This window comes from Cardiocondyla obscurior, linkage group LG24 (genome assembly GCF_019399895.1).
Source record: "Cardiocondyla obscurior isolate alpha-2009 linkage group LG24, Cobs3.1, whole genome shotgun sequence".
NCBI classification, from domain to species: domain Eukaryota; kingdom Metazoa; phylum Arthropoda; class Insecta; order Hymenoptera; family Formicidae; genus Cardiocondyla; species Cardiocondyla obscurior.
In genome coordinates this window covers 10,444-1,042,261 of record NC_091887.1, presented here as the reverse complement: position 1 = coordinate 1,042,261, position 1,031,818 = coordinate 10,444, and the positions used below count along the sequence as shown (strand labels likewise).

At 41.0% G+C, this 1,031,818-nt stretch overlaps 78 protein-coding genes and 5 long non-coding RNA genes across 178 annotated transcripts; 40 read left to right on the top strand and 43 right to left on the bottom strand.

Moving 5' to 3' along the window:
- Positions 1-26,038: 26,038 nt before the first annotated feature.
- Snrnp-u1-70k (small ribonucleoprotein particle U1 subunit 70K) lies at positions 26,039-32,719 on the top strand. Its single transcript, XM_070672030.1, is given in 9 exon segments — positions 26,039-26,504; positions 26,719-26,901; positions 27,001-27,063; positions 27,167-27,248; positions 27,604-27,648; positions 27,651-27,677; positions 30,958-31,201; positions 31,275-31,612; positions 31,717-32,719. Coding segments are annotated over 9 exon segments (1,290 nt in total). The 5' UTR covers positions 26,039-26,360; the 3' UTR covers positions 31,881-32,719.
- A 3,147-nt stretch (positions 32,720-35,866) lies between these two features.
- Positions 35,867-113,180, top strand: Shaker (potassium voltage-gated channel protein Shaker). 14 transcript variants are annotated; one of them, XM_070672009.1, is made up of 9 exons: positions 35,884-38,681; positions 40,808-41,608; positions 104,466-104,589; positions 105,893-106,158; positions 106,614-107,257; positions 107,837-107,966; positions 111,950-112,140; positions 112,405-112,572; positions 112,669-113,180. In XM_070672009.1, exons 2-8 carry the CDS (start codon positions 41,436-41,438, stop codon positions 112,563-112,565), a joined length of 1,689 nt encoding a protein of 562 aa, XP_070528110.1. In that variant the 5' UTR covers positions 35,884-38,681; positions 40,808-41,435; the 3' UTR covers positions 112,566-112,572; positions 112,669-113,180. The 14 variants fall into 14 exon arrangements, 13 of the variants coding, with proteins under 13 accessions (XP_070528120.1, XP_070528121.1, XP_070528119.1 ...); XM_070672008.1 differs by lacking the exon at positions 107,837-107,966 and adding an exon at positions 108,027-108,156 and having other exon boundaries at positions 35,886-38,676; XM_070672007.1 differs by lacking the exon at positions 107,837-107,966 and adding an exon at positions 108,027-108,156 and having other exon boundaries at positions 35,886-38,681.
- Positions 63,174-67,595, top strand: LOC139111614 (uncharacterized). Its single transcript, XM_070672028.1, has 2 exons — positions 63,174-64,665; positions 65,538-67,595. The coding sequence occupies exons 1-2, from the start codon at positions 64,277-64,279 to the stop codon at positions 65,716-65,718; spliced, it is 570 nt and encodes a 189-aa protein (XP_070528129.1). The 5' UTR covers positions 63,174-64,276; the 3' UTR covers positions 65,719-67,595.
- Positions 113,181-127,496: 14,316 nt separating the features above from the next.
- LOC139111602 (zinc finger protein 91) lies at positions 127,497-138,595 on the top strand. Of its 2 annotated transcripts, XM_070671997.1 has the most exons (4): positions 127,497-127,621; positions 128,014-128,103; positions 129,391-131,686; positions 131,750-138,595. In XM_070671997.1, exons 2-4 carry the CDS (start codon positions 128,044-128,046, stop codon positions 134,173-134,175), a joined length of 4,782 nt encoding a protein of 1,593 aa, XP_070528098.1. In that variant the 5' UTR covers positions 127,497-127,621; positions 128,014-128,043; the 3' UTR covers positions 134,176-138,595. The 2 variants fall into 2 exon arrangements, with proteins under 2 accessions (XP_070528098.1, XP_070528097.1); XM_070671996.1 differs by having other exon boundaries at positions 129,391-138,595.
- A 20,948-nt stretch (positions 138,596-159,543) lies between these two features.
- On the bottom strand, positions 159,544-168,872 carry LOC139111678 (pickpocket protein 19-like). Its single transcript, XM_070672151.1, has 9 exons — positions 168,652-168,872; positions 168,385-168,573; positions 168,076-168,306; positions 167,909-167,921; positions 163,210-163,475; positions 162,452-163,091; positions 161,032-161,301; positions 160,566-160,790; positions 159,544-159,800 (listed from the first exon to the last, which is right to left on the bottom strand). Exons 1-9 carry the CDS (start codon positions 168,844-168,846, stop codon positions 159,544-159,546), a joined length of 2,286 nt encoding a protein of 761 aa, XP_070528252.1. The 5' UTR covers positions 168,847-168,872.
- A 5,661-nt stretch (positions 168,873-174,533) lies between these two features.
- LOC139111460 (uncharacterized) lies at positions 174,534-204,502 on the top strand. Its single transcript, XR_011547210.1, has 5 exons — positions 174,534-175,678; positions 179,348-179,465; positions 179,615-179,649; positions 204,210-204,305; positions 204,403-204,502. It is a non-coding gene; the product is annotated as an uncharacterized lncRNA (long non-coding RNA).
- Positions 204,503-212,472: 7,970 nt separating this feature from the next.
- Positions 212,473-324,053, bottom strand: LOC139111651 (leucine-rich repeat-containing protein 24). 2 transcript variants are annotated; one of them, XM_070672097.1, is made up of 8 exons: positions 323,632-324,053; positions 323,411-323,562; positions 322,998-323,229; positions 321,050-321,294; positions 320,832-320,870; positions 249,447-249,491; positions 218,232-219,438; positions 212,473-218,131 (listed from the first exon to the last, which is right to left on the bottom strand). In XM_070672097.1, exons 7-8 carry the CDS (start codon positions 219,215-219,217, stop codon positions 216,826-216,828), a joined length of 2,292 nt encoding a protein of 763 aa, XP_070528198.1. In that variant the 5' UTR covers positions 219,218-219,438; positions 249,447-249,491; positions 320,832-320,870; positions 321,050-321,294; positions 322,998-323,229; positions 323,411-323,562; positions 323,632-324,053; the 3' UTR covers positions 212,473-216,825. The 2 variants fall into 2 exon arrangements, with proteins under 2 accessions (XP_070528198.1, XP_070528199.1); XM_070672098.1 differs by lacking the exons at positions 320,832-320,870; positions 321,050-321,294; positions 322,998-323,229; positions 323,411-323,562; positions 323,632-324,053 and adding an exon at positions 310,488-310,929.
- Positions 241,214-290,548, top strand: LOC139111653 (uncharacterized). Its single transcript, XR_011547252.1, has 3 exons — positions 241,214-241,823; positions 241,941-241,979; positions 289,226-290,548. It is a non-coding gene; the product is annotated as an uncharacterized lncRNA (long non-coding RNA).
- A 2,796-nt stretch (positions 324,054-326,849) lies between the features above and the next one.
- On the bottom strand, positions 326,850-332,407 carry LOC139111452 (ejaculatory bulb-specific protein 3-like). Its single transcript, XM_070671744.1, has 4 exons — positions 332,271-332,407; positions 329,201-329,375; positions 327,804-327,898; positions 326,850-327,164 (listed from the first exon to the last, which is right to left on the bottom strand). The coding sequence occupies exons 1-4, from the start codon at positions 332,274-332,276 to the stop codon at positions 327,063-327,065; spliced, it is 378 nt and encodes a 125-aa protein (XP_070527845.1). The 5' UTR covers positions 332,277-332,407; the 3' UTR covers positions 326,850-327,062.
- Positions 332,408-341,559: 9,152 nt separating this feature from the next.
- LOC139111438 (uncharacterized) lies at positions 341,560-350,675 on the top strand. 8 transcript variants are annotated; one of them, XR_011547200.1, is made up of 10 exons: positions 341,560-342,339; positions 342,611-342,750; positions 342,856-342,879; positions 343,380-346,519; positions 346,607-347,159; positions 347,249-347,458; positions 347,875-348,001; positions 348,177-348,248; positions 348,331-349,966; positions 350,557-350,675. XR_011547200.1 is itself a non-coding variant. In XM_070671720.1 (9 exons), the coding sequence occupies exons 1-9, from the start codon at positions 342,252-342,254 to the stop codon at positions 348,861-348,863; spliced, it is 4,887 nt and encodes a 1,628-aa protein (XP_070527821.1). In that variant the 5' UTR covers positions 341,560-342,251; the 3' UTR covers positions 348,864-350,341. The 8 variants fall into 8 exon arrangements, 2 of the variants coding, with proteins under 2 accessions (XP_070527821.1, XP_070527822.1); XR_011547199.1 differs by having other exon boundaries at positions 350,533-350,674; XR_011547201.1 differs by lacking the exon at positions 350,557-350,675 and having other exon boundaries at positions 348,331-349,124; positions 349,846-350,341.
- LOC139111447 (WD repeat-containing protein 13) lies at positions 350,297-352,708 on the bottom strand. Its single transcript, XM_070671737.1, has 5 exons — positions 352,395-352,708; positions 351,974-352,298; positions 351,227-351,903; positions 350,863-351,155; positions 350,297-350,773 (listed from the first exon to the last, which is right to left on the bottom strand). Exons 2-5 carry the CDS (start codon positions 352,092-352,094, stop codon positions 350,527-350,529), a joined length of 1,338 nt encoding a protein of 445 aa, XP_070527838.1. The 5' UTR covers positions 352,095-352,298; positions 352,395-352,708; the 3' UTR covers positions 350,297-350,526.
- Positions 352,709-353,345: 637 nt separating this feature from the next.
- Positions 353,346-357,376, top strand: Cyce (cyclin E). Its single transcript, XM_070671736.1, has 3 exons — positions 353,346-354,385; positions 354,848-355,457; positions 355,612-357,376. The coding sequence occupies exons 1-3, from the start codon at positions 354,372-354,374 to the stop codon at positions 356,353-356,355; spliced, it is 1,368 nt and encodes a 455-aa protein (XP_070527837.1). The 5' UTR covers positions 353,346-354,371; the 3' UTR covers positions 356,356-357,376.
- A 371-nt stretch (positions 357,377-357,747) lies between these two features.
- On the top strand, positions 357,748-366,013 carry Tacc (transforming acidic coiled-coil protein). Of its 4 annotated transcripts, XM_070671727.1 has the most exons (8): positions 357,748-357,948; positions 358,055-358,256; positions 358,471-358,619; positions 362,678-364,403; positions 364,487-364,788; positions 364,869-365,128; positions 365,210-365,500; positions 365,593-366,013. In XM_070671727.1, the coding sequence occupies exons 3-8, from the start codon at positions 358,515-358,517 to the stop codon at positions 365,786-365,788; spliced, it is 2,880 nt and encodes a 959-aa protein (XP_070527828.1). In that variant the 5' UTR covers positions 357,748-357,948; positions 358,055-358,256; positions 358,471-358,514; the 3' UTR covers positions 365,789-366,013. The 4 variants fall into 4 exon arrangements, with proteins under 4 accessions (XP_070527828.1, XP_070527827.1, XP_070527830.1 ...); XM_070671726.1 differs by having other exon boundaries at positions 357,748-358,256; XM_070671729.1 differs by lacking the exons at positions 357,748-357,948; positions 358,055-358,256; positions 358,471-358,619 and adding an exon at positions 361,318-362,030.
- On the bottom strand, positions 365,806-368,889 carry Mi (cyclin E-interacting protein minus). Its single transcript, XM_070671732.1, has 5 exons — positions 368,625-368,889; positions 367,554-368,377; positions 367,202-367,477; positions 366,595-367,123; positions 365,806-366,506 (listed from the first exon to the last, which is right to left on the bottom strand). The coding sequence occupies exons 2-5, from the start codon at positions 368,294-368,296 to the stop codon at positions 366,282-366,284; spliced, it is 1,773 nt and encodes a 590-aa protein (XP_070527833.1). The 5' UTR covers positions 368,297-368,377; positions 368,625-368,889; the 3' UTR covers positions 365,806-366,281.
- An 87-nt stretch (positions 368,890-368,976) lies between these two features.
- LOC139111451 (uncharacterized) lies at positions 368,977-386,581 on the bottom strand. Its single transcript, XM_070671742.1, has 7 exons — positions 386,213-386,581; positions 385,848-386,019; positions 374,750-374,810; positions 372,748-372,819; positions 370,116-370,255; positions 369,888-370,039; positions 368,977-369,713 (listed from the first exon to the last, which is right to left on the bottom strand). Exons 2-7 carry the CDS (start codon positions 385,969-385,971, stop codon positions 369,642-369,644), a joined length of 621 nt encoding a protein of 206 aa, XP_070527843.1. The 5' UTR covers positions 385,972-386,019; positions 386,213-386,581; the 3' UTR covers positions 368,977-369,641.
- A 310-nt stretch (positions 386,582-386,891) lies between these two features.
- LOC139111445 (uncharacterized) lies at positions 386,892-389,692 on the bottom strand. Of its 3 annotated transcripts, none has more exons than XM_070671735.1 (7): positions 389,244-389,692; positions 388,720-389,185; positions 388,316-388,650; positions 387,983-388,242; positions 387,737-387,902; positions 387,260-387,655; positions 386,892-387,138 (listed from the first exon to the last, which is right to left on the bottom strand). In XM_070671735.1, exons 1-6 carry the CDS (start codon positions 389,270-389,272, stop codon positions 387,415-387,417), a joined length of 1,497 nt encoding a protein of 498 aa, XP_070527836.1. In that variant the 5' UTR covers positions 389,273-389,692; the 3' UTR covers positions 386,892-387,138; positions 387,260-387,414. The 3 variants fall into 3 exon arrangements, with proteins under 3 accessions (XP_070527836.1, XP_070527834.1, XP_070527835.1); XM_070671733.1 differs by having other exon boundaries at positions 387,260-387,661; positions 389,244-389,691; XM_070671734.1 differs by having other exon boundaries at positions 386,892-387,661; positions 389,244-389,691.
- A 53-nt stretch (positions 389,693-389,745) lies between these two features.
- On the top strand, positions 389,746-394,768 carry Ipo9 (Importin 9). 4 transcript variants are annotated; one of them, XM_070671725.1, is made up of 13 exons: positions 389,750-390,143; positions 390,245-390,811; positions 390,911-391,144; positions 391,238-391,604; positions 391,684-391,931; positions 391,998-392,256; positions 392,339-392,652; positions 392,743-392,962; positions 393,034-393,305; positions 393,395-393,803; positions 394,056-394,204; positions 394,306-394,381; positions 394,497-394,768. In XM_070671725.1, the coding sequence occupies exons 2-13, from the start codon at positions 390,476-390,478 to the stop codon at positions 394,703-394,705; spliced, it is 3,093 nt and encodes a 1,030-aa protein (XP_070527826.1). In that variant the 5' UTR covers positions 389,750-390,143; positions 390,245-390,475; the 3' UTR covers positions 394,706-394,768. The 4 variants fall into 4 exon arrangements, 3 of the variants coding, with proteins under 3 accessions (XP_070527826.1, XP_070527824.1, XP_070527825.1); XM_070671723.1 differs by having other exon boundaries at positions 389,751-390,143; positions 391,235-391,604; XR_011547205.1 differs by lacking the exon at positions 394,497-394,768 and having other exon boundaries at positions 389,746-390,143; positions 391,235-391,604; positions 394,031-394,204.
- Positions 394,769-394,887: 119 nt separating this feature from the next.
- Positions 394,888-543,556, bottom strand: Slip1 (SLo interacting protein 1). Of its 2 annotated transcripts, XM_070671730.1 has the most exons (8): positions 543,467-543,556; positions 540,492-540,637; positions 399,658-400,035; positions 399,117-399,287; positions 398,464-398,562; positions 398,164-398,199; positions 396,655-398,070; positions 394,888-396,538 (listed from the first exon to the last, which is right to left on the bottom strand). In XM_070671730.1, exons 2-8 carry the CDS (start codon positions 540,510-540,512, stop codon positions 396,206-396,208), a joined length of 2,454 nt encoding a protein of 817 aa, XP_070527831.1. In that variant the 5' UTR covers positions 540,513-540,637; positions 543,467-543,556; the 3' UTR covers positions 394,888-396,205. The 2 variants fall into 2 exon arrangements, with proteins under 2 accessions (XP_070527831.1, XP_070527832.1); XM_070671731.1 differs by lacking the exon at positions 543,467-543,556 and having other exon boundaries at positions 398,497-398,562; positions 540,492-541,444.
- On the top strand, positions 404,180-435,944 carry LOC139111454 (uncharacterized). Of its 2 annotated transcripts, none has more exons than XR_011547209.1 (4): positions 404,180-406,713; positions 406,815-406,854; positions 435,245-435,370; positions 435,517-435,944. It is a non-coding gene; the product is annotated as an uncharacterized lncRNA (long non-coding RNA). The 2 variants fall into 2 exon arrangements; XR_011547208.1 differs by having other exon boundaries at positions 435,245-435,753; positions 435,871-435,944.
- LOC139111673 (uncharacterized) lies at positions 458,354-468,496 on the bottom strand. Its single transcript, XM_070672147.1, has 16 exons — positions 468,350-468,496; positions 468,141-468,260; positions 467,886-468,003; positions 467,521-467,785; positions 467,299-467,412; positions 467,111-467,231; positions 466,697-466,839; positions 466,466-466,598; positions 465,161-465,280; positions 464,931-465,048; positions 463,874-464,141; positions 463,615-463,716; positions 463,454-463,544; positions 463,111-463,256; positions 462,867-462,999; positions 458,354-462,773 (listed from the first exon to the last, which is right to left on the bottom strand). Exons 1-16 carry the CDS (start codon positions 468,488-468,490, stop codon positions 462,720-462,722), a joined length of 2,187 nt encoding a protein of 728 aa, XP_070528248.1. The 5' UTR covers positions 468,491-468,496; the 3' UTR covers positions 458,354-462,719.
- LOC139111541 (uncharacterized) lies at positions 469,431-473,385 on the bottom strand. The gene is made up of 6 exons (XM_070671898.1): positions 471,690-473,385; positions 471,456-471,575; positions 471,243-471,382; positions 470,389-470,563; positions 469,783-469,928; positions 469,431-469,625 (listed from the first exon to the last, which is right to left on the bottom strand). The coding sequence occupies exons 1-6, from the start codon at positions 471,831-471,833 to the stop codon at positions 469,433-469,435; spliced, it is 918 nt and encodes a 305-aa protein (XP_070527999.1). The 5' UTR covers positions 471,834-473,385; the 3' UTR covers positions 469,431-469,432.
- A 108-nt stretch (positions 543,557-543,664) lies between the features above and the next one.
- Borcs6 (BLOC-1 related complex subunit 6) lies at positions 543,665-546,152 on the bottom strand. Of its 3 annotated transcripts, none has more exons than XM_070671739.1 (5): positions 545,816-546,152; positions 545,046-545,573; positions 544,799-544,959; positions 543,970-544,065; positions 543,665-543,752 (listed from the first exon to the last, which is right to left on the bottom strand). In XM_070671739.1, the coding sequence occupies exons 1-4, from the start codon at positions 545,903-545,905 to the stop codon at positions 544,014-544,016; spliced, it is 831 nt and encodes a 276-aa protein (XP_070527840.1). In that variant the 5' UTR covers positions 545,906-546,152; the 3' UTR covers positions 543,665-543,752; positions 543,970-544,013. The 3 variants fall into 3 exon arrangements, with proteins under 3 accessions (XP_070527840.1, XP_070527839.1, XP_070527841.1); XM_070671738.1 differs by lacking the exon at positions 543,665-543,752 and having other exon boundaries at positions 543,881-544,065; positions 545,816-545,933; positions 546,010-546,152; XM_070671740.1 differs by lacking the exon at positions 543,665-543,752 and having other exon boundaries at positions 543,881-544,065; positions 545,811-546,152.
- A 99-nt stretch (positions 546,153-546,251) lies between these two features.
- Positions 546,252-554,245, bottom strand: LOC139111437 (phospholipid-transporting ATPase ABCA3). 2 transcript variants are annotated; one of them, XM_070671718.1, is made up of 22 exons: positions 554,104-554,245; positions 553,905-554,024; positions 552,950-553,563; positions 552,537-552,844; positions 552,214-552,372; positions 551,901-552,141; positions 551,663-551,830; positions 551,377-551,564; positions 551,147-551,308; positions 550,948-551,056; positions 550,103-550,868; positions 549,880-550,036; positions 549,598-549,811; positions 548,994-549,512; positions 548,774-548,899; positions 548,439-548,657; positions 548,074-548,346; positions 547,656-547,960; positions 547,430-547,577; positions 547,132-547,342; positions 546,837-547,050; positions 546,252-546,740 (listed from the first exon to the last, which is right to left on the bottom strand). In XM_070671718.1, exons 3-22 carry the CDS (start codon positions 553,260-553,262, stop codon positions 546,525-546,527), a joined length of 5,016 nt encoding a protein of 1,671 aa, XP_070527819.1. In that variant the 5' UTR covers positions 553,263-553,563; positions 553,905-554,024; positions 554,104-554,245; the 3' UTR covers positions 546,252-546,524. The 2 variants fall into 2 exon arrangements, with proteins under 2 accessions (XP_070527819.1, XP_070527820.1); XM_070671719.1 differs by having other exon boundaries at positions 553,905-554,021; positions 554,104-554,230.
- Positions 554,246-554,328: 83 nt separating this feature from the next.
- Positions 554,329-567,379, top strand: LOC139111435 (adenylate cyclase type 10). 13 transcript variants are annotated; one of them, XM_070671705.1, is made up of 36 exons: positions 554,329-554,442; positions 554,664-554,787; positions 555,985-556,213; positions 556,299-556,442; positions 556,537-556,812; positions 556,919-557,042; positions 557,141-557,295; positions 557,366-557,497; positions 557,607-557,826; positions 557,891-558,194; positions 558,374-558,501; positions 558,632-558,790; positions 558,854-558,959; positions 559,041-559,457; positions 559,519-559,610; positions 559,679-559,831; positions 560,099-560,186; positions 560,254-560,395; positions 560,580-560,720; positions 560,887-561,036; positions 561,127-561,208; positions 561,366-561,583; positions 561,720-561,887; positions 561,995-562,110; positions 562,183-562,503; positions 562,608-562,747; positions 562,920-563,209; positions 563,329-563,527; positions 563,769-563,908; positions 564,013-564,124; positions 564,271-564,409; positions 564,482-564,681; positions 565,676-565,726; positions 565,863-566,124; positions 566,293-566,471; positions 567,164-567,379. In XM_070671705.1, the coding sequence occupies exons 3-32, from the start codon at positions 556,117-556,119 to the stop codon at positions 564,623-564,625; spliced, it is 5,097 nt and encodes a 1,698-aa protein (XP_070527806.1). In that variant the 5' UTR covers positions 554,329-554,442; positions 554,664-554,787; positions 555,985-556,116; the 3' UTR covers positions 564,626-564,681; positions 565,676-565,726; positions 565,863-566,124; positions 566,293-566,471; positions 567,164-567,379. The 13 variants fall into 13 exon arrangements, with proteins under 13 accessions (XP_070527806.1, XP_070527813.1, XP_070527810.1 ...); XM_070671709.1 differs by having other exon boundaries at positions 554,348-554,592; positions 556,055-556,081; XM_070671706.1 differs by having other exon boundaries at positions 554,348-554,592; positions 556,055-556,213.
- Positions 567,380-567,382: 3 nt separating this feature from the next.
- On the top strand, positions 567,383-568,511 carry LOC139111677 (circadian clock-controlled protein daywake). Its single transcript, XM_070672150.1, has 4 exons — positions 567,383-567,455; positions 567,641-567,727; positions 567,901-568,167; positions 568,345-568,511. The coding sequence occupies exons 1-4, from the start codon at positions 567,383-567,385 to the stop codon at positions 568,509-568,511; spliced, it is 594 nt and encodes a 197-aa protein (XP_070528251.1).
- Positions 568,512-568,519: 8 nt separating this feature from the next.
- On the bottom strand, positions 568,520-569,503 carry LOC139111453 (uncharacterized). Its single transcript, XR_011547207.1, has 2 exons — positions 569,176-569,503; positions 568,520-568,914 (listed from the first exon to the last, which is right to left on the bottom strand). It is a non-coding gene; the product is annotated as an uncharacterized lncRNA (long non-coding RNA).
- A 42-nt stretch (positions 569,504-569,545) lies between these two features.
- On the bottom strand, positions 569,546-573,671 carry LOC139111450 (protein takeout). Its single transcript, XM_070671741.1, has 5 exons — positions 572,674-573,671; positions 571,438-571,571; positions 571,158-571,330; positions 570,870-571,078; positions 569,546-570,570 (listed from the first exon to the last, which is right to left on the bottom strand). Exons 1-5 carry the CDS (start codon positions 572,741-572,743, stop codon positions 570,419-570,421), a joined length of 738 nt encoding a protein of 245 aa, XP_070527842.1. The 5' UTR covers positions 572,744-573,671; the 3' UTR covers positions 569,546-570,418.
- A 1,227-nt stretch (positions 573,672-574,898) lies between these two features.
- On the top strand, positions 574,899-577,955 carry Jhbp16 (Juvenile hormone binding protein 16). Its single transcript, XM_070671748.1, has 4 exons — positions 574,899-575,537; positions 576,360-576,625; positions 576,910-577,021; positions 577,205-577,955. The coding sequence occupies exons 1-4, from the start codon at positions 575,477-575,479 to the stop codon at positions 577,495-577,497; spliced, it is 732 nt and encodes a 243-aa protein (XP_070527849.1). The 5' UTR covers positions 574,899-575,476; the 3' UTR covers positions 577,498-577,955.
- Positions 577,956-579,830: 1,875 nt separating this feature from the next.
- Positions 579,831-585,973, top strand: Jhbp2 (Juvenile hormone binding protein 2). Its single transcript, XM_070671749.1, has 4 exons — positions 579,831-580,158; positions 581,330-581,617; positions 583,181-583,330; positions 583,738-585,973. Exons 1-4 carry the CDS (start codon positions 579,990-579,992, stop codon positions 583,887-583,889), a joined length of 759 nt encoding a protein of 252 aa, XP_070527850.1. The 5' UTR covers positions 579,831-579,989; the 3' UTR covers positions 583,890-585,973.
- Positions 585,974-589,389: 3,416 nt separating this feature from the next.
- LOC139111508 (protein takeout-like) lies at positions 589,390-593,804 on the top strand. The gene is made up of 4 exons (XM_070671842.1): positions 589,390-589,633; positions 590,028-590,259; positions 592,274-592,419; positions 592,575-593,804. The coding sequence occupies exons 1-4, from the start codon at positions 589,555-589,557 to the stop codon at positions 592,868-592,870; spliced, it is 753 nt and encodes a 250-aa protein (XP_070527943.1). The 5' UTR covers positions 589,390-589,554; the 3' UTR covers positions 592,871-593,804.
- Positions 593,805-595,607: 1,803 nt separating this feature from the next.
- Positions 595,608-649,886, top strand: LOC139111504 (protein takeout). 2 transcript variants are annotated; one of them, XM_070671837.1, is made up of 7 exons: positions 595,608-595,827; positions 595,942-595,985; positions 629,837-629,924; positions 642,803-642,992; positions 645,132-645,224; positions 646,871-647,152; positions 647,280-649,886. In XM_070671837.1, exons 4-7 carry the CDS (start codon positions 642,860-642,862, stop codon positions 647,582-647,584), a joined length of 813 nt encoding a protein of 270 aa, XP_070527938.1. In that variant the 5' UTR covers positions 595,608-595,827; positions 595,942-595,985; positions 629,837-629,924; positions 642,803-642,859; the 3' UTR covers positions 647,585-649,886. The 2 variants fall into 2 exon arrangements, with proteins under 2 accessions (XP_070527938.1, XP_070527937.1); XM_070671836.1 differs by lacking the exons at positions 595,608-595,827; positions 595,942-595,985; positions 629,837-629,924 and adding an exon at positions 642,509-642,731.
- On the bottom strand, positions 597,096-599,594 carry LOC139111512 (protein takeout-like). Its single transcript, XM_070671848.1, has 3 exons — positions 599,406-599,594; positions 598,025-598,387; positions 597,096-597,910 (listed from the first exon to the last, which is right to left on the bottom strand). The coding sequence occupies exons 1-3, from the start codon at positions 599,464-599,466 to the stop codon at positions 597,603-597,605; spliced, it is 732 nt and encodes a 243-aa protein (XP_070527949.1). The 5' UTR covers positions 599,467-599,594; the 3' UTR covers positions 597,096-597,602.
- Positions 599,778-602,869, bottom strand: LOC139111514 (uncharacterized). The gene is made up of 4 exons (XM_070671851.1): positions 602,690-602,869; positions 601,903-602,204; positions 601,439-601,801; positions 599,778-601,323 (listed from the first exon to the last, which is right to left on the bottom strand). The coding sequence occupies exons 2-4, from the start codon at positions 601,958-601,960 to the stop codon at positions 601,016-601,018; spliced, it is 729 nt and encodes a 242-aa protein (XP_070527952.1). The 5' UTR covers positions 601,961-602,204; positions 602,690-602,869; the 3' UTR covers positions 599,778-601,015.
- Positions 602,941-605,222, bottom strand: LOC139111516 (uncharacterized). Its single transcript, XM_070671853.1, has 3 exons — positions 605,028-605,222; positions 604,555-604,917; positions 602,941-604,429 (listed from the first exon to the last, which is right to left on the bottom strand). Exons 1-3 carry the CDS (start codon positions 605,083-605,085, stop codon positions 604,125-604,127), a joined length of 726 nt encoding a protein of 241 aa, XP_070527954.1. The 5' UTR covers positions 605,086-605,222; the 3' UTR covers positions 602,941-604,124.
- Positions 606,718-608,845, bottom strand: LOC139111510 (putative beta-carotene-binding protein). The gene is made up of 3 exons (XM_070671845.1): positions 608,675-608,845; positions 607,503-607,865; positions 606,718-607,415 (listed from the first exon to the last, which is right to left on the bottom strand). The coding sequence occupies exons 1-3, from the start codon at positions 608,742-608,744 to the stop codon at positions 607,108-607,110; spliced, it is 741 nt and encodes a 246-aa protein (XP_070527946.1). The 5' UTR covers positions 608,745-608,845; the 3' UTR covers positions 606,718-607,107.
- Positions 610,385-611,612, bottom strand: LOC139111507 (uncharacterized). Its single transcript, XM_070671840.1, has 3 exons — positions 611,524-611,612; positions 610,930-611,292; positions 610,385-610,768 (listed from the first exon to the last, which is right to left on the bottom strand). The coding sequence occupies exons 1-3, from the start codon at positions 611,609-611,611 to the stop codon at positions 610,464-610,466; spliced, it is 756 nt and encodes a 251-aa protein (XP_070527941.1). The 5' UTR covers position 611,612; the 3' UTR covers positions 610,385-610,463.
- On the bottom strand, positions 611,433-613,858 carry LOC139111505 (protein takeout-like). Its single transcript, XM_070671838.1, has 3 exons — positions 613,503-613,858; positions 612,653-613,015; positions 611,433-612,517 (listed from the first exon to the last, which is right to left on the bottom strand). The coding sequence occupies exons 1-3, from the start codon at positions 613,600-613,602 to the stop codon at positions 612,219-612,221; spliced, it is 762 nt and encodes a 253-aa protein (XP_070527939.1). The 5' UTR covers positions 613,603-613,858; the 3' UTR covers positions 611,433-612,218.
- On the bottom strand, positions 614,613-617,254 carry LOC139111515 (uncharacterized). Its single transcript, XM_070671852.1, has 3 exons — positions 617,116-617,254; positions 615,269-615,634; positions 614,613-615,150 (listed from the first exon to the last, which is right to left on the bottom strand). Exons 1-3 carry the CDS (start codon positions 617,171-617,173, stop codon positions 614,846-614,848), a joined length of 729 nt encoding a protein of 242 aa, XP_070527953.1. The 5' UTR covers positions 617,174-617,254; the 3' UTR covers positions 614,613-614,845.
- On the bottom strand, positions 617,657-619,948 carry LOC139111513 (uncharacterized). Its single transcript, XM_070671850.1, has 3 exons — positions 619,532-619,948; positions 618,312-618,674; positions 617,657-618,191 (listed from the first exon to the last, which is right to left on the bottom strand). The coding sequence occupies exons 1-3, from the start codon at positions 619,587-619,589 to the stop codon at positions 617,884-617,886; spliced, it is 729 nt and encodes a 242-aa protein (XP_070527951.1). The 5' UTR covers positions 619,590-619,948; the 3' UTR covers positions 617,657-617,883.
- On the top strand, positions 623,398-627,241 carry LOC139111509 (uncharacterized). 2 transcript variants are annotated; one of them, XM_070671843.1, is made up of 6 exons: positions 623,398-624,331; positions 625,421-625,461; positions 626,075-626,277; positions 626,355-626,526; positions 626,659-626,808; positions 626,886-627,241. In XM_070671843.1, exons 1-6 carry the CDS (start codon positions 624,306-624,308, stop codon positions 627,038-627,040), a joined length of 747 nt encoding a protein of 248 aa, XP_070527944.1. In that variant the 5' UTR covers positions 623,398-624,305; the 3' UTR covers positions 627,041-627,241. The 2 variants fall into 2 exon arrangements, with proteins under 2 accessions (XP_070527944.1, XP_070527945.1); XM_070671844.1 differs by lacking the exon at positions 623,398-624,331 and adding an exon at positions 624,447-625,338.
- Positions 628,198-759,735, bottom strand: LOC139111511 (circadian clock-controlled protein daywake). Of its 2 annotated transcripts, XM_070671847.1 has the most exons (7): positions 759,597-759,735; positions 748,175-748,527; positions 736,577-736,883; positions 674,886-674,931; positions 628,733-629,113; positions 628,470-628,619; positions 628,198-628,379 (listed from the first exon to the last, which is right to left on the bottom strand). In XM_070671847.1, the coding sequence occupies exons 4-7, from the start codon at positions 674,893-674,895 to the stop codon at positions 628,231-628,233; spliced, it is 690 nt and encodes a 229-aa protein (XP_070527948.1). In that variant the 5' UTR covers positions 674,896-674,931; positions 736,577-736,883; positions 748,175-748,527; positions 759,597-759,735; the 3' UTR covers positions 628,198-628,230. The 2 variants fall into 2 exon arrangements, with proteins under 2 accessions (XP_070527948.1, XP_070527947.1); XM_070671846.1 differs by lacking the exons at positions 674,886-674,931; positions 736,577-736,883; positions 748,175-748,527; positions 759,597-759,735 and adding an exon at positions 632,125-632,285.
- LOC139111518 (uncharacterized) lies at positions 632,322-638,499 on the bottom strand. Its single transcript, XM_070671855.1, has 6 exons — positions 636,891-638,499; positions 636,440-636,706; positions 636,036-636,311; positions 635,844-635,970; positions 635,606-635,758; positions 632,322-634,891 (listed from the first exon to the last, which is right to left on the bottom strand). The coding sequence occupies exons 1-6, from the start codon at positions 637,746-637,748 to the stop codon at positions 634,770-634,772; spliced, it is 1,803 nt and encodes a 600-aa protein (XP_070527956.1). The 5' UTR covers positions 637,749-638,499; the 3' UTR covers positions 632,322-634,769.
- Positions 638,583-641,037, top strand: LOC139111506 (protein takeout). Its single transcript, XM_070671839.1, has 3 exons — positions 638,583-638,713; positions 639,386-639,626; positions 639,838-641,037. The coding sequence occupies exons 1-3, from the start codon at positions 638,638-638,640 to the stop codon at positions 640,277-640,279; spliced, it is 759 nt and encodes a 252-aa protein (XP_070527940.1). The 5' UTR covers positions 638,583-638,637; the 3' UTR covers positions 640,280-641,037.
- LOC139111500 (MFS-type transporter SLC18B1) lies at positions 650,164-655,930 on the top strand. The gene is made up of 8 exons (XM_070671826.1): positions 650,164-650,740; positions 652,149-652,244; positions 652,737-653,027; positions 653,114-653,234; positions 653,313-653,536; positions 653,779-653,954; positions 654,107-654,275; positions 654,517-655,930. The coding sequence occupies exons 1-8, from the start codon at positions 650,633-650,635 to the stop codon at positions 654,820-654,822; spliced, it is 1,491 nt and encodes a 496-aa protein (XP_070527927.1). The 5' UTR covers positions 650,164-650,632; the 3' UTR covers positions 654,823-655,930.
- On the top strand, positions 656,066-694,864 carry LOC139111499 (uncharacterized). Of its 2 annotated transcripts, XM_070671825.1 has the most exons (11): positions 656,066-657,633; positions 657,752-657,795; positions 682,129-682,568; positions 683,248-683,413; positions 684,845-684,966; positions 685,122-690,365; positions 690,520-690,916; positions 691,185-691,607; positions 691,752-691,953; positions 692,040-692,210; positions 693,725-694,864. In XM_070671825.1, exons 3-11 carry the CDS (start codon positions 682,208-682,210, stop codon positions 693,908-693,910), a joined length of 7,272 nt encoding a protein of 2,423 aa, XP_070527926.1. In that variant the 5' UTR covers positions 656,066-657,633; positions 657,752-657,795; positions 682,129-682,207; the 3' UTR covers positions 693,911-694,864. The 2 variants fall into 2 exon arrangements, with proteins under 2 accessions (XP_070527926.1, XP_070527924.1); XM_070671823.1 differs by lacking the exons at positions 656,066-657,633; positions 657,752-657,795 and adding an exon at positions 658,891-659,610.
- Positions 694,308-695,781, bottom strand: LOC139111517 (dynactin subunit 3). The gene is made up of 2 exons (XM_070671854.1): positions 695,621-695,781; positions 694,308-695,531 (listed from the first exon to the last, which is right to left on the bottom strand). The coding sequence occupies exons 1-2, from the start codon at positions 695,622-695,624 to the stop codon at positions 694,954-694,956; spliced, it is 582 nt and encodes a 193-aa protein (XP_070527955.1). The 5' UTR covers positions 695,625-695,781; the 3' UTR covers positions 694,308-694,953.
- Eb1 (microtubule-associated protein RP/EB family member 1) lies at positions 696,386-702,003 on the top strand. Of its 3 annotated transcripts, XM_070672131.1 has the most exons (7): positions 696,386-696,540; positions 697,101-697,387; positions 698,471-698,714; positions 699,142-699,189; positions 699,980-700,071; positions 700,154-700,312; positions 700,421-702,003. In XM_070672131.1, exons 2-7 carry the CDS (start codon positions 697,121-697,123, stop codon positions 700,487-700,489), a joined length of 879 nt encoding a protein of 292 aa, XP_070528232.1. In that variant the 5' UTR covers positions 696,386-696,540; positions 697,101-697,120; the 3' UTR covers positions 700,490-702,003. The 3 variants fall into 3 exon arrangements, with proteins under 3 accessions (XP_070528232.1, XP_070528234.1, XP_070528233.1); XM_070672133.1 differs by lacking the exon at positions 699,142-699,189; XM_070672132.1 differs by lacking the exons at positions 698,471-698,714; positions 699,142-699,189 and adding an exon at positions 697,652-697,919.
- Positions 702,150-709,922, top strand: LOC139111664 (uro-adherence factor A). 4 transcript variants are annotated; one of them, XM_070672125.1, is made up of 11 exons: positions 702,150-702,547; positions 704,620-704,669; positions 704,750-704,921; positions 704,988-705,142; positions 705,419-705,496; positions 705,594-705,746; positions 705,896-706,060; positions 706,357-706,575; positions 706,808-706,988; positions 707,809-707,889; positions 707,983-709,922. In XM_070672125.1, the coding sequence occupies exons 2-11, from the start codon at positions 704,643-704,645 to the stop codon at positions 708,096-708,098; spliced, it is 1,347 nt and encodes a 448-aa protein (XP_070528226.1). In that variant the 5' UTR covers positions 702,150-702,547; positions 704,620-704,642; the 3' UTR covers positions 708,099-709,922. The 4 variants fall into 4 exon arrangements, with proteins under 4 accessions (XP_070528226.1, XP_070528227.1, XP_070528229.1 ...); XM_070672126.1 differs by having other exon boundaries at positions 702,150-703,483; XM_070672128.1 differs by lacking the exon at positions 705,594-705,746.
- Positions 710,022-725,629, top strand: LOC139111665 (homeobox protein Nkx-2.2a). 2 transcript variants are annotated; one of them, XM_070672130.1, is made up of 4 exons: positions 710,022-712,259; positions 720,785-720,891; positions 721,168-721,365; positions 723,343-725,629. In XM_070672130.1, the coding sequence occupies exons 1-4, from the start codon at positions 712,177-712,179 to the stop codon at positions 723,852-723,854; spliced, it is 900 nt and encodes a 299-aa protein (XP_070528231.1). In that variant the 5' UTR covers positions 710,022-712,176; the 3' UTR covers positions 723,855-725,629. The 2 variants fall into 2 exon arrangements, with proteins under 2 accessions (XP_070528231.1, XP_070528230.1); XM_070672129.1 differs by lacking the exon at positions 710,022-712,259 and adding an exon at positions 717,808-719,627.
- Mf (myofilin) lies at positions 742,773-760,982 on the top strand. Of its 4 annotated transcripts, none has more exons than XR_011547221.1 (8): positions 742,773-742,929; positions 748,825-748,961; positions 749,059-749,215; positions 749,761-749,849; positions 755,938-756,081; positions 756,468-756,722; positions 759,170-759,266; positions 760,705-760,982. XR_011547221.1 is itself a non-coding variant. In XM_070671833.1 (8 exons), exons 2-7 carry the CDS (start codon positions 748,862-748,864, stop codon positions 758,553-758,555), a joined length of 828 nt encoding a protein of 275 aa, XP_070527934.1. In that variant the 5' UTR covers positions 742,773-742,929; positions 748,825-748,861; the 3' UTR covers positions 758,556-758,564; positions 760,705-760,982. The 4 variants fall into 4 exon arrangements, 3 of the variants coding, with proteins under 3 accessions (XP_070527934.1, XP_070527936.1, XP_070527935.1); XM_070671833.1 differs by lacking the exon at positions 759,170-759,266 and adding an exon at positions 758,473-758,564; XM_070671834.1 differs by lacking the exons at positions 742,773-742,929; positions 759,170-759,266 and adding exons at positions 743,117-743,272; positions 758,473-758,564.
- A 255-nt stretch (positions 760,983-761,237) lies between these two features.
- On the bottom strand, positions 761,238-770,966 carry LOC139111502 (serine/threonine-protein phosphatase PP1-beta catalytic subunit). Of its 4 annotated transcripts, XR_011547220.1 has the most exons (7): positions 770,668-770,966; positions 769,759-769,830; positions 764,421-764,908; positions 764,223-764,321; positions 763,904-764,143; positions 763,647-763,818; positions 761,238-763,210 (listed from the first exon to the last, which is right to left on the bottom strand). XR_011547220.1 is itself a non-coding variant. In XM_070671829.1 (6 exons), exons 1-6 carry the CDS (start codon positions 770,717-770,719, stop codon positions 763,711-763,713), a joined length of 1,059 nt encoding a protein of 352 aa, XP_070527930.1. In that variant the 5' UTR covers positions 770,720-770,966; the 3' UTR covers positions 761,238-763,710. The 4 variants fall into 4 exon arrangements, 3 of the variants coding, with proteins under 3 accessions (XP_070527930.1, XP_070527931.1, XP_070527932.1); XM_070671829.1 differs by having other exon boundaries at positions 761,238-763,818; XM_070671830.1 differs by lacking the exon at positions 769,759-769,830 and having other exon boundaries at positions 761,238-763,818; positions 770,668-770,960.
- A 358-nt stretch (positions 770,967-771,324) lies between these two features.
- Mrg15 (MORF-related gene 15) lies at positions 771,325-773,585 on the bottom strand. Of its 2 annotated transcripts, none has more exons than XM_070671827.1 (7): positions 773,111-773,585; positions 772,886-773,003; positions 772,492-772,791; positions 772,192-772,404; positions 771,933-772,102; positions 771,690-771,852; positions 771,325-771,592 (listed from the first exon to the last, which is right to left on the bottom strand). In XM_070671827.1, exons 1-7 carry the CDS (start codon positions 773,136-773,138, stop codon positions 771,508-771,510), a joined length of 1,077 nt encoding a protein of 358 aa, XP_070527928.1. In that variant the 5' UTR covers positions 773,139-773,585; the 3' UTR covers positions 771,325-771,507. The 2 variants fall into 2 exon arrangements, with proteins under 2 accessions (XP_070527928.1, XP_070527929.1); XM_070671828.1 differs by having other exon boundaries at positions 771,325-771,545; positions 773,111-773,578.
- A 4,156-nt stretch (positions 773,586-777,741) lies between these two features.
- Positions 777,742-779,415, top strand: LOC139111407 (SPRY domain-containing protein 7). The gene is made up of 4 exons (XM_070671664.1): positions 777,742-778,073; positions 778,258-778,535; positions 778,621-778,723; positions 778,835-779,415. Exons 1-4 carry the CDS (start codon positions 777,971-777,973, stop codon positions 778,930-778,932), a joined length of 582 nt encoding a protein of 193 aa, XP_070527765.1. The 5' UTR covers positions 777,742-777,970; the 3' UTR covers positions 778,933-779,415.
- On the bottom strand, positions 779,293-786,071 carry Hs6st (heparan sulfate 6-O-sulfotransferase). The gene is made up of 4 exons (XM_070671663.1): positions 785,343-786,071; positions 784,263-784,666; positions 783,778-783,957; positions 779,293-782,877 (listed from the first exon to the last, which is right to left on the bottom strand). The coding sequence occupies exons 1-4, from the start codon at positions 785,854-785,856 to the stop codon at positions 782,560-782,562; spliced, it is 1,416 nt and encodes a 471-aa protein (XP_070527764.1). The 5' UTR covers positions 785,857-786,071; the 3' UTR covers positions 779,293-782,559.
- An 853-nt stretch (positions 786,072-786,924) lies between these two features.
- LOC139111411 (spermatogenesis-defective protein 39 homolog) lies at positions 786,925-789,306 on the bottom strand. The gene is made up of 9 exons (XM_070671670.1): positions 788,967-789,306; positions 788,754-788,898; positions 788,473-788,666; positions 788,234-788,370; positions 788,079-788,106; positions 787,869-788,013; positions 787,556-787,800; positions 787,321-787,497; positions 786,925-787,239 (listed from the first exon to the last, which is right to left on the bottom strand). The coding sequence occupies exons 1-9, from the start codon at positions 789,036-789,038 to the stop codon at positions 787,114-787,116; spliced, it is 1,269 nt and encodes a 422-aa protein (XP_070527771.1). The 5' UTR covers positions 789,039-789,306; the 3' UTR covers positions 786,925-787,113.
- A 134-nt stretch (positions 789,307-789,440) lies between these two features.
- Positions 789,441-792,135, bottom strand: LOC139111410 (golgin-45). Its single transcript, XM_070671669.1, has 6 exons — positions 791,625-792,135; positions 791,005-791,549; positions 790,725-790,924; positions 790,471-790,599; positions 790,171-790,396; positions 789,441-790,092 (listed from the first exon to the last, which is right to left on the bottom strand). The coding sequence occupies exons 1-6, from the start codon at positions 791,671-791,673 to the stop codon at positions 789,928-789,930; spliced, it is 1,314 nt and encodes a 437-aa protein (XP_070527770.1). The 5' UTR covers positions 791,674-792,135; the 3' UTR covers positions 789,441-789,927.
- A 1,504-nt stretch (positions 792,136-793,639) lies between these two features.
- On the top strand, positions 793,640-808,205 carry E(y)3 (enhancer of yellow 3). 3 transcript variants are annotated; one of them, XM_070671789.1, is made up of 12 exons: positions 793,640-793,911; positions 793,984-794,759; positions 794,841-796,536; positions 796,737-801,002; positions 801,171-801,791; positions 802,433-802,762; positions 802,871-803,381; positions 803,636-803,817; positions 803,891-804,038; positions 804,149-804,355; positions 804,857-804,972; positions 806,071-808,205. In XM_070671789.1, the coding sequence occupies exons 2-12, from the start codon at positions 794,157-794,159 to the stop codon at positions 806,184-806,186; spliced, it is 8,796 nt and encodes a 2,931-aa protein (XP_070527890.1). In that variant the 5' UTR covers positions 793,640-793,911; positions 793,984-794,156; the 3' UTR covers positions 806,187-808,205. The 3 variants fall into 3 exon arrangements, with proteins under 3 accessions (XP_070527890.1, XP_070527889.1, XP_070527891.1); XM_070671788.1 differs by having other exon boundaries at positions 793,984-796,536; XM_070671790.1 differs by lacking the exon at positions 804,857-804,972 and having other exon boundaries at positions 793,984-796,536.
- LOC139111486 (uncharacterized) lies at positions 808,181-813,552 on the bottom strand. 3 transcript variants are annotated; one of them, XM_070671803.1, is made up of 13 exons: positions 813,460-813,552; positions 812,379-812,591; positions 812,027-812,211; positions 811,864-811,937; positions 811,597-811,777; positions 811,369-811,460; positions 811,198-811,288; positions 810,946-811,123; positions 810,707-810,874; positions 810,259-810,560; positions 809,772-810,093; positions 809,506-809,607; positions 808,181-809,291 (listed from the first exon to the last, which is right to left on the bottom strand). In XM_070671803.1, exons 2-13 carry the CDS (start codon positions 812,491-812,493, stop codon positions 808,987-808,989), a joined length of 2,115 nt encoding a protein of 704 aa, XP_070527904.1. In that variant the 5' UTR covers positions 812,494-812,591; positions 813,460-813,552; the 3' UTR covers positions 808,181-808,986. The 3 variants fall into 3 exon arrangements, with proteins under 3 accessions (XP_070527904.1, XP_070527907.1, XP_070527905.1); XM_070671806.1 differs by having other exon boundaries at positions 810,946-811,057; XM_070671804.1 differs by lacking the exon at positions 813,460-813,552 and adding an exon at positions 812,891-813,339.
- Positions 813,492-825,200, top strand: Corest (REST corepressor). Of its 3 annotated transcripts, XR_011547216.1 has the most exons (11): positions 813,492-815,017; positions 815,370-815,438; positions 815,513-815,587; positions 815,659-815,873; positions 816,441-816,623; positions 817,270-817,380; positions 817,914-818,002; positions 818,362-818,536; positions 818,874-819,188; positions 819,314-819,467; positions 825,110-825,200. XR_011547216.1 is itself a non-coding variant. In XM_070671809.1 (10 exons), exons 1-10 carry the CDS (start codon positions 814,915-814,917, stop codon positions 819,395-819,397), a joined length of 1,419 nt encoding a protein of 472 aa, XP_070527910.1. In that variant the 5' UTR covers positions 813,492-814,914; the 3' UTR covers positions 819,398-823,362. The 3 variants fall into 3 exon arrangements, 2 of the variants coding, with proteins under 2 accessions (XP_070527910.1, XP_070527911.1); XM_070671809.1 differs by lacking the exon at positions 825,110-825,200 and having other exon boundaries at positions 819,314-823,362; XM_070671810.1 differs by lacking the exons at positions 817,270-817,380; positions 825,110-825,200 and having other exon boundaries at positions 819,314-823,362.
- Positions 823,417-831,303, bottom strand: LOC139111484 (tRNA (32-2'-O)-methyltransferase regulator THADA). 3 transcript variants are annotated; one of them, XM_070671792.1, is made up of 9 exons: positions 831,073-831,303; positions 828,966-829,236; positions 827,973-828,889; positions 827,044-827,827; positions 826,467-826,884; positions 826,234-826,376; positions 826,001-826,152; positions 825,506-825,892; positions 823,417-825,393 (listed from the first exon to the last, which is right to left on the bottom strand). In XM_070671792.1, exons 2-9 carry the CDS (start codon positions 829,035-829,037, stop codon positions 823,476-823,478), a joined length of 4,791 nt encoding a protein of 1,596 aa, XP_070527893.1. In that variant the 5' UTR covers positions 829,038-829,236; positions 831,073-831,303; the 3' UTR covers positions 823,417-823,475. The 3 variants fall into 3 exon arrangements, with proteins under 3 accessions (XP_070527893.1, XP_070527892.1, XP_070527894.1); XM_070671791.1 differs by lacking the exon at positions 831,073-831,303 and adding an exon at positions 829,949-830,089; XM_070671793.1 differs by lacking the exons at positions 828,966-829,236; positions 831,073-831,303 and having other exon boundaries at positions 827,973-828,080; positions 828,572-828,726.
- Positions 831,304-831,494: 191 nt separating this feature from the next.
- On the top strand, positions 831,495-833,247 carry Rswl (tRNA methyltransferase roswell). The gene is made up of 3 exons (XM_070671812.1): positions 831,495-832,041; positions 832,112-832,682; positions 832,755-833,247. The coding sequence occupies exons 1-3, from the start codon at positions 831,656-831,658 to the stop codon at positions 833,079-833,081; spliced, it is 1,284 nt and encodes a 427-aa protein (XP_070527913.1). The 5' UTR covers positions 831,495-831,655; the 3' UTR covers positions 833,082-833,247.
- A 96-nt stretch (positions 833,248-833,343) lies between these two features.
- Pfdn4 (prefoldin subunit 4) lies at positions 833,344-834,615 on the top strand. The gene is made up of 4 exons (XM_070671822.1): positions 833,344-833,613; positions 833,698-833,802; positions 833,926-834,042; positions 834,329-834,615. The coding sequence occupies exons 1-4, from the start codon at positions 833,575-833,577 to the stop codon at positions 834,482-834,484; spliced, it is 417 nt and encodes a 138-aa protein (XP_070527923.1). The 5' UTR covers positions 833,344-833,574; the 3' UTR covers positions 834,485-834,615.
- A 246-nt stretch (positions 834,616-834,861) lies between these two features.
- Positions 834,862-839,233, top strand: LOC139111487 (SET and MYND domain-containing protein 4). 2 transcript variants are annotated; one of them, XM_070671808.1, is made up of 6 exons: positions 834,862-835,824; positions 835,896-836,550; positions 836,637-836,923; positions 836,991-837,274; positions 837,578-838,058; positions 838,735-839,233. In XM_070671808.1, the coding sequence occupies exons 1-6, from the start codon at positions 835,638-835,640 to the stop codon at positions 838,740-838,742; spliced, it is 1,902 nt and encodes a 633-aa protein (XP_070527909.1). In that variant the 5' UTR covers positions 834,862-835,637; the 3' UTR covers positions 838,743-839,233. The 2 variants fall into 2 exon arrangements, with proteins under 2 accessions (XP_070527909.1, XP_070527908.1); XM_070671807.1 differs by lacking the exon at positions 838,735-839,233 and having other exon boundaries at positions 837,578-838,302.
- Positions 838,954-856,056, bottom strand: L(2)gl (LLGL domain-containing protein l(2)gl). Of its 8 annotated transcripts, none has more exons than XM_070671796.1 (16): positions 854,641-856,056; positions 849,718-849,815; positions 848,311-848,401; positions 846,831-847,072; positions 846,512-846,650; positions 845,646-845,860; positions 845,272-845,560; positions 844,442-845,201; positions 844,133-844,289; positions 843,924-844,063; positions 843,328-843,844; positions 842,957-843,237; positions 842,381-842,516; positions 841,916-842,133; positions 841,450-841,532; positions 838,954-841,206 (listed from the first exon to the last, which is right to left on the bottom strand). In XM_070671796.1, the coding sequence occupies exons 1-16, from the start codon at positions 854,722-854,724 to the stop codon at positions 841,099-841,101; spliced, it is 3,558 nt and encodes a 1,185-aa protein (XP_070527897.1). In that variant the 5' UTR covers positions 854,725-856,056; the 3' UTR covers positions 838,954-841,098. The 8 variants fall into 8 exon arrangements, with proteins under 8 accessions (XP_070527897.1, XP_070527900.1, XP_070527896.1 ...); XM_070671799.1 differs by having other exon boundaries at positions 845,646-845,833; XM_070671795.1 differs by lacking the exon at positions 854,641-856,056 and having other exon boundaries at positions 849,718-850,215.
- LOC139111498 (uncharacterized) lies at positions 850,422-871,310 on the top strand. The gene is made up of 3 exons (XR_011547219.1): positions 850,422-851,725; positions 859,558-859,605; positions 871,147-871,310. It is a non-coding gene; the product is annotated as an uncharacterized lncRNA (long non-coding RNA).
- LOC139111493 (glutaminyl-peptide cyclotransferase) lies at positions 856,720-859,229 on the bottom strand. Its single transcript, XM_070671814.1, has 6 exons — positions 858,912-859,229; positions 858,575-858,718; positions 858,060-858,323; positions 857,825-857,983; positions 857,413-857,638; positions 856,720-857,334 (listed from the first exon to the last, which is right to left on the bottom strand). The coding sequence occupies exons 1-6, from the start codon at positions 859,047-859,049 to the stop codon at positions 857,183-857,185; spliced, it is 1,083 nt and encodes a 360-aa protein (XP_070527915.1). The 5' UTR covers positions 859,050-859,229; the 3' UTR covers positions 856,720-857,182.
- LOC139111495 (transmembrane protein 114) lies at positions 860,161-880,516 on the bottom strand. 3 transcript variants are annotated; one of them, XM_070671818.1, is made up of 7 exons: positions 879,509-880,516; positions 870,504-870,627; positions 865,615-865,725; positions 865,231-865,368; positions 864,993-865,090; positions 864,259-864,424; positions 860,161-861,843 (listed from the first exon to the last, which is right to left on the bottom strand). In XM_070671818.1, the coding sequence occupies exons 1-7, from the start codon at positions 879,632-879,634 to the stop codon at positions 861,740-861,742; spliced, it is 867 nt and encodes a 288-aa protein (XP_070527919.1). In that variant the 5' UTR covers positions 879,635-880,516; the 3' UTR covers positions 860,161-861,739. The 3 variants fall into 3 exon arrangements, with proteins under 3 accessions (XP_070527919.1, XP_070527918.1, XP_070527920.1); XM_070671817.1 differs by lacking the exon at positions 864,259-864,424 and adding an exon at positions 863,950-864,115 and having other exon boundaries at positions 879,509-880,484; XM_070671819.1 differs by lacking the exons at positions 860,161-861,843; positions 864,259-864,424 and adding an exon at positions 864,438-864,885 and having other exon boundaries at positions 879,509-880,507.
- A 756-nt stretch (positions 880,517-881,272) lies between these two features.
- On the bottom strand, positions 881,273-883,067 carry LOC139111494 (nudC domain-containing protein 3). The gene is made up of 4 exons (XM_070671815.1): positions 882,665-883,067; positions 882,026-882,584; positions 881,738-881,926; positions 881,273-881,647 (listed from the first exon to the last, which is right to left on the bottom strand). The coding sequence occupies exons 1-4, from the start codon at positions 882,760-882,762 to the stop codon at positions 881,555-881,557; spliced, it is 939 nt and encodes a 312-aa protein (XP_070527916.1). The 5' UTR covers positions 882,763-883,067; the 3' UTR covers positions 881,273-881,554.
- A 134-nt stretch (positions 883,068-883,201) lies between these two features.
- Spx (Spliceosomal protein on the X) lies at positions 883,202-885,073 on the top strand. The gene is made up of 4 exons (XM_070671813.1): positions 883,202-883,410; positions 883,504-883,587; positions 883,724-883,998; positions 884,091-885,073. Exons 1-4 carry the CDS (start codon positions 883,377-883,379, stop codon positions 884,931-884,933), a joined length of 1,236 nt encoding a protein of 411 aa, XP_070527914.1. The 5' UTR covers positions 883,202-883,376; the 3' UTR covers positions 884,934-885,073.
- Positions 885,074-888,405: 3,332 nt separating this feature from the next.
- On the top strand, positions 888,406-905,311 carry LOC139111496 (BMP and activin membrane-bound inhibitor homolog). Of its 4 annotated transcripts, none has more exons than XR_011547218.1 (5): positions 888,406-889,248; positions 889,620-889,761; positions 890,547-890,966; positions 892,342-892,469; positions 903,396-903,518. XR_011547218.1 is itself a non-coding variant. In XM_070671821.1 (4 exons), exons 1-4 carry the CDS (start codon positions 889,158-889,160, stop codon positions 903,403-903,405), a joined length of 663 nt encoding a protein of 220 aa, XP_070527922.1. In that variant the 5' UTR covers positions 888,406-889,157; the 3' UTR covers positions 903,406-903,538. The 4 variants fall into 4 exon arrangements, 2 of the variants coding, with proteins under 2 accessions (XP_070527922.1, XP_070527921.1); XR_011547217.1 differs by lacking the exon at positions 903,396-903,518 and adding an exon at positions 893,237-893,902; XM_070671821.1 differs by lacking the exon at positions 892,342-892,469 and having other exon boundaries at positions 903,396-903,538.
- A 14-nt stretch (positions 905,312-905,325) lies between these two features.
- Dcp1 (decapping protein 1) lies at positions 905,326-907,936 on the bottom strand. The gene is made up of 4 exons (XM_070671811.1): positions 907,514-907,936; positions 906,832-907,294; positions 906,307-906,756; positions 905,326-906,208 (listed from the first exon to the last, which is right to left on the bottom strand). Exons 1-4 carry the CDS (start codon positions 907,720-907,722, stop codon positions 905,966-905,968), a joined length of 1,365 nt encoding a protein of 454 aa, XP_070527912.1. The 5' UTR covers positions 907,723-907,936; the 3' UTR covers positions 905,326-905,965.
- A 5,376-nt stretch (positions 907,937-913,312) lies between these two features.
- Positions 913,313-917,595, top strand: LOC139111640 (actin related protein 1). 2 transcript variants are annotated; one of them, XM_070672071.1, is made up of 2 exons: positions 913,313-913,484; positions 915,218-917,595. In XM_070672071.1, exon 2 carries the CDS (start codon positions 915,237-915,239, stop codon positions 916,365-916,367), a length of 1,131 nt encoding a protein of 376 aa, XP_070528172.1. In that variant the 5' UTR covers positions 913,313-913,484; positions 915,218-915,236; the 3' UTR covers positions 916,368-917,595. The 2 variants fall into 2 exon arrangements, with proteins under 2 accessions (XP_070528172.1, XP_070528173.1); XM_070672072.1 differs by lacking the exon at positions 913,313-913,484 and adding an exon at positions 914,217-914,375.
- A 345-nt stretch (positions 917,596-917,940) lies between these two features.
- Positions 917,941-921,158, top strand: LOC139111634 (transmembrane protein 104 homolog). Its single transcript, XM_070672056.1, has 6 exons — positions 917,941-918,296; positions 918,418-918,539; positions 918,659-918,743; positions 918,828-919,205; positions 919,300-919,477; positions 919,605-921,158. Exons 1-6 carry the CDS (start codon positions 918,258-918,260, stop codon positions 920,297-920,299), a joined length of 1,497 nt encoding a protein of 498 aa, XP_070528157.1. The 5' UTR covers positions 917,941-918,257; the 3' UTR covers positions 920,300-921,158.
- Positions 921,150-925,843, bottom strand: Tbc1d16 (TBC1 domain family member 16). 2 transcript variants are annotated; one of them, XM_070672051.1, is made up of 6 exons: positions 925,704-925,843; positions 924,566-925,498; positions 924,141-924,480; positions 923,590-924,015; positions 923,147-923,440; positions 921,150-922,995 (listed from the first exon to the last, which is right to left on the bottom strand). In XM_070672051.1, the coding sequence occupies exons 2-6, from the start codon at positions 925,449-925,451 to the stop codon at positions 922,611-922,613; spliced, it is 2,331 nt and encodes a 776-aa protein (XP_070528152.1). In that variant the 5' UTR covers positions 925,452-925,498; positions 925,704-925,843; the 3' UTR covers positions 921,150-922,610. The 2 variants fall into 2 exon arrangements, with proteins under 2 accessions (XP_070528152.1, XP_070528153.1); XM_070672052.1 differs by having other exon boundaries at positions 922,728-922,995; positions 923,143-923,440.
- A 1,309-nt stretch (positions 925,844-927,152) lies between these two features.
- Positions 927,153-929,460, bottom strand: LOC139111633 (ATP-dependent DNA helicase Q1). The gene is made up of 3 exons (XM_070672055.1): positions 929,321-929,460; positions 929,159-929,236; positions 927,153-928,891 (listed from the first exon to the last, which is right to left on the bottom strand). The coding sequence occupies exons 2-3, from the start codon at positions 929,214-929,216 to the stop codon at positions 927,153-927,155; spliced, it is 1,797 nt and encodes a 598-aa protein (XP_070528156.1). The 5' UTR covers positions 929,217-929,236; positions 929,321-929,460.
- A 28-nt stretch (positions 929,461-929,488) lies between these two features.
- On the top strand, positions 929,489-931,341 carry LOC139111636 (hydroxyacylglutathione hydrolase, mitochondrial-like). Of its 5 annotated transcripts, none has more exons than XM_070672061.1 (5): positions 929,489-929,629; positions 930,107-930,216; positions 930,341-930,698; positions 930,783-930,886; positions 930,954-931,341. In XM_070672061.1, the coding sequence occupies exons 2-5, from the start codon at positions 930,169-930,171 to the stop codon at positions 931,224-931,226; spliced, it is 783 nt and encodes a 260-aa protein (XP_070528162.1). In that variant the 5' UTR covers positions 929,489-929,629; positions 930,107-930,168; the 3' UTR covers positions 931,227-931,341. The 5 variants fall into 5 exon arrangements, with proteins under 5 accessions (XP_070528162.1, XP_070528160.1, XP_070528161.1 ...); XM_070672059.1 differs by lacking the exon at positions 929,489-929,629 and adding an exon at positions 929,698-929,957; XM_070672060.1 differs by lacking the exon at positions 929,489-929,629 and adding an exon at positions 929,699-929,900.
- A 271-nt stretch (positions 931,342-931,612) lies between these two features.
- On the bottom strand, positions 931,613-932,904 carry LOC139111638 (uncharacterized). 2 transcript variants are annotated; one of them, XM_070672066.1, is made up of 4 exons: positions 932,671-932,904; positions 932,380-932,450; positions 931,964-932,309; positions 931,613-931,853 (listed from the first exon to the last, which is right to left on the bottom strand). In XM_070672066.1, the coding sequence occupies exons 1-4, from the start codon at positions 932,767-932,769 to the stop codon at positions 931,743-931,745; spliced, it is 627 nt and encodes a 208-aa protein (XP_070528167.1). In that variant the 5' UTR covers positions 932,770-932,904; the 3' UTR covers positions 931,613-931,742. The 2 variants fall into 2 exon arrangements, with proteins under 2 accessions (XP_070528167.1, XP_070528169.1); XM_070672068.1 differs by lacking the exon at positions 932,380-932,450 and having other exon boundaries at positions 932,671-932,768.
- An 8-nt stretch (positions 932,905-932,912) lies between these two features.
- LOC139111637 (enoyl-CoA delta isomerase 1, mitochondrial) lies at positions 932,913-938,084 on the top strand. Of its 2 annotated transcripts, none has more exons than XM_070672064.1 (6): positions 932,913-933,086; positions 933,269-933,376; positions 933,458-933,729; positions 933,802-933,980; positions 934,076-934,197; positions 934,287-938,084. In XM_070672064.1, exons 2-6 carry the CDS (start codon positions 933,274-933,276, stop codon positions 934,451-934,453), a joined length of 843 nt encoding a protein of 280 aa, XP_070528165.1. In that variant the 5' UTR covers positions 932,913-933,086; positions 933,269-933,273; the 3' UTR covers positions 934,454-938,084. The 2 variants fall into 2 exon arrangements, with proteins under 2 accessions (XP_070528165.1, XP_070528166.1); XM_070672065.1 differs by having other exon boundaries at positions 933,204-933,376.
- LOC139111631 (dynein regulatory complex subunit 3-like) lies at positions 934,690-939,780 on the bottom strand. Of its 2 annotated transcripts, XM_070672054.1 has the most exons (13): positions 939,506-939,780; positions 939,115-939,359; positions 938,937-939,036; positions 938,653-938,848; positions 938,448-938,574; positions 938,286-938,380; positions 936,255-936,427; positions 936,010-936,167; positions 935,695-935,887; positions 935,395-935,599; positions 935,059-935,307; positions 934,924-935,000; positions 934,690-934,840 (listed from the first exon to the last, which is right to left on the bottom strand). In XM_070672054.1, exons 2-13 carry the CDS (start codon positions 939,320-939,322, stop codon positions 934,690-934,692), a joined length of 1,932 nt encoding a protein of 643 aa, XP_070528155.1. In that variant the 5' UTR covers positions 939,323-939,359; positions 939,506-939,780. The 2 variants fall into 2 exon arrangements, with proteins under 2 accessions (XP_070528155.1, XP_070528154.1); XM_070672053.1 differs by having other exon boundaries at positions 939,115-939,779.
- Positions 939,781-939,804: 24 nt separating this feature from the next.
- Positions 939,805-942,562, top strand: LOC139111635 (protein abrupt). The gene is made up of 4 exons (XM_070672058.1): positions 939,805-939,995; positions 940,456-940,676; positions 940,745-941,351; positions 941,465-942,562. Exons 2-4 carry the CDS (start codon positions 940,470-940,472, stop codon positions 941,731-941,733), a joined length of 1,083 nt encoding a protein of 360 aa, XP_070528159.1. The 5' UTR covers positions 939,805-939,995; positions 940,456-940,469; the 3' UTR covers positions 941,734-942,562.
- Positions 942,550-945,585, bottom strand: LOC139111639 (transmembrane protein 208). 2 transcript variants are annotated; one of them, XM_070672070.1, is made up of 7 exons: positions 945,513-945,585; positions 945,159-945,355; positions 944,855-945,004; positions 943,699-943,851; positions 943,485-943,621; positions 943,336-943,420; positions 942,550-943,242 (listed from the first exon to the last, which is right to left on the bottom strand). In XM_070672070.1, exons 4-7 carry the CDS (start codon positions 943,768-943,770, stop codon positions 943,105-943,107), a joined length of 432 nt encoding a protein of 143 aa, XP_070528171.1. In that variant the 5' UTR covers positions 943,771-943,851; positions 944,855-945,004; positions 945,159-945,355; positions 945,513-945,585; the 3' UTR covers positions 942,550-943,104. The 2 variants fall into 2 exon arrangements, with proteins under 2 accessions (XP_070528171.1, XP_070528170.1); XM_070672069.1 differs by lacking the exons at positions 944,855-945,004; positions 945,159-945,355; positions 945,513-945,585 and adding an exon at positions 944,051-944,347.
- Positions 945,586-1,000,457: 54,872 nt separating this feature from the next.
- On the bottom strand, positions 1,000,458-1,002,610 carry LOC139111417 (uncharacterized). The gene has a single exon (XM_070671674.1). It carries the CDS (start codon positions 1,002,461-1,002,463, stop codon positions 1,000,487-1,000,489), a length of 1,977 nt encoding a protein of 658 aa, XP_070527775.1. The 5' UTR covers positions 1,002,464-1,002,610; the 3' UTR covers positions 1,000,458-1,000,486.
- An 8,015-nt stretch (positions 1,002,611-1,010,625) lies between these two features.
- On the top strand, positions 1,010,626-1,013,582 carry LOC139111418 (uncharacterized). Its single transcript, XM_070671675.1, has one exon. The coding sequence runs from the start codon at positions 1,010,626-1,010,628 to the stop codon at positions 1,012,603-1,012,605; it is 1,980 nt and encodes a 659-aa protein (XP_070527776.1). The 3' UTR covers positions 1,012,606-1,013,582.
- The last annotated feature ends 18,236 nt before the right edge of the window (positions 1,013,583-1,031,818 follow it).

Sequence of the window (1,031,818 nt, the reverse complement as noted above, 5' to 3'; positions counted from 1 at the left end):
GGGATGAAAAAGTACGTCCGATGCTTTTCTGTTATGGAAAATAATATAATAGACTTGATTAAATGACGCCGAGGGAAACTCGCGTTGTAGAAAATCAACGAGCATTTCAGCTGGAAAGATTTAAAGTCTCCGCGGATAGAAATATTTCAGAATGAAAACTGGGTCTTGCCTAGTAACCTACTTCGCTATATTTTCGAGTACATTGGATCGATATCCTGTTTTACTGAGCACTTGTGTGCGCGCCTCTCTCCGTGTGCGCGTCCCTACGTTGCGTCCGTATACGTGGTCTGTTACGTCTATACAATTGTTCGGAAAGAGACCTGGCTGGGCGCGTATATTTTGAAGAAGCTGAATACGTTCACGGGGTTTTGAGGCCTCTCCCGTTCCTCCTCTTCGCGCGCGCGCTCACGCAAATGTTCGCCAGACGTGGGAAAAGCCGTGGAAAGAAACCGCGAGTCCGCGTAATCCGCGGCCGAGTCCAACGTTCGTGCACGACGTTCGTGACGAAGCGTTTCAAGGCTGAGCCGTCGCCTTCTCTCCCCCCTCGCCCCTCTTCCACCTCGTACCGCCGCCCCGTCCCAGTTCGCCCGCCGCACCGCTCGGTCTTTGTCTATCCCGTCCCGTGAACGACGTCGCGCCGCATCGCGCGCGCCGGATCTATCTCTATCGCATGACTCCGCAGCATTACGCAACAGCTCTGCGCGAGCACGACGTTGCCGTGCGGCCGAGAAGCGGAGGCGTAGTACGTACATGCGGCGAGGCGCATACTCGCGCCGTACACACACGCGCTTTCGTACACATGCGCGTACGCTTTGTGACGTAGGGCCTGGGGTACGCGGCTGAGGTTGTTATAGCGGTCCGCCGTGGAATCTAGGTAAAGGCTCGGGAACTCGACCCGGTTCGAAATCCGCGATCCCCCGATACTTCCAAGCGGCGTACGCGCCGTTGTCTGAGGATCCGACGATCGCCGCGAGGTAGATATCATCTTCGCGCGGCTGATTAGCGAGGGTAGTCGATTAGATAAACCGAGATCGTAATGAGGGAATTATTTTATTTTATTTTTTTTCGAGATCGAATCGCTCGGCCGTTTACCGCCGATGGGCTCTCGCGCAGCCTGGTAATTTCCTGGCGAATTTCCGCATAACTACGGGACCGTCGCGGAGATACCGTAAATGAATGCACGTGTACCCACGTGTACCCTGCGATCGCAGAAATGCACGCGACGATCGCGTGCCACCGTTTGCGCTCGGTAAAATAAAAGCTAATCGTTGTCTCGCCCCCTCGGGAAAAGAAATAATATCGAGACACATCAACCGCCTAGACATCACTATAATTCAATATCGCGTTGTGAGGCTATTAAAAAAATATATATAACTAATAAAAAAGAACGTATTGTATAACAAAAACGTAAGAAAGTCGGACGTAACTATTCTCAATTGTTTATTAACGCCAGGGACAATTTTGTAATTAATGTAAGTGAAAGAAAATCCGCCGGGGATGCATTTGTCAAGAAAAAAAAAAAAGATCCCGGACAAAAGAATATTCAAAAGAGATTTCGGTGAAGGAATGAAAAAGAGGAGATTCGGAAGGTGAATCTAGGCTTCCTCCGCGGTATTTCTCCGCGTTCCGTTCTCCCCGCTTCTTCCCCACTCTCGCGTTTCCTTCGATCTCGTCGAAGAAGCTCTCTAACAATGGCTCTTTTTTCCAACGATGTCCGAAGGTCGAAACACGAGACGAGCCGGTATCGAATGGGAGTAGGCAACGACGAGAGGCAAAATGGCGAGCCTAACGTTCACGTAACCGTGGCAGGGGAATCCCTCCGCGCGTCGGCTAAATCTAGCTCGCGGTTTTTTTTTCTCGAACGCTCGCAAGGTCGATTAATTATGCTCCTCATCTTTTTGCGGCGATCGCCGGTCATTACGCAGGCTTCTCCCTCTTTCCATCCGTCTCTCTTTCTTCCTCGGCGCTCAGTTTCGCACGTCTAATTCCGTTACGCGTTGCGTTGCGCCATAGGAAGAGATAAGGAGATAAGGAGATTCGCCTCGTTAAAAGGTTTCGCGACAGATATTCTATCTGCAGAGAGGCAGATAAGTGAGATGTGTTCTTCGGAGGCGCGTTTTTAATCGCACAATGAAACGCGCCGGGACGGGAATTATACGCGTATTAGAAAATCATATCCGCGCGCGCTTGCATAACGTCGAACGAGCAGTTTTGTAATTACGACCGGTTGCAGCAACAAAATGACTGCCGGCGTTTCTTTTTGTGCTCCACGGGAAGAGAGGAGAGAGAAAAAAAAAGGGGAATAAAAAAAAAAAAAAGCGAACTTGTTGACGCGTAAGAGCTACAAATATACGCGCGGAGTATAGATAAAGGCGATAAATATGGCGATAAGTGAAATATCTTGTGCATTAAATTGACGTAATGTCTTTGAGCATTCCATGTCTTCGGGTCCTCCCTCTTTTGCGGAAAAGTGCAGTGCGAAGGAATTAATTTCGATGTCGATGTAAATATTAATTAATTTTAATTCGTGTTTTTAGAAAAGGGAAAAAAATGCTTGCTGTACTTTAGAGTATTTTACAGTAGAATATTTTTTTGTAACAATAACACGATCGGGCATGCAACATTCGTTGCGATACATCGTGCAGCATTACATTGACGATAGTTACGACATTGTAGATGTTAGAGAGCAAGCAGCTATGCTCGCGTGATGTTCCCTACGTACCGAGTGCCCCACATTTTTTTTTTTTTAACTGCGCTTATTGTCCGTTACGTACCATGGTCATTGAGCAAAAGTTCAAACAGCGAAATTAACGGGGGGGAAAAAAAAGGGAAAGAAAAAAATAGGGTTAAAAGAACACGTCTCGATTATCTATCAGTTGTAAATAAATATCTGACGAAAATAACGAGACAATTTCGTGAGATTATTATATTTTTTAATAATTTATAAAAGAGGGAATCTTTTTCAAAAAATAAAAACAAGGGGGAGGGAATAATTTTGATTGAAAAATTTAACAGCGTTTGAAATTGAATTTTATTCTGGTAGATTAAATTAAATTAAATTAATACTCGGAAAAAGTAAAAAGTGTAGCGGTATTTCTGATTAGCGTTTCTTCATAAAATTGCAAAATAGACGGAAATTAAATTAAGTACTAAAATTATCTCTCCTGGGTGTCTTATCGATGAAACTCGATGCCGTTCTGTATAAGCAACAAAGTTACGGGCATCTCGCGATTCCACGTTTACACCAAGAAAGCCAAGAACAACGAAGAGTGCACATAATAGTATAGCGCGCGTGTGCAGTGACACAGATCCACGCCTCCAATCTCCTCTTCCTTCACCTTCCCCCTTTCAACCCCCTCGCGAACTGGGCCAGAGCATCTGCGAGATGATCGCGTAAATTTGTCCGCGGTTCCCCGAGCTGCTCGCGAACGTTCAGAATTACATTCGCGCGGTTTATCTTTGCATTTCAAATTTTATTAAGCCGCGAGGAACGTTAATTAGAGAAACCAGCAGAGTCCTTTTTTTTTTAATATAATTTTTTTAAATTAATTCGGATCTCCCTTGACGGTCGAAGCTTTCGTAAGGTTTAACTGGTGACTTCGAGCTCTCGCTTTCGCAATCCAATCAAACCCAAGTACCGCGCCAGTTATGTCACCGAGCGTGAGAACTCGTCCGTGATTCTCTAGGACTCCGAGCGTTCCCTTATTTTTCGGGCCGAGCGATGCGGCTCGGCCGCGAGGAATCAGCTTTCGGGTAAAGGTGGAAATAATTCCGAAGCTTAAGAGGCGAGCACGCAGATTGGTATTTCCGTTGTTCGCCTATCCGTTTGGCAGGTTTGGCCGAGAGCATGCGCGCAACGTGTGTGCCCACCTACCTACTCATCTACCTGCCTACTAATCTGCCTGCCTGCTTACCTGTCTACCGGTTTACCTTGATCCCTTGAATAGGCAGTAGGTGGGTTGTTAAGTACATCTCTCTTACGTAAGCTAGTCCGCGTACGCCAGAGAAGGGAGGATGGAGGAAGCGAAGAGGGAGAGAGGGAAGAAGAAAGGAGAGATAAATAGGAAGACAATTTTAAAAATGAAACGAAGAGAAGTTATTCATTATATTCATCATAATTGATTTATTTCCGTGTATTTTTTTTTCCTGCCGCAAAGTAAAAATAATTTCCAGAAGGAAGAACACGAGAGAAATATTATTTTCATTTGTACGCCTCTTCTTTTTCATTTATTAATTTTTTTTAAGAAAAGACATTTTTTTATTGTCGCGTTTAAATAATCGTTTGTATTGATAAGAGATAATTTAGCGTTTCCAGATAAATTCATATATCGCGTTAGGTGCTCTCGATTGTACGCGTATCTCCCGATTTGTTTCAGTCGTTTTTATATTTTTTATTTAAATTTAAAATCGTTCACTTCCCAAGTCGATCTCTTCTTGTCAGTCGATATTTCTTTTTTCTTTTTCCTTTTTTAATTGTACAAAGAATCGGGATGAGGAAACGCTTAATCGTTTCCATGTACGATGACTAGTAATTTTCCTACATCATGCGCCATGACGCGCGAGTGGGCCTGCTCGTGCGTTTATAATTTCCGGGAAGAGAGAAACGTGAGTGGCCAGTCGGCTCGCTTCCCGTAGGAACGCTTGTTGTCCTTGAGTCCGTTCTCGATCCTCCCTCGACGGCTCTTCTAGCAGAAAGCTTCGTTTCGCAGGGCGTGGTCTAACGATGACCTCAGCGGCCATCTTCGGCCACGGAGTCGTTTAGGAATGGTGGGTGAGGGTGAAAGTCAGGGTGGGCTTTTGCCCGAAACGGGACGAATGCCGTAGAGGGTCCGTGCAAACGGAAATGAATGAAAAAGAGGATGCCGTCCTCCGTACGCCGGCTGAAAGATCCGTCGCCGAACGTGCCCGAGTTCTTCGCGAAACCGCGCTGCCGAAAGCAGAATAATTTCACACAGTATTGCAACGCGAGAATCGAGCGCCAACCTTTTTTTTTTTTTTTTTTTTTTTCGTAGAGTATGCACCGTGAAAAGTACGCCGATAAATCGACCATCGCGACTTCGGTATTGTCACACACGTCGTCGCCGATGACTCGCATATGCCCCCGAAGACTGCCTAATAATTGATATCGCCGTCGATTACGCAACTACTGGCCTATGCACGTATAGCATTCATTCGTAGTCGTATTGCACGTCGATACATATACGTATGTATAGTACAGTTGATAATGATCGCGTCATGTAGGCAGATAGAGGTTTTGTTTTTTTTTCCCTTTTTTTTTCTTCTTTTTTTTTCCTTCCTTCCTTCGACAATTAATAAGGAATTAATTAATCTGCGGATAAGTGCATCCACGTGATTCAGCAGCTCGCTGTTACACGCATCATTCGCGGCGGTTGAAATCGCTCTCGGACGCGTAGCAATCGTAATTGACGCGTAACACTGGACTGGCCTTTTCTTATCGCCCCGCTTCCAGTATAATTCAACAGATCGTATCTATTTTTATTTAATAATTATTCAAGCGTTTTACACTACTTCGACTTGCTGCGTTACGCATAATACCCTCGCGAAGTTAATACTCGACGAAATAGATATATAAAATCGCACGATTCAACAGTGATTAATAAAAAATTATTTAATTTATCGTGGACAATATTTATAAATGTATAATATAATTAACGTCATAGTATACGATGTACGTTTATATGCACGCGCGATGGAAGATCCAAATTTTATTTTTACATATCAATATTTTAAATGCACTCTAGAGAAAGGTACGCTGACTTCAGCTCGAGAAATAACCGTGCTGACTTCAGCGCTAGAGTTCCCGTTCATAAACGATGCGTGCTTTTATCCGTCTTAGTTTCTTCAAGGCCTGGCCACCCCCCGGCCCCCTTTCGCCCTTCCCTCCACCATCCCCACTGTTAGGCAGATTCACTACGTGCTTATATCACGGTACCATTTCGCTCGTCTCGCTTCATCATGGCTGCTATCGTTCTCTCTCTCTCGCCGATCCTCTGCATCTCTCATACGTCTGTCTTTTAACTCGTATCCACTCTGTCCTCCGTCTCCGTTCTTGTCTAGCATCATATGCTTCACCGCCGCCTCCCCCTTCCCCTTGCAATGATCCACGGTCTTTACCGCTGTCTCTTTGCCCCACGAGCCAACTGTTTCGCAATGATGTCATCCACGCCATTGGCGTCGACCGGGCAGGCATTCTCAAAAACTCCGTACGTGATAATACGACTCCGGATAGTAATACTTAAGGAATTTATCAGTCAATTAATAAGGAGTTATTTAATTTATTATTATTCCGTAATTATCTGCGACTGGGAAACAAGCTCCTGCCTCCTTTTTCGCCAAGTTTCTTTCTTTTTTTTTTGTTTCTTTTTATCTGGAACCAACGTAGGACGCGATAAAGCGAAGTGATTCAATATCGGGGCCGGCGAGTAAAATTAGATGACGAGGTTTGGAATCTTGAAGTGCGATATGCGATCCGGAATAAAAACGGGAAACGCTTCGGTCGGCTTTATGAAAAGTGGCTGCGGTGCAAGGCTACGTAAAAAGTCGCGTTTTAACACTCGCAAATAATATATCTCTTGCTCTTTTGTGAAGGGAAAAATTTCCTCGGCCCTATCAGTTCCAGTTTAAATTATTAAATTGAAATAAAAAGAGAAAACGCACGTGTGATTCTCAACACCGCGGCAGATATTATATCCTGCACCGCAAGCCCTTTTATTAAATTTGCAAATGTTATAAGAAACTTGCTCACGTTTCTCTCTCGTTGATAAGTAGGCGTAACAAGATCGAGAATTTATAATACGTAAATAGTCGAACTTATAATCTTCTCATAAATAAAACCGGCTGTTTCGGAGTTTTCTTTTTATTTTATTTCTATTTTTTTTTTTTTCACGCGTACGTTTCACTTGTTCTTTGTCATCTTCAGTATATCAAATCCCTTTTCTATTACCGAGGTCTCATGATATTTTATCGGTCATATTACACCACGGCGGGTAAAGAAAAAAAAATATGAGATAACAGATGATAAAGCTCGCTTCAAGCACTCTCTAAAATTTTGCTAACGAAATGTCGAGAACAATATACAGTCGCGTATCTTCGTTTCATCATATACAATTGGACACCATTGCGTTGCGTAACGCATTTAGATATTGGTCGGGATATGATTAACGCAAGTGCTGTTTGCTCGGATGGAAAGCAGTATCGTGGCGGATTGGCTGTGCATGTTTCATATAAAGCGATTAAAGTCTGCCAAAGTGAAAAATGTTTGATAAAGCGAGATGTGAAAGACCTTTGAACAAAGTCTACTTTTCTTCTTTTTTTTCTTTTCTTCTCTTTTAATTTCAACATTTAATTTTAATCTGCTACTACATCGCGACATCAATATTGATTCAGCATTCTTAAACTTTCGACTTGCACGAATATATTTTCGATATCGCCCGAGTCTGTATTTAATAACCAAAAGTTTTACTGTAACATAAACAAGTTGCCGGATTGCTACGATTTCTCATTCACTCGATTTACGATTTCTAGTATCTCGACCTCGTTATCAGTCGTATCATGCTGAAAATAAGCTTGCAAACGTTAGTCGTCGATACCATAATTAAGAATTAGATTATCGACACTAACTCGCGGGATCTGGGCGAGTGTAGGGAAAGAAGCATCGACATGCCTTGCAAAAAAAGACAGATTGCAGAAATTACGTGCACGTAACTATTTCTGGATTTTTAATGAGAAGGTGAACGGTTGAATTCAAGTGTCGATTAGGCAGCAGTGTTTTTAATTTCTAAAGACAGGCGAATAACGTACACAGTGGTTTAGCAACATGTTCATAAAAATGCGAATTTATTAATTTTGCATTTTAATATAATTTTATTGAGATACATTTCGTAAAGTATAAGACAACAATCGTAACGAACTAGGTTATACATATAGGACATAAAATTTAAAACGTATTTTAGCCTGTAAATAAAATGAAAGTTTTAGTAATAAAAATATTCCGGTTATTGGCTCGAGATCGTATATTAAAATTTATATGTACCAAGAGTAATGAAGACATAAAAAAGGAAAGATTTGAAAAATAGTATACAGGTATATTGGCTGAGTTTTCTCGACTTGGTAGCTACGTAATAAAAAAGAATGACGTGCGTAAAAAAAAAGAAATAAATATATATATATATATAAAACGTCACGTTGGTCTAGTTAGTTTCCCGGCCGGTCGAGAAAAAGAATCCGCAACAGCCGGTATTTGCCGAGTTACGAAAGTAAGCAGCTTTAGAAAGTATAGTGCGCGACAAGGAGGTGAACGGCGGCCTAAGCCTAGAATCTCGTACGATCGCAGAGTCCAGCAACGTATTTTGATAACGTCAGTAGTTCTGTACGTCGGCAGATGTTAAAATTAATTTAGGCGATTAATCGACATTTTTAATACACTTGGCATTTTCAATAACGTCTCCGATTACGAGAATTAATTTTTCTTCTGTCTTTTTTAAACCTGTAATCGATAATTAAATACATATAAATATTACGAGATCCATGTATTTTTAGAGAATCGGTTTCCGAATACAATATTTTCGTCATTTTTCAATCAAAAGCCAGAGTAATTTTTTTTTTTTTTGTAAAATTATGAGAAATAATAACTCCAGAATTTTTCTACGTGCGTGCAACTTAATATAATAATGTATAAAGATGTTGAGAAATTATTCGTCAAAGGATCTTAACATATTTGAAATTGAGAGTAAGCAAATAAAGTCGCTAAAGGAAAAGTCCATTGAAGTACGGCCGGTACTCTCTCAGTGTTTTCCGTGATCCCAGAGCCTTTTAATATTGTCTGTTACAGCTGGGGGAACATGGCTTTCACTGTTGAGTCCGTGCTGTGTTGCGATTGTTAAATTGTGAGTCTGTAGAACCACAGGTCCGAGAGATGATGCGTAGAAGTAAACGTGTAGAAATAAGAATTATAAATGTAATTATGTAATCGGAGGATGTTTCTATCGAATGAAACTACAATGTTTTTTTTTAATGTATAAAATAATAGAGATCGTTGAAGCGGGAACGTGTGGTTCTACACGAAAGTAGACTAGTTAACATTCTCATCCCGTGTATGCATGTTTTCTAAGAGATTGATTGGAGTTTGAAGGTTACAAGTGAAGGGATATCGTGAATGGTAACACCCATTTCGAGATAATATCTCTCTGTTGTGTGCACATGGCTTTTCTAAATTAATTTCTCATATGTTTGTTCTCTGTATATTAGAAATCGCGGTAGTCGATGCTTCTAAAAAATTCGTAAGTCACAAAAAAAAACTCAAGTATGAATAATGAGCGATTTTCAATCAAAAAATAAAATTTGAAATAAAATATCTGAATCGTAAAACATTATACACATTTAAATACATAGTAAAAAAAAAAAAAAAATACTTTAGTACAGAGTATCACTTATTAGGGTCTGAAATATATTCTCGCCGTACCGTCTTTTTCTTTCTTACACAGATGAACGTAGTAAAACGATGATCGGCTCGGTCGGTTCGGGGCTTCAGGGTCGATTCTATTTCACCGCGTTCGTAAAAAAAAAAAAAAGAGCACCGCGATGCGGGGTGGGAAAACAAGTTTGTGATTAAACTGCGCTTTGTCGCGGGGCCGATAGGAGAGAGAAAAAGACTGACTGTCATTTTGCATATAAGCCAAGCCAGTTTCTCACCCCCACTGACCCAGCGACCGAGAGTGAGAGAGTTTGCGCCGTTGTCTCGCAAGGCGAGAAGAAGTGGCCGGAGATGAGCAGCGCCGTCCTCCGCCGCTTCCTGCTGCGTTCTTCGATACGTATTCTCCGCAGTCGGCCGCCGTAACAAACGTTAGATCACACACTGGCCCAGCGAGCGAGCCAGAGCTACGGGCACGGTCACGTGACAGCGGCGGTTGCGTCACATAGTTCGGCCCCTCTCATCGAGTCTCTCTTGCCAGGCCGACCAACGAGTGAGAGGGGTCCGCCATCTTTGTTCACCGAGAGAGCGACAATGCGCGAAAATGAGAGAAAGAGAGACTGAAAGAGGGATCGCGGAACACACGGCACCAACGATGGACCACCGACATTTTCTATCGTTTTCTTCCCGTCTTAGCTCGATTCTTATTTCTCTTTCCAATTTCCTCTCATCGATAAACTTCTTTTTTTCTCTCTTTTTATTTTTTTTTTTGTATGGGATTTACGTTCGATTCTAATAGCTTTCTGGAATAATTATCTGGGCGAGACACTTTATTGCTATCGTCTTCCGAAAGGTGACGAGTGAATAAAACTAACGATCTTCGGGTGGGCTTGAATTTTGTGCTCTTAGAAGAGTGTACATTTTTCCGATCGTTTATGATAAACGCGAAGTATAGGGATAATAAAATATTAATTTAATAAATTACGAAATCTTGTTTATAATCAAATAAAACAACGAGATCTCTCGCAATGTATAAAATATAAAAATCTTAGAATACAAAAAAAATAATCAGGCCTCGAATAATAATTCGTAGATGGATTCGTAATTAAATAAAGTAATCGCGAAGCTCGAGCGTACAATTTGACATTTAAAAACAACGTTTTTACAAAAGCGGAAAAAAAAGAAAAAAAAAAGAAAAGAAAAGTCTAATCGGACGATAATGCGGAGTGAGCCGCGGCTATCATTAATAGCTTTCACCTTTCTCGCTACACAGTTCCGGGAGTTCGTCAGGCAGAATGCACAAAGAACAATCGCTAGGATCTTCACTGCACTGCTCGCGTTAGTTCTGGCAAATGTTCGACGCGATACTAGACTTGCGCGGGAAGCAGATCGAGGTGGAAAGAGAGGAGAAAAAACCCGCGAGTCCAAAGGTTGTGGTAAATAGGTCAAACAGTCGCAGTCAAGTAGGTCGTCTATTTTTTTTTTTTTTTATCCTTCCCGCTTTCGTAAACAGAGAGAAAAGAAGACTCGGAGGCTCGGCGCGACGAAAATGCTCTTTTTTTTTTTTTTTCTTCGAGCTCTTTCCCTTTTTTTTTTCCCCATTTTCGCTTTGATACTCACGCACAAGGAATCAAATCCAAAAATACGTACGTCGCCCGGGTAATTAGCACGATTCAGCACGGAGAGGTCTTGCTTCCGGTCACGCCACGCACGCAGAAATCGCGATTCGTGCAACATCGCTCGGATAGGCGGCGCCCACGGTATCTGTTGGTTCCCTCTTCTTTTAAAATGGACGTGTATTTTTTTTTTAATTTTTTTTTTTTTTGCAACACAATATTACCTCTTTTCTGCTCTCGGCAACTCCCCTCTTTCCAAATTTTAATGAAGCTGTTCTAATTTTAGTTTTTTTTTTTTTTTTCCCTTACCGTAATATTTCTTCGTAAACTCGAATAAACTCGATTCGCTACTTGAAAACGATTGGTATTAACTGAATCCTCTTGAGGCAAATAAAACAAATATGCGATCTACAAATCCTGAGTTACCGTGACAAAGCAAATTGACTTCTGGATGGGGGCCCTTCCTGGACGGCACACAGGTTTCGGTCTTGATCAAAATAGGCTCTATCGTGTCTCTCAGGATCTTTCCGGTGGGAAATCCAGAGAACTATTAATAACCGCGCTTCGTTTTTTTTCCCCGAGTCTTGAAATAAAATAAAATAAAAAAAAGAAAAAAAACCCGAAAAAGACGGAAAATAAAATAAAAAGACAAAAACGAAAATAAGCTTCCGAAAACTCAAGTTAAAACTGCGGAATACTCCACGGGAGGTCTTTGCGGCTGCGAATGGATAAAACGACTGGCGGATTGACTTCGGTGCGCGGTGATCGAAGGAAAACTTGTACGTACCGAGACCGACGCGGAAACACAACCGAATCCAAGAGCGAGCCACGACGAACGAGAATGCGCTCGAGCGCGTAGTCTGTACCGCACTCTCAGTCTTTCGCCCCTCCAGTGATCAGCCGCATCCGGCGATGACGATGGCGCGTACTCGCAGCGGGTACTCGTCTCCTGCTGCCATTGGGTGGCCGTCGTTGCTAGTTGGACCGGGATTGGTCGGCACGCGCACACGTACACACACGCGGGTTTCTGCGCGCGCGAAATGTTGCACACTTGGCGACTTGCCCGCCTCTCTTTTCTCTCCCCCGTTCTTCACTCCCCGTACCCTTCCCTCCCCCCTTCCCGTGCCCCGCGACACACACGCGCTTCCACGTACGAAAGGGCGGGCGGGTGGACGCGCGCGCGCGCGCGGTATTTCCATCGTCGGCGAGCCACGTACGAGCGGCGTGTTATATCGTTAGCACGCGTACACGTAGAGGTAGATTCACTCTCGCCAGCACGGTTCCATGACAACAGCCGAACAGGAACTGCTGGCGGCGCGCGCGAGAACCCGCTACTTATGCCACGGGTGGGAAGAAACAGCGGAATCGAACCGTACGGCTCTGCCTCGGGGACTCGGCCTGCTGCGAATCTCAAGAGCCAATCGTTGCGGTCACGTTATAGCGCGGTTCGAGCCGGAAGATTGATTCGGTTATGTAAAACCTGCACCGCGCTATAGGCGACATTAGACGGTGCATTTGCATCTTTACGCGGAATTTCCCGTGCGCCGAGGAATAATTTTCACCGTGGGCTTTCTTTAATTTACAGCGATAGTAATAACGCGCCGGTGCGTAACGTGCATACGCGCTGCGCCGACGTTGACGTTATCAGCATGTGTTCGTGTTTATTAATGAAGATCGCTCCTTCCACTTAATTATTACTATAAACATTTTTTTTTTTTGTTTTTTTTCATTCATACATTTTACATAACAAATAATCACGTCCGCGACTTTTTCAACGCGAGAGCCCGGGGTGTGTCCTTTATCATTTCTCAATTTATACGAATTTATTACATATTTTTTACAACTATATCCGCGATCAAAAAAAAAATACGGTATTCGCACGCATGGTATCGATTATGAAATTTGTAATTCAACTCTTAACGTTCTACACCCTTCGTGCGACAAAACGCACGACGGAGGATAGTAATTTGCCTAATTAAAAAAAAAAAAAAAAGAATAAGAAAGAAAGTCCTTTCGTGCCTCGCTGCTTTTCGATTTGCGCGAAACGCCCGCGATCATTTAATGGCGAAGGCGGTGGCCGAACCTTTGACCCATTTTTCTATCGATCTTGCCTGGTTCTGCATCTAGGGCGTCTCGACGGCCGCGGCCCCGGCTGTCGAGATTTCCGCCACTCCCTGAATACGAAGTCCTTGTGCTGACCTCGCTATTGCTTCTATGTTTAGGAATATCCACCTTTTTATATTTCACGTGTATATAACGTGTACATAACGATCAGTCGCGCTAGGAAAAAAAAAAAAAAAAAGAGAGAAAAAAAAGATTCCGACGTGAATAGCGCTTGAAATAATACCTCAAAAGTATCGCAAGTATTTCATCACTATTCGCGATACGATCTGTTTATGAATCGACCGTACCTCGTGGAATAATTCGGTCTTCCGCGATCAGCCGATCAGACAATGCGCGCTTCAAAGAGAAAGAGAAAGAAAGGGAGGGATAGAGAGAGAGAAAGAAAGAGAGAGGAATGTTTCATTATCATCGTGTTACGTAATGCTCGATGATTGCTGAACGAGCATTGGGGCCGGCAACAATTAACGACGCGATGATTAAACGATTAAATGAAGGCGATATAAATTGAAAAACCACTGCCCTTACGTTGAATGAATCTCGTAATATAGACGCTCAAAGGATTTTTTATTAAACCCCGCTTGGACAATAGACCGTGATAAACGCGATAAATAATTGCAGCCGAATCGACGCCGATCGGAAAATATTAATCGAAATAAAATAAAAGAGTTAAAAGACAGAAAAAATTTTTTCTTTTTTCTTTTTTTCCTATTAATAAATTCGAAAGGTTTACGTTTCGATCTTCCGTCTCTTTCTCTCTGTGCGCGTTGCGTGCGTGCGGTGTTACTGTAATTCAGGACGGGGAAGCAGGCTTTATCACGCAAGATGGCCATTGCTCGTGAAAGTTTTATTAATCGCAGAAGCTCTCAGGTGGACGGGCTGTTAGCCAATCGCGTCATTTTCATCGCGGACGCGCGCGTCAATAAGAAATCGCGCGTAATCGGGGAAAAGAATGGAGCTCGCGAAGCCGCGTACGGAGCCGGCGGTAATGATAACGAGATAGCCGAAAGGGTTAAGGCGATCTGGCGGCGGGCAGCGTCAGTCGGCGGCATCGTGCGACCGGTACGGGAGGACGCGGGGGGGAGGGAAAAGGGGGTGGAGGAAGGGAGGGTGGCAAGCGGAGCTAGGCCGATCCGTATAACGTCGGGATCCAACTCGTCGGCCGTCCTATTTCTGCGCTCGGGAAAGTTCGTGGCACCAGGGCGATCGCGTACGAAGCGACAGAGATATAAGTAGGTCGTTCGTAGCCGCACGTGTCGTCCTTGACTCACATAGAGCGGCGCGCAGGCGCTTGCCGTTGCCGCATTGCTGGTCGCTAGGGCTCTTTCTTTGTCGTCTCCGCGCGTCGTTGCGCGAGCGCCACGTGTACGTGTGTGTGGCATGTGCTTTGTGCACCTAGATCGGCACTTGTATGCGTACGTGCGTTCGCGTGCTCGTTCCGCGGATGGGAGCTTCCCGTTGCCCGATGGACGCGCGTGCGCGTACGTGTACATACGTTGCATATGTATTACATATATGTATATGTATGTACAGGGTGTCTCGGAAGAACGCCCGCGCCGGTGAAAGTTTTCTTCTTTTTCTGAGTCATCCTGGGGAGCATTTGCCACTCGGGCAATCGTGAAAAATTCACGAAAGGGGATCCGAAGGAAGCACGGTGTCGCGACGCTAGCAATATTTCCGAAGGAGACCTCGATACGGTAACAAAATGTTTTGTCGTGATCCGGATACATTTCTTTTTTTTTTTTTTCCTTTCTCCCCCGTCCCATTTTGATCGCTTCGTATGGATTTTATGCGTCGTACGCGAACGATGATCGAAGGAAGTAAAAAAAAGAAAGAAATAGGGAGGTTATCAGAGGGGAGTTTTATTTCCGCTTCGTCCCCTTGCAAGACGGTGCGAACACGGTGCGTCGAGCGATGCGTAACGCGTTCACGACCGAAAATTACGACTCCGTTCCTGGCGCGCGCCTCGTTTGCCACTTATCAATTATTAATTGCTCGGCGTTGTTACGGGAAAGTTAACGATAATAGAGCTTATAGGATGGATTTAAACGCGACCTTTGCGCTCTGCCGCATTCTACGGCCGCGAGACTTCGCGACGGCGATTTACTATCGTTGTCAAGGACATTCTCGCATCACGAAGACCTCCGCGCGCGGAGAGCCGACAGTGGCTCGGCTTGGCTTTGGCATCGTGGCGTGAGTATTGATCGCAGCGGGAACTCAAAGGGGAGGCCACCACGTTGGGCTATTCGAACCCCAATTGGATCACCCTACCTCATGTGGCAGGCAACCGGAGGAGAATACCGAGCGAGAATAGCCTATTTTTCAGCACAACAAAAATGAGATATTTATATCATTGAGATTGTAGAATGTGAAAATGAGATTAATGCATATGGCAATTAGCGCGGGATAGCAATAAAATGACGTAACGCTGGTTTAGTAAAATTCAGGGCTTAATAAATAATGAATGCGTTAATTTTCAAGTACGATTAAAAATATACGCGAGTAGATCATGCGATAACAGGTGCCGATGGCACGTCGAAATAATTAAAACCGAGAACGCATCGTTGTACGCGATTAAACTCTTCCGAGTGGTCGCCGTGGTGTATCAATGTACTCTATATATAATTCTTGATTAGGCAAGAGTCGTACAATCAGTCTTGACCGTGAATTTCATAATTTACAGCATTTATTTCCTTAGTAGATATGCATAGATATCGTAGGAACTTGTCGAATCAGACTCGGCGTCTTCCATTAATCATGAATCATTTCGAATAATTGGAACTAGCAGATAAATTTATCGAGCGTCAGTATGTGTAATATAAAAAAAAAGAATTAAAATTAAAGTTATATAATAGAAAGCAAAATAGGAACGTAATTTTACTATCGAATTTTTTTATCTTTTGACTAATGACAATAAATTAATTACGCGATTTCATTTATCGAACACAAATGTACGTTTTAAGGATGAAGAGACGACGGGAAAGAAAAGGAAAAGAAAATAAAAAATGGAAAAAAAAAACTGAGAGAAAACGCAATGTGCATAAACGTAATGCATATCCACACTCGTGAGTGCGAGCGATTTTTCTTTCTCATTTTCTAAAATCGCCTTATGCATATTTTGTCTCTTCAAAATCGCGTCGTTACAATTTCATACTTTGGCATGCGGTTACTCGCACGGCGACGTTCCTCAGATAAGCGCGTTCTTATCTGCACACGTGCTTACGTAAGCAACACTCGCGCGAACCCTCACAGAGATCCGCCCCGTTCACCTTCGCTGTTCACTTATCTTTTCCTTTTCCTCGTATTCTTTCTTGCCTTATCGGCCTTCGCGGTTCTTCTTCGGCGTGTCGTAATCGGAATGCCCGACTCGTTGTGATTTTATAATACAGGGTGCTCCCAAACTTCCCAACGGGTGCTCTCCGTGAGCCCTTTCTTATCGACTCGATCGAGTTTGCCTGTTTCCAGATTACGCGTCTCACGTGGGTATTAAACAAAATTAATGAATGCTGACATTTATATATTTCTCGTAATTCAATTTGTTGCAATTGCTTGTTTAAAAAAAGAATCTCGGTTTAAAAAAAATTGAATAAACGTACAATTCAGAGCTATACAAATAAATTAAAAATAAACCTCGGTAATATTTTCTATTCCTATTACACATAAAAAATTATTGAGCATCTTCTGATATGTGCAAGCTGAAAAATGTCAGGCAATTACTTGTTAAAATAAATTGGCGGATTAATTCGTGCTGCTTGCTTTAATGCTTCGTTAGACCTACGTGGAAAACGTGCCTGTAGATAGTGTAGATCATTACATATACGTACCAGGTGTTCTATCCTCGCGTGACTAAGTCACTGGAAGCACGTGGTCACCCACTTTATTAAATCAGACGTAAGCGCGGAAAGAAATTAATTCGCGGTAAAACAAAGAATCGGCGGTGAAGTACGTCAACATGAAAGTCAAAGAAAAGAAAAAAAGAAAAAGGGAATTAAAATAAGAGGTAGATAAAAATTTGCACAGGGAGAGAAGGATGTAAGCCGAGCAGGGCGAAAGAGACAAGAAACGTAGAATACGCGGAAGACACAAAGGTAAATGGAAAAAGATGACGTGTAGACAGAGCGAGAGGGGAAACGGAATCGATGCTGATGGAAATAGAGAGGTTGACGGGATTGAAAGCAAGGGAGAGAAGAACGAGGGGGGAGGGGAATTGAAAGTGATAAAAGGTAGGGGGAGAGATAGAAAAAGACGCGGCGGGGAAATAAGAGCGGACAAGTAGTGAAAAGAGATGTCTAGGTATTATGAAGAAGTCGAGGGGAAATCATGAAGGAAAAAAAATAAAAAGAGAGAGAGAGAGAGAGAGGGGGTAGAAGAAGGATGAGGAAAAAAAGTAGAAAGGAGGGAGTGACAGTGAAAAGACGGAAGAAAATGGGACGGGAAGAGTGAGTTCTTGGGGTCGATAGTTGGCCGAGTCTGAGACTGTCGGTTGTGTAACAAAGGAGCACGACGAGTAACGAGAATCCCTGGGGTGTATTTGTTGGCTTCTTCTTGAGCGGAAGCGATAACTCCTCCCTTGCGCGTTAAATCGATTATCATTAAACGTAATTAAATAAATGTTGCACGATCTGAGGAAAGGGGGTCCAGTTCGCACGAATGAACCAATTGACGGATCTTGAAATAACGAGGGCTTCGACAGATTATTCATTTAACAAGCAGAAACTCTGCGGTGGTAATACACGAAAGCGGCGTGCGCTAAATACGCACGTAAAATTACCTTACGACATTATTTGCTCATAACGACATCGTTATCGTCCGATAGCGTGGACATAATTGTCGCGTGACTTTGAGATTGAAAGTGAGCGATGCTCGATAAAACGTTAGAACGGTTAAACTTTTTTTTTGTGGCAATATTAGTCGCGGCTCTATATTAACGTAGCCAATTACGGGGTCTTGATTGTACCTCGACTGTTTTCGGCAATTTTCTTTTTTTTATACGAACGGGGTTTCGAATGCGGGACCACAAATCTTTTTTTTTTTTTTTTCCTTTTTGTTTTCACGAATTGTTGGCATGAATGACCAGCCGGCTGCACTTGACTCTCCTAGATGCGAGATAAATAGGTGCGGCTGGTTCCTATTAATAGCGGGCCGTTTACGTGATTCTGAGCGGCCGAAATGCACTCGTGGTGTACTGTGTCAAGTATCCCTCGCGCTGTAAATTATCCATAATTGCGGCGTCGGTTTGCAAATAGCGGGCGAAATAAAAACTCGTCGGGATCGATGGATAAATGCGATTTTATTTAACGCGACGCGAACGGGAGCCGGATAGGTGAAAATAACCCGTTGAACTCCCGAGTATTCTTGAAGCTTCTGCGGTATCGACGCGGCGTGATAAACTTATCCTAAATGTGTCTATATAGTTTCTAAATAAGCGGGTATATCTACGAAAGAATGGGTGGGAAAGATTCGAATAAAATCCGGTGTAAGGGGGCATCGACCTTTCGGCACGTGTCCCACACCACATGTTACATTCGATGAACCAAATAGCCTTAGCTTTTCTATGTTTATCGCCGACTTCATTGCTGGAAAGCTAAGTGTTGCCGGAGCCACGCTGGACGTGTTACCTGTGCACACAAAATCGAAAGAGAGAAAAAGAGAGAGAGAGAGAAAAAAAAATTGCCAGAGATCAGCCTCGTTTGATCAAAAAAATTGCCCGTTGGACGATCTGTCGTGTAATTTATTGCCTTAAATCGTTTTTTACGTCTGACAGCCTGTCCTGTATTTTGTTTGCCCTTGCTCCATCGACGTGCACAAAGGCGATAACTGTGACGAGCCTGAAGTATTGATCAAACGGTGTTCTAGCTTTGCGTCTCTATGCAGCGGCACGACACAATGCGAACGGAATTGCAGATGAAACGCGTGGATCGTAAATTACGAAAAATCTCCTCTATTTGTACTCGAAAACCTGGCATTTAATTTGAAAACTCATTGAGTTTCTTTGTTTTCTAAAAATTGTCTTGTTCTCTCTTTCTTTCTTGTTTGAATATAATTTTAAAATGTAATTGTAGATTAATAATTATAATTCATTAGTCGAGAGCATTCATCTAGATTAAATTTTTTTTTTTAAGAGAATTCTATCTGTAAAAAATTGGTATGACGCCTAAATTAATTAATAATCAATTAATTGCCGTTGTTGCCGTTTATTAAATTATATATATAATTTTTTTTTTGTTACAGATTGCATTCACTGCTATGAATGAAAACGTCGTCACCGCCGATATATTAATTATACGAACCGCCGGCGGTTCGTCGGTCGTTACGGAAATTCCGAACAGTATTCGGTCGTAATTTTTTAACACGGCTTTATTTTAAACGCGGGTACCGGACAGTAACGCGCGTTTAGAAGTGATCAATAATTTTCGCGAATTGTAGAATCACGGTCGGGGTGTTCGCGAGTTTCCAGTGCGCGGAAGGATGACTCGACACGTCCCATCTGAGAGGAGGAGCAGGCCCGGGGGGCATCATACATCGGCGGAGCAACTCATAGGTAAGCATACATTAAAAAAAAATCTTTATTAAAAAAAAAATTAATTTTTTTTATTAACTTTATTAATTGATATACCAGCATATCTCTACATTAATATTTTGCATTTTATGTTACAGCCACCGGCAGAACTCTACACCTCCGCTGAAGTTGCAGATCGGTGAGTCGAATAATTTTTTTTTTAATTGTTTATTATTGGAATCTCTTAAAAAATAGCGCGCGTATAATTTTTTCTAATCGCTTAAAAATCGTAAAACGGTGCAGCGCAGTAATGCTATTATAACGAGCGATGATATAATGTTTGACTTCGTCGGTGGAGCATTATGGTAAAATTCTCGATCTAGTCGCTGAACGGCGGGGAAGAGAGGCAGGAGGTGATAAAGCCAGCGATTCTAGTTCAATACTGAGCTCTGACCTATTTGGCAAAAGTTCCAAAATTGGCAGCAGAGTTTCCTCCAAATATAGGCCAATTTTCATACACTTTTGCATAATGGCACGAAAATAATTCTCATAAATCACAGAACGCGGCACGCGGACTTTATCTATTCGCACCGCGTCTCATTATTGGAAGAAACCGCAGCTTCGAGTGTTTGCCGGTGCGGATAAATAGATTCGGAACATTTTCTCAAGTTACCGTTCGAACGTAAAGTATTCGCGGTGCGATCGAAGGTTTCGTCAATTCATTGCCTTCGTTAGGGACGAAATTTTTGCTCTAGCTCGCGCGCTGTCTTCCGGTGAAACTAGATCACGCGTATCTTTTGGTAAATGTGTCAACCGCCTAGACGCGGGATCAATACTTACGCCCTGGTTTTGCTTCCCCCCATCGTCCTCCCTCGTCGCTCTCCCTCGCCCACAGATCCACGGATCTGTACCCCTTCACCCCATCGCGCTATTCTCCGTCTCTTACAAAGTGGCCTGTTTTAGAGCGGTCGCTTCTATCTTTTTGTTTGACGCTTATCGTCGAACAGCGTTTGCCGAGCAAAGCGGTTGGTTGTTTGCGGTGGACGAAATCCGGCAGGCAGGGAAGGAAGAAAAAGCGACGACGGAATCGACGCTCGGTAGATTTTAACGAGAACGTTACGCCGGGCAATGCGCGACGCGAGGAAGAATTTGTATCTTCGAATACCTGTTGGTATTCGCGAATACGTTATCATATATTTCGTGCCTCCCGCGAACCGAGCGTTCCTTTTCGCGCCGATTCGAAGAATGCAATCGCTTTGTTGCGCAAACTTCTCCCCCTCTGTCTGATATTTCTTAGAAAATCATTAATTGCAGCTACGTAATCAATGCCGCGTGGATCGCAAGGCTTTTCCTAATTTGTCTCGCGTGTATCGAAATAGGCCGTCACCTTCTCGCTTGCGCGCGGACGGCAGTTGCAGCAGAACGCTAAATGTCTTGAGAGAAATAATGTAAATTCGCGCGAAGACCAGCGCGTGTGTTTGCACGCTTCACGTGCACAATTTCATAACCCATAAATGTTATTTCGTAAAGCAAAGCGGGCATAAATCTTCACTTTTTTGGCAGCGTTAACTTAGCAACCGCGTTCGGAAATATTTTTTGATAAAATAAAAAGAAATTAAAAAAAAAGAAACTCTGGAAGCATTTATTCGAACAAATGTGTGCATAAGTAAAAAGTTTTTTTTCTTCTTTTTTTTTTTACCAGAAGGAACAAATGTTAATGAAATTATAAATGTAATTAATTAAATTTATTTTATCGGCATGCATTGTGCATTTAATATGTATGATATAAATATTCAAGTATAGTAAAGGGAGGGTATAAAATATTTATGTATTGATGAATGCGGAGAGAAAGCAGCTTAAATTATATAGTGATATTTGTGGGCATAATAAGTCGAAAGTAATGGAGATTGTAGTCGGGAATAAATATCATCCGTAGAAGTGAATCTTCAATAGCGAGGTCGGATCGATGGAGAACGCTTGACCCAATGACCTGGAACCGCGAATGCTATATAGTTTACAAAGTGCGACCCGGATTGATGTAGGTGCGCTAGAAATTTGACCAGAATTGAATTTCTTTTACGTGCGCTGAAACACCGCGTTGGCTTTCCTTCGTTAACACGGCTCCGTCATCGGAAATGGAACTGCAGCTGTTATATCGTTTGATTTGAATCTCCGTCGCGCCGCAATGCGGTCGTTATTAAATTAATTATTAAATTTCACGCCGGGGCGCTTTATAAATTGCCGTATTCGATAATTTGATTTTCTTTTTATTTCTCTCTCTCTCTCTCTTTTTCTTTTATTTTTCCTATCCTTATCTGTCCGCTCTGTATCGCCGTACACGAGCGCTATATACTTACACGTTAGTTTTTTAAGTGACAACCGAGTTGCCGTGCTCATACATCTCGTTCGTCCACTTTTACCGGCAAGTAAGCGGAAGAAACCCGAAACAGGTCGATGACCTGAAATGCATGACTTTCGATCTTACTTCACTCGATCAACCTGTCGATTTCAACCGTTTCCGTCAGCCGAGTTGACAATAGAACCGATGCATATTTATTACAAGTACTCGGGTATTTCGATAGCTTTTATTTCGCAATGATAATCGAGAGAATAAAATTAAGTACAACCTTTTATAGGAGAGGCTATATTTTTAACGTACGTAAAAGAAATTTATACATTTACAATCTCCTTCTTATTTCTTAAGATTTCAAGTCGCGGCAACTTTTCGATTATCTCACACATAAAATATGATAGCTAGTAAAAAAAAAAAAATTTCTACTGATAATGCTCGAGGAAACGCGCGACTTCCATAAATTCGTTTGCCGAGTGATTTTATAGTTCTCTTTGTATAATACGCGTGCGGTAACTCGAGCCTTTCGGTTTTAAAGCGGCATAATTTTTGCTGGCTAATTAAAAATTCAATTATGCACGGCTGTGCGGATCCCAAGCCGATTTTCAGCGCGCGAAACCGAATGCGCAATCTGATTTCAGGATAAATCATCCATCGACCGCATTTAGTTCCTAAAGTATTAAAGTGTATAGCAATAAATCGGCCGCTGCGTCTTCGACGGTTGATCTTCGATTACGCAAAAGGTTTTTGTTAAACACTCGCGGCATAAGAGCGGAGGTCACGAAGCGGTTACCACATTTGAAAGTGACGGCGGTTTCTCACCGTCTTTTAATTCGACAAGTCTATTCGGTTTATACGTCCGTAAAATAAAAAAGAAAAAAAAAAAGGGAATAAAAGAGATCGCGGTTATATTTTACGAAGCCACGCGAGATTTTACTCGATTATTTCAAGCATATTTTATTAGGCACATTTCTTTTATTCTTATCGATTTAATTAACCGGTTATCTCTCTCTCTCTTTCCGCACGTGTCTCTCTCTCTCTCTATCTTCGATTACAAAACTACGTAATTTCAGGGAGAAACGATTCAAAATTATATGGTACCGTGCAGTACGTTAGTGTATACCCGGTTTTCTCGTACATCGGCGGATCTTTCGAAGGCGCGCACTATTCGTTCGAAAGTTTCGTGAGGGGATAGAGCTAGGCAAAAGGGGACTGGAGGAGAGAACCCGGGTCGACGACCTCCGCACGTGGAGTCGTTCGGAAGTAGGCCACGTCGTGACATCACGCAAATGGCAAAATGGCCGTCGAGAAACCGGCGCCTTTCGTAGAAGCGTTCTACGGAGGCACGCTGTGTACGCGTCCGCTCTTCGGAATCAGGCTCGGTCTTTCCGCCCCGCGCATGCGACGCGCGGGTACGATCTCGCGAAGCGACCCGCGAGAATCTCACTCGCTCCGCGTGGACGGATTCTGCACTCCGTCGGCTGCGCACAAATCCGATATTCCGCACCCGTCCGCACGCGGTAGTTCGCCGATTCCGCCGATTACCGACACCGTCGTTGTACACTTCTGCATTTTGTACGATAATTTTCTCTTCGCGACTATTTCGCGCGGAGCTAATGATAGAACGAGGCGAGCTAAATTAGAGTGGCCTCGACCCAATTTCATTAACGTGATCGATATTAATTTTTTTCAAGCGCAGTTTTTACGTTTGTCTTAAAATTTAATATAACGTGGTGCGATGATGAATATTAGCTTTAATTTTATGTAATTATTAACTTTCAACTTTTGAAAGAGTTCGGGGTTGAATTAATAAGATAGAGAAGATAATTAGGTGAAAATATAATTCATTATTCGACGACGTGTATATTACTATTTTTTTTTTTTTTATAATTTCGTAAGGATGAGAATATATTAGTCATTTAGCTGCCTGCGTAATGCGCACGTGGCAGTTATTATATCCATTTATTTGATGACTACGCCATCGATTTTTTATTAATTAACAATATGTCAATTACTTTGGAATTGTAAATAATTAAAAACATACAGCGTTTTAATGAATTAGATACTGCTTTGTACGCAAAAGATCTCTCATTGCACAGATAATCATCGTACACTGAAAGAAATTATTATTTAGCTTTTTGTGAATTAATATAATTCATATCGCAAATTAATTGAACATATAATTCTTCAAGGGATATTTAAAAAAAAATATGTTACATAAAAATATTATTTTATACCCGAAGAAGAGCTCAATTTGATGAATTCTTGAGTTTCTAAGAATGCTTCTAGAATATAAATGAAATAGAAGAAAAATTGATTTCATAACTCCGTCAATTTTTTCGAATTCTTGGTAAAACTAAAAGGAAAAAAAAAAGAAAGAAAAAAAAGAAAAAAGATACTTTACGAGTGACTATTCACAGGCGCGTCGAACAATCAAATTTCAAGTCTCAAGGCAGCCTTTTCGCGTGTATCGTTCTCAGACTACCGTGCGGAGACTGGCAGCGTGTGCCGCATAGAAAATCGCGGGCGGGTTCTTTATTCGGCGCGCGTGCATCGTCGTGCGATATGTATGCACCTGAGTCCCGCGGGATTGTAGTCCGTCGAATTCGGCGAGCGTTGCATCTCCTCGCGAGCATGGGTGCATCAAAATGCGCGCAGCGCAACGTCTGCATTTTAATTACCATATTGCAGCGCGCGTGTCTGCTCTTAAAATATTTATATATATATATATATATATTTTTTTTTCTCTCCCACGCGAACATACGTTTGTGCAGCGAGTATTTTTAATTGTCTCGTAACTGTTATAATCGAAATATTATTTCTAGAAATGTAAATCGCCCACATAAACGTGTGCACGCGCCGAAACGTACACGTACACGTATTTTAACAAATAACGTTTGCCCTTTTTGACTATCGTGACACGCGATGATCTTCTGATATGTTGAACGCAGCCCGGTAAAATTGTTTATACCGAAAAGAGTGGCAGGCGAGTCATAACAGGTAGCGGAAGTATATATGTTACTGTCGAAACCGGCTGTAATTACGCGTAACGATAGCGCTTACGTAACGCATATTTAAGTTGACGTCGGTGGCGATGTTGCGGGAATTCAAAGGAAATGGCGATGTTTTCTGTTGTTGCATGATTTTTCAGCGTGAGCGGCATTGAGGTTGCATAATGCCACTTGCATTCCTTTACGCAAAATGCTATACAGTACTTTACAGTTATTACACAATTATATAATTATACCAGTAATTTATATAAACACGTAAATAGAAAAAAAAGGAAACAGCTTGTTTTATATCAAGGCGCCATTTCTCATTAGAATCTCATTAGATTTTCCATATTATTGCGATGTGCATAAATTAGTAAAGATAAATGCATTTATAGTGACTATATTATTTATGAAATTATTTTATTACGTGATATATTAACGGTCGTGTAAATCGCGAGGTCTTGCTGATTTTTATTTAAAAAAATCTTGAAAATTTTTGTAATAGAATTGTGAATATTGTAATAACAATGTGGAAAGAGCTGGGTTTACCTTTTGGAAATAGTCGATAAGAAAAGATAACAAAGTACTTAGAAGTTTATTCGCTTGGTGGTAGCACAAGCCAGGCTTTTTTGTCAATGAGATTTTTCGCAGAAAATCTAATATTCGTGTTCATTAATGTTAAATTATTTTAAACTCGGTTTAATTAAATTTCTATGTTTTTTGGGGTTTTTGAAATTAGGAAAAAAAAAGATAGAAAGCAAATTAAACCGAGAGTAAATCAAATTTACATTGACGAACGTGGACATAAGTTGTATAAAATTTTAAAATAATATAAGATCGCCAATATAATAATACAATTAATTTTTATATTAGCAAAGAACTTTAAGGACAAGGTGTAATTATATTAAAATACTTTTTAGTACTTGCTAAATCTAATTGGCGTATACTTTTAATAAATTTGTTGTTGAACTAGCTGCACTAGCCTGCGCTAGTTCAGAATTTATCTCTTTACTTTCCACGTGCGGGAAAAAAAATCTTTGATTAATGCATCAGCACCGTTCTGTATTTTTCAATATTTAGAAATAATACGATAAGAAAGGTGCACGTGTCGATTTTTTCTCAACGTGAGAAGCAGCCATAATATACGGCGCTTCTTACGTGTAAACGCTGCTTTAATCAGTTTGCGATACGCTCGTGGACTCGGCGGCGGCGTTAGCGGCGCAGCCAAAGTGATCTCGGTGATCTCCATCTTGTTGAGTGCAGAAGAATGTTGTCAATCCCGTTTGTTTTACTTATTTAGTGAATAAAATTAATAGATCCGTGGTACGGTAGCTCGCGACATTTCGCCGAAATGACGCAGTTTCTACCGCCGAACTTGCTGGCGTTATTTTCGCCGCGCGAGCCAATCCCATATTTGCCACCCGTGAATAAACTTCCCCATGAGAAGAAGAACAGCGGTTACGCCGGCGTCGGGACCTTCCTCAAGTACTTCGAGGTAAGGCACATATTATATTTTCCAGGCTATCTCGTTGATCGTATTACTATATTTTATAGACCCCTCTCGCATATATCTGTATTGTGTTTTTGTGCAGGTTATATATAGTACGAATGTGTATCGGAATATGTATAACAATTTTTTATGTTACACGTGGCGTTAACATTGTTTGTAATTTAATATTTTTAATGACAAGAAAATAATATTTTAATAGGATCCTAAAGACACTCCACCACCTGTGCGTGTAGAGACGAGAGAAGAGCGTTTGGAGCGGAGACGGCGAGAGCGTGCCGAGCAAGTTGCATACAAACTTGAACAAGAAATTGCAGTTTGGGATCCTGCTGGCATTTCCAATGTCACAGCAGATCCTTTCAAGACCCTATTTGTAGCTCGAATTGTAAGAATTTATGTTGCATTTATTTATAATGTTGAGCAGGTATTATAATTAAGCTGTTACAAAATACGTGATATATATCTTGAAATTTTCTTTTTACAGAATTATGACACTTCAGAATCCAAGCTGAGAAGAGAATTTGAAGTATATGGACCGGTAAAAAAGGTATAAAGAAATTTATTTGTAGAAATATATAATTTTATTAACATTAATAAGAATAGATAAGGTACATTCTTACATATATATATATATATATATTTTTTTTTAGATTGTGGTAACTCATAATACAATTAATGGCAAGCCTAGGGGATATGCTTTCATTGAATATGAGCATGAACGAGATATGCACTGTAAGTAACAACAACTTAGAAAGGTAAAAAAAAAATTAAAGAAAGAAAAAGATGTTGCTCCTGTCGCGAAGCTCAATGAGCCCCAGATAGTCTGGAATTTCATCTTGTTTAGCGTCACTTCCAGCTAGATATTACGGGGACAGGGCTATAGTTAGGCTACTCATTTTCATTGGTACTTAATCTAGACGGTACCGTTTGGGGAGGGGGGTCCCCCGCCATACGCACATATCCTCATGCAGGAATACCGTTCTGTAAATGCATAAATATGGTAAAAGCGAAACGAATAAACAAAAACGACGTGAACGTTTATTGGCTGTCTTTGATTAATGCAGTTTTTATCTTGTTCTTGGTACAGCGTGGTGGCCGCTGCCGGCAACTAGTGCCGTTCACTATTCCATGCAAAATCCCTGAACCTGCCTGATAAGATAGGTTTGTATGTGTGGTAAGATCCAACATACAACAACGTTAGCGTCTACTTGCTTATCCTATTTATCGCGTCTGATTTAGTCGAGCAATCGCGCGGTCTCGATCGCGAGTACAACGGGCATCCGTGACGATACCCTCGCGATTCTCTGCGGGACTTTTTCGGCCCGGATTTTAATACATACACGTATACACACATTTGGGCGCCGTTTTTTTCTCGCAGTACATATCCCCAGTGAAAGAACTGTGGGATCGTGGGTCGATGGATTCGTGGATCTGTGGATTCTAGAATTCATGCTCGTAAAACAACTACAGGTCGTGTCGTTTGAGGATATTAATATCTACGGATCCAAGAGTCGCGTGAAAGTTAGCATTCTACATTGAAATTGATTGGTGGGCCTTTAGGATTGAAGGTTCAGGGACACACATTATCCATTTATATGAATACAACGAACATGTAGATCAACATTTTGCACGCGTATCTCGACACGAATAGCAAGATATTTCGCAATTGACACGATCATCGTAATTTTACGGCTTGAGGGTGGAAAAGATTAAAATGTAAACGAGCGTTTTCTACCCTCACGTTGTAGAATGGCATTAGTTTACGATGCTAATACCTGACGATATGTATCATGCACATTTGATATGAACCGTGCAACGCGTGCTTCTTCTAACAATTTTACCGTGACGAGCATTTTTAGATTTTATTATTTTTATTGTCACACGAAATATTTTTGGAGTTACCAAATTTCGCGGATAAAAGAATTTTTTATTACGAAATGTAGGGATTAAATTAATTTCTCGGTGATAGTCTCGCCATAATCGATAGTCATTAAAATATTAAAATATATGTATAATTAAAAAATTCTTTTTATTTTTTCGAGTAGACATAAAGAGAGGATTTGTGTAAAAGTTAAAGAGAAGAGTGTAAGATACCATGAGACTGTTTGATATATTGTAGTTCAAGGATTTTAAAATTTTACCTGTTGAAAGAAGTGCTATTTGAAATCAAAACGAGTCCTTGAACACATCAATTTCGATATAGAATACTAATTTCTCTTATTTCGTTAACATCGGTTGTTTTATGTTGTAACATCATCATTTGCGAAAGTATCGTATTTCGGGCAACGGATATGCAACGCAACACTTGCGGATTGTAGAATCGGTGGATCCTAAATTTTTCGAGTCGTTGAAATTAGATATCTAGCGTCCGTTGATCTAAAGATAAAGAAAAAAAGAAAAATAATGCGGATCTCGAGGTATCCGAGAAATCTATAATGCCGGAGGTATTAAATCTACAAATTTGGATCTTCGGATCTACGATCGTGCAGTATGCGACGCAAAAAAAAAAGAAAGAAAAAAAAAACGACCAATAAACGACACCTCTCTCTCTTTCTCTCTCTTTCTTTCTCTCTCTCAAGTCGGAGAGATATCGAATTGGAGCGAACGGGCACACTTGCCTTTAACATTACACTAAATGTAACTTACTGCTAGACCACTGTAACACGTATCATAAGTATAAACGAAATGCGCACGGTTTGATCGTAAGTAGAACGAAATGAAAGCGCACCAGGTAAACGCAATGTAAACCTCTTCGGAGATTGAACGAACGTATGAAGACTGGGCATCTTCGCAATGAGTAGTCTCCTCGCGAGTCTCTTACGAGTTCATTTCACAATTAAACCGTACCTCTAAGCTTTGTGTTAACTTCCGTACGTAAGTAGCCGCGGTAGGTATTTTTTGTATTTGCTATACTTTTTTGGATCTTAAACAAGTAGTTTTAAGCTGCTTTTAAAATTCGGCACATCACTCGCCCCCGATCGTCGCGCAGTTGCATCTACGGCCTGCGTCGCGTTTTCGTTTTACGTCGTAAAAATTCAACTTGGGACATTGACCATTGACTAGACCGTTGCGTATTTCGGATCTCCGACGGCGAGATCTCCCGAAGGGATGGGAAAAGTAAAAGGGTCTCGATGTGCTACTCGATCACGAACGTACGATTACGTACAAACTCTTTGCTCGGAAGTTTCATTCTCGGATTTGGAAGAAAATGCTCGATTTAACTTCGAGCGCGTTTCAATTTTCTCTCGAAGGAAAGAAATTATTCTGCAAATTCAGTGTGGTGTGAGAACAATCTTTTTTTTTTATTCCCTTTTTTTATTTTATTTTTTTTTTTTCGAAATTTGCAGAAATATACGTTGTTCCGTGCCGATACCCGATTAGACATTTTACTTTCATTTTACTTAGTAAAACGATACGCGGCGCGTGCCAATGAGCGCATATGCGTGTGATCGGTTGCAGCTCGTTATCCCAACATCGTCCACAGTATTCAGTAACAATCGTAGACTGATTGATCCTGCTGCGACAGTTGGCGTCGGCGATTCGTGTGGGGATATTTCCTCAGTACTTTCGACAAGTACTTTTCCTCCAACAAAATACCGTAATGCAATTATTGTCTGAAGATTTGCAAATCTCTTCCGAGAACTCGTTTTCTCAAACGAGTGCGGCGAACGTTCTTTTTTTTTACCCCGCAATACTTGCAGGGAAATTTCAGTCGACTCTCCCCCTTTACTCCTTACAATTTTTTTTTGACTAGCTGCCTAGAACGTCGTCTTTGAAAAAGGGTCTGTGGAACCGATTCTTTATTTCAAGAAATCCTAATTGCCGACTGACACGTTCAGACGTGCCTGAAAGTCTTTCAATTCTGGAGACAGCTTCTTATAAGCCCGCATTAACAATTTCTAGTTTACAGATTCTCGAAATCATGGATATAGACTAGAAGTTTTGTTAGTCGAGTATCCGAATAGTCCGTGAATCCGAGAGTTTGTGATGAGATCAATTTTATTGGTCTTTTAATATTTTTTTTTGTCTTTTTTTTTAAGGTTCCATAGATTCGTAATTTATTATTGAACCGTAGGATTCATGGTTCAGTACTGGAGAAATGTAGAAGCAGTTTCTTTGAAATTCTGAGCCTCGGAATATACATTGAAGGCCTGGCGGATTTGAGGATCAGTGGCTTGGAGATGTTGCGAGAATCATGAAATATATATTTTGTTTTTCCTTTGCAAATGAACGATTCTCAAATCCAGTAAATGCCCGATTCTGATTACCAGGCAATCTGGGTTTTTGATAAATACCAATTCCAGGATCCGCAGTCTCAGGAATCATCCCATTGTTAGGTTTCTCGGAGATCGCCCTTTCGCTGGGACGTAGACTTCGTAGACTAATCAATTAGGCGCATGAATTAACTGGCGAACACTAATTTTTAATCGATATCTTTTAGCTGCGTATAAGCATGCGGATGGTAAGAAAATAGACGGACGCAGAGTGTTAGTGGACGTCGAGCGGGCGAGAACAGTGAAGGGTTGGCTGCCTCGAAGACTCGGTGGCGGCTTAGGAGGTACTCGCAGAGGTGGTCCCGACGTCAACATCAAACATTCAGGACGGGAAGATAATGAGAGGGAACGGGAGCGGTACCGCTTGGAACGCGAAAGGGAAACTTCAGGACGTGGTTTGGATAGAGACAGGTAAATAGAAAGGAATGAAATAATAATTAATACCATACAAAATAAATTAAAAATTGCTATTTTATTATTTTAGGGATCGCGATCGTTTGGATAGAGAACGTCGCAGATCACGCGATCGTAAGCGAAGAACTCGGAGCAGATCACGCGAACGTAGACGCAGGCGAAGCCGCGAGCGTTTGCCGGATCCTGATATCGAAGAGATTGAACGTCCTCGCGAAAGAAGGGATCGCGATCGCGATCGTGACCGGGATCGCAAAAGGCGGCGGTCGCGAAGCAACGATCGCGATCGCGATAGGGATCGTAAGCGGGACAAGCGGGATAGGGATCGTGATCGTAGAGACCGAAAAGATCGCGGCGATCGTCAAGACGAAGATACGAAAGAAATTCGTATTAAGGAAGAACCATTGGACGGTAATATGACATAAAGTTTAAACGTCTGATAAAGAGATAAACCTCGATGACTCTTAAAAAGGTCAATGAAAGAATGAATATGCAAGTGTTAAATTATCTTTCAGATTATCCAGACTACAGCAATACATTTGCGACGTCGGGCTCATACTTCACTGCAGTCAAGTACGAAGATGATAACGATCAGGAAGTGGAGGAGAAGTACCGGATTCCAGAGGGTCGTCCCGACCCGCCTCCGTATAACAATTATGATTCCGTACAAGATTATTGATCTCGACCAGTGTATGTTTCTACCATATGCTTTTTTTTTTCACAATAAGCTTGCATCACCTTGATTTATCGTTGTATTGTCTGTACTCCTAGGTATAATTCTGATACAATTAACTCTTTTAGGGGCAAACTACTTTGAACGCCTTTCAATTATATAAATTTGATCAAATATAAATGTCAAGCTAGTTCTGTGAAATTTTTAATTTTTATAGAACTTTCAAACTGTGTTAAATAAAAAAAAACAAAAAAAAAGAAATTAATTTATATTACAATAAATAAAATGTTGCAAATTTATACTTAGTAAATTAAATTTTAACATAAAATGTCGTTGGAAAACAGTTGGATATATTGGTGTATGCGTTCGCAATACAAGAAATAATTGATACATGATGTACAAATCGCTTCAACGTCTCTAAAAGTAAATTACATCGATCAAATTACTTTGAAGATTTTGTAGGAATTAATTATATATAGATGCAATTGTTTATGCAAACTTAAACTTACTTTCCGTATTTTTCCCCTTTTCCATCATGAATAAAATTGTATTTATAGTAAAAGAAAAATCTCCGACACTTTATTTTAAGGAACTAAAAAGCAACTGATTGTAGCAGATATTTCACGGCTCATCAAATACTATTAATTGATCAATTTAAATATTACGTTGTTTAATAAAACATTTATAATTGAAGTATTGGTCATTTATATGTATACATACGTAACCGCGCTCGCGCGATCCTTACGCGCATATATGTATATGCATATAAAATTTGACTTCTGACTGCTACGTGTATATTTATATGTCGAGTAAAATAAAATGTGAAATTAACTTGTTACACATAATCTATTTTTTTTTTGTTCTGCGCGTCGGAAAACTGTAACCGAGCGCATTAATTCTGAAACTCGAGTACGAAATTTCGAGCTTCCAGGCGTCGCGTAGAGCAGAGGATAATACCGGCTCACGAAATGAAACACAATCTTGATTTTATACTTTGCTCTGCAATTCTGCCAATCGATTCGTCCGAGCTTGATCGCTTGATACGCCAGAACGCCACGCAAGCGTCAAACAATTTCGCAAGCGAAACAAAAGTGCGATCGATTAACGCGGTTTAAAGTAAACGAACAGAATGGTAATGAGGAAATAAAAATATTTCTTTTATTTCTTTTTTTCCTCCTTGAGTATAATTTTTAATAGAAGAATTAAGTTTGCTCCGTATTGCCAGCGCATACCATATATTTAATAATCCAATTGTTTACTCGGATTAATTTAAATTAGGATGCATATATGTTTACAAATTTTTATTTTGCACTGTAACGAATTTTTTTTATTAATTTTCAGCTCGTTTATTTTTAATACTTTAGAGTATTTTTAAGTCTATTGATTTCCGATGTTCGATATCAATATGCTAAATTTAAGAGATTACAATATATAATTATAAACGATGGCCTTTCGACGAGAGACATCACGTAACATCATTTCGTCAATTCGCATTCGCCGTGATCTCTTTATTTTGTTTGCGCGATATTCCCGTCAACTGCTCGATATGCATATTAGCGACTTGTCCACCGGAAATTGCAATCTCTTTCTCTTCCCCTTGCAATCTCATTCCTGATTTCGTATATCTATCGAAACTCCGCCTTATCGTGAGTTTAAAAAATTTGACAACGAACTGCTCGCTTTCATATAGTCTCCGCACGAGAACCTGTTCCCTCGCATTATTTTATAGTGGAATATTACGTGAAACGTAAAGAAAAAAAAAAAACTTTTTCAAAGTGAAAGAGCCTATTTGAACTTTTACATATAAGTTTTAGCGTGTCCTTCGGCAACGTTCGCGGGATGGAAGCAAATCGAGACGAACAAAAGAGGTTTCGCGATATTCGCAGTAACATTTTTATCAAGATACTGAATATTAAAGTCCGACGAATAAGCACGCGCGAGTATGTGGCGGTTATCGACGCAAAAAGCTCGGCCGAAGCGGGTACGATGCAGCGGGGGCGGCGATGCGAGCATGGACAGCGGCTCGCTGATAACCAGTGTTTGATACCCCGCTACAATCCGAGCGGGTTGTATTATTTCGACGCGCTCGTTTTATTTTCAAATTCAATATCTTGGTTATTACTGCGAATGTTCGCGAAACAGGAATTCTTCGCCCGGCTCGGTTCTATTTCACGAATATTGCCGAGAGCGAATTCGATTCGTAAGAACCAAATGCGGAAGGAATTTCAAAAAGTAAATAGGAATGGAATAATGTTGAAGGAGTATAATTTAAGGATGCGAGAATTAAATTTGATAATTAAAAAAAATGTTAAAGCGAGGTGCCGTATCGAAGTAGGGACGCGTTTCACAAATAATTTTTACGGCGTATACTCCATTTTTCCGGAGGAATATCTTTTTCCATGTACTGATGGAGCATTTCAGTGAGATAGCTAGAGATAGTCCTGGTGATCCCTAGAGATTCCCCCGGGATGCTTAGTATTCCGGCGGCGGAAGCTATATCCACGGAGTAACGTGTAAGTTGATATAACGCATCGCGCTGATAAAGTTAGCCGAACGGACGAACGGATAAGCAAGACAACAGGACGGCTAGTGAATATATTACGCGGAATATTTATAAAGCCCGCACACTTTCGCACTTTCTATTTTCTTGAAATTTGTATTTATATTGCGCTAAGTAAGGTAAAAATCGATATTAGGCATACGGGATATTTATAAGTCCTTTATCTAACGTATTATCCCGGGGAAATTTTCTAAGATGCGTATTCATCGTGTGTTGCACGATATCGTTGAAAATAAAATTAATAAATTTAATTAGCGGCGTTATTTCGGACACAAATCGCGATAAGGCGCGCGGCTATCTAAATCATTTTTTAATTGTACTTAAATGACATAGGAATTTTTTTTATTTTTTAACTTAATTTATAGAAATCTTAAAATTTTTTTTTGTATAGACTTTATTGAATCGTCTTTTTTTTTTTTAAATGAAAAGGAAGATTTGATGTTTCAAGATTAATTTTAATCGAGTTCCATGAATCAAAATTATGAATGACGTTATCTAATATGACTCTAGAGATCATCTACTAAACTATTTCACGTTTGAAGACTTAGTTTTAGTTAAGCCCTTGGCAGAAACGCGACGGATTAGTGTCGGCAATGTTGAATAGTTATGTGACAGGTGATCGCGCGGAGTACTAGATAATAATTCGTCTTAACATATTGCATATTATATATATTGTGCAAATGACAAGAGAAATAAGAAAAGAAGCAAGGGAAAAAAAGATTAAAAAAAAAAACAAAAAAATAAAACTAGTTAAATAGAAAGAATTAATAATTTGTTTAGCAGGTGCGTCAAAATTATCGCTGCATAATTAAGTCTCGCGATATTTCACCTAGAAAACGGCAAGTTGCAAATCATTTCCTGAGATTCGCTCTTTCGTTCTTCGCCCCCGAGGTTCCGTTTTATTTTTTTTTTTTTTTTTATACCTCTGGCTCTCTATATTTTATGTATAATTTCTTATGTACGGCCAATCCCGCGCGTACTTATCAGCGTGCTTTTTTTTAGTCCTTCCGCGTGGCGAAGAATGGCAGGGTCACGAGGGCATATAACGGAGGGTGTACGACGACCAGCGCGGTGTTGCGCCGAGGAGACGGGGGTGAGCGGGAGGAGACTCGTCGGGAAGGGATGGCGCGGAGCGAACGATGGGAAATAGGGAGAGTGGAGGCAGAGGGTGAGCCGGCAGTCCGGCAGGTAGCTGAAGGGTGGAGGGCGGTTGTGGGCGGCTGGCGCGCTCTCGGCCGGAGGGGTGGTGGCAGGCTCTGCTCTGGTGCGTCAGAGCCTGCAGTGAGCCCGGCAGTGAGGCGAAACGTTGGGCTCCGCGCGGGAGTCTCGTGGCCGCCCGTTCCTCTCGAGAGTCGGGGTGCCTTTTCCCACGAACCATAATTTACACGCCACGCTAACCCCCCTCCTCCCCCGCCGCCACCGCTACCGCCACCCTCTTGCCTCCCTCGCCTGAGTCCTCTTCTCCCAGCACCCCTCACCGGTTCGTCGCCAAATTTTCACATATTTCTGAGGCCGTTCGTAACGAAAGCGCGCCGGCACGCATGCACGATTTTCGGTAGGCAAGCTCGTCCGATGTAGGAAGCTCGCGGTTAAATCGTGTCACGGGGGAGATTGGCAGTACGCCGCCTTTCCCCGTGTTCTTCCGCGGGTGTAAGCCTCGTCTCGCGGGGACGCGGACACCCCGTGGACGGCACACGCTGGATGCTGCGGAACCGGCCGGAAGACTTTAACGCTCCGATCAGGCGTCGCGCGATGCCGGTCGTCGTCCGAAATCATCGATTGTCACGAACGATACTCTTTCCTTATCAGAATGCCATTGACTCGCGAATAGTAAGTTCCAGGAGTGCGCGGTTTTTCTATCGAGTTTTTGTTCCCCTCCCCCAGATTTTTAACGTGAACGTCGAGAGGAGTGCATAAATTTTAATTAAATCGTCGCGTAAAAAATAATTAATTGTGTAGCGCTTTCGAAAATGATTTTGCGCGATTGTCAAGCGATTCGGTATGGGATTTAATTTGTGGATCGCCAGAGTTGAGAGACATTGTCGTACGTTACGTCTGAAATAACAAATTAAAAGATGCTTCTTGGAGATTTATTAGAACTGGAGTTCGCGAGGAGAAATAAGAGAATACAATAGAGGTTTTTTTTTTCTTTTTATTTTTTTTTTCTTTTCTTTTAATTTTATACACGTAAAATAGCGTGAGGAACGATTTGGTATTTTCAATCGATAGCGAATATTTCAATGCCACACGTCTTTGAGGAAGAGCTTGTTGAGAGAGGAAATAAAAGTCGGCGAAAGGAGCATGGTGTCTCCGAGGTCGAAAGTTCACGAGGACTCCGACTGCGGCTGCTCGTACGCGTGACTCACTCCGATGATCTTCGACGTTGACGACTTATCTAGTTTTAATTGCTCAGCTACGTCGGGGCTCGAAAATTCAGCTCGCATATGTACCCTCTCGTTTTTACATTAAATCAGTTAACAGCCCCTCGGCATATCTGAATATTTAATTTCGCCGCGCGACGTTTTAACATAATCCGAAATCTCGTTACGCTCTGATACTTCGATCGAGTATCTGCAGTCATTTGAAACTCGCAATTGTTGCTTTTATTCGAATTTTAGCTCGATCGCCGTCGGATATATTAAATTAATTAATATACTCCAGACGGCTTAATTTCATCAGATAGATTAATTTCCGGGCAGAAAGGCGACGTTACGAATTCTCTCACCTCGCGAGATTCCTGTCGCGCGGCTTTGGCGAACCTCGGCCAAGTGTCTGTCGCGCAGTCGGCTAACGAGCTCGTTAAGAATTCACGAAGGATTTTGTCTAATTACAGTCTTTTATTTGCCGCCTTAAGATTCGGTTTCGCCGTCGTCTTTTCCGCCCGGCTAATCTGAATATCGACGAGGCGATCGATCGCGGGACGACGGATCTCATGGGGTAGACGCGGGTTCGATGCGGAGGGATGCCGCGTGTGTTTCCCTTGTTCCACGAGCTCTCTCACGCACCGCCAATGCGGCTGAGATCGCGCGATCCCATTGGCTGCTCCCGTGCCGTGGTGTCGGCGATGGGTACGTCCAGGTTCGACGCTCGTGCTCGGCCGAGGTGTGCGCGCGTAGACCTTCGCGTTTCCCCGCGAGGAAGGTGTTCAACCAGTTAGGCGAGCGATCGCGGGAAGTGGAGGCGCGGGATTCACTCGGGGACGCTAGACGAGGATCACCCCCGAACTACCCGGTCGATTGTCCGAACTGTCGCGATATCGACAGCCCTCGCCGTGCGCCTCGCAATTTTTTTTTTATTTTTTATTTCGCGAGTGTGTGTGCGCGGTCTGTGAGCGTTCTGGCGACAAAGGACGGCGCGCGTCCGTACGCTCGCACGCTCGTCGGGTAATTGGAAATCGTACGATAGAGAAGGATAGTTTTTGTAATCGCGAACGGTCCGAGGGAGGACCGTAGAACCGTTGTCTCGAGGTATCCAGGAGACGGCGACACGGGAAGCTAAATTACTCGGTGGAATTTATACTCTTGTTTTTTTTTTTTAAATCGTCGAGCAAGTACGATGCACCTTCTAGACCAGTGAGCGATCGTTGTACCGTGTTTCGCATTAATATAAATTTTTCCCAGATCTGTGAACCAACGTAGCGATCGGCTATCCCGATCCGCTTGCTTAGACGACGTTCGGGGCGAGGTAATTAGCCGTTTTATTAAGCCACCGATAGCCGCGCTGAATAAAAAACGTCATAATCGATTCGTGAAAATTAGCTCGTAATTAATCGCTAGTCGGGCTCTGTTTCTCGGCCAGTCGAGGCTACTTCTTCTCAAAATTGTTACTACGTTCCGCAAAGTCGTGCGTACGTGCCGGTCTCGTGCTGCATCTGGCTCCTGGCCAGTAAGCGAAAGGATGTACGAATTCGGGAGGGATGTTTGGGAGAGACGGGGGTGTACTGAATAGTGAAAAATGGTGTTACGTCGATGAGAGAGAGAGAGAGAGCGAGATAAAGAGCGATTCGTGGCCAATATATAATCGTGTGACGTGTTTATTTTGCGGCTGTGTGTAGCGAGATGCGATTTAGCACCGGGCATTGTTCGCGCCGGGTTACGGAAATCGAGCCCGTCGGTCGCTCGTGCCGTTAAGGGCGACGCAGCCCTTGTGTCCTGCGGCCACGAAAGCGAGCGAAAGTGCAGTGTGGTATACTCCTTCGAACGCCGTCGTCGACTGCACCTGCAGGGGTGCATTGATCCGACGGTGAGGTGAGACAAGGGGCGGCAAAGGACGGGGGAGAGAAGCGACCGAGTCGCAGCGGTATCCTGGAATTTGCGCAGGACGATCGTGAAACGCCGGACCGTGCCGGATTTATTCTGATCTCTTGGGATTGGTTTTCGCCTCCCCTTCTCCCCCTTATCGAGAACAAATTCGGCATTATTTTTATTGCAATTTTCCTTTTTTTCCTTTTTTTTTTAATAATCGCTTGATAACGATAACGATAACGGGAAACAATTCGAAACGTCCAAAGTGCGAAATGAAACGTAAAGAATTGTAGTTACATTCCAGCTTTGAGATGTAACACCTTTTCGCGGACAAAATCATTGTAATTGCTTTGAGAAGCGCACAATCTGTATCCTTAAAGCGTAACAATTACCATCTAATGACGATTGTTTAAGGCTGATTGCGATCGCGAGAAACCATGCGTCACTTTTCAGAGATTCCTTCTAATCGTTTTATTTATTCGAGAATCTTTTTAATGCGAGCAAGGTCGCGATAAACTTCTACCCTTTAAATCATCAAACACATTACTTCCGCATTATATCTCAATGGTCAATTTATCGTGCTCCTTACGCTAGAATTCTCCCATATTTTCCTTCGTGTGCGCGCGCGCATTTATGTGGCTAGCGTTTCTTTGCACAAAGCCTCGCCAACTCGACGCGAAAGTTTGCCGCAGCCGCGTCGTCGGTTGCCGAGCCGGCGAAAAATATGTCCCCGGTAACAAAAGGCGTTTAGCGGCGCGACTTATCTCAAACGGAGCCTCGGCCATTACCACGCCAATTTCCAGATATTTTTAAGGGGATCGATAATGGACTGTTTGCGGTTCTTATGCATCTGGCACACGCGCGCCGGCCAGCGTGCAAGCGCCATGGGCATCCTTTTTTTTTTCTTTTTTTTTTTTCATCTCTCTACCCCTTTGAAGCGTTCGATCCTTTGAAGCACGCCTCTTTAACTGCTTAGAGTCTATGAAAAATACGGCGCTACTTACCGCGTCCATTAGAAATCGCGTGTGTATTCGAACTTGTAACAGTTGATTAGCTATATATATTTTTTTTGTTCACTTCCTTTTTTTTTTTTTACAAGTTTGGATATAATCTTTTACTTCGTGAACGTTTTCTGCCGTCACCTGCATTCGCCTCAGTTTTTCAGAAACGCTCGTATCAAGATCTTTCTTAGATTGGATTTCTAAGAAAGCTTGTGTTAAAATCTATTCAACGCGCACTTTATAACGACCTTACAGTCACTGTCACGGTATTTTTTTATTTTTTTTTTTATGGATGATACCTTGTATCTTGTCGTCTGCGCCATAATGCAGCATTGTAACATTATCCTTCGTAATGTAATTACGATTATAAGCAGTTTGCAGATCGCGGAAATCGTCTCATGAATCTTCTTTACACCGGGCGGCTGGCGTAATGTTTCTTGAAAGGGTGGAAGTAATTCCATTTTTCCCTTCGTTGCAACTGTTTTTTCCGGCTTAGCCTCGTTGTTCCGCGATAGCACCATTATTAATAGCGTGTCGCAGCAGAAACTAAGTATCTTGTGTCGTTGAACAAATATTTATTTCTCGCGCTTTCTGCGGTTCTTTAAAAGTGATTGATAAATTCGCTAATTAAAAAAAAAAAAAATTATTTACAAGTGCCGTATATTTTTGATGAGCAATGAGAGAGCTTGAAAGACCTTTATTTTTTTTTAAGCGCACAGTTTAGTAATGAGACGTGTGGCGTCGCAGTCTGGCGGTGAAATCTTTATTTTATTGTAACATTAAAAAGAAACGTATTATTGTAAATGTGTCAATTAATTTGTAACAGCAAGAAGTCGAAGAATATTTCGTCGCGAGTAATTATCAAAATTTATAAGCAGTACAATGATTTTGAAACTTCGATCGTTTAAAGTAATCGTTCGGTGAGGCGGATAAAATTTAGTATAAAGCTTTTTAGAAAAACGAGCTTATTGAATATTGCATCATCGTGAACATATGACGTATTACGTAGTATTATTTTATGACGCATGATTGATCGAGGCCCGATCGATCAGTGGTTAATCTCAAAGAGAACTAATCCCACGAGCGCGCGAAAGAATTGGAAAGAAATTGTGCTCTTTCTCCGCAAAGTTCGACGGATCTTGACCTATCGCTGCTCGCCCGGCCCTCCTCGGTTCAATCAGTGGGTTAACATTTGTCGGAGAGAAAACCAAGTGCCGAGGAATAAGCTTTGCCGGGAAATTCTAAAGGCGACAGTGACGTTGCCCGCGAGATCGAGCGTGGAGAACGAGGAACGCGAGTGGACAAACTGGACGGCGGTGGTGTTCGGTGAGGGGTGCGGGGCCGGCGAAGCCTTGTGACGAAACGAAGGATTAGATGGTGGAGGTGCTCGAGGGCCGGGCTAGGGAGCCTACGGGGCCACGCAGGGCACCTCGCACCTACCCAGGGCCAGTGCAGCTGCAGGTGCGCCGTGTAGGCCCCCGCGAGGACCTAAAGGTCGTCTCTGCGGCCCAGCTTCGGGAGGATTCGAAGGACCGCGGCACCCGGGTCTCTGAGACGGTCCAGAGACTCGCCGCGCGGCACGCACAGGGCGCGAAGAGCGAGACACACCCGTCGGAAGGGCACGATCCGACGGGGCAGGACGAAACGAAGGGCGAGGACGCCAGGAGTCTGTCTGGACGGCCGACCGCGGCCGATCTCGAGCACAAGTCGGAGCCCGGACCGGGCTCCCGCGTAAGAAGCGAGGCTGGCGAGCGCAATGTGGCAGAGCGGCGGCATGGGCACCCATGCGGCCAACAACCCGTGGATGAAGCTCATGGGCATCGTCCACAAGGAACGGAGGCACCACGACTCGGGGTCCACTGCCGCCGCTGCCACTTCCGGGGTGCAGGGTTCAGCGACCACCGGCAGCAACGACCGCACGCTCAATCAGTGAGTACTTTCGATTTCACCAGCGGATTGAATTTTTTATTTTTCCGAGTATAAATTATTATTTGCGTACACGTTGAGCTTCGCGTACATGCTCCGTGCATGCGAAGTTGATATTAAACGCGAGCGAGATGCCGCTAAGCGTTGCGTGAAATTGAAATCGCCGAAAATGGTTATTGTCGTAATTCACAATTAAACAACGTTATCACTTAAATACCGTCGCAACGATGAGATGAGAAAATTCAAATCCGAAGAATTTGATTTGCTCGTTAAAGGATCGACAAAAGCAAACATCGTCGTGAGGAGAGCGACGGTTCTGTTAGACACGCGGGGCTCGAGTTATAGACACGCTCATTTCCTGTCATCCGCGATCGAGAACACTTGAACGCCTTACAAATTCTTCGCAAGTGTTCCGGACTCGCGAGAAGAATGACTTTCGATTCGACGAGTCGTCACTTTCAAGCTATCGGGTGGATATTGGTAGATGTGACTGACGTGTCTACCATTTTTCACACGAAACGTGAAAGCGCTTCGCAATTTTTTATTTCCACGGCTCTTATTTATTTTTATACACATATGTTGGCATCATATAAATTTAAATTTATGAATCGTTAGATTTTATTTTATTATGGTAATTTTATTTCTATAATACATTAGCATTGTTGAAAGCGAAAACGAGGACCGTTAGGCTACGTTACGTTTTGCCTCGGTGATGAATATCAACGACATACGTGCTTAAAATGCCCGACAACCGATGAATTTGTCCTATTTCGCGGCCGGAAATTGAGAGAAGCTGGAAAATCACATTCACCTACCTGCATCGGCGAAATTGAATCGAAACGGCGCATCTCCCGTTCCGCGTTTGTCTCTCATTAGATCTTGGTGGGAATCTACGCGTTTGTCCACATCACCCTCGGCTCTCCACCGGCGTTGTCTATTATTTTCCCCACAAACGATTCCGCGCTCATTGCTACAAAGTTTACCTCGCCTGGCGTTCGTTCATTTACGTACGATCGACAATAATGACATTCGCGATATTTGCGGAGTACAAGTGAATTAAAAGGACGTTAAAATGTCATTAAATATGGCTGTAAAAAGATTGTATCGCGTCAGAAGTGAGTCGTTTAATTTAAATCAACCAGTTCTCGTTTTGGAAATTTATAAGCGTGGATTTAAAATTGGGCAGCTCTGCATAAAAAAAAGAAAAAAAGGAAAAAAAAAGAGAGGAATCTAAATTTCCCTGCCTGATACGCTCACAATCAGACAGATTCCATCAATAACGTGTTGAATAATCCCAAAATTTATAGCGGCCAGGTTTTACGCTGGCATGAATTGCCGTTTAAAATATTCTTTCGCGGAAGACAAATTTTCCGGAGTTTTATTCAGAATATTTCTTCACGCTGCGAGATGTTGTAAGATTCGTTGCGACGAGCCTCGTGGGAGAGCTCCTTTTCTTTCTAGAATTTTTATGTGAATTCCTCGCAGCATTGGTGCGTCGTTGATACACTTGCTGATTCGTAGCGATTGTAGATTTTTCGGATGCGATTTGTATGACGTGGGATTGCGGCAATTTCGACGCGGTCCGCTCGAAGGATCTTTTAATAGGCGTGCGTCGCCAGAATAAAACCATAAATGGGACGCTCAATTGATACGCGATTAATAATAGCGCGGAATGAACGAGTTGCTCGTGCGATCGCGTTTCGTTATTATTATATGCTCTATTATCACGATCAATAATATGCGCAACGCAAAGAATGATAATCCTTATCAAAAGATACGGCGCCGCGTAAGTAAAAACGATCGGGACACGCGAGGAGAAATAATTTGCATCCTTTGGATTGATTATTATTTTATTTTATTTTATTTTATTTTATTTTTTTTTTATACGAAATTTTTTAATCGCCCGAAATAAACTGCCCTTTCTTTTTAATCTTGTAATCAAATTACATTCGAAAATAAGTTCTGGGCAATAAACGTGGAAATAATTTTACAAAGCATGTAGTATTAAATTACTTTTTATGGGCCATTATTTTACATATAATCTTGATATCCGAAAAGTGTTCTCGCTTTATTATTCGACATTTGTTTACTCGCGGCTTATCGCACACGAACGTAATCGTTTCTATAAACAGAATTACTTTCGCCGCGTGAATCTACGCGAGCAGATCAGCTCGCGGAATGAAATGTTACGATCGCCAGCCTTAATTCACCTTGAGCACTTTTTTTTTTCTTTCTTTTTTTACTTTTATTGCGGCGAACGGTCAAATTTACGGCTATTGTTAGGGGAGGATGGTGGCCCGATAAGATAAAGTTATAAGGACCGTTTTGCAAGCTATTAAAGCCCGTTATCTCAGCTTTTTCCTTTTCAAACGCCGCTATCGCAAAATATCTCTCCTCGGCGTGCAATTTATAAAATGCATTTCTCAAACGTTGCTGTGAGCGTAACAATGCCGACGGATGCACGCTTTGACGTATATATATGAGAGAACCCGATGTATTCCGTAGCGACGGCTCCCGTCCGTTCTTATTTAGAAATGACGGAGTTCCAATACAATTTCTCACGGCGCCGAAATAATTCACTCCGACACGAGCGAACGGGAGGGTGAGAGGGCACGGGATTGAAAGCGGGCACTTAGCGCTTACTGGGGTAAGAAGCCGCCGCCGGATTCTCATTACGTCATCCGTCATCGGGGGAGGCGAAAAGCCCCGGTCGACCGGGCCGGGCGACGCAGCTTTTCTGAATCCGACCCCGGGTAGACCGAATCTTTTGTCTAAGCACCTGTTGCGATCCACTCGGGACTAGGTGAGATCGCGCCCCGCCGCCCCGGATCCAGTCATCTCGAATGCATACGCCTCGGTGCGCTTATCGCTCGGCATTAACGTTCGGCGGCGCCGAATGCGATCTACCTCATTCACTCAGCGGTCCGTGATTACGCGATCTGGGAAAACCCGAAACGTGCGCGCGTTCTAGAATTTTCAGAATCAGTAAACGTCGATCGCGAGAGCGTTCGGTAAACATATCCGTTTCCCCAGCGCGAATTCAACACCCGGATTTAGCTCTGATGCATGCGGTATTCTTGCATCTAAATGAGATGTCCCGGTGTAATAGCGCGTGCGTGCAACAATCCCCCGCGGATAGTTCGCGATATGCATATATGAGTATGCGTGAGTACAGGAAATGTAAATCGCGGGGCGCGATACACCCCGGTGACCGGCACGAGAGGAGCAACGTCGTCGTCTTACAATCGGCAAAGTGATTTTCTAAATAGCATTTCGCGAACATGGGAAGGGGACACGTGTCCGTAATGCAGAGGCTAGAACGGGTGGCGGTAGAAACGGAGGGGTGGGAGGGAGGGCGGATGAGGGAGAGAAATTATTTCGAACGGGGTAACGCGCTTTTTCGCGACGCTGTAACGCGGCATGAAAAATCCATAAAAGATCGCTTCCCTTTCCCGGAATGGAAAAGAAGCGAGGAAGGGAATTGTGGATGTTAAAGCCGCGACGAATGGATAAACGGGAAGGGTGAAGTGGTGCGAAGCGAATGGTGGTGGCGAAGGGTGCAGAGGTGATGCGCATAGGCGAGGGCGAGGGCGAGGGCCAGGGTGGTGGTAGACACGCACATAGATTTGACTGCGGCCGCGATGACGTTAAGAATAACGAACGAGGCCGAGGGCAAGAGCGAGGCTGCGACCCGACACTGACTCGCAACGGAGCTTCGTTACTATCATTATACATATAGCGTGCCTATACAGTGTCCGGTATAGCGCTCGCACGTAGAGTCTGTGCGGTGTCTGCATGGTCGTTTTGTTCTCCGCAGCGGTTCTCAAAAAACCCACCGGCATTATCAGTACCAGCCCGCTGTTGACCGTAACGATCGCCCGTCCCGATAAGCAAAATTTTATTAAGGCAACGTTACCGCGTCGTTGTAACGAGATTTGATAACGAGGTGTTTGATATTACGCCGTAATTGATGCCGGTGCCTTGATTACGTTGGTCGAAGATATTCAATAGCGATCCTCTTGAAAAGCTTGGACGAAATTAATAGTTATATGAACGTTTAGAAAATTCCCGTTAGATTAATATGGTAGCGTAAGCGTTAAGTTATTTTTTTAATTAAAAAAACTTTTTTTTTCTGGTCTATTGTAGACGTCCGACGGTGGCTCGGGAAATATTTCGAAAATTTACGAACGATTTGTTATCTTTCGAGACAGATATACCTTTAGCTAGTTCTCCGCTGCTGCGTTTTGAATGTGTTATTAATAGAATATTAACTGAAGACAACATTCAGCGAGTTATTTCCGCGGTTAAAGTTTATTATTAAAGAAAGACGGGACTCGGGGAACTTTCCTCGGAGTGGTTTTTCAGGAGAACCCCTGATGCGGAGAGAGACCGGGCGCAGCAAACCTCTAGCACTACCGCGCGCCGATTCACGGCAATGCGGTACTCCTATCTATGTTTAATAGACTGCATAGGCGGCGGTTGCAATATCGCTCGTGGCTGCGTGTCTTTTGTAAATCTTGTACCGAACGTAGCGCGATAAAAATGTTCCCAGCCAGTTTACCTCGTGCCAAGTCGCAAAACATGACTGTATGTCACGTTGTCGGATCACTCTAAGCCAATATGATAACGCGACATTTTTCGCGTATAAAACAAATGAAACGTCGGTATTATCGAAGAAAATCGTTTCAACGAATCTAATATAAAGCTTCGAACTTATGACAGAGGAAGAAAGTTTGCTTTTTATTTTATTTTATTTTTTTTTTTCTTATATTTAAATAAACTTTTCATTATTTTTTAATAGAAATTTTTAACCTTTTCTTTTTCTTCGCATATGTACTGTGCATATGTGTGTGCTAATTAATTTAGAAATGTAATATAAAATTTTATTACGTATTTGTAAGTTTAATATATAGACATTTATAAGCGATATTGCGGCCAAATAAATAAAATACTTTCCTTTTGTTTTTCGCTCGCTATAAATAGAGAACCTGGTGATTCATTAAGCAGGAAAGAAATATTAATATTCCATCGAAAGTATTACTTTAATTATACTAAACGGTAGCGGATGAAAGAGCACAATCGCGCCACTAATGATAATTAAAAAAATATATATCTCTTAGCGTATTTCAACGTCTTTAAAATGTCGCGGTCATCTTCGACGCATTGCGATACCGAGAAATGAACAATTGGCACTCGCCGCTTTTATCGCCGTTATTGAAAATCATTCCCGTACAATCGTTTAAAAAATCGCATTGTTTTCTCCATCGCTTTACATTTTTCATCTGCTGCTCGAATCGAACGACAATATCGCCGATATTCGCGCCAGTGTTTTTCTGCCCGACTGGCAGTCTGGAACATGGATTTATCCACGTATTTCGCGATCTGGCTACAACTATCGACCACGTCTACGCATGTTACGAGATATAAAGCAGTACGTTCAAACAGAATAAACTGTCATATCATATATTCCGCTGTCGTTCTCGAAACGCGGGCAAATCCAATGTAAGTAATGAGTGTCCGTTTTTTTTTTTTTCTTTTTTTTTTTCTTTTCTTCCTTTCCGTGGCCTTCCCATTAAAATTTTTCATCACTGAAATATTCCACAATGGCGAAACTACTTTTATTTCAAACAAAGCATTTTCTGTTATTCCTGAGTGGGTTCATTTTCTTGACTCGGAAAATGTTTCATACGTACACTTTGAGCATTAAGTTTTACAAGACTTCTTAGTACGGGAGAATGCGCGACGAGTCGCTCGGCTATTTCCTTTCGTGTCCTCCTCGCATTTCTGACTTAAGGTTTCGTGAATTTTTACGTTCTACGTGTTCGCGTCGCGTACTCGTACAGGGAGCACTGTCTAACGATATACTACTTTTTTTTTTTATTGCTTTGCATAAATTATAAAAAGTCAGCGTGATAAACGTATATTAAATTTCTCCCCCTCTTTTTTTTTTTTTTTTCGAAACTATAAAACTTTTTCCTGCAAGTGGAGCCAGCTGTTTTCGAAAGTTTTTTAGGTCACCGTGCAGCCGTTTTACACTGCAATCAAACGGGACATGTCATTGTTAAATAATGTAATGTTCAAATAGATCTCGACGAATATGTAGGATTTATTTTAAGAATCTGACTGCCTGAGTGGAAATTTATTTAACTAATCTGATTTTCCAGCTAGTGGTTAGATCGCGCAGATTAAATATGTTTCTTAACTAATGACTTGCTTGGTACGAGTCAAGAAATTATAAGAAAGTATTTATAAAGTTGTCATTTAAAAAAAACAAAATCTGTCTAGCATCGGTAGTCGCGTAGTCACTGTCCAGCGCGGACCGTATCTCTAAATAGATATCTTAACTTTTTTTCGCCGCGTGTTTGTTTACTGTTTTGGTCTGGACCTTACGCTACGCTCGCTCGACTGCCGAAATCGCCGGGCAAAACCGGTTCTCGCCGCCCGCCACCCGCGCGTCCGCCACCTTAAGAATTTCGAGCGCAAGGTGCCGGCCAGAAGTAAACACACGCAAGTACTCACACTATCGCGGCGATCGGCGGGTCCGGCGACCGGCTGTCTGGACAGCCGAGCGCGCGTGGGATAGGTCAGAACGCGCAGTAGACTCAGCACGCGGCAAAAAAAACGTATGGATATCTAGATTTTCCAGCTCTCTTTTTTTAATTTTTATTTAACTCACTCATAAACGTTGTGATTCGTAATGCATTCGGAAATTAGTTCCTTCGGTAACTCGGTGAAGTATGTAATTAATTTTCAGATATTTATATATTAAAGCGATCTAATTTACGCTCGACTGATACGCACATTATGATTAAATCAAATATTCCTGACGTGTGCGCAAGCAACGTATGCACACCCGAGCTCACGTACATGCAACGCATTCAGCATCGTGTTTGATATAGCACTGTGGATATTCAATATTCTCTTTATATTCTTTCCCGTGGGAAGTAGGCTGTGCACAAAGCAGTGTCGTCGAGAACTAATATTGACGCATCGTCACAGATCATACAGTTATAACCCTCGGTTTCAGCAGCTTGAAAAATCCTAGGTTAATCAAAAACTCTCGCTCCTCGATTTACAGCAGGTAAAAAAATATAACGCAATGAATATTATCCGACGGAAGCGATCCCGCGCAGTAATTGATTTTCTGAAAATTAATACGAGATAACGCGTAATGGAAAAGGGCCAGGGCTTGATAGAAACGAAACGCGTTCCGACAATAAAAATATCTTTAATTTCATATCAGCGCTAACGTCTTCGCTTAATCGCGTCTAATTTGGCGCACGTCACCTCGAACACGGCGGCGCGGTAGAATCTCCCTCGCGTGTCTGTAAAAAATGCTCGGTGATTCGGGAAGACTTGCGACCTCGGCGCGAGATTTAAGAGATTGGTGAAGTTGGATGGGACTAATCCAATTATCCTTCTCTCGCGTCTACTCCTCGGCCTCCGCAGGCACCGGGAAGCAGTTTGCCAAATCGCTCGCCTCTGGATCTTGAAGTGACGCGAGTGTTATAACGTGCCACGTGTTGCTGGCGTCGCGTGTAACGTTATTGCGAAACCTCCCGGAACGATTATATAGCAGCCACGGGAAAGATAAAAACTGTTAATGATTGCCGCGTGAATCGTGTATAACTATTCCATGCATACTGTTTAACGATTCGTACGAGGAACGCGCGATGAAAAAAGGTCCGCCGGTGAAGAATATCGCGAGGCGTGAAAAGCGACTTATATTAGAAATAAAATAATTTTTATTTGGGAAATAATTATGGTAAATTAAAATTATAGAATTAAATTATGATAAATTTATATTTATTATTTTAGATATATTTAATTAAATTGAGATGTCAGAATAGTTGGTGATTTAATCTTTTTCTTTTTCTTTTTTTTTTTTCTGCAATTGTGATAAATTCTTTCAGCTCGGTGTTATTCTGTTATTACGAAATTTTCCGCGTAATTAAGGACGCTTAGGAGAAAAACTGTACGATAAGAAAGGAGGAAGGTCGTGACGAGAATGTATTGATCATTTTTGAATAATTAATTATCGTTTTTGCACGAAATTCTTTGACAATAATTTTATAAATTTTTTAGAACACCTGCAATCGATATTCTTATTAGTAAAAGTTTGATCCGCTTGTTAAAGTTTCAACACTTTAGAAATTATATATTTTAATGGAATAGTTAAGAGAAAAGATTATTATAACGTGATTTTCATAAGATATTAGTAGATCGCGATATTAGTAATCGTAATAAAAGAGAGGGTCCTCAATATATTTGCAGTAGAAATTAATTGGTCTGCATTTTCCCAGCAATTCTGCGTTTTTATGACATCTTAGTAAATGATACGGATCGGATTATTAACGAGACATAAAACGAACGGTAGTTAACGGTACGCGAAATGTCCTGGGACATTTTACGAGTCGTTTCATTTGTCTCAAAACGGCAATTGCCACCGGATCTGGCCGCTTTATTATCCGGATGCACGTTAATCCTTTCCGGTAGGATTACTAGATACCGGAAAACGCCCGGTTGACTGATGTTTTCGTTAAACTACTCCGAGTCGGGGTCTCGCGGATCTGGAAGGTATCCAACGAAAATTAAAACGTCACAATAATTTCCAGCCGATCAACGAACGTCGGGTATTTTGACGTACGGAACAAAGAGCCCTCGGGCTACAATAATAGTTATTTTCTATTAGAATTACATATCGCAGCAAAATAAATCTTATTCTTTCACAAATTAAAACAATACGCGGAAAAGTCGTGCAGCTTAACGTAACAATTGATTTAAAATAGAGCTCAACAATTTTGAACTGTAAAAAGCACACGTAAGAAACGTTTCGAATACTTCTTAGCTGTTTTATCGCACGTTTGAAGCCCGTTAAATTTAAAGATATGCGTGGAGAGAAGGAAAAGGTAATGCGTGAAGAAAAACGCTTGTAAGTTTCCTTTTTTTCTTTTCTTCTTTTTTTTTTTTTTTACGCGACCAGACGTGAGACTTTTACGCGTGAGACGTAAAAATCTGAGAGGGAGTTTTGCCATTCGAGGTGAATAAAAAGTCGCGGAAAGTTGAAACAAATGATACGCGGAAAGACAGAGAGGGTGATAAAAAAGGTTGCGCAGTTCAAGTTCTTTATTGACCGTTTTATAAAACAATCGAATTTGGCGGTTCTCCTTGGCGTATAACATCGAATTGGCACCGTTTCAGCATGTTATTTCCCCATTTTCTCGTTACACTTATTGTTGGACGCGCATCTTATCTTGATCAATGTCGACATCCGTTATTTTTGTGGCCACGTTTCTCTCGCTTTGCCCGCAGGAAATCGAAGGAATTTAATATCGTTTTACAAATAGACCGTTTTGTACATTTATACGTACGGAATAGTGATATTTACGACGCGAAATGTCTTATAATTTTAATAAATCTTTAAAAGGTTTAATGAGAAGATTAATTAAATCTAAAAAAGAAAGCATGAGCATAGAAGAGAGAAAGAGAGAGAGAAAGAGAGAAAAAAAAAAAAGGTTTATTTGACTGCGCCAGTAAAATAGCGCAATTATAGCAGATTGCTGTTAATTAACCTATTTCTTTCTCCTTGCCGCATTCGCTGCGGCAGATATCGTATCCGTCGATAATTACCTATTGTATTTAATGGTTCTCTGAATCGAAGCAACGACGTGATGATGTTCCTCCGTTAGATTTCATTGCGGTTTGAGATTTACTCTCGACGAATTGACAGCGATTGCTTCGATGGCGAGAACTTCGGCGGTGAAAGAGACATTAGTCTAACATAAAGGCCTCTTTTTACGCTTTCCCTCATTTTCATTACTGGAAAAGAAAAAAAATTAATTTAACATGTGAAATATATTTATGTATAATGAATATATAATACATATAATGTATAATTAATATTATAATTAATTTTTCTTTTTAACATACGCGGTAGAAGAAATATTTTATTTTATTCGTTGAGCTTATTGTTTTTAATAACTCTCTGATAAATTAGAAGCAACGGGCTGAAACACATTGAAATTTACTCAGGATCCTTGATAATATATGCGTGCCGACGCTATTCAAATTCGTAATGTCGGTTCTCTTATGCATAATTATTGTAAATTTGTATGCCGAAATTATTAACTGGCGCTATTTCGAGTAAACGTAATCCTTTATGTAAATCCCTCAAAATTTGAGTTTTCCCTCGGCGAGATCCTCGGTCTGGTTGATACGTGATCGCGTGTGTGAAACTTCCGACGAGGATCGAGCACGAACAATCGACACGACACGCTCGCAATCAACGTGTCGTGATGATTTGCATGATAGACGATGTGACGTGACGATACCTTCCACCATTTAAAACATATTCCGCGGCATGTGTGTACATTTTTTTTTATATTTTTTTATTCACGTTGTAAAAAGTATAATGCTGAAGTTTATTTATTTCTTTTTTAAGTTAATAAGAATTTTCTAAAGCCGGCAATTATACCGATTGCATATTGAAACGAATCTGTTTCGGGAAATTTTTAAAGTATCAAACAATTTGCCAGAGACTTTCTTTTTCATAAGTAAATAAAATATAATAGAGTACTCTTTCCGATAAATCGGTGGAAATGATTCGTTGTGATATTACGGTTTAATCGTTTCTGAATTCTGAATTTTGTGTCATCCCCTGGGTATCATCACCCCATTGTATTCAACATCGCCGACATTGTATTTGCCGATGTCGCGGAAAGTTCCTGAGGGAGGCTTCCTGTTAACTCGATTTCGCGGCGCCATGCCGTGCGTAGTCTAGCCGAGCTGTCTAATACGTATCAGAGAGCCCAACTCGTACAATCCTAAGTCGTATAATCGTATTCGTCGCGGTAGCCCACTGTCATCTCGATGCCTTCATCTCGTTGAAGAGATTAATTGCGAATAATGTTTAATTTAAAATTTAATTTAATTTAAACTTAACAGTAAAATCAAAAGATTTTGTAATAACTGTAATTTATATTTTGATTGTACGAGTTGGGCTCTCTGATACGTAGTGACGGCTCTTAAAGCCAAGAAATCCGCACGGAGATCGGCAATTTTCCGAATAAACTGAATATAAACGAAGGAAGTACAATCCACCGGGAGATATCGGTGGCTCGCGAGAGATTTCAGATAATATAACATCAGCGCTTTTCAAGTTTCTCGCGAGCGGGCCGGAGATATTGACCTAATGAAACGACAGCGGTCAATAAAGCGGGCGAGTTTCCGCCACTTTTCTGTTACTTTTTCAATCGAGATACCTTTCAAGGGAAGGCTAAATCGATCGTAGGGATTGAGACGATACTTTTTCGGTCGGTCGCCGACCATTCGCCATTAATCGCGAGTCGTTAGTGATTCCTCGCGCGGGTTATCGTCAACGATTTATTCGCTCACGCGTGAAACGGCCCGGCGAAGGCTCGAGCATCGAAGGAATTACGTTCATTCATGATTTTCGCGATGAATCAATACGACGTGTGCGCGGCCAGTGAGGTGCCACGCGCGCGCGCACAGAACCGACACGCACACGCGTGCACTGGCTCGCCGCGAGGGGATGCGATTGCAAGGGTTGTTGATCGTATACCACCCTTTGATTCCGCGGACGTTTTTTAGCAAAATTCCCCAGTTTGACGCCGCAAGACCTGTTGCAGAACGAAATTTCAGCGTGCTAGACGTATTAAATGATTGATCACAGGTCACGATGGTGCCGTGAGGAATTCAATATAAATGATCGAACTGTTCTGATAAAAAAAGAATTATTCGTTATTTCTAAAATTCCGCGCAGAATCTAAATTAAAAATATAAATTGTCGGAATCAAAGTCGATCATCAAAATTAATAAAATAATTGATGGAAATGGAAATTTAATAATTATTTGTAAGCAATTATTATGTAAATTTATTTTAATTTAAGTATTTGATTCAAGTATTTAATTAAAGTATTGATAATGAAATAGGCGATGGTTGATAGAGTTCAATTAGATCGTGGTAAATTAAATATAGTATTAGAAGGCTTTTGGCATTTTGAGGGAAATTCTGTGTTCTATCGACAGAATCACCACCTACATCTTGGAACGGGGGTGTAACACGTGTACCCTTGTTACGAGGCGTGGGTGGAGCCATCTACATGCTTTAGTGAGAAATAAATTCTTTTGTGTCACACAAATGTATCTCTCGACGTGTTTGTCTTTTAAATTTCACTTGTCCCTCTCTAAGGAGCCAACGCCGCATCAAATCTGCATTTTATTAGCGACTTTATATACGCATGCATGCAAAAAAAAAAGAAAAAAAGAACGTGACGGTTTTATTTTCCATGTATTTTATTTTATTTAAGTATATCTCTTTCTTTCTTTCTTTTTTTTTCTTTAATTTTTAAGTACCATTAATCGAGAAGTGCATTTGGAGGCTCTCGCGCGGAGAGTCAATTGCGAGATTCGAACGGGGATATTTTGCGAGACGCGGTAATCGAGCGATAATTAATCATACACCATTTTCGCGTATTATTGCACGTCGTCTCGGTCTTTCATACGGACGACAGCCGAGTTGGAAATCGAGTTTGCCGTTCGTAGCGAGCGAGCGGTGGGACAGAGGGTGATGCAGGACGGGACGAAAATAGCGGCGTCCTTACAGCCGCGACACGGCCGACCCTCGACCCTTTTGAATTCTCGTTAAGCGCCCCGGCATTCGCGGAAGTTCCCAAACGAGCAGGATCATCGATCTCTCCCGTGGCTGCACGCTATTATCCCCCGCGAACTTCGCGCCCGTAACTCCGCAGGGTAGCGTCTCGAATGCCGATATGGGGCGGTGATAATTCATTCTGTCCGCTTCTTCTTTTCGGGGATGGGGATTTTGCGCGAATATTAAGACGTCGAAATTAACGGAGCAATGTGTCAAATTAGTCGGCCGACCGAAACTGACCTTTTGCCGGAAATTCCCGGATGCGCCCAGTAATTCATTACGGTAATAGCGCCTCGCGTACGGAAGGAAAGAAACCGAGCTTCGCCTTCCTACGTGTAATTAATTCCGGGAATAATTTCTCGATTATTTAGTCGCAAATCAAAGGAGGGACGGAAGTCTACCCGAGAGTTCAATTAGCCCAGTCAAAGGATCTCCCATCGATTCCCTCGAATAACGCAGATAATTACTGAACACGCGAAAAGAATTCCTTTCCTAAAATTCTTTACTATTTAGCGCGATCTGTGCGAAATGAACTCAAAGGGGCCGCCCTCTGATAATTCAAAGAGCATTCCGTGCGGGGCTTTTTTGATTTCCGATGGAACTCCTTTCGCGTCTGGAAAAGAACGTGGGATGGACAATATAAAATCGAATTTCCTTTGAAGCCTTGGGAATGCCTTTATAGAAATATTTAATAAAAATAGTACAAGGAAAAAGAAAAAAAAAAAAAAAAGAAAAAGTTTATTTTCTAGTTTAAAAGTTTAAAAACCATTTTAAATTCTCAATGTTATTTAAGTTTCGCTTAACGAAAAAAAGGAAAAAAATTATATTCAAATTGACGGCAGTTTTTGATTGCCTCGTGGACAGTGCGCTGCCTTTGCTGTCTCCGGAATCGATCGATTCAATTGTTTCGATTGATCCAGCGAATTGAATTACCAGTGCTGGATGCGCTTTCGGTGCCGCTTTGCCGTGAAAGCCGACAGATGGCTCGTCGCAGTGGCTCGTCGACGACATGCACGTGCGTCCGCATGGTCCTCATCTGGACCTCCCACCCGCCCATCAACCCCTCGAGTCCCACCAGTGACGTCGGTGACGTCAAGACGCATTGCGACATATCGCGCGCCACCCCGTTTCGCGTTCCCTTTCGTCTTCACTTGCGAAGGCGCGCTTTTTAGCTCCCACTTGAACCTGCCTCTATCCGAAAGCCCATTGAATGAGCAACGTACATTGATTAGATGATATAACAATTTCCTTAGCGCGAAATTAATTTATCTAAAAGTACTTTTTTTTTTTTTTTTAATTTAAAGCAAAAGAAAGTTATTAAAAATAATTATTAAATGTGAAATATAAAATTTGAGATTAATAAGTATCTTGTTAATTTTTAATTCAAACTAATGTATTTTATTTCCTTTTGTTTCAGGTAAGTGCAGCCAAATCATACTCGTATGGTAAGGGTGAGTCACGTCCCTTTGTTTAAAACGTCAATTTTTCAAGAAGTTCTCTCATAACTTTAATGCGAAGAGTTCGCGTAGAGAGCTTCTAACGAGCGTCTGAATTTATACTATGATTGATCTAGTGCACAAGCGCTGCGGCTACATTCTAGTTAAGCATGACAAACGTCGCTGGCGCAGATTCGAAGGCAAAGAAAGTGTTTAAGTTGATTCAGAGTTGATTTAGTCTAAGAGCCGCGTAAAAAGAATAAGAAAGAAAGGAAAAAAGTCCTCCCCGTTCTTCGGATAAATATAATAAAAGGTGTCGGTGACGCGGTGAAAGCTTTTACCGCCTCGAACTGCGATCGATCGCGGGCCGACTGCATCCGGCTAACGTCATCGCCGCGTACACGTGACCGAGCCCCGAGTTTCCTGCTCTCGGCGGAGATTTCGTGCTTACGTGCGCGTGGCTTCCCTCGCAGTCTGCATTGCGCCAGTGCGTAACGCGGACAGTTGGTCTCTCCATTAGCGGTACACGCTGAGATAACATCATCCCCCGCTCATCAATCATTCAGCCTCTCGCGACTCAGCCTCTTTGAGCCCTGAATAAATCAGTAATTTAATTCCGCGAGCTAATGGCCAATACGAGATTCGTTACTGCAATTTCGCCTTCTTTGACTAAATATCGACGGGAAATATAATTTCGCCTTTGTGAATTTTTTTTTTCCTTTTTAATCTTAATATCGCCGAGCTCGGGGAGTTGATAACGATTGAGAGATCGAGCGGGGAAGTCGCGGAATCGTGCGAATTAATATATTCAAAAGCCGGCACGGAGCCCGGGGTATATACGCGTTTCAATTAGTTTGGAATTTATCGCGCCGGGAATGCATAGAACGTGTCGGACTTTGGAAAGCTGCGCATAGCAGCGCGTTTAACTCTTAATTGTTTGCGCCAAAATAGCCCGCGGAGAAATGACCCCAATTACGGGAAATTCTATCGGCCGAGCGATACGCTTTTAAACCGAAATTTCGGGAATACATGGCGGAGGAACGGTATATTTCATGCCCGTCGGCGGCGACAAGTTTTACAAATATTGGCGAATAAAAGTTTGCCGAGATGAAGCCGTAAGAAGCCAGGATATTTATAGCGAAACGATGATGTCGCTCGAATACTTTCCTAGCCCTGCAACTTCTGGCGAACGGCCTGACGTTGTTTAGCCGTTCTCAGGCCAGACACGTCTTACCTTCGTTTCTAAAATACACTAACTGTCTGCCATTCCGCCTACTGTGACACGAGCGTCAAATCGCGTCTCAGGGACTCACCGTGATCCACGAATATTTATCAATGAACGTCGGAAGTCTAACAATTAGACCTTTGCCTCGTTTTATGTACGCAATTAGTTTCAGGATCTGAAAGTTCGTCGACGCTTCGCTTTTAATTTCGCCTTTAGAAAAAAAAAATTGTTTTTTTTTATTTTTCTTTCCTTTTTCGCAGCGCACGATAAACGGGATAAATTAAAATCTCTTCTCTACTTCTAATTAGGATCTATTATTGAGCACGCGAATTCGTTTTCGCGGAAGAAATTCGCCCGATCAAACTTCTTCCTGTTCTTTGAAGTGTTCCGTGATGCCCGGGGAGCTTACGGCATCCGGAACTTACGTGCGCGATCTGCAGGTATTGTGGATCAAGAAAGATGAAGAAAATAGACGAGGGTGCTCGGCGCAAGTTTTAAAAGCGCTTGTTGAAAATCACGGCGGAGCAAACATTTAATATAAAATCGATAATTCTGTTTCGTTTATAGAGTATCGATGTTATTATTTAATGAAAGTTGTAATTTTTATACGGCCGCTTTGCAGTTTACGGCGCGATATTTCCGGCGAGTCCAGTAATTTCGTAAGGAAGAGTCAATATTTCTTAAGTGGCCAATAACCGAGCGCTTCTCGATTACCCGGGTTTTAGCAGTATCATCCAAGTTTTTCCTTCCCTCCCCCTTACCCCCCCCTTGATAGATCGATTCCGCAGTAAATCAAATTAATTAAACCTCGTCGCGATCTGGCGCACGAAAGCGCTACGGTCGATTCATGTAATTTGGGAGATCCCGTTTGGCGGCCCGGTCCAGTGTCACTCGAGGTAAATTAAGGACGGAAGGTATAGATAGAAATAGACGAACGCGAGTGGGGAAAACGAGAGCACGAGATGAATGGCAAAATCGCGCATCTTCGTAAACGACGTTCAATTGAAGATCGCACACGAAAGTCGCGGGGACGATATTACGTTTCGTTAAAATATAATATATACTTCGCAATTAAAGTATTATTTTATAAAACGACAATTTGATTACTGCGATTTCCATACGAGACAAGCAAAATTTTATATCGACGAAAAAAAAGAAAAAAGAAAAAAGAATAGAAAGAAGAAAAAAAAGGAATTATTATTTCTTGTTCTAATAATAATTGTTAACTATCAATAGATGAATCACATTCAACCGAAATACGGCGAGACGAGTCGGCTTGGAAACGTAACGAAGGCTCGCGGTGTATTTTTAACATCGGAACGCTCGTCTGTGAAAGTGTCTCCACTAGTAGACTGCTTTTTGGAGAGTGTAATCGTGCTCAGTATCATTGCGATGGCAGAGGCTCGATCTACGCACGTGACAAAGAGGCCGCAGATTAAAATTCGTTTCGCGCGGTGAAAACTTTTGTGTTACCGAGCCGGAAGGATGGACGTTGTGCGCGACGAAGTGCGAACGATGAAGTGAAATTTCTCCCGCGGCTTGTGAGGGGATTCGACGAGCTACGCGCGCACGAGATATGAAGCCGCCGCTTTTAATTGATCAGCGCGACTGATCGATTATCCCGTCGATCTGCGTGCGCGATTCCCAGGAAAGTCAACGATGAATATTCGGCGTGCGTAAAAAATTTCGTGACGTGATGGCTCGCGCTGAGTGGGTTGTTGCGGAGCTTCCGTAATTTGTAGCGCTTTACGATCGGAGATCAACGATGCACGCTGGTATCAGAAGCTCGTTTCTCGGGATGAGGATGTTTCCGCGGCGGAAACGGAAATCGCCCGAGCGTGGGAAAAGGTAATGGCTGTATGATATACGAGCACTAATTATCCACTCGGTATTCAGAGAGATACTTGCTTCTATACGTCGAACAATTAAAGCGGATCGTGTTTTGTGAAGGAGAATTGTTCGGCAAACGAGAGAATAATCTTTCGCCCGGAAGTTTTAATCCGCGATCATCCGAATATTTTACGAAGGAAACTTGTGCTTGAAAGTCTTACGCAATTTCCTAACGCTTTTAACGTCTTCTTCTTCTTTTTTTTTTTAATAATCCCTTTAGATCACGTTGAAATCAAACATTCGACAAACTTATTTCTGGTGAGCTCGTGCCATCTGACGCAAGCTTTCAGAAGTCGATGAGCAAGCGGCCGAAAGCTCTTCGCCAAAGACCACTTTGATAGTACCGAAATACTAATACTTTCCGTTTGCCATTGATCTTTTTTTGTATTGATTTATTTATTTATAGCTTTGATAACCCGTAGATACAAATAATAGCGAGTAGAATTGCGAAATTGAGTCCGATATTCATAGGTCGCTGTATGAGTAACAATCTTGATTAATTTCGTCTAATTAATATTATCTGGGTATCGAAACGAGATAAGGAAAATTGTTTAAATACCTATCGAGCGTATTTTATTTCGAAGAGAAAATTATCCGTCAATTTAAATAAATTCACATTGAATTAAGGAACAAAAAATTAAATTAGGCGTTCGTTTTATGTAATATCGAAATAAATGGAAGAAAAATATTTAAACCTTTTTTTTTTCTTTTTTTTTTTTAGCGAGAAATACGCGAATTCATTCGACGGACACACGACTTGAGTGTTCCCGATAAAACGATTTGATAATTTGCTGAAATACTCTTAGCTGATTAAATGCAATTAAATTATTATTCCGAAGACATTATTGATCCGAAGAGATCTAGAATCGCCGACTTGGTTGCGAAATGTGTGTGCGGTGAACGATAATGGGAATTGTCCCGTGAGTGGTCAACTCTCTCGCGAAGAGTTCCTCTTATATGCCAGCGATAGCTTATAATGTACCGACTTAGTTCAGTCCCCTTTTCTCCTCCTCGAGTAGGTTGAAAGCTACTCTCTGCGATAACTATTGTTGTACGTTCACGAGACCGTGGCCCCCTTTTTAAATTCCACTACGCGAAAATGCTTTGATCCAGAAAACGTGTGAAGCAATCCTGAATATAATAATATTCTTTAAAATGTGTAAGAAAAAAAAAATAAATAAAGAAAAAGAATAAAAAAATTGCGAGAGCTTTAAAATTATTAACATTTTCAAATACGTCTCCAATCGCTTAACATAATTAATTATTTAAATTAAAATTAATGTTAAAATTAATATTATTTTGGGTGGGCAAATTTTTTTTTTTTTTTTTTTAAAACTGACCCTATTTGCGCACCGCGGCGCGATTGCCGCCGCGGCTTATCGAACTGCCGCAAATCGAAGACGAATGCATTATCTCTTCGCCGGCGGTACCGGTGCGTTCCAATTCCTGACAGCGAGTCTGGGTTACGTTGCTGACGAGAGCGATACAACACGACACCGGTGTGACACGAATACACACGCGGGACCGCGGTGGCAGGTAGAAAGGAAGCGAACGGCCGACCGGCTGACCAACCACAGATACGCCTTCGGCGGCGGTTGCTTGCCATAAGTCGTGCAGGTCATGCACAACGGGTCAGGAGAGAGAAGTCAGTCATACCGACGCCGTGCTACTATTCGCGTCAGTGATTGGTTGAACCTGCGAAAAAGCTCCTTTCCCGAGGATACCCAAGCCCCTTTTTCGTTGCTCGCGCACGCAAATACACGCACGACCGGCGAAACTGGCTTAGGCGAAGGGCTAGAAACTCACGGGCGAGCTCCGTGGATGCTGCAAACGTGGTACCTTCATCTAGATTACTCCGTCACGTGGCGACGGGTGGGTAAAGAGAACGATCGCTGTGAGAGTACAAAGGGTTACGAATTTCTAATCCGAGTGGCTGATTTTCGTTTCGGTAGCTGTCGGGGCCTTTAGGTAGCGCGAACAAATCCAGAAAAAAAAAGTAAAAAAAAAAAGCGGGAGGAAAGATAAAGTATAGCGAACAGAAAGGGAAACCTTTTCTCTTTTTTTTTTTTTAGGAAGATATAGAAAATAAAATTGTCGCATGAACAGTTGGTTGAAGTCGATTGTTTATAAATCTCATATACGAGAACGGGCGTGAGTTAGACGAACAGCAGAGCTCACTTTTGTCGCGAGGAAATCCGCTTTTCATTTCATTGAGCATTTAATAATATTTCAAAGGTTGTAACATTTAAAAGACCCTCTTGATCGATTATTTGCTCGAGTTTTTGGTCAAGTTAATCGCGTTTGTCGGAATACATCAAAGCGTCTTTGTGGAGTTTGCTCATCAATTCGAAAGAGAGGAGAGAAAGAGAGAGAGAGAGAGATCAGAGAAAAGGGGGAAGAGGAGGCTACTCTAGATAAAAATGTTTTTCTTTTTTTTTCGTTCGTTGTTTTTATTCCGATTAAGGTTGACCAAACTATGAGCAATCCGCGTCAGGATATTTAACGATGTAAAACGACGAAGTTAACAAAATCAAATCGTTCTAGTTGTGGGAAGTTAGTGAGAACAATTTATCTTTTTAAACCGTACTACTGGCTGTGGCGATCGAAGGTTGAGTTACGGAGTTCCACTTACGAACTACAGTCAACGCGGATGACTTTGTACTACTGAGTGTTATCTGTGAATCTACTTCTTACGTTCTATTTTTTAAGAGCAACGCGAGCGCTCCATCTTATTTAAAGCCCGGAGCGGCGAGTTTGCAAATTTATTTTCGGAAATTAAACGGGCTATTTTTGTAGATAAAACCTATCAAGTATTACATATCTCGCAATGCAATTAAGTCTTTAATTTAAATTGTTAATCTTTCTTTCTTTCCCTTTTTTATATATTTTTTTAAAATAAGTTATACGTGTGCCATTTTGACACACGAATAAAATTTTAATAAATTGTTAACACTTTTATTAATTCGTCATACATTTGTGATTTTATATTTATTCATTTATTTTACAGTTTTAGTTTGCAGAAAAAGAAATTCAATTTAAAATCTTACGAATCGTTTGCGCGCCGGCTTCAGCTTTTCAACTTTATAAAATCGTGAACTTGCGAGCGTGTTAATACAGCATTACGTTTTGTTCTTTCAAAACAATTTCGCTTTATTTTTATATATATACCTTTGGTATGGGCTGCCTGGAATCGTCGCGTTCGTCTTTGAATCGGGGTTAGCGTGCCAGGTGAACCTCATTTTCTGGTATTGACCAGGTGGTCGCGGTGGTTTTGCGGCACTGCCATCTTGCAAGCGTCGGCGGAAGCGTCCCGGCGATTTATTTCCCTCGTGGTAGATCAGAAAGGGCGAGAAAAATTAATCTTTCGGTTTCATTAATTCTCATTAATGTCGCCGAGAGCGTGATTCTTCTGTGATCATTCGCCGAGAATTCTTAGCACAAAAGGGAAAGCCCGAAATGCATCTCGAGTCCTCTCGTACGGAAACGGTCGAATACCGCGAAGGTCTGGTACGATTTCGTAGATTAAACGCATTTATCTTCCGTGATCAAATACAGTGGTCACAAGTGAACTTGGACGGAATAGATTGGCTGATCGCCAACTCGATCAACGGGCTAAGTCCGACCACGTGTTTTACTCTCGTTGTTACATGCTTGCCAGCCATCGATCGTCTCACTCCGCCAAGAGCTTTTTCCCTTCATTCTTGATTCATTCTACAGTTGAACAGTTTGTTCTCATTGCCATCCTTACCCGTTTGATCAGCTGATTTCGTACCGTCAGCAGTTCGCGCTTGAGATATTTTGCTTGCTAGCCGACTGCGTTGTTTTTCATTTTAATTGGTACTTTTCGTACAAAAGAACGAAAATTTTTTAATTGATATCAAACTGTTGTAGATTTAATTTGAAAATATTGATTGCGCTAATTGTAAAATTATTTTCTTTCATTTTAACATCGGCATAACTCAGTGTTTGAATTAAAAAAAAGAAAAAGAATAAAAGAAAAATATATATATTTAATATTATATTAATAATATTAATATATTAATAAAACTTTTTTTATCTTTGTAATTTTAAAATTTTATTTAAATTCTAATGCAACGAAACGCTAAACTTTGTAGTAGAAATGCGACGTTCAGTCTTGAATTATATTTTACTTGGAAACGCAAGGATAATTATTCTTTTATAAACTACAATAAGTTAACATCGCCGAGGAAGGAAAACGCAGGAGAGAACGAGAAGGAAATAATATAAAAAAAAAAGGAAAAAAAACGTGTTTACGAATGGAATAATTGTTCGTGCGTGGTTGCGGAGGATTAGTTATCAGATCGGCGTGTCGGTTTGCTCGCACACCCTCCGCCGACTAATCGGGGTTATCCCACTGCCCCTGTTCCACTCCAAGTACTTCGCCCCTCTACGGCCCTTCTTGACCACCCCCGTGTACTTGTCCGCCCGCAAGCGTCTTTCGATCTGCAGTGCTGCCACCAATTGCACCCTTCGAATATCAGAAACGTCATGCGCCCGAGGACAGGGGGGTGAGTTTACGGAATCGAAGGTAGCGTGTTCGCACACGAGCGGATTCAATCGCCGCGGTGTCTGGACTTTCCGTGTTTCAATACTTTCCCGGTAGCCTCATTATTAATTTTCCGACTGCGTCATTTCGCAGCCGTGCCAATCGGTTCGTACAACGAACTAGCTTATCGATGATCAATCGTGCTTTCCGCACAGTAGGCGAAGTCGCGACCGCGTCCTCGTGCGCAACGGGACTTTCCCTCCTTCGGTAAAAACCCTCGCGCGCGTCAGTCCGGCTTTGTTTTTCCGCGCCGATCAGCCTTCACTCTCGTTCCGGTGAAAACCACCACCAGTTTCCCAATTTTCATGTACGTCGAGCAAGGGTTGATACACGTGCCGCGGTGCTGCCATCGCGCGGTGGAAGCGAGGGGGCGTATCGCACAGGGATGCGAGAGGATGCGAAGGGTGCATCGCATCGCGTTAAGTGAGTCGGCGTGATCGCGGGACGGAAGTAGGATCGCGTCTCAGCATCAGTTGTCGCGCGCGCCACCCTTCCCGTGACAGGGCCACTCTTGGTCAGCTTGGCTCCTGCGCTCGCGTCTCGGTACCTCCCGAAAAAAATTAAATGAGTGGCGTGTGCGAGCCAGGGTGAAGGAGATAGACAGATCAGTCAGTAGTGTCGCGTGCATGAGGTCGGGCAAGCCGGCGTGCCGGGTTCCGTCCCGGCTGCGCGACGGCACATCCCTAGACCCTTCGTCGTGGTCATTTTCGCCGCGTTCGCAGAGCGTACCACGGAACGGTGATCGCAGACCCGAGAGGCACAGGATTCGCGAGTCGGCGCCGATCGAGAACCGGCGGAAGGTGCGCGGAATCGTCGGCAGGAGCAGCCACGGTGATCGGAGAGGTGGAGTCATCGCGGGCGGCGATCATCGCGGGTTTGAATGGGTGGGCCGGGCGCCGGTAGGGTTACCAGGCACGAGCTGAACGCGGTGCCCCAGAGCCACGTCGGTCACGGGGAACGTGCCCTTGGCGAGCCGCCAGCACCGGGCTGCCGTTGTCATCCTCCGCAGCGGTCATCTGATACTCGTCACTCGGCTCAGCAGCTGCCACCCTCGCCGCCGCCGCTCACCTCTCTGCACCTCGGCAGCAGCAACGGCACCGCTTGTGCCGCCGTCAGCGGCAATAACAACCCCGCTATCACCACGAATCCGAGCGACGGTAAAGCCAAGAAGGCGGCCGCCATGTCTTCGCCGCCGAAACATCGCCGGGGCTTCGACCCCAACGACCCGGCGGAATTTCACCGCTATCGTCGCGTTAAGACGAAGCAGCGGTGAGTGCATTCACCTGTGATATCGATTGTTTCTCTTTCGATCCACTGGAAAGGCTGACATTGACAACCGGCTGATATATCGTGCCTAATCTCGTCCTGTCTCACGTACTTGGCCAATCTGTACATTCCGCAAATCCCTCCGATAATTATGCTTCAGTTACGAATCGAGTTAATTTTAACTTTAACTTTTTTTCCCCCCTTTACTTATTCGCACGTAATAGTTAAACTTTTGAAATTGTTCCCCGGTATTTTTACTAATTATATATTTAAGTTTAGATTCACGGAGAATTTATACAAATTTAATTCACCTTTTAAAATAATTTTCTACCTCACGGCAGTTCGTGCTCGCGACTCTTTCAGTTTTTCATGAATCTTTAAAGTTTTTATTTTCTTTACTCTTCTATATTCGTCGCGAATCCTTTCGGGAATGCCGGTTCGATCAGCAAACTGTCCACGTCGATGTGGAACAGTCGAATCCAATATCCTGCCCCTTCTCTTTCCGTGCGAATCCAACGAGTGTTTTTCATAAGACACTCGAAACGGAAATGCGGCATTCCCGTGCTGAAATATTGCTGAGAAAATCAAAGTTACACGCGTCGAAACTCGCGTGCTTTTATCGAGCCGGTACTACTCTCGATCGTCCGCGTGTTTTATTAATTTATTAATTTATCCATTAATTTATCCACGAAGAACCGGCCGTGCAAATTATGAGAACGCGATTGATCGCAGGAGCTGAAGCATAATTGATCGACGAGGCCCATAGAGTTTCCGTTTTTCCTTTCCTCGTTCCCCCTCATTTTTTTTTTTTTTTTTTTTTTGGCGTTGCCCTTGTTACACAGCTTCCATTGATGCCGAATGCACAATGTTCACAGAGGCTTTGTATGTCCCACATCGTGTGACCTTCGGCGACGGACACAGACCTCCCCGAGATTCCTCGACACATCCACCAGCACAAGGCATTATAAAACACACACAAGCTTGCGATGTTCGATGTTGGACTGCTTACTGATTGTACCCCCGCCGGCGCAACGCGACGAAAGTACGATCATATGATAATAAAAAAAAAAAGAGAAAAAAAAAGAAAAAAAAAAAGAAAGAAAGATCACCCCTTCCGAAAATAAATCCAGATCCTTTCCGAAGCACCTTGTATTACTAGCATGACGATACCGTGTTAAGGAGCGATCTAGTCGATTCATAAAATATATACGAATATGTAAAATAAGTAGACCGATGTAATTTAGAAGCGGCATACGAAACGATAGATTATACGAAGTACATGATGATATAAAGTAATAAATCAATTTATAGATTTGTAGATTTTGTGATGCTGGATGTGAAAATAATTTGTACCGTCCATTTCGTCCGCACGCCAATTGATTGATATAAACGAGAGAGACAAGTGTGCTTAACACGCAAAATAATCGAGAACAATGTGAAATTGATAAGTTCTACATCGCTCGCCGTGCCTTGATCGGAGCTTGGAATGCGCTGCCCCTGGAATGGAATTGGGGAAAAAAAAAAAATATAAAAAAAATACTTGCACCTTGAGCGAGAAAGCTTTCACGCACTGCCAGGTTATTAATGTTTGGTGCGAGTGCTGCGTTTCGCAGCGGTACGACTCACGTGGAATGTTTTGCTCGGTTTGTCGACTCCGTAAGAAATTGGCTTCTGCTTGGAAGATGAGACGAGGAAACGCCGGTAAAATAAAATGAGCGCTCTTGCCAACCATCTTGCCACCCACCCACCCCCCTTACTGCCCCTGTTTTTTTATTGCTCGTGCTACGAAAATGTCCTGCCATCCCTTAGTGAACTTTATGTTTCAGCTAGTTTGCCAGCGTGTCGCGAAACACCAGCGATTCGTTAATTCACTAATTGAAGAATCAAATGTATTAAGATGCCGTAAATATGTAAATGTATATATAAAAGATTATATTATTTAGGATTTCTGTTAATGCCGGAAAAATATTTCCTTTTATGTAGATAATTGGTTCTTCAATTATTTGAATTTTATCAATTTGGAGGCATCAGTGGTGCGTTATTCGTTCCGAGCCTACGTTTGCACTGCGAGAACGCGCATGCATGGTCCCATCGAAAATTTGCACGTAAGATGTGACAGGATAATGTTGGCGCGGAATATTATTTGCGCGAATGTGCTTCGCAAAAATTGACGATATATTAATTTAATATTAAAGCTACTACGGTAAGGCGACAACTGATAACTGAATTTCTATTATTTTTCTAAGCTCAAATAAATTATATAACATTAACATTATAAAATATTATAAAGTAATTAAATAATTAGATTTAAACCAATATGAGGGGGTTAATATATTTTATTTAATTTTTTTTAAATTTAATACTGGCTAATTAATATTGGTTTAAATTATAGAATTATTTCAATCTTTTAAGAATAAGCTGTGAATACGATTTACATTTATTTCTTGAATATTACATGTTTTTTATAAAACGGCAGTAATCCGAATATATATTTTTTCCCTTCGGTAATGAGAAAGCTGACATCGTAACAGGTTGTTACAATGAGAGACGAGACCTGTGCAATTTACACTTTGTAACTTCAAGAAAACTATATAACGAAAGCAAATGAGTTTGCCAATACATCTACGTCAGGCTGCGTTATTTTAAAATCGCGTAAGTCCTCCCAATGTTGATCTTCTCAAGATTGTTAAAGTTCACAGATTGAGATTTACATGTGAGAGACGTGAGATTAACGAAATATTTTTCATTTAACACCGTGTCTACTTCGCGCGTTTTACTTTTGACGATTCTACACAGCGTTATTTAGAATTCGTCGCTACTTGAACGTTCAAATTAGAACGGTATTATTTAATTCTATACCGATCGAGGGATCGATGTGCCATTTTTTTTTTCTTTTCACGTTTGCGAGTTTTACCTGTCTGCTCTTCGTTAAATTTTTTTAATTCCTTTTCATTACGCTTTATCTATCGCATCGCACGCGATTACTCCGCCGGATGGACTTCATTTCTCGTCTTACTTAATTGCGTTTCACAATTGATTTCATTTTACTTTCTCTCTCTCTCTCTCTCTTTCTCTTTTTTGCGTCGTCCTGCTTTTTTCCTTTTTTTTTTTTTTTTCGTAGTGATCCTCGCTTTACCTATGACGTCGGGACGTAAATTAAATCTTGTGCGCGAGCTTCGACTTGAATCTGGAACGAAAGAAATATGGTCATTTATTTTACGATTACATTCCTGCTTTTTTTTTTCTTTTTTGTTGGATTTATTATCGTCACATTAATTTTTTTTTTCTCCATTTAAAAGGAGGGTATAGAAATTTAATCAGAAATCAATCATTTATAGTTTCCGCGCGTAATTATTCTGAAGAAATAAAATTAACTACCGTCTAAATGTATATTTAAATTACATTTGAAGGAACGAGCGGCGCTTAAAGTACCACGCGAAAGACATACACCTCGTAGCTCGTTGTCGAAAAATGATTAAATGTAAAACAGGTCTCTTCAACAAAGAGACCGCGAGTAAATAACGCGCGGAAAAATATATAAATTTGCGGAGGAGACGTAGACGAAGTTTAATAAAATCAATTTGTCTCGTCTATTTTTGGACGGCACGAATAGAAATACAACCGATCCGTTATTCAATATTCTCGTCTATCTTGTAAACTGTCCGAAGTGATCATTACGAGCTCGCTACTTCTCCTTTGTTGTCCATTTTCCGTGAAATACGAAGAAAGAGTGCGTTTGTTAATGCTTGCAGGAAATGCAAATGTAGCTTGCTATTTATTCTTATTCGCGATAGAAATCGATCTTGACTGATAACGCATCCGCTAGGTGCTTTGAATGACCGACTGTTACGTCTGCGTTAAAAATAATAATCCTAAGATTGCGGATTAACGTCTTAACAATAAAATCTATGTAGTTAAAAGTTCACATGGGATTTATTAATTTGCACCGAGCGTTCCTTTGAGTCGGCAAGATCTTTTGCGATGCAATTTTCGTTTGATAAAAATTAGCCTCTGATTTTATTTATTTTAATTGATCGGTACACTACTGTGTAATCATAACTACGACGATTCTGCGTTAACCAGAGGGGCTGGCAGTGTTGGCACGTCGTGTTCTGTCACAATCAATCAGTTCTTCTTGACATGTCGCAGAAATTACTCCGAGTCGCTCCGCGGATTAGTCGAATGGTTAAAATACGGAGAGCCCTGTTACGTAAACGCGAAATAATAATTTCGGCTACAATTTTTACATTTATTTATTTTAATTTAAATCAAATTAATTAAATTTCTGTCCGCCTGGTGTTAAATGTTAATTTTTTTAAATATTGAAAGCAAAATTATTTCAATAACGTGTAAGATTTTTTTTTTTAGTAAAATAATTGAAACATGTACCGATGTGTGTGATTTCACGTGTGTGAGGAATTGTAATTTGTATCATGGTGTATCATGCGTTGCACATGCTGCAAATACACGTAGAGCCGCGTGTCGAACTCAACCAAAGGTTGGTGTTAAATATATTAATAAGTTTTTAGTAGTAGTGACTATCTAAACTATCATTATTAAAGTTATCCCTATTAAGAATTATTTTAAATATAATTTTCACACATAAATTAGAAATAAAATACAACGATGAATTAGAGATTTAAATAGCGTAATAATTAATATTTCGTTTTACTCTTCGAATTTATTGTGCTTTTATGTCGTCAAGTGGTAACGCAGTTTTTATCTCGGACGATACGAAGGACCGTGGCAAGCTTTCGTGCTTGCATGCAGCTTGCGATTATTCAGTTTCAAAAGCTATCCGCTGGATGGCGTGTACACGTAACATTTCCGTTTGATCTTCGCCACCCTATGTTAAAGATCGCAAGCTTTCATCTTCGGGAAAAATATTAAAAAAAAAGAAAAAAAAACCATCTTCTCTTTCCAACTAATCTTTACATTTTAAACTTCCCAATAAATTCCTAAAAAAAAATATATAAAATTATATTACGCTTAATTACATTAATATATGAAGTTGCATTGCTCTAATAAGAAAAAGAAAAAAATTATTTTCAAGCGATGATCAATAACGAGCACATGTCAGACGTAAAATGTACTGGCAATGAAATATTGTTACTCTGCGCGTCTGCATCGCTTGATCGGGTTTGATCTACACGGTATTCCCTAAGTTACGTCGGGAATTGCTTCGCGTTATTCGAGGTCGAGTTGAGATATCCCTGCGGCGAGTCGTTGGTGCTTAAAATTAGGGAAGCCTAGATAGCTATTAGACATCGTCGTGATAATTTGCCGTTTAAAATAATTTGTCGATAAAATTTGTTTCCTAATTGAACGGGCTTTGAAGGGCCGGCCGCATTTTTCGCAAATTAAAGTTTATTTAATCGGGGATATCGAAATTCCACATTTAGTAAGCGAGAAGATTGAATGATCAAACAGCTTTTCGCTTTTATGCGATATTTACTTTTACTCCGAGCTGCGGAGATCGAAAGCCCTTTTTGGAGAATCTTTTGCGCCGGGGGGTAGGAGGAGGGCTGCGGGAGGGTTTGATTGAAAATCACGTGTATTAAAATCCGCGTATAGAAACGTCACGAGAACGTCTGTTCCATTTTCTGAAGTTCAGTTTATTTAATAAACTCACTTCGCTGGTTGAATTTATATTCAATTTAAGGAATCTGTAACAGCTCGTTTGATTAATTTTGATTACGGCTCACGAAAAACTTGAGTAAATCTTTGAATTAAAATTTTTATATTTCAGAAAGAAAATTATCGTTATGTAAAATTTAATTTTAGCTCCGACTTTATTTATAAGCTGACTTAAAAAAAAAAAAGAAAAAAAAAATGTAGAGTCAACATTTCGAAAGAGTTCTAAGAGAGATTTATTTTCTCTCTGATAAAAATATCAAGCGTCGTTGTACACATATAAATTCCTTGACACTTTCGATAATGGAAGAAAGTTTTTGGATTTACTCCGCCAGGTTTTTCTACGAGCCTTTTACTGCCACTCGAAGCTGTAAGAGTTCTCGAAAATAAAGCAAGGAACACGGGCGTACAAGAAACAGCGACAGGCAAGGCAGATGACAAGAATGACGACAATCGCGAACTACGACGAGGGGGTTGAGTTAGAAGAGGGTGGGATCGGGGAAACCCCCAAGAATCCTCAAAATGACTGTCCGAGAAACATTTGAGGATAATACGCGAGTCACTGGTCGGGGCGGGGGTGGATATCGACTTCGATGGCCGCGAAAGCCCACGCACGAGCAGCAGCACGAACGGGCCGGACGGGGTGGGGTATGGGGTAGGTAGGGAAGGTGGATTTCACCTACTTCTCTCTTCGTGCGAACACATATCCGTTCGCCCGCACACAGGCGTATTTCGATCACGTTCAGGCTCACGTTGCATGAACACGAACGTGCAATACATCCGCGGGTACATATACAGGGATGCATCGCGCAACCAACTCCTGAGAGGGTAGGAGCGCGAGGGATAGAGCTTTCGCAGTCACGGTGGCGCCTCCGCAGAATGCCGCGGCGGTTCCTGGCGGCGTTCCTCGACCGGCGCCTTCCACTGTACCTTTGCCGCCCTGACGTCCCACCGGGGGTCGCACCCCGATCTCTCACCCTACGTGGACCATTCGTGGACACCACGCACGGTCCGACCGTGCCGTTCGGAACGGGAGTGTTACGTCGTGGCTCTCAAAGTTGCCGCCTAAACGCGTGTCGCGTTTCTCTCTCTTTCTCTCTCTTTCTCTCTCTCTCTCTCTCTCTCTTTCTCTCCTTCCCACCCACCCTTCGTCACTCGTTCTCTCTCCCTCTCGTTTTTACCGTTCCTCCCGCCGCCACCATTTACCCGGCCGCTACCGCTGGCGTCCTGACACGCACCACTCGGTGATTCAGAAACCCACCGGGCTTGCCACGGCTCGAAACGTGTTCCCTTCGCGGACCAGTCTACTCCGCGAGGACTTTGCCAGTGTGATCTGTGACAGTGATTGCTCAGTCACTTTCCCTCCCCTTCACCCTCCCCCGGACTGAACTCCTCGTCAGTCCACCTGCTTCTCCTCGCTGCCCCGTCAGGCGGCACGCACTCGCTTTCCGCGTTAGCTGGTGATCGACAAGGTTACGCAAGGCAGTCGTAGCAACGTGGTTGCAGAGGTGGACCCGGCCGAGAATAACATACCGCGCGCCGTTATTAGTGTTCCAATCTCGCGATCCAATTTTACTTTGGCCTCTCCTTATCATCGGTTTCCACTCCCGTCTAACCCGGAGATCTCAGTTTACTCGGGCGGGCCGGTGATCTATGAGCCTCTCCATAAAATGATAAACGTGATCTAGACGGACTCGTCAACACAATGCGAATGGACTGATGGACCCGCCTGGTTGGCGGGCACATTTCCGTTGTTATACCGTCATTCGTTTTTGATTATTGTAATTTAGAACGACGCCGAGCCCGTCGCACGAAACGTGTCGCAACTAATTGTATGTAGGTAATTGATTCTCGATATTCGAGACACGTCGACGCTGAAAGAATTTCTCGTAATTTTCTTTTTACAGTGACTTTAAGCTCGTGTGCTTAAAATTTCTCGACGTTCCCAGCTAAATTTGCGCTTGGCATTGAACGCTCCGTGAATATTTGTTAATTCCCGTCTCCAAAAACTTCACATTTAAAGACCTAGATCGTGACGTAAAATAATAACTGAGCTAACGATTAAACAAATATGATGGATTGTTCAACGACGCTGAAGGAGGCTCGGCATAATTATTATTTTCGTATTTTAAAGTGTTCTATTTTCAATCATCGGCCGAGAAATCTTTTCTATATTTAAAGATCGAGATTTTCAAAGATTTTCAGAGACGCAAAAATTAATAAGCTGTTTATAAATTTAAATAAAAAAATTATGAGGTAACTTATATTTTTGCTCGATTAATCTCCTATTCCTTTTATTCCCGTTTAATGTTTCTCAATTCTTTCGCCCTCACTTTTCCCGTATTTGAGTACGTTCCGTTCCGTTTTGTGTCGACGTGACACGGAATTCGCAATATATTTCACGAGAATAACGAAGAAGCATGATCAAAGATGAACACGTCTGACAAACTCAAGCGATCTCGTAAGGCCATGGAAGAATAATGTGCCGGAAAATTTTTGGATCTCTCTTCTTAAATAATGCCTCCGTCTTTCTAAAGAATATATCTCTATGACAGATGATGAAGTATACGAATCAACAGTTCAGTTATTTCACTTCCGATCGCATTGTAGAAACGTAAAGGATTATTCTCACGCGCAAAGTTTGAAATGCGCAAAGTTTTAGAAGAACGTAACGCAAATGAGATTTAAATGGGATCAGTCACAGCGTCGGGGATTCACATTTTACGGTGGACTCGTCTGAGCGTGTCTCGGAAAAGATTTTCCTCAAACGACATTACGATGCCTGCGTACGATATAATCGAAGACGAGCGTTTCATCCCTCTTCCTACTTTCTGATCCGTTCTCCGCCCTAGATTCTCCGTTCCCGAGTACCGCGAGAAACGCGGGGAGGGGAGGGGGGGAGGGTGGGCCAAAGGGGGTTGTCTCGTTAAATTAAATTGTTTAACGACGTCAAGTAACAGTCGCGCAAAGTTATCCTCGACTGGCCGGATGGATCGTTCGGGGCAACGGTGGGTGATCTGTGCTTTATCTCGCGTTTGATTGCTCCCGTCGTCGTATTCTGGATTCGCGCAAGTTTCTCATCCGCGGTATGCGCGATGGAACGCCGAAGTCGCGCCGTTCTTGCCGACCTGATCCTCGCGATTGACGGACACGTGACAGTGCGTCGTGACAGTGAACGGTACTGTTAATAAGTGGATACGTTTGTGGTCCTGCGACCGGTTGTGTGCGGGTGGCACACGGGCCTCGGTGGTGGTTAGACGCAACATGCGGGAAGGTACAATAGCGCAAGCCGTCACGGCGATCTGCTGGGCCGTCGCCAGTTAGCCACTGTACTTTTCTCTCTTTCTCTATCTACATCTAGTTCTATGTATACAGTATATTCCAAGACTGTTGCACATTTTCTGTTAATCGGTGGGGGATTTCGTGAGCGTTAAAGCTGTCTCATTCTTGGCCGAGCTTCTTTCCGATTTGTCTCGTAATTTTATTTCGTCGGTACCTTCGGTGAAAGATTCTTTCCCGGCGCGTTAGAATTTTACTCGACGCTGTTCGACGAGGCGGTGTCTGACCGCTGCTTTACATTTTTTTTTTTTTTAGACCGCGATCGTATCGCTCTTTGAAATTTTGCTAAGAAATAGTCAATCTTAAGATAATCGTAGAATCTGCGGTTTAAAGGAAACGCGATAGCTTTGGAACATGCTGTATATAGGATGTCCTGTAACAGGAAGGAAGTACATAAGATAACGGTGTTCTAGAAGCTATTTTAGTCCGAGGAGCCCTTCGCAAACGTATGTTTCCAAGTTGTTTCACAATTATTAACAAAATTTCTTAGTTCTTTGAGAAGTGTTCACTGTTATTAGAAGATTATGCAATATTAAAAGTTTCTCTTCCTTCCTCTCACGTTTCCGCCGTTCTTTTGTCACCCTTTTATCCTTCTCTTCATCGTTCCTCTTTTCTTCTCTCTTTTTATATCTTTTCTATTGCTTCCTAGTATATTAACAGCATTTTTTATTAGTATCTGTTATAAGTCGCATTAGTTGAAAATAAAATATTTTATTTTACAAATTTTACAAATCATAGAATTATTACTCTACTCGTAATTGCATCGTGAAGAATATAATTATCTCCGATTAATTATGCAAATGATTTGAGGCAATCTTTTTTCTTTCTTTCTTTTTTTTTTTTTAAATCTGATTTTTCCTGTGCAAAGCATCTCTTTGTTAAAGCATAAAATTTTAAGACTAAAATATATTTCCAAAACTCGTGAAAGCTGAAATCCTGTTATGGGCCATTCGATAGACAGGAAAATTTGGTGATACCAGCGAAAATTTTGGTAGCGCGCTTAGCCAGAGATTTTGCAACGCATTAGGAATGCGATAATGAAATTGGGAATTGTAAAAATTATAAATTCATCGGTAACTTACTTAGATGATCACCTTGAAATTTATTTTAAACGTTTAATTATTAATTAAAGCATTTCTTGAATATTAATTTCTTGAATATTCTAATTAAAGTTCGCATCGAGGAAAAGTCGACGTATCAAAGTAAAATCTATTGTAAATTAATTACAAGGGAAACTTTTCCTTATTTACGCTCTTCAAACTTTGTTAGAACTTTTAATTTTGAATATTATCCTGTTAATTATTCTTTTCTTAAAATATTTATTGACTAAAAATATTTAACGGGCGATTTGTGTACAGAAATTTTAGATTTTATTTAAATAAATGTAAATTAGAGTTCCTTTTTTCCATTTCTTTTTTTTTTTATGATCAGTCCCCTTTTTAATTAGATTTAACACGTCACCAAAACTTTAGGTGGTATACTTCCGAATTATTCTGTTTATACATACGTACTTCTTTCTATATCGATTCCTCTTATTACTTTTCTCTTATTACTATCGACTTCTACTACTCGCCTTTCTTATATAATCTCTTTCTTTCTCTTCATTGTTTTAATACGCTTCGTTTTAGAAAGTATTTTCGTGTCTCATCATTACTACATCTGTCATCTTTCTTTTTCTTTCCGACCTTGTTCGAAGTGGTTTCACGTCCGTATTTAAACCGCAATTCCTTGGACGCGTACTTGAGAACAATTGGAAATAACGTGCGTGCTGGTTTATTATACATTTTTCGGCAAAAAAAAAAAAAAACGGACAAGCGAGCACTTGTGGCATCAACGTGTTGAATCTATAAATCAAACTTCGAGCAAGGCGATGACCCTCTCTTTCTCCTGTTATCTCTCTAGTTACCTACTCTATAGCTCTATTCTGTCACCGCATGCCAAACTAGAGGATTCACTGCTCCGGATTGCCCCCTCTGCGAAAAAGCAACAAAGAGGCCGCCTCCATGCAACATGCAGATGATCCTGGTTGCTGGCGGGTGAGTCCATCATAGAATCCCGACACGGTTACGTACACGTTACACGATTACAAAGTACACGTACGCGCGCAGCACACACGAACGAGCGAACAACGAACGAACTAACAATGATACGTATACGTAGCTTTGATTCTCCCATTATTATTTCCTTCCCAGGCAGACTCTTTTTATTCCTGTCTCCATCGATTCTCTTTCGGCCCCCTCTCGATGTGTATTTAAACGCTGTTTTTTCACATACAGAAAATCTTTCTTTTTTTCCCCTTTTTTTTTCTCTTTTTTTTTTTACTTTATTTGACAAATTTAATTTCACCATAAATGTTCGGACGCTTTGGAAGAAAAGAAAAATGTTGGTCGTTGAATTGGAAAGATTAATCTGTCACAAAAATTTTATTCGTCTACTGGAAAGTCTTGTTGGTCTCTGGCAAATTTTTTCTTTTTTTTTTTTAAGAGACTTAAAAGGCTGCTAAGCGGTCTCGTGACCGATAGCTACTTAAATAATTTCGTCGGATGGCACAACTTCCTGCTTTCGATAAAATGGGCTTGAAATGTGTTTTTTAACAGAGTTTGTGTCGACGGGTGGGGCAACACTCTTGGGATCCGCCCTGCCTACAATATTGCGTATGATGCAGATAGAGCGTAAAAAGTCGACATGATAAATAATTTTGCAGTTATCGCTCGACATCGTGTCCTTTTTTTTCGACGTACTATATTATCTCGTACTTAAAAAAATAAAAGAAAGAGATTGAAGCATTGATGATTAAATTTACGGAAAGTTAGGCGATACGACGCGAATGGAAGAAACGGAGTTCCGTTTGAAACGCCTGCAAGTTATTTGGAGTGTATTCATGACTTTGAATTAATGGTCCGCTTGCTCGAAATATATTCTATTATTTTAGACTGTTATTATCTCACTGCATGTTGTTTTACACAACATTTCTGATTAATTCCGCCTGAGTTAGTCTTGCCAAATTGTTTACGGATTGCACGAAAGCGTTTATCGTGCAAATTCGCGCTTAGCGTGCTCCAACAAGAGTGTAATTAAGAATCGGTATTGTAACACGCTGACTTTTGAAATTGAGAGATGAGCAAGGGTTGAGCCCAAATGAACAGACGTGACGAAAATTACCGTCGCGTTGAAAGTATTTATAATTTATACAATAAATAATACTGATTATTTAAAAATAACTTTTTAAAAAAGTCTGTCAATGTTTGCTGTCTCGTCTTCGGTGCCTTAACCTTTTTTTGCGACGATAATGACAGCCAGGTGCATTCAAATGTGGATTTCATATGTTTCCCTTCACTTATACATGTTTATACGACATATTTATCTGGGAGTTGCCAGCCAGCTGTCTGCCACGTGTGCGTACGCGCATCAATCGTTGCATTTGTTTTGGCTGTCTCATTTATCGCAAATCACAATTGTACTTTACTTAAAAATTAAAAAAAAAAAAAGGAAAGAAAAAATTATCATATAAAGATCTCGAAATCTATCATTAATTTTTTTCTACGATTTTCTTTTTACTATTTATTTGCAACATATTAACGTGAGGAGTTCTTGCAGTAAAATTGTATAATCATCCGTGATAAATTAATTTATTACCAATTACTCACAGTGCTCAAATTATTCAGTGACGCGCTTTTAATTATTAAAGAACTTGAAATTTGCTTTCAATTGTAAATACCGTAACTGAAAACGTTGTAATTAAAAGTTACTTAATATTTGATCGTTATGTACGAAATAAATATATTTGTTAAAGATGTATAAATGGATTTTCAATACTTAATCGGTGATTCAAAGCTCTCGCGATGGGGAAACTGACGCGGGATTAAAATGGCAGTTTTATCGCATAGGAAATTGTCATTGCGGCGCGACGCTTAATGAAATTCAATTTACCCACGTGTTGTTTTCCGAAGTGGGCCATCCTAATTATCGTAATGGCGAATCTGCCGAAGTTTTAAGGATTATTATAACTTCGTCCGCGCGCACCGTGTTAATTAAACTTTCTCGAAAATAAATGCGGCGCGCAATTAAATTACAGCTCCTCGTCCGGTGTTCTTTTTTTTTTTTTTTTTTCTTTCTCCCGCCGTCGAGAACAATTTGACGCAGTTTGAGGCAGCAACTTACAATCTAATCAGTTAATCAGAGTCGCGAGTAATCAAGACCCGCAAGTACATATTACTTTTGGAGTATTAGACTAGTTAATTGTTCCCTGTAATGTGTCTCGCGCGTTTGATCATTGTTTTGTGGACTTTACGTGACGTTTACTTTAACGTTTTATTCGCTGCTGGGTCCGACAATTCCGCCGGCCGGGCACTGGCTATCTGTTTTTAATCAATCGATCGACGATGATCGAGTTACTGCCGGCGAGATGTTGAAAAGTATCGTTATCGGGACGTACTAATCAGTCACAACGGATGTATTAAAAATAAAACACTCGCCGGACACACGTACGAGCCACGCGCAAAACGTGCATGATACATTTATGAGGACAACAACCTCGGTCAATACGGTTTGGTCGATCATTTGCGCGATCGATCCGATGTTCCCTTGGTATCGCGCTTTTCTCGGTCTCTCATTCGCAGTTCTTGGCGAACCGAAGGACTTCTAAAAACAGTCGTTATCGTCGGGAACGGCAGAAATGTAAAATTATTAAACGGACCACGTGTATGTTCGCTTTAGTACTACGATTACAATAAATTTATGCTCCTTTTACGCGATTACCTTTCGCGAGTAAGTAAAAAAAACGCCTATTTGACCGGACAGAATTTTTATACGTCTCAATAATATTGTTTTGTGCGAATTACTATGAATATTCTTTCACTCAGCAAATCGTTGCGCTGATTATTTGTCGGTCTTGAAACACAGTCGCATATAAGATATATTACTCGAATTTTAGAAGGCAGGGATTTAATTATCTGATTCGACTCGGAGTTTCCAACACCGAGTTCGAATTTCCAAAGTTGATTCGTCGAAGGGGAATGTCTCAAAGAGTACGTCGAGTGAAAGTTACCTCGAGTCTCGCAGGAACCTCTAGCGGTCATCCATGCCGAAAACGGCTCTAGTTTCGCGTCCTTATGAAATTTCCTTCGAGCTCGATTGGAAAATAGGTCACTGGGCGCCGAAATCGATACGCGATCCGACGTATAACGCCGCATGATAACTGCATTATCGACAATTCTGCGAAGGAAATCCTGACCTTCGCCCGGACGGATGGTGCGACAGATTTTGGCCGGAAAAGACAGACGTTGTTTTGCAGGGATGACTGATCCGGGCGGTCATCTGCGATTAGTGACCCCGCGGGTCAAGCTCGACACCCTAGGAACCTTCATACGCATTTACATGCCACGTACATTTATGTCACGCGGTTTTATAAATTCAACGAACAGCCACTCTATTTCTAATCATAAAAAAGAAGAAGAAAAAGAATAAGAACACATCAAACTCCTACAACTACAAATAAATACGCGTTAATAATTCCGCCGCAGTTGTACGTAACTAAAATCTTGATTAAATAAATTCTCATTAATTATATTCATATTAAAAAAAAAAAAATGCACTCTCAAGTTTTAGAAATTATGGCTAAGAAAGTCGAGCTCTCAAACTTCAACGTTATCGATACACGCATGTAATCAAGGACACGATCCTGAATGCACTTCAAAAAGTTCCCAGCCGTCGCTCCTTGCTTATTAAAAAGTTATTAACGAAATAAGTTTAATGGGCGGAACGTAATTTTCCGACATCGCGTACGGAGAGAATTTACATTTCGTCGATGAAAGGGGAGGAAGTTTCGCGCCCAGCATGTGTAATAACGCACGTGCGCGTACATTCTTCGCAAGTTATCACTCGTAATCATTCGCTATAGTGCTTTTGAATTTTTTCTTTTATTCAGAGTGCGGCGAGTTGCTATTATCTAAAGTTAAAGCTTCTAAAAATAAAGCTAACACGTGAGAGTTCTTTTTTTTCTTCTTTTTTTTTTTTCTAAGTTCACGATAATTACGACGAACATACTGATGGTACAGCCGAGCACAGAGGATCCATTGGAATTTATTTTTCCGGAATACTTCGCAGCTATCTCGAAATCGAAAGGCGCTTTCGCGTTACGTCATGCTTATTAGCTAACGGACAATTTGTCACGTAAAAGAAGCTATTTTTAATACCTGTTCGCGTGCGGAAGTATCTAGTGTGTCTACCAGTTTATATATACAGTATATATATATCTAGTTGTCCGTTATTCCACGGATGGGGTTACTTTGTCTTCTCGCAGAAGGTATCTGTACTGGCCAGTCTGTACGAGCGTATTCGGTCCGCGTCGGTGTATCTACTCAACGAGGTAACCATTCGTGAAATCGAATTTATGTTCCTACTTGTTGGATACGAGATTTCGTACGAGAAAATTACTGTCTTGATTACTTTATTATATTACATATTCGTAAGCGGGCGTTCGTTATTAAAAGTCTCGTCAATTTAGATTCTGTATCTCCCGGGGAAAGAAAATGTATTTAAAAAAATACGATAGTAGCGATAAACTTTGTACATTTTTTTTAAACGAAAAAAGAGAAAAGAAAAAAATATATGTATATTGCGATTAGATTTTTATCGCGCATGTTAAATTTGTTATTTCAAGTTTATTAATTGTTTCACTTTGGAAGTAAAAAAAAATATTCGGGAAACACAGGGAGGAGGAGGAAAAGTATACACCGATTATATCTTTGCAGCTCTTGCTGATCGAGCGGATTCGTAATAATCCGAAAGCGGCGGCATTTATCTAGCCGTGAAAGCAAATTTAAGGGCACATTTATTCCACGTCTTGGCATTTGAGATTTGCCGGTTTATCCTTTGAGCGCGCGGAGAAACGCGACGAGCGCCGTTCAACCGTGCACAAATATAACTATTTAAGCGTGAAATCGAATTTACGTTCGCGTGCACCGCTGTACGTCGCATTTATTTAAAAGCAAGCCTCCATTCGACGTCTGGGATAACAGCGGCGTTCAGTGGGCGCGTGCTTTCTTCAAATACGGGATAATACGTCGTTATTGTGCCGCGCTTGCTAATTAGCGGAAAGTTCGAGCCGGCAAGTACGCCCAGTCATAGTTCGCTAATTTAATTTTATAAGTACGCTTCGGGAGTTTGTACACAGCGCGAGATACGCGCGCGTGACGAACGGGCGACATCGACGATCCGAGCGACTTCAATTTGTTCGACATCAATTTATTCCGGAAGTCTAATTAACGTCGACGTTACCCGCTAACGGTCTCACGCGCGAACTGGCAAACACGCCCGGCATCCGCATTTCCGCGTTTATTCTCCTCGAGTCTGACGGGGACCCAGCGCACCCACGCGACAAAGCTTCTCTTGCCCGGCTCCGTGGCCGAATTTACGTCACCGCTTATATTGTTGATCAATAAGGACGCCATTCTCGGGTGCGTGTCGCATCTCGCGTTGGCCCAATTCCGCATTCGGACAATTATGCCCATTATAACTCGGGCAATTGGTTGTTGATTGGCCGTGCACGCCGCGTCGGCACGTCAGTCGCGCTTTTGAGTGAAGGCTCGCAGAGAAAATGCTATGTTGAAAGAAAAAAAAAAGAAAAAAAAAAATAAGAATTGTACCAAGAATGCCTTGGCATTATAAATTTAAATGCAATTACAGACAATGTCTGGTTACAGTATTTATTCTTGAATTTTTTTGACGATCCTTCAATTACCTGAACGTACACTGGGCGATATCGTAGCGATCTTTGGTACAAAACTTTTTCTTTCGTGCTCGGAGTTAATCTAGATGACGCGTGCCGAAGGAGGAGCGAAACGAAAAAAGTGCCAAGGATTAATCAATTTAATACCCCACGATTCGCCGTGATATTCGGAAGTGGAGGGTAACCTTTGACCGTGGCTCGCCCACGTATAGGCGCACTCGTTCGCCCTTGGATTTTATATTAAACTATTATTGGTTATCAGTGGATGTTCATTGGGGTGAGCGGCGAGCGTTTCGAGATTATAAAGTCTATAAAAAGCGCGTCGGCTTTCCGTGATCTGCGAGAGACGATTTTGACCTTTGCCAGTATTTACTTTATTGAATCGTAAAATTCAGAAAACCTTTTCGCCGCGTAAAATTTCTGACGTATCTGTCGACGGCGCAAATCTCGCTTACGTGCTTTTTGGTAAAATATTTTCGAGCAACTGAGAGGGCACGGGAAAAAAGAAAACGGCGTTGTCGGCATGTAAATGCGTGCGAAATTCCGTTTTTATCAGGCTTGATGCACGGCACGCATTAAGATTGTAAGAACCAGACCTCGACGAAGTTATAGTCGGACTATCGATATCGGACGATATTAATAGACGATGGAAATACACTCGGGACTAAATTTATTTGTATCAATAACATCCACCGAAAGCTTGTAACTTCTCAGACCGGCGAACGTCGCGGCAATCTGATACCCTTGAATACTTATGGACACGCGTTGCTCGCAAGTCCGTTCATTTTTTAGTCGCGACAATTTGTCACGGTTCTCCGTCACAGCCTGGCTTTAACAATAACGCTAAACGCCTGTCAATTTTATATTAATTTAACTAATTTCTCATTTAACTCAATAATAAAAAAATAAAATAAAATTAAATTAAATTAAAAAAAGTAAAAAAAAAAAAAAGAACTAAAATTATTACTTAATTTTATATCTCAGAAATTCGAAACAATTCCGTCGACTTATGAGCGATTTACCTGCCGATTTATTCGCGACTCGCTCCGGCACTTCCGGCTGATTCGCCCGTGTGAAATGTCTCGCAACTCCGTCTTTGCTCTCGGCCTTTTTTCCTTCTCCCCGGCCCGACGTGGGAAACTGGCGAACGTACTTGATTGCCTTTGGTGCACAAGTGCGGAAGGAGTATCGAGTTGGCGACGCAAGAGGCGCTTCGCGGGTCGCTCCTAAAGGGTAGAAGTGGCGTCCGGGATATGCGGGGCTGGTGATCGTTAGTGGGGGCGATTGTGTTGCGGTAGTGGAAGCCACCGGGGTAGACTTAGAAGGACAGCATGGCACGCGCTTTCAGCAAACTAAGGCAGCCACGCTGTCGGCCGGTTATCTTCTTGACCACTAGATAGTTATCGGCCGCCCGTCGGCGAGACAGGGGGTGGACTCGCTCGGTCTCCGCGATTAACCCGTTTTCTTCTGATTTTTCATTCATGCACGTCTCGCGCGGAGTAGTAGCTTCGAATAGGATCGACACGATGGCCAGATCACGGATCAAGTCGGGGCGACTTTGAATCCGGGATAAAGCCGAGATTGCGACCATGTCACGCGAGGCGGGGAGGAAGGATATTTGACGCTAGTCGCGCGGTAGCGTAGCAATATCCGCGACGCGAGGAGATGAACAATTCGGACGGAAAATGGGTTAATCCGCGTGCGAAATGTGAAACAATCGCGCGTAGATCTTTTTAAGTGTCCGTACGAGTGCCGACGTATATAATGCCCGGCTGGCTCGGCGCAATCGGGGGTGCGTTTAATGGAAAGGTCTCGTGAAATTGCTCTTCGATGGTGCATGATTCGAACAAATCGAATAAAACGTTCGTGCGGAGTGGATTGTTTTGAGGGGCGCGTACCGGTTGTGATTGTGAATCGCTATTAAGGACCCTGATTTATCGCTTGTTCGCGATAAACGAAGTTAATCTTGAAAATTGAAAACGGACGGCCACGCACTTACGATCTCATGGATATCGCCTCGAATATCGCCGTTTAAACCGAATTGGCACTGAGCATGGTATCCGCCAGCAGTTTTAATCCAAGATCTGAATTCCAAACTAAAGCCGATTATCAACGGGGCGAGAAAACGCGCTTTCATAATACCACGCTTGAGAATTAGTTTCGTCTCGCGCGACGCTTGTTTGCCCGTGATAACGACGACATTATCGTTCGGCATTCGCTGCGATACGGCTGCTGACCGAATCAATCAACGGGCTGTTTGCGCGCTAATTAAAAACCGCCTGGGAAATACGAGTCGCGGAACAAATGAGATCCAACGCGTGATTTATTACTCGGTGTATCGCGTCGCGCGCGGTCACGCAATTTCGTGGTTCTTTAATTCGAGCGGCTTTGGACGTTTTCGTTATCGGGCGTGATTCTGCAAGCGGACGTGCCCGATATGGGAACGAACTCCGCGGCTTTTTTGACCGCGACGTCGATACCCCGCTCGATCTCCGGTGTTTAATCTCTAGCTGGAAGTTTGTAAACCTTTTTTTTTTTTAATTTTTCTTTATTTTTTGTGGTCTCCAATGGGTGATTCTCTCGCGTTTGTAATTGACAATTTGCCACAAAGGCGAAATTTCTATGCCGTTAGTTCATTAACTTTCAGCGACCGGAATCCGCGGTGGCTCATCATTGACCGACGCGCAAATTGCAGCGGGAATGTAATCGCAGTTTCTGTTCCCCAGGACGGAAAACAAAAGAAGGCGGTCGTTATTCACGTCGCAAATTAGCTCGAACGTGCGTAAAGAGATCGCGGCGCGCATTGTTTGACTCATTGTCGCGCGTGAATCGGCGCAGCGTCGCGTAACAGACGTGAATTAAACCATTTTATTGAATTTCTACGATTCGTCTCTCCGGCATATATACGCGTATCGCTTTGCTTTTTCCCCCGATTAAAATATTGACAATTTTTTACGATTCCGTGCTAATTTAAATGCAACGTCACGTGTAAGCTTTCATTTTTTTTTTTTTTCTCTTGGAAGTAAAGAGTATCTTTCCTTTGTTGGCCATCTTGCTGTATTTAATTCTTTGTTTTCGAGCATTCGAATTTATCAGAGCGTGTCCGATTAGCAGACACTCATTCTACTTGCCGCTTCTACTCGTTTTGCGTAGCATACTTTGCAATTCAGTGATGCGAGTCAGCCATAATTGCGACTCGCGCTCGGTTCTTTATGGGCTAATTTAATGGCGATACGTATATCTAATGCAGCCTGCGCGTCGCAATCTTCTTAAGAGAACTCCTTTCCCTCCAATGGCGCACGTTCTTTTCATTTTTCCCGGCGTCGTAATGCTTTTATTAAGGAAGTATCGGCAATCAAAGTTGGAGCGTAACACGTTGCAGCGAAGCGCTATTAATGGAGGCGCGTCTTCTTTTCGAGTTGGAAAAAGTACTGGAAAAGTCCCTCCCCGCGCCTCGCCATCGTCGGGGTAGCCGATTGCAATTTCGCCGTCAATCAGTCGCGACATCGGCATCGCGGCTCTACAATTTCCGCGAGTACGGGCGCGCGCACTGACGGCGAAAACGTGTCACGGCCGATCGAACCGCGTTTATGGACGCACAATGGCATAACTTACGTGCCGTTGTACCTACAATCGTTGATTTAATCGTAAGTGTCCGGCAACCGACTCTCATTAACACACCGGTGATCGATTTTTCGCCCGCGGCGTTTCGCGCGGAAATCTCCCACGTGTCGCCGCGAAATTTTTATTTACCTCCATTTAATTTTTCTAATGCGTCAAAATAATTTATTCACTTACGAGAGCGCGTATAAAACTTGTATAAAATATTTTAGCCGCCGCGATGAATTGCGCGGAAAACGTTTTCGTCGCGTTCCCGGCGGAAAACATTTTATCCGGATGATGCAAAAATTACGACGCTTTTAGACGATATGGTAAAATTTTGTTCATCCCGCACGGGGAATAGCGCTTTTGTGATTGAGCTCGATCGATGGGAATTCACATTGCTGCCGCGACGAGAAGGAAGTGACATCGTGAAACCGTAGAGAACAGTACGTTCGAATTGCGAATCCACGTGCGTTCGGTTTCCTGTCGCTTTTATATTGATATTGCGTGTCCGCGATTGCTTTCGACGAAATGGGATAACGGGCGATAAAAAAAATTGGAATTTCAACCATTTCTTATTTAGCAATCTATATCAAACTGAAGTTTAAAAAAAAAATTTCATAATTGCATCAATAAATTATTTTTTAAAGAAAAATGACAAATAAACGAAACTGTGTATCGGGGAAATATATTAAAAAAAAAAAAAAGAATTGCTGGTGGATTTCATGGAAAGATAAAAAGAATTGTTTTATATTAAATATTTTGTCGCAATTTAGCTCGATAAAAAAAAATTCGCGTATTAAAACTGTGCTAGGTCTTAAGTTCTGTCAAGTTTTTAATTTAAATTAGGAGGAAAGTGGAGGTTCACCGGTTTACGGAATCGCGTACATCGTTTGTTACGTCGCGAGCAAATGCTCGTTTAAATATCCGTCCTGAAGAGAGACATTCATTTAAGCGTATAGTGCGCAATGATGCTGGATGGATAATCGGCGCTCGTAGTGGCGTCTACTAGGAAGATTATGAGCCTGATACGGCTCTCTAGATCGCTAGCGCACGTGGAGACCGAGATATGGCCGCGGTAGCTGGTATTTATGGCATTTCGGAGGATCGACACGTCAGACACTCCGATCATCGGCAACGCGACCAAATGTGAGTTTACCAGAAAGGCCACGACGGTTGTTTTTTCCGCGATAAAGAAAGCGGATTCATTAAGAGAAGAAATTGCGAGGATGCAAGATTATTAGCTATTTTATAAAGATTAACACGCACGCGAAAACATGTCTTTGATAATTAAAAAAAAAAAAAAAAAACGATAAAGTCTTATCTAATTTTTTTAATAACATACTTTTACGTTATTATAACGAGCTTAAGAGACTAATTAGAGGACACAGTTTAATGACGAAGTCATAATTCCCTGAAAGTTTTTAAAAAATTCCAGCGCACTTCGGGTTATGTGAACGTGTAAAGGGGAGATTTTTTCTTTCAATAAATAGAGGCTTTTATTGGTGCACCGTAAGGGTTAACTTGCACGGGCGTACCCGAACGGGGAGCTATAAATATAGGCACCCCTTTGGTGCACCCTCACCTCGACTGCGTCAACGTGGAACGGCATCGCGTTTAAGAATTCATCTCGCGCTGGCAGAAGAAAACTTCTGCCGTTGTTGCGCCGCGCAGACGTCATTTGCGCGCTTTACCTTAAAGACCGCAACAAATATAGCCGCTGTTATAAATATATGAAACTCATATCTCGCTCCGTATTTCACTAGGAAAAGTCGGAAAGCAGTGTAATAGAAGTTACAATCGCCGACAGGGGTCAATGCGGATATTTATTACGAACGTTTTAGCCGCGGATTTAATATGGGAAATTTTTATCGCTCGCACCTGCCGTGATAACATTCGAAGGAATTAAGAAACGTAAGCAATTGATATTATTTCCAGTTTTACATTTTCCGCGATAAAGGGAATCGGAATTATCGGGGATGTTGCAGAAAAAAAAAAAAGTAGTAGCTTGCAACAGAATTCTTAGCGTAGCGCTGTGCCAGATGCGCCGAATTGTAAAGGTCGTGTTTCTTATTTTTGAAAAAGAAGGGAACGAGGATTTATTGTACTGCAGTAAGCTCAGATCTATATTACTCTTGGCGATAATTAAATCGACGCACAGCGCGAACGGCGAGCTCAAATGTAGCGGAAGTAGAAAGTGTCCTATTTACGTAGACATTATTCCCCGGGAATAAGCGAGATAATTCTTAACCGTGAATAATGTGAGAAGAAGATATAACTCGATCGCGCGACATGCGCGATCTCTTAATAAATTAATTCGTAGGAATTCGGAGCGAATAATTTTTGGATTTATTTACGGCAGGATATATTATTAATAATAACGCCTGCGATAAAAGTTTCGTAGATTTTAACCGCGTCTCGGAAAATAAAAAGAGAGAAAGAGTGAGAGAAAGAGAGAGAAGGAAGGAAGAAAATGATGGATTAATATCTGTACGCACATGGGATTGCAGCAATTGTTCCGCCGGTTAGATAATCGATTTCCGATATCAAATTGAGCGTCCTTCGGATGTGAGGCATAAGCGTGTGGCTCAATGCGGTGGTATAAGTTATCGATACGATGTTACACATTAAAACACGGATATTTGCATTATTTTTCCCTTAAAAGAAACTTGTGCACGACGATTTAAAGTGTTCGTAAATTAAAAAAAGGTTTTTTTTCTTTCTTGTCCAATATAATATTTTATATTAATAAATGTATATACTGTATCTCTTTTTTCTCTCTCTTTCTCTCTTTAAATTTAAATCCTCTTATCTTAAAAATATATAATTTTCTAGTACATTTGGTGATTTTTTACTTCTATCAATATTAACGAAAAAAATTCGATTATCTTTCTTTCCTGTACTTTAATTATTCTCGCTAATGATACTGCGAAATAACCGAGAGAGGTGAACAAATAAAAATTGGTAAAGTTAGCAATGGCGCTTGACACGCCGTCTAGAAACTTTTAAAATTGCCTTTGCTTTCTATCTCCCAAGATTATGCCTCTCACGTGCCATTGAGAGAAAAAAGGCCGTAGGGAAAAACTATGAAGGAGCGATCGAGGTCGATTAAAAAATAGACGGCTAAGCTGCCAAATGCACGTGCAACCGTGGCGAGATTTGTCATATGGAAAATACAAATTGCTTCGCCGCTATATTCCAAGCGGTGTTACATATTTCAACATGTGGAGGTTATTTATTTTCGGAAAAAAAAAAGAAAATGAAGAGAAACGTTTATTTAAAAGAGAAAGGGAGAGAGAAAAAGTGTTAATAATTGGCATTTTCGAAATATATTGTTCATAAAAAATTACTTTAAAATAATTTTAGTGTGTATTGACGTTCATATTCTTGCAAGATAATTTTAAAGGTTCTCAAAAAGAAAAAAAAATGTTTTCGAAGAAGAAATAAAGATATTAAAGATGCTGGAAAAATATTATGAGAGATAATAATTTTATTTTAAAGGGTAAGATTTTATTTTTAAGATATCGTTACGTCCTGCCATAGCATTCAAGTTTTTGTTTCACGTTTGATACTTTACTAATAGGGATACCACATTTTTTTAACGTGTCTCTTTTATGACACCTTTTACTTCTTGGTTCGATACTTGCTTGGCGCAAGCAATTTTTATTTCTGTAAAATATATAATAAAGCAACGTAAAGGCAGAGTATTATATACGATATCGACGGGACGGTATCTTTGCAAGATATAGCAACGCCAGAACAGCAGTGATCTCGTTTTTACCGACTGCTTTAACATCTGTAAAAGTTATTTGAAAATAAGAAGTTTTGCCAAAAACCTAAACCGAGTCGTCTCTATATTTTTGGTAATTCACCACATTTTTTTTAGGTAACGATTACGCAAAATAGGATAATGTATTGAGCTCTTAAGCATACCGAATTATTGAGCTTCTAAAATTATAATCTTGGTATTTAAATTATCTTAATACTTGTATGTTCTTTCTTTCTTTTTTTTTTTTTTTTTTTTTTTTTTGTGAAGATTTAAAATCTTCAGCTTTCGGACGCATTCGTAATTACGTGTATAACGCGTTATTTTTCGTGTTTCGCTTGGTTTCTAAAGAATGGGTTCCGCTTTTTAGTCTCTGAATTCGTTATACATTTATTGTCCGCTTTTTTGGAACAGTTTATTTAGTCGTTGTATATTTTCCGGTCGGTTTTTTATGAATATCGTTCGCAGAATAAACACGCGTGAATTCATATAGTTTTCTCCCGTGTGACTGGAATATTCATCGATCCATGTCGAGGCACAGTTATTCGCGACGTATTTTCCATGTCCGCGTGCAACCCTCGTTTTCCACCTCTGCCTGCTCCCATCTCCTTTCACCATCCCATAACAATCGCGCGTTTCACGTGATCGCGTATATTGTTGAACCCCGAATGCATCTTTGTGCATAGAGTATTGGTTGCAGAAATAAAAACGTACCTCCTTTTTAAAGAATTAACAATTTATCAATTTATTATTTGACTTTAACGCAATTGTAGAAAATAATTTAATTAATTACAGTACCAATTTACTTCTGCAATTTTTATTAAATTTTAAAAGATATTTTTCTTCAAGATCGAAAGGCGCCGAAATTATTTTTAATTTTTTACTTTACGTTTTGCGAGACCGTAGGTGAATATACTGTTATTTCTTTCAATGGTTATTTATCTCGATTAATAGAGGATGCGGCAAAATCTCAAAAATACTACCGGCGATACCGCAGTCGCTCCAGTAAATTTCGCTAGTTCCAGTTCCGATGAAAAATTCCATCACGTGGAATATAAATTGTCGACACATCGAACTGTTTAATGAAACAAATTAATTTACGTTAGACTCCGCGCTGCTACGCTTTCGATTACAACTGGATAAGCGAGATACACACTTTATCTCGCTTTTCTCTTTAGGCTTATGCGTTTACGGAAAAATAACGTCCGCTTGTTTGCACACTCGTCAGACTCATATTTACATAGCACGCTTCAGCTTCCTGGTAATATCCGGTTGAAGTTTGCTCGGCAAATTCGCCGGAAATCGCGGACATCAGCGCCCGATTTCGCTAACGTCTGATTTCGTCTGATTTCGACGTTTACCTTTATCCGACGTCGGAATTAAGCGAAATAAAAACACGCGCCGAAAGAATAATCGAGGCAATCAAAATTCGTAAATTGCTTTTGAGCTCGCCGTAAAATATGAAATCCTTGTGTACCACAGCGAGCTCTAGCTTTGCTGGAAAGATGCTTTGTTAGAAGTTGATGCATCGTGCAGTATAATTTCTTTCATTAAACGCCAGATCGATGCCGGAATCGAGCCCCCGACGGCTGATCAATTTTTTTGCTCTACCACTGAACAATTTTATAGTTTGCACACGTAATGCGCGATACCAGGGTGACTTGGTGCAATGAAGTCGATAAGAGAGCAGTGAAAATTCGCCGGCAATTGCCGCCATCTCGTGGTGAAACAGCGACCAACTCACCCCTAATAGCGATCTGAAAAAGTTTGCGGAGTTGCGCCTCTTTGTTTACATCCCTCTTTCTTGTCATCCCTTCTTATTTACTGCCATCGAGACCTTCGCGTTAGCCTATCGATCGAATTGCGGGACTAATGCGAAATTTTTCAAGTCCCGATTCCGAGAAGCAAACGTTAAAAAAGCTTCGTACGATCCTTATTTTGATTCTAAAAAAGCACCGACAGCTTTAAAATGCTGTTTCGCAAAATTCGCTTGCAAAACTCTGAAACGCGTTTAACAGAAATAATCTTTCAACGTAGCGTAATGTCATGAATAATTGTTAAAGCAATTATAATGTTCAACGCAATTATTAATCTAATTTTACAAAAAAAAAAAAATGTATAAAAATAGTCTCACATTCCGCGAATTTATTAAACTTGACTCGTTGACATTATTTATTCTCACGCTTCTCAAATATTTTTTTTATAAAACCTCATTTCCACTAAACGAGGTTATTTTAATTCTCCATAGCGCATTTGGGTTTTAAAAATCGTTTTGCGGCAATTTTTATTTCTCGAGAAGTTATATTTTAGATCTTTTTCCCGCGAGAACAATTATTAATATGCGCGTTGCAAATGTTCGCGCGTTATCAACAAACGATTCGTCTGGTCGCAAAGAAAACGCGGCGAAAATGATGATTTATTCATTGCGGACGGAGAACCGTCTGTTATATAATTAGATCGCGTATTTTAAGGACCTGTCTATGGTTATTTTAGGTATTTCCGGGATTCGACAATTAGTTGAAGTTACATTTCGTCTGCGAAAAAAAGAAAAAATTTCCACGCGCGATTATCTTAACTTACGGGACATTTAAATTCGTTCTCGCGAAGCACGCGTGTATTATTTCACAAATTTATACCTGACTTCCTCCGCTCGCAAAAGTCAAAAGAATCAGTCAGTTCTCCCTGTGAGAACGGTCAGTAATTCGACACGTGTCATTACACTAGTTCGCACGACACGCCAATGACGTCATCCGCCGGATACGAAACGCGGCCACGTTGGCGATAAATTGCGAAATTCGTCGTCGACTGTTATTTAATTTCACGAAAAATTTTGTTTTTCTTACCCCTTTTTTTATTATTCGCAAAAGTACGTTTTTTACCTTGATTTATTATCGATTGACTTTTCGCCAGAATTAATTTTTTCGTTAATACGCAATCGATTAGCGGAGCGACGCAAATTTAACGTTAACAATCGCACTATTGGAGCTACGTTATAATGTGGCGGGCATACACGTGATTGCCGGGGAACGTGAATCGATGATGGCACTGAGAAATAGCGACGGGAGTTACGTTACGTCGAGGAAGGCCTCTTACGTGGATCTCCCTGTCGTTACATAAGGAAATAACGTTATGGATTGAGAGAGGAGGACTGGGGGTACACGTGTATGTGCGTGAGAGACGGAAAGAGCGGGGGGCGAGAAAGAGGGAGAAGCGGAGGGTAGGAGATAGAGGGACGGAGGGTCGGAGAACGAGGGAGGGTACGCCGAGGAACGGGGGCCCAGGGGGGTGGCAGAGAGACCATGAGGTGGTGTGTGCGTCATGTCGGATCCATTCACCAGCTTCGGCAAAGATGGGACAAACCAGGTCGCAAGCACAGCTATCTGGGTCAGCTTCTCCACTTCTCACGGTCGCGATGGGAGCGGTTAACTCTGGTTACCATGTGAATACGCCGCGCAGCATCAATGAAACGTCCAGAATTACCTTGATTCGAGGTCGTCGTTAACAGTCGGCCGCGTGCTGCGCGAAGAAAAAAAAAAAAAAGAAATTCCGACCGGTACGCTTAAGACTCTAGCGGCGTAATGCATTATGAAGTAACACGCGAAAACATGCCTGAAGACCGTAAATCGTAATAGCCCGCTTAATGCAGAATCTTATGCGGAATGTAATAAGACTGTCGTCAGCAGCGAGAACAAGCGGGGAGGGGTATTAATTTATCGCGATTAAATTGTTATAACGAAGCTCCGTTTTATTGGTGCCGTGTAACGTCGTGTTATCGCGTAACACAAAGTCATGGGTGTTCGCGTTATCCCGGCTCGTGTAACCTCCTGTTGCTCAGAATAGGATGGATCTCTCTCCGACACTCTCGTCGTTAGAGGAGCTCTTACCGAGATCAATCGTCGAGTGCACCTAGTGATACACGTCTTTCCCCATTGTCTTAACGCGAGCGGTTCTCAATAGGAAATCTCGGTCCTGGGGTGGGTTTAATGCGTCGTTTCTCGAGCTTGGAGTGTTTTACCGGGATATTTGTCTGTGACATCTTCGCCTCAAACGAAATTGAATTTTAAAATAGCCAGGGATTGAAGATAATTGATTTCACGTTTTATCTTATTGAATATTTTAAGAGAAAAATTCTTCGCGAACGAACGATGGATTCGCCACGGGCTTAATTTCTTATCGCAACTATTTACGGCTTAACGGTGAGAAGTATCTCGACGTCTGAAAGTTTAGCCGTCTTCGAGACGTGACGGCCTGGCTCCGCAGCCCACACGATGTTGGCTCAACTCCACGTCGCGTTGCGGATCGTGTTCCGGTGGCCCAAATACGCAGATATTTATCGACGCGTCTTAATTTTCGACCGCGAACTTCGCTGGACGCGATAAATTACTTTGGCTCTTTCTTATCGATTATGCAAAGTAGGAAAAAAAAATTAAAATAAAATAAAATAAAATAATACTTGTCGCTACATTCGATAAATATTTTTCGAATATTTTTAAGAATTCCGTGACGCGAATATAAATGTTATATTGCGATTACAATATATTAAGATTTAAGTATTTTTAAATAGATGATAAAAATAAATAAAATTTTTTTTTTATTCAGAACTTTTGTTTCGCTTTGTTAATTACGAACGGAACTGAAGGCGAAAGTGAAGGAGACAGGCCAGAGGATAGCCTCTCCCTTTAGTCAACCCTTTTAGTTTTCCCTTGCGTAAACGGGAAAGGAAATTAATTTCTATGATCTCTCGTTACTCTTAAACAGACGCGCTTTTTTTTTTTTTTTTTTTTTTTTTATTCAGTACTGACGTTGATCTTCCTCACAAAGAACCTTCCGCCTTTTTCTCTTTTTCCCTGAACGTTTCAACTAACAATGTTCGATTCAATGAGTGAAGTTTGAATCACTCGCTTCCAATGGGCCATTCTGCGACGCGTTATAACTTTTATTAGTCGTTTGGACGAGTAAAACCGCATAAACAGTTAAGAATTTATTAAATTAACTATTCCAGTGTTATACTATAACTTAATTATGCCAATTTGCAGCGTAACGTTAGGCTTCGATTTTAACGGTTTTAACATATGTAACACATCGGGGATTAGTAGCTGGTTGTTAAATGGGATTAACTTCGGACTTATGCAGTATATCCCTTTATTTTGGGAACGCAGCGAGCTTACCGGTGTCTCGCCAGTTTTAAGAACTTAGCGTCACGTCATGGCTTTGTTCATTTTACTACGTTTCCATAAAACATTCGGGTTCGAAACGGTCCCGGCGTACTTACTATAGAACCTGCAAATTGCCACGACGCACGCAAGAAAACTCTTCAGGAAAGTTCATTCGCGATAAGTGCCTGCACGCGGCGCTTTTTCCTTGGGATGTGATTTCCGCCCGTGTAATAATCATCGGGGGGCCCGATTTTCATTGCGCCGCCGGGATCGAATATTTTACGGGGCCGAGGTGCGCGATGGATTATTAATTATCTTGATAAATGGATTTGCATTTGTCCCGCGCAGGCGGTAACCGAGATACGACTGTTTCGCGGTGCGCCGGCCGTGCAAGTGATATAACTGTACCTATGATCGGACATGCGCTCGCTTGACCTCGAATTTATGGCCGCCGAGATCCTTCGGTCACGTTGAGGGGGCGATCGAGAAAAGAGAGATACGCTGGGGCGGTGAGAGGGTGAGAATGATGAATGGGAAAGAAGACAGCAGGCGAGTAAAATGAAATAAAGAGGAAAAAGATAGATAGAGAGAATGGAGACGGATTTAATTTATATTTATTTTGGCGGCCTCTCGATTTTTCATATATTAATGACAAACTGGTACGAAGCCGCGCACGTGGTGAGAATAAAAAGGGACAGAGTCGAAGAAGTAGGAAACGCGATAAGGTAACAGCGTTGCGAGATTGGTAGGTCAGAATCAAGGGTAGTGGTCGAGATGGAGGTACGAAAGGTAGGGGTACGAGATGTGGAAGGGGACGTATTGATTGCGTGTGGTTAGTGCAACGAGAAGAGATCCAGCAAAACAGAGACAGGACAAATCGAGAAATGAGATGTAAATGAGGAAATCGAGAGAAGAAGATATTGTGAAGCAGATAGCGCAAGAAGTAAAAAGAAGCGGTAGCGAAATATCGCAGCACATGCGAGTGAATGGAGGAAATAGAATTTATCGATAGCAAACCGTTAGTTATTAACAGGCTGGGGAATAAAAAGAGTTAAAATAAATAAAATGCGAATGGCGAGAACGAGATTGTAATGATAAACATCGAAATGAAAGTTAATTCGAACGCGATAAAGAAAGAAAGGGGAAGTTTCGCAACGATAGAAAGGGAGAGCACGGCACGAAATAGAAGGCGCGGGGAAAAATAGGAAAATCAAAGAGAAAAATTTAAAAAGAAAAGAAAAAAAAGGTGGAGAACGAAGAGAGACCGAGGAAGAGAGAAAGAGAGTGGAAAATAAAAGGGTAGGGAAGAAGATCAATGTTGTTACGCCGCAACCGCTATTATTTTCTTTCGCTCCGGGAATTGTGTGCGGAGGGAAACTTTCACGAAGCGCTTTCGTCTATGCGAAATGGTACGCTAGTCGATGTATGTAGGTCGCTTCGTTGCTTGCTAGCTGGTATGAGTCACGGAAGGAGATGCGCTAGATCGCAGAGTTGGACAGAGCGACTCGACGAGCGTCAGTAGATCAGTAATCAAATTTGTGCTGGAAGAGGGGGCGAAATAACAGATTCTCGACTCCGACGATGGAAACGGTGATTTTCCACAATCCCCCCAGTTCCCTTTTTATTACCTACGGAGTAATTGATGGAAAGCCTGCGCCGAAAAATATTTGCGCTAAGATTAATTATTTTGTAATTATGTATTTTTATCGACTACGAAACTTTTTTCAGTCCGATTGAGCAAACGTGTCGCTTGAATAATAATCACGTTTCCGATTTTTTAATCGATTTACCCGCGATTTGCATTTCTGCCGAAAGGGCTCCCACGTGCGATACTCGGTTTTACAGTCGCGTACTCGTTTAATACGTACGGTCGTTCGTTGCGTAGGTACGGGAAACTTTTAATTATTATGTTACGTTGTAATCGTCGTCGGCGGTGATGATGGCGAGAGAACGGACGTCACTCGGTATCGCGTTCCGGTACGAGGACCCCGATTGTCTTTGATTTATCATTATCCCTTTTTTCTTTTCCCTTTTTTTTTTTTTTTCTTTTTAATGCCTCCGTCGCCCGCACGAGCCGCCCACTTTTTTCGCAGCGTGTTAACCTTCTCTCATCCTCTGCGACGAGCGGTCTGCCTTATCCGCAGAGAGGGGAGAAGAGCGGAAACCCGAGGGTGGTTACGAAGAGCGAGACGGGGTGCACCTCGTTGCCCAGTTTGATTACGCAACAGCCATTGATCTTCTCAGCTTGATAGTTAAAACCCCGAGCTTTTTGGGAGTAAAGTTGTTAGACAGATCGTTAGACTAGTTAAAACGCGGATCGACCGAAAATTTACAGAACCGAACGGAAAAAAAAAATTTATCTCTTTCATTAAACATTAAAGATATTAAAGTACATTGATATTTATTTGCCTGTTTAATTTTTTATTGGTTAATTTTGATTTTATTGGATTTTATTTATTTTACGGAAGAATTTTGTATTTAATTATATAGTCTATTTTATTAAAAGAATTTTTAAACACAGCACGTTATTATATATATATATATTAGTGTAAATATGCTGCTGAATAATGCAACATGCTTAAGATCTTTACATGCATTATAAAAATCGTTTTACTATAAAGAAAATGTGGTTTTGCGGAATTTTAACATGGTAGCGACAACTCGTTATATGCTAAATAACGCGTACCTCATTCTTTAATTAATAATAATCGAGAAAATGAAGAAAGACATGTAATATCAATTTAAAAGCTATAAGAAATAAGAAAATAAAATAAATAAAAAATAGTGAAATAAAATAGAGTTTAAACGGGGCGCAGATTCGTGAATAGGGCCATGCAGGAAAGAAAGGGTGCGCCTGAACGGAATTTCGTATTCACGAAAATACGCGCTCGCGGGTGCAAGGTAGACTTGGCGATCGGGACAAACGAGACAGCGAAGACACAGTTCTGCGCGGTGTAGCACGGCGCGGCATGCCGTAGCATGGTATGACAAGGCATGGTCGAACACGGGGATGTGCAGTCCTGGGTAGGGTTGAGTCGGGGGCGCGGGTGGAGAGCCTGCACGGGAGGGAGCGAACGGAGGTAGCCGCTCCGCGAAACGTGGGGTGGCGAAAGGAAGAGGACATCCTCGCGCGCAGGGGGACGCGCGCAGCTTTCTGGCCGCTCCAGTGAGCGAAGCGCGCGCGAGACGAGGAAGAAGGCACGGCGGAAGCGAGCCGCTTCTGTCTTCGATTCGCGATACTCCCCTATGCGTCGGTGCTCCCACCACCGTCGACGACCTCCACCACCTCCGTCTCACCTCGGGGAGGAAGAAGAGAAGAGAGAAAGAACGAGAGGAATAATCGGCGTCGCGCGGGCGGCGAGGGGGAGGGCTCGGCCACGGTGTGGTGTCCTCAGACGAGTTCTCGTCGGCGCAGCGCGAAGGTGGAGACGAGAGAGAACATTTCGCTGGCCTCCCGGTCGCTCCTCGTGGCGACCGTAGGTATACGGGAGTAGACGCGGGCATGAGCGCCGTGCAACGTGAGCGAGAAGAGGAGTGAGCGGCGGCCGGAGCCGCGGGCGGACGGTGGTGCCAGCGCGCACGAGTGCCAGTTTCGCGGAGAAGTGCGTGCGCGAACGTGGTCGCGGCCACCCCGGTCGGTTGCGCGGCGAGAGTGCAACCCCCGAGATTGCGAGGTGCGCGCCCAACTGAGGGAGCGGAAAGGCGTTGTCGTCACCGCGAGAGAAGACTCTCTCCACCTTACGATGATCAATCTGAGGCGGGCTGGACGGATAAGGTGTCGCCCGTTCCGTTCGATTTGGCGCGGCTGGCCGTCCCGGTCGGGCACCCGCGGTCGACAATGATCACCGAGATGCGCGAGAACATCAGTTGATACTTCGGGAAGCACCGTTCACCTTGCCCCGCAACGCGTCCTTCTGCGTCGAAGTCTTCCTTCGGAACAGGGCGTAAGACGCGATAAGGGTGGGAAAGACCCAGCCGGAAAATCCGAAAAAAAAAAAAAAAAAGAAACTGGAAGAACGAGTGGAGGTAGACGAGACACGGGGTAATCGGCGGAAGAAGAGAAAGAAAGATAAAAAGGAGCGCTGAAGAGGCTGACGAGTGGTACACGAAACGGGGGGGAAAGGTTCGAAAAGCCAGGAAGAACGTAGAGTCAGCAGCAGGAGCAGCAGCCATTTTGGTCGTGCGTTCTGCGCTGCCGCCGCTAACTACCTGATCGCAAGTGATCACTGGTGATCTCGACAATTTGTGACCCGTGCTGGATGAGATTTTTGTGATACACACAGTGGAATTCACGAAAAGGGGACCGATATGTGATAAGAAGAGAAGAACGGCCCGAAGAAGCGCGTGTGTGCAAGAAGGAGCGGGTGACAGTGTGAGCGAGAACAAAGAAGAGTGGAGAAGGGCGGCGAGGGTGGCGGGGTGGGACCATCGAAGGGTGCGTGTTGTGCGGGGGTGCACCGCTCTCCGGTGGCATGGGGCTCGGGAGGGGGACTCGCCCCCTCTCGTAACCGCCGCGAAGCGCCAAGATTTCCCGCATCGAGTTCATCGAGAAATGGGGGCTGACCCCTGTCCTCAAACCGAGGCAGGACCTACGCCCCCACCGGAATGGTGCGGAGGAACACGGCGACACGAGGTAGGCCGAGCCAAGCGGCCGTATTTAGTAGAGAAAGCAAACGAGACTAATGTGCGACTAAAGCGTTGCCAATGATAGATGACAGGTCACTTAAATACGCAGCGATAATTGCTGGGCACACTTTAGCCCGGCGCGAGCCAGCGATTCGCCAAAATGCCTGATTACGCTCGTCGCGAAGGGGATTTTAGTTTCTACAATTTATACGGGCACGAGATAATAACTTATGGAAATTAAAAGCCTGAGAGAAAGCTGCGATGCGGGCGCTAGAAAATTTAACAATGGTGTAACGACAGAAATTACCGTTTGAATGTAAACGCGAGTAAAAAAGTATTCTCTCTATTCGATTGTCGCTGATAACGATTGTCATAATGTGCTGTGTTAAATTTTAGAAACTATGCAAAACGATTTGTATGTATTCGAACTCATGGCGGTATAGAAATTCTAACAATTAATTGCCGTATAAAACAATCGCTTGCAATCTGAAAATTCAAGTTTCCAAATGCATCCTTAGATTAATAAATTTATAAATTTAAAGATATGTACATTGAAATTTTAATTCTTAAATTCCTGAACGTTATGTGTGATTGTTAAGTTGCATGTGAACGGCAAATTAGATTCGTAAATGACATAGATGCACCAAGAAAGAGCACTGAAATCTCGCGACACGCTTGATTCATTTTAATTCTTTAATCTTATTTAATTTTTTTAATTCAGTTTTATCTCTACGAAGACTTATGCTACTGCTATAATCATCGATTAATAATTAATATAATATATATAAAATATTATTACAATTATACAGAAAGCCGCTAATTAAATGCGATTATAATATATCATTAACACGATTTACTGCAACAATCTGATTGTAATTTCTTGTATTAATTAACTAAAATTAGCTTTCGGACGTAAACAGCATTACATGTACAATTTTTCATTTCTCTTTTCCAAATAAATTCTTAATTTTCTGAAATTACAAATTAGATAAATTATTATAGACTGAATATACTAATTCCATTACATTAATAATTAGTCGTCAAAACAATAAATTTATGTAAATTTAATCGACAGCTGCATTGCGCTTAACCTGCTTTCTGTTAATGGCGAACTTCGATATGCACTTTCAGATACTTGTGATCTACAATGAAACTACCTATTGAGAAAGGCAGGAAAAGACGAAAAGCAGAGCAGCATTTTTCTCGATTTCTCGTTGCGTCGATTTCTTTGTTTATTCGCAATACAGTTATTCCGTACTTCGCGGTTGGTTTATTCCCGACAGTTTTCCTCGGAAAAAAGGCTGGGAGAAAGGTGAATAAATGATCAATGAGCCGATCTAATAATAAATTGAATAATCACACGTCCGATAATCGCCCGCGTGTTTTTTCTTTCTCTCCTCTGCACGCTTTGGTCTATAAATAATTATTTAGGATTCAACTTTTTCTTGCACAAATTTTTTTTTCTTTTCTATTTTTTTTTTTTTTAGTTAAAAAAAATACTGTAACAAATAAAAGATATCGCAATATTTTGGTATTTAAAAACGGCAGTGGTAAGCTCAATATAAGTGTTGTTTGTAAAAATAAATTATGCGACGGATTGGATGATTTACGCGATAAAAATGTATAGACCGAACGTATGGCGGAGTGTTAGTACTTCGGCGGAACTTTAGTAAAAGAAAACAGTATCAAAGGAAAGAGTAAATGGAAACATGATTCTTAATCGCAACACACATATGGCCGAGTATTTACGTTAATAGAGGCGGGGTAGTTAAATATCGCGAGATGTTAAACTCGCCGCTAAAAATACATTCCCATTTCTGACCGGCAGCTATCTTTAGGACAAGAGCAAAGCATTCCTCTTTCGCTGAGGATTCTTGCGGAATGCGCAGCTACGATTCCATCCACGATTCATTGCCGCTATAATGAATTCTCTCACGTTGTCGGGAGAGACCCTGTTCAGGAACAAATATCTCTTTCCACGTAATTGCTACAAAGAAAGTCGGTCGGGTTCGAGCTAAAATACGCGTTTAAAAAAATTGTTAAAAAAAAAAAGGGAAAGAGCCAGCGCAAATATTTATTACGTAATGGAACTATGGATTTAATAAAACAATATTTGTAGGGAAATAAAAAAGATCAATTATATGAATGTTTTTTTTTTTCTCTCTTGTTAAATATTTATGCGGATGTAAAAAATTTATATCCATTGGTAATCTTTATTCGTTCCGCGCGTATAAATCTTTTGACGTGTGTACCTGTGCTCATGTACACGCACGCAACAAGAATGCATCCCTTGCGTGGGTGTTTGTCACGTGCGTGCTTATCACGTGCGAGGGCATTCGCACCCGTGCGTTTGCACCGAGCTGATATGACTTGTTTTCAAGTGTCGTGTGTTTTAATCCGTAGACTGTGATAGCGCTATTATCTTTGAAAACCCGTAGCCAGAGCTTACTTAATACTTTTTTATGGTTGTATTCTATGTGCGATAAAAATATTTTCAGTGTATAATCGGTCCCGTCGTTATAGATTTAAAATTAAACGTTTCAGTTTTCAAGAGGAACCACTGTCGTAAAGCCCGCAGTATTACGTACAATTTGACCTAAATGTGTAGAGTTACAATACCCGTGTGTTTAGCTTGTTTTTCGTTTAATGAATATTTCCCTCCCTACTGACATTTGCTTCTGTTGCACCTTTTCGTTTTACGAGACTTCATAAAAATCGTTAAGGGCTACCGCATCGGTCTGCAGTGGCCTCTCTATTATTCGCTGAAGCACTCAATATAGAGGAAAACTGTGAACGACGTAAGAAGCGGAAAGTAGTACGATGAGGTCACTCAGACTTCTCGAGGAAATTCTGAATTAATGACGAAGTTGGGATCACGACCAAAAACGAATATATAGATATAGAACGTCTCGATAAATATATGTATTTTCAATTCAACGTTCTTTCTCCACTGAGAAATTGTGGTGTTAATATTAATAACGCCGCTTCTTAATTTTTATGTTTTTCTTTTTTAATTGCATTATTTTTCAGCGCATTAATTTCGCGTTTGATAATTTTTTTATTTCGTAGCTTTTAATTGTTGCGACTGATCTAATTACGTTTTATAGGAATATTTGTGTAATTTTTTTTATTTGCCCGACAAATTTTATATTTTGATAATACAATAAGGTTACGTTTTTAGAGAGAAAGTAATTTTAACATATTTGAAAAGGATATTAGGGCTGATATTAAGGCTTTGAATTGGATTCTACTCTTTTTTTTTAAGGATCAAGTTACACAACTTTCTTCTCGAAGATTTGTGTGCAGTCAGCTTTTTTGTCTTTCCCCCCCATCGATCTCTTCTTTTAATATGGGTCAGCCTGATTATGCCAAGACATGAATGGCTGCATAAAAATAGGAAGAGCGATGCTTCATGTAGGGAAAAGTGTTGCAGATAAAGGGAAGTGAGGAGTATAAGAGCTCAATAAATATTTAAGGCTTCCTATTTCGTCGTTTTTTGGCGCGAGGAAAATTATGATATGCAAGGTAATAGTCAACACTTGATATGGATTAGATAATTTTCAATCTTACAAGGCAGACTAGTTATTTAAAGGACAGATAATAGTGTTATTTTTTTTTAGATGATACATGCAATACTGTTCATTTTCACGTTCTACAATTTAGTAGTTGCAAATTAAAGAAGTGTTTTCTTCAAAACACTTTTGCCGGAAACGTTATTAGAAAATTCGCATAGAGGTCCCAATTAAATTTTGCAAAAAGTCTTTACGCTAATATTACAGTTGTATTATACTTTGCACGATAATTGAAGATTATGAGACTCGATACTTAATCTTTTTTTTTTTTTTTTTTTTAATTACTCAATTTGCATAATTTATTATTTCTTTCCGTCTCTTCTTTTCTCTTTCTCTCAATTTTTCAATTTCTTAGAACACACTCGGATAGGATTAAATAAACGAAATTGGTTTTTAGTTGAAGATAATTGTTGGGCGAAATTCCTTAATTAGTTTTTTTTTTTTTTTTTACATTTCTTTCTTGGTAAATAATTATTCGTAATATGTATTCCTTTTAGCATTCGGTATAATTATTAAATATTAATGAATTCTTAAATTAGAAAAAAGTTAATAAAGCCGAAAAATTTATAAATAATTTAAATAATATTAATTAACCTTATTAAAAAATCAGAACATATTAATTAATTAATCAATTAATTAATTCGCGAAATTATTGCATTCATGATTTAATATTTATTATTATATAATATCTGAATATTCAGGAACGTTTGAAATTTATAAGAAAATCCCTTTCGAGAAATATCTTGTAATGAGAATATTTTATATTGATTTGATATTTATCGCAATTATTGTAGGCGGAATAACTTACACATGTAATAGTCCACGCGCTCATTGTGCTCGGTTGTCAAAATGTCAAAAGCGACCCGATACGCACCGCGTGATTTCTGTATTAAATTTCTGTATCAAAACCTATATCGAGGAACGATTCTCTCGAATCGTAATGTAGTTCCTATTTTAATTTCCCCGGATTATAATTGAGTATACGTTACGTCGAGTATGTAAAACATGTAACAATTTGCTTATCAAGCTTTGTAGTGCCGCTGCAGCGCTGCGCTTCGTGCAGAAACCTTCGAATTATTTATCACCTTATTCTATTAGCAGATAGTTGTTTGTGTTACGCATGATTATGTTATGCCACTACTTACTAATTACGATATGCTATTTTTAAAGTAAAAGAAAAAAAAGAAATAATGATGATATTAGACTTAGAGTTTAGTGTAAAGTTTAAGCGATTATAGCGGGACTTCCTGTTATGGATTTTCGATGGTTTCAATGAAATATTGAAACGTCGCTGGGCACGCCGAGGGCTCTGTTTGCCGCACGTGAAATTCTTCTCCATAGTGGCACGTGCCATCGGTAAGATCGCGTAGTGGCTATTTTCGCCATTACGTCGCGCTATTTTCATCGTCGCGCTCCGGGGGTGCACGGACTTCAAAATTGATGTTTGTCCTCGTCGCATCGGTTCTCCATTGACGTCCCAAAATAAATCGCCAATCGACGTAACCCCCGCCAGATATATCGGTTGGATGCATCCTCGCTTCTAAATCGGGCAACTCGTAAAGTAACGCCAGCTTGCCGTGGGCGACTTTTACATCTTACACAAGTGGACTATTCGATCAATCCTAAAAACGCCGGGCCGAAATACTCCCGGTAAACTCTGGGCCGGGTTTCCTTCCGTTTAAGCGGCGCTCGCGCGGCAATTTTATTTCGCTAAACCGGCCGAACCGAGTGGAATAACTGGATGTTAAATACGTAGAAGATACATTATAGATATGCATCGTGCGTGCTTCTATTTTTATTGAGCCACTAGAAAATCAAGTCTAGCAGCTTAGTAGACACGTACACCACGCGTTCACCTGATAGTCTATTAATAAGACTGCCCGCGGACCACTTTCTGGTAAACTAAAACTGTACTTGCCTAATATAGTGCAGACGAATTACTCAATATTAATAACAAAATGCTATTAAGATCCAGCCGAAATTTCTAACGGCATATCAGTTTCAATTTACGATATCTGATCTACAATTTTATACTTTTCGATCTGTATCTTCAGTCTGTAAATGCCAGGACGATTTGATAATTAAGCTCGTAAATTAAAAAGAAAAATTATTTTCGCTAATTAATTCTTGCACATTGGGTGGCCGTGGAATGATTCCGTGTTACATAAATTTTATCAGAATATTTTCTAGCAAATCTTTTATTTTTTTTTAATCTAGCCTAGCGTAATGTAGCAGTTTTTATGAGAGAATCTTCTTTTAATATGTAAAGCTATGCGTCATGTGTATGCCAAGATACACGTGAAATAACGACGCGATACAATTTCTCGAACGCGCCTGTCAGAACATTATTAACGACGTTGTACCTTTGATTATTATAGATCGCTGCCGAAACTCAGCAGCCAGGACGAGGATGGGACGAACCCCCACACCCAATACACAGGCGTCACACACTTCGAACCCATACCGCACGATCATGACTTCTGCGAAAGGGTCGTCATCAACGTGAGTGTGAATTTTAGCATTAATTGCCGCAATTAATCGTCTCGGGCTTCGCGCCGACGCCCCTCTGTATTTCCAGAACGGCGAACGGTCACGCGACGATCTGTGTCCGATCAAGCCACGGGCGTTTCTTTTTTTTTTTTTCTTTTTTTTTCGTTTTATCGCTTTCGAGAGGACGTCCCGTCGCGTTACGATACTTTTGTTCATGTTAAAGAATTCTTAAGAGACGCGTTAAAAACTTTTGGCTCCTTGTAACCCTTGGCGCCACCGATTCTCGGAGTGAAAAATATTCGACTGCGAACGCCAGAAAAGTTTCGCTCTTACGGAACCTTGGCACCGCGGATCCGTAATCTCGCGAATTGCCGATGCCGTAAATCCCGGATTCGACGGCTCTCAAGGCAAGAGGCGGTATAATGTACTACCGGCCTCTCATATGTAAATATAATTCCATTTCCAATATTGTTCCCTAATCCGCCTTCTCGTTTCTCCTCGGTTTCCGTGACGAGTTTCGTTTTTTATTTTATTACCGCGAATTACCGCGCAGTTTTATTACTCGGGCAATTTCTAGTCCGGTTCGCATTCACGCGCTTTCCTTTTCTTTCTTTCTTTTTTTTTTTTTTTTTTTTTTTTTTTTTTTTTTACGAAGCAAGATTATCTCAAGACACGAAGTGACCTACAGACTGCGTTTTGGCGGTCATCCAAGTTCGTCTTGGAATCGGAGGCAATATAGCACCAAGGTTATATTGTGTGAACGGAATTATCTGTCCTCGCGGATGACACGACTGCATTGCGCCAATTACAACAATCGATTCAATCGATGCGTTTCATTTGATTTTTTCTTTTCTTTTTTTCTTTCTTTCTTTCCACCTTTTCCTGTTGCCCCGCGGGTGGGCACGTGAACCTGACGGAGGTCAAAGCACGCCATATGACGCGTGGGTGAAGCGTGTGTGGGTGTAGAAATCGGCGTTTAATATATGCTAATATAACACGTGCTTTGTCTTTCGCTTTCAACTTTAAGTTGATATTAATAAAAAAAAAAAAATTAAAAGACTAAACGAGGGTATTATACGCGTGTTCCCTTAAAATTTTTAGAAGCCTTCAAAATTGTCGAGCTACTCAACATAAATCAGCGACTATAGGTGGGTGGCTCAGTCACGATCGATGTGACAATCCCTGATAATATGTTAGTCCCTTTGTGAAACGAGCAGCCCCCGGCGATCACCCCCGTTCCAATTAATCGCTTGAACGGTGCGCCCCGCCCAACGCGGCGCCACCGGTGCCAATAATCGATTATTGCAATCGACAGGTGAGCGGGCTACGGTTTGAAACACAGCTGCGTACGCTGAACCAATTTCCGGACACGCTGCTCGGCGATCCGACACGGCGGCTCCGATATTTCGATCCACTGCGCAACGAATACTTTTTCGATCGGAATCGACCTTCCTTCGATGCCATACTCTACTACTATCAGAGCGGCGGCCGCCTACGCCGCCCGGTCAACGTCCCGCTCGATGTCTTCTCTGAAGAAATCAAGTTCTACGAGCTGGGCGAGATGGCTACCAACAAGTTCAGGTACTAGCGCAGCTGCTTGATTCCCAGCGACTTCGGTGTAACCCAATTATTGCGATGGAAGTTGGAGTAGACGTTAGATTTTTCGATTCCGTATACTCTTGGCAGACATCGTCGTTTTCTCGATTTTTTTACGCTTAAAATCTTCCCGAAATATGTACAACTTTTGACGAATTAAATTGAATTGAATTAAATTAAATTAAAATTAATTTGTGTTTATATGTTAGATTTTTAAACTTAAAAAAAAAATAATTATGACGTCGCGATATTAATGAAACGATAATTAATGCAGGGAGGACGATTTTTTACGTTTACAGTCTTCCCGAAATATGTACAACTTTTAACGAATTAAATTGAATTAAATTAAAATAAATTTATCCCTATATGTTAGTTTTTCAAACTTAAAAAAAAAAATTAATTATGACGTTGCGATATTAATGAAACGATAATTAATGCAGGGAGGACGAGGGCTTCATTAAGGAGGAGGAGAAGCCGCTGCCGTCGCACGAGTTTCAGAGGAAGGTCTGGCTGTTGTTCGAATATCCGGAAAGCTCGCAGGGCGCCCGAGTGGTCGCCATAATCTCCGTCTTCGTGATCCTCCTGTCGATCGTGATCTTCTGTTTGGAGACGCTGCCCGAATTCAAGCACTACAAGGTCTTCAACACGACGACAAATGGCACGAAAATCGAGGAGGACGAAGTGCCGGACATCACGGACCCGTTCTTCCTAATAGAGACTATCTGTATCATCTGGTTCACGTTCGAGTTAACAGTGCGCTTCCTCGCCTGCCCAAATAAATTCAACTTCTTCCGTGACGTAATGAACATCATCGATATCATCGCGATCATTCCATATTTCATCACCCTCGCCACGGTGGTGGCCGAGGAAGAGGACACGCTGAATTTACCCAAGGCGCCGGTAAGCCCGCAGGACAAAAGCACGAACCAGGCGATGTCCTTGGCGATACTCAGGGTGATCAGGCTGGTCCGAGTGTTTCGGATATTCAAATTATCCAGGCACAGTAAAGGCCTCCAGATCCTCGGGCGAACCCTCAAGGCCTCCATGAGGGAACTCGGATTGCTCATCTTTTTCCTTTTCATCGGTGAGTTTGATTACGTTATCCGAGAAATTATTGATAAGAGTAAAATAAGAATTAATAATTTTTTTAATTTTCATGAATTAAATCCTCAAATGCCGCAAGGTAGAGAACGAAAGATGCGACAAACTGGATTCGATATTTACAGATGTATTGAGACGATATTTTAATTAAATTTAATTTTAATTTTAATTTTAAATTTATTAAAAATATGTCGATTAAGGAAATTAATTTTATATGTATATGGAGTATGATTAAGCAAAAAATCTAGAAGCGTTCCAGCGGTGAGTCACGAAATCATCCAGAGCGATGATTTTAGTAATCGAGCCACGTGCTCGTGCGACGTATTCTATGTGGGCAGTTCAGGTGCGATCAGCCGATTTACCTGGGTCAAAAAAAAAATTCTGTTTATCCTGGGATAAACGTTTACGACGTGGGGCGATTCCAGGTGCGATCAGGAAGACGAACGGATCCGGACGATCTCAGTAGTCGGATCCTCGCGTCCGCGAGACCGATGTACACGACGTTGTGTGGACGATGACGTATACCGTCCTGACCCGTGCCTTCCTCTTGTGTGCGTTGCAGGTGTGGTGCTGTTTTCGTCGACAGTCTACTTCGCGGAGGCCGGCACGCAGGACAGCTTCTTCAAATCGATACCGGACGCGTTCTGGTGGGCGGTGGTCACAATGACGACCGTGGGATACGGCGACATGAGGTACAGAGCCACCGGGGGCGTTAAACCCACTGAACCGGTGTTTTCTTCCTTGCATTGCAGGTGTGGTGCTATTCTCGTCGGCGGTATACTTCGCGGAGGCCGGCTCCGAGAATTCGTTCTTCAAGTCCATTCCGGACGCGTTCTGGTGGGCCGTTGTCACGATGACGACCGTGGGCTATGGTGACATGACGTATGATGTACTCACTTTCATTTAAGACTTTAGTTAATGCCCGCAAAACAATGATGGCCACTTTAGGTCGCCGAAAGAGGGAGAGAGAGAGAGACCGAGAGAACGAGAGCGAAAGAGATAATGCGTGTGTATATGTGCCGCGCGTTTGTATGAGCCTAGGACAAAGGGAAGTGAAAAGATAAGGAGAGAGAAAAAGGACGAAGTTAGGGAAGATAAGGAAAAAATAGATGGGGGGAATAAAAGAGAGCATTAAAAAAAAAAGAGGAAATTAGGATGAGAGAGAGATGGGATGAATAGAGAGAAAGAGGGAGCATGAGAAAAAGCGAGAGTGAGAACGCAAGAGCGAGAGAGCGGAAGAGCGAAAAAGCGGGAATGAAAGAGAAAGAGCGTGAGAGATCTAACACACTCAGCTCCTCAACTTCTTTTGGTCATTAGACATCTTAAGGTTGCACCAATACTAATTAATTTCTGTTTCGTTTTGTAAAGTTTAGATGAAAGAAGAAAAAAAAAAAAAAAATTTTATAACGCAATGATTTAGAAACGCAAATTTTAAAATTATCAAATTATCAAAATTATCAAACATTTTAATTACGTACAATTGACGTAAATGTAATTATGCAATATTGTATAATTCTTGAATTATATTCAATGATTAAGATTGACCGAAGCTGTTGGTGCAATCACTTTTTCCCTTTTTTATCTTTGCTTTTCCTTTTGATCGGCACGCGTTGTTCGAAGCACGCTTTGGTTACTCTACGTTGGTCACGTATCTTCCTGTTTGTTTTAAAAACTGTTACTAATGGACATATTTAACGCAATCAGGATTTTAATGAGTAAATTTTCTAATGTCAAATACGAGAAAGTTAATTAATATAAAAATTTCTCATTAATCTAATCGTTAATTTGTGTTGCGGAAATTTAAGTTCGATTATTTGCAAGTATATTTAATTTGACAAATTTATTTAACAAACGATTACGCTGTTTATACGGATAGAATTTCTGGATAATGATTAAACTCTCCATTAACTTAAAATAATTGAAATTGATACACTTCTTTAAATTTATTTTTTTTTTCTTTTTTTAATTTTTCTTGTGCACTTTTAATTAGAAAACTGATATCTGATCCATGCATTGCACCCTTAAATTCATGTACAATGCCTCTTACTTGAAATCTTCGATGTTTATCAAGTTTCAAATTTAAATTTTTGATCATATTACGTGAACATTAATAATATGAAATTTCTAAGAGGCACTTTATATGAAACTCATATTATTATATTATTGTTCATTTATGATTGGAAAGCCCTGAGTATCACAAATTAAAGCTGTTATTTATCACGTCATTTCTTAATTATGCAACCTGTAATTACATGTTTCCATCGCATTTTAATAAACAGATTGCATTCCATATTCCATTTCATAACACTTTTGCTTTTGCCTATTTACACTTTCTCATGCTATTTGCTATTATCATCTGTTTTACTAATTACTGACTGCTACTTACTAATAGCTATTTCAATGCGTTTAAATTCGATTTTCTTCAACCAATAGTTCGTAAAAAGAAATTAAAGTTTTTATTAAAAAAAAAAAAATGATATCACGGTAAATTTATCGGAACGGTTGTACCGTCGAAACATTCTATATATACATATCCCTGAATTTTCTAGAGCTATTACGTAGCTACTCGGCACTTCATGCGAACGTACGAATGTGTAAAATTAGTATGGCTCAGATCACATCAACAACGCCAATTTTGACGGTCGTAAAGATCTTGACGATGCCCATTGTTTCTCCTGCGCATTACGTTTTGCCATTTGCTCAAATTGCGATTTTTTTTAAATTATCATTTACAGTGTCGTTCGAAAGTAACGTCGATATCTACTCATATACTTGGCGCAAAAACTTTAGTGAGTTCGTACAAGTCATAAGTTTAAGGAAATTGAAAGTATCCACTTTATTTAACAAATAAAGTATTAAAAGGAATTCCTATTCCTGGGGGCTAACGAAAAATGAAGTTTCAACCAATTTATCTCGCCGTTAAGAATTTTAACATCAGGCGGCAGTTGGAGAGTGCTATTTTAATCGGAATATTAAGCAACCGAGTTATCTGTTTTTTTTTTTTTTCCTTTTTTTTTTTTTTTTATTCTTCGGTGGCTACGAGTTGATATTCTCCGCTTGAGGAAAATTTCCCGTTTTACGGCTTGGAGAAGGCCTCTCGAGCGATTGCCTCCCGTAAATCAATAAGCCTCCTCGGACACTTCGAAACCGCCCCGGAGCGGAGCGAAAGAAAAAATCATGCTGAGATTCAGAGCTGCTATACTACGTTGCGCTCTCGCGTATCGATCGATGCACGCCCGCGAAATGCGCGCGGCCGCGAGGTGTCCAGGCAGCCGCGGCTATTCCACTTCCGATGACCTCCACAGCGCGGTTTGATGAACTCGCACTATAAATGGCCGATATTGTTTGCAAGACTATGACACTTGCCCTTTGCGTCGACAGACCGCCGTAACGTTGAGTATTAGCGATTAATAAATGGTAGATTTTATTTCGTCGTTAATAGATTTATCTCGCGGGGAAATTGAGTTTTCCCGATAAAGGACGGAATAATGGATAATAATGAAGTAAAAAGTGCACAAAGGGATTTTTTTTTTTTTCCCCTCACATCGTCGCTGTGATTCTTAGAAAAATGTCAAGACACGTAACGACTGACCTATGATATTTTTTTCTACTTTATTAGAAGTAATTTGATGACGTAAATAATGCCGTGATCGATTGTGCGCAGAAGTGAATACTGTTTGTCCACCGAGAGCGTGGAACGATATTAATTCGCATGCGTGACGCATGACACCGTTCGTCAATATGAGAATTTTTGGGCTAGCGAGTACGTCGCTCGAATTGTTTTCGAAGTTCTCGGGCTATTTTTATTCGGCGGCAATAACGGCGCCGTAATATCACGGTGCCTTTTCGGCGAAGCGGCGAGTAATTGTTACGGCACATTTCGCGTATGTCAGCATAAAAGAAGACGGGCACTCGATCGTTTTATTCTACTTTCGAAGCGCGAAGTATCGATGCACTCGGTCAAGTGCCCGTTTTCACTCACCGTGCATCATCGGTATATCGAATCGTTCTCGGCCTTAACCGCAACGAAGTGCAATCAAATGCAGCCCAATCTAAATTGGCCGGCCAGAGTCGACATGTAAATTCTAATGGAGCAAAATGGAATCGCGATTGTCTCCCTGTAGGGCGACAACGACCGTATTCTTTTTCGAAAGGAGATACCTGTAATGCATTAGGAAGAAACCACCTTGGCGAATATCCTCACGTTAGTTTTCTAGTCCAGCCTAGGCTGCTCGCTTATACTAGACGCCTCATGCTACTTTTATATACGATCGAAAGCGTATGGAGTTAATCGTACGAGGTTGGCAGAATGCGAAGCTCAAGTCGTCAAAATGCTACGTGCCGAAGGAGATAATCTCTTCGGCATGGTCTTTGCCGGGAGATGAAATGCGCTCGAGCGAATAGCCTAAGTATAATAGACGCAATTGGTATGCAGTATATTTCACGGCATACGTCTTCTTCACTTAACATTCCGCCAACGCACGCAGATTGTCATGTAACTATAGTACCGCATAATTAGCGCCACACTAGACACGGCAAACTCACACAATGATAGAAACACCACACCTAGCACCAAGCCAAGAATTTTGCGAATCATGAATCCCAAAGTCGCGTTATAATGTGCCGCCTCGCAGGCTTGGTATTTGATGCGGCATTTCTCGCTATTCTGTTGCAGGCCCGTGGGAGTTTGGGGAAAAATTGTGGGCTCGTTATGCGCGATCGCCGGTGTCCTGACGATTGCCCTACCCGTTCCCGTAATCGTCTCCAACTTCAACTACTTCTATCATCGTGAGACTGACCAGGAGGAGATGCAATCGCAAAATTTCAATCACGTGACTAGCTGTCCGTATCTTCCTGGCACCTTAGGTACGTCGTGATAAGCCTTAAGATATTTTAACGCGATAAAAGAATTTTTATCTCCGAGTTATGCGTTTAGAAAGCCGATTTTTTATTATAGAAAAATTAAATTTAATTTCTAACGAGAGAAAGAGAGAGAGAGAGCAAGTTTAAGTATCGTATAATTTTTTACTTTATATATATTTTTTTTATTTATATATTATTTTATATATTTTTATATATTTTATATATATTTTAATATATTTGATTAAAATGTGGACGCGTATCTTTCAGGCTTGAAGAAGATCTCGATGTCGGAATCCTCGTCGGATATAATGGAGTTAGAAGAAGGCACCTTATTTACTCATCCGGAGATTACGAAGAAGTCAAATTGCAACCCTCGCCACAATAACAATATCAATCCAGCCTGCATGAGCATCGAGACTGACGTCTGACTACTAGGTGCGTGTTGCAAATTCAATAATATTCGCGTAAAGGCCGATATCGCCGTCGAAATTACGAGCGGTATTCTCATTTCCCGTCTTGGGTCGATTGTAGTGAAGGAGACGGTGGCAACGTGGTGGCCGTTAATGAGCCAGTTGTCAAAGAGCAACTGCATCTCCCTGCGGTGCCTGACGTAGGCCTCCTTCACCCGTCATCATAGTCATAAGCGGCTGGCACCACTTGCCAGCCTGTCCAGGTCCATCATTGCGAGGGGTGTCTCGGATCGGAAAACGCGCGAGGGATCGCCGTGATCTTTCGGGAAGCCTGATCCGACTGCTCTTTCCACCTGAGACGTCGCGTGAAATGGACGGAGATGTGGGGTGGGTTCAGGGGTGCGGAGAACGAGAGATGAATCTATAACCCGTTTTCGAGGCATCGTCACCTACCCCGCCGTCTTCTCAACGAGCTTGCACCCCGCGTAAGGACCCACGTGCGAACGAAGGGGACGGGATATTCCTCGACCGCGTGCGAGCGCGCACGCGTGCGGCCCAACCCCCGACACCACCGACTCCAGTGTTCAAAAAAAAAAAAAAAAAAAAAAAAAAAAAAAATAAAGATATAACAAATGATACTGAAGAAACATCACGGCGTTCTCGTATAAGCGCTGTCGAGTGTTCCCCCCCGTCCTTACGGGCTCCTCCGACTTTCCGAGTGCCACACCAGGTGAAACAGAGAAGGGGGAGCTAGTAGGTAGCGGACGCAACAAATGGGGATCGTACCAGATAATACTATTAATTATTATCGATATAAATTAATTGAGTACCGTACACGTAGGGCGAGGGTAAGTTAACAGCGTGTTTTACGATAAACCGTGAATGCGAGGACATTTAAAAAATGCTGCTTGCGAACGGGGCGAAAAAGAAAAACCGACAAGGAAGTTTGTAAAAGATACATCAAGAGTGAAGAGCTGAACGATGATAAGCGCAGAGACAAAGAGAAAGAGAAAAGCGAGAGGTGAAGGAGAAAAGAAGAAAGAGATGAAGTGTGTGTTACGGCATAAGTTACGTTTCTCTTTTTTTCTTTTTTTTTTTCTTTTTTTTTCCCTTTTTTTTTTTAAACGAAAGGCGTATATACCGAGTAAGCCGATTTTCGAATCAATTTACCATTACACGATACTTTACTCGATAATGAGTTTTGTCTTTTCGTCTTGTTACATTCGCACATATGCACATGTAACACGTTTCAATGCTGACAAAGCAACAATGTCGACGCTAATTGACGAAGTTCCATCATTTCTTAAAGAGAGAGAGTAATCGACTTCGGATTACTGATTATCGATAACCATAATCAGATATTTGCGGAAATGAAGACAAACCAATTTTTATGATACCCACGTGATTACAAAAATTACTCTAGCAATTTTGAATTGCACCCCCGCTGCTTAAGGTTCTTATCGTAAAATTATGTAGATTGCATTTTTCCAGATTGTCGATACTCGAATTATAATACAGTTTCGCGTTACATTTGCGTTTGAAGCTCTTATCGTACGTAAAAGTTATCTATTCGCTTATTCGAAGTTATCTCTTTACGCTTACACGTATACGTATATATTCGAAGTCGAGGGAAGCGAGAATTATCAGTATTAAGTGACGGGGGTGTATATATTAAATAGGGAATACCGAAGTATTATACAATAAATCGGTTACGAATATCAAGACAATGCGAGTAATTAACGATAAGGAACGTCCAAAAAAAAAAAACCAAAAAAAGAAAAAAAAAGAAGAAGCCGAAGATGTCTGCCGATGGCGCGCGAATTTTATGCCCAAATTAATAATTTCAATCTCAAGTATGCAATTTGATATTTTTGTCTTCGATGACAATTTCTCAAGAAAAAAAAAAGAAAAAAAAAATTGTGACGGCTGTTTGCAGAGGCAAGACAGTGATTATGACAATTAGCATGCAAAAGCTCGAAACATGTATGTTAATAATTCGTACACCCCGTTTTTCGTCTTTATTGAAGCTCAAAGATAAAAGGATCACTGTGTGAATTCTTAAATAATTTTTCGTTAAGCTATCGGGAGTATCTCTTTTTAACGACGAAGAGCAGACACTCGTAAAATGTTGAGGAAAAGCTTACGTAGCTCTTATAGTTTTCCTCTTTCTCTCTTAGAAATAAATTTTTTACGTGATCGGTATTCTTCATAAAAGTGGTTTCTAGCTTGTTTAAAAAAAAAAGAAAGAAAGAAAGAAAGAAAAGAAACGATGTCGGTCGTCACTTCGGCGACAGAAAAGGAAATAATTGCTTCAAGCTGCAAACTGAACAACAATTTGTGTCAAAAAAAAAAAAAACCAAAGAAAAAAAAATCGGAAGAGGAAGACATGTGATACCGAGATAAACTATTGTCCGGAGAACGAATTGGCACGCCAGTCGATCCTCGCACCCAATCGATCCTCCCGCAGAGTTTTTCAAATCTGTTCATATTTTCCCGTACGACGAAAGTACGTCGCAGAATTGCCAAGACTGCCATTTCACATCTCTCGATTTATACCGCGCGAAGAAGTTACCCTCAAGTACATTCTACGGAGTGAAATCGGCCTGGCCCGATCGATCCTCGATATACCGATGCGATCTAAATTTCAAAGCCGACTCATGGGACGTATCTTCGCTCGCATAGAGTTCAGAAACACAGGAAAGAAATTCGCAAAGTGAAAATGCAAAGTCATTGTTCCATTATCTTAAAGTTATGAATTTTCGATCGCCGTTTGACCAAAATAATTAAAGAAAGAAAGAAAAAAGAAAAAAGACAAAAAAAAAAGAAGAAAGAACGAAGCCGCTCACTAAACTTTTTCAGTATCCCGTTGCTAGAATATTAGTTATCATTTTTTTTATCTATAAAGTCACGAAAGATTGAACTTTGCTGATAACCGATTAAAATTTTCAGAACGAGTACTTTATTTAAATCTTTGTATTCAATTTGATACTGAAAGAGTTCTACTTTCGTTTAGAATAGGAAGAAGGCATGTAATTTAAGGCTGATACATAATGAAGAGTTCAAATAAAATATAGGAGCGAGAATTAAAAAAAAAAAAATAAAAAATTAGCCAATATTAACTAATAAAAAAGTAGTTTTCTTTATTCATAGCGGTATCGCGCGAGGGAAAAAAGAAAATAGTTGCTGTCAGACGACAAGATAAACGGGAATAATCTCTATATCATAATTGCCAGTCTTTCATAACGTGAGAATTAGCGAAATGCCGAGAAGCGGTATTTAATTAGAAAGTAATTACTGACAAGTCAAATATTATTAACATCCTCCGTTTTTTAGAGCGGAAGTAGTCTTGCACTGTAAACGGTGAGAAAAAAAAGTATAAGGATCGCGTCGATCACGGATATATATATATATAATATATATATATATCTCTCGATTCGTTACTTAATGCATCGTTAAGTGTTTGCCAACACTAATTTACATTTATTATTCTTACGGTTCATTCTGTATCAGCCGTTTTCCGACGAGCGAACAGTTGCGTGGAAAAAGACGGGGCGAGTGACCGAGAGAAAGAAAAAGAGAGAGAGAGAAAAAAAAAACAGGAAGAGGAAACAATTAATTCGATTTTATTAGGTAATTTTAGAAAAGTGGATTTAACAGACGACTGATCTCGTCCTTTAATAGACGCGACGATAATGAAATTTTAGTCCGCAGTACGATAGAGATTGCAAAAGAGATATAGACGAAGAATGGCATGCGTGCGTGCGTGGCTGCGTATGAGTGTTGTGTGTGTGTGTATGTGTCCGTATTTGTGCGAAAGAAAGAGACAGAGAGAGAGAGAAAGAGCGAGAGTGAAAGCGAGAAAAAGGGAGAGAACGAGAAAGAAAGAAAAAGGGTAAAATTATCGATACAATAATTACACGAAGATTTACGTTACACGCTTTCAATACGATACTCAAACCTTTCGCCTCGCTGATTTAGTCCGAGAAACGTCGTATAGAAATAATTAATAAAAAAAAATATATAAAAAAAAAAAACGTAAAATAAAATAATGACAAATTGTAAAAAGATTACACTACCAGTCTAGTTGAAGTCGAGGGAAAAAGAGACGGACGGGAAGAAAGCGAGATAAAGAAAATGCGCGAGAGCAAGAGACAAGAGAGTAAAAAAAACGTTTCATATAAACGATAAATTTATTACTACTACTATTATTCTTACTACTATCACTACTGCAACCACTACTACTATTATTACTACTACTGTTACTTATCACTACAATATTCTATTATTAACTAATTACTACTACTATTACAACTACTGCTGCTATTACTATCAAAGGAAAAATAAAAAAAAAAACATGCTACGATGAAGAATTTAGATGACAAGAAACTACTTCGTTAGGCAGCCAGTAGCCATTAGAGTACACGAAGATAGCCATTAAGTGGCGAGATACTACATCATCGTTGTTGCTGCGTCGGGATTATCAATAATATTCGTATCAAAATTTTAAGTAGGCTCGATCAAGCCAATGCGATTGTACATAGTCGATTGAACGAATACGAAAAATTGTCAGATAGAGAAAATATTATAAAAGTGTCAGATGCGTTGTTACACCGTTCGATTTCCATCGGCAGACTTTCGTCGCCAAAAAAATTAACACGAAAGGGTGGAGCTTTAACGACAATTTCGAAGATTACTAAATTTCTCATGCAGTTTCATTAATTAACAGTTTAAATAATTGTTACATAAACTTTAACGGTTTATTTTGCTTGACCAAGTTAATTGAAAAATTCAACTAAAATACAAGACAAAATTTAATTTGAAAATTCATTACAGCAGAGTTATTTATCCGTCAGAAATTACACCGAGATATCGTTGTGCTTTACTTTGAGTCAATTAATAATGACTTCGCAATTATTTTTCTTATCTGAAAATCTAAAAGTGTCGCGTTAAAGCGAGAGCCCGAAAATCCATCGAACTTCCATTACGCCGTATGTATTTTTAATTATTGCGATTAAAGAAGGAAGAAGACGGTAACCAAGATATTGCGGCAGCGTAACTTTCGACATTCAATTCATGCACCGAGAACATGAAAAATGGCTTTGAGGTTTTAGAAAACGACACAGAATGCGTGAACGAAAGTAGTCGCCCTTTTATAAAATTAAATCACCTACATTCTGTCCCGGAGGAAGAGGGAAAGGAACACCTTTTCTCGCGGATCCTTTTCACAGTTCCACAAGAATTAATGAAACAACTGTTGATTACTAAAGCGTCTCCTCCACCAGTGATCTAAGAACGAGACGGAAAAAGAAAACTAGGACAAAGTGTGCGAATGAATGTGCAAGCGCGAGGAGAGAACGACGGTGAGCGTGCATGAGAACGAATGCGAGAGAGAAAGAGTGAGAAAAAAATGAGAGAGAGAGAGAGAGAGAGAAAAAAAAGAGAATTATTAGTGATGAATTATGCGAGCCGAAGATGCATTCCGAGACAACTAGGGTAAAAATAAGAAAATAAAAGAAAAAGAAAAGAATTAGTATCTTGCTACGAAGCTAGAATTATATTCCGCTGTCGCTATAGAATGAGATAATTCGTCGCTATTAATTAATTAACCGCGAGAAGGTGATGCGATGAGGAGATTATCGGCGGCACCCGTCGAGTTCTCGAGTAACCAAAAGAATAACTAATAGTAATAATAGTAATAATAAAGTAACGCATATGGTAATCAGGCTGGGCAGGATACTACGAATATTACTATTCCATGAAGATAAAGCAAATAAATTAAAAAGCAGGTCAGAGTGCCGGAACCACTCTCGAGCATCCCCCCGTCCTTTTTGGCCCTTTCTGGATTACCACGGTTGATCCTTCCTACCTCGGTCTTGCATAATCGACATTATCGAATTAAAATAGCAATAAGCTGCTAAAACTAATCGTGTAAAATCACATAAAAATGATAACGAAATGCAGATCGTATTGCGAACACGCACGTGACATCAACCGCGTAAAAGGTAGGATCAATCGTAATGAATCCTCGCGCATTTAAAAAAAAAAAAAAAAAGGATAAGAGTTTTATGGCGTGAAAGGATGCTCGTACGCCGCCCGTGTAAAAAGCGAACGGAAAAGGACATATTATGAGAAGTTGATAAAGATGAGAAGTAAAAAAAAAAAAAAGCAAGTGCGAGCGCTCGTAGATCGAGACGGTCGCTTTCAAGTGATATATTTAGGTATTACGTGGGTTGAACATATTGTGCGAAAACGCTAAAATTAATATAGTGTAAGAACTAAGGCGAACGTTTGTTATCGCTCGGATAACGGTTTTTCGACGATTAATTTACGCCGCGACGAGTATTAAGTGTAAATGCATGTAGATATATCATATACAGGGTGAATCGTGAAGCGCGGAAATCAGTAGCAAAATTATATTCTTCGATGAACGTACGCGCGGTATTTATTAATTTTATTAAGTCGCTTACAAAGTCTTGTGCCGTTTTACTTTTAGCGTAGCTTTTATAATTCCGAATCGTTGAATATCGCTGTTCTGTTCGAAATTAACTCTGAAATATTTTTAAACGGAGGATAATTTTACGCAGATTTTCGTATCAGTTCAATTGAATAAAAAAATTAAGTCGTTTTTCAAATTCATCGTGGAATAAGTGCCTGCTACCGGCTCTCAAATTTAACGAAATACCCTATATATCATGTACATGTGTGATATAAATATATATAAATATATATAAGTATATATATATCTATGTATATGTATGCACACATACATATTAAGATATGTATATGTAACAGATGCCAGGAGAGAAAACACGGGGCAGATAAATCGCAGGGAAAAAAGAGAACGTGTCACGCTAGATACTTTGCGAAAAAGAGAGAAGTATTCCGTTTGCAAAGAGTAGAAAGTACTAATGTTATTATGTATACATATACATACGCAACATATACATGCATACACACAGCTGCATACCCGAAACACGGGAATGACCTGCGAAACAAGCTATTCCGTAGGCTAAATCTAATGGGAAAAAGAAAAAAAATTAATAAAAATAAAATAAAATAAACCAAAAAGCATATGAAGAATTTGTAACGCGAAGGCTGCGCGTGATAGCGGCCACCCCTGCCATTCTAGATGATCAGAATCCGTTTTGTGAATTAGTTAAATTAATTAATTATTAATCAAGAACTCGTTTATATAGTGTTGAGCACTGTTTTAAGTGCTTTTCATTTTTTGGCTGTGTGAAGCTTATACTAATGTAATTTAACGAGGAAACGACAGATGTTTATCGTATCCACTTCATGCAATCATTTTCAAAATTATTCCGGTAACCAGAAAAAAGATAAATGAAAATTACACGAGAAATTAGAATAATTCAGAGAGGAGGGAAGAAAGAGAGAGAAAGAGAGAGAGAGAGAGAAAAAGAGAGTATGTGTGTGCGTGTTGTTCGGTTGTTTGTGTGTTTGACAAAGAGAGATTTATGATGTACTCAGATCGCTATCACAAAATGGAAGAGGTGAAAAAGGAGGCATGAAAGAACCCAAAAATCGGCAGCAAACATTCATGAGAGAGTTATCGATGAACTAATTATTAAGTAAAACTAAGTAATAATTAAAAATAGTAATAACGAGTAATAAAAAAAAAAACTATTGAAAATATATTAATAATAATTAATAAGTGTGTGTGTGTCATGAACGCGCGCCACGTTTCCTTCGCGATACGTTTAATGTATATTATTACAAATGATTCCGTATCTCCGTTTGTACGCATTTTAACAAAGAGAGAAAGAGCGCGAGGGAGGAACATTGAAGAGTAATAAGCGAATTACTACAGAATATATTTAGTGGTGTATGAATATACCATAAAAAAAAAGGATACACTACATACTCTTAACGGTACTAGCTCACAAATATCCTGCCGAGTTGCCCCGAGTTACGCTAAGAACCACCTGGCACGTTTTCACAAACAAGAGATTTATTAAGTTTATAAGCGCTAAGAAAAGTTAAGTCCATCGCCTTATTCAGAATTAAATAAAAACTATGAATAAACGAAAGAAAAAGGAAGAAAAATAAAGAAGAAGCAAAGATACTAGAGAGACGTTGTGAGAAAGAAAAACGAGAAAAATTGAAGTAAAAAAATATGGAGGAATGTAAAAAAAAAAGAAAAAAAAATTATAGAAGAGCTGGACATGAAGTGAGAAAAGACAGCATATGTAACACATAAAATCTATTTTTCGCTTGCGTCACACATAACACAGATACACAAATACATAGACACACATACATACACACAATGATCCTATGAAATAATTATTATGATTAAAAAGAAAAAAAAAAAATACAAAGAAGAACTGCTAATTTTTCTAACAAGCCCGCGGATGCCGTCGGGAAACGACTGATGTCCTACGTTTTCCTGCGGCAGTGTTTTGTAAAGCCACTATTTCTATATCACGCAACGAGTTGCTGCGTTCAATTAAATAAAAGAGGAGGAAAGGAAAAAAAATTCAGCATAATTATTTGCCGATTTCAGCGAAGCTGCGCAATTATAATAAAAAGGAGATGTAAAATGGCTGCAGTGAACGAGACTCGATAATGAATATACACATAAGAAGAAATCTAATGCAAAATTAATTTTAGAAACTGTTGAATAATTCGATGAGTCTTTTAAAGTCTACCAAAGAAGTTCGAATAAGTCTTTTAATTTGCAAATTTTTTTTTTATTAACAGAAATTAATGCCTGGCGGTTTACATTTTTAATATTTCTAATTATAAATTTTTATTTTGTTCTTATGCTCGCTATATTTGTTATCGCGTCTCGTATCTTTTGCAGTAGATTGAGAACTGACGGATGAATTACCGTTAGCTGGGTACCAAGGCACTCAGGGCAACGATTAATATCGATCTTATTTATACGACGATCTAAGCTATTTTTGTTGTACGTTTCTTACACTAAAAGAAATATTTATTAAACGCTATGAAATTTTATCGCAATATCCAATGCATCCGTAGCTACTAAATAAAGTAAAAAAATAAAAAAATAAATAAAAAATAAAAAATAAAAAGCTCTCCTCATAATTAATAATTAACTCTTCGAAAATAATCGCGCAGTTCATAACAGATAAAGCTTCATACTTCGTATTATTATGCCACGCTCGAAACTATCATAATTTAGCAATAGACAATTTGTACGGAAATATTTTCTATGTTCTTTTTCTTTTTTTTTTTTTTTTTTCTTTTAATCTTCTATGTCATTTCAAACATGTAATGTGATTCTTTCGCGTTTTATATAAAAGTGCACAAAATAATTGAAAAACAAGCTAACGATATGAAATTATGTCTATTCGCGCAAATTAGGATTGCCGTCACGTTAGCGATTTTATTGATGATAGATTACGTAAGTCTACAAAATGAAAGGATGAAAAAGCAAAGAGTTCGCAGGAACTGAAAGAGATCAACTTTTACAAAAAGCCATGCGTCGAAAGAAATGACACGTGCTCATTGAATATCATGACAAGCATATCTAATAATACCAACACCAAGAACTACTTGTGAGAAAATGTATATGACATTTTTTTAGTTGGTTAAAAACAGGTCGGGAAAGGGAATTAAAGAAAGAATTAAAGAAAAATCTTGAGCGAGAAAAAATAAAAATAATAATTTCTTTTCTGTAAAAAAAAAAGAAAAAAAAAAGAGAAAGAAAAGAAAAGAAATTACGTTTGTTATAAATTGATACACGGGTGTATTGTTACGACGTCACAGTTATGTTCATTAAATCATGAAAACGAGATGAGGGTGATTATGTACAGTTTTTGGGAATAAGTGCGATGAGAATCGGTTTATCGATCAAGATCCATATATTAGAATGAAACGATCCTTATTCACTAGCTGTATTAAGGAAAGCCATGTAGTCTTTATATAGTCCGTTTGTTAATGTTTCAGATACTTTATTAAATGTTGATATAATGCTATGTACTGTAACATTCCTTATTTGTGCCGGAACCTGTTTAAAATTTTTAACCCTTTATGAATCTTAAATCGTTTTATACTACACGCGATTTAGATATCGATTAACTTATTTGTTATACAAGAGATTAAAGTTACGTATTCAAATTTTTATTTTATTATTAATTTATACATGGGACGGGGCAGATTATAATTTTTAAGATTTATTACGAGCTATAAAAATTTAGATCGCTGCAAACTAATTTATTAAAGTGTAATTTATTAAAAAAAAAAAAAAAAAATTATTATCTTATAAAGGGTTAAAAATTAAGCACTCCACCTGTGTTAGCCAATTAATTGGTCAACTGTTCATTAGCCATTATTAGGATGTATATTACATACTGGGTAATTCGAATGTGCTCGCGAGAACTTTGAAAATTTGATTAGGCGATTCGAAGGTTCTAACAAGCTAAACGTAGTCTTGCGTGAATAAAGCCGAGGACACATTGCTATTATGTCACGAACGAGACATGACGTGAGATAAAACGCGACGTGCGTTGATGACTTAACATTGTTATCACGTTGTTACGCGACGGTGTCTCGCTTACGAAGATCGGAGTTAGTTCTTCGGTTCAGAATTAATTATCGAGGTCAGTGGCTCGAGCAACTCCTCCAGTGTGTCCCCGGTTTAAGTCTACGTGCATTTTAATTAATCGAATAATTCTCTTCTCGCTTCGAACAATTTAAAATGCATGCGAAAGACCTGGTACAGGTAGTTATAATACTCCAAAGTATTCTCGTAAATCAAATTACTGTGATTTGCGGAAAAACGAAGGAGGGAGGGAAAAGGAATAAATGTGAGAGGCAAGTTCTGAAAGCATGGAGCGAGAGATTACCATAACGTTGTGCAAAATTTCGTACCGTTTCTTTTTTTTTTTTTCTTTTTTTCTTTTCCCCCCTAATTGTTTTCTATGTGACGTAAGAAAAGTTATTCCTTCCGCAATTAGACAGTAATGTCACTTTGAATTTTTTTTACAGTTTATTAATTTAATATCAGTCGCTATTACTTTCGCTATTAACACCACGAAATAAATAAAGAAAAGAATATTCGGTTTTATTAATTTTGAAGCATTCTTCGCTGCCAATTAATTATTAATTATTAGAGATAGTCCGATTCTAAGCGATCGCTGATACAAAATCAATTAAGCTGGAAGTTTCTCAATAGCATGCAAGATAAAAGTAAAACCGATTTCACATAAGTCAGAAATTAACATTTCGTAATTTACTTTTCACGCAAACATATACTTGTATGTAAATGTTGGCGTAAACGAATGTATTTTTGCTAATTTTTACTTAATTCCCACAAAAAAAATTAGGATTTAAACTGTGAATTTTTTTGGAAGTCTCTAATTCTTTAAAATTATAGAATACAATTCAATATATAACCTTGCTATAATTACGGCATGATTGCGATTAAACTGCAATTTAATTGTGATGCGATTTGAATTACAATTTGTGTGAGATCGGTGTAGAAAAATAAAAAAAAATTTATGCGGTACCATTTGCTAATAGCTACAAATATTTAATGGATTGCAAACGATTCTGAACCCACGTAGGAACGGCAACCTAATAGTGGTATTTTTTAAATATCGATTTTTCTTTTCTTAAAAACGGCAGATAAGTCGTATTAGAAAAATGACACCATGTCGAAAAGCGCTAAAATCTACATCCGTGCATTTTTACTGCTACTTGCAACAACAATGATTTAGAAATTTAATTGACAGTAAATATACTTTAATTTCCAGAAATGGTAATATCGGAAATTAAAAAAATATCGATGCGTAACTAGCAAAGTTAACATTTGCTATTCTAAGTCCATTTGTACATGCCACGAAAACAAAAAAAAAAAAAAAAAAAAACGCTCATTAATAATTTATAACGTTTTATAAATAAATTGGCATATCAGAGAAAAAAAAAGAACGCGTAGGTGTATGATTCCTGGGTGTGTCTGTGCGCGCGCGTGTGTATGCGTGCGTGTGTGAGCACATGTGGTCGACACCTTCCCTCCAAACACAAGAAAAATGTTAAGTACATGCGAGTGAGCAAGAGAAAAAGAAAATGCATGCGAGAGGAACTTAAAGTTTGTTGTTCTCACTTCTTCATCGAATGAACGCTCTGCTGGTTTGGAGCGTAGTCATATCGTTAGTGTATAAGTCTGTATGTGACGATGTTAATTATTGTAATATAAATGAGCGAAGAGAAAAACGGTGCAAGAGAGAAAATTAAGTATTATAGGAAGTCATTATTATCACGGAAGGATCAACGTAAGAAGATCAAACGGAGAAGAAGAGACGTGATATTATTTGTCTGGTGTTACTGGGCACGCTTATAAAAGGAATAGTTTTTATAAGCTATGAGAGAGACTCTGTTTCCTACCTCCCAATCGTCATAACCTGCTCTCTCCTCCTCCTTCGCTTCCCGTTTTAAAATGAATATTTTCACAATAGAAATATTGGACTCTATACATTTGCGTTACGCGAACTAGACCGCTTTTTGCAGAAGACGGAAAGAAATGCAGAATAAACGTGAACGAATGAATGGAAAGTGTCGAGGGGAAAAGAAAAAAAGAAAGGGCAAGAATGCAATTTCAGAGAAATACGACGGAAAGAAATAAAAACTGAAGGAAAGAGTATATAAAAAAAAAATACTTAAAAAAAAAACGAAACAATTTGGCGATGAAAATTAATAAAGATAAAAAGAAATAAAGAGAAAAAAAAACGGATGAAGTATATGCATGAATAAGAGTGAGAGGGCAAGCGAATGAGTATGCGTGCGTATGCGTGAATGTACGCGTGTGAGTTTGAATGTATATACGCGTGTATGCATGTGAAAAGAAACAATTGCACCTCGACCGAATTTAAATCTATGATTTCCTCTTACACCTCTGCGCAGTGTTTTGGGCCCTTCCGTCCAATACGCGATGTACCACTGTCATAATTTATTTAATTTTTGCAAATCTACGTACAATAAAATTGTTATTGCTGAAACGATAAGTATGTAAAATATATATACTGTACATTATGACCTTCGTTCTAAAAAAAAAAAAAAAGCATTAAGGTCTCGCTGGACCAGGATTCCTGCCGTCCTAGCGTGTGTTGTAATTGTATATGTACATATACATGCGTATTTTTTAATATCAGACGGTACTTTACTCAATAATTAGGATCGCTTATTAGAGGGTATGTATATTTATATATAAATATAATGACATCAGGTATGTATATGTGTATATAAATATATATACGCATATGCGTGCACACGCGCGTGCGCGTGCGGTAGCGCGCACGCGAGTTCGTGCATGCGTGCACACATATTACGCGATAAATGAGAGTGGCATTCCTGACGCCATTGTCTGCGATGAACGATCTTTGAAAGGAATAAAGCACTTTCACGTAACAGTGTGTTTGTATATTTTACAAATTTCCCATAAAATTATTAAAATTATTCTTTTGCTCCTTGATTAATTTTAATGATTTCTACGTTCCAATTAATTGTCTATATAGTTTCTATTAGTTCCTATCCTCGATATCTGTCGCTGCCTGAATTATATTATTTCAGAGAATATTTGGAAAGTGTTCTACACTGCTTTCAGCTTGTACGTATGTACGTACTACTCGTGGAGAACTATACTTGTTAGTTCCACAATTTATGCGAATGGTGAATAGATACTAATGCTCTTATCTTTAATAATTTCGTGCCGTTGTACCGGAATGCATTTATAAAACTTTAATACATGCTGATACGTATAATTTTCATTAGAAATTGTATCATTTAACTATAACATTAATAAAAAAATTTTAATTATATTATATACAATAAAAAAATTAATTAATAATGTTTTATAAATGAAAACTACGCCTATTTTTTTTTTATTTCTTAGATATCGCTGTTAAAAAATTCAGTATATGGTTTTCGATATAAAAAGTGTGTCAGTCGTATTTTTTTTTTTTTTTTTTTTAGATGGAAGTAGAACTCATTGAAATTAATAAAATAGTTTTATACCATTATATGAAAAATGCAATTATAATCGATATAATAATTATTACTACCGAGTAAATAAGAGCGCATCGAAAAAATCGGTCAAGCCGCTCGAGTTTCAGCATTCCCCACCAGACCGAATGATAAAACACTAACCAAAGCTCAGCAATAAAGAATATAACCTTCCACAACCAAACCGTAGTTTCTAGGGAGACAATGATAAAAAGTTGTGTGAGTATACGCTTGTGCGTGACTGCGCTGCACGGCACATGTATGTATATTATTCGTATCTGTACTAGTCGCGCAGAAGCAGATCGAATCTGCGGACTGGGAGGAAGAAGAATTACAGTGTGGAGGGGTAACATGGAAAACCGAATGCACTGTTATATTTTTTTAAAGTACCACGTCTCTGCTTTTGTTCCTGTTGAATATTGAGCATTATTTAAATAAAATACTTGAACTTTGCTCGACTGAGTTCTGATAAACTTAGTTGAAAGTTAAATAAAAAAAAAAAAATGCCCAATAGAAGAGCTTATTTCTCATGAAACTCTTCATCTATTGGATATCTTGATTAAATTGGGCCTTAGTATAATAAACCTTGTTATAATCCGAGTACGCTCTCATTTAGTTTAATTGTACTAATTATTATCTCGCATATTATATTGTAGTACGTACAAAAGTACTCTTGTATATTTTAATAAGTTACTTGAAAAAAAGTATAATTGATTGAATACTGACTGTGCAGTCGATTGCTCTCGAATGTGCGATATACCGACCGAGTGTACTACGTTCATGGGACCAAGATAACCGTGTCAAGCGAGTTCCCACCATTTTGTGTAACAGTTCTGGCCAGTTCTAGCTTGGCGTCTTGCCGAAGGTAATTAGATTGACGCGGGTAATATCCGATAATGATCTACTACTGACTAATAAGCTCGCGATGTGTGCAGTGGTGAAGTTCGCTTTCCGAGAGAAATAAAACATTGTGACGTTACGACTGACGCACGTAATCGGAAATATGTGTAATTAGTGGTGATAAAACGTCATAAGTGTTAAATAACGTAATCACCTTTGTTCAATGCGTTCAATACGTTCACTTTCAGGTATGGGGCTCTATCATAGTTATTCTAGTGTGACTACTACTTTTTCTATACTATACTATTGATAACATTTGCACGTCTCACACATGCTCATTTTAATGAAAAACTCGTTTATTCAAGTACAGATTTTAAGAATCGTATAGCCTTTAACGTATTAATATATTTATATCGTTCTTTTAATTTTAAATAATATAAATGTATTGATTTTAATTCTGATCTATACTTGGTTATATTAAATGCAATTATTAATTACTTTCAAAGTCTATGTAATGCCAATATAATACGTACATAAATAACTCATTCAGAATTTAATTATTTTGTTGTGTAAGTGTATGAAAATTTTGTTCTAAAATGATATAAAAATAATATAAAGTTCATGATTTAATATGTTACAGAAAAGATAAATATTGTTGAAATATTTTGGTATGGCCAGAGTCCAACCATATGAAAGAGGTGTTAATGCTATTTTACATACAAATTCATTAGTGAGTACCTTTTGTAATTATACAATTTAACTACATAAAACGGATGGTTTCAGCTTTCTGGTAAATTTATCAATCGGGTAATCATATATCTATCTGTAATTTTCTTTTTAAGCAAATACAAATCTAGACATATGTTTATCTGACAAGTGAATTTGTCAGGAAGTTGAAACAACCAGGTTATGTATAATCTTCTGTTTTTTGGATATCTATTTAAACTAGTTATTTTTCTATATGTTAAAAGAACTTTGATGACTCAGTTTTAGAATCTGTAATATATTGTGAAGCATAACCATATATCTGACACACGTGTATAATAGTGAGGTAAATTGTACGAGTTATTTAAAAAAATTTTAACAATGTTATAATTTTAATAAATATATCAATCAAGTATTTAATATTGATCAAAGTATTTAATACTGATAATTGAATTTTATAACCTATAAAGTAGTGCAACAACAGTGTGTTAGATATTATTAATTTCTGCTAGTGTGATTATTGTATAAATTTATTGATTAAATTATTTACTCACTTAATATATTTTTCATTGTTATTATGTTAATTTTTTTCATATTAAAATTGGTTATTGTTCTCTTATATAATGTAATACATGTCAGTTGGTATCAGTAGAAAGCGTAAGGTAACTTAAGAGTGTAGATTTCTCTTTTATCATTGCAGCGTTCCCTTTCAACTAGTAGCCTCTATATATGTTTCTCGTAACTACGGTTGCCTAGTTTTAAACCCGTTTGTATTTTCATGAGTTGATTTCTAAGGTTCATTAGATATATTACGAAATTAACTTTACGAAAATAAAAATCATACATTTATGTTTTGAGCTATTCGCACATAATTCTAAAAGTAACCTAATTTAATCTTATACTGAAATTAACTTAAAAATAAATTAACCAGATCTAATCTAAATCTAAATTAATTAAACAGGATGAACTAAAACGCATGAATTAGTTTTTTATTTTAGTAGCTAAGTTACTATCTGTAACTTACTGGCAGTCTATAATTTACGTTATGTATACTATAAAATATTTTTAGTTTCAAGCAATAACATTTTATGGTAAAAAATTGGGTCCTTCACTCTTATTCACCTTAAAGTTAAAGTACATGAGAAGTAGTAGGATTATCTTTTGTATTTAGAAAGTTAGATTGAATTAGAAGTCTAGTGCAGTATAGGAAAACACTGTCTTGTTTTTTAATTCGTAAATTACATATTAATAGTTTGAAAAAAGTAAAACTAGATTTTGTTTAATTCTTTTTTTACTTAAAAATATTTTTCAGATTACTATAGATATTCAAAGTGAGCAGAAGATTAAGGAAGAGCTTATCAATACAACATCAGCTACAAGCGAAGACTGTGCAATTAATAGTAATTGCCGTAGTTTAATTAATCATAATTATCACTGTTCCGACAAATTATCATTAACTAAAATTAATACCAATAATCGGAATTTAAGTGACGATTCAGAATTATATATAAATCGTATAAACAAGATGATTGTTAACGTAGAGAGTAAAAGCGCGAAATTAGAAAAAGGAATACACAATACTTTAGCAAAACGTGAAGAACAAAAATGTCACAATGAAGTCTGTCCTATAAAAACTGATAATACATTACGCACTGTAATGGAAGAAGTTAGAAAAAGTAGAAAAAGAAAGCGACGAAATACTATATCAGAATGTGCAGAACAAAACCAGTTCAAAATTATAAAAAAACATAAATATGTGGAATGTAAGATATGCTTTAGAATATTTTCTTCTTTTAGATGTTACCAAATTCATAGTCTACGGCTATCCAAGACAGTTTGTACATTTTGTAAGAAACGATTTAGGACATATTCCACTTTAAGTTCTCATTTGAGTCGTGTACACATCAAACGCCTAACAAAATTTAGATACAAATGCAATTTTTGTATGTATAGTTCAAATACTAAATGTAAGTTACAGTCTCACTTGTATCATGCACACTATGATTTAATATGTTTGAATACCACAACTAAACATCAGACTTTAAAATCAGAAAAAGTAGATAAATCTCCTAAAAATATTGCTTCGAAAATTAATATAGATAAAGAGTCACGTTCAAGTAATCTCGGGGAACATAATCTTCAATCAAAGAAGATAAGTGGTTTTTTTAAAAATAGCATTAATAAATCTTCGGACGATAATGTAATGGACACTGAAAAATTAAATCACAAAAAATCACTCAATAATGAAATGCATCCGATTAAAAAATTACGGCAGACAACATTAACGGAATATATTGAATTGTACAAAAAGTGCGATATTAATGTCGATCTAAGTAAATTGAATAGTCCTACGAATAATAATACAAATAAACAGATAGAAAAAAATTCAAGTCTAAGAATGATAGAACAACACACTGATCAAATTGAGTCTTCACCTATAAAATTAGATAACTTACCGAAACAAATGACACATTCTATTCCGGAACAAACAGATGTGAAAGATGAGTCGTCTTCATCTAAAAAGCCATTTGTACGATTACATGCAGATTTTGAAATGATGCAGTCTTTTCTAGATAATCTTTCCGATACGAACGTCGCAGATAAAGAAAATCGGACACATGACAATGTTTCATGTAATCATGAGATACCGTATAGTTTACGTTCTTCAAATACAGTTTTTTCCATAGACATAACTTCACATTTTAGAAGAAGAAGGAACAAAAGTAAAAATTTCGTCGTTAATACTAAATCCAGCGAAAAGAATGTCGATGTAATCTGCGTAAATCCTAAAGTAGACTGGGAAATTATGAAATCTCGCTTCAAGTGCAAGAAGTGTACAATTCCTTTAGTAAGATGCGATGAGAAATCAGAAAATTCGTATCAGAATTCCACAATCGACGCCGCGAAAAATACTTCCGTTATCGCTCAAATTAACTCTACCTCGCTTCCGGAAAATGAAGAATGTAACGCAGTAAAACTCAAGGATTTTGAAATTTATCTAGAACGTTTAACAGTACCAATTGAAAATACGAAAACAGAATCAACATTGAATACCGAGGAACACAAAAACATTTTTTGTAAAATTTGTGATGCGAGTTTTTCCTCAAGAGAGGATAGACGCGTGCACATTAAATCTGTACATATAGCATACATGTCGAGCATATGCAATGCACGGTATACGTTAAAGCAAAATTTACTACAACATTTCTTAACCGAACATCTGGTTGAACAAAATAAATGTTGCGTTTGTTACAAATTAATGCCTAATTATGAAGCGTTAAAGCAACATTTAACTATTCACTGTCTAAAATACATTAAGAAACAGAACTCTGAATATCCAACAGACATTGAATTAAAATGCAGCTCGGCCAGAACACTTTACAGATGTCTTTCTTGCAACCAAACGTTTTCATCTCAATTACTTTTAGAGGAACATCGACGTTATCACGTAATACAAAAAGAAATGGAAAGGAATCAGGAAAATTCTACAGAGTCATTGAAACAGACAGAAGCGAGTGAATCTTTAATGATTAATTTTAAAGTAGAACACGAAGAGGTCGTCAACGAAAGTACAGTTACACGTAACGAAGGGATTAATCCAGATTCGGGTAAGTCTTTAATAAATAGCGATTGCGTAAAAGAAGAATTAAATATACATAAATCGTTTTCAGGTGAAAAAGAATCAGATATTAATCGGACCTGCCTTGTTGCTAGTGGTGATACAGTAAGAGAGCGATCTAACAGTATCAATAAGCCACAAAATTCTAAAAATCTTTCGAAAAACAGTGGCTCTACAATTCGTAATGAAAATACTACGGTTATTACGAATAAGCAATCAGATAACCCTGCAGTAAAAGTCTATCCCTGCAACGTATGTGGAAAGCAATTTCACACTCCTAAAAATTTGACGATACATATACGCGCTTTTGGTTTTACTAGCGACGTCTGTCCAATATGTGGCACTGGATTCAGTTCGAAACGTTTTCTACAAACACATATTACTGCAGCACACGTGCCACAGTTTTCGAAGACTTATAGCATTCATTGCATATTTTGCAATCAAGGTTTTACGAAAAAGTACGATCTTCGGCCTCATATATTACATTTGCACAGAGAGCAATTACTTAACACGTTCACACGCACTTTAAGCGTGAATCAAGAGACACCCGACCCTTCATCAGTTGTTCATACAACGATATGTAAGATTTGCAATTTAGTATTCGAGACTCATGATCGTTTCGTAGAACATCGAATGTACTATTATAATAACCATACGTTCACCTGTACGCTTTGCATGAAAAATTTTCAAGGATTGTACATGTTTCATCATCATAACAAACTCGAGCATTATTCAGAAGATAAACGCAAATTATATAGTTATATCTGCAAAATATGCAACGAGGGATTTAACCACGAGATGCATTTTCACTCGCATAATATGCACGTTCATTCGAATGAAGCAAATTCAGCTAAGACTGCAAAAGAGATTGAAAAAAATGATTCTGGTCATACATCTGTCATCAAGGAGACTAGAAAATATTTAACGAGCCAACAAATACAAGAAGAACAACCATCTAATCAGTACACTTGCGAAATTTGTCAATTGAAATGTAAAGACGAGAATGAGTTGATAAACCACAAAGATTTTTATTCCAACGACGGCGATTTCAAATGTAACAAGTGTGGCAAACGATGTAAAACACTTAGTTTACTTAATTATCATGAGCATATAGTTCATACGAATCGACCTGCAAGTAACAAATATACGTGTTACATTTGTCGCGAAATATTTAAAACTGTTATTTCATTGAAATGCCACGAGAGACATTTTCATCCAGATAACTCCAATACTGTAGATAATTGGAAGAAAGATAGTAATCAAACAACACCTTCGACAAATAAGACGACAAACGGTCCACATGAGCCTGAGAATGACTCATTCGAATCAAATAACTACAGTTGCGTGTTCTGTAATATGAAATTTCTTACTACTAATAGTATTCAAACGCACATCGTTTATGCTCACATGGAGGATATGGAGCTCATGATAACTAACCGAAATGATTCAAAGACTACCACCACTAATAATGTTACGAAACAAGTCGTTGAAAATGGTAAAGCATCATTAACATTATCGGGATCAGAACCAATATCATTTTCGTCATTACTATCGGAATTAATAACAACATTAACATTATCAATACCTGGCGGTAATTCGACGGAAACTAAAAAATCTGAAGATATTCCGATAGTTTCTGCTGCATCAGACGTGACATCGAAGGTGAATACTTCAATTCTTTCATCTGCCGAACCAACTACGCCTAAAACTATCACGTCAAATGTTCAATCTAAAGACAACACTCCAGTTATTTTACCTGGACCCGCTAATTATTTACAAAAAAATAATGCACCTGAAAAATCACTGAAAAACATCAAACCTAAGCCTATTACAATTTCATCATTGAGTGAATTCTCAGCGGTATTTAATCAGCCGCAAAGTTACAAGAGCATTAATATTACGAATAACGAGCCTGAATCGATAAATAGTTACTTTAAGTGTCCGTTATGTCCACTAGAATATCCGTCTTTGCTGTACTTTCACGCTCATCTCAAATACGTCCACGCGAGTTCCATTTATCAACGTGATGTACAGAATGAACTGACTTCCTCGTGGGCTTTCTTAAGTCAAAATAAGCCTGTAATACAATGTCTATTGTGTCCATGTAACTTTACCAACGAGATGAGGTATAAGACGCATTTGAGACAAATTCATACATATTGCATGTATATTCCAAATTTAGAACAAACGGCAAACAAGAATAATCATTCGATAAAAATTGAGAAAGACATAAATAAGATCGCATTAACGACGAGCAGTAATAAAACAAATAATATTCCTGAAGTAATTACTGTGGATGATGATGATGACGATAATAATCGCGATAACAATCTCAAAACTACTGATAAAGAAGCAGCTAAAGTGACACCTACGTCTGATCAGAATACACCGAATAATAAAATTGGCAAACTGAGAGTTAAATCTTTTGCAAAAATCATAGAGAACTTATCTACGGATTGCGCATCAAATTTACTATAAACTTAATGAATTTCAAATCATTTTAATAACAGGTTTATTATGAAAGTTCAAACTTCAATAATATTGTATTTATAGTTAATGACGTACATATTAATATAAGATAGTCATATAATAATAAATTATACAAATGCTGTTTTAATTTTGATAATTAGTTGCGGAAATATAATTGAATAATAGAAAAAGAACATATAATGCAGGATTATCTTATTAGTATTTCTAATTGATGTTGAATATTGATTAATTATCTACCATAATGTTACTTTACGAAATGTATAATATATATATAAAATATATATTATACGTATCATTATATTATTTGATCAAATAGGTAAAAATTTTGACATGATAAGAGAAAGATAAATTTACTACTTTTATCATTATTAAACAGCATTTGTTAATAAAAAATAATTCATAAAAGTAATTAAAATATAATTTTTTTTTTTTTTGTAAGAGGATTATGATTTTATATTAATAATTTTAAACTAGGGCTTTATAAGCAAATATACTATTAATTTTTACAAAATGTTATGAACTTATGATTAAACGTTATGATTATTTTAAATTGTAAAGTAACATTTCATTACAATAAAATATATTTTATATTAAAATTAATTTGATTATAGTTGAAAAAAATTTAATGTTATTTCTTAATTCTCGCTCGGCAAATGCTGGGCCATTTTTATCCGATAGTTTTATATGTTATTTATTATTTAAACATTACAAATGATATAGAAATCAATAATGAGTACAGTGTGAAATGTAAAAAATGTAAAAAATGTTTAATAGTATAAATTATGTAAATACATACGTTTACGGTAATTAAAATTTAAAATTATCTTTTGCACGATGCTAGAAATAAACTTTAATATGGGTCAAAATGGCTCTACATTTGCCGGGTTACTTATAAAATACTTAAAAAATGTTCTTATTTAGCATTATATTTGTTATATTTTACTACATTACGAATGAATTAATGTAATCTAGTAATAAAAAAAATATATTAATTTTGCAGCAAAATATTTTAATACCCGTTTCATGCAATATAAATATTATTATATCTTTTTATGCGTGAGTAATTGAATTAAAATCTTTTAATCATATATCAATATTAATTGAGGGGAAGATAATCTTTCGTGTTTTTCAACTTACAGCTTCAAGTGACAGCGTTTGCAAAACAATTTGTAAATGTGCTGTAATAGCGATTTTTCAGAGCGACGTATTTAAATAAATGGGTGATAAAAAATACATTTTTAAATACCGAATCTTAATTTTAGTGTGTTTTGATTTATATGAATCAAGCTTGAATTGCACATAGCTCGTTGTAAAAAGAGACTACCATGATCTGCGAACTTTATGACACTCTGACCCAACTGACATGGATTTTCACTACTCCCCAGGTTACCTATATTCGACTTAGCGGTCGTAAAAGTCTTATAAAGGTTTAAGTACGCGCTTTCGATAGCTCGAAATTCATTCCTTGCTCTTTGCTTCGCGTATTAACTTTATTTCTTCGAAAGAAACACAATTTTGCTATCAGGTAACTGTTTCGGTGGCAATTATTTATATGCGGAATAATCGATTCGTTCACTTTTTTTTTTTAATAACGGATCGAACTATCATTCTGACCACATTGCTAAAATAACAATAGTAATGGATTACGTTATTGGACTTTGCAGTAATACGCTTTTAACTTCGAAAGTGGGATCTATCGCGTCGTTGGTCAACTTCGGTCTGACGCATTTGTCGAAAAACAGTAACACGGTTAAATCGCAATCACGCAAAACACACACAGGCATTACAGTCGTTTCTATTCCAATTTTTCATTTGCATCCTAAACATACGCGATTAACTTTACATCGATGGACGATTCGCGCTAATGGAACTTGGCGATTGTAAATATGGCGGTTTCGTCGAGCTACAATTTACTTACTAATCTGTTCGCCAGCGTTGACAACGAATTGCACTAGAAAATTCAGTTCGTAACGCGATCAATTAATTTTTGTATACGAAATTTAAGAATTGAGAAGAATCAAGTAACAGTACAATGAATAACGAACCACTTTTTCGACATTAAATAATTTTTGTACACCAATCGAAAAGGCAAAATCTAAGTTTAGTAGCTTCTGCAAATCTAACGCCCTTAAAAAATAAAAATAGAGACGAAACTAAGCTAAAATAAATTACTAAATAAAGTGCAAATCTAACGCCCTTAAAAAATAAAAATAGTGACGAAACTAAGCTAAAATAAATCACTAAATAAAGTTAAAAAGAACATTTTCTTATTAAGAACGAGAAGGGTTTCGAAATATTTACAATGAAGTGACATGTAACAATGGAGAAAAGGAAAAGAAAAAAAAAATCGTTTGCAAGAATAACGAGTGCTAAGTGCTCGAGTAAATTTAGGAAGTCTGAGCTGTGCACCTGTCAACGAACGCCAGATCTCTCTCGACAGAAGTACCCTAAATACGAGAATGGTCGTGCTTGTCTTCGACTTGGTTTGAAATTAGCAGTTAGTTAAGAGTCTGCGGTTGTCAAGAAACGTATGGAAAGTTTTCCCAAGCCCGGTTCAAGTTTTGTCTCGGGGATGGGGGTGTTTTAAACGGGCATACAAGTCGGCTCGACGTACATCAATACTTTATTTCAAATAATACCGCTTAATACTTATAATAATTTTATTAATACCGTTTATTTGATTTTCTTGTCCCTCCAGCGAATACTTTTAAATTAAACTACGTAACGCATTAAATAATCAATTTCTTTTTATTTTTTAAATTTTATACTTTTTAGCAAGTCAATTAAAAGGCCGTCGGAACATCGATAATCTCACGCTAAGCAGCCTAAAAGGGTTACGAGCAACAACAACTGGAGTGGAGTGAGATGGAAGAGCCGGAGGTGAAAGTAGAGTAAAGATCAGCGGGGAAGAAAAGGAAGATCATCCTAATACAATCCATCTTTCTGGCGAAGCCCCGCTAGGCGATCCTTGATAAAAGATATCTCGCTCAGAGATCACGTGACTTAACTACTTCTTGATTAAATTTTTGATTTAAAAATAGGTAATATGATCATTGTGTTTTACGGTGCACGTGTTCTGGGAAACACAATTATGTCTTTTTTCCTGCAAATTACGTCTTCTCTTTTTAAAGAATTTGATCTATAAATAATTTAATTAGGAAACGAAATATCGATTAATTTTATGATTAGGTACGTCCGATTACATAACTGTCGTACAGTTTGATTTCTTTCCAATATCGAGGGAGAAAAAAAAAAAAAACGGGTAAAGAAGAACGTTTGTCGGTGAGGTAAAAAGAAATTGAAAAATCTCATTACGCAAGAAAGAAGTTCACAATCGTATTCTGGCATTTTTCACTCGGCGCGCACAGTGGAGGACCGCGTTTTCTCTCGCGATTCGGAAAAGTAATTAAACCGGCTGTGCGCTCAAACGACGCCATTATAATCTCCCGAGACGTGAAAAAGAAATCATAATAATGAAGCGTAATAAGTCTACCGGGGAATTAACATGATGTAAAACCCAGTTTGATTCATGTACAAATCCATAAAAATCGGAATCGACTTTTTCCTGCATTTTCCCCCTCATATGCATACGCGTGATTGGCAGGTTGTTATACATTTACAAATGTATTTTTATTTAAATTCGCAAATAAATAAAGAGTAAAATTTATTGCGAATATTTTTACTGCGGTCGAATTGATCGGTCAATGAAATATTTGACAATCTATTTTTTTTTTTTTTTGTAAAAATCTGTTTAAAATTCTACGAAAATTCGAGTCATCTTTGAAGAAACTATCTAAACAATTACGATTGTAATGCCAGCAAATGTAGATTATTACGGTATAAAATTGGTTTGAATATATATATATTTTTATTTAAACTGGCAACAAAAAAAGGGAAATAGTATAGGTTCAACTGTTTTTATTGGCACTAGAGCAATATATCGAATATTTGATGAGTCACACGCACGTGCACATGCAGGCCGTTCCATCCCTTTTCGATAGTGCAAACGGAGAAATGTTGGGAGTAATTTATTTGAAAAATGTCATCAAAGGGACGTGGTCAATTCTGACGAAGCTTTTCACGGTTTATTGCCTGCACGTGCGCTGAAAAGTGACATTTCCGGCTGACTGGCCGTGCATTCGATGAAACAAACTGGATTACTTTCTGCGATTAATAATCGCACGTGTTAATGATTATCCCGTGTTACTTTTCGACCTGAAGGGATTCTCTTAACAAAAGGAAGATATACGTCGGCACGGTAAGTATTAATATTAAAAATTTTTTTTTTAATAAAATGCGCTTGCGACTTCTTCATTAAATAGGCCTATAAAATAGAAGCCTGCAGTTTGCATTTTCTAAGGTTTCAGAAATCAATTCGTAGCTTGGTTTAAAAAAAAAAAAAAAGAAATATCTCGCGAAGTTTTTACGTCGCTTTTAGACCGTCATACGATTATGAAACATGAAAACATCCCCCCGTGGACAAAAAGTTGCTTGTTAATGCAATCGAAATTGCGGCTCGTGCGTATAGCGGAAGTGCTCGTCAATGTTCTGTTCCTGCGTTTTGCGACGGAAATGACATCACTCGTTAACCATATTACAAAGCAGCGCATCGCATTGTTAGCTCACGTCGCCTCGATAGCAAAACCCTCGGTCCCGTCATTGTTACGCGTTGCGATTCATTTCGCCCGCGGAAACGCACAGTTGATCGAATCGATACAATTTATTTGCCGCGCTTTCGCTGCGCCAAGTGAGAAATTACGAGCGTATTATCACGATCGTCAGGAAATGACAACCGGACGATAGATCCCGAAATCGATGGATGAAAAAAAAAGAAAAAAAAAAAGTCATTTCCGTCGAAACTATTTTCGTGTGGTTTTCGGGGCATTAAAAGTAGTTTGCGAGACTGGAAAATCGAACGACCGAAAGTGGAAGCGAATGGATCGTCAAAGGAGAACCCGAAGTCAAAGTAATATTAATCTAACGTCGTACTGACCGAATTATAATAAAGTAACGTCATTTTTGGTTTATACGACGTTAAATTGGTATTGCTTTGGGTTTCTGTTCTTTTTGGAGGCATACGAAACTCCTGCTCAAATGACACAGGAAACAATCGAACGACGAGGTAATCTTTACAGGCGAACGAATGCACCTCTCTCTATCCCAACAACCCACATTCGCTCTGCCGATCGTGGAATTTCCAAGCCACCCTCGCTGCATTGCATTGATTACGCCCTGGGGCAAATTGCGCCCACGATCATGACGCTGTTCCTTACTAGCGAAACGCAACGCGATGTAATGTTGAAATTGATGACTCGCGCGAGTACAAATGCAACGCCTGCTTTGCCGGTCGGATGAAAAGCGAGACAGATGGCACTCTCGTTTCCAAGATAAATTCCCGGAAATCAATTGCTTTGACGCTATTTGTAATTTTGACGTGAGAGATACTAGAGCGAGATCACGAAACGCGGTAGAACGCGGTAGAAATTTTTTTTTTATCAGAAATTGCACCTGTTCAAAGAAACATCGATTCTCTTTGCATATACTACGACTATTTGAAAAATTCACGTAGATTACTTAGAGGATGTATTTGATAAAAGTAGGTTCTATAAATCGATGATGATTTCTTTAATAAAATATAAAAGAAAAAAAAGGAACGGGAAGTACTTGTTTTTCAATTTTTTAGAAATATTTTCCAACGAACGTGTCCGATATACAAATGTTTGTGAATGTTTGTAACGTAATATGAAACTCGGACTCGCGGTTTAGCTAAATTCAAATGATTGTTGATCAGTCATTCCCTGCAGAAAGTTCGCACCGAATTAATGTACAGAACCGTTACCTAGCGCCACTAAACTCAAACAAAGTAGATACTGGTGTTATCTACCGCTAGAAACTCGAACGCTAATTTCAAAATTCAAAAGTATAAGTATCACATTCGAAGATAATGTGCATTAGCGATGTATCCTCGGAATATCGAAAATTTCGCAGTTTGAAAATCCAGTTAAATAATTCATGCCCGAAATGGGAACAGGGTGTTCCCAGAAAAGCGTTGTTCCGCTACGTATTTTCGGGGAGTCACGCACAATTAAAACTTTGCGTATATACAATTACATTATTTTGATGCATGAAATAACGCATACGTAGAGCGCAACAAATTGTCTCCGTCATTTAGTTTTACATTTGCAAATTTAATATTCAATTTAAACGCGAATAGCTTATTTATTTACCGTAAATTCGTTATTTTGCCATATTTTCCGATTAATTCAGCGATAATATCGGATGTGATAGAGAAGTCGATATCAGCTAATCCGGGCAGTGGCCAACAATTGCTCGCGACGGAGTAAAGGAGGAAAGGCGCGAGCGGCAAAAAGGAACAATGGTTAATATGTACAAGGGATCGTAAAAATGTATCTCGCGTGATCGTGATATACCGGGGGAAAAAGTTTTCGAAACGAAGACTTATCCCCGCGCATAGTTTTAGAGGCGAGGATTTACGAGCCCCGCATCCACACTCTCGAAAGCCCGAAACTTTGTCAAATATATTAAAGGCTGCCTGCCGCGACGGGCGACTCGACAAAGATATTCTCCGCTACCCTCCGTCACGTCCCTCCCAACCCCTCTATCCCAGCATCCCCGAGCTGTCTCGCACGTAGAAACGCAATGTGCTCTTTTGTGTTTGTTTGCCGTGTCTCATGGGCGTAGGCGCGCGGGAAATGTGGCCCACCGAAGTTTCGCTTACCACTCTAAACAATGGAATATTTGCGCCTGCAGCAGCGAGGCATTATTAGTTACCCTGTCGCGTCGCGCGGTCCCTTTCCGCATTCTATCGTTGATATATACGAAATTATTAAGTCCCAGTTAAAAAGAAAAAAAAAAAAAAAAAAAAAAAAGGAAGACGTGGAGATTTCATTGTTTGCTGCTTTTCCGCGGAGTTAATTAAGTTTTACGCTTGGCTTGGTTCGCGAGAGCAAACGTGATTATTAAAAAATTGTTGTTTGATAGGTCCTAACGATAAAGATATCGTGACGCTTTGATAATATTTATTAAGGACCGCGGTAATTAATATGTAATTATTAGTATCAGCTGTTAAACGTATTATGTATGAATTACGCGAATTTTGTTTTAATATTATTTATATTAATTGTTCTATGTGCTTTTACATATTAGAATTTTTTTTTTTAATTTTTGTTCAATTGTACGATTTGTACAATTATAAATCGTTGATACCGTAACGCAGTCATGCTAAAAAAAATGTGTCTGACTCACCGGTTCGATGCGCAGCGGCGGAGTTATGCACCTACGACGATTCTGTAACAAACAATTAAAAAATTTAAATTGTAGAGACGATTGAAGTAATGTAAATTGTGTAAATAAAATTTGACATGCCTCTAATAAGTTTTTAAATCAAGCAATTAAAAGTTATTTAATAACTTGAACAAGGATTTTAACAGATTAAATTTTTCCAGAATAAAAAATAATTTTCTTTACCGATAATTAAACTTTACTATTTCTGATTGTAAAATGAAATAAAGCGATTTTAATAAATAGTAAAAAAAAAAAAGAAACAATTTTATTGAAATAAAAAGCGATGCTTACTTTAAAGTTGCTCCGCCGAAGCAAGATGCCTGTCCGAGGCCTCCTCCTCCTCTCAGCTGGGACGTGACGAGTCATCCTTCCATGCACAGTCTTGAGATATTTCACCACACTTCCATTTTTAAAAATCGTACAAATTTACTCGTCCAATTATTTACGATGCTCGCAAAAAAACGGCCGACGACTGCAGTTCGTATGTTCACTTTAATCAGCAATAAGAACGGCACGTTGATTTCTTCATAGAACTTCACTTAAACAAAACAAAAGTTATCGTTTTAATCTGGGAGCACTAAGCTGTATTAACAAAATATTAAATTATATGTATATGGCTATTCAATGTCTAATAACGCAAATTAATTAAAATAATCACGCACATTCCGCAAACCTTTTATTTTCATTAATATTATTTTTTTATTCAATACGCGGTTATGGGATTGAATTACATTATTTTATTTTATATCGCGATATTAATATTATTTTTTTCCGAGTGAAATAAAACTCCCCTAGTGTTAGTAGAAAAGAAAAAAAAAATTACACTCACTGGCCGATGCGCAGCGGTGGAGTTCTGCAAATACGATGATTCTGTAACATACAAATAAAAGTTTTAATTGCAGAGATGCAAAAAATAATTCACACCGTTTAAAAAAATATATTCGCGTCTCTAATTTTTTTTTTTTTTAATTAAATAAAGAAACAGTTGTCTATTATCAAAATCACAAAGCTAGTAATTGTATGAATTAAGGAAAAGTGATTTTTATCGCGCTCTCGGTAATGTCGACACGTTTGTGGAAAAAAAAAAAATTATTGGCGATTAGACAATTTTGATTATGAGCATACAAACTCCCGAGTTTTGGAAAATTTAATATTATATTTCAATTATAGGATTTTAATTATACGATTAAAATAATTGCATTAATTTAATTAAAGGACGTATTTTAATTATATGACTAATTATGACGAATAACTGGCATGCACAATATAATAATTAATTAAGCTAGATATTATATGTAGAATCAACATGAAAATAATGTCGTCATTATTTTTTAAGTAAATTGTCGCCGTTAATAAAAATTCCTAAATTTACAAATTGAATCTGCACATTTTCCAATGTAGCAACGTTATACATCCGTAAAATCGTTTTAGATAACATTGCATTTTGTAAATATAAATGGCTATAAGTGAAGCCTAGATGGATAGTGTACGATAAACTATTTTTTTATCGAAATGTAACGTAGACGTAAAAAAAAAAAAAAAATATGTAATATACGTGTTTGAGAAATACGTCGATTTTTTTTTAGGAAAGATGAACACGTCGGAGCGAATATACGCATGCTCTCTTAAGAAAAATCCGTCGATATTCGCAGTATCGCCTCCTCTTGTCCTCTGAAGAATACTTCAGTGGCTCTTTAAGAGGCTGCGCCTGTGCATCTACGTGGCACGACAGAGGGAGAGAGAGAAGAGAGAGAAAAAGAAAGGCGTGGCTGGCATTTGCGGAATAGCAATATCCACCTTACCACCACCTGGCATGGTGTCCACGGTTGCTCGCAAGCACAAACCCGCCTGTATTTACCTCTTTCCCTTCGCTTTGCGCAGCCATACTTTCGGACGTGCGAGTTTATACTTCACATTACATAGCGATGCCGGCATTCACTCGCGAAATGGTTAACCGAAAGAAATCGCGATTCATAGCAATACTCTTTCACCTCTTCGCGACGCATTTTAGAACTTTTTCTCGCCCGAGTTCATCGACCCTTTACGTTCACCGATTCGCGCAGTAATTCGCGGTACGTTTAACATCGCGCTGTAAGAGACAAAGTATTAAAAAAAAAAAAAGATAATATTTTAACTAAATCGTTGTTGCCGCTGGAAAACTTTTCCGTTGAAAGGCGAGTCCGATTTTAAACGTTGAAAATAAAATCGCCCTGCTAAAAGATCAAGAACCCGGGACCGAGAGACTAAATGTAACCGCGATTCTTTTGCGCTTTGGTCGGAGATTCTTTTCCTATCCCCGCGCGTCGCACTTTCGCCACCCTAAACTTCGTCCGCGCTGATAAGGGAGTTCCTCCCGGAATACCAAGATTCCTCGCTGCCTAGTCACTCCGTTTATCTCGCAACGTCGTTAGTCCTCTTGCGCAAAGCGAAGATTGATGAAGCGTACAAGGGCGTCGCTCTAAAACGAACCCCCTTTAGGTCCGTGCCTCTCTTATTCCCGCGACTAGGTTTTGCCCTCCTTCCTCGGTGTCTCTCGTCTTGCAGCTAGCTAGTTCAACCCCGGTCCTCTTACTATCTTTTGGCGTACATATTTCAGTTGCACGGTACAAAAAAAAGTAAAAAAAAAAAAAACGAGAAGCGTATCTATCGTTTTATCACTCCTAAGTACCTCTGTTGGATTAAAACTCTCGCTATTCTCATCAATTCCTATTTGTTACCATCATTTTATTTAGCGATATTAAAAATAAGTAAATTATTCTTTATAGAAAAATTTTAGCTACCAAAATGTGACAAATTGCAAATATAATATTGCTGGGCTAGTACGCCGTCATTACTCGCGGCGCTTCAATTATTTTGCTTTGTATAATCGCATAATAAATACGAGCAATTCCCGACGCGACTTAGTTGAAAGCGATGCGATGAGTTGGGCATAATTAAATAGCGTAAAATTTAACGCAAAAGCAAAACTCGGCGCTCATGGGCAGTCGTATTTGTCGTTCCTTTCAGCGCGCCCCACGAGGAACGTTGAGAAATGAATGGAACGATTAATTTTTTAGTATTTGTTGTTGTCATTAAGTATTCCGACGTGTAAATAAACGCTGCAACTTATAATTATAATGATATATTTATGCAAAAACACGGTTTGCGTTTTCCGCGCGCAAAAGTCGATCCTCGCCTGAGCCTTTCCCGTACTTGCGAGATTAATTAATAATTGCGTCAATTTGTCACTCGAGGCTCGTAACTTCGTCGCAGTAAACAGCAAACGACGATACGCGAGAGAGATGCGGGAGACGTGGAAGCAGTCGATGATATCGGGGACGAGATGTTCACCGCTGCAGCAGTTCGGAATCATAGAATCGCCCACGGGGGCCCAGTAAGTTTCTGGCAAGTTGGTTCTTGGTGAACCTTACCGGAAGTGCTCGCGTAATGCGCTTCACTAAGCCACAGAAGCAGATATAAGCAATGCAAAACGATCGCTTCCATTCCCGACAATGTACCGCCCGACATTTCATTAATCTCGAACGCCATAAAGACGTCTGGTGTGGACAATCGTTCCGCGACGCAAATAATAAAAATAATAAAAATATATAGAAGCGTGCTGGATATTTTATAACGATGAGCATACCGTAAACATAATTTATAAATTAATTCACGCGAGAACGTACGGGTACATATTCTAAAAGATTAATTAGAATCAAGTAAAGTAATCGACTGCTGCTTTCTTTTTCTTTTTTTTTTTTCTTTTTCTTTCGGAACAGCTTGACCGATTAGACCTGTATCGAACACAGTGGAGAATATTATCGGCAGGTCTGGCTTTGAGAACGATCTTATCTGCGAGAAATGCACAGCGTCTCTCAGTCAGTGCTTGCCATCGGATTGAATAAAACGAGATTTTCCTCGCGCGGAACGGCTCGACGTGCTATCGTCGCGCGCTTTGATACGAACCTCGAGCGACACGACGATGGAAAGCCGCATCGGTATTGAAAAAAGAACGAGGCATCATTGCTTATCCCGCCGCGCACTTCTCTTTCTCTCTTCGTTGCTCTCTCTCGTTACTCGACTTCGCGTACATACTTCTCGCGCGAATCCGTAGATTCGCGCCCTTTGCGCCGCGCGCGCGACGTCGTCAAAAACTCGTTTGAAAACTCCTTAGAGTCGATTTTTGATATCATCATCGGGAATTTCTTATTTCACCTGGACGATCAAACGCGACGACTAGAACTCCGACGCCTCGAGTAGTATCTACGAGCAACGACGGAATACGTTCAAATTCTTTTTTCATGCATTATCGCGTCCTGAAACGACGACCTTATTTTCTTTCTTTATTTTTTTACGTAAATCTGTACGCTGCGTTCTTTTTACAATAATTTCTGAGATATCCCCTATTCTTTACGGTTTCTAATTAAAAACCTAAGTAGAGATTACTCTTGGTATATTCTAGCGGTAAAAGTTGCATCGAAACAGAAAAGGGCGGCGCGGGGATAAAGTAACTGTTGAGCTGAAGACGGAGATTAGTGCGAGTCGCCGCAAGATAAATCAGTGCTTTTTCGTCGGTGGTCATTTTTCAATTTTTCCCCGGGTGTGCCGTACGGATGAACGACCTGGGGTTTATAGAAAATGGTCGGAGGACCGCCCGATTGTGAGATGAAAGTTCACGCGCGCTACTACGTTCGTCGCGCGTGCATACAATGTATCATAATTGTCCTTGAATCAGAGAATTATATAGTAAAAAATCTGCGATGTTATTTTTAAATTTTGTTAAACGTACGAAAACAAAAATACCCAGCTATACGCATACATTTTTATTTATTTATTGAATTCCCACTATTCTTTCGCGAGCAATTGAAAAATGACAATTTTTTGAATTACAACGTTGCGTAGCAAGTGAGTGATATGTTAGCACGTATGTACATATGTATGTACGTATATACGGCTTTTCTGGATGGCCGGTATACCTGCTTTGTAAAAGATCAATATCCGATTTTGCGGATCAAAATATGCACGTAGAACATATTTTTTTTTTTTTAATAAAATTGTTCTGCGCGGAGCAAGTAATGCGGGCTGCGTTTAAAAAATTCTAATACGTTAATTAAAACAGATAGTTTAATTTTCTGCAGCAAGGAATTATTGGAAAAAAAAAAATATTAAAATAGTAGTAGTAAAAGCAATTACGAATAAGTGCAAAAGAACGAAATGCTTAGAAATATCAAAAAATTTAATAATACTCTCTTTTTCGAGCAATGTTGTTAGACGATAATATATTTTTGGTATGTAACACTACTTTTACATTTTTCTTTTTACTTTTCTTTTCCTCCTCTCTTTTCTCATCTCGCCTTTTCACCTGCTCTTCTTTTTTTTTTTTGTGCTCTTCCGCTCCTTCCTTCTTGTTTCTTTCATTTTCTTTCTCTTATATCACTTCTTTTATGGTAGTATAATTTCGACTTAATAATACAAAGTCTTCGAATAAATTTTATTAGAAAAAAAATGCAATTAACATTCAAAGTAAATCCTTGCTGCTATTACGTATCTTGTGTAATGCGCTTTCTCTTGCCCACACTCTATTTACTCTGTTGCCGGCGGATGACGGAAATAATTTTGCGGAAATAAATTCTTTGTTTGCATTTCAGTTGCATGAATGTCTAAAGGAAAGGTAACGTTGCACACTCGTCATATACAAGGTGACTTGGGAAACTAATAATGGGCGTTTTCTAAAAATCAGCCTGATGCAATTTTTAATTTTACCTTCTAGTCCTCCAACCATTTTTTAAAACTCTCTAAACATCTTAAGATATCGCGCATCTTGTTATCTGGCATTTAAATCATCTTCAGGCTAATAAAATATTTTAATACGTAACCGAAGTCTTTTAATAAAATTGTTCAAATAATGTTAATTCAACAAAATAAAAATGTATATTTATTGTACTGCTGAAAACGACGCGATTTTTAGCTACACCCAGTATTTATGTCATTTTACATACTATGCTAAGCCGAAGACCGCTCGCTCGTATTATTATGATGTCAAAATGTCCCGCGCAGGATACGACAATGTTTCCTCGACGTCATAATATCCTCCTCGCGACATCAAAATCCGCGACTGCCGCGTTCTCCCTTTTCCACTCTTTCTCTCTCTCTCTCTCTTTCTCTCTTTTCCAGTTTATCACATTTACACTCTGAAATTTGTGTGCGACGACAAAGAGCGAAGCGCAATTGGTTTGACGGTATCCGCGCAAAAAGCGAGGCGCGTTTACGTGAATCTTTATGATCACAGAAAAGGCAAGAGATAAGATTCTAAAATTTATGTATATCCATCGTACGTGAATCACTCTGTATAGACCCTATTTTCTAAACGGCCTTATTTGTTCTTCGCTATCCAACAGCGCGGCAACGGGAATAAAATTCATGGCATTTCCAAATGCGCTCAAAATATATTCCTGTCGATATCGGAACGCTTTCTCGCCCACCCCTTGACACTCCCAACCCCTTCGCGGCCCACCGAAAATATAAAAGATGGATCGAAAGGAGCGCAACAACGATCACCGATACGGCGCACACGCACGTTTCTTCCCGCGGATAATAGCCGAAAATGTATAGCGCGACACAAAGGGGCGCAATAACGATATCTGATGACGGATGCTTTTTAGTTAGCGTCGAATAAAATTTTATTTACGAGGAGCGCGGAAGGAAGGTTGCAGTTCTACATTTATTCCCATCTCCGCGATCTCTTATTGCGGATTAATTTAATTTAATTGTGGCAATCAAAGGAGTAGAACACGCGGCAGCATCTTCGTTTTAGGATTGCCGGAACGCGAGCTCCTCGGATCTTCGATTTGGGAACAAACCGAGCGAAATATCACTGATTCGGTATAACCGAGTCTGTGTACAAAGGATTTGGTGAACGCGATGGTTACATTCTCACGGCTGCTAGTTTACGCGGGGTGGACTCGTGCGTGTGCGCGTGTTTGTTTCTCGGTCTGGCATCGCGACGGGTTGTAACTACTTGTGCCGCGACGGTCGCGTAACGCTATATTTAACCGGTTTTCGGTCGATATCGGCTCGCGCAGAGCTCGGGACCACAAATATATAGCGCCATGGGAATTAGCGTTGCATTCGATGGTATCGCCGTACCGATACGCCGAGTACTTCCAATACGGATATTTCATTTTCCATACAATCGGAGTGCTAAATGGAAATCTTCGGCGCGCTCGTGAAAATTCGAGCGGGGCCGATTCGATTTAATGTAATAATTTTTAAGTATTCCGCGGGGCGTTCGATATATCGCATATACACCCGACTAGGAACTTCGTAGCCTGTCTCGTGGATGTTTAGCAAAACTCTTAAGTACTTACAAATGAGCCAGAAATGTAACGCTCAAATTATCTAACTAATAAAAAATTATTATTAATTATTAACGAGCTAGAAAAGCAAGATATCTAAACGTTTTTCGCCGCGTGCTAAGTCTACTACTCGTTCTGATCTATGCAACGCGCGTTCGACTGCAGAGACAGCTGGTTGCCGGGCCCGCCGCCCGCGCGTCCCCCGCCATGTTACGCAACATCATGGCTGCCGGCCGACGTAAACGCACGTGCTTACGGCGCGCGTGGCGGCCGGCGGGCCCGGAGGTCAACGACCGCGGCAGTCGAGCGCGCGTAGGCATAGATCAGTATTCGTAGTAAATTAGCACGCGGCGAAAAAAATTTAAATATCGAGCTATTCTAGCTCGTTGTTAGTCAGTGATAATTGTCTCCCTACGTGGCCCGTGCTGAGACAGTCGCTAGACGGATGCTAGACAATTATTTTTTTAAATAACATTTTAATTTCATTTCTTACGCGACGAGATACGCTCGCCTCGATTTCGCGGTCGTACAACTTCGGACGCGCAGTCAACAACGAATTTCATTTTTATATTTTATTTTCGCAGCAGGGGAGTAATGACCTTTCGCGGATTTAGCTAAAAAGACGAGGGAAAGGAGTAAATTTAGAAGTTTATTGGAGTTTGAAGTGGATGAAATTAGTTATGCTGACGGGTAAGATGGCGGCGGCGCGATCTGACGAGCGGAATGTAATTATCGGGGACCAAATTTAGAATGAGTCGCCCAGCGATATTAGCGGCGTGCGACGCGGGGTCGATACGTAATTGAGGATTAACTGGCGTGCGACGTTAATCGCGTTCCCGGCATCTACTTCGAATATTCATTAAGAACAAGGAATAACGAAGGAGCTTCATTTGCTAGCACTTGCGCCCGTTAATTACTCAAGCTTATGCATTTTATCCGTCCTTGTAATTTTTATCGTCGCAAACCCGCGCAGGAATCGCGAAGCATATTATCCGCCTAATTTCGATGACGTCTAACGGATCACCGCGTAATAGCAAATACCGCGCGGTGTGTATATTGGGAAATTGCAGCAGTAACAATTATACGCAAATGTTATCGATATACTAACCGAAATTAATAAACTAACGTTGCTTAATCAACTGTCTCGAGGTCCAACGAGTACAAAATGACCTAATTAACTCAACTTACAAAGCACGCCAGGCCGGTGGTGTTCGTTTTAGATTATTGAATCCATTTCACAAATACGATAAAACGCACAACGAATATTAATTGCATTTAATTCCAGCGATGGCTATCTCGCGAGTGATTTGGTACTCCACGAAATTCTACGAAAGCGGAGTTTAATTACGAGAATATTATTCCCGGCGATTAAATCGCAAATTCAAAACCGAACCAATTTAAAAAACATCCAGCGGGAAATATTATTAAAAACATTATTTCAAAATGTTAATACATGTTAAAATCATTTTCGGGGAAATAGCGCAAATTACACAAGTTGGTAATACTTGGGCAAGCTGTTCCAATTATGTGTAATATTTTATATATTATACAATCTTTCGGTGGAACAAATAAAAAAATATTAAAAACAAATAAACAATATTAAAACAGAAGCAAAACTAAAAAAATTTTTAATTAATTTTATTTCAACGTAATTTAGATTTTATTGAAGATTTTTTTATCTGCCGTGAATAAGTTAACAAGTTGGCTAACATTTCGTTCGTAAGCCAATTTATTCATCTGGATGTTAAGAGGAGTACGTCGCTCATTTCTAAGAGTGCTTCATCCACTTTAAGGACAATACCAATCGCGAGTAGGAAAAAGAAAAAACAAAAAAAAAAAAAAAATATTCTGACGCCGTCAAAATCAGGAACGCGACGCTGCGTTATTAATTCGGATAACGAGATGCCGCGTTAATTATTGCTCGGCTCAATAAAAAAAAAATTCATAACAACGGTCCGATCTAATGTCGTTCGGTTGTGGCGCGTTAATTAAAATAACGAGCTGCAGAAATGATTATCCGTTTGGCAAAGGAAAATCCGAGATCAAATTGGATTAAGAAAAAAACATGAATTTTTATAATGAACAGTTGGAAGACGTGAAATTATTAGGGTCATTATTAATGCAAGTTAACTTTAATGTATTTATATCATTCATTTCTATTTTTCTCTCTCTTTAGAACGAAGATTTAGATAAAATCCTATTTTATACTAGTTGCGATAATTTTGTAAATATATTATTAAAGAAAGTGTTAATATGTTTTATCATTAACATGATAAAGTCAACAAAAACGAAAATTAATTTCCAAAAGTAACGTTTCAAACATTTAATAATACTTTTCAAACTTTATTACTATCGACAGTTTATCCGGCTAAGAGAAGGTAAAGTTTTGGACATATTTCAGGGTTGAAATCACGACGATGACGAGAGAAAGCACGGAAAAAAAAGATGAATAAAAAAAAGAAAGAAAAAGGAAGACTGCAAGAAAAGATGAGTCTATAAAGAAGATACTTGAAACGTCAAATAAACTGTAGCAAATATTTGCACGCTACATGAATTCTAAAATTCTGCACAATTTTCGTATTAACTTTGATTTTATTAATATCAGAAAAAAAACATTTATTATTTCTAGTCGTTAATTATTTTTAAAGATAAAACGATTACGTTGTGTAAGAAAAATTATTTCTCACGAAGAGCACTCGCGAAACACACGACCGAATTAATTACAATTGCGAGACTTAATTTCTCAGTACAGTCTTACGTTCGTTGCTGTGCCGTGCTCCCGTTTGCAAAAATCAACGTAATAAACTCTTCCGGTCGATTACTTGAACGGCATTCCTGAGCAAACCGTCCGACGAACCGACCACCCTTCGTATGTTCGCTACTATCGCGAGAGTACATTGGCTTCCTCTGAACTTTGTCTAAGCAGAACGAGAGCTTTGCTTAAGTAAAGTTCTCAGGATACTAGAGCCCACCCATCACGACAAAGTCGTACCCGTAAAGGGAAGTGCTTTACGATACAAAAATAAGAAATTGATACAGTAGAAGAGCACAGATCGGACATTAAATCACGGCGTAGCGAGTATTATGAGTATTGCGCGCAAATATTGGCTTCGCAAATACCCTCCCATTATAGATCGTTAATCGGAGACGCTAGACCGAAGTAACAGACGACTTTAATCGTCGGATATTTTCCAACCACGTGTACACGGTGCGTACCTGTATGCGTGCTGCGTAGGACGAGTGATCTAACTGTAGACTGAACAACGTCGTGGCACCAAAGGACATGCGTGTACGCAGATATGGCACTTGCTTCGGCGACGGCGGCTAGCGTACGTGACTTAGCGTGCGTGGTGTGCGTCGGCGGCCGCTGAGGATCGAGTAATGCGTATGCCGTACTTCTACCGTACTCGGGGCCGAGGGAGGGGGTAGAGAGACGGTGAGTCACGTACGCTAGCCGCCGCCGCACCCGCAGCAAGTGCCTAATCTGTTTATCAAAACACACACACCGTCGAGCATTTTTACGTATAAACAAAGCTTCAAAGAAATATACCTCGCCCGCTACTATTACACAGTTCAACGCGTTATAAAATTATTTGTGTAAGATTTATACAAAATTATTAAATGTAAAACGCTTTTCTTTTCTTTTTTTTTTTCTTTTCTTTTCTTTAACGCAGAAGAAGCAGAAGAGCGCGCTTTGTAGTCTATAGTTAACCGGATAAAAAATGAAGTTGAAAGTACGTGAGTGCAATACAGCGCGGCACGGTAAACCTAGATCGATAGTTAAATTCAAGCCGGGTTGACGGGTGATCTTAATCGCGTCCGACTGCACGCTATTAATCGCATCTCTCCGCTCGGGAAGGAGTTGTTAAAGGGAAATGAGATTACCAAACTGACGATACGTCCGCTTTAAAAATGATAATGACTTGGTGAAATACTTTTCTCGTTCTTCATTGAAAAGTTCCTCCTGAATAGATTGCCCGCGGATCTTTATGGATACTTCGTTTTGCAAAACGTTACTAAACCACCGATTATTTTATCAGATTTATAACGCAAAATAGAAAAAAGCAATCCATTAATTTTAAACTAATCCGGAAATTAAGTAAACGTTTCTCGCGAAGTAACATCGCTTATAGTCGGCCTCTCCAGTTTTACAGATTAAACTTTCGTTAAAATTTGTTATTGCGAAGAATCCTCGAGAATCCACAAGTTTTGGGATATCTCCGGCAGATCAAATCCTTTTAAATTTCTACCTTTTTCCGCATCTCCCATTCTTATTCGTGGACTTTTGTTCCACCAGGATCCGCGGGCTTTCCTCTCCTTAACGCAGCCTCGGCTGCGCGGTTACGCTTATCTTCTCTACGCACGCTAAATCGACTTTAGCGCGAAATACATGATCTTGCCGCAAAACTGACACGATCGAACTGATTGAATTTTCTACGTCGTTGCCCGTGCTATATCTCAAAGTTTCGCAGTTTCACAGGAGAAAGCGTATTCGTAGACTGTGAGAAAATGCCTGTCGTCAGACTTTAGACATTTACATTCGCAAAAATGTCTCAACGTTCCCCGTTTATTTTATTTTATTTCTTTTTCTTATTTTCAATTTTTGTATTTTTTTTTTTTTTTTTGACAAACATCTGACGTTAATGTATAATTTTTACATTTAAAAATAATTCTGTACGAACGTTGAATTTAAGAACTCCCAGGATGCTTCTTCCGCTTCTCGGAAAGTTTCTTGCATGATTCGGACGTCGAGAACGCGCTTTTACGTGAAGTGTTCCTTAACGTTCGCGGCGATGCCCACGAATGGCATTCAAACAATAAGACGTAACCAAGTGAAAAGTAACTCGCGGTTCTTGAAGTCTGACACTCTTCGAAATTCCGCTGGATGCAAATGGCACCGCGTTAATAAACGGCGCCGTAATGACGAAGAATTTAATTTAGTTATAATATTGTTGATTTTCGAAATTGCACAATTATTTCAACCAACTCGGTTATTACGAACGGAACGAATGGGAATTGAAGAAAAGTTGCCGGAAGAATAAACTGTCCAATTAAATTTCTTTTGAGGGGAAAAAAATCTTAAATTAAAAGTTTGCCGGCATGATTCAGAAACTTTCCGCGTACCTACGCCTTGTATCTCCTTCGTTTTGTTATTACGTGCATTATTAATTAGGAGTATTGTTCTACTTCAAAGACCGGGGCGGCATGCCCGTATTATCTTCGCGACATTTCCATTTTTGCGAAACGTTGGGGGGAGGAAACGCGACCGCGAAGAATGCACTTGTCGGTGGCAGCTCAGGGCTAAGCACCGGCGTGTCGCTCTAGTTTTCCGCGCGCTCCGGGAAAAATGGGCGGACACGTTTCCCAGCGGAAAACTATCCGGAATATCGACGAGCCTAGCGACGACGTGGCAAGCCATTCCGCTGAAGTATCACCCACTTCCAAGGGTATAGTCTTCCATATCTAGAACGAGTTGAGCTATACAAGGTGTCCCGCAACGGGACACTTTTTCTGGGTCGGAGCAGCCGTCGTCGTTTCTTTATAATTGCCTCCCTTATTATTTACATAACAATTAAATTGCGCTACATTATTAATCGCTGACAAGAGCCGAGCATGCAATCGAATAAAAGCGTAATTTGAGGTAATAATAATAATAATGACGGAATTCCGATTGGTTTATTGGGTTTTTTTGATTAAAAAAAAAAAAATTCCACTAGACCAGCGTAAAATTTTATAAATGACGTTAACAATCGCGTTCCCGCGAACGTTCCACGGCGAAACACCCTATGTATCGGATACGAGGGAGGTAATATCGGGCCTGCCGACGGGCAAATTGAGAGTTATGCATCTCGCGAACTCTCAGTAGGAGCGTGCAGCTGCGCTCGCAATGCGCGCCGCTTGATCCAGCGAGACCGTGTGTCTTGCGTACGGAAAGAAGGTATTGCGTTTCAGGAAGATTTAACTGCAACGCCGACGCGAAAGCCGACGACGACGCTCGAAGGCCATATTTCCATTTTCAAGGAAACGCAATTGGGAAGATCATGGGGGGTGGAGGGGAGAGAGGAACGCTGGGAGTTTCGTAAAACGTCTCGTTTCCGTCGAAGATGACACACACGTCAGCGATATCGACTCACGGGGGCGACGATAACTCGAGCCGGAATTTTTCCGACGCAGATTTCAGACATGGATTTATTTATATGCGGCTGAAAGGCACGTCGTGCCGTCTCCTTACAGTGCCAAATTTAATTTCGCGCTTGTAACACTTTGTCCATTTCCCCGTAAGCTTTTAAAATTTTTTTTTTTTTGCAACACGAGGCAAAATGCTCTCAGTCGAAAATTTCGAAACATTGATCGCGGAGCTTCGAATATTCGCTTCTTGTGCATTTATGATATTGATATTGGAGCAGCATGCTTCACATTCGACGAGTGGACCTTGCTTTCCGTTACCGTGATCCTTACGACGCGAGTCGACAAAGATATTTCCAATTCTCGAAAAGGAAGGAAGTTTAAAGTCGCTTGGCAAGCGACCAGCGTTCGTACTGCTGTACCCTATTTCAAGATTACTAAGAAAGCAGCCAAGCAAACGATGCTTCTTCGCCATCACGCGCCATCGTAGTCGTACTATCCCTTTTCCGATGTGAAAGGACAAAGAGAGAAAGTGAGAGAGAAAAAGAGAGAAAGAGAAAGAGAGAGCGCACGCAAAGATCGAAGGAAAGATTTAATTTATCGGAACCGAAGAGCAGACACGGCTGAAAGTCTTGTCCTCCTTAATAGTCATCGACGTCGCATTTATCGTAATGAGCTCATTCTTCTAGAGGGTGATGTCGCGAATATCAGAACGCTCATTTCGAAAGAGGAATTTTGTTCTGCGGCGCATCTGATGCTAAATGTGACCATTTAAGCTTAATTGATTTAACGAGATTCGAAAATAAAAACTGTGTCCTATATTACGCGGCGTAATCATCATAATGATTTACGTTAAAGAAGATCATTAATTTAATAATAATTAATAGTAATTTAGACGCGGCCGCGATACGATAGCGATGTTAATTCCAGGATGATTTTAAATTGATAACACCGATGCAAAATTACACGCGCAAATATCAAATGCAATAATCATTACGTCGCGCGTCCGGATTATTAAGAAAAGTTAATCGTGGCGTTTAAAAAAATCAATACCAGCCGATATCGTTTCCGTTCGACGTTACAATTAAACGGATGTTTTTTTTCGCCGGATAAACATTCATAAATCTATCTCGGTTCCTTGAGCTTTATATTCGCGGCGAGATCGGGACAATACTTCCCTGTCAATTAGGCGGTGCAAGTTACCGTCTGCGGGATTCCTATCGAAAGTAATGCACCGATATTCCCGGCAAGGAGCAGCCTTCGACCTCGATCCACTCGAGACGCCTACGTGAAGGGTTTTAGATAACAGCACGCCGGAGAGTTACTCGAAACTTCGCCGCTTCCTTCTCCGGGGCCAGGCCACGCGGTTGCTCGTCCTTTTTCCATTCCCGCCACTCGACGATCCCTCACTACCCTACCGCCCCTTTCCCCCGCTCCGCATCCCTCCCGGCCCTCCACCTTTCACCCTTCGTGCTCCGGACGCGCCCGCGAACTTCCAAGCGACAGTTTGACAAAATGCAGATTTCCTTCGTTTCCCTGACAACGATCGGTTTTTCTGCTTCTTCCTTCTTCATCCCCTTTTCTTCCTCCGTGCTTTTTCTTCTTTTTCCTTCAGCCCTTCGACCAGCAACGTCCCGCCACCAACAATCACCCTTTTCCTTTTCTGCTCGCATCTTTGAGCTCTCCCCCTTTCTCCCTCGGTTACTTTCGCTTTTTTTTCTTTTTTTTTTTTTCTCTATCTACTTCTGTTCGACCGTGGATCTTTGGTCTGCCCGTACCAGACCCTGCGAGCAATATCCGCGCGAGTTTACCACTAGAAAGACTGAAGTGGTTAAAATGACTGCTCGCGAATTTCAATCGTTTTACAGACGGACCTACATACAGCGCAACACGTTCGTCACTTCAGAAAGAGCTCGGCTATTTCGATTGACTACGTGACGTCGTAGCCGCCGGTTTATAATTATAAGGGTGGCGGTATGCAGTTTATAATAGGGTGCGCCAGCTCATCCGACGGATGCTTTTAAAACGCAGTAGGAAAAAAAAAATTAAAAAAAAAAAAAAAAATAGAAAGAAGAGAGACATATCCTCCCGTCAAGTATCTCCCTTTCACGGCGGATGAATCTCGGCGGACGGCGTTTCTAAAAAGAGATAAGCGCGCGAAAGGGATTTTTTTCCCCGGATGGTTGATGTTGTTGGTCGGAGGGCCGGCGCAACTTTTCGCTCCCCGCGCCTCGCCGCACCTCTCATAAATAATAAATGGCCAAATGGAGCCCGGCCAGACGGCTGGTACATTTACTTCCGGCTCAACCGTGTGCGCTTTAAAGCGTCTTTCCCTCCGCGTGTCGCGGGCGAACGGAAAATGGAAAAATGGGAGGCGCGTGTCTTATCTGCCGCTCTAAGTGCGCCGGTTATTTTCAATAGCGTGAAAACGGGCGGCTGTCCGCGGGGAAAAATCCGGTCTGCCGTTGCGCGAAAAATCGCCGCCGCCGCGAAATATAACTGCGTCTTTAGTAACGGCGAGCACGCAATTCTTTTCCGCGGCACTTCTCGACGCCAAATTTATTTTTTCTACTGGGAAAGATATATAGTTGTCTGGGATACGCTCCTCGAGAGCGCACCGATAACGCATCGATAACGCCTATCGCGTCGCCTTTCAAGACGGCGACCGCGCGAATCCTCGTGCATTATTTGCGCGCAGCGTTTCTCACAAATGGCGCGAACCGCGGCCGGCAATTTACCAAGTGCACGGGATATACGGCCGTCCGCGCGATTTATTTCCGTTATTCATACATTTCAACGATCATCTGAAATTCTGCAATTGCGCGCTCGCGGCCGTATTTTGTCGACATGTGCACTTTCGCGACACGAAACGACGATGGAGTAACACATAAAATATGAATCCCCTCCCCCCTTTCCCATTTTTTTTCCTATTAGTTTCATTCTGTTTATAATAGTTCATACAGTTAATTGAGAAATTACTTTCCGTATTAAACGCAACATTACTATTTCAATCTGCATAATTACACAATTATTTCACGTGGTGCTCTTACAATGTGTGCAGAAAATTCCATTCGTATTTTTTTACCAGCTGTGCTAATATTTAATTGCGAGGTAATTTAATATCTAATATTGATCTCGCATTCGATATTTCATTACGAAATATAATGAAATGTTTAATTGCTTCATATTTATACAATAATTTCAATACACACAGCGTCAATACACACGATATCATGATATCTTGATAAACGTGGCGATTGATAAAGACAGTTTTTACCTTACGTAGTAAAACAATTATAATTTCACAATTGCGTAGACACCCGAAAATTTAATAATATAAAAAGTTCAGGCTTTCGGTTTTTTAATTAACTTAAAGCTGCGCTTGTAATTAATTTTTAAATAAAACGGGAGTAAAGAATAAAATTTTATTATAATGTTATTCTCTTTCGAGATTTTTTTTGTAAACTGTAAGAAAATATTAAACAAAAAAGAAATTTATATTATTAAACTTCTGGTGCTTCCGTTTCAGCAAGCAGAAATAAAATTCAAGCTAAATAAAATATATTCGTTTTATATTAACTTTGTAATTTTGCAATTGTGTGCATGTTCGCTGTAGAGAATATAATATAAATAACTTTGTCGGCTGATGCATTTACACTTTACGTCTCCATTTAAACGACCTTAATAAGAATATAACGAGCCATTAATTCATCGAAATTTAATTAACTTATCGAATCAAGCGATCTTTGTGTTCGACAGTTATTTGTATATTTTCCTCTTCAGAGATGCCCTTCCATTTCTATACGCTGCAATTTTCTCGTTAAAATTATTAACGATATATTTTCTTTCTTTTTCTTCTTTTTTTTTCAAATAACGAGCAAGTATACACGGTCGTTATACAACTGTTCGACTCACTAGTTCATCTCGAAAAAGCCAAGGAAGTCGCTTGAAATGCATGTAAAATGTATAGCGTGTATTATTGAAGTCAAGCATTACGCGGCCGCAAAGTGGCAAGATGGAAGGTACGTATCATATATAACATTGAATAAAATACGAGTCGCATTCTCTCCCTCCCTTCCTCGCTCTCACTTCTTTCTCTCTCGCTCTCTCTCTTTCTCTTTTTCGTACGCATATACGCCCAGTGTGCATTCCAGAAAGTAGATACCAGATTTCGCGCGAGCAAGGCATTCTCGATTTCCTTGTCAAATCCGATCAATATCGCGGCCGCCTCCTGATTTATGAGGACAGCCTCGTGGCGCAACACAATAACCAGCGTGTCTATGAAGAGCAGGACGGGATCGGTTTATTCCAGCAGACGTTACTGTCGATGAAAACGATTTTGAAGCGGGCCGGCTTTGCGTTTCGAAAATTTTTAGCCTCCCCGCTGTTTTCCGGAAGAGGATAGAATTCCATTAGCGGAGTACGCGCGTAGACACGCACGTGGTACGCGCCCCACATTTTTCAACGCACGGATATCGATTCGGGACGTGCCTCCTCTCTTATTTTATCCTCTCAAATTTCGCGATGGCACGGCTGTGACAGGGGACTCTTGGAAGCGAAGCCCGTCCACTGAAAGTCTTTTCACGGTAATTCAATATCTGTTCGAATTCAATTCGGCGAGGCCGTAATTCGCGAAAATCGGTATCCTCTTCGCGCGCGGTTTCAGAGGGCTGTAATCCAGGATGGGCAGCACCGTGCGGACGTGCGTCACGCTCGATCGAGCCCTCGGCCGGCCCCTGGCCCTCCGTCGCAGGGACGAGAGCACCGCCACGGCGAGATAATAAACCAGCTCGACGGCGCTGAGCAGCGAGCCGCCCAAGAACAAGCCGATTATGCCGCCGAAAGACACTGCAAGGAAATATGCAAATCGGCGAGGTTATTAATATGATGATCGTGGCAAAACATTCGGCGTTGTGCGATATTGGTGCGACGTGAGCTCAAGCGAAACCGTGGCGTGCCGTTCTAAGCGTGTTGGCTTTAATTTTCACGACGTTAATCCATCCGCGCTGAATTTTATGTGCACATACGATCCTCCGCGTCTCTCGTGCAGTTTTTTAAATAATTTTTTTAATATCCCTCGCGACTGAAATTTTTACTTTCTTACGTGCGAATGCGTGATAGCCGCGTGCAACGTAAACATTTTGAGCAAGAGGCACGAGAGGTATGAATTCGTAATGCAGTCCCGTGGGACTCATTATGTACGGGAAAACCGCCGCGCGGCGGCTAATAGAGATAGGGAAATAATTAAGGCGCTGCAAATTAAAGTTCTCCGCAAAATCTCAAAAGCGAATTTAAATAAAGTGTTATTTCACAAGCGTTTTTCCGTTTCCGGTTCTCCTGTCTCCATAAATTTCTCAGGTCCGACGTGGTAATTATAATTAATGACCCATTCATTTCGGAATAAAATCTCGAGCGAGTAAACATGATCCGGCGTCTAAGATAAAAATAAACGAAGAATTAGCTTGCGAGCAAGCTTTAGTTTCTCGTACTAAAAATATTATAAACTGCTCCCGGCGGAAAAGAAACATGATATGCGTATGGTTTTCTTTTTTTCTTCTTTCTTTCTGTCTTTCTTTTTTTTTTTTATATTCATTCTTAATAAGGAGAACTAACCGAGAAGGTCCATCTGCGTGATAACTATGTCCGTTTTGTAGCGGAAGCTGGTTTGTCCCAGGTAATGCACGTCCAGCATGATGTCATTCGTGTTATGCAGCGGCACGTTAGAAAACTGGGCGCTGTAGAAGTTGTAGTCGCATTCCGGCGAGCAGTTGCAAATCATGCTGGAAATGTCGCGTGGGTAGTCACCGCCAAAGTGCACGACGTAATCGTTGAACAGGTCTTCCCACCCAGAGTTTCGCAAAAGCAAGTATGCATTCAGATTAATTATAGTTTAAAGCGCGCCTGCGAGATATGAGACTTCTGACGAGAACCAGCTCACCGTTATAATCGATCAGGCAAAAGAAATCCTCGACGGTGCAGTCGCGATACCGCGCGGCTGTAACAAACGCGTAAAAACGTAAGCAAAAGCCCCGAGCGAAACGTCGCCGCGCCGTCCGAGCGAAAGGTTTCGTCGCCATACTTGCGGGGAACAGGAAAGACGGATTGCAGCCGCAGTACTTGGCGACCCAGTAACGTTTGCAAAGCGACAGGCAGGTCTCCTGGTTGTACTCGCCGGTTCTGTCGTATCGGCAGGGTTGCTTGCCCTCCTCCAGCTCGAGGACCCGCTTAGTGGCGTACCCTGAAACGCAATCCAGGGACACGCTGACCTTCGAACCCGGTGGTACCATGGTGCCGCTGTTCGGCCAGACTCGAGGCCCGTTTATTATCACCACGACGCCGTCGATTTCCTCTGTGCAACAATTCCAGTTAGAGCATTAGCGTTACTCGAGATACAATTTTCAGCTTTTCGCAAAGAATTCTTTCTTCTGCCAATCCCGGCCTGGGTAGATCCGGTCAGAGCGGCTTAGAATCCCGCCACAGGAGCCGCGAAGTTCTTTGAAGGTGACATTTCAATAACTGCCTCCGCGCAATACGGCGCCGATATATCGATTTTGCAGTTTACGATAAATCCCTTTCCATTTCGCGCGGGTAATAAAGGAACGACATTACGGCAGAATGGAAGTCGCCCTGCATTCAATATGCATCCTGGCGGCTTTCGCGGGGATATTAAAATCATATTTGCGAGACTCCGTGGCGCGTTTGCATAACGATGGATTAGTAACGGCTTGTCGTTGATGTGTACTTCGTCATTTAACGAATTCCGACGGATGCAAAATTAGTTAGTAATCCTTCGCACGGTTTAGCCGAGTTTACGTTCTGTTTGCTATTACATATCTCTTCTATTATATTCTATGTAACTCTCTCCCCCTCCCTCTTTCTCTCTCTATCTCTATCTTTCAGTCCTGATTTACATTAAATGTTCCATTTAAATAATACGCTTACGCGTCTTTGTTAAAATAATACAACAGAAAAAAAATTCACGTATTTAAACTAATTTTTTTTTAATAATTAAACAATATTTTAAATCTACGCACTAAAAACTGAAAAATATTTTTGATAAAGAGAAAGGCTGAAATTTCCAAATAGATAACCGAACATTCTGTATAAAAAATATTATCAATAATAAAACGTAAAAAAAAATATATTAATACATTTTTTTAACATTAAAATAATTGCTCTTGATATATATTTGTTTCGTACTGTTAAGCGCAATATTCAAAGGCTTTCTACCTTCAGTTCAATTCGGAAAATCGAGTTTTGAATTTTTTAAAGTTAACACACAGCGTAGGCGGCAACCAGTAGTGTGACTCGAAGACAAATCAGCCAATGCGATTTCGGATTCTCCGAGCATCTTATTCGAAAATGTATGCATTTGTTTGTGCAATAAGTATCAACAACATATCTCTTTGCCTTCACGCTACGTGCGCGGCGGTATCGACTTCTCATATAGGTTGCTACGTCCCGTCACGTAGAATATCACATATCGGCGTCGCCCTTACCGGAATGCGGTGGCTTCGTTATGTTTCCCAGATGAATCGTAACCTTGACGCCGCTCCAATCACCGTAACCAGACGCTCTTCGGGGCCGCGATTCCGTGGAATTCACCGGCGCGGCTTGGGCCATCTCGGAATTGAACGAGTAACAGAAGCCGTACTCGGTTTTCTGCACCTCGAAGATCTCGCAGCAATTGCGATCGGCGTTGCGCCACCAGCAGGTGGACAGCAGCTGGTCGCAGCGCGGCATCACCTCTCGCAAAACTTGGGTGACGTTGATATCTGTTCGATAACGAATTATTTTTCCGACGAGATCGTGAGTCAAAGGGGCTGCAATTCGTTGGCCTTTGCGCGGAACAAAGTTTAGAAGTGAATTAAATGTCCTACCCGCGAGACTATGAACGTTCCGGCTTCTGAGAAATTCCAGATCGTCGAAATCCCCGAAGCTCATCATGGAAAGCTTGCCCAGTATTTTCCGAAAAGTTTCGACGCTCTCCTTGTCCGTAACATTGGAGAAAATCCTTGTTTCGAGCTCGAGGGCTCGGTTCCAATCGACGCGATCGCTTGGACAAAGGGTCACGCTCGGGAAAGGTAGATTCGAAGTTTCGTAATGCATCGATCGTATGTTAATCGACGTCGGCGCGGCCTAAACAAATTCATGCTACTGCGGTAAACTTAAATCCGTAGAAATAAAAAAAAATAATAATAATAAATTAGAAGCCTGAATCTTTGAAATATTATCCTTTCGTATACGCGCGATTTACCTGAAATCTAAATGCCAGCGAGTAAATCACGTTGCTGGCGATAGTGGAAGATATTACGAACACTATAAACCACAGGAACCGACCGACGATGTGCAATTCAGGATCGACGATGTATCGGAGACCGTGAAGAGTCGTATGCGTGCAAAAGTAATTCAGCGCATGCAAGATCGCGTCGAGAAGTTTCCTTCTCCGACTTTTGTTCCCGCGGGATCCGGTTTTCCCGTTCCTCGTCGATTTCCTAAATTTCTTTTTACCAGATTTCATATCTAGTGTGTATAAATTCAAGAAAGTTAATTAGAAAAATCTTAAAATCTCGCGGAGTCAATATTGCGAAACTTGAGGGGATTTCGCAGACAGTTCGATAGATCGGGAGCCCGGAATTTCATCGCTCACTTTTATTTGAATGAATTTGCGACACTTGACGTCGGCAAGATAAATACATCCCCGTGGTCACTCCCAGCGGTTAAAAGCAGACTGAAGCACCCTTCAGGAAGCGCCCTCCTCGAAAAGAGGTCGAGCATGCCTTATACCTCATTTTTTATCGGTATCAGCGTCGGATCGTGCAAATAAAATCCAATCAATTACAGGTGAGGCGGGGAGGGCGGCGGGCGGCGGGAAAGGGTCGAAGAGGTAACGCGCGTATTTGAACGCGCACCCGATGTGATCAGGATAATTCGGTTAGCGTGATTGTTGCGCAAACAATGCCGACACGAGCGGAGAGAGCCGCCTCCCCCGGCTTCAATGTCCGCGAATAATGAAGAAGCCTCCGGGGGTCGCGATCGCCGGTTTTGATTGCATCCCCTGGTATAATTCGGACGAGAGAAATCAGGATTCGTTGATTCGTTCAGGCGATGTCACGTCGCCGAAAGCTATCGACGTTCCAGCGATCCCAATGACGGTCCTTTTCGTTCGGCGAAAATTTTCCGCGAATTCGATTTCGGGAGTGCTCCGACACTGGTCCAGGTGACCCTCATCAACTTGCGCAATTTTCTTTAATTTCCCTAAGTCTGATGACTTAAATTTTTTTAACATCTACGGTCTTACTTTTTCGGAATAATTTTCACATGTATATTAACATTTTTTTTTTTTTCATCGTTTATGACTTTCCTACTTTTCTATTTTTTTATTTCTTCAATGCAACATATGCACTTAATGATATATTTTTGAAAACACGTCGAAAATATCAAACAAATTTACGCTGTAGGCAAATGCCATTATTTTAAAACATTCGACGATTGAATGAGTATTTGGTGAAATGCACGATGGCAATTTCTCGTTCAAACCCGATGATGCAATCGACGCCGCACTGTTGGTGCTTCGCTCTAGCTCTGCTTCATTATCCCGGGGATGAAACCGACGTTCTATTAACTACGTGGCTGCAATCGCTCTAATATTAGTTTCGCTTAAACATCACAGGTTTTCATTCCGTCCGCGCACATCGCGTACACATGCTGGCTCAAATCGATTATGTCGCCATAACGATAATTTGTATTTTGATCGTCTTTGTTCGCCGATTGCGGAAAATAATAAAAAAAATTAAATTCAGGGATCTTAAAAACTCGCCATTTATCTCTACAAACTCTCTCTCTCTTTCTCTCGATTTATCGACTATTATTTCTTCAAATAAAATTTTATCTTAAATTCTTAGCAAATTATTTTACTCAATATTTATATCGCACAAGCTTTTCCGTATGATAATTTCGATATATCTGAAATTTTTATGTCTTGTTTCTCCCGTACTGGACCGTTCGAAATATATGTATCTGCACGGGTGTGTAACGTTTATATGAATATGTGAAAGCACACAATTGTCTCCCGAAATCTCTCACCCGGAATTTACGAACTCACTGGACGCACGTCCGTGCAAATTGTACAACGATGGAGCCGAAAATTCCCGCGTAATCGAGGGCGGTAACTCGCGAAAAAGCTCTAGCGTCCACAATTTCTAGCCCACCCCTTCCGTTCCCCTTACACTTATTATTCCGCCTTCGTTCTCTTTCAGCCGGCCTTAATAATTAATTTGTTGCATAAAATAAAGTATTTTTCAGGCTCAACTAAAAGTTTGCTAAAAGCCACGTGTATATACTCATTAACATTATCAGTTTTGCGCCAATCTGTTTGGCCGCTTTAACTATGACCACTCTAGCGTAATAAATAACGCGCTCTTCTCTCATTTTCCGCGGTTCTGTTTGAAGCTACTATATCGGGGTTATAAATTTCCGGTTTAAATTATTTTTATTCCTCCGCCCGGGTTTTTTCGGCGTTTTTCGCGAGCAAAAGTTACCACGTTGATTGTACACGTCATAATCCCACCGCATTAGCTTCAATGTCGAACCAAAGTTTATTCTACAAATAAACGAGCGACTCTGACAGTCTAAGGCCGCTATTCCGTGAAAAAAATGTCTTTTAAAACTTTTCAATTTTTTTCAAATACATATATGTAAGCATATTTGAATGTATTTGTTTCTTTTTTTTTTTTTTTATAGAATATCTATTCGCAAAAGAGTTAAAGCAAATATTTCTCAGAATAAAAAATCCTCCATTTTTATTAAACAACATATTTAAAGCGCGATATGACGAACCTTGCTGCTCTTAAGACTGCGAAATTAACGCCTAATAGCAATTACTCATTAATACTGAATTATCTAGTGCGTTTCTCGTCATGTGCTAAATGAACTTAGGCGTACCGTTTTCTGTTCTCGCATAAATTATGAATGTCGTCGGCAAAATTTGTCTCGTGTACACGGTATTATTCGTCAGAACAGTGTGCTGCCTCAAAGTTTCAACAGACAACTGTATCGTGTTTCATATATTATATAGAACAGCCAAGAAACATCGATATTTTTTTTTTTTTTCCCGACCAAAAATTTTAACCGAGGATGTAAATCTAGTTTCTTGCCAAGCACAGTTAACTTACATTATTTGCTCCGGAGCAGCTGCATCGATTTCGAATTAAATTCTGAATTAGACTGCGAATTAAATTTCGAATTAATATCAAATTTTGCCAAATCATCGAGGAGTAATGACAATTTCAGGACATCCGTGTGCCCTTTGGGTGAGTCAGCGTCTAATTTGTGAAACAACAACGCGTTGGTGTATTTCAATATGCGACAATGATCAACGACAGGCTCGCCATGATTACACCAGTCATTTAAATAGTTGTAATCTATCATCTGCTTGTCACAATTGATTATACCGATGCGGGATAACATCGTCCAAAATTGTCTTTCATTATTTATGAATCCGCTCCGCTGGCACGAGCTCTAACAAACTAACAATTCGCAAAAAAAAAGAAAAAAAAAAAGGCAGTCTGTTTGTTATAACGCGAATTTTGTTACACCTTTTAATCTTTATTCTCAATATTTGCGCACAAACTCCGTAATTCGTGTAAAAATATCGTTTGCATGATTTGCGACTTGTGGACCACGCGCAAAAACACAGCGCTGGTTTCCGCGAGTGCATGTACTTTCGTAAATACAGACCCATAATTAACGCAGTGCTGCAAGTATGTTAATGAGGTGTCGGCTTACACGGGCAGAAAAAAAAAATTCGATTCCAACCAGGGCGGAAAGAAAAACAAGGACAACAATTATGCGTATCTTGTTTAAGAAATAATTGATAATTATACGCGTTTAATCCTGCGCGTTAAACAGCAGCACGTTTTAAATTAAAGAAAAATTTTTAATGAACATCTTTTTAACTTAAGGAGACAACGAAAACGTATGCGCGTAATGCAGTTACAAATCAACGTTACTAAAGCTCTCTAATATTTTTTATAAGCCTAGTCTCTTCGACTATATTCGGAAATTAACACTCTTTATTATGTGACGGTCGATAAATTCCGTTCGCTTGCGGCGCGAGGGGATGGCTTTCAATCTGCGTTACTTCGTCTTTACGAAGCTTACGGAGATCCGGGAACTTCGGCGTAAAAGAGAGAGGCGAGAAGTTCGATAATGAAATTACTGGTTTCGCAGTGCTGCTCGGAACTCGCCCATGGAAATGTGAAACCTTCGACGTGCCGTTCCACTCGAAAATTTCTTGCTGGCCGCGCGAGCGAGAAGAGGAACGTTATTCACAGCACTCACATCACGTAAAGTGCGTTACGCACGATGCTCGGAAACTTTACGTTCGTGAGAAATGTTTTCCCTTTGCCCGAAGTTTCTGAAAAGCGGTCGGCAAGAAGAGTCCCGCGGGAATCCGGCAGCGGTGATCGCGTTTAATAACTTTAACGTTTAATTCTTTCACGTATCGCCCGTGCATTAATAAATATGCAAAATGTATAAGAGCTAAATATTACAAAGTGCGCGCCTCGCGCGCGTTACTTCCCTTCGGTTCTTTTACGTTAAAGAAAACGGTTTTATATTTAATAATTTTCGTTAATAAATTATGGACGTGCATACATATATATCTTGTATGATACTTCAAACGATTCTCATTTCTTGGAATTTTAAATGTAATTTATATATACCTTTGAACTTTAATTGTATTTGATTCTCTAAGTTCATTATGTGAAGTATAAATTATTAATTTAAATAATGAATACCGTAATATATTCATCAGAAGCACATTTGTGCATACGTTAAAGTAAATATCGAACATAATATGTCTCCACAAATTGTTCAAGTGAACGATGTCTTCTCGAGTAAAATTTCGAGAATAATTATATAATGAAATACATGCTGAAATGAAAGATAATTACTTTTGGCCTTGGCCTAAATTATATTATATTTTTAACAATAAATAGTGATCCAATTAATTATATTTTAAATTATTTTTAAAATTAGCTTAATCGAATTTATTAGAAAATTATAAATAGGTCCAAAAGTGATTATATTTCTCTCTTACTGTATGAGTAAAGAGACTCACCGAAATGCTGACTGACTGCTCGATGTCAATCCAGATCGTCGTTATTTGGTGCCTTCCAGAGTAGCTCGACTGCCTTCCAGGGTAACTCGACTGCCTTCCAGGGTAACTCGACTGCCTTTCAATTCGTCGTCGTCCGATGAATTCCAAATTGCTGTTGTCCGATGACTCCAAATCGTTCACTGTCCGATGTCTCTCAAGCAGTCGTACTCCTCTGATTCCTCTGGTTTTAATCTGCAATAAAAATATTATTTATAAACGAATCCAAAAAAGATTATATTTCTCTCTTACTGTATGAGTAAAGAGACTCACCGAAATGCTGTTTGATTGCTCGATATTAATCAAGATCGTCGTTATTTGGTGCCTTCCAAAGCAGCTCAACCGCCTTCCAATTCGTCGTTGTCCGATGAATTCCAAGTTGCTGTTGTTCGATGACTTCAAATCGTTCACTGTCCGATGACTTCCAAGCAGTCGTTCTCCTTTGATTCCTCCGGTCCTAATCTGCATTAAAAATATTATTTATAAACGAGTCTAAACGAGATTATATTTCTCTCTTACTGTATGAGTAAAGAGACTCACCAAAATGCTGTCTGATTGCTCGATGTTAATTAAGATCGCCGTTACTTGATGCCTTCCAGAGCAGCTCAACCGCCTTCCGATTCGTCGTCGTCCGATGAATTCCAAATCGCTGTTGTCCGATGACTCCAAATCGTTCATTGTCCGATGTTCCCCAAGCAGTCGTACTCTTCTGATTCCTCCGATCTTAATCTGCATTAAAAATATTTTTTTATGGACGAGTCTAAAAGTGACTGGACGAAGTCCAAGACGAACTTAGATTTAACACATTAAAATGGCGGAAAGAGACGCGATCGCGGGGAAAGGAGAGAGGGGCGACACTTGCGATCCCTTCGATCAAGTTTGTTACAGAAACTTTTCGAATATTCGGCAGGAGCTGCCGCGACGAATTACGAGATAAATATCGCGCAATACCGAGTTCTGCAGAAGCAGGCAGGGAACGAGATATGAAAAGACAAGAGGCGAATTCGTACGATCATCCCGCGGTCGTCGCAATTATACGTTCTACATTAATTAATTACACCACGACTGCTCGCTCGAATACGTTCCGCGACGCTTTGCAATGTCGAACATGCAGTTGGTAGCATTTTCTTTCGCGTCTCGTACGTACGCGACGCGAGATATGTCGAGATCGAAAATCCAGCTCGCTCTCGCTCAACGTATTCCGCACAAGTCCGTAAAAAATCTACGCGCGTCGAATATCTCCTTCTACGAGCAATCGAAACTTCGTCGACGCCGTCTCTCACGTACATTAAATTTATAAAAGAACCGACAATGAACGCGCAACGAACAACGCGCCCGCGCGCGAGCTAACAACCGACGACTCTCTATTCACGTCGGCGATCAGTTTTCTAGAATTCAAGTAAAATATACCTTCTTCCAAGTAGAGAAGGGACTTCCGCAGCCTCTGCAATGCCGGGGACCTTGATTTATTACCGCCAAATCATATAGCTGGGAGAGAATGGTAGCGCACCTCGTCTCCTGGCAGTCGTCACGGCAGCTTCGCGAGCAATGAGACGAGCAAGCAGCAACTGGCCGGTCGTTCAAAAACCTGCGCGTTGCAAATGCGTGGTAGCTTTCAGGTACATGAAAGTGCCTCTCCTATTGCGCCAGAACAGATAGCGGGTCCGCAATGAACGACGCGCTCGCGCGCGAACGAAAGGCCCGTGATTCTTTATTCACATCCGCGATCAGTTTTTTAGAATTCAAGTAAAATATACCTTCTTCCAAGTAGAGAACGGACTTCCGCAGCCTCTGCAATGCCGGGGACCTTGATTCATTACCGTCAAATCGTATAGCTGGGAGAGAATGATAGCGCACCTCGTTTCCTGGCAGTCGTCACGGCAGCTCCGCGAGCAATGAGATGAGCAAGCAGCGACTGACCGGCGTCCGAGAACCTGCGCGTTGCAAATGCGCGGTAGCTTTCAGGTACATGAAAGTGCCTCTCCTATTGCGCCAGAACAGATAGCGGGTCCGCAATGAACGACGCGCTCGCGCGCGAACGAAAGGCCCGTGATTCTTTATTCACATCCGCGATCAGTTTTCTAGAATTCAAGTAAAATATACCTTATTCCGAACAGATGAGAATGTTCCGCAGCTCTCTGCCATGTCGAGGAACACCGTAGCCTATCGTAATTAGAAGAGAATGATAGCGCACCTCGTTTCGTGACACTCGTCTCGGCGACTCCGCAAGCAATGAGAGAAAGAGAGAGAGAGAAAGAGAGGAAGTCTGATTCACCGGCCGGCCGCTGGTAGCGCTACAAAAATCCTTTAAAATTTAGTTTATTAAAGATATTGTCCGAAGCGTAAAAAAAGCAAAATATATTAACAACGATTGCTAGCCACGTTCTGAAGACGTACGCTTACCTCTGCTACGTTCTCAGTTCTTACATCGGCTCTCGATCCGGCTTGGAACACCAGGACCAGTCACGGATTTCGGCACAGTAGGAGATGCTTTAAATGCGGGAAAGCTACGGTGCATTTGCAACACGCAGCGACGCGATCTTCCGATGCGGGCCCAATACGTGTTCTGGCGCAATAGGAGAAGCACTTCATGCACCAGAAAGCTATTGCGCAACCACTACGCGCAGGTGTTCGGCCGACCTGCCTGCCGCTGCTTGCTCGTCTCATTGCTCGCGGAGCTGCCGTGACGACTGCCAGGAGACGAAGTGCGCTATCATTCTCTCCCAGCTACATGATTTGACGGTAATGAATCAAGGTCCCCGGCATTACAGAGGCTGCGGAAGACCGTTTTCTACTTGGAATAAGGTATATTTTACTCGTATTGCAGAAAACTGATCGCGGATGTGAATAAAGAGTCACCGGCCGTTCGCTCGTTCGCGGGCGCGTCGTTCATTGCGGACCCGCTACGTGTAATGGCGCAATAGGAAAGGCACTTCATGCACCAGAAAGCTACCGCGCATTTGCTACGCGCAGGTTCTCGGACGCCGGTCAGTCGCTGCTTGCTCATCTCATTGCTCGCGGAGCTGCCGTGACGACTGCCAGGAGTCGAGGTGCGCTATCATTCTCTCCCAGCTATATGATTTGACGGCGATAAATCAAGGTCCCCGGCATTGCAGAGGCTGCGGAAGTCCGTTCTCTACTTGGAAGAAGGTATATTTTACTCGTATTACAGAAAACTGATCGTGGATGTGAATAAAGAGTCAGCCTTTCGTTCGCGCGCGGGCGGGCGTCCTCGTTCTCGGTTCTTTTAGTAATGCGATATATTTAAATGAGAAACGCCGTCGATGAAGTTTCGAATGTCCGTAGAAAAGAATATTCGTCGCGCATGGACTTTTTACGCGCTCGTGTGGAATGCGTTTAGCGAGAGCGAGCTGGATTTTTGATCTCGACTTAACTCGCGTCGCGTACGTACGAGACGTGAAAAAAAATGCTGCCAACTGCATGTTCGACATAGCAAAGCGTCGCGGATCGTATTCGAGCGAGCAGTTGTGGTGTAATTAATTAATGTAGAACGTATAATTGCGACGACTGCGGGATGATTGTACGAAATCGCCACTTGTCTTTTTATATCTCGTTCGCTGCCTGCTTCTGCAGAACTCGGTATTGCGTGATATTTGTCTCGTAATTCGTCGCGGCAGCTCCTGCCGAATATTCGAAAAGTTTCTGTAACAAACTTGATCGAAGGGATCGCAAGTGTCGCCCCTCCCTCCTTCCCCCGCGATCGCGTCTCTTTCCGCCATTTTAATGTGTTAAATCTAAGTCCGTCTTGGACTCGTCCAGTCACTTTTAGACTCGTCCATAAAAAAATATTTGTAATGCAGATTAAGACCGGAGGAATCAGAGGAGTACGGCTGCTTGAAGGACATCAGACCGTGAACGATTTGGAGCCATCGGACAACAGCAACGTGGAATTCATCGGACGACGAAATGGAAGGCAGTCGAGCTTCCCTGGAAGGCATCAAATAACAACGACCTTGATAGACAACAAGCAATCAGACAGCATTTCGGTGAGTCTTTTTACTCATACAGTAAGAGAGATTTGTTATCACTTTTGCACTCGTCCATAAATAATATTTTGAATGCAGATTAAGACCAGAAGAATCAGAGGAGTACGGCTGCTTGAAGGACATCGGACCGTGAACGATTTGGAGCCATCGGACAACAGCAACGTGGAATTCATCGGACGACGAATTGGAAGGCAGTCGAGCTGTTCTGGAAGGCACCAAACAACGGCGACCTTGAATGGTATCGAGCAATCAGACAGCATTTCGGTGAGTCTTTTTACTCATTCAGAAAGAGAGAAATATAATCACTTTTGGAGTTATTAATAATTTTTTAATTAATGCAACTTAACTAGATTTTTTTATCAATGATTGCAGAGCTGATCTTTGTTATTTTTAATAATTATAAATATCACACATTGGATATTTTGTTTTTAAATCAATTTAACGTTTGATTAATTTCAAGAGTGGAATATTTTGTTATTATAAGTACCAACATTATGATTGAATTATATGTTCGATGGTCTCTGTGATGATCAATGTTCTCAGAGATAACAATGTGACATGCTTGACTAATGATTAATAATGAACGATACGTATTTAGTAGCAACCTCTTTTAAATGGACTGAGAGTTCTGTTAATGAATTGGTTGATACGATATTATTATTTAAATTTAATTATATGAAGCATATTATCGAACGAAATAGCAACCGCGCGCATTGTTAAAATTATCTTTAGTTATATTTAGTACTCAGATTCTTTAAAAAATTGTTTTTCTGCACGCTTTTATATTTCTTTCTTTTTTCTTTAAAACTTACATTTCATTGAAAATTAAATTATCCAACTAACACAAAAATTATATAAAGCTTAACCTACGGCTCGTTATGCTTAACGTAATAGTTAGATGCTATTAGAGATTTAATTGAAAGAGTTAAAAGTGTATTTGAAGTTGCTGAGATGTTGTTTTATAATAGTATCTTGGTAAAGTGTTAGATTAAAGACTTTTCGATAGGGTTACTTATAATTCGATCGCTTCAATAATTATTGATTGAAGTTAATAACACGAAAATAACGCAGCTCCATATTACGTATTAAAAAATAATAATATTCGATAAGCGACGTTATCAGTGACACGAATTAACTTCCGCGATTAATGTATTCCACGCGGAGAGAATTTATAAAGGTAATACTTTGCATAGAACAATTATTATCTCTAACGTAACGATTTAATTCGTCATATCTTACAAACTATTAAATGCCGATGTGAAAGTTAACCGGTAGTTGCGACCGATCGGTGTTTTTTCTCTTCTCTTTCTGCGAGAAAAATCTTCGCGAGGAAACGGGCGCGCGGAGATCAGCGACAGCAGACAGTTTCCAATTGTGTTGTATTTCCCTTCCTTTATGTTTGCCGAAGTGAACTTCCGGGGCCACGGTAACTTCGGCAATAAAATTACGGTCTATCGACGTTCTCCTCGGAGGCCGCTGTGGTAACGTCCTCCCGTTCACTCTCTCCGCGATCGCGGTCTCATCCTCTCGCAGACGAATTATCCTCTTTTCTCGATTATGGCAGAAATCCTTCTCTCAGATGCTCTTGAGATACGTAGGCTGTCCGCGAAGGGAGGTAAGAAGACGATAATTTTAAGAGGAATACCTTTTTCTTAAGGTTCTTCCGGTATTCGAGGAGAACGTATCTATTCGTATCCGCCTCATGATCCTTGCATCTCTCCCGGGCATTCGAGCGCCGCGTAATCTTCACGGATATATTTCCCTCCTCGCCGCGCGACGAGAAAAGTATCGCGATCCATGCTTTTTCTTGCGCGGCAAAGCGGAGGCTTTTCGGTGGTGAATTCAGCACACTCGGGGACTCGCTTCTTCAGCTGGAAAGCCCGCTTACCAGTCGCCGAGCGCGAACAAAGTTTCGGGGCCGGGTCAAACTCGGCGAGGAGATCTTCAGGAATCTGCGAGTTTTGTTCTACGGCTGAAGATTTAAGTGGAAGAAACCCTATCCCGCCCCCATCTTCAGCTCCACTCTAGAACTCCTCCGCCCCCCTCCCCCCCTCCTTCCGCGTCCTCCTCTTCCGGTGCACCTAAAGCTCAAGTATCCTTTTTATCGCGGAGACAATATCGATTCTCTTCCTGACCTAGCAACTTCAAAGACAATTCTGAATTAACGAATTACTGTTGAGCGACAGAGGGGAGTGTCCGGAGATAGGAATGAAAAGAGGAAAGAAAAAAAAATCCTCCCGTGACAATGAGACATTGATTTCGAGCCAATAAACGTTGAACTTTCGCTTCGTCGGTTTAAAATTACCTGTTTTGCAAAATCGTACGAAAATATTATGTCCATCGGTGTAATTTTTTTCGGGAAATTTATAGAGTTCTGAATTTTACGCGGAAATTGAAAAACTCGAGGACATTATCGGCAGTGAGATTTTTTTATTTTTCCCTCCGACATACTCGACGTTAAAAGAATTAAATTCAGTTGTTTCGCCGAGACGCGCGAACGTTTCTACACGTTGCTCTCTACGCGAAGAAGTTCCCCGCTAGTCGTTGCAGCTTTAAACAGCGTTAATCTTCCCGCCATGGAAAAAGGTTCTAATGCCTTAGTTACGAGTCCTCGGAGGGAAAATTCCTCACCTGTATACTGGGACTGGTTTCCCTCGCCGGCTGTTATCCGAGCGAAAACAGCGCTTACAACGGCGCTTAAATTTCACCCCCGACAATTACGATGAAGTCTCGAGATCCGGAATAATAAGCACGCGATTCGTCCCGAGAGGGTTAAATCTCGTGCCTGCGAGGTGATTTCCGTAAGGCGGGATTAACGACGCTTTATCTTGGTTAATTAGAATCGGGGATTTCATCTTTATGTGGAACTGCACTACGTTGCTCTGTCAATGCCTCCAATTTGATAACTTCGCTGAAATCGGCGTGCAACAACGTCTGCGCGAGCGGAATATTCTTCCTTTCCGAATAGCATCGCGGTATCATTTGAATAGCAAAAGCACATTAGCATACATACAGTATTATTTAAATAAAAATGGAGAATTATTTTCTCGGGCTGTGAATCTTAACGCGGTCGTATTTCATTAGCCTAAATATTTCACAAATATATCGGCCAGCAGCTTTCGAAACATTTCAATAAAATCGTAACTTCTCAACGTACCGAGAATCACAAGTTGCTCGACTAATAAATATTTCGCAGCAGTAATGTGAAATAAATTCTGCCATTCGTTGGTTGCGCGCGGTGAAAATATATCGCGCTCGAAAGTAATGCTCGAGGCGACAAGTGGGTGCATTGCGTTTCCCGTTTCGCCACCGAAGGCGGCCAGTTTCAAAGGGCTAGTCAATATCGCCGGGACATTATCCAACTTCGCATGGCAATAAACAGAAATAGACGTCGCTCATATATTTTTCTTCTTGCAGGGGGAGGTGAGCCCGCCGCCGACAATAAATTCTCCGACACTTTAACTAATGCAGCCGGAGCGGCACATTGGTCCAAACATCATCCAACGTCCGGCAGTAAATCACACCCCACGAAGTCAGCCCGGTCTTCGACGACGGCGCGGGTAAGTAGCATAAGTTTTCCCCCGACCTTTTTACATGCTCACGCGTAACGACTTACGGCTTTGCGCGAAAGTTTCGCGAGAGAAAAATTCCCGCGGCGGCTTATCCGCGAAGTCGCCGTAATCCAACGGGACGTTTCAACCCTCGATTACTATGGTTAAGTTCGGGTAAAGTACCCGGGCGTTATGACGGAGCTCCGTTTTATCCTGATAAATAGACGGCGTTGTATATACATTATATTTCTATATAAGCATTCTATAGAGATGATTTCCGGGACGGAAGTAAACACCCGACACCCCCGTGAGAGCATTTTCCAACGAAATTGTTTAATATCGAAAAAAAAAGACCGCGATATTCTTAAAGTTGAAGTAAGATCGTTAAATAAAAAAAAATAAAATTACGCAGATAAAAATATAATCTCGTTAGATATTCGAAACTCCGTGTGTGCACGTATGAAATTGCTATTTCAAGTTACCTTCTCTTCGGATTAAGCGGTTCGCCAGTCGAATTTGGGGTCGTTCGACGGGATATCAAGAGTAAGAGCAGAGCGTTTAATTCGCGGCGGTAAAGGTTCGCGTCTCGAGGAGGGGGCTGCGTATGGGTGACGAAATGAATCTCGCAACAGCGAATCGATTCCGGGCGGATTAATCAGTCAGCAGTTAGTACGGTCTGACGTAACCCTTACACGTTCCTTCGCCACATCCATTATCGTTCGCGCTGCGACGCGGCACCGGATTTCGCCGGAGACCCCGGCAGCATCTCGCCGCAGTTTCCTGCATTATCGCGCCGCGACGTAACGCTGTCGTTGCGTTAAAACGGATACGGGAAATTACAACTGCATTATACGACGTTACAGCGCGCCCGTGAGTTCCCGTGAAGTCGTAGAGCGAGATCTATTGCAGTTCAACTTCCTCGCGTAAAGCGTTATCTCGGGAGCTTGTTACTTTTCTTCCGAACACGATGCTTTTTATCTTAAACATGAACGTTAAGTTTTAAAATGTGAGTTTATCAACGCCGGATGTAAATATTTCAACCAAAACCGTCAAGATTTTCCTACAATTTTTAAAGGGACGTTTTAGGAGCGTATATACGCGCGCGTGTAAATAACGTCATAGTTGTTCGCAGGCGTGCACGCTAAAAGGAGCTAAAATGAGGATTCCCGGCGGGTTAATAAAAGCCGCGCCACTTCGTTACGTCATCGCTTCCCGATCCCCACAGGGAATATTTTGTTCGGCAGCTGTTTCCAGCTCGTTAGCGATTTTCCTGTCAACAAACGCGCCGGAACGCAATTTCGAAAAGCCGATCCTTCAATCGCGTATCGGATGACCGGCGTGTAGCGGCGCCGCGTTCGGAAAAAAACGTGCTTTTAAAATTACGCTCTTTACGCCCGGCGCGCGATCACGCCCGGCGCGCGCCTAAAATTGCGTTGTAGTCAGTTTTCCGAAACTGCGCGCGACACAAAGGCAAAGGCGAGCTTAGAACACGATCCGCCATTCAAACATTGAGTTACGCGATACACCCTTTGGTACTACGGGCTACTTACTCCGACTCTCTCTACCGCGATCCCTAGGTTCCTTCTATTCTATTACCGGCCGGTTTGCCCGCAACGTTTTCCGGCTTTTCCCTCCGGTGGGAAACGAGATGCCGAGTCGGACTCGGATCGCGGGAAATTATTCAGGGATCAAAGTGAATTTCTCCAGGATCACGGCCCGGCGATGGAAACGCATAATCCGGCGTGCGCGTGTACGTGCGCGTGTCTATGATCGCGAACCGTAAATCCGCCGCCGAAATCGACGGCGCATCCGGTCCGATTGCGAACGTGCGCCCATGTCGCATACGCGAATCGCAATTTGCATTGATCACGGTCGCGGCCGTGGGCGGTGTTTGAACTTAATAAGAATTTTAATTGAATTAAATAAACCGGCCGATTGAGAATCATGCCGGCATATTCTCCCGCTCGGTCTCCGTTTCGCATATTTGCGATCCGCTATCGCTGTCGCGGGCTGTTATCGGACTATAGAGCTTTTCCCCGCGAAATACCGCTAATCTCCGCCCGTTCCGAACCATAGTCCACTCCGAAATAATCCACAGCCCGGGCTGGTGTTTTTTTAATTAATTGGCTAATTGAAAGTCCGATACCGCGGCAATAAATTTTGTCGTATTTCGCGCGGCTTCCTTTCCCCTTTTGCGGAAATCAAAAAATTTCGAGGAACAATACGATTAGGGATTTTAAGCGAACCTTTTTTTTTCGAAACGAGGTGGAAAGCCCGACGTCGCTTTTACGCAAGAAACGTTTCCTTCTCGTAAATTTTGTTTTTGCTAAATATTTTACTCGTCAGCGAAACCCGCCGCGTGTAACAGTCTAATAATTAGTCTATAATCCTCGTTATCGAACGTATGACTCGTGTGCATTTTGTTCGAGAGACACGGGCGATAATTAATAGCGCTCGGTTTAGCGGAATGCGTGGAAAGTTCGCTGATGCAACGACAAGCCGAATTAAACTACACGTATTATCTCATAGATAAAGTAAAGCGTTTTGCGGTAACAATGCCGACAGAAAAGTTTTTTCTCTCCCGCGTTTCCTTTTCGCGTGACAAACGAGAACGTGGTACAATAAATGATATAAAAATTAAAAAGTAACGAGTATTTAATAGTTTCTAATTATAAAAAAAAAAAATAATTTTTTAACCGTCCTGTTTATTTTTAATTATTACAATTTGCCGGAGATGTAACAATTATAGCTTAAATTACAAAGGCTAAAAGCTCGTAAAATCCCGTCAGACACTTAGCTGTTTCACTCTTAGCTCCGTGTGTAAATGTGATTTTCATATTACGCGGATTTATCTTCCGAATTAGACGGCTGTATCCAGCCGAGGGCACGGACTAAAGATTCGCCGATCGGTAAATTAAATTAATTAAACGCGCGCCGTTCTATTTATGGACGCTGCTCGCGGACCAAAACGACGTGTCGCCTGACGACAATTGCCGGATAAACGCACGAGAAGTTCCGCGATGCTGCGGGGCCGTGACAGCGATAAATTTCGCACGATCGCGCGCGAACGCAAATACCGGGGCTCGCCCCGGAATGAAACTACTCCCGGCAGGCCACTTAACGGCAGTCCGTCGCGTCCAATTTTCGAACGAAATCATCTTGCGGCGATAAAAAAAAAAAAAAAAGAAGAATAGCGAAAAGAGGGCCGGGAGGGAAGCTGCAGAAGGAGGGGAAGCGAAGAAAAATTGCGGGACGAGATAAAGACAGTTCCATAAAATTAGATCGCTGCGTATAATTTTTTAAAAACTTATTTTATATTGTACTAGATATTACAAAGCACGTTGTGCGCGCGTCATTTAATCTTGCTACTTCTACGTTATAGAAAATTGTATTACGTTTGTAATATCCGGTACGAATTTCTTTGCGCAATGGGTTAGTGCTGCGTAGCGGGTTCGAGCGAACGCGAGCGGCATACGTGGGGCGTTCGCGTGATTGCCGTAGAATAAGAGGGTTGCTTGGTCGAACACGCAGCTAGCACAGGTCAATTCGTATGATATTTTTTACCGTTGATATAATTTTTGCGATTGACAGATACGATACGTGCCGCGGAAGTAGGTAGGAATAATCTAAAATGTTAATTGTAATATTAATCGAGTAAAACTTTTTTTTCTGTTTCAGATCAAGATTTAGTGAACAAGTGAACAAGTGAACATGTGTCGAAGGAAGTCCTGGCCGATAAACTGAGAGGAGGAGGAGGCCTCGGAAAGGCATCCTGCTTCAGCGGAGCAACCTCAAGGTAATTATTATTTTTTTTTTTTTACACAAAATTTTATTTTTCATTATTTAATTGATAAATTAATTTAAAACGCTTATAAATTTTTTTTAACGCTATAATATATTTGTAGTATCTCTGTAATTAAATTTCTACGTTTTTTTTTGTTACAGGATTATCACCAACTCCGCTGCTGCGCATCTGAACTGTAAGTTGCATGACGTTTTTTTAAAATAATTTAAACATTTTGGGTGGGAAATACACAACTCTTACTCAGTAAAAATTAATATTAATATCGCGATATAAAATAAAAATGTTTTACGTCGCGCTTCCAAATTCTTATGTTTTATTTATTACGTAAAATTATTTAAAAAAATAAATAAAAATAGGAGAAAGAGGAAGAGAGAGGGAGAGTCACACGTGTGTTTAATTTCAAAGCTATTTGCCTAAATGTGGAGGATAGATATGTTTCGCCGCTTCGCGATCGGTATCGGGCTTAATTGCGACTAATTCAATTATCCATGAATATTCGGCCGGATGCGCGTCATGCTGGAGTATCCTGCCTCCCACGTCCCGTAAGATACACATCCCCGTTTCATGCACGACACAGAATTTCAATGCAAATCCGTGTATCCAGCAAATATTTTCTTAGCATTATGTGCAGCCATTTTCTAATTATATACAGGCGTATATTTCTACATATGTGCTTAACATTTGTTCGCGTATTGTACGTAAAACAATACACGTGTAGCTGCCATACATACAATTTAAATCGAAATTTGATAAGCGTATAAAATTATCAATAACACAGTAATATTGATACAGGTATCGTATTGCGTATGATAAATATGTCGTGAGCAATATACTAACACGGAAAATTATATATATGTGTCATGAACGAAATTACAAAGTATCGATAATAACTTGGAATCGATAACGCGTCAGATATTGATATTATTTGCGCGAGGAGTAAGGCGTGCTCTCTCTCTCTCTCTCTCTCTCTCTCCCTCTTCCTCTCTCGGTGAACTTTCGATCGGCACCGGAAATCTGATGACCTTTCCGTTTGACTCACGGACGAACCGGAAATTATATTAATCCGTTCAGCGGATCGATGCCAAAGGACAGAGCGCGGCTGGAATGCGGGTCAAACTCGCGTGCTCGACCCCGGTGCTATCGGCTCCGATGGAGTCGATTGGCTGAAGGCCATCCTCGCGTCCGAAAAGGATGGCAAAGGGAATTTAATTCTTAACCATTTGCATTCGCGGAGGCGACAGATCCTCTAACACCGGCCGGCCGATTTGTTCTCGCTCGTAGTATCGACCGCTCGCAACAGTTGTGCATTACTGCTCCTCCGTTTTATTATTATTATTATTTCCCGAATCTCCCACCTCCCCTCCTCCTCCCCAAAAAAAGCCGATATTGGAAAATGCAATGTTCGGAGGAATATATCGCGTTGCCTATAGCAATGAATTACAATCAGCGCGGAAAATAATACGCGCGCAAATTGATCGCCCCGGGCGCTAAAGAAGCCGAAGTCTGTTCCCGGTGTTTTAACCCTCCTCCCCATTTTCTCCACCGTCCCCCGCAACAACAACCAATGAAAGTAATTTAAATACCGCAGGAATCTGGTGCCGTTTGATGTAACATGGTAGTGCAATACGGCTTGCTCGTGCACGCGCCTATTTTATTTCCCGGCGATGAATTCATGTCCGGGATCCATGTATTCATTCGACGGCCGCGTCATCCCGCTACAAAAGGTGTATAATGCCGCGCTGTATAATCACCCGGAAATATTGAAAACGCGTGCGATAGTGATTTCGAGTCGACGCGTCGCGACGTCCACCCGCTCGTAGTCGCGCGGCATCTCTCGTACGAGATGAGACGACGTCGGATGCACTCAGCCGAGATAATACTCTATCAAGGAATGTATTTTGCGAAAATATGAATTTCAACATTCTCTGAGTTGCGACAACGTGCCCGATTTTTATTTTTCACGAAAAAGCGCTCAGGGGCGTTTAGATTATGTTAGTCCAGTATTGTTTCGAATTTCGCGAGGTTTAAAAAAAAAAAACACAAAAAAAACGTTTTCTCGTATTTCAGCCTTTACTCGCGCGGGCTTTTGTTCAGTGATACTTCGAGGCGGCCCCGTGTGCGTTATCCGGCGGGACAAATACTGAAAAGTTCGCGCGAGCAAGCCGGATGGGTATTCCGCCGTTTGATCGAAGCCTCGCCGACGTTGCGAGCGAATGCATTGTTCGGCGTCGTCGTGTAGCGAGTAGCTTTCATAAGCCACCCCATCGGAATGAATTTCGCGCTGCGCGGCTCTGGCCGCAAACCGCGGAATTATACTTCGCTCTTTATGCTTTTATCGCGACAGCGTTCGTAACTGGATGCGCCGGCTTTTCCCCGACTTCGTCCGCCCCGTTTTTCCTCGCCGGTGTCGTCGAACAATACGTACCGATGTACGCGGGAAATAATTTTGTAACATTCTACTCGTTAATTTGCGGAAAGTTTATAGTTGCGGCGGTGCCCGACGTTGAATAACAAAAGGGGTTGTAAACGGATTGCGCCAGCCTCTGAGATAAAATCTCCGATCGTCCGAGTATTTTTTTCTAATTAATTCACTTCATTCGCATAAATATACAAGGGAAAATTTTTATCGGGTCGAAAAAAAAGCGGGGAGGTGGGAGGGAGGGAGGGGCGAGACGATTTTTCACCTCGCGAGCTACCGCGCGAAATAATATCGCCGTCGCGCGATCGGTGGACGTCTTCCGGTTTTTCTCTCGCTCTGTCAAAGGAAATATCGCGGAATAACATAAATCCCTATTATAATATTCCATATGTCAGACTTACTGGACTCGTCGGACGGCGTTCAAGCGTACTGTAAAATATGAAAGAGCGCTTGCGGCTCGCAATCGATTTATTATTAGGTCGCTCAGGGATTTACCGCCGTAACGGCGCCATAAGAGGACTTTTGTTCGCGGCTATCGGGTGTTCCTTTTGTACCGCGTTAAGAAGTTGGGACCCCGCAGGTAGACTGTAATTATCTATTATTATTCGCGTCTTGAATTCGCAAAAAGCTCGGCGGATCATCGCCGGGGCTATCCAGAAGGCAGGAAAATTATTAATTTAATAATAATAATTTGTTTGCAAAAATTGTGAGAACTTTTTTTTTTTATAAATAACAAATTTAATGAAATTTAAGTATTAAAAAGATAAAGTAAATTTTTTAACTGTGTAATTTCGAAGGAACGAGACTCGAAATTGATTCTCTACGCGAGATCGTCTCGCGTTCCCGGGCTTGCGACGTATTTCGTCGCTGAAAGATGGTACATCGATAAAGCCCTTCGGTGCTAAAGCGTCTCTCGCTTTATTTCACCGTTTCGGCACTTCATATATCGCCTTGCCATATATTTTTAATATTTTCCGCGAGCGCGCGCTCGCTGTAACTCGATTTCGCCCGACTTTCCCTGTACGGAGTCGTTGCTCGACAAATGCGCGATGTGTTTGCCCGGCCCGAATATATTTCCGAAAAGCAGCCGAACGAGAAGACAATTCCACCCCTTTTCCACGTCGCCGCTCTTTGTCTTTCATCCCCGCGAACTCTTTCCGCGCTTCTCTCTGTGCAAACTTCGAGACAGGCGAGCTCCGTTGTATGCGATCGATTCTCTCAACTCCAGCCGTGTCACTCAAAGACAGCGAACTCGCCATGCGAGAGACGCGAATTCGCGCGCAAGTCGCGCAGACGAGCAGCTTCGAAAAACTCAATCGAAAACGTAACCCTTTTCGGAAAATTAACAAGCAATTATACAGATTTTAATATCCCATATTCATCGGGCGTATTCCGGCTTCGAAATATTTTACATTTAAACGTAAACGCGAGGTAAATCAGATAACGCCGTTTCGAGATGACCGCCGCGAAGACATTTTTGCGTAACAATAATAACAATGACAAAGGCATGCCGGTTATCTGGGCGGCCTGGGTCAGCTCGCTTTTTGCACCAATTCGTTTTCCGGAGCGCGGCCAGATTTTTCGCCGGCGACAGGGGCGCGCAATTAATCGGCGGCCGGAAAAGTTAATGAACAATACCCGGCGGCGCGAAAGCGGTCATTCGCGACGGTGACCGATGGTATCCATTTATTTCCGCGGCTCCGTCCGACACCGAGCCCGGAGTTTGGTCCCCGGATCGACTTTAACCGGCGGCTCTTCGCGAGCTTTTCCACCCTCCCCCCTCTTCTTACTTGCATTATGAACGTTTGTCACATTTGGCGGCTCATATCAGTTCGCCGACGTCGCCGTCACGCCGAAATGTTCGCCGCGACGCCGGCCAGATTGCGTTATCGATTTCCAATGCTTGCTCAGCTCCCACCCCATCACGGCCTCCTCCGCGCATCGCGGCTTGATGGAGTCAAGTGCGCACCCTCGCCAACACGCGTCGCCGATTTTTCATCTTATGTATATCAGCCCGCTCTCGGTAATGCACATTATCAAGTGGATAGTCGGGATCAAGTATTAACTTCCCTTGCGGATATTTTATCAAGCAAAATTTAAAAGAAAAAAAAAAATAAAATAAAAAGAAGGAAAGTGATTTCCAGCAATAATTTCGAAAATGTTTGCTTCCCTTCCGAATTTTAATTCGAATAATGTAACTGACCGTTTTTCCAATTCGAGCACGCAAATACGCTAGCAAGCAATTTATTTAATAATTAAATATTAATAATGAGATAATGCAATGATAATGCGTTACAATTGGAAACCGCACGCGGCGCAACATTTCGAGCGTGAAGGAATGATTTTAAGCAGCATTCATGCCAGAAATGAAAGTGGAGAGATGGATGGATGGATATCAAATACAAAACGGGCGGGTTATTAATGGGACCTTTTTTACCGCGCATTCTGAAATAAATTTACATGATTATCAGATATGGAAATCGAATGACTAAATTATTCGTTATAAAAATTTATCTCCGAATTAATTTGCGCGAGGAATCTAGTTTAAACTATTAATATTTAATTTCAAATTTCCTGCGCGAGGTTTTCGCGAAACAATTTCCCTTTTTTTTTTTTTTTAATTCAATTATTATTCATAATTTGCGCTTTTGTATTAAGAGCGAATGCTATAAACCTGAGTGGACCGATGTATTAATTAGCCGGCACATTAATATAGAAGCTGCGCGGATAGACGATCACGCCGCTCATTATCGTCGTTGACGAGCTACATGCCAAATAATTATCTAACAATCTCGGGCAACAACGAGTTTCGTAATTATTACTATTAGCATATATTTAAACGATATGCGCGTTCTTCTCGACTTCCGCTAATGGGAGGGACCGATGCACGTCGAATTATCGATGCAGCGCGACAGTGGCGAATTATACGGCGCTACTGCTGAAAATCTGTTTGCCGTAATTGCAGGTGGATTAGCAAGTGTATTCGAAAGGGATCGAACAGAGTCGGAAGAAGGAACGGGGGAGCGGGGGAGACGTGACGTAGGAAGGCAATATTCGCTCGCGGTTATCAGTTCGACAAAAGCTCCTCTATCTCCCTTTTTCCTCCTCTCTCTCTCGTCCGCCTCTCGCGCTGTTTACAAAACCACTCGTTCGATCTAGTAATTTAAATTCGCTTGCCGATATGACGAAATCGAATCGCGAAACTGACAATCTATCGGATCGCCATAACGACAGAAGAAATATTGCACGCAACGTTTTGTTGCCGTAACGAGCACGGTTAAAGACTATAAATTAAATGCATTACTCTTTTATATCGATATATATATATATATATATTTAAAAGATGCATTGCCGCGAGAGCGTCATACGCGGATTGTTTAATTGGGCATTAGCAGGTTTTATCAGAGGGAAAATGTAGTCGCGTAATAATGGACCGTTTCTTAGACTTATATTGAGCCATACGATTTCATATTCGGAGCCGAATTTGAAGTAAACGCCGCTGTCTCGGAAAATCTCGCGTGTTTCCCCGGTGGCGTCTAGCAGACGGAATTTTTCGTCTGACTTGAGGCCGCTGCAGGGAGAAGGGAGGGGGGAGGTTGGCATGTTTGGGACGTCGAAGGGAGTCAAGGGGCGAAGCCGGACGGGGGAGCAACCCGGATCAATAGTTCCGTTACCGCCTCACTCAATTTGCTCTGCCTTGCTTCCACCAAATTCGTGCAAGTTCACTCGTCGATGTTCATTAACCGTGGCATCATCTTCCCTTTGTCGCGGAGAGACATCCCGCCCGTTTAAAGTAATTCGCCCGGCCCGCGGCGCGTTCTTTTTGCCGGAGGGAAGAGCTCGCCCTTGACCGAGTATGAATTTCCAATTTTTATATCTCGCGTGAATTATGACCAAGCACCTTTCAAATCCTCCCGGAATCGCCGTTCGAGCGCCTCGAAACGCTTAACATTATTAAAGAGACGTTTAGCCGGCAAAAAAAAGCGCCCGTCACCTTTGCCTCCCTCGATCCCGGCTTTCTCTCAATCAGCCGCGAGTAATCTTCCCTTCGCACGCCGACGAAACGACCATTCCTTCTATAAGCGCGTTTAATTCGCGAAATACGCGCGTCATCGTTACCGAGATTTCCCGACGCGATCGGGAAACTGAGAGTAGATTTTCCGGCTCCCGCTTCTCGAGGATGATCTCCCGCGCGATGAAGAGGTTTCTCTTTGACGGAAATAAGACGGGCGCTTCTGCTTGGGAAATGAAGCTCGTTATTGTCCGCTTTCGAGTGCCGACGTTTTGCGGAATTTCCGCCTCGCTTTCGAGACGTCACCCGGCGACTTGCGTTGTCACTGGCCTAATTTGCTCGGGCTTCTCCGCAAGTTCGCCCGCGGAAACTACGCTCGCTCAGGATACCCTCGCGCCTCTTCACACGGAAAACTTGCCCGGCTTCGCGGAATAACTCGTTTGTTCGGGGCAACGCGTCTAAAGCGGCGCGAAATAATTTTTTTTTTTTTTTGTTCGCCGCCGGGAGAAAGATCTCTACGGGACGAGATCTCGATGGTCGTGGCGAATAAAATTCTCGAAACTTGGCAAGCCAGTTTGTCCGCTCGTTTTTTTTTTCTTTTTTTTTCTTTCTTTTTTTTCTTCTACTTTCACTCTCGCTGGCACGAACTTCGAGGGCGCGATTTTTTTATTTTTATTTTCCAAGATTCGCAAGTATTATTCCCTGCCCTTTCAGTAGGACCGGAATCACGTCATTTCATTCCGTAATTGAAGCGGAATCGAAAGATGCTCATCTCGGAGAGCGCGCTGTTTTCATCGCGAATTGTCCGATCGTTTTCCACGGGCAGTTTAACGTTTTTTTTTTTTCAAAATAAAAATGTCGCATGGCGAGCGTTTTTCCGAGCGCACGGATTCGTTTTTATTCGCCGACGTCTGCCATTGCAAATTCCCGCCGTAACAGCAATATATTTCTTCGGCGCAACCGACAACAGACCCGCGCCGACACGTCACTTTGTTTGCTTTTCATTTATTCTCGCGAATTCGAGCTCGTTCATGCCCGGTGACGTTCATTAACTGCAAAGATACATTCCGCCGCAGCGGCTCTTTCTCTCGATTTCCTCCGAGGGAAGGAAAGCGAAGGATACTTTCGTCTTCGTCGGGAAGCGATTCGTTACGTAACGAACGGAAAGCAGAAGGTATCAAAGCTCCTCGCAACAACGCGGATAACCGACGGGCGCGAGATGCGGTCGGCGGTACAATTTCTGATTGCCCGAGACGGACACGTCGGTACATCGTACTCAGATTCGCCCAGTCGTAAAGTTTACAGTGTCGAAATGGGATCGTACGTTTCCTTTGAGAATTTAATAGCCGGTTACGACCGCAGTTTGCGAATCTTCCTTGAATTTTGGCATTTAGTTCCGTCCGCTCGCGACAACGTACTCGTCGCTGAAATTCCAATAGTACTCCACTTTCTCGTTGCTCTTTCATGTATTAACGCGTGTCTCGATCCTCGAATCTTAATGGCGATTTTTCGCAAACGGATAATCGGGATCACGTCTGTTAGCGAGGATTAACAGTCGACCCGGGCAAATCGGGGGGAAGCTGAATTCCCAGCGGTCACGACACCGTTGATCTTGGCGAACGGCGGCGGGGACGCAACGGCGGTTCTTCATTTGAAATTAAAATACCGCGGCTTTATCTCGCGGCGGACGCTAGGCAAGAGCGTCTCCAAACAAAGCGGCCAACGACGCGCTGTTTCCAGGGCGCCGCCGGGCCCTTAACCCGTGAACATTCGCATTACGAGGAAAGAGGACGTGTCTCTGTATTTCCGCTCGTTCGAATAAAAAAACGCTGATTAAATATTCCGCGTCGGTTCACGGCAGAAGTATTATGTTAATCCCGCCAATATTTCTCCCGAGTGCCTCCTTCAGTAATGTCCCTTTCCCCGCCCGCCCTTCCGCCAGAACGAGCTTTTACAAGCGTGTCATTTCGCGCACCCTTATTCCACGCGGGCGCGAGAAATTGTCGTGTTTACGAGGCGCGCGGTATGGCATCATCAACTTCCAGTCGGCGATCGCGCTATCGAGAAAACACTTCGCGAAGTGCATATATTCCTTGCGCGAGTAGCAGTCGGCTGCGATTATCTCCAGCGGAGCGCGCTTCGCGGCCCGTTTTATCGCCCCAGCTCGACGGTTTATCGCCGTGTAAACCACTGCGCCCGCCGAAGCGCATCGGCGACTTTTATCTCGCAGTCGCGAAGCTTTCACGGTCAATAAACATATTGCTCGCCGGTAAATACACCCAATTCGAGGGGGAGGCTGCCGTAAAACCACGTCCCAGAGATCGATCCGTCGCGGTTTACGCCGGCCGTTTCGCGGCCCGATCGAATCACGATCGCGCGATTTATCAGATAGTTCCCTTCGGGGAAAACATAGAAAATCTATTGGGTAGGTTTTGCGGGCCGTTTAAGTGAATTTCGCGTTTGCGCGAGAATCGTGGGCCCGGGAACGAGCTAATCCGCCGGGACGACAACATCCTGGCGTTCTCGTCCGATTAATTAAAGCAACACTTCAAAATTACTTTGTTACGCCGCGAGATTAGAGGGCCTGATATTTTGCTTTCGCCCTTTTACGACGTTGCATTCCTTTTTTTTTTTTTACGGATAAAACGTGACTGAATTTTTCCACCCGAAGCAGGGTCGCGTTCGTGCCTGACTAAAACGCGGCGTTCAACTTATCCGGCTTGAATTCGTAAATTAGGCACGGATATTCATCACAATTGTATCGCCGTTAAACTGATATCGCAATAATTATACTCGCGCACGCATCCTCGCCTCTCATTAATTATGTTCATTAATAACCCGCGCGCCGCAGCGGGCGTGGCACACGGATTTTTAATCCCGCAAAGCTTCCTTAAACTCTAGCTAAATATTTGTTAATTATGCTCGCGAGTACTTACATACCGCTTATCGTAATTGGCCTTCACTCCAACGATAATCTTAGGATTAGATAATCCTGTCCGCTCCCAAAACTCCCCCAGTTGTTTGGAAAATGTTTAACACGACGCGGATTAATCTGCGATTTTTGTTGCGTTTTTTTTTCTTTCTTTTCTTTTCAACGAATTAATTATGAAATTTCTTTAAATTTTTAATTGCGAATATTTTTATTCGAACGGACGTTGAGATTTATTGTTGCTCGATTGTTTCTGCTTTTCCGCGATGCCAATCGGTTCTGTCATCTAGATAATTTCCTGCCGTTAAAGTAAATATTAATTTAATTTTTGTTACTTTATTATTTTCAATTATTTTATTTTTTAATATTCGCGAATTTTTTTTTTTAATTATTTTTCTTTTTATTCCGTTTACATTTCACTGCGATATTTGACATTTATCCCGTTTCCGCCGTCTTTCATTATGAATGTCTAATATAATCACGGGGAATTAAAAGATATCACGTTGCCCTCGTTGCAATTCCGTGTTCTCGCACAAGGACTCATTTCTAAGCAAGAGGAACGCGTCGTAAAAATTGGCCGTTCGTTGTCGCCAGCGTAAAAGCGCGACCGCGTAATTAACGTGGCGTAATTAAGCAAGCTCGCCCGCGCGCAGGTAACGATCTTTATGCTGACAAGCTGTCGAGAGTCGCGTACATTCGCTCGTAAACGGAAGCGAGGACGAGCGTCCTTTTGCAGACGATGGTGGAGGATAGTGATCCCCGAGCTCGTTGGTAATTGAACGGGATCGTTACTCCGGTTAAATAGAGGAGGGGAGGTAATTAACCCTTTCAGAACACCGAATCTTTATTTATCAAAGAGCAACTTGGAAATCTCTCTCGTAGATTATTTCAGCAAACGATTATTCTTACTTATATAAAGATTCTTGTCCTTCGGGAAAATTTTACCCTTTTAAAAAAAAAAAAATAAGTTAATCTGCGAAGTATCGGGATGTTATCAAAAATAATTTTTGCAAACTCCTCTCTTGTTAGAATCTACTTTTAAAAAGATGATTACGCGTAATGGCACCGATCTCGTGGAAATTTCAATAGCTTCAATATATACCCGAGTGGAAATTCAATCTAACTAAAAAAATTATTTAATGACCACTTAACCTATTCGTGATTTATCTCGTGTACTATTCAACAAAACTGTCCCTTACCGAGCCAGAAATGTAACGCTCAAGTCATCTAAGTAATAGACAATTATTTGTATTAATTAAGTTTTTTTATTATTTTATTATATAATAATTTATATTAATTAAGTTAATTAAATTATATTAATTAAGTATATAAACATATACTTGTTAATGACGAGCTAGAAAAGCTAGATATCTAAACGTTTTTCGCCGCGTGCTAAGTCTACTGCGCGTTTTGACCTATCCAACGCACGCTCGACTTCCGAAATAGCTGGCTGCCGGGCCCGCCGCCCGCGCGTCCCTCGCCCATCCGCCCGCGCGGCCCCCGCCAGGTTGCGCAACACGATAGCTGCCGGCCGACGTAAACGCACGTGTTTACGGCGCGCGGCGCGCGTGGCGGCCGGCGGGCCCGGAGGTCAACGACCGCGGCAGTCGAGCGCGCGTAGGCGTAGGTCAGAACTTGTAGTAGGACAGCACGCGGCGAGAAACGTTTAGATATCGAACTTTTCTAGCTCGTTGTTAGACAGTAATAATTGTCTCGCGACGTGTCCCGTGCTAAATAGTGACTAGACGGATACTAAACTATTTTTTTTTTTATAACAATCTTATTTTTTTTTTATTCTGTACAGTAATGGGTAGACACTAGATAAGAAATATATTTAATCTGCGCGATCTACTACTAGCTGTAAAATCAGAATAATTACAGATGAATTTCCACTCGGGTATTAACAAGGAATTCTTTTTTTTTTTAACTTGAAAGTTTGAAAATTTTTGTTCTGGATCGTGCTCTTAATAATAAAGACCGCTGAAGCCGGCGAGATGAGCCCTCTTATACGAAATTGTCAAAAGAGAGAACGAATTTGTAAAAATATGTTCGCAGGAAGAATTTTATAGAACAAACTTTCGTAATAATCTAATAATTATAACGGGACGCGCGGAGCCAATCTCGCCAGCTCTAAATTGGAAAAAGCTTTCCAAAAAAGTGTCTCGCGAACGAGCGGGCTCTTTCTCTTCATGTTTATTCGCTGCCGACTAAACTCGCGTCATCGGCGAATTGGGTAAACGATGAAACTTTTGCGTTCGTTGGCTCGCGACAATTCTGCGATTTTCCCTCGCTGGTAAAAAAAAAAAAAAAACCGCCGTTGTAATAAAGGCCGCTTTGCTCGCAACTAGCTCTCTTCTCCAGTCTTAGTAATTGCAAGTGAAACTCGAATCCTGGGATCTTATCATTCAGGAACTCGAGAAGGGAACTTTCGCGAACTTTTTATATTTTTAATTTTTAATCTTTAATAAATACTCATAGCTCGGTCCCCCGGGACGATACTCGTGAGAATTCTTCTAACTAACGACATTGCGCAATAAAAATGATAAGGGAAATTAATTTTTAATCTCTTTAAAATGCAGCGCGGCGTTATGTAACTTTGTCTTCTCGCAGACCGTGGTGTGAACCGGCCTTAATATCGACACGGCTTTCTGGCGACCTCGCCGCGGATCGAAATAATAATTAAAAGCTTATCGCGGGAATTGGCTGTATGCCACCTACGTAGATATTGCTGCCTTTTTTTTTTTTTCCCCCACCCCCACCTCCTGACGGCATGAAAGGACACACGCTGGAGCGGCGGGCAGAAAAAGGTCGCGAATAAATTGTTTTAATTAAATAACCCCCTTTTCGAAAATTGGTTTCGTGCTTGGTGAAGCGCTAACTGGCCTCGCCTTTTGCGAAAAGTCACCGTTTATGAGAGCCGGTGTTGCATCCCGGATTGGGCGTCGAGAAAAATACACACGGACGTGCGTTCCCCGCGGAGCTGAGAGACCCCGGAGTTCTTGTTTAAATTTTAACGCGCATGCGGATATTGGTATGCAGGCTGCGCTCGATTTGCGCGGTTAACGCGTTACCGAAATCTAGACGTGAAAATCCGTATAAATCAAAACTGCGCGCGTGAACCGCCAGCATGCCGCGCGGAATGGGAGCTGAATATCGTTTCCTTCTTTGCCAATATGAATATGTAGAATACTGGCGAACTGCGGGGTGGGGAAAAAAAACGAGCGAAACAACACCGTGCGATTACAGTTAATTTAATCTTAGCTTTTTACACCTTCTCGCTGCGAAACGAGTCGCGGAATATTATTAATCGAGGTATTAATTTTTAATAACTTTAAATGTAGCTGTTAATTTAAATGCAACGGTAAGTTTCGCGAAAAAACATTAAACGACTGGAAGAATCCAAGGGTTTTCGAGGAGCTCTCTGCAAAAGTTTAGGTTTAAAAGAGGAGCCAAAATAAAATAAAATAAAAACGTCAGACGTATGTCAGAGAGATGACGCGAGAAATGTAGATATTTTTAATGAATTTCTCGAGACACGTATGTTCTCGCGAGTCCGACTTGGTTCATGCGCGCCGACTTAATAAAGAGCATCACGACTACGTCGATAGTTGCATCTGGCGAGCACATTTGCGAGGCGAACGAGGTACGAACGAGGGAACTGCGAATGAAGGCGATGCCGTTAAAGCCGCGCCCGCAGAAATTTAATTTAATCAGCCGTCGTTGCGCCTTTGACCCGACGCGATTAAACATATGTAAAACGCAGCCGGAAACTCAGAGCATTTCCATCTCGTTTCACCGCTCTCCTACGCGCTCAAAGATGCCCATGTCCCATTGATTGGACCGCGAGTTGCTCGCTTTTGTTTGTTGTACAAGCACGAGACAAACTTGTAATACGGTTCGCATTAGCGTGATAGAACATATAATGTATAATCAGGTTTCATTTCAGCGCTCTCCTTTCAAACAGGAAATCTCTCTGTCTCTCTGTCTCTCTGTCTCTTTCTCTCTTTCTCTCGCCAGATTTTAACGCAAACGCATTTTCCCAAATCGTTTTTGTGCACGCTATGAAAATCTCACGGCACAATTTTCCGTATTTACTAAGCGTCTCTGTTTTTCGATATTGCGAGAGAGACGCGCATCGCTGCGCGCGAATAGATTTATTACCGGCGCACTCGACGCATCGCGTGCGAAGAGCACCCCTTTCGCACGGAGGCAGGGAGGATCGAGAGGGTGAGCTTTTCCCGAAAGAAAACATCCCATGGAAGCGCCATAATTCTTTTTTATATTCTGATTTTTTTTCCACACGGTGTAACGAGCGCAAAAATAATTAAAGGGTCCTATCCCTTCTTGCCCCTCTTTCCGGTGCCGCTCTTTCTCCGCGGAACCGCCGATGAACTATCGAATCGAGGCCGCCACCCGCACGTTGGCGCCAGCATAATAGCCGTAATAATAAGTTACAGCCGCGATAATGGCCGTAATAGCGATGGTAATTGGAAATATTAACAATGCGACCGCCTTTGTTCCGCGGTGTATTAGAAAGAAGCACCTGGTTCGCTGCCCTACCGGCAATGAGGTTAATTAACGACACATGTTTCCCAATGTGTTTGTACGTACGCGTCTAATCGCGGGACAATTAAACTGATAATCTTCCGATAAAAGTACTGGTATTAGTTTCGAAAAGCTTCCGTAAAATTGACCCTTTGCGCGGCAGGACAACCTTAAATCTATCCGAGACGGAGCTCTAACTGCAGTTAGGATGCCAGGAATAAGCTCGTCGGTAATATCCTTCGTCCGGAGTTTCCCGGGGCGTCGAAGCGCGCGTCTAGTTCTCGACGGCGTCGACAAGCTCGTTGTCCTCGCAGTTCCAGTTAGATTTCGACCCTTTTTAGGGTGCCGGTGCGCTCGTTCGTCTCGCGGCACGTAGGATCCGTTGAGGAATGCGGTCGAGGGGGGAAAGCGGTGGGAAGGGCCGTCGCAAAGGGGGACGAGGGCGGACAGGGAGACGAAGAGGGTACTGGCAGACTGCAACGCGCCCTGCCAATTTCCGAAGCTTTCAAAAGCGACGTGGATTTATGGCTCTTCCCGAAGTAACGAGATTCCGCGAGTTCGCGGCTTTTCCAGCAGCGGCCGTGCATGCTTAGGGCCGAGATACTTACGATGCGCCGACAATATCCAAGCGTATCGCCTTTCCAGCTTGACTCGAAAGTATTCCCGATTACGTCCACGCCTTAATTAAGACTTATCTCTTCCTGTTAATAATTTACGGTCGACTGCTATTATTATTATTATTAATTTTTTTTTTAAAGAAACATTTTCCGCTTTCTCAAGCATTCGCATTTTTATCTTGAATTTCACATTATTTCGCTTGAGATAAAAAAGTCTGTCTCGAATATCTTTCATTTCTTCGGGGCGAAAAGTGACGACTAAAATATAAATACGAGTCCTGTGTGTTTGCCGTGACTCGCGAGATTTGGCTCGCGGATCTCGCCATTTCGCCGCGCGAGTATCATCCGGGCGCCTCTGCGTTTTCCGCCGACGAAATTGCGGATACTGCTCGCTCGGCGGAGGCCATCCATCCCGATTCCCAGTTTCCCACCGAATCGAAATACGCCGCGTATCGTTGCGCCACTCCATCGGCGATGCATTTGTCAAACGGCCGGCCGAGCGAGCCCATCGAAAGAGACCGAGCCAGCCGTCGAAAAAATTAATAAACGGATCGTCACCTTAATGGAATTTCTCTCGTCTCGGTTTACCTCCCCCTTCCCCCCTCCGTTTCGACTCCCGGCTAATAGCGAACGATTTTTATTTTGATAACACACAGCTGCCTGCTCCGTGCAATTTACGGATAAAGTTACGGATGCGTTTCTGTATCGCAAGAATATGTATTTTTAGATATTTTCTTATTGCATATTCTTTATTTTTTTTTTATAAATAATTTATTATAAATATTATATATTCTTACAGTTAATTAATTTATCGTACTTTTTTTAACAACGAAGTTTTGCATTGACATTAATATATGCATCCGTTAACTTCATTGTACGCTTCTATTTTTTCTTTTTTTTTTCTTTTATGACACGGAAGTGTAAGAATCGCAGGATTCCGTAAGCGATTCCCGAAAGTTATGGACCGACCGCATGTCCCTGCGGTCGGTGCTGCGTAAAACGAGGGCGAGGATTCGGCCGTTTCGGCGATTTACGACCCCAATGTGTCCGGGCGCTTACCTCGGTCCGTTCCTTCTTATCATTGTCTATCGCGACGCGCGTTCCGCAGGACCCGCGGGGACACCGTATCCTCGTGGGTTTCTTCGTCATAGCTGGCGGGCGACCGCTCGATCGGAAAATCGCCGACCCCGGGCGGCACAACTTTAAAATTCATAGAAACCGACTGCCGCTCCCGCGATGTCCTACTTGGATAACGGAACTCATTTTCTAAGTCCTCCAAGAAGCTGTGTCTCGATTTGATTGCGATTAAAATTAACTCCGCGAGCGCTGCGACCTGAATTCCCGGCGATGAAAATTGGGGCATATTAGCTGGAAGCTGAAACGGTCACCATTTTAATAATTCTACTTCTTTCTCATATTCGTCATTATATCCTCTTTAAATATTTAATACGCGTAGACACGAGCCTGCTTTATTCACAAGTGTCCGTATTCCGCTCTGAGGGGAAAAAAAAAATAAAAAAAAAAGAACGCTTGAATTTATTTGCAAGCGAAATAAATGTTGTAAAAAAATTTTTTTTAGGCCGCGCGTAAATAATTTACACCACGCGAGTCAGTGATAAACATTGCGTTCGTTAATTTCACATTATAGTAAATAGTTTCCCTTGCAAACCTGTCGTTTAAGAGAAATAAGTCGCAATCTATTCATAGTTATATCTGATTTAAAGTTACGATCCACGGTTACATTTACGACGCACACTTCCAACTGCCGGAAATTTCATTATAATTGGCGGAAATACTTCGCTCGTGAATCGCATATAAATGACGATTTGCACGGGCAATTGCAATTTCAAGAAAACATGCGGCAAATTAGCTCTCTCGATTTTGAAACAATTTCATATTTATGCGTGGTATTACTCCAATATTGTTTGCAATACCGTCGACTTTTTGTATAAAAATTTATCGTATTTTTCGACTGCAGCTCGTTCTTGAAATATAAACGGGGAAAAAGTATGCGCTAGCACCAGCGTAAAAATTAACGGGAAAGATTTCAATTACAGTTCACTGGTATTAATTATCTCGCAATACTCAATCAATCGCAGTCACGTGTTTTTGATACTACTAGATGTGCTGTGGGCGTGTTATTTAATTTACTTCTACGTTAAAGGAAACTATTTTGCATGTAATAATTTCCAGTAACGAACCGGAGGTGCATAATTACATCTTGCATGGCACTTTAAACGTCCTTTGTTTAATAATAACGTATAATATATATACGTTCGGGTAATAACTTCGAAAATGTTACCGAAACATCGCGATAACTTCGTCGTTTAAAATAAGTTAATTTATAACTTTTCGACACCCGATCTTCACTCTCGACGCAAAGTGAGTCAAACGAGAAAAGTAATTAGCGTCGCGGTGAAACGGCGACGTTTAAATCATCCGCGTCTTCTTTTTTCGATTGCGGGAAAAAAAACTTGAAAGATTTGCGCGGACTTTTGATATATTCTAAACATATAAGATTCCGCGCGGACGATCGCCCGTCAAACATTAACTTAGTATCGCCGAGAACTTTTCTTTTAATCGTAAATCCCGTTTCTCGGGGAGATGAAAATATCTGCCGTAGTTTCCGAATGTTCCACGGCGGGCGTCGCTCCTCGAAACGAATTGGCGTGGAGCGGAGGAGCACGTCGGCACGCAAATTTCCCGGCTCTAATCGAACTTTCGCACACCGTCTTCTCGGGCGCAACGAGGCGTCCGACAGGATTCTGTCGAGCGTCGAACTACGGACGAAGGACGCGACTTGAAAGAGAAATTTAGCTCCGCGTATTTGGCGAAGGGGGGGAAAAAAGAAAAAAGTCCCGGCTACCATCTCGTAAAAATTGTGAAACAAATTGATAAAAAAAATTGAGAGATTGTCGAAATTAAAAAATCTATCGGCGGACTTAATAAATTCCTAAAATTCGCGATAAAATAAACGGAATTAAAACGGAAATAATTAGCGTGTTTATTTGCACGCAAAGTGGATCGCGATAGATATTTCATCGGTTTTAATTAAGGCTTTTGACGCGCTGCTCGTCTGTTGATCTTCGGTCACCGCGAAATCGTTTGAGACGAAAAGGGAAAGGGAAGATGAAAGGGGACGGACAGAAGCCGGAGACGGCTCGATTCTTGCCGAGGTGCGAGATGTACGAGTGTTTGCAAAGTGCTCGTATTCGCGAAAGAGACGTGAACTTGTAAAAGTTGCAGGCCGCTCCTTGAACTAACAATAAGCCTATTCTTTTTCATCATCGTCGTCCGCGAGATCTTTAAAGAGCACCGACCCATTTGACGGGGCTTCTCGAGCGAACGAGTCAATCGAGACAGAAAAACGCGTGACTTTATTTCACCGGGGTATTTCAAGATTTTAAGACTCCCCGATACTTTCGGCTCCTCGAAATTTATCAAAGCCGCACTTTTCGGCGAGATATTATTAATTATTTAAGAATCCATGCTTGAGCCATCAAATATTTACCTCGGATGGGAAGAAAATATCAAGTAAAATTCTTTCAATCACACTAAGTTTGCGCTTTAAAATTTTACAACGGTTTCGAGTATTAATAAACCACGGTACATTTGAGCGGGATGTTCACGCCGATGAAGGAATCAGCAGTTTTCCTATAGCCCGGGGAAATTGGAAAGCAAGTTCGGAGGAAACGAGGCTGCGCCATGCAAGAGTGATGCGAGATTTTCCTTCAAGGATTTCGAAGCGAGATGTGTTCTGTTGCCGCCGAAAGTAGGTTACTTACCGTTCGTCGTGAAACATATCCTAATTTGTAAAAAAAAAAAACAAAAAAAAAAGAAAGAAGAAAAAAAAATTTTACACCGTACAAAAATTTCACGACCTCGCGTGCTTTCCAATTTCGTATTCGCAAAATGACATTTATAAGGGCGCAATTACGCTTTTATCGCTCGATCGACCCAGTTCAGACTACACGGAAACTGCCAAGTCGAACCTCGCAGGACAAGAACTTTGAGATTTTCCTCGGGATTTGCTCGGCTGCAAACAATGACAAGAAAGTATGACCCTAAGTAAGTGTGTAAGGACAAGGCGGTGTAACCGTACTGTCAGTTCCCACGGGCTTTTCGTTCTCGCGCGCATCCTCGTGCAGGACGCTGCGGCGGCGGCGGACACTTGGTGAGATCCTGGCGCGTGCGGATTAGCCCTTTCACTTCTGGCGTGTCATATGTATCGGTTTACAATAGCCATCGCGGATCGCATATTGGGTTTCGTTGACGCTTCAGCGGCGAAATAAGTTTGCGCCTGTCACCGCGGATATAAAGTACTCCGGCGCGTTAAACGGCTCGATAATTAATCCTAAATTAAGCTCCCCGACGAATTAAAAATTCGCGCCTGAAATTAAAGCGTCGATTACCCCGCTCGTAGTTGCAATTCGATTTCGAATGGAAGATATATTTGCCAGTTAAAAAATAATGTCGACGGAAAACAGGCAAATCGAGGCGATTCTGATTTCGAGGTCCTTCCACGTCCGGGAGTCGAAGTAAAAGTAGGTGACCGTAATATCGCGGTGATGTGTAAGGCGTTGCGCGCAGAAAGATCTGTGAGCGGAGGAGAGCGGAGACGTGGCGCGACTTGTTGGCCTTAAGACGAGGAGTACCCGTCGCGGCAAGTGCGACACGTTTCACCCTAAATCCTCTTTCCTCGAGGCGGAGCCCCGATAAATCCGTATTTGTTTGCTTCGGTCGGACGCCGGTGTCGCATCCGACGAAATTGCGTCGGGATGAATTCCAGGCAGCTCCCGGTAAAAAGGACATCAGCCGTAATTGAAGGAGGAGGAATAGGCGGGGGGAGGGAGGCGCATGCTGCATTCATGATGTTATTTCATAAATAAGAATATTCCGGATTTGGATATCGATGTATTTTTCCATAACGAGAACCGATAAATATTTCGTTCAGCGAGTAAAAAAAAAAGAAAAAAAAAAAACGAGGTTTACTTTGTATATTCGCGGAAAATTTGATGGAAACTAACGTAAAAAGATGTCAGAGTAAAATAAACAATGCGATATTTCGGACTCTCACTTTTCGGCGACATTTTCGAATCGAAGGCCCGACAGACTATACGAAGACGAATCTTATTACAGATCTATCCCGACCGAATGTACGTCCTGGCAGTAGGTCTCTATAGGGAGGAATAGTGTTCGGGGATTATCCCTGCGGTCGTGTGACCGGTCGGGCTCTTTCTCCCGTCTAGCCTGCCGTTTGTTACGTTCGGTCGACCGTAACTTACGGGATTTCTGTCCTTAGCAGGAGTCTTTCCTCTGTACACCATTTCCCGTGTTCTCTTTTCCCCTTCTATTAATTCATATAAATAACCCCAGACTGCCTGATAAAAATCATACCAGTCTTGATATTTAATAAAAATAATGGCACGAGACTCGGCCGAGATCGTGCCAAATGTTTTTTTTTTTACCGCCAGCTTCGATAGAACTCCTTGGGAATGCACGATCATTCATTTTACTTAATCGCAAATTTACGCAAATCTTCCATTTCATTTCTCTTCTTATCAGCGGGCTCGCTTCTAAATCAGATTTAGCCTCTCGAAATATCGTGGTGCAATTTATATACGCTTGGAAATATTATAGACCGTTTATATTTGTTTAAAAAAATTATTTCACTCGCGTCGTATTTTATTTTATTAATTTGCAATTAGGATTTTTTTTTAATAACAGCGCGCGCGAAGTTTATTCTAGTATAATAAAATTATTTCATATGTGATTATGATTCGCACGCGTAATCGCATAATTAGAAATTTTTTTTTTTTAACTAGTTTGTCTGTTTAGTCACTCGTCCGTTTATATTTGAAACCTGACATCAACCTCAACTGTTCTAATGCACAAAGACCTTGACGACGCGCTTGTTGAGCTCATTAAATCGCGCCGGCGACTTCGACAGCCTGATTATGCGCCTAACAGCGTCGTCATGCTCAAGGGACGCTTGCGGGTACTTGTTCCGTGACGTTCAAACGGTTGATCCGTTGTTCTCTCACCGACAATGCGTACAGGGTGTCTCAAAACCGATCCTCTCGTTATTCCCGACGTCTCTTGAGATCTTGAACAAAGTGTGCGAACAAATTTTCGTCAAGTTCCTTTAGAACGAAATTAGTCAAGGTTTCCCCGAATAAAAGTTTAAAATTAACGAAGAAACAACTTTGGAAGTTACATTTTCAATTTTTTCGGCGGTATTTAACTTTTGATTACGGTATCGGTGGGACTGAAATATAATGCCTGCTCGAAATGTATCGGGGGGTCAAACCGCGTTGCCAGTAGAACGTCTCGAAATATTTCCGGCGTGCCGCGAAGTGGAAATCGGGTCCTCCGAATAATTCCGTACGGTCGTGACATCGGCTGACGTAACGTGCACTTCTGGGCCAATTCTTGCGCGGGCATGCAAATTACCGGCGGGTCCAGTCGAAACGGCCGGGGTAGTCCCAAGAGCGTGATCGAACGTCGCGGAAATAGCGCAGCTGGCAATAATTTTTGGGACACGAAGCGACGCACCGACAGGGAGAAAGCGCTGAACGCGGCAGTCGAGGGTGAATTTCGATTTTCGAATAATCAAAGAACTCGGAAGAGGGAAAACAACGGCCGAGTCGCCGCGGCGATTATTTAACAAAGTAACTCGCCGGACAAAGGCGAGCGTCAAAGTAATTAGCTCTCGTCGAAGGGGAAACAATAGATTTGAAGAAGAAACCCTCTCGCTCGTTCCGCGTCTAGTTTACTTGCCTTTGTAGCAACACATCCCATTACCAGGGTGAGCGCGAGTAGTCGCTGAAGATTCCCGTAGGACGCCCGGAGATTTATCGAGGGAATCGGAACAAGCGCGATCAGGGACGGACAGTTGTTTATCGCGTCTTCGATCCGGCCCTTGAAAAATGTAAGGGACAGAACTCTCATTGACTTTACGATGTGGAGTCCTCTGAATCTACTCTCGGTGATAGGAGTACTCCTCCCCTCCTCCTCCTCCCCCCCGTCCCGCCCTTTGCGCCTGGCGCCGTAAGGAGGAAAGACGAAGTGGTCAGTGAACGTCGACCGGAAGGAAGCGGGCGCGCGGATTCGATACGTTCGCTCGTGTCGGAGCACTTTCTTAAATTAGTTACAAGGCGGCCCCTCTTTTTTCCTCCCTGCGCCGCTTTCTTCCTCCGTTCCTTCCACCGTTCTTTCTCTCTTCGGGTCGTTCCCAGAAGGCGTCCATTGTGGCTTCCGTCCCGGTGAATAGTGGCCTCGTCCAATTACTTTTTAATCTCCCGCTACATCGCGCCCGGCCCAATATCTCCTCCCGATTATACAGTTACCCTGCGAGCGTGAGTTGCACGGGATGCTGCGAAAGTACGGGAATCAGTAATAGAGCTCCACTTTCGGCGGACTCGAAATGGAGCCCCCGTCTTCGACCCGCTTAATCGGCGCGGTAATTAGAGCTCCTTCAATAACTCTAGGGAAATCACCCGATTTTTTACGAATCGGACGTTCTACATTCATCGCCGGTGCGCATGAAAGTAAGGCAATTATCTTTTTACGGCTGCGAGGCAAAGGCAGACGGAATTAATTAATATTAATTATCCGCGCGCAGCAAAGTGAGCCGATCTCGCAAATATTTCTTTCCCGAAATAAGAGAAACTGATGACTTCGACTCCGAATTTTCTCCCCGATTTTTCTTTCGACAGGAAATAATTTTTTCTTTCTTTCTTTTTTTTTTTTTTTTTTTTGCCGATCCTCGATCGCCGTTCGTCCCAATTTCGTCCCAATTTCAGTCGTATTATTTGCCACGCTCTCTATCACGGCGGATTATAACTTCCTTTGATTACGCTCGGCTCCCTGGCGAATGGATCCCGCGAGTCTTCACGAGAGGATGCGTTGTTCAATTAAAAGTTTTTATTTATTTAGCACTCGTATCCCGGCGAAATATCGAGGCCATAATTCAATAATATTCATCGAATCAATATGGAGCTGTTAATTTGCTTTATAAAGATCACAAGCGGTAACAAATGATAAAGAGCCGCACTAATCACGAGAATAAAAGAAAAAGAAAAGAAAGAAAGAAAAAAAATTATAACAGTAATAAATTTTAATTTAAATAAAATGTTAATTTGAATAAATCTTTAATTGAATTTAAATCATATTTTATATCTCGACATTTCGGCAGTCAGGCGGAAAATATCACAGATTTCGTGACTGATTATAGCTCGAGGGTAAACGAACACGTGACGTTTAAGACGAGAAGGACGCGATTACTGAATTTAGCTTATCGCTAGGGCTGAATTTCGCGGACGGGTTCGCGACGTGTGCGGCGAAGGGCGGATCGTCTCTCGCATTTCTCACGGGTCCGGATGGCGGACGGCAATAAATTACTGTCTGTCTCTGATCGCTCGGCGGCGTGTATCACTTGTCCCGACCGGTCCCCGAACGACTTCCCTGACGCTTATACGTAGGGCGCGAAAAAAGTTTCGTAATGCGAATCGCTTTATGTATCGACGATTTGTACTCGTCGGCGACGGGACACTCGTCGAAGAACTCCCACGCGGTAACGGAATCCCATTCGGTGAAATTCAGTGGGAGACATTATGCAGAACCCTCGTCGTAGATAGGGTAACGTTCTCTCCGACATTATCGAACATCCAAACGTGCGAAAAGTATGAATCGCTTCGTCTATCTCGCGCAGATTTTTCCACGGCAAAAATTTTCTCGACAGGCCCCTTAACTCGCGCGTGTTTAACGTTGCACCATACGTCTCTTCGGGTCCGGATGCGCAAGCGAGTCATATATACATTTTATGCAAAGAGCCGCAAAAAAAATTACGTTCACGTCGAGCTATTGACTTTGCAGTTGCGACTCGTAAATAGTCAATACCGTTAGCAAAGCTGCGCGAAGCAATTGCGGCAAAGCGATCTTCTTTCCCTTGGAAGGAAATTTCTTCCGGCGTAAAATCGTATTCCGCAATTCCCCCTACGATCCGTCCGTTTCTGCCGGGTCCGCGCCAGTGCCAGCAAAAGCGAATGAAAACAGTTCCAAACAGTTCGTCGATTGCTCGCGGATGGATCACATTCCGGTGACTACGGCGCGGAATTGCAAAAATTTTTATGGCCTTCTATTTAACGTACGTGTGCAAACGCGTCCGGAGTTTGCGAATATGTTCTTTGATGTAACCGCTAGCGAGAAGAAACGCAAAGAATGAGATGCGCGGGAGAAAAGGGGTACAAAAAGAGAACGCGAGAGATTTTATTACGTTTTATTCTACTCCAGATATACTAAAATAATGCTTGGTCTTTGAATGTATGCGAGCGAATAGAAAAACCGAAGCTTAATAATAAAACTACACGGCGCAAATATATTTACGTACATATCTTTCTTTCTTTTTTTTTTTTTTTTTTTTTTTAAATTAAACAACGAATATAAGCGCGATTAATTACGTTTACGTGAAAATCTATCTATATAATATAAAATATCTGTGCCGAGATTATCCAAAATATTGTTTAATTGCCTCATAAATCGCCTCTTAAAACTCATGCTGCGCTAGGGTGAGACGTATGGAGGGAGCGCGGGGAGACAGGTAGGGAGAGCGCGGGGAGACAGGTAGAGAGAGCGCGGGGAGACAGGTAGGAAGATAGGTGGTGGGGGAACGAGCGCTAGGCGGCTAGCGGTGAGCGCGAGCCTACGTGCTTCCCCCACTACACTCATCCGGCACAGGTAGATTACGCAGCACGTACATTAAAGAGCACGCGGTCACACCGGAAGTGAGGTGATAAGTCGATGTACGGAGACGTATCCCGGCACGAATCGCATCCTCCACTCTTCTCTTCACACGGAGACGACGGGAGAACAGTTCCCGTCCCATTCAAGTAAGTTTAATCCCCGTTAACGTGTTATACGCATATGCGTATCACCGGGGCGATTATCTCGGCTCGTCGAATGTTCGCTGTAGACTTTCTTGGGGTCAAGCTCCGAGCAACTCAATGTTTTTACGCGTGTCGGTGTGAAGCGGGCGAGATTAAGAAGCAGGCGAGATTAAGCAGCGGGCGAGATTAGGCGGTCGCGACGGAAAATACCACGCGGTGTTCACGAGTGTAACCTTGACCGCGCTTGTTATCGGTCGTGTACGTAGGTAAAACGCACCGACGAGCATCGTCATTTAATAATATAGTTGCTCTGGCTTCTGTTTCAGATGAGGAGAAGGTGAGGTGCCGCATTCCATCCTAGACGTTCTGAGAGGAGGAGGAGGCCTCGGAAAGGCATCGGGCATCGACGGAGCAGCTCCACGGTAAGAATGATTTTTCTCACTTCTTTGATATTAATAATTTTTCAATAAATATTAATGTGAACTCTCCTGCAATTAAATATTAATTTTTATGTTACAGGTTCTACATCCCCGATCATCCTGAGAGGAGGAGGAGGCCTCGGATAGGCATCGGGCATCGACGCAACAACTCGAAGGTAAGGATCACTTCGGCTTCACATAAAATTAATAAAAGAATTTTTTTTTATTTAACTGACTTGATTTACAGCATGTCATTAATTCCCACTTTGTACCTTTTTTCTGTTACAGATATTACAGTGCCGTTTTCGCCGATATTAATATTAAAACGAACCGCCGGCGGTTCGTCGGTCGCTGCGGAAATTCCGAACAGTATTCGGTCGTAATTTTTTGACAGGGCTTTATTTTAAACGCGAGTACCGGACAGTAACGTGCGTTTAGAAATGATCAATAATTTTCGCGAATCATAGAATCACGGTCGGGGTGTTCGCGAGTTTCCAGTTCGCGGAAGGATGACTCGTCACGTCCCAGCTGAGAGGAGGAGCAGGCCTCGGATAGGCATCCTGCATCGGCGGAGCAACTCTTAGGTAAGAATCAATTTTTTGAATAAAATCTCTAATATAAATTTTTACAATTCTCTTTATTAATTTTAATAATTAATGTACATGTCTACAATAACATTTTTCTCTTTCTGTTACAGTCACCGGCAGAACTCAACACCTCCGCTGACGCTCATGCAGTTCGGTGAGTCGCATGGTTTTTTTTTTTCGTAGTTAATACTTAGATCTCTTGAATCGGCAACGCGTCAACGTTGATAGGTTACCCAATTATAAAGACGCGCACGATCTTTCGATAAATAGCGCACGCGAAGCGTCTCCACTGTTTCTCCGAGTAATTTTTAATTCTCGAGAGGAAAATTTGTAAGTAGATAACCGTACCATTTTGCGACTGGAGAACTTCTCGGTTAAGATTCAATCGAGTCTCGTGGCAGTGCTCTTATTGAGACGTGCGATCCGGAAAGTTTTCGTCACCGGAAATTTAATGAGGAAATTTCGCTTATTGTTCAAATCTCTCACGGGGATGAAAGAGGACGAGCGAGCGATTGTTTCCGTAAGCGTTTCCGGTAAGCGTCTGAAAGTAGATCCACCTCGTCAGGCTCGTCGACGCATTATCGGGATGATCCACTTATGACTTATCGTCCCCTTTGCATTCTCGCCTGGCGCTTCTCGCCAATCGTGCGTTCTAAAGAAAATCAATGAAATTTTGTGAGAAAATCGCTTTTAAAATTATAAAAACAAGGTTAAAGTCTTAAATTCTACGGGGAAACGTATTCCTGCGTTGTCTTTTTAAATCGTTTCGCGTCATGTGATATCTAACGGGGATGGCAAAAAGAACGAGGGGATGAATCGAATGTGGATTAGATAAGTCCTCGAAAGTACGTGGCGTCCGACAAAGAGCATAAACCAAGGAAGGAATAGTCGATATCTCGCTCTCTTACTGAGCGGGAACGACAGGGAGGCGAACGATAACGACGTCTCCCAAAAGGCTGCGGCCAGATAGGAAAAGAAGCCCTGGAGGAGCCGCGAAGTAGGAAATAAGCGGGAAAGGGCGAGAAGGGCTGCGTCTGAAAACTTTCTTTACGGGTAGACTCGTAAAATCCTGCGCGAATCAACGGCGAAGAACGGACTGTCGCGAGAAACGATGACGGTTCGAAGGAAAATAAAGTTCTCCATTTGCGTCGGACGTTCTAAGATCGGAGTGCCCCGCGGTAGATGATAAACTGCAGGTGCAGGAGAAATATTTAAACCGTGAACGGAAGGTCGCAACGTTTCGCCTCTGCTGCGAATTCATATCAGGGAATCGGCTGAGCTCATAAAGCCGGCATTCTTAAAGCGATCGGTATGCTGGGCGGGTTGTAATTTCGAAGTGAACGGCACGTTCGCCGTGAGCACACACTCGTGGGGTTAAGTGGCGCATTCAGTGCGAAAACTTGCTCCGTTGCGTCGGAAAAATCTTCGAGCGCGGGGCTAAGGGCGCTCGTAATTGAGTCCCACGAGAAACTCCGGCCCGAGTCGCGCGGGAACGAAGCACTTCCACGTGCAATATACCTCGCGTTCTAATTTCCCGGCCGTAACGTGGAATCAGTCGGCGGCATTTACGTCGAACCGGGCGGACGAAAAGGAGAAAAGGGGATCGCGGGAGACGATCCCCCGCGACGGCGGAGAGAAACTTTGCATGTCGCGCTGCCGTAAGGAGCTCGCCGTTTAATTTCCTGTTTATAATTCGCGACATCGGAATCGCTTAAAATATTCGCGGTAAGACGGATCAGTTCTTCGGCGAACTGGGACAGGCCTTCGAAAAGAGTAGGAAATAAAAAAAAAAGAAAAAAGAAGAAAATCTCGAGAGTAGAAATTAATAGGTTTCCACGCGCTTTTCGCTCTTTCGCTCATTTCGAAATATCGCTAGTTTTTGACACGGTCGGCGCTTAATCAAAAAGAACTTTTTAATCGCGAGGATTATATATAATTTCATCGAATTTTTGCACTCGCTTTACGCGCCAGTGATATTCAGATCGCAGTTTATCCCATTACTGAAATTTACTCAGGATATTAAAGCGCGTAACCGGCGGCGCTTTGATAACGCAATAATGACAACGATATCGTCGCATTGAAGTATCGAGCGGGCTCGCTATTTGTTCGATCGCTTCGGAATTCAACTCGTTCCCGCTGACGCATCCGGTGATTGTTGTAGCGACCCGGGACGACCCCGAAACGACTCGATTCGAACGAGCGTCGATACAAGACTTCCGTCCCGGGGTTTTACGACGCCCGAACCCTTTCGCTACGAGCTATTTAACCCTTCAACCCCTTCACGGACATTAAACCTCTGCTAGCCGACTTCCGGCGTGTCGGGTGACCGGAAGCGAACCGGTGTTTCCATCGCAAGTAGTCGTAATAGAATCGTTCGGGCTTCTCATTGGTGGGGAGGGAACAAAAAAAAAAAGAAAAAAAAGAAAAAAGGATCGATGCGATTACTGGCCGCTTGAAAACTTCCAATCGACCCTATTTTCCTCCGCCATTGCTACCAAATAATAACTAGATCCGACGCGCTCCGGATTTCTCGAAGCTCTCTCTTACGAGAAAATATTTCAGACGAATACTCCTATGACGAATCGTCGATTCCATAAATAGCCTTGATTACCGATCCTTCAGTTTTTTATCTACGGCCTCAGGTTGAGCTTTATTATAGCGCTCGCAACGTAGACGGTATCAACGACAAAATGCAATCCATTAAGCGTGCGCGTAAGGAGGATTAAACAAATAAACAAGCTCTTATAAATCGACCCACTTCCGTTACAGCTCACCTCGCGATGCTCGTTCACGTATGCCGCTTTTATCGCGCATTAAAAACAGCGACTTTACAATTTCCACTGCCTCGCAGTTACGGGACGATCGGGCGCTTTACGTTCCGGATGGGTTGAAAGCCCACTTAGTTTTCGACTGCTCGATACAACGGACTCGGGGGAGCCTCCCGGCGGAGGTTTAATATCCGTAAAGAGAGATAGGACGGTTAAATAGCTCGTGGTGATGGGGAACGAACGAGGGGGCCGTAAAACTCGGCCAACGTTTCCGCGTCGCTGAAAAATTATTACGTAGGACTTCGTAGAATTTTTTCGCGAGTCGCCATTCTGCCGCCCGTCCCGGCGCGACTTTTTGCATTCCAACGTGGCCATTAATAAGACTCGCGAGCAACTGGAAACGCCTGAACTGATTCCAAAATATCAGGGACCAACCGCGGAACGGTGGCAAATTATTTCCAAAAGCCTTCAGATTTTAAGATAAAATTTTTATAAATTTTATGCCGGTCAGCGCAACTCATATCGCAACATCCATTCGCCTGAATCTGTCAAATTTTTTTTCGCAGAACAAAATTCGTACACGCAAAGACGTAAATACGTAATTTTACCGCGCAGGAATTCGATGCAAATTTTAACAAGTATTATAATTTTATTTGTTTACAAATTTACATATCGCTTTTGGCGCACGTGTATACAGAATACTCATATTCTGTGAGAGTAATCTGTGAATATTGAAAGAGAACCCGTGCACGTTTCCGCACACGAATAATAATATATTTTTTAAGTGTTGTCGACTTGTTAATTATTTATTAAAAAAAAAAAATATCTTTGGTTACTTCTGATGCATAAAAAAAGAAAATTATCACGCCCGTTATCCGAAATGTGAACGAAACTAGGTCGCCGTGCCTCGCAAATTATTTCTATTCCAAGTACTTTTTTTTCTTTTCGCTTCTTCTTTTTTGACTGATTGAGGGTCAAACGAACTTTGACGAGAGTTGTCAAGTGTTGCGAAACTTACGTCGGCGTCTCCGCCATCGATCCAATTATTTCGCAGAATAATCGTCCTGCTTTCTCTACAACTTGTCCTAATATTCGTCATTTGTCGGAATATTAACGTAGCCCGCTCGAACGATTCTAAACTCGCTCCAAGAAAGTTCCCTCAAATACAAATTCCGGTAAAGGCGGGACAGAGGGAAGAGAAAGGGAGGATCAAGACCTCGGTGGTGTAACGACTAAAAATTGTCCAATTATTTTCACGGTGCGCGGAAAGGAGTTTCGCGTAGCCCACGGAGACGATTCAGCCTGCCGTGAAGAGCGGCGAAGTGAAAGATTATCGACTGCACTGAGTTCCGTGACATTTCTTCCCGAGTGAGTTGCTCCGTTCCGCAGCCGTGAATTCCATTTCTTTGGCACGTAAAATTTTTCCGATAAAACGGCGAAACAACAATAAGACGCGCCCCGGGTGTCGGCGGAATACGTAAATGCATCGACCGCGTGAAAACGAAAAACGTTTCTGCCGGCGAAAAAATAAAAAAATAAAAAAAAAAGGGAAAAAAAGAGACACGGAACTTTTGGCCCGGTCTAATTGAATAGAATTTACCGCGCGCGACGGACAGCCCGCGAAAATTTCAATATCGCAGCCTCCGCGGCGCGTCAAAGCGAAGGAGAACATTGATTGCGACGAGGAGTCTCGCGGTATTTTCTTACAGGCGCCTTCGCGCGATCAGTAGTTGCGGAATTCACTTCCACCTCGTAAATTTTATTCTCCCTCTGAATTTTATTCCTATTATAAATTTCATTTTTGCGACTCGCGAAAATATTTTCTCGGAATCGCGGCGTACGCGACGAGACACGCGATGCAGGGTTTGCGAAACGTATTTAAAACTCCCGGCGCAATAAATGCTTCCATTGCGAATACGAGAGCGCCCATAATGGATTATATTCGCAGTAAAATATTTATTATAATTTGGCCTATCGAACGTGATAAAACTTTCAGTCGCATTAGCAAGCGCGCGGCATTATGCACGCTAATATCATACGATAACATCTCTTTCAATACGTATTAAGCATGATACTGTGTTTGGCGCGCTCGCATTCATAATTAAAACTACGCCCGCAACATTAATAAAACGTCGGATTCATCTCGCCGAGAGAATTACACGGGGTGGGCTCGTGTCATCGATTAGTGTCGCCGAAGCGACAAATAATCGGGCGCAATGCGAGACGCGTCACCGCGGCTTTCAATAATTTCTCATTATCTCACTTTCGAAATCGTCCCTCCCCGTCTCGCGCGATAAAGCATTATTCATTTCACTTAACAATTCCTTTTTACGAGTCAGATGGGATTGATATTTATTTCACGCATAGATTGATATCTATTTCATATTTTTCGTCGGAAAATAACTAAAAATAAATACCCTTCCTATGGGCGAGGTTTCTAAAAATAAATGTTTGCAATATCTCACCTTTTTTTTTCCTTTTATTTTCTTTTTTGATTTATCAAACGTATTGTACTGGCATCAAAACGTGAGACATCTCGAAAATAGTGCGTTTTAATGGAAAATCTGGTCGGAGAAAAGGGGATGTTTATCATATTATCTTTTTATTTTACAAGAGGTACGATAGCGCCGATGTGCAGGCGCCTTATCTATGTGAAGCACCCTGTGTACTAGATTTACCTGCGATGTATAGATAGAAGCAGGAAACTTTTTATCTCCTCGTCTTAAGTTTTCGCGAAGATCTCGCCGAGGAGATGCCGGATATAAGATACTTTGTAGTTTTTCTTTGTAATGTCGGCAGTCAAAAGTCTTCTCTCCCTGGCGTCTAACCAGGAAAGTCTGTCCTTAAACGGCAACGGGCTAGATGGAAATCATGAAATCATAGAACGTGAAGTTGAACGGTAAAAATATCCCGAATTATGCGCGTGTTTTCGCGTTGCCTTTCGTTTCCTTCCTCCCTAATTCTTACGACGCATTTTTCTCGGACAATTTCCTCCGCGAGTTTCTCGCGACACTTAAACGCGCCCCGCAGCAAGATTGTCTTTAATCGATCGCCGTTACGTTGCCATCGCGATTGAGCGGTTAACAAATATACTTCCCGCAAACGGTATTTTCGTCGAAATTAATTAAAAATAGGTTCAAAAATAATACTACAAAATAAATTTCGTAGATAGGAAAAAAAATTTTTTCCAACGCATGCACTCGCACATACGTGAAACGCAAATATCGAATATCAAAACTTTATGTTCACAAAACCGTATTCCAAACAAAAGTGTTCCGAATGATTATTACGCGCAATAACTCAGCTTGCTCATGCACGATTAACGAGTAATAAGAAATGTAGAAATTACAAAGGATGCTTTTATCATCATTGCAACACTTGATCGCGAGACCGTTCGTAAAAAAAAAAATTAAAAAAGGAAAAAAGAAAGGCAAAAAAAAAAATAAAATGTTGGCACAACTTTTTCGTAGAAGCAGCGCGACGGAGGTAGGAATGGAATATGTGAAATGTAAACGCACATGTAAAAAGGGAACGAGACATTTAATACAAAAGCTATCTTTATTCCTTTAATCTCATATCAGTCGTGAAAAATCCTTCGCTACATCCAAAGTACATACGACATGTGCAGAATCGAATACATTACGTTATACACGGTAATACAAATCGTATTGCTCAATCGTTCGGAACATCATGTGTACCTGGAGCTGGGTGTACATGTGTCGGGGTACGTGTACATGTGTGCGCCGTATATGCGGGAGGGCGAGTACGTAAATGAGTGTATATGTGCGCCTGTCCATATATGCAAGATTGTGCTGCGAGCATCGGAGAGTCGTAACTCTTCGCGGGAGTTTTACGGTCGAGAAAAGGAGGGTGGTTTACGTGGCAGGGGAGGCTGGCGGGGGGAGGGCTGGGTGGATTCGAAAGAGATCGATTCGAATGTGGCTTTGGCCCTCATTTTCTCGTGTATACTTAATGTTATCCTCCTCCTTCTCTCTTTCCATCTCTCTCACTCTCTCTCTTTTTATCTCGCGTCTTTCGCTATCTTTCCATTACACATACTCTTTTTCTGATCGATTTCGCGGCTGAAAATTTATGGACTCCGCGGTTGCAAAATATTTTTCTTCCGGGACACGTAAAAAGAAAGAATAAACAAGGTCAAGTGTATACCTATTTGCAGCATTGTCTGTGTTTCGTCGCGAGCAGCGTTTAATCTTCTAAAACAAATGTTTGCGGAAATCGCGGGAGGTTTAACTACGGATTTAAATGTCAAAATTTAATAGATAAATATAATGATTTCCGATAGCCCCCGCGGGGACGTTTTCCATTTAGCGAAGAAACCCCCGACGTTCCCCGCCGTGTTCGCTACCCTTAAACTTCCAACTGACATGCATATCCGACGGATGGAGTTACTCTGAGTTTCGTCGGGCGACTGATTAATGCATCGACGTGTGATTACATTTACCGGAAAGCATCGTAGCAGCACGTTGTGAATGCGAGAGAAGTTAATAGGACGGGCTGCCTTCCTCGCGAGATTTTCCCCGGCGCGAATGTTTCACTGCGCGCGGGAGGAAAGCCGATTAATATTCACGACCGATCTCGGTACGCTAAGCCTTTATGCGATGAAATTCCGCGCGTATGATTTCCTTGCGAAAATTTAATTCGACCGATTTATCAGAGTGGAATTTTGTTCCCGCGGTCTCTCCATATCCGCACCGAAAACATTAAAAGTCATTGAAACAATCGCGAATTGTCTCCGCGTAAAGCCAACTCCGTCTCGTATAATTTCCTCCCGTGAAATACGCTTCGAAAAATGTATCTCGTGTCTCCGCGGATTCTCGAGGAAAATCTGGAAAAGCTTCCCGCGAGAAGAAAGGAAAAAAAAGGGGGAAAAAAAAATATATAGAGAATTGCGAGATCGTTACCGAGCAAGCTCGTAGCGGTAGTTATAATTAGCGCGCGAAAAGGAATAAATAAGAAGGGAAAAGGGATCGATGGAAAAAGAGGAATGCATTTAACTCGGGCGAGCTGCAAACCGACGGATGTAATATCGCCTGCGAGCAGGATCGTTAAACTCGGCTAGTGTTTTTCTTGTCCCCGCGTTTAACTGCTCGTTCGTCAATTCGACAAAAATAAATACACACAGAGAGAAGGAAGTGACAGATTGAAATGATAAATTTTTATCTACGAAAAAATGAATCTCCGAGAGCGCGGTGTCGAAGTAAAAAAAACCTATTAAAAAGGGAAAAAAAAAAGAATTAGACCTTCGCAGTTTAGATTTTTTCACACACAAAAAAAAAAAGAGAGAGAAATTGTTTCGAGTATGTCGGACTTTTATTTTTCTTTCGCCGGATTTTAATCGACGCGAATAAATATGCATGAAGCATCTAGAGGTCTATAAAAAAAATTTTATCTGCGAAAGGTACAATCTCGAAAAAAATCGGCTCTCTTTAAAAAGTGTAGAATCATCCGTTTCTAATCTTACGAACTGCACGAAAGTGAAATAATTATTTTTAAAAGGTTCCCCTCGAGAAAGCGCATTGCATTTCCCCGTGTAATTTAACTCGATTTAACGACGTTATTTATTTAACCACAAGCGAGTCTTTTAAAGAAGTCTTTTAAGGCTGTTCTTTAAGGAAATGACGATTACGTGAAACGTGATTACATGAATACGTTTTAATTATTTAATTTCCGTAACACTTTCCGTCGCTTAAAGCGCAACATTTAAATATCTAAGTAATATTTTACATATGTTCCCTCTTTTTTTTAATAATAAAATAAGTATAAAAATATTTTTAAAATATTTTCAAAAAGATTTGATATAAAAGGAACAATTATTTGATATAAAAAGTTTCAACAATTCTTATTGCATTCGAATTTCATTGTTTATAAAGGTTCTAAACGCTATTCTGTTAAGTTTTTGTTGGAAACGCTAACTATTGTTTGCTCATTCACGGCAAATTAATCAAAATTCGTAAAATTGACCACACGCGTTAAAGTTACTCTCGTTGGCTCGTTTAAAAAGTTCTAATTAAATAAACGATGAATGCGAAACTCCTTTTACAGAATTTCGTGCGTAAAATTACGCTCACAACTCGGTGTAACTCAAATTTTAAAAGTTGACGATGAAAACATACAATCAAATTTAAGTGCATTTTGGTTATTCGTGAAAATTATATGTAATTACATTTCTTTTGAAAAATATTGAAACTCGTGCAGCTATAATATATTTAGAGAAAAAAAATAATAACGCAGGTTCAATCATCTGCTATTTGAAATACATTTCATTAATTTGCTTGTAAAATTGTTTGCCGGTATTTCTGTCGAAAATATTAAATTTTAACTAACTGCGGCAAACACTTTTTTAATTTCCTGACGTAATAAGAGTTTCTCTTCGCTTCTTATCTCAAATATTTCTCGTTTTACCTGAAAATTCTCAAAACGCAAATAAATTACTTGCCCCCGGAACAAGATAAAATATTGTTATATACGGAACTTGAAAGCGAAGACAAATTTCGAGTTACCTCGAAAGGCAAAGCTTAAAGGACGCAAGCAGGATTCTATATCCTTGCGAGTCGCCAGACTGGAAGGCAAACACTGTTCATCCGTGAATCGCGTCGTGATTACGGCGACGGAAAGGAAACCAGTTTCTTCGTCGCCGGTACTACTGACGATGAAAGAACCTCTTGAGACTAGGCGCTTTCTCGAGGTGCATTCTTCCGTTTTCTCTCTCTTTTTTTTTTTTTATTTTACATCCGCTACCACCTCGCAGTTATGATAATTCGTCATCACTTCATCGGCGTTTTTTACGTGATTAAACTTGTACAAATATTAATTTTCTTCTCGCGGAAGCAATGTCCAATTGGACTTCCGGTCCCTTGCAAACCTGCCTGCCGATTAGCGAAGCGATTGATTATCTGAGAGGGCGAAGCCAGTTCGAATCGCGATCTCGAAGGTACCGTTAAAAAATAAAACTACTTTCATCGATCTCTCGTCGTTTCCTTTAGTGTACGCGCCATATAATATGTATATATCTATCCGTGTTGTGTGTGAATATATTTATATTTATTTATAATATATATATATATATATATATTTATACGTATGTATAATATATATAGATATACAAGACGTCCGAGAAAAGGTGTATACCACTCCGAGAAGCTGGAATTAAATTTCAAATATATATTCTTCTTGAGAAATAATCTCTAACGAAGCAGTGAAGTAAAAGAGACCTGTTTAAGTAAATAAATCTCAATGTTCCCGTCAGTTTTCAAACTTCAGCTATCTTGAAATCGTAATTTTCGCAACTTATGCGCGGAAAAAACATTTTTTCGAGATTAAATTCCTGTTAAAGTAAACCTGTTTCCGAAGATCCGCGCTCCGGCTTCTCTTGATCTTAGTATACACCGTGCTCAGAACGTATTGTACGTTCAACGATCTCTGTACATCAGGTCGAGCGCCGTCGCGGTGCTCCTAAATTCGCCAGTCTTAAACACCAAGTTAACATTATTATCACTACAGCAGAATCGCTACAGTTGCGAGTCTCCGCCTTGAAACGCCAAGATCGAGAGAGTCTTCGAGACAAATAAATCGTAATTACTCTATAACTCCGAAATAAACGTGCGATTAAAGATAGGGGAATGAGAGACAGTGTAAAAGTGGCTTGAGCAGATTTCTGAGTCACGTATCAGGTGTGAACTATGACACTATTGTCGATCTTAATTAACATCGGGATAAACTAAAAATTAAGTAACTTAAGCGATCAGATATTACATCAGAGATAATACGCCGCAACACAAGAAAGCAATTAATAAAATATTTTCTATATAATTAATTCTGCAGCGATCATGCAAAAAAAAGAAAATTATTTTAAATAGCAAATCAAGTATAAAGTTTTGAAGTACTTATATCTTTTTAAAAGGACAGTTTCCTTTTATTACTATTTTACATGCATACCGCTCGTCCCGCAATCAATTTACGAACTTCGTCCCTATCGCGGGAATCAACATGAACAATTAAATTTAATTAATTTCACATTTTCGCGGCGGATCCCGTCGGAGAGGCCGGCTTTGAGCACCGGTCACGTACTCGCTCGCTACGCTGAAAGCGCACCTCCGGCGTCCACGGGGCGCGTTTCACTCGATCGAGTCCGCCAAACATTTATCTATCACTTTAAGGATCAGTCACGCCATCTTGGTTCCTTTTCAGCGCGGCCGAACGTTTCTCCTTGGATCGCGTCCAAAAGACGTCGTCGTATTTCACAAGCGCGACACGCCGTTTAAATAAATCCGGTTCGCCATCTTGGTGTCCGAAAAAGCACTCTCCGCGTTTAAACGCGATCCGCGTAAATTTTTCGGAGTCGATTTCCTTCGAATGCGCGAGAGTTGCAAGTCGCCGCATTCCGGCGAGGCATCTCCGGCCCCGGTTTCTGCGATTCTGACGAGGACTGCGCGCCGCAGCCGACATTCGAGACATGTCTTCTGATTAATCTATTACGTCTCCGCCGCCAGGACGAGTCCTTTGTTCGTGCCGTCTCGGATGGCCCTGTTCCGCCAATCACATCCTGGACCCCTGTTATTCTCCGCGAATTAATCTGGCAGCATGACGAGGACAGATTTCCTTCTTGATGCTGATGTCTCGTTGTTCGGTTAGATCTTTACGCCTGGCGCTCGTATAATGAAAAGAGATTATAAAAACTACTCGAAAATTTGTATGCAAATATAAATGTCGTTATTATACCCGCTGGATCGATACGTTGAGCAAGAAGACTAGTTTCTCTCTTGTCTCGTCGGAGAAAAAAAAAAACATAAAAAATGTACAAACATTTCTGCTCTCAATTAAATTTCTTTATACTCGAAACAATAAGAGTAATACGAAGATACTTAAACATCGGTGCGACATTCTCTTGAAATACAATCTTTTCTACAAAAAAAAATGCATAATAAATTAAATACAGCTATCGTCCAAGAATTTTAATCGTGACGTTTTTCGTAATTAAAAAATAAAACAATCGATCTTTTTCATGATTCTTCTTCTCTGTGTAAATAGAAGAGAGAAGTTAATTCGCGAAAAGAGCAAACAATTAGTTTTATTCGCGGTAGATCCAGAATGCATTTTCAATGTTTTTTTTTAAATCCGATAACCGAACTCTCGTTCGGTTTGAATTCTTCAGACGTCCATAGCGTCTCCCACGTAGCCCTCGTCGGGACTTTCCGGGTGATTCGGCGGTTGTAGCTCCTCCGCCCTGGCAGCGGCCGCGGCCGCAGCCTCGCGGGCGGTTTTACCGAGAAGAGATCGCGGCGACAGGGGGGTGGTTTCGCCTCGATAAGCCGCCGGGGGTGACGGTATAAACGGTACGTCTGGTAAAACGGCGACTGGCGAGACTGGCGATTGAATAGGTAATTGTTGTTGAATCGGTTGTTCGACCGGTTGAATCGGTGGCGGTGGTTGTATCGTTTGCGGCTGCGGCTGCTGCTGCTGCTGCTGCTGCTGATGCGGATGAGGATGAGGATGTTGATGTTGATGCACCGGGTAAGGGTAACCCTCGGCGGTGTACCTGGCGTCGGTGCGCGGCAAAATAGGATCGTATCCTGGCGATCGTGCGAGAAACTCCGCCTCGCGTGAATATCTGGCCGCCGGCGCGGCCGCCGAGCCTGGCTCGGACATACGTGTCCGCAGCCTGGGCAGTGTACTAGCGCTGAAGGTGATCTTAGGTAGGCCGAAATTGAGCGGGTAGCCATCTTGATCTAGATAGCTCATCTGCGGCAAAACTGGCGGCGGCCGCAGATCGGGCTGCAGCGGATAGCCCGAGTCGTACTCTAAAACTTGCCGATCGACGCCACCGGCGCGTTGATGATGCCGCCCGTACAGCTGGCCGTAGCCTACCTCGGTGTTCTCGAGAACCTCGTTGATTAGATCCGGTTCGGTCAGGTACTTGGCGACCGGACTCGCCGCCGAATACGCGTCTCGATCCAAGTGATTGCCTCGGGTATGCTCCCGGCGCTCCATAGTAGTTGTACGATTAATCTCGCGTTCGGTGTACGAAACCATCTGCTGATGTTCAAGGCCGCCGATTAAGCTACCGTTGCCTTTTCTGCAAGAGGTGCTGGTGGTGTCTTTCGTGATCGGTAGTACCGACTTGCTCTGACTCACTAACGCTTTCGAATTTCGCTTCCGGTCGCGACGTCGTTTCTTCGCACAGTATATAACGCTGCCCACCAGGCAGCCTAGCGCCAAAAGAGTGCCTACTAGCGCACCCGCGACAATCGCAGCCATGTAACCGGAGTTTGAATTGTCGGATGGTGGTTCCATGGTAGGTTTCTCGCGAAATAGCACGCGGAGAGAGAAATTCGCCACAGAAGAACCCGCGTTGTTCTCGGCGATGCAGCTGTAGGTCCCCTCGTCAAGCGACTCGACTGAATAGAGAAACAGCGTGCTGCTCATGTTGGTCCCGCCTCGTTGTCGATAAATGTACCTAGATATAAAATAAAAATAAAAAGACGCGTTTTAAAACAAAAGAAACATAGATAAAATTTTGCAAAAATTTTATAAAATTAAAATAAACGTTTGCTTACCTTGGAAACATAGAAATACTACCGGTCATAGAATTATTTTCGTGCTGCAGCTCGCACGGTTCTCCGTTGAACCACCAAGTAACCTTGGCAGTTGGTACCGCGTGAACGTTGCATCTCAAAGTAGCATTCTCGCCCTCGTAGATTTCTAAATGATCTTGAAGCTCGATACGCGGTAGGCAGGCTAGCTCGCCGACCTTGAGACTTTTGATCTGTTTGCCGTGTAATCTCGCTGGGGAATCGCAGACGGGCTCGGATTCCTGCGGCGCCGCTGGAGCCGACTCTTTTAGCCAGGCTTGCATTATTCTCAATCTGCAGTCGCAGTGCCACGGGTTGTTGTGAAGAGTCAGTCCTCTGAGACTTCCTCCCAAGGGTAGAGTGTGATCCGGTACGTAAGTTAGTCGGTTTCCGTCGAGCCGAAGCCATTCCAATAGATGTAGGCCCTCGAAAGCGTTCTGTTCGACAATTTCTATCGCGCACTTGCTGATTTCGAGATTAGTCAAATGCGCCAGGCGGAGAAACGCACCTTGGCGAATCTCCTTGATCGGATTTCCGTTTAGTATAAGCTTCATCAAACTCGGATAGGACGCGAACGTGTCCGTAGGCACCTCTTCGATCTTGTTCTCCGAAAGATCGAGCTCGACTAGGCCGACCAATCCGACGAACGCCTCAGATGCGATACGACTGATTTGAGACTTGCCGAGATAGAGTCGTTGAAGGTTGATCAGGCCGAGAGCGCGGAAGCATTCCGGCGGCAAGTTGACCAGATGATTGCCCGACAAGTCGAGCACCTGCGTCTCCTCTCGAGCGCCTTGCGGTAATCCCTTGAGATCGCGGTTTGCGCACTCGACCCACTCCTTCCCGCCCTTCCACTTGCACGCGCACATACTCGGGCAACCCTCCGCCACGTCCGTTCCCCAGGACAGCAGCAGTAACATCGTGCTGAGGAGGGCGGCCCTCCGCCGGCAGACCGGTACGATCGAGCACATGGTGCTCTCTCATCGGTCGACAAGCCCACCCGTTTTCTTCCTCGTCTTCTCGCGGTTGTATCCCTCCGTTTCTATCGCATTTTTCGCTGACCCACCGCCGCCGTGCGCGCTGACCCTTCAGCGTTGCTAAAGGTAGACTGCAGTGCTTCGATCGAGTCGATGCAGGGGTAAGTGCACTGCCTGCGAGGTCATCAGCTTGCGAAATACTGAGAGGCGGATCTCTGTAACAATAAAATAAACGAGCCGATGAATTACGGTGCACTCTGTATCACAATGTGATAAATAGTCGCAAGTAGGCGGGCACGAAAATAATTCGCGAAAGGTACGCGAAAAATCGCGGGCGCGAAAATAATTCGCGGAAGATACGCCGAAAAATCGCGGGCGCGAAAATAATTCGCGGAGGATACGCCGAAAAATCGCGGGCGCGAAAATAATTCGCGGAAGGTACGCCGAAAAAATCGCGGGCACCGCGTGTAATTCCGTCAAATTAAAAATTGACTCGGCGATAGATCCCGAAAGGCTCAGCCTTAAGCGATGCTGATAATCGCGGTGTATCGCAAGTTGTTTCGAAAAAGCCATTTTCGTGCGTAAAATTTTTATCAGCTTTGCGCTACGAACGACAATCGATTACCGGATTTTCCCGGGAGATTTTTCCCCCGCGAACGAAAGGGCCATTAGAGTGCTCGACTGGATCAGGACTTCCTTCTCCCTCGTCTAGAAAGTATCGTAGAAAAACAGGCGCCCGTCGCGCGGCGTGGAAACCGTCGAATCCTCAGTAAGGTGATCCCCGAGGGTCTTCCGCGTGGCGAAAGGTAAGGGGGACAGGGATACCGCGGGCTGAGAGCGGATAATAAATTCCATGAAGAGGGTGTATATCCCGGAGAGGAGGCGAGGATGTCGCGAGGAGAAACACTCCCGATATCAGGATATCGGAATATCGAGCGCGTTCACGCGGCGTGGCATGCAAACCTCCCGCCCTTTTCGTGGCTTTATTCAGGAGATGAGAGGAAGCCTTTCTCCGCCGAGGAATGCGAAGGGAAGAGGCCCGAAGGATATTGCCGATCCCGTACGTTTCGAATCCAATATCAACTGACCCTCGTCGCGCCCGCCCGCGTGAGTTGCAATTTTTCCTCCTCCGCGTCTTTAAAATCGCTGTCGAAAGCGACATCGGAAAAGCCCGAGCCGCGCGGATACGATCTTGCCGTTCACGTAATGTCACGTGTTGCATATGATTTGCATTATCGATGCAGCAAGTCTTTCTACTTGAAATTCAGGAAAATTACGCGGAAAAGATCGAAGAGAAACACGTGGATTTTTACTAAAATGCAAATATTGATCTAAGCTCAAATTTGCTTAATAAAATTGTAGTACAAATCCGCTTCTAACTATTCGCGCATTCCGTAATTAGAAATTTAGATTTATATGTACGACAAATGCTAGTCAAACGTTTCTTACATTTAATCGTAAATAAAAACTTATTTCTAAATTTAACGTTGCATTGAAATCGACTTTGATTTCTTGAGCAATTTAGTTTTACTTTTGTTCATGAAATCTATTGAATCGGGTTTACTGACCGCCGCGGTAGTGTGAGTGCGTGCGTGTGTTTACATCGGCCGATAGTCTTCGCGTTCCAAGCTCGCAAGGTGGAGGACGCGCGGGCGTGGACGATAAGAACCGGTTTGCCCGACGATTTCGGCAGTCGAGCACGCGTTAGATAGGTCAGGACGCGTGGTGGATAGTCGGGACAAAAAATATTTAGACATCTATTTAGATACATGGACAGTCCGCGCTAGAAAGATTTTGTTTCTTCTTTTTTTTTATAACAACTTAATTTTTTAAAGATAGTTAAGAAATATATTTAATCTGCGCGATCTAAACCACCAGCTGCAAAATCAGATCAGCTAGATAAATTTCCGCTTGGGTAACTTTTTTATTGACGTTAAAAATAAAAGACGATGACGATTAGTAAAAGACGGATCGCATATCGCAGCTTCAGTCGCTTTGTATTCGTAAATCCGCGACATGTATTAACACGATAATAATAAATTAGATTTTATTAACTTTTTCACGAGATTTTGCATTTTTAATTTCCACGAAACTTGATAATGCGAGGTAGCTAAATTTCGGAATGAGAGAGCGACGAGATCTTTAACTCCCGAGAAGTATATTGCGAGGTGTCGAGAAAGTTAGAGAAACACATGTTGATCTTTTTACGAGACGCTCGATGGAGCTTTCGCGGCCAAGATCCCGCGATTTCAGACGTCCGCGCGTTCCATCCACTCGGACGAATTAGAAACGGAGTAATCAGTCGAATCGTTCAAGCCCCTTCGTTCGCACACCCGGCCGTCTATTCTTCCACGGAATCGATTAGTCGAAAGTAGCACACCGGCTGCCATTAACGCAGACGGCGTGTTGCGTTCGGCTAGCCGCACAGCTTTTCTTCGTGTTGTTTGCCAAGAAATCAATAGCTCTTACTCGAGAGCTCTCGCAGGTCGCTCGCAGCGAGCTTCATTCAAACGTATCGGGTATTTAGTTCTTCCGGCGTTCTCGAATTTTGAAAACCGCAATTTGCTCCCGCTAATGGATATTTACCGCGCGCATTTTCGCGAACGAGCGCAATATTCCGCGTAAGATGTCTCTGTAACGTCTATGTAACGTATCGCGGATTATTCCAATGACGCAAGTAGTTACCTAACCGACAGTGCTCCCGTGAAGAGCTTAGAGACTTTCGGCGTTAAGCTCGCGGAAAGCTCGGCAAGTTCACCCGCCGTCCTGTACTTCCCCATTTAAATCAATATGAAAATTGACAAAGTCCGGGGCGACAGGGCTCGTGGCAGTTTCCCGACGGCGCACTTAGTCGCGTGTAAGCTGGGAGGGTACATTTATTAAAATTACACTGTTAACTATGTTTCACGAGGCGGAGCGCAAATTCCTCGAGCGATCAAAGGCTAATTGTGCATTCCTGCGACTCTCGGAAAGCCAGTCGCGCGGACGTCGCGCAAGCTGAAGAAATACTTGGTCGCTAATTCAGCCAAACTACCGTTTTCGTCTAGTCGCCTCTTTGACGACGAATTAAGCTTTGAAACGCAACTTCTCGAATACCGAGCGTTCACGAATTCTCTCGTAACGCGTCCGGCGACGTTGTTCCCGCGGTATCTCGTTTTCCCTTTTTTTTTCTTTTTTTTCTTTTCATCCTTTTCTTTTTTTTTTTTTTCCCTTAACAGCGGGGCGTCGGCTGGCCGGAACGGCGTCGCGGCGCCTCTGCTTTGAGTTTTCCAACCCCTACAATTCCCCATACACCCCTTTCGCCCCGTTTACACCGGCGACGCGACGTGGCGCGCAACAAACGGCGTGCGATATGTTCTCGTACTCTCCCCGCGTTCTCCGCCCTTCGCCGCGGCCCTTTCGACGACAAGTATCGCCCTCCCTGCACGCGGTGAACGTATTGGTCCTTCCGAACGTTCCCTCGTTCCTCTGCGGTTGTTGCCGACCTCCCGTGAAATATTTCACCCACGCCGTCCGCCATGCGACACTCGTTGCATCCAATCCCGCACTCGGGCTACGTTTGCTCAGTGGTTTCAACGGTGTTCCTTTATTCAAACTTCGTTTATTATGGGGAAACGACGGTAAGCGGATTTCGGAAACGCGCGGTGGAAAAAGCGTCTCGATAATCGAGCTGCGGGGTAAAATTATTCTCCGCGATCGGCCGGGCGATTTTCGTGTATAAATTAGGGGATAATTACGCCGCGAAATTTCGCCTCCGCCGTATAATCCGCGCAAAGGCAATTCGGTCGGACTTGGCGGCGAAGCCGTTTGCATCCGGCTGCATATTTCACACGTCGTACGCTCCGCCATATTTGCATCACGGCCTCGTAATCTCGTTGGAATACAACCGACCGCGAGACAGACACCCGCCCGGCGTTGTTGCCCGTCAGCTCGCAGTCGCTTATTGTCGCCCGTCGTTTCCCGCGGGAGACATCGAACCCAGAACGGGGACGGGGCATGTCCACAATCGTAAAATAGCGACAATGATGAAAAAAACGTTGACAGCATCCGGCGGCCACTACCGCATTCAAGGACCGTTCCCAGGTTTAACTGCCACTCATCCTTCGAGCTTGTTTAGTGCAATGCTCAAGCTGATTAAACGGTTCTCTATTTTCCTTTTTTCTTTTTTTTTTTCAAATAAATTTTATTTGCGCAATAATGCGCGAGAAATAGCTATTTATTTAAATACTCAATAAGCAATAGTTAATTTTAATTTACTTTTATTCTCATCGAGGGAAAAAAAAAACGCGAGGTCCCATATTAAATCAAACGTAAGAGCGAAAATGAAAAAAAGCGTCGTGCGAGAGGATGCCATTTCCGTCGGCGAGATGAGCACAAAACGAGCCGACGAACCGTTCGCGAATTTCGCCGTGGCACTCGAGTCGGCAGCTCGTATTCGCGAAAAACGCGCGTACGTCGGCTAATTACGACGCTAATTTAAAAAGTCTTGGCGACGTTAACATTTCTCATTAAGAGAACACAAGCAAGCTCGCGGCCGAAAATAACGAAGTCGCCGGGTGAAAATAACGGAGTCTCCCTGAAATTTTTCGCGCGTATACCTTTCCCCCGGTATTATTATATGATGCGCCGTTGACAATTACCACGGTGCTTTGCGAACAAAAGCTCGCAGAAGACAATATAAAAGCGCGAACATTTATAAAGAGCGAATAAATTAAATCTTTTATTTTACGTGAAATAATTTCGCGAATTCCGTTTTACTTCTCGTCAAACCGTACGTGCATAAAGATCTGGGAATCAGAAGTGCTACCCGATTTTCTTATGTATTTCCGAGACGACCGAATCGATACGAGCCGGAGAATGCCAGGAGGTACGGGAGATAGGGACACATTTCATCATTTTATGATCCATGCCCGGGTTCTCACAACGCGACCGCTGGCGGGTCAGATTAAATTGCATCTACGCCGACTAACGGGCGCATTAAATCTCGTAAGCCGCGCCTGATGGCAGATTCCGCACCGAGTTACGTCCACGCGAATTTTCAGACGTTGACGGAATCCGCCGTCGGCTTAACGTCGAGCTACGTCAGGCGTCGCCGACGTCGTCGCCGCCCGTCGACGTCGTCGATGCCGCTGCTTGGCGATTCAGCTCGCGGGGGAGACCAACGACGCACGTAATAGGGAAATGCGTCGACCTCGCGATGCCATTCCGGACCCTTTTCTCCGGGCCAGCGGCCGCAAAGGCAAGGGACGGTTCAATGATGATTCAGTAATTTCACGGCTCGGCGGAGCGAGTCCCGTTAAAAGTGATTGCCGCCGGATGTCACGCGTCCGCTTTTGATCACCCAAATAAGATCGCGAAAAGACGGCTCGAGATGCTAGACGGGAAGGGATGGGGGGAGGGATGATTTATGGCGCACCCGAAGATAAAATCAGTTTCTTCATATCCATGAAAAATTGCGTATGCAAAACGAACGGGCGCGGTAAGCCTCGCTTCGAATGTGTAAAAACAACGTTTTATTTCCTTTTCCATTTCCGCAAAAAAAAAAGAAAAGGGGAAAAAAAAAAAGAAATAAATTGTTTTAACGCGGAATAAAGTGGGGATATATATCACGATGTTAGGTACAAAATTTATACCGTAATATTAAATTATAAATTTTACATAATGTTAAATCATTCAAATATATGGTTATTTTACTTCCATGTCGAAACATAAATTTCACGACGGTTGTTTGTGTTTATGAGCATTTCGTCAGGCGCGCATTTATTGGCGCGGGGGAGAAAATATTTATTCGCGATCCCGCAATTAGCGGTTTAAATTTCATTTAAACGAATTAGCTTACGGCGAGGTCGACGACAATGATCTGACACGATGCGCCCGCCTCATCTGTCGCTAAATAATGGCAAAATTAGCAGCGCATTATTATCTCTATTAGCTGTAGTTATTGACGCAATTACGGATGTAACATAATGCCTATTTGCAAGGCGCATTCGAACGCGACGCAAGCGCGCTGCCCCTAACAATGTTTTCAAAACAATTAACCTGACAATTTACGTCGGCGAGCATTAGTTTGAGGTTCTGATTAATTTTGCATCGACCATGCCATATCGTATTCTCAATAACAATATCTTAACAATGACACTCGTTATTAAATCGAACGTAATCTTTTTTTCGTATTCAATACATTAATTACGTTTTCTAATTAAAGCTTAATTAATAATATTTAACTTTGTAATTAGTTAAACATTTAATGTCCTCGTATTTTTAGTTTAAAAACCGAATATTTTTTCTTTTCTTCCCCCTAAGTCACTCAAGTTTTTCTTTATAAATGATATAAACTGTCGATGGGTTTACCGTCGAAACGTTATCGCCGTTCTGGTCAGTTTGATTTCTGTGGTTCGCGATTTCGAGAAAATACGCGGACTTTTTCGCTCCTGGATCAGCCTGTATATTCGTGATTTATTGCACGGGTATCCGTCGCTCGATTCGCGTTTGCGGACATTATCGGCGGCTTGTCGTCGACGAGGCATTCGGCCCTTTATTTCCCCGGTCTCGCGGAAGGAAGAAAAATAGACGGCGCTCCTCGCGGCGCCCCGTGATCGTTACTTTCCAGATCTCCTTCGGCGGAGGACGATGGGGAAAAAGTCGGACGCGTTTTCGCGGCGCATCGATTACGGTATTCGGTAATTTTGTGCTCCGGCGGAGCGAGCTGGAGAAAAAAAAAAAAAAAGAAAGGAAAAAAAATCGCCACGCGTTATTTCGGCGCCGTCGATTCCCATGGCGGGGTGCTCGACCAGAAATGGAAATCGGGGTGTGATTGTGCTCCGAGAGCTGCATTTGAAGTCTGATTTGTTACCGGCGAGAGGAGAATTTGTCAATCGCATTTTGCAGGATTGACAGGTCGTTGAAAGTATTGGATATAAAATTTTACATAATAAATTCTTTTTATTCCTTTTTTTCAAATATAAACGAGTAAAAATAAAAGGACGTAAAATGAGCAAGGGCACCTCGTTATTAATAAAACGGTGGCGGCAGTCTTTTATCTTTCATATCTTGTCACAACCGGGATTCACCGCTGTCCAAATTCGGAGGAGTCGCCCGCGCTAGAAATTTATATTTACCTAACAGGGGTTTGTCAAAGCGGGAGAGAAATGTGTCCGCGAGCTTGGAAAAGGGTCGCTGCAAAAGCTAGGGTGAGAACGGGAGGTAAGGATCAAATTCGCCGTTCGATTTTGCGACTGATCGATCGTGACGCTTCGTAATTCTACACTTCATTGAAGCGGCTTCGTGTTAACGAGAAAAGGGGAGAAAGAAAAAAAAAAATTCGGTTTTGAAACTTGCACTTTTAACATCGCATAATGGACAGTATTATATTGAGTTTAGTTAAACCGTAAAAATAATAAAATATTGTTTCCTGCTATTTTTTCATTTAAAAAAAAAGAAAAAAAGAAAATAAAATTAATTGCGTATAAAAAAAATAAATAAAGTATACGCAATTAAAATATGATATGAATTGTACAACGTTGCGTAAGCTTTTTCGATTCGAACAAAAAAAATAAACTGAAAGATCGACGTTACATAAGTTAATTAAATAGCACATTTAACGCGATGAGAATATGACTTCTCATCTCCTTCGTCTGTCGCTCCATCCCAGTTATTACATTAGTAAACTAAGAACGAAGTCTTTCGATTCTGATACCCTCGTAGGATCGATTAGGTCGGATTCGAATGACATTAAAGTACCATTTCTTATCGTTGTGTGCTCCTCCTAGTACTCTCAAAGGAATAAAAGCGAATCATAGTTAATTGAATTAACGTACCAGGCGCTTTAATAGCGGGAAAGTCGTTCGGGATATTTTCGTTGAAGAAAGATAACCGTGTAATTGTTCGTAATAATATTCAACCATGGATCTTATTTTAACATTCAATATAATTAATAAAAATATACCACTCGTCGCATTCCATAATTATCGAGAAAATTTTTATTTTAACTCCCGGAGGTATCAATATTGCGACTCGTAAAGGAGAGTATTTTACCCGGTTATAATTTTTTTTTCCTTGTGTACTTTTGATCAATATCTCGCAATTGTATCGATAAATTTACCTAGCTGCTAACTTACTTTTCGCGCTCGCGGGGGCCGAGTTGAGAAGGGGTTGTTCCCGATACTCGTCCACTCGATCTTGAGTCTTTGTAAGTCGCGCTGTAAGTCGAGAATGAAGGTACCAAAGACTGCTTGCCTTTAACCCGCCTGAAGAGGCAAGAATAAGAGGGCGAAGGGGCTCCGTACACGCTTGAGGAGACGAGAGAGCCTCAGCCCCGAGGAACTTCAAGGAACAATCGCGCGCTCTATATCGTGAGTTTTTATTTTACTCGTTGTGTATTCTCTTGTACAACACTCGATACCTCCGAGTTTATTACGTTATTGGATTAGATTAGTTTCTGCAATTTCCCGTTTACGAAATGAAAACAACGGGGCCGCGGCAACACGTAAGGATGAAATATGAAATAGTAACATCCGCGCAGCTTTACTCTTTTCGCCTGTTAATCTAATTATCGTGAAAATTGATTTCTCGACATTCTCGTAAGCGAGTAATTGAACGCTGTAATATCTATCCGCCCGTACGAAAAGTCTGCGTTCAGGATTGATTGAAGAGAAGATTGATTTGAAATTCATCAAAATTTCTTACCCTTAAACCCTGCGCTGCGTAAATCGAAGATACGGCCGGAATAATAGTATCCCCGATTTTTCTTATAAATAACCCGAATGAAAATTCATCTAGCTAATCTGATTTTACAGCTATAATCTGGCTCGGTGCTAGACAGTTTTGCCAGACAGCCACGAAACAAACCACGAATTGGTTAGCTAATTATTAGGTAACCGTGCGAATCAATTTTAACTCAGGAAGATTCGAATTATTTTAAAAACATTTTTACGAGCTTGCTTCTCCTTTGTCTGAACATACGCACATTCTCTTTCTCTCTCTCTGTGTCTCCCTTTCTCGCTCTTTCTCTCTCTGTCTCTCTCACTGTCTCTTTAGTAGAGCAGCCCTCTTGTTTCTCGGTAATTAAACGAGGGTCGATGTCAATTAAATTATCCTTGCTGTGTTTCACACGTGATGTGACAGTCCCCCGACAATGGGAGATACGCTGCCATAATCGATAGTTGCTCGACTATTCATTAATCGTAAATGTCACTGTGTAATTGTCCAATAGTTGTCGTAAAATTAATATATTGTGACTATTTGCATTTTAATTATTTACGATTTAGTTATGATTTATAATATACGTTCCGCGTACGAGAATTAATGTGCTTCGGGTGCTGATTAAAAATTCAAATTCCCCCATTACAAGAACATTTCAAAATATAACGAGCCAGGTAATCGCTTCACTTCATCGCGCATTTATAATGGAGCGTAAAAAAATATTCCAAGATCTTAATTAATATTTTTTAGCTTAGCACGCACGTTTCAACTGTGTCCAACTGTATTATTTCTCAGCTGATAACAGCCGTAACATTTAAAATGGCTATTTGCCATCTCGGATGAACGCTTTCGGCTCTTCGTCTCTTTCGTCTCATTTACATTTCGCCAGCGGAAAGTATTTATTCCCATTTTTGCTGTTGGAAGCATTTTCTCTTTCTAGGACGGCGATAACAATTAATGAAATGTTTCGAACCGGTATGACCGCTGAATTTAATCACGACATTATCGTTATGGTCTCAAAGACCCGTTAAAACGGCTGACGTTTAGTACTTTATTGCGAATACAAATTGTCTTTTTATTATCGTTGATGGGGAAAAAAAAAAAAAACAAATCTCATTAAATAAAAATAAGTGAATTAAAAATATTAAATTTTTTAATCAAAAAACCCGGTCTTTCAAGAGTTGAAATGTGTGCCTCTCCGGGTTTTCCCTAATATTCGACTTTTTCATTTTCCGTCTTCATTTTCATTTCGAGCGATGGGAAAGGAAGCGTATTCCGCCGTTTCGCATTCGATATTTACTGCCGGTCGCGAGACGCTGGCGCAATTTTAAAGGAGCGCCTTAAGGACCCTCCTTCGCGCGCCCAAAGCGAACACCGGTGGTTTACCGGGAGCTATTTTCAGCCCTCCGGGTTTCGATAGTTCGCATCCCGATGAAAACGTTTACCGACTAAACGAGTCCGCGATTTCGAAAGCGAGTACAAAAAAAGGGGGAAAAAAAAAGGAGAATGAGAGAAAAAGAAAGATAAAAAACTCTCCCCGGAATAAAGGAACGAATGCGAATGAACGAAAGAATGAATCTTCCGTTTCGCACGCCATCGTTTTTTTTTTTTTATATCTTTTCACATTTTTCCCGTGCACGCTGCTTCGCCGTTTATACGAGTTCGCGTTTACATGGCATCAGGTATGCATATGGAGGCGGCAGCTCGGCGATAATTTGCGAGCGCACATTGAAAGGAACGTGATCCGACAAAACGATCGTAATTTCGATTTACGTATTCCGGGTTTTAAAAAAATCAGCGCTCTTGTAATTATTATATGCAATACGGCCCGCGTGCGTACATATTATTTATACTTGTAGCGATAAAAATCGTAAAAGAATTTTTTTCGGCTCTTTCCTTCCTCCGCCCTCCTCCCAGAAATCAATATAACATGTTTCCAGAACGTTTCATATATCGTCTTTACTAACACAATTTCACTTTATGCGCCGGTCGCGATTGAGAACTCAATAAAGGGAGAGAACGCCTTCGTGAAGGCTGAAAGATAAAAAGCCCCGCTTGACCGAGTTCTGGCAAGATGATCCGCCCTCTTATCACGAGCGACGCGGGTTTTTTTTTTCTTCCGTCGCAACACCTGCTATTTACGGCGCGATAAAGCGAATTTCGGTTCACTTCGCGCTAACGGAAAAATCGAGAAGCGAGCGACGGGCTGTATCATTAAGCGCCGAGACACTATCGTCATCGTGATTTTACGGATAGCGTAAAATCCCAATGTTACTTTCGTCCCTTGCGGCGGGGAAAAAAAGCTCGGGACACATTTCGATCGCGTCGATAAACGTATACGTGCCAACAAGCCGCAAGTTACGTTTTGTTCGGCCGCGCTTTTATACGCCCGGAATGAGATAATTCTCGTTTCTATTCGAGTTTACGAGGTGGGCGCTATCGCGATGTAAACGAACCGTTTTCGAACTCTTTTAAGTTTATAGATGAAAGTTTTGTGAAAGCTATTATTCGAAAGACAGTATCGGGGGGGAAAAAAAACTATTAATCGTTTCGGGAAAGATAACAGGAAAATCTAATCTGCGACGGCCCCCAGAACTTTACAAATCCCGCATATTTAGAATTGGAGAAATCCAGAGGTATCGCGCCATCGGTTATAAGTCGTAAAACAAATCTGCGAGCGCGAGGCGCTTAACATTCAGCGTCTAAGAAACTGTAGAATACGGCGCTTTCGACCCCCCCGAGTAATAAGCTTGCCAGGGCGGGTCTGTGCAACTGTTTCGTCTAACAATGGCGGCGTAAATAAGTTACGCTCCGAGATGGCACGATGCTCCTTTTGAACGAGGAGAATACGCTTACGGTGGTGAATTTGTAATTTCGCGCGTCGTGCCGTGACCTGGACTACCGTCCCGAGATTCAGAGGAGCCCAGCCAGCATCGCCGTAACGGCGAAGTAGTCTCGTAGATCTCCCACGAAATGGAGAACTCTCGGCGTACGCGGAGTCGCTTTAACCCCTCTCGCGAGGAGGGAGGTGGCTCTTCACGAAATTTTCATCACCGCGCCCCGTACACGCGTCGTTACGCCCGCGAATTTACGTAACCGCTTCTTAACGCGCGAGCTCGCACGACCGAGCGGTGCATATTTCAATCGGGAGAGACGCGAAATTCCGCCGGCGAGTCTCCGATAGAATATTGAGGTGAAGCCAATATAAAGTTCGGGCTCGGCTAAAGCCGCGATATCCATGGAAGCGCGGACGGCGGCAAGTTTCGCTGTTTATCGCCGAGAGACGTCTCGTTGATCACGTGTCAAATGCAGGGGATGTAAACAAACCAAGTTTGATATCCGGGCCGCCCATTTGGCGCTGAATGCGGTTCTACGTGGTAGTCGCGCGAACGTAAACACAGCAAGGGTTCTCGCGTACAGACGACCCGACTTAACGCTAAGTGTCAGGTGCGAATACGAGGCGAAGTGTCAAACTTGCCGACACCCGCGCTAACTCGCTCGAATAACGTTATAACGAAATTTCCGAAGTTGCCGGGACGAGCGAGGCCTACGCCCGTACAGTTAAGGCCTCAAGCTGTTTCGAGATACGATCAACTTACACCGCGCTCATCGCTCGCCCTCTTTCCGTGAGAAAACGGAGCCCAGAAAATACGATAAAGTTCGTCGCCCGCAGATCACAGATTCCATAATTCTTAGCGATCCGTAGCCATTCGAGATTCCGCCAATTCTAACTTCCCCCCTCCTCGAATTCGAACTTCCATAGATCTTAGCTGCCGCGGACTTGAAACTTCCCGCGGGAAGTTCGCCGCTCTGCGAAGATCGTTTCCGCAGATCTTACACGCTGTAACTCTAAGCTTCCATAGATCATAGAAGCCCGCAAATCTATAGACACTGGATCTCAGCGGTCTGAACAAATTTGGAAATCGGGGGGGACGTGTCTTTGTTAGGTTTTCCGCGACCGCTTCTTCCTCCTCTCTTGCCTCGTCTCTTATTCCGTCGATTCTCGTGTTGACGGACTCTCGGTTCCACGGTAACTCCCGCAATTCCACGACACGAGAGGCCCAGCGGGGCTTTCAAAGTGGCGCCTTTCTCTGTGGCCGCATTGCGCGCGTGCTTAAACGGTCAAAGTGCATACGGTATAAAATCATGATAATTTTCCTATTCTTGACTGTCGCGCTCGCTCAAAGCGACCACACGCTCGCGGAAGCTTTCCGGCGCAGTCAGCCGCTTAATGCGCGGGCAAACTTGAAGAAATAATTAGCTACGTTGGATCCCGGGGGGGTTTTCTTAAAAAATTCCGCCGCGGCGAAACGTGCCGCGGACGGAATTCCGTCGTTAAACGAGAAGCGCCGGCGAGAGGAGAGTAAAAATGGAGAAGTTACAAAGAGAGACTGCAGAATTAATTAGTATGGAAATGTCAGTCTTAAGTAATTACGCGACCCAGAAATGTTTCCAATAGCGAGATCGTATCTGCCGGAAGCGCGTGTAGTTCTCCCCGTGCAAGACGAGATGGTCTTATTGTTGCAAATCGAATCTGTCCTCGGTTCTCACTCTGTTCTGTCCGTCCGCCGAGAAATTGCGGTATTTTCAGGGAAGCTCGTGTGACCCATTCAAGGCGACCGTGCGATAATTCACGCGGTCCGCCCGCGGCCGTTTCTTGTGAAAAGCTTGTTGATACATGCGCCGGAAAACGCAAGCGGAATCACATATGAAGCCGCATTTATATCCGCCGTAGGTGCTAGACGTATGCTCTAAATTAAAACGGGATCGAAATCGAGCGCGGCATCCCTCCGTATAGGAAAATATTTCGAGGCTGTTTCTTAATTGCGACGCTCGCGATTAGAAATGAAAGTAGCGAGAAAAAGCGAAAAGAAATTAAATTCATATTCGTTAATGGAAACGGGAACTTCGTGTCTCGGAGACTACTTTTTCGGGCACGGCGGCGTTTAATGTCACCTGTTTCCTCGTCGCCATGCGTGAAATCAAAGCTCGACGTTGCGCTCCTGACACGTACGAATATAATTAGCTCCATCTTACTAATTAGATTCGTAGAAATGCCTCTGTACGAATTACACGTCATACCTTCTCTCGGAATAAACAAAAAACCCAGCGCGCGGCTTTATTAATTTATCGTGGGCAGCGATCTCACGACTGAAAGCACATTTTTGCAGCGCCTAATTAAAGACACTTGCAAAGCGGAATTAATTCCTCAAAAGACAAAGGCGCGCAGCGACGAAATTGAATATTATGCGCATACTACGTACAAACATTCAGGCCACTGCGGGAGCGAATCATTCAAACGAGAGTTTAGAAAAGAATAATCCCACTTGCCACGTAGACTGAAAAGTTCTGCGAGGCTTAATATTCCGTAACAAAATTAAAACGAGAGTTTTTGAACTAACATAATACTATTACATAAATATTCGAAATTATTTGTGAAAATTTAATCGGCCGGGATATCAGGCGGTTGATCTGCCCGAGTCTATCGCTAGAAAGGGGACGTGGAGACCATCAAGAACCGTGGGGCTTACCCCTGCTCGTAGTATACACAACCGCGGCAAGTTTCCAACACTCTTCCTCTTTTCGCCGTCGTTTATGGCGAAGCAAAATGGCAAAGTTTCTCACCTGTGTAGGTAGATACCGGGCAAACGCCGCTTTAATATCTTAATGGAGTGAGCGACTGGCGAAACGAATGAATAAATTTAAGTATATTTCCGAGACAGAATCGACGGAACGCTCAAGGAGCGTCGGGAGTAGATGAAAAGAGAATGGCAAGGGCGAAAGAGAAGAAGAAAAAAAAAAAAAAGAGAGAGAGAGAGAAAGAGAGGAAGCTTCGCAGGTGCTCAAGTAGCGAATATCTCCTAATGGAATTCACAAAATCGCAGAGATCGGTAACCGGTCGGACGTGAGGGAAAAATTTTAGGTTAATTAAGATTGATGAGTTCGGGACGAGGGGAGGGCGGGAAACACCGCTCGAGAGCTTAATTGGGCGGTGAAATTAATTGAGGAACGACGTGGCTTACAGTTAATATTTTCGAACATTAATGTAGATAGGAATTTCATTCGGGAGTCGATAATCGTCGGGGGCTCCTCCCACCCCACTGGCGGGCACCGCTATTATACAAACAGTTCGCAGAAAATCAACGTGATGGCAAAGACGCCGGTATAATCCAGTTGACCCGGCGAACTTCGGTGTCGAATCGGTTTGCATATTAAACGAACGTAATCGGCGGTCCTAAATGGAACAGATGAAGCACGTTTCCCGCATTAACTAAACATAGTCACGAGCTGCGGGCGATTAAAGGAACAATTAAAAGGGGTGGGGGGAACAACCCCGGACACCGGTGGTTTTTCCTTCTTTCCACGTTCATTCGACATATCCTTGCCCGTTCTTTTAATTCGATTCCTTTTCCTTCCGATACTTCGGCGTCTCGCGGAGTTTCTCGTATTTGTTCCCGCGGCGACATCGACAATCGATTCGAAGAGTTTCCACGTTCACCTAAACTTGGATGCTCGCTCGACTTCCGACAATTGCTGATGGCACAACTCGCCGTTCCCCGACAGTTATGTGTCGGACAATAGCGATCGCCGAGTACGATCGTTGTCGGTTCACCGAGGACAAGAGAGATACCTAAACTAGTAACGTTATCGAGACACCGAGTGCTCGACATGCGCGGAAATGACATTTCGCGAGATAGTCCGTAGGTGACAAAATCGGGTGTGGCGGAGTTCAATTGAAAACGGAGATAAATATCAATTGCAAACGAGGAGAGAGACGTCAGTTTTACATGTCAAAAAGTTAGGAAGCGCAATCAATTGCGGGGATAAGCGAAAGCATACGCCTGCCGTTTCGCGTTACGAATAATTGATAGAGTTAAAAAAATTTTTATAAGATTTTATTATTTTAAAATTTTCATAAATTAATATTTTATAACAATCGTATCAAATTAAAAGGTCACATTTTCTTGAAAACCTTCGCGCGACTGTCGCCCGAACGAATTATTATTTTTACTTAAACGGAATTAAATTACTCGCGTTCGATAGGAGAAGCCATTTCGTATGCTTTTCCTACACACAAAAGCGACCGCGCAAGAATGCCACGTTGGCATCGACGCGACCGTTTCCGCTCGCGGTTCAAAAATTAGCAACTTGATTCGACCCTCCTCCTTCTCAACTCGTTTTGTCCCTCGTCGAGGGCGCCCGTCCTACAATCTCCACGTCGAAACTTCCGGCGAACTCCGGGCGCCGACGTATTTGTTCCGCCGGGACAAAACGAGGATCGATCGCGCGATCGCGCCGCAAGACGAAAACCGGAGGGCGGCGGTAAAGTTTGATAAGCGGCCGCGTCTCGGTTTCTTTCGCGGGGAAAAAGAAAGAGCGGGGCCACCGTAGTAATTAAACGGAAATCGAATCGCGGGAAATCGCCGGGCGTTTTTCATTCCGCTGTCGCGCGCCACCCACGCCCCGAGTTTGTCGTCGTCGCGATAAGCGCAGTCGAATTTAATTAGCGTTTAATTAAGTTTGCACGGCCACGCGATGTATTCGCGCGCGAATAATAAACATTGATCCCGGGCATCGGAAATACACGAGCACCGATCTTTCGACGATTTTACTATGGTAGGGAAGCAAGCGCGGCTTTCAAATTAGCACCGATGTCCTCCCTATTATTGTAACGTATGTTTTCGAGCGTGCTATTAAAACAATTTTATTTAGCGAGAGAAGGGCGTGAGCGAAAAGGAAAGCTCGAGGCGAGAAAAGCATCATCTCGTGCGCGGCGCGGTGAACAAGAAATACAATCGAAATGGCAAACGTTGCAGACACCGGGAGCTTCTCAAAGACGCGGTCCGCATCGTCGATTCTCCGCAAATTCGTCGTGCGAGCGCCAGTGAAAATCACGTCGTCGAATATTTACCGAAACGTCGTGCCCGACGTGGGAAAACAACAGCGGCGGGAATAAGAAATGGCGAGATTGCAGTGGCCGTAATAGCATAATAATGTTACGTGAGGTTCAGGACGCGGCTTGCGGTCTACGACTTTCCTTTCTGCCCCCGGACCCTTTAAAATGTTCCCGAAGTGCCGCACACGCGATTAATAATTTCGCGGTAATGAGCGGTGAGAAACTTCTCGCGGTAGTCGCTCTCTCGCGTCCGCCCACTGCATTTTTCCCGGGACAGGTGTTTTCAACGTTAATCCCATTCGCCGCTCTCCAATCCCATCCAGCGCCGTCGCCGTAATAAGATAAAAACAGTAGCGTTCCCTGAAACATGTCTGGCGTCGGGAAACACGAGAAGGCGAAACGCGAAGCCGCGTCGTTGCCTACGTCTTCGTTCTTCCCGTCGCCGACTTGCTCGAGCGGGAGACAAATCGCCCGCAGGCTCACCGATAACCGCATTAACGGCCGCTCCTCGCCGTCCTCGGTCCTCGTCGCTCTCTTATTGTCGCGGTTTCGTTTTCCGGCCCGCTTATTCTCGAAGGAAGTACCGCGAGCGAGTGGAAGAACCGCCACTTCACCCCCCTCGGGGTACTCTCGCGTCCTTTTTCCCATCCTCTCAGTCTCGACGTCCTGCCTTCCTTTTCGCGTCATCTCAGTCCGCGAGGCGAGCAGCGAGAAAAGGGTGGAACGGCTCTGTCCGTCGCGACGAAGAGAGGACTGCACGGCCGGAGGAAAGTCGTAGGACAAAAGGGGAGAGCGAGGAGGGGAAAAAACGGCCAAGAGGGCGCGGTGACAAAAAAAAAGGGAGGAAAAAAAAAAGAAAGAGACGAGGGAAAATGCAACGAGGGAAGGACCCCGAGAAGAAAGTGGAGGAACTTTCCCGCCGCCGCTGTCTGTTACTCATTTCTCCGTTCTTCTCCTCCCTTGTCCCTCTACGAGAGCCGCTGCATTATTCATGACTTTGTCAACGTCGCTTGCCGCTGTATTTTTACGGCATTATACTTGGAAAAATTCCGGGGAAACTCGATATACAGTCGCGAGTGCACGCGGCGTCCTGCCGGAGACACGCGCATCCTGTGTACGTCCTCTCGGCGAGAAACGCCGAATTCAATAAGATATCGAATCGGATGTCCAACACGCGAAGCCCGGAAAGAGCTCGGACAAACATCACCGTTGTTTTTTTCCTCCCCCTTACTCCGCAATTTCGACATTTTCCGCAATTTATTTCCGTGCGTTATACATGTATTACGAGCTCAGCGGACTCGTGAACGTCGGTAAACGCGATTACCACGAAAGTTCGATAAACAAAGCCGTGATTTATTATTAAAAAAATTGATTTGCCGTGAAATAAAATTTAGTATCATGGCTGGGAGAAAAAAAAAAGTATTATAGAATTTATCGGGGTGATTAATACCTATTAAATAGATATTTGAGCTTATAATTCGTTAAACGAATTAAACTACCGCGTCGCGACCTGGAAAAAGCATTCTCGCGTACACGTAATAAGCAATAAATTACTAGATTTCACGGTAATTTTTCGATAAAGGGAATTTCATACTAATTAATGGGATGATTAATATATGGCAGAAATTCGCGGGCCAGATTAAATATCAATTAAATATTGCAGCTATTATACGATCGGGTAAATGGACATGAATTTCGCGAAAGTGCGCGGCGCAAGTATTACTTAACAATAACTTGTTAAAATTCACAGCGAGAAAATTTCGCGAGCTTGACAATTGGTACTTGATGAAAATTCCAAACTCATTCCCGACCCCAATTAGCAGTCATTAAACCGCGGCCGCGAGAAAGGCGGGCGGCCCCGATGATAAATAAAAACGCGGAGGGACATCCGCCGGACAAAATCCGAGTCCTTTGTTCGTTGAATTTTTGTCAGTTTGATCGGATCCTCGATGCTCGAGGAAACACAACGGCGTGCCGTGAAAAAGGAACGCGCGCGCACGCGTTCTTCGTGACCGAAATAAATGGGAGTACTCCACCCATTCTATTCTTTTTCCCCTTGTATCTCCCCCTTCCCCTCGACGTTCCCTTCTCGCGCCGGACCCGCTTTCATCCTTTTCTCTCGGCGGGCGTTTCCGTTGGTTTTGCCGCGCGCGTGTTGTGAGTAACGACACCTGTCCGACTTTGTAATGCCCATGTTGGATACATTTTGTGACAGATGTACCGGAGAGGATCTCTCGCCGGCAATTAGTTGCCGCAAATCGCGAGCGACACGCGCGAGCGTTTCAACAGTCGCAATTCGTAGAACGCGCATATGTTCGCTATCGCGAGATTGAAGAGTGAGATTTTCGAGACATTGCCCCCGCTCGCCTTGGAAATATTTCCTCCACCCCTCACTCCCCCCTGTGACAGACGCTATTAATAATTTTGCAATGTTTAATAATGATCGCGCGACAGCGTTCCATCGAGAAGCTGACGGGATAGCGCGCGATGCCGCGCGGTAAAAGTAACCGGCGTGCGAATTCGCCGGCAGATTCGCGCGCTCGACTCCGCGGGATTAATCGCACGTTACGTAACCGATGGAGAGACAGAAATGGATAATAGGACAATCCTTCTGTCTGGAATTCTCCCGTCGATGACGCAACAAACAACGCCGGCCGTCCGGCGAAATAACGCCCGCGTCAGGCCTCTTCCGGCGAGGGTGCCATAGTTAACAAGAGGGTTGTTCTAGTCGGCTGGACGCCTATTGCCCATTGTTCGCGTAAAGATAATAGACGTCCGCGTTCCCGCTCTCGCTTACCGCTCGATGAAATTCCGTGTATTTCCACGATCCCTCCCTTTCGTTATTATCGGAACCTCGGTTACAGAGCCGTCGCGTTAACCCGGGGAGATACGTGTAATTCGCGTGGGTTCAAGTCGTACGGCTCGCGGAAAATCGACAGCTTGCAGCGACGAGTCGCCTCGATTACACGTGATTCTTCGCTGATAAGATCGATTAGCGTCTCCGGCGAGGCGGCGGCGGGACTTAAAATTGCCAGATGGTGAAAAATCTTTTGTGCCCGAGTACAATGGCACATTGTCAGTCAAGTGGCTCGAGCCGGCTTTGCCGAGTGACCTGAATCGCCGCGTGTTCTTGGCAGCGGCCCTTCTAGAAATCGAATCGCCTTTGATATCGATGTTAATCAGAAACGACGGTCGACGAGAAAATTATACGATTGCGACACCGGTACGATCCAGCGCGGCTGAAAGAAATCGCTTTTCCTTTTATTTTATTTTTTTTTTTTTTTTTTCATACACCTCGCTAAACTTTTCTTGATTACATTATATTATCTTTCGTTTCTATGCCTCAATGATTTGACTTCGCGGATTCGATCGCCGCGCATGAAAATTAAACGGAGAGCCGTCGCGAACAATTCCCGGCTGTTGAAAGTGGCCGTGCTATCGGCAGACAAGTTGCCAATCGAGGCGCCAGTCGAATGGTCGAAAACCTTTATCACGATCGAATAGTACGTAATCGAATCAATCTCTTTCGTCGCCGTAGCGAAAAAGGGCTGGGCCGACTACCGCTCTCGCGAGATCCATCATTCTGAAATATGCCGAGCGCTCGTCGTGACGAGGAGCGATCTGATCGTCCGAAAGACTATCGATCAGAGTACCACCCACGTGCGTTCCATAAAAGTCAAAATAATCGCGGCCCCGCGTTTAGAATACTGAGAATAATACCGAGGCAGCGATACCGTAACCGGCGCTTGGACAAAGTATCGATGGCGCAAGTATAGACGGGGGGATAATATAATAGTTAGCGCGGCGAAGTTGCGGCCTCATGGTTTATTCAGAGGACCGCGTCGCAATCCGCGAATACGGGCTCCGGATGCAGGCACCCGGTACGCAACGACGACAGTTCGCGGATAATCAAGTCGTTAATGCGCCGCATCGGCCGCCCGCGCGAAGTTGCTCGTCGACGAGGGTGGGTGGGAAAACTTTCGTTACCGGCCTCCCGGCGGCGGAAAAGCGCCCGCACGTACGCAGTTTAGCGTCCGCACTTACGCCACGGGATGCATGCTAACGCGCGGGGCACTTCGGAGTTTCCTCGGGAAATGGGAAAACTCGCGCCCATCGCCACCCCCTCTAAGCTGCATTATTAATCCCGATGGCCACGTGGCGAAACGGACCGCCGTGCAATTGCGCCGCGAACGACACTTAAAGACGTGTCGCGATCAATTTTCGCCGTACCGCGCTCCGGGAATTCGCGATAGCGAATTCCGGAGTATAAAGGGAGGTGGAGGCACAGAGATCGTGAAAGGCATAGAACTTTGGCGCGCGATTCATTCGCGAAAATTGAACGTGTAATCTTCGTGTTAGGAAAATAATGTGCGTTAACGTTTATTATACAGACGTGAAAAGACAGCCCTTTTTATGAATTCAAGAAAGGGAATAATTACTCATCGCGATTTTTCTCTTTGCGCAATTGCGATCCGCAAAAAATATCTCGCCGTGTTATAATTTCGAGAAATTTAATATTAAAACTGTTAAAAGAACTGTTAACATGTATTTCTTTTTTTTTTTTAACCATTTTTCGCAGATTGCAATTACGGTGTACTATACTATTTTTTTTTTCGGTTAAAAAAAAGTTATGTATTATTAAAATTTAATTATAAAAATTTTTCCTTACAAAAGGAAATTTAATATAATAAAATATAATAATAAAAGCAAATACAATAGTATTAACGTTAAATAAATAGAACAATAAGTACAACATTAAATAAATATCGTACAACGTTTTTGATTGCTGTTATCTTGTGTCCAAAAATATTAAATAATTTTTCTTTGTTTTTCTTTTTTTTTTTCTCTCTATATTTTATTCATTGCAATCTGTTTTAATGCTTTTAAATCAGGCAACGATTATTAATTCGATTATATTTAAGTTGAAAATATAATACAATTATTAATTAAATTATTAGTTAATCATCAATTTAATATTACTCAAATTTAAATAAAATTTTTCTAACTTGATGAGCTGCAAAAATATTAAATGCTTAATTTCCATAATATTAATTAATGTTTCTCGAAATTAAAACGTCAGAGTATTAATGTAAAAATCAATCCTATCTTACAAAATTGGTGTAACGTGGAAATTAGCTGTTAATTGTTCCCGCTATAAACCAGCGTTGATTAGTTCTCTCTCGCTCGGCTTGTTTCACGCCAAGCGAGAGTCAACGTTAGAGGTGTCGTGAACATATAGCGCGATAATGTTAAATAAAAAAATTAATTCTCGCGAGAAATAATTAATCGGGCGCGTTCGCGAATATCCAGTGCGAGAGAGAGAGACGGGCAGGTAGCCGGGGGGGAAGCGGGGAGGCGGGTGGGAACAGGCGTACGTGCCGCGCGCTAGCTACATTCCCCCACTACCCCCACTCTCGCTCTGTCCTTCTCCAGCGGTCGAACGGAACGTACGTACGCAGCACGTGCTCCGTACGTATTAAATACCTACGCAGAATCGACGGGCCAGAGACACATTTTCAGGCGTGAATTACCATCTTGAATTAATTGTGCGTGACCGGCGACCACGTCTTTTTGATACAACGTGAGTTAAAGAGTTATTAGCTGATGCAAACCGACCTTCGCGATCGATAGCTTGCACGTGTCGGGTACTTGTAACGCAGCACGTTTAATCCTCGTCATTTTTGCTAATCAAATGTAACTTTCTGTATTTCAGGTGACAATCCAGAGGAAGACTTCCGTCGAAGGAGTACCAGCCCGACCATCCCCGTTGGAAAAAAGCGGAAAAAGACGTGTCGCGCGTCGAAACTATAGAAATACGAGCCGCAACCGGTTCGTCGGTCGTCTCGGGAGTGCCGCTAAGTTTTCGGTCGTTTGTTCATGATTATTTTATTACGGGAGCGCGTTCGCGAGTGTCTAGTGCGCGGAAGGATGGCTCGTCACGTCCCATCTGAGAGGAGGAGCAGGCCCGGGACGGGCATCCTGCATCGGCGGAGCAACTCTTAGGTGAATATACATTTTTTTAAAATAAAATATTAAATAAAAACTTTTACCTTTTTTTTTTAATTAATTTTATGAACCAATTTACATGTCTACAATAATATATTTTATTTTATGTTACAGCCAACGGCAGAAATCTACAACTCCGCTGTATGCAGATTGGTGAGTCGTATATTTTTTTTTTGGGGTCTTTTAAAAAATATCGGGCGGGTAATGTGCATATGATTTCTTCTAGTAAATGTAAAAAGAATATGCCAAAGCCACAATGAGCCAAAAGCTCATTTAAACTCTCTGTACTCCGCGGCAATATGATAGAATTAGGTCAGCGATTAACGGGCAGAAAATATTTCGCATTAGCCGAACAATATCTAGTATGGATAATTAACGTTAACGGAGTCCACGATTAATAATAGTTGACGAACGCGGCAAACGCGCCGCGCAATTAAACGCGCTTGTCGGGCGGATATATTATAATAATTTTCGTGGCGCGGCCGGGCACTTATTTACACGCGCGCCGACATAATTGATGCCATTCGGCCGCCGTTCGGGCATTATATCGCTGCTGTTTACATTAATTCACCGGCAGAAATGATAGCGCGCATAATTTCGAGCCGCGAATCGCGATCTCGCGTCCGGGCGACGGTGGATTACCTAACATTGCGCGACGGGAGAGAGTGGACCCGGCGCATAATAATGCGACGCCCGATGGAATAATAATAATCCCCCTCTCGATGCTATCACAACGGTGTCCTGATCTTCTTAACGCTGTAATTTGATTCGAGAACGCATACGTCAATCCGGAGCGGACCGATCGTTATCGCCATTACGATACGCCCTGCTTCTGATCGCCGATAATGAACTCGCGCTAACGCAATTCTCGTGCGTCGAGCCTCGAGCCATCGAGGTGCCGCCAACGAAATATTTTCCTGCGAATCACCCAGTATCCCTCTTTCAAACGCGCTCTATTATTCCACCCGGCATGTATTATGCATTTATTCTTCGCTAAAACGACGTGGGCGAAATTATACAGAATAGACACTGCGCGTGGGAAATAAGCAAATACAGAATCCGCGTGAAAGAATCGCACGTTGCGAATACGAATCCGATATGTCACCCAAATCGCCCATGTCTCGGAACAAAAAAAAAATAATCTCCTTAATACCGTCCACGAAATATAGACGGAATATTTCAATTCGCGGGAGGGAAAAAAAAACAAAAAAAAATTCCGGCGTAATTTAATTCGCTCGCCTCTAAGCGGTGACGGCGACGTCGAGAGTCAACGTGGGACTCGCCGTTCGTTAGCCCTGTATACCTTATGTTAGCATAATCTTTTATTACACGGCCGCAAAAAAGTTCCGGCCCGCCACTAGCACTTAATTAAGTTTCCCTCCCCCGAGGAACGTCCTCTTCCTCTTGTTATTAAAGAATCTCTAACTACCCTCGCTCGCTTCGCGCACGAAACTTCCGACCGTAGCCTGCCTCACGCGAGACCCTGCATCGAGCGACTATGCAGCTTTTACTCGTTGCACGTTGGTTTACCATGTTCAAAAGCAGCGTACGATCGACCGTCGAGTCTTCACGCTGGAATTCTCGCTAATTGTAAGTCTCGCTCCTCCGAGAATAAAAAAAAAAAGCCACTAAGGGAAGAAGGAAAGGATAATGCTCCTATCGTCCGCGCTTTGTGATCCCGACTCAATTTCCGGAGAGATTGACCACGCCGAGTGGCCATCAGTTTTCTTCGATCAAAAGCGAATCGATAGCTACATCCGGGTGAAGCGCAACAAACGCGAGCTATACTTCCGAGCTAGAGTAGGGTCCGATGGGAGTTCTACCTCCTCCGGGAAAAGCAGAGCAAATGTCGCTGTCGCCGACGGCGATTAATAACCGGGCGAGGCTCAAAAGAAATTCATCGAAAGCGTGCGAAAAAGTAATTTTACTATTAAAAAAAAAATTTCGCATTGGAACGCGCCCAAACGTCGTACCTCGTCGAGATCTTTAGAGAACGCGAACGGGAAAGGTCGCTCCGACGGAAGGATGATTTTGTAGAGCACGATATTCGTTCATTAACGAGCAACGGGACGCAATTTTGCGAAATTGACAACTTCCAATCGGATTCCCGCGGACGATACGGTCGGAAAGATAGAAATATACACGGCACGCCGCGCTCTCGGCTCATAAATATCGTATCACGCATATCGATATTGGCCTCCGTAAATATTATCCGCGCAAACAACTCCCACATAAAATGCACACTTGAGGCATTATCGATTAATCCTTTTCGGCAATGTGGAAACAGAGAGAGAAAGAGAGAGGTAGGATATATACCTAATCTGATCGCCTAATTTCGTTATCCCGCGATGAGCCGTAAATGGACCTGTGGGCTAAACCGCGGCGCGCGACGTTTTTTCGCGTGAAATAATCTAATGAAACTTTTGCGAGCGCCCCGTCACTCGTCGCCTGTCGATCGAATTTTGCGAGACGGGCCACCGCGAGCGGACATTTTCGATGCCGCAATCAACCGGATTGGCTTTTTCAGTTCGGGCAATTCCTACGGCAAACCGAACGACCGCCGACCGTGCCATACTAAAATCAACACAAGCCGCCAGCGGGATTTAATATAGATCCGAGTTTCCGCTAAAATGCAGAGGAAGCTAGCGGCTTCCGCCTCGCTTTAACCGCCATACGCGAATATTTCCACCTTGTTCGAACGAGAGAAAGAAAGAGAGAGAGAAAAAAAAAAACGGTCTTTAGATTGCGCGCAACGGTGTGCGGTGTTTACCGTCGTCAAAAGACACAATTGTCGTCCAGTCCCTTTCCCCGATTCTCGTTTTCGATACCGCTCTACCCTCGTCTCGTTTTCCGACGGAAAAAAAAAAAAAAAAAAGCAGACGCGAAACCGCTTGCAAACCGCTTCGTAAACATTTTACTCAGATTAAAAAAGTTCAGCGACGAGCACCGTTTAGCTACGCACAGATACGTAGAATTCCGCGTGAGCTTTCAATTAAATCGCGAATTCAAGCCGCTAACAAGTACTAATGTAAAAAAAAAAAAAAAGAAGCTCTTGGCAATGCGGTGCTAAGCCGCAGGGAAATCGGAGCATCATTTAAACACAACTGGAGAAATTTAATCTTTAATAGTTTGTATAGTTTTACAGTACGTAGCAAGAAATTAACAGTCGTTATTTTAACAGCGAATTTACCTCGCGTCTTTTTCTTCTTTTTATTTTATTCCAATAATTTTAATTCAGAGATCTACATATCAGATGTAACACTCTGCTTAATTATACGATTGCGAAATGCCGTGAGGTTGCAAGAGCTGCTTATCAGGCCTCGCGAAGATACCGAGCGTTCATTATCGAGCTAATTAGCCGTTTCTTTGTTACTATCAAAATCTCGCGGTTTTATTTCATCCGGAGAAAGCGAGTTCCCAACCGGCTATTCGTCCGACGTCAGTCAGCGCGGCGATAACGAAGGGGGTCGGGATGACGTGGGCCATCATCCCGCGGGCTTATCAGCGGGGCATAAAGCCGCTCTAGTTACGGTCGCGATAAACTGCCGCAAAACTCAATAGCGGCCTTCTTATGGCTCGTAGTTAATACAACCGCGCGGACCCGTCGGTCTCGTATCAGCCGGCCGTTTATATCAACGATATGCACTTGCGCCGCGCGCTGGATGGCGGAACGACGGGCGAAGGTGGAGCGGCGAACGTTAACTTGTCGTGTAACGTCCAGGGTCCGCGGTACAGCGGTAAAAAGTTCGACGAGCCCTTTATCGGCCCTCGCGGGAAATTCGAGCCGGTAATTGCGGTGCTCGAAGTTTCGTCAGCCGCGCAATACGAGGATCGTCGCGCGTACCACATCGTCATAAAATAACGACGACGACGTTTTCCCGGGGAAATCGATCGCGGAGGGTTTTGCTTGAGACGGCACAAACGGCGCGAGTTACAATCCCGAGATGACGATCGCGCGTGGAATAACGATCCGCCGGCTCAATGGAAGCTAATTGGTTACCGCGAAAGTTAATTCGAAAAGAATTTACGCGTCGACCTGCAGGGACTGTTAAATTCACGTTAATACGCCCAGAATTATCGCGCGGACGATTTTAACGTAATTGCACAAGACGTTTATTTACAGAGCGGCGGCTACTTTCGCGTATTACACCGAAACGAGATTAATGCGGGGGCGAAAAACTATCTGATGAAGTAAAATGTCGCCGTGGGGCTATTTATAACGGGCGAGGTGAGGTATCAACACGCGCGATCGCTTCGCCCGGCGAAGTCATAATCGCAAATAATTAGCGCGAGAGAGCTTACGCCGCCGGTCGCCGCGCAGATCGTATCCTATCGGCTTATTAAGTTGCCACCGCCGAGCATACTGCGCCAGTGGCGTGCTATAATTTCCAGGGTTATACCGTACTTTAAAGGGGTACTAAAATACCCCTCCCCCTGCCCTTCGCCCTCAATCCTCCTAGCACCACAAAGCAAGTGGATAAGTAAAAGGCTACAGGCAAGGGCGCGCGAAAATGTCTTCCCTTCCCCTCGCTCCAACTTTCTCATTCTCCGCGTCCTTTCCCCCTCCGATTCGCTCTATCTATCTCTCGGCGGAGATAGAAAGATAAATTGTTTGGCGAGAGGGGCCGCTCAAAAGTTTCGCGATATTTCCACTGTTAGTTAAAATTAGTGGAGTTCCCGAAGGCAATTCTGATAACGCTATCTGCCCCGCCCGTAGCGCTCACCCTCCGGTGTCTCCCCGCGTGGCTCTTTCTTTCGCGGTCCACGATCGCTACGCGTCGCACACCTAAGCCGCAGTGTTTCACACGCGAAACGCAATAACTCGAGGACGTATTCCGATTTTAGGGAGAACGTTTACGCGACAAAAGTTTAAATCGCGGAATTAATGCAGGTCGGTTCTTGAGTTTTTTTCTCTTTTTTCTTTTTTTTTTTTTTTTTCCAAACTGATGCCGCACCGATCGCATAAACGCACGTTCGCTTATCGATTAAATGAAATGCGGGGACTGGGATCGCATCTCGACCGATGCAGGTTTGCAGAATGGCGCGGCGCTTATCGGAGAGTCCGGCGTCATCGGTGTCGACAATTAGCGGAGTTTAATCGCCGCTCGGTCAGCTGTAATTAAGGGTCTCGCTTCTCCACCGAGTGTGACAAAAAGGAGAATGCGCGAATTAAAGCCGGGACTTTAGCGCAAAAACTGCGTGCAGATGCACTTGCCAAGTGACGTATCCGCAATTAAATCAAAATTTTATTTTAATCCAAAGAAAAAAAAAAGGTCGAACCATTTCGCTCGGCGCTTAAACATCGGCGGCGTTAGGTATCTCGTAATAATTGTGCGTTTTATTTTATTTTTAATTTTTATTTATGCAATACATTTTAAATATATTTTTAAAAATCTATGAAATTTTCTAAAATCTGTTGCCAAAAAGTCAGTGTAATTAGATACTGTGTGGTCGAGGCCGCAAGTTTTTTTATTTCTCTTTTTTTTTTCTCGGGGACAAAAGGTGTTATTTGACCGAGGGAAGAACGTGAGAGTGCAATCTCTCCTTTTAATAAGACACTTGGTAATTTTAATCCTTCAGTCGCTCTTCCATTCTCTCCCGCTTAATAGAATTTGTAACTTGGGGATTATGCGCAGATATACGGGATATCTGTGCCCGACCGCGCTTCCACTTCAGGTAGGACCGAAAGTCGTCGGACTCCATAATCTAATGGTCTTGATTTAATGAAAATCTCGGCGGTTTTGTCTGTATTCCACATATCATTATACGATTGCTTCGTGTTAAATTAAATTGTATAGCTACCCGGCTGTATAATAATTACCCGCTGTTTTTCGAACAAAACATAATTTCCTAAATAGCCGAAGTGCAACAATGCAGACACCTCCGAGTTATTCGGGTAACGATTTTAACAATTCGGTATTGCCGAATACACGCGATAGATGTATCGAAGCGTTAAACTTTACCACGACCGTTGTCTAGATTATTATACCAAACATCTTTACATTTTTTATGTTTAATTTTAATTATTTTATTAATCATTAATTGCTTTAATATTACCAGATATTTAAATTTTGTTATCTATATGAACGTAAAGGATGTGAATATAAATCAATTATGATTTTGAAGATCGCTAATTTATTTGTCAATTCCGAAGCTTGAGTACAATCGGCCTAGCTTCGATTAAACTCCGTTAATTATCGCGGCGATGATGCTTATCTCCGGCGCGAATGAAATGTGCCGCTGCATTCGGCACGACACGTCCATACCGGACAAAAAAAAAATAAAAATAAAATAAAAATAAAAATCAGGAACCATCGCACGTCACGAGAGCTTAGGGGGAAAAAAAGTCTCTATTAACAGCCGCGCGCTCTCGTGACTCTAATCTTTCTTATCCAATTTTACGGTCGGACGAACAATCTTTGACACTTGGACGTCTCGCGTCGCGCTCAGTGACACGCCCTTCCTTGACAGATGTCGATTCGCCGCTCCACGTGAAAATTCAAACCGAAGTATATTCGCCGACTTATCTGACAACGCAAACTGGAACGAATGGTTATTCACTCGACAACGGTTACTGTCATTGTTACCTCCCCCTCGCCTTCAATACGGAAAATATGGAAGTTCCCTGCAAATTTCAGCTGAAATTAAAGCTACGTGGAAATAAATTCTGCCAGGTTGCACCCCGCGTGGCGCATTCGCGTCTGCAATTCCCGCGCGTATCAGACGATGTCACAAAGCTTGCGTTTCCGCGTCGCGCGTGCTTAGCTCCCGAGCTTTTTGCCGCGCGCTCTCCTCGCAGCTTTTCGCGAGCGAGCGAATCGAGTAATGCGATCTGTGCGTTCATGCGTATTCTCGCGTTACAGCGCTGAATGTTCCGTCGCTCCCCGTGTATCATCGGGCGGGACGCAAATTTTCGCCGTAGCGATAATTAATTATAATAATCGGCGAGCAGAGAGTCGGCGAAGACCGAGGAACAATAGCAATTTCGAGTTCTAATGCAACCAAGTCTTGCCAGTTTACCGAGGTATCTAGTTCTGCTAGAGTTGAACTAGAAATTTGAATTTCAACTCCGAAGGAGGGACTCGAAACAAGAGCGAGATATTACGCAAAGCTCAAAACCAATCACAATCATAATAATTCAATTGAGAATATTATATACGTTTACTTTTAATTTTATTTAATTTCAAATAATAAATTCAATTAGAAAAAATTTTGATATTAAATAACTGGTAATAAAATCGTTAAAAATTTATCCTCACAATAAAAAATTAATTTAAACAAAAAAGTATAATAATAAATATTAAAATTTATAAATTGATAATAATTAATTTGGCGATACGAAATGAACTAACCGAGAGAACGAATCCTCAGCCTCGCGGAAAAGCGAGAACAATAAATTTAATTGAATCTAACAGTTTCTTTTTTTTTAATATATATTATAGCAATTAAATAATTTCCAAAACGAACATTAGAATAAAATTAGGTTTGCCTCATTTATAGTTAATTACTATTTCAATCAAAAAAGCGCTCTTCTCGACCGATATATCCACTTCGCCGTCTTACGTACCTAATTAATTAATTTCGCGTATAATTAATCGAATAAAAACAAGTCACTTTTACCTTCGAAGATAATCCTGGTTTCTATTTCCTCATCGATCCACCAATCTGCAACACAAAAGAGAGAACAATGTAGGGAGAGAACCAGAACGCTATGGTTATACCGCCGCTATTACCGCGGCGTATTGTCGTAAAAATTCGACGGTAAATATGCGCGGCTACGCGCGGCGCGATTATCGCAACAATTTAGATCGATACCCGCCGGTGCAGTAAACTCACCGTAAACTTCCTTCCCCGCTTGAGTAATAACACAATTTTACGCCGGCATAATATTTGCGAAACGTCGCCGCCGCGTCGCTCCTTTGCGAGAAACCGAAGGGTAACGCCGCGACAATAACGGGATATCCGGCGGCAGGATCACCGCGGCATTAATCCTTTGTGCGAGGCGCATCGCAAAACTTGACGAAGAGTAACAGGCGGAAATAAGCGATCCCTATCGCGAGGAACAGAAGAAACCCCGTAAGCCGATACCGAAAGAATTAGCTGCGACGACGTCATTTAAGCGAGTTGCCGCGAACTTCCGTAAGCTCCCCACGTTAACTAGAGACGCGGAGAAACCGCGCGGGGGCTTACAAAGTGTAACGTTTGTGACTCCTGGTGACCTGAGCCTTCGCCGCGAGCACTTTCTCGCCGTCCTGAACGGGAAGCGCAATTATTTTATTTCCATTTTACTTCCACCTCGGCGCACGCACTTGTTTTAAATAGTTGAGGCGACTTTGCCGAAGCGACCTGGCAGCCCACCGCGTTTTGATTATTCCGAAGTTCGGACTCCGAGAGTTGCGAAAGACCTTTAAAAGTACGGGCTTCCACCGCGGAGAGTTGAGAATTATTAATTTACCCGCGTTCTAACTCGTATTAAAGATCGTAGCGCCAGTGAGCTTTTAAAGAGATAAATTTTATATAAATTCCACGCTCCTCAAAATGCAAAGACGAGAGTGCACGCACATTTTATGAAACGCGCTGCATTATGTATTTTGCGCTTAATAAAGGGAGAGCCGGCCGAAAAATTCGTCAACCTTTTTCCGTGCGATCGTAAACACTGTTGCGCGGACGAAGCACGCAGCGCGCGGGGCTCGGATGCTGAGGAAAATAATAATTTTTCTCCATATACACAGGCGGATAATCTTCAATAATGTATGAAGAGCTTTCGCATGAAAGATTCACGACGCGACGGCGCTATATATAATACGCGTTCGTTTACTAAGAAGATGGAGTCTCAGATTTCTCGCGGTTTTCTCATAATTTAGTCCCTTCCGACCGCGAACGGAGAAAGAAGTGAGATATCGAGGTCACGTGCATTTCAGGACCAAACCGGGCCGCCGATCCCGCGAAAGGGTGAGGAAAGGGGGGGGGGAAGTGGGTGGGCGCGGCGACAGGGGGTGAGACGCGGGAGTCCGGTATTCACCGAAGGAGAACGAGATGCGACAGTTAAAAGCCTCGCACAGTCTGCAAGTTTCTGGTACGACGGCGATACTTACGAGCGATTTGAGATTTAAGGTCGACTCGGCGCCATTCATCGCTAAAAGCCTCGTATCTGCGCGGCTGTCGGTTTTAATGATTAATACAGCTCGTCGCTCAGGGATTAAGTCGCAGCAGATAGGCGACTGTAACGCGCGAGAAAGGAAAAGAGAAATAGAGAGAAAGAGAGAGAGAGAGAAAGAGAGGATGAAAGGATCAACTGAATCGAGTTACATTTTTACATTGACCTGAATCTCGCTCCCCAAATCGCGGATCTTGAGAGCGTCACGGTGTCGCGAAGCCGACAGAGGATTTACACGAGGCGCGTTAGAAAGTACGACGACAATTTGCGCGTTTAAACTCAATTACGCAATTATTTAATATTGAAAATTAAAAGATATTATATACTCCCGCGAGCCGGGCGTTCCGAGAAAATCTTGAGAAGCACCATGGCGCACAGTTAAGAATTCGCGGAGACGAAGCGACTGGTACACGTGCCACGTAATTTCCTCCTCCGTTCCGCCTAATGAACCAATTTTCCTCACTACGTATAGCGACGCGTTTATTTCTGTTTTTCTTTTTTTTTTCCTCTATTCCCAATTTAAAAGAACGACACGCAAATTAGGTATAATACAGACGGCCGCGGAGAAAAGGTTAAAGGTTAGCGGAGTTTCATGCAAACCTTACGCACTCCCCCTCGGGCACATTTCTATGGCGTCGCCGAACTGGTAGCCGCCGTCGCTGTCGGCACCTGATAACAACGTGCCGGGCATCGAGCGAAAATAAAAATACGAGACGCGGCTTTTGTTCGGCCGCGATGAGTCCGAACAATTCCCGTCCGCCCGTTTAATCGCGACGTCCATTTATACGGCGGGGAGCAGGGAAAACTGCGGAAGGGAGAGGCGGAGGGAAAAAAAAAAAAAATAATTGCGAACGCGGCGACGAGGATCACTGGCTTCGTTCGGAAGAATCGAGCGATCTCGCTCCTTTGTCCGGCAGGATGCTCCTTCCATCGCCGCGGTATTGTTCATAATCCTCGACTCGAAAGCGCCCGCCGAGATTTTTTCTTTCTTTCTTTTTTTTTTTTTTTTTTTCACGACCGCCAATTGTCAGACTGCATTTCGCACGTCGGTAAAAGGGGGGAAAGGGCATAACGCCGTCGAAGCGGATTAAATCGCCGCACGTAATCCTGTCGCGAGCACCTGCCAATCCGTCCCACATTTCGCTAATTAATCTCGCTAATTATTCGCTAGTTGGGCTCGGCGGTAAAAGCAAAAAGCAGTCACTTTTTTCAAGCTGAGGGTTCGCGATGACGGCGCGACTAACCGCAAGAAAAATCTTTTTCCGCCCCCTTTTAATTTTAAAATAATTTATAAATCTTTATAACTTCATTGGCGCAAAAAAAAAATATATATATTATATATTATATTTTTACTGAAGCACATGATAAATTATTAATTATATTTATATTAATCTTATACCGATGGTAATAAATAATAAACGAAAACAAGTCTAATAATTTATTGGCGCACTAAATTAATAAAATCGCATTCAAAAGTGCATAAATAAATGCATATCCCGCTAATAAATACTATCTGAAATATCTGAATCGATATGCGGGCCAAGAAAACGCGGATAGTGAAGATAGTTCTTCGAGTTATTTCCACGGGACAAAAACTGTTTTTACATTTGGAATGCAAATACGAAGAGAGCACACCGGCGCTTATTTCTGTTCAACAGTTAATTGGTTTACAGCGACTGCAAACTTATTTAGTAGCGGCAAGGTAAACTATTAATTAATATTCCTGTTATTCCGCGTTTTACATCACGCCGGCCAAGAAGACAGAGTGCCCTTTATTAATCCAATTCACGGGCGACTAATCTCCGAGAGAATCAACATTTATATTTTCTGATAAATAAATCCCAAAAGGGCCCCCGCGCCAAACGAGCTTAGGTTTGTTAATTAGATCACAACGATAAACTCTCGACGCGCGCGGAGATAAACTCTTAATTAATTAATTAAAAGAACTCACTCCGGCGTGGAGGATCCCCCATCGGTTACTTTCTTTTAAAGTTTTACCCGGGGGCCGAAATCGCTTAAACAAGAATTATTTGCGCATTCACAGTTGACCGAGCGGTCAGAAATTCGCAACGAATCAATATAATTGCGCGGTACACGGAATCCATTTGGCTGATAAATTTTTAGCGACATAGAAATTAAAACTTACATTGGATTTTCGATGTTTGTGTCTGCAATTTATATTTTTTTTTTTATTTTTATATTTTTTTTTTTTTATATATACGCACGAATTTATGTCCGCCATAAAATCGTGCAATTGTTAACAAACACCGGACGCGAAAAAACGGACTGATAATATTGAATAAAGCAGCGTCATAGTTGTATCAAAATTGCGTAGCAAAATTATATAAACCTAGCAATGATTACAAGCATAACAATAAAATAGTTTGCAAACGCATAATTTTCATAATGATTCGGTAAACAAGGGACGAACTTTTACCGCGCGTTAATTAAATGAACTCTCATCGGGAGAGTGCCAATATTCGCCGTAAAACAAATGTTTATTTCGTTAATTCGCTCACGAGATGGGAAGAGGAATTCGGACGGAAAATACAACACGTCGAAAATGTTAAATCAATCTTCTTCGTTATTTGCCGCTTGGGTCCCGTCCGTAATGACCGCACGCGAAACAAGGAACTAATTGGAGGCGATCTTATTTATCACGCGGTAGGTTTATCAGGAAATGCGGTAGACGAACTATTAATAATTTTCTAGTAGCATCAGAGCGCCGCGTAACAATTTACATTATGCAACTTCAGACGGAGAAACACAGAAATAATTGCGGTGCCCTCTCCTATCTGGAGAGCAATAATTCTTACATGCTCTCGTCCTGCGTCTCGCTCATCTGTCGCCTCGCGTAATAAATAGCGCGATTCCCCGACGAATTCTTAAGATCGCCGCTCCTTCCAAATCTCCGCGCTTGACAGTAGATTGGATTTCTATTAACGGGATAATCGCGCTAATCCCCACGCGATAATCACACGGCGACGAATTAACGGGGTCCTCCTGCCCGTCAATTACCATAATTAATCGGCGATTGATTAATGGTGACACGTGGAATAACGCGACGTCCGAGCGCGTCGATTGTTCGTACCGGGCGATTAATCGAGCCGCCGAAATTCTCCCCCGTTCTCCCGGGCCGTCCACGGGGGGATAATTTATTTACCAGGCGGCTCGTTAATAAATTAAGACCGGCGTGAAAGCTTAATGAAACGTCTCGTGATGTCGCCCGAAGAATTACGAGCTTTTCCTCTCTCTCTCTCTCTGTATTTCTGTCTGTCTTTCTCTTTCGGGCTCTTTGCGCCGAGAGACCGCAAAAAGGATTCCGACCGGTCGCAGGGACTCGCGATTACGACCCCGAAGGATCGAAATGCATCCACCGGTGTGTTTCCGGGAGCGAGAGATAATCAATCTCTTGCCAAGAAAATAAGTAAATCGGAATAGGAACTTTCAGTAATAACGTTTCCATAAAACTTCTTTTTAATATTATTATTTATTTTTATTTTTTTTTTTTTTTTGAAACGCACCTCGACTCAATATCAGACTTATTGTTGAACTACACCGTGCACGTCGTGAAACAGAAGCCAATAAATTCAGAGCGAGGTGGTCCTTCGCCTAGTTCCATAACTGTGTGCTCGTGCCGGCCACCGTGCCGTGTATCCTGGTCGGCCGAGCGAGGGTTTTTTTTTTTTTTTTTTTTTTTTGCGACCGAGAGGAATATTTTCCCTGCAGGACGAGAAAACGCCGGGACCATTGTTCTGAACGGCGAGCGTGGAAGAGGGAAAAGTGGAAAAAGACGTAACGAACAGACGCGACCGAAGAAAATGGATCGACCGGTCATTTCGTCCCTCCACCCACTTTCCGTCCGCCTCGCCGCCGCTGAAAGGGTATATAGCCCCCTTTTTTAGGACCGCTTGTGCAAAAAGAGGACACGCGAGCAGTTTTTCGACCCAGCTCCTCTCTTCTTTTTTTTTTTTTTCCCCTTTTTTCTTTTATAAGACAGCCTTCATACTGACAGATCGACACACGGGAGAGTCGTATCACGCCGTTCGGTGACTCACAGCGAAAGGGACAAAATAAAAAAGAGATAATTCGCACATAGATCAGAGAGAGAACGAAAAAGGGAAAAAAAGAAAAGGGGAACGCACAGTGGAATTTATTGCAGTCCGCGCTCGGTGTTGGACACTGGCGAATCGAACTAATAATTCGACCAACCGGAAATATCGGCGAAATGCAGACTTTTCACTTGCGCGAAATTATTTGCGCGCCGGCGATAAAACATTTTTATCCGTCGAAAAGGAACGCAAAAAGTATGCCGAGTACGTGCTACATTCGTGCGTTAAAAAACAAGGGGAACGAGGGGCTAACAGATTTAAGCTGCTCGATGTATTTGAGCTTTGCGATTCGATTGGACGTTTCGACGGCGGAATGTCGAGGCTCGGAATTGTAATTACCGGAAATCGAATGGAAAACGCGGTCCTGCAGAGCGTTGAATGTTACAAGAATTAATTACAACGCTTCGTAATAGTCCGGAGAAAAGCCCGCGTGCGTTTTTAATGGCGCAAGGAAGTACGCGGTGCCGCGATATTATTGTAAATATGATTACGGGCTTGCGAGCTCTCACACAAGCTTCATGGACGTGCATTAATAACGCGCCCGCGCCGCTGGCATAATTCCATATTTTTATTACAAATCCGCGTATGCGTTGCACCGCGCATTACCGCGAACGTCAACGAGAACGGTTTGGGGAAGCTGCAGCAGCGAGTCCTTTCGATGCGCCAGTCCGCAGAGTGCACTGTATCTTTTACCCCAGTTTTCCTCCCCCTTCCCACCCTCGTACGTCCTCCCTTACCCTCCGTACATACTGTTTCTCTCTCGACGCGCGATTTAATTTAAGTTTAATGCGAGCCGGCGCACGTGGTCACGTACACTCAACAATGGCGAAAGGCTTGGTATCCAAGTGGAGAAACGCATCGGCGAAATTCACGCCGACGCTTCCCGAACATCCCGGCGTCGTAACTTAATCTACCGGGTGTCTCGAAGATAAAAGCAATAGAAGGAATCCGCGAACAGGGATTTCTCTCGGCTTGGTCTTTAACGCCACGCGAATCGCTCCGGATTTATCGCCGTTCGATACGTGGGTATTCTCGCCCGGTCCGACACTGATTCGATTTGAAAGCAGCCGAAGGTTCCGCGAGGTATATGTGGATCAGTTTGACGTGGTGCACTTAATTTTTTTTTTTCTACCGCTTTCAAATGGGCGAATAATCGTAATAATGATTGTAATCGATGGTAATTAAAATAAGGCAAGGGAGAACTTAATCAGACGCTTGAAGCGGCACTTTAAACTCACCTCCTAGAGTCTAAGTTTCACGACTATCGCTTTAAACGAAACGCCTTCGATCGACGTCGCGATATGGTGGGCACGTGAAGCACGTGCGCCCCATGATAGCGTCGAATAAATATCCAGGTTGAAAAATGTCGGCGATCGGCGATCGTGGAATCGGCTATTTTCGCGATCGCAGGGAGGCGGAAGTTTCGACTCGACTCCGAGAGCGCAATCTTATTCTCGTTGATGCATTTTGCCGTTATTACTTTGTGTTTGTTATCAAATAACTTGGGGCAAAAGTCGTAGCAACAATAATTTTACTCGGCGCTCCGCTATCTCTCGAACGTTCGTTGTAGATAAATAATAGCAGGCAGCATTTATACTGCAGGAGTACAAGTACCTCGTTAATAAGCATGTATATCGAGCTAATTGCGTTTACAGAAATAACTCAAGTTTCAAACTTCTTTTTCCCCAATTTTTTAATTTTTTTTTTTTCTTTTTATTTTTTTTCTTTTTTCTTTTCCTTTTTTTTTTAAGTCAAGTTTATCGATACTATTGCACTCATATCACCCGTTACTGTACGTTCCGTGCTCAAAAAGTTTTCCAGAGGTAAAAGTGGCTTTTATCGCCGCCGCGCTATAATCGTTTCGCTTATGCGCGTTCGTCGAGGTGTCGCGAGATAATCACCTCGCGCGAAAATCTCGCGCGCTAATCCGGGCGCCGGAAAAATTGCTGACGCGCGGAATGCGATTTTGTTTCGCGAGTGCGTTACCGTTCGCGAGATAAAATTGTGCTCTTTTGATCAAAGGCGCAGAAGCTTTTTCACTAATTTGAAAAACATCGCGCGCTTTCGAGAGATTTTCGGCACGCAAATTAAATGCCACCCGAAATATTAACCCTTTCAATTCCGGCTCGCGAGGCTTTCAATCCGAAAATTGATCACTGTAGATTTCATTTCACTCCGACTCTCGGTATTTTTGTTCAAAGTAAATTAATGATATTAAACACATTTCACGTATAACGCGTCGAACAAAATTTAGAGTTTCCTGTTAGAAAAGCGGCGTTAGCGGCATTAATCCCGCGAGCGCCGTGCCCGACGTTAATTTTGATTAAATGCTGATGCGAAGGGGGACCTCTCTTGATTTATTATCGCAATATTTACGTTTAATACGCGTCTCCGATATTTTCCGATATTTAACTCTTGACGCGGCCGGCGAGTATCCGACACGAGATAAATCTACTCAGAAAACTGGGCGAACTACGAAATGACTAGCCAACTTTTCCACAATACCCTCTGTCAGACACCGACCCTTTCGCTCCTATTCTTTTATTTCTAACACGTCGCTGCAATAGCCCGCGCGATCCGATCCACTTGCAGCATTCGGTTGCGCCGTTATTCAATTCATCGCCGGATTCAATTACCTCTGCGCGCGGTAACGGTGAGTAGAGGCATTTCCCCTGCGCGCACGTGCGGGGCACACATCTCTACAAGCGAGAACGCGCGCACACACACACACGTACGCAGAGACGCCGCAATAATCTCGCTGTAAAACTCGGCCACGCGACCTAGATCAACATCCACCTAGTTTTCAACTTCGCCGACTAATAGCGGCGATCCCTCTTCGATCCGCCGGTGGCCCAACGCTACCTTCACACGTCCAGTATCCCGTAAAAATATTTACAAACTTCCCCGCGACTCTTCTCACGTCCAAGTGGCCGATACCGCTATAACTTTCGTCTTTTACAAGCCCTCGTTACGCCACGAGACAAATGGTCCGTTGTTATTGCGACCGAGCGAACAATCGAATACCTCCGTGTATATATATATATTTTTTTTTTTTTCCTCACCGAGAAGCAAAGTCACGTGCAGTTGCTAATTAATTTGTGCTCGGGGCGTTCTTTATGATGGGGGGTGAATTACCCTGTTAACGCACCTTTATGCAAATTCCTGGACGTCAGGGAGAGTACACCGAGGGGGGCCCCCACGTTCGGGAAAACAATCTCTGAGCGACAGTCAACAACGGGTATTTACTTTGATGGCGGGCCACCGCTGGCGTACACCGACCAAACCCCGAGTGCCGCTTGACCGAGACCGGCGCTCTTTTTTTCGCTTCGCGACTCCACCCCCGACACTCCATCAATCACCCGGTAATGGCAGCCCTTCGGTTTTTATCCGCGCTTATGTGCGCGATATAACTCACGGGAGGCGCGATCGATACAATTCGCCCGTAATCGGGAATTAATTCCTCAAATTCCGCTCGTGCGAAGCGTAGATCTACCGCGGAACCGGCCCCAAGAACTTCAGCACGTAAGTGCGCCCCCGAAACGGCGTAACGAAACAATGCGAGTGAGAAATGAAGCGGGAGATGCCGCGGGACGATTTATTTCGCTAGCCGACAAGCGATATTTGAAGGGGAGATCGTTCGGATCGATTAAACAGCGTCGTCATTTATTTGAGGATTAAACCGGGAAAGAGTTCCAAAGGTGTAATTAATTTTCACGAACGACGAAAAATTTTCAGTGGAATTTACGACGCCTTTGTAATGCCCTCTTGTATATTAGAACTTGATAAATTGAAAAGCTCGGGGGTGAGGAGAGAGGAGATGATCGATCACTTTTGAAGATGTATCTAATGTCCGCTCTCTCAGCCTCGTGAAAGATAATTAACTTCAACGGCTGGCAACGGGAGGGGGAAAAAAAAAAATAGAAACTGTTTTTTCAATAAACTTATATACATTTCCATATAATCGCCCGTGATTTTCCGCCGCAGACGGCCAGTAATTGACGCCCGGTTTTCGCGTCACTTACGCGCGATCGACGTTCAGTTACACCGTAATGCATTTCGGGGCGGACTGGATTACGGGGTTGAATTAAATTCCTGCGTGATTTCGCGTTTGCGCGACGCGCGTTAAACGAACGAACGAACGAGCGATAAACGAGGGAGAGGAAGCGAAACAAACGGGAGGGGGAGGGGAAGATCCGCCGGATACCCGAGGGAACCGGAAGCCCTCGGATCCGCGCGTCGAACCGGCCGCGGTCGTCAAAACGCATCGGCGAGATAGCCGCCGACAATATGACAGAACAAACCGGCTTGCGGCGCACGCCACACGTCGTGCCGCTCGCGGGAAAAGGAAATCTCCGAGTGGAGTTTGACAGGTGACCCGTGAAGCCAAGCGATATGCGTCCGACATTAGCAAGCTCCCCGCTCCTTGTTCTCGTCGACAGAGACATTGATGAATAACACGGAAAGGGAAAGAAATAGCGGGAGGGATGGGGAGGGGAGGGAAAAGAAAGAAAAATGATCGGAGGAATAAAGAGAGAGCGGGGAAGAGATTGGTCCAGATATGGAGAAACAAGCGGAATGAATGAGACAGGGCGGAATGAAACTAGGAGAAAAAGACGCGGACAAACGGATCGATGGTACGGATAAATAGAGACACTTACTAGAGCAGGGCAGGATAAATGTCGGAAAAGAAGGGAATGGGAGAAAAAGAAGGAGAGTGGAATGAGGATTTTATTATGCCTCGGGGGCGAATCGTTTCAGGTACGATACACGTACGTATCGGGAAATATACAGCGAGCGATTTACATAGATAAGTGCGAAACGTATGGAGTCGAGCCGTAATGACGACCAACAAGAGTTCTGAATTTCCGCGGTGTATGTAAAATACGACAGAAAGAAATAGACGGTCGAAATTTCGCCGAAAGAGGACCCTCCGGTAATAGAAACGCGATACATACGATTTTATCATCGTTGCGTCACCTTAAAAAAAAAAAAAAAAAAAAAAAAAAAAAACATCTAATAGAAAGCTTCTTGCGGAAAGTGAAGGTAAATAAAGGAGGCGAGTTGCGGCGGACAGATAGGGGTGTGCGATAAGGAGCGCGATGGCATCGAGAGAGGGCCGATAAATCTCGATTGTACGAGCACATCGGAACTACCGCGGCGTAATCCGATGTAGCTACACACGTGGAAATGACGTTGGCATACAGAACGGTCGCCCGTGTATACGCGCGGCCACCGGCTTTACGACCGTAGTGGACGCGAGCGAGTCCGACGCTCCGGAGCTATCATCCGGTCCAACTTTGTTCGGCGGAATTGCGGGCGGCTTTGATGACGGATCGATGCGCATCGTGAGCTGCGTACTGCCCGGCATCGTTCTAATGAGACGAAACGACACGGGCGCAATAACGCGATCGCGAAACACAGCGAAGAACGTTTCGCCAAGCAAGCAGTCGGCCGGATCGTTCGTTTCGTTATGAAACTACGTCTGTTTGTTCAAACTCGATTCGATGATGGATTACAGCAATGAGAGATACGCGCAACTATATTCTATATAGACAGAGCTCAACCTTTGAAAGAACCATACGATGTACGATGGCACGAAATGCTCGCAGATATCGGTACTTCAAATCCCTAAGCCATTCGATCCCGACGTTCAAATTCCGTCCCGGTAAAACACGACACGAGCACGTAATAATACCGTTATTAAATTGCAAAAAGCTGAGATTTTCGAGTGATTGTAATTAGAAAATCGTCTCGAGGTGATTATTATTTAAGACTACTCTCTCTCTCCCTCTCAAAGTCGGTCTAATTAAAGAGCGCGCTAAAAGTTTTAATAACGATGACCCAGATTGTCTCAATATTTAGCTACATCCGATGATCCTGTTTGAAAACGTCGATCATTTCGGACTTCATTATTTGAACGGTAAATTTGTGTGTCCGCTAATTAGTTTTATTTATATGCGATGTTTACTCAATTATCGTAATGATCGACCAGTGCGGGCACGAATTTTGTTTCAAGGCTTACCGGGGTAAATGCCCGATTATGGATTTCGCATTTATTTGGCCCGAGTCGTTTATCAACGTCAACAGGGATGCGCGATTTTTGAAGCTTAACAATATTATCGACGTATCATCGGATTCGCGAAAGCGCCGATATAACACGCGCCATGCAGAAATGGCGTCGGCATTAGTCGTCGGGCGCTCATGCAATTTTGCGATTAAATACTGCAAATACAATCCGCTCGCGAAATTTATTTCGCAGTGTCAACAGCATTTTTTTTTTTTTTTAATTCAACGGCATGCACACATGCAGCCCCGCTTTCGAGATTGACACGTTAAATAAATGTTTTATATAAAACTTTGACGCGCGGCCGGCGTCGAAGTTACGGGATGAGCCGCGCCTAATTTCCGCAATGCGTATCATTTATTCAATCGTGTCGGCGAGCATATAAAATGATTTGCGCGATCCTCAATTTTCTAACGCCCGTTGCTAATTGAATTATTACTCCCCCGAATTTACCCTTTATCTATTCGCGCCCGTGCTTACGCCGGGCGCGCGCGTAAAACTATCGCGCCGCTGGAAAATTCAGTAATGGGCGCTTTCGATAGCGTATCGATGTCGCCGGATATGCAAATCTGCAATAATCCAAATAGTAAATCACTGGAACTGGCGCAATAGTTTGTAATTGTATTATTGCTCCTCGACAGCTATAGCCAGATTTACAAGCCGAGAGAGGTATAGCTGATCCGTCAACAAGCTGGTAATGATGCAACATGGCCGTTAATAATCGTCCATCCGTGATAACAATTTACTAACTGATCGATAATTTCCACTCGGTGATTCTACATTTCAACGAACCTTCAGTTATTTATTATGAGTGCTATTATTTTAATTATCTCCTTAGCGAGCGAGGGCGTGTGGGTATGCGCGCGCGGACGTTTCCATTATATTTATTTTATTACTGTACTTTATAATTTCGAAATTTCGAAAAGCGCAATTAAAAGCACGCAATATATAAAGATAATTAACATGTTTATGAGACACAACGATATCGTTATACGCTTAATTTATTTACCCGTGATACGGGAGGGCCGAAATCCGTGTCCGAGAGCTCCGCGATAACGCGAGATTACTTTGTGCCCCAAAACTGTTTGTTTAATTATCGTCGGACATAATTTTTCGGATTTTAAATATTTATCCGACGCCGCAAACTTGATTACGTTACCATTGTATTTTATTTTCGGTACGGCGACTCCGCAACTTCGGCGCCGGGAGCTCGGCGGTGCTCTCCTACGGTAAAATGCAACCTTGGGTTCGGATTTAACGTAATCCGAGGAAATTATGCTCGGAAATCGTGTTCGCCATTTGCCCGTAGAAATGGATGCACGCAGACACGTACTCAGCTTCATAAGCGAGTTACTGCGAAATACAAATGCACGTGTGGTTCAAAGCCGCGCCCTGGAGCTTCCCCGTCGACGATTCAAGATTTAATACCGCGCCCGCTGATTAAATAATTTTTAAAAAGACGTGGAATGCGAATACCATGTAAAGCTTCATCGTAATATTGTAAAAATTCTATTCTCCTTTATCGCGGAATATCTTCAGAAAAAATAAAATAAAATAAAGAAATGGAAAATAAAAACAAGAATAATACGGGAAAAATCGGATTAAAAAAGTTCTTCTCGAAACAGTCGTGTGCTTACGAATGTAACTAGGATGAGCGGGACCGCGGAAATGCAATTCGAAAATTCTTTATGCAGCGAAAGCAATGATCCGCGAGCGAATCGTGCTGCAGTGCTGCAGCAGATTTATTAAGTGCAATACAGTCGGTTGCGCAACTGCGAAACAGGCTGGAATCGACTGGCAACTTAATTGGTGGTTACCAGTCATCGTACTTGGAACGCAAGAACTTGCTTCGGGGCGGGGGCTTAATGAAATTAGCGGGAAAATACTGCACGGAATAATGAGTTTCCACGTGCGCGCTTAATGTTCTCAGGGAACTAGTTCCCTGAATAAAGATTATGCCTTTCGTTAGGAAGAACCGCTGTATTTTATTCCTCAATAAATGTCAGTCGAAAGCGACATGCATTGATAAACAGATCCGCGAATTTTCCTTAAATTGCGACATTGGTGCAACGTATTGGTGCACGTATTCGTGTACGTATTCTCGCCGTTGCCTCATACCTCGCTGCCATCCGCGGCATCCAATAAACGTCTATGTCGCATTGAATCGCCTTTGACTTCCCCGGCTACCGAGATTCGTCTAACTGGAACGCTCGTTGTTGATGCGACTCACGTGAGTGACCGAATTACCGTTTAACAGCTCCACACGCGACTTGTTAATGTTCCCTCCCCGGATCTTACGCTCTCCCGTTCTTATTTTATTTAAATTTAATTCTGCCTGCCGGGGAAATAGTTAGATTAAAATTTACAGTTTACCAAGTTTTAACGAAAATTTATTCCTTTTAAAAATTATGTTTCTTGCGCGGCAATTAATTTCCCACGTAAATTTCCCGCGGAGTTTCACCCCGGCGGGTCCTCTTCTCACCTTTATCTTTACTCTCGGACGACTCGTGACTGGAAAATAGACCGTGTTTGACGACGCTATGTTAATATTTACGTTTGCCTATGATAGAGAAGCCGGTGGATATTACACGGTCGATCGGAGTAACCCGCGATTCAAAATAAAGTCAATAATCGGGACACTGTTCCGCCGACGGGAAAATAAACTAATTAACATCCTCCGGTAGGAGCGCTTTCGGCATTTCGATATTCTGACCGCAAATTTCCCACCGCGCGCCTGCCAGCTTCCATGATACTCGCTCACAGGGAGAGACGAGGGTGGAAGCTGGACGGCCAGGGAGATACGAGATAGACTACAGACCTTTACTCTCCTCGATTATTCACCTAAAAAAAAAAAAAAGCGACGTGCTCGGGTTTTTTTTTTACGAGATATATAGCGAGAGAAACGACGGCTCGTCGAATTTCTCCTCGGGAGGTGGCGGCGAAATTTAGATATTTAAGTTCGTTCGCCAGCGAGCTTCCCGCTCGATGCGACTTAAATTATCTCAGGTCCCTCGAGCCTTGGGGGGCGAAAAAGGATCGAATGGGTTAGCCGATGTGCCGCAAGCGTCCTCGGGGGTGGTACTAAATTAGATAATGAAGCAGACTGCCGCTATCTAGCACGCCCCCGCTCGACTATGCGGACTGCCGGGCTGAAGTGTATCGCTCCTGATAATCCGCCTTGCTTAACTCAATAAAGACGGCATGGCGAAGTGTCGAGAAGTCAGGGGGTTCGCAGATTAAAAGCTGGCTCTCGTTACTTCGAGCCGACGCGCCGATCGCTCCCTAATAATCGCCAGACGCGCGGAAGTTTATTAACATTTTATTGATACGCCTATAAATTACGCGAGACGCCGGGTTACATGAGCGTAAATTATTTAATGCGCCGTCATTAATCAGCGGGGTAGGACAAGCTCCTTACGAGCGCTAAATTATCCGGCGCACAAAGAAATATCGGATGAAGTTTACGGCGCCGAGTGAAAGGTTTATTACGATGTAAATTATATTATTAAGCGAATTAACAGGGAAAACGCAAATGTCGGAACCGCGCGAGCGAGGCGAGGCGCGAGCGTGCGTCAACTTCTAACAACGTTACAGCTACGAAATTCGTAATTAGGAGCGGACAAAAGCAGAAAATTGAACGCGCCTGGCGTGCATCGCTCGCGCAAAGGCGGAAATCCTCTTACCGAACTACACATCGAAAGATGGTGGTTTCTCGCGCGACGGCGAGCACCGCAATTCCACGTCGCATAAGTTTCGCGACGAAGTTTCGATCTGGTCGCCGCGAAAGCCGCGAGCGATTGCGATTCGCGGTGTGTTCACGGAATTCTCTCTCTGTCGGACTTGTCCCTGCGGAATTACACTCCCCCGCCGTCCCTTGCCGCATCACTTATCTAACATCTTCGTAAAACTCGCGGAAATATCGTTTTGTTAATTAGCGTTGCTGTCCAAGTTCATCGAAAGTAACGGAGGGAAGGATTCGAAATTGGAGTCGTTAAGTAACCCGCGGCGGAGTACGGCAAAGCGAATGAATAATGCTTCGATGGACGCGCCCGCTTTCATCTCTCGGCTCAGTGATCGCGGCCTCGTGAACGTTAGCGTTTATTGCGCGACGGTAATCCTTCGAAACGGAGCCTAATCATTTTTAATTCAACGAAGTCGATAGCTTCGTACGGAAGCTCCGCCGTCGATTTTGCGGCGATGCATATTTATGTAGAATTATCAGCAGCTCGGCGCGTCACACGGATTTTTATCCGGTAAACGAAAGGAGATAAATAATTCTGTGTTAAAACTCGAGAGGTAGAGCGGACGCTCTCATGACGCTCTCCGTCCACATTCTACGCGACGGCCGCGATAAATATGAGGTAACTTCTCCGACAGCCTGAACCACGAAATGGCTCGGTCAGGGCTTAGTGCGACGCCCGCCAAGAAGAAGTGTTATTGTCTTCGTGGGAATTAGCAGCGACTTAATGCCGGAAATTCTCGCCGCCGACTTATTCCGCCCTCGTGCGGGTCGATCTCTCGCGTTTCGAAGCATGTCACGTAATAACGTCGGGACGGGCGGGGAGGGGAAGGGGCAAATCCGACCGACATTCCCACCTCGGCAAGAAAATTTCGAGGTCCGCATAAATTTTTTATGCGCTAGACCGGAGAGACGGCCAATTTTTGAGATTACGTCGGACTTGAGGAAGCTAAGAACGCGAAACGAATCGTTACAGGCGACACCATGGATATCATTGTCTTGTAAAAGAAATTAAAAACCAATATATTAAAATAATGTTAACTCCATTGCGGCTTCTCTGAGTGACACGCGAAAATATTTACGTTCATCATCAATATTCATTATGCCGATGTCGTGAAGTTAGTCCGCCGCAAAGTTTTTCTTCTCGGACGAGGAGACAATCTTGAGGGACTTCGAGATTAACCCTTTAAGAAGCTAAAAGCTTCTTTGTTAACTAATAATACGGAAATGGATAAAGGTTATCCGTTTTCGACGACGCGAACGCGCGCCTCATTAACGTCGGCTATAAACTCGTCGATATTATCTCTAAGAATTTAGACGGGACATCTCGACATCCCGAAATTAACTTGTCATTCAGCTATTTATCGCCACAATCCGCGTGTCACGTTGCGCGTATCCCAGCATCCTTCTCTCTCTCTCTCTTTCTCTCTCTTTCAAAAGACAAAAGAAATAAAAAAAAAATAGACCGACAACAACTTAGACGTAAAGATGGACGCGATGATCAAAGCGTCTCAAAATACCGCTCGATCAGCGGATTCGAAATCCGAGATCGGACGGTGAATGGCTCGGAATTTCTGCTCGCAATAGAGGAGAAGGAAAGCGGGGAATTACGTATCCGAGTCGAAGAACACCTGCTTCTCCAGCATCTGGATTATTCCCCGCAGAAGGCGCGCGTGGGAACTGTAGTAATTTAAAAATGAGAAAGCTTGCGGACCCGGTCGGCCTTTCCACTTTGAGCAGAAAAATATATTCAAATTAAATTTTAATCTTTAATGCGCTCTAAGTTCCTCCATTTTGATATTTAAATATTTAATTGTACTCTATATCGCTTTTTCTCTCCTCCCTCTCTATTCTATACAAGTATTTCATTTCCATTTTAAATATTTAATACCTCCGGCGGTATGCGCCATTGTCTCCGGCGAACAAAGATTAAATACCGAAAGCCGTGCGACACCGGCAGTTCGCAATTTCTTTGTAATATCTTCATTAGCATAATTTCTTTATCATAATACCCTTCCTATCCATCTATCTATTCATCCATCCACTTTACCAGAGTTAAACTCGACACGCACGTAAAACATTCACACCCTCTACTACACCATTAATACCCGCGCATGTACACGCGACGGTGTCGGCGTCGGCGGTGGTGATGGTGCCGGGAATTCCCCGTCTACCCCCGGGACGCGTGCACTTGATATCTATGCATGAGTCGGCGCACACGCGTGACACGCTCGAGCGTGTCGCGACGACACGCTCGCGTGCAGGATCACGCACGCTGAGCAATTCATACATGTACACACGTACGTGCATGTCTGCGATGGGTAGTTAGCCAGTGCTCGGCGGTTGCAGCGGGTCGGGGCGCCGGTACGAGCGATAGTAGTAGTGACGGTAGTGTGTGGCGTAGCCCCGGGATCGATCCAGGGACCACGGCATCATCCTCCAGCCCTCAACGACCGACTCAACCCGGCCCTTCCACCCCCCGAGGCTTTGGGTGGGCGGCCACCCTCGCGCAACCTCTCTTCTCCCTCCCGAACCGCGCCCGTGCGCGCGATCGCCTTATGGAGCTCCTCTCTATCAGCCTGCACAAATAAAGCCTGCATACGGAGCGTGAGGGTATGTAAAGGGCTCAAACGGGCCTGTGGCACCGTGGAAATGGAAAAGAATGACTTCAAAGGGCGCTCAAGGGGATGCCATCCCGAAGAAGACGAGATAGGAATCGGCGAGAATCCTGAGCTGTTCCGTTGGTTTAAAGCGAATACTGGTCAAGCGAAGTGGCTCTTTGTCTACGTCGGCCGTAGAATAAATTAACATTTACAAAAGGAGTTAGTACAATTAGCGGCAACGGTCTTGTTAAAAAAAAAATAAACTCAAGTTGGAAACCCTTTTTTTTTTTTTTTTCCCCGAAAAAGATCTCGACTGATATTTTCGACGCGAAATACAGCGTGTTGAGAATTAATAATTAATCCATGTTCACTTTATGAATATGCAAAAATGATGAAACGCGACGCGTAAGTTTTGTTGCTATTAAAATATTACAAGAAGCTCGGTTCAAAATTATGGATTAAATAAATAATATTTTTCGCAAAATATCCAAAAGAGGAAGAAGAAAAAAGCGATAGAAAAAAAAAAAAAGGTTTCCAAATAATGTCACAAAAATTAATGTCTCGGAGGGAAAATATCGAGAAATACAAGCGACGACGGTCGGTTAGCCGCGCTGCCATTTCCTTTGGTTGCCGATTGCGAGAAAAGCTCTTCGTGAGCGAACGAGCTATCCGAGCTTTCGGGCGTGAGAGCGGATGGCGAACGGCAGGCCTCTCGATTCGACAGGGAAAGCTCTCTCTCTCGTCAAAACCTTCGGCGACGCGGGCGGATTCGAGCGCGCTTACTCTACCAATAAAAGAACCGTTGCGAGCGGATTCGACGGTTTCTCGATATGTAATTTCCCCCGCAGTGCGCACAAAAAAACGAAGAAAGAAGGGAAGATAAAAAAAAAAGAAAAAGAAAAAAACAAAAATAAAAATGGGGGAAGCCGAGGGAACATTTCCGCCGTTTATTCCGGCGAGTGACCTCACAAATGAGGCGATCCCGCGGCTTAAGCGACGCGAGCCGAGTTTATCGCGTTTCGACGTATCGAGTGCTTTAAAGCTGCGAATGATAAAAAAAGACCGAACTCAAGAAATAAATCGAAGTTAAAAGCCGGTAGAACGCGATGGTGGATATTTATGCGTTCGCGCATTTCAAAGCGATTGTGACGACACGAGATAATCCGCGTAATACTTTCGAGATATATGCGAGTATGGTTAAACGGAAAGGCGAGGAATTATTTATCGCCCTTAAATGTTGTAACAACAGTAATTGTTAAAATGGGAAGGTAATGCGATTTCAGTCTGGCATTTTCAAGCATTAAGGCGATGCGGCCCGATCTAACGGTATGTTGCAGCCAAGAAACGCCTGTGTGCGAGTCTAATGGTTATCCGCGTTATCGTTCTCGGGTCAAGAACTAATGTGATTGCCGTCGAACAGCCGGCGGTAATAGTCGGAAAGTAATAGTACATAATTCGACATTGTCAAGCGTTTATCGGTTTCAGCCACGAAAGTTTCCGGGCCGTTAAAATAATTGCCGCGCCGAGAAAGAACGAACTCCCGCGAGGGGAAAGGGGAGGGCGAAGGGCGAAGGGGCCGCGCGAATTCGCGGCCGATTAGAACCGGGAACGTGCAATATCCTCTCGAGGAATCTAAATCAAGCGGTTGCGTGGCGGCAATCTCGTCGGTCGGGTAATGCGCGATTTGCGTGAAAACGAAGGGCGATACGCCGCGTTTAAGCTCGAGCCCCGTGGTCCGAGTTCCTCGCGAGAATATCAAGGAGCCACGCAATAGTTTCTTCGAGCGAAGGGCCTCGTTCCATCCTCCCGTCCCTTCCATTTTCTTGGAATGCTATTTTGCGGCAATTCGCCGTCGCAAAGTAAAACTAACCACGAGAGACGAATATCGCGATCGCATGTCGCGGTTGTCGCCGTGTAATTTCTGAAGCATCGATCGCCGATGAAATATACGATAAAATATAGATTGGATGTTTATTTTAATTGTTATTGAAAAATGGAGGCGGAAGAGGGAGAGAGAAAGAGAGAGACAGAGAGAGAAAGAGCCGACTGCGATATATTTTCACCGTTCCGAGTAATTATACCGACGAAAGAGAAAATTCAATTAAGCTCAAAACGCGATGAATCCCAATTGACGTTGGTGCATCCGACCGTGGATTATAGGACGCTAGACACTGTAGCTCAAACTTGTAGGAGAACACAGATCCGCGCACTCACACGCTCCCAGTACAACCACGAACTTTGCCGCCACCCTCCGTGGGAACATCCGCGTGCCGCGACCCCCTTCTTCCAACATTCCCCCCCCCTCCCCCGCGAAGATTAAATAATGGATTTCCATGTGGCGGGCAATCAAATAATCAAAGGTCTCGGATCGTCGCACGGTTATTCCGCCGGCGATTAATAAAGATATTCATGCCCGAGCTACGATAGCAAACAAAGAAAAAGAACATCAAAGCGCCTATAATTATATAGATAAAGACGCGTCGTTCTTTGATCATCGGCCCCGTCTCGATCGTCGCCTCTGACGATAAGCAAAGCTCGGTGATCAAGCTTGAAGGCAAATAATCCTCCTTCGAGAGTACGTTCTGCATTGGGAATACGCAAATTCGTTTCGCTCTCCGCTCGCGTTCGCGAATGTGTTTCTTTTGCCGGGCGATCCGATTAAGATTTATAAATACAGTTCAAATAAAAACGGAGCCCTTGGAATTGATGCTGAATGGAGGCACGAGTTAATCAGAAAGTCTTTTCAGGACGTATACGATCGCGCGGGAGCGCCTTTGAAGAATTCACGCGCCTCTTATCGAGATAGACGCTTTTATTACCAAAGGGATTAGATAAGATATCGGTTTTCCCCGGAATCCGTCGGGCGGTATCCATTACATCTCGAAATTCGGGTTACCTCCGTGAATTGCAGCGAAACTTACGAGTCGAGAGTGCGGTTCAGGTAGTTAATACCGAGAGATGCGGCGTGGCAAGCCAGTGGCAACTCTCATTACGCCTTACAAACAGCATCCTGAACTTATGGCTGATTAGGACAAATGGAAACGGGGCATCCCGGCGGGCCGCGCGAACGTTATATGACGTGCTCGCGCTGTTAAGTCGGCCTCGTTACAACCAGCGGCGAGATAACGAACGGCCACGTGGCATCGTCGGTAGAAAACGGTTGCTAGGTGACGCGGTACACCCCGTGGGAATTCTCGTACGTCTTTTAGGATTACCGCCTCATTATCGCGTGATTAGAGAGCCCCGCCTAGCGTGGCAGGGTCCCGGGAACTTCTTTTTCCACGGTGGTCGAAAGATGTTGCAAATTGAGCAAACGTCTCGCTTCAAACACGTCGGTGCACCAAGTACGACGATACTGCACTCGATTATCATCTAATTAGTGTGCAGCCGCGCCGCCACAGCTTCACCGGGTGAAGTGAGAGATTCTCTCCCGCCTACCCCCTCCCTCCCCCCTTAAACTCCGAGAAGATAAGAAAGACTTTATGGGACGGCGCGACGGCGGGTGTCACGGGGGCAGGATGCAGCTCGTAAAAGCGCTCGTTAAGGTCTACACCGTGATTACGCGAGCACCGACATTTTCAGGACTGATCTCCCGTCGCGGGGAAGATTTCCTGTAATCGGATAAGCGATTAATTCCCGGTCCGTAAACGAGAACCCGTCGTCGATTTTTAAAAATTCGCGGACGTGAAAGAACAGTGTCCCCTTTTTTCCATCCTTTCTAAGAAGAATTGCTTAATTTTAACTATAACGTGCCGGGGACGCGCCATAAATTGCCGCCAAGAGAACCACGGTTTCATTAACAGTTTCTTTTGATAAAGTTTATGCAAAGTAAAGAGCATTCAAGACCGACGAGTTTTTTGCGAAAAAAATAAAAAAAAATAAAAATAAAATAGAAAATGAAATACTTTGAGACTGAATTCTCCGCCAGCAATATTTACCGCCCACGTACATATACGCGCATACATATATATTATACATTTATATTAATATATGTATACTTTCACGTCAATATTTTTCTCTCTTTGCATTTTTATGTGATAAAAATTTTTATCTATTATTCCGTGCGGTTAATTTATAATGTCGCGGATAGTTATTCATTGTATGTTACTCAAAAGCTATCTCATAATAATAAAGTCCCATTCAAGTCTTTTGTGGGGATCAAAATGAAGGATAAGGGCAGCCGCGAGCTTTCAGCATCTAGATGTATCCGATAGGACGATAAAAACGAACGGTCTAATCCGGTGCACCGGCGGGATCTTTTATCCTCTCGCGAGGACATCTCCATCCATTTCCATGGAAGAAGCGTCTTATGGAAGCCTTCTGTCAGGGGATAATAAGGCCCGCATGCCAAGCACGAAGAGTATGGCATGTCGTTAAACGACCTTCTCGACTCTCCTGAAGAATTCTCTCTGTCCCGTTTCCCTCCCCGACCCGCCCGCGCCCCGGCCGCCGCTGCGAATCCCGTCGAGGGGGAGGGGGGAGGGTGGAAAGAAGCGGTGGGTGCAGGAACACCTGTATTCCGACGAAGGATAACGATTATCACGGCAGAATGCCCCGGAACAAGGCGCGGCGCAATTTTTATGGAACGCAAAATTCTGCAAAAAAAATCGCCGTCTCGCGAAATTACACAGTGACATTAAGTTATGCGGGATTTTCTTTGTTCCATTCTGCACCCTTTCTCCTATCAACACGCGGTAAAAAAAAGAAATAAAAAAAGAAACAATACGAGGATATCGACGAAAATAAAAATAACTCGAGAGCTCGTGTACGTGATCGTGATGAGAATTTTTGGAATTTTAATTTCAAGAAAACCAAAAAATAAAAAAATATATTAAAGAAAAAAAAAAGAAAAAAAAGAGCGGAGAATTCAATGTCTAAGAATGTAAAATTACGTCAATGTTAAAAATTCGGAAAATTTCAAGACGAGACCGTCGGAAGTGAGGCAAATCGGGGTCTCGAGAAGCTAAGGAGTTCTTAGATTTCAAGCACATTATTACTCGTTTCCGACTCCGCGTTTCATCAATGTTGCACGCTTATTCGAGGCACTCTATATACGGTGTATCATATTCTCTCACGTCCAAAGGGAACTTGGATCCCGGTTAAGCATTCCGTCGCGAGCGTACACGTCGGCTTTTATGTAACTACACGCTACTACCCGGGCAACCCTTCGGTCTTACGAGCCCTTTCTCGTCGTCCATTACGGGAAAATGGGGCGCGCGTGCTAAGTGTCGCGCAACATTTCCCCGCTTTCCCGCTCTAATGACTCCTAGCGAGACTCCGATTCGCCCGAGACTCGTTTAATAAATGCTTTTTGTAAAGTTCAGCCGTTACAGGTTGAGAGGATGATCGGTGTATTATTAAATCGACATCTGCATGTGTACGCGAGCGTAGAAGCACGCGATATTGAAAATTTCACGACGCGACGTCTCCTCATCGAATTTCCGGAGGGCAAGTTCAAGCTTGTGTTAGAAGACGCGCGATGTATGCTCCTCGACCGCCGTGCATTAATACCCGTATACTTAAGAATTCCTCGGTTTTTCCGACTTCTAATCGAGGATTTCCCAACCCGGAAGAAATGCGCGGAATTCGTCTCGCAGAGGCTTGCGCGAGGCACATTTGTCTCCAGAATGTTCCGCCAGTCCTGGGGGATCCTTCCTCATCATCTACCGCCGACAAGTGGGTCGCACGTGCTGAATGTTACAACAAGCAGCATCTCGCGGTTTTGCGCCTCGCTTAGCAATTTTGACGGACGGTTAACATTTTGCCGAATAGACCACGGTGAATATAAACTTTACTCGCCGTTTTATGCCGAACGATTTCATAACGGCGTCTCAATAACCGCGCGACTTTTAATAATATTAGTAATTAATCCAATTTAATATTTTATTTTAAATTAATTTCCCACAATTTTAATATTCCGGGATTTTTTTTAAATTTGTTATATAGACTTAGCTCTTTAAAATAATTACATAGAGCTTTTTTGCTTTTTTGAGAAATGGTGTCTGACCGCAAAAGTCAATACTCGCGTTAGAACGAACGAAGAGAAGTTCGGTATGTAACCGGAGAATGAATTCTGAATGGCTGACTTGTCACGTCGAAGCCACGCGAGGCGATAAACGTCATGTCAGTCAAGCGGCTGACCCCGCTGGGGTCATCATGGCGTCAAAATCGATCGATGATGGTGTTATCGAGAATGATGACGTTGACGTCACTCTTGTCTGTCGGCGGATACGAAGCTATCTGTATCGATCACGAATGACGATGACAGAAAACGAACAAAATCCTTCTCTCTGAACTTCGCGGGAGGGGTAAAAAAAAAAAAAAAAAAATCCTGCCGAACGGTAATGAACGGGACCCGTCATACAATTTCAATCTTAATTTCGAGCTCGCTCGAATGCAGATGCCCGTGTTCAACGGAGCCGCAGGAAAGAATGTCGGCACGAAAACTTTCATTAAAGAAAAATCTACTTCGAAATATTCAAAGGATCCGTAGACGAAGAATGGAGCGTTTCGCTCTTGAAATTGTTAATCTCATGGTTTGCGAAATACCAACCTTTGCCGAGTAATCACTCTTATTAATTTCTGCACTTTGTTATTAACGCAAATAAAAATTTCGAGTACGTAGACGCGAGCTAGTGGCGTTCCTTTTCGTGAAACATTTTCTGCGCGGCGCCAAGATGAAAAGATGAGCTTCTCTTTTTTTTTCTTCTTCTATTTTTTTTTTTGTATTTTTTTTCCTTTCTTTCTGGGTTTTACTTTAGGCAATAAAACACGTGTTCTCGAGAAATTGCGTTCGTCGGCGTAGAGGAGAATAATTTCGCGCGTTAAGTGGAAGCCTAACATATCGTTCCATGATTACTCGTGACGCGAAATGATAACGCACAGCACGTGCTGCTACATCCATTTCCTGCCGATTCCGGGGTATAATCCCTCACCATCGTGGCTTCCGATTAAGTAATGGACTAATGGAATGATGTAATAAAATAATGGAACGATCCGTTCTACCGTTGACGCCGACGTGTTAATGTTACAGAGATAATAGCGGAAAATATATCGCGCTTTCCACCCAAACTGCTAATTCCTATCAGTAAATCATCTTAATGCCTTATCTCTCCCTTTCTTTTTCCCTTTTCCTTTTTCCAACCTTTGCCTTTCTGTCTCTTTCGCGCAACATCGAAAATTTTTCTAATTTGCCCTAATTTGGTAAGTTTCCACGTTTTCGTTCTATATTTTTATTTTCTTTTCTGCGAAGAATCTAAAAAAAAAAAAAAAATCTGCTATTAATCTTTTAAATTTTCTCAGTGCTAATAAATTTATGCCCTCGTTTGTTTCCGCTCAAACATAAAAATGTCGGACGCGAGTCAAAATATCGACGGCGCCCGCATTGTCCGAAACCGGAAGTTGTGCTTACGACGCGTGCTGAACGTTCGTGCGGTTTCCGCGGCCGTCGCGGCATTTACGCTCCGTTTAAACCGCGCCCACGATAAGCGCCTCCCGTTGTAATTTGTGGAATCATCCCTTACTTCGCACGCTCGCGACGGCTAAATGCGGCGAAACGGAAATTGCCGGGAGCACATCACCGCTCGAGTATTAATGCTTTAAGACGAGGCTCGCGGCAACAAGCGGGGCGAAATTTTGACGTTTGCGATTCCCGAGCCGTGAACGTGTATACGTTTCGTGTGCTCATTTTAAACGGGTGCAGCGGACATGTAACAGCATAGACACACCGGTAAAATTCTGTAAAAACGCAGGAACAATTTTTTTTTCTCTTTTCTTTTTTTTTTTTTTTAATAAAAAAAAATAACCGGACGCCTGCAGTCATCCATATTTAAAACAATAAACGACGTACCTGTTTTCGAATGTTTGATATCTGTTTTAACGAGGACGAAAACTTCGGACACGCCCAAATTGCAAATGCAGCGAGCAGCGAACTTTCCGCGTAGAAGCGAAGTTACGTCACTGTTGGGACGATTACGCGTGAGGCAAGATTAAAAAGAAACGTAATCGTAAAAAAAGAAACTTCCCCGCGCGCGTGCATCAGCATTTCCCGAACGACCCATACCTGTCCCGATGCACGTTCTCTCGCGGAGGAAGCCATATCGATCAGTAAACCGTTCTGGGAATCCCGAAAGCTGTTTGTCTTATATCTCCGTAATACGACTCGTCCGTAGCCAAACAAAAGTAGTCTCGTGGTTTCGTTCGATCGCGAGGCGCACCGATAACGTCGTCTTGTTTTCCACAAAAGCGAACATATAGGATGTAGCGCTCGGAATGCACCTAGATGCAGGTCTATCTATTCGGAGATTAGAAGGGAAAAAAAAAAAAAAAATACTTTACCCGAACGAGACTTACGCCGATCGAGAACCGAGGTCTGAAACTGCTGTACACTCTGCGTATTTTCCCGTACAAAATGATAAGAAATTAAATTCTTAGAAAATCCAGATAAAATTTGTGGGGAGGGAAAAAAAAGAAAGAAAAAAAAAAAAAATAAGAAGTTATTACGAAATATTGTGTTTGACGACAATTTTCAATTATACTCGCTCTCTCTCTCGTAATAATATATCTTGTAATCGCTCCCTCGCCTCTTTCTGTTAATACTTGTTCAATGTTATTAGAGACACAGGATATACCCGAAGCAATCCGTATACACAGCTCGTCTGTGGTTTTGCTCAATCGCGGGGCTTCCGGGCGTGACTTCATATTGCGTTACACTGAGGGTGAAATCTTCCCTCCAGCCGCGGATATTTGCCGTCCAATAACATCTCCGGTATTCCCGGCGCCGTCTGTTTTTCCGAAATAACGAACGGGCGTTCCCCTACACCTCGCGGGTCTCCTTTTTCATCGCTAATTACACCGACACTGGCGTTCGGCTCCCATCCGCAGAACTCGTGTTTTCGTTTGTAATTTTTCGCAATTAAAGAGCCCACGAGCTTCGACAAAATTAATACCGCATATCGTTTTTTTTTCATATCACATTTTTTTAAACATTGTAATTATAAATACGAATAGATGGCATAAATGTTAAAAAAATTAATGCAAAATTCTCTCGGTACTTTCTCTACTTTTGAAAATGATAATTACGTACGTCTACATGCATATTAAAGTAGAAATTTAATAAACAAGACTCGTGGCGGTCTGAAAAATATACCAAACTCGAGATCTGCGAGATCGCGGTTAGCCTTTCAATTTTATTTTTTTCTCTCTTACACGGCGATCTGATTTTTGAACGACGCCGTGGAGCGGCTCTTAACATTCAATTTGTGGATGCAAACAGATGTAGATACGTCATCTCGTTGATCCGACGTACATCGATAGTACACGAGGCTCTCGGGCGTCGATAGCGGTACGTTCAACCGAGATCATCGGATTGACGAAAGCGGAGATCCGAAATTATGTACCGGGTGCGATCGACTGCGCCGCGAGTGGCTTGTCGATACGCGTTCGGCGCCCATTCGGAGTTTGGCTTCCTCGCGCGCCGAGACGTGCGATCTGCCGGTTAAATTAATCATCGCGCTCGCGGATGATCGATGCGAACGGTACAAGCGAAGAGACGAGCTACTTCGGGCAGAATCGACGCCGCGCGTCCGTATCAATTCTCGCCGATTACTCGAACGTGCGAAGCCCGGCCAGCCCGGGGTGAAATTTCCGAGGAAATTCAAAGGGCTTATTGCCCAAACGAGCCGGGAATATTGAGCGCCGCAAATAGACCGACGCGGCATTATACTTTTCCGGTGCCGGGTGTTATTTACTCGGCAAAGCGTTTTAAAATTATCCAATTCTCGCGAGCGTCGCACGTACGTCGAGATATTTAAACGTATTCAAACCGCATTCGCGCAAAAGCGAAGACTTTTACTCTCGCGTTTTCAGCCCTCGGCCCTTGAGAAATGCCCGCGCTTCTCCCGCCGCCACATATGGAAATTTCGCGAAAGCCCGTCGCGAAGCGGAATTTCGTTGCGAGAGCGAAAATCTTGGCGCCCCCGAGAGCTCGCGCTCTTACGAATTTAGCCGCGAAATAAAGATCTCGTCCCCAAGAAACGTGGCTCTCCCACGGCTCTTCGCCGTAATGTCCCTGATTTATGTGCGGTCCCCGGCGTCGCGTAAAGAAGTTAATTACAAATGGCTCGAGCGTTTTAAAACGTAGTTACCTGCCATTTTGCAATCTGAGAGCGCAATCTCGAACTGGAGCACCGCTCGTGGCACGGGAAAAAGCCTTTTGGCTTTTCCCCAAAAATGGTTCGTCGCGACATCATTATGACATCGAGTTACCCACGAAATGAGCGTCTCGTACGTGCAATAATATGCGCACGCTCGGCGACGAACAATAACGCGAAAATGGACGAGAATTCAATCCCACCGCGCGCGTGTCGGGCGATACTAGAATTTAATTTCACCGAAACTCGCCGTTTATGACGGCCCGCGCGGTCGAATATCTCGCGGCGTTCCGATTCTGGAGTTTGTTTGCAAAACGACGCCGGCGAGGAATAAAGTCGGCCGCCACCCACGTCGTTTTGCCAATGGGAGGACAGAGCGGGGTGTTCAATCACGAAAATCGTAAATGTCGAGCGATCCGCGCATGATCGATCGATCGCCGCCCTCCGCCGCTCGCAATTATTATCGCGAGCCGACGAATGACCCGAATAAATTATCCCGTTTCGCGTTTCCATTCCCGAAGTGATAAATTCCATGGCTAATCATCCCTGACATTGTACATTATTCTTTTCCGGTCTGATAGCCATCCGCGGAATGTTTCAATAATCGTGAAAGGCCACCGCTCGGCGTTTAATAAATTTTCCGTAAGCAAGAAATAATCAAATCGACAACAATAAAATAAAATATAATAAAATAAAATAAAATAAAATAAAATTGACCAAAAAAAAAAACGGAGGTGGGCAGAAGAGTCTTTCTCCAATTTCCGCGAGCTTTCGATTTTTACGTCGATTTCAGAAGAACCTGCGACAGAGTCTCCATTGCCAGCCGGGCTTATTTATTTCGCGCCGCTATCGTAAATCAAGGGCGCCTAATTTTTATTACGCGCGATCGCGCGAGTCGCGAATCGCCGCCCGACTGCTAGTCGTAAATATTTCCGGTACGGCAAATACGGCGGATTTATCACTGTAATTTCACGTAAACACGACAGTCGGCGCTATTAATTATACCCCCTGCGTGTTTGATCAAACGACGCGAGCGACGAGCCGCGATTCGCTGATCGGCAAACAAGCGAAAAGATTTACTACGCGGATTATCGACGTCGACGGTGTCCGCGATGTATTCGTGTCGCGAGCGGCTCCCCACCCCCCCCGAGAAAATCTCGTTATTATCTCAGAGCACCGGGAGCAATTATCCCGGGAGAAAATGAATCGCGGCCGATCGATCAGCTGTTCGCCCCGATAAACGGGAACGCATCGACAATCGCGTTGTAGAAAGTAAAAACGAAAAGCGCATCGTCCGACTTCACGTCACCTCGGGAATGCAATTAACATTCGCAATCGCTTAATCCGCGAGACCCGAAGTGGCTCGTGAAAACATTCTTACGTCGCGATTTTTAAAAAGTCCGGCCAGCCGTGATTTTTCGACTCGCCGCGCGATATTAATCCTCGGGCGAAATTCGCTCGGATACAAATTGCGCGAGAAAAATAACCGCGGCGGGGGAACTTCTCTTGCCGGAGCGGGAGCCCTTTTTGCCGGCCCAGTCTCGACTCGAAAGTTTACACCGGTCGGAAAAACAGCCATTAAAGTCAGCGCGAAAGAAATTAAAGATACTTTTGCATCGGGGAGCCATCGCGCGTTTCCACGCGAGCTTTTGCGCGACTAAGAGCCGCTTGCTCGAGTTAACTTAACTCGCGCGGATGTAAACCGCATTATATCGCGACTGGAAGGATCCGGAGAGGATCTCTTCTCCTCGGTCCACGGTTCAATTGCAAAAGCGCATCTCGCAAAGAACGCATTCCCGACTGCGAATTCCGTAATCCGCGAACGTTCATATCGCGACGCATACATTGCTTCTACGAATAACCGTAGGGTAAAAAAAACGCGGGTTCGATTTAAAAAAGAAAAAAAAAAAAAAAAAACGTATTCGTAGGCGAGGCATCTCTGTGAGAACGAATCGAAGATTAATGACAAAGCAGATTACATCGCGCCAGTTTTTCAGTTTGCAGTTTGCAATGTTATTTCGAACGGTCCACTGAGCGACGCAAGTACCATGCAGACCCTGGGCTTACGGTAGAAAAAGCGAAATGGATTCACTTCCACTTCCGACTGCGGGAACCAGTAAAACCCTGAGCATATATCTATGACATGCGTTGCAAATGGTATAACCGCAAAAGTGCAGAGGGTTCATTACTCAGCTCTCGTGAAAATAAAGCGAAATCTACATAATTAAAATTAACTTTCTCTCCGCTGTTTGTTAACCACGTCGCGCAAAACTGGCCGGATTTTTAACAAATTTCCGGAGTATATTTGAGGCGGGCTGTTTTAAAATACAAGCTACGCGGCGCGCACGCGAGATTTATTTTCTCCGTGTACACTTTAATTATGTTTTTTTTTTTCCCCCCCTCCCTCTTTCTCGTATCAGGCGGGTGTATCACCGCGTTTTGCGCTACACATTTCCAGTCAACAAATACACATGATTTTTCATGCAGAATTGCTCGATTACTCGGGAAGAAGTGCCCCTTTTATCGAAGTGAAAATTTCTTTTATTCACCCGGAGATATCTCTGCTATCAAAGGGTCGCCGAGGCTTTTCAGAATTCCACCCTCGCAAATTTCACCCTCGCTTGCCGTCGTGTACACGTTTAGACGTCTGCACGCGACCCACCCCGCGCGCGCCCTGTATCGTTCGGGTCGGTAGGTACCTTACAGAAACGAACCCGAGGAGAAGAAAACGCGGGCGAGTCGAGCGGTAGGAATCGCTTTTATTTTGTCGCCTTTCTTTCACACCGGAGACGCGCGGTAGCGCTCTGTAAATACAACGAAACGGCGTCATATTGTGCCACGGGTAATGGCCGCCGCTTGTTTATCGCGATGCTTGCATTCAATGGTCGACGAAATATACAGGGTGTGTCGAGCAGTATCTTTTCCTAGCCACAGGGACTCCCCGGAGAGACGGCGGTTCGAAATTTCGACGAAAATTTAAAAGAAAAGACCGTCTCGTTTCGCGCAACGCGCGCTTGTCTTTGATACGAAGCAAATTTAAATATGTAGTATAAAGTTTTATTCCTCTTTGCCCCCTTTCTTTGACGACGTGTGCACGTGTGTTTCAATATTAAAGCAGCGCGTTAAGGAGCATCTGTGTTTTTCACTGCGAAAGCACATTCTTTTCCCAATTTATTCGCATTGTTGCGCCTTCGCGCCGGGGAGTATTCTACGTCATCTTAGCGAAGCATATTTCAATTCCGAGTCGTCGCGGGAGCGAGTTTCCGCATTTTTACGCCGACAGACGCAAAATTCTGCACAAAATTGCGCGCATGTGCCTTCCTGGCGGCGGTGGAAAACTTTTTGCCGCTTTGCTGGTGCAATAAGACACGCGTCTATAAGCGGAAGGTAAGCATAAAGACGAGTAGTGGATATTAATATTTGACGGGCCCGGGAAGAGTACGAGTGCAGTTTGCTCCGTATTGAGAAAATGCGTTACAGAACGTAGAAAATCCTCGGTAGCTTCTTGAAGTTTATTGTTTCATAAGTTTCACGAGAGAAAATGGGCGCCGTAAAGGGAGAAAGAGAGAGAGAGGGAGAGGGAAAAGTATTCTACTTATTATTCTGAGGTGAATCCTGTTGAGAGCGAGTATAATAATATTATGCAAACGCTGCAGATGTAAAAACTGCACGGTATCAGGAATTCTTATCATTAATAAATAAATTTATTATTAATATAAAGCTTCTCGGACGAAGGGAATGTTTCAGCTCTCGACCCGGGGAGCTTTTACTACCTGAATATACGGGCATTGGTATAAATCAATATAGTTCTGACGAAGTTAAGTTCTAATTAGCGCAGGACGAATATTAAATTTATCGAGACGCCGAAGCACCAACGTTCAAAAATGTTAAAATTTCAGCCGATAAACTTGACGCGAAAATTGACGACCACTCGGGACTCTTTGTTGCCTCCGCGCGCGTTCTAATGCAATCTCAGCAATTTTTATTAAAAAATTCTAACCTTCCAATTTGCAATCGCTTCCTGCAATATTCGCGGAATTTATGCGAGATCCTCGCAAAGCAGTGATTTTCGACGTCTAAAACCTCTCGAATTCCCGGCGTCTGTCGTCCATTTCGCTTTGTATTCCGCTTCCGTGGAGAGCGTACCTCGTAGAAACGGGAATCATTCATACGTTCAACAACTTTACTCATCGCGAGATATGTGTGCCGACATGAAATAAAGATCCAAGACACGTTTGGCTAACGTGCCAAGATTCCGCTCTGATATATCCCGGGATAAAAGTATCGCGAAGGTTAACGCATGCACCGACAAGACGTTAGAGACTCGGATCGAAACAACAATGTTGACGGATTGCATTTACTCGACTCTGCACAGGGCAAACAAGTTCGCTGCTCATAGACGAATTTCATTTCAATTGCGTAACTTTCAACTGCCGGCCATCTTTGTTCGAGCAGTATTGGCGAACTTCAGTCGAAGTTTGAACTTAGACCGACGACTCGACAAGCTTTGTCCCGACTATTGACACATTCCCAATGTTATGCTACTTCCGAAGGAACTGTTAACGAGCATTTAGCGCGACATTGATTCGAAGATAAGACTCTAGTCGGAACTCTACGTTCCTGCGACCGCAATGTCAAACACTCAAATTCTTCTTTTCTTCCGTGAATTGCGAGATACCACATTTTTCTTTGTTTTTTTGGGGGAGAAAGATTTTTTTTTTTTTTTTTTTTTAATTAAAAAAATGCTTTCTAAACGATCCGAAATACCTCTAGTAAATTCTTGTACTCGAAATCAAGGATGTATCGGTATGTGACGACGGTGAAACAAATAGCGAAACGGATGGACGTGATGTACTGTCCGACGTCGAAACGCGAACAACCGCAGCGTTTGCGGACTCCGTTTTAACGTGGGATCCGGGATGAAATACTGTTGATGGTCGGTATTTTCGCGCGGGCGAAACAATTCATTGCCACCGGCGCCGATAACGAGAGTCTACTACATCTCGAAACTACCGTATTATCTCTTGATGGAACGGTCAAGATGCTTAATGATGAAAGGCGAAAGAGGGGAAAAAAAAAATAAAAGGGAGAGGAAGGGAAAGTTGCGAGGGAGCATAACGAGGAACTTTAGCTAAAGGAAAATCAATTACAAGTACGAGGGCTCGTTGTGAAAAATTAATGCGGTAATCCTGTGTGATACCGTACGGACGAGAATGAGAAAATTACGCACTTCCAAGAGCGTAAAATTGATTCGCCCGTCCACCGGCGCCCCAATTTGAATGTAGCTTTTTACGACGCGGTAATTTGATATTTTTTGTCCCGCTGTGTTTCAGCCAATCACCTCGGCAACTTTTCCTTATCGGAATTTCACGAGGGACGGATTGCGGAAATTCGACGCGGAGCACGAAACTTCGTTTACTAAATTATTCGATACTAAATTAACGCACCCAAGGAATTCCATTTATTTTCTTGCCTCGATGGAAGATCGCGCGTTTAATCTTGATGGTGGAAAATAACTTTCTCTCCCTCCGTCTTTATTTTTAAAGGAAAACGATGTTTCTCCCTTTATTAATTTTTTTATTTAATTTAATTTAATTTGATTTAATTTTTTCTTTTTTTTTATTTTTCTTAAGCAATGCTTTCACCGTTGAAAATTTATAAATAAATGTGCATTTAATATGCTGCCGTAATATACTAAGTTTTTATTATTTAACTCGGGTTTTTGCATTTTGTTTCCCCGCGAAGGAAATAGAAACTTTCAAGATGTATAATAAACGTTCGTGTGAAAAACCTCTTTTCAAAGTAAACAACAGCACTCGTAGGAACAATTATACGTGTTGCGCAAATATTTGGTTTACCAACAGCTCTCTTATTCCCGAACAAATATTGCAGCTTGTTAATTACCATTTACGCATATTGGTCAAACACAATACCGTAACAATTTTCGAAATTTGCGCGTAAAAAAAAAAAGTTGGCAGCTGTAACAAAAGGTATAGTTCGTGCCTTACTCTTAAATTTTATATTAAATCTATTTGCAAGGTGACCATATTTTTCCCGTCGCGAATAAAATCGACTATTATTATCGAAACAAATATTTGCTGTTGATTTCGCTGGCAATCAATCGGTAAAAATTACAAATTTCAACTACAAAGGGTTCAGTTACTTCACGCTTATCACGCAAACGATGCAAATATGGTGTCGATTGTTTAGGGAAGTGTGCGGGCGACCCCGGTAGTGCCTGTACATAATCGTGCGAGTAATCAGAATTAATGAATTCCCGGCGATGGCCGGGACCATCCCAGGCGTTGTAATTGGCCCAAATCTCCTTACGCGTCTGATACGTATTTCAATTTTCCGGACCCTGCGCCGGCCAGGCCGGCTGGAGGGAGGTAGACACGATAACAGGATGAAACCCCCTCGCGACCCCCCCACCGTTCCTTCGCGGTCGGCCGGCCTGTAGCTGATGTAGCGCGAGCGGGCCATACACGACGTAAATTGCAAATTAGCTTAAGCTGGTTTTGATGGGGTTCACGGTGACCACCTACGAAAGGTCCGAAGAAATGTTCGGGCGCGCACGTGTACATCGCATAATCCACGGTCGGCTGTGAAATATACGCGTGAGACAGGATTCCGGCCTTCGAGCAATTTGCATTTGATTTGGTCCGGTCGACCACTTAACGGTCTAGGTGAATTTCATTCCGAAGGAGCAAATAGGAGTGCCTTGTGTTTCGATTAAACCGGACGGCGGGGCCTCCGACAAACTTAAACGTTGTAAACTCAAGGGGCAATCCGCTTTTAATAAATACCTCGGCAAGGGGGGTCTCGACAAACTCGCCGGTGAGGCGGAAACGCTATTTGGATCTTCATTCAATTTCTAGTGGACTTTTTACCGTAACAGAATTTTAATACGGCTCGCTCTCTCTCTCTTTCTCTCCAACGTTTGGTGGATAAAAAAAAAAAAAAGTTCTGAATAAAGATGACTCGTTATTAAATTTCTGCTCTGGGAAAATTGACTCGAACATTCCGCCGCGTAGAATGCGTAATCGCGAGAAATTGCGCGATACACGGGACACCCTCTATGCAAAATGTACACACGTTCCGCATCGCGTGCGGTAGCTCAGTAAAACAATGGAAACCGCCGTAACCAGAACGACGATCCGCGGCAGAGCGCTATTAAACGCTCAAGTGATTCTAGATGCGCGTGACGTGACGGAAAATCATCCCTTAAGCAGAACAGTATTAAAAACGGATGCGTCTCCCCCGCTTTTCTCTCCTCGCCCTCTCCTTTCTCTTTTTCGCTCTCCCGTATATTCCGGAAAATTTATTATTTCGACGTGATAACAGAAATAGTATCTGAATAATTAAACGGCCGGTGTCCAATAACTCGATTTTCGACCGAATTTTTATTCATCAAAGACATTTGTCTTTTTTAGAGAGGGAAACCTCGTATTTCATTCGCTGCACGCACACAAACGGTTTCGATATATTTTATTGACGTGTCACGGCATTGTTTCGCAAAAAAGAATGGATGTGAAATCGAAGAATATATCGACGCAAGGAACGACAGCGATTCTGGGTCGTCGTACAGCTGGGGGGAGCAGCACGAATCTACCGTGCTTCAGGTGTACCATTATAGCGTGACTTTTCGCGACAATTTCACGTTAAGTATGCAAACTGACTTAAATGTTAATCCGAAATCTCTCTCTCTCTCTCTCCGTCCTTTACGGAGCGAGGGCGAGCGCCACTGCCGAGAGAAGTTTTCGCGCAAAGTGTCGGATCGTGTGTGGACTGACGACGGGGTGAGACGCTCGCGAGAAAGACAATGGAAGGCGCGGCGGGCGTCGCGACGCCGTTAGTCAACGCACCGAAATCGGAACGAAGATCCATGCTCGTGTCGGCGCGCCATTAAACGGTTCTCTCTCGCTTTCCGCGGTAACACTCGGGATCGACAATAGCGGCAAGATGCGAAAAGGGTTAGCGACTCGAAGAGAGAAAGAGAGAGCGAGAGAGATAGGGAGATCGAAAGGGTAAGGGTTCGTTGCCGCCCGTGCTTTCGTATTATGCGGAATTTCGGCGATTCGCCGGGAGTGGCCTAGTATGCGGGCCACAAATCCTCGCCGGGAACGACTATTTAAACGCCGGCTTCGTTTCTGAGAGGTCACGGGTGCATCTCGTAAATCCTTCGTCGAAAACCAACCCCTTTCGCGAAGGCCCCCGAGAAGAATACGGTTTATCGGCGCACGAGGCTAAAACGATATCCACGGAATATACGAGGCGACGATAAGCGGCGGGAGGGAGGAGGGGAGGCGGGGGAGATCTCTCATATTCGGATCTCCGGGCCGATTGGGATCTAATCTTCAAAATGCAAAAGTATAAGCATTAAAATCCCGAGTATATATCACAACTTGGCGCGCGTTGGTTAAAGTTAGATTAAGTCTTCGCATTTTCAAGTTACAGCCAGTTCGAGATGGAGGGAAGTGGCGCAGTTTCTGCCTTCGTCGGTGTATTAAACGCGCACGTTGTTTACGCCGGAGTTACGATAAAATTAATCCTTTCTGTGCGAATACGTAAGCCGATACTTAGTCGTGAAATACAGGCGGCGCTTCGCGTAAAGCGCTAAAATATACCGTGTAATTCCGCCAAGAAAGAGAACTGCTATGTATGAAATTGAAACGAAGTTTTCATTTCTGGAAGCGAGCCTGTACCTCGTAAATCCTCCGTCGTGAGGATGAGGACGGGGGGGAGGAGGGGAGAGCGGCGAGAAGGGTGGAAAAGGCAAGAGGGAGGAAGACAGACACGTCCGTCCCAGAATTAATAGCGCGTTATACTCGGTTAGCGTGATAAAATTAATTCTCACGAGCCAACTATGCGCGCTAACATCGGCATTAACATACACCGAGCACAGTCTCACTTCGCTGAATCTTAATTTTCATCAATATTGCCGAATAATTACATCGCACAAAGTAACTGCAAAAAAAAAAAGCGACGTGAGCGTAAAAGGAATTCCATTTTATATCGCAGCATCGTCCTCCCGAAAGAGAGACTCGCAACGTACGAATCTTCGAAAGTAACGGTTTAAGAATTCAAGAATCTATTTCCTCAATTTTCTTTCGGCGATCAGGGAAATACATCCCGATATTCGCCTGATGGCGCAACGTGAAATTCGACCGGGCGAAATCGGCCCGGAGCGGCTCCGCGAACACGTGACGCGAATTCCAATTTCCGCGGCCTCGTTATCACGCGCGGGGACGCTCGCGTTATTAAATGATTACTCCGTCTTGATTACCGGTGGCGTGCTATTCCGCTCGCGCAACGCCGACGAATGCTGTCGCCGATTCGGACTTTGATCTCCGCGGATCCATGAATATTGCCGGATGCAAATGGCTCTCATCAATGAAGTCGGATCGACACGGTCGATTGCGATATCAGAGATAAAGCTGAAAGGCGGGGGAGGGACGTGAGGGACGAAGCGGGAGAGAGAATCGGCGAAAGCCTCGCCGGGGAGAAATGCGACCGAAGCGAAAGGGAAAAAAAAAAAAAAAAGGCGCGACGACGAGGGAATACATCGTCGCGCAATCTCGGCGACGTCGAACGATCGGAAATGAGGACCGCGATTCCGCTGGGAAAGATGTGGGCGCCATCAAGGACGATTCACCGTTTAATAGCCGGCTCGAGATGCAGCTCGGCACGCGGCGGCGCTTAATTCGCGCGTAAAATGGATTACGCGCTCGGATTCGCGAGGACTCGCTATCGGGCCGCGGGTGGAAGGACTTTAGTCGCGGGATTTTCAGGATTCTTCGAGTCTAAGTGCTTTCTCAGGACCCGAGCGACAGCGTTTCTTGAATTGTCATGCCGTTAAATGCAGAGATTCTTCAAATTACTTTGAAATAAAGCGTCGAATGCCCCCGGCTGTTAGAATTCCCTCGATTTGTTAGTGTGTTATATTAAATTGCCGAGTGATCTTTTATCGGACGAGTAAATTATTTCAACGTCACGCGGCTCTACGTCGACGTACGGCGGACGCGCCGTTGTCCCGTGACGCAAACGTTCCGGGTAGAAAATCTGTTAACGCAAAAACACCGGGGAACACCGAACTCGCATTTCTCGAAAGCAATTCCATAAACGCGACAATAGCGAATGGTTCATAAATCCAGGGAGGACTTATCGCAACGGAATTGTGAGCCGAACGGACACGGCGAGCATTGAATTAGGCGCAGCAATTTCAAAGTCGTTCGAGGGAGGAGACCATTAACATGGTTGGACCGGGGCCAGACCGTTGAATTCGCTCCAAGAGCCCCCGGATGACGAGACGGCCTGACATTTCCTCGCTTCGCGAGGACCGTTTGAGGATCCTCAAAAGTGGCCGATGTTGCCAAGAATCGTGACGCGCAGGCGAGGACGATAACGTCGCGAGAAAGGAGCCTTTCTTCGAGTTCCTTCTGTCTTCCCGGATTTTCCTCCCGCGATCGAATTTGCGACGCGACGGAGACTGGAAATTCTTGTTTCCTGGCATTTGTCAGTAGAGGCAGAAATTCGTCTTTTAAAGAAGAGACGTATTTTTCGACGACGATGTTGCATTTTACCGTTACACGCCGAGTAGATTACGCGATTTTATTAAATTAAAATATGCGGCTAAATAATTCTTATTCTCGCGTAAATGCATAATGGCAGAAAGCCGTGTAATCTGCGTGCTGCGGAGCCTTTATATTCGACTATTTCGGTTCGCGTTCACGTGACGAGCAGTCAAGTTGACGTTTTCGCATTTCCATGATACAGCGGACACGATAATCACGATGAGAGAGCAGTCATACGAGTACCATGAAATCCTCGGTCGTCTCATCAACGGGACATTGCCGCCGGATCGACCGACTGGGAAGCCATGCTTCATCTCGATGATGGATCAAAGCAATCCCCGCACTTCATTCGCGATCCCGATGCTAGACATTATGCCGAACGTCCACCTACTAATGCCGATAATAACGGTTGGTCGTATCGACGGCCGGCTCCGATGGATATGCAATTACTCGTGGAAAAGCCGGGAAAATATCGCGGGTCATCGGATTAATTTCTCACGAAGAGAACAGCGACGATAATTAAAACGTCCGGTTATTAATTGCCGTCGTGCCGTGGAAATAAGTTACCTTTACGATGCGAGAAGGTAAATTTCTCATTGATCGACGCTAACCGCGAAAATGCTCTAGCGTGTAATTAAAAATCTTTCCATTCTCCGTAACGCTTGCGCTCTCTCATTGGAAACTTCGACGTAATTAACCGACAAGTCACATAATAGTTGATTTTGTTTTATAACGATTTTCCTTTTTTTTTTCTTTTTAAGCGTATTAAAAGTTCTTTTTTTTCTTGTAATTATTTTTCTTTAAAAAAGAAAAACTTGTGAATTATATTATGACTCCGCATGGCTATCAAAAGACAGTAACAACTCGAGTGAAAATTGATTCCCACCTATTAGAAAGATTTTTATTTTTTTTTTTACTTTACTTCTCTGATATTAATAATTTTTCAATAAATATTAATGTGAACGCTCCTGCAATTAAATATTAATTTTTATGTTACAGGTTCCACATCCTCGATCATCCTGAGAGGAGGAGGAGGCCTCGGATAGGCATCGGGCATCGACGCAACAACTCGAAGGTAAGGATCACTTCGGCTTTACATAAAATTAATAAAAGAATTTTTTTTTATTTAACTGACTTGATTTACAGCATATCACTAATTCCCACTTTGTACCTTTTTTCTGTTACAGATTATATAGTGCCGTTTCCGCCGATATTATTATTTAAACGAACCGCGGCCGGTTCATCGGTCGTCTTTACGGTATTGTCGCATAGTACTCGGGCGAGTAAATTTTTAATACGATTTTCTTTTCAAAGCCGTAGTAACATCGCGCGATAAACAGTGTTCAATAAATAGTAATTTTCGCGATTGTAACTTCACCCGGGCGCGTTCGCGTGTTTCCTGTGCGCGGAAGGATGGCTCGTCACGTCCCATCTGAGAGGAGGAGCAGGCCCGGGACGGGCATCCTGCATCGGCGGAGCAACTCTTAGGTAAATATACATTTTTTTAAATAAAATATTAAATAAAAACTTTTACCTTTTTTTTTTAATTAATTTTATAAATCAATTTACATGTCTACAATAATATATTTTATTTTATGTTACAGCCAACGGCAGAAATCTACAACTCCGCTGTATGCAGATCGGTGAGTCGCATGGTTTTTTTTAGGGGGTCTCTTAAAAAATAGTGCATGCATGGTTCTTTCAACAAAATATTTGCGAAAGTATTTTTGAATCGAAGCTTTCGGCAAATCAAGCTTCAAATTAGAAACACACATTTACCTAGCAGAAATAAAAATCCGTGATTTCTAAAACTTTCTACGAGTAAAAATCCCTCCCTGCGTTCTCGTAACGGGGATTCTCCGCGAGGATTTTATCCCCCGATAATCCGCCGGTTCTCTTCTTCCGGCGGGGTGAGCCGAGGCAAAAAAAAAAAACGACCTTAACTAGAATGGGTAAACTTCGATCTGGCCTATCGTCTAACATAATAATCGATACTGCCGTGGCAGCAGAACGTATACAGAATTTCAACGAAAAAGAACTCGAGTCAGCAAACGTCGAACGAATAAAACGGACAGAGGGTTCCCTCCCCCTTTTCTCCCCCTTGTCCGGGCGATATTTTCATTCCCGTCGGTTATTTTCGCGGCAAATTGACTGCGTCGCTGTTTATCCGACATCGACCGGGTTTCGCCGATTTGCCGCAATTCCGGATGCGAACGACGCGAGCCGATGCGGGGTGCGTGTCGACACTGTGGATGCTGTCGATGCGCCCGATTGACACGAACCCGATGAATTTAGATTTTTATGTGTATACAGAAAGAGGGAAGAGAGATAGCAGTTTTCGCGGTTCACCGCGTAATGCATTTGTTTGATCACGGAATGCTGCAAAAATTGCTTTCATTAAAAAAGAAAAAGAAAAAAAAAAAAAAACGAGCAGCAATTTGGAATTCATGTCAAAACGCCGATTGTGAATAGGTAAATACGAGTATTATTCAAATAACAAAAACGTAATTGTGATATTTCAAATGTAAAGCGATACATTTGGATTTTTTAACAGTGCAATTTATTTTCCCCCTTTCTTTTTTGTTGTTTCGCGGCGAGGATACGTGTTAGAGAGGTACAGAGGGAGGGCATTGCCACGTGCACAGTGCACTGCTAATCGTAATAGAACATGTACAACGAATCGTCTCGCTCGCGGGCCAAATCGCGAAATAAGATATTCGAATCCGTCGAGTGACACCGTTCCGTCGCTCTTATCTTCTTGTTTCCGGTCGATCGGCGCTCGAGGACTCGATTACGGCGGGTGGCGGGCGCCGCGATCGTCCGTGAAGCGATTTTTTACGAAGTAATTTCTACGGCGAAACCATCGCATCGGCGCCGAGGCGAAACGGCCAATTCGAGGCTGTTTTATCCGGCGATTCGAAAACGCTCGATCGCGCGCGCGGTGAGCGATAAAAAAAAAAAAGTAAAAAAAAAAAAGGATATTCGACGGCGGCCGCTTTATTGCACTGCGCTCGATTTAGAGTCTAGTCGGGATGGATCGATGTAAATCACGCGTGTGCACGTGTGCGCGCTGATAATGACGCCCGCGTGGATCCGGCGAAAAGTAGATCCGAATCTTTAATCTGGGCTTTACCTAAGTGGGTGTAAATGGCTCATTAGCTCCATGATTTTTTTTTTATACCGCTGGTAATAAATTACCGCTTTCTGGTCTTTGCCGCGATGACAAACGCCGATTGCGCGCGACGTGTAAATTCAAGATAAATAATATTTCCACGGGCAACAAACGGAATTTAATCACATTAGTTTGGCGCGAGGGACGTGAAATTGAAAATTTTCAACAAACTGCGCCGTCAGAATGCCACGTGTCACATTTTTCAACTGAAATCAGTCAGTAACTCGCATAATTCAATAACGCAGTTTTTTTGCTGAAATTAATTAGACACGACAATAGCGGGGCCGATAAATATTTTGCGTAAGCTGAATCAATAAAGCAGTTACACGCTCGGTAAATGTATTTCCTCCAAATTGATTAATCGTGACAGGTAGCCCGATAGATATATTTTCAGCCTGTCGAACATTTTCGCGGCGATTGGCTGCGCCAACGAATACTTTACTTAAGCTAATTAAATTCTCATAGCAGCCGCGTCAATAATAATCCAATTACCGTTTCTATTTCCTTTATTAAAATCGAAAATCCAATACTGCCGCTGCGTTTTGGACCCTCGCGTTTATTAAGCCGGATTTACACAATTCACACTTAATGATCTCGCTAAATTTACTCAAAGTGAAATGGATAACGTGGATATTTTCGGCGCCGTTTAAATTATCAAGGTCTTCGGGCTGCTCGGAAAAGCGACATTTTAATAATACGTACAAATTTTCGTACTTTTCGGAACTCGCGAGCGTCTGTTTGAGACCAACCGGCGTAGATTCGCCTTTATCGTTAGGCGAAATTTTGGCAGGACTCTCGAACGGCCGCACACATAGGGGATTAAACTCCGGGGAGACACTCGCGTCGCGGCGCACGTTTCATCGATACACGAGCATTTGCGAAATAAACGGTCGAAAACGGACGGCCGCCGACAAATCACTCGGACAAATGTATGCCCGACGACAGAGGCGGATGAAAAGCGTTCGCGGACGCCGATTCAGGCGGCGGCCGGCCGCTCTATTCGATCACTATAACTCCGAATATGAAACGCGATCGAGAAGCACGCGCGCGATGAGAACAGGAAAAAAAAAAGAAAAAAAAAACAAGAAGCGAGTTTGACGGCATCGGCGAATGAGCCGCCGATCGATGAAAGTTTAATTGCTTGGCATCGGAACGCGGATATTGCTTACAAACTCCCGCGCTACCGCGCGTAAATTTCTAATTTTCCCCGGCGATCGATCGATCGAGCTTCTTGCGCAACGGCAAAAAGGACCAACTATTAGCTCCGTCGAAGCGCCGCCAGAATTAATTTCTCTTTGAGAGAGAAAAAAAAAAATTCCACCCTTCCCTCGCCCCCCGTCGCGCGAGCTGATTTTGTGCGTATTAAGTTTTTAAAATCAAAGCGGTTTCATCGAGATCACGCGAGACAAATCTCCTAAGCCTTCCCTCTCTTTTGAAATCGAAAAGCCCCTGGCTCGCGAAACTACAATAACAAGCGTATCGGAAAACGATCGCGTGAGATTGACAACCATTAATTTCGTCTTTCGCGAGATACGATATATTCGAGTCTTGGAAACGTTACGGACAGAGATATCCCGTTTGAAGCTCGAATCGCAAATGAACATGTTGCTACAAAGTGTATAAAATATACGCGCGGGCTCCGGGTGCACATACGTGCATATTTCAGTAAAATAATAATAAAAGAAAAAAAAAAAAGGAGAAGAGGGGGGAAATAAAATGACAAACTGCTGAATAATCAGCGAAGAACGGTGCCTGGCATTTTTCTTTACCGCCAAGCGGTTTGCCGTCGTAATTATTTTCTCGATGTAGTATGGCTGTTTCACGTCACCGCGTTAAGCAGTTAATCAAAGTTTCATAATGAGAATAAATCCGCTCAGAATCAGAAATATTACAAAAGCAAGATAATTAAGATAACAGAACTCATTTGCATACTAAATTCAGCTCGTCCCGGCGAGATATAACTCGCCGGGCGGAATGATTGTGATTTAAATATTCCCATCTACGCGAGAGGGCCGTTATCCGAGCTTGTCCGTGAAAAATAATCGAGGCTGCCCCAATCGCAGCTCCTGGAAGCTGTCTAACTAGCTCTGCTCCCCCAAGACGCCCCCGGCTACTCGGCAACCCGACGAAAAAGGTATCCGCGGGCAGATACGTTTTCGTTCTGGTTTATGAAAATTCGAAAATTTTGATACGACCCCGCTATTTAATCTGAAATTCAATCGACGAGATATTACGGCAATATCCCGTTTTGCTAAATTTCATTAAATATCACCGACTGCCGCGCGAGCCGGGCTAGTTTAATATAACATGATGAAAATTTTCGATGACATTTGATTTCACAACTTTTCCATTTTGTTTTTATAGCGCGCGAGCTCTTACGGGCGAACGCGATTGAACCGCCGGCCCTCGCCTATGTTTAAATATCGCGAATAAAAAAAATTCCTCTCCCCCCATTTTGTTATGCCTGCCGGTCCACGAGCGCAAAAAATATTTGCAGTCAATTGCGTATACGATCCCCAACGTGCAACGCGCGTGCGTTTAAATAAACTATGTTAATTATTGTGAGTGACATTTCCGGGCGACTTTTCGCCCCGATTAATATTCAGCGTACTGATCAGGGCCTGCAGCGGACGCGTTTTGACATGTAAAAATTAGCATTAACATTATTTACCGTCGATGTTATTCAATAATGATTAAAATTTGCATTTTGCAAATCGCGGTCGTGGAGGGCGCGCGGGCGCGCTCGCGACGTTAGCTGACATTAGCACGTAGTAATAGCCGATTAACGTTTGATACGCGAATAAATTCGCCGAGAATGCGTCGTTAATGGGAGTAATATATTCGCCGTAATTAACTCCCGAGAATTCCCTTAGCTTTAACAAACAGAATAAAATATTCAAAGCCGCCGCGGCATGACGTTTTTAATATCAAATAAATTTTGCCCCGGTAAAAAATTCCATTTTTTTCCACCGTCGGGCATTTTCCACCTCAAGTCTAATGCTCTGCTCATTTCGCATACGCGCATAATAATGAACTCTCTATCCGATTTTTTATCTAAATAAAACGTTATTACCGCGGCAACGGCGGCGGGCAACCGTCGAAATGCCCCGGTCCGCACGTCGATCCATTATGAGCCGTAACGAACGAAAATGCATTTTTTAGGGAATTAATCGGAAAAGTACACGTCGAGATTTCGCGCGCTGTCGGAATCAGAGCGGGCGCGCCGCTTTCCGATGAATTAATCGGAAAAACACACGGCGAGATTTCGAGCTCGCGCGCTGTCGGGATCAGAAAGTACGTGTATGCGCGCGGCTTTCGCGAGAATCGTTTACCGGAAGCCACGTTTCCGCCATCAGTCATGCACACGGCTCTATTATTTTGTGATCGACATTTCGCCTGTTAGGGAAAAGCGGACCCGAGCTCGGGCGCGAGAACCCACTCGGCGATGTTTTCATTTTAGTCAGGATTCGGCGAAAAGCCCGAATTTCCGCGTGCGAGAGCGCGTTTAACGACAAATGCGCAGTTTCCGATTCCAATTGCAGTTCCGTTTACGCGTTTATCGACGCCGCGGAGAACGCGTTTGCGTATCGCGCGATATATTTTACACATCACGGCGAGCGGCGTGAAACGAAGACGAGAGGGGGAGGGTAAAAGGTCTGTTATAAGAACGATTAGGGGCGGGCTACAAGGAAATATCTCCACTCGTCGATATGTCGTCGAGTTTACATGCATGCTCGGGGATCGGGGAATATTATGGATGGGGCAAATAATCGGCTTTGCGGCACCTGGGAAACTCCCTTAACTCTCGGAAGAGAGATACGTATCGATAGGTCGCCTGGAGCCCTGCTGCTCGTGTCACAGGATAATATTGAACTTTGCTCCAGGTACAGAAATATCTTCCTTCCAGTACATATCTAAAGGCTGGGTATACACTCGGCAAATTAATCCGCGGAGTCGATATCGTCGCATAATTAAAACGGTCCAAAAGATAAATTATTTAAGGAGCTCGAAGAAGCGCCCGGGGGCTATAACGAAACTGCGCGGCGAAGCTCCACCGAAAATAATCCGAAACATAAAGACAAGCCCCGGGTATGAGCTCGAGCTAAGCGTAGGTCGTCCCCCAGGAAAACGACGAAGATTTCTCTGTATCGGAAAGGGTCGCGAACTTTCCTCGGAGCGAGGGAGAGAGAATCCTTTTTCGCAGACGCGTGACCGGGGTGGGAAAGATTCCGTCTCGATGCGAAATCCGCGGACTCGTTCGAGTTTCCCCGAGTGTCGCAGCGAGTTCTCCCGCGTACCAGTTTCCACCGCTAGTTCGGCATTGTTCCGCTCCCGAAACTAGAAACGACCGCAACGAGGTAGCGACTCGCGAAACCCCCCCTCGGGAGAACGATCCGATGTGCCCCCGCGGAATTTCTCGGAGCCGCGGGCCAGCCGATTGATAATCGTTGCCGTCGCTGATCGTTATCGTCGGAGTTATACCGGCCCGATCGTAAAGATCCTTTCGCAGAGCGCATTTGTATTTATGACGTCGTTACGGTGTCGGTTCAAAATCGATCCTGCATCTGTTACACAATGAAATACACCGATAACCAATGCGAGTGCCCGTTGCGCGTGACCTGCCGAATTTAATGGACTTTCATCGGGATTTATTTATTGCAGAGAACAATGCGATTCCGTACCAAGAAAATGCCGCAGTAAACATCGCGCGCGAGTATTTGCCGTCCCGGAATATAGCGATGTTATGTTAAAGATAACAACGTTCACAATTATTAAATATATTTTATATTTTGAAGAAGTAACGTTACTATTAAAACATCAATTAAACATTATTACGCGTATTTTATATTTTACGAAACCGCGAGTCGGTTATTCAAATATTCTACTTTATGCTATTTTATTATTCGGGCATTATCGTTTTATTATTCCACATACGTTGTAAATTTTTTAAACGTATAGATAAAAAAAATATATATATATATTAAAAATCATAATGTATAAAAATATATCGAAGTTATTTATATAAAACATTTTTTTTCGTAAAGATTTTTCTTGTACGCGTTAATGCATTAAAAATAAAAAAATATATATATATTTTTATAAATATATATAGGTATCTATATCAAAAATCAGGCGATAAATTAATTTCCCCTAAAATTTATTCATAAATTTAAATAAAACAAATATGGTTTGGTAATGCGATCAGCTATGCGAAGGATTCCAATACCTGCGCAAACAATGATTCGGTCGACCTCTAATTGGTTAGTTAAAACAGCTGTAGTTATTATTGCACTAAGTTGGAATCGAACGATGGTCCACGTATATCCGATGATACAGCTGGGATTCGGTCAATCGGAGCGAATAAATTGTTGAAATGCATTTTGCACGATGAAACGCGGTACGAACCCTAGGGATTAAACGAGGCGAATCGAGCCGAAACAGGTTGGGTTGGCATCTACATACACCGGGATCCAAAATTCGCCGAGGAAAAATATCGCCCACCCTTGCAGAAAATCACGCGCGTCTCCTTTCGTCTGAAGTTGCGAGGTAATCCCGTAGTCGATTTTCCTGCTCGCGACCGTGCGGCGAAATTAAATTAATGCCCTCGTCGACGTAAGAATTAATTAAATATTTGGACGCTCCTTTTATTTTTTTTCCACACGTCGTACCGCGTATGTATGTATTGTATGCGAGCATCGCCGGTGCTGTTTTATACTTATTGGCTACACGTAATCTCGATTAGCAGAAACCGAGGAAATCGCACAGAACAATCGCTGCTTGCTGCTGCAACACGGGCTGTACCGAAACAATAGGACTGTTTCAGACCGTTACTCAGTTATCCGCGATTTCGGTAAATCTCCACTAAATAGAATCCCAGAATGCAATGCGCGCGGAAACGTCTCCGATGTTCCTGAATGCTTGCTCGATCGTATTTGCGAAGATTCCGCGACATGTACAGGATGCTTCAGAATCCAACAATACCGGGGCATAAGAAGCCGGCGTGCTCGAGAATCCAAAGATTTCAAAGAGAAGTTGACAATCTAATTTCCGGTTCGCTTCTAATATAAATGCAAACATTATCGAGAAGCGTTCTCTCTCGTTCCCTCGTTCTCTTAGATAATTAGATAATCTCTCTCCTCGGTAAAACGCCTCGCGATATGCACGCGCGATCTTTATGCAGTCAGCGAATAAGCAAGACGCTAACCGTACGCTCTGCACGCCAATTTCGTTAGTGTTGAAAATAGGCCGAGCCCTGAATTTTCCTATCTACATCCGTTTAATCGATTATCCTGAAAACCACTACTCTCGAGATGCTTCGCGTGAGATAATTTGTTTTACATCTAGGTCATCAACCTTCGGAGAATCCGCGCTGAGAATCGACTGCTGCGACCCGCTTTCCTTACCGATTATCCTTAACATTCGCAACGATAAAAATAAAATTGTGAGAACGTTCCTCGCGAACCTTTTAGTCAGATAAAAAGTATGCTGAAATTTCGCGGATTAAAGTACCTACTTTTTTTTTTTTTTTTTTCGACAAATTTGACGTCTTTCGTAGAGGTTCGTCAAATAAAGCGTGAGGAATTTTCGTCGGAAAATAAAAGATGTTTCGTAAAAATCAATAAGCACGCCTCTTTTTCATAATACAACCCGTTCATGAATCTTGCATTTAATATCTCGAGCCTCTCAGGTACAAACTTTTAAAACTGTTTCAACTCCTAAATTGAAGTTTAATAGAAAAACGTCGCCATTCGCGGCTAATAGAGCTTCCAGCGCGAGTTGCCGCCTAACCGGTACGTGCCCGGAAGTGGCACGCTCTGTTTATCGTTGAGCGTTTGTACGTTATCGGTAAATTTGGCGGAGTATCTGTTTCACGTCTGTTAAATGGAGTCCTCGCGATGTGCTCTGAAACGTCTCAATGCGCTCGATTCGCGCGCGTGCATTCCGCTCCGAACTGCACAGAATATATATATAGGATTTGCAGCAACTTCGCCGATATCTTCACCGAAAATCACCGCGGCGCATCCCGAACGTCGTTGCTAAGAGAGTATCACCAACCTGTCAGCCCTAAATCCCACCTATCGCTCCTACAACTTCGCTCTTTAATTTTCAAAGTCTCAAGATTCCTTCTTTCTTTCTTTTTTTTTTTCCCTGGCAAATTTTAGTACGGAACCCGTTCGCCCGTTTGCAATGCTAAAACGTCAAATTTAGCTACTTTGAATATTTCAAATATCTCAGATTTGCGCAACTTGAATTGTAAAATTTCGAAATCTCTCCGGGTTTCTCTGGGTTTTTCAACGAGAGCGGCTTAGAACAAATTTTTTTTTTTTTTTTGTCGCACCCGAACGTAAGGGAGCGAGGTAGTAACTCTAGGTCAAACTAGTCCGTCGAAGCATCTAATATTCAACAGCCACGAGATATACGTACTTTAGGGGCTGGCATTAATCTTCACCGGGAACTTTGCACAGGCTCCGATCGCGCTATTATCGGGCCTTAGTCTCGGAACACTCAGTACGTAGGCAATAGCGTCACTATATATCGATAGGCAGCCTATTTTACACGGGTCGCTGAAGCTCACGAGTTATTGGCCGGTTCCCAGTCAATAAGGACACGCCGGACGTTATCGCAGGGCTCCCAAGGTATGAATTAATACTCCACCGACGTACACAGGCAAAGAATTCCGCCCCTCCCTACCTCCCCCTTTTCACTACCCTTGGCGACGTACAACTTGGTGTTAAATATCGTGCTCAATTGCCACCCGGTATATAATTTGGGGATTAACGAAGCGCCATTGTGTATGGATAGTTATTATCTTCTTACCGCAAAAATCGATCGATACTTAAAGCGGATTAATCTGACAATTTTACAGTAAATCTTTATAAATCCGTAATATAATAATAATAATAACGACAATATAGAAGCAAAATTTCACAGCACATTATTCTCACGAATAGAAATTACTTTTTTTTTTTTTTCGTGGAGTTTCTCTTCTACTTTTTTTTATTTTATGTTTTTTTAGAAAAAAAATTCTCTGCGAGACTCTCCGCGAGCTCGTATTTATGCGGAAACATTTAATATTAGTAACACTTGTCTCCCTGAAAGCCACGTTTTTTCGCAATTTCCGCGTAATGCACCCTTGATTACATCGCGAAGCGAAAAGATTTCCCTTTGCTCGGGACAACTTCTGCCGACGTTATTGTCGTGCTCTCACTAGGTAACCGACGGCAGTTTGCGGGATCGCCGGCGATTAAAATACGTCGGAATAATCGAATATTAATCACCGCGCCGGACGCATTAAGCGAAACGCTTGATTTTAATCACGTCCGTCGGGTAAATATTAAAATGTGCAAATACGTACGCACTCGCCCCTTTCTCCCTTCACTCAATCCCGTTCATTACAAATGCGTCGTTTCATCGACGGATGTCAGCGGAATATATCGAGCGTGCGGAAATGCAGATAACGTTACATCGAGATGTTATAATTCCGTAATCCTGCGATCGGATGGTATCCCCCGGGCTACTTAACGCGGTAAATATCCGTCTTTCGATTTTTCCACCCCCCCCTTCTTTTTTTTTTTATTCCTCTCGTCTCTTTTTGTCGGTCCCCGAACTCTCCGATCCTCACCGAGCGGGAAAGCGGAGCTGGAGTCTGGCGTTCGCGCGATCCCTCTTACACCGACCGCTGCAAATTATTTCGCGACTAATTACCCAGGCGCACCTGCAAATTGCTACGACTGCGATGAACGCGGGGTATATTCCGTGCGAGAGCGCATATATCCGGCGCCAAGGAAAAAAAAAAAATAGTAGGCGCGCGAGATGCAGGTAGACGAACTGGCGCGCGTGAACTGTGTACCCCGAATCTGGCGTACCGCGGCTACTTATGCGGGCTGTTTTGCAATTTAGAAGAGCATCGAGTGCGGTGATTTTCATACCGCCGGTAATTCACGGAGAAGGCCGCAAGGCGTTGCTCAAAGAAATATTTCCAGCAAAAACGCGGAGACGGAATATTTAAAAGGCGGAGTGTGCATATGCAGATAATTTTTTCAGCCGCGAATTCTTCACGAGCCTGAAATCTCGGGCGCGATGACAATGTCTCGGCTCGAAGCCGAAGTGCTTGGTAATTAAAACGCGCGGACGAACGTAGGCTTTCAGAGATATAATCGATATATCTATATAAAAAAAAATGATTTCGCGAGATACCGTCGCGTCGTAATTCGCGATCGTAAATAAACCGTCGTTAAATTACGATTATTATTTCCGAAGGAATAAAGGAATATTTTTTGTAATTTTATTTTTCATCTCAATGCAACCACAGATATAGCCTTATCGCGAAATCACGCGCGATATATTACCTCAAGGCTTCATTTTCTCGCATGTCTCTCGCGCGACGCGCTTTTTGTTATTTCCCCTTATCGCTGCGCAAGGTAATCCCCCGCCGCCATCTTTCCGCCTAGAACGATCCTCCGTTACCGAGTAAAGCGGCGGTTACTTTCATTCCGGTGGTGTTAAGTAAAGTGGACTATCCGTTCCGATCGTAGGGAAGGCTTAAGGAGTTCGCAAGAAAATTTCGTCGATTACTTTCGCGGGTCGATTTTCCTTTCGGAAAAACCGCCGCCAATATGTATTTAATGTCGTCATCGAAAAGGAAACGGGAGTAAATTTTTTTTTTTTTTTTTTTGCGGCAAACTCGTGGATCGAATTTCGAGGACCGAAGAGCCAAAAACCACCGACTCAAAAAGGGTTTTCTCGCCAAACTACTTCGACGAGATTGATGTCCTCCCGACACGATCACCAGAATGTTATTAATGCACGCAATAAGCGACGTCAGAGAAAAATATGGAACCCGCGCGGCGTATCGCTGATTTTACCAGGAACATACATTTTTCGCGAATTTCCATTTCCCCGCAGCCGCAGCGATCGATACGCCTCGAACTCGGTCGTACAGAATTATTTACGCAGTCACGTGCTCGGAATAATTTATTATCGAAGGCAGCTCGCATCAGTGGTCAATCGACGTAATCTGAATCCACGAAATCAAAACTCGGAATAACCGTACGCGAATTTTTCATGAGAAAAATACCTTTCGCTCTAAGAAGAACAGGATTAAACGTACTTAAAAATACTCGACCGTTTCCTGTACCGCGCGGGGGAACTAAGAGAAGAAAATATTAATGTAAAATTTAACTATATTATTTCGAGATTAAAATAAAAAATTCTTCCCATAACCTATTCATATTTCAGAAGGCGCGCACACGCGGAGAATATTTTTCTGACGTCTCAATAATAAAATAACTTTATTTTTACGGTGACAAAGTCGTGAACGTCGAGTTCGCTCGACAACTAATTAACGATTAAAACTCGTCTTTACAATTTAAACACTGCGCTTCCCAAGAATAATCTGGCCGAGGCGTCAATTTATTTTTAAGACCGAGCACGGTGCCAGGGACACCTGTATTCTTAATTAACATCGATAATCCGTTCTCTTCCCCTCCCCCTTCCACTCTCAAAGCGCCTTATGAAGGATCTTTCCTGAAAGATCTCAGGACGAGAAAGTATTTAAAGTTTCGTCCTCGTAAAGTGTCGCCGGCCGTGAAAAAGGACCGTTGGATTGGAACCGGTCGGTTTTACGAGGCGACTTTTATCTTTCGATTATTCTTCGACGGGAATTCGATTACACGTCCCTCCGCCGAGATTCACATACATCTCACAATGAAAATGCGTAAATTTGTATCGAACATCAATATCCGACGTTTGATAATATCAGTTATTCGCGTTAATTTGTACTAATTATTACAAAATCGCCGTATTTGATTAAACAATATACATATTAAAAATAAAATAAAAAAAAAAACATATTAAAAGCATGAAAATTACTGCTCTTTAAACCGGAAAAATTATTTCTTTTATTTTAAAACAAAATAGATAATCACGTAGCTAAAACTAAACAAAATTAATATGAGGATTCCCATTTCAATTAAAAAGAAAATATTGATAGTGTGAAGTTCTTGTACTTTAACCGAGAGTGGACATGTGCAGAGCAGATCATTATGCGAACTATCCCGAGATTCGCGCTCGTAATTGCGCGCCTGATAACGGCTATTTTGTGTCTCCTGAGGGAAGGATACTCGAAGCACTCGTAATATTGGACGGATTATTGGATTACGTAGTCGTAAACCCGTAAAGGACGTCGCGTTTCCCGGGGGGATTTCGCCGGTGGAAATAATTCTCTCCCTTCGAGAAATTATTTCATCGTCAATTTACCATTTCCATGCATCTTTTAATTTCGCCCACCCTTTTCAACTTCTGACGGACATTAATTGTATAAGCAACTGTAAATATACATTTATTGAGTCAAGATGTCGAAAGCCCTCGGAAAGCTTTACCCTTTGACGCGAAAAACTCGCATTGCCGGCAAATCGTTTCTTTCAGTCACGGAACATTATGTATTCGCTTAAGCTCACAGAAAAGTAGACAATGGACTAAATTCATGCGGACTTCCATCTCGATTGGAATCGCTCAACGTCGGAAAATTGGAGCCGCGAAACTTTTCACGAAACGCTGCTCCGAAAACGAGAAATCACAGTTGCGACGGTGCTCGTGAAAAAAAAAAAAAATAAAAAATAAAATAAGCGTCGATTCAAAATTCGTCCTTCGTGATTAATTGGCTAGCTGGCGTTGCCAGTGGACAAAACTACTATTTTCCTCCAAACAAATCGAATACCGAATAAAGTTAGCCAGTTACCTCAATAAAATGTAACGTTTTCGGAAGAAAAAAAATCTGTTGAAATTTTTTTTTTTTTTTGTAACAATTACTCGGGAAAAACTTTTTCCAGCTCAAGTACAGTTGGCTGGTTCGGTTTCGAAATATTTTCCACAAACGTGGGCTTTTAGTTCATTGTTACGCGTTGATCAATTACTCGCCGCTTGTTTCGACAATTTGCGCGGACATAAAGAAATCTGCGTTAAGATGCATTCGGTCGATGCAGCAAATATTTCCACTGATGGCAGATAAATCCATAAACGACAGACAAAGTAGATCCCGCGCACCGAGGAATATTTAATGCCCTACTCTTTTGGAAGGAGGCAAAGGGCGGAAGCGATTTCCATTGGACAAAAGGGCAGCAAATATTGTGTCGCACGCGGGTCGCCGGATCGCTTTATGCTCTCTTTGATGGAAGACACGAAAGAAGTTTGCTCTCAAAGCCTCCCTTGTAAACATTGTTACTTTGCGAGTAAGTGAAAATCGCGCGAGCGACCAAACGGGCGGATGAGTACGCGTAGGAGAAATAATAACGGTGGATCTCGGCGGACTGATAGTAAAGAAGCTAAAGACACACTTTGGCTCAGGGGAAAGAAAGAAAGAAAAAAAAAAAAGAAAATCTCAATTTTCCAGTAGAGAATATTCGGCCGCAACGGCGATTTAAACGCGGCTACAAAACCGCGGCATAAAAGTTTTTACAGCATTTACTTTCCGCATTATTACTACGTCATTTACTTTTATAACGTTACAAGCATCTCCTTCTAAATACAATTATATGTATATGCTACATAAGCTTAAAAAAAAAGAAAAGGTATGTCTCACCCCTGTCGGTTTTACCGAACATTACTATTTTTCACTAAAACGTCGCGTGTATTATTTTTCGGAAAAAATACGACATCGATAGCCTCCCTTTTTTCCCCTCGAAAATAGTAAAACTTTAAAAATTTGCTGCGCACCGCTCTCAAAAGTATGGAAATGGAGAACTTAGGTTTCGGTTTTATACTCCAACTCGTAGTCAAACTCTTACTTTACCGCTTTTGCCCCGATTCCTTCTCGAGCTTTCCGCATTTTTTTTTTTTTCTCTCTTTCTCTCGAAGAGAATCCGGGATTTCCGTTCCAGATCGATCAAAACGCTTTAAGGAAAGGGGTAACCCGATACTCGTCATTACCACCGTTCTAGGATTTCACGAAGCGTACTGAATCGAGACGAAAGAAAGCGATGGACGTATCGAGTATCGCGGGTCTCGCGAGGGAAAGAAATGACGGGGTGTAGCGAGGGAGGGAGGGTGCGAGCAGGGGGCATCCTGCCAGTTTATCTTTTGGATTCTCGTAAAGGAGTTTAAGTCCACATTTATGGCCGCCCCGTTATCGTCCCGCCGAGAGGAAAATATATCACTTGATTTATGTGCCCGAGCGTACCGTGACAACCCGACTGCGAAGTTGATGCGCCAAAATGCATCGATAATGACGGCGGGAAGCATCGCGAGATGCATTTACCCGTCGACATGAACCGCGCCGCGAGACTTAAGGAATAGATCGTTTAATTCAATCGATAAGTTAACGATGGAATTATACGCGATAAACATAAAAATTTTTATTAAATAATTACGCGATATAAAATTAAATGCAAGTTGTAGAGTGTCATAAAAATTATTACGCGCGCATTAAATAAGATGCTGTTCGGTATTTATTAATTTTCTCTCTCTCTCTTTTTTTTTTTTTTTTAAAAAAAAAAGATTATACGCGCGAGATCTTTTTTGGGTGGGCACCGAAAAGAGTAACGTCATCTCCTAAATTGAATATCGTACTTGCGATCGCGCCCGAGACACTATCTTTCGCCGAAATATTTGTAGCCGGGGACGAAGGAAGAACCCTCGTATCCTAATCCTTTGAGACAGCTACGGCGTGGCCTCGAGGGGAGATAAACGAGATCCTATCGACATGAAATAGCGGAACGCTCGGTGGCGACCTTCCGAGAGAAGTCGCATTGTTGCGATATCCGCCATTACAGGAAACGTGCGTTTAGTAACCGTAACAATGGCGATTGTAACCCGTGCGAAGCGTTCGCGCGATAAACCGGGCGCGCATTAAAAATATGTCTTTCCTTCACGCGAAGCACCGCTCCTCCGTAATTTCGCGCACACCCGCTTCTCTGATTTTCAAGTAAATATATAAAAAGAAAATTGTCAAGTAAAAATCAAACGCGACGAAATACCTCGTACCCCTCCGTTTTACACGCCGCGTTTGTCTCGAAAATAGCTTTAATTAATCGACGAATTAATTTTGTTAAAAAAAAAAAAAAAAAAAAAAAAAAAAGAAACTTTTTCTTCGCCACCATACTTCTCGACACGGCCACCAATTAATGCTGACGAACTGTAATTAATGGCAGACCACGTAGTAATGAATGAGCTTCGTTAAAAATAGCGGCATTGTATCGGAAGTTCGTGACTAATTAAAAGCCACCTTCATACGCGTGTATAATATTTCGGCGTAATGATACGAAAACAATTGAGAGGGTAAGCACCGGGAGAGCAAAAGTTGGAACGAAAGTACGCGAGTATTATATTAAAAAAAAAATTAAATTAAATTTAAAAAAAACAACAACCGGTACCAAATTATGACGAGCGTTGCAACGAATTATTAGAGTCGATTCCGATATTTCGAATGAAACTCGTTAACCGCGATGTGTATTATTTTCTCGGTTCCGTGCCTGCGTTTCCGTGTATGTCATTATTACTCTCTTCCTACCGCCATGCAGGCTGGCGGAACATCCGGTGCGCTCCTAAGAACCGATAGTCAATGTAATTTAAACGAACGAAAAAGGGATACGTTGTCCGTGGCGGGGTATCGGCCTTAGCATATGTTCACAATGCATCAAATTGCGTGTGCCTTTGAACGGCTCGTCACGCATGTTGCGCCCGCGTTCCGATTGTTCGATACGGGAAGCGGACCGCATTTCCGTCACCTGCCTCAAAACTTTCCGGCTCGGCCAGTTCCCGACCTCTTTCGACCTGCTACTTCCAGCAGAAATAGTCCGACCGGAGTTATTACGCGCGACAGAAATAAAAAATATTCTACAAGATATTTTCTTACAGAATATTTTTATGTCGGATTTAAAAAAGAAAAAAAAAAAAAAAAAGTAAAAAAGGGGAAAAAAAAGGAGGTTGTTAATTTAATATTAATGTGTATCAGCATATCGTATAGGCGACTTTGATTAAAGTCCGCTTTTACTGACCCCGGGACAAAATAACTTTTATGCATAATGAAGAAATCAGAGGCGATTATGCGTGCGGCGATGCACGTGGGTTTATGCGCGGCGCGAGATTTACGTAAAAATGGAACGCGAGCCGTGACTTTGAGAGTATCATCGACGGGGCACCGCCCGCTCCGTGCGAAGGGGGGAAAATCTTGGCAATGCGTGTAACAATGCAATTTATATGCGTCCCGCGGAATTTACATGTGAAAGAAGCGACGGCGTAACAACGGATATTTACGTCGCGCCGCATTTTTCGCGGTTTCTACGTGGGGTGTCCTGAAAAATATCGCCACGATGTTTGTCGCACCGGCCGACAAATGGATTTCCATCTGCCCGATTCGATCTTACGATGTCTCTCCTTCGCGGACCCCCGCGCGTATCCGACCTTAAAAGGGAATAGTTGTTCCGAAAGTTGTACAACTTTCGTTATCTTCGTTTAGGATTTCGAAACCGGGAAAGTTCGGAAAAGTTCCGAACGAGTTGAAAGGCAAAGAGCCGACAAACGAAATATGTTAACCCGGCCTGTAACGCGTGACGATACACCCCTATTAGGATTAATACCATCTCTTCGAATAAGCAATGAAATTTAATATCAACTCGGCCCAGCGAACAGTTGATTAGTTATTGTTCTAGAATTAATGGCTATTGTTTATGCTAATTATTACCACGCCGTCAGTATTAATTACTGTTCGGATACATTTTCTCTACGGTTTAATCTCGGTTGGATCAGTAAGGATTTCAATACTGTTCGTTATTGTATTTCCAATTTGTTCCTCGTAATCTTTGTAATACGCATTTCCTGCAGTTATTTCCGCATTTTCCCACCGAACTCAAAGCGTCTGCTTTGAAAAAGTCACGCTTCCTCCTATTCTACATTTTTCACCGCTGGCCTCATCAATTTTTTAACTAACAAGCTCAAGCGAGAAAAAAAACTGGGGGGAGGAAACAGTTATATTCGGCGGCTTTTTACCGGGAGAGTTGGAATGTACTAAGAAATCGATAAATCCTGTTTACCCAGGCAGCTGCGCGTGTCAAAATCCGCCGGAAATTCAAGTGGAAAAAGTCGACACCCCACAGCCGAGTCGCCGGCCCGAAAAACCAGACCACCACTTGGTCGATAACCCAGCTCTCGCAGTCGTTCTGCCTCGGGTTACTAAGGGTTACAAGCCCTCGGTTTTCATCTCCCCGCCAAAACAATTACATAAATAACATGTCGCACTGAACATACTAATATTAAATGCGCTCGGACAAAAGAAGCAATTCCATTACGTTAAATAAGCAACGGCAAAACGAAATAGAAATAAATAAAAAAAAAAAAGTAAAATAAAAAAATTTGCAAATTTGTGACTTTTGCGAATCACAGACCGCATTGTTTAAGCAAGTTGCAGCGAAACAACAATTTATTTATGCTCCAATTCATTTTCGGATTTCACGTTTTCTGAATATTGATTCGTCGGATTGTTTTTTCACATGCTGCATTTATAGTCGATTTCGAAATTTACTTCGATATTTATTATTTCAAAATTTATTACGATTGTACAACATAACCGCAGACAATATTAAAAATATAGATATTTTCAAAATATCATATAAAAATAGAGATCAAATTTACAACATTAATATGTGAAGGTTTTCGCGCTGCGCGGTGTTCTACATATTAACGATTTATGTAAAACAATTGAAAAAAAAAAAAAAAATAGTTGTGACCAATTCATATATTGTACGAAAATTCGGTGAAAATCGAGGTACTTTTCGGGGGCTACCGAGCGAGATTCTCCCGACATGCATCACGTTTCACGCGAAAGTGGAAAGTTTTCCACGTGACTATGAATCGCAGAAGTTTTCGCGATGGATTACTCGCCGATAGTGTCATCTGCATGTGAATGACAAAGGTGGATTAAGTTCCGTTATATATCACGCGTTTCACGCTTCGGCCCACAGCCGTATCGCGCGCCAGGAAAGAATCCTGATTTCAATCCCCGTCGGATTTCTACCGCGTCCAGGAAATCGCGATCGTCCATATTCCCGGCATCCCCGAATTCGGAGCCCGCGTGGAAAATATAAAGTTCCGCGAATAATCAGCGCGCAAACGGCGCGGGCAGGCTTCGCGAATCCCAGCTTCCGCAGATTCCTCCGTCGAGTCCCTACGTTCCGCAAAACCTTTGCAGACTTCGCCCGCCGCCCGCTATCTTGCCCGCCACGTATATTAGATTCCGCGAATCGCGGCATCCGCGCGCGAAGTATCCCAGCATCATCCGCGGCCGCCCCGCCTTCTGCAAATCGTAGTTTCTACAAATCGCGAGTTACACCCGCGCGCGTGAATCTGTGCCAGTAAAACCTATCCATAACTTTCTGCCTATAGCTTTTATCTCCTGCAGTTTCAGCATCGCGCTCTTAAATTTCACGAATCCCCGAGATATCGCGGCTTTCACGTACCCCACCTCCGGGGTGGGCTGCACATATTCGACTTTTCCCGGAGATGCCATTACTGGTAGAATACTCGACGAAAAAGAAGACATTTGGCCACAAAGATAAAAAAAAAAAATATAAAAAAAAAGTGGGCACCAGACCGGATCCTGCCTTTGCCATTCGCCTTCTTCCTCCTCACTCTCCTCTAATTATCTCGATCGGTGAAGCCATTAATTTCGTTTAATCGACTGCTCTTCTCTCCGTTGCCAACCGGAGAGCTACTGTCCGAAGTAAAGAAACCTCAAACGAGGAAGTCAGAGAGGGGGGGTGGTGGCACACGCGATGACCTGGATGCGGAGTAGTATCGCGTGACTCGCGCGGGATGATGAATTCGGCGGGACGAGGGTAAACGCGGCGCAATCCCGGCTCTCGCAATTCCGCGCGGAAACGCGATGAAAAAGCCAGGCGGGTGCTTATGCCGATTAATAAGCGTGATACAACAGAAATTGCGGTGTCGAGGTAGTCGCGACGGGCGCGGCAGTGATTATATTACGACGTGACAAGCAAGAAGCGACGTACTGCCTGCAAACTGATTACGAGGGACGAATTCTGACAACGGCGCGCCGCGCCGGTGACGCTATCGATTGAAACGCCGAGATTAATTGTCGCGATTAAATAAATTCTGACAATTCGACCGCGGCGCAAGACGGATCACGCCGACAGATTAACGCCGTTGTCGATCCCGGGCGACTAATGGGATAAAGGATTCCGAGTGGATGATCACGCGGGAAACATTTCCCGTGTCTGGGAAAGCGGAACTGCCATCGCCCCCGCGGCATTACCATTAGTTTCGACAAAACGGTCTAACTACAAATTTGGCCTACTCGATTCATTACGGATGTAACAGAAACCGCAGGGTCGCCGCATAATGGTACTCGCGCCATTTTACACGAGAGAGACGGAAAGGGGAAGGGGAGGACACGCGTGAGAGAAAGAGAGAGAGCGAGAGAGAGACGAAGTCGAGCATGTCTAAGTGGGTACAGCAAATTTTCGGTGAATTATTACGCCGCCGCCTCCCCGCCGGGTCCTATCGCAATTAAATTTACGGCACTCTTTAAATTCACTCGGGAACTAGCGTTTTAATTTCACGCCGCTCTCTTCCTCCCCCTCCCGCCCTGACTGAAGTTACAATTAAATCCGCGCCGTTCTTCCGATTCGCGAATTAAATTCATACATTCTAAATACGCGATTAAATTTCATGTTACACCTGCGAAGCCCCGCGCCGCGCTCTCTCTTTCTCTCTCTCCCTATCTTGTAATTTCTACTTAAACTCGTTATTAAATTCGCGTTACTTTTTTAAATTTCTTAACCAAGTTCACAACACTCTTTAACTTCCGGCCGAACTCTCGATTAAGTTTACACTGCTCTCCTGAAATTTCCAAATGAAATAAACAGCCCCCGTTCAAACAGATTTACGCTACTTTTTCAATCTCCGCGCAATCATGCGGGTGAATTTACATCCTTCGAGGGGAGTGTACCGACCTCGATCGCGACATTTCTCGCGCGAGTTACTGGCGCAGCGTGAGCCTCGCGTATTCCGCGGAACGTTTCTCTTTCCGGCAATGCGAATCGACAAGGAACTATTAATCGGGATCGGTCTGCTTACCCGCTGTTCGTGAGCCGTCACGAGACGCCGTTCGCCATAGCCACAGATATCCTCGAGTAGAACGCGGCGTCTTCAAGTATCCCTCGGGATTCCTCGCAAGACGGGAGGCACAAGATCTACATCCTCCCACGCACCACCGGCTTTCGAACACTCCAAGTTTTTGTGGAGCACACGCGGAAACACGCACCCCCTCGTACGTCTAGGTGCACCTCTTCTCGAGGTCACAGAAAAAAAAAAGGAAACCGAGATCACGCGCAAACGGAAAGGATCCCTCGATCGCGATCGGCGTAACGCGAAAAGGCGAGAGCGAGATTACGAGCGGCGGTAAACGAAGACGGAGAGAAGGAGGGACCGAAAAAACAAATCGCGCGGACGACAGAAATCCCAAGCTCAACGTTCGCGCAGCGACTGGCGCCCGACACCTCCACCCTTCCGACAACACCCCAACCACCCCCTTCGCGCGGGTCGGAGGAAAGGGGGTCAGGGAAACACGAAGAGGAACGGAGAGGACCGAGCGAGAGAACTCTCGCCACGAGAGGCGCTAGCAGCAGGGTGCAAAGGACAGGGAGTAGGGATTGGCTGGCCGGATCGTATGGTAGATCGTACGGTTCGAGAACACCGCGGGGGTGTACGGCGGTGCCCCGTCCACCCCTATCTCGAGGGCGCCCTTTCCCGCCGCGCCCTCCGCCCGCCACCCTCCCGGCAACGAGGGTATTTCCCGCGGCGGCCCGAGGGGAGAGAATTACAAAGCGCACGCGCGCAGCCCTAGATTTCGTCTCGCCTCCTGATTTTTCGTAATAAAAACGTTTGTCTTGCCGAGTAGCGTGGCTCACATATCGCCGGCGCGGCGTGCAACGCGCGCTATACGCGCGGCGCGTGTCCCTCTCCTCTCGCCCTTCGCCCTTCCCGCCCTTACATATACACGGTAGAAACGGAAGCCAAGCGTGGATCCGGGAGGTGTGGACCCGCGCGCGACGACGGCAGTCGAGAAGGAACAAGAATCGATGGCAGAGGGTGACAAATCGCGCACGTCAGAAAGTTGGCCGAATGTTAAAGGGGTGTGGCTAATTCTTAAGTACGCGCCTAGAGCGGAATTTCCTGCCACTCGTGAGAGAAGGATGTCTCGACGTTTGTCTTCTGCCACGTGGCGAGAAGAAGGTCGAGTTGATTTAGGGACGGCTCGGGTGACGGTACCTATTATGTCCGTTAATAGCGTCGCGATTTCTTAGTATTTACTCGTTTTTTTTTTTTTTTAATAATGATCAAGCGCAATGAGCGAGAAAAATCTCCACCTGCCTCACCTCCAAGAAAAGTCCCTTTTATAAAATCTCTAAGTTCGACACGCTAAATTTAAGTCGCAGCCTTTGACTGGCTTGAGAATAAAAATTTCATTAACGCTGTGTGAGAGAGACACTCGAATTAAATTCAGACGATTGGGGGGGGAAAGAAAGGGTTGTCGAACATCGTCGCTTCAAACGAACGAGGTTATACTTTGACATCGGACACTACTTCCCGCCTTCTCCCGGCGAGGCGACTTGATTATATAATTTAACCTGTAATTTATCCGGCGTGGATATCCGTTGGAACATCTAGAGTTTGCGGTCCAAACTACTTCGCGAAACCCACTTTAACACGCTGCACTCACGATGCAACGTTCCGCACATAATGATAAGCGTCAAAATTACCGCCGGTGCCGCAATGCGGCCGCGTAAGAAATAGCCGGAGAGTAATTTGCAGTCGGCGTGGCAGCTGGCCGAATTATGAAAGCGCGATCCCCTCCGCTCGCTGAAGGTATAATATTTCGAAAAAATACATATATATATTCGCCATCCGTCACGCATCAATCACGCGTTTTCCTTTTTGACGCGAGATTGATGCGTAAAATAAACAAGAAGGAGTATTCCGCTTAAGCCAAATAAGCTATTTCTATGCAGATAGAAATCCCCGCCTTATCCGAGTTGCAGCAACTTATTTTTAACATGAAATTAAAAGTGCACGAATCTCCTACGATCCCGTCGCACAAGACGGTTTTCCGAAAAAAGCGGCTGCGAGCGACAAACGAGGAGGGCATTTCTGTCTTATGCATGGTATCTACATCACTGAATATTCTGATCGTCCTCGGAGGAGGGAATCTGCTCCCGAAGGACAAAGCAGGCAACTGGAAAGTTATATAGAAGCCGGTAATAACGAACCCAGAACGTGCTTCAATTGCAGGCGCACTATTTTCATATTTATCCCTTCCGCCGTAACGATACCTCGTAACTAAGGAGCTCGTCTTTGTCGTCAATTAGTAGGACTCGAAACGCAAGAAAAGATGAATTGCACAGTTTCTTAACGATACCGAAAGAAGACGGGTCATTACGAGTATCGCCGTGCATAATGGTATATTGATAAGAATTATTCTTTAAAGTGTTCGCGATTGTGAGAAAGAGGCTCTAATAAGGATCCTCCGAGGGTTCGGCAACAATTAAAAGATTAAAACAGTTTACTGCTACGAATCCGTCTTTGTTAAATAATTTTGCGATTTAAAAAAGTATCTATATTAGGAAGATTTAGTTAAGCTAGAAGTGACGAAAAATTTGACCGATGTAGGAAATTTATCTCATTAAAAAAAAGAAAAAAAAAAAGAAAAAAGAAAACCGAAAGGAAACCTTACATTCTTCTCTCGGACACCTCGTTACTGCGAAAATGAAACCTTGCACACAAATCGCGATTTCGCGCACAATAGACACATGAAATCCATTCAAATTTGAATGAAAATTAAAAACAGTTGCAGAAAAACGGACGCGAAAAACACGCTCGATTTATAAATTACAGTATACAACGCGGTTTAATAAAATTCGCAGTCTCTGTTTTTTAGGTTGACCAGAGGCCGCACGGACTGAGCAATTATTTTTTTTTTTTTTTTTTTTTAACTCGCCAACGGACCATTAAGCAAACGCGCCTTGTTTCCAATTTATTTTTAAGCAATTTCCCAACCGGTGATTATTGTTCGGCGAATTAAAAGTTAGTTCGCGTAACTATGTTTGCCATTAAAAAAATTTTTACGCTTCCGCTCCTAGTACTCGTAAAGAAATTTATAAACTTGTCGATACAAATTCGTTTAAAATTTTTTTTCATTGCAAAATAAGCTTTCCTTTATTAAAAACACCCCGGATTTACTGTACACCGCGTGCGTATATATGTATCTAAAAAGATATAAGTCGTGGAAATTTATTCGATTAACATCTCGCAAAATTATTAATTTCAGAAACGAAAACGTAAAAGGCTTGTATTATTTAAAATCGAATATTTTATCTAATATTATATAATACGCTAAATAATCGCTATTTTCTCGAAACGAAATATTATCGTTTCTATCACGTGTTCAATCTTTTAATAATTAAGCTCAACTACAACATGATCTCTCTAAAACTTAAGTCAACTTGCGGTACAGTTATCGAAGAAAATCGAGCCACTGAAATCGAAAGAGGAGAATATGAAAAAGAAACGAAAAAGAAAAAAAAAAGAAACGACGTACAAATGCGCTCTTAATATTAACCCCTTCGAGCGCGCAGTAGCTATAAGTTTTGCATGTTCTTCTGAACCACCGAGGGAATTTTCTTACCGGAAAACCTCACCAAAAACATACAAAAGTTGGTTATCACTTGCTAAAAAATGTATATTTATAGATCGCTAGATAAGCAATGCTTTCTTTTTTGTACAGAAATATTTTTACGCACACAAATTTAAAAGGCAGAAAGAGAAAAAAATTGTTTAATCTTTAAAATATAAAAAAGTATTATCAGAATAAAAAGAAGAGAAAATAACGATAAGAAATTTTAATTTCCTTTCTTCTTTAAGGTCGGAGAAATACGTGCTTAAAATAAGCTTCAAAATATTAATAGAATCGAGCCACAAAAAATATATATGTAATAATGACCAACTTTGCGACTAATGGTTTAAAAGAAATGCAAGACTATCGAGTTACTTAAGAAATTAAGCATTACGTTGTGAACAAAATTTATTAACGACGACGCCTTTATTGTCCTCTTTTTTTTTTTTTTCTTTTTTCAAACAAACATAATCGAATTATCGCGTCCCTTTGACATCGGAGAGACAGCGGAGCCGTAGAATATTGAATTAAAAATGTAAACAACGGGGGTTTGATGCAAGTTCCCAAACAGAATTGTGTCCACCCTGTATGCATGGGGGGTGGCGGCGGAAGCGGTGTATAAAGTCGACTTTCGTTCCGGTTCCGTAAACCGCGAGTATATCCCCAGGACTTTTCCTTTATAATCGCGTTGGCTTTGCCCGCCGAGAGGACCTTCGCACCACGGAAAAGTCCACAAGCTACTTCCCGATTTACGCGAAACACGGGGAACAATTTTTGTAGGAAAAAATCCGGCCATTTATTTTACGCAAAGTTCCTACCTTTTTTTTTTTTGGCACGTAGTTTGCCGGAAAATTCCCAACATTCTGCACGAGTGGCGCAATAACGTATAAACAAAGCTTAAAAAAGCGTGAGCGTATTATGCCAATGTCATCCTTTAAAAGGATATAATGCCGCTTAATACGTCGTTCGAAACGATGAAATTTTTAAGAGTAGGTGCGGCGCAACATTAAGCGTCGTACTATCAATTTTTAAGAAGCGCTTTCGAGAACGTTAATTTCACTTAAACGTACCGGTTCGCGCGTGTACCGATCCGACAGAAGGTACGGCTACATTTTAAGAGGTACGCGTAAACGCGAAATAGGGAAGAGAAGAATAGGAAGATTCTTTATCCCGGCAAAAAGGGTCGAGTTCCTTGATCCCGGCGTCCGAGGGCTTCCTCGCTCGCGCCAACAAAGACCTATTTATATGTTGCCGGCAAATAAATGTATGATTATAACACAATGTACTGTATCGAATACGATGTTAGAGATTATCGTAAGAACGATGGATTTCGCGAGTGAGACGAGCTCGTGTACCGCTTTCATAAAACGCCATAAAACGCGCGTGAGAAACGGGATTTATTTCGAAAGAAGATAAGGCGCCCAAACAAATTACGATCACGGCGTACTAAAGAAAAAAAAAAAAAAACCCTGTTAATTGCAATAGAATTTTTTTTCTTTCTTTTTTCTTTTACGACGAAACCTGAGAAGTTGAGTGTTTTTTTTTCTTACATAAAAGTAATGTCTTTCTAAAGCGCCGCGCAACGTTCGCGAATTTTTTAACGTAATTATCCGACTTTTTAGGAGAAAATATTTCGTAGCCGTTCCGTAGCGCTATTTCAACTTATCTTCGCGAAGCGACCTCAGCAAGATCATATCACTTACGAGGGAGTTATTTCCAGACTACAGTATAAACCGGGCACCTTGTATAAAACGGCCGCCGCGGGACAACGGATTCATCGTCGTTAAATTAAGCGACCGTCGCCGAGATCTCTCGCGCGGTGACTTTTCTTGGGGCGGCTCTTTCATTTTTATTTATACACACCCACCCGACTTTTCTGTTAAATGGCCCAGACGAGTTCCAATTGAAATTTTAAACAGACCCAGATAGGATATCGCTCACCTGCTCAATGCGCCCACTTTAATCGGGCCGAAGTGTTAAAGTTTCAAGCGGCGGCTCGAGCCGCATCGCGTCATTACGTATATATAAATGGCGCGGAAAACGCGATAAATCGAGATCGTCGCGGATTCAGTTTTCATCGGCTGGCCGTCGTTGTCCCCCCCGGAAGCGTAGCGTAAGAACGAATACGAGCGTTACACGGGCGAACTTCCGGTCGCCTCAAGTTCCGCGCCGCGCTAGAATGAAGTGGCAATTAGGCGCACACGAACGCGACACTTGTTTTACAAACTTCGTTAAGCGTTGTGAATTCGCGCACGAATTCACGCCCAGCGGGTTGTATCGCTTAGGGCGAATGCGCCGGGCTTGCTCTTCGTCATTTCATATCCAAATTGCATACATTGTACAAACAAAATCTTGTTTAAACGTATCTAGGCGGCAATTAGTCGTCGCTAATGTTATTCAACGTGGTTATGTGGTTCCGATGGAACGTAATTATTTCTGCAACATTTTAAGCCGGCAGGATATCTTCCGGATAACATATTTTTAATCGAATAATAATTTTTTTTATTGTTTTTTTTTTAGACGTTACAAAGTTACGAACGTATTTACGCGATAACTCGTTATCTAAATGTATCAAAAAGGTATTCTGTGAGGTACGTAACCCGGCAAAAAAATAAATCGCTGAACGAGCGCGTAAAAAACGATTCGCTTTTGCAACCATAATCTAAACGGTGCCCTGTATTAACTGCGTGTTAAATATTGCCGGCAATCACAGAGGCAGTTCCGCGACAAAGAGGCGCATCCTCCGACAAAGAGTATCCAAGCACAATTAGTTAATCGGCACTATTATCTAATAACAAGGAATATTCATTTCGCAAGCAGCAACGTCCATTCACCTAGATCCCTTTTGAGCCCCCCCGACGATTCTCAATTACCTACCATCGGGAAAGTTTATTTAACAATGCATGTACGAGCAGCACGGCATGATTTTCGAGTGCGTTCTCGTGCCAACATCAGTTGTAGCGAGCTTGTAGGGCCATTGGCATAATTATTAACAGCGCGAATGAGGGCGGGGGAAATTATCCCGTTAATTCCGCGATCTAAACACGTGCTTAAAATCGCGCGATCCGTCGGAGATGCGAAAAAAATACATCCGGGAACTCTTTCTCTCGCGCGTCCGCCCGGTCACGGCGTCCTTGACTTCAATTTTACTTTTACCGCGAGCACACTTTATTTCAGCCGCTTTTTGAGCGCCAGACAAGTTTTCCCCGCTGCCGTTTAAGTGTTAAATTGAATTTGCCCGAACGGTGGGTAAACATCGTCGACGCAAAAATTCTTTCTCTCGCCGCTCCCGACGGGGAGAAGCAACAAATCGCGCGGGGGAGCTCGTCGACACTAATTTCCCCGAGATTCACCGCACTGGGATTCCCGATAACCCGAAGGTCGATTCCACTTTCCGAGACTCCCTCTTTCTACGTGACAAAAAGTCTGCTCGACGCCCGTCGTCGTCGTCGACGGCAACGCCGACGTCGCCGCGATCATCGTGTCCGCCCCGAACGACGACGGGGGTGGAGAGTGACCAAAGTAAATCCCAAGAATTCGGTATCACATACGGATCACATTCCTCGATCGAACGGAAGGCGAAGGGGGAGGACATTGTAACGAATTCGCGACGAGAGCACGACGGCGAATAAATTTATAGACGCGAGATCTTAGCCCGTTAAATACGACGAACGCTCCTTCGGTTTCTGACTCCCCGAATGGAAATTGAGCCTAACCTTTAATTAACTAGCCAATTCGCCGTTAAAAAAAAAAATAAAAAGATAAATCTCGTAGCTGTCTAGCAAAACAGAACTGAGCCAGAAATTTAACGTATAAGGCTCGATCTACAATTACTGTAGTAAGCTTTAAGCCGTAAAAAAGTTATTAATTATATTAGATAATTTTCTTGAAATTTCTAATACGACTCTTAACGAAAGATAAAGTGTAAAAAAAAAAAAAATTAATAATAAAGGTGAGAAGACTTTAAAAGAATTTCGGAAAAATTGGGTAAATGTTAGCGCGCTATTTTGACATTATCTCCCCTTTTCACGTTGCTATCGCGATTATCTTGGATCTCGTAACGATCTCGCGATCTTGTCTGCACGAGAATGGAGATTTAAAGAGTAAATGGGGAAAATCAAAAGGATAGAACGGTATTTAATTTCGAGAACGTTACGAAACGCGATCAACTGATTGTCAGACGGCAGTCTACGGGTGACTGCGTTTGCGCGCGTAACACATGTGCGTATGACTCGCGATATTCTGTCCGCGAATTATCCGGGTGCGACGAAATCGCGCGGAAATCCAACGAGAGATACGTTACATTACGTGCCAGTTAAACGCGATAATATCCAATTACTACAAATAACTAATCTAACGTGGAAAAAAAAAATCGAAGCCGTACTATTAAATGCGTATTTGATTTCAAAACGCACTATACCAAAGTGCGAATAATTTGACTAATATACAATATCGCAGATTATTTGTACTATAATTTACCGCGGAAATTGCGCCGATTATCACTATAATATTTGGCGACTAAATTCGCAAATTGACTACAAACTCGGCAATAATTACTCGCCCGGTAATTCGAAACGATATTCGCGCCGATCGAAGAAGTCGCCAGCCGTTTCCGCCGATCGCGAAATCGCATCAAGTAAATATCCATAAATATGCATATATAATATCCGCCCGGCGCGAATCAAGTGCGATGCCGCGGTAATTTGATTTGGTCGCCGCGCGAGTATTGCGCGCTATCGGATTTCCATTTTAAAATACCGAAAGTCGAGTGTTTCGACCGTGTAACGGTATCGCAATTCGCATCGTGGGCGGTAACGATAATCGTCGAGGGGGAGGAAGTCACGATTCGCGGCCGTGCAGTAAAGCTGAATCCTCATCTTTTTCCACTTTAAATCCGAGCGCGGCGGTACACTACAGTGTCGTTACGCGAAACGTTTGCGTTACATTTACAGAAAGAAATGGGCTCCGCAAGTGCAATAATTTTCGTTATTTCAACCTGAATTCGCGATCCCCGAAGAAAAGAAAAAGAGTATCGTAAAAAGCTTTCGTTAGGTTTGCGAAATACAGTCCCAATTATTTTTTTTTTTTTATTAGTTTTTTATTTTTTGAAAAATTGGAATGAGAAATTGAAATGCATCGCGGACGAAGGCAGAGGTTTCCCTTTTACGTTCGATTGCGAGGGATCCGAGAACTCAATCTGGAACAAACGTTCCATTACGGGAATGACCGTGACAGCCGGTGGACATGACAAAGCTACACGGCGACGTACACACGTATCATCTAGTAACGTAGGTCCATCCGCGCATTTATAGCCCATAATCCCGACGCTACACAGCACGTAAGACGAAACATCGCCTAATCTCGCGTCCCAGCGTCGTGCGGAGTACGGTGGACCGAGATCTAAATTGAAGATCAGTCTTCGCTGTTGGAGCGATCGTCGGTCAGTCCTTAATCGAAAACGCGAAGACGAAATGGAGGGCGGATTAAGTGAATAAACAGAGAAATAATGTGTCAGCACGCGAAGCGAACACACCGGGATCTCGTTAACGTCAATTGAATTCGACTCGCGCGACGATTAACGTGATTGCCAATAATATAAGAAAAAAATACACGTATGTATATACCGCGCCGGCCGGATTGCCGATGACCGATTCTTCCCCGTTTTCTCGTCCCCCCCGTCTCTGCCGCCTAGGATTACGTACGCCGCTTACATCGCTTTACACGCGAATATTCAGCCCAATCACGTTTGAAACGTGCTCAAGATTATTTTAAAGTTTACCAGAACTTTGTAAATATAGTATCATAAACAAATCGCGAATTGAATTTACGTAGAAAATTAATTTCAAAGAAATCTTTAATTTTTACCTTTATACAACGTCTTACGATTTTGCCTCGAAAAACTTCGATTTTGCAAGCACGCTTTGCGCGAACAGAAGTCCGTAGTTGTTCGTAAATTGTCTTTTAAGATCCCGGAGATTTTTTTAAAACGAATATTCGAACTTCGCACGTAAGACCTTTCGCAGGCGTGCGAGTGTCGTGAGACGCAGCTTGGAGTATCACGGGTTGATACGGATGCTGCGCGGCGACGAAATTTACGAGAGCTCGCACGCGAGAACGTGGGTGCATAAGAAACAGATTAACGTTCTCGTGGATTAAGAGTCGTTACCGAGGCTGGCGGCCGAAAGCGAGCTTATGAGAATGCGCTAACATTCACGAGCTTCTTCGTGGATGTGGGTTAAAACCTGCTGGCTTGAGAGAAAGAAGGAAAATGGATACGCGCACGCGGCCCGGAATAAACGCTTCTACGGGCATGAAAGTGTAAACAGAAGTAAAAACACGGTGAGTGGAACGGATGGAAATGGGAATTCTAATTACGAAAACGACCGTGTCAGCTGGAGAACGTAACGAAGCTGACCCACCTCGACAATGAAAGGTCAGCACACGCGGCTAGACTTATCCCGCCGGCTACACAAAGATCAGAGGCTGAAGAACCCTTTTACTGATTTTAGCCCTTTTAACTGATTCTACCGCGGACGCTCAAAATGTCATAAAACGTAATATTTTGTATTGCCCACCCGTTATTTTTAATTCATGTTATAAAAGCAGATTAATACGTCGTTTTTAATAATTACAAAAATAAAACCCGCCCGAATTAATTAAGGTTTAAATGTCTATGTTGAGATTTAGATGTCGCAAATAGTATGTTCAATTCAAATCAATTCAAATATCAAATTCAGAACTGAACTCACCGGTTCGATGCGCAGCAACGGAGATAATAAACTGCTATACTGTAACAAAAAAAAAAAATAACATTAGAGAAACATTTAAAGCATTGTTCACTGTTAAAAAAAAAGTTTTTACTCGTCATTAATTTATTAATTAGTCAAACGATAAAAAGTTAAATTATCAAAAGTGCTTCTCTGCTAAGTATTAAGTTTCTTATTATTTTCAAAAAATAAATCCTTACTCCATGGTTGCTCCGTTGAAGCATGACACCTCCAAAGTCTCCTCCTCCTCTCAGAATATCGGGGATGACGTTACTTCCTTCTGTGGTCACTCGTGAAAAAATGTGTTCGAATAATGAATCAGAATCGCACGATGTTATACGACTCTTCTGAACGGCTGTCGAACCTGCTGCAGTTCGTGTATTCAGCAATATCGATGATCGATAATCTCTTTCACGTGCATATCACTTTCACTTCAATCTTCCACCTAAACAGAAAAAGAAAAAAAGCATTGTTAGAAACATCTTTTTAGAAACGTACTCGGGAGAGAATTATTTTACATTATAAAATTACGTGATACATTATACAATAAGAATCTGCAGAAGGAATATATTAACTCTACGTTGTTACGTTAAAAGTAATTACAAGTACTTTGTGCGAAGTACTTGCTTCAGAAATACTCCCCACGTAAACATCTTTGACCACAGAACTTAAATTGCGTTAAACGAAGTCTTCGCATATCAGATATAATTACTTTTCGCGTGCTGCGTACTACATGCTCAATTGCCGGTGAACAAATACGCAGCTTCGCTACTACGTGGTTGACCACCGAAGGCAAATACCGTCGTGATGATGTCGCAACGCGCGTACACCCAAACATACGCCGCGCACAGACCTTTGTTTGTGCATCTCTCCACAATAGCTATTCTGAAGTGTTCGAAATATTATGTAAGAACGTACGTCCGTAATTCATCGTTTTAGCGCTCATTTTCTGTAACATCAAAGTCTTTGCGAAAATGAACAGTACGCCGAATACATATAAAATGTGCATAATTAAATATAAACTATTTTGTTTTAAATTCGTTTCGTTAAGTGAAAAATTAAAAGTTTCGTAGTAATTACAAGTACAATCTCTGAACTTTTTAAATATGTTTTGTATGCTACTTGGTTCGAGATTAAGACACTAGAAATTCTCTCTGCATTATTCGGTCTATGAAAATTTTCCTGAATTGATGTTATGATGATACTCGCGAAATCGATCGCGTTGTGACGTTCCCTTAAATATCTAATTACAGGAGTAGGTGCCTTGGCACGTAGATAAAGCCAGTAGGACGTAGCAGAGTAAATGACAGAATAGCCAGCAGTACGTATATTAAGCCCGGAGGTATATATGGTAATCTTATACGACTAAAACCTTCAACGTAGAGAGAACGAGATCAAATAGTGTCCTCTTATTCAACTAGTATTCTATTTTCGTTAATTTTTGCGTTAATTATCTTTGTTCCGTGTTAATTACATTAATATAAAATAATGAATTTTTAACAGAAAAAATACATAATAATTGTAATAATAAGAATATTTCCCGGCCAAACCTTTTGCTTTTTAACTCGTTTCACATACATAGTCGAAGTTATTAATAAATGTTTCATATAATTAATTAACAGGGAAAAATACAATTAACTTCCATGGCAGTTAATATTTAGAAAGTAACGACATTTATAAATTTAATAGCAGAAAATTTAAATCTCAAAAACTTTTTCTGAGAGGTTTTCCGCAGGTCATGGAAATAAATTCTTTTTATTACGCTGTTCGTTTTTCCTATTCTTCTCGCAATAAAACTATCAGCAACAAATTAAACTCCATCATTAAAACTGCATCAAGTAATCTGAAAATGTAGACGAGTGTCTGAAAAGTAATGTTCGCAAAAAGGGCAGGTGTTATTTAACATGCATAATTTCGAATAAAATTTTTATTTCTATGCAGTTCACTGGGGACTCATCAAACCTTGTAAAAAAAAAAAAAGCTCGACATTTTTGTATTATTTTATCTCTATGTAAATCGTCATACACCGGGGGCTTTATCGAAAGCAAAATTTTTTTGCCGAACAAATTATGCAAATTCCTGCAGAAAACTATTATTTGTACTATTTGTAAAAACAAGCGTAAAAAAGGAAAACGTTCTTATACTTACTTAAGCTAATTGCTGAGTGCGTTTCGCCGTTTCTGCTTCATCACGTCGACGATCCGAGGAACAGCTTTCCTCCGGTCACCCGGGTCCTTCAGATCCTCGGGGGTCACTCGGATCCTCCAGGTCGCCCAGGTCGTTCAGATCATCCAGGTTATCCATGTCGTCCAGGTCCTTCAGAGCTGCTCGAATTCTCCGAGTTCTCCAGATGTCTCAGATTCTTCAGGTCTCTTCGAGTCTGCAAAATTAACATTTATTTAATAAGTCTGTATTAGACTACATTATACAAGACGAGACGACACGTACGAGTCTTACGAAATCTCAAATTAGTCTAGTCACCGTTGCGAAATATTTGATTTGTTCGACATCGTTCGGCATTGTTCGTTATGCGTTCGTTTAATGTTAAATTCACGTCATACCTTGGTAACGTCCATCGGTGATTTTTCTCGTACCCCTTCCCCCTCCCCGCGCTTCCTCCGTAAGAGTCGCCGAATTAATTCGGTATTTTCCAAGCCATCACGGCGTAATCGGGTATGCCTTCATGTTCTGAGCTCACGATCGCAAATGCCGACTGTAAAATGATGTCGAATCAGTGATTGTGAGTTATCTTTTTCGAGAAAGCCACCGAGAAGATACGCACCGGCGGGAAATGGGACGCTCCGATGGCAGTGCTTCTCTTCCTCGAGAAACTCACGTTTCATCTCGACCGCTTTCGAGCTCGCGCTAGATTGCTTACAGTTTCCAAGTTCCCATCCACGACGAAGTCGTCTTAGGATAGACCCAGTGGAGAAGAAGAAAAGGTCCAGCCGCCACAACTTGACGAAGATCTTGCGAGAAGCCGCGAGCAGCGAATGAGCACAAAATGGCTGGCAGCTATGTGCGATCGGCGCGCGAACGTACTTGTGCCGCCAGTTGCACCTTCATCTATCTTCGCACATCTGCGCGCGTCTTCGCAAGCACTCGATGATACGGCGAAGTATCGACAGTCGAACCATTCACAGTGTGCAGCATAAAGCGGCAAGCTTACACCGAATTATTTTATGCGATATTGAAATACTGTTCGAGACTTTTAACGAACGAGCATAGAAAAATGTATCACCAAACGCATCTTATTCAACCACTTGAGTGCAGTCCGGTGCGGTGAGGGGGAGACTCTAGCGCGCCGACCAATCACAGCGCTCCCTCGATCGCCTGTCGCTACCGCTGCTGCAACGTCGCTGCAAGCGGCCTGTTGCACAGTTGGGCCAGTACGCCGGCGACGTAAGGAGTGTATCGGTTCTCGAGACGAATAAGTGTCGACGTCGGGGACACCGAAACGAACAATCATTTCTTAGTTCCGTGTCATTTCATTCATCGTTCTGCGCTTTATTTTGTGCCTCGGAAAAGGACTTCGAAACGACAAGGATACGTAGCGAGTGCAGCACGGAGCGTGCGATCTGACATTAGCCGCGTCGCCCGCGACAAGCATCACCGACCCGCTTTACACGCCATCTCCTTCAGCGGCGTTCAGCGAGTTCCGGCAGATCGCCATTGTCAGAGCGCGAGATCTGCACCTCGCGCGTCTTCTCCGTCGCGGCCGTCGAGATTCTCAACCAGTTTCGTGCAAGGGATCTTCGAGGAACTCAAGGAGGACGAAGTGCGCGGGGAACATTCGCATCGCGGCCCGTCTCGTTCGTCGCGGCCGCCGAAATTCTTAATCAGTTTCGTGCAAGAGATCTTCGTGGAGCTCGAGGGGGACGAAGTGCGCGGGGAACATTCGCATCACGACCTACCTCATTCGTCGCGGCCGCCGAGATTCTCAACCAGTTTCGTGCAAGGGATCTTCTAGGAGCTCGAGGAGGACGAAGTGCGCGGGGAACATTCGCATCGCGACCCGTTTCGTTCGTCGCTTGATGACACGGCGTTCATTCCGTCTACTAGAAGTGTCCGAAAAATTGAGAGACGACTCGTGGACCTCGCTTTAGTCAGTTTCTTGTGTCGGGTTCGCGGATTATAATACGGGAGTGCGTGGACTATTTCGCGAGTTTCCAGTGGAAGGAAGGATCACCACGTCCCATCTGAGAGGAGGAGCAGGTCCAGGAAGGACATCAGGCATCGGCGGAGCAACTTTTAGGTTAGGATCAATTTTTTTTAAATAAAAACTCTGATATAAATTTTTACCTTTCTCTTTATTAATTTTAATAATTAATGTACATGTCTACAATAACATTTTTCTTTCTGTTACAGTCACCGGCTGAATTCTACACCTCCGCTGAAGCTCATGCAGATCGGTGAGTCGCATGGTTTATTTTCGTAGTTAACAATTAGATCTCTTGAACCGACAACACGTTGTCGATCATAATTGCATGGTTTGTTCTAATATTTAAACAAAATCGCCGTTGAAACCACGCTGACGTTTAATCTCTTTTCACACTTGCGGGTGATTCTTTAACATTTAATTTCGATATTCGCACTCGGACGATTGTAATTTTTGTTCTAACGGGAATAAAGAACGTGATAGGGACGAGAGCAATCAGCTGACGCTGTCGGCAGATGCCTCAAAGGTTGCGTGCGGAATTTCCCAACCTGTTGAAGTCTCGAAATCCGTTTGCTACGAGTGCATCCCGACGAGTCGACGACATTCGGATTTCAATCCGATCGACGTGAAAGGGGCGGGGGGAGGGGGGGTTGTGTAAAGGGGCGAGAGAATTCTTGTCGAGTGGCGGCACGCGGAGATTGAATTTTCGGTTTTCTCGAATCGCCATCGTCGCCGCAAGCTCACCCTTCTTCTCTCCCTTCCCTCGCCGAGGGTCGCGCCCTCGCGGGTTCTCGCCACCTCGCGATTTGCGCGATTTCCGATCGCTCGAGTGACCTTCCGGAGCCCTTTCCATCTTCATCATCACCGCCGCCTCGCGCCCTCGGTCCGTCGCGGTGCATTTAAATCGACTGCTTAAGTTGACTATACACTAATCTCGTAATTCATTTACATATTTAACGTGCGCGTCGTCGGCGAAGTTCGTGGCCCGCGGAGAGAGGAGGGGGCCGAGGGGGGCCTGCGGCGAAGGAAGCGCAACGACGGGGGTGATTAGTTATGCATGTGTACTTGTCGGCCCATCTCGGTGCACCCCTTAACTTCTTTAATTTAATAACGCGCTAGGCGGGGATTATCGCAGCGAGACGCGGCGACGACGGCGCGAGAATGCCCTTCGCTTTATTTAAATCGCGATGCGATTTTACGAGACGAGATCCGCGAGCGCGTGTCGCGCGAGGCAGCCCTCGTTAGTCCTCATGCAACTTTGATAACTCCGAGAAGTCGACTCCAGTCGTTACCTGACTGAACGGTATCGATTATCCTTCCGTGTTCTTGTTCCGCGATGAAATACGCTCTCGGTTTTCCCCGGAGACGGCGAGGTGGCGAGGGAGGGAAAGCCAGCTTCTCGGTGGATCGGAACGCTTCTCTCGATCTAGGATGGAAATACAAAATCGCCGTCGCGTCGGTTTCCGCCGGTGTTTCGGAGAACGGCAAAGGCCCCGGTATAGATATGCGCACATATATTTCGTATCGGACAGCGTCAGGAAATTAAGCGGAGGAGGGGGAGGGGTGACGGGGGTCTCAAGGGCGACGTTCGGACCTCAAACTTCGGCCAGGGAACTTTTCTTCGGCATTGTGCCTAGATTTATCTCTTCCCGAAGTGTCGAACTGCTTTCGTGGAGGAGATCCGCGTGGCATCGAGAAATATATTATTGCCAGCCGTGACTGGCGTGCAAACCTAGTCCGCCGATCAAACGGAAGACAAGGGATCGGAAACGGAGAAATGGAAATCGTTAAATGACGGACAATAATGATATTAATAATTCAACAACTCGGTTAGGAGCCTATTTTTTTTTTTTTTTTTTTGACACTTACTTTTTATTAATTAAAGTAACTTCTGGTAACATGCATTTCTTCGTAACGCCTGAGTTTATTTTATTGGTAAGGTCGTATGTATTTAAAATCGCGCTAACAGATTTATTTAATTCGAATGCGGTGTGGAAAGAAGGGGAGGACAGATTTCTCGGCGTTCTACTCAGCGAAATAAGAACCTAAATTATTCACACACTTATTCCCTGCTTGCGCGCCTCGTCTACATACTTCTGGGAGTATTGGCCATTGGGATCGAACTTCTTCTTAAGTTGCTCCCAAGTTTCCGGTTTCTGAAATAAAGTAAAAGATCGAATAAGCAATCGCTCTTCCATTCTCCGTAACAAGTTCGCGTAACAGGATTACATTTATCGAAGATGTGCTACTAGCTACTAGTTACGCTCGCATAAATATAATAAAGGGGGCCGGAAGCTTTTCAGAGTTCACGCGTTTATCATTTTAGCGCTTTGAGATGATCGTAAATAATTTCAGGCTTCTGTCGAAAAGCGCGTTTTAACGTTTCGAGAATCGCCGTGAAACGCTGCGGCGTCAACGTGAAATGAGTTGAAATCTTTTTTTTTTTTTAAACGAATGACCGGTCAGTCGGGGGTGAAATCAGTTTTTCGAAAGAAGGGCGCGGATCGAAGGGACGGGTTCACGTGGCCGTTAAATTATTTGGCCACGGACGCGAAAGTTTTCCGGGCGTGGTTCGCAAACGAATCACGGGGACACCCCCTGCCACAGGACCGCCACTCGACAGAGAGGGTTAACCCGTCTCTGCGTGAAAGTCAAACTAGTTCCGCGGCATTTAAACCGCCTCGACGTATCCCCCAAGCGTTCGCGCGCTCCCACCGGCATCAACTCATTACGCAGACCTCGCGTTTAATTAGCCCGGTGAAAAGTGACGGGCGCGCATACACGTTAGCGCGTACCTTGTTGACTAGATACCGGACGACCTTCTCGGTGCCCTTCTTTTGCTTCTCGCTGCATTTGTGACATTCGCTCTCGAGTGCGTCAGGAAGAGCCTCTGAAAGAAAGAAAAAGAAAAAAAAGATAATGCAAGAGAAATTCGGATCAGGGACACGAAAGCGGCATGCGAGATGTTTAAAATGTTACTCCCATCGGGAGCGCTAAAGCCGTATAAAATTACGCGGTTAAGACCCTCTAAAAAAAAAAAAAAAAATATATAAAGTTTAAAGCTGCGTCTCGTTTATCTTTTTCGCAAAATGTCGATTACGTATCTCTGCCTTTTTACGCCGGTAAATATTTTGGCGGGCGGAAAGTTTCTTTTTCTCGCGAAATTATTTCCACCTCGGCGAAAGTACTTTTCGGTTCGGAGTTCATAATGACATATGTTATTTCTCGAATACGCCGCGTCCCCGCAGAAAGCCGTCCCGACTTTCTTGCTCACCCTCGGCGTCATTTGCACCAGCTGCTCCAGTCAGCTGACCGTACACCCCCCCGCGTATCTCTCGCGAATTTTCCGAGACAGGACTATATATCCTCGGTAACGTATTACCGTCCATCGTGCGTTTTATCTCGCGACGAGGTAGCACGCCGAGGTGGAAAGAAACTGGAAAAGAAGCGGACGATAAAACGCGATCCTAACGGTGGGAAATAAATCGCAATACGTCACTACGAGTAATTAATATAATTTGCAAGAAATGTAATCCGCGGAAAGACACCGAGCAAATAACAGGTTTTATCCGCGAGCAAAGTTCTCCTGTGCTTGAGGGGGAAAAAAAAAAAAAGCAAAATAAAAAATTAATAAAATTGACGCGTTTGTCGTCCGCTAACGGCGAAACACGTGTACCCGCAAAGTGTCTCGTGGTGCTTTTTGCCCAAATCTCTTCAGCGACGGTCGCTGTAGCGTATTATTCATATCTGGGGCTGAAGCGATATGCGCGCGCGTTCCTCGTACATATGTAACATCGTTAACGAAACGACCTCGGATCGCGCGCATCCTTCGACGAGATGAGATGGGACGCCGGTGGCCATTAGTGCCAAGGATGATTCCCCGGCGCATTAGAAAGCGTGTGAAAGATTGTCATTACCGTGGTGAATGTCTCGCCACGTTATCACGTCAAATACATGGACATCAGGCACGTTATTTCAGGCGTTTGTTCTCGTTTATCTCTTTTTTTTCCTTTTTTTTTTTTTTCAATTTTTATATTTTTTTTTTTTCAATTTTTATATTTTTTTTTTTTTAATTTCTATATTTTTTTTTTTCTACTGCGTTACGAAAATTGGGGGAATATTAATTAACGTTTGGATTAATACGAGTAAGGGAAATACAATAGCAATAATTGATAAATCTTGAAACGCTCACCTTTAAGCTCTTTACCGTCGGGGGTGCAGTTACCCTTATCCAGCAGGCAGTTTACATAGTTTTTAAGCAGACGATCGCTCGCCAAAATCGTGTCCAGGTCGATATTGTCGTATTTCGTCGTGTACTTCTCCTCTGCCAGAACTATCGCCACGGCGAGGAGGCATAGAGCCAGGACCTAGATTAAACGTTAAAAAAAAATAAAATAAAATAAAAAGTTGCTTAAGATACGAGAATGCGCGCCGAAGAATCTAGATAGGCTAGCGATCTTCGATATGTGTGCTGTACGTGCGCGCATGCATTATGCGCAAAAGATAAACGGGGTACGGAAGCGTGGTTTGCAAACTTAGCGTCGGGATTTGTTTGTTAAAATTTTGGAAGACCGATTGCGCAGCACGGCTATAAATATATCCGCGGACAAAGTGTCAGGGTCCAGGGATCCAAACTCGTCGGGCAAATGTCGCGTACACGGTCAAATGTTTGCCGCCGTACCCGACTCCGCACGTTCATAATCACACTGCCAAAATCGTATGCGGGCGTGTTTAGCGCGTGACGCGAATATCAACGAACATGTGCGTACGTGTTACGCGTGTTGTGCATATCGCTCTCCCGTGTACGCGCCCGCCACGGAAATTCGTCTAAACCTGTCGAAAATAGAATGAGAAATAGCGACGAGGTCCCAGCAGGCCTACGGGAAAACAGGAACAGCAGGCTAGACGTACATTGCACGCTTCATTAGCAGTTAAAGACAGTAGACGGAAGGCCGGTGCCACGCGGCGCGCAGCTCCGTTTTGAAATCAATTCAATTATACAGAATGTGTAAAACGATTTCTCAAACGCGGTTACGTTAAGAGACACTTCCATCGCATTTGACTTCGAACGGAACGTCAAAGCGTTTTCACGATGTGCAGTATATGAAAAAGAAAAAAAAAAGTAATCTGAAAATATTACTCGTGAATTTTGAGAACAATTTACCATCGAGAAATTTATTATTATAATAAATTAGGCACTATTTAACGTCTCGTTTAAATTAACTTCAACAGATACTACATTTAAATTATTCATTTAGATAATTTATATGAATATCGTACTGTAAGATAATCTATCAGTGTCACGCTGTAAAAAATTAAAAAAAAAAAAGTAAATAGCATATTTTCATATATACGTTTTGTTAGCTTCAAGTCATAAAATGAGCACCAACTGCTCTGATTTTAAAATATCAGTTTTGACGATTATGTCGCTCGGTTCTGTCTAGTAATTGAAATAAATTTTCAACTCGTTAATGAGAATAGATCCGATTAATCTAGAGATAAAAAATTTAGTTTTTTTTAATTTTTTTTATTCTAGTCCGTCCGAGGGGGGAAAAAAAAAAGTTTACGTAGTTAAGTATTTACCGTTTAATCTTGCAAAGTTGATGAAAAGTTCGCGAGTAATTTTTACAAGTCGGCGTCTGGATTTAATATTCCGTCTGGAATCTTTTCTTAAAATTGCGTGGCTTAATTCGCCGAAAATGCAAACCGCAACACTTTCGACAAGCTGGTTCGAGCTCAAAAGCGGATCTCTCACCCTCCCCTGAAGACCACGACCAGATGGTTACGCTAGTACATAACGGGTTAATGCTGGAGAGTTAGTTAGGATGTTAATTAGTATAGAATGGACCTCTCTCTATCTCTATCTCTCTATCTCTCTCTCTCTCTCTCTCTCTCTCTCTCTCTTTCCCTGGCGTGGAGGAGAAAGCCCTACGCGATATACACGCGATACTCGCCATATTTTAGGAAAGGGTAAAGCGCGCAAAGGGCGGCGACCGAAATGATGTTATCCTGTGGGCTCGCCCAGAGATATTTGGCTCTTTCGGCGAAGATAACGTAGTAATATTAATACGTGAATATAAGACGTTTGATATCGCGTCGAATATTCACCAAGAATTTCCAGACAAACTCGAAAACTTAAAATATTAATTTTAGCTCAATTTAAATAAACCGTCCGCCGTAATTAATTTGATGTTATGCTGCAGGCATGAAGTGCCACTTTATATGCAAGTCCCGTTGAGAAATTAGAAACTGAAACATTTTATTAGACAACATGTCGTGCTCGATGATAACGTGGGAAGAAAAATAATATCATTAAGCAACAACTTGCATGCCTTCATAAAAGTTATGCAATCGTCACCATTACCACGGGCTACATTTCCTAACGCCTTTCACTCTCGTAAAGAAATTCTACCTCGCCCGACCCGGAGTCTCTCGCCCGCGATTTAAGAGCGCGCGCTACGGTCGCAAAAAAATCAGCGCACGTTTAGCGGCGGATTAACGGTGAATTTTTGCGAGGATGTACGGGGAGACAGACATTGAATCACCGTAGGAGATCCTTAAACGGTCTCCGAGGTCGTTAGCGACGTGAAACAGCCTCGATGCACCGAAGAACTTGCACTGCATTATTCACTTTCAGTCTCTCAGGATTGAATTTTCGCGGAATAAAAGGCGGCAATTAACGTCTATGCGATTCCCACGTGGCGAAAAAAAAAAAAAGAAAAGAAAAAAAAAGAGGAGAGAAGTGGAATATTTAAAAAGTTCAGAAATCACGAATTATAATAAAGGAACGGTGACACGTATTATTTTAAATTTTAAATATCCACAATCAAAGGAAGACAGGCGGTATCGGGAAAGGAAAAAAAAAAAAAAAGAAGTAATGTTACTAAATTATTTAAAATTGGGTTAATTTGAAGCGCGTTATTTTCGGGTGGTTTTTAAAAGTAAGCAAGGGAGAGAGACCCGGGTCCGCGTCGCGTATCGTTATCGTTAATTTTGCAAAAACAAGCGTAATGAAATTTCACTCGCAAATTGGCAACACTCCGCTGTTGTCACTCGTATTTTCCGAGAGTAACCGAGAGTACAAGAGATAACAGAATAATCAAACGATTAAAACGCGTTACAAAGGTAAAAAGGGGATTGTTGCCGTGAAAAACGATGGCTGGGGGGGCGGGATCTTCAAGGGGATGGCGCAAAAAGGTAATGGGACGAACTCGATAAAGCGCAGAAGGCAAAAGGCGAACAAAGGTGAAAGTTATGCCTACCTTCATCTTCGAGCAGAGTTATGTTACTGATGTCCGCGACAACGGCGGTCAGCAGTTTTATAGCCGGCCCCCGTTTAACTGGACCCCGAATTCGTCGTGTCGGCCTTACGAGGCCCTCTCCTCTCGTCTCCCTCCCTTCCGCGACTCCGCGAGGAGGACGAAAGGAAAAGACAGACGTGCGTCATACCGTATGTAAATCTCGCACATTAGTCTCGCGTCTTTGTAAATCACTCCGCGCCGCGTAAATATTGCAAGGCGCGGTTCCCCGATTGATTTAAAACTCCTTTCCAGACGCCTGGCTTTAATCCCGTTTGTATTTCGTCGTGAAAGTTTCCGGCCCTACAGCCGGATAGGTCGGAAAAAATATTAAAAAAAAAAAAAAAAAATTATTCCCCGCTTTTGCGGTAATCTAGCTACCGGGAATTCCCCTTCGAGTTTCTCAATCCCCGAGATCGTAGCCGTCCGGAAAAATCGCGAAACGATAGATTAACGTGTTTGTCGCCATCATTGAGAGAATTTTGCATGCGAAATTAAAGACAGGCGGAGGGAAAAAAAAAAAAAAAACAGAGAGAGAGAAAGCGAGACAGAGAGACGGAACGTCAGCGCTTTTGCACGAACGCGCGCTCGTTAGCGGGATTCAGTGGAAATTGCAAAAATAATATTTGGCCGGCGTTAAGTTAACGGACGGTATGCTCGTACCTCGTTAACTTCGTCGTTGGCCACGACCGTATTATTGCTTCCGTTTCGGCGACCACGCGAAAACAGCGCGACCTACGGCGCGAGAAAAATCACGGATCCCACGCGGATTAACGCGCGTTGCGCAAGTTGCATAAGAATCGCGTGACGAGCCGCGCTGCCGCAGACCGATGATGCGTTTTCCCCCGAAAGTGCGTGCCGCGCGGTTGAAACAATTAGCGGCAGAATGTAATGCGAGATTGCGAAATGTTTCGTGCGTCGAAAGCACGCACGGAGATTGCATAACGAACCAACGTAAACAACAGTAATAATGGCGGTATCATTGATAAAAAGAAAATTAATCCACCTTTTGTAAACGTATTTTTATTAAATCGAAAATTGCGCGGTCGCATATTGTTAAGAACCCCGCGCCGCGCCGCGCCAGACATAATTTCTGCCGCCCCGGCAAAAAACGTATATACGCGTCTGGTAATTTTATTAATAATAATTGAAAAATTCCGAAATTTCACATTGTTATTTCGCCCGTGATGAAAGCGGGGCTGACGCGGCAAAGGAAGTTCGGGACGGTTAAAAACAATTCGCAACTTTTGTCACGTTATATAATTTATCCAGTTTTCAGGTATGCGCGTGCCATGTTTGTCGCTTAGGATTTTATGACTCGTAATAAATTTATCCGATCGTGCATACAATAGGACATGGAATATTGTATTATTAAATCGGGAGAGGCCGGCCGTGTGCACCTGTTACGGACATCTCCCGCGTAATCCATATTTTACAAACGCAATATCGATAGCCACCAGCGAGATATTTCCTTTGTTCCGTCTAGAATTAACATCATTAATAAATTGGAGCGTCGAGAATGACTAGCAGCGCTTCGTAGCTGAGCTCGTGCGCTAAATCGCGTTATTCGCAAAGAGCGATCGCGAAGATGGCTGTCGTCTGTAAAAGAAAAAAAATTGCTCCATAAAATTTGCAACACCATATCAACGGTGCGAAATTACAATGCGCGCAACTGTCGACAAGCCGAAGGGCTTTAATCTTAACGTTTCGCATTTTATTTTCCGAACGGCAATTTTTCAACGTACTCGAGTAACGAAATCGCGAGCGTCTCAATATAATTTTTTATTTTCCCAGTCGAATAAATAACGCCGCGACTAATAATTATACCGCATGTAAATTATTATATTAACAGTCCGCATTTCCTGGCAATCTGGAGATCTAATTAACCTAATTGTTTATTATTAATTCATCCGATAGCGTTATTCAAATTAATACATCCCAAACAGTCGCGGAACGAATTGCGGAAATCAATGTTCGCGCGCGAAGGTGGAAATAGCCGCCGTTAAAAGTAGAAAATTATCCGTCGAGGATTGGAAACGATATTTAAAACTATTGGTTTCGTCGTCATCTACTTTAATTCGCACGCGGAGACGTACATCAATTTTAAACACGCCAATATCTTACGACAATATCGATATTATATTATTACACCGGTATTATATCATTAGTATTATATTATTCGATGCATCATTTGGTATGTACCGAATCAATTTATAATAAATTATTGATTTACACTGGGCACGCATCAGTATGCATATTTTATGAGATCGGAGCGAAGAAATAATGTGCATGTGAATAATACCGGCCGCAATTCACAAACCCGGCTCTTCAATTAAGATTTCGTTTACTAATTTTAAAATATTATAAAAATTATTTATATTAATAAGTATTTCATGTTTTTGATTCTATAACACGTACGTGTGTTTAAATTAATATAAAATTAAATTAATGTATAAATATTAACACTTTTAAAAAAAATTTTTTTTTTTTTTTTGTAATACATATTCGTTCGTGCAGCCACTCAAGGTTTTCTCGTCATATTTATCGAAAGAGATCCGGATGACGAATGATTCTACTTTTTTCACCTCACGTATCAAAACGTATGTTAATATTTTCTACGAAAGTGGACTTCATCCTTATTCGATATTATCATATCAAAAAAAGATCTGTGCGAAACGCGTTTTCTCCGTTGCACGTCGATGCCGACTGGATTTAAGGTCACATTAACATTGCGGTTTTTCAGCACTGCGTATTTGAGATGAATAAAAGTGATCCGTTAGTTAGTCATTGGGTGTGCAAAGCATACAGTAACGCGTTAAAATAAGACTTCAATTCTTTGAAAAATGAGTGTATGTATATTTACGCGTTCTCGTCTCGCCTAGTATTTATCGCGCTTTTAGCATAAATTATTATCAAAAAACATCGGCTCTCATCAATATTAAGTAAAAACGACTCTCCAGTACAAAAAAAAAAAAGAACATATTTATCTCCAAATGCATAATTTACATGAAAAAATAAATAAAAAGTAACAAAAACGGTCGTAGTTTATCACCCAACTAATTTACAAGCGGAAACTAATTTATATAAAGCAAATAAAATCGATGCGCGATAGAAAAAAAATTTCCAGGAAAAATTAATTTAATATTAACAACAAGATAAAATTGTTAACCGATACTAGTCAAAATTTGTTCTCCCGGAATTGAAGAACGATGGAAATCAATATTACGTATGCGCGCAAATAAGATCGATGTGCGACAAAAATGTCAAAGTTAAAAATTTATTTTAAAAATGTAGGATAAAGGATGACGGATAATGCGACTCGAACTAAAAAGGGCGCAACAGAAAATTGCGATAACTATGCCTGCGGGTGGTCGTCTTTTCGGAAACTTAAGGAAAGTCGTAATAGGAAGAATACCGGGGCTTTATCCATTCTCGCGCGACTTGGAATCACCTGCCGGGGGTGGGTGGTCGGCCGGTCTTCCGTACTTTAGCGTGGGGTGGCTTTTAGACACTTTTAGCACAAACCGAGGGTTTTGAATCCAAGTGTGGAATATTCCATGCGAAATCCAGACGTAACCCGAGATCCGCAGGCCCTCCCGCCGCCGTGTCCCCGTTCGCTTTGAATTTATTATAACTTTGCGCACGGGGGATGTATACGCGCACGTATATTTCGGTCCGAATGCGCCCTTCTTCACGGCCCGCGCGCCCCCGGGTCATTCCTGCAGAAATTCAATTCGTTATACGCCCCCGTGCGCGTTATTTTATTATGTCCAGACGCCGCAAAAAAAAACCCACCCCGGGATGCGCGAACTTTTTCCCTTGAATACGACACCCGGAGCATTTTCCGACGTCTTCCCTTTCTCGCTTTCCTCGACCTTGTAAACAGAGACCTCACCCCCCTTGATTGAGACTTTAATAGCCATCGAACAGCGAAATTCATTCATATTTAATTGAACCGGTCTGTTTTTACTTTACTATATATTTGATATCACAGAACGCGCGTTATGTACTTCTGTGTAAAGTAAAAAAGATTAATTAATTTAATTGACAAGTACCGCAACGTATCCACTAGTCAAAGTTGTTAAATTTGATGATCAATCCTATCGGCCCACGCGAGTGTTTCGACTCTCGTCGAAAGCTTAACGCCCACCTCCCGAAGTGTGCAATTACGAAACCTGCTACTTGAGAGATTCTCGTCGCGTACTTTTGCTGTTAAAAAAAAATTGAATCCCACGTATATGGCGCAGCGGTATACATGCCGCGTTATCTTTTACCTTTTTCTCTTTTCTTTCTTTTATTCAATATAAATTTGCACACGGACAGAGGATCTGCTCTCCCATATTCCGAGGAGACTTTAGTGCCAAATGGACGCGCGTCCACGCATACATGATGCATGCTGTCTTGCGGAGACAAAGGTTGTCCAAGCACACCTAATGTTTGGCACACCGAATGTCTAGTGCAAATTGGCTTACCACATATATGTAGAGAGATAGAGAGATAGAGAGAGAGAGGGAGAGAGAGAGGCAGAAGAGGAAACATACAATTAGCTTGAAATTTAATAATTTCCTGGTTTATCTTAAAATTAAATTTTCCAAGTAACGGAACATTAACTGCTCTGGCATTATAATTCGCTAATAATTAATAACTACGCTGAAACAATTAAAATATCGTAAAAGTAAATTTTGTACAAAGGGAGAAAGAGAGGAATTCATTTTTTTTGCTATATTAATTTGTCTTTTTTTTTTTTTTTTGTAAACTTATTGCTAAAGTTTTTTATGTGAAAGATATGAAGAAAAAAGAGGTCACACGCGCGCCTGTTCGTAATATTTCAAGACCTCTCACGTCAATCTTTCTTTTATATCTCTCGCATATATAAGCTTCAACATGTCAAGTATAACATCGCAGAAACATATCGGATAAATCGAAAAAGAAACTGTTTGTTGGACTAATAATAAAATCCAGCGGCCGCATTTTTATCACGAGTAATACAAACGCATTGTACAATGCATAAAACATACGCGAGTTGAATGAAAAAGGCTCCCCCTACGCAGTAAGAAAAATGGGAGTTTAAAGCGCAAAAACTGTAAAAGGCAGAAGTGGCAAATAGATATAAATGAACGAGAGAATTTGCGAAACGCGAATTTAATTTCTGAGAGGGCGAAGAATTTTCGGGGCGAAAAACGCACTCCCGGATTTAATTCGGACATCGTCGTGAAAAATAAAGGGAGCGCCGCAAATATTAGATCCGCTGGAATCGCAGGTCGAATTCCCGTATAAGTGGCGATGATCGCTTTATTGTCGGCGATCGTCCATATGCAGATACATAAGGGAATTGCATTCTCGTTACGTATGCACGGCGCACGGCCGAACGTTCGGCCCGGGCGCTGTCATTATCGTCGCGATTATGCATATTCAGATAAGCAATCAACACCATTGAGGCAACGGGCAAGGGTCGCGCGGTCTGAAACGCGGATTTACTCGAGAGAGTCGCCGGCGCGAAGGTCCTCGAATGTCGCTTCCTTTCGATAGAGAGAATTAAGTCCAGCAGCGATCCAAAGATAAAACCGCAATATTCAGAAATTAAAAAAAAAAGTCCTCAGAAAAAAATTAATTATTGCAGAAAAGAAATTAAAATTTAATATTACAGATTCTGTTAGATTTTTTTTTTTTTGCGTTTTGTTCTGTTTGTAAGTTTTTCGATTCCCGAAAACGCGCTTTCCAGAGGCGATGGCGACCATAAGGACATTTAATAACCGAGCCAGTATTATCCTAGAAATTGCTCGGCGGCCGCCTGACGCGAGCCAGCCTCGCAATTTCGTTCTCGGCAAGAACGAGCTACTAAATCCTAAAGAAAAGTGTCCTCGCCGGCGTATCGTCGTCAGTCAGATCGCATAATCGGCGATTTTTTCCTTAGAACGAGCTGACGTATCGCATAAGTATAAAAGGAGAGGAGAAGACAGAAAGATAAGTGGCCGAGGAACAGAACAATATATACACCGTGTCTCGTGCATTTTTATTAATTAAAATAGAAACGAGGAAATAATTTTCAAATTATAGAGACAATCCTTCGTGCAATCTATTGACGAAAAATCGATATAATTGCCACGAGAAATATAAGATAAAATTCTTAAAAATTCCTCGAAGGCTACGATTAATTTTAGCATAAAAATACACATTATGTTGGAATTAGTAATTAAAAATAAAAGAGATTAAACGAATTAAGCTCCGAAGATCGCGCGAATAGACAAAGAGGGAAAAAATTGTTCCTTATCTACCGTTACGCGAATGTCTTAAAATCGTTCTCGCTCCGCGCTTACGGGAGCATTTAACGTTAAAAATTGCAAGACTGTGAAGCAGAAATTCGCTGAGAAATCTGCGACTGACGGCGGGAGGAGCGCGATAGCTCGGGCACCCGGTATAATGTTTTAATTTCGCGGAAAATCTGACGATGTAATTTCTGGAATAGGGCGACGCCCGGCAATTGTTTCAGCCGGCTTTCACCCCCTCGCATTATTCATGAGTCGACCCCTCCTTTTTTTCACCGACAAGAAGAACGACCCCTCTCCATCGGCTTCTCCTCCCCGTTTGATCCTTTTTTTCCTCTCTTCGAAGATAATCATTTTTGCAAAGCCTTCAGTTCATAGGCAATAGTATACTCGGACATTATTATCCCTTGCATTAAATTCGAGAAAGGAGGTCACGATATAATACACTTCTCTTTAAATTAAAAACTCTCAATGTTTCATATAAAATTTAGAAGCAATTCAGAATTATGCAAAATATTTTTTTTACATATATATATCCGTTAAAATATTTATTTAATATCTCGTAATCTCTAAAACAGACTTACTTCCGCGGAAACAATAAAAAAAAACAATGTTATAAGCCCTTTTGATAATTCCTTCTGCTAATTGATTTAGTGCAATCCTGTTTATTTGCTTTGAATACGCAAGCGTTAATATCTACGCGATTCCACTGCACTAGTAAATACTTTCATAATGCCCTGCGAATCGTATGAGCTTGTTCTCTCACAAAAGCTCGAGCGCGCAAATGCACAATGCTCTAATAAAAGATATATTAATTCACGCATTGTTTGCAAATGATGCCTTGTATCGCCTGTTTACGCGCGACAGGTACGCGAGTCCTAAATTATCCCGTGAACCAATTTTAATTGCGTTAATTGTCATAACTTCCACGGAATTCTGGACCGCGGATGCTGAGGCGGACCCGCTTAGACCGGCCGGAAATCGCTGTAATTCGGGAACGGGGGGAGAGTTCTCGGGGAGAAGCGCGCTTTCCATCCTCCGCAGAATTCCATAATGGTATATATCACCCCTCATAATTTCCTGGGAGACTTTATGGCCCTTTTTCCGCGGGACACAATATAAAACATAAAAATAGATGGGCCGATTCATAAATGTGTACTATAAGGGGGAGCATGTTTATGATAATAAAGCGAAATTTATCGCCGGGGCGTCTGAGCGTATCACAGTCAGTTTCTCGCGGCACTCCGCGAAAGATATCGTAAATTAATTTATTAATCCATCGTCTCGTAATAACCAACGTCTTAAATCTATAATACTTCATCGGGTTTTCAAGCTAAAATCGACCATTATTCCCCGGCGCATCCAATATAATTCCGCCGTGTATCGCTAACGTTGTATCCCACTTCTTGTGTTTTATTCCCGTGTACCTCCTCGAATCTCGAGATCCTAAAGAAGCCGCAAAGAATATCGCCCCGAGCCTTTCTTTCCTCCTTTCGCATATTTCCATCGGGCAAAGGCCGGATGAAAATCCCGAAGAGGCCCATTTATTCTTCGCATAGTACACTTAAATCCCTGTTGCACTTGCCGAAGGGTTCCGTCTTATCCCGATTGAAAAGCTTTTTATTTCCTCGCGTTTTCGTTACGCTTTTCTTTCTTACTTTAGCGGGAAAAAATTTTTTTTTAATAATTTTTACTTTGAAAATGCTTATAATTCGCGCTGTTATATTTATCGCATAGTTCATTAATTTCTCTAAAGCATAAAGATTGTGCCTGATTATTCCTCGCGTATGGTATCGGGTATCGATACTTGCACCCGACGATAACTGAATAATGCCACCGATATGGATATTTAAACATTTCCGAGCGCAGTCAGCAGTTCGCGAATAGCGTTTACATGCTAATAGACGTTTACGTTTACGAGCGATCGATCGCCGCAGCTTCCTCAGCAACGCTGCGACCTCACCTAGGCACTTCGCAACGCGACAAGTTAAATTAATAAGCCGTACATAGTCGGGAGCACGGGCTTTATTCAGTCGAACGGGGCAAGAGGACGTCATAGCGCGACGCGTGGCTATTGCAATTCCCGCTCGACTCTCGTTAGCGGTACAGTTAGCGACGTACAGCTTCGCAAACGAGGCGAACCGCAATCCTAAAGCGTTACGATTTCTCCCTTCGAGGAGTTTAACGCGAGCAAAAGGGCTGACGCGGAAACAGCTCGCACGCCCCAAGCGCGAGTCCTTTCAGTCCTCTCGCCGCAGGATAATCAGCTTCGTCCTCTCGTTACTCGAGCAAACGCGTGTCCGTACGTCTTTCGCATCGACGTACTTCGTCGAATCTAAAAATCTCCACGGCATTCAATATTAGGAATAATTAAGAGTGACGAACGAAGAAACCGTAGAGATCAAAATTGCATGCAGCTCTGATAAAATAATTTTATTATAGACATCGCAAATCTTGATTAAAGAAATGTTTAATTATGTGCATGAGTAATTTTGATTTCCGACTTTATATTGATGTTTAATATACTTTTGTGCGGTGTAAAAAAAATATTAATAAAAAGATATATTGAAATGGTAATAAATAAGAGAAAAAGATAATAATTATAAATTAAGTCTGTAATTATGCAATGAAATATTTTTTTTCAACGCTTGGGACTTCAGAAATTCATCAATTTGAATAATTTTACATTATTTTGTTTGTTTTGTTATAATGGCCTTTTCATAATTTATGACCAAATTTTGGAAATTCAATACCCGTGTCGTCAACAACTTTATTATAAATTTTTTAATGTTTTTATATTTTTAATTTAATTAGGATAATGTGCTTTGCATTAAAGAACACGTAACAATTTTTGATTTGATTAAATTTTATGAAACTCGATTTTCGTTGAGTGACTAAAAGGTCTTTTACTGCGTTTATAAGCATTTATTAAATATAAACTTATTAATTATAAATCTTATTTTTTAATTTACGATTACGCAAAAAGCTGGTCGAGTGATTTGAGCTCGCAGACACTCATGTTGGTAAAGTGATCGAAGAATATCAATATTACCGACTACAGTTACACATTTTAATTTATCTTTGTAAATAAAATTATCGACACGTTCATATGCCAGTCGGCATTAGATTAATTAAATTTAATATTACAACACCCAGCTGCGTTCTTAGAGATTTCATTCGCCGTGCCTCTTAGTACGCGGAACATTTTTCGCGACGTACTTTTACATCATTACGCCATCTGGCTTAGGTTTCCTCCTTGTTAATTCGTGTGTGTCTGTCGGCGCTTTCTCCCCCTAGCTGGTGCATCTCCGCGTGGAAGCTGTGCGTGAGGAGGGTGCTCAGAGAGTGCGTGAGGAAGGTGGGCACGTCTCTCTGCATCATGCGCGAGCGTGAGTGACTCTTTTTCCAGACCTCCCAGTGTTGTTACGCTTCGTCGGCTACGTGAAAAAGCGCCACGGCTGCAGATGCACGGCCCGGGTGGGTCGTGTCCTCGCCTTATGCCCGTCCACCTTTTGCCAGTGTCGTCGTCGCGGTAAGACAATGCACGCGGCTGGATGAGGATTATGAGTGCGTCGACCCTTGCAATGCCCATGACAACCATTGTCTTACGCGAAAATGATTTGGGCCAGCCCACCGAACTGAAAAGACAAACGATATGAGAGACTAGACGCAGTACGCGATGCAGAACTTGATGTGCTGGCTCCTCTGGGTGGGCCTGCCAATGATAGCGGGCTACCCTGTAGACCGTTCTTTGCCACTCGTTGCTGGTAAGTCATCCCAGAAATCTTTGTTACTACTGTGCATAACCTTGCCAATATTGCGCAATAATCACCTTCTTTGTCGTCTTTAATTACGTATGTATATATAAAATCGTAGATATACAGATATTCTATAGGTAACGTATCAATTTTTGTTTTCTTTGTATGTTTTTAATGAAAAAAAAAAAATGGTACTATTAACAGGCAGCATTAACCATATTTAAGTGACAACAGTTTAAAATATTATCAAAACTGTTGAATAACTTTGTTCCTTTCGCAGATTCGCCACACTCGCGTGCATCCTGGCATTGGGAACATTATTGGCGTTATGCAATTGCTCTGTCAAGTGTCACTGCCACGGCATTAACTTTAGCTGGATGCCTTTGTTGCCAAAGGCACAAAAGACCCAAAGGATTTCAGGTAGCTTGAAGAGATTTTTATGCACTTAAATACCATAACAAAAGTGATATCACTGTTTTAGAAATAATTTTTATAACACAGTTTCTGCATTCTTTTAAATTATAGGACAAAGCAGAAAAATGCAATCAGGTAACATTTAATGTTGCAGATCACTAAATACATTGCCATATAAATTAGAATAAATTAGAATGAGAATGCAAAGAAAATTAATGTTTGGTTAAAAATAGTAAAGGTTTTATCTATAAGTTTTAGTATCTAAATATATATATATTTATTTTATATGTATGCATAAATAATGAAAAGATTATTTTCTTATAAATTACTTTTGACATATTCTTATAGATAAAATCCAGTACTTACATTATTAACATAGTACATATCATGTATAACAAATAATTTCAAAGGCTACATTTTTATAATTTAATTATAGATAATATTTCATTTTTTTGTAAAAAGACGATTTGATGAAACGCTCCGTAATTATGAGCATTAGGCACATCATAATTTTTTTTATTTCTCTTTTAGACGCATTTAGAATAGCATGCGTATGTTAGCAATAAATCTTGATGTCTTGTGACGTTTATAATTTTATAAAATTGCATAAAACAGTTTATACTTTATTATTGTAGGAATTTAAAGATGGAGGCAGTACGGAACAAGAAAGTGCGTTTGATCGATCTGTCGAAAGATTGGAATTGGACGCTTCTAGGACGTTAGCCGCTTCCGAAAGAGTACAGTTTGAACCTTTACCAGTGGATTCTATTGTATCTGGAAATAGAAGTACTCCGAAACACAAAGCGATACCTTTGTCGGCGCCGCGCATCGAAGATCAAGATACGGATCGTTCTATTTTATCAGAGCCATGCAGCGAATGGTTCAACTCCAACGAGCTTTACGTTCCAAGAGAGAAGCTAAAGTATCTTAGAGAAATAGGTCATGGGTGGTTTGGAAAAGTCGTTGAAGGTCGAGCGGATTTAGAGCAGTCAAAGGGCATCCCGAAATCAGGCGGTGTAGTAGTAAGAATTCTCACCGAGGAAGCTACCACTAGAGAGAAGGCTTGGTTTCTCGGCGAGGCCACGCCGTATTTAAAGATACGCCATCAAAATGTTTTATCTCTACTTGGTTTCTGTCTAGAAACCGATCCGTATCTTCTACTATTTGAATCGTGTCCGGCTGGCGATTTGAAAGGTTTCTTATTATCTAATCGCGATGTTAAATCAAGGGAAGCACTTGCCAAGGAAAATGTTCCGACACGACTCGCAATGGAGGTTGCGTCTGGTTTGAAACATATGCATAACCACGGTTTTGCACATACAGATCTCTCTGCCAGAAATTGTTTAGTCGCTCCAGATTTGACGGCCAAATTAGGCGACTACGGTACCGGTGTGGAAAAGTATCCCGAAGATTATTATATTATAGGAGATCGCGCTCTGCCGATTAGATGGTCTGCGCCGGAAAGTTTGAATTGTACAGACACCACTATTGAAACACAAAAAATCACATTGCAGGCCAATATGTGGAGTTACGCGGTTCTTCTCTGGGAAATTATTAGCTGGGGAGAAAGACCTTACAACGATATGAACGACGAACAGGTCATTCAGATGATCTTATCTTTGAAGAAACAAGTTTTTCCTAACGGCACACGATTGCTGCAAAATTATCACGCCAGTTGTCCACCAAATATATTTCAAACGATTCGTTTATGTTTAAATGTCAATGCGAAAGATAGACCAACTTTAGACGATGTAAAGCAAATTCTTCTAAACGGGCATACGGCGCATATGGATTTTGAGCAACGATGGGAGAGCCTACGCTCGAACACTTGCAAACAGCACGTACGCAGTGCGAGCTTGCAAGATTTACGTGGCAGTATTGATTCTGACTATTGGACTCATATCGTGGACGACGTGCAAACAACAGACTCGTTACAATCTTCATTTCGTCTTGGACCCGACGAACAAATTAAAAACGTCCCTAGAATGAAAACCGCCGCAATGTTTCAAGAATCTGGCTCGGAAACCGAGGAGGAAAGCTGGAAGGGTCGGATAGAAAAAGGTGTTTATACGGAAAAAGTTAAACAGAAATCCAAGTCCGTAACAGATCTTATGGTGCTTGTACATATCGATCCTGATTCCGATGCAGAATGGTCGCTGGGAGCGCAAACGTCGGAGAAAAATGTTAAAAAAAAATTGTCTGCAACCGGTAGCGATAGCGACCTTAGGCATACCGCGCCTACAGATGAGTTTGATGAGGCGTTAAAGAAGCTGCGAGATCCTTTACCGAACAATGCCATTAAAGTTCGGTCCTTGGAAAATTTAGAACATCCAAAGCTCTTAACATTGACTATAGATCAAAGCCAAACGCCGATCTTGCGTCTTTCTTTAGACAGCGCGGAAAAAACTCCGGAAAGTAACAACTGCGTGCAATCTAATGCGAGCACAGATAATATGCAACGTGGCGGCGAAAAGCACGTATTAAGACTCCTATCGAAGGGTGATCCGAACCTCCCTCTTCTTCGCTACGTACCTGACGAAATATCCTCCGATGTTGAAAAAGTAGAAAAAAAAGAGGATGGCGATACGTGCGATATACTTTTCGTCAATAAGCAAGACAGCGACGAAAATATTTCTAATCACTTTATTTCGAATAACACCGAGACTAATGTAGACGTTTTACTTTGGAATCACGCTTTAGATTCTGCTTTAGAACACAAGGTACCAGGCTTCTCAGATGAAACAGAATTCAACGAATATATAGATACATCGACTGAGCGAAGTAACGTTAATGCACCAGAATTAACTGTGACCACCGTATCTACGCCAGATGCACCACAGTTTTGTAACGCTTATACAGTTTATACCACCAGCGATAGTTTTTCTATTGTAGAAAACGCGGAAATAGAACAAAAGCCATTGCCAAATGACGACGAAGAAGAAAGAAAGCAATTGTCGACACCGGACGACGAGCAGAGCTCCGATTCTGGCTTCCGGGACAAGGAGTCTTGTGAGGAAGAGGAAGCAGTTTGCTCGACGTCAGGTAATCCACAATCTTCGGTCAACAGCGCTGCAGTTTCCAGATCGTCATATTCCGAGGAAGAACCATTCCAAATTCTATTCGAGCTAGACACCATTCTTGACGCGGAATATTTTGCCACACCCGCTGGCCCTGAAAGTATAACCGAAGGTGCGATTTCTACACCAGATATCGAAAAAAATATATCGCCTTTAAAACAGAGTACTCCTGACTTCGATGATGCTCTTATTAATGTTAACGTTATTAATTCCGATTTTACTGAAATTAACACGAAGGAAAGTCCAGCTCGAGAAAAAGTAAGGCATATGGCAGAGGCTATCGAGACGGAAAAAAAAGATGTAAAGCCTGAAATAATGCAAGAAACCGAGAGTGAAATGCAATTATGCGATCCAAAAACAGAAACACGCGTTTTGAAACTGGATACTCTTAATATTCAACGAGACGAACAATTTTCACAGGGAGATTATGAAAACGAGGATGAGGATAGTTCGACGGTGAGTTTACGCAGCGACAACTCGTACGTGTCGTTCGGCATGGAGGAAGAATTCGTAACGGCGATTCGTAACGAACTCAGGGAGAAATTGCCTCAGGCTCAAATGCAGATTGTAGAATCCTTGGAACCACACGACGATGATAATTCTTCCGTCTCTGACGATACGTATGGCAAGCAATGGGACGACGAAGACGGTGATGATATGTCGAATCAAGTCAGTGGAGGTGTAGATATTTCTATCAGGTACGGTTCTTTGAAAATAAATTATTTGACAAAGAATTAAATAGTAATTTATTTTTATTATATTAATATACATTTTTTTTTATCCAGGTACAACGTATACGGGACACCGTTGAGTCCTATTTTAGAAGAACGAGAAAGCAACGTCACTTCCGAGTCTTTAATGTCGAATTCTAGAGAGACATCCATTGCTTCGAAAGAATCAGTGCCGTCCGAAGATGTATTATTGGTAGATACTCGTACGAATGAAATGATACTGCTCGAGGGACGATTGCAGGACGAGGATACGACGAATGGTGACTTGTCCGAGGAGGAGAATTTAGATTACACTTGTTCAGTGGCACATCCATTAGACGATAAGTCGCACGTCGTGAAGCTGAGCAGTGGTGCGCCGTTACCAAGTCCCGAGGAGGAATCCAAATGGCAGCAGTTACCTTCGTCTTTTCCGCTACCATTACCTTTACCTCTACCATTGCAAGATGATTTAATGTCGACGAGCTTCGTTTCCGAACGTGAATGCTGCAGTCAAGATGAAGACGAAGAGGAGGAGGAGGAAGACGAAGAGGAAGAAGAGGAGGAGGAAGATGAAGATGGTGAAGAAGATGAGGATAACAGTTCTAGCTCCGGTGAATTTGTATGGAAAGTAAGTTGCCTCAAAAATATTTTATTAATAATTGCTTATTTTTTCTTTAAAAAAAAAAAAAAATTCTATTTAAAATTTACGCCTTGTAGAGGTACAACGAGCCGCATATCGAACAAATACGAATTAGGAGTACTTTAAATAACGACAAGACAAATACAACGACAAATGCCGAATTGGAGGAGGAATTGGCTGTCGAAGACGAAGAGGAGGAAGAAGAATTTACACCCTCTGCCTGGAATGCTGCTTTAGCACCGCATCGATCCGCACTGAGGTCTCCGGACAAAACGTTAAAATCAGGGGTAAATACCGTAACAGATAATATATCTTATGTATATATATATATATATATATATATATATATATATATATATATATATATATATATATATCGTATATATATATTTAGAATAAATATATCGTATGCAAAACTATTCGCAACGTCATACTAATATTAATAATATCCTCTCTCTTTTTAATTGCCACTAGGATGAGTTGGTAGGTGTGTCGATTACTTAAGTACAGAGCAATGCATGTAATTTTAACATTCCTCTCTCGTGACTCTTTCCCTTGCAGAAATTTAAATTTGAGGTACTTAGCGCACGTACTTCTTTATAACTGTACATGTTAGACAAACGCTAAATATAGGTATAACTCAAGCATATATTTTTTTTTATATATAAAAACTTGTCGGATTAACAATTTAACATTTTTTCAGGACCAGAAGAAGAGCGTGTGGTTCAAGAAGCAACGTTATCAATGCGTATACGAGTACCCGAAGGAAACGTTGCCCGTGGACAATCAAACGGATACTCTTACCAACTCGGAACGAACGTCATATTCTGGTATTTTTTTTTATATATATAATTAAAAAATTTTATTTTTAATTAAATTTTAATAGAACAATTATTTATATATTTTTATTTATATATATTTATTATTTATTAATTTATATTTATTAAATATATATATTTATTTATTTATATGCGAAAGTGATTTAAAAAACAGATTATTTTGTAGATTGGGAAGAAATGATGAATGAACCACGATTAGATCTGTATCCTTTAGATTATGACGATGCCAATCACGCTGGTACGTATAAATAAACAGATACTTTTTCGAGAGTAAGTAAAACTCGTCGACACAAAAAAAATGGTATTTATTTTTATTACAGGAAATGAAGAATTTTTTGTCACCAGTTCAAGTCGACCCTTTCAGTTTCAAACTGGCGAAAGTAAATACGTCAGTCAATTTTTTCCCGGTGCGAACGCGACTTCGTTCTCTGACGACCGGGACGAAACGGATAGTTGTCGGCAAGAGCCACAACAAAACAACATTGATTTCGTTCATGAATATGATCAATGTCAGCAGCAGCAATTAGGTGAATTAAGACACACTAGAGATCGTTTAAAATTAAACTTGGTGTCGTCGAATGGTACACCGTCCGCTCCGTTCGTTCCTGCGAGACAATCGCACGTAGACGACGAGCAATTAGACATTAAAGAGAATCACGAGTCAGCCCTCGTAGAGAAAGTCGTCACGCAGGACCAATGTATCGTATCGAGTCCAACAAATGACGATAATGCATTGCCAAAGGTGCCTCACGAAGATGTCCAGGTCGGTTCATCTTCTACAAGAATTTCTCAGTGTGATAGTCAAGAGACGCCGGAACCCACCGAGAAGTGCAGTGTTTCAGCTCGTGATTAAAATGAGACTAAAGTCTGTAACGAAGTTGTAGAACGAAGACAGTGTAGTCCAAGTCCGTCCGAAACAATCTCGTCGTGAAAAGCGCGGTAATTCTCTTTCTTAACGCGTCGCGTTCCGCTTGATTATCACTGATGAGATTACTATTACGACATGAATCTCGAACAAATGTATATAAGATGCAGCGATTATTGCTCGGATCTATGCAAGTCGATTGGTTGTCTAATGGATCTTGTTAGCGAAAATTGTTATGAATATTCTATGGTAAGTACGAAAAACGTGTCAATATATAAATAGTCACGGCTTTATATTATTAATAAAGCTTTCTATTCGGCATGACAGTTTAGTCAGAAATAGAAACGAGTAAAGGGGAAACAGAGAGACTCTGTAAAAAGTGGACATATGAGTATTAATTCTAGACAATCGATTTGTAGAAGCTACATCGAATTACGGTAAATTCGTTGCGCGTGTAAATAATTATTGTTTATAGTGTAATTGTTAAACGAGCAGTAGTGCCTATGTAGAACGACACGATTATTTTTGTGACTCCTCTATATAAGAAACTCTATATAACCGTCTTTCACGTCATCCCCCGTTTTTCCTTGCCAATACTCATCATAATTTCTTGATATTAATTAAATATTATTAACAAATTGCTCTCTACATTATATCGAAGTATTGTACGACCTATATAAAAGTTACAAGAATTCGCGCGGCAAAGGAAAAACATGAAAAATATTTGCACGACTAATTTTCTATATACACCATGTAGTGATACTTTTACTTTCGTTAGATCTGTGATGAGAAGAATAGTGCGTATATCGATATGTTTTATATTGAATTTAAGAAACGAGACAAAAGCTCTGATATTATTTCGAATGAGTTAGAAATTCGCGTATCGTCCTGAAACCGAAAGTTCATCGAATCGCATTTGTTTCACTCGAACGTCAGATATTTTTTTCTATACGATAACTTTGTGTTTTAGAGTACATTTTTGACTGGCATCAATATGAAAGTGTGCAATGCAAAATAGCCATAAGTTCAATATGGCACATTGTAATAGATATTTCTATAGATCTAAAAATATTTGCAGAGACGCAACAAACGTAAGTACGATCGCTAAAATGCTGTTTTAGAGAAATTTTTACAAGTATTTGTTTGCAATAATGTATCTCGTTATTATAATTATTTATCCTGGATATAAAGACTGTTGTAATTAGAACGATTTAATGAAACTATCGAAATGCAAATATAGTTAGCGTCGTAAAAAAATCATGTGGGAATTTGTACCACCGTTTCACAATATTGCACACGATATTAAGAAAATATACAAACGAATCGCTGCTGTCACAGCTCTCGCTCTTACCACACCTATTACTACTGATACTGCTTTGTGCTCATTATGACATAAGCTAAAATAAAAAACAATTAATATATTGTTATACCGAAAAAAAAGAGTTTATTTCATCAAACTATATAAATATTTTAATTTTCTATATACAGCACTCTTTAATTTTTTTATTCGTATATTTATCGTAAAAATATATAATAATATTAATACTTTGATCTCGAGATTTTGTAAATCTATATGTACACATTTATACATCATGTTCCTTTTTTACGTACATGTAATTTTTTTAATTTAATTAAGGTTGCACAGAATATTTTATAGATTACGTTGATGATTACGCCACAGGATAATCAACCCATCGTTATCTGCGGATGCAAGTAAAGATTCGTCATAATTAAAGGCCAAAGCTAATACGGGTGTTGCATGGCCGTGCAGTCGATTGATTCTAGCAGCCTTTCCTTCTCTCGCCGAATCCAACAAATGAATGGCACAATCTTCCGATCCTGTGGCTATTAAGCACGCGCCCATTTGCGGACAGAAAGTAGATCTTAAAGGATAAAGTCTGCAAAAAAAAAAGTATGCGATATCGTAAATAAAAATATTAAAAGAAGAAAATGAGTAACATGTTTCGGATAACAATAAAAATAATACCTATGCTTGATGGGATATTTTTTCCAGAAATATAAAGAACCATGATTGTCCGCGACGCGATACAACAGCACGGCGTTACACGCGCTGCTTATTAATAAAGCAGCCCAAGGTGCATCCTTTGATAACCAGGAACGCCAGGAGAGACTAGTAATCATTCCACCGGTTTCTTGCACTCTCTGCAACTTAGTCAATCGTCCTATGCCAGGTTCTAATCGGAAGGCCACTACAACGCCTCTGTCATTGCCCGCCCAGATTACCAAGCCACCGCTGCCCTCGCACGCTAGAGAAAGAATCTGAAAACGTAACACAGTCATTGAATGTATTTTTTTAACATTGTATTTTTTTTTTCGAAGTAAAAACCGACCTTCCCACCAATTTTGCAAGAGCCGCCTCGTGTGTATATACCGGTGGATACATTTAAAATCTGAATCAAGCCTTGAGAGTTGCCAGCTATCACCAAATTATTATTGGCGGGGATAAAATTGCAACACAGGACCTCCGCTCGCTGTTGATCGTTCACCACTCGCAAGCAAGTTGGCTCAACGTCCGCGCATACTTTCCATAGCCTTATCGTAGCGTCCAAAGACGAAGAAACGATAAGATCGTTGCTAATACTCCAATCGAGTGCAGTTACGCCGTTACGATGCCCTTCCAGGAGAGCAATCACTTTCGGAGGTGTGCTGGCGACCTCGCATATAGATAAGGTACCGTCTAGTGATGCGCAGCATAATTTATACCTATCATTGTTCGCAAATTTGAGCATTGTTACAGGTGCCTTGTGCTGATCAAAAACGTGGTGCACCCCAGCGAAAGCGAAGCTCTCAGCGGTTGATTTTCGTTGTACATTTTGATGCTTCGTTTTCTTCTCTGACGACGATTCCTCGCTTATCGTGAGGCTCCCCACACTGTTCTGCTCTAGTTTCTCGCCATAACGCCGCCTCAGCAATTCGGATCGCAGCTTCAAGTACCTCGCGCCAATTTCCGGGTCTGTAGAAAATTTCTCCCGAAGCAGTTGGTTTCTTCGGCGAATATACAGCATACCTGTAGAGTCCAAGAATCACCAAGAGCTCTCATCCGACTAAAATAAACGGCGAACGAAGCTCAGACTTACCAAGACTGGGGAGCTTGTTAGCCCTCAGAGTATTATACTTCGCGTCAAGTGCGAATACCTGCTGATGCCACGTAGTGGCCATCTTCTTCGATGCGCCAGCCTCGACTTGTACCTCTGTCATTTACGTACATGGAACGTTACACGATACCTTCCAGAAACACGTCAAAGTACAAGCATTCCATCAACGACTCGTTACAGTTTGAGAAACGTGCGCCGATGTGCGCGAGCAGCATTAAAACTCGAACGAGACAAGAACGATTTCTTCCCGGTTTCGCTTTAATTCCGGATTAAACAGAACCGAATTTGTTTGACGGTGAACCAGGAGCTGTAAATCAAAATCCGTATTTCTAGGATAATTAAAATTTCTGAGCAATCGGGTGAGAAGGACAGTCTCCTTTAGATTTGCCTCCTTCAGATTTACCAGTCATATGTAGGTCGTTAAACTCTTTAAAGGTGAAACGTAACGTTAATGCCATTTCATGAAAAATTCTGATTACTCGACACGCGCATTAATGAGTGTTAATGAGTGTATGCGTCAGTACGCGTACATGCACGCGCGCGCAGCGCGCCATGTTGGTGTCCGACCGAAACGCCATAAACAACTCGCGAATTAGATGACCAGATCTCTCGTAAAAAAGACGCCGTGACAAAAGCGCCATGTCGTGATCGCTTTCCGAGATTACAACTGTTTGTGGATAAAACAGTAGACACCTCGAATCGTAAGTACAATACGTTCAAAAATGCATGAAAATAATTAATTTTAAATACCTCGACGAATTATGAGTACCACGATTAATCATTTTTAATCGCGTAATTTGTGCGGAAGAAAAGCGATATAATTTCGGCGCGTGTTATCCTATTAAAATAAGAGCATGAAGAGTTAATTCTTTCTATTTTTAGTAAAGTACGACTTTAATTAAAAAAAAGAATACTAATCCTTACGTGTAACAGTGCGTAATTTAACTCCGGCACTTTCGTGACAACCGCGTGAAGTAAAAATAAGCCGTGAAGCGTTCTCGAGCTGCGAGCCAACTTACGGTGCTGCACTGGATTTCTTAGCTGTTCTAACTGGAAAGTATCCATAAATGACGCGACGGATACGTGGCAAGAAATTCCTGGGCTCGCACCGGAACGGCGGGACGGCGGGCCGACTGCGGAAGTGAGGAAAAGCCCGCGAACGGGGCGAGGCGAAGCGGCGATTTACGCGCGCACATTTCCCGCGTGGTCGACGGCCGCTGCGCGCGCTGGTGCAAGTACAACACGCTAATGCAAGTACGACACGCCGGTGCACTTGTGTGCGTGCGAACGGATCAGCTGAGTGCCAGCTGTGCCGCGCACGTCGGCCAATCAACGCCGGGGACAGCGTACGGCATTGCGCCATCGTTCCGGCGTTCCCGCGAAACGCCAATTCGTAGGCGCCAGCCAGGTCGCATCGCGCGCGGCAGAAGCGCGCTCGGCCCGCGTACGCGTCTTCCAACTTGTGTCGTCCGTGAGTGCATACCCGTGTCAGAGTGAACGCGAAGGTGCTCGTGCTTCTCCATCAATACGTTGAAGCCGCGGTGACGACCGCAAGGCGAGAAAACGACAGCGAAACGAGCGGGTGATACATACAAACGCGTGCGCGTCGCCTTGGTCGCATGCCGCCCCGGCACCGGTCTTCGCGCCCTTCGTTCATTGCCCAACGACCCTCCGAGCTTGACCGAAGCCTACCTGAACTCTGGAACGTACGTTTGCCTACACGGTTAGCGTCCCCTGCTGCAGTTTCGGCGACAATTGCACCCGGACGAGCCACCGGAGCGTGGCCCTTCTGCGGGACGACGCCGATCCCGGATCGCGATTTACCGCCCGCAACGGGACGAAGTATAGTGCGGATAGCGGGGTATGCCGCAGCCGAGGACTCGTCGCGGAGTCGTGTGTGAGATCTGCTACGAGAATTCCCAAAATTTTTTCCTTTTTTGAGGTTATGATCCGCATATAGAGGGCGTCAGAGAAGCCGCAAAGGGTTGGTCGTCGTTTCGCGCGCTGCTCTCCCGCGCTTCCACATCCACGTCCTCGGTTTTTCGCGGATTATCGTCAACTTGCAGACCAGCGCGAGCCGCAAAACAGCACGCGGGGGAGATCGATGAATTTTCCGGCCCGGAAAATTCACACCGACCGAAAATAGTGCGCCGACACGTTAATTCCGAGGCGGTCAAGAGAACGTGCATTATGGCGATCGGGCGCGCTTAGGGTTCGCGCGCTCCTCCGCTTTTCATCGCTTTCCCGGCAATATCGTCGCCCCCGGATCGGAAAAACCGAGCGAGCCCGCACTCCAAGGGTCTCCGGCATCGAGCGCGCTCGAGGAAAATTTATTCAGACGGCAAATATTTTTTGTACACGTTGGCAATCGCGCGGCAAGATGCCACAGAACAGGTGAGTAATCCACGTTCCATTTGGTGTAAAATTTTAGATATATCTCGCTCCCGTGGTCTACGATTCGTTTAGCTTACGGTGAAATTGATTCAGCGCCCATCAATTGCCCGATTAAAAATATTCTTTTTCCATTTGCGCTCAAAAATTTTACGCCTATAACCTTTTTTCTCATGGGTGATTTCTGTTCTGAATTTTTAGCAGCTTTCCTTCAGCATTGTGACCATTTGTTGTTTTCCGATTATTATTTCGATTGCGCTTTTTACGACTATCGTTAAGAATCTACGAAACAACATGATTTAGCTCCGAAATTTTTTTTACGATTATGCAACTTTTTTATGTTAAATGGAAGTAACTTTGGAAAATATTTCTTTCGTCCAGCTTACTTCAAAGATTTTTAGATATAAACGATACTAAAGAACACACGTGTACGGACAAAAATAATTACCTTGAAATAACGTTTAGTTTACAGGAAAAGAAGTCACAAACTTACTTGCAGGGAGGCAAGGTGCAGTCTCTGAAACGTAAGAGGCGTGCGACAGAACTCACAGAGGATTCAGAAAACATATATCCTCCTAGTAAGGTTGCAGCGTTATCTCACGTTTCATATACAGATTCTTGTCATGCTGCACACTCAGTAGATGCTGCATACACTCCCCAACATCAAACTTCTCCATTGAAAGAGCAGCAGGAGCCAGCTACCTGGTCAGAATTAAGAGCTGCAACTTGTTTTTTAACACCTTCAGCTTCCAACAACACATCTATCCGACCTAGTCCACTGCCATCTTTTCCATGGGCAGATGGCTCCCAGGTATGGTCTCTTATGTGCCTTGGAGATCAGAAAACTTTAATTCAAAGGGATCCAGAAATGTTTCAAAGGCATCCAGCTTTGCAACCACGGATGAGAGCAATTTTATTAGACTGGTTGATTGAAGTCTGTGAGGTGTACAAATTACATAGAGAAACTTATTATCTTGCTATGGATTATATAGACAGATACCTATCTATTCATCATGATGTACCTAAAAATCAATTGCAACTTATAGGAATAACTTGTCTTTTTATTGCTTCTAAGGTTTGTAATTTTTTTTTTTTTTTTAGAATTATGTTTATCGAACGGTTATATAATAAAATATTAAATAAAACTTTTGACTTTTAATTTTTACAATAAAAATATATCTGCATTTAGCAAATCGGAATATAAAATTAATAATAAAATAATCTTACAGGTTGAAGAAATATATCCACCGAAAATCGCGGAATTCGCGTATGTTACTGACGGTGCCTGTACAGAAGAAGAAATTTTAGGAACAGAATTAATGATTTTAAAAGGACTTGGATGGAACTTGTCTCCGATAACCACTCCGGGATGGCTCAATATTTATATGCAAATTGAATCGGGCGACTCGTCCAGACCAAACACTTTCATATATCCACAGTATGGTGGTTTGCAATATTCGCAAGCGGCTCAATTATTAGATTTGGCGACTTTAGACGAAGGCTGCTTAAAATTTCCGTACAGTCATATAGCTGCAGCAGCAATTTACCATACCCAAGGGAGGGAATGTGCATTAAGGGTGTCCCGATTGTCGTGGGAACAGCTGTCTTCTTGCGTCAAGTGGCTCACAGCGTTCGCTACTACTGTCGCGGAAGAGGAATCCCAATCCCTCTTACGGTCCACAATTACACCTGTGGACACGCATACCGGATCCGGACTAAAGGCCACTGTACCTAATATTGTTGTGGATGAGTCGCATCGCATACAGACTCACGTGGTCGATTTAAATATGTTAGAGAAGGCACAGCAACGATTAGCCGGGGAAATTTCCAGTATTTGCGCGAACAATTCAGACACAAATACTGAATCTGGTCGGCAAAGTCCGAACGAGAGTGGCCTTTTAACTCCGCCGTCTAGTAATCAAAAGAATTCTCCGTTGGCAGCATGCCCGACACCGCAGTTGCATTATACATAATTGAATATCTTGCAAGTTTTTTGTGTACCGTATATGGTAAATTTTTACATTTACTGTATAGCACCCATGAATTAAGGTACAGTAATTCATGTTCAAACAAATCATTTGAAGAACATGCGTGCCTTACGTAAGGGAAGATGCTGATAATGTTAAACATTGTGACATGTTATTGTAAATAATACGATTCTTCCTAATCACATTCACTTTAGCAAACAATTGTACTTTTGTAGTGACAATGAGAAATTCAGTACAAGCGTTTTTTTCCGATTATAACATTAACGCATAAATTAGCGGAAGTAATTCGACATCACTTATTTTATTATATACACTTGGAGAAACGTTTTGTGGCTTTGCACGATTTATAAATATTTCACAAAGCGTACCGTTATGATTTTAAGTAGCAACCTTATTTGGTTGCCTGCTGTGATTATATATTTGATACGATAAAATTTTTTACATCTCACATTAACAGATTAGGTTTAATTTGTGTTTATCATCTCGTAAAAATTTGTCGACACGAGAAGAGAAACTAGTGCCTGCAACAAGTGTCCTTAAATAATTTTTCAACATATTTTTTGAAAGAAAGCATTGTGAATAGTATTCTTTTATACAACTTTCTTTATTACGATACAATGTATTACGGCAACGTGTTACCTCGCCGACTGAATACATTTTTATTAAATATGTGTATGTAAATTTGGAATAATATTGAAAATAAACCTTTGTATCAATTCGGAGTGTGTGGTGATGGATAAGCGTGCATGCATGTGTGTACGTATGTGTGTGTAAAAGGATTGAGTGCGATGGTTGAATAAAAATAAAAAAAAAAAGACTAATAATCTTAAATTAGCATTAAAATTTTGTGGTGAATTTTCACTGCCTAGTATATAGTAATGTGGCAGTTTATAAATATTTGTAAGATAAGTTTGACAATAAATATTTTGCAAATTTATGTTACTGCGAACAATAATTGTTTCTCATCTTCGAGCGGATAGACAATAAAAAAAAAAAAAATTAATTAATAACACGAATGTAAAATAGAAAAATTCAGATATATGTTTAAAGTGAAAAATTGTATTTGTAGAACGAACAAGACAATCCGACGATTATCTTCGAGTCAAAGTCGTCTCGTTCGGTTTATATAACGACAGATCCAAGTTACTACAAGTTGAAGAAGGATTTTAATCGAGCACCACTGGCGACCGACAACAACGGGCGGGTCAATTGCCTCTGGATTTCAAACTTGAACGACAGTCGATTAGTATCGATATAAGACGCGCGTGTTGCCCACCGTCCGGTGGCGCCATCGTGGTAGCCGGTCAAACGCAACGGCGCACGCTGATTCGTCCCTCCGTTCGCATTCAAGTTTATCAAACGACTCGAAGCCGTTACTGCCGTTTAGTCGAGTAGTCGTGGATCCCTCAACGAATTTGCCCGCTCATCTCGCACGGACGGTGGATGTGTGCCGCACGGTTGCGTGCTTTGAGGCTGTATGTACATCGGCCGGGACGGCGTGCTCGCCGGATTTCAATGCCAGTGTCAGTGATATTTTGCTGCCGAGTGACGTGAAGTGCGAATACGTCTCAGCTCGCGGTGAGTTCTCCTCGTTGACGAAAAACGAATCCGGTGAAAGTGCCACACAAGCCTTTCATCCTCGTACGTCGAGCTCTGTTCTTTATATCGTGGCCATGCATCGCAGCCTGAACGAGCTCACGAATACTACTTCGATGGAGTATTAGAGGCAGGGACCAAGGCTCTCGATTATCTACCAAACGAAGCTTACCAAGACGTCGCCTGATCGTTCACGAAATTGTCAAGACTTGGTCAATATTCTTGAAGATTTTTTTTGTATACTTTTGTGGGAATAAAGGAAGTCGATAAGCTACGAGTGAACAGCACAGGTAAATAATTTAATATGTATTATATTTTGTAATTTTTTTTTTTATTTCTTAATTATATACATATTATATATTTAATTATTTAATATATTAATATTAATACAAGTTGCAGCATAGCTGCTTGAATTAAATAAATTAATGTTTTGTTCATTAATTTATTTTTAATCCAGATAAGTTTTAACAAGAACTGAAAATAATATCTGATATTTTGTACTAGGAAAACGAGATAAGTATTCGACGTATTGAAGAGGAAATCTCAGAATGTCGAGCCCAAGAGGAGTTTCTCGCGAGGGTACGAGAATCGTACTGAAAGAAATAACTGCAACTCTACACAATTCGTCGCAAAATCATTCATGCCAACAAAAGGTACTTGACAATTATTTTTCTATTTTTTTTCCTTCTGTCTTTACTTAATTTCTTTCTTGCTTTTGTTCTTCGGAGAGAGTCATTCCGATGACACCGAGGAAAGCTAAAATGTTCGCGATTTTATTTTTTAATCCCACCGTTTGCATGGAATTAATAATTCGCCTTGAAAAAGGCAGGAAAGGATGTCTGCATTCGGTTCTTATTGTCCGTCTGTTCTCTTTGTATCCTCTTTCACGCTTCCTTCTTCATTTCTGCGACTGACAGTCAGACTGGAGTATTTCTATAAATAAACTCGGTATCTCTCAAGAAGTAGAAACAAAAATAAATTGCGTTTTCCGCCACGCAGGAAACAATTTTTTTTTACGCGTGTACGTGTATGTGTGTAAGAAACATGTTGGTTTATAATTAGATAACTTTGGTTTTGATTCGACACATCTGTTCTTATATTTTTCATATTTTTTTATTTTTTAAAATTACGATTATTATTAAAATTAATGTATATATTTTTTAAAGATATTTTTTTGCATTTGTTAAATTTTCAAATTGCTTTATATTATACAGTGTAATTCGAAATGTTTATAAAATGTAAATACTTTATTTTGCTGTGTGTCTTTTTATGTTTTATGTCGAGGGTGTTAACCCGCGTCGAATAGTGTCCCCTAAAAAAAAAAAGAAAAAAAACACACATGCATGTACACTCGATATTCAACCGCAACATCGGAATTCGCTCAAGAATTCTTCGACACTTGGCTCGAAACGTTTCCGGGGTCCCCTCGTACTCGTCTTATCACGCGACGTTCCTCCACCGAGTGTGTCTCTATCGCTCCAGATAGCGCCACGCCGGTTGGTCACGTCGCGTCTCACGATTCTTAGGCTTATTACACAATGCGGACTTAACAAGAAAAGGAATCGGAGTGCGTTGGAATTCTTATCTCCGGTTCCGTTCGATTAATCACCTTTTGTCTCGCAGCGAGCCCTCGTGCCGGCGCGCAGTAAAGTACGAAATGCAGAACAATCGGGAGACAATGGACAATGAATGACCGGGCCGCAACAGTACGCAATAGCAACGCGAGCGAACGGAATTCCGACGCATTGAAGTCCCACCTCGTTGCCCTCCCCCTCGGTCCGCGTGTTGTGTAATAAGCCTTACGCGGCGCGCGATGGCTGAGAATCCTGTTCCCACCACTTCCATAGTTGGTGATCTTTGCGGCATAATGTCCGTACGGCGTGTGCGCGGCCGGACGGTATGGCTCGGTGCAGCTAGTGCTAGTACACATCACCGTGGCACGGCGTCGACGATGTTACTCGCGATGCAGCCTCTGCAACCGGAAGTCCGTACGACGCGTGGCATCCGTCTAATGTAAGGCTCGTCCTCGCGGCCCAGGATCTCGGATTTATACTCGGCAGAAGGTGAGGCGGTTACCCCGTTATCTTATCCTTTTCTCCGCGGCGGCTCCTTCGCGCGTGCTGGTTCCGCGTATGTGCACGCGTCGCGCCGCGGTGAGTGTGTCTGTCGGGTCCAACACACGGACGGCGGCGGTAGTGATGATAGCGATAGTTGTGTGCCAGTGGCGGTGCTGGTGGTGGACGAAGTCGCTGGAGTATCGACTAGGAAGCGCGGCGGGCTAATATTAGAATTTCGACGGGAGAGGAGATATACCTGCCATTCATCTCCCGTCGCGGAGTCCTCTTCTCGGCCCCGTTTTTTCTCGCGCGAGCGTTCTCCTCTTCTCAGAATCGGGACGTTTTATCGTCGAGACCTGCCTTGTGGTCGGTGCCTTCCAACGCGCGGCTTTGAATATATGTCACGGGGATGGGTGCCGTGTGCTTCGATCGATTAGGAAAAACTTGATTCGATACCTGGTCGTTTTGTTAATTAAACGCCTTTTTCCTTGCCTTCTCCTCGTTTTCTTCCGTTCATTTTTTTTTTTCCTCCCGTGCCCTCCTTCCCTCCCTCTTTTTCTGCTCGCCTCGCTCTTTCTCTCACTCTCGTTGCCTTCTCTCTCCGTTCTTAACGATTTATCGCTATTATGTATAATAATAATTTATAACAATTACTATTATTATTATTTCGCTGTTATTTATTTATTTATTATTATTTATTATCTTTTTAACGTACTCTTTCTTTCGTTAATTAATTTCTATTATCAAGATCGCACAACATTCCGGATTTTCGCTTCGCGATTTCTATAATTCACCGTTGCCGAGATATTGATAATAGCGCGATAGAGGATCGCGTGTGCCTCGTTAACGACGCTTTTCTGGTACGCGCTCGTCTTACCCGAAGTAACTGGGAGACGTGAACGACGTCGAAGTGTCAAGTGCCGCCGTTAAGTACGAGTTGAAAAGCTAAAGAGAGGCTCGGTTTATCGCGCCGCATCTTATCGTTTGAGGGATGAGAGGGAAAAAGAGAGACACACCCCGCGGTGGCGATGAGAGGCCTCCTTTAGCGCGGTTAAATAAGAATGAGTCATTCCGGCGGTTGCGTTGTATTCTCGACGGTGTCAAGAACACGCCGAATAAGGATTGCGAGGGAATTGCGTTTTGTAGTAAACGAGACTCTCGTGCCTCACGCCGTATGTTCCATTCGTTGATCTTATTTAGGCTGAAAAAGAAAAAATTAATTCGCCCCGGTATGATTTCGTCCGGCGACGAAATCTTAAAATTAATATTATTATTTAGTTATAAATAATTATATCGTTGTTGTTGTTATTAATATTGTTGTGACTATACTATATCATTATTATTACAAGCCAAAGAATAAAACTGACAAATAATTATTTCTATCTTTAAAGATAAATATATAATAAATATATAAATATAAAGTTGAATAACGTAAAGAAACTGATTCGTTCGAGTAATAATCAATTATATTGTCTGCTTTATTCATGATTATGATTACGCTAAGTATTTGAAGAAATTAAAAGCGTAAAAAATATCGTTATGCACATCGTAGGAAATAAAAAAAAGGAAACAGACACTTGAATGAGGATTAATCCTCAAATAGAACACTGGGTTAGAGTAACTTCATACACTTGTTAAACGTTAAAATTGTTAAAGGACTCACGTTTTTTTTTCCCCCAATATCACTAACATATCACTGACATATCCTACTTTTTGTATCGTTTAGTTTATAGTTAAAAAAATAATTTTATTTTAAATTGATACATTATACTCCCAAGTATTTTTTTTTTTAAGTCAAGATAGCGTGTGCTAGTTTGTATTAATTTCGAAATTATTCCGGCGCGGTATATTTCTTCGGTAATAGAAATAATCGTGCCAAGGATATAAACACGGGGAAAGTGAAACCGCCTTCTTTGATCCCGAGCGAAAATATGGGACCGTGTTATGTGTTATTAATGGAAATCAAAGGTGGAAGTTTGTGGAGAAGTCATGGGAAATCTTTTAACGGTAATTTTCTGATATATAATAATGCCGCACCTTATAACATTGTTCATATCGCACCGTGCCACAAATTAACAAGTGTCCATAATTATCAGCACTTTGCCCGATTGCCCGATAACAGCAGCTGGTCTTTAAGACGTGTACTTCCGTAACTGTCGTCGTGCACAAGCGAGCGGAACTGGCAAAAAGCCTTTCCCTCCCAGTGACTTATAATTAGCCTGGGCGTGAAGTGATTGCGCAATTTCTTTTACGAAAAGTCAAACCTCACACTGTCAGCTGACTTAGAGACGTAGTCGCAAAATCGTCAGTAAGCATAGACATTTCGCAGATCGCAGATCGGCGGCGACTGCCATAATATGGAATACATTAACAAACTTTTTCATCGTTCCGTGAGCGCGGAAAAGTCTCCTTCGCCCATACCGGCGGTATATTTTCGACAAAAAAAGAAGTTAAAAAGCTTATTTTTTTTTTTTTATTTTAGTAAAAGTTGCAGGACGGACGTGAAGAATATTTTTCTGCCTTGTATTAAAATAAAAAAAAATCGTAGAACAACGATTGTGTGTTTAACGAGTGCTTGACTTAAAAAAAAAAAAAAAATAGTACTCTTGTGGAATGCTTTAATGTCTTAATACTAATGTTCTTTTTTTTTTTAGAGCGGCAACGATAATCCTGTGACTGCTGCGAAAACAGAGCATGAGATTAAAGTTCGCTTCGCCCGCGAGTTTGCCGATGTAGGATCGACGTCGGAGAATATCTACTTAGCTCGGGAGAGTCTTTCTTCGGCCAGCAGTTTCCACAGTCTCAGCAGCGCTTTTAGCACCAAAAGCAGCAGCGGTATATGTCTCGATTCGACATCTGAGATTGTAGATGACGTGGATACATCGTACATAAACTCCAACATACCTGGTGTTGAGGATCTGATTCTTGCGTGCGCGGATATCCATTTGGAGTCCGAGTGCGATCTTCAGGATCAGGATCTCAGTCAAGATCAGACTTTCAGGTCGGCTATAGACGAGATACCATTTCCCACAAGCGAGTCTTCCCTTAATGAAGATTTATTGGATAACGCTGGCAATGAAACGCAAGTGTTAAAGAGTTCTCCGTCTCACGAAGCATCTTTAAATGAAACGCCTAGCTTAGAATTGCCTAGCAATAGATTACCTGTACAAGAGTCACAACCCGCGACTTCTCATCTTTTTTCGGGAGAGAACGTTCCACCGCAAGAAAGTGCTGACACAGTGAACGAGGCTGAAGCGTGCAACGTAGCGAACGATATTGCAAAGGATTCACTGCCGACAAGTAGTGAAAACAACGATCAGCTGAATGTAGAAACCACTGTTTCGTCTAGCGATACAACTTTCAACGTAATTACATCTAACGAGAAGCAAGGAAACGATTGCACCTCCGAAATATTATCTGTAGAAAATCCACAATTGTATCCTGTTGAAATTTCTGTTCCGTCCACTTTTTCATTAGCACCACACGCAGATGTTTCGTCATCTAGTGTAACCAATATATCTGAGTTAGACGATACTGTTATTAAAACGAAAGAAACGAGTTCCGGAGTACAGGTTTCCGGATCGGAGATTAAGCCGGATATATCAGCAGAATTGTCGTCTGTCGACAATCTTGATGCACCGTCGCAGACTATAAATAATTCTGTTGTTGAAGAGAAGAGGACCGAAACTAATAAAGAGCAAGAACCTCAGTTAGATAGTTGCATTATATTACATCGAGAAGATAATACACAATCGCTAAACGAGACCAGTACTGTAGAATCAAATACATCAGAAGTCGAGAACTTGCAAACGAGTATCGATAAGAAAGATTTGGAAACAGAGAATAACGTAGTAGTGAACGAGATACAGGAACTATCTAAAAAAGAAGCTGCCACATGTAACGAGACTCACGTTATAGAAAAACAGTATAATCTGTCAGAAACTGTAATTATAGAAAAATGTAATATAGACAGTACAGCTGCGGCGAATAGTGAAAACGACGATCAGCTGAATGTAACAACTACCGTTTCGTCGAGCGATACAGCCGTCGTAATTACACCTAACGAGAAGCAAAGAAACGATTGCGCCTCGGAAGCATTACCTGTAGAAGATCCACAATTGTGTTGTCCTGCTAAAAGCGAAAATCCCACTGAAGATTTAGATCGTACGCTTACTTTACAAGAAGTGGACTTGAACTTCGAGGAATTGAATGAAGAGCAATACGAAAAGTTTAAGCCTCAACGACAGAGTACCACGTTAAACGAACCGTCGTATTTGAAGGATATTCAGTCCCCGGTAGACAAAGTTACGAATGATATACTTAATCCCTCGTTGGACTTCACAGACGATCTCGATAATTTTGTTACTGCGACACCCGCAAGTAAGTGCATTAAAAGCTCCTTTTCTTTTTTCTTAGCAATTTTATTATTACATTAATAATTTTTTAAACATTATTATTTTCAGTTTTCGAAGATCCCTCGACCTTCGATTTCTTATTAGCACGAAGTAATAATACGCATGCTAACCGCCTGAGAACAGAATCATTGTATGTTAAATTTGATCCATTGGTCTCGAACGCCAACATGTTGCCGCAAGGGAATGTCCAAACGATTAATGAAGAAAAGAATAGCAAAAATGAATCACCACTTGCTGACGTTGATACACCGAAACGGAATCCCGCCATAGCAGCTATAGACAGATTGCTTTTTTATAGTCCTCTTCCCAACACACCAGTGCAAAAGTTAGAGGAAGTTAAGGATAAAAATGTAAGCAAAAAAATATTTCGCAACTGTTATATGCATTTTAAATTATTATGTATTTATTTCATATTAATAAATTTTTTCAGGAGGAACCAGCAGAAGAGCCTAAATCTAATGCACCACTCATCGATGTAGATATGAGCAAAGAACTTACGCTTGTAAAAACGACGGTACTGCAGTTAGAAGAAGCATTGGAGAAGCAGAAAAAGGAACGCGAAGTATTAGAAAAACAAAAGAAAGATTATGAGGAAGAATTGGAAAGACAGAAGGCAACTTTCCAGGAAAAGATCAACAAGTTACAAGCGCAAATGGCACAAGAAAAAGAAAATAAAACTAATAATATTGCGTAAGTAATTCGCTCAAGTCGATTTAAATTTATATATCATTATTATACATCTTAAGTAAAATATGACAATATTTGATTTAGGGTTGTTGTGGAAGAATACGAAAAAACGATCAGTAGATTAACAACGGCACGGGAAAAAGATAAGGCAAAATTACAAGAGGAACTGCAAGCTGCAAACCATCATCTCACCAATACGGAGGCAGCATTTAACGATGTGCACCAAAAATATGAGAGACTTAAAGGAGTTGTATCGGTGTATAAAAATAATGAAACTGTATTAAAAGAAAGTATCCAGGAAAACGTTGAAACAATAAAAACGCTAGAAGCGCGATATGAGCAACTCAAAGGACACGCGATGACTCAATTAGAAAAGTATAATCGATATAATTTGAGATAGTATTGCCATGCTTTTTTTTTTTTTTTTTTAGGAAAATATGTATTAATGAATTTTTTTTACATTTTAGAGCTAATCTTGAGTTAGACGGAATACGGAAGCAGCACGAAGCGGAAACTGTAAAGCTGCATGCGATGATAAAGAAAGCAGAACTTAAGAGCAACTCGCTCGCCGAACTGGTAGAACAGAAAACCAAGGAGAACGAAGAACTTACAAAGATTTTAGACGAACTTATAGCGAGGGTCGGTCACGGAAACTCGGAATGAAAACAAAATTATCGCGATTACGGCGCGATTAGTCTTTATTTTTTTACTTGTCCTTCACTGTTTTAAATACAACATATGTTAGATACGATTGATGTATGAATACGTGCATAAACTCGTAAAGTTATTGCAACTTGCGTTTTACTTCAGAAAAACGCCTTTTATTAATTATTTATAAGTTGTGAAATATAACTATTTTAAAGCTATTAAAAACTATGCTTAAAAACACATTTTCATTTATACAATAAAAAATGTTTCAATACCCTGCATGTGGATGTGACAACATACAATCCCACGTTTGTATCTTGCTTTAAATATTATAACACATTTTATTTTAATATTAAGTTATATAAAAGTCATAGTTCAAACACATGTCGGTTAAGAATACAAGCACCCATTGGTTTGGTCATTTTAATAATGTCCTATTTGCCGAAAAGGCTAATTTCTCAACTTATAATTACGACTTAAATTTTACTAATCGTATTAACGAATACTGTCAATCCATCGGTCTAGTATCAATAAGAAATAATACGTGATGTTTGGCTAATTTCAGCATGCGATCACTTGTACTTCCAGGCTTCCGCGGAATATTTTTGTTTCCAAGATCGGGCATAAATTTCTTTACCGTACGCGCCAAGTTTGCAGCGTATTGTTTAAACTTCGGGTGATTCATGCCAATGCCTTTACTTCGTAAAGCCTCAGCTACTGCCCAAAGTAATTTCTATAAACAAGTAAAAAAATAAAGAATTATAATTAAGTTCTATCAAAGTGTACAATTTAAAACGAATAGAAAACTCAGCAATACATACCTTTTTATGAGTGTTGCTTAGTTCGTTTTTTTCTTGATTAAACGAAGTTTCATTTTTCGAAAGAACACTGCTCGATGAATGTCTGTCCCACATAATCTTGGAGGTGTTTTTCAATTCGTGTGTGCAATCAAATGATAAACTTTTCGGCCACTTTAATCGCGGTCCCTGCAACTCTTCTTCGCACTTTCTTTTCCTACTTTCCTCTCGCGAAGACGTTTGCTTTACGTCTTCAGACTCATTTTTTTGCGGCGTTGAAAATAGAACGCGCTTAATTTTTTGAGTTTCCGTGTTATTTGTACTTAATAATTTGCTAGGACCAGGATGATCTGACGGAGGACTTTGAAATAATGCGCGTTTCGAAGTTTCCAGCTTAGATTTACACGTATTTGATTCGTCCAGTACTAATCTTCGAACCACTTTTTTCTTTGCCGAACTCCGTGGACTTTTACCCCGAGGACTCTTGCCTCTCGGGCTTTTACCACGTAGACTTTTACCTCTTGGACTTTTCCCTTTCTTATTTGTGAGTTTCCTGTTTTATATAAAAATTTACATTTAATATATTAATACAAGTTCTGTTAATTACTGTCGCATTCAGAAAGATACGTACTTGATCGGTATCATTAATTGCCTTTTGTCAGTGAGTCCCAATCCTTGCAGATTAGCACTGCAAAAAGTTCTACGTCGTCTGGCTAAATGCATCAATCTCTTTTCCGGGCTTTGACCATTTCCGCGTTTTGTTAATAAACTTCGCTTTCTAGCACTTCCCGGTAACTGTTTCGAGAGCCATATATTACATGTAGACTGTGTCTCGGCTCCTATATACCTTTCACACAGCTTGACTGTTAAATTTTCGAACTCTTCCACAGTTCTGCTTCTGTTATAACTAAAATAAAATAAAAGATAATAATGATGCTAAAAGAAATTAAATATTTTACAGAAGACAAAGAGTATGTACTCACTGTATGCCATGAAATTTATGGAAGTAAGCCTGAGGCCATGCCAATGTTTTAACCTCTTCTTCATTAATTGTGTAATAAAGAAGGGGAGATTGCTTGCGAGGTACGTCTGAATTATCTACAATTGATGAAACTTTAATCGTGTCTTTAGCCGAGTTAGCATTAACCACATTTTCTGTCTTCTTAGAAACACTGCGTTGTACATTAGAGTTATTGCTATAGTCCGTGCTTAATTTGGTATCTCTTGCATCGTCAATTACCGAATTACAAGTGTTGTCAAGAGCATTAGTTAAATTGCTCGGAATATTTTTTGTGCTTTGATAAGAAATATTTTCGTCATTAGTTTCCGTAGCTTCTTCCTCCTTAGATTTCGTGCTTTCGCTGACCTCCAATTTTTCATTAGACAACGGATACCCATTATAGAACAATTGACGATTTTCGTAAATGTGCTGTAAGAAATCTGAGCAGTCGCTCTGGCACGTCGTGTGCCTTGGCGGCGGCGGGACGCCGCTTAAATACTTATTAATTTTAACTAGCCTGTAACTGTCCGACTTTGCAATTAATTCAGCCTGAGTAGGTCCTTGAGGTGGAATCGCTGCCACTACGCTATCGTTAACTAACGTTGCCACATTTTTGTTATTTATATCACTTTCGGTATCACTGTCAAACATTTCTGGACTAGAGACATGTGGGTATGCCTCCATAGTTTCAGAGCCTTCATATTGATTGATTAAATAGCGATCCATAATGAAATTAATTCATTACATTTATTTTACAAGAAATTTTATTGTGTAATTTTTTTTTTTTTTTGCTTTCGATGCTACAATCTGAAACAGTAACGATGAATGAAAAGTGGTCTTAAAAAGATTCTTGTTATATTTGAAACTTTTATGAGAAATTTTATCAACTATAGTATACTGCTTTAGTGATAATATTCCGCGAGAATCTTAAAAGGTATATCGCGATAACCGGAGCATCTGGCTAAGAAACGGAGTAGACACATTTGATTCGCATCGCGTTCGTCGTCTATTATAAATCACATAAATTAAATACGCGCAGCACACATTTACTTACATTTTACTATTATATACAAACGCAAAATGAGCGTTTTTCTTCTTTCACATGCGTCTATTTCTTACAGTCATCGATGTTTATAACCTCAAAATTAAATCCCGACGTCCGAACAGTCCTGACGATTTTTCGATTTGGAGGCAACGAACGACGGTGGAGGCTCGTAGCAGATTTTTTCAGAACTAACAAAATATAGTGTCCTATATTAAAAAGCGTCACTCGCACCGCGAAGGCTCCGAAAACGCTCGGAAGTGACAGGAAAGTAGGAGTAAGTTGATGGCATTGGGATCTTTTAAAAAATAGCGTGTAGCGCGCGCATGGTTTCTTCTAATATTAAATAATTTAAAAAATTAAATTGCAATCACAAAGCATCTTTATTTTATTTGAAAATCTTATATTAAGTTTTTTTTATACGCTTTAACATTGTAACATAAAATAAGGAAACGTATTATTTAAAGTATAGAAAGCTTCCTGTTTACAAAAAGTAATCATTTTAAAAAATCTTCTACTGCTGTTATAATATATATACATTTCTAACAAATTGTATGCAATTTTTTGATGTACATCTATTTTATATATCTATATATATATGTATATATATTAACTTATGTTTTGTAAAAAAAATCAACGATATGTATAACATAAATTATCGTATGTTATTCTTTCAGACGCAGCATATGATATCTAACATCACTTATTCTCTTTCGCAGATTTATATAAATCAATAAATTCAATCTCTCCCTCTCTTTCACCCTTACATGTCTTACATTTAATCTTACATTAACTAAATCTCTCACGACAGCTGCTTCAATTTACATATATTAAAGGCATTATTCCCCGCACTATTCGCGTTTGCTTTTGCCGCGTGTAGTGTTCAGTGCCCAATTGATTCCTCTTGATACGCAACGAATTCGAGGTCCATATTGTCAAAAACTAAGACAGCGTGGCGATTTGGCACGTCCTCTGTTCGATCTCGCTATCATCGTCGGATTCGCTGGCCCAAGAGGACCGTCGCTCGTGTCATATCTCTCCATCGCTGTCTCCGGGACAGCGTCCTGGTCCTGACACACCGTCGTCGAGAACTTCCGTCACCTCGTGAAACGAAACAGACAATAATTAATGGATACGGGCCAATAAGAAAAACGAATAATAGTAAGTATGCGATAAATAAACGTAAAGAAAAAAAAAAAAGAAAAAATAAAACGAAATAATTAAAATAAAAATTAACTGACGGACTTCTCGTTGGATTTTCTTTTAGATTCTCACCAGAACCTCTTCGAATCGGTCGTAATTTTCCTGCCTGGAGTTGAGCAGGCTCTCGCCGACCGAGTCGGTACCGGCATTCGACTGGCAAGGACCACGATATCCTAGCGCGCTTGATGCAATATGTAGCAGGGATAGGATCGCCAACAGTCCAGCTGCAAGTACACACACTGGTCAAGAGCTCATGGAACTTTTCCGAAACCATATGGTCGAAGGGATCGACGTCCTTACCCGCGACATAGGACAACCAGAGTTTATTGGGTCGCCACGCCAGGACGAAGGATAACGGTAGGTAAAATAACGCTCTTCGCCAGCCCCGCGTGGCCGTTAGGATCCTGGACCAGCAGCGCGAGCAGAGAGAATCTTCATTCCTGAAAGAATAAAAACGTCAGAACATGTGTAAGTTTCCTGTAAAAAAAAGCGCCTCCGTATTTGCAAGATTAGAAGGATCTTTTTTTTTCAGGAGATTGTTTTAAATATTTACAGCTTAAGTAAATTAAGCGACTCAATATTTTAATTCTTTTTCATCCGCGAAAATAAAATAAATGAATTAAATAAATTCTTTTTTTTTTTTTTTTAGATAAATCAATATTATTTCTTTTATATATATTTTTTAATTGTTTTAACTTTTAAAACAAATTATTTTCAATTTTATTTTTATTAATATATCTGCAGCTAATTGGAACTCCAATCGATTCGAGACCACAAATTATTTCACTTCTCGACTGTTGAGCCGTGCTTTTTCAGAGCGGTCGAGATGTATTTATTTCAGATACTTGAAACAATATTTTATAAGAATATTTCTTTATAAATTAAGTATCATTCGTAGAGCTAGATAAATTGTTGTCCGATTTAAATTCGATAAACGGAAGTTTTGCAAAAGCGACGTCCTCCGCTTAACTCCGCAGGCAAGCAATCAACGTTTAGTCCTAATTATAATTCCCATTTAAGTCTTCATCTTAAAGAAGCAGAGCGAGAAAACAATTTTTTTTTTTTATTTTCTTTTATCGATACAACTTTCCGCATTGAGTTCTCTCGTCGGAGAACGTTTTTCACGGAGATTAATGAACAGAATTCCCATAGACAGAGAAATTTGTCTTCAAATGCAGCTTTGCATTACATTGTAAATTTTTCCGGGTAATATAATGCGCAAAACCATTTATCTAACTAAAATGCATTATCCTAATATGTACGCGGCAGCAATTGCGTTCGCGATGCGACTCAGCGGAAATCGCCGCGGTAATCGTATTGAGATGAAAATTGCCGGGAAACGAATAACCCCCGAAATTATTGAGGGAAATCTACAGAGATAATTATCATTTGCATCCCAGAGTTTGCCGTTAATTTATCAAGTTAACCAGCGGGACAAATGCAAACCCGTCTAACGAAGTCCGCCAAATAATCTTCAAACGACGAAAATAATATTAATAAATTGTCAGAAAAGAAGTTTCATTCACCGTTTAATTCGCGGAGAAAAAAGAACAATTTTATGTCAAATTATTTGGCTTGTTTAAATTTTTCGTGGCACCTATTTGTCGCGGCGACAAAAAAAGAGATGATTGCGTTGCGCGGGGTCGCGATACAAAACCTTCCTCGAGAGTGGCGTTATCAAAAGTAATCGAGAAACTCGAGCAAGGTCAATTAAGGGAAATGTTCGTCTTTCAATATATTCCCGCTATGATTAAATTCGTGGAAATATTTTTAATTGAATTACTCTCGAGGGAGAGGCACGGGGGTGATACGGAGAAAGCGAGAAAGGGAGAGGAGATTTGACGGATCTTCGTGAGCGCGGTGAGCGGATATAAAAGAAGATGTCTCCATTAGAGATCTAAAGAGACGTTATCTCTCGCCGCGGAGCGGCTCGATCATCCCCGCGTAGATCGCCGTGATCGATCGACAATTTTAACGGCACCGTCGGCGGAGAACATAAATTTCTGCGTCGAACCCGGACGGATCGCTAAGCTAAGTTACTCTATAAAACCATGGTCGATCCCCCGCGCAACTTCTTTTTACGCGTTACAGCTTGGGGAAGATTGCCGGCGACGTCGTTTCATTGGCCGTCTCACGCTGATCGATATGAGTAACTTAAACGGCAAAACCCGATCACCCGCGTGACAATCGAGTCGCCAAGTTCGCCGACAATCCCAACGAAATTTATCAACGTGTTCCGCGCCGAGGGAGAGTGGTAAGGGAGATACCGCGGCCGCAGAAATTCTGACAAGTTGGGAGGAATCCCATAACGCCCGTGGGAACGAAATAACTAGCTTGTTAATTAATTGTCGCGCGTCGTATCTCCGATTAACTCCGAAGGTACGAGACGGCCTCTATTACGAGCCTTGCGTGACGCATTAGTCTGGCTGAAGGATGCCCACGGTAACTCTTCATCGCCGCCCTTTGCATCGCGGAGCGTTATCTAGTCGCCGGTAGACCACCGCGAATTCTCACCCACCGCTCCCCTCGTTAGGGAAAACTGGGGCAAACTTCCGACCCGCCTGGTAATTGCCAGGCTGGCTTTGCACCGCTTCTTTTCCGCGTTATCTCGCTCGGACCCATTTCTGAACGATCATCCCCCCGGGGTGCTCTCGCCTCACCCCCGACATGTCGAGGTTTATTATTCTCGATAGACACCCACGGACCGAATTTCGACAAATTCGCAAAGCCGCGGTCGCACTCTCGTTCACCGTGAGAGGCCCGTGTTACAACCTGGCAATTTAACTTTCACGTAATTCACAAATATGTAGCTATTTTATTTTCCACGCAAGCGACGTTGACTGAACGAGCAGATAAATAAGACGAATTTTTTTTTCTAACACTCACACTTTGCTTTCTTTTACAGAATTAAATTCCAAAAATTCAGACATACCTGACGCAGAGCTGCACGAACAACGTGATGGCCCAAGTCACCTCCAGGAAGAAGATCGCACCTGAAGCTGCTCTGTGATAGAAAACGCACGGGAATCAGTGAACGAAGGTAAGTTTGGGGAAACCGAATGCGATAAAGAAAAGCTCGCGGGTCCCGTCGTCGGAATACACGTCGTAAATGTAAGTTCTGCCTGACCAAACGGCGGCATTTCGAATGCAGAAGAGACTCGAGGATAAGAGGTCAATTTCTTTTCGACGGTCCCTGGCAAAGGCACCCTTTCTCCCTTTCGCGTTTTTCGCATAACGGCAAATAAATGTACACATAAAGCAGAAATTCCACCGCACGAGGGACATTAATTTCAACGTTCATATATCAATCAGTATCGCGAGAACGTGATCCGACTTCGCCGACGGGGGGATCCTCGAACGGCGCGAGGGTGGTTCGTTCCCCTTCCGAAAAAAAATGGCAATTTTTCCCTCCTCCCCATCGAGCAGTCGTTCCGTGATCAATGATTTAAGGGCGCGCCGACGTAGCATCGCGTAAAAAATGCAAGACATCCCTCTCAATTTCTCAGCTCGCGTGAGATTCCTCCGCGAGAGCGAGGGAGGGGGGGGAGGAGGGGAGGGGTGGCCCGTTAGGTAATGCGAAAAATTGCGGTGGACGGGGATATTTTATTCTTTCACGCCGCCCCGTTGTTCATCGCGAGATGCAGCCGCCGCGGATGCACAAGGGAACCCCCGATCAAACACTATCGCTCCCTCGTGCATTGGAATTTCAAATCGCACGGAATTTTCGGCCGACGCCGATGCGCGTTATAAATGCGCCGTTATAAATAAAAAGATTGAAGCGCGATCGTTTAGTCGGCGGAAAAAGTCGAGATAACACTTTGATTTGTAACTTTATTGACCGTACGAGGTGCGACCGCATTGGAAATAATTTCGCTTCGAGTTTACGGGGGAAGTTCCGCGTGTCTAACGCCGAGCGGAGGAACCTCGGATCCTGTTGAACAAGTTATAAGGATATTTTAATGTATGTACGTTAACGTTCGGAAACTGTCAGACTGTCAGCCTGTCCATTTTCCCCCGGCTAAATACCTTGTCTTAAAGATAATCTCGTTTAGACATCGCGCTTCCGGTGCTGATAATCGGATCGCCGCGAAAATTAGATCTCTCGGGGACGGATCGAAAGTAAATTGCCCGCAGTGGCCGACGATCGGAAAGATTTTCAGATCGTCGTGTTCCGCGCGCGAGAATCCGTAGGCGAGGTACGGGAAGTGAAACGCGCAGGTGAAGCTACGCGAGATGTAAAGTCTCATAACGCGAAGTACCGAGGCGTACAAATTAGAACAACCCTCCTGCTCGGCCTCTCTCACGTTCGTAAGATCCTTTACTTCGCCGCTGGGCGCGCTCAATAATTTACATGTGCATGAATGCGTTATTATTCGCGGGGAAAGCAAGAGAACTCTCTCGTACACGCCGGGACTTGCTCGTGGCCGGAATTTGCGGTCGTTCTTCCCGGATTTGTCCGAAACCGAGTGTCCTCTTTCGTCCGTAAAAACTTGCGAAATTGTCGTGCGGTCGGGACTCCGTACTTTTCCGCGTTGAATAGCGACGTAATTCCAGGTCAGACAAACACGCGCGTTGACGATGGAGAGATTTTAACAGTTTGCGCCGGGACCTGTCAAGCGCAGCCGAGAAAATACACGACGATAAATTCGCCGTCTTCGGCAGAACCGACGGATAATCGTCTCCGGGCGAGGGAGCGGCGAATTAAGAGGAACGACGCGGAAGAAAATCTCAGATCGCGGATAAAATCGAATTTCTCGAGTCGATCGGCCATTCCGATTTCAAGCGCCGTCGTTCGCGCGGGGGGTGATTAGCCCTACCGAGGAATCTCCCGATTCGTTTATCTCCGCGACGGCGGCCGGCGCTTTTTGCGCGATAACGGTGGGTTGATAATGCGTGAATTGAATTACGGTATACGCATGTTGAATTATCCTCACGTAACGTAAAGCCCCATGACGTGCCGGTGGTACGCCACATCCGCGCCGACGCCGCACACAACTGCAACAGACAGAAAGAGGATCAAAAGATTGGCGTTCGCCGACCCGCCTGATGAACGCCTCGCGTCCAGAGGATGCCAATATCCCCGGCATGGCATCGACCTTTCTCTCGCTCTCACTCTTTCTCTCTCTCGGTATTATCTTTCACCCTGGGAGATATCCGCGTAATTTACGCACGGAATCCGCGTGGAACACGCGACATATTTGTGAAAAGCGCGAGACGCTCGGTCGAGATCTCGCGATCAGATTTCTTCTCCGGCGTCGCTCTAAAAAGACGCGGCAATTCCCTTAAGATGCTTCGTTCAACTCTGAATTTTTCCGGAAAAATGTTATTCCGCGCGGCCACCTGACCTTTTTGCGAACGGCAAGTACATCTCGGAAGACTTGGCGGGACCAGGTGATTCTCCTGCTTCCGCACATGCCAGCGCATTAATTACACCTCGGATATTATGTATTCGAAACGTGTGAACGCATATGCATTTTGAGATTTTTCCCTGCTCGATATTATTTTTGCGATAACGTCCGGCACTTGCCGAGACGGACAGGGAGAAGGCGGTCTAGTCTAGGTATCTGTCTCGCATCCGCATACGTTATTCTATTAAAAGGGGGAAGATAAATTTTCAGAGTAAAAAAAAAAAGAAAAAAACCGTGCGAGCAATATCGAAAGGTACCGAACGTACATATGAGGGAGTACATTGAGAAGTCCGGCATTAATCTCGGCAAATATAAAATTATTCTATTGTACACGCCAGGGAGAGGTGTACACGCCGTGCACAATAGATCGGCTGTATTCTGGTCTGACAGAAAATCGATACGCGGCAGATTCGTACTTCGAATGAGATGTTTTTTTTTTCTTTCTCTCTTCGCGAAACGACGGGTCGACTTGAACGTCTACGAGGAGGGTGGAAAGGGGAGAGCGTCGCGAGACAAAGCCGATCATCTTGAATCGATGTAATTGCCCCCTGGTGAATTGTACGTGTCAGAAGACTGTGTCGGGAGAAATGTATGAGGAACGATCGCTCATAAGAGAAGCTCGTCCTCGTTACGACGCGCGAAGCTAATTGCGAGCGGATTCGTTACCTTAAAGTCGCGATCGGTCAAACTGATTTTTATTTTTAATTTGACGATTACTCAACGAAAATGTACGCCACAAATCTAGACGACGGAATCGGTTGGCTATTATTATGTAAAGAAAAAAAAATCTTTTTATTTGGATAAAAATTTAATTTAAGTCTGCGATAAAAATTGCTAAAAAAAAAAAAAATTAAATTAAAAATATAAAACCGACCGCTGAGCCATTCTTATAAGAAAACTTTTTCAATTTGACGTTGATTTAATCGGGGTGTGTGATGAGAATTTCTGAATAGAAGAATCGGTTATCGGGCCACGTCGAAGCTGATTTCTTAATTTGATTTGGTCGTCACGCGTGACAAGAGTCGTCAGATCGCGAACCCGTTATAATGTCCAAGGTGTCAAACAACGGTGACAAGCGCATGACGATACCTGAAAGTGCTCCGATCTGTCTGGGAATTGTGCTCTCTATCAATCCGTCGCCGTGACGAGCCGACGAGAGAGGCGACTTGTCGCTCTCGACAGCACTTTTTTTTTTTTCAAAATTCAATCCTCGAGCCCATCGAGGCGCGATTTCGATTTTAACTCCGCGTTAGAGTCGCAAAAAAGAGGATTGATTAAATTGGAAAAAATATCGGTTTCTCTTTCGGCGCGTTTCAGCTTTGTCTTCGTGGTTCGGTCAACGAATACTAGGCCGAAATCGCAGGAAGACAGCGACGGAAAAGATATCGAAAAGTAGTCCGTGAAAGGGTCTAATTGCAAAGTGGACCCGATCAAAGGGCCCTGCGAAATGAAATAACCTGCACGCGAGGAAATAATTACGCGACCCATTAGGGGAATTTCCGTGACGCGACGCGTTGCAAATGCAATTAACAATAACGATTTTAAGAAAGCCCTCGTCGAAGCGGCGGCATTTCAACTTTAATGGACGAGCGTTCAGTAGTAATTTGAGCGAATCTACTGCGGAAAAGATCATCCCGGGTCGGAAAATCCAGCGAAATTGATTGGCATTATATGGTCATTGATTATGTTAATGAACACATGCTGTTAACCCCTCGTTCCCAGCTTTTTTGTTTTTTTTTTGTTTTTTTTTTTCCAACGCCTTTTCCTCCCTCTCTCGCAAAGCTCTCGCGTTTCGTCCCTCGCACTGAATTATTTTAGATCAAAAGCGAAGTTTCGCAATTATCGCCTCTCGGCCCGCAAGCGCAAACGATGTATCCCTCTCGCGTGAAACTTAACACAACGGAGACGACGACGTGTGTTGCCGTGTGTACGAGCCGTGCTTCGTGGATCCGACGAATTTGGGGGAAACGCGCGGGCGATGTATTATTCAGAGGACGAAGTCACGCAACTTTAATAAAAGGAATATCCGGCTGGCGATGCGCAGCTGGGATACTCGTCTGTCGCCGGCGAGGAAATATTCGCGAAAAATTTTACACTCCTTATCCGGGCTCCCTGTTTGGTATTTGTGTGCGCGCGAGCCGTCTGTGAGCCTGCTTTACGTATTTACGAGCTCGGGACCTCGCCGGAGGAAGCGGAATTCCGCGCGGTCTGAAGGCACACCGATGATTCTTCGCCGCGAGAAACGGGAAGGGAGATGTCTAGCGAAACCCCCCATTGTCCGATTAATTTAATTCACGTTCTTTCTGTTAATTTCCGGTTGGCTCGAGCTCCCGAAAGCGGAATGAGATCTTCAAGGATTTGCGGCGGGGTCGACGTTGAAGTTTCTGGACCGGCGTGCGAGACGTACGATCACCGCGATCGTTCCGGAAAGCGGCAAGGACACCGGATACGTATCCTCGACCGTGTTCTCCGGCAGGACATTGTCGGCCGGTGGTCCTGCGACTGGCACGTGAATCGACCACCTGCGGTCGCATTGGCTTGCGTCGCGAGTGAATTTCCGGGGTCGTATTGTCCTTCAAGATGCTCCGCCAAGATATCCATTATCCTTCCACCGAGGAGAAGTCGGCCAATCATTTTTCTTCGAAATTAGATCTCTAAAGGACGCGGGGGACCGTTTCCTCGTCCGCGAACGGGCACGATGTACCTACATTAGACCGTCATACGTCACCGGTGCGACGATTCAACTATAACGAAACAATCAAAGGTAGGTCAATTTGCGAGACGTTAAAGTAAACGTTTCAACGATATCGAATCGGCCGAGTCCGCGGATCGGTAGTCAAAGAAACGTAGACAATGACGACGAGACGTGGTGCATTCAAAGGGCACAAAGCTTAGGGCTCCCTAAGGATGAATAGTGGCCCGATGGGTCGTCTTTTCTCCCTTAATTTCTTCCCCCGTCGCGGAAACGAAGACAGATTGGCGCGATCGGATTTCTATTTTGCGATCGCAAAGGTTTTCCCTTCCCGTTCTTTTTTTCTTTTTTTTTTTTTAACCCTTGCCGTTCCCATTTCGTTCGCGGCTACCTCGAGCTCGCGCGAAGTTAACGGGCGGAGAAATCCGAAATACCTCGGTCGCGGGTTCAATTAGAGGCGCGACGCCAAGGTCTTCCGACGCGGCGTCCTGGTAATGCAATTAGCCGCGAATACACCACTCGTGCCGCCGAAGGGGTCGGCCCGGAATGGGGGCGAGCCCGCGCAGATAATTAAGACGCCCGGGCGGGAATCACTCTCGAATATCGCGTGAAACAACAGTCGTTTCCTCCTCGCGCACCTGAGGCCGATTCGACGGCTCTTTGAACAGCGAAGAAATAAAAATTCTCAGCGTGAGAACGGAAGAAGTTTCCGCCTTTACTTCTAATTCCAGGAGGGTAGCTCGCCCTGGGCAGCAATTCGATTACGACTTTCGCGATCCGCAATCGGCTCGTTTTAAGAGAGGGCTTCCCTCCGCGAAGGTTTACCGACGATGCTGAGAAATCGCGCAAGTTTATCGCACCGCCGTGTGGATCTTACGGGACGAGCGGTGAACACGCGAGGGGGGGCTCAATGGGAGTTAATTTAATTCGCGGCGATCGAAGGGCATTCGAGCGGCCGTCGCCGGGAGGATCGCATGCGTCCAACGTTTCCGGCGACGGAGCACACGATGGAAATTGAGTTTCGCCGAGTTTTCCGTCGCGACGATTCGATTTGTCCTGCGACATCGTGACGAGCGACGCGAAAAGTTTCCCGTCGCGCGCGAAACGACGAGGGGGGTAGTGTGAACGGATGCGACTCCCCTTCGGGAAAGTCCCACGGATCGCGAAAGAGACAAGCGAGAAAAGAAGAACTGGGTGAAGAAATTTCGCGAAATGATGGATGCGCCTCTGGGGCGGCTGCCTTTGAGAGATACGAGGTGTCCGCGATATCTTTCGCTGATACCGGAGTATATTTGTCATAATTTTCAGCGCATTTTAAATCCCGCTGCTCGTCGAAGCTCGCCGGGTGGGCGGTTTCCCTTGGGAAAAGCGTTTCCGGAGGCGCGAACTGGTACCTGACCGTGTAGTACAATCTCCCCGTCCGCCTCTTACTCTCTTTGCGTCGCGCGCAAAGCGCATCGGCGCGCGATTAATCAGCGGTGACGAATTTCGTATATTCGCGACACGGCCGGCGCTTTCGATAGGGCGCGCGAAGGGCGGGAGAAAGAGCAGACAGAGCAGGGTGTAACAAATGCACCTCTCGTCGGAATTAAAATTGAAGAGGGTGACTCGCAGTTTATTCCCAAAGTGCTCGAGAACATTTTTGGCTCGCTGGAGCAGCCTCGTATGCCCCGACGCGACACGTATTATGAAATGAACGCATCTCGCGATCCCTCGCCGTCCTCCTCGCGTGCAAGCTCCCGCGTAAATTCCTAATGCAGATTTAATCGACGAGACGTTCGACGTTGAACGTCGAACGGCTCCGCAAATTCTCGCATCTTGTCGCCTTCGCCTTTAATTTTTGATTGCGAATTCTTACAGCAGATATTTTTATGCGACTGAATAAAAATACTTTTACGTCGAGCGGTAAAAATGCACCTAACCGTCGCGTCGGCGCGCATCATCGTAACATCTCGACGTGTGCATTTCGCGATAATTTTTATTTTTTATTATTTTTTATTTTTTTTTAGAGAGTCAACGAACCGCAGAAATACCCGAGAACGTGGAAATTTAAAAACGCGCGATTCCTCGTTTATACCACCTCGCTTCTATTTCCGGCTACCGTCGTTCGCGCTATAAATTAAATTATCGCGCGTTGAATTATTCTTATTGACGGGAAAAAGAACAGGAAATTTCCATCTCTCCTGACGGCAAAATATAAATTTCTTAAAGTAATCATATCTAATTAATATTTAATTTTGCAGCTAAATCTTTTATACTAAATCTATTAAAGAGCCTCGTGACTTTATTAAAAAAAAAAAAAGAAGAAAGAGGAGCGATAAAAAAAGAAACGTTCAAGTAGAATTTTCTCTCGCGATACACGCTTTTTCCTCGCGTGTGCACAAACAGGATTGATTTTCTAAAGATACTCGGGACCGAAAATCCCAGCGCTAAAACATTAATCTTTCGATTTACGACAGTAAATGGGAATACATATAACGCGCCGCTGTTTCTTCGCCCGGAGTCGAGGGTGGAAAGAAAATCGGCGGGCAATTCCATCAAGAGCTCTTATTATCGGACGGCGTTTGCGTTCTTGCGCGTGCCCTATATGTTAATAAAACAAGGGATGAAGCCGGGGCTTCTCTTCCCCCTTTCTCGTAGCCGCCGCCGGCTTCAAACTTTACTGCAATGAGCCCCCGAGGATATAAACTTATGATTCGCAGTATGTCAACCCGCGCGAGCTTCGCAGCTGCGCGCGTATTTCCGCGATGCGCTTAAAACGGGTTCTCGCACGGACCGAAGCTGGAAGGTACCCTGGTATAACTAAGATGGGTATTATCTCTTTACGGCTACGGTTTCCACGCCGGCGAACGCGAGAGGCAACGAGGAAGAAACACCCGGCGAGATAGGAAAACCGCGATTTTTCCCCGCTCTCTTCTTTTTTTTTTTTCCCGGAATAAATAATACAAGTAAGAGTATTTCGCGAGTCTTTCGTTATTTCCGAAGGTCCGTTAATCGAGACTTCGCGGCAGTCGGAGAACGCCCGCCGCCAGTTAATTAGCGAGATTAAATCGTTGGTCGGGCGTACGCGTTGTTCGCGCTTTTCCTAGACCAGGAAAGGGGACCGAGGGGACGAAAGTGGCTGACTTATTGTACGAAAACACTGCGGAGAGTTATCGAGTCGCGCGTTTCCGGACACAGGCGTGAAACAGTAAGGGGAACAAATAAAACGAGAAGTGGACGGGGGCGGAAAAAGGGTGACGACGGAAATGTGATATTTTTTTTTTGCGTCGTTAAGAGAGAAATAAAAATACGACGATAATTCGTTGCAACATAGCCGTCTCTGAATTTCGCGGAAAATGTCATTTCGGTTTTCCTGCAAAAGTAATTTGGGTCATGTCGAATCTTACGCAGGAATGAAGAAAACGCCCGGGTCATCGGAAGATTTTAATGAGATTTTTGGCGTGCCGCGTTAATTAACAAGTCGCAAAGTGCGATATCTACCGTGAGCATCTCGCGAACGGAAATCGATTCGCCCGCGTGCCCGCGACACCTTCGAAACGCCTGTAACATTTCGTCGCGGTGGAGAGATCACGGGAATAAAGCGTCCGGAATCGTTGTAAATTCGCGTTAACACAAGTTCGCAATCGCTGCACCCAGAGAGACTTCGCGTCCCCATACGTTACGATACCCTCGACAAAGTTTCAGGATGTCGTTCCACTTGCCTTGAAACTTCCGGTCTTCTTTTTTTTTTTGTTTTTCCAGGGGTAAGTTTTCCGCGGGATCGTTTTACGCATGTGACGAAGAGAGACAAAGAACGTCTCGACAAGTTTAAATCCACGGTAAAAAAAAAAAAAAAAAAAAAAGGAAAGGGAGGAGAAAAAAAATATTCGGCCGTTTTATTTACGACTGTCTGCCAACGCGATTCGAATCCGAACGGACCTGATCGGAAACGCGGCTTCGGCAATCTCGGCCGTGGCGCGTTTAATCCGTTTTCGCTGCGCTGCGAATGTGCCGCGCGAATGCATAATGCACATACCAATGGCGCACGAATGGAGGATGTAATTTGTACCGGCGACTGATTCTCGCCGACGTAATCGCGTCGCGCAAATTAGCGGTGATTTACGCTTCGATACGAATGGCAAGCGCACTCGGTGCGGGCGGCTATAAATTATCGCCGATCGCCTAATTGCCGTTTTACATTTCCGTCGCGAATTTTAAGAGAGCGAGAGAGAAGCGTGGATTTTTGTAGCGATTCGCATTCAATTAATTCCCGTTTATTCAATTTATTCTATTTATATTTCTACGACGAGTTGATTTACGAGATGCGAGATGGAACGAGTGAATTACACGGCTCTCGCGCAACTGCTAATTATAATGAATATAGGATGCGTTATTAATTCGTTTCCTCGACGATTCAAACCCGCCAGGAGCGAAGGGCTTGCCGCAAGTGCGGCGCGACAGATTATGAAAACGCGAAAACGGAGCCGCGTCGCCGTCCGGCGCGTAGTATTTACGTTGTAAACGAGTCGGGAGACGCTCAGAGCAAGCAGGGTTAATCCGATTGTGCAGTTTATAATTTCAGAGGATGCGCTGCGGCAGCGATTTCGACGATGCAACCGTTTCCCACCGCAGACTCTCGGAAACTAATTAAAGTACGCGAATGCGAGATCGCGCGGATCGTTGCGGATGAGAGGGCCAACCCTTTCGCTATACCTAACGTCATCCTCTGTGTCCTTCGCTTTATTAATTCCTAAATTTTGCACGCGGAAGTCCCGGGATCTCTTAGACTTCTTGCGGCAAAAAAAAAGAAAACGAGCGGCTCGAGAAAACACCCCGAGATGATAAGCCCGATAAGCGAATCCCTGAAACTCGGAACCTTGAACGCGCGAGGGAGGCCGCCTCTCGGATTACGCGTAACGAAATATTCCTCCCTCCGGTTTGTGTCCTCGTTACGACGAGTTACGAGCTGATTGAAAGCTCCGCGGGTCGAGTCGAGCTGCATTTACTCGCGACACGCCGGTGTCTTTTTTCCCCGCCCGAAAAGTCGCGCGAGATTATCTCGACGCGGTATCATCGCGCAGCGACGCCGGGCACGTCGTTTCCGGAGCTCGTCCGCGGAAGAAAGCAAACGCGGAAGACGAAATTCCCCGGAAACTTTCATTATTACGAGATTGTCAGTCGCGCGATGGTCGCTCAAATTTTCGCGACGCTAATCGAAGGAAAACTCTGTAAGTTCGCGGTGAGACTTTTCGCCGTGATGCGAGATTGCTCCTCGGACGAGAGCCGACCTCGCGGGATTTTTTTTTTTTTCCGGGTGTCTGTTTCGAGGGGTGCCGCGACGAGTCCTCGGCGGTAAATCAACGGGGTTTTATCGACAATCTGGTCCAAAGTGTCGGCACGATCGCGCCGGATGAGGGTGGGCGGGGAAGGAAAAGGATGACTTGGTGCATAGACCTCTTGTTTTCCGGTTGCAGCTATCGGGGGTGGACTGTCGGCTTTTCCGTGCCGTCGCCCGCGCCAAGATAACGAAATGCCGATAGCCAGCCGCACGTAAACAGCCCGGTGATATTTATATCCGCGCGAGCGGGTCTGACTACGATCGCCCGTCGGAAAGCTGTGAATTCGCGTAGAGCTGCGAGTCCCTGCGAGCTTATCCGCTAACGCGATCCGAGAAGGTTCCATTTGTGAGAATATCACATAAAAATATGCTACAAAAAAGAACGAGAGACAAGAGCACGTAGAATATGGATTCCTCGACAGGCTGACGAGGGATTTCTTCCTTGGAGGTAAAAAAAAAAAGAAAAAAAAATGACAACTGTTAAAGATTTACGCCGTTATCAACAGCAAAATTCCCCTTTTATTTTTCCCTCTCGTTCTTCCTCATCCTCGGCTCGCCGAGTGATCTTTCTCCCGGTTGAGCGGAAAAAGGTCGGAAAATATCGCGAATGCGGGCGTCTCAAGCGCATAAATAACGGCCGTTTCACGTAGAACTGTCGGCGATTTCAAGCTCGCGGTCGCCGAGATGCACTCGAGCAATCGCCGTCGCATTGTCCTCGCGTGTCGCCCTTTATGCGCTGTCGGATGCTGCTTTCGGAAAGGACGCGGTCGCAGATAGCGCGAAATGAATTGCGATCGCTTGATTCTCGCGCGCTTAATAAGCGGCGTGGAAAAAAACAACCAATTAAAAAAAAATTTTCCAATAAATATCAGGCCATTGTGCACGGATTAACGCGTGTGTACATGCAGGTGCAGGGCTGCTGGGCGTCGCGCAAACAAATTGAAACGGGCGCGATAAAAGTGTCACAAAACAAGCATCGCGCGTGACATTATTACGCGACACGGGTAAAAAAAGTATTTTAAAAAACGATCGACCACGAATATTCTTCCGGTGGGAGGAAAAAATATTCCTCCGCGAGCAGCGTTAAATCGCGAAAAGTGCCGTGGCTCATTACGTCACTCGCCGGGGGTGAAATATTGCGTTCCGCGAGTCAATTAAAAACGAGCGAGCTTTTTAACGCGCCGGCGAACGGGGAAAATAAACGGACGAAACAAATCATCGAAAACTTGAGGGAAACAGTGCGTGTGTCGTTCATTAAATTATATAATAGTCGCGGAAGAAAATCGCGGGAGAAAAAAATCTCAACGATCATTAAGGAAAAAAAGAGAAAAAAAAACAAATAAGTAATTAAATAAAGGTCCAGCGAGTATTTCGCGATTTCGTTAACAGTTCGCGATCTTCCGCGGTCGATTTAGCGCCGAAAATCGCACGTAATTAAACGTCACATTCGCCTGAGGTCCTCCCTCCCAATTAATCTATCCGATGACCCGTTCACGCGCGTACGCGTGAATTACCGTCATTCCCCCCGAAGGGGTGGACATAAGTGTTATCAATTAAGAGACTCCCGAAGCGAAGCGCGACTGTCGCAAACAATTAATCCTCGGGTTGCGATAGACGGTGAGTCAGCGGCGTCGCGACGCAAAGCGTTTCGGCGGCGTCCAGAAACCTCCGTTTCTCGCTCGGAGATAATGGACCACGGGGAGGTATTTTTCGTTATTGTTCGCCGCGACGAGAAAAATAGACGGGGGATGAAACGAAACGAAGGGAGATGCTTATTATATACGAGTCGAAATCTGACGGTGGGTGGTCCATTAGAAGATTTTTGCCGTCGCTCAATCACTTCTAGCACATTAAACGCGTTGAACAGGGAGAATTAAATTTATTTCCGATATTTCTTTTGCATTCGTGGACACGTATTTTTATCTAACGACAAAGTTAAAACGCCCTCGTGCCCGTTGCTTCCCGACTTGCTTCTTTCGCGAGGAGCTCTCTTCAGAATTCAGACCGACTGGGGAAATAAGGAGCGCCGCGCGTTCTAGAACTTCCGTAAGAATCCGATAATGTGCGCGACTATTTAAACGAGAAAACCCACCCTCGTCGTCGCGGGCGGACCGCGAGGATATTCATCTCGGGCTGCTTCGGCCATAACGACCCATTAATATTAAGCAGGTGTAAAAAGCCTCGGCGACAGACACGGAACCCTTTTATCTTTTCCTTTCTCTAAACGGTAATGAAAAGCGTGGTGTTCGCGCGCCATCACCATTCTTATTCGAAGCGGCAAAGAAAATCGCTTTCATTTCGACGGCCCCGCTTTTTTTCTCGAGATGAAATATTTATCCGGCGAAACTTTCCTCTCTCTCCTTTTCTTCTTTTTATTTTTAATACGTAATTTGTAATATCGCGCTGCTAATCCTTCCTCTCTTCTATAATTTTTGAACGTTTAACTATTTAATAATTAATAGTATTACTAATTGCACGTGATAATATTTGATAATTTTTTTACTCTTTTTATATTTTCAAAAATAGCATCGCTATATAATTATTAAAAAGAAAAAAAAACAGGAAGAGAAAGTGTGTTACTATCGAGTATGAAATAAATTATCGGGACTCACCAATAGCGGTAGATACTCCTACGATTCTCGTTATCGTCGACAGATGATGAGCGTCGCTCGGTCTCTCGTAGGTCGACATATCGCCAATGGGATCTTTCGTGAGATTATTCGTTTGCGTTATCATGGGACGGGTGATAAATCCGCACGGTGGATGCGCCTTTTCACAGAGATCCTGCGCAAGTACAATCGTCATATGATCAGTACAAATATCCTCCCTGAACATTTTATCGGCGTTCTCTTAGACTACGCACAAAATCTTGCCGAAACATACGCATTGCGACATTACATGATACAATATTAAAGACAAACTATACGTAAAGTAAAGGAAAATTAAAATTGTGCCCACGCGAAAGATGATCTCTTACTTCACGGCGCGATCCGACGATATTTATATCCCGTGTCGCATTACTTTGAATTCTCGCCGGACAAAATGACAAACCCTCTCGACGGTCTATAAAACAGTCCCTCACCGTTGTAAAGCTCGCGGCAAACTAAACGTATCGCCGGCACCGCGACGAGGGAAAGTCCGAACTTGCGCAAATGCCGTTCCACGCTCGAATTTCCTGCGGCTCTGCGCCACGTGCCCCTCGGGGGCGAATAACATTTTTATTACAGGAACACGCCAGGATATTAATTTAACAAAGGGATTTGCACACATTTGTCGCGTAACCTTTTGCTATTTTACACATATACATTCACGGGATATATTTTTAATCTTGCCAGAAACTGCAGAAGGCGCGCGACGCGCTATTTTTCATCCTTGCTTTTTTTACGTTATTTTTTTGTTAAAAAAAACCCCGGTTTTGTAGTCAATAATTTTCAGTCATAAACTATAAATAAATGTACGTGCATCTTTTACACATTTTAAACGTTTCTGGTTTCTTTAAATACATTCGAATGTTAATTATATTAATATTTTTCGATTAATTACGTAAATAGAACATCGCGAAAAAGGGACAGCAATTATCTTTATATTTTTCTATTAAAATAGAAATGTCGCATAACGAAACAGACGAAAAATAATAAAATAATTTCATATTTACAATGTGATGCACGTAAAACGCTGTTGCAGGTTTTATCCTTAATTTTGGGATTTCTTCGGATGGAACCTCGGGATTAGATTCATTACGGGTCCAGTAATGTGATGTTACATTTATCCAACGTTACTGTATATATTTATCCACATTCAATAAATTTGTAATTGTGCGGCATATAAAAATATAATTATTCGCGATAAGCGTGTAGAACACTTCAACAACACGGACGCATGGTGAGGTAGACACAGTTTTATCTAAAAAAAAAGAAAAAAAAGGTATTAAAAATAAAACGTCGCGGGCATACGTGCGACGGTCATTCTTCAAAAATATTTTACACATGATAAATACAATTATTTCATTCTTAAAGCGATTTACCGTGCTTTAAGCGTTGACCTGTTGCAAAATCGAACACGTCAAAACAACATTTTGTACTTCTTCGCAATTATGTGTAGAATACACTTTGTTTTAAAATATATTTCTCGCAAGCGAATATTTAAAGCACTTGGCATTTTATTGCATTAAGCTTCTTCTCAATGTCGCTCCTTCGCTCGAGGTTTCTTCTTCTTGCCTTTAACGACTCTCGGGCTGTAGTCCCAGCCAGCCGAGAGCAGGCTAATTTTTGATTGCGTCGGAACGATGTGCTTTCCTTGAATCGCCAAAACGTCGTTGCTGTCGCAAGTCGCGTGGGCGGATTTCGGTATCATAGAGCGAGAAATTGGGCTGAGTGATTTTTTGTTGCAGTGTAGAACAGCAGGCAATGGTGCCAATGGTCTGAAACTTATAATTAAAATTACTCTTTTTATATTTAACTATTGTAAAATTAAAAAAGTATTATAATTGCCATCAAATTACCCATTTTTACTGCTAGGAAGCCTTGAAGTATCTATGGGGGCAAGTCGGATATTTTTCGGCCAAACGGTGGGAGAAACGGGAGTTTGCCAAGCGGAATGAACGCTTGCATTTCTCAATGCACCCGACTTTCTCGCGGAGCCTTGAAAGCCAATGTTTCGAGCTGAACCTGAAACGTCAATAATGTTCGTGTTAATATTAATGTATTAATCAATACTGAAATAGCTTGGTAATTTTCCTGTTATTTACCTTGGCAGGAAGAAATCTCTACATTTTCGTTCACGAATTTAATCGGAATTCTCTTTAAAGTAGAGAAGCTTTCTCGTGTAGACACGGTAAAAGGCACAGGACTTACAATAATCCTCTCGTTAAAAATAGTGCCAAGCTTGTTTCTGCCTATATGTGGCGTGCACAGCTGCTCCTTGGATCTTAAAGCGTCGTCATCCTTCATATCGTCGAAGTTTCTGTCATCTTTCAGTTTATTTGCTGAGATCGATTTCCTCGATTTTCTATAAATTAAATATTATATTAAATAAAATAAATGGCTTCTGCGTTTGATACTTTACTTTCTTTTAATCTTACTTGTGGACTCCTTGATGATTTGCGTCGTTTTTTATTGTCTGAAAGGAGCCTTCTGTATCTAGCAATCGATTTCTTATACTTATAGACTTGTTCTCGATATAATTAGGCGAAATTGCTTCTTCTGTCCAATTCGCTTTCGAATTTCTTGACGAATTTCTATTGCTGTAAACAGGGGCTGGAGCTATTCTTAAAGCATCACTTGGATCGTCGTGTAAGGAGTCTGTTTCGCTCTTTTCGTTGGGAAAGAGCTCTGAGATTAAGTGTTCCATCATCATGTCGATAACATCTTCGAACTTTGCCTTGTTCAATTTATATTGCACAGAATCTTCTCCTTCCTACAAATACAAAGAGATACAGTATAAGCGTATATATTAGACATTACGTATCGGGAAAATATTTCTTACCCTTGCAACAAGTTTATGTTCTGCAAATGTTTCATCGTTTTGTGCATTAAGTCTCTTTATCTTTTTATCACTCGGATCAGTGTCGGGCTGCGTGCTGTTATTGTCACAAGTTGGATTTTTGCCGATTACCCTTAAGTACGGTATCTGAGTTCTCCATTGTATGCATTCGTCCAAAGTAGATTCCTGAAACAGCTGATTTTCTTCCTCGTAAAAAGTTCTCTCCACGGCTGCCCACTGCTCCTCCAGTTTCTGAGTTGCCACACTTTCCACCTCCTGTGACCAAGAGATCGACGTGGCCACGCTGTCGCCATTAGACAATGGATCGTCGTCCTTCCAGGATTTTTGCCGTGGTAAGCTCGGCAGCCGGAAGCGACCGCTCCATTCGTTCTCGCATCCGTCATCCTCGTCGTCTTTGAATCGCAGCAAATGCTGGGGAGCCTTTACCTTCTGTGTCGGTGGACTAGTCCTGCAAAAGAATTTTCTGTAATAACGAATTTCAACGGTTTCGACAATCGCGGACTTACGTGCTTCTCCTGCAGCCGTTCCTTCGCATTTCATGCTTCCCCCCCCGAGGGTCCTCTCCATCAACGGGACTCGGAGACCCAGCGTGTTCTCGACTACGGAGCAACGGGGAAAGAGAGAATTAACTTACTGGCGTCCTCGAGCAATCAACGCAGCGGCCGCGCCTACTTCTGCCATTCATCATTTCTATTTTACGCCGTGCCGTCCGTGCCTCACGCGAGCTTGAATATCGATCCGGCGGCTGAAATATTGACCTCGATGTAATCGACTCGCAGACCACCCGTGTGCGCATGAGGCTCGATCACGACGACCTCAACGCCTCCAATGGCACGGATAGTTACGACCGGGACGCGCAATTTGAATCGACGACTTGAATTATTCGCGTGATCCCTCGATTACCTTTCCGGAGCCATATTCACGTTGCGCATTCATGAAATACGTATACGTGACACCGGCTCCGTATTTTAAATGGAGCTCGTCCAGTGGCGCCTCTGTTGGTGCGAAACGCGCAACACCGAACCATGCGGGGCATGCGGCCGTATATTTCCTAAACCTCTCGAGAGTTTCGGCGCATCTCCTGTGGACTGGCGTGGACGATGATATAACCAATTTGCCGAACCGGCTTTCGGAAAATTTCGTACGCTCGCCCATGCTCAGCTGATCGGCCAGTGCGAGGATCGGGTATTCGTGCGCTCCGCTTTTTTTTTTTCGCACGCACGTCGCAACGTTCACGCATTTCGGAGGGCCGGCGCGCACGTGTCATATCGATCTGAAACAACAGCGGCTGACCGCGTGTAATACGGACGAGCGTCCGCGTAATTAAGACGACGGTAGTTCGGAAGGCGGAGGCTCGAGGCGGGACTGCGCGCGGTAACCCAGCTTGTTTCACTTCCGAATGAATGGTAGGAACGCACGTTTCGCTAAATAGTCACGTCCATCTTACCCATTCTTACCCTCGTCATTCCAGTCCACCTGCTATTTCTACTCCGTTCTGTTTCCACAGCTCCTGCTACGTTTATGCGAATGATGTAATATGCAAATGCATCACACTCCGAGGTGTCAGATGCTACGGCCAGCATGTGAGAAGCGATCGACAGCGGAATAACGATCGTGCAATTAAAAGAGAAAGAACACTTCACGGATAAACAGACTGCGAGCAATCGAGTATTTTATTTGCGAAGATCACCGATTGTCCTGCAGATGCTGGCCGGCAAGCCAGCCTTTATTTTACACAATGACCGCTAGCGATGTACAAGGATCGTTGAAAGAAGCTTTGTACGAGACGTTAACTGGGATTTTGTCGTCGCATTATGAAACTCGCAAGGCGGCGGAGCAGAGAATTCAGGCTCTAGAAGTGACAGAGGAGTTCGGTATACACCTGACGGAGTTCGTTGTCGATCCCAACTGTCACTTGCCGATCAGGCAGTTAGCTTCGGTTTTATTGAAGCAATATGTCGAAACGCACTGGTGCTCGTTGGCTGAGAAGTTCCGTCCGCCAGAGCTTAACAATGCCGTTAAAGAAAGAATCAAGGAGTTACTACCCTTGGGACTTCGTGAATCTATTAGTAAGGTAATTTTTTTCAAGAATTTAATTAATATATCGTATCTATAATTTATATTGTACGCTATACAATAATATTTTATATACAAATAACGTTTTTTTTCACAGGTACGAACTGCAGTGGCCTATGCGATATCGGGTATAGCTCATTGGGATTGGCCTGAAAACTGGCCTGGATTGTTTGACGTTCTCGTTAGCTGTCTAAGAGAAGAGAGCGAGTGCGCTGTTCATGGAGCAATGAGAGTACTAACAGAATTTAGCCGAGATCTAACGGATGCTCAGTTACCTAATGTAGGACCTGTCATTCTTCAAGAGATGTACAGGATATTCCAAAATGAAAATGTAAATTTAATAGAGTGTTAAGATGTTTTCCACATATTTTTATTTCATGTTTTTTTTTTTGACAAGTCTCTAGTTTTGTGTTTCTTGTAGCAGTATTCGATTAGAACGCGCGGTCGTGCTATTGAAATCTTTATAACGATTACGACTTTGGTTGCTCACACGGGAGCGTACGAGAAGGGATTTATAGATCAATATCTACAGCCAATCATTCCTATGTTCTGTGAGAAGTTTGTCGAGTGCCTCAGAGTGCCTAACGGCCCAACTAGTGACTGTGGATTCAAAACAGATATTATTAAAGCTATAAACTGTCTTGTTACAAAGTTGCCGAAATATATATCGGACCTTTTACCTCAAATGCTGCCGCCTGTATGGGAAACTTTATGTCAAAGTGCAAAGACTTATCAAGAAATAACAGTCAATGCCGATGAGGACGTCGACGACAAAGAAGTTGATTCTGATGGTAAATTAATTTTTATAATAAGTATATATATTTTTTTTAACAAATAAATATATAAATATATATAATTTTTTCTTTGCAGGAGAAATAATTAATTCCAACAGTCTCATTATTGCAATTTTCGAGTTTGTTCAAACTATAGTAGATCGTAAAAAGTTTACGAATTTGTTGGATAATATGCTACCAGAAATTATATATTATTTAATAATATTTATGCAAATAACAGTTGAACAAATTCAGCAATGGACGACCAATCCGAATCAATTTGTCGAAGACGATGAGTGCACTTTCGATTATAACGTTCGAATTTCAGCACAGGAACTTTTAATGGTAAGATAATAATGAAAACGCATCGTAATATAAATTTTTATAACATTATTATTTTGCTATTTATAGGTTCTTATTTGTCATCTTGAAGACAAAGCGGTACATGCTCTTTGCGATGTAGTTACGCGACATATCGAAGCAACAAAGGCACTTCAAGCTAACGGCGACGGTAACAATAGTGAGAGTTGGTGGAAATTACGAGAATCCTCTCTTTTGGCATTAAGCCTCTCTAAGAACATTGTCGTTGAGAAACAGCAGGCTGGGGTATTACAGTTCGATATTATTAGATTTTTAGATACAGTTGTTCTGGGAATGTTAAATGATTCAGGTAAATTAATGGCATACATATGTAATAATAATTTTATTTTATAAGCACCTGATAAATTTTTTTATATATTACATTATTTTAGGATCGCCTCCTTTACTTCTTGGCCGTTGTTTATGTTGCGGTGGACGATACGCCAAGATAATGCCACCAGAAGTGAGTTCCCGTTTTCTGGAGGCAACGGTAAACGGTTTGCAAGAAAATCAGCCGCCTTGTATACGTATCAGTGCCGTTAAGGCGATTTATTGGTTCAGCGAGACATCGACTGGAAAGGATCCTATAGTTAATATAATACGTTGCCATATGCCGAATATTTTTCAAGGATTGTTCAATCTAGTTAGTCAACCCAGCACGGACGTTTTGACTTTAGTTATGGAAACATTTCAAATACTAGTCTGGGTAATATTAACTCTCTTGTATCGTAAATGCATTTTTATCGCGATGTATTTTTTCTATTATTTAAGTTCTTTAATTTATTTTTATTTATAGCAACATAAAGAATTTACGGCATCAGTGGAGAACAAGATATGTCCTTTGACGATTGCGGTGTTCGTAAAGTTTCACAGTGATCCGGCAATCTTAGATATATGTCAGGATATATTTAAAGACTTAACGCAAAATCCGAGTTGTATCGAGCCACTGCAAACTCGTTTAATACCAACTCTAACGAGTATGATGACTATAAGTCCTATGAATAAGTTAAAAGATGGTACGTTTTTTTTCTTTTCTTTGTAAAATTTATCTTTATTAATCTCTTGTATTTTTTTTTTTTTTTATTAGAGGGATCTCGAGCTGTGGCATTAGACGTGCTAAAAGTTCTAGTGCAGTATTCTCCGACGCCTTTGAGTAATACTTTGGTAGAAACTGCTTTTCCGACTGCTTGTCATTGTATTCTTAATTCCGACGATAATGCAACGCTACAAAACGGCGGAGAACTCATACGCACATATTTATCAGTGTCGGCGCAACAAGTTATCACACATCGAGACAACGAAGGGCAAACTGGGTTACAATACATACTGCAAATAATCGCCCAGCTTCTAAATCCACAGGTGACTGCCGGAAGCATCAGCTTGTTTAATTTAACGAGATGTTAAGCATTTTGTTAAGAGCTAATTATATGTATATTGTATAATTTCAGTCGTGCGAATTTACTGCCGCTTTTGTTGGACGTTTAGTTACAACGCTTATCAGGAATGTGGGAGACAGTTTGGGTGAGAATCTCGACTTATTGCTGAAAGCAGTACTGAGTAAGATGCAGAGCGCGGAGAAGTTGATCGTGATGCAAAGTCTGCTAATGATTTATGCGCATCTTATAAACACACAGTTTGACGCAGTGTTGAACTTTCTCTCAACTGTGCCTGGGCCGACGGGACAGAGCGCACTTGCATTTGTTTTATCTGAATGGGTCAGCAGGCAGCACTTGTTTCTCGGTAGATACGATCGTAAGGTCGGAACGATTGCATTATGTAAGATCTTAGAATACGGAGTCACTCACGGGGATAGCAGATTAGACGAGATTACGGTCAAAGGGGATATGATTATTTCAGGTTTGTGGCAATTTTTTAATGTTTTGATTTACATAAAAGATTGCAATAATTAAACACAATGACGTGAATTTTTCCGCTCGTAAATATAAAGTTATATAAATCTTTTTCTTATGGATAATGCCTGCTAAAAAGATGTTACATACATTGGCGCGCTCTCACTGTGATTCGTTGCATAAGATTATTGCTACATTGTTCTACGAAAAACATTTGTATGTTTCTCGAAATAGCGAGTTATAATTCGGGAATATATAGGAATAGAAGATCGTGTGAGGACCAGAAGCAAAGCCGAATCACAGCCTTATGAATGGACGACGGTGCCTGTACTTGTAAAGATTTTTAAAGTAATAATAAACGAATTGTCGAACGATATTGAGGTCGTCAGCGCTAGCCAGGATACGGACGTAAGTATTGGTCACGTTTTTTGCATATTCTATTTTAAATTTTTCTTTAATCCACCAAATTATTTCAATTTTTTATGAAAAAAAATAAACTCGGCGTATAGATATCCGATGACGAGGATGATGAAGAAGAAGATGACGAATTGATAGATCCCGGGAATGAAAGTGGAATCACTTTACGTAAGTCTCATATAAATAACTTGTGATCGTGTTATTAATAATTAATTTATTATAGGATATAGAATAGAATTAATTAAAATATTAAATAATAAAAATTAAATGTGATTATTTTTAGAGTTTGGAGGTACAGATGAGGACAATGATGACGATGAAGAAGATCCAGAGTTACTGCGAGATTCCATTTACCATTTGAATCTGGGCCAGTATCTGCGTGATTTCTTGCTAAACTTCTCCACTCATCATTGCTTCCGCATGTATATCCAACACCTGAATGTGCCAGAATTAAAAGTCTTAAATAACATAAATATCAATGCGCTCATGTAATAGGAAAATTCAAATGATTGAAACAATTTTCGAATTTCATAATAAATGAACAGTCTTTTTTTACATTCGAATGTTTTTACACCTTGTGGTTTACGTATTCTGTTAAATCGAATATTATCACGCTTGTCTTGGGGCCCACATAGAAGGGAATGCAAATGCATTAATTCGTTGTCCCCATTGCATATATTAATACTATATTTTATTTGGGTCTTATTTACATTACACATGTTTAAAATCGTTATTGAATCTACATACAAAAGACAGCATACGTACGATCGCATATGTGTTTTTAAGTCTAAATCGTACAATATATTTTCTACAACGATATATCTCATATCTAATATTTTTCTCAAAACATATTATACATCTTATGCGGTCAAATTTCGTCGGAAAGAACGTAATAAGTAATTTATCGAGGCGTCATATTTGATTCACACTCTTTCTCCATACACACATATACTTTAAAATATATAGAGTTACAGTATATAGACATTGGCAGTACAGGATTCGATTACTTTTTCTGGGGGAAAGGAACAAAAATAATCGACTCGATACATACACAAGTTATATATGCATGAGAGTAAAATAATTTACACTTATACTTACAGGATGTCCCACATTTCTTCAAGCGTATTTTTTGCACATTTTGCGCGTTTGTTCTGTAGATACTTTACAAAAATTATGTAAAAATCACGCGACACACATTAAAATTTATAAATAGCCATGTTTTTGTACACGAAGAAGCAGCATTGCTTACGTCGTCATGAATATTTATTTTTCTTTTTAATTTTGAACATTATTCGCGATATTTACGAGAAATTCCTTTGGAATCGATGTTAAGGCGATGGTCCTTTTAAACGTTCTGTCGCGGTCTGCGTCAGATGTATAAAATAAAATGAATATTGATGCGTGTCACGTTAATACTTACCACTTATCATACATATCTACATGCCTATAATCACCGATTTTTGCTCATAGATTATTTCTCGTTTCGTATGTAAAATCTATACACATATGGGTGTATGTGTAATGTCCTACAATTATTTACAATGATTGATTAGAGCGAACGTATAAATCTCACACGTGTTCACATACAACAGTGACAATTTAAGCTTCTCTCGCTTTATTATCGATTAGCGATGCCTCTTTATCATAGAGTCGTGTACATTGTACATGTACATACACATACATCAAGCAAGCAGTTTTGTATGAATTATTCCAATGAATGCTAGACCTTTCACCAGTTTTCGGAAGAACTCCAATCTTTTTTACGACAGTGCCTTTGAACGCAAGGCATATATTTGCAGGTAAAACTTCGATATAAAAGATAATTCGAGAATATTATAATTCGCCGCGTGGAAGTATTTTTTTTTTTCACGCAATATAAAATTTATTCCATCATAATTGTGCCGTAAAATACCCTTATGTTTATTTCAGATTTCGATATCCGTGCAACGACCTACGGCTTGATAAGCTCAACAGTACGCAACGTTAATCTGTTTATACCGTGGTGACCGACAGTAAACCCATTAATTTTCCTCCCGTGCCGGGCCCACCTGCACCCATCCTATTCCCGTGGACCAGCATTTCTTGCACAGTGGTAAAATCATCCAGAGTCGTTTTTTTTCGCGCCATTTTCTTATGGCTCAGCTCGACGATGTTTAACGGCTTCTTCGACACTTTATCTTCCGTATGCTGTTCGCATATCACCACGTCGTTAGTCTGTTGCATCTGCTGTTGCTGTTGCAGTATTAGTTCCTGCTGGCGTTGCTTGCGCTCACGCGCGCGCTCCAGCTGCCTTTTACGCTCCTCTTTGCTCCAATAACGTCCGACCTAAAAAAATAATAATGCAAAAAAATATTATACATATAAAGAGATAAAAAATTGTTTCGCTATCTTTCCAAATCTCGGGAAGAAATTTAATTCGTTCGTTACCAATCGGCACTCACCTTCATTTCCGACATAGTATCGTCCTCGGTGGTGTGACCGGCTCTCTCCTCGGTTATCTTGATCGCTCGATTTCGAAGTATCCGATTTCTGACGGGCCGCCTGGCGATGTATCTCGTTCCGTCCGCTCTCCGCTTCACCTTCCACTCCATCTGTACCTCGTTTTTATCCTCCGGCGGTATCCACGTAGTGGACGTGCACACCTGTTGGCTGCCAACGAACTGATATTGTGTGAGATTCGGCGCTTGGAAGTTGCCGTGCGACTTGGACTTTCGCGCACCGCCCGTGGACGTCTCTCTGGACGTTGTAAAATTTTTGCGATTAAGAGCCTGCTTAAACAGCTGTTGCTGCAACATCATTGTCTGCTGTAAGTTGGCCACGTTCGTGTACATGGTGTCAGCCGGCAACGTGTTGGTGTTCATCGACGCGGGCTCGTTGCGATCTCGGTGATGATGAGATGACGACGAACTCTTTCTCACGCTCTGATTTTTCGATGACTGCTTCGCCACCGCGGACGTTGCAGTCGGCGTCACCGGACAATTACAACCGAGTTTTTGGGACTGTTGCTGTGTTTGTGGTGTCTTCGGTGGGCAGAGCACCAGTGTGCTCTTGTGATGATCTCTCTCGCCTTGATGCAGCTCCAAAGTTAGAGGATTGCTGTGACAGGACTCGCCGGTATTATAAGCGCTCGAACTGTCTTTTTCTTCGCCAGAGCTGTTACTTTTCGAGGAAGAATGCCATTTCTGATTCTGTTGTTGGCAGCCACTGGCCAGGTGATTCTGCGCTACTGCATGCTGCGTTGTCGCGGCCGCGACGTGGTTACTTTGTTGCGCCCAATGTTGCTGATGATGCTCGTACGGCGACGAGTAAATCGGCTCGCTGTCCGATTCCGGTATCGTCTCGTAGATATGCTCGGTATCGCTCCACACGTGGCTCGAGTAAGCTTCAATGAGCTTTACCGATGACGGGCCGGACTGTTGCCCGCGCAAAGATATACTTTCGAGTCTCTTCGAACAATCTTTTACCGGCTCCTGCATCCATTGCTTATTACGCTCCTCCGTGTGGTGAGCCGGCGAGGTGGCGTTCTTGCCGGATTTGTGTGAGTTCTGCGACGAGCATGTAGACGATGAGTTCGTGGAAAAGATATTGATTGATTGCTGCTGCTGCTGCTGCTGTTGTGGTGGTGGCGGCGGTGGCGGTTGCTGCTGCTGTGTCTGCGTCTGTTGTTGCTGCTGCTGCTGCTGTTGCTGCTGCTGCTGGGTATGAGATGGTATGGGTGGAGGAGCTTTTAAGGTGCAGTTGTTTACTTCGCTCTCTTTAGTACGCTCCTCCGTTTGCTGTTGCTGTTGACGGATCAGCTGCTCGATCATGCTGTTCTGATACGCCGGCAGGTTCTCGGGCGAAAGTGGCGGCGAACCCTGAGGCGGAATCATGATTCATGATAGATAGCGATATCTACACCACGAGAAAACGTCGAATGCTTTTTTCTCGCTTTATGTAATTCGACTTACCTGATGATAGATGCGCCTGTCATCATATTCATCGTCCTGAAATAGAAAAAGCAAATTGATTGATAATGTATAAAAACGTCTTACGTACTTAATCATTTACGCACAAAAATTGCAATTAGTTTTTATTTCTAATTATAGCAATTATTTTATGTTACGTATACGATAAATCTCTTTCTCGAAAAGCAATCGCGATTACAAAAGACTTTAAGATCTTGACTATTACATTTTTTTATTTAATATATTTTCAAATTGATTTAATTTTGAGTCAAGAATATTGTAATAATAAGAATAAAAACGAACTTGATATACACATCGGCTGACAAGAATAGTCACCGCATTTTTCGTTTCCGCGAACAAGTTCTCAGTCTGTTCCTTGTTCGCAACATCCTTGCCATTGACCTGAAACGAGAACGAAGAGGTGCCTTTCAATGAACAATACAGCTGCTTCTTGATTTCCGAAATGAGTCACTGTTCTCGCAAGAGATGTACATGCATAATGAAACGTCCGTACTTCGAATGTAAATCCGGCTTAGAAACCCGTCGAAATCCCGAATATTCGTGGGCTGACTCGACGCGAATTTCTCATTCTCCAGAATTTATACTTGTAACAATAACTCACAACAGTAAAAACAAAAAGGTAAGCTTCTATTTAAAAAGACTAAACCTTGATCTTCGGTGTAATTAAAATTACAATTTATATATCATTTAATTTCTTAATATAACTTATATAAATTATCAACTGACATGACTTTCGAACGATATCTAATTTCACAGTTCACTATTCTACAATGGCATATATTTTATTTAATCATTTTTATCATCTTTTTCGCGATGCTAATGTAAATTCTGCCGTCGGGAATTCCATTACTTTTGATTTCTCTTTCAACTGTGTCATCGAGCAACTAATTATTTTCGCAGGACAAGGTATAATGGAAAGACTTTCAGATCTTTACCCGCAGAATTTGATCTCCCTCTCGCAGCCGGCCGTCTCGGGCCGCGAGACTTTCAGGAACTATCTCAGAGATGTAAACCTCGGTGTCGGCATCCTCGCTGCCAGAACCGGAGCTGTAGCACACCGTAAGTCCGAGCTTTTCGGCACTCCCGCTTTTCCGCAACGTCACCTCCTATAACATTACGTAAGCATTATTAATGTCCGCCGCAGTAGACAATGTTGAGTGAAACTAAATACACTCGTGTTTGCACGATGCCCGCGTCCGCCTCGTTAACAGCGTTAATATGGGACGTTATTGTTGCACGACAAACACATCACAGGAAAGTGAGATGCACTCTTGCATCTCCGCAATCTAATACATTGCAACGTACAGATATAAAAGCGTACATCTTGCTAAATTATTAATACGCATCTGCTTCTTTCTTTAAATTATTTTCGTATCCTTTTAATTAATTTTTTAACAGTTTAATATTTAATATAAATTTGAAAAAGATATGAACGTAGAAAAAGCACGCTTGCAGGGAATATGCTTATTAGTTTACCTCAAAATCGATATCGTGAGCGAGAAAATCCTCGAAACTGTCGTTCGCTTGTTCCTCAACGAGAGGAACCGGAAGTAATTCCTCTTCCTCTATAAGGCCAGCCCAGTCCGTTTGAACCGCGGTCGATATCAAGGGGCACGTATTGTCCTTGATGTCGTCGTCGCACGTTTGGTCATCCGTCGTGCTTTTTCCGTCTGCCGTTCCTTCATTTTTATCCTGACACGCGATCCTCTCGTGCTCCTTTGAGGGCGTGTGAGGTACCTGTTGATGCCCGCTGGGCTGTCGTCTAAGAACCTCGACAATAATTGGCTCCTGAGCTGACTGGAAACAGCGCACAGCATCCTCGTGACTAGAGTTTGAAACGTCCTGCCCGTTAACCTAAACGAACAATAGAAAAAAAAAGTATTAACACCATCTCTTTTTTATAAGTTACGTGTCTCGTAGGCCGTCAATAGACCCTCGATAAACTTATCGTTACATTATATTCCATGAACATCATCACGATTTATATTTACCTACGTATTTCACATTTACTTTTATATCTCGTATCGCACTCTCATTACGGTATTGACACAATATCTGTAATCGGCTGTAATTAAATAATAATAATAGCGTTGCGTATAATGCGTCGAGGAATAATTGTCAACGTAAATAATTATTAAATGTCGAATAAATACTTGCGGCCACGTCTTTTCCGTTGACAGATGAGGGAATTAACAACGGGAAATCCAATTTTTCTTCCTTTCCCTCTCTATCGTCTTTAATTAAAATATATCGTTCCTTGCAGGAAACATAGAGATGCCTCATCATTTCTCATAATTGCTTTCTCGCGCTTTAATGTCCAATTAAATAAATAACCCGGTGCGACGTCATCAGCGGGGGAGTCAAGGCGAGGGGATGAAGCAGAGGTAGACAAGGACGATGATGCTGGCGGTCGCAAAAACATCGTCGGTCGTAAAGGTAGGCGAGTTAATTAAATGACACGCTCGAAATTAACAAGACCTGCTGAATTTTGTAACGCTACAATATTGTTTCGATTCTCTACGGTCTTGTAAAAATGTTTGCCACTTAGAATTAATTGCAAAAATTAATGTACCTGTTAATGTTTATTCAGTCCGAGAGAAGCAGCTGCCCAACCTAACCTAATTAAACGTTGCTCGTCCGGCTCCTCGCAACTAGACATTTAATATCCTGAAGCTAGACCGATTATTGACTATCGATTGGGGATCGATACGCGCTGCTATTGGTCGACGCTGCTGCTCTCGCGCGGCTCTAAATTGCTACTCAACGCGCTGGCTTCTAATTAACGCGCGTACGACATTCGTGTAGAATATGGCGATTGTCTGAATGCCGCGGCGTCGGCTGAATGTTGGTCAAGGAGAACGAAGAGCTTTTGTGCTTCACGAAAAAAAAGCAAACGGTGAGTCTAACCCCCTATTAACCCTAATTCCTCCCTCGAGCGCGGGGCTATAACGGGTCCGATCAAACATTTGCCTTTACCGCAGGATCTCCGGTGGGCACGTTTATGCCCGGTACCAGGTGGCACTTAATTTCACACTAAGTACTAGGATTTAAGGATTTGGAACGTTGCGGGGGACAATGGGGGAGCGTCGTAACGAGCCGTGGACCCTCGACGTTTCAATTTAGAACTTACAAACCGCCGGAGTGTATTTTCCACGCGGGATAACGATAGCTTGGCGATTTCCTCTAATCATGAAAAATCTTTCCGAGGGACTTCGCCAAAGATTTATATTCCGTAAGTCCTGCATAATCTATATAAATCACCGTGACTCGCGCGAATAGCGTCTAAAAAAATAATCAGGCCGGCGAACAAAAAAAACAAATAAAAAAAAAATAAAATAAATCTGTGGAATTTTCAGGTGTTTAAAAATATCGAATAAAAAAAGGTGCGAGAAAAAAAGATGGACGAGAGGGAGATAAATCGATCGGATTAAAAAAATGTTGAGGCGCGGAAGACTTGAAGCGAAACGCAGATCGTTTTGCAGTGTACTTTAAGTTAACAGCAACTTCACGCTGCGACTATGGCGCTATGGAACTCTCGCAGTCTACTCGTGTAGAAGGTAGGTACTCGTTGGCTTTCAACTTTTGTCTAATAGACGTTCTAACGCTTTGTCTCTTCCTCGTAGTCTCAGACGAGGACTGTGAACAATGAATGGCTTTGTCATTCCCCCGCGCAATCTATTAAAATTAACGAGGCCTGGCGTGAAATGTCTTCTCGGTGAAATTATTAATTCTCTAATGATCTGTCCTTTATTACTCTTTTGCAGGCGAATCACATACTCTATTATCCGAGTCTCACCGTCAGTTTCACGTTTCAGCCTGCGTAAGTATTCCGAATGAACAATAAATATATGCTGCGCGACTATTTCGTCGATAAAAGCTGACCATATTTTCCCAGCGCTAATTAATCCTTTATTATTGCAGATCTCGGCCGGCGTGATGTTCCTGAAACCGTTCGCGCAAGATAAATTTTCCGTGGACCTTAAATCACGCTTCGACAGCGATTTTCCCGAGAGAGTCTTGGAGCCTGAGAGCCTCGCCCTTGGAACATAGGAGGTTCGATAAACGAAGTAAGGAAACAGAGTTGATAAGCTTATTATAAAATAAAGAAGTATAGTTTTGATAGATTCGTCCCTGTTTGCCGATTATTGATTAAAGATCCACATAAACTCTCGGGAGAAGCAAAGTAAAAGTAAATTACTTGCCCCTTTGTTGCATTAACGCTCCGCGAGTACCTCGAGGTACTTTGCTTGAGTATGCAGCTGCTTTTTGCTCGCTGTGAGCAAGAGAGGATCTGAGTATGTCTTGATACTAACTAACGTAACGAGGTGTTTCTCGACAACGCTATAATTACCCGCGGCAACTTGTACGATCGACAGACTTTTTATTATGTATTCGATATCGTGCTATTGGTAATACAATTTGATCTTTTTGCACACACACGCGTACACACATTATACACACATGCGTAATGCAATTATGTGCAGACAAATAAATAATGGAATTATCTTATTTCATTATTTATTTGTCTTCAAGTATTTTTTTTCCACGTATATATTTTTGCGCTACATATTAAATAGATACATTTACAATTAAACTCTTCAATGCACATTTTGAAAGGGACACAAAGATTCGTAACCCGATAATATTGTAATATGTACGAAAATTGAGGCAGTTCGTAGACGCTTTCGGAAGCTGAGTGGCTAAATTACATAAGACGCGTTAAACGTATCTCGGGCCGAAAATGCTGCAAGGCGTGAAAAGCGCAATCAACATATTGCCTTTCCTACGCAAGGCGACGCCCTTATCCGTGACCCGTGAACTTTCCCAGAGAGGAAAAAAAAATGGAGAGGGAGCGTCAGACAGAGGGAGAGGAAAAAAAAGGGGGTTATTTAAAACGGAAAACTGTAGCGACTCCAGACGGTGAGCTCTGTGTAAAAATACGCTTGCAACATTTTCCCTCGCTTCTTTTCCGCTCGAGCGAGCGACGTCCTCCGAACAGCTGATCAATATCCAATCAAGGGAGGCTGATCGACCGCTTGTCCATCCGTTTATTACATTAGACCCTCAAGGGGACTCTGAAGCACTTTGCCGTGAATATTCGAGCCTTTGACGGAAGACGTACGGCGTAAACGCGATTAAGTAGTATTAAAAAGACCCTCCCTCAATTTTAGGTGCGTCCCTTCTTACAGGACAGCAACCCTTCGTTAGAGACGCCCGTACTTGTCTGACACTTTCGGGGTGTTAATGACTACTTGCGAAGTAAGCAGAACTAACCGTGTAAAAGTCATTTCGTTATTAGCGCTTAAGAGCGTATATTAAAAATGTTAGAAGAAAAAAAAAAAGAAAAGAAAAACTATAAAGGAAAAAAATATATGGAAAATAGTTTTACTTTTTTTTTTATTTTTTAAATGTTTTAAACATATTTTATATTTTCTATATGTTACGCCTTCGGCGTCGCGTCATGATAATTCTTCCGACCGCGGCACCTCGTGTTTCACTGTACCTAGTATGATTTACAATTCCCAGGATTCCGTATTTCATCCCGCGCCACGGGCACGGGCAACTCTTTCACGGGCTATCGGCCCTCGTGTGCGCCGCACCATCTGCCCTTCCTTGATTTCTTTATTTCCACTACCGCAAACTCGCCGATAATAATATCGGAATGGGCAGCGCGGCGGAGTCTTTCAAAGCGCAAAACTATTTCTACCGCTTAATTAAAAAAGTCTTGCCTGGCACGATATCAATTTCGTGTATTACTTTCGCGAGAATGCGCTCGCGTGGCTATCGGAACGCTACGCTACGCTCTGCTCGCGGTGGTGGTTCAAACATTTTCAATTAACCAAGCGGTTTCATCTTATTTTACGATCTGTGCGCGCCTCGCGATCGACGGACTGTGCAACCCTTCCGGACATCGGATTATTTTTTAAAAGAATCATAGTTATTAATATTATTAATTATTGTAGTACAACATGTTAAAGATAACGCTGCAAGCTGTATTTATATGTTATTAATATATTTTTTAATATTATTGCAGGCGGCAATTTTTTCCTGCAAATCGATTTCATCGAGGCGACGTCCGGGGCCTGGAAAAGGACTTCCCAGAGAAAGCGAGGAAGAGGAAGAGCTCATGGATCTCTCAAAGAGTGGAAAGGGCCCAAGAGCTCGCTACGCCGAAAAGCAACGGAAGGGAGACGCCGTTCCGCAAATATGAGAAAGCTTGAAAGTGACGCACGACGACACTCTCGCTTTGAGCGAAGCGATTAGCGAACCGTCGAGGAATAGGTACGCACACAGGTTTGATTACGATCCTCATTACCGCGGTACGAAAACACGGTACGGTTAGTTATATCCGACCCAGTGGCGTCACACAGGTATCAGGACCAAATGCCATTTACGAAGCCGACGGCTTCTCTTAATGATTGCTCGTCTTACTAAGCAAGCAGTTATCTCTCAGCGCATATAATATCGTGCGAGCTTCGTGTATTATCGATACGTTCATATAAAACATTAGAGTTACGTGTGCAAAATTAACGACGCGTGCTCGTTGACTCAATCTGATTTTATTCATATTTGTTTAACGTAAATCTAAAGGCTGCAATCTTTAAATGAGGGTAAAATATACAGCGCGATGATATAATAGTTTTAAGAATAAAAAAAAACCATACGCATGATATACGTATTAAAAAATAAATATAGCGTTTGCTGCAATGAGCGGCAAAAAGCACATATCGCGGCTAGCGTACGTAACTTCCCCCACTCTCGGCCGCCGAGTGCGAGTGGGTGGGGAGGTGTAGTAGGCCTCGTTCCCCCTTAGTCCTCTACGACCGATGCTCCGCTACACACCTACGCACGTGCTTCGTGTGAGATTCGACGCAAACCACGCGAAGGTCATGTACGCTAGCCGTTGCGCAGCATCACAAACACCATTCCTGACGATTAGGTTAGTGTGTATATGCATGTAGCATTTTCTAAAAAATATCTCACCTTTATTCCTCGTACCGCAATGAAATATATATTTGATACGATTGTTAAATGGAACGAAGAGAGGAAAAAAAGCAAACTAGTGGCCGGTGAACTGGTTAATAGCTACATCCTCGCGCATTACCCCTTTTTTCTCTCCGTCAGAGAGAGATTTGTCGCTACATCTTACGTAGGATTTGCCCTCCGGAACAAACGGTCTTCTCCACCCCCTTTTTCCTTTCTCTCCCCGTGCTCGAGTAAAAACCCAGCGGTCTTCCCCGTTACCGCGTCTCTCGCGTATCCTCGTCTCCCTTCTCGCGTTCTTGGTAGTCTTTTTTTTTCCGCTGTTCGCCTCATATCTCGCAACTATTTGAATTGCACCTGCCACTTCTCTCGCGTACTCCACAGGGGTACAAAAACTGTGGCAGGAGCGACAAGACTGTTTTTTTCTTTTCTTTTTTCTTTTCTTTTCTCGTCCCTTCCGCTGCGGTTTGTTCGTGGCTTGGCGAGCAGCAGTCTGACAGACTGTCCGAAATGAAAAATGATATTTGGCAGCTACCGTACGTGTACCATCGTCGTATAAACCGGTGATTTTACATTCATAGCCTCGGAACGTGCATTATGAATGCTCATTACGCCGTGTGCGCTGTCACGAAGCAGGACGAACGTATTAGCGCGGAGAGGCAAGGGATGATTAAGTACCATAATAACGGTAATGGATGGTTTAATATTTTGTTGAAATATTTAAGCGGTATCACGCGCGCAAACGGCGACGGGTAAGTAGTAATATTTTAAAATATAATACGGCAGCGCACACCCCGCGTAATCCTCCGCTCGAAGACTGTTACTTTTAATGGAAATTAATTCTTCATTAAGCGACGATTGTATTTACAATTTTAATTCCGCTCCTAAAACCATTTAATTACCCGCAGATAATCTCCGCGTGTTTAATCCTTAATGCGGGAAGAAATTCGCGATGCTGGCGAAGCGAATTACCGTCATCGCCTTAAGGCACCCGTTATTTACCGCACCGCAATGTGTTAGCGCGGCTGATATATACCGCGACGTATTCATCGTTTATGCTCTAAAGAAGGGCCGATGCCGCTCACATAATTCCGCGGAGTTACACCCGTTAATTGCATGAAAAATTAATAATTAACATCAGTCAGTTGATATTAAAATTAGATTCGGATGTAGACTACAAATAATCGATAATAATTCATAAGTACCGTGATGTATATTTACACCAGCACCGGTTACGGATTTTTAAAAATTAATAACTCTAATTCTGCTTTCAGATAAAACTCCGAGGAAAAGGAAGCGTTCCTTCGTCGCTGATAACGAAGCATACGAACCGCCGGCGGTTCGTCGACCGTCTCGCGAATATCGTTCAAGTATACGGGCGTTTGTTACATATTTAAAACCGGGAGTGCCGCATTATTTCGCGCGACTGTAGTTTATCGGTATGCGGATTCGCGAGTGTCCTGTGCGCGGAAGGACGATACAACCTGATGCACTGAGAGGAGGAGGAGACCTCGGAGAGGCATCCTGCATCGGCGGAGCAACTTTAAGGTGAGCCTCATTTTTTTTTAAATTATGTATAATTATATTTTTCAATGGTAAAAATGCTTTGAGCAGCTCTACAATTTATATTTTATATTTTTATGTTACAGCGTCATCGCAGCCGTATCTCCGCCGCTGCGCAGCGAACTGGTAAGTCCAATATTTTTTTTATAACGCCCAGCGTCATGGGACATTGTGTGCCACTCGAGAGGAAAAAATGATTGATTGATTTTATAATCGAATGCGACGCGAAATAACGTTTGCAGCGGGTAGGCGCGTGTCGTTCTGTAAAACAAGAGCGAAGTAATTTCTCCACCAGAGATTTCGGCTCGGCGGCTCCGTATCGGGGCGTTGATTTTCGTCGGTCGCGTCGCTGTTAATCCCGTTGCATTCAGAATCTTAAACGACGTCGTGGGTGCAGCCGTCTGGTCGGCATTGTTTCGGGTGTCTCGGTGTCGCGCAGAAACAATCGCGTCCCTCCCGGCCTTCTTCAGCCTTCGCCCTTACCTCCGTAATAAGATAAAACTACAAAATAGGCCCTATTCGCGAGTCACGGCGAAAGTTCACGCGCCCCGCGCCATCCGGTCAACGGCGGAAACGGGTTTTTGTTCGCGCTTAATGAGATTCCGTGTTCTTGCGAAAATTTACTCGACCTATCCTGAAAATCCACGTTACATCCCGATATTTTCCGGAGCGAAAACTCCGTAAAAATACGGAAAGGAACGGCAATTGAATTTGGGGAGGGTTAATTAAATTGACATACCGATAATTCTACGACGACGAAAAAAAAAAACTTGGAACAGAGTCGTCTCCGCACCCATCCCGAATAGGAAATTAAATATTGGCAGTTTCAACGCAGGGAAAAAAAAAATATGTTTCCAAAGAAAAAGAGTTGGCAATAAATTACGGAAAAAAAAATTATTATACGTAATTATATATTTAATAACGGTACGTGTCGTCGATTTAGCGTACAGATAATTTTGACTTTAATAACGAATCTACGAGAGGGAGGGAGAAAGAGGGAGAAATCATTTGCCTAGTCGCGCGCCTTGATCCACTCCGGGGCTTGATTCATCCGGCACGTGAGCGGCGCAAATCGCCGGATGTAACCGATGTAAGCGACAGTTATTAGCGTAATGCCGCGGCCGTACACAGCCAGGGATACAGTATCGTACGTGTTATATTACCGTAGCCGGCGACGCGCGTCCGATCTGTCGGTACACCAGATTAATAATTCTCAAACGGACATCGAGGCGGGTCGACAAATCCGCAATCCGGGAGGGGGAAGGGGAGGGGGTTACAGGAGGCGGCGGAGGAATAAGCGCCTCCGGACACAATCGTCCGACCGCGTGCAAATGCAATCACACGTTACATGCCCATTATACGGCTGATCTGCCCGGCTTAAATACTCGAAACAGCCGGCATGCCCCTACGAAACTTGCGTTCCCAGGCTCTCCGGCTGCGAGATCACTCGTCAGAGCGCGACAAACGCCGATAAATTAATTATGCCGACTGTCTCGCCACTCTCCCGTCCAGATTTTAACAAGTCTCAGGTCGAGTCCACCCCTCGTGGAATTCTGATGAAATTTTCGCATTTAATAGAGTAAAATTGCGACGCAAATAAAACTGATAAAAAAAAAAAAAGTTAAAATAAAATTTATTGCACCTGAGGGCGGGCACTTATTAGATCTAAACTGTGGAAAAGAAATTTTCCGATAAGTCCGATGTAAAATATTCGCGAGCAGTAGCTGCACGATTTAACCGGTTGATACAGCGAACTGGGGAGGGCAACGGAAAACCACTCCAATTATTTCTTCCCGGAAAAACCATCACGATAACGAATAGCTAAAACGAAATATCAATGCATTGGCCTGAATTTGAAGACTGCATTATTGAGAAGTACTACTAACTAGGCGCCCTACGTTCATAATGACGCGAATCATTGTAGCAAAGTAGTTCAATAATTTCGTGAATAGGTTTATAATTCATAAGAAAAAAAAAAAAGAAAAAAAATTACCCGAACGTTTAAATAAGAATACTAAAAGTCCTTTTATTAAATGGAAAAAATTGGAATACTTCGGGCTTGTAATAAAAGAAGACAAGTACAGATCGTTGTAGAGCATTACGCAGAGCAAAACGGTACGCAAACGGAGTTCAGATCAAAAAAAAAAAAAAAAGGAAAAAAGAAAAAAAATCGTAACGGGAAACTTGCGCGAATCGGTAAAGACACGCGTGCCCTTTCGACGAGCTGTCAATAAAATACAAATAGCCGCGATGGAAGGCAACGTTTTAAGAAGATAGAATACGCGAGGAAGGACCATTTCTCCTCCATCACTCGGCGCTGTTCGTCAGCTTGAAATATCGCGGTGCACGACGATGGCACGAAACGTTAGAAAGAGCGTAAAGAACGCGGGATCTCCACGGGGAGGGAAAAAAAATATACGGTTGCTGCCGCGGATATTTTCCAGTTAGTAATAAAATCGAGAGGTCGGGGTCGGCGCCGCGGGTGGAGCCCCGGTAAAACGGTTATTGCGCTTGTTTCTGCCGGCGGTAAAGCCGGGAAATGGGAATCCGTAATACCGTGTTTCTCGCGAAATTATTACTTACCCGTGTAAGCGTTTGAAAATTTGCGACGCAATCGCTCACCGCCGGCCGGCGAATATCATTATCTCCGCGTTAAATGGCGCTGCAAAACTGCCGGTTTATGCAATTTTAACTTCCGTAAATTGCCAATTGTAACGTGACATCGAGTTTCACATCAAATGAGTTGAATATAAATTCTTGTAATTCTGTAATAAACGCGTAATTATATGATTACATAAATGGCACGGAAAATCCTCTGTATAATCCGTATAGTGTAATTATACTTGGTATGTATTATGCAAAATAATTGCGTTCGACGGCGCGCGATTTAAAATATCTTTTCCGAAACGCTCGTTTCCAATTTCAATGGTTCTTTTTTTCTTTTTGCCCCGCGATCGAACGTCCGTGAAAAATTGCCTTTAAAATTCTCAAAAATTAGCGTTACGCTCGAGCTGCGCGGTGATTTTTCGCAGGCTTAAATTACATATCGGTTCGGCAATTTTCACAAAATCCCAAGTCTGAGTTTGATCTGAATTTTCCATTGCAAATTGTTTCTCCGAAAAACCTCGACTTCCGATTGTAGCGGGAGATGTTCTGGCCGGCGAAACTTGGCAGGGAAGTTACACGGAGGGCTGTAGGATGCGGAGGGATCCTCGGACCGCTCGGGCACTCTCGGGAAGTAACGAACGAATTTGCGAATAAATTTGCATGCCGAGCGTGCCGTGCCGTCGCGCGGAATTTATAGCTTAATCCCGATTTTCAGCGGATCTCGGCAAATGTTTCGACTCCGGGATGGGCTGCGCCGGGCGAGAAAGAGAAAGTGAGGGGAGGGAAGGGTGAGATAACGGGAGACGGTCGTCGGGACACCATCGCGAAGAGCGCGCACATTAAAATTTATGACGGTTATTAATATTTCCCCGAGATATCCCCTTGGCGCGTGCGACCACCGAAATGAGACTCTGGTTAAGTCCCCAAACGAATTATTAGAGCGCTGATTAATCGACGTTATCGGGAAATGACTGCGGCTTTTTTTTTTTTCCTTTCTATATGCGTCGATGAAACGTCACATTTTACGACCCCACGAGATATAAAACCTCGCGAAAGTACCTCCGACGTTCACATATATCAAACTATGACTTCCGATGGAACGGATATTTTTAGTCGACAAGCCTGTATTAAAACACGAGTTACATCTTAGAAACAGTACAAATAACAGACAAAAAAAAAAAAAAAAAAAATTTAGAGATCGAGATAAAAGAAATATTTCTTATCGTAGGCTCAAAAAGCACAAGTGACTTCCGGGACAACGTTGTCTAATAAACATCGGCGCGTAGAAGCGCGGTGATATCGCGGGTCGCGGATTCAATGTCCGGATTTGATTAATCGATTGACCGTTATCAATATCACGTTTTGTTACGGCGCGGCAACGTGGGCGTTGTGTATATAGGGATCAGTTCTCGACACGGCGGTGGTCATTTGTGCGGCCGGGGGCAGTCGAGTATCCCCGTACGCACGGACACGCGATACATCATGCGTATACGCGTTCGTTGATCGGCACGTCAGTTAGCGAAACGATTCACGGGTCGATTCCCGATAGCGCGCGCGGGCGCGCGCACGTCGAAAGGATACGCCATATCGCTCGCGATTTCGGGCGGTATATGAAATTAAACGCGCCGTTCTCCCGTTCGTATCGTGACACGATAATCACGATACGACACCTCCCAACAGCTGCCAGGGTTGACGGGCGGCCGAGGATCGGTCGGATAGCAGGTAATTTAAATTACCTTATCGCGCGAACCGGCTCGCTACCTACTGTATTCGCTTCCTCACCGCGATTGTTATTTAACCCCCGGGGAATTGTTAATTTCGGAAACGACAGCGCCAGGAGGCTGCTCCCGTGAGATTTTTTTTTAAAGGAACTTCACCGGGAAACCGTCTACGACGATAAGATTGATTCGTTTCTTAAATTAACGAAGGGAGCTGGGTACTTCGGGAAGCATTAACGTGCGAAATCTGCGAGACGAGCTTTATCGAAGACAACACCGATAGGACTCTTTGACGAGACCGGGCGACTCGTTTAGTTACACATTAGCGATAGGGTACGAACGTGATACAGAAATCAGGCCGTGCCGACGGTCGAGCGACGTAGGTTTATGCGAATATTATCGCGGTAATCCGTTTAACGTCCCGTTACTGCCGCGCGATCTGCTCTCGGAAATCTTTATCGTCCTGTCTCAATTCCCCGCGACGTGCGTGCAGCATAAAGCTCTAACGCGGCCGTAATTCACCTCCCAGAGAATGTCCGCTCGATGTCGTCTTCTCTTTCTGCAGAAAGGCAGCCGAGGGTCGCGCGTCCCCAGATAACGAGGTAATAATCGCGGCGATAAAAATAGAGCACCGGCGGGTCGCGCGGGGCCTGGAAACGACTCGGCGATACGCGGGAATAGAATTAATGACGTACACCGGTCCGACGTTATCCGAACGACGTGTCACGTCGTTTCGAAACGCGAGATATGTCATCGGCGTCACCCCCGAAAGCGCTAAATTATTTCGAGTGACGTAGAAGCCGCACGTCAAAAGCCCGCGGCTTCTCGGACAGCGCATACCTTCCCGCCGGCCCCCTCCGCCTCCCCTCGCTCCGGTTACAGGCCGGCGTTATCCGGCTAATTGAAGCGCGCGTCATCTCCGCGAAATCTCCGAACGCCGCGGCTTTATCGCGCGGAAGCACGTACGACTTTTCGCACCGTTCCGCGGGCCCGCAAATAGAATTACGACGGCGAACCGACAAGAGAGGGAAGCCGGGAGCACGCCACCGCGCGTAAAATCCGACTCGTCCGCGACGGGATGAGCGATAAAATATTTTTAACTCCCCCGTTTATTCTTGCCGCGAGATCTTTTTTTTTTTTTTTCTACAGCGCGTTTCTTCGCTGATAAAACGCGCGGCGCTTTGCCAAAAATTCAGATCGGGCCATCGATCGCGATTACCGGTCGCCACTTTGGTGTAATAAAAATTCGGCGAGACCCTCCTCTTTTTGCACCTTAATTAAAGCGACGGTCAATACCGAAGCGGCGGAAAGCGCGCGACGGTCGCGCACGAGCGAACTTATGCCAATAGTCGTGCACGGAGGCAATTAAATCTTCCATTAGCTTTGCCTACGTACCGTCATGTCGCGATCGGGCAAACAATTTCGCTCGTAATATCTGCAATCGTATATAAAAATGTGTACCTTCCCGCGGACGTGTGCGTTTATTGCTCTTTTCATCGATATCGCTCGTATGCATTCAATTTCGCTGTGTCGACACGAAAGCATTTTCGACGAAGACGCGTACGCTTCGCGACGCTTTCAATCAATCAACACTCGAAGAGAAAATATCTTGCAGAAGTACCGCGATATTCAAATAACTAATATCGCATCTCGAGAGTGGATAGCAAATATTTAAACGCGCGCGAAACGGTGGCGGGGAAAGCCCGATGCAAAAAAACATTGACGTTACGCGCGGCCCGATTGATTTACAAATCGGCAATTCGGTCAACGAGAAAACGGTTTGGAGGATTTTCGACAGCGAGAGCGCGGCGGAGATCTCGGCCGATCCGCCGCGTCCGCGTGAAATCAAATACGCGAATTACGTTGATTGATATTTTTCGGATAAGTCTTCCACGCGTATCCGTAATTATCGGGGTGGTGATAAATATGGCAAACATAATTACATTAACTTAATTACATTTCTTTAATTATATCCGACTCGCGTTTACGCAGCAGAGATGTATCATAAAATTATATATTTGGCTCCAAAAATTACGTTTTCCCTCTCGCGAATCCTATCGTAATTAACCACTTTAATCGCGCGAGTCGAGACACGCGACGGACGAAAGCAATAACGTGTAACCTGCGTTTGACAAGGAATCCTCGATCGACCTGTGCGCGCGGCGGCGACGAGCGAGCGGTGGTCCATCATCGACGCCGGAGCAGGCGGCCTGCTCGATGTATCATCCCGCCCGTCCTACCTATCGGCTGACATTTGCAGGCGACAATCGCGCGATATATTACAGGTGGTTCAATTAGAAACAGATTAACCGCATCATTTCCCGCGTTATCGCGCCCGCGCGGCGAGTCGTCCGCTCGTATTGCCCGCGCGCCGTATCGCATTTTGCGCCGTGTAAATGATGTCTGGCCGCGGCGGCACTGCTTACGCCACATTTGTTTCGCGTTTCAATTATCCGCGGGACACGGTGCCCGAGACGCGTAAACCGAGCAATTGTTGTTCGTGACGCTCGTGTCCCGCGTATCTTACCCGTTAAACTCAATTAACGCGACAATGACGTTATTATTGCGCTGTAATTAATATAACGTGCGCTAATGGGGTAATTATTGCTGGCCCAATTAGCGCGATAATGACGCATGAATGTGAACGCTACGATATCTCCGACCGTAAACTTTAAATGGTAATTGCGCGTCCACCTCTCGTTGCAGAGTGATAACGAAGCGCCGAACGAAAACGAAGTGCGGCACGATCTGAAAAGAAATTTTCGAAATTTCTTTTTTTTTATTCCTCATGGATTACTTCAGGTTTATTTATTACCGTCTCGTAACTTTTGCAAACGTTATATTTATCTTCGGTGATAAATTTTCCGCTGGTAGCACGTCGCGTTACCGTCAAGCAAATGCTGCGCTGGCGTTGGAAATAAAATACAACGTTCAATTTAACGCGTAAATTTTCAGTTAATATTCAACTTTTTTTTTATATTTTTTTTTTAATTTAATTTTATTTATTTATATGCATTCCAAAATTATCCGCACGTTTTCCGAGCTCCGCTCATACTAATTCCCCTTTCGAAACATAAACTAATATTACTCTCGCCGAGGTCCGGCAAGCATTTGCATCCACCGGAGCTCGCACGTTCTCGTAAGAGTTAATGACCCGCGAAGTCGAACTACATTAAAGCGTTAATGGGTGATACAAGAACGCCAGAGATTGCGGGGATTATTGCCGTATTTATCGGAAGAGACCCGTGAGCGCTATCGGGCGATTAGCGGCGTATCGCCCTTTCTCTTTCGCATTATCTTGCGGGAAAGGGGGGAAGGGAGGAGGGGCTCTTTCGGCGTATCCGTTCGCGCAGCATCCAACCGCGGTGTGTTCCGGACCGTCGAGAGAGGCGTCGATCCGAGCGATGCGACCGAGGCCGGTCTGCATTAGTCCGGGTGCATAACCGCGAGCGACCCCCGTGCAAGTTCATCCCGTTGTCGAGCCCCCCGGGGGGTGAGAGACAGGGCGGGAGGGTGAGGGGGGATCGACATCGCGCCGCAACAATGTCGATGACAATCGACGGGCGGGCTCGGTTATGCGCGGTATCCGACCGCGATCGTTTCGTCCAATCGCCCGTGTGCGGAAACGTCGCGACCGAGGCACGTCGATAACGCATTGCAACTCCACCACCGGTCCGCACCCCCGCTGGACGCACCGTGCGCGTCCCCGAGAGATCGAGATGCCTCATCGATCGCACCCATCCGTCGCCGCTGCACCCTCCTCCCTCTCGGGGGTAGCAAGACGCGATCATCGCGTTCGCCGCAACGAAAGTCGATCACGGTGGCTGTTGCGATGCCGCGCGAAATATTCCGCGTCGATTACACTTCGGTCTCCTGTCACAATCACGTTTGAAGTAACGTTAGATGCGAGAAGAAGATAACTTTTCATATATTTTCTTTTTCCTTCTTTTTTTTTTATTTTAAGTAAGAGGATAATTTAATAATTAAAAGAACTAGGTCTGTTTCGTATATAATTTTTAAAATAATTGCGACGACGCCGGGAGCGAATGGGATAAATGAGAAAAATACGTCTGCGAAATTGCGATACAGTAACTTCATCAATCGGATTCCCTTTTCCCAAATTCAATATTTCGGAGCGACAACAACCGAATGCCATCGGTTATTACTAACAATCCTCTCTTGTGTGCCTTTCGTTTGTCCAGTTTCACCCGGTTGAAATTCCCGTTAAACAGACGAATGGCAGATGTAAACGACGGCTGCGCCGTCACGTCGGGATTAACAGCACGTTACTCGTTAGCCCGGAGTTTCGAAACACGAGCCGGTGAAATTGCGCTCACGCCCGCTCGCGCACGTCGTGACAAAAGTCCAGATGAAGCCGGGGTAGGGAAGAAAAGGGGCGCAAAGTTTCTCTCATACGTATAATGCATCCGTTGTCGAAGTATTGCGACGCCGAGTTTGAAAAGGTCCCGCGATTTATGCGCTATATCGCATTCGGGAATTTACGAAAGTGTGCAAAAGTCACGTATTTTAAAGCCAGTTTCAAGACTGAAAAACGACGAATTTCGTAGCACCTAAATATGTCTGAGCGAGCCGAGGCATTTAGCGTAGAACCGAGTCCCACTTTTTGGCCAACGACAAAGTGCATAGCACGTTTAATAAATTCGAGAGAAAAAAAAAACCCCACGAGGAACTTAGGTAGAAGCTCGCGCATCAAGTTCTTCATCTAAAAGCACCCACCGCGTTTACCCCATCTTTGTGCACGGCAAAGATAAATAAACGTAGCTAGATTAAACGATTATACAGTCGAAATAAATTTCATCCTCGGTAGAAAATTTCTTGAAGGGACTTCCACCGCCACTCGGGGGAGAAAGGGCGATGGGGGGAGGGGAAAAAGGGAGTAGATATGGGGGTGAAGAGGAGAGAAAAGAAGTCCAAGGTTTAGCGAGAATTCACCGACGTTACCGGGACCCCTTATTTACCAGCGCCCGTCGGGAACACGTTCGGAATCGCTCTCGAATCACGCCGGAAGGCTTACTTAGAGGGGAAAGGCGCGCTTTCCCTCCTCGTCGTGGAGAACGGCAGGGTGCGAGCATGTGTATGCGCGAAAAGCATCGGGGTTCGCGGCAGGGCGCACCCGGGAATTCGTCGCCGGCGACGGAGGCGGTAAAAAGAATCTTGCGCGTCGCGGTACTCGAAGTTTACCTATCCTAACGACCGTCGTAGTCCTGTGCAAACTTGATGTCGAATGGCGGCGGCGGCGAACGCTTCGCATCTCCGAAGAAAGAATCTTGCCGAGTCGACGAAAAATCTCCGATTCCGTATACATGCGGGCTGCGCCGAGTGTCGGATTCGTGAAAATTAAAGATCGATGACGTCGCGAAATTTATACGCCGAGCGAAAAATGTGTTGCTCTCTGCGCAAATTCGTTTCCATAGCAATCGAAAGCCGATCTCTTTTTTTTTTTTTTTTTTTTTTTTTCTAATAAAGAGTAAGATAGTAGTATTATTTTTTTAATGAAACGCGAATTATATATTTAATAATTTATCACCGTACGCGAGGCAAATGTAACGCAAATGGTAACGTTACGACTTATAAAATTTTTTTCAACGGACAACAAAAATCAGACCGGTGATATTTTTTTGACTTTAGAGAAAATTGAACCGTATCCATGACGATAGGTTTCTACCCTCCCTTTCCCTTCGCTCTGCCCTTCCTCTCCCCGCCAACCGAACGTGCCGGAAATTTGACGATACGGTAACGCGATGACAGCTGCCCGATGGAAACGGATTCGGCCGCGTCGAGTCGAAACCAAAGCGGCGGCGTGACGTTGCGCGATGACACGTGCGGCCGAGATTATTCCGACAGACATTTTGACAGAGTTGCGCGGCAGTCAGATGATTATCGAAGCACCGAGCGCGCGATGTTCCCTCGAGAGATGCGAAAGCGCACCCTCCGCTCTTCTTCCCCCCCCTTCCGCCCCTTTTCTTCTACCGCGAGAGACCAAAATGGGATTTTAATCGATCGGGCGAGGCTCGGACACTTGGCCGATCCACTTTCTCGATATGAAAAAAGTTGCCGATTGAAACAATAAATTTGATAAGAGCGAAACGTACCAGCATCGACAAGTTTCTTACACTTACGCTCGCGAGTTAACGTTGATGAGAATCGGGAAACGTACTTCGGTATCTGACACAGAAGCGCCGCTCGACGTCGGACAAATGGGGATTAATTGCGAGATAATTTTTTTTCTTCTTCCGCAACATCGAGCCGTTAATAAATTTACAGCGGAAAAATATCCGCACGTTACAACGGTGCGTCGCATCGACGCAGCTTGTTTAAATATTTGATCGTAATGCTGTAAATGCTTAACGAACTGTGGTTTACACGAGTGAATATACGCTGTTAGATATATCAACTAAATGAACATAATTTTCAATATAAGCAGCTTAATAATTCAGCCACGTAATATGCCGATTCACTCGTCGCGCATCGCCTATAATGCAGCGACGATATAAATTGACATTATAATCATCCATTGATTCAGCACGCGTATCATATACCTATCTAATAAAATTATCGCATCGGCCTCGAAGTTACGGCTTTCATAAATAACCATGTGATTAAAGCGACGCGTAATAAATTGATAAAGCGAGAACGCGCATACGGTGCTCGCGCGCGTTCGCGGAAACGTAGCGTTTTTTTCATTTGCGAGACCCGATCGATTTAGGTGCCAATCACTTTTACGCGCGTCGTAATATTTTTTAATCCAATAGCTTTGCGTTTTATTAACAATACGCAGGTACGGCGACCGTATTCGGCTGTACCTGCAATCTCGCGGACGTTTATGAAACGATACGCCGTGGCTCTCGGGGGGAGGTAAGGGAGGAAAGGGGTGGAGGGACGAGGGGCTGAAAGTACCGCAGGTTCTATATATTTTCCGTCGAGTCAACCGTCTAGCCAGACCTCGCGAAATCCACCACTTTGTAAACTTGTTTGACATTCGGCATCGGAAGAGTGCAATAAAGGAGAAGCGCGGAGAGGTCTCTCGAGTCGAAATTATGATACCTATACATCGCCGTGCGCAGCCACGACGAAGATGCGATTTCAGCTGGAGGCTGGCATCTCACCGCGAATCTCATATCGAAACGTAAAAACGAAATGGAATCTTCCGGGGCTCGCTCTTGCGGACAATAAAAAAAGAAAAAAAAAAAAGAAAGAAAAAATATCGAAAAATATATATTTTGCCGCAGACTTTCCGATATTTGTCGTTATTGCGCAATTTCTACAAACTTTTGACGCGCAACGCGAGATCCGAGATCTTTTCCATTAGGCAGAGTGTAATAAATACATTGTATATGTACGAAATGTACCGCGCACGTGACGAATAATGTAATGCCGATCGTTCGTTTGAGCTTTTCAATAATTTCTTCTCGTCGAACCTCGCTCTTTTTTTTTTCTATTTTTTCGCGGAGCACACTTTGCAATTTGCATCATTTATCCGGTGTTCCCCGCCCGCGGTACTTTCAGAATTCGTTTCGATATCCGGTCTCGTGCGGAGCGCAAAAGAATACCGGCGTGCATCGTCGCGATACTACGCGGAGGAACGCGGCGCGCTGCATCGTCGCGCAGCATCAGGACGACGAAGATTCGATTTATATCGCGGAGACGGGATGTCGGCCCTGCAGATATAATACCCGATAAGTGCGTTCGATCGTACGGAAAAAGATGTCGAGAAGGAAAAATGTCTCGCGCGCGCGTCTATTGTGCCGGCAGAGAGTACGTCCCGCTTCCGAGAGATCGCGAGATAACTATGCTCGCGAGCGTTCGATTATGGTCGTCACACTTTTCGCCGTAGCTCGAATAACGACGCGATTACTGCGTTAAAAAGAAAAAATTAAGAAAAAAAAAACTGCGCAGCGGTACACCGACGGAATAATATAGAAGTCGTTCGGAAATCTAGATATCACTCTCGCGATTCTCGCTGATCCGTGCTTATCAATGGTTTCCGTTTTCCGCCGTTCGTCTCTTGACGCGCGTGCACAGTCGGGTACGGAGTACAGGGAAACTGCCACGCGAAAAAAAATCCGTTCCGCCGAACGTCGAAACCCGCTGAACTGTGCGTTGACCCGCACTAATAAGCGTGGAAAGCGTTCGATGAAAGGTTTCGAGTGGAAGCGAAACGGTGAAAAACGACGACCACGGCAGCGACGACGATCCTGTCGAAAGTTTATTAATTCCTCTCGTTGAGCTTATTGTCTGTGACGTGTCGAAGAAATTTTTTTTCTTTTTTTTTCTTGCTCGTATTAATTTATTTAGAATTCCTCTTTCCGATCAGTTTAAATAATACGTAAATTTTTCCGTACATTTTCTTCGACATTGTCATCGCGACTGTCTGCGTCTTCACTTATATTTTTTAATAAATTAATCCGGTATGCGTATCACTTAGATCACGCATTGCTCTTTATTAAACGACTTCGGACGATCCTCTTTGTGAAGGATTTCCGATGAACGCACAGAGTGCATCAGCGAAATTAAATCCCCGCTGATTGGGGGGGGGGGGAGAAAAAAAAAAGAAATATAATAGATGCAGTCTAATGTGCCATTTGACGTCTCGGTGATGTTAGGTATCTTCAAACACTCGCGAATTCCACGCTGTAGGTACTTCCCTCGCCCAAATTCTATTCTAGCTGCTTCTTTTATGTAATCATGTCAAAGTTAGCGGAGTCGAGTGGTAAGTCGGATGTAAAGGCGTGCCGTTTCGAAACGTTGCCAATTCCGTTGCGTGCCACATTACGCGTGTCTCCTCGACAGATGTTTCGACGGCACGCGAGCGGCCTTTCGGGGTTTCGCGGAAACGTCGAAGGCTCGGTTCTAATTAGCCGATTCGTCCGCGAAAATGAACCTCGCGGGTAAGCGACAGCAATTCCCACAGGGAGATCCACGCTGTCGCGAGAAACGTCGCTAACGAAAACGCGCGCGTGCCGCCTCGAGTTGCATTTTTAAGAAATATGGTTGAACAATCCACCGCGAAAAAGACATAATGGTAAAACGGTGAAAATGTTTGTTGACGGCGCGACAAACGCGACTGGCGGAAATGCAAAATTGCGAAGGCAAGCGAATAATTAAAACGCACCGCGTGCACACGCACTTTATAAATAATTCAAAGAAAAAATGTGTATCGCGTTATATGAAACAAAGAGACAGGCAACGTCATAAAAGAATCCGCGTTAAACGCGACGTTGGCGTGCATAAATATTTAAAAAAAAATTGCTTTGCCGATCGAAGATTGCTTCCAACTTTCTGCTACAGTAATATGTTCACTTCAAGTACTCTCGTCGCTTTAAATGACCGAACAATATTAATTTATTATTTTTATTACTGCAGTAATAAATCATTAATAATCGCAGCGGCTGCGATCGCTCGACAAGCATTAAAAATGTCGCTTTATTAATTTCGCTCACTATAACATTATTATTTAAATTATTTTTTCTTAATGTTCCCAATGCGCTGCCGATAGATTTCTTTAAATTAATAAATCGAATTTTTTTCCATCACCCGAGTAAAAATTAATTCCCACCGTTATCAGAATTTACCATAATTAGTTAAACAATTCGTGGTTCATCTCGTGGCTGTCTAGCAAAACTCCCGCACTAATAACGGAGCTAGAAAAGCTAGATAATCTGAACGTTTTTCGCCGCGTGCTAAGTCCACCGCGCGTTCTGACCTATCCCACGTGCGCTCGACTGCCCAGACCGCTGATCGCCGGGTCCACTGACCGCCGCGGTAGTGTGAGTGCACGTGCGTGTGTTTACATCTGGCCGGCAGTCTTCGCGTTCCAAGTTCGCAAGGTGGAGGACGCGCGGGAGGCGGGCGGCGCGAACCGGTTTGCCCGGCGATTTCGGCAGTCGAGCGAGCTTTGCGTAAGATCCAAACCAAAACAGTAAACAAATACGCGACGAAAAAAAGTCTAGATAATCTATTTAGAAACATAGTCCGCGCTGAGCAGTGATTACACGACCGATGCTAGACAGATTTTGTTTCTTCTTCTTTTTTTAAATAACAAATTTAATCCGCGCGATCTAACCACTAGCTGCAGAATTAGATTAAATAGATAAATTTCAACTCGGACAGTTATTCTCCTCGTTCTCCGTCTCGTTGATTTTCCTTTTTTTTTTTCTTTTTTTTTATGAATAATTACCGATTTCGCTCGTCCCTATTTTCTCTCTTTCCGCTCGAGTCTTTGTTTCTGTGTTTCTCTCGATCGTCGACGCGGTACGAGACTACGTCGGGGGGAAGTCTGCGCCCCTCGCGAAAACTTTTTCACGATTTTTCCATCGCGTTTACCCACGTAAGCGACGTCGGGTGCTTTAAAAGCGAGTCAAGAGGCACGGTAATATTTGCGCAAGTAAATCGCGTACGAAATGTAGGTACCGTCTTGAATATCTCGTTGCTAATAAAAATATACGAGCCCGCCCGACGTAAAGATGCAGATTACAGCGCGCTGACGTAACGGGGCGGGATGAAAGAATAAACGAACGGCACGATGTCCTCGCGAGAGTTGAAAGTCCTCGAGAACACCCCCTCGCGGGCCGCCGTATATTTGAAATTTGCTCGGACTCGAGTGTGCCTCTGACAGCGACAACTTTATCAGCGGCGCGGGGAGAATATGTTGTCTCCGGATTACACGGCCGCGGCATCTCCACGGGAACGAGAAAGACGCGGGGAGGGTGAAAAGGGGCTCGTTGAAGGGGACTTTTAATTTGCAAGAACTAGCCCGGCGGACACGCGGAGACGCGACCGGCATTGGTAACAAGTATCTCGTCCAGTGGCAGCGCGCCAGACGACGTTATTGCGCCCTAAACAGTGCTTAAACGGAAACGCAGGTCGAGATTACAAAATTGGGAAGCAGCGGCACGAGCTGCGTCGCGTAATGAGCGTTTTGTACCCGCTCCTTTGTTTCTTTCCTCCGCCCTTGCCCTCCCTCTTCTTCTCCCTTTAGAAAGATTTTCGCGAAATACGCGGGGTAGCTCGCGATCTCGCATTTTCGCATGCGGAGCCGAAAAATCTTTAATTAACGACGGGAAGTCTTCATTAATCAACGACGCTACGGGAAGCGGAACTTCCCGAATTGCGAGGCGCGATTATTTCCTTCGCGCGCGAGGGAGTTTCTCGCCGGTAATAAATAAATGGCGCGTGATATCAAACGTGACATTTTTACCTATTTGCGAACAAGTTCGCGCCCCGTGCTAGCAGGAGAGGTAGGGAAAAAAAGTAGAAAAAAAAAAGTATTTGAACGGAGTTATCGGGTCTCGCTCACTTTTACATCAAAAGCGCGCTACCGCCGTTGCTGCGAAAAAGAAGATTAAATCGCCAACTCGGTCCTCACGTGCAGCACTCGCCCGTGCACGTACGCGTAGGGTGTATTTACTTACGGGATACGCGGCGCAAAATTCGCGATACACGCCGCACGCCGTTTGAGTTTCGCCACCGCAAACCTCCGTCGCCGGTTCCCCGACAACGACGACGGCCGTCAGCCGTCCTCGTTGAGGGACCAAGGAAAGAATTTTGCAGTAGGAATTTAAATTCCAAAGCCGGGTTTTGCGAAACAGCGGCTTAAAGCTTCATCGATATACTCGGCATATTATTACTGAACGACGTAATACTGCATATTGTCTACCGAAGATTCCACGTACAAAGGGGTAGGTTGTAAAGGAGTAAAAAAAAAAAAATAGAAAAAAACGAAGAGAGGGATCGTCATTGGGTAGGATGAAAGAAAGACTCGCGCGGATTTGCGCCGGACAAGTGGTCCATCGCAGTCTCCCTGTTCTTCCGATTCGTTAGTCATGAGCTTGAACGTGTTATCCCCGCAGAAATGTCGGACACGTCGCGACATAATTTGTCCATCGGCGCATTATCCCTGCGATAATTCTCTTAAAGTGAGCCGGAACTTCCCTCGGCAACTTGCGTTCTCAAAGTTTAACGAAACGCGTTATTTCGTGAAATAACTCATATTTCTCGAGCCTTCTTTTTTTTTTTTTTTTTTTGACTCCGGCAACTTTTGCCGATCGATTTCCCTCAGAATCATTGTAATTACTTAAAACTTCGTCAATAAATCAACGAGCAGCCCGTAAGCCGCGGTAAATTAATACGAGACGTTCTCGAGAGGGGGTAAAATTTACCTTCTTAATTAAGCCTGCCCGTCGAGTCTCGGCTGGAAAATAATCAGCTAGGTTCATCAAATAGTTTATCATCCAAGCTTCACAAATAATAGAATATTCTATAACGCAATGATTTATTAATAATAATGAACTTTTCAAACGCATTCGCTGGCACATTTTTTTTTCGATAAAAAAGAAAGAAAAAAAAATAAAAAAAATTAGGTCACGACACCCGTACATAATTCATCTTTTCACCCTCCGCGTTTACGCGACCAATGATGGTCATTCAGTCATCTCGGCGGGGCTTTTATCGGGTTACTTGCCAATAGCTCCGCATTCTCCATGCGTGAACGACCAAAGAATTACCGCGCCTCGTTCCACACGAACGATCGGAATGAAGGTATCCCACGAAGCCCATCCCAATCGATTTCCCTCCGTCCATTATCACCGGGGAGTAAGGAGCGGAGGAGGTCACCGATTTTCCGGCGCGCTCACGTTAAGAAAGGACCAAAAGGTCCCCGATTAGAAATTGAGTCTAACTGTTATCTAACGCTTAGCCAAGCCAGTCCGTGCGTTTATTTCGTGGCTGTCTAAGTAAAACTAATTTTTTTTTAATGATACTGATTCTCATTAATCGGCAAACGCGACTGATAAACGACAGAGAGAGAACAGGAGTCGCTGTCAGGTTGATTAGTTACTTGATAAGATCGGATTCGTCGTCGGTGAGATTTACAACTTACAGCGGCGGCCGTGCGCGATGCGAACGATAAACGATAGTAAATAGTGAACTAATACGTCGGTGGAGTGAGAGAACGAACGAGGAATTAGAAGCGAGAAAAAGAGAAGGAAAGAGAAAGGGATAACGTGGCGAGATTGAGAGCGATGATGTAAGTAGTGCATTCACGACGGTCGCAAATCGCAAAGTCGTCGAAAGGAAACCGAGTCGTGATATTTCGATCGGGTAACAAAGAGCGCAGCGCGGATTAATTAAAGCGAAAGAGAGAAAACGGGAACGAATAACTAGAGCTCGTAGAGAACGACGATATAAAAAAGGAGACCCCGTGTGAAATACATGTCGCGATAGTACGAGGTATGAAAGCAAACGGCGGTTCAAGACGTTTTGCACAATCGAAACAACCGCACGCTCTCCGAGGACAGTAGTTCGCTTTCTCCCTCACCTCCCGTAAAATACGCTCCTTTTGTCTCTGTAAGCTATTGTATTTATCCATCGCGGTTGTCTCCCTTTCTCGGCCCTTTTTCTCCGTCGTTAGTCTCTAACCATCCTGCGGTGGCGTCCCTATCCTTTCGTTACGCCGGTCCCTTCCAGCCAGAGTTAGGCTCTGTGGCCGCGGGCAGCTTTTTTTTCCAAGAAAAATAAAAGAATTTATTTCATTTAATTTCGTATTTCAAATCTCTTCGGCGGCGGTCGGAAGATAAAAAATAAAATAAAAAGAGAAAATAATTTAAAGCGGCGAAAAAAAAAAGTGGAGTCTACTTTAATGGAATTGTTAATGTTAGAAAGACTTTGATGAAGTTGATCGATGACAAAGCGCGTCGTATGAATTATATTCTATTCGTGAAATATAGAGATACAGAAAGTAATAAGTTGCTTAAATAGTTATTTCGCGATGAGTAACTTTAGTGGCTTAAATATTCAGCCTTTCAAAAAATCAGCATACGTTTTTTGCAGACAGCTTTGCGGCGACAATTTCTCGCTCGACGAGACGATAAACAATTACTTTTTTTTTCGTGCCGAAAATTAACTTTGAACCTTTTTACACAATTTCTCTTGCGACGAAAAACCAAAAAAAAAAAAGCGATATTTCCGGCTAGTCTGCGCGAGATGAACGTGTGAACAAAAGCGGATAACCCGGCGGTGCAAACGTAGGCTCTCTCAAGGGTGTCCGCATTTCCGGTCAGTGAGCTTCGCGACAATGCGCTAAAGGAAGCGGAGGACAGGGGACACAGTGCGTCAAGTGCTTAAAATATGTCGTGCGTTGATAACTAGGAAATGGCGACAAAGCACCGCAAAGAGGAAGGGGCTTTCATGCATACCGTGTGTGCGAACGAACCAGGTGATCTAGAAAAATACGGTACTTGGACAGTAAAAAAAAAAAGGGGGAGGGAAGGAGATGAAAAAAAAAGCGAGAAGGAAAACAGGGAAAAAATTTTAAAGACTATCGCGTCCTTTTTTCTTGTTCTTTTATTTTTTTTCTACGTGTACAAAATGGAAGGAAAATGGACTAGTCTTGGTTTAATTTTTTTTCTTTTTTCTTTTTTTTTTCTTTTCTTTTTCTAAATAGCTCGCAATCTAATTGTATCATCCGTGTAAAGACGCGCGGTAGCGTGTGTCCAACGCGATTTTCTCCGGAAAACAAACATCGTTACCCCTGCCGGCGGTACACGAGCTATTTTCACAGATACTATCGACCGCCCGATTCTGCCAATCTCTTTCATGAAAGACTCTCGAGGAAATGCCATTAGGATCATGCGCGTCCATTGTTCGTAGACTTTCACGAAAACTTCTTTCCTTTAGCTCTTCGCAAACCGATATATTTATTTGACGGTGTAGTTTCGCGAAGTTCCTCAGCCGTTGCATCATTCGACTCGATAAGAAAAAAATAAAACTCCAAAATCACAGGAACCCCTCTGGCGTAAAAGTTAAATAAAAAAAAAAAAAAATCAACGAGGAAACTTCTGAAATCTTTAATATCGAAGACTTACAATCCACAAATCTCACGCAATTTTTTTTTTATTAATTCTAATTGATCTAATCAATTTTCGCCGACGAGCGTTTTTCTGCGCGCCTCGCGTTGAGCAATCTCTTCGGTGAAAATTACATAAAACGGCCATAGTATATTCGAAGTGAATGAAAGGAAGCGAAAGCGTGGTCGGATGGAAACGCGATGGACAGGCCTTGTCCCCCGGGACGAATTCAAAATACATTCACGTCTCATATGAACAAAGTAGTGGTGGCTGCCGATTCCCATTGGGATTTCCTCTCCTGTTCGCCCTTCGGAATCGAAATGCCGAATACACCCTTACTAAACCACCGACTTCTGATTTACCTTACTCCCCCGTACGACCGCACGGTTATTCCTGCGAAGGTCAATCGTACCATCCTGAAGGAGAGATTCCGCGGGATGCGGCCGCAGAGCGTCGGGAATGCGAGACTCGCTGGCCCTCTCCTCGCCCAGAATTTCGCCGCAAAATTACAATTGCAAAATAGAAAGCGGTATAGAACCGACGTGCTAAACGCTGTCAAACTAGTTAAACAAAGACGACGTTCGATGACGTTCAGCGCGCTAGCGATATCGATCCCGTACGTCGCCGCAAATTTCGTTCATAAAAAAAAGTTAAAGGTATGAAAAATACTCGGCGAAAATTTTTTTTTTTTTTTTTGGAAAGATAAAAACGTGCCGCGTTTCAATTTTAGTCGACACTTGCGTGGTGTCGGATTCAATGAGGCTACGATTAGTAATCGCGAGTTAAACGATAAATAATCGAGTAGCGGCTCGCTCCGAAACTACCCCCAACAAATTTAGCCCCGAAATGGCTTTATCAGTCGCAATTACGGCGTTCTCTCGTATTTCCGCACGCGCGCGTTGTTTTCATCCCGCGATAAGTAACGGGGGGGAGGGGGAGTAACAAAAGGGAGGAGGGAAAGGGGAAGAACGGGATAGAATTATCTTCATGTGGTGGCCGCGCCCGCGCGGTTAATCGTCAAGATAATTACGCGGAAAATCCTTGATGCGGATGATTATTTCGTTGAAGGGAAGAGCTCGACGAGCCTTTCATTTTGAGTCAATGAAAAGGGAACACATCAAAGCGCATCCGGGCGTGTAGTTATCCACATGTTGAAGCGACGCACGTGTCACGTGCTGTCGTCGAAATTAATACGTAAATGTTATCATCTAGTTGCATACATATTCTAGTTGCATATATCGTATTTAAAAAAAAAAAAAAAAGAAACTTAGACTCGTATACGCATACGTTATCAAAATTTATTGAACATAAAATACAAATTTTGTAATTAAAAAGGTGCGGAGTAATTTTATTACGTAAAAAAAATATTCTTATTTTTTTAGAAATTATACATTACAAAGCGTACCGTTTAATTTAACTTCTTTTACGTAAAAGAAAATTGTTTTACATTTAATAATTTTTCTCCGTGTAATTATTACATGTAATTATTATTCGCCGTTCTTTCCTCTCGCGCGCGTCAATGAAGTTCTTAAGCGGTGCAATTTAATTAGGATCTGACTAATATTAATTGGGGAAATGGAAGATAATAGATTGCAGCTCGCGGCAGTGGACAAAGCGCGATATGGCGACGGCCGCACGTTAATACATCATAAAGTTGCGTACAAATGCACCCGCTGGAATTAACTCGTTCACGATTTATCTTCCCATTTGCTTGCGATAAGTAAGACGGACAAAGGGAAGTCTCGTAAAAAAAAATACGGCAATAATTGATGATACGCATCAACTCCGCGGAGATGAACGCGTTATCTCATCTTTAATTACTTCAGTTTTATGACTTCGCACGATATTTCTTTAGAAAGTCAAAGCAGTCGAATCGCTGAAGATGAAAGCCGTCTTCTTTATTAAAATTTTCGGCATAGCTAGGCGCTCATTCTGCCGCTTATTTTCTCTCGAAGCAAATTAACGTTAATTTCATCTGTCAGGTGCCGGAATATTCGCGCCAGGGCTTAATGCTATTAATTGATTAATCGCTCGCCTCTTACAGATTTTATCGGCCGCACTTTACTCTCGTACTATTAAAGACAATTTTATCGCGTGTCTTGCCATTTTTTTTACGACAATTTTTCCGAAGGGAGAAAAATATTTTTCTAGAAAAAAAAAAAAAGAGTCCATTAATATGCTAATAAAATCAGCAAAGTAAAAGGGTTGAAATCTTAATTTTGTTTTATATGTCCCGGCACCCCCACACGTCGGATGGCTTCCTCCGTCAAGCAATTCCCCTTTTTCTTCCTTTCGCCGCGTAAAAGGGCATCCGTGACGGACTTTTTTCTCATATTTTCCCGGTAAAGTGTCCCGCCAGCCCCCGTTCGCTATTCGTCGACATTCATCCTACCCCATACCGGCTATCTTAAAACTCTCGACGATGTTCACCCTTCCTCCACCGTGTCAAGTCGTTCCTCTTTCCACTTATCCTCGTTTCCCACCGAGGGGGCAACTTCTTAAGTCTTTCCCTTTTTTCTCCTTATTGAAGATCTCAAAAAGAAAAAAAAAAAAAAAAAAACCATTAGCCTTCGTCGTTTGACGCACGTGGGCGCCAATGAAAGCATATCAATCGTCTGTCTCGTTAATGACTAATATTAGTTATTCTAGTAATTAACAGCTCCATATTAGTCGTTTAAATCATTACTGTTTGCTCATTTATATGTATTAAATTTCTCTTCCGATTGACTTTATTCGTTAAATAGAAATTAACGCATAAATAATTAAAACAGTTTACAAAGCGAAAGCATCATTAACGAAAATCTTATAAATAAAAAATTACAGTACGCGCGCGTACACTGCGCGAATTGATTAATGAAAATAATGATAAACGCAAAAGAGATCGAGAGGAGGAAAAGGAAAAAAGGGAAGTGACTTCGTGCATGCTGCGATCGAGCGCAGCGATGCGATTCGATCGTTCTTTTCACAAAGCCCACGGCACTGTCTGTCCGGTGCTTTGCGATTCATCGACGTGTAGACAGTTTTGCTTTTTGTCGACGATGCGACAGATTTCAATTTTGGCGAGACAGCGAGAAGAAGGGAGAAGAAAAAGAGAGGGGTGGGTGGTCGACAAAAGGGGGAGTTGGCGGAGGCCTTTAAAGCATTGTCCCGTTAGCTGAGCAAGTGAAAAAAGAAAAAAAAAGAAAAAAAAAAAGAAAAAAAAACACACACATAGAAGGGTACAGTGAACGAACCGGCCACCATCCATCGTTCGTCCCTCTCACTTTGAGTCGCCAAACGTGACGGAAGCTCGTGATCGAACGGGTTATTTAGTAACTTCTCAATCTTGAAAAAGAGACGTTTGCGCCGGTACCGAGCTTCTCGAGAAGAACGCCGTCGATCTATTCCGCTTTATCTTCAATAAATCTAATCGCCGGGGTCTCTCCTATAAATAAAATATCGCAGCTCGGGCGTCCCGAGCGGCGGCGACGTTCAAAGAATTTAGCTTGAAAAATTAATTACCGCGTGCATCGAGTCGTACGTGAGTTATATATAATTGCGCGACGACGGCGGGACGAGGCCTCGCTTTCGCGCTCCGCAACAGATCGAAATGTATATTTCACGCGACGTAAATTGGCCCTCCGTGCATATGCGAAAGGTGAATGCCGCGGGTGCGCGCCCACTTTCCTTCTGCGCTCGCTCTTTTCTCATCCCCTTTCGCTCCCGCGCTCACGTCTTCTTTCTCCGCGACCGTGATGCCGGTTATAAATTTCGTGGAGTTTGGTTCAACGCACCGCGTGCGAGAGGCACACATGTGCGAAACCGCCAGTTAACGAGCAGGGCCTGAAAGTCCTACCGCATAAGCTTGCGTATAAATTTAATGAAATATTGTAATATAACTGAGTTTTGTCACGCTCGTTTTAGAATACTTCCCCCTCGGCTAGCAGTTGCCGGAATCAAAAATGTTTTGCAAAACGCGCCGAAAGTTTATTACGACGATCGTTCTACTTCTTTTTTTTTTTTTTTTTTTTTTTTTTACGGATTCGTCAATGGACTCCGCAAACATTTTCGTAATAAATAATCGTAGAAATAATGATCGACACGCGCGGCGGTCATCGTACGATTCCGAGCGGAATAAGACGTGTGGTTCCTGTACGGAGAAACTCGGGATTAAATTGATGGCGTTTCTCGCGAACGCAATTTTTTACGTCCAATTTGAGCGGAAAGGGGTGGACGCGAGAGCGACACGCGCGACGGCCTAAATGAATGAGGTCAACCTAGAAATATCGTTTTCTGAGAAACAAAGATTAAACACTTTGGAACGAGTAATAATATCAGCCATGCTCGCGACTCCGCAGCCAGCGGGCTGACTCTAGATTTACGGATATATTAAAGTCTGTCCCTCGTTGCTCCTGATTTTTCTAAAACAGCAAAAATGTAGAAAAATCGTTTCATCCTTGCTGCAACATCGACGAGCGTTTGCATTCACGACCTACGATTTCGTGCTCATGATACGTATATTTTTCAATCGCAAATTAAGTTCCCATTGTTCCTTCCGTACTTAATCGCTGCACATGTGACGCGGGCGCGTGTCGATCGATACGAAAAAAAAAAAAAGGAAAATAAAGGCGGAAAAAGCGGTCAACTGTGCAATCTATGCCGGAGCGCGTTAAATCGGGCGTCAACGATTACGCGTAACACACTGCTGCTTATAGATTAATCGATCGTTGTTAATTACGCCTCGAAGGAGACACGTGGCGTGACTTTGAGCGCTTACCAATTCCCGACGTGTCGGGAGAACGTAATATTTTCTCTCACGCCGTATTACACAGAATCGTGTACAGACGGGGGCCGCACAATGCTCGCCCGTGTCCAACGTCCATTCCTCGATCCGTCGCCGGCTCGCGATCTATTCTGTCTCGCTTGAATGGCAGCTTGAACGAAGCCACTCCCGCGCGGCCATTTCCCGCGAACAAAGACGGTGCCTATGCCGACTTCTCTTTTTCGTATCAATTTCATCACCGGCTCTAATTCGATCTCGCTGGCTCCCGGGCTTTTGTCCGCGCCGCGTTTCTCTCTTTCCGCGCGCGGACGTCTTAATCGGCCCTGCTAGATAACGCGGAAAGAGACTCTTGCTACTTTGCCGAGGCATCGCGCTTTTTGTCCCTTTTGTTCTTTCCGCGTCAGGTATGATCCGTGAACTTCACCGGCAGACCTCGCACCGATAGATTTTATCCTTCAACGCGGACGTGTCGTTATAGGCTTGCTAATATTAACCCCTTTCACGTACGTGACGTCTATACGCTCGCGGTTTTTATAATTTTTTTCTTCTTCTTTCTTTCTATTTTTTTTTATATATATATTTTTTTTTAAAGATTAAGTTAATCGTTGTATTTAGTTTTTCGACAAGCACACTTTAAATCCCCCTTTCAGTTTTCCTCCGAGACTCACTCCCCGCGGTTCGCCACATCTGTATTATCCTCGGTTTCGTTTTATTCTGCCGCCGTTCGTTTCCCTACCCGCGAGAGAGCACCCACCCGGCCACTCCCCGGCACCAAAGATCGAGAAAGGGAATGTAAGAATCTCGCGCTCTCGCTGGGACGCTTAGATTTAACGCTCAGCCTCGCCGTTGATACACGATCGGCGGAACAATAGCGACGGCGCGGAAGCCGCGAAGTAACGGGGCGCCGAAAAATAGCGATAAATCCGCCGACGTGCCGGCGAGCGGGCGAGCCCCACGTCCTCATCTCTCGTGTTTACCAGTCTCCATGAGTATTCCGGGTGTACCCGGTAGAATAAATCACTCGAAGGGAGCCGGGCGTAGAAGGTAGAGGAGAAAGAGGAGGAGGCCGCGTGATCCTTCCTACCTATGCCATAGATCATCGGTAACGATCGGCATGAAAAACCGGGAAACCCAGCCCGGGAGTGGCGCCCTTTCCGGGTGAAGGAAGCACGAAATTCATCGGCGATTCCACCGGCGACGCTTCCGCCGATATTTCCTCATTACAATGGCGGAGGGCAGCGAAACGGGAGGGTGGAAAGGAGCGAAAGAGAGAGAAAAAGAGAGAGAGAGCGAAGATAGGGACGAGTGTGCATGGCGCGAAGGACGAAGTAGCCCGCGTGAACGGTTCCCGATCAGATCGACGGTCCCACGGGGAAAGGACTTTTTCCGGAAAATCCCTAAGTCAATCTGGGAGGATTACGAACGCTCGCGGAAAAAGGAGCGAAAGCGCGTAAAGGTAGCGACGTGGGGTACCGAAGAAATTGCGTGTGTAGGTGACGGTGAATTGAGATAAATAATACTCGGGATGAACGTCACCGAGATGATTGGATTCGTTGCGGGTAATTTGACTTTTTTTTTTTTTTTTTTTCCTCCTTTTATTTTCTTCCTTTCGTTTCTTTGTCCACGTTGATTAGCCTATCTCCCTGGAATAGCGAATGCCGCTTCTCCCGCTTGCCATTTGAATCACGAAGCGCTCGCTTCCGGTCGCGCCGGTCCCCGAGTCAACTTTCGAAAACTATAAATTCTAAATAAGATCATGTTATTGCGTCACCACTTGGATAAGTTTCTTCCTGGTGCATTTGGGGTCTACGTGGTCACAATACCACAGTATACGAGTACGTACGTGCCGGCGTGTACGCCGGTAGCGAACGATATACGAGTCATAAAGCAATTTCTCCTATTGTTTCCGGACGGAGTGCCGCGCGATTTTCGTCTCGTCCCTCGCGTGATTGGCTTCCTTCGGCAAAGCGCGATAAATCCTGGCCGCTCGACGAAGAAGACGGTTGTATCGAGACTTTCGCAATTAACGTTACACCTATACTGCTGCGCGAGAAAATTAAAAACTCTGCTCTTCAAAAAGCAATTCTTATATCCGCGGATCGTGATGCTGCCCGAACTCGTTACACTATGTACGTTACGTTACATTACATTATGTATTATAATCTGCACAAATATAATAACGCGTGTCCCGATAGGTATTATGTAAATGCACGATGCAAATGCGTAATACCTATCAGCGTAAATAATGCAATCGCGATCAATATCGAGTGCCTGACAACTGTCTTGGGGTATGTTTAACATCCGGGATTATTCGCGGCTTTGACAGCGGGATGTTTCGATTCCGAATCGTTGGTGTGAATGTAGAACATGCCGTTGACGAGCGGAGATGTCTGGGCGCGAACATCTGCTGTCGCATCTAAAATGAGTTTCCCCACGTCTTGCCTCTCTCTCGCTTTCTCTCGTTTTCTCTCGATCTTCTCTCCCTCTGCAGGAAGCTCGGAGCTAATGATTCCGCCTAACTCGAAACAAATGTCGCTCATCCCCGGTCAGGCCGGCGGCTCCGGCCGGGCGATAAATTTGGCAGTAAATTGCCGTGTTAACCGTAACGTAAGTTATCTTAAACGTTCGGGCGGTTGCAGGTGCGGATGGCATTCCGCTCGCTACGGCTCTCTCCGACGCCGTCGGTTTTTATTAAACTCGGCGATATGACGCGGGAGTGCTCGAAGAGCCCCCCGGATGATGGAGGACACGCGCCGGAAGACCGTTCTCGATTATGTGTAAAAATCTGATGCCATCCCGCGTCGGGTTCTCGCGCGGCTCCATAAATTTCAGCCGGACGTGAATTACGCGCCGCGAGAGAACTCCGTCAGCTCGCAAAATAATAAAAGGTATTTCGCGCCGATAGCCCGGCACCGGCCTCCTCTCACTCCCCTTGAAATCGATCAAACGAATTTCGAATTAACAAAATTACTTTCGGCCGAAAATTAACGGCGCTACGTTTCAGCTGCGGCGTTCGTTTTTTTTTTTTTTTTATTGAAACAAAACGCGTTTTCATAACTTTTTTATTTTATTTTATTTTTTTTTTTTATTACTTAACATACTTTAGATACTCCGAGGCATAAATATTGCGTTCTCCGGATATTCCGCCAAGTGAATTACGTCGGAAGTTAAAATTGGCGCACAATTTTGATATCAAATTTCAACGATAACCGGCCGTGTACTCGCCAGGACCATGTGGGACAGAGAAGAATATCGCCGGATGAATATTTATGTATGAATAGTGAGCAGCTATAGCTGACATCCGTTGTACGGACTAGCCCCGGCGTATCTCCCCCGTCTCCCTCAAAAAAAAAAAAAAAAAAAAAAGATAAAAAGAGATAGGAGTTATCGATTCATCAATATTTATGAACGTACAAAAACGCGAACGTGATGAAAGATCTTTCGCACGTCGAAGTAACGTAGGTTACACTTTAATCGGAAACCGGTGTAAAATCATATAACAGTGCACTTTAAAGCGGCAAGCTAAAGACTTAATGCACTTTCTTTCTTGCAAAATTGTATTAACCGAAGAACATCTATTTCCATATCATTTTAATACGCGTACAAAAAAAAACCTGCTATTTAATTATTAAGAAAATCCTATCTGTAATATTAAAAAATTAGCGTGACGCGTTAATTAGCTGTTAATTGTTACCGCTTAAAACCGACGCTTCACGCCAAGCGAGAGTCAACGTCGGAGCGTCGTGGACCATCGAGCGATAGCGTTAAATAAAAGAATTAATTTTTGCAACAAATAATTAATCAGGCGCGTTCGCGAATATCCAGTGCGAGAGAGAGAGACGGGTAGGTAGCGGGGTGGGTGGAGTGCGAGGGAGGAAGCGGCGTACGTGCTGCGTGCTAGCTACGTTCCCCCACTACCCCCACTCTCGCTCTGTCCTTCTCGAACGGTCGACCGAAGCGTACGCACGCAGCACGTGCTCCGTACGTATTAAGTACCTACGCAGAATCGACGGGCCAGGGGCATATAATTTGGCGTTAATTACCATCCTGAATTAATTGTGCGTGACCGGCGACCACGTCTTTCGATACCAAGTAAGTAAAAACCACGTGTGCGTGTACATTAAATTCGCGACTCCTCGCCGTTAACAAAGCGTGCACGAGTACGGTCGGGATCGGGGGAAGAGGGTCTCGATTGACCAGTCCGCGATAGATTCGGGATATACTCGTTCGTGGTAGAGGAATGCGAGGCCTAAAAAATCTTTTCGCTGCCGTATTTTTATGGTTGCGTGGTGTGACCGAGAGTAGAGGTCGGTCACACGTGCGACGTACACATCTCGCGCGGTGATCAGGTGAATAGTACAATGTGCCGGCTAGTCGGCTACCGTAGTCGACTGTACATTATTATACAATATTAGGTGATGAGAATTAATCTTGGCGATCGACAATGCTTACGTGTCGGGTATCTGAGAAGTGAATACTTCACATAAAATACTTGTAATTATTTGTAACGCAGTACGTTTAGCTTTCGTCAATTTTGCTAATAAAATATAATTTTTTTGTTTCAGATTAAACCAGAGAAAGACATTCAATGAAGGAGCAGTAACCAGACATCCTCGTTAGACTGGCCAGTGCCGAGAGGAGGAAGAGGAGGACCTAGGAAAGGCATCGAACATCGAAGAAGCAACCCACTGGTGAGAATTAATTTTTTTTATCTTTACCGTTTTAATTTAATTTTGTAATATTAAATTAAAAAATCAGAGACGTGTTTAATCTTTTTTTTTTTCTAAATAATTATTGAGATCTTTATAATTTAATTTTATTCATTTATTTGTTACAGATCATCTTGCCAACACTCAGCTGAAAACCGTACGCCGATTATAGCAACAATACGAACCACAGTCAGTTCGTCGGTCGTCTCGGGAGTGCCGCCAGTTTTCGGTCGTTTTTTCTCGATTATTTTATTATCGGAAATGCGTTCGCGAGTTACATGTGCGCGGAAGGATGACTCGTCACGTCCCATCTGAGAGGACGAGCAGGCCCAGGAGGCATCCTGCATCGGCGGAGCAACTTTTAGGTGAATATCAATTTTTTAAATTAAATTTAAAAAAAAAAAAAACTTTTACTTTTTTTTTTGTTAAACTTATGAACCAACTAGCATGTCTACATTAATATTTTTCTCTTTATGTTTCAGCCAACAGCAGAACTCTACAACTCCGCTGTATGCAGATTGGTAAGTCTACTAATTCTTTTTCTTTACAGGATTTTTTTTTCAGACGTATCGAAAAATATCGCGCGTCAAAGATTAGTAATTTTCGCGGAAATGTAAAATCACGGTCGGTATTCGCGAGTGACCTGTGCGCGAAAAGATGGCTCGTCACGTCCCATCCGAGAGGAGGAGCAGGCCCGGGGGGCATCGTGCATCGGGGGAGCAACTTATAGGTAAGCATACATTGAAAAAAAAAATCTTTATTTAAAAAAAAACTTTTTTTATTAATCTTATTGACTCATATACAGGCATGTCTACATTAATGTTTTATTTTATGTTGCAGTCACCGGCAGAATTATTCAACTTCGCTGAAGCTCATGCAAGTTGGTGAGTGGTACAATTATTTTTTTTGTAATTTGTAATTAAGAGTTCCTTAAAAAATTGCATGCGCATAGCGAGCGCATAATTTCTTCTAAATAAATAAGTAAATATAATACTTGTCACATAACGAATAATAATATAAAAATAATATAGAACAATACAATTTTTTATCGGTTATTATTATTTAATAATAAAAAAAAAAATAAAACGGTAGCAAACGTTTCGGAAAAGCCAATTATGTTAAACTGAGACAAGCGAGAAAGAAACGAATTAAAACCGTAGTTAAATATGTGAATCCGGAAACGTCGGGTGGGGAAAAAAAAAAAAGAAATATGTGGAGAGCCTACTTCTAAGAGATATAATTTGATGATCTTGCGAAATCCTGGCGGTAACAGCTTAATTTTGCGAAACACGCGTCTCGTAGACGCGATAATCCGCGATAAGCCTCATATGAACGTAAATCCGAGGTGCGCGCCGCTGGAAAACCCGCGGCAGAAGCAACCGCGATAGTAATTAACGACAACCGTCGACAGTCGCGAAAATTCACTGGGAAAGAGAAGAAGAGAAAAAGGGACGGGGTAAAGTGAGTCGGAGAGAGAAGGGAAAACTTGGGGATGGAAATGGCGCAATTAACGAAGCGCAACCGGCCCTTAACTTCGCTGCGCGACGCGCGTCTCGGATCGAGCTACGCAGCCGGAAGTGGCTCGAAAAAAATTGCCCGATCGAAACTCCGCGATCCTTTGACGTGGCAAAAATAATTCGCGAATATCGTCTAATAACAAAAATAATATTAATACTTTCGATCCGCTTTTCAATAATAATTGCTCGCTCCTCCGAACTCTGCTAAAATATTTTTTTTACCTTGTATTGACTAATTAAATACAAATGATAGCGAAGTGGGGTTTTCGCGGAGAAAATCCGCGGTCGAGGGACAATTAAAATCAATCAGGATAATTGCTATAAACAACTTGCAAAACTAATTGTCGACGGTATAAAATGCGCGTCGATACCACCCGCGAGTGCACTCCGACCCCAGGGCGATCTTAATTACCGAGTCACGTCAGATATACGGGAGGGACGGAGGGGAAGGTAGGAAGGAACTTAATTGCATCGTTATTTGTTTGTAAAACTTCGGGAGGGTGTTATTCTGATTCGCAATCGAGGCAAAAACCGAGATGGTGACACAGTAACCATCCGATTGGATCGCGCGACGGGAATGATTCAGTCTATAAATTGCGAGTCACGAAAACGTACTAATAACACTTTATTAACGAACAATAAATTATTAATTAATTAATAAATGAATTATTTGTCGCAACGTTGATTGATAATAATTGCTAAAATACTTCTCGATGGTAAATAGCAATACGCTTAACAGATTATCGAACACTTATCTTTAATTTGCCGCGCGAAGCTAGTCTATCTCGTGGCAGTCGCGTAAAGCCAACAATGTTGCCTTGCCATCGGTTGCGAAAGCGGTCTCAAAGCGGGAGTGCTACCCTTTGACGTCGCGAGAACGCTATCGGAAGTCGCTCGAAGAGTAATTGGAATCCCAAAACAAGCGAGAGAACAGGCGCCAATCGCACAGCAGGTCTCGCACTCCCTCGCGTCCCCCCGAGTGTTATCCACAAGCGATCGGAAACGTTCTGCATTCTCGCGTTCGTCCCGCTAGTGTATTAATTTGAATAATTACTATAAACACGACTGATTGCCGCGACAAAAGAAGCCCGATCCTCACGCGCCGCGACGAATATTTAAAATTCCATGTTAATTAAAAAAAAAAAAAAAAAAAAAACCCCTTTGCGTATATTTTTCTCCCTTTTTATTCCATCTGATTATTAATTCCATTCTTTCGCCAAATCGTGTGAAATAGATCTTCATTGATAAACGTTTAGGAATCCTCCGATATTTCGCGTTGCAAAAAAAAAAGATTAAAAATATCTCGGAAATTATGCTGCTAGATTGCCACTCAAACTGACGTTCATCGTCTTAGTTATCGCAGCGAGTCGTAATCCTCGAAAAGGCGACTTTGTGAAGCGATATTATTCGAAAGAATACACGACTTATTTCGCGCACTTCACTGTCGCAAGACCGTCGATACAGCTTTTACTTTATACCCTGAAGAGCCGCCGTTCAATTACGTGCCTCTGACGTCGCGTTATGGAATCTTGCGTATCCCCATCAGCGACAAGTGGTAATCCGATTTTGCTCATTAAATTCATATGCTTGCGTAACTATCTTTCCGACGGAAGTTAGGTAACTCATTGACAGCTTAAGTCTCATTTTTTAGACTCGTCTTTATGTATGAATTAAGATCAATTACCTTTTTCTTTTTTTTTTTTTATAATTTATCCTATTCGCGAATAAATTGCACCTTAAAACTGAAACGCGGTCGTTAATGGATTAAATAGTACATTCCGGGAGGAAAAATGTAACGCGATCTGTCCCTACTAACAGCAAAATGTCTTCATTTTCTCGCTGCGCGAAAAAACATTTTCCTTCGCTTCCGTCTCGACGACGCATTTCGTCGTAATAAAGTTATCTACTTTTCGACGTTAAATAATTTCGGTTGTGACACTCGGCAAAAATTATCGTCGGTATAATTAAAAACTGCAATACTTATACGTTACAATTTGAGAAATGTATGCATAAATGTAACAAATGGCACAAAGCGGCCAGAAAAGGTAGGCCGTGTAAAAGAAGCGCGCGGCGCATTCCGGTGAAAGGCGCGGCGGAGAAACGCGGGTTTAAGTACGCAACGGAGGGCAACTGGGAAATAGGGAGACGATGGCAAAGTACAGAGAAAGGCTTCTATTAAACGCCCACCAAATTAGAGCAAAATTAAACTATACTTCCCCGGAGTCCGCGGCGAAATGCCTTTAAGCGTTTCCATCAAGACGACGCGCCAGGCCATTAATTCTCCACGATCTCCCATAATTCGAGCTTTTGAAGAAAATGTTGGCAGCTCCGCGCCCGTATTCTTTCTCCCGTTAAAAGAGAAGGCGAGCGAATAGACGAGTAGACGGCAAGCTCCTTCTCCGTCGCGAATTAAACTTCGCGTGTTAATTGATAATTCTGCCGGGAAATGGGCGAGACGGGGCGCAGGGGCGAGGAGGGAAAGGTGCAGCTTTTTGAAAAGGGCTCGCGACGCCTTCGGGATGAATGTAACGACCGCGAGCGTGAAATGGCAAAGGGATTCTCGATTCCGGCCGCAGATTCGCACTTGAAATTCCGCGGCGAGCACGGTGTTTTCTCGACGTCGAGCGTTGACCGTAAAAACGACGGCCGGGCAAGCACAATCACGGTGAATGGCGGCAAAAACAGTATAATTCGTAGGGTACGCCCGGCTATCCGCGAAACTTGCTCTCGCGGTTTTTCCCTTTTTTTCTCTCCTTCTTTTTTTATTTTTTAAATCATTCCCCTCGTCTCCCGCTCTGTTTCTCGTGCAACCGCAATCCGATTTGTCAAGTTTGTTAAACTCCTTGAAGAACATTCTTTTCCGAGCGAGAAAGAGAGGTAGGAAGAAAGAACGGTGAAGAATAGAGAGAGTAGGGGAAAATTAAATTTTATAGAACGCGCGATCCTCTCCTTCTTGAGGCCGTCTTGTTCTTCGCGCTCTAAAATTGTGTCTCTCCGCCCTGAGCTCCCTTCGCTTTACCTCCCCCTTTTCCCCCGGTCCGCCCGTGGCGCGGCAGTTCATTTGGCGGGTCGAGAAAACAAACAGACGCAATCAGCAACAATGGCTTTTTGTTTCTCTTCAAAGTCATCCGCCGGTAATCCGCAGCCTTGAGGAGATTGAAAGAGCTCGTTTCGAACCGCCACTAGTGGCGCGGGCGCGAGAGAGGCGAGCCCTCTGACCCGTCCCCGTCGCAGTCGCCGTCGCCGGCGACATGTAACATGACGTGCAACGCACTCGGGTCCCGGACTAATACCGCTCGACTAAATCCGCGCTACCCGGCGGGATCGACTGGCGACAGCGTCGCGACATGTGCATTAATGACCCTCCCCGTCGCCGAGTGGTTATTTACCGAGAGAAAAACCTCGCTGCAGCGAGAGAGCGGGCGATGTCGAAGCGGAGAGCCGTGATAAATGACGAGAAGGAATAAAGCGTTATCACGTGTAACAACAGTTTGCTCGAAGGGACACATTATTTGGATTCGAGTGTCGAAAGGATCGCAGCGAGTTGCGCGAGAAATGTAAAGTAAAAAACAGAGGTAGAGAGATTCGTCGGGAACCTCGGGGATTGCGCACCGTATGAGGGAAAGTGCGGCACGCTGTTTGAACGCTTTTATTTTCGCGCATATTATTAAAATACGCCGGAGCGAGGAATACAACGTCGAATTAAATTCCACCGCGGAATCTACCGAATTTGTCCCGCGAGTTTTCTCCGCTTGTCTCTTGGGCTCATCAAGCCCGGCGATCGATACGATCTCCATGAAATTAAAGCCGCCCATTCTTCCGGCGCTTTTTTGCCGCACATGAAAGAAAGCGTGAGACGAGGGGAGAAGGCACCGGGGGAATGAGGGTGGAAAGAGAAGGGAGAGAGAAAGGGGATTAAAGATAGATGGAGAGGAGAGAGCCGAGGCATGCGTGCCGCAATATTCCTCCTAGCGGAAACTTATTGTCGAGGAAGCCTCAGACACTCTTCCGGAACACGAGAGCTTCAAGGAGAACGTCGGGAATGCAAACATCGGTGTCGTTGGCACGAAAGCTCCCGAAATAGTTACATCGATTAAACCCCCGGCGAGCACGTTTGTAACCATCGAGTTCCACGCGTCTGCAACATTCGTGCGCGCAAAGTTGCATTCTAAAATAAACGTAGACGTATCTCTATATCACGGCTTACTTTCGGCAACTTCGGAGTAAATTCCTTTTGAAACAAATAACTTCATTACGCGAGACGAGTACCTACTGTCGGACGCGCCGTTTTTAAAGAACATTACTTCAGGAAAACTAAATGAGGAATATAGTATAAAGATATCGATGGGAAAGGGCGAGAGAGCCGCAAGGGCGATAAAATTTCAGAGAGACGACTCGCTGCGGAGGGATTCTCGGTTGAAAAACGTGTAGGAGGCCGAAGAATCTCGTCTGGAAATTTTTCGAGGTAGATGGAGTAGAGCGACGATTAGAACGGTGGGTGCCTACGGAATTCGCTGTGGAATTCGTTTTTCGACGACGACGACGACGACGGGGAAATGTTGTCGTCGTCGTGCCGAGGTCTCGTTACGCTCGTCCGGCTGTCTGTCGTTCGGACACGATAATTAACTCGGGCTGATGCATCGCGCGGGGGAGGAGAACGGGGGGGATTTTCATGGCCGCGCCGCTGTAAAGCTCCGGAGGTCTCCGTGTCTGCGATCATGTGCCGTCGCGAATTCCGAGCACCATTATAAATCGCGTCCGATGTCGCCGGCGCGTAAAACCCATTCCGCATATTATTCATCAACGTCTCTCGCGAGCGAAGAAAATGAGAGGGCAAGCGTCCGCCACAGTCCGCCACGTCGAGCACAGACACGCGTTCTTCGGGAGGGTGAAAATAAATACAGCAACATCGCGCGAAAATATACGTTTCCATTCCGAGGGAGAAATATACGGCTCGGGCCAACGTCGAGGGAACGAAACTTTATGACGCCCTACGCGGATTTCGCGTTAGCGCGACGTATCGATCAATCCGGTAATCAGTTATTGTCACGTCACGACGTTAACCTCGCCGGCCCCCGAGGAGACCAAGTGGTCCCTAATAGCCAATTTGCGCGCGACATTACAGCGGATTATTGAAATACGTATTATTTCCACATATATCATCGTGAGGCGAGATCGCGACGTCGAGATGCGACCTGAAGATACGCTAGCAATTAACAGCCGCATTCGAGAACGTAATTGCCAATTTTTAACATCGCCGGGCAAGAGAAAAAGTTTGTTCGAATTCTAATTCCACCGCAAATGTTTTTTTTTTCTTTTTTTTTTTACTATCGTCATTGTAAGATCTCGACCATTATCCTTAATGACGCGTCATTTTGTTTCTCAAGCCAGACTTGTAATTATGCGACCAACTAAGGGCGAAATTAGCATTAACCGACGTCGACAAAATCGGGCCACAGCGTTTAAAGTATAACCCTCGCGACAACCGCCCCGAGCGAGAGGAGCGAAGGGGGGGGCGGAGGGGGAATCGACAATTAACCCTTAGATTCGAGCACCGCCGGGGAAAACTTTCCTCTCCTCAAGATCCCACGCAACTCCTTCAAGGACTTTCGGCCGGGCCAACTTCCTAATAATTCCCTCGTGGGAGGAAAGTTTCGGTACGGTAAAACGACGAAAGAGGGAGAGGGGGTAGGGACCGAAGGGGAGCGCGAGAGACGATAGGAGTCCCGTCTTCGCAGGATATCGCGAATTAGCCTCGAACTCCTTACAAACGCGAAATCACGAGACGATTCTAGCGAGGGGGAGAAAGAGAGAGTCCTCCTTGGACGTTTCCTCGTCTGAGAAACTTTTCCCCGGTGGATCACAGGACCGGCTGGCTTGGCTGGCTGTGAGAAAACCCCCGCGGGAATCCCCGTTCTCGCGCACGACGGAAGCTCGTTCGTCTTTTTCAATTGAACGTACGCGACGAATCTCTATTCAGGATAATATCGATCACCCCCTTAAGCCGATCCGCGACGATTCTTTTGTACTTCTAACTCGCAGCCCTTGATACGTCAATCTATTCCTTCGACAATTACTATTTAGCTCGACAATCACTTTCGCTAACCGATAAGCTCTTTAACTTTTCGCAGTATTCATTTGTTTCAGAAAAAAAAATTTTTTTTTTCTACGAATTTAATATGACATTTCTCGATACTGTGCCAGATATACCTTGATTTGAAATATTTAGAGCAATAAAAATAACCATTGGTTTCGTAAAAAATGTAACTGCGTCACTAATATTCTCGCCGTACGTAGATGGAAAAAAGTAACCCCATTGTTATAATAAAAAAAAAAAAGAAAAAAATAGAGTGCAATGGTAATGGGCTTGCTTCCTAGTTCTGACTAATGCTTTTTCCGTTCGTTCGTTTTACTCTTCCGAGGTGCTTTTTCGTTACTTCGAGACCGACATGACGGTCCAATTTACCAAGGAATTATTAATACAAAGAGTTTCCTAAAATACGCTCGCAGTTGACACGGCTAAATGCCGTTTACAGCTCGTAATAATAAATGTCCCCGACTCGCACTTCCCGCAGCCGCGTGCGTGCACGTTTCCAGGTGGGATCACGCGAAAGCCGAGAGATCGTGTCGGAGTTAAGACGTCCGGAGGGAAACGGAGGGCCGGAGGAAAAGGGGTGGAAAGAGAACGCGCTAGACTGGGGTGCTTAACCGAGTTTGTAAAATTAACGAGCGCCTGTTCGCCACGTTCGCGCTTCCTCCATTTTTCCACGCCCGCTTCTCTCCTGACCTACTGCCGTCACGATCCTCGACGTTTTATCTGGCGACAACTGTTTCCCCGAGACACGTGAAACACGCGACACACGAGAACGACGAAAAGCGACTTATTTACGGAGGCACTCCCCTGTTTTTTTTTCTTTCCCCCCTTAGAGATGGATGAAACGGAGAAAGTTCACATACATTACAAACAATCTGGGAGATCTATCGATTGATAAACTCGACGCAAAGAAAATTGGGGAATAAAAAAAATTTGTTGATAAAAAAAAAGAAATTAGAGATTGACTTTATCTCGATTCCGTTTTAAATAAATAAAAAAAAAGTAGGACGCAATGATTCGTAGCCGCACCCCTGCCCGAAGCGAACCCCTACGTTCTAATTATAATTCTCGATTGCGCAAAATTAAAATCGCCAGGCAAAATTCGATCAATTCCTATGAATGGTAAAGGTGAATTGAGACCAATAACGCCCGATGTCGCTGTAAAAATTTGCATTAACGTCCGCCGCGTTGAATATTCAGTTAATATTAATACGTTCAACGGCGAATAATCTACATCGAGCCCGATTTTCGTAAAGCAAATAAATCACGCGATGGGAACGGACATTAAATTTTGCGTTGCATTTCCGACGAATCGTCGCGCAAATGAATTATGTCGGATCGGGACAAATACGAATGACAGTTTGCGGGCAAACGCGCGTTAGACTGTGCCGTTAACGCGGCGAAAACGGTGCGAGCATCATCGAAAAGCCGAATCCGCTCGTAGCCCGCGGTGTAATTCTCATGGAATAAAAAAAAAAAAGACGCGTCCGACAGCCGGCGATTTGTAATTTAGCGAACGAATTCGCCCGCGAATTTTGCTAACGCCTGAACGGCTTTGTTCGCACTACCACCGGTAATCGAATTAATATCCGGTAATCGGTGAAACATGCGCAAAGCCGCGCGGTCACACGTTCCAAGGTCTCGTGTTAACGAACAGGGGAAAAAAAGAAGAAAGTTTCGGGATGCGCGATTGATAGCGCAGAGCGCGCCGATTGTTCGCTCAAAATCGAAACGAATTGTATCGCGAGAGATAAAAATGCGGTCGCATGAGAGGAACGCTGCAAAAATTTCACGATCGCGTATCACGTATATCGTAATATCGCGGGTTATCGTTGTTAAATAATTTGAAAAAAATTACTGAAAAATGCTAATTTTTTTTTTTTATATTCGAAAAAGCCGTTCAGTGGATGGTTAATTAATAGAAGTCAAATTTTAATGTTTAAAACCTCACACGATCCAGCTTTGAATAATCCAAAATTTAATTATCAAAATTTATAATGTTCTAAAATATTTTTGTAACATATTTAAATGTAAAGTTTAATGTTAAAAAATTTCGGGGCAAAGTGCATGACAAGTCGCTTTATGCGTTACATTAATTGCAAACGTGTACGCGAATTTATTATTTTTACTGCAAAATATCTAGCGATATAAATTTTGGATTTTTGCCGATTAAATGTCCCGTGTAATCGCCGTTATTTTCGAGGACCCTCGCGACGGTAACTTGCAGACTCTTAAAGTATCACGCAACTCGACGCCCGCGCAAATTCTTCCGGGATCCTCAAAAACGTCTCGCCGCAGGAAGACGCTGGGCGTCCCCCTCTTCCCTCACCTACCGTTCCTCGGCGCACATATTTCCAGGATCGAGTAATTTATACCGGCCGTAATTAATCGCCGCAATTTGTATCGGTCGCCGCGCCGCCTCGCAACTTCGTTATTACTTTACCAGCGTAATAATGAATCTCCAAGATCACGCCCACTTCCGCGTACTCCCGGCATCTTCGCGCAACTTGCCTAAGATAAGCGGCAGTCGCTCAGGGGGGTTGCCCTCCCCTCAGCAGGGGGTTGCCTCGCGATGTACTGTTCTCCCCCTCAGTCATTTCGAGCTTCACGATCGACATTAATTTCGAACCTTAATAGCGAGCACGAGGCCTCATTTTCGTTTCCCTACTTTTTCTTTTTTTTTTTTTCCCTCCCATCCTGTCCTTCGTACTTTCTTCCGAGTGAGCGATGTCTCCGAAAATTTTCGTCTCCGTTCCCGGCGCGAGACGTTCACCGCGGCACGAATTCGTCTGCGAAGTCGCGATAAAATCAAGCGTAAACCGTTCGAAGTCGTGTATTAATAATGCGACTAGACGACAAAGATGCGTTAATTATTATAAAATATTTTTTTTTTTTTGAAACGCCAGAGGCGAAATTGTTAGAGGCGAAAGAAGGATCTCGTCCGAGTGCTTTCATGGAATTTTAATCCTACATTCTCGCGAAGCATACCAATTCATTACCATCAGTCCCAGACAGCTTTTATCAATACTGACACTAATGGTTTCGCGCATCACTCGTTGGTTTATACTCTTTATACGTATAACGCGCTGCTCATCGCGCGTTATCGCGATGATCGACTGCACATTAATGTTTAACTAGTATAATGCGTCCGCGCCTAACAAAAGTCAACTCTTTCTCTGATGCAACGCCATGGGGGAGAAAAAAAAAAAAAAGCCATGCTCTTCCTCGCGCTCTCATTTCTCATTTCCTATGATCTCTGCAACTATTTACATTTATTTTCTAAAAAGGAAACGCGGACGGTGGAAAACACTGAAAACGTTTCTCGCGTGCTATGATATCTCTTAAATTATAATAATGGAAATTATATTCTCGTAAAATAACTGCGTTAATATTTTAATAAAGTCACGATGTTTTGAATAATTTCTTTTCTAGAATTCAGCATTTCAGTTTCATTACTTAGCCATTTTAGAAACGGGTACGTTCAAAAGACTTTCTCTGCGAGTATCTGTAATGGAAAGGAAATCCGTAAATGCTACGTCTTCGAATTAAGAAATACTTCATCGTCTCGAATGTTATCTAGCGTTCCGCCAAGTCGTTTAAAGCAGAAAAATGGTAAAACAGTTTACACTGCGAAGGTTTACTATTTCTTGAACGCTTCGCATCGTTTCGCTCCTTCTTTGAAGGAAAAATTCTGAAGAGACCTGGCAGCGAAGAACCCATCAAGCGAACCCTGTATTCCTCTCGTGCCTGGTTTCGAAAGGAGGCTTTTATTAACCTTTGAAAAAATAAGCTCTTAGTAGCGGTAGCAAACCTTGGCGCAACGTTTGACGACGAAGCGACGCTGAGAGATGCGCGAATTGGCGGCCCGCGTATCGAACTGTCGCGTAATTTCTGACGATTCGGCTTCGCTTTATTCGCGAGACACGAGTAATTCTTTCTACTTTATTTAAATTTTTTTTTTTTATGCAAACCTGGTACTCGAATTTACGAACGAAATTTTTTTCAAGTGCAGTTCCGATACTTTGAATATAAATAATTGCAGAGAGCGGAGGTGAAATAAAAACCGCTTGCGTTTAACAAGTCCAGCATCGTCGAAATAAAAGTAAAAATGTCAAAATACAAACACAACGAGCGTCGAACTTAACAAATCAAAATTGGATTACTGGATTTTAATCTCCCCGGCGTAAAAGGTGAAACGCATTCTCGTAATTCCATTAGTGAAGTGCCGTAAAATAGAAAATCTGCGTATCAAACGATCGAAGTTGCTTGAAAATGTCTCACGTTTCGCGAAACTCTTCAGGGATTTAATTTCACTCGCGAGTCGTTGACGTTGAACCGGCAGCGGGCTGAATTAATAGAGACCGCGGGTTTATCCCGGATATCGGATAAGATTTCACAATTTGGAACGCGTGGCGATATTGCTCGTTGGAAATCACCGGCGACAGAAAGGGATTGCTTAATCAAGCTGATTGATAGAACGAATCACTTTGTAACCGACCTTGTCGACGTGTTATCGGTACGATTCGACTAACGACGAGCCAAAACTGACAATATCGCGCCCTCGTCGCACCTGATGCATTTCGATAATTGCATCCACCGCCGCTACGGGACCGGAAAATATAACGGGTGACATTGTAACTGCGCGCGTTCTCTTTTTTTTTTCTCTCTCTCGCGAACATTTGTCACGCGGGCGCGCGTGAAAAGCTCGTCGATTTCATTTACATAATAATTTTTATTAATAAACAAAAATTCCATTTGCACGCGACGCTTTTATTAGACGGCAATTTCTCTATTACGATCGATGCGGATCGATCCCGTTTGCCTGCGAGCGCGACGTTAAATCCCGACGGCGGAGTTTTCAAATCTCTTAAGTGCGGAGCGGATCTTTGACCACGACGACCTCGCACGCAGAATGCGAGGCGAGGGGTCAAAAAAAAAGCTCCGCTTCCGGAATGATTACTTTTACGGTTGGCGCATTAAAGCGCTCGGGACCGCTTTCGGGACGAAGTACCGAGCGTCCCGGCGGCCCATCAACGTCGTCGAGAGCAAATCCTTGTATAATGGAACGATCTAGCCGGGACCATCGATCGTGGCCCACGAGGGCGCGTTTCTCGCCTCTCCCGGCGTGTAACATCGCGTCCGCGCCCCCTCACCCCCAACGCCGTTGCGGTTTCAATTTTGCCGACGCTCTGACCAGCCACGCATACCCCCCCGAACTCCTCGTCCGTCGGGCCCTCCTCGTGTCGGACGCAGCGGATGTATCTTCCGCTCGCTCACGAGGACGTCTCACGCACTTACATCGCCGCAACACGCGTCTGCAACTTTGATGGACGCGTACTGGAACGGGCTGTAACGCGCTACGTTATTAATGGCCCGGGTATTACGTTCTCCTACGTTCGAAACGTAATTTCGCGAGATTTATACGGGAGATATTTCGGACGATAAGCGTGTACGTCTGAGCAGCGTGATAATACTCTTGCGGAGTACGTCAGGTACGTGGCCGGGAACCCGCACGATTTTCCTCTCTCGCTCTCTCGCCGAAATTCAACAATGATTTCCGCGGACACCACCCTACACGTGTCGCGCTTACGAATAGCCTTCTTTTTTTTTTTCTTTATCGAAATTTAACGACGGTAAATCTTCATAAAACACACCGCAACGTTATTAGCAACTTAAATCCAAATCGGAATCTGATCCCGAGGCTCGTAATTTTTTATGATTACACGTACTGTAGAATTAAATATTTTTATTGTCGTTATTTTAATTCATTGGTATTTACTGGCATCTTATCGATCTCTTGAGCCGCAGAAGTGCATTATCGCGTTCACGATCGAGCAGGGATTTCAATCTTGTCTGCGGCAAGAAAATCCCCCCCTCCTCTTCCCCGCCGCTCTATCACGAATCCAGCCCCCTTCGATTATGAAAGCGTATCGCTCGATTACGCAGGATCGTGTCACCGTACGATAGCGAATTTACATCACGGTCCCACAATCCTGCGTGGAAGGGTGACGGAAATCGGCCGATATTGCAAGCCGCGCCCGGGTGACGAGGGATCAGCTTGATCCTCTGATTGATAGCTGTACGCGATCGCGTTAAATCCCAAAATATGTATCGCGTACTTAAGTATCCGCCGCGCCGATTGGAGATTAAAACCGTAGAAAATTTCTCGAATTAATCACGCCGCGTTAAGGTTGACAAATAAATTTCTAATGTCCTGTCTTTGGAGTTTTTTTTTTTATTTTTTTTTTTGGCATTTGAAACATTTGCGTTTTACATATGCACGCGGTTGTTTTGAGTTTAGAAACAATCACGATGGTGGATTGTGTTCCCTTGATGAAAACTCGATGGCCGACAACAAGACAAGCCTCCGTTGAGATACACGTTATATCAACGTTATATCAACAGCGGCGCATCGGTTAGACGGTTTCTCTGCATAGAATAAGCGAGTTCAAGGGTGTCCTCGAAAGTTCCCGCGGAGAGATACATGTTCTCTCTCTTTTCGAGTATCTACCCGCGCCGCGCCCTTAGGCTCCAGCTTTGTTCCATCGTATTTCAAAGCGAGGTCTCATTTTATGCGCGACTATGCAAATTTCGATAGCGCCAGATCGGATCGTTTTGGAGTGCGAAGGAATAGAAAAAGCACTCGTGTTAGAAGTACCGCGTCGTCTCGAAAAAAAAAAAAAAAAAAAAAAAAAATATATAAATAAGATAAAAAAAAAGAGAGAGGTAAAAATGCATAACTGCGATTTGCCTGCAAAACGTTTCTGTAATCCACGATTGTCTTTCTGACGTGAGTAATAAAAACAGCGTGCAATTTCAAGAGAATCTCAAGCGCACTAAGCAGACGCGCGTTTAAATATTCGTAGACAATTACTTTTTTTTTTTTTTAATTGTTAGAAAATTATTAATAAAAAGAGAGACGATGACATCGCGAAAATATAGAAAAGTAGTTTGATTTAGATCGTTTTATTATTAAGTTATCTTAGTATAAAATACTTGGTAATTATTCGAGACGGGTCGGAGATGCGACATCGAACCACTAAGTCCCATTTTTGAGCTCCGGTAGGACGTATAACGAACTTCGACGGACCTCGTCAATTAATTACGCGATTCTCGGTGTTTGGGGAAACAACGCGAAACTTGGCATCGACAGATGTGAACGAGACCGTTCTGTGTCCTCTGTGTAGCGATCGAGCGCGGCCACCAGAAAAGCATTGATTCGACGGAAAAGGCATTATGCCCAGGGTCCCGGGAAGCAGTCTCGCGTCTCGAAACGTGTCTCGAATTCACAATAAGCCGACGAGCGCGCAGTCAAATAGCATCCTGCGGCAGATCGAAACCACCTGGCAGACAGATCTCGTTTAACTGGCTCCTCGCGCTCCGGTGGTCGCCCATTTTGGTCCTGCTCTATCTACTCGCGTACGTTTCCTGACTTCGGAAATTTCATCATGAGATTTTTAATGTATGCCCACCCCTCCCCCACGTGTCATTACATTTTTAAGTCATCGTAAGACATTTTAAATATTTGGGCGGGATTTAAGGAAATGCAATAAATAATTCTGTCACACGTTAAAAATATTACTATATTTTTATAATTACAGAAGTGTAAATTATTCTCTCGATTATTCAATATAATTAGACTTAAGGTCGGTATTTTAATAAAATATGTTACACATAGATACCGACTATTGAAGCACTTATAGACAAAGAAGTAGTTATTTTAAAACGTAGGGAGGAAAGAAAGCGGCGCGGTACTGTGCGCTGCTTCTAAATGCGTTCCGTTTCTCTGTTTTTACTTCAACATCAAAGATCCGCCTCGTTGGTTCTCGCGAAGTTAAAACACTTCTTCCGTTATCTCGTTCTCGACGAGCGAAACTTTTTTACTGAAGAAACATCGCGAGGGAAACATCAATTCGCCGCCGAGTTCGTCGAGTTACAGATCATCGCGAAACTCGATCTACAGTAATCCATAACCGATAGATGAGCCCCAGCGCGTGATAAGAGCGAGTTTGTTCTCCGCGAGTATCTCGCGGAATCAATCTACCGCGGTCTATCTATCTCCGTCAGTCTCTTTCTCCGAACGTCCAATAATCCTCCCATACACGATACTTTTACATTTCTCTAATATCTTTTTTCCCTTTTTTTTATCGCTCAATTCCATGCCGGTGTTTTCTCATTCCGTTAAAAATCCAAATCCAATAACGCGCGATTGGAAAAAAAAAAAAAAAAAAAAAAAAAAGAAAAAACAACACGAGTTCTTCTAATACGATCTCCTATATCGTGAACGACCGAATCAAAAATACAATTTGTAAAGAATCAAGAGCGTTGTTCGGCGATGACGCGACACCCAAACGCATGTACGAGACTTGCTCGCGTTCTAAATCCGATGGTCTTTTAGACGGCGATTAATCTCGTCAGAATTCATCCTACAATCCCCTGCGCCAGCTGGCTTCAATCTCACGTCCGCAAAGACGCTTGTACATCTTCGCTCGGAGACAGTATATACTCGCCGCGAAGCACTCGGTAAAGCACCCGTCTCCCAAATAGTCATGTAGATTCTCGATCCACGACGAGCTCGTCCTGTCGCCGGCAGGGACAAGCGGGCCCCGTCTTTTCCCGTCCTCCCTCGTCAAACCCGGATCTGCTTCCCAATGTTCGCCCGATTCACGTTTCTTATACAGATATCCGGTCCTCTCAGATTCCACCCTTCTATCATTCGCCCTCCCCCTGTCTCTCTCTGTCCCTCTTTTTCGCTTCCTCTCTACCTGACGACGATCGCAGAGTTCTCTCGGATCCTCTAAATTTCCAAGTACGCGACCCGGCATCTCGAGCGTCACTCGGCACACACCGTTATGCAAATCTAGGTGACATCGATCAAGGGTACCGGTGGCAGCGAGGGCCGGCAGGCAGTCCTAAAGAGTCTCGTTAGGTAGCATCACAATGGGGACGGGGAAGGAGAAGGAATGCCATCCGGGTCGTAACCGTAACGCCGCTATCGTCTTCGTCCACCCGCGTCTTGCATACTCGCGATAACTCGCTCTTTTCTGCGAAGAACTCGCGTTGAAAATTTGTGAAAAGACACCCCGATGTGTCGGCAGGCCCTCTTCTCCCTCCGTGCAGGCGTGGAAGAGCGACGCTAGAACGGCGCTTTTCGGCGAACGCGATAGCGAGCTGGTTCGCTCGTTTCCGGCGGAAGCAGCGACGTAAGACTTTCGCGAATATTATATGGGAAATGCGTTCACGGGCAAAATTTAAAAAGATAAAAGCGCAAATATTAATATTACGCGCCGCAAATAGCGTCCGTTTAATTTCAAGTTCAATATTAATACAGAGCTTTCGCAAGTACATTTAAGCTTTTCATTAAATAAACGCTCGCGAGAAACGGTCAGCTAAGGTTTCTTAAAGGAAAGGTGAGTGTATGCAAATTAAGGAGAAAACCTGCAAAACAAAGTTTTCAGGTGTTATTTAAAAAAACATTTCGCCCTAGCGCACTTTACTCCGAGTTTGTTCTGAATGGTGGTTAGACGCGATACTTTTAATGACGCGGCATAATTCCTCGAGGGAGGAAGAGGAGGAGGGCACGTCGCCGTTGGCGTTTCCCTTCCATTTGCCTCCTTATTATAATCTCTCGCCTCATTTGGAGACCTCGTAAACCGAGATGAATCCGCGGCATGGCGCACGGGAGACTCGTAAAGCCCTGAAGCCACAATGGCCTGCGAAAGATCAAATGCTGCGGCTCGAGGGCGAGACAGAACGTCGTCCTCGACAGGACGATACGCTGCTTGGGGCAGAAAAGTGGACGCGCGACATACTCGAGACTCAACGTGGGTGGTTCTTGCGGGGGGAGGGGGGAAAAGGAACAAGATTTTATCGTCCGGAAAAATATCCGGAAAGATTGCGTCACCGGACTCGTGAATTGCATCGTAAACCGCGCGAAATTATTTTCGATGAATTGAAATTGTTCTCCTCGCATCGCGTCTAAAAAAGAACACGCTGGCACCCCTAGGCTATCATTCGGCAGTAAACAACGTGCGATTATCATAAACGGCTTCGAATAAAAATTAATTAACAAAGATATGCCCACCAGAAAATGATAAATCATAATTTCTTATCGAAATTTTTATATTTAATCATATTTAAATTTTTTATTCGAGGCTTAATAATTAATAATAACGCCGGGAGAAATAGTTAAACTATCGTTAGACGGCTGTATTAGCCTCGCGTTAATAAAGCGCAATTAATAACGATCAAGCTTAATTAGCTCTTCACTCTTACAAACAAAAACATTAATTATTTCGCAACTGTAACAGACCACAGAGATAAAGTAGTTGTAGCGTCCACGATTCAAAGAGCTTAAACGTTATTGATCGCGATTATGTGGGAGAAAGACGGGCATTAATCAGCAGCCACGAAACGCTTTCGCCAGAGGAAAGGGAAAAAGAAAAAAAAAAAAGGGAAAAGATTCTTGAGTCAGCGAAGGAACGGGGCGGCCAAGCTTCGCCGCGGTACCCCATCGTTGTTACCGCGATAAGAGCCGATAAGTGCGGGCGCTAACGGTCGGCAAGAAGAAGAATCACTCGGACGTGTTTGCACATCGATCATCTGTTTTGTCGAGACGGCCGTCTCGCGAAAAACGAGCTTATCGAAAACCTCGGTGCACCTCGAGGGGCTCTCGCGCGCGTTCCTTTCTTTTAATTTAGTTTTCAACCGGCGATGTATCTTACCCGGGATCTTATCCTTCTCCCCCACCCACCCACCCCCTCTCTCTCCTTCGCCCTTATCTCGAGGAACTTCGTGCGACAAAAAGTGCATCGGGCAAAAAAACCGGGATACTTTGTTAATGCGCTTTATACATCGAGTTCTAATTACTTTGCGCATCAATCACTGATTAATTTTTGATAACACGGCTACGTACCGGCGGGCCATAAGCGGGCGCGAGATAAACGGCATTGTTATCGCCATAATTCTGCTTAATGAGCAGAATGTAATTGTTTATAATGATAGCGAGCACAAATCGGCTTAAATGTTAATTTTCATTACTCGAAACGTCAATTACTAGAAGCCCGACGAATATAATTGAATCACTTTTAGGTCACCTGTAATCCCCATTTTTTACGAGTAAACAATCGTACCGCGGGATATTACATACCGTGCCGGTTTCCTCCTCCCTCTATCCCCGCGGCAATAATCGGATTTCTGATTAACAACGATTTCAACGGCGACTTGGCCGAAGGTGGTTACACGGTTGCGTTTTATCCGCAATGCGTATCAGCGACGCCGGCACCGGGATAAGAAGGGACGCGCGGGGAAGGGGTACGCGGAATCTGCGCTGATCTGCGCTCTATTTGATTACGGATGATCCGACCTGAGTCGGCGATCCCGCGCGCGAGTATTCAGACCCAGTCGAGTCCCCCTTGCCGAGTGGATTAAAGAGGAAAAATCCATGAACCCGTGCTTTCAGCAACGAGATGTGGATCATTCCGAGAGATTAATACAGTAACGGGCAGCAATCTTGTAAAAGAAAAAAAAAAAAAAAAAAAAAAAAATGAGGGGAGTTCAACGTCTTCTCGCTTCTCTTCTTAAATGGAACACGCTGTAAACGCGCGGCGCGAGGCCTCGTATAAATTAATCTCTGTCCCTCGCGGAGACTCGATCGTGATTCGTAACGTAATCGACTTTGAACTGAAAAGCCTGATCAATACCTTATTTCCCTATGATCGGGTTCTCGATCGTGCCGAGAATTCAAAGGAGGCTCGCGAACTCGTCGAGTTAGCGCTCCGATGTCGGATGATCTCGTTAAATAAAATTTTGCAATTTCGAACGACCCGCGGGCGCCCTCCCTTTCGTCGGAATTAATATTAAAAGGTAGTTAACAGTCGGGTTAAAAAGGCCGTCGTAAACGACGACACGCCGCCGAGTTCTCGTTAACGAGGGGATCGATTTGAAATTTATGAAACAATCTTTCATTAATGGGACGGGTAAATAGCAGCGGGCCGTCCCCCCGCGCGTTAATAATTAAACGAATTGTTTCCGAAACTTCGGCAGGTCGCCGCGGCGTTAAACGCGCAGATAAACCGTGGCGCTTGATGAAAAGAATGAATGCGAAGTGAATGCCGCGTGTGGACGCAATAAGAACCGAACAAGCGAGCGAACCGAGCTTGCGTTTTGCCGCTGCATGCGAACGTGCGGCGCGAGCGAAATGCCGTCTAAATACGAGCATTACGGAGTCGCGATCTAATAATCGTTAAAGCTGTTTGTACAACTGCCGCTGTTTTACGGTTTGATGGCTCATTCACTCGCGGCCGCCGGTGACCGTCCGCGCGGATTAGTCGACCTTTACGCCCCGTAAACTACGTCAAATCAGAACCGATCAACCGAAGTAACTTCGCTATCAGTTTCTAGTTGCGGAGCAAACATTCTCGCGTTGAATAGTTCGGGGATTGCCGCGCGAAAATCGAACGGACTGCAGTTAATTAATCTCACGTTGGCGCAGGCTAAAGGAAATGCTACAAGTGCCACGAGAATAAATTTAAAGAGGAACCAAAATTTTTATTATTATTTTTTTTTATTTTAGGCACTTATATAAATATATTAAACGTATTGATGTCATTTAAATCTTTAACTGGCTCATAAGGGAGGGAAAAAAAGAAATGTGTGCGATTCATTGACTTCGCGCTTTTAAAGTATACTTGCAAAATTTCATCTCCGTGACCTCGGTATGGTTTCGAGAGAGCAAAGCCCGAAAGCGAATCGACGTCGCGAAAACTTCTTCAGACTTTTCCCGATTTCTTTCAACGCGAAAGGAGGAAAATTTTTCCACCACACGTCACAAAGGCGTCGCCGTCCTTGTGGCCAGGGGTAGTTAGCCGTTTGGGGACGCGCTGGTCGACGACCGGCACAAACTAGACAGGGGGAGAGGGGGGGGGGTTAGAAGCTATCGTCGGAAAAGCGGAGGGAGGAAAAGAAGGCGAAAAGGGTGAAAAAGGTAGGGAAAAAGAAGCGAAGAGAACGCCGAGTTGGCGGTCGGCCGCGGAAAAAAAAAGAAAAAAAAAAAGAAGAAGAAGAAGGTGCGCGAACGAAGAGAAGTGAGAGAAGCGGGTGGGCGAAATAAGTTTCTGTATTTCTAAAGCCGACCGTTCCTCGGCAAATACTGCCGCGCTTCGACACACAATATTATCACGCTGGAGGGATCTAAACTATCACCGGCGGTGTCGTCGACCAATTCAGGTCGTTCTCCGAGTTCATTCGTGGCGACGAGATGAGTCTTGGATCGCGCGGCTAAGGCTAAGCCTTGGCACCTTCTCGGCCCGTCGAATTCACGCTTTCGCCGTGAGCATGTCTGTTTCTTGGGCCGCGAGAACCGGAAATAAAAGTAACTTCGCCGCGACTTCGAGCGAAATAACTCTCGGCGTTCGTGAATTAGCAATCGAACGAAATTACCATTTCCTTCGTTGAGTTTAACTTGAATTAACGAACCTTTCACGTCGTCTTCTAAAATATACATTTTTTTTTCCCTTCTTTTTTTATTTTTTAAATCGTGGTTAACGTTATTTCAATGGTAATTTTATTCAAGTTTCCTATTTGCCAAGAAATGCAAACAAAGCGCGTTGCAGAAAAAAGAACAACGCGTTGCTGTAGATAATTATAGTTCGGAATATCCTCTGGTGATTACGTAGCCGTGCAGTTCTTTCGCGCCGCGGCGGATGCGCCGACTTTAAAATATTCGGCCAGCGAGCGAGCAGGCAGTCACCGCGAATTTACTTCAAGTCCGTTAGACACGTTTCCCATAAAAGTTTCGCTGGTTTCCCACTTGGAAGCACGGGATCGATGGCAGAATATTGCTCGTTGGGACATTTTACATACCGTGATAAAATACCGGAATGGGGCTCGGTGTACCAGCTGTCGCAAAAGGGGCTCTTTTATCATATCAAATGAATACGCACGGCAATAAAACGGCGCGTCGACGCGCCCACACATGCAAGAGTGCATTTAAAAATACGGCCATTCGTCATTTAACACTTATCAAACGCATTGTCGCATGTCCCCTTTAAACCCGCAATAATGCACTCCAAGATCCACTATTTTTAAACTCCGCATATGTCAGCGATAAAATATAAATTGATGAATTATTTCTGGGAGGATCGGAAAAGAAATGGCCCGATATTGGCGATTTTTATCTTAAATATAGCGCTAATAAAAAGAAATTTATATTTCCTTCTTCGGCGAAAAGCGAAAGATAAATTCCGAATTAAGAGATCCGAGGATCCGATTAGCGAAGTTCGCGGGGCGCAATATTTTCTGTAACATGTATTACACGCTAGATACATGAAAATGATGATATTAAATCATCGCTTTGAAATACACGTCACGTGTGCATCGGCCGTGCATAATAGATTAATCCAATCGCGCGCCATTGTCCCACATCGCTCCGCTATTCCGCGTCGGAACTGGGCCAGTCGCGATATAATCCCGGCGCATAAGTCGCGCTGCGATCGGGTGCCTTCGACGGGAGAGTTTCCCTGCGACCCTCGTCGCAGGGAACCGAATGAAATTAAACGATACGCTCGCGAGGCGCACGAACCCCCGGCGGATATACCTGATAATTCCATCGGCGGCCATCAGGGAATAAACTAATTTCGGTGTCCTTTGTTCCTCGTTCTAACCGCGCGCGCGACAAAGAGCCCTTCGGGAGCTCTCCGCTCCCAATATATGTATAATACCATCGGAATCTGTCGGCACGGCGCAGCGGACGGTCGCCCACCCCGTCCGCACGCCACCCTCGCCGAGTGAACCACCGTCCACGGCCAATATACGATTGGCCGGGGCATCGATCACCGTGCAGCCGAGCGCGAGCGCGAAATCGCTCTCGGCTGGGTTTCAAAGGAACACGACGGGCTGAGGAAAATTTCAGCTGCAGCTCTGCCAAAGTGCTTCGTTACCGTCTCCCGCCGCCCGGCAATTTGGAGAGCCCGGCACGCAGACACGGGCCGAGGTGTCATTTCAAAGCGACCCCCGGTAAATACGGAAAATTAGCATCGTACGATCAACACCTCGGTCGCCGGCCGGTTATCGGTAAAGAACGCGGGCGAGAGACTGTCCTCTTATTAAGCACCGCGTGCCAGAGAGATCGGTCGCCGATTTTCCCGCGACGAGTAAACACGGTCAGCTCCGAGCACCCCGGCGAACATCATCGGGCGTTAGGAAACTGTGATCTGCTTCGGCGAACGTGTTTTCCACACACGGCGGCCCGCGCTCGACCCTCCCTCCCCTTCCCTCCCCGGACTCGTCCCCGTAAACTCGATTACGAGCGACGCTAATCGAATTAAATCAAGAGGGCTTTCAGGCTGACGGGGAAAATTTAAGCGCGCGGATACAATCTCCCGCGACGACTCGCAAAAATCCGGAAATCCGCGCGGCGAATTAGCGAAAGGATACGTCATGCGATCGTACAATGCGCAATTACTCTACGCTCGCGAAACGAAATCTCTCGTCGGGACGGGAGCGCCGTGAAATTAAATTCACCGGAAACAAAACGAGGGCATAATGAACCGGGGAAAATGACGGGAGGGGTATATAGATCGCGCTTATCGCGATCAAGTTATAACTTGATTCTCCGGCGGCGACGTCACCGGAGACGCACTTTAAACGAGCGGTACATCGTCGAGCGGGCGAAAATAAAAATGATTGCCGATACAATCCGAAATTTAATATTCCGATACGCGCGGCAATAAGCTGCGAGAATTTATCTTCCGCTCTTTCGTTGATGAAATCGAGGGTGGTTTTCAGAAATGATTTTGTTCCCTTTCGCGTTGTGAACCCGATATGCCGTCGGAAGTGCGCGATGTTTATTTCCTCCTGATTTGCCGGAAAATATAGAAAAAGGGATAAAGAGATATCGAGTTAGAAGCGAGATTCAGTTTGAACGGACGCGGACCCGCGGGTGCGGGCACCGAGAATCGGTGGGAAGTGCACCTCAAGAGAGGAACGATCGGGACGGAGACACGTCGGATGGGATCGTGATTGGATAGCGGCAAAATAGAATTGGATAGGATATACATGTACCGCACCGGGTGCGGTATTGAGTCGACTATGGGTGACCGGATGAGTCCCTGAAATTTATTCGATCAATTCCTAGCCCGCGAAGGTCGGAAGGGCCACGAACGGGCTGAGAAAGCAACGATTTCCTGATGCAGGCAGTCAACGGCCTCCACCAGGGGACTAGGTTCCATAAATCGAAGCTTTCATTTTTCTCTCTCTCTCTTTCTCTTTTAAAATTAAATTTTAATGCGACCACGAAGGAAATAAAATAAAAAAAAAAGTAACTTTTCTCTCTTCGTTTATAATATTCGCTGATAAAATTCGTGATATTTAATAAACCTACTAATTACATATAATTAATTGTTAAATCTCTCGCCGATCAAGTTTATAATTAGAATTATCCGGCTCTAATAATTTCGATGATCTCGACTGTATAAATAACATTTTAAAAGTTAATCAATTTTTTTCTTTTTTTTTTTTTCCGAGTTCGATTAAATAAACCATCTATTTTTCGACAAAATTTGCCTTTTAGTCACAGTTGACAGATAACAACATATCTCTATAAGTACCGCTCTTCACGGGACGTCCGAAAAAAATATTAATGGAGCAAACATGTAGCCCTTCAATGTGGTATCGGCAATTTTTACGAATGTGTAACGGCGCAGTTTCCCACACGAATCGCGTGACAGGAAATCTATTTGTTTACGCCGAGCCGAGCCGCAGTTATTAACTCGTCTCGTCATACCATTCTGTTTTCCCCGTTCCGTCGGACTTTTTCGCGAATCGCGTGCTAGAGCGCTTTTTTCCCCGTGATTTCGGATCCAGCGTCCGCGTCGGAGTGAGTGGAATTCTGTGGGAGATGCCGCCCGCGATAAATATTCGCACGTGAATAGAACCGCCCGGACGCTTAGCGCGTCCCGAAAGACTGTGTTAACATAGCTAGGCCAAGTCAGCCGTGTCGTCATATATTTGATGACACCAAAAGCGAGAGGATCTCCAAGTTTCTCGCGCTGCGGTAGAAACGCGCGCGTTCATTCATTAATAACGATCTGCGACACCCAGCATGCGATGTATCAACGCGATTTTTATAAAGTAAATGGAAAAACGAGGGAAATTTTCCAAACCCTCGACGGTGTCAATCAGCTAAAATATACATATATACATAATAATAAAAATAAAAATCTCAAATATAAAGTTTCGTGCGTAAATAAATTTACCATCGAATATTAAATAAATATCCAATATAACGCAAATATTTAACTTTATTCCGCAATTTGTATTTCATTAATTGTCCTCCGACGTTAAACGTTATTAAATGAAATAATAACAATTTAACTGTGTATTTTAAAGGCCCGAGCGTTATGAATTTTAGCGTTACGAATTTTTCATGGGGTCCTCGTGAAATTACATACGTTGACCTTAATCCAACCCTAATGGATATTGCTCTGAATTAATACGTTGCGCTTCAATTTCGCATTCTGACGTGCCTCGCGCACGAATATCAAAGTACGTGGATTATTAAGTGCTGCCTGCACCAAAGACACCTGTGTTATCAGTCAAAGAACTTGAGATTGAAAAATGGACGTGATATATCAAGAGAATCGGCCGCCCCATGGAACATTCATGATATATTCTCCCCTTTTATTTTTTTATTTTTTTTTACCGCACAAATTCAGATCGAATGGTCGGAAAGCCAATCGGCAAAAATTACCATAGTTGAGTCGCCGCAATAAAAAAAAAAAAAAGAAAGAAAAAAAAGGGGGAGAAAAAATAGAGCGGGCACGTATCGGTCAAAAAAATGTCGGTTGAAGTAAAAGAAACGAAAGAAAAAGAGAAAGAGAAAATAATGACAGAGACGACCGCCCACGCCGGTCAAAAACCTTTTGGCATCAAAAAGCGAGGGGGGGGAGAAAAAAAATGGCGGATAAAACGGTAGGAGGGAGGCTTTATAGACACGGGGAAAAGAGCTCGAGGTAGATGAGAACGAAAGACGAATCGAAAGCGCGGGCGTTTTCAGCGCTGTCTGCGCGAAAGGGGAGTCGAGAGTTAAAACGGGACGGCCAATGTAAACCAGTTCGAAACTCGTTAAGCACTGCAAGTCCGATCGTGTCGTCGAGTTTGTTTAACGGACACGAGCTCGTCGACGCGCGTGCATTTCCTTTTTATTTTTCGCCTCCCCCTGACACCCTCCCCTTTTTCCACCTGGAGTTTATTTTACGCGCAGGGTGTACGGCGCGGCACCTTTTTCCCCCGTCGGTCGCTTTTGATCGCGCGCCTGATCATTCTTTCATCGTCATCGCAAATTCATTTATCGCTCCGTAACTCTCGGCGAAAAACGCGATACCGAAAGAACGGCGGATAGACAGTTTCGCCTGTTTACATCGACGGATTTCGATCATGGCTGGAGCTTTGGTAACGCTTAATGGGAAACGCGTCGTTTGTCGACTCACTGTTTGTCCGAGCGGCGCCTATCCGTGCGATCTTTATTCCTTCGGCGAGGAGCTTTAAGAGCGTGTTCCCTAATCCCCGCGGATTTCTTCCAATTTGCACGCTGCGAATGGTTCAATCGGATGAACGAGTAATTTAACTTGCAGTCTCTCAGAATTAATCACGGACGAATTATAATAAATCGTATAGATGGCGAAAATGCGTTAGAGAGAACTTTGATGACGAAATTGAGCGTACGATCCACGATCAAAAATATTAGAGGCCATAAATCAATAAATTGATTTAAAACAATCGAAGATCTTTCATCTCCTCGTTCGTTAATTAGTAGAAAATGCATTAATTGCCCTTTCGTGAGCACAGCGATGTGCTGAAAAATTTATGAGCGTTATACGTTTAATACAGATATTATGCATTACGTTATTAACTCCGTCCCTCAATGCTTGTAAATGATACACAATGCGACAACCTAATTACTTTATTATAATATTCAAGAGAAGGGCGTAAAATATTTTTCTATCAATATTAATATCGGTATCATCAATTTTATATTACTTTGCGTATACGTCGCGTACGGTGGACGCGTGCCGCATATGTATTATTTCGTTATTGCCGTGAATTTCAGTTTGATAGACATTGACGCTAACGCGATAAATGCGATATTTAATCGTTAGTATCGCACTTAAAAATACTGTCACAAACAGATATACCTGCACTTATACATATATTACTGCTATAAATTATACTTTATCCCGTAATAATTTACGGACGATGCGCACGTACCGTGACGTCCCTTACGCGAGAGGAAGAGGGCGATTAAGTAATCGATGAAAGTGACGCCGAGGAACGTTTAAGCGATATTTACTTTTCGTAGAAAAAAAAAATTCACATTTGCACGACACATTTTAATTGTACAGTCTACGGTATTTTATAGTCGCATTCGCGCTTTCTCACGGCCGTCTCACCTGCATGCGCTTCGTATAATCGCGTTTATAGGCTGAAAAGAACGTAAAAATCCACCCAAAAGTTGACTAACTCGTCAATCGCCGTCAGTAAGTTATGTAATTGTTAATAAATTATAAAGTACTGCGAATACTTTGCAGATTATATTGAAATATGACATGTAAATTTACTTGATTTTACTTGATATTAGTACAACTGGCGCATGACGTGTTCACTTCTTTCAAATTTCACGTATTTTATTGTAGATTATACCGTTGGGCGATAGACTTTCTCGTCACTGTTGCATAGAATATACAACAGTGAAATACGATATCGACGCTTTAGTTAACTGAAATAAAATAAATTTGATATCGTTTTTTTTTTTTTTTTTTCCGTCGTGCGTTATGCATATCGGTGATAAATTAGACATAATGACTCTTACCATGGCAAAAAGTTCGTTGGACAACGAATATATTCCACCGATAGATAGGCAAAAAGTCCTGCTGCCATTTTGCAAGAGAAACAATATCAACTTTTGCACGTGCAAAGGCGCCAAGTACCATCGAATATTATACCTACAAAAGTAACGAGAGCAATCAAACAGAACACTTGAAAAGTAAACGAGTTCTATCTTATGTTAGCAGTAAAATTAATTTCTACACATTTGCGAGCCCATTAATTCTTACGCGGAATAAAATACGTGATTATTGTAGTCTGTGATTTCTTGCCCGACATAATTGGCTACAAATAGAAACACAAAAATTCCACATGTAACTAGGACATGGAAATAACATTGTTCAATATCGCCTTCGTTTGATATGGTTTCAGAAATCTAAAATATATACGTGACAGTTAATAGTTGACGATTAGTTTGTGCATGTATATTTTACAGTCAGTAACTTTAAGGTTGCAGCAAAAATTTTTACATTTACATATTATATTGCAGTCCCATTTTTTTTTTTTTTTTAATTTTAGTACTATAAAGTCAAAATAGTTATCTGCAACACATCTAATAACGTAAGAACTCACTCTGTAAAGATTGAAGCTCAAGCAGAGTACTTTAATCGTTATCAATATAAATAGTAATTGTTTAAAGTTGGAAAACACTAATGTAATAAATCTTCAACAAACAAATCATATTATTAATTATGCAATACAATATTTATAAATGTTATTAGATGAATACTAACTTGACACCTTTACGATGAATATCTACAGCTAAAATTAGTTCTTTATACATACTAATTTCATTTTTCAACATATCTATCATCATTGCCTTTTCGATGCGATAACTAAAAATAATTTTTTTTTATCGTAAAATATTTTATATTAAAGTTTTTTTTTTTTTTTTTTTTTGTTAAATTATTACAAGCGGGAAAAACTAATAAAATATACCAATTATCAATTTATTCCGCGTATATGTATAACATTATTCAAGTATTCTCTCACCTGGCGACTTTCCATATTCCACAAGTATATTCAATGTATGACAAGATCACTGAACCTACTCCTATTAATGCAGTACCACCTATGCTTATGCTTACCACAAAATTTAACAATATTAAATACATGTGACTCTCTTGACCGATGAAGAACTTCGGTAAAAGTTTTTGCAAAACGCGATTTGATTGAGACGTGTCATCGTGTAAGAAAGCATCAAGAAAATGCAGTAAGCACGTAACTAACAAACCAGTCGCTACGTTGGACATATGAAACACTGAAAATTTATTAAAAAATTAAGATTTCAAACATCACTCTTGTTAGTCTACTAAATAACATCGCTATTCACATTTGAACTAATAAGTGCAAGCTAATAATCGCAAAATGTCTAGTGGTATTATTTAAATTAATTTTTCTCGCTGCATATTTTATCTATAAAAAATTGAAGCAAATTGGAACATCTCTACAATTATATATATTTTTTTTTGTTACAGATCGACGTAGCTGCATTTACTACCGTCAATGAAAATGTCGTCACCACCGATATTATTAATTATACGAACCGCCGGCGGTTCGTCGGTCGTTACGGAAATTCCGAACAGTATTCGGTCGTAATTTTTTGACACGGCTTTATTTTAAACGCGAATCCCGGACAGTAACGCGCGTTTAGAAATGATCAATAATTTTCGCGAATTGTAGAATCACGGTCGGGGTGTTCGCGAGTGACTACGCGGAAGGATGGCTCGACACGTCCCATCTGAGAGGAGGAGCAGGCCCGGGGGGCATCATACATCGGCGGAGCAACTTTTAGGTGAATATCAATTCTTTAATTAAATAAAAAAAAAAACTTTTACTTTTTTTTAAATTAATTTTTTAAACTAATATACGTGTCTACAATAATATATTTCTTTTTATGTTACAGTCACCGGCAGAAATCATCAACTCCGCTGAAGCTCATGCAGATTGGTAAGTCGCACGATTTTTTATTTTCTCGTAGTTTGTAATTAGGGTCTCGTAAAAAATAGCGTGCGCATAATTTCTTCTAGTTAATTAAATGTTGCCTTACGTATAAATATAGTCGTAAAACGTTTTGCGATGTCTCCATACTTTTTCATAATGGCAATCTCATTTTTGTCTCTCATATTGTTACAAATATTCTGAAGAATATCCAGTCCTATCATTATCTATCGTAAAATTTTTTTTTAATAGCGCTTGATATCTTGATAAAATTTAGAAACGTTAAAAACTTTTTTTTTTTTTTGTTAGCGATTTAATATATTATAAAAGTCAACTCACATCATGAGAATTAATCCAAAAATGATAATACGTAATTACAAATGTACTAAAGAACAATGCAACGGAGAGAACATTAATAACAAGAGATGGCGTGCATTTTGTAAATACAAGTGTCGCAAACTAAAATCAATAAATTTATTTAAAAGTTTAATATTGTAATGAGTTTTCTGGTTAACTAAGCAGAAATGTAAATCAGTTGCGCGGCAACAAGTTTAATATGTATTTACCTGGTACGTAACATTGCTTAACAGAATGCCGAAAATAAAAATCATCTGAAGCTTAACGAGTCTCGTACGTTCATAGGGCCACAAGCCGATCGAGAGTAAAAGAATACGATTTATTTTAAAATGTTCGGTCTTAATGTAGATCATCCCTCGGCGAGAAACGGCACGCATTTGAACGCGAATGTGCGGAAAAAGGCATTTCTCTCTCTCTCTCTTTCTCCATTTTTTTTTTTTTTTTTACAAAAACGTCGCGAATATTACGTTTTATTTTCTTGCCATAAACTTTAAATTGCTTAATTCAACCTGAATATCATGCGAGGTGGTAGATAAACTGTTAACGTGGGATTGGAACACTCGCACCTCGATATTTTTACACGGGGAGAAAAACGGGCGATTAAGCCACCGATCGATACGACGTCGAAGGAAATTTCACCGACGTTTACTTCCCACAGAAAAGCATTCGCGCGACATTTTTTGACTAAAGTTTGTCCAGTTGTTTTTTTTTTTCTCGTCGAAAGTTTTGTAATATTAAATTTCTGTCGACCGTGAACGCGGTAGTTACCTTCTCTAAGAGAAGCGATGCGTGGATACTCAGAAAAATTCCCGGTACGTATTACTTCGTGTAAATTTTATTACATGAGCGACGGTTCAATTAATTTCAACGTGAATATGTCGAAATTCTTTTATTTAATATTTAACATTTGTATAAATGACAAACTGTTAAAAAAATTTTCAAGTATGATCTAGTCAACTAATGCTTTTCTATATACTTGCTTCCCAAGCAGCGTTACGGATTCCGAAAATAAGAAACGGTAAAAATTCTTAGTAACTTTATCCAAAAGAGTAACGTATAAAAGGATAAATTTTTTTTTGGGCTCACCTATTATCACGTGAAAACGACACGTACTGTCGGATAATAAATTCATATGTTATTTTATTTCTGCGTGGAATACACTACGGTAAAATAAGATATTGACGCCTTCATTAGCTAGAATAAAGTATACCTTAAGTAATCATCCGTGTGGTGAGTTAAAAAATTATTTGCATGTTATACGTCATAGTATAAAATATAAATTTTTACCGTGGCCAAAAGTTCGAAGGACAGCATAAATATGCCGCCTAAGTAAAGATAAACAGTTTTGGTCCCTCTTTGCAGAAGAAATAATATCAGCTTTTGCACATGCAATGATGCTACGTACCATCGAACGTTATAGCTGTGAATTAGAAAGAATTTAAAAGCAATGCGTCTCGATAATTAAATAAATAATCGAATAAAAGAAAGAATACGTTTGTAGCATACGTTATCTCTTACACTGTGAAAAATACGTGTTCATTATGATTTGTAACCTTTTGTCCGATATAATTGGCTATGAAAAAATATACAAAAGTTGCACTTATAAATACAAAATGTGTAATAAATTGTTCAACATCGTTCGTGAGCATGGTCTCGGATATCTAAAATGTGATTAATCGCGTGTATCACAATACATAAAACAAAAATTTACTCGAAGTCTGCATTCACCACTGAAAATGTAACATGTAATTTTTTTTTTTTTTTAGGTGTAAATATATAAAATATTTTAATGAAAGAATTAATACATAGGAGCAAAAAGTTTAAACACTGTAGAAAGGCTCTGTCGATTTTCAGTGGTTAACGTAGACTTTTATAATTAACTGTATATGTACAGCATAATTCCAATTACATTAATATCGTAAAATATATCTAATAATCTTTAATAATAATATAAAAACTTACTCCATATAAATTTAAACTCAAACAAACTACGCCCACTATTAATAACCAAAAATGCGATCCTTGAAAGTTAGAAAACATATATTGGGAGAACCTTTAAAAGAATATTAATATAATTTTTATTTTTTATACATACAACGTAACTATTAGAATATACTAACTTGATAGCCTTACGATGAATATCTATTGCAAGAATTATTTCTTTATGGATTATAATTTCATCTTTTAATTTAACGCTTTTCACATTTGTCATTAATGCTTTTTTAATGCGGTAACTACAAAAGATTTTCTCATAATTATATAACATAAAATTAATTTTTTTTAATACTATCTTTACGTATTAGTTTTTACTTTGATTTATTTTATTTTTTTTATTTTTTTACCTGGCGATTTTGAACATTCCACAGGCATGTTCAAAGTAACCTACGAGCATCATTCCTGTTGCCACTACTGCACTTCCTCCTATAATACCGACTAGAATCAAGTGCAGGAGAATAATATGCCAATATTGTTTTTCATTAACAAAGTACGCGGGCATCATATTTTGTACTACGTGTTGGAGGCGAGCTTCATTTATGAAAATATTACCAGGAATATACGCCACAATTGGCATTAAAATAAGAGAAGTTAAATTGACGCAATTAATCACTAAAAATGTTTAAAAAATAACCATATAATTTATTGCTTTTATCGTCATATCCGAATATTACATTCGAATGTGTTAATATTAGAAGAAGTATACTCTTACTCATAATAATAATTGTGAACCGTTCCGCAGTCTTTCCATATTCCTTTAAGATAGTTATTTCATTCTCATCAGTTAGCTCTTTAAAAATATGATCAAGCTCATCCAAAAGTTGCTTCACCTTTAACGTCAAAATGATATTTTAGTCTCATTTAGAAAAAAAAATTTTTTTTCGAAAGAAGTTATTTTACATAAAGTCTTATGAGACATATTTATTTCATATATTATTTAATTAAGTATAGCCAAAGTCCGACTTACAATATGAATATTAATTCGAAACGAGTTGTACTGAATCGTACACATCGCAACATATAATGCGGCCGAAAGAACCTTGATGGCGGTATCGACGGTGCATTTGGTAAATACAAATACTGTAAACTATATTTTTCTTAAATAATCGTTATACCGCACTAAATAAAAATATAATAGCAAATATTACTAATATATGCTTACGAATTCGAATGTACCTGAGACACAATACAGCTTATAAGAACACCAAAAAATAGTATTAGCTGTAACTGCACGAATTTAGATTGTTGATAAGGCCATAAGCCAATCGACAGGAGAAGAATCCGATTATATTTTAATTGCCGCTTGATAGAGATCATCACTGTTCGAAAAACCACGTGTATCTGGCTGGTCTCGCAAGGAAATAAACGATGAATTCTATTTCACGCGCGACATTATTATTTTATTTTATTTTTTTTCTTCAACGTCTATCTTCTTGAGGAAAATTCTAAAGTCACGAAATTACGCAATTCAACAAAAAACGTAATCGAAAGTAATGGAGAAAAATAATAATACCGTGAGATCGAAGCACTGGCAAAATAATATTTCTACCTAAAGAAAAACGAGTTATCGATTACTTCGATGGCAAGGAAGACATTCAACGTTTATTTCCCACAGAGAACGTTCATGACTTTTTAATCAAAGTCCACGCAAAATGCAACTGTCCTTTCCTTAAGACAACCGTTACGTTTACTTCGCATTTCACTGGGTATACCATTTTTCCGACACGCTTGTTGACTAAAGAGAAATACCAATACTAGAGCATTACTATACTAGGTATGTATTTATTGCTGATAAACTATAAACTTATTTATTACCAGCTGCAACGTACTTAGTTACTATATTATTATTTCATCTACAAAATTAATATGTAAATGGTGTTCTACTTGGTAAAAAAAAAAAAAAAAAAAAAAAAACAATTTCATGTTTCTTTAATACACTGGATTTAATACAAAAATTAACTAATGCTTCTCTCTACTTACGTTACGAACAGAAAGCGTTGCAAGTAGAAAAAGAAATATTATTTAATAGACGATCTTCTTCATATTAATAAAACGCAATCCATTTTTACACTCACCTATTTTCGCATCGCAGATTGCAATGCGTTGTACGCAACTGCGATTGTTGGATCAAAAGTTTTCGCGTTTCTACAATTGCATCGAACATACAACGGTAAAATAGGATATCGATGCCTTCGCTAACTGTAAAATAAAATATACGTATTTGTTTCGCGTGTCCGCGTTTAATATTTATACGGATATCTAACACGTATACATATACAACGTGCTAGACGTAACATAGATTATGTAATAAATTTTTACCGCTGCAAATAATTCCATAGACAACACGAACACGATGCCAAAATTAAGGGAGACTGTTTTGTTACCTCTTTGCAAGAGAAACAATATTAATTTTTGCACGTGTATAGGCGTTACATACCACTGAACGTTATATCTACAAAATGAAAGCTAGAGAATAAAATAAATAATTGCAAATATAATATTAATAATCTTTGTACACTATTTTAAATTAATTTCCGATGCTCGCGAATTATTCAACAACTTGATCTAAAATTTATTAAAATGTATAAATATATATGACGGTCCCTTACACAGTGGTAAATATATGTTCGTTGTGATCTGTAAATTCCTGTCCAGCATAATTAAATAAAAACACATAGGCAAAAATGTCAATAATAATTAAAAAGTGAAATAAACAATCATAAATATCGCGTCCATACGAAATAATTTCAGAGATCTAAAAATACATATGTTGTGAAAGTTAACTTTTCCCCTTTTTAATTATTTTAGCAAGACGCAAGCAAAGAACTAAAAAATTAATTTTAATCTTAAGATATTTTCTTAAAACCAAGTGTCTTAAAAGATGTTTATTAACTATATTTATAAAATGTTGCGAACATTAATTTTCTAAAAAATTATTAAATATATTTCACATCAGAACTGTCTTGTATTTTTTTTTTTTTTTTTCCCCCAAAGTTATTTAATTTTTTAGTTTTTGCCTGGTTCTTGAATGTAAAATATTACTTCAATTCTTTTAAAAACTTATTCGAAAATACATATTTGATAATGTCAGAAAAACTAACTTCATAAAAATTCAGGCTCAGAGTTAATACTCCAATTATTAATAGAATAAAACGTGATCTTTGAAAGCCGGAAAAGAAAAGTATAGTGGACCTTCAATAAAAAGAGAATATTATTATATTTGCATTTATGTAATTGTTATTAAATGGTACTAACTTCATAGCTTTACGATGGATATCTACCGCATGAATTATTTCTCGATACATCATAAACTCGTTCTCTAAACTACTATTTTTCAGCATATTTATTGCGATCGCCTTCTCAATGCGATAACTATAAAAATTTATTTTAATTAATTTTTACAAAGAGAACTATGTGGACGATTATAATTTCTCTATTTGTTCTTACGTATATTTTTTCACCTGGCGATTTTAAACATTCCACAAGCATGTTTAATATATGCTACACACATCGTCATCGTTGCTATCAGTATTAATCCTCCAATTGCGATTGATGACCCCGAATGTAAAATAATTAAATAGATATAATTATCTCGGCCAAGAAAATGCTTAGGTATAAGCATATGTATCACGTTGCTTATATGATATTTGTTAATACGAAGAAGAACGTCATAAGCATACAGTAGAAATGGCAATAAAGGAATGACAATTAGATTGATAACATCAAGCACTAATAATGTTTAAAAAAAAAAAAGAATCCTGTGAATTATTATCTTGCAAAAGCGATATATTATTTTAAAACTCATTATCTTTTCACCACTTTTCTTTCAAGCATTAATATAAAAATATTTATCTTGTTTTAAATTTTAATATTAAAAATAAAATATGCATTATTATAAATAAATGTATTCTTATTACGTTTTTGTTATATGTATATAAATACTTCCAATTATTTATTAATTTTGCATTTTATTAAAATATAATAAACATAATAAATATTTTAATTAAATGCCCACGTGGTTCGTCAAGTTAATGATTTTATTTTCGTTATAATTTATTCACACGTGTACTAAATAATATAAATCCTCTTACGTATAAGCAGAATGGTATATCGTCTCGTATCATCTCCGCACTTTTTCATAATATCGATTTCTTTCTCGTCCTTTAATTCGTCACAAATGTGCTGCAGTTGATCCAATGACCATTTTATCTTTAAAAAAATAGATTTCGAGATTCAACTTATCGCGAATCTTAGAAAAAATATTATATGCACACTAACTTACAATCTGTCTGTTAATGCGAAAAGAATTGTATTCGATCACGTACATGAAAAAGAGTAACGCAATAGAAAAAACTTTTAAGATGAGATTAATAGTACAGTCTTCGGAAATAAATACTGCAAGCTATAATTAATAATTATATATTATTTTTTTTTGCAAATGATGTTACATGGAAATAAAATTAATTTGTATATCGTAAAGTCACAACGAGAAGCGCGATTAAAAATGTGGACTCACTTGATACACCACGCTGCTTATAAGAATAGTGAAGCAGAAAAATGTCTGAAACCGAACTAGCTTCGAACACTCGTAAGGCCATAAGCCAATTAACATTAAACAAATTCGATTTAAATTGAAATGTTGAGTCACAATACAGATCATCCCTTAGCAACTAACTTGTCGTATTTGACTGGGAAAAAAAAATTAACTGAGAATAGCGTAACCCTATTTTCTTTTCTTTCTTTTTTTACGAAGAATTTATAAAGTAAAACCTTTATTCCTCCATAGCGTAACTTTTAACACGAAATTGTTTAATTCAACGAACGTGAAGCGAGGTAATGTAAAAATAAAAAAAAAGAGAGAAGTACCGAGGGAATCGGAACACACAGATAATTTTACTTTATTTAGTTTTGCCGGTGGAGAGGAGTAGACGCGATTAAACGATCGATCGATTTGATGCCGCGAGAAATTTACCAGACGGTCATTTCCCACGGAAAAATACTTGTGAGATGACTTTTCATTTGGAATTCACGTAAACCGCAATTTTGCCCTCTCGTCATCGCGGTTGCGCTATCTTGGCACGAAGTACTTGTCCCGTTGCATTTTGCGCTACGCGATAAAAAGTGATGGTCTAATAGCCGGCAACACATACGTATCTTATTCTGATATTATATTTATGCATTACGGTGCCAGTATTCATATAAAGTTTTATGTGTATTTTAAGCCGTCGTCTCTATTAGAATTTTGCACGTTAAACTTGAATTTTCTTTAACAATTTTTATAACATTGTGAAAAGACACCGAGTAGAAGTTGACTGTGAAAAGACTTCGCTCGCGATCTGCGCGTTTTTCTTCTTCCCTTTACAAGAATACGTCTCGATGGCATTGAAATACGTTTTGATGGAATTTATAAACTTCCGGAACGCGAGGAGAATATTTTTCTCGATCGGTTGGTTATATCAAGCGAGAACCGCGAGGAAAAATAGGGATATCAGGAGGCGCGCCGTAATGTTTTCCTTTCTCCGGCCCAGGCATATCCGATGGAATATCGACAGATTCACGCGCGAATCCGCGAGACGAGCGGAGCTGTTGAATACATCGAATGCAAAAGAACAGCTTGGCATTCGGGAAGGGAAAGAGAGGGAGAAGAGAATATCGGCTGCGCGATTTCGGATCGAGAGATTAAGATTGGATTTTGCAAGGAAATTCGACATTTCACACTATCATGCTCGCGACTTGATGTCTCTAGTCTAGTAAAAATATTGCGAATCAAAATGAAAAAAAAGAAAAATCACAGAAATGTCCGAGTAGAAATTTATCGAGCTGTTCTAATTTTTGCTAGCTTTTTTTTGCAGCTAGTGGTTAGATCGCACAGATTAAATATATTCTTCAGCTAACTTAATACTAATCAAAGTTTGTAAAAAAATATTTATTTATAATAAATATCTAGTTAATCGTTACTATGTAAAATTAAAAAAAAAAAGGTTGTTAAAAAAAAAAAAATAATTGTTTAATATCCGTCTAGTCATTGCCCAGCGCGAGCCATGTTGCGAGATAATTATTACAGGTTCAAAAACGAGCTAGAAAAACTAGACATCTAAACGTTTTTCGTTGCGTTACTCGCTTACTGCGAGTTCTGACCTATGTCACGCGCGCTCAACTCAGAGTCCGCAGGGCCAGCCGAGTCCCGCCGCCCGCGCGTCCCGCGTCCAGTGAAGTTGCAGCATGATGGCCGTCAGCTGATCTAAACACGAGCACGTGCTCGCGGTGGCCACGCGCGCGCGGCGGTCAGCGGGCCTGACGACTGGCGGACTCTGCATTCGAGCGCGCGTAGGAATAGTTCAGTACGCGCAGTATAAGCTAGCACGCGGTGAAAAATGTTTAAATATCTTAGTTCATCTATCACGGTTTTATCCAGTAATAATTATTTAATATCTTAACGTTTCGAGTATTATATTTCTGACTCGGTGACGGGACAGATTTGTTAGACAGCCACGAGATGGATAACAAATTCGGAAGTTTGTCATTAATTTTTTTTAGTCAGGTCTCCTAAGATTTTACGGTCTGTTACGGAATATAAATGAGCGTAATTATCAGAAAATAAACTTGGTGGTTTTAAATTAAGTTAAGAAAATACTTTAATACGATATTATAAATTATTTTCGGGATAATGCTTAAAAACTTTAGCAATCCTCAAAATCACGAAGATTTATTAATAAGTTTTAATGTCGTAAGTTTTTTGCATGTACATACTTTTCATAAATTACTTTTTCACGCCGAGATTACCACGAACATTAGAGGAGTTATTCAATTAACTCTATCGAACATTTCTGTGACGTTTCTAAATGGAAAATACGGGAGGGGAACCTTGCCAAAAATGGATCTCATTCCTCGTCGTCTAGCGGGAAAATGCAGCTAGCATATCGTGTTACAATGAAACGAAGCACTCGAGTAGTAAATCGAAAAAGACTTATTTTGAAAGTTAGTATCTCACGTCGACTTGTTAAAGAAGCTCGCTAAGTCAACATAATTAACTTTATAATTCGTCGAGTTTCTTCAACAGGCTGACAATAGATAAATATTTAAAATAAACTTGAAACAGTATTTTCCTTGTTCGTAAAAGCTTCACTAGTTTGTTTTGCCTTCTCTCTGTACACGGCATGAAAATATTTTGTTTACGATGACATAAAGTTTACCACCCACTCGTGAATACAAAGTGAAACTTACAAGTGAAACTGACGTTAATCTTTCGCGAGATGGAAAATCTTTTAGGGTCGCGCGGAAATACACGTACTGTGTGTGAAATACTTGCATGAAGTATCACATTTAATATAGAGATGAAAAACCAGATTTATTTCGAAAGCATCACATTAATTTTTTATCTCCCTTTTTTTTTTTTTTTTTTTTTTCTTTTAAAGAAAATTCAATATATTAAAACCCTTTTAAATTCGTACACGTTTGTGCACCTTAACACGGAGCGTTAAATCAAAACATCTTGAAAGCAAAAGAAGACGCGCGAACGAATTTTCGGAAGAAGCAGCGCGAAAGAGATAAATTTGCGAAACACCAACGTGCTTTTATCTTATTGCTCGCAGTTTCAATATCTCGTTATAAAATCTGGGACGGGTTCCAAATTTTATCGTTCCGCCGCGACGCTCCGCCGCTTTATTCAATCTACCCTGGCGTCGTTCGTTAGATTATGGTTGATCCTAATCCATATTAAATACGCGAGGCGAGGCGAGGCCGTCGATGAAATCATACGTTTCGACAGAGAGGCCGAATTGATCGAATGTAAAGAAGCACGGGGCGCAAATAATGCAAAATGGGTGTCGGGAAACGTTAAGAGGATGAGAAAAGAAAAAGGGAAACGCGACGGTGGCGGGCACCCGGCCGATTTCAGAACGGGCCCAGCCAGACGCATATAAATTGGCCGCGCGGCATGAATCCCTTTACATTTTAATCGTGGCCGACGACAACGCCGACGGCCGCGCTCTTTCTCGTTTTCTCTTCCTCTGTCAATTCACCACCCCCGTTATTCCCGATCTCTCTTCGCATTTCCATCTTCTCCCAACATGCCAGCACGTTACCGATCCGCTCGCAGCCGCAAAACTCATCGGACGCACGCGCGCTCAAAACCAATCTATCTTTCTCTCTATCAAAAATCGAAAATAGAAGAAACTACGTGCCGTTTAAAGCAAAAAAAAAAGAAAAAAAATTCCTTTTCCCGTATATACATTTTTATTTGCTCGTATGTTTAATCAACATTTAAAATACAAATCTCGATAGACTGATAAAGAATCGAGCTAAAAAAGCTGATTTGGTGTTTGACGTTCTCTCGCGATCTTTTCACATTTTTGTTTCGTTATTTCTTTTTTTTTTCCCGTGGCATATTTTTATATGTTAATTCGCGATAACAAAGTTTCTTTCCTAAGCGCGACACTTTCACTTCCTTTCTAATTCCGTTTATACACCGTCTACCCTCATCAACGCGAAAGACTACTGTTCCTCCGTATCTCGCTACATATTCTTTTTTTTTCTTTTTTTTTTATCCCTTTTTCACGATTGTGCGGCTTTTTCCTCGGCACGGTACTTTCATTCTCTCCCCCTCCGGTCCTGCTCCGCCCTTTTTTTTCCTCTCTTCTCACGATTATGAGGTTTTTTCTTCCGGAAACTTGCCGCCGTTTCTATCTCTTTGCGATTGCCGTGTTTCTTTTTTTTTTTTTTTTCCTCACCTCTCCTGACATAACGCTTTCACTTTTTTCCTCTGTATCGGAGACGCGTCACTCGCCATCTCTCTCGAGGGCGCATCTCGTGATTCGCGGCTACGGAAATGCCCGTGCTATGGGTGCAATAGCGAAAGTATGGGAAGGAAAAATACGAACGCCCTCGCAGCACAAGGTGGTGCGTGCGACACCCTAAGGGTTTTTTTTTTCTTTTTTTCTTTCTTCTATTTGCAAAACCCGCGTCTGACCTGCGAAAGGCAGATGCTCGAATCCGAATATCGCTGTCGCAATCTACGGGAATGTTTCGCGGAGATGATAAATTGAGCAAATGCATGCGACCTTTTAGAAAATATATAAAGCTCCACGAAATGTCTTCTCGCTTAATTCGGGTGAACGCTGCCAGACGTATCTTCGTATAAAAATAAAAAAAAAAATTTTTTTTTTGACAAAACCGTCGAGTTTTCGTTGCTCGCTCAAAGGAGCCGGGAGTTTGCACTCGCACGCGCGAGAACATCCCGCAGGAATTTCGTTTCTTATTTTCTTCTCGGGGCACAACACGCGGATCGCTTACGATCAGATCCGCCATAAAATATGCGCGATGCAACGTCGGCGGCGGTAGCGGCGACATGCATTTTAGACGCATCGGGACGAGCGGCGCATCGTAATAAACACGCGTTTGCCGCGGAACAATAAAATTTCGAGCGCTTCCAAGAAGCGACAGGAGGACGAGCAGACGGCACACACCGCGGCTCCTGACATGCTGATAAGATCGACGCGCGTTCTCTTGCATTCACGATGAAAACGAGGAGGCGACGACACGGAAATTATCCCCGACGTACAGTTCTGGTTAGTGAGTGTATCTCTAATCCTTTGGTTACTCATTCCCTTTGAAATATCCGTTTCAAGATATACGAAATACTTAGTCATTGATTGCGAAAATGCCAACACATTTTGACAATTATTTGATATTATTTATTCTATATAATAATTATATGCGTATATTAATTCTAAATTTAATTCCCTTTAATTCGAGATCAATTTCATGCTTATACATACATGCGGTTAAAAAAAAGCCACTCTCTCTTTCGCTCAATTTTAATAAAAAAAAAAGAAGGTGCGATTTCTCTTTATTTTCGAAATGTCAAAGACTTCGAAGGGTTTCGAGTGAAAAAGGAGGAGTGATATTACAATAATTTGCGGCCGATTTACTAGTTTAATAAAATGGACGCGAAAAAGGGGCGACAACGCGTTGAAATTATAGCAGATGCGGAGAGGAAAAAAAACCCCGAGAGAGAAAGAGAGAGAGTTGTACTAATGGCACCATAGATTTCCACTCTTTTCCGTTCACATCTCGTCGTCGTCGGGGGTGGAAGATCGCGCGTTGCGCAGGATGGAGTAGCGAAGGGATGAGAACAACTGAAAGGAGTGCGCGACTCGCTTAACCCTCTAAACGCGCGGAATAATTTACGATCGGTCCCATCCGCGACGATCTTCCACCCCGAGGGAAGGAGGAAGGTTTCTTTCGCTCGGGTTACCGCTTCCTTCTGCTTCTTCTCTCCCTATCCTTTTTTTTCTTTTTTTTTCTCTTCATCCACCGCGGAAACCAACCCCGTTATCCACGATTTCCTCGACGCGCCACCCACTACGATGCCACCGGAATTCGCCGGCTCCATACACAAACTAGAGAACGTTGCGGGAGGGACGGTTGATCGATCGACTTACATTCGATCCGCCTGCTCATCCTTTTACGTTAACTTACACCTGCCTTTTGGTTGGCGCGAAAGTGCCACCGCCTAACCCGACTTGTAATACCGCGAATGCCGCGGAGTTCACGTCTTCGGACATCGCCGGCGGAATATCACGCATCGAAACGATAATTTATATCCCTATCGTTCACCGAACGAAACGAAATCGGTTGAAATATAATTCCAAGCGTATAATGCAGTTTTAATGACTGCAGTTGCCTCTCGTGTGCTTCCACAGCGTATTGTTAATTAATTAATTCAGAGAAACACGTAGAGTTTGGATATTTAATTAAATCAGCGACATGCATATCGTCGAATAAAAATATCCCCGAGCCTGTTCGAATGGTGCCCTAATTTTCTCTCTTTCTCTCTTTTTTTTTTTTCGAGCTTATTTTAAACTTGCAGGAGTCATTCGTTTGATTTACAAAGCGCTTATTTTGCAATGTCTCGTCAAAGGGAGCGTTTTCCCCAAGATGTTTCCAGAAGTTATTTCTATGTAAATGTATTGCTGCGGAATTAATAACCGCCGAACCTTTTGTAACCGTATCTTCGAGAACGTCAACACGTCACACTTAAAGGGAAATGTCATTTCGAAGAAGCTATACGTATATATCGATAATTTTATAATAATTCAATATTCATTGCGGCGGCAGAAGGCGCCTTTGGCGCGTAAGCTCAGGGGAGATGCTGTTGATGCTTGCGAGAGAAGCGGACGAACCATAGTCGCATCCTTGGCTCGGCTCCCTTTTGAGCCAGCCTCTTCCGAAGTTACACCCACCATCGAATTTACGTCGAACTCCTTTGTGCAGCGGATCACGACAGAAACCAAATTAAGAACGAGCCTTGGTTTAATAGGATTTCAAGGCGCGGAGACCGGGATAGACTTGCGGCATGACTGACGATATCATAAACGTTAATGCCTGGATTTATAATAAACGTACTTTTCCTACGAGTAAATTTAATTGCGAAAAAAAAAGTAGCTTGATTAAAATTTACATTTATCATGAAATATTTTTTATTCGCCCGAAAGACAAGTGGGTAATAAAGCGCACTTTGCAACGATAAAACGTCGTATGGTCGGTAATCGGGGAAGTTCCTGGATGTAAAATCAAGCGAAGCATGTATGTGTGCGTGTGAGAAAGAGAGAGAGAGAGAGAGAAGGAGAGAGATCGTAGAGAGCGATTGCCGGCACACCCTCGAACGAAACAACGCCGCACTCTCGACACCCTTGACGTCCTGTCGCAAAACAAGCACGATATGCATTTAACGTCGCTGGGGGGGTTTAAATCGAATGCACCGACGAGATCTATCGACCCGGTAGACACTTCATTGCGGGACGTAGCGCATATCGTTGTCGCGATCAAGCTCGAACTGACATCCTGTAACTTGCCTCATCCAGATGGAGGAAAAAGCGAAGTAACAAAAACTGAGGGTTATAGAATTTTAATCGACATTCAAAAGATTGCGAATATCAAAAGATTTCAGGAAAAAAAAAAATCTTCCGGCACATAATAACACGTTACGATAACGAGAATTAAGCGGTAAATTAGATATCGCACGACCGTAATTTTGATGGAAATTAACGAGTCGCTTCAGAAGTTGTTGGGAAATAAAACACGCGTCCGACAATAGCGACGGGTTTGCGAGAAAAAGAGCGAAGAGATGATTCGAGTGGTCCCATCGTCTGGTTCAGTCGAACGGAACACGCCGAGAGAGGAAGAGGATCGTCAAGATAATTACGTTAATTACCGAAGTATCTTTAATAGGCGATCGGGTTATAAGTACAATGACTTGCTTAAGTCGCGTCTTGCCTCGGCTGTTCCCTAGCGAGATTTAAAACTCGAGAAGAAGCATACGGATTTTCTACAAAACGAAACTTTATTATAGCGTCGTGTACGTCGAGTTTCACATGTAACGCATGTAGATACCGCGCCGGCCGGATTGCCGATGACTGATTTCTCCCCCGTTCTCTCGCCCCCTGCCCTTTATCCTTTTTAAGATTACGTACGCTAGCCGCTGTCGCCACAGAAAACGTCACATCTGCCCTTCGATATACATGATTTACCGCGCAATAGCAACAATTGAGGTGACGGAAGAAATCGCGACGACTCTTCCGTGTCGTTGGCCTCTTTCTCCCTCCCCCTCACTCTCTTTCTCTCTCCTCTCGGTATAATTTCCGTTCAATCTCGAGGAAACGAGACTTTTCTCTTGCAAGCCGGTCCTCTCGTTCGGAGGGATGGCCCGTTAAACGTCTTGTTGTCGCGCCGATGCTTACCGAGACGTAACCAGAAAATTCACCGACCCCTCCGTACTTCGTCGACCGTTCCTCAAAAATGTCGGCGAAGTGCCGTTTCCTACAGGATAATACATAAAAACTTCGCAAGTAAAAGTACCATTGGGAATTGTTTTCAACTCGACCAGAACTTGAGAACTCGATCTTTCATTTTTTCCCCTTAACGACAGATGCGGCGGAAAATGTCCGAGGAAAGTTAGAATTCGGTAGTTGGAGCGATGTCTTTCACGATTTTGCCTTCGCGAGAAGGCTTCTCCGATGAAAATTTAAACGCCGCTCTTAACCAAGTGTGGCTCGCTCTTCACGTTAAAATTTTAAAGATCGTAAGTAATTATTGAACCCGGAAAACACTTCTATTTCGGACGCTTTTAAAAAGTGCGCTCATTTTCAGTAAAGTAGCCGCGCAAAAGTCGACGCGAGAACAATGCGTCTTCCGAAAATCACTTTAAGAGTTATAAATTTTCCAGCGCCCAAGCGATTCTATCGCGTCGCGTAATTCCGTAATCGATACGGCAATAATCCTACTAAATTCATTTAATTATTCCACGCGCCTTTCCCTCACTTAGGCTCCCCCCCAAATAACAATATTACGCTTAATTATGCCGACGCCGATCTGAATGATAAATGCGACGTGCGAGGCGGTGAAGAAGACGCGTAATTAATGCCGTATCAGTGGTGCATATCGACACCGCCGGCGTATTCTTGTCGGCTCGCCGGAGCGCCGAGTTCCGGCGATAGCCGCCTATGCGGTGCGCAGACACGCTGCTAAGTTGAAGAGAGTTCAGAATCGAGGACGCCCCGACCGGGTCGGAGGACTCGGAGGGACCGAGACACCCCCGCACGGGCTCGGGACACCGACCCAACGAATTTACGGAGTTGAGGAGTCGGTTAATGCGATTTCAGACGCGGGCACGCCTAAACGCGAGATAGCGGCCGTTTCTCTGCTCGTCGGAATTGCGGCGCGCAGCAAGCTTCGTCGCCGGGCGAGATCCTTGCGAAATCGCGACCCCGCTGTTCCCGTAACTTTCGCTCGTCCGACACCGTCCCGACCTCCGTTATCGCGGCCGTTATTATTGCGGAAAACTCGACGAGTAATTAATAACGAAACGGCGCCGATAAATCGACAAAATCGCCCGCGCAGCAGCGAGACTTTTACGTAGCGACGGGACCGCTTTATCAATTTCTTAATTGGCTTTGGACGCTTCGTCGGATACTTCCTCGATCGGGGAAAACTTAAAGCGGCGGCCTCGATTAGGTTAGCTTGCATGTCGATTGGTGATGATGGCGAAGTTAGGGGATCGTCGCGACGAATTTGCCGAGTTTGCCCTGGCGGTTAATGGAATTTCCGCGTGGCCACGTGGTACAAGGGAATACTCGTCGCTCGAGTCATGTAACGCCTCGTCCCCGAGCTTTCCGTGCAAAACGCCGAGCTAATAAATACGGTTAATGCCTACACAGCGAAACACTCCCGAGGCAAAAAGTGATTGTCGTACAACTGCAGCGGAATTTAATAAAATAAATATAACGTGCTTCAACTACGATTTTTCGAAAAAATCCTGAGTTTTATTTAAATTGTTGGAACACGGTAAAATACCTCCGTTCTTTATTTAAAGTAAATTTAATTATTATTTGAGCTACTTGTTACTTTTCAAAATGTTATTCCACTGTTTAAAATATTATTAAAAAAATAATAATATAAAACGGATTTTATCTTTATTATAAATGTCATGTTGATGCTTAACAAATGCCAATGGTGCTTAAAAAGTGCGTTATATTATACAATGCAGCATGTCATTTTTGCAAAAATGCCAGGGAGCTCTTACGGTAGGAAGGGTCGGCGAAACATTATCCTTGCCAGATGCGAAGCCATGAGACACTCCGGTCTCGAGGGTGTCCCTTAATAACGGCGTGAAATTTATCTCCCTGCTATGCCCGCGACGATATAACGAAAGTGTGTGACGGACGAGGATGATAATCGCGTAGGGAGGAACGCAAATTTAGTCCCGTAGTTGGCGAGGAATTTTGAGACGCTTCGAACACCACAATTAATGCGATTCCGCGATACGTGCTAAATTACACGTCTAATACAATATCAGCTTGTAATGCGGATAACATATTTCGTTATCTCCAAACCGCGGAACTCGGTTTAGAATCGCCGAGTAGTTAACAAGCTCGTAAAATGTAAAACTGTCAGGTTCTCTAGACGTTCCTAATGAAATGCACGCCATACTATAAAATACAGCCGACAAAAAAAAGTGTGCAGAAATTTATTCTATCTGCGTAAAACGATAAGAAAAAAAATTATTATTTTTACAAAATTTTTTCGTAACTCTTCCTTTATTTTATTTTATTTTATTCTTTTTTTCAACACTGCCAGATTTTTACGCACGGTTCCTCTCAATTTAAACGCTTTTAAATTTAGCTCATAAAACATTCTATTTAGTTCAACTATTAAATTGGCAATTTTTAAGATTCGATTTAATTTTAATATTTAATTAATATGTCCAGGCAAAGACAGTCTTCGCGATTTTCGAGATCGAGGACGACCTGATGGAAGTACCGTCTTTGTCTAAACATACTAATTATTATAATATTAATTGTAATATTATAATATTACAGTTAAATCGAACGAGAGTAACGAATAGGTAGCGGCAGGGGATGAGGGGACGGGGGGGCAACGGCGTGAGAGCGAGCGCAAGCCTACGTGCCGCGCGCTAGGTATTTCCCCCACCACTCCCACTCTCGCTTTGTCCTTCTCTAGCGGTCGCGCAAGCATACACGTATTACGCTCTGCACGGTAACCACGTGTGTCCGTACCGAAATTAATATACGTATTCGCGTTGAACGAAAACCTCGCGATACGCGAATTATCTTCTCATCTCCGTTCTCCGTGCGAGTAAAGCACATGTGATTCTCCGTGTGAGAAGAGCACGTGCGTTTACGTCTCCTTTCCTTAAAGTAAGTGATATCCTCACGCGTGTTGCGTAGACTCGCGAAGGTTTAACTAATTGTCTGGGGTTTTTGTTCGCAGGGACCAAGGCAAGGATGAATTTGAGAGGATGCTAGTCACCCTGACGGGAAGTCTGAGAGGAGGAGGAGGCCCAGGATGGGTATCCTGCCCCAGCGGAGCAACCCCGGGGTAATTATCAATTTTTCGTCGCAATAAAATGCTTTATATTTCCGATAACGTTTTTATATTATTTTATTTTATTAGATTTAATATCTATAAAATAATATTTTAATTTTTCTGTTACAGATCAAAGTGCCGTACGCCGAAATCAGTCACAATACGAACCGCAGCCGGTTCGTCGGTCGTTCCGTTAAGTATTCGGCGTAGTTTTTCGGCTTTATTCGAAACGCAAGTGCAGGACAATAACGCGCGGAAGTGATTAATAAATTTCGCGGAATTGTAAAATCACGGTCGGGGTATTCGCGAGTGACTCGTGCGCGGAAGGATGGCTCGACACGTCCCATCTGAGAGGAGGAGCAGGCCCGGGGGGCATCCTGCACCGGCGGAGCAACTTATAGGTAAGCATACATAAAGAAAAAAAATCTTTATTTAAAAAAAAACATTTTTTTTATTTATTTTATTGACTAATAAACTGACATGTCTACATTAATGTTTTATTTTATGTTACAGTCACCGGCAGAAATCTTCAACTCCGCTGAAGCTCATGCCGATTGGTGAGTCGCACAATTATTTTTTTCATAGTTTGTAATTAGGGTTCCTTAAAAATCAGCGCTTGCGTAGCGCACTAGTAGTTTGCGATTAAACAGAAGACTCGATTTCCGCATCCCCTGATGAATTGAAGACCTAACTCGGTAACTCCCGTTGCTCGCAAGAGAACCAACCCCGCGACTCGCTGTAATTTACTAATTTCTTGCCGAGCTTATCGTTGTTATCCTCCTCACGGTTGCATCGCGGAACGACAAAATTCCCGCCGCGCCAGGACTCCCACGTTTGTCTTTTTGTTCCCGGGGATCGTTCGCGCCCAGCTATTGGAAGTGTTAATGATGATTAAACGGAGTTTAAGTTTCAAGATAATCAGCGCGGTATTAATTAATTAGGGAAAGAGGAAGCATTTTGTGAGACTTGAATAATTATCGCCGGAAAAGCCATCATTTCGCCAGCGTCGTCGCGAAAATAAATCACGCGTGGAATACATGATTCGCATCGCCTCGCGAGGACACGAGGCTTTTATAATTAATTTACGATCGTCTACCCAGTCGTTTTTTTTTTTTAATAAAAGTTGAAATATTAAATAAATGATATGCTGTAATAGTTAGACTTTTTATAAAGCCGGTTGCTACTTGTCCGAGCAGCTCGTGCCGGGCTGTAAAATTCTCTAAGCACCCATCGACACGTCGCGTGCCATTAACGACGGGCATTAAGAAATTTATTGCATTGGGAAACAGCAGCCGTTGGAGAGGCGGTTTACACCTTACGGGAACCCCTTAATGTTCCCTTTATAATGTCTTGGCAACTCGCCTGAATATAATACTTATATTTTATAGCTACAACGGGCATAACACGTACGCATAAGCACGTTATTAATTTATTATTGTCCGCGAAAGCAATTATAGCTGACGCTTAATTACGTGTCCCACGTCAACGCCGCGAGATTTATCGAAAAACTAATAAGCGGCTGTTATACAAACGGTCATAAAAGCAGTTCATATACTTTTCCGTTAGTTTATTTATGAGATTTCCGCCGCGGAACAATTGACAATTATTTTCTCCTATTCATAAATTCAAGCAAATGACGCGCAGACATTCTCTCAATATGGTAATCAAAATACGATCTCGCGTATTTAAAAGCACACCTGTGCTTTTACGGCAACCCGTGTTTTCTCACACGAGCAGCAAACGGTTAAGCAAACTCGCATAAAGTTTTCTAAAAAGAATCGCGGAGAGGGATGGTAGGAAAGAGAGAAAGAGAGAGAGGCTAGGTTTGTGGCGGACTCCGGCGTTCGGTTCAAAGGATTAGCGAGGTTGTTGGAAAGTTTTTCAATTACGAAAAATCCCCGGGAATTGCCCTGGGACCGTTATTCTCGCGGAAAAGTCTGCGGCCGCCGTCGCGAAAAGATACACGCGGTCGAGGACCACTTCTTTCGAAGCGACACGCGAGTCAATGCCGAACTATTTAAAGCGACGAACTTCCTATCCCGATTACGAGTGTTAGGTATGTATCCGCGGCAACTGTAAAGCGCGCGACTTCGTCAAAATCGTCGCGAAAAAATATTCCCACGAATACTTTTAATTCAACGCAGCCCTTCGTGAACTCGCCGTTTTCTCGCGGCGCCCATCGCTGTCGTTTACTTATTAGGTGCACGTGGCTTTTTCTACGATATGCATAAATCGGGGACGTCTTCGACAGGTCTAAGAAGTCACACGCGGGGAGAATTTATGAACCGACGTGATGGGATTAGCATTCGGTGCTACGGTTTACTAAAATTATTGATGATAGGGCAATGGGTAACGAGAGGCATTTAATTAAGGGTTAGCCGAGGGCGCTGATTTCCCCTATCATACCGGAGGACACCCTGTTTTGAGAGACGCCGGTTTCAGATAGGTATACGTACACACCCACACGCGCACGCACGTACATACCCCTGCGACAAGCCCGGGCCGAGATAGCGCATTGGAATATTTAACGATCCAGAAACTGAGCGCGTGTTTGTACTATCTTCGTTAGCACTTCATCGCTACGTGACCGGCGTGTTTAAAACCGCCGTACTCCAACTCGATTAATCGAATTCGAGTCCCATTACGTACGTCGAGCACGAGTAATGATGCTAAATAGCACCGCCGGTAATATTATACGAGATGGGCAATATCGCTAATAACGCCGAATGTGCTACGATAAATTTATTAATTGCATCCCAAAACGCGCTTGCGGATAAATATTTAATATCACGTTCAATATAATGCAGTTCTCGCGTGTCGTTGTTACAATCTGTATGCAATAGCTCAGTTCCCGCGAAACGAGAACAATGCGCACAATTACGATTAGGCGAGTGGCAAAGTTCTCCGTCTCTTTTTTTTTAACGGATTGGATAAAAATTGCTTAATTATGCAGAAAAATACTGAAATATTATCGTTAAATTCATTACTACAGAAACATCCAGCGAGGCTGCGTTTTAGCATTAAAAGAACGTTAATTAATATCAGGAGAACCGTGAATAGCCGTGACGCTGTGAATCAGTCCGAGGCAAATGCCGCTTGGGTGGGATCATTAATAGATCTTAAAAGTATCTTGCAATATTGAGAAAGAATGAGACGAAAGTTTTTACAGTGGAAAGAAAATAAAAGATTAAATTTATTATATATTAAAAAAAGAGTAAAAGAAAAAAAATATCGAGTCATCTGTTGTAATAAAAATCATGACAAATATCGTAACCGTGTAACTTAGGTCCGTAAAAAATATTTAATATTTATCGCTCCCAAATTTTAAAAAATATTAAAAAAATAAAAGTTTGAGGAAAAAAATGCAAAGTAAATAATACTACAAATAGTTCTCGTATATAACTCATCGACGAGTCCGTAGGCTATACGCTATATTCGTATCAGAGGTTGCTGTTTCGCAAATCAGAGGATATGAGAGGAAAAAAAAGAGAAAAAAAAAAAAAAAATAGAACGGACAGGACCAAAGCCTCAATTAGCAACACCAAGTTTAATAAGAGCGGTCGCGGCGATCGAGTAAAATTCTAATAAAGTCGCGCGCGCCGTTATACACCGTCGAACAGCGCACGAAAGGAAAAAAAAAGGAAAATAAAGAAAAAAATTGAAAAGGAGAGAAAAGCGAGTGGCGGGTTAAGGGGGTTAGTGGGAGGAGAAGGTGGCGAACGAATGAGCGGGAGAAAAAGAAGAGAGAAACGACAAAGCCAATGGACGCGGATTTGTATCGTTCGAGGCACAATGCTCGCCTGTCGCTGGACCCAAGGGGTACGAATGCGCGGCGCAACGGCCGCGAAAATGCGGGAAGGAACAATTGCTCGAGACCGTGGTCCCTGCGCGTCCCGCGCCCGCGATGTCAATGCCACTGTGACGCGCCGAAACGGAAGCGAAAAATTAGGCTTCAATAGAAACACTCGCCCGGGATTCATTGCAGCCGCGTTTCCCGGTTCTCCCTCTCGGATTTTCATCCGTGAAACCGGAGAGGAAGGAACAGAAGGAAATAAACCGATTTGATATGGCGAGATATGGCGCGCGAAAAAAAAAAAAAAAAAAAAAAAAAAATAAAAAAAAATCAATTGACGCTCGACAAATTAATCCGATGGCATCGAGATAAAAACCGAATATTTCCAGCCTCGTATTTAATCGCGCTAAATTTTGCATGCTAATGTATCACGTGTACCTTTCGACTTTTTTCGTAAAAATTTATTACATAAAATTATTATTAACGTTTTTCGAATATGAAACTGTGCTGTGTATCGCGTAAACTAAAATAGATAAGTATTACGAGTTCGTCACTTGAAACAATCCGATCCATTTTTTCTAGTAAATCGCAGCCTTGTGGCTGATAGAGAACGAATGATTTACGAGATAAAGTATCCATTTACGAGCGGAAAACAAATCCGGGCGGGCGATTTTCCGCTCGGAAACGCGTGCATCCTGTCGTCTGATCTCTACCAAAAGGCTTTTGATACGCCAGCCCTTTTATTCGACAGATTTCGTCCAACTATTTTCGCTGTATCGTCGCGCGTCGCGTTTAACAGCAAAGATATTCTACGATATTTTGGTACTTTAAAGCGACTCCGAAATAGCCGGCCGACTGAACGACTCTTTTTACGACCGTGTTCGTACTTTTTGAACGATGCAGGTGTAAAGAGACTGCATTTTCCTGTCTTTTCTCAACGTTCTCTTATGTTCGCTAGGCATGTATGTAAGTACCGCTTTGGCCACTATACATATAGAAAGAGACCGGGAGAGAAAGAGAAAGAGAGAGAGAGAAATTCGAGGGCGAAACATCGTTTGACCGTGTTCAGCAGTAGGACTGCTCAATTTTAGGGTCGTTGCGATAGGAATGGACCTCGGAGGGTACGAGAATTGGGGTGAGGATGAGGGGGAAGGGGGGGGTACGAGCGAACTGTACACTTAACTCTGATTGCAAACGCGTATTATAGACTACCATCCTCCCGGAGGTAGGGTACAGAAGCGAGGAATTCGAAAATGCATGCCGTGCATTTAGCACACGGTGCTCTTGCTGTCTGGGGATGGTTCTCGGCGACGACGTTTATGCGCGCGTGCAACCACGGGGACGTGCACGCGCCTGTCGGTTGTGTACATATTTGGCACGTTCTCTCCGGCAAACCCTCTTTCCGACCCTTACAGAAGAACTCGTTCTCGTTTGCGGTATGTAGGATCGCGTCCATATGGCCGTGGGGGAGTGTATTATGAGTCGCTTCATCGCGTATGTGAATAACCGGGGGGACGGACGGTCGAGATTTTCCGGTAAATTCGTAGATTCAACATCGGACCTAATGCACCATTACCGTTAGAGAAGGCATTCCCCGATAACGGACACTTTAGCCGTCTCAGATTCGTCGTTCCCTTAATCGTTCTCTTTCCTTCCCTTAATCTCTTCGAATCCCTGAGAGAGTAGAGAAGTTCGATAAGAGTTCTTAAATTATTATTACAATTCCATTAAAAATTAGTCCGATACTTGCGTGAAAATTAAATATCCAACTTGCAGGTAGAAAGACAAACCGATTAATATGAATTAAGTTCGTCACTTTAATTGTGACGTTATTATTATTAATTAATTAACGACGTATTTTCTTAAATAGCCGCCTTCGAATTTAATTCCGAATAAATTTCGCGAGGCCCTTTATTTAACGAAATATAATTTCATTTTCTATAAGTTATTCTATAAGCTATTATTCATTAGTATCGCGTCATTGCTATCTATTAAATACGTATTACATTTTAATCTCTTTCACCTCGAATCTGCGGAATGTCCTCTTTGGTTCGAAAACTCCATCGTTTAACATGAACTTTCCTTAATGAATTAAACCGCTCTAGACTTGAGGATGAGCTTAACTAAATCCGGGATCGTGTCCTTAACAAAGTTTTCACAAAGTTCCAGCTATTCGTCGCCGCGTGACTTTGTTTATACATTAGCGGAATTCGCACGTTTCCGGTTGTTTGGCGGATCTTATTCGGTGATCGTGGCACACATCGGACGAAAGCCGTGAAACGGCTCTTGACGCAATTAATATACACGCGTCACCGCTAATGCAAGTTTTCAACGCGCTAAATATATTCGCTAAATATTCACGGTGAAATTGCGAATTCAAAGAGAGCGTTTAGAACGGACTCGCGCGTCAAATGCGTCACTAATCGTAAGAGACGGTAAAAAGGCAATTGTGTATAAATTAATTTTTAATCGAGATTCGATAACCGTGTCACTTTTCGGGGGAAATAAAAAAAAAATATAAAAAAAAAAAATAGCGCCCAACCTGCCGCCAATAAAAATAAAAGGGTGCCATTGCCCTTTCGCGCTCTTTCATTTAAGCGGACGATGTCGTCTGCGGTCAGTGCCGCTTTGTCACGGTTCTAAAAGCAAAATGCCACCACGTGCGCTGAAGTGCAGTCAATAACGACGACCAATATCCGCGGGCTTTCTTTATAGAAACCTTAACGAAAATGCGGGAAAAGAAGCGATACGCGAGATAAAACGCGAGAGCTGTAAACGAATTAAAGTATCGGAATACCGAAAGTGTTCAGGTTACAAGACGATCCCTATCTAAATTTCAATCGGATCAAATTCTATCGGAATAAATGTACGGGGATATCAAGATAAGGCTCTTTCGCCACGTAGATTAATTAATCTTGGTTACAAATTTAATTCTCAAAGTTTTCAGTTTAATTTCCAACTTTTTAAACTAAAAGAACAATAATTAAAAAATAAAATGTAAATAAAACCAAGAATTTAAGTTAATCTACACCAGCGAAAATCGCCATAAAATATACATAGACTTACGTTACCACATCGCAAGACTTCACGGAGAATATCGCGGCGAGTATCAGAGTAGCTTTGATCTCACTTACCTAAAATCAAAAAAGAAAAAAATACGATTAGTCAAATGTTGAAATCGACATTTTTAGACTTACAAGCGAGCTGCGTAAATTATTCGGGAAAGTACCGCTCGCGTTGTAGATACTTTGAATACAGTCGATAAATCAAAGAAAAAAAAATGTACCCGGAAATCGGCGCGAATTGTGATTCGGAGTTTTATCATGTGACGCGGGTTCCCATAAACGGACAGCATAAATCATCGATAGAGTCCCACAGAGAGGGAGAGAGAGAGAGAGAGAGAGGAAGAGAGAGTAGCTATTAATCTATCCCGCGAGACTTGCCTCGAGCCTTTCAATAAGTCAGCGGGATCCAAGCAGTGAGAATCCGGCCGTTGTGCAAACTCGCGGCGCGTAAATCACCAAATTAAGCAAACAAGCGTCTATTATAAGGGCGCGCGTCGCTTCCTTTACCGGCGGTTCCCACGTTAGGAAGCACTCTCGCTAGCGTCGCCCTGACAGCAGTGGGAAAACCGCGACGAGGATCATCCCCCGAAAATCGCGAGGTACAGACGGCGGCGATAGTAACGAGGGGAATGAAAGGGGAGGGTTAACAAAAACACGATAAACGCGAACGAGTAGGTGCGGGTCGTGTCCAAATTGCGGATAGAATGGACAGTGTACCCTATGTTCAAATGTTAATTTTGGGAGGGACGTCATAATACATTGTTGAATATTTAAAGCGACTATTTCAATATATTGCAGGTATTATTGCGCGTTACATTTGCATATTAATATTGTTAAAATTGTTACATACGACTCTTTGCATCGCGACTCATCTTTCGCGGTTAGTAAAATACAATTAAAAAATTCTTAAAAATAAAAAGCGGCGAGATAACAATTTTGTATTTCACAAAAAAAAGAAAAAAAAAGATAATAGTACAAAATAACTGTTTATTTAATTAGACTCGTGTTATCTTTAATTAAATTGTGTGTTGCATTAAAAGAATCTATTAAAATAATTTATCTGTTAATTATAAAACTGTACGTAGTCGCATCATTGTGTATGCTCGCCAACAAGCGTAACGGTATGGCATTTTAATTTCAGGAGTGTGCAACGTTTTCATTTTTGTTTCGCTAAAAGTGGCATTAATCTCCTCTCGCCGAGTTATAAAAATTTATCCAGCGGTCCACATTGTATAATTGCTATTGCTGCGAGGCGATAAGCGACAGTACGGCACTGAATGTGCATCCCTTGTCGAGGGGGTGGCGGCGCATGCCGGTGATATACGGCGTGGCGCGGCGCGATGAAAACGAACGGACGAATGAATGCGCCCGGTAATTTGCGTAAAATGAATTTAATCTCGTGAAAACGGACCGCGTGATTTGCGCCCGCTGAATTTCCCAGGCGAGCGTGTGCACGCGGATTTTGATGTATGACAGTCGAATAATGAGACAGACAAAGAGGGAAGGAGATAGATCCGACGAATAAATAAGCCGAATAGATCGAATGAATCATTAATTAATCGAACACCTGTAGTCGCATAGCTATTTTTTTTTATTTTTTTATTTTTTTACAAGTAACATGTTCGCGTAGCGCGATCGAGATAAAAGCTCCAATACTTCTTTCTTTCAACTGAACGAGGGAAAGGAAATTTTCTCCCCTCGTGTCGCGATATGAAAAGATGCGAATATGGAATATGAGATAAGCAAAGCGTACTTTCTTTGTAAAGGCAGCACTGAGAGCAAGAATCGTTTATTTGATATTGACAGATATTACTCATGTCTTCTTGAACAGTACAGATCGATAAAAAAGCATATAATTCAAGTTTTATGAAATTTATGAACGGAATATAAATTGTCTCGTGTTATAAATTTTAGCATACGTGATATAATAATTTTACGAACACGTGGATAAATGCCGATGCGGGTTTTAACCACTGATTAAGAAGACATTTGTCGTAACATCCGATGTCTCTTCATTTTTCACCGAAATGATCGGGGGGGAAATAGAAATTTGAAGGAGAATAGGCGCGCTCGCGACTCTAGAAATGAGTTCTCGATGGGTCACGGGAGGATTTTTCATCGCGAGAGAGAGAAACGGGAATGGAGGAATCATAAAGCGGTGGGAGGGAGGGAAGGCCATGAAATGGCAGTGGAAAACGCATTTCTCCGACGTCGTCGTCGCCGGAGAGTGACAGAAAGTGCACAGAGGGAAACTGGAGCATATTTCAGCGACAGATGCACTCATTGTCATAGTCGGGAGAATCAGAGTTGCTTCTCTCTCCCCCTTCGTTCTTTCTCTACATCCCGCTCTTCCTGTCTGGGGAGTCGCTCTTTCCTTTCAACCGTCCAGAAGAGCGAGTATTTCTCTGATACAGTTTTTTCGCCCTCCCCCCTCCCCCTTTATCTCTTAATCTTTTTTCTCTTTGTTGTCTTTGCGCGAGAAAAAGAGAGAGAGAGAGAGAGAGAGGTACTGCGTCGGTCGTAATTCCTGAAGCTAACCCCAGCGACTCCGGGTCGGATATATGCGCGAGTCTATCACGGCAAATGGTCGAAAGTGGAGGGTAAGACGGAGGGAATGAGGGAAGGTTACGTTGATGACAAGTCGGCCGGATAAAGGATATGGGTTACTGTGAGCAAGTCCCGCCGGAAGGTCTTCATCCGAAGTAATTCGTAATGCTTCTGGATCCCTCCCTACTTCCATCCTGTGCCGCTCCTCTCATTTCGATTACGTCTGGATGCGGAGGATGCGAATTCCGTTTGTTTCGCGACGCGTTCTCGCTGAGAGCTCGCGATAATTAATAGTAATTTGTACTGCGCGCGTGTGGAGTTTGTGAAGGTTTTGCCAAGTACTCCAAGCAGTAGCGAGGACAATTAGATTGCAATCTCTGATTACAATCTGTGAACTCGTGCAAATTTCGGAGACGAAAATCATGAGTATAATAATACCGCAACTTTGTAAAGCGAATATATACGTGTAAGTTTGTTTAGCTGGCGATTCGGACGGGAGGTAGATAACAGGTTATAATGACTTATGACTTTAATTTTTTACAATTTTATTCGAAGCAACGCGCGACAGCATGTCATCTTTTTTCTCTCTCTCCTTTTTTTACTTTTTGATTTTCTTATATAACTGTTGTGGAGAAATATCATCGCGGTGAACTTTACTACGCTTTCTTTTTCGTCGTTGCTTCAACAAGAGATCTACGGCAATGATAAAACAAGCACGGGGTCGTCAGACAAAGGATGTAGGTTAGCGCGAACAGTGCCTTCTAAATGTCTCTTGAGTTCAGTATTTTTTTCTTATTTTATTTTATTTTTTTTTTCCTTTTTTAAGTTAGACACTGCGGAAACGTTCCCTAACTATAACTATGGCTTATTTTCCGCGAACTCGTTTCTTTCTGCACCGCTTTCCACAGCGGAAGAAAAAAAATAAGGCGGTAATAAAAAGTAACACTATCCGTTTCTTTATTTTCCAGCAAATTATAATTGTATGTTAATTTACTTTCTTTATTCTTGCACGTTACTTTTATTTCTATTTTCATAGTAGATTTTTTTTTTAAACAAGCATTAATATTATTTATAAAATAGTCTACGTACGAAGTTCGTAATCTAACGTCACTTTATGAAACGATGCCTTTTATGAAAGCGTTTTTAATATATACTATATATAGAATTGTCGATAGAAAAAAAGAATGAAAATTCGTATTTGTCGAAGGAACAGTGAATCGTGCTGAAGATTTATACTTCCGGGCGCTCGCGTATCCGGGAAGAAAAATATTGCGATCGAAAAAAAGTACTCGTAACCCCCGGCCCTTTATCCAGACCCATCCTAGTGGCTTTCCGTGATGGACAACGTACCCATGTAGGGTTCGCCCAAAAGTTTAAATTCGAGTTTAAATCTACCCCGCACTCGCCTAGGGATCAAAGGCCGAAGGGTGTACAGAGTTTGAAGTTAAAAAAAAAGATCTTATATTGCTCGTTGAGAAGCAATCTAAGGAACGAGACATTGATAGACTTAAAAAAAAAAAAGAAGCCGTAACTAATTCAATACTTTTTGCCTCAAACATGACTAGAAATATAAAATTAAACTTTACGTATTACCGGAGATCGTTAATTTTATTAGAATCTTATATGATACCGTATTACCACGAATTCCGATTATCGACTCGACAAATTCTTATCTTAAAATGAAAAATTCAGGTCTTTCCTTTTGTTACCGGCGGGAAGAATCAGATAAGTTGCGTGAAAATCTAAAGTCAACTTTAAAGCCGCCATCTGTTTCAACAGATCAGACAAGATCGATGCTCTCAAGATTACGCAAATCCGATATTAGTCTTGGCTAGATTCGAGAATGGTAGGGATTAAAGCCTCGGAAAGCGAGGAAGAAAAGCACAAGGAGATCATCTGTGGAATTATTAAGTCCGATGAATACGATACAGCATATCATATTCGTAGAACTTGCACGATTTCAATATTAATTTAGAAAATGTTGATATATTATATTTTATACTTACAGCGGAAATATATATTTATTTTTCTTTTGTATTACGCATGTAGTAGTCTCTTATCAATTTGATTAATTTTTTTTACTCACCGCAATTATGCTAATAATGTCAATTTATAACGTTGCAAGTGCTTAATTATTCCACCGGCAAAGAAAGTAAAAGGATGTAATGCGAACGATAGTCTTGCCATTGAAAAATTTCGAAAGTGCGGACTTTGGCCATTTATAATCACGTCATTCATATTTCTTTCAACGTTCGCGAAACGGAGTATTAGCAGTTTCAATAGGGCTTCATTAGGAATTCAAGAAGCGTCGGGCTGGAATCAGGTCTCAATCAAGCCGTAGTACAGAAGAACTTTTCCCAGGGGACACAAGAGAACTAATAAAGATAATATTTGCCAAAAGTCAACGCACTAATGAAGTACGATCGAACTCGGGATTCGCGTTATAAGAGATACGCGAAGAAATTCAGTTATTAGCGAAACTTTGTATCAACTTTCGACCGCCGACTGCATAGACTTTTACTACCATAAAGTCATTTGTTCGTTCCCTTCTTCACGGTCCTGAATAATTCCATAATATCGTTCGTGCGCAATTTCCTGCGGGAGCCTCTATCATTTCCGTCGCACAATGTTTCCGACAAACAATTAACATTAAAAAAAAATTTTTTTCTTATCTTCAACGCGACTTAAAAATACCAAGCGGCTGCTTAGAGATAATAGAGCTTCATTTAATTTACGTCACAATGTGCGTAATATATAATTGACAAATTAAATCCACAAGAATTTAAGACAACTCGCGATGCATGTCAATACCGTACGTTTCACGAAACCTACACCATGGCTGTTCAAAAATTCAGCATGCTTCCGTCGAGAATGCGTGCACGGCTTAGAAAAAGATCAAGAAAATCCGTATACAATCGGGGTATAAAGTCCAGCGAATACACTGCCCTTGAAAAATATGCCAAGCACGACAAGCATAAATAAGAATAATTTTATTTATATAGGTTCTTACACAGATTTTTATATATAAGTCCTTGCTGAATAGAATAGTTATTTTATAAGAGGAAAATATACGGATTCTATATACGAATTAGATTTCCTTTTTTTTAATCAATAAAAATGGCACGATCGCGTACGAAATAACCGATCCCATATTGTCGACATGCGAACTCGCGAGCGGAGTATCGTCGAACAATTTGCTATCTTATTGCTCGCCGGAAAATTCTCGCAAAGTGTGTCCAGACGTTGCCGCGAGACTCTAGCCGAATTCTTTTTTCGGCGACGTTTCGCAACTTCGGCCCCGGAGAGAGACATCGAAAAGTTTCTCAGAGTAACGACCCGCTCTGAGCGAAACTCCGCCGATTTTTCCCGCTGCAAAAGTTCGCGGTGCTATCGGCTGTCTGGAATAATAAATTCAGCAACGTTGGCAGATTCCACCCCCCCGCGCGCCCTTCTTCGCTCCCACCCCCCTTTGCTCTCGTTCCTGGCTAGAGTTCAGTTCAAACTCAACACAGCCTTCAAGAATGATCTAAGTCAGCGCGTGCGAAGAATGCGTATGTTTGCCAAAAACGCGATGGATGTAGCACCGTATTTACATTAAACGTACTCTTACGCTTTCTTACATATTGAAAATATGAATGAATGCTCGCAAGCATTGTCTACACCTACAACTTTTCGGTCAACAAAGATCTCCCCGATGCTCGACGAACTTAATCAATTTTCGAGAGTTATTTATTATTTAATCTTCGACAACTATTTTTTTATTTTACGATAAAATTATTGATTATTATTCGAAAAGAAAACGTCTTGGGATTAAATAAAAGATTAGGAGATTTTTTTTTCTACAGTTAAATATCGAACATCTAGAGATTCCCCGGTTTATACTTTTGTAATTTTTCTCTTCGCGAGACGAATGCTGTAAAGTGTCCCACAAGTGTGGCATCCATATGGAGCGGGTCGTCGTATAATGTAAGAAAGATACATGAATTATGTAGCGACGAACGTTTTAGACGGTTGCCTTGAGAGAGGTATTAATATAAAATTCTTTTAATATTAATAGACGAGATGAGTTGACGAATGGCAGATACGATTTACGTTTTTTCTTCGATGTAAAATATTCGAAACAAGACTTTGATATTTCTGAATTATTATTTCCATTTATGTTTAAAATAGTAGGTATACAATAAATTAAAAAAAAAAAATTTATAGCAAAGCGGAATAAAATAAAATATAAAAAAAATTAGTTATGATATTAGATTATTAGATTTGATTTATATTATTTAATTGCTGTAATTAATTATATATTGCTAACGAAATTGTTGAAAAATAATTTAGCTTTAAAAATATTTAACGGGGAAGATATTGCTCAAAAGAGCGCGTATAAACTTCTATTCTGCCATTTAGACGACTCGATAGTTTGAATATTGCAGATACGAATTTGATTGCAGCTTTGCGCCGGCTATTGCGCGCCTCGGGGCGCACGATTTTCGCGATTTATCCATTTATCGAGCATGAACAAATGAAATTTAATAGGCAAACGTATCGAGGCTGCTCGGATCGATTATCAATCGGGAACATGCATTTTGCAGCGTAGCAATTGCAAAACGTTCGTAGCATCATAACCGGCCTTTATTCTTTTGTAATTTTTATCCGTGTAATTCGAATGAACGTACATTGCGAGTTAACACTTTGCCATCAGCGTGCAATTCGATTTAAGCTCGCAAAATTGTTGCGCGCGTTTCTCGCTCGCTTTTTCATTCGATTATCGCCATTTTCTTTCGTACGGACGGATATCGTTTCACGAATTCGTTTGCGTGGAGGAAAAGAAAATAGAGAGAAAGAGAGAAAGAGAGTTGACTTGTTCCCAATCGAAGAATTTTCTTTAGACTTTTTTTCGTTAAAAAAAAAAATTAAAATATCTAAATTTATTAACGATCGCGATCTTTTATAATCGTTTTCACGCGCAATTGCGCGACGTGCCGATCCCCGCAATTCGCCATCGAGCGCCTCCCGTTCGAGAGCACCGAAGGCGGCATCGTGAAAATAACCGGCGGTCGCGTCCAAATAACTCGCCGGCCACGGTTATGGTGTTATGTATCCGAGACACCCCACATACGATAAACGCGCGGACTCTATTTTAGCGGCCCCGGACGCGGTGCGCGCGAACAGATGTAAAACATATAGTTTCTGCGGCGCGGCACGTGGCACCCTCAATAAAGCAGCACGAGGACGCAACGTCCCCTCGAACGCGGGCGTATAACCGGCTGATCAGATTTTCTTTTTTTTTTTTTTTTTATTACGGCTTAGTAAAATTATTTTAACAATTCGACAATCACTTGTCGATTAATGTCAAGTGTCCAAAGCGATTAATTAAAGCCGATGAGAGACCGTGGCTATAATTAGTAGTATAATTATTAGAATAATTAGCAAACCTATTCGGTATGCAAGTAGATTGTTATAGTTTTTTTTTAATTTTTTTTTTTTATTTAGTGATGCGTTAACAGAACGTGTACAATGCTAAAGAGATTCAGAATAATCTCTACGTCTCTTTATAGTCTCTCGCTAATGTGGAAACAACTCAGAGGTAATAAAAAATAAAAAAAAAAAAAAACAAGTGATGCGCCAGTTTTACGGCATCCCGCGCACTTGCTCTCTCATACCCGCCGCGCGCGACGTCGATATACATGTGTAAATGGATTTATAAATTTCTCGCTCTTCGCGATTTTCCCTACAGCATCTCGTCCGCACTCCGAGCTGTCGTAAAGCTGTCGCTACCACGCTGGATAATGGCGATGCGCTCGAGGCAAAGTGTGCTTGACGCGCATCGCGTTTAACGGCCGATCGAAAGGCGTCATTGCGCTGAGAAGATAATAGACTTTATGTAGAGAAAGCGTAATGAAGACATTCCGCGTCTTCACGTGAGAGTAGGGTATATCCAGAGAAACTTGTAGAATTTTGGAAACACGACGCTGGATTAAGTAGAATAGAAATGTTACCCGAGCAACTCCTCATAATTCTACATTATCATATTACGCGTCGTAAAGTTACATAGAAATTTTAATTATATTTCGCGCGCGAGGTATAAAATTGCCAATAAAAAGGGAAGACGGGGAAACCCTTCGTTTCCGACGATTTCCGTAATAAGATACCGACTTAATTTTCGCGCCCGGACCTCTGTCGGAGTCGGAAAAACTGTCGAGCGTAAATGAAACGAGTGAGAGAAAACGGCAATTGATGGAAAGAAGACAGGATAAAAAAAAAAAAAAAGGGGGAAGGGAGAAAAAGCAGGTGAAAGATGAAAGGAGAATAAAACATGTGAAGGAAAGGAGCCCCGGGGCAACCGGAGGGAATTGGGAGGCACGTGTGTAAAAGGGAGCAATACAGATAAAGGGATTAACACGTCGACGAAATGCGGTGAGTTCGACGGTCGATCGTCGTCGAAATCGTATTTGTTCGGGGTCTCTCTGACCCTCTCTCTCTCTCTTTCTCTCCTCTTCTCTCTCTTCCTCTCCGCGTTCTCTCGTTACCGTTCTCTTGGTTCACTTCCCATTCCGAGCTGTCCGCCGCTATCGACGGTAGCAGGAGGATCCTCGCGCTATTCGATTCTCGTTCCTCGACGGCGGTTTGAGAGCACGATTCCGCCACGCCAGACGAGATTAGGCTCGATATTGCCTAACGAGAGCCGAGCTCTCCTCCACCCTTCCCTCCGCCGTTGGAAATTAGAACGGACGATGTTGCATCGCGCTCACGTATCGCGGGATTAGTTTCTTACGCTTTGTCAATCTCTCCTCCTGTATTCGTTTACAAAGCGCATTTTTCTCGAACTATTAATTAATTAGTTAATTAATTAATTTTTTTTTCTAATTTTTTTAATTAAAGAATAATTTCCGAGTTCGACAAGTTAAAAAAAATTCAAGTACTATTATAAGGCTTCGGAGAATGATATGAATTAAAAGATATGTTTGCCAGCAGCGTATAATTCAGTAATTAATAATCGTTATTACTTATGCCGAGATGCGCCATGCGCCTAAAAATATTCTTTCGATATATTTGAAGAGCTGTTTCTTTCATGCAAATGACAAGGTGTACACTATGCCGTGAATCATCGTCGCGCGAACGTGAATGTCGTGTGCTAATTCACCTGATTACGACTGGCAACTGTGTCTACAGTATCTGGCTGCATTTGCATATATGCATCTTTGCATGTATGCAGATTATCCCGAGAGAATTGCGTCCATCTCGGAATCTATACGTGGTTATATGTACAGGAGAATGATGATGCTTAGAGACTGATTGCGGACATTGGCCGCGAGTACACGATACACGCACGTCGCGCGCACACAAGTAGCAAATGCGACGTAATTTCCAACAATATTGGCCGATTAATCAATACGTTAAAGACCAATCCGATGCCTCTGCTTGTTAAGCAAACAAAAACGTCAAATGCATACGCGTACCTAATCACCCCCAATGATTCTTTTTAATTATGTAAACCAAATCAAAATTACGTCGCGATTAAAAAATGCAAATGCAACGAAACGTACGCGCGATAAAATATTAACTACGACACATGATGTTTCTTGCGGCACAGTTATATTAGGCTTCGGTCATTGCATTGATATCGACGTAACATTCTTTCGGTATCACTTCCGCTGAGCAATCGCGTTGCGTGCGGACGATGACGCGCGGTCAATCTCCTATTTCGAAATACTCGTCGAATCGCGACAATCCCGATGAAATGCCGCTCCGATCGTATTTTCCATTTCGCTCGAATTACATCGGCCAACAAACATTCGATCTGATCAATCGCATCTCCGAGATAATTGTGTTAATAACTGCTAATTTTTATCCAATTAATGTACTTCGGTCCCTACCAATCAAAGCCACGGCTTAATAGACCCTGCGCGTACAGATTGAATTGCAAAACAGGGGAGAGAGGAGAGAAGAAGAGAGAGAGAGAGGGAGGGATTAATGTAGACGCGTTGGTATACATTTCCGCTGTATACGCGCAAATCATCTCTGAAGAATCCGGTCTATTGGCGCGAGCGTAATTAATTAATTCATCGTAATGCAAAATACATGTACGTGCTATAACTTCGTTGGCATTATTCCGTAAAAAAAAAAAAAAGAAAACAAAATAAAAAAAGAAAGAAATCGTATTTTATCGTTAAGCGCATGATCGAGCAATCGTTACGAGATTACTGTGCGACAATGCAAATGTAACAAAGGTTAACCAATTTCCGAAAAACTGCATTCAATCTACATACGTAATCAATTATCTGTCACACACATATAATAATACATGTGAGCGCAATATCGATAAAAAATTAAGATTTATTATCTCTCTAGAGATTCGTTTGCAGCGCATAAAAAAAAAAATATATATATATATATACCTACTGCATTATTAATATTGCATATAAAATTAATTAATATTCAAAACTACGACTGCGAATCCACGTAGACACTGTTTGCAGACATTAATACAAAACAACGTTCGCATTCTTCATCGCGACTCTATCAAACCGACCCTAATTGAATCAACGGGAAGTTTCCAGCATCCCAGAAACAGAATAACTTTGCGGATCAAGCCCAACGCTTCCGTTCTCGCGCCCGGACGTAAAAGAGAGATATTACCGGCGCTAATCGAATTTGACTTCTCCGCCCACAGGTCGGAATCTTTGTCGTAATCCCGCGATATTCTACGGCGGGGCTTAACGTCGGCGCAACGACCCGCCTCTTTACCGCCGGCTAATTTCCGTCGCGCGGAAATAAAATACGCGGCGCCCGCGCGCGTCCGCGAAACACCGTAGGAAGCACTCTAGAAAATCTATAAACAGCGATAACGCGGGAAACAACAGTTGCCAAATCAGATAATCGTCATTACCGAAATTAATAATCCACGCACGAGCTGGTTAGCATAAAAGATTAAAGGCTCGTGGCGAATTAAGAGGACGCGAGCTAATTAAGAGACGGGAATAATTGATGGGGCCGACAACAACGATAATTATAACATTAAAATTGATTAAGCTTTGTTATCGAAGGAAATATTTGCGTGACTTGCCTACGTTCAATGAGAGCGGCACACGATATGACGTTTCCGATAGAATGCAACGCGATGCATCATACTCGTACCAGGGTGACGAGGGCGAATAAACATTCGGCTAATAATAGCGGGGGGGAGTCTCTGTAGTTGGGCAACGCGCGGCAGAAAACGACAAAATCGACGCGTGACGGCCAATGAAAACACGAAATCAAAATACCATTAAGCGGCGGCGCGCGGACTAGGTTTTGCATCGAAATTATTAAAAATAGCAGAAAAAATAAATAACCCGCATACGGGGAAGTATCGATTTTTACAGCTCACTTTCTATAAAAATTACAGAGATAAAATATACATCGCTATGTGCACTTTGCGACTGCAGGGAAAAATTTTACTGTTATAAAAAAAAAATCAAGAACAAAAATAAAAAAGAATGCTCGTTTAAAATAGCCGCGTTCTATTTTCTCGGCAATTTATCAGGATCTCTTAACGATTTGGTTGAAAAAAAATTTTCAGTCACGAGACTATAATTTTTAAAAGCGGGCCAGTGAAACGTCAAGTCGTTTTGATTTAACAACCGCGAAGCGCAAAGTCTTTCGCCACCGCTATTATAATATGTCGATCGATGAGGAGGGAAGCGCTCGGTCACGATAAATTCCAACGACCGCGTGTCGTGCGGTCACGTTCCCAAAGTACGGGACCACCAATCACCTTAGGCTACCGCGAGACCGTACGTTGCCCCAGGTCCGATGGGCCCTCGTCTACCGGAAGTCGGCCGCCGATGCACCCGATGCGGCGAATGGCGCAATCGCCGTGAGTACTACCCGCTGCTCTAGAATTCCCGTCTTGCACGCGGGCCGAAGAGGGACACGGGGGGGGTTTAGAGCGCGACCGGCTGGTTACGAACCGCCTCCGATGATTTGTGCGGCAGTTAATCCCCCTGACACGCGACTTTTCTTCCTCCCGCCGGAGTTACCGGGACGCAGGAGCCGCCGTCGCGGCGGAGAAGCGGTTTTCCGCTTTTTGCCCTTGTCGCGCTCTCGCGATCGTTCACCGCGGGAGAAACATTAACCCCGCTCCAGTAACTTACGATCCCTCACGCCGAATCGTGTTTTGAAGTACAGCAAAGCATCGCGGAAGATAAAATATGTAATATATAAAGATCTGGAGAGAGAGAGAGAGAAGGGGGTGGAGGAGGAACTCGTAATATAAAACAGCAGTAATTCATAATGATTTGTGATGCGCGATGCAGAAAGACAGAACTGTTCAGAATTCGTTTCGAATTTAATATTGTTTTATACACGGCAGAGAAAAGTCACGAGGAAAAGACCCGCGTAATCGATGTTAACATTTATATCTTTGTGAATCATTTGAAGGATCATTAATTCATAACCGTGAATGGCTAATAATTTATACATAAAATAGATGAATAAAATCTGCTTTCAGGTGAGCTTTCACTTTTCAATTGCATCACATTTCAATTATGTATTTCTCTCTTTTTTACATTTTACTGTTCGAAAAAGATCTTGTGTGTAAATTTTACGGTAAAATACGATTGAATCCCGCGATTAATTGACGCACGTCGGAATATCCGAGCGTAATTACAAATACTTGACGATTTAAAGCCGACCGTAAAAAAAGCATTAATGAGGACCTTTCGCTAAGGTAATTAAAAGATGGAGCTCCTCGAGGAATAATCGCAGAGAAAAGATCGGGATATCGATCCGTTGACGAGGCTACTCGCCTCAATTATTTTCTTCAACGATCGCGAAAGCGCCAGCCTATTCCGAATTGCGGCCGTTCAAGTCGTTTACCTTGGCCGCGCGCGTTAAATCCCGCTTCTTTTCAATCAAAGAGGAGGTCTCACCGATGCAGGCAAGTTGCCGCTGATAATTTGTGCCGCCGTTAATGCGCGCGGTACGCGAGTTTTCTTGCTTCCGCAACGACACCGGGAGGCCCCGGATATCTTCCCCTCGCGAAGCAAGCTGCGCGACGTCTCTATTTCTTTTCTCGACTCCTGTCGCCCACCCTTTCTCGGTACATCCCCCGTTACGTATTCCGTACGGCGGCGCCGTCGCTTATTACTCATTCCGCTCGCGATTTATCAGAGCGCGTTTTGCCACGGGGAAATTAGCCGCCTGCTAATAAAGACCGGCGGAGTCAATATGTAAACAACGCGACAGATTTTTACAAGTCGCGATGCGAACGGGGCCAATATTTCGACGTACGTCGTCCGGCAAACGTTTTCAATTAAGCTACTAATAGGTATAGCATTTAATTATTATTATTTCATTCTTCCATCGGTGGGAATCTTTTTGGCGATTTTATGGAATTACTTAGAGCGTCGACGGAATGTCTACAAGATCGCTCGAATGAGAGTTTAATTGGACGTGATTTCGCATCGAGATTCGTAGGGTAATCACGCGCGAGTCTTTCGATCGATGTTCCGCCGAGTTGACAGATCGCAACCGCGATTAATGAAGAACAATCATCGCCGGCGCGGTTTCACCGAGGGGCTTAAGGAACTTCTCGCACCTCCGTACAATTTATTCATTCCGCTGTCGTTGTCGCGGTCGCCGACCCTGGGCGGGAAATTATTATGCTATCGCACTCGAGCGGCCGATCGCGGAGAAAGTTTTCCCTAAGAAATCCAATCAATTAACACGCGAACTCGACACGACTAAGCAATTAAGCGTCATCTCCGCGCCGGTTGGATAGTCGCTGCCGAAGGCACGGAAATTGGCGCGAGGAGGCACTGTTACCCTTGCTATAACTTGCGCCGCGAATAACAATGGCCGCGGCCAATAGATTTGAGAGGAAAGGCTCGGTGGAAAGTTTCGAAAAGAGCGAGGAAGAGGCGAGTCTGCGTTCAAGAAAAAAAAAAAGAAAAAAAAAGAAAAAAAAAAAGGAACCTTATCCGGTAGAAATCCCCCGCTTTGTTCGCCGACAATTCGAATTTTATTACAGTGGGATTACGATCTTCTCGAGACGTCATTGACGACGGTCGAAGCGGGACTCGTAAAGAACGGCTCGAAATTTTCAGAAACGAAATTGCGAGCGGCAAGGGGCTCTTAAAAGGGGAGGGAGGGCTAGGGCGCAGCGGCGACTCGTGCTTTTGATGACCGTACATAATCTCGTTTATTTGTCCCGGCATTAGCGACGGCGAAACTTGTGCCCCTCGATAAAATAAGAAGGTATCAAAAAAAATAACAAATCGTGTAAAGTGACGAGGATAAAAAAATAGCAACTAGAATTCCATCGCGTTCCATCAATTGCGGCGTTTTACCTCGTAGTCAGAATTTCAGAAAAATAGCCAAAAATTTCCCCAAGCAACAGTAAAGTTGTTGCGCACTTTGATGAAACTGAATACAGTTACGAAACGGCAATCTGCATGTTGTTCCATGCCTGGTGGTAGACGCACGCGACAGGCGGCAGCGCACCGCATAGAATCTCGCGGGACGCCTCCTCGTCGTCTTTCTCTCTACTTGCGCCTTCTTTTTCTCGTTTCGTCCCACAATTTCTCTCCCGACCACCGACGTGAATCTTTAAAAAGACGACAAGGGAACGTAGAACGCGGTTCAACATTACCGCGACTCTGACCTCGTCTTAAAGCCGCAAACCGCCAGGTCCCTCAAAACTCTCTAAACAAAGAACGGTACTAGGGACGAGCCGAGAGGGCGAGCGCCGACCCTGCGGAACAATGAGACGATGCAACCTACCGCCGCGTTAGGAACGTTTGTCATAAACATGAGAAGATGGAGAAAGATACCGAGGGTTGCAGTCGTAGCCAACTGACAACCTTCTTTCATCTTGACGTTATAAATAATCGATTTATCAATTAAAAAAAAAAAAAAAAAAAAAAATTTTTAAAAGAAATTCGTAACAATAAGTTTTAGTTTCGGGCGTCTAATAATTTTTTTTACGTCTCACCGGTATTCTTATTTCGTCCTACAACTTTTTAATAAAGTACTGTTCGCGGAGCGAATGATAAAGAGTCATGCTACATTGTAAACGACGAATATAATTATTTTTGCTCTGCATCGATCATTATCCATCACCCGCGTCTTCATTTGTGATAACTGCGGTAATTAAACGGGCTGGAAATCACGTATTTTAACGTCACGCTTCTTTACCTCGTTAACGAGACGGTCAATCACGTAATTAATCGTGGATGGACTATTCATGCGCGGTACTGCGTTACACCGCACCATAGCCACTCGAAATCACGCGCTGTCGGGGGTTCTGCTCTGCGCGAACGTGCATACGCTTAGCATTCTGCGGTAGAACTATTCGAGCGACATGTGTCGAACGCACTTACGCGTGCAATGTAGACAATTCCGGGATTAAACCGACGATGTCTCGTTGATGCTACGTTCGCGGTGGCATGTTTAATTCTCATCTCTCAGCTCTCCGTTCTCTCTCTCGGTTCTCAGTTTCAATCCAAATAAATTTCCACATATGTATATCGTCGAAAGAAATTAAATCCGCGCGTAACGTTAGCGAATTCTGAAAGCGTTCCCTTCGTTGTAAAAACGTGAAAGGATTTAAAAATGATAATGCGATTAATCCACCTTTTCCCTTTTTTCTTATAAAAAAAAAAAAAATGATCATCAATTAAATCCATTTATTAATTTTATGCTCGTTCGGTCTGTTTGCAGTTGTTGTATATAAAAATAAAGACGTTTAATTATAAGAATGAAGCGGAGATTTCATAACCGCGTCGAAAAACCACGCGGTCCGACGTTGTTGAAATGATCGTTCGGCGCGATTTCGACTGAAACGCGAGAGAACTGTAGCTCGACCAGGGTGGGTTAACCATCGGCCGGATACTCTGCAATTACATTGTCAAGCGGTGCCGTGTCGCATTGTTTAATCGGTTGCGCGCGAATTGCCTTTCAAATAACTGAGCGCTCGTTAGCTCGGTAATACTTGGACCCCGCGTCGTGTTCTGCAATTCGAAACGCGCGTCCTCCCTGTTCCTCCTTCGGCGCGAGTATTGCGAGGATCGGGAAATTCGGTCCGTTGCTGTCGATTTGCAAACGTTAAATCGCAATAAAGCGAAACCGGGCGCATCAAGGCATCGGAAATTCCGCGAGCTAATTGTATACCGGTGGAATGCGCGGCTCCCAACTGCAAAAAGACGCCGGGACGGATGACGGATTATCAGACGAAGTTAATTTGCATTGTTTGCGAAATCTCTTCGATCATAACTTGAGAATTCGCTCGAGTCGGAGCGATTACTATACGACCGATAGTAAGTCAATTGGTATTTTATAATGTGAAAAATTATATATTTGTCCGAAGTAGTTTCGCCGATTATTAATCCGTGATAAATAATCACGGAACTTTAAAATTTCGCAACTCGTAAATACTTCTATATTTGTAAAAAAAAAATATTTTCTTTTTTTTAAATTAATAATTTAACGCGTTAAAGGTTATAACGACAGATTAGATTTAATTTGCAAGTAAATGTTTCGCTGCCCCGCTGATCGGCGCCGGTCGAGCGGTGCAACGACGCTAATTTCCACAAATGAATTGAATCGAGACGGCTGATAAATACGCAGCATTCTCTCGCTGCAAATAACGAGCCTTCACAAATATATATCACAACTACGGCTTTAATTATCGTCGGCATAGCGTCCAATCGCTTTCACGCGCTTTTGACGCGCCAAGGAAATTTTGTACGCGACAGGGACAGATGAAGAATTCGGCAAATAACGTTCGCTCAAATATTTGCCGGTTGTTCCGACACATTTGACAGATTTTAATTATACGATTTCATATCACCGGCGCGAATAAATTCCGGGTTATTGCTAAAGGACGAGCCGACGGTTGGCGCGCACGTTTCACAGGTCGTGAGTTATAGATATTATACATATATTAATGTTATAGGAGCATGAAAAAAAAAAAAAAAAGATATTGAAGCCGATGGTCAATATGTATAAACTTCTCGGCGTTATATCTAGAAATTTTGTTGGCACGAGGAGAATTTCAGTAACTCCGATATTTTGAAGCTATTCAACTTTTGCTGCTCGCGTAAACGTTACGTAATTTTTTTTTATACAAATCTCAATTTTTATAACATGTATATTAATTACATAATGATTCTAATATCAGGAAATAATATAAATTTTTAAATACTTAAATTCTCGCTGTAATTAAAAAATTCTCGGCCAAGAATGGAATTTTGCAGAACGGCCGAAGAAAGAAGCCTTTGTCAGGCTGCCGTTTAATCACGCGTAATTAAAAAGTTTCTTAGGCGATCGGTTTTTATAAAGCGACTAATACGAAACATAGACAAGGAAAGGGAGAAATCTTTTATTACATAATTACGATTGAGAAACGCTCGCGTGTGAATCACCGAGCTTGCGAGACGCGTAATTGGACACCGACTGGAAATCGAAGAGAAGCGGATCTCTCTCTTTAGCGTTGAAGATAAAAATTTCAGTCATTCTTAAATTCATTCTAAACGCCGATTCTAATCCCTCGCTTTTTTTTTTCTCGGACGAGCTTGACCGTTTGAATGCGCGTCTTTCAAAGGCACATTTTGCTCTCGTTCTCTTTTCGTCTCGTTTCATCTCGTCCGGTCCTCCTCTCTTTCTCTCTTTCGGACACATTAACCACCGAGTGTGTGGCCTTCCGGGCTCCTTAAGTGGCCGTAACCACGCCACGTCAATACGGAGACCACAAGCGATCTCGTCCAGCCGGTTTTTGGTAGCGCGTGCCGCCTGTGCCGGACCGTGCCGCTTTAAGACACCGAGAAACGACGCTCTATCGATCCGGGCCTGCTTTTGATGATCGGTAGCGAAATGCAAATTAATCGTCGGGTTTATTTTACTCGCATAATTCACGACTGAAAATCGGGAACGTAATCCATTTTCAATGGGTCGCGAAGAAAAAGAGAAGGGGACTAGTCTCGCTCGGGACAGCAGAGTGGTTCAGCTAATTCATTAAGAGAAAAAAAAAAAAAAAGAACCTGAATATTTTACTAAGTGTTTGCGTGAATTATGCAAATCTCGGTGATTTCCGAAGATTTTTTTCGACGGGTCAGCAGTGAAATATAGAGGAACTAAATTAGCACCGCGTCGAAATCGACTCCGAGATCGAGCGGGACTCGATTCTTAGCCGAAAACAAAAAAAAATAAAAAATAAAAACGTCGAAAATATGCATATTTCGAAAACTAGCGACAACCAACTATTCAAATACGGAACTCTTCGAGCTCTTTCATTCTCCCCGTTCTCGCTCCGGAGTCTATTATCCGCGACTGAAATCGCTTGCTTCTCGCGGGTAGCAGGAAATTACGGAAAACGCTGCGCAAAGAGAAGCGAATGGAAGATGAAGAGGGAGAGGAGGGCCGCGCCGACCGCCAAGCCCCGCCAATTAACCCAACTCTTCCATCGACAGCTCGTTCTTACCGCTTCTCCACTTCCCCGGGGAAGAAACGCGCGCCGCCTCCACTCATTGTCGGGGAAATCCCGATTAAAACGAGGGTCGCTCGACTGAGAGATGGACAGGGGGAGGATAACACGGCCGCGCCGCGGAAAGCCGTCGACAGCCAATTAAGATCGGACGTACGGCCGTATGACTAAGCGCGTAGAGAATAAAAGAAAAGCCGCTGCCGCCAAAGTGATAACTGGCTGATAACTGACTGATAACTGGCCGATAACGATCGACGGACGACGGACGTTAGTTGCGCGGTCTTAAAAGCGCTTGATAAGATACGCGATCGTCAAAACTCGCTTCAAACGGTGCGTCTGTCTTAACAATAGTATCTAAACTCTGCTCTATAAAAAAAAAAAAATACGTATTATTTTATTACAATGCAAACTACAGCTTTAATTAAATAGAAAAGTTAAGCTCGAACTTTCGACTTCCGAGGTTTATCCGTTTTATCAATTCGAGCAGGTTTTTATTCGCACCCGAAAGTTTTCACCCCATAATACGCGATAACGATTCGATTGTTGATACTCGTTACGGCCCTTGATGTAGGGGCAAGATCGCCCGTATCATTCTGACATGATTATCCGTCGAAGGGGTTATCAGTCAGCCCTGCGTTGAAATTACGCGCACGAGCGACATACATATATCGAGACACAAACGGCGACACGATGTAAACAGCACGTAATCACGCGTTACGGTGAAACGCAACGAACCGACCAATCAACCGGCCATTCTGCTCGTCGAGCTTTCATTAACGTCGCTCGGCCGCTCACCGATAATTTGCTCGCCATTGTCCCAGCGAAATCCATTTCTTCCTCCGGAGCACCGGCGTGAATTAACTGATTAGTCAGCATTGACATACAGACCGTGGTTTTAGATTTAAAATTGCCTCACCGGAGATTCTGCCGGTCCTTAACTACGCCGTTTGTCACTTCCCTTTCGAGCTGCGGCGACATTCGTAATTAATCACCAACGGTGCGATCGGATTTTTCACGGGTGACCTACTCGGCGCGATTTCGCGGTTCCACGTTGGCCCTTTCGACAGGTGCGAATTTAACGCGACAGACGTAGACACCTAATTAAAGCCGAGACACGTCGGGGACCGCGATGATTTAATTACCGTCGAATTCCATTTTAATAACGACAAGAAAACTTTCGCGACGCGCCCAGGGAAGAATTCGCATTGAACAATTTAATCTTTTTAATCTTCGAAGCGCGAGGCACTTGAAGCGATACACGAACCGTTACAGGGGGAGATGAAAGCGCGGCATGGAAACTGTAATCGCGAGCGATATCCTGAATCGATTCAACTTTTCTTGGTTTTCTCAGTCTCCTCTCCTTTTACGTCTTCCCGTCTCACGGCAATCTGATGCAAGCCGAAAGATCGCGCGCTTATTGCATTCCGACATTCTCACGAGTTTTACACCTCGCCCCCTCCTCACAAAAGGAACGTTGCCAGGAAAATAACAGAAATTCCAGCGAGAAAGTTATGTATCTCGGCTACATATCATCCGCGCGATGTTCCACGCCGGAGAAAAACGAAGAGCTTTCAGCGAAATAAAAGACGTCGTTTTATGCTTCCGCCGCGCATAAAAGCCTAATCGTTAAAGGATATGAAAAAGGATAATAGTAGCCCCGTATATTAAATATCACGCAAGGATAATTCTAGCAGCTGCGACAAACTGTAGTTTTTTTCGGAGCGTGGATAAAACGAAACAATGGAGAGGCAACAGTCTCGCACAAGTCAAAAATCTATTTCCGTAAAGTGTAAGCCGATCTTTTTCAGCAAGTAGACTAACCCCGTGCTATAAAGTGCGTTATACTATATTTTCGGAGCGCATTGCGCAATTGTGTCTTTTTAATTAACTTATCTCATTATTTTTAGATGAATTTTTAAAACAAAAATATCGGGATATAAAAATAAAGTCGCCGACAAAGATATTTTTATTAGAATATATATTAGAATGAAATTTTGGTAAAATATGCACCTTCCAATATCCACGTTTTTGCATGCAAAATAATAAAAGGAAGTTAATTTATGTAAACAAAATCAGATTTTTCCATTTAGGAAAATGTAATTTGTGTGCACACGGATGCGGAAAAAAAGAAAAAAAAAAATCTGCCCGAAAGTAAAATTTGCTAAATCGCGTGCAAGAATTTTTGTATCAACGTTTATCCATTCGCGTTTAAAAAAAAATAGAGCCCTAATTTTTATAAGTATTCTACAAGTTTGCACAACTAAAGAAAAAATTATTTTATTGCTGTATGTCTTTGATTGTTAATTAATATTACGAAGCCCTCGAATAATATCCGGCAAGCCTATTTCTCGAAGCTACAAAGATGACGGTGCTCAGCGACGCCGGCGGCGGCCTGAAGAGCCGCCCTTATTACCTTCTTACGGTCCCTTCATCGCTCCCTTCTTCGCGCCTTCGGGAACCGAGATTACGAAGCGGCTTGCACCCACCCCTGGTATAAGATCCGATAAAAATATCTCGTTCGACGGGTACACGTCGCCGTCCCTCCGCCGTTCGCCCTTTCCCTTCGCGGCGTCAGGGCATGCGGAAGTCAGGATCTCACGTTATATCCGTTATATCTCGTACACCTACCCTTCCCACAACCGCGCGCTCCCCCTCAGTTTGCTATCGTCATTCAGCTTCCGCGTCAGGAATTTTACATTTGGAAGCCCTCTAATCAGACCCACGCTTCTCATATTTCACTTCTTTTTATTAAGGCTTGCCTTTCAAAGTTGTTCTTTTTTTTTTTCTTTCGTATTATTAACAATCGCAATTTTTTTACGAACGCGTTGTCAATGTTGCCGCCGCGCGTGGCGTTATTAAAGTAATTACTTTTCCTAAAACCCTCGCGGGACGAAGCGACGAGCGTGGTAGAAAATGAAAGGGTGAAGGGTCCTCTAAACTGGCATTATACGAAAGTGCCGAGTCTAAAAGTTATGCGCGTTCGCCACGTGCATTACGCCATATGTATTGGAGCAAACAGCTGGTGGCGTTTCGACAACATCACGCGCCGTTCCGAGGTCGTATACACGAATAAGAGTAGATTTCGGGGGGGTGCATCGATTGAAACAAGCCGAGAGTTCTCGTGTCCTTTCCCGACTATGTTTTTCGGAACTTTCGAGGACCCGCCGTACCGCGGAAAAGTTCGAAGCTTCACGTTCGTAGGAGCCCATTGTGCGGACGCTCCGGCAGAAGTGCGGGAACACCCTCCCCCTCCCCGTTTCGCTGGCGCAAAATGCAGCCGCATTCAGCGCGGTCAGCCCAGTCCGGTGTATGCATGTTCAACGAGGGGTAAGTGGGGCGGAACGGCGGGCGAAAGGGGAAACAGAAAAAGAGCTCCCCCGAGGGATAAATTGGCACGCGGAGGTACGACGTACATTCAATGCGCGCGGAATCTCCGGAATCCAACCCGGAAACTGACAAGTGAAAAGTGTCCTTCTGTCTACCGCGGTTTTTCCTGCGTCCCGCCTGCCAATCACGTACCGGCTGTCTGAATTGTCACGGGTCGTCGTCCCGAAGCGGCTTACTTCGAGGCAGAACGTATGCCACGCGGCGAAAAATTTTGCTGCGATTAACGACGATCGGGAGGGAAAAAGAAAATTATATTTCGAGATAGGGCCGAGGGAAGTCTTTCGTCTTCGGCAATTATCAATTACGCTCGAAGTAGCTCGCGGTGAAAATTTTATTTTATTCTACCGACCCTTACAGCCTTTCATTTTATAACGTCGCGTCTGGAAACAATGGCAAATGTGACGTGCGCGATATTTCGCACCGAGGAACGGCCGGTGATAAACCGGAACTACCGATGCGCGTGTATGTCTCGTGGAAAAAATCGTTGTTTTACACGACTCGTGATCGTTCAAAATCAACCCAGTGATTTATCCACCCCGTAGCAACCGGTGGCGCGCACGAATTTCCCAAATGGGGGAAAGGGGCCGAAAAAAAAACGAGAGACATGGGGATCCGCCGGACGGCGACGGGATGAGAGGCAAGATGGGGTCTCGGGACTCGCATCCACCATATATTTTTTTTTCCTTTTTTTTTTTTTTTACCGTCCAAAAACACGGCGGACTTTCGGTCGGCCGTTCTGTCCGAACGATATTTACTTGTCGTCCTTCGAAACAAATTACCGCGGTTGTTCGCGTGCGACGGGGTGATTTTTGTCATTCGGCCGCCGGGAAGAGAAATTTCGGGATTCCCTCGCGCTATGATATCAAAAAGAATTGATAATCCCACCCGTATATTTCTTTATTCGCGTAAAATCGAATTGTATGTTAAAAATAGATATCTTTCGAGGGAATAAAAATATTTTAATTCCCAATTAATTTCCGGCCGAGACGGACAGCGTTTATCGATAACCCGTCGTAGCATTTTAGCGTTTTTGTAACACCGACGGGCAAATGATACTCGAGAGAACAAAACTGCCGACAACTGTCTTGCAGTAATCGCGATGAAAAAGAAATTAAAACGAGACAAGAGAAAGAGAGGAGCGGACAAAAGATTTCGTTTTAGAAGAATCGTCTCGAAGTTTTAGATCTTCCGTCAGAATAAGTTCAGTTGGCGTTTCGGTTTGGTAGTGGCAGCCGCAAGTTCTACTACGAGTGGGTCGAGATGGCTGGCGGTCTGAAAGCGGCAGCCAAGTCGAAAGCGAGTTTTCAGCCAAGGCTCGATGTCGGAAAGGTGGAGGGTCAACCTTTGAGGTCGCCGCGATAAGCTTACCGTTAAGTTGCCGTTACTCGTCGAAATACGCGAAGATAAAAGATAGTCCTGACCAGCAATAATTCGTAACAGCGAGCGATACTCAGGACACGTGTCCGTGCAGAAGTGTGCAGAAGTCTTAGGTCTTACCTGAAATTTAAAAATCGCACATTTTAAATCGCAATATTATTTCATATAAAAATTAAAAAAAAAAAGAATATTAATTAATTTCTATTAATTTTATTTTTAAATAATATAGGTACTTTAAAAATAATTGCTGCATTAAAGATCCGGTATAATTAAATTTATCTATAATTCTATAGTTTATAATTTAGTTCTATAGTCTTTAATTCTATAGTCTATAATTTAGGTACGAGATTGATATTAAAAATGACTCGCGCGAAAAGTGATACATCTTTCAAAGCTGACGTTCTCAAGTCTCGATGCCTTTCAACGAACCCTGAATCTCTCTCGTTGCGCGCTATACATGACGATTACTTTCGAACGCTTATTCACGCAGGGGGTTGGGGGGGCTAATGCTGTTACACCGAAATCACGCAACAAAGTATCCCCGTGATATATCCCATAACGGAGCGCATACGGAACGCGAGACCGATCCTCCTGATCTGATTACATCAACTACTCGAGTCGAGGATGCGACGATGCGGCGTACATGAAGCACGTGCGTGAGATGCACGCACACGTGCATGCAGAAATGCACGGCACGACGGCACGGGAATGTTAACGCGATTACAACGTAATTCATAAACTATGCCGTTAAGTCTAGCGGGGCAAGGATCGAAGGCACTTTCAGAGCTCCGTGTAGGAACCGCCGCACTCGAGAGAGAGAGAGAGAGAAGCACACACATATACCGGGTGATCCGATTAGCGCGCGTCTCTGCCCATCCTCTCCAACGTGAATATCGCGAAGCTCTTCAGCTGTATCTCTCTCTCTCTCTCTCTCGCTCTCTCCCCCTTTCCCCTTTTCTGTCTCTGTCCCTCGCATTCTCTCGATCTCGATCTCCAACAGCACTTCGGCAAACAAAGTGCTCTAGGAGAGATTCTCCTGCTTTCTCCTTCAGGACGAGGAGATCCGCGAGTTTCGAGAACGGCCCGGGAGAAGTTAATCCGCGCGGGCGGGAAATAACGCCGGCGCCACATGACTAAATTATTTATATATACGTAAATCGTGTAACGTGAAAATCTTCGTGCGTACGACATTGTGCGGATATCGTTAATTTGCAGGAAAAAAAAAAAAAAAAGACTTACAGATACTTAAAAAAATTTAATTCACCGTAAATGATAAAATTAGCCGAAACTCGCGTATTCCTTTTCCTTTCATCGAGAGTTACATCAACGCGAATCTAAAATTACCAACTAAAAGTAGGTACGACTATTGAAATATGACGAGGGAAAAAAAGAACGATCAAAGGAAAATCCAATGCCGATGATACTTATCGCGATGAAGTTCCTCGGAGGCGTGTCGATTTATTTATCTCTTCGCATCGCATATTCAGAATGCGAAGTAACCGCGAACAACGGCAGAACTTTGAGCTCGCAGCTTCCACGGTGAAGTTTTATCGGTGCCTTTCCGCCGGCGGATCCATTATCTCTCCGCCGAACAAGAGCTCTTCCACGAGAAAAATCTCGTTTTCGAATTACGCTAGTTCCGCCTACGGCATCCGTCGCGCTGCCGCGTCTCTTCTCGCGTCGAACATCGAAAAAGACGCGAACAATAGATTTTGAGATACGAACGATCGATCGCCAAGTCCAAAACCTCCGCACGGACCTTCTTACAAAATTTTTAAAGAAAGGATACTTTTCAAGACACTTTTCTGAACTCTCCTATACGTTTTTAATTAAGATTAGCTAATAATCGATTTTATTGTTGGCGTTTATTAAATTATGTATTTTTTTCTTTTGTTACAGATCGACGCAGCTGCCGTCCGCTGCTGTCAACTAAAGTATCGTCACCGCCGATATTATTAATTATACGAACCGCAGCCGGTTCGTCGGTCGTTTCGGGAGTTCCGTACAGTATTCGGACGGCTTTATTCGAAACGCGAGTACCGAACAGGGACGCGCGGAAGTGATTAATAATTATCGCGATTGTAAAATCACGGTCGGGGTGTTCGCGAGTGACTACGCGGAAGGATGGCTCGACACGTCCCATCTGAGAGGAGGAGCAGGCTCAGGATGGGCATCCTGCATCGGCGGAGCAACTCTTAGGTGAATATACATTTTTTAAAATAAAATATTAAATTAAAACTTTTACCTTTTTTTTTTTTAATTAATTTTATAAACCAATTTACACGTCTACAATAATATATTTTATTTTATGTTACAGCCAACGCCAGAATTCTACAACTCCGCTGAAACTCATGCAGATTGGTAAGTCGCATGATTTTTTTCTTTCGTAGTTTGTAATTGAGGTCCCTTAAAAAATATCACGCACGTAGCGCGCGCATAAATTAGGCCAATGTCGAGACGTGAGGAAAAAAAAAGAACAAAAAAAAAGAAAAAAGGCAGAGGCTACGATACGAACGAGTAACGAATCGGGAGTACGCGTATACATTGAAGGGAAAAAAAGAAGGTGACGGTGCATCGATGCGAGTTGAATATTCATACGAAAATCATCCCTGCCTCCACCTTTCTCCTCTCCCTTTCTCTCATTCTTCGCTCTTCACCCTGGCCGCGTTCCTGACCATCGTCGGTAGAAAGAAAGAAACAAAGAATTTCTCACCCCGCAGCGGGATGCTCGTCTCGATTCCCCCATAAATATCCGCTTAATATAGTATCGATACGACTTCGCCGCGGCGACGATTTCCCAGACACGTTTCTAGCGGAGGAAAGTGCTAGGATCCGCGGAGTAGATGAGGTAATGCATCCGTCGTCCGTTACACCATCGAACAGAATCGACAGCGGTGTGATAAGCGCCGTCGATAATAGCACTGTAAGCACTCACGGTAACTTTCGAAGAACGGTCGCAAAACGGGCGATCGAGCGACAAGGTAATTTGCAGCCGCGATGTGAAAGATTTTCAGATTGCTCGGTAAAATTGCGCGCATGTAAAAATAATATGCTTGTCAGCGGGGAAAAAATATCTAAGTGACGAGGTGTAAATAATATTTTTAAACGAGTCTACTTCGAGAACGAGCGGGGAAATCGAAGTTTTTTGTTTATCCCTTAAAACAACCTCACGAAAAAAAAGAGCTGACGTTCAATTATTCGTGACTCGAACTACCATACCGCTGAGTATTCTCTCGGGAAAAAAGATCGGGGGAAAAAGATCGAAAGCGCAACTTGAGAACTTTTCGTCTGTATCTGCAACGAAGTGATTTGCAACTGGTGATTTCGAGACAAAATCGATGCGCTTTATCGGCGGTCGGAAGTCGCGGGATCGATACGTTGGATATTTATAAAATTCCGAGACTCTTCACGCGCTGTCAGACCTGAGTTTTTCGCGAATTCGCGATTCAACGGCGCGAAAGTAATCGTCGGCTGCAAATGACAACTGCCGCGCGGCTGGTTTTTCTATTTTTCTTACTCGAGGGATCGTTATTTGACGCGAGGGGACGAAACGACGAGGGTTCGGAGGGGGTGGCGAGAGGCACATTCAATAATGGTATGCACGAACGACTCGTGGAAATTAATTTGACGACTCGATGCGGCGCGGAGGCGTGCAAATGAGTAGATACGTTTAAATGGCGACACGAGATGCACACGAAGAGAATGACGATTATATATAATCGCGCGCATTCAATGTCGGTTTTACTCGACGGTCGCTCGCGAGATTCCCATGCGATACCGTCGAAATATACAGGTTTATATCAGTACCATTACGCGTTGTACTTTCGCTGCTCGTAAAATTCCACGGTCATCAAATCTGAAAAGTTATTTCGCAAAACTATTTCGAAATATCGAAAACTTTTCCAGGCGCCTCGCAGTGTCGCGCGACGAACTTACAATTGGAATAAAAATATTTTTAAAAATATTAAATGCGCGAGGCGTGTATAAAACTCGCCTTCGGTTCGTTTTCGAAATGAACAGCTCGTCTAAAAGGAATATCCAGCTGGTTTGTTAAAATTGATTTAACATCTATCGCGAGGTCCATTGTCGTAACGTTTCCGGAACGTGTGCGGGAAAATCGGACCTCGCAATTACTTGGACAACAGACGAAATCAATAAATCCCGGCGACACCGATAAACAATAAAATTTCCACGTTTTTGCACTCGGGTTTTGTCTCTCCCCCACGTCCCCCTTTTCCCCGCGAAGGGGGGCGTCGATCGACAGTGCGCATTATTATCGCTACTAAACGAGTTTCCATGTTCTAACGAGCATCGACCTCAGAACGAGGCACGTCTCGATAGACGCGAGACGTGCGCGACAGAAAAATCAATATCCGTTAACGACATCTTCGATTGCGTGCGAGCGCACAATGATAACCAGCCCGGGCCTCTCTTGATTGCAATTTGATTAAACCTGTAGTGCCATCGTTGAAATAACAATAGTTTGTAACAGCCACCGTCTGCGAGGACAATATCGCTCTTTAAAATAAACGCTCGCGAGATAAATTCACGGTGACTACGCGTAAGAGCACCGCGGCGACGCGACGATCTCGCCGCGAGGAGCGCAAGTTTAAGAGATAAGCGAAAGGATGAGAAAACATTGAGCGACGCCTCGCGTGACCGTAGGCGCGGGACGAAGAAAAGGACGAGTATGCAAAATTCGAGGGAATAAGCGCGAATGACGAAAAGACCTGGGATGCGGATTTAAAGAGCGCGAAAGGAAGATTCCGTTTATCTCCGTAACACATACGTTTTCAGATTTTCTCGTAATATCTTAATATGCATATTTTTTTTAAGAGGATTAATTATTAAGGAAATTTCTATTACTCGTTTCCGTATTAAGCGGCATGTTATCGAGCACACGTTTAAATTTGTATTATCACAGTAATATAATTGCCGTACCGAAGTACGTTTTATTATATTTTTTTCAAATTTTCTGTAATTACTTCCTTCAACAGGAAGAAAAAGTAAACAGCGATCGCGTAAATAGCACGACATTAAGCTTCTTATCTTGCATCAGCTTTGTACTTTTAATTTTTTAATTTCGTTCCGCAGAAAGTACTTAAATATACGTCTTATAAACTTTAATTTGTTGTTTTCGCGTGATAAAAATAAAAGAAAAAAAATTATTAATATTTTATATCAAGTAAAAATGTCTACAAAAGCGTAAAGTACTTCATTGTACGCTGAAAGGTAGATATGGCGACGGCAGCTAGCGAACGTGACTTTAACGTCGTGTGCGTCGAGTTTCACATGTACCGTATGTATTTACCGCGCCGGCCGGTTTGCCGAAGACTGATTTCTCTCCGTTCTCTCATCCCCTGTCTCTGCCCTTCGGTGTACATTGCACAAAAGTGCAACGAAATATGTTCGTTCGTTCTTTCCTTACGTCATTTATAAACTAAAAGCTACCGTGTATATAAATTTAAAATATTAGAATTTTGCTGATTTTAAGGAACATGCGTGAGAAGAGAAATTCAGACGCGCAAAATTTTGTTACCGATAAGTACATATAATTTTATTGAACCCCCGAGAAATTACCTTTTTTTTAATATTCCGCATAATAATTTGTTTCTACGTCTGCGGATTTTTTCCGTGTAAATTTATTACATCTATTTCGCGTACTATTTTGTCATAGAAATGACTTCTTTTTTCTCATGCACCGCGGAAATATGCGCCGTCACGCCAACAGGCTCTTTCACGTTTTTTCCCGTGCTCCGTTTTGTTTGAAAATTTCGCATTTATCTATTCTCGACGCGGCACAATGTCGGCGAGGGACAAGTAAACTGGTTTCGCGCCGTGTCCCGGCTATGCTCATTGTGGGACTCGAGCTGTAAATAATACCCGGTAAAAAGCTCCAGCTCGGCCCGGCACGGCGCGTCGCGTCGCGTCGCGTCGCAACGCGCGCCTCATTTAACACATTCGTCCAGCGGTAATTATTAAAGCCACGATGATTTTAATCCCGCAAGCGCGTCGGAGAAAGGAGGAAAAAAAAAGGAGCAACGGGTGCCCGATGGCGGACAAACACCTCGTTAATTTATTTTCACCGTCTCGACGGCCATGGAGAGAGAACGCGCGTGCATACATGTATTAGTGGTACAGCTCCGCGGGGTGTTCCCCCAGAGGGGGTGCAATTTCCAGTATTGAAATAGGGGTGGTTGAGACGGCGCAATTTACATTGATGTCTCATACGAGCGCATAAAAGCATCATTTGCACGTGTTGAAGTTCGAATCTGTTGGAGCTCGCCAATGAAATTCCTTCTCCCGTACGTCGGCCACGACATATGTATAATTGCAGCGAAATGTCCCGGCTGACTTAATCGCCTGATATTTTTTTAATGAACGTAATATGAATATGAATGTGACGTAACGCCGTTGACTAATATTTTATTCGACATTACGGATGTAAACTGGGGAAAGGAAGTTTCCGATACGCTTTTTCCCGGCGATTTAATCGCCGGGTTTGATAAATGGAGTTTTAATCGGTCGCGCATACGTGGGCCGGGATACGATACGCCGGGCGGGGCGTTAGATTCCGACCCTGTCTTCACTTAACGAAAGAATTATATAATTTCTTGCGGTTAATTTCCTCGGGCACGGTAAAACGAAACGCAGCGGTGGATTATGTCGCCTGATGGCATCGACCACGGCTCGAGTGTCTCTATAAATGCACAGAGTAAATGCGGGTCTGTGGAAAAGAAACCGGGTAGCTTTTGCTGAAGCAGCCGCTGGCGAGTGGCCTTGTATGTCCACATACAGAATTCTCTTTCTCTCTCTTTCGTTTTTCTCTCCTTTTTTTTTTTTTTTTACTCTTTCTCTTTCTCTTTTCCGAGCAAAGTGGTGCGCCGCTGCTCGCTCGGTTCGGCCGACAGCGTGCCCTCAAAGAAAGGGAGAAAGATGAGCGTAATGACTAAATAAAAGATGGGAAGGCAGATAGCCGCTCCGTTTACGTCGGTCTGCAACATGCGTGTGTCGATCTGACTAAGCTTTGTGGCCATTTCACGCATGTAACGTGGACAGTGGGATATAAAGTCCCTTGGATCGCTAAAATCGTTTCCGTGTGCAAGAAAAAAAAGCACGATTTCAATTAAAAGCCGCTCGTTTAAATGTCTTCCGTACGCATTTATCTCTGGTTTATAAATCAACGCTTGAACGTTAAACAAACCGCGCCAGACAATTTTGCCACATTTGCGGGATTCAAGTGTCAATCGAAAAACCGCAATGAGAATGTATTAACGCGAATCATTAATGCAAAGACGCGAACGCATTCGTAACTACCAAATTAGGCAGAGATCCGTGAAGCTACGAGTTGCGAACCCACCTCTCAATTCTCGATCGCAAAGTTACTCGTTTCACCCGCTTTGATCATTCGCCGTTTCAGCCGAGAGACTTTCTTAGTAAATTACTCAGAGACGATGCGCGAGTGTCCTCCCGAGGGAGCTTCGTCTTTCCGTTGCCTGGATCTTCTCTCGCCAGGGAAGATACGAAAAGAGGGGAAGGCGACAGAATCGGGATCGCGTTTCTGAAGTCAGAATCCGAGGTTCGTGATATTTGAAGGTAATAAACGAATGGAGGAACGTGACGGCCGTGAAGCGAGTCGAGATGTGTACGCTTCCGAGCCTCGTCGCGTGCGAGGAAGTTTGCGACGCCGGCCAAGGCGGGAATGAGATGGAAAAAAAGAGAAAGAAAAAAAAAAAAAAAAAAGAGAGAGAGAAGCGGAGAGCCAAAAGAAAATCGCTCGACGGATCACAGCCTGCTAATTAAAAAAAAAACTCGGCGTCGCGACGCCCTAACTCGTTGCCGCGCGAAAGGGCAGCAGCCGCGGTCCCCTTTTTGCGAGGCAGTGGTGTAAGAAACCTTTCGCCTTCTCCCTTTCATTTCTCTCGTCGGCCTACCACCCTCTTTCGCATGCCACCCTCTCACGCGCGCCACACACCTGTCTCGTCCAATAGCCAATGAATTACGGGAGCCTTTCTCTTTCATTTTTTTTCTTCTTTTTTTTTTTTTAATCCGAGAAACTTCGTGTGTAGACCTAACCTTTCTTTTCTCTCCCGCGACCGAGGGAAAGAGCAAAAATACAGAGATTCCGCGTACGTTGTGCGTTATCCTTTTCACAGCTTCCGCCCGTAAAAAAGAAAAGAGCAAAAAAGGATTTTCTCTTTAGAATCCTTTTCAAAAGGAAATCTCTTAAACCGATTACTAATGAAAGCGGCGTATCACTTGCGCGAAATTATAATATCGATTTCACGAAATCAATTTCGCCGAACTTAGACGCGATTCTAATTGTACGTCGAATTTATTTAAAAAAAAATCAATATAATTCCAAAAATACTAAATTTACAAATTACAAAGCGCCCGCTTCGTGCACTTCATTTACTCTTGCTTCTAAATTTATAAAATAATAAAAAATAACCGCTTGGAAATGTTGAAGAAGCGTACACGTGCGATGTTAGGGATAGACGAAACTCTAAAGAACCTTTCGAGAACCAATTAAATCGTTATTCGTAAATTAAGTTTCGTAATTATGAGTGGGCTTCGAGAAGTGGCTCCGACATAGAAGGGTTGGTTCGTTGGTTGGTTAGCAGTTAGGAATTGCAACCGGCGCAGCTCGAACTTCGCAACTTCTCAATCGCTTTTTGTACAACTTTTCTTGTTAAGATCACGATTATAAATTTTTTTACTCGAAGTCAAGCATTTTCAACAGACGTATGCACATTGGTATAGGTAATTTTTGAAAAAAAAAAAAACACAAGGAATTTTAAAAGATTAAGAAACTTTAATTATCGTAACGATAATACAATTGTATTTTTGACAGTACAAAAAAGGGGGAAAAATAAGAAAAAAAAAAGAAAAAAGATATCTAGTCTCGTTCTTGTTTCACGAGGTGTCTGACCTCGGTAAAGGCTTAATCGTGACAATTCCGTTCTGCGGGTCGAGCAGCGGCATTCAAGCGGAACATCGTCATTGCAGAGCCAATCGTCTGGCACACCGCGGTAAAAACCTTCGTCACCGGAATGCATCGGGGATGGCGTAGGAGCCATCCTCGGGCGATTCCACCGCGCGTGCCACAAGGTTAAAGGAGGAAGCCGTAGGGAAGGACACGGTGGCATAGGTAGCAAAAAGACCAGAACGCGTTAGAGCGGGCAGGGCGGGCAAAGATGTGGAGTAGAGAGCAAGGGGAACGAAAGCGGAGGTCGGTTTCATCGAGAAGGAGAGCCCACTCGTGCGAGAGGAAGCGAGACGCCGAGCTTCCGGTACATAGCCGGTCGAGATAGCGCGGCTTACCTCGCTCGCTGTAAGGGTGAAGTTACGATAGCTCGCGTGGACTCTTAGAAGACCCGAGGAGCTTGAGGAATTTTATCGTTCGTCTACCAGTTCGAGAAGCGTTTTCTCGTGTCCGGTCGCGCTTACGACACGCTGAAAAATTAAGACGCTGATACAAAAGCGAAGGCAAATAGCGCACTGCGGTTTGGGAAGCGTAAACGTAAAATAAAATGCACAGCGCGTAAAATGTAAAATTATTGCCTAAAACAAAATGCAACGTTAACTGACCCTGTGATAAATCTAAATATGACTTTCGTTAACGAAGAGGATTTTTATTTTTATCTCACGGCAAATTAATTCGCCACGCGTCCCATTTTATACCGCATCGTTGTCGCACTTTTCGATATAACACCGCGTTTCCCACAAATAAAAATCCTAATCCAACCAGAAGTTATTGTTACATTACCGAGCGTAACCACGTTAATCCGGTGAAATGCGTTTTCTCCAGAGGGGCGCGATATATCCAACGTTTCCCTTCCGAGACTAATAACAGACATGATCGACGATTAATTCAAGCACCTTCGAGGAGACTGTCGGACCCTCTCGTTCGGCGCCCCCCTGCTGGCCCTTAATTACGATGTATCCGGACGGAATTGGGTGTGCTTCGAGCGCGCTGTCAGCAATCGAACGCCACGACATGTCGTTAGGTGTGAAAAGCAAACCGCGCGCGGCTCCAGCCCGACGTTTTATCACCTTTGTCGCCACTCGAAAAATAAAAAGCAAAAAAAAAAAATAAAAAAACCAGCTGGAGAACACCCTTCGATCTCTCTCCATGGCTTTCCTGCGGGCATTTACACGACTACGAGTGCAACGTACAGAACCAGGTTACGGAGAACGCCAACCCCCCGCGGACGGTTCGCCGTAGGGGTTGCTGGGAACCGTCACGCCGCAAATTGTTGCCGCCCGGGCAATCCCCGTTTCGTCTCCTCGTTTTCTCGACTTTTCAACCGACTCCAAAAATATCGAATTACCGTCCCGTCACGCGGTACATGTGTACAAATAGTCGCGCGCGCGTAGGGCACGTACGTTCGTTCGTGGCACGTTGTAAATGTTTCCTCTCGGACACCCCGGCATGGGAGGCGACCGATGTAAGAATTCTCACGTCACGCGAGCCGGGATGCGCTGACTAATCCGAAAAAGAAAATTGTCATGACAGCCGCGACTTTCATCCAACATCTTAATAAAGCTGTTACTTTTCGCCGTTAAAAGCTATTTCGTTTTCAATTAAAGTCTTGAGAGCGAAGTCATCGAATTTCTTTAAAAGAAGAAGAAAAAGATGATCCTTAAAATACCGAATAAATTTTACGTAGACAGATTAAACTAAAAAAAAAAAAAAAATATATATATTTTTTTTAATTTAGCATATCAATTAGATTAAAATTAAAGAAATACACAATTCATCTTTCCTCCCAATAAAACGTAACTTAATTATACGTTTACGAGATCATAATCTATTCGAACGTAACGCAGATATCGCGATTTAAAATCATCACAGATATTTATATCAATTTCACGACCGTAATCAGTATGATTACGCGCTCAATAGCGAGATATTACGGAATATGCATACAAATGTTGCCCCGCGGGTGCACGCAAGAGAAAACAAGCACGCCATTCGGCAAAGCTAGAACCGGACATAATCTCTTAGTTTCTCAACCGGTAAACGGCGGATAATCCGCGTAATTAGGAAACCCTGCGCGAAAATATATCTAATCAGCTTTCTGCATCTCTCTTCTTGCCCTCCTCCCCTTTCCCTCTCTCACGTCCTCGCACACTTCTACCTTTCTGCACACGGTTGCATCCGGCTTTCGCCGGCGTTGCGGTATGGCTGGCACGGGAACGGGGCAACAGCTCCCCGCAGCAGTTACGTTAATTAGTAATTATCTCGTACGTACAGCGTACACGAGGAGTAACGTCTAACTAGTAGGCACCCAGACAGGTCTAATACCGCCGCGTTTGAGATACTCGCCAAACTGCTACGTTCCACGGTTCGTCTCACGCTCCTTTATCTCAATAGCTGACACCTCGGAGTCTAATCGGCGAGTTCGGGCGATCCGTAAGCATAATGACAACGGCTTCGGTGACAGCGACGACGATGTGTCAGCCGGCGGCGGGGGTTAATCGCGCAAAATCGCACGCCACTACGACCTCGTCGTGTCTCAAAATCAATCGGTTTCTTGTCGCCGGGGCGGTTACTTCTCTGAATCGTGATCTTCGGCGAAATTCACGACGCGACGGTAATGACGTAGCGAGAGACGTGCGTTGCACTTGGGAGCTCGTCGAGGCTCCCGATCGAAAAACACGGCGCAGTCGATTCTCGTTAATACCATTAGAGATTTAAAAATAAAAGGAAAGGAAAGGAAAAAAAAAAAAAAAAAAAATCCCTTGCTCCGCTTACTCTCCGTATTCTAAACTGAGTGATAAATAGTACAGTTCTTTGCTGATGCGTATCTCCACCCCCGATCTTGCATTAACGCGCGCGAGAATGAATAACGCGATGCGCGGCAACACCTGTCCCGCCGCATCCGTTTGCTTTTGTAACTCGAGGCGTATCTACAACTCGGGGCAAGTATGCTAATATTCGAGTTAATCGTGGCCATTACCCCGAGTCTTGCGCTACTTTGCACGATCGATGGCGCGCGCTCGGTGGGTATCACGGGCGTTTAAAGCTCGGCGCTATTAATCTTGCACGGGCTTGATTCATAAACTTGAAAGTTCATTTAACATAGTAATTGATTAAGCTCGCGTTGAGCATGTAATATACGGACCCCGGGAGCCTTGGGCGGCGCAACTTAACGCGGGCGTGCGTGCGTGTGCAAGAAAATTGCACTCTACAGAATTGCGGACCGTGCATTCGTCGCGCGAGATTTATCCTAACGAAATCCGAGCTCTCGGGGAGCATCGTCGCGCGATAACATAATGGGCGTCTCGAAGAGAGGAGTTCGAAAGCGTACGCAATAGCGCGCCGATCTTGTAAAACGAGAAATAGACGGCGGAAACGATTGTCGTTACGTGTATTACCTGCCTCGCCCGCGTTTCGAATCTTCTTTCGAGAGTAGCGGGAAGAGGATTCGACCGTCGTGCACCACGGGCTGAATTTTTCGCTCCGATGAAAGCGCACTTAGCCGTGGGCGGTTTTAGACACGAGGTAGGAAATGTGTGAGGTCAAAATCGGAGGCAGATACGGAATATTTCCGTACCGAGGCGGGAGTAGAAAAAAAAAGAAAAAAGAAAAATAAAAAAGAGCTCGAGCTGCCGCGAAATCAAAAGTGAAAACCACGATTTTTTTTTTTTTTCGTAGAGAAAAGGAGTATTAAGGCGAGATAATTATCGTTCGTTAGGTGATCATTGTCGACACGAGTAAATGGAATGGTCTGAGAGAAGCGAGACGAATTGAGAGAACCGAAAAGCAAGGGGGCGACGTTCTAAGATGCCCCTTTTATTGGAGCAAATGGCAATTAGCTCGAGAGTCCCGAGAGCGTCTGGCGAAAAAATAATTAAAACACATCATTTCATCATCTCCGTTCGATCTAACGTACCTTGCGCGCTTTCTCGTCACCCCGTCTGTTATAGCACAATGTATTATAAGACGAGCAGCACATTAATTGCAGATTCAGCGGACGATTCGTTATCAGGACGAGTGTTCGGTTGCGTCTGCAAATACTGGCGACGATCAAAAATAGCAGGGCGATTTTTAATTAATAATTTATACTTTCGCGATTTCGAAATTCCGCGGAAATGTATAAAAAATAATAATACAACATTTTTCGTGGCTTCGGTAAAACGGCGAACTAAATCCTTGCTGAATCCTCTCTCGATAGGAATTACGAACAATTTTTATACAAACGTTAAACGTTAATAGATCATATATTAATATGCGTATTTCGCTTAACGGGAAATGGTTCGGTGAAGGGAGCTCGAGTCAAGTGTGCACGCGGCGTTCGATTATGTCCGTTTGCTCTGGCACGTTTAGCGTTAAACACGCGGAATTCGCATCTGCTCGTCGAAGCGAATTCGGGCCGGTAACAATGGTTCGTGCCCGTTGTGGCCGGCGCGTACAGCTCGTCATTCCCCTCGGTCCCTCTCGCTTCGCGAATTGAAATTTCCCCGACGATTTTCGTCTGCGTCGAAATGCGACGCGCACGGCAAAGTCGGTGCGACAATCGGCGTTGACATCGCCGCGCGATAATTAGAGCAATAATAAACGCCAGCTGCACAAGAGACCGTCGACGGTCGACCGGCCGCTCCGCGTGTACCACATCGCTGCCCCTTGCTAAATCTAATACAAATCCAATCTATGCGCCACGTGCTACGTAAAGCCGGCCGCGAAGCGCCCGTGTTTCTCGCTTCGTTTCGTTCAGCGATGCAATAACTTTCCGCTTCGAGAACATCCACAACTATTTATTAATTATATTACGATGCGCTTTAATTTTAATTTCATACCGCTCTTCGTCTCTCAATTTAATCCCGAAATATCGGCGTGACGTCGGAGGGCGCGGGGGAGCACTACCGCGCGGTGCGTAAGGCGCGCGGGATAATAAATTATATCAACGATAATTCCGACGGGCACCGGTCGTTCACGTCGATCGCGGAGACGCGACGTCGGCCGTCCTTCGTCCGCGGCGGGATTAATGCCGCGCGACCGGGATTTATCGGTGCTTAGTCATTCGTGAAACTTGGGGTGTAACTTGGGGAAATTCGCCAGCGCGAATTTATGGTCAGGCATGGACGGATCTGAGAGATAGGTAAACCAGCGCGCCGCGGCGCCGGCTTGTCTGCCGGCGAGTGAACGATCCTAAACTCCCGCACGATAATTGCTCGGTTATGATAATCCCGGCGGCGGCGGCCGCGCGTCTCGACTCGACGCGTGATATGCATTTAAATTGCGTCTCGATATTAAAGCGGGCGCGTAGATGCCGTCGTCTAATGAATTTCGCGTACGCAGGGCGCGCTCTACAACTTACGGACGGTGCCGGTGAGCGCGTATTTTCCGGTCCCGCCTGTGTGCGCCAGAGACTCTCATCGGCACGCGACGATCGAGCGAACTTTCAACCACCGGAAGCTAATCCGATTTGGGACGGGAGGAGAAAACTCGATTCGTGAAGTAGCGCGAGGTTTAGATTCTTTTATCTTGTTGACGATGAATAACGCGGAGTTGAAAAACTTTATCGGCGAATGCAGTTTTATCGATATAAACAAGAAGGAAATCCAATTTGCTCTTCTTCATATGTACAAGCCCGAGGTTGATTTGAAGCTCACGTTACGAAAGTGGGATTTTTAATTAGTCCTCGCGTACTCGATTCAGTTGAAATACGCGTGAACCTGAGCACGAGATGCGCGCCTATTCGGACGCACGTGTTTCCTTGTCTTTCGAACGCGGTCATTTTCAGAGTATTCAGTCGGTTACATATAGAAGAACGATGGCCGTGACACGTTTCAACTCTCGTATTCCGGCCATGTGGCGTCGTAATAAAGTTACATTCTTTCTATCTGTGAGACTACTTCGGGACCACCCAGAAGACGTCGGCGGAATAACAAGTCGGCCCGGTAGAGTTGGGAGACACTGTTTTAATACGCGCACCCGTATCCCGCGCAGAAACCGACAGCGGTGTCGGAGCTCGCCGCTCGCCTCTAATTTGACTCGTTGCAATAATTCGTGAACGGTGGAGAAACCCGGGGAATAATGTTAATGATTTTCGAGCCCTCCCGAGCGAGGATTCTCTTTATCGAGTGAGATATTAAATCTTATTAACGGAGGGAGAGAAGATTCCTGGCCGCGCACGACGCCCCCGGCTTGCTAAAATTAAATCCACGTAAATTATAATTTTCTACGCGGAAATCGGCGCGAGAGGGAAACGCCGGGCTTGGTGGCTATCGAAGGAAAAATATGTTGGCCGAAACACCCGCTGGGGAAGGGAAAAATAGCCCTGTAGTTATTCGCGCGGGGTACATTGCAAACTCGCGACTGTTTACTCGAGTAAATCACAAGCGCGAGCAATCTCTACGATTGCGCCTCTCGCGTTCTTAAGTTCAACAATTTATTTCGCGTTTTCGTTGCGCGGCACTGCTAAAAGTCAAGAGAACGCAACGAAAAAGTCAATCTCTTAGAATGTGCAGCGAGGCTTTCGAAAATGCATGCGACGCGCCCGGCGCAAAGACGCGCTCGGCAGAAATTAAACGTAGCTACCGAGGAGCTCGCAAATCTCACACGTTTCCGCTTATCTCGGCGATAACAAAGCCGGAGGAGATTTTCCGCGCGCCGTTGCGCTTATTACATCCCTTTGTTCTTATGTAACGGTGTCACGTGCGACTCCTTACCGGAACGGCAACATCTCTTGGCTAATGCACTCCCCGCTCCCGCCGTTTCGCCCCGTCGCCCCCTTCCGGCCCTCGGTCCCCGTTGTCTCGAAATCGGCGAAAATATCGTATATCCGTAAAACGCATTTGTATGCACAAGCGACGGCGCGTTTTACGGCTTCTCGTAAACAACAATGGGGAAACCGGGCCAGTGGGAGCGGAGGTGCGAATGGAACTAATAATTTTTAGCGACATCGGCCGTCGCAGAAAAACAGGGTCGTAACCCTTCGTTACTGGTTTACTCTCCCCTTCGCAATCGCGAACATTTTGGGATAACGGCTCTGCGGAACGAGAGGCGAAAAATGTACCTATGTCCAATGTGAACAAGCAAGTTTTTTTCCCCTCGATTAAAATCAGTAAATCCCTCTCTGCGATCTCGTCGAAGCGGACATCATCTCGTGTGCACGGTGACCACTCGATAACGTAGCCCCACTTTAGAATTATTTACTCGTTTCCAAAAGACAAAACTGCTAATCGCGAGATAATTTATCATTTATTAATTTTTTTTCTTTTTGCAATTTTCTTTGCTAAGTACCTACATTTTTTAATTTACTATCCAAGCCGGCATATAATCGTAAAAAGTGCGGACGCGAGTCGCTAATGACGATACAAACGTTGCATGAAAATTTCCGCGGAACGGACGATTTGATGATTAAACGAAACGGAAGAAATAGATAAACAAAATGCCCGGCGCGCGCTATATTTTCTTAAAAAAACAAAAGGAGAGAGAAAGAGAAGTTTTACTCGTTGCCAAGACTCTATCGTTTCAGCCGGCGTGGTTTCAACCACGTCTCTCATGACCAACTGTTTTTGTGTTCGTTTCAATGGTGCACCAGATTTCCCGGAAAAAAAAAAAAAAAAGATGTTTGTTCACATTCTCGTTGCGCGCCTTCATTCTCCAACACAAACGCAAGAAATTGTCATATTCCGTAAAAAACACGGCCACAATCCGCGGGCGCTATTATAACCGAGCGCGATGCGGTAATTAATAATTGCAAAACTCCTAGGCAACATATTTTCACATAAATTATTTCGCCTTCTACGAAAAAAGTAAAATCTAAGGGGAAAAAATACATGAAACGTTTTTATCCTCTCTTTCTCTCTCTCTCTTTTTCTCCGGAGTTAAAAAGACTATTACACGCTGTTTACTTTACGGCCATAAGGGTGGGCTGTTGTTACGATACGGTTCTATAAAGAACCAACCAGATAACAAAAGTCCATACATTCATTTGTTTCCCTCGCGTTTTAAGTAACTCTGTCGTCATGCCGAAATCGAGCGGTTCATTCACCGAGAGCGATAAAAGCCGACAAATTTAAATAATTAATTGGACGGACATTTGATAGCACGTAATTATCGTACGTATTCTGTAAAATAATTTTAACTTGTAATATTAAATTTCTAGCGCGTAAATCACGTAACGTATATAATAATTTCGTAAACAAAATTATAAGTTGCCCTCCCGAAAAGCCGCTAGTGCCCATGCATTGATTTATTAAATAACGTTATTGTGAAACGAAAAGAAAATACAATATTTAATTAAATTAGATACAATAATACTGAGATAAGTCTCGATATAAAATGCCGTAGGTTTAGATTATTACGAGGATAAGTACGGATAAGCATCGGGCTTATCCGTAGAACGTTACTTGATTAAAGAGTCTCCGGGGCACTGGTGATACGACTGTCTCTCCCTCCGCCCCTCGGAGCGTTCCCCGAGAGGCTTCGAATGACGACGTAGCGACGGTACGGCAGGGAACACCGTGCCATAAAATCATCATCGGTATGACGGCCATTATGAAAATTGCGATAGGTAATCGCCCGAATCGGCGAAGAGCGCGAAACGGGGCATACATTCCCGGGCGTGCATTAGCGGCACCTCGAAAGCCACGCGGTGACGATTCGCGCGGCAATTTTCATTTTATTATCCCTCTGTCCTCTCCCCGCGAGTTCTTTTCTCTCGTTCCCGTTCCTGCGTCGCGTCGCCTCCCCGACTCATTGTGCACCACTTCGGTAACAACGTGCGCGGATTCTTAACGGGCATTTTAAGCACGCGGGTCGTAAGATTGATTCTGCCCCCTCGTTACGAACGCTGCCCGATCGACGTTGTCCCGATTACCGACAATCTGTGTATTTTTTTTTATTTTTTATTTTTTTTTTTTTTTTTTCCCTTTATCCTTTTTTATTGCCCGCAGCCGCGAAATACCAGGCACGAGTAGTAGGTAACGTACGAATCGCTTCGTTCATTAGGTGTCGGGTGAATTCTCGTTAATTTAGAGCCCGGATGTTGCGACTGGCAGTTGTATACGTACGCCCGCGCCAATCCGAATAAATAATGTGCAATAACGCCGTCGCTTCTCAACGGAACGTGCTATTTAACACTACCATTATTATTACACCCTATTTTTCATACATAGAATTTCAGGAGACGCGCGTATCGTTAAACTCTTAATTTCAAATTAAATCTGAATTACAATTATGAATTTTTTAATCAAAGAAAAATATGTTTGAGGCAATTGCGCGCATTCATAAATATAATCACGCGATGTATTTACGCGTTATGCATATTTCGTTACGCATAGCATTAATATTATGCATTACAATTATGCAAATTTGGCTGTTGTTTTTTTCTTTTTTTTTTTTTCTTTTTTCATTACACTCTGTTTAATTAATTTGCGTGGAATATTATTTTTCCCGCGTGTCAAGCGCGAACGCGAATTAAAATAATAATTTCGAGCCGACCGCTGAATATATTTACATCAAGGGAGAGTTATATGTATAATCGCGCGTTAACGCCCAATCGTCAACAATTTGTATATCGCTACGGACTGACGGAAACGATAATTAATCCCCCGAGTGCGTCACTCTCGCCGTCGACGAACGGAAAGAATGAAGAACGCACTTGACTGCCACAATAAGGTCCGTGCATGAGGGCAAGCATTTATTGCCAGGCACTTATTTTAAACGGTTTATCGCCAACGGTGGTGCTCCACAGGACATTTCGCTCTTGACCGTTATGGACGTCAGGAAATTTTATTTATGCCGCTCGTTTCTATCCCCCTTTTCGCCCGACGCCGACATCTGCGTGTTTCTCTCGTGAAATATCGAGTATTCGTGAGCAGAGTAAATACATTGTCGAGTAACTAATAAATAAGCAATTAGCATCCCTCAGTTTCCTCCTTATTAATTTGCGACACGTGTCCCTCGCGTAGAAATGTAGAAAAAAAAATAGGTCGAACGGTACGATGAAGTTACAAAATTAACGCGTCAGAAATTCACTCTTATTAATTTATTTTTCACGTCGCCGTTTAATACATACACGCGCTAAAAATATATATAAAATATATATGGACTTTAACAAATACCCTGTCGTAGTCGAGTATTACCGGCGTTTAAAAAGTTAAGCTTTGGAGATAGATTTTGGGTCAAAAACGAAAAAGAAATAAAAAAAAAAAAGGGGGGGAATTATCCAATCGACCCGACTCGCAGATAAAAAGCGGTCTGCCTTGAAAATTTTCGCGGGACCGCGACGCGCGAGCGGATTAAAAAGTCTCGGTGTTTGCGCGAAACTTGAGGGCGCGGACGCCTCAAAGGGGAAACCGGCTACGAAGCCGCATGATAAATGCACCGTGATCGAGTCGGAGATAAATGAGGTGGTGCACACGCGGCACGTGTGGGTGAGCGAGCATCCCGGTGCACAGAGCTCCTCGCTTTTACAAATGCTCTCATTCTAGATTTAAACCTCCCCATACCTCGCTTATAGATCGCGCTCGCATGTGTGTAAGCGCTCGGTCGCGTAGATTTTTTTTTTTTTTCCTTCTTTTTTCTTTTTCTTTTTATGCAATTCCGACTTCGTATACACGTCACGGAGGAGAGTCTACTTTCTCGCATGCGAAACACAAATGGCCGCGTTACAATCGACAGAGTCGAGCTCTTTACACAAGCACAGTTAATAAACGCGAATTTTCCCATCGTATTGTGATTCCGCGGAGGGAGAAAAAGAAGCAGAGAAAGAGAGATGTGTAAAATACAAATGTTTAAGCTACAAATAATATGCCCTACTTGTACGCTTTCGAATACGTGTCATGATTACCTTCGGCAAACGCAAAACACGAAAGTCGCTAGATATATTTGAAAAGAAAATTTACGCTGCTTTTTAACGTTCCACTTCTGAAAGTTTGATATATCCCGTCGAATATTAATAAGAATTTTAATTTACATCTGCAATTTCAAAATTTAATTGGTATATTTTACGAATTTAAAAAAAACTCCGTGCACGCGTACTTATAAAATAATTATCGCCTGGCGTAAATTAACGCGCGCTTGAATGCTCCGTTTAAATAACGTTAGAATTATAGAAATATACGCGGATAAAAAGAAACGCTTGGTAAAGTCTCCCAAAAAAAAAAAAAAAAAAAAAAATCTACACCGTCCCTTTCTACTGGATGTCCCACAGTAAACGGACACTTTTTCGGGAGTAGGCAGAACTTATCTCGATAAGTGGAAAAGTCCTGTCTACTCCCGATAAAAGTGCCCGTTCACTGTGGAACACCCTCTACATCTCGCTTCGTGACGAATGGCTTGATACGCGGGTAAGCCACCGGCAGCTCCGTGGAAGTCCGTTTATCATTGTTTATCGTACACCTGGTTTCTCGGAATGATAAGCGTGGGTTGAACCGTAACGACGGCAACGTACTTGCCGAGGCAAATGCACTCAATCCCATGGACATCGCGCGGCCGTGTCGCGGCACATTTGACATTCCAACGCAAGGACGAGCTTCGAAATTCCGACGTGCTTCGCTCGCCGCGAGTCTTGGGAGGGAACGGGAGGAAGAAAACCGACGATAGAACCCTATCACGCCGTAACTTTCTATTCGAGTCAAACGGAAATTGCAAATTTCCACTGGCCACTTCGCATTGACCTTCCCGATCAATTATGTATCTCATTGCCGTGTCCTAGCGCCGCGATCGTCTCTTTCACACGTCGAAAGTAACGGAATCCTTTAACCGAACGTTTTACTGCCTCCTTTAACGACGGGAACATCCGAATTTCGAAGACCGAATGCAAGACGTAAAAAAATTTGATCCCTATTAAAATACGTATTTCTTAAATAACGAGATATCCTAAAATAAATTTTTCCCGTGCGTTAATTTTAATTCTCAAGAAATTAATTCTTATGCGCACGGCAATTTTTCACAGCCGCGACGCGATATTTCCGTGGAACGTCGCACGGCGAAGTTTCCCCGCGTTTCTCGTTTTGTTTCTTCCGGGGTGAACGTCGTTCGCGTCAACTGCGGAGTAAATTTCGGGGAGAGGACTCGCGAACTCGCAAGTAGGATATCGCATCGACGCGACGAACTTTCGCGGTTATATCCGGGAACGGCGGCGCCCTTGGAAATGAAGTAGGCACCGGGAATCGCGAAACGACTTGCCCTGGGCGCGTCGAAAATATCCATAAAACTGAAAGCCGCCGGCCGGGAGGAAATACGCGATACTTCGGTTTCGAATTACACACGGCTATATCGCGAAACATGCATTACGGATAGCTTACGGAAAATGTCACGGGATGGGATGCATCAACGTCAGTCGGAATTAAGCGTGATTAATCAAGTTCATCTTTTGTCCGCGTCACCGGGTCGTTCCATGTGAAATGTCCAATTTCACATCGACAATTTTCAAATAATTTCCGGGGATAAAAAAAAAAGAAAAAAGAGAAAAAAAAACAGAGCGCGTACAACGAAAATAATATATGTAATTTAAAAAATAATATTTCAAAAAATTATATCTCGTAAAATTTTCTTGCAGAGTAAGAAGCTCCTTTTATTATCTCATTTCGATCAAATGCGAGAGGATTTGGAGGATTTCAAAGTCGAAAAGATTTAAAGCCGAGCTTTATATCACGGATATCTATTTCGTGTAGCTTTCACGTTTCACGTTAAATGTAATAACTGCGAAAATAATATATTTTATTACGAATTATTTCGTAAATTATTTTAATATCGAATTGTATTATAAATTACAAAAAACAGTGTTTTAGCGTTATTCGGATTCTTGTCCCGTAGCGGGGATAAATTTACGGTGGCTCAAAAACACTGCAACCATGTTATAAAAATTGAATATACTATCTCAAAAGTATTACTTTAGTAGTTTAGTATAATACAATAACATGATCCTCAGTTAAAAGTATTTATATAAATTGTATAAGAGACTTTACATGAATGTTTCCCGTATGATTCAAATCTGATACTTCACAATATTCTACATGACGTAATAATTGTCAAGTATTAAACATAGTCTTGCATCAGTTGCAAAAAACTAATTAGTACGTAATTAGTCGACGGTAAAATATTTCCAAATCGCAATTCGCGTTGTGGCTGTACTTTTATCAAACGGCGAAGTGACCGTAAGGTGATAAATTTCAGCAACTGCATAATTATCCCTCGGCATTCTTCCAACTGAATTTCCACATTAATTTTTCGAAAGCTCATGCTTTGTAATTCCAGGCGGATTTCACGACGGGAAAAAAAAAAAAAAAAAAAGATAAAAAAGAAAGAAAAAATCGTACGACTTCACCGAAGCTGCGCGGACTTTCCACGATGCGCGCACATTAGCGACAGCGAGATTGGAAAAGCGGGACGCCGTTATCCGAAAACAGATGTTCGCGGTGGAAAAAAATTTCGACGAGACGCGGCAATAACCGGCACATCGCGTCGTCCGATTGTTAGTAATTACATCGCGATGTGCTTCGAGAAAATTAACTAAAAAAATAGAGGCGAGGAGAAACTTGGGAAGAACAGGCGGAGCGCAAGGTGCGAGTTATCTGACCTCTTGACCCAGTAGATTATTTAACGCGCGATGAGACGTAAAATTGTTCCTTCGTTCACGAGAAACGCCCCGTTTTCGGCGCTCATCAACGCGAACGATCGCGCCTTTGGGACCTTTAATCCCTCCTAACGATGCCGCCGCGCCTACAAGATCTGGATCACCTTAACTTTTTTGTGGGTCGCGGAAAAAAAAAGGGGTACGCGAAATAATCCGGATCAAATTCAAAGAGAAGCCGCGAGAACCGGAGAGAGAGAAAAAGAGAGTGAGCGAGCTCTGGATTTTTTTTTACGAGCAGATACTTGAGAATTAAAATAAACGGGAGAACAGACTCTTTGAACATATTAATACATCGTCTTCTAGCGAACGAAAGACGCTTCGTGTCGCGAAACTGACTGAATCGCCTGTACTAAAAAAAAAAAAAGAGAGACTGTATATGGTAATAATCATCCAGCTTTGGTTAATGTTATCTGTGATCCATCACGTTAACCAAGGCTGGATAATTATTACCAAATATAGCTCCTCTTTTTTTTTCAGTTGTGATCTCTTAACGAGAAGACGCGACAAGAGCTTGCCCTTGAAGGGCGGCGCGCGTTATGTTCTCGAGTGTTCATCGCGCCGGGCGTGCCTTATCCTCAGTCCGTATCGCGGTACTCGAGACGAGCCGTACCGCACAGCCTGCGTGTAGGAAGTTACGAACACGTTGCGCGAAACAAAAACGAGCAATCTGCCCGTTAACTCGTTTGTATCGCGGCCGGGTCGGGTCGAGAGGGACGCGATATCGAGCCGCGGTGTCGATTGCTATCGAAACGGTCATAGCTAAATTTATTTACTCCGACTGTTCCGTTCCTTTGTACGGCTTTATTCAAATTTGCGCATTAACCCATTCGCGCTCATTCGTTTTCGAGGGACAGAGGAGAGAAGGGACCCCCCAAAAAAGAGTAGAATAAAATAAAAAGCGTAGGCGAAGGGGAAATGAAATTCAGAAATAGATTACCGAGGACGAGCACGCTAGGTTTCGAAAATCAGCGCGAAATATACGGTGTAAAAATATTACGCGTTCATTGCCAGCTGGAAATTGTACATTGGTCGCGTAACTCGCGGCAGAAAAAAAAAAAGAAAAAGAAAAAATGCGATTTCCGCGAGCTAAACGAGAACGAGAGAACAAGGCGTGGACGTGTCACGTTCCGCGTCGCGTTTAAGCGAGAGCGAGTCGTGTCGGGGCGTTGTTGTTTCGAGTCGAAACTTTCAACCGTGTCGCGTTATGCCAAAGGCTGATTGCAGGGCAAGGAAATCGCCCTGATCGCGTCCATTTCCGCGCACTCGGTCGCGCGTTGCGATTCGAACGGCTCTCTGTCGATTTCGGGGGGTTACGGGAATACGGTTTTACACGGGACGTGCGTTTCTCGCTCACGGGCGAGGTGTCCCGGCGTGAATCACGACGCATTTACATCGCAGGCAATAATACACGCGACGTTTATGAACCCGCGGTCCAGACGCAAATACCACCGCCATTAAGCGGCCCTCCACCATTGGTGCGCGGAACAAGCTCCCGAAAGCACGTCGATATAAAATGAATATTTGTATAACATTATTGCACAAATACCGAGTCGCCCGAGAACCCGGTGACGGGTCGAGGTGCACGGTGGCTGCGTGGGGCTCAACCGAGAAAAGAGCCGGCGATTTTATTTACCTTTCGCCAGCGGGAAATTGACACGGCTCGTCGGGAAGCATTTTGCACGCCGATACGATAGCGATTACGCGAGATAAAAAAATGAAACCCGGCGAAATTGTAGCGAGACTAAGGCGCACCGCACAAGACTTTCCGTTCTTAAAAAACATGTTGCTCTAGTTATTCTATTCCTTTCTGCTTATATCTCAAAATGTAATTGTATAATTTTACGTTTCTTTATTTTTTTTAAGTTACGTAAAAGAATTAATTTAAATAAAAGCAAGAACGTTTAAGAAAAAAAATAGAAGAAAGATTTTAAATATTTTCACGCTTAAAAATCGTTCTCTAAGTCAGTGGCCCGTTTAAGAAATAATACTATTTATTAAATAATTGATTCGTTAACGAGCTCATTACGACGGTGGTCCTATCTTAAAAAATTAATGTGACGCGTAAATTAACTATTAATTGTTACCGCTGATTAATTCTCTTCTCGCTTGGCTTGCTTCATGCCAAGCGAGAGTCAACGCCGGCTGTTATATCGGCGATTTTCAGGTTCGAGTTAATTTTAATATTTAATTAATACGTCCAGGCAAAGACGGTCTTCACGATTTTCAAGATCGAGGACGACCTAATGCAAGTACCGTCTTTGTCTGGACGTACTAATTTAATATTACAATTAAATCGAATGAGAATAACGAATAGATAGGCGCGGGGGGCGGGGGGGAGACAGGGTGTGAGCGAGCGCGAGCCTACGTGCCGCGCGCTAGGTAATTTTTCCCCCCACTACTCCCACTCCCGCTCTGTCCTTCTCCAGCGGTCGCGCGAGCACACACGTATTACGCTCTGCACGGTAACCACGTGTGTCCGTACCGAAATTAATATACGTATTCGCGTTAAACGAAAACCTCGCGATACGCGAACTATCTCCTCATCTCCGTTCTCCGTGCGAGTAGAGCACGTGTGATTCTCCGTGTGAGAAGAGCACGTGCGTTTACGTCTCCTTTCCTTAAAGTAAGTGATATCCTCACGCGTGTTGCGTAGACTCGCAAAGGTTTAACTAATTGTCTGGGGTTTTTGTTCGCAGGGACCAGGGCGAGGACGAATCTGAGAGGATGCTAGTCACCCTGACGGGAAGTCTGAGAGGAGGAGGAGGCTCAGGATGGGTATCCTGCCCCAGCGGAGCAACCCCGGGGTAAGTATCAATTTTTTGTCGCAGTAAAATGCTTTACATTTTCGATAACGTTTTTCTATAATTTTCTTTAATTAGATTTAACATCTATGAAATAATATTTTAATTTTTCTGTTTCAGATCAAGAGAAACTCCGCTGCTTCGCATCGTTTAGTGAGAACTTAAAGTGCCGTGCGCCGATATCAGTCATCGTACGAACCGCAGCCGGTTCGTCGGTCGTTTCGGGAGTGCCGCTAGTTCTCGGACGTTTTTTTACGATTATTTTTTTTACGGAAGTGCATTCGCGAGTTTCTAGTGCGCGGAAGGATGGCTCGTCACGTCCCATCTGAGAGGACGAGCAGGCCCACCAGGAGGCATCCTGCATCGGCGGAGCAACTTTTAGGTAAATATCAATTCTTTTATTTAAATTAAAAAAAAAAAAAACTTTTACTTTTTTTAAAATAATTTTTTAAACTAATATACGTGTCTACATTAATATTTTTCTTTTTATGTTACAGCCACCGGCAGAATTTTACAACTCCGCTGTATGCAGATTGGGTAAGTCAGTAACCTGTTTTCTTTTTCAGGATTTTCTTTTTCAGGAGCGCCGAAAAATATCGCGCGACAGTGACCAGTAATTCTCGCGGAATTGTAAAATCACGGTCGGGTATTCGCGAGTGACTTGTGCGCGGCGCGGAAGGATGACTCGACACGTCCCATCTGAGAGGAGGAGCAGGCCCGGGGGGCATCATACATCGGCGGAGCAACTTTTAGGTGCATATCAATTCTTTTAATTAAATTAAAAAAAAAAAAACTTTTACTTTTTTTTTAAATTAATTTTTTAAACTAATAATTAATTTTTTAAACTAATATACGTGTCTACAATAATATATTTCTTTTTATGTTACAGTCACCGGCAGAAATCATCAACTCCGCTGATGCAGATTGGTGAGTCGCATGCTTTTTTTATTCGTAATTTGTAATTGGTGTATTTTAAAAAATAGTTCCTTCTAATCACTTATAAAATGTGTGTGAGATCGAAATAAAATACGCTCGTTTCTTCGCGCGACGAACACCCCCGAGTCTGTTTAACGCAACAGATGTCGGGATTTTTTTACGCGCCGCAATACTTCAGAAGTTTATTAGAGCACCGACGATAAGGAGAATGCGTGCCGCGATTATTTTATCGATGACAGGAACGTGCTAAGTAGCACGAGCAATTTTCTTCGGACACCGTAGCGTCCAACAATTAGCTTATCAATTCGGACAGATAGGAATACCCCGAACGGGACCCCGCGCTGCCATATTTCGAAATTAGTTGCTACAGTTACGGCGATAAGGGAACGTATCGCGATAACAGTATTCCAAGTAAGACGAACAAGTTTCCTTAGCGGAGGGTCGAACAAAAGTAGAGAAGGTCTTACCTTCAATATTACGAAGTCCATGTCGCGCGGCGCGATAGCTGATCCAACGAAGTCTCGTCCGACGATCTTGGCGATATCCGTGTCACGCGGGGGAGGGGTGGGAGGGGGGCCGGCACGCCGTCACTTGTCCGAGGCAGCAAAACGGGCTGGTAACAATCAACAACAAAGCTGGTGAGAGAAGAGCATCCAGACGCGCCGGCACTCGTCACTTGTCTTCGTCTTCCGTAACGCCGTCACTTGTTTTAACGACTCTGCGAAGAATCGAGAAGCGGCGCATTTCACGCGAGACGCCGCGACAACGGTTCGTCACCCCGTAGATCCATGACCGGCCGGCTCCGCGATCTTCGACGGAATAAATCGGGACGCGTCTTTCGCCGAGCGTGGACACGCGCGGTGACACCGGTTTCGCGTTGCGACGAGCGAGCGAACGCGATGCGGAGCCGAAAACGCGGCCGCGGTACACCAGCAACTTGAAACCGCGAGAGAAGCCCAACCGACGCGAGCGGGAACTCAATATGAACTGAAGTGAACGCCGGTCGCGGAAGTCGAAGTACGTGGAGTGGAGTACGCCGCGCAGCCTAGCGGGTAGAGTGGGGTGAGGAGAGCGAGAGAGACGAAACGTAATGGTTACGAGACGTGTAACAAAGATGGCTGCACGGGTCTCGAAAGTGAGAGCGAAAGAAAGAGAGAGAGAGAGAGAGAGCAATGGAGCGTTAGCGATGACCATCCAAGCGCGACGCGAAGAAGAAAGGAGGCGAGAGAGAGAGAGAAAGAATGATTCCAAAATCGGAATAGGCATAGATTTGAGCGAGAGAAAAGCAAAAGAGGAAGAGGTGTAGGTGGAGAAGTAAGAAACGCTCGGAGCTATACTCCATTCGTGGAAGTAAAATAGAGTTAAGAGACTGTTAGCCGAGACAACGAAGAAAAAAGAGAGAGAGAGAGAGCGAGAGAGAGAGAGAGAGATGAGATGAGAATATTTTAATGTAATGTAATTTTATGTAATGTTAAATCCCACAATTCCTGCCCTCTCCCCCCGACGATTTACGCGCGTAGCGAATTTTCGGCAAGCGTTGTATAATAATTGACGAAAGAGAAGGAATATCTCGCGACGGTAAAGCAATACCGTAAAATTGTTATCCCTGCGATAGCGCCGAAAAGCGACAAAGCCCCCGGGGGCTCGCAACGATTCGCGGATTGAAACGTGAGAACGATATCGCGAAGAAGAACTGCTCGGCGAGCGCGGAATGACAAAAGAAAAGCGCGGATTCTCCGAAAAGATCGACTCAACGACGGCGCGTCGAAGGCTTGTCGGATTCTCATTAAACTCGCCCGGCTCGCAGCCGGGGTCATAAAAAATTCCATTAGGTTTTATCTGAGAGAGGGAAGGTACGTCGGAAATATCGGTGGCGCGTTACGGGAGCTCGCGAGCGACGTGAAAAACCGCAACATGTGGTTTTCCCATTCGACGGTCGCTTCCTCTCGGGCTCCGGCGAGAAAAGAGCCGCGCGGGGGGAGGGAAAATGCGCACCGAGATGCTGCATCTCGTACGAGAAAGGATAGGGAATTAAAAAACGAAAGACAAAAAAAAAATGCAGTCGACGGAAAACTTCGCGACGGCCGCGCGACGGTCTGCAGCGAGGCGGCAAAATCGGCGCGGAAAAGAAAGGGCCGAAGGGACTGGGATGGCAGGGTATCGGCAGACGTCTCGACCGCGAGCAACGGAGGCGAGAGCGAAGACGCGGAAAGCGCGGGTCCGAGGGAAAGAAGAGTGGCAAACGCGAGGGACCGAGGACACTTCCTTATTCTGTCGACCCGACACAATGCACCCCGCCTGCACGCGGCGTGTGACCGCCGCTTTCCCATTCCTTTTTCTCTCATCTCTCTTTTACTTCTCTCTCTTTTTCATTCTTTCGTCTCGTGGCGCATACCGTTCTTTGAACGTTCCGCAGATTCGTTGAATATCCTAGTTACAGGGGACACTTGTCGATTCTATTTCAACTGCGAAGGTATTAAATGAAGTGGTTTAACATGTCTTTTGTACTTGTACGTTTCGTTAACGCGACTCTTTTCCCACGATTTCGGTTTAAGGAAGTAATAGAGGGCGGGTAATTAATGTAACGCTGTATAAATGTAATTTGCATCATTAGGCAAATTATGAGAACCGTCCCACGTACGCTTTCGATTAACGATAGACATCATAAATAAAATATAACATACTGCACAACTGTGCAAGTCAATTTCATTGAAAATTCTTAATAACAATTTGTATTCTCTGGAAATAACTTCCTGTTTCTAAATCGCTCGTGTACGGCCGCTCAATTTTTCAGCTCGCGGTCGCGATTAATGGGGCCTTCAGAATTTCCATTTATCAAGCGTTGCATAGGTATACGAAGCACCTCGGCCAGAGAAACGACCGCGATATCGTTGATATCGTCTTTTGTGCGAAGTAACATCGGAAAAGAGGGAAATTCTCGGGTGTAAAAGGGGGTGTAGAGAGAACCGCGCGACCCCGTTCCGCCGTCTCTCTCTTCTATCACTTCAGGGGGCGAGAAAAGCAACTGAAAAGTGGTTCGCCGCCGTCGAGAAAGCCGTTAACCCCCCCGACATCAACCTCCGAGTCATCCATCCCGTTATTGTATTTAGTTGCTCGCCGACGGGATACGAGATGGAACGGGATGGCTACGATGGCGAGCGACTCAACGCCTCTAATGCACATCCTGGAATATGATATCCGGAGCCGCTTTCACCGTGCGTTGTATTGGTCTACAGTTACAAAGTAGACGTCGCTACTACCTTTCCGAACCATTTTCCACCCCCGGCTTCACCCTCATCCTTTCGCTTCTTGTCAAATTTCCTTTCTCTTTTTCGCTTTACTTTTGTCATCCCTATCGTACTTTGAGTTATCGTTTTTAAGCAGTCAGCTAAGCGTGATATAATTTATAATAACATTTAACATGTATCGAAGTTTACCTTACCTTAAAAAATCCGTGATACATTGAATCGAATTCACTGCTGCCACTTTTCCGCGAGCGGGTAAATTATTCTGGGCCGGAATCCGGAGGATGGTGATCAAGAGGATAAGGGAAGAAGTAGTAGGATTGTTCTCTCTCTTTCTCTCTGTCTTCGGTGGCCCTCGGCGGCTGGTGTTTCGCGGTGCATATACTATAGGTTTCGTGTGAGGCTCGACGCATACCACGCTAGCCGCCGTCGCTGTGGCAATCGCGATATCTGCTTCTCAATATACGCTAGCCGCTTTCGTTACTGCAAATATCATATCTACCTTTCAGTGTGCATAGATACATTCGTACATCAACGTTAAAAATTATTAAATATAAAATAGTTCTCTTTAACGAGAAGCACATCTATGTATATTTTTTAAAAAGGCAATATACAGCAGGTACCTATGTGAATGTATTAATACTTATCATATAACATATTAACATAATCTTTAGAGCACTATAAATTAACACATAAATACATTTTATCGTGAACTACGCTGCACGCATTTTTCTCCTTATCGCTTTATAGGTTCATCGCGCTTTCGAACAGGTCCAGCATTCTCTTCATCTCTTTGCTGAAAGTTAAAGATAGAATTAAAATTGCAGGTACATACATACGTGTATTTTATAAAACATTTTCCCATTCATATGTATATGAAATACGCTAATACTCATTACAATTTATCGTAACATAATTAATAAATTTTTTCTTTTTTTAATTGTTGCTCGGATAATTTCACAAATTTTACGATAAATATTACGTAAATAAAAAAAAGTTCTCGTTAAATTCTACTAAGTTATAATCTTCGTAATAAAGAATGAACGAAAAGAGAAGCGTGAAAAGAAAGTTTTTATTTTTCTTTTGACTAGATAACAACCTTTAAGGAAAGCTTTGAGTTTAGAGCTACAGAGTTTGCTACAGCAATTTCCAGATACCCTAAGGTATCTTAATAATTGATCCAGCATATAGCAAAGAAAGTTTTAATAAACACGCGCGTTCTCCTCTTTCTGTAGAGAGCTATTTTCTCATCTTTTCTCTTTCATTTTCACCCTTCATCTCTTTGCCCAAGATGTTGTTAGTACTTGATTAAAACGAAATCACTCTTCTTAGATTAAGACCGTAATTTACAGTTAGGTGTTCTTGATTGACTTTATAAATAAGGATCGTGTCGCCTTCATAAGAAATTTCACAAGAATGCTAATGACAGTTTATGATCAAAGTTTCAAGATGTCTCGTAATTAATAATAATTTCTCACGTGCCTCGATTAAATAAAAAAAAAAAAATATATATATACACTTATACTCACATCTGCTCTGCCAACTTATAAATTGGTCCCATCGATTTAGATAATTCCTCACATTTCGCCATTAATTGATACATTGATTTTATATTGTGATCCACTGCATCACATGTTTTACACACCGCGTCTCTATACGTTTCTAAACAACCAACTGTGAGGGCTGATGCCTAAAAATAAAAACGAATAACATATAAAATCAATTAATTCAAACATATAAAATCAGGTAGCAGAATATAATTAAGTACGATCTTACATTTTGTAAGATTGCGGCCAGATTTTCAGTTAATGCGTCTACGGAAGTCGCAACTTTTCTAGCTTCCATTTCTAATTCATTTAATACATTATGATCGAGAGGCGGCAGCTGTGGAGTTAAGGCTTGCCTGTACAAGCACGGAGTCGAACTCCGCGATCCTGGAAATGACGGGGTGTCTCCTTTTTTCGTTACGGGGCTAGATAGTTTGATTTTGTTCTCGAGATCTTCTGTCACAAACAATACCATATCTCCATCTTGCATTACTCTTCCTTCGAGTTGCAAGTAACCCATAGCTTTGTGGTAGCTCGGTGGATCGAGATCTTCACCTTCTGTTGGGCTACCACTTCTACTTCTTAAGTCCAATTGATCAGGCCTATGTCCAGCTCCTCCCATTCTTTCTAAATTATCGTCTAGAAATTTTCCGCTGTCAATGTCGGGAGAATCGATGAGCGATCTTAGTTCCGAGACAGGCGGCGAAGATTGCGAATCAAACGATATTTCGGAATAAGACGCTGTCATCTCGTGCAACTAAAATAACAAAATTATTAATGATACAATTAAACAATGCGAAAGAATCTTATTTAATTTTATCCTGCTTCTAAAATGTTCTAAAATGAATAAAAAGTATATAGTATCAAACATTTACGAGCGAGTATCGATGGCTTACATATTGAAATCTTGAATCATCCAAATAAATTTTAAAAATACAAGAAACAGATCTATAAGCTCGTATACGTTCAATTCTCGAGGGCAATTAATTCTAACCTTACTCTGTCTTCGTCGTAGTCGATGATAGCATTTTTGTCGTTTCGTATATTTGTCCCCGATTTTGAGGCTACTTCGATCTCGTCCGGTTCCATCCTCGCCGACAATTTTTTTAAAACGTCGCTAGAAGAGTAATGACTGTGGTTAACAGGTTGACGGTGTCGATACTAGTAGCTAAAACGTTAAAACGAAACCTAACTTTTCAACGCTGTTTATAATTCAAAATGGTTGCTCAAGCTCTCGATTATGATTGGCCATATTCTACACAATTATATATTGTGATTGTGTGATGATCTAGCGATTTAGTATGCTTTCTTTTTAATAGACACAGCCAACACAAGTGTCGTTCTGTTTTCGTTATTCTGTCAATACGAAAAAAAACAAAATGACACTTGTGTCGACTGTGTCTACTAAAAAGAGAGCAGCTTTAGTGACACAGAATCGAGTTATTATATTATATTTTTGCTGCAACAATTTAAAAGCATTTATAATACAGGAATAATACAATTAACATTAAATTAATCGAAATGTATACAAAATTAATAATTATATTAATATCATTAAATAAATAAATAAAATTAATTAAATCCTTACATTTACAATTTATAAATCTGTATAATTATAAATATATTATATATTATAAATATTCATTTATATTTTAGTTTAACTTTTATTTATTTAATATATTTATATATATTTGCTGTCTAATTTAGTTTATGCTATTTCTTCATGACTAGTAACGTGAGCCGATGATTCGCCAGACTCGATCATCGCAGCTCCTCTTGCAAACTGAATAAAAAGTTGTTCCAAAGTTGCAGATAAAACCGTGTAATCTTCAATGCAGCTATATCTATTTTTTAGGCTCTTCATTGTATCGTACATTTTTTCCCACATTGTACTACAATCACTTACATGATAGGCAAGAAAACCCTGTAAAAAAATTAATAAAAATTAATAGTAAAGTATAGTTAAAAAAAAATAATAATATAATCGTTACAAATCTTTTAAGCAAAGAACAATAATTACCAAATTTTCGTCCCTAATGTCGCACGTTAAAGACATTTCAATACTTTTTTTAATATCATTAACATCCTCATCCGTTCGGTTTGGATTTAATTTTATGTTAATATCATAACCTGCTCCGAATCGTTGCTTCAATTCTTGACTTGCACCAATACAGACTAATTCGCCCTTCACCATAATGACCAATCGATTACAAAGTGCCTCACATTCTTCCATGCTGTAAAACAATATAGTTTTTATATTTTAATTCTATAAAATCATTAAAATAAATATTTTTACTTAAAAAAAAAAAAAATACCTATGAGATGTAAGAATAATAGCTTGTCCTGCTGCTTGACATGATTGTAAAGTACTCCAAAGCGATCTTCTAGCCGCAGGATCGACACCAGTTGTAGGCTCATCCAAGAGAACAAGAGTAGGGCTAGCAATTAGAGCCATCGCAATATTCAAACGTCTCTTATTACCACCGCTATAAGTACCGCTTGGTTGCTTCATGCAGGCAGTTAAATCTGTAATGTTTAAATGTCCATATCACATGCATTATTTGTACGTTTTATTTTTTTTTAATTCTACATTGATTATCGCACTTGACTTACTTAATCTATTAATCCATTTATTAACTTCTAACTCTACGTTAGACTTTGGTATGCCACGAAGACGAGCAAACAGTCGTAAATGATCAAAAGTATTTAAAGACGGTAATAAAGCATCAGTTTGTGGACAGTATCCCATCTCTGAAAGATACTGCAGAAAAAAGTTTCTGTCGTAAACGATTTATTTTCGTAAGAATTAAACGAATTAAATTACTGCACAAGTTTTTACCTTTGTTCTGTTTGAATGAATTTCCGCTTGCTTTAAGTACATTATGCCACTATTAGACATTTCTTCTCCTGTCAACATTCTAAATGTTGTACTCTTTCCAGCGCCATTCACGCCGAGCAAGCCAAAACATTCTCGTGGTTTTACTCGAAAACTGATTTCTTTTACGGCCATTAAATTTCCATAGTATTTACTTAATTCGTATACTAAGAAAAGACTGTTGCCTTCACTCGTTGGACTGTGTAACAGTTCGACGTTGGTTGTCTCTGTATTATCTAATTTTGATTGTTCTCTTGTAACATCAACACCTGCACATAAAATCATGTATAATTATGTTTAATACAAATTATTAAATTCACGATTTATATTTATGTATTTAATTTTTATATATTATTTCTTAAAATATTGTAATTTATCTTACTTTGACTGTTAAGTTTATTAATTTCTAACGCTACTGCTAACTTCTCTTTCTTTACTTGGTCATCCATTATATCTTGTTCCTTTCGTAGTTTTGTACCGACAATTTTACTGAATAGTTTTGAAATCAGCTTCTCTTCCAATATGATTAATAAAGCGAAATATAAAAGTGGTGTTACAGAAAGATATACTATACTTTCTTCGAAACTCATATCGCCTTTAAAGTCTTTGAAATAAGGCAACTGGTTATTGCACACTCCATCGTGGCAATCCATGCCTAAAAATAAATTATAAAAAAGTAGTTTATCAATTTTATCGTTAGTAGAAATATAAAATTATATTCGTTATTATATATATTTATAATTTTACCGCAACAAACGTCATTAGTCGCAATGCAAGCAACATCGAAAAGTCTGCTAGGTAAACGACGGCACCTTGCATTTTGTACTGCTGTTTCGAAAAATCCTATTTGACCGTGGAACAAACTTATATAAGGAATTAGACGAAAGAGTCTCTTTTGTAGATTATACAGTACATCGAGCCAGGGAAAACCTTGCAGTACTTTCTGTATAAGATACTGTATTATAACTGAAAGAATTTTTTACATTTATTCATCTTTTGCATTTTTAAAGAAACTATTAAATTAAATTAATATACTCATACATAAAAAATTTTAATATCTTTAAGAAATATAAAAATATTACCGAGGCCGGTAGGTGTAAGACCCAAAATAGTTGTTATGGTAGTTCTGGATTTATTCCAAAAACTAAATAAATATACGAAAAGTAAAATGTTCATACCGAACAATTCCAGAATTAATATCATATACACTGAAAACATTAATATAAATATATATAGTTATATGAAAGAATTAAAATATAATATTGCTGCATATTAAAATAGTAATTTAAAATAAAAACTTACGTATTTCTGTCCCATAATATAACCGAATACCGAGAATAATATCCATGATGTAAAGTGCTATCATAATTAACAGTACAGACATTGTATATATCAGAAAATCAAAAGCAAACATTGTACTCCAGTAAGTTAGCGATGTGACACCAGTCATACGTTGAAGTTGCTTAATTTTAGTTTTTGTTTCTTGCAAAGGATGCACTACAAAAAACGCCATAGTGGGGAAAAAGAAGGAGCAAAATACTAAAACGCGTGAAAGCGCTTCTGCTTCTGGCAATTCTATCTCACTCGATGACAACGTAGAAGGTAATTGTTGTCTAGATAAATCAATAGAATAATTTTTTCCTGTGAGAGCTTTGATAAACGCGTTACTTAAAAGATTGACTGTCAATGGCACACTGTGAACTGCTAGATTAGAGTATAAACCATTCCCCCAGGTTGTATTAGTGATATTGTTAAACTCGGCGGATACGATAAAATTATTTCGATATTCTGCAATATTCTCCTTAGAAAAAATGTCAAGAGCTAAAAGACGAAAATATATTAAGAAAATATTATTCGAATAAATATTTATACAAAAGATTACATAATAATCATATAATATACTCACCCTCTTGAACATTTATATCTGGAGCTACAAGCTGTGCTTCGCCGAAGTCCTGAATAGTATTTCTGTATTGTTGACCAATTTCTTCATTAGATGACGAGTATAAAGCTTTAGGATGTCTGTAGATATTAAGTTTCAATGGAATAATATTTGTAGAATCAGCCGGTATATTATAACTAAAGGCCATTAGAATTACTGATACGATAGGAAGAAAAAGCTGAAAATATATATATGCTATTAGAAAAAACTTGCCGATTTTTAAATATCAAAAATAAAAAAACATACAATAAATAGCAGATTCGTAAGATTCTTTCTCGTATATGTGAATTTCTTCCAAAATAATGCCAATATTGATTGTATGCATAGTTCACCGTCTGTAATTTTTTGTGATGGCGCCGTGAATAATTCATTAAGAGGGGTCCCTTCTTCTTTCTTTACAATTCTACAACAAATAGTAAAGTAAGAAAATAGTAATAAAATAATAATTAAAAATTATTTATAAACGTACTTCAAAAATACTTGTTCCAAGGTAATTAACGACACGCTTATCCCTGTAACTCCTAACTTATTCTTCTCGCTTTCTACTTTATCCAGTGATTGTGGTAGAGAATCCGTATACGGTACATTTAAAACAATCTTTTCTTTATCAAGGCTAAGCTGTTGCGTTCTTGAATCAAATTTACTTATGACTTTATCGGGAATACACCAAGACTTTGTCGATAATGTAACTTCCATATGCCCATGGCCATACTGTTTCTTCAAAAACATAGCAGTACCATAACTTCTAAGACGACCTCCATGAAGTATTGCAATTCTATCTCCAAGTATATCAGCCTCTTCCATATTATGTGTACTAATTAATATGGTTTTCTCTCCTCTAAGTTTCAATATAAGATCCCATGTATCTCTTCTGGTTTCGGGATCCATTCCTGACGTTGGCTCGTCCAAAATTAATATACTAGCATCCCCAATGAGTGCCATTCCAAGACACAGTCTTCTCTGTTGACCACCGGAAAGTTTGCTCGGTAAAACGTCTTTCTTTTCGGAAAGCTTTAACTTAGAAAGCAAAGTATAAACATTCTCCTTAACTTCACTTCTGGTTTTATTTTTGGCTTTCAACAAGCCAAAAAATTCTATTTGCTCAAATACATTCAAATCTGGAAAAACCATGTTTTCTTGAGGACATAATCCTAAATCATTTCTAATAACGTTCAAGTACTTTCGTATATTTTTGCCGTTTACAAAAACTTTTCCTTCCGATTCACTCGTTACACCTATTAAATATAAATATAATAAGTACTCTCTACATAATATTTTCAGTAAGAAATATGTTTTATAACACAATATAATTACCTGTTAATATGGACATAAGTGTAGTTTTGCCTGCTCCATTGTGTCCAAGTAGAGCAGTAATTTGTCCTTTATAAAAGTCCACAGATACTCCTTTTAAGGCATGGACTTTCTAAAATATAAAAATATAATATTGAGTAATTAAATAATAAAATATAAATTTTATATTTATCTTTTAAGTGAATTTTTTTATGTAACTTACAGACTTTCGTAACCAGCTTGTTGTATAAGACTTTTTAAGATCACGTACTTGTATTCCGGGAGTAAGAGAACCGCCAAATACAGGCTCGAAATCTTCGTTAACTTTATCATAATCGAACTCACATGCTTCTTCATCAAGAGCTATTTTATTTTTCTTCATAAACTAAAATATAATAGAATAAGAATATTTTACTTCGCATATTTACATTTTTCTTTCATATTATTTCTTACCTTCAAAAAATATAATGGGTTTTTTCGCACCCCATATTTACCAGGAAGTACAGCATTCATATATACTGCAAGAATAAAGTGTATCACAGCACCCAATATTGAAAAGAAAAATATAAAACCTGAACTTCCTACAACACCATATTCTGTTTTTCCAGTATTAAAGAAATTATTCCATTGAACACCAATCACTAAAAAAATGGAAAACATTTAATGAAATAATACATATAATTATTTAATATTTTTTGATCAATTACTAACATAAATAATTAACATATTTACTACTTACATTTGCTTTCTTGGACATTTGTTTCTTCAAAAATTCTAAAAAGCATAACGTTTGGAAATATTATGCCAAAATATGGTATAACTCCGAAAACTTCTTCTTTTACCATGTTTGTATGAAGTGAAACAGCTGCTACATAAATAATCACTATAACAGTTGTCACAAATCGTGCTGTAAAAAGATATGAAAAATATAATTTATGCATTTGAATAATTTTTTTATTTTATAAAAAGATGTTTACGTTTTGAAAAATATGCTGCAATATGCATGCCAAATGTTGTAAGATGAGCAACATGTGTAGTAAATAGAAGCCAAAATATAAAGCCATTTCCATATTCCAAAAAGGCTTCAACATTTTCACTAAAAGTATTCTTAAATAATATGATTGTTGGCACTACATAAATAGTGCTGAATAATATTCCTGTAATTAACCAGCTAAATAAATTATAGGCCAAGTTGACTCCGTTCATTTCCATTAAAACCTTAAAACAACGAAGTAAATAATTATATTTTAATAATTAAAAACGTACAAGTAAAAAAAAAACTTTACTAACATTTACGCCAATATATTTTTCTTTCGCGGCATAGGTAGCTTCCACACAAAGTGGAATCATGAAAATCATAACTGCAAATGTAGCAATTGCTTCGCGTAATGCCATATCCAATTCATCTATTTTGACATGCGGTGGATAAGGCATTCCTTGTATTGACATCTGAAAAAAATATCAACGTATCAGGAAATGATAAAAAAATAATCCCGTTATTCGATAACGATATATTATCCAGATCTGTTTTTATATAATAGAAATATGTAGTTATTTAAATACACTTATACTTAAAAAAAAAAAAAAAAATTATATATATGTATTAATAATACCTTGATGTTTTGATCGGCTTTATGATCGGGTAGTACTCGTTTTATAAGTGCTTCGTCTAGACATATTTGAACTTGTGTAAATGGCATTCTGACAAAGTATGTCGCGGGTGATGTAGGTAGGTATTCATTTCCAAAATAATTTTGATATAAATCATTCGATATTTTCCAAGAATGTCTTATTTTATATTTCATGGCGGGTTTGATATATTCTTCAAAAACAACTGCTATTACAGATATTAGTGGATCTTTTGCTTGAGCTAATGTATAAGCATTTACCATTTCATTTTCATTACTAAAACCCTGCATATCTGTACAAAAATAAAAACATTATTAACATAATTTTTTTTTATATTAACATAGTTCTTTAAAAGTACCACTTATTCTATTTAATTGTCATTTTAAGCAATGCTTACTTTCAGGCAGAAGCAAAAGGCAATGTCTAACAGAATCCATTATCTTCTCTGTATGTGTATTATTTGGTACATAATACACTTTATGCACAGCATTATTACTTAACATTAATTGATCTTGTGTACGCACAGGAAAGTATGTGGTATTTGTTATTATTTTTGGTGGTTGAACACTGAAATCTCTTACAGCTTGCAGTAATGCAAAGAACCCAATGGGCACTAAAGCTTGTAGAATTAATGTCATACACCAATGTCTCTTGCGCACTATCAAATCCTTGTATATTAACAAGCCAAAAATTTTCAGTTTGCCAGCCATTTTTTATTTTAATTTTAAAACACTTTTAACACCTTATTAGTAAGGTGTGTATATCCACAAATGTATACAAATGTATATGCTACTTTGCCATTGAAAGCACACAAAGTCTCCTGAATAAGTTAGTGAAATTGATGTGCATATCAGTTTCAACTTGGAGTATATTTCATGACTTAACTATACAGCTTAGGTCATCAATATTGAAAAAAATCTTTATATAATTTGTAAATTTTACAATATTATATAAAAAGATTGACTTGCTTCCTTTTGTGTAGAGTTACTATGTTGTCATAGCAAATTTTACCTAAACAAATGTAATTTATCAGTCATAAGTCAAGGTAAAGCATATAGAACATTTCACACTATTCAATAAACTGAAATTGTTATAACTATAATTTTCATAATTACAGACGGTAATTCTGCAATTTTCATTTTTAAAAATTAATAAATTTTATACAAAATCATGCATATAAGATATCTCTAAAGATATGTAAAGAATGCATCTGACAAGAGGAAAGTCCACCTTAATTTTTTCTTTCAAAAATCCAATTGCTTGCGAATTGAAGAAAATGCCAAAATTTACGTAACTGAATAAAGACAAAAATACGCCGAGGTTTATATTTAGTTTATAAATATTCAACTTACTTGCGTATGTTAAGTGTACGTAGTAAAGTGTGACGTGGAAATGCGGCCTCGAAATTTATACAGAACAATGGACAAACGTTCGTTCGGTTAATTTCGACATCGTCAGCGTTCGAATTACTTCTAAGGAGAAATAATTAAGCTTGTTATGCGAGCCCGATAACGAACGAAATTATGTGACAAAAAATGTTTATGTACTCACGAGAGCTGTCACGTTACAGTAACATTTTTAGGAAGTATATTCGCCGACGAATGAATGTTATCTGTCTCGCGAAGCTTCATCTTATCAGGTTATCAAGGAGCGATAAATATTTCTTTCTCACTATAGCGCTCAGCGCTTTTCAATATACGTAACGATAATATACGTAATGATATTCCTCGAAAACGTGACAGCACTCGACGCCACACGTCACACCGTAAACGATACGAATACCAGAGTGCCACTGTGCAATGCAGTGCAGTGTGAGGCTCACACTGTGAGATGTCAAAAATATGGGCACGACAATATGGCGCCAAGGTGGCGGTGGAAGGGAAATTGCTGGTAGGGCTGCGTCTCGCAATCGATTTTCGTATATTCTATGTTCAATGCTGCTTCATAACATTCCGCGAATATTCTGCAAATGCACTCGTAATCATCGTATCGATCTGCGTCCCATTGCATTTTATATGGGAAATGAAAGAAGTTAATCGTGTAAATATTAATCTTTATATGTAGCTGTTTTAACTAAGGGATATTTAAATTATTTTATATATGTATTATAGTTGATATTGCGATCTACATTCTCCAATTGTTTTCGGATCTTGACAAGGAGGATTGCTGAATCAATTAATTAGATGGTTGGATTAGCATAACTTTAGTTGAACTAACAAAATTAAATTGAAAAAGGTATGTGGGAATAACTATAATATATACGTCGCTGTACAGTTTTATCGCATTGAAACCAAATGACACTTTCGTTGTCGTTATGTTATCGTTGAGTGTTTTTTTACCACGTATTATCTGCGGAATGACAATGTAACGATAACGAAATTGATGAAAATTATGAGATAAGCTCGTACAGTCATGCAAATTTCCTATCTTAAAAAGTAAGTGCGTTACATATGAATTAACTTCTTAAATAAACTTTTAAAAAAAAAAAAAAAAAAAAAAAAAAAAAAATTAAATTTAAATATATTAAAAAATATAATATTATTATAAAGGCTGGTTAGCCGAGCGTCTATGATACCCGCCTAGTGAGCGGAGGAGCGCGGGGTCGACCGGGTTCGAATCCTGACAGGGACTACTTTTATTTAAATAAAAAAAAAAAAAAAATTAAATTAAATCGCGTGACGTCACTAAGGTCTCTGTGCCTAACTCAGAGATGTATTCTGATCACTGAGTTAAACAAGTGTTCGGGGTTTGGCAAGCAAAAAAAAACAATTTTGTACACTTTAAAATTAATTAATTATTCACACAATATAGTGAACGGTTACCACTTACTTAAAAACTGAGTTAGGTAAAATTGAACTGTATTTAAGACTAGGATGTTACTAAGTAGAGTTCAATTTTACCTAACTCAGTTCTTAATTAAGTGGTAACCGTTCACTATGTTGCATGGATAATTAATCAATTTTAAAGTGTGCAAAATTGTTTTTTTTTTTTTTAGAGCTCGGCAAACCTCGAACACTTGCTTAACTCAGTAATCAGAAAGAAGACAACTCTGAGTTAGGCACAGAGACATTAGTGACGTCACGCGAATTAATTAATTAATTAATTTTTTTTTTTTTTTTTTTTTTTTTTTAATATGTTTATCTATTCTTGAGCAACAATTAAAAAGTTAATTCTTGTGTAATACACCAACTTTTTAGGATAGGAAACTAGAACACACAAAGTTTTTTTTTTTTATAATTTTAGTAAAACATCTTATGGAAAAAAAAATTAAATTATATTAAAAAATAGCACGCGCATGGTTCTAATTTAAACTAAAAGTGTGAATTAGGAATCTAGCGGCATCTAGATATCCACGCCAACAACTGTTTGATTTCCGCGAAAATAAATTTTTCATCGATAAAGCAGGTCTACAAGAGACAAGTTTATCTGCAGGTTTTCGTTTGCATAATAACAATTGAAATTCGCTTTGGAGATCACATAGGCAGACGTTCTTTTATTTCAGTTGCGAGTGCATACATACATAGCCTAGGTAAGAATTAATAATAATCATTTCGTTGTTACTGAATGATAATTATCATTTGCGACTTGTACACATTATTCTGGAGAAGAAAGAACAAATTTATGAATATGTTAAAAAATATGAATACTTTAATAACACAAAGTAAGTCAATCAATGCGTCGAAATCTATATTAATCTTACAATTTAATATGCAATTGTAACGTAATATAGATTATTCTATTGACAGATAATTCCGAGCAATCTCCTAATGGTCAATTAGAGCAACATACCAAAATATTCGCGTCTATGTGTCCTGATGAAATCTTGGATTATTATAATAATTATGAAACGAGAGAGTATCACGCAACGTTGTTGCTTGGCGATATTTCAGGTTGTAATAATGTAATATAAATCAGACGATTATATATTAATTATAATGAGTCGATCGTAAACGAGTATACGTGACTTAAATTTTTTATGCATAGGTTTCACAGACCTCACGGAAAAATATACGAAAACTGGTGTTGGCGGTCCCTCAAAACTATCAGAAACTTTAAACAGCTACCTCGGCGCGATGGTACAGGAGATCCTTTCGCACAACGGGGATGTTGTAAAATTTTCGGGCGATGCATTCATAGTCATGTGGAAACTTCGGGAAGGGATGCTTATGCGTGACATTGCGACAGAAGCAATGCAGACTGCATGCATCATACAAAAACATTTTGGAACCTACAGCACCGATGTTGGTGTAACGCTCAGAGGTTTTATTGAATCAATTTTATATTAATTTACAATTTATTAATTAGTTTACGTTTATTGAACATTAAATAGATAAAAAAAGAAATTAATTTAATAATATTTTTATAGTTAAACTTGCAATTGCTTCTGGAATAACATACTTTACATCTATTGGCGATCCAAAAAATTTATCCTATTATGTAATTACTGGAAAACCTGTTTGGGATGTAAAGTTCGCTGAAACATTATGTCGGTATAAAATGTCATTTACTTATTTATTAAAATTAAAATTTATTATTTTTAATATACGAAAATTACGTGCATATATATTGAAAAATAAATTTTATCTAGTGGCGGAGATATTCTTGTAGCACCCAGTAGCTGGCAATGGGCGAATCCTAACGAGTATGTTTATGAAAAGTTGCCGGATGGTATACATACTCTGATTATAGCTTGCTCGGCAATGTGGTATCACCCTAGAGGCCACATTACTCACAATGAAACCTGTATGCAATCTTGTATTAGAAAAATGTAGAAAGTTTTATTCTAAGTAATAATATATACTGCAATCGCCAGATAACAGAAACATCGAACGTAATAAAAATGTTTTTGATTTGTCGTACGACGATAAAGTATCAAATAATACAATCTTAAATTGGACCAGCGAAGCTTCGATGGAACATCATTTTGAGCAAGTTGATTATAGCCGTGAGTAAAAAATATTTAACTTAATTATATGCTAATCACATTCTCGTGTCTCGTTTCGTATTAATTAAGACCATGAATTAAATTACATAAAATATTTTTAATTTTATAGTGAGACCTAAAATCATAAAAGTAGCTAAAAAGCGGTTGAAAGATTTATTAAAGAGTTATATGCTCAGACCAGTAATGCGATCCGTGGAAATGGACGAGCCATTGGAACATTTGACAGAGATGAGACAAGTGGTTATACTTTTTATCAATGTCATCACTACGGTCATGAACAACGAGGAGTTGATCTCGCTTGTTAGTGCGACTTACAAGTTGGTTTGCGGGTAAATATCCAAATTAATATTTCTATCTAACTCTTTTAATATCAGCAGTTAAAATTATTTGTAGGGTCGTTTGCAAAATGCACGGATGCGTAAATAAAACGTCTCTTTTTGACAAAGACCTGATATTTCTTTGCATATTCGGATTGCGCGGTGATAAACACGAACTAGAATCACAGATTGGATTAAAGTGCGCCAGTAAGTTGCGGCAGAAACTCTCGGCGATAAAGAATATAGAATCCGTGACAATCGCTGTAACCACCGGGATGACGTACTGCGGAGTAGTTGGTCATATTTTACGGAGGGAATATACTGTGATAGGAATGTCGGTGAACAAGGCAGCACGTTTGATGGTCGCGTATACTAACAAAGTAATTGAATGGAAAATAATAATTTAAATAAATTTATTTTTTTCACAATTACTACTTCATTAAAAAATAAATTAATGTTAATAAAAAGTCAACTTTAATTTGACAAAATTTCAGTTTATTCGCAATTAAAGGTAATACATTTTTCTTTTTTATTCTATGCAATAATTTTTACTTTTAAGGTAATATGCGATCGCGAGAGCTTCTTACATTCTCGTCTTGAAGCAAAATATTTTATACTGCAAGAGCCGAGACATTTAAAAGGAATTACAAACATCGGTCCAGTTTACGAGTTTCAGGAACAGGCAAAGTATTTTGCATATTTTTATTTTATAATTTTCTAAAAATTATTTTTTATCTTTAGAAAATATTCTTTTTTGATATACATGTATCAACATAATTTATGTATTATTGATGTACTAATTAATACATGGTTGCAGATATATTACGCCTGAAATAATACGAGGAAAATGCCCTTTACTTGGACGGAAAGAAGAAATGAAAACTTATCGTCAGATGCTATTGAATTTAAATACACATTTTACTATAGACGAAACAAGGCAACTTATACAGATCGAACATAACACGTTGATTATAAAGTAATTTAATTTGCATTAGAATTTTTAATTTAAATAATTTTCTTAATTGCTAATTCTTTTCAGAGGTGAACCGAGAATCGGCAAGACCAGATTGTTGGATGAAATAGCACAGAATATTCCTACAAATATATTACAGAATTACATTTCGTTAGTTATGAACGATGTTAAGGTTGATATACGATCTATTTTTTTATTGCAGCAAGTTTAATTTAATCGATTATGTCAATTAATAATTTTTCTTTTGACACAGACTTCTTACAATTTGATCCGTTTGATATTTTCTATTCCACTGGGTTTCAATGTCACCACCACTTCAAGAGATTGTGAAGAAATACTGATGTCACGATTGGAACATATATACGAACCAGAATATCTTTGCGCTCTTAATCAACTCTTTAATGTTCATTTCGTAATGAGTCCAAAATATACAGCGCTATCCGGAAAACAAAAGCGTAAAATGTTACTCAGGTTTGTGCTGAAATTAATGAGAAGCTGCTTCAAGGAACTGTGGGTGGTGATTATCGACAACGCTCAGTATAGTGATGAGGATTCATTAAATTTATTTCACACGATGACTAAGCAGAGCACAGTTTTTTTTATTCTCAGTTTTGGACACAAGCTCAATGGCGAGTACGAAATACATCCTGACGTGTTGAAAAAATCACAGGTACGAGAATTATAATAGTATTTCTACATTTATGACACTGTAAAATATTTATTTTAAATAGGTTATTAAATTGGGTAGTATAGATAAGTGGTATCACGCAGCGCTCGCATGTCAAATTCTTGATATACATGGAATTCCTCCGGAACTTGAAAAGTTGGTCATTTTAAATTTGCATATTGTGAACAGCTGAAATATAATTTTTTAGCATTTATATTTTTTAGATTAATTCAAGAAAAAAGTTATGGTAATCCGGGATGGATAGAAAGTTTCTTATTAAGTCTCACACAATCTGGTAGCATTATAATAACCCATATTAGCAAAACTATTGCTGAAAAAATGGGCTATGTGCTTCCGCCCAATTATATGTTAAAAAAGTATTTTTAATTTTATCTATAATTCTAGATAATAATTTGTTTAATATTTGTATTTTTTTTTCTCGGAAAAAGCTAACCAATTAATTTTTAACACAAAATTATTTTAAAATCTGTTTTCTGTAGCTGCAGTGCTGAACTAACGTAGTAAGCTAAAGCAAAAGAAAGTATATTTGTTTTACTTTAACTTATTGCACTAGTGTGCACCGATTCAGCAGTGCAGTTACAGAAAACAGACCTACAATTACTTTACGTTTAGTAATTGTTTAGACTTGCCTCAGACGAAATTTTTTCAAATGACGGAGATAATGAGGAAGAACGTTCAGATAAATGGAAAATGTATATGACAAGCTATCTTGTAGGTTTTTTCTTTTTTTTATTCTTAATTATATTATGTAATTAATAAATTATTTATTTGATTTTAGAATGATCCAATATCTTCGATAAAGCTGCAAAACGCTGTATACAAATTGTCGGTACCAATTTATAATGAAGAATCAATTGCCGTTTGCAAATTTACGGAAGGTTTTGTGCCAGAAGAGAGAGGTGCTGAAATTACAATGGACGGTAATTAAAATTATTTTTATTAATACTATTTTAATAATTGATTTTCTGATTTTTATAATTAATTATTAGTTTATTTGTTAAACGTACTTTCCTGTTGCTCAGAATACAGGTCTTGAAAAAAACGTCTGTGATAATTTTTAAATATAATTTGTTATAAATATTATAAAATATCGTATGTTATCAGTGATGATTCTGAAAATTTTCGACTCGTTGACGCCGTTGGATCAGCTGTTATTAAAGTGCGCATCGGTGTTGGGAGAAATTATTAATAGAAGTATGCTACAGTATTTAATGGAAGACAAATCTACGAGGGAAATTGGATTTGGTAAAAAGATATCTGGCAAAAAAATATAAATTAATATAAACAAAAAATATAATAAGTCTTAATATTTTTAGAGAACGTATTAAATACGCGATTTAAATAACTATGTAGTTTTGTTGCTTGCGATTGAAACCAATTTAAAACAGTATTTAATTTTATTTTCCCGCAGCCATCAAGAAACTCTTTGAGATTCGAATCTTCGGATGTGCACGAGGCGATTTTACTACGAGTGGAGGATCGCTGGTATTTCGTAGAGATATAAAAAAATCTAATCTTGAAGCAGAAACTACGTGTGAATGTATTAATCTTATAATACCAGGTATTAAAAATTAAATATTTTTACGCAAAATATAAAATTCTACATATAAGTTTCTTTTAAAATTATTATAATAAAACCAAATTTATTTAGAGGAACTATCAGACCTCCCACGATACGCATCTTGCGGTCTTATGCATTTTAAAGTATCAAAGTTTCATGAAACTACATACAGGTAGAGAATGTTAACTTTTTATATAACTTCTGACAAGTTTATCTAAGTTAAAATATAATATTTTAAACGTTGTATTTAAAATTCTAGTAAATAGTACTTTAAGTACCATTAATATAAATTGTATTTTTTATGTGATGTAAGTATATTTGATTTTTAGATCGCTCACGGAAAATCAAAAGATGGAATTACATAGCAAAGCGTTAAAATATCTTCAGCAACATACCAAACGATGTATTACTTGCGGTGAGATAAAATTTGCAAGATTATTAGGAAAGACCGCGCAGGAAACTAGAAGAATTAAATTAACTATTGATATCGACGAAATGCATCAACTTGAAGAAACAAGTTATACTTTTAAAGAAGAGAAAGTAAACGGTATTTATATATATTTAGAATCAATCTTAAATATAAATAAATCTAATGCATTATATTAATTGAGCTATTAAATTATGCGGTAATTTTAAAGTAAATTAAAATAAAAAATAATTTTATAATAATTTATTGTCGCAAGAAATGCAGCAAGAAACAGAGAGAACGCCAAGTGTCTCTTGTCTTAATATTTTTCGAAAAATTAAGAAACCGATCAAGACGTTTTCTGACGTTGATTTTACAAATTGCCAATGTCATCTTATTTTAATTACTGTCTATGCTCAGATGTTAGAACATTGTCTAGGAATCGGTAAATAAACGTAAATCGTTATTGGCAAAAATATCGATATAACGAATATATTATACATAGTTTTTAATTGTTAAATTTATAAATAATAAAATTTTATATTATTTTAGGAAAACAAGATGTAATATTAACGGTGATTTTAGAATACGTGGAAGTTTGTTTAGCGACTAACAACGTACCTCAAGCTCTCAGACTACTAGATGACGCTAAAAGTCTGCTTTTACAAGTGAGCAAGGCTGATATAGAAATAGTAAAGCAGTTTAAAGAGTTGAGTTAATCGTGAGATCTTTAACGATAGATGTTCGAGACCAACGAAGAAAACTCTATTCTCTCGCTTTATCTTACCGCAAAAATTGAAATGTTCCAAAGTAGATGTTATTTGGAAAGCGGTTTACTTTCTGAAGCAAGCAAGAAATTAAAGAAAGCGATGAGCACTCTAAGCTATAATTTTCCACAACATAAATTCATGATCGACTTGAAATCGACGATTCAACTTGAAGTGCTAAAATGGAGATTGATCTGTCCCAAACGTTGGAAGATCGACACCGTCGATGAGCTCGCTACTAATTATATCGAACAACTGGCTAATTGTTTAGCACAGCTGTTTAATGTATTTAGAGTAAAAATCATTATTTACAACAATTCTATAAATCCCATTTTTTTAAATAATTTTTAAAACTATAATTGCTATTCTTTAATATATTTCATGTTTTAAAATTTTAGGGAGTAAAGAAAACGAAGAAGCACGCACGATTGGCAGCCATCTGGGGCTTAAATGCTGCGTTAGATGCATCGAATGACTTTCTCGTGCTCTGCACTTCGTTTACGAACATGATGCTCACTGCACACGTCTACCAAACCAAGTAATATGCTAATTACAGTCATTTAATTAAAATTATGCAAAATTTTCAAGCTTAATAAACTTATTAAAACATTTTTACATTAAATAAAATTTATTAACTATTTGTAACATTGTCGAATGTCGTGTTATTTCAACGAGGACATTTATTACATTGTTTAATTAATTTTTTACAGGTCAATTGTTCCTTATTTGGAAAAACAGGCTCTCAGCATTTGTGCAAAGAAAAGTAATTCACTTGAATTCCAAGAGTTCAAAGCCATCACCGAGCTTTACGCGGGAATATTTTTTTCGCGATGGTTAAGAGGGGAGATTAACAAAGCAATCAAAATTGGTTTTATTACAATGAGAATGGCGCAAATTATAAACTCTATGTTTGTCAAGCTAATTATACTACCGAGATTAGTGCATTTGCTTATGATCTCGTGTCGTCATTCGGAAGTCGTGACTTTGCTAAGAGAGTTGGGTAAGCTTTAAGTTTAATCTTTATGTATATCAATTATGACAAATTATATATAACGAATCGAGCAAATTGATATTTTAATTGCATAAAAATTAATATACATTTTAAAATTATATCATCAGAATTCGTGTCGCGAAACGATTTGGATAAATCTGCTCGCACTTGGTACTACGCGATGTGCGCTGATGTGCAGCTCGATACTGGTCTCACAATTCTTTCATTTCAAAGCTGCGATGAATATTATCTTCGAGAAGGAGAGACCATAATTAGTCTACACGATCCTGAAGCGGAAAGACGATATTTCACCTCTATGTGGTTGTGGTAAGTACGAAAACTTTTATGTGAAATTAAAATTAATAGTTACGATGGTATACATTATTATTAAAAAAAACGGTAGTGTAGAAAACGGGCCTACTCTCCGATCTTATTCAAATTTTGCACACGCGTAGATTTTGACCTGTAAAAAACGATTTTAATAATTAAAATTGTCGCAAAGGATTAATAACAGGGTTACGAATTTTTTAAAATTTTTATTTTCTTTGCTTTTTAATATGTATCGAAGGTGCGTCAGAACGCAACAATGGGAAGCTATGAAAGTTTGGATCAGTAGAAACGTGACGGCTGAAAGTGTGGTCGATGAGCATAAGGTGGCGGCAACAATTACCACGTTGAAAAGAATCGAGGGATTGTTAATTTTGTATGGTAATGAAATAGATAAATATATATGGGTGTATGTAAAATGCATTTACATAATGTTTTTTTTATAATATGCTTATTAAAATATTGATTATCGTATAATTTTACAGTAAAAGAAGTTACTAACAGGAATATAAATGCATTGATGACGCTAACGGAAATTAAGCATGACTTTAAGCAGGTCGAAAGTATGATAAAGATCGTTAAAATTGCAATTCCCAGGTATGAAATTTTATTATTATTAGTATAATATTTTATATATTATAATATTATTTTAATTAAAATTTAACATTATTTTTAACAACCATTAAAATTATATTTTTCTTAGAGAATAATTATAAAAAATAAATGTCACAAAATGATTACAGGTATATGTTAATGAAAGCTTATTATTATATGATACAGTCACGAAAAAGTGTTGCAATGAGTATGCTGCAAAAAACAAAGAAGTTATCTATAAAAGTAGATAATAGAATGATTTACACGTGGGCAAGTCATTGTCAACGGGTACGAGAAAATTTTCTTTATGTTATAATTTTATATAATGTTAATATTTTAATTTTACCGTGTTATATTTAGGTTTGGTTAGGGACTATATCGTCCGTACAGGAAGATTTGTGGATAGAAAATGCCAGTAATTTACATGACGAATGGGACGAAGTAAATACTAACGATTCAATGATGATTCCTTTTACATTTCCATTACCGAAATATGTGTTATAAATTTGCGTCGACGATTTCAAGAGTTTGGTTCCAAAATTATTTCGGACGGATTTATTGTGAGTATTTCTTTTTATCATAAGAAGCAAATTATACAAGTTGCGCTCTGTTGTTATTTGTGAAACGTTTCAATTTGCTCGGACAAGTTCGGTTCTTTATGTCAGCACCGTCATCCAGTTTCACCTGTTTCATGGCTTACGAGCCAAATGCGGATCGTTAAATGTTGCTGTATCGATCATTGTGCAACAGTGCGCAATGGTGTGCACTTATGGCTGTATGTGTTTTGTTAGTGATAATGTACACGCCAGGTAGTTAGAAGCGGTCACTGTTGAGTGAATGGTGATTGGCATAAACAAGCCAATACTACTTGGGAGAGACCTACATATCTTTCTTCTGAACCAACGAGAACCAGTGACGTTTTAGTGTTTAGATTTGTGGACCAGAAATTTAAAACGGAGTAATAGAAGAATTCGAAAAATCACGTGCATTACTTAATTTATTTAATATAAACATAAATTCAAAGAACGGTAGTGAACTGGAGTACAACACTTCATGAATATGGATGATAGTTTGTATTAAAAAATATTATTTTATTTAAAATGTATAAATGAGCATTTGAGTTTATATGTAAGCGTAGACGTTTTTGTGAGAAGAGACATGCACTCGTTTCTTATGCAACAGGGGAAGGAAAAGACGCGTCGAGCGTTTCTCTCATTATACGCGTCTTTCTTTTTTAATCTGACAAGGACTATTTACTTTTTTTTTTTACTTCTACAAGGACTTAGTGCACTATCCCTCGCGCTCATTGATCCGCGCAAATGCATTTATTTTATGCAAATTGTTATGTGCGATTTATGTCATATAAGAGAAATGTCGGACAAAAATCTGTTAATATCGATCACTGCATGCAAGTACATGAATCATATAATATTGAAATAATGGCATCAACGTTAAAGTTAAGAGTTAAATATTCTTATGTATAATTTTGAACATTACAGAATATAAATTATTATATTACGTGGTATTAATATAATTTTGTTTTTGTGATTTTAGGTCTTTACACGGATGTAATCGCTTTTCTTGGTGCACAGAAAAATATCGATGGTATGTGCTACTCATTGTACTACATTATCGTTGTTTATAAAACCAACAAGGAGAACATTGAAGTTGGAAAATTTAAATTACTAGCTTTTAGATAATTTATGCTCTCCTTCATTAACCACACGCTTTATTATTCTAGGTATCACACGCAACAGAGTTGCACGCCAGATGTTTATTAGAAGAGACTAGTAAGTGCAGCCTACGTTTCTCTTAAATACTAAGCTGGCCACCTCTGTATGACAATGAAATAGGAAACGTAAATGGCCAAGAGTAAGAATCTATACTTAGCTCGGTTAATTGAAGAGAACTTTACAACATCAGGATATTACGTCGTAATTATGGTTTGGTCTAAATCTATTAAATGCAAACAAACTTACGTTGTTCTTCCGTGTGGAAAAATGGTGAGAATTAACAAATTATTAGCTTATTAAGAAAATTTATAGAAATAACGGAGATTAATACTGATTATTAGATTATTTTGTTAATAGTGGTAGCAATAAGTTATAAGCATAAATGAGTCACGTCGTAATATTTTATTACAAAAGTAAAATAAAAACAAAACATTCCAGAAGCAGATTCCGAGATCACCGAGGTGGAGCATTTAAATGAGAAAGGATTGAAAGCTCGCACGTGCACCATTCATTAGTTACCCACGCAACACGTAATCGCTGGTCCACATAGTGACCTCCGTATTCAATGCACTGACATCGGCATCTCTTCGCCGTCTACGTCACTGCGGAGTCTCATCGTGAGTGGCATTGTTACTTCGGCATCTCCATTTTTCTCTCCACCTTCTCCGACGTGCGTCCTTAGAGAAACTCGTTTCTAGTCGTCGACGCGATCTGTTCCAAGGGTAGCTACTTTGCACGTTCGCGATCTGATCTTAATTCCATTGCGACTAGATAAAGAAGTGTGACGCGGTCAGGACTGCAAGTCACACTTATGCGATTGCTAATCGTATTGCGAGGGTGGTACGCAAAGTCACAAGGTCACGGAAGTCGGTTCGCGCGAGCTCGATCTTGGGGGTCAAGCCGAGGAAATGAATTCCTCCAGAATTCTGAACTATTTCCTGATAGTCTTATCGTCGATGTAATGTCGCGCATAATAAATTTATTTGCCGGGGCATTTCTTCCGTCAAGCTCATACGATTACGTTTATGCGTAGGCAGATATTTTTCTAACCGTAATGTCAGTACTAGGTGTCTCTTAATAACTCTCTATTAATATCAATAAATGTCGATGACGTGGTTTTAGATGCATATGAGTTAGATATATATTTGGATTTCGTGTATTTATTTCGTGTATTAATTGTTTAAAGTTTTACAAAGTTATTTTATAGAAAATTAAAATTTTCCAAGTTAAAAAACATATAATATAAAATGTATTAATATAATCTTTTTCGTTTATTTCGATAACTAAGAAAGTTCTCCTTTTTTTTCAGTCGCTGGAGATGATTCTAAACAAAGAAGCGCATTTCCAGGAGTTGTCACAGCTGCGTTTTAGTTTACTGATCAAGTACCGCTGCTGCTTCTCGCCTCTCACGTGTTTAATGACATGCAATTTTGCAATGTATCTTTGCCGAGTCCTTGGGCCGAGAAACTATATAAACCGAGTGTTTATAATCGGGCAGGCTAGCCGCCAGGATTTTTAACCAGGCAAGATGTCGTTCTACACGTTCGCCCTTTTCTGCGCTACGACGTTTGTGCTCGCCGCGGCTCAAGATCTTGAGCTTCGTAAGTTCATTCTTCGATTAACAATTCTTTTAAGCAAAAGTTTATTTTTTATCAATTAAAATTTAGCTGACTGTCCTATTTTGATTTTGCTTTAAATAAGAAACAGTTTATAAAAATATAATTATTATTAAAAAGAATATATAGACACAATTAAATTTTAATGTATTTCTAATATTTATTTGTAGCTGTGCAAACCTGCAAACGTGAGTCAGATGACTATTCGTCTTGCTTAAGACTTGCCATACAAGAAGCGTGGCCGAACTTTATCCCAGGTACTAAAAACAAATTGACAATACTTGATAATATTTTTTTAGATTAATTAATTTTATTAAATTCACATTGTAATTATTATTTAAAGTGCATAAACCGAGTTAAATTTACTGTTATATAATTTACGTTAATGTGCCATAACGTCGCACGAGTTTCAATTTTTTATTCTCGATAGGTATCCCAAAATTCGATGTGCCAATCTTGGATCCGTTCTTTACCGAAACTGAAAGAACTGTATACGAAACTAGTGACATACGTGCGGATATAACAGTCACAAATGTTAATACTTATGGACTTGCAAAGGCTCAGTTTTTGGCTGTGAGACCGCAACATTCCGATAATTACTTTAAATTGGAGCTTGACGTCGATTTACCAAAGGTGCTTATTGAAGGTAGTTATAAGGCGGATGGTGCTCTAGGAACTTTCCAAATTGGTGGCGAAGGTACGTAAATTAATAAACAAATTCATATTTAATTTTAACCTTGTAGTATATTAAAAAAATTTATTGAATCTAGATTTTACAAGCAAACATATTGAAATATATTTTTATTGATAAGAATTAATTATTTCTATTTTATTTTATTATTTTTTATGTATTGTATATTTCTTCTTCTTTTAGGATCCTTTAATATTAGCATGGAAGATATTAAATCCACGTGGATCCTGGAAGGACCTGTGGCTAACGACAAATGGACACTCGAACATTTCCATCTAAACCCAGAAGTTGGAAAAATGCAGATATGGTTTAGTGACATGTTTAACGGTAACGAGGAACTTAGTAAGTAGACAGTTGCTTCAAATTATTTTTTTATTAAAAATTAACGTACTTGTTCGTTTTATAATACAATCAATTTTGTTTCTTACATGTCGTTTCTTTATCGCTTTCAGATAATGCCGCTATGAAATTCGTAAATGAATATTGGCCGACATTGTATCGTTCAATGCTGCCATTCCTTGCAAAGACTTGGGATGAACGTCTTACAGAGCTCTGCAACCGCATATTCGCAAAGGTATCCTTCGCGAAGACGTTCCCTTGAAGCTCTTGAAGATGTTCCTTCCTGCTAGAGGATGCACACAGTACGTCCTCGTAGTATGATCGAGAGCGCGCCAAATTTGGAATCACGAATATTTTAAGCGACTGCTTAAAACCGGCGTGGAGGAATACGATGAAAATTCCTTTTTCTGAAGTCTGCAAACATCCCGACGTGATAAGTTACTTTTCACCACACTTCGGATAGTGTTATTTAGATTTGCACAATGTCGACATGTGTGTGAATAGTGCAACAACGGCGAGTTTACTGTATGTATAACCATAGTTTATTCTTATCATTGTTACTATTATTGTGTTACAGCTATTTCTATTAGTGATTGTTTATGTAAAGCACGGACATAATAAATCTCCAAGATTCTATCTTAAAAAAGTCTTAATTAAATTATTTAAAATACATACATTCGAAGTTCGTTGGTGAAATATTAAATATAAAACATTTTAAATGCGCCTCTATATATAGATAGCTGAAAAATTTAAAATAATCAAAATGATATTCCTGTCAAATCCGGGGTTTCTCGGCGTCGCGTTGAGGTCTTGCAGACGCTCGAGAAGTATTTAAAGGTTAGGAAAAATAGCTCTGTGACATGAGCTTTCCGTTGTCGATCAAGGATGGCGCCAGCGGTGGAGGCGGTGACGGGAACAGAAACCATTATAAAAAAGGTGTGGCTACGGAGTTGGCGGGAAGAGCAACCATTATAAAAAAGGCGTGGCCACGGAGTTGGCGGGAACGGTGCTCTGACTACCAACTCGCTCATTATGTATTCCTAATGCTCCTAATACTCCTCGAGCGTTTTCGGAGCCTCCGCGAATCGAGAAATCCCAGGATTAATGGATTTATCATTTTATTTATTTTATTTTATTTATTCTTGACTACTTATACGGACGCATTAAACGGGCGGATTAAATATTATTAATTTAATTATTAATATATTTTTTTAATTATTTATGTGCAAAATTAGTGAACATATAATCAGATAAATTAACTTTTATCATATATTCGTATGTATAATAGACAACACATTTATTTTACTTTATTAATATACCAGTAATTCCATTGTGCATTAAAACTATAATACCACATCTAAAGTTTAACGTTAATTTTATTTTATTATGACGTAAACAACAATTGTATTTACTATCACATATAATATATGTATATTAATATACATATATGTATAATCGCGAGTTTAAAAAAGACAATTTTTACGAATTCTTTTTCGAAAACCGTACATGTAATCTATTTTAAATTTTATACACGCATTAATACACATTTTTATGCATTACATATAATTTTTGAAATTAAAAATAATAAAAAATACAATAATTAAAAAACATTTTTGCGCGATGCGTTTGAACATGCATTAACTAATATTATAATCTAACCAGCAATTCTCAATTGTTAGTGGTCAGAAGTAAATAAAAATAAATAAATAAATTTTTTAACTCTTGAAACAATAATCTTTTCTTAATAATCGAAAAGTGCACCATAAATCCAAATACTGTGTGGTTTTTTTTTTTTTGTACAATTAAAATACTGCTTGATAGGTTGCTGCTATAATGTTATGTTATTCCCGTGCATATTTAATCTGTCACTGATTTCGATAACAAGAAACTAATGATAATTAACGAAAATATATATGTTTTAAGGTATAAGAAAGGATTCCACTGGTACATGTCGTAACAATTGATTTACAATTCCAGCAAAGAGCGTCGATAACTTCTTTTTAAGTTGCGGTTCCATCAACTTCAATACTTCTTGCCCATTTTCTCGAAGAAAAAGATTAATGGCTTCGGCTACAAAAAGTAATATAATAATATTAAAAATAAATTATTTATAAAAAAAATAATTTTTTAAATATAAAAAAAAAGAAAAAAAAATTATACATGTAAGTATATAAATTAAAAAAATTTTTCAATTCTAAATAATTACATTTTATATTAATATACAATTGCAATTACTTAATAAGATATTAGTCATTACTTTTCAGTTACTTTATGGCGATGATATCATGTTTCTCGTACGCAACGTACGGTTATAAAACCCCGTATTTATCTCATAGATACTTATAGACTGCTTGTGCAATTATGCTTACTTAATATTCGATTGTTGTTAAAGATCTTGCTAACTCGCATTTGCACATCTTTCACTGCAAGCACGACGTCGAGATTATCGACGTTCAAATACGTTTTTTCGTCTCGCGATTTCGTTGAGACTGTTCCCCTGACTAGCGCTCTAGCATCACCGAAACGCGCGTGAAATGTACCATTTCCACTTGCGGGCAAAATTATTAATACGCCGGAACTGTAAAAATTAAATTTCATAAATAGGGATTCAATAGCTTTAACGTAAAAGAACGTTTTTAATTATGAGTATTACGTACCTAGAATAATGCGCATCTAATATAAGGGCTGGCATTCGCACTACCGCTTGGAAGGGTGAACCAAGTTTAATATCTTCCACTGTATAATTACTCGCTCCCTTTACATAAAGATCGCGTAGCTGAATCTTATAACCGTTTGTACCACCGGTCAGAGAAAGAGTCAGTTCGTCCATCTAATAAAATAATAAAAAATTTTAACGCCGAGTTGCGAAACTGAGTTGATACATTAATTGTGAGCTTAGATATTTTTTAATAATAATTAAAGATAGATCGAACTTACACGGAACGGCTCTACTGCGGGTAATTCAATTTCGGGGATTCCAGCGCTTAAATACGGTCGCAAGTGATGCAGAGAGTCGATCAAACAAGTTATTAGCTTCGGGTCTCTTCTGGAACATTGCTTCACGTATTCGGCTGCAAATAAATTATTATTACACGCGCATTAATACACATTGCTTCAACATATGTCGTTTACTACGGGTGGGACTTTGTCATTTAAAACGCACGATTATTATATGCGTATTCCTTAAATAATTTCTTCTTCGTATTTTTTTTTTTTTTTGTGAAGAAGGAGAAACGTTCTAGATCGTTTAAGTAAAAGTCTTAATAAAAGTAAAAAGAATATTAAACTTTAGTTGTGTTAAAAGTGAAAGTAATATCTCGTGACGAAAAAGCACCTTCAAGTGTATTGCAAATTGATACAGAGGTAATATCGCAAGAAGTCACTTATACCAAGAGCTCTTTTTCTGACGTTTTTTTCCTAACGCTTTGCAAAATTGTGTCAGGTTAGTTAATAACTGTACTATGATGCATATGAAGTAGATTGCATAATTAAAACAGTACACATGCACACGTAAGCATTCAAATATTTATTACGAGTGATTCTATTTTATTTTTTATTTTATCGGAAGCGCCTCGTTTCCTCCGCCAATTTTTACGCGTATGCAAATAAATGCTGGCAATAATCATAAGTTAATTATATAGTGATCTCGTCAAATTTAGATGCATATATAAATTTTTACGTCTGCACTGAACTTTGATATTTCGTTACAACATAGGGTTTTCTGCGGAAACAAAGATCCGGTCTTGACGACAGTGTAACGTTATTGCGTGCAGAAAATTACACGTAATTTGAATTACAAATGATTTTTTATTATTACAAAAAAATTTTTTTAGCATATAGAAGCAATTACATGTCGTTTTGTAAACTAGTTTATTTTATGATATTATTTTTCGAAATTTTATACGGGTGTGGCAATTTCTCCAATTAAACGATCGTTTTACTACTTAATTTATGTTATCCCAGCGCATCAAATTAATCTCGTTTTATTTTAAATTCCAGCGTAATAATAAAAATCACTCGTGCCTCGCCGCAAGGAATTTAAATCCAACTTTTATTGTTTTAAATTCAACAGCGATTGCGACGACGAATATTAAGCGGAGATTAACATTAAAGAAACTAATGTTAAGCTTGCAAAAAAAAGAAAAAAAAAATTACAATAGTTTGATTACTCACGACTGGTATCGGAGGAGAGAGTTGCCGTGAAACCGACGACAAGGAGGATGGCCCACAGCCTCTTAGTCATAATTTTTTAAGGCAGCTTCAGCGGCAAATAATGAAGACGAAAGTTACGCGAAAGTTTCGATGACGGTGCTTCGCAGTGTCCACCTTCGCGGCTCCGATCGATACCTTTTGACGAAGTAAGCCGTGAAAATCCTGCCGCGTATAAGGATTACCGGGCGCGACGATGAATTCGACTGAAGACTCGATTCGCGCGATAAACGGCGCCGTTAGAATAAGACTGACTATGAAAGAGAGGGCATTGACAGACGGCAAATCGTAGCTGCACTCTCGGATACTTTCACTGCTGCAACATGCATGCACTTGCGCCTCCTTCGTCGTCTGCAGCAGCAGACGAGTCTTATCCAGGGCCAGGACCGTGGAGGCGGCTAGACGAAAGTGCTTTACTTGGAAGATAAGCGATGACGTCCTCGCTGAGTTTCCCGCACATAAATCATTCAGATCCCTCACCGAATGAGAAACTTGCAGCGACGCTTTGACCATGACGAAAGTACGATGCACGTAGAAATCGATAAGTAATCTGATACGAGTAAGATAGTTAATTGAACATGAAATTTACGTTTGATTAATGTTTGATTGCAGGATACATTCAAAAGTTGCGTTTAATTCCCCGCGCTTTAATATCTATTAAAATTTGGGGAAAAGAAATGTAAAAGTTGCAAGCCTTGCTTTTACATTAGATGAATGAATGCTCAATGGATTCTCGGATAATTCGCGAAACTGAAATGGTAATTTGCGAAACAAGACAATAATCTTGTATGCAATATAAATACAACGAGTCTATGTTGACAAGTAGACGTAATGCAATAAGAGTGTACCGTACTTTGTATGATGTAACCGAATCATTTGCATTCGACTACAATTAAGCCATTTGTATTATGCAATAATATTTCAGGAGAATGAACATGTATGATTTTGTAATTTACGATCTGTCATCGTAGAAAGTATTTTTTTATGTTATAATTAATTATGGATTCTGATTTCAGGAAAATTAAAAAAAAAAAAAAAAGTTTTATACAATCTTTGTTAAAAATATTTGATATAAAAATAATTTATTAAAAAATTAATTTCAAGAAAATTTTAATGAAAAAGATTAAGATTTTTATTTTTTCTTTGATCTCTTTGGTCATTTGCATTCGTGAAAACTAATAAATAATTAAAAATAGCAGTAAATTGCCTAAGATTAAAAATTTCTGGCTTTGTTACTTTCGGTACGTAGAAGATATTATTTTCTAACAATCAGTACCATCTATTGCTAGACGTGAGAACTATTTTTGCCGTCTTTACCATCTTTAAACTATAATGCACGTGTATAAATAATTAATTTATTTTGCACATAAAATAATCAATTTAAGAATATATCTTTTTTTACTACGTTCTTATTTGTATTTCGAAAAACTTAGCGGATAATACTAATGGAGCATTAATATTAAAATAAAAAAAAAAATGGATAATAAAATAATTTAAAAAACGGATAATAATAAATAACAGATCTAACTAATGAGCTTCATTATTTTTATGCATATGTAATAATTGATACTACGTACTGTGCAATACAAACTAATTAAATTTTTAAGCCAGTATTTTATATAAAATGTATCAGTAGATCATTATAATAATAATGGTGATGTTAAAGTATCATTAAAGCAGCATAAATTTTTTTTTTTAACATTTTACGCAAGACAAATTTATTTTGCATTAATAAAAATTTTCTTAAACGTTTATTTCTTTGCATATAATTAATTTGAATAACGCTTCGTTTCAAACGGATTATATATTCAGCGTGTCTTTGAAACTAGTATATTTCGTTTTTGTTGTATTGGATTTTTAGAGGACCTGTTTCTTTGTATAAAACTGGACGGCGTCACCGTATAATACCTAAGTCTAACATCTCGCCTTGCTCAGTCGAGGTTTTCACTCTGGCAAACTTCGCATTAGGAAGGTATCTAATTTATATAATAATTTTACATAAATATACATAAAAACTATAAATATTCAAAGAATTTAATATAAAAATTTTATATAATTATTTAATTCTTCATGATTTAATAATTAAAAAAATTTAATAATTTCAGATTTGATTATTTTAACAGTACAAAATTTAATAAGTTAAAAAATAATTTAAATATTGATTTAAATTAATTTTATATAATATTTAATTCAGATTTTATACATAAGAGCGATTAAAAACATGACCGACGCGTAATACAGATACATTTTTAACGTGGTAACAATTTTCAATGTACCTAATATGATTTGTATTGAAATTTCTGTAATTCTGTAATTTGAGCACAATTTCAATCGGCTGACAAATTGTTCCGCCTTTAGCTGCACGATGTAATGTTAGGTAATCTGCTGGGTAACTCGCGTTTTCTCTCTTACATAGTACTTAACGCACGACGAACTGGTCCAAGTGTTGAAGCAAGAATAAAGTAAATTTCTCACATTTCTTACTTCCACATAAATATACATTACATATCACCCTTCTCTCCAATCTTTGTCGATGATATTACATAAAACCTCCTCCAAAATTTCACGACTTGAAAGCAGCATGCTGGCCCTTCTCTCAGATGTATCGCAAACAGTGAAAGTGCGTGGTACTCGCTCCCGGTTCGCGTAATACCGCACGTGAATCGTTCCTATTTCGTTTGTGAGCACTGATAAGTACCAAGGTGATTCTTTTTGCGTGCTTCAGATCGATCGAACGAAAATAGGGACGGAGAAAAAGCAAAGAGAAATGCAGCTGAGGACTTTTTTATTTGTGTTACTGCTGCACGTTTCAACTGCCGCCGATTTCGGTAAGTAAATTCTCGTGAGTTCACCGCACGTGCAATGAACTTTGACGTTCGGTGTCATCTCGGTATAAGAAGAGAGTGATTCACTCACGGTAAAATCAACGCGTTCGTAAATCTTATAAATAATCGAGAGATCTTAAAAATTGCTTTATACACTGTTTAAAAAAAACATTAAAAATTTTATAATTATTTATACATTTACTGCGCGTTTAACCAAAAGTTACGTAATCTAAAAAAAAAGAACATGTAACATTTTTTTAGAACTATACGCTTGTTTTACGTATATAATGCATGGTACGTTTAACGCAATTTAATTTAATAAAAAACCAAATAAATGAAATAATATAAATTAATAATTTCTTAAACTAAAACTGCAAAAAATTAATTCGCAAGAAATCAATTAAAAAATTAATATAAGGTTTGCAAAATTAAGTACTTATACTTATTGTTTGTTGACGTATTACATAACGTAATACCCTATCTTGTAATATTGTAATAGAAGGCGAACTGTAAGTGAGATGTTCTTAAGGAGCGCGTGGGGCTATCAAAACCGGAATACCTGGAAGTGAAAGTTATATTACGCGATTACGTGTGTGCATTCAATGTTAATACGTACATATTAACATTCAATTTTAATAATTGTGCATTAATTCAATGTTATGAGGTCTTTGCAATCGATTGTAAACGTCACCTATTCGTTAACTTTGTTCAGTTCAGTTTGTTTTAATCATAAAAAAATTAATAAAATCTTAAAATAAAAAAATAAATTCTCAATCTCTTCTATAATGTACATTTATGCATTATAAATTACGTTCTTGTTTTTAGAGGACTTCTTCAGAAATTGTCACGTCAATGCACCAGGTTTTGACGTTTGCGTGCGAGAGGGATTAAATGCGATTTCGAGGCCTTATTTCAAAACTGGCTTGCCAAAGTACAATGTGCTTCCGTTTGATCCATTTTTTGCCCAAGAGATAATAGCGAAAAGAGGGATACCTAATTTCGGCTTTACTTTAACACTCCGAAATGTGACAGAAACCGGATGGGCCAACAGTAAAGTGACAAAATTCGTTTCCGATTTGAATAATTACAAGGTACATACACTATTTATCGGTATATATCGCACGTAAAATATTTGATCGACAAAATACGTAATATTTCGTGCAATCAGAAATTTTGCTGCGGTATATTTTTGGCAATTTAATATATTTAACATACGAGTTTACATTAAAGCTAAAAGTATATCAAAGATTAACAGCACGATTGCATTTTATTTCCATAATGAGACGTTTAAAATTTATTACTGGGAAACGTGAATAAAAGTAGCTAAGTAATAATTGAGCGACGAGATAAATTAACGAAACATTGCGTCAATTAGGTTGTGTACACTCAAAGTTTTCCGGAGAAATTTCTGACGGGTAATTACGAATTTAAAGGAGTGTGCTTCAGCTCCTCAATAACCAACAGAGGAAAATTCACTTTGGCTTTGTGTAAGTATTATTAACAATTTGTGTGTTAATTACTATTTAATTAATTCCGGTATTCGATAAGTACGATTTTTTGCTACTAATATTATAATTAATTGCAGTGATATTTAAAAAAAATAGGAATATTATAAATATATATTTGTAATTTAGTTATAGCTTAACGTTTTTTTTTTCTTTTAATTTTAGATGATCTTATACAAACGAGCACTATAACCAAGGTACCGGGGCAAAAGGTGCGCGCTCAAATAGATGTTCAGTCTATTAGTAATTTAAAACTTCATATTACAAATCTGCTATTTGGCAAACGAGTTTTTGAGGATATTCTTGATAAAATAATTAATTATACATGGCAGCCTGGTTTCGTATTGACGAGAGGCCTAGTGAACGAACTCGTTTCAACCGCTTTTACAGAAATTTTCGACAACGCCTTTCGTAATTTCCCATTTGAGCAGATTTTTAAATCAAAACCGATATATTAATAATCAATGACACATTTGTAACTAATGGTTACAAAACACAAGAAACATCTTAATCAATATGCACAGGTTGGTTCTTAAACATACAAAATTTTAAGCCACTTAATTCGTCTATTATAAATGAATTCTGTTAAAAAAAAAAAAAGAAAAAAATTAGGAACTAAAAATTTGCGTGTTGGAATATCTAATTATACATATTAGAAAAATATTAAAATTAAATATCATTTTGTTCAACACGCATTATTCTAATATGTATATTTAATTAATAATTTAATTAAATATATGTATTAAAAGATGCTTGTGTTCATGGCATATTATATAGTATAATATTAAGTAAATACAGACTTTTTTTACGATATACCTTTGTATTATTGCACATTCCGACACTAGAAAAATTTAATATAAGTTTATGCTCATTTTATTAATTTAATGTACTGCTGAGTTACGATGTAAGTATACTATTATATATGGTTCATCTTCTGTCGAGTGCTATGAGGAATGCCAGGCATTTTGATAGCAAGAAGGGTTTCTTTTTTTCTCGGTAGCTGTTCGCCTTGAAGAAAGGTCTTTGACTTGTATTCTGACAGAACGCGCAGAGGTACTGTCTCGAAATACTCGAACAAAGAATTTTAATTTACATTGATCAGGATTAATTAATGTTAATTATAATTAGCAAACAAGTAAAATTCACCTCAGTCGAGGCCACATTATTTAACTAATAAATTAACCTTTTCTTAAAGCAAGATTCGTAGTATTCGTTAAAGAAAAATGCTAAATGTGCGCGTAGGTTGCGCCAGAATAAATAAACGGAAAGATAATCTATCAATAAAACTTAACCTCGGCACGTGTGATATTTTCTTTTCGCAAAGTAAGTTTGAAAAATTTGCATACTCTTAATGACATCCTAAAATAATTCAAATTTATACTTCGTTTATTAGACTTTAATTCTACGCGGTATAAAATAGTTTGCATTTTTTAGTAAAGTAAAATTTTATAAATATTCTTGAGAGTACAAAGTACGAAAAAAAATTTTGACATTGATAAATTGTCGTTCGCTACAAGCTTTCTATGGTTAATTTGTAGATCAGCCCTTCGATTTCGTTTTTTCCTCACGTTTAAAGGCAGGAAGTGCGATTAGCGATTGGCGACGATCTTCCGCGAACATGTACGTGGGTAAGTCGGAAACGTGACTTCAAACGAACGTGACCAAGGCGATTAACGGTGTTTAACATTCTCCTACTCCCTTTTCGGTTATCTTATGACGTCTACTCTGACGTTTGTCGGACGATTTCTTTCTTCTGTTTTACTACTCGTTACCCATTTTTATGTGCAGTCTAGATATTTTAGATACACCGCAGATTGTTATTATTTAATCATTCTTACAAACTCCGATTGTGCGCTATACATATTTAAATTGCGTAAGATTTAACAAGCCAATTAGTTGCATCAATAGATTCTATTTAATCTATTGCGAATATTTAATACACGCCGCTGCACTTGATTTTGCTAATTATCAGCGGAGAAAATCGCTTTTTCTGTGCCCTTTCCAATCATTAAGCGCGTACCACTTTAAAATTACCAGATAAAAGAAGAAAGTTATAAACAAACGTCGGCAATTATTGGGAAAGTAAGCGCATAAATTAATCAATAGTTTCTTCATCTCCTTCATTGGCCTCTGAATTACTTATTAAAGGAGCCTTATAGTACAGTTTACTGTGGTGGATTTAAAATTAACGTTGGTAAAAGTTATAAAGAATTTTTTTAATGAAATTTGCGCTCCCCTCGTCTTTTTGCATCTAAGAAAGTTAATTGGCGAAATCCATAATGACAATGGCACGACTGTTTGTTCTCCCATGTCATTAAACCCTTTACGCGGCACGTTCTACTCGACAAAATTTTTTAAAAACGTTTAACTTATATATTCTTTGGATCATTAATTAATATAATTAAATAATTAATTACAAATCTAAAGTCAACCATAGAACACTTTAAAAGAACGGCGAGTCCGACATGGTTATTTTCCACAGTAAATAAGTAATTTGTTTAGATATAAAAAAAAATTAAAAACTGGTTTTGATTTTATTAAATTTAATTAATAATTAAATTGCAAACCTAGTGATTAATGGGGCAAGCAATGCAGGTACGAAGTCGTAAAAAAAACCTTTTGTCTCCCAGTCATAATTTTAAACATTTATAATGTAAGAACACACCTGCCGCTCCGCGCATAACATACTTTTATTATTCGCGCTCGTACATTGCACAAAACGATAAATAAGAGTAAGCACCGACTCGAAGTCCCGCTCAAGGTTTTGATACTCTTCTTCTTCGTCTTCGAGGCCGGCATAGCGGGGGCAATGTCAAGGTGGCCTATAAGGCCAAGCGCATCCCTGCCAGTCGATCATTCCTCGTCGGGAAACCTGATCGTTCTAGTGTATCGATAGATACCAGTAGATCCTAACGAAGAAAGGAAAAACGAAAGAAGCAAATTGCCAAAGATGAGGAATGCTGTACTACTGTGCTACGTGTGCTCCCTGTTGATCGGCGCTCACGCCGTCGGAAGATACAGAGGCCTGGAGTTTCTAGAGCCATGCTCTAGGAGCGATTCGAAGCTAGAAGCCTGCCTCGCAAGAACAGCCAATACACTCGTCGAGCGCTTTCGTCAAGGTGAGATGTCGAGGACGCAATTTACATATTTCTTTTGCAATTTTTAATCGAACTCTAGACAAAATTATGTAATGTAATATTGTATATAATGTGACATTGCATAATGTTCTCGCATTTCAAGCACCGTTTTCTCAAATTTTTATTTTTCCATAAAGTGAAATATGTTTCAAGTGTGAAGTAATTTTTTAATTGGCTCGTACAGAAATCAGATTTTTAATTTATGAATGGTACGTTTCAAAGAACGTTGGAAGAATACTTAGATATGTAGTTTGAAGTATAGTTTACCGTTTTCGCGGCGATCAAGTGGTCTCAACAGATGATTGGAATTTGCGGTTTATCGAAGTACCTAGCTTGAGCATTTCTGCGCCGATTTTTTGACTTTGCGCTGCGGTAATATTATTAATAATTAATTTTATTCGATTAAAAATAATTTTTTAGCAAACTATTATTATTACGTTTAACGTTTTTAACAAAATAAAATTAAAAGATTAACGAATTGGACAATGAGCTACTTTACTGCTATTGAAAATAATCGCGCTGATACAATATTAATATAATTAACAGTTTTAACTAAGATTAAAAATAGTTTAACAATTGCAACATATTAATTATAATATATTTCATGATTAAAAAAATTGTTTTGTTTCAGAAACAATTTTTGACACGTTGCAACAAAGCATCACGTTCTTTTTTTTTTTTTTTTAATAAAGTGTTATAATAATGTATATAATTTGTAAATAAACTGAAAGTTGAAAGTCTGGAACAAACCGGTTCCATAACCACGTGGTTTTGTTAACGATCGCGGTACATTATAACGGTGTATTCGAATGGTCACCCAGTGTCCTACATTCTACTTGTATTGTACGATATTGCTTCGGTCTGGAGCAATAGCTTTCTTCAAACATATAAGCAGGTGGAAATTACGAAATTATTTTTTAAATAGTCATTGATACAATAAATTTTTCAAGAAATTACAGAAGACAATAGTAACAGAATTGGATTTTAATTTTTACGACGCTATTACGAAATTTAATCGACGCATTAAAAAAATGTTAAATATAATTTCGAAAAACAAAAATATCCAAAGAAATCACACAGACGCTATTACGTCGAATTTGCGTAATATGCGGTGAAGTTAGATATTACGGTCTAACGAATGTTGTAATTTTAGGTTTACCACAATTAGGCTATCCAGAAGTGGAGCCTATTATTCTAGACGAGTTGCATATCGCTCTCGGAGGCGGTCCAAATGGTTACAGAGCGCAATTCAAAAATATCACAGCTAGAGGAGTCTCTGCTTTGCGAATAACCGGCCTGAAAACTAGACTGACCGACGATGAAGTGCAATTGCAGTTGGCTTTTAGCATTCCGAGAATTAGAGCGGCCGCGAGATATCGGTCCAGCGGAACTTTGATCTTGGTACAAGCCAGCGGCGCCGGAGATTATTGGGGCGAATACGGTAAGTCTGCCGAGGAAATAAAACTAATTAGCTTCTTGCCACTTAGTAATTAATTAAAAGTCGGTAATAATTTATTATAACGGTTTTTTCTTTTTTTTTTTCTTTTTAAGAAAAATTTTATATCTGTAATTATAGTTTTTACATCGAGAAAACGCTTAGCCTTTGTGGCGCACACTCGTTATTTCCACACAACCTCTCAATTCTTTCTCACGCACTTTTACCATCTGCGAGTTAGACGGCGCATACCGATGTGGTAAAAGTCTATTCCTTGCTTCTCGAAAGCTGAACAAATATTTCTTTCCGATTTATTGTTATCTGGAAAATGGCATGCGCGAAATCTGTTATTCAACGAGCTGACGAAATAGCAATTAGACCGTGCAAAATTCGAATTATGAGATTGACGAGAGAAAAAAAAAATCTAGATTTAATAATCTTGAACTATCACCTTTCGTCGTGCTTCATTAAAGAATACATTAGAGACTCGATTTTTAAACAAGCTGCAGTAAAATCTAAAAAATCGTTTTTAATGTCTAATAAATAATTAAAGTACGTAAAAAAAAATATATATATTACAAAGTAAGTACGCGCGTCATAAAGACTGTACATTGTTTTATGTAAAAAAGCTTAGAAAAATTAAAAAAAAAAAAAACTTAGAAGACATTACGTTTTATTTTAATATCAGTGCGTTACTTTATATCGATACGATGTTTATCGTCCCAAGACATTGTTAATGCCGCGAGGGGAAAAAAAATCGTAAGAAGTATGTTTTTTCAATCTTCGAGCAAGTGAAATGGCACTAATGCAAGTGTGTCGTGACAGTGGTAACTTTCACTTCGCGTAGTATATATTTATTGTCAACAAGCTTTATTTGCCACTGTGACAAATGTCGCAGAATCGGACAGAGCGTAATTGAAAATAATAGACGGCACAGATATCCGAGCAATTTTACTCGCGAATAAATTAAATATAATTTTATCCAAAATGATCAATCAACGAAGTAGCATTACACGTATAATGATTCGATAAGTAATTAGAATTTTAAAATTGATGGAAAATATATTTAAGGCTTCCTAAAAAATATTTAATTTTTTTTTACGAGTTCAATTACTTTTTAATGTTGTAAATAACATTTACGTTTGACGTTGTACTGAACAATATATGTGAGAATTTCTGCTGCATGAATCACAGTGTTGAACTCTTGTAAATGGCGATGCAATTTATTTTCTTGCCGTAAAAGAAATATTCTTTAGAAAGGAGTAACGAAGAATACCGCATTCTCTTTTGAATAAGTCACTGTTATTTACGCTTTCTTAAGAATAATTTAATTTACAAATTTCATACCTTTCTAAATAATTGGAAACTAAAAAAAAAATACTTATTCAAACTGTTTGAGAATATTTATACAATTTTGTCGGTTCGAACGGCTTGAATTAATCATTAATTATGATTATGAAAGCAAAACACGTTGCGAGCGTAATTGTCGTAATTTATGATAATTTTTTTTTCAACCAAAATGAGTATATCATCTTTTATTTATCAGTTTTGTTAAAACCTTTGTTTTAGATGATGTCAGAGCTAAGGTCTTTATCAGAGCAAGACCATTCGTATACGAAAACCGTCGTTACCTCAGATTGCAGCAATTAAAAATGGATTTTAGCGTAAAGAATATCAGAATGGGAGTCGAAAACGTGCGAGACTCCAACAGTATATTGCGTAAGTTTAAATTTTCATAATATACGAAACATAAATGTGCGAAAATTTTTTAATATAACAAAAAGTACGGAGTACATAAAACTCAAATAAATGCAAAACAGTTATATCGGAATAAATCATGACTTTTTAAAAATTAATATATTCGTTTAAGCTGACGTATAAAAAAATTTTCATTACTGGGAATTTATTTTTCCCAGTAACACACGTTTTAAAGAGAAGAAAAATGAATTGCTTAATGTGTGTGGCTCAGAGTACCTATTCTATAACAATTATAATATATTTGGATATCAAAAAATTATTTAACAGTGTTATCTCTTTCAAGCATTTTTTTCGGAATTAATATATTAACAAAAAAAAATTTTTTCGAGCCATAAATTGTATTTTAAAATGTTTCTTTTGTTTCACAGTTGCGGCACTTAACCTTTTCATCAATACGAACAGTCAAGAATTATTGAAAGAAATGAAACCGGATCTGAGGCGGAAGTTAGTTCAGGTGATGACGACTTTCGTGGAGAAACTTTTTGCTCAAGTGCCGTACGATGCGTGGATTACAGATTAAACAATTAACTAATAATTGCCGAGAACAAAACTTAACCGTTAGTGCGTCAATGGTGCACTTTTGAACCGCGACGCAAAACTCAATGCAACAGAAAAAAAAAAAAAAAGTATTCTTATCTTAGTTGCCTTCGAGAAACAATGAAAATCTTGATGCAGAATTTACAATGGAAATTACGAAGTAACAAAAATTGTCGACTGCTTCCGATCAGTATTTCCAAGGGAAAAAAAAAAAATCTCAAGAAAAACTTTCCACGTTATAATGAATGACTTATTAAGTGTCTCTAATTTTCTTCTTGCACGTGAATCGCCTGAAGGGCAATCTATATGGGCAAAGATTAAACGCTGCATATACGATACAGGGTATTTCGTATAAAATTGTCGGAATTTAAATAAATAATCGTCGAGAATATTGGAGTTTGCCGGTTTTCTTTTAAGGTATTAGTCTAAGCATAATTATCAAATATCTATACTAAAAATTTTTTAATTATGAGATTAGATTTTTTTTAAACTGTTAATTAATAACAAATATATGTATAGTTATACGTACACTCACACATGTATATAATTTAGAGCAAAAGTGAAAAAGGGATCATAATTCAGAGTGTAACGGTGTACTAAATTCTTGTTAGTGTCTTCTTCTTATTGTCTTGCAATAATTTATTTTATCTTTATTTCTCTGTGACATTGAAGAAGTTAAACTAACGATTAATCATTAGAAACATTTAATGCAACGACGTATAAGAAACGTACGTAGTACTTTTAAGCTAAGTCCGGTTACACTTTTTTAATTATTATTTAGCATCGTACGCGAACGCGGGATCCTTAAAAATTTGATAATTCGCTAAAAAGAAATACATATATATGTGTGTGCATGCGTGTAATACAGTGTGTGTTCCGCGATAAATTGAACAGCCAGTTTCCGGTCACCGCGAGGTTTCAAAAAAAGTTCTGACAAAAGTTTTATGGCTTTGACGAGGACGTAAAGTAATGTCACTGGTTTGGCCTTCAGCAAGTGGTTCGAAAATCATGTAAAAATTATTTTTAATTTTTTTTCTAATAGAACTTTTCTTTTAAATTGTTCACCGCGTATTCTTATAATCTTGAGAATTTTCTAAAGCGCTATCTCTAAGCATTTTTTTTAGTTAATTATTTTCCGAGTTGCAAAACTTAAAGGTAACAGTACTGTGCTGTGGTATTAGCATCATTCAAGGTGTACCACGCGGAGATTGCACGTTCAGATTTGCACTTAAATGTGTGTATGAAGTAAAAAGTCCTGAGGAAATGAGAAGTCTTGTAGTTCGTATCTCCATTCAAGTGCAAGCATAAATACATGCGCGTACATACGCACACACGTAATATACGTGTAAGTCTGACCGAGCAACCTCCACGTTGTACAACTTTGGCGATGCTAATGAGCAGGTAATTGTAATTTTTAAACCTTATAACACGAAAAGTACTTTAATAACAAAAAGAAAAAGAAAAAAAAGATCCTTAATTATAGAGCTTCAGAAAGTTCTCGAGGCAAGCAACAAGAATACTCAATGAAATATAAGAGTTTCCGTTTAAGAAATTAAATATAATTTTCAAGTAACCTTCAAACGACTATTAAAGGTAAAACCATTCGCATCATTTTACATTTCTCTCGAAATTATAAGACTTTTTTAAGAAACATTTCTTTATAAAGCCTAGTGCCTTTAAGAAATCAACTGTTTAAATTTGAATGGGACACTGTACATAAAATTATAAGTGTGAATTTTTTTTTTACACAATCAAACGTGTGTGAATAAAATAATATCGTTCAATCTATGTGAACACCTTTGGGTGTCTTATAATAAATTATACGAATTTAATTTCAATTAGAATTATATATTTTAATAATTCGTTGTTACATTATTAAGTTAAAGTCTATAATATTACAAATAAATTTCAATTATTTAAAAATTACTTTGATTTTAAACATAAATTATGTTGCATAAGAATTGTTTACAGACTTTGCATTTTTTTTTATAAGTTCTTTATAGATAAACTTATCGTAAATCACGCTAGAAATAAATATTAATTAAATAAAAGTAAAATTTAACAATACGTTTATCCATTTCATTTTATAAAACTGTGTCATTTAAATTCCATTAGTGCGATTGTTACCGCACTTACGCGTGAGAGTGATATGACAAACGAGCGTTAAGTAGAAACTCTAAGAATCTTGGGATAACAGAATAATCGGCATGTAAATAGCGTTTTAACTCAAATTATTGACCATATTATACACGCGAGTCATATTTCAAATAAAAGAAAAACGTGTTTAAAAAGGCAGAAAGAATAATTGTGTTTATAATTAGTGAAATTACAATTAATACATTTTGCGTGGACGTACTTTTTCAGTTCATTGCTTTTCTGTGTGCAATCAATAATGTAACAAATAATTAATACCTCTAACAATTATCGATGTCATTACTTGTTACGTTTACAGAAACGGTGTAACATTTTTTTTTGCAAGCCAGTTGCATTCGATAATTGCTAGTAACAGCAAAGGTAAGAACTTAAGATTTTTTTTAACGAGAAAATAACAACAAAATAATAATTCTAACATGCAAGAAAATTGTATAGAATATAATCAATTATATATCTTCAAGTTAAACCGCCTTTTCTTCCAGGAATTCTGAGAAATAGATACAGTATCCTTGCGCAAAGAAATAAATGTAGGAAGTTTACAAGTTATTGAATTTAAAATGTAAAATTCTTCTAGTAAAAACTTGTGAGAGTTATGCATTTGTGTCAAAGATCACAATTTAAATATGTATTTATAATATTGTATTATGTATCTCAAAGATCGAACGGTAAAAAAAAAATATAACGTTATGTGATCGCATTGTTTAAAGAGAGTTTTAATACAAAAAATTAATATGTTTTAAATTATATTGAATATTACATTTATTTGCATAAATAAATACAATTATCGCGTCTGCATTCTTTTACAGGAAATCGATCGTCGCGGAACATCTCGGTGAGCGAGGTCAAAGCTATCTCGATCACTGTTTAAATACATTTTTATGTCATCATTGCGTCTTCTCTATTATTAAAATAGAATCACAATACCAGTGATCCGACAGGAGCAGTCCGCATTTCAATTAATTTCGCTAAATAATTAGTAGTACGATGTTCATTTCTGCTATGCCGAAATTGTTAAATTAGTCGTTGTAGCAAAATGACAATCGTATTTCATGCTTGTATTTCCTGACAATTGATAAGCCGCTGCCCAATCTTATTTCATACAATGTGTGGTAAAAATTCTTCTTTCAGGAAATATCTTATCGTCTGGCTTGAGCAGTAAAAGCAATTACAAGAGAGGTTTAAGTCATATGACATCACTCTAGTCTATTTGCGAAATATAATTTATTTGCAGAGAGATATTAGATTTTCAACTGATTTTTTAAGTATGACATACATTAAAACCAAAGATGAAGACATTTGTATGACATATTTCATGTTTTACGAGATAGAAAAGAAATCGAATGTAAGTAAAAAAAAAAAAAAAATAAGTCTAAAAAACCTAACTGTATAATGTTTTAGTAAAGCATAATTTTTACATACGGATATAAAATATTATAAATACCAACTTTAAAAAAAAAAAACATTTGTATAAAGTACAAAAAGAATTATATAAGAATAATTATAATTAAAATAACGTAACATTTATTTTTTTACTCTTTAGCCCTTTTTTTTAGAATTTGCTTTTTTGTGCTTTAATACGATAGAGATTAATGATTTCGTATTAGTAATAGTTAAAAATAAAAATTAAACAAATCCTAAAAGTAACTATGATGTATAATTTTATGTATTAATTTAAATCCTAACTTTTTTTTTAATCAATGGATAAAATAAATTATGATTTGTCACTGTCTTGGTCTTTAGTTGACTCAACGGGCATTATACTGCATTATATAGCTCTGGTAACTCCGATGACTTCTTTGATATGATGGATGGACACCAATTATGATGTTTTTACTAATTCTAGCCAGCGGATTATTCGTGCACACGTAAACAATCATTCTCGCATCCCAGGAAATTACACTCTCGCCAACAAAATTTCAGCTATTGCGTTTCAGCATTTCAAACTCACTTGTAAAAATCAGGGGTTTGAAGCCGTAAAGCTTGAGAAGCGCATATCTTTTTTCAGAAAATGTTGAACATCACTCAGTTATATATAAATTGTTCTATAATATTTTTTAACGGCATATTTTAAATTTTATTATGCCGCATCAGAAATAATACTGTTCAACTAACAGCGTTTACGAACTAACAATTAAAAAAATTTTTTTTTTTTTAATTTGCAATCATCTTATATTGTATATAGTTTTGCTGCATGTTATTGATATAATAGTGTGAACTTTGATTCTCGCGCATTAACATTTACATATTCCTTTAGCTTTAGGAAAAATCCGTGAGAACCTGTGCCTTTTACGCATCTATTTCTATCGATTTATGAAACTCATCACGCATTCTTTACTGTATGTTTCTTTGGTACGCATGCATAATCGCTGTAATGGTTAAACAGCAATCTTTTGTCTATATATTGCGTAACATACGCAGACACATCTGAAATCATTTATCTTTTATTTTTTAATTAATTATTTAAGAGATATTTTTTTTATAGAAAAAAAAAGACACTAAAATCAGATTTTGTCCATGTTTCAAACATTCTATTTCTTTTTATTATGTAATTAATTAAATATAATGGGACATGTGACGATAAAAAGCACGTGCTATAAAAAATAGAATAATTTTAAAATTAATAATTGAAAAAAAATCACAGATAAACTCTGTAAAATACTACAGCTAATTTAGCTGCAAAAAAAAATCCAAGCATTATTTCTTCTAAAGTGAGAGAGATATTCTGTTTGAAAAAGCGAAGGCTTGTTAATAAAAGTTAATATATTATTCCGACTATGCGCACTTATTTCTATGCCGATGTCACAGTAAATTATCGAATGAGTGCGCACTGAATGAAACCGTAACACAAAATTAAAAATTTATTCAACAAATGTAGAATTGACAAAAAAATAATAGTTAACCAGGTATTCCTATTGCGAACAAAAATAGTCAACGTGAATAATTAAATTATAATCATGACGCAACGAGGAATCGTTTATTTAATTTACTTCACGCTTTTCACGAGGAATAATTTTCGATATCAGTTGATCAAATATTTCAACCTTGTCATTTGTTCTTTGATATTAATAGAAAGCCCATCGAGTGTAAAGCTGTGGCGGTATCCGTAATGTCGTTCTACAAAATAGCGAAACTTGTCTGAATGTCTGAATAATGTGTATGTGTGTGCGCGATAAATCATCCGTCTGCATCTGTGTGCTCTCGCGATTAGCACGTGAATTTCCTTGCATATACATAAAGTCAAGCATCATGCAGGTAACAATAATGTTTTTCAATGTGCAGCGGGTGGCGTGTGGTACATGGAGAGGGAGAGATGTCACTGTTATAAGACGTACAGCGTGTCCATTCGGATCATACACTTCCAGCCCGACCATCCGTGGATCACCTGCCGCTGTTGAATTCTCGGACAACAACCCCGTCGTCGAAATCTAGGCATACGTAGCCAGAAGGTACTTTAGTTGAGCTTCTTGTTTGCTTAGTTTCCGTTTTTGTGAAAAATGGCATCAACGAAGGCAACATTCATCACAATCCTGCTGGCCATGACGACAATCAGTGTAATAGCCGCTCGAGATATACGTAAGTAATACGACAAGTATAAGACCTAATAATTTATTATTTTTACCTTTAATGGGCATACAATATTTTTATCTTCAACACGCGTTATCTGAAATATAAAAAAAAAAAATTGTTACTAAAAAAAAGCAATTTAATTTAAAGCGACAATTATTTTTATTAATTTTCACGTTACATTAACGCGCTTGACCTTACGGTCAAGAACGTATTACATATTTATTATTTAATTTCTAAATGCATTAATGTAATATGATTTTTTATTTATGGAAAAGTATATGCATTTTTTTTAAATCACTACATTTTTTATGCAGACATTTATATTTTATTAAATTTAATTTATTAAAAAACGCGCACAAAGATTCTAATTTAAAAAAGTTGTTTCTGAACATGCTTGCAGCCGAGTTCTTGCACATTTGCGACACGCAGGAACTACAATATGAAAAATGCGTCGGTGAGAGCATAGAGTATCTGAAGCCGTACCTTAAGACAGGTGTACCGGAATACAATATTCCGGCGTTGGAACCTCTTAAATTGAAAAAACTTACGTTTGTTCCGACGAGCAGTATACGAGTAGATGCATCCGAAATCGACGTCTTCGGTGCCAGCAATTTTGACATTAAGAAAGTAAAGTAAGTATTTAAAATAATATAATAAATCTATTTCTCATAAAATAGTTTGCAGAAATTAATTTTAGAAGAATCTTATATCGCGATGTTTTCGCAAAATAACAGCGTTTGTAGAATTAAACATTTTTTTTTTTTTTTACAAAAGCAGAGATAACGTTCCTTTTTATCATTATTGAATTGTAGAAATTAAGGCAAGGGTTAAATTTGAATTGTTACATAATTTTAAGTTCTTCTATCAGCGGATATTTTGATCAGTAAGCTTGATTTAATTTGCTAAACAAAATATGTAATTTGTACTCCTCATTTCTTGAGCGAACGGTCTACATTTCTATTAATAGAATAATGCAAGTGATATAATTAGACTTCAAATGCTGAAATTTTACAAAACGCTTCCGATGCGCGTTTGTGTTTTTACTTTTAAGCACCGAATGAGAGAGAATCTCCATGATTATGCGATAATGACATCATTTTGCATAAAATTTTAGACTATAAACCACTCGTAATATTAAATTGATACACTTATGTTTCTCTTTTTGTTTGATGACCAATCTGGCTAGATTGCATAAAATTACAAAGAGCCAATTGTGTGCACATGATGTTTTTGCTGTCATTGACTTATGATATACGCTGTCTGGCAAAATTTTTATCGAAGACACAAATGTATAGCATATACATTTATACATAATCACATAACTTAATTTATTAATAATAATTCTTTTAGCTGAAATTAAAAAATACTTAATTAAAAATCCATTCAAAGAAATATTAATTCAATATCTTTTCTTTTCAAATATATTTTATTTACGTACGAGATACAGGACTTTATAATTTCATTTCGATGTCTTAAAGTACGGAGAATAATGATACGAATTAATTGATGAAAGGGAAACGAAAACGCGCGTAATTGTATTTAAGGAAAAAGTGCGCAATTTATAATGTGCAATTGAGGAACGGAGACTGTTGGTATTCCGCGCATAGGTGGCCGTGACACGAACGCTCGTAGTGCGTTCACAATGCATTGACAATGATCATGCCCGTTCGTCGAAGATTACAAGAAAGGGAGGAAGGAGATAAATAATCTGTAAGAACCACAAAACTGAACGGAAACAGTAATCGCAGACAGCATTTCATGTTACTTCGTAGCGTGCAAAATTAAAGAAAAAAAAAAAAAAAAAAAAAAAAGGGAGGAAAAAAAAGAAATCTGAAACAATATGTCGAGCGGTGAGAAAGAAATAAGAATAGAGAGAGACAAAACTTACAATAGAGTTATAATGATGTAAACAATAAAAAAGGATCGACGTTGTGCATTGAAATAGTCAGTTATCATTAATGATTTCCCACGTATGGGAACTGCGAATGAGAGATTAACTAATCTAATGACAATCTATCCATCAAAATATCCGTTCATGGAATGCAACACGCTCGCGTTGACGCTTTGCCGCGCATTGCGTCATGCGATTTTTCGATAACGCGAGGAATTTGCAGAATTATAATTTTCCAGCAATTAAAAGCGTAATCTGTTGTGACTTTGTAATAATCGCAAACGTTTCTAATTAGAATCTTATATATGTAAGGATTTACGATTGTATCGTTACACACTGTGCGTCACTCTCGCGATTTCCTGCATACGTAAAATTTTAATTAAAAAACGCAAGCGTAATTGCTTGGAAATTATACCATTATAAGTCGTTGGCGTTATGAAAATTATCACATAATGTAACGTATGACGTTACGACAAATCGTCGGCGCAATAGTTTGATGAAATCCATGCAATTACTATTATTTTTACTTGCTTGCTTTTTTTTTCTTTTCCAAATTTATTGTAAACACGTCTCGGCCACGTATACATATAAGGAGAATGCCTAATTGCGTACCGCTCGACCGTCGAGGAAATACGGGAGTCATGACGTTAAAGTCGCGCAAGGTCGTGAGATTGCGAGGCCGCACGATCTTTTTTTTTTTGTGCCTCACCTCTGCATAATTTAACTTTAAATAATAAGCTCTTTTTATCGTCTAGACTCGATTTCAACACTATGATGTTCCTGGTGGATGTTGGCTTGCCGCACATTCAAGTTGAGGGAAAATACGGGCTCGACGGCAAAATACTCTTACTTCCAATCCGCGGATCCGGCCCGATACACGGAAACTTTACGAATTGCATAGGTATGTCCATATAAATTCACAATTCTGCTTGTTCTTTTTTTAAACCTCTTGTTCGCGTGCGAGTAGCGATTGAATTATTATTTTACAAAGTTGAAATAAATTCCTGGCGTTAAACCGAGATAAGACTTTGAATATAAAATGGTAATTTTTTTTAGGCGCATGCAGAATACAGGTTGCAAAGTACATTGATGAGAATGGAGAAGAGAAGATGAGCATTACGGACTTCAAGTTGAAAGTTTCAGTGGGCGGCGGTACGATAAGGCTAGACAACCTGTTTAACGGCGAGAAGGCCCTCGGGGATGTTATCAACATGGCTATCAACAGTAATTTCGATCTCTTTATGAAGGAGTTTCTGCCGCTCGTGGAAAGAGCTTTGTCCGACGCGTTTCAGCATATCGCTGGCAATATCGTTAAACAATTTACGTTCGCCCAACTCTTTCCCGGCGCATAGATTTACCATGAACAACCCAAATGATCGGGCGGGCGGGCTGGAAGCACACAAATAAAATTAAAATAAAAAAAAAAATCTATTTCTAAAATAATGGCACTGCAATAAATTAGGAAAATATATTGTTACCTTCTGCCACGAGATTTTTTCTTTTTTAAGAACAAGTACGCTCAATTGAGATTTGCATTGCTTAATTTATTAAGACAGTTATTGAAAATTTTATTAACGTAAACTATGATTAATAATAGATGATAAAGAATTGAATTCAATATCAACGGAGAAAGGAGATAAAAAAATTTTAATCAAGATTGTGGAACGATCTTAGTGTTATTTAGAAATTTATCTTTCGTTGATTGTGGTGGGATATTATTTTAAATACAAGTAAAAAGAATTTTTTTGATTGATATAAATTAAAACATATTTTTACAAATACATTAATAGAATACGGCAGCACAAATTTACTATTTTACCTTTAATAGTTTAATTATTGACTCGACGCGATTAAAGGCTTTAAATGAATGTCGATGCAAAGATGTCGTTTATCTGCGACTAATGTAATATAATATTTTACACGGAAAAACATATATGGCGTTTGCTGAGGCGAGGGGCGAGAGGCGAGGGACGAGGCGGTTGGCGTACGTGAATTTCCTCTTCCCGGCCACCTATGATGAAGGTGGTGGGGTAGGGTGCGTTCCCCCTCACCCACAGTCATCGATGACCGACGCTCCGCGACACATCCACGCTGAGACTACGTACGCTAATTACCGTCGCCGAAGCAAATGCCATATCTGTTTTTCGGTGCACGAAGCAAACTCGGCGGAAAACAGTACATTCATGTATTCACGTACAATTAACAGTCTCATAATGTTAACGAACGTATGTCGATATTAATAAGTTCAGTGCGTTACGAATCATCGAATAAAAATTTTAACCGCAACGTCTGTTAAATAATTTTAGCTTTCTTGACTCGTAATTAATTATTCGAATTAGTTTTTAATTATGTCGAGAGTAATATCGCAGTGATAATGTTAGTTAATCCATTCTACGAATTGCATTGTGATACATTTAATTCGTATAGTTCTATCTAAAAATTCTGCTCTGGTGCTAAGTGAGAGCAAACGTTAGCTATCGATGCTACTGTATGATTTTTTTATAGAAATATAAATTATTACGAAACAGAATAACATTAGGATTATTAGATTAATTATGGGGCTGGCTCGAACAGAAGTTTTATTACGGCGACGATCTGTGAGCCTGAAAGTGCAATCACAAAATCACGAGCGAACGCTTTAGTATTTTTATGTTTGGAAGCAGACAACTTGACCTAACCCAAGTGCACTGAAGCGTGAACGGATTAACTCGGCGCCGAGCACGGTGAGTCCGACAACTCGGTGCGAGAAGGACAGCGTTATGTTTACGAGCGGGCCTATTGCCGTCTCACTTTTTTACGCGGTCGTCCTCCTTCTATCTAAGGACTGAAATCTCTAACATCCAGTCTATTTGCGGAGCTTCGAGCGTGAGGATGTGTCGTGGACCGCTCTGCAATTTCGCGTAGTTTCGACCGCGAATATGATAGTCTCGCGTACAAGTAAGTGTCCACGTCGTCGACTCGGGTACGGACGAACATTTTCAGTGCTCTAATATTCTTTCGTTCGGAAGCAGACAACTTGACCTAGTCCGAGTGCACTGAAGCGTGAACAGATTAACTCGGCGCCGAGCTCGGTGATTCCGAGAATTCGGTGCGAGAAGGACAGACGTTCTGTGGACGAGCGGCCCTATTGCCGTCTCACTTTTTTACGCTGTCGCCCTCTTTCTATCTAAGGGTAGAAATCTCAAACAGTCAGTCTATTTGCGGAGCTTCGAGCGTGAGGACGTGTCGTGGACCGCTCTGCAATTTCGCGTAGTTTCGACCGCGAATATCATAGTCTCGCGTACAAGTAAGGGTCCACGTCGTTGATACGGGTACGGACGAACATTTTCAGTGCTCGTACATCGTTCCATTTGTCGTTCTGTGCTACATTTCGTGCCTTAAAAAAGTGATTCGGAACGACAAGGGTTACGCGGCGCGCGCGCATGCGCCACGGGGCGTCCGGCGTGAATGTATTGCACATCCGGCAGCACCACTCGCCATCTACTACGACGACGTTCATCGAGCTCGGGCGACCGCCATCTTAGAGTAAGATATCTGCACCTCGCCTGTCTTCTCCGTCGCGGCCGCGGTTCTCATCCCGTTTACTGCAAGTGATCTGTTAAGGACTTGAGGAGGATTAAGTGCGCAGAGGACGTTTTATTCGCGGCCAGTCTCGTTCGCCACGTGGTGCGTATTCTTGGCAGTGTGCGGGAGGACGGCTCGTCGCGGCCGCGGTTCTCATCCCGTTTACGGGCAAGTGACATTCGAAGGACTTGAGGACTTGAGGACGATAAGTGCGCGGAGGACGTTTTATTCGCGGCCGGTCTCGTTCGCTACGTGGTGCGTATTCTTCGCATCGTTCGTTCCGTCGATGAGAACCGATCGGAGGATCAAAAGGGACCTCGCTTCAGCCAGCCAATTTCTTGTGTCGGGCTCATGGATTATACAAGAATGCGTGGACTATTTCGCAAGTGTTCAGTGCGGGGGAGGACGGCTTATCGCGGCCGTGGCTCTCACCCCGTTTACGGTCAAGTGACCTTCGAAAGACTTGAGGACTTGAGGACGATAAGTGCGCGACGTTTTATTCGCGGCCGGTCTCGTTCGCTACGTGGCGCGTGTTCTTGGCATCGTTCGTTTCGCCGCTGAGAACCGATCGGAGGATCAAAAGGGACCTCGTTTCCGCCAGTTTCTTGTGCCGGGTTCGCGAATTATACGGGAGTGCGTTGACTATTTCGCGAGTTACTTGTGCGCGGAAGGATGGCTCGTCACGTCCCACCTGAGAGGATGAGCAGGCCTAGGAGGCATCCTGCATCGGCGGAGCATCTCTTAAGTAAGAATAAATTTCTTAAATAAAATCTGTATTAAATATAAATTTTGTACCTTTCTTTTCATGAATTTTAATAATTAATATTTGTCTACATTAATATTTCTCTTTATGTTACAGTCAACGGCTGCATTCTACAACTCCGCTGATGCTCATGCAGATCGGTGAGTTGTATTATTTTTTCTTTCATAATTTGCAATCTGATCTCTTGAACCTGATTATCGGTTCAAATAACACGTCGTCGACTAATTATTCAATTAAATTAACGTCCGCGAATTGGGATCTTCTAAAAAATAGCACGCAAAGCGTGCGATGGTTCTAATAATTATAAATTATTACACGAATATTAAACAGTATTAATCTAATAATCTAATAAATTAACTCAATAAATTGTAACAATTTTATTACGTCAGAGCGAATAATTAAATTATTTTAAAGAAATAAATTTCTCAAACACATAAAATTTAATATATGTACGTACATTAATTTTAAATCAGAATTAATATTTTTATTTAATAATTTTATTTTTACTTTTGCCCCGTACTTTTTTCTTTGATACGCCACTCGTCTTCCCAAGCTAGTTACCCTGATAAATAGATCAGGCATGATCGATATTGACAGAAGAACAGAACTGTAACTTGTAGTCTGTCATTTAGCGCATTTTACAATATGAATTTCTGGTTAACCTTGCCGGATCCAGTATTACGCTTTTACCTCTTAATTCTCAGACTAGAATTTATTTAGATGTCCAACATAAAACACGTTTCTTTTAAGTATACCTATTTGCCGTATTTTTGTATCTTAATTTGAGATATACGTATAAGTATAGAGCTCATGGTGTTAAAGTGGTGACTGCGTAATAACAGAATCGCAAGGATAACCAGAAATATAAATTGTAAAACGCACTAAATGACAATCTACAAGTAGCAGAGCTGTTTTTTTCTTTCGATAATGTTGCATACTGATAAAGAAGGCTATGCTATCTATACATTAATTGCACATTATTGCAAGACCTGAATTAATCTCGAGTTCTCAACACCCAACTCATAATGCCTCAATTTATTTAAGGTTGACAGATAATATCTTAACGTCCGTTAAGACTTATAATTATAGGTGATTTGTTGTCACGCACCACTAGATTAGAGTAAAAAATTTTTTTTTTCCTTTTTCTTTCTTTCTTTTTTCTTTTTTTTCTTTTTTTCTTTTTCTATTTTTTTCTTTTTCTTTTTTTTTTTTTTTTTTACTGAGACAGGAAATAATTACATAAATGCATATTTGATTATTTATAGCAGATTTTTTTTTAATATTATAAAATGCGCTTTAACGTATTCAATATTTAATAACTTTATGTACATTATCCTAAAGTAATTTAGTTTCTATTTGAAATTTAGTATAAATTTTCAAATACTTTTTAATGTGTTAAAATATATTTCGTTGTTAATGGCATAAGTAAAAATAATAAAAAATTAAATCAAATAACTTAGATTAGATAAGCAAGAGGCGACATATAGTGCGTACGTTATTTATCATATATGTAAATTGTAAAAAATATAACTATAAAAAGACATAATACGTAACAAAAAAATCTGTCACAATTCCCGGTTTAGCTATTTAAACTTTTTCTAATAATTTTGCAACAAATTGCGGTTTAAACATGTTTAACATAATACCCAAAGTATTTATAACTAAATTTAACATATTTTAAGTTTTGATTGGAGTGTTCTTTAAATCACAAAATTAATAAAATAATTGTGTGAGAGCAGATGTCAAAAACTGATAATTTATATTCGATCAGGGAATAATTCTTCAAACGTAAAGTGTTTGACTATATTGTTAGAAAGCGAGAGAATCCGTTTGACGACTGCTTCTTCAATTGCTGGTTTAAATGCACTGATAACTTCCTGTTGATTATTGCCTATGAAATTGCCAATAACTTGATTCAGTCGATTTAATTCCGCATTGTTTAGTCCGTATTCAGCGTTGTATCCTTTGATGTCAAGATTTATCTTCATCTTTGCCATGTACACGTATTTCTTGCCGTTTTTCGTCGTGACTTTCATATCCATATTTACCTTCGCGTCGACGTTTTCTGTAAAAGTTAAAATTGCAAAATTCACAAACGGTGCGATTGCAATTTTTACGTTCCATTTTCCTTGTTGCTTAGATATTTTTAATTGGTTATTCTGCTAATTATTTTACGTACCTGTAGTAATGTAAACCGGTCCCTGTTGAGAGATGGGAACTAATAATCGTATGTCGAAATCATACGTAGCGTTCATTTGAATTTTTCTGAATAAGAGATCGACGTCGAAGTGGAGTTTATCGATATCTGCATGAAGGAATTTTATAGTAAAATCACAAAGTCCCGAAACCTTCGCATCTTTGATAGATATTTTTGAATTTGGATTATCGGAAATGATTAATCTGCCGAGAACGAACGGGTTGCTCGGCTGAACACCCAATTCCGGGATCCCTTCGCAGATTTTATCTTTTATATTGTCGATGTTTTCCAAGATGCATTGATCAAGCTTTGGATCTCTCCTACTGCATACGTGAATATATGAAGCTATAAGAAATAAAAACCTGTTAGATTCTTTTTTTTTAATTCTACTTTTAGATAAAAGTATTTAGGTATAAATGAATGAATAATGAAGGTGCAAGTGAATAAATAAATAAAATAATAAAAATTCGAGAAAATAAAATTTTCTTTTTTTAAACAGCTCGTAATTTTCATTTTGCATATTGTTATATATTTTGAAAGATGTATCACACAATTTTTAATTCGAGTATCGAGGTGAGAGAATATAAATTTTTATTTCTATCATTATTAATGAACTAATAATTTAATTTAAAAATATTAAATCAATTTATACAAAAATTTCGTACATTCTGTCAGAGTATTATTTCTTATAGATTTATTTAATATTTTCGTCGCGCACGTTGGAATTACTTTCGCGTTAAAATGTCTTGCACTTTTGAACATATCCAAACACGAATCTGTTACAAGTGACTGCACAGCAAATCAAGTATACGAAATATGTTGTCGCGTTAGAGAAATTCTTTGCAAGACGTTCTCTTCTAGATATATGTGCCGTATCGTAAAACGTGAGAGGAAATACTCAACAAGAAAATCTTGTCGAAGTTAATATTGGTTACACCAGTTACTTTAATTAAGTGCTCGAAGACTGGGCACGGCTTCTTTTCGTAAGGATTTTTTTTTTTAAATATGCATTCACGTTATTACTATATCTAACACACGTTCACGATCTGGCGAATGCCAGGCATGCAGCTCGCGTTTGCCGCGTTGCTCCATTTCATTATATCTTATAATTAATATTCTCGCAATATTCGTGATAGAAAAAAAAAGTCAACCTCTTCACATAACGGAATAAGTACTTTACAAAATGAAAAACGTCTCTGTTACAATTACGATTCGAGATTTACTGCTAATTGCAGACTATCGTATTTTTTTATAAATGAAAAAATTTTGATTCTATTTCATAACACGCACACAAACACACACGCGCGCATAAAAATATTCAAATATATTCATGCTTATTTTATTTTAATTCTTTTTTACTCACGTATTTCGGCTGACACGTAATTCGATGCTATAAGCCCAAAGGCAAGTAATGTACGAAACATTTTCAAAATTTTTCTTTACTTATCACTCCGTTAAACTACGCGCTGTGGAACGACCCGAGCACCTATGAGAGCGATTGAGTATCAAGACTATTTCATGTTGCAATGAAGTTTATATATATACGTACCTTCGTCAACCCAGTGGTTTCTAGCCAGTCTCTTTTTCACTATGACTCACTTGAAATCTACGACCATATTAGTATTCGGACTTAAGTCGACCAGAGTTTAATGACAAAAAATGTATAAAAAAACAAGACAATTGTTTTTTATTATTTTGTGGAGTAAAAAATTGATTAATAATTTGTACGAGTAAATACAAGTTATGTAAAGTTAGATTTATTGTATGCACACAATGTACCGGTGTTACAAGAATTTTAAAAGTAAATTTATTATTAAAAAATAATATATAAACGAATATACGTAAAACTATATATATTAATTTTTTTTTAAATGATTATAACAAATATTTCTAACGTCGGAATAATTTTTGCATGTAATTGTATAATATCTCTAAATATACACTTTATATTAAAATCTTATATAGTATATAATATGCTTACGTCACAAAGAAAATAATTTTATTAAAAACAAGTTTTTTTTTATTGCTTGTAATTATAATCGATATGCTATAACTTAAAAATTTCCATAATTAATACTCATTTAACTTTTAAATTTACTACACAACGATATACAGGATAAATAAATATACTACGTAACGATAAATGAAGAACAACGTATAAATTAAGAATATTTTTACTGTATTTTTTTAATTCAATTATAATTAAATATATATTTATTAGTATATTTAATATATGATATAACAAAAGTTAGTATCTGTTAAATAATTAGCTTGATAATATCATTAGCTGATCGATACAATTTACATAATTTTTACATTAAGAGATAATAAAAATTTACAATATTAAGTTAAGAAAATGATAATTAGGTGACATTATTTTTAAGAACTAAGTCGTTCATTGCTCTTTAAGTTATATCGGTGAATTTTAACCTATTGCTGTTTAACATACAAATTGGTGACATTGACATTTCGTAAAAAGCAGATGTCTCAAGGATATTCCGTGTCAACAAATTTAAAAAGAATTCTATTTTATATTGCGACATTATAGATAGACGGTACAATACGTAAAAAAGGTGCTAAAAATATTTAGTTAATATTAACACGTCATTTATAAAAGATTTCACCAATAAATCTTGTTAGATGCATTTTTAAAGTCTCACTTTCGTATCGTTGGTAAAAATCGTTACTTGGAATACTATTTTCTTTTAATTGTAAAAGAATTTGTAATGTGAAGTAGCTTTTAGAAAAGTATTTTAATTACAAGGAACAAGGAAGTATTACGTAAGTTACTAATGACATGGCTTTATCGTCAGACGTGACATTGATCTCGTGAAAATTACTTTAAAAAAGAAAAACAAAAGAAAAAAGAAGCATAAAAATAATTGTCAAGTATTTGTTCTTGTACAAAAAAAATTTTGATCCAAAAAAAAATAATGATCTTAGGTTAGATTTTCTTAGATCTTTCTGAACAATTTATAATCGATCGGGAAAAAGTTCATCGTAAGTAAAATGTTTAACTATGTTATTCGAAAGTAAAAATATTTGCTTAATAAAATGCTCTTCCATAAATGGTTTTAACGTGTCTATGAGTTCTTGTGTATTCTGGCCAATAAAATTATTAACAATTACGAGAAGTTGATCGGCTCGGTCTTCATTTATTTTGTAATGAACGCTTTTGTCGTTCACGTCAATATTTAACTTCATCTTCGACATGTATACGTGCTTTTTGCCATTTTTTGTTGCAGTGGCAAAGTCCACGGTTGCTCTTGCTAATACGTCATCTACAAAAATATAAAAATTACTTACTATTTTAAACAAAATTATACAAGATGTATTTCTTTATTTAAAATTAATTTTTTCAACATTTATTTGAGTAAAAGCACTTTTTTTACGTACCTAAATAAAGGTTTAATAATCCTTTGTGTTCAATTGGCACCAGTAAACGTATATTGAAATCATAATCAATGTCGAATATAACATGATTCATCTTAAGTTCAATATCGTAATGTAATTTAATAGGATCTCCACGCAAATAAGTTACATTGAAGTTACATAAACCACTTGTATTTACTCTTTTTAGATATACTTTCATGCTAGGCGTATCGATAAAGTTTATGTCTTTGAAAGTCATTGGATTAATTGACGGAACATCTAATTCGGGTATTCCATCGCAAATTTTAGATCTCAAATTTTCGACACTGTTCAGAATGCACTGTTCGATTTTCGGATTTCGACGACCGCATACTTGAATATAATCAGCTACAATAAATTTTAATAATTTTTTTAACAAGACAATTCTCTATTAAATATTTAGTAACACAATATAATAATGAAAATAAATAGGTTTTTCAGTTACTTACGCACTTCCGCTGTAGCATATGCAATTACGATTGCAAAGACAAAACTCGTAACAAACATTTTCGAAATAAAATAAAAAAAAAATGTTTGCTTCTCTCAAAACTGTATTTTAAAAGAACAACGTTGCATGAATTCTTATTTTAACAATTGGCTTTTAAGTTTGCATCAAAACTGATCCACGAATTGAACTCAGGCTTATATAAAGTGAGACGAAGGTTCAGAATATAATAGATTACAGAATTGCATAAGTTATTAATGACATGTCTTTATTGTCAGACTTGACATTGATCTCATGAAAAATTTCCTTAAAAAAAAAGAACATAAAAATAAGTGGCAAGTACTCTTCTTCTACAAAAAAAATTTTGATTTAAAAGAATTATGATCTTATATATTCTTTAAGACCTTTTTAAATAATTTATATTTCATTGGGAAAAAAATGCATCACAAGTAAAATGTTTTTAATTGTGTTATTCGAAATTAAAAACACTTTTTTAATCAATTGTTCATTCACAATTAATTTAAATCTATCTACGAGTTTTTTTTTTTTCTTGTTCTAACTAATAAAATTATGAAAAATTACAAGAAGTTAATTAACTTGGTTTTTATTTATTTGGTGCTAAAGCTTGTCGTCTGCTTACGTCAATATCTAGTTTCACGTTCGACAGGTATACATATTTTTTGCCATTTTTTGTTACAGAAGCGAAGTCCGATTTAAGAGTAACATTTATTTTATGTATATTAAATAACACAATGGAATAATGAAAATAAATAAGTTTCTCAGTTACTTACGCACTTCTGCTTTTAGCATATAAAATTACAATTGCAAAGACAAAAAGAATAGCAATTATTTTCGAAATAAAAAAATATCTTCTCTTTAAATTTTCGAACACTAATACTTTGAAAGCACGACGTCTGAAAACTAATCCACGAATGGAACTCAAGCTTATATATATATAAAGTACCTACGATTTAGAACATAACAAATTATATATGTACATAATTAATGATTTCTTTTTAAGTACTAGCAAAAAGAGCCAATATTACTGTTTGTTTTTTTTATTAAACAATCTTTATAAAAAGAGCTTTTGTGCAATATCGTGTTAAAGTAATAATTCATATTGTTTATAATATACTGTATAAAAAGCTTTAATTAATTAGAGTTTTTAAATACGAACATGATATGCGTGTGTGAAAAATTATTTATAATAATTTAATAACAAAAATTTAAATTTTTATCATTGTTGGTATAAGATATAAAAATCTGATTTACACAAATATGTAATAAACTTAAAGTCTTAGAATTTTTATTAAAAAAAAATAACTATTTGATTGAATTTGGAATAGATTTAATAGACGGCTTGAGTATAATTTAATGCAAAAGCATGTGTCTTAGGTTTTTTTATGTGCCTCAAGCGAAGATGTTGCGGCATTAGAAAAAAATATATAAAGATAAAATGTCAAGTATACACGTCTCTTTTACATAATTTTTATCAATATTTTTGATTGATATATTTTTAAATTTAAATTCTTAATTAATTCAATTTTTTAATTTTTTTAAATTTATTACAAAATATTTCTGTACATCTGTGCTGTTTTATAAAATACGTAATGAAGAATTTCTGTCAATGTCGTTGTCACTATCATATTAATTAAATACACAGGAAATATAATAAAAACGTTCCTATTGTTCGGAGTTTTTCACACGCACGTCCTTCACATTATTGCTTTCTAACGTACGCATCGGACGGTGATAGCGATGTTAAAATAAGACATGCGATTTACGTTGCCAATAAATTGTAACTGTTATTCTCATAATGTTAATTGCAATAACTTAGAATTATTCAAATAATTAATTCAACAGTAAAATCAAGAACTTAATTTTTTAAGATCGTGTTACTTCAAATTTTTTAATTGCGAAGCATCTTTCCAATTGCAACTATTCTTTTTTTATTTTCGAATAATATATATTATAAAATAATCGTATACGTGTTGGATAAAGATAAATACATTATTGTCTTTTTATCACTTATTCGCGTATTTTCTTTACGACTTTTATTATTCTAACTAAAAAAAAAAAAAAAAATCTTAGCAGAAATATAAAGTTGAAAACGTAGTCAAGACAAGTCTATACAATTATTTAAACTCTTATTTTTATTGTAATTTATTAATAAATATTTAAATAAAATAATAGCGCGTTAATATAAATTTTAATCTTTTTGGCGACTTATTCTTGATCGGGAAAAAGTTCCTCGTAAGTAAAATGCTTAACTATGTCGTTAGAAACCGAGATAATTCGTTTGGTAATTGCTTCTTCTAAAATTGGTTTAACACTTCTAATAATTTGCTCTTGATTAGTACCCACGAAATTATTAACAATCTCGCGCAGTTGACCCAATTCCTCGTTGTTTGAAAACTCAACAGTGTACCCATTGATGTCTAGATTTAATGTCATTTTTGACAAAAACACGTACTTTTTGTTGTTTTTAGTAACTACTTTCATATCTGTGCTTACTTTTGCCCCTACGTTATCTGTAAAATATATTTAAGCAATAAAAATATAACAGACGCATGTAGAGATTTTAAATCGTTTTAGTTAAAACAATATATTTTTCGATAAAATGAGCTTATTTTTATATAAATTGATAATTTCATACCTGTAGAAATGTGAATCTCGGCTTTATGAGCGATTGGCACCACTACACGTAGGTTCAGATCGTACGTGCCGTTTATTTGAATGTTTTTAAATAACAAATCAACATCAAAATGCAGTTTGTCGATATCGATGTGAAAGAAGTTAATAACGAAATTGCACAACCCTATCACTTTCGTATCCTTGATAAATAATTTGTTTTCGGGTGAGTCAAAAATCGCTAACTCGTCGAGAAGGAGCGGGTTATTCGAATGAATATTAAGTTCTGGAATTCCTTCGCAGATTTTATCCTTTAAGTTTTCAATATTTTGCAAGATGCATTTATCAAGATTTGGATCTTTGCGTCCGCATACTTGAATGTAAGAGGCTGTAAAAAGCGTGTTATTTTTTTTTTTTAACTCTTAGTAATCTCATTGAAACTTTAGAATTATCAAATTTATATTCTACAATTTTCTAAATATATATTTTATTACTTACGAATTTCTGCCGCAACATACGCTGTTACCAGAGCAAAAACGAAAACTGAAGCAAACATTTTTTTTTTTCTTTAATATCGTAGCAAACTTATAATAGCTAATTTTTTAAGAATATTTTATATACAACAGTATATACTTAGGAAACGTGATCTTAACAACTGACCGACATGTATCAAGACTGATATGATGATATATACGTTCGGACATTCTTATATGTATCCTGTTTCGTGTTGATTTAATCGGTGGTTATTATTTTCTCCTTCTCTTTTTCTCTCTCTCTTTTTCTCTCTCTCTCTATCTCTCTTTTTCTTTATCCGGCTGATAATGATTCATTGTAAGACCGTGGAAGATTTTATAATTATAACTATAATATGTATATGCATGCATGTGTATTTATATATACCTGTCTAGGCATGTATAATTATATACATATATGTATATCACTAGATTCAAAATTATACATTTTATCTCATATTGTACGTGAGACACTGCCGGTAAAATGCAACATGTAATGTGTTGCATATACCGCACATTTTTTGCTTTATATGACATATATAATATTAACCGCGACTGCACACATTTTGCATTCAAATTTTATACAATAAATTTTAAGAATTCTGTGCGATATCATTGCGTAGAATATGTAAAAGAATCATCTAGTTAAATTCCATTACGCAGAATCTTTAGTTTTTTTTCTTTTTTTAATACTCTGCTGATCTTACGTCAATCGCCTTGAACAAACCAACGTTGTTACGAAGAAACGTGATTTAATGTAATATTTGTAGCTGCAGAACAAAAAAAAATTGTCTAATAATACACTTTTGTATCGAGCTTGCACGTAACGAACTAAATGCAAATTTGGAAATTGGTTATTTTTCATTTATAAAAAAAATTCGTTTTTCGGGAAATATTTTACGGACATATTAAAAAAAAATTATTTCTCAAACACTTGTTTAGAAATTCAATAATTTTAAAGTATTATTTTTATAGAAGACTTTAATAACGATAGTTCTGCACGCGCGGAAATTTTTATGGGTTTAGCGTACAGAGTTTTCCATCACATATAACTAAAACTTTTAGGAGTAGGTAGGTAGATCTGCACAGTATAATTCAGAAACAATAAATAAATTATAGCCTCCACTTCGCTAAAACTCGTTGATTCCGGAGGACGAACCCCCAAGTTTTATTTGTATTTATTGCGGTGCTAAAAATTTGTTCGCTGAGCAACGCATACACTGGAAAATAGATATGTTTGTTGTGGGCGGCGGCGGCTAGCGTACGTGACCTCAGGCGGCCGAGGAAGGGGATCGAGAGGATGAGGGAATAAGTAGTGCGGCTGCACTGCTCCCGCGTTCTCGACGATCAGCTGCGCTTTTTACGATACATGTACGCTGAAAGGTAGATTTGGCGACGGCAGCTAGCGAACGTGACTTTATTATAGCGTCGTGTGCGTCGATTTTCACATGCACCGCGTGCATAGTATACCGCGCCGGCCGGTTTGCCGAAGACTGATTTTTTTCCCGTTCTCTCATCCTCTGCCTCTGCCGCTTTCTTTTTATTAATTTCCGCGAGTATCTCGTGCGCGAACGGAAAATATGATCCGGCATCCTAAACATTCTAAGAGAAGGAGAAATTTTAAAAGAAGCGAGCTTTGATGGAGAAATTTATAAAATAAGTCATAAAAATCAAGATTTTCCCCCCTTTTTTTTTATTTTTTTTTAATTACAACAACGTATATATACATATATTCCTATACACTTAATTTTTTCGTTTCTCAGCGTTATGATAAAATTTAATCAAATACAATATTTAATTATATTACGTGAACATTTATTTTCCAGATAAATGTAATATAAATCTTTTTCACATCGTACATGATATAGGTAATAACAATAATAAAATTAATATAATTGTTGAGTAATAGATTTATAATTATATAATACTTGCGTTTAACTACACGTATAAATCAAGTTCGTATTGTAGACTTTAAAAATGTCAGAGTAAAAGAGCTCGATTTATTAATCAAGTAATTACTTTTTGGATTGTGATTTTGCAACGATGAACCTCGCAGTTCTAACAATCTATTCTCGATCAGGGAAAAGTTCGTCATAAGTAAAGTGCTTAAGTATGGTATTGGCGATCACAATTATTTTTTCAGAGATTTCTTTTTCTATCGATGGCTTCACTTTGTTGATAAATTCCTGTTGATTACTGCCTAGGAAAGAACTGAGAATTTCATTTAATTGACCTAGGTCCTTTTCACCCTCGTCGAATTTACTGTCCAGCGTTTTAATATCAAGCTGCAGATTCAATTTAGATACGTATACGTAATTTTTATCGCCTTTGTTAACCATTGTCAAATCTACGCCAAGATTAGCTACTATATCTCCTGCAACAATAGAAAAAAAAATTATTCGGTAAACAAATTGTACTTTTTTTTGTTTAAACTTATTTTGTTTTAATAAGTCGTACGTACCTGCAGTAAGAAAAACTGGTCCTTTGTTGGAAAATGGCACTAATACACGTACGTCGAAATCATATGTCCCATTTATAGGAACTTTATTAAATGAAATAACAGCATCAAAATGAAGCTTGCTAAGATCTATATTAAAGGAATCTAACTTAAAATGGCAGAGCTCTGATATATGTGCGTCTTTGACATACATCTTGGCATTATCCACATCGGAAATAATTAATTTATTAATAACAAATGGCTCGAGCGGTGGGCTTTTTAACTCCGGGATTCCGTGGCAAATATTTTCTCTCAAATCTTCAATACTATTCATGATGCATTTATTGAGATCTGAATTTTTCCGACCGCACACATGCATATAAGAGGCTATAAAAATTAAATTATTATTATTAAAATATAATTTTTGTTTTTAATTAAAGTTAAATAGGTGTAGGTTAAAAATTAAACGTTCTAAATAATTATACGTACTTGCAAAAATTAAAAATGTAAGAAATAAATTTTGTTTGTAGAAAAACAGTACAGCATGTATATCGAATACTTTAATTTAGAAAACTGAACATTTTTTAACAATTGTAGAAAGAAGGCACGAGATTAATTTCACGATTGTGTTCATTGCAAAATTAAAATTTTATACCGTGAGAAAACGGTTCATCGAATCTACTATTATTTCGGCTATGTATTTTAACGTTGCGCTTATCGCCAATCTAGAGCAGTTTCCGCGGACAGATTTGATGACCGTTCAACGCAAATCCGTCGTCACTTTAATAACAGATCTGTTCTAATGCTACATTCAATTTGACAGTAGTACTTGATTTCAATTTCTGATTTGGCACGCACTTAAAGAGACAGTAAATTCTAGATTTAGCAGTCTTGCTCGGCAAAAAATTATTTCCCGACTGTTAGAAACACGCAATCAAATTATTAGTCGGGATATTATAATGATAGAATAATAGAAAACTTTTATCAAGTACTTGTTTAAAATTCGACAGTATTGTGCGCTTTAAGCTCAAGAGAAGCAATATGTAAATACATTTTTTTTCTTTTTTAATAATAGAAATTGAAATAATTTTAATTTCACTTTACGTCTTGTACTTCGAAGTATAATAAGTCTTTTCTGATAATATGAAAAATTATCTACGCGTATTAAAAAGATGGGCAACAAACTTTAAACTTACGAATTTCCGCCGTGGTGTATGCCAGTAAAAATGTGACAATTAAATTTATAGCAAACATTTTCCAAGCCATTTCTTGAAATTAATATTTTTCAATGTCTTATTAAAACACTAACAGAGTTTATAATTCTAATCGTTGTGCAACAGATATGAATCAAGACTGATTTTAAACGAGCGCGCTCGTTTTATATACTTCTTTACCCCTACAATTATCTTTGAATTCCTACTTTTTTAGCAGCACGCGTATCAAAATACTGTGTGCTTCATCTTTTCATCTTTTATCTCTACACATTTTCTTGTAATTATGTGAAAACAGTGTTAGTAGAATAATAATGCTAAAAAAAAATAATTATTACAAGATAAATAATTTATTGCAGAAAATCAATTTTCAAAAAAAAAAAATTAATTAAGTCAGAAGAAGATATGTTAGTCAGCAAAAATTATTTCTTGCTTAAGATTGTTAAAAAAGTTAATATAATTCTTCGTTCTTTGCTTTGCAGACATTATTCGTTCAAGTTTGATAATAATTATTATTAAAACAATAATTATTAAATTGTATCTATATTAAAATTAAATAAATTATTCAAATATTAATAATAAATATAATAATAATTATTAATAATAAATATCTTCTTTCGTTTTTGTAAAATTTTACAATAATAATGAGATTAGCAAAGTAACTCAATATTACAGATTCAAGAACTTATACGTTATGCATTTACATTGTAAAGAATTAGTCTTTTTTCATTCAGATTTTGTAATTACATTGCAACAGAACTTATATAAGCTTTAATAGTGGCATAATTGTGATAAAACTCAGCAGAAAACTTAATTTTCTGGATTTTCCACGTATAATTACATGCATGATGTATAATGAATCATCGTCAAACAATATTAAAACGAATACTGTGACCAAAAATATTTCACTTAAGTGAAAAACAAAAAAATAAGGGAGAGAACAGAAAAGAATTAAAATTATAGCATATTAATTTTTATTTACAAAAAATTACAGAAAAGTTTGACAAACAGTAGGAGGTAATTTCTATACAAAATAAAGTATTTAATATATGTAGACTGAAATTATATAAACCAGGAAATAAGTTTCTACTAGAATAAATAATTTTATTCGACAAACATACAAAGTATCTTATTTCAGTATTACAGATAATTATATTTATATCAGATCATAGATACGGGTAATTCTTTGAAAGAAATAATATGTATTCTCGACAAAAAGTCTCTTCGCAACGTTAATATTGACGTAAAATTTTAAAGATGCAAAAGATAAATTGAGAATAAAATCTAATTAAAAAAACGACTTTGTTAAAAATATAGATTATAATTAATCATTGAATTTTGTTTTTTTATTTATATTATATTTATGATATACTTTTAATTTGATTCAAATTTCTCTCCCAATTTTACATTATTAATAACAGATGGCGAAATAATTATTATCGAACTAGATCTTAAGCGTTTAACAATGTACAACAATTGCACTACTAAATAGTCTATCCTGTTTTTATTGCAAAATGTAAATGCAATTGTGCAATTGGTAACGTTACGTATAATATTGATTTTACTTGCATAATATTTGTAATAGAATAAATGAATATTTATAACAAAGTATCGCCGGTAAAGCGAAATGAAATGAACATATAATTAAAAAAAAACAAGTATATAGTATATCTTTAAATGCAAATTGTTAAAAAAAAAAAAAAAAAAAGAGGTTAAATTAACATAGAGAGTTTAGACTTAATAAATTACTTTCTGTTGTAAAAATCTTGACAGTTCAAATGTTTTCGGGAAAGAATTTTTCATAATTCGATTGAGTTATGTTATTGAATAATTCGATGGTTACTTGAGAAAGTTTCTTTTCCATTGTCGGTATAGAATTTTTTATAACAAGACTTCTGTTGTCCTCTACAATACTTTTAAAAATTTCATGCAGCTGGATTAATTCTTTTTCGCCTTCGTCAAATTTGTAGTCGAAATTAGCAATCTTGACGTTCGTGCTTGCCTTCGATGCGTATACGTGTGTTTTATTCTTTCTGGTTATCACTTTCAAATTTAAGGTTGTTTTTACTTCCACATTATCTAAAAGAAAAAAAGGATGCATTTTATAATATATTTCAAAACTTTTAACCAACTCAAGCTCAACATGGAGCTTCGGCTAGAAGTTTTATTCAAAGCCCCATTGTTTTATTTTAATGCGAGTTACATTTTAATAAAAATAATATTAAATAATTTATATTTACCTGCAGTAACGAATAGTTTTCCTTCGCGAGTGATTGGTACTATCAGACGTACGTTAAAGTCATACGTACTATTTATATAAATTTTTTTTAATGTATATTTCAAATTATACTGAAGCCTGTCGGAACTAGTTTGAACGGAGTTTACATCGAAATTGCAATGTCCATCCATTTTCGAATTTTTTACATACAATTTCAAATTAATTACGTCAATAACAGTTGTATCGTCGAAGTCTAATGGTTCGATTGGTAGAATATTTAATTCTGCGGACCCTTTACAAAGTTTATCTTTTAGACTGATAATGTTGCTCGCAATGCATTGATTATAGTTGAGATCTGTCCGTTCACATAAGTTGATGTCCGAATCTGTCAAATAACTTTCTATAAGTCACTGCTTAAAACTGATTGCTCGATTTATGCCACTTATTATTATTTTATAAAAATAACCAAGATAATAATTGAAGTATAAAAAGAAAATTAGAAATAAACAACGGACGTATGAAACATAATTTTATAACATATAATTTATTCGTGACATTGCGTGTAAGAGAAAAGCTAATTGTTAAACATATTTTTTACATTTAATATTTTACTTACACCTATTCGTTGCAATTATAACATGTGTTGTTAGAGCAAAGAATACATGAAACGTTATCCAAATTAAAGACATACATTTAGCGAACATTTTAACAGTAGACTATTGAGCAGTTTTGACAAACTCCACTGTTTGACTTAACCATAGAATTTAGTCAAGCTTATATATACAGACGTATACTTTTGTCATTTCATATGTGTGTAATTATACGTATACTGTTAAAACCTGAAGCACGGGCGCTCCTAAAATTGATTAATCTTTTAATGTATTTCCGACACACCCATCTTATTTAAAATTTAAACTTTAATTAAAATGCTAGACTTATTCAGTCAACTCTTCTTGCGAATTTTAATTGCTTATATTTTTAGCTAATCCTGATATTTATTTGGCAAAAATTTAATTTTGCAATTTTTCCATGCCAATTATAATGCATTAAATTTAGTTTGCCCCGTATCGGAACTTTGCTGAATACATCAGATTAAATACAGAGTTTAACGATTGTATGAAATTTTTTTTATTATTAGATAGGATTCCATAAATCATGTAATGCTATACGTAATTTTCTAAAATAATTTTTATGTGACTTACAATCTTACATTACTAATTTATAAAATTTTATAATAAAATTTATGTTAGTTGTTTCTCGCTGCTGCGATAGTATATTGTCGAAAAATGAACGATTGATTAAATTGTCTATTTATGCGGTTTCAGGAAACAGTTTTTCATAATTGGAACGGGTTACACTATTAAAAATTGATATTATTATTTCTCCTAATTTTTTTTCAAATATTGGTAAAACTTTAGTTAGAATATCGTTTTTGTTATTGTCTACAAAATTATTAAGAATTTGATGCAATTGATCCTTCTCGTCGTTATCGAACTTATATTCAAACGATGAGACTTTTATGTTGGTATTTATTTTCGAGACGTATATCTGGCTTTTGCCGTTCTTTGTCACCACTTTTAAATTCATTTTTGCTCTCGCTGATGGTTTATCTGCAAATAAAGGAAGACGTTACGCTAATTTTAGCAAAGTAATAAATAAATTCTCCCTTTAATTATAATTGACTATAAATTTAGATAAAATTAACTTAATGAAAAACTAAAAAAAGAAAAAAACATTTTATTTACCTAGACTAATGGAAAGCAAACCCTCATTCTTAAGAGGCACCAGCACATGTGCATTGAACTCATACTCGGTACTTACGATGAGACGATTAAATCTGAATTCTAATTCCAAGTAAAGCCTGTTAGAATCTGTGCGAGCATATTGCACGGTATAATCACAAACTCTAGTTACTTTAACGTTTTTGACGTGGAGTTTGAAATTTTCAGCATCAAAGACAGCTATTCTGTCAATAACTATCGGTTCGATCGATGAAAGATTAAATTCCGGAATTCCTTCGCATAGGTGATCTCTCACGTTGTTCAGATTGTTTATGATACATTGATCATAATTAGGATTTTTGCGACCACATGCTCTAATATAGGACGCTGTGAAAATTAATTTATCTTTTTTAATCAGCCGCAAAATAAGTTGCAATATAAAAAATATAAGAAATAATTAGTAGCTCTTTAAATTATGTTTTTTTAAAAATATATTTGTTCCTTTTTTTTTTATATTTCGTTTACTTTTATTCTCTGCTTTATTCGTTTGTTCAACTCTGCGCACAATTATAGCAATTTTATATTATTACTGCAACACGTAACCTTCGAATATCATGCATTTATTATGTCACGTACACTATATTCAAGATTAATACAATGTTCACAGCAATAAATTAAAATTGCAAGAAAATATTATATCAGAAATTACATTTGTAATTGCAGCGGCATGAATAACTCAAACTAATTACATATTAATTGAACCGTCAGGTGTTTACATTTTGCGTTAGCGCGATAAGCTTTTTGCAAACGGTGCAGTTTTAATTTCTGCAGCACGATGTAAAGAAATATGTAAGAAATATTCTCATTTACTCACGTATATCCGCACGTATTGTTGCAAAATTAAAAACCACAAAAGCGGCAAGCATATGCCAAGAAAAGAAGATCTTTCTATGAAACAAAATCTTCTCGAACATTTTCACGAATAATTTGGGCAAATGCAAACCGGGAACAACGATTAGTCGAACTACTGATGCGTGTTGTAAAACCCTCTTTCTCCAGCTCTATTTTATCATCTCCCCTCAAATCCAACTTTTATTTTGTGGCACATGCGTAGAATAAAATTAATATTTTCCTTCTGCGCATGATCATGTGGCAAGTAAGATAAAAAGAAAACGATGTAAGAAAAAGATTTATTTCGTAGGCAGTTGACTGGTCAGACCAGTGTAGAAGGTTAAAAAAGCAGGATAATTTTCAAATGCGGATTGAAAAAACAAAAAAAAAATATAAAAAAACGGAATATTTAATTAAGCAGCAGTTTTGCATTTAAGTTTTGTAGGCTATTAACTATAAAAACAGTTATTAAATTTTTTTTTTACAAAAGAGACTATTTTCGAATGCCAGGCAGAACATATTTTACGTAAACGTGTGAGACACATTGTTACATTGTTGTAAATTCTTTTCACAATGTGCGATATTGTTAATTATTTTTGAAATATTTTATTTGCATTAAAACAATACAGCAGAAAAAGCATTGGGATTCTTTTTTTATTTTATTTCATCAGATTATTATGACGGCGATTAATTTCTCTACTTTTAAAAGCACGCATCTTGTTTTGAATATTACAAATCTCTGCATTTAAAATTCGGGTTTTTGGTAAAGTGACTCAGGTTGACGTAGTCGTATTTTGTCGCTGTTGTTTACTAGATGGCAAAAAATAACGAAATTATGCTTACGTCGACCTGTGTCATTAAGTAGGCGCCCATTGCCCACGCTTAGCAGAAGTGTTACGTTTGCATCGATTATAAAAATGACAAATGATTATTCTGCCTCATTTTACATCGTGTTTCACGTATTTATACAGGTATACTTGATTGATTAGCCTTAGTCTTCTATTTTTAAACCATGATTAAGTACGAGACTCGCGATAAATTCGGTCTTACAGACGTTGATCTTGAGTTTAATCAGACGTGAGGAGTTAATCACTTCAACATTTTTTTTTTTTTTTTTTGCGTGGTCCAATATACATACATATATTTGTAATTATAATATGATGTCATTGACATAATTATTAAATTGTAAAAATATGCATTATTGCTTCAATAATACAAAAGTAATTAATGTTTCTTTATTCATTATATGACTTAAAACTTAAAAAAGAAAAAATTATATTTATGACAAATGATATAATGCAAGTTAAACCAATTATTCCAGACAGTTTATACTCGATTCGGAAACAGCTCCGCGTAACGGTTGTATAATATATTATTAATAATTGTAATAAACTGCTTGGACAGTTTTAATTCTAGGTCCGGTTTAATTTTGCTAATAATTTCGTTTTTATTCTTGGTCACAATATCTTGAATTACTTCCTGCAAAATATCTTTTTTTTTATCGTCTTCGTTAAACGTATAATTAAATTCATTAATGATTAAATTCAGTTTCATTTTCGATACGTATAGGTTTGTCGTGCCGTTTTTAGTTATCTTCTTAAAATCTATTTTCATTTTCAGATCTACGTTATCTGCAAGAAAATTTTGACGAGTTAAAAAAAAATAAGAAATCTAAAAATTCTTTAATTTATTGAACTGAATTACATTAAATACTTTATTGTTAAGATGCTTGTCAATTATTTTACTTACCTAAAAAAATATGACCTGTACTTCTGTGAGCAATACGTGCTAGTAGATGTATGTCGCTACTATACGTAGAAACTAAGTGAATATGATCAAATCTTAATTCCAAATTCGCATACATTTTATCGTTAAAATCTGCGTCAACGGAATTCAAGGTAAAGTTACAAATGTTATACACTTTCACTTCATCAAGGCTTAATTTAGCATTAACATTATCGTAAATAGTTAAGTCATTAAGAATTATTGGCTCGACCCTTGGATAATTCAATTCCGGCATCCCTGAGCAGATCTTAGGTTTTATAATTTCAATGCTGTTTGCAAAGCATTGATTGTAATTCGGATTTTTGAGACCACACGGATGAATATAGTAAGCTAGAAGGAATAAAAGATTCAGATTAATTTTCTTAAAACTAAAACTGCGTATTCTTTAATTTAAATAATGTTATTAAAGATACAACCGGTCAAAGTTATGCTAGTAATAATAATTTGCGCGTTCTGATTTAATAATTAGTTATTTGAGTTTAAGTAGAAGCCTTAATTGATTTTTATAGACTCGGCTAATGTTAATATTTATTTCTCAACTGCTTTCCTTAACTCGTCATCTGCAGATGCATAAGCTATTTTTATTATCATAAATTAAAATTATATTTTAATTTTTTACATAACCCACGGTTTTTACTATTGCTTAAAAAAAGAAAAAAAAACGTGAGAGTTGAATCTTTACTCTGCGAATACGTCAAATTTTAACCACGAAATGTATATTGATAGGTAATGGAGTGTTTCCGAGAAAAGAAATAAATTTCGTCGACACTGCGGCCGGTAAACCAATTGATATAAAATTAATTTTTGTTCTATAATTAAAACTATTTATACAATTATTAATCTACTCGTCCGAGCCATCTAAAACGATGGCGAAAAAAATTTTTGCGCTGCAACGTAATGTGCATTAGCACAAAAGATACAGACACGTGTTTATTCATCCTTGAAAAGAATATTAATATTGCACCGTTTATAACAAATGGAATTATTAACATATCTCTTAATCTTTTTTTTTTATTTGAATTGCAAAATGTATAATTTATATAACAGCTACTTATGATGTCACTTAATCACACGAGAGTTTTTAACAGAAGAATAGCAACATTCTATTCAACTTAGTATTACTTTAGAACGTATTAATGAAATAATTAAACATCAATTATTTCGAATGACTTAATATTACACACGAGTGTTAGTAAAAGATGAGAAAATTTTTTTGAACATTTAATCGTAGTTCACAACTTATAACTCGCCTTAAGATAAAAGATAAAAGTATTTTTAGTGCTGTCATACAAAAGATTTATGTCAAAATTTCTGTATATTAATTTATGTATTAAAATGATCTCCGTTTGAGATTTTAAATCCTGCGGCATCTGCTACATTTACAACACAGTAAAGCGTATTACTCTTGGCAAAAAAATTTGTTGAAGTTAATAGTTACTATTATCTTGATTAAATATATAAGAACTGTGATTAGAAAACTAATTCTTTTTTTTTTCTTTTATTAAAAAAAATTTTTTTCTTAGATAAACGTCGTTATTATACATTATCACGTATTTTTCACAATATTAAATATGCGGCAGGTGTAACATTATTATATTTATTTTATTCGAGATTGCCAGTATGTAATCGATATTAATATATTACAATTAGAATCTTTTTTTTAAATTTGAAACTAATGTTAATTAACATTTTAATCAGAACTCGATTTTTATTTCGCACAAATTTAACGAAACTTTGACGGGTTGCGTTATAATAATTCGAGATATATTGTAACACAATTAAATATGTAATAAATAACTTGATTTACTTACGCAGTTTTGCTGTGACATTTGCAGTAACAAGCGCAAAAACAAAGAGCGCGAATAACATTTTGTTTTATAAAATACTTTAAAAAATTACACCAAGATAATCTTAATACACATGTAACTGAAGCCACACGAGCAAACACGGTTTAGCAAAGTTTTACGTAGTGATATCCTTTATGTTTACTTTTATACTGACGGGCGTAAATGAAAAAGTCTTTTTTATACTGCGGTTTTTTTAGTTTTTATACGATCACATGGTCAGACAGATCTTAAAGTGGGGAATTTTACTAAAAAGAAGCTTTGAATTTGCTTAACAAGTTCAGGGCTTAATATTAAATTCAAAAGTAGACATTTACCGGATCGACCAGTTTTTCTTAAATCCAGCTATATTAAGTATTATTTCTCTTTTAAATATAATGCTAATGATAACCTTTTTATCTATTCTAAATATATATCTTGTTGTAGTTTTGTAACATAATTAAGAGATTCCTTTGTACGTAATGCAAATGTGCAGCTACATTAATAAGTTTTACAATTAGTAAGCATATCGTGAGTAAAAAAATTAGTTTTATTAAATTACTTCGTACAAATCTATGCTGCTGTTAAACATAATTAGTAACTTGCTAATTTTTAAAATATTACTTCTTTATTATTACCATTAAATGTAACGCATATGATACATATCGATACTTTATTCTTAAATTATTAGATTGAATCTATTGTAAGATGCGGGCGTTCCATTTCGCGACGATACACCTGGAGGTTCAAACTAATTTAAGGTGCTTGGTCGGGAAACAATTCCTCAAATCTATTGACAGTTATTTTGTTAACAAGTGAAAGAAGAGTTTTCGAGACAATCTGTTCTAATGCCGGTCTAACTTTCTTTAAAATATCATTTTCATTTTCGGATATCGTATTTCTCATAACTTCATGTAATTGAACTAAATCCTTTTCGCTATCATCGAACTCGTATACGAACGTATTAATATCGAGCTTCGTGTTTGTCTTTCCCACATATATTTGTTTTACGTTGTCCTTAGTCGCTTCTTTAAAATCTATAACTACTTTTCCTTTTACTTTGTCTGCGGAAAGAGAATCGTGCTTTAGTGATTTTTACGATAAAAATACAAATTTTTTCATATCTTACGAAGTGAACAATTTTTAAATCTTTATCTTACGTTAATGCGAAGTCGATTGCATACCTGTGGCAATGTGAACTTTTCCTTTATTAGCAAGCTGCACCAATACATGTATATCAAAGTCATACATGGAATCCAAATTAAGATGTTCGAAAAGGACCTCAAATTCCATAGACATTTTGTCAGGGCTAATAGTAACAGTTTCCACCTCGAAGTCGCAAAATCCTGTTATTTTCCCATCCATGATACTTAATTTAAGATTGTCCAGGTCATAAATGACTATTTTGTCGACATTAATTGGTTCGACTGCAGGAATATCAAGCTCCGGCATTCCCGTACAAATTTTAGGTCTCATATTATTGATATTTTCTTTGACACACTCAGCGTAGTTGGCATCTTGGCGACCACACACACGAATATAAGACGCTAAAAAAATGTATTTAATATACTTAGTAAAAAAAAAAAAATAAATAAGTGCACTATTAATAGTTTGAAGCACACGTGCATGCTTCTTTAAAAAAATCAATGAATAACGCATTATTGCATAAACGAGCATTGGAATTAATTCAAGGATTCATTACGTCTTAAAACAATTGAACAAAGTAAGATTCAGCATAATTGTCCTTACTTTTTTTCTTTTTTTGTTTTCCATCGTAAGACGAACTAGTTAATTTTTAATGTAATAATAACTTAAACATATAGCAATATAATTATTATACAAACGCAAACTTGTATTTTCTTCTCGGCGTAAAAACTAATTTATAATTTCTATAAAATATTGTTGGGATAATGTAAGTCATTTGCAGGCAAAGTAATTAATTGCGGTTTTGAAGTTCTTTTATTTTCTACTTTTTAGTCTTGTGGAATTAATTCTAGTTTAATTCTCAAGCGAATCATTACTCGTATCGGTTTCCTTATATCTCGGGATTTAATATATCAATTTTAAAGCATTTTGTGTAATTAAAGAAAAAAAAATACAAGTTTTTAATCAATTTCATTTATGAAAATTGTACTGAGTTATCGTAACTCAGTGTTCCATTTGAGGGTTAATTAATATTATTTCTTTTACAAAATTATTTTTTTTTTAGTTTAAAAAATTTAGAAAAAGACAAAATAAATTTAATTGGAATTAAATTTAATTAGCGTTGGTAAAAATAGACGAAAAATTAGCTGCACACGATAATTTGTTCACAACTTTAAAAAAAAATATATTAAAACTTTATTAATATTTCCATATAATATTAATATCATTTTTATTAATATCAATGCTATCGTTTACTCACGTATCTCCTTTGCGGCACACGTAGTCACGAGTACGAAAGCGAAAAGTGCAGCAAACATTTTTAAAATGACAATTTCTCCGCGAAGTTAACACTAAAATGCGTTTAACAAACGGTGTGAAAGACAAATCAGCAAGTCAAACTGGTCTAGCTTCTATATAATACAGAATCCCTCTTCAAAACATCCCCTCAATACTCACTTCAATTTTACTAGCACATGCGTAGATTGCAAATAGCAGCTGCACACATACACTGTGCTGCAATGTAGTTTTTTACATTCTGCGCATGATCATTTGATCAGGCAACTAAAAGTGGGAGTAGCAAAGAGTAACATAAATTATCATTTTTTATAACTAGTCGCGAAGAGAGGGACGCTAAATAGTTTAAATAATAAAGGAAATATTTGTTTTATTTCTTTAATCTATGCATGCAGGATAACCCCACTCCCAGCCCGTGAGTGGTGTCGCAAAAACCGTATACCACCCCGTACACGCTTTTTATGTAATAAGTTGATTCAATAATTAGTTTTTTATTACTCTGCAATTAGATGATTTATTCGTTCAAAGTTCTCAGTCACATTCGAAGGTCATCTAAGATTCAGGTTTAAAATAAAACAGAGTTGTTTTACAAGAAAAAATAAAAATTTTTTATAAATAACTGAAAGGATTAAAGTCTTTTGTGTTAAAACAAAAATTCATACAGACTATACAAATTTATATATTTATAATTAATTGTACAAATATTCGTTATCGTTTAATAAAAAAAAAAAACCTTTTATGTAAAAGGCATATTAATATTAATAGTAATTAATGTTAAGAAAAAGTACAGTGTCCCCGTTTTTGCAAAAACCGACGTCGGACCCAACGCATTAATTTCAAAGATAACATAAGTACGAAATTAAAATTAAGTAAAATCTAACTGTTTAAAATAAAATTTAATTATTTTAATAAATTAGTTATAATAAAATTTTCTGGTTTATTTCACGTTATTTATAGACGATAAAAAAATATTAATAGTATTCAACTAAAGCGTTGTTCAATTTTTGCAAAATTGTACGACGAAAAATTGTTTTCCCTCTTTTTATGAAGGGTTTAAAATGTATTTGCTACAAATAATTGCAACATTTATGTAACAGAAATGTAATCACTAACTTAATTTGCTTTTACGTATATCATCGCGTGCATCTCTGAATTATCCTCTTTACCGAATAATTCTGGTACAAGATATTTCTTGCCTAGAACTTTTTCATATTTTTTTTCCTCGTACTTTTTTCAGTACTAAAGGCGATAAAGTTTTTATGAAAAATTATTTTATTCGTATAACTTTTTTAGCGTTTATGAATCTACAAAGTCAAGTGGAAACTAATAATTTATATTTAAAATATTATAAATATGCAGAGATAAATTTTAAGTCTATTATTTCTATTATTAAAAATAAAATATTATACTTGTCTGATTTTTAATTTTATTTATATAATACGTTAGTTTTATATAAAGTTCTGCAAAATAATTAATACAATTACTCTATTATGTTCCGCAATTATATTCTGTAACTTGTATCTGTATGCAATCAAACGCTCATTTATTTTAAACCTTTGCTCTTGGTAGTTTTACCAAAAAATAACATTCCAAAATATTTGATATATTCCCTTGGTTTTATTCTAAAATCACCGACTTAGCACTAAATATAGTTGATATTTTTCTAGATTGGATTTAAAAAAAGTTAAATTTTTGTTAATTTTGTTGTTTTGTTTTAATAATAAGAAATTTGTGTGCCTTGTAATTTATAAAAGTCGGTTGTGAAACTAGTTTTTCTTGGAAAGGCATGAAATATCGCATGCAAGAACCGGATTTTTGCTTTACTCGACAGATAAGTAAAGATTGTCGAAAGAAAAGTTATATAAAATAAATTAAAAGCAAAGGCGAAGAAAAAGGCGATGACATGTGAACGAACGACATAATATCTATTCAACTCAATGCAGTATTAACTGTAGCACCTCATTCAACATACATATGTATAACAACACGTGCATACACGTACGTGTAAATTTCATAAAATGAGATGCAACGCGCTGATATATCGAACATTTCACTATCGTTGTAACTTTAAAAAAAAACTAATTAATTAATTTAATTTAATTTAAAATTAAAATTAAAAATAAATAACGTCATCGCCGAATGGCATTATTCTCGGCGAAATGCATCATCGGCTCTTGCGTGATGAATGAAGTTATGTAACATGCATCGCTGAGTTGAAGTATGTGATTTTGCTCTCACGCATATTTAACCGTACGATTCATTCACCAGGTACACATTCCCGAACACAATATCTATTTATATCGACGAGAATCATAGCGTTAAATTTCAAAGACGATAAAGACATAAATCTTCTTTTTTATCGCGTTATTTTTTTAATAACGTTTTTTCGCTATTTCCTTATAATAAAATTATTTTTTTTTTTTATAACTATTTAGATTTACTGGACGGTGTAGTCTGCTAAAAATTTTCGTTAATAGCGACAAAATTAAAATGCAGTTTAAATGGTATTTTTGTAAAATAAAAATACTCTGTTATACAACATTAAATAATTTGCCTGCAAGATTTCTTTCTTTTTTTTTTCTTGGCCTGTGATTGCGATGTATATCATACTCGTAACACATCGTAGTTTGTATGTAGTGTGTAGATTTCTTTCCGACATTTTTATTGAAATAACAGATGGTCAATTAAAAAAAGATATTCAAGAAGGAAGTCTATAAAATAAAAATAGCAGCGCATTAAAAGTATTTATGATACACGTGTTCCTTAGTTTTAACAGTAATTTATCGATAGCAAGAAATCACATCTGAAAAATACGGTGCAAGTATGAATCAGAGCTTCGAACTCTGAATTCGATCGACTTAATCGTTATTAAAATCCGGTAATCTCAGCGACTCACGTTAATAATACACCGCTAATCTCGCTGCGCTTCGAACTCTGTCGAACTCTAAGTAGATTCAATCGAAAGATTAAAGTCGATATTATGATTAGACGTATTTTTCCTTTCGTTCCGCATCGCGTAAAAGCTAAGACATGACGGTGCGAAGTGTAAAATGTAAAACTTTCGATTATTTATTACTCGGCGGTAATTATGAATTTCGCAAAATGTTACGTAACTTTTCGTCTTGTTTTCCCATTGCATATCCAGAGTTTTCGGGCGCGAAATCATACGTCAAGCACCCTGTACATTTACTGTTACATGTGTTCCGTGCGAATATATTCATTAACGTCGGTACTAGGAAATCAGTTAAAAAGAAAGGGAAATGGTGACCTGGTGTCCGAGAATTCCACACTCATTATCGTCCTAGATGCAAGTTGCAATATATCTAACTCACATGAGTTCGTAGGAAACGTAGATCTGGGTTTTGTTACGGATCGCGGCTTTTCGGTTGTCAGTGGTCCATTTTGCGACTTTCGCTAATTTTAATGGGCGCGGCGAAATTGCACAAACCGGTGTCTACCAGTTCTTTACGTTTCAATTAGTGTGATTGTATGTCAATACAATGTTTTGCGCCACTTTATTAAATTATTACATTACATTGCAAAAGTGCCACAAAAACTTTTTTTTTTTTATTTTTACATTTATATATGTCGTTGAATATCATCCATCCTCTGCGACATTATTGAATATTAAACATGCTCGAATCAATTTAATAATCTAGCAGAAAAAAAAAAGGAAAAGTACTTCGTACAAATTTTTTTCATATGTATAATTCACTTTCTCTCACAAATTATATTCTCATGTTAAGCACTTCGACTTTTTAACGTCTCAACGTTCGGTTTTTTGTTACAGAGAAATTAATTTTGTTCTCAATTGTATATATAAATTTGATAATTATACTTTCCTACCTTTCTTAAATAAATTATAATGTAAATTGTCAAAAATTACCTTGCACGCGACATAAAAAAAAAAAAAAAAGATATGCGAATGAATTTCGGGTGGGTTAAATTAGACTTTGAAATCCGTACAAAGATGTTCCTCTTATACTACGTGTGCACGATATGAATTTTTAATTACGGAACGTATATACGATACAAAATCATAGCCAATATTATTTTATGCACAGCGAGATAGCAATATAATTCCCTTTTTTTTTTTTTTTTTACGATTTACGGTACCTCACCCTTAAGTAACGTGTTACTGGCAGAAAATACTTGTTTGCGCAATTAATTTCGCTAACTCGTCGACACGTACGTTCGCTTTGGATTACACCTGCAGCGAGAAATTACGAAACGTCGGCACCGGACTCGCCGGAGCACCGACCACGCGTTTTAAAATAGCGGACGACGCTGAATCGGGCTCGGCTTGCCTTGTTAGTTCCCTTCGCTTTCGAGCAGCTTGGGAAAGGTTGGAATGAAAATAACAGAGATATTTGCCCAAGTGCGCGGTGGCTGGACCCACGAATCTATCTTAAAGAAAAGCGAACGACGGAATAGGGGTGGGAGGGAAGACAAGCGGAAATGATCTTATGGAAATATCGGCGATATTGGTGGTAAACTGTATTGCGCTTTCCTGCGGTACAGGAATCAACGACCTGGCCAATCGTTATTTAGTGTTTATCTGAGTTTGGACCAATGGTCGGCAAGTAGCACGAGGCAATCGACTGGCTGAATGTAACAGTCATCGCCAGTCAAGTTAAAGGTGGTAAAGCCTTTGAGGTGAGACTGTCACATCATTGATTATTGTAAACCTCTTTCAGTCGTGAAAGAACCTCGGTGTTGCTTCGACTTAGCTGGCCAACATGAACACGTTCGTCGCGAGCATTTGGTAAATTGTCATTATTATTCGCATCTCTTCGTAACACATTTCAACCCCCATTTATAATTAAGAAATTAATTTTGGCATTATTTTAAAGTTTGGCAGTAGCGACTCTAAAGTTGACCGATCATTTAAATTAACTCGCGCTTGTGAAACCGGGCCTTAATTAGTAATTTAAACCTTAGATGTTTTAAGTAACAAAAAAAAAATTAGTAATTTATTTTATTTTTCCTGTTTTTTATTCAATCAGATTTTATTCATCTTTGTTTTCTTTCCTTTTTTCATTTCTTATTTAATTTTTTTGATCTCTTTTTTTTTTCCCCTTTTTTCTACTACTATTTAAGAAAAGGAGCACAACTTTCGAGAGATGCTTTCAAATCGTTCGTGAAACAATTTTATAACTCTTTTATTTTGAATGTATTACTTTTCTTTAAATTATTTATCTACATGTATTTTTGATGAAAGTTAAATACTTACAGAATTTACATATTCTAACCTTCGCCTTCAAAATTTAAATATGTACATTTACCACGTATTTTATGTTAATTTTTCATCACTTTCTTCCGAAGAAAGTGTACGTTTTAAACAGCATGAGTTTCGTTTTATTAATTAACAACATAAGATTCTTACCAACCAAACTCTGATCCCCGTGACAAATATTTATAATTCATTTTCAAACTTAAGACCATCTTGAAACGTTGTAAGCTTATAACAAAGCCTTATCAGCATTTTAATTAACTATTACGATCTTTAAATAAAAATTGAAATATTGAATGCATCTTTAATGGCGCAAGTAGTAAACAAAGTACTTCACTAGCTTTAACTCAGCTAATTCCATTACGCTTTTCTAATTTTTTAATACTTAGAACGGAGCATAGTACAATTTATCCGTATACATTTTGAGAATATATTATTCTGGCGCATGAACAATTGATATTTTTTTCGTGCAATTAAAAGACTGATCAGCTCCCATTGCAATCTCGATATTTCCATCGATCGTTCCATATTTAGAAACGGTAATTGACCTTCGTGAATTTTATTAGCTAATTAATATTAATAACTGAAAGCCTCGTGTCGATTGATAATATTTTATTTCAGTGTGGTCTGTACACTTATTGCTCCAACCTTCGCCGAGATACGTGAGTAACGTTATAGATTTTTAAGTATATTCACGCGTACGCGTGTGGCATTGTATAAGTGTCCGTATATGAATACTTTCGGCTCGCTCGTTTACGTATTCATAGGCGAAGTAATACTATCGCATTACGAAATTAAAAGACAATACGTTATGTAATTGTATAAAATCATTCATATATACTTGTCACGTGCGCGCTAAGTGATACTTTGGATTTTTAAGATATTATTTATCTTAAAAAGAATACATCAATAACAGTAACAAATGATACATTGGACTCATAAAATCATTTATAGCTAGCAATAATTTATCGTTTAAAATATGTGCGCGCAAGCACAAGCATTAACGTCTTCGCGAAAACATCGACTTGTTAAACGAAACGTGAAAAATTAGCAGTGCATATACCATCATTGTAACGGATAGTAACAAATGAGTATTTACACATCTGTAACTGCAAGTCTAAAACGTTCTCTGTTATTTCCATTCACAAGCATGATTTTTATTTATTCGCAAATGAATATCGTGAGCACGAATAAATGACCATGTACGATATTTAATTTTTTTAATTAATATAGTTCAATTACGTATGTAAAATATATATATTGCATTTTTCTCAGCGTCATATATGAAAATATGTAATCGAAAAGATCCAGATATAAATAACTGTGTATTAAATTCAATCGAACAACTGCGGGGCAAGCTAAAGACTGGAATTCCGGAATTAGAAGTTCCGCCGATAGAGCCGCTTATATTGAAGCATGTGCGATTGCAGAGAGGTCCGCAAGCTGCGAAGCTCGACATCACTCTTACAAATATACAAGTAGCTACAATCAATTAGTATAAGTCGTACACGAATTAGAAAATATGTATTATACCAATAAATAATTATATTTATAGGTATATGGACCGTCTACGTTTAAAATTCGTGATCTTAAAATTGATCCGGAGAACGTGTTAATTACTTTCAAAGTTAATTTCGACAAACTCGAGTTCCGAGGTAAATATAAAATAAACGCCCAAATTCTTTTACTTCGTCTGATTGGAGAAGGAGGACTCACTGGAACATTCTGTAAGTTCTTAAAATTATTATTAGGGTATAGAAATGATAAGAGAATATTGTACATTATGCCGTCTTTATTCAATTTTAAGTATACATTTTATGTACTTTTATACATATACTGTTATACGTCTCTTTCTTTAGTCGGCTACGAGAGCGATTGCGTGTTGAGATCACATAAAATTGTTAAAAATAACAGCACTTACGTGAATTTTGATAAGATGAAATTTAACATCAAGATAAACAAAGCTAGAGTTAATCTTGATAATTTATTTGGTGGTGATCCAATTCTTGGTATGTTACTATCGTATAGTGATAAATTATTGTTTTAAAAATCTTTTAACTAATGTTTCTTTTTTTTTTTTGACTAGGACCAGCAAGCAATGAGGTTTTAAACGCGAATAGTGATTTGTTAATAGATGAAATAAAGCCTGTATTAGAAGATGCCTTATCGGATCTTTTTACCAAGATCGCGAATAAGATCACTGGAGTATTCACATACGACGACTTGTTTCCAAATCATTAATTTTTATTTTGTAAACCCCATTATTTATAAAGAAATTAGATTAAGATGTTACTTTTTTATTCTACGAAAACTTTGTTAATCTTATTCAACAATAATTTTTAACAAGATTTTATAAAAAATTGTTATTGAATAATATAAAATAATTATATATAATTGTATATTTCTTATAATTCTCATGTAAATAAACCGTTTAGAATTTAATTATTTGAATATATTAGCACAAATTGCATTTAACTGCATTAGCATTATAAACCAATTAAAATTAGATACAGTAATTTTTTAGAAATGTAAAACGAAAAAAAAAAGTTTAAGACTTAATATAATTTCAAAATGTTATTAAATAATTGCAGCGCACACATGTCTTCCAGAATAATTTTTACAAATATAATTCTATACTTTTGATTACAATAATCACTTTGTTATTCACTCTAATTAAGCATGAGCAACGATTTAATAAGACAAGTGAATAAATTAAAATGAATAAAAAATAATTAATATTATATAACAAACTGACTTGTTTAAACACTGAAAAGACTAAGTTTAAAAAAAGAAAAAAAGGCTTTATATATTGTTAAATGTCTGATTTAATTGGCTGCGTATAAAAAAATTAATACAAAGATTGGTACAAAGCAAAAATACTTGTGCGTAATTACGATATTTCTTTTATTCGTCGTGTACAATAAATGTATGTTATTTACGTGCATGACATTTTTTTAATTTTATTTAAAATCTATTTTATTATATTCTGCCTAATTAAAATTACATACAACAAATGTGTAAATAATAATTAACCAAATATAAAGAGAAAATAACGATCGATTAATTAACGCGTGCCTCCTTACGATCTTGCTACGCAAAAGAATAAACATTTCAATGCTTCTCGCACATAAAGACTTAAATAAAAGTTTTTATTTAAATAAAATATCTCTCTCGAAATTTATGCACAGCGCAATTAATTAATGAAATATCTTTGGGCGTAATATAAACTCTACCGACTCACCTTCTATTTCACCGACTGACTGACGAAAGTTATCGCGATGCGAAATAAAGAAACGAATAAAAACTAAATCAGATTACCTAATACTTATAATAAAATACGTTTGCCTTTTAACCTTTTTCTTTGTACACCAAATGATATGTCGAACCAGATAAGACTATTTTGTCTTTTTTTTTTTTTTTACTATTTTTACTTAAGGGACAAGTTCTTGCTTAGTGAGAACGCTGAGTGCCCTCGCGGCCAGAGCTTTGCTCACAGTCGCGGCCGTATCCTCGATAATTGGACTGGCTATGTCCAGGACTAGACGGGGATTCGAATTGAAGAATGTAGCGGCGGCGTCGGCTTAAACAAAAATAATATTACGTTGAATATGTATATACTTACTTATGTAATTATGCGATATTAAAATTCAAAACACGATTTAACGTCTACCTGCTAACGTATGAGCGGGAGGTGACTTCAGTATAATATTTCCATTACCAACACGGACTTTAGTAACTAACTTGTCGATCTCGAGTCTTTGCACGCCGTTCTTATCAGTGACTTCTTTACCTTGCGCATCTACTTGAGCATCGGTGTCAGCTAAAATAAATAGATAATGAATGCAAAAGAATATCGTAAAAAAAAATAAAATGAATGCTTAGCTAATTTTGTACGTGCTATATTTTAAGCATAAATTATTGGAAAAAACTTACTGAAGTTTCCTTTAAAATTGCCGACTCCGCTAAGAGGCAACAGCAACAGTCTACCCTGAACATCATAATCACCGCTTACATACATATGAGGTAACCGAGCCTTGATAGAAACTGTTAAGTCATTGGGATTCGCTTTGAGGTCCTGTACGATGTAATTCGTGCTGCCGTAAACGCGAATCTGGCTCATGTTGGCCCTGATTCTTAACGACTCTAGATTTCTATCTATAGTCAAGGATGGCAGAAACAAAGGATCTAAAGCTGGTAATTTTAATGAAGGTACTCCCTTGGCGAGATAAGGCGTTAGCGCTTGTAGCTGCTTTAATACACATTTATTGTACTCCGACAAGTTGTTCGTTCGTGGACACGATGTCACTCCGGGAGCTAAAAGTAATAAACTTTTAATTACTTCCACTTATAAATATTTTACGTATAATTAAAATTAGGTAAAAAGATAACTTTGTATTTAAAATGAAATAAGGGCATTATAAATTGTGTATAATTATTTTTTTTTTTTTGTCAGAAATTATTAAAGAATCTTTAATAAACAAAATTCTAGCGTGTTACACGCAATAAATCAATAACGGAGTTAAACAGGCTGCAGACTTTTTGCAACTGCGCTGCACTTGTTTCTGAAACGTTGTGAAAGACAGTCATTAGACACCTTTAAATGAGCAAACGCAGGCATTACACCCTGTCGCAACCGTTGGTCGAGCGAACGCGATAATGACAAGAACTCGACGATGACTAAGAGAGCGGCTTTTTTTCCGGCCAATCGGTCGGTCGGACCTAAAATCGAAAGTGCACGGTAGAAAGTGAAATTACGAAGCCGGCGGGTTAATGAGTATTTTCATTTTTACTCCTTTTTTTTTTTTTTTTTTTTTATTAATGACTAACTAGGCTTTACAGAGCGCGTGCTACGCGCGCGTCATTTACTTATGTTTCTTCTGCGTTAAAGAAAACTGTTTCACATTTAATAATTTTCAGTATCATACATCTTACGCGGTACTTTAAGTACATCTCGTTCTTTTACATGTAATTCAAATATACATTACGAATATTAGATATATTTATTTCCTTTTATAACTCGTTTAATTTTGCTTACAGGTGGCGGTCGAGACATGTACAGAAAGAAAAATCATGGACGGCCTCCCGAGACTCTGACTTTCCGTACAAATTGTGGAGAAAAATCAAGGTAAGTAGAAAAATTAGTTTTTAATTAAATTCTTATTAAATTCGACAGACGCATTTAATGGTAATATGTAAAAATATCTTTAATACCAAGTCAGCTTTATTTAGATGTAAGTTTAAAAATTAATTATCCATGCGCCTAGTAATATTAATTTAATTTTGTCCTCCGAATTTAAATCGCAAATTAAAAAAAAATACTAATCGATATATTCTGAATGAACTGTTTGCGAAATGACAGAAACATGTTTGTCGAACGTTTATTTAAAGGAAAAAAAAAAGAAAAAAAAATCGTAAGTGGCGGTAATGAACTTAAAGAAAAACGGAAACTGAAAATAACATGACATTTCTCTCGCCGAGAACAAAAACGTGCTCGTAATCATATCGTTTTACACGCGCGGGTTTGTGCGACGACAGGAAAATCATTATACAAGTAAAAGCGTAAAATTAAATTGCAAATTACATTGTCTCGCGTACGCAGTACCTACGTAAGAATAACGACAGTATTGTTCTACACGGCAAGCATACCCATCCGATTTTCCTTTATTCCGCACTTCCGGGTTTTCTATTGATTTCTCAATGACGGGCGACACACTTTTATGAATCGTACGTCGCACATACAAATGTGCCGTGTCCGTGGACACGCGGAAATTACGAAAGCAGAAGCGATAATTCGTACAAAATGCATCAGAGCGCTCCGAAATACCGAGCGCGCGCGCGACTCCAAAATCCTACGAAAGCAATCGTATCGCTTTATCATCTTCGCGTGGAGACATGTTGCCTTGCGTTTAAACGCTTTATCTAAATTAGCTATTTACGTAATATCGCTGTTGTACAGGCGACTATTAAAAAGAATCGAGGAATATCTGTAATCTGTGGCTGCGTCACGTCCCCGCCTGTTCCATCAGTCAAAACCAATTTACACGTCAATAACTGTGATTTATAGTCCCCCGATTTATAAATACACGAGATCTAATTTCAAGCTCTGTCTTTACGTACCGTGTGTGGCCGTACTATGTTCAGATATGATTGTCGGAGAGATCTCGACTCATTTATTAACTTCTGAGTAAACGTTCTTTTTTTGTACGCGCGATTTAATGGCAGTCCGCACAATTTTTTTTTTTTTTTTTTTTCTGGGTAATATGTTCGCACTTTTTCTCTCTTTAATAATTTTGCAACATATTACACTTACGAACTCTTTAATCAAGCGATTGATTTCTTAGAACAAAGTCATTAGAAACATACGTTTCGCGGGCAAGATGTCAATGAATCAATGCGATATATTATAATAAATAATAACCTGGGCTTTAATAGTTAAATTTGTACTGCAACGTAAGTTGTGAACGATTTGTAACTTTTGATTAACAGTACAATACAAATTACAAATTATTTATTTCAGCTGTAGTTTAGTTCGTGAGATTCACATTTTCTTTTCAATAATTAGTCTTTTATTTCTAGTTGGAAGATTCTACGAATTAATAAATACAATATTATCAGAATTTTTTTGTCTTAGAAATTATATTACAATATTTTGCATATTTAATTTTTTATTCGTCTTTTTGTCGGAAAGCTTGAAATTATACCCAGTTATTACCATGTTTCTCATGATAATTCAAAACCAAAGCATATAATTTATGAATTTTATCGCATTGCTGATTCAAAGTAATATCGACTCACGCAAAACTATTTAACTCCCAATACCCCGTTTTCCTTGTTAGTTTATAATTTAATATCGAGAACTTTTAATCAATTAATTCATCTTCATCAATTATAAATTTTGTTAATGATTTAAATAAAAAAAATCACATAGTATTTTATTCATAAAAGAACTATCTTATTTTCTGCTTGCAGAAAAAGCGTATATTATTTTACAATGTTTTATTTCATTATATTATATTTAATTTTCTTTCTCGTCGCTTAGGTCTTTGCATACTTTGCAGTTATGTAGGTAACGATAATTATGCTATACAATTAAAGTTAATCAATATGACATTATTATACAGACAATCATGACTTGTCTTGTTACTTTTTTTTCTTTTTTTTTTTTACATACGTTGTAAAAACGAAATTCTATATAAATTGTCAACTACAATGGAAACAAAATTATCCCGTAAAAAATTCAGTAAGCTTACGAAATTAATAGTTCGCGACGGTCACGCTTTTGAAAAAAAAAAGAAAATAAAAAAAAAAAAAACAGGGAAACTTACGCAACTCCGATACGGCGGTCCTTGCCCATACGGCAATCAGTACGAGTCCGATCAGCATCATCCTCTCGATGATCCTGCGTACGTGGTTTCGACGTGTTTCGGCAATGTTTACCTTCCTTTTCTTTTTAGTCACGAGATCGCGTGTATTCGCAATTAGCGACAGTGGTATCGAAAATGAGTACGATGGCCCCGTCGCGCGGATATATATAAAGTATAAGTGCACTTTCTCCGCCGCCACCCCACTCGGGCCCGATGATGGCGAAGGCGATGGTGAATTTATCACGGTAGAATGCCTCCTCTTAACTCAGTCAGGGCCGCAGCCGGGCTTGACATGCGTATACACACACGGTGTGCGCGTGCACGTGACCGTGCCCGCCGGTTTTACGCGCATCCGCCGGAATTACGGGAATACCCTGGACACTGCAATCTCGCGAACGTCTCCGCGTAACGACGCGTCCACCGTCTTTTGTCCGAGAAAAATACAGTTACTTTCGAGCCCAATCATAATTTTGTGATTACTTTCAATAATAAATACGATCCACTCGATTATATTTATAATCAGCTTGATTAATAATTCACTGAATCACATTTGCCGTCGATAATGCAATGAAATTACGGTTGGGTCCAGAATTAACTATATTTCTTTTTCTCAGCGAAGGATGAAGGACGAGGCAGGTTCGCGCGGCTGCGTATCGCATCGTAATTCCAAGGCAGCATCCTCGGCTTTCGAAATGCCGATGCCGGTGCTGCAGTTGCCGCTGCAATTTGCGTGTCGTCTTTTCTACGTATAGCTAATGGCATCTTTAAAAAACCTGTATGATACACCGCGGGTTAATGTCGGCTCAAGGCGGCAAGGCTATCGGAGCAAAATATTAAATCGAGAATAACGATCTCTTTGAGCGATCCCCTTAGGCGACTCCTGTTTTCTCGATACGTTCTTCGCCTCTTAATTTAGGACTGTTAACTTCACGCTTTACACAAGTCGAACGACATCCGTATCGTCGTTTTACAAATCCCTAAGTCCATTAATTTCCAACGTCACGCGTAATTGTATAACTTTACTCTGTCATCGTACACATATTATTTCTTCATCTAACAAGCGCGCCACTTTTGTTCAGTTAAATTTATATTTACGTAAGAGGTTTGTTCTATTCGGTAAACGTTGAGTAACTCTTTCGGCCGTAAAGCAACATATCGATACAATTAGCCGGTATTTTCAATCCGGCACAGTATTATGGCGAAATATATATATACTATATAAAACAACTCGGCTTACGTCCGCATTGTTAGACACGAAAACATAACGATTTGATCTTAATTGCACAACGCACGGACGCATAATAAGATGAAGTAATACGCGTGTGGTAAGCGTTACATATATGTAAGATTAAAATTACATCGCGTACAGAACGGAGGTACAAGAGTTACGCGCAGGGATCGCGATGCTGGAAATGTCAACGAGGACTTTCAAGTCGTAGGCCAGGGTTGTTACGGTCCTTTACCCTTTGCTCCGAAGTGGAGAAGTTACTCAATTGGATTATGTTATCGTAAATGCTCTTCGTCTTTTCTATTTAATCCTATTTGTTCGCGCGACAGGCGCTCGCACTCCCAATCGGATTGACACAATTGACATTACCATCGGGTTACTACAATTTACCGCATCTACGTCCCGAGATGTGTAAATAATTAACAACTCCGATACACGCGACTGTGAATCGTTCCTTCTTTCCGCGTTTCTCGCTAGCCATTTGCATTTTTTTCCCCCCTCTGTTTTTTATTATTTTTTTTTTTATTCTAATCTCGGCAATCGCGGTAATTGCTTTATAGCTACCTGAGGTTCTTGATAATCATCTTTGCATCTACAAATACTTATTAAGCCGAATCTTCACTCGATCTTACACAATTTTACAATATCAACGCTTCGTACACTCGCGGGAGGCGGACGATACGTTAGATAAATAATAATATGCCGAGTCAAACAAGCAGGAAGGAACGCGAGTGCCGATTGATTAAAATCACGATGATGTTGGATCAGATTTATCAAGAGAATAGCGATAGTCTTTAAATAATCTTCTATTATTAAACCACAAAACATACGTAATTTCTACATCGTCTCGTTGCAAAAAAAAAAAAAAATTTATTTACGCAAGCGTAAAAATAATCCATTCGTAAGTCTTATATGTATATTTTCGAAGTAAAAAAAAATTATTTTTTACTCCGTAACGAAAAAGAAACAAAACGGAAACAATACTTTTTATTAAAATTTATTTTAATAACTTGCTGTAGTGACAATTAATACAAAGCGTGATTTCTCTACATCCATCTACCTCCCACACGCAACAACAGATAAATATAAATAAATACTATTAAATAAATCGTGCTAGAGTAATAAACGCATGCATAAAAATAGCGATTAAATGTGGCGTTAATGATTAAAAAAAATGCATAGATATAAAATAAATGTGAAAAATTAACGTCTTAAATAAAATAAATAAAATATAATGATCGCCGTATAGGAGATCTTTTTCAGAACGGGAGGGAAAAGAAAAAAAACCAAAGTAATTAAATGTACGTGAAATTAAGCGCGACTGACGGCGCAAAATAATGACGCCGAGCACCCGGTTACCTCGAGTGAGTCAAACTGATTAATTGAATGGCAGATCTTTGTACATCCTGTAAATCAGCGCGTCGGCCGTTCTCTCGCTGAGCCCCTTGCTCGCGAAGTCGTCGGCGAGCATCGCGGCGACTGCCTCCGCGGCCATTAAGCCTAGGAAGGAAAGGAGAAGGTGGAGAAAAGTCAGCGACAGAATGAGAAATTAACCGAGTTAATGTCGCGCGGAACTTTTACTCGTACCCGATCGGTCCGGACGATCGGCGATATGTCATACATGCGTGCTCCGTTCTCATTTCTCTGCGTTCCTCGGAAGGAAAAAAAAAAAAAAAAAAAGAACACGAAAGGATAGAAAAATATTAAAGCGCGGGATATTTTTTATAACACCGCTCGAGGTAATTAACCGCGCGGAATACCTACGATCGAACCGCGGTGATCGCTGATCGACCTACGCCACTTTCCAAGAAAGAATTCGACTTTTTATCCCGCCGAGTAATTACGCCGGGGAATCGCTGCTTGATAAAAACGAACTACGCGCGATTGGTAAAGGTCGGATTTTTGACTACCGATTAACTAGCCGAGCGACTAGGTTTTACGACCGATAATTGATTATTATTTACGTCCACTTTTCCTGTACAAAAATGGAAAGCGCTACCGGTATTTCATTTATTTCCGAGGAAAGCTGATGTCAAATACTGCAATAAGAACCTTAGTAAAACGGTCCGCGTCCATTCTTGCTAATGTTATATAACTAATACGAGTTGTAACATTTTTTTTTAACTCGTTCTACTTCTTAGAACTTAGAGACTTCAATAGAAGTAGACACGTCGTCTTTCGTTGCGGATTCGTATTAAAATTGTTCATATTTACCGTGGTTGAAAACAATCTGAACGGGGCCCTTCTCATCGATACCTTGAAGATCGATTTTTTTATCTTTCGCTGACAGCTTCGCTCTCGCGGAGCGAACGATCAGGTCCTCGCCAAATTTCTTAAGTTCCAGGGTAAAGTCGGCCACTACGTCGGCTATTAAAATAAAAGAAACGTACAGCTTTTAGTTGCTTTTAAGCGCGATCTTTGCGGCAATTGCAGAATGTGAACATTTTCTTACTAAAGTTTCCGGCAAACAGGCCGTTGCCTCGCAATATCTCTTTCCCCACTTTTCCAGTAAGCGTGTACTGAGACTTGACGCGGAGCAGCGGCACGCGTATTCTCAAAATCGCGTGCATCACGTCGTCCTAGAGCGTTTTCAGACGCGTCAGGTTGGCTTTTTTATATTTAATTGTTTAAATAGTAATTTTACCTCGGACTCTTCCTCAGAATGCGCTCGCTTCGTTCTCTTAATATCGCCGAAATTTCGAGAGAAGCTACCATTCTTCGAGTCCATTCCGCCGAAATGATAAAACAGCTGCATGCCTTCCTCGAAGTATCCTTGCTGCTCCTGATAATTTTTCGCATATCTGCGTAGATCCTTTAGTCTTCTGGCCTCGATCGCGGCTTTAATCAAGTCGTTTCTCTTTTCCAAAGGCTCGCCTTCCGTGAAATTGTAGACGATAAATTTCGTGTTCTCTTGAATGTTCTGTATAATATACAGATTTACTATTAAGTGGCATCGCGTAAATTATCTAAGAGCTTTTCAAAAATACAAATAAAGTAACTTTTTTTTTTTTTAATCGTAAATTAAAAAGAAAAAAAATTCTTTAGCACCTTTATGACATCTTCGATGCCGTATATTCGCCGAGTTCCCTTACCGTCGGTACCGAGATTACCGAAATGCTTGACGCTGCCATTAATTTTGTCCGCGTAAACGATATCGATGTAACCCGATCGCTCTTTCAATACGCTTCTCGATAATTCAACATTGCCGGAAGATGGAATGTCCGTTCGTTGAGACTGTTCTCTATTATACAACACAGGCGGTCTTGCATCACCCTGATTTTTCAATCTCGTCTCGACTATTTCCGACGCGGACAGCTGTTTTAATAAAGTTCGTGGTTTGAAAGTGCTATTGCATATTGATTTGTAAAAGTAAAAATTATATAAAAATATTGCAAAACAACAAAAATTAAATTAAGATAAGTAAATTAATATCATCGTAATATTATAAAAAATAAATTAATTTATAGATTTTTATTATTAAATATATAACGTTGTAAACCTCAGCATCCGCGACTCGTTCCCCGGAATATCCCGCATTAGCGTTCTGTCGATATATGTATCGTTGATTGTCTTGATTGTCTTGATTGTCTTGTCTTCCTTTAAATTGAAAACCTTTCGCATCGTCGCAATCGATTGTGTCCTCGCCGGCCTGCGGACTTTGATATCCTTGAAAACCTCTCGTTCGCTGCATATAAATAGGCTGAACGTAAGCTGGTCGTCTGAAGCTCTCGGAACTTCCGGATTTCGTCTCAGAGTTGTCCGACGTTTTTAAATTGCCTCTGTAAAATCCATCGGACGTAGCGTAAGGACGGAAAGGAATAGGTTGATCGTACTGTCGACTTTGTTCGAACGTCCTGGTGGCGTGTCGATCCTGAAATCGATCTTGGCGTGCGTCCTGATATCGCGAGGACGATTTCGTGTCAGCTGCTCGATTTATAGGCGACACGACGGCTTCGAAAGTCTCTTTAGGGGCGCTAGGTTCTCTCGTCATAGTGTGAAATCTGTATCTGATAGTATCCACGTCTCTGAGGTCGCTATAACTCACGTATCCGTCCGCGAGTTCGCTCAAGTTGGCCCGCGGTGCGCCGCGAGCGACGTGAACGCTCTCCAAGATCGATCCGTTCAGACCGGCGACTTCCAAATTCGTCAGAATCACTCTGTAATTAGCGTCGCCCTCGGTTTGATCGACTTTGATTAACGGCACTCGCAGTGGATCCACCTTGCCTATTTTCGTAGCGCCGGACACCGTCTTGTTCCAGAGTACGCGGGACATCTCCAGCAACGCGCAATCTGCCCAATTCGTCGCGTAGAGTATTAAAAGCACACGTAGAACACCTCGTCGCACCGGTCTAACCATCTTGTCGCGTTTGACGATTTATTTCTCGGATTCCCGAAGTCGTTGATTAAAAATTTCAATCGTATCCCGTTACGATTGCAGAGCCGAGCGAGGAGATCCTTTCTTTCTTATCGATGAGACACGTCGACTTTCCAAACGTAAATCGGTTTGTAGATTAACACCAGGACGATGCCGACGACGATGAATATCAGTAGAAAGCATACAATTGTGCACATCGGCACGCGATTCAGCATACGTTGCGTCCCGTTTGTTTCGACGCGAGTCTAGGCATTTTGAAAAACGTTCAACGACGATTCTCTCTAGTCAGAAAACTAGAAGGATCGACAATCGCGCGCAAAGATAAAGAACTAACGCGATCTGCAAGCCGGCGATGCATTGGCCGGAGGTTTTTATAGCTGATCATAGAAGGGCATGGAGGATCTGGGCCATGGACCAGTCTTATATGATGCTAGCTAAGTGGCTCTTAGTCTGACATCGATACATTTTCTTCGACGGTGCAAACGAGATTTCCTTAAATTCTTCCATTACGCGATAATGTAATGGAGAACAAGGTCCCTCAAACGATCTTTCGATATACGCGTAAAGCGATTAATTGTCGCAGATAAAAAAAAAAAAAAAAAAAGGACGGCTGTCGCACCGAGCTTTCTCTTCATAAAAAATTGGGCGTTAAATAAACTATTGAAAATTAAAGCGGATTGTGCATTGCACGCGCATTACGTAAATTTAATCGTGTCACGAGGAAGAAAACGTAACGTCGAGTAAGCATATCGGCTCGTCAAGGGATTCGTAATGCGAGGTCGATTACCGCCTAATCAGCGTATTGCAACTGTAATAAAATTCACTGACGGCGGAGCTTCAAGTTACTTTACGTATTACCTTCATAGTAATCATGCAGATCGATGCACATATATTTACATTCTTATTTTTAACATCTGGATTTGTCGCAGTAAGAACTGGCGATATACGTAAGTAACATCAATTATTATTTCTTTAATTAAATTATTTAAAAGCGGTAACGCATTAATTTTTTTATTCGTGCATTTATCATAGATCATTAAACGGGAGAGATAACAGTTTCACTACTTTTCGATTGCTATAGAAAAATTTATATCGTTAAAAATTGTAACGCTTTGTTTCTATATTTAACAAATTAAAATGTTATTTTAAATATTAATTTAATATAAAAGTAATAAATGGAAGTAACGTAAAAATAACAATGAAAAGATTATAAATTTGTTTTTCTTTTTTCTTTTTTTCCGATTAATTGACGTTTACGCGTTGCATGCCAATAATATCTATTTTTCATATTGATTATACGCCTTCAATGCGAAGCACAAGATTCAATACTGTTTGCATCAGTTTCCTGTAATTAAAAAAATCGCGTAAAAACTGAAACGCTGCACAAAAACTCAAATATACTTTTCTCACGTCATAGTGCTTTAATAATATTCAACACTTTATTGTCTTTAGACCGACAGAAACGACAAACGTGTAGAAAATCGTGAAACTTAATATAAAGAAACGCGCTATCGTAATTTTTTATACGTAATTTTAATTCATAATTTATATTATCGCTATTAAGAAATTCGAAATATTAGTTTTAAATATACACAGCAAATTTTTTTTTTCCTTTTAAGCATTGTTTCTAAAGAAATGTCACCGCAGCGATCCGAATCTGAACGAATGCATAAAGCAAAGCATCGAATTATTAAAGCCTTACTTAAGGTCGGGTATCCCAGCATTACAAATACCACCTTGCGAGCCGCTACGCATACCACAAATTGAAATTAGCCAGTCGTCCGGTCCGATTTTCATCGAATCGACGTATACCGACATCGAGGTTCAAGGTGGAATAAATTTCATCTTAAAAAACTTCAAGTACGTAAGTTGCGTGTGGATAAGTCGGAATTAAAAAGACGAATTTCAAAACTTAATTACAGCTTTAAAACAAAAAGTATTTATAGGAAGTTCTCTTCGTTAATTAATGTGTCAAATCGCTGGAAAAAAAAAAAAAGTTATCAGAATTGAAATCAGAAGTAAAATAATTGAGAGCATGTTGCGAAGCTCATTCAGGGTCATTCTTTTTTAGCATGGACATGGATAATGAACGTATTACACTGGAGCTGTACTTTCCACGTCTTGAAATGAACGCGCACTACAACATAGAAGGGAAAATCATGATGCTGCCCATAAAAGGGAACGGTTTAGCGCAAGCGAATTTTACAGATATCGACGTTGTAGCTATTATTCAAGGCAATCATTATCAGGATCAGAAAACCGGAGAAGTTCATTATCGCTTTACCGATTTACATCTCGATTTTGACGTTAAGCAAGCCAACATTCATTTAGACAATCTGTTCAATGGCAATACCGTTCTAGCCAATGCCACGAACCTTTTCTTAAACGATAACTGGAATGATGTAAAGGTAAAAATTAAGCCAGTCCTCGAGAAAACGATTTCGGGAACCATCAAAACAATCTCGGATAAGATTTATTCTAAATTTTCATTAGACACGATATTGCCACCTTAAATATATCATTTTATATTAACACGATCTACACGCGATTGCACAAGTTTTCCTGCTCCTTCAAGCTGTTGACCATTCGTATAAATGTGTATACTTGTTAAACATCTTTCAGGCTATCGGGAATGAAAATTATCTTATACAAATGATTTTATTCTTATAAATAAATAATGGTGATATTTAATTAATTTGATAACGCGATAATATAGGTACATAATTTTATTTGCACTTTTCTAAATGGTTGTTCATTTTATATTTTTAAAACAGTTTGCGCTAAAATAAGAAATTATTAAACCGAGTTAAGTTCAATAAAGTACGTCATATGTACGACAAATAACATTTTTCAAATGATAAGCATATTCAAATAGCAAATCGTGCCAGTCGAGGAGATATTTCTGTGATAAAATAGAAAAAGATAATTATTAAACTGGTAATGTCGAGTTTTTCTGTGTCAATAATATCAAAGTCTATTGAATATGTAAAATCAATAAAATAGGGTTAAAAAAACACGTTAATTATTTACTGGATTTTAATTTCTGTACGGACGGTAAGTTAACAGTGTTATATATAATAGTAATTTATGTAACAATTGCAAAAAAAAATTTTAAAGGGCAAGAGAAAATGGATTAAAAATATGCATACGCCGTGCGACACACACACGCACACATCTACACACGTCTTTGAGAAATACGCGTGTCACTTCGCGAGTATGTAAAAAATAAAAAACTTGTATTCTATATGAAATAAAATAGAAATGTGCAATATTTAGGTTAACTATATTAACAATCGTTATTTAAAACTTTACAAACTTTTATATTTAAAATAATTTACTCGACAATTAATTTATTCAAACGTGTGTAACTAAAAAATTAGGCAAGAAAAAAAAAACGCATAGATCAAGCGTAAAGTTTGATTAAAAAAAAAAATAGCAATTACCCTAATCTGTTTCAAACAATTCTCGATTTGCAAAGCTTATAATTGTGTACAGAGATTCGTTGCGCAGAAGTTGTACATTTTCCTTCTTTCTGCTGCAATTCTGTCTTCTCTTTTACGATGTAATTATGAATTCTTGGCAATCTTTTTAAAGCTTGTTCCACTTGCTTCACGCTTAACTATCGTTTATAATTTATGTGATTCATCTTGCAACAAAACCTACAGCACGGAAAACAATTCTAACGATCAAATAACTAATCATTCAACCTATAATACTAATTAACCTAATATGATTATAGTCTTAATTAAAATTCTTTCTAACGGCAATATAAAATTTTTTTTCCTTTTTTTTTAATTAGACTTACGACTTACGTTTGCTTGTAGTAGATAATACTCGATGCATATTATAATATAATACTCATCCGCAAATACAGGCAATGTAAAAAGGTACGCGTATAATATCGATAAACTGGTTTGCACCATATTCTCTGACTCGTTACAGAAGGTGAGTAGTATTTAGCAATGTTTTTTTCTTTTTTTTTCTTTTTCTTTTTTAGTTAAAGGTTCTCGATGGGAGAAGATTTTTATACGCCACGTAAAGTGAGACGGGGATAATTACGGCTACCTCGAGGTAAACTTGGTTGTCCACTATGCAAAACTTTTGCGGTATGCACTTCAAATTATCTGAGCAACAAGCTGTTTCTTCAGATATTTTGCGTGACTTAATAAAACGCTAAACGAACATTCAGGTTCCCCCGGAGGACAAATCCAGAGAGACAATGAAACGTTAACCGGTCGCAGTCAATCGAGTTCGTTAATTAACGATCGCGGAACAAAATTAACCTTATCAATCACTTTCTTTATCGGGACGTTAAATTATTCCTTCGATTTTTATCGAATAAATAATGTACCCGCTCAAGTCGAATTAAATCCAAAGGCGTTAGTTAAAAAAATTAAATCGTAAAATGCTATATTTGCGCGAGAGATCAAAGATCAAATTTGTCGTTTGAAAAATAAGTGATAAAAAAAATCGTGGAAGATTCACAGCGTTTTCCCGGAGGAACTTTTTTATATTGTAAACGCGAAGCAGCGACAATGACCAAAAATGATTATCGCCTCTGTTGTAATCTTATGCAAATTTGTATGCAGCCGGTCATAGAGCATCGGTTTCAGGGCGCGTTGTCGCGGCAGATGTGGAAAGAGGTGATCACGACGGTTGGCTCCTTAAAGTCGGCAGGCAGTAGTGGCACTTTTAGAGTAGGGGGATCACCGAGCATATAAGACAGGATATGAAGGGGTCCCGTCCTTAGTTTATCACAAAGTAGCCGTATAAACTTGTTGACGAGAGCCTTCGATTCACTTTCGTTCTCAGTCGGTTCCCTTCCTCGCATCGGGATCCCTTTTCGCGAATACATCGACGCCCGCGATCATTTCCTGTGCGGCCTTCGAAGAGTTGCCGGAAGGAGTTGTCGGTGTTCAAGTTCAAAGGGGGAAAAAAAAAAGAAAAAGAAAAAGAGATCTCTTTGTAAGCGCCCCTAGCGAGGGATAGCTGATCGCATGGCGTGATTCGTTAAGGATCTGCTCGCATTTTTACAGACGTAAGGACGAGAAAGTGAGGAGTGTCGTGTTTCCTGGGAAGAGTGGATCGCCAGGATGGCCTTCGCGAAAATAACTTCCACCCTGCTGGTCGGCCTCTGGTGGGCCATCTTGGTGGCCTGCGAGGACCAAAATGTCACGGAAGTCAATAGCGGAAGTCAGCAGCATAAGGAACCTGATTTCCCCACCCGTAAGATTGTGATCGTGAAATAATTCTTTCTTTTTCTTTTCTTTATTTTTTTCCTTTTTTTTACGACGCCATCAATCACAATTATTAAATTATTGATATTTTGCACCTCGCGCAGTTGTCGGAATTGATACTGATTGCTATGCGGCGTGCGCACGTATTAGTCACAGAGACCGCGGCGGTAATATTCATTAGATCATTGATCGCCCATGACACCGCAATGCAGACGCATACAAACGATTGTTTTTGATCGTATTTTAAAATTGAAAGCCGCAATAAAAATACGACGATGTGCTATGGCGCTTTAGACGCGTGCTAAAAATAGTTTTAATTACAACTTACTCGTTATGATTCATTTATCAATTTACATTTTAATGTTAAACTTTAAAATCATAAAATATATGATTATTTAATGAACGTCATTAAAATGTACAAATCGCGGAAAGCGGAACTATCAGTCTGAAAATGTTTATTGCTATTTTATTAAGTCTTTCTTATTAATAATACGACGATGTGGTAAAACTCATTTGCAATTATTTAAAAGTCCATAAAATGCGCAATTGTTTTTTGTTTCCATATATTAGAGCGCAGAGAGAGGGAAAGCGAGAAAATGAGCGATGCGGCCACGTTGATTACGTGCGAACGTAAAATAATAGGAAACGATTACACGAGAATGTAATCTCTTACCTCTCATTTTCATTTACATTTTCCGCCGAACATCTCGAGCACCTCTGCCTTTCTCTTTCGTCGTAATCCGAAGTAATACAAACAATAGGTACACCGTATGATTACGTGACGGAAGCCGTTGTCTTGATTGCACCTGTATTCCCTGCTATTGTAACTACGAACCATCAATCACGGGAACTTTTCCGCGACATTTTCCAAATTCAATCGAAGCTATTACGCTTTCGCGAATCACATAACCGATATGCTGTGTGGTAACAACTAAAATATCCTGTTGTGTGACATTTATTAAATTAAATTTTTACGACACTAAGCTCGAAAATATATAATTATAAACTTTAACTACTTCATTAGCGCGTAAATCAATTTTTCACAAATTGTTATTTCTCTTTAAATATTTTTTTTTTTTTTTTTCTTCCGACTTGTGACTTTTCAATCCTGGCTTCGATTATTTTAAACACCGTAATTAATTAAGCCAGACCGAATGGCTTATTTCCCAATCAATTACCCGCTTTGTAAAGACATTCATTTGTTTTTATCTAACAGTAATAACAGTCAATTTAGGAAAATTCGCATGTGTAAAGCACAACACGCCGGCTATGGTGGCCCGCCGATATAATGTCTCGGATTATGGCGTAACGTTTCTCGGCTGCGTGGCGAAGGTTATGTCAGAGATTGCGTAATTCTCGGTGTCGAGGATCGGCAATCGTCCGGAGAAAGTACCGGGTTAAAGTCGGTGTTTCAACGATGTACGCAAAAAGCACCGCTTCGCGATTCTTCGCTACTACACGTTTCGTTCGAGCGATGACATTTCTTTCTCGCGGCAGCTATTTTAAATCAGCAAATTAAAATCACTAAACGAAGCAAGGTTGCAGAGGCGCTAAAATTAACTTTTACCCTCCCTTTAACTTTTGGAAAAGGAAAAAGAGAAGCGCGAACGCTTGGGGAAAACCTACTTGAGCGAGTGTTAATTTATTCACGAGCTCTTAAGTTTCCTTTGAATCCTCGATAACACTCGCAGCCTGCGGTGTCTTCCACAGTAAAAATTCTCCTTAATTTTTGTATGCAAAGCACGCCATTCTATTTCTATCTTGATCTATAAAATTCCGAAAGTTGCAGTAACCCGACATCGTGATTTTTTTACATTATAAATTATAAAGCACCGTAGAGTTCAAAATTTGCAATTTAGATAATTCTTTAATATCCGTATTTAGATAAATTCGTATACATATTAAATGTAGAGAAATGTATTACGTCTCCGAGGAAACGTTTAAGAATTAATGTAGGACATTATTAGAAATAACCGTTACCTAAAATTTCTCTATTAATGGGTTGCTCAATATCGAGATGCATATTACCATTATTAACCTACATATTCCATTATTAGAATAATTATGTAATACATTATGTAATATTTGACCGCTTATAGTTAAGTTTTTTTTCCTTTTTTTTTTCCAGCTGAATACATATTACCGTGCAGCAGGAATGATCCGAAAATCGAGGCGTGTTTTTTTAATACACTTGCTCATATTCAACCGTACCTGGTGAAAGGTGAGTAAAACGATTCATCAAATTAGCGAAGAACGTGATACGAATTAGAAATGATATAACGAGCAGCACAATCGTTTTAATACTCGCGTCCTCGTGCGCTTAGATATTTCGCTCTGCCTCATAATTAAAATACTTAATATAATAGATACTTAATATAATCAACAGCGCGAAAATTGTCAAAATAAGTCCGCAAGTAAGCTAAAATGTTAGTAGCGATTATTACATAAAGCATATTCTCATGTCGTAAGAGCGCACTGTAAACTTTCTTCCAGCTCGCTCCGTAAATATCGCGAAAATTTGTACAACTGATTTAGACTTACAATGCCGCTTTATGTAATAGGCGAAGTCGGAACTCCCGACTTCGTAGAAAAGCATTGCGGCATAATTACATGCACCATGCCGTTGCAAAATATTGGTTTGATGCGACAGCGATTGTGTTCGAAAAAAATTAAAATCTATTTATATCAATATCACAGATAAAAAAAAAAAATAATTATAGACGCGCTCTGCAAATATCTTTATTCTACTGTTTAAAAAGTTAGAAGATGATTTTCTGCGATAAATTAAAAGTCTTTCGATTTTCAAGATGTACTTTAATCGGTTTATAACTTGAAAATTTTTTTATTAATTCACGTGGCGTATATTTTAAATTGTTTTAAATAGATTTTGCAATTGACAAAGTGTATGTGTCTTGTAAATAAGTAATATTTTAAATAATCATATTACGAGATTATTATATCATAATATTTCTATGAATTTCATAAAATTTATATCATAAAATAATTAGTCTTTATAAAAATTAATTCTAGTAAATTATGTAAACTCGGTTTATATGTCGTATAGTTATTTAACTTCAAATATAACATTATTATGTAAAATTATTTAAAAAATTGTCATACGTCATAGCTGCTCAATGCAGTAGAAAATTAACTTTTTACAGAATTTGTAATTAGAATACATAATTACACAATTATGAAATCACTATATATTTAAAATTATGTAATTACGTATTTTAATAATTAATTCTATAAAATGCGCGCCTGACCTTTTGCATGAATGCATATGCATATGTATAATTGCCAAGCATTTTTCTTATTTTCAAATCAATTCTATAATCATAGAGATCAATTACTCAATTAGACTAATTTCATGTGTCGATATTATATAACAAAAGTACCGTTGATTTTTTTTCTTTCTTTTTTTTTTTACAAACTTAACTTCCAAGATATTTAAGTCGAAAGTGTGACTGACATAAAAGCAAAGAAAAGTAGCAGCGGCTGACAATGAGCAATGACGTGAATCGGCATGTTGTCTTTCTTGTAATTAACTTCGGAATGCTGCCACGTTTCAATTTACGACGGCTACTATGTAATAATACGTAATACACGGTCAAGAAGAAATAAGCCGCAGTTACTTCTTTACAAGCACATATGAGCGTTCAACGTTCAACCATGTGACGTTTAAGAGAGCAATTATTATTCATGATAAGTCTCGCAATGAACAGGTTGAATAAAATCTCTGCTATTATCCTTTATCGCTACTATACCTGACGACGGTAGCGGTAATAGCGCTAATCTATGGATTTCCGTGAGTTTAAAAAGTCGTCAATTAGTAAGAACAGATTGCTAACTAGAGCTTTTTAATAGGTATCCCCGAATTGGACGTGCCTCCTATAGAACCATTAGTAATTCCCGAGCTGAAGATGGAGAACGGCCAAGGCCCGGTGCGCGTTCGAGCGATTTTCACTAACATTACCACGATAGGACCGGGGAATTACAGCATTAGCAAAGTGCGGGTAAACATATCGTCCTACAGGTTCGACCTACATCTGTCTCTGCCGAAAATCGAGATTCACGGCAGCTACGACATCAACGGGAACGTGCTTCTTTTCCCAATTCAAAGCCAAGGCGACTTTTGGGCGTTGTTCGGTGAGCATTCGCAACGTGAATCGTGAATACGAACGAATCATATGTTTTGAATCGAGGCAAAAAACAGAATGGTAAAGTGGCTGAGTGAGCACGTTTTTTTTTTATTTGCACGTTCGTGACATTCCAGGTGACGTAAAAGCAATCGCTCGCATGCAAGGCGTCGAAGAGGTGAAAGACGGCGTTCGTTACATGAAGATCTCTCGGCTGCTGATCGACTTCAGCCTCGGCCGAGCGAGATTTCGCATAAACGATCACTTGAACGGTAACAACGTGATCGGCCAGGCGATGAATCAATTTTTAAATCAGAACATCAAAGAGATAATCGAGGAGATGAGACCGGCGGCCAGCGCAAGTATCGCCAAGTATTTCAAGGACTTTTTGAATGGCGTCTTTACGCAATTGCCTTTAAAAGTTTGGATGCACGACGCGTAACTTTTTTTTTAAACGCGTATAAAAATTTACACGCAACACCCATGACTTCATTACTTCATTGAAACGTAAAAATATCCGAGTGGAAATTAATCCAATTAATTTAATTTTGCAGCTAGATCGCGCGGATTAAATATATTTCTTAACTAATGACTAGCCGTAAATTAAAAAAAAAAAAAGTATTCATTATTTAGAGACTCTACGAGAAATAAAATTGTCATTTAAAAAGAATGAAACAAAATCAGTCTAGTATCGGTCGTCTAGTCACTGTCCAGCGCGTACCGTGTATCTGAACAGATGTCTAGGCGTTTTTTCGTCGCGCACTTGTTTACTGTTGTGTCTTGATTTTACGCGAAGCTCGACTGCCGAATTCGCCAGGCAAACCGGTTCTCGCCGCCCGCCGCCCGCGCGTCCTCCACCTTGCGAATTCGGAGCGCAAAGACTATCAGCTAGATGTAAACACACGCACGTGCACTCACACTACCGCGGCGGTCAGCGGACCCGGCGATCAGCGGTACGGGCAGTCGAGCGCACGTGGGATAGGTCAGAACGCGCGGTGGACTTAGCACGCGGCGAAAAACGTTTAGATTATCTAGCTTTTCTAGCTCCGTTATTAGTGCGGGACACTTTTTCTAGACAGCCACGAGATGAACCACAAATTGTCTAATTAATTATGATAAATTATAGTAACGGTGGGAATTAATTTTCACTCGGATACATTTCACGATCGCGAAAAGGCATTACGGTGCCTTGTTACGGTAACGCATAGCGAATAGCACGTAATATAATTTTTTATTAAGACTTCTACGACATGTAAGAAAGATCCGCGAGCGGTGAGCGTTGATGAATAAAAATAAATCACGATAAAAAATTTATTATATTCGAATCAGTTCGAAAGCACTGAGTTTCGAGTCGAGTCGAGAGTGTAAATTATTTTCAAAACGTACTTTTAAAAAGAACTTTTAATTTATTACATTTAAAGTGTCGATCCTCGCGGAGATTATTTCATATTCTAGGCAGCTCTGCCGCGTGCAAATAAGAAGAAGATTATGTCAAAAGTCGAGTTGTGCTTTTCTCTCTCTCCCCTCGCAAGGGGCGTTGTGACGAAAATTTGTGAAATCTACCGATGTATTGCATCATGCGAGCGCCGATACTTTTTTTTTTCTTTTCTTTTTATTTGATCGATTCACTGTTGGATTAACTGATTCAGCAGCCGAGTGATTCCATCTTGTTTTTGTTCGACCGATTGGATAATTTATCTGCAATTACAGAAGTAAAACGCGTATAATTGACGCACATACGAACTCGACTCTGAAGTAAAGAGACGGATGCCGCAGGAAAAGACATAACTTACGACTTTAAACATATTCCTTTAATTATAGGTCAAATCTAAGCCGGCGTCACGTCCCGCACGTGTCCGCCTCGTGGTCACGCGAAGATTGACTTTCGTCATTAACTGATAAAACAATATACGATACATTATAGTTGCGTTAAATATTTTAATATTATTTCTAAACGGATTGCGTTGCAATTCGTTACGATATAAGACTTTATTATAAGATTTTATTATCGTAGACGTACGGGACGCCTCGGACCTGATGCTCTATCGAAATTATTAGCGGATTCCGGAAATGATTTTCGCGAGATAAAATATACGCGACTGAGCGCCCAAGTTTTTGACTATTTGACTGATCGATTTTAAATACCATCTCACTTAAAATTATAATTTCAACATTTTTCATCCCATTAACGGATAACGCATCAAGTCTAAGACACGTATATCATAGTAATATAAAACATAGAAATGTATACTGTTTTTTATTCGCATTGAAACTTGGGATAATTCTCACTTGTGTTATTTTTAATTTGTGGTTTAATAAATGTTGAAGAAAAAAATCAAGCGACGTCGCAAGTGAGAATTATTTAAGTTCCGCTGTTAATGGAAGGCAACTATTATTGCAAAGCTTTATGAAGTAGATATATTTACTATAACGTAAATGATAATTATTATTACATCTTAATTACCTTTCAAGGAAATTAATAAATATGTCTACCTCGAAATAAATAAATTCTAAGCGTAATGGTCATGATACTTTCGTCACTAAGCAAAAAAAAAAAAAAAAAAAAAAAGAAAGAAAAAAAGATTTCGCATTAATGAAGAAATATATCATTAAATCAATTTTTAATTATCGACAAAATTAACAACAAATAGTAAAAGATCTCAAAATGATACTAATCTTTGTTGGCAATGCATACCGTTAAAATACTTATAAAAATTTGTCTTAATAAAATATATTAGACAGGTTCCGGAAAGTTTAAATATAAAACTCATTATATTTAATATACTTATATTCGATACATATATTAATTTACGTATGGCGGCTTTAATGTGCGTTAAGTCAATGAAAATAAATTCGACCCACAATTCACAATCTCATAGTGTTAAGAAAAATCTTGCGATTAAATAAAAAAAAAAAAAAGAAAAAAATGTCTCAGATAATATATCGTTTAGAAAAACAAAAGCATGTGCAAATAATTGTAGGAAGTGCGTAGATAAGTAGGATGCTCGAAACGGAATGAAGTCGAGCCTGGTTAGCTCGTCGAGTCTTTACACCCCGTAACTCTGCGACTCGCGAGCCGCTCGGTAGCGCGACGGCCGATAATGAAATTGGAACCGTGGTAGGACATATCATTCGACCTCCGACCCTCTTCTCCCATCTCTCGCTGAAGTCCTTAAAAGCGTCTGGCGTAGCGTGGTAAATACGCTCGGCAACGCACGTAGTAAACACGTGTGCGGCGTGCGAGCCGGACAAGACGGGACGAGGTGAAACGGAAACGAGATACTGTGTGTCAGTATTACGAACGAAATATGTACTATTTACCGTAAGAGTGACGAGCAGCTAGTCGACCGAACCTGCTTGCCCGCTCCTGATGTAACTGGATCTTGGACCCTCTCGTCCACGATCCAGTGCATCCAGCTTTGTGTCGCGGCGCGAACAAGTGCGAGGGGGACTCGAGGTGTGAAAAAAAAAAAATTAAGCCGGCAGAATAATGGCCAAGTTCACCAAGCGACAATGGCTCACCCTGATCGTCATCAGCATCGCCGATTTTGCGAATGCCATCTGCGTCTCGCTGCAAGCACCGTTCTACCCCCAAGAGGTAAAAGACCGTCGATCGCGAATGCGCCGCGAAAAATGCGTAAAGTAACGCGCGGTCAGCTGCTTCTAATTAATACGCGTGTTCCGAGCATTGCCTGAAAGATTTCTCGGTCCGCGGCGTTTTCTCGCGCAACTTTAAGCGATAGCGATGTTTGAGTTACACGCCTCCGTAGACACAACAATACGATAATGGTCGAGTTTATGGTGCCGTTAAACGTTAATCCGTTTCGTAAGTTACGAATTAAAACAGATTTCCGATTAAATTCAACAGATTCGCGATTATTTTCATCGTCGGCGGAATACGAATTTAGAACACGACGTTACCGAGGTGTTTACGAAGCTATAATATCATTATTGTCTTATTACCCTTGTCAAGTATGCGGTAAATTAAAAAAAAAAATATATTTTTTTATATATTTCGAAGAGACAAATTTTATATCGTACAAAGAACAATATTCTGAACGCTATTATTTAGTTACACGAAAATATTAAAATATGACAAAATTTTTTTTTTATAATACACTTAAAAAGCCTCAGAGGCGTCGAATTATTCAATTCCAGATCATTCTTTCAAGAGTGCAAAGGTTAACGTTTGTTGAAGAAATTTCCTCGATAAGCCGGAGAGTCCGGCGGGTTCGATTAATTCCTTTCTTAATAGAATCTCTATCGCGGAAAGAACATGCTACAATTAATTAAAGTATTTAAAAAATGCAAATAGCAAATTTGTGTCATAATGTGCATCTCTTTTTAAAAGGAAGAAGGCGGAGGCAATTCTTATCGAGCCGCGTACGTTATTATACGTCAGAATCTATTTACTATTTCGTTGTGAAAAATGCGTAACATATTTATCTCGCTGTCGATGATTAATCGAAGAATATTATCTGTCAATAAATGTCTAATATCGCAATTTATTCCCTCATTCACAATTTACGGCGAACATGCATCTTTGTAAAAAGAAAAAAATGGGAGAAATTGCGATATTTTATTCAAGTTTGATGGTGATCACATTTCTGATCATTCCGACCGTGCGTAAAATTACGAAATTAGTACACCGTAATAAGAACAAGATTAATAGTTACATTTTGAATCCGAGTAAACGCGGTATCTAAGAAAAAAAAAAAAGAAAGAAAAAAAAAGGGACACATCAAATGCGTATCCACGGATAAAGCACGTGCCAAAAAAACGTCCGTCTATCACGAGACAAATGGCGACATTCGATAATTCAGCTTGTAGTCTTCGTGGGAGCAAAGCTCCAAAGTTTATCGGGACATTATCTCGGCGACCATTAATTGCAGCGCAATGCGATAATCAACTACTGCGTAACTCAGCGTACCATCGAGCTGCCAATAATTCGAATCGCTTAAAATACTAACGAATTATAACACGTAAAAAAATTTTTTATCCCGCAGGCCGAGAAAAAAGGAGCGTCGCCGTCGGAGTACGGACTGGTTTTCGGGATCTTCGAGCTGGTGGTCTTCATCATTAGCCCGTTCTACGGGCAACACGTGAGTGATGACACGATTAACAATTATTAATACCTACGGTGCGGCTTCGATGTCCTCGCGCGACAAGATATTTTCGTTGCACCGGGCAGATAAAGTTAAGTAATAAAATTTGTTAGCTTATAATCTGGAAGATAAATTCTTTTCGGTAAAGCCGTAAATTATTCTCGCTCATTCGCATACTAAGTATCTAATCTGCGTCTGAAATATCTGCCATTAATAATACGGCAATCGCGGCAGATAAAATGAATATTACGAAATATCAAAGCGATACGGAGCGTGAATCTTGTAAAATTCACGAAAGTCGGATCGCAGGCGGACCTGTATAATGATTACAGCTGTAACAGGACGCGTTAGAATTTGCCTTTTTTCAGGCTCGCCGATACCGCTCGCGAATTCGCACGACGCTTAATATTATATTCAATTGCAGGAAATTAAAAATTTACAATTATTTATTCGTCAACTATTTAATATATAATTTATTTTCTTTCGCAGCTAAATCGAATCGGACCGAAATTGCTGTTCAATGGCGGTATTCTGACCACTGGAACTTGCGCTATATTCTTCGGATTACTGGACAAAGTCGAAGGCCACTACCCCTTCATAATCTTATCCTTCGTGATCAGGATCGTGGAGGCGATGGGAAATGCCGCGTTTCTAACAGCTAGCTTTGCAATTATCGCCAAAGAATTTCCTAACAACGTCGCCACGACGTTCGCCAGTTTGGAAACCTTCTTCGGACTCGGCCTTATTGTTGGCCCGACTGTCGGAGGTGCGCTCTATCAGGTAATATTCGCGTCTTATTTTTTTCTTCCCCGTACATTTTTAATTTGAAAAATTAAGACATTAATGTCGCATAATCGATGCATCAGATAGGTGGATACACCACGCCGTTTGCGGTCCTTGGATCGGCGTTATTTGTCGCGGCTGTTAGCACCGCGTTTATTTTACCCGTGCACAACGACAGCGATAGTGATTCGCACAATAACGGAGGTAATCGTATTACAAACGACTTTTAAATCGATCGCGATCCTACTGATATTTTGTATTAACGTACTATATATTTTTCAGGCGTAATGAAAGTTGTGAAAATCCCTGGCGTGATGATCGCCTCGATGTCGATAATCGCAACGAGCATGAGCATTGGATTTTTGCAAGCGACTTTAGAGCCGCATCTCCGGCAATTCAGCCTAAGCCCGGTTGTTCTCGGATTGATGTTCGTGATTAACGGCGGCACTTACGCGATAACCGCACCGGCGTGGGGCTGGCTTTGCGACAGTTATTGGCATCCGAAGGTAAAGTACGCGCGCCTTTATCCGATAAATCTTTTTTTTCTTTATTTCGTGAGAAAAATACAGAAAGAAACCGATACGATTCTACACGAGATGCGAATTATTAAATGAATTATCGTTTTAAGTTATGTCATAAGCAGTTCCGAAGGTGGCTCTTGGGTTTATCTTCAACTATTGCCCGAAGGCAGGATTCTATCAGATTGAAAATGTATAACGTAAATATATATCGGTACGACGCTTTTCAGGTAGCAACCATTGCTGGCTGCTTTCTCGTAATGGTCGGTTTCTCGTTAGTCGGTCCAGCACCATTCATTCCGTCGCCTACTCTAATCTGGATGCCTATCAGCGGCCTTGTGATCCACGGCTTAGGCATGGCTGCTCAACTGGTTGCTAGCTTCACGGATGCCTTGCGGTCATCAATGTAAGTCACGTAAAAATAATTTCTTTTTTTTATGCGATTTAATTTTAATTTAATTTAATTTTTTTTTTTTTAATGTCGACAATTATTAATTTTTAATTAAATCACACAATTGACGAATTCATGACGATATTTTCTGTTATTTTTATGTTAAGATCGTACGGGATCCCGAATAATCTTGAAACTTACGGATTGATCAGCGGATTATGGACAAGTACCTTTGCTCTCGGAGCTTTCATCGGTCCGAGCATCGCTGGGATCTTGCTGGACAACATCGGTTTCAGAAACGGCTCAATGTTCATCGTGTTTCTACATATGTTAGTGGTGCGTTCGACTTCCGTCGCGTCTCTATCTTTATCTTCCAACTAATACGATCAAGGATTTCGAGTTTAAATCTCAAGTATTAAAAAAAAAAAAATAAATTACGCGGTTCAATCTCCGTGCTTGGTTTCCAAAATCAGAATTGTGGCAATTAAAAAATTATGCTCGACGATAAGATTACTCAGTGGCGTTCGAATTGCAATTAAAGTTGTTCGTGAATTTTATTTTTTTTTTATTTTCACAGGGCGTGATAGCCGCGGTGTTTTTGACTAGTTGCTCTCGCGCGCCTAAGCCGTATACCGACGTTGGCGTAGCCGAGGATATCAGAGCACCGCTGGTAGAGAGCAACCGATTAAGCAGCGGTAGTGTTCACCAGAACGTACGGGGTCAGGGTGTACCGATCGACAGACCCGGTGGCATGAATTCGCTAATCGTGTGCAACAGTTATTCGAACAGAGCTGGTGCGTGGTCCAGAGCATCGTATAGTGGCCGATACTCTCACAGTTACGGCTCTATAGAGAACAAACGTTATCTCGAGCTCACTACGTAATACCGAACGCTTAGCATCACGTCTAAAAATGGTAGCGAGGCGCAGAATTTCGCCGTTTAATTTCTACAACTTCTGTTTGAGCGGCAACACAAGAGACTGTTCCTTATCTTTTAAGAGAATGTCAGCCAAAAATTAATATTTTGTCCACCCACTTTATCGATAAATTAATGGTAATCATTAAACTTAAACGTAGAAATGATAGTGTCTCTTTATAATGGAATATATGATAGTACTAAAATTATCTTTATGGAGAAACATTGTCGTCTAAGCTTCGAGCAAAAATGTCGCGATAAAAGTGGTAAAAAATTAAAATCGACAACAGATTAAAAAAAAAAAAAAGAAAAAAGAAAAAAAAAGAAAACTTTAGCATGTCTGTTAAAATTAATTCTAATTGTGCTGTGCTAATCGCGTAAGTAAAATGCTTCAAGCTGTTAACGCGATGTAATTAGATTTAATTTTTATCTACATTACCAAAGATAATAAAAGTTTTATGCAATGTGCAGTTAATAAAAAAATTTTACGTACACTACTGAAAGTCGGAAAATTTTAATTCTATGTAACATGTAATTTTACATGTGAGCACGCGTAACATTTTAATGAAAGAATTAAAACAAAGGAACGAAAAGCCTAAATAATGCAGAAAGGCACTGACGATTTTCAGTGGTGTATGTAGTCTTTTATAATTAATTGTATATGAATATCCGATATCGTGTAATACGTCGCAGCTGTGAAGAATTATATTAAACTATTGCACTGGTCAATGAAAAATTACTTCTCATTCAAGTACTTGTGACACTTTTTTGTTAAAAAGTGTTATCGAACGACTAGAATTATTATAACAATTATTATAGTAATAATTATAAAAAAAAAATTCCCTCGCGAATCGCTAACTTAAATCTTATACATAATTACGCGAGTTTCTTTCTCCCGCTGTTATCGTGCTATTTAAGCCTTTTAATCTTAGAGTAAGTTTTACAACACGAAAAAAAATTATATAAAAGTATCTTTTATACAATACCAATTAGATTAATAACAAATGTAATTTGTAATTAAATGTAAATATAAATTCGGAGTAACGCGTAAGTTACTCCGAGTTGATTTTTCAATACGCACGTCTTTCTACACATTGTCGCATTTTTGCATCATCGAATAGGCCGATGCTGCGGTGGCCGATATTCGATTGATAGATCCTGAATGTAGAATTATGCGATTATACCGTTGCGCAAACCTGTACTTGCAACGGCATAATCGCATAATTCTAGATTCGAACGCCGACGGAAAAAGTGACGGACGTCGTGGGCGTTAATGATGTCGCCGGTATCACGTGCAAATGACTTTCGTAACAAGCTCGCTACGTGATTATTGCCAATCATCGCCGCAACCGTTCGCAAGAGAGGTAATCGAGGAAAATAACGAAATTGCATGCGTACATTGTTTTAATTACTATTGTTATTTTACTGCTGAATAATTCGCTCGCCTATCGTTTACCGTGTGGGACTTTTTAAACGCGTACATTACTCTCCAGCGGGGAGAAATCAATGGACCCGACAGACGGGTAGAAAGTGGCCGAAAGAAAAATATCTTGCCGATTAAAATTTTCGTTTTTACGCGCATGAAACTTTGCGAATTTTTTCAAAAAAACAAATTGGAGAAAGCTTTCCATCTTCTTCGGCATAACGACATGGTGTGAAATTAATGATATTTCTGCCCGCTTCTCCTTCCCCTTAGCGCACGATTATATTAGAAGCTGATGCGGTCTACATAATGATGCGCGTCCTATCCTCTCTCCTTCGTGAAATTCACTTTCGTGCGTCTTTCATTGCCTTCGACGATCCAGCTTGCCGAGCGTTACCTGACAAACGTAGTTCTTTCCTGCGTCCGATTTGAATTCCAAGCTATCCACGCATACGCGACACGCCCACGCACGTGCACGAATTCCCTAACAATGTACGAGCGGCTGTCTCTTTCTTTCCTGCCGTCCGTGAATATGTAACAAAGCTGAAAAGAAAGAAAGAGCCGCGTTCCGCGAACGCCCGCGTGTGCGAATGTGTGCAAGCCGATGATTCATAACTCAAATATTAACCGGGAGATAATCTCGCGGTTCCGAGAAAGGACACATTGTTAATGTATTTGATCATCGTTTTAAGATATTTAAACTTCGATAGACCCTTCGCTAAACTGGCCCCAAAGTCTAAGTCCCATTCGTATCACAATGTACAGCATGCATTTGCATATTACCTGACAAGAAATAAATAGCGGCACTCGATTCGTTGATGAAACCGCTTACTTTCTGTCGTGCACAACACGTTGGCGGAAAAAAAAGCTTTTGTAACGCTAAGAATTTCGGAATGTGCGATGTTTAACACGTGTACTTTACGAAAATTATTCCTTTTGATTATAGAATAATTTTCAAGCGTCCTATCTATTAAAAAAAAAATTAATTTGATTGTTGCCGGTTATTAAATTAATTATATATTTTTTTTTTCACAGATCGACGCAGCTGCACCCATTATCGTCTACAAAAGTGTCGTTACCGCCGATATTATTAATTAAACGAACCACCGGCGGTTCGTCGGTCGTTACAGAAATTCCGAACAGTATTCGGTCGTAATTTTTTGACACGTCTTTATTTTAAACGCGAGTACCGGACAGTAACGCGCGTTTAGAAGTGATCAATAATTTTCGCGAATTGTAGAATCACGGTCGGGGTGTTCGCGAGTGTCCAGTTCGCGGAAGGATGACTCGACACGTCCCATCTGGGAGGAGGAGCAGGCCCGGGAAGGCATCGTGCATCAGCGGAGCAACTCTTAGGTAAGAATAAATTTTTTTTATAATATCTTTATTAAATAAAAATTTTTATCTTTTTTTTTAATTAATTTTATGAACCAATTTACATGTCTATAATAATATATTCTATTTTTTGTTACAGACACCAGCAGAACTCTCCAACTCCGCTGAAGCTTATGCAGATAGGTAAGATTTTTTTTTCATAAATTTTAATTGGGGTGTCTCATAAAATAGCGCGCGCGTGTAAAATTAAAGTTAAATTAAAGGAAAAAAAAATTTTTGCGAACACAAATACGTGCAAATATAAAAAAAAAATTTATTTGACTGATCAATCGTTTACATTCTTTGCTTAAAAAAAAAAACCTCCGGTATCTTCTAAAGTTCCGAGCGGGATTTCGAGTAGCTTCCCATCCAAGCTCGTTGCATCCGCGCGGGAATGTAATAAAGCTGGATAACGACTGTTTCCGTGACTATTTCGTATTCCACTGATCGTACTGTGCTCGCTCGTGTGCATCGACCTGTCGGTAAATGATTCCGCTGTTTCCACAACGAGCTGGCAAAACTTCATTCGGCCACCTCTCGTGTTAACGACTGCTTATCGCAACGCACGTAAGCATCGCGCGAAAAGCCATGCCTTTACCTCCTCGCGGAACGATGCGGCCGCGTATAAAATAAGGAAAAGATTGAAAAAGCGCATTGTGTGACGCACGGCGGAAGGAAACAGTAAAAGTGCCGGCAAAGAGAAGGAAGAAGGGAAAGGAGACTCGGGAAGTGTGAGAGTCTCTCGTCTTACCCTCTTCGAGCACGAAAGCGAAGTAAAGGAACGAAAAAAAAAAACATACGAGGGAATTATTAACGCATACGGCGCTTGTTCACCGGTGTGCATCGAGGTATCCGCCGAAGCGTTAGCTTCTTTTCCTCCGACACCCCTCGATCCTCCATTCCCCCCCGCGATTTCCAACGGCGAGACATAAGGCGTTACGTCGCGAATTCCTACGGATCCTGCCGGCTGGTTGAAGGAATCCGGCCGGAAGAAAGGGTCGAGGGTGATTGCAATTAGTACAGTTACATAATAATCGTCCCCCCTTTAACGTAATCGAAGGTAGGGTGTCTCGAAGCTCGGTTACTCTTGAATAAACCTTCTTTCTGTCTTCGGTTCAGATAAAATTTTCTCGCAAAAGTCCTTACAGAATTAATTCCTCCAAACTCAAAAGAATAAATTTTTAATTATTAATCCGAACTATCTAAAATAGAAATGATCTATTTAGACCTAAAATAGCTATCTATTCAGTCCTAAAAAAATTTCGTTAATTTCGTTAGTATTTTTCTATTAGAGAAGATGAGTAAACAAATTATGAGAAATATCGGTATATCAGCTGTCACCTAAATACATAGGTAGGTACCGATACACCTTGCTTCCCTCGTTTCTCGACCTACCATCAGGTGCACCCATCGGGCGAGGTGCTGCCACCTGAGTAGCGTACACCCACAGGTGAGCATAATGTGTTCAAATACACATACATATGGCAAAAGGAGCAGCCCGCGAAAAGAAGCAGGTCCGAGGAAAGGGGGTTGCCGGTCGTTCCTCCCACCTTTTGCCCTATCAACTGGTGGAGGGGCCCCGATGCGCAAGCGCAACGACCGTGGGTCCTTAACACCGACACCGAGGGGCCCGACTACGGAGACTTCGAGTTCGTTTCTGTCGTAGGGGAAGTTGCCGCGGTACGCGTTGTTCGTCGGCGTTACTCTCAACGGTTCGTATAATTTTCGCCCTCCCGCAAGGTACTCGTCTCGATTTATTCGTCCTCGCTCTCGTCCTTTTCGTCTTCCGTTTTTATCGTTCTTCCCCCTTTCCACCCTCGCCGATCGTTCGCGAGTGAAACGTGCGCGCGATTTTGGAATTTCGGTTCGTTACCAGTGACGAAAGAGGGAAAGAGAGAGAAATTATTTCGTGTTTGTCGGTGTGCACTGTGCCATGGGGATCTAGGAACACCGGGCAGGGTAAGTTTCTAACTGCGTTGCCTGATAGAATTTTTTTTTCCTCTTGATTCCAACTGTCGAGTGTTGTAGAACACTATGAAATATTTATATAATATTCTCACAATCGAGAAAGATTTTTTATTAATTTTTAAAATAATTGATAAATGGAATCGAAAATTTAATAAAGTACAAAGTACGAAAGTCACCGGTGACCGGCATTCAATTTTACAACACCGTTGACGCCAAGATTAATATAAAATTTTCAATATTATCCTACTATAATAACGTAAGAAAAATTAATGCTACGGACTTTAGAGCGTATTAACTCTTCGGGGAAGACGTGTAAAATATTTCTAAACTCAAGAGATCAGCTTGCGATAAAGCACGATCCTTTGATCGAGTAATTAAACGCGCATAAAGATGACGAGAGCATCGAAAGTCTTCGCTTTGAGTATCAATGACAAAACTCTTGTTTCCTCCTTTTCTCTCTTCCCCTCGTGTGTGATTTAGCACTTTTGGAAAATGCAAAATAAAAAGTAAACGCATTACGTAACGAAGATCACTCGGGGCATTAATAAACCTGCTGATTACCGAGACCCGGCGCCTTTACGACATTATTAAACTGTCTTCGGTATACACACGTTCGTCGGTGCCGTTCGTTTCCTTTTTTTACGAGGCGCAATTAAATGGGATATTGAAAAGGGAATGGCATTAAAGTCGTCGAAGAGGATTGATTAACACGACAGAAATGCAGAACTTTCGCGGACTCTTTGCGGAATCTCGCACCGCGTTTATTCAAACGACTGGAAAATTTTTTCTTCATAAATTAAATACTTTTATATTTTTCTTTTTTTTTTTTTCTTTTTTTATCGAAGACGACGTCGCGCCCGTGAACCATCGCCTGCAGCTAATTGCAAGAGCACGGTAACGCCGTAATTGCGATCTTGTACGCGCGGCAGTCTCCGCAACATTTACGTTAATATTTCCGCGGCACGAAAGTACGACGTGGATCCCCGGTACGTAGCGGAGGTAGATAGCCAAGCGGAGCACTGACCGGTGATTTGAATGCGCGATGCGGTCGCCGGACGCTGCGATTCATAAACGCCCCGTATCTGCTCTCGCTACCTGGTAACAGAAATACGATACACGCGCGATCATAAACATCAATTTGTTCTCCCAGAAGGTCGGCTTGTATTACACCGTCTCGATACGAATAATCTTCTTGCTACAATTTCGTGATCCCTGGCGTTCCGGGGAAAAGTCCGTCATCATTTCGCGAAAGAAAGACACGCACGCCGTGCTTGGGCCGATTAAAAAATTAAATAGACATTAAATGTTCCTATCGGATTTCGGAAATAGGTCACGATTGCGCAGCTGCTTCTTAATTCGTCGAAGACGCGTGATTACGTTTAAAGGTCCGATGCGTTTTATCGCTCGCCATATGGCGCGACGTTCTGCCCGCGCGAGATGTCTCGGGGAAAAATTGTCGATCGAGGATGCAGTTAGCGTCGATTATGCGCAATTCCGATTCTGGTTTGACCGACGGGCGCCTTCGATTTTATTCCAGAGAAAAAGAGTCGCGGCTATTCCGCGCGTAGGTCACGTTATCTGCCAGGGCTATTTGAAATTGTGATTCCAGGCGTGTCCGAGAAGGGAACGTTAGGACGAGCAGACGAATGAGCGAGCGGACGGGCGAACGTATGTGCGTGTACAACGCCGGAGATCAAATCGCGTTAGCCTAATGTCGAGAACGAACGCGCGCGTACGTGGGTGGTGGTATCCGCGCTGGAATCTCGGCTGCGCCTCGACATCCTGCGGTTCTTCGTACCGCGAAAGGGTTCCCGTAGGAATCCAATCTCGCCCGGCATCTCGTTAACGCGAGAAAAGAATACGAACCCGCTATCCGAGATATAATGGAAAGTAATCGCGGTAACTTTAACCAATTTGCAAGCTGCAATAATCGTAGGTTTACAGAACGACATTGACAACTGAATTTAATTATATATCTTAATATCGTTCTTCGGTAAAATTGATTAGTTAATTAAATGTAATTTGTTAATTTCTTACGGGTTAGCTAGTCGTGTCGTAGATTTATATATGCTTACACGGATCAGGTTCTCGGGCGACGAGCCAAAATCACATATGTTTTGCATGTGGACTCTGTCTGGTCGCCCGGACCACGCAGGACCCTCGTCAGGCCCACTCGAGAGAGTTTCGGGGCCTCTCTCGAACGCCTCTGTATTGTTGCGCACGTGTGGGTCGCGTTTATTATGCCTGTGAGAGTGTTCCGATGCCACGAAATGCAGTCGAACCGGCTGCAGCTCGCGCACACGGCGAACGTATCCGTGCAGCCAGCGAGAGAGAGAAATATAGTTACTTTCGGATTCAACTATTTATTTTATAATATTTCTAACGATAAACGTGAATTAATTTATTTGCAAATGAAATCGAAGTCGATCGTACTCGTGAACTTGTAATTCTAAAATTATTGCAAAATTATTTGTCGAGTCGAAAGGTACATTTTCACTCGGCGAGATCCCGGAACTCGGCTGGATGCTGGACTCGAGCTCCTCGGGGGGGCCTGACGAATTTCTTTCTCCCGAAACTCGCGTTACGGTCGCGGAGCGCGGTAAAAGTTCTTGCACCTCACGGAGGGAGGTTGGCCGAGGCTTTCCTCGCGGTCGAAAGCAGCGAATGTTTCCCGTTACGATCCCGCATATTAAACGCATGCTTGTTTACGCGAGACCGAACTGCCGGCTTCTTCCGGAAGAGATCTCGCAATAATTGAATGCCAATTCTTCTAGCAAGGTCGCGACGGATAATGAATTTAATCGACTAGCTACCGATTTAATTCCGTTTGCATCACGGTAACGTAAGACCGGGAATATATTTTTGCATAACGCATAATTAAACAAATCAACGAAAGTTTCTTTTTTTTTTTTATTTTTTATCTCGAAACGGACGGCACGTTCTTACGGAATTTTATGTACGATAGCTTTAAGGGAGTTATAATAGCGCTCGTTTCATCTATGCATCAATTTTAACCGCCGCCGCGTGTTTCGTGCGTTTCTGCAACCTCGCTCGCGGCAGAGAGGAGCGGATCGTTCGTTCGTCCGAAAAAGAAACACCTCGGCGCGGCGAAGAAAGGCTCGTAAAAGCGGCGGCGCAGTCATTGCACCGCATGTAGGATCGCGCGCCTCTCCGTCACTCGCCCGCAGAACGACGAACAATGGGCCCTGACGTCATCGAGACTGCACCTGTAGCTGCACGTGTATGTTGCGCGAGGACCGTCCCGTGAATCGCGAACATCTCGCGGACTCCTTACCGCCAGCTTCTGAACTGGACGAACAAGTGTGTGACACGCGGTAGCGGCGACGTCTATCGTTCGCGTATAATTATGTACCATTATTTTGCATATCGCTTGGAAACGTCCAACTGTCAAAGAGGTCGAAAGAAAATTCAATGCCGATAGATTTTACCCAGATAATTAATCATTGCCGATGCACACGTTGCTCGTTAAAAGATGAATTCGTTAGAACGGAGAGAAACATCCAAGTTTGCGGTGACAATTTTATTTAATTTAATTCCCCCGTCTCTCTCCCGAAAAATTAAAAGCTGCAGCAATAATTCATTCGTTTCTCTTCTTATAAATTTAATTAAAGCAATTGCGTTTTACTTGTATTTACTGATAACAATCGATCGTTACGAAACACCTCGGAAATCAAACGCGGAACGCCGACGCTTCTCTCACGGCGTGTCGTGAAATATCACGTCGGATGCAACATCGCGCGAGGATCTGCGCGACGGGATGTACCGCGAAGCCGTGAATTTCGACAAATTACCGACGGTTTGGCAGAGCGCCGGCAAAACGCAATCCCCTCGAGTAAATTCTCTCACGTTGCCGAGGAAAAATATTGCCGCGACGCGGAACTTTTTTTTTTTTTCCTCTCGAACGCGATCGTTCCCCGGTCGAACTTTCACCATTTAAAATTCGTCTGCCTTCACCTGACCGAGTCATCGCTCGTCCGGCTCCCGAGACCGGATCGGATCGCGAGAAGGAGGTCCCGCTAAATATCTTATTACTTTTGAATTAACATATCGGTACCGAGATAACTGGACTTTTTCTCGTCGCGGCTCCCCCGTCAGCGCATTGCGGAACGTTGTTAGGGTTATATGGGTCACTCGGCGAATTCCCTGACGCTTCGGGCGACCGTCCCGATGAGCCGGGTGAAATTAATTTCATCGGCGGGCCGTGGACCAGCGCGTATTCGCGCGCGAGCATACGTACATACTTTTTTCGACGACTTTATCTACGCTTTCGCGAACGATAATCGGCCGCGACCGTCGATTTCTAATGCTCGAAGGGGAGCGACAATTGCGAATCAATGGAAATCGGACGAAATTAAAACTCGGATTACCCGCGACACTCCGTCCTCCCACCTTCCTCCGTTCTCAATGGTGCACGGTGAAAGAGTCTCGCGTGCGGTCTTTCTTACCAGCGGGAATGCGCCGCTCTGATCGCCGATCGATCTTCGTGACGGAGAGGAATTTCTGTGCAGTGGCAGAGTAAAAAAGAAAAAGGAAAAGAAAAAAAAAAAACTCTCGCCGCTCATCGAACAGTTATAAAAGTCAATCGCGAATGCATATATATGCCGAGGCGCGCGACTTCTCGACCGCCCGCTCGCCTCCCTCGACGGGGCAGCTTTCATTTGAGTTTCTATCACGCTGGACTTTCAACCGGGGGGTCTACGACTCCTCGATAGACGTACGTACCGGTCCGCGAGGTAATGGATAGTTTGTCGCGGTCTCCATTCGCACGAATAATTTCCAATCGCGCCGACGATTTTATCCGTGCGCCGCTTCACCGGCTTCGCCATTGTCCGTTCCAGTGTTTTGATAAGATAAAAGCAGCGCCCGGCGCGCCGGTAGGCTGCCATGAAAAGAGAAGTCACCGCCCAACGCTAAATTTATGAAACGTGAAATTTTTAGTTGAAAACGTGGTCAATTGACCGGGGAAAACCCGACGACATATATTCCACATTTTATCAAAAGTTTTTCCAACGGGCAGAAAGAAAAATTACTATGCATACGTCAACGAGGACTTTCCGACGCGTCGTTCTCTCTAACGATTTTTATTCACATCGGAATAGATATTATTATCGTATAAGAAATTAGTTCAATAGATACTGCGTACGGTATTAGAATACCGCGTCGAATGGCGAGTCCAACAAAAGGAGCAAATTAATCAAAACGCAACTCACCGCGAAGCTTTTGAAAGGCGCTTTCACGGACGGTCTAACTAAGGAAAGGCGAGCGTTTTAGTCGGAAAAGTCAATGCCGGGTTAATCAATAGGAAGTTGCGGGTGCCGCTATCGGCTTCGTTCATCTACTGTTTCGGCTGAAAATTGCAAAAGTCCCTTGCGCCAGCAGCGCGAGACGAAGTTCGGGTCGGCTTATCGCGTTACAACGGTTCGTTCTCCGTTCACCGTTCTTAAAATGGCGCCGGGGACAGTTAGGCCTGTTACGTCAGGTCGTCGATTACGGTCGCGCCGAACGGCGGAATGTATTCGAGGATCTAATCTCATCCCTCTCGTCCGCTTCGCGCGACCCTGTTCTCACCTGAAAAGTTATGCGGCGGTGCATGCCGGCTGAACGTGTTTGCGTGATGGTTGTAACTGGGTTAGGCAATTCGCGAAAGACACGCGTCCTTGGCGGACGCAAAAGAATGCCTCGACCGGACGTATGCGCGAAATTGAACATTCGACGGCGCGGGTAATCATTTTTTTTTTTTTTTTTCTGCGCGAGGAAATTTTTTTTTTTCCCTTCCCAGAGGAGGAAGATACAGAAAGGAACGCCTACTCTCAATTATCAAATCACCGGCGTAACGAGTGGTCGTAAAGTATCTCGCGCAATTGGAAAGCACGAGGGGACGTATCTAATGCACAATTCACTTAAGAAATTACTTAAATTAATACCGGCGGACGTTAGAAAACGAACAACGTGTTTCATAAATCAAACGGTCGCGCGAACGAGAATAAGAAAAAGAAAAAAAAGAGAATAAGAAAAAAAAGAAATGCCAGGCTCACATCGGCCGATTACACGACTCGCAATCATTTTGATCGATGTCGATGAGTCGGCCGCTACGTTTCCTGTTATTTTCCCCTTGTCGCGTCTGCGATTCGCTCGATCGGCCGTTCAATAAATAATTGGGTTAACGGTTTCGCGGCGGAATCGTCGTCACCGGCAGTCGAGGGAAACGGCCTTGATGATGTTGCACAGACATCTTAAGGACGATTCACCCAGCTTTCTCCGAACGCACCTCTAACCGACTGACCGACCGTCCGATTCCCTCATTAACAGTCGCACCAGATTTCTGACCTGGCCGGACAGATTAAAATCAAGCTTACCCGGTCGGGCTCTAATCTTCAATCTACAATCCTCACATTAATATCTGACATAATAATTATTTCTACATTTAAAGCTGCATATCGCCCATTAAAATTAATGCGCCATTAGGTATAAATTCCTCCAATATTTTGACTTATCATGAATGAATATGGATACGGTTTCTTCAATGGGATTCACACAATGCTTTCGAAATGTTCGCGAGAACTGCGCAGTCATGCAACTTCGTGTCTCCTGCCAGACAGAATATTTCTAACTGGATATTTCAATTCTTGTTTTTTGTCTGGTGGATTCGTCCCACCGATCCGACCGGGCCCGACCGCATTAATTAGGCTAACCTTTCCGCGATGGAGGCATCGCCGCGCGGTTATGCGAATCAAGTCGTCCTTGACGCTACCTCGTCGAGATTCCTTTAAGGCCGAGTCGAGCTTTCCCCTGAGCATAAGTCATTCCTGACAACCCCAGCGAGGAAATATCCGCGCATGCGATAATTTAAAATCAAGATCAATTAAAGTAAAATTAAATTGTTTCAGCAGCAAATTAAATTACGTAACCGAGCGCAAAATATTTTGCAATCTTCGTAAACTAGATGAGTCACCGGGAAGTGCTGCGAGCGTAATAAAATTTATACGTCGTAGTAAAACCTATAAGACTTGACTCGTGCATCCAGTATCTGGGATCGGAAACCATGCGAGCATTTAAATCTGGTTGTCGTATCAAAGTTTCGCTTTTTCGCGTCGGTTGATTGGCTCGACTAGTTATCGTAGCATCAAGGGCGACATTTCTTTTTTCTCTTTATCACAAAAATTTATGCACTCGCGAATTCACGTTCAAGGAGCAAGGAAATTATTTTGCGATTTTATTCAAATCCGGTTTGCAAACTGCTTCTGCGGGAACGGACTGTATTTAATTAAACGGCAAGAGTTTATTAATATCATAATTAATGCATACTTGCGCGCGTACATCATCGCCGGATGATTCTAATGAAAATTAAATTCAGAGGAGGCTTGCGAATATTTTAATACGTTGCGGTCAAAGTGGAGAAAGGAAGAGAAACAGAGAAAGAGAGAGAGATAAATTATAAGCGCGTTTTGAAAATTATTAGCGACAATAATTTAGGAGAAAAACTTAATCCCTGACATATTACGAATAAAAATAATATTTTTCTACATATATTAAGCTGGACTTTAGCAATATCTTATCAATTTTCTAATAGATCTGCTAATTTCTTCGATATAAATATAATATAATTTAAACCTATAATTATAAAAATATATTTGCTTAATAATTTCTCAAACGTGCCGTATATCAATTACAAGTTAGATTGTACTTGTTTCGTTTGTATTTTATTTCACCTAGTGGTAATGTTTGCGGTTGCGGCAAGACCACAATGTAACAGAGCGTATCACGAGTTTCTTTGTACAACACCAAGGGACAATTACATTCAGAATGGACATTGCTTCACGTGTCGCTTGAATCAATCTTCTTTAATTCGAGTTCAATTCTATCCGAATACCTACGTAGTTTTAATTACGTTAAATCGCTTACGAAACAAGGGAAGGATCGTCAGCTTCAGGTGAGATAGCTAAAGAAATAGCTATAATTAAGATAATCGAAAAATTAATCGGACAGAAAAACGTGAAATTTTTATAGAAATGCGTTATCGTCGGACGTAATTTTTTTTTTACACTGTAGCTAAAAGACGATACTATTCGCATTGTCTTTGCGCGTATCTTATAACGGTAAATACCCTCATATGTGCTCATCGTTTTGTGTACCGTTTATTGACGGAAGCACTATTTCCTGACGTGACTACTTATTTAAATCCCGTATGTTGAGCGCGATTTTCCATGCCGCGTCCTTCGCAGTCATTTTCCCGCTCGCGTATATACTTTTTACCCGCGAAAAATTAAGTCTCGAATAAAAGGAATAAAAGATAATGCGCACGGTAAACTTTCGAGCTTAGCCGGGCAGCTCTTCGATTTATACAAAAATCGTCGCGTAATAAAATTTCTAGATATCCACTTGAGTGAACGTTTTACACTCGGACAATTTTTTTTCGCGGCTACAAGATTTTTTTTTTTTTTTTTAAGCGTCGGAGGACCAGACAATTTTATTCAAGTACCTGTCGTCCGTTATTTACTTGCGGCTCGGATGAGATAGCTAACAGATCGTTTGATCGTTCGCGGAAATAAAAATGCGAACGCAGAGATCGCGGCAGCTTGCCAATAGCCCGGTATGGTCAGATCGGTTCGACGGCTGGCGATTTCTAAGTGGCGCGATCGCATATGCGCACAATAAGCGTACGGGTGTACGGCTTGATATGTCGGAGACACTTTCACTCGCTGCCAATGTCCGATTCAGCGGGGCCCGCACTAACGGAGCTGACGTTACAGTTTCGTTCGACCGGCCAGGTAATCCGGTTTCCCCGATGGTGCAAATCCGGTCGCGCGAACAATGAACGCACGCGTCCATTGATTGGAAATCCGCCCCAGAAAAAAAAAAAAAACCGCGCCGACGATAAGTGACGAGGGTAGCCGCGCGTCGTTGTCGCCAAAAGGAAAGTTTAATTATTAACGATAAGCGGTCGGACGGCGAAAACTCATCTCTACTTGTCGATTTAGAAGGCTGCGTTAATTAAATCGCGGATGCGGATGGATCAATCAATTTGAGGAACTAATGACGATAGATACGACAAGCTTGACGTAGTAAGCCGCGCTAGTTTCACTTCAGTCGGACAAGTTTCGCAAGCGCAGCGCGGCGTTTTGCAATTCACGCGGTGGCCATTATTAACGTGAACGAATTCCTCCGCGCGGCGTTAACTTTGCGTTTATCGCGCGGCCGCGGGCAAACGTTTCGCCGCAATAGCGCGGTGGTACCGTTGAATAACAAACAATGGCTCTCCCAGAGCGTTATGCTAATCACTTCCGATCCCGGCAACCAAATCACCGACGCGAGATATCGAAGGCCGCCCGTCGAAATCGCACGGTTCCGAGGTGAGGTAAAACCGGCGCGGTTTTCTACGGCGCGGTTTTCTACGGCGCGGCCGAAGCGACAGAAGTAACGCTTCGAAACGCATTCCGCATGCATAAGTACCTGGGAATGAAAACGCACGCGGCGATCTTTTCCCACGTCTCGCGGCGACAGGCGGCGCGTACATTTGCCGTCCCTCTCGATGGAAACCCTACGTGAAAATCGGATTTAAAATCGTCGCCAACGCGACGCACGTTTTTTTTTTCTCAAAAAAATACGACTCGATTTTGGGGAATTTCCAAGAATAAATTGAAGATTCGTTCGAAACGCGACGACGATAAGGGGCGATGATTGCAAGTGGACAGGTAGTATTAAGAATTTATTGAGAAACGTGTTCGCAATCTATGCCACCAGCCGTTCGTACTTGCGTAACATGTGTTTTTCGAGGAAAAGGTCAGACTCGTACGATTATAGAAAAGACGTTTCCTGTGAGGACCCGCCGTTCTCTACCTGATCTGCGACGAGGCGAGAAGCGAGGATCATTCTCGGAACCAAGAGCTATCTCCCTTACACTTTGAACGTTTCTTTACGTCTAGGAGTTGTTTTTGTCGTCGCGAATTTAACTTTCGCGTTTCTATAAATAAAAGCGTAATATTCTAAGGGGAAAAAAAAGAAAAAAAAAATTTGAGCGCACTTTAGCGAGCAAGCGATAGAAATATGCGCGTATAGCGGCCAGCGCGAGACAAACAAGCTGTGGCGCGTTAAAAGGCTTATTTCCTCAATCAGAAAATCGCTGCAGAATCGTTCGTTCCGTAGTGCTCATCGTTGGCTCTACGCCTCGATGAGGACCACGTCAAGGTCAAGCCCGATGCTCCTCGATAGATCATCCGTCTGGTAAACGTCGTCGAGCTTAACCTCGCGATCGCGGCTCTCTCGTAAAAGCGACATAAATCTCTTTGCAGGCAACGCACGAAAGTCGGCGGGAAGTGATGCGACAAAGCCTCGTCGCTTGACCGCGGAACATTCTTACAAATTATGTAACTCACGGGTGAAAGCAAGGCTGCTGTTGAAAAAAGAAAAAAAAAAAAAAAAAAAAAGGAACTCTGCACGTGCCAATTCGCGCCAATTGGCGATAACGTGAAATAAAAGTGCGCATAAGCACTTTCACGGCATTCGGTATGCGTGCAAGTACGAAAATCGCGGCGTCACGGTGGCAGCTGAGATTCCTCCATGCGAATTAGCGAGCTAGCTCGTTACCGAAATCGTCTAACGTGAAATTAAATACCCGCCGATAAATCGCCGGACGTTACATTCGGACCGATACCTCCGCGATACCTTCGTTTCGACGGCAATTTCGACATTCGTTCGGAGACGGTCATCGGTTTGTTGAAATCGCACGGAAATGAAACGTAGGAGCGACACGAGTTCAGAGAAATAACGAGCCAACATTTCGCTAACAACCCGCTCTATGAAAATTCCTTCGCATCCTTATTTAATTTTTTTTTTTTTTAATAATTTCCGTGCATGAAAGACTGATGTGATTGCCGCGCGTCCAGACCGGTAGTTGTCGTTGACGCTTGTTACCAACGAAATATGGCGTAATGACTGCCGCTTTAATGAAACTGAAATCATCATCCACGACCAGGCCGCGCCTAGTCGCATTAGACTCCCTTGTGTTCAGCAAGGTCGTTTTCTCTCTCTTTCTCTCTCTCGCGATCGGCTGGTACTTTCATTTCGCCATCGCCTTCGCCGGTGTCGCGCTCGCGACCGTTTATAGCCATTAAATTAAATTCCACGTCAGTCGGGGCGAGCTGCATACGACGAGGTGCATTATATCGAAGTACAAAATACCGCGGCCATTATTCGCGCTTTATCGAAACTGCCTCGAAACATTCGCTGGGTAACTCGTGATAAGCGCATTCAGGTCGGCAATAAGATAAGAGCACATCGAATCGATTGATAAATCATTTTTACGATCGCACAATAAAGGATCGGAGTGAAAGCGAGAATTTCACAATAAAGTCATTTGACTGCGCTCGGCGAGGAGCAAAGGGATGCGATTTTAATTTCAGCTCTCGCCGTTGATTAAACGACTCGATTATCATTAACGCGTTACGCAACTGGACGGTTACAATCGTTTAGCAGCGTCCTTAAGGCACGACTCGGCTCGAGAACGGCAAGGTAGAGATTTAAAATTAAGAATTTCTGCGCGGCGCGTGAGAGTGAGAAGCGCCGCGAGTTGAAAGCGGCCCGCGCGAAAATGCCAGCGTCGGGGCATCAATTTAATGTCATCTACAATGCAACCGTACGTCGAAGAGAAAGATTAAGCCTCGGCTATAATTTTATGATATATTTCACCATAAATATAGTCGGCACGGCCGATTCCCACCACCATAACGGTTGAATCAACTATATTCATACGTTAGAATACATATCGCGTTGTAAAATTACAGTCGTGGACGGAAGGTAACTATATTTTTCTCCCGGTGTGGACGAAACGCAGCGACTGTGCAATAGTTTAAACCTCGACGTGCGGTACTCTCCTAGACTAGAAATCAACTTTGTAATCGCAGTTTTATTCCGTATAAAAAGTCCCGCAACCAGTTTAGCCTTTCTTCAGCTCGTACACCACGGTATTAATTATGATTAAGCAGTAAAACACGCCCTGCAATGTCGAATTAAAAACGACAAGTTATCGCTCTTATATCCTTTCATAGTTGCTGTTTTGTGTGCCGAGCGGAATGCGCCAGAATAAAATGTATACGACTTACAAGCTACACGTCGAGAGAAACATCCAGTTACTTTTAAGCCGAACTATAATTCCATAGTTTTTCTTAACGATTAATTCGGCCGCATTTATTATTAAAATGGCTATAAAATTAATAATTAAGTGCTTTATATAAAAAGAAAACTCCCCATTTGTACCTGTAAGTGCAGACGTTGCACGGAAAGCTAAAAAAAATTTAATGTGTCGCGAACCGCTGTGCCGACGTAATAAAGTCGAGTATTAACGACCCGGGGAAAAAATAGTCATTCATCCCGAAGCGTTCGCGTCGGTAGGCCAGAACCAGAAACGCGACGCGGTAAAGGGTACAGCGGCGTGCAACGACGGAGGGAAAAAAAAATCGCGGTGCAACGCTCGACGGCCGTCCTTCTTCCTGGTGAGGCGATGCACGCCTTCGTCGGTCGAGGAAGACTCTCGCTAGTCGCGAATGGAACGGCCTGTAGCGAAATCACACGGCTTGCCGTGGAATGTCGTCGGCTCGTGCCCTCCGCGACCGATTCCTCGGCTGCTGCTGCGAGCGACTCCCTCCTCGAGGCGATCGCGAGCTTCGTCCGCGGCGCGATTTACATCGTCAAGTGCGCGGGTTTTGCGCACACGCGCCCACACGCGCACACGTCGGACCCGGATCGTGCGTGCGTGTGGTGAACGTACGCGAAACGAGCCCGGAGATGCATGTTGTGGGTCGACGAAGCCCCCGAGGGATCACGGACCCACTTTCTAATCAAACCGATTTTCGTTCTTTAACCTTTCGCCTCCGCGCTTACGTCTTTCCCTAATTTTTTCTTTTTTTATTTTTAATTACGGAATCCGTCGTTTAGAATTTTGACGTGATAACACCGCCGATGAAGAACGCACGCGGCAAAGAGAAATTCTTATCTTCAACTAAAACGTTATCAACTAAAAGTTTTTGTCGAGCAGGAAATTTGTTACATTTATCACTTTATCGAGAAACGGGTTTATCGTTCGTATTCGTTTTGTGTTTGCTTAAACATTTTTATCGCTGAGAGGAAAAATAAGTAGCCGTTTCGCGTAACCATACATCGCTCCTGCTTAATATATTTCTCTCGCGCGTTTCGTCCGTCAGCCTAAGGAATTTGCACGAAAGGCGCTTTCCAAATGCGATTATGCCGCGTTTAATTAAGATCTCATAATTGGTTGTTTAATGAACGTTAGGAAAGAAAGTTATTACAAACTTGTTATAGACACATTCGATCGTTGTCTGAGTATCGACGATCTACCGTTCACGCGAGACGCTGGCATTATTGCCTAACACTTTGATGGTCGTACATTTCGCTCACGCGAAGAATTCCAAAAGAGGCTACATATCACAGAGCTACGACTTCTGAATACAAATGTTACTCAATAAAAATATAACAACTTGCGTTAATATTCACAAATTAAGAGAGCCATTATAATCGAAGGCAATAAAATTTATGAAACAATCGTAATAATTATCGCGTTGGAATAAACGTGCACTTAAGTAACTTCCCTATAAAATCAGATGGAAAAATTTGTCTCATATTTTTCAACTCGTAAAATTGAAGTCGGCTGGCCGCGCGCTTTTGCGAAAGGTCGCGCGTTGCGAAACGAAGCAACGAACAGGGGAGGAATGCCGAAAGACTAATCGCGTGCCATGAAAAGGAAAAAAAAAAGAAGAAAAAAAAACAGTCCGGCAGAAAAGAGGCGAGAAAAGTCGTCCGACTGGGATCGCCCATTTGACTTTAAAAAGAGGACGATCTCGGCTCGCGAGAGAGACACGTGCCCGGCATAATAATTTTTCCGAGCGTTCGTTTTATGCATGCCTGCCTTGCACTGAGAGAAAAGCATAGTTTTGCCCACCCATAATTTTATAATTCTTATAACGATGAATACAATCGATTATATTACGTATTGTCTCGATCACATTCATGATATTTCCCTCACGGCGCGTACGATTGCGAGAGCGACTCATCCGCGTTTATTTCTGTCGCTTTACCGTCGCGTACGTGCTCCGGACACGCTCGTGATTATCGGGAGAAATCTTACGTCCTTCGAGATCACCGTCGCGTTCTTGTAACACGTCCAGAACGCTCCGTTCAATCGCCGATTTCGCTGTTACATAAATTTCGTTCAAACGGCACTTTCGCGCTAAGCCGTCGATCAAAAACTCGTTCGCTCACTGTGTTGCAGAAAAAAAAAATGTGAAGTGTTTAAAGATCCGTTTAGGGGAGTCGGTTATCTCGCGAAGCTAGAGAAAGATTGACTACTCAATTGTGCTAACGGGTAAGAAAATACGTCGCTTTATGTGCCATTCGCTGGTTAACGCGACGGATCTAATTTAATTATTGTCCGATTATTTATAATCCATTTCGCGGCGGAATAATTCGCGGGAGAACCGATAGCGTATGCGTATTATTCTTTGTCGTAATATCGTCCGTGACCACCGGTCAGTGGGACGAGAAAGGGGCCGTCTCGGTGAGCGGCAAGGCCGCTCGTGATTTTTCCATTTAACGATATTGCTTTTTCCCACCGTATCCACGGGCGTTCACATTTTTGCTGTCGCGAACTGGACGACGAACGGACGTTTTATTTATGCGTCTTTACAGAACGCGCGTTCATTATAACGCATTGTTTGCGCGTGACACAGGCGGCCGTTTGAAAAACTCGCACTGGAATTTAACACGCAGTATGCTAAGTACCGTATGCGAACGCGCGGCATTCCACGGTGGCTCGAATTCACTTCTCGCGGGAAATTAATAGCGTAGGCCATTAAGACGTCCATCACAAGCCGCGATCGTAAATTAAAATATACGCCGGTATCGCGCAGCACCGGACTTCCCTTTTACGCGAAAGCGATCGCGTTTGGCAATTCCGGCATTACGCGGGGGAAATTTAGAAAAATCGCGTGTCCCGAGCTCGCATCACGCCGTAAGATAAGATCGCGCAAGAGATTAATTAACGGTTGCAATCAATTAAGGATTATACGATGGAGAGTTTAGATATCGAGTTCTTTTTTCAGTTTGTCTTCTATTTAAAAAGAAGACTGAGAGGTTTCAGCATTGTTATAAAAAAAATATTACATGCAGACCTACGTAAAAGAGAAAAGAAAAGAAAAAAAATAACCAGCTACGAAAAAAAAAATAATACGACTCACCGATCTGCATGAGAGCATCAGCGGAGTTGTAAAATTCTGCTGCTGGCTGTAACATAAAATAAAATATATTATTGCAGACATATAAATTGGTTCATAAAATTAATTAAAAAAAAAGGTAAAAATTTTTTTTTTAATTTAATTAAAAAAATTAATATTCACCTAAAAGTTGCTCCGCCGATGCAGGATGCCCGTCCCGGGCCTCCTCCTCCTCTCAGATGGGACGTGTCGAGCAGTGACTGCAGCTGAGTCAATCTGTAAAAAAAAAAAAAAATATATATGATTTAATAAACGGTAACAATAGAAATAATTATCAGTTAATTTAGGCGTCACACATATTTTTTTAGATTTGAATTCAGCATAGACTTGCATTCTTTGCGCTCGTACGCTGTTTAAATCCAATTACTGTCCGGCAATAAAAGAAATTTTAATGCTCGACGAAGACGGATAAGTGGCGACTTCAACCACGGGTTCATTACGGCACGCTCGCGCTAAAACGCTTGTTTGATAATTCGTTTTGCTTTACATCGCGCCGATTCTTCATCTTATACTTTACGACGTCGCATTACTCTCCCAATAATTTCCCGGCGAGTCATTACTGCAACGTCTTCGATATAAATTTCTCTAGTTCGGGGAGCAATGACTTTTTCTCGTACGCTCTTATGTCTCGAGCGTTAATGCTTCCGTTCGACTTTTATCGTGTGATTGTAACGAGCTGATGTAACACGCGGAATATGCGAGTCGATCGATTATGCGAATGACGTAATAAAATTGCACTTCTGTAATCGTTTCACAAGTATCAAAAGGATGTGCCATAACCATTATTTAACTTTAACGCCGAAATACAGAAAAAAATATTAAATAGAAAAAAAAGGGCAACAAAATAACTGCGGATTTTTTCTACATTTTGTTTCTTTGCCGAGGCTGTGATTTCTCCAGCCAGTCAGACGTTCACCTCAATGATTAACAACGAGAAAAATTTTTATCGGCGAGAAATAATTTCGCTATAAGATAAGTAAATATAGTAATTACTCGGTAACGCGTTACGGATAGCCGCCGACTTCATCATGTGTAATTTTAGGTATGCGCGCTGTAATTCTATACAGCCGAGGAATTACAGAAATTAAGCATTACGATTAAAATCACAGTTGATTATAAATTTTCCTAATCGTCGCTAATGATCGCAAACTGTTTCTCCGCGTTTACGCAGTATTAAAGTCCAAGTTCTACCGGTTTAATTTTAATGAATTAACCCCTGAGGTAATTTAATTCGAAATGGCGTCTCTCTTTTTAATCGATAAATAATTAATAAAAATCTTTTCTTCCAAGTGAAGAGTTCTATTCTACAAAAAAAATATAAGCACAGTTAATTAACAGTCGATGCTTTAAAAAGTGAGACTTTTCCGCTTCTCTAGAATTAATTCGCGAGTCTTCCGCGATTAGTCGGCACCTCAGCGAATTAACCGAGTAATGAGCGCGGGAGCGGAAAACAAGAGTCCCGTCGAATCAATCGTATCTCAACCGGCAACCGAGTGACCTTGCAATGCCGTCTATGAATAATTGCCAGTGAAAGTGAAGTCATTAAGTCGCGCGTTAATCCGACAAAATGGGCGAGGAACTAAATACCGTCTGGGTTCTGAATCAATTGGACCTCGCTACTGCCGTATGCTAATCCGCCTGGTTTAACCGGAATTTCGGCTAGATTCGACGCTCCGTGACCGCCGGCCGAGCTCGATTATTCGGAAAAAAAATTTATCAATCGCGCTCGTGTCAATATTAATTAAAATACGGTACGCCGATCGAGACGCGTTCGCCCCGGCGATCTCTCCTAGCTTCGCCCATCATTCTCGCTTTCATCGATTGCGTGTTCCGAGATAGGTACGCGATGATCCATTGCTACATAATCTGACGTAATTATTATGATTCACGCGAAACGTTTGGTGAGATTCTTCCGAAATTCTCCCGTGCAATTCGCGCGCGGCGTCGAGTCAGACGCGAGAAGCTCGGGCTAAATAAAGCGGTTGTACGTTCGCAACGGCATTCGCGACCGCAATTGCAGCTTCAAGTGCAAGCACACCCGTGTTTCGAGCTCGGCGATTCGTCGTAATTGTCGTTCGCGGGCCAGGACCGTCCCGGATAAACCGCGTCTTGCTCTGCGCCGACAGACAGGTACACGAGCGAACGGTTACGTGGGTGTGCATATTGTCTCGGGAGGAATGTAGAAAGTAAAGTATCTTGGATAACGCTAGTCCCCGACGGGAGCGAGAGTATAGGTTGCTCGGCGTCGAGGATGTGCCTCGGAGATTCCCAACTCTATCATCATTCCCATCGTCGTCGTCTCGCTGCCGGCTGCCTTCGTGATGTAGAAAGGTCATTGCGCACGGCTGGTTACAGCACTCGTCTAAACTATTCGAGACGACTTAAGCGAACGACAGAATTTATTTTAAAAGAATATTAAAAAAAAAAAATTTATATCGTCCGGGAAAATTGTCGCTTAAGTTATTTTTTTAATTTTTTATTTCAATGCTTATTTCACCCGATCGGTGGTGCTTGAAAAGTTGTACCGTTTCCCGAATCGACTCGCGATATTTATGACTAAGTGACATTTAAACGTAACTATAATCGCGCGGCTTCTGGAGCAAAGGAAACGGTCTCGGGGTGACTTGAGGGAGCAATCGGTGCGCGTCCGTAACCAGACGCGCGGTAAACCTTTGACATTTCGAGGATTCCAGACGTCGGAATTGCACAATTCGCGCATCCGCGCATACGTGCATATACGCGCGCAGAGGCTGGCGGGAGAGCGGCGCTCGTATTCCCGAAGAGAGCTGTAATCGATGCGTCCGCTGGCATACTTTTCCATTATCGGATATTCGCTTTCGGAACGAAGTGGGGAACGATCTCGTTAAGAGGTCCCGGCACAATGCAGCCGTCCGTCGCTTCGGCGCGCACCGTCAAACTGGCCGGATAACACTCGTAATTAGGCATACAATGGTTTGCAACCGTATGGAAAGTCGGCTCCCTGTCTTAGCTCGCAGATACTGATAAGCCTTAATAATACGTTCGCGGGAAATCTTACGCTTTGCTGACATTCGCGAATAATTGGCGACACGCCCGGAGATGCTCTCTCTTCTCTCCTTCTTTCTTTCTCTCTGTTCCTCGACGAAAGATCTCGTCACTTTCACCCTGCATCGCGAGCAGCGATTTTATGTAACCCTATCTTGCAGCATTAAAATGTTCCCCAATTATGGGCACATTTTTCCTTAAATACGTATAGTATATTAGAGCATGAGACGAATTATAACATTAACGTTCTCCGACAAAATAATTTTTTTTTTAACAAGATGCACGTAAACGAACCGATTCGAATATTAAATTTTATTAAATCTGTTTTATAAATAAAAATTTATATATGAAAATATTTTCCATACGACACGTACGTCTGAAAAATATCTCGAAGATCTTATCACGTTACATGCAACTATATATATAATTTACACATCATATTAATCGCCTATAATCAACAAGGACATCTAATTGCTCCACATTCACCTTGCGAAATCAAGTAGCAAATCTGTTTGGGGTAGGCAAGACTGTCTCTTTACTAACCTAAGGACGTCAGTAATATTCAACCGTTTCCGAAGGTCCGAGAAGCTGCAAAACGCGGAGAGAACAAGCAGAACTGGTCTTTTGCGCTCGCCGTATTGAACTATGCGGGATCCTTCGATCGGTACGATTTGCAATAACGATCCTCCATTCTAGCAGCGAACGATCCTCGCGAACACCCCGTTCATCGATTAAGGATCGTTCCGCGGCGATAGGCTACCGACGCGAATATCTAACGGAGAAGAAAAAAAAAAAAAAGTCATTCGCAGAAGAAACTTGCGCGTGAAGTCAAGCTCGGCAAGCTGAATACGTAATTCAAGGCTGAAGATAAAACGCAGAAATACGACGTGCAATCAGGGATTGTTGTACAATGAAAACGGAGCAGGAAAAGGTGGTACACCTTCCCGTCGTGCCCGTCCCCTCCGTTGACTTCTACGGTGATTTTGCACCGTAAACTCCCTTTGTCGGTTAATTTTAATACAGATGTTGCCGAGCAACGCGAAACGTTCTCATGGCGCACGAGATATATTGCGCCAGCGGGGAAAAATAGCAGTTTTGAGGAAAATTCCATTTCAGTAAGTTCTTTATTTTCTTTCGCGATTTCCGTTCCGTGATTCTCGCGTTTATCTCGCAATTACGTGGGTATGTGACATTCGGGACGGGACGTGGTCCGCGGTCTCTGTACCGCGATGCGCGTTGCGTCACGGAGCAGATATGATTTTGACCGAATCGCGGGCGTGCATAGATAATACTGAAAAGTTACGCAAGGCATCGTCGCGATTGCGATCAAGGTGAAAGTCTCGGGGCTCGGTAGAGCGAGACACAGCGGTATCGGTAGCCGAGCCTCGTAAATTGTAGGCAGTGTCGTTGGAGAATGTCCTTTAACGACGGAGCGGCGAGGAGCCTGCTCCGCCTCGGGGATAATCGCGTATTCCACGGTGGACCCCGCGCGTCCACTTTTCGTTGTTTTTCACAGTCCGGCGAGCGACACGGATTCGTTCCCCGCGATTTCCTCGCATCCTCCGCGGCGCGATGTCTATCTCGCGCGAGTCCCCGGCGCTTTTAATGTGGAATTATCTCGCCTTTATCGCCGCTCGCGAGTCGAGTCGTCCCCCGTAAACGCATACGTATGCACACCTTCTAGGCGGATTAATTTTAGTACGTCACGCTGAATTTCACAGTTGAAATTTTTATTCTAACGAAGATATCGCTTTCATGTACATGCAAGGAATATTTTTACGAAGCGCATGGCTACCTTACTTTACGAGAGTTTCACTTCGAGATATTTTCCGCTTTTAATCATTCTTGATTTATGTTAAGAACTTATTATTATTTTTTTTTCCTTTTTTTTTCGTGTGAAACGAGAAAAATGAATAATTCTTTTATACGTTAAATTTATAGAGAACAAAATTTGTAGAAGGTGTGCTTTAGTTTACGTTGAATTGCTACTTCGTCACATCGTATACTTAATTACGTATCTTTGCCTGAGAAACCAGAAATATGAGCGCTACCTCTGCATCATTATACGACTGCACTTCTTTCACGAGCGTAAAACGCTTTCACTGAAACGCGCAAGATACGCCGAATAGTTTCGTGGCAGAAACGCATTACGGAATGGGAACGGGACGGTGGCAAAATATATTATTAAATTAACATTGTTTTAATGATAAAGGGGAAATTAATACGAGAGCTTAATTTGCCATTTTCAAGATAATTGCGCGCCGGAAATATTTTACGGTGGAAGCAAACGACCGCGACGACGGCCGAGATTATGGACCCCGATCATTGATTATTGTCGCGTTGAAAAAAACGTTAACATGCCACCGTCTTCGTGGATTATGTCACGAAGTATCCTGCGCGGAGAATCGACCCGCACGAGCACCTCGCTTCTTCCTCGGCAGGACTCTTCCCCCCCCGCGTTTGCTCCGGGGTGAATCAGTCCTTTGTGCCGGGCACTCTCAGGGTCAACCACTTTCGGTGCGGTATATACCGCCGACGGTTCGTATGTACACGCGCAAACACACGCCCGAGCCTGTAGGATACCCCGAACGTCGCCGTGCTGCCAGCAATGAGATAGCCGAGTTTCGAACCGACTCATCTTCGACTCGCCGCATCTCCGGCGAAGATAAGATAAAATCCGCGCGATGAAAAATCGTACGTTTTTTTTTTTTGCAGAATTAATTTCGTACACGGCGCCGCGGGGAATGCGTCCGCAAACAGATTTAATATCTCCTTGAAGGGAATTATTTTGAATTACGGGGAGATAAGCGACTTTTGATTATTTCTCAATCCGATTAAGAAGCCAAATTACTTTGAAAAAAAAAGGAAAAAAAATATATAAAGACTAGAGTGCGTTTCCACGCGGAAACCTTCATTTCTACTGAAAGATTGCGTTGCTAAGCCGTCCTCCGCTTGTTCTTCGGAATCGCAGCTCGATGTCTATTTTATGTAAACAGATTAGACTTACACATTACGTTACATAACAACGTGATGCACGCGTTCTATTGCGTAACCGTCAGAGTAAGTACGTCTAACAATGTTAAAATGAGAAAAGGTCTTAGCGCATTAAAAAAAAAAAAAAAAAAAAAAGAACAAGGTAGCATTCGCGGTGTTAAGGGCTCATTAAATTAATTTCGGCTAAAGCAGGTAACTAGACAAGAAACGACAATATGTTTTCCATATTGTCGAGCCTGGCGGCAGTGAGAAGGAGTTGAGCGCCGCTCGTTCCTTTTTCTCCGGTGGCGGATCCCAAAGTTTATTGGCTCGACGCCGGTTCAAAGTCGAAAAAATAAACGAAATAGACTGCACGAAGGACCAAGAGTGGCGTGGGGGGAAGGGGGGTTCGCAGGAAACGCGCGCTGGACATGAAAAAGAAAGAGAAAGAGGCTGGCTATGGAGAATTCGTCTTCGCCGGCGGCGGAAGATGTTTCTCACGAAATTTCTCATCGCGATTCGCGATCCTTTAATTCCAGACGCTGCTGATTCACCCGCGACGTCTCGCAACGCGAGCGAAACAATCGCGAACGATGCGATCGCACCGCAAACATCTTCCTTCTCTTTCAGCGGCTCTCCGCCGCGATTGAGTCAGCGTTAAGAGGTAATTGATTTTTGCGTTCGACGAACAGGTTCGATAAATCGTTCCGCGAGGATATTCTCGCCGGCGGGCTGTTTCTCTCTCACGAGTCTCGCATCTCCGTCGCTCATTTCGCGCGGGAAACTATCATCCCGGTCTCTACCGACGTCATTGGCGCGGATCCGCGGTGATCGGTGATCGAGGACTCGGCCTGAGTATTAAAACTTAATCATAATTTCTAAATAAAATCGAATTTTGTGAGCGTGCTTATTCGACAATACGTAACTTCGCTGTCAGCCTTGGCAGAAGCCGATGAAAGAGTTGAATAAATTTCGGTAAAAGCTATCGGCTGCGAATTGAAAGTCAAATTTTTTTTATGCCTATGTAAAGAGTGGATGTCGAAATATGATGACGAAAATATCGCGTTAACGAATAATAAAATAATAATCGCAAATTGTTAATGATCAAAACTACACCGATTGCAATGTGAGATCGGAGATTTATACATCGTATTTTAATAATCAGAGGGGACTTCTAGTACTCGTAATAATTTCGGAAATTTCATTGCAGAAACGGGACGTATGACAGACGACACTCGGCGGCCGTTATCAGGTGAGGGTTCAGCAGCTTTCGGCGACGCGATCGAGAGATGTCGGATGCTGCCGGCACGGACAATCCGGCGTTCGCCAACGAGGAGGAGCGCACCGGCGGATCGAAGGTGGAGAACGGCGGCCAGCAGCAAGCGACCTTGAGCCAAGACCGCAAGTCCACGGCGGACGGCGCGGCGCCGGTGGAAAATGGCCACCAGCGATCCTTCATCTCCCAGCACTACGTCGAGCCTATTAAGCCGAACTCCGAGCCATGTTACAAAACAGAAACGAGAATCGAGGTGCCGGCCGAGAACACGGAAAAGAGCGCGCCGGAGCCGAAGCTCAATGGCGTTCACGGGAACGGCAACAATAACGACGCGAGTTTTCTCAACAACAGCGCCACAAGCGTGCAAGTCAATGGTCAGTATTACAAATTATTACATTATTAAATTATACAGACGTTGCACTAATATTTGCCGAAGTTTAAACCGAGCAAAGATATGGAAGAATATAAAAGCACCGAGAGGGAAAGAGAGAGCTGTGTAATTAAAAGTAAATTTTTTCCTTCGAGTTCGAATTAATTTAACACCTGTGGCATCCTAAATATAATGCACGAGGGAAAGAAAAGATAACAGAAGAAACCGTTTTGGAAAGCTTATCGACTTCCATTTCCGTCGCCTGTAAAACGTGACACTAGCGAGAACGAGACTTTCAATCGTTAATTACCAGCATCGACGATTACTACCAGTTTATCAAGAAAAAGTTGCTGGTAAAATTCCAGGGAGTATCGCATCCGGAATTTTTCACGGTGGATCACGTTTATACGCATTACAATTGTCGGTGCATGTTTCGATTGTCCTCTCAGCCATTTAAATTTTATTTGAAAAATGTTTTAACATGCAATATCCTCACGTGTCGAGCTCATTTTTCTCGTTACGCCGTGCAAAAAGCAGGAAACTTGGCCCTATTTAGCCTCTATATTACTATTTCATGGAATGCAGTTTCTCCGCTGTTTCGTGTGTGACCGGAAAATGAAAACCGGTTGCACTATACGCGGCTGTTACATCGCGATGGTAAACGGTTTCCCGTTTTTCCCCAGAATCCGGAAAGAAGGAGCAGATCGAAGCCGTAAACCTGGAACTGGTCTCGATGAGGCCGTACACGGGCAACAATATTCAAACGAAGGGCCAGGAAGCCTGCGAAGTGCCAGCCGATCCTTACGAGGAATACTTCGTGCCGGTTAACGAGCATCGAAAGTACATTAGGTAATGAGTTATTTAATATTTATTAAAGCGAACGAGTTCCAGGCGCTTACGGATTTTTTTTTATTTTATATCTAGCCCTGCCTTCTAACTCTTATTAACTGTTTTACGAGACTATTGGCCCGGCGTGCATAAATTTTTCCAGATTTCAGCAAACAAGAAACAAAATAGGAACGGAATAAAAAAAAAAAAAAAATACGTATGAATTAAAGGATCTTCTAACAACTTATACGTATCTCGATTGGTTTTAGACGGGACTTCCTGATACATACATTTACAATTAAAGACCATTCTTGTCAAGAAAAAATGCAGTATTACGTACGACAGAATGTCAACTGTGCCAAGCGCGGAAATGAGAATTTTTTCACCACACACTCTGACATTATTAAGACACGTTCCGGAGGCGATAATAGCGCGAAGTAATTACGTTCGTCTCAATATCGATATTAGCATAACTATGCCGCGCTATGTGTGTCATAGAATTGCGGTGAAAATTTTTAGGACGGGACGTGCGTGTAGAAATGTATATTCTAGATCGAGGCGCACACGCGGTACGTTTTTAACTTCGGCAGAATAATACGCAGAGCTCGGCCAAACTACTGCTGCCAAAAAAGCCTCATGTCGAGAGTAGAGAATTAGACGGTGTTTTCTGTTGTCACGGTACTTAGCAGGGATCCCGAAGCCGAGGTTGAAACAACCGTAGCCGGAGTGCGTTTTGATTTGGGTCCCGGTGTCGGCCGCGAGGGACTCAGCCTGAGAGATCCCGCCGCCGGATTGGTCGACTATTCCCACTGGCTGACAGCCCTCAGGTACTTGACGGATGCTTTCGAGGGGGAAAAAAAAAAATGAGAGGAAAAATAAACGAGAAAGATACAGCTGGGAATTGTCTTAGTGGAGTATTTTAGGTGTCTTCGAGGGGCACGCGGCGCACTAACACGCTTACGCTACCAATCCTCCCCCGTGTCGAATCGAATCGAAAAGTTTCTTCGTAAAAACTGCACGTTCAAGAACTCGCTCTTGACCCCGTGTCCTGTCGGCGCCGAAACGGCTTCTCCGAACGAGAGTATGTACGTAGGAATCGTCGATTAACCGACCGGGATTAATCCCAAAAAATCGAAAACGCAATCGGAACGCAAACGAAATCTCGCGGCACGTTGTCATCGTTCTCCAAACCTTATCGAAGGTACCACAAGCGAGAAAAGCGCGCGACGCATTACACGGTACATAATCCAGAGATTAGGAGGCATTCACGAAGCGGGCATTAGACTGGGTGGCGACCAAAGGAGCTTCTAATTCCATTAGCTGATCATTGACGAAGGTTGCTAGGAATCGCGTTACATGCGCTGTATAAAATACGCTTTTTGGGTGTAGAACAAGGAAGACATTTACGTACGATGCAATAGCGTTCTATGTAGCGACGAAATTATGTTGCAGAGGCGAGAAGCTTTACGTCACGAAGGACAAAAGATCCAGAAATTCATATTGGAGAAGAATGGCTTGGGGATTGGCACTGCTGGTCGTTATGATTGCCGTGATCATCGCTATTTTAGCCGCAAGTAAGACGGCTTTTATTTCTTCTAATTCTATTTTATTTCTATAAGCTACATAGTCATCCATAATAAAATTAAAAAATATTGTAACAATAATTTAAGTACAAACACATTTTAAATATTAAACAGAATTAATAAAATTAATTTTATATTAATTTTAGCTGGCGTATTTCCAACGCAAGAAGCTACGGAGCCTTTGGAGAACGTGAGTGGGAGTAAAACTCAGCAATTTAACGAAGTACAGACAGCTGGAAGTCAAGAATATGTGAAGAATCCGCCGTCAAGTCCATCGCCTTTAACTTCGACTTTTCCGCCATGGCCTACAACCGACGAAACGTTGTTCGATATCGTACCGGACGCTTTAGACGGAACTTTAAGATTAGATGATTTAAGTTGGAACGATGATTTCAGCGACGTCAAATCGCGAGTATACAGACAAGTGAGCGGCGAAATAGAGAAGAATTTAGAAAATATTCTGCGACAGGAAGGTGGAACGTCCATAATCAAAGTATACGATATCAATAAAGAAGGCGAAATAAAATTCAGAATAAGTCACCCACCTCGGAACGTTCCGAAAGAAAGTCAGGAATATATCGAAGATGTATTACGCAAAAATGGCAACATGATCGGGCAATATCATTTGAATAGACTTCACGTAGGAAAGCTCATCGATCAATGTGAATTTCTCGGATGCACCGAAAGCTGTAAATACGATTACCCCGATGCTGTATTTATGTGCACTTGTAATTTGGGAGAAACGTTACATTACGATGGCAAAACTTGCATCGACGACAGCGATCTGAGTAACGTCGACATGGATGAAACAACGACGCAATCCAGCATGGACTCAGTTAATGATTTTCAAGGTAGAAGTCGAAATCCGAGCGTAGTAAACTTCGAATCTCGACATCCCGGTACTTGGGAAAATACGAACTTCAAGACAAATTCGGCAGAAACGTCCGCATCGTCGTCAACTACGGAACACGTCGAGGATGACACTTCTCACTGGAATCACGACCATTTACATCATTCACAATCAGTGGGAACCACTACCGAAACACCGTCCTCCGTTAAATCATTTACTGCGGAATCAACGGTGGAATCGTTTACTGCTTCCATTTCTGAACAAAAATATGTTGAACCACAGCCTTCTGCTGAGCCAGAACCCAGCGCCGAGCCAGAACCGAGTGCCGAGCCAGAACCTAGCGCCGAGCCAGAACCTAGTGCCGAGCCAGAACCCAGCGCTGAACCAGAACCGAGTGCCGAGCCAGAACCAAGTGCCGAGCCAGAACCCAGCGCCGAACCAGAACCGAGTGCCGAGCCAGAATCTACCATTCCGCCAAAAATATATTCTCAATCAGAATTTACTGTTAAAATGGAATCTACAACTGAATTAGAATTTATCACCGAACCAAGTTCTTCTAAACCAGAACCTACTGCAAACTCAATACCTGTTACAGAATTGGCTCCTACAATTACTGATGAAACAGACGGTGAAGAAAAAGAAAAAACAGAATCGCATTATTTGACGACCACAGAGTATTTAGAATCAAAAACTGAAATGTCTAATCAATCTGAGCTCACTGTAAAATCGATATCTAGTGACGACGTTAAAATAAATAATGTGCCTACATCTTTTATTAATTTAAACAGTAAAAATAATAATTCTAAAATTAACGAAACTTTAACTATGAAGTCTAATGAAACATTGACGGACGATTCAGTCTCGCAAGTAATACCTTTAATAACTAAAACATCTGAAAATATTGACGATGTAGAAATGGAAGCGACAGTACAGTCTATTAACAACGACGATAAAGTAACCGAAAGTGCGATTACTGAAGCTAGTGCTACTACTTTAAATTATAAAAATTTAAAGCAAACTGATAACGTGAATACGACACCAGTTACAAATGAAAATCGCGAGGAATTCGTCACGGAGCAATTTACGCAAAATCCAAGCTCTCAAAAAAATAAAGAAAATAATTTTACCACCGAAATAAATTTAGATACGAAATTAAGTACTGTTCTAAATAAAAATTCCTCAATTGACGGAAGTGATTTAACAACTGAACAAAAATCGAGCGCTGACTCAGACGTTTTTGAGCAGAATATTTCAACTACTACGGCAGAACAAAAAACGGAATTGACTACTGCATCCGTGAATGACGACACGCATTCTTTCACAAGACATTTCCATACAATAGAAATAAATGGTGTTAATAATAGGCATACCGACACGTATAATACTAAAGTACACGAGACAACTTCAATACCAGAGACTATTTCAACTGAAATATTCACTCAGCCAATACCTGGATATCAATACCGAGAAGAAAATGCACCCGAGCCCGCGTTACAATCAAACGCGCCGAATTCGAACGAGAAAAATGTTATTGAACACATGCCGACGACGGTCTTTCCTAAAATACCGAAGAACTTTGCTCACAACGTCGAGCCACTGAAAGAACCTATCGTAAAATCGGCGGACGACGAACACATTATGCTGATACCAAAATCTGAGCAACCAATAGAGATACACGCAATAATTCCACAACTCATTCCAGAACAAGTCACGAATAGATCTTTGAGAACGGAAAATTCAACGGTAGGACAAAGCGGAGTTATAATTAACGATGAAATGAACGTAAAAAAATCTGAGAATACAACGCGTTCCAAGGAGGATATTATTCGTGCGAGTAACAAGCAAACGGCACGTCCCGAAGAAATTCAAGATCATTCAACGAGTCATCCTCTTCACCCAGCGATACTGCCGGAAAGCTCGGCAGATCATTTTACAGGAAAATCCGACGATCGACCGCTGGAAGACATGTCCCCGTTTTTGCCGGACGTTTATAAAGAAAAAGAGAGCATGAAAAAAGCTCCGCGTTTAGATAAAGACGAGCAAGACGTTCCGAATCCTTTTGAAACTCACGTCGACGATATTATAACGCAACGACCATTAATACGTGATAATGCAGGCCGAGCAAACGAAACGGAAATTAAAGACTTATTGAACGACGTTAATTTACATTCAACGAATAACATGAAGAACGTAGATACCGCGACAAAAACAGATACGGCGGATAATATAGCTAAGAATAATTTGAGCGCCAGTAAAATCATCAACGACACCGGATCTGAATATGTAAAAATATTACGTCAAAGTAGCTCTGTGAAATCAATTGATAATGATAAAACAAAGGAGATTACGAATCAGAAAAGCAACGGTTTCTCTGTGGACAACGAGGAGGAGCTGAGAGTGATTCCATTGGAGGTAAAAGTTAAATCAGATTCAATTTCACAAACTACAATACAGCCGATAGATAAGACAACAGAACACGCTGAAATCGACGTAACTTCTCCCGGAAAGAAAGTAAAGGAAAAAGTTGGAAGTATCGCCATCGAAAGCGACGCGTCGAGCTCGGAGAAACCAGAAGAAAACGCTGTCGAAGATAACTACAATGACATCACGGATGAAACGTTGCCGAAGGGATACCGACACGATAACATTCCGAACAAAATTAAAGAGGCGTCCAAGAAAACGATTTTAAAAGATTTCAACTCGCTGAAAATTCCTTACAACGATCCGTCGTTGATCGCATTCGACGCAGGAAAAAAAAAGAACGAGACGAGCGAGAAAATATCATCCGATATATCACCGCTTTCAACGATAACGAAAATGGAAGCTCGCACGGAGGATAGCAGAATAACCACCGAAGAACCCGTGTTGCCCATAGAAATTCAACAAGAAATATCCACGACGATGGCAGGCGACAAAGTCGAAGCGACTACGATCATCGACGATGGCAAGCGCGAAGAGAACGATACGGAATCGCCGAACGTCGGTCAGCCTGGCGAAAAAGAAATTGCTACGATGCCGATTACGACGACTCAAGCGATTTTGGAGACCAAAACCACGGCTCAGATCCCGATTTTGCCGGAGGAATTGCAAACGACCGAGAGCGACATGTTAACAACAACGCTGAGCGAAGAAGCATCGATCGATGGCAAGAAAATGAAAGCCGCCGACGAGACAGTTTCAACAGCTGACGCTGACGACGAAGCGAAAAAGAACGAAGGCGAGGGAGAAAGTTCTGATGTAACGGACACGTCGGAGAGAAACATGGCAGCGACGACGGTCTACGAAAACAACGTGAGCCTGGAATCTGAACGGAAGACGGAATACGATGGAAACGCGCGAGCAGGCACGACGGAAAGAATGAAGATCGAAACTACTCCCGTGACGAACGCGGAGAAACATATTACGAGCGACGTGGAAATAACTTCGCCTATGCCGAACGACGCCACCACCACGGAAGACGTCAGACCGGTTACGGAAGTAATAGATGACACGCAACCGATGATCGACTACAGAATGCTGTTCACAACTATTCCGCCGAGACCGATAGCCGACTCGGAGCTGTCCGAAGAGGAGCTCAGGGTGATTCCGCTGGAAAAGAGTTCGGAGAACAAGAAGAAGTCCATCGATAAAAAAGGATTCGACAAGTACAAGTACAAAAAAGATAAGGACCTAAGCTCGGAGGAAGAAGATGTTACGACAGAAAAATCCGACTCGACCGTCCTCCCCGAGACGAAGCCGCCGATCGCTGCCGCTGGAGACCACGAGGAATTAGACGACAGCGTGGTGAGCTCGGACGTGGATCCGAATTTGCCCAGGTTTACCTTAGCGGACAAGGAGGGTAATATTCTGCCTATATCGAAGTGGAAAGACACGACTTACGCGGAGAGAAACGAGAACAGGGCCACCGAAAAGCCTAAGAGCTATCCCAGCTTCATTCCCGTCTCGGAAGAGATAATAGAATCTGTACCGGTCACAGAGCCCTACATAATCATGCGAAATTCTCGTCCCGCAGTCGTATCGAACACCACGAAGAGCACGGCTGCGAACGAGACGACCGCCGATAGCCTCACCGAAGCGAACGTTACAACCGAGCCGAATGTAACATTTTTCACGGATCAATTATTCGGCGACGAAGTGGAAGGAGACCGCGTTACGGAACAACCGACCACGATCTTAACTTCATCGCTGGACATGAAAATCGAGAGCACTACTGTCGCTAACAATCCTCCGGAAATTTTACCTCCCGACGTCCTTTCGAAATGCATCGCGGGCCAATTTCAATGCGTTAATGGAACTTCTAGAAGTGGCGCGTATTGCGTGCCACAATCTGCCAAGTGTGACTCCGAGATCGACTGTTCCGACGGCTCGGATGAATTTAATTGCGAGGCGGAGAATTGCTCGAGTAATTTCCGCTGCGCCAGCGGACAATGTCTGAAGAGGAATCTCGTCTGCAACGAAGTTAAAGATTGCGACGACGGCAGCGACGAGCGCGACTGCGAAAATTGGCGGTGCCAGTCTGACGAATTCCGGTGTACGAGTGGTAAGTGCCGCGTAATCAACGTGCGAACATTTTATAATTAATATATTTAATTTAAATTTATTTTAAAAGTACCAAATAATTAATATATTTAATTTAAATTTATTTTAAAAATACCAAATGCAATAATTTTAATTATAAAAATTTCCGATTGCAGGCAGCTGTATTCCGGAATTGTGGCGATGCGACGGTCGTTCCGATTGCGAGGGAAATCAGGACGAGTACAATTGTACGGAAATCTGCGAAAGCAACGAATATCTGTGTCCAGCGGAGAAGAGATGCATCCCGCAAGCATTGCGTTGCAATGGAGCTGCCGATTGCATTAACGGGGAAGATGAAAAGCTATGCGACTGTACCGCGGATCAATTTAAATGTCAAAACGGCGGATGTATATCGCGAACTCAAACCTGCGACGGTGTCAGTAATTGTCCGGACTATTCGGACGAATGGAATTGCCTAATTGCCAATACTACTATGGATAAAAATCTCACTAATGTAGAGACCGACGACACGGCGAGCGAATTGACTAATCGCGTGCCATTTTTAAAGATAAGGTATTTAAAAAGTATTTATTATCTTTTTAATTTAAATATTTTTTGTAAGCTCAAAATCACGAATCAAGAACTATTTTATTTTTAAAAATGTAGGCGTGAATAATTATCAAGAAATTATTTCTTCTCTTAACATCTTGAAATTAATTAACAAATATTTATAATATATTATAATTGAACAAAAATTGTAAGAATAAAAAAATCTTAAAATTAGCAATAAGTACTACGTTGCGTTTGTATAATAATTTTTTTTTTCTTTTTCTATGTGCAGACAACACGACGGCGATTATCAACTAGTCTGCTCGGACGGGTGGAGCGAGGAATTCAGCGATTCTTATTGTCAGGCTCTAGGATACGCCGGATCCGACGAGACAATCGAATCGTTCACGTGGGATAGAAGTCAGACAATTCTAAGACTGAAAACGAATCCTAATTATCGCCTGCCGCTAGTCACGAATTTAGAGGAAGTAGAGTTCTGTATATCGGACAAGGTCGTGCAAGTTTCGTGCCAGGAGTTCGTCTGCGGTATGCACTACGCGGAGGAACCGAGAGCGAAATCGGCAGACGAGGCGCCAGCGAATCACGAACAATGGCCCAGCGTGGCTTTGCTGAAAGAATCGGAAATTGGGACCGCTTGTACGGCCAGCATACTCGGCCCTATGCACGCTCTAACTAGTTATTCTTGTATCTACAGGTAATTTAATATAAAAATAGTTGGCCTTCACATTTCTCGATTTAGTAATTTCTCGTCGACTTGTAAAATAAAATACTTTGCTTTTAACATAACGTGATAGCTAATTCTATATGTAAATATGATTTTCGAAACTCTGTTCTGTAGGCACAAGAAAAAGAGCAGATGGCAACTATTCACCGGTGGAAATATGTTGAAGGGACACAGGGTGAAAAATATCGTGCCCTATCCTCAAGTGAAATATAATCGAGTCTTTTATAACAATGATATTGCTTTGATCGAATTAGAAGAGCCATTGGTATTTTCTAAAAACGTTAGCGCCGCGTGTCTTTCTACACAGCCTGTCCAGGTATAATTTTATTTAAATATTCTAATAAAGTTACGCTTAGCTAATCATTTTAATTAATGCGTTTACATCTTTAATTCAATTTTCAGGCGAGGCAAATTTGCATAACGGCAGGATGGGGATTTATTAACGAGAAAACGAGTTTGCAACAGTATCTCAAATTCTTGCCCGTTCAAACGAACGATAAATGTAATGCTACGAGTCGTTATGCAAAATTCATTACGGGACACGATATATGCACGAACGAAGGGCCTTGTCACGTAAGTTCGACATGAAAGTTCGCTATAATAGCAATTCCTTTTTTTTTTTATTTTTTTATTGAGTGATCTAAGGCATGTCGCCGTTTCACTTACCTTTATATTTTCCGGTTAGGTTGGTTTTTTTTTTGGTCTTTGCGTCTGTCTATTCGTCTGTCCGTCCGTCCTTCCTTCCTTCCTTCCTTCCTTCCTTCCCTCCTTCCCTCCTTCCCTCCTTCGCTCCTCCGCTCCTTCGCTCCTTCGCTCCTTTCCTCCTTCCCTGCGTCCGACCGTTCTTCCGTGGCGATATCCTGGATTATCCTGTCGTAATGTAGCACTTTAAATCACTGAAACACTATATTACACTGCTCTGCTTTTTTTATGATCACAATCACTATCATTAACACTATCACTCGAGAGACGAACGACCGAGAGAATGACGGTGGATTATCGCGGCGATTTTTTACGGTTTAAATTAAGAAGCGCGACGAACGATCATGTCTTGTTTAAATTTACAGTCTCGGTATTCGCAGCGTTGCTCACTTCCTCCGGGTCTTCATCGGGTTGTCCTCGATCTCGAGAAGTTTCTTGAGTAGCCGGCCGGCTACGGATGTGAAGCGAGAGATCACTTTTAATTCTTCGTTCGAATCTCTGTCGGTGAAACGCCGAGGCTTGCGCACTTTGCGCGGTGAACGAGACGCGCCGCGATAACGAAATAATCCTCCGCGCACTTTGTCTTTCTTAAGTTCTCCGTAAATCACTTGTCCGAAACGGGGTAAGAATCGCGGCCGCGGCGAAGAAGGCGGGAGAAGTGCAGATCGCGTATCCTGACGTTGGCGATTACCGGAACTTGTCGAAGAAAATTCATGATGGAAGCGCCGGTCGAAAATGCCCGACGCGGCTAATATCAGGTCGAACGCTCCGCGCGCCGAACCCGCCAAGTAATCTTGTCCTTCCGAAGCACTTTTTCGACGCCCGAAATAAAGCTCAAAACGATGAGCGGAATGACCCAAGATAGCAGAATATGATCGTTCGTTACCGAGTCGACACCGTCGACACTTATTTGTATGCCGCACTTCCTATCCGCGGTCGAAAATACGCCTAGTCGCGGAGCGATTAACGACGCGTCTTCACGCCCGAGGCTCCATGACTAGACTGAAGTACTGACCGTTAGAGATTTCGGCCCTTAGATAGAAAGAGACGACCGCGTAAAAAGAGCGAGACAGCAATATGTCCAACCGTCAACTGGACGCTGTCCTTTTCGTACAAAATTTTCGGAAGCGTTGAGACCGATGCCGAATTAATCTATTCTTAATATTAACGCGATCGTCGAACTCGAGGCGTTCTCTCACAAAAAGAATTACGCACATTAACATTGGCAACTGACGTTAACTCTCGGCACGAAGCGAACTGAGAAAGAAAGAGAGAGAGAGAAGCAATCGGCGTCGGAAAGAGAGCAACAATTAACAGTTAATACACGTATTATATCAATTTTTTTTAATAAGAAAAATAATGAATAAATTACTTTTCGTTTTCAGAATGACGAAGGAGCACCGTTGATGTGTGCCAGTGAATCTCAGAGTACTTCAGAAAAATGGGAAATCCAAGGCTTGCTGAGTCGTCACAGCAGATGCTCGAGGGATCACTCTGCGATTTATTCCAGCTTGGAACCAGCGCTTTCGTGGTTGCGCGAAACAGTGCCAGCTTTACGAACACGAAGCTAAATTATTATTATGTCAATCATTTCGAAATACATAAGAATCCGATACTTTGTTAGACGGAAAGAATTGTAACTTTAATAAGCTAGAAGAAAAATCGTGATTCTATTGTATGACGACGACAGAGGGTAAAAATTGTGAGATCTGCTTCCTTAATTTTCTTTGTTCTTAAAAAGATGTATACATTTACTTCTGTACGTTTTTTTTTTTTTAATTTTAATGTTCCTACTGTTAGCACGAAAAATATTTTAATAACTCTCGAATATCGCGTCGAAAGTTGTAAAAAGTTTACGAAGGAAGCGTTTAAATTTGACATGAAACTTGTGACATTTATGAGAATCTTATGACAAAATTATACCGATTTATAATTAAGGAAATAATATGTAAATAATGTATAAAGTAATTGTTTATTGTGGATGATATGGTATAAGAATTTATTAGGTCTCTTAAAGATAAATTTTCTTGCAATCCTTTTACAATTTTAATTCGTTACTACATTTACACGAAGCTCATTATTGCTCGAAACAAAAGTAAAATTATGTTTGTGATATAATTGATTATTAAAAATATTTTGTCTGCTTTATATACATCAATTATAAGTTAATAAGAGACCGATACATATGCATGTCCCATTATATGAATCAACAGTTTGTCTCAGAGATCCTAAATAAGGATTTTTGAAATGAACCATGAATAGTACTAGACAATAGATAGGATAAATGTATATAATATGATTATTTTTTAATAAAATACATTGTTATAGATTAAATAATAAAATATGTTCACGTATATACATAGTCATTTACGAGTGCGTATTTTTATATTTCGAATAAAATTGGTAAATAAATGTATCCTATCTACAAAAAATTTTATAAAGATTTTACAACTTCTTGCTTTTAAAATTCTCTATAATAAATAAGTTAGACAAAAATTGATAAAAGTAAAATTGCACTGTAAAAAGTTGAGGCAAATGAGAAATATTTATTATGTATTAAAATTCATTATAAATTTAGTAATTTATTAAAATAGAATACATAATTTTTTTTTTATTAATCATCTATTTGTTTCTTTGGCCTAGCTGCTATTTCTGCAGCTGTGACAGCATTATTTAAAACAATTAATGATTCTGATATACTATTTATAACTGCATTATATTTTGTTAGCAGATCTTGTACATGTGTACTCAGATCTTTAAAATCCTCATAAGCCTCAAGATATGACAGTGATATTTTGTTAAATGTTTTATTTAATTCAGGTGCATCTCTGATAAGATCTGACTCAAGCACAGGTGTAAGTTCCTCCACTTTAGTTAACAGCTTGTGATTTTCCATAATTTCTGGCTCCATTGTAATTAACATTTGCATTTTGGCACTGACAGGTATGTCAATGTCTTCAAAAGTAGGTTCTAAATATCCATTTAACTCTGGCAAACGCTTGATAAGCACATTTGGTTTTTCTCTACCAGACAATGCTGAGCTAATTAGTGAATTGACATCTGAGAGTCTATCAACGATGACATTTGATGGCTCTGGATCGTCAATGTTTATTGCCTTGCCGAGTCCGTACACCTGCTTTTCTAAATTTGCAATTCTGTCTTCCAGCAGTTTGATGGATGACATTTCACATGCTAAAATACAAAAACATAGGCAGATGAAAAAGCTAAGTGTTGCACAAAACTCAAACTGCGGAGTAACATTAATAACTAAAATTACCTACCCATTTATTTGTAATAAATTAATTTAAAAAGTATTTCTTTCAGATTTGACAACAAAATTTTATACAAATAGCAATTGGAACTTGGACGTAGAAAAACATGACACAAACTAAATATTCCGTTCCGAGGGTGAAGCCACATTAGATAGGACGTCGAGTAGTGCCATCGCACGTGAAATGCATAAGCTGCATAAGCATTTCATGTGTGATGACCCTAAAAGATATAACCTATCACCAAAGTATAAGCAGCAGACTGCAGCCAATAACTGAACAGAGTTCGGTGCAGAGCAGAGAGCCCAACTCGGAATCGCGGCTTCCACGCGACAGATGCAGAGGCTCGTCCGTGTGAAGCGCTTTTCAGCTGCCGTCGAAGAGATCAATTGCGATTAATGTTTAAACTTAACAGTAAAATAAAAGGATTTTGTAATAATTGTAATTTATATTATGAATAAACTGCTTTATATATTACATATAGGGGGAAGTAAAAGGGCAGTAAAAAACACCTTTATATATATATAATATATAGAGAAGCTTATTCATAATATAAATTATAAAATATAATATAAATTACAATCATTACAAATGGAATTTTGCTATAATTGATGAGTTTCTCAAGGCTTAAGATTTATTAATCCATTGTAGACCGGGTCTAACATGATTGGTTAATTTTTTACGTAAAGCTTACTACGGTAATGTAAATCGGGCCTGATGGTAACATTGCACTTCCTTAGGCCTCGAAACCGAGAGTTTTGACTGTCTACTATCTCCGCGTGAACCGTGCCGTTACGCCGACCAATCCCGCTCGAAGGAACCGTTACAAGTTTTCCGTTGTATGCGTGTTTGAACGATCTAGTGCACATTTGTCATCCGCGCGCTACGAACCACTCCCGTGGCGGTGTTATCCTGTGTTTTCCAGATCAACGGTAAGTCGTGGATGAAAGAAAATCGGCGGGCCGGGTGTTTCCGGGGATGGCCTTTCCGTCGCCACACTTCCCGGACGAGATAAATTGATGGGTAAACGTGTGGACGATGGCGGTCGCACAAGAGGCTGGATCTCTCGTGCAACGAAATCGCGGCGCACGCGGAGTAAAGAATGCCGAATATGTCGACCGCAACAGTTTCGTGCGGAAAAAAAAAGACAAAAAAACAAAAGAAAGCGGAATACCGTCCGTCTGAGGATACCCTGTAGCTCGGTTGTTCGATCAATTTCCTGCGAACCGTGCTCTAGGATTCGACGGCAATTACGACGGGCCACGAACCTCGATCACGACCCGTCTGTCGATTTTACTCGCGGCCGGTCGCCGTCGGTGCGGCCGCCGCTAAGTCGTCCAGGCTTCCGGAAGCCGACTATGATCGCGATGGCTCGATTTTGACCAATTTAATTAACCGAGCATGCCGAGGGGTTGCATTAGGCTGTTGCGTCGCTCGGCGTAGCCGAAACCCTGATACATGAACGACTAACCTGTCATTCTATGATTTTCAGTTGAGAACAAACGGAGCAACATGGCTGTTAACGTGTACGCAACGAATATGACTTCTGACAATCTTAGTCGTCACGATATGCTCGCGTGGGTAAACGACTGCCTGCAATCGTCGTTCACCAAGATCGAAGAGCTGTGTACAGGAGCGGTTTATTGTCAGTTCATGGACATGCTTTTCCCAGGCAGCGTGCCCTTGAAAAGAGTCAAGTTTAAGACAAACTTGGAACACGAGTATATACAGAATTTCAAAATTCTCCAAGGTGGCTTCAAAAAAATGAACGTGGATAAGGTAAGAGCGAGCAATTACCTTCGTTTTGATTATTCTGACGGCGTTACTTTAAGAACACTTAACGTACGGCGTGAAACTTACCCATAAGATTAAAGATGATTTTAGATAGGTATTCAAAGGTAAGCCAACGCGATACGCGCAGCGTAGGCGTGACGTTACGTCAAGATTTAAAGATCACATTGCCCTGCGTATACTTGTAGCGTAAACTTTGCAACAAAATCGGTGGATGAGATTCATAATGATATGACCATGGAAATGGTTCAGGTTATACCAGTGGACAAGCTGATAAAAGGGCGCTTTCAAGATAACTTTGAGTTTCTACAGTGGTTCAAAAAGTTTTTCGACGCGAATTACGACGGGCGCGAGTACGACGCATACGAGGCGCGCGGCTGCATACCCCTGGGTTCCGGCGTGGACGGAACTCACACATTGTCGAATCCTCAATTGGTACCGTTGCCGCCGCAGTCGAAGCAGCCACAAATGCAACAAAGACACATACAGCAACGTAACAGCTACCCGCGGCAGCCACAGGGTATATTGCCGCAGTTTCGATTTTACGTGGCCGCTTCCTGCATGCTATATGTTTAGACGACGTTTCGCAAGAACAAATACCACACGTGTTAGCGCGCACCCGCACATGCAATTTATTATGCAATAGACGGCAATAGTATTGTACCTCTATTTCTTTTAGCCACGTTAATTTGCGTCTGTGTATATAGAGTAGTAAGTTACAAGCTAGTTGTACAATGTTACACGTGTAAACGCATACCTCACGTTACATGCACTTTTAAATATAATATTCCACGTCGCAAAAGTATAAAAGCCTAACTGATCTGACTTGCGGTAATTACATAAAATACATACACAAGTTAGGATGTTAAATACTTTCCCCACACCTGCCTAGGATTTATTATAGACTAATAGGAAGAATTCTAGACTCGTTTATTTTAAACAGTCTCTTAAAGAATTTATTTTTCAATATTAAAATTAATTTCTACTCCCGTGTTTTACTCAGAATTTTTTTTACATGTAATTTGGTTTTATTTTCTTTTGTTGCACACATCTTTCGCTCCTCCTTTGCAGATTGTGCCAATTGATAGGCTGGTGAAAGGCAGGTTCCAAGACAACTTTGAGTTTTTGCAATGGTTCAAGAAATTCTTTGACGCAAACTACTCGGGAGCGGAGCCATACGACGCGCTTGCTATGCGAGGAGGAGAAGCTATGGGTAGCGGTGGAAATAACGCACCCCGTGGTGGTTCTAACATCAAACCACGTATTTCTCCACGTGAAACTGTAAATTCGTCTAAACCGGCTCCTCGTGCTACTGGTACAGCATTTATTTTTTAACGTAAAAAAAAAAGAAATTGAGTTTATAACACCATTTTGAAAACGAATGAGATTTAATGATATAGAGAAGGAAATAATCTTTACGAGAAGTTTAAACATTAACACAGATTTTTTTTTTTTTTACTAATAATTGAGAATGACTTGATTGCTTGATTACTCTTTGATACGAAGATCCTATTAATCTTACCGCAACAGGCAAAGTAATAGTTAGAGATATAATGAATATCGAGTCGGCAAGATAGGGTAGACCAAAGATAGGTTGAATTATTTGTGAAATTTGTTGCAATTAAATTTTCGACATAAAAATGAAATTTAATTCCTCGCTACCAATAGGAGTTTCAATTATTGCTCATGTTATTGCCACTAATGTCCTCGATAAATTGAATTGAAATAAAATTTACCTTTAGGTGAGGAACGACCATCTACCATGAGTGCAGATAGTACAAACAATTTAGGTGAAAATTGATAAACTTTTTTTTTTAATTCGTCACTTATATATTGCTTCTATAGTTCCATATATGTTTTAATACTGAGGTGAAAAAGCATATGAAGGAAAGGCATAGAGTAAAAGTTATGTGTGTGTTCCTAGTAGTTTCTATACTCCCTGATTACAATATCTGAATGGTAACTTTAATTAATACTAATTACTACAATACGTGAAAAAAAAAAATAATTACCAGGCCACTCATAATTTCAATAAAAATCTAAATACAGTTCTTAGAGCAAGATATGCAGTTACAATATATTATTCTTTCGTTGACGTAAATTTTATAACTTGCACTAATTTAGTTATCCGTATCAACACTAATCTATAGTCACTGTCGTTACCCAAATTTTTTATTTCTTAAGAGTACTTGTCTGTGGGATTTTCTTTTACCGCATACTATAAATATTTTATGTATATATATATTTTATATGTGTATGTGTGCGTATATACATATATAATATATACGAATAAACATATTTATATGTATTTCTGTAAAACTTTAATTAATTATTAGATTGTAAAATATACTGTGCATGATTTTAAATATTATTTCTGCATGCATTATTTTGCTTGCCACAAATTAGCTTGTATTTTTATATGTTAGGTAGCTTTATCAATTTCTACATGAATTGATGTATATAATCGTGATATAAATTGTTGTAATTTATATTACAGAAGTATAAGTAATAACTTTATAGTTTTAACATGCTTTAAAATATTTTAACAATGTTTTAAAAAAATTATTCTTTTTTATATAGTAAATAAAGTTCAGCCGCCATATCGTGCACCACCCAAAACTACAGTCGGCAACCGTGGCGATAACGGAAAAGTTGAGGAACTTAGTGCACAGGTATTACACGCACGTTTTATTTGCATTCAATAAATGTTTTCTGTATATATCTTTTTTAACAAAAATTAATAAAATGTTTTAGCTGGTCGAAATGAAAATGTCAGTCGAAGGTTTGGAAAAGGAGAGAGATTTCTATTTTGGAAAGTTACGTGACATAGAAGTCATGTGCCAAGATTGCGAGAACAACGGGGATCCGCCACCAATTGTACAGAAAATTTTAGAAGTTCTTTATGCAACGGAGGTAATTTATGTTCATGCAAATATATTTTCGAACTGGCATCATTTTTCTTTGGATAAAATGCATATCAAGTTTATAATATTGTTATTCATATTTTTTTTTTCTTTTTAGGACGGTTTTGCTCCACCCGAAGAACTGGAAGGCGACGGACTTGCGCCTGATGATGAGGAGGAATATTAACCTTTTTTATTTACGGATATAATCGAAATGAACAGCAAATTATCCAAGTGCGTTTTACTTTATTATATCTGCGAACCAATATCCTTTATATAATTATTACATAAGCTATGTTACATGAGTAAATTCAACAGTTTTAACGCGAATTGTGAATACATTTTGTTACTACAATCTCACCGAAATCATTAAGACTCGCACGATATTAGGATAGATTTAAGTTGGTTAGTGCACTTGAATAACTTGTTCTTTATTGGCCGTTGAGGAATGTGTGTGAAGGAGATTAGAAGAAAAAAAAAATTAATTAGAAGTCACAAATTATTACAATTCCTTATAGCGTTAAAATAGAGTTCCAAAGATCTATGACTCAAATTGCCTCAAAATTTTATGGGTACCCATCAATGTTGTCATACATCCGTATTGTTACGTAGCGATTTACGTTAACTACACATTTTTTTTTAATGCGTGAGTGTTTTGTTTGTAATTGTATTAAGTTTGTATCGATAATGAATCACGAAGCTCCTATCAACAATTTCATCTTCTGAAATCTTTAATCATTTGAAAACATTAATCCTACTGAGCAGCTTGGTGCTGCTCGATCTATTCCAATCGTTTTCTATGTGCAATATGTCCGATACACTTGTGGTTTTGTGTGAAGCAATAGGTTTTCATTGCGAGATACAATTTGAATCGTGTTAATTAAAATTCAACTTCCGCTTTGTCATTTGTCTGCGTTCAACGTAGAGGCTATTACATGTCCTCATAGAAACACAAATACCACATGCATAGCATCCAGACATTTTGATTTCAGTAAATTAGTGTGTGCTTCGTGAAGGCAGATTGCAAGACAAAATGGTACGCTTATACACCCGATTACTGAATTATAAAGATGTGAAAGACTAAAGTTAAAACTCTTATTAAAGATTCATCTATTGATGTTTATACAAATCAATTTTAGAAAATAAAACGATCATGTTTGCATCTCCATGACAGTCTCTCGGGATATAATGGCCTTAAAATGCGGTGAATTTGAGATTCCGATAAAATACTCAGAATCGCACGAGTAATTGTTTCTTAAATTATATGATGATGTCGTCGACTGCGACGTTGCTACGTTTTATTTTCACAAATAAAAATTGTAAAATTATACGTTCCGAGAGCGAGCGAGTGAGAGGAACAATGAGCGAAAGGATTGCGGCATGTAGACGTTTTTGTAAACGCTTACGTGTTTTCAGCACGATGTATGCTTTTAATACTATTGGTTTCGACTGTCGAGATCAACATTGATTGTAAATGCGTCATAATCGAATTAATTTAAGCAAAAAAGAAAAAAAAAAAAGAACGTCGATTATCGTGAAATAATTGTTTAGGATGTAATTTACACTACGTGCTACGTCTTTATTAAATTTCAGCGAGAAAGAAATATACGGTTTGGCTTGCGCTCTATTCTCATTGCTCTGTATTCGTGCTTCAAAATTAAAAACTTTAATGCCGATATAATAAACGTTTAATAAAATCGACTCGAGTGCGGATTATTTTCGTATCCTCGAATGTGCGCAAGACGTTACATGCGAAAGTATCGATAATAATTTTAATTACATTTAACTTTACTTCACGAGAAAATATACATAGTTTATATTAAATTATGTGATAATTTAAACTAGTTAAAATATCTAATTGAAATCTGATCGTTCGGAAAGGGAAGGAAAATTATTTTTTGGTCCGTCGGACAAATTAACGTTAAGAAATTAATTTTAACGTAGCGCGGGCATGATTAGCTCTAAGGATTCCAAAAAGCGCCGCGAACTCGTACGTATCAAGCGCCGCTTACACGCTCTCGATCTTTGTTAAGTTACTGTGTGTGAAACTCGTGCTTTCTCAGTTTGCGCTCAACATCTCGCAGTCACGAAAGTGCCGGCTGCGTTCGCATGTGATTAAACACTTCAAGCAAAACCTTCAGTGGACCGCCGAGGACACCGTTTTCAGGACGTCGCGACACGTGACAAGGAAGATTACGATCGACGGCGATAATTCTGTAGCCGCTCTTTATAATTACAGCGAAAGGTAATAGAAATTAGACTTTAAAGATAGATGGGCCGCAAATACTCATGCCTTGTATCCTGAGGAGGCTTATCGGTACTGACGAGAATTTTCTATTATTCTGCGCTTTATAAATTAATTGTCATGCGACGTATTAGAAAAGATTATTAATTTTTATGCCAATGACACGGTCAGTTATTTGATAAGACTTTGTAATTTATAAATAAGTAGTACCGAAGTCAACTGGAGATTTCTGTATTGATGGGTGTACGATGCTATTTGAAACGTTGTCCTTTTCGACCCAAACATTCCGAGTATTCGTGTTGAACTATCTAATATTCTACTAGAATCAACAGTACGTTAGATTTTGATAAATAATGTTTCGACACAAATTCCAATGAGTTAGTTAATTTATCAACAGAGAACAGAGATAACTACGACTCGCTGGCTGCGATCAATTTTTTACTATTTGTGGATCGTGTAATTTCTCGCTGCTGCACTTGGGGAAAGATTGTTCATCGCTATTGTCGATGATCAAATAACAAATGAACGGAATAAGAGAATAACGACACTTTGTATCATTTATCATCGATTAGACTTGAGATAATTTTTTTTTGCCCTGAATACTCGCGTAAAATGTACTTTAAAAAAAGACAAATATTTAATTATATTAATTTAATAACAATAAGTGAATGCTGTTCAAGGCGGCCAAATGATACAAACGAAGGGCTTCAGTATTCCGAATTGCTCGCGCGCGTATAAGAGACACAAGCTACGTGTTTAAAGAAAGAGGAAAAAAAATAAAAAGAAAGTTATTTCGTTTTCTTGTACATTGCGCCGATAGGCGATATGGAATTTGACGGTCAAGAGGACCTGCTACATGAATCGAACGAAAACACGATAAAAGCCAAAAACGGCAAACATCGGAATGAGCGATAACGCGACTGGCCGCGTGAACGAGTGAGTAAGACGGCGGTTAGATTTTTACTAGACGGCGCACAGACATAATTCTTAATTATCACCCGGCGTGTGATGTAAACGCGCAGTTGCCTAAGATAGACGCCGTTTGACCGTGGACTTCCGAAATCAAGGAGAACGTTATCGGATAAAGTTTCACGGTGGCCGATACGCCGCGTATAAAACGGTCATTACGTTACACCGTCCCGGATCGTACGTCTCTAATTTGCAAACTTTGCTCCCTCGGGTCACACATGTATCTGCGAGCGTGAAAAAGATTTTGAGCAAATAGCTCCGGCGGATTTTAATTTCGCTAATCTGTTCGTAATAACAACACTTGGATTAATCTAGAGTTCAAGGTGTGTTACGTCACGTTGACTACGATTAAAACCTAGTAATCAATCCGTTGCATTATTACACACGCGTGTAAGTATGTGTAAATTTTATTTTACATCTACTTGGCATATTTAATTAATTAAGGTGCAAGGCAAGGTGTAAAAATTGTGCGAGTCGATTGGCACTTGTCTATCTTAACGTTGGCATATTTTTTCTAAATGCTTTCGTTCCTTTTATTTTTCTCGTGATAATTACGTTAAATCGTTATCGTCTATTAAGGTACTGAATTTTTTACGCGAAGAGAGCCACGTGCGCGGTGCATTCGGGCGAGAATTTTCAAAATGAATCGCGTGCTCATTATGTTTTGAAAGGAGAATACGTCGCGCACCGTTTGGATTTATTCTTTCGGCATTCCGCCCCGATAAGCCGAGGTCGCGCCTTCCCGATAATGATTTATCATCGACGCTCTCTTCATTGTCTATTTTGTCATTTCTGAATCACTAGGACTCCGCTTGACTCATTAAAACTTTAAACGAGGGAGGGAAATTGTATTCGTGCGCGCTCGATGATGTGCGAACTCTCATATGTATAGAGATTATGTCTTTTTCACTCTGGAAAAAAAATTTTACTCACACTTATTTCTCTATTAATTAATTAATTTACATTAAATTAATAGAATAAATTAATTTTCATTATTTTCTTTCGTTATACATCGTTCAGTAGTTATACTTTATTTTAACAAAGAACAGCGAGATCTATTCCTGCTCGATCGTTTCCGAATTAAGTCTGAAATATATTTTTAGGTGTTAAATCGTTTAATACTAACATGGCTACGGCAAGCTCGTCAAAAACCGTAAGTACCTCGAAAATTTTCTCCTTTATTTAGTAATACAATTAGCTCTTAAATTAATCGTCGTTCGCTCGTGTCATCAGGCGGCCGACGAGAAACCGCAGGGGGATCATATTTGGCTGGAGCTAAAATTGTTGCACCTCATAGTAGTGCAAAGCAGACTGGGTCAGACTGTGCTGAAACTTACCGATAATTTTTTGTGGGTGGTCGAGAAGTGCGCGGAATGGAGCCTACCGAGGCAAGGACTCAGCGAAGGTACGGCGTTTCCGATTCTTTTACCAGGATTTATTCGGGCACCGAAATTTATCGTCGTCATTTTAGACGAGGATCGAAAAGATTCGGGAAAACCGGAACTCGTGAGGCCGCTGCCGTGGCTCCTGTTCCTGCCGAGCTTGGTGATGCTGCGGATGATAAGAGTGACCGTGAATATAGGTGCCTTCATCCTGGGTTACTCGCAAGTTACCCCATGCGACACGGTACAATTTACGATTTAATATGAACGGCACGATTTATTACTTAACATTACTTAATATTAATATTTTATATTTAATATTAATTTCTATAATTAATATTTTAATTTAATATTAATATTTTTAATTACATTTATGCATTTTTCTCTTTATTATAAATTTTATTATAAAATGTTCAAATAGTTTTAGTTATCTAAGTGGGTACCTAACACGTGGCCCGCTTCTATTTTATTCGCATTTCGATTCTCCGACTCGTTATAATCCTTTGAACTCTGTCGGCAGGTAAAATTCGTGCAGGTATGTCGTAGGTATCTGAGCACCGCGATGAACAAAGGAGTGAAAGAGAAGCACGACAGTAAGGTAAGGCGCGCGTTTGATTCAGTAAAATGTAGCGAAATGCGGCGGCTACGGAAAGATAATAAAATTAGCACGATAATAGTCTCGGTGGTGGGTGTAGGACAAGAGATCGTCGTTCAACGAAGCCAAGAAGGTTCTGATCAGGTCCATTCGTCTAACGTTGTCGAGCCTATCCTGTTTAGACACATCCAAGCCTTCTCTGTCGCCACCGCCTACCAAAATTCACGTGAGCAGCATCCTCGATCCCGATCCAGTAAGTAATGCTCCCGTCTTTAGCGCGCCTTACTGAAACCAACAATTTAGCTTCAAATTTCCTCACGTTAATGTAAGTCACGTGTTGTCTCAAGAAACCTTGCTACTGAAATTAATAAGATGTCTAATGAGGTAAAACGCTTCTTCAAGGTAACAACGACGACGGAAGAAAAATCGGTGACCGAGTCGATGGATTCCACGGCTAAATTAAAAGACTCGGATAGCGAATCGGAGGCAGAGGAGGAAAAGGAAACTCTGAACGAGAAGCTCGATCGGCTCGCAATGGACAATAGCGAAAGCGACGAGAACTTCGAAGTGAGTGGCCGAGTCTTCGCGCTTCCGTTTTAACACCGGATTAATTTATTTCCCCGTCCTGGCGCGCTATTATTCGAGCCGTGGCCGACTTCGGTTCACGTTCGCAATTCGTGGATTTCGAAGAAAACTCTGGCTTGACCCTTCTTCGACAGATAGCCTGTGGCGACTTGGACGATACGCCGCTCGCTTCATTTATATTTTTAGTCCGGTCGCGCATGTACACATATGCCTTCGCACGATACGGAATATTTATCTATTCGCGCTTTTCGCTATCATTTTTTTTTTTTGTTTTCCAGCCGGACAAGTGCTGCTTCTCGAACGCGAGCAGCAACGAAGACGGCAACGAGAACACCGACGACGACATATCCGCGGCCGAAACTCGCGAGATCCTTGAGGAAGCGGTGCTGTTCGTCAATGACCATCTGAAGGGCTACGTCGAGCAGTTTCTAAATGCCGAGAAGAATTCCGAAGTGCCTTCCCAGTGCGAGCCATCGAAAACCGCCCAGCCGGGGCAGGTAAACCCCCCGGATTTTTTTGCGTTTCCGCGATAAAATTTCTGTACGTGTCGGCCAATTCCTTCGACGCGGACGCGAGCGACTCGATGTAACAAAATTGGCCGAAAAAAAATTATATTCGTACATAATTCGCAATTCGTTTAATCCTCGCAGTGAGGGGAACATTGGTGGTATTTAAGAACGATGTTACTCCGCGATCACGCGACATTCATCGAGCTTGTTCCATATTTAGAGATCGTCGGACGAGGAGAGTCGCGATAAGGTGGAAGAGCGCCTCGTCGCCTTTCAGCGTCTCGACTTACCGGAGTGTTGTACGCCTGACAGATCCAGCCAGGAAGGCGAGCCGATTTTTTACTCGCCGATCGGCTCGGACATCGACGCGTCGACGGAGCCATCGGCGCCGGTCACCGAACGTAAGTGACTTGACCCTCTCGGACATCATTCTGCATCTTTCGCTCTGATCTGGACCAAGTTCCTTGGCTGGTTTTTCGCTGCCTTACGCATCTCACAAGGCACTCGTGCATGCATCCCCGCTTTCGTCCTCTTCGCCGCTAATCACCGTTTGCTCGCATCTAACTCTCGATCACGAAATATATCTCTCTGTAAAAAAAAAAATTACATGGAAATTACCGATAATAATAGATACGAAGTTACTCTGTAAAAAGTTTAGTATATGTAAACTTAGCCGCTGCGAAAAATTTATCTGTCATCTACGTGCACATGTGGGTGACGCGGCGATCAACGTGTTAACAATTAAAGATCATAAAACGTGTAAAATAAAATCGTCAATGACCTAGGCCGCTTATTCTTTCACGTATTATTATAATCGTAATAAAATGTGCCTAGAAGATCTTATTATATATAATTTCGTTATATTCAATAATTAATTTCAATAATTAATTCGTATCGAATTCACCGATTCAAAAACGCTTTATTCAATGCGCGCTTTGGATTCCACTAAAAAAATTGCTTCTACTCGTAGAGTAGGGAGTATAATATATTTGTTAATAAAAATTGATAAATTAAATCTTCCTTTTCATTTTATAATAATTTTTACATTAAATACAACTGATATTATTCCTACATTAAACGTAATGCTCGCGCACGACAGCGATGATGTTCTAGCAAGCTTCGGTGGACAGCTGCTGCAGCGATCAATATTATAACGGGATGCATGTAATCGTACATTAAATCTGAACCAATTGCATTACATTTGAAATATAAATTGTCTAGAATGCGCCGAAACAGAGACCACAAAGCCAAACGAGAATATTAACGGCGGGGCTCGCTTCATCTCGACATCAGCGACTTCAGGTACATCAAAACGCACCCGCCGCATCATCGAATTAATCTCTATCATTCGAACCTCAAACAAACTAGTACACATTTTTGTTTCTCTTTCTATAGAATCGAAATCATCCGGGGAGATCAATAACGGCGCGGTGGTCCAGAAGCGCGGCGCGAACGCGGGCAAGTGTCATAAGGGTAAGCGTACGAGTCACGGCAATCGTAAGAAAAAATAGTCAATTGGCACAGGCCGAACGAAAAGAGATCGAGGAAGAGGGATGGAGAGGGAAGGAACGCGAGCTTCCCTTCAAGACAAGAGATCGCTATCGCGATACAATATCGCGCTGTATCAAATGTCATTGACGGTTACGCAATTGCCGAGGATCGAGCACGATTTCGAATAAAAGATATCTGCTGGTCGTCAAGATATAACAAAGATATCGGCCTATCAAGACACATATCCGAATAAAAGTCGAGATTGTAAGATATCTTTGTCGTAGTCGCCTCGTTCGTGTCCCTTGTCGCTTTACGACTTCTAATAATCGTCCTCAGGAATCAAGATATACATCAACGTTTCAGAGATTGCGTCTCTTCAGTAGATTTCACTTAATTGTATATATAAAAAAAAAAGAAGTTGGTTTTAAATTATGAATGTTACTCTCGTATATAAAAAGAGCAATAGCGGCGTTAATTCGAACATGTAGGTTTTAATCTGAAATTAATTCCTTTCGAACGGAGAACAATTAGTTTCAGATTAAAACCTACATGTTCAGATTAGCGCGATCGTTGTGTCGCTTGCATACGAGAGAAATATTCTCAATTTGACACCAGTTTTTTTTTTTTTTTCCATGTAACTGTCTAGAGTCTAATCGATTCAAAGTATGTCGACAGTATTTTACTCTCTCGAGCGCAATCGCGCTTTTTTTTTCTATAATAATGCAACCGTAAAGCGAAAAATTTCCGCGAAGACAATACTTATCACTGGCATAGACTTCGAGACGACGGAAGATTGATTGGGATGATCGTTGATCCCCAACTTCGAAGCAGCAGCGATCCCCATTAAGGGGATAATTAATCTTTTTCCTGAATCCGGTTCGGCGATAAGCCTTCACGATGAAAGTTTAGTAGACGAGCGGATGTAATTGCATTTAAATTGCGGCGCGACCAAAGTACGTGAGTATTATCATACGTTTAGACGAAACATCGCATCCGTCTCGACAATTGCGTAATTGTAATTATGATTGGAATATTGCTTCCTCGATACGTGAGGCGTAGCGCGCACGAAAACATGGCTAAAATTTGCACATTATCTTTAAGATGCCGTCGAACCCGACCCTTTTCCGACGCACTTGCCTAATTTGTGTACAACTGATATACGCCTTGCAAATCATCACGAATGTGGCAAGGAATTTAATTTTTATCGACGCGCATATTTGGATCTTGTAATATGCAAATTTCGAGTGTTTTTTTTCGCTACAAAATACCTTGCAAGTAAAAAAAACAAAAGACTATATGTTAAGGTAGCTATATAAAATGTCTGATAATACTAAGTAAATTTTTTTACGCCAAAAATAAAATAAAAAGAAAAATTCTAATACTTTTATATATACATATATTAACGTTAATGCCGTTAGCGTCAAATTTTTTAAATTTAGTCTCATATTTAATTATAAATATATTATTACCATTATAACTATACAGTTATAAATGTAATTACGTGCGTTCGTTTTGGCGACATGAATACTCGGTACAGCTGTACGTAATCTCTTTTTAAAACAATTAAGTTTTTCAATTGATAATAATTATTAGATATACTTGTAATTTTCATTACTTTTATTTCGTTTATTAAATATAATGCAAAATGCGCACAAAGCTCGGCAGCGATAAGACACGTAATCTTATATCCGCAATCTCTAATTAATACATTACTATAAATTGTAATTATCGTTCTTCCTTTCTCTCACATAAATTTACGATAATATTTAACAAAGATTCTCTCACATTATTATTAATTTTATTATTATTAAATGTATACTCCGATAATAAATTATTTAACCGTGCAGGCGCGTTTCTCGTTGATTATTAAACGATTACTCCATTATTATATCAACCGAAAGCCGTGCGCATGCAATAATACATGGCCGGTGATAAAACATAGTCTAAATCAATATCGGGCAAAATGATTGATAGCTCGACCTCTTATCTCCCGAGGCTAAAATTTTTGCGTCGCTCAAAATTGTATCAATCTTTTTACGAGCCACGGGATTATGGCGCCCGCAATTTCTTCGCGCCCTCCCTCTTTTCCTCCCACCTTTCCTATAAAATTATTAGAGATACCGCGAAGCTCGTCGATTTTTGCGGCGCGCAACAACTCGTCCTTATCGCTTCGGCCGCGATAAGCGGAGATTAGACCCATATGTCATAGATGTGCTAAATGAAGAGATAAACGGCGCCCTGAAGGTTCGACGAAGGAACTTGCGGCGACGACGGTTTGTTCGACGAGCAGCATCGATCGTATTGTCGAATTATATGTCGTATATAATTTTTTTTTCGTCATCGAAGGCGGAATGATTTTCACGAACGCCCCGCGAGCGGACTTCTCGCAACGCGAACGGATGCCACCCGCGACAATTGTGGCAATTGATGCTACGCGGAACGAACGCGAACTTATCTGCGCGGGCGCTGCATAAATAAATACAGATAGTGAGGGAAACGATGTTACTTTATCAAGTGCACTCGTAGCGGATTCCGTTTGGTAGCACTTGTCGGCTAAGCCGCGGATACTTCACCTCGAGGGTCTCTTGTCATTAACGAATTGTACGATACAACCGACTGTCGAGTAGCAACAATTGGCCGATTACCGCCTCCCCGGGATCGTTATTTCCTATTCGATTTCGCGTTCACGCAACACCGCCGTTCGAGACTCTCGCCTCCTTTTCTCTCGATGATCTTACATCGAAACGCATCGCGGTAGATAACAATTTAATTACTATCGCACGCGCGTTTTGTCGAATTGATACCGGCCGACAAGAATGCGGCCGGACGATTGCACAACAACCAAAACAACGTAATTGGAAAATAATGTCGATAACGATTAACAAAAATGCCCTCATGTTTGCTGAAATAGTGCTGCGTCAGCGCGGACTAGTAGAAAATTCCAACCCGGCGGCACACTATCGTTAGTATCTTAAAATTGTTTCGCACGTGACAGATATGACAATCTATACTTTTCTTTTTCCCTTTCGCGATTACAAAGTTGTAGATGAAAGATAAAGGTTTTTCCCGTCTTTCAATCGCACGACACGTGCGTAGTAAATCATTGAATCGTGCAGGAAAGATGATTGCACACTACTTTATACGCGTATTTTTACTTTTAATTGCTTGTAAAAATTTATATGTTATATATTCGTTTAAAACTGCCGCAGCAGCGAAGTATAATATAGATTTTTTCTTATAGTTCGGCTGAAATGGCCAATTTTGTTTTACCTTTCAAGAGAGAAATTAATTTCAATGATGATAATGTATATTTTTTTTACAGCACCGGGGATCGATCAGATTTTCGACTATATTTAGGCCCCCCTCTGATTTGTGATTTGCGGTAGTCCAACTAATCTATGTAGGCGCTTATCGCGCCGATAACGTTGCCGGAGCTCCTATCAGGTAGCCATATTTTTGATACAATATATAGGTGATCGATATATTGCCACATAGTTCTCAGTAAAACGGTTATAACGAGGTGGACGGGAGTATAATCTCGGTGTCGTTCTCCGTGATAATTTTCGTTACCTATTTTTTTTTTTTTTTCTTTTAGTGCCGCGTTGCTTTTCCAATAAATATTTGTCGAAGAGACAGTTAATCGCGCGAGGAGATTAAGAACAAAGTGAAAAATTTAAGGTCTTAATTCCAACAATCGATGATGAGCGTAGTATCGGTCGCTCGTCGTATCCGTCTTAACGTCGGCGAATCCTTTCTGCGCCTCGTTTAAAAATTCGGCGGAACGTGACCAGTTTCGCAGGACCGATGCGGAAGGACGTGCGATGACAGTTCGGTACGTGACAGGTTTTTTGAGGTACGCGAGCGTAAAACTCGGGTCTGCCGTACCCGAAAAAGAATTTACGCGCTGAAACGGTACACGAGGCCGTCCAGGCAATTTCCTCGGCCGACTTCTGGATGAATTAGACGACGGCACGTTTTTGACTCTGGCCGGGAAAGCCGCGGGATATTTTTTCCGGCCTTTGTACCAGCCGCACGAACGAGCACGTTCGTTAATCGAGACGGTGCGTAAGGGAGAGGAAAAAAAAAATAGCGAGAATAATGGCAGCTGGATACGACGATTGTTACGACGCTTCTTGGCACCTGATACCGCCCGATTACGTCAGCAACGAGGAGGATTACAGGTAAAAGTTTACTCGGCGCTAACAATAACTTCCCCTGGTACAATATTTTGTGTAAAAAAAAAAAAAATTAAAAGTAGTCCCCTTGCATAATTTTTATTTATACTTATACTAACGAATAAAACTCGGGATTTTAAGTGGTAATTTCTAGCTAAGACAGAGATTAATCAAACTAGAAAGCGTTATCACAAAGTAGAGATAAAACAGAAAAATTTGAAACGGAAAATCCTCTATAAAGCCTGAGTTTTAATATAAAATTATTTCGAACGTTCGTTCGCTCTGCGTACATTTGACGACCCTTCTTATTTTCTTATTGAAGAAAGTTAATTTTATACAAATACGCTATTTCATGCGGAAGCGTCTTTGTCAACTGATCTCGAGATATCGAAAGGATCACTCAATTGGCGCGCGTTTGCGCGGATAATTAGCATATCTGATTAAGCCGATAACACCGGAAACCGGAAACGAACGTTTAAGAGCAGTCACGCATGTCGGTTAGGCGAATCCTTCGGCGTAGAGTGGTACGCCTTGTTACACCCCGGGACACACACGAGGAGCGAAAAGGCCGCGCGGGTATGCCGACACCTGTTGGTTTCCATCATAAATTTCGGATTAATCGTATTCCGCTGCGATATACGATTCTGCTGCTTCCCTACCATCCCCGTCCGTTCGTTGCACCTGCGAGGTGCTCGCGAAATCGTCGAATCAGAACATCGCCGATGAGCAATTACTTAATTTAACATAGCACCCCAATTTTTATTTCTATATATACGCTTCGTTTATAAATTATGAAAAAATCTATATTATATATATTCATTAAAAAAAAAAATAAGAAATTTCTTTATATATAATAGCTTTGCGTGCATATAGTTTTCTATAAAGATTTTTTACAATCATCTCATATTGTTTTGCGGCCTTTCAATTTTTTTTTGTATACCTGTTACACGAAATTATTCGGTTAATTGACTCTTTATGCAACGTACTTCGCAAAGAAAAACGGAGCGCTTACAATACGCAGTGGGATTGAATGCAAAGAGCAAAGTGCTTTCTTTCCATCTGGAAAACGAAACGCAAAAGGGAAAGCTCGTCATTCTGGCATACTTGGACTAACGTCTTAAGCAGTTCTTAAACGACGTCGGTGGTTGGTGGCTTTTAACAAACCGTGCCGAGTTTAGATCGTGTCCAACAACACGGCTCGTGAGCGAAGGGGCACATTTTATGGAAGAGGGACCTTCTCAACAGGCCTCTTGAACGAGAATACTAAAGAAGTGTCCCTCGGGACCTACGTCATCCGGTCTACGCTAAGCCCTCACGCTACGTTCATTCATACTTTCGCAGGCCCATCACCCCCTTTATGCTGACTTCATGAATGAACGTAAGATATTCTTCGATCGGTTTCCACTAAATTCCAACGTCTTTTCTTTCAACCAGTCTCAGCAGTGACATAAAAAAAAAATCACAGCTTTTCGGCCAGCTGCGTTAAACTTTGATAAACGTTGATTATTATAAAAAAAAAACTTTATTTTATTAAATCTTTTTGAAAAGAAAGACTATGGTCAAAGCTGGATCTTTGTGCTATTTTATTATTAATAATTCAATAATATTTTAATAATATTTTTTACTCCAAAAAAAAAAAAAAACTATGTTTAATAAAAATTAATAATATTTAAAGCAAAATATGTTCTACTTTTTTATTCGTTGAAAATATTAAGAGATGAAATAATGTAGGATATTTAAATAATTAAATAACATATAAAACAATAAGAAATATTTAAAAATTACTGCTTCTGCATGTGACTATTGTTACTTATTTCTTTTTAAACATCTGCTTTACACTGCACCGGTCAGCCTTCGTCAGTCCATAAGTCGCCCGTTCTACGAAAGAATAAATTTCGAACGGAAAAAAAAAAGAGAAGTTCTTTTAGAAACTTTTGTTTATGAAGAGGCTTTCGAGCGTAGCGTGTACATGATAATAACTTTAATTTTTCGACAATAAGCCGACAATATTAGTCATCTATTTTAAGTTGTTCAAAAGGCTCGAAGGAAGAAAGGAAACCTTTTCAGTCAGCGATCCTTTCAAGGCCGTTTTACAATTTTCTTTAATAGCCACTCGAGTTAATATCCGATACAAAAAGAAAGAGACAAAGAGATGGAGAGAGATGCTGCGAGGTGGGAAGAGGTCATTTCGATAGCCTGAGGTTACATGGTGCTCGAGAGCAAATGCTAGATCAAACCTTGACCGCGCGCTTGCGAGGATATTATCTGGACTGTAAATGCGACATCTCGGGGAGAGATTTCACGGTCCCGGAGCGGTGGCCCGAGTTCCCGAGAAACTGCCGAAAAAATGTTTTTCCGCCGCACGTACGGGCGATAAAACGTCCGACGACCGTCGGCACCGATCTCAGGTGGTGCTTTTCTTTCGACTACCGCGTCGGCAGGTACCGATATTGTGATGTTAATGGCGAGATATCCGGTCAAATGGGCGAATGGTCATTCATCGCGACACGTTTCCCATTTCCGGCACACCCGCATTCCACAAACGAGAAGATCCTAATGTCAAGTGCCGTCCACTCGGCTGGCAAGTATTTTCACAAAGTTTCGCCTTTGAGGCCTACCGAATTATCTCTCTCTCTTTCTCTCCCTTCGATCCTGCCGACTCAAGGTGCAAAGAATACCTGCCACCGAAAGAGCTATATTCCACTACTTTTTTTATACATTCGCTATTTATTTTCTACGTTAAAAAAAAATTAATAAGGCTCAATTATAAAATAAGAATTCGAAAAAGGGATCGCTCTAATAATTTACCTCGGGCGTGTTGTTTGCACTCGCGAGTTTGCATCTATCTGGAAATGTTATTAAAGCGGAAAGTTAGGGAAGACTCCACTCGATCATTGGAGGGTCGCAATAATTCGCGGGCACAAGCTGCACCGGTGAAGCGACTACAGCACGAAGGGGGCAAGAAGAAAGCGGGAGAGAGCGGTAAAACAATGAGACGCAGACAAATTGGGTTGCGTGCTCAAAACAAGTTGGCACAGCTATCGCCAAACAGTCGTGGGAGCCCGGCAAATGTTGCTCGATTGCCCGGAGAGCTCGAGACTCCTCCATTTTTTCCCGCCGACGCTCGGAACTTCCGGGATGAGGGGCAACACGCAGGGAAGAGAGAACGCGGAGAAGGGGAGGAAAAGGACGAATCCGAGAAAAACGGTAGACGTCTCGCGGGTCTCTTTTCTCGTGTTGAACACGATTCTAACCGAGTTAGATGACGGAATGTGCAACGAATCAATACGCGTATCGCTCGAGACCCCTCAAACTGCCATCCCGAGCTTTTACAAGCTAAGGATCTTATAACACGCGACACCTTTTCGAAACCCTGTGGCGCACGGTTCTGATAATATTAAATATTTTTTATTAATTAATTTTATTAATTTTCCGAAGCATATACGATTATTACGATATAATAATAATCCCCCGCTTGCCAATATCCGTGCGAGAAAATTACGCATTTTGTAATAATCGCGTTATCGCCTCGTAAATCAATCCGACCGTCCGCGCCTCGGCCATCACGTCGAGCGTTTTCCGGTAGCCATTCGATTTTATTTCCAGATATAAATTCGGCCGAGACGCGGCCACGAGAAAGGGCAAGAAAGTCGGGTCCACCCTCTTCCGCACTTTTTGACTTTCTGCATGCGGCGTGGCCGCGCGATTGTACGAGGGCCAGTCTGAATGAACCGGAAACTCGTCCCATCGTCGTTTCTCGCTTACCTGTTCCCCGTTTCTAAGTCGCGCTTTTCGAGACCCCATTTTCCATCGCTGCTACCGTCAGTACGCGCGTGCATTTATTGTGAGTGCCCGGCGTTCATTCAGGTGCACCTTCCTCCTCCCTTCCGCCCTCGCGATTGGATACAACCTGCGACTCCATTCATCGGCACCGGCGGTATCATCAATTTCGACTAGCCGAATCGGGAGATCAAACGTCGTGAGCCTCTGCCGTTTGTAACCGGGGCACCCAAACATTTCTCTAAATTTCACGATGAGAAACGCTCCGGGCTTCCGTTCGCTCACTTCGGCCGTCTCGTCTCGGTGACGACAAAAGCGGAGGTATATTTTAGAAATTCGTGCGCCTTACATTAATTAAGATAAAAATGATTGAATTTTCATTAAGAGAAAGTTTCGTTGAAGCTATATTTTTGTGGTATTAATTAATGACGCGGTATTAATAAAAAATTAATAACAGAAATAGCTTTATTCTTTAACGTTTTTAACCATAAAAATTTAATTATCTGTATTTTTGATGTCTCTTCTAATATTGCAGAGAAATCGCACGCGCTTCGTGCCGCGCGAAGAAATGTCGCCAGGTATTTTTCAACAAGGGGAATCTTTGGTAATCAATAACCGCGCGCGATACGTGTAATATGGCTTCGGTATTGCCGCGATAACGTTTTATCTATAATCGCGGGGCATCGCGGGGAAAAAAAGGCCGGCAAATTCGTTTCGCATCAAGGCCCGCGACGTTACTTTCACGCGCACGATCCCGTCGGATGATGATACGCGTCGATTGGCAATCGCGCTTGATCTCCCGCTTCGATATAACAAATGCGTGTCCAGGAATAACGAGGGGGTGGTTTAGAAAAAAGAAAAAAGGAAAAAAAAAAGGGGGAAATTAGGTCAGCGGCGTCGCCGACATGCAACGACAGAGAAATTTAGCCTCGGCTACAATTCCGCGACATTTCTAGCAATGAATACAGTTGACTCGGCCATTATAATGGTGGAAATGACTGAGTCCATTGTAGTTATTACAGGCAGGAATATCGTAAAATTATAGCCGAGGCTGGAAGATAACCGTGTATTTCTCTCAGTGCGTCCTTCTTCGCGTGCACGCGCGAATATCGTGATTATCGAAGAAATAAGGGATTGATCGTCACGGAACGCGCGCGTAACAAATGTCTCACTACGAAATTAGTCGTCGCACTCTCCGTCGGAGTTGCACCGGCCTAATATCCGAGTTTATTTAACTGTCGTAACTTCCCTCTAACCGTTTTGCTTCTCCGACTTGCGGCGAAGATTGGCGTCTTTAATATTTGCTTTCGTGTTTCTTTAAAATTGGTACCTCGACGAGCAACGCCCGAAGGGATCACGACGGAGCTAGGCGGACAAATTCACGAAATGCAATCGCGCGGAAAAAATTATTCGCGGAAAGTTCGACACCTATCGCAAAAATTTGATAGAATTTTATTAAACATTATCGTATTATTGAATCAATAATGTACGACGCGAACAAACTTCGCCTCCGCCGTTCTGTCAATTATACGCAAATTCGCACCCTCTGGCATTTTACTCGAGCAAACAGCCCCCCCCAAAAAAAGAACGCAGTCCGGCCGATTGGTCATACGTACATCTCGTTTGCATTTGTGTAACACTCACCCAGAAGCCGCGGCCACGCTTCTAACCCAGTTTTGCGTATCAATAGAAGGCGATCTGAGTGCCGAGAGCAGGAGAGAAAACAGCGGCGAGAAGGGGGACAGGGGGGGAGAAACAGAAAGAGAAGGCGCGAGTGAAAAATCGAAATGACACAGTAAAAGCACCGCTAATGCTCTTTCACATTAACACTCGACGTAAAGTATGCTCTCGGTGTAAAAAGCCCCCCTGATCGATGAAGCCCAGCGATTGGCCTGCACGGCGAGCTGGATTGAAATCAACCCCCGGGTTGTCGGGCGAGGGTTTCCCCAACACCCGACCTTTCTATTGGTCGACCGACGGCACCACCCCTCGGCAACTCGCCCCTGTGACGTTACCAGCCGCGCAGAGTCGCAAGGGATACCCTCTCGTGAGATCGCGCCAAGTGGCGAGACTTTGTCGGATTACGTAGTGCGGGGCTTACATATGAACAAATGTACAAGAATTAAATGCAAAAGAAGCACGGCGCTAAGTGTTTACGAAGTTTTAACCACGTTGGCCGACGAACGTCTCGCTAAAATCGCATCCCGAATTGCGTTCTAGAAAATTAATTATGTTAAAACCGCATTATTTAAATTAGAAACTATTTAGCGCGTTAAAAAAATTTATAATAACTGTAATAATAATCTTGGAAACTAATTTATCTTTCAAAAAATTTATTTTAAAAATTAAAGAAACGTTAAAGTTTAATAAAAAAAAAAAAAAAAAATCTACAACTATAAAACGTCAGATGTGCGTATGCATTTTTTTTAACAAACGCGACTCCCAAAGACGGCAAAGGCGATGAAAAAAAAGTCGGCCGCGTTTCTCGTGGAAAACCTTCCCTAAGCTGCCCGGTGTCGATGGGCAAGGGTGGGATACGCGACTACGAGCCGGAGGGATGACCGAGAAATCTCCGCCCACACGTAGAACCCGCCCTGCGCTTTGAGGGTGCTTGACAAGCGAGGCTGCTCGAGGTAGGGAACACTAGCCGTCAAGTGCTCGTGGAGGACACTCAAAAACTACAAGGAGAGTCCTTCAGCAGCTCCCGAAAAGGTATCCGGTGGCCCGCTCTACGTGTCGCTCGGACCGAGTCGCTTTTTCGCGGCAACCCCTTTGCGCCTACTTGTGAAAGTGACCGAAAATTTCCAGGAGATACGGCGCGGGAATCCGCGATCGAACGAGCGTGATCAATTTCTCGTACTCTCGTACTCCCCGTTGTGCATATCCGAACGGTAACTGTGCGAAAAGTCGAGGGTGCTTCGCGGTAAAAACGGAGATCGGACGGTGCTGTGCGACGAAGGTAAAGAAAAGTGTGGAAAAAGAAAACTTCAAAATGGGCAGTGGCAATTGTGAAAACACTCGAGAAATTTCAAGAAAGATTTCCATGGAAATCGCTCAAGCTGACAAGAATGAAGAAGCATAAGTAGAGAAGTGAGCGTGGGAGAAATATATACGTGCCGTTGACGCTCTCGGAGTAAACGCAAATTAAAAATCCATTCACCCCAGGGGGAGATAGAAGAGGAGAAACTTTACCAGTTTTCGTCCGAGCGGAATAAATTTTCGCCAGTTTTATTCGCGTCACGCAAGACAAAAAGCAGACGAGGCAAGAGAAATAAAATAAAGGAAGGAAAGACAGAAAGGAATAAATAGAGAACTTAACTTCGATAGTTAATTGTTAAGAAAAAAAAAAAAAAGAGAACTAAAGTCGTAAGTAACAATCGAAATACGCAATGAAATGAAAAAGGTTCCTCCGGTTTCATAAACGTGCCGACGTTAAAGAGTGTAATATGCATTGACGCGAATAAAAACCGATTGAATTCTTCAACATTCTCTCAAAATGGCAGATAAGAATAAACTATTGCCCTGGCCGCTACTACCGTATCCGGCTAGTCTCCTGAATCACGTCTGGTACAGTCAACTCGCATTAAACACTAGGTAAATGAAATTAATAAGAAGTCAGCGAATTATTATTTTTAAATATTTTTTTTTTGTGACGCAATAACAGCGCAATAAATAAAAAAGAATTCGGTAAATAAATTAAAAAGCTTTATCGACAACGTAATATATTTCCGCACCGGCACCGGATGAAACAACGATTCTCAATATTCGTACTTAGTTTAATTAAGATATATCACGTTATCGGGCGATATCACCGAATATCCGGTCAGCTATCAAAATCCTTGATGCTTACCGGAACACACGCATCACTTATCGATTAAACCTTGCACGCGACGTGAAAATGCACTTATGCATGGAATACACTTTCTTTTTAAAAATAATCAGCCGATTAATTAAAACATTAATTTCTTTATCTGAATTATATCGACTAGTTGGAATAAGGGAAACTTTACAAACGAATGACGAAAGCTAAATTCGTGCAGCAATTTTCTGAGAAAAAAAATTAATCTAAGAGAACATTAATTACGGAAGGTTGAAATCGCGAGCGATTTCAACGCTCATGCTTATGGATTATCGATCTAAACAAGGTTTTCAATTAAAAAATAAACCTCAATGAAAGAGGAATTAAATAATTTTCGTCGTAATTCTTTGCGAACTTGTAACAGTCGGCAAAATTTTCACACAGTAGTTTTCGGAGGCTGTGTTATTCGAATAAAAACATCCGAGTTATGTCAGGATCGTTTGGAACATACGGCCGAACGTGACGCGATAATGGCTTGTATGGTTTAGGAAGCAGGCTCGAAAATTTCGTTTCTATACGCAGGTTAAGTTCGAGACAGGTTGCTTGTGATCGAACGCTCGCAGGTACTGTGTCCTTAAAGACATTTCTCTCTCTAATCGGGTCTCCGAAAAGGCCGGTGGCTTTTTGACGGCCGTCGCACAGCTTTCGAGGCCAGCTTCAAAAATTAAACCTCACCGTCAAAAAACTACCTTTGTATTCGACTTTCCAACTCGCAAATCCGTCCGCAGGACGTGCCGATTTTCGGCTTTCCTCTAAAAATTTGCCGCGAGCACACACTGAGAGAAGAATATTTCTTGTATGCTTACTTAATGTCGAGATATAAAATTATAGTTGGACAATTATAACTATAATAAATGTATTAATAATAATTATGCGACTTTTTTCGTTACAGGCTATTGGAAAGTATGAAAATGCCTGCTAGAACTTCTGGCTTCGCCATCAGTGATATTTTGGAGCTAAACGATGCGAAGCCATCGCAAGAAGAGCCAGATGTGCAAGGTAATATTAGAATTATCTTACCTTTAATTTTAATAATTTAAAAATAACAAAAATTGTAAAATCATAAAACTAATTAAAAGTAATTTTAAAAAATATAAAAACGAAGCAGAATAAATTCACAAACTAAGTTTCCAATGCCCTGCAGAAATTAATCGATTTAATTTAAATTACAATCTATCTCAATTAAAATAAACAGATTTTTTAATAAAAAAAAATCCCTTAAAGGTAAAAAAAAAAAAAGAGACTTTACTAATTTATCGAAACTTGGTGTTCCAGGTGCCACGACGGTCTTACCAACGCCTAACGACGTGCCGTCGGCCTACCAACAATTTCTTGAGCATACGACAGCCATGCTGCAACCTATGCACGCTAATCTGAACAGAAGTACGCTACCACCACCTCCGCCCGGATTACTATGGCCAACTGGACCGGCACTACCATCAACGTTGCCTCAACCTCTAGAGGAAGTGAACGGTAAGCAAAGCCCGAATTATTCTTTATTTAATTAAAATCTACGTACAAGAGATAACCGCGGCAGGAAATTTTATCACCCACCGCCGCGTGCAACGCCGAAAACGTATTTAATTACATCAAGAAGTAATTATTAATTTTTCTAAAAGAACAGCGAGATAAATAAGGTCGTCTGCATTGTTACTCGCATCCCAAGAAATCAAATTCGATCTGTATAGCTACCTCGCCTGAGACGTAAATCTTTTCGCTTTCTTCGCTCCCCGGTGTGCGAAGCACACGCGCGTTTTTGCGGGCGGAGAGAAGGACGGGAGCGCGGGATGAAAACCCTTATTTATTTAGCACCCTACAATTGGTCCGCGAGGGTTAAGCAGGATCTAATGGCTCTGTAAAAGGTCCTCGTGGGTACCGCGCGGCGATTGGTCCGCGAAAGAGGACAGATGTCGAGTCGGGGACAGATGTGAGAGAGCGGCCCCCCTCGACAAATCGGTGTCGTCACGCCCAAAAAATTCGTCTGCGACCTATCCCCGCGTTTCGGTCTTTTTTTTTTTCGCGGTTTACACGAGCGAGAGATCCGAGGCGACGTATCGAACCGTTGAAAAACGCATCGCGCGCAAATAATTGCGGTTCTGCAGCAGGTAAAGAGAGGGGGACAGAGAGCACGATTGAGTGGATCTCCTTTATATCGAACGTTTACATTGTTCGGTGGATATTACGTTGAGTTCTCTCCGAAGCTGATTTATAGAAAAAGTTTCAAACTGGAATCTAATACTCCCTGAGCGATTTTTCTAAATTCGCTGGGTTTAAGTTAGCGCTATATTTTTTTTCTTCGAGCATTGTATCAAATATAGATACCCCTGCTATTATTTCAAAGAGAACGTATAAGTCTTTCCCGCATTAATTTCTTTTTTTACCTTACGTCACAACAATTTTAGAGATATTTTTTTCTCGCTTTTAACGTCATCAAATTAACAGCTCGGTTGCAGTCTTAAAAAAAAGTATCGTTTCTTTTTCCGCGGCCATCATGCGCAGCTTCGGAGACATTAGTCGGTGGCGAGTGTTTAATTGAAATCACAGTGCGTCTGCGAGCACGGTCTAATCTCCCATGAAAATGATATGGTTGATCCCATGGGGGGTCCAGCAGGGGTGTCAAATAGGCTCTATATTGGGTTCACACCCTCCCCGAGCGGGTTTCAGGGGTAGCTCACAAAAGCATATTGTACTACTACGGCGAGAGCCAGTATCCCGGCGTTGTACACGAAATTAGCCGGTATCTCGGGCCCGGTCGTAACATTTACCTACACTCCGCTAAATGAAGTTATTGTACGCGCATCTCTCTCGTGGCATAATTATCGCGTCAGCAAAATGACACTCGCCCCGTCATTCGCTCCATATTTTACGTATTGTTTAAATTTAATTATTTTATCATGTCGCGCTAAATCGCGCACGCTATACATATATTAACGGCCTGTGTGTTCGGTCGCTTTTATTCCCACGACTAATTAAATTAATAAATTTGCCTCGTTACGATAAATAAAAGAAAAGTATAAATATTAGAAGAGAAAAATCTTGCGCTAAGATTTTTAATTCTAAAATTAAACTCGGCGTAAGCACGAGCATTAGCCGTCTAATGCACCGATTAGAACTAGTAAAAAAAAATCAATGCAGGCCGGCATCTGCTGGTAATCAACGCTAAGAGCAATCGATGGCGTCGGCTAGAATCGAAATGCAGCTGCAACTCGTCAATCACGTAATTGAAACGGTTGATTTAATTAATAATAAACGCTATACTTGCATTACTTCATCCAGCATAATTATTTTACTGGTTTTAATCGCATCGATAATTTACGTATAGATATAATTTATAGAAAAGTATACGACAAGATTTCGTTGAATCTATATTAATAAATTCTTACTACCCCCGTGAAAGTTCCCTTCGTTTATAGCACTCCCTAACTTCTCCCCCTCTTGACTTTCTTACAGTTCTACAACAACCGGACTCGACAAGCCCGGCGATCTCGGACATGTCGTTCCCGTCGCAGCAGGAAAATAGCCACGAGTCGTCGAAAGACGAGGAGTCGCAGGATTTCGAGGACGAGCAGCAGACCGGCAACGAGACGGCGCAACCTCACGAAACCGAGCACAAGAAGCGCAAGCGGCGCGTTCTGTTCTCCAAGGCGCAAACCTACGAGCTAGAGCGACGTTTTCGCCAGCAACGCTATCTAAGCGCGCCCGAGCGGGAGCACCTGGCCTCGATAATCCGCCTAACGCCAACTCAGGTGAAGATCTGGTTTCAAAATCATAGGTACAAGACGAAGAGGGCGGCCAGCGAGCGCGTCGAGGCCGGCAGCAGTGGCTGCTCGCCCAGAAGGGTCGCCGTTCCGGTGCTCGTCAGAGACGGCAAACCTTGCCAGTCGAAGCTAATGGAGCCCGCCGCCTATCCTGGAAGCGGCCAGGTCCCCATGGCGCCGTACATGCAGAAATACTGGTGGTAAGGTGACTAGTCTAATGAAACGATCCGTGGTGCACGGTCTGCATTGACTGCGCGATCGTAACGCGAATCGATTCCCGAAACTGCTACTTTCTATCGCGACGAAAGGATGCGAAAGGAATGAACGAAAAAAAAAATTCAAAACGTCAAAGACAGGGACGATTTCATGTCGGTGTTGAATACGCCGAGATGTTCGAGGATTTGCCTTAGTGATAACGATTGCGAACTCGACGACGTTGCCGGCGTAGCCGTCGGCAGATGAATGAAAAAACGAATCAAAGTATTAGTTAATTGAAAAAACGGCTGATACCATTATTAGACCATTTTCTTGTATTTTACTCGCAGCACGAAATTGATGCATATCTAATCAGATCCTTGATGCAATAAACGAGGTTTCAGACAGAGATGTGTAATAATATTATATAAAAAGCTATTTCTGAATTTCAAACATGTTTGACTGACGGGCATTTCGGGACACGCGTACAATTAAACTTCCCGAAGAAAAAAAGAAAAAGAAAATCGAATCGAAAGGTTTTAATATCTTAACGTCTTGGCCGAAAGTAAAAAAGAATTAAAAGACGCATCTCGTAAATCTACAAGCCCGTAATTTCTTCAAGAACATAAAATTGAGGCGTGAAAATTTTTACGACGAGTATTGATATTTATAAAGAAATTAGAAATGGTAACATTGTCAGAAACCAAAGATCGCTTTCGCGTCTAACAAATTAGTTAAACTTTAATAAACGAACAGTTACGAAGGTAAGAAAACGCGTAGAGGAAAAGTCATTAGATAACGTCGCGTTCTTACGAAGTAGAATATTTGTACAAACTGTTACGCGTTGTAACAACTCACGTGTGTAGATTTCAAATTAGTCTTTGAAGCGTGCGTCGCATGAAAAAATATCTCGTAAGCACAAGGGGTTCGAATTTAATCATAAAGCGCGTAACGTTTAGCCGCATGATAACATTAATGCCCATTTAATGGCTCTTTCAGAGTGAAATAGTAAACTAAATTACTGCCACGGCGGATCGAGATCGAGGCTCGATTGCGATTCGCAATCTATTTCGATCGCCGTTTAAACAATTTTTACATTTAGGCATTTTTCGTCACGTCATTCACGTACCTACATAGCTAATGTAAACTGTGCACGGTTTTTCTTCGTCTTGTCAAGGGATTCGCGATGTATTTGCTAGATTTTCACAATAGATTATGTACTTGCATAATAATTCTATAATTCTTGTCATATACTTTTCATTAAACAATGTTTTTCGTAAGAAACTTTCATAAAAAAAAAAAGGGAACATAGACTAGTTCGAAAATATGATTAACGAGAATGCAATATAGCGTACAGCTGCACGCATTTGTCAAAATTAATTTGGCATTGTTAATAATTTTTTTTGCACATATATAAATATTCGAAGAGTAATAAAATTTAAGCGAAACCCGAAGAAAGAAACCTAGGAGCGCAAAATTTTGTTGATATTAAAATGGACCTTAAACCATTATTTTAAATATAAAACATTTGACTTTCCAAATAGCACGACTGTATTATATTGATATAACGATGTATTATGATTATTATAATACCACGGTAATCGAAGAATTATAAGCGAGATCCTACCATTACGAGCAATCGCAAGAATATCCTAATGTTTCGTCCCTAATTAATTAGTTATGTGTAAGTTGTATATATGTAAATTGTGTATAATATATAGTAAACTAATATATATATATATATATATCAGAAGCATATTTAATAAATTCGGATCTTAAAAAGATACATTTTTATGTCTGCTTCTCCTTTTTAACGTTCCCTTTAAAAAAAAAATTATCCTTTTCCCTTTTTTTTTTCCTGCCTCTTTAATTTTTTGCCGAAAAACTTTACTGGTGTTACAACGTTTCTTCTTTACGTTTAGCAGGGAACATAATAAAATGATACATTTGAAACAATCTCATCCTACGCTCTTTCTCTCGCTCTCTCTCCCTTTCCCCGACCGTACCAGAACCGCTTCCCTTTTTCCAGGACACGCCGGAAGTCCGCGTAGCTTGAGTGACAAGCTTCCGGTTTCCGTTTCCGAGCAGCCATCTTGTTACCGGTTTAGATTTCCTGAGGGCGCCCCATCGAGTCTCGATGGGGATCGCGTTTGACTTCTGCGACTCCCCCCTCCCAGAAAAACTTTTCATTATTCGCATTATGTCACACGCACGGTCGTGCGATCGGCAAGAAAATGATAGAGGATTCAAACGTCTTATCTCACGATTTCCTCTCGCGATCGAAATAACCGATCGGGCAATCACGATTCCTTATCCGATTAGCCTCGCGCAATAAAACACGATCGATATCAGCCCCGGGGAATTTTATTAATCATTTAGGTTTCACGAAAAAAAAACGATAAAGTGCCAAAACAGGGATAATAATCGCCTATATCTACGCGAGTTATCGAGCGATAGTATATCATCAAAAATTGTTATCTTCTAATTTTTAATCTAAATTATATTTAACCGTCTATTTATGGACGTATTATACATATTTCATTTTCTTTACTTCATAAATATTATACGGGAAATTGAAAATCGTCTGCAAGCTTAAATTTGATAGCAGATTTATTTTACGTGAATTTAAAATTAAAATATTATCGAAGTGATAACGCGTACAATCAAATAGCATCAGATTGTTTTCTTAATTCACTTGATCCTTAAATAAATTAATTAATTTAAGGTGAAGAAACATTTTTTTCGTCGATCGCAAAGAAGAAAATATTTTTTTTTAATTGTAATATTTAAAAATCGTCCTAGGATTGCCAAAACCTAATGTTCCATTCGAGGGTCAACGTTAACTGAGATTATCTTATATATCATGCACATAAGGCATAAATTAGGATGCACTTAGAAATATCTATCGCCGCCCCGCTTAGCCCGACGATACAAAGGGTTTTCCCGGGTCCCTTCGCGCCCCTTATCTCCCCGTGCCGCATCACGGCGGATGACGTAGCGAGGTAAATGGAGTGGACAGCGGGCAGCATATGCTTTGTGGCGATTTCTCCCGCTGCTGTGTACAGAACGAAACTGTCCCCGCGTAGAATTCGCAGCCGTAGGATTCGTAGCGGCGCGCGCGAAATGTCGGCGGTGCGCCGAACCGGAAGCGGGAGATAACATTCAACCCGGTACCGCGCCGGAGACCATGATTTATATGGCCGGCCGTAATCTATAGATTTGGACATAGTCCACCGACTTTTACTCCGCGTACCAACCGCGCGAGGAACGCCTGCTGCTCGAAAACGGGGTCTCGCCTAAAAACCTCAGTCAGACTTCGTCTTGGAAAATTATTTTTTTTAGTTTACGATATTTTTAGCCGCATATTACTATTTTCAGCGCTCGTAATTAATTAGATTGTTATAAGAATAGCGCGAGCGGTCGTTCGTTCGTTCAAATTGCCGGCTGTCACGGAGCAGAAGAGATACATATGTAAAGATAAAAATTTGGCACTGTATCGCGCCGGGGTCATGCCAATCAATAGCCGAAAATAAATTGATAGTTCGCCGAACGGCGGGACGTCCCCTAATATTTCCGAATGTAATCGAGGGGGTGTGCGCGCTCTTCGAGAACCCAGGAAAAAAAAAAAAAAAGGGAAAAAGGAAAAATACAGAACGGCGAGGGATGCGGAAGATGAGGAGGGGGCGGTATGCACGAATGAAGGAAGAGACCGAGAACGAGCGTCGCCGAGGAGGAAAAAAAACCCCGGGAGAAAAAAAAAAGCTTCGACAATGCAGTTACGGGCGAGGAAAAGGGGGGGACGAGTGGACGACGTGTTTTATTAGCTGGTTTCCGTGGGGTGGAAACTTGGTATGTAATGCACGAGACGTTTGCGTGGACTCTTTTAACCCTCTACCCCCGCGGGAACGGCTGTCGCGAGGCACTTTTGGCCGGTCCATCGATGCGTAAAGCTGCGACCGGTAAATTACGTGCTCGAACGAGATATCAACGAAGTCGCGCTGCACTTTAATATTTTATTTTAATATCTATTTTACGCATTCCTATTTTAATTTTTACACGTTATTTATTTTTATTCTATGGGTTTTATTTTTCCAATAATAATTAGCTGGTCAAAAAAAATTTCTATTACAATAGCGTACTTCGATATGCCCGTCTACTTGTTCTCACGCTTCGCGAGCAAACATCGGAGATTGTTTCGATGGCGGAGCTGCCCTGAGGAGCTAAGTGTGATCTTCGATAACCCTTGAGATTAGCAAACCAAGTTCCAGCGAGCCGCGCTATTGTTACCGTCGGAACCGGAAGCGATGCTCTCTTTTTATCATTTTTTAAGGCCCACGCTAGCGGCACGTGCCGACATTATGCCGGGGCGCTAAGTCGCGTGACCGGAAGAAGCGTCCTAATTGGCATCGATTCCGCATCAACGTTGCTCTTTTTCACCCCCGTCCCTCTGCCCGGCAACCTTCGTTCGCGATGCCGTGTTTTACGTCAACTTGAGCGATTATTGTAAAAAATTATTGCGCAACGGTTGCACTTTGCTATAAAATACGTTTTAAACTTTTATCGCGCGTTTGTCGGTCGTGTCGCACGCGTCCATAAAACTTCGAAGACGTCGCGAAGCGTGCAGATCCAAAACGCGGCGGAAAATAAGTCATCGACGTTAACTTATTTCGGTGGTACGGCGTGTTTTTGTTCGACGCCGGATGAAAGGCGCGTTTAGTACTCGTTCGATCGGCATTCTCCCGGGTACGTCCGACGGAAATCTGAATGTCCGTCCGCGTCGAAGGGGTGGCCCCCCCGAAGAAGTTTGCGTCCGAAAACTTTTTCAATCCCGAAAACTTTCCGCCGCGGGCAGTTTATTGTGCTGTTAGGAGTTTTCAAAAGAGTCGGACGGGATGTCGAACGGTCGAATCGTCGGCCGTCATTGGCGTCGCTCGAGAGCGTTGTCGTGGCGAACGTTGCCGGGCGTGCCGGTGGATGGATCTCGATCCCGAAGTTGTGCGCCGTAAATTCCCCGGGATTACGAGGCAGGAAAAATACCCGGGGACGACAGCGGTAATACGTAGCCAGAATTCCCGATTCACGAGGATACCGGCTGGAACGTCGCGATCACGAGTAACGTTCGAGAAACACGCGACGAAGAGGGTGACGCTCGACTCGTAACGGTTATACGAGATAATAACGCAAGATAATTAAAACGCAGAGACACCTTCCGCAAACCTGTCAACGGTCTATTTTTTCCGTCTAAAAAAATTGATATTAAAAATTTCCGTTAGATTCTCAGTGAGATTTTTAATTCCCGAAAAACGTCCCAGAAAAACGTCGTTGCAACATGTTTGGCTGTTTCGCGGGAGACAAACAACGGATTGCTTTCCTTCGAGCTTTCTCTTGTCGCGATTCGCGAAAACTCGATGCTTTCCGACGGGACTTGTGCGCTGCCGCAACAACAGCGGCCTTTGCGGTTTTCTTGTCGCGTTTTGGCAACGACCGGGATTCATAAGAGCGCGCCAACCTTTTCCCCCGTGACGTCCCGTGCGATATCTCGAGACGACGGCAACCTGAGAGTGCGGAGTGCGCTCTGGAAGCTTGCCAGAGAGCGCGCACCGCCGGTCGAGATGATAAGTCTCTCTCGCGGGCAGAAAAACTCCGGGTAGATTAATCAAAGCAGAAATTCGGAACGGCGAGAGCGACCGCCGCCGCCGCCGACAAAGCATATTCCCCGCTAAGAATGGATCGTTTCCGGTTCCGCTCTCTTTATGGTACATTGCGGCTCAGCGATGTATTAAGATTACTTAATCAATAAAGCCTCTACGGAAAACTGATTTGTTTTTCAGTCCCTTTCCTTTCCCCCTCGAATCCTTTCCTTCCCCGTCTCTTGCCTTCAATTGCAATAACGCGATAACGTCAATCCGTATTTCATACATTTCTTCGATGCTTTCTAATCAACATTTTTACTTTGTTTCGGTTTTAACACCGTTCTAGAGCGCAACTTTATGGGAACACCCCCCTAAGATAAATTTCGCTTTGCTCGTCCTTTGGGAACGAAAAGTCGAGTCGCTTGTTTGAAGAGAGGCGCGTGCACGAAACGATTAAACGTAGATTGAACAAACAGAACCGTGGTTAAACGACAGTTAGCGAGTCGTTAGTCATCGTTAAGTGATCAAACATTGACATTCGATATGCATGGTGGCGTTTCGATTAATATCAACCAAGGTGAAAGAGCCCTACGTTCTTTCGCCGCCTTGAAAACTCAATTTGCGACGCTTCAAAAAGTCAAATAAAAATATTACACGAATATTCACATATTAAAAATCTTAAAATTAATGTAAAATAAATTTCTCTCACTAATTTCTGAACGAAAAGAATTACATTATTGACTCTGTTGTGTGACGACCTGCATAATCAGTAGTTTCCAGCAAAAAAAAAAAAAGAAGAAAGAAAACTATCGCGTGATTCGCAGCAGCGATCAATGAGAATCGTACAGAAAGTATAACGCGCTGTTAAAAAAATATATCGATTCCTACTGAAGCCCCAATAGATACAACACGACGGTACAATGGGCTCCTTTTGCTCGCGGGGATTGAGAGGAAAAATTGGAATCGTGCCGAGAGGGATGAGAGTTTTTTCTGGCCCTTCTAATCCCGGCTATTTTACACCAGTCTCTTTACGAAGCCGTTCGCCCTCTTAAACGTTTCCCGGTTTCGCGGCTAAATCTGCTTAAACGAGCTGCCCGTTTCAGAATGGGACAACTTTTTCTTCCACCTCTACCGGCGTTGACAGCCGTGATTTACTCGGCGTTGTATCTATCGCCCGAGGTGTTTCCGCAACGTAACTTTACATCTCGAAGATTAAATACGGGAAATCGTTACGAGCAAAAAAAATAGGAAATTAAATTTTGTAAGATAACAATTAAAAATTCCGCTTTTAAATGTAAATTTTTTTTTCACCAAAAGTTTATCGATAATTCACGGATTAATTTTTGGTATCGCAACGTCGAGCCGTTGTCGCTGCCGTACGCGATAACGTTCAATTACAAGTGTGGTCTATAAATGTTACGCCAAAATTGAAATAAAGTCTCTGCTCATCGGGATTTGTGAGAATTTCCGAAGAACGATCAAGAGCCCGTGCCGAGCAATATGCAGCCGGTCGGGGGAAGCCCTAATTCCACGAGGACGTGTCGAGCGACCCTCCCACGCCCCGTCGGGGTTATTTCGCCCGTGACAATGGGGCGCACACGCGCTTAAACCATCAACCGATGGTTACGCCGATATATGTACGAAATCGTTCGGGAATCACCGACAATGACCGCGGTGACACGCTGTCACCATACTTCCCGCGATCCTATCGTCTCTTCCTGCGTCCTAACATACCTACGAAATGTGTGAAAGCGCACTTGAGATTATAATAAAACGCGCGTCGTAAAATAGATAATACACCGCATCAATACTCTAACGAGCGTCTATTCCGCCGCGAAAAAAAATTCTTACTCGCTTAATTTTACATAAAAATAAAGTGCAATTTTTTTCTACAAATTAAAACAATTCAGTCGATCTTTAATCAGCTATTATGCATCGAATCGTTGATTTTCGGACGATCGGCGGCGATTTTCAACTTTGTGCAAATTTTTCCTAGCTCCTTTTAATAAAGAAAAATAAGTTTAGATCGTTTCCGAACACGTTGGACTGCAGCAATTCGCCCGAACGTTCGCCACGTCGTGGACAATGACGCGTTTAGCAAGCAGGATTTAAGAAACGACGCGTAGGAGACGCGAGCGATTATCCGGTGGGATTTTCGTCCGCTGAAAACTTTGTGAAAACACGGCGCATTCACAACGAGCGTTAGCGCGTGCATTGATTTGCCGCTCAATTTCTTCCAAATATTTCTTTACAGGAAATCCCGCAGTGCACCGGCTGCAGCTTGCCTTCCCCGGCCGAATGGTAGTCTAAGCCCGGCGTTTACCCGAATTGAGACACAATGCCGCGTTTACTGTGCCGTGGATAAGCCTGTTAAACGCGGACACCCAGCGAATAAATGCCAGCATATTCATCGAAATCACCGCCGCGCTGCTATTAGGTCACATTTGCCCGTGGCAAAATTTCAAATCTAACACGCTTTAATATAATTTAAACACACAGCGAAAAAATTGTATATAATTAAACTAGCATGTCTTACAAAAATGAGAACCTTAATCTTTTTACCTGAGAAAAATTTTTTGATTAATTGCTAAGTCTTTAACATTTAATCCAAAACCATTTTTAAATCGTTCGCGGTTCCAAGATTATCCACAGGTCAACGAGAAGAGATCGTAATTTTGTTTCTTTTTAAAAAAAAAAACTTTCTAAGGCAAAACACGAAAACGAGTTAAATTAATTTTCATACCGCGATAAACGAAGTTCCTATTAAAAGATTCATTTGCAGATAAGGGAATAGCGGCAGCGGCACATCGAAAGGTTCCGTTCTTTCTCTCGAGTTGCGTCGAAGTTAGTTACGATGTGCCGGAGTGAACGCGCGTACCATTTCGCGCGAGTATACGTGTACGCCGGTATGGGTGGACGTGCGCGCGTATACGCGGAGTGTACTACCCCAGAGAGAAGGGTGGAAACAGCTCCCTGAATGCTCACCTGGGCAAAGGCGTGGCTTTCGCGACAGTGGTCGATAGCGCGGCTACTACCCCGGAAAGCACACCCCTGTGCTCAGGGGGTGAAAAGAGGCGAAAACGAGAGGAACAAAGATAGAGAAGCGGAGGGAAGGAGTGAAGGAGAAGCCGGAGGACTCTCAGTTATCGACACTCTCTGACGATGACATTATTGTCAGGGCAATGTATATCTCGACCCCCTCCTCCTCCTGTTATATCAAGAATTATTTCCGACGGCTTTTGCACAGAATGAAAACAAACGCTGGTGAAATTTGTTAAACCACGAGCTGGTAGAGAGAGAAAAAGAGAGAAGAACTCTGGATGGCGCAACGTTCTCCTACTTGCAACTTGCGTCGGTTTCTTTTTTTTTTTTTTTTATCAATACATAAAATTTATTTCTAAAGACCCTCAAGGTAATTAGAACTATCACGTTAAGTCGCGTCAGCTTTTCGAGAACGCGCTAAGTAAAATAATGCTGAGATAATTGTAACATTATTATTTTCCTGTTGCCAGTACAAACGAGATCTTCTAACGGCTGAATGCTGCACTCTGTTGCAGCTAATTAAACCTAAAGAGGCGCTTTCATTGAGAATAAGGCCGTTTAAGAACTCCTCCAGCAGCGAATTAACCAAAACTTCCGACGATTGTGCGCGCCATCGAATTTTAAAAAGACGAAGCAAGTAATTATTTTATCACGAATTCGAATTAAAAATTTATATCTCTGCTGCTAGATTGAGCTTTTTCGAAATAATCTCCGAGATACCGATCTCAAAAATAATATCTTATCGCGCTCGATAAATAGTCCGCCGAAACTATTGCGTATCACTAATTTTTGCACGGAAGCCCGTAAGCTCGCTTTTGATATATTATTTTAACCGAAGAAATTAACCGGATTGACGCATTTGCGGTCGAATTGGTAAAGATTGTGACAAATTGACTGGCGTGTCTAGATCCCTGCGCGCGGCTTACAAGGGAACGAGTGAACCCCTTAATAGATCAAGATCCGACCTGAACACCACCGTGTCAGCGTTATGCCGGCAAAGTGCTGGTTTATGTTACCGGAAGTAACGTAATAGCCAATGTGGAAGCTCATCATATATCGGGCCATTGTCTCACAGGCCGCGTTTGCTCGCGCAAACTGATCGCGGCCCCTTTTTCTCGCGCCGCCGTTGAAAGATCGGGAGCCTATTATACGCGCGGAAGTAGTTGCAAAATGCCGCTCTTAAATGCGACGAAAAATTCAACTTGCGTCGTTATATTTTTTTTTAACATACTGCGAGATTTTTATATTTAAAAAAGCCACGAGAGTCTCTCGATAAAACGTTCGTGAGAAGTGAACAGAACACGCGCCGGTCGCTCGTTCTCGCTCTCGTAATTTTCGCAATAACGCGGAAACTTATAACCAGCGCCTTTGACTTTTCCGCAGTAGCCAGGTAAAATTCGACGTCTTTTGACGAGGGGAGAAAGAGCGAGTATGACAGTAGCACACGTAGCACGCCTAAATGGGGGGACTAACATGACCACAATTATACGCATAGGCCACGGGTCCACGATGTATGGTGGGCGCGACAATTGGCCGGATGTTTCCATTGTCACGGTCGATGTGGCCCGCGACATTGTTCGCCAGTTTAGGGATGACTGAAAAGCGTCGATTTCGAAGGAAATGACCTTTAAACGCGGAGAATTCTACCACTGACGCGCGATCAATGACATGGTTATCGATGGCCAGGACACATAATCGTCATTATCTTTATCCTCGCGAAGTAACTTAACATTTAACGTTCGCGTAATAATTGTTAAAAATCGGAAAGCGTGCATCTCGATGCCAAGTTTCTATTAGACGAAGGTTTTATAAATTCAGTGGCTCTGCTAGATTACTCAAGACGGTCTTTTAATTATTTAATTAAAATTCGAAAATACTTTTAGACACATTTGTATTTAATTTAATATTTAAATACTATATATGTAGTAAGGTAATAATTTGGAAAATTGCCTCTTAGAAAACAAAACCCTCCCGAAGCACAGTTGACATTTATATAAAATTAATGATTCTCCAAATATTGGTAACGGAGGGGTACTTCACCCCAACGAGGGCAACTCTCAAACCATCGCTCTATTTTAAAAAACGTGCTCTCGAGGCGGAGTTTACTCGCGGTACGCCGCGATCTTCGTGCGCGATGCGACTTTAATTTTTCCGCGGTGCAAACCCGACGGCGGAGAGCAAATCACCCGCTCGATCGAGCGGCAAATCAGCGACGGACGGCTTTACGTTTTCATTTGTAAAAGTGCACTCGTCCCGGCCGAGTCCCGGCTGCCCACCCGCGGCCCCGACGTATTTCCGGTCGTATTGACCGTTATTGGTATCGCCCCCCATGGACAATTTTTTTTTTTTTTTTTTCCCTCTGCTAGAATAGATTCGCATAAAATTAAGCTCACAAAGCGTCGCGGATTTCCGCGTTCTTATGACCGTGAGGGTCGACGCCGTGTCCGAAGATCGCTCGTAGCCTCCCTCGAATTTTATTTCTGCGAAAACACGACTCGAAAAGTGACTTTACAGACGCGAGAGATAAATCCATGCGGCGGAAGCGACGAATTCATGAGAATGGGCGGATCGATTATAAGTGCATTCTCAACGGGAGCAGAGGTGTGTACTTAGGATTCTTTCTCTCGCGTGTCTCGAACGAGAGTCGCTACGATGATAAATCAAAATTCCCGGCCAGCTGGTGCGCGCTACGACCGAATTCGGTTGCGTGTCGCCGGCATTGTCGGCGAGGCGATCGTTTAAATCCATTTAACGACGACGCGCGGGGAACCGGCCGAGGGCACCAGAAAGGGAAGGTCCTCATCGGGGACCCCGCTTTCCAGGCCCCCGAGAAAAAGAGGCGATTCCTGCTCCGACGAGGCGTGTCCCGTGTTTCCGTCGCTTCTCCTCATCTCGTTTCGTCGCTCTCTCCGCTCCCCCCTTTTTACTCTTCGAAAAAGAGATCGATGGCCGTCGCCCATTCAACAAATTTGTCTCTGGATGGTGTAATGGGCACAATACTCAGGGGCGATCGACGACTCAAACTCGGGAATTTTACGAAATGCTTTTTGATGAAAAAAAAAAAAAAAAAAAAAAGAAGAAAGAAAAAAAGAGGGAAAAGAACAACGAACTTCAGACACTGAGAAAAGAGTTTGAATCTAAGGGCCGCTTGGACGAGGAAATAAACTTGCGAAGAGCACAATGAAATTACAGAACTCGAGCATACGTCTCAATCTTCACGTCCTAAGATTACGCTCGGTCTTCTGTTTCACGAGTCGGCCAGGAAAATTGACGATTCCTACCTCGATAATGGAGTATGCCGCAGGGGTGTGTTCGGCGGAAAGCACCCCCTTCGCCATCGCCCGGCACCCTTTTAGCATCGACCTCACGAGCGAGCACACCCCCGAAACGTCAGAGGCTAATTGATATAAACGCACGACGTAATATACTTGTCATATAGGCGAAACCCGAGCTAAACCATCATCCGAGTGAACGAGAACGAATGCCAGAATGAGAGAGAGAGGAGAAGTATATACACCAGGGAAGAGAGGGGTTTGTAAGCCTTAAGCCTGGATTACGTTAGTCGATATTAGACTTGGCGGTCTGACGTCTGATCATTAACATATGAAAGGCTGATGGTCGACCGGTGGGTCGCCAGCAAAAGTAAACGCACTTAAAGCCCGAGGATTGATTTCTCGTTGGCTACCGAGAAGGTTTATTACGCGATCCTACATGACGTATCAAATATATGTAGCAAAAACCGTATTATTAGCGAAAAAAAAAGAATAAACCTGTACTCTCTTCATTTTTAAACGAAACAATTATTTCTTTTTAACTAGAAGAAAGCGGTACGCGCGCGCTATTTTTTAAGAGACCCCCAAGCTACGAAAAAAAAAAAAAAATCCATGCGACTTACCTCTGCTCGAGGTTCAGCGGAGTTGTAGATTTACTGCTGTTGGCTGTAACATAAAATAAAATATATTATTATAGACATGTAAATTGGTTCATAAAATTAATTAAAAAAAAAGATAAAAGTTTTTATTTAATAAAGATATTATAAAAAAAATTTATTCTTACCTAAGAGTTGCTCCGCCGATGCAGGATGCCCGTCCCGGGCCTGCTCCTCCTCTCAGATGGGACGTGTCGAGTCATCCTTCCGCGCACTGGAAACTCGCGAACACCCCGACCGTGATTCTACGATTCGCGAAAATTATTGATCACTTCTAAACGCGCGTTACTGTCCGGTACTCGCGTTTAAAATAAAGCCGTGTCAAAAAATTACGACCGAATACTGTTCGGAATTTCCGTAACGACCGACGAACCGCCGGCGGTTCGTATAATTTATAATATCGGCGATAACGACACTTTCGATCACAGCATCGATCTGTAACAAAAAAATAAATATATATAATTTAATAAACGGCAACAATAGAACCGATTATTAATTATTCAGGCGTCATGCAAATTTTTTACAGACAGGATTTTATAACAGCGGCGTACAAAAGTTTTTGGAGCAAATTATTTTTATTGATTTTTTTTTTTGCTTCAAAAAAAATTCTTTTTAAATCGCACGAATGAGTTGCGTTGGTGAAAAAGTTAAAATTTGACGCACATCTAAATTTCGTAAAATAATCAAGAGTAACAAGGCATTCCACTGACGCGGAAATAGAAGAACGTTTTATGTTCTTTTCTGAATCTTTAAAAATGCCGTACACGGTACATCGTTCTGGATGCCGTTCAGGCGTACCGTTTTATGCGCTTTTTATTTAGCTACGTTGCACGAGACCGTTTGAGATAATATGGAAACACGAGGAAACGAAACGTAGAGCGAGAGTCATAGACGGTAGGTAAGAAGGGGGTGCGGCGGCATTAAACCAGATATATCGCCAACACTTAGACCCTATTTACAAGAACATTCAATAAAGCGGTATACACGATGCAAAGGATCATTACAGTCGCTATAACGAGAATTTTTATACGACTATTTAGCGCGTTAGTTTCGTCATAAAGCTCGTTACAAGCCGCATTTAACGGTGGTGTTTCACCAACTAAAACATTAATACTAATTCTATTAAAAGATTAATAATTACTGACGATTTTCTTTACCAATACCACGGTATCTAACCTCGTCATATGTTTCTCGCTGCAACTTTTAAATAATATAATTACAATAGAATAATATTATATCAATTAATTATATGTACATAAATTAATATTATAATATTAAAAATGTATTTAGTAATATTTAATTCCCCGTTATTAATGCGAAGCGTTCCATAAAGTTAAGAATAACGTTACGCAACATCGAGCCGTAAACGCGATTACAATTGCTAATCACTGCATGGTAAATCCAATAATGCAATCGTCAAATAATCGCCAACGACGACGGTCGACATGCAAGGTAATCCTAGGAAGATATGTATGTACACCGTAGTAAGTGCGGGATAACGGGGGTGAGAGCGGATATTGTCTTAGCGAGTTTTCAAGCGTCGGCAGGGGGCTTCTCCCTTCGCCACCATAAACGTATTCATGGCCCCGACGGGAGTTTTTCATGGGGTCCCGGTTAACGTCATCGTGAAATCACCGCTGTCGATATGAAGCCTCGTCGCTTAATAAAGATTGATGAGATTTAATCAAGCGCGTGATAAAAACGTCAGTGCCCTGCCGTTTGAGGATACGATGTCAGCCCCCAAAGTAAGAGGAGAGATTTAAAATTGACTGCCCGTCATCGCGCGTAAACTTTTCTTTTTTTTTTATTATTACTAGAACAAAAAAAAAAAAAAAAAACCTGATTTATTCTAGTAATCATTAAAAAAGTGGTAGCAAATTTTTGTTTTTTATTTTTTTTTTTTTTTACTTTTTAAGATAGGATACTAGAAAAAAGTATGTGACTTATCGGACTGCATGAAAATTTATGATTAAAAGATAGTAGCCACGTATTTTAAAAATATAGTTACTACTGAATTAAGAACGATCTAAAAATACACGTGGAAAGGTGCGAGTCACTCGCATCCTTTTGTTACGCGGCATCTGCCCATTCACAATGGTAATGGGCGTGAAATTTCGAAAATCTCTGTCGAAGTCATGGACTCTGCAAACGGCAACGGCAGCAGGGAGCTGCTGACAAATTCTGTTTTATGAGTTCAGAAACCGCACCAGGTGGCCCCGAAAATTACGTCGGAAGAACGGATGATCTATATCACGCGGAATCAGCTCGATTATTTATCTTTTACCGAAATATATTAATTTCTGCTTCGTAAAGCGAAATAAATGGCGCAACAATAACTATTGTAAAAAAAAAAATTCCTTACTATTAGATTAGTCCGAAGAAGAAAGCGCGAGGAGATCGAGCGTCAGGTAAGTTTTTGAGGGCTTTTGAGGAAAGTTACTTGTAATTTCGTTATAATATCGTGTGAGTCGCAAAAAAAGCAACGGGTACGGCGATATGTGCTTTCACAGCTGTCATTTACACGTATTCAAGAGGAAGACGATAGACTGCGGGAAGATCCCTTGCGTAAAGGGAGGCGTTGTCGCGTGAAATCGCGTCTGCCCAAAATATTTGTATTTTCCGTTCATTGTATCGGACCGCGTGGTATTGTTGCTGCGCCCATGTGGCCACGGGATAGCCGGCGATGTCGCAGAATGACCTGCGGCCTACGTGAATGAATCTGACGGTTGAACGGTAGCCCACCCAAATCGCTTAAATATCTTTCAATAGACAATTCGATAAATGCAGTGGCGAGTCTCACGCTGAGATACATCAACGAAGCCTCGGGGCAACGATTAATCATCCCGACGCGCTGCGAATAATTTGTAACGACACAATATTCCGAAATGGCCAGAAAGATGCTGCCGAACGAGTTGAGAGGAGGCGGAGGGTTTTATAATAAAAAATAAAATTAAAAAGTTTCGCAGGGATAAAGAGCGAATCGCGCGGAAGGGACACAACGTTCGTTCGTTCGTTCTCTGGCCCAAAGAAGGCCACGGAGATGAGAGGGTGGGTCTCTGCGCGAGAGAAATTCTGGACCGGTGGGCGCATGATCCTCCTGAGGCTCGTAAGGTGAGGAGAGCAGCTAATAAGGCGTATCAGTTACCAAGGAGACGAGGTCTCCTTAACGGCGAAGAAGAATGGCGGACGCGAGTGAGAGGAAGAGGCGGCCGAGAGAGCCCCCGGACCGGGAAACTCATAAGTTTCAATTTAGTCGGGGATCAGCGTCCTCCGGACGGCTTTACGGCTCGCGAAGACCGTACGCCTCATATTGATTTCCGCGCATTTCAACATCCACCGTGACGCGTACCCAGCGAGACCGAGAAACAAACACCGAAGATCTCCCATCTCTCGTCCGGGTCTTATCCACTTTTTCGTTCCCGTTCCCTTGAATGGAGGTGCAAGCGACAGCATCGCGTCAATCCCATTCGCCTTACGACAACAAACGTTCCGCGAAATACACGAGAGAAGCACGACTATTCGCGTCTATTCTTACCCTTTGTATTGGCCCATTCTTGCAGCATTTGTATATTCGTGACATAAATTCGTAAAATCGTCGCTGATGCAGATGCGCGGCGATTCGATGCTGCTTACGTTGCGAATATTTTCGACGTAGTACGAATTTAAAATTAGAAACCAACGCGCATCCCGCACAAACGTTGTTTGTTGTATTACCACGGGAACGGTATTGCGATTGAACGTTGTGGATCGTCACGGTATAATTTTATCTACGCGCCTCGTTCATTGACTATCACGTGTCGCTTGTAAAATTTACACGACTTCCCGCATAATTTCTATAAAATTTTTTATTAAATAATAATATTTAATTAAAAAAAATACTACATGTATTTTTATGAAGGGCTGAAAATCAAGTAAAGGTTTTTTTTTTTTTTTACAAAATAGCGGAACCAAAGCACGCTTATACTAAAGCATAAATGTATCAATCAAAAGGATTTTAACCCGCAGGTGCATTAAAACAAATCCGAAACGTATAGCCAACGCACGTGTCGCTGTAAGACCGTATTCCGGATTTTAATCGTGCAGTTTTATCACCGTTCCGGCCGTGGCCGAATTGAAAATAAATAGGGCTCTCGCAAAACCGCTGTACCTGTAGATCACCGAGACAACCGTCGTAAACATAATAACGAAAATAGTGTTCAGCATTTAGCGCACCCGGTACATGCATGCTAGGATAGATCAGCGAATGACCGAAGTAGTGCCAAAAAAGATCACCTTTCTTCCGTCCTTGTTAGTACATTTGCATCGCGCCAGCTTGTACTTTTCAGTACGCAACGTAAAGGAAGTCCGACCGTGCTTCCGGACTGATTACGCAGTCGAAATCAGGTCAATAACAGCATATAAATATGTAATCGTCAGAAATTATATGCCCGCATACGCAAAAGGTATAATTTAAATTTTTTTTACGGGCCAACTTGACTTCGGGGCTATTAATTCTCTAATAATTTTCGCGCTTCGTAGTTTTTTGCACGACGTAGGTCGTGAAGATCAATTGACGTCACTGCAAATGCAGATATTTATGTGAACTCAAGTGGAAATCAATTACTCATTTTCTCAGAGCCTGACGGGCTCGATAAATCCACGCCCTGACATAATCTTCGACGCGCAGCTAATTTTGTTTCGCGCGTATTCTGACCCTCCCTCAATCGACGTCTTTTTCTTTACACGATTTTTAAAAAATTTTTATAATTTTAAATCTAATTACTTTTCTTTCTGTTAATATATTTTCGTTCTCGATATTCCTTTGCTGACAATTTTTCTTAACGCATCAGACGAGAATGGCCTTCGCTCAAGAATCCACGCGTCAGATACTGGCAACGTCAATGCAGCTTAACATGCGTTTCGTCACCTACGAGGTACCGCGATCTTACCGCTGGCTAAGATCATCCGCTTACGTTATAAATATATGAAAAAAAAATTTCTATCTTTTTTTTTTTAAATATTGTCAGAGAAAAGGCAATATTTTAATAAAATTTATGGCGTTCTAAATAACGCGCGCTTCAAGGTTCAAGGGGAACAGAAATATATCAAGGGCGCCCATTGACAGGGAAACGTGAACTACGTACGCGGGATTGGGCAATCGAATGCCTTTTTTAGAATCGCATCCGCGCGCGGCTGAATCACGCGTGTATATTTGAAAAAAAAAAAAAAAGAACGACGCATAACTGCATATATTTAGAATTAACGTGACGCCGCGAACGGTTAGTGATGCAGCGCAAGTACGGACCGTCCTCGCTGCGTGATTCACTTTCATAAATTGACTCCGACGGCCGCTGACTTTCACGAGCGAGTATCGGCGACTCGTTACACCCGCGGGAAAAAAAAAATGATCCGCTAATTTAAGGAACGTTAGGGGGTTGATTTGCAGCCCCGCCGAGGCCACTCCGGAAATTAAGCGACGCCCCGCTTTTGTGCACGCAACGCGTAAGCATCGCGCTGCACTGAGAGAAGAATATGGTTACTTTTAAAGCCAACCATAATTTTATAATCTTTTTAACACCAAATACGATAAACTGAAATATATAATTTATAATTTAAATTTTCGTATCGTCAGAAATATTATAAAATTATAATTAAAATAAAATTTGTTTTATTCAATGCGCAAGCAACGCGGTAACTACGCGCCTACATCGTTCTGCAATTTCTCTTTTCGCGATAGAATGAGTCACTGCTAAAACGGCACCGAAATAATACCGGCGCCGATTTATGCACGTCGCAGATAAAACACAAACGGCTACTGGAACCAAACGAATCGATCGAGATAGGTCGAAGGTGAGACGGCGCTCCGTCTTAAAATAAATTTAAAATACTCCCATAAATTTTAGAAAAAAAAAATTACAGAAAAAAATTGTTCCCTCAATTTTATTAGATCAACGAACACACGTGTCTGCTATTTCGTAAATACGAATCTCATAAATCTGCACAAAAGGCTGCTTCTCTCGAGTGAGCTGCTCGCTTAGGAAACGTGAGCGTGCACACAATTTTACGTTATATAATCGCCGCGTTTCTGCGCAACGTTAAAGATGTTTCTCGGTAACTCGCGCGCGCGTTTTTTATCCGTCAAGGATGTAGGGTGAACATCATCGGGGCGAATACGCCGACGTTTCGGACGCGAAAGGCGTGATCTTGGAGTGCGCGCGAGCTTGCATCGAGAGCTTGCGACGAGAGCGGGTCTCGGCGGATGCTGCGGGCGCGCAGATTCCGCTCTCTTTCCCGTCTTACTACCCACGGAGGTCTCGCTCTCGACCAATCGCCTCCCGTTGGCGGGGGTTGTGCCATAAATGTCGCGCGGCTTATCCCGGACCCCGTCGCCAGATCGGCGCCACAGTGTTCACCACCAACGATATACTAGTCCGCACTTTTGGCGGCAGTAGCCCAGTCTAAGGTCCAATCCCCGAACCGAACGGTCGCCCAAAATACTTAGGTAAAGGTCTACATCCTTTCTCTCTTTCTTACTTTCTCTCTCACTCTCTCACGTTCTCTCTCGTTCTTTCTCTCGCCGACCGAGGCGGCCTGAGTTTTCTCGTTTCCTCGAGAGAAAGAGAAAGAGAAAAAAATAAAATAAAATAAACGAAGAAAAACCGCGAAAGGGGTAAAAAAAAAAAAAAAGAAACGACACGAGAGCCGTTGTGAGTGCACCCAGGGCGAAGGGACTTTCTCGCTAATCGCGCGAAATATCGCGCGCCCGCGAAGTGCGACAGTGAAAAAGGAAGCGCTTGGTCAGACGTGATCTCTCCTGCGGCGTCAAACTGCGTCGCATGTCTTTAGTAGGAACTCAATCTTTCGCTAATCACGCAAACAACACGTTAATGATCAGCCGTGTTTTCTTTACTTCATTAATTCTTTTATGTGTGTACCACGAGAGTGTTTTCACAAACTAACGACGCCACTAATTCATCGAAGACTCGTCGTCGATGCAGATTTAGACTAATTATTTTTAATAATTTTTATTACCGCTTGATGTATGTATATAACATATTAATATAATCTTAATGTATGTAATATTAATATAATAATGTACGATACTGTGATAATAAACAAAGAGATTGTGCAGTACTAGTTTTATTGTTACGCAACTCGTCGCGGTTTGTAAGAATTAATTCATTTGAAATTCACCACCGTGATACCCAAAGCTTTTATGCTCTTTCGTCGGCCAGTACAATTGCCCGATGTTATTTTAACGTGTTGTCTTTGCTCGCAAGACAAGCGCTGTCAGTTACGCATAATCGCGACCTCATTCGTGATCACACGTCCAAAACACTATTTCTACCGTTGCGTGACTAAATTGCTATCCCGTTGCCGTTTAAAGTGACGTTCCTCTCTGACAGCTGTATGTTTAAAATCGAGTACGATCGCGCAAAAGTACGCGAGACTTTCAAAAAGCTGCGAGCGGCACAAACTTGTGTCATTGCGTAATGTACACCTACGTTTTCATTTTAACATAATGTTATTTTTTTTTCTTTTGGTAAAATTAAATTTACGTTGCGAATAAAAAATAATTAAAGAATTTTTTTTTTTAATTTCTCCAAAATTAAGCCCCAAAAACAAATTTTATTTGAGTGTGACGTAGATATTTTTTTTAAACAACTCGATATATTTCGTTACATAATTAAGCGGAGGCATCGACGATTTAAAGTATATAATTATTTTATTCTTAAACCTGTTGAAATTTGAAGTTGAACGAAGAAATGCGCGATTTCGAGAATATGAAACGGCTTTAAAGCGACCCTTGTTAACGTCGAAGAATTCATTGTCCCCGCTCTCCCTACCGATCGCCTCCGCCTCCGGTGAATTCTAATTTCGTGAATGCGGGACTTGGCAATAGCCGGTGCGCATCGTCGTCGTCGTCTACGGTTTCCTTTTTATTGCAATACCAATTTCAGGCACCCGCGGCGGCACGGAACTCGCGCTGCGCCCGACGATCTTTTCGGGTTTATGCCAATTGCCCGAGAGCGGAGGAATTGTTTATAATAATTGGCAACGATTTGTTTAAAGGCTTACATAACGCCAGTGCGCGCTCGCGCGATAACGTATTTATACCGTCGACCGAGAATAGCCGATCCGCACGTTCCGCCAAGACCGATGCACGTCCGTTATAGCGTCCGTTCTCTTTCCGCCGTAAAAAAAAAAAAAAACCTCGAAAGAATTTGACTGTTAATCGAGAAACCGTCACACGAGCGTCACGTTGATGTCGCTAACATTTTTACTTCGTCGCTGGGAACGAAAGTAAGGCATAAATTCGCCAAATTTAATGTACATATGACCGAGTTTAAGGCGTTACTACTTTTCGCGTGCGCCAAGATCGAATTAAACGCTGCTACAGACGCGACCGTCCAAGCGATTTGAGACCTGTCACAACAAACGAGATCTGATCTAAAAAAAATAATTTTCTTTGTTTCAACATCCCGATGAAAATATATTGCAACTATACTGGTCGCTGAAAATAAATAGTTTCTATTCGACGCAGAATTAATTTCTCAAAACTGCAACGTTATAACATGTAATGTTTATGTAAAAGCTCAATGCTCGTTAGCTGTCGCAAGTCGCGACCGGTTGCTCGCGATTAATGTAGAACCAGCGCTGATTTTCTCAGCGGTACCGACAAAGTTTCGAGTTCGCGTCGCGGTGCACGAGAGTTTTTCTCCGCGTGGCTTTTTACGAGACCATCGCGCGGATTCCGGAAGCTTTTAGCCAGTCACGCGAGCTCCGTAGTCTAAAGAAGCGTATATTATACTTAGGATATTCGCGTTCGTCCGTTCGCTTGCCAAGTCGTCAATGTCGGGCTTCTAACACTTTCCTATTCATTCACGTGCGCAAAATACTTTCATTTTCTAGAAGTAATTTTTCTGCTTATACAATACTGTATTCCCTAACAGAATTTTTTTTACAAAGCATTTTTTTTTTTTACAGTAACCTGATAATAATATAATAATCGACGATTAAAAAATTCTTTAATTAAATTAGAAAGCATCTAAAAATTATTCAAGTGTCAGATATTCTGTAGATCAGCGAAGTTTGTGCTTGGATTGACTTAAAATGAACTCTACTTCGTGAATTCTATTTCAACGTAGGATATATTATATGTTGTCCTATTATTTAATCAAGCCGCATTATGTCAAGCTTGGCCATCTTACGAGGTCGCGTGGCGCGAGTAACGCGGGATTTTCAGCCAAGAATGCTAGAACGACAGGTGGAAGCATAGTCGTGAACCGTAATCCTCTTGTAACGCATCGGGAGGGTCAACTGTACTTCGCACGTGTTAACGAGAAAGTGCCAAACCTCTTGATTATTCCGTTTCTCCGTCACGCGTCTTTTCACGTGCGTATAACGTAACAGTGCATTCCTAAGTAAATATATTTTCGCGCGGAAATTTTTCTTTACTTGCAATAAATAATTGATTCGTTAATTAAAATATTTTAATTGTAAAAAGCCTGATTCTCAAGTCGATTGTAAGAGTAGAACGGTTTTTGAATCTACGTCCCAGATGATCCGACCGTGCCATATACATATATATTTTTAGAAGCCTAAAATACCAAGCTCATTCGGAGGGGAATTTCATTTATCTCTTAATGGCGTTTGCCTCTACGATGCTTATATCATTTAATTAGAAACTTTTTTTTCCGGCGTTTCTACGTCGTTGCTTGATTACGATAAAATGCGAACTCTCGCGGATTTTACATCTTCAAAAATTAAATCTCCTTCACTCGTAACGTGTAACATTATTTTTAGAAACTTGTTGAAAAAATCTTTCAATTCAACTTTACTGACGCCAGAAATCGACATAAATCGGTTAGCGTGTCAAGCACTCGATTCGTTCTCGCACGAGTACAATTTTAAAGCCGAGATATTCTCGGACAGTCTAGCGGAGGCAGCTATAACGAGTCAAAAGATTCAGATTCTAAACGCGTGACTTGAAAGATGACCCCCGTCTAATCGATACGTCGTTAGCATATTCGAAATGTCCAGCAAAATAATATTTAATTTAATAATAAATTAATAATAAAAATTGAGCTTTGCGGATATAAAGAAATGTAAGTTTCTTCCATCTTTAATGAATAAAAAAAAATTTTAATTAAATTTAGAATTACATTCGAGATCGTGGACGCGGAGATTGGCGTCGCACGCGTTTGATCGCGGCCCGATGCCGCAATCGCCATGACGGCGGGAGATTTTACGAGGTCATTATCGTCGGGACATACTGGTACCATGAGTCTCTAATGGGGATTCGCGAAAATCGGTCAAAGTCAGGCAGAGACTCGACGACTATGTTGCCTCAAGCACGCAGCTTCTCTCGATGCTTCCACCTGTTACCGACTAAAAACGGATCGGGGCCCGGGCATCCTAAATATAGCGGCCGCGAATCCGGGACTCTTGCGTCATGGCGCGTCGCTTGTGGGTGTCGCGACGTCCACCCTTTTTGCTTATTCGAAAATCCCAGCCACAGAACAAACCGCGAGAACTACGAAGATCTGTTTTCCTTCCCGCAGACTTGCTACGCTTTCGAAAAACGGACTAAAGAGTTCGAAACTGTGCTCGCGCGACGCGAATAAAAATTATCTATTGCTGCGACTGAAGAAATTCGTATTCGTTATTTTGATTGATTTTTAAGAAACCAATTGAGAGCGGGGAAATGTAATTTTATCCGATTAAAATCGCAGATTATTTCTTGCTTGGGCGTAAATTTTGACGATAACGATATTAGAATTTTGTAACCGTAACGTTATTAAAAATGAAAAAATAATGCCGCAATTAATAACAGTAATTGATAAAATTGACGAATAAAAAATATGACGTTGCGAACCTAAGTCATATTGCACGTGCGTGTACTTAACGCAAATAAGATATACACACTTATCAAATAAGACTAACGCAACAAGTAACCCCATTTTCACACTTCATCTTCACGACCTTCAGTCATTCCCGCCGAGAATGAAACAGGAATATCTGCGAAACCGCTCGGACGATCCAGGCCGACTATAAAGTACGCGGGACGCTAAAATTAGCGGTGTCCGTTGCGTCAACAAAAAGAAAAACGACGCTCCCGTTTTGTGTCACAGGCCGCTATTGGCTAGCAGCGCGAGAAACCAATCTTGCTTTCTCACGCGATCGAAAGCGGGACGCGACTACGTGACAATTTTCAAATTACAAATCTGAGCATGTATTTGTTACATTTCGTTCAATTTTAAAATAGTGTCGCGGCGTTGCAATAAATTGTTGCGCGATTTAGAAATGTTACAATAATGCTGCACGGAAATTAAATTAATTTAAAAGTTAACTCGTATTATTCGCATTGTCTTTTTTTTAGATCTTTTGGCGTCATTAAATATTCTTAATAATTAATAAGTACGATAAAAAATAATTAATTAAAGTAGAAGCGATAAACGAATTTATTTACTGACTATCGGCTTATGTCTTGAACAAATAACGGAAACAACTGCGTCGTGATAATGGATTGCGGAAATGGGGCACAGTTTACCGAGGCAAGGTTAAAAAAGCACAGCCGCACCTACGCCGGCTGTTAAATTTAATGTGGCTTATGCAATCACCTTGAGCCATAAGAATTTTGTGTACATTTATTATCTCCCTCATAGGAACTTTGTTTTCGACTGTGCTTTTTTTCTTTTAATGCACAACTCTTTTATTCTACTAAAAAAAACCATGCGACTTACCCATCTGCATGAGCCCCAGCGGAGTTGAAGAGTTCTGCTGTTGGCTGTAACATAAAATAAAATATATTATTATAGACATGTAAATTGGTTCATGAAATTAATTAAAAAATAAAGATAAAAGTTTTTATTTAATATTTTATTTTTTAAAAATGTATATTCACCTAAGAGTTGCTCCGCCGATGCAGGATGCCCCCCGGGCCTGCTCCTCCTCTCAGATGGGACGAGACATCCTTCCGCGTAGTCACTCGCGAACATCCCGACCGTGATTTTAAAAAATTATTAATTACTCTCGCGCGTTTCTGTTCGGCACTCGCGATTAAAATATAAAGTCGTCCGAATACGGCAGCATTAATCTGTAACAAAAAAAAAATAAATATAATTTAATAAACGCCAAGTTAATTCAGGTGTCGTACAAATTTTTTACAGATAGCATAAAATAAAACAAGTATTCAAATTTCTGTTGCATGGCTTTAATAATCTTCACAATCTTCGCGCGAAAAAGAGGTTCTTGCAAAGAGTCGAAGGAATAAAAACTATTATAAGTCGCGAAAATATTTTCGATCGCATTCTCGTGACCCGAAAATCCAGTTTTCAGTAGTGATTACATTCAACCAAACTACTTGTTCATTTTTTTAATTTTTTTATTACAGCGAACGAGTGTGGTTAGCAGTTCAATAGAGTGGCAAAATGGACGCGCGATTCAGAAGCAATCTCGACATGATCGGGCGTAACGAGCCCATCACAAGGAAGGCGAAATTTTGGCAGAGTTACGTACGGGCCCTGAAAGGTGAGAACGCTCACTTTAACACGTAAATTTAATTTTAACGTCGTGCAAGACATCGGAGATTTCTTATTAAATTTCTTATAAAAATTTCGACAAACAGGCACCGATGACATCAGAGCTCCCGAGCACACTCACAGACCCCGCGGCATTTTCCGCTCGGAATTTCCTGAGCTGCATTCCACCTCGTGGCCGTTTGGAAAATCAATCTACGAAAATCCGATTCACGCAGCCGACCGTATTAATGTTCCCGGATACAGGTATGTACGGAGTAATTTTCTTTCAACTTTATTATATTAAAAAAAAAATATATATATACATATTTATATGTAAGGAATAAAAATCAACCGTTCCCGTATTTTACATACGTTGACACTGTAAAATAAAATAGAGTAGATGCAACTGCAATGACGCGAAGCTCAGAAAGCACACAAATAATTTTGTATCTAATACAGTTGGCCATTTACATGTGTTTCTTTTTTACATTGCAGCACATTATTCGTACGACGAATGTATTCTAGATATGCCTTGTATATCGATTCTTGGCAGACATTCAAAAATACGGAAATCTAAATATACCTGTGCCGGCCTACTTTACGAAATTTTACTCCTACTTTCTAGTGATAATAATCGATATAGCAGCGAAACGTACATAATAAACTTTTAACATTTTATTTGAACAAACGGAGAAATTTAAACAATTTAAGAAATATATACTTGCGATCTCAGATGCTGCAAACAAAACGATTACGCGTTCCGAATTTATGAACGCTAAATCGTTAACGCGAGCTTACTTCTTTTTCAGGTATTTACCCGTGCATCGTGAGATCTACGGTTACTCGCCAAGGCAACTGTATCCCCATCAGTACAAACCCGTAGAACGCTTCACCCCCGGTACGTACTAAAGAACTGTGACCGAAAAAGTCCAAAAGAGAGTGAACGGCGTCTTAAAGAAAGAAAAAGAAAAAAAAATCGAAAGCGCGAAACGAAACGAAAACTCATAATACCTCGATGTCGAACGAGAAAGCGAGAGAGAAAGAGAGCGTGAGAGAAAGAGAGAATGTGAGAAAAAAAAACGAGAGAAAGAGAGAGAGAAAGAAAGAAAAAAAAAAAGAAAGACCTCGCGCTCTTCGAACGAGCGGAGGAAGAGTTAGAGCCGAAAAAACGGGAGTAAGAAACGAGGAACAGCATGAACGTGGAGAACGGATCTAACGAAAGTCACCCTAAGGCGTACCGTACCGAAATGTGTTAACAAATAACCGTACTTCTCGTGGGCACTTCCTAAGATTAAGTTCTCGATGTGTGACCCGGTGCTTTTGGCTTCTGGCCGGCGTTTATGAAAGGACGAAAGAGTTAAGAAAAATCCAAGGAGGATGAACGATCATTCTCAGCAGAAAGACATCGTCGCATCTTACGCGCGCACGCGACTCTCCGGGCTTTTCTCAGAAGCCAGAAACGCCTTGCCGGAGAGATATCGTACATCACATTTTTACCCACCCTCGCCTGCACGTTTAACCCAAAAGAAAAGAAGCTGTCGAAAAGCGGATCCTCTCAACCCCTTGCCCACCTCTAGCCCCCTCTTCCCCCCCTTCAAAGCCCGACTTTAAAGCCGCGTGTCGTAATTGCTCCGACGTGTAAAATGCGTACGGCACTTTTCGTCAGTCGGACCGTTTGTTTTAGTCTCGCTGTAAGCCACAGTAATAATCGTGTCTACCTTCATACCATATGCCATGTGTAATACTAATTATTTTACGCGTCTCTCTTTGTATTTAAGTTATTATATCTTATGTCGTTATACATATATGAGAACACACATTTACGTACGTATAAATATATGTACAATATGTTTCAATATCTGGAGACTTCTCTGCCTCGCGACGCTCCACTTCAGAGTGTCATCCCCCGTATTTTAGAGTCCTAACCGTTTGATAAAAAGACCGAACTCGGATCGCCGTGAAACTCGCAATAAAATGCCTCCACACATTAAAACATTTGATATTTAAATCACGATAGTTTTACAATTGCTTCAAGTATCTAAATTAACATTGCTTCCCATTGTCATATTAGCTTCCAAATTAATTTCCTAAATTCTTTATTTTCTCGTATAAAAATTTTCTTACTTTAATGATTATTCTATATTTCTAATGAATCATATCAACTAACCTAATTTCAACGAGCTGCGCCAACGAATCAATCATACTATCGACGTTTAACCCCGAAATCGAGCAATCAAGCATCACGGATCATCGTTTGCCATCCTATCGATCATGGATCATACCGAAGGTGCCGCTCTGTGACTCATCCCGAGCGAGAAAGCATTTCCTAGCTCGCCGTGTGTCCAGTAATGAATCAGAATCATCAGAACTGGGGGTATCATTTGTCGATTCGCTCCGATCACGCACGCCCTTGAGCATAGATTTCTTATTTCCAGGCGCTAGACCGAACAAGTGGCTCATACTGAATCGCATCATCGATCTGAGCGACCTTAGACGCCAACAGATCTCTCGAAAATGGGAGACTAAAGAGCGAATCGTGCTTACCTCTCGAGCGCGACGTCATTGCTTGCGAAATACTATCTAACGCCATGCACGGTCCCAATAATCCTCGCTTTGCAAATCACGCCGCACTGTACGCTGGAAAGGCGGATATGTGGCGTGAGCTGCGACGACGGTGGCTAGAGTACGTGACCTTGCCGTGGTGTGCGTCGAATTTTACACGGAGCGCGTACACGTGCTACGTAGCGCAATAATCCTCAAAGACTGGGTAAGGGGGAACGCGCCCCCACTACTACTACACTCGCACTCGGCCGAGGGTGGGGATGAGGACGGCAAAAATCACGTACGCTCGCCGACGTCATCGGAGCAAAAGCCGTATCTGCTTTCCATACATACACACATTTATAGAGGAGAGCAATATCGCTTAGCGTATTAACGTCTAATAAAATTGTTCCACGTAATAAATATAAAGCCAAATATCGATTTTTTTTTTTACAAATATTCTTTTAGTCTCAACTAAATTTCAGAAATTTAGCCAGTCACAAAAAATGGAAAGCTATTTTCTTAAAAGACTTAAATACATTTTTGATAAAGGTCTGTAGGGTTCATTTTATGCTCTTTATAAAAATGACAACCGTAAAAAAATAAATTTCGTTCTATATAATTTTTGTTACGCGTTCTCCAACCTAATTTTCAATTTTTCAATATGCAATGTAAGATATTTGCAAGAACAGGATGCGCGCACGCAGTATTCAGGTCTCCTTAACTCTTGCAGCTGAGGTGGAGGTCGCAGCTTGATGCAAAAAATCTGCGTGAGCCGAAAAGGAGATAAACAGCAAATTGAAAGTGGGCTAAAGCGATGGATAAAAAATTGACTTTTCTGATTGTCACGTGCACTTTAAGAAGCATTGTACATCAATCATATATCATAAATTAGTAAATAAATAATTACGCAATAAAATGGGACTGCAGCTGACACAGAGTGTGTGATAAATGTATGATAATCCTATCAAAGATAAAAGCCTAACACAGACGTAGATCGTGCGTAAATATTTTAACTAATAAAAAAAAAGAATTAAAAAGATGTGTGGAAAAATTCTCCTTTTCGAAAAGATTTTGATTAAATAAATTGATACAATACATGGCCGCCAAAACTTGAAAAAGCTGGAAATTTTCTCTCGATGCTTGCGCGTTCTAATTCGTGCTTTCGATTTTTCAGACACGACATCGTCGCCTGTTGCCTTAGAAAAATTTATTTAAATCCTCTTATCACAATGCAAATGTGCTAAAAAATATTTAAAACGAAAGTACACAAAGATACACTTACACTCGATATAAATTACTAAAATTACTTTTGACAACGTACACTTTTTAATATTACTGCATTCGTAATTGCAAAAAAAAAAAACAAATTGCTTTACAATTTAATATAAAATAAGAGATGTATGGCGACGAAGAAAAATCGAAAGTTTCCTTTTAATACACGCTCTAATCGACAATAATATATGCACGCGTATTTACTAACAATAAACAGAATTAATTAACGTGCAATTAATTACAACCAGATCCAAAAATTTCTATCTTTTTCAGGATATGGCATGTACTTTACTTTCGTTAAATTTCGATCCCCTATCCTCCCTGGAACCCGTCTTTTTTAGCTTTTAAGTGATCCACCTCCGCCAAACATAATTTTTCCATGACTTGAAATTGCATAATTAACGACTGCTAATCTACGATGATTACATGGACGTATACGGATCGTCAATATTCATAGAGGATCGCCACGAATACTATACATAGTTTACGTTGGATTGCACACCTGGACTTTAGTACGTATCGATCTCTAACGAAGAATTAGACGTAATTTATGGAAGCTTAGAGAGCCTGAGCTTGAGCAGTGTGATTCATTAACTGACATGACAAATGGTAGAACGTTGATAAGTCATATTAATTTACATTAATAACAAAAAAAAATTATAGCCATCATAAATTAGAAAATTAAAAACGGTGGAATTAAAATTATTAATATATCAATTGTCATTTCCATTTAAATAGCACACGTAGTAATAATCACACGAAAGGAAAGTTTGGCGAGCTCTACCCGAGTGGAAATTTATCTAGCATATCTAATTTTGCAATTAGATCGCGCATATTAAATATATTTCTTAACTCATGACTGTCTAAAAAAATCAAGTCGTCATTCAAAAAAAAGAGAAACAAAATCTGTTCACTATCGGTCGTCTGTCTAGTCACTGTCCGGCGCGGACCATGTTTCTAAATAGATACCTAAACTTTTTTTCGCCGCGTATTTGTTTACTGTTGTGATCTGATCTTACGCAAAGCCAGCTCGACTGCCGAAATCGCCGGGCAAACCAGTTTTCGCCACCCGCCGCCCGCGCGTCCTCCACCTTGCGAACTCAGAACGCGAAGACTGCCGGCCAGATGTCAACACACGCTCGCACTAACACTACCGCGGCGGTCATCGAACCCGGCGACCAGCGATTTCGGCAGTCGAGCACTTGTTAGGTAGGTCAAGACGCGAAGTAGACTTAGCGCACGGCGAATAATCATGTAATACCTAGCGCGTTTTGAATGTTACATTTTTTACTCGGTGCTGGACAAGTTTTGCTAGACAGCGACGAGATGAACCATTAATTGGCTTGTTAATTATATAGGTAACGGTGAAAATAAATTTTCACTCGGGTGGTTTGGCCGCAGTTGTAAGTTAGACAGCTAAAGCACAGTTTAGCGGTACAAAGCGTCGTTTCTCTTTTTCGAATTTTGTGATAACCGAGCAATATTTTTTTTTTTGACATCACAAACCGCCGCAGCTATTTTTCCGTCACGGACTTTTTGAAGCAGCTTTTTTCCACAAGGTTAGTATGCTTTTTTTTCCATTTTACGTGACGTTATGCCTATTTTTTTTTTTTTTTTTTATGACAACGCTGATTTTTCATACAATGTGAAAAGTGACTCGTGTGCGACGCGAGTTTACGCTAGCTTTTGATAATAGATCCTCTATGACACAAGGGATGACATTTAAGTAGACGCGCACGGCTTATTACGATATCGGAACGAGGGACGAAACCCTAACATTTTATCTTCCCGCATCTCCTACAGACAAACCAATTTATAGCTTTAAGTGAAAATTTTAAGCAGCTCGTAATAGCTGGTACGTCGCAAACATCAATCTCCTTGCTAATTATTATTTTATATTAACACTATATTTTAATTTTTAATTTTTAATTTTATATTAAGACTGATGGCATCCGCTAATTAAAGCAGAAACCCAATAAAATACATACATGCATGCATCGGTATAACTTAAATTTTTGAATTGTACCCCTCCCAAAAAAAAGCAATGCATTCAAATAAATTTTTTAATTTTATTTTGTACATCTACATTTACCCAAAAGTAATACGTTTATTTCTTAATATATATTTTAATTTAATACTTCAATGCAATGTAATATTAATGCTTCCTGTGTTTCATGCACGATGTATGTATGTGTGCTTAATATAAAATTATTATTATTATGATTGCGAATATTGTAAAAGTAATCGAAAATAAATTAAGAGTAATTAAAACGCCTACTTGCTAAAACACTAAGAGGAGAGAAAATAAAGCGTAAAAGCAAAAATCAATTTTGCAAGTATTCGGCCATTTAAATAAATTTTAATCAAAGTTTCATTATCATTAGATGCTAAAATAAATCTTGAAAGTTACTTGTCTATCAGAAAAAATTGAAGCATATTAACAAAATTAAATAAATGTAAAACTTTATGTTTTTTGCTAATATGAAGACATATTACGTTAATTTAACTAATGGTCTTCAACAAACAAACAAAAATAGTATATAATTATTTAATTAAAAAAATGAAAAGTACATAATTAAAAGATATTTTTTTTCTGGCAGCGCAAAAAGGAATTATATATATTTCATGCTATAAATTTTTAATATCGGTAATATTTGACCATTTAATATAAAAAAATACTAGATTAAATTTAATTCATCTCTCCAACAATTTAATGAATATTCCTCCATGCGTTTGCCAATTATTTAAAATAAGCCCAACGACGAGAATCCGACACATTTTTCGTAAACCATTTTAAATTAATTTTTAATATCTGTTCAATATCTATTCAATATTTAATATATAAAAATTTATATATTAAAATTTAAAGTGATGCAAGCATGTACGCGGATTCCCGACGTTATAATACCTATAAATTAACGTACGCCAGTCTTTTTGGATGGAGCACAGTGAATATTGCAAAACCAATTCCGATTTGGTAATTTTAAATATTCTAGCAAAACTGTTTAAACAATTTATATGTGACTAAAATCATACTATATAGTTATAAAAAAATTTTTTAATTAATTACAAAAGGTATTTGCAAATAGTTTCGACCAAAGAGATATACGAAAAAAAAATTGTAAGATGACTTTTGCCTTTATTCTCACGATGATAAACTGTATATGCAGCAAAACCATTCGACGCTGAAAAGGCCTGGACCGATCACCTAAACCGCTTGGCAGATATCGACAGAATGTACCCGAGCAAATCACCGCTTCTGGCTCGTCACTTAAGCTCACCGCTCAGCACGAAACGATTGTTCGACATTCACGGTAAGTAACGATGCAAAAAATATATAAAATAATGCGGAACGACTCGTAAACTTATTGTCGAGTGACTTTTATTTCGTTGAAAAAAAAAAAAAAAAAAGAAAGAAACGGAACGTGTCCTGCCTTAAATCTCGTCTTACAAATAAAAAGAGGGATGACTCGTTCTAGCAGCTTTGGCAAGTCGTAAAGATAGCATTTGCTAAACAATCGATGCTAATAATATTTCGTTTGGACGCGCAAGGGAAGCTTCGAAGGTTGTTTTACAGCCGCGTGTACGACTTTATATAACCGGTATATATTTATAAACAATATCCACCTCGACTAGGAGCTCAGCTGAGATTGCGGCGTCAGTCCGCAATTGATTCCAATTAAATTCGTCTCGCGCGCAGGTAATCTTGTGGACGACGACTTCTTATTACCACGTCCATCGGTCTTGCTGCGCAAGAAGCCCTACTACGACCTCCTGGAACCATCACCGATGGCACCTATCAGCGCGTTCACCAGGGACCCATGGTGGTACCCGAGCTACGCGCCTTATATTCCGAGCTACGCTCAAGCCCGCACGCCGTTTTTTCTGAGAGACAGCTATCTAAGTCCGATTAAGCGTAGCTATCTATGGAGCCGACATCCCTTCAGGCCCTTCGGTATGTACAAGCCCACCTCGAGTACCACTTAATTCATTGTAACACCCAGAGATCAATGCCGATTCAAATTTAATCGTCAGATTAATAAATCAGTGATCACGCACTGTATCAATTGTATTCGATGATAATGACAATTTTCTATTTAACATTAAAACGCGCAATTAAATGACGATTGTGCAAATTTACGTGACGTGAAATGGCATTGGTCGTTGACAAACATTGACTGCAGATGCTATTAAAAGATGTCGAAGCATTACGAAATTTCCGCTAAGTCGTAGTTAACACATGCTACCATGCAGTAAGCTTTTAATTTTGAATTTTTTAATCGATCTGGAAAAGACGCGTCAAATATCTAAATAGCTTTAAAAAAAAAAAAAATGTAAAATCTGCAGTCAGTAATTATAATATTTGCGATTACTATTGCTCTTTAACGTCTTTAAAAAAAAAGCATTTGTAATCGCGAATGTGAATCGCATTTAAATCTAGACTACTGTTGCAAAAGTAACTTCTCAAAAATTTATGGAACATTAATCGAACAGTAAGGCACAGTAGTCTAGAACGCAATGCATTTTTTAACCTGCGTTTAACATTAATTGTATTACAGTTTAAATGCCATCTTACAGAAAACGAAATATTTTTCGCAAAAAGTGTTTTGCGCTTCCATTCGTTTTCGTAATATACGTGAGTTATTGGAATTCGCATTCATGCGTCTATTTTTTTACCAGTAGAATAGCAATAGTCCGGGCACGGGTTTTAATAATTTTTCACGTTTATCGACGTTAAACATTTAGGAAACGTTTCTACTGGCGAAAACTCTTCTCTCGCTTATCCTTCAATCAAAATCAATCAATCAATTTTCTAAAAAGTTTTATAACGATTAAATTTCATTATCTAAGATTTAAATGCAGTTCTTCTTTTTTTTTAATTAAGAAAAATAATGTGACGATCAAATTTAATATAAACTTTGTTCTGGAAATTTAATTGGCTACTCGACGCATGAATTAAGTGGTAGAAGTCGTCGCCAGTCGTGACGTTGTGAAACGGATCGGAATATCCTTTCACTTGTCACGTCGATCGAAAATATAAACCGTTGCAGCAGAGATATTTGGCACCTAGACGATGTCGTTAGTGATTTTGGCACGAGCCGCTATCACCTTAGCCGAACTGTAAAATCGACGAACACCTGGTGCCAAAGCTGGCGAAATTTTGGGCAACTTTGTTTTTTGAACGCGTTCCACGTTTTTCAACAGACTGCGAAATTTTGTTCCCGTTTGATTATTGAGTGGGCGCTTTTCTTTTGAAGACAAACGTTACATAATTTTTTTCCCTTCGTCTAAACTAAATAATAAGATTGTGTAAATGTAAAGGAAAGAGTTTTCAATGTCGGAAAGATGTCAACGTTGCAAGTACCTTTCAGGCACTTTTTCAGAAACGGGCCGCTCTCGCGATGACTATCAAAATAATCTACGACTACGACTAAATAAAATCAGATTCCTCGTTTCGATTAATTTTCGTAAAAAAAAAATTAATTAAATCAAGGAACATGATTTTGTCAAATTATAGTCGCGAATTATTTTGATTACGCGTGGCGAAAGCGGGCGACGTAATTCATTGCCAATTCGTTTGAAATCTTATCAGAGACAAGTGATTAACGACGGACACGACACTATCGACTTGCAACTGAGAGCATCCGATGCAGATTGGATGTAATGGACCGATAATTACAGCAAACGAATGTCTATCATTTCAGGATCGTTATACTACTATTATTCGCAGCCAGTTCCACGATTTCACTTTACCAGCCCGTGGTATAATAAACGTACCTCGTATTAAGCGAAAAAAGTGAGCGATAAGAGATTAAAGTGGTCGAAGTGTTGAATTCCCCTTTCGCACCCCATTCACTCGTTTAATAAGTCAAACAATCAGTAATCTCAATCCGAGTCGGTCGGGAATAGTGGTGGCGCATCACGATTCCGAAAACGGTCATCGTTTGCGTCATTTAAAGCGTATTACGCTCGCTATTAACACGCAAGTAGAACGTAACAAATATGAGTGATCAGCGTATATACATACACATCGTAATAGGCCCGTATGACCGACGGCTGTTTGAATGAGAGAAAATTTCGGGCCTCTTAACCCTTGGGCTACCACGCGCCTTTCTTCGTTACTCGTAAATTGCTACCCTTGCAGAAATTCCCAATTTAACACCGCCGCGTTAATACCGAAAGTAACTTATTTCGAGTACTAAAAGCACTGAACGGCGAGGCCTTTAATACTCAAAGTGAGCTATTTTCAGCATTTACTCGGCAATGTTAAACTGGGAGCTTCTACAAGGGGATTGTATCGATAGTCCCGTTGGAAAATGCGTTTCTCCTCCCCTCGCGGTAACTCCGATTACTCCGTGTATTAACTCGTTTGTTCTTTTTTTCCCAAATGTTTTTTCCCAGAATGCGTTACAGCAATGTACCCTAATCTTTGGTGTAATTATTAATTACCGGGCCGTTACTCCGGCTGAGGAGCCGCTGGCAGAGTCTCGAACACGCGGTATGTGCCCGACAACATCTGCCTACCCCAGTGGTGAAATAATTGTATTTACACAGTGATTAAAAAAAAAAAAATAAAAAAGCGCTCTATTCCGCAAATTACGACCGTTGCATGATATATATACTTGTCACATTTATCTGTTAACACCAGAAGAATTTTCTTTCTCAAAAATAATTCTGTAATATATTTAATATTGCGATTAAAGTGAAAAATATCAGAAAAATAATACGCTTTTTTTTTAAACGAAGCGAGAGGTATTGTATCTTCTGGTGTTAAAATCGATGTTCATATCACGTGTGAATAATTTGCAAATCATATTATATCACTCACCGCTTATGGGATCGACGTTCAGCGTAAAGATGAGTCGTTCCTCGGCTGTCCCCGAAGACGGAAGCGGCAGTCTAGAAGCGTCGTAGCCGAAGGGTTTTTCTTAACGAAACATCTTCTAATTTCTCACGTAATCGGTAGCATAATCATCTAATCATATAGTTGTTTCACAACCTCTCACGACGGTCTGTATGAGACTTGACAGCCTATAATTTTACAAACCATCATTTTATTCCTTTTTTCATTTTTTCAAATACGCATATTTTTAATTAACTTATTATTGTTCATATCGTACATAAAATTTTTTTTTTTTAAACGAGAGACACTCGTGTATCGAATACTTATGTCTCAAACACCCCTCTAGAAAAGTGTAGCAGGGGGTCTCGTTCACGGTGCAATGTTTCTGTTCGACGTAGTAGCTAATACATCAATATCAATTTCGCGTAGAATAGTCCGTGTTGCCGCTCGTAATTTGCCAATTTATAGCTTGCTGTGTTGAGTTTAGACTCATACTTAGCGACTGACGTTAATACTTTAATAACCGTGTTCACGTTGTACTTATGAATGACTAACTGCTACCAATATAGTCGAAACATTTCACCGTATACGACAACGTGCAAAAATTTATGTTTTTTAATGTTTGACTATACGTACATTGTATGAAATTTCCGTGAAATTGTCAAATTGAACTTCTCTGAAGATTTCTACTGAAGGTTGCGATAACAATTTAAAGATTAATTGAGAATACGGTAATTGGACGTGTAAGAGAACCATTTTTAAGGTCCACTGAATTCACCTGTTGAACATGACGAATATCTAATTCGTCAGCTATGTTTCTGCATTTATTTTAAACGTCAACGCGTATCAATTCATTTTGTTTGCTTCCTCCAGTAGAGAACCTCGGAGTATCAGTCTCTTATGGAAAAGTAATAAATCAAAAATTAATCTTATCAGCGGTATTGATTATCGCGTTGATAAGCGCAATTAAATCAATATCATAATTCGTGGTCTCTTAAATATTATACTTTATCGTTTAAATACTTTTCCATAAGTGCACGTGATTATATTTTCGTTTTACTTTTATGTAATCAACATATTTCTCTTTTTGCAGCTCACGCTTACTGATGACTACCTGGTGCCACACGGAAAGCGTGAAATACAAAAAAAATAAAAAACGATAAAAAAACGATAAAAATATCTGAAAAAGGTTAATAAAAAAAGATCAACCGAGAAAGAGAAAAAATTTGCATCATGTCCTGAAAAAATTTTGACGCCTCTATCACAGCACATATTTCCACGGAATTATATTTATTTATTAACATTTCTCGTCATACGATTTATTGTACCTCTCATCCACGATTTGAAATAAAATACACTGCCAAAATTTTATTACAGACGAGTTAATTCACCCAATTTTTCTAGCATATTTTTTAAGATAACATTTCTTTAAATATAATTATAACATAACTGTAATAATTTTTTATATAATAAAAATAAAAAAAAGCCTTATTTAAAAATAAATAAAAAAAATTAATATGTAAATGTATTACACAATCGGGATAATTAAAAAACAACTTGCTGGACGGTAGTCTAGCATGCCTTCGTGGTAAGGAGCCCAGGAAAAATAGGATGCTGAAAAAAAGGTTTGTACAACAATATGCATGTTTATTATCTGAAAGTTTTACATCTCTAGGATGTCACTGCATAGCGTGTTCCGTCATCGGCGATTCGAACAATGTAACAACCCACGATAGTCGCATACTCCTCTCACGAGTGCGCCTCTCATTTAATTATTTATTTAATAAGGTATCGTCGAATCGCGACCGGCCAACCTTTTACAAATATAATATCTATATATAATATATGAATCTCGGACAAAAAGAACGCATATATCAAGGGATCACAACCGCTCCTTTGACAATAATCAATTAATCTTGCGTTTCTTCTTGAGATTGAGACAGGGAGAGAAACGCTGAAAGGAAAGAGGTGGAAAAAAAACATTTTGTTGTCGACTCCCTCGTCAAGACGTAACAAATTTGCATCTCTTCTCATACAAACAATAAATAATTTCGTCCAACGCCATCTGATAACGTCAAATAACAATCAAACAATAAGTAACCATCAAATAAAATATACCGTAATAATGTGAGAACAAATCGTAGCGTCGCTGCTACGAAAGAACTCACGCCATTTGATTGTTTCGGGATGAGTTATCAGTTTTGATGTACGGTCTCCGCACGGATCGTCCGTTCAATCACAATAGTTCGCATACGTTACTAATCACCAGTCTGTATTTAATTGTCGAGAAACACGCTTCATCGATGCTTCGTTAATTTCGACCATATATTCAATCGTTGTGTTCCTATACATATTACCAATGTCAAATATTTCATTTTTTTTTTTAATACAATTGCGCATAACATAATTACAATTTAAAAAATGTGTAGAATAAATGTATTTGTATAATAATTTCTGCAACAAAGCATCCAGAGCATTGCTGGAAAAAAAAACTTGAATAATAATTATTAAAAAGAAATAATTAAAAAAAAATGATGAAAACGTAATACTACTCAAATAAATGCCTCAAATTCTTAAATGCAATCTTATGATGTTTTTCCATTAAAAAAAATTAATAAGCTTTATCTTATCACATAATTATATTTTAAAACATAAAGCATAAACGTACGTAATGTAACAAATGCAAAATTTTAACACGTTAAAGTCAAAACATGCAGATCCACCTGTAAAACCATTGTCGAGAAGTTTGCAAAATTTGAAATAATGTTTACAATACACGAGAAATTTCCTATAAATCGAATAGCAATGCGCATTTGCATTCACGATTACTTGCACCGCAAATAACCAAAATGGTAATTCTGTATCCAAACATTTTTTCCACTGTAACATACAACACGTCTTCGGATTTCTCTTTATTATGATCCCCGTTTCTTTTCCTTCTAGTACCCTTCGAATAAAGGTATAACCATTAGCAATTATTTAAAAAATACCACTTGTCTGTGTTTCTCTCCAAAATTGTCGCCCGAGAATAAACAATCTAATTCGTCTAAGACATATCTCTGGAACGTGCAGTCACTACCACGCTCGGAATACTGCACATGACATGATAATTAAATTCGTAATGTGTAATGATTTAAAGAAAAAAAAAAAGAAGTACTGAAAAAAAATATATACATGTATATATATCTATATATACACGCGCAGCATCTCTCATGAAACAATGACATTTAAATTAGCTGTTTAAAGCAATGATAAAAATACTATACTATTAAAAATAAAAATAATATTAATAATAACAGCGAGTCTCATAATTATATTTAACATCAACAGTGGAAGCAATAAATACAAATGAGAATGAGGAAATGTTTTTTTAAAGAGCGCTACCTTTACGAAGAATCATTTTGGTTGAAGTGTCATTACCCCGCATAGTTCTGAGAACAATTCTTTCTCAAGTACGATAATCATCGAAACTTGACTCATTGCCGATTATTTATATTTCTTAATTCATTAAAATGCAATCAAGAGAAATAATTTGCATAATTTCTTTCAAAATTTATGTTTATCAAATTAAATTAATTCTGTATCTCGATGTCTTCGTGCTGAAACACAGGAAAATTAAAAGCTAGATCAGATACAAAACATCGGACGCACTCGATGTCTTCGACAAACACATCGGCTACAAAGCAATTATAAATTTTCGCAAGCCCATGTGTCCAAGTGAATAAATCTGTGTATCTTTGCCTCACATCGTAAATCACATCGACATTAACCGTCTGTGTCCGTACCGGAGTGCGTGTACATGTGTTGGAAACGTCGCGTGCTAAATATTACATCTAAATCATCAGCAAATCATTGCGCGAACTTAAATACATTGAATAACATCCTACATTCCGCTTCCTTCCGCTCTCTTTTCATTTTCTGTTTTCATTTTTTTTATGGTAAACTGATAATCGTGGGAAATAGACTCGTAATAATGCACATAAGTGGTCAGCTAGTGTGATTAAGTAAGCTTTGACAAGCATAAAGCAGATTTACCTAGCATGATAGCCTCCATCAAGGATAATCGCGTTTGTTGCTGTGCAGGATCGGTTGAAGGCTGTCATTTCTTTTTCGCTGGATTTCTTTGTGGTGTAGATGGTCTACCTGTTTGACCAGTGTTCATTCCACCATATTGGTACTTTGCCTTTTTTTCTGACGGTTTCAAGATCTGTGAAAAAATATAATACAATAAACTAAAAATTCGCATCAACGGTGTTAAGGCTGAATAAAAAGAAAATCCTCTCGCCAATCACCTGGAAGCTGCACATCAACGTTTCGTCAACACTCATCATTCCACCGGCATTATCAAATTCGCCGCAATAGTTCGGCGCAGAAAAAAGTGTGACAAGTTGTCGCTTGGCAAAGAACTCATAGCCGTCTTCAACCACTTGATGCGCCCTGCATATGAGATCCATGTCGTGGCGATTCAGGAACTTCGATACAACGTCTGGACCGAACGTGAATGAGACTCCTCTGTCGTTTTCGCCCCAACCCTGAAATATTATCGTCGATTATAATATTTATTTCTGCGTCAATTTAATTGATGCATTAAAATTTGCTAAGTATTTCCACCTGAACATCTTTATCAGGATCAGACCATAAGAGATCACAGAGAAGACCAGTATCAGGTACATCGGTTGGACGCATGATTCTTCTAATTTGCTCCATTCCCTAAAAAAAAAAAATAAAAGTTAGCGATATATCAACTACATTTCAATTTATTTTTACACGAGAAACGAATCGAAAGATTCTCGTTCTTTTGCTAATTACCTGCAGGTCAGGACTAAGCCCGCCATGGCAACAGAAGATTTTCTCGTCGATGATCGCCGCGATCGGCAAGCAGTTAAAGCAATCCGTAAAAGTCTTCCAGAGCTTGATGTTGTACCGTCGTTTGCACTCGTCGTAAAAGCCGTATATCCTGTTTATACTGGCGCACTCGTGATTGCCGCGCAACAGGAAGAAGTTCTCCGGGTACTTGATTTTGTATGCCAACAGCAGACATATCGTCTCCAACGACTGCTTCCCTCGGTCAACGTAGTCGCCCAGAAATAGGTAGTTCGCCTCGGGTGGGAAGCCCCCGTACTCGAAGAGCCGCAGCAGGTCGGTGTATTGGCCGTGTATGTCGCCGCAGATTTTAAGCGGTGCCTCCAACTCCAGCAAGATCGGCTGTTGCAGGAAAATCTCCCGCGACTTCAGACAGAGGCCCCTCACCTCGGCCTCCGACATGACAACGGTCTTGCCCGGTCGACATCCTCTGACTGTTCGGAAACATTGACGGTTAATAAGATAATTTTATTCGTGATCGCAACGATCCTTCATTAGTGCGGTAGACTGACATCGTTATTCGTTCGAAAAGTGACGGCGAGATAAATAAAAGCGCGACGAATTCGTTGCGTTTATCTCTTGATAAAAATTTTACTGCTAACATCAGTCTCTCCTTAAAGACTCAAAGATAAGAATCTATCTTTAACGTAAGAACAGGCGGTCTATCTCTGGCAAAAAAATCAATAATGCCATTGTCAAGTATAATTAGCGCCGTACTTATATCGTATTACTTATACCGTTACGCGCGTATTGCTTCTAGAATTACTCGAGCGCGATACGTTTAATACATCATTATCCCGTCGATTTACCTCGTGAGTTTCTATTCAGATCGCCGTCAGCTTTAAAGTATGCGTCGCCTTCGACTCGCCGTACGCCGTTACGTACGGTTATGCAATTCTTGAATTCGCATCGACTAGAGAACAATAGGATACGAGCTGGCTGTATCGACGTTCTCGTCACTTAAACAAAGCGTCGTCGAATCGATAATGACGCCTAATGAGGCGTTCTTCGCTTCTGTCCACCGCGCTAATGAGGGACGGTCGTACTCCTTTTTACGGGTACACCGAGCATAACTCTACTTTGGGGCATGGAAGATGATCAAGTTCTGCCGGTATTAGCCGTCTTAATAAACAGGGTGGTTACAGATTACGGTCAGGCCAGATCATCCTTGCCTAATCTCGAGCACATGGGCACAATAACGGTATTTCCGGCGTAATCTACGGTGGTATCGCATCGATTGTAGTAGCGCCAAAGGCATTAGGTTACCGAAATGTTCGTAGAGTAACGGGCCAAACCCGAAATCCGTTGGAATCGCCCGGTCTCACCTGAGCTTTCAACTCCTCGCGCGAAACCTAGTGACACCCACACCTTTCCTGCTTTCAAGGCGAATGCAATCTATTATTGTAAGACTCTACACGAGTTGTCAGCTTCGCGGACTTGGTTCTATTCAGCGAAAACGAGTTCTGACGGATTTCGAGTTTAACCAGTAACTAATACGTCTTGGGAGTGCCAGTTCTCCTTTCGTTGAGAGAAAGAGAGCTGTTTTCGACACGGGTTGTACAATTCAACATAACGAATGTCTAAAATGCCACTCAACTTTGGATTCTGGATCTATGAGAGTCCGAATAAGTCAACCTTTCCTAATATTTCTGTCGTAGCTAAATTTCGCACAATTGCAACGCAATGAGTAAATGCATCGGTGTGCAGATCTGTGCACGCCTTTACCTACTGCTGACTGTATATAACACATTAATAAAACGATAATCTTATCTTTATACAATTAAAATTTAAAGTGATAATTTGTCACAATAAAGAAAAAATAATTAAAATTTAGATACAGATTTAAATTCAAATATCTCTTATCAATTTTATAAGAGATACTTGTATTTAAATATACATCAAAATTTATGTTGGTTATTTTCCTTTTGTTACAATAAATAAATCTATTAATATTAAAAAAGTGAATTTTTAAAGATGCAACAACAGTAATTAAGTTTAACTAAAAAAAAAATAAAAAAAAAAATAAAATAAAAAAAAGTTTTTTTTAATTAATTATAATTCGTATATTCGTCCTAATCGTTTAACAAAGGTACGCCAAATATCTTTATATGACGTCATTCGACATTCAAAGCGCTAATAAGCAGCAGAGGCAAAGGGAACAGATGATTTACTCGACACCCAATGCAGATCATCTCTCTTTATGACGCTACAGATGTGTCGTCGGTTCGTTATTTATAGGCATAAAAGGGAATTCACGGTGCGGCTGAACTAGTCTGATACTGGCTATCGGAAAACTGCATATTAGCAAGGTCACGGCGACCATAGAAGATGCAGAGATTCCGTTACCCGGGAGAGAAGCTATTGTCACTTTTCTCTTCCACGAGTATATTCCAGGCAAAACGCTGGAAATGTCACTTCGCGTCGCGCATCGGGCGCTTAAAATAAGCGCTTAAAATAAGCCGGAATAAAAACGGATTTCCTCGGAGATCCAAGGACCACGCGCAAACACCTCGCGGACGTTGGCTCGCGTTGGTAACTTACGAATTAATATAAAAATCTAATTTAACTGAAGCGAGAAAAGCTCTCGATATTTATACGTAACGATGCTTATTTTTAGAATAAACCTATTAAAATGCAACTGGAGAATCTTAGTAGCTTTCCTCAGCTTTCACGTCGACAAAAGTTTCAGCGATACTCGCGTCGATAAGTACACTTCGGTTCTACAATATGGAAAGAAAATAGATATATGGAAAAAAAAAAATATATGATAAATTGGAAATAACTTGTCCCTGAAGGGGTTAAAAATAATTGTAAGGTCTCGTGTTAACGATGACTCTGGAGTGCAAACTTATGTCACTTCAGGGACACGCGGCGTGAACGTACTTATTGCGGTAAATTTCCTACGTTAACTGTATCGTTTCCTGTACATTTCGAGTTATGCCCTGCCAAGATTTTAATTTGCAAAACTTGCTAATAAATCAAATAAAATCACAGCGCCGATAAAATCTCCACGTTATCAATATTATTTTTATAAATCACGCATGCGCCCGGCCTGAACTTCACCATGAAAGACTAAGATTTTAAAATAATTTGTCCCTGAAGTATTTAAAAATAATTTGTTGTCGCGCTGGACTGAAAAGTTTTACGAGCAGAGTTAATATTAATGAAAGCTCAAAAATTCATTAGAATAGCTTAACTTCTAACCGCGAATGTATATACAACGCAAATTAAAATAACGTCGTTTCACGTAATATCGTTTCATAATAAATGTTACGTCAAACAGAACGTAGTCATTAAATTTTTACCTTAATTGTAAATTAATTTATATACGTATATATCCTCAACATTTATCAATCACAAATGCATTGATGCAATATCCACACATTAAAACTAATTGATATTAAATACGTTAAATAAAACGTTCATCTAAACGATAATGGCTTCATATCACAAAATTTGTATGCGTTTTGTAAATAATGATAAATTATATCAATAAGATATCTTTTACAATCAAAAAGGTAATTTGAGCTAACAAAATTTGTATCTTGCATGTGTAACGATAATACAAAAATACGACTTTTAGTTGGCAATTTTAAGATTTTGCATTTTCGCAAAATAAAATAAAGTTAATAAAAAAAAAAAAGAGAAGAAACATGGAGATTATATTCGAATAAGGGATATAAAAAATATACTCGAAGCACATGCACTTTGCTACGAATATTATGGATCGCATAAATACATCTATTATATCAAGCGTGCTCTAACACTTAAGCTAACATCTGAAACCAATGATTGCTCGACTTTTTACGTAGATAAAGCATTTCAAAATGAGAAGGCTACGAGTGCGTAAGGGGAGAAAGTGATAATTCTCAAACGATTGAGCTAAGTGCATCGACAGATCCAGAAATAACTTCGAGTGATTCGAGAAGCGTTTGTGTGCGGATACTTGTACTCCAAATAAGATGGATTGTAGATTTTGTTTTTGAGTAAGAGCGTGTAGTTGTCGCGTCTTCGAGTCTGGGAAAGTTTTCAACAGGATCGACGGCCGAGGGAGCGAGCGAAGGATCGCATTCGCGCGTGCTGGATCAGTTCTCCTTCGCTCGCGGAAACTAATACGGAAAAAGAAAACGGAGGGGAAAAAGGGAAGAAGTCCGAGCGGGTGGTTACGCCGCGAAAAGCAACGGCCCGGAACTCACGCGATTCAACGCTAAACGTGGCTAACTCGAATGTCACTTGCGCCATATTCGCGTCATTCTTTTTACCCTGCGCCGTTTCTACGACAGCTTTAACGTCGTTTCGGCTTTAAAGCGCGACGTCTAATCAGGAATATAAATTGCTTTCCACTCGCGACAAGTGGGCTGCTAAAGCCAACCCCGCTTTCCATTTAATTCGTGTCACCGTGCGCCGACGACTCGAGTCGATTCCGCCTGACCCTGCTTTGGTATCAAATGCCCCAAGAGAAAGGAAAATAGATCAACTATCGTTTATCAGATTACACGTAAGCGTGACTATTTTACGCGGTAAAAAAAAAAAAAAAAAACGAACGTTACGCGCGTGATGTAATTAAAGTTATAAATCAACCTTGTACTTCTCTTCTACATCGACAAATCGTGCACATCACGTCCGAGCTGCATCGTAACGTCACGGGGTGTACTTTATCCTCCGACTTCTCCGCACGTAGCTGTTCTTAAGTAATTTCTTTTTCTTTTTCGCAGGGAACACGTATGACGCAGTGACATCGTTCTCGTTGGAAAACTCTTTGCTAGCTATCATTTTGCGGCTACGAGCTCTAGCTGAAAACGAAAATCATTGTAGAGAAAGGACGAAACGTGGTTAAGAGCTCCAGGTCGGGTCTACGATAACTGTGCTAAGCCTCGAGGTGTAAGAAATTAACCAGACACGTCGAGATTTCGATAGACCGATCGTAATACGGTCGGTTAGTTTCTTACGTCTCGAAGCTTTCTGCGTCATTGCAGATCCGACTTAAAGCTACTTACTACAATACTCGCTGAATCTCGTATCGCGATTCACCTTTTGAGATAATGGATTTGCATGCTACTGAATGACGGGATGCAAATGGAGCACACAGAAGTCGGGATAGGACAGTCGTGGAACAAAGTCTACATGGGAAGCCCGTCGTTTCCTGTTGCTTTGCTGTAACGGTATGACGGTGCTTGACGGTGAGACGGTGTCAGTGTGATGATGCTTCGTGTCCAATGCTGTGTCGTGTGGGTTAGTGACGGCGAGGGATGGCGATGGTTATTGCTGTGTAGTAGCTGCGTACCGACAAAGTCCGACGAGAAAATATCTTTTAGCTTGGCTTTCTTCTGAACCTGGTCTTTCTGCGTGTGGTATACTTTACCGCACAAGGGGGTTCCCGCATTCGCGTAGCATGAGAGAGAGAACAAACAAAAAGAGAGAGATTTGTTTCGTTTTCTGCGGCTGAAGAGAGCGGGGGGAGGGGGGGGGGAGTAAGAGATCTTGACCGCACGGTGATCAGCGACGATGGGGCGGAAGAGGGGTCGCCGATGCGGTATGCGCGGAAACGGAGGAAGAGGGCTGTTTAAGTCGCGAGAGCGGTGGGTAGGTGTATTCGCAGAGTGAAAAACAAACGCGATCGAGGTAAAAAGAGGGGGAGAGAGAGAGAAAAAACAGACGCAGCAAACTTCGAACGAAAAAAAAAGAAAGAGAGAGAGAGAGAAAGAAGTCGAAAGAAAACGGGAAGGGACGGTGGACGCGTCTCGTGACTTTCTCACGCGGTTTACTACGACAAATGACGACCGCGGCCCGGGGAACAAGATCGATAACTCTCCCCGCGTCTCTCGATCCGATCGACGCGGAGAAGTCGCACGACGACAGAGGAAGGACGCGCGCGATCGGAGCACCACGTCACTGCTCCCGCGCGGCAACGAAGAGAGAATTAATAGAGAAAAAGAGAGAGGAGACGGGAAAAGGGATGCCGCGACGCGGATGCAACCCGGTCCGAGACCTCGTCCCGACGAGGAAACGTTACGGGAGCGGCTATCGCGTGCGACGCGGCCGCGTCGCGATTCGGCCCGCGCGTCACGTCACGTCACGTCGCGTTGCGTCGCGTCGCGTCGCCCGCGAGCCCGGCTGCGCCGCGGGCGAGCTCTCCCGTCGATCGACATGGATATCGTCGGCGGGCGTTTTTTCGCGCGTCGCAGTCACATACCTTCCAGCAATCTCTGTATCAGGTTATCGATATTCAAGTCGACATCCGCCATTTTTTCCTGCCGCTGACTGACTGGCCCGATGTTCGCGGACTGGCTCGTACTCGCCTGGCACGCGCATTTGCACCGCCGCGACGCGAGACGCAACCCCGGCGCGTCTTAATACGTGTGCGTGCCGTTATCGACTGCGGATTTTCCACCCCGGGGCTCGAACGACAAACCGTCCTACCAGGTCGAACGCCGCCAAAAGACTCTTCGAGACTCTTCTGTAGTCGTCCGTCGTGCCGTCGACGAGCCGAACGCGACCGCAACGCCATGCGATGCAACTTGCATTGGCAAGATGGCTCAAGCTCAACGAGACCTGTTAAGGCTCTTCCACACTGACGCGATAAGCGACGAGCGATGAGCGACATGCAATAAAAACTCTGCTTTTGTTTTGCGACTAACGTAAGGTTTAAAAAAAAAAATAGTATTTATTGGATTTTGTTCGTCTCTCGTTGCTCATCGCTATCAATGCGAAAGAACCCTTACAGAGATAATTAAATGCACCGCTCATCAACGCCAATTAGTCGCTCGCTTATCAGATAAAAATACTGATTCTTCCAAACTGTCAAATAAACAAATTAATTAATTAAATTCATCACAATTATCGAACATACTTAATTATAAATCACATTTTATAATAAAATTTCCTAACCAATTATATTTAATAAATAGTAATTTATATCTAATTAAATTGAGATCATTTATTATAGTCTGATTTAAATATCCATATATCTATGTCACATTATGCACTTAATTACTTGCACTTAATAAAGAATTCCTTGGATTAATGCCATTTTTCATTGGCTATAATTTTGTTTAATTATTATACCATTTTCTGTTTGAGATAAAACGATAGTTATGTCAAATAAATTCGAAGTCACTCTATAAAAATTATTATGTGAAATATTTTGGATAGAAATAATACATTTGTTCAATTAGAAATAAATTTGCGAAATAATTATTAAAAAATTAACCGTACTTTCGATGATAATCCGGTGACGGATCTGTGTAATCTTGCTGAAGGTTGAAAAGTTCAGTACAATTCTTCTGCAAATATTGTAAGAAATCGTGAAAATGCGATAGCAGCAGCTGCTTGCTTTTCTCGTCTAACGGCGTGTAAGACAGCATGCTGCCAAGTCGTACTGCAAAATTAAAACTCTTTCGTTAACGAATACATCGTTTAAACGCAACAAATATTTTACAAAAAAATGCTTTTCCTTACCAAATAGCCTCAGAAGATGAAATGCTCCATACAACTGGCTTGGCGACATCTCTGGATTGTCATTCATTATTTGTATAAACTGTGGACGTTCCCATTTGTACAGCAATTGAAGGCCTAATGTGGTATTGAAATATTCCCGAATACCTTTCGTTATTTCCAACGTGCTCTCTCTGAAACAAAATTAAATCACAAATACACACAGTCACAAAATGTGACCCGTAATAAAAAAGAATAATTATAATTTGCAACTACATTATACCTAACGTCGTTAGATTTGCCCGATGATTTTGCCTCTACGTAATCGTCCAAAATTTTGTCGACCGTATTCTGCACAGGCAAGGCAGGTAATTTGTGATGCTTCAGTATTATTTCAGACTCGTCTATCAGAACGTACTTTAATTCCTCAGGCAATTTAATCTTAACCTCTATTTTCGTGAGATACTCTTCGGTCTCACTAGATGGTTCTAGCCGACTAAAAATATAATAAAAATTTGCAAAAAAAAATGTTTCTTACAATAAAAACGATATATATTTTATACATAAATATTATGTAACAAACCTTCGTTTTTTACGCGGGGCTTCGGACGCAGACTCGTGAGAAGACGAAGGAGTTACCGTGCTACTTGTACTCTTACTACGGCTTACACTTTTGTCGGCGACAGGAGTACTTGACCTACTGTCTGTATCTTTTTCCCTGCCTCCTTCGCTCCGCCGTCCTTGTGTTTTAGTCGTAGTGTTCCCCTTTTTATTCTTTTGTGCAGATTGTTGATTTGAATGCGCTCTCTGGACTTCCCTTTGTTTCTGCACGTTTGCCTCATTGTATTTAAGCACTCTGCTTTCAGGAACCCATTCATCCCAGCTAATTTTTACAAGTATATAAATCAATTATTAACTAAATAAATGTACATCTCTAAATGTTATACATAGCTCATGCATATAATCACGAGTCATACTTCTTGTTCCAGCCAGCATAATGGATTAAATATCTGACTTGTTTCTCCTTGGAAATAGAAGATTTCAAGCACTTGGCTTCATAGATCAAAGGTCCATGAAAGCACAGGACCTTTTCCCCTAAAAATATACAAACCACAATATTAATTCAAACTTATATCAAATAAAGAAAAGAATATAGAAGAATTCAATATCAATCTTAACAAAGAGAAACAAAAAAACCATACCTTCTTGAAATTTACATTTTGGTGGCATTCTCGTGTAACGTTTATTTTATTTTCTTACTTAGCAATAAATTATACAAATGGCAGGAAAAAGTAATAGACACTCATAGTAAAACTTTTTAAGTTATAAATCTTCGACTGCGGGTGTCCGACGCTCGACGGTTGCCCTGGAATCGGAATCACTCCGAAATGAGTTTCAATCGCGAAGCGTCGTGATTACGTGAATCTATCTTGATAAATTTAGGAACGCTTCTGGACCGCTCGTGAGTTGAATTATCAAACGTTATTGGACGGCATCTCCTCTTTATACCGTAAGCACGCTGATCCGTTTGGCATGGTCGAGGCAGAGAGCCATACTTGGAATTACGGCTTCCACGCGTCAGATACAGAGGCTCGTCCGTGTGAAGCCAGGCGCTTCGGCTGCCGTCGGATAGAAGAACAGGCCAGAGCTATAGACTGTCTGTCCTGCTCTTTCGTGGCGTCACCGGCAATTATCACAGATCCGCTTCTCGGTAACATCGCCGAGTTATAAGATGAGAGCAGAAATATTAACTTAACAATAAAATAAAAAGATTTTGTAATGATTTTATAATTTACTAGAAGAAACCATGCGCGCGCTATTTTTTAAAAGACCCGAATTACAAACCACGAAAAGAAAATCATGTCTTACCAATCTGCATGAGCTTCAGCGGAGTTCTAGACTCCTGCCGGTGACTGTAACATAAAATAAAACATATTAATGTAGACATGTTAGCATTTAAATTAATGTAAAGATATGTAAAGATTAATGTAAAGATAAATTAATGTAAAGATATAATGTAAAAATAAAGCTTTATTTTTATAAACATTGTATAAAAAAGAATTAATTCTCACCAAAAAGTTGCTCCGCCGATGCATGATACTCTTCCTGGTCCTCCTCCTCTTCTCAGGATGTCTGCGGAATGTCGGGTCGGTCCTTCCTTCAATGCTAGAGTATTATCTGAAACAGAAAAATTACGATTAATATTCTGTTCCGTTCGATGTCTTATTGAGCTATCGATTTCTTGAATCAAAATCAAAAATTTAACGAGAAAGGCGATAACGAGTTCTAAAGCGCGGTAAAAATAAAACGCGGGATAGTGAAATTATGATTAATATTGTTTTATTCGATTATTATTGAGCTATCGATTACTCAAGTCAAATTCAAAAATTTAACGAAAAAGGTGGTTGCGTGCTTTGAATAACGGTAAAGATAAAAAGCGGGATAGTGAATACCCCCCGGTGGGGGTAACACAAGGGGGGAACGAATATCTCGCGCGATAGTAGGGAAAACATTGAAGGGGTTGGGGGAAGTTTTCGCGGTCATTCTACCGACGACTTTTGACCGCGCAACAAGGTGACGTGGACCTCGCTTGAAGTGACAGTTAGATTCTTGTGTCGGGATTCAAGGTTAATAGGAAGTGTCGTGGACTATCCCGCGAGTGTCTACCGCAGTAGGAATATTTTATATCGCGGCGCGTTTTATACCGGTGCTTCGTGCAAGTTTTGTGTCGTTCGTTACACCGACCGAAGTATTAAAGTGACAGTTAGACCGCGCTTACGTCTCAGGGTCGTGTTTAAAGATTTAACGGAAGTGTCGTAAATATCCCGCGAGTGATCTAGTGCGCGGAGAACGTTATTTTATCATAAAACAAGAATGCTTTTTCGTGATCGGAATATTGTTTCGCGCTTTCGGGATATAATAATTTGCGTTTCAATTTATTTTTTAATTAATCGTCGTACAGCCAGAGTACGCGTTATCTCTCGCGGAGTGTCGATTTTCTGTCTGGTAAGACGTGTTAATAGTACAGTGACCGGTAATGATGACTTGACTCACTGTGGCGAAGGCGGCTAACGCGCGTGAGCTAGGGTGGAGTGCGTTAGGCCTTACCGCGGATCGTGTGCGTGAACCTTGGAGTACCGAGAGAAGCGAGAGAACGAGGGAAAAGTTGAAGGAAGGCATCTTTATGTTCTGTTCTGTTCACGATCGTGCGTGTGAGAGAGAACGCACGAGTGATCGCTAAGAAATCATTATAGGCGCCTCTAATGATTTCTTAGCGATTACTCGTGCGTTCTCTCTCACATGTACGGTCGCGAACAGAACAGAGCATGAAGATGCCTTCCTCCAACTTTTCCCTCGTTTTCTCGTTTCTTTCGGTACTTCAGGACTCACGTACGCGATCCGCGGTAAGGTCTGACGCACTCCACCCTAGCTTACGCGCGTTAGTCGCCGTTGTCGCATTGAGTCATGCTATTATTGCCGGTCACTACTATTACATGCAATTCGGGAAACGGCATCTTCTGCTTGAGAAATTCGCGTTACGCCGGATTGTGCGATGCGTATTTTAGTAGTTTTAAATTTCTATTTAAACAATTTTTTCTTGTTTTATAATAATTTAAACTATGAGTCATAGTGTTATGAAGTGCGCGGTGAATATGTGTCATAGTGTTATGAAGTGCGCGGTGAATATGTGTCATAGTGTAATAAAGTGCGCGGTGAATATTATGTGAGTGAGTGTGAGTGTGAGTGTACAGTTTTGCGTTTTTGTATATTATACGGGGTGCCGTGTTTAAGTTATTATAAAACAAGGTCGCTTTTCTCGTGATCGGAATATTGTTTCGCGCTTTCGGGATATAGTAATTCGCGTTTTTAATTTATTTTTTAATGGATCGTCGTACAGCCCGGAGTATTCGTCGGTCCCTCGCGGAGTGTCGTTTTCTGTTTCGTTAGCCGTGACTGATAGTGCGTGCGCTACTGCACGCAATTCGGGAAATTGGCATCTGCTGCTTGAGAGATTCGCGTTACGCCGGATTGTGCGATGCGTATTTTAGTAGTTTTAAATTCCTATTCGAACAATTTTTCCTTGTTTTATAATAATTTAAACTAGGTATGAGTGATAGTGTAATAAAGTGCGCGGTGAATATGAGTTATAGTGTTATGAAGTGCGCGGTGAATATTATGTGAGTGAGTGAGTGTGAGTGTGAGTGTACAGTGTCGCGTTTTCGTTTATAATACGGGGTGCCGCGTTTAAGTTATTACAAAACAAGGTCGCTTTTCTCGTAATCGGAATATTGTTTCGCGCTTTCGGGATATAGTAATTCGCGTTTTTAATTTATTTTTTAATGGATCGTCGTACAGCCCGGAGTATTCGTCGGTCCCTCGCGGAGTGTCGTTTTCTGTTTCGTTAGCCGTGACTGATAGTGCGTGCGCTACTGCACGCAATTCGGGAAATTGGCATCTGCTGCTTGAGAGATTCGCGTTACGCCGGATTGTGCGATGCGTATTTTAGTAGTTTTAAAGTCTTATTCGAACAATTTTTTCTTGTTTTATAATAATTTAAACTAGGTATGAGTGATAGTGTAATAAAGTGCGCGGTGAATATGAGTCATAGTGTTATGAAGTGCGCGGTGAATATTATGTGAGTGAGTGTGAGTGAGTGTGAGTGTACAGTTTCGCGTTTTTGTTTATAATACGGGGTGCCGTGTTTTAATAATAATTTAAACTGTGAGTGATAATGTAAACTAACGAGTGATAATTTAAATTATGAGTGATAGCGTTAGGGGTTAATGACAGTATTTCGCGAGAGTTTCCAGTGCGCGAAAAGATGACACGACGACGACGACGACCTCCCATCTGAGAGGAGGAGCAGGCCCGGGGGGCATCCTGCATCGGCGGAGCAACTTTAAGGTAAGCATTAATTTTTAAATTAAAATCTTTATTAAAAAGAAACTAACATGTCTGAATTAATATTTTCCTATTTATGTTACAGTCACCGGCAACAACTCCGCTAAAGCTCATGCAGATTCGTGAGTCGCATGCTTTTTTTTTTTTTTTTACAAATTTCTTATTTAATTGTCTTTATTTCTTTTTATTTTAATTGTTATATTACATATGTTTTATGTATACTTATATATTTTTATATGCATATGCTTTAATATATATTACTTTCAGAGAAATAATGCTTTTTTTTACAAATTCTTTATTTAATTGGCTTTATTTCTTTTTATTTTAATTGTTATATTACATATGTTTTAGGTATACTTATATATTTTTATATGCATATGCTTTAATATATATTACTTTCAGAGAAATGATGCTTTTTTTACAATTTTTTTATTTAATGAATTAAATAAGACAGCTGTCTTATTTCCTTGAATTAAAATACAGGCGCGCGCCTGTATACATATATTACATATATTTATTTGCAATAATATTATATTGCTTTAGGAGAAATGATGTGTAGGATGCATCAAAAATTTTTAACCACACCGGTTGTACTTGCAGAAAATATGAAAAGTATATACAACCGACAGTCCGCAGTCTGTTTAAGTGGGACGGGAAATTTTTGATGCATTGTACATTAAAAACTTATATTACATTATATCTTGAAAATGTTGGACCATACATAATTCGATAACTTGAATTTCGTACTACTTAAAATTATTTAAAACTCCGCGATGTTACCGTAAAGCGGATCTGATATTTGCCGGCGACGCCGCGAAAGAATAAGACAGACTATGTATAGCTCTGACCTTTTCTTCTATCCGACGGCAGTCGAAGCGTTGGCTTCACACGGCGAGCCTCCGTATCTGTCGCGTGGAAGCATATATGCGTGGAAGCCGCGATTCTGAGTTGGGCTCTTTAGGTCGAGGTGTCGAGCATCGGTTTGCGCAAGTCGTAATGCATCGTGATTGTTTACAGATGGACTTTTTTGCACTTCTGTAGATAATCGAATTATTCCAAACGTGAGGAAGAAAACGTAATTTATCTCGTGGTTCGAAGGAGTTACAAATTAACCCTGAATGATTCTACATACGTGAAATCCCTGTCGGCAACCGCGGACGATGTTCTGCTGTCTGAGAAACTGTTTTGACAGCCTCGGCTTCGCCGCAACTCAAGCACCGAGACGGGAACGAAACCCCATCGCCTTAGACACAACTCACATGGGTAACTGTCACTATTTATCTCAAACAAATCAAGTTAAGTTATTGTGTTTTATTTTTCGTACATATCTATATTTGTGCTTAAATCCACCTGGAAGAATTTAAAATATTTGTAATATTTACATATATATTTGGTTTAAGATGATTTAAACACATGTAATTTACTTTTCTAACATTGTTTTACACAGGAAATGAAGTGGTGATAGTAAAAAATGGTCTAAGGATATGTGGAAGTGGTGGTGCCTTGACAAATGCCCCTCTTGTCCAGAGCAAAAGTTATTTTGAAGTAAAAATACAGCAGGGAGGCATATGGGGAATTGGCTTAGCTAGGAAAGACACAGATCTCAATGTTGCTGTAGGAGGAAAAGACTCAGATAGTTGGGTGCTCAATTCTGATAGTATCATAAGGCACAATGAACAAGAACTTCATAAGATTCAAGATTCTGTACAGGAAGGGGATGTCATTGTACATATATTATTGTTTCAGTTTATATACATATATATATATTTTTTGTGTGGTTTTTATATAAATAATGAAAAATATTTTTTAGGGAGTATCCTATGATCATGTAGAATTAAATTTTTATTTGAACGGTGAATCTATGAATGCTCCAGTTATAGGTGTAAAGGGACGGATTTATCCTGTGTTATATGGTATGTATTATTTTAATAATACATATATTATTAAATAATATGAATAAGTAACATATCATGTACAATAATCAGCTTTTATTGTATATAATTTATATTAATTTAACTTTGTAGTGGATGATGGAGCCATCCTGGATTTAATTCTGGAAAACTTTTTTCATACTCCACCAATAGGCTTTGAAAAAATAATGTTGGAACAATCGTTGCTCTAGCAAAGTGAACAAAAGTAAAACGGTTATGTTATCAAAATTCCATTCGTATAATGTCGCCTCGAGTTCTATTGAACGTATAAGTTAAGCAAAAATTATATATAGACTGAGAGTTACAACAAGATAGCATTAAAAATTGTCACAAATATTTGATCATAACATAATGAAATTTAATTGAGAAGAGTGGAATAAAAATAAATTGCCTAATGATGTAAGGATCTATTTTTCGATCTATTCTCTACAAAACGAAAATTCATAATATATAGATTTTACATAACAGAATTTTTTAGATTTATTAAAATTAAAAGATTTACAATGTTAAAAAAAAATGATTTAAATGAGTTAGATTTAGTTCTATTTCAATCCAATCTTTATCTTACAATAGTTCTATATACCTTTGTATAATTGTATAATAGATGTAATCATAAATATGTGTGTACAATTTATGTAATATATAATATATATATGTATGTATATGTCTGTATATGTACGCATTAGAAACAAAATTATTTATGAACCTTAAATGACTAATGGTATGATATATACACTGGCTTAAATAAGGTACCGACGGCTTTAGGCCTATTGTTCACTTTATTAGGCTAGTGTCATGGCATCTCATTAGTTTTTTTTTAATCTTTTTTTTTTTTATATAGTTTCCTTCTCTTCCTATATTGTATTAAACGTTAAAGCTAATGTTTCAATCTTTCTAATGTATCGAAAATTTGCTTCTCTTTTTACACCATTATCAGTCGTACAAACGTTTGAACAATTTAATTGTTTTGTATACAAAAAAATCTATTTTTCAAATACATACGTATTGAGATCATACATATACATTCGACTTATAAAATTCTAAAACAAAATTGTGCAATAAAAATAACCACGCGCTACCGCATGTAATATAATAAAGTACATTTTTTTTTATTAGATTGTTTCTAATAAATCGTTTTTCTTCATTTGATGTAAGAATCGATCACAGATAAACGCTCTTAATTATGATATGAAAATGATAGCTAAAAGGACATAAAGTAACCGTTAGCGCTTATCGTCGACATAATGAGCTTTTTTATCTAACGATGTGTATAAAAAGTTTCTTACAATTGTTTCTGTTGCAAACTTTCTCAATACTTACTGAAACATATCAAATCTTTGGTCCTTAATATTAGTTCTAAACAATTATTAATATTAATAATGTCACACGTCAACTATGTACGCTTAATTATATATTTATGCTACATAAATAATAGGTCATTCGATTGAAACAATATAATTTTTAAATTATCTTATTATACTACTTGCCATAATATGAAATCTCTATTATTGTATTGAATGTAACATAACCGTTTACTTTTAACAGTTAAATTTCTTTTAAATATAGGATTTTTATGGCACTCGGTTCCCTATATAACTTACTAGATACATATGTATTGTATTCATTCGAAAGACCATCATTACATCTACAAGAGAGCCTTTTTCATCTATTATTAACTATTATGAAGTATTTACTACTTAACTTTAAGAACTGTATCATATTAATTTATTTTATGACTGGATGATATGAAATATTTATAATGGTAACCCATCGCAGTCGCCTTATTGCACTTTCATTGCATATAGAGTTTCAGTACTAATCATGTTAAAATAGCACGACTAATTAAATATACAAATAATCATCATCATTTAATGCGTTATACTATCGTTTAATTAAACTATGTAGGCCTGTGATTAAATAATTTTGTGAAATATATATATGTATATGTATGAGAAGTTCTAACGTACTCATTTGATAAAATCACTTGAATGTTGAACACTTTTAGAGAAAAGTAATATTATATAATTATTGAATAGTTTAGTATTTTGCATATTGTGCAAATTAACTGAATGTAGGACCGTTAATAATCACTCTCGAGCAATGTGCAAAGCAACGATCGAAAATGGATACATTTTTTTTTCCATTCTCAGACATTTCCATCGAAAACATACATCTACATCGATTAACATATAGCTTACTATAATTAGTATATATTTCATCACTTGAATAATACAAAACTTTTTCATAAAGCTAATGTAAATTTCTTTCACTATGTTTTGAAAATAATTTGATTAAAAAATATACGTATACTTTTAGATATATTTACAAAAAACATAATTCGGTAGTTACGTATTTTTCAAGTACAAAAGTGTGCCAGTAATATAAAGAATTTTATACATAAAATTTTTCAAATGTTAAAAAATAGTTATTACCTCGCTAGTTAAATTTTTAAAGATGACAATGAGTAAATGATATAACTTGGCGTCTCACATATTCTTTTTACTTTTTAACAAAAATGTGATTGCTTTAATAATATAGATATTTGTGCAATAATCAGCAGTATTTGTCGTTATGCCTGTATTTGGATAAAACACAATCGTAATAATTGTAAATTCAATATAACAAATATTATAAAAAATTATTATTCTTTGATATTCTTATATTCCAAATTGTAATTCTTCTGTATTTTTTTAAATGAGAAGTCTATTTGTTATTTAAATCTAATATTTTACATTATTATTATTTTTAGTGATTTAAATTTACTCATATGCAAAAGATGATTTAGAGACAAATTTTTATAATTAATATAAAAAAATTGTATTTATAAATAAAAATATAAGATAACAAAAATAATATTCTTATTTTCTTCCCAAAGAAAAAATTTCTTATTTTTTGCTGTAAAAAATAATTACTTGCATATATAATAAGATTTATACGTATAATAGATAAATTTAATTATATCAACATTATATATAGCAGTGTATTATAACATTGCTTATTTAAATTGGAACAGGTAAAACAAAAATCTGGATAGAGCTCATACAAAAAAAAAATATATATAAATTAATAAATCGACATAAAGATTTATATACATATTAATATTAAAAAAAAAAAAAAAACATTATTTGGCGAATATGGCAATAATTTTCAGATAAGTCATAAATGTAAAAAAATTAGTAATTTTATGACTATCTGTATAATTATAAGCAAAGATATGTTACATATGGAAGAACCTTTATAAAATTTACGAGCATTTTACAATGGACAGTTTTTACTATTAAACTCGACTTCTTTTAGAGACTTTGTTTTATTTCAAGTCAACTTGAGATAAAACTCCTATTGTCCTCTGAACTAGAATTCTTCTCTTGTGCTGTTCTCTTAATTTTCACAATTTACTACAAGACTAATAATCACGTTAGAAAGCAAATGAGAATTGAGTAATGAAATATCCTCATTCAACGTTAATAAAAATATAAAATAAAAATAAAACTGGATATTCAGAGAAAATCGGTGAAAAGAAAAAAAAACTCGGTCCCAAAAAATCTTAGAATAGAAAAAAGAAACAACTATCGTAATAAATTTTATGCACTTAACTGCTGTCAAGATACTGTCAGGTCCATCACAATAAGGTTCTTAAACCTTTCTTTGGTCTTATCCAAGTACATTTCTGCGTTTTTGGTAAATTTTATGCAGATAAGTGTATGGTGTTTTATACATGAAATGTATTCTGTTTCAAGGACACTTCCCTGAGACGCTGATTCATAATACTTGATATTGAATACAAAGCGTCGAGGATTGATTAATAATGTACTCACACATCATTCGTTATCTGTAGTATCTTCAATGACAGAATCCCAATTAAATTCTGTGGCACTTTGCCTTGATGGCAATTCACCAAGGTGTTGAAATCGTTGTACGAAATGCGGATCACGATCTCTAAGCCGTTTAAATCTTTGAAAAGCGAGATTCTTTGCGAATTCGTAGAGTTCTAGGTCCAGGCTGTTGAGTTTACGCACAGCGTCTAATTGTTCTACACTGAGGGTTGCCATGGTAGCTGCACTAAGAGTAGCATTATGCTGCTCAAATGCAACCGCAAATCGCATTTTAAACGTTTCCTCAAAAGTGTACTGTCCCACCTAATACACAAGTTATATTATCGTTAATATATATAAAATAAAATATGTAATTATAATCAATTATGATAAAGAACTATATAAATATTTTTACATTTTAGTTTAAAAATATAATAATAATTTTAACTTTTTAACATAAATCCGCAAGTATATAATTGAATATTTCTCGGTGTTATCTATGGATAAGAGATCAAGGCTAACAGCTTCAGCTTGTCGATAATAACAAGTCATAATATCAGAACAAGATATCTATAATGTTGTAAAAAAGATACGCAATCTTACAAAAACTTACATGACGCACATAAAATAAACATTATTACTTAAAAAAAAATTGCCCCTAAAGAGCACAACGTTACTCTGTTTAAAGATGTTATTTTTTTTTTTAATATAACAATTTTTCTTAACACTTGTCGAATGTATTTAACAGTAAGAACAATTATAATACAAAGTAAGATTTTAAGAGCAGTAGTGGACAATTTATGGAATAAGCTTATTGCTCCCATTGCTTCCAGATGTGATTAAAAGGGGAGCTCCGATAAATGTTTATGTTAAGACTCGCGTCTATTCTAAAGCAGTCAAGCTGCGAACGTGACGTATGAGAATAACAATGCTATACTTACAAGATTTATAAAAAGATTTAAATTTAGCAGTCTATCACATTGTTAAATTTGCCATTGATTTTTATATTAAATTGCGTATGAAAGCAATCATATTTCACGTTATAAATTGTAATTATTTTTTTACAATCAATAAAAAAAAATTCTTATATAACAAATATTGTACAAGTATTATATATAATAAAAAAGTATAATAAGCGCAATAAGTTTCTAGTAATAATAGCAATAATGATAAAAAATAAGATAGAAAAAAGAATTGTGCGTAATATTTAAATGTGTTGCATACCTTTTGGTACTCGGTCAGCATAAAGAAAGGCATGAATTGTAAGTTGTGTTTAGCACTGGCCAACATTAGACGGTCTCTATCAGTTTTACTGAGAGTGGAATTGTAACAGCCAACTATCGACAAGTCTGCCAGCATTCTAGTTTGACGATTTCTCGCCAAATTGTAGGGACATTCCATAAACTGTAGACACAATAATTGCGTTATTAAGACGAGTTTCTTGAACTGTATCAATATTTTTATTTTTTATTTTTTATCTATTTAAAATAATTTGCTTTCTTTGTACATATCGATAACAAGTCATAATGCGTTCATTATAGAAGAAGTCACGATAAAATTATCTAACAGGAAGTAGCTGCATATAAAATAAAAAAAAATGCTTTTAAGATTAGACGATATAACTTGACATAGATAAATTATAAATTATGTTCATTCGGACTGAATACTAGAAAAAACAAATATTAAAAGAATCTGGGAGAAATTATTACCTCTTCCAAGGTAACACCTTTCCAATTTGAGCCATCGTAACATTGGGGTATGTTCGCTTGAGTACCTCCACACCAGTGGCGAGCACCTCTCCATGTAGCACCTCTCTGTACATGTCTAAACTCGGAAAGATATCTCGCAACGGGATCCCTTATAATAGTTATGTAAAAGTAACGTCGTTTGATGCCTTCCCCTTCGATCTTATTGAGCTCCGTATCTACACAATTCGTCAACTCGGTCCAGTCCGCGTGTAATCCACATTTCCAACCGGTGGAATATCGCGAGAATAACCAATTTTCGTTACGATTTGGACGGAAACAGAAGCAACGCTTGCGTCGTCGTTGACAAGAACACGGTCTCTGCAACTCTAGGTCTCGCACCAGATGTTTACCGAACAACGTGCCACCTTTAAACAAATAAAAATTACGTTAAATGTGTTTTAAATTAAAACTTATATTAATTAATGTAAAAAAACATTAACAATTTTTATTATATACAATAATATCATGTGATTTCTTTAACTAACTCTGTAAAATAAAATAAAAATTTTAACTCTGTAAAAATAAAAATTTATACAAAGTACATATTGGAATAAAATGCATTTTAATAGAGGATATTTATTGAATACAAAGAATACAAAGGTGCAGAGGATATGAGCATGCGGCATACTAAATAACTCTCAGCTTGAATTATTCCTTCTTTCTAAGATAGGACTTGAGGGTTCAAACATGCCTAATGAATAATTCAAACGTGCAATAGCCAAGGGGAAGTGACATTGCTTTATCGTTTTATTTCTATTTAAGCATATGGAATGCAAGAAAACCTTACTTATTAAAAAATATAATTAAATAAGCTTTTCAACTCTTGTAGACTTGATACATTTATGTAATAGATATTTACATTTTGTTTTTATTAATTTTTATGCTAAAATTCTATGTAATAAACGTTTTTAGTTTTCGAAAACAATATATTAAGCATTGTAAGGATTGAGGAAAGGTTTCATACAATTGCAAAAGTAAATTTTATTGCAACAGAAATGGGAAATAGAGTAGTTGCTCGCATAGAAAACGTTCTTTCCCTACCTGTCTTTTGTATGTGGAGGAAGACCATGACGTCGTGAGCGTTAATGTCAAACTGAAAAGTGTCGTTGGCAAAGACGTCGTCATAGCCCAGGCTGCCCTGGATGCTCTGCAGCTTGAAGGCGGGATGCACCGAGAGCAGGCCGTTCTTATCGAGCTCGATGGACACGGAAGACAACGCAGCGGCAACGGGCGGCCCGGCGCCAACGGACAGACCATCGGACAACCTGACAGACTCCTTGATCTCACGGCTGGTCAAGGCGCACACGTGGTCCGGGCAGAAGTAGCCCAGGTAGACGATCCCGGTGAGCGCGAGGAACAGGCATACCCCGACGACGCTGCGCAGACGGTGCCTGCGCGGGTGCCGCGGCTCCATCCTCGTCGCCGTGATCCTACCGTCACGCAAACAACTTCTTTCCTTCGTCGCCGCCACCTCGTCCTCCCGCGACGCAATCAGCACTCGGAGCTCGCTAGTAGCAGCGTTTGTTTCCGCTGCAACTCCCGCGCGTTTGCCCATTATTGTCGCTACCCATGTCTCAGGCCGCTAGATACGCGGCATCCAGCCCTCGCCAGCTCTCAACGGAGGACGACGACGCACTGGCACGACGACGACGACCGTGCAGCGACCACCGCACGCTCACAGCAGCACGAACCGGCTGTAAATGCTCTCGCATCAAACGCGTCGGCCATGACAGAAACAAACAAAAATCCGCAGCCCCACTGTCCCGTACCCCGAAGAGAAACCAGTAGTGAGCGCCTATTCCGAGCACTCGCATGGAACCATTACAGCTTTAGTGTAGTACTGATACTGATGGGAGTCGACCGCCACCGACAGGTCGAAGTAGTGACGGGAGTCAACCGGCACTAAATCGAACGTAATTTTTTTTTTTTTTTTTTTTTTGTAGTACATTACAACTTGAGTTTAATCAGTCCAAAATATTGCACGTCAGTATATTTCTAATTTACATGCATCTATTTTAAATAATTTTAAAACATACCAAGTTTTATTTCCTCCTTTTATATTTTGTATTAAATATACAAAATTGCAGTTTTTACCTTATACTGCTTCGAGGTATATCAGAAAAAAAAACCATACATTTTTTAAATATCTAATAAAATATTAATAGCGAATTAAAAATAAATATTTACTTTTCAGCTACACAATCTTCTATCTTAAATCAGACATATCTATCATTATATGAAACAAGCGTTCTAAATGCATACGTTTTATAATATATTAAAGAAAAACGGTAATTTAATCATACACTCACATATGCAATCAAGAAATTCAAAGTAAACAAATTAATAATAAATCCATCAACCTCGAAGTTCCTCGGTGTCAAGTCTCCGAAAACGTTCGAAAAATATCAAGAGACCGCCAACGTCTTAACCACGCCTTTTTTGTAATGGTTTCCGTTCCCGCCAGCACCTTAACCACACCTTTTTTGTAATGGTTTCCGTTCCCGCCAACGTCGTGGTCACTCCCCCGCCGCTATGTCCATCTCTGATCGATAGCAAAAAGCTCGTGCTACAAACTTACTCTTCTTAACTTCTTGATACTAAATGCATGATTAAATTATCGTCATTTTATTATAATTGAGGATTAAATATTATTTATTAGATTGTTAATGTACTTTTTAATAAAAGAATAATCTTGTCAGATATTCTTTCACAATTAAAAAATATAATAATTATATTAAATGTAATTCAAATATATATTACTTTTATGAATGTAAATTTAATTTTTTTATAAATGCAATAAGCTTGGCAGAGCTTAATTCTTCCATTTAATATGCGGCAAACGCAAAGCACCCTCGGCATAAAAATACTCTTCTGACTGAGGCTGCAATCTCGTTTTGTAATCCATTAATATCGCACGATCCCCTTGTTGCACAAATATCTATAAATAAGTAAATGTAAATGTATTTATATTACACGATTATTATCTCACTTGAAACCTTTCCTAAAAATATCTACGTACGTCAATCACTATTGTATGGCAAGATAATTTTTTTGCTAATTCTAATCGCTTCTCCAGATTATCGATAAACTTTAAATATTTTTCGAGAACAGTATGCGGCGCATTGTATTTGTACAATATTCTCAAAATATCTTCGGTGTGCAAGTGCGTTTGTAGTTTTATATTACCAAGCAGACCCTAAAACGTAAATGACATTGCATAATCCCGAATAAGTTTGCAAAGTAATATGTATTACCTTTGTTAAAAGTAAACGATCGATATCGTCCCATTTGCCAGAGGCGGCTTTAACTTGTAAATTGATTTTTTGATACAGCCTGGGAGAAATGTCATGGTCTTGAGAGAGCACTGTGGGCGACATCATGACAAAGTCTTTCGGCGTATTGCAATGATATTTACACGCGTAGCGTAGAGATTCCACAACAGAAGAATTTAATGGAAGGTCCTCATCATTTTTTTTTTTTTTAATTGCTATTTGCCATTCTAAAAATTTACAATGTAAATCATACAATTGTTTCAAAGAGATAGAAAGGAAATTATATTAACTGTACCCAGCAATTTGATATAAAAATCGAGAAATAAGGCTTCTTTGCAATCAGGTAGCATGGCAAACAATGCCTTGTGACAGTTGTGAAGCTTTTGCAATAGTCTATTTGGATCTTTTGTGTTTTTTATAATAATATGCAGGTTCTTTATCTGTAATTAACTAAAGCAAGTGAAATTTGCAATTTAATTTGCACAATATCCACAGTGACACTTACAGCAGCAGTTGAAGAATGACCCAGCATTCTGTAAAATACCAAGCATGAAGAAGGTATTAAAATATATATATTATTTTATATATATATATATTATTAATTATACTTATTATATATATTTTTATATATATTAATTATATATTTTAAAAATTACATACGTTAAAATATCAGTTATTTCATTTGTTTGCAGCCTTATAAATAAATAATGTATATATACATTTACTGCATCTGGCCTCTCTGATAATAATCTTTGTACCAATGATCGTTTTAAAGTTTTTGTTAGAAATAAAATTATCTGCAACAATAATTAAGTATCAACAAAATAATAATTTTTATTAGCTAGACAGTATATTAAAAGATAGTTGTTTCATCTATTGTAAGTACTTAAAGCTCATACTATCAAAATAGCATTTCCATCTCCATTTAAGATAGCACCGTCTAAAAGAGAAGTTTTGCTAGCAAGAGACTTGTATTGTTCTAATGAATATGGCTGGCCGAGCAATATCTGTCTTAAGGTAGCATTTGGCTGAACCATTTCGAAATGTTTCTCTGTTTTCAAACCTTTCTCTATATTGTCATCCGCACGTAAAACTACAAGAGTATTCAAAAAATAATTTTACTTTCAAAATTTTTTAATTATTAGTAGTATTAGACGATATAATTATGTCTTTGGCATACTGCGTGAGAGTGTCTTGTCAGATACGATTGAAAGTAAAGGTTTCGTAGTTTGAAGATCGTTGGTCGACTGAAGCTCACTTTCGAAATTCGACGTGTTGAGAATTCCGCCCCATAATTTTTCCGTGTCGTTTCGTAATTGATCTACCTGTAATTTTACTTTCAGATAATTATTGTTAGCAAAACTCGATATTTACGGTATGTTGTAAATATAACCTCGCTTTCGAAACAAAACGATCGCTTTTCACTTTGGAACCAAAAGTCATCCTCGTCTTTTGCGGCGTTCATTTTATAAATCTCTTTCGAGAGATTTACTTTTCGAGCCTTACAAATCTAAATTTTAAGTGGCAAATTCGTGGACGAAATAAAGTCACTGTATAATTTAGAATTTTTCATGATGCCGACAGATGCGGAGTGCAGCACACTGCACAGTAACAGACGTGGATAGTTTCTAAGTAGATGAGTGGACACTGTACATATTTGTACATACATTATACATATATATATATATATATATATATCTCAATCTAAATTAAATATTTGGCTATATGCCAATAAATCTATTAGAAAAAACGATACAAATGTTATAAGTTTTCAATTTTTATATATGAGAATCAAATGTGTTATTTTAACACATTTAGAATTTATATTTTAATGTTATCTAGTATAGAAAAAAAAAAATAGCCAGTATTATTTAAAATAAACCACGTAATTTATGTAGGCAAAAAATATATGCAAATTTTCACAAATATATAAAATTAATTAATAATAAAATAAATAGTAGGTATGGTCCTAGTCTACAGTTAGATACATCTTGTACACCATTAAATTAAGCATGCAGGTCTGTATATATACGTACATAAATATTGCTAAAAAACATAATAATTTTATTAAAGCCGGGAGCACACACTTTTGATGCATAACGCGTAAGTTGCATAAGAAATATGATTAGTTGAATTTTGTTATGCAAAAAATACATAAGAAATTAAATAAATCGTATTTCTTACGTATACACGTTATGCGTTATGCAAAAATTTGTGCTTGCGGCTTACCTATAAAGAGAAAAAAATAGTATAAAGTTACACATTTGATAGCACTAGATTTAAAAAAATATTTGATAGATATATTTAGTATAAAAGAGGTATCATCTGGAAGATATATAAAAGTAGAATTAATTTCAAATCTGTTTAATCTCGCCACTGCAATGCGGGCAACATGTCATATTGTTCGCGTCGCATCGTGGAAGAAACATTTGTCCACCAACCGCGACTGCTGCCCCCATAACTGCGGTGCAGGCAACATCATCTCTTCCAGTCATGGGTAATTTTTGATTCATCAACAACTGCAATTCAAATATAAATTAGTATATCGAAACATTACGTCTGTTCATAAAAAAGTATTAAGACTAAACAATCCTTACTTTTTCTGCATTATTCTCCGCGAGCGTTTTCATATCTAAACCTGTTATATTCAACTCCTTCTGTAATTTAGAATCCGGAATACCACTCAGAAGACTGACTCTCAGAATTTCTGCGAGCTGGCAACATCCATGTGCCAACTCAACAATGTTGGTGCTGGTTAATTCATGTTTTTTGCCAGATGTTGTTCCTATAGAATCAAATTTTTCTCGTAGAATGGTGAGCATTCTAAAAATGAAATATTAGTATGATAAAATTACAATTATATAAATATAATTTAATACAAGAAAAAAAATATCTACCTATATGTTTTGAGTGATGTATCACGAATATCACTGTGTTCTTCCAACAGTCGTTTTATACTTTCCTGCAGTTCTGTTGTTCTTTGGCAGAGTGCAGCTTTCCATCTTGCCAAGTCCTCCACCATTAAGCTTTGTTTAGTGATAAATAAAAGTAGTATTATTTAATTATACAAATTTGAAAAAAATAAATAAAGAAAACAGTAAAAATAAAAATTACAAAAATTCTGACAGTCTCAGAAATAATTGTCAATTACCTACTAGCTAAAAATTTACTTCTCCAAACTTCACATTGGCCTGCTAGCCATTCTGTTTGTTCTTGATGAGTAGACAAATTTTGAGCTGAATTCAAGAGAGCTCTTGCAAGTTGCAATTTATCCTCAGTTAAAAGATGAACTCTGGTTTGCAGATCTTCTCCTACTGCAGCAACTAACAAATTTTTTAATTCTCCATTTACCTATGTACACAAATATATTTTATTTAGTATAAATTAAACTATACAAAATTTTATTACTAAAAAAATATTTATTTCACTACCTGTGCTTGAAACTTTAACTGAGTTTCAAGTTGGCTGTTTTCTTCTTTCAGTTTACAAATCTCAGCCTCATATGTCTTTTTTTCACTGTTCCAATCACCTTCCAGTGTTTTTTCTTTGCTTTCCTTTACACAATCTTTCTTTCTCTTGTCACTATCCTGGATATTTATTTCAGCAATTTGTGCAACTGTGGCATTTATGCTAGACTTGTTTTTAGGTAATTTTTTAGTCTTTTTTTCAAACGGCACTATAGGATCAACAGCTGCTTTATATGGTTCATACGGTATAAATTTTGGTTCTTTTGATTTTAAAGAATGTAAGATACGCTTCTCTTGTTTAATATTACTCATATTTTTTGGCACCAACTTCACTATTGTACCAATGGGAGTGACAGGAGCTGTAGATCCCGACTGTTTTAAGTTTGTGGGATGATAAATAAGAGTATCTCCCAAAGGACTTCGACTTTGCTTAATCTCGACTTTGTCTACTGTCGCGTTTTCCATCCCATCGCCTTGCGTCCGTTCGGTACAACCCATCATGTGAACATCTTTTAAAACAAATAGCTGTTAACATTTACAATGGCACATAATTTATAATTCGTAATAAAGTGAATAAAACTAACCTGGCTGACAGTGAACACTGTGCTTCTTAAGATTTGTAGAAATATTCATGTTTGGCAGTGTAACAGTCGTTGCACGTAACTTTACACTAGTACACCATAAGTTTGCATTTACATTTTACGCGAATGAAATGCAATATAAATAGTTTTTTCTTATTAATAACGACTCCATATGTTAAAAAAAAGAAAAAATTAATCTTTGGCCGTCATTCAGCTGTCATTACTGGCAGTGAATGTAATGATGCCAGAAAAGTGAAACTCGCTGTCCCGCTATTATAAAAAGTAGTACGATTTTCAGCGCTAACCTGTCGTTGTTTCCAACGAACTAAATGCGAGATGTAACGATGTCGCGCGAAATTTATATCAAATAAAATAAACCATACGCACGCTTCGCGTGCGCTATTTTTCGAGACGTCTCAATTTGTGCGCGTCGACGACACGCATCGTTATCGGTTCAAGAAACCCGATTATATAATACGAACAAAAAAAGTCTTGTGACTTACCAATCTGCATGAGCTACAGCGGAGTTGTCGAATTCTGCCGGTGACTGTAACATAAAAAGAAAAATATGTAGACATAAATATTAATTAATTAAATTAATAAAAAAAAAGTAAAGTTATAAAAGAAATTTATGCTCACCTAAGAGATGCTCCGCCGATGCAGGATGCCCCCCGGGCCTGCTCCTCCTCTCAGATGGGACGTGACGAGCCATCCTTCCGCGCACAGGAAACTCACGAACGCGCCCGTGACTTTACATTCGCGATAATTATTGATGACTTGCGCGCGATATTTTTCGGCACTGCTGTAAAGAGAAAAACCTGAAAACAAGTTACTGACTTACCCAATCTGCATACAGCGGAGTTGTGGAATTCTGCCGGTGGCTGTAACATAAAGAGGAAAAAATTAATGTAGACGTGCCAGAAAATTAATAAGATAAATAAAAAAAAAGGTAGAAATTTTTTTTTTAATAAAGATTTATTTTTAAAAATTTATGCTTACCTATAAGTTGCTCCGCCGATGCATGATGCCTCCTGGTGGGCCTGCTCATCCTCTCAGATGGGACGTGACGAGCCATCCTTCCGCGGCACTGGAAACTCGCGTACGCACTCCCGTAAAAAAATATACGTAAGAAAACGTCCGCATACTTTTCGGCACTCCCGGAACGCCCGACGAACCGGCTGCGGTTCGTGTATTTATTAATATCGGCGAGCGGCACTTTTTTTTTTTCACTGCACTACAGCGGAGGTCCTCTTGATCTGTAACAGAAAATATAAAAAATTATGTTGCAGATATTAAATTAATTAAATAAAAAAAATTTAAAAACGTTTTCAAAAATCTGAAGACTTAATTCGGAACAAAAATTGATAATTACCCTGGGGTTGCTCCGCTGGTGCAGGATACCCTTCCTGGGCCTCCTCCTCCTCTCAGATGGGATGAGTCGAGTCGTCCTTTCGCGCACTGGATACTCGCGGGATTGTCTATCTTTTGAGCCTCCGGTTGACTCTCGTCGGCGGAACAAACGACACCGAAAATGTCCTCTAAGCGGCGAATGAGACGAGTCGCGATATAAGTGTTCCCCGCACACTGTACACTAGCGGGATAGTCCACGACACTCCCGAACCGTCTCAAATCCTTGAATTCGACACGAGAAACGGGCTACGACGCACGGATGCCTCGGCATTTTCGTGTCGAACTCGACCGCGTGCTCGCCGTGACCTCTAGTAATACGCAGTTGTTGTCGAGTTATTCTCTCGCGCACTGGACATTCGTGAGATAGTCCACGACACTCCCGACCGTCTAAAATCCTTAAATTCGACGCGAGAAACGGGCTACGACGCACGGATGCCTCGACATTTTCGTTTCGAACTCGAACCGCGTGCTCGCCGAGACCTCTAGTAGTACGCAGCAGCACAAGTCACTAGCTAGTTACCAACTCACAATCAGGCGATCGATGGAGCGCTGTGATTGGTCGGCGCGCTAGAGTTTTCTATCACCCCAAAACGTGTTTCAATGTGTAAGTTGGCGTCAGTATTTAGTAAGAGCTTCACGATTTGGCAAAATATATTTTGAAAAGCGTAAACCATAGGTGTTCGCGTATCGATCCTGCCTGTTGGAAAAGTCAGATACACAACAGGACGAGCAGGCGACAAGGTATCTCCTTCTTGCCTCGATTTACGCGATCTATTTGTGCAGCACGTGTAATTCATCAGGACTAAATCGCGCATAAGTGTTGAGAGAGTTGGTTATGTTCGTTGCTTGAGTGAAAAGGACATTGGACAGCGATGTAGCGGTAAGTAAGACGGGATCCGCTCATTTGTGCTAATATTCGCGATTATTTTAACGAAACACGATACACTTACAGTGACGAGGCACGCCCCCCCCCTCTCCCCCCGGGTTTGTACGCGTCGAGATTTATTCGCAATCTACTGGAACACGAAAGGCCCGCATAAATGTACGGCGGCAGCGGCGGCGGCGGCGGCGGCAGTAGTAGCAGCAGCAGGTGTAGCAACGTCCCCTGCACGGAACGTCGAAACAATGTCCGACGGTTCTAAGATGGGCCTATTCGGCTCCAAGGACCGAAATCAGGAACAGAAAGAGAAATCTTCCAAGGACAATTCCCCAGCCCGTTATGCGCCATACGGCGTTGACAGTGACACCGAAACTTACGATACCGAGGCTCTGAGCATGATGGATATCAACGATATCATCGGTGTGCAATCTGGTGAGCAGATCGGCGACTCTACTTTGGAAAGTGAAATTGCTGCTCTTTCGCAGATCATTACTGAATCAAAGGTAGACACAACTTTACAGTTGGAGGATGATCCAAAGCCAGTAGTGTCACAGGATCCTGCTAATACTCCACTGCATTCTACTTCTAGTACTGTCTGTAATGTAAGCATTGACAGTTCCAATATTTCTGATACTGATAAGTCTAATATTGTGTCCGATGAGTGTACAGATATTGTCTGTGAAATGGAAGAGGTGTCTGACTTTACTTGTGAAGCCAAGACATCTCCAGAAACGTCGAGTTTAGTAAAAGAGAGTGTTTCAGAGAATGTGAAAAAAAACTATAATATAATTAAATGTGATGAAGCTTCCAACATAAATACTAATAGAGTGACTGATGACATGTCTATGGTGAGTATATCAGAACTGTCTTCCAATAATAAGTCATGTATTGAAATTAATTCAACTGTCACATCAAGTGATACTTTACAGAAAGAAACTGTTCATGATAAGCAAGGAAAAGATGTGACTTCTTCTGTGGAGGAAACTGTTGCTGAGAAGGTAGATGGTAAAGTAATTAATTATTGTCAAAATGAAACCAATAACAGTACAATATTGCCTCTAACAGTTGGCAATATTAGCAAAAGTTTACAATTGATTGGTGAGGCATATGATTCTGAAGATTCTGAGGAAACTGATGTTAATGATAATGACTCACCAAAAGAAACTTCATCACTTTTTGTTCCTAAAGAATCTTTGTTGTCAAATATTTTAACAAAACAGGACAATAGTTCTGAAACAACTGTTATATTGGAACAAAAAGCTGAAAATTCTTTGATGTTGAGAGATCCTGAAACTGTGACTACAAAAGAATCAGATGTAAAAGTGGAAAAAGACTTTGTAGATACCAGAATAGAAAATTTAAATCAAAGTAAAATATTGCAACAAACGTTAGAAATACAAGAGAGTATTATAGATGATACTACAGTAAATAAAATGGCAGAATGTGTTGATAGTGACATGCAAAGCTGCAAGGAAGAAAGTGGAAGTAAAAGTAAAAATTTCGACATAGAAATGGGTACAGTTGAAAAAACTACATTAAAACATGAATCTTCCACCTTTGAAACTTGTAAAGAAACTACAGAATTTATTAATACATCAACTACATTAATAATGGAAGTAAAAAAAGATACAGGAAAAGATGAAGAAAGTATTGAAATAGAATCGAATATTTCGCCACTTGTTTCTGAAATAGAAAATCAGGATAATTCCTTAACTGTTAGTGAAAAAGAAATTCTTGATACAGAAAAAATGATTGATAATTGTCCAACTGTGGAGGATGTAAAAGAACTTGAAAAAAATGTATTTGAATGTAAAGAAAAGGATGCTGTTTCAGTATCTGCTCACAATAAAACTCAGGAGTCCACCTTAATAGAAACATCTAATAAAGAAATTAGTACAATAGAAATAATAAATAAAAATGACGATCTTCAGCAAGATGTAATTAATACACGTTCTCAAGTAACAGAAGAAACACAAGAAATCGTTTTAACAGCGGATAAAATCGATAAAAATAATGATTTTCAAGAAACAGTTTCTATAGAAAAAAATCTCGAGAAAACTGCTGTAATTTCCGATAATCAAGAAAATGCAAATATAGTTACTACTGAAGAAATATCTGTGCCAACAGACAAAAGTATACTAGAAATTACATCAAATATAATTAACAAAGAATTAATTTTAAAGGAAGATGCATCAGTGAAGATCTGTGACTCAAGCATTGAAGAGAAGGATGAAATGGCTAATGTACTATCTGCAGGCAGTCATGTATCGGATGTAGAAGGCTCAGATCAGTGCTCCAAACGTTTAATTCAAAGCGATACAATACTTAATAATTTTAGTGATTTCGTAGAGGTTAATGTTCACGCGCGACAGGACGCTCTCGATCAAACGCTTGAAAAAACACCTCCAATTGATTGTGAAGACAAATCTTTAAAAAAGCTTTCATCTGCATCAGAAAAAGAAGAAAATAATGCTACATCTAGTGAACTTAAAGAATTACATTCTGATACAATTTTACATGAAAATTTAAATTTAAATACGATTGAAAATATTACTAAACCCGAAGCTCAAGAAACGGAGAACGTCGAAGAAAAAATAATACCGAAAGCGACATCATCTATCAAAGGTAAAAATAAAATTTTATTAATTAAAAATTAATTAAAGGAAACGCATAGTTAACCTGAAAATAAATCGATTAAAAAAAAAAGTTGTTTTATCTGTACAGATGGAGAATAAATCGACTTTGGAAAATGTTACTTTTTTTTTTATTATTAAAAAGCGATGCAAATTTAACATTATCGTTAATTGAAAATTTTATTGTTTCAGACAATGTTACAGAGAACATAAGCGATATAGCACAGAAGGAAGACGAAGATGAAAAAAATATTGCCAGCAAGGTACCATTGAATGAAACAGCAATAAGAGAACCAGACTTAGACGAAAAGAAAGTTAAAGAAACGGAAAAAAGTGAAGAGGAGAAAGATTGTGAAATGAGTTTAAATTTGGATTCGATAATTTCACAAACTAATTTAGAAAATGTTAGTTTACAGGACGACAGAGAAACAGAGCCATGTGAAAAAATTATGGAAGTACCTATGGACTCGAAAGAATCGATCGATGATGTAACGTCAGTTGAGGAAAATAATGTGGCACTAGTAGATTCCAATATAAAAGAGATACAGTCGAATATCATTGATATTTCTTTATTACAAGAGAGCTCCAATGAAAAGATAAATAACGAAAAGTTAGCAGAGAAATTTTCAGAAAATTCGGAAAACCTGGATGCTGGTCCATCTACAGTTTCAGTCAGCGCTCAAAGTGTAGACACTCTAGAAGGACTTTTAGATATAACTCTTATGTCAGACAGTGAAAACTCTTCGTTAAAAGATATGAAAACTGAAGATAAGGTTTTAATGGAAGAAATTGTAAGTAAAAATATTGATATGGATCTCTTATTAAATCAAACGGATCAAAATGACGCAACCATGACGCAAAATTCAGACTACATAACAAATGTGATTGCTAGTTGTTTTTCAAACAGAGATAACGAAGCGAGCGAGTCTGATATTAATTCATCGAGTAACGACAAAAGTACCGAAAACGAAAATAATAGCTCGAAAATGGATCAAGATACGAGTGTTTCGATCGAGCCGCTGAGCGGGGCGACAGATAAAGAAAAACTAGAAGAAGAATCTCTTGAAGCTGATACTAATTTGCGGCGGAGCGATTTAGATATGGATTTCGAGAGCAACCGAATGGGATCGGTCGATTTAGAGGAAAGTGAAACAAAGTTGGAATTGTCGCAAGACATTTTACTAGAAAGTGTAATGCCAAGCGAGAGTCTCTCCCGACATGCAGACACTCCGACCGTAATTGAGAATTCGCAGTCGAGTTCGGAAATCTCCGAGTTGGAGTCTGCAGTGAAGTTTTTGCAAGAATCTGAGGAGCAAACGATCGACTCTCTGGTACTGTCGCCAAAAATGGTGGAGAGTGTGGTCGAGGATATAACGAAACAAGCGAACACAGAGCTTTATGTTCCCGACGAGATCGACAATTACGCGAACACCGAGTCAGAATTACCGGACTTAAGAGACGATTCCATTTCTATTTCAGAAGCTGAAATAATATCGGAAGCTGCTAAGCTAGAAAATGAGCGAAAAATCGCGGCGCAGATGCAGAACGTTCCCGATATCGTAGTGAAAGATACCGAGGAAATAAACATGGAGGCTTCTGCAGAAGATCGTGCATGTTTTAAAACTTCTTCCGACGCCGCTTCTCTCGCGCATAATTTTCCTAATATGCAAACGACGGAACAGTCGCACGAGGAAAAGGGAACGTTACCTGGCATTGGACCATTATCGAACGAAGGTATTTTAAAGACATGCGAGTTAATTCCGAGAGTGTCGATATTGGAGGAACGATTGAAAGAGCCGCCCAAGATCGAGATACCTGTTCCGGATTCGGCCAAAATATTGGAATCTTCTATAAGTCCAACCGAAAGTCTTCTTATACCGAAGGACGCGAGAGCTGTCACATATTCAAGAATGCTGGAATCAGCAGATGTATCGCGCAAGGACTCAGAGAAGCACTCGGACTTAGAAAACGTCGGCTCGCCAAGGATAATTCTGAAAATTGCTAAATCGGCGATCACAGACTGCAGCGAACCGCGATCGCCGAAAAGTCCGAAGATCCGGTCAGCTACAAATTCGCCAAATCCGGAAGACAGTCCAGGCCAAAAGTTAGGAAAAATTAAATTAAAGCTATCAAAGGGAGGTCATCCTTCTATAATATCTAATGAGAATCTCGATGAAGTCAATCAGTGGCACACCACTGAGAATACGTCTTCGCTGTCACCCATTGGTATGAAAATTAAATTATCGAAATCCGGCGACGCTTCAATCATAGGCACTGAAAAACACGAGAGTCTCGACGACTCGAAGGAGACTAAATACAAAATTGAAGAGCCGAAGAGAACAGATTCGCCGATCGGTATGAAATTTAAATTATCTAAATCAGGAGATGCATCGATTATTTCTGATTCCAGGCAAGATATCAAAGAAGCTCATACGAAACACAAGGACAAATTAGAAATGCCACAGGGAAGTCCGATGAGAACAGAATCGCCAATAGGAATGAAGTTCAAGCTTTCTAAAACTGGTGACGCTTCTATTATTCAGACCGATAGGCAAGAATCATTCAATTCGGAGGAACATAAGGACATTACGCAGAAACGAACCGATTCTCCAATCGGTATGAAATTTAAATTATCTAAGACCGGGGACGCTTCCATCGTATCTCCGGATACTTCTGAAGATTCGTCTACGAGAAAAGAAAAGCAAGACCATGCGGAAATACCAAAAAGAACCGAATCTCCAATCGGAATGAAGATTAAATTATCTAAGTGCAAAGGAGGCGCGTCTATTATTTCTGTAGACAACGCTGAAGATGCAAGGGATAAATTAGAGGTGCCCGATCCACCGAAACGTACCGAATCACCACTCGGTATGAAAATTAAATTATCTAAAACTGGAGACGCATCTATTATACATTCCGAGGTCACAGAGGATATTAAAGAAACGAAATATAAAGATAAATCTGAGATATCGCAAGACACGATGAAGAACCGGACGACACCGGAGGCTTCTAGCATGAAAATTAAAATGAAAACAGGCGAGACATCATTGACAGGATTAACCGAAGAGCAAGATGTATTTCAAGCCTCCGAGTCGTCTACAGGCATTCCAAAGATTAAGGTATCTAAATCTGGAGACGTATCGGTAATTTCTAATAAAATGGAATCGACAGAAGACTCGAGGCTACGGGAGGGTCAAGCGGCGATGGTGGAAGCACCGAAGAGAACAGAATCTCCACTCGGCATGAAGATCAAGCTGTCTAAAAGCGGCGACGCTTCTATCGTGCAGAACGAAGCTGTTACTGATGAGCAAAGTAAGATTACACCGCGGGCGGCCGATGCGGAATATTCGAAAGGTAGTGATTCTCCCCTTGGAATGAAAATTAAATTGTTTAAAACGGGCGATGCCTCGGTGGTGGAATCACCGTCGTCGTCCGGTTCTCCTTCTTCCGAGAAGAGGGATAAGCAACAAAGGCGCAGGGACGCTATCGAATCGCCGCTCGAAATGAAAATCAAGCTGTCCAAGACCGGTCACCCGACTATCGTCACGTGCGACAGTCACGGCGAGACCTCCGCACACAAAGCTAAGGAACCACCAGCTCTAGATCCGATGGTTAATTTTTCTCACAGATATATGGAGCACGGTACGACACAGGGCGAGGATCCTGCATTGAAGATGCTCAAAGCCGGCACTCGGCATTCGTCCATCGTGCAAAGCGATCGTTCCGAGTTGACCATCGAGCCTGTGCAGCTGCAAAGCAGAAAACAGCCAGCGGAGAATAGTCGGCAGCAAATCGAGATATCGCCCAAGCGTAAAGACATCACGATTTCGCCCGTTGAGAGCAAAAAATCGAAGCTGGAGGCGCAGCTTTCACAGATTTTACCAGAGGTAACTATTCAACCGGTAATGTGCCAGGATCAAAAACAGCAGCAACAACAGCAGCAGCAGCAACAGCAGTTGCTGTTCGATCCGAAGACGAGCTTGATCAGTCGGCAACAAATGAATGTGATCAATCAGGAAATCAGTATTACTCAAGTACGGCCGATGCCAGATAACGCGTCCGATAAATTTAAAGACATGTGCAAAAATTCACCGGGCGGACTGTCGGACTGCGAGATTATCGAGCATCGCCCGGAGCTGATTATCGTCAACGAAAATTCTAATTCTAGCCAAGATGTTGTTATTATAGAGGAAGTTATGACACCTCAGAGCAGAACAGCCGACATCAAGGTGCCGAAAAAACGAGGTAGACCACGAAGAAATCCCCTGGCGGCACAACAGCGGCACGTTCAACCGACGCAGCAGCCACCCGCACAAATACCGATACCCAGAGATCCGTTGGCTTTAGACGAGCTGCAAGTTCCTCCACCGCAATTCGAGCACAGAGAAAACGAAAGACCTAAGAGAACCTGCAGAAGCCAGAAGAGTTATGCTCCGCCCAAAAGAGGTAGAGGACGAGGTTTGTTTCTCTCATTATTAATATTTTATATATACGGACTGTAAATTAAAAAAAAAAAAAAAAACTTAATTTAAAGGATCACGTACAATGAGAAATTAAAAAATTCACAAGTAATAATTTTTTTCTTTAATAATTCAAAGAAATTAATTTTTTCTTAATTGTAATTAGGTCGCGGAAAACGGAAACTGGATAATGCGGAGCCTCAAATTGGAAAGAAAGGTCGTATAGATCAAGATTTATCCGCTATCGAGGCGTCGACAACAGCTATCATTACTATCGACGAAACTACACCAATGCAACAAGAATCACTTCAAAAATCATCGGAACTATACAAGGCTCTAAAACAACCGCCGGCAGACCGTAAAAGCATGAGTGCATTAAGTCGCATAGGGAAAAAAGAATTTAAAGCCTCAAATTCTGAGATTGCGATGTTAGATCCTGCTACATTATCATGTGTTCACGAAGATGCGACGAAGGCATCTACGAGTCAAATTTCAAAAGCTGACAATAAAAAACCTACCTTAGAAATTGTTTCAGAAAAAATACAGAAATCGGCGATAAAGCAATCCCAGGCCGAGAATAAAAGTAAAATAGCGGATGGAATTAAAGAGATACCTGTACCTCCAGATCATTCGAATTGGTTGACTCCAACGTCGAAAAAACAAGCGGATTCAACGGCCATCAGAAGCGAAACAGTGTCGACGGTGCAAGTGATTGACGAAGAAACAAGAATGAGCGCTGAATCTAGTTCAAGATCTCAAACACCGGCCAGAAATATACCGGCACCAAGTATGCATTTTTATTAATATTATTAATACACCTAATATGGTATATGAATATTATAACGTGATAATTCTACATTTATTTTAATTGTTATATTCTTTCCTATATTTTATTTTTTTATTTTTGTCTTTTAAAATTACTTTTTTACTTAATTATAGTTTGAAAATATATTTTACACTAACTTAATTATATTTTGTTATTAGTAGTATTTATTCGTATAAATAGAATAAAATAATTAATTATAATTATATATTTTTTTATTAGAAATCTCTAAAAAAGCAGAATTTTTTTTATTTTATCGAGTCATTGAAAAGTTAGTTGGATTGGTTGAATCGAATGCATTGGTATACATCCAAAATTTCAAGCTAGCTAAAAATAGATGTTTTCTTGTGGCATAAAATGTCTCTCAAGTAACTAATATTGTAATAATGTGGTCAAATACGAGACAGTGTACATCGTTTTTCTTATTTATAATATGTGTTGCAATAATGTTGTGCTTAGCAGCACTAAAAACTTTTATATTAATTCGTATATCGTCTATATAAAATGTGTAAATTACGTAAATATAATATAACAGTTATATTAAAAAATTTTAAGCTACATTTTTTAAAACAAGCATGGTATCTGTATTTAAATTTTTTTTTCAGCTTCGGAGACAATAATAAATGAAGAGTCGCAAGGTAGTGTCTTGAGTACTGCTACAACCGAATCGGAGAAAGTTAAAGTAAAGAACCGAAGGATGGAAATTAATTTTGATCCCGATGAAGGACCTTTTACAGTTGATAAAATAGCGGAATATGAGTGGCCGCTAGATCGAAAAGGTGAAACGTTTATGATACAGGAACAGATATCACAATATCTCGGGGTGAAATCTTTTAAGCGTAAATATCCTGATCTCAAACGCAGAGTAGTTGATATGGAAGAAAGAAATTACTTAAGAGAGAACGGATTAGTCAGTGAATCCATGTGCGATATGGGTAAGTCTACGATCTTGTAAGAGAATTAAAAAAAAAATTATTATTTCTATTATGTATGTGCACGTGCGTTATATTAGTGTTTGTATTTATATCGTTATATTCACACAGGATTAACTGCGATATGCAGCTCAGAAGTATTAGACGTAATGTGCAGCGATTTTCCTGACCAGTATGAAGAATATCGCAAGCACATGCGCGAAAAACAAGTCAAGGAACATTCAAAGAAACAGAAAGAACTGACCGCGGCAGCTAATGCAGAGAGAAACAGGATAGATCTCGCGGAAATGGCGATGCAATCCGCATTTACGTGGAACGCTAATTTGAATAAAGCTCGTAAAGAACAGCGTAAATATTGCTTAGATCTGCAGACTTTCACAATTCATCAACCACAGAAACAACAAAAGACCGATTCAGAGCACAAAGTAGGTCATTACCCCGTTGCTCTGATACCAGGACAGTATACTGATTATTATCGGGAATATACACCGGCAGAACTGAGGTATTATCCGCTTAATACGGTCTTATACGGACCTACGCGACCTAATGAACGTAAAAGTGACAGTCAGTCGGAAGGTTCTCAGAGCGACAGCGATAGCGAATCGTCTTCCGATGATTCAAGGTTGGTAGCAGTATTGTAAAATATTTTATAAAGTATTATAGATTTTTTTATACTTAAAACAATATTTTTTATATCTACATTATGTCGAGATAAAATGACAAAGTTAATGCGTTGTTTTTAAGCAATTTAAAATTTAATTGCGCGATGTTTTTTTATTTATAATTCAGATTAATTAATATTAATCTTGATAATATTTATATTTACATATAATTTTATAAATAAATGTATAGTGTATGATGATTATATTCGGACAGTTCATCGTCCAGCGAAGGTACACAAGATACGGAAGGATCGCAGTCGACCATGGACGAAGTGGACATGGAAATCTCAAATTCAAAGGACGATACAAAATTAAAATGCAAGATGTGCCTGAAAGTTCTAAATAAGCATAACAAGAATGAAATATTAATTCAATGTGGTACATGCAATGGAAATGGTAATTATTGCGCCGCAAATTAAATAATATTATATTTTTTTATGGAGCTAATCGAGACCATTTTTATTTTTAGTTCATCCATCCTGTATAGATTTAACTTTAGATATGGTACCACACATTCAATCGTACGCATGGCAATGTACCGATTGTAAAACGTGTGCGCAGTGTCACGATCCTGCAGACGAAGACAAGATGCTCTTTTGCGATATGTGCGATCGTGGGTGGGTGACATATATTTAAATTTCTAAAAGTGGAGAGTTTTGTGACCAAGCTATAAATTTATTACCGTTCAAAGTTTTTATCTAATATAATTTAACATCACGTGCATTAGGTATCACATCTATTGTGTTGGTTTGCGACGAGTGCCACAAGGAAGATGGCATTGTCAGGAGTGCGCAGTATGCGCCAACTGTGGTTCGAGGGAACCTGGCGGTGCCAATTCGGACCGGAATAGCGTTGCGCAATGGCAGCACGAATATAAAAAAGGCGAGAAAAATACTCGAGTATACGTTTCGACGCTCTGCGTACCATGTTCGAAGTAAGTATAGGCAGCTGTCGATTTTTTTAAAACTACGCTGTGCTTTAATTGCTTGATAATCTTCATTGCTCACATCATAACACTCTTTCAACATCTGTTCATTGCGTTAGACCTATCCGGAATTTTTAACGATAAATAAAATATATTTTTTTATTAAGAATTACAATATTCTTCTCGTTTTTTAAATTTTATTGAAATCTTACAACATTTACAATTTTAAAGTTTTAAATACTAAATAAAAATGTGTTCCTTGCACAGTCTCAAATTAAAACACTGAAAGAAACTAAAAAATTAGATTTTTCTTCATCCATTTTTGCATTAAAATTTGTTAAAATAAAATCTTTATTTATAATCAGATTATGTGCAAAAGTGTAGTATATGTAGGACGTGATATATCTTTAATTCACTTCTTCCTTTTCCTCTATGTACCACGCACCATCATAATACATAATATACCCTTACCTGAATTCACTAACCACATGATCTTTATGCGATAACAAGGCTGTGGCGAAAGGGTCGTTATTGCCCACACTGCAGTCGCTGTCATACCGCCCAAAGGCTCGACCTGGAAGCGAATCTAGTGCATTGCGGCGCATGTGACAAATATCTGCACTTAGGTATTGACACCAAATTTTCATATGATCCGATTAGTCTAATATTTTGAGCGCCGAATACACGCATTTGTGCACATAAATTTATGCTTCTAAGATCATATGAACAAAATCACTTGGCAAACGTTGCAGGATAGCCCATTAAAAGATTTTTATTATAAATTATATTCCCAGAAATTATATTTTACGTCGATAAATCGCTGTAACAACGACATTGTGATCGCGGATTTTGTTTTTCAGCGCTCAAATTATCAGGTTCATTGCATGCCGCGACATAGGAGCATTTACACATTTGCATGTGCCATCAAATTATATTTTTTTATTGCTGTTTTAAAAGCCAAATTCAAATTATTTGCTATTTAGTGCGTATATTTGTATATTTGCATTTCTATTATATTTTCTACCAAATAAGCATTACAACTCGTTGTAGATGCCACAATGCAAAAGTGTCTTTAATTGGATTTAACATATTGTCTTATCCTTAATTAATTAAAGAGTTTTCGACAAATCTTTATTTATAAAGAATTATTTTTACCAACATCTGTTATTTTTTCTTAATAATACTTATTTCTTCCAATCAAGAAATAAAGAATCTTAAAAAAAGAAAAAAAAAAAAGATTTATTTAGGATAAAAATATCTGTTTTTACACAGTTACTGTCAAGTATTGCAAAAATCTTACATGTGAATTATAATGGAAAGTAGTTATCGACTGGAAAGCAGATACGGTGTTTACTACGATGACCGCGGCTAGCGTACGTGTCGTTCTCCGGCTTCATCCCCTCTCTCGGCCGCCAAAGACAAGGGATGAGGGGGGGTAGTGGTCACTCACTGGTCAGCGATATTTTCCCTCAGTCCTCGTTGACCTGTGCTGTGCAACGTATCTACGCGCGTTCTTCGTGTGAGATTCGACGTACACTACGACAAGGTTACGTACGCTAGCCGGCGTCGCCGTGGCTAAAACCATATCTGCATTTTCAGTGTACGTACTACTATAATATACGGAGTGCTCGTTCGATAACGATTTACTTCCATCACCATTGTGATTTACCTAATATGTGAACGTAAATAAATATGTACATGTAATTGTATCTAATTTCTTTCAGAATGCGTGGAGACCAAGGGAGTAGCGGTTGATAAGAAGAACTATCTGTGTGATTTTTGTACACCGTCGACCAGCCAGCACACGAAGACTTTAATGTTAAAAGGGTTCAAAACGTGAATACGATTGTTGTTGTAACGTTATACGTACGCGAGAAAAAGAAAATATCAAGTTGTATAATACCGATGCCAGTGCAGTGTATATTATATTAAAGTAAGATTAAGTTTTCTATTGAGTGCGTTTGTGTAAGCAGGTACGCATAAGATTTTCTTCTCAAGTAAGTACTTCATGACAAACCAATTACATTGTACATAGCTGCGAAATTAGTCATTTAATTTTTAATTATAAATTTTTGTTATATCGTTTGCTTCAAGGTCAAATCTGAACTGTTTTTTTTTTTTTAGTAAAAAAAAGACTGAACGTTTAGTTTCGATCATGAATATGTTAAAGATTATGAAACGTATACAGAGTGTATGAGAAATCGCGCGCACTTTCTTCCTCGATTATGAATTTTTTTACGAATTAAAAATTTATTTTTACATATAAGTCTGATTAAACATCCATTTTATAAATCACTCTTTCATACAGTATTTTTTAAAAGTTCTTTTATAAAATAAAAAACGTATATTTAATATAAACTAAAAGACAAAACCGCATCACAGCATATATTTATTAAATTACATTAGTATATAATTTAAATAAAAGAATAAAGTTATTTTATTCTTCATATAATCATAATGAGATTGAAAGCGAACGATTTTCAATATAAACGTTCTGTATAGATAAAATCAATTATTTGAGAATCTAAATTTTTTAAATATATTTCACACAATTGTGGTGGCAAAATTTTATGCAAAATAATACAAAATAATATATATTTGAATATTACAAATGTATGCGAATATATATGTACATCATACATTTTTAATAGATTATATATATTACCAACACAATTTTTCTCTAAAATTTTATCATAAATATATTGAAAATTAAATCATATTTTGTTTCAATACAATGTCCAAAATATTTCTATCTATAATCAGGATAATATTACTATTATTTTAAAGATTTTTTTTCAAAGAACCGTAATCTCACATAATAAAAAAAAAAAAAAAAGAAATGTTTATACCTCTGGTGTTCCCGAAAAAAAAAACAATCGTATCGATAAACCGTCTTAATATTTTTTTTCTATCGATCGTTACATACATGTAAAACAAAAGGGAAAGAAATAAAATGTAAAACTAAAAAGAATAGCGATTTCTTAAAAATATATATCATTCTCTTTATTCTTCTTTCGCGACATAATCCTCAGATTAGTGTTCCGTTGCGGGAGTTAGATGCGAATAAACATCTTTTTTTTTGCATGTGTTTTTACATAATTATCATTACATAATATCCACAGTTTGAACAGTGCGCTCTTCTTCCTTTCGCTGTCAAAAGTCTATTACAATATATTTTCATATAAGATTGTGTTAGATTACGTTGCATTATGTACACATATAGAATAACGATAGTAATTGCGACTGTTTAAAAAATGAGCAAGTTGCAAAATATAAACTTTGGCATATCGTTGCATCAATCTTGTATAATATTACGACACAATAATATTGGTAAAGTTTGTATTGCAATGCAATCTGTACAAGATATTTCTAAACAGTGCATACGCGCGAAGAATGCAGAATTGCTGTATTTTACAGAGTTGGTTGATTACAAATTTCCTTCCCATTTTCTCTGTAGGACAATGCGATTTTCGTAACGCAGGCAATCGATCAGAAATATAATTATATAGCAATACCGGCAGCATTAGTGACAGCGAAGAATATCGTTGTGAAATAGAACATATATTTATATACACCTTCCCACATATGCTCTGCGTTCCCATCGTATATTAAATCTTACTGAAGAATATCCACGTAATATTCTGTATAATCTTTTCCTTGCGACAACAAACATTTCTATTCCTTTCCCTGTTTTTCATTCAAATATTGAGTAAATGTCGAGTGCTGTTTTAAAATGGCTGTGCACAATTTACTGTCGTTTAGAGAAACATCACACATGTTAATTAACACTCCGCACATGATTACAATATCATAAAGTAACGTGTACTTTGAGCAAAAAAAAAAAAAAAAAAAAACGAAACGTTATAGCGCAATCAGTAGTACAAGTCGTACGAGTATTATTATACCTAACATGTAATTGCGTTGTTGTTAAAGAGCACTTATGCGCTAAATAAGGACGGGCTCACAACTTAGAATTGCACTTGACCCGCCATTGACTAGTAGTACTCGGTATACAAGATAATATAGCATCTGTTTTCTTTCAGCTGCACTTTGATGCTATTTTTATATATTTAAAAAGAAAATTATTTTCAGAATTTGGAAGGAGACCGAAAACTTGCGAAAAAAATGCAACATAAAGTGCAGCTAAAAGAAACCGCGATGTAACTACATCGTCAGATTAAATGTCGAGCGAACAGCCGTGTATCTCGCGTATAAAACGCGACAAGTACTCAAATATGCCCACCGATTGTCAGTGAAGCGAAATAACATCGAAAATTATTTGCGCACATAGGAAAATTTTAATACCGTCGCAACGTTGCAACCTTTTTCCTGAGCGGCATTGGCTGCTCGTACACCAAAAAATTAAAGCATAGAAACGTATAAAGCAAAATCGCTGTTTTGGAAAAAAATACACAGAAATTTTTATTGTACATCAGAACCAGTAAAATAATAACTACTTTCGTGTGCGAATATTTTATAAAATGAAGCGAAAAATGTTTCAAAGTATTTTTTTCCTTTTTTTTTGTGTCAAAACAGCTCTCTTACTTACGTGCTGTTTTTTAAAATCAATTTTTTTTATCCTAAATGTGCGCTCCAATTCCGACGATTAATTGACAGTGTAAAAAAACCATTTGGAGTATTTACTCGTGTCTAATACCATATATAGATAATAATGTACTGAAATTGTGTAAGTGAGTAGCTGGTATAATAGTAATTACTAAATTTTGCGTTGAAAATTTCGATAAGACATTATGAAGAAAGCTTGGGCCCAGAAAGCTGCCGACCTTATAAAATATTCGCAAGTTACATGTTGGATTCGTGCTTTGCGAGCCTTTCTTGAGTTTACACAACAGATAATCGAAAGCCTCGGACAATTCGTTTGCATTCAGCTCAGTGGACGGCAAACTCGCTTCTGTTGTCAAATTACCAGTAGAGTTAGATGAACCTGTCACAAAATAGTAAGTTATAAAGTATTTTCTTATTAAAAATATTTTTAAGATTAGATTAAGTCAAAATTACGGCTTAATTTCCCACAAAAAAATTTTTAACTAATAGTAATATATCAATTCAAAGTTATTATTTTATTTTTTAATTTTTACTACTTACTTAAAATAATTTATAAAGTTTTGCAAAGTAGTTAAAAAAAAAAAGAAACTTACCGGTAGACATGTAACATACAATCGCTGAAACATTATTTTCGTAGTTCCACCTACGTCTGATGGCTATCCTAAAATTAGCCACACATTTTCCTGTCTCCTCATCTGCAGGAAATAAAACATACGTTACATACATACATATTGCTAACTTCCAAGTTAAAAAATATACTTGCTAAGTAAGTTATGTTGCAAGAAAAAAAAATAGAAAAAAGATAGACATTTTTATACTTACGACAAATACATTTTTTCTTGTTATTTTAAATACTTACATTCAAATCGATTATTATCTCTGTGAGCCCAAACACACCACTCAACTTGAGCACCACGTGGCAAATTTGGTACAACAATATAATCTACAATAGCATTTCTCGTCCTCCTTTCCCACTCCTTCCTAGCATCCGCTATATAGCTACAGTGAGTTAAAAAACAGATTCCTTGCACTATATCTCGAAGTTTTGCATCCATAGCTTTAACGATACGATCTATGTGCCTCAATGTTAAACGACATTGCCGTTTAATATTCATATCTAAAAGATTCATATTGCCAGGTATCAGAGGTATTTGCCCAGCAACTAAAATAACATCACCTACCTATAAAAATTACGTTATAATAAAATTACCTTAAAAATTTAAATGTACAAGACAGAAAAAGATTAAATGTTAAAAGAACTTAATGTTATATTAATTTTTTTATGTATTTATTAAAAAGATAATCTCGTAGTTTTTTTTTTTTTTAATTATGTTAATCACACTTACACGAACAGCTTGCGAGTAAGGTCCAATATTAGCAGGTGCCCAATGACTTATACTTTGAACATGCATCGTGTGTCGCTTACAGGTCCGCTTATCGCCGCTTTCTTGACTTTCCTTATATGCTGTTGCGTCAAGTGCGACATGTACGTTCAAAGGACATTCTACGCATACGCGCACCGCTGGATTTCTCTTACCCAACCAGGAAACGTATACTTCATTTATAATCTTATAATTCGACATATCTTTTATGTACAATGTCATTGCGACTATGTCAGAGGGACACAAGCTTTCATTTTGAATTAGGCCTACAATTGTACGAATATTTAGTATAAAAAAAAATTTATTTATATATTTTTTTCTTAAGTCATTAATTGAATTTAAACTAAAGAATAATTGTTAATATTGAATAATTACTAAGCCGAAAAGTATGCGATTAAGATGTAAATTTTACTGCTTAATTTTTCCAGTGCTTCTTCCATAGCGGATGTTACGTCTGGATGTTTTCCTACAATACCTCCGAACCAAAACCACCCCGTTTGATTTCTATTGACAACTGGTGCATCTGGGTAATCTTCTTCTTCGTATAAAATTTCCATTGGGCTTGGTGGATGGAATTGATCTATATATTCAGAAATATAACACAATATAATGTTTAATAGATATATCCCTTTTTTTATTTAAATTTTCTACCTGAGTTTGACGCTTTTAAACTGTTACTTTCACACGCGTGCTCATCATTTTCATCTTCTGATAAATTGCATCCATCATGTAACTCAGGACCGATAATTTCAGCAATGTAATCCTGTGGTGATTTTATCAAAACATTTTTTAGTCTTTCGGATAGACTTAATTTCTCCAATTCTCCATTCTAAAAAATAAGTCTTGATTTTGACGACACTTGACAGTGTCTTACAATTACCAATGTTATATCCGAAAACTTACGTCCTTTTCCTCTAAATGGATCTTTGTAAATCTGAGATACCCTACAGGTGCTACGTTGTCTCTCGAATTTACAATACTTTCATACTCATCGCTAAGTCATGAAAAAAAAAAAAGAAAAAAGAACAGATAAAAATTATTTAAATTGTACATAAATTCAAACATATTACTCACATTACAATACTTTTGGCAAACAAAGGGCAATCTAAAGTAAAAGTTTCATATTCTCCTCCTTCTCCACATGAGTTCACTCCATATTTTTCTTTCTATAAATAAAAGTATAGATTTTAGTTTTATTACAAAATATATTTTTTTAAGTTTATTATATCTACACAATAACAGAAATTGTCATTAAAATCATTATTTCACAATTCATTAAATAAAATTGAAAGTAAAACTCACTATCTTAACAAGATGAGGCTGCATTTCACTTATAGATTTGCCCAAATGTTTTATTTCAAGACCTAAGGCCGCAACTTTGATCAATATTGCATTAACAGAGCTCTGTATCATTTCATCTAATAACTCATCCTGGTCCCGTCTCCACAAATATGATAAGGAAATAAGACCTAAGCGATTACAGCTGCAAGATAAATATTAAAAAATAAAAAAAATTAATAGCACTAACAATACAAATTTAAAGAGAAGAAATAAATAAATTATATTTACACATTTTCCACACGATTTCGTTGATAATCACTAAGTATAGCACCGCTTGACACAGCCTCTATATTTTCGCGTTCCTGATAAGGAAAAAAAAAAAAATTATTACTACATACAGATATCAAGTAAACTTGTTAGAAAAAATACAAAATTGTAAAAATTAATATACCTTTACTGTACTCAAAAGTTTAAAAAGATCTTCAACTTCATCACTTTCTGTAGGATAATAATATTTCTCTTGCACATTAGCTTTACCAAATGTTGGATAACGATATATAGGCAAGCCTACAGCTTGAGCAATGTACTTAACTCCTTGATGGCCTACTGTTTGAAACATAAATGAATCCAGATCATCTGAAAGTAATGTATTAATCCTTGTATTACATCTGCATAAATTACAAATTATATTATTCACAGTATAAGAAATTAAATGATACACTTGTAAATTGTATGCAGTTAAAAGTTTTACTTATACAATGCTACTTAGACTTGTAATTATATTGCATAGTATGTCTCAATACCTTTTTCAACAGGATACAAATTAGCTAGAGCTACAATCTCATGACCAGCTGCTACACACTGCATCATATTAAAGCAGGAGTCTTTGCCACCACTGATTAATGCAACAACCTTCATCTTGTTCTCCTTAATTGTGCTTGGGTCTCTCTCTTAAGAAACAATTATGACTAAAATTAAAGCTTTCTTTCTTCTTTTTCTTTTTTTTAAACAATCATCTGTAATAAAAGTGAAATAAAGGTATATATAAAAAATGATATAAAAAACAATCAGATAGAATTAAAATTTACATTTTGTAATCTGTTAAATATTTTTGGCGAAAAGTTACACATTAATCTGATAAAAATATATTGATAAAAATGTGACAAAGACAGAATTTGTAATATTAAGCATATATATTTTCGTGTATATATACACTTGATGCACTTTATATATATATATATATATATATATATATATATATATATATATATATATATATATATAAAGTATATATGTATGTATATTCCGTATTTACAATTTATGTAATCACGTGGAGCAGACACACGACAAGATCCGTACAACGGCAATAACAGGACGTGTCGCGCCGTTTGCGCAACGAGACAGCTAATAAATTGTTCATTGGAGGCATTTGAGGGCACGATAAAGTCATAGAAGCTTCTTATCGCGCATTGGCAGGGCAGTCGAACGGGTAAAACTACCAACGTAAACAGTGGGGAAGTCCAGGCGTCAGGAGATGATTATTAATTAATATATATAACGTCCGCGGCTAACGAGCGACAAACAGAATTTATCGCGGACACAGCGGTGGAGAGCGGGGAAGGGAAGGGGTATGCCGATGACTTTCTCGGTCGATGCCGGATGTTAGATCGGCGTGCGATCGCGACGACTGTCGCGATAAAGGGCTTATCGCGCCCGAGGGTTTTTTTTTGGTTATCGCGTAAGTGGGTGACCGCGCGCGCAAAGTGAGAGTGAATGGCGGGGTGACAGTGGACGGCGAGTCGCGCGGCTGACCGCGAAACCGACATCCGCGATGGAGCACGCGGTCGAATTGCCGCGGACCCCTCGGCAAAGTCTGATATTTACGTTGAATCGGTGATGAGGACCTTTCACACGACACAGTCGGCAGCCCATGGGAGACTGATGGAACGGCATGGGCCATGGGGTAACAGCCGACGGACTTCCACGTTATTTGCGAAATCAATGTCTCGAGCGCACCCTGGGACATCCGGGGACAAATTAAACCAATATGGCAACCTCATCCTTGCACCCTCTGGTGGACCCGGGGAGCGTAACTGAAAACGCGACAGTGACGAGGCGAGGCGGCGTCAGTGTTCGACTCTCAGTGTATCGTCGTAGTTAAATTGAGGTTATCTCAGAGAATGTCAAGCTGTGGTGGCACAATTTAGCTGTGGTTATTGCAATCGACTTACCGTTTCTTTGCGAGTTAACTAACGATGCCGTTTCGCACGTCGGAGACAAAATATCGGCTCGCGATATAAAAATTTACCGGCGAAAATGTACACGACGTTGAGAGACTCTCAGGTGAAGCATTCGTGCGATCGTACACGCTGCGTGACATCATCACAACCGCAGACCAATCACGAACGTCACCATGGCTACGATCGCTACATCTATTAATTTTCTATGTGAGTGTTTGACATACGCTGAATGATCAAAGTATTTTTCGGTACTTATATTAAAAAGAATATTATAAACTTTAAATATGTGCAGACTATGTTAAGATTATTTTTATTTGTTAATTGTGTGAATTAATTAAACAAATTTCGAATTAGAAAAAAAAGAAACGAACAATATTACATTTGCAATAGTTTACTTTTTTCTTTCTGAAAAACAAGCGACATCGCGACATTGCGTGTACGACATCTTTCGAATTTCCATCCGCGTTCGCCATTCGTCCATCGCTCGAATGCGTTCACACATACAACGCGTATTTGATGACGAGACCGACATCTGAAAATCGCAGCTTTTCAGTCTCACGTAGTACGCCTGTCCGTGGTCGAGCGTTATCCGTGATACGAGATACGAGATATGAGACACGAGTGACAGTTTCGTTCCTTGTAATTCAGATTTTGAACGAAGGTGAAAAAATTGTGACGCCCGCGTGGTGAAGAGAACGAAAGTGAGCGAGTGCGAATGAGTCCTGGCGGCTTATCTGGAGACTCAGTTCTTCCACGAGATCTTCGAGTCGGAGTAAACTCAGCTTCGAGAGTCGTGCCATTTTCCTCCGAAACGTGAGGCTGCCAACCAATAGGATCGCGCGCGTGGTAACCGGCCATTTTACTTTCGCTACGATCGCACGGAACGGCACCTGAGAGACTTTCGCTCGTGCTCTACACAGTCATGTAGTTTCGTTGAGTATCGTGAGCGGGTGGTACGCACAGTTGGATTCTCCACTCCAAGCACGTTACAACCGAATTCCACGTCTCGTATACCGGATCCTACGTTCCGGATCCCGGTTGCAGCTGCACCGGCGAGTCGTCTAGGAAGCACAAACGTCGAGCAAACGCCCTGGCCGCGATGGTCCTGGCGGAGAGGAATTCAGATAATGTGCGTAACGGTCGTCGTTCGCGAGGCCCCAGCCCCAACGCACAGACCGAGTCGTCCAGCGAGGAGGAAGGAGGTATCATTGATTCTTATCTTGCCGTTAATGTGTGACTCCTCGATTACTGATTATACGGACGTTTGTCTCGCAGAAGACGTTTGACAAGAGGATTGTTCGGGAGTCTTTTTCTAAATAAAATTAACACAAATAATTTTGTTGTATACGAACTTACATGTAAAAAAGAGTCTTTAAATGTTGCGCTTGTTCTAATTTTTTATAGTTAAAAATATTTTTTGACATAGAATAATTTAAGTCTGTTATTATTGGTTAAATTAAACATGTTACATGCCTTGTGTATTTTTTTCTGAAAAGTAAAAGTACTTTCTAAATCTTTTACGATTAAAATGTTAAAAGTATTTGTTTTTTCAAGTTCCAGCAGAGAAGATAAGAGTTGGACGAGATTATCAAGTTGTTGTACCAGAATTTGTTCCTGTTAATGGTATTTAATAATTTTTATTTGAAAAATGTTAATCATATTTTATACTCCATCTACAACTGTTTATTATATTTCAGAACGTCGATTGGATCAGTGTCCTGATAGAGCATTATTAGTTTGGTCACCTACAACAGATATTCCAGATCAAAAATGTAAACTGCAAACTTGTATACTTAAATGATATGAGTTAGTATAGATGGTTAATGTATTTTGTCATTTTTAGTGGATGAATATATTATATTAGCAAAAGAAAAATATGGCTACAATGGAGAACAAGCATTGGGAATGCTGTTTTGGCATAAGCATAATTTGGAGCGTGCAGTTCTGGATCTGGCAAATTTTACACCATTTCCTGACGAATGGACAGTCGAAGATAAAGTATTGTTTGAGCAGGCATTCCAATTTCATGGCAAGAGTTTTCATCGCATACGACAAATGGTAGGTTGCAGTACATATCGCGTGATATTTAAATTTAAGTAATCTTTAATTTATTATATGCTGCAAAATGTTGAAACTCGACATGCATTGATCATAACAAATTAATTCAGTTTTCAAGTTGTAGGATTTCTGAAATTCTATGATATTGAGACCCTTGCAAATACATTAATTAAAAACACAAAAAGATTCTTAATAATTTAATACATTATTTATTCCAGATGGTAAATAAAATTTATAATAAAAGCAAAAGTAATTTAATAAGAAATTTTTTTTATATAAAGTTAAAAAAATGTATTAATTGACTTGTAATAAATTTTTTTAATTTTACAAATAATAATGTAATTAACGTTAAAAGTGCTCTGAAATAGACGTATACATTAAACGTCTTCAAGTTTTACAATTTAATTTAAGTTTATAAAAAATTATATTAAAAATAAAATTACTGAACAAGAAATTAAATTTGTGCAATAAAGAAAAAAAAGGACTTCTTATATAAAAAGACATACACTTTTACATGTGAAATAGTAAAATTTATCAAGTATCTTACTTTTAATAATTTTTTCACAGCTACCTGACAAATCTATTGCAAGCCTTGTGAAATACTACTACAGCTGGAAAAAGACGCGAACTAGAACATCGTTAATGGACAGGCAAGCGCGTAAATTGACGAGTGGCTGCAAAGAAGGCGAAAACGGTAGTGAAAATGGAAGTGAACTTGGCTCCAACACAGATAGTGAATCTGAAGAAAAAGTAAGGGTTCTCTGAACATAATGTGAATAATACATTTTTATGCATGCTCTTTATTTTTGCATAAAGAAATATCTTTTTTTTTTTCTTTTTTTTCTGTTATTTTAACACTTATTTAAAGAAATCTAAAATGAAATATTTAATGTTAAACATAATAATTGTAGCAGAGGACAACCTTATCTGTTTTTTTTGTATAATTCTTCGTAATATTCAATATATGTATTAATACCTATTTTATCCCTTAATTATATAATAGATTTATTATTCTTCGTGTGTAAGCTTACTGCTCTGGCTATTTCATATTACATTACAATTAGATATGCTATCGTGGCACAAATTGGTAATATGAAAAATCATATTTAACTATTAAAAAATTTACTAGGTACGTTAAAAAAAAATGTATCCACACGATAATACATGAGCATAGAAAAAGCTATGATACGATACTAAGGAGTTAGTAGATTATGTAGTTATCTTATATACATTATATGTATACATAGGGTATAAAATTTATAAATAACGTTTTAAAACTTATAGTATTTCTTTATGTGATGTTGAGATTCGATATATCTCAATGTTTTGCACATAAAAAAATAAGCGATAGTTAAGTTGGATGTCGGTGTGTGAACGTAAATGTGGAACGTTCCAGAAATGGACGATCCACCGCGGAATACGTCGTGGAAAGAACCAAGCTGTGCCAGGAAGCCAAGGCACTGACGCTAAGGCCCCATCCGACTCGGAAAACGCCCCTCAGGTTCAGGTACTCGACCTAAACCTTACCCAGTTGCATATATAGTATAGTTGGCTTATGTAGCTTTGTGTTTTGCTATTTTCACTGTATAATATATATTACTACTATACTGTCATGTACATGTTATATTTATATGCCAATGTAGTAGTGATATATATAATGTCATGTCAAAATTTCTTGAGACATAAAAATCCCTCGTAATATAATACACTTCCTTGTAATAACGAAATTAATAGACTAAGAAATTACTAAAGAAACAAAGTAGAGAAAAGTTCGAATTATGAAATATTTAACTCATGAAATTGGCTCAACTAATACTATCATAAACAGTTGAGTAAATTACGAGAGGTGCAGAAATTAACTTATATTAACGATATAATTGATGTTGTAGAAATCGGAACACAAAATGCTTCAAACTGCTTAAATAATTTTTCTTTTATTATTACTTTCTTACTATTGAAACAGATAATAAATTATCGAATGGGGATGGGTGGGGGGGTTTATCCAAAATTTTTATCTCAAAAGGGTGTTGTGTGTTGTAGGGCTCGTGTAGCAACTGTGGCGTTGCATGCCATAGTGTCCGTGCGACACCCAAGGGACACGCGTGTCATAGCTGCTATCTACATTGGAGGTCAGTGAACGTAAATGCCAATGCCAGTGATTGCAAGATATATAATTATTTTATACAATTCAATAAGTATCAAAGGATATTCATATGGGAATCAAATTGGAATTATTTAAACTCACATATACACAAACGCACTCATGCTTACTCTCTCCCCTGCCTTCTTTTTTTAATTAATAATACTGATTTTATTTTTGTTTCATAAATATGATATAAGACTTGTGAATATCCTTGAAAATTCGCTTATCCCGCACATCATTAAGCTATATTGCCATTAATGATAATTAATTACTTTCAGTAACATTGATATTACAATGTAGATTAGCCACATTCTTAAAATTATTTTGCGTTTTCTGATGGTTTAGGCGCACTGGTGTAGCGAGACCGTTAACTTCCATGCCAGGTCGTACGAATAAAAGAAAACCACCCCGGGGCTTGGTTGTGAATCACGATGATTTGGCGGCTTTAGCTGGTCAACCGAATCAAGCCAACAACAGTTTACAAGCTATTGACACCGAGATTGTTAGCTTAAAACGTCAAGTATGTTATCAAGTAGAAAAAAAAGGCTCGCGATATGACGTGTGGATACATTTTTTTTCATTCTGTATAATTATATGAGTGTTCTGTGAATCATAAAAAAAACATGTGCAAACTATTGCATTTGTGAAACTATTAACAGTTGATCAATGTAACTTGGTCTAAAGATTTTATAGAATTATTATGAAACAGAATCTTGCAAATGTTAATTTTTTTAATCGCGAATATTATAATGCTTTCGATGCGTTTTATCTTTGTAATTAAAATATAATTAATTGTGTTATTTTCTGCAACTTTTTATATAGTTGTAATATTGTATAAATTATTTTAAATTTCATAGATTCAAGCGAACAAGCAACAAGTCAGCGCATTGAAACGAAAAACTGCCGATGGTATCGATCATCTACGACCGCCGGAAGTATCGAGTCGTATAAATGCTCGCTGGACAAATGATGAACTGCTACTAGCTGTTCAAGGCATTAGAAAATACGGAAAAGATTTTGCTGCGATCGCTGAAGTTATTGGAACCAAAACTGAAGCTCATTTACGATCATTTTTCGTAAACTATCGACGGAGATATAATTTGGATGCAGTTTTAAAAGAATTTGAAGCTGAAAATGGTCCCATTCTTATTGATGATGAAAAAGAAGAAAAGGTTTGATTAAGAATAACATTAAGAATATTATTTCAGTTGCCTCAAAAAATCTTTTTTTTTCTTTTGTCAGTTTATGATGAAAGAATTAATAAAGTAAATTAAAAATAATTTAACGAAACTTTTAGATGGACGTTGATCAGTCAAACGATTCAGCGGAGTCGTCTCAGAAGGGGAAAACTTCTACTGGGCCTGGACAAACTGCTAAATAACAATCGAATACAATTTCGAATACAAAACGGGAAAGAAATAACTGCAGACTGAATGATAACAACCGATAATGTACGTTGATTAATTAATTAATTATTTAATCAATTAAATTTATTTCTCCGTTTCTCTCTCTCTCTCTCTCTCTCTCTCTCTCTCTCTCTCTCTTTTGTGCTTCTTTTTACATTTTATTATCTAAATCAAGATGCAAAACTTGAGAATTTATTATTCAAAAATCCAAATGTAAACTGCACGATGCTATTATTGTATTTATACGAGTGACATTAATTTATATAAATGATATTCATGTTACAATTTATATAAATATTGTAACGTGATAATCATATAAATTATCACAATTTGATATTCTATACGCCATTCAACGAAAGTATACAGAATTCAGAGCAAACACTTTTCCGTCTATTTTACATAGGAATATCTCAGTCTTGTTTCTTGTGCCGGTCGTTAACTAGCAACGGATAATACTGAACTATTAAAATAATTGGCATATTAGTATCTCATTATGTGTTTAAATTAAGTTTTCGATTAAAATTACATTGAAATATCGAAGTAATTTTTTCCGCTCAATTTTCTGAGTTGATAAAAATAATAGTTGCGAACTTAAGCATGCTGTGTACGCTGAAAGGCAGATATCGGTCGGCAGCTAGCGAACGTGACATAGCATCGTATGCGTCAAACGTCACATGTACCGCATGTATATACCGCGCCGGCCGGATTGCCGATGACTGATTTCTCTCCGTTCTTTCATCCCCTGCCTTTACCATCTATTAAGATTACGTAAGCTAGCCGCTGTCGCCGCAGAAAACGTAACATCTGCCCTTCGGTGTACATATACGGCATCGAAATAAAGAGTTACGCTTTCTTAACTTTTATTCTGTCGTTCTTTTTTGTTGGACGGTGTATAATGAATTTTATCTTTTATACATATGGTTAAATTTTAATCATCTATTTATGTGTAAAAGATAATAATATAGCCTATGTATTATGTTATAAATTTAGTGAAAGATATGTACGTCGTACATACATACACTGAAAGGCAGATGTAGCGTTTGCTGCGGCATATAACAAATGCAGTCACAAAGAGCTCATTGTTGCATTGTATGTAGGTGCAATTTTTGTATCTAAAAAAAAATCTTATTTTTCTCTTTTATATATTTAAATCGTAATGTGAATTTAAATCAATTTATGACAATATTAAATTAAAATTCATCTCATTTGGAGAGAAAAAGAAAATTTAATAATAAATGATCGAATAAAAAAACTATACAAATATTACGTTAAGAATTTTATAGATTCATCTTGTCAAGATCGTTTTGATGTGGACGTTTAATGTTTTGATATCTTCGTTCTCATCTTAATTATTATTATTCAAATTAACAATGAAAATTTGATCGTGTAGTGAAATCATTTTCTATGTTTCAGATTTACTAGTTAATTTAATTATCATTTATGTGTCTTTTAAATTTTATTATTGTCTTAATCATCGATACTTTCAACTTTTTTTTTGTTTGATTTTGTTGTCATATAAAAGTTTTTTTTATAATTGAGCCGTTAACAAACCAAAGTTATCAAATTCATTTTTTAAATATTTTTTAAATCACAATTCTAAAGCGTTTGATTAATATTTAACGTTAACGTTTAGCATCTTTATCTACTTTTTATTTTGTGAAGTTGATCAGCAAATAAACGGTTCAATTATAAATTCTATTTCCAAGATTGTTAGAGGAAATAATAACTACATGAACAGTGAATTATTTTTAAATAAATTCTTTATTAATTTTTGCATAAATAAAATATGAAAGTGTTACATATAATAAGAATATCAGGCACAACGATACTTTTTCTCACGTTTATGCACTATTTTACACAGCTTGGAACAGCTTCGCGATATGAAAATAATGTCACAACATTAACGTATTTGCTACTAATAAAATAAAATTTGAAACGATGTTGCCAGTCTGGTAAAAAAAATAACGAAATGTCCAGATACGTGGGACAAAAATTAATTAACAAAAATCATCATTCGTAGTGAACACGTTAAAAATCTTTTGTATTAGTAAGCTGTAATCAGAAAAACGCAACATTATATTTCGTATACAGTAGTACGAATAAGTATAAGCCACTGTAATATTTATTAAGATGTACCCGTGTACACACATGAAGATGAAGAATTGCAGATCACTTTTCAGACGAGAGAAAAAATATCATTATGCTCTTGTAACACATCATAGTGTTTTTACAAATCTGTTATACAAATTGTCAAAAGATAACACTTGTAACCATTTAGTGGTTACGATGTAAAATGTATAATGATAAAATAGTAATGAAGGGAAGATCAGCTTCTGAGGGAAAGAGATACATATGTCATTACAAAAATTGATAACGCACGCCTTCGTATTAACATCCAATTTATACAAAATCTGAGTTTTATTCCACAAATTTATTAACAAATATAATTTATATAATATAAAGTAAAGTGCACATGTTTGCTGATCTTTATATTTATAATAGCTGTCGAGTAATGATGTTTTTAATGTGTAATACAAAATATGTATATTTTCATTCATAGCATGGATCCAAATTATTTTATAACATTATTAATTAAAAATGTTTTATTGGTAGGCATTTTATTACACATTTGAAACAAGTCGAAAACCTACGTTATATTTTTTATAACGAAACATCTGATGATTGAATTTAAGTAATTAAACTACGTAATGTACAAGTCTAAGTTAAACAATGTCGTGTAGATAGGCAACGATCCATATTAAATTTAGATTTAATAAAACGATAGTGATAGTAAGAAAGCTATTAAATAAATATTCATAGATAGCTTTTTTTTATGAAAGCTACGATACTATTCGAATGATGTATTGGCAACTTGATACTCGCATCTGTGTGAATACGCGTGTGCATAAGAATGTAAACGTAATCTCGTAGTGTGTTTCGATATACGTGAGAATATTAAAGATGAATATTTCATTCATCGATAACGGCATATCGCGCAAATGCAACAAAAATCTTGCCAATAGATTAAGGATAATATAAAAACGGAACACCATTTGTGTAATAAGCATTATTACGTAAAAAGAAAATTATTATATTCTAGTTGGATTGTTGCTCGATATGCGAAGGCGCGCACCTATATCGTTAGGAAACGTAACGTGTGATCTTTACACACGAAATCAAATTGCGAAGATCTTTATCGCAAAAAAAAAAAAAAGAAAAAAGAAAAAAAACTATTTTTCCCAAAATTAGATAAGTCAGCACTTCTGCGTGAATGTTTTACAGAATATTAACATACACACATTGCGTTTTATTTATTTTCACGATAGGTTTAATGTTATTTTTAAATGTAATATTTTTAATGTACTCGCACATTAAGTAAAACATTTTCTTTCGTCGCCAATTCATCAGAAAAAAAAATACAATTTAACCGTGTCAGTGTAATGTATGAAAGATGATAGCCCTATATAATTTTTTTTAAATATAAGATGCAGGTTAGACGTAACAATTTTTCGTCTCGTGTAAGAAACGAGAATTTTATTAATCAAGTTTTTTTCGCGTGTAACATACCTGTAATCAGCACTTTAGATATGAAATATCAATTAAAACGATCGACGTAACGATGTAAGAATCTTTGACATCTGACGATTCGAATATTTAACAAAAAGAAATTTAAATTATCTGTCATTATGACACAAACTACGATGCTACAATGTATATAGCGACTGTGGCGATCGAGAAAGAGGGCATAAAAAAAATATATATATATCACAATATTCATAAATATATATATATATAAAAAGCGATGAAATAATTTGTGACGTATTCCTTGGAATATACGTATCGCACTATTTGGCTGATTAAGTTGTACACATGTAATTATATAAAATTAAATATATCCCGCGCATTGTACGAATAAAGAAATAAATATATTTATCTCCCATTATTCTATTTAAAAAGGAGATGTAGGGATAAAGTAATCATCGATAGACTAAAATAGAGCGTATAAAATTTTCTTTATCACGTAATTGTTTTTTGCTTATTTCCAATACAAAACTATTTAGTGATTAAATATTGTATAACGATATCTCGCTTTCGCGCCATATAATTGACCTCTTTTAAATATAAAATTACCTGCAAATCATTGTACCTAAAGCCAGCTTCTTCTTGTAATTTTCTAAAGCGCATTGTTTGTATCGCCAAAATAGCGTTCAAAGGATCCTCGCGACTATCGCTCAAAAAATCATGAAGAAAGCATATATTTAAAAATTTCGATTCCTCTTTATAGAAAATGCTGTCATTGTGTTGAAATGGATTTTCGATTATTGTCGCAATTGAATCGCTATTTTGGACAGTATGTGTGAAATATCGTATAAAGTCCATGTTGTTATCAATTATATGGTGACGAATAACATTTGACACGAGCCTTTGATACATAACTTCTTCGTGAAGTAGCATGCGATCTCTATGCGAACCAAAATCGACGTAATCGTGAAATGCAACGTTCTCTTGCAACGCTTTTGACACGAATTGGCGGATCTCGACGATCTCGTCCTTCAACAGAATCAGACAGCATCGCATAATTGTTAACTTGTTATCATTTTTCAGGTGTAAAGAACGACGCAGTGCTAGTTCGATGTATTCCGCAGCTACCAATCGCACAGATCGTTCCTCATTTATACATATTTCGGAAACGTGCGACAGTACGCTATTTATCATCGTCTCGCGCTTAGAAAATGCTAAGATCAATGAATTCTTTACGCGAATCACGTTGGTATTGGCAACAATTAATTCTACTTCGTTTAATTTTTCTATTATCTCGTCAAATTCTAATTCTAATTTTAATTTGTTGTCTAAACTAACGTGTCTTATAGCTTTCAATGTAAATGTTGCTATTTCATCAACAAGTAATTGGTGTAAATGACAATTGTTCTTCATCGATGTCAAGTATTCGAGAAAAAATGTCAATAAAGAGACATAATTAGTGGCATCAAAAATGCGCGAAGACTCTTTTAGACATTTTAAAAATTCAATACCTGGCTCGATAAAATTCAAATTAAAAATTGTGCGTATCTTCTCTCGTTCTGAATCGCACAATTCTGATATGCTTACTTTTCTAGCACGAGAGTAACTGTTTTCAAGTCCCAATTGGATATTTTCCGCGTATAGTCGCCCCCAAACTCCACAAAACTGATAAAATCCTGGTTGAATCGTTTGTAAAGGTACCACACGTTTAATTAACGGTAAAATATGATTGGTAAAAAAATCGCTATCGTGGCGTGATTCGCTTAAAAATAATGTTTCCAAAATGTAGCATGGTTGTACAACTTTCCTATGTTTCCACGTATCATTACCTAACACCGTTAATATATCCAGATTTCGTTTTTCTTGAAAACTTTTATCCCAACAAACTTTATCATAATTTTTTACAATCTCGTGGCTAGAATATATGTGAGTATCGCAAACGTATTTTTGTCTTAAATATTCGCAAGTTAATAAACATCCGTGACACATATTGACGTCGTGACTCGAAAGAATTTTCTTTTTAATCGCATCTCTTTCCGAAACGATGTCGTTGAAAGGCGTGAGAGCTGTGTACGCTTTCGCAGCCAATTGTCTAACGTGTATCAATGGATTACTGAAAAAAACGAGCAACAGACGTTTAATTTTAATCGTAAAAATCTTTGCAGGATAATCAACGAGGTCGCAGCCACTCATCGATAATTTCGACAATAGTATAAGCATATGCACGACGCTAGAGTAAGAACGTAACGCCGCATTCGAAGTTCCGTATATTCTTGAGACGTCTCGGAGTTGCGTCCATACGCGATTCGTCAACTTTGGATAATGTGTGACAAAATGATTTACGGAATAGCCGTCGCCAAAATCAAGATTGAACGCTCCATCGACTTCCTTAGTGCATTGACCCACCAATCTTGGCACTACCGCGCCGTACAATTGCAAACTCGCATTCCTAGGTAAGAAACATTATGTGATAAAAAGGAATAAAATATATATATACAAATATAAACGTGTGATAGATAACGCATAAAATAATAATGTAAAATGGTGTTGTATCGTTTTACCTTACGACCCATATGTTAGATTCCATATATTCGAAACACATTAAGCAAATATTCTCCATGTACGGAATTAATTGTGTGTGTATATCCTTGTCAGCTACTAACGCGCGTAAAAAGTGCAAACGTTTCGCCCAGGGTGAGTCTGCTCCGGCTTCTACATTTTTAATAGCCGCCACAGAGCAGTTTTCTAATGAATGCATTAATGTCTGTATGGCGAAATGTACTGCAGGCCGACCGTCACGTCTATCGCTGACCACTAGTCTATGAAACATGATAGACAATCCAGCACCTCGTCGCGTTAGATGTAATGATTTTTCAGTATCCTCCACCAACAGACGTGTCAAATATATTTTTGGTAGCTCGGAATACTCTGTTCTGTTGTACAAGCATCTGAAATAATTTTTTTTATTAAAAGATAGTTAACGATGAAACCGATTTTATATACGTGACATAAAAAAATTTCATTTATCTGTTCTATTAATATACTCGTATAATTACTTGGATAAATTCGCAATCGCTACACCTGCACATTCCACAACGCCCTTATGTCGACATTTTAATAATATCGTAACAATAATATCCATGCAACAATTTACTTGTGTACTTGAGTGCATTAGTATCCCAATTTCACTAGCGATCTCGCACGATACCTATATGTAAACGCATAAACATTTAATTAATTATAACAATTATTTTGTTATAGTGTTAAATCATACGTTGTTGCATTTTACCTTTAAGGACATCCAGATACACGAGATAAGGACTTGATGTGCCGGCGATAATTGTAACTCATCGTAATTAGAATTTTCTATTTCACTGGTCTTAATCTTTTCGTCGATAGCTAATCCCATTTCCGCAAACGAGGACGAATACACTAAACGTGAAATTTTACAGAAATCAAGCGATTAATACCTTTCTATTAAATTATAATATTTCATTAATATTATTTACAGAATATTGATACCTGTGTTGGATGCTTTTGTAGAAAACATAGATAAAAAGAAGTCAACGGCGTCTTCTAAAAGATTAAGTATCTCTTCCGTAAATTGCTGTGTTAAAATTCTATTTTCAGGTCCATCGCGGAAAGCGACTGCCAGCAGAGCAGTCATCACGCCGTAAAAAGGTCTATTTTGAACAATGGCTTTTAAAATATCACTTTTCATTTGTTCTAGTTGGCACTTGGCTTTGTTAAAAAAAAATTCTGAATAACTTGAGTAGACGAGAATATTGCTGTACTCGTTGTCAAAAAATTTTACAGCTGCATCTTCAGTAATTTCGTTTAAAGGGAACCAGCGTGCCAAAATCTTTATTAATGTTGCTCCACTTTCAATTTTGTAGAACTTGGAGGAATTGCAATGCTCCCATGCACAATTGTAGATTATCTAAAATCAGAATTTTTTCAAATTAATTAAGGTTACGTTAAATTTTTAACTAATTCATAAAACATATATTGAAAGATGATCTTTTAGTTTATAATTTTACGTAACATATTATTTTAAACTTAAATAGAAAACAAACGTGATGTAATAAATTTTTCTTACATTTTTTTCTACGCTCGGCAAAGCGTCTTTTTTAAAATGTTCCAAAATTAAAGTCGCAGCTAATTGTCTAACATCAAGAGCGGAATCTAATACAAGTCTCAGTAGCAAAAACAAAGACTCCTTATTAGTAAACTTCCTCCAACTGTCGGTGGACTTTAAGTATTTGTCGACGACTGTAATACATCGAAGGCGTTCTTCTTTATTCTGTCGGATACAGCAATTTTTGCGCACATTTTTATTTGTAAAGGACAGCAAAGTCCTGTACAAATTTAAAGCGAGAATTTTGCGTTGATAACACGAGCCAATTTCGAAACAGTCCAGAAAGTATTCGTGCATCCATTCTATTAACTCAAAGATTGATTGCGCGCAAACGCCTTTAACAATAATCGCCTTTAAGACATTCGAGCACAATACCTCAAAATATTTTATTATCCCCTCTCTCATGAGAATTGTTGCGGTATTGGCGTTAAACCATAGAAATTGTTTTATTGAAAGGAATGGATCCGCTTTCTCAGTGTCAATCAGCTCGACGGCGCGATAACAAAGCACGGCGAAACCATTCAAACGTATTTGTTCCTCCTTATTGTTTAAATAACAATCGACTTCGTGCATTTTTGGCAATTTTACACGCATCTTAGCGGCGATTCTTTGTAGGTGCGAACGAAAGCAAGGTGCTTCCCGCAAACCGCACAATTCCCACAAAAAAGGAAGAATGTTTCTGTGTTTTTCAATGGTCGGTTCGAGCCAGTATTTAAATAACGATTGAAGAGCTTTGTAATCCTCACTGTAAAAAGATTTATAATTACATTATATAAAGTACTAAATTACAAAAAGCGTGCTTCGCGTTAAAACATATTTGATAATTATAGATTAACTTTTATCATTATTCTATTTAAAAAAAAACAAAAAGTAATCTGTAGACTTATTACCTTTCGCATTCCCAGTGATCGACAACGAATATCATAACTTCTTTGAACATATTCTTCCATTGAACTTCGCTTAATCGTTTTAAAAGCACCAGATAAAGCTTCGTAACGCTACAAAGCAGATAATTTTTCGTCAAACCCATGCATAAGTCGAGTGCAAAGTGACTCGTATCTTCAACAGGCATGTTTGATACTTGAATAACTTCCGCCAAAATAAAATATTTCGTGTTACTTTGCCACGACATGTCTTTAAGACACGTATAATATATGCGATCTATAAATATTTCGTTATATTTCCGCGACATTATTTGAAGATACACATTAAAAATGTCTGCGTTTAGCTTGCACAAATTACTATAGGCATTTGACCAATTAGAAAATATGATGGCTTCCAACTTTCGTTCTACGATACAGTCGCTTTGGCCCCAGAACCGCGTATCGGATACAGATTTCAATCTGCTCAACCACGCGAGAAACACTTTGTATGCAAAGTAAGAATACTTCGTATATTTTAGGCAATTTCGATATATTACATCGAACGTAATTAAGAGAGCGTCGTATTCAAAGCATTTCGTACTCTCGGAAACATATTTCCAATTCACCTGCAAATATCCATAGGCATTGCATAATTTAAACAGCTCGAGATCGGAAACGGTATACTGCTTTTCGAGAAAACGTAAGCTGTGCGAGTCCAATCTTTGGAAAGCAATAAGGGTGTCTTTGAGAAATTGAGAATTGTCGCATTGCATCGGAATTAAAACGTAGAGTGCGTGACAAGCTAAAAGAATGCGTTTGTCCCCCAATGTAGAACAATTTTTAATACCGATGTTACTGATTATCTCTACAATATGCGCCAGAATCATCTCCCATTCTTTCACATTTTTACTCGCAGAATCATGCCAAGGCGTGCTTATCAATTTCTGAAAAAATAAAATTTATCATTGTCTAATTACTGATCAGTGAAACATTTTATTTTTATTCAAAGGAAATACCAACTCGAAAAATCGGTACATCGTCTTGACGATTCTGCAACTCGACGAACACATCGTGCAACTTTATTTCGTTCATTTTTTTATTGACAGTTTGACTCGTTCGATCCACAAGAATTCTATTTCACAATATATCAAACGATATACTATATATTTAGTTCTGTATGTTTTTATTCTTATTTGCCGTTTGAAAATTGAGAACCGTTCGGCTCTTCTTATCAAATTGCTCTGGCAAATTGGATCTTTGACAACTTTGCATCCCACTGTCGAGACAAGTCCTGCAAGTAATGGAGAATAATCACATTTTTCATATAATTAAATTACATGAGAAAGGAGAAATAAAAAAATTAAGGAAATAATATAAAATACACAAAAATAATCTAATAAAAACTGAAAAAATAAGCTACACAAAAGAATTTAAAAACTTCTCATAAAACATATTAGTCAAAGTATAGTGTAAAAGTCTGTGAAAGAAATAACAATTAGATTAAAGTTTAGTATAACGATAAAGATTATTTTTTAAATAAAAAATTTGGAGAGAAAGAGAACGTACGCGGCTCGAGAGCTTCTCTACGGTATCAGTTAAGGATAATAGAATGTCGCAATAAAACCATTGTCTTGTTATTTTTAAGCACCTTGTTTATTATAATTTAACAGATAACAATGTAAAGATCAAAAACATTCGAATGAATAATGTATGAAATTGTTTAATAATTAATATTAATAATAATGAATTGCTATGAATGTAATGCGATTGATAGATTAGTGTCTTATATTTTCTTTGGCTCTTCAGGAACGTACCCTCCCTTCTCTATTTGCTCTTTGAACTTCAAGTAATCTCGCTTACGATCAAAATGTTTCACCTGTGCAACAGTGGCATAGAATACTTGCCATTAATTGTTAAATCACACGTAGTAGAAACGGCTAATAAATATTAAACAAAATTTTCTTGAACAGTTTTTGTCAAGTAATATCGCCTGTAATACTTACCCATTGTGATGGGCAAAATTTTTCATATTGCTTCCTAAATTTTGTACATTCTGCTTCAGATTTACCTTCATCAAGACATTGCCAATATTCATCTCTATGATTCCAACAATTTAGACGATCTTCTTTATTTGGGAAAGACATTCTGCAACACAAGAATATAGAAGAAATAATGTAAGTCTTTATTTATCAATAATTTTTAATTTTTTATAGTTCCTAAAAATATTTGATTGCCCAAATTTAAGATATTATTGTTTATAACTATGCTTTAAATTTTGCCTACATGTTAAAAGAGATATAAATATGTAAATTGAAATTTATGTGCAAGAAATGGAGCAAAATTCAATACACTTACCTAAAATATCAATTTTTTTTTCTATTAGGGCTATTCTATTAAGATGATTCACTCACTCACACACATTTAAATTAATACAGAATTATTTCAGATTTATAACATATAAATTTAAAATTAAAACAAATTAAAATTTAAAATTAAAACAAATTAAAATTTAAAATTAAAACAAATTAAAATTTAAAATTAAAATAAATTAAAATTTAAAATTCAAATTAATTAAAATTTAAAATTCAAATTAATTAAAATAAAATACAATGAAAGATAACTATTTAATTATCAATAAAAAATCAATTTTTATATTAATTAATGCAGTATACATTTCAATAAAAAGATCATGTTTTCTTGTCGTATTACCATTGCTCACTGTTCCGCTCTATCGAAGTGAAGTTTAAGTTTATTTCGGATTGTGTAAAAATAGATTTTTGAAAAGCAAATTGCATACTCTACGGTTATATAATTCTGTACGAGCGATACAAATGTAGTTGGTGAGAAAAAGATATTGAAGCTTGGAAGTGAATATAAATTTTCGGTGCGGCAATTTCATTATAAACAATAATATAAAAAGTATGACGAAACAAACCTGTTTCTTTTTCCTTTCTTTTTCCGTAATGTAACCTTTAAACGCTTCTAAATCAGGCAATCTTGACGTAATTTGGTAATAGATTTAATTAGGTGTAATCAAAATTGCAATGCAACGTGTAGAGTGATACCTCTCTGTTTGTCGTATTCAACTAAGTTCTTGGCAAATTGCGAATCGTAAAAATCGACTAACCTGAGTAGAACAAGGATGTAGAAAAGTTGCGCCTATCTCATGCACAGAGAGCAATCGTTTACCTTCGTTTCGCTCGATATAATTAGACAAAACGAAACGTCATGCACTTATGATTTTTTCAGTAGAATAAATATTTTAGATTCAGAAAACAATCGGGATAAAAAATTGGTCAATATACAGAAGACGAATATCTCTCTTCCCAACCGTTGCACACCCTTTGACTGTAGAAAACTTTGCTATAGTCAAAGTGCACTCCTGCGCAATTTACTTTGCGCGCAACACGCGATATCCAATGAGAGCTTTGCTTTCTTGTAGAAAGAGACGTTTCATTGGACATCGCGTGTCGCTCGCGATGTAAATTGCGCTAATGTGCGTCTAGCATTAAGCAGCCACATGAAAGTCAGAAATAATATTTTGCTCCTCACTTTACTGAGTGCATCCAAGAGCACAACAGCTCGGCTCTCACTCGGTCTCTTTCTGATTGTTCTGTATTACTTTTTTCTGGTAAAAAAGTGGGTTAGAAATTTGTCGAATTTATGACGGTGACGAGTTGTAAGAAAAATTAAACTGACTAAATTGTAGAATGTTTAATAACGTAAAAAGATTTTTAACAGTCTCAATTAGAAATCGTGAAAATTGTTTGATACGATTGACTCGCAAAAATGTTTTATCGGTTAAATTCCAACCTTGCGCAAACACATGGTGTTTAGGCGATGTGGTTTACAAACGATTTTACTGTCACGTTACAACCAATGAATCGAATCCAACGAGTACCGATTTGAAGAATCAACAGCTAAAATTGTACAAGCAAAAATTAGATGAATTTCTGTCCAATCCTGAGAACAAAAAGCGCTTTCAATTATTGGAATTGGAAGTAGATGTTTTACGGCACAATGCCTTAAAAGTTCCCAATCATATCGAGCCAAAGGATTGGTTAAATTTGTTAAAATCAACTAAATCGGGAAGAAGGTGAGTTTTATTTTTCATTTAATTTGGAATTAAATTTTAATTACTTTAATTGTAACATGTTTTTGCACAGGAAATATCTTGAATTTTTATGGCGTAATGAAAAAACAACAGAAAATAAAAAGGCAAGGAAAGAAGCAAAACAAGTGGAGAGACTTGCCAAAATAGAAGCAGAAAAACAAATTGAGGACAATGGTGAAATAAAATATGGGCTTTTACATAATACTATATTCATGAGAATATATGACACAACTATAAACCACTTTTATAATAGCAAATTAATCCAGGCTATGATGTTTGAACCAAAGATAGTATTTGATTGCAGTTATGAAAATGATATGAGACAACGTGAAATACATAATTGTGCCAAGCAGATGGCTCTAGCATTTGCCATTAATCGTGCTCATGTTGATCCTATGGCTCTTTATTTTTGTAATTTTAACAACAATGGGTTACTTAAGCAGCACCTTCATCAAAACATCCCCACTTTGCTAAATGACGATTTTCCAGTGGTAATAGAACCAAAATCTTATTTAGATATATTTTCAAAGAACGAGTTAGTGTATCTTACACCACACTGTAGAACAAATTTAATTGACTATGATCCAAATACAGTCTATATCATAGGTGCATTTGTAGACAAGGTAAAATGTGTTCTCTTTGTGTGTTACAAATATTTTCTATTTTATTGAAACTGAATTGACTTCTATTTACAGAGTGTATCACTGCCATTGTCTATGGCAAAAGCTAAGAGGGAAGGTATTCGTATGGCTAGATTTCCTATAGATAGATATCTTACCTGGGGTTCTAGTTCGTCAAAAAATCTCACGCTTGACCAGTCACTGAGGATAATATTAGATTTGAGACATACAGGGAATTGGACAGAGGCACTGAAGAATGTGCCAGTCAGAAAATTGAAATCTGCCAGAGAATATATGTTACAACAAAAGCTTCAGAAATCTATGTCTCTGAATACACCAGAGACTCAGGAACCTGAAGTGCCAGCTATGAACTTTACATTTCAAAGTCGAAAATTGAATTAATGTTCTAATTGTTATATATAATTATATTGTAATTACTTGGATTAAAAAAAAAATGAAAAGGACAAATTTGATACAAAAATTCTAGATAACGTTATCAACACTCGTAATCAGAGAGCCCAAAGCGTATCCCATTCCTGTCAATTCTCCGAGACTTCTCTCGCTCCGAATATTTTATAATTATTAAATTATAAAATATTCAGAGCGAGAGAAGTCTCGGAGAATTGACGGGACGCCGCGAAAGAGTAGGACAGACAATGTATAGCTCTGGCCTTTTTTTTTATCCGTCGGCAGCCGAAGTGGCTTTCGACGGAAGCCGAACTGGCTTCACACGGACGAGCTTCTGCGTCTGTATGCGTGGAAGCCGCGACTCCGAGTTGGGCTCTCTGCTCGTTTCTCTCGGCTCTCATTCACGTTTCACGTTTGGTTTCCCACACAATTTGATTAATTATATTCTTTAATGCAACAATTATACTGATTATAAAAGAACATTAATATGGCAGGAGGGAAGAACAATCAAACTGGATTTCAGCCGGTAAAGCAATATAAAAAATATTTAACATTAACAGGATGGCATTAACTTATTTACAATATAACCTGTTTCGTGATATTTTACAAGGATTCGGACGTCCACATCACTTTCGAGGAACAACAGAAAATTAATAAGTTTGCAAGACAAAATGCAAAGTTGGAAGACTTTAAAGAAGAACTTAGAGTAAAGCAGGTAAATCGTATTATTTTAATTTTAAAAAATTGAAAAATGGTTCTCCTCTTTATTGATAACCTTATTTGGTCTGTAAAGCGTGGTATACGTTATAAATAATAATTATTTATTTGCAATTTGCAGAACGAATTACAAAATTTAGAGGATGCTTCTGACGAATTAACTCTTATGGATGATGATGTAAAAATACCATATTTTATTGGAGAAGTATTTATTTATCATGATCTGGAAAAGACACAGGTAATTGATTAATATTATAATTGCAATAATGTTTGACATTATTTATGTCAGAAGTCTCATATATACAATATAAATAGTTGAATTCTGTATGCAGTAAAAATTAAAATGTTGCATATTGATTTCAAGTGTTCTAAATTTACTATCTTTCTTTTTTAATCTACAAAGGAAATAGAAAGATATAAATCTATCTTTACATTATTTTGAAATTTATTCATGCTTTTTTTGACAACATTGATACTTTTATTTTTTACCTGTCTCATTGTTATTAATAAGAGATTTTTTTTAGAGCTCCTTGGAGGATGCTAAAAGTAAAAAAAAAGAAGAAATTTCGAGATTAGAAAGCAAATGTGCAGATTTGAAGACTATCATGACTGAATTAAAAACTCAGTTGTATGCAAAATTTGGTACTCGTATTAATTTAGAATCTGAAGAATCTGATTAATATTTCATTGAAATATTTATCATATATTTGATAGAAACATTTATTAAATATTAATATTAATAACTGCTGATGCATTTTTGTTCATTAAATTGTAATCAATAAATTTATAATTATTAAAACATTTCACAGTATATCTTATATAAAACTTTGCTGATACAGATTACAATAATTTTTATATTTTTTAAATGCTTTTTACACATATTGTTTGTAGTTGTTTTAATTAAATTAAATTAATTTAATTGTTATATTGCAATGTTGGTGGTTTAATTTTATAAAGTGGCAACTTTTAATAAGCATTCTTTTATCAAGTAATAAAAATCTTGACTTTGTGAAGCAAGATTTTTGCATTAAATAATTTTTGTTTAAGCTAATTAACAAAAATGATTAGTTGAACCGAGCCTAACGATTAAGTAACGTAGACTAAATATTGCATAGGATGAAACTGAAGTTTGGATATCTGCCAATTTGCTCTCATTAGCAAAATAGAAGCGATTGAAAATAATGTCGGTATTTTCTCGTTTTGTTCTTTTCTGACAATAAATTTTAACATTTTAAGAATAGTAGATTTTTTAATTAATTATTGAAAGAAAAAGCAAATCCGCGCAAGCATATTTTTATAATTAAATTTTAGTAAAACAAAGTCAAATATATATGCCATAAAAGTAAATAAAACTATACTTATACAATTTTATAACACTCATTAATATGATAATTTCTTAAATTTATATTTTGCTTCTAATCAGTCGTTCATTTACAATGAATGCCGAAGTAATTCGTGCCTAGCATAGTCTTTTTTTGTCAGCCGGCTAGAGGTAAATTTAGTTTCACCGACTTCAATGTTCTCAGTACTTGTTCTACCATAGCTTATTCAGTTACTGCTTAAGGCTACTTTTGAGTACCGTGATTCGTAAAATAATTATTACGTTTGTACAAATTCTATCAACTTGCATTGAACAAAGAAAGATTGGAAGCGTCCAGTGATAAGTATAAAAAATTGAGCGTTATAATTAATTGTAAAAATTAAGTTTTTTTTTTTTTTTAAAGGACATAAAATTTTAAGTGACAAACTTGAAATATAAAAAGAAAGAGATCTTTGTTTAACATTTTTTACGTATATTATATAAAATAACGATTTAAAGATTATATACGAAAGATGGAAATAGCGAAGGAACTTGTATTAACTCTGAAGCAAAATAATAAATCGCACGTTGGATATGGATTGCATAAGGAGTGCGAGGCTCTCGTCGGGCATATTTTGCAAAATATGGTCAGATCCCAAATGCCTTCTCTGCACGCTGTAATGAAAAACGAAGAAGACTCTATTAGATACAGAGAAGAAGGTACGCATTTTATTTCTTAAATAATTAATAATTTATAATATCTTTGTCTAATTCTACGAATAAATTTTCAGGTAATCAACATTTTGTAATGGGCGACGACCTGGATGCTATTGAGTGTTATACTCTGAGTTTGGCGTATGCTAATAGCGATAAACTTATGGCATATGCACATGCGAATCGTTCCGCTGCTTTGTATAGGAAACAATTGTATAAGGAATGTTTAATAGATATTGATGCAGCTTTGTCTCACGGATATCCAAAGGAGAAACAGAGAAACTTGAAGAACAGAGGCGATAAAGCAATAGCAGAGATAAAGAAGCTGCTACAGTCAGACTCGGGGGATATTGATCATCAAAAAGATATAAATAAATCGTATCTATGCAACAATGATATTGAAAGATCTATTAGAAAATCAGAAGATGCCGAACGCATAGATAACGATACAATAGAAAATAGTCGAGAAATTTTTAAGAAACAAGGTAGGATAGCTGAAAATTATCTTTATTATGCAGTGAAGATTCCGCAGGGAAAGCCGCGTTATTTGGAAAAAGAAGATTTTACCAAGTTGACGTATGGCCCGAGTCGAGAAGCTCCTGCAATCAGTGACGGTGTTACGGTATCCTTCTCTGAGAGATACGGAAGACACTACGTGGCGACACGAGAATTTAAACCGGGCGATATAGTTAGTATTGAAGATCCGTATGCACATGTTATCTACGAAGAACGGTGAGCCGATAATTGAAGTTATTTATATGTAAAAAAAAAAAGTTATGTATATGTATAAATGTCAAATTATTTTCTATCGCTTGCAGATATTATACGCATTGCCACTATTGTCTATCTAGAAGCTATAATTTAATACCGTGTCCAGAATGCCCGATTGCTCAATATTGCTCTGAGAATTGCAGGAAGTTGGCCTGGGAGTCGTGCCACGAGATAGAATGTCCGATATTAAAGTTGTTAAAGAATTTGCTCAATGTAGATAAAGATAAAATAAGAATGATCTCCAAGATTATTCGACTGCTTATCGTGGTAACCGAGAATGGAACTAAAATTAAAGAACTGCAGCGAGATATGAAAGTAGCCGAATCTAATTCAGGTACATTATATTAAAGGTAGGATAATTAAATAATTAATAACGGCTTATTTAATATTTTTTATTCTAGATAATAGAACGGCAGGATTTACAGACACTGGAATATTAGATAGCTTTAGTAGTCGATCGGCACTAAGCCTGGCAACCAATATGACTACAAGACCGTTGATTGGAATCAGTGCCTTCGCATGCATCTCAGCGCTTGCGGTAATACTTTTAGCTACACAGACCAAATTTTTCCCCAAGAAATATGAAATTGATGACTTGGAAGACATCAGCGAGTTTTCTGAGCTCAAATTTTGCGCAAGTATAATGTTTCGTGCTTGCGTAATAATGTCATCTAATTGCTTTTCAGTAAGTTCTTTTTTTTTTCACAACTCGAAGTTAATTTATATATTTTAAATTAGATATTACAAGGCGTATTTTGCGCATGTTATTTACTCTATTTATTCTTTCTTAAAGAAAATTGCTTTACATTTACCTAATTATTTTTATCAATAAATTACGAATGCATGTACGTACATATTTTACATGGTACTTTACAATTTAAATGCTTCTCGTATTCTTTATATGGCTTTAAAAATATATAAATGTTTAAACTAACTTTAGGTTCTAGGCTTGAATTTCAAAATGTATAATTACATATTTATTTTATAGATACAACAAGAGCCTGGAATTGTGTCGGGATCTGGTCTGTATGTAGCTCACAGTTTATATAATCACTCTTGTGCACCGAATACTTTTCGACATTTTGAAGGACTGACAATGATCACGCGTGCCTTAACACCTATATATCCTGGAGATCAAGTATTCACGAGCTACGGTGGCGTTTACGCACACATGCCTCGTTCTGAAAGAAAGCAAAAAATACTGCAAGATTATTTTCTCGATTGCGATTGTACGGCTTGCAAAAACAACTGGCCAACATATAATGAGATCCTGCGAGATCATATTGGGTCTATCTCAAAAGATAAAAAACTTGTGGAAAAACTAAGGCCTTTCAGGGAAAAATTACTTGCAAATATGTATGATATCGAGGCAGTGAAGGCTGTTCTTGATATATTATACAAAGAAGTTAGTCAACATCCATGTGAGGAGATACTCCATGCGGAACAGTACTTAAAAAGCTATTACTTGGGTAAATTTAAATAAATGTTCAATCGTAATGCTTCATGCTTTTCAGATTTCAGCGTAGCTCTCGTACACGTCTAATTTCGCTTCCTGCTTTTTGCTTCGATGATTTTTTGCTTATTACTTTCATAATTAATTTAAGAACAGTTACCTGGAATTATTTTTACTCCAGCCTTTATTCTAAAAGAATGAAAGTTATAGTCATTATCTTTCAATAATTCTTTACGAGAATTAATATTTACTTTTTTCATTCTTTTTTATCTTTGTAATTTTTTTAACAGCACCTAAAAGATGTTAAAATATGTTAAACAAAAGTTTAAAAAACATTGATATATTCATTTCTGAGCATACATAATACGTAATAATAATTTTTAATGAAAGGCACAAAAGTATTTATGTAATTTTGCAATAAGAATAATTTATAGGTGACTATTCTCAAATTAATATGTTGCAGCTTGATGTAATTAGGCAACTTTATGCACTTTGTTTCCCTATATTATAATCAATGAATTAAACTATTTTTAACAATGATTATTGGTATAATTTTCTCTAAAATATTTTTATTTCCCGCTTTAACAATTTTACTTTAAAGCTTTAATAATTTACTTATATCTTTATCAAAATGCTACAATCATTGTAAAAATATGTGCAATTGATATAAAATATATTTTTCTGGTTTTCAGATCCGTGAACAGATTAGATATCGATGGTAAAACAATGTCTTATTTATGCATCAAAACCATCGTAATATTTGAATCGCTTATAGAAAATGTTTTAACTGGTTTACTTAAATGAAACAAATTTATAATTAATTCGTATTATCTTTAACATATGACAATGTGACAATATGTTAAATATATAGGAAAATTAATAACTCTACAAGCATAATTTAAAATAGAAAATACATTAATAATTACTTATATATATTTCATCGTAATAGGCATTCAATATATGACAAGTTACAATTGTATTTAACAGCGTCGGATAGGAAAAAATTTTTGGGGCAGTGTTTTAATTTCATTTTGTGTACACTATACATTACGTTATCAAAGTAAAAAACAATTTACAATGTTTACGTGTGCAAATATCACGGCAACCTCGGCGTCGATTTAATAAAATAAGAAATTGTTAATAGCACTTTACACTTAACGATAAAAATTAAAATCCATTTTGACACGTGGATGTATCTTTCTTATTTTTTAAACTCATACGCTCGCACGCACACACACATGCGCGCGTGCACACACATACACAGACACGTGCAAAATGTTACAATACATTATTATATTTTAAAGATTAAACTAAACTCAAGATATATTTATCAATGAAATTGCAAAAAGAATTTTTAAAGAACATTAAAAAACCTATTTATAAATATTAAAACTTATCGCAATTAAAAATAATTCTTGTATCGTCAATATATATTTAAATTTTTACCAATTAAAATTTTGATCGCTTGAATTATCCATGTAAAAAAAAATAATAATATTAATAATAATAATAATAAATTAAGGAGGGTATGAAAGTTAGAACGGCCGAAAATTACCTAATTTCCCCTCAAAGTAAAATTGTGAATCTATAGGGGAACACATTTTTATCAGTCTGTTGCATTTTGGATTAATTTTTGTACACTATTATAAAAGATTATCGGCGTATGTGTGTAGTTAAAAACTGCTGTCCAGAATATAAAGCATTCTTTTCGTGACAATCCTACTGAGATCAAAATTATAAAATATTTAATACAATCAATACTCCCGTAAAAAGACAAGTTACGAAATATGAGTTTGCTGTGAAAAAAGCTAAATATAATATATATGTATATGTAATATGTCTAAAAATTTATAAACGTAAGAAACACATCTTACAACAATAGTCTATACTTGTAGACTATTCATGCAACTATTTTATCTAGAAGAAAAAAAAAAAAAAAAAAAAAAAAAAGAGCGGATAAATGCAACAATAAAGTAACTCTATCGGAATTAATTTAATATGTAAAACGTTCTCAAATATTCGAAGATTCTCTCGAAAAATTCAGTAACTTCTGTTACGCGAAGAAAGAGATTACTTAACGATTAAGCAACATTGATAAAAAATATAGTTTCAACGTATTCTCTCTCGATGTTATGGCCTTCGACATATGTTTTTTCACGAGTTTGTCAATCTTAATTTTCTCGCTTGTTCATCAAATATTATAACTACGTAAGTAGCTGTTTTTTTTTAATTTTAATTAATTAATTTTTTTTATTTAAAGCATCTCTATCATCGCATCATATTCTACTCGCAAAAAGCTATAACAAGACGCGAGAACCGTTTAAAATACTGCATACTGCGAATGTCGCATGTCTTTAACAATTAAAAATATATATAAAATAATAGAAGGCTGCCATAATTCATAATTTGTGATGTTTCATCATTCTCTCTATCTTTCGGTAAATTAAACTTTTCTTTTCATACATAAGCTTATGATTATGCTAATTATACAACATGCACCAGATTTATTATTCAATTAATAAACAAAATTTTTCGTGCAAACGATTAATCCTAAAAAAAAAACATACCAATTTGATCTAAAATTAGATATTTTGATACAATACTCTTCCGTAAAAGTGTCTTACTTCAGTTTATCAATTAATAAAGTTTTTCTCTGTAAAGAAAAGTACAATAAGGGCTTATATTTTTTATATCATGACATCACGATAAATAGAACATTTTTTTAGGCCTATTCTCTTCTTAAAAATAATTAATTCCCTGTCAGTTGTAAAGAATTATTCATTTGAAACACTTTAAAATAGAATGCAATGACATAAACGTCAATAAAATGCATAAAATTTGTATTAAAAGTTGATTACTTGTCGCTCACGCAGCGCGAATGATTATCGCTAAAATGTGTAGAAATTTAGATTTCTTATAAAATCTGTATTATATAAATCTTATCTATATCGCCGCTGTGTACACGTTTATTCGGTAAGAGTAATTATTGATAGTTCTGCAGATGGAGTGCGCGAAATCGATGCATGGTCAGCATGGAAAAACGATATGGAACAGGCCTATGATCCGACCTCTTCTGGCCTAGCTAACGGTGCCTTGGACCTTTCTGTAGTAGTAGTCACTGTAGTCGTAGTAACTTCCAGATTAGCCAAATCCGCGGCATTAATCTGTAATATGTAAGCACTCATTTATCGTTTCTTGGTGGAGAAGAATCGAAACTGAGTATTGCACGAAAGGGAGAGCGAGGAATTAATTAACAAAAATAAATTAACAAAAGCTGGTGCAATTAGTAGTGGAGAAACTAATTGATTAATGAAGCACAAGATATTAAAGCATCAACGCAAGATTAATATCGAGGTATAACGGCCGACACTAATTAATTATTATTGTATTTAGTGCCGTTTGCTGACCTCGACATTCGGGGGCAGAGTAATGGTAGCGTGTGTCGTTGTTGTCTCGATACCGCTGCGTATCTCTCGCTCTACTGTAGTGCCTGCGCAACAAAATAAAACGCCACAAACAAAAAGTAATGAATTTAAAAAATATAACAAATGAAAATACTTAATGTAAAAAAAAAAAAAAAAAAAAAATTAAAAGCGTCAGTAGGCAAAAACAAAATTCAGAATAACTATATATGTAAGATAACTTCGTTATCTTACATAGTGATCTGTCAAGTCTGTCGATCCTGAAAAATTAGTGAAATTATATCGACCTAACAAATACGATTATTCGCGCAATTAATAAATTGTAAAAAGCTAATATAACTCAAAGATTAATCTCGAACCATCAATTTCACGACAGCCCAATGATCAGATGATAGATTTGAGTTGCAACAATCGTTATTTCACAAATTTAGATCAATTCGATTTCACTCACTGTTCACATGTTGTGATTCGTTCGCCTGATTCATCTCGACTTCGCCATTAGCGGTCGTGCTATTTGTGGTTTGTGTAACCACAGTGGTCGTTTTCACTACCAGCGACTGATTTTGTGTGGATATCTCGGAAGTTCGTGAGGTTACTTCCATCTTAAGTCCCGCCAAACGATTGTGGAGCTCTTCGGAAGACGTCGCGTTTCTGAAAAGTGGACTGTTACTGCCAAAAAAATGGCAAGTACATCGGTGCTAGTTAATCAATAAAATTAATAGCGCCAATAATACATTATCAAGCCACGTAGCACGCGACTTTAATATACAGTTTGCCATTAAGTACGTATGTACGTGATGTGATATCAATTAAAAATTATAAGTATAATTCACTAAACTCACGGAATAATTGAAATAAAACAAAACGTAAGCAAATAATAAATTAGATAAAATAGCTAACAATCAACTGAACTTACAGCAAATGATCTTTAACACTGTCGATCGTAATATCGCCGATAGAACTTAAATCCTGACGGTCGTCTTCCCCGTTTACATCTATACTACTCGTAGCCGGTCGCAGCGACGGTTCCTTCGGAGATTCTTCCCCTTCAGCTAAAAGACATGCGTTCACATCGACACTAAACGGCACTATTACGAATGAGAACATTCTCTACTCGTTAAATAACACAAATGATAATGGCTCAATTATGATTAGGATCAAAAAACGAGAATAAGCACACATGTATATGTGGATTATACAAAGTATGCCAAGCGGTTACACAGGTACGCAATCGCGTTTACACAAAAGCCGGTAATGTATTCTGTATTTCTATTAAAAAATTTATCTTTTCAGATCAGCGGTTGGATTTTATTAAAACTCTTGGTTATTATATATATGGTAATTTTTATTTTAATATTTACTATCGTTTTCTTTATCGCGTTTTAATAGAAATTGTCGAATGTATCGTACGGAGTGAGAGCTGTAATAAAATCCAACCGCTGCTTTAAATATTTTTTATCAATTATATGCGTAGGGGATTTTTGATACTCACTGGTACCCACTACGCCATTTTCTGTGATGATTCTGTTCGCCGTCGTCGGTGGTTGACTTCCTTGCGTCTCTCCTTCAATTTCCGGTACACCCTCGACAACACCTTGTTCTTGAGCGACTTCATTCGTATTTTCCGCGTACGATCTAGCATGCGGTGGCAAATTGAGCGCGCAATGTGCTTTAGTCATCTTCACGGCTGATAAAGAAATTCGTTGGAGTTCCGAACTCGAGTGAAGATACAGCGCTTCTCCGGTCTTGGTAAATATCAATGATGAAATACCACTGAAAAAAACAAAAAACATATACGTATAATTAATTTGCAAATACTTGACATAAAAGTATAAGATTTGATTTAAAAATTAAATTACTAACTTGATATCTTCTCTCTTAATCGCAGCGGCATTCAACTGCCTTCTTAGTTCCGGGATACTCAGCACTAAACAGTCGCCGAGATTCGTTAGACAGAGCAAGCAAGTTTCCTCGTGAGTTCCCGCTGGTTCGATGGGACACGAAAATTTGGCAAAACCTGTTTTTCGTACTCTAGATCCTTCATGGGCGGTCAATTTGTACTTGCAATACGGTTTTAAGGACGGAAGATTGAAAATTTTAAACTGTTCCTCGCTGGCAATCACGACTCTGTGAGTAGAAGTCATATCAGGTCCAGGCGTCACACCTTTCTCAGCTTCGTAGGGTTCTGGTAATGGTACGCTGGATCCATCGAGGATTGTGATTGCAATTACGGGCGCTCGATGCTTCAATTGTATTTCTTTGCCCAGGGTACAGTTGACGTCTTCTTCCGTTCTCCTTACGCCAGCCGGTATAGCTAACGTAAAGACGTACACCGTGCCGTTGTTAGTGCCCGCCCAAAGCGTGGGTGTTGTATTTTGTACTATAAACAAAAATATTATAAATCTCTTTTATAATCTATTTCTAATATTATGTTTAAAAAAAAAAAAAAAAATACTAACGGCTAATAATATAACTTCTGGCAAAATACAAGCACCGAACCATAGAGCCCAGAGCGTCGTCAACAGGTCTCGCTTCCACTTGTCTTTCAACTGGTTTTAATTCCGTAGACGATGGATCACCACTCGGCGACGAGACAACACTGAGATTAAAATTTAATAATTACATTAAATTAGTTCTCTCTCTATGTTTAACTAATTATTACATTTACCTGTCTTTCTTTTTCTCTGGTGCGGTATTTCGCGTAGGACTGCTAGCGTTTGCTCGACGTTGCGAACGTCCCTTTCTTAATCTCCTAAAAGATTCCCTAAGAGATTTTTTGAAAGACTTCCGTCGAGAAATAGGAGTATCGCCTGCACCAGAAAGATCTAAGAAAATTATAGTCAATTATTTTTATTTAAGATATTGACGTAAAGAATAAAGTAACTTGAAATAAAAAGGTACAACTTTAAAGAGACTATTATTTTTATAAAACTATTTAAAAAAAAAGTTATTTTATTTTATTATAGCATTTACATACCATTTGGATTAAGGGTGCATTTAACACTGACAGCTTTCGATCTAGTATAATCGAAGACCGCAAGCCCATGCGCTGTGCCGACTGCAAGTAAGCCCCATTCGCTGTGCAATGCTAACGCTGTAACGGCAGCTGGGGGGTATAACTGTAGCAAGCTTTGCGGTTGAAATCCGACCGCAAACGATATACTCGTTGTTCTCGGCGGTAGATGATCGTGGCCCTTCCAAACAAATCCATCGCGATCGTTGACGATATTCATTGTTACAGCCTTTATCTCCTTATTAGTCGCTTCTAAAGAGATAGTAGCGGTGATGATATGCCCGGCTGTCCCGGCGATGACCAATGTCGAGGATAGCGGACAAAGAAGAACCTTCTTCACAGCGAGTCGCGGATCATCGGAATACGGATCGAAAATTCCCACCTTTTTGAACGGCGGCCATTCATCTTCGTCATCCTCCGGGGGTTGTTCGAGCACGTCCAAATGTTCGCCAGTGAACAAAATCGATGAATTGTACTTGTACAGAGGGGTTAGAGCGACGTCGGACACATTCCAGAATCTAACGGTACCGTCCTCATGTCCGGTGAGAAGTAATTCTTTGTTTTTAGGCTTGTCGGGATTAGCTGGTTTCTGACAGAGAATATTACCGCCGTCAATGGGCCATGGCTTGTCTGAGTAAAGATGCTCGGTTTGCGCTTTACCGGCCGTCACGATTGCATCCCAAAGTTCGTCGGGTACATTAGGCACATGTTGGGAACAAGTTACCTGCGATATAAAATAATTTTTATTTACGAATCTATTGCAATTTCGCTATTTTATATTTCCTAATACTTACCGAACTCGCATGAAGAGATACTAAGTACGGCAGGGCCATCATTTTCCATTCAGAATTGGTCAAGTCGATCGCTACCAATTCTTCTTCGGCCAACACTATAATTGCTTCAGGACTGGAAAGATTTTCATTGTTTTCTTCCTCCTCTTTAGGGAAGACGGTAAAGAAGTCGATGATTTTAGAGGTGAAGTCGAAAACTAAATGTTTCTCCTTAGTCATAACAGTGATCGTATGTCGATCTCCATAACTAGCACGTTGCATACCACCGGAGAAAAGCACGAGTTCGCCGTGTCTACGGAAAAAAGAAAAAACGTTTAACTAAATTTTTTCTAAAGAAATGAGAGAAGGAGAATTTATACAATCTCAAAAGTACTTACTCTGCGGTAGGATATACGAGGATTTTGGTGACGGCCTTGCACGGGAATGGCCCGTAAAGTGTCGTAGGCTCCGGCACAGCGTCGCTACCTGGGCTCCAAAACGCGTAAGAACCGTCATTGTGCGACGAGACAAATCGGTTTTCTGAGATCCAATGGACCGATTCCAGCTGTTGCGTGGAGACGAATGTCTGCGTACGCGAAAACAAACCCATCAGCTGCGCGTACACGTTCCACCAAAGACCACCAAAGACACAAACGACAATCAGAAGGAGCGCGATACCATCTCACAATTCATTTTTAACTCTGCTGTTCCATTCGATTCTATTTTAATTAATTTCATTATAGTCGAGACCCTCTTACAGTCTGGTAGCAGAATAATACAAATTTTTTATTTAAAAATTAAACTTAAAGAGTGATTACATTCCAAATTTATTCTTTAAAATTATTTTCCGAAAAATTACATTTATTAAAAATATTAATGTGAGATTCTCTATGAAAAAAAACTAACAGTTGTATAGTTTACCTAATACTCTTTCTATTTAACCTTTTTTAATTTCATATATTTATTAGGCTCTCCATTTTTAAATATATAACGTTAGATAAAAATAATTTTGTCTGATGGTAATTACATTGCGAAATATAAATTAGTGTATTTATTTTTTTTAATTTATTTGAACTCAAGATTGATCAACGTACATACATTAACATATTTGTAATTATTTTTTTAGAAATGAATGGGCTAGCAGGATTAAACATTGACCCACACTATGTGCTGTTTTGCGAGAAGCATGTAAGCGTTACAACATGTGACTATTTGCCAAAGTGTAATCGTGTATACGTAGAAATGCAACAGATACAAATCTTACCTGTTGAGCTCCTGGAGTAGCTTTGTTCCATAGCACCATCAAGCCTCGGTTATAGCCGATCAAAATGTTGTCTGGATGTCCTGGCTGCTCGGCTATAGCTTCGACTGCTCCTGGATTTTTCTTGTAATCTTCCGGGACTCTGTAATAAAAACAACTTGATCGTGAGTAATTTTTCTTTCTTCTTAAATAATTATCAGTTTAAAAACCTGACGTTATTATTATCTTTCATTAATTTATCAAGTCTTGCATCTGATATACATATGAATATCTCTATCTTGTCTATAAAATTTATAGTAAGCTAGAAATAATAATTATTTACTTCTGCATCACAACATCTTGGTAGATAATATTCTCCGGGGTGACAAAAGTTTTCAAGTTTAGCAAATATATATTGCCTCCTTCTGTTCCCAGTAAGAGATGCTCCCCACTGGATTCGAGACACATTGCGGAGATCTTCTTTAATTTTCCTTCTAACGACAACGTCTTCGTTTCCACCACGGAGCTTTCATTAATCTCCCATAGATGTAATGAATTGTCATCGCACAAGGACACCACGCGACCCTGCAAATTATGACACCAAACGGATCATAAAATATCGAAACAAAGTAAGTAGTATTACATTTCATAGAATAAAACATCAGAGATATTTTTTATATACGTACTAATATTTTATTTAATAGAAAATTTCGACAACGTTTTTTTTTTTCATCTTTGCGTGTGCTTCTGATTTAACGGAAGTAATAAAACGTCTCTCCTAACATAACATAACTTAACACTATTATTACACGAAGAAAATATTCGCGCGCATAATCTCACGATCTTTTATAAATCCTCAATTCTTCTTTTTTATTTTGCAACTACTAAAATAAATGAAAAATTTAATTCATTAAATGAAGTAGAGAGTAATATTAGATTTCTATCATAGACTGGCTGCTATCTTATCACCCTCGGATTTACTTGGAACCGCTTATCGTGATAACGAACGTTCATGCTTATGTGCAATCATAAAACCGAAAGCGCAATTCAATTAAGAACCACACCTAGTTCCATTTATCAAAAATATATTACGATAATATTATAAAAAAAATATATTACACAGTTGAGTCTCTTACAGTTAAACATTAAAAAAAAAAATTTAATTAGAAGCGCGTGTCAAGATAATTTTAACGCTAGTAATCGACTGAACGTTTATCCGCGGGTCTGCCTGCAAACGGATAATTGTCCATTTTGGACATTAGAAAAGTAAAGCGCAAAAAAAGTCCTTTTCCCATACTTTACAAGTTTAGACTACCACCTATATATTTAATTGCATTCCGTATTAATTGCGGCATACCACCACCTTAGTGTCGTTGCACCCGTGTATTATTTATCAGGACACGCGTACGTTAGCACATTATACGATGTCGTATGAGATTATGCAACGCGTTGGCAACCGAATAACCGGAACACAGTGTCGCATTACTGTTGCCGTGATACGAAAGATTTTAACGGAACGGCCGCAAGCAAGTTAGCACCTTTCGACTTAGATCAATAAACACACGTAATAATAAAATCAGGACAAGTAGCAGAAAAAGTATGCACCCTGAAAATTGATTCCCTGAACGATCAAGTTTTGCGAAAAAATGTTTTGCGCAATTTAATTTGCCAGACTAATAAATTGCTTAATACCCGATGTATATAAAGTGACGGTCTACAGCGATTACGCAACAAAAGATCAATTTAAAAAATTAATTCTCTCGCATAATGCAAATGCAATCGATCAATCGGTAATTGGTAATTAATTTGTTGATTAATCTTACCTCGTTGGGCAGCGCAACAATCTTCGTGACGGCATTCTCACCGCTCTCGACGGAATGTTGTCCGTAGAATTCTACGCCTGGCTTTCCGAAACTGATGTTTGAATTAAGGAATTTTAAAAGAAGAAATTACATAAGCGGCATGCGTTCGTATATGGGTCTGCGAAAATAAATCTTCAATTTTGGATTTAACATCCTGACAGCGGGAATCGTCATTCGAAAAGACAACTGCTGGATACGTTGTACAAAGGTAAATGCACACTTGACAAATTCTTACACTAAATTGCATGATGGATGACACACATTCATTAATGTAAATGAACAGTGCAAAGTAAACGTGATACTTTACTCGTAAAATACTTTGAATTATTTAAATTTCTGAAAGAACATCCATTTAAATATATTACATTTAGGTTTTCAATACTTTCTTATACAAATTAATTTTTTCTTGGAAAACTTGAAAAGTTAGAGCTAATTATTACTATTACTTTATTATTTTCTTTTTAATAAATTCAGACTTCACTAATAAGTAGTAGCCTGCTAACTAGAAAACTACCAAGTCTAAAAACGGAAAACCAGATAAAGTATCACCGTTGGAGCTCTGCTTTGAGTTACGAAAAGAGTTCAAGAGGCTTGTGATTAGATTCAAACATAGGGAGGTGCTTGTAAAACGCGTACAACCGAAGGTTTCACCAACGACGAGGTGTGCCGCACAGATAATCGTGTATACATATATGTGTATCTATTGCGAAATAATAACGATTATCTGGTGATTACGTAGTCCTTGAAAGCATCTGCCGACGACGTGCACGCGGTTACGGTATTAAACGCATTAAATTGCTAACTCGCTTAACGCGTTGATTATTTCACCGCGATCTAGCATCCTCATTTAATATTTCTTTGATAACGTCCCGTACCAAGTCCCGTAGCGTAAGTTTATAAAACATTTTGCAAGTGATTTGTAGAGCCTTTGTTAAGCGAATAATCTGCGGCACCGCGAAATAAATTTTCTTATTGCGCCAAGTCGTAACAAGTACTAACAGTCGCGTTGACATTTATAACAGTCATAGCTCTCTTCATTTAATGGAGCATTCATATGATTTTTTCAACAAGTTGTAACTAAATATAATATACATATATATTTTAAGTATTCTTTGAAATAAAATTTAATTAATGCAAACGCGTCGAGTAATGCAAAAAATAATGTAACATCTTTCGTAGGAATATGTGCTACTTAAACTTTTTCTTTTTTCCTTCCTGAGGAATGAAGCCTTTCAAGAAAGAATTAATAGATCGATACGCGCGTTCTCGAGTCCTAGCAGTTGAGTCTCGGGACCAAATTATAAATACCAAACGGGAAGAAAGCAAGGTAGACGCGGAGGTAAAGGGGCAAGAAAAGCAAAAGGATACACCTTGATGGCGCCGGATGCCGTGCCGATGATCATCAGCCGCAGACTTGGATCCCAGGCGAGAGCCGTTGGCTTGTTCGGAAAACCATGCTGCACCGTCTGCAACGAATACGAGGAAATCATCATTTTAATAAACGATCGTTCTTTAACTTTAGAATACATATAATTGGGGACGGCGTTAACGAGCTTTGGTGCCATTCAACTATCGATGGTTGATTTAGGTGAAAGTTGCGGCAAGCTGGTCGTTTGTAGCTCTCGCGATGAGTCAGATTTTGACAGCGCCCGTTAATCGAGCGTGGCTTATCGTGCTCGTTCATACCTACACGCGTGCACACGTCAGCACACAAGGCGATATACGTCCCGGCTGCGGTAACGCGCCCTCAAAAAGCAGCCAGCAGAGGCTAATAAAGACTCATACGGACGATGAAATATTGTTGCGCGATGCCGATTACATTTATTTCCTTCCCTTCTCTTCCCTTCCTTTCCCACGGCCAATTATAACACCCCTCTCACGTATATCAATCGCAAATATTCATCCCGTACATCCCGGAGCCCTCAAATCGCTTTTTACATTAGCTTGGCTTGCTTCACCCCAAGCGAGAGTCAACGCCGGCTGTCAAGTCCGCGATTTTCAGGTTCAATTTAATTTTAATATTTAATTAATATGTCCAGGCAAAGACGGTCTTCGCGATTTTCGAGGACGACCTGGTGGAAGTATCGTTTTTGTCTAAACATACTAATTATTATAATATTATAATATTATAATATTAATTATAATATTATAATATTATAATATTACAATTAAATCGAAAGAGTAACGAATAGATAGGCGCGGGGGGAAGTGGGGTGAGGCGGGGGGGACAGGGTGTGAGCGAGCGCGAGCATACGTGCCGCGCGCGCTAGGCATTTCCCCCACTACTCCCACTCTCGCTTTGTCCTTCTCCAGCGGTCGCGCGAGCACACACGTACTACGCTCTGCACGGTAACCACGTGTGTTCGTGCCGAAATTAATGTACGTATTCGCGTTGAACGAAAACCTCGCGATACGCAAACTATCTTCTCATCTCCGTTTTCCGTGCGAGGAAAGCACGTGTGATTCTCCGTGTGAGGAGAGCACGTGCTATTACGTCTCCTTTCCTTAAAGTAAGTAACATCCTCACGCGTGTTGCGTAGACTCGCGAGGACTCAACTAATTATCTGGACTTTTTGTTCGCAGGGACCAGGACGAGGACGAATCTGAGAGGATGCCAGTCACCCTGACAGGAAGTCTGAGAGGAGGAGGAGGCTCAGGATGGGTATCCTGCCCCAGCGGAGCAACCCAGGGGTAAGTACTATCTGCTTTCCTTCCGAATTACATTCCGAATTACAATATATTCTGAATCTACTATATAATTTTGTCATTTATCTGTTACAGATCAAGAGGAACTCCGCTGTAGTGCAGTGATAAAAAATGTCGAACGCCGATTACATTAATAATACGAACCGCAGCCGGTTCGTCGGTCGTTTCGGGAGTGCCGCTAGTTTTCGGACGTTTTATTACGATTATTTTTTTTTACGGAAGTGCGTACGCGAGTTTCCAGTGCGCGGAAGGATGACTCGACACGTCCCATCCGAGAGGATGAGCAGGCCCAGGAGGCATCCTGCATCGGCGGAGCAACTTATAGGTAAGCATGAATTTTTAAAATTAAATCTTTATTAAAAAAAAATTTCTACCTTTTTTTTTTATTAATCTTATTAGTTTACTGGCACATCTACATTAATTTTTTCCTCTTTATGTTACAGCCACCGGCAGAATTCCACAACTCCGCTGTATGCAGATTGGTAAGTCTACTAATCTTGTTTAACTTTCACAGGATTTTTTTTCAGTGCCGAAAAATAATACGCGACAGTGTAAAATCATAATCGCGATTGTAAATTCACCCGGGCGCGTTCGCGAGTTTCCTATATACAGAAGAATGTTACCGTCACCGGCAGAAACTCCACAAGTCCGCTGAGGCTCATGCAAATTGGTGAGTGGCATAATTATTTTTTTTCCAACGTAGAGAAATAAGCTTTAAATACTTTAATACGTACATATGAAAATATTAAATCTTAATACGGCTGCGAGATATGTTTGAGACAAACTTGTTTACGAACTTGGATGTATATTGGTTCGCGATTGAATCCAAAGCGGGTGAAATACTCTGACAAACTTCTTTCTTCCCTACTGTCGAAACGAGATCTTTTCTTTCCATCTGCATACTTTCTTTCGCATACCCAATTTCTCTTTGCTTTTTATCGCCTCAAATAGCGCGAGGGTACACCGAATGAATGGGTGCTATTCCGCGCGTTGTTATTTTCTAACTGTTCGAGTCATTTGCATACCGAGAAGAAAAAAAATCGTCCAGCAAATATAAAGGTGATTGAACCGAGTCTGTTTTGCAGCGTTACTACCATAGAAAACAGGTTCCCGACAAATTATAACCAAAGAAATGTGTTTTATCCCATAATTTACTTGAATTAAAAGAAAAGAAAAAAAAACTATGTATTTAATTTTTCTGATAAAATAATCATACGACAAGGAACATCGATGCGTTACGAGAACGCACCCAAGCAAATAAGAAAAGAAAAAAAAAAGGTTTCGAGACGTCTTATCATATTTTATTTGCTCATAATGCCGATATGATCCCTGGCTATCTATGCGATATACATTCAAGTTTTTCGTCCGCTATTGAGTTATCGAGGAATCGAACGTTAAGTGAGATACCGAATCTTTAAAAATCATGTTAAATCTTGCAAAATAAAATCAACAAGCGTATATTATTTTAACAACGTCTCGGGCTTTTTTCTTTGTAATCATCAAATTAAATGATACGTGTAATAATATAGATAATAGGTATAAGAAAAAGATCAACGTATTAAAATTTCAAGAAGAGACGTATATTTAAAAAGTAGATAGTTAAATATAAAATGCATCATACAAAAGAATATTCCAAGAGTAAAAATTTTTTTTCTCAAGAAATGATTAGCGTAACGGTGAACCGGCTTAATTAGGTAGTATTTAGAATCGTATTCGTGGCATCAACGCGTTGCAGCCTGAATTCTCGTGCGTTTTCTTTCCCTCCTTCTCTCTCTCGTAGATTTTCTTTAGAAGTCCACAATGGGAGAATTAAATCGCTGTAGGGTTTCGCGATAGCACACACGAATAGTCGAATAGACGCATATACTACTCAGGTGTAATATTGACACGTTGATTTCCGGGTAACTCATTTGAAAAAGCCGTTCTCTGTCACTTGCACGACTGCAATGATAAGGGGTTTCGACGTTTCCTGCAGATTACGCAGACCCAACGACAGGAAATGATCTGCTAGCGGGGGTTCTCGCATGCGTGCACCTCATAGAACACGTTCGTCTTGTCAAACAATTGCTCGATCGCACGTCTAATGGAGCATAATGAAAAATGCAATGCTGCGTTTAATAAAGACCGCGACTTCGTAACACTTGGACGGTTATTGTTGAAGCAACTTGTTAAGTAACAATCGTTCGATTGTTAATTCTTTTAATTATTTTTTTGCGCAAGTAGCGCGCCAACAATAAATGGAGAAGCAAATTCCTCGTATGCACAACTAAATGAGCTGTCCATTTGTTTCCTCCACCGCGATGTCAAAAGAAAAATGTGCAGCGCACATTATTTTGTAGCTCAAAACAATCGTGATCGTTCTTTTCTCGACGCCTTTCAAAAGTCGCGTTCTTGTAACGGGAAATTTATGGCATTTTCTAATTGTAAGAAAACACATTCTTGATACGTCAGATATTAACGTGACGCCGCCGTGGCGTTTGAAGTGGTCCCGTCGCGTCCGCAGAAGAAGGTTTACGATCGGTGCATCGAGATCTGCTCGCATTATTAATAAATAACGCAAAATTTATAAACTTGGACGAGCGCGAATACTTTTGTCCGTGGCGTTTCGTAAATGCACTCGTGCTTTTGCCTCGTGCTTCACCTGTTAAGGATTCAGTTAATCGCAAAATATGCATGAAATTGAGTTTTAAATAAGACAATCACGGTCGAAGGGGGGTCAGGTATTTGGATCGATCGCGCAAAAAAAAAAAACGACAGCGTGCATTTTTCTTCCTTCGGTTGCGTGCTCTTGAAAATTATTATCGCCACAGTCGCGGAGGAGTAAATAAACTGTGCTTCGGCGTGTGCACGGGCAACGAACAGGGAAAAGAGGAGACCCAGACGGATAAAAAGATAACATTGGTACAGACGGTAACTCGATACACCCGGCGCGGCGAAACGAATCGCTTAAACCTGTCTACAACGAAGAGACTCGCCGGCGCGCGGCGCGGCGCACAGTTTCCGTCGGCTGGAAACTTTTCGCGACGTTGATATATTCAGTCGTTGAAGAAGAGCGAGATCCTTCCTCCTTTATAGACCTCCGGAATCACGTTTTACTAAACGCGCGTTGGGAAAACGTTAATGCTTGCGCAAAGTTCCACGCGATACGACAATCGCAAACTCGTTCGAGTTAAATAACTGTAATTATCTATTAACGACGGTGCAAAATAAAATTCAATACCGCGAAAGAAAATAAAAAATTGTTACGTCAAATTTTCTTGACTCGAAAATAATTTCTTGACAAGTAACATGTATCTCGGACGAATCCACGTGCTCCGATAAGATTAGTAAAACGATACGATACGTTTTTCCGAAAAAGGCACGAAAATCTTGCCAAGTGATTCACTCGAAGCCTCTCCGTTTCTCTCTCTTTCGAATTCTCTCTTTTTTTCCTTCGCCGAGTGATCGAGTTAAACAATTTTAAGCAGATTGGCCTAGCAACGCCAACGTTCGTTTCTGTGGCCATTCGCGCTGGGTGTGGGCGAGAACCGTCTAGTCTTTCTCTCTCTCTCTCTTTCGTTCGCGTTCGCGTTCGCTTTCACTCACCTTTCGAAAAGCGAAGAGGTCCTTCTGCAACTTCTGCCGCTCGGCCGTGGGCTGCTGGCCCTTCCCCCTGATGAACTTGAGCATCTCGAATCGCCGTTAGCTCTTGGCGTTGTACGTCTTTTCGCTCTCTCTCTCTCTCTCTGTCTTTCTTTCCTCCTTTCTCTCGTTCTCTTTCTTCTTCTACCGAGAGCACTACCACGCGAAGGTATCGCTGGTCGCACGTCACACGCAGGTACCGACACGCACGCACGTTAACCGCCGGCCGCGTGTAATTAACGCATTCTTGAATGAACGTCGCGCGCTGGTGAGAACGCCGCGTTATTTACTGACCGATCCACAGCTGCGAAGGTAAACGCGCGCGCTTCGCGTCCGCGTCCGCGCCCGCGCGCTTCAGCTTCACTTCGATATAACACCGCCCGCGCACGTCAGTGTCCCTTGTCTCTTTCGGTATTATCCAGCCGCGTCCGGTCTCGTCGCGCCCACCGCTTTCTCTCTCTCTCTCTCGCTCCTTCCTTCGAGGGTGCGCTCGCGCGCTACTCGTTTACGACACCAGCGGACCTCGTCGCGCTCGAGAGGATCGGCGATGTGTCAGCCGACGATTCCCGACTCGCGGGGCTATCACCGTTCGCGAATCCGCGTCTCGTGGGGCTTCCGGCCGCGGCGCGGGACGCTCCGGGATCACGGGGTGCCGAATGCGACGGGGCGGCGCCCCTGGTATCGCGATGCGCCGTGCAAAAAACGTGCGACGGTTACGCGGCGTAAGACCATCGAAGCGCGCACTCACGCACTCGCACACATCCTCGCGAACTCTACACACACGCACGAATAAAGTCTCGCGCGCGCGCGCGATCACTCCACGTCGCTCGCTGCCGCGTCTCTCCCTCTCGTGTCGGTGGAGGATCGCAGCGTCGACTTTCCCACCGTAGTCGGTCTAACCAGTAACCAGAGTGGAGAAGCAGTTTTCCGCCACGTTCGAGCGCATTCTCTCGGCTGCGCTCGGCCGCGCTCGGATGCCCTCGCCTGCCCGGCGACGAACGCAATCGAACTAAGACGAAACGAACGATGAAGATGACCTCGATCCAAGTCGAGCCGCCATTACGTGTTCACGTTCCTATCCGTTTCTACCTTTCCGCTACCTTGCCGCGGTCCACGGGATTCTCCGACTCCTTCATCTCAATCCTACACCCGAGCGACGAAAACCTGACCTGACGATCACTCATAATTCCGGTAGGTAATCGCCACTTTCCTCGCATACCGTCGCGCCTTCATTATTTTTACCGAGTCTTATTACCTTTTCATAATCGTTACGATCGATCTGCTCGTTGCGTCCCGAACGTTTATGCATACAGGGAAAGGAATTCTTGTACATTGAAAGGTAGATATGATATTTGCTGTGGCGAGCAACGAGCGGCAACGACGACTGGCGTATGTGACTTCCCCTCCTTTTTCGATTCCCTCTCTCGTCTTTAATGACCGGCGCTTCGCAATTTTTGCATCCGCACTTTGCGTAAGGTTCGACGCACGCCAAGATTACGTACGTTAATCGCCATCGCCGAAGCAAATGCCATATCTTGCCTTGTAGCGTATGTACATGTCGTGATTCTGCAAATCTCTCCCCCGCGAATTGTTGCAACGTTTTAATATTAACGATTCCTTAATCATTTCTCTCCTCCAAAAATTAAGTTTGTCTCAAATTTAAAATAGGCAAGAATATATTTTAAATAAAGCGTCGTTCAATTTCAACATTTTACGTATGGCACAGACCGGCACGGAAACGCATCCTCGGTGCCGTGTTCATTCCGAGCATGTAGGTAACAGGACGTCACACGTCACGTAACGCGTTTTAAGTAACATTTCGTGCGAGACGATGCCCGAATCGTGCATTCGATGTCGTAGATTAATTTTATATATACATTAAATTCTGTTTGCACAATGTTTTAATGCCAGTTTTTTAAGACACATAATTTATCTTGTGTGAATTATTCTATTCGTCATCGAATAAATAATATCAATCGAGTTAATTATTAATTTTGCAATTTCTAATATTAATTAGATTATTTTAAAACAAGTTCAAAAACGTATCAAATAAAAATATATTGCACTTTTTCGCATATTTTTATAATATATACAGGTAGTATTAGATCTGTTGATTTATACAAAAATACATAAAATTTATCTTATCTAATAGAATGTACATATAATTTTATACGTCTGGGTCCATACATTAAATTAATAATTACATATATAATACAAAATTATTAATATATCACGGTTCCTTTTCAAATGGAGAATATCTATAGATTCAAAAAAGCGTCGATACGAGTCAATATAAAAAATCCTTTCTGAATCTCAATCTGCAATTTCTTACTTGTTTCAATAGACACATATAGTCCTGCATTACGTATGTGTTACGTATTACTGTAAGCATCGTTATAAATTTTAGATTTCTGTTGTATATATCGTAAAAATGTTAGGATTGACGATGAAGCACAGTCATTAATTATCTCTCCAAAATGTATAGGTAGCACACGTCTTGATTTCGTTAGACCGACAAATGTAAGTAAGAAGCGACAAATACTCTGAGTATCTTGTTAAGGTTTTCTGTAGTTTTCAAGTCAATGTTGTGTCGATTGTCCCCAGATTTATGCCAGAAGGGTGGAAACGGGGTCGGTATTAAATGCAAAATAGGTACGCCTAAAAAATAGAAAATACAGTTTTATTTATAAGATTAAGGTGCGAAATAATTTTCGCGAATAATTTATCGACACTTACTTCTTCTTAAAAAGGGAATGTGGTCGTCTTCGATTTGCGCTTCGAATGAATATGGTTGAAAATACCTTTGTTCTGGTCTACCGTACGAATAAGATTCGAATTTTCTCATCTGAGCCAATTTCTTTTCGATACTAGCCAGGAAAGAGTACCATTTCTCAGTGGTTTTAAAGTAATTGTAAAAATTTGGATCTGGCGCACCTAATAAGTCTAGGAGAATCAACATGTCCTGTAAAAAAAATTGTATAGCTTGAAAAAATATTAATATATTATAGAAATGAATTTTATGATTTTAATAGTAATATCACGAGGCTGACATTATTTTTATAATTGTTATCACTTCTATTACATCTACGTTGATAATGTAATCAACGTAGATGTAATAGAAATAATAAAAATTATAAAATGTACGTACAATTCTATCTAATTCGGAGAAACTTCCCCCGACGTAAGCAGTTTTTTTATTATACCACTGCTTAGCCAAGTGTTTAGCACCATAAATTGAATCGTTTGGACCCCATTCCTCAAACGCTTCTTCCCCATCAAAGAAAATAAGCATCAAGCTGACGTCTTCCTGAAAAAATATAGATCTCCACTTTAATTTAGATATTCAACTATTAAATTCGCTCGCGATATAAGTCTGCACCTACTTGTTTCGTTAAATAATTCCTCATGACAGTTGCCAAGTTAATCATTTGAGCACAAGGCACGGCACTGTCTGTGGCTCCAATAAAATTTTTCTCTCTTGTATACTTTGAATCATAATGGCAAGCCAATGCCAGATATCTTTTTGCATTAGGATTTAATTTCGCTATGATGTTTTCAAATTCCAATTTGCCAAATATAGGTGTGTCTGCTTGAAATACATCCGACTCTACTGTCCAATTGAGATTTCTTAATGATTTCTTGATGTACTGAAAAAGAAGGGCATTTGTTATTAACAATGGATCAGATCCTGCGACAATGTTATAGCATCAGAACAATTATCGTCACGTTTTTCCTAAGCAGACCTTTTTACTTGAAATAAGATTATAGATACCTATTGTAAGATGAATAATGTTATAAATAATACTCAGTGCTTATTTTAATATTCATATATGTAGGTTCGAGTATCTGAAATTAGGAGTTTATTAAATTTAATTGGTTTACCCCGTTTGCGTCTTACCTTTTTTACTCTTGCATGCTCGGGAGTCCCCACGATTCGCACCACGCATATGTTATCCAAGAGCTCGTTCATGTGAGAAATGTTTGTGAGACCGGACAGCGTGACGATTTGTTCGTTTGTCAATGAGTTAGGCGCGTGATGGTACTGGAAATCATGTAACAATAATGACACTCATTAAAAGATGTACCTCGGGGATAGATAGAATATAACGATAAACCAACAAAAGCGAGGACAGGCGATGAAAATTATTACGAGGGGAGGCTCTCCTCTTCCACGAGAAAATAAAGATTTAACGAGAGAAACGGGGTAGCATTCGTCGACGCGTTTGAGAACGTACTTTTTCTCTTGCGAGTGGGATCTCCCGCAAGTCTTGCTCGGCCGCATGCAACGACGCGATGAAGAAAAAGACGCATAGCGCGATCATATCCGTACTCTGAGGCGGCCACGCGTCGACTGATGTCGCGAATATCGCCATGTAAAAAAGACGAGAGCTCCGTTCTTCGTAGCTAAGCTAGTCATCTTTCCTTCCTTTCTCTTATCGACGTGCCCGCGTAGTCCGTACACCGTACGTCTGTCTCGCTTCCAGACGGGACAACGCGTTGGGGAAATTATCCTCGCGAATGCGCAATAGATTGTCGTCGAAATATTGGACAAACTTGCCGACTCTGCCATTTTGCCAAGAGAAACGGCTGCGGCGTGCGGCGTGGTTATCGCGTTGCGTTTGATTGTACGCAGAAACAGCTGTTGCGCTGCACTGCCGACCGTGTTAAGCATTTATTTGATTGAATTATTTTTCCGAGATGTCAGATGATAGATAAAATTGTCACGTAATGCCGAATTTTATTTAAATAATAAATAACGTTATTTTTTATTGTTTTATTTTTAATTGAAAATTTAATTTAAGTCACATACTTTTTTTTTTTTTTAACAATAGATATTACTCTAAACATGTTTCTAATTTTTGTTTTATTTTTATGTTACAGTGTCGTCGTAGCTGCATCGCTGTAACTCCGTCGCTACGCATCGAATCGGTAAGTGAGAAATATTTTTTTACGTCAGCGTTACGATATAAGTATCAGCATTACGGATCGTAGAACTCGACAGAAATAATATTAATATACATGTAAAATAACTAAATATATAAAGCCATATAATATAGTCTTAATGCGTAATTCGATTCAATTTAACGCGACTACTTTAAAAGAATTACCTAAAATCTTAAAAACAAAAAAAATTACTAATTTTATTTTCTACTTTAATCCTTTCATACTTGTCCATTCTTAAATCTTATTTACTTTGTCACGCAATTACATAACTATATATTTAATTTAATTTAATTACATTTAAAATTCTTTATTTTATAATAATCAATGACATAGTTTAAATTCTCTTACAAAATATCGTTGGTTGCTCGTTTAAGGAGCAAATAAAAAGTAAGCTACGAAAAGAGATAAATTAAAAAAGAAAGAAAAAAATCTTAAGATATGTATGTATGTGTGTATATTTTATATTTGTGTAAAATAATTTGTTGCACGTAGAATTAAAATATATAAAGAGAGAAGAAAGAGAGAAAGAGAGGAAAAGAGAACAGTTCCAATTTAGTTTATTTGTTGCAAAAATATTATATATAAAATAATGGAAATATTTTTCGTTACTTCCTAAACATCTTACATAGAGATATCGATGTCATGAATCTTACAAAAATCAACATTATCAAAAGAACTATGCGAATCGTAATCGCGTAACAATCCTGGTGGCACCATATATTAAATAAACTTTACTTACAATTAGATTAATATAGTATATCTGGCAAATAAATATCGTCGACTTTTTTTAATTTTTCATTTAATTAATTGAGTCTCGGGTACTCGTTAGCCGGATAGATTTATACTGGAAATTCAATTAACATTTATGTATAAAGTAACTCGAAGAAATCAAATATGTATGTATACGTATAATATAATTATCGATTTTCTTCAAGTCATTTTTATATTCTAATCACATGTCCGTCGATAGTTCCAACTGAAATCTATCGTTGATTAAATTCCAAGATATTGATCCCAGGCTTGCGGCGTAGCGTAAATTAATATCGTCGCAAAATTGCGGTGCTCTTTATGTATATAATTGAGATATTCATTTAATATTTGGTACTACCAAGAAAGCGAGAGCGTTGACGAATGTAACAATCGTGTTGATTTTCACTTTGCTCGCGTGACTCGACGACAGTTCTCTCTTTGAGAAAAAAGCTAGAGTTTTAATTGCGTTAAATGAACAACGCGGCGGGACGCGTCAACGCGAGCCAAGCTCGACGGATTTAATTTCGATCAACGTAATCGACCGAATCAATTGTAATTGATAACGACTCACGACTGTTTTCACCGAGTTTCGTCGAGACGATGGCGATGATCGCCCGACAATTGGGAGAGATATCTCCCATCGAGTCCTTTCTTTTTACGAGGACCGCAAACGAATCGTCGGTGTAACTTTCGTTAATGATTCGAGAAACTTGAGCGAAACCGATCTCGTTCAAGTACGTTGAAAACGACGTGGAATAAGTCTTTGCGATCAGCCGGCGCGAGAAAAAAAATGCGTAAAGGATAATCGATATCTTATTTGTCGAACTGAAAAAAATTACAAATAATCTCGCTGCTAAAGTAAGTACGCGTATTGTTGAGCAACCGTCTCGCGCAAGTCGAGTTTTCCGGGCAACGCGAACGTCCAAAACAACACGATGCAAAAGTCCAAAAATATAATTCGCTCGTTTTTTTTTGCGAGACTTTTTTCGAACTTCTCTCGGACGCCTTTTGGACTTTCGTGCTGCCTAGGTTCTTGCTTTCGGTCGGATCGGGTCAAACGATCGGTCTATCGCGGGAAGAAAAGAACTCTTATTTTGACAAATCTCGCGTAATATACAGAGCGACGAATCTTTTAAATTGCGGATACAAATAGATTTATATCCGGGGCAGGAACAATAGTACGCGATCGATTCTTTGCGTTACGAAGCGCGATCACCCTGTCGATCTTGAATTTGTTGAATACCGTGTGGAATTATTTTTTCGTCCTCGTTCTGCCAAAGTGACGCGATTTTTCAATGTTAGCGATAAGCGCCGAGGCGCTTGGAATATTTTCTTTCCATCGATGCCGACCGGCTGATTGTGAGTTTCTTCAGTAGTTGTAGGGTCCGTACTGGGAACCGTGATAATACGGCCCCGGGTATGTTGCCGGTGCCGGATATCCGGCATAAGCGTACTGCTGTTTCTGTGGATACACTGAAAAAATTAAAATAGAAATTAGATTTTATTTGCACTTCTCTGATAACGAATAAATGAGGTAATTAATAGAAATCTTACAATTAAATAACGATACGATCTAATTTGCTACGGTTAGTTGTTATAAATTTGTTTTCAATTAGTTAATTTGACACAAGACCATCCGATTAATCCAGAAAAAAAAAAAAACGCGACGCATTTCTTTTTCGTCTAGCGTATTAATTAAATTCCGCTGTCGACAAATACGCGGGTAAGGCAAATACGGAAATTCTTTTGCAGGAAGAGTCGGTGGGTGGGTGTATGCGTATACGGAATGGAAAATTAGGCAAGTATGTCGCTTTCGAACGTTTACTTCTAGATATCACTGGTTTTTCCGTTCTTTTACTGGAAGAAAAGTATTATTATCTGACCGAAGTTTATTTCCGCGTGACTAATTTTCTAAAATTACTCGTAACGACAAACTGTGACCGAAAACCACATTTCACAGATTATATCTAAACAATATTATATTTCGTATGAGAAAAGAGAGAAAAAAAATTTTTTTTTAAGTTATTAAAGCTTATTAAAATTAACTGATTAACTTTTTTTATAAAAGACTGTAAAAAACATAGGGATACGTTACGTATTTCGTCTAAAAATTCTAAAGTATATCGTATTTCTACGATAATATATAATTTTGCAAACCGGTCGATCATCCGAAGGAGAGGAGAGCTAGAAAGTTTCCTTCAGGATTAGAGCGTGACAGTATACTCCGATCCATAGCGGAAACAGAGCGTGAGGTGAACAAGTAAAAGTCCGCGAAAATAAATATTACCCGTTCCCTTTGCGCTTTTTTCATCATAGCAATTTGATAATCGATTCAACTAAATCCCGTTGCTTACGATCGATCCGCGATTGCTTTTATTTCTATTAATTATCGGCAACGAAACGCAACCATTGTTCGAGAATACACACGTTTCGAATATACTCGGGTTTTTTTTTTAAATTTAATTTCAACAAAAATGCGGCCTTGGCAATATTAAGATATCGCGAAGGTAAAAGGCATATTTAAATAGTAGGCAAACCAGTAATTTTCCACGCGGCTTCTCCTCCGGTCAGTTTAGTTAAGAGATAATTTTAAATAAAAATTAAATGTGAAATTTTCCTACGGCGATTTCAGATTAATATTTATCGAATTAGCGTTTACGTGGTCCCGTTTTTCGCATTTACAAAGTCACAGCAAGAATTAATATTTCTGACACCCTGCTAATTGTAAGTTCTCTTGGCAATATAATTATAATATTACATTACTTAATAGAAATTTTTTTTTTTTTTTTATGTACAAGGCGTTATTATTGGGAGTCGATTATTATAATTATTATTGAGTCTTTCGGTTTATAATTGGTGTTATAAATAAGCAATCGGATTAACCTTGTTTTACGTATTGTATGTCCCACCATTCAATTAGTTGACAAAAACTTTTTTCAATTTTAAACATATATTACAACCACTCCCTACAGTGGTATACTATACCGAGTATCGAGTAAGCTAAATCCTGAAATAATGCAGGTTATTATTATTTTTACTATTTCTGTAAATAATGTAAAATAATAGGGCCAATAATAATCGTTATGCATTAACACGGAAGCGTTCCAAGTAAACCGCATAACTCGTTACGAGATATTTACAAAAAGTAAGTAGGACTGTAAATAACTGTTTAATGACATCGTTTGCTTCCGTGTTGACGCTTCTTCTTTGAGCGGATCCAGTTAGTATAATGACGAGATAGATGATCGTTATCCTCGTATCAAGGAACGCGTTCCTCGCGATCTAGCCCGATAATCGTAAAGTAAAGTTAGTAGAACATCCGGAGCACGTGGAATTCGACGGAGCGTTTTCGTATTGGCGATTTCTTTTGAGAAAGATTACGATCTCCGTTGCAACGTTAATTGGAACTAGAAAAATGTCCGAGAACCAGTTCTCGACGTTTGATTAAACTTTTTAAACGGTATCGTTACTAATTGCTACTGCAAAATGAGAGCTAATTAACGTAATCGCCAAGTAGCGCCCCGGTCGAATATTCCCGTGTCCGTGTAGTCGAAAGCAAAAGGTGTTAAAGGTATGTACCAGGCATGAGGTACTGCATGTTCATCGCCTCCTCGCGCATTCTCTCGCCCCTCAAGCAAATCGCCGCGGCGCTAAACAAGATCGCGCTGACCAACGACCAACCGACGCCGACCCAAGCGACCACGTACGACCAGTCGTACGAGATTAGCGAGTTGTCCTTCAGGACCTAGACAGTTTTGTCCCCGCGTGCCATGTCGTGCCGTGCCGTGTCGTGCCGTGCCGAGCCGAGACCGCGCAGCGCCGGGCGTAAACATACAAAAAGAGATACGGAGCTAGTTAGTACGGTCATTTTCGTGGTTATCGTGTCACCTGGCATGATGTACTGAACGTTCTGGGCCTGCTCGCGAGCACGCTCCCTTCTCAGGCAGGATGCCGCGATCAGAAACAGCGTCATCGTACCCAGACACGTAGCCACCCCCAGCCAGGCGAGATAAAACGACCAGTCGTACCATTGCGCCGCGTTGTCTCTTAAAACCTACGGGTAAAGTTTCATTAAAATCTGCTGCCTGCGGTTACTCCACCTTGATCCCCACTCTGTCCCGTCTCGATGCGAGATCGGTTACCTGAAAGAATCTTTGTCACGCAAGTTCAATCCGTTATATCAATTACAGTTATTATTCTGTACGATATATGTACATACATGTAATTTGGTTTCAATTATATCGTTAAAAATTTTCTTTTAATTCCATGCACGAGAAAGCGTGTCTGACTGTGTAAAATTTTGCACTGAGAATCAAACTTTTTCTTCTACAAACTAATATTCGGATAAAGGAATTTTTTAATTTTATTTCGTTTCACAATAATACGGAACAGAAATTGATTGAGCACAGTTAATATTTAAATAATCGTGTAATTAATACTCGGTGATAACTCAGAGAATTGAAATGGAACCAAATTTAAACAATTTGAGGAAACGTACCATGTAGATTCTTCATCCTTGATGCGATCGATGCAACAGTCAACGATAATATTTTAACGTTTTATAAAACACTTTGGTTATATCGTTAATAGAATCTCAGAGAAAGGTAAAATTGAATACTTACGTTGCTCCATTGCTGATAATATTCCTCTCCGACGATTTTCTCTTTTTCATAATACTCCACGCCATGCCAAAGACCCATACCGCCAGCACTCAGGAGGCCTGCGTAATAAATTAATATAATACATACGTGCATACATACATACATAAAAAAATTTCCAGAGCTTTTATCAACTTAATTAATTTTATTCGATAACCAAAATCGGTAATCAATATATGTATATCTTAAGAGATGTACTAACAGGCAAATAGCATAAGAATTGCAGTAGCCGTGATATTTCCTGGTGATCTTCTCCAACAGCCAACCACTCCCGTCCAAAATGCCGAAAATATCGCGAGAAACCCGACCATAAATAACGCTATCACGGATCTCCCCATATCTGTAACAAATAATAACGAATTTAAATCCATCGTATCACTCGTGCATGCTTAGGAAAATTTGCGTCTTCTATTTTTATATCGGTGAAATTTTTATTACGACTAAACATTTAATTAAATTCTTTTTTTTTTTTTGGAGATTACGGAAATTATAAATAATTTATTTTCATCAGGAAAGGGATGTAAATTTTCCGTTGTTGCGATAAAAGATATTTTTTTAAATATACACATATACATATAATACTTACGTAATCGTGCCATTGCATCGTCGGAGAAGCCTCTCGTTTGATTTTCTTCATCGGGAATGAAATAATCAATATTCATGCAATGCGTCTCTACGGGACTCAAATAAGTCTCGACTGCAATCACAAAATGAAAAAGTCATGACTTACGTTATAATTCGTACCATTTATTAAAGAAATGTTACATTAAAGAAAAATCTCTCCATTGAAAACGAATTGTGATTTACATTACGTTATTAAATCACAAAAGAATAAAATTAATTACTCGGTTAGAAATTGGGCAATTCGATATATAAGATATTTTTCTTTCTCGGCCTGAGACTTGTGGTTTTATTTCGCAACTTCTTTCGTAAATACGCATATTTCGCAGATATGCTGAGAATTTCTGCATACGCGGAATATTTTAAGGATACGATAACACGTCTCTTAGGGATCTTTCGTCACATCGTATGAAATGAGCGGTCGATGCTCGTCACGTTTTTTTATTGTTTGATTGTATACGCGCGGCGGAAGGCGGAGATACGTCCGCTGGATATATCTTCGTGTTTTCGCGCAGGGAATTCACTACTGGGATTTATCAACGCTTCGTGATCCCACAGCCCCGATCGCGTCAAGCGAGTGCGCGCCTCGAGAAGCACGCGACCCAGAATGCAGAATACGCCGGGCGCAAAGTGTGTACGCTTTTACCTCGCGTGTATCTCGCGCTCCGCAGCATCGACTCACGCTCGCTCGGTCGCGGCTTTCGGCTCTTTTGCAACGGTACTCCCTCGTCGTCGGTACCAATCCTAATCCACAAAACTTTTGCCACCTTTGGCACTTAGGAAAAAGTTGTACGTACAACAATCGCGCTTTCGCGACTAACTCTTCTCCCGGCGAACGCGTGTCTCGTTTAACGAACCGAGACGTTACAGGGACATTGCCGCGAAAAACCCTCTGCGAACTACAACTTTAATTAGCAATTATTCAGATAGGACGTAATCTTTTAATGAGAATAAATTTTTGAAATTTAGCCCGAGGACTTAAAATAAAAATTTTTCAATTATTTTAACTTAAATAATAGATATTTTTTTTTTACAACTATAAATTCGTCTCGTCTTTCTCTTTCAACAATCAATTATCCGTTTTTGCTCCGTTCTTTAGTTCTCTCTGAGTGAAAGTCTTTCGTTGAAAAAAAAAACTCGATGTAAGAAATGGAACGAAATAACAATAATAAGTTTTTGAGTGATTTAACTTTCTTTTTTTTTTCCTTTTTTTTTTTAATGATTATAATTTTGCTCACATCTTTCAGTCAGTTAATAAACGTACCGTTTCTTATTTGAAACGCAAAACGTCCTGTATTTTTAAGAATCTTCCAGACTATTAATGTCTGTTAAGTTTTTTATTTTCTCCCCTTTTAAAACATCTAGTACATTTGTATGTGCATAAAATATGCAAAATTTATCTTATTAATTCACGCAATATTTTGGTACCGGAAGTAAGTTTTTCCGGATGAGGGCCGTATTTCACGGGCAGTCACAACACGTAGGGAGAGATGTACCGTTCGAGATAGTTGAGATTCAGAAGACGGACGACGGTACCACAGCGGCCATTTCCTCGACCCTCTTCGAATCTAGTTTCGCCTAAACGAAACAAGGCGTCATGCCAAGATCGTTGACTCGCGCCTAACTGTACACGCGTTACACTCCTCGCTATTCCGGAAGAGGAGTCGTCGGCGACGGTGGCGATACCGAGCGACCGCGGTCGATCCTCCCGCGTACTTTTCATCGTCGCGGAGGTAGATAAAAGTAGCCGGACCGGTCGTTGACTGGTTTCTTTGAATTTTTCACGTATGCACTCGCAACCGCACGCGTTGGCCTCAATTTTCGGCGTTAACATCGGCCGCGAGGTCATTCTATAAAAATTTTACAACGAAACGTTATTCAGGAGATATTATTCATTTCCTTCTTTTTTTTTTTTTATTTTGCATTCTTTAATTTCTTCCTCAACGTTTGTTAGCGATCGCAGATTTGCTTAGACTTTTTTCCCGACGCAATCACCCCGATTAATAATAAATCGATGCCACCGGAAGCGGATGACCGGAAGAAAACGGTACGACGAAACCCATAAGGTCGTCCTCGGCGAACGGTACCACGTTACACGGGCGGGACATCGTTCATTTCGATTGTTTTCCAGTCGAGCGACGAGAACGAACTCTCGCCCGGTGATTTCTTCGCTATTCGAGCAAACAACCGCGAATTGCCCGATAGAATCGATTCTCACCGATCCGCCCTCGATATGCTCGCCTTTCCTTACCGTTTCTTCTGGTCTCTGTCTCACGGTACCTGCCGAACAGGTACACGTTCCGGGGTGGCACGAGCGTATTTTTCTTGGCGAGGAAATCCGGCGAGAAAATATTGTCTCCGTTACTTTCAGCGTCCACCTGTCCTGATTTTATTCGAATCAGATCACCCAAACTCGATCGTTGATCCCAGGGTCGACTAAAATTTCTTTTTTTTTTTTTTTTTTTTTTTTAATTTCTATAATTGCTCGTTAATGATATCAGGTTCATTATATCGCTCGCATATTAAATTACCTTTATCATAATCTGTCTATGAACGCGACCTTTAATTCGTGTGTACGTAAATCTTATTCAAGCGCGTCGAAAGACCTAGTTTTAATAATTGCTTCATTCATTTTTTAATCGATTGCATCTCGAGAAATCTCGTCGAAGCAACACGTGACGTCGGCATACTTTCCTCGCTTTATCTCAGAATTTTACCAACTACCCACTAACCGCTACTCCCTCTCGTTCTCCCTACGACAGTCCGCTATTGTACAAATAACAATAGATTTTATATGAGGACGTAGGCCCGCATCCACACGGCTAGCCGTTTTCACTTCGTAGCGTTTTCCCTTCCCGTTCGAAGAATGCGCAACCTGAAACTTCCGGGAGAACTAGAATCACCTGTAGCGCGTACAAACCTGCTAGTATACTCGCACGTTGTATCTTTCCCTTCTTTTTTAATCACTTAATCGCCGTATTGAGAACCGATGCGACACAATTCGATCGTACGCCACGCACGTTCATGACGCTGACGTTTGCATAGTAATCTTTGATTATTACATCGTGAAATGGACATTGCGTCATTTTTTAAGCACGCAAAAGTCGATTCGATCCAACACGACTTTTTTAAGATGGAAATTATTCAACGTTAGTTGATTTTAATTGTACTTTTATATTTAAAAATAAAATTCAAATAGCAAAGAATGTGGCGAATCGATTTCTGATTAAATTTAACGAACGTCGGAGGAAGTGATCCTTGAACAAATCAATTTTAATTAATTTATACCTCCTGACCTAGATTTGTATCGGAATTTACTTAATCGGCACAAACTTCCTGCGATGAACGTCGTGGCCATTATAAGATTATTACGATAATCAGGTTAATTGCGTTGATTACGGATTTAATTACCTCGAGTCTGCAATTTCAAATCGCGTATCATCATTTGATTACGTATTACTGCATTTACATATCACTGCTGTTACGTATTTTAATCTTAATTGGTTAGATTGACTGCGGAGACGTAAACGCATTGTCGGGCATTTCCACTTGATTCTCTAAAAATACGCGACACCTCGTGAAACATTATATGACATACATCATACGTCATTACGTAGAAAGTTTCTAATTGGAAAGGCGTTCCGAGCCATAGAGCATTACATACGATGCGAAATTACACCCGAAGAGTCGAGGTTTGATCACATCCTCATGCGTAACACGCGTGCCTTTATTCCGGGTTTAAATGCCGCATTTTCAAACCCTGAATTAATCTCTATATATGTATTAATATAATAATAGCGACATTCTATCATATATTCTCTTTCGTATCTTACAATTCCAGAACGTTTAAACTCGTGTCTGCAGCCCTAAGCATACAAATCTTAAGAAATAATCTCCAAAAAAGGAGATTTTTAATTACTATATATACGAAAAATTAATTTATATTTATACGTAGTCAGCTTTCGATGAAACTTTGGCCTCTTTACTCGCAGCCATCTGTATGCTCGAACGCGGATTGTGTTTCCAAGACGTTAACGCGATCGACCGATCGATCGGCACGTCGTCTATTTCGCAACGACCGCGGTCGCAACGGTCCACTTACGATGTGCGTATCAAAAAAAAAAAAAAAGAAAAAAAATAACCACAAGTCTTTGAGCTCCAGCAAGTCTTATCGTGCATCGAGTAATTTAAGACGGAGATTCTCGCGATCGATACCGATGCAAAAACTTGGCGCAGGTCGATTGAAGACAAAACTCCGTATTTCTGACATTACGTTCGAAATATTTCGTTTAAAATAACATTCGCAAAGATCCCAGGTTCGTTGACACATTTTTGCCGCAACGTCGTTAATAATTAGCAAATATAAAGATATTTAAGCGTTTAAACTACAAAGCAAACGCTTAAAAAATTTTTTTTTTTTTTATGGTATTTGCTCCTCAATATATAAGAAAGAAAGTGTAGTATTTGTACGATATGCTACGTTGATACTTCTCATATGAGAAGATAACGCTCAGCTATTGCACGGTGATGAATCCCGGGATGAGAAAGCGCCGCGATACATCGCCGTAGAAGCTCTCGGGTGAAAATACACCTTTCTCCAAAGATTGTGCGCGTCTGAGCGGCTGATTGTAAACTGTTAACCTATTACGTGGGATCGGATAACCTACGACATTACGAGATCGTAACGTAGAAAGTTTCTTAAAGGCCGCGTAAAGGGTGTCTCGTTGATCAATGAGCTTTGGGAGAATTTTAAACGTTAAAATTATCGAATTTCGATCGCGAATATAAAATTCTTTTAATTAAAGCGTGCAAATGGTTTATCGTTAATGTTTATTAAACGCCTAAAAATCTTACCTGTTGGTGGCCTCTCTTTGGGATAGCATATCCTAAATAGACCCTGAGTTCTCGTGTAATAATAGTACTTGGAGTTCATCTGCTCCACTAAATGGCTCTGCTCGGGATGCTTGCTCGCATATTGCTGCAACAGAAAGAAAAACGTCATTGATAATTAAATGCCGAGTGCTAAATATTCAAAGAAAGTCGCACCGCGCTTTATTAACGATGATGAAGTGAAAGGGCAAGAACAAAGTCGCGCGGTGAATAATTTGCCTTAACGGAGAGAGCTACCGGACGTGCGTTTTCGAATGCAGATCAAGTATACACGCTCTTCCTTTCGCGAAAATGTTATTATGGTTAGAAAGTAAGAATACCGCCGTTCCTACTACGGAACATCTGTCAGAGTCTCTCCTTCTCGCGTTTTTAATGAAAGAGATTGCGAGGGACTGCGTCTTCTCAGGATTTTATTGTCAAGTTTATTAGGTTGCGAAACTATCTCTTAAGAGTAATGGTTTAGATTTTTGATTAAATTTTTTTTATTATTTTATCTTATTAGATTTAAACGTCTGCAATATAATTTTTTAATTTAATTTTTTTAATTAAATTTATTAACTGATAATATCGTCATGTCTACATTAATATTTTTCATTTTATGTTACAGTCACCGGCAGAACTTCAACTTCGCTGAATGCAGACATCGGTAAGTCGCATGATTTTTTTTTTTTCTTAATTTGTAATCGGGTCTCTTGAACCGATAACATGTCGTCGTCCATAAATAGATAAAACTCAATCATAACGTCGCACGCGAAGCGTGTGCATGGTTTCTTCTAGTTGTTACAAAAATTTGGGTGGGTTAAAATTTTATACAAATATTTCAACTTATAATACGTGTATATTAAATCGATTAGTCAATACAGAAATTTGTACAAGCTGTTAGAGTGACGCTTCGCGCGAGTTTCGCAGTTGCGTTAAAGAATAGCTAATGGATGAAATTACGAGTAGAGAAAACGACGTTCGTTTTATTTCACGTCGCATTAAGGCATCGATATTCTGCGAAGAGTCCGCCGATGTGCATGGTTAGCCCATGAGAGTCCTAGAGAGCGTTTACTCGTGCGTGTCTCGCGGCAAGTTCCGTACTTGCATTGCTCGAGGATGCCTATTGAATTTCCCAGACCTCGCGCGCATCCTCTAGGTTTAGGAAATTTAACGTAATATCAGATAATCAGATCGCACGGTAGGCGTCGCTCGCCGCTGACAATCTCGCGGATTCGGAACTCGTCCACGACGAGTAGGTATCGGATCTATTTTCTAGAAAGTCCGTCTTCGATTTCCCGATTTTAATGTCTGGTAGAAAGTGTAATGATATATTGCGCTGTCCTATAGCACGCGGGAAATCTTAACGCATGAATCGCGACGCGTGTCGACGACGAAAACACGCGTGCTCGTTTTCCTTTGCACGTACGAGTCGCTTCCCACGAGGTATTTCGCTCGATCCGTTGTCCGCCGCGCGCTGATAAAATTGTTCTGCAAAAGTGTTTCTTTAAACACTCCACTTGTTTCCAAGAATATCATGTGCGGTCTCTGAGCGACTAGTTTAACCCATCTCGAGACGAGAGAGTCGATCGGTTTAGTTTCGCATCAACCGTTTTTATTTCCTTAAATCTTAAATTAAGTATATATCTTTCTGAATTATTAAATTTAATAAATTTTTTTTGCCAGAAAAATTAATTAAATTATCAAACGTTAGAGGCGATATATTTATTGGCACGATTTATGATGTGACAAAACGGTTTATTCGTCTTTTAATTAAAATAATTAACGCACGCTTTATTTCACAATGATCGCGAAGAAAGATGTCGATTCAAACAAGCTTTATTAATCGCTTGGCGAAGCGATTACGCGACGGGCGCGTGTCTTTGTACAGAAGGTAGAAACATGTTCGTTGCGTATCAACATTGTGACGACCGATGGGGTCTCTAAAATTCCACGGCCTACGTTCTTCCTCGATTACCAACCGATAATCGTACGAGCGTGACGTACGCTATGCTGATGCAAGGTTTAATTCAACCTTGGTCAACACCCATACGTTCCAAGTTCCAAGTAGCATTCTCTCAAAAGAACGCACAAGGTGAACATTCGCCAGGACAGTTTCATTAGATTCCTCCACGCGGATCAAGTAACTTTGCACGTAATATAAATAAAAGTAACGCAATTCTATCGCTCTATTGTCGAATGTTAAAAATCGAAAAAAGTAAAATCTTTTTTTTTTTTTTTTTTAATAAAATATAGTTGCTTAAAGAGAACGTGTTTCTCGTACGAAAGTTTCTGCGAGTAGCAGATGTTTTCTAAAAATGCAGCACGTGAATCCTTTCGTGGCGGTACATATCGTTTACGCGGAATTATCGTCGCTCGTAGTTTGCGAGAAAAGGAAGAAAGGAGGACTCGAATAAATCCCGGACTCGTCTAGGCCACGCCATTCTGCTTTCACGTTGTTATTTCGCCATTACTCGCCTCAAGCGCGGGAAATATCGTCGAGCCCGGTTGATTTCTTTGACATGGAAAGGAAAATTTGCCGTAGGACTCAACGGAGATAATTATATTATCGAATAAAGAGCATTATATGTGCATTCCTCGAGAAACATTTTATCGAGGATTTATTTATTTATTTCGCAAAATCTCCGCTGATCTCGCAAGCGTCAGCGCGAATCTCTTAAACGTACTTTCAAGTGCAGTGATATTTTAACGTAGCGTTACAGCTGGTCTTATTCGCGTGTCATTTTGTTCACTGGGGGGAACCATGCTAATTATTGCAACAGTTAGAAACGATTATGCAAAACATTTGCACACGCTCGCGGAAATGGACAGAGGATAGCTTTCACTAAACCTGTCCTGTCCTGCCCTGTTCTCGTCCTCGTTTCCAGGACCAGATCGGCGCAAATTGTTTGTCGACGTTGGCGTAAATTGTCGGAGAGTTTCTGTTCGGTTGCGGATTCGCGTTCAAAAAGGGGGAGACCCGTTCACCTTACCGCTCGTTCGCGAGCAGCGAGATTTTTAGTTGACAGACCGCGCACGGCAACTTTCATTTGAATTTTTCATTCGTCGTTGACTGGTCAGCTCGCTGGCCGATCGTGTCGCTTTTCCGACTCCGAGATTCACGATTACACAATTTTTCACTGAATCTCAATAATTCGCCGCTGATTACTTTGAAGAGGCCGATCGCGAACGGTCGCGGGATTGCGCAGGCATCGCTTCGATTTGAATAACAATCGGTATATAATTTATCCTCATTTTCGGATGCATCGAAGAATCTTCTCGCATTAATCCGTCACGGAAACGATGCGATTTGATTGTTCGTTGGCAAATGCGATTTCGCGTACTTGCACGGCACGAATACCGTCTAATATAATTTTTACACAACCTGTCTCTGCTGAATGCGATCGACCGCTATTATACATATATTGACCGAAACATTTCTGCTCTCTACATCTATTATCTTACATAAATTCGCGTAACACGTCGTTATCTGATTGCGATAAAAGCCAAACGCTTTTCTCGAGATGTCGAGAGAAAATTTACATGGCGTAATAAAGCGATTAAAATAATTACCTCGCGAAACATTGTATCGAAAAGGAAAAAGTAATGGAATATATGCGTAGCGTTTGCGACAAAAGACACGTTGTTAAGGCCCGAAGATAGACATCTTCTCATTGACGAGTTTCGACAGGACGTATACGCGTGAAACGTAGCTGCGTTACGTCACTCGTCTTAAAAAAAAAAAGAAAAAAAAAAATTAATTGCAACGTTGTTCTTTAATCTCGACGAGCTCTTCATGTTCACGATCCGTAATATTTTTCTTAAAACTGAATATGTTCCAACACTTCCTGACGAGTAATATATCATCATATGTCTTTAATTATGAAAAAAAAAAAAAAAAAAAAAAAAAGAAAGAAAAGCAGTATACCGATGAGTAAAGTAACCAAGAAATTTCAACAATTGGCCCCCTAGCTTATCGATACGGTCGCGTCTCGCTTCTTCGTTAAGAAATCATGTCGTTTACGAAACAGCTAACGTAACGCGATTTCGTGTATCTCATTAATTTTCATAATTTTAAACTTTTTTTTTTCACTCAATACAGCCGCATTCGCGGAGATCTGTTTTTAGTTTATAACGTCGAGTTTTTTTTTTTTTCGCAAGAGCGAGTTTCCTCGCGTTCTTCGATATTATTCGTGAAAACTGTTTCACCGTTTGTCTCTAACAAGGCGAATTCAGGTGCGCGCATTCCTTCGCTCTTGCAGGCCCAGTTCGCCGGGCCACGTCACCGCGGCTCTCAAATGAAAGTACAGCGACTACACTTGATGAATATACATTTATATGTATACGTAGATATAACGCCACGTAACGCGCTACCGTGCGCTCGCGAGTACTAAGCGAACGCCGACGAAACAAACGGGGATACGCGAACGATGCAATCAGCCCGTGCAACGCAACCAGAGTATTCTGGTCGGTAGACTAATACACCCCCGCCGCGTAAACACGCGAGTAATTCATTATTAAAGCGGAAGCGGCCAAGTGAAAATTACCGCGTAGCAATTCTAGGCAGCACTGAATTCGTATAAAAACCGAGGAAAACGCAATATCTCGCGCACGCGAGATTTAAAAAGCATACGTCGTTCGGACTCGTCGAGTTTGCCCGGTGGCCCAAACGCGGCAATTCGATACGCATCCAATTCGTGCAAAGCCGGTTTTTTTATATGCATATCACGCAGCTTGCGATCGGAGGGGGAGCGGAAGAAAGAATTCAATTAAATCAATTAAAATTCTTGAATACTGGTTCTATCGATTAGCGGCCTGCCTTCGAAATGCCTCTTTGGTTTCTACTTTTAAATATTACGAAGAAGCGCCGAGGTCGCCAAAGCCAATTTCACTTTCCTCGCAATATTTTCCGAGTGCGTAAGATAAGAATAATATAGGATAATTTATTTTCCGGGGTCGCGGACAGGAAGCCGTTAAGGCGGTCGTTATCCGGCCTCGTCGAGAATCGTTCTTCGGAAAATCGCAGTCTTTAACGTCGGTTGTCGTCGAGTTTCGTTGATGCCGGGGATTATACTTGCCGCGCGCGAGATCTTCCCGTTAATCGACGGCTGCCTCGCGTGCAGTCGTGCACTCGGACTCGGCGAGGTCGCGTCCTGGCCGTCTCGCGGAAAGGTAGACGCGGAATTATCATTTCGCGTGCATGCATCCTGAGGATGTATCGGAGAAGCACGCGTCCGCTCGCGCCTACTCGACATAACTGTACGCCGAGGACGGCTCCGCCGACACCTCCTCGTCACCCGAGCGAGGAGGCCGGTTTCTGCCTGGCTCCGGGAATCACGCGGCTGTCCGACGCGCAAAAGAAAATAACAGAGCGTCACGCCGCGCGCCGTGCACGCATCCACGTAGGGAAGTAGATTTATGTATGACCAAACGATCTCAAAATTATCGTTTCGCGTGAAAATTTTATCAGGATTAATCTGAAATTTAATCACCTCGTGAAAATAGAATCGACGACGAGGATTGAAACGTGGACAGGTCCTGTCGCGCGCGAAATCGTTCATCTACGTGAATTTGTTCACTTAGAAAGAGCTTGAGCGAAAATCGCGCGATCGGATGGAAGCTCGTTTGTCGATAATCGCGCAAAAAGACATACCGCGTTGGCCGCGCGATCGGTGCACCGCGCCGAGCAAAACTCGTCGAGTCAACGCGCTGAGAATGGGCGCGGCTCGGAATGTCGATCGTGTTCCAAAGGCACGGGACGATGAGAGAAAGAGAAAAGCGCAAAGGAGGAACGGGATATTCGCGAAATGAGATTCCGCTAACGACGAGATAATCGGATTTAATCGGCGACGAGTCCTCCTCTCGAAGTAATAACGAACGTCAGGACTAGGGTCAAATACGATAATAGGTTTTTTTTTTTTCTTTTTTTTTTCTTTTTTTTTATCATAGGCACGTTCAACGGATACTCGCCACCTACATGCTGAATGACGCGTAAGGCATCCGCACGTCCCTGTCATTTAATAATTCCCATTCTTACGCACGCAGGAAATATGATTTTTACGTCGCGTTAGAAATTACGTCAACGTCGGGATATTTCGCTTGCGTCGAGCACTTGCGTTTTCCGTCGAGTCGTGACGCAATTCTCACCGCCAACGGATTGATTAATCATACGAGATATCCTATTAAAAAGTCTCTCGAGTCGGAATTAAAATTTACGTCGCCGAAAAAAAAAGAATTTATTCCCGAAAGGGTCTAAACCGGAATTATTTGAGAAGAAAATTAAAAAACCCTCTTTCTCTTTAAAGAACATCGTCGAAAGATCGCTCGAAGGTGCAAATGAGGAAACTTAGACACTTTGGTTTGAACGTAAACACAATTACATTTATTTCAATGACTTTAATAGTCGATTTATGATCAATTGCGTCAATTAGATGCTTTAAAGTGCTTCGTCGATTTACGATCAATTGTATCGATTAAATGCTTTAAAGTGCTTTTGAAGTCGTTTGTTGGTTTTATATTTCTATTTAATTTAAAAAAGACAATAGGTCGATTTCCCCATTTAAATAACGTAGATCTCAGATTGACTTTGATATTGTAAAAGATCTGTTGGAATTGATTCAAGTTTTTTTGTTAAAAAAAAAAAAATTAAATGAAGGCTTTAAACTAGTATTTCTCACTGATGCTCGGCGTGTTTAAATGCCGCTGACATCTTTTCGATTCTACGAAGAGGAGCTCGTGAGAACAACGTCCGACTTTCAACGACCCTAGAGGGTAAACTTGACCTTCGACCCGTACGTTCACCCACGAGAAGGACGGCGGAAGTTCGCGGGAAGTTCTACTTCCTACTTCTTTGCCTCCTCGCGGAAAAATTTTTCTCGGAGCTTTTAACGTAGATTACGTGCGCAATCTCGCCACCACCTGCAATATAACTTGGCGTCGATTAGTAGTTACCTCTTATCCACCCCCGTCTTAAATTATTCGCCCGCGACAATCGTATTTTAATTTTTAACTAGAAATCCGTCGCGCAAAATAATTTTTTAAGCTTTACTTTCTATAAACTATTAACGTGTCGAAAAAGCAAATTATCCCAGCATGTTTTCATAAGACATACTTGATCTATTCGTCTTTAGACAAGCGTGAAAATTTCCCTGAAACGATTTCTTACCTTTCTAATCTTTAGAAGCGTGCTTACTTCTAAAAGCGAACAAAGCCATATGAATTAATTCACTACTTAATACAAAATGACGAGTTAATTCGAGAAAATGTTTTCGAGTGATAAAAGTAATTAGATTGATTGCGAGTACCTTTAATACATTTATTCTAAATATAGTTTATAGTTTTAAATGGATTATTTAGAAAAAATGATATAATAATAGCGATAATACGTAAGTACGGGAATTACTATAATGAATCGCGGCGGACTCACATTGTATATTAGTGGATACCTGCGTATGCTCGGAAATGGGATTATAACGACATCGGAAATTGTGTTCATTAATGCAATAGAATTACGTGTCGCTGCGCGAGCTGAAATTGTCGTTATCTACGAAAATAGGGAGGGAGAGCCGCCGTAATCGAGTTTCTTCGCGGCGTTACTTGCATCCTTATGAATAACGGAGGGAGTTAGTTATAAGAAATTAGATTCGCGAGCACGGCCGGCTGATGACAGCTTCGGCTGCCGGTAACGAGATCCGGATGCGATCCAACTTCGGTCGGGAAGATGTCCATTTTCATAAGCGATCGCTCGGTTTAAAGCTGCTGTTCGGCGTACCAGCAATTTCGTCGGAATTTCTATGAGGAATGAGAGAGAGAGTAGACCGAGAATGGCGAGACGAGCACCAAACTGAATTAGCTTCAACGATACCGCCGACATTTCGCGACGTCCATCGTCAGATCTCACGCTTTCACAATCCGCGCACTTTAATTTTTTTTTTTTCTCTCCCGATACTTTAGATTGTCGCGCGACGTTTCTTGCAGGACGACTGAACAATTTCCATTGTGATGCGCGTTTTCATAAAATATTCCTCGAAACCCACGTAAAATATTTCACGAAGGAAACGGGCCTTTTAATTTACTTGTCGTCAAGATCCTTCTTCCGACGTGAGAATTCGACAAAGTGTTTTCGTATCGTATTTGCACCTCTTTTTGTGAATCAGTCCCGGAATTAGAAAAACCTTTCTCTCGAGCTCGTACATCCATTTTAAATGCTGATAAAGCGGCAAAAATATGATGATAAAAAACGAATACGTAGAGTCGTTTGTCGAACGCTGGCTACAGAGAAATCGGTTACAGTTGCGTTGCCCGTATGCAACGACGCGTCTCCGATTTGGAATGCGGAAATATATTACAAGACCGCGAGAAAAGTCGTTCCAAAAAACGAAGGAACGAAAGGTGCTTTCAAAGTAAAAATATCAATGACGGAACATTTTAAGTGACGCATTTGTAATTTTTTAATATGTCTTACTGAAGCCATTGTGCTCGAAATTTAATGAAATGTCGAATTAATTTGTCTAGATTTTTGTCCAAACATATTGCAGGCAGGAGCGCGCATTTTTATTATTTTTTTATTTTTTTATTCGAATATTTCTATTATACGTATATGTATATTTAAGGTCACTTTTGCGAGCATACGTTAAAATTGACACATTGGGTGCTATTAATAGCAATCGTAGTTTGCACCCTGTACTCCGTTTCTATCGGGCAAAATTTTTGGTTGCATATCCCAGCATATGTCGTCGTTAACTTGATTAACATATTAATTAATGTTGCGTCTAATCGATGTATTTAATATTTACGTAATTAATTAAGTACAGCTTTGAAGGTTTGATTTTTCCTTGGACAGCCTTTTCTAAATAAAAATGACAAAGTGCGGGCGCGACGACGCGCTCCCACTCTTTCCGAACTTTCGTATCTCTCTCTCGTCACGTAGTACCGTGCAAGCACGCGTCATCTCGGTCGCTCCTCTCGGTATAGAAGATCGGGATACGAACCTGGATCTGAGCGCGCTTGACCTCGGTGTAGAGCCAGTTGTCCGTGGAGAAGGCGATCGCCAGGAGGGCAGTGGCGATTATACCGGTTATGGTAGCGAGGGACAGCGTCACCGCGGAGCACGGCATCTTGGTATTTTATCTCTCTCTTCCTTTATCTTTCTTCCCTCTCCCTTCCTTCTTTCTCTTCGCTTGGTCGTTGAATGTCCTCGGTATCTCCTTCTCTCTTTCCTTTCCGTTAGCTTCACCTGGCACTCACCGCGATTACGTGATGGTTACTGCTACCAAACGTGCATATGGGCATCAGCGCGCACGAAAAAGAGGCTGTGTCGCGAAAAAGGGCTGGACCACGCGTCGGTGGTTTTTGGAGAACGCGCGACTCTCTCTCTCTCTCTCTCTCTTTCTCTTTCTCTTTCTCTCGCTCTCGAATCCCGCGGGACCACCGGGGTATGCGAAAAAAAAAGGAATTGGAGGTGAGGGGTGGGGGGGGCGGGTGGTCTGCGCGATATCTTCGTCGTCCTTCAGGATGCGCGTTACGTCGCGATGCACATCACCACCACCGCGTTCCTATCGCAACAGCAACGATACTAACAGACTAACTGGTAACGGCACGTCCGAGCACTCTCCGAGTCCGAGTCGCCTCGAAGCTCGAAGGAAAAGCCAGCAGGAGATGGAGAGCAAGGAGAGAGAACCGGATCCCAGGTGGGGATGGACTCTCGTAGCCTCAGGTATATTACCTGTGTTTTACCTGCAGCGGTGCTCAACGCGCAACTATGCGCGACTTCGTTGACGCGATTGCACCTGGCATGAGAAAAAAAAAAAGGTGCTCGTCCTTGGCAAAAATCCTCGAGGGTGAAATCCTACAGCAGCGATTACGACGTTAGACGTCGCTAGATATTGCCACGGAAATCGAAATCTTCCAGATTATACTCCTCTCGAGTGTCTTACGAGTCGTTAAAGATTCGGTCGTAGTCGCTTCATTTGACCTTTTATAGAATTTCTCGTCTTCCCATATTCGTTTTTGCAGTTAGGGATCTTTTGTTCGTAGCAATAATTATCGGAGCACCGCGAGTCTCGTTTAGATATATGCAGATTGCATAATTCGTGTTACGTTTATGAAAATCTGTTTAGGTTTCGGCTGAGAAAATCGCGAGCGCATTCGACGAAATGAGAACAGTCTCTCCGAGGCTTGTGTACCTGCCGTTCGTGAATCGCTCCTGCCCCGTCTCTGTGGCAAACGATTCCACCGCTATTGTGATATAAAGTCGGCGTAAACGCCAGAGAAAAGCGTAGAATTCCGCGCATTCTATGTTCTCGCCCTGTTCACAGATTATCTCGTAATTTTACAGTGTCGCTGCCGAGATGCAAAAGCATTAGCTCCTTACTCCCGTAACTTTAATATTAATAAAATTGTGATTTAATTTACCGCCAGTTATACTCTTAGTTTGTAAGTTATTCTCTGTCATCGTCACTATCTATCAGTTGTCTGCGAAATAGATTCACCGCGTCGATCACTCAACATTACTCGATACGAATAGCTTGTTAAAAAATAATTCATTAGCATCCGGAACTAGAACAAATAATAAACTTGGCGTATTTGTTTGGATTAGTCGGTCGATTAAATTTTGCAATTATCTTAATTATAACTTTTTTAGTTTTATCTCATATACGTATACGTTATTTAAAAAGATATAAATAATTTTTTTTAACATTATTCGATCACTTTGATTAGATTTCTTTTTGCAAACTATATAAATATACCCGTGTTTTAAGTCTTTTCTTTTGTATGTGCTCGGCACTCTGCTTTAGGATGCCTTAATTATTTTCTGTCGATAACAGAAATTCTGAATAATTAAATTTTATCAGGAATATCAGGATAAAAAGAATTACAAACAAAATTATTATATAAATTATCCACATATATTTTTTAAATATACATACAAAATTATTACAATACAAAAACTTTAATTTAAATTATTTATATAATATAAACGTAGAATATTTATTTTTTTCACATTTGACATAAACGTTAGAACTTTATAAAACATATTAATTATATTTTAAAATGGAAGGATCGTAAGGTGTACCTTGAAAAGGTGATCCCTTCGCGTTCCAAGCTTGCTTTAAGGTAGCTTCCATTTTCTATAAATATAAATATCATTTACTAAGTGTCGAAATAATTATTTCGCATTTTACATACGCGCGAAACGTATAACTAGACAAGATAATTACAATTTGTTCAGATGTCGGTTTGCCTAAAATTTTCTGCTGGTGATTCCACATTAATTCTTGTACTTTCATTTGTTCCTCTGGTGCCATATCGTCAAAATGTTTAGAACAATCTATCTTGTTCAGGTCAATTTTTGGTTCGTCAACTATTAAAGCTTCCCACCACTTTTCCATAGCCTTTTCAAGATGAATCTATAAATAACGATTAAGTAAATGAATAATCAGACATCATAAATCAAATACATTTGATACTTGAAAAAATTGAATTAAATTGCATTATAAATAACATACATTAATCTGTCTCCCTTCGATACTCCATGTGGATTCCCCACTCCGAACTTTAAAGCTAAGCTTGCCATCGAAAATGTTATCCCATTTGGAATTTGTAGACGAGTCTGAAGGCTTTCCAACAATTTGTAATTTAGTTGAGGTTATGTTGACTTTGATCGAGTCCTTTGATACTTTTATATTCTCTGGCACTTTTACAAGCACATCCAAATCGTTTAGAGTCTGAGTCCAAATATAATTTTCTCTTACCGCTCCGTTATAACTATCTGATTCGTGACTCGTCTTCAATATTTGTGCAGATGTTTTAATATTGTTAGTTTTGTCACACGATTCAACTTCAATTTCTTGGGCCACTGTTGGAATAACATTGAAACTTTTGCTTTGTGTTACGGATTGATTTAATGGGTTACTTGTGTCTGAATTAACATCAGACAATACTGTTTTCTGTAAAGATAACGTTGGATTTTTCCATTTATACATTGTGGTTAATACAAGTTTCTCTGCTACTCCAGATGGAAAGCCCAACTTTTGCTCAGAATTTGTTTCGACATAAAAATCTGTGCTATTACAACAGATAAAACGTAATTGTTATTTGAAATTTTTTATTCATTACATTAGAAAATTAATGTTTTTTATATTTACCATCTGTATAAAAACCCGAAAAAAGCATCCAAGAAATTACCGATATTCTTTTCTTCGCGTAGTACGTGTAGAAATGTTTGATCGTGATTAGATCCCATGACCAATTAAATTTCTATAGTCTTACAAACATTTAATATACTCTGCCAATTATTAAATATACGAAATGAGCGAGTGGGATGAGCACACCCTCGATAAAGTTGAATTATCTTAGATAACCTATATAGAACACTACGTGATTATACATATAGTGAAATAATAAAATTAATTGATACGTATATTGTAAAAAAATCTAAAAAAGGTATAGTACACTCCTCGTAAATAATTTGACTATTGTATGTTATAAAAATTCAAATGCATACGAAAATATTGTCTTCTGCTTGTTTAAAGTTCTTTTTCATAAAAAAACAATCTTACGAGCCATTTGTTGAAACCAGCCCAAACTGTAGAAACTTTTGATGAGTTTTGGAATGCATTTTATAATTTATCTCGACTTTGGCAGATGGCGCGAAAGATCACGTTTTATAACCTATCAAAGAATTGTAATAACTTGTTCTCGTTCCGGCAAATAGTTTAAGTGTCGACAAGATTTACTTGAATTGATTCATGTATTATAACAGTTGTTTTATCTGAATGGAATATTTTTAAGATATAAATATTCAGTCGTCAATAGTTTTTATACGCCGTCAATAATTTGTTGTATAAATCAAAAGTTATGGCAGCCGGTCCTATCGCGGAACGTAACCAAGGTATAAATCACTTACATATATTTATTGAGGTTTCTCTCAAATAACTTTTATAATTATATTTTTAATAAATTAATTTTTGCGTTTTATTTAAAGATGCAACAATATATGTTGGTGGTTTGGATGATAAGGTTACGGAATCTCTTATGTGGGAATTATTTGTTCAATCAGGACCCGTTGGTAAATATTAATTAATTCTACATGTTGTAAAAAATGCGTAAATAATGTAAATTTAATTATTTTTATTTTAGAAATGACATACATTAAGTAAGCTCTCATTTTCATATATATATATATATATTTTTTTTTTTCTCAGTCAATGTGCACATGCCAAAAGATAGAGTGACTCAAATGCATCAAGGATATGGTTTTGTAGAATTTATGGGAGAAGAAGATGCAGATTATGCTATTAAAATAATGAATATGATTAAACTTTATGGCAAACCCATTCGTGTAAACAAAGCTAGTGCACATCAAAAGAACTTGGATGTAGGAGCAAATATATTTATAGGAAATCTTGATCCTGAAGTAGATGAAAAATTATTATACGACACTTTCAGCGCATTTGGGGTAATTCTGCAAACCCCAAAGGTATATAGTTTATTGTATTCCTGTCAATTATTTAAATTGACGTTTTTAAATCTATTTACGATTAGTGTTGTAAAATAATTTTATTATTGTAGATAATGAGAGATCCAGAGACAGGTAACTCGAAAGGTTTTGCTTTCATTAATTTTGCTTCTTTTGACGCCTCGGATGCCAGTATCGAAGCGATGAATGGTCAATATTTATGTAATCGACCGATCTCTGTATCTTATGCCTTTAAACGCGACGCTAAAGGTGAGAGACATGGCAGTGCTGCTGAAAGACTTTTGGCAGCGCAAAATCCTTTGAGTCAGGCGGATAGGCCTCATCAATTATTTGCGGATGCCCCACCTTTGGCACCGCCACCTATGGCAAATTCGAATGCAAATGCCCATCAACCTGCTCATCATCCTCAGCATCACGTAATGCATCATGGAATGGTCGTCCCACCGCCGCCGCCGCCGTCTACTCCTGGGCCACCGATGGGCCATCCGCCACCTCCGCCTGTACCTCCTCCCCCGTCTGGGGGCTTTCCACCAGCAAATATTCCTCCTCCTCCTTTGCCCCCGATGTCCATGGCCACGCATCCTCCTTTACCACCTGGGATGCCACCACCGTTGCCTCCTATGCCAGTGCCAACTTCTCAAGCGTCAGCTACCTCTAGAATGATGGCACCTCCGCCACCGCCTCATTGGACCGTAGGAGCACCATCGCAAGGACAATTTCCACCGCCACCATTACCATCCTCTACCGGTGGTCCTCCGCAATTCGGACAATATCAACCGTCGCCGCCGCGAGCACCTCCGGCTTGGCGACACCCGCCTCCGCCGCCTGTTTCCCAGGGTGGCCCACCATTACCGCCGGCACCTCAGTTCCGACCACCTTTTCCGCCAAGGGGACCGCCACCGCCCCCACCGCCGCACGACGGAAATCAATATTAATATCATTTATTATTTAAAATTATATATTATGTCAACAGTAATAAATAGCGGGACACATTTTTATTTTATAATAATTAAAGTATTATACATGTAATGATAAGGTACGAATACTTTGATAAAGAAAATCTTTGTAAGACTGATCCCTTTGTAGTTGATGAGTAATCTTGTTCATGCACGGAGGTATCAGGAATTTTAATTTCATCGATAAACCGTCGGTATGGCTAAGCATTGTATTACGATATACCTAGCGAGCATTGATAAGCATTTACGGCGCGTAACGAGGGAAACGAGGGAATAACGTAACAATTATACTCGGGGCGTTTCGCTTTGTCGTATCGATCGACTTTAGCGCCCGAACAATGTATATATGTATGTATGTATCACGTTTGTTCTATCGATTATTTCGTGCCAGTCCTGTTCCGTCAACGATAACGTTAGTTCAACGTCAAGTCTACTACCAAGTCGGACACATTTTAAAACTACTGCGCGATCTATATAATTGAACGAGTGATTGTTACTCCGGGGACAAGTTCCTCGTATTAATATATTTAAATTATAACAGTGAATAAGTCATAAAATATATTTAAATTAAAACAGTGAATAAAGAGAGGTATTAGTGAGAGAAATTCGAACTCGAGAAAAAGAAAAGTCGCGCCTTGAACGATCGTTTAATAATTTAAATCTAGATTTTTTTTCTTCTTTTTAGACTTGACGATTGCGACGTTATCGATCTTTCGTTGCCCACCGACTTACCGAACGCAATTGAAATAATCGAACAATTTTCTCTTACGAAAGACGAGTAACTGCCGATAGAGCGATAAATTTTTAATTATCTTGCATGCTACGGCATCAGGGAAAACTGTACAAATGTCGCAGGATAGATATGGCGCGGGTCTTCTATAAATGTAGAAACGACTTGGAACTTGGAAACGATAACGCGTTTAAACCGTGCGAATGCATAGCCGTGCATCGTCAAACTTGTAACTTGCAGCATCCCTCCGCAGTGCAACGGCGACCACCACGTCACCTTTTGGAAGCCTGGTACTTTTGGCTAGGCATTGCTTTACTTGTTGCTTCTGCCGATTTTTCGGTGAGCACATTTATAAAATCCATTGCGCCGAGATCGCGGCTGTTCGAGTATCGACGTTAGATTTTTTTTTAAGTTGAGAAAATTAAGAAAATTTTAAACCAAATAAGAGCGCTGCAAATTGCAATTACAGAGACGATATTGATGTGCATAATATTTAAGGTATTTCATCCGGTGGACGTAACGCACATATTAACAGGAATAGACGAAACGATTGGGGGTTTAATCAACCAAGGACTAATCAAAATCAGATATCGATAAGTATAGTCCCGTCGACGTTTTCGTCTCAGAGAAAGATGTTGGTGATCGGGGCGCAACCGAGCTTTACACACATGAGTAAGAGAGTATATGCTTTTCGCATTTCCTAATTTATAATATAATTAAGCATAAGCGAAATCTCCCAATAAACGGAATCTTAATTACGTCTCGCGTGATTAGTTAATCGTCTATTAATAGCTAGACGATTAGTCGACAATCCGTTTCGCTAAAGTCATCCTTTTCCTCGGATCGATGATAATTCTATTAATACGTGCGAACGTTAATCTTTTTCTCGCTCATTTCTACGCGCCAATAAAACGTCGAAAATATTGATTCGTATTTCAGCACCAGTGGTTGCGTAACAAAACGCTGCCTCACCGATTCGTCGCACAAAATCGGCTTTGAGACCAGAGAGATAGTCGTTCCGATGCTCGGCCGCGCTCTTGGAATTTCCTCATCGCAGTATTCATCCTCTTCTAATCGCTTATCGGTAAAACAATTTTTTTCAATTTATTTTTTTATTTCTTTTATTTCAACTTTGCACTTATATTGCTGTGTAACAACCGCTACCGTACACTGTGTAATACTCACGAATACACAAAACTTTTGATAAAAGCGAGAAAGAGTTTATCTTTTGAAAGATGAACTCTTGATACAATTATAACGGAATTTTAATTAATTCAACTTGCGAGATAGACTTGGAGTTGAGCTAAAGGCAGATCTCACTAGATTATTGTAGCAAAGTATTTAGAGAAATAATTTATTTTAAGAGACAACCCTGATAATATTTTAATACCGTAAGCGTTCAAATTTATTTTTAACTTTACTTTAATACGTAGATGTGAGTTTTCGAACAGATAAAAATGTTTAGGTATATAGAATTAATTGCAACGAGTAAAAGAAGACGATTATCGCCACGCGTTTACCACGATTATCTTTTCCATTAGCTGAGACAAAAGTCGCGTCAAGGGTTCACCCAGCATTAACCGCTTGTGCATTGTCGAGGATAATTCGCCGATTAAATTCACGTAAGACGTAACGTTCGTGTGTGGGTACACGACGACCTTTCTCGAGGATGTTATTACGATAGAATTACAGGCCGTAGCCCGTGCCGATCGCATCTCGTAGTGATTTCGCGCCGGACGACTTAAATAAATGATCGATACCTATTCTTTTGAGCGACATTTCGCCGAGTGTTTCCTGGCGTACTATTATACACGATGATACCCAAACCCAGGATAATGACTCCTTAAGTCTCGCACGACAACCTGCTCGAAACTCGTTTCTCGTGCTTTGACCGCACAAATCTCATACTAAAAGGACGAGAAACTCGGCTGAAAAGAGAAGTCGTGTTCGCATCTGTCGAGGATTTAAATGAGAGTGATAGGCAATCGATTCCCTTTGCTTTTTTAAATTTTGTACACGTATATATATATATATTTCTTTTTTTTTTTTTTTCTAAGTAAATTTTTATCTTCTACTCGAGTCTGTAATATGTATTGCCAACGTTCTCCACTGCATTAATGAAACATTTTTAAGACAATGGGTAAATTCGAGACGGGAGGCTCTACAATGATGTTATACAAATCTGATAGATTTAATTGGAAATACGATAAATTAAATACTAAATGAACAAAGTACGCTCCGATGAATTGTACGTGAAAGAAATCCTTGTGCTCTCCCGTAAATCTTTTTATTGCGGACACTCGATCCGTTTGAGCAGCAAGAAGCGATCGGCGAACGGACTGCTGAGCCTGACGCGACCTCGTTAAACTGTAACCAAGTGTCATTCCGATAACCCAACTCGGCACTTACCGTCTCTCGTAGGTCGATAAAGAAATGTGCAAAGTCGGGAGCAGCTCTGGTTAACGTTGCATGCGCAGAGAGCTGAACGAGGAATTCAACCTCTCGTCTGCTGCACTTGAAAAGTTAATGGCCCCGCGCCGCGATTGAGCCATTGATTCACCGGATTTGCCGGGAATGTTAACCGAAACATACTTTACTAGAAATAACCAAAGAGAGATTCTTTCCGAACCTGTCAAACTTTAACTTGGTTTTTTTTTCTTGTGATTCTTTTGGATTTTTTTTTTTTTTTTTTTTTTGCGATTGAATTTGCAAATTGTATTATTTTAATAATATTTTTTTGCGCCGAGGATATTGTTTGAGAGGAAAGGAGTCTTTGATTGGGCGTTGGATTTTTCCACTGGCGAAAGGACTCTGACTTTGCGTCGCCGGCGACGGCGGCGGCGGCGGCGGCGCCGTCTGAAAAAGAGTGTCGTCCTCGTTGGCGCCGTCGAAGTCTCGTTACGTCCGAATGGTCGTCAACACGGGGTCGTCTCTCTCGAAATACACGAAATGTAAGAGCGTACACGCGGGGAGAAGGGGTGGTCGTTTCTCCATATGGCCAATAAATCGGACGACTTTAAGAGCGCGGTGACTGCCGGCGCTTCGGCTGCTGTATCCGCGCGGACCGTTCGCGAGGAAAAAAAAAAGGGGGGCTTGCGCCAAAGGCGCGGTGGCGAGAATAAATCGCTTCGCGACAACCGGAACGACGGAATTCGTGGCCACGGGTAAACGCGGCTGATGATGGAATTAAAATAGACGCGGGAATAAATTGTCGAACCGGCCAAGGCGCGACCGCTCTTTCAGTGGGAGGCGCTAATATTAGAGGTAGGCCCACGCGAGTAACCCGCGCCGGGCCGCGCGTTTCATCTCGGCGCGGCTTCCTCTTTCGTCCGCACTTCGAAATAGTCCGGTCGACCGATAAGACGGACCCGCGGCGGCGTTTGAAGAATCGCGCAAGTCGTGATTATGGCCCGCGATATCGGCTAGTGAAACCCGACCTCGCCAAACGGACGGAAAAGGGCGAAATTTAAGCGATGGGGCTACACGTCGATCGACGATCGCTAGCCAGATACTTCCTCGCGGGATGCATCGTGTCGTTGTCGACGAATCTCGCGCAAGTCGAAGGTAAGCGAGCCGTTTGTCCCCGGCTACCGCTCGCCAACCTAATTAGCGCAAGCACAGAGTCGCTCCTATTAATCACACATTCTTTCCACATATTAAAAAGGTGCACCGGCTTAATTAATCCGTTCCAATAGCTCGTGAAGGTGACCGTATCGTCGAGAAAAGCGAGCGGGTAATCGAGCCATTGCGAAAAATTTTCCCCGAGTTGCCATCGTTAGGCTTTAAAAAGGAATCTTTATTTTTCATAAATTAGCGACGTATCTTTGCAAGACTTAATAAAATGTACAAATAGAAATGTGTCAGCTTGCGTTTGTTCAACCATCTAGATGGATATTCCTTTAACCCCGTTCTTTGCATAAAATGATATTTCGCAGGCAGGAAGTGCGCGTGTACGAGCAAAGCCTGCAAAGAAGCTGGCGTAGATACTTGTAGAACGAGATTCTTCTGCTACACCGAACTCATCGTGACAACGGGTCGAGAAATCGGTGAAAGTACGACTACGAGAGGATGTACAGAGTACGTATGTCGCGAGTGTAAATCACTCTGATATTTAACTAAATTATTACGTCCACGAGTATTTATTTCAAAATATTAATTTCTATTTAAATTTTTGGAAAGAAATTAACAACGACAAATAGGTATTTTTGGTAGAAATATATAATTCTGGCTCTTTACATCTAAGTAAAATGTCAGGAGATCCAAAATATTCGCGTCTCCTCGCAAACAGGATTTAATTTGTCATTTCGTTCGAGTTTAATTAACCCTGTAATATAAATTCAGGAATGTGTCGTGGCGCGAGAATAACCTTGACGAGATAATCAAGCAAAAAGGTTTCCGTGATTTTTATTAAATGCCTCATTAATAATACTCTCGAGATCATCTTAAAAGTGGCAGTTGCGATAAAAATTCATTTATCAAAGTCCAGTTATTATGTTAATAAAACTGCCTGCTGGCATTCGTTTTCTTCGAGCTTGTAGATTTCCAGTTTCAGACGTTACAAAAGTTGAAATTAATAATTAATAATATAATAAATTTAAATTGTTGCGACAAAGTTGAGCCGACTGTTACGATTACCATCGCGGTGCAGTCAAAGATAAAATTTTTATTTGATAAAAGCATGTCATAAAAATAGATAGAGTCTTCCCGTTATTTCGATTGTAGTTTCAAGTATGCGAGAATAATGATTTACCTAATATTTGAAGAAAAATGTTCTTCCATTCGTTACGCGCCGATCTCTGTGAAAAGTATTCCTAAAAAGGAAAGCAGCCTTCGTCAATTGACGTTCGTATTGTCGCACGCAGGGGTGCCACGCCATTGTTGTGCGAGACAAAGTCCTGGGCCACGAGACCGCGGCTGGGTGACGCCACGAGACCGTCGTCGACGAGTCCCCGAGTTCCCGTCCCCTGGCCCAGATTAAAATGTTGCAACAGCCACGACTACTGCAACGCAGACGGCGACGATGAAAATGCGAGCGCGTGGCCGCGCGAAAGAAAGGATCGGATGCGTATCGCGGCGGATCGCGAGGTGTCGATCAACGATCTGACGTCGGGGAATCGTGACGCGACCCTTACGTCGCAGGCTGACCGAAAATCTCAAGACTCGACGGAATCTGCGACCGAACAGACTATTCGGAATCGTATCAGGGCGTTACACGTCGCCGCTCTCGTTCTCGCTGTCGCAGCCCTTATATCCGTCCTGGCGTCTTGCTACGTGGTTACAAGGTACGCTTACATATTTCTTTTTTTTTTTTCAAATTAAAGTTAAAGAGTAAAAACGGGAGGGAAAAAAGAAAAAATTTGCGTGACAACGTCGAGACAAATAAATCTCAAGTACCGACGTGTCGACGTACGTGTGCCACTGTGTGCAGAGACGGGAATTAACATTGCGTATAATTAACGAACGGCGAAAATAAATCCATTCGAAAGCAGCTTCGGCAAAGCGTAGAGATCCCCCCGTGTTAATCACACGGGGAGCATCGAGCAAGTACAAAAATGGCCCAAGAGACGGGAACTCAGTTTTTCCTCGCGGAACGGCTAATTATTTTGCAATTTCTCGAAAGCAAATCTGTAATATCCCTATACTTAACTTTTTTTTTATCCAGACACTTTGGCGGTATTGACGCTTCTCCAATCTCATTGACGGCATTCCTGCATTTTAGGCTCGTTCCTTATTATCTATCCAATTTCCTTTCCCTCGGCCATTCGACCGCACTTTCGTAGAGTAGTTTTGTCGCGACTCACTAAAAGGCACCTCCTTATCAGTCTACCTCTCGACGAGAGGCCCGATCCTCCAGTCTTTCCTTCTGAAAACCGTAGATAGCGCGCGGCTTGGGGGCTTCTCACAGACCTGCCCTCTAATCTTCGTTCTCCGAATGGTTAAGTGGGTTTTCGAGTTCGGGAATGTCTCGGTTCGACCTACCTCGTATACACCTTGGGGCTTAGCGTATAATAAACGCGCGTGTCGTTAGTTTCTCATTCTTTTTGCCTTGGAACGGATGGTATCGCGAGCAGGCCTTCGTCATCTCCCGATCTTTTCGCTTTTTATGTAATAAAAATGACTCAAGGTTTTTACCATTCCATTTGCCATTCTTGCAAGAATACTCGCAGAAGCCCTTAAATAATTAATTCTTTTGCCCCTTTCCCGCGATCGTGTTGCCAACGACCGCTTCAGCTCCACGCGTTTTACGTCGAGGGATTTGTTTTCCATCGTTCACCGTTCCTAATCCTCGTCAGGCATATCCGAAGAAACCTGCGGAGAGTAACCGGGACGAGATCCGGTTTTAAGTGGACCGGAATTTGCGGCATCATGTGTGTCGAATCGATTTTTGATCGTGATTTATACACAGGAAGCTCGACGAGTTACCTAAAGACGACCGTAACAAATATCATTTTTAACTATAATACAACTTAAACACACGCGCGTTAATTTTTTTTTTTTTTTTTTTTTTTTATTAGACGCGCATCGTGTCGTAAATATACTCCTTTTTCTCAAATCCCTTACGTATATCTAATAACGTGCAAAATAATATTTTATACAACGGATTCTGGAACGATAAACATGTGAATAACAAAGGTGATCTTTTTTATTCCCTTTCAGATTGCTACGAAGTAATCGTTACGTAATAGGAACGGTAAACTACTCGTGAAGAAGATGCCGAAACTTTATAGATACATTGTGGATCGCGGCTTTTTCTGCGGCGGAATAAAATCGTCAGACCCGCGCAGGTAAAGTACCATCCGTCGCGATTGCGCGAAATGTAACTCGGCATATCTTGCGGCACGAAAGATAAGAAAGGAATCTATCGCCCCCGGTGCAATTAATTACGATACTTTTTATTCGTCTTTTATAGAAATCAATTTTATAAACTTACGTTCGTTCGCGGCTCGCGGAGATATAATTCTCGTCGCGATCGTACGCGGCCGATCGACTGCGAACGGGAAATATAAATAGAAGCCGACCGCGCGGGAGATAACTGCTGCCGACAGGCTGGCCGAGTCTGTATTAAAGCAATTTTTTGTTACGCCCGCTGGACAGCTTTCAAGTTCCAGGCGAGAGCGCCTTAGCGCCGGCACGGCTGTCGACTTGGCGAATCACGAGCGATCGAATATCGCGCGCTAATAATATTATCTCGGGGGGTCATATTAACCCTTGCCAGACGAAACGATAAATCGTAATCGATGGTCCGCTCATCAAAACTCTAAGTAAGCCCGTCGAACTTTCTTCGAACTGTCGACGCCTAGGATATTTATGGCACTAAAGGGTTTCGAAGAGACTCGTTCAAGTTTTACTTTTAAATTGCAAACGATCGCTTACCTCGAGTCTCGAGTCTTGTCGCTCAAGTACTTTTGCCTGCCCACGCTTACTTCTTCTACCTTGCGAAGCTCGAGTTTAATTTTCGAAACTGTAGACTTTTTTAATCGTTCGAAGCGTCGCTGCGTCATTAAGCCTAATCACGCGGTTCCCTAAATAACGAAGCTGTGCCTCTGTTTAGGATTCGAGTCGTTACGTTCCCGCGCAAGAGGAAGCTTAAAAATGCGACGTCACCCTTGACGAGCGATCTCGATGAGACGCGAGATGCGACGTGCGTGTATTCGATGAAGCTTCGTGAAGAGCAAATCGGTCGACTACATCGGCGTTTCTTTGTTCCACGTCGTGCGACTAACGGTGGTGGGCCATGTAAGCTCGAATTCCCCCGCTGTCCGTCGAGCGAAGGCCCCTCGAAAGGGCGATCGGCATGCCAGGTGCCCCAGGGTTCCCTCGTCCCTCGTCTTTGGTTGTTTCAGCGTAATTAGTCATCCTCCAGGTTGCCGCAGCACACGCATACACACATCTCGATCGAACAACGGAGGAATAACGCGGGTGCGCCTAAAACGCGCCGAGTCCGTGGAAGAGAAAATAAAATAAAAAAAATATATATATATATATATATATAAAAGCAATTTTTATTCGAGATATAAATAAAAGCATTGACGAGGAAAGAGACGTCGCCGTAACACAGTGGATCTTTTATAGGTTTGACACGATTGCGCCTAGTTTCTGAATGCATCACGCGCGCAATTAGACAGATTTCGAATGCGAATTAGCGGGATTACTGTACGTGATTGAGCGAGGGGTGTATGAAAAACATTAAAAGTTAAATAAAAGTTGCAAAGCGCAATGTTCGTATCGTAGCGTGGATTAATAATCGGGTTACGAGGGACGTAACGGCAAAAGAAAGCTCGTCTGACGATCTGACGGGGAAAAAGCGGGCAAAGACGCGTCGCCCCACTTTGGCGTCGGGCGGCCGCCGTCCTCTTTCTCACCGACTTTCCGCTGACAAATCGCACGCATACCATTTTTCGTTACCTACGCAAAACGCGAGGATCCGACGCCACGTTTTCTTTTAACGCGAGCTAGAGAGCTCGGATTATTTCATACTCAAAGAAAGGAAAAAGAAAAATTTACACGCTCGACGTTGCGAAAAATTGGAGGGTCGGGAGAATCTTGGAATGTGGGGCGCAAACGAGGATCAACGAGATCGCAGAGTCGAGGAATAATTAGCTGGGCGACCGGCGTGGGGTACGGCGCGGTAATGAGCGCGGCGCGCGGTCGGTGGTAAGCAGATAAGGAGAGCTTCGCTCTCCTTTAAAAACCATTCCGAGGAAGCGGTCGTGGTCGGGTGGCCCGCGCGGGGTGCGCTCCTCCGCTCCGAGCCCTCCGAGGTGGCCGACGGCTGGCGGCCGGCGGCTGGCGCCAGGCGAGGCGAGTCGAGTCAGTCAGCCGCCGGATATCGTTGGAGTAACGTGTCGAACGCTCCGTTCCAGGGCTTCTCGCGCGCGCTTCGCCAGTCGTCTCGCGTAATGCTCGGGCCGATCGCGACGATGATCCTGGCGCGTTAAACCCCGCGAGGACGACACATGCCTCGTTCTCTGAAAGTCGATCGGCGCCAGATCAAGACTCCCCACGAGGACGGCGATCATCCCGAAGTTGCATCGATTTCAAGCTGAGCCGCTCGCGTACGGGATGTTACCGCGCGACGTGTTGACGATGCTCGCGATAGCGACGACGGGCCTCGTCGTCGCCGTCGCCAGAGGGGCACCCACCAATCTCGACCCGGAAGACTACGAGGCGCTCGCCGACCACGAGACACATCCCGTCGACAAAGGTAGCGGCGTTTATTATATCTTTAAGCTCGAGCGAGCGTTACGTTTTCTGCTTTACTCTGCGTCCCACTCGAGACTCGGGTCGAATTATTTTTCGCTTCTCTCTCTCTCTCGAAGAAGAAGAAGAAGAAGAAGAGAGTTCTTTGTTTCGAGTTCTATCTTGAAGAAAGTCTTTTGGGGTAAAAAGTAATAACTTGCACGCGAGCGATTGCACAAAGCGCGACGCGTGGCGCGTACACGTGTTCGGGATGCTTGCTTATCAATTCTCATGAATTCAACGAGAAAGAACCTGTGGTCGACTCGATTATATACCCGCGAGATTAAATATTAATTAAAAGAAAACCCATGGTTTCGCGAGATTGAACGGCAAACTCGCGCGTTTTCAATAGACTTGTTTTAAAATAAGGAAACAATATTTCGCTCGCGCTGCCGATTAGAGAAACCAATTAATCGGTCGGAGCTGTGCGTTTATTCAGATTCGGAGTAGAACGCGAAGCGGGCGAAAAGTTTTCCGAAAAGCAACGTTCGATTCAGAGTCGATTCACGTCGAGAAGGGTGGTCCGCTAAAAATATCCGGCGCCGAAGAATTTTGTCGAAACACGTTGGTTGCAAACAAACAGAGGCTATTACGCGATGGTGTAAGCTATCTTGAAAGGGGGTCGGTCGCCGTTCGTGGAACGCTCGGGAGCGCGGGCAATAAAATCGTTTACTCGAATCGAGCGCGAACGAGCGGGGCGACGCTCGACGCGACGCAAAGCGCGACACAAGAATGATTCATGATCGATCGATAGATTTACATCCGCCGGGCGCCAAGAAAGGCGGCCCGCTCTCATCGCCGTGCCGTGCCGTGCCGTGCCGTGCCGTGCTTTCTTTCTTTCTTTCTCCGGTTAAGTCAGCTTACCGCAAAATACGATATTAATTTATGTGTATCAACTTGGATATACAAATAATCTCCAGCTAGCAATTCCCGGACAAATTACGTATGCGGTAGACGTATCTTTAGACGATATCTATGACGGCTCGTGACTCGGGCCTGCTTCGACCGAGCTCCAATTAATTTAATCGAAAGTTAAATTTAATACAATAATCCAAAAAGGAGAGCTTTTTTTTTAATTAAATAGAAAAATTCTCATTAAATTAATTGAAAATTTATTCAAGCGTGGACTCTTGGCGTCGCGTCGTTTTCTCTACAAGCCGCGGCTTTGTTTCTCGCGTGCGGGCACGCGCACATCTGCGGAGATAGAAAACGAATACCGGGCGAGCCAGAAATTTGGAATCTTTCGTCATTTTCGCACGCGATAACAGAAATAAAAGGACGATAGATATAAAATGTACGGCGGGCGCCAGCTAGGCGCGCGGATACCGCCGTGCGTGGCGCGTTATATACCTATATGCATGATAAATACCGACACGCTTGTTGCACGCGTAGCGCACATTGTTGCATCACGTCCGCGTCTCGTTTTTTTTTTTTTTTTTCCCCCTTATTTCTTTCTCGGATAATTCTACAAAACGGATGGAAATCAAACCCAGTTGACAGACAATAAAATTAGCTTCTTTTCGAAATAGAAATCTCTAAACGACTGTCCGTTGATTACTTCTTTATACATACTTATATCTTCGCGAGCCTTGGAGTTACGATTCAAGTAAAGCATTGTTTTCTATCGCTAATATCATCGAGAGATAGTATTAAAAAAAAAAAAAAAAAAAAAGTTTAAAGTGAATTTATCGGCGATATCGTTGTTCATATAATCTTGCATTGGCTTCGATTTGCATTCGTCGCCGGCGCGCCGTGTCGAGTCGAGTCAAGCCGAGCTACCGTTGTCTCTCGAGTGGTGAGTGGCGCGACACGACGAAAAATGCGAGCTCATCGACGCCGGCGAGGAGAGCGGCGCGTATGCACGCACACGGCCGGTTTATCACTCGCACATGCCCGCGCCCGCACACACGCTCCTCCTAAGTACCGCGGCGTGGCCGACTACCGCGTACAGCTGGCGCACGCACGCACACACGCGCGCGGACACAGCCTCGGTGGCGCCTGTCGGCCACGCGGATGTGCACGCGTGCGTGACGAGTTTGTACCTCTTTGGCTATATGCACACATACGTCCCGCGCATAAATACTTGCCGTGTACAAGCGGGGTCCCGCGAGCCGATCGCCGCTGGCCTCGAATCGCCAACGAACGGGTCTGCCCAACTTTACGGAATTCATTCGAGGACGCGAGGAAATCGTTTCCTCTTCGAACAATTAATTCGTGAATCTTCGACGCGAGTCACGAAACAGCGTGGGTTTTCTTCCCTCGTTGAAATGCGGCAGATTCCACGCCGCGCGTCGCGCGATAAAAATTTTCAATCGCCGCAACTAAAATTCCTTCGCCGAAAGGCTCGCTCGACAGCCGCCTGAAAGTAGGTAGTACAGCATCGAGCTTCTTTATCAGCCAGATGGATTTACATAATAATGCATACGTAATTTGTCCAATTTAACATTCGCGACGATGCTTCCCGCCTTTTGTTATGTAAAAATTACGCGCGCAGCTTTCCGCGGCGCCGCATGCAATCACGTATGCGATCGCATAAACGATCACGCGTACGCGATCTCGCTATAAATATAGTCCCGCTCCTTAGAACACGTATGCCACTTTATTGAGCCTCGAATGCCGCGAGCGTCCGTGGCGATGGTCTCGCCGTTATCCGTCGGACATTCCGACGAAATAGCGGAGGAAAAACTGTCGCGTCTCCGACGACAATCGTCTCGATAACATTTCCCGCAGGGTAAATAGCCGCGTCTGGGCCGCCTGGCGCCGGTTCGCCCTTCATTTTTCCCGCTCGGCGCCCAAAGCGCATTCCGCGATAAGGCTCGCGGAAAAATCCTTTTCCTACGATCGGATGTCAATCCCCGCGCGCCGTATCCGCGGCATTCAAAATAGCGTGGCGTATGCTAATAGCGAGCGCCTCGCTACTTCGTATGCGGCGCATCGCCCGCGTGGCATGTGCAAGCTCGAGAATCGAGATGCGTCGAATCCAAATGAACGGGGACTGTCGCAATCCGCCGTTCGACGCGACGACCGCCCCGGCGATCAACGAACTTACCACGGCCGTCGTTAGGCTCGTTGCCGTCTAAATTGACGAGAACGACGTTCGCTTAAGCTCCGATAGTTCCTCAATCGTAACGATCTCGTGCTTTCGATCGGGAAACGCAAATAAACCGATTCCTTCTCGTTACTTTTAAGTAACGGGCCAACTCGAACGTGTTTGCGCGCTTTCGTACATTTATTTGCATTTTCGCGGCGCATTTGCAATCACTCGCTGGGCAAAATATCTCTCTCTCTCTCTCTCTTTCGCTTCTATATACGCGTACATATGTACGCGTTACATACGTTGACTCACGCCTCGCATCGGAATCACGTAGCGGCGAGAGCAGCGATAGCTAGCCAATAACGGCGCGACCGTTCTGGATCAATTAACGCGATTCCGAGCTTCCCCCTTCGCGGCACTTTTTGCAGATCGATGACGTGTTTGCGCCGTTCGAGGCGAGCGAAAGTGCTCGCGAGATAAAGGCGAGAATCCCGCCGACTACGTCCTAGATTACCAGCCGACGAGTTAATTGCTGTAAACAATTAGTTAATTAATTATTTCGCGCGAAAGAAAATTTTGATGAGAGACCGGCACCGCCCGTATTGCGCGCGCGGCGATACTTGACGCAACGGGACGGAGACTCCGTCTTTACGCTCCCTTGTACAAATACCTCGTATCGATGCAGTCACAATATGTCTCTATAAATAAACGCGCGATACATCAATGCGATATATTCTAGGAATCAATGTCAACGGTTGCAACGCGCACGAGTTAAAACTGCAATTTATTCCCGTTCAACTGCTTTCCCCTATTTTTCTTTTTTTTTTTCCAAAAAACATAATTTAAAAAGTGCGAAAAAATCATATCGCGCGCTCCGCGCACACGTCCGCGGGGTATAAAATAATAAACGGTGCGTTATGTAGAAGGCCTCCGGTTTCATTGACAGCGCTCGATGAAGCGTGGCTGAATGAGAAACGCGATACCGTTTCCCAAGTCGTTCGCGTGCGCCGCCGAAGCTCGGGATACCCCTAGGTTTACCGATTAGCAAATCTACCTGCCGTCGAGAAAATCGAGAAGAGCCGGGGCCGGGGCAAGGAAACTTGGACAATTTTTTTCGATCGGTGTCCGCGTACACGTAAAATAGAGGAGAAGGAGGCAAGTTTAAACGATTTGGCGGTCACCCTTCGTTTTCGAGTTTAATTAGCTAGAATCTCGAGTTAATCACGGGCGCTTTCGGCGAGCGATAATCAAAGATACGCGCGGGTTGCCTCCGCAAAAAAAAAAAAAAAAAAAAAAAAAAGAAAAAATGCACGAAAATTATCATAAAGGGCTCCGCGTTCCTCGCGAAGCAACGCTTGTAATTTCGAGCAATTTGGCAATTGCATATAATTGACTCGACGAGGATGCCTTTTACTTGCCGACGGGGTCCGCTCGCGTCGCGTCCGCGTATCCAAGTTAAGTAGGGCTAATCACCGGGTTGCCGAGCCCCGGGAACATCAAGAGTCCGTCTTCTAGCGGCGAAACGCCGGGATCGTGTATATACTTATGCCGTGCCGGCCGTATATATTCGGTTCGGCCCTATATTCGGGATGCCGGAATGCCTTAGATACGCGTACCTGGCCTGTGCCCCTTGTCCATGGAAGTGGAATGGCAGGGCCCCCGAAGTGAAGGCCCCTCCGCCTACTTCCCAGAACAAGGACCCCGGCAGTCCATTGTTCTTGCTAATTGCCACCCCGCCGTAACCATCCGGCGGCGTTCGCCCCGCTTCCCGAAACGCTCGTAATGGTCGAATAGAGCCGGGTCCCAGCCAAAGCAAATACCACCTTCGATACCGTACCTTTGTAAAACGAAATTTAGCCGAAAGCACGCGGGGATCAGGTGGATCGTCCCACGCTCCTCGTCCCTCGCCCAAAGGAAGGTTCGTTCATCCCATTGCGAAAACGCTCGAGTTGCGACCCGTTTCTCTTTCAGACACTAGCGATTATTCTGCGTAGGGATGATCCTTCCGTAGCATTTGTTTATGCGCGTCCTGTGAGGACGACAAAAAAGCATTCTTCGACATCTCGCGCGGGATTATGCCCAGAACCTTGTCTTCAGTTCCGGCTTAGTTTTCCACAGCCTACCACGATAATTTAGCCGGTGCTTCAGGTAACGTTTCGTCGTTTTTAGGTTTTATTCCGACGCCGAGTTTGAGCCGAAGCCAAAAGTCTCGACGCTCTACCTCGTTGCTCGAAATTTCTCTTTCCCCCTCGCTCCCTCTAAAAAAATAATTGCTTCGAGAAATATTCGTCCTCGAATTTTTTTTTCAAAGCTCGACGAAACTATTGCAAATTGAGTATCGTCGAGATACGAAGCGCGTCACTCGAAAGCCGAGTTTCTCACGAGTTTCTCGCTGGGTGAGCTTCTTCGCCAACGGACCGGTCCTCTTCGGTCTCTTCATCAACAGCGGTCTTTCGACCACTCCTTTCGTCTTTCCATGGTGATGAGTCGACCCTCTTGTTCCTTTTCGCATAACTCCTTTCCCGCGAGTTTGCAAAGTCCCCTTCCGCTCGTAAGTGCGAACAGGTGTTGTCTCGTCGCTGCCGCTTCGTCGTGGAGACGGAATCGCCAACGTTTCCTCTCGATTCTCGGATGATTTTTCGACTTGTGATTTATGTGTAATCTTAATCGCTTTCTTTTTTTTTTTTTTTTATAATATTTCTGTTGACTGCCGTGTATAACATCTACCGCATTCTTTTGCGTACATAAAGGCTCGTGTAATATAATAATATTCGCTAACGAGAAAGTATTATTATATAATTAGTAACATAATCATTTTTTAATATAAATCATAATAGAGATTAATTTAAATGGAATAAAATAAGTGATCGAACGCGCGAATACGTCAAGGCTTGCTAGCGCGACCTTTTAATCGCGATCAAGTATTCCGAAGTTATACAGACGTATGTATGAACGTTTGCAATTCTTACGTTGTACACGCGAAACAGAGACGCGACTTGTTTTCACTCTCACGCTAATTATTACTTTACGCGCGGCGCGGATCGTGCTCGGTAGCGCTAATTAAGAAAGCGCGTTTGCTAATGCATTTCACTCAATATAGAGTTCGCAATGCACTTGAGCGATGTTACGCAACATTCTTCTCGCGAGCCACGAAGATATATTCGAAAAGACTGGCTAACTTTATCATTGCGCGGCGAATACCGATGTAATGCGACTTCTGTGCATACGCATACGCATATAATTTGCGTATGTCGGGTCGACGCTCTTCTAATTGTACATACATACATACATACATGCAAACGGTACTCGTTCAAATTGAGTTTCTGTCACAAGCCTCTTGCGCTTTCTATCCTCGGGCGAGCGACTCGGAGGCCTCGAGGCTGCGCTTTCCAGTGTTACAAGTTTCATTCGAAATATGTCCTCTGTTTCTCTCTCTCTCTCTCTTCCTCTTTCTTTCTTTCTAACTCATCTTTTTCGACGGCTTTATATACGATAATATTATCAAACACTTATCGATATACTATGAGTCACGAAAAATGTTTTATCTCGTTATCTTACAGCAATAGATAATCGCTAGAGACAAAGGAAAATTGTCAAAGTACCCCCTGACATAAATAAGTTTCGTTTGTAAATTTTGTCTTTTTTTTCTGAAACTGATTTCTTGCAAAATAAAACGGTTAAGGCAAAAATGTACGTGGGGATCGCTTCGGTTGCCGAGTAAAAAATCAGTCAGATAATGACACGTTGAGATACTGATGAAACGTTCGATATTCGTTGATCAGAGTTACGTGTCGAGGGGAGTCGCCGGTGGGGTCCAATATCGAGGGAACGGGAAAAGAAATGCAGCCGCGAAGAGAGAGAGGAAAGGGGAGAGGGGAAACTCGTCGAGGCCGGGTCGGACCGGATCGGACCGTAGAATAATTAATATACCGTAGACGCATAACGAACGACTCCGCGATGCAGGGTGTTTGTTTTCGGATGGCTCTTCCCGGCCTCGGGGCTTGTCGGCCGTATCTCTCTTTGGTCGGGTCCTTCGACCTCCCGCTGCTTTCCTTCCCTTTTCCTTTTTATTTTAAACGCCGCATGCACGCGCACAAGACCCATCCTCCTTCTTGGACTTTTCTTTCGGAAGGCTACCGTTCTTTATTTCGGCTCAACTGGCTTTACGACTTTAAAATACGCTTCGGATATTCGCAGATTCACGGCTCAAAGTACATATGTGCTCGCGAAAAGTATCACGCCGAAATGATTTATTGAGGGTAATTAAATTTTCGCAGGGTCTTTGGTTATCTGTTCTCAAAAATCTAAAAAGTTGAAAAGAGGGATATTTTATTTTGATAAAACTGAATGAAGGGAACTGTAGGAAAGTCTTTGACCTGATTTCAATGTGAAATGGAGGCAACTTTTACAGCCGTCTGTAATTTCCTAATTTTTCTCGCGTGTGGTATTTGACGCAGAATGCATCGACAAACGAAAGAGAAAAGAAGAGAGAAAAAGACTCGGGGGAGGTACATACATGTGCGCGCAGCGCTGCGTGCCTCTCTCTCTCTCTCTCTCTCTCCCCATATATCCTCTCCACTTTAATCTTTCTTTTGTGACTCGGCTGTTTTAGCGTTTTTTAGTTCCCGATGAGCTGGACCCCGACAGGTCGCGAGCGGAGAGAGAGAGGGAGAGAGAGAGAGAGAGAGAGAGAGAGAGAGAGAAGGGTCGGCAACTCGCAAGGCTCGCTGCCAGCAAGCGAGAGAGAGGAGGCAAGCATCGCTGCGGGCTTATTAGCAAGAAACCGGTGGAGAAAGACGAGGTCGCGAGGGGGACCAGGCAAGATATTAAGCCGGGGGTTGGGGTAAACCAAGTCGAGCGTACTCACGGATAGAGATGGCCTCGCAATATCGCAATAAACGTTCCTCGTGTCTCCGATCCTCTCTCTTCCACCGTTTCTTCTTCATTTATTTCGTAGAGGTCCTCGTTAAACTCACAGCCGCGTTGGGTTTAGAAAGGCCTTGCCGCGCTGAACACAGCTTCACTGTTTCACTCGCGATTTTTTATTTCTGTCCAACGGTTAAACCTCTCGACTCGTTCGATATTTATACTTGAAATAAGCTGTTTTCTATATTCAATAACTTTTGGCAAAGAACTCCCGGATGTATTTCGTTTCGATTATGCGTTTGTATAGGTGATGGAGAAATTGAAAGCAAATAAAATAGAGAATCCGTCAATCCCGGGATTTATTAGGCGTCGAGACTCCGAAAACGGTGGAAAAGTATCTCGAGAGTGTAGATTGAGCGAGTTGAGGGCACAAGCTGTAGGGGGGAGGGGTCGCTGGCGTCATCTCTGGTCAACATTAAGAAAGCTTGCGTCCTACGGTGGTAATAAAGGTTTTCCCATTGGGTAATCTCTACCATCGAGATTCACAATTGCATCTACATTTTGATTACAGATTCTTCTAACGTGGGAGAAGTAAGATGCTACTGCAATCAGCCGGAATGCGTGCCTCAGGGATACATGTGTCGCGGCAGAGGCTGCTTCACGAAATTACCATCGAACGCAAACGCGCCGCTTTCGAGAGCGGAACACACCGCTCACAGCGGCTGTCTCGGCGAAAGTTTCAAAAGTCGCCAGTGTCCCGCAGGATTTCTTTGCTGCGATCAGGATCTCTGTAATCACGTGGACAGTCCCGCGATGAGAAACAGACTCAACAAGACTCTACGAGGTGCGACGACGAGTGCTCTCTCTTTCCTTTCGCCATCTCTGCAATAACTTTCGATAAACTTGTTGTTTTTAACTTGTGATTTCTTTACGATGTTATTATAGTATTGCTCGGCGATCACCGGGCGTATTTGGCCCCGCAACTGCATCCGAATAGTCGCGGCGGAAGTCAGGCGACTGATGGCTGGTTTCCGACGGCGACGATTATCGTCGCTATCTGTGGATTCATCGTTTTGCTGATGATCGCCAGCTTGGCTGTCAGATGGCTTCAGCCTATGCCAGCGCAAAGTGGAAATAAATTCGCGTCGCATCGAACATCCGACAACGGGCCGCCCTTACTGGGACCACCGAAAGTGCCTCTGGTTTAATTCGACTCGTTCTAATCCTCGGATAAAGATTCCCCTTTTAAGTAATAGATTAATTACCAGAGCCGGCTGGCTGCGCTAGTTTTGATACATCGTGACTCACTCAATAATCGGAGTTGTGCCATATACAGCATAACGGAGAATACCGTTCGATTCGACATTGTACGTCAATTTACAGAACGCTCAAGCATCCGGATGCAGATCGGATAAGGTTTTCCTGCGACGAATAATCTTATCCTTAATTCAACTTGTTTCAACTCCATACATTTCTTACGATATACGCGTTATGTACATACGAATTTACCACCAAGTTTTACTAGGTTTAGAAGACAGAGTCACGTACCGAATTCAGCCATACGCGGCTGTCGTGAAAGCTAGCGAGTCGTCGGAGGCTCTACTTGGCTGTGAATTCTACGAAGAAAGCAACTACTGTAAATTATATATCGTAATGATAACGTATTACTCGTTGCATTTCCTCGAAATGTCGACGCGAGATGTGCGTCGTCGCGAGATCAAAGAGTGAGAATGGGTCTGGATTTTTTTCGATCCTTTAAACATGACGTTATGGCACAATCACGTACAATACGTTTTCTGTGCCGCCATAAGATTGTAAATATAGATACGCATCTATGTATTTTTTATCTCGAACGTGCGATACAAAATCAAATAAATTTGATATTATCCAAGCTGCGATGATACGAGAACATCCCTCAGTTGCGACCACTGAACTTTGTTCTCTGAGAATATTAGTACGTAATTTTAATTTACTAACGATACACATCAGTAAAAAATATAAAAGATTATATTTCGCAAATAATCTATAAGAGTTATTATAGAAAATAATTCTCTTTCTTTTCAGATCAACCAAGTTTTTGTTCAAGTCGTCATCGCGACTTCAGTCACAGCCATTAAATTTTGTAAAATTGTACCTTACGTTCTTTATATAAAAATATATATATATATATATATATATATATTTTTTTTTTTTTTTAACATATTTCATATGAGCACTATATTGTGATAGTACGACATAATAACGACTAAATGCATGTAGGTATATCTAGACTTCGTTTTGTACAGCAGATATGGCGTTTGCTGCGACATGATCTTATCGTGGGGTGCCGTGTGCTTCGAGCCTCACGATAAAGCTCGTAATTTACGCCCTCGACGCACCCGACACCTCACGCTAGCCACAGTCACCGCAGACAAGTGCTATATTTGCCCCTCAGTGTATATGTATGTTACTTGCGAGGAATGAAAGGAATAAAAGTGTGTCAAAATAGGGTGTATTCCTAATGTTTTCTCATTGCGTCTGTATTTTCGTTCATTGTATCTGTATTTTTATACATTACGTCTGTATTTATTTGTTCCTTTTCATCGATTTAACATACACATACCATATCGGTATATTCGGTATATTCGGTATATAGGAAGGATACGTCATTACTCTATAAAAAAGATATTTCGTTTGGCCAGCTCAAAAATTAATTTCATGCTGTTGAAATTCCAATCGTAAAACGCACATACACTATGTTTTGGCATCACAGTTTTAAAAAACTGTTCAATTTCACTATGTATATCATTCAATATATCCACAAAATTTCTTATTCATACCGGATTGTAACTTGCTGCTCATTCGTCCTCTTTGTCTCGAAAGAAAGTGCATTGCTTTATAAAAATACTGTTCAAGGTATTATATTGTATCCCTTTCTATTCTCATATCTTCGGCCAAAAAAAAGTTGTTTTTTTTTTGTTTCCTTTAAAAAAAAAATGGTTTCTTGCTTTCTCAATTGAATATCGGGCATTACATATCTGTATGTACATGCACACGATGTAGGAATATTGAGATTTAGCTTAATCTTTTCATCACAATAGTGTTCAGTCATTAGTCAACCCATACACAATGGGCTTTTTGTAATACAATAATACAGTGAGTTTAAGAAAGTATTTCTCCCAATGATTTCACATAGGCCTCGTGAATTTTTTGAATAAAATCCGGATCGCTTTTTAACAAATAAGTAAACGCTTGTAAAAGCTGAGTTTTCGTTAAAGGTTCCAATGATCTTGTTCTAACAGGTTCAGGTGGGCTAGGAGCGGCAAACATCACAGGTGGTATTAACGCTGGGGCTGATCCTCTCCCTGATAACGTAGACGCCACTGGCATAATGTCATCCGACGACTAAATCGAACAAAAAAATTCAAGTTTTTGCGTGTACGTGTATATTCAGGTGTTTCATAGATACAAAAAAATAATAAAAATTTTAAAAATGGTCTTACTGTGCTTCCTGATGCATGAGCAAGCAATGATGCAAGTGGATTAGTATCGTTGGTATTATTAACATTTGTAGCTTGATGATTTTTTAAAGTAGAGGATGCCACATTGGTTGGCGATTGTATCCTGAGAAATCCAGCCGATCCATTTGAATCATTAGCGTTTCGTGTAACAGGTAATGGCAGATCTTGAGACATTGGTGCTGAAGTAGATATCATTGATTCTTGTTGCGAAGTCGTTTTGTTTCGTCTTTTAGACTTGTTTGTGGATGGAATTATTATCAATTGCGATTGTTGAGATGGTTGTGGCGTTACAGATCTTTGCTGTTTCTCAATATGTTCTAAAGTATGTGCTGCTGGATGCGACATTAAGCGCGCGAGTAAAGGTTTACTTTCAACTGCAACTGTGGTTCCTGAAGGAGGTTGATCACCTGCTTTGAAATGTCCAGTGTTCACCTAGTCAAAGCAATATAAAATGAGGTACATAGATAGAGAAATGATTAATATAGCATATAAAAATATAGTACTAACCTTAGCTTTAGCAAAAAAGTCCATTACACTTTGAGAAGTGACGTCAGGTCCTAAGGGAGCGGAGAGAGGTCCAGAAATATTGTCAGTCATAGGCATGACTAATGGAGATTTTAATCCTGTCCCAGTGCTACAACTATCACATCCTCCTCCACCTCCACTGCTACCTCGGCTTGTATTAAAATCCTCTTGTGCTTTACTGAGCATACTGAATATATCCACATTGTTAACATTAGGTCCCGAAGTTTTTTTAGCCTTAATTAACGGTTTGTTACTAATTTTGCGATTTTCTTCACACTCTTTGAGAAGTTTATTTAACATATTTGCAATACGTATGCATTCTTCTTTTTCATAAAACCAAATACCATAGATATTGCATCTAGAATTTCTATATAAAAGAAATGGTTCTTGCAGTTGCAAATCTAAACCTGGAGCAACTGGTTCCACCAGATTGTTTGTATTCAATCTGCAATAAACATATTTTTATTACACCAAATTGTTAAATTAGAGTACAAGGTAGTTGCACAAAAGACAGTAAACTTTAATTGAATTAATTGGTGAATTTCTCAAACAAATCACTGGCGTTAGAAGAGTAAAACTCTGCATGCTTCTAGGCAATAGATGTATGAATGTGTGTGTATGCATGCATGTGTATATATATATATATCAGCTTGGTATACACTACCTGTTCATTATGAGAATACTGTTGTACGGTTCGCCGTTTCTCGAGTATAAGAACAGTGCACCTTCAATGTCGGTCTTGCCCCATTCATTTTCCTCTGCGTTGAACGTATACAATGCTACGTGAGTCGCGGTCTCCAAGATATCCTTCACGTAGGGATCGACCCGTTTCAAAGCGGCTACGTTCATTCTCAGCTCGGTTCGATCCGTCATAACTACAATATTACAATATAATAATAACAACGACGACAACGAGGACGATTGAAACGGCGATGCTTGGAATTCAACGTTTGCGAGCAGCTTGGCGTTAGCGCGACGCTTTTCTCCCCTGGCTGATTACCAATCACGGAAAGAGTCGTATTTTCAAATAACCGTAGCAGCTGCTCTCACAATAAACGCCATACTGCGCCATGTTAGAGACAGTGGAGACTCCAAGTCAATTCCAAAGTGCGATACCTTCGCGTGCATTGGCTGCGTTTTGGCACAAAAAGCATACTCGAGCGTCTATCGTTTCTTTGACGCGATTGGTCCTAATCCTTGCCAGTCCGCCGGATCTAAGTGTAAGCGCCAATCGCGGCGAAAAAGCCATATTGGCGAAAAAAAACCAATATGTCGCGAGCAACACGCAATGTCCAATGAAACTTAACTTTCTACAGGAAAGCAGAGCTCTTATTGGATATCGCGTGTCGCTCGTGGCGTAAATCGCGCGGGGGTGCATCCGACATTAAGCCGAGCTTGCAATATACGGGCCGACTTTGACTAGTTTGTATCTTGAGATTGTAAAACCTATGCCAATCGGATGCAAGATCATTTAGAACTCGACAAGCGCTGCGAACGGTTGCATCGGATGGCCCGTCGTTTGGCTATAACCTATACCTGCACACCTGCAGACCTCTTCCTCTCCTTTTTGTTGCGGTCGCATTTAAAAACGAAAGAAAAAAAAAGAAAGGTAAAGAGAAATGCAAAGAGATCAGACTTTTATCTTGATCCTCACTTTTCTAAATTAATTTTTCTTGGTCATTGAGTTGAATCAATCGTTGCAATCACGTCGCATTGCGCGGAAATTTAACAAGCAATTATTATCGCACAACAGGCAGAGATCCCGCGTTAGCGAGAATAACACAACCGCAGATATTTTATTCGGAAGCTTTATCTGCTTTATGACAAAGGATACCGACATCCGGAGGATATCGTCGTCGGAGTAACACTCCGCAAAAGGAAGGAACAATTGCCGCATGCTTTATTTCTAACTTGAAATCAAATAGTCGAAAACGTATGTATTTATATAGTATTCCGTAGAAACAGATTTGTTTTAATTAAAAGTTTAAAGTGGATATAAATTTAACTTAAAAATTGTACTTTCAACACAAAAATTAGCAATCAAATCTGTGAACGACATTGAGTATATAAAAGTAAATCTAATTTGAAACTTGAATTTTTATGTTGAAACAATTCTTTTCGAAATGCTTAAAAATTATTTAAGAAAAAGAACAAGAGATAATTAAGAGAAACGTCTGCGATCACGCGACGCGCTGCGCGGCTAACCTTGTGAAACGTGCGTGTACGTACGTGGCCTTGATTTCTGTAGCCGTGAAAACATTTTGCCGTCGCCTTGGATTAATTAAACCAAGCCATCAAGTCACTGACTTTATTGGCGCGAGCAATTTCTCCTCGATGATGTGAGAACCGAAATACATTTCTCATTACACTTGCCTATTGTTCCTTGTCGGGTTAATGCGAGAAAGAGAGCAAGCAAGGAGGCAATAAAAAATCCACGAGATGTGAAAAGCACATTCTGATATTATATTTAATTTAATTAAAGAAAAAAAAAAAAAAAAAAGAAAAAAAAAAAAAAAATTAATAAATTAAGTAACAGCGTCGTCATACATAAAGCTGCTCCATGAATCTGTGCATTCGGGGTTCGTTGCAGTTTGGTGCACCTCCCGCTGCCTTTGGGCGTGGTGCCCACTGCAGACGTTTCTCATCGATTTCTTGACGATTGCCGAAACCCCATAGACCGATAGAGCTCGCGCGAAATAGTCTTTCGGTTCTCACGTCGTTAGGTAGGTCGAGTATGTGCCTAGATCACGGTCGCTTTAACAAACAATCGCCGATGCCATTGAAATTGTCTTACATCATCGTTTTACGTTCCTCTCGGAATGCAAGCCGGGGCATATAACGGAGAGGCAGGTGTCACAGGTGTGACAGGAGCAGGTTTTCTTCTGGGTCGATTCCCTCCGGTGGCCTCCTTCGTCGGCGATCTAAACCGTATCGATCCTTTTTCGCATCTGCGAGAGAGTGATTCTGTTCCTAAAGATTGAAAAGATCTCTCTCACTCGAGAGATTGATTATTAAAGCGTGAAACTTGTACTCTCGAGCAAATTAATAGCCGAGCCGATAACTTCCGCCTTCCGTTCGAGTGACAAAATCGACGAGACGAGGGTCGTCTGTGTACGCGAGTAGCAGGTCTGTTTTTACAATTGCGAGGTACGCGTTTCCTAGTTTCGATTCCGACGCGTATCACACGGAAATAAAAAAAGGTTTATTTTATCTCCTTTCACCCTCGAGCACGCGGGCGACTTTCTGATTAACTTCTGATTATTAAAAATACTTGAACCACTTGTGCTAATAGCTCCGGGAACGTTTCTCTTCTTTCGCGAATAAAAGTACGAGGCTGTCAGTCTTTTATTTAAAGTTTGCGATCGAAAGCGATAAGCGCTTCTTCGTTTTAACGATTTCGGGAAAAAGTATCGGTCGGGATTTACATCGGGACAGTCAATGGCCAGGATCCGGTCTACTTTTACGTTCGTCGTACGCATCGAGAACGCTGCATCGACATAATCTCTAGATCGACGCAAATTTTATATCCGTTCGGTATCGCGATCTAGATGTATTTTTGCGCGGTGAAAACGGGCCGACTCGACGAATAGCGACGACGAGAGCGCAAATAGTGAGAGATACGCGGTCGTTTTTGGCTGTCCCGGCGAAGAAACGTGTAAGCGCGACGTGTAAGCATACGCACGCATATGGAATTATGGAGAGTTCATTGAGTTACGAAGCCGTGACCGCGTTCCGAATCCTTGACTGTTTCGCGCGAGCTCGTCGATCGCGCTCTCCTAAAGGAGTTAAAAACGCGAATAGTTTACCGGCGTGCATATACATATATGTATGTGCGAGAATTCGCTTATCAGGTGCGATCTTGGATCTTGTCTCGCGCAAGCGAGAATCGACGGTACGTTTTTTTTTTTCACGCGATTTTTTCCTTCGTTATCGATACGTCAAAGCTCTGCATCGTCATATCCCCATTTCAGATAACGATTCAGATTAATAAAACGCACCAAATATGGTCACGCGTCTAAGACGGTTTACCTCTTAAGCATATTTATCTCTTTCTTTATCTGTGCACGCGGGCGCATTTCTTTCTTTAGCTTCGGCTCGGCCAGAAAGAGAAATAATTAAATAATTCTCTGCGCTTACGATCTTTAAACAGTTTCGATATCAACGTCACGTTTTTGTGACGAATAATCAGAAATTCTTGAGTAATCTCTTAGGGTAACGTTCCACTAACATGACGCGACGCGAGAGACGAGGCGACGTGGGGCTGAGCTGATGACTAATCCACGCGAATGTGTCATGTTGCAAAAACGAGCGAGGATACATCTGCGATCACGCCCGATTCTTTCCGTCACGAGCAAGCGGCTTTACGTATTTTTAATGCAAGTTACGCTGTATTTTAAACGTTTCATTAGATTCTTCTCGGAAGAAAAAAAAAATATCGCATCTCGTTGTAATCGCATGCGTCGAAAATGACGCGTCGCTTCAATGACGATGATAATTTGCGCTGAAAGATCCGCGGTCAGGCTCGCCAAGGAGAATTCCCGGTCGCGAGAAACGTTCTTAAGATCGCGCCGCCGAGGTCCTTACGCGAGTCCGTCAAGACCTTGGCGCGAGACCTTATACGGTGGACAAGGTCGAGATGTCTCGTCTTGGGTCATTGGGTCTTTGGAACGAACTAACGGGGGTAATTATGACATTCGAGGAAGAGCCGCGAGACTGCTTCGGGGATGCCGAGGCCTCGGAACAAAATTATCGTCGTTCTTGATTAACCAATACACAGAAGCGATCGAATCTCACTTTGGGCGATCGCGTCGTGGTTCAAATGACCCAAGCGTAATCGGGCTTTGGTGACGATGTTCCTCGAAGCGCTCGTCATCTCGAGTGAATCATCGAAGGGTCGAACGCGTGGAAAATACGGCGTGATTTTCCGTAGATCCATTCGTTACGAGCCGGTCGGGAGCGAGACCACGAGACGGTTTCGCAAGACAAGAAGGTATCGATTTTGCCCGAAGCCCGGAGCCGGGCCTCTCTCTCTCTCTCTCTCTCTCTCTCTCTCTCTCTCTCTCTCTCTCTCTCTCTCTCTCTCTCTCTCTCTCTTTCTTTCTCTCCTACGTTAGTGAAACAGATGAAGAAGCTGGCATCGAATAGTCTACATGTCCACGGGTGTAACCGCGATCCGATCATATTGACAGCCAGAAGCGAAGGGCCTGCAACCGCGGTGCATGACGTGGCGTCAGAGTGCAACGTACTCGCTATGCCTTGCACTTTGTGCACTTTTGAATTTGTCTGCTGTCCACCGTCGCATCCTCCGAGTCTTTTCTACCTGCCTGTTTCTTTCGTCTTCTAGAAACTAAACGAGAGAAAAAAGAACGCGTCTCTCCTTTTTTTCTTTCGCGTGGCATACCTCGTCTCGCTCGTCTCTATGCTATTCGTTTTGCTAACGGTGTCCCATTCTCTCTCTCTCTCTCTCTCTCTCTCGCGACGCTACAATTCTATTTATATTGAACGTAAACGTTTTAGATACATCCGTCCGTCAGAGATAGTACGATGTACTCAACGCAATTGGCAAATTTAGCGATTCTTTGTTCGGTCAACGTCAAAGGGTGACGCGTCGTAATTAAGTCGTAACGCCTTCCTAAAACGTCGACAATTTTCTTATTCTAGATATTTATGAAACTCCTGCAGACTCGGTTTGTTTCTCCGTTCGTTTCGAGAATCGTTAAAACGACGGGGCGAGAGATGGCCAGCCGACGGACGGAAATACGAATATCGGTGCGAGTATATTTTGCAAGTATTAAAAGGGAATATTATCGCCGTCGTGCGAAGGGTCGGTCGCGGGAACGTAAGCTCGCTCAGGTATCGGCGACGGTTGATTCCCAAAGTGAGTCTTTTCATGCCGGCGTATACTTCCAGCCTTCCGTGAGACACGTTCTTCATATCGTGCGATTTGAAACGGCATTTGGAGAATCTAGCCGCTAGCCGGCCGACGGACCAATCGGCGCGTCGCTTTCGTTTTATGCCCATATATGGCAAGAGCTGTGAATCCATGCGGCGGGAGAGGGCTGGACGGACGAGTCGATTCCACGACGCAGGGGAGTATCACGGTAGATCGGTACATATCCTACGTTCCCGCGGGGACAGCGATCGAATATGAAAAGGAAATGCAAAACGGCGCCGGGACCGTTTTTTCTCGGATTAGCCGCGTCGTCGTCCTTGATCGCCCGGCATTTTACGCGAAGGCGAGGGCGAGGGCGGCTTTGCGCCGTCGGCGAGACGGACTTTTCGGTTCCAACCGGACAGGGGGGACTCGGACGGGTCGGTAAAAATATCGCGAGACGCTGCGCCCCGCATGCTGACCACACCTCCGGACGAGTCCACGCGGCGTGACGTGCGCGGAACGGCGCGCGTGATGCCGGCCGCCGCAAGCGGCGTCGGCGTCGCGGCTCTTTCTCGCACCACTCACCGTCACCGTCACCGGCTCGCGACACTCACGGTTTATCCGGCCGCACGGTTCCCTCGCTCATAGCTACAGCTCTCGCGGACGGTGTTGCTTCTGTTGCCGCTGGCCGATCAGCCACTCTCGCCACCGATTCAATCCGGTTGTTCGCAAGCGTCGTTTAGCTGCGCGTTAAAAACAGGTAAGTGCCAGCTGGCTCTACAGCGGGCCGGTCGCCGCAATTTTCTCGCCTTTTCTCTCCGTCTCCGGTGCTCGCGATCTATCCAAGAGGCGCGCGAGATGTATCGTTTTAAGCATGGAAAATGTCTTTCTCTCGCGACCGCTCGACGCCGGCTTCCTCGCCCACGCGACATTGCCGCTGAAACAGTCGACAGGTAGTCGTGTCGTTGTCAAGTGGTTGCGGACGTGGCCAGCGTCACGTGCGACGGGGCAGGTGGTCGCGATACGACGTTGTGCTTTATTAATAGCCGCCAACGCGCGCCGGCTCGTTAACACTAACCTACGACGCGCGTCATCTCTCCCTTGGTCAACTCGATCGTGCATGAATTTAAGCGAGAAAAAAAAAAAAAAAAAAAAAAAAAGTCCGGCGAGAAATTATCGAGGTAAATCGCGAGCGGGGATTTCGCGCGAGCTAGGAAAATTCTGCATTCTCGTGGCCGATCCCGAGATTGCGAGACGCGCGCGCGGTTTGACGATTAATTGAGAGATTAATTTGTTATCAAAGTATCGGGTTTCTATCGACGGACGTAGCCGCTCATCCTGTCGTCGGCGCCGGATAACGCGTCGCGGGGTGAAGCGAGGTAGAAAACGTGAGGTCGACGGAGGGGGGCGGGGTAAGGGGAGGCTGCGGAAACCCCTCTGTGTCAGAGTACTTCCATATATGGTAAAGAACGCCAGGATTGGTCGAGCGTCGAACGGTGGGGTCGACGAGCAACGTATCTGTTCGTATAATATACGCCACGAGCCGATCGTCGGCTACGTTTCAGACACTTGGTGCGCGGTGCTAGGATCAGGGTGACGGCGTCGTTGCTGGAAACCTGTACATAATTACAACATTTTTTTACCTCGAAACGTAAGTCGTTGCAAAGCGATCGATTCGCGATTGCGGCGGGTCTAGGTAGGCGAGATCGATACGCTGATAAAAAAGCAAGAAATAATCCAAGATAGTGCGCGACGACGGTGAACGTGCGCTTTGATTAAACGTTGCCCGCGCGAGTGTTTCTCGATGTGATTGAATTTTACGCGGACGTAACGAACGATTAGGTAGTCGGATTCTCGATAACGTGAAAAGAATCAACGGGACACGTCCGCGAGTCGACCGGCACCGTTACCGGAGATGAAGCCGGTCAACGTTTTAAACGTTTGTCGTTGTAGCTTCGATTAATGCCGTTCTTTTCGCCATCGCCCGGCGTGAAAGGGCGGAATAGAGCAGGACGAGAGATAGAAGGGTGCGGTAGGGTGGGGCGCGGCGGGACAGGTGAGGTGAGGTGAGGTGAGAGCAGGGCAGGGCAGGGCAAGGCAAGGTAGAGCAGGGTGCGGCCTCGATAATTAGCGTTCGCTCGAAGAATCTCGACCGCGTTGTGTCCGTGGCTTCGATTTCTCAACGAACGTAGGCCACTTTTCCTCGCGCCTTCTACATTTGACATATCACGAGCACGATGCGTGATCAAGCAGCTTATTTTTTATCAAGCACTCTATAGGACGTGTCCTCCATCTTGAACGCACTTCTAGAGTACCGGTCGCCGGCCGGATATTTGTCGATGTATACTTTTGCCGTTAATCCTTTAACAGATCACGTAAATCGCGACAAAATTTGCAGGACCTTTTTTTTTTTTTTTTTACATTAAAGAAAACTGCAAGATAATAATTAATTTAAGCCCCGTCATTTTGTTAATTGTAACATTGTTTTTGCAGATAAATCAAGCAAGCAAACATGTGCGACGAGGAAGTTGCTGCGCTCGTAGTAGATAATGGATCCGGTATGTGCAAGGCGGGTTTCGCTGGGGATGATGCCCCTCGTGCCGTCTTCCCTTCAATCGTCGGCAGGCCGCGCCACCAGGGTGTCATGGTTGGCATGGGACAGAAGGATTCTTACGTCGGTGACGAGGCCCAGTCTAAGAGAGGTATCCTGACCCTCAAGTACCCGATTGAGCACGGTATCGTTACCAACTGGGACGACATGGAAAAGATCTGGCATCACACGTTCTACAACGAGCTGCGAGTAGCGCCGGAGGAACATCCAGTTCTTCTCACCGAGGCGCCTTTGAACCCCAAAGCTAATCGAGAGAAGATGACGCAGATTATGTTCGAGACGTTCAATACGCCTGCCATGTACGTGGCGATCCAGGCTGTCCTGTCGCTGTACGCTTCCGGTCGTACCACCGGTATCGTGCTCGATTCGGGCGACGGCGTCTCCCATACCGTGCCGATCTACGAGGGATACGCTCTGCCACACGCTATTCTCCGTTTGGATTTGGCCGGTCGCGACTTGACCGACTATCTCATGAAGATTCTCACCGAAAGAGGATACTCTTTCACGACTACGGCCGAACGAGAAATTGTTCGTGACATCAAGGAAAAGCTTTGCTACGTTGCGCTAGACTTTGAGCAGGAAATGGCCACGGCAGCCTCCTCCTCCAGTTTGGAGAAGAGCTACGAGCTTCCCGACGGACAAGTCATCACCATAGGTAACGAACGTTTCCGCTGTCCCGAGGCTCTCTTTCAACCTTCGTTCTTGGGCATGGAAGCTTGCGGTATTCACGAGACTACGTATAACTCCATCATGAAGTGCGACGTAGACATCCGTAAGGATCTGTATGCCAACACCGTTCTGTCTGGTGGTACCACCATGTACCCTGGCATAGCCGACAGAATGCAGAAGGAAATCACTGCCTTAGCCCCGTCTACCATGAAGATTAAGATTATCGCTCCACCTGAGAGGAAATACTCTGTATGGATCGGCGGATCTATTCTCGCGTCGCTTTCCACCTTCCAACAGATGTGGATCTCGAAGCAGGAATACGACGAGTCTGGACCCTCAATCGTTCACAGGAAGTGCTTCTAAACGCGTTCTCAATCGCATAATATCATTCCCCGGCCCCTTGAGACTTTGAAAAATGAGAGAAGAGGAGAGAGAGAGAGAGAGAGAGAGAGGCTTTTGTCTCGTTTCGCAGGCGGACGTAACATCAACTTCCGCAACGATTGCCCTTCGGTTCCTCCGGGGCAAAGGTAGCTTCTTTCAATTCGGATTTACGTGTTTAAGATAGGCGTGAGGTAAATGCGTATTCGATTAAGCAAGAGGAGAGAAGGAAGAAAAAGAAAGAGAAAGAGAGGAGCTTACGATATATATCGCCCTGCTCCCGCGATATTGTTCCTCGGTCTCGGTGGCAACCCAATATAAATCGACGGCTCGTTCTTGCTCGTTTAAACATAATCATCATTTTTCAGCGTTTTTCATCGATTCGATATAACGATCTTGAACCCTGTGCCCCGATTCCCGAATACCTTTTTCTACCTTATATCGTATCCTTTGTATTATATATATATATACAAAAATATATATATAAATATATATTTGAATAACTCTTGTGTCTAGAACAAGTCGCGGTAGCACTTAGCTAAACATTCCTCGCGAGATATCCTTCTCTCGACGCGAGAGCAGAAACGCTTCGTTTCCATTACACTCTTTTAATTTCCTTGTAAACGGTACGTGTAAACCTCGATTGCCACTTTAAGAATTCGAGCAAGAAACGTTCACGCGGGGTAACTTTGAGCTTTCTGCCGCGGGAAAGATGATCGGTTACTCTTCCCGCGAACAGAGACGACCAAGTCCGGACACACGATGGCAATCAACGTTGATGCATTCCGATTAATGTGCGCTGTTTTTAAGAGACGTTTGCGTCAAAGCTCAACATACGTTGTACGTCATTCCGCGCATAGAGACAAGCCTCCGACTTCTTATCTACGTTTTCTATTACAATTTGCCTATCGTTGAGGGAAAAGATGGCCTTTTTTTGTCTTGTCTTTTTTTTTTTTTTTTTTTTTTTTTTATATATACGATGGGGTAAACCGCTGACCCAAAAAAAAAAAAGTCCTACAAACGTTCGCTCAAACAAACGGGAAAGAAAGGCACCACGGTTTCGACCCTATAAGCGTAGCCAAAGTATTATAATTTATTCCCATTGTATTGCGCAAAACCATTCACACATACATACATACACATACACACACGTACACATCTTATAAAGACTACTTTAGACTTATGGGATTATAAAATAAAAGTCTGAAAAACATGATTGCGTCGGTGATTTTTGTGCACCATATTTTTGTCGCTTAATGCATAGTTTTAATAATATATTTATAAGATGTACGTTGGAACATTCTATCCTTTCCTCTTCCTTTTTCTTCCGGAAAAGCGAGAGATTTTTAGCTAGGCAAGTATTATTCTTCGTTTCTTAAAAATGCTGAAATTCCAATCGCACTTATTTAATTGCTATTAGTAATAATTTCAGGCGGTAGAGTTACTTCGCTGATTATGTTCCGTGCTTGCTTAACCAAAAAAAAAAAAAAAAATAAAATGTGACCACATGCTCAAATTCGCGAGAGCATTAAGTATACTCTCCTTTTTTTTTTTTTTTTTTCATTGTACATATTTATCACGATTGATTTGAAGAGAAGTCGAGCGGCACACAAGTGCCACATGTCGAGAAACATTTTGCGTGTCGTGTCATCGCTAACGGAGAGAGGAGGAAAGGAGAAGAGAGAAAATGATAAATATCGCCGAGAAATATTTCTCCATCTGGTCGAGTGTGCTCGCGCCTGTCTGTGAGCAAGCAACAGCTGCAGCGAAGACGGCAGGCGACGCAACGCGACGCGCGACGCCAGTGCAACGTCCCTTCTGATTCCAACACTTTGCGAAAAGTAGCTTGTTCGGAGCGGACTCGAATCGACAGAGATGCTCGAGCAGAACGTTGATGACCAATACTCAACATGGGTAAGTAAGATTACGACCGGGGCTTGACGGCACCCAGCTGACGGTCGAGCTACGGGCGGCCTAACCTCGGTTAAAGTAAACGGTGAATTTGTGGATTCGTTTAAAGAGATCTCCGCCGTAGGTCGGGCTTGTATATATCTTTAATCTCATCGTCGGAACGGGTGCTTTGACCTTACCTGCTGTATTTAGTCGAGCAGGATGGGCGCTTGGACTGAGCGTTATCATAGTGCTGGCATTTATCAGGTACATACACCAAGAGTTTTCTTTCCATTGTTCTTGTGATCCAAGCGTTTTTTTTTTTTTTTTTTCTTCATACATACATACATACATATATATATATATTTTATTTTTTGTCTCGACAGTTTTATCACAGTCACATTTGTCATAGAGGCAATGGCATCTGCCAATGCTATCGTTGCATGGAGGCATATTCGACAGGGGAAACGAGTAAGTGTTTTAAAAAATTTGTAAAGTTTTTAGTTCTATAAAACAATGGCATTAGTTAGCCTCATTGACACGGTGACTTTTCAGATCTTGCAGTTAACGTGTGGTGAATCTGGCCCTTCCAATTCAGACTCGGAAGACACTCCATTAGTACCTTCTGTTACATCGAGTCCAGATAATTTGGATACAACCTACAGATATTATGATATAAATGATAAAATAGAAATGGGACAGATGGCATCTATCTTTTTTAATAGATTCGGTACTACTCTGTTCTATTTATGTTTTGCTGTATATCTGTATGGAGATTTAAGTATTTACGGTGCAGCAGTTGCAAAATCATTAGCAGACGTCGCCTGTACTCATTTACCAAAAAATTTTACGTGTAACGACACTATACCAGATACTGAAATTTGTTGGGAAGATACCAATTTTAGACGACTGGATGCATATAGAATATTTCTGGTATGTTATTTATGCTCGTAAAGTTTTGTTTCTTATAACATTGGAGTACATTTTAATTCTAAATTTTGTAAGATAATAATATTTCTATTTTTAGACCATGTTTGTATCGTTTCTGGGGCCGTTCGTATTTTTTAATGTCCAGAAAACCAAGTATCTTCAACTACTGACTTCGATATTGCGATGGCTCGCATTCACTACGATGATCATATACGCTTTAAAAAGTCTTATCGTGTACGGTCCGCGTGGCAATCCCCCTGTCGCAAATATAGCCGGTAAGTCTGAAGATTGATTTGTTCGTTATCAAGTAAATTATTGCTACGTTAGCTACGTTATAATAAATTACAATTGCAAATAAGCAGAAACATAAAATAATACTTAATTAATTAATCGCTATTTTAGGAGTCCCCAGTCTTTTTGGTGCTTGCGTTTATTCCTTCATGTGCCATCACTCGTTGCCAGCTTTGGTTGCGCCAATAGCTAATAAGTCTAAACTGAATCGATTTTTAGCTCTTGATTACACCCTAATCGCGGTTTTTTACTTATTATTAGCTCTTACTGGTATCTTTGCTTTCCAACGTTTAGATGACCTTTATACCTTAGACTTTGGACCACGGGGTTTGAGTGATTGTTCCAAAAGTGACAATATTTTTATGCTTCTTCTGGAGTACTTCTTAGCCCTTTTTCCAGTCTTTACTTTAAGTACCAGTTTTCCCATTATAGCAATTACCCTACGAAATAATTTGCAGTCACTTTTTCTAAAAGAGGATCAAGTTTACAATTCGTGTCTTCAGAAACTCGTCTTCCCTATTTTAGCTATATTACCGCCGTATTTAATCGCGATAACTACTAAAGATTTATCGATATTAGTTGGTATCACAGGCTCTTACGCTGGAGCAGGAATACAGTATTTAATTCCTACGTTCTTAGTTTATTATGCTAGAAAAAAGACAAACAAAATTATCGGCCTCGGAATCGTCAACAAATTTGCAAGTCCTTTCTCGAATAGATGTTGGATAACTTTCGTCGTAGCATGGGCTATTACCTGTATGATTTTAGTCTCTGTCAATTTCATACAAATGCACTTGCAATCTTGAATCAGTCAATAACGAAAGTTATAATCGGTATTATAACGAGGTACCGAATAATTTAAAGTGATGGCTGTAGAACAATAATCCTTAACGCAATACATTTTTTTTTTTTTTTGCAGTAATTGATTCAACGCTAAATCAATTGCTCTCAAATTGCCAAAATTACCATTACGGTATCGTGCATTGAGATTATAAGAGCGAACGATTGATTCGCTGAACCTGAAAAATATTTAAATATTAAATTTAATTAAATATTTAATAAGATAATTGTTATTTATGGCAGGATAATACTCTCACGTATGTATAACAAACCGACAATATTTTAGTAAAGGTCGGTATGTACACATAGTCAAATATCGGCCAAGTTAAATATAAGAGATGTAGCAATGTAAAAATCTGTAGGTAAAAATTACGTTATTCGTCTTTATCTGTATATATTTTACTTCCGTAGAGTCGTTTCGAAAATCATTAAGATATATGCGTGTGATTCTTCTATCATACAGATTCTAACAAACCTTCGTTGTTATTTGTAAATTTTTCTTTTTATACGCTAAAATAGTTTATCATATTTATGTATTTATAGTAAAATAATGCAACGTAGACGTTGGTAGCGATGATAGCATAAATGTAATATTACGATTTTTTTTTTTTTTCTTTTCTTTGAGATTATATTTTTGTACAAGATATGTATGAAACTGCCAAAAAGTGTTTGCAGTATGTCCGTCACATTTATGTACCTGCGTGCAAATATAACGTACAATGAAGAATATTGCGAGTGTGGACATATGTACATACGCGCGTATATACACATATATTTTCCAAAAGCGATTAATAATGGATAATAATAAATGATTGATTATATAAATATCTAACGATTTATTCGCACCGGTATATACATGCACACACACACACACCCACACAGAGAGAGAGACACACGTTTCTATACTTTTATATTTTAAACTGAGATCTGCATGGCGCAGATCTTAACACAGATAGATTTCTTTGTAAGATTTTAACGATACCAGATAGCACGATAAAAGCGTGATAAAAGCTATTTTCGATAAAATCTTATGTCCCTGATCGAATTAGCGTGAAATACATTACAATAGGCACAGTCTCTATAAAATGTCTTGAATATCATATACCATCTTTTACGTATATCTGCGACAACGAATAGTACAGTAATAGTAATAATAAAACAAAAAACGAATTAACATTTTTACTTGGCGAATTTCGCGTGTTTGCCTTGAAATAAAATTTCGTAAGGGGGACAGTATAGCGTATGTGCGATTGTGCATTTGCAAAAATTACACGTTTGATTAATTTTCCTAATAAAAACAACTTGTAAATAAAAAGAGAAAAAGTTGTACGCTGCTCTTTACGTATGTGGAACCATTACCGCATACACGTATGAGAATATGTCTTATGTGTACGAACATAAGTATGTGAACACCTTGGAGGTGAGTATATACACTATTGATTGATTGATTCATACCCTGTCGTGGTTCGGGTACATATTTAAAATTAAAAAAAAAAAAAAAAAAAAAAAAAAAGTACTCGCATTTGATTCGATTTCCCTTTTTGGTTTTCAGCAAAAAACTTTTTTATTAGATTATAACTGATATCGCAATAAGATCAGGAGATAGATATATTTTCCGATCTCGAGTGAGTGTATTTGAACATTAGTCTGTATCGCTATCGTAGGGTGTTATCTTTTTTCTTTCATTCGTCAGTCTTTAACAATGCGAATACTGCAGAGGTGTAACTATTGATATAAATCTTGCCCAAGTCTTATAAGTTCGTCGTTTACTTTTTAACAAAATATAAACCTTTCGAGATATGTCTTTGTGTTTCGGCATCGAGTTAAAACAAAATAGTAACGCGTAACGTGTAATATAAGTGATTAACACGGTCGAAATATTGTTATTTTCTTTCAGTTTTGATGAATTAAAAAAGTACTTGACTAACTTGTACAAAAATAAAGATAAAGAATATTACATATCGTCGCATAGTATATATCTAATTGAGTTTAGTTTTATGTAGATCCAGAGAGCGTTAATCGATAAAAATAACTTTGTAATTATTAATTTTGAAAATTCTTTATAGATTACCACCTTATAGATTAAACAAAGATTATTCTAAAAGAAAAATTTTTGAGACAAGTGAAAACAAAGAGAAGGAGAGAAGAGGTTAAAGACTTATTTAATCTAACGATTTGACGAGACGAATTAATTCGCAAGTCAAGTAATACTGATGGGCTCTCTTTTCTCTTCTTTCTAAAGAAGAGGAGAGAATCTTCTCTCCAAATTAGATTTAGTTAATCGTAATTATTTAAATAGGGACAGTGCGTATCCTCATGACCCACGCACTCTATTACCGGATCGTGTGCGCTGTCCCACATTCCTGGACCACATTGTCGGCATAGTCCGGCTAACGTGCAAGGTAAGCGCACAAGCTGACGAAAATGATGAAGTAGGCCTCGTGCCTTTCGTAATATAACATTTCCGTCCATATACATGGCCAATGAACTGAAATGCAGTAACATTTCGTCTGTTCGGAGATCTTGAGCGATCACGTCGTCAGCGTAAACGCACATTATAGCGAGGCAAAGAAACAAGTGAAAATGATCCGTCAAGTAATTGACCCAGCAAGCTTCCCACATGATCAACGCTGTTTCGGTTGGAAATTCCCTTTTCAAGCATCTGTAATGAGGAACAAACGAAAAGTCTAGATGAATTGCATTAGAAAAATCGTGCACGCTTTTTATATTATATAAAATAAAATAGAAAACTGAAAAAAATCTCCGAGTGTAGCTTTTGTCATTGCTCGCGTAAATTACTGTTACATACGTACAAGAGGATCCACCGATGACAAAATAGAAGTTCCGAAGCGTCCGCGTGCTTTTGAAGATGCGCGTAAAAATCTGGTACCATGATTCTTACTAATTCACGAAGATAACATAGATTTCTATCCATATCTGTATCAGTCGGAGTGCAGACGGCTACCGATCTCTGCATCAAACCCGCGAAACACCAGAAAGCCTCGATTTCAGAGTTGAGTTCGGCAAGTAATGGAGCTAGGAGATCGGACATTCCTTGAGTGTAACCCAAGCGGCAATTGTATACCGCGTAGTTGAGTAAAATGTTCCTGCGTAAGAAAATAAGAGAAAAATAAAGAATAATAGATAATAAATGATAGACAACACGACGTGCAATAGTAGTTGATACAAATTCGGGAATCGGAAAGAGAAGAGAAAAGATCGTTAGAAGAATCTCACGACTTGATTATTGACTCACTTCATTATTTCGATGTTAGGATTACCCTCGCCGGCATAATAGGGGTTAGCCCTATCCGTGCGGACAACATCTTTCTCCACTATGCATACGACGTTTCGCCAAAAATGCTCGGCTTGTTCCGGATTCATGCTCAGCCTGCGTTTCTGTATTTCCTCATACTCTTGCCGTCTAATAGCATCGATTTGCTCTCTATCTTCGTACGTGCTTTGATAAGAATAGCAGTGCAGGAGAAAGGGCCAAACGATCTTCCGTAATGCCGGTTCCAGGCCCCCGAAAAATATTCCCTTGCGGAGAGCAAGGTCATCCTCCACCTGACCCCGTTCGTTCAATAAATCTTTCCAGGCGAGTGACGTAATCATCGGCACTTGACCCTCCTCGGGATGCAGCTCGTCTCGGCTGACCTCCGGACGGCACACCATAAAATGCCTGTACAACATAACGTTAACAGTTGACAGTCGAGATATAACGAAATATCACAAATTTATCGTTCGTCAACGAAGAAGTTGTAAAAATTATAGAAAACAATTTATGTAATTTTTATTACAGCTGACCTGTACGGTAGAGTCTCCTCCGTGTCTGCATTTAAGCGCGGATAGAGCAATTGGTGCCATTGATGTAGAGTGGCGGCTAATCGATCTAAGCCACCGTGATGAAAATGCAAGATCTTATATTGGCTCTCTCTACTCGCGACGACTAATTGACCGCAGGTGCAGGCGGGATCGGCGAAAAATAACCTCAAGGATCGCATCTCGCCGAGATCTACCGAGAATCTTCTGCAGCGATGCGCTCTGCGCAGCGTTACGGGCGACGCGGTCGCGCTCTCGGGGAAAACGAGATTATGCTGTAGCGCCAAGAGTTCCGGAGACCTCATCCACGTCGGCATTTCCTCCGCTGTATAAAGAATGCCAGTGATGGTTAGTAGTATCTTATCTAAATTTATTTCTATGCAAGTGCAGGCATCTTCTTTATTACATACCGTCAATAGGTACCGAGATGGACAGACTGCACGTTGACGTTAACGACAAGCTGCGACTCTTAATGCTCGTGTCGTCGCGGAATGGGTAGCGTGGCTCTTCGTCGATACTCCTAGCGTCAATTTCGTAATTAAAATCTCGCTCTTTTAAATCTCCATTCTTTTCCTCGTTCGAATCTTCCAGTTCCGTACCCGGATGCTGCTTCTCAGTCTCAGTCTTGGTTTCTGTTCCGACAATTTTGGCAGTTTTGTCGTCGGCGTCGGCGTCGGCGTCGGCGTCGGCGTCGGCCGCGCTTGGCTCTCGACGACGTAGAAAATCATAGCCGTAACGGTAAGCAGAGCCGGAGCAAACGCGTTCGCAGTCTCCACAGTCAACGGGTTCCTTTGCCTCCAAGCACACATCTAGCTTTCCATTGCCATTATCGTTGTCGTCCTCGTTCTCATTTTCGTTCTCATTCTCATTCTCATTCTCGTTCTCGTTCTCGAGCTCGTGTTTGGCGTCTGGAACATTGAGCGAAGAATCGCCGCGTGTCTTGTCAGAGATCCACCGGGAACGCGGAGATGTCGAACCGATGTCTCGACGCACGGCAACGTTTCTGGCGCTTAGATTCTCCAAGGCGGTAGGATGTTTGCGCAAAGTGCTGTTGGGTATCCAGCTTAGATGTAGAGTTGGTGAGTTTGAGTTTTTGTTCAGCTTACAAGTTATAGTCATATATCCAGGATGATGCACCACGTCGGCGTGCTGTCTCATCAACGTAGGAGGGTGCACGCAAACATTATTCTTGCAGAATAAAGCCTCGCCGTCCTGATAAATGACGCGTCGGTTATCCTGGCTGCAATCGCCAAGGATATAGCTGCTCGCTTTTCTCAAAATGTTCGGGAGAGGCATCGTAGTCGTCGTTGTAGTTGTCCGATTACGTTACGCGTTAGTTTGTACTGTAAAAAGGTGTACGCGTACAAGTATTGAGCAAAACAAACGAGAACATTGGCGCTCTTAATCTAATAAATTAACTTTAAATCTTAAATTAAATTATATAAAAATTATTTATATGAGATTAATAATCTCACAATATTAACTGTAGCGTTTGTATTTTAAAAGATTTATTAAAAATCAAAAATTTAAAGTTGTTGATTCACTTACTTGCGAAACGAGTGTTTCCTCTCGGTTTTCACGGGATTCTAAAATTGCGAGTCGTTACAATTACGAGTCGAACCTCCGGATTGCGTAGCAAAGTCAATCGGCATCGAGCGCAGAACCAAGAGGGATCTTTCTCGGATGGATTCATCTGAAAAGCAGACTGCGAACCTTCCGCGTAGCGGACGTGGACACGCGCGCGTGTTCACGCACCCATGACGGCGTTATCACCTCGATTAGCCTCGTTACATACGAAACGCAACGTCGATAATACGCACCCGCGTCGCGGTAATGCACGCATCCTGTATATCCTGGATATCCGAGTCGTACGATTACCCTCAACTTTTGGCAGGCACCTTCAAACTGTTACGTGAAACTCTGCTTCTTCCCGAAAATCGACGCCCTCAACGGCGTCCGACGTCTCGCTCGAGTTGCCTCGATCGCTCAAGCATTTTCCCGCGATGCATAGATAAAATCGGGATCGTTTACACTGGGGGCAATCGATGTGCCCTTGTTTCCAAATCACTGACGTTCGAGCGTCACTTTTTTTGTGCTGCGCGAGCGCGAGCGCGAGCGCGAGCGCCGTCGGTGCTGTTGCACCGCGCAAGTACATACACACGTCGATCTCGATGAAATCCGTCAAAATCTGCGGACGCGGGGGTGGGCGTGCGTCCTCCTTCTACAGGTTTTTCATTTTCGTTCGTTCGGTCGGTCCCCCGTCGCGCGTACGCGTAGGCGGCGAGTTTCGGCGGAAACCGAAAACTTGGTTAGCGACCACCGTCCAAAGAATCGCGTTCGGCTTGTTCTTATTCCAGATCAATACTTTTATTTGATCGCGGTATTTACTATCGTCCATACTATCCTACTACTCGACCCGCTGACATCTCGCTATTCCTCTGGCCCTAGTTTTTATCGATTATCCGCCGTTTTCTACGTTTCCGAGTAGTAACGCATACACGAGTGCATCGTATACGTTGCCGCGTCACTCCGCGTTCATTCATTCATTCATTCATCTTTGATCGTATGGCCAGCTTTTCTTTCTTCTTCTGCTTTTGCTTTTCTTTCAGCTCTTGCTCAATGCGCTCACTTTACGAGCATTAACCGTATGTACGTTGATAAAAAAAATTTCAATCATTTAATGAATTTAATCAACTAAAAAAAATATAATAAATTTTTCTTGTATAATCATTTAGATTACATTTCCGTCTTACGCATCCATATATCTATATGGTCGAGAAATTCAAAGTAAATGAAATTATAAATCCCAGAGTTTCTCAGAGGCAAAGCTCGAAAAATGCTCGACGAATATCAAGAGTTTAGAAAGTTTACTAAACCAAGTTGATGGATGGCCGGTAGCAAGTCAGGACGCCGAGCATTCTTGACCAGCCCGAGCTGCCTCGTACCACAGTGTGTTACTCTTACGCTATCGATAATAATTACAAGACGAGAGCGAAATTAGCAAAGCTCATAGTTAAATAATATTTTGTGATCGTTGTCAAGAACCAGGCCTGATTTGGGTCCACGTTTAAGATACGATATCGTAGAGTATGCTGAAAAATAAAAGTCCTCTTGCAGATAACCATTCACCAGTAAATGTCCTACAACAGCTTCTGCGGTTTCTCGCGTAAAGTTTGGCACGGGGATGTCAGACATGCGTAACGTCGTAGCACCTTTACCGTACCAAGCGTCTATGAGCTTCAGGGCGGTCAATCGTACTTCGTTTTGCACAGCTTTAGTTATGATGCGATGCAACTGTCTACAATATCGCGATATATCGATTTGTTTCCCAATGTTAGGCTTTCTGCAGCGATCGCACATCTCGGCACAGTTTTTCTCCCAGCTTTCTTCAAAATGCGTCGCTATCAAAGCTCGCCTACAAGATGTTTGATCCAAGCAGTACGTCACAACTTTGTACAAATTTTGCAGGCCGACCTTATCTTGAAATACCATGGTGCTTAATTTAAATACATCCGCTAATCTATACAGCACGAGACATACAGACTTTTTTCCATCCCTTCCGGCTCGGCCGCTTTCCTGATAAAAATTTTCCATCGACTTAGAAATACAATGATGAATCACGAATCGCACATCTGGCTTGTCAATGCCCAATCCAAAAGCGATGGTAGCTACCACCGCTTGATATTTTCCCGACATCCATTTGGAATAGACTTCCGATCGGTAGTTGGCTTCGAGCATCGCGTGGTAGCATCCGACTTTGATACCTTTGCTCCTCAAGTCGGTCGTTAATTGTTCCGCGTCTTTAATCGTCGTCGTGTAAATTATTCCCGACTTGTCACAGAAACGATTTTTTAATAGATTCTCTATCATAGCCAGGCACGTCTCTTTGTCTGCGGGCTTACGACGAACTTCGTAATATAAATTAGGCCGATTGAACGGGGCTCTTAAAACTAAACAGCCACTGATGTCGAGCATCTTCTGCACATCTACAATGATCTTGGCCGGTGCCGTCGCAGTGAGACCTAGAATCGGTACTCCGGGAAACATGGACTTGAGTACTCCCAGAAACTTGTAATCAGGTCTGAAGTCGTGACCCCACTGGCTGCAACAATGTACCTCGTCAATTGCAAAGCGCTCTAAATGTTCCAACTGGTATGCTTTTTGCAGCTTGCTCATAAAACGATTGGACTTTGCCATATATTCTGGCGTTACGTAAATCAATTTAATAGGAGAGTTTTTGTCCACGAGAGCAGTCATAATCATTTTGACGCTCTCCTTATCAGCCTTGGAGTATAACATGCCAGCTTTTACTTCGAGTTTGCGCAATCCATGTAGCTGATCTTCCATCAAGGCTATTAACGGTGAAACAACAATTGTTATACCTTTACTAATCACAGCTGGCAATTGATAACATAAACTTTTCCCACCGCCTGTGGGCATGATCAATATCACGTCCTCCTTGGACATGATCGCATTTATAGTAGGCAGTTGTAATTCCCGTAGCTTCTCTATCCTAAATAAATCCTTTAACGCCTTCCGAAGCTGCACAGACCAAGCAAAATCCTCGCTTGTCCAATTTTTCTTGGACAAAGAGAAACTTTTCTTTAATAAGGCGTCGTCGCGTAATTTCTCTTTGCGTTGCGTCAACAATTGTTTACGATCTTGTAATTTTTGCAGTTCATTTTCGATGTTTCGCAATTCGTAATCAATGGCGGCTATCTCGTCGTTCTCGGTACCTGAAATGTCGTTAGTTTACCGTACGAGAATTTCGTTGACAAAAAGACTTGATCGATTATTAAACCTTATTGCGCAAGTTGCTAAAATGTATTCTTATCTACAATTTTCAGATCGAGCTCAATTGGCAACGTTTTCTGCGTGCTTGCGACAAGGAGATTATATTTTCTCGCAAGGTACAAAAACGAATAATGTAAAATAAAAGTTACAGAATCACTTTTTTTTCTTTTTTTTTTTTTTTTAATAATAAATAACACATTCTAACAAACCACGACTCTCGTCCTCGTTGTCTATCTCGATCACGTCTTCCATGCTGTCAATAGACATTTCCTTTCCCTTGATTATGCCTTATCGTTGAATACCAAAAATCGGAAAGTGATCGTTACTTATAATCGTATGACAATAAATTAATATTAAAAAAATATTTTTACCTTGCGTGTCACCATAACCTTTTGATTACATCTCGTTCTCTATCTCGGCCATTTTCATACTTTAGATTAATTTACGTAGCTGTATTACATACATACATACATACATACAGTAAGTTACAGTAGAATAGAGTATATTTGTTTTATTCCAACTTATTGTATTAGCCATGCACCAGATCAGCAGTGATAGCAGCAGCCGGTGCTGCGACTAAAAACAGACAGATTCTTTCTAACCTAGCCAACCTGTAAGTCCTGTAACCGGTATCCCGGTGGGTAACGCATGCGTGCGAGAGATCTGGAATGGTCCGGGAGGTAATCATCTGTTTCCTTATCACTTCCATAACTTTCATTGTGGCTTCCTTATTATTATTACTTTTTTTTTTTTTCTTCTACATCGTTGATACCGAATGTATGTGCATCGCCAGGCAAGTAAACGAAGTGCAAAGAGCTTCGTGCGCACAAAATAACTAAACCGCCAAGTTTTTTTATTTTTTTATTTTTTTTGTCGTAATGCTACGTCAAATTGCCCTGCGTGCGTGCCCGACGTGGCTCGAGAATAAACTTACGTCTATGTATTTTAGGGGTACGTTTCATACATTTGTTCGTGTAATAACTCGCTCAACGATTTTTCTTTCGTCAAGTAACATTGTTGATTTTTTTTTTTCAATTACTTTGCCTTTATTCTATGTTATATCAATCTGTCGATATATTTATCATTACATTCGCTGTTAAAAAAAAATCGCTTATAACGTTATATAAATTACATTTTTCATTTGTGAAACGTTTCAGCAAAAGGCATTGGTTTCAGCGGTAGATCGCATAGTCTAAGTGCAACAGTGGATCATTTCAACATGAAAGTACAAATATTGCCAGCGCTTCAAGATAATTACATGTACTTGGTACGTACCCATGTTTTTTTAGCCCGGAAATCTATATTTAATTAAGCTTATTCTTTTTTTTTTTTTTTTTTTTTTTGTTAATTTTTTTTCCATTTAATATAGCATGACTTTCATTCTTGAAAAGATTATCGATGAGGCAACGAAAGAAGCAGCAATTGTAGATCCTGTCGATCCGGATGCTGTAATCACAGCTGTTGAGGAAAATAATGTAAAATTGACAAAGGTTTTAACGACTCATCATCATTGGGATCATGCCGGTGGAAATGCCAAATTATCGAAAAGTTTTGCGAATCTTGTGATATATGGAGGGGATGATAGAATAGAAGCTATTAATCATAAAATTACGCACAACGATACTTTCAATATTGGTAATTTATCAGTTAAATGTCTTTCAACACCTTGCCATACGCGTGGGCACATTTGCTATTACATCGCGGGAGGAAGAGAAGGAGAAAGAGAATATCCACCATCCGTGTTTACAGGTAAAGCTAAATTTGTAATAGAATAAAAAAAATATCCGAGTATTAAAAATACAACATATAATAGACGTTTAACTTACTTGAAAGGAGACACGCTCTTTGCTGGAGGCTGTGGGAGATTTTTCGAGGGTACTGCAGATCAAATGTACAAAGCACTCGTTGAAATTTTAGGCTCTTTGCCCGAAGAGACTGTAAGTTACTTGAATTGAATTGCATTGCATTGCATTGGTCATTTCTCAAATGCTTTAAAATTTACAGAACGTGTACTGCGGACACGAATATACAGCCAATAACCTGAAATTTGGTTTACACGTGGAACCTGAAAACGTGGCAATTAAACAAAAAATAGATTTGGTGCATACTCAACGTGATAAGAATCTTCCAACGGTGCCGAGCACCATCAAAGAGGAAAAGCTGACAAATCCATTTATGAGAGTGCACGAGTCTTCCGTTATGAAACACGCGCAACAAAATAATCCCGTTCAGACAATGTCTTATCTACGGCGTGAAAAAGACAACTTTAAAGCTTGACTTTCGACAAAAGTTTACTTTTTTTTTTATACTTATTAAGCTACACATTAGATATTAACATAAATATAAAATACAGGTGATGAGATAAATTAAAACTATATCACGCTTATTCATACATGACGCATTATCGTGTTCTATAACAAAAAAAAAATTGTTTTTACTTCCTGATTTTTTTTTTTTTTGTCATTTATCTATCATTTATACGATCTGTTGAATTTTTATTGTTACTGGAAACAGTTATTTATGATTACTATCACGACTGTCTTTGAAAGAAAATTTGCAAGATACTTAATTTTTCATATCCATCTCATTGACATTAATGCACAAGTGCAAGCAAGCAAACACTTGTGCATTAACAGAGGCGAATCAAGAGTAGACGCACAAGCTTATTACAAATCTTTACAAAACTTTACTTCTAATTATAATCAATTATTATGATATCCCTACAAAATTGCAATAAAAAATAAGATTAATCCATTGTAATGAATGTCAATTACTCCTATCTACAGTTAAATATTACGTCACATTTAAGGGTAGTTGACATGGGGAATCTTCAGTCTTCTTGTTATATATTTGCATCTCTGCGACATATTTCTCTTTAGATCTTTCATACATATCATAATATACCTAAAATAATGTAACATATATTTAATATATTAAAATATAAATAAATAAGCACAAAAATAATATGAAAATAAATGCTATATTTGCAAAAATAATATAATGCTAAATCATACTTTTTTATCTTCCGAGCTGAGAGATTTCCAGGTAGTAGCTAGTTGTCTAGTAAGCTCCTGTTTGCTAGGCTCTGGTTCACCAGCTAAACGTTCCATCACGCGAGGTCTTTGTTCTTGACAAAATTGAAAGAAAGGATTAGCAGGTCTCTTTGGTGCATTTGGATCTGCTTTTGTGCCTTTTCTCTTTGTTCCTTTTTTGGGTTTCTCCTCTTTAGCATTACAAGAGGTACTTTTCCCTCCTTTCTCTGGCTTTGGGGTAATTTCAAACACACTATTCTCCTCGAGTACACCCATCGGGATTTCTCGCCAACGATCTCCATGTCGATCCAGTCGATCAATCAGAAATCTATAATCAATAATATAGACGATTAAAATATAAGGAAAAGTATAGAACCAACATAGCCTACAAAACTAACTTTTTTTCTTTTCTCGTTCGTCGTAGAAGGTTCCTCACTTTCTGGATTCTATAGACCAATCTCTCATTTTCCTATCGTTTAAAGAATACAATGTACGCTTTTCTTTTAGTAGACACAGCCGACACAAGTGTCGTTCTGTTTTCGTTATTCTGTTAATACGAAAAAAAAAACAGAATGACACTTGTGTCGACTGTGTCTACTAAAAGAAAAGGAAAGCAGCCCATATATAGTTTGAAGAAAAAAAAAATTAAAATCGGCAATAATGACTTTATTCCCGAAGTGAGACTTAACCTGTTGTAAAACTTCGCATCTTTCCAACAACAATTGATATTTTCTCTTGTAAATATCAAGTTCTTCCGGCTCCACATCGTATTCGGATTCATCAGACATCGTAATTACGAAACTTGTAAAAAAACGCGCGTGCAAGAGGATAAGATAAGTGAAAAATTGATTTGACTACGATTTAACACGACACTCGATGCTGTCTCGATGATCCAAAATTCACCGAGGAGAGTAAAGTGCACCCTATCTATAGTTACTGCACACAACTAGTGCAGAACGTGCGGTGAGTTCCATTGACATTTTTCACGAAATAAATACTTGCGTAGTTTCTGCTTACGTAGGTCTTTCATAGCAAACTGTAGCAAACTCGTTTAATAAAAGGGCACAGCAAAGTTAATTTCTGCTAGATTTTATTGATATCAAAGGTAAGATACATCATTAAACTGAATAATTATCATATATTATTTCAATTTCGTATTAATTTATATATCTTGCACATTCAGTTTACTTGCAAGTTCGATAAAACATGAATTTTATTATAGAATTTAACTATATCTAATACTTGGATATTAGAAAGATCTATTTTTTTTTTTTCCCCCTTTGTTAGTCATTATGACAATATTGAAGGCACTGATTGCTAGAGGCCAAATGTGCCTTCGAAGATCTTATGCTACAGGTTTCAAGTATATTGAAAGTACACAAGACAATGATACAGGTTAGGTGACTCGATACTTTTATGAACCTGCCGACACTTGGGTTTTTTTCTTTTCTAAATTTTATTTATTTGATTGAACAGAGATTGATATTATATCTATGGCAAAAAAACCTGTTAATACTTTGAACATAGAACTGTTGAGTGAATTGAAAACATCCTTGCTGGAGGCTCAAAACAGTCGTAGTAAAGGCATTATATTGACGTCGTCTTTGTCAACTGTATTCTCAGCAGGACTAGATGTCACAGAAATGTTTACGACTGATAAAATGAAACTTGTTGATTTCTGGAAAATGTTACAAGATACTTGGTTGACTATTTATAGTTCAGCCATACCAATTGCTACTGCTATCAATGTATACAACTTTTCAAATATACACATATTTATATGCAGAATATCTCTGCAATATTTAATGAAATTAATTTAGGGTTCCAGCCCTGCTGGAGGTTGTATGCTGGCAATATCTACAGAATATAGGGTTATGGTTGAAGGTAAATATACTATAGGATTGAATGAAACACAATTGGGTATAATTGCTCCAAAATGGTTCAGAGACATGTATATCTCAGTGTTAGGTTATAGACAAGCTGAATTAGCGCTTTTAAGGTACATAAAATATTAAATAAATACATACATGATGTACTTAATAAATATTATATGTGAGTGACGAGATCTCACTCGTGTAATTGTTATTATTTCAGAGGATTACAATTTAATCCTGAAAAAGCATTACAGCTTGGACTTGTGGATGAGCTCGCTGAAAATAAAACAGACGCGATCAAAAAGTGCAAAAATTACATATTATCTTACGATAGCATACCACGTAAGAATATAATGAATTATATTTTATTTTTTTTTTTACATTTTGTAGACATTAATAATTATGTTACTAACAACATATTATTGGTTAAGGTTTGGCAAGAAGTTTAACCAAGTTAGAATTAAGAAAAGACTTGATACAGTGGATGGAAAATAATAAGGAAGCTGACATTGATACATTTGTGAATTATATATTATCACCAAAAGTACAAGCTGGCCTAAAACTTTATGTTGAACGTTTAAAGCAGAAACGGCAGTAAATATCTCGATAAGAGACTATATATTCCTGCTTTATATTTTTTTTAATCAAGGTTTTATACACACTGTTTCATACAAATGTATTATATTTTATATTAGAATATATATATATATATATATATATATATATATATATATATATATTTTTTTTTTTTTTCTCTCGATACTGCGTTAAATGCAACATCAATTTTATTTTCTGAATTTTGTTCGGTATTATCAGAAAACAATTTCAAACAATTTAATTTTCTAATATACCGTCATCACCAAGATCAATGTTTGCCAAATCTAGCTCTTGTGGCAAACTTAACGAATTAAGTTGTTGTTGCCGTTCAAAGTTAAAGAAATGCGATATTTCCAATATTTGCTGACGATTCCTTTCATTTTCATCTCTGTCGATTAACATTTTTTAATAAAACTTCTCTAAATTGTAAATGAATAAAACTTTATTATCATTAAAATGATAATTACTTACATGATTAATTGATTAATATGATCTTTAAGCCAATTTTCAACTCGGTTTAGCATGCATTTTTCTCGATTGTTAATTACCTGTAAATTAAGTTTATTAATTATCATTGCTTTAACAATTTGCAAACTTAATACTTACTTGTAAGCGTATATTGTGTGAAGCAGCAAAAGTACTGGCTAAAGTATCCTCGTCGTAACACAGATTTTTAAGATGAAATGGTTTGCGCGTCTTGTCCTCAAAACCACTTAGATGTTGCAAAACTAGTTGACTAATAACGTTGTTATATTCAGTCTCTGCGTTTCGTAACAGGGTAAAGTGTCCTTGTGCATTTCTCAGGAATGAATTAACCATATTTGTCATGTTAATTCTAAACTTCTCGTTTATATGCTATTTTTGATAGACGAACAAATTATCCTTTTGAATCCAGTTAATCTTATGCTTATCTTTTATAAAAATTAATGTATATGTATATACCTCTATTTGATCATGCAATATAATTTCTTTAGACATTAATTGATTTTGTGTCTTTGACAATAAATCATGCAACTCATTAAATAATTGCATTGCTTTCGCGGCGACATTTTCAGTTTCTTCCTCTTGTTTTTCTACTAAAGCTTCCATTATAATTTTTATTTTCGCAAATACTTGTAACTTTTTCTCAAGTAGTTCTTCCACGATTCTCATACGGTAAAAAAAAAAAATGTTACATGGTCAAAATATATAGAATTTTAAAAGACTTATTTATTTAATTTTTATAATTGTTTTCTCTTTTACCTTCTAGCTTTGTTTTGCGTATTTTTCTTGTCTTCGTTAACAGCCACTTGAAATGATCTCATGTCCTCTGTTCTCCTATCATTCTCTCGTAAACCTAGTTCACATAATCCGTGGCATATTGCAATAAAGGACTTTTTGTACTCCTCGAATGCATTTTTTGTATCTTCGTTTATTGTCGAGAATATTTTATTTGCTATTTGTATCAATTTATAAATAAAATGTTAATATTTTGCTAATTTTTTACTGTTATCTAAATGCGTATAATTTATGTAATTGTATGCAGAGATAGTAGTAAAATATAAAATATAAATTTACCTTCTTCGGGAGAAAACATTTGTTGAAATAGCTGATCTCCGTCAAGATTTTCTACGTATGCTGCGGTCAACAGCGTAAATTTTTTTTCAAATTTTCGTTGCAACGCCAATTCTGTTTGAATTTTTATTTCGTTTTCTTCGAGACTGCTAATCTCACGGCTACAGAAATAAGCGTTATAATTATTTATTTATTTATGGTGTACAGATCATAAAATTTGAAGAATTTTTTAAAATTAATATATCTACTAATGCCTATCTATGCCGGATTGACGCTCATTTTCGGTTATCATTCGGTATTGATAGTAAATTAACTGAGGCATAAATGCAAACAAATAGTTTAAGTATCCGTCCATCTCTGTGCAAGGATTATCGCACATGTTCAAACTTTTGAGTGATTTGATGTCGCGTAGATATACAACCTGTATAAATAAAATTTAATCATAATTTAGCTTCATATTTAATTATTTAAAACTAGACTTGAGACAATTTGACAGATGTAAGATTAAATTGTCAATGCCAAAAAGAAATGTGTAAGTAAATACGCAATATTAAATCATATGTATGTATGTACGTACGTACGTACGTACATACATGCATACATACATACATACATACATACATACATACATACATACATGCTTCCAATTATCAATCCTATTTCTACCAATATTTAAAATGGTCAGTTTTTTCAAGTCGTTTATGCCCTGCACGACTGAAATCTCATTTCTGTAAAGAAGTAAAATCTCTAGTTGATGTAGATTGTTCAAGTTTTCCATTATTTTAATGCGATTAAATGAAAGATCCAATTCTCTCAGATTGCAAAGCTCATCTAGATTCTCAATTCTCTCGATAATATTGTGAGATAGTGATAGTTTGACCAGGCTTTTTAATACCCAAAGGTGATCAATGTTCAAGATCTCTGCGACCCAACATTTGAAATAAAAATAAAAATTAGTTTAACAAATAAATAATGGTTAATGCGTGTGCAATATAGAATTAATTTGAGATTATAGATAAATTTTAAAAAATAAAAAAAAATAATAATCTGACGATAAATATTTTATATTATTCAAATCAGCTCGTTAGTCTATATGTATATACATTCTTAAATATATATATATATATATATATATACTGTTAGATGTATAATATATGCTGCGTACTGAGAAACTCGATGCGTATCTCTTCTAGTTTATCCATTTCGATTCCGTCTAGAAGAAATAGTCGACCGCCTTCTCTTTTTGGTCCCTGCTCGATTGCCAGAGAAACAAGCATACTCCGTGTTATTATACCGGGTTCTGTGGCTTTGCGCAACACGCTGATTGTATCTGCCCTAGGCATTTTGTTTCAATCTCACAGATTTGATATATATAGAGCTACACGAATTTATATGTTGCTTAAAATTTTTTGATTTTTATAAATTAGTTGATACCAGCAAGTTTAATTAACTCTCTCAGTCATCTCATTATCGACACATGGCATGGCACATGACGTTGATGACGTTAGTTTACGTTGCCTACGCAACGATATACTTGCGTAATATGTTTAATAAAATTAGAATACGAATACGCGCGTATATAATTACTATTGCTTCTTTCTCCTTCTATTATTTTTATTTATGTAAAATTATGCAAATATAATTATACGTACATACATTATATTTCTCAAATTCCTCGTAAATATATTTGTACATTTAATTAATGAGTTTTGTTTAGCAAACTTTATTTAAAAGTTAAATTTTACTGACTTAAATTTCTAACTATCGTTATCTACGTTATCGTTATTATTGTTAAAAATTGGGAAACGTAAATCGGTGTCTTTGAGATTTTCCTCAATCCATTTCTCTGCTTTAGCAGTCAATTCTTCAGTAAATATAGTCTGGTAATCTCCAGTGATACCTTTTCTCACAAAACTTTCATTTTTTATGATTTCACAAGCTTTTAACTCAGAATAATTGACCATTTCATTGTTTCGGAAATTATTAATATTCAGATAGTCAGCTACTTTGTTAATTTCTGCATCAGTATATGTTTTACCCAAAAATTTCGCCACTTTTTTAATTGCTTTCGGTAAGTCCTAGAAAACATTTGATTCAATTTTCTTCAAGACATGAATTGCATAAGAAAAAGAAAAAAATTATTTACGCAGCAAGTTATATTAAAAATTGGATATAAAAAGATTGTTTTATTAAATTATATCGAATGGTTGTATTGAATATATGTTGAAAATAATATCTTGATGCATTAAGAAAAAAAAAAAAAATTTGTTCACACTTACATGCGTTATCTCCTCGTAAAATATAAAGAGGAGATTTTTTGAATGCCTTAGGGCCCAGGCTTCTTTTAAATGAGCCCAATATGGACTCCAAGGTGCTGAAATAACAGAATGTGAAAATAAGCATTAAGAATTTTTATTACGTAAAATAATTGTTTTACTTACTCAAATTATTTTGAAAATAGTCCCAAAAAGTGGAAAAATCACCGATATATCCTTGTGTCTTTATTGCACAATTCAGATGATACCAGGAGGTTCCAACGTCTTTCGGATTGCGAGCAATGTAGACAACCTTTGAGAAAATTATTAAACATCAACAAAGTTCTAAAGAATTATTTTTGTTATATTACTAAATTTTATCTCAAATTACCTTACAACCAACATCTAAAATTCCAGGTAGCATGCTGAAAGGGAAATGACTTTTTATGAATCTAGGCGATGGCATTTTGGCAAGAACTTCATATCCAGGTTTAGCAATTTGAAGGCATAGCTGTTGCTTTGCAGTATCACCTTTGTTTATCGATAAAAATTCACGTGTCAGTTCAGGATGATTAAACAAGCTAAATCTGCAAAGAGTAAAGATACAATTTGATTAAAAAAAAAAAAAAAAAAAAAAAAAGTTTTAATTATATTTTTATTTTTATTTCACCATACTCGAAAAAAGGGAATCTCTCAGCAAGGAAATGTGTTCTTGCTTTTTCGAAATTTAAATCGTTAGCTAATAGCCAAATTAACTCCTGTGTCACAGTAGTTCCTAATAAAATAACATTAATTATTAATAAAATCTTTGCAAAAGAATATTATTTTCTATTTAATTTTAATTAATACACACCTGATCTAGGATAGGATAAAATCCATGTATCATCCGGTCTTATTTCGAAATTATAAAACCCATTACCTTGTTCAATGTACTGGGATGGAAAAAAAAACTTCTTGGGACCAACGAGCACAAAACCAGTTCTCTCGCCTTTAAACAGTTTTAGCATTTCCTTCGTTTTTTCTTCTGGCAGAAGTTCATATTTCGGAGGTTGTCGAGCCATTCTGGTCGGTTAATCAATCTCTCTTGCTAACGTTGATCTAACGATAAATTAATTACGATAATTTACAACTGTGATTAATAATAAAAAACGAAGAGCCTTGATCACTGCCAGCTTTACACACGCACGCAAATCGCTGAATGAGAATGAGACACGTTAAACTTATAGTTGAGATATTTAGGTTACTTGGTCATGACTTTCTTCTTCCTTCCTTTCTGGAAAGTTTCGTATTGTCAATATTGTAATTACATCTCTCTCGAACACTTTCATAAAATTTTAGAAATTAATTTCTTGGCTTCTTCTTAATTGTTATTTATTTCAGTCTTTTTTTTTTATAATTGATATATTTTTATACGCGATGTCATTTATAAATAGTTACGAATAAACTGGAGAATACAACTCTAGGTGGAATGGATCGCGCTGTCGCGTTTGCGTCTTTGAATTGCGTCTAGCTTTGCGCGATTGAGCTCCAAAGAAGATCTCGACCAATGAGGAAAGCTGGGAAGCATGAGAAAAAAAAAAAAAAATGGGTAATCTAGGCGGCACGATGACAATCTGTTCTTCCTTCTCATCGTATCTTTCTCTTTCGTGACAGAAATGTTTGACAGCTACTTGCAGCTATTGCAAAATAGGTGCGTCCTCGTTGACGACACGAGAGTCACGTTTTGATAAATAGGTAATTTATTCAGTTGCCCGATGATAAGAGTTATTGTCACGGTTCTTGAACTAATTAAGATTAGATAAGTATAATATGGAGTTATTGAGATTATTTGTGAACGATTTCTGGGATTTAAAGCAAATTAATTATTAAAATATACGCGAATATCTTAAATAGTAAAATAATAGCCGAGTTGAGATAAAGTTTTTTTTTTTTATCACATTTGCTGAGAAATGATTCTTCGAGTTTTTGGTTGTATTTATTACACAAATATTTGCATGCATTGCAAATGTGTACTAATTGTATGTATTGTTGAATTAATCGCCTTTAAACGTCAGAAAATATTTTACTTGATTTTTCCTTTCCTTTCTTTTTTTCTTTCTTTCTTTTTTATTATTAAATTTTTTCACACTTTGGTTTTTTTTTATCAGAGTGTAAGAAGTTGTTTTTAATCAAGAGTACACTTGTATTGTTGAAGGTTAATTTACTTGGATGCTGAGAAATATAGCCACAATAATGTCATCAAAGGAATTCTCTTTGAAATGGAATAACTTTTCCAGCAACTTGACCTCTGGCTTTCTTTCTCATCTGAGTGAGAATGATCTAGTTGATGTGACACTAGCTGTCGAAGGACAGTTGTTAGCTGTCCATAAGCTAGTTCTTTCTGTGTGCAGTCCTTATTTTAAAAATATATTTAAGGTATAACATATTTAATAACACTCTGTAAATAAAATGACACTTATATAACAGCTTGGCTTGTTTTATAGGAAAATCCTTGTCAGCATCCAGTGATAATATTGAAAGATGTTAAATATACAGAAATAACATCTCTGCTAAAGTTTATGTACCAAGGAGAGGTAAATGTCAAACAGGAAGACTTACCTAATTTCCTTAAATTGGCACAGATGCTGCAAATAAAAGGATTAGTGGGTGGTGAGGAACAAATTATACCATTGTTAAATAATTATACTGATATGCCTGATATGCACAATTCTGAGAATGTAACTGTATTTGACATTCCAAACAAGCAAAACAAGGTAGATATGTCATCTGAATTATGCAACAGTAATAAAGTATTAGATGAATCTGCACATTCTCAGAGGATAGCTAAGAAAAACACTAAAACAAGGAAAAAACATTTGCCTGAATATGATTACAATTCAAGCAAGAAATTAAGAAATGAATCAAATGTTAACAGCAAGGATGACGTCTGTGTCTTAATAGATAACGATGAAAGAAATGCTAATGATTTGAACAGTGAAAAAAATATTAGACATAGTGAGACCACCGAGGCTATTAATTATGTAGATAATGAGAAAATAATTAAATTAACTAATGAACAAAATTTGGAAGGACACTCGTTCCAACAAACAGGTACATTGTACATTTGTTAGATATTAATTTCCAGATGAAATAAATATTTGTCAATAACTTGATCATTGTCCATAAAACAAATCTCAGTAAAAAAAATTGATGAAAATTTGCAGCTGTAGAACCAGTGATCTATAGATTATCTGCCAGAGGTCGGCCGCAACTGGTTCATGGGGGATACGTATACAATTTGACTTCCCGTTCTAAAGTTTACAACAGTTCGCACTACCGTTGCGCGGAGCAACATCGCGGTTGCCGCGGCAAATGTTCGGTGATTGCCGAGAGGTTCATGCCGACAGGGGTACACGAACATAATCATCCCCCGAGTTATCAATCTGAATACGATTACAGGAAAAAGAAAGGGTTAGATACCGATATTGTATAAGAATTGTTTCACGATGCATTTTAAGATGTCTTTTATCCATTTATATACGTCATAGTTTTTATATGTAGATATATTTGTCGATATATAGTAATTGGAACAGACAATACGCTTATAGTTGGAAAAACATTAGTGGCATACTTTTTTTCATCTAATTTATACTGAAATGTAAAAATTTTTTGTGTAACATATGTATATGTACATATATACATGTTACACATATACAGAACGACTGATAATCGATCCTAAATCATTCTAATAGGACATCACATTTGTAAGTGTGAGAAAAAATACGTTTAAATGTATTAATTTTTTTTTTTAATTGTATTTTAATTTTTTTTTAACAGTCGAGTAAAACAAGAATAAATTTTTTTTATACGAAAGTAGATACCTACTGGCTGTTCCAGTTGCAAATTGACAGTGTATGTGTATACGTAAAAGCCAAAACAAAAGCTGTGAATTTAACGGATGTTTGACGTTGAAGTACAAACGTTGGCCTAATTTTAATGGAGATTAAAATTTGTTGCATTATACGATTATACATATAAAAACATTCCACGACCAATGTATAGAGAATAGTTCCCAACGATTAATATAAATAAGCCTATAATTGTTCAGACAATGCCAATTACACGCTAAACATAAGTTTTCATTCCCAAATAAATATGTAATTATAAGGTTCGGCAGATTTAAATGCAACTGTGATGCGTTGAATCAACAACTTCCACAATTTAATAAATAGCAAATGATCTATTTATACCGTTAAATATAATTATGTATATATATTAATATATCTTATAGAATTAATTAATATATATGTATATTAATATAATTTTTATTTCCATCCATCACCGCGCTTTAACGACATTCGTTATTGTTTTTCACAAAAGCACCTGTTCATCATTTATTCACATTTTTATACGCAAGTAATTGATTTAAAAAAATTGAGCATTATTATAATATTATTACAATTATAAAAAATATTTACATTAATATAACAAATTATTTACATTAAAAATAATTATATTGAAATACGTAGGAACGGTATTACCCCTTTGACTTATATAGGAATAAATTTACAAGTATTATAATTATTAAATAAAAAGAATATTCTCAATTCGTTTAAATATATAAAAAGAATTGGCAGTCTGCTAAAATTTGTTCTAAAAGGAAAAGATGAATTTTTGTTGTATTTACTTTTATCTTATATAAATGCTAAACTTATTGCACAACTTCAATGTGTTAAACATCAAGAAAAAAATCTTAACGTTTGTTTTCTTCTTTCATTGTTTTTCATTCTCAAATTTATTACCCATCTCTTGATTAAATAATCATTCAATAAAATTTTTCTCACTGCATAACAATGATAAATTTTTATTGGTATCGTTTTGCCATTTTTCTTTCTAATTTGCGCATCTTCTTATCACTCATCTCTGATTGTTCTTGTGGCTGAGCAAAGAACCATGGGGCCCAAATTTGTTTCCAAAGTATCCAGCTTCCTCTCATTGGTACCTGTAAGATTTCAAAGATATATAACAAAAATTTTACATATATATATAATTTCTTTATAATGTTAAATAAAGAAAATTATAACCATGTTCTTACCAAAAGCCACAATAACCAGAAATAATTTGAAATGAGAGATAGAATTTGCACTCCTGATGTCAATATAATTAAATCTTTAACATGTCTGTAAGTAAAATAATGATTTGATAAAAAATGTCAGACAGTGGTTTATTGTAGTCAATACTTACTCTGCTATGCCACCTTCCATATTGAGATCAACACCTGGATCCAAGAGCTGACCAGATTCTGAATATGTAGAACGAGCCATGTATGACATAAATTGATAACTTCCTATGTATACAATTGCAGAGAATGTTGTCAAACTCTGCAATAACAATGTAATGCATACAGTTAAGAAGGTTTTATGGCTGCAATAGTTCATTTATTCGACACAAGACTTACTATCGTCAGCGTAGTAAATTCAAATAGCACCATTATTACGGCGAAATAAATTCCCATTGTGCCCAAAGCCATATATATGTAAAAGCTAAGTGTAGAGATATTGTCCTCCTTTATTTGCTTGGCACCCTTAGTCTGTGCCTTACCTTTTTTAATCTATACAAAATATCAAATTAAATATTCAGAAAAAAACCATATTTTATTAAATAAAAAATAATTGCTACAACTGATATTCCAACAGAATTATATATATAATTTCGCCAGAACAATTTTAGAGCATTACTTATAAAAATTATAATTAAAAATTAATATATATTGCAAATAAATATAAAAAATATAAATTCGTGAAATTCACCGTCATGTTCTGTTTAGTTCTTGAAAGAAACTGTTTTAACCAGACATGTGACTGTTGAAACTGATAACGAAGAATGACTAAACGACAAGTGGATAACCTGATTAAAGTCCTTGACGTCGCACTACAAATAAACGATTCTAACAGTCCTAACACTTCAAATTTTTTCAACGCACCAAGAGCACTTTCATTATCATTAAAATCTGTTTAACAATTTATATTACCATTAAAAAATATGCAAGATCTTTCTAACCTATCTAGATATAAATATTTGCGGCAACAGTAGCGCCGAAAGCATTAAATAAACGGATATAATCGAAACTACCAAAATCGATGATGACATATATATATCAATATCAATTTTGATAATTCCGAAAATATCCGTCTACCAAATGCTCCCGGCGCTAACGTCGCCGCAAATACATCGAAAAAGGTTAGAAAGATCGATGTATTCGCGACGGTAGCGCCGGGAGCGTTTGGTAGGCGGAATTTTTTAAAACTACCAAAATCGATGGTGACATATATATATCAATATCGATTTTGGTAGTTCCAAAATTATCCGTCTACCAAACGCTCGCTATCGCCGAAATACATCGATCTTTCTAACCTGTATCGATGTATTTTAAAATTAAAATAATTATTTAAATAAAACGTGGGCACTCTACTAGCTTTAATAAAATCGAATTAGAATAAAAAATTTAACTTAGAACATTCAAAATCATAAACTTTATAAGATTTTTATTTTAACTTATAAAACATACATGTCACTTTTTATAAGTAAATTATTAATATTTTCCGTAGACTTACAAGCTTCAAACTTTGTGGAACGAAAGTAGAATGAAGACACTGTAATGGAATGCCAACAAGACTCTTGAGAAAGCAGCAGAAATTCCCCTCACCAAGTACAGATCACAGTAAAAATTCTGCGGCCTTCCAGATACTCCAATCACAAAATAACTGAAATATATATTTTAGAGTTAAAAAACTTATTGAAATGTAATGTGAGCACTCTACTACACATAAATAAACCAAATTTAAATCAAAAATTTATCATAAAAACCTGAAAATAATTCATTTAACAATATTTGAATTTTTAACCTACAACACATACCTGTCACTTTTTATAAGTTTTATAACAAATAAATCCCGACGATGTACAGGCTTGGTACTGTTTGTCAAGCAAGAAAGAGTTTCAAATTATATAAAAAATCCAACAGGATGGCCGAGGAAGCAGCAGAACTTTCTTGACAATGTGTAGAAGCACAGGAAAATTTTTCTGACCCACGCAACTCTCCAGTCACCAGCAAACTAAAATATAAATTCATTCACAGTTAAAACACATATCAAATTGTAATTAAAACATTCTAATACATTAAATAAAACAGAATTAAAGTTAGAAATTGAACTTGAATGCCTGAAAATAATTTATTTCAAAGTCACTTTACTTTTAACCTCAAACACGTACCTGTCACTTTTCAAACTCTTAATAAAAATAGTTCTCGTCGTTGCACAGGCTTGGCACTTTCTGGGCAGCAAAAGGAACTTCAAATTTAATAAAAATCCAACAGGATGGCCGAGGAAGCAGCAGAACTTTCTTGACAATGTGTAGAAGCACAGGAAAATTTTTCTGACCCACGCAACTCTCCAGTCACCAGCAAACTAAAATATAAATTCATTCACAGTTAAAACCCATATCAAATTGTAATTAAAACATTCTAATACACTTAAATAAACCGAATTTTAGTCTGAAATTTAACTCAGAAGCCTGAAAAAAATTTATTTAGATGTAACTTTACTATTAACCTAAAACACATACCTGTCACTTTTCAAACACTTAAAAAAAATAGTTCCCGTCGATGTAGAGCCTTGGAACTTTTTGGGCAGCAACAGGGAGGTTTAAATTTAATGAAAAATCCAACCAGGCACTCGAAGAAAACGCAGAACTATTTTCACAACTTGTTCAAGTGCAGTGAAACTTCTGTGACCCTCGCAAAACACCAATCACCAAGAATCTGAAATAAACAATTATTTACAGTTAACAGAATAATTCAATTGTATTTAGAACACTCTACAACACTTAAATAAACCGAATTTTAGTCTGAAATTTAACTTAGAAGCCTGAACTCACTCTGCAAAGTATTAGTGCTATCTGGAGTACTAAGTAAGTCGAGGATTTTTCTCTTGCACCAAAAATGGTCAGAGGGACTTCTGCGGCTTCCCCGGGTCTCCGGACGATTTCCTTGGTTAGTTTTTGTCGCGAACCTTTCGTCCCCAAAGCGCCAAACCTGTAAATAAAGCAGAAGTATTTTTAAATTAAAACTAAAAATCTCATAAGTGACACATTGAGGTTAAAGTTATATTTTGACAATTTTCTCACTTTTTAATTAACTGAGGCTCTCGAACAATCTAAAATCGGTCCCTCACGATAGAGGAGAGTACTCTAATTAAATTCTAACGCATGACATACCTGAATTCACTCTGCAAAGTGTTAGTGCTATCTGTGGTACTGGGTAAGTCGAGGATTTTTCTCTTGCACCAGGAATGGTCAGAGAGACTTCTGCGGCTTTCCCGGGTCTCCGGACGGTTTCCTTGGTTAGTTTTCGTCGCGAACCTTTCGTCCCCAAAGCGCCAAACCTGTAAATAAAGCAGAAGTATTTTTAAATTGAACCTAAAAATCTTATAAGTGACACTTTGAGGTTAAAGTTATATTTTGACATATTTCTCACTTTTTAATTAACTGAGGCTTTCGGGCAATCTAAAATCGGTCCCTCACGATAGAGGAGGGTACTCTAATTAAATTCTAACGCATGACATACCTGAATTATCTCTGCAAAGTGTTAGTGCTATCTGGAGTACTGGGTAAGTCGAGGAATTTTCTCTTGTACCAGGAATGGTCAAAGGGACTTCTGCAGCTTCCCCGGGTCTCCGGACGGTTTTCTTGGTTAGTTTCCGTCGCGAACCTTTCGTCCCCAAAGCGCCAAACCTGTAAATAAAACAGAAGTATTTTTAAATTAAAACTAAAAATCTCATAAGTGACACATTAAGGTTAAAGTTATATTTTGACTATTTTCTCACTTTTTAATTAATTGAGGCTCTCGAGCAATCTAAAATCGGTCCCTCACGATAGAGGAGAGTACTCTAATTAAATTCTAACGCATGACATACCTGAATTCACTCTGCAAAGTGTTAGTGCTATCTGTAATACTGGGTAAGTCGAGGATTTTTCTCTTGCACCAGGAATGGTCAGAAAGACTTCTGCAACTTTCCCGGGTCTCCGGACGGTTTTCTTGGTTAGTTTCCGTCGCGAACCTTTCGTCCCCAAAGCGCCAAACCTGTAAATAAAGCAGAAGTATTTTTAAATTAAAACTAAATATCTCATAAATGACACATTGAGGTTAAAGTTATATTTTGACTATTTTCTCACTTTTTAATTAAGTGAGGCTCTCGAACAATCTAAAATCGGTCCCTCACGATAGAGGAGGGTACTCTAATTAAATTCTAACGCATGACATACCTGAATTCACTCTGCAAAGTGTTAGTGCTATCTGGAGTACTGGGTAAGTCGAGGAATTTTCTCTTGCACCAGGAATGGTCAGAGAGACTTCGGCTTCCCGGGTCTCCGGACGGTTTCCTTGGTTAGTTTTCGTCGCGAGCCTTTCGTCCCCAAAGCGCCAAACCTGTAAATAAAGCAGAAGTATTTTTAAATTAAAACTAAAAATCTCATAAGTGACACATTGAGGTTAAAGTTATATTTTGACAATTTTCTCACTTTTTAATTAACTGAGGCTCTCGAGCAATCTAAAATCAGTCCCTCACGATAGAGGAGGGTACTCTAATTAAATTCTAACGCATGACATACCTGAATTAACTCTGCAAAGTGTTAGTGCTATCTGGAGTACTGGGTAAGTCGAGGAATTTTCTCTTGCACCAGGAATGGTCAGAGAGACTTCTGCGGCTTCCCCGGAACTCCGGATGGTCTCGTTGGTTAGCTGCCGTCACGTATCTTTTGCCTATAAAGTTTAAAGCCTGTAAAACAAATAGAAATATTTGTTTTTCTGACTTTAAACTTTAATCAATAACACATACCTGTCACTTTTAAAACTTTTATAAAAATTAGTTTCCGTTGATGCACAGTCTTGGCACTTTGTGGGAATAAAAAAGACGGTTTAAATTTGTTAAAAAATCCAACCGGACACTCGAGGAAACAGTTGATCTTCCACAAACGAATAAAATAAGCAAAAAATATTTTGCGTAAAATATTCACCAATGGAGACACAGCATTAATACTGGCATTCATGAAACGACTCGATTAATAAAATAATGTAAAAATATCTAATAAATAACATTAAATTGTTGTAAATTAACGAGCAAAATACGATTAAGTATAAAAACTTATAAATAACGCAAAAAACACGTGCAAAATGTCACTCGATTATTTTCAACCAATAGGAACACAGCATTAGTACTGACATTCATGAAACGATTCGATTAATAAAATATTGTAAAAATAATTAATAAATATCATTAAATTGTTGTAAATTGACGTGCAAAATATAATTTAGTACAAAAATTTATAAATAACGCAAGAAAAAAATGTAAAATGTCATTCGATCAATTTCAACCAATAGGAACACAGCATTAGTACTGACATTCATGAAACGAGTCGATTAATAAAATATTGTGAAAATAATTAATAAATAGCATTAATTGTTGTAAACTAACTTGCAAAATACGATTAAGTATAAAAACTTATAAATAACGCCAAAAACACGTGCAAAATGTCACTCAATAAATTTCAACCAATAGGAACACAGCATTAGTACTGACATTCATGAAACGATTCGATTAATAAAATATTGTAAAAATAATTAATAAATAACATTAATTGTTGTAAACTAACTTGCAAAATACGATTTAGTATAAAAACTTATAAATAACGCCAAAAACACGTGCAAAATGTCACTCAATAAATTTCAACCAATAGGAACACAGCATTAGTACTGACATTCATGAAACGATTCGATTAATAAAATATTGTAAAAATAATTAATAAATAGCATTAAATTGTTGTAAACTAACTTGCAAAATACGATTTAGTATAAAAACTTATAAATAACGCCAAAAACACGTGCAAAATGTCACTCAATTATTTTCAACCAATAGGAACACAGCATTAGTACTGACATTCATGAAACGATTCGATTAATAAAATATTGTAAAAATAATGAATAAATATCATTAAATTGTTGTAAATTGACGTGCAAAATATAATTTAGTACAAAAATTTATAAATAACGCAAGAAAAAAATGTAAAATGTCATTCAATCAATTTCAACCAATAGGAACACAGCATTAGTACTGACATTCATGAAACGATTCGATTAATAAAATATTGTAAAAATAATTAATAAATAGCATTAATTGTTGTAAACTAAGTTGCAAATGGAATTTTCTCTTGCACCAGAAATGGTCACAAAGACTTTTGCGGCTTCCCGGGTCTCCGGACGGTTTCCTTGGTTAGTTTCCGTCGCGAACCTTTCGTCCCCAAAGCGCCAAACCTGTAAATAAAGCAGAAGTATTTTTAAATTAAAACTAAAAATCTCATAAGTGACACATTGAGGTTAAAGTTATATTTTGACAATTTTCTCACTTTTTAATTAACTGAGGCTCTCGAACAATCTAAAATCGGTCCCTCACGATAGAGGAAAGTACTCTAATTAAATTCTAACGCATGACATACCTGAATTATCTCTGCAAAGTGTTAGTGCTATCTGGAGTACTGGGTAAGTCGAGGAATTTTCTCTTGTACCAGGAATGGTCAGAGGGACTTCTGCAGCTTCCCCGGGTCTCCGGACGGTTTCCTTGGTTAGTTTTCGTCGCGAACCTTTCGTCCCCAAAGCGCCAAACCTGTAAATAAAGCAGAAGTATTTTTAAATTGAAACTAAAAATCTTATAAGTGACACTTTGAGGTTAAAGTTATATTTTGACATATTTCTCACTTTTTAATTAACTGAGGCTTTCGGGCAATCTAAAATCGGTCCCTCACGATAGAGGAGGGTACTCTAATTAAATTCTAACGCATGACATACCTGAATTAACTCTGCAAAGTGTTAGTGCTATCTGGAGTACTGGGTAAGTCGAGGAATTTTCTCTTGTACCAGGAATGGTCAGAGGGACTTCTGCAGCTTCCCCGGGTCTCCGGACGGTTTCCTTGGTTAGTTTTCGTCGCGAACCTTTCGTCCCCAAAGCGCCAAACCTGTAAATAAAGCAGAAGTATTTTTAAATTAAAACTAAAAATCTCATAAGTGACACATTGAGGTTAAAGTTATATTTTGACAATTTTCTCACTTTTTAATTAACTGAGGCTCTCGAGCAATCTAAAATCGGTCCCTCACGATAGAGGAGGGTACTCTAATTAAATTCTAACGCATGACATACCTGAATTATCTCTGCAAAGTGTTAGTGCTATCTGGAGTACTGGGTAAGTCGAGGAATTTTCTCTTGTACCAGGAATGGTCAAGGGACTTCTGCAGCTTCCCGGGTCTCCGGACGGTTTCCTTGGTTAGTTTCCGTCGCGAACCTTTCGTCCCCAAAGCGCCAAACCTGTAAATAAAGCAGAAGTATTTTTAAATTAAAACTAAAAATCTCATAAGTGACACATTGAGGTTAAAGTTATATTTTGACAATTTTCTCACTTTTTAATTAACTGAGGCTCTCGAACAATCTAAAATCGGTCCCTCACGATAGAGGAAGGTACTCTAATTAAATTCTAACGCATGACATACCTGAATTATCTCTGCAAAGTGTTAGTGCTATCTGGAGTACTGGGTAAGTCGAGGAATTTTCTCTTGTACCAGGAATGGTCAGAGGGACTTCTGCAGCTTCCCCGGGTCTCCGGACGGTTTCCTTGGTTAGTTTTCGTCGCGAACCTTTCGTCCCCAAAGCGCCAAACCTGTAAATAAAGCAGAAGTATTTTTAAATTGAAACTAAAAATCTTATAAGTGACACTTTGAGGTTAAAGTTATATTTTGACATATTTCTCACTTTTTAATTAACTGAGGCTTTCGGGCAATCTAAAATCGGTCCCTCACGATAGAGGAGGGTACTCTAATTAAATTCTAACGCATGACATACCTGAATTAACTCTGCAAAGTGTTAGTGCTATCTGGAGTACTGGGTAAGTCGAGGAATTTTCTCTTGTACCAGGAATGGTCAGAGGGACTTCTGCAGCTTCCCGGGTCTCCGGACGGTTTCCTTGGTTAGTTTTCGTCGCGAACCTTTCGTCCCCAAAGCGCCAAACCTGTAAATAAAGCAGAAGTATTTTTAAATTAAAACTAAAAATCTCATAAGTGACACATTGAGGTTAAAGTTATATTTTGACAATTTTCTCACTTTTTAATTAACTGAGGCTCTCGAACAATCTAAAATCGGTCCCTCACGATAGAGGAGGGTACTCTAATTAAATTCTAACGCATGACATACCTGAATTATCTCTGCAAAGTGTTAGTGCTATCTGGAGTACTGGGTAAGTCGAGGAATTTTCTCTTGTACCAGGAATGGTCAGAGGGACTTCTGCAGCTTCCCCGGGTCTCCGGACGGTTTCCTTGGTTAGTTTCCGTCGCGAACCTTTCGTCCCCAAAGCGCCAAACCTGTAAATAAAGCAGAAGTATTTTTAAATTAAAACTAAAAATCTCATAAGTGACACATTGAGGTTAAAGTTATATTTTGACAATTTTCTCACTTTTTAATTAACTGAGGCTCTCGAGCAATCTAAAATCGGTCCCTCACGATAGAGGAAGGTACTCTAATTAAATTCTAACGCATGACATACCTGAATTCACTCTGCAAAGTGTTAGTGCTATCTGGAGTACTGGGTAAGTCGAGGAATTTTCTCTTGTACCAGGAATGGTCAGAGGGACTTCTGCAGCTTCCCGGGTCTCCGGACGGTTTCCTTGGTTAGTTTCCGTCGCGAACCTTTCGTCCCCAAAGCGCCAAACCTGTAAATAAAGCAGAAGTATTTTTAAATTAAAACTAAAAATCTCATAAGTGACACATTGAGGTTAAAGTTATATTTTGACAATTTTCTCACTTTTTAATTAACTGAGGCTCTCGAGCAATCTAAAATCGGTCCCTCACGATAGAGGAGGGTGCTCTAATTAAATTCTAACGCATGACATACCTGAATTCACTCTGCAAAGTGTTAGTGCTATCTGGAGTACTGGGTAAGTCGAGGAATTTTCTCTTGTACCAGGAATGGTCAGAGGGACTTCTGCAGCTTCCCCGGGTCTCCGGACGGTTTCCTTGGTTAGTTTTCGTCGCGAACCTTTCGTCCCCAAAGCGCCAAACCTGTAAATAAAGCAGAAGTATTTTTAAATTAAAACTAAAAATCTCATAAGTGACACATTGAGGTTAAAGTTATATTTTGACAATTTTCTCACTTTTTAATTAACTGAGGCTCTCGAGCAATCTAAAATCGGTCCCTCACGATAGAGGAGGGTACTCTAATTAAATTCTAACGCATGACATACCTGAATTAACTCTGCAAAGTGTTAGTGCTATCTGGAGTACTGGGTAAGTCGAGGAATTTTCTCTTGTACCAGGAATGGTCAGAGGGACTTCTGCAGCTTCCCGGGTCTCCGGACGGTTTCCTTGGTTAGTTTTCGTCGCGAACCTTTCGTCCCCAAAGCGCCAAACCTGTAAATAAAGCAGAAGTATTTTTAAATTAAAACTAAAAATCTCATAAGTGACACATTGAGGTTAAAGTTATATTTTGACAATTTTCTCACTTTTTAATTAACTGAGGCTCTCGAGCAATCTAAAATCGGTCCCTCACGATAGAGGAGGGTACTCTAATTAAATTCTAACGCATGACATACCTGAATTCACTCTGCAAAGTGTTAGTGCTATCTGGAGTACTGGGTAAGTCGAGGAATTTTCTCTTGTACCAGGAATGGTCAGAGGGACTTCTGCAGCTTCCCGGGTCTCCGGACGGTTTCCTTGGTTAGTTTTCGTCGCGAACCTTTCGTCCCCAAAGCGCCAAACCTGTAAATAAAGCAGAAGTATTTTTAAATTAAAACTAAAAATCTCATAAGTGACACATTGAGGTTAAAGTTATATTTTGACAATTTTCTCACTTTTTAATTAACTGAGGCTCTCGAGCAATCTAAAATCGGTCCCTCACGATAGAGGAGGGTACTCTAATTAAATTCTAACGCATGACATACCTGAATTCACTCTGCAAAGTGTTAGTGCTATCTGGAGTACTGGGTAAGTCGAGGAATTTTCTCTTGTACCAGGAATGGTCAGAGGGACTTCTGCAGCTTCCCGGGTCTCCGGACGGTTTCCTTGGTTAGTTTTCGTCGCGAACCTTTCGTCCCCAAAGCGCCAAACCTGTAAATAAAGCAGAAGTATTTTTAAATTAAAACTAAAAATCTCATAAGTGACACATTGAGGTTAAAGTTATATTTTGACAATTTTCTCACTTTTTAATTAACTGAGGCTCTCGAGCAATCTAAAATCGGTCCCTCACGATAGAGGAGGGTACTCTAATTAAATTCTAACGCATGACATACCTGAATTCACTCTGCAAAGTGTTAGTGCTATCTGGAGTACTGGGTAAGTCGAGGAATTTTCTCTTGCACCAGGAATGGTCAGAGAGACTTCTGCGGCTTTCCCGGAACTCCGGATGGTCTCGTTGGTTAGCTGCCGTCACGTATCTTTTGCCTATAAAGTTTAAAGCCTGTAAAACAAATAGAAATATTTGTTTTTCTGACTTTAAACTTTAATCAATAACACATACCTGTCACTTTTAAAACTTTTATAAAAATTAGTTTCCGTTGATGCACAGTCTTGGCACTTTGTGGGAATTAAAAAGACGGTTTAAATTTGTTAAAAAATCCAACCGGACACTCGAGGAAACAGTTGATCTCCCACAAACGAATAAAATAAGCATAAAATATTTTGCGTAAAATATTCACCAATGGAGACACAGCATTAATACTGGCATTCATGAAACGACTCGATTAATAAAATAATGTAAAAATACTTAATAAATAACATTAAATTGTTGTAAATTAACGAGCAAAATACGATTAAGTATAAAAACTTATAAATAACGCAAAAAACAAACGTAAAATGTCAATCGATTAATTTCAACCAATAGGAACACAGCATTAATACTGACATTCATGAATCGATTCAAACAATAAACTATTGTAAAATTACTTAATAAATATCATTAAATTGTTGTAAATTAACGTGCAAAATACGATTCAGTTTAGAAACTTATAAATAACGCAAAAAAGAAGTGTAAAATGTCATTCGATTAATTTGAACCAATAGGAACACAGTATTAGTACTGACATTCATGAAACGACTCGATTAATAAAATATGGTAAAAATAATTAATAAATAGCATTAAATTGTTGTAAACTAACTTGCAAAATACGATTTAGTATAAAAACTTATAAATAACGCCAAAAACACGTGCAAAATGTCACTCGATTATTTTCAACCAATAGGAACACAGCATTAGTACTGACATTCATGAAACGATTCGATTAATAAAATATTGTAAAAAAACTTAATAAATAGCATTAAATTGTTGTAAACTAACTTGCAAAATACGATTTAGTATAAAAACTTATAAATAACGCCAAAAACACGTGCAAAATGTCACTCAATAAATTTCAACCAATAGAAACACAGCATTAGTACTGACATTCATGAAACGACTCGATTAATAAAATATTGTAAATATACTTAATAAATAGCATTAAATTGTTGTAAATTGACGTGCAAAATAGCTTAGCTCTTCTGGGTCGCGAGATATTTCAAATTTTCTAAAAAAAGGTGACACGAACTGACCGTGCCACCTCTTTTTAGAAAATTTAAAATATCTCGTGACTCAGAAAAGCTAAGCTATTGCGTTTTTTTTTGTTCGACGCGGGCTTTCAAGCCCTTCAAAACGAGCTTTCGATCAGTCCCCTACGACGCCTGTGGACCGAGATATTAACGATCAAAGTTTTTCGGAAAATGTGAAATATCTCGCGAACCAGAAGGGCTAGGCTATTGCGTTTTTTTTTGTTCGACGCGGGCTTTCAAGCCCTTCAAAACGAGCTTTCGATCAGACCCCTACGACGCCTGTGGATCGAGATATTAACGATCAAAGTTTTTCGGAAAATGTGAAATATCTCGCGAACCAGAAGAGCTAGGCTATTGCGCTCTTTTTTGTTCGACGCGGGCTTTCAAGCCCTTCAAAACGAGCTTTCGATCAGACCCCTACGACGCCTGTGGACCGAGATATTAACGATCAAAGTTTTTCGGAAAATGTAAAATATCTCGCGAACCAGAAGGGCTAGGCTATTGCGCTTTTTTGTTCGACGCGGGCTTTCAAGCCCTTCAAAACGAGCTTTCGATCAGACCCCTACGACGCCTGTGGACCGAGATATTAACGATCAAAGTTTTTCGGAAAATGTGAAATATCTCGCGAACCAGAAGAGCTAGGCTATTGCGCTCTTTTTTGTTCGACGCGGGCTTTCAAGCCCTTCAAAACGAGCTTTCGATCAGACCCCTACGACGCCTGTGGACCGAGATATTAACGATCAAAGTTTTTCGGAAAATGTGAAATATCTCGCGAACCAGAAGAGCTAGGCTATTGCGCTCTTTTTTGTTCGACGCGGGCTTTCAAGCCCTTCAAAACGAGCTTTCGATCAGACCCCTACGACGCCTGTGGACCGAGATATTAACGATCAAAGTTTTTCGGAAAATGTGAAATATCTCGCGAACCAGAAGGGCTAGGCTATTGCGCGTTTTTTTGTTCGACGCGGGCTTTCAAGCCCTTCAAAACGAGCTTTCGATCAGACCCCTACGACGCCTGTGGACCGAGATATTAACGATCAAAGTTTTTCGGAAAATGTGAAATATCTCGCGAACCAGAAGAGCTAGGCTATTGCGCTTTTTTTTGTTCGACGCGGGCTTTCAAGCCCTTCAAAACGAGCTTTCGATCAGACCCCTACGACGCCTGTGGACCGAGATATTAACGATCAAAGTTTTTCGGAAAATGTAAAATATCTCGCGAACCAGAAGGGCTAGGCTATTGCGCTTTTTTGTTCGACGCGGGCTTTCAAGCCCTTCAAAACGAGCTTTCGATCAGACCCCTACGACGCCTGTGGACCGAGATATTAACGATCAAAGTTTTTCGGAAAATGTGAAATATCTCGCGAACCAGAAGAGCTAGGCTATTGCGCTTTTTTTTGTTCGACGCGGGCTTTCAAGCCCTTCAAAACGAGCTTTCGATCAGACCCCTACGACGCCTGTGGACCGAGATATTAACGATCAAAGTTTTTCGGAAAATGTGAAATATCTCGCGAACCAGAAGGGCTAGGCTATTGCGCTTTTTTTTGTTCGACGCGGGCTTTCAAGCTCTTCAAAACGAGCTTTCGATCAGACCCCTACGACGCCTGTGGACCGAGATATTAACGATCAAAGTTTTTCGGAAAATGTGAAATATCTCGCGAACCAGAAGAGCTAGGCTATTGCGCTTTTTTTTGTTCGACGCGGGCTTTCAAGCCCTTCAAAACGAGCTTTCGATCAGACCCCTACGACGCCTGTGGACCGAGATATTAACGATCAAAGTTTTTCGGAAAATGTGAAATATCTCGCGAACCAGAAGAGCTAGGCTATTGCGCTTTCTTTTGTTCGACGCGGGCTTTCAAGTCCTTCAAAACGAGCTTTCGATCAGACCCCTACGACGCCTGTGGACCGAGATATTAACGATCAAAGTTTTTCGGAAAATGTGAAATATCTCTCGAACCAAAAAAGCTAGGCTATTGCGCTTTTTTTTGTTCGACGCGGGCTTTCAAGCCCTTCAAAACGAGTTTTCAATCAGACCCCTACGACGCCTGTGGACCGAGATATTAACGATCAAAGTTTTTCGGAAAATGTAAAATATCTTGCGAACCAGAAGGGCTAGGCTATTGCGCTTTTTTTTGTTCGACGCGGGCTTTCAAGCCCTTCAAAACGAGCTTTCGATCAGACCCCTACGACGCCTGTGGACCGAGATATTAACGATCAAAGTTTTTTTTTTTTTTTTTGGTTTTTGCCCTCGTGCGCGCAGGGGGGGAGAGATAGAACAAAATTTTATTAACAAAAATGTTTCTACTGATTCCCCCATCTTTCTACCTGCGCAGATTTTTTTTTTTTTTTGGTTTTTGCCCTCGTGCGCGCAGGGGGAGAGATAGAACAAAATTTTATTAACAAAAATGTTTCTACTGATTCCCCCATCTTTCTACCTGCGCAGATTTTTTTTTTTTTTTTGGTTTTTGCCCTCGTGCGCGCAGGGGGAGAGATAGAACAAAATTTTATTAACAAAAATGTTTCTACTGATTCCCCCATCTTTCTACCTGCGCAGATTTTTTTTTTTTTTTTGGTTTTTGCCCTCGTGCGCGCAGGGGGAGAGATAGAACAAAATTTTATTAACAAAAATGTTTCTATTGATTCCCCCATCTTTCTACCTGCGCAGATTTTTTTTTTTTTTTGGTTCTTGCCCTCGTGCGCGCAGTAGGGGAGAGATAGAACAAAATTTTATTAACAAAAATGTTTCTACTGATTCCCCATCTTTCTACCTGCGCAGATTTTTTTTTTTTTTTGGTTTTTGCCCTCGTGCGCGCAGGGGGAGAGATAGAACAAAATTTTATTAACAAAAATGTTTCTACTGATTCCCCCATCTTTCTACCTGCGCAGATTTTTTTTTTTTTTTTGGTTTTTGCCCTCGTGCGCGCAGGGGGAGAGATAGAACAAAATTTTATTAACAAAAAATGTTTCTACTGATTCCCCCATCTTTCTACCTGCGCAGATTTTTTTTTTTTTGGTTTTGCCCTCGTGCGCGCAGGGGGAGAGATAGAACAAAATTTTATTAACAAAAAATGTTTCTATTGATTCCCCCCATCTTTCTACCTGCGCAGATTTTTTTTTTTTTTTTTTGGTTTTTGCCCTCGTGCGCGCAAAGGGGGAGAGATAGAACAAAATTTTATTAACAAAAAATGTTTCTACTGATTCCCCCCATCTTTCTACCTGCGCAGATTTTTTTTTTTTTTGGTTTTTGCCCTCGTGCGCGCAGGGGGAGAGATAGAACAAAATTTTATTAAAAAAATGTTTCTACTGATTCCCCATCTTTCTACCTGCGCAGATTTTTTTTTTTTTTTTTTGGTTTTTGGCCTCGTGCGCGCAGGGGGAGAGATAGAACAAAATTTCATTAACAAAAATGTTTCTACTGATTCCCCATCTTTCTACCTGCGCAGATTTTTTTTTTTTTTGGTTTTTGTTCTCGTGCGCGCAAAGGGGGAGAGATAGAACAAAATTTTATTAACAAAAAATGTTTCTAATGATTCCCCCCATCTTTCTACCTGCGCAAATATTTTTTTTTTTAAAAATCTGTTTTACCGACCCGTATAAAATTAAAAAACCGGTTTTACCGACCGATACTATGTCGGTAAAACAGGAATCTGCATTACCGACGGTCGGTAAAAAATTTTCGCGCCGGCCTTCGGCCGGCGACAAAAACGAAAATTTTTAGCCTTTTAACGCGAAAAATTTTGGTCCGCCAAAAAAAAAAAATTTTTTTTTTTTTTTTAAAAATCTGTTTTACCGACCCGTATAAATTTGAAAAATCTGTTTTACCGACCGATACTATGTCGGTAAAACAGGAATCTGCATTACCGACGGTCGGTAAAAAATTTTCGCGCCGGCCTTTGGCCGGCGGCAAAAACGAAAATTTTTAGCCTTTTGGCGCGAGAAATTTTGGTCCGCCGAAAAAAAAAAAATTTTTTTTTTTTTTTAAATTCTGTTTTACCGACCCGTATAAAATTGAAAATTTGTTTTACCGACCGATACCATGTCGGTAAAACAGGAATCTGCATTACCGACGGTCGGTGTAATTTTTGCCGGCCTTCGGCCGGCGGCAAAAACGAAAATTTTTAGCCTTTTGGCGCGAGAAATTTTGGTCCGCCAAAAAAAAAAAATTTTTTTTTTTTTAAAATCTGTTTTACCGACCCGTATAAAATTGAAAAACCTGTTTTACCGACCGATACTATGTCGGTAAAACAGGAATCTGCATTACCGACGGTCGGTAAAAAATTTTCGCGCCGGCCTTCGGCCGGCGGCAAAAACGAGAATTTTTAGCCTTTTGGCGCGAGAAATTTTGGTCCGCCAAAAAAAAAAAATTTTTTTTTTTTTTAAAATCTGTTTTACCGACCCGTATAAAATTGAAAAATCTGTTTTACCGACCGATACCATGTCGGTAAAACAGGAATCTGCATTACCGACGGTCGGTAAAAAATTTTTGCGCCGGCCTTCGGCCGGCGGCAAAAACGAGAATTTTTAGTTTTTTGGCGCGAAAAATTTTGGTCCGCCAAAAAAAAAAAAAATTTTTTTTTTTTAAAATTCTGTTTTACCGACCCATATAAAATTGAAAAATCTGTTTTACCGACCGATTACATGTCGGTAAAACAGAAATCTGCATTACCGACGGTCGGTAAAATTTGCGCCGGCCTTCGGCCGGCGGCAAAACGAGAATTTTTAGTTTTTTGGCGCGAAAAATTTTGGTCCGCCAAAAAAAAAAATTTTTTTTTTTTTTTTTTAAAATCTGTTTTACCGACCCGTATAAAATTGAAAAATCTGTTTTACCGACCGATACCATGTCGGTAAAACAGAAATCTGCATTACCGACGGTCGGTAAAAAATTTTCGCGCCGGCTTTCGGCCGGCGGCAAAAACGAAAAATTTTAGCCTTTTGGCGCGAGAAATTTTGGTCCGCCAAAAAAAAAAAAAATTTTTTTTTTTTTAAAATCTGTTTTACCGACCAATTTTAAATTAAAAAATCTGTTTTACCGACCGATTACATGTCGGTAAAACAGAAATCTGCATTACCGACGGTCGGTAAAAAATTTTCGCGCCGGCTTTTGGCCGGCGGCAAAAACAAAAATTTTTAGTTTTTTGGCGCGAGAAATTTCGGTCCGCCAAAAAAAAAAAATTTTTTTTTTTTTTTTTAATCTGTTTTACCGATCCGTATAAAATTGAAAAACCTGTTTTACCGACCGATACTATGTCGGTAAAACAGAAATCTGCATTACCGACGGTCGGTAAAAAATTTTCGCGCCGGCCTTCGGCCGGCGACAAAAACGAAAATTTTTAGCCTTTTGGCGCAAGAAATTTTGGTCCGCCAAAAAAAAAAAATTTTTTTTTTTTTTTAAATCTGTTTTACCGACCTATATAAATTTGAAAAACCTGTTTTACCGACCGATACCATGTCGGTAAAACAGAAATCTGCATTACCGACGGTCGGTAAAAAATTTTCGCGCCGGCCTTCGGCCGGCGGCAAAAACGAAAATTTTTAGCCTTTTGGCGCGAGAAATTTTGGTCCGCCTGGGCTTTTTTTTTTTTTAAATTCTGTTTTACCGACCCGTATAAATTTGAAAAACCTGTTTTACCGACCGATACCATGTCGGTAAAACAGGAATCTGCATTACCGACGGTCGGTAAAAAATTTTCGCGCCGGCCTTCAAACGGCGGCAAAATCGAAAATTTTTAGCCTTTTGGCGCGAGAAATTTTGGTCCGCCAAAAAAAAAAAAAAAAAAAATCCTAACCAGGTTCCAACTCTGGCCTAACTTAACCTAACCTGAACAGGTTAGGTTAGGTTAGGCCAGGTTAGGTTAGGTTAGGTTAGGTTAGGCCAGGGGTTAGGCCAGGTTAGGTTAGGTTAGGCCAGGCCAGGCCAGGCCAGGCCAGGCCAGGCCAGGCCAGGCCAGGCCAGGCCAGGCCAGGGCCAGGCCAGGCCAGGCCAGGCCAGGGGCCAGGCCAGGCCAGGCCAGGCCAGGCCAGGCCAGGCCAGGTGGGCCAGGCCAGGCCAGGCCAGGCCAGGCCAGGCCAGGCCAGGCCAGGCCAGGCCAGGCCAGGCCAGGCCAGGCCAGGCCAGGCCAGGCCAGGCCAGGCCAGGCCAGGCCAGGCTCAGGCCAGGCCAGGCCAGGCCAGGCCAGGCCAGGCCAGGCCAGGCCAGGCCAGGCCAGGCCAGGCCAGGCCAGGCCAGGCCAGGCCAGGCCAGGCCAGGCCAGGCCAGGCCAGGCCAGGCCAGGCCAGGCCAGGCCAGGCCAGGCCAGGCCAGGGCCAGGCAGGCCAGGCCAGGCCAGGCCAGGCCAGGCCAGGCCAGGCCAGGCCAGGCCAGGCCAGGCCAGGCCAGGCCAGGCCAGGCCAGGCCAGGCCAGGCCAGGCCAGGCCAGGCCAGGCCAGGCCAGGCCAGGCTCAGGCCAGGCCAGGCCAGGCTCAGGCCAGGCCAGGCCAGGCCAGGCCAGGCCAGGCCAGGCCAGGCCAGGCCAGGCCAGGCCAGGCCAGGCCAGGCTCAGGCCAGGCCAGGCCAGGCCAGGCCAGGCCAGGCCAGGCCAGGCCAGGCCAGGCCAGGCTCAGGCCAGGCCAGGCCAGGCCAGGCCAGGCCTCAGGCCAGGCCAGGCCAGGCCAGGCCAGGCCAGGGGCCAGGCCAGGCCAGGCCAGGCCAGGCCAGGCCAGGCCAGGCCAGGCCAGGCCAGGCCAGGCCAGGCCAGGCCAGGCCAGGCCAGGCCAGGCCAGGCCAGGCCAGGCCAGGCCAGGCCAGGCCAGGCCAGGCCAGGCCAGGCCAGGCCAGGCCAGGCCAGGCCAGGCCAGGCCAGGCCAGGCCAGGCCAGGCCAGGCCAGGCCAGGCCAGGCCAGGCCAGGCCAGGCCAGGCCAGGCCAGGCCAGGCCAGGCCAGGCCAGGCCAGGCCAGGCCAGGCCAGGCCAGGCCAGGCCAGGCCAGGCCAGGCCAGGCCAGGCCAGGCCAGGCCAGGCCAGGCCAGGCCAGGCCAGGCCAGGCCAGGCCAGGCCAGGCCAGGCCAGGCCAGGCCAGGCCAGGCCAGGCCAGGCCAGGCCAGGCCAGGCCAGGCCAGGCCAGGCCAGGCCAGGCCAGGCCAGGCCAGGCCAGGCCAGGCCAGGCCAGGCCAGGCCAGGCCAGGCCAGGCCAGGCCAGGCCAGGCCAGGCCAGGCCAGGCCAGGCCAGGCCAGGCCAGGCCAGGCCAGGCCAGGCCAGGCCAGGCCAGGCCAGGCCAGGCCAGGCCAGGCCAGGCCAGGCCAGGCCAGGCCAGGCCAGGCCAGGCCAGGCCAGGCCAGGCCAGGCCAGGCCAGGCCAGGCCAGGCCAGGCCAGGCCAGGCCAGGCCAGGCCAGGCCAGGCCAGGCCAGGCCAGGCCAGGCCAGGCCAGGCCAGGCCAGGCCAGGCCAGGCCAGGCCAGGCCAGGCCAGGCCAGGCCAGGCCAGGCCAGGCCAGGCCAGGCCAGGCCAGGCCAGGCCAGGCCAGGCCAGGCCAGGCCAGGCCAGGCCAGGCCAGGCCAGGCCAGGCCAGGCCAGGCCAGGCCAGGCCAGGCCAGGCCAGGCCAGGCCAGGCCAGGCCAGGCCAGGCCAGGCCAGGCCAGGCCAGGCCAGGCCAGGCCAGGCCAGGCCAGGCCAGGCCAGGCCAGGCCAGGCCAGGCCAGGCCAGGCCAGGCCAGGCCAGGCCAGGCCAGGCCAGGCCAGGCCAGGCCAGGCCAGGCCAGGCCAGGCCAGGCCAGGCCAGGCCAGGCCAGGCCAGGCCAGGCCAGGCCAGGCCAGGCCAGGCCAGGCCAGGCCAGGCCAGGCCAGGCCAGGCCAGGCCAGGCCAGGCCAGGCCAGGCCAGGCCAGGCCAGGCCAGGCCAGGCCAGGCCAGGCCAGGCCAGGCCAGGCCAGGCCAGGCCAGGCCAGGCCAGGCCAGGCCAGGCCAGGCCAGGCCAGGCCAGGCCAGGCCAGGCCAGGCCAGGCCAGGCCAGGCCAGGCCAGGCCAGGCCAGGCCAGGCCAGGCCAGGCCAGGCCAGGCCAGGCCAGGCCAGGCCAGGCCAGGCCAGGCCAGGCCAGGCCAGGCCAGGCCAGGCCAGGCCAGGCCAGGCCAGGCCAGGCCAGGCCAGGCCAGGCCAGGCCAGGCCAGGCCAGGCCAGGCCAGGCCAGGCCAGGCCAGGCCAGGCCAGGCCAGGCCAGGCCAGGCCAGGCCAGGCCAGGCCAGGCCAGGCCAGGCCAGGCCAGGCCAGGCCAGGGGCCAGGCCAGGCCAGGCCAGGCCAGGCCAGGCCAGGCCAGGCCAGGCCAGGCCAGGCCAGGCCAGGCCAGGCCAGGCCAGGCCAGGCCAGGCCAGGCCAGGCCAGGCCAGGCCAGGCCAGGCCAGGCCAGGCCAGGCCAGGCCAGGCCAGGCCAGGCCAGGCCAGGCCAGGCCAGGCCAGGCCAGGCCAGGCCAGGCCAGGCCAGGCCAGGCCAGGCCAGGCCAGGCCAGGCCAGGCCAGGCCAGGCCAGGCCAGGCCAGGCCAGGCCAGGCCAGGCCAGGCCAGGCCAGGCCAGGCCAGGCCAGGCCAGGCCAGGCCAGGCCAGGCCAGGCCAGGCCAGGCCAGGCCAGGCCAGGCCAGGCCAGGCCAGGCCAGGCCAGGCCAGGCCAGGCCAGGCCAGGCCAGGCCAGGCCAGGCCAGGCCAGGCCAGGCCAGGCCAGGCCAGGCCAGGCCAGGCCAGGCCAGGCCAGGCCAGGCCAGGCCAGGCCAGGCCAGGCCAGGCCAGGCCAGGCCAGGCCAGGCCAGGCCAGGCCAGGCCAGGCCAGGCCAGGCCAGGCCAGGCCAGGCCAGGCCAGGCCAGGCCAGGCCAGGCCAGGCCAGGCCAGGCCAGGCCAGGCCAGGCCAGGCCAGGCCAGGCCAGGCCAGGCCAGGCCAGGCCAGGCCAGGCCAGGCCAGGCCAGGCCAGGCCAGGCCAGGCCAGGCCAGGCCAGGCCAGGCCAGGCCAGGCCAGGCCAGGCCAGGCCAGGCCAGGCCAGGCCAGGCCAGGCCAGGCCAGGCCAGGCCAGGCCAGGCCAGGCCAGGCCAGGCCAGGCCAGGCCAGGCCAGGCCAGGCCAGGCCAGGCCAGGCCAGGCCAGGCCAGGCCAGGCCAGGCCAGGCCAGGCCAGGCCAGGCCAGGCCAGGCCAGGCCAGGCCAGGCCAGGCCAGGCCAGGCCAGGCCAGGCCAGGCCAGGCCAGGCCAGGCCAGGCCAGGCCAGGCCAGGCCAGGCCAGGCCAGGCCAGGCCAGGCCAGGCCAGGCCAGGCCAGGCCAGGCCAGGCCAGGCCAGGCCAGGCCAGGCCAGGCCAGGCCAGGCCAGGCCAGGCCAGGCCAGGCCAGGCCAGGCCAGGCCAGGCCAGGCCAGGCCAGGCCAGGCCAGGCCAGGCCAGGCCAGGCCAGGCCAGGCCAGGCCAGGCCAGGCCAGGCCAGGCCAGGCCAGGCCAGGCCAGGCCAGGCCAGGCCAGGCCAGGCCAGGCCAGGCCAGGCCAGGCCAGGCCAGGCCAGGCCAGGCCAGGCCAGGCCAGGCCAGGCCAGGCCAGGCCAGGCCAGGCCAGGCCAGGCCAGGCCAGGCCAGGCCAGGCCAGGCCAGGCCAGGCCAGGCCAGGCCAGGCCAGGCCAGGCCAGGCCAGGCCAGGCCAGGCCAGGCCAGGCCAGGCCAGGCCAGGCCAGGCCAGGCCAGGCCAGGCCAGGCCAGGCCAGGCCAGGCCAGGCCAGGCCAGGCCAGGCCAGGCCAGGCCAGGCCAGGCCAGGCCAGGCCAGGCCAGGCCAGGCCAGGCCAGGCCAGGCCAGGCCAGGCCAGGCCAGGCCAGGCCAGGCCAGGCCAGGCCAGGCCAGGCCAGGCCAGGCCAGGCCAGGCCAGGCCAGGCCAGGCCAGGCCAGGCCAGGCCAGGCCAGGCCAGGCCAGGCCAGGCCAGGCCAGGCCAGGCCAGGCCAGGCCAGGCCAGGCCAGGCCAGGCCAGGCCAGGCCAGGCCAGGCCAGGCCAGGCCAGGCCAGGCCAGGCCAGGCCAGGCCAGGCCAGGCCAGGCCAGGCCAGGCCAGGCCAGGCCAGGCCAGGCCAGGCCAGGCCAGGCCAGGCCAGGCCAGGCCAGGCCAGGCCAGGCCAGGCCAGGCCAGGCCAGGCCAGGCCAGGCCAGGCCAGGCCAGGCCAGGCCAGGCCAGGCCAGGCCAGGCCAGGCCAGGCCAGGCCAGGCCAGGCCAGGCCAGGCCAGGCCAGGCCAGGCCAGGCCAGGCCAGGCCAGGCCAGGCCAGGCCAGGCCAGGCCAGGCCAGGCCAGGCCAGGCCAGGCCAGGCCAGGCCAGGCCAGGCCAGGCCAGGCCAGGCCAGGCCAGGCCAGGCCAGGCCAGGCCAGGCCAGGCCAGGCCAGGCCAGGCCAGGCCAGGCCAGGCCAGGCCAGGCCAGGCCAGGCCAGGCCAGGCCAGGCCAGGCCAGGCCAGGCCAGGCCAGGCCAGGCCAGGCCAGGCCAGGCCAGGCCAGGCCAGGCCAGGCCAGGCCAGGCCAGGCCAGGCCAGGCCAGGCCAGGCCAGGCCAGGCCAGGCCAGGCCAGGCCAGGCCAGGCCAGGCCAGGCCAGGCCAGGCCAGGCCAGGCCAGGCCAGGCCAGGCCAGGCCAGGCCAGGCCAGGCCAGGCCAGGCCAGGCCAGGCCAGGCCAGGCCAGGCCAGGCCAGGCCAGGCCAGGCCAGGCCAGGCCAGGCCAGGCCAGGCCAGGCCAGGCCAGGCCAGGCCAGGCCAGGCCAGGCCAGGCCAGGCCAGGCCAGGCCAGGCCAGGCCAGGCCAGGCCAGGCCAGGCCAGGCCAGGCCAGGCCAGGCCAGGCCAGGCCAGGCCAGGCCAGGCCAGGCCAGGCCAGGCCAGGCCAGGCCAGGCCAGGCCAGGCCAGGCCAGGCCAGGCCAGGCCAGGCCAGGCCAGGCCAGGCCAGGCCAGGCCAGGCCAGGCCAGGCCAGGCCAGGCCAGGCCAGGCCAGGCCAGGCCAGGCCAGGCCAGGCCAGGCCAGGCCAGGCCAGGCCAGGCCAGGCCAGGCCAGGCCAGGCCAGGCCAGGCCAGGCCAGGCCAGGCCAGGCCAGGCCAGGCCAGGCCAGGCCAGGCCAGGCCAGGCCAGGCCAGGCCAGGCCAGGCCAGGCCAGGCCAGGCCAGGCCAGGCCAGGCCAGGCCAGGCCAGGCCAGGCCAGGCCAGGCCAGGCCAGGCCAGGCCAGGCCAGGCCAGGCCAGGCCAGGCCAGGCCAGGCCAGGCCAGGCCAGGCCAGGCCAGGCCAGGCCAGGCCAGGCCAGGCCAGGCCAGGCCAGGCCAGGCCAGGCCAGGCCAGGCCAGGCCAGGCCAGGCCAGGCCAGGCCAGGCCAGGCCAGGCCAGGCCAGGCCAGGCCAGGCCAGGCCAGGCCAGGCCAGGCCAGGCCAGGCCAGGCCAGGCCAGGCCAGGCCAGGCCAGGCCAGGCCAGGCCAGGCCAGGCCAGGCCAGGCCAGGCCAGGCCAGGCCAGGCCAGGCCAGGCCAGGCCAGGCCAGGCCAGGCCAGGCCAGGCCAGGCCAGGCCAGGCCAGGCCAGGCCAGGCCAGGCCAGGCCAGGCCAGGCCAGGCCAGGCCAGGCCAGGCCAGGCCAGGCCAGGCCAGGCCAGGCCAGGCCAGGCCAGGCCAGGCCAGGCCAGGCCAGGCCAGGCCAGGCCAGGCCAGGCCAGGCCAGGCCAGGCCAGGCCAGGCCAGGCCAGGCCAGGCCAGGCCAGGCCAGGCCAGGCCAGGCCAGGCCAGGCCAGGCCAGGCCAGGCCAGGCCAGGCCAGGCCAGGCCAGGCCAGGCCAGGCCAGGCCAGGCCAGGCCAGGCCAGGCCAGGCCAGGCCAGGCCAGGCCAGGCCAGGCCAGGCCAGGCCAGGCCAGGCCAGGCCAGGCCAGGCCAGGCCAGGCCAGGCCAGGCCAGGCCAGGCCAGGCCAGGCCAGGCCAGGCCAGGCCAGGCCAGGCCAGGCCAGGCCAGGCCAGGCCAGGCCAGGCCAGGCCAGGCCAGGCCAGGCCAGGCCAGGCCAGGCCAGGCCAGGCCAGGCCAGGCCAGGCCAGGCCAGGCCAGGCCAGGCCAGGCCAGGCCAGGCCAGGCCAGGCCAGGCCAGGCCAGGCCAGGCCAGGCCAGGCCAGGCCAGGCCAGGCCAGGCCAGGCCAGGCCAGGCCAGGCCAGGCCAGGCCAGGCCAGGCCAGGCCAGGCAGGCCAGGCCAGGCCAGGCCAGGCCAGGCCAGGCCAGGCCAGGCCAGGCCAGGCCAGGCCAGGCCAGGCCAGGCCAGGCCAGGCCAGGCCAGGCCAGGCCAGGCCAGGCCAGGCCAGGCCAGGCCAGGCCAGGCCAGGCCAGGCCAGGCCAGGCCAGGCCAGGCCAGGCCAGGCCAGGCCAGGCCAGGCCAGGCCAGGCCAGGCCAGGCCAGGCCAGGCCAGGCCAGGCCAGGCCAGGCCAGGCCAGGCCAGGCCAGGCCAGGCCAGGCCAGGCCAGGCCAGGCCAGGCCAGGCCAGGCCAGGCCAGGCCAGGCCAGGCCAGGCCAGGCCAGGCCAGGCCAGGCCAGGCCAGGCCAGGCCAGGCCAGGCCAGGCCAGGCCAGGCCAGGCCAGGCCAGGCCAGGCCAGGCCAGGCCAGGCCAGGCCAGGCCAGGCCAGGCCAGGCCAGGCCAGGCCAGGCCAGGCCAGGCCAGGCCAGGCCAGGCCAGGCCAGGCCAGGCCAGGCCAGGCCAGGCCAGGCCAGGCCAGGCCAGGCCAGGCCAGGCCAGGCCAGGCCAGGCCAGGCCAGGCCAGGCCAGGCCAGGCCAGGCCAGGCCAGGCCAGGCCAGGCCAGGCCAGGCCAGGCCAGGCCAGGCCAGGCCAGGCCAGGCCAGGCCAGGCCAGGCCAGGCCAGGCCAGGCCAGGCCAGGCCAGGCCAGGCCAGGCCAGGCCAGGCCAGGCCAGGCCAGGCCAGGCCAGGCCAGGCCAGGCCAGGCCAGGCCAGGCCAGGCCAGGCCAGGCCAGGCCAGGCCAGGCCAGGCCAGGCCAGGCCAGGCCAGGCCAGGCCAGGCCAGGCCAGGCCAGGCCAGGCCAGGCCAGGCCAGGCCAGGCCAGGCCAGGCCAGGCCAGGCCAGGCCAGGCCAGGCCAGGCCAGGCCAGGCCAGGCCAGGCCAGGCCAGGCCAGGCCAGGCCAGGCCAGGCCAGGCCAGGCCAGGCCAGGCCAGGCCAGGCCAGGCCAGGCCAGGCCAGGCCAGGCCAGGCCAGGCCAGGCCAGGCCAGGCCAGGCCAGGCCAGGCCAGGCCAGGCCAGGCCAGGCCAGGCCAGGCCAGGCCAGGCCAGGCCAGGCCAGGCCAGGCCAGGCCAGGCCAGGCCAGGCCAGGCCAGGCCAGGCCAGGCCAGGCCAGGCCAGGCCAGGCCAGGCCAGGCCAGGCCAGGCCAGGCCAGGCCAGGCCAGGCCAGGCCAGGCCAGGCCAGGCCAGGCCAGGCCAGGCCAGGCCAGGCCAGGCCAGGCCAGGCCAGGCCAGGCCAGGCCAGGCCAGGCCAGGCCAGGCCAGGCCAGGCCAGGCCAGGCCAGGCCAGGCCAGGCCAGGCCAGGCCAGGCCAGGCCAGGCCAGGCCAGGCCAGGCCAGGCCAGGCCAGGCCAGGCCAGGCCAGGCCAGGCCAGGCCAGGCCAGGCCAGGCCAGGCCAGGCCAGGCCAGGCCAGGCCAGGCCAGGCCAGGCCAGGCCAGGCCAGGCCAGGCCAGGCCAGGCCAGGCCAGCCAGGCCAGGCCAGGCCAGGCCAGGCCAGGCCAGGCCAGGCCAGGCCAGGCCAGGCCAGGCCAGGCCAGGCCAGGCCAGGCCAGGCCAGGCCAGGCCAGGCCAGGCCAGGCCAGGCCAGGCCAGGCCAGGCCAGGCCAGGCCAGGCCAGGCCAGGCCAGGCCAGGCCAGGCCAGGCCAGGCCAGGCCAGGCCAGGCCAGGCCAGGCCAGGCCAGGCCAGGCCAGGCCAGGCCAGGCCAGGCCAGGCCAGGCCAGGCCAGGCCAGGCCAGGCCAGGCCAGGCCAGGCCAGGCCAGGCCAGGCCAGGCCAGGCCAGGCCAGGCCAGGCCAGGCCAGGCCAGGCCAGGCCAGGCCAGGCCAGGCCAGGCCAGGCCAGGCCAGGCCAGGCCAGGCCAGGCCAGGCCAGGCCAGGCCAGGCCAGGCCAGGCCAGGCCAGGCCAGGCCAGGCCAGGCCAGGCCAGGCCAGGCCAGGCCAGGCCAGGCCAGGCCAGGCCAGGCCAGGCCAGGCCAGGCCAGGCCAGGCCAGGCCAGGCCAGGCCAGGCCAGGCCAGGCCAGGCCAGGCCAGGCCAGGCCAGGCCAGGCCAGGCCAGGCCAGGCCAGGCCAGGCCAGGCCAGGCCAGGCCAGGCCAGGCCAGGCCAGGCCAGGCCAGGCCAGGCCAGGCCAGGCCAGGCCAGGCCAGGCCAGGCCAGGCCAGGCCAGGCCAGGCCAGGCCAGGCCAGGCCAGGCCAGGCCAGGCCAGGCCAGGCCAGGCCAGGCCAGGCCAGGCCAGGCCAGGCCAGGCCAGGCCAGGCCAGGCCAGGCCAGGCCAGGCCAGGCCAGGCCAGGCCAGGCCAGGCCAGGCCAGGCCAGGCCAGGCCAGGCCAGGCCAGGCCAGGCCAGGCCAGGCCAGGCCAGGCCAGGCCAGGCCAGGCCAGGCCAGGCCAGGCCAGGCCAGGCCAGGCCAGGCCAGGCCAGGCCAGGCCAGGCCAGGCCAGGCCAGGCCAGGCCAGGCCAGGCCAGGCCAGGCCAGGCCAGGCCAGGCCAGGCCAGGCCAGGCCAGGCCAGGCCAGGCCAGGCCAGGCCAGGCCAGGCCAGGCCAGGCCAGGCCAGGCCAGGCCAGGCCAGGCCAGGCCAGGCCAGGCCAGGCCAGGCCAGGCCAGGCCAGGCCAGGTTGTAGGTTAGGTTAGGTTAGGTTAGGTTAGGTTAGGTTAGGTTAGGTTAGGTTAGGTTAGGTTAGGTTAGGTTAGGTTAGGGTTAGGTTAGGTTAGGTTAGGTTAGGTTAGGTTAGGGTTAGGTTAGGTTAGGGTCAATATCTCCGCTTTTGGGAAAGTAGGACGCTAAAATGGTCACGTGGGCATCTGCTGACGTCACCGCACGACGTCACGTGGATCAGATTTTCAAATTTTTTTTCGTTTTTTGTCAATATCTTCGCCCCTGGAGAAAATAGGACGCAAAATGGTCACGTGGGCATCTGCTGACGTCACCGCACGACGTCACGTGATCAAATTTTCAAAATTTTTTTCGCTTTTTGTCAATATCTCCGCCCTGAGTAGGACGCTAAAATAATCACGTGGGCATCTGCTGACGTCACCGCACGACGTCACGTCAGATTTTCAAAATTTTTTTCATTTTTCGTCAATATCTTCGCTTCTGGAAGGGGTAGGACGCTAAAATGGTCACGTGGCATCTGCTGACGTCACCGCACGACGTCACGTGGTCAAATTTTCTCAAAATTCTTTTTCGTTTTTGTCAACATCTTCGCCTCTGGAAGAAGTAAGACGCTAAAATGGTCACGTGGGCATCTGCTGACGTCACCGCACGACGTCACGTGGTCAGATTTTCAAAAATTTTTTTTTCGTTTTTGTTTATCTTTGCCCCTGAGAAAATAGAACGCTAAAAATGGTCACGTGGGCATCTGCTGACGTCACCGCACGACGTCACGTGGTCAGATTTTCAAAATTTTTTTGTTTTTCGTCAATATTTCGCCCCTGGAGGATAGGACGCTAAAATGGTCACGTGGGCATCTGCTGACGTCACCGCACGACGTCACGTGGTCAGATTTTCAATAATTTTTTTGTTTTTTTTTAATATTTTTGCCCTTGAGGTAGACGCTAAAAATGGTCACGTGGGCATCTGCTGACGTCACCGCACGACGTCACGTGGTCAAATTTTTAAATACTTTTCTTTGTTTTTTGTCAATATTCCGCCCCGAAAGAATAGGACGCTAAAAATGGTCACGTGGGCATCTGCTGACGTCACCGCACGACGTCACGTGGTCAGATTTTCAAAATTTTTTTTTCGTTTTTCGTCAATATCTTCGCTTCTGGAGAAAGTAGGACGCAAAAATGGTCACGTGGGCATCTGCTGACGTCACCGCACAACGTCACGTGGTCAGATTAAAAAAATTTTTTTCGTTTTTCGTCAATATTCGCCATTGGAAGGAATAGGACGCTAAAATGGTCACGTGGGCATCTGCTGACGTCACCGCACGACGTCACGTGGTCAGATTTTCAAAATTTTTTTTCGTTTTTCGTCAATATCTTCGCCCCTGGAGGGGTAGGACGCTAAAAATGGTCACGTGGGCATCTGCTGACGTCACCGCACGACGTCAGTGGTCATATTTTTAAAATTTTTTTCGTTTTTGTCAATATCTTCGCCCTTGAAAGGGTAGGACGCTAAAAATGGTCACGGGCATCTGCTGACGTCACCGCACGACGTCACGTGGTCAGATTTTCAAAATTTTTTTTCGTTTTTCGTCAATATCTTCGCCCCTTGAAAGGGTAGGACGCTAAAAATGGTCACGTGGGCATCTGCTGACGTCACCGCACGACGTCACGTGGTCATATTTTCAAAATTTCTTTTTTTTTCGTCAATATTCGCCCCTGAAAGGGTAGACGCTGAAATAATCACGGGCATCTGCTGACGTCACCGCACGACGTCACGGTCAGATTTTCAAAAATATTTTTTTGTTTTTCGTCAATATCTTGCTTGAAAAGTAGGACGCTAAAAATGGTCACGTGGGCATCTGCTGACGTCACCGCACGACGTCACGTGGTCAGATTTTAAAAATTTTTTTTTGTTTTTTCGTCAATATCTTCCGCCCCTGGAGGAAATAGGACGCTAAAATGGTCATCACGGGCATCTGCTGACGTCACCGCACGACGTCACGTGGTCAGATTTTCAAAATTTTTTTTGTTTTTTTTCAATATTTTTCTTTGAGGGTAGGACGCTAAAAATGGTCACGTGGGCATCTGTTGACGTCACCGCACGACGTCACGTGGTCAAATTTTCAAATGCTTCTTCTTTGTTTTTGTAAATATCTCCGCCCCGGAAAGAATAGGACGCTAAAAATGGTCGTGGGCATCTGGTGACGTCACCGAACGACGTCACGTTGTCAGATTTTCAATTTTTTTTCGTTTTTCGTCAATATCTTCGCTTCTGGAGAAAGTAGGACGCAAAAATAATCACGTGGGCATTGCTGACGTCACCGCACAACGTCGTGGTCAGATTAAAAAAATTTTTTTCGTTTTTCGTCAATATCTTCGCCATTGGAAGGAATAGGACGCTAAAAATGATCACGTGGGCATCTGCTGACGTCACCGCACGACGTCACGGGGTCAGATTTTCAAAAATTTCTTTTTCGTTTTTGTCAATATCTTCGCCCCTGGAGAGGTAGGACGCCAAAATGATTACGTGGACATCTGCTGACGTCACCGCTCGACGTCAAGTGGTCATATTTTAAAAATTTAATTTTCGTTTTGTTAATATCTCCGCCCTTGGAAAGGGTAGGACGCTAAAAATGGTCACGTGGGCATGTTCTGACGTCACCGCACGACGTCACGTGGTCAGATTTTCAAAAATTTTTTTTCTTGTTTTTCGTCAATATCTTCGCCCCTGAAAAAGGTAGGACGCTAAAAATGGTCACGTGAACATCTGCTGACGTCACCGCACGACGTCACGTGGTCATATTTTCAAAAATTTCTTTTTTTCGTCAATATCTTTGCCCCTGAAAGAGTACGACGCTGAAAATAATCACGTGGGCATCTGCTGACGTCACCGCGACGTCACGTGTCAGATTTTCAAAAATTTTTTGTTTTTCGTCAATATCTCTGCTTTTGGAGAAAGTGGGACGTTATAAATGGTCACGTGGGCATCTGCTGACGTCACTGCGACGACGTCACGTAGTCAAATTTTCAAAAAATTTTTTTATTTTCGTTAATATCTCCGCTTCTGGAGAAGGTAGGACGCTAAAAATAGTCACGTGGGCATCTGCTGACGTCACCGCACGACGTCACGTGGTCAGATTTTCAAAATTTATTTTTGTTTTCGTCAATATCTCCGCCTTTGGAAAGGTGGGACGCTGAAAATAGTCACGTGAGCATCTGCTGACGTTACCACACGACGTCACGTAGTCAAATTTTCAAAAATTTTTTTTGTTTTGTCGTCAATATCTCCGCCTTTGGAGGAGTAGGACGTTAAAAATGGTCACGTGGGCATCTGCTGACGTCACCGCACGACGTCACGTAGTCAAATTTTCAAAACTTTTTTTGTTTTTCGTTAATATTTCGCCTTTGGAGAATGGGACGCAAAAATGGTCACGTGGGCATCTGCTGACGTCACCGCACGACGTCACGTGGTCAGATTTTTAAAAATTTCTTTTTGTTTTCGTCAATATCTTCGCCCCTGGAAAGGTAGGACGCTAAAAATGGTCACGTGGGCATTTGCTGACGTCACCGCACGACGTCACATGGTTAAATTTTCAAAAATTTCTTTTTGTTTTTTAATATTTTCGCCTTTGGAGGGGTAGGACGCTGAAAATGGTCACGTGGGCATCTGCTGACGTCACCGCACGAAGTCACGTGATCAAATATTTAAAAATCTTCTTTTTTGTTTTTCGTCAATATCTTCGCCTCTGGAAAGGGTAAAACGCTAAAAATGGTCACGTGGGCATGTGCTGACGTCGACGATCACATAATCAGATTTTCAAAAATTTTTTCGTTTTTGTCAATATCTTCGCCCCTGGAGAAAATGGGACGCAAAAAATGGTTACGTGGGCATCTGCTGACGTCACCGCACGACGTCACGTGATCAAATTTTCAAAATTTCTTTTTCGCTTTTTTGTCAATATCTTTGCCCCTGGAGGAAGTAGGACGCTAAAAATGGTCACGTGGGCATCTGCTGACGTCACCGCACGACGTCACGTAGTCAAATTTTCAAAATTTTATTTTCGTTTTCGTCAATATCTTCGCTTCTGGAAGAGGTAGGACGCTAAAAATGGTCACGTGGGCATCTGCTGACGTCACCGCACGACGTCACGGGGTCAGATTTTCAAAAATTTCTTTTTCGTTTTTGTCAATATCTTCGCCCTGGAAAGTAGGACGCTAAAAATGGTCACGTGGGCATCTGCTGACGTCACCGCACGACGTCACGTGGTCAGATTTTCAAAAATTTTTTTCGTTTTTGTCAATATCTTCGCTCCTGGAGAGTAACGCTAAAAATGGTCACGTGGGCATCTGCTGACGTCACCGCACGACGTCACGTGGTCATATTTTAAAAATTTTTTTGTTTTTGTCAATATCTCCGCCCTTGGAAAGGGTAGGACGCTAAAAATGGTCACGTGGGCATCTGCTGACGTCACCGCACGACGTCACGTGTCAGATTTTCAAAAATTTTGTTTTCGTCAATATCTCTGCTTTTGGAGAAAGTAGGACGTTATAAATGGTCACGTGGGCATCTGCTGACGTCATCACGACGTCACGTGGTCAAATTTCAAAAATTTTTTTTTTTTCAATATCTCCGCTTCTGGAGAAGGTAGGACGCTAAAAATAGTCACGTGGGCATCTGCTGACGTCACCGCACGACGTCACGTGGTCAGATTTTCAAAATTTATTTTGTTTTTCGTCAATATCTCGCCTTTGGAGGAGGTAGGACGCTGAAAATGGTCACGTGAGGCATCTGCTGACGTTACCGCACGACGTCACGTGGTCAAATTTTTAAAAATTTCTTTTTTGTTTTCCGTCAATATCTTCGCCCCTGGAGGGGGTAGGACGCTAAAAATGGTTACGTGGGCATTTGCTGACGTCACCGCACGACGTCACATAATTAAATTTTCAAAAATTTCTTTTTTGTTTTTCTTTAATATTTTCGCCTTTGGAGGGGGTAGGACGCTGAAAATGGTCACGTGGGCATCTGTTAATGTCACCGCACGACGTCACGTGGTCAGATTAAAAAAAATTTTTTTTTTGTTTTTCGTCAATATCTTTGCTCCTGGAAAAAATAGGACGCTAAAACTGGTCATGTGAGCATCTGCTGACGTCACCGCACGAAGTCACGTGATCAAATATTCAAAAATCTTCTTTTTGTTTTTCGTCAATATCTTCGCCTCTGGAGAGGGTAAAACGCTAAAAATAATCACGTGGGCATCTGCTGACGTCACCGCACGACGTCACGTGATCAAATTTTCAAAAATTTCTTTTTTGCTTTTTGTCAACATCTCCGCCCCTGGAGGGGGTAGGACGCTAAAAATGGTCACGTGAACATCTGCTGACGTCACCGCACGACGTCAAGTGGACATATTTTCAAAAATTTTATTTATGTTTTTCGTCAATATTTCCGCTCTTGAAAAAAGTAGGACGCTAAAAATGGTCACGTGGGCATCTGCTGACGTCACCGCACGACATCACGTGATCAGATTTTCAAAAATTTTTTTCGTTTTTGTCAATATCTTCGCCCCTGGAGAAAATAGGACGCAAAAAATGGTTACGTGGGCATCTGCTGACGTCACCGCACGACGTCACGTGATCAAATTTTCAAAAATTTTTATTTCGCTTTTTGTCAACATCTCCGCCCCTGGAGGGGGTAGGACGCTAAAAATGGTCACGTGGGCATCTGCTGACGTCACCGCACGACGTCACGTAGTCAAATTTTCAAAAATTTTTTTTTCGTTTTTCGTCAATATCTTCGCTTCTGGAAGGGGTAGGACGCTAAAAATGGTCACGTGGGCATCTGCTGACGTCACCGCACGACGTCACGTGGTCATATTTTCAAAAATTTCTTTTTTCGCTTTTTGTCAACATTTTCGCCCCTGGAAGAAGTAGGACGCTAAAAATGGTCACGTGGGCATCTGCTGACGTCACCGCACGACGTCACGGGGTCAGATTTTCAAAAATTTCTTTTTCGTTCTTTGTCAATATCTTCGCCCCTGGAGGGGGTAGGACGCCAAAAATGATCACGTGGACATCTGCTGACGTCACCGCTCGACGTCAAGTGGTCATATAATTAAAAATTTAATTTTCGTTTTTTGTTAATATCTCCGCCCTTGAAAAGGGTAGGACGCTAAAAATGGTTACGTGGGCATGTTCTGACGTCACCGCACGACGTCACGTGATCAGATTTTCAAAAATTTTATTTTCGTTTTTCGTCAATATTTTTGCCCCTGGAGAAGGTAGGACGCTAAAAATGGTCACGTGGGCATCTGCTGACGTCACCGCACGACGTCACGTGGTCAGATTTTCAAAAATTTTTTTTTTGTTTTTTGTCAATATTTTCGCCCCTGGAGAAAATAGAACGCTAAAAATGGTCACGTGGGCATCTGCTGACGTCACCGCACGACGTCACGTGGTCAAATTTTTAAATATTTTTCTTTTGTTTTTCGTCAATATCTTCGCCCCTAGAAGGGGTTGGACGCTAAAAATGGTCACGTGGGCATCTGCTGACGTCACCGCACGACATCACGTGATCAGATTTTCAAAAATTTTTTTTTCGTTTTTCGTCAATATCTTCGCCCCTGGAGAAAATAGGACGTTAAAAATGGTTACGTTGGCATCTGCTGACGTCACCAAAAGACGTCACATGGTCAGATTTAAAAAAATTTTTTTTTTGTTTTTCGTCAATATCTTCGCTTTTGGGGAAAGTAGGACGCTGAAAATAATCACGTGGGCATCTGCTGACGTCACCGCACGACATCACATGATCAGATTTTCAAAAATTCTTTTTTCGTTTTTTGTCAATATCTTCGCCCCTGGAGAAAATAGGACGCAAAAAATGGTTACGTGGGCATCTGCTGACGTCACCGCACGACGTCACGTGATCAAATTTTCAAAAATTTCTTTTTCGTTTTTTGTCAACATCTCCGCCCCTGCTGGGGGTAAGACGCTAAAAATGGTCACGTGGGCATCTGCTGACGTCACCGCACGACGTCACGTAGTCAAATTTTCAAAAACTTTTTTTTTGTTTTTCGTTAATATTTCCGCCCCTGGAGAAGATAGGACGCAAAAATGGTCACGTGGGCATCTGCTGACGTCACCGCACGACGTCACGTGGTCAGATTTTTAAAAATTTCTTTTTTGTTTTCCGTCAATATCTTCGCCCCTGGAGAAGGTAGGACGCTAAAAATGGTTACGTGGGCATTTGCTGACGTCACCGCACGACGTCACATAGTTAGATTTTCAATAATTTTTTTTTTGTTTTTTTTTAATATTTTTGCTTTTGGAGGGGGTAGGACGCTAAAAATGGTCACGTGGGCATCTGTTGACGTCACCGCACGACGTCACGTGGTCAAATTTTCAAATACTTCTTCTTTGTTTTTTGTAAATATCTCCGCCCCTGGAAAGAATAGGACGCTAAAAATGGTCACGTGGGCATCTGGTGACGTCACCGAACGACGTCACGTTGTCAGATTTTCAAAAATTTTTTTTTCGTTTTTCGTCAATATCTTCGCTTCTGGAGAAAGTAGGACGCAAAAAATAATCACGTGGGCATTTGCTGACGTCACCGCACAACGTCACGTGGTCAGATTAAAAAAAATTTTTTTTTCGTTTTTCGTCAATATCTTCGCCATTGGAAGGAATAGGACGCTAAAAATGATCACGTGGGCATCTGCTGACGTCACCGCACGACGTCACGGGGTCAGATTTTCAAAAATTTCTTTTTCGTTTTTTGTCAATATCTTCGCCCCTGGAGAGGTAGGACGCTAAAATGATTACGTGGACATCTGCTGACGTCACCGCTCGACGTCACGTGGTCATATTTTAAAAATTTAATTTTCGTTTTTTGTTAATATCTCCGCCCTTGGAAAGGGTAGGACGCTAAAAATGGTCACGTGGGCATGTTCTGACGTCACCGCACGACGTCACGTGGTCAGATTTTCAAAAATTTTTTTTCTTGTTTTTCGTCAATATCTTCGCCCCTGAAAAAGGTAGGACGCTAAAAATGGTCACGTGGGCATCTGCTGACGTCACCGCACGACGTCACGTGGTCATATTTTCAAAAATTTCTTTTTTTTTTTCGTCAATATCTTTGCCCCTGAAAAGAGTACGACGCTGAAAATAATCACGTGGGCATCTGCTGACGTCACCGCACGACGTCACGTGTCAGATTTTCAAAAATTTTTTTTTTGTTTTTCGTCAATATCTCTGCTTTTGGAGAAAGTAGGACGTTATAAATGGTCACGTGGGCATCTGCTGACGTCACTTCACGACGTCACGTAGTCAAATTTTCAAAAATTTTTTTTTATTTTCGTCAATATCTCCGCTTCTGGAGAAGGTAGGACGCTAAAAATAGTCACGTGGGCATCTGCTGACGTCACCGCACGACGTCACGTGGTCAGATTTTCAAAAATTTATTTTTTGTTTTTCGTCAATATCTCCGCCTTTGGAAAAGGTAGGACGCTGAAAATAGTCACGTGAGCATCTGCTGACGTCACCGCACGACGTCACGTAGTCAAATTTTCAAAAATTTTTTTGTTTTTCGTCAATATCTCCGCCTTTGGAGGAGGTAGGACGCTAAAAATGGTCACGTGGGCATCTGCTGACGTCACCGCACGACGTCACGTAGTCAAATTTTCAAAAACTTTTTTTTTGTTTTTCGTTAATATTTCCGCCTTTGGAGAAGATAGGACGCAAAAATGGTCACGTGGGCATCTGCTGACGTCACCGCACGACGTCACGTGGTCAGATTTTTAAAAATTTCTTTTTTGTTTTCCGTCAATATCTTCGCCCCTGGAGGGGGTAGGACGCTAAAAATGGTTACGTGGGCATTTGCTGACGTCACCGCACGACGTCACATAATTAAATTTTCAAAAATTTCTTTTTTGTTTTTCTTTAATATTTTCGCCTTTGGAGGGGGTAGGACGCTGAAAATGGTCACGTGGGCATCTGCTGACGTCACCGCACGAAGTCACGTGATCAAATATTTAAAAATCTTCTTTTTGTTTTTCGTTAATATCTTCGCCTCTGGAAAGGGTAAAACGCTAAAAATGGTCACGTGGGCATGTGCTGACGTCACCGCACGACATCACATAATCAGATTTTCAAAAATTTTTTTTTCGTTTTTTGTCAATATCTTCGCCCCTGGAGAAAATGGGACGCAAAAAATGGTTACGTGGGCATCTGCTGACGTCACCGCACGACGTCACGTGATCAAATTTTCAAAAATTTCTTTTTCGCTTTTTGTCAACATCTTTGCCCCTGGAGGAAGTAGGACGCTAAAAATGGTCACGTGGGCATCTGCTGACGTCACCGCACGACGTCACGTAGTCAAATTTTCAAAAGTTTTATTTTCGTTTTTCGTCAATATCTTCGCTTCTGGAAGAGGTAGGACGCTAAAAATGGTCACGTGGGCATCTGCTGACGTCACCGCACGACGTCACGTGGTCATATTTTCAAAATTTCTTTTTCGCTTTTTGTCAACATCTTCGCCCCTGGAAGAAGTAGGACGCTAAAAATGGTCACGTGGGCATCTGCTGACGTCACCGCACGACGTCACGGGGTCAGATTTTCAAAAATTTTTTTCGTTTTTGTCAATATCTTCGCTCCTGGAAGAAGTAAGACGCTAAAAATGGTCACGTGGACATCTGCTGACGTCACCGCTCGACGTCAAATGGTCATATAATTAAAAATTTAATTTTCGTTTTTTGTTAATATCTCCGCCCTTGGAAAGGGTAGGACGCTAAAAATGGTCACGTGGGCATCTGCTGACGTCACCGCACGACGTCACGTGGTCAGATTTTCAAAAATTTTTTTTCTTGTTTTTCGTCAATATCTTCGCCCCTGAAAAAGGTAGGACGCTAAAAATGGTCACGTGAACATCTGCTGACGTCACCGCACGACGTCACGTGGTCATATTTTCAAAAATTTCTTTTTTTTTTTCGTCAATATCTTTGCCCCTGAAAAGAGTACGACGCTGAAAATAATCACGTGGGCATCTGCTGACGTCACCGCACGACGTCACGTGTCAGATTTTCAAAAATTTTTTTTTTGTTTTTCGTCAATATCTCTGCTTTTGGAGAAAGTAGGACGTTATAAATGGTCACGTGGGCATCTGCTGACGTCACTTCACGACGTCACGTAGTCAAATTTTCAAAAATTTTTTTTTTTATTTTCGTTAATATCTCCGCTTCTGGAGAAGGTAGGACGCTAAAAATAGTCACGTGGGCATCTGCTGACGTCACCGCACGACGTCACGTGGTCAGATTTTCAAAAATTTATTTTTTGTTTTTCGTCAATATCTCCGCCTTTGGAAAAGGTAGGACGCTGAAAATAGTCACGTGAGCATCTGCTGACGTTACCGCACGACGTCACGTAGTCAAATTTTCAAAAATTTTTTTTTTGTTTGTCGTCAATATCTCCGCCTTTGGAGGAGGTAGGACGTTAAAAATGGTCACGTGGGCATCTGCTGACGTCACCGCACGACGTCACGTAGTCAAATTTTCAAAAACTTTTTTTTTGTTTTTCGTTAATATTTCCGCCTTTGGAGAAGATAGGACGCAAAAATGGTCACGTGGGCATCTGCTGACGTCACCGCACGACGTCACGTGGTCAGATTTTTAAAAATTTCTTTTTTGTTTTCCGTCAATATCTTCGCCCCTGGAGGTAGGACGCTAAAAATGGTTACGTGGGCATTTGCTGACGTCACCGCACGACGTCACGTAATTAAATTTTCAAAATTTCTTTTTGTTTTTCTTTAATATTTTCGCCTTTGGAGGGGGTAGGACGCTGAAAATGGTCACGTGGGCATCTGCTGACGTCACCGCACGAAGTCACGTGATCAAATATTTAAAAATCTTCTTTTTGTTTTTCGTTAATATCTTCGCCTCTGGAAAAAGTAAAACGCTAAAAATGGTCACGTGGGCATGTGCTGACGTCACCGCACGACATCACATGATCAGATTTTCAAAAATTTTTTTTTCGTTTTTTGTCAATATCTTCGCCCCTGGAGAAAATGGGACGCAAAAAATGGTTACGTGGGCATCTGCTGACGTCACCGCACGACGTCACGTGATCAAATTTTCAAAAATTTCTTTTTCGCTTTTTGTCAACATCTTTGCCCCTGGAGGGGGTAGGACGCTAAAAATGGTCACGTGGGCATCTGCTGACGTCACCGCACGACGTCACGTAGTCAAATTTTCAAAAGTTTTATTTTCGTTTTTCGTCAATATCTTCGCTTCTGGAAGAGGTAGGACGCTAAAAATGGTCACGTGGGCATCTGCTGACGTCACCGCACGACGTCACGTGGTCATATTTTCAAAAATTTCTTTTTTCGCTTTTTGTCAACATCTTCGCCCCTGGAAGAAGTAGGACGCTAAAAATGGTCACGTGGGCATCTGCTGACGTCACCGCACGACGTCACGGGGTCAGATTTTCAAAAATTTTTTTTTCGTTTTTTGTCAATATCTTCGCTCCTGGAAGAAGTAAGACGCTAAAAATGGTCACGTGGACATCTGCTGACGTCACCGCTCGACGTCAAATGGTCATATAATTAAAAATTTAATTTTCGTTTTTTGTTAATATCTTCGCCCTTGGAAAGGGTAGGACGCTAAAAATGGTCACGTGGGCATCTGCTGACGTCACCGCACGACGTCACGTGGTCATATTTTCAAAAATTTCTTTATTTTTTTTGTCAATATCTTTGCCCCTGAAAAGGGTACGACGCTGAAAATAATCACGTGTGCATCTGCTGACGTCACCGCACGACGTCACGTGGTCATATTTTCAAAAATTTCTTTTTTCGCTTTTTGTCAACATCTTCGCCCCTGGAAGAAGTAGGACGCTAAAAATGGTCACGTGGGCATCTGCTGACGTCACCGCACGACGTCACGGAGTCAGATTTTCAAAAATTTCTTTTTCGTTTTTTGTCAATATCTTCGCCCCTGGAGGGAGTAGGACGCCAAAAATGATCACGTGGACATCTGCTGACGTCACCGCTCGACGTCAAGTGGTCATATAATTAAAAATTTAATTTTCGTTTTTTGTTAATATCTCCGCCCTTGGAAAGGGTAGGACGCTAAAAATGGTCACGTGGGCATCTGCTGACGTCACCGCACGACGTCACGTAGTCAAATTTTCAAAAATTTTTTTTTCGTTTCTCGTCAATATCTTCGCTTCTGGAAGGGGTAGGACGCTAAAAATGGTCACGTGGGCATCTGCTGACGTCACCGCACGACGTCACGTGGTCATATTTAAAAAATTTTTTTTTTCGCTTTTTGTCAACATCTTCGCCCCTGGAAGAAGTAAGACGCTAAAAATGGTCACGTGGGCATCTGCTGACGTCACCGCACGACGTCACGGGGTCAGATTTTCAAAAATTTCTTTTTCGTTTTTTGTCAATATCTTTGCCCCTGGAGGGGGTAAGACGCCAAAAATGATCACGTGGACATCTGCTGACGTCACCGCTCGACGTCACGTGGTCATATTTTAAAAATTTAATTTTCGTTTTTGTTAATATCTCCGCCCTTGGAAAGGGTAGGACGCTAAAAATGGTCACGTGGGCATCTGCTGACGTCATTGCACGACGTCACGTGGTCATATTTTCAAAAATTTCTTTTTTTTTTTCGTCAATATCTTTGCCCCTGAAAAGGGTACGACGCTGAAAATAATCACGTGTGCATCTGCTGACGTCACCGCACGACGTCACGTGGTCAGATTTTCAAAAATTTTTTCTTTGTTTTTCGTCAATATCTTTGCTTCTGGAAAAAATAGAACGTTAAAAATGGTCACGTGGGCATCTGCTGACGTCACTTCACGACGTCACGTGGTAAAATTAAAAAAATTTTTTTTTTGATTTTCGTTAATATCTCCGCTTCTGGAGAAGGTAGGACGCTAAAAATAGTCACGTGGGCATCTGCTGACGTCACCGCACGACGTCACGTGGTCAGATTTTCAAAAATTTATTTTTTGTTTTTCGTCAATATCTCCGCCTTTGGAAAAGGTAGGACGCTGAAAAAGGTCACGTGAGCATCTGCTGACGTTACCGCACGACGTCACGTGGTCAAATTTTCAAAAATTTTTTTTTTGTTTGTCGTCAATATCTCCGCTCTTGGAGAGAGTAGGACGCTGAAAATAATCACGTTGGCATCTGCTGACGTCACCGCACGACATCACGTGATCATATTCTCAAAAATTTTTTTTTTGTTTTTCGTCAATATCTTCGCCCCTGGAGGGAGTAGGACGTTAAAAATGGTCACGTGGGCATCTGCTGACGTCACCGCACGACGTAACGTGGTCAATTTTCAAAAATTTTTTTTTTGTTTTTCGTCAATATTTTCGCTTCTGGAGAGGGTAGGACGCTAAATATGGTTACGGTGGCATCTGCTGACGTCACCGCACGACGTCACGTGATCAGATTTTCAAAAATTTTTTTTTCGTTTTTCGTCAATATTTTCGCCCCTGGAAGGAATTGGACGCTAAAAATGGTCACGTGGGCATCTGCTGACGTCACCGCACGACGTCACGTGGTCATATTTTCAGAAATATTTATTTTTTTTTCGTCAATAATTTTGCCCCTGAAAAAAGTACGACGCTGATAATAATCACGTGGGCATCTGCTGACGTCACCGCACGACGTCACGTGGTCAGATTTTCAAAAATTTATTTTTTGTTTTTCGTCAATATCTCCGCCTTTGGAGGAGGTAGGACGCTGAAAATGGTCACGTGAGCATCTGCTGACGTCACCGCACGACGTCACGTGGTCAGATTAAAAAAAATTTTTTTTTTGTTTTTCGTCAATATCTTTGCTCCTGGAAAAAATAGGACGCTAAAACTGGTCATGTGGGCATCTGCTGACGTCACCGCACGACATCACGTGATCAGATTCTCAAAAATTTCTTTTTTGTTTTTCGTCAAAATCTTTGCCCCTGGAAAGGGTAAGACGTTAAAAATGGTCACGTGGGCATCTGCTGACGTCACCGCACAACGTCACGTGGTCAGATTTAAAAAAATTTTTTTTTTGTTTTTCGTCAATATTTTTGCCTCTGGAGAAAGTAGGACGCTAAATATGGTTACGGTGGCATCTGCTGACGTCACCGCACGACGTCACGTGATCAGATTTTCAAAAATTTTATTTTCGTTTTTCGTCAATATTTTTGCCTTTGGAAGGAGTAGGACGCTAAAAATGGTCACGTGGGCATCTGCTGACGTCACCGCACGACGTCACGTGGTCAGATTTTCAAAAATTTTTTTTTTGTTTTTTGTCAATATCTTCGCCCCTGGAAAGGGTAGGACGCTAAAAATGGTCACGTGGGCATCTGCTGACGTCACCGCACGACGTCACGTGGTCAGATTTTCAAAAATTTTTTTTTCGTTTTTCGTCAATATCTGCGCCCCTGGAAGGGGTAGGACGCTAAAAATGGTCACGTGAGCATCTGCTGACGTCACCGCACGACGTCACGTAGTCAGATTTAAAAAAATTTTTTTTTCGTTTTTCGTCAATATCTCCGCTTTTGGGGAAAGTAGGACGCTGAAAATGGTCACGTGGGCATCTGCTGACGTCACCGCACGACATCACATAATCAGATTTTCAAAAATTTTTTATTCGTTTTTTGTCAATATTTTCGCCCCTGGAGAAAATAGGACGCTAAAAATGGTTACGTTGGCATCTGCTGACGTCACCAAAAGACGTCACGTGGTCAGATTAAAAATAATTTTTTTTTTGTTTTTCGTCAATATCTCCGCTTTTGGGGAAAGTAGGACGCTAAAAATGGTCACGTGGGCATCTGCTGACGTCACCGCACGACATCACGTGATCAGATATTCAAAAATTTTTTTCGTTTTTGTCGATATCTTCGCCCCTGGAGAAAATAGGACGCAAAAAATGGTTACGTGGGCATCTGCTGACGTCACCGCACGACGTCACGTGATCAAATTTTCAAAAATTTCTATTTCGCTTTTTGTCAACATCTCCGCCCCTGGAGGGGGTAGGACGCTAAAAATGGTCACGTGGGCATCTGCTGACGTCACCGCACGACGTCACGTAGTCAAATTTTCAAAAATTTTTTTTTCATTTTTCGTCAATATCTTCGCTTCTGGAAGGGGTAGGACGCTAAAAATGGTCACGTGGGCATCTGCTGACGTCACCGCACGACGTCACGTGGTCATATTTTCAAAAATTTCTTTTTTCGCTTTTTGTCAACATCTTCGCCTCTGGAAGAAGTAAAACGCTAAAAATGGTCACGTGGGCATCTGCTGACGTCACCGCACGACGTCACGTGGTCAGATTTTCAAAAATTTTTTTTTCGTTTTTTGTTAATATCTTTGCCCCTGGAGAAAATAGAACGCTAAAAATGGTCACGTGGGCATCTGCTGACGTCACCGCACGACGTCACGTGTCAGATTTTCAAAAATTTTTTTTTTGTTTTTCGTCAATATTTCCGCCCCTGGAGGGGATAGGACGCTAAAAATGGTCACGTGGGCATCTGCTGACGTCACCGCACGACGTCACGTGGTCAGATTTTCAATAATTTTTTTTGTTTTTTTAATATTTTTGCCTTTGGAGGGGGTAGGACGCTAAAAATGGTCACGTGGGCATCTGTTGACGTCACCGCACGACGTCACGTGGTCAAATTTTTAAATACTTCTTCTTTGTTTTTTGTAAATATCTCCGCCCCTGGAAAGAATAGGACGCTAAAAATGGTCACGTGGGCATCTGGTGACGTCACCGAACGACGTCACGTTGTCAGATTTTCAAAAATTTTTTTTTCGTTTTTCGTCAATATCTTCGCTTCTGGAGAAAGTAGGACGCAAAAAATAATCACGTGGGCATTTGCTGACGTCACCGCACAACGTCACGTGGTCAGATTAAAAATTTTTTTCGTTTTTCGTCAATATCTTCGCCATTGGAAGGAATAGGACGCTAAAAATGGTCACGTGGGCATCTGCTGACGTCACCGCACGACGTCACGGGGTCAGATTTTCAAAAATTTCTTTTTCGTTTTTTGTCAATATCTTCGCCCCTGGAGGGGGTAGGACGCCAAAATGATCACGTGGACATCTGCTGACGTCACCGCTCGACGTCAAGTGGTCATATTTTTAAAAATTTAATTTTCGTTTTTTGTTAATATCTCCGCCCTTGGAAAGGGTAGGACGCTAAAAATGGTCACGTGGGCATGTTCTGACGTCACCGCACGACGTCACGTGGTCAGATTTTCAAAAATTTTTTTTTGTTTTTCGTCAATATCTTCGCCCCTGGAAAGGGTAGGACGCTAAAAATGGTCACGTGAACATCTGCTGACGTCACCGCACGACGTCACGTGGTCATATTTTCAAAAATTTCTTTTTTTTTTTCGTCAATATCTTTGCCCCTGAAAAGGGTACGACGCTGAAAATAATCACGTGGGCATCTGCTGACGTCACCGCACGACGTCACGTGGTCAGATTTTCAAAAATATTTTCTTTGTTTTTCGTCAATATCTTTGCTTTTGGAAAAAATAGATCGTTAAAAATGGTCACGTGGGCATCTGCTGACGTCACCGCACGACGTCACGTGTCAGATTTTCAAAAATTTTTTTTTTGTTTTTCGTCAATATTTCCGCCCCTGGAGGGGATAGGACGCTAAAAATGGTCACGTGGGCATCTGCTGACGTCACCGCACGACGTCACGTGGTCAGATTTTCAATAATTTTTTTTTTGTTTTTTTTTAATATTTTTGCCTTTGGAGGGGGTAGGACGCTAAAAATGGTCACGTGGGCATCTGTTGACGTCACCGCACGACGTCACGTGGTCAAATTTTTAAATACTTCTTCTTTGTTTTTTGTAAATATCTCCGCCCCTGGAAAGAATAGGACGCTAAAAATGGTCACGTGGGCATCTGGTGACGTCACCGAACGACGTCACGTTGTCAGATTTTCAAAAATTTTTTTTTCGTTTTTCGTCAATATCTTCGCTTCTGGAGAAAGTAGGACGCAAAAAATAATCACGTGGGCATTTGCTGACGTCACCGCACAACGTCACGTGGTCAGATTAAAAAAAATTTTTTTTTCGTTTTTCGTCAATATCTTCGCCATTGGAAGGAATAGGACGCTAAAAATGGTCACGTGGGCATCTGCTGACGTCACCGCACGACGTCACGGGGTCAGATTTTCAAAAATTTCTTTTTCGTTTTTTGTCAATATCTTCGCCCCTGGAGGGGGTAGGACGCCAAAATGATCACGTGGACATCTGCTGACGTCACCGCTCGACGTCAAGTGGTCATATTTTTAAAAATTTAATTTTCGTTTTTTGTTAATATCTCCGCCCTTGGAAAGGGTAGGACGCTAAAAATGGTCACGTGGGCATGTTCTGACGTCACCGCACGACGTCACGTGGTCAGATTTTCAAAAATTTTTTTTTTGTTTTTCGTCAATATCTTCGCCCCTGGAAAGGGTAGGACGCTAAAAATGGTCACGTGAACATCTGCTGACGTCACCGCACGACGTCACGTGGTCATATTTTCAAAAATTTCTTTTTTTTTTTCGTCAATATCTTTGCCCCTGAAAAGGGTACGACGCTGAAAATAATCACGTGGGCATCTGCTGACGTCACCGCACGACGTCACGTGGTCAGATTTTCAAAAATATTTTCTTTGTTTTTCGTCAATATCTTTGCTTTTGGAAAAAATAGATCGTTAAAAATGGTCACGTGGGCATCTGCTGACGTCACCGCACGACGTCACGTGTCAGATTTTCAAAAATTTTTTTTTTGTTTTTCGTCAATATCTCTGCTTTTGGAGAAAGTAGGACGTTATAAATGGTCACGTGGGCATCTGCTGACGTCACTTCACGACGTCACGTAGTCAAATTTTCAAAAATTTTTTTTTTTATTTTCGTTAATATCTCCGCTTCTGGAGAAGGTAGGACGCTAAAAATAGTCACGTGGGCATCTGCTGACGTCACCGCACGACGTCACGTGGTCAGATTTTCAAAAATTTATTTTTTGTTTTTCGTCAATATCTCCGCCTTTGGAGGAGGTAGGACGCTGAAAATGGTCACGTGAGCATCTGCTGACGTTACCGCACGACGTCACGTGGTCAAATTTTTAAAAATTTCTTTTTTGTTTTCCGTCAATATCTTCGCCCCTGGAGGGGGTAGGACGCTAAAAATGGTTACGTGGGCATTTGCTGACGTCACCGCACGACGTCACATAATTAAATTTTCAAAAATTTCTGTTTTGTTTTTCTTTAATATTTTCGCCTTTGGAGAGGGTAGGACGCTGAAAATGGTCACGTGGGCATCTGTTAATGTCACCGCACGACGTCACGTGGTCAGATTAAAAAAAATTTTTTTTTTGTTTTTCGTCAATATCTTTGCTCCTGGAAAAAATAGGACGCTAAAACTGGTCACGTGGGCATCTGCTGACGTCACCGCACGACGTCACGTGATCAAATTTTCAAAAATTTCTTTTTCGCTTTTTGTCAACATCTCCGCCCCTGGAGGGGGTAGGACGCTAAAAATGGTCACGTGAACATCTGCTGACGTCACCGCACGACGTCAAGTGGACATATTTTCAAAAATTTTATTTATGTTTTTCGTCAATATTTCCGCTCTTGAAAAAAGTAGGACGCTAAAAATGGTCACGTGGGCATCTGCTGACGTCACCGCACGACATCACGTGATCAGATTTTCAAAAATTTTTTTTTCGTTTTTTGTCAATATCTTCGCCCCTGGAGAAAATAGGACGCAAAAAATGGTTACGTGGGCATCTGCTGACGTCACCGCACGACGTCACGTGATCAAATTTTCAAAAATTTCTATTTCGCTTTTTGTCAACATCTCCGCCCCTGGAGGGAGTAGGACGTTAAAAATGGTCACGTGGGCATCTGCTGACGTCACCGCACGACGTAACGTGGTCAATTTTCAAAAATTTTTTTTTTGTTTTTCGTCAATATTTTCGCCTCTGGAGAGGGTAGGACGCTAAATATGGTTACGGTGGCATCTGCTGACGTCACCGCACGACGTCACGTGATCAGATTTTCAAAAATTTTTTTTTCGTTTTTCGTCAATATTTTCGCCCCTGGAAGGAATTGGACGCTAAAAATGGTCACGTGGGCATCTGCTGACGTCACCGCACGACGTCACGTGGTCATATTTTCAGAAATATTTATTTTTTTTCGTCAATAATTTTGCCCCTGAAAAAAGTACGACGCTGATAATAATTACGTGGGCATCTGCTGACGTCACCGCACGACGTCACGTGGTCAGATTAAAAAAAATTTTTTTTTTGTTTTTCGTCAATATCTTTGCTCCTGGAAAAAATAGGACGCTAAAACTGGTCATGTGGGCATCTGCTGACGTCACCGCACGACGTCACGTGGTCAGATTTTCAAAATTTTTTTTGTTTTTCGTCAATATCTTTGCCCCTGGAGGTAAGACGTTAAAAATGGTCACGTGGGCATCTGCTGACGTCACCGCACAACGTCACGTGGTCAGATTTAAAAAAATTTTTTTTTTGTTTTTCGTCAATATTTTTGCCTCTGGAGAAAGTAGGACGCTAAATATGGTTACGGTGGCATCTGCTGACGTCACCGCACGACGTCACGTGATCAGATTTTCAAAAATTTTATTTTCGTTTTTCGTCAATATTTTTGCCCCTGGAAGGAGTAGGACGCTAAAAATGGTCACGTGGGCATCTGCTGACGTCACCGCACGACGTCACGTGGTCAGATTTTCAAAAATTTTTTTTTCGTTTTTCGTCAATATCTGCGCCCCTGGAAGGGGTAGGACGCTAAAAATGGTCACGTGAGCATCTGCTGACGTCACCGCACGACGTCACGTAGTCAGATTAAAAAAAATTTTTTTTCGTTTTTCGTCAATATCTCCGCTTTTGGGGAAAGTAGGACGCTGAAAATAATCACGTGGGCATTTGCTGACGTCACCGCACGACATCACATAATCAGATTTTCAAAAATTTTTTATTCGTTTTTTGTCAATATTTTCGCCCCTGGAGAAAATAGGACGCTAAAAATGGTTACGTTGGCATCTGCTGACGTCACCAAAAGACGTCACGTGGTCAGATTAAAAATAATTTTTTTTTTTTTTTTCGTCAATATCTCCGCTTTTGGGGAAAGTAGGACGCTAAAAATGGTCACGTGGGCATCTGCTGACGTCACCGCACGACATCACGTGATCAGATATTCAAAAATTTTTTTTTCGTTTTTTGTCGATATCTTCGCCCCTGGAGAAAATAGGACGCAAAAAATGGTTACGTGGGCATCTGCTGACGTCACCGCACGACGTCACGTGATCAAATTTTCAAAAATTTCTATTTCGCTTTTTGTCAACATCTCCGCCCCTGGAGGGGGTAGGACGCTAAAAAGGGTCACGTGGGCATCTGCTGACGTCACCGCACGACGTCACGTAGTCAAATTTTCAAAAATTTTTTTTTCATTTTTCGTCAATATCTTCGCTTCTGGAAGGGGTAGGACGCTAAAAATGGTCACGTGGGCATCTGCTGACGTCACCGCACGACGTCACGTGGTCATATTTTCAAAAATTTCTTTTTTCGCTTTTTGTCAACATCTTCGCCTCTGGAAGAAGTAAAACGCTAAAAATGGTCACGTGGGCATTTGCTGACGTCACCGCACGACGTCACGGGGTTAGATTTTCAAAAATTTCTTTTTCGTTTTTTGTCAATATCTTCGCCCCTGGAGGGGGTAGGACGCCAAAAATGATCACGTGGGCATCTGCTGACGTCACCGCACGACGTCACGTGGTCAGATTTTCAAAAATTTTTTTTTTTGTTAATATCTTTGCCCCTGGAGAAAATAGAACGCTAAAAATGGTCACGTGGGCATCTGCTGACGTCACCGCACGACGTCACGTGTCAGATTTTCAAAAATTTTTTTTTTGTTTTTCGTCAATATTTCCGCCCCTGGAGGGGATAGGACGCTAAAAATGGTCACGTGGGCATCTGCTGACGTCACCGCACGACGTCACGTGGTCAGATTTAAAAAAATTTTTTTTTTGTTTTTCGTCAATATCTCCGCCTTTGAAGGGGGTAAGACGTTATAAATGGTCACGTGGGCATCTGCTGACGTCACCGCACGACGTCACGTGGTCAAATTTTCAAAAACTTTTTTTTTTGTTTTTCGTCAATATCTCCGCCTTTGAAGGGGGTAAGACGTTATAAATGGTCACGTGGGCATCTGCTGACGTCACCGCACAACGTCACGTGATCAGATTTTCAAAAATTTTATTTTCGTTTTTCGTCAATATTTTCGTTTCTGGAAGGAGTAGGACGCTAAAAATGGTCACGTAGGCATCTGCTGACGTCACCGCACTACGTAAAGTAGTCATATTTTCAAAAATTTCTTTTTCGTTTTTCGTCAATATCTTCGCTTTTGGAAGGAGTAGAATGCTGAAAATGATTACGTGGGCATCTGCTGACGTCACCGCACGACGTCACGTGGTCAAATTTTCAAAAATTTTTTTTTTGTTTTTCGTTAATATCTTTGTTTCTGGTGGGGGTAGAACGCTGAAAATGGTCATAAAGGCATTTGCTGACGTCATTGCACAATTTTACGTTGCATGATTTTTGAAAGTATTTTTTTGTTTATTAGCCATATTTCTGCTACTGGTAAAAGTGAAGTGCTCAAAATAAACTTGTATACATTTTTTTCAAGTTGCGCACAATACTACGTTGCCAGATTTTAAAAATATTTATTTAGTTTTTTTGCAATATTTTGCATACTGGTAAAAACAAAAAACTTGAAATAGGTCCGTATTATTAAAGTTGGTTCTATATTTTAACGAATTTACAATATGCGTATTTCAATTTGTAATTTTTTATAAACTTTTTAAAATTATCTAAAAGCTTAGAGCTTATAAACTTTGTAAATTTTACAAGAAAATTTTTGAGAATTTTTTAAGCTTTTTACTAAAGATCGAGCGCGAGATAGGTAATGGTTGCTTTTGATTTTAAGTACTGCTTATACAGGGTGTCCCAAAGTCATGTAGACAGACTTTAAAATTATGTAGATGTCGTTATTTTAAGACAAAACGTTTTTAATCATTTTTTATTTTGTTTAATATTAAACGAGATAAAAATTATTAAAAATTAGATTTTTTGGGCGGATCTTACTGTTTCTCACACCGCTTGGAAACGCTTTATCCGTCGGTAGTCCCCAGTCTTTGCTTTTTTGATCATCGATAATTTTTTTTGTATTGTTACGCGTTGTCGCCTTTTTTTGATTCTTGGTTTAGACCAGTTTATCTAGGCGGGCCGATCGTAACCGCCTGTCTTGCTTCGCGCGATTTCATTTTTTTTATCGATAATCAAGAACGCAAGGATTGGGAACTTCCAATAGATAAAGCGTCTCCGCGCGGTGTGGGGGGCAGTAAGTTCCGCTCAAAGAATATAATTTTCAATAATTATTATCTAGCTTAATATTACTCGGAATAAAAAATAGTTAAAAACTTTTCTTCTTAAAATAACGAGATCTACTTAGTTCCAATGTTTTTCTACATGACTTTGGAACACCCTGATACCATTTTAGAGCAATAAAAAGAAGTGGTTTTGTTTTTGTTAATCCTTATTCAATTACAGAGTTTTAAATTGGTTTATGTAAGTTTAATTTTAGTTCTTTATATGGTAACAAATTTCGTTATTGTTTTTAAAATCTGGTCTTGGTTCAAAATAATGTTTTATCATGACTCAAAATCATGACTCACATAATAAGCTCAGTTTTTCTATTATTTTAACTGATAAATTTTAAACATAATTTACATAAATTGTTTAAGAAATGTTTAGAGTATGTTTACAGTATTAACAAATTTAATTTTAAATTTTTTCTTTTATCTTATTACTAAAAATATAATATGTATATTTTGTTACGTCCCGCCAAATAACATATATTATTTATAAATATATTTTTGCGAGTACATTAAAGCATTATTTATTACTTATACATATAAAACATAAATTTATATTGTTTTACTCGTGTGTAGTACAGCATTAGTTGCGCCGACTTATATCTAGTAGTTTAGCTTTATTCACGCCAACAAAAGCTTCCACTTCCATGCGACCCGCAGCGCCGAACGCCGCTACTCCCACTACCAACTTCCATTACCACCCAAGCGCTAGATGAAAAACAGCGCCGGTAAAGTCCGGAGCTCAGTCTCACCGAAGCGACAGTTTTAATCCTGACTTCAAATTTTTAACATCTCTCTTCCAAGAGAGTTTATACCGCGTGCGGGTCTAATAAATTAACAACATAAGTCTAACGAAATAAATTTAACTTCTATATTCAATACTTTATAATTGTAATTAGTAGTGTAACGTAAAATTTAAGATTATATTTTAGTTGTTTTAATTTTCGTGGTAACTTCAATGACATCTTAAATCTCCTGCTTTATTTCAATTGCAATTGTTTCACAATTTTAATTATTAACAATATCTCAAAGACCCTGTGTGATTGACGATTAATTTCGGTGCAGCCGCACTGCACGTTTTTAAAAATCAATTTAACAGGCATTTTAGTGTTGGAAGTGGTGCAGTTGCACTGCACGCTTTTATTCTAAGATTTTTATTAATTTTATTTAATATTATAATATTTTTGTAAAACTTTATGACAAATTCTAAAATCCGCTGCGGCGGTCGAAAATATCAGATTCAAAAGATAACCGCGTATAATCACGCTTTAAACCGACATTCGAACGACGTACGCCCGCATTACCACTTGACGCCAATCACCTTTATCGTAAGGAAGCCAAGCCCAGCAGACATTCCAAAAGACGTTTCACACAGGAAGGTTTACGAGAATCCACCCCAGGAGAAGAACGTGCATTGCGACGCCGAGTTTATCGAAACGCAGCGAAGACAATGAAAAGCAACGCAGTTTAAATATCTGGAATGAGTAAGTACAAATAACTTTTGCTCTTAATTCTGTTGAACGCGTTTACGCTATTCCAAATTTATTTGTATTTACTTAAACCTAACAAATACTTCACTTTACTTTTTTACCCTACCTTCTGCTGTGAGGGTCGTGCTTGATCTTTTTTCTACCGCATTGTTAGCACTTAAACCCAAAATACCAAAATCTACCTTTTTACCCTAACTTCTGCTGTGAAGGTTGCGTGTTTGATTCTTTTAGCGAGCACTTAACTTAAAAGCTTACTTTTACCTTTTTATCCCGACTCTTGCTGTGAATGTCGTGATGTCAACCCTACCTTTACCGCATTGCATGCATTTTTATAAATAGCGTCTAGACTCTTATTTTGAATACGTGTGTTTATTTTATACTATCCTAAGATGTATAATGTGCTCTTTCAGTCAATATTTGTGACACTGCTTTATTAAATCTAACGCGAATCGAGTAATTGGAAACCGGTCTTTGCGTACATGAATTGTACAGGCGTTACCGCGAAACTCGTAATATTTATTGCCTATTTTGTGCAGGTAACGTCAATAGACTTAAAGGTAGTTTTACTCTTGTTACTAATTATTACCTTTGTCTTGGAACGTTCCGCGTTTTACAAAAATGTTACGGTTGCAGATTAACTTTAAAGTGTTTTAAACCTTATTTAAATTGCGATCATTGCCGGTTAGTCCATCGTAATTTTTCTTGGTATTTAAATCTCAGCAATGATCAAGTCTCTCTACAGAATAATCCCGTCAAGATATTTATAAAAAGTCTGACTACCATTCAATTCATTTTAATAAATGTGTCAACGACATTTTCGTGTACGGATACCTGCTCGCGTTTATTTCAAAGATTCAATTAGATTAATTTTTAATTGGTTAGCTTACGCTTGATGTGAGACCAGATATCGTTACTTCGAGCAGAAAATTACGCGTCTCCTTTTTTGTAAACGGTGTATGCGTAGAACCGGACACCCTATTACTGACTTCGTCCGCGTACGCTCGCGTATTACCTCAAGCAAATCCAATTGAACAGCCGTACTTGGATAACAAACCTACCATAATTGTTATAAATTATCAAAGAATTTCCACGGAATAAATCCAGTTTTTACCCGGTCGAAATATCGCGATTTCATTGCCTAGGCTCGTGGTCCGAATTTGTCTTAAACGTCCGCGACTACCGGGACGTAACACCAATGCTTTCGTGAACACTGGTGTTATAAGAAAAATTTGCAAGTTCGAGGTGTTTATCTCAATTTAATTTTTCTTCAACAATTTGCTTTAGGTATTCCCATAAAACATGGTAAGCCCGTTCTACCAAACCATTAGACTGTGATCGGTAGGCTGTGGTTTTGTAAGTGGATTTTTAAATTTTCTCGCTATGGCTCGCATTAGGCTATTTAAAAGTGACTTTTTGATCGGATAGCAGGGCTTTTGAAGCACCATACACGCATGTAAATTTATTATTAGCGCATCTGCAACGTCTAAAACGCCGGATTTTTGCAATGGTATTGCAACAAAATATTTTGTTAGTAAATCTTGTATAGTTGAATATATACGCGTTTCCGTTTTCTAACACCGGTAATAGACCCATGTCTATAGATATTATATTAAATGCATTGTCGGGGATGTTTGTAAGTACCATTGGTTGTTTGACTTTAACACAAATAAATTGTTTTTTTATAGTTATTGCAATACCTAATTACTCACTCTACGTCGCGCTTTAGTTGCGGTCACGTATATTTTTTGCGGATTAGTCTAAAAATTTTTGTAACTTTTTTATGGCTTTTGAGAAAAGAAGCGTGGTACTTTTTTATATTTTCTCAACAGTTTTTAGGAGGTAAAACAATTTTATTTAAACAAATTGTAATTGTTGTTTCCATTCCTTGGAATGTATCGTCAAAGTACTTATCAACGGTTTTCCAAAGTATGTTACCGACGTCTCTTTTAGTGATTGAAAAATCGGAAATGCTGATTTCTTTTACTACATCGTATAAAAATAAGATTGCATTTTTAACGCTATTTTTTTGTAATACAGTAGATAATTTATTAAAAAAAGTTATTACAATAATGTCTATTTTTGTATAGTATAAGACGCGCTGGTTTAACCGTCGGTTTGTTTATTTTCGGCAAAATCGAATTCTGCTTTAACTTTGCTTTTAAGTCGCATTGTTGTCTAGTTTTCTAGATAAATATTACTGTCACGTCGTGTTGCATCTCGGGGAACACTACGCTTTGTTTTACTCTCGCCTCAGATACCTCGGTTCTACGACGCAAGCCGATCTCCTTATTTATTTTTGAGCTTATTTGCATACACCGGCGATAGCTCGGGAATTGGCAAGAACGTCACTGATTTTGTTCGGAATAGAATCAATGTTATAACAAATAAAATTGAAACTGAATTTCATTAAAATAATTGCTTATTTATTGTACTTTTTACGGACAAAATTTTTTTGTAATTTAATTGATTAAACAATGAGTAAATCTGTTTTTTGTGTTTAATCTCAAAAGAGAATTTAGAGGTAATTAATGATAAACTGTGTTACGTCCCGTCAAATAACATGTATTTTATAAAAATATTCTTGCGAATACATTTAAGTATAATCTAATATTCAAGTATGTAATGCGTAGAAAGTAAGACATATAAATTTATATCACTTTGTTCATGCGTATTTTAACATTAATTGCGCCGACGTTATATTTAGTAGCTTAGCATTATTCACGCCAACGCTAAAAATCAGTAGTCTAACTTTATTCCCGCCTACAGAGGCTTCTATTTCCATGCGGCCCGCAGCGCCAAACGCCGCTATTCCCACCACCATCGTTCTACTTTCAGGCGGCCGGCAGCGCCGAACGTCGCTCCTCCCACTACCATCTAAGCGCTAGGTGGAAGGCAGCGCCGGTAAAACCCGGAGCTCAGTCTTACCGAAGCGTCAGTTCTATTTCCAACTTCAAACTCTAAGCATCTCTTTTTTCAGAGAGTCCATCCCGCGTGCGGGTCTAACAACATAAGCCTAAATAAGTTTAACTTCTATATTCGATACTTTATAATTGAAACCAGTAGTGTAACGTAAATTTAAGAACATATTTTAATTGTTAAAAGTAACTTTTTGTGTTAAATTCAGTGACATCCTAAATCTTTTATTTCATTCCAATTTCAATTGTTTCACAATTTCAATTTATTAACGATATCTCTAAAACCCTGTGTGATTGACAATTAATTCCGGTGCAGCTGCACTGCACGTTTTTAAGAATCGATCTAGCAAGTATTCTAGTGTTAGAAGTGGTGCAGATGCACTGCAACGCTTTTACCCTAGGATTTCTATTAACTTTATTTAATAATATAATACTTTTGTGAAACTCGTAAAGGACAAATTCTAAATCACGTCGTTGCGGCCGGAAATATCAGATTCGAAAGATAACCGCGTATTATCACAATTTAAACCAACATTCGAACGACGTACGCCCGCAATACCACTTGACGCCGATCACCTTCATCGTGAGGGAGCCAAGCCTAGAAGACATTCCAAAAGACGATTCAAACAGGAAAGTTTACGAGAATCTACTCCCGGAGAACGTGCATTGCGACGTTGAGTTTATCGAGACGCAGCGAAGGCACTCTAAAGCCAAGCAGCTTAGATGTCTAGAATAAATAAGTACAAATAACTTTCGCTCTTAAATCTGTTGCACGCGTCTACGCTATCCCAAATTTATTTGTATTCACTTAAACTTAACAAATACTCCATTTTATATTTTTACCTTACCCCTTGCTGTGAAGGTCGCGTGCTCGACCTTTAGCAAAGCACTTACCTTAAGCCTACTTTTATTTTATCTTGACCCCTGCTGTGAGGGTCGTGTTGTCAACTCTACACCTACTGCATTACATGCACTTTCCTAAATAGCGTTTAGACTTTTATTTTAAATACGTGTGTTTATTTTGTACTATCCTAGGATGAATAATGTGTCCTCCCAGTCAACGTACCCCACAACGCGCTAATAATATTTGTAACATTGTTTTATTAAATTTAACGCGAACCAATTGGTTAAAGACCGGTCTTTGTGTACACAGACTGTACAGGCGTTATTGCGAAACTTGTAATATTTATTGTCTACTTTGCGCAGTTAACGTCGATAAGACTCAAAGGTAATTTTATTCTTGTTACTGGTCATTACCTCTGTCTTAAAACGTTCTGCGTTTTACATAGATGTCAAAACTTCAAATTAATTTTAGAGATTTCTGAACCTTATTTAAATTGCGATTATTGCCGGTTAGTCCATCGCGATTTTTTCTGGTACTTAGATCTCAACGGCGATCAAGTTTTTTTACAGAATAATCTTGTTGAGATATTTATAGAAGGTTTGACTACTATTTAATTTATTTTAATAAATGTGTCCACAACACTTTCTTGTACGGATACCTGCTTGCGTTAATTTCAAAGATTTAACTAGATTGGTTCTTAATTGGTTGGCTCACGCTTGATGTGAAACCAGATATCGATATTTCAAGCAGAAAATTACGCGTCGTTCATTTTGTGAACGGTGTATGCGTAGAACCGGACATCTTATTACCGATTTTGTCCGCGTACTGTTACGTCCCGGCGATTGCGGATGTTTCAAAACAATTTCGAACCGCGGGTCTTAGGCATTTATGGGATCAAGAAAGTTCAGCGTGTTACGGCTTCCGATCAAGGGATTCTTTTACTCGCTCGGACCACGAAATATTTATTTTACAATTTATGAGGCATCTGGCACTGGTAATCTCCGGTATACAATAGTAATTATAGTCGGTTCACTATCTAAATATGGTTGATCTTCCGGATTTTCGTCAAGGTAATCTAGAAAACGATCTATCGTTTCTATACACAAGGGGCAATGTCGGATATTATGTGAATCTGCTATTAAAACACCACAATTGCTACATTCGTATTCTCCACTACGTATTCCGATAAGGATGCGATGAGACGGTACGTAGTCAAATTCTGAAGTCGGGTATCCGGAATTAAGCATGCATCTACGGCAAAAGGGAAGACGCGTAACCTTTTGTTCGAAGTGACGGTATCTGATCTCGCACCTAGCTTGGAGCAACCAATTGATAACTGCTCTGGTTAATCCCAAAGGAGCTGTGCTAACGGGCATTCGAGGACGGGGTCGATTTGGGCACATTTACGTTCTTTTACTGAGATTCACTCCCTATATGATCGATGAATATTTCTACTGGTTCTCCTAGCAAATATACTGTATCTCCGCTTAATTCAAGATAACGTATAAAATCGCGATGAACTAAGGGGCAAACGCCACAATTCCTGTAAGCTTCCGACAGCTCTAATTTTATTCTACACTCGCGACACTTTAATGTATTAGGAGCGTTCCCGAAATACAGGTAATGATCGACGACGTGTACAAAGTTGGATTTGAAAGAGTCTATTAAGGGTGCACAACCGAGACAATATAGCTCACGAGTTTCGCGATGTCGTCGGTATATTTTATGGACACAGCAAGCGTTTGCTATCCACTCTGATCTAGTAGCAGTTAGATTTAATAACGCGTAGTTTCTTTCGTTGACTCTACAGTAATTAGCCTGACTCGGCGGGCACATTTCCGTTTAAAACGAACATTACAAATGAGGTTGGCAGGTACTTACCCAATCTCGGCATCTCATCTGCGCTGCTTTGGATTGCTTCCTCTGCGTTTCTATGAATTCAGCGTCGCAGTCTTTGACTTCCTTCTGAGGTGGATTTTCGTAGGCTCTCCTGCGTGGGTCGTCCTTCGGGATGTCGTTCAAGGAAGGCCTCTTTATGACGTAGGTAATCGGCTTCAGATGATAGATCGAAGTTCCACAAGAGTGTCGATTTAGCGCGTGATAATACGCGGTAATTTTACGTATTTGATATTTACGGCCGCCGCGTCGTGATTTAGAGTTTGTCATGGGTAGTTTCACAGAATATGAATAAGTTAACTAAAGATTCCAGGCAGAAAGCGTGCAGTGCGGCTGCACCACTTCCAACGCAGGAATACCTGTTAGACTGAATCTCAAAGACGTGCAGTGCGGCTGCACCGAAATCAATCTTCAATCACACAGGTTAATAGATATAGCAAATAGTGAAACTGTTGGATTATGGTAAGGTAAGGTATCACTGAATCTAGCACACGATGTAGAATTAACAATAAGTATATATTCTAAAGTTACGTTACAATAATGTTGGTTATACAAGAATAAAGTTTAAGATATAAGTACGAACTAGAAGAAAATAGTAAAGGACCCGCACGCGGGATGGACTCTCCTTAGAGAGATGTGACTCGACTTAGAACTGGGTACGAAGTGAGCTCTCTAGCTCGGGCATGGACCTCCTTCGGTTTGATCCCCTCCATCGTCGTTGGCTGACGGTGGGGGTGATGCGCGCGCCGCCGCTGGCCGTTGATGGGGCGATGACGCAGGTGAGGATAATGCGCGCGCCGCCGCTGACTGTTGGTGGGGCGATGACGCGTCTGCTCTGCTGGCTGTTGCGTGGGGGTGATGACGTAGGCGATGACGCAGGTCCATGTGGTACGCAATACGATTACGCAATACTATCTTATGCTTAATGCTATTCTTATATAATGTGTTTACGAAGTGGTATATTGACGCACATGCGTCTAAGTAGATTAATTCTTATAGGTCTAAAATAGATTAAAAGTGTCATACAAGTAAAAAGGCGAAAAATTTCTTAGGCGTAGTGTTTCTTATTAACTATGTGCTGTGGGGTCGTAACACCTCCTTAAAATAAAAGATTGGCCAATGTGCCAATGTTTTTGCTTAAAACTATACTTAATTATTTCCGTCTATATATTGACGCAATGATGCGTATGTATACTTGTGGGGTACCTTTTCTTCAGGGAAATCAGCTTTGGAGGTTGATGGCGGGTGAAGAGCTTCTATCGTTGAATGGGGTTTATCTTCTTTGGGGATATCTGGCTCTTGTTCCCTTGTTGGTTTTCCTCCCAGGTGTAGTAACAGGTGCGTGACTGAACTCCACAAGGCTCCCAATAGATGAAGACTCCATTCGTAGACGGTGTGTAGAGCGTAACCGTGAATAATGGTATCTATGCAGAGTTTTACAAATTTGATGATTAGGAAGATTGCCAGTATTCCTGCACTGGCTGATCCAAATGACATGAATCCTTTCCAGATTCGTCGTCCCGTATTTTCAGCAATATGATCGAGTGTGGCTTCATCCAGTAAGCCAATCATAGATATTGATCCAGGTGCGACTTTATTTCCCATCGCGCCTTGTGCAATGTTGTTAATCATTGCTGGTTTTTCCACTGGAAACATTATGTGTGTCCTGAGTCGGTCTAGGTCGTCGGTAGAGTAGATTCCGCTCGCTGCTAGACCTGCTGGGCTGGTATAATGCCATTTAGGTTGTGATAGTGGTTCGATTATTGGAGGCGGAAGAGTTTCCATTGGTCGTGGTGCTACTCTATACCAAGTGTTTTCGATTTTGTACATGGCAGGTAATAAACCATGGCAATCACGAACTGTTCCTTTTCTCGTGATTATCCGGGATCTTGGTAATAAGAAGAACGATTCGTTGTGTCTCGTAATTGGCAACTCGTTGTAGCAGTCCTCGGTGTGTCTAATTTTACACTCCACTGGAATGCATTTAATCATGTGGATGACTTCTCCACTTGTTACGGCAGTATAACCGGGTCCTTTCATTAGTCTTATCGCCATTTCGTCTGGTGCGATACTGGCTAATGATAAGGCGTTTTGTAGCACTTGGCGCTCCAATGCGCATTTCTGTTCCATAATGTCTCTGTATAGTTTAGACAGTTGGGTCTTTATATGCTTTTCTACATATATAAATTTAGAATTCACATATGCGAAAATGTCTAAATTATCGACTGATATTTTAGATCTTGTCTTGAAGGTTGCTCCTCTTTTAGTCTCCAATATGAATAGCTTCGGGTGTTCTGTTTGCAGTAATGTGTATCCACACACATTGATTTCATGCGTTTTTGTTAGAGCAAACGTTGTATCTTGTGATGTCACTGTGTAGATTATTGGGTTGTCCGGGTTATTTCGTGATGTCAATTTTGCAGCTATTCCTTCATACAGTATGTCGTATCGATCGAAGTGGCAGGTATCAGTGGGTAGAATTGGCCAATACGTTTTTGTCCCTTCAGCGTCCATGCAGTATCCTCTTGAAAGAGTGCATTTTGTTCCAACTGGTAGTATCACTTGTCCTGAAGCTCGTTTTACTGGCGCTTCCGAGGATCTGAGTGTAATCTTGATACTGGCCTGTACCACAACGTTCTCCCAATTTCCATATCCATCAGAGTATTGTGATCCGCTACAGCGTCCATCGACTGACACGGATCCGGCTAACGTTGCGCTTCTGAAGTTGGTTGAGTTTTTGGTGAGTCCATCGAGGATGGCGTTGACAATAGTAATGGAGCCGGTGTCGTGTATTCTCCTGCAAGCTTGTTCGCCTACTTCCTGAATGTATTCGCGGCGTCCATTATGAACGACTGATGTGTGTGAGTGCATTCCACAGTAGGAAATGGTTCGGTCTATCTCTATTCTGCATTGGGTTATTGTTACCCTGTCGTAGTCCGATGTCTGCATCAGTTGTACATAGACTTTTTTCTTTGGTTCCAGGCTTCCGACGTCACAGTCTCCGATATCGAGAAGTGATAGCGTAGTTATGTTCATTCCTTGTCCTCCACAATCATAGCCTATCAGCGCTGTTGCTAACGGCAAGAGTGTTGTGATGACGAGAGTCTTCCTGGCAGAGAGAGTCATGTTGTCGGTCAGTGGTCTTCGGGTGTAGTGCCGGTTCTTGGCTCCGATGACCGGGAATATGTATCCTTTTCAGGTGACTCAGCATTGGGAGGGGCTAACTTAATCTTATCCATGTGGACGGTTCGCGTGACTCGGTTGTTTATCTTAAGACGTACTGTTACGACCCCACAACACATAGTTAATAAGAAACACTACGCCTAAGAAATTTTTCGCCTTTTTACTTGTATGACACTTTTAATCTATTTTAGACCTATAAGAATTAATCTACTTAGACGCATGTGCGTTAATATACCACTTCGTAAACACATTATATAAGAATAGCATTAAGCATAAGATAGTATTGCGTAATCGTATTGCGTACCACATGGACCTGCGTCATCGCCTACGTCATCACCCCCACGCAACAGCCAGCAGAGCAGACGCGTCATCGCCCCACCAACAGTCAGCGGCGGCGCGCGCATCACCCCCACCGTCAGCCAACGACGATGGAGGGGATCAAACCGAAGGAGGTCCATGCCCGAGCTAGAGAGCTCACTTCGTACCCAGTTCTAAGTCGAGTCACATCTCTCTAAGGAGAGTCCATCCCGCGTGCGGGTCCTTTACTATTTTCTTCTAGTTCGTACTTATATCTTAAACTTTATTCTTGTATAACCAACATTATTGTAACGTAACTTTAGAATATATACTTATTGTTAATTCTATATCGTGTGCTTAGATTCAGTGATACCTTACCTCACCTTAATCCAACAGTTTCACTATTTGCTATATCTATTAACCTGTGTGATTGAAGATTGATTTCGGTGCAGCCGCACTGCACGTCTTTGAGATTCAGTCTAACAGGTATTCCTGTGTTGGAAGTGGTGCAGCCGCACTGCACGCTTTCTGCCCGGAATCTTTAGTTAACTTATTCATATTCTGTGAAACTACCCATGACAAACTCTAAATCACGACGCGGCGGCCGTAAATATCAAATACGTAGAATCACCGCATATTATCACGCGTTAAATCGACACTCTCGTGGAACTTCAACCTATCATCTGAAGCCAATCACCTACGTCATAAGGAGGCCTTCCTTGAACGACATCCCGAAGGACGACCCACGCAGGAGAGCCTACGAAAATCCACCTCAGAAGGAAGTCAAAGACTGCGACGCTGAATTCATAGAAACGCAGAGGAAGCAATCCAAAGCAGCGCAGATGAGATGCCGAGATTGGGTAAGTACCTGCCAACCTCATTTGTAATGTTCGTTTTAAACGGAAATGTGCCCGCCGAGTCAGGCTAATTACTGTAGAGTCAACGAAAGAAACTACGCGTTATTAAATCTAACTGCTACTAGATCAGAGTGGATAGCAAACGCTTGCTGTGTCCATAAAATATACCGACGACATCGCGAAACTCGTGAGCTATATTGTCTCGGTTGTGCACCCTTAATAGACTCTTTCAAATCCAACTTTGTACACGTCGTCGATCATTACCTGTATTTCGGGAACGCTCCTAATACATTAAAGTGTCGCGAGTGTAGAATAAAATTAGAGCTGTCGGAAGCTTACAGGAATTGTGGCGTTTGCCCCTTAGTTCATCGCGATTTTATACGTTATCTTGAATTAAGCGGAGATACAGTATATTTGCTAGGAGAACCAGTAGAAATATTCATCGATCATATAGGGAGTGAATCTCAGTAAAAGAACGTAAATGTGCCCAAATCGACCCCGTCCTCGAATGCCCGTTAGCACAGCTCCTTTGGGATTAACCAGAGCAGTTATCAATTGGTTGCTCCAAGCTAGGTGCGAGATCAGATACCGTCACTTCGAACAAAAGGTTACGCGTCTTCCCTTTTGCCGTAGATGCATGCTTAATTCCGGATACCCGACTTCAGAATTTGACTACGTACCGTCTCATCGCATCCTTATCGGAATACGTAGTGGAGAATACGAATGTAGCAATTGTGGTGTTTTAATAGCAGATTCACATAATATCCGACATTGCCCCTTGTGTATAGAAACGATAGATCGTTTTCTAGATTACCTTGACGAAAATCCGGAAGATCAACCATATTTAGATAGTGAACCGACTATAATTACTATTGTATACCGGAGATTACCAGTGCCAGATGCCTCATAAATTGTAAAATAAATATTTCGTGGTCCGAGCGAGTAAAAGAATCCCTTGATCGGAAGCCGTAACACGCTGAACTTTCTTGATCCCATAAATGCCTAAGACCCGCGGTTCGAAATTGTTTTGAAACATCCGCAATCGCCGGGACGTAACATAAATTTGGTGACAGCGGTGGGATCCATTAAGTCCACGTGCAAACAAATTCAATATTAATCCGCAATTAAAGTAAATTATATTTCGTTGAATAAATAGAAGCACTGTTCATCAAGTTGTTAACGGAATAAATAAAGGCCTTGTAGCATATCAGGTTGTTATCGCAGGAAGCGTCTTATCTTATCTTATCGTAAGACTAAACAGTCGCCAAAAGAACGTTTCATTATACTAATTGGTTGTTATCACAGGAAGTGCCTTATCTTATCTTATCATTGAAGACTAAACAGTCGCCAAAAGAACGTTTCATTTTTAATTACACTAATTGGTTGTTATCACGGGAAGTGCCTTATCTTATCTTATCATTGAAGACCAAGCAGTCGCCAAGCGAACGTTTCATTTTAATTACACTAATTGGCCTTATATTCGTACTACGAAATCAGCCTCACTGATAAAGCAGACCACGCAATTAAAATTCTGACGCAATCGTGACGTCACCTTGTAAGCAAGATAAGATATGCCCAACGAGATGGAGACGCGCAGTAAGACTACTGATAAGCCTCTGAGCGAGTCCGAACTTGATATTGCTCGCAGAAAGATTGCGCAAGAAACCGCCGAACTTGACGCAATACGCACAAGTATTAAAGCACAACAAAAGAAAATGGCCGCGGAAAGCGCGGAACTCCAAAAGCAACGCGTCGCGTTTGAAAAGGAAAGAGCCGCCCAAATCCATAAGTCTTCTATATCTCACTTAGAGTTAAATAAATGGAACAACCCTACGCTCCCAAAAGAAACCGAGCATACACGCGAGGAAACTACTCACAATATTGGTAACATACCAAACGCCACGGCTCATATAGAACCTTCATCTACCCCGTTCAGTTTTGACGTACCTTACGACGTTAGTATTCCTAAAGTATCCTTTCGCGAAGCCACGGAAGGCGTACCGTCATTCGATGGTTATAGCATTCCCCTCGCTCAATTCACGCGTGCTTGCCGAAGAGCAAGAAGCATCGTACCAGCCGCGTCAGAAAGAAACTTGACTAAACTCTTAATTAATAAATTAAGAGGACGCGCGTACTACGCCGTAGAAGACGAACCTTGCGATACCGTTACCCAGTTGATAGACCTATTAAATGGTGCATTCGGACCCTCGAGGACTATCGACCAATACCGCGGAGATCTAAGTACAGTATACCTAAAACCGCATGAACACATTCTTGATTATATCAGTCGCGTTAAGGACCTGCGTTCCAACATCCTCGACGCGGAACGTCGAAGGCACGGACAACTCGACCATCGCATAACAGCCGAAGTGGAAACATTAACCGCGCGTTCTTTTTGCGATGGCTTGCCACTTGAGTACAGGCTCCAATTACGACCGGATGCATATTATAATCCGTCAGAAGCATTTGCTTCAGTGAAAGCTATCGCGAAACGACAAGAATTAGACAAACAACGCTTCGATTCACGAGGGCGAAATGATAACGAAAGAAATAATCAGTCGCAGCGCATTCATCCTATCGGACGGCCGATAGCCTTTTCGACCCCAAAAACTTACATGACTAACCGACCGACGTCGCAATGGAATCGTCCGAGATACGAGAGAAATCAGCCGGAGCGCGATAACTACACATCGCGACCCCGCGATAACTATTCACCTCGACCCCGCGATAACTACACTACTCGACCGCAAGATAACCCACCGACGCGACAGAGTACGCCTACAGCAACTGAAAAAACATGTAGATATTGTAAAAATCACGGCCATACGATCGAAGAATGCCGGAAACGACAATATAATAATAATTTACAGAGACAACATTCGGGAAACGAGAATCGTCCGACGGGACGCCCGGACGCACCCCGGTCGGACAACCGACAAAATACGCGTCCGATAAATTCCATAACGTCACAACCGTCGACCAGCAAAACGGAAACACCCGACGAACCCGTATCGCAATCCTAAATCCAAAAGAGTTCACACACGCGCCAACAACAAAGATAAATTCAGATAACCTCCTTAGGGAAGTTAATCTCATGATTGATACTGGCGCAGCACCTAATCTAATCAAGCAACACGGGATTAAACCGGACGCCGAGATAATAAATGGAGACCCCTTGTTCCTTAGCGGCATCACAAGCGGGCAAGTAAAAACCCTCGGTTATTTAAAAATAGAATTGTTCGGTCACCCGGTTATTTTCCATATCGTTCCCGATGATTTCCCCATAATACAAGAAGGCATCTTAGGATCGGACTTTCTTAGGGACGCATCAAATATAAATTTCGTGGAGAAATACGTAGAATGGAAAGGAAACAGACTACCATTTACTACTCCAGAATCGATAACTATTCCAGCCCGAACACAAACAACTCTCTACGTAAAAGTTATAAATAAACTCAGAGTCGGCTACATCCCGCGCCTTAGGGTAGGCGGTGATGTCATCCTCGGCGACGCCGTGGTCACTAACCGAGACGGGAAGGCATATTGCCGCGCGATAAACCCAGGGGAACGGGATCAAGAGATAATAGTCCCCTCGATAAACTTAGAAGAAATCGAAACCGTCTCCAAGCGCGCGATAAGCGTATCAGCGAGAGATACCGCACAAGTAAACTCCGTCTCTATATCGAAAGAGGACCGAGTAGATAAGGTAAAGAAATTACTCAGACTCGATCATCTAAACCAAGAAGAGGCCGAACATGCGATAAGCCTCATCCATAAACATCATGATCTATTCCATCTCCCCGGTGAAACCTTAGGGCACACCACCGTGGCAAGTCACAAAATCACTACCACCGATAACCAACCCATTAATACAAAGCAATACCGCTTTCCTCCAATCCACAAAAATGAGATTGATAAACAAGTCAAAGATCTATTAGAAAACAAAGTAATAGAGGAATCGAAATCCCCATATAACAGTCCGTTATGGATTGTACCCAAGAAACCTGATTCGAAGGGAAATAAACGTTGGAGGCTCGTAATAGATTTTCGCGCACTCAATGAAAAAACGCTAGGAGACGCATACCCGTTACCAAATATAACGGAAATTTTGGACCAACTCGGGAGTTCAAAATACTTCAGCGTTTTTGACCTCGCGTCAGGATTTCACCAAATACCAATGTCCGAGGAAGACGCTCAGAAAACCGCGTTTTCTACGCCCTTTGGGCACTATGAATTCAAGCGAATGCCGTTTGGCTTAAAGAACGCACCGGCCACCTTTCAAAGAGTGATGGATAGAATTCTGAGCGGCCTCCAAGGAACGTTATTGTTCGTTTACTTAGATGACATAGTAATCTACGCGAGCTCTTTGAAAGAGCATGCAGTAAAATTCAATAAACTAGCCGAGCGCCTAAGAATAGCGAACTTGAAGCTCCAACCAGACAAATGCGAATTCCTTCGCAAGGAGGTTGGCTACCTTGGTCACATAATAAGTGAAGATGGGGTAAAACCAGACCCAAAGAAAATAATTGCCGTCAAGAACTTTCCAAGACCAAAGGATCCCAAAAATATCAAGCAATTTTTGGGTCTCGCCGGTTACTACCGACGATTTATACCGAGTTTTTCCAAGGAAGCCAAGCCTTTAACTCAATTACTTAAAAAGGAAACCGCATTTGCATGGTCAGAAGAGCAAGAGAAAGCGTTTTGTAAATTACGCGATTTACTATGTTCAGAACCCCTTTTGCAACATCCCGATTTTACTAAGCCATTTGTGTTGACAACAGACGCCTCGGGATACGCAATAGGAGGAATTTTAAGTCAGGGCGAAATAGGGAAAGATAGACCAATTGCATATGCGTCGAGACTACTGAATGAAGCCGAATGTAACTATTCCACGATAGAAAAAGAACTTTTGGCAATTGTTTATTGTACAAATTACTTCAGACCCTACCTGTACGGTAATAAATTTACTCTTGTGACCGATCATAAACCACTTGTATGGTTAAATTCAGTTAAAGACCCGACATCACGCCTTATTCGGTGGCGGTTAAAACTCGCCGAATATGATTATAAAATCGAATACAAAGCAGGCAAAATTAATGTGAACGCCGACGCGCTATCTCGGAACCCGATAACCCAAGCCGCGCGTGTATATCCGCTAGAGATAAGCTCTGATGAAGAAATATTTGAAGCCACACGAGGCAGTAGAGCAACAGATAAGAACCAGCGAGTTATAAGTGATAACGATAATGTACAGGCCACTAGCGATAAACCCGAAACGAGCGATACCGAAACCGAATATTCAGCTAATGAGAGCCCCGATAGCGAACAATCTGACACTGAGACCTCGGACGAGGAGATATTTGATAACGTTAACAAGCCGTACGTGTTTCCAAATAATTATATGACGATAATAAGCTCGACGAAAGATAACTTATTAGGCCGAAAAGATAACCTAGTTATTTTTATCACGGATAACAGCCAACCGTACGATGCAGGCTCCGAATTATTAAATAAAGCCGCAGTTATGCCAGTTATCAAAGACCCAACGATAGGACGCGCTCGACCTTTGCCATATAAGAAAGATAAATTCATTATAGCACTTACTTTAACCGAAAATATATCAGCCGTATCTGAAAGAGACCTTATTAAAGAATCAGTAGCATCTTTGTTCGACGTCGTTAAAGAACTTGGTCTTCTTAGCTTCTCAATTAGTAAAGGCAAAGTAGGAAACATACCGTGGCTTACCATCCACAGACTTTTAGATGATACATTTAGAGGAATGGAAGTTAGAATCACTGTCTGCTCCAACGAAATTAGTATTCCACCTGAAAATCAAAGAATGAATATTATTAATGAAAATCATGCATCACCAATAGGCGGACATAAAGGTATAACAAAAACTTACCGTAGAATTCGCGAACATTATCTGTGGCCACGAATGAAAATGGAGATAGAAAAGTTTATAAAGAATTGTAAAAACTGCCAACGTAAAAAGTTAATTAGAGTTAAGCCTAAACAACCGATGGTATTAACCGATACCCCTGATACTGCGTTTGATAAAATTTCTATGGACATTATGGGACCGTTGCCTACCTCTCGCACAGGACATTCATACATTTTAACTATCCAAGATCTTTTGACAAAATATTCATTAGCTATACCCTTAAAGAAAGCCGGCGCGTTAGACGTTGCCGACGCATTCGTTGAAAAGTTTATCTGTATTTATGGTGCTCCTAAAGCGCTATTGACAGACCAAGGGTCACATTTCTTAAACAGTCTCATGCGAGCGATAGCCAAACGATTTCGGATAACTACTTTTAAGACGACCGCTTATCGACCTCAGGCGAATGGGTCAATAGAACGGTCACACCACGTTCTCTGGGAATACTTAAAACAAATTGTAGATAACAAATCCGATTGGGACTGTTATCTTAGCTTAGCAAGCTTATCTTACAACACGAGCGTTCATGAGGGAACGGGTTACACGCCTCATGAATTAGTATTTGGCAAAGCCGCCCGCGTACCGACAAGCAATCCATTCCCAGAAGACGTTCCGAACGAAAGCTATACCGACTATCTCATTAAGTTACACGATAAGATTCATGATGTACAGACGAGCGCCCAATCTAATCTTATAAATGCGAAACATAAATCAAAGGCAAGATACGACGCAAGACAGAATTTAAATTGTATAAAGAAAGATGATATGGTGTATCTCTTAAAAGAACCGACACATAAACTTGGGGACCAGTATGTAGGACCTTATCAAGTAATTGAGATACTCCCTCGAAATAACGTACGTCTTAAGATAAACAACCGAGTCACGCGAACCGTCCACATGGATAAGATTAAGTTAGCCCCTCCCAATGCTGAGTCACCTGAAAAGGATACATATTCCCGGTCATCGGAGCCAAGAACCGGCACTACACCCGAAGACCACTGACCGACAACATGACTCTCTCTGCCAGGAAGACTCTCGTCATCACAACACTCTTGCCGTTAGTGACAGCGCTAATAGGCTATGATTGTGGAGGACAAGGGATGAATATAACCACACTATCACTTCTCGATATTGGAGACTGTGACGTCGGAAGCCTAGAACCAAAAGAAGAAAAGGTCTATGTACAACTGATGCAGACATCAGACTACGACAGGGTAACAATAACCCAATGCAGAATAGAGATAGACCGAACCATTTCCTACTGTGGAATGCACTCACACACATCAGTCGTTCATAATGGACGCCGCGAATACATTCAGGAAGTAGGCGAACAAGCTTGCAGAAGAATACACGACACCGGCTCCATTACTATTGTCAACGCCATCCTCGATGGACTTACCAAAAACTCAACCAACTTCAGAAGCGCAACGTTAGCCGGATCCGTGTCAGTTGATGGACGCTGTAGCGGATCACAATACTCTGATGGATATGGAAATTGGGAGAATGTTGTGGTACAGGCCAGTATCAAGATTACACTCAGATCCTCGGAAGCGCCAGTAAAACGAGCTTCAGGACAAGTGATACTACCAGTTGGAACAAAATGCACTCTTTCAAGAGGATACTGCATGGACGCTGAAGGGACAGAAACGTATTGGCCAATTCTACCCACTGATACCTGCCACTTCGATCGATACGACATACTGTATGAAGGAATAGCTGCAAAATTGACATCACGAAATAACCCAGACAACCCAATAATCTACACAGTGACATCACAAGATACAACGTTTGCTCTGACCAAAACGCACGAAATCAATGTGTGTGGATACACATTACTGCAAACGGAACACCCGAAGCTATTCATATTGGAGACTAAAAGAGGAGCAACCTTCAAGACAAGATCTAAAATATCAGTCGATAATTTAGACATTTTCGCATATGTGAATTCTAAATTTATATATGTAGAAAAGCATATAAAGACCCAACTGTCTAAACTATACAGAGACATTATGGAACAGAAATGCGCATTGGAGCGCCAAGTGCTACAAAACGCCTTATCATTAGCCAGTATCGCACCAGACGAAATGGCGATAAGACTAATGAAAGGACCCGGTTATACTGCCGTAACAAGTGGAGAAGTCATCCACATGATTAAATGCATTCCAGTGGAGTGTAAAATTAGACACACCGAAGACTGCTACAACGAGTTGCCAATTACGAGGCACAACGAATCGTTCTTCTTATTACCAAGATCCCGGATAATCACGAGAAAAGGTACAGTTCGTGATTGCCATGGCTTATTACCTGCCATGTACAAAATCGAAAACACTTGGTATAGAGTAGCACCACGACCAATGGAAACTCTTCCGCCTCCAATAATCGAACCACTATCACAACCTAAATGGCATTATACCAGCCCAGCAGGTCTAGCAGCGAGCGGAATCTACTCTACCGACGACCTAGACCGACTCAGGACACACATAATGTTTCCAGTGGAAAAACCAGCAATGATTAACAACATTGCACAAGGCGCGATGGGAAATAAAGTCGCACCTGGATCAATATCTATGATTGGCTTACTGGATGAAGCCACACTCGATCATATTGCTGAAAATACGGGACGACGAATCTGGAAAGGATTCATGTCATTTGGATCAGCCAGTGCAGGAATACTGGCAATCTTCCTAATCATCAGATTTGTAAAACTCTGCATAGATACCATTATTCACGGTTACGCTCTACACACCGTCTACGGATGGAGTCTTCATCTATTGGGAGCCTTGTGGAGTTCAGTCACACACCTGTTACTACACCTGGGAGGAAAACCAACAAAGGAACGAGAGCCAGATATCCCCAAAGAAGATAAACCCCATTCAACGATAGAAGCTCTTCACCCGCCATCAACCTCCAAAGCTGATTTCCCTGAAGAAAAGGTACCCCACAAGTATACATACGCATCATTGCGTCAATATATAGACGGAAATAATTAAGTATAGTTTTAAGCAAAAACATTGGCACATTGGCCAATCTTTTATTTTAAGGGGGGAGGTGTTACGACCCCACAACACATAGTTAATAAGAAATACTACGCCTAAGAAATTTTTCGCCTTTTTACTTGTATGACATCATTAATCCTTAATCTACTTAGACGCATGTGCGTCATTACGTAAACACATTATATAAGAGTAGCATTAAGCATAAGATAGTATAGCGTAATTGCGTAAGCATATTGCGTAATCGTATTGCGTACCACATGGACCTACGTCATCACTCCCACGCAACAGCCAGCAGAGCAGACGCGTCATCGCCCCACCAACAGTCAGCGGCGGCGCGCGCATCATCCCCACCTGCGTCATCGCCCCATCAACGGCCAGCGGCGGCGCGCGCATCACCCCCACCGTCAGCCAACGACGATGGAGGGGATCAAACCGAAGGAGGTCCATGCACAAGCCAGAGAGCTCACTTCGTACCCAGTTCTAAGTCGAGTCACATCTCTCTTAGGAGAGTCCATCCCGCGTGCGGGTCCTTTACTATTTTCTTCTAGTTCGTACTTATATCTTAAACTTTATTCTTGTATAACCAACATTATTGTAACGTAACTTTAGAATATATACTTATTGTTAATTCTACATCGTGTGCTAGATTCAGTGATACCTTACCTTACCATAATCCAACAGTTTCACTATTTGCTATATTTATTAACCTGTGTGATTGAAGATTGATTTCGGTGCAGCCGCACTGCACGTCTTTGAGATTCAGTCTAACAGGTATTCCTGCGTTGGAAGTGGTGCAGCCGCACTGCACGCTTTCTGCCTGGAATCTTTAGTTAACTTATTCATATTCTGTGAAACTACCCATGACAAACTCTAAATCACGACGCGGCGGCCGTAAATATCAAATACGTAAAATCACCGCGTATTATCACGCGCTAAATCGACACTCTTGTGGAACTTCGATCTATCATCTGAAGCCGATTACCTACGTCATAAAGAGGCCTTCCTTGAACGACATCCCGAAGGACGACCCACGCAGGAGAGCCTACGAAAATCCACCTCAGAAGGAAGTCAAAGACTGCGACGCTGAATTCATAGAAACGCAGAGGAAGCAATCCAAAGCAGCGCAGATGAGATGCCGAGATTGGGTAAGTACCTGCCAACCTCATTTGTAATGTTCGTTTTAAACGGAAATGTGCCCGCCGAGTCAGGCTAATTACTGTAGAGTCAACGAAAGAAACTACGCGTTATTAAATCTAACTGCTACTAGATCAGAGTGGATAGCAAACGCTTGCTGTGTCCATAAAATATACCGACGACATCGCGAAACTCGTGAGCTATATTGTCTCGGTTGTGCACCCTTAATAGACTCTTTCAAATCCAACTTTGTACACGTCGTCGATCATTACCTGTATTTTGGGAACGCTCCTAATACATTAAAGTGTCGCGAGTGTAGAATAAAATTAGAGCTGTCGGAAGCTTACAGGAATTGTGGCGTTTGCCCCTTAGTTCATCGCGATTTTATACGTTATCTTGAATTAAGCGGAGATACAGTATATTTGTTAGGAGAACCAGTAGAAATATTCATCGATCATATAGGGAGTGAATCTCAGTAAAAGAACGTAAATGTGCCCAAATCGACCCCGTCCTCGAATGCCCGTTAGCACAGCTCCTTTGGGATTAACCAGAGCAGTTATCAATTGGTTGCTCCAAGCTAGGTGCGAGATCAGATACCGTCACTTCGAACAAAAGGTTACGCGTCTTCCCTTTTGCCGTAGATGCATGCTTAATTCCGGATACCCGACTTCAGAATTTGACTACGTACCATCTCATCGCATCCTTATCGGAATACGTAGCGGAGAATACGAATGTAGCAATTGTGGTGTTTTAATAGCAGATTCACATAATATCCGACATTGCCCCTTGTGTATAGAAACGATAGATCGTTTTCTAGATTACCTTGACGAAAATCCGGAAGATCAACCATATTTAGATAGTGAACCGACTATAATCACTATTGTATACCGGAGATTACCAGTGCCAGATGCCTCATAAATTGTAAAATAAATATTTCGTGGTCCGAGCGAGTAAAAGAATCCCTTGATCGGAAACCGTAACACGCTGAACTTTCTTGATCCCATAAATGCCTAAGACCCGCGGTTCGAAATTGTTTTGAAACATCCGCAATCGCCGGGACGTAACAGTATTTGATATTTACGGCCGCCGCGTCGTGATTTAGAGTTTGTCATGGGTAGTTTCACAGAATATGAATAAGTTAACTAAAGATTCCAGGCAGAAAGCGTGCAGTGCGGCTGCACCACTTCCAACGCAGGAATACCTGTTAGACTGAATCTCAAAGACGTGCAGTGCGGCTGCACCGAAATCAATCTTCAATCACACAGGTTAATAGATATAGCAAATAGTGAAACTGTTGGATTATGGTAAGGTAAGGTATCACTGAATCTAGCACACGATGTAGAATTAACAATAAGTATATATTCTAAAGTTACGTTACAATAATGTTGGTTATACAAGAATAAAGTTTAAGATATAAGTACGAACTAGAAGAAAATAGTAAAGGACCCGCACGCGGGATGGACTCTCCTTAGAGAGATGTGACTCGACTTAGAACTGGGTACGAAGTGAGCTCTCTAGCTCGGGCATGGACCTCCTTCGGTTTGATCCCCTCCATCGTCGTTGGCTGACGGTGGGGGTGATGCGCGCGCCGCCGCTGGCCGTTGATGGGGCGATGACGCAGGTGAGGATAATGCGCGCGCCGCCGCTGACTGTTGGTGGGGCGATGACGCGTCTGCTCTGCTGGCTGTTGCGTGGGGTGATGACGTAGGCGATGACGCAGGTCCATGTGGTACGCAATACGATTACGCAATACTATCTTATGCTTAATGCTATTCTTATATAATGTGTTTACGAAGTGGTATATTGACGCACATGCGTCTAAGTAGATTAATTCTTATAGGTCTAAAATAGATTAAAAGTGTCATACAAGTAAAAAGGCGAAAAATTTCTTAGGCGTAGTGTTTCTTATTAACTATGTGCTGTGGGGTCGTAACAGTACACTCGCATTAATTACTTATTTGATTAAATTGTGGCAAACGCGAGTGTAGTAATTGTGGCGTTTTAATTGTTGATTCTCGCAACGTCCGGCAGTGCTTAAAGTGTCGAGAAACTATTCTGTTATTTTTGAATTACCTCGAGCAAAATCGCATCAAGCAGCCGTACTTGGATAACGAACCTACCATAATCGTTATAGATTATAAAAAAGTTTCCACGGAATAAATATAGTTTTTACCCGGTCAAAATATCGCGATCTTATTATTGCCTAGGCCCGTGGTCCGAAACCGTTATAAACGCCCGCGACCACCGGGACGTAACAACTGTTAGTTTTTAATTATTTCCATAAATTCAAAGATTTTTTTAGTTTTTGGTGTCAAAGATCTTAGGGTGTTTAAGATAGTAAAAGTTTTTGCAGTGTCTGGAATAGGAGATGCGTCTAAAGTTAAATCTGTTGTGTCTATTACTGGCGGAGTCGGTGGTCTCAAAGATCGTTAAAATTGTCGTATTTGCAAAGGTGTTAAAAATGTTCCGCTTTTAATAAATAGTATTTTTAGTTTTGTCTTTTCTGCCGTTGCTTTTCTTTTCAAGAATTCTATCCGGGCGCGTTTACGTTTGCCGGCTCTGTGTTTTAAATTTCAGATTATCTAAGGTAAAAAGGAAAAAGATATGATAAGCGATTTTAGCAATTAAAATGCTCACGCTTGAGGATAATGTTGTGAAGTGTTGTGAAAGCGGCGGTGTAGCAGATAAATGCTAACGCCTTAGTCTAAGAGCGGAATAGCTATTGCTAGCTTTTGCTAATGTAAGTGTAGTGTAAAGTTAATAAAATTTGTGCTTATGTAACGCGGTATGGCCGCTTGTGTCAGTGTAATGAAATAAAAAAGAATAATAGAAATTATAAAGAAGACTTGGTAATCAGAGCAATCGCTTGTGGCGCAGTCCTCGATTCTAGCGCTATCGTGTTACGGCACAAAGCGGAGTAGCTCTTCAAAACTGGATGGGTTCGTAAAATAAAGATTTGTATGATTCGCCGGGCTAAAGAGACGCTCGTCGATGCTATTGCTTGTCTTGCTGATAATACATGGACGCTTTCGCTTCTCAAGCAATGTAGCAATTCAAACGTTAACGCTTATGGGGCGGTCCAGCGCTTCAATATCGTCGCTAATAAAGCGGAGTAGCACTTTGGAACACTCTTTCGCTTGGCGGGTCTCACACGTTTGCTTCACTTTACAAACTCGGATTAAAAAAAGAAAATAGAAATAAAATGGATCAGCAGAGTAGCAATTATATGAATGCGCCTATAAAGCAAATAGAATCAAAGTGTATTTATCTTTTAAAATGAGAACACATGGACGCTGTCGCCTGTTAACAAAATTCATAGACATTGAGTCATATGGAGCGAATTTGCATACGCTCAAACTGACTAGTAGCGCATCAACGTTAAGTGTCAATAGGGCAAGTGTTAGCGCATCAATGTCACAAATTTGAAAAGAATAAATTACTCAGAGTTTGTGCTAATGGGGCAAAGTCACACCGACATGCTAACGCTAAATTTAGGATTAAAATTAACCGACGTAGAGACCAAATAGTGTAACCGTTGACTCGATCACTGATTATAATATTTAATGCAATAAAAAACAGTACAATATAATTGGTAATCGATTCGCGTTTAAGGTAAGTTGTCATAAATTTATATTATTAGTTTCAATTAAATTTTTAATTTAAATTGCAATAGCTTACAAAAATAAATTAAATTTAAAATAGAATTGACCACGGTAGCAAATTTAAGTGTAATTTCTTAGGTTTAAAAAGTGAATAAAACTTACGTTGTTAATGTTAAAAAAAATTAATATCTTGAGGCGTTAATTAATCTTAAATGTAACCACCGGCCTGTGAATGTAGTTCCAGGCGTTGGATGTTTTACGAAAATAATCCTTGAAGTAGAACAATAGAACTAAGCGGAGTTGCAAGTGTATTGCTAACGCTCTCACAAAACTAAGTCTTAATGACAGGTATAGAAAATAGACTGGCACAGACGATGTGCACTGTATGACTGATTAAATCCGACTGGCACCGGAGCGGGGCACCGCTTGAGCTTATTACGATTGTATCGAGGTTTGCGCATGGTGTCGGCATTGCTCATTTTCAAAACGAAAGATGTTGAGAGTTAGTCAATAAAATATTTTTTACTATCGGCAACCTAAAATGTATTTTGCAAAATTCTTGCGGATGTTGGGATTTAGCTTTTAGACAACGAGATAAACACAAATTCCAAATTCGCAAAATTACGGCTTATTACCACGCGTTGAATCGACGATCGCGCGGCAACCTTAAAATCATTAATCACCTACAATACCGCCTGACACCAATCAGTGTGGTCCTGAAAAAGCCGAACTTAAACAACATCCTAAAAACGATTCCTGCAGGCAGGCGTACGGAAACCATTTACGAAAGAACGCCATATCCTGCAACTTCATCAAGGAACAAAAAAAAACACGGCAAAGTACAGTCGAAATGCCAGCAGTGGGTGAACCAAACTAATAGTTACATTTAATTCTTTGTGCATCTGCTTCGCAAGTCACATCCGACTAGACTAGCATATTCTTGTTCAGACTTGCTCAACTTTTTTTAACTTTCACTTTACCCTATTGTTCTGTCATATTTCCTAACTTTCATTTTTTTATTATTTGGTTTTATTGTCATTCGGCACTCCGCAGTGAAAGTTGTTTTTACTTTTTCTTCTGGCTTGTAGAAGTTTGGTAAAATTTTGTGCATAAATATTTTAAATTTTATTTGCATCAATGAAACTTGATTTCTGTCATTATGTATAATGTGCCTGTCCTGTCGATCCGTGCCACAGCACACTAGTAATACTCGCGACACGGCTTTATTAAACTTGACTTATACGCTAACTGAATAGTTAGACACAGGCTGCTGTGTCCATAAAATATATAGACGGCATCGCAAAACTCGCGATAATTATTGTTTAACCTGCGCACTCGACGCTGATAGACTTAAAATCATTTTTGTTCTCGTTACCGGACATTATCTTTGTTTGGGACTTTCTTATAATTCTTCAAGGTGCCATCATTGTAAAATAATTTTAGAAATTTTTGAGTCGTATTAAGATTGTGATTACTGCCGATTAGTACGTCGCGATTTTTCCCGTTGTTTAACCTTGAGTGGAGATAAAATATTTTTTTAAAACAATTTCGTTGAAATTTTTATAGAAACTTTAACTACGGTTTAGTTTACATTAATAAATGTGTTCAAAGCAACCTTGCGCGCGTGCACCCATCTGTAAAATTTCGTTGGATTTAACTAGAGTAATTATAACTGGCTAGCTCATGCCACTTGCGTAACCAGGTATTGATTGTATGAGCAAAAGGTAACGCGTCTTTTTTTTTGCCGGAGGTGTATGCTTAGATCTGGGCAACTTTCTTCGGACTTTTATTACGTACCATCACATAAAATCAACATCGGCTTAAGTCAAAAAAAATACGAATGCAGTAACTGCGGTGTGCTTGTCGCAATTCGTGAAATATCAGACATTGCCCACTGTGTTAAAAAGCAATATTGTTATTTTTAAATTACTTTGAGCAAAACCCGCAGGATCAACCTTACTTAAATAGCAAAGCGACTATTATTTGTGTTAAATATCAAAGAGTTGCCTTAACGTAAATTGATTTTATTTCGTTAAATTATTGTTACTCCCGTAATTGCCTAAACCCGTTGTTCAATTCCGCCTTAGATGTCCGCGACTACCGAGACGTAACATTTGCGATACAGTGAATAATTTTTTAGGTAAAGTTAATAATTAATATATTTATTTATATACGGTACTAGACGCGCTTGTTCAATCGTGGGCACATTGATTTTCGGTAAAATTAAGTTTTGTTTTAACACTTTAGCTTATTAATCGCATGGTTGTCCGGTTTTCTAGATAAATATTACCAAACTATTTTTTCGATATAAAATATTGTTTCGCGTGTTTCTTATTATGGTCATGTAATGATTTGGAAACTGGTACGGTATATTAACATTATTAAATATTTTGTTGTTGGACTGATCGTTTGAAATAAAGTTGCTATCTGATATATCTGATACGCCGCTATTCGCATATTTGTTATTATAATCGTCACTCAAAAGAGCATCTAAATCTAAGCGAGCATCGTTTTAATTTATGTTACTTGATTCGGGTAAGATATTTATGTCTGATGTATTGCGCGCTTAAATGTCGGTTATCGTTTCACATATTTTTTTATTATCTTTTTTACTTATATTACCGGTGTTGAGAAAGATGTTTATGTCTGGCGCGTAACGTGTTTGCATTTTCTTATTACCTCTTTGGTTTACGTTACCGGAATCGGAAAGGATTGATATGTTTGGCGCGTTGCGTGTTTGCATTTTCTTATCATCTCTTCGGTATACATTACCGAAGTCGGAAAAAATGCTTATGTCTACCGCGTCGCGAGTTTGAGTGTTGCGTGTCATCTCAAATATTTTCTCGTCGTGTTACGTCCCGGCGATTGCGAATGTTTTAGAACAATTTCGAACCGCGGGTCTTAGGCATTTATGGGATCAAGAAAGTTCAGCGTGTTGCGGCTTTCAATCAAGGGGTTCTTTTATTCGCTCGGACCACGAAATATTAATTTTACAATTTATGAAGCATCTGGCACTGGTAATCTCCGGTATACAATAGTGATTATAGTCGGTTCACTATCTAAATATGGTTGATCTTCCGGATTTTCGTCGAGATAATCTAGAAAACAATCTATCGTTTCTGTACACAAGGGGCAATGTCGGATATTATTTGAATCTGCTATTAAAACACCACAATTGCTACATTCATATTCTCCACTACGTATTCCGATAAGAATGCGGTGAGACGGTACGTAATCAAATTCTGAAGTCGGGTGTCCGGAATTAAGCATGCATCTACGGCAAAAGGGAAGACGCGTAACCTTTTGTTTAAAATGACGGTATCTGATCTTGCACCTAGCTTGGAGCAACCAATTGATAATTGCTTTGGTTAATCCCAAGGGAGCTGTGTTAATGGGCATTCGAGGACGTGGACGATTTGGACACATCTATGTTCTCCTACTGAGATTCGCTCCCCATATGATCGATGAATATTTCTACTGGTTCTCCTAGCAAATATACTGTATCTCCGCTTAATTCAAGATAACGTACAAAATCGCGGTGAACTAAAGGGCAAATGCCACAATTTCTGTAAGCTTCCGACAGCTCTAATTTTAATCCGCACTCGCGACACTTTAATGTACTAGGAGCTTTCCCGAAATATAGGTAAAGATCAACAACGTGCACAAAGTTAAATTTAAAAAAGTCTATTAATGGTGCACAACCGAGACAATATAATTCACGAGTTTTGCAATGTTGACGGTATCTTTTATGAACACAGCAAGCGTTTGCTATTTACTTTAATCTAGTAGCAGTTAAATTTAATAACGCGTAGTTTTTTTCGTTGATTCTACAGTAATTATTCTAACTCGGCGGGCACATTTCCGTTTAAGATACACATTACAAATGAGATTGGCAGGTACTTACCCGATCTCGGCATCTTATTTGCGCTGCTTTTGATTGCTTCCTCTGCGTTTTTATAACATCAGCATTACAGTTCTTGACTTTTTTCTGAGATAAATTTTTGTAAACTCTCCTGCGTGGGTCGTCCTTTGGGATGTCGTTCAAAGAAAGCCTCTTTACGATGTAGGTAATTGGCTTCAGATAATAGTGCAAAGTTCCGCGAGAGTATCGATTTAACGCGTGATAATATGCGGTGATTTTACGTATTTATATATAGTTATATTTGTATTAAGAGTAAATAAATTATTAAATAAACTTTTATAAAAGTTATTATTTATTAATAAATTATTAAATTTGTTATAAACATATTAAACAAATACAATATTTTTAAATTCTGTTTCGTACATCCTTCGACATTTGCAAAATTACCTCAAATCCATATATTATACTTTCTTTTACTTCTTATAGATTCCGAGATATAGAAATTTTACAAACTCAGATAGTTTGAAGAACCAAAATTCCTTTTACTAAAAAACAAAAGATACAAAAGTTAATAAAGAATTTTTTTAATTATAAAATATTAATAAACTTTTAATTTATTTATAAAGTGATTGAATAAAGAACCCGCACGCGAGATGGACTCTTCTATGAGAGATGTGACTCGACTGAGACTTGGGTAGAGACTGAGCTCTCTAGCTCGTGCATAGACTTTTATCGGTTTGATCCCTTCCATCGTCGTTGGCTGACGGTGGGGATTATGCGCGCGCCGCCGTTGATTGTTAATGGAGCAATGACGCATACGCTCTGCAGGCTGCTGCGTAGGAATGATGACGTAGACAATGACACATGGGTCCATGTGATACGCAATACGATTACGCAATACGATTACGCAATACGCACATGCGTCTAAGTAGATTATTTTTTATAGGTCTAAAATGGATTAATAATGTCGTACAAATAAAAATGCTAAAAAATTTTTAAGTGTAGTGTTTCTTATTAACTATGTGTTGTGAGATCGTAACACCACCTCTCCGCTTTCTCTAGGCTCTTGACACAAAAGTTTTTTAGGCTTCTGACACAAAAATTTAGAAATGTCAGAAACCTAGAAAAAGCGAAAAGTTGGCACGGACTGACCGTGCTACCTCTCCGCTTTGTCTAGATTTCTGACACTTCTAAAGTGTTGTGTCAGGAGCCTAGAAAAAGCGGAAAAATGGCACGGATTGACCTTTTCAGAAAATGTGAAATATCTTGTGACCCAGAAAAGCTAGGCTATTGCGCTCTTTTTTGTTCGACGCGAGCTTTCGAGCCCTTCAAAACGAGTTTTTGATCGGACCCTTACGACGCTTGTGGATCGAGATATTAACGATCAAAGTTTTTCGAAAAATGTAAAATATCTCGCGACCCAAAAGAGCTAGGCTATTGAGTCTGTAAAGTTTTGAAAAGCCTAAATTTCCGCGTAAAACGCCACAGGCACAATAGTCTAGCTTTTCAGGGTCGCAAGATATTTTAAAAAGCACGGTTGAAACTTTTTGTCAAAATTTTGCGCTGCAAAGGCTCCGAAAACTTTAGAAGTGTTTTGAAACATCTAGGCTTCTGAGCCTAAAAGAAGCAGAGAAATAGCACGGACTGACCGTGCCACCTCTCCGCTTCTTCTAGATTTTTGACATAAAACTTTAAAAGTGTCAAAAGTTTAGAAGAAACGGAAAGATGGCACAAACTGACCGTACCATTTCTCCGCTTGTTCTAAGATTCTGCCACAAAACTTTAGAAATGTCAAAAGCCTAAAAAAACGGAGAAATGGCACGGTCAGTCGTGCCATCTCTCCGCTTCTTCTAGGCTTCTGACATTTCTAAATTTTTGTGTCAGAAGCCTAAAAAACGCAGAAAATTGGCACGGTCAATCCGTGCCATCTCTCTGCCTTTCTTAAGTTTCTGACACTTCTAAAGTTTTCGGAGCTTTTGCGGCGCAAAATTTAGACAAAAAAAGCTTCGACCGTGCTTTTTAAAATATCTCGCAACCATGAAAAGCTAGGTTATTGCGTTTTTAAAGTTTGACGTAAAATTTTAAATTTTTTAAAACGTTATATAAAATATAAACAAAATATAAAAATATTCTTTAATCTGGCAACGTAGCATCGTGCGGTAACGTCAGCAGATGCCCACGTGACTATTTTCAGTTCTACTTTACCAAGAGCAAAAATTGACAAAAAACAAAAAAATTTTTGTTCCATAAAATAAAAATTTAAAAATTTGTTTTACCGATCAATCATATATAAAAATTTCATTACCGACCGATTATATGTCGGTAAAACAAAATCTTCATTACGACAGTCGGTATTTTTGCCGGCTTTAGGCCGGCGGAAAAACGAAATTTTTAGCCTTTGGCGCGAAAAATTTGGTCCGCCAAAAAAAAAAAAAAAAAAAAAAAAATTAACCTAACTTTAACCTACCTAACTGTCTAATCCTAACTTAATTCCTAACTTAACCTAACTTGTCTTGTTGGTTAGGCCAGGCCAGGCCAGGCCAGGCCAGGCCAGGCCAGGCCAGGCCAGGCCAGGCCAGGCCAGGCCAGGCCAGGCCAGGCCAGGCCAGGCCAGGCCAGGCCAGGCCAGGCCAGGGGCCAGGCCAGGCCGGCCAGGCTCAGGCCAGGCCAGGCCAGGCCAGCCAGGCCAGGCCAGGCCAGGCCAGGCCAGGCCAGGCCAGGCCAGGCCAGGCCAGGCCAGGCCAGGCCAGGCCAGGCCAGGCCAGGCCAGGCCAGGCCAGGCCAGGCCAGGCCAGGCCAGGCCAGGCCAGGCCAGGCCAGGCCAGGCCAGGCCAGGCCAGGCCAGGCCAGGCCAGGCCAGGCCAGGCCAGGCCAGGCCAGGCCAGGCCAGGCCAGGCCAGGCCAGGCCAGGCCAGGCCAGGCCAGGCCAGGCCAGGCCAGGCCAGGCCAGGCCAGGCCAGGCCAGGCCAGGCCAGGCCAGGCCAGGCCAGGCCAGGCCAGGCCAGGCCAGGCCAGGCCAGGCCAGGCCAGGCCAGGCCAGGCCAGGCCAGGCCAGGCCAGGCCAGGCCAGGCCAGGCCAGGCCAGGCCAGGCCAGGCCAGGCCAGGCCAGGCCAGGCCAGGCCAGGCCAGGCCAGGCCAGGCCAGGCCAGGCCAGGCCAGGCCAGGCCAGGCCAGGCCAGGCCAGGCCAGGCCAGGCCAGGCCAGGCCAGGCCAGGCCAGGCCAGGCCACAGGCCAGGCCAGGCCAGGCCAGGCCAGGCCAGGCCAGGCCAGGCCAGGCCAGGCCAGGCCAGGCCAGGCCAGGCCAGGCCAGGCCAGGCCAGGCCAGGCCAGGCCAGGCCAGGCCAGGCCAGGCCAGGCCAGGCCAGGCCAGGCCAGGCCAGGCCAGGCCAGGCCAGGCCAGGCCAGGCCAGGCCAGGCCAGGCCAGGCCAGGCCAGGCCAGGCCAGGCCAGGCCAGGCCAGGCCAGGCCAGGCCAGGCCAGGCCAGGCCAGGCCAGGCCAGGCCAGGCCAGGCCAGGCCAGGCCAGGCCAGGCCAGGCCAGGCCAGGCCAGGCCAGGCCAGGCCAGGCCAGGCCAGGCCAGGCCAGGCCAGGCCAGGCCAGGCCAGGCCAGGCCAGGCCAGGGCCAGGCCAGGCCAGGCCAGGCCAGGCCAGGCCAGGCCAGGCCAGGCCAGGCCAGGCCAGGCCAGGCCAGGCCAGGCCAGGCCAGGCCAGGCCAGGCCAGGCCAGGCCAGGCCAGGCCAGGCCAGGCCAGGCCAGGCCAGGCCAGGCCAGGCCAGGCCAGGCCAGGCCAGGCCAGGCCAGGCCAGGCCAGGCCAGGCCAGGCCAGGCCAGGCCAGGCCAGGCCAGGCCAGGCCAGGCCAGGCCAGGCCAGGCCAGGCCAGGCCAGGCCAGGCCAGGCCAGGCCAGGCCAGGCCAGGCCAGGCCAGGCCAGGCCAGGCCAGGCCAGGCCAGGCCAGGCCAGGCCAGGCCAGGCCAGGCCAGGCCAGGCCAGGCCAGGCCAGGCCAGGCCAGGCCAGGCCAGGCCAGGCCAGGCCAGGCCAGGCCAGGCCAGGCCAGGCCAGGCCAGGCCAGGCCAGGCCAGGCCAGGCCAGGCCAGGGCCAGGCCAGGCCAGGCCAGGCCAGGCCAGGCCAGGCCAGGCCAGGCCAGGCCAGGCCAGGCCAGGCCAGGCCAGGCCAGGCCAGGCCAGGCCAGGCCAGGCCAGGCCAGGCCAGGCCAGGCCAGGCCAGGCCAGGCCAGGCCAGGCCAGGCCAGGCCAGGCCAGGCCAGGCCAGGCCAGGCCAGGCCAGGCCAGGCCAGGCCAGGCCAGGCCAGGCCAGGCCAGGCCAGGCCAGGCCAGGCCAGGCCAGGCCAGGCCAGGCCAGGCCAGGCCAGGCCAGGCCAGGCCAGGCCAGGCCAGGCCAGGCCAGGCCAGGCCAGGCCAGGCCAGGCCAGGCCAGGCCAGGCCAGGCCAGGCCAGGCCAGGCCAGGCCAGGCCAGGCCAGGCCAGGCCAGGCCAGGCCAGGCCAGGCCAGGCCAGGCCAGGCCAGGCCAGGCCAGGCCAGGCCAGGCCAGGCCAGGCCAGGCCAGGCCAGGCCAGGCCAGGCCAGGCCAGGCCAGGCCAGGCCAGGCCAGGCCAGGCCAGGCCAGGCCAGGCCAGGCCAGGCCAGGCCAGGCCAGGCCAGGCCAGGCCAGGCCAGGCCATCAGGCCAGGCCAGGCCAGGCCAGGCCAGGCCAGGCCAGGCCAGGCCAGGCCAGGCCAGGCCAGGCCAGGCCAGGCCAGGCCAGGCCAGGCCAGGCCAGGCCAGGCCAGGCCAGGCCAGGCCAGGCCAGGCCAGGCCAGGCCAGGCCAGGCCAGGCCAGGCCAGGCCAGGCCAGGCCAGGCCAGGCCAGGCCAGGCCAGGCCAGGCCAGGCCAGGCCAGGCCAGGCCAGGCCAGGCCAGGCCAGGCCAGGCCAGGCCAGGCCAGGCCAGGCCAGGCCAGGCCAGGCCAGGCCAGGCCAGGCCAGGCCAGGCCAGGCCAGGCCAGGCCAGGCCAGGCCAGGCCAGGCCAGGCCAGGCCAGGCCAGGCCAGGCCAGGCCAGGCCAGGCCAGGCCAGGCCAGGCCAGGCCAGGCCAGGCCAGGCCAGGCCAGGCCAGGCCAGGCCAGGCCAGGCCAGGCCAGGCCAGGCCAGGCCAGGCCAGGCCAGGCCAGGCCAGGCCAGGCCAGGCCAGGCCAGGCCAGGCCAGGCCAGGCCAGGCCAGGCCAGGCCAGGCCAGGCCAGGCCAGGCCAGGCCAGGCCAGGCCAGGCCAGGCCAGGCCAGGCCAGGCCAGGCCAGGCCAGGCCAGGCCAGGCCAGGCCAGGCCAGGCCAGGCCAGGCCAGGCCAGGCCAGGCCAGGCCAGGCCAGGCCAGGCCAGGCCAGGCCAGGCCAGGCCAGGCCAGGCCAGGCCAGGCCAGGCCAGGCCAGGCCAGGCCAGGCCAGGCCAGGCCAGGCCAGGCCAGGCCAGGCCAGGCCAGGCCAGGCCAGGCCAGGCCAGGCCAGGCCAGGCCAGGCCAGGCCAGGCCAGGCCAGGCCAGGCCAGGCCAGGCCAGGCCAGGCCAGGCCAGGCCAGGCCAGGCCAGGCCAGGCCAGGCCAGGCCAGGCCAGGCCAGGCCAGGCCAGGCCAGGCCAGGCCAGGCCAGGCCAGGCCAGGCCAGGCCAGGCCAGGCCAGGCCAGGCCAGGCCAGGCCAGGCCAGGCCAGGCCAGGCCAGGCCAGGCCAGGCCAGGCCAGGCCAGGCCAGGCCAGGCCAGGCCAGGCCAGGCCAGGCCAGGCCAGGCCAGGCCAGGCCAGGCCAGGCCAGGCCAGGCCAGGCCAGGCCAGGCCAGGCCAGGCCAGGCCAGGCCAGGCCAGGCCAGGCCAGGCCAGGCCAGGCCAGGCCAGGCCAGGCCAGGCCAGGCCAGGCCAGGCCAGGCCAGGCCAGGCCAGGCCAGGCCAGGCCAGGCCAGGCCAGGCCAGGCCAGGCCAGGCCAGGCCAGGCCAGGCCAGGCCAGGCCAGGCCAGGCCAGGCCAGGCCAGGCCAGGCCAGGCCAGGCCAGGCCAGGCCAGGCCAGGCCAGGCCAGGCCAGGCCAGGCCAGGCCAGGCCAGGCCAGGCCAGGCCAGGCCAGGCCAGGCCAGGCCAGGCCAGGCCAGGCCAGGCCAGGCCAGGCCAGGCCAGGCCAGGCCAGGCCAGGCCAGGCCAGGCCAGGCCAGGCCAGGCCAGGCCAGGCCAGGCCAGGCCAGGCCAGGCCAGGCCAGGCCAGGCCAGGCCAGGCCAGGCCAGGCCAGGCCAGGCCAGGCCAGGCCAGGCCAGGCCAGGCCAGGCCAGGCCAGGCCAGGCCAGGCCAGGCCAGGCCAGGCCAGGCCAGGCCAGGCCAGGCCAGGCCAGGCCAGGCCAGGCCAGGCCAGGCCAGGCCAGGCCAGGCCAGGCCAGGCCAGGCCAGGCCAGGCCAGGCCAGGCCAGGCCAGGCCAGGCCAGGCCAGGCCAGGCCAGGCCAGGCCAGGCCAGGCCAGGCCAGGCCAGGCCAGGCCAGGCCAGGCCAGGCCAGGCCAGGCCAGGCCAGGCCAGGCCAGGCCAGGCCAGGCCAGGCCAGGCCAGGCCAGGCCAGGCCAGGCCAGGCCAGGCCAGGCCAGGCCAGGCCAGGCCAGGCCAGGCCAGGCCAGGCCAGGCCAGGCCAGGCCAGGCCAGGCCAGGCCAGGCCAGGCCAGGCCAGGCCAGGCCAGGCCAGGCCAGGCCAGGCCAGGCCAGGCCAGGCCAGGCCAGGCCAGGCCAGGCCAGGCCAGGCCAGGCCAGGCCAGGCCAGGCCAGGCCAGGCCAGGCCAGGCCAGGCCAGGCCAGGCCAGGCCAGGCCAGGCCAGGCCAGGCCAGGCCAGGCCAGGCCAGGCCAGGCCAGGCCAGGCCAGGCCAGGCCAGGCCAGGCCAGGCCAGGCCAGGCCAGGCCAGGCCAGGCCAGGCCAGGCCAGGCCAGGCCAGGCCAGGCCAGGCCAGGCCAGGCCAGGCCAGGCCAGGCCAGGCCAGGCCAGGCCAGGCCAGGCCAGGCCAGGCCAGGCCAGGCCAGGCCAGGCCAGGCCAGGCCAGGCCAGGCCAGGCCAGGCCAGGCCAGGCCAGGCCAGGCCAGGCCAGGCCAGGCCAGGCCAGGCCAGGCCAGGCCAGGCCAGGCCAGGCCAGGCCAGGCCAGGCCAGGCCAGGCCAGGCCAGGCCAGGCCAGGCCAGGCCAGGCCAGGCCAGGCCAGGCCAGGCCAGGCCAGGCCAGGCCAGGCCAGGCCAGGCCAGGCCAGGCCAGGCCAGGCCAGGCCAGGCCAGGCCAGGCCAGGCCAGGCCAGGCCAGGCCAGGCCAGGCCAGGCCAGGCCAGGCCAGGCCAGGCCAGGCCAGGCCAGGCCAGGCCAGGCCAGGCCAGGCCAGGCCAGGCCAGGCCAGGCCAGGCCAGGCCAGGCCAGGCCAGGCCAGGCCAGGCCAGGCCAGGCCAGGCCAGGCCAGGCCAGGCCAGGCCAGGCCAGGCCAGGCCAGGCCAGGCCAGGCCAGGCCAGGCCAGGCCAGGCCAGGCCAGGCCAGGCCAGGCCAGGCCAGGCCAGGCCAGGCCAGGCCAGGCCAGGCCAGGCCAGGCCAGGCCAGGCCAGGCCAGGCCAGGCCAGGCCAGGCCAGGCCAGGCCAGGCCAGGCCAGGCCAGGCCAGGCCAGGCCAGGCCAGGCCAGGCCAGGCCAGGCCAGGCCAGGCCAGGCCAGGCCAGGCCAGGCCAGGCCAGGCCAGGCCAGGCCAGGCCAGGCCAGGCCAGGCCAGGCCAGGCCAGGCCAGGCCAGGCCAGGCCAGGCCAGGCCAGGCCAGGCCAGGCCAGGCCAGGCCAGGCCAGGCCAGGCCAGGCCAGGCCAGGCCAGGCCAGGCCAGGCCAGGCCAGGCCAGGCCAGGCCAGGCCAGGCCAGGCCAGGCCAGGCCAGGCCAGGCCAGGCCAGGCCAGGCCAGGCCAGGCCAGGCCAGGCCAGGCCAGGCCAGGCCAGGCCAGGCCAGGCCAGGCCAGGCCAGGCCAGGCCAGGCCAGGCCAGGCCAGGCCAGGCCAGGCCAGGCCAGGCCAGGCCAGGCCAGGCCAGGCCAGGCCAGGCCAGGCCAGGCCAGGCCAGGCCAGGCCAGGCCAGGCCAGGCCAGGCCAGGCCAGGCCAGGCCAGGCCAGGCCAGGCCAGGCCAGGCCAGGCCAGGCCAGGCCAGGCCAGGCCAGGCCAGGCCAGGCCAGGCCAGGCCAGGCCAGGCCAGGCCAGGCCAGGCCAGGCCAGGCCAGGCCAGGCCAGGCCAGGCCAGGCCAGGCCAGGCCAGGCCAGGCCAGGCCAGGCCAGGCCAGGCCAGGCCAGGCCAGGCCAGGCCAGGCCAGGCCAGGCCAGGCCAGGCCAGGCCAGGCCAGGCCAGGCCAGGCCAGGCCAGGCCAGGCCAGGCCAGGCCAGGCCAGGCCAGGCCAGGCCAGGCCAGGCCAGGCCAGGCCAGGCCAGGCCAGGCCAGGCCAGGCCAGGCCAGGCCAGGCCAGGCCAGGCCAGGCCAGGCCAGGCCAGGCCAGGCCAGGCCAGGCCAGGCCAGGCCAGGCCAGGCCAGGCCAGGCCAGGCCAGGCCAGGCCAGGCCAGGCCAGGCCAGGCCAGGCCAGGCCAGGCCAGGCCAGGCCAGGCCAGGCCAGGCCAGGCCAGGCCAGGCCAGGCCAGGCCAGGCCAGGCCAGGCCAGGCCAGGCCAGGCCAGGCCAGGCCAGGCCAGGCCAGGCCAGGCCAGGCCAGGCCAGGCCAGGCCAGGCCAGGCCAGGCCAGGCCAGGCCAGGCCAGGCCAGGCCAGGCCAGGCCAGGCCAGGCCAGGCCAGGCCAGGCCAGGCCAGGCCAGGCCAGGCCAGGCCAGGCCAGGCCAGGCCAGGCCAGGCCAGGCCAGGCCAGGCCAGGCCAGGCCAGGCCAGGCCAGGCCAGGCCAGGCCAGGCCAGGCCAGGCCAGGCCAGGCCAGGCCAGGCCAGGCCAGGCCAGGCCAGGCCAGGCCAGGCCAGGCCAGGCCAGGCCAGGCCAGGCCAGGCCAGGCCAGGCCAGGCCAGGCCAGGCCAGGCCAGGCCAGGCCAGGCCAGGCCAGGCCAGGCCAGGCCAGGCCAGGCCAGGCCAGGCCAGGCCAGGCCAGGCCAGGCCAGGCCAGGCCAGGCCAGGCCAGGCCAGGCCAGGCCAGGCCAGGCCAGGCCAGGCCAGGCCAGGCCAGGCCAGGCCAGGCCAGGCCAGGCCAGGCCAGGCCAGGCCAGGCCAGGCCAGGCCAGGCCAGGCCAGGCCAGGCCAGGCCAGGCCAGGCCAGGCCAGGCCAGGCCAGGCCAGGCCAGGCCAGGCCAGGCCAGGCCAGGCCAGGCCAGGCCAGGCCAGGCCAGGCCAGGCCAGGCCAGGCCAGGCCAGGCCAGGCCAGGCCAGGCCAGGCCAGGCCAGGCCAGGCCAGGCCAGGCCAGGCCAGGCCAGGCCAGGCCAGGCCAGGCCAGGCCAGGCCAGGCCAGGCCAGGCCAGGCCAGGCCAGGCCAGGCCAGGCCAGGCCAGGCCAGGCCAGGCCAGGCCAGGCCAGGCCAGGCCAGGCCAGGCCAGGCCAGGCCAGGCCAGGCCAGGCCAGGCCAGGCCAGGCCAGGCCAGGCCAGGCCAGGCCAGGCCAGGCCAGGCCAGGCCAGGCCAGGCCAGGCCAGGCCAGGCCAGGCCAGGCCAGGCCAGGCCAGGCCAGGCCAGGCCAGGCCAGGCCAGGCCAGGCCAGGCCAGGCCAGGCCAGGCCAGGCCAGGCCAGGCCAGGCCAGGCCAGGCCAGGCCAGGCCAGGCCAGGCCAGGCCAGGCCAGGCCAGGCCAGGCCAGGCCAGGCCAGGCCAGGCCAGGCCAGGCCAGGCCAGGCCAGGCCAGGCCAGGCCAGGCCAGGCCAGGCCAGGCCAGGCCAGGCCAGGCCAGGCCAGGCCAGGCCAGGCCAGGCCAGGCCAGGCCAGGCCAGGCCAGGCCAGGCCAGGCCAGGCCAGGCCAGGCCAGGCCAGGCCAGGCCAGGCCAGGCCAGGCCAGGCCAGGCCAGGCCAGGCCAGGCCAGGCCAGGCCAGGCCAGGCCAGGCCAGGCCAGGCCAGGCCAGGCCAGGCCAGGCCAGGCCAGGCCAGGCCAGGCCAGGCCAGGCCAGGCCAGGCCAGGCCAGGCCAGGCCAGGCCAGGCCAGGCCAGGCCAGGCCAGGCCAGGCCAGGCCAGGCCAGGCCAGGCCAGGCCAGGCCAGGCCAGGCCAGGCCAGGCCAGGCCAGGCCAGGCCAGGCCAGGCCAGGCCAGGCCAGGCCAGGCCAGGCCAGGCCAGGCCAGGCCAGGCCAGGCCAGGCCAGGCCAGGCCAGGCCAGGCCAGGCCAGGCCAGGCCAGGCCAGGCCAGGCCAGGCCAGGCCAGGCCAGGCCAGGCCAGGCCAGGCCAGGCCAGGCCAGGCCAGGCCAGGCCAGGCCAGGCCAGGCCAGGCCAGGCCAGGCCAGGCCAGGCCAGGCCAGGCCAGGCCAGGCCAGGCCAGGCCAGGCCAGGCCAGGCCAGGCCAGGCCAGGCCAGGCCAGGCCAGGCCAGGCCAGGCCAGGCCAGGCCAGGCCAGGCCAGGCCAGGCCAGGCCAGGCCAGGCCAGGCCAGGCCAGGCCAGGCCAGGCCAGGCCAGGC

Coding starts and splice junctions, on each gene's coding strand:
- Shaker (XM_070672009.1), top strand. CDS start 41,436: ATGTGGCAGAGCGGCGGCATGGGCACCCATGCGGCCAACAACCCGTGG. Junction 106,159..106,613: donor ATGGCTACCAACAAGTTCAG/GTACTAGCGCAG, acceptor TAATTAATGCAG/GGAGGACGAGGGCTTCATTA. Junction 112,141..112,404: donor GTATCTTCCTGGCACCTTAG/GTACGTCGTGAT, acceptor CGTATCTTTCAG/GCTTGAAGAAGATCTCGATG.
- LOC139111614 (XM_070672028.1), top strand. CDS start 64,277: ATGGGTGGGCCGGGCGCCGGTAGGGTTACCAGGCACGAGCTGAACGCG. Junction 64,666..65,537: donor CGCGTTAAGACGAAGCAGCG/GTGAGTGCATTC, acceptor CAATGTTCACAG/AGGCTTTGTATGTCCCACAT.
- LOC139111602 (XM_070671996.1), top strand. CDS start 128,044: ATGGCCAGAGTCCAACCATATGAAAGAGGTGTTAATGCTATTTTACAT. Junction 128,104..129,390: donor TTTTACATACAAATTCATTA/GTGAGTACCTTT, acceptor AATATTTTTCAG/ATTACTATAGATATTCAAAG.
- LOC139111678 (XM_070672151.1), bottom strand. CDS start 168,846: ATGCAGATTAAGATCGGAGGAATCAGAAGAGTACGACTGCTTGGGGAA. Junction 161,302..162,451: donor AACGAAGCCACCGCATTCCG/GTAAGGGCGACG, acceptor ATTGTTGCACAG/AGGAAATCGACGGCGTCGTG. Junction 159,801..160,565: donor CACGCAGATGGACCTTCTCG/GTTAGTTCTCCT, acceptor ATTTCCTTGCAG/TGTCTTTCGGCGGCATAATC.
- LOC139111651 (XM_070672097.1), bottom strand. CDS start 219,217: ATGTGCTCGATCGTACCGGTCTGCCGGCGGAGGGCCGCCCTCCTCAGC. Junction 218,132..218,231: donor AGTATTTCTATGTTTCCAAG/GTAAGCAAACGT, acceptor TTTTATATCTAG/GTACATTTATCGACAACGAG.
- LOC139111452 (XM_070671744.1), bottom strand. Junction 327,899..329,200: donor CGACGGTAAAGAGCTTAAAG/GTGAGCGTTTCA, acceptor TCTTTCTTTCAG/AGGCTCTTCCTGACGCACTC. Junction 327,165..327,803: donor TCCGGTATCTAGTCAACAAG/GTACGCGCTAAC, acceptor ACTTTATTTCAG/AAACCGGAAACTTGGGAGCA.
- LOC139111438 (XM_070671720.1), top strand. CDS start 342,252: ATGCAGAACTTGATGTGCTGGCTCCTCTGGGTGGGCCTGCCAATGATA. Junction 342,340..342,610: donor TTCTTTGCCACTCGTTGCTG/GTAAGTCATCCC, acceptor TTCCTTTCGCAG/ATTCGCCACACTCGCGTGCA. Junction 342,751..342,855: donor AAAGACCCAAAGGATTTCAG/GTAGCTTGAAGA, acceptor TTTAAATTATAG/GACAAAGCAGAAAAATGCAA.
- LOC139111447 (XM_070671737.1), bottom strand. CDS start 352,094: ATGACAGAGGTACAAGTCGAGGCTGGCGCATCGAAGAAGATGGCCACT. Junction 351,156..351,226: donor CTTGCAAAATTGGTGGGAAG/GTCGGTTTTTAC, acceptor TTACGTTTTCAG/ATTCTTTCTCTAGCGTGCGA. Junction 350,774..350,862: donor AAATATCCCATCAAGCATAG/GTATTATTTTTA, acceptor TTTTTTTTGCAG/ACTTTATCCTTTAAGATCTA.
- Cyce (XM_070671736.1), top strand. Junction 355,458..355,611: donor GTCTTTTTATTGCTTCTAAG/GTTTGTAATTTT, acceptor ATAATCTTACAG/GTTGAAGAAATATATCCACC.
- Tacc (XM_070671727.1), top strand. CDS start 358,515: ATGTCGAGCCCAAGAGGAGTTTCTCGCGAGGGTACGAGAATCGTACTG. Junction 364,404..364,486: donor TGTTACTGCGACACCCGCAA/GTAAGTGCATTA, acceptor TATTATTTTCAG/TTTTCGAAGATCCCTCGACC. Junction 365,501..365,592: donor GCGATGACTCAATTAGAAAA/GTATAATCGATA, acceptor TTTACATTTTAG/AGCTAATCTTGAGTTAGACG.
- Mi (XM_070671732.1), bottom strand. CDS start 368,296: ATGGATCGCTATTTAATCAATCAATATGAAGGCTCTGAAACTATGGAG. Junction 367,124..367,201: donor CAATTAATGATACCGATCAA/GTACGTATCTTT, acceptor TATATAAAACAG/GAAACTCACAAATAAGAAAG. Junction 366,507..366,594: donor TAAGCAACACTCATAAAAAG/GTATGTATTGCT, acceptor ACTTGTTTATAG/AAATTACTTTGGGCAGTAGC.
- LOC139111451 (XM_070671742.1), bottom strand. CDS start 385,971: ATGATAACGCAAACGAATAATCTCACGAAAGATCCCATTGGCGATATG. Junction 370,040..370,115: donor CTGGTTGTCCTATGTCGCGG/GTAAGGACGTCG, acceptor GTGTACTTGCAG/CTGGACTGTTGGCGATCCTA. Junction 369,714..369,887: donor ACCGATTCGAAGAGGTTCTG/GTGAGAATCTAA, acceptor TCGTTTCACGAG/GTGACGGAAGTTCTCGACGA.
- LOC139111445 (XM_070671734.1), bottom strand. CDS start 389,272: ATGCGAAGGAACGGCTGCAGGAGAAGCAC. Junction 389,186..389,243: donor AACGGCTGCAGGAGAAGCAC/GTAAGTCCGCGA, acceptor ATTCTTTTGCAG/GACTAGTCCACCGACACAGA. Junction 387,662..387,736: donor CTTCCTAGCAGTAAAAATGG/GTAATTTGATGG, acceptor TTTAATTATAAG/TTTCAGACCATTGGCACCAT.
- Ipo9 (XM_070671723.1), top strand. CDS start 390,476: ATGACCGCTAGCGATGTACAAGGATCGTTGAAAGAAGCTTTGTACGAG. Junction 391,145..391,234: donor GGATATTCCAAAATGAAAAT/GTAAATTTAATA, acceptor TGTTTCTTGTAG/CAGTATTCGATTAGAACGCG. Junction 392,963..393,033: donor TATGAATAAGTTAAAAGATG/GTACGTTTTTTT, acceptor TTTTTTTATTAG/AGGGATCTCGAGCTGTGGCA.
- LOC139111673 (XM_070672147.1), bottom strand. CDS start 468,490: ATGATCTCTATCAAGCGGCAATTAAAATATAATCGGATTCTTCTCCTG. Junction 467,413..467,520: donor GGAATGTTCAAAATCGCCAG/GTAAAAAAATAA, acceptor AATCTTTTGTAG/TTACCGCATTAAAAAAGCAT. Junction 462,774..462,866: donor CCAACGAACTTTTTGCCATG/GTAAGAGTCATT, acceptor ATTTTATTTCAG/TTAACTAAAGCGTCGATATC.
- LOC139111541 (XM_070671898.1), bottom strand. CDS start 471,833: ATGATCTGTATTGTGACTCAACATTTCAATTTAAATCGAATTTGTTTA. Junction 471,576..471,689: donor TAAGCAGCGTGGTGTATCAA/GTGAGTCCACAT, acceptor TATTAATTATAG/CTTGCAGTATTTATTTCCGA. Junction 469,626..469,782: donor GAACATATATTTACCACTGT/GTAAGGGACCGT, acceptor TTCATTTTGTAG/ATATAACGTTCAGTGGTATG.
- Slip1 (XM_070671730.1), bottom strand. CDS start 540,512: ATGGACTTCGTAATATTGAAG. Junction 398,071..398,163: donor ACAGGCGCATCTATCATCAG/GTAAGTCGAATT, acceptor ATTCCGCCTCAG/GGTTCGCCGCCACTTTCGCC. Junction 396,539..396,654: donor ATACTATGTCGGAAATGAAG/GTGAGTGCCGAT, acceptor TTATTTTTTTAG/GTCGGACGTTATTGGAGCAA.
- Borcs6 (XM_070671739.1), bottom strand. CDS start 545,905: ATGGAACCGGACGAGATCGAAGTAGCCTCAAAATCGGGGACAAATATA. Junction 544,960..545,045: donor TGGCCGCAATCTTACAAAAT/GTAAGATCGTAC, acceptor TTTTATTTTTAG/GCATCAGCCCTCACAGTTGG. Junction 544,066..544,798: donor TATAAGTTGGCAGAGCAGAT/GTGAGTATAAGT, acceptor TTTAACTTTCAG/CAAAGAGATGAAGAGAATGC.
- LOC139111437 (XM_070671718.1), bottom strand. CDS start 553,262: ATGGCTGGCAAACTGAAAATTTTTGGCTTGTTAATATACAAGGATTTG. Junction 552,142..552,213: donor AAAAATATATTGGCGTAAAT/GTTAGTAAAGTT, acceptor CGTTGTTTTAAG/GTTTTAATGGAAATGAACGG. Junction 551,831..551,900: donor TGCAGCATATTTTTCAAAAC/GTAAACATCTTT, acceptor ATCTTTTTACAG/CACGATTTGTGACAACTGTT.
- LOC139111435 (XM_070671705.1), top strand. CDS start 556,117: ATGATAATTATCATTTGCGACTTGTACACATTATTCTGGAGAAGAAAG. Junction 557,498..557,606: donor TGAGCAAGTTGATTATAGCC/GTGAGTAAAAAA, acceptor TTAATTTTATAG/TGAGACCTAAAATCATAAAA. Junction 561,209..561,365: donor TTTCATGAAACTACATACAG/GTAGAGAATGTT, acceptor TTTGATTTTTAG/ATCGCTCACGGAAAATCAAA.
- LOC139111677 (XM_070672150.1), top strand. CDS start 567,383: ATGTCGTTCTACACGTTCGCCCTTTTCTGCGCTACGACGTTTGTGCTC. Junction 567,456..567,640: donor GGCTCAAGATCTTGAGCTTC/GTAAGTTCATTC, acceptor ATTTATTTGTAG/CTGTGCAAACCTGCAAACGT. Junction 567,728..567,900: donor GTGGCCGAACTTTATCCCAG/GTACTAAAAACA, acceptor TATTCTCGATAG/GTATCCCAAAATTCGATGTG.
- LOC139111450 (XM_070671741.1), bottom strand. CDS start 572,743: ATGACTAAGAGGCTGTGGGCCATCCTCCTTGTCGTCGGTTTCACGGCA. Junction 571,572..572,673: donor TCTCTCCTCCGATACCAGTC/GTGAGTAATCAA, acceptor ATTTATTTGCAG/CCGAATACGTGAAGCAATGT. Junction 571,079..571,157: donor TTAGATGCGCATTATTCTAG/GTACGTAATACT, acceptor TAATTTTTACAG/TTCCGGCGTATTAATAATTT.
- Jhbp16 (XM_070671748.1), top strand. CDS start 575,477: ATGCAGCTGAGGACTTTTTTATTTGTGTTACTGCTGCACGTTTCAACT. Junction 575,538..576,359: donor TTCAACTGCCGCCGATTTCG/GTAAGTAAATTC, acceptor TCTTGTTTTTAG/AGGACTTCTTCAGAAATTGT. Junction 576,626..576,909: donor CCGATTTGAATAATTACAAG/GTACATACACTA, acceptor TGCGTCAATTAG/GTTGTGTACACTCAAAGTTT.
- Jhbp2 (XM_070671749.1), top strand. CDS start 579,990: ATGAGGAATGCTGTACTACTGTGCTACGTGTGCTCCCTGTTGATCGGC. Junction 581,618..583,180: donor AGATTATTGGGGCGAATACG/GTAAGTCTGCCG, acceptor CCTTTGTTTTAG/ATGATGTCAGAGCTAAGGTC. Junction 583,331..583,737: donor AGACTCCAACAGTATATTGC/GTAAGTTTAAAT, acceptor TTTGTTTCACAG/TTGCGGCACTTAACCTTTTC.
- LOC139111508 (XM_070671842.1), top strand. CDS start 589,555: ATGGCATCAACGAAGGCAACATTCATCACAATCCTGCTGGCCATGACG. Junction 590,260..592,273: donor TTTGACATTAAGAAAGTAAA/GTAAGTATTTAA, acceptor TTTATCGTCTAG/ACTCGATTTCAACACTATGA. Junction 592,420..592,574: donor AAACTTTACGAATTGCATAG/GTATGTCCATAT, acceptor AATTTTTTTTAG/GCGCATGCAGAATACAGGTT.
- LOC139111512 (XM_070671848.1), bottom strand. CDS start 599,466: ATGTTTCGTACATTACTTGCCTTTGGGCTTATAGCATCGAATTACGTG. Junction 598,388..599,405: donor TTACGTGTCAGCCGAAATAC/GTGAGTAAAAAA, acceptor TATTTCTTATAG/CTTCATATATTCACGTATGC. Junction 597,911..598,024: donor ACCGGTTTACATTACTACAG/GTACGTAAAATA, acceptor TAACTTTTACAG/AAAACGTCGACGCGAAGGTA.
- LOC139111514 (XM_070671851.1), bottom strand. CDS start 601,960: ATGTTTGTTACGAGTTTTGTCTTTGCAATCGTAATTGCATATGCTACA. Junction 601,802..601,902: donor ATATGCTACAGCGGAAGTGC/GTAAGTAACTGA, acceptor AATTTATTGTAG/CTGATTATATTCAAGTATGC. Junction 601,324..601,438: donor ATTATTAAACCTTTATTTAG/GTACGTAAAAAA, acceptor ATATTTTTGTAG/ATGACGTATTAGCAAGAGCA.
- LOC139111516 (XM_070671853.1), bottom strand. CDS start 605,085: ATGTTTGCTTCAGTTTTCGTTTTTGCTCTGGTAACAGCGTATGTTGCG. Junction 604,918..605,027: donor GTATGTTGCGGCAGAAATTC/GTAAGTAATAAA, acceptor CGCTTTTTACAG/CCTCTTACATTCAAGTATGC. Junction 604,430..604,554: donor CGAGATTCACATTTCTACAG/GTATGAAATTAT, acceptor TATATTTTACAG/ATAACGTAGGGGCAAAAGTA.
- LOC139111510 (XM_070671845.1), bottom strand. CDS start 608,744: ATGGCTTGGAAAATGTTTGCTATAAATTTAATTGTCACATTTTTACTG. Junction 607,866..608,674: donor ATACACCACGGCGGAAATTC/GTAAGTTTAAAG, acceptor TAATTTTTATAG/CCTCTTATATGCATGTGTGC. Junction 607,416..607,502: donor ACCAGTTTTTCTTACTGCAG/GTACGTACGACT, acceptor CTATTGTTGCAG/GAGATATAGTAGCTAATCTT.
- LOC139111507 (XM_070671840.1), bottom strand. CDS start 611,611: ATGTTCGCTAAATGTATGTCTTTAATTTGGATAACGTTTCATGTATTC. Junction 611,293..611,523: donor TATAATTGCAACGAATAGGT/GTAAGTAAAATA, acceptor GTTATTTGACAG/ATTCGGACATCAACTTATGT. Junction 610,769..610,929: donor AAAACTATTCGTTACTGCAG/GTAAATATAAAT, acceptor TTTTTCTTTTAG/ATAATGTGGAAGTAAAAACA.
- LOC139111505 (XM_070671838.1), bottom strand. CDS start 613,602: ATGTTCGAGAAGATTTTGTTTCATAGAAAGATCTTCTTTTCTTGGCAT. Junction 613,016..613,502: donor AACAATACGTGCGGATATAC/GTGAGTAAATGA, acceptor TAATTTTCACAG/CGTCCTATATTAGAGCATGT. Junction 612,518..612,652: donor TTTGCTTTCCATTAGTCTAG/GTAAATAAAATG, acceptor CTTTATTTGCAG/ATAAACCATCAGCGAGAGCA.
- LOC139111515 (XM_070671852.1), bottom strand. CDS start 617,173: ATGTTATTCGCGCTCTTTGTTTTTGCGCTTGTTACTGCAAATGTCACA. Junction 615,635..617,115: donor AAATGTCACAGCAAAACTGC/GTAAGTAAATCA, acceptor TATTCCTTCTAG/CTTACTATATTCATCCGTGT. Junction 615,151..615,268: donor TACAGGTCATATTTTTTTAG/GTAAGTAAAATA, acceptor ATTTTCTTGCAG/ATAACGTAGATCTGAAAATG.
- LOC139111513 (XM_070671850.1), bottom strand. CDS start 619,589: ATGTTTGCTGCACTTTTCGCTTTCGTACTCGTGACTACGTGTGCCGCA. Junction 618,675..619,531: donor GTGTGCCGCAAAGGAGATAC/GTGAGTAAACGA, acceptor ACATTTTTTTAG/CGTCTTATATTCGTGTGTGT. Junction 618,192..618,311: donor AAAAGTTCACATTGCCACAG/GTATGCAATCGA, acceptor CTCTTTCCGCAG/ACAAAGTAAAAGGAAAAGTA.
- LOC139111509 (XM_070671843.1), top strand. CDS start 624,306: ATGAACACGTTCGTCGCGAGCATTTG. Junction 626,527..626,658: donor AGGACTCACTGGAACATTCT/GTAAGTTCTTAA, acceptor CTCTTTCTTTAG/TCGGCTACGAGAGCGATTGC. Junction 626,809..626,885: donor TGGTGGTGATCCAATTCTTG/GTATGTTACTAT, acceptor TTTTTTGACTAG/GACCAGCAAGCAATGAGGTT.
- LOC139111511 (XM_070671846.1), bottom strand. CDS start 632,185: ATGATGCTGATCGGACTCGTACTGATTGCCGTATGGGCAAGGACCGCC. Junction 628,620..628,732: donor CAATTTTAAAGGAAACTTCA/GTAAGTTTTTTC, acceptor TATTTATTTTAG/CTGACACCGATGCTCAAGTA. Junction 628,380..628,469: donor TCCCGCTCATACGTTAGCAG/GTAGACGTTAAA, acceptor TTTTTGTTTAAG/CCGACGCCGCCGCTACATTC.
- LOC139111518 (XM_070671855.1), bottom strand. CDS start 637,748: ATGGTTAGACCGGTGCGACGAGGTGTTCTACGTGTGCTTTTAATACTC. Junction 636,707..636,890: donor AACGAGTCGCGGATGCTGAG/GTTTACAACGTT, acceptor TTATTAAAACAG/CTGTCCGCGTCGGAAATAGT. Junction 634,892..635,605: donor TCAGATTGTTTTCAACCACG/GTAAATATGAAC, acceptor TTTCCTTCCTAG/GCTTAATGGCCGCGGAGGCA.
- LOC139111506 (XM_070671839.1), top strand. CDS start 638,638: ATGCAGATCGATGCACATATATTTACATTCTTATTTTTAACATCTGGA. Junction 638,714..639,385: donor AGTAAGAACTGGCGATATAC/GTAAGTAACATC, acceptor TTTCCTTTTAAG/CATTGTTTCTAAAGAAATGT. Junction 639,627..639,837: donor TTCATCTTAAAAAACTTCAA/GTACGTAAGTTG, acceptor ATTCTTTTTTAG/CATGGACATGGATAATGAAC.
- LOC139111504 (XM_070671837.1), top strand. CDS start 642,860: ATGGCCTTCGCGAAAATAACTTCCACCCTGCTGGTCGGCCTCTGGTGG. Junction 645,225..646,870: donor TCAACCGTACCTGGTGAAAG/GTGAGTAAAACG, acceptor GCTTTTTAATAG/GTATCCCCGAATTGGACGTG. Junction 647,153..647,279: donor CGACTTTTGGGCGTTGTTCG/GTGAGCATTCGC, acceptor GTGACATTCCAG/GTGACGTAAAAGCAATCGCT.
- LOC139111500 (XM_070671826.1), top strand. CDS start 650,633: ATGGCCAAGTTCACCAAGCGACAATGGCTCACCCTGATCGTCATCAGC. Junction 650,741..652,148: donor CACCGTTCTACCCCCAAGAG/GTAAAAGACCGT, acceptor TTTATCCCGCAG/GCCGAGAAAAAAGGAGCGTC. Junction 653,235..653,312: donor TGATTCGCACAATAACGGAG/GTAATCGTATTA, acceptor TATATTTTTCAG/GCGTAATGAAAGTTGTGAAA.
- LOC139111499 (XM_070671825.1), top strand. CDS start 682,208: ATGTCGGATGCTGCCGGCACGGACAATCCGGCGTTCGCCAACGAGGAG. Junction 691,954..692,039: donor TTTCTACACAGCCTGTCCAG/GTATAATTTTAT, acceptor TTCAATTTTCAG/GCGAGGCAAATTTGCATAAC. Junction 692,211..693,724: donor CGAACGAAGGGCCTTGTCAC/GTAAGTTCGACA, acceptor TTTCGTTTTCAG/AATGACGAAGGAGCACCGTT.
- Eb1 (XM_070672131.1), top strand. CDS start 697,121: ATGGCTGTTAACGTGTACGCAACGAATATGACTTCTGACAATCTTAGT. Junction 698,715..699,141: donor ACCGGCTCCTCGTGCTACTG/GTACAGCATTTA, acceptor ATTTACCTTTAG/GTGAGGAACGACCATCTACC. Junction 699,190..699,979: donor AGATAGTACAAACAATTTAG/GTGAAAATTGAT, acceptor TTTTTTATATAG/TAAATAAAGTTCAGCCGCCA.
- LOC139111664 (XM_070672125.1), top strand. CDS start 704,643: ATGGCTACGGCAAGCTCGTCAAAAACC. Junction 705,497..705,593: donor AAGAGAAGCACGACAGTAAG/GTAAGGCGCGCG, acceptor TGGTGGGTGTAG/GACAAGAGATCGTCGTTCAA. Junction 706,576..706,807: donor AAACCGCCCAGCCGGGGCAG/GTAAACCCCCCG, acceptor TTCCATATTTAG/AGATCGTCGGACGAGGAGAG.
- LOC139111665 (XM_070672129.1), top strand. CDS start 719,530: ATGGCAGATAAGAATAAACTATTGCCCTGGCCGCTACTACCGTATCCG. Junction 720,892..721,167: donor AGAAGAGCCAGATGTGCAAG/GTAATATTAGAA, acceptor TTGGTGTTCCAG/GTGCCACGACGGTCTTACCA. Junction 721,366..723,342: donor ACCTCTAGAGGAAGTGAACG/GTAAGCAAAGCC, acceptor ACTTTCTTACAG/TTCTACAACAACCGGACTCG.
- Mf (XM_070671833.1), top strand. CDS start 748,862: ATGGACGCGCGATTCAGAAGCAATCTCGACATGATCGGGCGTAACGAG. Junction 749,850..755,937: donor CGTAGAACGCTTCACCCCCG/GTACGTACTAAA, acceptor CTGTATATGCAG/CAAAACCATTCGACGCTGAA. Junction 756,082..756,467: donor ACGATTGTTCGACATTCACG/GTAAGTAACGAT, acceptor TCTCGCGCGCAG/GTAATCTTGTGGACGACGAC.
- LOC139111502 (XM_070671829.1), bottom strand. CDS start 770,719: ATGGCGGATGTCGACTTGAATATCGATAACCTGATACAGAGATTGCTG. Junction 764,909..769,758: donor TTTCTCGTCGGACTTTGTCG/GTACGCAGCTAC, acceptor GTTTCCGAACAG/TCAGAGGATGTCGACCGGGC. Junction 764,144..764,222: donor ATCCTGATAAAGATGTTCAG/GTGGAAATACTT, acceptor ATAATATTTCAG/GGTTGGGGCGAAAACGACAG.
- Mrg15 (XM_070671827.1), bottom strand. CDS start 773,138: ATGCCACCAAAATGTAAATTTCAAGAAG. Junction 773,004..773,110: donor AAAATGTAAATTTCAAGAAG/GTATGGTTTTTT, acceptor GTATATTTTTAG/GGGAAAAGGTCCTGTGCTTT. Junction 772,792..772,885: donor TATGCTGGCTGGAACAAGAA/GTATGACTCGTG, acceptor TGTAAAAATTAG/CTGGGATGAATGGGTTCCTG.
- LOC139111407 (XM_070671664.1), top strand. CDS start 777,971: ATGTTCTGCTGTCTGAGAAACTGTTTTGACAGCCTCGGCTTCGCCGCA. Junction 778,536..778,620: donor TACAGGAAGGGGATGTCATT/GTACATATATTA, acceptor AATATTTTTTAG/GGAGTATCCTATGATCATGT. Junction 778,724..778,834: donor GATTTATCCTGTGTTATATG/GTATGTATTATT, acceptor TTAACTTTGTAG/TGGATGATGGAGCCATCCTG.
- Hs6st (XM_070671663.1), bottom strand. CDS start 785,856: ATGGGCAAACGCGCGGGAGTTGCAGCGGAAACAAACGCTGCTACTAGC. Junction 783,958..784,262: donor AAGGTGTTACCTTGGAAGAG/GTAATAATTTCT, acceptor TTGTGTCTACAG/TTTATGGAATGTCCCTACAA. Junction 782,878..783,777: donor TGCTGACCGAGTACCAAAAG/GTATGCAACACA, acceptor CTTGTGTATTAG/GTGGGACAGTACACTTTTGA.
- LOC139111411 (XM_070671670.1), bottom strand. CDS start 789,038: ATGAACGCCGCAAAAGACGAGGATGACTTTTGGTTCCAAAGTGAAAAG. Junction 788,899..788,966: donor CGTTTTGTTTCGAAAGCGAG/GTTATATTTACA, acceptor GTAAAATTACAG/GTAGATCAATTACGAAACGA. Junction 788,014..788,078: donor GTCATTCTTCAACTGCTGCT/GTAAGTGTCACT, acceptor AGTTAATTACAG/ATAAAGAACCTGCATATTAT.
- LOC139111410 (XM_070671669.1), bottom strand. CDS start 791,673: ATGAATATTTCTACAAATCTTAAGAAGCACAGTGTTCACTGTCAGCCA. Junction 790,397..790,470: donor ACATCACTCAAAACATATAG/GTAGATATTTTT, acceptor TTTCATTTTTAG/AATGCTCACCATTCTACGAG. Junction 790,093..790,170: donor CGGAGAATAATGCAGAAAAA/GTAAGGATTGTT, acceptor TTTGAATTGCAG/TTGTTGATGAATCAAAAATT.
- LOC139111486 (XM_070671803.1), bottom strand. CDS start 812,493: ATGAAGGTTGTTGCATTAATCAGTGGTGGCAAAGACTCCTGCTTTAAT. Junction 811,461..811,596: donor AGCCTCATCTTGTTAAGATA/GTGAGTTTTACT, acceptor TTTTATTTATAG/AAAGAAAAATATGGAGTGAA. Junction 811,124..811,197: donor TCCATTTAGAGGAAAAGGAC/GTAAGTTTTCGG, acceptor CTTATTTTTTAG/AATGGAGAATTGGAGAAATT.
- Corest (XM_070671809.1), top strand. CDS start 814,915: ATGGTCCTGGCGGAGAGGAATTCAGATAATGTGCGTAACGGTCGTCGT. Junction 815,439..815,512: donor AGAATTTGTTCCTGTTAATG/GTATTTAATAAT, acceptor ATTATATTTCAG/AACGTCGATTGGATCAGTGT. Junction 817,381..817,913: donor AAAACGCCCCTCAGGTTCAG/GTACTCGACCTA, acceptor TGTGTGTTGTAG/GGCTCGTGTAGCAACTGTGG.
- LOC139111484 (XM_070671792.1), bottom strand. CDS start 829,037: ATGAACGAAATAAAGTTGCACGATGTGTTCGTCGAGTTGCAGAATCGT. Junction 828,890..828,965: donor ACGATGTACCGATTTTTCGA/GTTGGTATTTCC, acceptor TTATTTTTTCAG/AAATTGATAAGCACGCCTTG. Junction 826,885..827,043: donor TGCCGAGCGTAGAAAAAAAT/GTAAGAAAAATT, acceptor TTCTGATTTTAG/ATAATCTACAATTGTGCATG.
- Rswl (XM_070671812.1), top strand. CDS start 831,656: ATGTTTAATAACGTAAAAAGATTTTTAACAGTCTCAATTAGAAATCGT. Junction 832,042..832,111: donor TCAACTAAATCGGGAAGAAG/GTGAGTTTTATT, acceptor GTTTTTGCACAG/GAAATATCTTGAATTTTTAT. Junction 832,683..832,754: donor TAGGTGCATTTGTAGACAAG/GTAAAATGTGTT, acceptor TTCTATTTACAG/AGTGTATCACTGCCATTGTC.
- Pfdn4 (XM_070671822.1), top strand. CDS start 833,575: ATGGCAGGAGGGAAGAACAATCAAACTGGATTTCAGCCG. Junction 833,614..833,697: donor ATCAAACTGGATTTCAGCCG/GTAAAGCAATAT, acceptor ATATTTTACAAG/GATTCGGACGTCCACATCAC. Junction 834,043..834,328: donor ATGATCTGGAAAAGACACAG/GTAATTGATTAA, acceptor GATTTTTTTTAG/AGCTCCTTGGAGGATGCTAA.
- LOC139111487 (XM_070671807.1), top strand. CDS start 835,638: ATGGAAATAGCGAAGGAACTTGTATTAACTCTGAAGCAAAATAATAAA. Junction 836,551..836,636: donor CATGTTATCTACGAAGAACG/GTGAGCCGATAA, acceptor TATCGCTTGCAG/ATATTATACGCATTGCCACT. Junction 837,275..837,577: donor TGTCATCTAATTGCTTTTCA/GTAAGTTCTTTT, acceptor TTTATTTTATAG/ATACAACAAGAGCCTGGAAT.
- LOC139111493 (XM_070671814.1), bottom strand. CDS start 859,049: ATGGCGATATTCGCGACATCAGTCGACGCGTGGCCGCCTCAGAGTACG. Junction 858,719..858,911: donor TCCCACTCGCAAGAGAAAAA/GTACGTTCTCAA, acceptor CATGATTTCCAG/TACCATCACGCGCCTAACTC. Junction 857,984..858,059: donor GGAATTATTTAACGAAACAA/GTAGGTGCAGAC, acceptor ATATTTTTTCAG/GAAGACGTCAGCTTGATGCT.
- LOC139111495 (XM_070671818.1), bottom strand. CDS start 879,634: ATGCCGTGCTCCGCGGTGACGCTGTCCCTCGCTACCATAACCGGTATA. Junction 865,369..865,614: donor CGATGCAATGGCACGATTAC/GTAAGTATTATA, acceptor TATTTGTTACAG/ATATGGGGAGATCCGTGATA. Junction 865,091..865,230: donor AATTCTTATGCTATTTGCCT/GTTAGTACATCT, acceptor TTTATTACGCAG/GCCTCCTGAGTGCTGGCGGT.
- LOC139111494 (XM_070671815.1), bottom strand. CDS start 882,762: ATGGGATCTAATCACGATCAAACATTTCTACACGTACTACGCGAAGAA. Junction 882,585..882,664: donor TTCGGGTTTTTATACAGATG/GTAAATATAAAA, acceptor CTGTTGTAATAG/CACAGATTTTTATGTCGAAA. Junction 881,648..881,737: donor AACCGACATCTGAACAAATT/GTAATTATCTTG, acceptor TTATATTTATAG/AAAATGGAAGCTACCTTAAA.
- Spx (XM_070671813.1), top strand. CDS start 883,377: ATGGCAGCCGGTCCTATCGCGGAACGTAACCAAG. Junction 883,411..883,503: donor TATCGCGGAACGTAACCAAG/GTATAAATCACT, acceptor TTTTATTTAAAG/ATGCAACAATATATGTTGGT. Junction 883,999..884,090: donor TAATTCTGCAAACCCCAAAG/GTATATAGTTTA, acceptor TTATTATTGTAG/ATAATGAGAGATCCAGAGAC.
- LOC139111496 (XM_070671820.1), top strand. CDS start 894,748: ATGTTACCGCGCGACGTGTTGACGATGCTCGCGATAGCGACGACGGGC. Junction 894,890..903,395: donor GACACATCCCGTCGACAAAG/GTAGCGGCGTTT, acceptor TTTTGATTACAG/ATTCTTCTAACGTGGGAGAA. Junction 903,669..903,769: donor ACTCAACAAGACTCTACGAG/GTGCGACGACGA, acceptor ATGTTATTATAG/TATTGCTCGGCGATCACCGG.
- Dcp1 (XM_070671811.1), bottom strand. CDS start 907,722: ATGACGGATCGAACCGAGCTGAGAATGAACGTAGCCGCTTTGAAACGG. Junction 907,295..907,513: donor AGTATTCTCATAATGAACAG/GTAGTGTATACC, acceptor TGTTTATTGCAG/ATTGAATACAAACAATCTGG. Junction 906,209..906,306: donor CTCATGCATCAGGAAGCACA/GTAAGACCATTT, acceptor TGTTCGATTTAG/TCGTCGGATGACATTATGCC.
- LOC139111640 (XM_070672071.1), top strand. CDS start 915,237: ATGTGCGACGAGGAAGTTGCTGCGCTCGTAGTAGATAATGGATCCGGT.
- LOC139111634 (XM_070672056.1), top strand. CDS start 918,258: ATGCTCGAGCAGAACGTTGATGACCAATACTCAACATGG. Junction 918,744..918,827: donor ATATTCGACAGGGGAAACGA/GTAAGTGTTTTA, acceptor GTGACTTTTCAG/ATCTTGCAGTTAACGTGTGG. Junction 919,478..919,604: donor CCCTGTCGCAAATATAGCCG/GTAAGTCTGAAG, acceptor TCGCTATTTTAG/GAGTCCCCAGTCTTTTTGGT.
- Tbc1d16 (XM_070672051.1), bottom strand. CDS start 925,451: ATGCCTCTCCCGAACATTTTGAGAAAAGCGAGCAGCTATATCCTTGGC. Junction 924,481..924,565: donor CATCTCGGTACCTATTGACG/GTATGTAATAAA, acceptor TTCTTTATACAG/CGGAGGAAATGCCGACGTGG. Junction 922,996..923,146: donor TGTCATCGGTGGATCCTCTT/GTACGTATGTAA, acceptor TCCTCATTACAG/ATGCTTGAAAAGGGAATTTC.
- LOC139111633 (XM_070672055.1), bottom strand. CDS start 929,216: ATGTCTATTGACAGCATGGAAGACGTGATCGAGATAGACAACGAGGAC. Junction 928,892..929,158: donor CAACGAGGACGAGAGTCGTG/GTTTGTTAGAAT, acceptor ACGACATTTCAG/GTACCGAGAACGACGAGATA.
- LOC139111636 (XM_070672059.1), top strand. CDS start 929,828: ATGCTACGTCAAATTGCCCTGCGTGCGTGCCCGACGTGGCTCGAGAAT. Junction 930,217..930,340: donor AAGATAATTACATGTACTTG/GTACGTACCCAT, acceptor ATTCTTGAAAAG/ATTATCGATGAGGCAACGAA. Junction 930,699..930,782: donor TCCACCATCCGTGTTTACAG/GTAAAGCTAAAT, acceptor CTTACTTGAAAG/GAGACACGCTCTTTGCTGGA.
- LOC139111638 (XM_070672066.1), bottom strand. CDS start 932,769: ATGTCTGATGAATCCGAATACGATGTGGAGCCGGAAGAACTTGATATT. Junction 932,451..932,670: donor GATGCGAAGTTTTACAACAG/GTTAAGTCTCAC, acceptor TTTAAACGATAG/GAAAATGAGAGATTGGTCTA. Junction 931,854..931,963: donor TCAGCTCGGAAGATAAAAAA/GTATGATTTAGC, acceptor ACATTATTTTAG/GTATATTATGATATGTATGA.
- LOC139111637 (XM_070672064.1), top strand. CDS start 933,274: ATGACAATATTGAAGGCACTGATTGCTAGAGGCCAAATGTGCCTTCGA. Junction 933,730..933,801: donor CAATTGCTACTGCTATCAAT/GTATACAACTTT, acceptor AAATTAATTTAG/GGTTCCAGCCCTGCTGGAGG. Junction 933,981..934,075: donor GCTGAATTAGCGCTTTTAAG/GTACATAAAATA, acceptor TTATTATTTCAG/AGGATTACAATTTAATCCTG.
- LOC139111631 (XM_070672054.1), bottom strand. CDS start 939,322: ATGGCTCGACAACCTCCGAAATATGAACTTCTGCCAGAAGAAAAAACG. Junction 936,168..936,254: donor TCCGGCATAGATAGGCATTA/GTAGATATATTA, acceptor TTATTTCTGTAG/CCGTGAGATTAGCAGTCTCG. Junction 935,308..935,394: donor TATTGCATGATCAAATAGAG/GTATATACATAT, acceptor TATCAAAAATAG/CATATAAACGAGAAGTTTAG.
- LOC139111635 (XM_070672058.1), top strand. CDS start 940,470: ATGCTGAGAAATATAGCCACAATAATGTCATCAAAGGAATTCTCTTTG. Junction 940,677..940,744: donor ATTTTAAAAATATATTTAAG/GTATAACATATT, acceptor CTTGTTTTATAG/GAAAATCCTTGTCAGCATCC. Junction 941,352..941,464: donor ACACTCGTTCCAACAAACAG/GTACATTGTACA, acceptor GAAAATTTGCAG/CTGTAGAACCAGTGATCTAT.
- LOC139111639 (XM_070672069.1), bottom strand. Junction 943,622..943,698: donor AATTTACTACGCTGACGATA/GTAAGTCTTGTG, acceptor TTGTTATTGCAG/AGTTTGACAACATTCTCTGC. Junction 943,243..943,335: donor TCTGGTTATTGTGGCTTTTG/GTAAGAACATGG, acceptor GAAATCTTACAG/GTACCAATGAGAGGAAGCTG.
- LOC139111417 (XM_070671674.1), bottom strand. CDS start 1,002,463: ATGACTCTCTCTGCCAGGAAGACTCTCGTCATCACAACACTCTTGCCG.
- LOC139111418 (XM_070671675.1), top strand. CDS start 1,010,626: ATGACTCTCTCTGCCAGGAAGACTCTCGTCATCACAACACTCTTGCCG.